The 1,025,676-nt window shown below is 55.2% G+C and overlaps 14 protein-coding genes, 3 long non-coding RNA genes and 1 other non-coding gene across 93 annotated transcripts; 11 read left to right on the forward strand and 7 right to left on the reverse strand.

Moving 5' to 3' along the window:
- Positions 1-10,585: 10,585 nt before the first annotated feature.
- Positions 10,586-431,312, reverse strand: MAD1L1 (mitotic arrest deficient 1 like 1). 18 transcript variants are annotated; one of them, XM_070231368.1, is made up of 19 exons: positions 430,991-431,244; positions 429,000-429,161; positions 425,081-425,221; positions 422,328-422,507; positions 419,608-419,732; positions 418,528-418,609; positions 417,065-417,195; positions 416,795-416,909; positions 414,637-414,698; positions 353,300-353,386; positions 268,658-268,802; positions 242,557-242,667; positions 210,270-210,410; positions 188,521-188,577; positions 159,925-160,013; positions 143,049-143,139; positions 106,664-106,871; positions 67,523-67,713; positions 10,586-11,274 (listed from the first exon to the last, which is right to left on the reverse strand). In XM_070231368.1, the coding sequence occupies exons 2-19, from the start codon at positions 429,147-429,149 to the stop codon at positions 11,116-11,118; spliced, it is 2,265 nt and encodes a 754-aa protein (XP_070087469.1). In that variant the 5' UTR covers positions 429,150-429,161; positions 430,991-431,244; the 3' UTR covers positions 10,586-11,115. The 18 variants fall into 18 exon arrangements, 17 of the variants coding, with proteins under 17 accessions (XP_070087469.1, XP_001490532.1, XP_070087470.1 ...); XM_001490482.5 differs by lacking the exon at positions 242,557-242,667 and having other exon boundaries at positions 430,991-431,312; XM_070231369.1 differs by lacking the exon at positions 353,300-353,386.
- LOC111767651 (U6 spliceosomal RNA) lies at positions 261,673-261,777 on the forward strand. The gene has a single exon (XR_002799463.2). It is a non-coding gene; the product is annotated as a U6 spliceosomal RNA (small nuclear RNA).
- Positions 431,313-432,014: 702 nt separating the features above from the next.
- Positions 432,015-437,310, reverse strand: MRM2 (mitochondrial rRNA methyltransferase 2). Of its 2 annotated transcripts, none has more exons than XM_023655146.2 (3): positions 437,252-437,310; positions 435,371-435,660; positions 432,015-433,111 (listed from the first exon to the last, which is right to left on the reverse strand). In XM_023655146.2, exons 1-3 carry the CDS (start codon positions 437,257-437,259, stop codon positions 432,669-432,671), a joined length of 741 nt encoding a protein of 246 aa, XP_023510914.1. In that variant the 5' UTR covers positions 437,260-437,310; the 3' UTR covers positions 432,015-432,668. The 2 variants fall into 2 exon arrangements, with proteins under 2 accessions (XP_023510914.1, XP_005598606.1); XM_005598549.4 differs by having other exon boundaries at positions 436,369-437,270.
- NUDT1 (nudix hydrolase 1) lies at positions 437,181-450,783 on the forward strand. 2 transcript variants are annotated; one of them, XM_023655148.2, is made up of 4 exons: positions 437,181-437,378; positions 438,908-439,073; positions 449,609-449,754; positions 450,037-450,783. In XM_023655148.2, the coding sequence occupies exons 2-4, from the start codon at positions 438,922-438,924 to the stop codon at positions 450,207-450,209; spliced, it is 471 nt and encodes a 156-aa protein (XP_023510916.1). In that variant the 5' UTR covers positions 437,181-437,378; positions 438,908-438,921; the 3' UTR covers positions 450,210-450,783. The 2 variants fall into 2 exon arrangements, with proteins under 2 accessions (XP_023510916.1, XP_001915134.1); XM_001915099.5 differs by having other exon boundaries at positions 437,365-437,414.
- SNX8 (sorting nexin 8) lies at positions 450,760-517,263 on the reverse strand. Of its 9 annotated transcripts, none has more exons than XM_070231384.1 (12): positions 516,946-517,263; positions 514,702-514,952; positions 469,982-470,172; positions 467,397-467,514; positions 465,594-465,715; positions 463,676-463,756; positions 462,181-462,341; positions 461,405-461,537; positions 457,615-457,683; positions 456,450-456,599; positions 455,902-456,051; positions 450,760-453,582 (listed from the first exon to the last, which is right to left on the reverse strand). In XM_070231384.1, exons 3-12 carry the CDS (start codon positions 470,120-470,122, stop codon positions 453,472-453,474), a joined length of 1,236 nt encoding a protein of 411 aa, XP_070087485.1. In that variant the 5' UTR covers positions 470,123-470,172; positions 514,702-514,952; positions 516,946-517,263; the 3' UTR covers positions 450,760-453,471. The 9 variants fall into 9 exon arrangements, with proteins under 9 accessions (XP_070087485.1, XP_070087484.1, XP_023510912.1 ...); XM_070231383.1 differs by having other exon boundaries at positions 514,702-514,956; positions 516,946-517,259; XM_023655144.2 differs by lacking the exon at positions 514,702-514,952 and having other exon boundaries at positions 516,946-517,252.
- Positions 501,576-507,062, forward strand: LOC138917049 (uncharacterized). The gene is made up of 3 exons (XR_011424444.1): positions 501,576-503,612; positions 505,688-506,413; positions 506,597-507,062. It is a non-coding gene; the product is annotated as an uncharacterized lncRNA (long non-coding RNA).
- Positions 517,264-517,874: 611 nt separating the features above from the next.
- EIF3B (eukaryotic translation initiation factor 3 subunit B) lies at positions 517,875-547,428 on the forward strand. 7 transcript variants are annotated; one of them, XM_070230658.1, is made up of 20 exons: positions 517,875-518,199; positions 518,423-518,555; positions 522,822-523,014; positions 525,063-525,182; positions 525,487-525,544; positions 525,736-525,864; positions 526,131-526,288; positions 533,880-534,011; positions 534,097-534,163; positions 534,828-534,874; positions 535,809-536,019; positions 537,331-537,403; positions 538,312-538,434; positions 540,128-540,206; positions 540,883-541,021; positions 543,099-543,224; positions 543,737-543,814; positions 544,168-544,276; positions 544,574-544,690; positions 545,879-547,428. In XM_070230658.1, the coding sequence occupies exons 5-19, from the start codon at positions 525,491-525,493 to the stop codon at positions 544,675-544,677; spliced, it is 1,629 nt and encodes a 542-aa protein (XP_070086759.1). In that variant the 5' UTR covers positions 517,875-518,199; positions 518,423-518,555; positions 522,822-523,014; positions 525,063-525,182; positions 525,487-525,490; the 3' UTR covers positions 544,678-544,690; positions 545,879-547,428. The 7 variants fall into 7 exon arrangements, 6 of the variants coding, with proteins under 6 accessions (XP_070086759.1, XP_070086757.1, XP_005615263.2 ...); XM_070230656.1 differs by having other exon boundaries at positions 518,023-518,106; XR_011424235.1 differs by adding an exon at positions 545,503-545,548 and having other exon boundaries at positions 518,049-518,555; positions 545,808-545,881.
- A 1,394-nt stretch (positions 547,429-548,822) lies between these two features.
- LOC100059729 (kinesin-like protein KIF19) lies at positions 548,823-599,955 on the forward strand. The gene is made up of 20 exons (XM_070232569.1): positions 548,823-548,909; positions 549,952-550,032; positions 554,665-554,775; positions 557,414-557,501; positions 558,414-558,550; positions 558,733-558,858; positions 560,005-560,199; positions 562,224-562,376; positions 562,851-562,973; positions 565,210-565,396; positions 574,633-574,810; positions 576,385-576,568; positions 579,488-579,758; positions 582,913-583,034; positions 584,775-584,893; positions 588,290-588,398; positions 590,081-590,428; positions 591,625-591,778; positions 596,825-596,932; positions 597,437-599,955. Exons 1-20 carry the CDS (start codon positions 548,823-548,825, stop codon positions 597,535-597,537), a joined length of 2,982 nt encoding a protein of 993 aa, XP_070088670.1. The 3' UTR covers positions 597,538-599,955.
- An 11,716-nt stretch (positions 599,956-611,671) lies between these two features.
- Positions 611,672-632,654, forward strand: CHST12 (carbohydrate sulfotransferase 12). 4 transcript variants are annotated; one of them, XM_023655155.2, is made up of 3 exons: positions 611,672-611,775; positions 627,871-627,975; positions 630,919-632,654. In XM_023655155.2, the coding sequence occupies exon 3, from the start codon at positions 631,002-631,004 to the stop codon at positions 632,259-632,261; it is 1,260 nt and encodes a 419-aa protein (XP_023510923.1). In that variant the 5' UTR covers positions 611,672-611,775; positions 627,871-627,975; positions 630,919-631,001; the 3' UTR covers positions 632,262-632,654. The 4 variants fall into 4 exon arrangements, with proteins under 4 accessions (XP_023510923.1, XP_070086762.1, XP_023510924.1 ...); XM_023655156.2 differs by having other exon boundaries at positions 611,703-611,782; XM_070230660.1 differs by lacking the exon at positions 611,672-611,775 and adding an exon at positions 612,610-612,784.
- Positions 632,655-666,173: 33,519 nt separating this feature from the next.
- Positions 666,174-685,033, reverse strand: GRIFIN (galectin-related inter-fiber protein). Of its 2 annotated transcripts, XM_070230662.1 has the most exons (6): positions 684,851-685,033; positions 674,202-674,459; positions 667,500-667,579; positions 667,237-667,396; positions 666,563-666,729; positions 666,181-666,337 (listed from the first exon to the last, which is right to left on the reverse strand). In XM_070230662.1, exons 4-6 carry the CDS (start codon positions 667,321-667,323, stop codon positions 666,322-666,324), a joined length of 270 nt encoding a protein of 89 aa, XP_070086763.1. In that variant the 5' UTR covers positions 667,324-667,396; positions 667,500-667,579; positions 674,202-674,459; positions 684,851-685,033; the 3' UTR covers positions 666,181-666,321. The 2 variants fall into 2 exon arrangements, with proteins under 2 accessions (XP_070086764.1, XP_070086763.1); XM_070230663.1 differs by lacking the exons at positions 674,202-674,459; positions 684,851-685,033 and adding an exon at positions 670,585-670,901 and having other exon boundaries at positions 666,174-666,337.
- A 17,445-nt stretch (positions 685,034-702,478) lies between these two features.
- LFNG (LFNG O-fucosylpeptide 3-beta-N-acetylglucosaminyltransferase) lies at positions 702,479-728,840 on the forward strand. Of its 3 annotated transcripts, none has more exons than XM_070230664.1 (8): positions 702,479-702,986; positions 707,531-707,579; positions 708,113-708,212; positions 708,323-708,476; positions 708,583-708,668; positions 709,139-709,304; positions 709,863-709,948; positions 728,560-728,840. In XM_070230664.1, the coding sequence occupies exons 1-8, from the start codon at positions 702,558-702,560 to the stop codon at positions 728,570-728,572; spliced, it is 1,083 nt and encodes a 360-aa protein (XP_070086765.1). In that variant the 5' UTR covers positions 702,479-702,557; the 3' UTR covers positions 728,573-728,840. The 3 variants fall into 3 exon arrangements, with proteins under 3 accessions (XP_070086765.1, XP_023510925.1, XP_070086766.1); XM_023655157.2 differs by lacking the exon at positions 728,560-728,840 and adding an exon at positions 710,133-711,254; XM_070230665.1 differs by lacking the exons at positions 702,479-702,986; positions 728,560-728,840 and adding exons at positions 704,554-704,650; positions 710,133-711,254.
- Positions 718,234-750,003, reverse strand: TTYH3 (tweety family member 3). Of its 2 annotated transcripts, XM_023655158.2 has the most exons (15): positions 749,741-750,003; positions 734,973-735,142; positions 734,627-734,738; positions 734,251-734,471; positions 733,854-733,949; positions 732,547-732,619; positions 732,205-732,280; positions 729,903-729,958; positions 728,999-729,091; positions 727,694-727,786; positions 727,347-727,483; positions 724,456-724,629; positions 723,842-723,917; positions 722,997-723,097; positions 718,234-721,419 (listed from the first exon to the last, which is right to left on the reverse strand). In XM_023655158.2, the coding sequence occupies exons 1-15, from the start codon at positions 749,861-749,863 to the stop codon at positions 721,404-721,406; spliced, it is 1,617 nt and encodes a 538-aa protein (XP_023510926.2). In that variant the 5' UTR covers positions 749,864-750,003; the 3' UTR covers positions 718,234-721,403. The 2 variants fall into 2 exon arrangements, with proteins under 2 accessions (XP_023510926.2, XP_023510927.2); XM_023655159.2 differs by lacking the exon at positions 722,997-723,097.
- LOC138916966 (uncharacterized) lies at positions 738,906-745,666 on the forward strand. The gene is made up of 2 exons (XR_011424237.1): positions 738,906-739,270; positions 745,384-745,666. It is a non-coding gene; the product is annotated as an uncharacterized lncRNA (long non-coding RNA).
- Positions 750,004-771,085: 21,082 nt separating the features above from the next.
- On the reverse strand, positions 771,086-816,732 carry IQCE (IQ motif containing E). 18 transcript variants are annotated; one of them, XR_011424238.1, is made up of 24 exons: positions 816,502-816,722; positions 811,672-811,719; positions 810,198-810,243; positions 807,068-807,196; positions 806,376-806,510; positions 805,423-805,493; positions 800,851-800,964; positions 800,664-800,714; positions 797,839-797,909; positions 796,658-796,730; positions 796,354-796,403; positions 794,430-794,593; positions 792,821-792,876; positions 791,241-791,440; positions 789,072-789,176; positions 787,614-787,704; positions 783,259-783,426; positions 781,073-781,277; positions 778,537-778,560; positions 776,031-776,141; positions 775,400-775,521; positions 773,995-774,098; positions 772,850-772,963; positions 771,086-771,331 (listed from the first exon to the last, which is right to left on the reverse strand). XR_011424238.1 is itself a non-coding variant. In XM_070230683.1 (24 exons), the coding sequence occupies exons 5-24, from the start codon at positions 807,129-807,131 to the stop codon at positions 771,204-771,206; spliced, it is 2,016 nt and encodes a 671-aa protein (XP_070086784.1). In that variant the 5' UTR covers positions 807,132-807,196; positions 810,198-810,243; positions 811,672-811,719; positions 815,393-815,558; positions 816,166-816,310; the 3' UTR covers positions 771,086-771,203. The 18 variants fall into 18 exon arrangements, 14 of the variants coding, with proteins under 14 accessions (XP_070086784.1, XP_023510941.2, XP_070086790.1 ...); XM_070230683.1 differs by lacking the exons at positions 781,073-781,277; positions 816,502-816,722 and adding exons at positions 815,393-815,558; positions 816,166-816,310; XR_011424239.1 differs by lacking the exon at positions 773,995-774,098.
- Positions 786,910-792,098, forward strand: LOC111776171 (uncharacterized). Its single transcript, XR_002812117.2, has 3 exons — positions 786,910-787,683; positions 789,128-790,293; positions 790,588-792,098. It is a non-coding gene; the product is annotated as an uncharacterized lncRNA (long non-coding RNA).
- A 2,267-nt stretch (positions 816,733-818,999) lies between the features above and the next one.
- BRAT1 (BRCA1 associated ATM activator 1) lies at positions 819,000-832,794 on the forward strand. Of its 15 annotated transcripts, none has more exons than XM_070230669.1 (16): positions 819,000-819,019; positions 819,648-819,877; positions 819,971-820,099; positions 820,183-820,326; positions 823,772-823,926; positions 826,449-826,596; positions 827,083-827,455; positions 827,669-827,788; positions 828,762-828,853; positions 829,611-829,729; positions 829,806-829,992; positions 830,182-830,255; positions 830,910-831,012; positions 831,151-831,249; positions 831,407-831,582; positions 831,900-832,794. In XM_070230669.1, exons 4-16 carry the CDS (start codon positions 820,200-820,202, stop codon positions 832,596-832,598), a joined length of 2,472 nt encoding a protein of 823 aa, XP_070086770.1. In that variant the 5' UTR covers positions 819,000-819,019; positions 819,648-819,877; positions 819,971-820,099; positions 820,183-820,199; the 3' UTR covers positions 832,599-832,794. The 15 variants fall into 15 exon arrangements, with proteins under 15 accessions (XP_070086770.1, XP_023510934.2, XP_070086768.1 ...); XM_070230667.1 differs by lacking the exon at positions 819,000-819,019 and adding an exon at positions 819,149-819,284; XM_070230671.1 differs by lacking the exon at positions 819,000-819,019 and adding an exon at positions 819,149-819,284 and having other exon boundaries at positions 826,452-826,596.
- A 7,607-nt stretch (positions 832,795-840,401) lies between these two features.
- AMZ1 (archaelysin family metallopeptidase 1) lies at positions 840,402-869,591 on the forward strand. 3 transcript variants are annotated; one of them, XM_070231386.1, is made up of 7 exons: positions 840,402-840,501; positions 857,463-857,989; positions 859,653-859,820; positions 864,365-864,493; positions 864,828-864,997; positions 865,566-865,742; positions 868,058-869,591. In XM_070231386.1, exons 2-7 carry the CDS (start codon positions 857,686-857,688, stop codon positions 868,616-868,618), a joined length of 1,509 nt encoding a protein of 502 aa, XP_070087487.1. In that variant the 5' UTR covers positions 840,402-840,501; positions 857,463-857,685; the 3' UTR covers positions 868,619-869,591. The 3 variants fall into 3 exon arrangements, with proteins under 3 accessions (XP_070087487.1, XP_001492430.4, XP_070087486.1); XM_001492380.7 differs by lacking the exon at positions 840,402-840,501 and adding an exon at positions 840,569-840,706; XM_070231385.1 differs by lacking the exon at positions 840,402-840,501 and adding an exon at positions 850,329-850,493.
- Positions 869,592-878,917: 9,326 nt separating this feature from the next.
- Positions 878,918-991,926, reverse strand: GNA12 (G protein subunit alpha 12). Of its 3 annotated transcripts, none has more exons than XM_023655181.2 (4): positions 991,501-991,923; positions 941,702-941,917; positions 883,559-883,609; positions 878,918-882,055 (listed from the first exon to the last, which is right to left on the reverse strand). In XM_023655181.2, the coding sequence occupies exons 1-4, from the start codon at positions 991,810-991,812 to the stop codon at positions 881,486-881,488; spliced, it is 1,149 nt and encodes a 382-aa protein (XP_023510949.1). In that variant the 5' UTR covers positions 991,813-991,923; the 3' UTR covers positions 878,918-881,485. The 3 variants fall into 3 exon arrangements, with proteins under 3 accessions (XP_023510949.1, XP_070087489.1, XP_070087488.1); XM_070231388.1 differs by lacking the exon at positions 991,501-991,923 and adding an exon at positions 944,224-944,927; XM_070231387.1 differs by lacking the exon at positions 941,702-941,917 and having other exon boundaries at positions 991,501-991,926.
- Between the last annotated feature and the right edge of the window lie 33,750 nt (positions 991,927-1,025,676).

A 1,025,676-nucleotide genomic window follows, 5' to 3' on the forward strand; every position in this document is an offset into this window, starting at 1 on the left:
GTAGATGACACAGGATAAGCTCAAAAGCAGGCCAAAGTCAAACATGGGTTGTTTAGGGTTTCATGTGTGTGTGTGACAGCTGTGAACAAAGCGAAAGGATTAACGAACCCACAACTCGGGCTGGCGGGTAGCTCTAGTGTGGACCGGGCGCAGAGGCGGAGTCAGAAAGGTGCCGGCTCAATGTAACGACGTTGGGAAGGGACGGGGTGGGTCCATGGGCTCGCTGCATCGTCGTGCCCTGGAGTGCAGGCCGATGACATATTCTCCAGCGTGTGTCACGCGCTCCGTGACCAAATTAATTAAAGCAGAGACGGACCGTTTCATAGACTCGTGCCTGATCCACACATTTTCTCTTTCGAGAGTAATGATGCACGATTTGTCCAGCTTCATAGACGGGCTCACAAAAATATTCAGACTTGCAACATGTGCTCGCCCCACCGCCCCCCGACGAGGTGTCTTGGGCAAACCCATTGTCCGCTGTGTCGTGAGATCTTTAATCTCCAAGCGGCTTGGCCGCGTGGAGAGGCACCTCGCTCCTCTTTGTGCGTCGTCTGATAGTCAGTTCTCTAATCTTATGAATCTATCAGGCATATTTCCCTAAATATTTAACACCTGCACAATTAAGGAATCCCGACTGAGAAAATTAACCAATAAAATTTCCCAGATATTTAGATATTGATTATAAACTTGAATCAAATGCTTTTAAATGTTTAATTAAAACCACAAGCTAAATATATCCGATTTGCTTAAATTGCTCCAAATGCCTTTAGAAGTGGGTAAAATCCACATCTGTTTGTACCTCCCCCAGATTCCTCTGCTGACGCCCCAACCCCCAATGTGACTGTATTTGGAGATGGAGTCTTAAGGCCTAAATGAGGTCACAAGGGTGGGACCCTGACCCAGCAGGGCTGTGGCCTCACGAGAGGAGGAGGAGTGCAGGTGCTGTCTCTCTTTGTCACTGCCGCGTGACGACTCTCGAGCCACGAAGCCCCCCCCCGAAACCAGCCCTGCCTGCACCCTGCTCTCGGCCTTCCAGCCTCCAGAACCGGGAGGCATCAATGTCTGTGGATTAAGCCGCCGGGTCTGCGGTGCTTTGTTAGAACAGCCTGAGCCAAGACACCACGTAAATTATCACCAGGGCTTAACGTTTGGGGGCCAGGGGTCGGGGAGATGGGGTGGCGGGTCCACGATCGCACGCTTTTGTCAAAATGTGCAGAATTGTGCTGAAAAGGGTGAATTGTCCCATCTATAAAGTGTAGGTCAATGAGAAAGAAAAACCGTACAGTTCGCTCACACGGAAGCCGGGGTGACAGTCTGTTGTCCTCCTGCCGTCCTGATTCCTCTCCGTGGGGGCTGCAAGAAATGGAAGAGAAAGTGTGCTCCCTCCGACCGGTCCAGGTTCCTGGCAAGCCGGGACCTCTCCATCCCGGTGGGAGCTGTGCCCTCCCCCAGAGAAGCATCGGGCGGTTGGTTCATCCACATTGCGGACCCATTGACCTACAACCAGCCAGCATGGCCTGGACAGTGAGCCCCCCGGGGTGGGTCACGGTCGCCCAGTGACCAGCGTCTCATCATTGTCAGGGTCATCGACAACCACCGTCCCCATGGGGTGAGACGGTCTGCAGGCCAGCGCCCCTCTTTGGGACCATGGCTCATCCATCCTTGGGCACAGGCGGCCATGTCTGCTCTCTCCCCTGGGTCACAGTGGGCGCAGTCCACCGCCCGCCTTTGGGCTGCCTTCCTCATTGCATCTTAGCTGTGAGCACTGTCAAGTTCAGTCCTTCTGTCCTGGCCAGTTCCTCCTTCTTTCTGGCATTGTTGGTCCCTTTGCGGTGCGCGGGGCCCCTTCTCGACTTGCACAGACAGGCAGCTCACCCCGCTACCGCGGACAGATGCAGCTACAGAGGCGCCAGGGCCCCCGCTGGGTTCGCACGTCACCGAGCCCTGGGATTAATACAGCAATAAACATTGCCCGCTCTATTCCGCCTTCTCTGCACGGCGACTGCGATTAGCTATACGTCCTGCTAACCTCTTCCTCCTCAGCATCCTTGCGGGTCTGCGGCTTTTCCCAGACTGGAGTCGTTCCAAGTCATTTGTCTGTCATCTGTGTGTGCTCGGTGCTAACGTAGTCACCGCCCGGGCCGTGAGCCCCGTGCACTTGGCCCCTCTGTCCCGTTGCCATGTCCCCAACACCCCTGCAAACGTCCCAGCCTCTGCACACGTCAGGATCTGCTTTCCCGGGACGGCAAGGAACCCAGTGTGCTGCTCAGCTCCAGCTCCGGGTGGAGACTCAGGCTGGCGGAGGTGAGAGCGCCTCGCTGCCCCTGGTCCCCTGGAGTGGCACCTGACACCCGCCCCAGCTTGATTCCCACATGGCCTATCTCCAGGCTTTGCACCAGTATGAAAACCTACAGCACCCCCACTTAACGTCTGTTCTCTAAACTGCAGATCCCGATTTCCTGCCCATAATTCCTATCCACCTCCCTGCCCGCAATCGAGAGGCCGCCATGTTGACGTCTCCGTGCCTCAATTTCTCCTCTGCAACATGGGTCGGTACCTGGGGAGTGTAAGCTGGGGAGAGGTCATTTGGCTGTGTGTGCTGGGGGCCTCAACCGTCCCTGCCCTTTGACGCGGATTCCCCAGGAGATGCACGTAAAGGATGCTCGAGGCGGCATTATGCGTGATTGCTAAAGAACCATGGGACGGAGAGGGGAAATTGATTTCCTGACACAAGGGGTCAAATAAGTGGAGCACCCCGGGGGCCCTCTGCCCCCTCTGGAGCCGCACAGCTGAAGATGTAATGACATGGAAAAGGGGCCGGATCGGGGTCTTCCGTGGAGCAGAAATGCCACAAACTGGCCCGTGCAGATGCTGGAGGAAGATACACATCAGAGAGCTGAGGGCCGGGGTAAGGGGGCCATTGCGCACACACACGCAACATACATGCATATAAGGCAATGCATACACGAGGCACACATGTGTGCACGCAGGCATACCACACACACACATACTTGCACACACGCAAACACGCACACATAGGGGAAAGTTCAGGAAGACAAGACACCGAAAGTGTACAGTGAACGTCTCTGGGTGACAGAGAAATAAGTAATTTTCATCTTCTTCTTGAGGTTTCCCTACATTTTGCAAATATTTTACGATGACCGAGTATGAGGGCTACAGGAAAAAGAAATCCCCAGATATGTTTGGGTTTTAGGTAGAAGCGACCTCCTGGCAGGGTGGCTGCAGGAGCATGAAGGCCGTGGGCCTGGGGGCCGATCCCTACGCCGGTGTCCTGCCGGGCGCCCCCTCCAGCCCCTGGGGTTCCCAGGGACGCTTGGCCCACTCTGGCTGCCAGAAAGGGGCCAGGAGCTGGGCGGCCTGGCCACCTGCCCCGGGCAGTGTTTAGCCCCACCCCGGCCCTCGGGCTGGCTCCGAAGGGGTTAAGATGTTCCACGGATGCAAATTAGATGTAATTAATCCTTTTCATCAGTTGCCAATATACCTGCTGAACCCTATTAAAAACATGAATATGCAAATGCAGACCTTTCTTAATTCTCATTTCCAAGGATGTGGTGTTGGGGTTTATGATTAGTGAATTCCGTTAACAGCCTGTAAACCTGGTGCAAAATTTAATTTCCATTTTAGGTTTAAAAAAACAGAAGGAAAAGGCACGAAGGCTGCGGGTAATTGAGCTAATTATAGTGTGATACTCAAGAGGCCACACAAGGAAGCTGGGCCAGGTGGGGGCGTGGGGACCTGGGCTGCTGGCAGTGCCTGGGGTTGGCTCACACACGCCCTCCTGGCGGGTCCTACTGTCAGCCCACTTTCCGGATGTGGAGACTGAGGCTTACGTGGCGGGGAGACTTGCCCATGAGCATCCCTCATGTGGAGGCAGAGCCAGCATTGAAGCGGCCGCCTGGCGTCCAGGCCGAGGCAGGTGGGTGCCTGGGAGGAGGGAGTGGACGACGGGCCCTGAGCACCGGGCTTGGCTCTCTGGGCCTCCGTCCATGGGGTACGTCGCCGTTAACACGCACAGTGGACTCACCAGCAAAAGCCTGAGCACCCGAGTGAGACGGGCCCCCCATGCCGGGCACCCAGGACCCGGGAGGACAGGACCTCCCTTTGTGGTGCTGATGACCTGGCGCTGGCCTGTCCCGCACAGTGGCCGCCGGCCACATGTGGTTACCGAGCCCTGGACACGTGGCTGGTCCCAACTGAGATGGGCAGTAAGTGTAAAATAAGACACTGGATTTCCAGGACCCGGGGCTGAAAATGATGGTCAAAGGAACGTCTCATTAGTGATTCACATTGATCACACGTCGAAATAAAATTTTGGATATATTGGGTTAAATAAAATATATTTATTAAAATTCTTTCACCTGTTTCTTGCTTTGTCCACGTGGCTGCTAAAAAGTTTCAAGATAACGTGTGGTTCGCACGGCATTCCTGTAGGACGGCACGGTCCACGGGCCGGAGAAGACGCGAGACTGATGAAAAAATATGCATACGACATGTGCTGTATGTAATATATGGATATTATAAATAAAATATGCATGCAGAAAATGTCAGGTGCGGAGCGCCAGAAGGGAGAATGGCGCAGCCTCAGGAGGTGGGCGCGGGACCCACGTGTGCACAGAGCCGCTGTCTCCCCAGGCGCCGGAAGCTCGGGCCACACCAGGCGGCTTGGACAGCGAGCATTTTGCTCTCTGTCCTGGAGGCTGGGGTCCAAGATCCAGGTGTCAGCAGGGCTGGCGTCTCCGGAGGCCTCTCTCCGTGGCATGTGGATGCCGTCTTCTCCCTGTGTCGTCACCTGTCTCCCCACTGTGTGTCGGGGTCCTCATCTCCTCTTCTTGTAGGACACCAGTCCTGGCGGAGCAGGGCCACCCTAGTGACCTCATTTGACCTTAGTCACCTCTCGGAAGGCCCCATCTCCAAATACGGTCAAGTGCTGAGGGTTAGGACTGTGACACATGAATCTGGGGGGGGACACGATTCAGCCGGTAAATGGAGGAGGGGACAGGCGAGATGTGGGGTAAGGACGTTCCCCCTGCAGGACGGCGAGGTGGGACGCGGCTGGCACGTTCAAGGGCGCGAGCGGGCCAGTTCTCAGAACCATTCACCGCGCAGAAAAACCCGAAAAAACCTCCCGCTCATTCTTGAAAAGGGACAGTTGGAAAACCTGGCACGTGAGTGGGATGGGGACCAGGAACCAGCAGAGAAAGGTCTATGAGCGCGACGGACTTGTTCATTTGAATGCGGAATGTGGTTTTTTTTCGTCGTTTGGGCTGGCGTTTTTTTTTTGAAGTAACGACCCAAACGGTTGGGGACCATGGAGGTCCTGGGAGACGCTGCCGATTTCCCTTTAAAATGAGGAGCCGGCGTTTCTGCGGGTTATTGTTTTCAATAAAACTTCTTGAGTGTTTTGGAAATAACAACAAAAACCCAAAGAAATACATCAGATGATGCTCTCGTGGAAAGTTTCCAAGACAATTGTGCAGCAAGAAACACAAGCTGCGGAACAAGCCACAGTTATTTTAAAAACCACACACAAACCCGGTGAAACCAGACAATGCCTGTGTGTGTGCCCGCGCGCGTGTGAGTTGTGAGAATCCACCGCAGATGGAAGAGGCTGGGATGGGGGCCAGGGGACCTTTTTCTTTCTACTCTACATTCCTATTGTTGGAGGGTTTTCTTTCCCATTGAAAACGCATTAAAACTGTGCAGTTAAAGAAAAGAATGAAAAGGAACGTGAGCCACAATGAGGCAGGCAGCGGGTCGGGACAGATGACCACTGCACGGGGACCCTGCTCCTATCTTTGGCCCTCTCGCTATGTGACTTTGGGCAAGGTTCTGCCCCTCTCTGGGCCTGAAGCAGGAATCTAAGCGGTTTGCTGAAGCCACCTGTCTCCACTGTGCATGCATGCATGTACATACACGTGACACAGGCATGCAAATACACAGCACATGTGATACATGTGCACATGTGCACACAACCATGTATGTGCCAGTGCAAATACACATGCACGCACACAGTGCATACATGCACGCCCACACCTATATGCACAGTCATACATTTACACGCCAGCAGAGTCCCCTATGCACACACGTGCACACAGGCATACGTGTACACACATGCACACAAGTCACACATGCGTACACATGCACAGCCCTCTGTGCCCACAAGTGCAGTCATGCATGCACACACGTGCACAGTCCCCCATATACACATGTGCACACAGCCATGCATGCACACACATGCACAATCCCGCATATACACAGGTGCACACTCTCCTGCTTGCACGGCCCTGGAGTCCACACCCCTGAACCCGGGTCACCCCCAAGGCAGCGCCGGGACAGAGGCCCAGCACCTCGCTCGGCTCTGGTGTGCTGGTGACCTTGAACCGTGAGGGAAGTGGGCATCGCTGCTCCAGAGCTGGGGTGGTGAGGGCCGCTGAGTCTGCTCAGGGGGCTTGGGTCCGGGCCTGTCGGACCCTCATGGGGCCTGAGCAAGGTCCCTGCCCCTCCTGGACCTTGGCCTCCGTCCCTGACAAGACCCAATGTGCAGGGTCACTACGGGCTGCAGACGAGCTCACGGGTGGAAAGGAGCTTCGTAAGCGGGGAGCTTCGATCAGGGGGGAGGTTTGCAACCTGGGACGGGCCGTGCAGACCCCTGAGGGTGCTGCAAGTGCAGGTCTGGGCTCAGTCGTTGGGGTGGGACCTGAGAAGCTGCATTCCTAACAGCCTGGGGTGAGGCAGCCACCCCAGTCTGCGGTCCCCGCGCTGAGCTGTGAGGAGCCGGGGCAAACCCATCCGGCTGTTCATTTCCAGAGCACGAGGTGGGCAGACGCAGACGGGGAAGAAACACGAGTAAACACTGCCAACGCTTGCATGGGCAGCCTGGTGCTGGCTGCAGAGGGAGGTGGGAGGGCTCCGGCGGGGGGCCCTCCTCCCCCGGCGCCTCGGGGAAGCTGCAAGGAGCCCTGTCACGCACCCGATCCTGTACATCCCGGCAATTACAGTTCATCTCAGCGGCACTAATCCCTTAAAATTAGTCATTAGCGGCTTAAGAGCCATTTAGCATCGGGGCCCACTAATGAGCTGGCAGAAGTGGGGATCTGTCAGAACCAGAACTTTCCGAGGCCCGGGCGCCGGGAGCCGGTGGGACCATGGCCCGCGAGTTCGCTCGGTCCGGGCAGGCGGCGGGAAGAGGAGCGGACGCATCCAGGATGGAATCAGCCCCGAGGACGTTCTCTGAGCCCCCGTCGCGGTCAGGCGCCTCTGTCCGGAGGGTGGGCTGGCCTCTGCCCCTGCCCGGCTCTCTTTAGGAAAGAAAATCCTGGAATTAGAGCGCAACCACTGTCAAGCTCAGGTGGACCTGTGGTCGGCGCAGGGTGGGTGGTCGGGGCCCGGGGCGGGCTTCCCAGCCAGACGGAGGACAGTGGGAAGACTGAGGCCCAGAGGAGACCCCAGGCCTGGCGTTCACGTGGGGCCCTGCTGGGGGAGGGGCTCCCATCCTCCTACAGTGGCGGGGTCGGGGCAGGGCAGGCAGGTGGCTCAGGCTCAGCCAACCCAAGACCTAGGCAGGGACTCGAACCGTTGGGAAGGTGACACAAAGGTTTGGGGACACTTTAGGAGTCATTTTGGAGGGTGGTGTTGGTGGAGTCCTACGGCCGTGGGACGCCCTGGCATGTGTCGGGGGGTGGGGTAGGTGGCTACGTGCCCACCAGTGGGAGTCAGGGTCGTGGCAGGATGGAGTGTGGCACCCCAGCTCTCTGAGCCCGATTCCCTACCCCAAACCTTCCAGAACATTCCTTCACTGCCTAGGTTGGCCAGCACTTAGTTCTGACCTTGCAACCGAGAACGTCACTTTTGGGAGCGTCCTGCCTGGTCCCTGTACCCCCTTGGAGGCCCAGCGGTGACCATTCCCTCTGCTGCCCACAGGGCAGAGGTCAAGAGCTGCCGTCCTGGCCACATTCTAGGACACCCCTGGCCTACCGGCCTGCATGGCCCTCTCCCTGCCTCTTGGGGTCCCTCTGCTGCTGAGGCCCAGCTGGACCCCACTACCTCAGCCATCTCAGTGAGGACCGGCCTGCTCCCTCTGTCCCGAGGGGTGGCTGTCCACACACGCTTGGCCCGGGAGCCGCCACCTAGTAAGCGCTACCCGCATGCATGGACGGTGCCAGTGCACACACGCAGACACACGCACACACCCACACATTCACACACGCGGGGGGCCCGGCGGTGCGTCTTCACGGGCTAATGACTCTGTGCCAAGTTCCGACCTGAGGGTTCCATTGCTGCTGGCAGCATCGGTCTCAGCCTATGTCACACACGGGAGGAAGGCCGGGCCCAGGCCTGGGGCCACAGGGCCACACCCTCACCCCACCCGGGCCTGCTGCTGGCCCGGCCTCCAAGGAGCACGGGAAGAGGGCAGAGCAGGAGAGGAAGGCCTCCCATGCTCCCGGCCCGGGGCCAGAGACCGTCGGTGGGCCTTTCCTCCCACGAAGGTGGCGGACAACTGTCGTTGCAGGTTTGGGGCTCACGAGGGGAGGGAGAGCAGGACCCGGCACAGAGACGAGGTCTACGGGCCTCAAGACCCCGAAGCCCCACCCACCCTACCGAGATGGTTGCAGATGGCACAGAATGCGGGAACGGGGACTCTGTGCGTGATGGTGGCTCAACCGCGGTCTGAACGGTGGTTGAAGGAGTGAGTCCTCTTTGACGTCTGCCTGGAATCCTCCAGCTGGCGGGTCTCTGTTGTAAATGCCGGGACCCCCGGAGGAGCTGCCCCGTGGCTCTGGCGGCCTCCGACGTGGCAGCAGACTCCCGGGAGGGGTGTTGATGTGACCCATCGGTGCCTACGCCGAGACGGGAAGCAGGGGCCGTGGCCTCGATCCTCAGCGAGTGTTGTTGGGGCCCGAGCCCGGGGCGTGAGGAGCCTGGAGCTCAGGGAGGGCTGTGGAGTGTGGAGAGACCCAGGCTGGACCAGAGCCCCAGGCTGGACTAGAGTCCCAGGCTGGACTAGAGTCCCAGGCTGAGCAGATTGTGGCGCTGGGAAGCCACTCCGTCACTCCAGCTTCAGCTTTCTCATCTGTCACGTGGGAAGGGCAAAGCCCCCCCAGGGCCGTGCTGGGGATCAAACGAGCTGGGGGCTCCGGGGTTCCGGCAGGACGGCCTTGCGGACAGTGGCTGACCTTGCTGGTGACCCCCGGGCCTGGCAGGGCTGTGTCTGTCTGAGGCATGCGTTCGTGGTCTGAGCTCCAGAGCTGAGTGGCCCTGATTGGAATGCACAGGCGAGTCTCCTCCAGCTTTGCTGGGGTGGGGGGTGGGGGCTGGGCAGTGGGGGGCACAGCCCCCGCCCCCCAGGATCAGAGCCTGGGGGTGACACATGGCACATTCTGGCCACCCTCTCCCAGGACTCTGGGCTCTTGGGAGAAGGTGGGAGGCAGGAGGACCCAGTGCTGGTACACCCCCCACCCCCACCCCCCAGCGACGGCCTCGGGACCTGCTGCACGGCCGAGCTGGCTCACTGAGGCAGGGCCCTGAGCTGGCTCCCGCCCCTCTGCTGGGCTCAGATAGCAGCTCACTGTGCACGTAGCGATCACAGCGCCTGCGGTGAGGCTGCCGGCCACGGGCCAGCGCTGGCGATGGAGGCACACGGCGCGGCTGACGTCAGGACTCATTTTCCCCATGACTGGTGACAGGCCTGGAGTGCTGAGCCGTGCATGCAAATGAGGCAACACCCCAGCCTCCATCGCCAGGCCATCCGTCTCTGTCCCCCCTGTGCAAGGGGCAGGATCACCAGCCTGGGCCCCCTTGAGTCCCTAAGCCCGTCGGCTGGTCCCTCCCTCAGGCCTGGAGCTATGAGCACAGAAGCAGAAGTCCCTCAGGGCTTGCAGGCTGCACCCTTGGTGTGGGCCCCTTCTCACGAAGGCAGCCCCCATCCCTGTGCCCCCCAAACCCTGGCCTGCAGGAACCTTGACCGGGTAGTCCAGGAGAGGGCTCTCCTGAGACGTGGCTGTCAAGCCTGGTTCAACCCTGGGCGCCTTGGTGGGAGGTGTGAGCTCCCGGGACCCCGAGGCCCAACCCTGCATCACAGTTGGGAGGTCAGTGGTCCTGAGGTCACCGAATGAAGGAGAGGATGTGACTATGGAACCAGCAGCCTCTCCTGCGGGTGCTCGGGATTTAGGGAGACCCCTCCCCACACAGGGCCCACGAGGGGCTGAAAGCCGCCTCTGAGCCAGCGCCCGAGGCCACAGAGTAGGAGGGTCAGTGGTCCATTTGGTGGGTGGGGAACCTGAGGCCGGGGCCTCGGTGCCTGTGTCCCATCTGAGAGCCAGCTGTGTGCGGGCTCTGTGTGCAGACGCCAGGGACGCCCTAACCCTCCGATGGGTGGGCTGCTCCCTTCCGCTGTCGGGGGCAGCTGCTCCTGGGCTGCCCACCTACTGTCCCCCGAGCTCTCCCGGGCTTGGACGGTATGGGGCCGCCCCCTGGTGTCCAGGGGCTGCCCTGGGGCCTGACTGAGCGTCAGCACAGGGAGCCTGTCAGCTTGGGGCTCAGACACACACACACGAGCCACACAGGGTGGCCAAGGAGGAAACTTTATTTCATAAGGTCCACTGGCCAGGCTCCGGGCACAGCCGGGTTTCAGCAGCGTGGGGGGTGGGACACCATGGGGAGGGGACAGGAAGCGGGGCCACAGAGCACTGCCCCCTAGGCCACCCCCAAAAGCAGCCTCACACCACTTTTCCAGGACGGAGGGTGGGGAGGAGGGAGGAGGGGACGATGCAGGCCCTTGACTGCAGAGTGGGCCCTGAGCTCAGGGATCCAGGGGGACGGGGTGGGGCATCCCTGAGCAGCTTAACCCCTGCTGGCCAGCGGTGTGCCCACAGGGGTCCTGCACGCGGAGTGCTGGCTGCTGAGGGGGTGACCGGGTCGGGGTTCAGGGGGCCCCATCATGTCATGACGCTGCCCTGTCTGGGCAGAGGTGGGACGTGGGCCGAGGAAGCTGGGCCGGGTGGGGGGTGGGCAGGGGTGGGATGGCACAGCTGCCTGGGTGGGGCGGGGACCTGCTGGAGGCCAAGGGCATGGCCATGGTGGGCCCGTGGCTGCAGGCTAGGCCACGGTCTGGCGGCTGAAGAGGTCGAGGGTGAGGGCGCTGAGGAAGGCCGGGATGCTGTCCTGGCGCAGCAGGTGCAGCTCGATGAGCTCCTGCACCGTGCGCGAGAACTCCGTCTCCAGCAGCTGCATCTTGGAGCCCGAGGGTCCTGTGGCCTGCAGGGTGGGCAGGAGACAGGGAGGACGCGGTTAGTGTGGTGGCGGGTCTCTGGGAGGGTCTCCACTCCCTCCCCACCCCTCGAGCAACAGGACGGGGAGAAGCCGGGAGGCCCAGGCGACCAGGAGGGCTGACTGTGGATGTTCCGGAGCAGCCCGGCTCAGGATGGGCCCTGGCGTCCCAGGCTTCCCTTAGCCTGTCAGAGCTGGGGCCAGATGGGCACGGGCCTGTCCCCGACCCCCACCCCAGAGATGTCGGCCCGTCTGCCCAAGTCCAGGCATTGCCCAGCAGGCGATGCCATCTCCGGGGCCTCCTGGGTATGGCCAGTCAGGGCCAGCAGGTGGGCGTCTCACCCACATTTCTGGAGTCCAGGAGCCAGGATGCGGGGTGTGGACTCCAGCCCCACCGCCCTCAGACCCAGCTGTCAGGAGGAAGATGGACTGAGGAAGCTTGCCCCACGCCATCCTGGGCATCACAGCACTCACACGTGCTCCCCAACAGCGCGGGGCTCCAGGGCCGCCGCCCCATCCTAGGGCAGAATGGCCCGGGGCGGTGACACGCGGCAGAGGGCTGCTCCGTGCCGGGGCCCCGCCCAGCAGCCCTCTGCACCCGCTGCCCAGTCCGTGCAGACACTGCGAGGGCAGGGCTGTCACCGGGGCGGCGCAGGGCGGTCCAGGTACAAAGCCTGTCTCTCCCCGGCCACCGGCCTCGGCACAGAATGCGGGGGCTCCCAGGCGGCGGCACTGCTGGGAAGCTAACTGCACTCGGCGGGCCTCACTGAAAACGCCCCTCTGGGCCTCAGTTTCCCCCTCTGTGCAGTGAGGGAGCTGCAGTCTGAAGCCCTGCCAGCCCGCAGGCACTGGGACCCTGTGAGGGGCCGAGGGCAGGAAGGGCAGCGGGAAGTGACTGGGCTGCCCCTGAATGGACATTTCTCCAGAGAAGATACACGAATAGCCAATAAGCACAGGAAGCGATGCTCAGCACCACGAGTCTTCAGGAAAACGCAAGTCAGACCCCCGGGAGACACAGCCTCACACCCCGAGGCCGGCCACCGTCAAGGACAGAGGAGGAGTGGGGGCGAGGGTGTGGGGACTGTGGGTGGGAGGGAAAATGGTGTAGCCACTTGGAAAACAGCCTGGCAGTCGCTCGGAAAGCCACACATGCGCCCCAGCAATTCCACCCCCAGGTGGAGGCCCTTTGTCCCCACAAAGACTTGGATGTGAACGTTCATAGCAACAGCATTCACGACAGCCAACAAGTGGGAGCAATCACCGACGGATGGATGGATAAGCAATATGCGTGCAGACACCGGTGGAATATTGCCCAGCCCTGAAAAGGAGTCAAGTTCTGCTACGTGCTACCCCATGGATGAACCTTGAAAACACGCTAAGCCAGGCACAGAAGACCACGTTTGTAGGAATCCACCTGTGTGAAGTGTCCAGACAGGCAACTCCACGGAGACAGAGAGTAGATGAGTGGCTGCCAGGCCTGGGGGCTGGTGGGGCTGAGGGAGGGAGAGAGGGGGAGTGACTGCCACGGGGTACGGGCTTTCTTTGTGGGGTGAGGGAAATGTTTAAACGTTAGACTGTGGTGATGGCTGCAGGACTCTGAATATACCAAAAGCACTGAATGGTACACGTTAATGTGTGAATCGTGCGATGTGTGGATTTCATCTCAACTGAGCTGTTTATTAAAAAAAGCTCCCTTCTGCCCCACAGCCCGATGGGTGCTCCCCCTCCCCCAGGAGCCATGAGGCTGTCCCCAGGTCTGGGTGCCGGCAGTTTGCTCTGCCGGTGTGCATGGCTCATTCTGCACCTGGGTGGGCCTCGCGCCTGGCCCTGCCTGAGGGGGAGAGGCCACACCTGCCGGAGGCATCAGCTCCACCTGACGGCCGAGGGAACGCAGAGCCCCTCGGGGTCCAGGCCGGACGTGCTCATTGGACTCCGGGGAATAAGATGGTGCATCTCAGCAGGAGCCTGTTCCAGCTTTGCATCGGCTGCCCTCTGCCCTCTGCCCTCTGCCCCACGACCCTGAGCGGCCTTCAGACTCACACCCCACGGGCTGCCGCCTGTGTCATTTGCTGCGTGTCCCTGCCTCTGCTGTCTCGCTGGCCCCAGCCCTCTGGGGGCAGCGGCCGTGTTCCCTGCCCGTTAATACACTCAGCCTTGTCATGGTTCAACACAGACCGTTGCTGAACAAAAGAAAGAGAAACCACTCTGACCTTTTACCAAGGAAATCCTTTCACTCTGCCTTCTGCTCTTGATTCGGAATTTCTTCTGCTAAATGTCAGAGGAGCTGCTTCTCCTGCAGCTGTCAGGGGAGGTGGGGACAGCGGGGCCCAGCCCAGGCTGGAGGGCTCTCCTGGCTCAGCAGGTGGGGCCTCCCCACCCTTGTCCTCCTACCTCCCAGCCCATGCCCTTCAAACTGCACTGCTCTAGCCGGGCCTCCCCGCCCCCAGAGGTGCTCGGCCGGCTCTGACTCAGGACAGCCCTTCTCAGGGTGCTCCCCGACCCGTCTTGATCCTCCTGCCCGTGAATCTGTGAATCTGTCGGCTCCACAGCCGCTGCTCTCGATGAAGAGGCACAACTAACCCACCAACACGAGCCCGGTGTGGATCCCCCTGCTCCACCCACCCAGTATTCATAAGGCGCCTACTCTGCGCCTGGCCCTGGGCAGTGGTGGCAGAATGAGGCCACAGGACGCTGCCATGCCCTCCAAGTCTGGGGGCTGGGCAGGGGCGGGACCAGAGGGGCGTGTGGGAAGGCAGCGTGACCAGTGCCACTTTCTCATCTCAACCCAAATCAAGGCGAACCCAGTGTGTGCACCCCTGCAGGCCCCAGCCCCTCCCCCGACTTGGTGCCGTGGGCCCAGGAGCCTCCTGGTGGCCGCGCTGTCCCACTCGCCTTGAAGGGGCCGTGTCCCCCTCAGACGTGGCCACAGCGGTGGGGTTACAGGACGGTGGCACTGCATGACGCCAGCTGATCGATCTCTGCCCCGCGCTCTCACGCTCAAATACCACCCAGTCCCCAGGTACCTTGTAAATCACTCTAATTGGGGGCTGTTCACTTAAAATTAGTTGCAATTTTTTAAAAAGCAAACTGCCCAGTAAGACACGTGGGCTGTGGCTAGAAATATTTATGGGCAGCTGTGCTGTCTGTCTGCTTCCTCTGCCCCCGGCGCTGGGCAGTGACAGGCAGCGGTGGGGCTGCGGACGCTGGCGGGGACGGAGATGCTCGGCCGTAATGAAGACCTCCGCTGCCTGGTGGCCGCCTGCCTGGCCTGGCCTGGCCTCGGGGCCACCTCCTCCGCCTGACAGCAGAGCCTGCCTGCCTGGAAGGCTTCCCGCCCGGAGCTAGGAGGCTGGCCCCGCTGCCACGGTGTGTGTCCGAGGATGGCAGGGGTGCCCAGGTGTTGCGGGCGGGGCAAAGCTCTGCTCTCAGGCTCAGCTGGCCATGGGTCCCTGTCCCAGCTCTGCGGCTGTGGGTCACTCCACAATGACACGCAATGGGGGACAGCCCCTCTGTGGTGCCTGCCTGCTGCCCGGCTCGACAGGGGTTTGTTCAGTGCGGTCTCGCCCGCCACCTCTCAGTGTCCCCACTGGCAGGATGGTGCCCGCAGGCGCTTGGTGATGCTCCAGAGTGAGAGCCCTGAGGAGGGAAGTGCTCGGGGCCAAGGAAGGCCGCACAGAGCGGAGACAGGCCAGTTCTCTCCCTTGGGGCTCCCCACCCCGTGTCCCCAGCTGCAGGGTGGTGAGGCTCGAGGGCAAGGGGCAGAGCGTGAGTGGACTCCTGTCCAGTCAGGAGCTCCTGTGGCTGAGGGCACTGAAGACTCCAGAAATGAGGGACACACGGAGGAAAGACCCGGAGACTAACCCACTGCGCATCACAGAGCCTGAATCCTGGTCCAAACGCGGTTCAGGGGACACACAGATCATCCCACAGTCGGGGGGGGGGGTCAGTGCTGCTCTCAGACACTGGAGCCCTGAATGCCGCTCGTCTGCGACGGGGCCTGTGGTGCGTGAATTAAATGTCCCCACTGCTCCTGAGGAAGCGGCCACGCCAGGGCTGGAGAGAGAAGACAAAGGAGAGCCTGGAGCGTCCTGGGTGCCTGGGGGGACAGAAGGTGGGCACGTCAGAAGGACACGGGAGCCAGAACTCGGTGAGAGCGACAGCCGGGAAATCGTGAAACGCGGAAATCTAACAGCACTCTTCTCAACAACCCGGGGGCCGAAGAGGACGGCCCGGAGGACGGAGAACGCACAGAGCTGGACGAGGACGGAGAACACACAGAGCTGGACGAGGACGGAGAACACACAGAGCTGGACGAGGACGGAGAACGCACAGAGCTGAATGAGGACGGAACTCGCCGGGGCGGGGGCACCGGGCAGAGCGAGAGGGACGCTGCAGGGCCGGAAGCCCATGTCAGAAGGCAGGGGAGACCCCTCCACAGCTGTGCAAGCTCCACCTCGAGAAACGAGGGAAGGAAGAGCAAACGAACGCAGAGCACGCAGAAGGAAGGAGCAACGGGAGCAGGGCAGGAGCGAACAAACCCGAACACAGGACACAGGAGGGAGTCACGGAAGACCGGCAACGGCACCGCCAACCTCTAGCAAAGCTGACAGAGGAAAGAGGAGTTACCAACATCGGAACGCACCAGAGTCTGAAGCTGTTAGAAAGGTAAGAAGAAAACACTACAGAAAACCCTGTGTGCTCATAAGCTCGACGGCTTGGGACAACTGGGCAATCCCTTGAAAAGCTTCATGCACCAAAACTTAGCCAAGACGAAACAGAAAACCTGAACAGTCCTATAGCCATAAAGACATCGAACCTGGAACGAAAAAGCTCCTCAGAGAGAAATCTTCAGTCCACGATGGTTTCGCTGGAGAATTTTACCCAACATTTAAGCAAGAATTAACACCGATTTTACACAGAAAACCAAAGAGGGAACTCTTGCAGCCCAGTATTGACCTGATTCAAAAATCAATAAAGACAGTGAACACACACACAGAGAAAAAGAAAAATCTAGACCAACACCTCTCGTGAACTTAGATGCAAAAATTCCTCAACAAATACTAACAAATGCAACATGTAAAAAAGACGATCACACTGTGACCAAGGGGAACCTGTTCTTATGTATGGCTGGTTCGATATTTGAGGACCAATCAACGTTCCCACCACATCAACAGGGTAAAGAAGGAAAGTCGCATGACCCCGTCAATTGAGAGAAAAAGCAGCAGACAAAGCCCGACATCCATTCAGGACGAGAACCCCCGGCTGACCAGGAACAGACACGCGGCCGCTGCGTCGAGACAGCGTGGTCCCAATGCTGGGGCCCGACACACGGACCAACGGCAGAACAGAGAACCTCGAGCGAGAAACACCAAAGCATGAAACCCATTCAGTGGAGGAGGGGGAGCCTCTTCCAGAGATGGCGCTGGAGCAGCTGGACGTCCCTAGTTAGAAAAAAATAATGATTTTGACTTAAACCTCACACTTTATACAACATTTAACTCAAAATGTACCATGGGCTTAAATATAAAACATCAAACTTAAAAAAAACACACGGAAGAAGCATTTCAAGATCGAGGACTAGGCAAAGAATTCTTAGACTTGACACCAAAAGCACAAGCAAAAAGTAAGATAAACGGACGCACGGGGCCTCATCATCGAAGTTAACAGCGTCTGCGCTGAGAAAGAGCCCGTGCAGCGGATGGAGGACCAGCCCCAGCCCCGAGACGCCTGCAAGTCAGTGTCTGGGAGGCTGGCCCCGCGCCTGCTCTCCCTTCCAGAACGTCGGCCCACAGGAGGCGCAGCGAGCTCTGGCCACATCGATGGCGCTGTGCGGCCACCTCCCCTCCCAGCCCTGGCCCCCGCTGCCACTTCCCATTCGCGCCTGGGCTTCAGTGACCACCATTGGGCTGCCCTGGTCTGTCTTGTCTCTGCTCCGCTCCCAGGACAGACCCGACCTGGGGACTTGGGGACGGGGAGGCTGCAGTCAGGAGGCAGCTGGTCTCCTCGCCCACGCGCCCCAGGCGCCCCGAGGCTGGCTCTCTGCTCCTGCTCGGCTGGCTTTCCTGAGGGAAGCTCACCCGCGTCCAGACGGGGAGCTGGCAGCTGCAAGGCCTGGGGTGGCAGGCTGAGTGGTGGCTGTTTTCACAGCGGCATCAAAGTGTCATGTTCAGATCTGTGGGCGACACGTACCTAATTGCACACAGCTCCCGGCGGCCCTGCTTTCCGCACAGCCAGTCACTCCTGCCTCAGCCTCTCCAAGGCCTGCTCCCCAGCCTCGGGCTGCGGCAGGAGGGGGCCTGGAGCCCTGGGGAAGGTCCTGCTGTGACCGCCTCAGGGTGGGACGGGAGACGGGGCTGGTCGAGGCACAGTCACAGCCTGCAGCTGCAACTCAGCCCGGCCTGCCCAGTCACCTGGTCCGAGACACTGGGGCTGGGGGTGGCTCTGGGGTGCGGGCTGTCACCCTGGTGAGCACGCAGAGGGCTGCTGATGTGCCAGGCCCCCAAGAGTGCTCAGTGCCCCTGCCTGCAGGGGCACCACTCAGCCTGCCACAGGCCTTTGGGGGGAAAAGTGGCCGTCTTCACACTCAAAGGCTACCTGCCTGACTGCTCTCTGACCCCTCCACCTGGGCAGCCCCAGCCCCAGTGACCAGGCCCTGAGGATGGTCAGAGCTAGCTTAGAAGCTGTGTGTTCCTGGGCACACCGACAAAACTCTCTGGTCTTGCCTGTAAACCGGCATAGCTGAGATTAATGAGGTCAGGTGCATAAAAGCACCTGGCTCGAGGGCAATGCACACAGTGGTGACCAGCCTCTGCTCAGTCTAAAGGGAACGGGGGCTGTCCCTTGGCCCCGGCCGCATCAGACAGCCTCCATTAGGAAGGGAGCAGCCCAGCCTTAGGCCCATCCCGTTGCATGGGGGATGGGTCTTCTAGCAAAGCCGGGCCCCCGCCCGGCCATGGACACGGGCCTCTCCTCCCGAGGGCAGCCCCAGGCGTGCGGTCCGGGTTGTAGGCAGACGCCTGCTCGTGGAGCCGCGTGAGGAGCTCCTGTCTCGATGAGGCCGAGAGAATCAAAGCGCTCCCATCTTCAAAGGGGAATCTGGGCTTCTCGGCCAAGAGCGCGACCCATTCCACCCGCTTCCGTGGCTCACAGGCTATCGGGGGGAGCGGCTCAGCGTCAGTCAGGACCTCGCCTTCGAGTCTGCACCGTGGACGGACACACTCACTCACACTCACGTACAACACGTCCCCGCGCACAGAGAGGAAAAAAGGCCGCTAAAAAACACATCGAAATGGTAACAGTGGTTTTCTCAGAGAGCTAAGATTAAAGAGGGTTCATTACAGTTTTCTGCATTTTTCAGAGTTTTTACTATGCTGGCACATTATATTCGCAATCAGAAAACACTCCATCTAGACTATATCTACAAGAGCTGAACAGCTCTGAGGACAGGCAGATAGCACACACCGTCCCTGCTAGACACGTGCACACGTCCGGGCCTCACCGCTGGACGGGGCCCGGGGCTGGTGCAAGGCCTGGCTGTGGTGGGGAGGTCCTGCACCTGGCACTGGCACTCATGGGACAGCCCGCCACGGCGCCCTGCTGTCACCCGTCAGCCTCCAGGGCTGGCATGAGGTCGGCCCAGCAGGGCACCTGGCTGGCTTCCTCCCTGGCCCCCAGGGGTCCTGGGCTGCACGGGACACACCCAGCATGGCAGTGGGTGGTGCCGCACACGCTGGTGTAAGTCACAGAGCTGCGTGGGCCACTGCGCTCTGCAGGGAGAGGGTGTGCAAACCGCCCGTCTGCTCGTCAAGAACGTTGGCCTGTGGGTCCTCCCTCAGGCCAGCCACTAGGATGTGCCTTCACAGCCCACACGTGCCGCATCTCTCCTCACCTCAGCTCCAGGCGCTCCTACCGCCTTGAAGACCCTGTCCCAGGCCCACGGGGCCATCCTTGCCCTTTGCTGAGCCTGCCAGATCAACCCAGCCACGTCACAGCTTGGTCTCCCTCCTTCTCCATGGGCAAACGCCGCCTCATCCTGCGAGGCCCTTCCTGACGCCACCCCCAGCTCTGATGCATGGCTCTGTCCAGGACCACTGGCATCCCTTCGGGTGAGCGGGTGACCCAGGGAAAGGCTATTCTTCTCCGGGTCCAGGGTGCTTGGCGCAGGTGGACGTGAAGGAGGCCCGGGCAGACACTGCTGTGTGAGCGAACGAGCAGAGGGACGCGGTGGCAAGTGGGTCAGGACAACTCGGACGGAATGCTGAGAGTGCTGTCCTGGCGTGAAGTTCTGAAGAACAGAAGCATGTCCAGCGTGGGGAAAATAGCTCACCCAATTATGCCCGCTCAATTGTACCGAGAAAAACGCCTAAATACTGCACGTTCTAATTATACCAGCGCGTTTGGAATTTACCGTCCCCGGCTAGGGGTGACCTTTCCAAGACTGATTTGTGGGGAGGGCAAGGCCAGGCACCCCAACAGTTGCAGCTCAATCTCAAACCCACAATTATTATTATTATTCTATTTATACAGCTCTCCATCTTTCCTACGGGTGCTCCATTTTAGATCCACACGCAGCTGTGCCCGCAGCCTCACGAGGGAGGGGGGAGGGACCACGTGGGGCGCGAGGACCCGAGCGGTCATTTCCAGCAAGCCTCGCCCATCAGGTGGACACCCTAGGCCAGCAGCTCAGGGGCACAGGCCACGCCCAGTCCACTTTCTCCATTCCTGGCCCAGGCCTCCTTCCAGGTTCCCTGCAGGCAGAGAGGGCCCGTGGGAGGGAGCACAGCCCCCCGGGAGACCCGGGGCAGAGAGAGGAGGCAGGCGGGGAGAAATGCAAGTGGGGCGGGCACCGAGAGCCGGGCTGGGGCTGCCACAGAGCAGGCCCCTCGTCCCCACTCTCTCCAAGGGGCCAAGACCCAAGAGCAAAGAGCCCCAGAAAGGGCTCTGGAGGCCCGGCCCGTCCCTCGACCTGGCACCAGTGTTCTGGGAGAGCCTGGGCCAGCCTGCCTCTCGGCCTCAGCTGTCCCACCTGCCAAATGGGTTGCAGCCCGTTTCCCCCGCAGCCCTCGAGGGCAGCAACGACGGGAGTAAGAGGAACCCTAGAGGCCTCCTCCTCATCTCCCCACCCAGGCACCTCGCACCGACTTCCAGTGGCTTTCCGAGGAGCTCACAGGGAACAGAACTGTCTGAAGAGCGATGGAGCTGGGGGAATGGCAGCAGCTGAGAGCCAGAAGTCCTGCGCTCCACCCCTGGCTGCCCTCCTATTTGCTGTGTGACCGTGGGCACATTGCTTCACCTCTCTGAGCTGGCGTTTCCTCGATGTAAATGGGACACGGTGTCTGTGCTCCCACCTCAGACAACAGACGTCGAAATGCTCGGTGGGCTTCCGGCCAAGATGGAGGAACAACCACAGCCTTACCCACCCGTCCAAAACAACCAGAAAAATGAGATGCGAAAACATGAAGCAGTGGTTTCCAGTCCCGGGACAGGAGGAGCAAAGGGCGGTGGTCCCTGAGAAATGGGAACCCAGCCCTGCGATGGCCCTGCTGCCCCCTTGAGAGACTTTCTGGGAGCAGTGAGGACAGCACACGAGTGTAAGAAACCATGTGAGACCAGGAAATGCCCGCCAGGATTAGAGCAACACCGCCAAGGGCGTGACGCCAGAGCTGGAGATGGTGCTGCCCCCAGCCGACCAGGAAACCGCCTCGTCACGGGCACGGGCACAAGGTGAGAGGGCCTCCCTCAGCAACTGCAAAACTGGCCCCTGGCTGCATGCTGCCCTTGTCCCGCTCACACGTCTTCCAGCAGACCTGAACGATCGCACTGCTCCCGAGCGATGCACGGCACCCTGAACCGGGTGAGAGAACAGGCACCTGGCCCCCAACCCGGACAAATCACGGGGTCTGGCACCCACTGAAGATGAGAGGCATGTGAAACCCAGGAACGTACGATTCACAGCAAAGACGAAACGGAGCAACCGAGACTGATGCTGAACTGACACCGACGTCAGAATCGGCAGACGCCAGGACGTCAGTTATTAGGGTTTCACTGCACATGTTCAGAGTTGGAGACATAAAGGCATAAGAGAGAGCCAACTGAACTTCTACAGACGAAAACTGCAACACGAGAAAAAAAGTGTCCTGGATGGAATTAACGGCAGATTAGACGTCATGGGAAAAACACTAGGGAACTTGAAAACACAGCAACAGAAACCATCCACAATGAAAGGGAGAAAAGAATAAAACAAGACAAGACAAGTGCTGTGGGACACTTCAAAGGACACCTCTGCGTGCCTTTGGGGCCCTGGAGGGCAGGCCCGACACGGCAAGGCAGGAGCTTCTGAAGCGGCTCCAAGGAGCCTGCACCTGCTACTCGCACTGGGTAATCCCCACAGCACGGGGCTTATTCTAAAAAAAGGCAAAAGCGATGGTGTGTCACTCCTCAGGTCACGTCACAACAGACTGACTTCCGTCCTGCTTGCTCTCTCTGGTCCCCAGAGCTCTGTCTATGTGACAAGGAAGGGGAGGTGGCCTCCGGCCAACAGCCCACGAGGCCCTGGGTGCCACCCACAACCACGCAAGTGAGTCTGGGGCCGGTCCTTCCCCAGTGCAGACCTGGGGCGACGGAGCCCAAGAGCCACTGAGAGGAGAGGACCCAGCTGAGTGCACTCAGGCTCCTGACCTTCAGAAACCGTGAGGAACCACGTTTGGGGGTGATTTGGTATTCAGTGATAGATGACAATACCGGAGGACAGGAAAAAAAGTATTTGAAAAAATAACGGCCCCAAACGTTCAAAATGGGATGAAAATGAACCCGGCAGATCCAAGAAGTTCAATGGACCCCAAACACACACACAAAATGAAAAAAAACAACACTAAGGTACGTCATAATCAAACTGCTCCAAACCAATGATAGAAAAATCTTAAAAACGGAGAAAAACAGACACACGACCACAGAGATGAGGAGGACAGCAGATTCTCACTGGAAACAATGGAAGCCAGGGGACAGTGGAACGGCATCTACAAAATACTGAAAACAACAGAAAACCAAAACCAGTCAACTGAGAATTCTATATCCAGTGAAGACATCTTCAAAAAATGAAGACTTCTTCAGACACGCAAGAGCTGAAAGAATTCATTGCCAGCTGACGGGTACTACAAGAAGAGTTGAAGGAAGCCCTTCAGACAGAAGGAAAATGAAGATGGAAACGCGAGCCTCCGCGAAAAGGATGAAGAGCTCACTCCTTCAGTGAACGAGGACGTGCTGGCTGCACCTACAGACACAGGAGAAGTTTAACTATTACTTAATGTCTTGGAAAGATAACTGAGTGAACAAAAATAACAACGCATTGTGGGGTTGGTAATATGGACACACATAAAACGTATGTGAAGCCGAGGCCTGAGGCAGGAAGGAGGGAGCTGGGAGGAGCGTAAGGGGTCTGCACAGAGCATCACGCTGTACGCGAGGTGCGTTACATTGCTGGAAGTTGACCGCGATATGATGTACACTGTGAGTCCTAAAGCAACCTGTAAAATAACAAGAAAGAGCGACAGTCAATAAGTCAAAAAAGGAGATGTATGAACCTGTACAATATGTTCAATTGACCCAAAAGACGGCAGAAAGAGGAACAAAGGACAGGACAAAGAGAAAACAAATAATGAGACGATAGGCTCAAACCTAATCACAGCAGTAATGAACCTAAATGTAAACGGTCCAAAGACCCTAAGAAAAAGGCCGAGATGGTCAGACTGGATACAAATGCGAGGCCCAATTATGTACTGCTGGTCAGAAACACGTTTAAAATCTGAAGACACAAGCAGCTTACGTCACAAGATGAAAAAGATATATCGCACTAACAGAAGCCAAAAGCTGGGGTGGCTACATCAATATCAGACGGTGTGGGCTTCAGAGCAAAGACTGTTACCAGGAATAAAGGTCATTTCAAAACGATAAAGAAATTAATTTATAAATGAAATAAAAGCCGATAGAAATGCAAGAAGGAATAGACAAATCCATAATTATAGTCAGAGATTTCAATACCCTTCTCTCTATAATTGACAGAAAAGGAAGACAGAAAATCAGCAACGATACAGAACATTTGATAATATTGTCCAAAAAACTTCACCTAATTGACATTTACGGCACACTCTAGCAGAATACACATTATTTTAAAGTACATCTACCTAGACAGACAGCGTTCAGGACCTTAAAATAAATTTAAAAGGATTCACGTCATACAAAGCATGTTCTCTGACCACAATGAAATTAACTCAGAAACTAATAACAGAAAGATATCTGGAAAACTTCAAAATATTTGGAAACCAAATAACATATTTATAAATAACAGATGGGTCAAAGAAGAAATAAAAAGGGAAATTAGTAATTTTAATTGAATAAAGATAAAAACAAAGTATCCGAATTTGTGGAATGCCACTAAAGAAGAAGTTATTGGAAAATTTTTAGCACTAAATGCCTGCGTTAGAATAAAAGAAAGGTCTCAAATCAATGATTTCAGCTTCCACCTTAAGAAACTAAAATAAAAAGGGAAAATTAGACCCAAAGCAAGCAGAAGAAAGAAAACAAAGATCAAAGCAGAAATAGGAAACAGAAAAGCAATAGGAAAAATAAATAAAGCCAAGAGCAGTTTCTTTTAGAAGATTAATAAAACTCATAAACCTCTGGCCAGACTGATCACAAATAAAAGAGAGAAGATACAAATTACTAGCATCAGGAATGAGGGAGGTAACACAGCGTTACAAATTCTACAGACGTTAAAAGAACAAGGAGGGAACATTATAAACAAATTTATGCAATAAATCTGACAACTCAGACAAAAGGGACAAATTCTTTCAAAGACACAAACTACCAAAGCTCATCACAAAAGAAAGAGAACCTGAATAGCGCTGAATCTATTAAAGAAATTGAATTTGTAGTGAAAACCTTCTCACAAGGACATCTCCAAGGCTAGAAGGCTTTCCTGGTGAATTCTATCAAACATTTCAGGAAGAAATAATATCAGCTCAAACTCTTCAAGAAAAAGGAAGAGCAGGAACACTTCCCAACTCATCCTATGAGACCAGCAATACTCTGGCACCCAAACCAAACAATAACATCACTAGGAAAAAAGTCAAAAACAAAAACTACAGACCTAAAAGCTTCAGGAACATAGAAGTAAAAATTCTAAACAAAATGGTAAGCAATGTACGTTCAATAACACATAAAAAGGCAAATACATGATGACCAAATGGGGTCTGGCCCAGGAATGCAAGGCTGGTTCAGCGCTAGGACATCAATCAAAGTAATTCAACATGTTAACCAAGAGGAGAAACCATATGATCATCTCAATAGATACAGAAAGAGCATCTGACCAAACCCAACATGCATTCCACAAAAACATCCTCAGCAAACCAGCACTGGAAGACTATTTCCTCAGCCCGATAAAGCGAATCTACAAACAGCTCACAGCTCACAACACACTCCATGGGTCAAGACTGACGCTCCCCCTCAGATCAGAAACAGGACAAGGATGTCCACTGGCACTCCTTCCAGTCAACGTCGTTCTGAGGTCCTAGCGAGGGAAATAAGGCAAGAAGAAGAAAGAAAGGCCTCCTGTTTGGATAGGTAGAAGTACGTGGTCTTTCCTCACAGACATCACTGTCCATGCAGAAAATCCAATAGGATATATTAAAGAGCGACTGGAACTAATACATGAGGTGAGCAAGACTGAACAGTAAGAGATCAACACACAAAACCAACTGTTCTTACATACTAGCAACAAAGAGAAATTAAAATAAAAAAAGTCTTTTATAATAGCATCAAAATATGAAATATGGATAAACCTGACAAAAGATGCGAGACACCTGTGCACCAGAAACGAGAAGATGCTGCCAAGAGAAATTGCTCACGGGTTGGAGGACTCAGCACTGTTAAGATGGCAATTCTCCCCTAAATGATCCATGGGTTCAATGTAATCCTGACTGATCCTAGCAGGCTTCTAACATAGAAGTCGACAAGCTGAGTCTAAAATTAATATGGAAATGCGAAGAACCCAGAATACCCACAGACAACTTCGAGGAACAGCGAAACTGGTGGCTAACGCTATCTGATCTGAGGACCGAGGTAGAGAGTGCGGTCCTGGCGTACAGATGGACCGGTCCGCCCTCCCGCCCCAGCTTCTCCGCCAGGGTCTTGCTCTCCTGGCTCGGCTGCTCACCCTCCCAGCCGGCCGGGCACACTCATGCCCTGAATGTCTGCACACAGGGTCCTGCTGCTGGAGATGCCCCCCCGCCTCCCAGCCTGAGAGACTCATGCTCGCCCTGTGAGCCCAGCCCATGCCACCTCCATGGAGCTGCCCCGCTCCTCTGCGCTCGGGTGACATGTGGGAGACGCTCCGACAGTTTCACATGGGGTTGTGCACGTGTCTGCTTCTGTCGGCAGCAGCATCGTAAATCTACGCTGCAAGAGCCGCAGCTAAGCATCTTCTTCCACCAACCGAGCAAGCTGAGCGGGAGAGGGAGCAAGTCTCTCCCTGCTTGGCCCCCAGCGCCTCCCTTGCCACTGCCACCGGAGGCCGACTCCAGGTCCTGCACCAGACCCGTGGTCCAGACGGCTGAGACCTGGGCCCTACTATAAGGGGCGGGCAGTCTGCAGGGTGTGGGGGCCAGACAGGGTGGGCTAGCGGGCCGGGCATTCCTGGCGTGTTTGCAGAATGGCCCGTACTGTCCACATTCACATCTCTGGCCTGGGCTGCAGCCTCCCCCAGCCAGTGGCCAGGCCAGGCAGCTCTGACGGGTGGGGGTGGACGCTACAGGGCCATTCCTGCAGGGGCCGCACCTCACAGGTGGCAGCCGGGATGTGACCAGTGGTCTGGGTGCCCACCTGCTGCAGAAGCTGCTGGAGTGCTGCTGCTGGCCAGGCGCATTTGCTGGCTCTGAGTTAAAAACACCCATGGGACTGACTGAGACTTCCAGAAAGTTCCAGCCCCACAGTCACTCTGCTGTGAAGAGCAGCCAGACACGCTCTGGTCTGGGCCTTGCCGCTCTCAGCTGAGTCTGCTGCTGCTTTTGACCAAGGTGGACGGGGGTGGTGGGCAGAGGACCGGCACATCCAGGAGATGCCTGCTTGTGCACGTGGTGACCGGCGCGGCCCCCACTGTCCTGGTTGGAAGACGAACGCTGTCTCCCTCTTGGGGGTGAGTCCATTCCTCTCCCAAGTTTCCAGGCCAGCGGCTCCAGCGGTGGCTTGATTCCGTCTAGTTCTCAGTCCGTCCAACAGGCCGGGGTCAAAAGACGCAAATAAGCTGGCTCAGCCTTGTGCCGGCCTCACGGCCCCCGGGCACCCGTGAGGGGCTCTTCCGAGGAGGCAGTCCAGACCAGGGAGCGTGTCAGGAGCCCAGGTTCACAGGGACTCGAGTGCCCGCTGCTGGGGTCCAGCAGTCAGTGTAGCTCAGAGGCCTCGGGCCAGGAAGAGGGAACACTGCTTCGTGCAGGGCTCCGGGGTACCACCCCCTCCTGTGGGGAGACGCCCCCTTTGTCTGGCCTGTGACAGCCCCTGTGGAGTTCACCCCACCTGACTTGGGGTTCTCCGTTCCAGCTGCGACCCACAGGTGTGCCTGGCTGAGGTCACAGGGTGCCAGGCCCGATGGCGTCCCCATGGCGCCCAGCCCTTGCGTCTCTGCCACCATCTTTGCGCCGACCACCCGACTCATCACCTTGGCGTTGGTATCATCTGCAAATTGCCTTGTTTTTCATCTTTGGCAGGGCTGAAAATCTGATCATGAAAGGGAATTTTCTTTTTTCTTTTTTAATTAGTACTTGGTAATATCACCAAGCTGTGAGTTTATGGCTTTGTAGATCTTGTGTTTTTGACACTAATTACTCACAAAGGCTTTTTAAACTGCATTCCAACTCTGCAACTGCCATGCCGGTAATTAAGCAAGAGAGGAAGCAGCAACAGGTCTCACATTCGCACACGGCCCTTCCCATCAGGGCTCCCGGTGGCCCCTCCGGAGACCCAGCCGTTCCCAGGGTTCCATCCAGCCGGGGAGGCCTGAGGTGGATTCGGGCAGGATTCCAGCCCTCGGCCATCCTGGCTCAGGGCGTGGGCTCTGCTCTCCACCCAGGAGCCAAATTGTAGGCCCCTGACGGTGGGAGAAGAACAGAACTTGGACGTTCCACCCAAGACTCCTGAGTCTCCGTGTTCGGGGGCCTGTTCCACAGCCAACCATCTCCTGGAGCCCCAGGAGGGCTGGGCCCCCGCCCGGGACACACCCGCCCCCTCTGAGGGTCTCCCTCTCCCATGGGTCCCTGAGACCAGCTGCTCATGCAGACTTTCCCTGAGCATCTCCTGCTCGCAGCTGTGAGCTCTGCTCTGTCCCTCCCCGCCCTCCTCCTCTTTCTCCCCCCACTCCCTGCAAAGAGGGGCTGGAGTCGGGCCGCTGCAGGGCCGAGCAGGGTGTCTGAATGTTGCAGGCCTGTGTACCTTCGCTCTCCCTGTGGCTGAGTGTGAAAGCCGACTCAGGGAGAACGAGTGTGGCTGAGGCCTAAGCCGGAGGCTGGGCTCCAGCACAGCTCACTGGCAGGTCTGCAAGACGACACGGTACCTGGGCTTCCCCATCACTGTGCTCCTGGAGAGAACGCAGAGGCCCCGGGGAACCTCCTAGAAGGGAGAGTGGCTGGAAGAGCAGGATCTGGTCATTTTCCACCAGCGCCGGACAGAATAACACCCTTCAGGACCCTTTGCAGCCAGCTCCCCTCTGGGCTGCTGGCTTCACTCTGAAGGCCGCAGGATGGTGCCTCATGGTCTCTTTGTCCTCCTGGTAGAATCCAGAGGCTCTTCAATGGCTGATAAACCAACCGGACAGAGTCGCACCTCCCCTCGTTTCCAGACCCAGGCCAAGCCCGCCCTGCACAGCGGGCCGAACCCGGAATGGCCTGGCCTTAAGCGTCACCCGGGGCCCTGGCTCGATGAGTGGGCGCCATCAGCCCGCCCGCCCCCGACTGTGCTGGGGCCTCCTTAAACACGACTGGTTAGGCAAGGTTTAATGCTCCTCATTGCAATTCTATTTTAAGATGCAATTACAACATCTCATTGCCAAAGTGCACGGTTCCTCCTGGGTTTTTTCCTAACACGAGGGAGTCAGAAACAAAGATGGAGGCGGGACCTGGGCTCCAGACTCGTTTCTGAAGCGGCGGGTTTTGTCAGACTGGTCTGCCGCGAGAGAAGGCCGGCGAGACCCTGTTTCAGGAAGCGCCGCCCCGCAGGGGAACCATGAGGGCTGCTGAGCCGTCTCCCACGGGGAGTAGGCCAGGCCTACGAAGCCGACTTCAGGACATGAAAACCCACTCCAGCCTCCGCGTTTCTGCCCATTTCAGGCACCCCATGCTGCTGCCACAGTGAGAAGGACACTTGGGAAGTTTGGTTTCTGCAAGGAGACCGACCACACCCACCAAAGGGAGAGAGGCGCTGGGCAGCGGCGCAGAACCTACTTCTGGAACATTCATGCAAGTGTGCGCAACCTCACTGTGATTGAAACGGCCATTAAAGACAGCCAGTGATTTCGACGCATCTTAGCCGGTGTGGCCCGGCCTCACCCACACTGGTTCCGCTCAAGTTCATGGCCTGTTGTGGAGCTGACGCAGAGCCAGCCGTCCAAGCCGTCTGAAATCCTGGGTGAAATGAGTGCACACACCTCCTCACAGGCCCTCCATGACTGCAGGCGGCCCCAGGACAGGATAGCTCAAGCCCCAGTCTGGCGCTCGGTCAGTGGTCCGGCTGGACATTGGGAGGGAGCCCAGCAGGAGACCGGGCGGGCACCCAACAGACAGACCTTGAGAAGAAAGGGTTTTCACAAGGCCCCTCGGGTGGGCAGGTGGCCCAGGGGCAGGGGAGCGGAGCCCGTGGGGATGGAGGCCGCAGGGGCGGGCAGGGAGCTGGAACTCAGGTGGGATGGGGACCTTCTCGCTACGTTGGGGGCTCTGGTCTGGCTGGGGGCCAACATCTCCCTTAACATTTACCTTCCCCTGAGGCACAAGGCGGGTCCGGGTGACACAGGAGGCCAGGGCCTCACCCCTCTTCTCCAGGGCTGCGCCCGGATACCCTGGTGCAGCTCAGCACGCGCTGGGCACTGTGCAAAGAGGGTCCACAGGTCTGGCCCATCCTCCCGTGTGGGCTTCTTGGGAGACGCGTACCTGCAGGGCAGGATGCTGGCTCTGGGCTCAGATGGAGCCTCCGCGCCCTGCAGCCCCTCCTCTGAGCAGGGGAAGACCACTGCCCCATGGGCAACTGCCGGCATGCACAGCCAGTGAGCCTGAGCAGGCAGAGAGCGATGGTCACTGTCACCTGCACCGAGCCCACGGGGCTGGACGACGGGGGAGGGGAGCGGCCGCAGTGATGCCCAGGGCTCGTCTCGCTCAGTGGGCGCAGGGCACGGGAGGGACACAGGCTGCTGCTGCTGCTAGGGCCACTGTCCAGCTGGGCCTCAGGGGGTGACCACGAGGAAAGAGCACAGCACGGGGCCCCCTCCCCAGTGACCCCTCATGGGGACCTGCTGGCCGGCTGCCACTGCCTGGGCACAGCGAGCTGGACTCAGGGTTGGGAGGCCCCTGTTTCCTCCCAGTCTGTCTGGAGCTTTTCCGACACCAAGGCCGGGACTCGTGCTCCAAAGTGCAACTGGACGCTGCACAGGCCATGCCCGGAATCCCAACGCGGGAGAGGTAGACGGCCGCGGCCCTGGCCAACGAGACGGCCCCTGCCAACTCCTCTAGCTGTCACCACGCTGTGCTGTGAAGTCAACAACCGGAACCCCGCTGAGCCTGCTTAACTCTCTGGCTCATGGCGACCAGGAGACGAGGAGCTGGGCCTGCCCTCTGCCTCTCTGTCCTCAAGCTCCCAGGGACCCCTGAGCCAGGAAATGCATGGGGGCTTTGCCAGCCTCCAGGCCCCAGGAGAGTCTTCTGCTGTCTCGGGGAGATGTGCAGAACCAGGCTGGACACCCTGCCCCGCTCTCCCCAAGGTTTGGGAGGAGCCCTCAGCCAGCACCAGGATGGGCGGCATGACCATGGAGACATGCAAACCCACTGAGCCTCCCTATAGGAGAGACAGGCAGGCAGCGCGCCTTGCACCGGGCACACTCCGGGTGCTTGTTCTAAGGCATCACTGTCCGGAACTGTCGGAGGGGCCTGCACGGTGACTGCACCATGGGAGCGTGGGCAGAGGGGAGGGGCCGTGGGAGTGGGGAAGGACGGGAGGGGACAGCAGGAGCATGGACAGACGGGAGGGGCCGTGGGAGCGGGGAAGGACGGGACGGGACAGCAGGAGCATGGACAGACGGGAGGGGCCGTGGGAGCGGGGACGGAAGGGAGGGGACAGCAGGAGCATGGACAGAGGGGAGGGGCCGTGGGAGCGGGGACAGAGGGGAGGGGACAGCAGGAGCATGGACAGAGGGGAGGGGCCGTGGGAGCGGGGACAGAGGGGAGGGGACAGCAGGAGCATGGACAGAGGGGAGGGGCCGTGGGAGCGGGGAAGGACGGGAGGGGACAGCAGGAGCATGGACAGACGGGAGGGGCCGTGGGAGCGGGGACGGAAGGGAGGGGACAGCAGGAGCATGGACAGAGGGGAGGGGCCGTGGGAGCGGGGACAGAGGGGAGGGGACAGCAGGAGCATGGACAGACGGGAGGGACCGTGGGAGTGGGGAAGGACGGGAGGGGACAGCAGGAGCGTGGACAGAAGGGAGGGGCCGTGGGAGTGGGGAAGGACGGGAGGGGACAGCAGGAGCATGGACAGAGGGGAGGGGCCGTGGGAGCGGGGAAGGACGGGAGGGGACAGCAGGAGCATGGACAGACGGGAGGGGCCGTGGGAGCGGGGACGGAAGGGAGGGGACAGCAGGAGCATGGACAGAGGGGAGGGGCCGTGGGAGCGGGGACAGAGGGGAGGGGACAGCAGGAGCATGGACAGAAGGGAGGGACCGTGGGAGTGGGGAAGGACGGGAGGGGACAGCAGGAGCGTGGACAGAAGGGAGGGGCCGTGGGAGTGGGGAAGGACGGGAGGGGACAGCAGGAGCGTGGACAGAGGGGAGGGGCCGTGGGAGTGGGGAAGGACGGGAGGGGACAGCAGGAGCGTGGACATACGGGAGGGGGTGGCAGGCTCTCTGTCCTCTGCAGACTGGAAGGCGCCACGCACTCTAGAGCCTTCCTGACGCCAGGCCTGTCCTCTGCTGCCCTTTCTCCCGGGGGCCCCTTCCCCTTGCTGGTAGTACAGCCCCCGGCCACGGCAGCCCTAGGTGTCCCTCGGTGACAGCCCTGAGCCTGTATGGCTTGCACAGCTCTGTCTCCCTGTCTCCAGCTCCGCAAAGACTGGCAACGCTGCGGGAAAGTCAAAGCACAGCCAGCGTGGGCATGCGCTTTGCCCTCACTGGATGGGGTCTCACTGCCAGGGTGGATGACACCAAAGCCACCCAAGCCCGAGGGCGCCCTTTAGACAAGTCACTCGCACCCAAGGTGGACTCGAGCAGAAGGGGCTGCTCAGAACCGAAGGGCGAACTGGAACCAACACAGTGTCCAGAGCACGAAGAGGATGCAGGGCCAGGAAGTGACCGCCGGGATCTGGGAGGTCATCTGAAGCAGGGCTCTGCCCTCGGACAAGGAACGAGCCCCCCAGCCACACCCGCGGGCCCTCAGCAAGGACGCTGTGTGCCCTGGCATCACGCAACAGACCTGAGCGAAGCGCCTCTCGCTCTGCGAGCGGGCATCGGGGTCGGCCGAGTGCCCCGGCAGGCTGCTGCTCTGCCCCCACGTCCCGCCATCAGACAATAAAGCGAAAGGAAGTGCCTCATTCTTCACAAAAAATACTCCGACTGATGCAATTTGCGTGTGCAAAATGTGTGAAGTGCATTTTCCATCTCATCAGCACCTCAACCTGAATGAGCCGCCACTTGCTTTCAGACCCGTCTCAGGCGGCCTGAATTACATCACGGGCCTTTCTTCACCTTGCAATAGGACGTTTCATGTCCTGCTGATGGCAATGCATTTTCACCGACCACATTCATTTAAAGAAGAAATTTCACAACATCTTCTGCAGCTGATTTGCTCCTGGGCCCCAAGAATGGAATACAAATCATCTCCTCACACCTGGCACGCATCTTTTGTGATTTAATTTCGGAAACGACTTTTTAAAGGACTCTACTGTCCCTCCCCGTCCTGGAAGAGGGAAATTGCTCTTCCTTCTGGGGTGTGTGAAGACCAATATCTTCCCCAACTCGCCTGTCCTTCTCCATTGAGTCAGCACCGGTTCCCTTTCAGGACACACTCTTACGGAGCAGCAAACCAGGCATCGGCTGGCAGTGCTGGCAGCGTCTGGGGTCAGGATGAGGGGCGTGCAGCGGCTCAGGACAATCCTACCGAGCTGGTAGTTCACGAAGATTCGGGAGCTGGGCACCTCCACCCACCAAGGGCAGGAGACCTTTAATTGTCATCTGTCCTGCGTGACTCCACGCGCAGAAGGGGCTGCCCTGGGCCACGCACAGCTGGAAAAGCTCCAGGGGGCTGTCAAGTGCCCCCGCCAGGGACCGCGCTCAGCTCCGCCCAGCAGCTGCCATCAACCCATCTCCCCTGAGGCACGGCCCAGCTGCAGATCTGGGAGAGTCACTGCCCTTCAGAGCCTTGGTTTCTCCCTCTGAAAAGGATGGAGGGGGCCGCATTTATCCCCTCTGTGTGCCTGCTGCCCAGGACAGGACGCGGACTCGATCAACATTCACAGGGATGAATCGGTGAGCCATTCCAGCGCCGGTGCTTGGGGGCCCAGCCGCGGCACCCCCTCCCCGCCCTGGCTCTGTCCCGTGCCAGCAGCCAGGCTCTGGGTCCGGCATGACACCTGCCAAGCGGGGGGCATCCCGGGGTCTCTGTGACCTGTGCTCTCCCTCTGCCTCAGGCAGCTGTTTGTCTCCCAACTGCCAGGGCCGATCGGCTTCACCAGACACTGACTGGCCTTTCTAAAGGCGTGAGCTCCCACAACACTGGGTTTTAGTCCCCTGTGGGGGCTCTTCTTGGAGCAGCTGCTCATTATGAGCAGGTGCGGGGACCTGGAAGATGCCGGCAGGGGTGGGATGGGCTGGAGCCAGGCTCCCGCGGGCCGGCCCTGTGCTAGATGCTCCAGGCACAGCCCGTGTCACCCTCTCGACCACGTGAGCAGATGGCACCGGCCCTCCCTTGCCATTCCTCACACCTGCAGGAGCCAAGCCAACGTCAGGCTCAGGGTACTGAACCACCAGACCTGACAAGCAGGTGGTCAGGGCCTGGCTGATCAGCCCGGGCCCGCCAGCAACAGGGTCCCACCTGACCGGGCCAGCCAAGGTGCGTGGGCTGTCTACACGCATGGCAGGTGCCAACAGCCAGCCGGGGACCTCGGACTGGGGCTTGTGGGCCAACCCTCACTTCACATGTTTTGTTTGATCCAGTGTTATTTACAGATAAGAGCCAATGTTTTAAAATCAGGAAATTTAACATGAAAACTGGGAGTTTCCAGCTACTATGAACTCCAGAAACCTGGGTCCACAGGCCCCATGGCCACGGTGCAGGCCGAGCAGGACCCTGGGCCAAGCCCCCACGTTGGCCACACACATTCCACGTGTACACACGCTCAGCCCCCACACCCCGGCTGCTCCAAGACCGAGGCTGAGACCAAGGGGCAGGGCTGGGCCTTGGCGGCAGCTTCTCTCACGGGACAGGGAGGTCGCCCTGTGCCCAGGCCCACCAGGGGCAGGAGATGAGGGGAGCACAGGCTGCACCAGGTGTCGCATGTCCTGCCGTGCTCCCGCAACAGGCTGTGCACCCCAGGAACGGGGGAGGCAGCGGATGGCCGGGTCCCGGGGAGGAGGAAGAGCTCACTTAATGCTGGGCCGAGGACAAGCCCAGGGCCTCGGCGGTAACCTTGCTGTCCACAGCACCCCGGGGATGGGTGTCCCCATGGTGGCAGCCCAGGTCACCTGCAGGACACTGGCCTAGGCCCCCGTGGGATGGCCAACTGCTCATATTTATTTTGTGATATCAAATAATACTTGCTCTTTAAGGACAATTTGTCTCTGGGAAAACACGAAGACGCAGGCAATGCTCATCCGACATCCATTGATGCGGAATCTCGGCAAGATGGCGAGGGTGGAGATGGCATTTAAAGATGACGGGCAAAGGTGATGTCATGTGTGCTTCAGTCTTCTGTCCAAAGACACCTTGGTCCTTGTCAACACCGCTCACCTGCTCTGGAACGTCTACGGACAGTGACCTTCTCTCTCCTCCCCAGGGCCGGGACAGACCCCCGGCAACTCCAGGGTGACTCCTGCCTGTGTCCCTGAGTAAGACACTCCTTGGCCAGCAGGGTCAGCAGAGGGCACAGAGGACGACCTTCTACGAGGTGCCTAACGCGCAGACGCAGGCACCCCGCGGGCCATACCCCGACCCCACCACCCGCGGGTGGGCAGAGCATGGGCTGGGACCCTGGTTTCCCAGTGCCTACCTCGTAAATGTGAGAGGCCCTAAGTGCCAGCTGCTGCCACCACTCCCTCCACAGCCAGGGAAGATGACGAGCACGGAGGGGACTATGTTCAGAGTGCTCCAGGATGAGAGAGTTAATCGGAAAACTTGGAGGAAATGGATGATTTCCTGGCAAATAACAAATCACCAACCCAACTTGACCAGCACACAGAGTAGGGGCAGGAGCCAGATAGAGATCTGTTCTGAAGAAGGCGCCAGGACGACAGCCTTCAAAGCACAGCCATGTCCAGAATCTACGTCCCAGAGAACAGAGGAAAGAAGCCGGCTGATTTTACCAAGCCCGAGTGCCCTCGGGTGGGTGATTGGGGATAGAGAGGGGAGGGAGCCACCAGATGCAGCTGCCTGGAGACGGTGCTGGGAACCGGGGGCCGGCGGGGCGGTGTCGCCCTGAAGCGCGGGGGCCTAAGGTGTTGGAGCAAAGGGCCGGTGTCACCAGCCTCGCTCTGGAAAGTCTCCCCGGCAGCCACGTGGAAGGTGACTGCACGAGCCCAGACTGCCCACTCATCCGTCTGTCCTCTCACTCACTTGTCCGACAGGCTCTCATCGTCGGGGTAGGGTGGGGAGGGGAGGGGCTAGCCCCAGCTGGGTGTTGAGAGAAGCTCGGAGACTCACGAGTGTGCAGTTCAAATGCCACCGAGGCAGGAGGAGGCCGGGCCACTGGCCTAGGGAGGGACGCCCTTCCATGGACAGCCCGAGGGCTGGACGCGCCAGGTGCTGCACGAGGCGCCCTGATGTCCACAATGACCCGGGGAGGGCGCCTGTCCAGCTGCTTTCTCAGGGATGTGACATACCCACTCTGTGGAGAAAAGGCGCCCTGGGCTGGCGCTGGGCCGCGGTGTCACCTCATCCACTGGACGGGGAGAGCCCATCCTGGGGCGACTCCGAGCACGCAGATCTCCTAAGTCCTGCGAGGTGCTGGGCAGGAGAGTCCTGGAGCCGCAGCCCCAGCTGCCCACCTACCAGGACCTCGCACGGGGGCTGAGCAGCGTCCTCGGCTCCCTGGGCAGATGCGGGGCAGCACGCAGCCCCCACCCCGGCCCCGAGAGCCGACATCTGAGAGCGGTCCGGGCGACATGATGTGATTTAAAAGTTAATTAAACCGAGTGGTATAAAGTACAGCACCCCAGGTGTTATTTCCAAAGAGCGTCTGGAAGGAAAAGGGGGAAAATCTAATAAAAAGCCTGTGAGCTGTTGCATCAGGAAGTAATCACGTCGCTAAATCATCCGTGTCTGCGGAGGCCTCCTAATGACACGGCTGCCCGGCCGGCCCCGTGGGGCTGACTCCCTTTGCAGCCAGGCCGCCCAGGCCAGGCCCCCAGGGACACGCGGAGGACGCAGCGGCCCAACGGGCCTCAGGACTGCAGGCGCCCAGCCTGCCAGGAAGCAGGGTCCACCAGAGGCAGGCAGCCCCTCACAGTGCACGCATGCACTCACTCACTCACTCCCTCATTTGTTCACTCCCTCATGCATTCATTCACTCACTCATTCGTTCACTCCCTCCCTCATTCGTTCACTCACTCATTCATTCATTCACTCCCTCACTCCCTCATTGTTCACTCACTCATGCATTCATTCACTCACTCCCTCATTCATTCATTCCCTCATTCATTCGCTCACTCCCTCATTCATTCGCTCACTCCCTCATTCCTTCACTCACTCCCTCATTGTTCACTCACTCCCTCATTCATTCACTCCCTCCCTCATGCATTCACTCACTCACTCATGCATTCATTCACTCACTCCCTCCCTCATTCGTTCACTCCCTCATTCGTTCACTCACTCACCTACTCACCCCATACACTGAGTACTAAGTACCCACCACAATGTAAGGCAAAGGAGAACCAAGCACACAGGGCAGGCCCCAGCTTGGTGGTGTGGGGCAGGATCAGTCAACAACGCACAAGGAGACCCAGCCCCTGGGAAGCAGCATTTGGGCGGAGACCGCAAGGCTGGGTAGGTCAGAAGCGTAAATGGGTGCGGGGATTCCAGGCACACGGGGGCCCCGAGGCAGAAGGGACCTGAGATGTCATTTCATCCATCCACCCTCTGCTCACGGTGGTGACCCTGCTTCCGCACTGTGCTGACGGGGGTCTCACCACCTCACAGGGCCACCTTCGTGTCAAGAAAGCTCAACAAGACATTCTCTTGCTCACTGGGCTGAAACCTGCCTCCCCGCCATGCTGTCTGCCCACAGAGGGCCCAGCAACAATGCGGAGATTGAAGCTTGGGAAGCCGGGTCTGGGGCTCAGCGTGGGTGCTCTTGGGGGTGCTGGGCAGTCGTGGGCAGCCCTGGGATTCTGGCGAAGGAAGGTGGAGACCCGGTGGCAAGATGCACCGTGGTGACTGGTATTTGCTAACGAACGTTCACTGAGGCCTCTGTCTGGGCTGGGGTGGGCGCCGGATCTGGTGGGCAGAGCCCAAAGCTCCTTCTGCACTTCTAGGTGCCCAGGCCTTCCCGGCCCACAAGGCCGCCCTCCAGCCAGCAAAGTGGGAGGCCTGTCCTCCTTCCCCAGCTGGGCACAGGCAGGGTCCCCTCCCCGCTCCGCAGTCAGTCCCTGGACGCCCCACCATGCAGGCCATGCTTGGAGGCGGCTGGGGTCCCTGTGAGGGGGGCCGAGGGACCCTGAACAGAGCGTCAGGCTGGCCTTCCTCCTAGGGTGTCTAAGCAGGAAGGGGAGCATCCAGCGCAGCCCCCAGGAAGCTCTGCCAGGAGCTGGTCCAACGTCCATGTCTCCGTGATTTATCAGGGCAATGCACACTTTCCCTCCACAGCTCTGCTCACCCTGACTCCCGTGCTGTGCCGAGGCGCCGTCCACGATTAATAGCGCTTGCTGTCAAGTGTAATTACCAGCTCCATCCCGGAGCGCCAAGCGCATTCATCCACTCCGTGCACTGGCCGGCTGGAGCCCACACCACTCACCAGCGGGCTGCCACGCAGCACCTCTGTGCTCATCCCGGCCTCCAGGTCCACCAGGCCCCGTCATCTCTGAGCTTCTCTGGAGGCTGGGCGGCGCCTACCACGGCCCCTCCATATTGGGTTCTGAACCCACTGGACCCAGAGGTGACTGCCCAGGGTGGGCCGAGGCACATGGGCCTGTACCAGGGCTGCCATGCCCTGATGCCCAGAGAAAGCCAGGGGCCTCTGTGCGTTGTGGAGGACCGTGCCTGGCCCAATGGTCTTATCTAGTTTTAGCGAGGCACAGAGACAAAAGCTGGGCCAGGCAGCTCCTGTGGCCGCCTTCAAAATGCAACTTCCAGAAGGAGAGTGGGAGGTTAGGAGGTGCAGGGTCCCTGGGAAGGTGCTGTCAGAACCGGGTGCGAAAAACAGAGGGAGAGGACACCTCAGGCCCAGGTGAGGTCATGTCTGGTCCCACTTCCTGGAACCCAGGCCGCTGAGAGAGTGAGGGCAGCTGCCCTCTGCCCTGTGATGCTCCCATGCCCCTTGAGTCTTCTGCTGGGGGCTGTGGGGGGAGAATTAGACATGACCTGATGTCCTCTTAGCACTGTGGAGGTGCGCAGCCCGCCTAACTGTGGGCGCTGTGTCCGGGTCCCCCAGAACTGCCAGTCCCCATGAGCAAAGCCTCGGTGGGGGGGGTCTCAGAACGTGCGGGGGCAGCACCTTCCTGCAGGGCCCACCCAGTACCATCCGCCAGGGCAATCTGTTAACTAGTTTGTTGCCTGCAATGCAGCAACTTTGTCATCTCACCTGCTCGGCCCGTGTGCGCCGTCCGCACCCCCGGGAACACAGTCGAGAGCCAGCAGCACGGGAGCCCAGGAAGCGGCTCTGGGTGGCTCCTGCCGAGGCCCCTGAATTCTTTTCAGTGAACAGTGAAGGGACAGAACCCCAGGCCTACGTGCTCGAGACAAGCTCTAGCCCCTCCTGATGGCATGTGGAACCGCGCCAGGGCAGACCCTGACATCCTCCAGGTCTGGGTGCACAACGTCATCCTGACACGCCCAACGCCAGGCAGTCGCTGATCACGGTGGCTGGAGGGAGCGACTCGTTAACCCCCGCAGCCTGAAGGGCTGCCCCTGCCTCTGCTCCAGCCCAGCTCCCAGGAGACGGCACCCACCAGCACGGAAACCACCAAAGGGAGCCCCCAACAAACTGTGCCAGCCCACCCGCCCTCAAGGAAGGCCCACGGCACCTGCCGTGGCCGGGCACGGAGGCAGCCAGCGGGGACGACAGGGCCAGCTGGGGAGGGGTAAGGGCAAGACCCACCCTCTTTCCAGGCCTGCAGGATGCCTGCCCAGAGGCGGCTCCTCACGGGCTCGGCTGCATGACCCGAGGGCCATGCTCTCCCACAGGCAGGAAGAGGCCGGCCGTCCCAACGTCACGCGGGCAGGCGTGTCGGCCTCACTCCCCTCCCGTCACGTCCCCGGGGCGGCAAGTGGATGGGTGAGTGTCTTCCTTCTGCCGCTCAGATGTCCTGACCTGTCTCCGGGCCTCTCCGTCACGCCCTCTGGTCACACCCCCGGCACACGTGTCTCCAGCGAGGGCTGCTGTGTGCGAGCAGGGAGCCCACCCTGTGGACGGGGTGGGGTCTGGACCGCAGAGCGCCTGGACTCCGGGCCCTCCCTTCTCCCCGACGACAGTCCCAGCAACCATGGTTTCTCCAGCAGTGGCTGTGCCAGGAACTGGGGCTGCTCCTCCCGGGTCACTTACTTGGTTGGCAACAGCTGTCTCCACTCTCGGACGAGGTCCCTGGGTGGAAAGGTCAGCTTACAAGTCACCCAGCTGAGCACTCTGGCCCCTCCTGACAACCCTCGACGGGGCAGCCCGGGACAGGTGGCCCCTGAGGGTCTTGCTGACGCCTCCAGAGGTGGCCGAGCCGCTCTTGTCCCTCACTGTCCCCTGACCAGTGGGTGCACTGTTGCCCCTGCCTCGCCGTCCCCTGACCAGCGGGCACAGCTCCATCCTGCACAAACACAGGTTTTGAGCCAGGCTCCCCGGGCGCACACGTGCGCTACTTTTCTAAAGTGGAGAGCAGGCCATGACTCTGGTGGCCACCCTGAGTCTCTGCCCCACTGTGGGCTGTGCAGGCGTGTGGCAGGGCCTGGGCCCATGGCTGGAGCTCCTGGCCCAGGACCCCACAGGGAAAGAAAGGGAAGAGGGAAGGCTGACAGCCAGGAGAAGATCGGGCAGGGAGTGCTGGAGCGAGGACGTGTTGCGAGGCTGGTGACCAGGCCGTGCTTGGATGTGCGGTCCCCGGTCACTGGAGGCCTGGTCCAGGCGGCAGCTCAGCCCAGCTCCAGGGGTCTCAGACTTCCCGCCAGCCCCGTCCCCCACCAGGCAGCGCCCGGGACCTCCGGCCTGGGGTTGGAAGAAGGCTCCGGGGCCAGCTCCGTGCCCACCTCGCAGGGGCTCCTCCTGCTAGCCTGCCTCTGCCCATGGGGCTGCCTGCCCCGGGAGCCAAGACTCCCCGCCCTGTGTACATTAATTACGGCAGAGTAAACAGCCGCGGTTTGAAAAATGCATGTTTCTATGTGATTGCTTTTTTTAATTGGTTGGTTTAACATTTGGAATTTGATTTAATTTCAGCTTGATTTTCCTCACCGCGGGGTCAGGCTGAGGGCCGGGGAAATCACCACTGGAGCGCCCATCACTAATGGCAGGGGTCCGGAGCACACGCTGGCACCCGAGCGGCACGGTGGCCTCATCTTCACGGAGCCAAATCTCTGCGCTCCAGATCCCAGGCTCGCGGGGACGGGAGGCCAGACCCACACCCCCTCCCCACAGGACCAGGACGTGGGCCTCTAGGGGACCTCGGCTCGGCCACCTGCTGGCTTCGAGCAACCCTGGGCGGCTGGGCGCTGATGTCCCATTTCCGAGGACTCTCCGAAGGCCGGGGAGGCAAGGTTCAGGGAGATGCTCTCGTGGTGGGAACAGCCCGCTGGCCCCGTGTCGCCTCTGTGAGGTGGCGTGTGACACCAGGGTGGCCGCTGGCCGTCTGGGCGGGGGGAGGGCGGGCAGTGGCACGGCCTGCCACTGAGGGTGGCACAAGCCCGGAGGCAGGCAGGCCTGGCCCCAGACCCCCCAGGGTAAGCGGCCCCTCTCTGAGCCTTGGTCACCTCAGACGCAGAACAGGGACAGTGTCCACCTCAGGGCCCGCTGGGGGGACAGAATGAGAGCGGCACCCAAAGAGCCTCGCACTCGGCCGGCCAGGCCCACGTGCTCCATGGCGGGTCCACCGCAGTGTGCCGAGGCCCTGCGCCCCCCAGGCAACAAGAAGGCCCACCCGCCTTTCCTGTAACCATCCCTGGCCCCGGACACAGGCCACAGCCAGGGCGGGCCGATGCAACGGGGAAGCGGACAGCAAGGCCGAGGAGGGTCGGCCGCGGCCCGCAGGGTCCGGGTGGGAAGGGCCAGAGGGAGGACTCAGCACCAAGTCCATTTTCGGCAGCTGTGGGCTGGGGTCCCAGCTGTGCCGCTGACCCCAAGGCTCTCCATGCCTCGCTTTCCTCCTTAAAACACGAGCAGAGGCACCACGACCTGCCAGCTAACACGAGGAGACGACAGGGCAGAAGGGGCCGCTCCTGAGTCCACACGCCTGCACGGTGCCAGGGCCGGGGGGCAGGACGAGGACACGGGTCAGTTCAGGGACGACACAGCCAGTGCTCCGGGCAGTCCTGGCTCAGGGCTGGGTCAGCAGCCTGGGGACCAGCTCAGTCCTCACCCCCACCGTGTGCGCCTCGGTCTCCTCGGTTGTAAAACAGGATGGCAGCACCGACCACGGACGCCCCAGCTCTGCTCCTGCTCGGAAAACAGTAGGCTGCGTCACGCGATGACAATGGGGGGTGTACCCCCGGGAAGGAGCCGGCGTGAATAGGGCCTTACACAGGGAGCAGAGGCCAGGTGGTGACTCTGGTACTGGGGGATTGGTCCCCAGTGCAGACCTATGTGGGAGCAGCAACCCAACCCTGACGCCATCCAGAAGCTTCTCCTCAGTGTTCCCGCCCCAGACTCCGGGTTTGAAAGATGGGACGCTCTACACAAGCTATATTAAGTGATAATCCACTTGTTCTCCCATCTTGCTAGTAACTGATTTAGTCGGTCAAGATCCTGATTTGTCTGCAATGACCAAGCAGCTCTTCCGGCTCAAAACACCGTCTTAGGCATTGCTAGCGGCAGCAGCGGCCTCGCAGATGGGGTGCAGGACTTCAGGGGGACACCTGAATCCTGAAAACGGCCTGCGGACCACAGCTGATCCCGAGCGGGACCCTGTTTGGGAGGGATCAGAAACTGACGTTAGGAAGGCGGGTCAGGACGAGGCCCTGCAGCCGCCGGCAGGGGTGTGTGCGGAGCAAGGCCGGGGAGGGCCCAGGCACCACGTCCTAAATGTGCGGCGAGCCAGGGGTGAGGCTCTGGCGACAGGGATCCCTGACCCCGCAGTAAGTCAGCAGGTGATGGCAGCGTGAGGCGAGGGCAGGTTCTGCCCCGGCCTTCGTCATGCTCAGAGCCGGCTCCTGCCCAGGACTGTTCTGGGCACCGGGGGTGGGTGCGAGCAAGGAGACTGCAGGGGTGAGTAAGGGTTCCTGCCCTGGGGGGACCTCGCCTAGACAAGCCCTCTGGGGACCGTGTCCTCGTGCTCTCTGTCGGTCTGCGCACAGGCTCAGGCCAGGAGACACACCCTGGGGAGCACCTGTTGTCTGTGCTCTGGGCATGGCCTACACCCTAGCCACACTGTTCTCTAAGTGTTCCGTACTTTCCTGTCTCGTGTGCTTGCACGTGCTAGGTCCTCTGCTTATGTGACCTGCGTCCCACCAAGATTCTTCTCATCCTCCAAGGTCCACCTTAAAATCTGCTCCTCTGTGACACCTTCCAGAACCTTCAGACAGAATTAATACTTTCCCATTCATTCTTTCATCCACCCACCTATCTATCCACCCATCCACCCACCTATCTGTTGACCTGTCCATCCGTCCATCCGTCCACCCACCCATCCATCCAACCACCCATCTATCCATCCGTCCACCCACCTGCCTATCCATCTACCCACCCACCCACCCACCTATGTATCCGTCTGTCCGTCTATCCATCCACTAACCCATGCATCCATCTAACCACCCACCTATCCCTTTATCCTTCCATCCATCCACCCACCCATCTACCCACCCACCTATCCATCTGTCCATACTCTTACCTATCTATCTACCCATCTACCTACCTATCCAGCCACCCATCCATCTGTCTGTCCATCCATCCATCCATCCACCCACCCACCCACCCACCCACCCATCCACCTATCCATCCATCCATCCCTTGTCTGTCCATCCACCCACCTACCCATCGGTCCATCTACCAGTCTGTCTGCTCACCCATCCATCCATCTGTCCACCCACCCATCCATTCATCCAACCACATACGTATCCATCCACCCACCCATCCATCTACCCTTCCACCCACCTATCTACTCATCCACCCACCTATCCATCTACCCACCTATCCATCTACCCATCCATCCAACATTTAGAGTGCCCATTATGTGTCAGGCACTGTTCTAGGTGGTAAGGATACAACTGGAAATGAATTAGACACAGTTATTGCTCTTGCAGAGTTTATGTATTCTAGTGAGATAGACAGAAAGTAAGTAAGCATGTAATACAGTGCCAAGAAAATGAAGCAGAGAAGGGCCTAGACACAGACAGTGATTGATCTTCCAGACAGGACCATATTGAAAGGCCTGTCCACAGGTGACGTTTGAGCAGAGCCCTAACTGAGGTGAGGGAATGAGCTGTGTGACTCTCAGGGGACCCCGGAAGGGGGAGAGGCAGATGCAAGGGTCCAGAGGCAGTGCATACTTGGTGAGCCCAGTGGCCAGTGTGCCTTGACTGGAGCATGAGGGGAACGTGTGGGAGGAGCTAAGGCTGGAGAGGGATGGACATACAGAGGTCCTTTCCTCACACGAGTCTGAGACACCCTGCGGGGCCCTATCCCTGAGACTGAGCACTCAGGGCAGGACCGGCCTGGATGCATTTCGGGCTCCCTGCCGAGCAGCACAATGTCCCACACGGCATGGTGGACTTCCTTGGGGAGCCCTGCCCAGAGGTGGCCATGCCCCAGGCTGGCCGGGAGGAAGGCTGACTCTGACCCAGAGGCCACGTTGGACTCTGGAGAAGCTGAACTGGGGCCTCAGGCTCCTCAGAGTGATGAGACAGAGGGTGAGGGGCTGGGGAGCAACAAATGTCACCCTGACTCCTGGGAATGGCTTCCGACGTACTTGATCATACAGGGAGGGGACGTTAGAGGGGGACACAGAACAAGCAGCCCAGGCTGCCCAACGGCCAGCAGTCACATCACACCTGTGGTCCGGGGGGCCAGAGCCCTGCGTACGTCTTAGCAAGGCTGAAGGGAGAGCGCGGGCCAGGCATGGGCTGTGGGACAGTGCCAGCCTGGGGGCAGGCCCCAGAGCCACCCTCCACCATGGCCCCACCCAGGGCCCTTGCACACATGCCTTCTGACCACAGCGCACCAGCGGGGCAGCGCACGTGACAGTAAAAATGGGACACTCTTCTTCTGCAGACCACTGGCCGGTGTCAGTCAGAGCGTGTGGCTTCCGCAGCAGGGCAGCGGGTACCCTGCCATCCCTGGGCAGCCCTCCTGGACCCCAGCTCTCCAAGGGGATCTGTAGGGGACTGACAGGGACAGATAGCAGCTCTTCCAGGGACCTGCAGGGGGTCCTGGGACACAGGGCTCTGTGCAGCCTGCTCCTGTCCCTCCTATCAGAGCTGACCTCCCAGGAGAGAGAGCAGAGCCCCGGACCACGGTGCCAGTCTCAGGACATCTCGCCCACACCACCCCCACGCTCCCTCCGGCTTCCTCGGGATAAACTGCTGTAATATTATTTACAGCAGCGGCACACGGGAGGAGGGGCGAGACAGGAAGAGGAGTCTCTTTACGACTCGGGGAGGAACTGAGAAGCTGAGCGGGATGCTCAGCGTTCACATCAGCTCCTCGGTGAGGAATCCGGTCCTCTTGGTAACCAGAGGCTGTTCACACAAGCTCCCGGAGGAATGCCTTCCACAAACTTTGATGTGAACTAATTAAGTTTGCTCAGTTAATCAGGACTGGCTGCCTCGGAGACCCAGCATCCATAGACCCGCAGACAGCCGTGTGAGACAGGAAGCAACTCGTCTCCCCTCTCCCGCCAGCCCTTCTGCCTGTGCGCCCTGCGCCCCTCCTGGGCCTGCTCATATGCAGAGGCCCAGGCCCTGGCATGAGCAGGTAACCCTGTACCCGGGGTTTTGGTGGCTCTATGAGATGGATGATGGCCCCTGGGGACCCACTAAGGCCCCAGGACCCGTGGTCCAGCCCAGCAGCATGACGGCACCATTCTAACTGGTGGTCCACACGGGGGTGCTGAGAGGGGGCCCTCTCCAGGCCCATGGCACTGAGACAGGCAGCCCTGTGATGGGGAAGGGGGGCTGTCCTGGGCCTGGGAACGAGCTGGTACAAGGGACTTCTGAGTCAAGCTCTGGGTGAGGCCAGGGAGTGCCCAGGCCAGGGAGCAGGGGTGCCCATCAGACGCGGACCCCGGCTGGGTCGGGACTAGGCACTGGGGTGTGAGTGCTGACATCCCAGCCCGGTGCAGTGGGTCCCGGGGCTCGCCTATTCAGGGGATGGCCGGCCAGAGGGCAGCTCCTGCCAGGGCCCACACTTGGAATCCGAGAGCTTTCCCAAGCACCCACTGCTGGCCGAGCCCTGGACCATGCTCTACAACGAAGGGGAAGCAGAATCAGAGATGTGAGAGCAGGCTCCACCCTCCAGAAGCTTCCATCCTGGAAGAGTGGCTAGTGCTAGATGAGCAGTGAAGCCAGAAGAGAGGGTAGCGTGCGAGGAGATCAGAGGGAGGGCTGCGTCGGGAAGGTGTGAGAAGACTCAGGTGGTCTGAGGCCACCGGCTGGCCCATCCCAGAGCAGTCCAGCTGGGCCGGAATGATGGGGGCGGGAAGGGCGAAGGGCAGTGGAAGGCAGGCTGGGAGAGCGAACGGGTCATGCTGTGGGCCCTCAAGGCACTGTGGTGAGTGGCGCCATGGCCAGGCCCAGGCGAGGAAGACAGGCGGCCAGAAGGCACTGACCCCAGGGAGACCACAGGGCTGGGGTCAGGGATCAGGTGAAAGGAAAGAGGGATCTGGCTGCGGGAGAAGGGGGCTCCAGGTGGAGCTCCCACCCATCCTGGTCAGGGCACTCAGCCTATGCCAGGAATGCCACCCAGACCTCTCAACAGCCCTCACGTAGGTGTCGCCTCCACCTGCCAGAGGGGACGAGGCTGCGAGAGGCAGGTGTGCTGGCCAGTGGCAAGCCAGGGATCACTGTAGGCCCAACGGCTTCTGTGGAAACGTGGCAGCACTTGGTGGCCCAGGGCGTGGGGGGGCACGGGTGCCGAGGTGACCACAGTGGTGGAAGCTCGAAGCCTGGGAGCCTTCGCCTAGCCACAGTGGAGGAGGAAGAGGAGGCAGGCAGAAGCCCGTGGGGTTGCCCAGTGCCCTCTGTGGCTGGTTGGCCTCGCTGGGCCACGTATGGGGCACACACACACAGCTGGTGCCCCGCGTGAGGTCCCAGAGGCCCTTGGGGACCACCGGGAGGGGTGGGCATGGAGACCTGGGTGTGTGGCCTCCACTTGGCGCCTCCTGGCACCCAGCTCACCTCCCGCAGGGGCCTGACTGCGTTTCTACCTGCTGCCCAGGGCCAGTTCTCCTTCTGAGCAGCAAGGCAGCGCATGGGGGCACTGGTGAGTGTTCCCGCCCTGGGAACAAGGCCTCTGGGGTGTCTGGGAAGGGGAAGGGAAGGTCGGCCCTGGGGGAAGGGCCCGCATCAAAGGGACGGGGTCTGAGTGTGGGGCAGCTGTCAGCTGTGGCCGGGAACCAGAGCTGAGCGAGTTCCAGTAACTGATGAAACAGATGACGATGTGCGTAAGCAGCTCTGCCCCGACCAGAGTCACATCATTACAACGTTGTCTGCTGTGTCTCCAGCTCTCGGACCGAGGAGCGACACTTGCTCTCAGGAATCCTCTGGGTCCCCACCCTTCAAGCAGCCGAGGCCTGTTCTGCCGGGCTCTGCTCTGAACCCAGTAGGAGGCAGGCTCAAGATTCTTTCCCGGTTTTGGTAAGTCAGGGTCACTGCTGTGCCCAGTGACTGGCTCTGCAGCCAAACCCAAGGCGCGTGCAGGGCCCCACGGCCACCCGAGCGGGTGGAGGGCGGCAGAACGGCGACTAAAGCCCCACCTCTTGCTGGACTGAAGTAGACAGAACCTTCCAGATCGGCGTGGAATCATCTGTCAGGTTCCCTCCCCAACTCCCTGCTACTCTGAGGGCAGCCTGGGCTCCCCTGGCCTCTGATCACATGCCAGGCCCTGCCATATCTGTCCTTCCTTCCACAGACAACACCGAAGGTGGTTCTTCAGCGAGGCCTCCCCACGCCGCCCTGCAGCCCCCATTGGCCACTTGTCCGTATGAAGTGCTCAGGACCCCCTCCAGGCTTGGCTGGGGGTTCCCTCAGGAACCCTGCGGGTCCCACTGTCAGCAAAGCCTCCTCCCCAAAGAGCTTCCCAGCACTCCTGTGCCTTCAGAAGCACCCAGCAGACGGCTGGCTGCCATGCAGCAGAGCCAAGCTCAAGAGCACTTTCTACGGGGCCTGAGTGAGGATGGAAGGGGGGCTTGTTGCACAGAGTCCTCACAACCTCGTGACATGGGGGCAGCCAGCACCCTTGACATGCCAGAACCCCTGTACACACAGACGTGGCGCTAGCGTGGTCACCTTGCTCCAGGATGTCCTGGCCCGCCCAGCAGGGACCACTGCGCCCAAGAAGCCTCGCATGGTGACCCTGCACTGCTGACACCCCCCCGGCGAGGTCAGTGCTGCTGGTCCACAGGCCACACGAGGACAGCAGGCCCTAGACGGAAAAGTCCCTAAAACGATGACGGATGCCAGCAGCACTAACAGCCGCCTCATGCAGTTGCTGTGAGGGTCTGGTGGGAAAAAGATCAAATTGGTTTGTGGGTGACTGCTACAAACTCGATGTTCGTGTGTCCCCGAAATTCACATGCCCAAGGCGACGGTGTCAGGAGGTGGCACCTCTGGGAGATGATGAGGCCATGAGGGGTCAGTGCCCTTGTACAAGGGACCCCAGGGAGCTCCCTCGCCCGTTCCACCACGTGAGGACACGTGAGCAGTCTGCGACCCGCAAGCGGGCCTCACCAGAACCCGACCATGCTGGCAGCCTGAGCTCGGGCCTCCAGCCTCCAGACTTTGAGAAATAAAGGCCGTCTAAGCTGCCCAGTCTCTGGTCTTCCATTGTCGCAGCCCAGGCTAAGACAGGGACAGATGCCCAGAGGAAACTTGAGGGCGTCCTCTGTCATCCAGTGTACTCAAGACTCTCTCTGCACACCGTGGCCGTGCCCGCCCGGCGCTGCCACAGCCCTGCACTCCTCCATCCAGCATCTGGCATGGGCTGCCCTGGAAGCCCCTCCTGGTAGTCACCTCGCTGCTCTCAGCTCTCCCTGCCAGCTCAATGCTCAGGTTCTTGAGGGCAGCAGCCGCGGCACCAGGACAGGCCCGTGATGCCCGCGAGCGGGATCCACATGCGACTGAGAGAGTGGTGTCGGCTGGCGGCCTCTCTCCTCATGGCTCTAACCTCCCTCCCTCCCTCCTCATCACAGGGACTAAACCAACCCCTGGAAACTGTGACAAGACTAAGTGTAATCACGCTCTAACCTAGGCTGTGCCATTAATCTCCCCGCCACTGAGGGGTAATTCAATTAGACAGAGTCTGTAAAGAGTTACAATCATCAATTAGCACCAGCACAGCTACGGGGGAGCCGGGGGCCAGGAACCAGCACAGCCCACGTGGCTGATCCAAGTGCCGGCTCCACAGCTCACCAGGCCCCTGCACTGGGCCTGGGCACACTGGGGCTGGCGGGGTCTGAGACCAAAGGAGCCGATGCCACCCAGGCCCAGCCGGGCTCCATCAGGTTGTCCCTGGCAGGGTGGGGAAGTTCAGGGTGAGTGGCTGACGAGGGAGCTGGAGGAGCTGGCCCAGGAATGGCCAGGTCGGCTACGCTGAGTGACCAACAGGTGGTCGGCTTGAGGGTCGGCAGCCAATAACCAAAGAGGCTGCCCCTCCCCCTGTCTCCCTCCTGAGGCCAGGACAGCCCCCATGCCACCTGGCAGTACCCAGGCACCCTTGGAGCCCACACTTGGCTGGTGAAGTGTTAGAGGCCCAGCCGCTGCCCCTGCGAACAGGCCTGACCTTCAGCTGAGAGTCAAGTGAGAGTGACTGACCACACACCACATGGTCAGCAGAGCAGAGGCGACCCTGTCACCACATGCTGGCAGGCAATTCGGCCTTGAATGTCAGACAGCAACAAGGCCTGAGCAGGCAGGGCCACGTCCACCTCACTCACAATCGTGTCACTGACACCCAGCCACACAACACTCCGTGAACTCACGCTACGGTGAACTGCACGGCACGGCCTTCCTCCGCAATCGGGACCCTGGAGCTCCGGCCGTCAGAGCCATGGCCTCACGTGGACACAAGCTCTTGGGTCCTGCCCGGGGCAGGCCAGGCAGTGCTCGGTCCCCTGGCTAAGGGTTTGGTGTGGGTGGGGGGTGGTACTTGCTGCCCTGAGTGTGCCCTCACTGAAGTCCCAGAGTTACAGGCAGCTGACCGTGGAGCGCCCAGCTGCCCAGCCACATCTCCGTGCTGTACGGTTCTGTGGCCGTCACCCCCGCTGCCGGGCTGGGCAGGCTGGTGGGAAAGGCGGCTGCTCCTGAGGCCCTGGTAGCCCCTGCTTCAGCGCAGGCCGTTCCTCTCCCTGCCAGCCTGAAAGGGACCGATCGGGTTCCACGCCTTGCCATGGGGGTCCGCCCTGGGCCTGGCCACGGGCCGGTCTGCATCCAGCCATGCACACGTGGTCCCCCGCCTTGAGGGGCTTCTGTTCCTCACGTCCTATAAGCCCAACCTCCATGTGGCCCTGCTCTCGGGGCTCCAGGGCACCTCGCGTGGGGTCATACGGAGGCTGGAATTTGGAGGAAGGCAGACGTGGACTCAGAAATAAGAGACTGATTACCTGTCCCCCTGCCCCCCCCCGCCGGACTGGCGGCTGCTGCGAGAGGTTGCATCCCGCCTGCTTCTGAATTCCTAGTGTCTGGCGTAAAGGCTGGGAGCTTGTGGACACATGGAGGCTTGCGTAGGTGCAGGAAGCATGCTGGGGAGGGAGCAGAGTGCACAGGCAACGCCCACCTGGAAGGGCTTCGGGTGCTGGAGAAGGGCGGCGAGCCAGCAGCAGACCCTGCAGAGGGAGGAGTGTCTGAAGGGCCTCGAAGGACAGGACCGGCGACAGGCATCGGAGGAGAGGGCGGGGGCTCCTCCGGAGAGCAGCCTGGCGCCGGCGCCTGATGTGCGTGTCGCTAAGGCGCCTGTGCTTCCTGGGGACCCCGCACTGCGAGCGGCTTTGAGGAGGGAGGTCTGGGAGCAGCCAGCGTGGGCGGTGTGTGGTGGCTTTGTCAGTGGGACAGAGTGACCTGGCTGGGGGACTCCCGTGGGTAGAGAGCCCCAGGCCTGGACTCATGAGGGTGTTGGGGTGACAGGAGCCCAGGAGCAGATCGGGGAGGCCAGGGAGCCGGTCTGGACCAGGCAGGCGAGGACACAGAAGCAAGCTGGGGGACGGGCTGCCAGAGCGGGAGGTTGGTGTGGAGACAGCTTGTGGGAGGAACCCCGAGGGAGGGCCGGGCAGGAGAACAGCCTGGAGGGGACACAGCCTGGTGTTCCCCACACCTGGGCCAAAGAAGACAGAGGAAAAAGAGGGGGCAGGAGCACATGCGGAGCCAGGCTGCCTGAGGAGGACCTGGGCTCCTTCTTTGCAGGGCTGGCTGGGCAAGTACAACCCGCGCAAGCTGCCCAGCATCACTGACCCAGGCCCCTGCCCGGGAAGGCCCCCCCTTCTGCCCCAGCCGGAGACGAGCGGAGCAGCTCCCCAGGGACCCAAAGCAGGGCCCCTTCTTCTGTCCTGCACTCCTGCCTGCCACCCGGCTCTGTGCCCTGCCTGCCTGCCTGTACTGGGGGCACCCACAGAGGCCAGCTGAGTGCGGAACCAGGAACTGGGCTGAAGCTGCCGGCTCACAGGAAGCAGGAGCCAAGAGACCAGGAGGAAACATCCCTCTGCCTGGATGAGAGAAGGCCTTCCTCTGGGCTGAAAATGCCCCTGAGAACAACTCAGTTTTGGGGGTGCTGCGGGCAAGTCTGAGCAAGCAGACTTCGCACATCCTCCCTGGGTGCTCACTGATCCCCTGTTCAGAAGTCTGGGGGATGAGCAGAGAGGAAAGGAACGCAGGGGTCCAGGGCTGGCGCGTCCTCAGGCGGGGAGGTGGGGAGGGAGGTGAGAGAAGTTTCACAAGGGTAAAAGAAGAGATTCTCCTAGGAAACCCCCAGCAGGTTGACGTGATCCCGTGTATGAGGAACCCCCTGTGCTCCATGTAGCACACAGTCCACACACATGCACAGACTCGTATGAACAGCTGACACGCAGTGAGTGAAACACGCGAGGCGCTGGCGTCACAGCTGTCGTGGACTGGACTGTGTTCCCCGAAATTCATATGCTGGGGCCCCCGTGCCCAACGTGACAGGTGGAGACGGGTCTCTGAGGAGGAGAGCGAGAACAATGAGGTCAGCAGGGCAGGCCTACCCCCATGGCGCCGGTGTCCTCACGAGAAGAGGAAGAGGTGCCGAGGGCTGTCCTCGCCCCCACCCCTGGCGGGGCTCCGAGAAAGGGCACGCGAGGACACAGCGGGGCGGGGGCCGGCCGCGAGCCAGGCGGAGAGGCCTCACCTGGAACCGTCCCTCACGGCACCCTGGTCTTGGACTTCCAGAACTCCAGACAGAGAGAGCACATGTCGGAGCCGTGTGGTCTGCGGTGTCCTCTACGGCAGCCCGAGCTGACCAACACAGCAGTGTGCGGAGCATGCTCTTATTTTGGTAAAAACCCACCAAGCAGCCACATGACCCCTGTAATGTACTGCACACACTTGTGCACATGTGTGCGAGGGAAGGCTGTGGGGCAGGCACAGCAGCGGGAGAGCCTGGGGCCGGGAGGCGATCGCGTGGCCCCCACGCTAACCTGGACATTCAGCTTTCCTGAGCACGGTCACTTGAACCAGCACAGCAGCTCCCTCCCCGGAGGCCTTTGAAGGGTCTGCGTTGGTCAGCTGCTGTCTAGGGCCCGAGTCCTCCAGGGGACCCTGCACTTCAGTCCAACACTTCGCACTGTGACCCTTCTCCTCTGCTTGGGTGGTCACCCACTGTACTGCCTTCCTCCCACCATCTTCACCAACCCACACCCTTCAGTCGTAAACAACCAGAAGAAGGGATAAAACATACACGGTAATGTTCCTAGACCCCGGACAAGCGCCACAGGGGTCCCTGAGAAAGGAGACAGACGAGGAGAGCCCCCGAACGCCTGTGTTCTGCCGCTGGCACTTTCCAGGCTGTGGTACAGGGAGGCACATCCCACAGGCACGGCCGTCGTGCCGAGCTGAGGAGAGAGGCTGGACTCTGAAGGGCAGAGTTCTGCAGAGGATGGAGCTACGCAGGGAAAGAGTTCCACGGTCTGGGGAAAGGTCCTGTTGGACGGCACGCTCCCTGTGCACAGCGTGCCACTCCAGGAGGCTGAACACAGACCTGGGGACCGCCAGGGAACAACCCCGGAGCTCCCACAGACCGGGCGACCCTGAGCTCTGCCAGCCAGAGAGGAGTCTTCAGTGAGCACCAGGGCATTTCCCAGGGACCCCAGCAGGGTTACGTCTTAGGAGCAGAGTTTAACTAGCCCAGAATAAAAGCAAATCTAGACAAGCCCTGACAAAGCTAAAAACACGCCTTGAAAGGACCCAGCCGGTCTGCATAACTTAACTGCCTGCCAGACAAAGGCCAACACCTTTAGAGGGAGACACTCAATGATACCACACTCACAATGTCCACCACACGGTGAAAGATTACTAAGCACGCAAAAAAGGAGAATGTGACCTGTAGCCAAGAGAAAGATCAGCCAGTAGAAAAAGGTCCAGAAATGATGGAATTAGCAGACGAGGACTTTGAAACAGCAAATATAAATATGCTCAAGGATTTGAAAGAAAACATGAACACAACGAGGGGTATGACAGCTTCCAAGACGGCCCTCAATGGTCAGGCCTCAGGTATTCACAACCTTGGGTGGCCTCTTCCCACACTGGACCAGGGTTGGTTTGTGTGACCACTAGGAGATGGCAGAAGTAATGGTGGTCACTTCCAAGATGAGGTCATAAGACACTGGAGCTCCCCGCTTGCCTGGCTCTGTCTCTGGCTCTCTCAACACTCCCTCTGGGGAAGCCAGCTGCTGTCATGAGGATGCTCAGGCAGCCCTGCAGGGAGGTCCACACGGGGAGGAAGTACAGCTTCGGCCAAGGCCACATTAGTGAGTGTAGAGCAGAGCCTGTGGACGTGATCCAGCCTTCAGAAGACTACAGCCCAGGCCAACAGCCTAACTGCAGCCTCAGGAGAGACCCTGAGCCAGGACCACCCCGACAAACTGCTCCCAGATTCCTGACTTTCAGAAACCATGTGAGGTAACAAACGTTTGTTATTTTAAGATGCTAAGTTTTGGAGTAATTTGTTACACAAAAACAGACAACTAAAATGAAGGAAAGAATTAAGATACAAAAAAAGGACCAAATGGACCTTTTAAGCATGAAAAATACAACATCTGAAATGAAAAATTCACTAGATGAGATTAATAGCAGATTAGACACTCCAGAAAAAAAGGTCAGTGAACTTAAAGAGGCAGGAACAGAAACCCTCCAAACTGAAGCACAGAGGAGATGATTCACACAAGCACACACACAGAGCATCAACGACCAACAGGGTAACAGCAGCGATCCCAAATAGGAGGAACTGGAGTCTCAGAAAATGTTAAACGAGATATAAAGACATGATAGCCCGAATTCTCCATGTTTGATTATAAACCCACAAATCCAAGAACTCGCTGAACCACAGCAGGATAAACGCAAGGAAACCTTTAGATCAGCCCAAGTCAAAGACTTTGTGTACAAGGACGAAGGTGAGGCTGCTCGCTGCGCGAACGCTGCCCACAGCCGCGGGCTGGGCTTGGGGCTGGGCGGGCGTCGGCCCATCCTTGGCCGTCACGCTCCACCCCACGAGGGCCAGGCCTCCTGCCCTGCCTCTGTCCCTGGGCCCGTTCTGTCCCCGGGCCCCTGGGCCGACACGTGCACTGGCACCTCGCTGGGCTCCCAGCTGAGGCTGTTGGGGGAAGGAGCGCGCCGGCAGTGGCAAAGGGGGAGGGCTGTGCTTCCGGGGGCTGCTGAGAGCTGAGAGTTGGTGCGGGGGGAGGGGAAGCCACGTCCACTTCCAGGCCAAGATCCCCCTCGGGATACAGACACCAGCGTTTGCTGAAGGTCTCCCACGTCCCTCAGTGTTTCCACCTGTGGGACCCCGGCCCCAGTTTGCTCATCTGTAGGATGGGGTAACAGGAACTGCCGCCCGCACGACTGTGCAGTTTGATTAGGATTATTAACCATAAAGTGGTTCGGTTCACGCCCAGCTCCCACAGGCCTAAGGCATTAGTGTTTCTACTGCACGAGCCAAGCGTTGTTCCCCGAGGTCTCACTGGTTTAACCAGAGTCAGAGAAACCCAAACCTGAGCTTGAGAATGGGCATACCTTTGAACCGATAATCTAATCGGATTAAACTGATAATCAATCTACTAGGAATTTAGTCTGAAGATATAATCAGAGACGCAGAGAAAGGTTTCTGCAAATGGATGATGATCACAATGCCGTGTTACAATAGTAAGTCAACCAATCAATAAAAACAGAGGAACAAGTTACAGGTCTGACCACAAGGACATATGTTAAATAAACGACGCACAGCCAGCAAACAGCACATTACGTGACCGTTTCACACCACGACTGTTGAGAACATTTGATTGAGTGTCAAATGCTCATGACCCAGCGTCAGATGAGGGAAGCAGGAAATGGAAGGACATGCTGTGGCCGGACATTGCCAGGGGTACACCCAGGAGCACAGAGACCCCCAGGAGAACACTGGCCGGGAAGAGCCTGGCGCCCGTGGTGCCACTGTCGTCTCTAGGTGAGGGGACGACGAGGACCTGAGTTTATTCCACGCGCTTTATTACACCTGGACAGACTTTCTGCGACGGCTTTATAATCAGGAAGCCAGAGCCAAGTGAGCCTGTGTGTGGTCCACAGTGCAGTGCTGGTGGCAGCGAGGCGGCGGGCTTGAGCCAGGCTTGCTCAGAGCCTCTGCCCGCCTGCACCTAGCGCTCGGCAGACACGCCCCACGCGCCCACGGGAAAGGCCTGGGAGGGGGCGTGAGCTGCCACCGCGGGCCGGGGCGAGGTGGTGCTCACCCTGCCGTGAGCATGGACCACATACCCACTCACCACTCCTCCTCCCCAGATGCACGTCCACCCAGCACTTCCGCCTGCCAACCTGAGCCCTCGACTGTTCCTTAAAAACTCTAATGAATGCCCACTGCTCGCAGGATAAAGAGCCAACACTCTGCCCCGGCCTTCAAGCCCTGCATGCCCCAGGCCCTGCCCCTCACCAGCATTCCCTAGACCATGCTCCTCCGCACCCCTGGGGCTCAGCCCACAGCCTTGATTCAATTCTGAGGACGCCCAGGCTTCCTTTACCACAGGGCCTTTGCACAAGCTGCTGGAATTGAAACTAGCTCCTTCAACTGCTCTGTGTGCCTCACACTGTTGGGGACCCACGTTCTTGGGAATAAGCCATCAGCGTGTCCAGCTCTGCTTTCACTCTTTGCTACGGCCAGGAAGCCCTCAGCCTCTTCTTGAACACCTCGCAGACAGCAGACGGGGAACACAGCACTTGCTGCAGGCCAGGCCAGCCAGTTCTCGTCTGCTCTTTGTGAATCTCCACCCCAAGGTCGGCAAGCCTTTCCCCGTCCCAAGCTGGGGGCTGTGTTCTGGGATCCCCACTGCTGTCCAGGTGCTCCAGGTCCCCTGAACAAGCCACCCCCCTCCGGAAGGGCCCAGCAAACCCAGGAAGCAGCAGCTCTGCCCGGGGCGCCTCTGGTCCCTCCCAGCCTTGTCCCAGGGGCAAGCGCATCTGGGCAGAGGGGGACGGGGGGCCTCAACACATTCTGTGTGGCTACTGGAACATTCTAAGTCATTCCAATTCCAGCCCCTGCTCAGCCTGGCCTCCTCAGCAAGTCAGCATGCATTCAGAGCAACTCCCTTTGAAATTCAGGGGATCCAGAAAAGGCAAATTCAAATTAGAGCGTCTATGGAGACCTCATTGTTACAGTAGGACACGGGAACGCTCCACAGTCGGCATCCGGCTTCTTCCAACAGGAGCCTGAGAACCGTCCCGTCTGCCTGTGGGGAGGAGGCCAAGGAGAAAGAGAGCAAAGAGCGAAGCGTGCCCTCTCTGGGCCTCCCAGCTGGAACGCTGTCGGCTCTCCGCTTGCACAGGCTGCCTGTGGATGCGCGGGCTCACTCGCCATCCTCCCTCAGCCAGGTCTGGGCCTGAGACCACGGAGCACGCAAGAGCGGCCAGGGAACGGGCAGAGAGGGATGAGGCGGGGCTGGGAGGGACAAGAGTTGGCACCGGCGGAGCTCAGCTGGGCTCACATGCGTGGCCCAGCACCTCTTCCCATTGCTGGGCATCCCATCCAGGCCTGTCTGAGGTGGACACGCTGTGTGCCCTCTGAGGCTCGCTGCCTGCCCTGGCAGCCTGATTCTGATCCTCAGTCAGAGCAGGCGGAAGGATGGCTGGGGGTCTCGTTCAGGTATTGGTCTCTGTGGGGAGCCTCAAGACTGTATCACAAAGGACCGTGGTTAACAGGCACTTCTTCCAGAAGGAGCAGCGTCCCTGCGCACCCAGAGATCTGAGCCTGGGGGGGCCGTCCCTATCGACAGAAGCCCCCTTTCCCGGGAACCACTCAGCTCCTCACTGGCTGGCGGCCCGGAGGCCAAACCCCTCGCTTTGTACCTCAGCACCCGGCAGGGGGACAGCGCCCGCCCCAGTCCCCCAGCTCGGCAGAGCCGTCTGGGTACAGAAGGAAAGGTCACACAGCCGGGTCGGTTTACAGATGAGGAGGCTGACAAAGTCCAGGCTCAAGCAGAAAAGTCCCAGAGCCCTTGGCCTGTGTGTTTCCTCAGCTTTAACAAGAAAAGAAGACAAAGCAAAACTCCCTCTGCTCTCTTACTCAGCTCAGAACAGATGCTCACTCCACCTCCGGGTTCCAGAACTGACTCGAAGCCTGGCCCTCCGCGTGAAGGCACTGCGCCCTTGGACCTCTGCCTCCACGTCCACAGAACGAGGGGCGAGAGCGATGAAATCTGGGCACAAGATGTCATGATAGTTCCACAAAAATCTGGACGGAACCGCGGTGGGCGGGGAGGCAGAAAGGCTTGACTGGACCCCCGGGTCCTGACATGCGGGGCTTGGGCAGGGTGCCTCCCGGACACAGGGGCTACAGGCTCCCACCCACAGGAGGGACGCCCGCCTCGACCCTGCACCGCGCCATGCCTGGTCAGCCATCGACCTGCACCCAACTGTTTGCTCCTCACAAGCCCCTCTGGGGCCCAGGCTGGCGGGGTAGGCAGCCGGGCCAGAGCCTTTGGCCAACAACAGGCAGGGCTGTGACTCAAACCCAGGGTTGGCCTGATCCCATTGGCTTGGTCTCCACCCTGGGGCAGGGCCAGTGGGCTGGAGGGGGACAGCCAAGGGACACAGCACCCCTCAGCCCCTGATCTACCTCCAGAAGGAGCGTCCACACGCCTGCCTGTCCATCTGGCAGGGAGGACCTGAGGAGCCGCCCGCTAGACTTCAGCTGCAGTGCTCTTAACCCAGACCCCCTGCCTCAGTGCCCACGAGGGGCAAGGGCAGGCCAGCAACCCAGCTGGCACCCCGGCCCACGGAGACGGAACGTCGCCCTGCTGGACGTTCCCTGGTCCTCACTTGCATCTCACCTGCCTGCTTCTCAGCCCATCACAGCAGAACTTTACTTCAATTCCAATGTCACCAGATCCAAAAGTACATCAGACAGTGGCCTGGTCCAGACCACGGAGCGCCTCTGCTGAGGCTGGTCAGCAGAAGAGGACAGAGCTATGAGCCTGCTCCAGCCTCTGCAAGGAGTGGTCCAGGCTCCAGACTGGCCCCCTCCTGACACGAAGGCCCCAGTGTGTGGATACAGCTTTCCAGAGCTTTCCAGAGCTGCCTGCCGAGGAATCGGCCCCGGGGCCACTCCCTCTGCAGAGCTCCGCAGGGGCTGCCTCCTGCCTGCCCCCTGCCCAGCCCGGCCGTCGGCCACACTTGGCCACCAAGAGGTAGGGGGAGGTCACAGCATCCCCTCTCAGGCCCGCTGCTCTCAGTTTGCCCCTAGGAGCCTCTGTCTCGACTCTCTACCGTGTGGAAAGAGGAAGAAAGCTTGACACAGGCCTTTAAGTTCAAACCCACAACCGTGAGCACTGGGTGAAGAAGGCCAGGTGCGCTCAGACACAGAAAAGCCCAGGGCACCCCAGCTGGCCACTGTCAGCGTCCCAGAGGCCTCGAGGGGCCGCAGGGGCCCGGGGGACGGGTCCTGGGTCAATATCTGACAAGTGGAAGAGCAGGGCTGTCTCAGGACACCCGCCCACGAGCAAGCAGTGAGAGGTCTCTGTGCAGGGTGGGCCTTGGCCTTCTGAGACCCTAATTCCTTGTCCTCCAGCCAGAGCTGTTGCCATGGCAACGCCAAGGCCCATCCCTGGCTCAGCGGCTCCGGCGCCAGCCTGTGACAGCGAGACGAGGCCGCCGGATGCCTGGACCGGGCCACGCAGACTCCTCTCCCACAGCTCGGCTTCTCTCCTGTCTCGGTCCTGTCCACGTCCTTCCTCGTGCTCCAGCCCATCCCTGGAGGCAGCTCTATCCAGGGCAGGAGTGGGGGGACAGAGGATGCCAGGAGTGCCCTTCCCGCCTCTGCTGCCCCACCCACAGCAACTCTTCCTCCACGAAGCCACCCCGTGGTGGGCTGCCCTTTCGGCCCTCACTCGCCCCCCGCCCAGAGGGCCGCACAAATCTGGTGTCCTGTGTCCGTCAGACAGGAGTGCCTGAGGGCAGGGGTTTATCCTGGCACCAGCCTCTGAAGGGCGACAGCAAGGGAGGATGGTGGAGCAGTGTGCTCTGTGCACGAGCGGCACCGACGAGGGGCAGGCTGATAAGTCTGCTTATTTACCAGGCTGCTTTACAGGAGAGAGTCAGGCAGCCGGCAGGTCGCGTCTACGCCCACGGGCAGCAAAGCGGAACACTTCCTCGGGGAGCAATGCATCCCGCGCAGAGCTCAGCCTGTCAACATGCCCCAGCTGGCCGCAGGGTCTGCTCGGCAAGGGCCGCGCCACGTGAGGGGAGCACGGCCGCGCGAGGCAGGGGCAGGCTCGCTAGTGCCCACAGGCCGGGTCCCCTCCAGGGCGGGCAGGTGGGCAGGGGCCACAGGCCAGCCGGGCACACAGGGGGCCTGTGCCTGAGCCTCTCCCCCGAAAAGGGGACGACTGTGGGCCGGACCCTGCTCTGCCGGAAGACAGCGGAGGGGAGGGAGCGTCAGGTCTGTGGGGCAGGGTGGGGCGGGCCGAGTGGGCCAGGTCCTGCTGGGAAAGGTCCACCTCCCACTGCTCTGCCCGGACGTCCGCCAGGGAGGGAGCTCTGGGTGGGAAAGGAGCGGGGGCTGTGGTGATGGTGGGGGCTGGGACGGCGGGGGAACCCCCAGCCCCCTTCCTAACATCTGTGCTTCGACACCGTGGGCCCTCGGCCGCGGAAACACCCACTCAGGCTGCTCTCCTTGGGGAGGGGAACCCCTCCCGGCTCCACAGCACCCCAGCCCACCAACCCTCCCTGCTCCCCCGAAGTTTGACTTCTTCTCAGGAGCAGGTGCCCCATGGGGAGGCCCTGGATATGCACGAACCAGGTATGACCACACAGACAGGTGGAGTGTGTACAAGTGTGCATGTGTGAGTGTGCATGAACATGTGTGAGTGTGGGTGTGTATGCACATGAACATGCATGAGAGTGGGCATGTGTGTGTGTCTGTGTGTAAGCATAAACCTGTGAGGGCATGTGTATGCGTGTCTGTGTGGGAGCATGAATGTGTGTGAAGATGGGTGTGTATGCGTGGGCATGTTTGTGCATAAGCGTGTGTGTGTGTGTGAGCATGAACATGTGTGTACGTGTGTGCGTATCTGCGTGGGACCATGAACGTGCGTGAGCATGGGCGTGTGTGCACGTGAGCATGGGAGTGTGTGCTCGTGAGCGTGGGCGTGTTTGAGTGTGTATGACATCTTCGCAGGGCCAGGCATCAGGTACATACCATCCACAGGGCCAGGCCCCTTTATACACACGGCCCCAGAGCCCCACCCCGACTACCTGGGAGGCCACAGCCACCCCCACGGGGCACACAGGTGGAGGTGAGGCTCGCAGGGGTGAGGCCACGTGAAGGTCCCGAGGCTGAGTGGAGGCAGGGACAGGCACACGGGGGCAGTCCTGGCCCAAGTCCAGCATCTCTCCATAGCCTGCAGGGCCGTCCTTGCACAACAGCCCGAGAGCCGTCTCCCTCTAGCAGACGCCCACACACTGCCGGCTCTGGGCGCACATCAGAGGCCGAGGGGGCCACGACGGGCTGTGGGCCGGTGCGCCCTGGAGGGGTGGGCCTGCAGGAGCAGACACGCCGCCCAGGACAGACCACAGCAAATGTGAGCTCGAGGCCTCAACGGGCGGGCTCCCTGGCCTCACGCTTGCCCTGCTGCCAGGCCTCGGTCTCCCCGCTCCTGGGACCCTCGTGAGCTGCTGCCTGCTCTGGCCAGGCCAGGCCCAAATGAGCAAGCCCCTGCCCAGGTGCTCAGTGCCTGGCCCTCAGGACGACTCCAGCCCCACAGAGACGGGGAGGCCACCTCGGAGCTGGGCTGTGAGGGTCGGCTGCTCGGGACACACGAATTGGAAGAAAGAGCACTGGGGTGAAGGAGCAGAGTGGGCCTGGGCTGCAGACTATGGCCCACGGGCCGCATCCAGCTCCCAGGCTGTATCTGCATGGCCTATGGGCTAAGAGTGACTGTACGTATTTAAACGGCTGGGAAAAGCTTTTAAAGCTATTTATGGCAACTTTATTCATAATCACTAAAACCTTGGAAGCAACCAAGACGCTCTTCGACAGGTGAGTGGATAAAGTGTGGCCTGTCCAGACAGTGGAATATGATTCAGCACTAAAGAGAAACGAGCTGCGAAGCCATGAAAAGACATGGCATAACACTAAAAGTAATCACTAAGGGAAAGAAGCCAGTCTGAAAAGGCTACACACTGTTTGATTCCAACTCTATGACCTTCCGGAAAAGGCACAGCTGTGAGACAGTGAAGGTCAGGGGGTCCAGGGTTGGGGGCAGGCGGGCTCGGGGCTGCGCGGGGAGTGTGGGATCTGCAGGCAGCGGAGCTGCGGTGCAGGATGTGACGGGATGCTCTGCCGAACCCACAGAACCACAAACGCAGAGCGAACCCCGGGCTCCAGTTAACAACAACATGAAAGTCCTGGTCCGTTACTCCCAACAAAGGCTCCACCCCCTGGCCGGCCAGGGTCCCGCTGCACTCCCCACTTCTTCCACGTGTGTGTGCACCTGCTTGTGGATCCGAGCCCGGCTGGGGACGGGGCCCCCCTCCCAACACACACAGCCCCTCCTGCTCTGCCCTGGGCCCCAGTCCCGACAGTGTCCCAAAGAGCAAGCAGCCACCTCGGCCTCTCTGGGGTTCAGGTCTGTGACACAGGGGTGACAGTGCCTGCAGGAAAGCACTTGGACATTCTGGGGGGAGCTCCCGACACGGTACCACGTCTGTGATGATTATAAGTTTGGGCCCTGGGCTGACAAAGTCCCCTCCCCGAGCACCTGAGTCAGCAGGGGGCTGGGCAGGGGCCTGAGACAAGCCTCAGGAGGCTCCCTGGGCAGCGCTCTGGAGGCGGGTCAGCACCAATGTGCCCCGACCCCAACAGCAGAGCCCTGAGGGAGGGATGCCTCCCACAAGCATTGAATCCACATGACCAATCCTGTGGGTCCAGCGTCCTGCTCCCCTCCCCAAGAAGGGACCCGAAGGCAGAGGGCAGTAGCCTGCAAGGCCCAAAGACAGCGTGCCCAGAGCCCTCACTGCAGCGAGCCCTCGCTGGGGCTCAGGTCTTGGGTTGCTGGGGAGGAGAGATCTAGAACCTTCTGAGGTCTCAGAGGAGGCAGGTGCTTGCCCGGCTCCCCTGTGTGTGTTCCTGGGTTAGATTTCCATATACACGCCCTTCCCCTCACCCACACAGCCGCCTGGAAGTGGACGTCATCACGTTCCCACTGTGCAGATCTGGAAACCCAGGCTCGACAGTTGGGACAGACAGAGTGGCCAGGCTGGACTCAAGCACTATCTGTTTGATTCTAGGACCCGTGTCCGTCACCTTGCTGGCCCCAGCCCGACCCTGCAAGACCCGTGGGTGATGCTGAGCCCTGGGAAGGCCCGGGCAGGGAGGCACCAGCAAAGCTGACTGCACCCTCCAGGCCCCATGAGTTCACACCTGTGTTCTGAGTTCCACTGCGAGGTGGCCCTGCCTCGCGATTCCATTGCCTGCTCTTAGAATCGGCTTCCTCCCCCGTGCGATAGGGGGCTTTCCATCCCTGCTCTTTAGGAGGAGGGGAGGAAAATTCCTGTGCGTTACAGCGAAACCAGGGCTGTGAACACTTCCCACCCACACGCGGAGCTTCTGGAAACTCCCGTCCACCTGCACAGCCCAGCAGGCATCCCTCACTCGAGCGCACGGCAGGGCAAACCATTCCCAAAGACCTCGGAAGGCTTCAGGCCCGTCCCTCCTCTCGGAGGAGCGGCCCCGGGAGGAGGCCAGGCCCGTGGGATAAGCCGGAGCTGAGTCCCTGCCTTTTGTGGAAGAGCGGCGGGCAGGCAGCTCTCCCACCCACGGCAGCAGGGCCGGCGGGCCGGGCGCACGTCCTCTCCGGAGCAGAGCTCGTGGGGCTGAGCCCAAACCCTCAATTACCCCAGCGCACATCTGCAGAGCCCGCTCAACTGGAACAGCGCGCAGCTATTCCCACTCCGCTTCCAGCCCCTACCTAAGACAACATCTTTGGGAAAATAGAATAAACCGCAGTGGCCAGGAGGCTCCTTGCTTGCTGAGATCCTTCCCCAGCCCGATTCAGCTGAGACCACAGGAAGCTGTGCACCAGCCCCAGGGGGCAGGGCCAGGACGCAGCGTGGCAGGCGAACGGGTCATCCCTCCTGGCCCTCTCAGGCTGGTCTCTGCTCCTGTAGCATCTCCCACTTAAGGGGAGTGCCAGCTCACTTGCAGCCCGAATGAAGGCTCGGCTCTCTGGGAAGCCCATCAGAACCCAGAAGGCGAGCGTGAGAAGGACCCCAGAGAGCATGCAGACCAAGCTCCTTGTTACGGATGGCGAAACTGAGTCCCACAGAGGGCAATGGCCTGGCCAAGGCACACGCCTGGGTCAGGAGTGGTCAGAGGGGTGCGATGACTCCAGGGCGCCTCCCTTCCCGTTGGGCCCTCTGCACAGTACTGGGGGCAGGGGCCACCTCTCCCCGGGGCCCTGGAAGGCAGTGATTCTCTGCAGGTGGAGGTGCATCTTGGGCCGTGGGCCACCTCGGTCCCTATGGTCAGTCTGCCGTCTGTCCTCTACCTTCTCTTTTGCTTTCTGCCTGTCCGTCAGTCCCACAAGTGCTCAGGGAGCACTCGGCATGTGCCTGGCCTTGAGCAGGCGGACGGGCAGCAGCAGGCTTGGTACGGTCCTCTGTCACCGAGCTCAGTGTTCTCGGGGAATCATAAGCAGGCAGCGATGACAGCAGATCTGCCAGCAGGATCAGTTCTGGTCCCCTGGTTAGAGATTTCCTGCCAGAAGCTCGACAGCTCCTAACTTGTTCTCCTGGCACCTGGTGAGAGGGAGGTTTTCCCAGGGGCCCCTCTAGGGCCCCCGAGCTCCTGACAGCACTCACTACGGAGCAGCTCAGAGGCTCACCGTTTGCTGAAGGAAGGAGGCCATGACTCAGTGGTCTCAGTTCTTCCACGTGTCCAGCAGCCACTCCAGCTGACCCACCCATGGCTGGAGCAGGTCCTGCACCAGGGGCCGCCGGGGCACCTGAGGGATTCCTGGGGAGCAGAGCGCAGGTGGGGGCACCCAGGCCTGCACATTCGGGACTGGCCCGATCCTGTGCCAGGTGCTCCCTGCTCTTGGGAGAGGCCAGAGCGCTGGGCAGGGACACAGGACTCACCTGCCCAATTACACAGACTCAGCCCCCGAGATTCCCAGGAAGAAATGGACACTAACAGCTCCGCTTCCCGGCCTCTCCCATGGCCCCGCTGCTCCCAGGGCTGCAGATGCCTCGGCTGGTGGGCAGCTGGCACTAAGCCTGGGGTGGAGGAGGAGCGGTCGGCGACCAGGAGCTGCTGGCCCCAGGAGCGGGCAGGGCACAGGAGAGGGGCAGCAGGATGCAGCGTCCGCCCGCGCCCCAGCGCCCCCACCCAGCTCCTCCCAGGACTCCGCAAAGTCTCTCCCTTAAAGGCTCCATCCGCTCAACAGACGTCAGCAAGCGCCTCGTGCGCCAAGCCCTGGCCAGGGTGCAGGGGGCCGGTCAGGTCCTGCTCCTCCACTGCCTACCGTCCACCACGGACGTCAGACCGACGAGTAGGGGCGCAGTGATAGGGCCTGCTGGAATCCGGGGCGGCGGGGTCCCAACTCGGAAGAACTCGTCATTCACACCACACAAGCATTCGAACTCCCACAGGCGAGGGCAGGCTGGGCCTCGGGGGCCCTGACACAGCTGGCTCCTGGCTTCAGGATCAATTCATCTAACAGAGCGAAAGCCACCTGCGTAAGCATCGCGCAACTGGGAAGTGACACGTATGCTGAGGGGTCCCATCCTGGGAGGACGGGAAGCCCTCCTGGAGGAGGTATCTGTGAGCAGATCCGGGCCTCGGCGCCGAGTGTGAGAAACTGACCAGGCGCACGAGCAGGAGCAGGGCCCGTGTGCGGGGTGTGCAGGGTGTGCAGGGTGATGGACCCACACTGGAGGGGCAGAGACGGGGGCCCTGGGACAAACGTGGGCACAGAGCGGTAGCTTCTGTCGGCTGAGGCATCACTTCTCAGAAATGAAACCCTGACAGACCCTGAAACGCACAGTGGGACCTCAGTGACCGCGGCTGGTGGCCGTCAGGCGCTGCGGGGTGTGCAACACGAGCTCATTTGCTCCTGACGCTGACTCACAGACGAGGAGACTGAGAGTCAGAGCAGCCCCAGCCGGGGAAGGGCAGCGCGTGGCACTGACCTCATATTCCCACTCAAAGTCCAACAGCCTTCCTTGGTGTCCTTGTGGCTCCCTGCCCTGCGACAACGGGGCACCCAGCCTGCCGACTCTGCCAGTTCCAGACAGGGGCTCCAGCGCCGCCTCTGAGCCCCATGTGCACAGTGAGCAAGGCCCTGCACTGCTTCACGGACCCTGCTGGGAGCCCCGGGAAGCCTGGGGAGCAAGAGCTCGGGGAGAGCTGGGCACCGTTCCACGTCCCACGTCCCACGTGCAGAACGCGGCGGCTACGAGTGCCCCTCATCTCCCCACCTGCACTGTGCCTCCACTTCTCCTGGCACGGAGGCCCGGCCAGCACCGGCAGGGGGCATGGTGCCTGCGGGACATCAGCAGACGGCCGAGCCACCACCCTCCTCTCTTGTCCTTCGGAGGGGCCGTCTCACACCTGCGGCTGCTCACACCCATTCCTCTCAGCCCCAGAGCCAGACCTGCAGCTGGAAGGAAGGGGGCGGCCAGGAGCCCAAGACGGGCAGTCACAGAAGCTGGGGGAGGGCTCTAAAGGTCCAACAGCAAAGGTCTGCGGAGACGCATCAGGGCGCGCTGGACCCTGCAGGGACCTCGGTTCCCGAGAGGGACTCTGGGTGGGAGAGTGTCGGTGTTACTGCGCCAACACCTGGAACCGGGCCTGGAGTGAGCGGAGGGTGCTGCTGTGCTCCCATGGCCTGCAGGGCGGGACTGAGCAGAGCCAGGCCCAGGGGTGGCGACCAGAGAGCCTGGAGGTCCGATGGTGCCTTCCGCCTGTCTCCACTCTGCAGTGGCTGTCCAGAGAGAGGGGTCAGCTCCCTCCAGCCATGTGGCTTGTGGCTTCTGCCATGCCTGCTCCCCATCTTGGGTCCCCTCCCTGCCCCCCTGGCCTCAAGAGCCTGGGCGGGGCCATAGAGGGCACAAAGGTGGAGCGGACCAGGAGCTCCTGCTGAGCCGCGGATGCTGCAGGGCCATGCAGGGACAGCCCCTCAGGAGCTGAGCGGCCCCACGTCATCTGTTCTCAAGGACGTCTTGCTCCAGCCAGACCTGAGGGCAGATGAGGGGCCAGGAGGGCACGGTGTGGTCAGGGCCGGGGAAGCGGGGGCTAAGACGCCGGGTCTTCAGGAGAGCAGCAGAGCCCAGCACTCCTGTGTGATGGGGAAGACAAGCATCCAGCTAATCTGAGGCCCTGAGGGCAGAAACGGATGTGGGCCACCTGTCCGTCCTCCTGTCTGCACATGGGGCTGGATGGACAGAGTAGACCACGGACACATGGACGGTAACAAGCTATTTATGGACAGTGTTTCTAGAATCCATGCACTAGCACTTGCAGTATAAACCCAGCATCCCGATCTAGAAATACAAACTAACAGCCTAAATTAAGTAAATATAGAAACTCAGATAGATACGCCTGTACGTACCAAACTCTGAGAAGAAACGCGTCAAGGTGGCTGTGGCTGTCTTCTGGAGGTGGCATTATAAGCAAACTCGGTTCTTCTTTTGGATTTTCAATAATCCACAAATACTAAATACTTGGGAATGTTCTCCCAAGGTCTTGTTGGAGGGACGGACCCTCTTGGCTGACACGGTAAAGCCCCAGCTCTGCTACCAGGACCCACTCACCCTCACCCCACAGGTGCTTTGTTCCCCACAACCAACCTGGCCCAGAAACCTGGAAGGCAGCCCAGCCCTCCATAAGCACGATTCCACAGGCTGAGCGCTGCCCCGATGCAGGAGGCCCTGCCCGTGGGTCCTGCCACAGCTCAGTGCTGCGCACCAGCAACATTTCCCAGAGTGAGTCGGGGCACACACGGGCCGAGGGCCCCCGCCTCCCGCCTGCCCGTGGCTCGGGCCTGGCCTTTGCACCAGGCCTAAGAAGCACGCGCTTGGCAGACCCAGAGGCTTCTCTTCTCTGGTTCTGTGCTGCACATCATTCTGACCTCTGGCCGCGGTCCAGCTGCTCGCTTCTGCAGCAGTGAAGACACCTTCCTGACCCAACACTCACCCTCACCCCTTCTGTCAGGCCCCTGTGGGTGCTGCTGATGCTGGATGCCCCCACCTCGCTGCCCCTGCTCCTCCAGGGACAGGCCGATGCAGCCACAGGTGGAGGCTGACGCGCAGAGGAGGCCGGAGTGGGGTCGAGTGGGTGGGGGGCAGCTGGCACTTCCCGCAGGAGGTCCAGGGCTGCGGGGTGAAGCTGGGGGTGGCCGAGGGATGGCAGTCTCCCCTCTGCCCCACTGACCACGCCTTCCCGAGGCCCGGCTGCTCCCGCCGACACGCGATCACCCGTCAGGGCTGACGGCCCAACTGTCCACGGCAAGGCGCGTGCGCGGGCCTACCTTGAAGACGAGGCAGTCGGCCTTGTGCTCGGCGTACAGGGAGGTCAGCCGGTACTGGCTCTCCGCGGTGACGTCTATCTGGTAGCCCGTGAGCGCGTAGCAAGCCTTCCGGAACTCCTGGATCTTGGTCTGGAAGACCTCCTTCAGCCGCTGGTTCTTCAGCTCTGCACTTTCCACCTGCTTCCTCAGCTCTGGGGGAGGAAGGGAGGGACAGGTGAGCTCACCAGCCGGCCGGACACAAGGGGCGGTGCTGGGGCCACAAACCCGGAGGAGGGGCAGGGACCCAGAGGAGCTGCAGGGTGCCAGGGGCAGAGGCCGCTGACCGAGGGACAAGGTCGAGGTGGGGCCCAAACGTGAGCTATTCCTGCCCCAGGGGACGGCTGCATGCTCCATCAGCAGGCCCGAACGCGCACGCTCAGTTACTGGACAAAACGAACAAGGGGGTCAACAGCCTGACATCCTGGTGGCAATAACGATAAGGTCTTTAAATCAAAACCAGCAGCTCTAAAGAAAACAGTGAGTGAAAACAAGCTACCTTCTGGGCTCTGAGCTCCCGACTCGACACCTGGCCCGGTTCCTTTCAAAAGGATGGCTCTCGGCCAGCACAATGGGGAACACTGAAGGCCGTCCCGAGTCAGGACACAGCGGGCTGGCCATGACAGGCCGTGTGCTTGCCCCCTCGCTGGTCAACTTCAGGCAGGAACGCTCTGGAGGAGCGGGCACTGGCCAGGAAGCCCGATCCTGGACAGAGGTCCTGGGCCTGCACGCGCCAGCCAGTGATGGGACAAACACCCAGTCTGGACAGAGGTCCTGGGCCTGCACGTGCCAGCCAGGTGATGGGACAAACACCCAGTCTGCAGGCAAGTCCCTGCCGAGGCCAGAAGACCACCGGCATGGACCACTCTGAGAAGCAGAGAGGGGACGGGGCAGCAAGAGCAGACGTCATTTGGAGACAGCCGGTGACAGTGCCCGGGGGTTCCCCCACTGGCCACTCGGAGAAGAGACCACATGTGAGGACAGGCTGCTGTGTGGGGTCCAGGCAGACCCCCTGAGCCCGCCATCCACCCCCGGCATGGCTCTAACTGGACCGTTCTGGGCAGAGGCCCCCTGGGCCCACCCGCCACTCCCGCCATGGTTTACAGCCGCATGGGGAGAAGCCAGCTGTGTGCAGACGTCAGGAGGATACACAGCAATTACCACGAATCCCTCACCCAAGGTGCCCCCCGAGTAATTACACCTCCATTATTCCCCCCATTAATTAGCGAGGCTGGCTCTACTTCAACGTGCACGTGGTTGTCGCCGAAGCCAGGCGCTTCCTGGTGGTCCTGTCTGGAGTGCGGGCGGGGAGCCCCCTCCAGGGCCTGGGGCTGCCCCGGGCGGGACAGGAGCCCAGCTGGCCGAGGGGGCTGTGGGAACCAGGCCTTGGAGGCGGTCAGCTGGTTTGAGTCCTGCCCTCCTGCAGGCTGTGAGCCCCAGGACCACGCCACTGTGACAGTGAGAACAGCCCCTCCCCTCAGGCTAAACCACAGGACCCGTGGGGTGCCCCATGCTGGCGTGGGCGCCCATGTCCAGGCCTGGTAACCACCAGCCCCCTGGTGGAGCTGAGAGTGGGCAGGGTCAAGGCAGCCCATTTAAGATGAGAGGATGCAGTCAGGGTCACTTCCTGGAGGAGGTGAGGGGGGCAGGGGACAGGGGAGCCTGCATTCCAGGGAGAGAAAGCCATTGGAAAGCCCCTACCGGGCTCTGCCCTTCCTGACCCTCGGCCTGGAGCCTGTCACCACACCATTTGGCTCCCAGAGCTCGCTGGGAGCAGAGCGTCCTCCAGAGGCCGTCGCGAGGATCCAGTTAGGTCCTTCGGGAGGCTGGCAGCTGAGCGCCGGGCAGCTTCAGGGCACAACTGTGATGGCGGGAGCTCAGCTACGCCCCAGGCACCAACACCGCTGCCCAGGCGCTGCGAGGTGGTTGTGGCTCTTCCCATTTTACAAACAGGACACGAGGCCCCGAGAGATCCACTGCTTGGCCACAGACAAAGGGCAGAAGCAGGGCCGTCCAACTCCAGGGCCAAACGCCCGACGACCTCGCCGTCTCTCACGTGTGCTAGAGCAGACCAGGGCTCTGGACACGCATCCCAGGTCTCGTCCACACCACCTGTGGCTCTGCAGGACTCAGCCCGGCCTGGCACTGGCCACGTCCTGGTTCTGACGGGGCATCCTGACACCAGGGCGCTGCTCCTTTCGGCATCTCCACGGCATGGAAGGGCCGCACTTGACACCCGTCGCCTGAACGTCCAGCCCGCTGGCTGTGCCCGCCCTCGCCTGTCCCGTCCGTCAGCGGCTCCACGGCCCTGGCACACACGGCCACTCGGAGCCGAGAGCCTCCTGCCAGGACACAGGTGGTGTCCTCGATTAATCGAGCCATCAGACCTCGAAACAAAGGGGTAAGCGACAGCTCGGACCCGAGCTCCTCCCTGTGTCCCTCACCGGCCGGCCCAGGACGGATCTGTCAGAGGGAGGAAACCTCCCCCAGAAGGAAAGCCCTGGCCAGGCTTCCTCGGGGAGGCATCACCTGTCAGAGACGCCCGGCCTTCAGCAGCACTCGGGGCCGACGGGAAGAGCTACATTTTGGTGACAATCGCAGCCTGACGTTGGAGAAGGAAGCAGCCCCTCTGCCTCAGACCTCAGAGTGCTGCTGGTTAGGAGCTCACTGGCTCCAGCAAGTGGCCGGGGCCAGAGGCGGGGCTGCCCCTCTCGGGCGTGATGTGCCAGCCCACGGGAGGGGAAGGGGGTGGTCATGCTCACTCCAGGCACCTGTGACTCTGGGCTGGGTATCAGGACCCCCAGGAAAGGCACCTCGCCACCTGCCCCAGGGTGGCCCTCACAACACCACGGGCTCCCACGGCGCCCCATGACGGGCAAGCATGTGGGGGCTGGGGGAGGGGACTTCCTCCAGGTCACACAGCCTCCGGGTGGAGAGGGGACCTGACCCCAGTCTGCCCAGTCCAGGTAGGGCAAAGCCCAAGGCTTTCAGGTAAAGCGCACCTGGACGAAGGGCAGTGGGGCAGGAACCCTGAACGAGCACTTTGACATGGGGCAGGCAGAGTCAGTGCTCTGACCTCCCCATCACGCTCGTAGTTCAATCGCTTACATAAACGTGAATGAATAATTCACAGGATGCTTTGGATTAAATAAATAAAAGATGGGCCTTCTGCTCGGAAGTGCCGCTGCTCTGACGCAGCCTCTGCCAGAGCGAGCCGAGGCTTCCCCGGCGGGGTGGAGTGGCCTGGCGAGTGGCGCTCCACAGACGCTCCTCTGGGGTCTGCGGTGACCCAGAGGCAGTCACAGCCGCCCCGTCCAGGCCCAGCGGCCACTCTCACGCCTGCCCTGCTGGTGACGACCACATCCGGGCAGGCAGAGCCCGCGGAGCAGACACGGCCCTGTTAGGTCTGCCGACAGCCCCGCAGAGCTCCTGGGCCGCCCACCTCAGGCCCACCCTGCTGTGTGCGTGTCCCAGGCCACTCGACTGTGCTGGGGGCGCGTCACCAGACACTCGGGATGAAGACCTCACACCTGCGCCCTAGTCACATCTGCTCTGGGGCGTCCAGCCAAGGGCCCCTCCAGGCCCTGCAGCCCTGGGATCAGGCCCACACTCTGAGAGGTTGCTGAGCCCTCACGCCCAGCGAGACTCAGCCTCGCCCTCCCTCACTTCTGCTGCCCTTTGACTCCTGCCCTCCAGCCTCACTGGCTGGGGGAAACTGTCCGTAAACCAACATCTATTCTCTCTGCCCAAAGCCGTCCCTCCTCACCCCTGCCGCCCTCGCCCCGCCACCTCGGGCCCCTCCTCGCTCTTCAGCGCTCTGCACAGCCTCTCGGCAAGTCCTTGGTGAGGGGTGAGGGAGGCCTGTGGACAAGCAGGCATCAGAGAAGAGAGGGACACCATCACCCAGAACCCAGGCGCAGAGGCGGGCAGAGCCCGTGCAGGCCAGGGATGGATGTGGAGGTCAAGGGGCAGCCGAGGCTGCAGCTTCTGAGCAGCGCGTGTGCCCTCTGACCAGGCGTGCAGCCGGCCCAGGCCCACTGGCTGCCTCCAGCCACGTCCATGGGAGGTCCTCTGATGGCTCTGACCTCCACCCCTCCTCCGCCATCACTCCCCAACACCTGGCTCCTCCTGGACTCTCAGAAGGCAGCTGTGAATCTCCGCGGGAAGGATGCAGAACAAAAATAAATGCCACTCTGTTATATAAAGGCCGGCAGGAGGAGAGCGGCTTCCCCTCCGAGAGCAGAGATGTCAGGATAAAGGAGCGCTCGTGGGCACACGTCTCCACGATCCCGCTCACAGCCTGAACAAATGGTTTTATTCTAGAGGGGCGGTGGGCCACGGGAGAGGCAGACGGAGGGACGGATGCAGATGTGCAGCAGTCAGGTCTCTGCCCAGCCGGGTCTCTGCAGGCTCCAGCTCGCGGCCTCCCCGGCCAGCAGAGCCCAGCTGCGCCTCATTCACTAGAGCGCACCCACACAGTGGCTCTGTCTCCCTCTCAGCGGTCTGCAGGAGCAGGGGCAGGAGCAGGGTGGCGGGGGAAGCCCTCTTCTCTGTGCTCTCAGGCTCACCCGAGGCTCCTCCCGCTCCTGCTCAGACCTGCGGGACGGCTGACCCACACTCTGGACTGGAGCCCGGGTCGAGGCCTTTCGGAGACGGAAGCAGCCAGCAGCGGCACTTTCCTCCCAAGGTCTCTCACTCCTCCAGTGTTAAGACACACGCAGACGAGACAGTAGCAGAAACACTTTCGAAGGTGCCAGCGGCTCTCAGGAGAGCGGCCCACCACGTGGACAAGGGGTCCACTTGTCCACGTCCCTCCTTTTCTCTGGGCCTGAGCTGTGCCCACCCCCAGCAGGCCAGACGGCCCTGGACCATGGCCAGCTGGCTGTGGGGGATGGGTACTGTGCCTGAGGGGGCCCGGCCCGGCCTGGCCTGGCCCTGCACCGACGCCCTGCAGAGCGCTGGCCAGCCCTGTCCCGCGGCTGCTCTCTGTGGACAGACAGGCCTCCGCAGCACCCACTCTGTCGAGTCCAGAACGATCCTGACAGTGGGGCGAGTGCCACGTGCCGCTCACTGCACCCCGGCCCCATCCGCAGGGGCTGTGGCGGCTCAGCCACCTGAGGAGAAGCTGGCAGGCGTGGGAACAGCCAAACCCGGCAGACAACAGAGCCGGGAGCAGAACATGGGGGCGCCGGACTGCAAGGCCGAGCTGCTTCTTGGCCTGAGGCCTGCCCTGTGGTCACGGGGGAGTTCTGCAGCTCGGTCCAGGCCAGCCTTGGCGGCCGGTTCAGGCCCTCTCTTCCCTGGGCTCCCACTCCTCCCTCTGCCCTTTGTTCAGCCCCAGTCCAGCAAGAGGACCCAAGTCATCTGGCCAGAATTCTAAGCTCCTAAGGGAAGATGCAGGCTGAATGAAGACTCTCTCCTGTGGCCGTCAGGCCTTTGCCGAGTGACCGGCCTGCTGCATCCAGTTCCAACTGCACTGGCTTCACTCCCCGCCGAGAAGGCATGCTTGCCTTCCTACCGCAGGGCCTTTGCACTCGCCTGGAGCAGTGTCCCCCGCCTTCTCACTAACTCTCGTATGCCCAGCTTCAAACTCCCGTCTCTGGTTATTGCTCTCAGTGTAACCATGTTCTCCTTCACAGTATCTATCACAACAGAAAGAGGCATTGTTAAATGTCTTTGCTTAATGCTCATTTCCTCCAGTGACTCTACGCTTCATGGAGGTGAGGACCAGGCCTCTGTGTCATATTGTGTCCCCAGCGCATTTCGAGGACCCGGGGTGCAGGAAGTGCTACTGCTATTTCTCCACCAACCCTAAATCGCAGCCCAGAGAAGCCTTGAAGTCAGCTTGCAGATGTGAACACACACACGGGGGCTTCCCTGGAGACACGCGAAGGGGACGGAGCCTGGACACACGTGTTCATCCTTGTTCCCTCCTGAACGACGGCAGAGGGACGAGAGGTGGCAGCGGTGGACAATGTGGGTGGACGGGATTTCGGAAGAGGAAAAGCAGATAGACGAGAAGACAGGGCCTCGGCAGACCCGGGACAGCAGGAACGGGCCACGTGGCTCAGGATCCGGGTGGAGCCAGTGGGAAGGTCACTCCCCCCAGGTGACCGTGTGGCCCCTCCTGCAGAGAAGACAAGTTTCACCTGCAGGGACACGGAGCCCGACAGGCTCGGACAGGAGCCTGAGCCGAAGGAAGGGGCGACCTGAGGACTAAGGACCGTCAAGGCCGTCCTCGCTGTCCTGTGCACCAGGCTCACGCCCACGGGGATGGGCTGAGGACTCCGGGCAGCCAGCCAGCTGCGGCACCGCCCCCATCTCAGCAGCTGGCCTCCTGAGAAACCAACCTGTGGGATGCTGACTGGGACCCACACCTGCACAGGGCAGGGGCGGGAGCAGAGGACTGCAGGAGGGAGGCAGCAGCAGCCCCAGCCCAGCTGACCCCGCAGGTCGGCGGGAGCTCCGCCGGGTGGCGCGCCCTGCACAGGCCTCCTCGGTCACCGACAGGCCGCCCCATCTGCGCCCGGGGCTGGCAGCCAAGCTCCCTGCCGACCCCACCCCTCCACCCGCAGCTGGGCGTGTCCGCATGTCCACGTTGAGCGGACCAGCCCGAGGTGGGGCGCCCCTGCCAAGCAGCCCGCCCAGAGGACAGGCAAGCAGAGGACACTGCCCGCCTCCGACCCAGAGACAGACATGAGGGGCCACCAGACCTGAGCTGGAGGAGACGGAAGCAGCAAGAGCAGCCACAGGATCACCTCTAACCCCACCAGGAAGGGGAGAAGTCTGTCCACAGCACAAAAGGACTGCTGGGAGGCACAAGCAGCACAGACACAGACACCACGCAAGGGTTAAAAGACACAGCAGAGACATTCCCAGAAAGCGCCCTTTTTAAAGAAAAAAAAAAAACGCAGAGATGGAAAATAACGAAGAAAAGATAAAACGAGAGCTCCCGGGAGCCCTGACTTCCAACCCACAGGATCCGCACAGAGAGATTACAGCCTGGGAAGGCAGAGACTATCAAGGAGACCATACGAGGAAAACATCCAGAAGCAAAAGACGTGTGTCTCCAGGCTGCACAGGCAGAACCTGCCGACGGTCAGAAGGCCGCGGAGAAAGGGAGGGCGCCGGAGACTGCAGAGAAAACCCGCAGAATGCCTCAGAACGGGCATCCCAACGGGCAGCGAGTCTCAGCACCGCCACGCGGGCCGGTGAGAGGACGGTGTGGTGGAGGGCGCCAGCTCCAAGGAAACTGAGCCCCCCAGAAGGTGAAACTCGGCCAAGTGCCAGTCAGAGCAGACAAGGGACACTTGTCCACGCTGGGTCTCAAAGATGACCCCACTGGTCCTCGGCTCTTGACGGACACGTCTTCCCAGACAGGGACGCAGCAGAGAGAGAAAGACGGGGTTCAGGGACACCCAGCAGAGGGAGACAGGAAGGTGACTGCTCTGCTCTGAGGGTGAGGGCTGGGCAGACGGCCGAGGGGCATGACGTCCCCATCAGAGCAGGGGGATGGGGGAGCTGGGGGGCAGGGGGCACAGCCAAGGAAAAGCAAGCAACCCAGAGCTGACGGGGGCCAGCTGTGTCTCAGAGTCCTGGGAAGGGTGTGACGGCTCCACCAGAGGACTCAGGAACACGGGACCCACCAAGGGAAAGCCCCGGCATGAAAGAGTGTGGTACACAGCGAGTCCAGGGCAAGAGGACAGAGGTACCCCCTGGATGGGAGACATGGCACCCCAGCTGTCAACAACGTGCACAAAGCCACAGGATGCCAAGTACCGAACACGGATCTACCCAAGCGGAGACACAGCCCTGCGGGGAGCGAGTGGGCAGGAAGACGTGTGTGTGTGTGTGCGCGTGTGCACGCTCACGGGCATAGGAAAGCTAAAGGCTCACTTCCACTAAGCACCCGAGAGTCTGTGTGAGCAGGGCCCATTCAGGAATGGAGCAGGCACAGACAGCAGGTCGGGGGGGGGGGCCTGCATTTGTCCCCAGGTCTGCAGCCACATTTGGCTTTTTGTCACATGTCAACGTGCGAGTCAAGGCCAGAACCATAACTGGGACTGCCCCACACCCCTCTGTTGGGCAGGGAGGAAAGACCCTCACAGGACAAGCTTCGTCGTGGCCCACCAAGGAAAGCCCTCTAATGGAGGCAGGGAGAGGGGCTGCTCCCTCTGCCTCCCTCCTGCCCAAGCCATTCTCACTGTGGCCGACCCGATGATGGTCACTAGGAGAGCTTGTGCTGACCGCAGAGGCTTGGGAAGGGCTTTTGTCCCTGAGGTGACGGGTGATGAGAGCCAGGACAGGTGGTAGGGCCTGCCGTCACCAGGGTGGCTGGTGCTGAGACTGGACCCCCCACCATCCTCCCTACTCCCGCCCCACGAACAGGCCCCCTGCCATCCTCCTCCCCTCAATGGTGGCAGATGCCGCAGAGAGGGAGGCAGGAAGAAGGGGTGAAGGACGCAGCCCGGGGCGGGGGCATGGAGAAGAGAAGCCCTGCGCTGGCCGTGGACCAGGCCTCCGCCCGCCGAGCTGTCAAAGGCTGGCCGCCGTGGCTCCTGCAGCCGCTCTCTCTTTAGGAACTGGAAGCAGCTTTTGAAATTTGCCTTTGGGGACTCAGGGCAGAGTCATTTTTCTTTCTGAAAAGTGAATAAAAACACTTAGCCAATGCTGAGATTTTCAGGCTCTAAAAAACACCAAAAAGGACTAATATTTCACCGCTAGAAAGAGCAGCCCTCTGAGCCCAGGCTGCAGCAGTAGCTGTTTCTAAACCTGGCACAAGTAGGGCTGCTCCAAGGACAGTGGCGTGAAGGGCAAGGAGGAGGGCCTGGAGACTGGCCGCCGGAGGGAGGCTGCAGGGGGATCTGGGCGGCCGGGGCGGGCGGTGCATTTTCCGCTTGTCCAACAGCCTGGACAACCAGCTCCCAGCTCTGCTCCGAGCCAGGCAGGCGGCGTGTGCTCTCCCTCCCTGGACCTCTGCCCTCTCGTTGCTGGGGTCCCGGGCCCCTGGGCTCACATGCACCACGCCTTTGCAGCCTGGAGGGGTCTTTGGGACAGAGACAATGGTTTGTCACCCCTCGATCCACACCACACTGCACAGCAGGAGCGAGGACCGCCCATCTCTCTGACACCCATCAGGATCATTCTCTGTGGCCTGTTTCCTCAGTACGTCTGTAAGGAGGCTGAATGAGCACCCTGGGCCCACGATGGGGACACAGAGGCTAAGAAAAGGGATGGGACCAGCTCTCCACTGACCACCGCTAGCTTATGGTTCAGACTGAGGCTTCTCTGCCTTTGGAAATAGGGCTTCCTACAGCCTCTGCCGGAGCCGAACGGTCAGGCGACATCAGCTGGATCTGGGCCCCAAGGCCAAGGCTCTTGCGGTGACAGGGGTCAGGGGAGACAGAGCACGGCTGTCCCGTGACGCGGGCAGCCCATCAACAGCGGCCTCCCGGCAGCAGGACTGAACTCTCCGAAGCTGAGCCCACTTTAACCCTGGTCCGCCCTCGGCCCACAGGTCTCGTGTCCTCCCCAGGTCCAGAAGGGCAAGGCCAGAAACAAACCTGAGACTGGACCTGGGGACGAGGGAGAAGGCAGCAAGGCGCCAGGCTCCTGGCCGAGCTCCGGAAGGACAGCAGCGTCTGCTGTGAACGGGCCTGAAGCAGCCACGGGTTGGGAGTTCAAGGTTCTGAGCTGGGTTTGGCCTCCCTGGGCTCAAGGTGCCTGTGACAGGCCTAGGGAGGTGTGTTCAGTGCCTAGAGGGTCTGGAGGAAGGACACACAGTGGGGACAGTGGTCGAGTAGGTGGGAAGTCAAGCCGTGGGACTGGATGATGAGGGCACACGGGAGCAGGTGACCAACGTGCGGCATGGGGTCTGGAGAAGGTTGTGGAGGAAGGCACGCACCCCCATCTCTGAAGGGCGCCTGGGGGCGAACGCCAACGCGCTCTGCGTGGTCCCTGCTCGAACAAAGACCAGGCGGTACCCATGTCCGCGAGGGGCATGTCTCCAGGTGGCAGAGGCCTTCCACGGGGCCCAGGTGACGGGTCACGCCTGACCTCCGACAGAAGACTCGCCCGCACGCGCACTGAGGCACGCAGCCTGCACACCCTCTTCTCCACAGACCGGGCCGGCGCCGAGTGGTGGCCTGTGTCTCCGCGGGACGCGCTCCTGGGCCCCGGGCAGGCGGCGGGGCAGTCTCTGCTCAGGCCCAAAGGCAGCCTCGCTTCCAGGGATGAATTATTCATGTCTTGTAACTTCTAAACTATTTCAGTTTTACATTTTTAAATATTTAATAATTAGGTATCAAATATTGATGCAATTTTATTAGCAACTGTGGGAGCCAGCACTGCAGGGCTGCGACTGTGGGTTTGCATCCTGGTCCTGGCTGGCCGGCGAGAGGGAGGAGGAGACGCGCCTTCTGTGGGCACTGAGCCTCTGGGACACCACGTGCAGAATGGGCCGCTGTGCCCACGCGGCACGGGTCTCCTGCTGGGCTCCCCTCGGAGGCCGCCTCCTGCCCCAAACCCAAATTCCAGGAGAGGAGCCTGGGTGCCAGCAGGTGCCGAGCTCCGAGCATGCCCGTGCCAGCCAGGCGGCGACAAGGCCCCAGCTCCCCTCCCCGCACTGTGCTCAGGCAGGGAGGCCTCTCCAAGAGAGGGTACGGCGGGGCACCACAGGCCCCAGTGCCGGCCTAAGTGATGGGCAGACGGCCCCACCATCCACCAGCCAGGGCCTCCTGCTGCCCCCCGGGGGGTGGCTCTGCCTCAACTGCCTAGAGCCAGAGGGCTCCTGGGACATGGTCTCCATTCTGAGCCATGTTTTCCCGCTGGGCCGGAAATTGCACGTTTTACACCAGAGAGGAGACACCCGCCCTGGAATTATATGCAGATGAGCAGCACGTGTGCCCACCGCCGGGCCGCTGGCAGACGCCTGCCTGGTATGCTCGGCGCCGGCTTTCAAACAGGGGCATCTCCGTGTGATTAACGGCTCACTCCAGCGAGCAGCTTGTCACCTTGCACAAAAATGATCTGAAAAGACACCAGCAATTACAGCCCACCAGATTACGGGGTGGGAGAGTCCCAGGGTGACAGGCGGGCGCTGACGTTCGATCATATTCCCGGGAAGACTCCCTCCCCCACCACTGAGAGCAGAGAGCGGGAGCAGCCCCGGAGGACACCCGCCCCTAGCCTGCTGGCTCCTTCGGGAGGATCAGCTGAGCCTCAGGGGAGGCCACAGCCCGCCCCTTGTCCGGTCCTCAGAAAGCCCTCGCACAGGAGCATGGCAGCCATCTGACAGATGTGGGGACAGGCCCCGGGAAGGCCAGTGCCCTGCTCAACAGCACCAGCCAAGGCACAGAGAAGCCGACACTCAGGCCTGGCCTTCAGGGTGGGACGGGTGCCCCAAAGGCCACCAGGCAGCACCAGCGCTGCTGTGAAGATCACCCCTGATCACTGGGTGCCACCTCGGGCTGGGAAGGCTGCCCTCAGGGGGTCGTTCAGGCCTTCTGACGACCCCACCAACAGGGGCCCCTCCGGGAAGCCCAGTAGTGTATTCATAGATCTCGCTGTCCTCTGACTTCACTTATTCATCTGTTTGGTTGTTTACCACCCATTTCTTCCAACTAAAGCCCATATCCCATGGCGGGGGGCTGGGAGGGGGGGGACCTGGGCTATGCTGCTCACGGCAGGTGTGTGTGGGGCGGGGGGCTGAGTGCTCGTTCAGTGAATGCTCACTCACTCCACGTGCACGCACTCAATCGTCGTAGCTCTGTGACCACCCTCTCAAGTGTCACTACATTCGTCTCCATTTCACGGACGGGGAAACGGAGGATCAGACAGCTGGAAGCTGCCTAAAGGATAAGCTCACACAAACCTGCGTGTGCTCACACATGCACACACTCACATACACCACCAGGCCAGACACGGTCCTGCACAGAGAACACAGAGCAGCTACATCGCATTATAAAACCCCGAGACGTGGACAGGAGGGTATCCAGCTTCATGCAAGATTCCAGCAGTTTCTTCCACACGGGCCCCAGTAGGCGCCTGTCACGGCTGACTGGGCAGCCACGGGGCAGGACGGAGGCTTCTGGGGAGCAGAAGAGTGCCGCGGGCCCCGGCTCACCAGCCGGGGAGGGGTTGGCCCTGCGGGTCCGCACGCCTGTCTGCGGAGGGCTGGGGCGCTCTCGAGCCACTCTGTGTGTGTCCCATTAACTTCCCACAGCGGCCCCGGAAGGCGAGCTCCCTTTTAGAAGAGGGAAGCCGGCTCAGAGCTCATCTTTTATTGACTGAGTCATTTTTGAGTCAATCTCTCTGCTTTCGGCCAGACAAGAGTTTTGAACCCTCGCTTCCCTGTCCCTCCTTTTGAGATGCGGCAGTCTGTTAAACCTGCTCATGCACGCGGCAGGGCCTCAGGTCTGAGCTGTAATGACTTCTTCAGAGAGCAGTGCGTGAAGGAGGAGGACCGCGGATTGGTTCGGCAGCTGGAGCAGCCAGAGAGAAGGCTCTGGAAGGAGGGAGGGCCAAGGGATGACAGAGGGGCGTGGTGGGCAGCAAGGCAGTCCTGACGGCTCAGGGGGTAGGGACGCAGGCTCCCCGCAGAGCTGGGCCTCGGCCTCCCTGGAAGATGGGTCTGGGCTGAGGAGTGAATACACGAAAAGCGGCTTGGCTCTGCTGTAAGATGGAACATGCCGGAAGCATGTGCGCCCAGCTTGGAGGGTGGGCAAGAGCGCTGCCCACAGAGGCTCTCCCGGGTGGTGAGCACTTCGCTGTCAAGGACAAAGAGCAGTGAGGCCCTCCGGGCCGCTCTCTGGCCTGGACAGCGGCAACGGTGTCCCAGGAGTCTGCTTGGGGTCAGCATCCTGGGGGCTCCGTTCCAGAACCACACTGCCGGCTACAGCACACACAACACTGTTTCCTAATTCACAACTGCCCAGCACGGCAGGCGGTGTGGGCTCTGCGACAGCCTCTGCCCCAGGATGACGCTGAGGCTCAGGTGAAGCGGCTTGTCTGAGAATGCCCAGCTGGCGCTCACGCAGCCAGGGCCAGCATCTAGGTCGCCTGAACTCTGCTACTCGGAGCAGGCAGGGGGGCTTTCCCAGACAACCAATGACGTGCACAGCCGGTGCCCCCACCCTCGGAATTCCGGGGAAAATGCCACTGACACAGCCGTGCCCCTGCCACCCCACCCCGAGTTCGGTCACGGGAGACTTTCTTCCTTGCAGTCTCCGCTCAGCTCCCCCTTCTTCAACGAGGCCACACTGACCGCGCTAGAACGACATGTGCAGGGCGGAGCGAAGGAGGGAGGAGAGAACGCTGTGGGGGTGTCCCTCCTGAGGCTGGCACGGCTTTCAGAGTCCCCTCAGGGCTCCCCCTGGCACCCCCCAACAGCAGGCCCACCAGGTCGCCTGCCCAGGGCCCGCGGCCTTTCTCCCAGGATGGGGCACCCGGCTCTCGTGCTTCTGCGACCGTGGGCTTTGCCTGGAGCGGCAGGACTGCGCTGCTGCTCCTCCCCGAGTCTTAACGACCCTGTGAAAGTCAGAGGAGGAAATCCTTATTCCAGTCGAGGGATGATCGAGACGCAGACCAGGGAGGTGGTGTCACCTCCTGAGGCCCAGAAACTGAGACTGTTTCCTCACCCAGCAAAAGGGCCTCGCAGATGCAAGCGAACTAAGGAGGCTGAGATTTTGCAGGTGGCCCAGTGTCACCGTGAGGGTCCTCGCGAGGGGGAGGCAGGAGGTGCTGCAGGTGCCAACTGCTGGCTGAGAGGACAGAGGACGGGCCATGAGGCAAGGACTGCGGCCGCTTCCAGAAGCGGGGACGGCTGAAGCGCTCCTGCCCAGGGCCTCCAGGACGAAGGCAGCCCAGCTGACTCAGGAGCCCAGGGAGACTCCTGGCCCCCAGAAGCGGGGACGGCTGAAGCGCCTCTGCCCAGGGCCTCCAGGACGAAGGCAGCCCAGCCGACTCAGGAGCCCAGGGAGACTCCTGGCCCCCAGAAGCGGGGATGGCTGAAGCGCTCCTGCCCAGGGCCTCCAGGACGAAGGCAGCCCAGCCGACTCAGGAGCCCAGGGAGACTCCTGGCCCCAGAGCTGTCAGATAATACACCTGTGCCGCTTCACGCCCTGGAGCTTGTGGTGGCTTGTCACAGCAGCCGCAGGGGCTCACGTGGTAGCTGTCTAAGGATACAGAGACCTCCGGATTCCAGGAGCTGAGCCCGGCTGCCAGTTAGCAACAGCAGCCTGACTGGCCCTCACCGTGAGCAGGCCCCGTGTCAGGCACTTGAGAAACACCGGTCGGCTATCTGAGAGTGTGCTGTGTGCTGGGATCATTCTAGGCTCAGAGGACACAGTGTGGACAAAGGGGTAAAACCCCAGCCTAACGGAAGTCCCATTCCGACGAGGGGACAGAGATGACGAACACCACAAGTAAGACAGGTGGTATTCCAGACGGCGGTGAGAAAGCAGGGGAGGGAGGAGACAGTGGTCCGGGTGGACGGCAAGTGGTGAGCGCTACGGAGAAGGAGGAGGCAGGGACGGGATGGCAGTCGGGAGCATCTTGCTGAGAAGGTGAGGCCTTAGCAGACCTCTGGGAGGCCAGGGGAGAGCTGGGCGGCTACCTAGGGAGAGCACGTCACAGGCAGAGCAAACAGTGGGTGCAAAGGTCCTGAGGTGGAGAGAGCTTGGACTGTTCAAGAGAAGCCCGGAGGCTGGAAGCTGATTTGGAAATCAAACAAGCTTTAAAAAGAACGACAAGGTTGGAGGACTCACGTTGTCAAGACTGTAAGGTATAGTGCCCGCGCCGGCAAACAGGTCAAAGGAACAGACCAGAGACTCTAGACCGGAACGCGCGCCAGCAGTAGATTCCCAAAGCAGCAGTTACAGCAGTTCCACGGGGGGAGGCTTCCAGCAAACCTGGGCCTGGAACAACTGGGTCTCTAAGAGGAAACAAACGACCTCGACTCCTTCACACCACACACAAAACGGACTTGACGTGGGCCGTGGGTCTACAAGCAAAAGCTTCCAGAAGACGACACAGGAGACTGCAACTTGGGGCTGAGCAAAGGTTTCTTAGGACAAATGAAGCACCAGGCATAGAAGAAACAGTGGATAAACTAAACATCAAAATTAAAAACTTTCGCTTATCAAATGACAGCATTAAGAAAATGATCGGAAGAGAACAATCCAATTAAAAATGGGCCAGAGATTCACTGAGGAAGATGGAGGAATGGCTAAGGAGCAGGTGGAAAGTGACGTCCTCAGGGAAACGCGGCCGCGGCGAGCCGCCCCTTCGCACCGTCGGAAAGCTGTCAGGAGTGACGGGGCCACCAGGAACCCTCCCACGGGGAACACGAGGCTACAGCCACTTTGGACAACGATTTGGCAGCTTCTTAAAAACTCAAACACAAATTCACTACACCACCCAGCACCTCTATGCCTGCCCGAGAGAAACGCAAACGTGTGTCCACAGAGACCTGTATTCAAGTGTTCCCGGCAGCGTGTTCATAACAGCCGGAAAGTGGAAACAACCCAAGTGTCCACCGACTGACGAAGGGACATGCAGAACACGGCGCATCCTGTTATCAAGGGAACGCCATCCCGTCCACAAAGACACCAAGTCCTGACACGCCACAGCACGGGGACCTCGAAACACTACGCTGAGTGGCAGACGCCAGACACAAAGGCCCACAGACCATCTGATCCAGTAGATGAGACGTCCAGAAGACACGGATCAAGAGGGACAGAGCGCAGACTAGCGGCTGCTGGGGCTGTGAGTGGGGCGCTGACTGAAGACGGGCCGGAGGGTCCTTCTCGGGTGACGGAGATGTTCTAAGGTCAGACTGCAGTGACGGCTGCACGATACTGCACACTTGCTAAAAGCCACTGCACACCCGCAACAGGTGAAGGCCAGGAGCCAACCTCGCCACCAGATGGTCCATTTGTCACCAGTGATGACCTATGCTGACATGTCATCATCACGCCAAGTCCAGTTTACATTAGGGCTCCCTCGGTGTTGTACAGTCTCTGGGTTTGGACAAATGTACAGTGACACGTGTCCAGCATTATGGTCTCACACAGAGCAGTTTCACCGCCCTAAAGATCCCCTGTGCTCCATCTGTTCATCTCTGCTTCCCCCAACCCCTGGCAACCGCCCATCTCTTACTGTCACAGCTGTGCCTTTTCCAGAATGTCACAGAGTTGGAATCAGACAGTGTGTAGCCTTTTCAGACTGGCTTCCTTCCCTTAGTGACATGCCTTTAAGGTCCCTCCATGTCTCTTCATGGCTTGGCAGCTCGTTTCTGTTTAGTGCTGAATCGCACTCCACTGTCTGGATGGACCAGTTCACTTGTCCTCTCACCCACTGAGGGCATCTCAGTTGCTTCCAAGTTTGGCGATGACGAACGAAGCTGGATAAACACCCGTGTGCAGGTTTTGTGGGGATGTGTTTTCAGCTCCTCTGGGTAAATAGCAAGGAGCGTGACGGCTGGGTCGTGTGGTAAGAGTGTGTTTAGTTTTGTGAGAAACCCCCAAACTGTCTTCCAAGGTGGCTGCTCTGTTCTGCGCTTCCCCAGCGATGATGAGAGGGCCTGGTGCCTCCAGCCTCGCAGTGCCTGGTGTTGTCTGGGTGCTGGGTTTTGGCCATTCCAAGAGGGGCGCAGTGGCATCTCGTCGTTGTGTGGGAATTCAGTTTTGAACATGCTGGCTCTGCAGTGCCTGAGAGACCCCCACGGGGACACGGGGAAGTGTCAAGTGGAGAGTTGGGAGCTGAGGGAAGGAAGCACAGAGACCACAGACCCTGCAGACCAGCTCTTCCTTGGACGCAGGCCAGCCGGGGCTCCTCTGGCCGCCTGATTTCCCCAAGAACGCTGCCCCCCACTGCTGGTTCCCGAGCAACAGCCTTGCCCAGGTGGGCGGGCTCTCCACTGCACGGCACGGAGCTCTCCCCCAAGCAGCGGAGAAGACGGTTGCGGAGGGGAATGAGGGTGTGCTGGCGACCACCCATGGACCACATCGGGCCCCACCCCACAGACACGGCCAAGGCCCAGGTGGGCCCAGGCCACCGTGCTGAGTCACAGTGGCAGGGCCAGCTGGGGGCACTTGTTTCCAGGGAGAGGGTGAGGCAGGGCTGGGTCTGCGGCAGCCAAGGCTGACGGGCAGGTACGCCCCTTCCTCTGCCCTGTCTGCCTGCAAACCCACTGATTAAATTACACGACTTCTTTACAACTCCAATTAAACACCCAATTGATGGTGTTGCCCTTTATTACCTGACACTGAGAATAAACAAACAGTGAGGACGGGAACAGCCTGGGACACGCAGTAATTAACGTGCCAGCCAGTTTCCAACACAGCCCAGTGTCTGGAAGCGGGAAGGAGGGTGGGCTGGGGCCTCGGGCTGTTCTCCCACCTGGACGGCACCTGGGCCTGCCTGAGACCTGTCAGGGGAGACGTGCCTGGTGTCTCGGTCCAGGGCTGACCCTGAGGCCGCCCTCCCTGTCCATGTCTTGTTCTCTCTCCCGCACCACAGGGACTCTGCCGACCTCAGGGCGCTGCAAGGCCTGGAGCAGCTGAGAACACGGGGCCACACGGCTCCTGCCCTGGGCTGTTGTGGGCTCTGCAGAAGCCGCAGCCAGTGACGGGGACGTCCATTTCAGGAGCTCTGGGTGGCAGCACTCCCTCCCTGCCAGCAACGGCAGTGACTTCCCACCGTCTTCAGGGCTGTGTGCAGACACCACGTGCCACCACCACCTTGCCTGGGGCCTCCCTGGGCCTCACGACCGCCCTGTGCACCTGGAATGACGTCCCACTTCACGGATGGCGAAGCTGAGGTCCAGAGAAGAGATGAGCCCTGCCCAGGCCACCCAGCTGTCAGGTGGCCAAGCAGGACCTGTACCCAAGTTCTAACCCTCAGGCCACCAGGCAACTTCCATCGAAGGCAAAAGTGCCCTCAGCTTCCAGGTCCCCTCTGCCTCTTGCCTTTCCTAGGGCCTGGGGCTCCTCCCATGAAGGAGGATACTCGATCCAAGCCGGCAGAACTGAGCGGGCTGGAGCTGCCAGGCAATAGGATTCGTGGGGCCACTTCGGTTTCCCCACAGATAGGCTCCTGGTGGTCCAGGCCAATGGGGCTGGTGAGAACGGCGTCATCATGGCCGGCACACCGAGCCCACGTCACACCCCGGCAGGCACTGTGCCAGAGCTCAAGAGGCAGCCGTCACAATGGTCCTGGGGCAGGGAGACTGACCTCATCTCAGAGCTGAGGGGACTGAGGCCGGGAGGGTGCAGACACTGGCCTGAGGTCACATGGCTGGGCCGTGGGCAGGGATTCCCAGAGCGAGCTCTGCCTGATCCCAAAACTCACAAAGTCACAGGCTCTCAGGGTTTCTGAAGCCAGGGCTGCGGCGAGAAAGTACCACAGCTCTCCATCCACAGCTCAAAGGCCCTTCCCTCAGGGACCCAAAGTTCACTTGACCCGGACCCCAGCCCAGCAGCAGACGCAGTCAGGGGGGCCCGTGCCTCCCAGGACCAAGCGCCTGCAGGGGTCTCCACGTGTCCAGGGGACTGCCCCCTCCCTGCGGCTGAGAAGGGGGTCCTGCCACATGGGTCTGCGCCTGGGACCCCTCTTTGTCCTGCGGGCCCGGCCTCACCCCCGTCCCAGAGACACTGATGCAGTGAAGCTGAAAATTCGCCTACCAAAGAAATTTATATCTTTAATGCAATTTCAGTAAAAAACAAAACCTCAATGGCTTTTTCTTGAACTTGACATAGTAATTCTAAAATTCATTTAGAATAATAAACAGGTAAGAAAATCTTTAAGTGAAAAAAAAAAAAGAGTAATGGCTGGCTCCACACCAAATATTGAAATGTATTTTAAAGTTATAATTACTAAAAACATGGTAGAGATAAATGAAATAAAAAACCAGGAAACATGAATACAGATCCTATTAAGTGTAAGAATTCAATAAAGATATGGACGCGTGATAAATCTACGGGGCGAGGAGGGGTATCTGATCAGTGGCCCAGGGCAGCTGTTCAGAGATCTGGGAGAAGGTCAGCTTAGATCTTGACCCCAGACCACACGCTAAAATAAGTTCCAAGTAGATTAAATCTTTAAATATGAAAAATAAGCCAAAAGATCCCAGAAGAAAATAGCATTATTTGTCAAATCACTAAAGAACTTCCTAAGCTTAAAAGTAGTGGAATTAATAGGTGAGACTCCAAAAGAAGTTGAAATTTTCCATATGAAATAATCATAAAGAAAAATTAAAAGTTAAGTTTCTACAGAAACAATGAAAAAAGAGATAAAGGAGGATGGGTGATGATGAGACCATTCTGGAGAGGAGAAATAAAATATTCTCCCTTATTAGCAGTTAAAGTGAGCTGCCATTTTTATTTAAAGTTTTAGAGAATCATGCAGTAACCTGGCACTTGGCGTGCGGTTCTGTAAGGGTTAGCACGGCACAGACTTGTGTGACGCCGCCGCCAAGATGCAGCGCGGCTCTGTGGCCTGACAGTTCTCTCGGCACGCCTGGCGGCACCCCGGGCCCAACACCTGCAGGCACTGGTCTGCTCTCCGACCTGCACCTCTGCCCTTCCAGAACGGCCTCGCAACGGGCCCCGAGGCCTGGCTCCCTTCCCGCACAGAGCCTCCGAGAGCCCTCCGCGCGTTGAGCACGTCGGCGGTGGCTATTTGCACGCTGAGTACCATCCCACTGGCCGATGGACCAGGGTGTTTATCCACTCATCCATTAAAGGACATTTGGGCTGTTAACAGTTTTTGTGACTATGAGTAACGCTGCTATAAAAATTCATGAGTTCCGGTTCTGGGAAAGATGAAGAAAGTAAATTCAACCTTGTCTCTCACTGAAGGCGTCGATTAATACTGGAGAGAATGCACAGAACAGCTGACTGAAGACCCAGAAAAGTAAAAGGCTACGGGCAGACTGAGGAAGGACCCAGAATTCTAAATATCCCCAAGCCCTTCCGGTTTTAACTCAGTAAGTGTACGGATCAACTTGGGCAGACCAGACACCCGCATGATCACGCATCTTCTCATCCACGAACTCCGTATGTCTCTTGGTTTATTTCAATCTCCTTTGGCTTCTTGCTTCAATGCTTTGCAGTTTTCACCATACAGGTCTTTTACCTGTTTTGTTACACTTATTTTGTTAACTCTACGAATTTCATTTTGGGGAGAGGGAATAGAAATGGTTTTATGTCTTTAATTTCAGCTTCCTCATGTTCTTTGCTAGTATATAATATATAACATACGTACATATTATACACACGCGCACACACACACTCACATCTCATATCAAGTGAGTTCAGCAAGGTTGCAGAATACAGGATCACTACCCAAAATCAGCTGAACTCACTTTGTTGGTTTTTTAACTTCTTGTGATTTTCTACATAGACAATCACGTCATCTGCAAGGAGGAAAGTCTGTCCCTTCCTTTCCAGTCTGGTGCGTTTTCTCTCCTTAATCAGGGTGGCGAGAGTCAACATCTTCGCCACATTTCTGACTTGAGGGGAAGCACTGAACCATCCACCACTAGGTACAGTGTCAGATGGAGGGTTTTTGTAGATGCTCTTTATTGAGCTGAGGATGTTCTCCTCTCTTCCTAGTTTGCTGAGAGGTTTTGTGGGTGTCGAATTTTGTCAAATGCTTTTTCTTCATCAACTGATTTGATCGTGTTGATATCTGAATGCTGAACCAGACTTGCATTCCTGGAATAAACTAAAAAATGAATTCCTGTAGGTTTCGGTTTTGAAATTAGGATAATATTTGCTTCATAAAATGAGTTGAAAAGTACTCTGCCTTCAATTCTCTTGAAGAGAATGTAGAGAATTGGCGTTAATTTTTCTTTAAATATTTGGCAGAATTCACCAGTGAAACCATCTGGGCCTGGAGATTTCTTTTCCGGAAGGTTTTTGATTATGGATTCGGTTTATTTAACAGCATAGGACTCTTCAGATTATCGACTTCACACGGGTGAGTTTTACATTTGGAGTTTCCTGAGTTTGCTGCTGCCGTTTGTCTGGAGCCCCGTAGCGCCCAGCTTGGGAGCAGGCAGAGAGAGTGTCGAGAGAAGCCCTCGCTTTCTGGCCCAGGAAGGAAGGAGGGGAAGTGCCTCCATTGTTCTTTCTCCACCCTCCCCCATCCCGGCCCCGGGGAATCCTGCGGAGGTGCAGCAGACGCCTGAACCTGAACAGCGAGCCTTCTCTCCAACCCGCAGCGCTGAGACCCCGAGAGGGCGGGGTGACTCCGCTGCCTCCCTCTCCACACCCCCGCTGGTGCTGGCTCCAGCGCCGACGACGCACGTGCGGGAATGCGGGAAGGGCACCGCACGGCAGAGCCGGAAGCACAGCCCTGACTTCTGGCCAGAGCCTGGAAGGGAGCCCTCAGGGAAGCGGAGAACGAGGAGAGATCGGGACAGGCATTCCAGAGGACGTGCCCACACAGAGAGGGACGGACCCCTAAACGTCCCTCTGAGCTGGGCGTGTGGGGAGCCAGCCCTAACACCACAGCAAGGGCTCTGAGAACTGGACTGCGGGCCGGACCACTGCCCAGGACCCAAACAGGCCGACAGAGCACCGTGAAGGCTCTGGAACCGAGCTGACGGCAGAGGCACAGCTCTCGGAGGGTGCTGGGCACTGCGGCTGAACCCGCCCAGGCCGACGGGCTGCTGAGACCCACCAGCCAACAGAGATTATTAACCTTCTCCGCAGAATTTCACAAAGACCTAGAATCTCATGACATGATCTTCAAAATGTGCAGAACACAATCCAAAACCAAGCAGCATACGAAGAACCAAGAAAATATAAACTTGCTAGGAAAAACACAGCCAAGAGGCACCAAGCCCAAGACGACGGAGATGTGAGAACAGTCAGACGCCCCAAGAAGTGAGTGATTACAAAACATGTCCTTAGCTTGTCACAGTCGCCTTAGAAACAAGGCTTTACCACTGAAACTGGACACGGAAATCACATCAGCATACAGGCCCACCCCTTTACGCTACCGCTGTCATCGCGGCGACGGACACCGAAACCCACTGGACACCATCCTTGTCTGGTGCATCTTTCCGGTCCCTTCAGTTCTAACTTACAGATATCCTTACACTTGCTGTAGGTTTCTCACAGTCTCTGCTTTTAACCCAGGGGGGAAATCACCTGAATGCCTGCAGATGACTCATCAGAAACGTGGAGGCCAGAAAGTAGGGAAACAATGTCCGTTGCTGAAGTGTTAAAGGAAGAGAAGTGCTGGCCCAGAATTCCACATGCAGCAAAGACACCCGTCAGGAACGAGGGAGAATAAAGACACTGTCGACCAAAGGGGACCTCGAGGAGGAGCCATCACCAGCCGTCACTAACAGACATGCTGAAGGAAGTTCTTCCGGCAAAAGGAAACGACACAGAGGGAGACTTGGAATTTCAGCAATGAAGGAAGAGCCACAGGGATTTTAAAGTCTAGGTAAAAATCATGAACCAATTTTCTCCTCTTATGCTCTTTAAAATATGTGCGACAGTTAAAAGCAATAATTATAACATCTTATGGTGGGATTTTCAGTGTAAACAGAGTAAGGACAAACAATGACGACGACACGGGGGCTGTGGAAGCTGACATTCCAAGATCTGATCATCCTCAAGCGGTAAGAGATTAAGTCCAAGAGCACTGTGAAAAGTTAAGCATGCATATTGTAACCCCTGAAAGTCACTTCAAAAAGTATCCACAGACATATAACTTAAAAAACTAAGATAAATCAAATAGAATACTAAAAAATGTTCAAAGAATCTGAAAATAGGCAGAAAAGGGGAAATAGGAATAAAATACAGAGGGCAAACAAAATGACTCCTAAAATGGTAGGCCTAAAACCAAATGCATTTAAAAAATTACATGAAATATAAACGGTCTAAATACACCTATTAAGGGACAGAACATGTTTTTATCAGGTGCACATGGAACATTTAGGAAGACAGCTCATAGTCTCAGCCATCAAACAAATCTTAAATTTAAAAAAGTTGAAATTATAGAAAGTATATTCCCTGATTATAACAAAATTAAACAAGAAATGAGTAACAGAAAGATACCTGGAAGGTCTTCAGACACTGTGAAATTAAAAAACACACTTCTAAATAATCTATGAATCACAGAGGACATCTTAAAGGAAATTTGAAAATTTTTTGAACTGAAAAAGAAATTACAGCATACTAAAATTTGTGTGATACAGCTAAAGTAGTGCTTCGATGGAAATTTACAGCACCAAATGCTTATATTAGAAAACAAAAAAGATCTCAAATCCGCAATCTAGCCTTCCACCTTAAACTAGACAGGGGGCAAGCCCCATGGTTGAGTGGTTAAAGTTCTGCGCACTCCCCGGCCTGGGGTTCACGGGTTTGGATCCCGGGTGCAGACCTACTCCACTCATCAGCCGTGCTGTGGAGGCGTCCCACATACAAAGTAGAGGAAGACCGGCACAGATGTTAGCTCAGGGCTAATCTTTCTTAAGCAGAAAAGAGGAGGATTGGCAACAGATCTTCGCTCAGGACAAATCTTCCTCACCAAAAGAAAAAAAAAAAAAGAAAGAAGAAAGGAACTAGACAAAGAAGAGCAAGATGAAGCCAGAGCAAGTAGACGGTAGGAAAAATAAGGAAAAGGGCAAAAATCAGAAAAATTGAAAATAGAATAACAATCCTGAAAACTCAATGAAACCAAAAGCTAGGTCTTTGGAAAGATTGACAAAATGGATACATATCCAGCAAAGATGACAAAGAGAAAAAGAGCAAAGACATAAATTGCCAAAATCAGGAAGGAAAGAGGGGGTTATCGTTGCATACTCAGTGGAGATTATAAAATTAATAAGAGAACAGTACAAATAATTCCATGCCATAAATTTGATAACTTAGACAATAAAGGACCAATTCCTCAAAAAACCCCTCAAACTACCAAAATTCACCCAAGATAAAACAGATCCTCTGATATTCCCATTGTCTTAATCTGTTTGGGCTGCCACAACAGAACACCGTAGACCAGGGGGCTTATGAACAAGAGACATTGGTGTCCCACAGTTCTGGAAGGTGGAAGGCCAAGGCCAGGGTGCAGGCAGATTCTGTGTCTGGTGAGGGCACTTTACTGGTTCCACAGACAGCTGTCTTCTCCCTGTGTCCTCACATGGCAGGAGAGGCGAGAGAACTCTCTGTAGTCTCTCTTACAAGGGCAGCAATTCCATCCTGAGGGCACCACCCTCACGACCTAGTTGCCTCCCAGAGGCACCACCTCCAACACCATCACATTGGGGGTTAAGCTTCAAGATAGAGGTCTTGGGGGTGGGTATGGACACAAATATTCAGTCTGTTGCCCCTCTAACTATTAAGAACCCCCGACAACCAAAATACACAAGCCCAGACGGTTTCACCAGGGAATCTTACAAAACATTTTAAGAAGAAATAACACTAATCCTACATGATCTCCTCTAGAAAACAGAAGAGGAACACATTCTAACTCATTTCTTTCATGACGCTGATACCTAAACCAGACAAGGACAAAAGAAGAAAACTATAGACCAATATGGACAACGACACAAAAATTATTGACAAAATATTAGCAAGCAGAATCCAGCAACATATAAAAAGAAGAATATACCACAACGAAAGGGAATTTATCCCAGGAATGCAAGGCTGGTTCAATATTGAAACATTCCACAAATAATCCACCACATTGACAATCTAAGGAAGAAAAAACACATGATCATATCAACTGATGCAGAGAAAGCATGTGACAAAATTCAACATCCGACATGATAAACACTGTCAGCAATCTAAGAACAGAAGGGAACTTCCTCAACTTGATAAAGAGGATCGACAAATAATCTACAGCTAACATCACACTTAACTGTGAAAGGCTGAGTGCTGTCCCCTAAGATCAGGGACAGGAATGTGGCCAGGATGCCTACTTTCACCACTCCTATTCAACACCGTACTGAAGTGCTAGCCAGGGAATAAGGCAAGAACATGAAATACAATGCATCCACGTTTTAAAGGAATAAACAAAACACTCCCTATTCACAGATGACATGATTGCAGACAATAAACTGCAACAATGAACCTCTCCCAGAACTAACAGGTGATTCAGTGAGGTCCCAGGATACAAGACCAACACAAAAACCACTCATATTTCTACACACAAGCAAAGAACAAATGGAAACAGTAAAAACAAACAAAAAATACTTAAATAACTCCAAAAAAAAAATGAAACACTTAGGTGTATTTTTACGTAGTGGGTACGTGTGCCGAAATCCACAAAACGCTGGTGAAAGAAATCAAGGAAAATGCAAATCAGTGGAGAGACACCTGTGTTCTGGATTGGAAACACTCATCACAGAAACACACGGATTCTCCCCAAACTCCTCTACAGATTTAATGGAATTCCCACCAAAACCTTGGCAGGAATTTTGTAGATATAGACAAGCTGAATCTAAAATTTATATGGAAAGGCAATACAACTAGAATTGCCAAAATGATTTTGAAAAAGAAGCATAAAGTTGGAGGAATCATGCTATCGATTTTAAGACCTGCTATCAAGCTACAGCATCCAGACAGTGTGATGTTAGCAAAGCAGACACGCTCAGATCAACGTAACGGGAGAGAGGGGGGCAGAAATGGACCCAAACAAACCAGTCACTTGATTTGACAAAGGTGCCAAGGAAATTCAACAGAGACATGACATTCAACAAATGATGTTGGAACTAGACATTCATACGAAAAACCCCAAATCCAAGAAAGTACCTCGATCTAAATCTCACATCGTATGCAAAAATGAACTCAAAATGGATCACAGATCTAAATGTAAACTAAAAATCTTTCAGTAGAAAACGTAAGAAAAAACATGTCTTAACTTTGGGGCAGGCAGAGTTCTTAGATCTGACTCCTACAAGAGAAAACCGCTCATCAGCGTGCATCCAGATTAAAAAGGTTTGCTCTGAGAAAGACACTGTTAGAAAAGGAAACTGCCCAGACTCAATACTAAAGTAAGAATCCAGTCAAAGAACGGGCAAAAACTTGCAGAGATTCCACCCAAGGGGATCCAGGGATGGCTGATATGGGACAAAAGATGCTCAGCGTCCTTAGACAGCAGGGAAATGCAAACGGAAATGTGCTGAGAGTCCACCACACACACGTTAGAAAGACTGAAATACAAACCGTGACACCAGGTGCCGGTGAGGACGCGGACCACGGGACTCACACGTGGCTGCTGGGCACGCAGCCGTGCAGCCACTCGACAACAGCGTGGCAGCTCCTCACAAAGAGAACGGCCCACTTCCACAGGACCCACCAACCCCACTCCTAAGAAAAGCACTGACGTCCACGCAGGAACCTGCACGGTCACTTCTTGCCTTCAGTGCTCCGCAGTTTGACTCTGGCCTCCCTGGCTGTGTCTGACCCACCGCCGTGGGCTGGGGTTCCACTGTCAGCTCGGTCTCCGAGCCTCTGCAGGGCTTCTCAGATGAGCCCATGGGCATGCATCTGGTGCCCCGGTCCCTGCCTGGGAGAGGCTGCTCGCCTGGGCTGTGGGCCTCCTCTGGCTGCTGCCATCTTGGAGCTTCCCGTGTCTCTCGGGGAAGACACTGGTGCCCAGGCCACCTCAGCTAGGGGTCCAGAAACCTCTCGCTCCCCTTCAAGGTCCCTCGGCTGCTCAGCCCCCGAGGGACAGGAACATCAGGTGGAGTGTGAGGGCTCTGGGGCAGCTGAGGAGCTCCCACTGCCCCATCTGGGGGCATCTGCAGAGCTCTGGGAGCCAAGCCGGCCGGCCGCACAAGCAAACCAGCAGCCGCTTCAGACGCAAGCGGCCCCTCCCTCCCCACGTGCTGCCAGGCCTGGGCAGGTGGGCAAGGAAGGCCTCAGACAGAGACATGGGCCCTCCTGCTGCACCCGGTGCCAGTGGGCAAGCGGGGAGCGCTCTGCGGAGGCCCAGAGGGGTGGCTGGGGGAGGCCAAGGGAGTCCGAATCCTGCCTCTCCCTCTGCTCTTCCCTGCAGTCTGCGTGCCTGTTCGGAGGTAGCCCCTCCAGCTGAGAGGAACGAGCTGAGCCGGGGAAAGAGCAGGGCAGGACGCTTCCTACGCGGGCCATGGAGAATGATGGGGTGGGGGCTCGTACCTGCTCCCCGAGGCTCTAAGTTGTCAGAGGCAGCTCCTGAGTCAAGCATGGCCTCCTGATCTCAGGGCTACAGCCATCTCTAGACCTCGGGCAGCCAGACCATTGGCCACAGCAAACACTAGCTCTGTCACCTTGTGCCAGGTGCCAAGCCACGTGGAGCCTCACGTGGGACCCATGGCTGGGCCAGGCCTCCCTGCTCACTGTAAGGTCTTCCCGAGGGAGTGACTGCTCTAGGGCAGCCGCTGGGACCTGCTCCAGCAAGGTGCTCCCAGCCTTCTGGCCCCTGCCCTCCCAGGTCCCTCACAGCTCTGCCATCCCGGAGCCTGTGCGGGGCCCTGACTTCCCACAGAGGAAAGCAGCTGGCTGCTCGCTGTGGCTCCTCCAGGCTGCCCTTCCGCTCTGTCTGCCTCACTCTGATGCCATGAGGAACCCCCAGCCCTGCCCTGCGAAGCTCCCAGGGCTGGTCTGGGCATGCTGGTTTTCCTTCCCCATCGGGATCGTGTTCCTTGCTGGCCGGACCCAAGGGCAGCACCGCGGCCTGGCTCAGGGCTGGGCACACGGCGGGGTAGGGGTGTGTGCGACCTCGCGTGATCCCTCCCTGGAACACCAGCCCCTCTCCTCGGCTCCACGTGGCCTGCAAAGCTCGGCTGAAGCCCCTGCCCTGGCCCAAGGAAGCTGCCCGGCCTCCTCCCCCACAGCCCCCTCCCTGTGCCCCTCTGCACACGCAGCCCTGCCCGCAGGGGCTGCTCTGAGGCCACCGATTCCTGTGGCTCCTCCCTCACTGACATCCTGAGGGCAGGGAGCAGGTCCTGAGGACACCCGTGAGTCCAGCACACAGCAGGTGTTCAGTGGTTGCTGACCAATAAAGTACGTGTCGCAGCTTTGGGAGCCATAGCGAGCCCACTTGATTTCTTCAACTGCCACCACTGCACCCTAAGTCACATATGAGGAGACAGAAGCCTGGGGCTGGCTCCCCTGCCCAGGGCCCAGGGGACAGCAGGGACTCAGACAGGCCTGTGCCAAGTTGGAGGCCGTGCATGGATTTCCGCCACCCACTGCACGCTGCACCCAGGTGGCTAGATGCTGTCAGGCACCTCTCTGGCCCACGACGTGGCCCTTCCCTCCTGCCCTGGCTGAACAGGAAGGAGGGCGAGTCACAAGTGTGGAGAGAAAAGCAGGAACAGAGAGGAAAAGCAGCAGAGCTGCTCCCGGCCCAGGCGGCATAAGCACCAAGCCTGCCCCAGCCAGGCCCTCCCAGGGTGTCCGCCTCCACGGGCAGAGCGGGTGGGCCCCCACCCTCCCCTCCTCCAGAGACGCCTCAGGATCAGCTGCACCCACACAGTCAGGCAGTGACAAATCTGATCACCTTCAACGTGTTGCTCTGACAAGATTAGGTTATTTTAATATTAATGCATTACCTAATTAAATTGCAATTAATAATCTCTCTGGCCCAGCCTTGATAAGGTAGGGGGGCCACGCACAGAGCCGAGAGTCAGCTGGGGCGGCGGATGTTCAGGCTCCTGCCACCCAGGGGGCTGTACCCTCGGTGCGGCTGTTGAGCAATTCCTTTGTCAGGATCCAGAAGAGCCTCCCGACAAGGTTTTCCTGCCTCACTGTCAGTCAGAGCGGAGCTACCAGAGGGTGGGTGGCGCCCCTCATCCCTCTGACCCCAGAGCAGCTCCCAGCGTGTCCACACAGAGCCTGGACGTGTCCTTCTCCTCTTTAGCAAAGCTGCTTTCCTCAGGAGCCGGGGCCCCTCTACCACTGGCCTAGCCTCCATCTCTGCCCACCTCACCCCTGGCTCCTGCTCCCATGATCGTGCTGGTCGCAGCTCAAGCCACTGGTGTACCTGCTCCATCTGATGGCCCCGCTCACTCACAACGACCTCCTGGGTCACTGCAAGGCCAGAACAAAGGCCACATCCTGTGCACAGCTGACAGGAAACCCTATGACTACTCTGTCAGGGAACCGGCCACATTTTATATGGTCTGCCCATATTAATTCCAGGATGCCCGAGGGCAGGGGCCGCTGCACCTGTTTCTGCATCGCCTCTGCCCCCTTACCCGGGTCCCAGACCAGAGGAAGCCTGGCTGCTGCCAGCAACACCTGTCCTCACAGCCATGGGCCCAGGTGGAGGAGAGCTGCCCACTCAGAGGTGATGTGGCAGACGGGCCTGAGGGGTCTGGGGTGGAGGGTAGACAGTCCCAGAATGGAAGGTGGACAGTGTCTGGGGGGTGGGGGCATTTGCTGATGGCTAGACAGCCCCTGGAGCCCTATTCTCCAGGACATGTCTCTGGGGTACCCAGAGAATCTGCTCAGAGGCCTGTAAGTGCTGAGGCTTCTCCAACTGGGGGAAGGTCACAGGTCACAGCCCGCGAGCCTGGGCCCCGAGCTCCTGGGGCCCTGTGCACAGAAGATGCATGCAGGAGGCCCAGGGGAGGGAGAGTCTGCTGAGTCATGACTGCTGACAACTCTGGGCCTCGCAGAAGTAAACAAACTCGGCCTCCGCAGAGGCAGGCGTCTCACCACCGCGCTCCGTCTGCAAGCCAGAGATCCCCTCGGCAATGGCAGTGCCACTGCCATCTGTCTACCCGGGTGCTTACGGCCACCAACAGGCACCTGGCTGTTCTAACACGCTCCCTCTGGGGATGGGGCTGCTGCCCGGCCAGGGGACCATGCTTCAGTGCCAGTGGGCAGCAGACCTGCCTGGCCTGGGGGCGGACACCTGGCTCAGCCATGGGGCTTCATCTCTCTGAGCCCCAGCTGCTTCACTTGCCAGGGAAAGTAGCATGTAGTGGTCCTGAGAGCACGGAGGGCTACAGGATTTCCGTGAAGAGTTGGACAAACACTGCAATGAGGCTACGGGTGACCACGGGGCGCAAACCAGGGCAGTTCTCAGAGCTCCCTTGCCCACCTGGGAGCACGTCCTCACCAATCCAAGAGCACATGCTCGCTCACACAGGAGCACATCCTCGCCCTCATGGGAACATGTCCTCGCCCACACGGGAGCACACAGTGGCCCACTCAGGAGCACGTCCTAGCCCTCATGGGAGCATGTCCTCGCCCACACGGGAGCACATGCTCGCCCACCTGGGAGCACGTCCTAGCCCTCATGGGAACATGTCCTCGCCCACACGGGAGCACATGCTCGCCCACCTGGGAGCACGTCCTCGCCCTCATGGGAACATGTCCTCGCCCACACGGGAGCACATGCTCGCCCACTCAGGAGCACGTCCTAGCCCTCATGGGAACATGTCCTCGCCCACACGGGAGCACATGGTGGCCCACTCAGGAGCACGTCCTAGCCCTCATGGGAACATGTCCTCGCCCACACGGGAGCACATGGTGGCCCACTCAGGAGCACATCCTCGCCCTCATGGGAACATGTCCTCGCCCACACGGGAGCACATGGTGGCTCACACAGGAGCACATCCTCGCCCTCATGGGAACATGTCCTCGCCCACACGGGAGCACATGGTCGCCCACCTGGGAGCACGTCCTAGCCCTCATGGGAACATGTCCTCGCCCACACGGGAGCACATGGTCGCCCACACAGGAGCACGTCCTAGCCCTCATGGGAACATGTCCTCGCCCACACGGGAGCACATGGTCGCCCACCTGGGAGCACGTCCTCGCCCTCATGGGAACATGTCCTCGCCCACACGGGAGCACATGGTGGCCCACTCAGGAGCACATCCTCGCCCTCATGGGAACATGTCCTCGCCCACACGGGAGCACATGGTGGCCCACCTGGGAGCACGTCCTCGCCCTCATGGGAACATGTCCTCGCCCACACGGGAGCACATGGTGGCCCACCTGGGAGCACGTCCTCGCCCTCATGGGAACATGTCCTCGCCCACACGGGAGCACATGCTCGCCCACACAGGAGCACATCCTCGCCCTCATGGGAACATGTCCTCGCCCACACGGGAGCACATGGTGGCCCACCTGGGAGCACGTCCTCGCCCTCATGGGAACATGTCCTCGCCCACACGGGAGCACATGGTGGCCCACCTGGGAGCACGTCCTCGCCCTCATGGGAACATGTCCTCGCCCACACGGGAGCACATGCTCGCCCACACAGGAGCACATCCTCGCCCTCATGGGAACATGTCCTCGCCCACACGGGAGCACATGCTCGCCCACACAGGAGCACGTCCTAGCCCTCATGGGAACATGTCCTCGCCCACACGGGAGCACATGCTCGCCCACACAGGAGCACGTCCTAGCCCTCATGGGAACATGTCCTCGCCCACACGGGAGCACATGCTCGCCCACACAGGAGCACATCCTCGCCCTCATGGGAACATGTCCTCGCCCACACGGGAGCACATGCTCGCCCACACAGGAGCACGTCCTAGCCCTCATGGGAACATGTCCTCGCCCACACGGGAGCACATGCTCGCCCACTCAGGAGCACGTCCTAGCCCTCATGGGAACATGTCCTCGCCCACACGGGAGCACATGCTCGCCCACTCAGGAGCACATCCTCGCCCTCATGGGAACATGTCCTCGCCCACACGGGAGCACATGGTGGCCCACCTGGGAGCACGTCCTCGCCCTCATGGGAACATGTCCTCGCCCACACGGGAGCACATGCTCGCCCACACAGGAGCACGTCCTCGCCCTCATGGGAACATGTCCTCGCCCACACGGGAGCACATGCTCGCCCACACAGGAGCACGTCCTAGCCCTCATGGGAACATGTCCTCGCCCACACGGGAGCACATGCTCGCCCACACAGGAGCACGTCCTAGCCCTCATGGGAACATGTCCTCGCCCACACGGGAGCACATGCTCGCCCACACAGGAGCACATCCTCGCCCTCATGGGAACATGTCCTCGCCCACACGGGAGCACATGCTCGCCCACACAGGAGCACGTCCTAGCCCTCATGGGAACATGTCCTCGCCCACACGGGAGCACATGCTCGCCCACTCAGGAGCACGTCCTAGCCCTCATGGGAACATGTCCTCGCCCACACGGGAGCACATGCTCGCCCACTCAGGAGCACATCCTCGCCCTCATGGGAACATGTCCTCGCCCACACGGGAGCACATGGTGGCCCACCTGGGAGCACGTCCTCGCCCTCATGGGAACATGTCCTCGCCCACACGGGAGCACATGCTCGCCCACACAGGAGCACGTCCTCGCCCTCATGGGAACATGTCCTCGCCCACACGGGAGCACATGCTCGCCCACACAGGAGCACGTCCTAGCCCTCATGGGAACATGTCCTCGCCCACACGGGAGCACATGCTCGCCCACACAGGAGCACGTCCTAGCCCTCATGGGAACATGTCCTCGCCCACACGGGAGCACATGCTCGCCCACTCAGGAGCACGTCCTAGCCCTCATGGGAACATGTCCTCGCCCACACGGGAGCACATGGTGGCCCACTCAGGAGCACGTCCTAGCCCTCATGGGAACATGTCCTCGCCCACACGGGAGCACACGGTGGCCCACTCAGGAGCACGTCCTAGCCCTCATGGGAACATGTCCTCGCCCACACGGGAGCACATGCTCACCCACTCAGGAGCACATCCTCGCCCTCATGGGAACATGTCCTCGCCCACACGGGAGCACATGCTCGCCCACACAGGAGCACATCCTCGCCCTCATGGGAGCATGTCCTCGCCCACACGGGAGCACATGGTTGCCCACCTGGGAGCACGTCCTAGCCCTCATGGGAACATGTCCTCGCCCACACGGGAGCACACGGTTGCCCACCTGGGAGCACGTCCTAGCCCTCATGGGAACATGTCCTCGCCCACACGGGAGCACACGGTGGCCCACTCAGGAGCACATCCTCGCCCTCATGGGAACATGTCCTCGCCCACACGGGAGCACATGCTCGCCCACTCAGGAGCACGTCCTAGCCCTCATGGGAACATGTCCTCGCCCACACGGGAGCACATGCTCGCCCACTCAGGAGCACATCCTCGCCCTCATGGGAACATGTCCTCGCCCACACGGGAGCACATGGTGGCCCACCTGGGAGCACGTCCTCGCCCTCATGGGAACATGTCCTCGCCCACACGGGAGCACACGCTCGCCCACCTGGGAGCACGTCCTAGCCCTCATGGGAACATGTCCTCGCCCACACGGGAGCACATGCTCGCCCACTCAGGAGCACATCCTCGCCCTCATGGGAACATGTCCTCGCCCACACGGGAGCACATGGTGGCCCACTCAGGAGCACGTCCTAGCCCTCATGGGAACATGTCCTCGCCCACACGGGAGCACACGGTTGCCCACCTGGGAGCACGTCCTAGCCCTCATGGGAACATGTCCTCGCCCACACGGGAGCACATGCTCGCCCACTCAGGAGCACATCCTCGCCCTCATGGGAGCATGTCCTCGCCCACACGGGAGCACATGGTGGCCCACCTGGGAGCACATCCTAGCCCTCATGGGAACATGTCCTCGCCCACACGGGAGCACATGGTGGCCCACCTGGGAGCACGTCCTCGCCCTCATGGGAACATGTCCTCGCCCACACGGGAGCACACGGTTGCCCACCTGGGAGCACGTCCTAGCCCTCATGGGAACATGTCCTCGCCCACACGGGAGCACACGGTTGCCCACCTGGGAGCACGTCCTAGCCCTCATGGGAACATGTCCTCGCCCACACGGGAGCACATGGTCGCCCACTCAGGAGCACGTCCTCGCCCTCATGGGAACATGTCCTCGCCCACACGGGAGCACATGGTGGCCCACCTGGGAGCACGTCCTAGCCCTCATGGGAACATGTCCTCGCCCACACGGGAGCACATGGTGGCCCACTCAGGAGCACATCCTCGCCCTCATGGGAACATGTCCTCGCCCACACGGGAGCACATGGTCGCCCACTCAGGAGCACGTCCTCGCCCTCATGGGAACATGTCCTCGCCCACACGGGAGCACATGGTGGCCCACTCAGGAGCACATCCTCGCCCTCATGGGAGCATGTCCTTGATTTCAGCGGGGACGCTCCCCTCGAGTATCCCTGAGCACTGACCCGGACCAAGCAACTCCTCACGTGCCCTGGACCTCCTCCTCTCTGCGCCCCCACCATGGCAACTGCTTGGTCACCCCGTGCCCCAGAGCAAACCGGGGTGACCCGACTCCTCCCTTCCCACCCACACTTCCTGGTGGCTACAGCCCACTGGTCCAGCCGTGGACGTCTCAGCATCGGGCTCCTGACACGCCTCTGCCCCGGCCCCACTCGCACCACGCGCCTCCTAATCAAGGCTCTGCCTCCCTTCTCAGCCTCTGCAGTCCCTCCTCACAGGGCCTGCACTGGCCGTGTCCCAGGGCAGCCCGAGCGCCTCCAGGGGCTGTCCCTAGCCTGACTTGGCTTCTCGTTTTAACCCTTAGGCTTTATTTTTATGCAAAACTTACGGACACTGTTTCCGAGAGCCCAGTCTGGGACAAAAGCACCTCCCACACTCCTCTGAGCCTTTCCTTCTCCCGGGGGGGCTGTGACTCCACCTCTGCTGGCCCATGTCTCCATTGTGACTTTCACCTCTTACCGACCGACTCCGCCCTCAGCACACGGATCTCCTCTCCAGCGCCCTCCTCCCAGGGCAGCATGCAGAACCCTGCTCCCACCAGGATCCAGTACTGGGCCTTGGTGTGGGAGCACTTTCATCCTGGGGCAGGCCCTCCTGAGGGCACCCAGCACGGGGCAGTCACCTCCTCTCTCTCTGGGAAACGTCCTCAAGCCGTGTGTTCCGAGCGAGACCCCCTCCTTCTCGTCCTCTGCTGCCGCGCTCCCGCTCCTCGGATCCTGGACTTCACGCGCTGTTCCTCTCATTCTCTTACCTTTTCTCCCCGCTTCCCATCTCATTGTCTTTTTGCTCTACTTTTCAGATAAACTTGCTCAATTTTATCTTAGAAATCTTCTCTTTGGATTTTCATTTAACTCTTGATATTTTTAACTTTCAAAAGTGTATTTTTTTCTCTGAAAAAAATTTTAAAGCATCTTGCGCTCATTTCGCTGTTGAAACATTCTTCCTCTTCTCTCTGAGGACACCCGGGTACCATTTTCTGGAGGTCTCCCCACTCTGAGGGTCTGCTCCCTCCAAGCTGCACTCTCTCTCCTGTCTGCCCGCTCCATCTCTGAGACCTCCGGGAATCACGGCACGCTATGGGTAACCAGGAGTGGCTTCCACAGGCACAGGGGCCTCTGAGCAGGAGAGCAGACCGTCATCTAAAGGTCACCATAGAGTGGTCTAACCGAGCCCTCCAGTGGGGCCTCCACTGTCAGTGCCTTTAGGTCTTCTCAGCTGGTCAGATCCCCCCAAGAAAAGCCTGCCCTGGAGGTCACAGCTGGCGGCGGGTGTGCCCGAGGGCAATGTCGAGAGAGGGCGCGGGGTGTGCTGGGTGCCTTGGGTCCATCTGCACTGGCCACTTCATCCTGCGTCCAGGTCAGTTCTTGTCCTGAACGGTGCCCTGTCCAGGGGTCCTCTCCATCCCTCTCCAGAGGAGTGTTCACAAATGTGAGGGAGCATCTGGATGGCCACAGATTGCTGCCCCCGCCCCAGGACTTCTGACCCGGCAGGTCTGAGATGGAGTCCAAGAACCTGCACTTCTAACAAGTTCTCAGGGAGGCTGCTGCCAGCCTGGGGCTACCCTTTGGGCATCACTGCTCCAAGAAAATAAACCTGTTTTTTGTCTTCCGTTTTTCGTTTTTGCTGGAGAGGAGAGGCAAGTGCCCACTGAGTGGAGTTGGGTGCGAGTCCCGGGGGTCTGGCTGCCTCTTCACACGCTCCCCAGCAGCCTCCTCAATCCTCCTTATCTCAGCCAGGCACTGCCCCTCCCCCGTGCGCCTTGCTGCCAATTCTGGGCCTTTGGGGAGTTGGGGGCAGAGCTGGCTGGTTCCTGGCTCTACTGTTGCCAGCTTAGACTTCCGGTTTCCTGAGTCTGCTTATCATCTTACCACCCACCCACCGACTTTCCAGGTTCCAAAGGTTTGCTGCTGAATTCTCTCTTTGTGGGTTTAAGCCTCAAGAAAAACAGAAAAAAAAAAACCCAAACTACCCTTCCTATGATTTATGGAGCCTCAGGGGGAGCAGAGCAGAGGCACACGTTCAGCCGGCGTCTCTGCTGGACCCGCGGCCCCAAGTCTGCCCCACCATCCTCACTCCTTCCAAGTCGGCTAGGCAACAGCATTGCCCCTGCTGGCCGGGGCCCTTGTCCTCCAGGCAGCCTGGGCCTCACTTATATGCTCCAAGGTCCCTTAGGGAAGCCGATTGATGCCCCATCCTGCAGTGTGACGCAGAAGCAACTTCTAACCCCCGTCCACTGAGGCCTTGGGCACCCGTCACAGTGCCCTGGTCAGACTCCGAGCAACTCTGTCACCACGACCGAGCACAGAGCCCGCTCGATGGGAGAAGCATGACAAACCTCACTGGATAAAGGACCTATCCTGTCAGACGACGGTCAGGAGCCCTTCTAGGAGTCCTCTCCCAAAGTGAGGAGCCACCTGAACATGCTCTCAGTTTACATTTTCAGCTCTTGAATTTGTCAAGAACACACAGCTAGCTCAAGGCAGGAGAGGAGCTGCGGCTGGAAAAACACCCGGAAGAAAGGAGAATTCGGACCTTGAAAACCACAGCATGGCCACCCGCTTGCCAAGTAATCTTGCAAGAGTGCGTCCCCTCTCCCAGCTCTCACAGGGGAGGACAGGACTGCTGGCGAGCTGGTCACGAAGCCCACTCCCAGCTGCAGAAGCCCTGAGTCGGCACTCGGGAGCGAACCCGGTCAGGCTGCCTGGCACAGGGGCTCCGTCTGCTGCCCCAGGACAGAGGCTCTGGGAAGGCCCGTCTCTGCGTGCCCAGATGCCAGGATCCTCTCTCTAACCTGGCTGCTGCCCAGTGGCCTCAAGCAGCAGCTGCTGTTCAGGACCATAAAGGGAGAGGTGGGGAAAATGTGGACGTCCAGGGAGTGGCTGAATGGTCAGGAGAGCAGAGCGGCAGCCCAGAGGGTGGCACGCCGGGTTCTGAGCTCCAGAGGGGCCTCGTGCAGCCTTAATGACAATCTCTGTCCCACCCAGGAGAGAGGGAATTGTCTAGGAATTCAGGCATGCTTCTGTCACACTTCTGTGTCCTGATGCTCCAATTCACAGAAAAAACGGATGGAAACCACTAAGGGTCCCTGTGGTCCTGCACAGAGATTAGAGTTCCAGACTACCTCAGAAAAATAAGACGGGAGAGGCTGTGCATGAGGTGTGAAAGGAGATGTGTGTGCATAGGTGTGAATGGGGGTGGGTGTGCATGCGTACACAAGAGGGTGTGCAGTTCACGCACACATGGCCTGTGCTCATTCTTCACGAGCCCGATACAAGATCGCGGGAAAGCCACCGCAGAGCAAACATGATCTCATGAAACGCCCAGAGGCCCGAGTTCAGGTGAGGCTGGCAAATTCCCACTCAACCCCGTCCTGCCAGGGTCATAGCTGAACCCCACGATGGTGCGGGAACCCGTCTCCCAGAGGACACTGGCCGACAGTCCTGGGAACTGGGACAAGACTAAGAACCACAGGCCTCCTGACGAGGAGCAGTTATGAGCTCACGACGCACCAGGCTCTGCGTTAGGGCCTCTGAGCCTCTCTGCTGCGGGACTGTCAGCCTCTGTTGTACAGCAAGACCCTGCAGTTTCAAGAGGGTGACAACGTGAGGCACGCACAGCTGGGAACCTGCCCAGGGCTGGCTGACCCCGGAGCGCTCGACCTCAAGATCAGGTCAGCCCCAGCCCACTGTGTGCCAGGCACTGTGCCAAGGGTCGTCCACCCCCAGGAGCTCACAGGGCCGTGCCTGCTGGCCCCAGGTGCTTTGAGAAAGGCTCCTTCCACGTCAGGTTGACAGTGAAACAGACGGAGGGAGAATGGACTGCATCTGAGACCCCCAACCAAGGAGCACGTTTCAGCTAGGCTCGTCCCAGCTGAGGGAGGAAGATGAGCTGATGGCTGCACACCCTTCCTGCCTCTGCCTGATGGGTGACTGCTCGGCCACCTTCACAGGGACAAGATGACAAATGCACAACCAGGAAACACGGAGGGCTTCAAGGAGGAAGAAGAACTCAGAAACCAAGAGGCAGATGGCAGGAAAACAGCAGCCTGACTCCCCAACACGACATCCCTGCAAATATCACCAGGCTGGGGCGAGAAGAGCCAGCAGCAGACACGAGAGTCGAAGGGCATCAGTGCTGTTCCGCCCAAGCTGGGGAGCCCTCGTCCCAGGCCAGCCGAGGCTGACTGGGCAGCAGCGCCAGGCACCCTTCAACAGCAGAGTGAGTCTCCGGGTGCCCCTCTGGACCCCCAGCCTGCCCCGTGGGCTGCACTGTGCATGGTGACCCTGGGAAAACTGGGCCCCAAAGAGTCCCCCCTTTGTGCTGATGGACCCACTTTTCTCTGCCCTTGCAGGGTGGACGTTCCTGGGGCGGGGCTCGACGACTATAAGAGTCCCCAAGGCATGGACTGCAGACTCCAGCGGTCACTTTCCTACACTGCAGGTGGTGAGCCGTGCGTTCAGAGGCGGTCACCCTGACTGGCAGAGCTGCAGAGGCGAGGGAGACGCGCGCCTTGGGAAAGGCATGCTCCGCACGGCACAGGCCTCTGCCGAGAGGGCTCTCCGGGCACCGCGAGAGGCACTCTGAGCAGTGAAGGACAGGCCCCACCTCCACAGAGCCCTGGACTCACCCATGACTGACCGGGCTCATGTAAGCTGACAAGCGACGTTAATCTGTTTCAGGGGCCTGAAAGGTTTCAGCCACTGTGTCCACTGCTCCCTGAGACAGTTCCTGCCGTGACCCGCAGCCCCAGGCGACTAAACCTCTGCCCGGCCCTGGGCTCTCCGTCCAGGCACCCCCTGGCCTGGCTGCCGGCACAGGACAGATGGACAGATGGACGGACGCCTGAGGCCCCCAGCAGACCGTCTGGGTCAGCCTGCCCAGGGCCGTCAAAGACAGGGGAGGGGGCCTACCTGTCACCTCCTTGGACGAGGGCAGAGCCGCGGTGGCTTCCAGGCCGGCAGGTACAGGGCCACCCCTCTCCAGGGCACGCACCAGCTCGCGCAGCCGCTCGCACTCCTCCTGCAGCTGGGCGTGCTCCTCGTGCTGGTGCTGCCGCGCCGCACTGGCCGGGTTCATGCGCAGGTGCAGCACCTTGGTCCGGCTCGGGTCATAGTCGCCCTGTGGGACCAACGGCAGGAGGTCAGCTTGGCCGGCACCGGAGCCGAGGTTCCCAGGAGGGAGACAGAGGAGATGAGGCGTGCACAGGGCAGGGGCGCCGCCTGTACCCTGACGCTGAGCGCGAAACCAGGCATCTCGTAGCAGACATGGTGCCGGGGGTCTGCCGCCCAGTGTGACCCAGCCCTCCCACCGGGGCCACTCCACCAGAGCTCCCTGGGCTCCTGCACCCTTGGCAGGAAGGTGACAGGCCAGTACTCACCTCCAGGAGTCGTAAGGAAGGAAGCGGGAGAAACAAGAAAAGCCCACCCGACACCCGGCTGGACACTGGAGGCCCTGCACACCCGTCATGTCCCTCGGCCGTCTCAGATGCCACATGAGACAACTCTGACAGGTGGCCCTGTCATGGCACCACCCTGCTGCGCGCTCAAGGGGCAGACTCCAGTGGCTGGGGCTCTGCTGCCGGTAATGTCACCCCGGGCAGCACCTCCTGTCCAGGGGGCTTTACGAGTGCGGCCCGTAGGTTAAAAAACAAACTTAGAGAAAACAGTGAAGACAGGTCAGAGGGCCCCTCCACCCACACCCGGCGGCCCCATGCCCACACTTCAGGTCACGTGGCATGTTTGTCACCATCTTGAACTGACACTGACACGTTCTCATGAACTGAGGTCCCCGCTTTCTTCATGCTCCTTGAGTTTCCCTAATGCCCCCCTCTTTTCCAGGACCCCGTGCGGGGTCCCAGAAGACTTCCAGTCCTTGGGTTCCTTCGGCCCCGGGGCTGTGACAGTCTCTCAGGCCTGCCTCGTGTCTGAGGCCCTGCAGTGTCGGGAGGGCTGCTCAGGGGTCTGTGGAAGGCCCCCTGCTGGATCTGACGCCCCTCTCGGGATTACTGGGTTCTGGGCTGGGGAGGAGAACCCCAGAGGTCCGGTGTCCTTCGCATCACGTCGTATCAAGGCCACACCCTGTCGAGGTGACTCGATCGCCTGGCTGAGGAGCGCGCCGGGTCTCCCCCGTCGGCTCCCATCTGCCCCGTCCGACTGTGCCCTCTGGAAGGAGGTCACCCTGCACGTCCCCCCACTCTGGCTGGGGGCTGCTCCCCTCCTGGAGGGCGGAGTGGCTGCCGTCTGGAACTCTCTGTACAGGAGACTCATCTCTCCCGCCCATTTATTTATTTAGCCACTTAGTGATGTTAGGATGGACTCGTGGATGCTTCTGTTGTGCTCTGGCTCGTAATCCAGTTCGACGTCATCTTGTGGCTTTGGCCTCTGGGAGCTCTTTCAGTTGGCTCTTGTGTCCCTCTGATGCATCCCATCAGTGCCTTCTGTTTTCTGAGCACTTGCTTCCTCTCTGGCGCTAGAAGGTGGTCCAGGCTCACCCTGTGTCCTCCTGCCCAGTCCTAGAGCCAGCCCTCGCCCCAGGGTCCCGGCTTCCTCTCACTGGAGGTGGTGTTAGAATCCACGACCCCTGGGCCCTGGGTGTGCTTGTTGCTACCGGGATGGTATCGCCTTTGGGCTCCCGCAGCCGACAGAGCCCAGAAACCTGTGTGTGTGTGTGTGCGTACTAACTCGTGTGTATGCTAACTCGTGTGTATATACTTAATCTATAAACATTTCTACACCTAGCCCCCTGGCTCTCTAGTGACTGAACACACGTCCACACTGACATCTCCACCTCTGATCTGCCACCATGTGATCGTCCAGCCCCCTCCCCTTGCTGACCCGACCTCCCGCCCCACAGTGAGGGCCTGGCTCCCGCTGTCCACCATCCACCTTCCTTGCCGTTCCGCCCAGCGCACCGTGCGACAGTAGAGAAATGGTAACCGCCTCTTCGCGGAAACGCTTCATCAGCTGGAGCTCAGTGCTCCACGCACTTCCTTCTGCCTTTAGTTTAAAACTCACGCACTTCCAGAGTCCTGAGGCCAGCACCCTTCCCGCCACCCCCTTCAGTGAGACTGTCTCACTTAACCTACGTTGGGTTGTTTTGTCACCTTCTAGATTCCATCCCAGGAATCCCTCATCCTCCTGAACATTTTTTTTGTTTATTTTAAGAATGCTGTTTTCTGATCCTAAGCTTTTTCTCAAAAGTGCATACATCTTTTTTTTTTTTTTGCTGGGAAAGATTTGCCTTGAGCTAACATCCATTGCCAATCTTGCTCTTTTTTTTTCCTCCTCAAAGCCCCAGTACATAGTTGTATATTCTAATTGTAGATCCTTCTAGTTATCTGAGAGCCACCACCACAGCATGGCTACTGACAGATGAGTGGTGTGGTTCCGCGACCAGGAACCGAATCCAGGCTACCAAAACAGTGAGAGTGTTGAACTTTAACCACTGGGCCACAGGGCTGGCTCCTCCTGAACAATTTCTAAAGTTTTGCATACATGAAGGTTCACTCTTTGTGCCGTCTCATTCAATGGCTTTGACCAATGTCTAGGGTCACATGTGCCCCACACAGTGTCACACCAGGCAGCCTCATCCACTCACACTGACCCCACCCCGACCCCAGGAAACCACTTGTCTTTCCACTGCCTCCACAGCTGTGCCTTCTCCAGAGGGCACTCGGTGAGCCTCTTCAGACTGGCCTCTCTCACTGAGCTCTATGCACTTAAGGTTCCTCTGTGTCTTTGGTGGCCTGCTGGCTCATTTCTTGTCATTGCTGGATAGTATTCCATCGTCTGGAGGGACCACAGCTTGCTGACCCACCCACCATGGCAGGACACCGTGGTTGCTTCTAGTTGGGGAGATCATGAATAAAGTGGCCACAAAGAGCCACACGCAGGCTTTGTGTGGACCTGGGTTTTCAAGGCGTCATGTTTAACAGCTTCTCTCTGCCCACAACACACACCTGGGCCTAGTGCACGCAGCCTGTGCGTCTCTGCCTGGGTCCTCTGTCCCCGGGACGTCTCCTGGGAAACTCCTGCTCAGCCGTCAGAGCCGATTCCAACACCCTCTCCGCTAACTGTGCTGTTAGTTTCCAGTTGGGCTGGCAGCCTGCCCACCGTGAAGGAGCGACTCCCTCCCCTCCACGGGAGGGGCCCTCGCCAGAGCCCAGTCAACTGCTGAACCCCCTTCCTCCTCACCCTGGAAATCAGCATAACAGGTGGATGTGTGACCTGGGCTGGGCAATCACAGTCTTTTCCTCAAATTTTAAATTTGAGGGAGAGAAGTTTTCTTTCCTTGGAGGTTGTTAGCTAGGATGATGAAACCCTGAACCATAGGTGACATGGTCCCTTCTCTTCCCCTCCTGCCACAGGGGAAAGCAAGGTCAACCACACAGAGATTGAGAGTGAAAAAGCGTGGGTTTTAATAAGCACCTGCTGAGTGACCCAAAGTTCACGTACAAGCCCAGGCGCGGACTGGCCATGGCGACCTTGCGGGGGAGGAAGAAGGCTGGAGGACCCACCCTGGCAGACGTCACGGCACGCTGTAGATCTACAGTAACGGACACGGTGTGCTCACAGCGCAAGGACAGGCGCACGGACCAGTGGGCGAAGGATGGTTTCCCCAGCACATGGCGCACGGTCACCTGGATGCCCAAATGACCTTGACCTCACAGCACACGCGAACGTCAATTCCTGAGGGATGGCAAATCTACACATAGAAGGTAAACAATAAAGACAGAAGAGACCATCTTTATGACCTTGGAGTAGACAAAGATTTCTTAAGTAATGTTCAAAAAGTGCTAGCCACACATTTGAAAAAGCAATAAATAGGACTTACAAAATGAAGAACTTCTATTCATCAAAAGGGTAAGAAAGCAACAGCAGAGTGGGAGATCCATGAGACACATGAATCCAACGGGCCTCACACTCAGAACACAGAGGACTCACACACATCGGCCAGAAAAAGCTACACGGTTCAACTACTAACATGGGCAAAAAATGTGAACAGACACTTCACAAAGAAGATATCCGAGGAGCTCAAATCAGTCATCAGAGAAACGCAAACTGAACCCACAGGGAGGTCCCCCGCATTCCTCCCAGAACGCCCAGGGGGCAGTGAGCGGATTCAAGCATTAGGTTCAGAGCCACCAGACCTGAGTGGTGACAACGCAGGCTGGGACGACCACTGGGCAGCATCGACCAGAGGCGAACATGCGCACATCCCACGACCAGCAGCTCAAACTGCATACAAGCGTTCCTGAGAGCCAGGCACCAAAGGCCACTGTCCCTCTCTCCTAACAGCCCAGTCAGGAGACAGTGCGCGTGCCTGTCACAGAGCCTGCGGATTCAACAATGGCAGACGCACGTCAGCACGAAGACCTAGGAGCACAGACAACAATGTGGACAAACATCATAAACAACGTCCAAGGAGACGAGTCACACGGAGAAGCGCGCACCGTGTAGTTCCACTGATACACCCTGCAAAACAGGCAAACGGCTCCATGCTGCTGGGGCCAGGGAAGGGGCTGCCCGAGGGTGGCGTCTGGGAGCAGCGTGAGGCCCGCGATGCCTGTCTTGTTCCCTTTTGTGGTCTGGATGCTGGTTCCCAGTGTAGTCAGTTAGTGAAAATTCACTCCTGCTCTGCACTTTCTGTATGTATATTATTATTCAATAAAAAAGTTTTTAAAAAATGTATACTGAATGAGTCCTTGGGTCCTTTTGTGCCCAGACCAGTTCTGCCCCAACTTCCCATTATGTGAATCAATTAACCCGCCTCTGTTTGTAAAGCTCACTTGCACGGGGTTTTGCCACCAAGAGTCACGCCAACAGATGAAGGACAGGTACGTACTACGTGCCCACTAAGCAGATGCTCAATGAATAAGCTGAGAAGGGAGCACACCTGGTTCTCTACCCTCAGGACAGGGATGCCCACAGGTGGGTACTCAGCTGCCTCTGAACAACGGAAGCCCACCCCTCCACCACTGTCTGGCTGCCCAGCGGACGGCACTTCAGAGGCCACGCCACACAAGGGGCATCTGCCACGCCTGCAGTCCTCACGCCCCTTAATGGTATCCGACGGTCACTGGCCTCTTACGACTGCTCCCGATGCCAGCTCACCCACTTTTAACCTGTTGTCTCTAATCCACCTCCCCTCTGAGACACGACGATGACAAAATCCTAAATCAAGAAACTACCTACACGTAATTTCTAAGTAGGAAAGATCCCAGTCACTCTTTGAGTTGGCACTGAAATGCGTGGTCTTTATGACGCTGTTCCCTCGGGTCTAAGTCCCTCCCATCTGTCACGGGTCAGTGCAGATTCCGTGACAACACTGGCAGCCTTCCCACGATGCTGCCTTCCCTTTGGGGGACGTGACAGGGGCGATGATACCTCCTGAGGGTCTAAGGCCCCAGGACCTGTGAGGACAGACGCTGTCGGCGCAGAGAGCAGAGCACCCTGCGTGCACTCACTGCAGAGCGCCATCGTCTGCAGGCTCACTGGTCGGGAACGACCTCCTGTCCCCATCCTTCCACTGGCTGACTGTCTCCACTTCCAGGGCCCAGGGGCGGCTCTGGCACGCAGGAGGAGCTCAAATAGCCACTGAATTGAGCAGAGGTCTCTGACTCACACCAACCTGCTAAGGAGGCTGGAGGGGCCCTGGTCATCAGGCGGTCACATCAGATGCCACCTGCGGGGTCCCAGGCTCCTGCGGGCATAAGTGGACACACGGCTGCTCCCACACACTGCGAGGCAGAGCTGGTCACTCCTACAGGCCAACAAGACTCCTGGAGCCAGGACGTGCAGTCGCCGGAAAGCCAGCCAGGCCCTTCCCCATGGAAAGCAGCTTCTACACAGATCTCCTCACAAAAAGTCCAATTCCAACCAGTCAGTGTAGACACTCTCTAATAAACATTAAAAAGAACACATCGGCTTCTAAGAACAACCCAGTGCCTTCCACACTACGAAGCATGTTCACACCAGCTACTCCCTGTGGTCCCCACAGGGCCCAGCAAGGGGGGAGGACAGGCGTCATCGCACCTCTCAGGATGAAGACCCCCATGCGCCTAAGGCAGGCAGCTGGCCTCCTCTTCCACCCGTGAGGTCTAGCTCTGAGGCCCTGATGACTCCCTGCCAGCCTGGGGGTCTCACTTCTTCCCCTGAGTCCTCCCAGATCCGAGGAGAGCAGCCCACTTGACCGACTGGCACGGAGGCCGTGTGGAAATGACCCGACCTGTGTCTCTGTGAGTGGAGGCAGAGCGTGACCCGGGTCAGAGGCCCTCCCTTGGGATCTCCTCACAGTCACACCCCCTTCCCTTCTGTCTGCAAGCCCCCCTGGGAAGGATGGGGAGGCTGCCACCTCCTCACACTCTGAGCCCTGGTCCTCAGCCAGGAGTGACATTTGTGGGGTCTGAGGCCCTCAAGAAGTCACAGTAAGAGCCATGCCCCTCTGGCCATCAGCTCCCTGGGCCTCCCTGACAAGGACGGCCACTGCAGGGCACGGGAGGGAGAAGGCCAGTGTCAAAGGCCTCACAGTCTCCCAGTGCAGGGAGCCCACCTCAGAGACCTGCCGCCTGCGCTGAGGAAGGCGCGATACCCGTTCCAGCGCAAGGCCAGGCCGGACACAAGACTGGCGGTGCATACGCGTGCGGCCTCGGCTCTCCCTGCCACCAGGCACAATAAGATCCTGGCATCCTCTGAGATGACGGGCAGTGTGCCGCTGGCCCAGGGACCCCGCCCGCCTCTGTAAACGAGGGACTCTGTGCCCGCCCAACAGTCGCCTGCCTGCCTCCCAGCTCCGACAGGCACACACTCCCCTCCTCCTCCGACAACCCAGCCTCTCCTCGCCGCTGTGACTTCTGCCCACGCACGTCTCCTCTCTTCCAGGGAGAACCGGGGAAACGGCGTCCTTTATTCAGATCGTCAAGTTCTCCGGGGAAAGAGGCTCGGTGTGGACACGCTGATTAAGTGAAGCAGTCTCAGCACAGGGGCACAAGCTGCCGTGGGCACTGTCCCTCCAAGTCACTGAAGGACAACGCGGCCACTGCGGGGCACCTCATGCGGGGCCAGCACCTGCCAGCCTTCAGCCAGCCACCAGCCAAGACCCCCAGAATGTGCCTCAAAAAGGGAGGAGGGAGGGGCGGGGGAAGGAGCAGCAAGATCCTGCCTCTCTTACATGCCACCCCTTGGGAAGTGAGACACCTTCCTGACACCACTCTGCACAGGCAACATGGGGGCCCTGAAACCCCCTTGAGGGAGGGGAGCGGGAGACGCTGACTTTGGCCAGAAACCCAGGGGCAACGCGTGTAAGGCCCCCAAGCTGCCAGCAGAGAGAGCAGGGTCTGCACACGTCACCCCCTCAGCCTTTTTCCTTCTGTGTATCACCTCAGAGAGGGCGGGACAGTCCACCCACCAGGCCCAGTGGAAGACTGGAGGCCTGGGGCCCGGCTGCCTCGTGGAAGCCTGCTGGGGAGAGAAGGCACTGCACGGGGAGGATGCACGGGGAGGACGTGCAAGGCTCTTCATGGATGTCTGAGAGCCTTGTAAGAACCTCCCAGGATAAAGACATCCTGTAAGTCGGGCTGAACCACAGGCTCTCCGGGTGGAAAGGGATCACTGCTTCATCCAATTTAACCGTCTGGGGAAGGGAAGCCAGAGTGGGAAATCCATCACCCGTGCACTCTGGCACAGCCTCCCACGGTGGACGGGCCTGCAGGGTGTTCTCTGGGGCCTCTGTGAGCTGGAGGGGGACTGAGCGTCCCTGTGGGACTCGTGTCCCTCTTCCAGTCTGTGGGGCCAGGACGGATGCAGGGAGAGCATGAGGACAAACATTGCCTGCAAAGGGCCAGGGAGCACATGTCAGGCTCCGCCGGCCGCGCCCTCTCCCCACGGGTCAGCTCCGCATCTGGTGAGAAAGCAGCCTCAGCAGAACGAGCAAGCGCCGTGTTCCACATAAACACAGATCTGAATTTCTTATTGTTTTTGTGTATCCCTAGATACTGTTCTTCTTCAACCCTTTAAGAACTTGAAAGCAAAAGCAGGTTGCAGGCTGGCACGGCCTGTGTCCACCCCTCCTCCCTAAGCCAGAGAGTCTAGGGTCCTCCTTTCCCTTGGGCCATGAAGGAAACGCTGTCCAGGGTCCAAGGGTGCAGACACTGGTCATCTGGCCATAGGCTTCATGCCCCGCCCCATAGGAGGGGCCTGTGCGGGGAGGTGGGCGTGGTGCCTGACGCAGAGCTTACCGGGCACGCCCAGGCCAATGGGCTGGACCCTGCCGGGCCTCGTCCTCCCAGTAAGCAGCTGTGGGAGGACCAGGTGAGATGGCACCTGGACCTCAAGGTCTGGGGGCAGGATGTTGTCACGGAAATGCCAAACACCTCGTGGGCAGGAAGGAGAGAGACCATGCCTTCTGACGAGTGGCCTGAGGTTCTGGGGTGAGGTCTTCCTCCCGATGGGGAACTGAAGGCACAGGAAACACTTCCGTTGTTAGGGGATTTAAGGACCCAACTGAGAACCAGTAGGCTAACCAAACCAAACCAACCAGAGGGAGGAGTCAAAACAAATTCTTACAGATCTGATGAACTGGGAGCAATGACAAATCTAGGATGTCAAAATGAGGGCCGGGCACCAAGGGCCTTGCCCGTGGACATCTGTAAGGATGTCTCCGTGGGGTTGGTGGGGAACGTCGATTCGGTTACAGAGAGCAAGCTGCTTCCCCAGTTTGGGATGAAGCTGCAAAAGCTTGCACTCCCCATGGCTGTGGCTCTGGCCACAGGGGAGCTGGGTCACCACCCCACCCCAATCGGTGCAGCCAGAGACAGAGGTTTGGTCAGTGCACAGCCCTGCGTCCGAGCTGGGATGACCTCTGACCTGGTCCTCATTAGCACCAAGCACGAGGCGGAACTCGGCCCTCCCTGGGGAGGCCCGACAGGCTGACTAAGGAGTTCAGAGAGCAAGGCCAACACTGGGTCAGAACCCGGATTCCCTGCAGCCGGGCCTCCACTGGAGTGGGGGGCATGCCGGGTCAGAGACAGCAGCAGTTGGGGGCCTGCAGCCAGGGCCAGAGTTCTGCTGCGGACCACACGGCACCGCTGACCCTGGGCGACGGGGGTGAGCCTCCTCTCGGGACACTGTGGACGAGGGGACGGGTCTACTGAAGCACTTTGTCAACTGTGAGGCTCTGCCCCGATGTTACCCATTCTGTCTCTGAAGTGCACTTCTTGCCTGATGCCCCGAGAAGGCAGAGCCCTTGAGATGACCTGGGGAGGGCTGTCTCTACCCCAACGTGCTCACTCGCACTCTCACTCACAGACCCACCCGCCTCACCCTCCATCTCTCACTCGCCCACCTACTCACCTCCCTCCCTACTCTCGGTCATTTTGAGCGAGTTCTTGACCTCCTTGGGTTCCTTCCACCCTTCCTTTCTTCCACTTGTCCACCTACCTGACCATCCGTCTGTCCACATATCCACCCTTCTGACCATCCACCCATCCATCCGCCCACTCGTCTAACTTTCTTTCCTTCCTTCCTCCATCCCTTCCTTCCACTCACCCACCCACCTACCCTTCTGACCATCCATCCATGCATCCATCCATCCATCCTTTTATCCATCTATCCATCCATGCATCCAACGGGTAGATCACTAGGCCCTGGGCTGCCCTCCAGAAGCACAGGTGTGTACAGGGCAGTGGAGCCCACCGTTCATGAGGAGCAGACCTGACAGGCAGGTCAGGGGCAGCCCAACACCTCCTGCTGGACAGGACTGCCTGGGACAGAGCTCAGGGAGTCACTGCTGGCCCTTCCAGGAGGAGGGCCATGCCTGTGTCTCCAGGCCATACCAGTCCTTTGCTCCAGATAGAACTGTCCCTAAGGTGGAGGGCTGGTCCATGCCTGGTGGCAATGGCTCAACTTCAGGCCTACTGCTGTGACCCAAAGCCAGGGGGCCGTGCGGGTAAGTGAGCCACACCGGTTCCACCCATCAGCAGCCCGCGTGCCGGGCACTCTGCTGAGCACCACAAATACAGTGGTTAATGGGACTGGCTCAGTCTCTAACGCGCGGGGCTTACACTCCAGGGAGACATCTGTGTGCCTCACTCCTCGGATTCACACGCTTGTAGCAGTCCATAACTCTCAGGATAAGCTTCAAATGCTCTCGCTCAGCCCCCTAGGCCCGGGCCTCCCAGTGATCTGGTCCTGCCTCTGTGCCATCTCTGTGGCCCACCAGCCCCCATGGACCAGCAGGCGCACCACATACCACCACCCAGCTTGCTGCCCTCGCGGGTCCTGTTCACACTGTCTGCCAGCTTCTGCGCCTCACCCGGCTGACGGCCACTGCCCTCCAAAGCCCCCTCAGCTGCCCTCTCTCCAGGTGCCCACCACAACCACCCTCTGAGCTGCTGGCCCCCGTGCTGCCCTCCTGGAGCACTCACTATGAGACACTGGTATTACCGGCGTGGACGGCCATCTCCCCACAAGGCAGTGAGCTCCTTAGGTTCGAGACAGTCCTGCTCCCTGGGGACAGGGACAATGTTGTCCTGGTCCCTCCTTTAGCACCTGAGCCATGCCTGAGACATGCAGGCACTCGGTAAAGGAGAAAGGGATGGAGGGAGAAGGTCTCTAAAGCTTCTCAGGGGAGAGACGTCCCGTCCAGGGACTCGGGAGCCACAGCTGGATTCCTCGGACACAGAACAAGCCTCTGTTCACTCTCTGTCCTGCGAGACGCCGTGAGGACCCAGGGGAGTAGGCAGGGGCTAGAATCCTGTCACCGCTGCAGACAGGAAGAAACGAAGGCCCAGGGGGCTAGGAAGCCTTGTTGAGATGGGGGCGGGAGTGCTTGGCGGGGCTGGGGTCCACCCAGGCTTGCTCTCCTGAACTATACGAGGGGCCTGCAGGTCGGGGTTCGGGACGGCCGAGCAGCCATCAGCTGAGTCTCCAGGCCGCTCTGAACGCTCCTCAGCCTGGCGGGAACGAGTGCGCCAAGTCTGCCAGCTCCACGCCGCGGGCAGGAACTTCCCAACTAGGCCAGTCCTGCAGAATCAGGCCGCACGGATGTCACATGCCCTGCAAGCACAGCCTGTGGCAAATCGATTCTGGGAGCCCACCTTGCTTTCTTCTGCTTTACATTCAAAATGAAGAGTGCGCCTAAGGCGGAACCTGCCGGTGGCTCTCTCCGACTGCTCTGCTTCCACCTGAGGACTAGCATCCACTGTCGTGCTGGCTTCCAGGACCAACCCAAGGCCACGACAAGATGCTCCCACGGTGAAACCTGCCCCCTCCCCCTGCACTTGGCGCAGGGCTGCTGGAGGGAGATGTTCCTGAGCGTGGGGGCTGAGGGCAGAGGTCGCCCTGCCGCCAGCGAGGCTGGCTGAGGCTGAGTCCCTCCAGGCGAGCAGCCGCGGGGAGGTTCCTGGTCACATCTCCATGCCCAGATGCCACCGAGAAGTCGGGGAGAGGGCTACACGGTGACCACCGCCCCAGATCCTCCCCATCAAGCGCCCGCTCTGCCTGTTGGCATGTACGCGGGAGGCAGGGATGCTGTGCCTCCGGCTTGCCGCCTGCGCCTCACCTGAGCCTGCACCAGGCATGCGGACGGAGCCTCCCTGGGGTGGAAGGCCCCGCGGAGAGAGGCCTGGCTCTTCCGGCCGTCCCGGCGAGACCCGCCTGGCAGAGAAGCCCCGGACACAGTGAGACACAGACGGCTGCTGTTTTAGGCTACTAAGTTTTGGGGTATTTGTAACAAAGCCACAGGTAACTGACTCAGTCCCTAGAGGGGGTCACAAAAGAAACAAGATGGAGCAGCAAACCCGAGGCCATCAAGGCATCCAGAGCCCAACCAAGCGGGTGGTGGGCTCCTCGGGAGATCCCCGGGCCAGTGCCTGCAGGTGAGAACAGGGCAGAGGGTTCACACTGCGACCTGGGTCCTGATGACAGGACACGTGGGCCGCTGTCCTGTTTATAGCAGTTCTTTACAGGGCCTGACAGTATTCACACGGCCCCAGCGGGTAAAGGGGGGCGCCATCCCCAGGCCCCAGCCACTGCTGCAGGGGCTGAGGGGTCACCTCTCAGCACATGGGGAACCAGGCACCCCACCCCGGGAGCTCTAGCTTACGGCCATGCCCCGTCCTGCCACCACTGGCCTCTCGCCCACGACCCCACTCGACAGCTCACAGAAACCTTACTTTAGAGGAAGCGAGCGAAGAGCGGGTTGGGGCCGGTGGCCGGCTCAGCCTCTCTGCCTCCAGCCTGCCCTCGGGCTCTGTTTTCTGGAGAGGGCTGAGCGCAGGCCCTCAGTCCTTCCGGTGAGTGGGCAGAGAGGACGTGTTCAGGTTGTGCAGGCCACACAGCCTCTGGTGCGCCAGCCCCCTCCGCCACGGCAGCGTGGGGGCAGCCGCAGACACACACAAGGAAGGGTGCTGCTGTGCTCCAACAAAACTCTCTTTCCCAGAACAAGCCGCAGGCCGCCTCCAGCCCGTGGCCTCTCGTCTGCTGACCTCCAATGAAAATCATCAGGGGAAGAAGCTTGGGGAACAAAGGTCTTCTCGGCAGGGTGTGCTTGGGCGTCCATAGCAGAGCACACACCCAAGTGGGCATTTCCAGGGATCCCGAGTGCCAGGGACACAGGAGAAACGGCCTGCGTCATACAACCCCGGCACCCACTCCTGCTCCCAGCCCTGCCAAGCAAGCCAGAGCACACTTCAAAACAGACGCAACGAAACATCGCTCGGGACTCAGGCAGATCTAAGCAAATGGAGAACGGCCCCTGGCCACGGACTGGAAGACAACACTGGAAAGACAACAAGACTCCCTAGCTGAGCGACACACACGACTCAATCCCCGTCAGAATCCCGGCAACGCCCATGCGGAAACTGACGAGCTGGTTCTAAATTCACGCAGCATTGCAAGGGCTCAGAATATCCAGGATGATCTTGAAAAGGGAGAACCAAGGAGGACTCACAGTGCTCGATTTTTTTTTTTTACTTTTTATTAAGATTATGATAGTTTACAACCTTGTGAAATTTCAGTTGTACATTACTGTCAGTCGTGTTGTAGGTGCACCACTTCACCCTTTGCGCCCTCCCCCCACCCCCGCTTTCCCCTGGTAACCACCAATCAGTTCTCTTTGTCGACATGTTTAACTCCCACCTATGAGGGGAGTCATACAGAGTTCGTCTTTCTCTATCTGACTTATTTCACTTATAACACCCTCAAGGTCCATCCACGTTGTTGTGAATGGGACGATTTTATCCTTTTTTATGGCTGAGTAGTATTCCATTGTATATAGATACCATATCTTCGTTATCCAATCATCACAGCCCTCGATTTTAAAGCTTACTACAGGTGACAGTGACCAAGACAGAGTGGGACTGGCCTAACAAGAGTCACAGAGCTCACTGGAATAGAACCGAGAGTCCAGGAAGACCATGCAGCTGTGGTCAACTGATCTCTGACAGGGAGGCTAAGACCAGTCACTAGGGGAAAAGAGTCCTTCCAACAAGTGGCGATGGGACGGCTGGAGGCCCACACGCAAAAGCCAGAAGCGGGAGCCTCACCTCACAGCATGTACAAACATTAACTCAAAAGAGATCAAAGACCTATATGTAAGAGCCGAACCTATAAAACTCTTAGAAGAAAAAGACGTAAGTGAGAGCCTTCATGACACTGGATCCAGCCATGGGTTCTCAGATATGACACCAAAACCACGGAATAAAAGGGAAAGTAGACAAATCAGACTTCATCAAAATGAAAACATTTTGTGCTTCAAAGGTCACCATCAGGAGAGTGAAAAGACAACCTACAGAACGGGAGGAAATATTTGCAAATCACGTAGCTAGTAAGAGACTCATATCCAAAACAGATGAAGAACTCTTATAACTCAGTAAGAAAAAAACCAAATAACTTAATTTAAAAATGGCCCAAGATCTGAACAAATATTTCTCCCAGGAAGATACACAAATGACTAATAAGCACGTGAGAAGACGCTCAATGTCACCGTCACGAGCGATCAGGGAAAAGGAAATCAGAGCCAGTCAGCTGTCGCCTCACACCCAGTGGGGTGCCCCCATGGAAAGGCAGACACCCACAGGTGCTGCTAAGGATGGGGAAAGACGGAACCCTCCCCCACTGCTGGAAGGATGTAAGATGGTGCAGCCACTGTGGGAAATGGTCTGGAGGTCCCTCAAACGGTTCACCCCAGAGTTACCATGTGACTGAGCAATTCTACACACAGATATCTACCCAAGAGAAACGGAAACACGGCCACATAGAAACCCTGACAGGAACAGCAGCACCATCCATCTAGACAAAGACGAAAACAACCCAAATGTCCATCAATAGATAAACACAGTGCGGGGTGTCTCTGCAATGAAATACTATCCAGCCATAAGAAAGAACGACCCACTGACACACGGTACAGTGTGGATGACTCCTGAACACAGGATGCTCAGTGAAAGAAGCCAGACACAAAAGACCACACACTGCAGGACCCCACCCATAGGACACGTCCAGAACAAAGAACTCCAGAGAGACAGAGAGTAGGTTAGTGGTTGCTTAAGGCTGAGTGGGGGTGGGAGACAGCAAGGAGGTAGCTAAAGGGTATGGGGTTCCTTTTTGAGGTCATAAAAATATTCTAAAATTGAATGTGGTAATGGTTATGGATTATGTGTGAATAGACTAAAAACCACTGAATTCTACACTTCAAATGGGTGCGTTACATGGCATGTCAATCATAGTCAATAAAGCTGTTTTTAAAAAAGGGAGGGCCAGTCCCACAGCCCAGTGGTTAAGTTTGGTGCGCTCTGCTGCAGCAGCCCAGGTTCAGTTCTCGGGCACGGACCTACACCACTTGTCAGTCAGTGGCCATGCTGTGGCAGTGGCTCACATAAGAATACAGGAAGACTGGCAACCGATGTGAGCTCAGGAGAGTGTGCAACTACAGCCACTGGAACAGCCCTCTCCCTTTGAGCACCCACAACCTCAACGCTGAGAGCGCGACTTGGCAAGAAAGAGAACGAGGCAGGAGGGGGGACTGGGAGGAGCCCTGGAGGAAGGTGCAGCACTGGGGCTCAGGAGAAGCATGTGCTCGGTGGACACTGCCTGGACGCTGGATGCAGCCCTGGGGCATGCCAGCTCCCACCGGAGCCCTGGGATGCTCCCTGACGGCTGCACGGCGGGGACCACGCCACCCTGGGGCCAGCCGAGAGCTGGGAGTGCACGCCTGTCTTGGGGGTCATCCCTCAGCTGTCCTATCCAGGACCCAAGGGCTGGGCCAGACCCTGACAGCAGCACTCACAAGGCTGCCCACCCCACTGGCAGGGCTGGCACAGCCTCAAGGACCCCAGGAGACTACCGCTGGCCCTGCCAGGTTGCGGCTACTTCTCTGAGCCTACAGGTTGCCTTCACACCTCCACCCCCATGGCTGAGGCAGCACAAAAGGATGTCTTGTCAGAATTCACTGCCACTGTCCACCTCACGCACCACTCAGTGACCTGACCAACCCGAGCCTCCTGGCTTCATGCTCTCCAACTGTCTTTCTGCCCTTGGGGCTCCGTGTAGCCACGGTTCTCACACACTCCAGGCCCCGCTGCTGCCTGGACCTGCCGCCCCAAGACCCAAGGTGCAGCCAGCCCCATCCTGGAGGGCAGAGCTCAGTTCTCTGGTTCCGCCTGGCCAGCCTACCCTGCTCAGGCCATTTCACCCAGCCTTTGACACTCAGTGCCTCAGGGGCCTCACATTGAGACCAGACCTCAGACTGGAAGGTGGAGGCTCGGTCTAGCCTGGGTCCCAGCACATCTCTAGGAGGTGCCTCTCGGCTGTGCTCCCTGCTGCCCACCTGGGCAGACACAACAGCAGTCAGAGCGAGGCCTCCACTGCAGGAGGATGCTGCACTGGGGGCAGGCCCAGGGCCCAGGTTTGCCAGAGGGGCGTGCCATCTGGAACCTTCTGCACTGTGACCAGAAGCCCAGGGCTGAAGTCATTTTGGTCAGACGAGGACTCCCAACAGGTGGAAGTGGGGGGAGTGAAGCCAGCTGCTGCAGCGGGGTTCCAGGGGTTCCCCCAGGAGTCTCACCCACCCTGGAATCAAGTGAGTACAGACCACATGGCCAGATGCTGTGTTCCCAGGTGCCGGAGGGGACCGACCCAACGGGCAGCCCCCGACGGGCCCAGCTGGACAGACGTGGGCACTGAGTGCATCGAGGGATGTTACCCAGACCCTGTCCTTCCCCCTCACACACGCCAGATCAAGGTGTCACTGCGCAGACGGCTGACAGGCAGGGGCTGACCCGCATGTCAGGATCGCATGGCCGGGCAGCGTGTCCATCAGGGGTCTGCTCACTACCTTGCCCCCTCCCCGGAGCAATGAGGCCTGTCCTGCTCTGTGTGGGTGCACAGCACAGTGACCACCACAGCGGGCCCTGAAGGGGGGGACACAGGCGTCCACAACCAGCTCGCCTAGGGACGCAGGGCCACCCAGGGTGGGCGTTCCACAGACACTCCCCGCAGGTGAGAGGTCTGTGAGGACAGGGTGTTGCCCCATCCCCCCAGACTCGGGGAGGGAACCCAGTACCTCGGAGCCTCAGCCAAAACAAGCGCCTGGGAGGCCCACTGAGGAACCAGCACCCACGGAGCCCCCTGGAGCCCCTCCTCCGGCTCCGTTTCTATCTGTAGCACCGATCACCCTGTGACACGTCGTGTCATCTTTAAATTGTGCTTCATCACCGGCCTCCCCTGACGGCAGGGAAGGGCGGGCGCGTGCGTCAAATAAATGTCTGTCGAATGAAGGGACAACCAGCATGCACGTTTACTAGGCCAGGATTTGTTCCCTGGGGCTTGGACATGAAACAACACGAGAAGGAGAGGCCTGGCCGGCTGCCCGGCGGCTCCTGTGCACCTGGGCTCCAGGCCCTGCCCGCCCCTGCCTGCGGGGCGCAGGGTGGTGCTCAGGCCCCGTGAGGGGGTGCCGGCCGGGGCTGGCACCGGTAAAGCCGAGCAGATGGAGGGATGGAAGAGCCTTGCTGAAATCTGCTGCTCGATGACAGCTCTGAGGAAGAAAGGGAAAAATGGCTATAATCTTCTGCTAAAAATTTGTTGCCTTGTTTGATTCGCAGCTGAGGAAACTGTTGAGACACTGACAAGAGTCTCGAAAGGAGAAGTTCTGAACCTTCCTTTGATGTGCCGGTGCAATTATTGACTAAACAGAAATATTTCACTCACTGGGGAAGCGGGAGAGCTGATGCTTCTGCTAATGACCGCCGCTAACGGAGACAACCACAGTCAGGTGCCTGGGGGCGGGCTGCGGAGAAACCCTGGGTGGATGGGGAAGTGTCCGCCTGTCTGTCCCGCTTCCTCTGCACCTGCTCTGAGCGGGCTGGGGTCTTGCGGGGGCAGGTGCAGAGCATGAGCAGTCACAAAGGGGTCGGCACAGAGTGTAAGGGGGGTCGGGGCTCAGGGAGCATCAACCATGAGTTTCTGAGGAGACAAGGGGGAATCTGAGGTCCAGAGAGGGCAAGGGGCTCGCCTGAAACTACCAGCAAACCCGGGGCAGGGCTGGGACCCGGGAGGCTCCTCTGTGGGCCTGAGCACATACTTGCTTCCAGATGCCCGAGCGGCCTGCCTGCCCCCTCTTCATGGCGTGGCTTTCTTTCTTTTGTTCAGATTCTGTGCAAGCTCAGATGGGTGGCCATTTCCCTCTGCATCCAGGACCACTGTGCTAGCTAGCATCTGAGTCACACGGGGATGTGGGTGGGGTGAATCTGCTTCATTCTTGTTTGTGTTCAAGCTCTGCCCCTAATTGGCTGGTGGTCCTGAGCCTCCTGTCCTCACTGGGCCTCAGTTTCCCATCTGTGGAAGAGTGAGGGTAATGAACTCGATCTTAAAGGACCTTCTGGGCCTAATGCTCATAAGACCTGGACAGAGGACAAACCCCCCAGAGCCCCTTGTCCAGCCTGTGGATGGACCTGCTGCCAAGAGTAGGACCGTGGCTGCCCCCAGGCAAAGGAAACCGCTGCCCCAGGCCCGCGGCCCCAGGGAGGGAGGGTGCCTGCCACCCTGGGCCTGCTGTGCATACTAAGAGACCCTGCTGGAAAGAGGCAGAAACGCGAGGAGAATTAAAAAGCACAGTTAAATAACCACTGATGCTCATGCATATTTATAAACCACCCGGCCTCAAAACTCAATCGATCTCTCTCCCGGCTGAAGGAAGCACAGCTCAGGGAGGACAGCGAGGAGCTCTGGGGGTGCCCGCTGGGTCTGAGGGCAGGGCCGGGGCGGACCTACTGGATGAGGGGAGTGCAGCCCTCCCCAGGCCCTGCCGGGGTGACCTCGACCCCGCCAGGCTGGCCGCCCTCTGCTGCCCGCCACACCTCCAGCCTGCAGACCCGCCTCCGCCAGGCCCAGGGCTGTGCCCCTGTTGCTCAGGGGCTACGTGACCTTGGGCAGCTCCCTCAGGCATGGGCCTCATGTCCTACACGCCTCATGGCTGCGGAGAGCGTGCCTGGTTCTCGCCTGCTGTTTTGTGGGTTCCCAGGGACACTCCTTGGCCCTGAACCCGCGGGCACACGGCATGCCCAACCCCCAGGGCAGGACCCCCAAGGGATGGTGTGCTCATGGAGGAAAGCAGGGGGATTGGTGGGGGTCACAGAGCAGCACAGGCCGGATCCCCCCAGGTCTCCAGCACCATGAGCGCTGGCCCTCCTCCTCGCTCAGAGACCAAGAAACTGAGGCCCAGAGAGGACAGGAGACCCACACAGCTGCCCAGGACTGGTCACCGCCAGGGGAAGAGGGGAGCGGCCCAAGGTTGGAGGCAGAGGGCCGGACAGGGAGGAGGACGGTGGCTCATGCAACCCAGCTGCAGGCCCCTAGGGACGTGTCTCTCACCACAGACGCTCCACTGAGGGTTAAGGGGGCTCTACAAGCCTGGCTGCCCCTGGGCCCCACAGCTGCGGGCAGGAGAGGCCCCTATTGCCCCCACCCCCTCTGTGTCCACTCGTCCCCCAGACAGAGGCTTCATGGAAGCTGGGCACTGGGCATTCCGTGGCCAAGGCACCCTCCTGAAACACCGGTGTGGGGGGCCTGCCACCTTGCTGTGGGCTGTCAGGGCCAAGAAATGACTTATGATGGCCCCTTTGTGTGTCCAGAGCCCTGTGGCCGACCCCAAGGAACCAGCCCACTGCAGTGGCGAACTGGCTGGGCCTGGGGGAGGGGCCACCCCCACGTCTTGGCCAGTCACCAAACCAGCAGCGGGACCTAGGGGCTGAGCGGCTCCTGCAGGGCCTGGGTCTCCTGGTCAAAGACCCTTCCGGCAGCTGCGGGAGTGTGGCAGAGGGAGGATGGAGCTGGGGAGCAGGTGGCCCAGGCCAGCTCACAGGGGAGGGCCCCCCTCATGCCGCCCTCCGGACAACCGTCTCCGCCGACTGGTGCCAGAGGACGCGGCGGGCATGTCTATCCACCACTGGCCCTGGGCACAGTGCTGGCCCCGGGCACAGTGTTGGTCCTGGGCACAGTGTTGGCCCCAGGCACAGAGGGAAGCACAGCAGAGTGTGCCCTGTGGCTGGCACCAGCCATTCCAGAGGAAGGCCACCAGGGCCAGTGGGGCGCAAAGGGGCCCTCCCCTGGCCAGGCCTTCTGCTGGCCCGCCTGCTGCCACAGCCTCCTCAGGTGGAACACTCGGAATCTTGGGGCCTGTCCTGGGCTCCTAGGCCATTCCGGGGTCCTGGGCTGAGAGCTCTGGCAGCAAGGCGTGACATTTCCAAAGATGGAGGGCAGGGACAGGCAAGGAAAGTGGAGCAGGCTCCCATGTGACGCTCCTAGTCACGGGAGGGACAGCGCAGGTGCAGCGGGGCTGAGGCTGGGGGCTGCTCTGGGGCTAACCCTCAGAGTGCCCGGCTTATTCCAGAGGGGCACTGCCAACACGACCATCACCAGCGAACACCTCCCTCCACGGCTAAGAGGAGAGACAAGCCCCCTGGGCCTCAGCGCCAAGCGGGAGTGGACGTCCCTCCTCTGCTCCCACACAACCCGGGGGGCTGAGCCAGACCCGCCCACAGGCCAGAGGAAGGAAAGACGCTGCCATCCCAGGAGGTCAGGGAGGGCCACGGAAGGCCAGCACAGAGCTTCCTGGGCCCCGACAGCAGAGGCCTGACCTGGCTCCCCCTGGGTCTCCGCTCGAGGTTCCAGGAACAGGCTCCTGGGAGGTGGCCCAGTGTGTGGTCCTTGGGGCTGGCATTCTGTTGCCCCAAACATGACTCTCCCGCACGAGTTCTGAGACTGGACCACACTCTCTCTGGGCCTCAATTTGCTCACCTATAAAATGGGATACCCCTGTTGACCTTCCCAAGTCCCAGGAAGACCAAACAGCCGATGGATGTGAAAGCAGTCTGCAGCCACAAGCAGCTTTGCTTTGCTGGGTACGCGAGGACTGCGGGTGAGGACACCCAGAGTAAAAGCCAGACTTACTCCTGACAGCTGCCTCTCACATCTGCCAGACACACCCCAGATTGTCGCATCTCCACAAAGGTCCTGGGGCCACTGGAATGCCACGTGTCCGAGGATCCAAGCCTTTCCGGAGACATGGGCACTTGGAGCCGCAGGAAAGCACAGTGCAAACCTGATCCCTCTGAGGAGGGAGGCGGCAGTGGTGACAGGACAGTGCCTCCAGGACCATGGCTCGCACAGGGGTCCCCGCCCGCCCCCAAGAGCACAGCAGCCGGAGCCCGTCCAGGCAGGGCGCTCACCCACCGGCGGCCCTCCAGCGCCCTGCGCGTCTCAAGGAGCCCTCTCGTTGGCCTTGCCCCTAGTCTCAAACCCCACGAGTACCTCCAGGGCCATTCCCCTCCTCCCTCACTGAGCAAAAGGCTGGGTCTCGTCCCTCTTCCCTCCAAACAGGCTCAGAAGCCACAAGAATGTCAGAGCTGGAGGACGCTTGCACTGCGCTACACGTGGGCCAGGAGCTGCCGGGACGGTCACTGTGGTGCACTGTGGGGCAGGCGCTGCCCTGTCCTTACTTTCCAGGGCACCTGGGCCTCTAGGGGCTGCTGACCAGCTCAGGGCCGGCCAGCTAGGGCAGAAACAGGGGACAGCCAGGCCCGCCTTCATCCCTGCTCCGGCACCCCCTCTTCTCTGCCACCACTGCTCGCGGGGAAGTGAATGCTGAGAAAACTAAAGAGGCTTCCTTCGCCTCTGAATTCCCATCTCCACGCAAGCACAGGCCACAGCCTCAGCCACCCCAACAGAGATGGAGAGGCCCAGCGCTGGCTGTTGGGTGCGTCTCTACCTCAGGAGGGGATGGCAGAGACCGCTGGGTGATTCCTGTACCAACACGTCCTGCCAGCCTCACCCGGGCCCCAGCCCCGCCAGCTACAAGCCACACGACCAGGCAATGGTCACCTGACCTCTGACCCCAGGCTGTGCTCCAGAGACGAGGACTACTACCATCTCACTGGACAGAGCCCATCACACGGTCCGCTCACCCTCTGTCTGCTGTCCTCTCCCATGCCAGGCGAGGCCTGGGCTGCCCTGCCACACACGTCTCCTACCCCTGCGCCACCTGGCCAGCCCGCACACTCTCACTCAAGCTCCCTGACCTCTAATCAGCAGACAGGATGGTTTGCACGGCCAATTAGAGGACACGGTCGTCACCCGCGGACTTCCGCCCAGAGTCCTTCAGAAGGTGATCTGCTGTGAGAGGCTTGTAAACAGGCTGCAGGGGAGGGATGGAAGCCAACTCGAATTGTTAGGAGGGTGGATGGTGACTGTTCAGGCTGAGGACTGGCTTTAATGGCCCTGGCCCTGGTCCCTGCCATCGCCTTCCCCGAGGCCCTGGACCTATGCAGCCCACCTGCTGCCACCATGGGGCTGCCCTACAGGCCACACAAGGTGGGGCTGCTCCAGTGGCTCCTTGACAAAACTGTGGGTGGCGGGCGGACAGTAGACATGGGTAAGTGGGGAGGAGTAGCCACTGACAACTATGATGGACCACGGGTCAGCTACCCAAGCTTCTCGCCCAGCTAGCAAGCCCACCTACTGCTCCTGTCCGCAGGCCGGGCCTCTCCCTAAGCTTCCATCACATCAGAGCAGCTGCACACTTGCACGCCCAGGGCCCTGGTACATGAGGTGCCCACCTGCCCGCCTGCACACCAGAGCCCCGGATGCCAGACGCCCGCCTGCGCGCCCAGGGCCGTGTTTCTTGGGACGAGGAGGAAGAGGACGGACAGGCCTTCGTCCGCGTGTGCTCACCCTGCTGCAGTCGAGCGGCTGCTGCTCCTGGCATCCCCCTCCTGCCATTTCACAACAGTGAACACTGGGCCTGCCAGCCGACGGAGCCATGGCCCTGCTTGTCTGGGTGGATGAGCAGAAGCTCTTGAAGCCGGGCGGCCTCGGCTGCCATGATGTCCCCGCTACAGAGGGCGAACAACAGTCAGCCCCCAAAACCCACCCTGCCTAAGCCAGGAAGAGCTGGCGGGAGGCCTCGGTGGTTCCAGCTGGCAGTAGGATCAGCCGGCAGAGGAGAAGCGCTGGGCCAGCCACAGCAGCAAGAGGGCTGAGCAGGAGAGCAGAGCAGCCCCCGGCGCCCCGCTGCCCCACGCTCACCATGGACACCAGGTGCTTTGCTCTCCGAGTCGTACCAGAGGGTATTAAACAAAGTTCCTTTAACCAAGTTTTTTGAATTGTGGTGAAACTCACATAAAATAAAATTTACCATCTTAACCATTTTAAAGGGCCCAGTTCTATGGCGTGGAGCACATTCACATTGTTGTACAACCATCCCCACCACCCATCTCCAGGACTTTCCATCTTCCCAAACTGCAACTCTGTCCCCATGAAACACTAATTCCCACCCCCCTTCCCCAGCCCCTGGTGCCCACCATCTACATTCTGTTGGATGAATTTGATGACTCCAGGGCCCTCACACAAGCAGGATGGTACAGTATTTGTCCTTTTGTGACTGGCTTCTTTGCTCAGTGTAACGTCCTCAAGGTCTATCCATGTTGCAGCAGGTGTCAGAATTTCCTTCCTTTTTAAGGCTGAATACTATCCCATTCTATGGATAGACCACATTTTATTTATCCATTCATCCACTGATGGACACTGGGGTTACTTCCACCTCTTGGCTGTTGTGGATAGTGCTGCTGTGAACATGGGTGTGCAAACATCTGTTTGAGACCTGCTTTCAGTTCCTCTGGGTGTAGACCAAGAGTGGAATTACTGCATCATGTGGTTAACACAAAGCAGTTTTTTACACTCAGTGACAGCATCTGTGGTGGGGTATCGTCTAGTCCCCACATAAGAGAGTTCTTTCAGAATTCAGTGTTTTGTCCACAAACCCACTCCACAAAACATCCTTTCTACAACAGGAATTACGTAATAGGTCAGAATTTCCCTTCTTGTTGGCTGCCAGGAAGCTCCACCTCAGCAACAGTATCAGCCCCGACAGTCAGAACATTTGTGATCACCCTACAGGTGTCACGGAATCAGCGGCTGGGATTTGGTGTGGAACAGCAGGATCTTACCCACACGAAATAGATGTGATCACAGAAGACAGTCAGACCACACTCACAGACTGATGGAACCCAAGTTCCCTGGGCAACCTTGACTATTCTAGAGCCTGCGGGGGAGGGCCCCGAGCACTGGGGGGCTGACCCCACCTTGACTATTCTAGAGCCTGCGGTGGAGGGCCCCAAGCACTCAGGGACTGACTCCACCTTGACTATTCTAGAGCCTGCGGGGGAGGGCCCCGAGCACTGGGGGACCGACCCCACCTTGACTATTCTAGAGCCTGCGGTGGAGGGCCCCGAGCACTGGGGGGCTGACCGCACCTTGACTATTCTAGAGCCTGCGGTGGAGGGCCCCGAGCACTCAGGGACTGACTCCACCTTGACTATTCTAGAGCCTGCGGTGGAGGGCCCCGAGCACTGGGGGACTGACCCCACCTTGACTCTTCTAGAGCCTGCGGTGGAGGGCCCGAGCACTGGGGGACCGACCCCACCTTGACTATTCTAGAGCCTGCGGTGGAGGGCCCGAGCACTGGGGGACCGACCCCACCTTGACTATTCTAGAGCCTGCGGTGGAGGGCCCGAGCACTGGGGGACTGGCCCCACCTTGACTATTGTAGAGCCTGCGGTGGAGGGCCCCGAGCACTGGGGGACTGACCCCACCTTGACTATTGTAGAGCCTGCGGTGGAGGGCCCCGAGCACTGGGGGGCTGACCCCACCTTGACTATTCTAGAGCCTGCGGTGGAGAGCCCTGAGCGCTCTGGGAGGCCAACTCCTCCTGTCCTTCTCTGAGCCACAGAAGGAGATCAGGAGCACGTGGTCCTGCCAGGTCCTCACGTTGCTGCTCCTGGAGTCCATTCCAAGGGCCTGCTTCCTTTTCTTCGCATCACCGCCTCATTGATTTCCTTGTCTATATAATCAGCCCATTGTTTGTCTCTCCCCACAGGACACGAGCTCATGAAAGTCGGGGCCCTGCTTGCCCCTCCCTCCACCGTACCCCAAGTTGGAGCAGTGCCCACAAAGGAGCCCAGTAATGGTGGGCTGGCTCACAGGAGGGGTAGGGATGGTCAGCACAGAGCCCCAGGCGCCCCTGCAGGGCCGGAAATTGCTGTGCTCCCAGGACCCTGCCTCCCGAGAAAGGCGCCTGGTGAGGAACAGAGGTCCACCCCCTCGCTTCACAAGTGAGGCCAGTGGGGCCCCGAGAGCACCACTCTCCCAAGGCCATCTGGTAACTTAGGACAAGTGTGCCCGTCTCAAGGCTCTGGGGCCATCTGTTTAACAGGGCAGAACACTCAAAGAAAGCACCAAACTCGGAAAGGGAACATCCCGCCAGGAAGCTGCCCAATTTGTAGTGGGGCTTCTAGAGGAAACGAGTGAGGCGCAACCCACCAAGCCCTCCGCCGGCGTGGGCTCCGAGGTCGGCACCAAGTCACCGCAGGCGTCCCCGGCCCCACCACAGCAGGCGCAGACACCAGCACAAAGCAGAAGCTGCAGGAAGAACTGGAGATTTCAAAATGCCCTTGGACACACTTTCACTGAGCTCCCACGACACCATTTCCTCCCGGATCTTACAATCGACCTCATTGAGGGAAGGCCGACCACACTGTTGCCTTGCCAGCACCCAGGCCGGCCCCTCCCAGCACCCTAATTCTGGTGGGGGCCCTTCTAGTTCTGCAGCACTGGGGTGGTGAAACAATCTCGGCTCAGCCTCAGATCCTCCTTCCTTCTGGCCAAGGCAGCTGGTGCAGGGAGGGCATGGGGACCAGTGACATGTTCAGAACGAGTCCGGGGCCTTGAGCCCTGGATCACTGGACCAGAGAGGCTCTTCCCCACTCTCAGGGGAACAGATAAAATCATCCGTGGAGCAAAGCCTCCCGATTCTGAGGGAGGCCAGCCTAGGGATGGGCCTGACAAGGTGAAAGGCAGAGACAGAGCAGGAAACCAGCACTCAGGCCTGGATCAAGCCTTGCCTGAAGCTTTCTTATTTAAGCCACTTAGCATTGGGCTTTCTGATAACTGCAACCCAAAGCACCCTGCCTTGTAAAACGGTCGACTCTTTTTAAGCATAACCCACTGGAGTCTGCCATGTTCTTGCAGAGCAGCCAAGCCCTCTGTCCCCACAATCATTCCCAAGGGAAGCTGGCGGGGCCAGACACCATCCTTGACACAGAGCAAGGGACTCGGAGGAGCCAGCAGCCTGCACCACATGAGAGAAGCCTCTGCCCTCCGACCAGCCTCCTTCCCAAGCGCCAGTGCAAGCTGCCCAGCTCATGGAGAAGGCTGCGCAGGCACAGGCGAGGCCTGGAGCTGCCGAGGGAGGGCCTCTGCCACCACGCGGCACCAGACAGTGCGACATGTCAGCTCCTCCCCCACCCCAGGCCCTCTCTGCAGCACCCCTTCTCTCCCTGCACGGGCAGGCAGGGCAGGGGAGACGGACACGCACACGAAAAGCTCCTCTGCCACCCTGCCCCTCTGTCCCTGGAACACCTGATTTCTGCCGCGGAGGGCGAGCAGTCTGGCCCCAGTGTGGGCAGCACCCCTGTGGTGCACGTCCCAGGCTCGACTGCCGCCCCCAGTGCCCTGGGGACCTCGAGGGGGCTTCCTGGAGGCGCAGGTCCAGTCACTGTGGGTGTGGGTGGGAGCCTGGCTGCGGGAGACGGTGCCGCAGGTAGGTGAGCAGAGAGTCGGCAGGCTGGGAGCATGGCTGTTGGGACGAGACGCAGACTCCACAGCAGGGCAGAGGCACTGCGGGTCCTCCACCCAGCTGGGTCTGTGCCACGTGGTCTGGCCCCACCCGGCACAGGGAGGGGCAGATGAACCCCAGGAGAAGGGGCCGGGCGATGGTCCACCACGCAGGCTGACACCCAGCATGCCTACACAAAGGACCGGTACACAGCCCCTTGGAGGGGCTGGGGCACAGCCGGCAGCAACAGGAGAGCAGGCTCCCCCACAGCAGCAGGACGTGGCCGGAGGGAGCCATGCCAGACTTCAGATCCCCCATCCGGTGCGTGAGGGTGAGACCCTGGCCAGTGTTGAGGGAAGAGGAGCGCACTGGGACACAAAGCCAGGATGCTGGCGGGGTCGTCCCAGGTGCTGGCCGTACAGGGAGAGAGGTGACAGGCAGTTAAAGGGGTGTATGCAGGCCACCCACCAGGGGCTGAAACCTGAGTGCGCAGGGCGGGCCAAGGTGTCTTGCAAGCCTTAAGACGATCACAAAGACTAAAGGCAGGGCCCCCTGAGCCAGTTTCCTCGTGCCCATCTTGAATCCCCTGGTCATGGAAACTGTGATTGGAATGGAAGCTGTGAGGATGGCAGGGTGCAGGAGAAGGAGCCCGGGACCCCGAGTCTGCTCCTGGCTCTGCCCCGAGAGGCTCTGGGCCTCTGTTCCCGGCACGGACACGGGGGTGGCTGGCCAGAGCTGCCCTGACGCCAGGGATGCCCCACCGCCCCGCCTGACCACCCTGGTGGACACCTGAGGGTGCCGCGCTGTCCTCCGCAGAAATCAGCCCCGTGCGGACCGCCCTCCCACCTGCAGCCCATCAGTGTCCTGTGACAGCCCACCCGAGCGAGGGCGCAGCCTCCCTCCCCCATGCTTCACGCTGGGCCCACGGCACACATTAGCGAGGGGGCTCAGAGGAACCAGGTGTGCCCTGCCCGCCCCCCCCCCCACCCCCGCCACCACACACGTGGCTGAAACACTCTGTGACCCACGGTCAGCAAAATGCCACCTGCCTGAACACGACGGTTACGTATTATTTCTTATCATGCCTAACTTTCAGGTTCGTAAAGTGTTGGGTCCCTAACTTTTATGTCTAAAAGCTTCGCAAGGACCATATGCGGATAAAGAGAGGTGTCAGAACCGCGGTCTGAGAACGCCCAGGCTGCAGCGCCCTCAGACGGCACTGAGTACTGGCAGATGTCAAGGCCGGCCATGGCGCCGCTCACGGTACTTTGTGCTTTTTGGGTCTTGAGTAGGCCAGTGGCAGAGCAGGGCTGGACTAGCCCCCTGAGGGTCACAAGGTAAAAAGACCCCACGGCAGCTGGTTGATGGGACCCTCGGGGACACCGAGTGGCCTCGCCTGCAAACAGTGGCTGGCCAGCACTCCGGGGATCTGAGGTCCCAGGATGCCCGCTGGCCCCGGCTCTGGGTCCCAGGGCCCATAGGGCAAGAAGGGGCTTAACATTCAAGATGAGTCATTCTTCTCATAAAAAAATCAAGAGAAATCAGTGCCTGTGGAAATTTCTCCACACAAATGCACATCAGCCAGCTGGCTTTTTTTAGTCCTCAGTGTTAATAAACATGAGCAGCCTGGTGCCACCTCGGTGGGAGTTGAGGCTGTTTCCTCATTAAGTGTCTTGTTTACACAGAATATTCAGGAAGGCAGGCCGGGGCAGCAAGGCCCTGGACTAGACGCTGAGCCCCTGCTCTGCCCGCAGCCACAGGGGTGTGGATGCCCAGCTCTGAGACCCAGTCGCAGTGCAGCGGGGACACAGGCCATCCAAGGGGGGCACACGCCTGCTCACTCACGCCCCGCCACCTCAGGGCAGTGACAGACCTCATAGACAGAAGCCAGGGTCTGCGTGGGTAGACAGCACCAGGTAAGGGGGTGAAACCGAAGAGAACATCCACTGATGATAAAAACAGTAACGAGAAGTAAATTCAACAAGAAACGAGCAAGATAAATATATAGCTATAAAATGTCCCAACAGGATACAAAAGTGGGCCCAACAGATGGAAAGACAGCCACGTTCTTGCGTAAGAGGAGTAACACTCTGAAGACGTGCCATCTCCAGAAGTTCGCGTTTCACAAAATCTAGCAAAATTCTAGATTGACCAAGGGAGAGGGGAGCTAGACAGGTTGACTCTAAAGTTCATAAAAAAATAGACAAAGGTGGCTCGGAAAATTCTGGTAGAGAAGAGCCATGGGGGCAGGCAGGACAAGACGCATCAGATGCTGAAACAGTAACGCTCCATAACTAGAACAATCCAGAACTCGCCCTTGATCTGACCCATGAACTAACGGGGGGCAAGACAAAGAGCAAAAACAGACCACAGACACGCAAGAGTCCAGGACACAAGGAAGGAAGCACCTTGGACCGGCGAGGAAAAGACGAGCTTTTCACCCAGCGGCGCGCGGGCTCCTGGGAAGGGCCTCTTTCAAATAACAGGTTGACGTCACGCTTTACACCATATGAAAAACCAAAACCAAAACCAAAGTCCAAATCAATCACAGATTTAAATGTAAAAAATGAAACCACCAAAATCCAGAAGAAACCATGGAGAGTTCTTTCATAACCTTGACGTGAGAAAGGTAAAAACATGACCCTAAACCCAGAGCCACAAAAGAAAAAAATGGTGGGTAAATGCATCTATGTAAAAATTTAAAAGTCAAAAACTTCTGCTTGGTAGAAAACACCTCAAGCAAAGAGAAATGGTAAATTCAGAAAATCCATTCGCAAGTTAAAACAAAAAGGGCTCGGTTCCTAAATATGCAAAGAGCTCTGAGGAATCAACAAGGACCAATGACCCACATGGAAAATGGATCAAAGACAATTAACAGTTACAAACACACTAAAACCCCTCACTCACATGTAACAAAGGACTGAGGTGAGAACTACATGGAGCTTCCCCCTCACCTCCTGGACCAGAAGGGCGGGAGCCTGGGGTGTGCTCTGCTGGCGAGGCTGCTGGGCCACCGTCCTGCTCTGTAAGTGGGCACACTGATGCGCCCGCCGTGAAGAGCCGCTCAGCTGGACCTGTCGAGACGCACGCAGGCAGCTCTGATCCCCTTCTCTCTCACCTGGAAGTTCACCCACACAGTCGTGCACACACAGGAAATGCCATATATAGAAGGACACTTGCCACAGCCCTGATTAGGATCACAGGAAGGGAAGACTACCCACATATCCGTTAACAGGCAACTGGGTAAATAAATCACGACACATCCTCCAGTGAGGCTCCACGCAGCTGGGTAAAAATAACCAGGGCACCACGTACTGAGAGGAGAGAGCTCCCGAAGGCAACAGGCAACAGGCTACCTTGTGAGCTAAAGGGGGGCGGCAGGAAGAACACATATTAGGTATAAAAATAAGCCCAGTTCGAAGAAGTTACTATGTGAGAGGAACTACACAAATGCCTCATGTGCATGACTCACTGAATCTGCGCCACCACCCTGGGAATGGGTCATTTCATCCTCATTTTCCAAACGCAGGAGCTGGGACTCGGGAAGTGACAGCGCTCGCCCAGGGTCTAGGGTCTGGCGTCTGAGAAGCGACAGGTGGGAGTTCTCACCTAGACGCGCTCCCTCCAGAGCCACCTCTTGGGTACTCTGCTGCTGTCCATGCCCGCCCACGTGCGCCCACTCCACTTACGCCCCAGGAACACTGGCTGGGGGCCAGGCCTGAGGCTGGTGCTATCTGGGTGATCCAGGCAAGGTCACTGCCCTCAGAGGACCACACTGCCCCCCATACAGGTCCTGGGACGTGGGTGCAAAGCCTCAGAGGAGGGGTGACGCGTGAGCTGCGCCTGATGGACGGGCAGGCTGACTGGCAGACGGGGAGGGCGCTCCACACAGAGCAGGTCGCGGGAGTCTGACAGTGCTGGCCACACCACGGCAAGGTGGGAGACGGGAGGGCACCGAGTGGAAGCCAGCGGGAGGGGAGCAGGGCCAGCTCGTGGTCTGGATCCCTAGAGCTCTGGCTCCACCATGATGGGTGGGGAGGCGGGGAGCAGCTGGCCCTGCGGTCCTCACAGACACCCCAGGCTTTCAGGGCAGAAGTGGCAGCCGAGGGGGAAGGGAGGGCCTGGACTCCACTGGGCGAGGTGGAGCACAGCTCATGGCAGTGGGGGCTCTTTGGAGTGTGAGGACGCGACTGTGTCACCTGTGGCAGATCACCGGCTTCTGTGACCCTGGGCTTCTTCATTTGCACGGTGGGAATCACGATACCCCTTCCTCAGTGCCCGTGAGTGTTATGTGAAAGCACCCACAGGGCCATGCCCGGTGTCACCGCAAGGGGGTGAGTGCAGCGCAGACCCATGCTGTGGCCATCGCCACGTCAGTCCAGCACACCTGCGCTCCAGTTGCTAGGTCCACATGGAGGAAGTAGACCGTCAGAGCGACATCCCTGAGCACAAACCTTCCTCACTCCAGGGATCACCGTCTCTGGGGCTCACCGCACGGCAGGCCCAGAGCCCTGGCTGCACTGTTCTCATGCACAGCTGTGCGGTTCTACCCCTCCGGGGAGCCACCCTCAGAGAACATTCCAGAAGTGTGGGCATCAAAAAACCACCTGTCCAGTGTGGGGAGGATGTGCCCAGGGGCCTGGCAAGCAGCCAGAGGACCCCCAGGAGGCAATCAGAGGCAAGATGGGTCTGAGAGGCAGAGGCTGGGCCTCCTTTGGGCTCAGGGTTCCCTGGCAGGTGGGAACAGGTCAGGCAGGTGAGGGCACTGCGGTCAAGGACTGACAAGTGTGCCGCCAGGAGGGCAGGCTGGGCGGGAGCCTGCAGGTGAGAGGGAACCAGCGGGGCTCCGGGGGCTTCTGCTGTGTGGAAAGCGGCCAGGGGCTGCCCCAGCGTCGACAGGGAAGGGCAGAGGGCTGTGAGGAGCGGTGGACGCCCCGCCCCGATGGGGACGGGAAGGCGGCGGGGGCCGAGGAGGCTGGAGGACAGCGCTGCCCGCCTGCTGGTGCAGGGACCGCAGTGGGGACGGTCTCCACGGCACCATGAGCTTTCCGCTCACGGGGAACCTAGCAATTTTCTACCCACTCCATTTCCAAAAAAGATACTTATTTTAAATGTCATGGGCTACAGGCTGGCGGTGGGGCAGCCCCATTCAGCCAGGGAGGGGAAGCAGGCAGGGCTCTGGGGCACAGCGAGGGTGAGCGGGGCCTCTGGGGAGACGGCTGCCATGCAGGGGGCTCCATCCGCCCCAACCATCAATCTGTGGGAACCTGCAACACTGAGGGGCGGTGGATGCCGGCTCAAACCCCAAAGGTGACTTCCGCTTAATGACGTGCGAGCTGGAGCACTGAGAGGGCGGGACAGATGTCTGCAATTTGCTTCAAAAAATCAAAAAAATAAACAGGACTGGTGGACGGAAGAGGGGTGGGTGGGCACGTCATAAAGCCACCACAGAAAACACGCCTGGCGGGATCCGGGTGGTGGATATGGGTGTTCACTGTAACATCCTGCCAAGGTTGCTGTATGTTGTGGAATGTTCCTAAAACGAGGAACGCCCAGCAGGGCTGGGTCTGCAGGCTGGCCCCCCATCACCACCCAGACTCGGGGTGAGCCAGGGCGGCGGCAACGGAGCGTGAGTGTGCGGCCGGGCCGTGCTCTCCACACGCAAAGCTGCTCCTCTCAGCGGGGTGACTGCGCGGGGATGGCGTCCAGCCTGAGGTGGGGCTCCTGACGGACACGCTGCCTCCGGCCCAAGCTGCCCCGCCGTGGGCTGGCCCCAGACAGCGGCCTCGGGAGACAGTCCCTGAGCTGGGCCCATCACACAGACGCAGAAGACCCCGTGTGTCAGGGTCAGGGTGGCTGAGGACGGTGGTGTCCACAGTGCTAACAGCAGCAGCAGAGGCGCCTGCCTAGGCACCGGCCTGTCCTCCAAGGACAGCCGCAGGGAATGGTGTCAGCTCTGCAGGCAGGGCCACAGTCGGTGAGGAACAGTGCCACCACCCATGCCCAGGGCCCGCTGCTAAGAGGGGGTCACGGGAGGTCTGTCAGGACAAACGACGCGTGCGCCCCTGCTGCGTTCCTCAGCCACCTTCCTGGTTCTGGGAACCCTAGGCCCGTGGAGAAGTGCGCGGGGCAGGGGTGGGGGCGGGAGGCTGGAAAGGACCCAGGGCAGGAGGGAGGCGGGGCCGCCCAGAGACGCCGGGCGGGGAGAGCCAGGACCGCTGGGAAAGGCGGGGTGGGGACCAGGGCACCTCGGGTGCATTTCCCGCTCTGTCTCCACTCGCTGACCCCCAGAGCCCCGACTCCTGCAGCTACTCGGAGAACCACAGAACTCCCCTGCTTCCGGAGCCAGAGTTTCAGGAGCTTTGCTCAATTTCCGCCTTTATCTGCGCAAACTGTGACACGTTCAACCCGTTGGGCCTCTAAGGTAAGGTGTGTCTGAGCTGGTCATCCAGGTGCTGGCTGACTGTGGGCCTCAGTTTCCCCATCTCTGAATGGGGCCTTGCATGAGCAAGCAGTAGTTGTGGGCCCCCAAGCTACCCGTGTCCCTGGTGGCTGGCGGGAGGTGCCACCTTCTTGAGCTACGTTAGCAACGCACACAGTCACCCCAGGCAAGTGCGGGCAGTGCCAAGGAGCCCAGACAGGCTGAGCGTCCAGGCGGCGCGTGGGCACGGCCCAACAGGCAGGCGCACCCAGCCCCGAGCGGCGACTGCAGCTCTGTCGCCTGGCCAACCAGCTGTGAAGGCATTACGAAAAGTTCTAACTAGTCGCGCGCCCTCTCCGAGCATATGTTCCCAATTAAGCCAAACTGCAGCTGATTTTAATCAATCTTCCTTGAAGCGGCTCGACTTGAAGATGCTCCTCCAGAGAGAGAGGAGAGGCGAGGAGAGGGTATTTGCATAAGGAACACTCGGATCAGCATGCGGCGGGCGGGCGACGGCTCAGCCCTCTTCAGGCTGCCCCCTCCTGCGGCCCGGCCCAGAGCTGCGTGCCGGCCCCGGAGGCGCAGAGAAGCGTGGGGCTCCGGCAGGAAGGAGCAGTGAGCGGCACACTGCAGCCAGGCCTCCTGGAGGGGCGTCGCGCGCTCTCCTTCTGCTTCCAAGACCCAGGGACAGAGGTGCAGGGGTGCGGTCTGCGCCCTCGTGATGGAGAAGGCAGGGAGGGGCCATAGGTGGATGTGAGCATCTCCTGAGCACCTCCTGTGGACCAGGTGTGGCAGTCAGACGTGGCATTTGATCTCCCCGGTAGCGCCCCCTGTGGGCATCATTTCCAGTTTTACAGAGAACACATTGGGGGCTTGGATGGCAAAGCCTAGCATGCCTAAGACCACCCAGCCAAGGGACAGGACAGGATTCCAGCCGAGATCGGCGGGCTTGGAGGCGGGTGCCCCCATGGCACCCTCCAGGGCTCCCCCTGTGTTTCCACGGGTTCAAGTCACCTTCAGACCCATTTTGACGCCACCTGGACCAGCTCCCTGGATCAGACACAAGTAGAACTTGTGACCGTGACCAGAATGACCGGTCATCTCGCTCTGAGTTGTGGCCTTTGCTCCTGTCTGCCCTGCAGGGTCCAGGGCAGAGCCTGCCCCATTTCCTGCATCCTCAGCAGGCCTGTGCAGACAGGTGCTCCTCTCGTGCTGGATGAGTAGACGGTGGCGGGACAAACTCTCTGCCTCCCCGGCGTCTGGGTCAGATAGGAGCTGTCGCTATCACGTGGGAGTGACCAACACAGCTGCAGTGATCAGCTCAGCCTCTGGAGCGCAAACCTCTTCTGGCCCCAGAGCATCATACAACAGACCAAGGTCAGGGTAGCCGGCATAGGCAGTGGGGGCGGTGCTGGGGGTGGGGGAGCAGACCAGTGGTCCCTGAGCTGAGGCTGGGGACCTGGGAGTGCAGTCAGGCCATCAGGGACACAGCCCTGAGGCCGTAGGGAAGCGGGCATGGGCAGGGCAGGGCACAGTGGGGTGGGTGGGTGACGAGTACAGAGAGGGAGCCCAGACTCAGGGGGCGACGGGCCCGGGTTCAAAGCCCAGCTCTTCATCTTCTGGCTGGGTGCCCACGACCACATGCGGAAGCTCTCGAGGGGAGGTTCCTCATCAGCGAAACGGGGGTTGCGTGCCCTCTCTCTGAGGACTGCAGACTCAGACACAGGAGGCTTTATGAGAACCTGGGGCCACGGGCCTGGTGACAGCACACAGCGGAGGCTCGAGGCAGCTGTGACTACCGAGACGACGGGTGAGGAAATGGGGATCCAGGCCGCCCCACCATCATGCTGACCCTTCTGAAACGAGCCCATTTGAGGTGCAGGGATGGTCCTCAGTCCCTTCCTGGTCTCAAACTGAAACCCGAAACATGGAGCAAGGGGCTGTAACACGGGATAGAGGTGGGCAGGAACCTCTTTTTGCTGTTGTCTCAGGACCTGGGCAAACTGTAGAGCTGCAAAGGTCAGCAAACAGTCCCAGGCTCGAAGCCGGTGGGAGCGAATGAGTGCAGCCATGGGTGAGAGGCAAGTGTTAGGGCCCCCAAGCACCCACAGGGAGGGACGTGCAGCCTCGCCTCCCAGGCTCAGCTCTGGATATTTATCCACTTCTGGGAGCAGAGGAGAGGTGGTTGCATGGCTATCTAGAAGCCTCCGCCCCATGCTGCCCAAGGGCCATGGCGGAGGCTCAGGGAATGCCTGTGCTCCAGTCATCACATCATCGCAGGAACCTCTACTCCCCAAGGATGACAGCAACCAGGCCCCACATGCCACGCCCTCTAGGCCACACTGTGGGCACTGCTCAGACACGCTCGGCTGCCCGTGAACTGGGCACTCCACGCAGCTGCCGCCAGCCGGTTCCCCTCTCCACACCCACAACCGCAGATGAGAAACCTGGGCACTGAGAGCCAGGTCACACCAACACCAGGGTGCGGACACTCACCTGTGCCCTCCCCATGCCAACACGGACGCCGTCTGCCTCCTCAGCCATGAGTGGCTCCAGGAGGCACAGCAAGGCCCCCACCCGACTCGAGCGCCCATGCGGAGCTCAGGAGGACGTGTACGGTCGACATGGCTAATCCCACTTGTGGAGACAGGACCAGGCCCTGCCCACCCTTGTCTCCAACACAGGAACGCTTGAGATGGGCCAAACGTCCCATCTTCCCAGGATCTGGTGGCAAACGTCCATCGGGCACAGAGCTCACCTGCACCTCTCACCTCATGTGACCCTCAACAACCTCGCCAAGAGCCACTGCAGGCTCCTTGTGAAGGGCCTGGCAGCCCAGAAGCAGGAAGAAAAGGAAATGAACGCTTTTGGCAGGACTCACTGAACCCCAGTCACCAAGGCGGGCTAGAAGCCATCAGCCACGATCTCAGGCTGTGCTCAACTGAACACCCAGAAAGAGATTTACGAAGCCGTCTCTGACACGGCACCGCTGACGGGCGGCCGGGGATTCACCTGCCAACAGCCCAGCTCGCCATCTGAGGACTGCAGCCCAATTAAAACGGTACGAGATGACAGGTCCTAGAGCTGAACACGGTCCAGCCGCGGCTCACGGCGCCTCGCGTTATCAAAGTTGTCACTTCTCCCATCTCCAGGAATTGGTAATAAAAAAGAGACTTGATTTGCCTCTAATAGGTGTCAAGATAAAATCAATGGCCTGTCCAAAATCTGGGTAATCACGAACCTGTGGGTTGCTTGCCATGGAACAGGATAAAAATGAAAAACAAACTGAAATAAAACCCGTGTAAACAGCGTCCAGCTTCACGGCTGCATGTGGAGGGGACAGGCTTGGGTACAAACCCAGACCCAAACACAGGAGGCGCCCCGGGCTCCTCCGCACCTAAGAGCACACCCACCGCACCTGCCCCGGCAACGTGGGCACCACATGCACTGCAGGCTTGAGGCCAGCGGCAGAGAGAAGGGGAAGAAAACAACAGACCGAGGGGACAGGAGGGCTGGGGCTGGGGACAGGCAGCCTGTGGGCAGGACACACTCTGAGCCAGCTAGAGGTGTGTGCATGGGAGGATGTCCCTGGGACGTCTGTGGGTGTGGGAACCATGGACACTCACACCCAGGAAGAAAGGAGGGCGGGGTGCGCCTGAGGGAAAAGGCAGGTTCTAGGACAGGCCTCCCCGGGGCTGCCCGCCAGCACGCACCTGCAGGGTGAGCCGCTCAAGCCGCATTTCCAGCATTTTCTTGTCTTCCTCCAGACGGCTCCGTGCCCCTTCCAGCTCCTCAACCTTCGACCTGCAAGGAGAGGGAGAGCATGACAGGACACTCACCACAGCCCATGCTGGAGAAGGCCTGCCCTCTGGGTGAAGAAAGGGGAAATCTTATGAGAGGAGGTTATGAAGCTTCGTTCCCAAATATACAGATGGGAAATATGACATGAAGTAACAGCATTAAGAAAAAAATGGTAAAAATACCCATGCTTAGGACGGGAGATTGCAACCAACAGCCTCTGTTCAGAGGGGGAGGTTCTGCATGGACCACAGGTGGACAGGAGCACGGAGGAAAACCAGCCAGAGGTGGGGTGGGTGGGGCCTACGTGTGTCCTGGGCCCACTGGTCCACTCCCAGAAGGTGTGACTGCATTTTGGAGAGGACACTGAGAACTGAGAAAACGACCTAAAGAGTCTCCAGAAATGACAGACGGAAGGATCTCCGACATGGGCTGTGGACATAGGTGATGACGGGAGGCTAGGGAGGAAAATCCAGGACGACGAGCAGAAGCAGGTGCAGAATATACAGCTATGCACTGGAGGGCTTTGGGGAGAAGAAGAAGAAGAAGAAGAAAAAAGATTGGCAAGAGATGTTAGCTCAGGTGCCAATCTTTAAAAAAAAACAACAGGGGACTGGCCCCGTGGCTGAGTGGTTGAGTTCGCGTGCTCCACTGCAGGCGGCCCAGTGTTTCGTTGGTTCGAATCCTGGGCGCGGACATGGAGGCACTGCTCATCAAGCCACGCTGAGGCAGCATCCCACATGCCACAACCAGAAGGACCCACAATGAAGAATATACAACTATGTACCGGGGGGCTTTGGGGAGAAAAAGGAAAAAAAATAAAATCTTTAAAAAAAAAAACACAACAAAACAGCTATTTAAAAAAGAAAAAGAAAAAATCTTACAAGCAGCCAGAGAAAGGAAGAGATGTTACATGCAAAGGAATAAAGTAGATTTCTCAGCAGAAATGATGCAAGACAGAGGATAAAAATCTTTAAAATACTGAGAGGAAGAAAGAATACAAACCTAGGATTCTATGCCCAGTGAAAACATCTTTCAAAAGCAAAAGCAAAATAAAGATGTTCTCGCACACAAAAACTGAAGGAATTCATCACCAGCAGATCTGCTCTCAAGAAATGTCAAGAGAAGCCCTTCAAGCAGAAGGAAGATGACACCACATGGAAACAGAGATCCATACAGAGGAGTGAGGAGCAACAGGGATCGCAACTATGTGGGAGAATATATTATTTAAGTCTTTTACAAATATTTAAATTACTACTTTTAAAAGAGATTGCTTAAACAAAACTAACAAAAATATATCGGGTGCTTAAGACCAAAGTACAAATAAAATGTATGACAACAATAGCATGAAGGCTCCAGGGGAAAAACAGACATGTGCAGTTGTAAGCTTAGATACCATATGTGAAAAGGTCTAAGATCTCTTGAAGGCAGACTGTGATAAATGGAAAATGCATACTACAAACCCTAAGGCAACCTCTAAAATAACAAAACAAAGAGTTACACCTAATAAGCCAAAAACGGAAATAATATAGAATCATAAAAAACATCCAATTAATTAGAAAGAAGCCAGAAAAAGAGGAAAAGGGGAACGAAGAAGAGATTGGACAAATAGAAAAGAAGATAGTAAGATGACAAGATCAAACCTCATCACACACACAATCACATTAAATGTAAATGGTCTAAATGCCCCAATTAAAAGGTAGAGAAACTATCAAATGGATGAAAAAGCAACACCCAATTATATGCTGCCAACACAAAAGCACTTTCAATATGAAGATGCAAACAGACAAAGCATGCTAACACCAAGAAAAGCTACAGAGAAAGTTGGAGAAGCTGCTGATATCAGAAAAAGGAAATTCCAGAGCCAAGAATAGTACCAAGAAGGTAATTTTGTCACGAGAAACAGGCCAACTGACCAAGAGAACATCATAATCGTAAACATTTCTGCACTAATACAGGAGCTTCAAATGAGATGAGGCAAAAACTGACAGAAATGCAAGAATTATAGACAAGAGCACAAGTATCACCAGAGATTTCAATATCACTCTCTCAATAACAGATAGACTAATTAGCAAAAAATCAGGCAGGATAAAGTAGATCTGAACACTATCAACCAACTTGACCTAACTGACATTTATAACACCCCAGCTACAACATCAGAATACAGAGTCTTTCCAGGTGTACACAGAATATTTACCGGGGCAGACGTAGGCAGGGCCACAGAAGGAGGCTCAGTATATTGAAAAGGATTTTAGTAATTCAAAATGTGTTCTGTGACCATAATGGAATTAAACTAGAAATCAGTAACAGATAGTGAGAAACCTCATTTACAAGGATGTTTAAATAGACGCACCCAAAACATAAACTACGCGGTTCTGGAACCAGCAGAGACAAATCTGGAAGAGTGACGAAAGGCCCCCACGCTGAGAACTACGAGGTTCTCAGTTAGGCGGAGAGAAATTAAGGACGAGCTGAACACATGGAGAGAGACGCTGTCCATGTTCATGGGTGGGAGACTCAATCTTGTGAGGATTCCACTGCCCCCCAAATTGTTACAGATCAGAGCGTCTCAATCAAAACGCCCAGTCTCTGTAGAAACTGACAAGCTGATTCTAAAGTTCACGTGGAAACGCGACAGACCCAGAATAGCCAAACAACACTGAACAAGAAGGAGCTGGAGGGGAGACAGCACCCAACTTCAAGAATCACTACAAAGCTGGAGTTATCAGAACCGCTCTGGCCCCAAGTCAGACGATCAATGAAACCGAACGGAGTACAGAAATGGATACACAGGCACACACGGACAACCGTTTTTGGCAAATATACTAAGGCATTCCAGGGTAGAAAGGATGGTCTTTTCAACAAATGGTACTGGAACAATTGGGGATTCATAGGAAAAAAAAAACCCCTAAAATCTATATTTTGTATAATATAAAAACTAACTCAAAATGAAAATAAACCTATACCTAAAATGAAAAATTATAAAATTGCTAAAAAATATGGCAGAAAATCTTTGTGAATTGGGGATACACAAAGATGTTTTAGCTATGATATCTAAATCATCATATATAAAAGAAAAAAACTGATGAAAACTTCTCCTTCAAGGATTTCATGAAGAGAATGAAAAAGCAAGACGTAGACTCGGAGGCAGCATGTGCAAACAAGCCTCTGACAAAGGACTTGTATCCAGAATATATAAAGAACTCTCTAAACTCAACAATAAGAAAACAAACAGTCAAACGAAAAACGGAAAAAAGATCTGAACAGACACTTTGCCAAAGAAGACTGACAATAAATAACAAAGAAGCACATGAAAAGGGGCTCAAAGCCACTGGTCACTGGGGACATAAAAGCTCAAACCACGAGGAGACCACTACGCACCTCTCAGCAGGATTCAAACGAAAAAGACCGGCCACGCCAAGTGCTGGTGAGGAGAGGCTGGAGCTCGCCCCCGCGGGCAGTGGGGCGTAAAACGGAACAGCCACTTGGCAGTTTCTTGGAAAGTTTTAACATACAACTACCAGCCATTCCACAGGAGAAAGCATAGTTCTACACAAGGACTTTACTCGTAATATAGAGCCACAAACTGGGGAAAACCAAGTGTCCACCAACAAGGGTGTGCGTAAACAAATTGTGGGACATCCACACACGGGACGCCCTCGGCAGTGACAAAGAACAGAGCGCTGACATGCGCACACAGCGACGCCGCACAGACGAGCCCCGAGCCGCCAGGTGGGGGAGGTCTGCTGAAGAAGCTCTGGCCCCCGGCGACGGCGGGGAGCCGAGCGGACAGCGCACACCCAGTCCAGCAGGTAAGTCCTACCGCCCCTGGTTTTTAAAGGGGAAACCAAGGCTCATGGAGGTTAAGTGACAGCTGGGAGGTGGCCCATCTGGGACAGGGACCCTGGCAGTGAGACTCCAGTGTTGATGGCCGTACTCACCAGGTGAGTGCTTCTCGGAGGTGTGCACTGACCCACTGAGTGAGGCGCCCTGGAGAGTGTGAGCTGGGGTCAATGTCCGAGGCCACCTCCAGGAAGCCACCTTCTGTGGGAAGAACCTCTGCACCTTAGGAACAGGCTGGATGAGAAGCCCTGCAAGGCCCCTTTCAAAGCAGGGTATGACGGATTCTGAAGGCTCGTGAGCAACCGTTCTCGAGGGCTAAATTCAAATAAGCATATGTGTGTAGCTGCAGACATAATCAGAAGGCTTGCTATAATCCATCCTAGCTGTCAGCGAACAACTCCCATAAATAACACTTGTTTATGCATTTTTAAATGGGGTACTTTCTTTCCTTTGTCCTCCTTTTCAAGCAAACTGTAACCTCGCTGGGAGAGAGGGAGAGAGAGAATGAAGGAATAAGTGAGTGTGTGTGTGTGTGTGTGTGTGTGTGTGTCTAGAAATCAGCTAGAAGAGGGGAGTTGTTATCTTGCCTAAAACATCTATAATGAAGATACCACATACCCTGGACAACTTTTGAAAGAAGAATGATTGGTTTTGCTGAACTGAAAGACAGGGAAATGGGCAGGGGGACACCGGAAAGGCTAGAAGGAGAAACAGACAAAGCCACAAGTACAGTTGGAGACTTTAAAACTCCTTTCTAAGTAGCAAATAGAAATTGTAGACAGAAGATTAGGAAGGACTGAACAATACCATCAACCAAATAGCTCTAATTGAAATTTATAGAACACACCACCCAATTATAACAGAATTCTTCTCAAGCACAGATAAAACATTCCCCAAGATAGAGCATATTCCTGGGGCATTGAACAAACCTTAACAAATTTTTAAAAATTGAAATTATACAAACTATGTTCACAGACCATAATGGAACTAAACCAGATAGCAATAACAGACGATAACAGGAAAATCTCCAAATACTTGAAAATGTAACAACACCCATCAAAATAACACACTGTTTAAAGAAAATGACTAATGAAATTAGAAGTATTTTTAACTGAACGAAAATGAGAATACTCTATAGCAAAATTCGTGGGATGCAGTTGAAGCAGTGCTTAGAGAAAAATTTGTAGCCTTAAAAGCTTATATTAGAAAACAAGAAAGATTTCATACCAATAATCTAAGCTTCCACCTTAAGAAACTAGAAAAAAAGGGAAAAAACAGACCCAAAGCCAGCAAAAGGAAGAATATAATAAAGAGCAGAAGTCAACGAAATTGAAAACAGAAAAAAATGAGAAAAGTGGAAGGAACTGAACACTGCTTTTTTGAAGAGACCAATTAAACTGCAAACCTCCAGCAAGAGTGGCAAAAAAAAAAAAGAAAGAAATACAAAGAAACAGTATCAGGAATGAGGTTGCCACTGCAGACCCTGCAAACAATTAAAAGGGATGGATGGCATCAACAACTCCACACACACAAACCTGACCACTTACGTGTAACGCCAACTCTAGAAAACCCACAACCCACCCAAATTCACCCAAGAAAAATACATAACCTGAATATTTCTATGACTACTAAGAAAATTACGTTGTTAATTAAAAACCTTCCACAACAGAAATACCAACGCCTAGATGATTTTACCAGGTGCAAACCTTTGAAGAAGAAATAATGCCAATTCTACACAATCAGTTTCAGAAAAAAGAAGAGAAAGGAACACTCCCCAACTCATTTTTGAGGCCAGCATTATGCTGATACAGGCAAGGAGAGTAGAATAAAAAGCACTACAGACCAATACCCCTCATGAACACGGACACAAAAATCATCAACAAACATCAGCAAGCTGAATCTAGTAATACACAAAAAGAAGAATACATTACAGCCAAGGACGGCTTATCCTGGGATGTCAGGCTGGTTCAACACCGAAAAATAAGTCAATGCAATCTACCACACAGACAGTCTAAAGAAGAAAAACCACACGACCATATCAATCGATTCAAGGAAAAAGGAAGGATCTGATAAAATTCAACACCCATTCATGATAAATCAAGAATAGAAGAGAACTTCTACATCCTAACAAAAGACCTACAAGAAACCTACAGCTAAATACCACTCTTAATGGTGAGAGCCTGAACGCTCCCCTCCAGACCAGGAGGAAAGCAAGGATGTCTACCTTCGTCCCTCCACCTCAACATCCTGAGTCTTGACCAGTGCAAAACACAAGTAAAAGAGACCAAAGCACACTGCTTGGAGGGGAAGACAGAAAACTGACCAAATTTCGATAACAGGATATTGTAAAAAATCCCAAGGAATCAACCAAAAATAAAGACCAAAAAACCCTCATAGAACTGGTAAGTAAATTTAATAAGGTTGCAGGATACAAGACGAACAACTCTAAAATCACTTATTTCTACCTAATAGGAATAATGGACAATAGTAAACCAAAATAAAACCAAATTTACAACTGATATAAAAAGACAACTTGGGTATAAATCTAATGAAACACGAAAAACCTGTATACTTAAAGCACAAAATACTGATGAGAGAAATCAAAGACCTAAATAAATAGAGACACATACCATGTTCATGGAATGGAAGCCCCAACGTGATGAGAACGTCAGTTCTTCCCGAATTGAAGCACAGGTTTAACACACACTGATCAAAATCCCAGCAGGACTTTTTTTGTAGACATAGACAAACTGATTCTAAAATTTATACGGAAAGTCAAAGGAGCCAAAACAATTTTGAAAAAGAGTGAAATTGGAGGAACCACACTACCCGGTTTTAAAACGTACCATGAGGCTACAGTAATCAAGACAGTGGCGACGGGATAAATACTCAGAACAAACGGCAAATGGAGCGTCCAGAAATAGAAACAAAGAAACATGCCCAGCTGACTTCTGACAAAGGCATAAAAGCAATTCAATGAAGGAAGGACAGCCTTTACTAGAAATGGTCCTGGAGCAGGTGAGCATCTTTAGGTTAAAAGGTAAAATAAAAATAAACCTTGGCCTAAACCTCACACTTACACAAAATTTAACTGACCATGGACCAGAGACTTAAATGTAAAATGTGAAACTGTAAAACTTTTAGAAAATACACAGGAGACAAACCTTTGACACTCAGGGTGAGGCTCGTTTTCAGACTCAACATCTAAAAGCAAGTTCCCTGAAGGGAAAAATTGATAAATAGGACTTTATCAAAATGAAAAACTTTTGTTCTAGTAAAGACATTGGTAAGAGAATGAAAAAACAAGCTGGGACTAAGAAAATATTTGCAAAGCACATATTTGACCAGTACATGTCCAAAATACAGAAAGCACTCGCAAAATTCAAAAGTAAGTTAAAAAAGAATGGGTAAAGTACCGGAACAGACACTTCACCAAGGAGGACACGCAGATGGGAACCAAGCACATGAAAAGATGCTCCACCTCAGTGAGCGCCACGAGGACACACTCACACCTCACAGGAGCACTAAGGCAGCAATCCCGACAGCACCCAGTGCTGATGAGGATGGGGAGGCGCTCAAACGCTCAGAGTTTCTGTTCTGATCTCAGTTCTCCTGTCTCTGCTGTTTTCATCCACTGGTTCTTCCAGCCGCATCAAGTCCTGACTCTACGTGGACTGGTCTACTTCTGCTCTCAGTTCTACTGTTTTGGACTTCAAGTGTTCTGAAGTTCTGTTGTTTGGTGCAGATCCATTTAGGATCAGAGGTCTTCCTCGTAGATTGATCCTCATGTAATGTCCCTTTTAGTCCACAGTAGTTTTCTTTGTCCTGAAGTGTATTTTATCTAATATTAATTGATTAACACAGCCATACCTACTTCTGAAAAAAGTTAATGTTTGAATGCCATATCATTTTTCATCCTTGTACTTTCAACCGACCTACGGTTGAAGTGAGCTCTTGTAGATAAAATATAATTGGGTCACGCGTTTTCACCCACTCTGCCGATCTCTGTCTTGTAATCAGTGCATTTAGATCACTTACATTAAAAGTAATCATTGATTTCCTGTGCTTAAATCTGCCCTGTTATTATTTGTTCTGTTTGTTCCCTCTGCTTCTAACTCCTCTTTCTCTCTCCTCTTGCCTTCCAATGGGTCATGTGGCCCTTTTTAGAACTCCACTTTAATTCATTTATAGTGGTTTTACATATAATGTGCTGTATAGCTTTCGTGGTGGTTGCTCCAGGTACTAAAACATGCATTTGCAGCTCAGCCTCACGGTACTGACACTTCACCACCTCGAGTGAGGAGTGGATACGTCACCTCCACGCAGGTCCACTTGCCCTCCCCACTGTAAGACGGGAACTGGCGCACGCGAGCACCGCCAGCACATGATGTCACGGGTCTTCAACCATCGAGCGTCATTTAAAAGAAGTGCAAGGAGGACAGGCTGTTACACTTATCCCTATTTTTATCCATTCCACTGATGTTTCCTTTTGGAAATTCCAAGCTTTCCTGTTACCTTGTCCCCTCTGGTTGGAAAGCTCCCTCGGCCGTTCATTAAGAGCAAGTCTTTTAGTGACAAATTCTCTTAGTTTGACTTTATCTGAGAGCGTCTTGATTTTCCTTTCATCCCTGAAGGGTATTTTCACTGGTTGGCAGTTCCTTTCCCTCAGCACTTGAAAAATGTCGTGCACTTCATTCTGGCTTCTGCGGTTTCAGATGGGAAATTCACTGTCACTCAAATTGGTGCTGCCTGTAGATAATACAGTGTTTCTCTCTAGCTTCTTTCAAGACTTTTTCTTTGTGTTTAATTTTCAGAAGAGTAATTAGCACATGTCAAGGTGTGGATTGCTGTGGTTTTATACTGCGTGGGGTTCACTCAGCTTCTTACATCTGTAGGTTTATGCCCTTCACCAAATTCGGGGAATTCTCAGTCATTGTTTCTTCAGATATTTTTCCAGCCCCGATCTTTCTCTCCCCTTCTGGGACTGCACTTTGATGAACACTGTATCTTCTGTCCCCATCCCGCTGAGCCTGAGGCCCTGTCCTCCTGCGTTTGTTTTCCCGATGAGGTGATTTCTATTGATCTGTCTTTGGCTTCATGGTATTTTCCTCTCCAATGGACTGTTGTGTTCTGTCCAGCAAGTTCTTTATTTTAGGTATTGTGTTTCCCAGGTTTTTCATTTCTGTTTGGTGTTTTTTTGCTGTTTGTTTAATAATTTCTATTTCTTTGCTGAGGTTTCCTACTTTTTCACTTGTTTAGAGAGAACTCCTAACTGTCTGCTGAAGCATTTTTATGATAGCTGCTTTGAAATCCTCGTCAGGCAACTCCACCATCTGAGTCCCGGCGGTGCTGCATCTCTTGATTGTCTTTCTCGCTCAAATTACGACTGGCCCAGTTCTGGCTATGATAGGAGGTTTCCTCATTGTATCCTGGACACGCTGAGCACTACACTGTGAGATCTGCATCCTAGTCAATGTTCTCCTGGCAGGCAGCCACCCTGTCTGGGTGCCAGGTCCAGGGCACAGGTGGAAGTCCCGCTCCCCTTGGGCTCTGTTGACAGGCTGCTGCCAAAGTGGATCCTGCAGACAGTGAGGGTGTAAGCTGGACCCCTGACTAGTCCCACCAACACCAGGGTTGGGGAACAAGGGCCACCTCACTACTGGGGGCTAAGCAGGAGCCTTCTGGCCCTGGCTCAGTGGGAGGAGGAAGTGACCAGAAGCCACCATCTTGCTCTGGCTCTTTGATGTCACCGAGTGAGGGTGCAGCTCAGTACCCCACTCATCCACTGATCCCTCTGTGGCAGAGAAACCTGAGTGGTGCCTGCTCCCATTGCCTGGAGCATGAAGGCTGGCTCCCGGCCAGCCCTGCTGACACCCCCCGGGCACTGCCTGCACTGAGGGCTGCGGGTGGACAGTGAGCCCCTGCTGGCACAGCTGGCACTGCCGGGCAGGGACTGAATGCCGCTGCTTGCTGCCATGGAGGGAGTGGGGTGGGGAGGTGGGAAGGAGACAGGTTTTCCTTGAGTATTTGGCTGAAGCGGGGCTGGTGTTGTCAGAAAGGGTTCCTCTCTAGCCTGGGAGACAGTCCTTTCTTGGAGTGTGTGTGCGTGTGTGTCTGTGTGTGCGTGTATGTCTGTGTGTGTCTGTCTGTGTGTGCGTGTGTGTGTCTGTCTGTGTGTGCATGTGTCTGTGTGTGTGCATGCGTGCGTGTGTCTGTGTGTGTGCGTGTGTGTCTGTGCATGTGTGTCTGTGTCTGCGTGTGTGCGCGCGTGTGTGTCTGTGTGTGTGTGCGCGCGTGTGTGTGTCTGTGTGTGCGTGTGTCTGTGTGTGTGTGCGCGTGTCTGTGCGTGTGTGTCTGTGTCTGTGTGTGTGCGTGCGTGTGTGTCTGTGTGTGTGTGTGCGTGTCTGTGTGTGTGCGTCTGTGGCTGGTCCAGATCAGAGTCTCTGCGGCTCCCTGTCCAGGTACGTGGGCGGCAGTAAGGAAACCTGGAACTCACCTCCACACGGTTCCTCAAGTCCCGGGTCCCCATGCAGGTGACCCTCTCTGCACCTGCAGGGTCCTCCTCGCCTGTCGTGTCGGCTCGGGGTTTTGAGGAGTAAGGAGGACGACTGGGAGGAACGGGGCTACTCAGCTTGACCAGAAGCAGAAGTTGAAGATCTTTTTAAAAGCAGCATCTCCACATCCTTTTCTGCGGTTTATTTTATGCTGTCTCTCCCGGCCTTTGGAGGATACACCTGAGGTTTCTTTTTTCGAGAGAGAAAACAGTAGGTCTCCGGGCTGAGGAATACGGGATAAATGGCAGCGACCCCATGAAATGGGGTCAGGAAATGTTCCCAGTGATGCTGAGCCGCCTACACCCTCCACACAGGAGTGTCCCAAAGACAAGGCCCGGCCGAGAGGAGAGACCAAAGACGGCAGTGCTGAGGGCTCCCCAGGAACACGGCCCAGCCACGTGCCACCATTGTGAAGCCACAGGAGCCAAGTCCAGCCAGGCACACGGCATTTCCATGGGGCTGCTTGGGTCCCTGCTCCTGACACGAGCAGACTGCCAGGACCACCAGACACTTGGCGAGGGCCAGGTCCAAACCACCAACTGACAAAAAACAGTAGCTCCGAGGAAACAGACTATTCAGAGGGAAGAAACTTCAGAAAGTCCCATTATGAGCATCAAAGAGGCAGTGGACAAACTGTACTCGTTAACGTCACGAAAATGTTTTATATATAAAAGAGTATACAAAGAACAATAAGAAAACAAAAGAGTCTCAGGAAACTCAAAGTATGGTAGGAAAAATAAAGGACAGGTTGATAACTTCGAGAAAACTTAACAGAAAGTAGAACAAAAAGATGGAAAATAGGATCAAAAATGTTTTTTAAAACAGAACTAATTCAGCAAGTTCAACATCCAAATAATTGTAGTCTCAGAAAGAAGAACTAGAGAAAATTGAAGAGAAGTAATCTGTAAGTAATTCAAGAGAATTCCCAAGAACCGAAGGACACAAGAGACCAGACTGAAAAGCCACCGACGGCCCAGCACAACATGTAAAAACAAACGACGCCAAAGTGTCTTCGTGACACCTCAGAACCGGGGCAGGAAGATTCTTCCGGTTTTCGGAGAGAGGAGACACAGCACGTGCAAAGGAGCCAGATCTGCAGGCTCTGCCCTAGGCCATGACCACCTGTTCCGCCCGCTGCAGAGTCCACGCAAGGAGTAGAGACGTGATAATCCAGCTGTGGGCACCAGGCCCTGTGACGTGGTCACCCGCCCCACGCTACAGAGCCCAGGCGTGGACGCCCATCGTTACTGGCCGCCGGGCAGTGGGCTGGCAGAGGGGACCCAGCTTTGCTGGTCAGGGGACTGCTCACAGCAGGGCCTGCAGCCCCATGGAGGAGTCTCCCTGACCATGGGCTTCCCCAACTCCAGCCTCCAGATGGAGCTGCGGGGGTGGGGCTGGGGGTGGGGGTGGGTGAGGCCACAAAGGTTTGCCCTGCCCGCCCTGAGCAAGCCTGAGACCCCCAGTGCTGGCCGGAAAGCTCATGACCAGCTCCCCCTGGAGAAGCCCTCAACCTGGAAGGCCCAGGGTCTGAGGGCTGCCTCATCCTGGCTGCAGCCTCCTTTCAGAGGGCATCACTCCCTGAGGCCACCGACCCGGGCCCAAGGCAGCAGCAGGTCTGAAATGCACGGAGGGGGTTCTGATTTCCAGGCCCGGGCTGCGGGTGGTGAGTGTGCAGCCACGCCCCTCTGCAGCTGTAAGCGCACCTCAGCTCGGCCAGCTGCCCTGCAAGCTCAGAGGCAGTGGCCGTGTTTCCTGATCACAGGCTCAAGGACGGCCAGAAGAAGGCAGGGGCGTTCAACAAGGATGTGTTCACGAGACGTATTTTTAAAAATGCATAATAAGAGCCCAGCACCTCGCAGTCTGGAAACGGTATGGGTGGGACCACAGGGCACCGTGCCATCCTCTGAGGGCCCCCAACACCAAGGACCCCTCAGCCCCCCGAACCAGGGGTCTCTGTGTGGCTGGAAAAAGGCCTGGGGCCGGGCAGGTCCCTCAGAAGGACGGCAGTGAGGGAGCAGGGACTAAATCCACAGCCCACACTCAGGATTCGCCGGAGCTGCTCTCTGGCAGCGGAAAAGAAAGAGCCCACATTTGTTCCAGTTGAAAGGGCCCTGCGACTGTTGCCACTTAAGTTTTACACGCCCACATTTAATCTATCAGACGGACTTAACATATTGCATATGTTGAACACACACACAATTCATGCATAACAAATCTGCGTGTGTGCGAACGACTGAGGCAGCCTGTGCTGTCTCCGTCCTCTGGGAAGAAGGGGCCCCCAGGTCCCCACGTGGGCGAGGCCAGCCCCGGCCCAGGCCCCCCCGGCGGGCCATGCGCGTGCTGCAGGGCGCTAGCCGTGTGAGGCCGTGGGGCAGGGCGACAGACGGCAGCCGTCAGCGGTCCACTTGGTCTTCCTCTGAGCGAGCACTTCGGTCAGCGCTGCTGGGTGAGTTCCAGAGAAGACGTGCAGCAAAAGCACTTCACGCTCCGGAGGACGAGAGACTGAGGCAGCTCGGTTTTCATTCAGAAGGAAGCCTTCCTGAAGCCTCTCACCCTGGAGGACGGCGGCTGCAGGCAGGGGTGACAGTGAAGCCTGCATGCGTGCCCCCCGCCCCAAGCCCCTCACTTGCCCACAGAGAAGCTGGGGGGGCAGCACGGGCCCAGCAAGCCTTGCTTTCCGGCCGCTGGGCTGGGTTCCAGGCTCCCCACTGCGTCTGCTTGGAGGCCTCTCCCCAAGCCTGCGCACAGGCACATCGCGCCAGCATCCTGGCCCTGTCTGCTGCCAGGGCTGAGGGGGACCCCAAATGGGGCCCCGAGGCCCGGTGGGGCTGGCGAGGCTGCACGGTGCCCAGAGCAGCATCCTGGAGGTCCGTGTGCCATGGGAGCCCCAGGTCAGCCCCGTGCGCGGCGGGACACGCGGAGGGTGAGGTGCAGAGCCCGCTGTCAAAGCGTGGTACACAAGCGCCAGCCTGATTCCTAGTCATCAACCACAGAGGCCTTTTTCTCCACAGCTGCAGTCTCCAACGAGTCGGGGAGAACGAGAAGCTTTCATCTTGAGGTAGAAGACATCACTGATAAAGCCTTTTAATTAGATTTTAGGAAATAAATAAAGAGGCCGGCCCGGTGGCATAGTGGTTAAGTTTGCTGGCTCTGCTTGGGTGGCCCAGGGTTCAAAGGTTTGAATCCTGGGCACAGACCTAGCACTGGTCATCAAGCCATGCTTTGGCAGCGTCCCACATAAAATAGAGAAAGACTGGCATAGATGTTAGCTCAGGGCCAGTTTTCCTCACCAAAAGTAAATAAATAAATAAAAATGAGTGAATCCAAAGTGTGCTAGCCCACACAAATCTGATACACGCCTGGCCACGCTCACGTCAATGGCAGATGAGAGATGGTCTGAGAGAAGAGAGAGCTGTGGAGTGGTGGGACAGCCTGCCTGGCGGCTCAAGGACTGCAGGATCCCCAGTTGGGGGCAGGCTGCTCCTACTCTCCAGCCACAGAGGAAGGATGCCAACTATACCTGCCAGGCAGGGGTGATGGGAATTAGGGCAAACACCCTGAATCTCATCACCCTCCTCCATCCACCACTCAAGAGCCAGCCATGGCTCCCAAGGACAGAGGGACAAGGGCTCCAACTGCCTCATGGGGCGTTCGAGGCCCTTTAGGATTTGGTACCAGTCACGCCAGCCCTGTCCCCCAGGACAGCTCAGCGCCCCATGAAGGTGTCCCTGTGGCCACCCTCCAAGCCCCCCTGCCTCTCCTCCTTGTCTGTTTATTATCAAGACCAGCCCCACTGCTGCCAGCTCTCTGGCCCTCCAGCCCCACCTCCGATCGCAGGAACTGCCTCCTCAGTAGACTGGGGCTGCTCCCCGAAGTCAGGGTGCTGGAGGGGGACGGCCAGCTGCAGCTGGAAAGGGGTGTTCCCGCAGCAGAAGCTCAGCCGGTGGTGGCCGGGGAGGCAGCTGCTCCATCCTTGCCAAGTGCCCCTTCCATCTTGCGCCCCGGCAGCCAAGGATGCTTTCCAGCTAAAAATGTGGTCGTGTCACTCATGTGCTGTGAAACCTTTGATGGCTCCCCTCTGCTCTTGGGAACAAGGCCACAAACCATACAGGGCCTGCTCGTTAGGGCGGACCCACAGTCACCTCCTCACGAGGCACCTCTGCTGAGCTGCCCACCACCTGTCGCTACACGGGCATGACTGCATGTGACTGACACCCCCAGGCCCCCGTGCACTGTGAAGTTGCGGAGGACAGAGATGTGTCCTTCTCCCCCGCATTCATCCTCAGGCGCAGCCCTGAGCACGTGCCTGGCACACACCGACTCTGAACAAGTGAATGACTGAACGAATGAAGAGCAAGTGAGCCACGTCAGGACCTGGCGCGTCCCTAGAGACAGCGCTTCATGAGGCCAGGTCCACGTGGGAGAACGGCTTTGGAAATCCTGGAGAAAACCCTGAATCCAGGAGAGGCAATGACGGTCACTTACTGGGCCCTCACTGTGGGCCAGGACAGACGACCTGCACAGCAGGGCCATCCCGGCATCCCGACGGGGCCATCCCAGCATCCCGACGGGGCCATCCCGGCACCCCGACGGGGCCATCCCGGCATCCCGACGGGGCCATCCCAGCGCTCCCGACGGGGCCATCCCGGCATCCGGACGGGGCCATCCCGGCATCCCGACGGGGCCATCCCAGCATCCCAATGGGACCATCCCAGCGCTCCCGACAGGGCCACCCCAGCATCCCAACGGGACCATCCCAGCACCCCCGACGGGGCCATCCTAGCATCCGGACGGGGCCATCCCAGCATCCCGATGGGACCATCCCAGCGCCCCCGACGGAGCCATCCCAGCATCCCGACGAGACCATCCCAGCACTCCCGACAGGGCCATCCCAGCATCCCGACGGGGACGATCCCAGCGCTCCCGACAGGGCCATCCCAGCATCCTGACGAGACCATCCCAGCGCTCCCGACAGGGCCATCCCAGCATCCCAACGGGACCATCCCAGCGCTCCCGACGGGGCCATCCCAGCATCCCAACGGGGCCATCCCAGCATCCCGACGGGGCCATCCTAGCATCCGGACGGGGCCATCCCAGCATCCCGACGAGCCCATCCCAGCATCCCGACGGGGACGATCCCAGCGCTCCCGACGGGGCCATCCCAGCATCCCGACGAGACCATCCCAGCGCTCCCGACAGGGCCATCCCAGCATCCCGACGGGGCCATCCCAGCATCCCGACGGGACCATCCCAGCATCCCGATGGGGCCATCCCAGCATCTGGACAGGGCCATCCCAGCATCTGGAAGGGGCCATCCCAGCACTCCCAACAGGGCTATCCCAGCATCCCGATGGGGCTATCCCAGTGCTCCCAACAGAGACAGAGCCTCGGGAACAGGGTGTGCCACTGTCACAGCCTTAGCCACAGGGGAACCGACCCCCCAGGTGGGCTGGGCCAGGGTGTAGCTCTCCCCGGTCCATGCCATCACTGACGGACCAGGGTCTCACACACATGGTGGGCCCTGGAGCTGTCTGGGTCACAGCTCAGTCTTCTGTGACCGACAGGAGCAGCTTGCAGGAGAGGAACCAGACACCCCAGGCCTGGTATGTGGCAGGCGTTCGGAGCAGAGGAGCTGGCTGAAGGCACTGAGCACCCCAGAGCCAGGGGCCCCTCGGACGGTGCTTGCTCTGCACCCAGAGCAGATGGGGAGACACCATCAACTTGTCCATCAGCCAGTTCTCCAGAAAGAGCAGGGCCAACACAGGGACCCAAGGAGAGCCGGAGCAGGCTTCTCAGAGCTCTGCCTGCGTCTCCCTGGAAACTTCCTACTTCGGGACCCCGCTCCGTGCACAGCACAAGTGGAAGGGAGCGCTGGAAAGTCCCCCAGCCGCACCTCTCCTCCTTGGAAGCAAGCTATGCCGGGACACGGGAGGTCAGGAGAGACAGCAAGTGCTCACAGGGAGCACGCCTGCAACGGGGCCTGAAGGTGGCCTGTAACACACTGTAGCACGGCCGGCCTGGCTGCTCTTTGCGATTGATTCTCTTCACACGGCTGGCTCTGCATGGGCTCTGAACCAGCAGGCCCCCAGGTCCCCGCTGCCCCCTGAAGCAGCGTGGAAAGCAGAGAGGCTGCTCCCAACTGCTTCTGTTTTGCTGGCAACAAAGACAGGCCCCCCCAGACAGAACTGTGACTCGAGTCTATTCCGCTCTCTCCCGAGCACTGGGGGCAGCCTGGGCTAGGCCGTGAAGAAGCCCAAGCCAGCAGAGACGAGTCCTCTGCAGAGACGACACTAAGTGGATGGAACACGAGTTAAGAAGTAGTCATCCTCCAGGAAGGCGACAGAGGAAAGAGGCGCAAACAGACCCCAGGTGGGGCCGGGCGTGAGGAACGTACCTGAGTGAGTTCACCTCCTCCCTGGAGAACAGGAAGCTCTGGTCGGCAGGGCCCGACTGAGACTTCAGCATCTTCAGCTCCATCTCCAGCTGCGAGAAAACACAGGATGGAGGGTCAGCCGGGACGGGCACTGCTGGAGCCCCTTCACTGGGGCTTCCAAGGACCCTCGGCCAGGCCCCTGAAATCCAGAAGGCAGCATCCAATTTCCCTGGGCGGGGGGCAGGATGCCCACCTCGTGCGGGGAAGCCGGTGGGAGAGACCACGCTGGCTCCTGGAAACCCAGAGGCCGGAGGCTGCCAGACCTTAAAGTATTCCAGCTCGTGGAAACACAACTTCCTTCTCCTTTTTAGCACTTGTCTCCGGAACAGCAACAGAGACACACAGCCACTGTGGAGTAGGTTGAGGGGAAATAGGAAAATCTGAGGAAAAGGGGACAGCAGTTGGAAAGAACACATTCTAGGTTTACCAACGCTTCTATCTGTTTTAATAGTCATGGGATTTTATTTATTTGCCACTTCAAACTCCTCCATAGGATGACAGGTGATGCAGACTGCGTGGAAGGGAATGTGAATTTTAACCTGCTCTCACACACCTGGGGGAACAGGGGTGCAGCGGGGGAGCCAGACGCCCTGAGGCTCCAGGAAGAGCAGGAAATAGACTCCAGCGCAGAGGTCCAGGCACAGGAACAGGAAGGGGCCGGGCAGGCGGGCACCAAGCAGGCAGGCTCCGGGCCGGGACCGTCCCACGAGCGAGCCCCACGCTCCAGTGGGGCTGGGACATGCTCATCCAAAGCCATGCCCCGCTGCCCCGGGAGTCAAAGGCCCCGCTGACCAGACAGGTTCTCTAAGGGACTCAGGGCCCCAGTGGCCTTGAACACTGCCAGCAGCCGGGAAGGCCCCACGCAAGCCTTGCTGGTTGGCTGCAGGCTCAGTGTCGCGATCCTCGGACTGGGCTCTGGCCATTCCTTACGCCTGCTCCCCACAAAAGCAGCTTAGTCCTCAGGGCCTGTGAATCGTAAGAGAGGAGGGCCAAGCGCAGGGGCTAGAGGCGGGGGTGGGGGGAAGCCCTGGTGTCATTCCAGCTCTGCCACTACTGGCTCTGCACCCTGGCCACCTGGCCGCCTTCACTGCCAGCGCCAGGTAGCTCCTGCTCTTCCCGTTGGTCCCACAAAACGCCACTTCCTTCCCTGATCCCAGCTCCTGCTGAGAGCACTCCTGGACCCAGTGCTGTAGGTCAGGGCACTGCCCAGCTCACCCTTCTGGGCTGGTATTGTGCGTGTCGATCTGATCACAGTCTGTGTGTCTGGCTGATGTGTGCCCAGTTCCTAGACCAGAACGGCTCAGAGACTACTGGTGGAAGGAGAGTCTCCAGTGAGAGGGAGGCAGCCACCGCACTGGGCTGGAGGTGCAGGAACAGGCCCAGACCACTAGCCTGTGCTTGGGCCCCTCGACGCGCCCAGGTTGGTCTCCGTGCTCTGGCACAGACGAGGTTCGGAGGCTCCCTCATTCGGATCTCATGCTCTGGTGGTTGTCTGGCTCTCTCAGACTGTGTGCTGAGTGCTCCCCAATGGCCCACATGGAAATGGGGGAGTGCGGAGAGGTGGCGGGGGGCCCTCATCTTTTACAGGGCTTTCCAGGGAGGCACAGCCCATGCGGCAGGCACAGCCCCACGAACTGGGGGCAGCCAAGAGCTCCCAGCTCCTGCCCCAGCATGTGAACGGCACTGGGTCCTAGGCTGAGATGGACAGGACAGGGTCAGCAGGAAAGGTGCCGTGACAGATCAGCAAGGCCCAGGCTGCAGGGGGGAGGAGGGCGGGCCCACTTCCACGTATGTGCCTTCCAGGCCTAAATGAACAGCCCTAGACCTTTCTTCTCGAAAACAGTCTCTCCAGGCCATTCCTGGAAAGGCCCTCCTTGGGCAGCCTGACTTAGGAATTCCTGGGCGAGGCATCCAGTCTACGAAGCCCCAGTATTAACCGTCAAGGTCCCTGAAGGAAACCTGGCCCCTCAATGGGACCAACACACAACCAAGTGACCCCAATCCTGCCCCCAAACAGGACCACTCCACAGCTAGGCGACCCCAATCCTGCCCCGAAATAGGACCACTGCACAACCAGGTGACCCCATCCTGCTGGTCATGGAGGGTGAACAGGCATGAGCATCACTATGTTTCCAGAACAGCCTCGGCAAAGTCCTCAGAGGCCCAGGAGAAGGGTCAGAACCCAGGGACACGTGGCCACTCCACGCCTGTCCTCCCTGAGCTCCAGCGCCACCAGTACCCACTGAGCCAGCTGCCTGCGCTGACAGATGACAGGCGCCTCTTGTGGCACGTCTTGTCATTGGGGTGATGCCCCACTTTACAGAGCAAGCACTAAGTGACCACTTAGTGGCGTCAAAAGATGGTGTCGAAACGTGAAATAAAACCTGATCATATTCAGGGGGAAGCAACGCTCACCACGTCCTGTGGCCCTCCCCCATCATAACCACCTCCCCCAGGAAGCTGGAGCTCAGATGACGTTTCCTCCCAGGAACCGGGCTATCTCAATGCACGAACACTCCCTGACACTCGCCTCTGAACTATCAGGGTGCGTCACTCCTTTCCAATGTCACCCAGACTGACCTAGAAGCTGGCGGCACCTTCCTTTTCTGGTGACGTTCAGCTCACAATGGTCTTTGCTGGGTGGGCTCCCAGAAAGTCCTTGTCCTAACTGTGCCCGTCCTCGAGGCCACAGCTGAACAGACCAGTAGATACACTGGACCAAGAGGATTCTCTCCAGGAGGGACACAGGACAGGCCCAAGAGTCCAGTCTGGGCTGCCCCGTGTCTCTCTCTGTTTTCTGGGCGGTGGGGCTGATCTCCTGAGCAGAAGGGATGCACACCTTAAGCACGGACAGGCTGATACCTCTCAGCTACCAAGCACCCACGCCGCGGAGGAAGACGGTCTGCAGAGACGAGCAGAGTGCAGGACAGGACGCCTCCTGGAGCCCTCACAGCCCTGGTCCCAGGCCCTGCCCAAGGTCCTGCTGGACCTTGTCCTGGATTCTCAGAACGCTTCAAGGCCTCGAGACCCAAGGTCCAGATGTCCAGTACAAAGGGGCGCACACGGACAAGTCTCTCCCCAACGTCACCCCAGCCCCCAGTCCCTGACCCACAGCCAACAGTCGTCAAGCTGCGTGTGTCTTTCAGAAACAGTTCACACGTTCACCAGCAAACACGTCTCCGTTATTCCCCTTCTTGTTACAAAAATGGGAAGATAGCCTGCACGGTGTTTCAAGCCTTGCTTTTTTCACTTAATATACTGGGGAGACGTTTGCAAACCAGCGCAGAGAGAGCTTCCTGGTTCATTTCCATGACATCCCAGAACTCCACCATGTGGACACCACCTCTTATTTAACGAGCTCCCACCGGCGAACATTTAAGCCGCTTCCCACACGACACTGCTACAGTCGACGTGGAGGCGCACCAGCTCTTAGACACTCTGCTTCCCACGTGTGCAAGTTCACCGCAGGATGACCTCTCAGAAGCACACTGCAGGGTCAAAGGGCATGTCCATTTGTAGTTTCGTCAGGCACTGGCTGGCAGGCTGCCCTTAGGATGACAGCCCAGATGTCCCAATACCACCTATCAAAAGGCTCGACGGCTTCCTGTGGTTTAATACTCCACGTTCTCACTCACTGAAGTCCTCTGTGTAACTGAGTCTGCTTCTGACTTCCTATTCTCTTCCACTGTTCTGTCCACAAGAATCTTAGAAGCCTTTTTCTCCCCATGCCATCCCACCCCTCTACCATCAAAAAAAAAAAAGCACCAACCAAAAATGTTTCTTAAGGGCTGGCCTAGCGGTTAAGTCCAGTGCGCTCCACTTTGGCAGCCTGGGTTCAGTTCCTGGGCGCAGACCAATAGCACTTGTCAGCAGCCATGCTGTGGCAGCGACCCACATACAAAATAGAGGAAGATTGGCAAAGATGTTAGCTCAGGGCAAATCTTCCTCAGCAAAACCAAAACAAAACACAAAAAAACACACCAAAACACATTTTTTTTAAGAAAGTCGGGACTATTTTAAATGGACAAGGTAACTCAGGAGAACTCCTGCTCAAGCACACGGCCGGCCTCCTCACGGGCTTGGAAGAGCCTGTGGAAGGTCCCCCATTCAGATCCTACACGTTATAGGCCCTTGCTCTTGGACATTTCATCTTTTCGCCTTTTTCTGCTGTTGCTGTTGTAAATGGGAGCACTTCTTCTGCTGTCTCTGTAACTTGTTGTTTCTGTATATACATGACTTTAAATTTCTGCATGTGGTCTCACTTCCTTTACTACATTCTCTGGTTACAGTCGATTTCGCTGACTGTCTCTGCACACAATCACGTCAGCTGCCAAGTGAGCACGTCCCTCCTCCGTCTCAATACTTAGACCTTCGATTCTTCCTCTTGTCTGCTTTTGACGACCAGTAACCCCAGAATAATATTAAATTACAGCTGTAATACTGGACATCCTTAACCTGTTTGTGGCTTCACCGGAACTGCAACTAGTATCTTCTTATTTATAGCATGTCAGTTTTTGGCCGAAATAGATATATTTTATCATGTAGAGAAATTACCCACATATTCATACTTTATTAAGTTTTTAATCAAGACTGAATGTTGGATTTTGTCAAATGCCGTTTCAGCAAACATGGAGAAGATATCCTAAAACCAAACCAGCAGCCCAGCCCTGCAGAAACCCACCTGACACGGTGGGTTCTAGTGCACTGACTTCACTTCCGGACACGGTAACACGTGTGACTGGTCTACAGTCTGTGCCCGCGTGTGTACGCGCACACGCACACTGCACAGGTGGGGATCTTCACAGGTGCTGGTGTCAACAGCGTGCTCACTTCAGGAAGCTTGGCTCCTCTCCCCTGCCCTGGGACAGTCTGCACAGTACGGACGTGCTGGTATTTTGAAGACCTCGTAGGATTTCCCCGTGAAACTGACTCAACCTGATGCGTTTTCTGTTCCTTTTCGCTGGGGAGGGCTGGGCTGGCTTTTTTGTGACAGCTTTATAAATTGGTCTGTTTAGAATTGCTCTCTCTTCTGGAGTCAGTATTGATAGGTTATATTTTCCTACAAAATTATTCATTTCGTTCAGATTTTTATTTAAATAGAGTTGTGATATAATTCATAGTTCTTCTTATAGAATTCATGTAGAACTCCTGATTCCTTATAGGTTTATTTTCATTTTTGTTTTTATTTATTTTCTTTACTGTTGAGGTAGAGCTCACACACAGTAAGGTGTATAAATCTTGTGTGTACGGCTCACTGACTGTACACATGTCCACACCCACGGCACCACCATCCAGATCAAGACCCCGCATTCTCAGCACCCGGGACGCCCTTCCAGGCCCCTTTCAGTCAGGAACTCCAAAGTCATTACTCTTATTCCTTATTTTGGTGGTGGTGATGGTGATGCTTTCTATTAATTTTTTACTAGGACTGTGAATAATTTATATGTTTTCTGGTGTTATTTCAAAGCACAGGCATTTGGGTTTATTTATTATTTCTACCATTTTTCACTTTCTTATTAACTCCTGCTTTGATCTTTATAAATTCCTACCTTTTGCTTTACTGGGCTTACTTTGTTTTCCTCTGTGAGTTCTTGAGCTGGGTGTTTAATCCACGCATATTCCCTCTTTCTTGCCCAATAATACAGCACTTATGCCCATGATTTCTCTGCTGAGCACACTCCAGTGTTTTCCACAGGCTCAGAGGAGCAGGATTTCCATTAGGATTATTTTCTAGATTTTATGCACTTTTGAACTGCATTTCTTCTTTGACCCAAGAATTAAGACACAGGCTTTTGTTCCCTTTTTTTTTTTTCAAATTTCCAAGTGTTAGGAGGTTTTTCTTTTTCTGGTTTTGTTCTTGATTTCAAATTCATCACTGTGACCAGAGAAAGCTGTCTGAATCAGCTCTACCTATTTGAATTTGTAAAGGTTTTTTTATTATGTGATATACGGGTAGTTTGGGTGAACGTTTTCTCTGAGCACTTTTTAAAAAGAGCGTTCTTTGGTTTCGGGGTTAAGGACACAACACATATTCTCTTTTCTGTTGCTCAGTCTTGCCCACTTGGTATAATGGGGATTAGGAAGTACAGTAAATTCTCCTACCACGGCTATCCCTCATTATTCCCCTCAAACTGCCCCTCGTCTCGGCTTTTCTGGACCAGCAATCCTGCTGGTTGTGGGCTTGTTGTCTGGTTTGCTTTTTTCTGTGAAATTCTCTCGATACTCAGACAGGTTTGTGTTTTGGCTCTAGTGGCTGCTTTCCTAACTCGTAACCATACACAATGCCTGTACTTTTCTGCTTCCCACGGTTCCTATCAGTTTCCTATGCTGAGCGTCTGATTACCAAACGCATCATCCTTATTGTTCACCTTTCTCGGTTAAATATGCTTTTACTGCGCGATGCTCTCGTTAAATGGTATGTTTTAACCTTCAGCTACTAATGATGGGGAAACCAGCATTCTTTTCTCCCATCTTCTCCCTTTTTGAGAGTTTTTACTAAATCCATAAATTCTACATTGTCAGACACGTAGCATTTGCATCCGGCTGCTGGTCCTCCCCATCACCTCACCCTCCTGTATCCCGATCGACCTTCTGCTCTGACTCCTGTCCTGAGCTCAGCTGGCGCCTGGCTCACCTGCTACCCTGGCCTCCCACCTCTGCTCTGGACGCTTGCATTTTGTTCCAGCTTCATGGATTCTACTGGATTGCTAGGGTCTATTTCTTGGCAAAATGTTCAGATATAATTTTCATCTGCTCAATGCCAATTTTTTTCCTGGGAAACTCTTTTCTGTTATTTACTTTTCTACAAAATTTTTTGATTTCACAAAACTGTGCGATGTTGCCTTTATTAGCCATCACTGAAAATGAGTTTTATTTATCTGGCTTTGTGCAAAAGGCTGATACTGTGCAAAGGACAGGGTGCTCTCTTCTCTTTACCTCTGATCGGATGGCTCTGTGAGACTTCCACCCGCCTGCGCTCCTGCCCTCTGGTAAGAGAGGGCGCTGTGAGCTTTCCCGCAGGAGGAAACGCCTCCTCCCTTTCCGTCAAGGAGACATTGGCACTTGTGTGTCCGAGTTCTCACTCACCTCCACGTCTCCTGCTCCTGTGAACAGAAACGGGGCCAGGAAGCTCCTGCTCCCGCGGCTGACCCCGTCCATGCTGCTGCCAACAGGGGCCCCCGCTAGCGCGAGGTGTTTCATTAGCAGCCTCCCGCCCGCCGGGGTGCCAAGCCCCCTCCCTGCTGCAGTGGCCCGGCTCCTTCCGCACAGCCTCTCCTAGGTCACGCTGAGGGCCTCTTCCTCCCATTCAGGGGCTTGGGTTTTAGCTGTATTTCTGTTTTGCCCAAATTTAAGTTCATCTTTTTGGTTTTCATTCTTCTTGGTACTTTTGGATGATTTCCAGGTCTTAAAAAGGGAGAAATGCTGACTGACACCACAGTGCTCAAAGCAAAAATCAGGCCCTTCATTTTAACTTGTCACCTTGGACTCACAACCAGCGGACTTTCAACTTTGCTCCCCCTTTGGTCTTCCACCCAGGCTGTGCCGAGCCGCCAGCCTCCGCCAGGCTGCGGCCCACACACACTGACCTGACGGGGCCACAAGGACCGCTGGGCCTGCCCCCATCCTGCTCTGCAGACACCCGAGCCCCCCTGAGCGCCCTGCACCCCTCAGTCCACAGCCCAGGAGGGCGGATGGCAAACAGGACACACGACACTTGTCCACAGTTCAGTTTCCGTCTGTACCCCGACTCCCGTCCACTTTCACCCCACCTCAGACGCTACCTTCTCCACCAATCCCCCCAAGCTGGGCGTGTCAGCTCCATGTGCCGTATTTGACCACGTAATCCGACGACTTCGGTACGTGCCTCTTCTTCCCCACTGGCCTGGGTCCTGGAGGCTGACGTGCCACCGCTCAACCCGTAACCCCTATTCCTGGCTCAGAACTTGGCTCCCAGGAGGTGCTGCATGCACGCAGGCAGGGGACCAGAGCGTGGGCGTGACACGCATGCCACCAAATGCCCGGTGCCTCCCGGAGGGTGCAGCCAACTGAGGCACAGCCTGGGGACAGTGAGCAGGCCAGGCCTCACAAGGACTGCAGCACGGGGCCTGGAGTGGAGCCGAGCAGGGCAGTTTCTAAACGGTTCTAAAGGTTTCTAAAGTAAAGACACCGAGAATTAAGTCAATCCAGAAAGCAAGAAAACCTGGAGTCTGTTTACCTACGAGTCACCCAATTTAAGAAACTATTTAAACATGTCACTATTCCAAAGGAGGAAAACCCAGTCAGGCTTAGAAAGAGGCTAGTGGGAGATGAGAATGAGTCAGGTTCCCATGGGTGGCCTTGGTGACAGCTGGGAACACCACCATGCCTGCCGGGCCGGGACTGCCACAGCCATTCCAAGGAAGCCTCTGCACGGCCACGGCCCTTCCATGGCTCCTCCCACAGGAGCAGGCTGGGGAACGCAGGGTCCAAAGCGGAGGACTAGCGAGAAGGTGCTGTTCCCATGCATGTCCCCAGGACCAGGGACGAGGGACGGGGGCAAAAACACAGTCTCTGTGACCATTCGCACTCAGGCTGGACCTCAAATCCCTCCTCTGGAAAGTGGGATGACACCTCCGATCCTGGAGGTGTGAGCATTGAGCCCTGAATTAAAGTGCCGGCTAGGACCTGGCGCAGAGCGGGGCTCAGTACATGCCGGATCCCTGCCCCTCACGTGGCACCCCAGGGCCCCGGAGCCCCTGCCCCCACCCCACGCTCCCCACTCCAACACACACTCCCATGCACACTCCCCCACACCCAGACTCACACTAACCACACACCCCCACGCACCCTTGCACTCACTCTCGCACACACACTCGCCTGCTGAGTGTGACTAAGTCCCTTTCTCTCGCTCTCCTGCGGCCCCCAGGCCTCGTGGGGGAGCTGGACGGGGCCCCAGGGGACCTCCCTTCTCCACCCCCGCCCCCCGAGGCCAGCCCTGGCTGGGAGCCAGAAGGCACAAGTGTCTGTTCCCGGCTCCTTTCAGCCCACGTAAGCTAATCCGAGTTGCTCCTAGCTGGCACAGGAAGAAGTGAGAAAAAAGTGGAAAGGCGTTAATATTGCAGTCTGCAACTACCCATTTCATACTTCACTGAGAAAAACCTGTATTGAGAGTTGGTTTACAAAGAACACAAGGACTAATTGGATGCACCTTCTGAGACCCTGCCAAATGGCTCAAAGCCACGAAGACCCGTCCCACGACCCGTTCTGAAGCAAACTGCCCCCCGCAGAAAGGACTCGGAAGAACAGTGGTCTCTGAGGGGCTGCCTGCAGCTGTGGCAGGCGGGGTGAGGCCCACGCCTGCGACGTGAGCACGCATGGGTCACCGGGCCCCCAACCCCCGTGCCAGATGAGCCCTCTGCCTGCTGCTGCTACAGAGAGCTGTTTCTCAAAGTCAGCCCGAATGTCTCCCTGCTCATTTCCAATTCAGCCTCCAGGAGAGAGGGCTCGCTCTGCCCCTTCCCAGCCTCTGAGGTTAACATCCAAATTCAAATTACTTTCTCGGGCTCGCTCTCCTAAATTAAGAGGCATAATTACCAGCAGCGCCTGCTCCCAACGAAGCAGGCACCCAGGGAGATGGGCTGGCAGCTCTGGAGCCGCCGCTGCTGCCCTGGGGAGGCCACTGGCAGGCTGTGCTCACACACCAGACAGAGGTGGGGTGCCCCACAGGCCCCCTGGGGAACCCCAACAAGTAAACCCGCAGCTACTGCAGGCCCTGGGGCAGGCGGCTCGTCCTCATGGCCCCTTCTGAGGCCTCTGCTTCTCGTTCTGCAGGTGAGGACGGGACGTGAAACATTCTTCCAGAGCCACGTGCTGGCCCCAGACGCCCCACCTCCGAGGGGTCCCCACTCACTGCCACTTCCATGCCATCTCCCAGAGCCAAACAAGATGTGGGATCAGGGCGCCGGTCATCTCAGACACAGCCAAAGGTCCTGCCCACCCAGCTGTGTGGGAGGAGGGTGTGGGAAGGAACAGACCCCATCGCAGGGGCCTGGCCAGCCTGGCCCACCTCGCTCTGCGGGCCACAGAAAGAGTGCGAGGTGCTCAGGCTGCAAAGTCACGGATTGAGAGGGAGACCCAGCCCCACTACGGACCCTGACACACTGAGATGCAACTCTGCGAGCCTGTTTCCTCTACTTGGAAACGGGGTTAGTGATAGCGGTGTCACAAGGTCGAGTTGGGGAGAAGTCAGAGGGCGCACTCAAGAAACCACAACAGATCCTACGTGCCCCCTACGAACAATGGGGGTACCGCTGCCTCCAGGGTTGAAAGAGCGGTCACGGCAGGGAGGCGGCTTATTCGTACCATTCTGCCTCTTTTTTTAGTTTTTTCACTTGGCTCCATGTATGTGGGTTGCTTACTCAAACAGTAAGAAAACTCTAAAAATATCCACTTATTGGCCCAGAGCCCAGGCCAGTATCCACCAAATGGCAGGCCACCCAGCGGAGCCTTCGCTTTCAATGGCAAACCATGGCTCAAGGCACACGGGCAGGGCCTTGCACGGGCTGGCCGCACATCCTGAGCCCTCCTCTGCAGCCTGAACACCCCCTGGACAGCCCTCTCTGTCTGCCCAGCGACGGTGAGCTCCAGAGGGGCCGCACCGCCAGGCCCACCCTCCAGCTCCAGGCTGCAGCTGGCGCTGACAGAGCTGAATCAGCACTGGCGGAGCTGCTGAATGAACTTGGGTGTCCCGTGGTTCTGCTCCAGGACCCTGATGATGTTCCCTGGTGCGACGGGGCTCATGGCCTCCTCACCAGACTGCGCAGAGGCTGCCTGTGCAAGGGGCCGCCAGCAGGGTCCCGTTCGCCTGGGCATCTGCTCCAACAACTGGGATGAAGCCAAGGTGTCAGAGTCTCTGCTTGGACACAGGCTGGACTGGCTTTGGCAGACGCTTGGGGACAGCAGAAAGCAGCAGGGAACGCTGTCCTTGGGGTCTGTCGGTCCACCCAGAGCCAGGGTTCTGGGGCCCAGCCCGTGGTAGCTCCTCAGGGCCTTCGCCCACCAAGGAGCCTTTGCCAGGGCAGCAGAGCTCCGGGGCTAGTGACGGACGCTGGAAGCCCAGGAACTGAGAGGTGATGCTGCCTTCAAGTCTCTCCTACACCAGGGCTCAGAAACTTCCAGTGTGAAGGGCCGGGCAGGAAACGTCCCATTCTGCAGGCCCCATGGCCCCCGCTGCTGTCACACACAAGTGGCCGCAGGAAACCTGCGGTGGAACGGCACAGCAGCTTTGTTGTAAGAACACGACTTACTCACAGACCCTGTAGTGGGCTGGGTGGGCCTGTGGGCTGGTCTGCTCACCCCAACTGGGACCAACCTTAGCCTGCTGGCGAGGAAATGCATCAGCCGGCACCAAGGTCGGAAAGCTGAAGAGGGTGCTGTTTACGGAAACACCTGCCTACCAGCACCTCAGTGCTTGCAGGCCGGCTCTCTGTCACGGCGGCCTTCCCCGCCCACTTCTCTCTATGCCCACCACAGGGACCACATGGGACCATCGGGACGGGGAGCCACCCAGGAGCTGAGCTGTCAAGAGGACCGGGCTGTTCCCCACCCCGACGGCACAGGGGGTGCAGAACTTACAAGACCAGTAGCCAGCTTCCTCCTGCTGGGGAGACGGGGCTCTCCTGGGTGCCTCCAGCAGCCTAGGAGGGTGTGGGGAAGGAAGCCAGAGGGCCTGGGGGTGGGGGGCTCCTGGAGGGCCCCATGCTGCTCGCCGGCCCCTGGTGGAGGCCGCCCAGCCAGTACGTGGTGCTCAGAGTGCTGCTGACTCCCTGGTCTACTATCACAGGCACTCTTCCCCGGGGGGACCGAGCTCAGCTCAACCCCGCTCCCAGCCCAGCCCAGTGCACCCTGCCACCCGAGCCGGCCGGGGCATTCACACGAGCTTCTCAAGGAAGCATGGCACTAACACACAGTTGGCACTGGTTCCCAGGGCGTGGCAGCCCCATGCTCGGGCACTTCTTTTGTCCACAGCAAGGGGGATCTATGGCCCTGCGTGAGTGGGGTGTGACATCCTGCAATGTGCCGGACACGCCTACAGATGGAAGAGCCATCATGCATCTGCACAACGTTCAAATGTCCTGCCAGCATCTGCACGGGTGCAAAGGCTGCTTGCCATCATCTGAGCTGGCCCAGCACCTCACTCCTCTGACGAAGGAGCACAGAATGCTTGTGCACACTCAGCATCAGTGAACTCTTCTGGTAGCCAGCTACAGTTTTAGAGAGAGGGTTATACTTTCTTTTGCTTAAAACTCAAAACTCACTCATCCCTAAGAAGCCTGCACTGTTGCAGCACGCTCGAGGCCTCGGAACTGAGCGCGGCCCCACAGCCAAGCTCAAAGCGCGGCCATGGTCACCACGCGGCCCCAGCGCCAGCCAGACATGCAGCCACATTCAGAGTGCAGCCACGCTCACAGCGTGGCCCCCACATCTGTCAGGACACGCGGCCACACTCACAGCGCGGCCGGGAGATGCAGCCTTTCTTCTCCAGCACGTCCAGGGTCATCACGCCCACAGACTGATGTACCCAGATGCATGTATTAGAACTTACTCTCCTCCTGTGTGCCCTTTACCTCACACTCAAGACACTGCTGAATATGACGCTGTGGGCGGCCGGGTGAGGAGGGGACTTCCCAAATCACTTGCTGCCAAGGGGGCTGGGTCTGATAGGCTAAATCACCCTGGAGCCAGGTCAGGAGCACGGGGCAGAGTCGTCAAGAAGGCCCACGAACCGACCACGTGCCAGAATTTCCCCTCCATCTTGACTCCACTCCCCTGGCAGGAGCTCAGGGACAACACCTGCAGACGGCCCACAGGCTGGGGTCAAGGCTGTCAACATCCTGCTATTCGGGACACTTGCCCACAGCACCCCCAGAGAGCCACTCCAAGTCTCCATGGCTACTGAGAACTGAAGGATCCTGAGGGAAGGCTCTCATCAGGGGGTCGCCCTAACCCTCCAGCGCTGGCAGGGCCAGGTCGCAGGGCAGTATCTGAGACTAGAAATCAACCAAGTCTTCTGGGTGGCCCATCAGGGAGGCTGGCCCGCTGAGAAAGCACACTACCACCTTGGACACCTCCAGGTGCAGACACGCGCTGAAGGTCTACCTGGAGTGCAGACGGGCACCAGGAGAGGTGAGGAGCGGGCACGGAGTGAGGGAGTGAGGAGGGAGTTTTCCAGATGGAAAGGAGGATCGTGCAGCGGGAACAGCACAGGTAAAGGCATGGAGGTACAAAAACCATGGAAATGGAGGATATTTGCGAATCCCAGGAGGAGAGCATCAGGAGATGAGGGGAGAGAGAGCCAGCGGCCAGTCACAAAGATCCTCATCTCAGGGGCTCCACACAGCTGAAAGCCACGAGGCAAGAGCTCAGGAGGGCTGCAGCCGTCCAGGCGTCTGCTCGGACCCTCCGCCGTCAGACCTGCTGACCCCATGAGAATCAGGTGTGGGAAGAGGGGGAGAAGCAGGGTGGGTGGTTTGCAGAGGAGCTGGGGGAGGAGAGGACACGACAAGGGTCTTGGGAGCTGGTCACAGCCCAGGAGGCAACACTGCTTCTAAAAGCTACAGTTCTTAGAACCAGCAAGCAGTCTGCAGAGGTCAGTGGAATACTTAGAGAAAACTCCCTCAATGACCAGAGGCTAATACAATATGGGTTGGCCAGCCTCCCAAAAGGGACCAAAAACCTACTGATTACTTACCCAAAGGCCCAGCACCAACCCTGCCTCTGGAAGACCACTGTCCCTGCCCGAGCCCCGTGCCCCACAGCAGGCACAGGGAGAGGGGGCCATCGTGTGTGCAGACCACAGGCGTGTCTGGGCCCTCTGTGGCACAGCATGGCCCTGTGAGGCCCAGAGCCACAGCCGCGTCCTCCACGTGACTGAGCTGCCCAGGGCCCAGCGCCCCCTTGCACACCAGAGCCAGGCCGTGGTGCCTGTGGCTGAGACGGAGGGACAGGGATGGGGCCAAGTCTCCTGCCTGGGACAGAAGGCGTAAGACGACGCTTCCCAAGACGCTGCACAGCGGGCAGCACAGCACAGCATCCCAGAAGACGGGGGCCACAGGCGAGCCCCACGACCTCCCAGCTCGCCGTCCTGAGCGGGTCCGGGACACAGCACAGCCCGGGCTGAAAAGGCAGATCCAAGAGAGCAGGGAGACCCAGGCAGTGAGTCCACAGTACAGGTGCGTGCGGGTGGTCCCCTGGAGTGCGCACAGAACTCCGAATGGCACATGCGGGAGAGGAAAGACCCCAGGCCGAGGACTGAGCCCTGAGGAAGGACGAGAGGGAACAGTGCCTGCCCCCTCCTAAGACTGGAAAACCACCCAACTCACAGGGCAGGACACTCAGGAGGCCAGGGCCCAGAGGTGGGCAGGAGTCAGCCCTTACGCTCTGCTCCGGGCAGCCCAGCACATCATAAAAACGCCACCCGAAAGGTCAACCGTTTCCAAGTAGCCTCACTGTGTCCCTGAAGGGAGGCCAAGACCCCTCACAGAAGAGCTCCCGGGAGCCAAGCAACACAGGTGTCAGAATCAGCAGAGAATGACGGAGACAGTTAATATACCTGAATTCCGTATTTCAAAATGTTAAGCACAGACATGGAAGGAAATAAAGACCAAAGTAAAACATACAGGGGAAAACTACAATGCCTAAAATAAAAAATACATGGATCATCTTAATGGAAGACTAGATATTAACCAAAGAAAAATGAGAAAACTTAAGACACAGCAATAAAAATGACTCAAAATAAAAAAGAGAGAAGAAGAATTTGAAAAAATGAAAAGAGCCCGAGAGAGCCATGGGACAAGCATCCTTGAAGGAGGCCTTTCCAAAAGGATGACCAGAGAGAGGCCAGAGCCAAGAAACACAAAAGCCCGGGTGCAAGAAACACGAAGAAAACACAACGAGGCACATCACCATCAAAGTGCTCAAAACAGCAGCAGAGCCCACCTCAAAGGCCATCGGAGAACACAGACACGTCACCCGGAGGGACGACGACGCGAGTGGGCGTCAGCGGAACAGCATCTTTAAAGTCCTGAAAGGAACAAAGCCGCCAGCTAAGAAGATGAACAAAACGGACAAGCTTCAGCTAGACCGACTAAGGAAATCAGAAGAACTAACGCGCAAGTCAGCAGTGAGAGAGGGAGCGCCACCGACCTCAGAGAAGGGAGGAGGGTCACAGGAGGATGCCGCCAACAAACCAGACAACCCAGGTGAAACGGACAAACTCCTGGAAACACGCAAACTACCAAACGGACTCAAGAAGAAACACAAGATCTCAACAGCCCGGTAACAGGGAAGGAGACTCAGTCAGTAACTGAACCGTCCCAACACAGCACTGTTCCCTGGGGAACGGCACCAAACACACACAGGAGAATTAACACCAGTCCTTCCCAAATTCTCCCAGAAAGCTGATACCAAAGCCACACAAAGACGCTACAAAAAACCAAAACTAAGACCAATAACTCCTGGAACACAGGTGTAAAAATCCTCAGTAAGACAGCAGCAAGCTGCACCCAGCGGCAGAGTAAAAGGATTACACACCACGTGGGATTTATACCAGGTACGCAACATACAAAATCAATTAGTGTAACACCACATTAACGGAGCGAAGGAAAAAAGCCACATGACCATCCCAATTGAGGCAGAAAAAGCATTTGGCAAAAATCCAACACGCCTTGATGATGAAAACACTCGGTAAACTAGGAACCCTCAATGATGAGAGACTGGAAGGTTTCCTCTAAGATCAGGAACAAGACAAGCAGACCCACCCTCCCCACAGCTACTCAAGGCTGTATGGAATCCTGGCCATGGCAGCCGGGCAAGAACAAGAAATAAAAGGCATCCACGCTGGAAAGGAAGCAGTAAAGAGACCTCGATTCACCAATGACACCATCTCACATAAAGGAAATCCTGAAGAATAAAGAAACCTCTTAGAGTTAAGTGAATTCAGCCAAGTTGCAGGAGAATAAAACACGGCTAAGTTTAACCAAGGAGACGAAAGGCGTATACACGGAAAACCACAAAACGTTGCTAAAAGAAATTAAAGAAAACCTAAATAAACGGAAAGACATTCTGTGTTCACGGGTTGAAAGACTTCCTATTGTTAAGACGGCAACACCCTTCAAAGGGATCTACAGATTCAACGAGTCCCTGTGAAAAGCTAAGAGACTTTTTGCAGAAATGGAAAAGCTGCTCCAAAATTCATATGGAAGAGCAAAAGACCCCGAACAGCCAAGATCATCTTTTTGAGAGAAAGTTGGAGGGTTCACACTTACCAATTTCAAACCTTACTACAAAGCGACAGCAATCAGAACAGTGTGGTAGCGACGTAAGGACAGATATAGATCGACGGGACAGAACGGGAGTCCTGAATTGTACCCACACGTATTCGGTCAACTGGTTATCAACAAGGGAGCCAGGACTTTCGATGGAGAAAGCACAGTCTTTCCCACCACTGGTGCTGAGTCAACTGCACAGCCACATGTAAAAGAACGAAGGCAGACCCTGACCTCAGACCATCTTCAAAAATTAACTCAAACGGATCAAAACCTAAATGTAAGAGCTAAAGCTATGAAACTCCTAGAAGGAAACGTAGGAGCAAATCTTCCTGACCTTGGATTTGGCAGCAGTTTCTTACATACGACACCAAAAGCATAAATGACAAAAAAAAAGATCAAACGGACTTCGTCAGAGCTAAGAACTTTCGTGCACCAAAGGACATCATCCGGCAAGTGAAAAGACAACCCACAGAACGGGAGGAAATATTTGCAAATCATACAGCTGATAAGGATCTAGTAACCAGAATATATAAGAACTCTTACAACTCAACAACAAAAAGACAGTCGACCCAATTTAAAAACGGGTAAAGGAACTTAACGTTATTCCGAAGGAGACGTGCGAATGGCCAACAAGCACGTGAAGAGAAGCCCAGCTCACTACCACCAGCATGAAGCAAACCCAGACCACAACGAGACTCCGCTCCACTCACGCCCACCAGGAAGCCCTGCTTAAAGAAAACAAGACAGAAAGCGTTACTGTCACCTCCCTCATCCCCGATACTGGTAATCTGTGCCTCCTCTGCTTTTGTTCTGATTAGTCTGGCTGGAGGTTCATCAATTGTGTTGATCTCACAAAATCAGAGTTTGGCCTTATCTACAGAACTCCGTCCTCAGTGTGACAGAGATGAAAACAACTTCTTCATTTCAAGGGCGACAGGCATTTTCCTGAGAGGGCAGCAAGAAGCAGAGTGCAAGTGAGAGGCCACAATGGTCCAGAGACCCCGCGGGGTGGGGAACCCCACACGGAAAGACGGAGCTCTCAGGGGCTCGAGGACCGAGCGGGAGCCCAGCCTGGGCAGGACTTGGCAGATGTGGCTCCACAGAAAGCTGCCCCAGAGCACCGGGCACGGACCTCCCACCTCCCAGCCGGCAGCACCAGGTTCAGCGTGACCAGCCTTCTGAACTGCCCTGTGTCCCTCTGGTGACGAGGTCCCTCCCTCTTGGCCTGGCCTGCCAGCCTCCCTCACAGCTCCAAAGCGTCATGAAACTTTCATGCTAATGGTATTCGAGGACAGCTCGCCGTAGAGCATGAGCTCTAAATAGAGACTGTGTATTTGAGTGCAGCATGAGAGCAGCCAGGGCTCGATCCCAGGGGTCTGACCCAGCTCCACAAAGCAGTGACAAGCAGGAGCGGGAGCAGGCAACGTGCTCTCCCCTTGCCCACGGCAATTCCAGTTCACGTGCCCACTGCTGAGTGCCAGAGGGAGGGTGCTCACACCCCCAAGCTGTTCCACCACACATTCACTCAACATCACCCCCCACTCAGCACACGAGGCCAGCCTGTGCGAGGTACAACGGTGGTCACGAGGGAGCTGCGGCTGGGCCTGTGAGCTCTCAGCTCAAGGGCCCACGTCACTACCTTCTCCCCAGAGCCCCACCTGGACAGGTGTTTCAGGCTCCCAGAAGAGAGATGACACTGAGATCAGCAGTGGGAATCCTGGTCAAAGGCCACCCTTCTGCTCAGCTGTGGACCCGTCAAGTACCTGGGATGGTCTTGAGTGGCTGTTGCTTCCTGGTGAGGGGTGGCAGGTATGTGAAACTGACTCCCCTCCCCCGTCCAGTCCAGCCTGGAAGGGCACACCAGAAGCGAGAGGCCACGGGCAGCTACTGATGGCTCACCAGGTATTCCTACTGAGCACAGCTGGTCACCTGAGCTGGGACAAACCTTCACCTCAGAAGAAGGAAGCCCGGCTGGAGAGCAGGCCCAAGCTGAAAATTCATCCCAGAAGGGCAGCTTTTCATTCAAGTTGGCACATTCACCAAGAAAGAGAACTCCAATGAAATCCCCAGCTTTCCTCCCCCAGGGAACGGCAGCTGGCGAGCTCGGGGAGCTGTTCTCGTTAGAGCTGGAGAGGCCATCCAGGGCTGCCCAAGGCAGGTGACAGGTAAACTGCAAGCCAGCCGTGCCTCAGCTCTAAGGCAGCACAGGGCAGGACGGCCCTAAGAGACAGACTTGCAGAAAGCCAGCGTTTCAGCTGAAAAACAGAAACAAAGCTGCGAGTTGTCCACACTGGAGGCAGGCTAGGCAACTCACCCCCACCTGTGTGCCTGGAGGGGCGCCAACCGACCCAATCACGGCTTCTGCCGCCCCAGACCCAGCTCTGCAGCTGGGAAGCTGTCCCCATTTACACGTGAGAGGAGCCGTGTCTGGGCCCTGCTGGGGGGTGTCTGGGTACCCCACGCTATCAACAGGGTGTGAGGGCTAACTCAATCAGTGAGGCTGCCTCCTCTACAAGCGCAGCTGTTAACACTGGGGGTGGGGGGCATGAATTCTATGAAAATCCAATAAAAGTGGAAAACTCCCTTCTAGAAAGTGAATGCACCCAACAGAAACTTTTCTACAACTCCAAGGGTTTTCTGGATCCCTGATGTCTCCACGGATGCTGACGCTGGATGAAGACATGTGCTGAGAAGTGACTGAATTTGAAAGGTCTGGCTATGGAACCAGCCCAGCTCTGAGGTTAACTCTGCCGGCTGGGGCTCTTCACTGGTCACGACGAACACAAGCTTCCATGTTTCCCAGTGACGGAAGGCACAGGAAAGGCCATCTCCAGACGAGTGGGGCAGACACGGTGACCACGAGAGCTTTCGCCACAGGGCGGCAGGGCGCTGCCCGCACATGGCCTGGCCCACAGGAGCGGAAGTGGCAGAGCGGCCCCTGGCTGTGAGAGAAGCGAGGATGCTCCGAGCCCTGCAGTGGACCGTGGGCGCCGATGCAGGACCGTGGGACCCAGCTCCACCTGAACACACCTGCAAGGCAAACGCACGGGAGAGGAACACTCTCGGGGTTGGTGAAGATGCTGAGAACCTGATGATACGGTAAAGGGCAAAACCACTGAGCGCGCACGCAGTAAGACTGGCAGCTGGGAAAGCTGAGCCAGAGGGGCTCCCTGGAGAAACACGAGCAGTGTAATGATGTAAAGGCAGGCTGCCCTCGGCACCGGGAAGAGGGAGCAGGCTGCTGTACCGGACACGGCCCTGTCTGGACTTGTGCCCGTCACTTGTAAAGACAGATTAACCGGCCCCTGTTTTGCGGCTGTCACTCTCCCTCTCCCTCCGTGCTGTGGGGTGGGACCCCCTGTTGCTTTCACCTTCCAAGTCAGAAGTGCCCACCTTCTCCTCATCGCCCTCCTCTGACCCCCGGAAGGGGCCGCAGGACACACATGGTGCAGGTATAGCTAGCAGCTGGATAAAAAAGCCACATGCAAGTAACAGAGAGAACGGAACACTGGGAACAAACCTAATGAGACGCCAAGACTTACTAGAAGAAAACGACCCAACTGAGGTGACGGACGCGAGTGAGGACCTGAACGTGGAGAGACCCATGACGCCCCGAATGACGGCATGAGCACTGCGGGGCCCACGCTTCCAGGTTCATCTATAACGACAGCGACTCCAACAGGACTTCCACACGAACCCTGACTCCCCACCGTTCCTGGGGGGAGAAAACACGAGAATACCTGAGAAAACGCGGAAGAGGAAGCAACAGGAAGGCCGTGCCCGATCAGGTATCGAACACTCTCTCAGGTTCTGGCGACAAACAGCATGTCACCGAGTCCAGACAATGACAGACGTCGGTGTCCCCCTGCATCGGAGCCGCCTTCTCCTTTTTGGAAGGGGACCTAAGCATCTTCTGCAGTCAACGGCCAGAAATCACACCATTAAACACTTATTTTCTAGGCTAAGAAACCATCTTCTCAGGCTACTGTCTCCAGAATGCAAACGGATCCTCGCCAAGTAACAAACTAAATCTCCGGTCTCTTTTCACTGGGTCTTTGCAAACGGGGCGAAACCAAAATGACTGGCGCCCAGACTGGGGAAGGGGCCGAGGGAGGATGGACTGCTTCCTCCTGGGTCCACATCCACCCTCCACCATGGGGCCCGCAGGCCTGTCCCAGGGTCCAGGGCAAGGCGGCCATTTGAACCCCGCCCACCGTCTGCCCACTTGCCTGCGTAACTGTGCGGACCGCCTCAAGGGTGTGCTGTGAGGACTGACGTGAGACCCTCACAGCTGCGCCTGTGCCGAGGGCTGTGGCGATGGGTGTGTGACACGAACGTGTGTGCTAGTTAGACGGCACATTCAGTTCGATGCTGAGGGAGAAGTGGGCTCTGCGAGACTGAACTTTCCAGGAGGCGGGAATGCATGAGGAACAACATGGAAGGTGAAGACAACGACGTGCTTAGGACCAGCAAGGCACCGGACGTGCCAGCTGGTGGGGCCGCAGAGAGGACATGCGGACGTGTGGACAGGGAGTGAGGGAGGACGTCCAAGGGGGATGCGGCCACCACACAGCAGGAGGAGGACAGACACACCCAGAGCGTCTGGGCCCCTCAGGTCAGCCACCCAGTCCAGTGTGGGTGAGCCCTTCCCTCCCAGGGAGAAGCCTTATCCTGAGACCCGGGGACCTGGGGGGCGAGGACAGAGAGCCGAGCCAGCCTCCGCTGGGCTGGAGGGAAGAGGGCCCAGGGCGGAGAAGCGGCAATGGTTCCATCAACACGTACCTGAAGAGCGTGGATTTGCTCAAACACATGCACGCATCTCTCCCCGCAAGGCCTCTTGAGACGCGGCATTTGAGGAGTCTGGGTGAGGGGACGCAAGCCTGTCTGCGATACAGAGCAGGCCGGAAGCTCCGAGGCAGGGGGCCCAGGGCTGGGGCAGCCACGTCTCAGACCCCGGACACGTGTTCATTCAGGACACTCTCACCAGGCTCAGGGGACAGGCACGTGACGCGGTGAGGGCAGCAAGCACCACGGTCACAGGAGCCCGGCCTCAGGGCAGCCCTCGAGCGGCAGCGGCCAGAAACCAGCTCAGCGTCCCTCGGTCGCCCTCCGCCCTCCACCCTGAAGCACTTGCTCTGTGAGGCGGCCAGTTGCCAACCCAGCCCTGAACATCCCGGGTCGACTCGATGCTGACTTCTAAACATGCCTCACCGAGCCTGCCTCCCTGCCTCCCTGCAACGGCCTCCCTGCAGCCCCCAGTGGCCCTGGCACTCGCCCCCGGGGAGCCAGCACTCAGCAGTGGATCTGGGCAGCTGGGAACAGCGGAGGGCACCAGGAGGTCGGGAGGTGAGCTGGCTGCGGAGTCCTGGGTCCGAGTCCTGCCAGTGTCCTTTCCCGGGAACACGTACAACTCTGGACATGTGACACCCCTTCAGTCTGGTGTCATCTGTAAGGTGGGGACAGTGGTAACGCTGCCTGTGTCAACTGAGAGTCAGCGTGGTAACAAACGTGAGGGAAATTTTCACACGCTCAGGAGTGCTGAAGCCCAGGCAGACTCACGTGGTGTCAACGGCAAGGCCGCTGGGACTGCAGCCGCTGTTGGGCTGGACACGACTGGAGGGACCTGCCAGCTCCTGACACGTCTGTTGGGAGGAGGGCAGAAGCACCTCGCAGGGTTGCAGCAGTTACGTCTGAAGCTCTCACAACAGCGCCTGGCTCGCGTCAGGGCTGGGTAAACGGGTGCTAATAACTTGGAATCGTCACCATCAGCTAGGGGCTCCCAAACTAACCCAAGCTGCAGAAGCCTGCCCGAAATCGACCTCACTGTTCACCGGCTCATTTCATTCCAGGGCCGGGCACTGGACACCTGGAGGACGACGACACCGTTTTGACCTGGAGGAGCCAGCACTGCCACTCAGCACCGCCAGTGACCACTGGACTTGCTCTCCCGCAGCAAAGGCCGCCTCCTTCGCTGGCTGCCCCTGAGGACACAGGACAGCCAGAGTCACGGCCGGCAGCCGGCACAAAGGAGCAGAAGCAGCAGGCGAGGGAGAGCACTGGGAGCGAGTGGACGCGGCAGCGAGGCCAGGCCAGGGAGGCGGGCAGGGCCAGGTCCTGGCCACACAGAGGGTGGTCCACACCAACCAGGTCGGCCTCAGAGTGGACGGCTAGGCACGTGCTGGAGGGAGAGGCAGGCTAGCCGGGGTCACTGCCGCCTCTGACGCAGAAACACCCAGACTCTGACTCGGAAAGTGCCACTTGAGGAGGAGAGCACCACCGCAGCCCGCAGGGCCACGTCTGCCCCCTGACCTCCCACTGCCCTTCAGCGGCAGTCACTGGGGCCCGGCCGCTCTGCCAGCTCTGGCATCAGGGCCGGGGGATGTGGCACTCCATCCCCTGCCCAGCACCCGGGGCCCCGATGGCCCTGCTCCTCATGCTGGGCTCCTGCGATGGGGAACAGAGTCAGGCACCAGACTGTGGGGTGCAGAAGCCCGCCTGTAGCCCTAGCAGTCACCTCCTCCCATGAGCCACTAAGGACAAAGTTCTCCTGCTGTGTCGGGGGGTCTTCCAGCCTGGCACTTGGTCCCGTGGCAGGACAGATCCAGGATGTGAAATGAGTCACTATCAGTCACAGAACCAGGAGGTTCTTTTAATAATTTACCGGAAGGCAGCTGGCCACGCTGGCTGACTGTGATAAGGCCAGATTAGCAGGCAGAAGGCACATACAGATGATGACTGCCAGCAGTGAACAATGGAGGCTCACACAGCTCCCTCCCGATGATTTACCGGCCCTGGACGCCGGCGTTAACAAGGGAGCATCAGCAGGCCCACTTCAGTTTGACGGCCCCTCGTAGAGTTCCCAAACGACTCTCGCTGGCATCCGTGATCCACGCACGGGCCCATCAGAGCCAAAGCGAGCGCTGCTGCTGCCTTCTGACGAAACCCGAGGCTGGGAGAGGACGAGCGGAAGACCAGGAGGGCTGCCTGCTCTGGGGTGAGACGGGTCAGGAGAGAACCTGGCTCCTCCTGCACTGGGACGATGGGACCTGCCATGCTGGACCGCTGCATGGTTGCAGAGTTCCTCTGTACAGCGCTTGTCATTGGGCCGGCACAGAGTAGGCTCAACACGTGTAACTGCTGTCATGCTGCCAGCTGAGAGCTGGAACACAGACAGAAGAGCCCAGGACGCGGCTGCCAGGCCCTGCCTTTCCACGCGCCCCTGGTCTGGCCGTGGCCTTTCCAGGCAGACCCTCTGCGGGGCACCCCGACAGGGAGGCACGGAGCAGAAGCTAGCAGGCACCGTTAGGGAACATGGGACACAGGGAAGGCGAGCGTGTAACTACATGGGCTCGTGAGGGCTGGGACTCCTCTCTTCTCTGTTGTTGGCATCTGAGCTAACATCTGTTGCCAATCTTCTTTTTTGTCGTCGTCTTCTTCTCCCCAAAGCCCCACACAACATAGCTGCATATTCTAGTCGTGGGTCCTCTGGTTGTGGCATGTGGGACGCCACCTCAGCATGGCCTGATGAGCGGTGCCACGTCCGCGCCCAGGATCCGAACCAGAGAAACCCTGGGCCGCCGAAGCAGAGTGCACAAACCCAAGCACTCGGCCACGGGGCCGTCCCCTGTAACTCCTCTTAAACCAGGAAGAAAATCTTCAATTCTCACTCCCTGGAGCAGATAAAATATTAGAGGAATTTTTATAGTCATAATCAAAATACTCATTTCTCCAGCCACCGCTGGCCACATCTAATTAGCATGAGGTATGTTAATGATACAACCATGGCCCAGGACATCTTTCTTTGTGATATTAATTGCATTTAAAGAAAAAAGCATGAATTGCGCTCATGGTTACTAATTAGCATGGGTTTGCTAATTAACAAAAGAAAGTCAAACTGTCTTTGTCCCGTCATCTGCAACTACCTAAAGATGTTTAAATTATTCTTTTTTCCTCTCTCTCTCCTTTCCTAAATAGAGAACTGACTTTGGGCCAGAAAACAGGAGGTGAGGGAGCTGTAGGCTGGGAGAGATGGGCCAGTGACCAGGCCCCATCCCCAACCTTCTTGGACAGAGGGGTGGAAACAGTCAGTGGCCCCTTAGATGCAGACTTCTTACAATCCAGGCCCAGAGGAAAAGGCCACCCAGAGCCCCTGCTTTCCTAGGACCAGAGACCCCCCGGCAGCACTGGTCACCAAGGCACCAGGGCTGACCCCGGCCCCAGCCTCACTGTCTCCTTCTTCAGTCTCTTACTCCCCAACCCAGCGGTTCACAGCAGGGCAGGAACCTCCTCCCAACCAGACTGTACGCATTTCAGGGTTAATCCCACGCCCTAAGGATTTGAACACACATCTGGACGCCCACCCCTTGCACTGCCCCACCTGGACTTTACCTCCTTGGGGCCGCAGAAGACACCCCCGGACCCAGGGAAGATTTGGAGGGAGAACAGAGGCTCACAGGCTCCCCGAGTAAGCACAGCCTGCCTGCATTCCTGGCCCCCAGGCATTGCCATTTCTCATTTTCCCTTTAAGTGGGAAGGAGAAGAGAGAAGTGAAATAAACAACGTGAAATAAGCTCAAGATTAGACAATCAAAAGCAGAGATTAAAGACCTGACTGAGGAGACAGCTGCAGCCCAGATCCAAAAACAAGCTTGAAGGAAGCATCACAAGCAGCCCCTGGTGTCCCCGGGCGCGGGCGGCCCATCCACGTGCACCAGAGCCCCCGGTGACTTGGGGCGCGGGCAGGAATCAACTCAGGGAATAGCCAGGCCCCTGCACTGCTGGCCCTCTCCACAGGGCCAGGGCCACAGGACAAGGCAATTTCACCCAAAGCTCCCCGGGAAGCCACGTCCCAGACTCCCCAGCGGCCAAAGGAGGGGCTCCTGCGCCTGGGCTAGGGTGCCAGGTCTCCAGGCAGCTCCCTGCTGGCTGACATCAGAATCTCTCGGGCGGGGGGTGGGCAGTAAACTAACACCCCTACCCGGCCGGCCCTCCACAAATCCTAATCTAATTGGTCTAGAGGGGGGACCAGGCGTCAGTATCCTAACAGACGCCTGGAAGCTTTATACAGGGAATGAAAACCATATGGGCCAAAAATAAGAAAAAACACAGACCAGAGAGCAGACCCCCCTCAGGCCCCATGCCCCTCTGGCACCCTGTGAGGAAATGCAGGGGAAGGGCTGGGGTTGGCAGAGGCGTCCTCCTTTCTGGGAAAGTAGACGCTGGGGGCGATGAGCTCGCTTGGCCTCGCTGCTGCGGGCTTGGCACGTGCTCGGCACGGCTTCCTCTGACTGCTCCTGCCTGTGTGCAGCAGGAACAGAGCCCTCGGGCACGCTGTGATTCAGGTCACACCGAGGAGGCGATGCACGTTGACACAGAACACGGGGGTCTCCCCAGGGCTCCTTCACATGGATGCATCCGCCTTCAAAGAACCCTGCCCACTGCGGGCTTCCCCCCAGTCAGCAAGGAACAGGCCCCCTGTTGGAAGGGCCTGGACACACCAGTGGCTGAGGAGGAAGCCCTGACCCCTGTGGTCTGGACCCAGGCAGGCGGAGCTGTCCTACTTGGGCCTGTGCCCTGCCTGCCAAGGCTGCTGCCACTGCAAACAGCCAGGGTGCTCATGCTGAGTCCCTGCACACTCCGCACGGATGTCCCGGTCAGAGCTCCTCCCTACCCCAGGCCCGAAGGAGCAGGCACGCCTGTCAGGCCCACTCCTCTCCCCCATGTGGGGCTGACCCCCAGCCGGCATTCGGACCCCACCCGGTGAGGGCAGAGGGCATTGAGGGAGCCCTGGGCCTCCTGGTGAGCAGCAGGTCTGAGGTGCCCCCAGACCAGTGGCAGTGGAGCTCACTGCGGAGAACTCAGACAACCCACAGGCCTCCTACAGCCTACAGAGCAGCAAGCTGACGCCCAAGTCTGAAAACACGCACGGAAACAGGGTCATGCCTCACCCCACTTAGAGCAAAGCATCGCGGCCTCACCGCCCGCCCTCCCTCATCCTCACCTGGCAAGCCCCGGCCCTGGGAAGGCCCAGTCAACTGCTGTCCGGCCACTGGGAGCATCTGAGTGCTGGAGACAAAACCTACCCACCAGCCTTGCCTGAGACTCCCAGCCAGAAACCTCAAAGGGCCCACTAACCACGCCAGGTACGTGCACCTCCTCTGCTCACAGGTCTCCCCCACTCCCCAGGATGAGAGGCACGCCCTCCCCTCTCAGCACCCAGCCCGCCTGCCTCCTCGGCCTGGAGCCCCTCCATCCTGCTCCCCCCAGCACCATCACTCTGCCTGCTCGGCTGGACTGTGGCCCAGTGAAGGCCCACCCTTACCCACACCACTGGGCAGCTGCAGGCCACTCTCTGGGCCCTTCAGAGCACACACCTCAGTGCATCCGAGTGCACGTGCTAAGGACGGCTGTGGGTCCAGTCACGCTTTCCCTGCCCCCCAGGAAGCAGCTCTCATTAGCAGCATAGATGAGATCCTGTCACCAGGCACACGGGCCACTCTGCTCCTCTCACAGCTCTGTTACGGCACGTGACCCAGCCGGTCCCTCACTGGACACTTCCTTCTCCGGCTCTGTGGGTGCAGCTGTCCTCCCCAGGTCCCTGACTCCTGGCTGCCCCTCTCAGGCCAGCTGTCCAGATGCTGGAGCAGCCTGACAGGGCTCCGACCTCAGGCTCTACCTTCTGCTACCTGCGCTCCCTCCAAGGACACGAGGACACCCAGATGCTTCACTGGCCTTGACTCAGGGCTCCAGATCCTAGACCCAGGCACCCAATGTCCAACAGCGTCTCAGACCTCCATGTCTCCCTTCAAACCTGCGCCCCCCAATCTTCCCATCCCACCCATGAACCCCCCACCCTCCCACTACCCAGGCCAGAAGCCCAGCCATGCCTGAACCCCGCCCTCGCGCTCTACCTAATCTTTGTCTCCCATCAGCACGGCTGAGTCTGACCCTCCTCACCAGGGCACCCTGCCACCCTAGCTCATCTCCCATCCAACAGGGGCTCTGAGCACAGCCAACCCTGGGCCCCCAGGTGCTGGTGACTGGGCCTTGTCCCTGGTTCCGTTCCTCATCCCCATCCCCCTTTGTCCCCTGCCTTATGAGTGGGCCAATTTCAGATCCATCCAGTCCCTCCCTACAGTAAGGACCAACAGTGGTGACAGCAAGGACCACAACCATGATGACCACCTTGGGCTGTGGGGACAGCTGCACAAAGGAAAAACAAATTCAAGGACATGTCCTTTCACCTTGGAGGTCATTCCTGTTTTGCAGGCGAAGGCCGGATGACCTGCTCAAGGTCAGAGGGCTGACAAGCGATGACACCAAAATAGGAACTCCGATCCTGGATGCAAGTCCTAGAGCTGTCCCAACACTGACAGCAGCCTCGCCTGTATCCCCAAACCAGCTGGCACATGGCCTGGAGCAGAGCAACCCCAAGACATGCAGACATTCCCTGTGGCCTTCCTGTGTCCCTGGGGGCTTCGTCCTCACAGAGACCAGACCAAGGGCCAGAGAAGGGTGGCGGGGTGCACAGCTTACACAGAACAAAGAGGCTGCAAAAGCAAAGCCTGTTTGTCCCCCAGAAAGGTGGTGAGGGAGCCTCTTACTACTGGAGCCCCCGGGCCAGGCCCTGGGGCCTCACCTGCACACGCCCACGCCAAGGCTCTGCAGGCAGCAGCGGGGGAGGGCAGGGCTGCTGTGGCGTGAGCAGAAAGCACGTCAAAAGTCAACCCACACAAACAACAGAGAAATAAACCTGTTGAGCAGCGATCAACACTGCAGGCTGGAGAATCCTGCAACTCAGGCTGGACACACTGTGAGGCGGAGCCCCAGCTGAGGGTGGGTGACAATCTAATAACACCACAGGGACCATGGGGCAAGACAGGGATCCGCGTGCCATGTGGCTCTCCGTTGCTCATGTGGGTTTCACATCTGCTTTATCATCAGATAGGTCATGACCTTGGGCAGTAAGCCATCACCGTCCCCACCTTATGGCTTGGCAGCAGCAGCCCTGCTCAGTCTGTCGCCGGGGAGCCAGCATGCAGCTTCCAAACCCCACGTCCTCTCCATTCCCAGCTGCGTTTCTGATGCCCAGAGGATCACAGCTATCAGGAACCCACACGCTTGCACCTGCAGGATCAGCCCCAATGGGGACAGGAACTTCTGCCTGGGGCCCAGGATCTAAGCCACCCCAAACTCCAGGCTTCCCTTTGGCCACAAAGGCCCCCAACAAGGCACATGGCTCAGGGACTTACCATGTCTGCTCTTTGTTTCTGGCCTCCCAGCTCCTCCAGTGCCTGTGACAGCTGAGCCTTCAAAACAAGACAGAAAGTGGGGTCAGTGGGCCTTCTCCTCCCAGGCAAAGGGACCACACCTCCCCCACGGGGTCTGCTGCCCCCACGGTCTGCTGGGCAGGGGGACCCTGGGAGCTGGAGAGCAGGAGCTGGCACGGTCAGGGCCCAGTTGACTGCCACCTGGGGAGGGCCCCGTGTTCCCATTGTGGAGAGGGGAACTGAGGGGCAGCTGGAAAACATAAGAGGATGCCAAGTCCACCTTGAAACCTGCTGCATGAAAGCGACACGGAGTTATGGGCAGGCAGAGAGATACGGGCAGGAAAACAATTCGCCTCTGCTTGGCAGGCTCACATCTGGAAGAAGGAATTAAGGTGACTTTCCTGACGGGGTCAACATCCAGGAAAACCCCAGAAGCCCCTCAAACACGGCCCACCCAACAGGACTCTGGAATCCAGGCAGAGCAGTCCCCACACCAGGGTGCCGGGCCCAATCAGGCCGACGATGGTGCCAGCCTGGTCACAGCTGTGGCCAGAGTCATCAAGCTCAGCTCCAGCCCATCACAGGGTGCTCACTCTCCCACAGGGACCGGGGAGAGCCCAGGGGCTGCCGCACTATGGCTTGGGCAAGTCCGGCTGGCATCTTCTATCTCTACAGAAGCCACCCTGGAAGAGGCAGCAGACCAACTCCAGAGCAGGAACACCAGGACCTAAAGCTCAGGGTCAACTGGGCCAAGGCCTCGGTCACTCACATGTGCCCCTGCCCCCAGCCTCGAGGCCCACAAGGGGGGCTTGTGTGGCTTGCTTCAGGTCGACAATTTATCCTTGTGGGTCCTCAGCATCATTAGGCAAAGACATGCTCACAAAATGAGAAAACTGGTCACCCATTTTTTTCCAGAAGACAGTGAAAATGAATGTATCAAGTGAGTTTCAGGGACACTATTTTCAACACTGCTTGGCGAGGGCCTCCAGCAACCTCTGTGCAGAAGCACTGTGCACTCAGTACCCAGGCAGCGATCCACGGGGTCTGTGCGCCACCACAAGGAAAGGACCGACTCTGAGAGGGACTGCTCTTGCACAGAGAAGGAGAGCTGGGACCAACCCAGCAGGTCAGACTGGAAACCCTGTCCGTTCCCTGGAGCGGCAGGATGGCAGACAAGCAGACATTACACTGAAGGCCGCTTCTCTCAGGGCCCCGCTGTAAGGTCTCGAGCACCCAGCCCTGAACGCACAGAGGAAGGGAGACTTGCACACGCTGCCGAGTAAAGCCAGCATGCTACCCGAGGGCAGGGGCGCTCCGTGGTCCTGTCCATCTACAGTCTGGCTTCACCCCAAACAGCCAGGGGTGTGTGCTTCCTCCATGCAAACATTTTCTATGAGGCCAGGATGCTCTTTGCAAGCTCATCGTGACTCTGCAAGCCGCCTGAGCCCATTCCCAGGGAAGCCACGCCAAGCCAGGGAGAGGAGGATTGTCATTGCAATGGCTGAGACTTCTGAGGAAAATCTCCAAGACCAGCCAAGCTCCAACTGCCCCGAGGACCGAGTGCTGAGCCTGACGCCCGGGCCTGTGCGCCAGCGAGCCTCATTCTCTGTCCATCTGCCTTGGCCTCCCCTCAGGCCGAGTACCGAGGAACAAGCACAGAGATCGGGGGCAGGTGGGGGCAGGCGGGCAGGGCGGCCTCCCAGGCACTGTGGAGGCCACCCTTTGTGGGCAGGAACTGGCCTGTGGGTGTTCATGGCCACCGAGAGCGGATGGTGTATAAACATTTGCACAGAAAGGGCGAGATCGGCTCTCCAGAGCAGGGAGCAACCACGCCTGGGAGCGGGGCGGTGTGCGCCTTCCGGCTGACAGGTCTACAAAAGGCTGCTCGGAAGAGACGGGGCAGCCACTGTGAGTGAGAGGGCGAGGACACACCCCTCTGTTGTCCCCACGCTGGAGCAGACCTTCCGGAGCCTGGTCCCATGGACTCATCCTGGCATCGCAGGCCAGACCCCAAGGGGAGAACCCTGGGCGGCACCACCCCTTGCTGCCACAGCTCGGCCTCCACCCGCACACCCACTCCCGGGAGGTGACATTCTCACTGGCCCTAGTTCAGGAAGGAAGAAACTGAGGCCCAGAAGCTAAGCCGTACCCGACACCCACACAGCCACCCCGGGTGGGTGAAGGGGCAGGAGATGACCCAGGGCTCATGCTCCCCTGCCCACACCCCAGGCAGCACGGAGCCCCAGGGCCCCACAACTGCCGCCGCCCCCCTCGGGAGACACCCTCTCCCTGTGCCCACGGAGCACGTGCCTCCCCTCCCCACCCCGTCTCACGCCAAGGCGGTACGGGGCAGGAAGCCCAGACTTGCTCCACTGGACAGTGCCGGGGGACACAAAGAACACCCACAAAGCAGTAAGGAAAACAAACGATGTGAAGAAAAATGGACCAGAGATTGAGACAGACATCTCCCAGTGGAGGAAACACGTGTGGACAGTGACCGCATGACAAGGGAAGCAGCGTCACTGATCAGGAAAACGCACATGGAGATCCACCAGCAAACACCGCTTTGCACCCATGCAGCGGGCAGCAATGCAGGAGTCTGGCGATCAGAGCACGGGGGATCATCCACACTGGCGGTAAAGCATGCTGGGAATACTGCGGTGCCTCCCCAAGCCCCACACTCGCAGCTCCTCCGACTCTGCGATCCCACTCAGCTGCGCATTCAAAGAAACTGCAAGACACGTGCATAGCCACCCCAGACAAACCGGTCCTCGAGCACTGCAACAGGGAAATCAGAGCCACCGAGACGCCCGTCAGCAGGGCAGGAAGCAACACGCTGCGGTAGATTTATGTGGACACGGGGGTTGGCAGGGAAAGGTAGTCCATGGTAGGACTGGATCTGCCTGTGGCCGCGCCCAGGACAGCTCCATGCTCACGCACCTCCGCACTCAGACCCTGTGAATGAGTGAGGAAGTGATGTCGCAGACATCCAGCAGGGACCCCTGGGAGCCAGTCCAGGCCCGCAGGGAGAGTAGGCGAGGCCCCAGAGGGCTCAGTGTTAGGCTGGGCTCCGGGCGGTTAGGCCAGGACGCCGCCGCCAACATCTGCAGGACACTTCATCTCGGCTTCTGTGAAGACATGACTGAACGCTGGGCTGCAGAGACGGTGGATTGGCCACCGGCCGGGAAACTTAAAGCAGAGACTGATTACCAGCAGATGCTGATTCCATAAGCTCGTCCCTGTGCCTCACCCACTCCGTCCAACATTCCCAGCAATGACTTGAAAGAAATGCAGAAAGTGTGCTTCTCAAATCCTCGCACGACGGGGCTTGCAAATATTGCAAATACAATGAGATCAGTAAGATTTAGAGAGATCCCAAGAAGCCAGAATAATTGGCAGAAACCTGACTCGGAGAAAAGTCAACACTGCAATTGGAATCGAGCCTTTGCCCGCATTTGCCCAGGGGACACCTGCCCTGGAGCAGCCCTTAGAAAAACGCAACCCGAGGAATGGGGCCCGCAAGGGTCTGCCACCACAGCCAGGGCATCAGGGGGCTCAGCTCACTCCCGCCAGTCAGCTGAAGCTGTGTAAGATTCTAGTCTCCTGGGGGACAGGCCATGTTCATCGAGGCAGACACTGACCAACTAAAGTACTTCCAAAGAGGTGACTGGGACAGCAGAGGGCATCACGCTGAGCCGTTTAGCCGTGAAGGAAGAGAACTTCCAGAGACGCAGGAGCTACCTTTAACCAAGGACAGAAGTCATGACCACAAGGTAACGAGTGACCGCTGGGGCTGACGATGCTCTGTCTCCATCTGGGCAGTGGCTGCAGAGCCGTGTTCCCTGGGTGAGAACTCCTCAAGCTTGCACACTTAGGAGGTGTGCTTGTGTGTGTGTGTGTACGTTACACTTCCAAGAAAAGGCAGACCTCACATACACTCCAGCACCCTGGAGGACCAACCAGGGAGAAAGAGAGGGACAGCTCTGCTACACAAAAGGAAGAAGTTTCTAAGAGCAGGAAGCTCCCCATCAACGAAAATGATGACATGACCTGTCGCATCGTCTCCATCAGAGGGTTGAATGGGCTTCCAATGGGCTTCCGTCCCCCAGTGGGCTTCCGTGTCTAAGACCCTGCGAGTGCAGAAGGCTCCAGGCTGGGGACGCATCAAGAGGCCCCTGACAAGCCCAGCAGGCAGAGAGGTTGGGATTCCAGGCGAGGGGGACACATGACCAGGGGATGAGGTGAGACAGGGCAGGCAGCGGCAGAGAGCCTCTGGGCTGGGTTTGCAGATGTTCCTAAGGGCAAATGCATGGGCGTGGGAGGAGCGGCTGGGAAGGACGGGAAGCAGGAGCTCCTGAGAACAGGAGGACGCTGGGCTCCACGTGAGAGGTGCGGCCGCTGGTGCATTGACCGCCCCGAGGGGCTGTGCAGGAAGTCTCCCAAGAGCAGAAAGCCTGCCTTTAAACCGTGGGGGGAGTGGACAGAGCGGGCCACGGCAGGGTCGGGGCACGCCCTGTGGATGGGGGTACTGACCGCCTGGCCTGACCTCCCGCCTGCGAGGCAAATCCACAGATCGAGAGCCTAGAAGCTTCCAGCAGAAGGCCTGCACAGAGCAGACATCCTGAAAATCCCTCCCTCGCCTCTGTCATTCACTGAAAATGTCCTGGGGATAGAAAGACAAAGGGCACAGCAACACATGCACAGCCTACAGCCAGGAGAGGCGAGCCAGCGCAGGAGCAGGGGCCACAAGGGTCCAGGGAGAGCTCCCGCGGCTTCCAGGGGCAGCGTGGCTCCCAGAGGGGGCGTGGAGAGGCCTCTCGAGGGGATGAATTCTGCTTCTGGACAAGATGGAGCAGTGGGCACCAGATTCACCCTCCTGCCTCAGTCAACCAGCAAACCAGACACAACGCACGAGACGATGGTTTTCTGGCATCAGAGAACAGCACAGCACTCTGGCCCTGGGAGGAGGAGACACGCAGGCCACCACCGACCAGCTCACTGCCCACCACGCAGCGCCTCGGGACACAGGCAGGGAGGGGCCAGGCAGAAGTCCCCGGATGCTGCAGGCAGACTTCCCAGAAGGAGGATGAGGGGCAGGCCCGGACAGACGCCTCACCAGGGAAGGCGCGCAGACGGCCAGACAGCACAGGAGAAGCTCCAGCAGTTCTCGGTCGTCGGGGAGATCAGACCGACGGCGCCCAGAGTGGGAAGGACGCGGGCGCTGGAGCCCTGGCACGTGCCGCAGGGAGACTTCTCGACGGTGGGACACCAGACAGCGCAGCCGCTTGGGCAGGCAGGTTGGCAGTTTCTGGTAAGAGTTAAGCGCACGTTTTCCCCAGGACCCAACAAGCCCTCTCCTGGTACACACCCCAGAGACACACAAACGTGTCTGCACGAGGACTTGTGCTGGGAGATGCGCTGCAGCTTTATCCACACCGGGCAGGAACCGAAAAGACCCTGACGCCCACCACTTGATGGACGGAGACCCAAATTTGAATACAGCCGTACAAAATGCAATCCTACTTAGCAATAAAAAGAAATGAACTGTTGATGCAACAAGTGGGTGAATCTCAAAAGCCCTGGGCACAGCAAAGCGGCAGACACACGGCCGTAGGACGCCATCGACACGAGGCCTGGAAAGGCTACGCTGTGGCGGCAGGAAACAGACAGGGTCCTCGGGGCCTGGCAGGGGGGCTGCTGCAAGGGGTGCAGAGCAGCTCCGGGGCTGAAACTGCTCCATACCAGGGCTTGGCGGCGGTTACACAACTACACACGTTTGTCAAAATCCATCAAACTGTACTGAATTTTACTGCATATAAACTATATTTCAACAAAGTTGACTGTAAAAACTTAAAATTCCCAAAATAAGAAAGAATAATGTACTGAGGATTGATTCTACTCCCTTTCCTGTGCTCCTGAGTTAGTTAACCTGCCACCGGGAACAGTGGGGAGGCTTCTAGAAGGTGGGAACATGAGGGCTGACCCCAGCAGGTGCTCAAGGCCCTTCTCCCACAGAGTACCACCCTCAGTCAGTGCAGCCCACCCCTCACAAAGAGGGATCACACGGCCGGGGGCTCTGCCGCCCACCCCCCTGAGGAGAGGGATCACACGGCCGGGGGCTCTGCCGCCCACCCCTCAGGAGAGGGATCACACGGCCGGGGGCTCTGCCGCCCACCCCCCTCAGGAGAAGGATCACACGGCCGGGGGCTCTGCCACCCACCCCCCTGAGGAGAGGGGGCACACGGCCGGGGGCTCTGCTGCCCACCCCTCAGGAGAGGGATCACACGGCCGGGGGCTCTGCCGCCCACCCCCCTCAGGAGAAGGATCACACGGCCGGGGGCTCTGCCACCCACCCCCCTGAGGAGAGGGGGCACACGGCCGGGGGCTCTGCCATACAGTCACACTTGGCCGACAACGACTGCTGTCAGCTCTGAATTGGTTTCTTTAAAAATTTTATTTTGAAGTCACTTTGAAGTTTCAGATGTAGTGAAAGCGGCCGGCAGGTCGAGGCAGAACGGGCAGGGAGGGGTCAGGTTATCACCGGGTCTCGGGCCCACAGGGCTCCTGGCAAGTCTGCGCCAGTACAAGGAAGCTCAGTGGGCTTCTGACTCGGAAGCTGACCCCGACCCAGACCCCCCTGGGAACCAGAAGTCGGACACGTGGACGGCTGCAGTGGACAGGGAAAATGCAAAGCACAGCCCTGAGCAAGGTGGGAGGACATGAGGACCCTGCGGCAGGCGGAGAGGCCAGAGGGCCCTGGGACCCAGACCCCAAGCAGAGAAAGAGCCGGCCCCGCCTCTGCCAGTGAGGACCAGAGGCTGCACGTTGGCCCTGGGGCTCTGTCCTCCACAGGTCTGCGTCCCGCCCCACATCCTACCAGCAGCACAGCCCCAACCCATCACTCTCGGCACTGGACACTCAGTGGCCCCACAGACCCTCCTCCAGACCCCAGCACCCCTCCAAATTGCCACAGTGCCTGGTTGAGACCACTGACAAGTCTCTGGGCTCCATCCCCTCTGCACCTGCCCCCGGGCCTGGGCTCACACAGGATGCTGGGACAGTCCCAGCCCCAGGAGGCCAGGCCCCCCACACAGCACAGTGTGGACGCTGCCTGGAGAGCCCCAGACCCCACTGGAAGCCCTTCCCGGTGCTGCATCAGCCCCAGGCACCCTGCTCCCTGCCACACACCGCTCAGTGGGGTCGGCCCGTCCCGGTCCTCTGCCTCTACAACTGTGACTGCATGCAGTCGGGGTCCCTCCTCCGGCATGAGGTCCATGCCCTCGATCTCTGCTCCTGGGGTACCTGTACTCTGGCTGGGGGGCACGGCGGGCTCACATCCAACGCAGGGCAAAACGAGACCACACACGTGCTCACACACACATACACATGCTCCCAGAGCACACACTCCACACACACACAGAGTATTATTAAGTTGGGAAAATGACATCAATGCCTCAAATGCTCTGGAACACCCTCACATAACCAGGCTGACCTCCCAGATGGAAGGCCTCACAACTTCAGTTTCTTCAAATACAAAATCAAGGAGTCCTCACTTTTCCGAGTTAGACATTCCCCTTGAGAATTTATGAAAGTTATATAATCTCTACCCAGAAAAACACCCATACTAGCAAAACCTGGCATTCAGGGCAAGGCAGAGGGTCGCCCGGGGTTTGCCGATCAACAACGGCCGATACGCGATGAAGCTTCCACGTGACTGATTCATCTGACCCTCGGCACCTCTCTCCACAGGGGAGGCGCTGTCACTGGCGCCCCTGACACGTGAGCAGAGCACCTCAGCCTGGGCTTCTGCTGGCAGAGCCAGGAGGACACCAGGCGGTCTGGCCTGGGGAAGCACCAGCACTCGGTTTTGAAGGAAATCCTATCAAGGGATGAGAGGTGTACCCAGCCCCAGAGGTGCAGAGGCAGCCGAGAGGACCCCAGGAGGGTCCCAGGCGGCTCCCGGGTGGGCTCTGCCGCAGGCTCAGCCTGGCAGTAATTTCATCAAAGGCCCCAGGGCCCCAGCAACTCCCCAACAGACTCAGATTTCCCGGGTTCCGCGGTGCCCACGGTACTTGTGGGGAAGAGAAGCAGAGATCAGTGGAGGGCCCAACCCGGATGCTGGGTGAGGAGGGGCCAGGCGGAGGCCAAGGCAGGCACAGCACCAGACAATCGCCCCGCTCCAGAACTGTGACCCGTGACTTCGTTCTTCGCACGTGAACCTTGCTGGAAGGCAAGACTCCTGCTCTGAGGACATTTCTAAACCCCGTCAGGCTGGAAGGTCACGGGCAGGGCCCCTGGTCCCCTACAGAGCGCTGGCTTCTCCCAGCTGCAGTGGCTGGGCTGGAGGGTCAGCGTGCCGACGCCCCCTTGGACGTGGGGCTGTCACAACACTGACAGGGAACCACACCTTCCTCCCTGGAGTGGCTGAATCTTGTCCCCAAAAGACAGGTCAAGTCCTAACGCCAGGACCTGCGAAGGGACCTTTCTTGGAAATGGGGTCCTTACAGATGAAAGGACCTTTCATCTTCATTTGATGAAGGATCTCGAAAGAGATCATCCCGGCTTTAGGGCGGGCCCAAATCCAACGGCAGCTGTCCTTGTAAGAGAAAGGAGAGGGATGCAAGACTCACAGACACAGGGAGAAGGCCGAGCGACAACAAAAGCAGAGATGAAAGTGATGCAGCCACAAGCCCAGGAATGCCCAGGACTGCTGGAGCCCCCTGAAGCTGCGAGAGAGGCCTGGAACAGACTCTCCCTCGGAGACTCAGAAGGAATCAGCCCTGCTGACACCCTGACCTCGACTTCTGGCCTCCAGGACAGCAAAAGAGTAAATTTCTGTTGTCCTAAGCCACGTGGTTTGTGGTCACGTCTCACGGCAGCCCCAGGAGGCTAACAGCCTCCACTCCTGGCCTCACAGCATCAACAGGTATGCGGGCCACATAAGGAGGGTCCAGGGTCCAGTGTCTGTGGGCGAGAAGGCACCCAGATCTGCTGGGGGAGGGAAGGCCCTCGAGGCTCCCACAGCAGCACCTGAATTATGCATCTTCCCCGTCCACTGCTGTCACGAGACTGAGGGGCAGGGCAGCAGATGCCTCCCCAAGGGCCAGTCTGAAGTCTTGTCACCATCACCCAGAGTCACTCAGACCTGACTGGCCACGTCCACGCCCAGTACGAGACATGGAGGCCCAAGGAAATCAGGGAGAGGAGAGACCAGCATTGGGCAGGGACTGTGGCCCCACGTGGGCCCTGGAATCAGCATCCTCAGCTGACGAGTGAAGGGAGATGTCCGTGCGGAAGAGCATCCTTGAGTATGTCACAGAGAAAGAAGCTCAATTGGTGACCAGGACTGAGCCGAGGCAGTTGAGCGAAACAAACTGACCTGAACCGAGTGTTGGGCATGTCTGCCCACCCCAGCCGGCGGCCCAGCCCGATGACGACGTCTCCCTGGATCTTCCAGTCCACACCTGGAGAGTGGACACTGAAGGACCCACCAGTTCTAGCACGCCAGGCTTTCTCACAGAGGACGGAGACGGGCACCACGTGCACCTCACCCGATGAAGGTGCAGAGTCTGCCGGCAGCACCGGGCAAGAGGGATTCCGAAGACCAGACCATGCCAGAGGGACAGACCCCTGCTGTGGCCAGTCACCTGCCACTCTCCAAGAGGCTGCAGCCAGGCCCTAGATCAGGGCCCCACATCTGGATCGAGCTCATGGACACCTTCCTGCTGTGCCTACAAGCGTCACTCCACCCCATGGACGCCCCCGGGCAGCTGGGGCTGGGCACCCCGGGAACCCACCCCCAGGGCCCAGCCAGGACATTGGCAGGCATCGCCTCTAGCAGAAAGCGGCTGTTCTTTAAGAGCAGCCCCTCAACGGGCTGGCGTCTGTTCCCACTCTGTCCTGCTCGGCCCCACAGAGATTCAGGAAAAGCAGCTGACGGTGCAGCTGATTTATTCCTGCTTTCTCCTTGAGGTTTTCTGCTAGAGCCAGGCTGCTGCCTAAGCAGAGAGGAGCCTCGGGCCACGTCAGCCCCACCACTGTGCCTCCTCAGCCACAGGGGGCCTCGCGCGGGGTTACGGTGTCCATGGCACTCATTCCACTGACAACGTGCAGGCTCCTGGCTCTGCCCAGGACACCGAGGCCTCGTGCAAAGCAAGACAAGGACCTGACCTCGGGTTCATGCCTCAGGAGGGAGGAGGACAGTGCGCTGGCACCCTCAGACACAGTGCACAGGGCCGGGAGCCGGGGTGCAGTGGTCACTGCTCACCTTCTGGAGGGAGATCCAGCGGGGCGCACAGACTCCGCAGTTTGGGCCTCAGGTATGGCGGTTCTCTCCAGGAAGCCGCGTTCTGCGACAGGGCAGTGGGGCTCGGTAGAGCCACCCCGGCAGGAGCACACACGTGCCCCTTTCACTCGGCCTGACCGCTGCCAGCACCGGGAGGACTCGGACGTCACATCCTCCTGGTGACCTGCTCAGCCCTCTCCAGTCTCCTCAGCTGGGAAAGGAGAGCAAGCAGGTAGGTGCTCGCCGAGCTGGCGCTCGCTCTGCACGTCAGGAGGGACCCAAGATGGTGACAGGGGTCCTGTGGAGGCTAGCCTTCCGGGGGTCTCTGGCTGACAGCGGGAGGCCAGGGAGCAGTCAGCTGGCGGGGGCCGTGGGGTGTGCCCGAGGCTCCCCTCAGCCTCTCCGCACAGCTGCTTACAGGTAGCAAGGCCTAGGGCACCTCCTGAAGGGAATGGACACTTGGAACAGCCTCAGGCTGGCACAGACCCTCCCGGTTACTGCCCATCCCCAGCGGCCAGCCAGAAGTCTGGAAGCAGGTAGAGTGTGGGGGGTGCACGTGGGGGGGACACAGGAAGAAGGGAACAGCCTGTCCCAGAGGAGGCAGCACACCCGGGAGCACATGTGAGGTGGACGAGGTATGGGGAGAGGACGCCCTGACACAGCCCGGGGTCCCCGGCCACAGTGAGTGACCTCAGAGCCACATCAGGCCTGGAGTGGTGCCCAGAAGCCCACACAGCTCCTCCTGGTGGGGGCACTGGTGCTCCAGCTGGGCCTCCAGGTAGCCGCATGCACTCAGACATGAGCCCCAGGCCACGTACCACTTGTGACAGGGAGAGGCTGCTTGAGACCTCGGTGGCTATTTTCGTCTCAAAGTGAGAACTGCTGCAGCCGGCCCAGCACCCCGCCACCAGAGGACCCCAGGCACAGCGGAGAAGCAGGCCCTGCAGGTAGGGCACAGGCTGGGGACAGGCTGGGCAAAACTCCTCAATGGCCGGGCTGGGGAGGACCCGAGAGCATGGAGCACGGTTCCCACACGCCTTACGGGGGGGAGGCTGGAGACCAGGGAAGTCTGGGGGCCCCAAGATCACAGGTCACCCCGAGGGAATGAGATGGGAGCCCCAGGCCTCCTGCCTTTCTGCTGCACTTCACACATGGGTTAGTGACAACGTGTAAGGAAAAAGGAGGAGACGATGCCGGTCATCGGGGGCCCTTCAGGCGAGAGCATCCAGACCCACTCATGGCTTCTATCCGGCAGCAGCCCCCAAGGGGCAGAGAGGAGCCCTCCCGAAGTGCATGGCAGCCCAAAGACAGGTGTGAGCTATGCTTCTCATGGCTGCAGAGCACGGTGACACGCAAGCAGGGAGACAGCTCATGTGGCCAGGTGCTCGGCCCAGAGCCTGGGGCTCTGATGGGTGGCCCTGGCCCCAGGGCACCCTCCAGGACCCGCTGTCGCAGTCTGAGAAGCCGATACCTCTCTCAGACCTGGAGCATGGCGGCCCGTAAAGCGCTCAGAGGGCCACAGGGGTCACTCCCGCAGCGGACACCTGGACCCGGTCCTGGGCTCAGCCCAGCCCCTTGAACAGCCCAGGTGGTTCCCTGCAGGCAGGGTTCTCACAGAGCGGGCCTGGACCACGGAAGTGCAGCCCCACCCCCACAAGCTCCCCTACAGAGCTGGGGGAGGCCCCAGCAGACAGTATTCACAAGCCATTCAGACCATCACCAGACAAAGCAGGCCAATCCCAAAGTCTCCTCATCCCAGCGGTGGACCTGAAACAAGGGACGGATCCGAGGGTCAGCTCGGGGTGGAGCAGGAGCCTCCCACTATCCTCCCCACACACACTGACTCAGACAGCCACCCCGCCGAGAAGGAGGAGATCAGCAGAACTAAGAGCTGGTTTCTGTACAAGATAAACAAAATTGACAAACCTTCAGCTAGACTAAGAAAGAACGGGATAAGACTCAAGTAAATAAAATCAGAAACAAAAGAGGAGACATTACAACTGATACCACAGAAATACAAAAGATCATAAAAGACCACCATGAACAATTACATACCAACAAACTGGACAACTAGAAGAAATGAGTAAAGTCCTAGAACATACAACTGATCCAGAATGAATCACAAAGAAATAGACCATCTGAAGACTCATAACGAGTAAGGAGATTGAATCAGTAATAAAAAAACCTCCCAACAAAGAAAAGCCCTGGACCTCGCAGCTTGCCTGGCAAATTCTACCAGCTAAAGAACTAAAGCCAAATCCTTCCCAAACGCCTCCAAACACCAAAGGCGGGAGGACATCCTCACTCATTTTATAAGGCCAGCATAACCCTGCCACCAAAGCCAGACAAAGATACCACAAGAAAGGAAACCACAGGCCCACATCCTGATGAACATAGATGTAAAAATCCTCAACAAAACGTGATACACCCTACTGACAGAATGAAGGATAAAAATCACATGATCATCTCAATAGATGAGGAAAAAGCATTTGACAAAATTCAACATCCCTTCTTGATAAAAATTAATTAGGTCCCAAAAGAATGTCCTTCAACATAATAAAGGCCATATAGGACAAGCCCACAGGTAACATCATACTCAACGGTGAGAGGTCGAAAGCTCAGGAACAAGACAAGGGTGCCCACTCTCACCACTCTTATTCAACATGGTACTGGAAATTCGAGCCAGAGCAATCAGGCAAGAAAAAGAAATAAAAGGCATCCTAATCGGAAAAGAAGTAAAAATCTGTTTGCAGATGACGTCATCTTATATATAGAAAATCCTAAAGATCCCACCAAAACTGTCAGAATAAGTGAATTCAGTAAAGTTACAGGATATAAAATCAACACACAAAAATAAGTTGCATTTCTATACACTAACAATGAACTATCTGAAAAAGAAATAAAACAATCCCGCTTATGATAGCATCAAAAAACAATAAAAATACTTAGGAATAAATTTAACCAAGGAGGTAAGAGATCTATATACTCAAAATTATAAGATATTGATGACAGAAAACTAAAGACACAAATAAATGGAAAGATATTCTGTGCTCATGGGCTGGAAGCAGTAATACTGTTAACACGTCCATACTACCCAGAGCAATCTACAGATTCAACGCAATCCCTATCAAAATTCCAATGACATTTTTGAAAAATAGAAAAAAATCCTACAATTTGTATGGAAGCACAAAATATCTCTAATAGCTAAAGGGATCTTGAGCAAGAAGAACAAAGCTGGAGGCATCACACTTCCTGCTTTCAAATTATATTATAAACTGCAGTAATCGAAACTGTATGGTATTGGCATAAAAACAGACACATAGATCAACAGAACAGAATAGGGAGCCCAGAAATAAATCTACACACATACAGCCAACTAATCTTTGACAAGGGTGCCAAGGATACACGAGCGTGGGAAATAGAGTCTCTTCAAAAAATGGCGCTGGGAAAACTGGATAACCACATGCAAAAGACTGAAATTGGACCCTTATCTTACACCATACACAAAAATCAACTCAAAAGAGATTAAAGACCTAAAACCATAAAACTCGTAGGAAAAAAAACAGGGAAAAAGCTTCTTGACATTGGTCTTGGCGATGGTTTTTTAGATACGACACCAAAAGCACAGGCAACAAAAGCAAAAAATAAACTAAAAGCCTTCTGCACAGCAAAGAAAACCATGAAAAAAAGGAAAGGCAACCTACCGAATGGGAGAAAATATTTGCAAACCATGCATCTGACGAGGGGCTAACAGCCAATATATACAAGGAATTCATAAAACTCAATAGCAGAAATAGAAATACCTAATTAAAAAATGGGCAAAGGACCTGAACAGAAATTTTTCCAAAGAATACTACGAATGGCTGACAGGTCCATGAAAAGGTGCTCAGCATCACTAAGTATCGGGAAAATGCAATCAGAGCCACAAGGAGACAATCACCTCACCCTGTCAGGATGGGCATCGTCAAACAGGCCTCAGAGAGCAAGTGTTGGCGAGGACGTGCTGTGCACTGCTGGTGGGTCTGTAAACCGGCCCAGCCACTATGGGAAGCGGGATGGAGGTTTTCTCAAACAATTAAAAATAGAACTGATTCATATGACCCAGCAACTCCACTTCTGGGAATATAGCCAAAGGAAATAAAATCACTATCTCGAAGAGCTATCTGCACTCCCATGTCCCCTGCAGCATCATTCACAAGGGCCAAGACATGGAAACAAACAAAGTGTCTGTCCAAGGATGAATGGATAAAGATGATGTGGTATATACATATAACGGAATACTATTCAACCTTAAAAAAGAAGTAGATCCCGTAATTTATGACAACATGGATAAAACCGGAGGACATCATGCTAAGTGAAATAAGCCAGACGCAGAAGGATAAATACTGCATGACGTCACGTATGTGTGGAATCTAAAAGAGTCAAACTCATAGAAACAGAGAGTAGAATGGTGGCTGCCAGGAGCCGGGCGGACGGGGAGGACTGGGGGCTGCTGGTCAAGGGGACAAACTTGTTATAAGGTGACTAAGACCTGGAGACCTAACGCACAGCACGCTGTACACGGTACAGACTCCAGTTAACAATAACATTATATACTAGAAACACGCTAAGAAAGCAGGTCTTAAGTGCTCTCACACGCAAAAAGAACGATGTGAGCTGAGGGGTATGCTGATTCGCTGACTGCCATCAGGATTGACTGTGTAGACAAGCGTCAAATCATCCTATCGCACAGCTTAAGCACATACAGCTTGATCTGTCAATCACATCTCCGTAAAGCTGGGGCAGCGACTGGACCTCTACAAGCTTTAATCTCCTCAGCTCACAGAGCATCATCTACCCCATCTATAAAATGGGTATTAACTCCCACCTCCCGGAGCTGTTGTGGGAATTGAACCAAAAAAGGTATGTAAAGAATTTGGCACACGCAACAGCCCCGTAAACAGAAGCTGCTTGTTCCCGGCTCTGACCTGCACAGACACCCCTGTCCTGACTCTAGGAGCCGGTGCTGAGAGCGGCAACCTGTCCTGTGTCCCCCTCGGTCTCTGCACGTTGAGACACCGGGTCCATCGCAGCGGACTCCCACACCTGGGTTTCCGGAGCTGCTTTCTTCATGTTAACTCCCTTCCTGTTTCCACTTCTCTTTAACATACTGCTTATCTTGTAACTCTGCCTCAAGATGCTTCGCTGGGTTTTACCTGTGCTTCATTCGAGGAGAGTCAGCTCAAGTTCACTATATGCGGGGAGCCGTAAATGCACACATTCCTAAGAAAGGGACTGGACCTGGTGAACGACCTACGGTTCAAAAGCTGACGTTCCTCCTGAAGCTAGCCACCCATGCAAGGAGGTGAGGACAGAAACTGTCTCATCTGCGCCCTCACAGCGGTGACGGGGGGGAGGGAGATGGACGCACGGTGACGCTCATCCTCCCGAGCTGGAAGTCGGAAATTATTTCAGATCCACTGTAACCCCAAACTGGGACTTTCCACATCCCTCCATGCAGCCAGCAGCACCATAATCTGTTTTAATTAAATAAATTGGAAAAACAAATCAGGCTGATATGTTGAATCAAGGCAGCATGCACTGCATATTTATAGCTCCGTCGACAGAGGAGGATTCGTGACATATGCTACCAACATCCGCAGCCGCTTTATTAAACGGAATAAATAAAATCCGTGCAAAACGGCACAAACTTCACCAGAGTCAGGCTACTGGGATTCTCCCAGTCTCAACACTTCCCGTTTGTTTTACTGAAATGTTTTTGCCAGGATCAAAACATGTTCCCCATTAGAACTGACTGATTAAGCTAAACGGGTGAAATGCAATGACTGGAAGAAGCTGATGAGCTCTCCAAATCCCCGTGCCCCCGTGCTCCCCGCTCCCCGCCAGTGAAGACGAGGTCCGGATCCGGCTCTCCCTGCACCCAGGGGGCGGGGACACCCCGGCTGTGGGTTCCCGGCGCAGAGGCCGAGCGACGTCCTGTGGGGTCACGCAGCTCTCTCCTCGGGCAGAAGAGACAGGCTAGAACAGGGGTCCAACACCTACAGTCTGCACCCAAATCCAGCCCCCCTGCTTTGTCAATAAAGCTTTATTGGCACACAGCACGCCCACCATTTACAGATGGCCCCACGGCCACTCTCCAGCTACAACTCCAGAGCCGAGGGGCTGGGACCGAGACCATGTGGCCGCACAGCCCGCAGAATCGACTGGCCTTTTACAGACGAAGCCTGCTGACCCCTGAGTGAGAAGAAACAGGAGCTTGGGGTGAGGGCTGGGGTGGAGAGGGAAGCCAAAGAGGAGAGAGAAGGGACACCATAGAAACAGACATGAAGAGAGAACAGAAGGAAAATAAGGGAGACAAGGGACAGAGACTGGAAACGAAGGAAAAGAGAAATCGGTGGAGGTGGGGAGAAGCAGAAAGAAGTTCCCCATGGGCACGTGAGGCACACCCTGAACCCCAAAACGGCTCACGACATTCTCCCTCTCAACGGTCCCCTGGACCCTGCCTTCTGGACCAGCGATGAGACATCAGGTGGGCGGGGGAGGCAACGTCCTCGTTACTTGAGTTAATCCATCTCCGTAATCAGGCCCGGGGGGCCGTGGGGGCGTTTTCCCAGCATGCACCACACTGTCCCTGTGGCTCTTTAGGACAGCTGAACAAAACGGGTGGCCCTGGGGCACAACTGGTCCTCCCCTGCTCCTCCTGAGCCAGCCTGCGCCCCCCAAATGGTGCTTGCCTCCCGGCAGAACAATGGATGGGCTGTCTGGGAGACATGAAGGGACCCTCAGCCAATGGGTCCTGTGAAGTTACGTAGCTCTTCACCGTGTGTCAGTACGTGACACTCAGCAAATAAACTTTCGACAGGCAGCGTGCAGCTGCTTTCAAAGCTCTCCAAGTGTGCTGGCTCTCCGATTCCTGACATGTAAGACGCTAATGAAACAAGACTAGGGAAACCCACCCCCCAAAAGCCCAGGAGGCACCAGCCCGCAGCCTACTGGGTCGGGGATCCAGGGTCCGGTGTGAGGGCGCCATGACCTAGAGGGCGGGGTCAAAGCCTGGGGCATCTCAGAGCTGGTTCCCGTCCTTGGGGCCTGAGAACTGCAACAGCAAGAGAGGGCCTCCCTGCCTGTTAGGGCTCGGCCTGGAGCAGGAGCGCAGGTCTGGGGCCACGCAGCAGCTGAGGGGCTGGGCCTGCTGAGAGGCGGGAGCGGGCCTGGGCAGGGGGGCTGGCTCCTGGCTGGACGGCGCCGAAGGACGGCCTGGCGAGGGCGCCTGAGCAGCGGCCGTGCTGCAGTGAAGGCAGAGAGACCAGTCCCGGCTCGGCCCTCCTCCACCAGGGACTCAGTTTCCTCCACTGCAAAGTGGAGATGACAAGCCCTGCCCTGGAGCGCTGGCACGGCGAGGCGAGGTGAGGAGAGGAGAGGCGAGGCGAGAAGAGGCAAGCCAAGGAGAGGCAAGGCGTGCAGCACCAGATGAATGGCAATGTCTCCCCGTTACCGCATCAGAGGAACCACACTGAGGCACCAACCTCAGAGGGCCTGGAAGCCGCTCAGGGCCTCAGAGGGCGACACGGGGTTCAGAGCCCGGGTGCCCAGTGTCTGAGCTGCCTCACAGCGGACAGCCTTGACCCAGAGGCCTATCTCCACAAAAGGTCAGGCTGGAGACGGGAAGGGCATCTGGGCTGGGGGTCCCAGGACTGCCACAGAGTAGCGCTCAGTCAACATGAATAGAGAGAATGGATCCCCCGCTCCCGTACTCACCACCTACCCACCCCTGATCCATCGACCGTCTACTCCATCCATTCAGATGTGCACAGCAACTCTCAGCTCTAACGGGAAATGGCAGGGACTAAAGCTGAGTCAGGCCAGCAGTCCAGTTTTGGTGTTTTGCCTTCAAGTGAGGCTCTGCCACCCCCTCCTGGAATCTCCATGAGGCTCCAGAACCTGGGAGAAGGGTCAGCAAACTGCAAACAGAGCAGAGCCAGGCCCCAGCCCCAGCTGCTACCTGGGCCCAGCAGAGGGGCACTCCACCCTTTTCTCTCGATATCCTGCTTCCCAAGGAACCGCCACATCAAATGACCTGTGTGCCACCTTGCCGGGGGTTCCTCTCTATAGTCCTTCACCCTGCTGGAACCAAGCACCTCGAAATGCCTCCAGGTGCTCTCCCCATCCTGGTCTACAGATAGAATGACAGTTACTGCAATGGCCCGACCTCTGCCCACCCACCCTCACCTGGGGGGCCCAGGATACCCAGGAACCCTGTTAGAGTGAGAGGTCAGTCACAGAAGGTGACAGCAGAAGAGGCGGGACTTGCCCGGGGTCCTCTGACCAGCTCCGTGCTCCTTCCACATGCAGCCACCGGCTCTCACAGCGGGCGGGACTGGCCGGGCTGCTCTCGGTGCTGCAGCTCTGGGCATGGTGGGCACCGTCACTTCAAATCCACTTCACCTGGGAGCTCGTCCCACCTCTTTCCTGACTCCAAGACATCCCCTCCCCCTCTCCAAATCCTTTTCTTTTCTTTGCTAAAGGGTTTAGTTTCTGAAGTTGGGGCCGCGTTCTCCCTAACTCAGACTTTCTCCAGGGATGACAAGCATCCACACTGTGGAGAACGGGGTGGCCCCAGGGCCACAGGAGAGCAAGGACACACTCCTGGTGCTTGCTTTGTGTCTGTGTGATGCTGGCCAAGAGAAACGGTCCTGATCGAATGTGGGCTCTTCCCTTTCAGGGTTGCACACTTTCCAAGATGCTCACGGAGCCACCCCAGAGCCCAAGAAAGAACGGCTATGACGCTTAACCTCGCTGGGCGCATCCAGGGAGTTCGGTTGGCCGGTGACGGGGTGCTGGGGTGGCTGGCTGTAATGCACAGGGACAAGGTGAGGTCCTCACACCTGTTCTTGATTTAAAAAGGTGTCACCCTCCACAGACGGCAGAGAAGAGCCTTCTGCTCCCCATGGGCTTCCCCGTGCAGGTCACTTCTGTCATGTTCCTCATATCTGGGAGAAACCCCTTCGGTCCCGGCCAGCAATGGTGGTTGCCCGCACTTGGGCTGCCAGAGACCTGGTCCCACCCCTCACTCCATGGCTACACGGCGTGTGGCAACGTGAGCGACCTGACTGCTCTGTGAGGAAAATGTACATCACTGAAAGGGGGATGAGAGCACAGCTCTTGGAAAAGCTAAAAGCCTCCACGTGGGCCCTCAAACTCCACACCCCGTCCTCACCCCACAACCAACCCTGAGAGCAGAGGCCCACTCTCTCCAGCGCGGCCAGCACGTAACTGACTCGTCGGGTCCTCCTTGTGAAAGGACCACTGCAGATCCCGTACAGGGCAGGCATCCACACCCGGCCCACCCAGGACCCTTGGTCCTCAGCCGTACCACCCGGCACCGCCCCCTCCAGGGGGTGCTCCCCGACCTCCTGTGGAGGCAGCCTCGCCCTAGCCAAGCTCCTTCGCTAGCTCTGGGCAAACTGCACGCACAGCCCCTGCATGTGCCCGTCCAGTCCCACTGACCCCTCACTGTGCGGGGGGCTCCCAGGGCCTTGTGAGCAGAGAGCCTATGCACAGTGGTGCCACGTACAGACCAGGTCAGAGGATGCCTAGGGCAGGGGGGTGGGGGTGAGGGAAGGAAGGAGGACCAGGCCAGACTGGAGGGGTGGAAGAGGGGAGGGGAACAGGAGGAAGAGGGGGACAGAGGAGACAGGGGATGACCCCCTTCTCCAGCACGGGTTCCAAGAGAGGGCTGGGAAGGGGACAAGAAGGGATCTTGGGTCTTGGCCGTGAGCACAGCCCCCACCCCACCCGGACTGGACTTACAGAAGGATGGGCTGGCTTTGTCTGCTGCCACCTGGTGGAGGCCGAGAGGTGTGCCGTTCTCAACACCAAGTGGACCCGGGCCTCTGGGCAGAACTGGCACACTGAATCCAACCACTGCCTCCACTTTCCAGAGTAAGGGGCTGCCGACTCCCAACACCCAAAGGCGGTCAGCCTCTCCTCACCTGCCTGGTGATGCTCCAAAAAGGCGAGGGAACAGTGCCCAGCTGGCCTGGCCCAGGAAGGCCTGGCTGCTGCCTCTCTGAACTTTGGTCCTCCCCCCAGAAGCAGCTCAGGCCCGGGTGGGGCCCTTGCGGGAGTTAAAAGGGGCCTGTTGTGCAGGACAGGTACAGAGGGCATGTGGGAAATGACCAGATGGCCAGAAATACATGGCCCCGGCCCCCCAGACCCCAGAAAGCAAGAGCCACAGCCCTCCAGCCCCTGGGCAGTGGAATGGCTTTGCTGGGAGGGCGGGGCCTCCGCTCCAGCAGCCAGGAAGGTGAGCAAAGCCAGCGTCCAGAGCACTGCCACTGGGCCCCAGGGTAACCCCAGCCTCAGAGAGACGACTTGAGGGAGCAGGAGCTATGCGCAGGGGTCTCTATCCCACTGAAGATCTGGGGTCACTGTGGCCTAGGTGGAGGGCAGGAAGCTGGCAAAGAGCTGGCCTGCTTCCAGAGCGCCCATCAGGGCCCGTGTCCAGGAGGAAACAGGGCCAAGACAGGAGCCCCAACATCGACAGGGTGAAGGTGGCTGCCACGGCTGGAGAGCAGCTGCTCGCCGCTCCTCTGCCCAGGCCTGCCACCCTGTGCCGAGAATGGCCACGTGAACTTCCACGGCAACGACCACGACAGAGGAGCAGTGGACGTGGTGGGGAAGCCAGCTGAGCCTGTGGCCTCTCCAGCTCCTGAACTCTGCCCCCGCTCCAGGTGCACAGGGAGGCTGGCTGACCACTCTGCTGCACTGCCGACCATGGAAACAGGGCAAAGTCAGGGACTTTCTCTGCTGAAACTGGGACAGTCCTGCGCAAGCCGGACGAGTATGCCCCCTGCGGGCAGGACTCAAGAAGGGAAGACAGGGAGGAGAGAGGAAGCCTCCGCCTTTGCGTGGTGCATCAGACCCATCCTGAGGGACGGCTGGGCCCATGCTGCGAGCCTCAGGGCTGTGGGCTAGACTTGCAGGCCCCGCACAGCAAGGCAGGGCAACCGCACGAGTGAATCATTTCTGAGGTCACCGACAGCCCCTCATCACCCGACACACCAGAAATCCAAACATATGGCACTGGAGGTGCCATGCTGTCTGCCTCGTAATGAACTGATTAGTGTGCATATGGCGGGAAGACAGGAAGAATCTCTCAACTGAAAGATGCAGGGGCGGCTGGAGGTGTCAGAGAGGCTGCCCTGCACATCTCTCTTCATCAACGCTTCACACGGAGCCAGAGCGTTGTAACAAAATGGCTATTAGTGCACCCATATTTATGATGGCTCAGTGGAGCTGCAGTCGACCTCAAATCAGGACTGAAGGTCTGCGCGTGGCAGGACCCACCGCAGCCCCTGCGTGGGCCTCCTCTCCTGGCCGCAGGACCGTGGCCCGAAGCCTCATGGTGGAGTGGGCGGGAAGGCAGACAGCCGGCTGCACTCACCTCCATCTCCGAGCTGTGGGCGTGCACCTTCTGCACCATGTCCTCTGCTTCACGCATGCGCCGGGTCAGCTGGGGCGAGTACTCTGCGGGGGTCAGCTCACTGTCGTAGGACCCCAGGATGGCACGCATGCCGTCCCGCTCCTGTGGACACAGAGGGCAGGTGGTCAGGCCCGGGGTGGTGACGTGATGCTGGAGAAACACCTGTGACACCACATGGAGACAGAAGCAGGAGTGTGGGCTTGGGATCAAGTTCAGGGGGCATGCCATGAGGTGGGGAGCCCCTCATACAGCTCCTCAAAGAGCTCAGGCCAAACGCTTAGCAGCATCTGATGCACGACGTCAACAGAGCCCACCGAGGCCAAGACAGAGACTCAGCTCCTCTTGAGGTGCAGCCTGAGCACGACCAGTGCCCAGTGAGCCTGTGGCCCCACCTTTGGTCTGGGCACTCTCTCTGACCACTGGTCTCGAGCTACAGAAGTCATGGAGACCTGCAGTGGGCACAGGCCCCACACAGCAGGGGTGTGGGCACCCCTCCCTGAGTCTGCTGTGTCCCCTGTGGCCTGGGTCAGTGTCACTTCCTGAGTCTCATCAACAGCCCAGGAAAACATGAGGGGGACGAGGCCAGGAAGTGGGTTTGAGGAGAGATCCATCTAAGCTCCCTGAAAGGTCCCGGGGTCCCCACTGAAACGGCGCTGGCCTCAGGGAGCACCTCATCTTCCCATGGAGCTCACGGGACCCTCAGCCACGATCCTAGGCTGCAGCGCATCACCCAGCACCAGCCACACTGGCACCCTTCCTCCATATTTTGGGAAGAAGCTGGCGCCAGGTAACAGTGCAGCTCAGGTCTCATGGGATGACACACTGCCCACACAGTGTCAGGACCCGTCTTAGAGCCACACAGAATCACGCTCGGGGTGCCCTGCTAGAAGGGATTATTAAGGCTGGCAGCGTGAGCCCAGAAGTCAGGGCCCTGGGAGAGATGGGCAGCCCTCCTGAGCCAGGACTGGAAGATCCCTTCCTAAGATGCTCACCAAGGGAGAAAACCTCGAGGCCAGCAGGGGAAGGCCTGTGGAGACCAAGGGTGTCCCCGGGTCCAGGAACTGAGCTGCTCTGACCGACCTGCGTAAAAGGTGTCCGGCACCAGGAAAGGAGCCCCAGACTCCCCTGAGGGCTGCCCACATGTCTCCCTTCTGCACCGTGGGCCTGAAGCCACAGGACTGGATTCTTCCAGCCCCAGACCCCGAGTGTGGACGGAGGAGACCTGGTCTCTGACAGATTCCAGGCGTGAGCTGGGGGCCAGCGCGTGCCCTCTCCTGGCCCACGCTTCTCCAACCTGCTGTCATGGACAGACGCCCACTATGAGCTCACGATAGAGAAGATCAGCCCCCAAAGAAAGCCCAGGATTCCTGGAGCCCCACTTCTCACCCCCAGTGCACAGGAACATCCGGGGCTCTTGTGACCTGTCGATGCGGATTCAGCAGGTCTGCGGGGCCTGAGAGCCTGCACTCCCAACAGGCGCCCAGAGGTGTCAAGGCTTCCGGTGTGTGGGCCACAGCGGGGAGCGAGATGCAGGGCTCAGCGGCCTCTGCCCGGGGACAGCACGGCCCAGGAAGAGGGGGGTTTCTACAAGATCTGCAGGGCAACTGAGGCCAGTGCTCTCGTCCCCGGAGCCTCCATGCCCTGGTGAAGGAGGTGGGTACTGAGCCGATCTCAAAGGACGGCAGTGAAGGGCAGTAGCACCTGGATGGAGTGTCCGATGCACTGGCCTATAAACAAGCCCCCACAGTGACAGGACGACAGCAGACGATCTTATCCACACGGCACTCATGCACCTCCAGGACTCCTGGCACAGCGCATCCCTCTCCAGCACACGTGTTCTGGGGCAGCTGCTGGAGAAAGGTCGTCCGGCCAGGTGCCCTTCCCAGCCCCCAGCCCCACAGGGCAGGGCGTCCAGGCAAGCTGCAGGGTCAGCCCATACCAGCACTGGCTCAAAGGCAGATTCATGGAGCTGAAACGGACGTGGGGAGCGAGACCTCGGGAGCCGCCCTCCAGGTGTGGGGGCCAAGGTCCCCATCCACGTGGCGTTCTCTCTGTTGGTGCTTCCACGAGCTGAGGCCCAACTGTGTCCCGAGGAGAGACCGTGCCAACTGCTCCACTACCCGAGCATCGGTGCCGTCCACCACCCCTGCCTAGGCCCTTCCTTCTCAGGTGAGTCTGGAGGAAGACCGGGGTGGGTGGTTGAGAGCAGACCGGCCCTCGGCTGCTGTGCCCGGTGCTTCCTGAGCCCACGAGCCTGACTCGCCCATCACCCCAGCATGGACTTCACAATTAGCTGATGACAAAAAATTCAATAAGTAACAAATTAAAGTTACAAATCCAACTGGAACTGGTCACATAACCGTGGAAAATTTGTTTCCACAGGAAGGTTTATCGAGTGTCATAATTTTATTGAAATCCTCTATCTTCCCCTGGACTTTTATGGTTCTGAGCTGGATACAGAGTTATCATCACCGGAGCGCCGATGCCATGCAAGGGCCGGGGAGGGGGTTTTCCTTCATAAACAAGCTGTAATTGTCTCTTTTATTGACCAATAAATCTCCAAAATGCTGCCTTTCACCACGGTTCTCTTCCATCAGACCTCCAGGCCAGCGACGCCAGCAAAGAGGAAAACGCAAAATTGAAAGTTTGTTGTTTGTACCTTTTAAAGAAATTGTTTTGTCATTAGTAGTAAACAAGCGGGGACCGTGCTAATTTGACTTGATAACGACTTTTTAATGACTGATTCCACTCGCGGAAAGGTTCGCTCCGTTTCCACTCGAGCAAACACCAGCGATGAATAGGCGCGCAGCCTGAGCACACACGCCCCGCGGGCTCGCCCAGGAAGCACCACCAAGGCGAGGTGCCACTGAGCACCTCTCCTTGGTACAGAACAGTCCTGCGTGCAAGCCACCACATTTGCTTGTCACGGAATTAACGGCAACCGCAAGAGCGTGGAAACAGCATCACAAATGAAGAAACGAACGAAGGACTTGGGGGGGTGGATAGCGATGGAGGGGGCCCCGACCACAGGCCTGGGCACGCAGGGCTGCTCACCCAGAGGAAAGCAGAAGAGCTGAGGGCCAGGCTCAGACCCTGCTCCGCCCTCGCCAGCCCCAGACTCAGTCTGCCAGTGAGAGGGTTGGCCCCGATAGCTCCACGCTCCCCAAGCTGAAGCATCTGGGGTAGCATTTATCAACTCTGGCACACAGGCCTCAAGGAGACGGACCAGATGGAGAAAGTTTCCCCTGCCCTGCAGACGGAGCCTCCTGGCCAGGGCTGGTCAGAAGTGCAGGCTCTGGGGCCCACCCAGGCCTGCAGCTCCCATGGTGACCGACTCGGGAAGCCCAGTCGTCGCAACAGCAAAGGCCCACCTGCCTCCCGTCTGTCCCTCAAAGATGCTGAGCCCACCCTGGCCTGAGAGCCTCAGCCTGACAGACCCCTCGGTCTGCAAACTTCCTCCCTGGAACACGTCTGGTTCTCGTCCTTCAGGTCCAGCCCCACCAGCCACACAGCCAGCACACCCCACTGCACACACCTCTGCTGGTCCACATCGCCCTCTTCCTGCTGCAGCTCCAGCCCCGGGGGAGGAACCTGGACCGTCCCACTCATGACTCGTCCCCCAGGCCTGGCACCGCTCTGAAGATGGGGGATTCAGAGATGAGGGGGCTTCTCCTGTATCAGGTTATAAGCTCTTGAAAGGCTGTGACTTACTAGCAGGGAGGGAAGAACTTCCTTCACATGTGTTTGATGTCAGCCCTTTCTGCAGCCGTCAGAAAAGGCTTGTGTAACTCCAGAATCCAATGGCTCTCGGTGAACAGGCGAAGCTGTAGACAGGGAGAACGTTCTGGAACTACAAGGGGGATGAGAAAAGCCATATGGGCAACAGAATGGGTTGAAGAGGCAAGAACACAGAAAGGTGAGGATTCTAGCTAAGAGCATGTATGTGGTGTGTCTGTGTGTGTGTGTGCGTGCGCACGCATGCACAAGTACATGCATGCGTGCACGTGTGTGTCATAACCCTTCACCGGCCAAGTCCCTGGGATCCCCGCTCACTACAAGGTGGCAGGCAGAGAGCAGGGCACTTCTGATGCTTCTGGCCCTAACAGGCCGGGTCCTACTGCCACCGCAGAAGAGCCCCTCTGGGGAGCCCGTGCTGGTGTGAGGGGTCCCCCAGGAGAGCTCAGGGCATCCGCACGGGCTGCCAGAAGCTCCAGCTCCCTGGCCCCTGCTTCATCCATTCGTCTGTTCTCCTCGCTAACCCTAAGTCTCTTCGCAGAGCCAGGTCCGAGCAGTGCCGGGCTGGGGACGGGGGCAGGAAAGGGGGCAGGGGCGAAACACAGGCCTCAGGCGGGGGCCCGGGGACCAGGCCTGCGGCCTCCTGAGCTCTGGGGAAGCGTGCAGACATCAGGATCCCCGAGGGAAGGCAGTGGGCACTGCAATTCCAGAGGCTGTAGGAAGGCCTGGCTTCCCGGCTGGGTGCAGTGCGTCCCTGGGCACCTCAGTCAGAGGGTGCAGTGGGAGCGAGCCCCCAGAGAACCCTTACAGGAGGGCGAGACGGTGAGCATCTTCACCATCAGCGGGTCCTCCAAGGGCACAGAATTAACCCTGAGCTTCGAAGTGCAGCCCAAGACGCCAATGAATCCCAGGGGACAGACACACGCACCCATGCAGAGGCTGAAGGCACACACGGGGGATGGAGAAACACAACGAGGGAGGAGAGCTGGCCCTGCAGCCTCTCGCCCTACCTAGCCCAAATCCTGGCTTCATACTGACTAGCTGTGTGACCTTGGGAAAAGTAAGTGGCCTCTCTGAGCCTCAGGATGCTCAACTGTGAAATGGAGAGCACGCGGGAACCCTCGGGTCACTGTGAAGTTCAAACACAGCTGTGCACATAAAACATTCTGCATCCCCACTTCAGAAGCCCCCACCCCAGTGACACAGGTGGGCACACAGGGATCTACAAGCCCACTCGTGGGGGAAGAAGCACATGGGAGAGACGGAGGGCGTGCCTGAGATCCCAGAGCCTGGCGGGGGCCCCAGGAGGTGGGCAGCACAGCAGTGCGAGGGCCTCCTGACAGACGCTCTGCCTGCCTAGACTGTGAGCCCAGCTCCTGGCACCCTCTGCTCCTCCTGACAGACGCCCTGCCCGCCTAGACTGTGAGCCCAGCTCCTGGCACCCTCTGCTCCTCCTGACAGACGCCCTGCCCGCCTAGACTGTGAGCCCAGCTCCTGGCACCCTCTGCTCCTCCTGACAGACGCCCTGCCCGCCTAGACTGTGAGCCCAGCTCCTGGCACCCTCTGCTCCTCCCAGCCAGCAGTGGCCCTCACGCACCTTCACTTCCACGATGCTCACCTCCCGCCTCCACGCCAGAGCTGCCAGCCTGACTCCCTCCCCTGGCCGCCCTCTTGAACCCGGTGCCCTGTTCCAGAAGGATGCCCTCCACAGGGCCGCCCAGCACAAGGAGGCCACTATCCGTGGGCACCTCTCCCCACTCGTCCACCCCGCCAGCCTGCTCAACAAGTCTGGGACTCGACTCGGGCACTCCACGACTTTTTTTTCTAAGAAAATGAAATGATGATCCTAAATAGCTACGAAGCCCTGCTCCAGTGACCTCTCCCATCACACCGAGTCACCCAAAGAGACGGAGAGGGAGTTAAGCAGAAACAGGAGACCACACAGCCTGCTCCCCTCTCTGGTCACGGCACCGCTGCCCCCCTCGGCCAACCTTCCCCAGAGCCCTGCTCCCATCCTTTCTCAGAGCGCCCACTCTGAGCCCAGGGGCGGGCTGCAGGGGTGCCCTGCTCCAGAAGGAAGGAGCTCCACGAGGCAGGAGGCCAGCTGAGGACGTGAGAGTGAAAGCCGGCCTCTGCCTGAGCCGGCCAGGGACTCGAGCGTGCTTCCAGGCCCGACTCGTGGCCAGTCACTTCCCAAATGCGTGGGGACAGTGCAGAGATGTGCTGTGACTCCAGCCTCCTTGGGCTCCACTGAGAATGAAGAATGAAAACGAAACAGCAATGATGAGCACTGAGGAGGTCTGGCTCTAAAGTCGGACAAACTGGGCTCAAATCCTGACTCTGCCACGAACCAGCTGTGCAACCCTGGGCAAGTGACTTAACCTCACTGAACTCAGCCCTCTCATGCAAGATGGGGGCACGACCACTCCAAACGCGAGCTGAAAGATGAAGAAAGATTACTTTATAAATATGAGACAGCACCTGCAGACAGAAAGCTGGGAGAATGGTCATTTATGGTCACAAGGGACACAAAGGCACAGGGAGGACAGGGCCCAGCCCATGAGCATGAGCTCCGATTGTGCCTCCTCTCACAGGAGCACCTCGACCCCCCACACGCTTGCTTTTGTCCTCATCTATGCCTCTCTCCTCCTGCCCCAGCTCACTGGCCCTGAACACAGTAGTTACTTCCTCTCTGTCGCTGTCTCCACGAAGTCTCACCATGGTAAATCTGACCCGGTCGCTCCCACAGCACGCCATCTACACATCACGGCCCACCCCGTGTCGTCTCATCTGCTCCTCAGGACTCTGTCAGGCAGTACAGAGCTGAGGAACGTGCCTCACAGTGGCAGGACACGGGGCACGGGACAGGGCGGGGCTCCTTGCCAGCAGTCAGCAGTCCTGTTGTCTCCACAACGAGCCCAGGGGCCGGGCACGGCTCCCACCACCAGCTCTTCCCACACCAGCTCTGGGACGACATGGCCAGGGTGGCCACCGCCTCCTCATTCCTCCTCACCAGGAGACACTGACACCCACCTCTCCGAGCGGCCTGAAGACGACACCATGAGAGCACTGAGCCGACAGGCTAACGGTCCCTGGTCCAAGGCCCAACATGACCTGTGTGCCTGCCACACAGCAAACCCCCCGCCCTGTTGACACACTTGGAGGCTTCCGCAGCCCCGCACGTGGTTGGCACAGAGGCACGAGGGCGACCCACTGAGCTGACTGCCAAAGCCGCCCCGGGATCAAGGGAGCCAGCAGGACGGCACGGGGAGCAGCGGGAGCAGCGCTGAGCTCACAAGCAGGCACAGCTGGCTCTCAGCATCCTCCGCCCACCCTCGGCTGCCCGGGCCCCCCGTGGGAAGGAGGCCGACCCCAGGGGCCAGCCGCGAGTGCAGAGACAAAGGAAGGAGGCAAGGCGACTTCAAGCCCCTTTACAACAACGAGCAGGAGAAACGGTCGCCCCTGAGGTACAGAGACCAAGTGAAAAAGTGGTCTCATCACCTGGCACGCTCTGGAAAGCCGACAGCATCTTGGAAGATAACATTTACTTTCCTGCACTGTATTTACTGATGCAGAAGCAACTCCAGGAGGAAAGACGACAGTGACGAGAAGCGGCGGATGCAGAAGTACAGTGACTACGAGGGCAGCTCAGAGCAGCCAAACCAACGCTGGGCAGGCTCCTGAGGGCAGCTTTTCCAGGGGGACCCTGGTGGTCTGCAACTCGGCCGTGTCCCCTCACCGCCCCCTCCACCAGGAGTCCTGATTCCATCTCCCCAGGGCTGGGCTGACAAGCCGGGCTGGGAAGATGGGGTCCACGCTCCTCCCTGCTGTCCAGGCCCATGATGGCCTGCCAGTGCCCAGGCTCACAGCATCCTCAGCCGCCCTCGCCACCTCTGGTCACGGCCTCCAATCCTGCCAGCCTCTCAAGAACAGCTCTGCTCACAGGACAGCCCTGTAGGGAGACGTGCAAAGGCTCCCTGGCCGCCTTAGCCCGTCTGGTGCTGGGGACCCACGCCCACCTCCACATCCCACAGGTCGAGGACAAGGACGAGACACTCAGGGACACAAGTGCCTCTGCCTCCAACACTGGACCAGGAGGTGGCCTTTGCAGTTTCCCTGGCAGGTGTGCTGAACGTCGGCTATCAGGAAAGAAGAGGACACAGAAAGGAGGAAGGACATGGGAAAAGACGCAGTCTGAAAAACTGTGAGCTGCACACAGCCCGTGCAGCTGGCAGGGCCGGGGGCCAGCATTCCAGATGCTTCTCTTCTACCTGACTCTGGCCGCCCCCTCCGCCTCCAGCCTGCAGCCTGCAGCCTTTCTACTCCAACGCCAGGGAGATGCGCTTGACCCAAAGCCTCTGCATCACAGGATCACAGACAAAAGACGCAACATGAGACCCTCAATGGGGCGGAGCCCAGGCCGCCAGGACTTCCAGGGCCGCCCCCACCCAGGCCTTCTCCTTCGGCGCGCACTGGAGAGGTAAGCAGACTGCCGACAACTGCAGGCATGAGGAGTCTGGCGCATGGGCTCAGCGGCTCTGCCTCCTCGGGTACTGCCAAACCCCGACAGGGCATGGAGGTCAAAGGTGCTGTGCCGCACCTGGCGACATCACCCTGACTCGAGCGCCAAGACCCCAGCCCTGGGTGCTCTTGAGTTCCCAAAGAACAGGCCTGCCCTACTCCAGGGGCCCCACCACACAAGGACCCCGCAGACCCTGTCCCAGTGACGGCTGCCCCTCACAAGTGCCCCCCTTCACGATAACCAACCCACAACCTCCCGGGCTCCCGAGTTCAGGAGAGGCCAGCCCTGAAGCCCAGAGCAGGAGCTTCCCGGTGGACTAGAACCTGGCTTCCGACGGGCCCCTCACACAAGGAGGAGCCAACGAAACCCTGATCTTTGCTGGAAAAGTAGAACTTCAATGCAGGCATGAAATAAATTCCGAAGATAAAACTCTAAGGACCTTAAGTTCATAGTAAAAAACCACAAAATACAAATGAAAATAGACCAGCAAACACAAGAATTAGGAGAATTAAACCCACGGTATTCAGGTAAAGGAATAACCAGAAGCAGAACAGAAAATAAGTATGTGTGACATGTTGTAGAACAATAAAGATCCGGATTTGTTAGTAATTTAATACGTACCAAAGAAACAACATGTAAACTAAAAACAAAAACAAAACAAGACACAAACTAAATAAAGTTAAACAAGGTAAAAATAGAATAATTTAAAAATTAAATATAATAAATAAAACAACAATTTAGGTGTGGCTAACGAGAGATTTAGTAAACTGAAAGATAAACGTAAAGAATAAACCAGGAAGAACAAAAGACAGAGAAAATGCGAATAAGAGGCTGAGAGACACACAGGGCAGGATGGGTTTCTATCAAAATTACAGAAAAAGAGTAGAAAGGACAGGCAGGGCAACGCTCAAGAAGACAATGGCTGAGAAACTTCCAGAACTGATAACACCCACTCTCCAAATCAGAAATCACCACACGTTCCAGAGCCTGTGCATGTGGGGCACGGGGTGTGAGATGTAGGGCGTGGGGCATAGCCTGGGGCACAAGGCGTGGGGCACGAGGCGTGGGGCATGGGTGTGAGGCATGGGGCGTGGGGCATGGGGCATGGGTGTGGGGCACAGGGCGTGGGGCACGGGGCATGGGGCACGCCTGGACAGTCCCAGTGAAAGTGTAGAACACCTGAGCACACGGTGGGTCCGGTCAACCAGCAGACCCCACAGGAAGGACAATCAGAAGGAGAGCTGACGTGCCCATGGACAACAAGTCGGGGACAGTGGAATTACATCTTCAAGGAGCTAAGAGGAAATAAAACTCAACTGTTTACCAGCAACACACCTTCACTAGATAGATGAACACAGGACGCATCTCAGGAAGAAGGGAAACGATCAGGGAGGGAAGGTCTGAGAAACAAGACAGAAAATGAGGAAAGCCACCGACACACGCACTCCGCTGCCAGCCATGACGTCTGAGGAGGGCAACATGCCTAGTCACGGGTTTTGAGACAAGACGGAACTAACGCAGCTCCTCGCGGGCCGATGAGGAACGGGCTGCGAGAAACAGTGAAATATTTAAACACCTACAAGACACAAATAAGAAAGTTACAGAGAACAATAGCTTATTTTAAAGATGTGCACACCTGCGTGCACACAGTCTCTGGAAGTGCAAACAAGCAAGCTGGCGGCCTCCTGGCAGGTGCACAGGGCAGGCGGGCAGGCAGGGAGCAGTCCTGCTCACCCGGTGCCCTTTCATAGCTTTCTGTTGGGTAATATACATTACACTATCCACTGACTATATCATCTACTGAAAAATACACATTGAAAACAGAAATTCAGAGGCAAAAGATATAATTAAAATATAATAAAAGCCATTCTGAAGAGCCTGGAGCCTGAAATTGTTCCAGAGGGGAGCGAAGACATCCTCAGCTTCCACTATATTAGATATACAAGGAACGACTAAAAGAAGACAAACAAGTAGAGAGAAACGAGAGAGAAAGAAACAACGTGAGAGAAAGCTCTAATAAATTCAAAAGAAGGCACTAAAAGTAACAAAAAAAAAAGACTGAAAAAGTATTAAATAAGCTGAAAGAAATTAAATGAAATAAATCAGAAGAATAAACAATATAAACAGACTAAACTTTCCAATTACGAAACAAAGTCGATCACACTGTGTAAAAAACACAAGTGCCAGCTGCAGACTCTTTACAGGACACTTAACCACAGAGAGATGAGATGTAACAAACGGAAAACATTAACCAAAGCAAGCCGTGGCTGCGTCCGCAGCAGGGCACGCAGGGCGCCAGGCCTCACCCGGGTGGAGGCCCAGCACAGAACCACAAAGGCTCAGTCAGCGCCTCAGGACCCCGCGTGAGGCTACACTTGTGAGGATACAAGACAGACACAGCACACGCTGCCTCCCTGGGGAGCTCTTAATGCATCTCTAACGGTAACTGACACACTGAGCAGATAGGTAAGAAATAAAAATTCTCAAGAGTACGTTAAAATTTTTGATCTAAAAGATATTTACAAAATGCTGTCCCAAATTACTTGGGGTGACACACTGTTTTAGGCACATAAAGAACATTCATAAAAATTTAGCAAAGTCTGTACCATAAAACACGTCTTGACAAATTTCAAATGCTATATCATCCACAAGTAATTCTTAACTGAAAAGTGATTAGGTCAGAAATCAATTCTAAAAAGATCACCAGGGCCGGCCGGGTGGTGCAGCGGTTAAGTTTGCACGTTCCGCTTTGGCAGCCTGGGGTTTGCCGGTGTGGATCCCGTGTGTGGACATGGCACCGCTCAGAAGGCTATGCTCTAGTAGGCATCCCACATATAAAATAGAGGAAGATGGGCACGGATGTTAGCTCAGGGCCAGTCTTCCTCAGCAAAAAAAGGACGCTTGGCAGCAGATGTTAGCTCAGGGCTAATCTTCCTCAAAAAATTTAAAAATAAAATAAAAAATGAAAAAAATAAGATCACTAAGAAAACCCACCACATTGCTGAATTTAAAAACATACTTCGGTTAACAAGAGGTCAAATAAACACCACAAAGGAAATGTGATAACATAGAGAGCTGCACAATGACAGATGTGAGAGCTAGTCCAATCCTTGCTGAAAATTCCCTGACCTTTCCGGCCTTTCAGACCTCAACAGAAAGGTTTTTATAAGCAACGGCCACGCTACACTCCCCTGCAGTATCTGAATGCCACACCCACACCCTACACATGTGCACCAGGACACAGTGCAGACACGTGCCCGACAGACACACACTCCCTTGCACACACAAACCAACAGCTACACAACTACTGGGACACAAGGAAAAATAACTTAGGAAATTTATAAATTTAGTGCTTATATTAGAAAACCTAAAGGCTGAAAATGAGCTAACAAACCAACTTAAAAATAACAAAAGGAATAAAACAACACATGCGAAGAGCATAAGAACGAAAATAATAAAGAGCATAAATGTATAAAAGAGAAAACAAGGATATGTCAATAGAAACTTCCAAACTGAAATGTGTGGACCCAGAACGACAACACGGATCCTCTAAGGCTAAGGCCAGATTACATGACGGAGTCAGGCAGCCACGACAGGAACGAGGCTATCACGTGCTCTGCTGACAGACTGGGGGCTCTCCAGGGCACCAGGCGTCCTGGGACACCCCAAGATCAGGCGCCCCCTGCGCCTCAGTCAGCAGGTGGCCGTGGAGAACTCTGCGGCCTTGCCACACAGGCTTCTCTGCTCCAACTCAGCCCCTCCCCTCCTCCCTCCCAGTTCTCAAGGTTAAAAGCCTGCCTTTCCCCCCCACTTTGGGGGTGCATTTTCGGTTCTGCCTGAGGCTAACTGTTCTAGTAATAAAGCCTGCCTTTGTTTATTCCAGGTGAGTCCTGTTTCCAGTAATTTTGGTCAACAAATATAAAGAAAAAAGTGGGAAAAAAATAGAATATCTAAGAACAGTGGGACAATTACAAAATATGTGAGACACGCTTAGTGAGAAGACCAGAAGGAGGGCCAGTCTGGTGGCATAGTGGTTAAGTTTGTGTGCTCTGCTTCAGCAACCTGGGGTTCGTGGGTTCAGATCCCGGGTGCAGACCCACACGCTGTTTGTCAAGCCATGCTGTGGCGGCGTCCCATACACAAAATTAGAGGGAGACTGGCACAGATGTTAGCTCAGGGTTAATCTTCCTCAAGCAAAAAGAGGAAGATTGGCAATGGATATTAGCTCAGGGACAATCTTCCTCACCAAAAAAAATTAAAACGAATACCAGAAAGAGAAGAAAGTGAGAAAGGAGCAAAAGAATTATTTGATATAACAATGGCTACTTTTCAAAATTAATGACAGTCACCCAACTACAGATCCAGGAAGCTCAGAGAATATCAAGCAAAATAAATACTAAAAAATCTAAACCTAGGCTTATCATATTCAACCTTCAGAAAGGCAAAGACAGAGAAATTCCAAAAGAAGCCTGAAGGGGAAAACACCTTACTTATCAGGAATAAGACTAAGAAATACACCTAACGCATCGTCAGACCCATACAAGTGAGACGAGAACGAAGAGAAATATTTAACCGTTGAAAGAAAACACTCACCAACCTAGAATTCCTTATCCAGTGAAATTACCTCTCAAAGGGAAAGGAGGAATAAAGACTTTCTCAGACAACAAACACTGAGGGCATCTGTTATCAGTACACCCGCCCTACAAGAAATATTAAAAATGCTCCCCAGAGAGAAGCAAAATGATGTAGGTGAGAAAGTCAGATCTCCTTAAAGAAAGCAAGAGCTTCAGAGAGGGAATCAGCGAAGGCAAAATAAAACCTTTTACTCCTCCCAGTCTTAACCGATGTAACAGCCAACTGCTCGAAGCAGCGACAGCAGCGATGCAGTGGGCGCTCACAGCACGGGGGCAGGGGCAACAACGACAGCAGTGTGAGGGGCGGGGCGGGGGGGGGGGCACCCTGCTGTAAGGTGCTACGTGAAAGTGGACTCAGATTACTTTCAAATGTATATTGCAAACTCTAGGGTGACGGTTGAAAAAAAATTTTAAGAAGTCTACATCACGAGCTATAGTGGAGAAGACATGAAATAAAACACTCAATTAAAACTAAACAAGGCAGGGGCTGGCCCCATGGCCGAGTGGTTAAGTTCACACACTCTGCTTTGGCGGCCCAGGGTCGCGCAGGTTTGGATCCTGGGCGCGGACATGGCATCATTCATCCAGCCATGTTCAGGTGGCATCCCACATGCCACAACCAGAAGGACCCACAACTAAAAAAAATATACAGCTATGTACTGGAGGGATTTGGGGAGAAAGAGCAAAAAAAAAAAAAAATTGGCAACAGTTGCCAGGTCAGGTGCCAATCTTGAAAAAGGAAAAAACCAAAAACTAAACAAGGCAGATCAGAAGAGGAAGATAAAAAAGGAACAAAGAACAAGAGCTCAAACAGAAAATAATCATAAACATCACAGATTCTACACAAACTATATCAATGATCATTTTAAATGGGAATCGTCTAAACATGACAATTACAGGAGACTGCTAAAGTGGATAAAAAAAAGATCCAACTGTATGTAGTCTATAAGAAACCCACTTTAAATATAAAAACAGTGAGACAAACGTTAAGGGGCGGGGAAAGATATGCCATGCTTAACCTCTGTCAGAAGAAAGCTGGGGTAGCTTTATTAATTTCAGGCAAAACTTCAGGACAAAGAAAGCTACGAGGGATAAAGGGGGACATTACATACGATACAGGGGTCAATACTCCCAAGAAGATATAATCCTTAACACGCATGCAGCTAACATGCAACAGAGGATCAAATGCGTGAGGCACAACTGACAGAACTGCAAGGAGACAGACGTGTTCCCGAGCTCGGTCGAGACTTCCACACCCCTCTATGAGTAACGGACAGATCGGCAGGCCGAAAAGCAGTAAGGATATACTTGAACCAAATAGCACCATCCATCAACTATATCTAATTGACACTGATAAAATACTTCATCCAACAACAGCAGGACACACCTTCTTCTCAGGCTTGCATGCAACATTCACCAAGACAGACCACATTCTGGGCCATAAAACACACCCGAACACATTTAAAAGAGCAGAAATCGTATAAAGTAAGCTCTAAGAGCACAGTGGAATTCAACTGGGAATCAGTAACAGAAAGAGGGCTGGAAAACCCCAAAATATTTGGAGATTAAACAGCACTTCTAAATAAGACAGAAAAAGTCTTAAGACAAATTTAACAATATTTTTAACAAAATGAAAATACAACATCAAAACTTGTGAGATACAGCAAAAGCAGAGCTTAGAGGGAAATTTATAGCTTTTTTTGAATTCATATTTTAGGAAAGAAGAATTATTTGAAATCAAACAGCAAAGCTTCCACCTCAGGAAACTAAAGAAAGAGCAATGTAAATCTAAAGCAAGCAGAAGAAAAGTAATAATAAAAATTAGGGCAGAAATCAATGAAACTGAAAACAGGAAATCAGCTGAGAAAACCAACAAAACTAAAAACCAAAATCTGGTTCTTTGAAAAGATCGACAAAACTGATAAACCTCCAGCAGGCTAACCAAGCCAAAAAGAGAGACAAGACACAGATTACTCGCATCAGAAGTGGGAGAGGGTTACCACAACTATCCCCATGGACAGAAGAAAGAACGAGGGAGGATCATGAAAACTCTGTGCCCAGAAACTTGATAATTTAAATGAAGTGAACCAAGTCTTAGAAAGACACAAGCTATCAAAATTTGCAAGAGGAGAAATACAAAATCTGAGTAGGCCTCTATCTCACAAAGAAATTGAGTAATTAATAACCTTCCTAAAATGAAAGCACCAGACTCAGAGAGTTCCACTGGTGAATTTCACCAAAAGTTGAAGTAAGAAAAGATACCACTTCTCTAAAATCTCTTCCAGAAAATAGAAGCCGTCATGCATACGCTTTAGCATATGATACTGTAATGGTAAATTCCTAACATTACATGTTTGTCAAACCCACAGAACTGTACAAGAGTAAACCTTAGTGTAAGCGATGGGTTCTAGTTAATGATAACGCATCAATACCGGTTCATTAACTGCGATGTGTGTAGTACAATAACGCAGGATGTTAGCGTTAGGCAAGACTGGGTGGGAGGGTCATACAGGAGCTCTACACCATCTTCTCAATTTTTCTGTAACTGTAAAGCTGCTCCAAAAGCAAAGTTTACTAATTAAAAAAGTAATCTAGATATAAAAGCACATTCATATAACCCTCCTCAAAAAACAAAAAACAATAAAAAGTGCTGGCGGAGAGGGAAGGCGAGGGAGCTCCAAGGAGCCACAGCGAGACTGAGCTCATCTGAACAGAATCAGCGGGAGTCACAAGACAGCAGAAGAACCACTTCACAGAGCACACACGGTGGGAGGCTGCCAACCCAGAATTTTATACTCAGCGAAAATACTCCTCAAAAGTAAGAGTTTAGAGTCAGCCCTGCTAGCCTGGCAGTTAAAGCTGTGCACACTCCACCTTGGCAGCCTGGGTTCGGTTCCTGGGGCAGAACCACACCACCCGTCTGTCAGGAGCCGTGCTCTGGCGGCAGCTCACACAGAAGAACCAGGACCTACAACTTGAATACACAGCTATGTACTGGGGCGTTGGGGAGGGAAAAACAGAGAGAGGAAGATTGGCAACAGAAGTTAGGGCGAATCTTTCCCTGAAGATAAATAAATAAACAAATTGATGGAAATAAAAAAGAGTTTGATAAATACATTTTCACACCAAGAAGAACGAAGATGATTCCTCAGCATCAGACCTACACCCAAGGAAACACTGACGGGGACCCCACAGGGAGAAGAAAAATGGCCCCAGACGGCCACTTGGGAGGCAGGTGGTAAGAAGAGAAGAAAAAGGTGAACAAATATGTATGAATATAAAGGAACTTATAAAAACAAGAGTGACGAGAATAACAGCTCTTCAAATACATAAATGTGTGTGTAAAGAACTTAACAATTGTTGCCTATAAATTGAGTGATAGGTTAGTAGATGCAAGGTGTTCGAAGGCTCTTGCATTGTCTGGAAGAGAAGGGAGTATTAACTTTTATTAGAATTTGATAAAGAGTCTACGTTATAATCACCAAAATAGCTGCTAAAAAATTCCATAAAAGCATATGTAATGAGAAGATAATAAGGAGGCAGGAAATGGTTTATTCTACAGCAAAGTATAAAAAGAAAGAAAAAAGAACAGAAGCAGAAGGCAAACAGTAAGATGGTTCCTCTAAATGGAAATTTACCACTAAATGCAACTAAATAAAATTTTTCAACTAAAAAACCAAAGATTTTCAGACTGAATAAAAATACAAACTGTCTCTAACCTGAACGCAGGAGACACACCTATAATAAAATAATAAAAGGTTCAAAATGAAATGCAAAAAAAGGACAAAGTATAAATGCCTTAAAAAAGGAAGCTGACATATCTATATTGACATCACACAAAGTAGAGTTAAAGATGAAAAGAATTCAAAGAGATAAAGGACATTCATAATAATAAAAGGCTGTATTGACCAGGAAGATAGTAATTCACAATTTATATGGGCCTAATAAAATAGCATCCAAAGATATACTGCAATAATTGACAAAATTAAAAGGAGAACAGACAAACCCACAAGCAATCTGGGAAATTTCAATACAACTCCCTCAGGATCTGAGAGAAAAAGAGATAAACATCACCAAGGATATAGAAAATGTCAACAGAATGATGGACCACTGACAGGCATTCAGACAACACTGCCTCTGACACCGGAGAGTACACATTGAAGTGTGCAGGGACCAGGGACAAAAACTTCTGTGGGGTCAGAAAGCGAGTCTCTAAACATCAAAGGACTGCTATCATTCAGAAGATCTCTGAACACAACAAAATTAAGCTGGAAGTCAGCAACTGGAAAAATCACAAAATGCGTGAAAATTAAGAAACTTATTTCTGAATAACCTATTGGTCAAAATAAAAATCACAATGGAAACCGATAAATGTTTTGAACTGAATGATAAGAAAAACACAATATATCAAAACCACAGTATACATCTAAATTTACAGCCTTAACTGCCTACATTAAAGGAAAGGAAAAAAACTAATCACCTGTGTATACAACTCAAAAAGTCAGGACAAGAACAAGAAAATAAACCCAAAGAAGGAAATAATAAATAGAAAAATAAATATTCATAAAACAGAATACATATGAATCAATATATTGATGAGACAGATCAAGAGAGAGAGTAAATAACCAAATAACAATATTGAAAAAGAAGACATAACTACAGACCATAAAAATATTTAAAAAATAACAGGATATAATGAACAGCTTTACACAAATTTCAAAGTTTAGATAAAATGGACAATCTTTAAAAAATAAAGTTTACCATAAATGAAACAAGAAGAAAAAGAAAATCTGAATAGTTTCAAAGCTATTAAAAGAAATCAAAGACCCAATTTAAAATTGTTCACAACAGAAAACCCCAGGCCCAAATGCCTTCGTTGGCAAATTCTAGCAAACCTTTAAGGAAGAAATACCACCAATCTTATGCAAACTGTTACAGAGAAGAGAAGGAGTACTTCCTAACTCATTTTATAAAGTCAGAAAAACCATGACATCAAAACCTGATAAGGACATTATAAGAAATCAAAATTAATTGTCAAAATCTCTTACAAACACAGATGCAAAATCCATAAACTACTTATTAGCAACCCAAACAAAGCATTACTTACAAAGGATAATCCATAGACAAGTTCGTTTATTCCTGAAATGCAAGTTTGGTTTAACATTTGAAAAATAATAAATGTAATTCTCCACATTAACAAAATAGAGAAGAAAAAAATCACATGATCATCTCAATATACGCAGAAAAAGCATTTGATTAAAATTCAACATCTATTCATGATTAAAACAATAAAACAAAACAAAACAAAAAAACCCTCTTAGTAAATGTGAAATAGAAGGGAACTTTAATCTGATTAAGATTCCCTTAGTACAGTCAACTTTATCTTTCACAGTGAAATGTTGAAAGCTTTCCTTCTGAGATGAGAAGTTAACAAAAAGCCCAGCTATTAACACTTGTGTTCAAAGCAGTACTGGAGATCCTAAGCATGAGCAAGGCGGCAAAGGGCAGAAAGGGATAAAGACCAGAAAGAAATTAAAAACTAGGATTAGTAGGTGACACAATTGTGAACACAGAAAATCCAACAGAATCCACAAATAAATTATTAAAATAAGTTCAGTAATGTTGATGGATCAAAGTCAATAATCAAAGTTATCAAATTATATTCCCACATGCCAGCAAAAACAGAAAAAATTTTTGGAAAAGATGTCATTTATAACACCATAAAAATAAAAAACCGTATGTCTTTATAAAGAAAACTTTATGAAACATTATTGAAAGAAAATAAAGATGACCTAAAAACATGCAATCCTGTAACATGTTCATGGATTAGAAATGTAATATTACAAAGATGTTATTCAACCAGTGCATTCCCAATGAAAATCTCAGCAGGTTTGCTGGTGGACGCTGACAGGCTGAGCTCTGAACTGGACGTGAACATGCAAAGGGTCGTGATCAGCCACGGCGATCAGGAAGGCCACGAGGAGGGCGGCTCCTCCACCAGGTAACCAGACTTAGGAAAGTCTCAGTCACTGAGGCAGGGTGGCTTCAGCAAACAGAGAGCGAAACAGACCAAGGAAACAACACCGAGTCCAGAAACGGACCAATACGTATAGAGACGATTAGTTTGGTGATGTAAGCTGCCCTGCAGAGCAGTGGGAAGGGACAATCTCTTCAATAAGTGGTGTCAAGTCAACTGGAGATCCACATGGGGGAAAAACGGAGCTTGCCACGATACGATAAAGCTTCACATTGAGAGGTTAAGTGTGAAAAAGCAAAACAATAAAGAAGATGATATTGAAACATACATCAATGACCTTGGGTAGGCAAACGGTTCTTATACAGGACATAGAAAATAACAACCATAAACAAATTTTAAAATGGGCAAATTAGATCTCATTAAAATTAAGAGCTTCTATTAAACAGAGTGAAAAACTGCTACATACTGGGAGAAGATATTTGCAATATAAACACACAACACAAGACTAGTATCCAGAACATATAAAGAATCTTTACAGATCAGAAAGAAAAATGGGCAACGGGTTTGAAAGGAGTTTCACCAAAGTGGTCTCCAAATGGCCAATAAACATATGAAGAAGTGTTCAACCTCATTAATACTCTGGAAAGTGCAAACTGAGAACACACTGAGATCCACCACCCACCATGGAATAGCACGAATTTAAAAATGACAGGATGAGGTGTGAACAAGGCTCACTCCTTCAGTGCCAGCGGGCGTGTGACATCATGAGCACCGTGATAAACGGACACCTACTATACGGTGAACACGTTATACACCCGACGACCGAGCAGTTACACGCCTGGGTATGCGCAGACAGAAATTCACATACGTGTGCGCCAAGACGAGTCAAAGAACGTCATAGCAGCATCATTCACAACTGCCAAGAAATGAAGAAACTCAAATGCCCATCAGCAGAAGAATGAAAAAAATGTGTTGTGGTATCCTCATAAAATAGAAATGAATGAACCGCACACACCAACGTGAGGTTGAGCAAAAGAGACCAAACACAAAACACTACACACTGGACTGTGGAAAGTACATTTATATGAAGTCCTAAAGCAGGTAAAACTAGCACGTGATTTAGAAGGGCGCCCACTGTGTGGGAGCGGGGCACCCCTGAGGGAGGGGTGTGGGGGGCACCCGAGGGAGAGGGTACCTGTGATGGTCCAGCCCCAAACTTATAGGCAATCACGCAAATGGCTGACTTTATTATAACTCACTGAGTTGTACTTTTAGGACAGAGTACTTTCTGTATGTATGTCAGACTCCAATAAAAAGCTGGAAAAAGTATTCTTAAAAAAGATATTCTGCAGTTCCAGAAGCACAGTTTTGGCTGTATAGTCACATTACAACAGCTTATCAGAAAAAATATTCAAACGAAGACCAACTTGGTATTCCAGCAGACGGACTCAAATGAGGGAGGCCGGAGCGCGGGGCATCCCAGGTAGGCGGCACCGGGGCTGGAGGGTGGACCGCACAGGGTGCTGACTTTTAGCACACACATTCGACAGTCAGAGCATCTAGTGAAAGAGGGACAGGTGCTGCAAGGGTGGGGGGCAGGGGGGCTGGTTCAGGAGGCTCTGAATGTCACATTACATGGTCTGGAAACTGGGGAGCCCCAGGAGTTTCTGAGCAAGGAGTGACAGGCATGGAGATGTGAGAAGATTAATCTGGGAGTCGTAATGACAACGAAATGAGAGAGAGGAAAGAGGAGAGAGGGAGCAGCAGAGAATAAAAACACCCATGGAACAGCAACCAGGTCACAGACCAGGCGTGAGTGCCGGGAAGGGCTGTGACTTCTTGCCAAAGTCCCCAGTCCTTCCCCCTGAGACAATTCAGCTCTGTAGGCCTGAGGTCTTCCACACCACTGGCCCAGGAATTCTCCTAGGGACACGCTGGGAACAAACGGAACAAATGGCTCAGTGGCGGTGTCACTGTATGATCTCAATCTTGATCTTCCAGGCCACCTGGCCAGGAGGGAGGGATCCGGAAAGTGACTGCAGCAGACAGCGCAGCTCGTCAGCACGTCCCCACCCCGCCCTCCACCGGAGCAAAAGTTACACATCCAGGGAGACAGGAAGAGGCTCCCAACAGAGCTGTTCAAATCCAAGTTTAAGAAAAGAAGGCTCTGGGGACAAAAGTTTTCAGGGTAGTCAAAACTCATTAACTCCAGTTAATTGGGTAAAAAGGCCAGTTCAATTGATGATGAGTGAATTAGAGGGTAATTTTCACACAAAGCAATTCTATTAACTTGCGTATAGTAATCTGAAGAAGCGTTAACAGTGCTACCAAATGCACTTCTCACTTGGCTTCTCTCCTAAGTAGATAAGGCTAATTTAGAACGCACACACCACTTGCTACGACAATTAGAAACTGCTGGACACCCTTCTCCGGTAGCCTTTCGCAGCTCTGGAGGGGCCGAAGCTTCAAGGCAAGACAATGTAACCCTTTTAAAAGTGGTGGAAACTATCAATCCGTGCTTGATGAAAATGCTTCCAAACTAATCAGACATGGCCCTGGTCAGAGCAAACGGAGGACAGTGGGAAACTGCCAACCCTCCCCAGTGAGCCGCTCACTGTCTGCCCGCGGTGCTGTGTCGAAGGCGGCCAGCCTCACAGGTGAGTGCGCAATGAGGCCCCGGCCCGGGGAAACGCCCACAACAGCACTGCTCCGGTGCCCTCGGGCCTCCGGTCCTCTGCCATCCACAGCCACCACATCGTGTCTGCCATCCGGGCCGACCTGTTCAGCACCGCTTCCTCCTCGTTTTCAAAGATCGCTTCTTCTCTGCTTGTCTTCATCTTTCACTCCCTTCTTTTCCTTCAGCCTCATTACCAGATAATCCTACCTGACCAATGTTTCCTGAGCTCTGCTTCTGCAGGTTACCGGGTTCAGAGCAGCCCCATAAGAGGACAGGGCTGCCAGACCTGACAGGAATCTCCTGTCCCCGATTCGTCCCCTCTAAGGACCTCCCCAGCGCTCCCCTGCAGGCAGCAGGAGGCGGAAGGCGAGCCCCTGGCGGGGAAGGGCCGTGGTCCCTGTTTCATTCGTTCCCCTGCTCTCAACCCCCTCCCCAACCAGCCCAGCCGTCTGAGTCAGTGAGGGGCCCAGCCTCTGCCTCCGGCCGCCCTGCCCTTCCACCATGACACACGACACTGAGCCAGAGGGGCGGAGGGACGCGCTGCTGCTCTGCCTCTCACCAGCAAGCCATGTTCTTGCAGTTTCAACCTCCTGATAAAAAGCTCTACAACACCTATTGTAGCAAGGAGTGGGAATCAATTGAGACTTCCCCAAGCAATTTGACTTGGATTTCACACCGCTCTATTACAAATTCCATTTCATTTATGTTTGCTGTATAATGCATCCCAGCATCCACCCTGAACCAGCAGCGTGCTTCCTAACAGCAGGTCCTACACGCGCGCTGACAGCGTGGCTGCCGCCTCAGAAAGCCAGGGTTCCAGGGGCGATGCGCGAGCACGGTGCCAGGGCTTCCTGCACTGTCCCCTGTGTCAGGGTCTTCACCAGGGAGGGGGAGGTGAGCCCCCCCAAGGAGTCTGTACCACACAAATGTGGTGGAGCCACAGACTGAGGGAGCGACCGCCGGTGTGGCCTGCTCTGTGTTAAGCAGGACTTCTCGGCCGGGACGGAGGGGAAGAAGAGTGAGTAACACAGGGACAGACGGTGAACGGGCCCCAAGCCAGCTCCAGCAGTCAGAGAAGCCCCTTCCGCTCTCTGAGCCTCAGTTCCCCCAACTGCAAAACAGCAGTTAAGTCGATGGACCTGCATCCTGCAGTTCAAAAGCTGTAATGTTGCAGAAACTAAGCGGCTTTCTTCACGAGAAGGTAAGGACACCAACAGGTGATGCCCGTGCCCACTCACCACGTGCAAGGCATTGTACCAGGAAACTTCCACGCATCGGCTTGCCAGAGTTTCCTTCACTACTACAGGCGCAACCCCTAGCATGGAGCCTGGAACCTAACAGGCTTCAGGATATGCCTTAATTGAAAGATGAATGAATGAAACCATCAACCTTCAGAACAACCCCATGAGGCGGGCGCTGGCACACAGTCTCTTTCAGAGGAGGAAATAGGCCTCCTGAGTTCAATGACTTGCCCAAGGTCCTCAGATCCTACTGACAGAGCCCAGATCTGAAGCCAGCTCTGCAGGAAGTGAGAGCCTGAGCTCTCGGTCATCACACAAAACGGTGGGATCGACAGTCAGACGCGAACAAGCTTTATAAATCAAAGCCCCAGTGCAGCTCTGAGCTCAAGTACCCACTGATCGCAAACCGCAAAAAGATTATGAGACAACAGAGATCCAGTGATCCCAAAATCTTCAACATTCACCCCGACTCTGAGTCCCAGTGGGCACATGACACGACCCAAGTGGCTCGCACTGATTTCAAAGGTCCCTCCTCAACTGAGAAGGCCCAGCCCCAGACGGGGTTTTGTGTCACACAGACACACACCCACCCGCCCAGGGAGCTGACCACAGAGCTCAGGGACAGGGCTCCCCTTGCCAGACCCTCCTGCAGATCACTGCTCTGCCGCCCAGGGCCAGCGACCCAGACAAGAAGCAGCCAAAGCACAACCACCCACCAGCTGCGGAGCACCCCCGACGAGGCCAAAGGAGAGCTGCGCGCTGCTCCCCGTCCCAGACTGAGAGTCAAGTGCAAAGAGAAAGTCGCTTTCAGTTCACGCCCAGTGTCGTGGGCGCCACCCAGGGTCAGGCCGGTTCTGCAGGGAGTAAGGGAGGGGACGCCCTGCTCTCCAGGAACCCAGCCTGGGAGGGAGTCAGATGGGAACATCAAAAAAGAAGAAAGGGACCAAAGGAGAGACATGGTGGGGCGTGTGCCCCACCGCACACCAGGAGGGGACTGCTCCAGCAGCGGGGACAGCCTGGATGGGTGGGGTGCAAAGGCACCTCTCCAGAAGGACATGGAATGGGCAGCCGGCTCAGAGGACTTTCCAAGCCCCACGTTCCACCTGCTAATACCATTTATGTACAAGTGTGCACACGGATCCTACGCCCCTCCACACCCAGGCTCCCGGGCAAGACCACTATCACCTGGCTGTGCCTTCTCCGCACTCAGCCAAGTGGTCTCACACATCAGGGTCCTAGGACCCACTTGCTGATGCCACCACAAGATCCGCAAGAAGCAGAACACCAAACAGCCCACACCCCCAAGCTCAACCAAGATCCCTGATTCAACAAACATCATCAGCTACCGATCGTGCGCCAGGCCCTGTGCGGGGCCCGGGATCGAGAGCAACAGGCAAAACACAACTCTCCACGCATGCCATGTCACGAGGCTGGAGGCTCCCGTCAACGCCAGACCCCCCAGAGCCCAGACCCCACTCTGGCATCGGCGTGGGCGGCAGCCTCTCTAAGCCTCAGTCTTCTCAACCATAAATGAGGAGAAATCTCATATCACAGCGTGATTTTTAGGACCAAATAAGATCATTAGGTGAAAGCTCACAATACCTATTTTTAAATTTGTTAATGTTAATTATTATTATTAGTCCTACCTTCTTGGAAAGTCCTCCCTCTATTAAAAAAGAAAACAAACACCTGGCTATTTGGCCTTACCCGCCCATCACAGATAAGCTACAGCTTTCCCAAGCTGCCGCTTGGATGAGCGCCCACTCAGGGGGCGTCCCAGGGAAGGGGCCCACTCCAGAGGGTCTCTCAACACCCTCTGTGCCCTGCTCTCTGGCCATTATCACTGCTTCACATTTCACAATTCTGTCTGCCTCCGCAACCAAATGGCAAGCTCCCGCAGGGCAGATGAGGCTGCCTTTCTCTTTCACAGCCATATTCTCAACACCCAGGACAAAGACGCTAAAAACGTACTTGCTAAACGCATCACAGCACTTGGTAGGAGGGTTCTATCCAGGCCTCGTTGCCCAGCTCATGACCCTAGGGGTCAAGAGACCGCGGGCTGGCTGCTCTGGCTGGGCCGCCTGCCCCGGCACCGACAGCTCCAGTGTGGCCGGCAGCATGCAGGGCTCTGAGAAGCCAGGCCTGCCCCAGCTACTCCAGGGCCCCCAGCCCCAGAGGGAAGGAGGGCAGTGCGGCGGCGGCCGTCTGCCGGGCCAGGCCCTCTGCTGCAGCAACAGGCTCTCTGCCAGAGCCCCTCACATGCTGGCCCCACTACCACTCAGGATGGGGGGTGGTTAGACCCTGCAGGTGCCCTGACTGTAAATCACACGCGGTTGCTTCTGGACGGCAGCCTCATGCAGGACTGAGTGAGGCGCCATCTCCGCCCACCATACCCCCTACACCAAGGGCTCCCGGTCGTTCTCAGGGAGACGCTGCACGTGTCGACGGTCAAGAGCAGGAAGAGGAGCCCACGGCACCAAGAAGATGAAAGCTCACAAACCCGACGCCCACTCTTGGCTTCAGCCCTGTCCTCAGAGCTGGGCTCCCACAGCCAGTGCCAGCCACACTTACGGGACATTCCTCCCCCAGCAAAGCAGCTCCCATCCTGAGGCGATGGCTGGTGCTGAGGCCTCTGTGTGAGACTGCCCGGGGGACAGGGACCCCAGGTGCCATCTCTCACCCTCCAGGCCCTAACTCGGCTGAGGCTTGATGTGAAGAACAATCTATCACAGACAGAGAGGCCCTGGGAGGAGAGAGAACACTGACTCCTGAGGGCCTCAAGGAGAAGAGTGGTCGGTTCTGCAGGCCGCAGCCGATGGCCAGTCAATGACCAGGGAAGAGGATGGAGAGGCCACCCGCCTCCCACGCAGGACGGAGCCACTGCTCGGCCAGTCCCGTCTCCTAGGTTGCAACCAAGGGTGGGGGCAGTACCTGGTCACCCGCCTCTGCAGAGCAGGCCGGGAACACCCCAGAGCAGGCTGCCCGAGAGCTCAGGGTGCCTCCCCAATCCTCCCCTCGCTGGGACAGGTGTGAGGCAGCCTCCCGAGTCCCCGCCCACCGTGCGGAGGAGGCTCGCGCTCCAGGACCTGAGGGATCTAACAACACTCCTCATGACCCCGTTTCCTCCAGGAGGTGAGAAAGCAAAGCGGCATCACAACCTCCAGCACGGGGCTCCCCAGGGGCGATGGCCAAGCAGGGGTGCACACACAGAGCCGCCACGACTTCAGACTGTGACAGTGCAGGATGCGCAGCTGCTGTTTGCAGCGACGGAGCGAGCCTTGGTGGCGTGAGGAGCAGCCCCAAGGTAACGGCCGTGGGACCCTGACTGTAGACACAGCTGCTGCGCTTACCCCGCCCTGCTTCCCGCCGTCCTCCTTCCACAGAGGGCACTGGACTTGAGCCGGACTCCGGCTCCCCCACTTCCCGGCCACGCTTCCTGGGCACGGCGCTGACTCCCGGAAACGCTCGCTTCCTTCTCCGTGGAACACGCCGTGTGAGAGGAGAGGGAGTGAACACCGAGACCTCCGGCTCAGACCAAGTGCGTGTGGTGTTAGCGTGGTGACCAGCGTCGTGATGTACAGCTGCAGTGTTCACAGAGGGGACAGGGCTCTTCCATGGACCACCTGGCGAGTCACAGCGCAAGGAAGCAGCCAGGGCCACACTCGCTATCAAGAAGCCTCCGCTCCCCTCAATGCGGACGTGGCACTGAACCGCTGTCCCGGACGGAAGTTTGTCACGCACACCAGGTATCAGAGGACAGTGAGCTGCTGTAGGAGCAGGAGACTGGTCACGGTAACAGAGCAGCCACTCGGGAACAGCGGGGGCAGGAAAGAGCGTCCATCTCGGATCAGCAGGGGAAGGACAGAGGGCAGGGAGGAAGAGATGGCAGGGAGGGAGGGGGCAGGAAGCCCCACAGGGCCGGGGGGACCGCTGGCTAACTCCCAGGAAGGTTCTGTCTTTCTATACACCTTCTCTGCGAAGAGACGCAGGTGATCGGGAAGGACTCAACGTGCAGACCACAGCCTGAGAGGCCCCAGCTCTGGAAGAGCCCTCTGGGCCAGCACTCATGGGCTCCTTGCATCCACCCAGAGGGAGGTGCCGTTATCATCTCGCTTCGCAGAGATGACAACTGAGACACGGTGGTGAAATCGCAGCAGCCAGGAGAGCAGGCCACAAACCCAGGCCCCACGGCTCCCCAGCCCTGGCCCCTGCTCCTGCAGAACCAAAGATGACAAGAGGTCAATTCAGTGGGTCTCAAGGCCAAGAAAGACCTCACCCATAAAGCAGTGGGAGGAATAAGAAAGGGGAAGACTGCACACTTTCCGACGTAAAACACCTCTGTGTGTCCTGAAACACTGTTAAAAAAACAAAAGGTAAAAGACGCACTGGGGAAAACCTACTGTGTACAAGCCAGTGAGAAGGCCCCCCAGACCTAACAGAAAGCTGAGCAGAGCAAGCAGATGGTCAACGGAGAAATGTAACTGCCAATCAACACAGGGAAAAATCCAGAAAGAGCCATTTCTCACCCAAAGTGGCAAGAAATAAAATGCTGCTACTCTGTGAGTGGGGCTGCAAGGGGCGCACCCCATACCTGCTGAAGGGGACAGCGCTGGGTCAGCCACACTGACTAACTGTCCAAAAAGTGTTCTTGCCCTTTAACCAGGAATCCAGGTCCAGACAGACATCCTAAGAAATGAGTTAGAGATACAGTCCAAGAGCTGCATCCAAGGATGCTGGTCACATTAGCAAAAATAACGAAAAATTAGAAACAATCTAAACTTCCAATAAAGAAAAGAGTTTAATTTTGGCACATCTGTACAAAAGAACATTATATAGCCACCGAGGGTTTTATTTTCACAGACTGTAACGACACAGGCATTTGTCACAGTAAATGTTAAGTGACAAACAGGTCTTGTCTGTTGTTCTAATACCTAGAACAGCTATGGGAACACCCACAGCACCTGGCACATGTGGATATCAGCCAATAAGTGTTCAATAAACGGACGGATGGATGGATGGGGGGAAGGAGGGAGAAATGAAGGAAATACACACACGATTTTAGTGCTCTCTGTCGGTGGAGGGATCAAGGTCTTCGCAAATGTCTTCTTTATATTTCCCGGCAGTTTCCAAACTCTCACCATGTATAGGATTATAATAAAGGAAAGAAAGAGGCGCTGTACGTTTTAAAGGAGTCAAGGCTTACACCTAAGGCATATTGACACATCAGCCAACCCGCCCATCCCTTTGCAGACACCAAACCCGAGGCCCAGCGAGGTGAGGGGCCTTCCCTGACTCACCTGCGACACGGCGGCCGCTCCCCCAGGGCCCAGGGCTCACCGAGGGTAAGCCCACAACCCGCACCAGCATCCTGAGGGCAGTGAGGCCCGGGCACAGCGTGCGAGAGAAGGAGACACAGCGGCTCAAGGAGCTGGTCGGGGAAGGGCCGTGGGTCCCGCAGTTCCGGCCCAGCGCGACCACCGAGTGTACCACCCGCCACTGGAGGGTTGCAGTTCTCTGGTTTCGGCTGTGGCACACCAGGCTGCCAGGAACAGTCTCGTACAGGTTTTGCTGTGGACACGAATTTTATTTCTTTGGGATAAATGCCCAGAGCGCAACTGCTGGGTCGTACGGTCACCGCAGTTTAGCTTGTGAACAAACTGTCAAGCTGTTTTCTAGTGGACGCGCAGGAGTGACAGATGAGAGACGCCGTCCCACTGCGTCCTCGCCAGCACCGGGAGTCACCGCTGTTTATCCCGGCATGCTGACGGGCATGCGGGGACCCTCACGGCGGTTTTACAGCCCTTCCCACTGCCCGGTGACGCTGAACCGTCCACCCACTCGTCCGCCGCCTCGCGTGCCCTCTGTACGTGTCTCTGTCCATTTTCTCATCACACTGTTTTTACTACTGAGTGCTGAGGGTTCTTTCTCTCTTCCAGGGCATGGCCTCTTGTCCGATGTGTGGTTTGTAGATAGCTCCTCTCTCGGTCTGAACCTTGTCTTTTCATCTCTTAACAGGCTCTTTCACAGAGCAAAAGCATCTAGTTTCTATAAAGTCCAATTTATTAATTTGTCCTTTTACAGAGAGAATCATATCCTTGGTGTCAAGTCTAAGAACTCTTTGCCTAGATCCTGAAGACTTCCCTCTTATTTTTGAATACAAGTTTTATGCTTTTATGTTCGACATTAAAGTTCACGATTAATTTAAGTTAATTTTTGCGTAAAGCGTGAGGTTTAGATGCAGGTTCACTTTTTGCCTATGGATGTCCAGCTGCTCCAGCACAATTTATTGAAAAAGTTATCTTTCTTCCATTGAATTGCTTTTGCATCTTTCTCATCAGTTGACCCAGAGCAAGCAGAAGGAAGGAAATAAAGATTAGAGCCGAAATAAATAGAGAATATAAAACAATAGAGAAAACCAGCTGAGGCAAAAGTGGGTTCTTTGAAAAGATCAATAAAATTGATAAACCTTCAGGTAGACTGACCCAGAAAAAAAGAGACTCAGATCACTAAGACCAGGAATCAAACAGGAGCAATGTCACTGACCTCACAGAAATGAAAAGGTTATAAAGGAATACTACTAACAATCGTACGTCAAAATTAAACCATCCAGGTGAAATGAACAAATCCCTAGAAAGACAGAGACTACTCAAATCTGATGCAGGAGGAAACAGGAAACCCGCACAGACCTGTCATTGCAAGTAGAGATGAGCCAGCCCCCACCTGCTCCCGCTGTCTCTGGGTGCTCCTGGGACCAGGCCGCCCTGCTGTCCTGGGACTACACAGAGGGCACTGTTAGCTCTTTGGTTAGGGCCCCGGGTCCCCGAGGCTCTGTCGTTCTCTCTGTCCTCGGATTGAGTCACTTCCACTCACTGATTCTTTCCTCTGTCCCCTCCATTCCCCTGCTGAGCTCATCCAGTACACGTTTATTCCGTTTCTGTACTCCCAGTTATTGTCTAAAACGTCCTGTCTCCCTAGGACACCACCTTCCCAGCCCTGTGGCACTCCTGGGCTGCCATCCTCTTTAGCTCCAAGTACAGGATACAAAGACAACCACAAAACCCAGGGAGCCACCACATGCTGCTCCTTGGGTCCAGAGGTCGCCAGCCTCCAGCCTCCTGAGTCTTTTAATGTTTGTGTTACATATAACGTCCAGGGTTTTTACTTGTACCCAGCCAAAGGAAAGGGAAAAACACGTCTACTCCATCTTCTTGGAAACAGAAGTCTTAGTTGTTCTTTAAAATTGTTCATTAAGCAAATAATTAGCACCGCCTAGGTGCTGGGCGCTATAGTAGATGCTACCCTAAGCAGCTTGGTGGATGAGAGTGTCTGGCACTGCTCCTGGCTCACAGGTGACACATGAAGTGAGTGACTACACCAGATGCGGAAGGGCTTTGAAATCATCTAACCAAGTGGCAGGTCACTAAACCTCTCTATCTGAGGAAGGGAGGACTCCATCGAAATAGAGATGCTTCCAAGTTGCAAATGTGCCGCTATCACCAAGGTGGCCCGCGGGGAGAAGAAGCCCCTGGAAAAGTTGCTGGGGCTCGTCTCCATCATCGAGAAAGAGAGAGAGACACACACACCCTCTAACACCCACCACTGCAAAACCACGGCTTCTGGCCCACTGCAGCTAAAGTGCATGCCACGCTGGCGCCAGCAGTCCCACATTTATCCAGGGAACACTACCAGTCCCACTGTGTGAACTGTGCCCCTCCTCCCTCCACAGAGTGGTACTCAGAGCCACCAGCTGACCCTCTGAAGCTGAAAGCTACCTTCACGGAGGAAGACAGGCCGGCACTTAAAAAGTTTTGTCCCTACTTTCTGCATTCTCTTCATTTACAATATTGCTTATGCAAAGATATTACCATACATAATGCATTCAATTATGCAGTGTAAGATGCAGCCTTAATGGAGAAAATTCAAGTCAGCCACATAGACACTTCAGAAAATATTAAAAAAAAAAAGACGACCCTGCCACTAACTTTCAAATGTGTTTGAATTCGCACACCTCTCACTACCATAGGGACGCAATATAAATATATAAACTAGTGCTCATCTCATTTTCCCACTGTTTTCTTGCATGATAATACGCCTGGAGCCGACACCTCTCTCCTTCTCAGTGCCGGGCCTGCATTAGCATGTAAATAGCTCGCAGATACAAGGACACGGAAGCAAGCCAGAGCTCCTTAATTAACTTCAATCCCCAGCAAACCCGGCAGCAGTCCGCTCTGACAGTTCCCCCAGGTCCTCCTCAGGAGGCCCTCGCCGGCCTGGGGAGTCCTGCCAGGCCAGCACTGAGAGGGCGGCTGGAAAGGGCCGGCCGGGGAAAGCGACATTTGGGTACTGGGCCCACAAGAAGCTGTGCCATGACTGTCATCTGGAACTTTGGGATGCTTTGCTGAGCCAAGCCTGGGTGGACGCACTGGGGGACTGCCAACCGGGGGGCGGGGGTGCTGGCTGGGTTCACGCTTACTGAGCACAATTCCTAGTCTCAGCTGATCCTCACAAACAGTCCTACACGTAGGTCCGGCCTCTCTCTCCAAGGTGAAGGGCCAGCACTGCCCAGGCCTCTTGCCAGGCCCCAGGGAGCTCTACGGTCAGGGGTATCTGACTTGTTTCCTACTCTCCCACACCCGCCCCACCCATCCAGAAACAGTGCCGAGTCCACGGTTGTCCAACCACTGAGTGAACGACACCAAGGAAGAGTTGGTCACTAGAAGATGCCACACGTCTTATTCTGCAGGCAACAGGGAGCAGGGGTGGTTTGGGGGCTGAGAAGTGACCTGGGTAGAGCCAGGCTTCCAGCACGTCACTCTGAGAAGCCATGGGACCCACGGGGAAATCCTGGCCACAGTCAGGCAGCGAGTGGCAGAGGAGGAAGGACATGTGCGAGAGCAGTGCTGGAGGAGATGTCAAAGCTCCAGAGGCGAGGGGCCGAGCAGGAAGGGCAAGTGGGAACAGGCCAGAAATAACACACGTCGTAGCAATGCTCACACAGCAAGGACCGCAGCTGCGCTCTCGAAGGCAGTGCTTCTGCAAGCCCGTAACTCAGGTCACCTGCCAACAACCTGACGAGGAAGCACCAGGCCAATGGCCACCTTCCCCGATGATGAGAGCGAGCCGTAGACTGACTAAGCTGGCCAGGCTGCCCACAGCAACACCTGGTGCAAGGAGATTATAAGGCACGTGCACTGGCTCTGAGGAGTTATCGCTCAGAGCACTGTGGGATCTCATGGGGGCTGAGATGCCAAAGGGAAGCCATCTGGGCACACGCCAGAAGGAGGGGAAAGTGCCCGTAAACACACTGGAAAGTGTACTTTGGAAACACAAGCACTAGCTCCCAGAAGACACTGGCATGCAGACTGGATCATAACCCACAAAGATTCACAAATAGGATTCAGCAGTGAAGACAGCCTGGGTGAGGAGCCTGGAGGTTGGGGCAGAGGCACAGCACCAGCTCACCCGGCATCGTGGGCCCGCTGCTCCCTCTGCTCCAGCTGGTGCCTCTCCTTCCTGTGCTCCCCGCCGGCGGTGTAAGTGGCACCTACTTCTTCTGCTCGACCGCACTGGCTTCTGTCAGGATGAGGGGAGGTGATGTGGGAAAGGAAGTCGTGTGCTGCAGTGAAATGGGGCACACCAGGAAAGGGGCCTGCAGACATTTCTCTCCTGTGTGAAGGGCTCATACATTATTTCTGCAGCCCCGTACGGGATCCCGATGAAGACAGGCAGGGGGAAGGCGGGTGTGGGCATGAACGTGACAGGCAGGCGCCACGCTGGGCCTATTCCCGGTTCTCCCCGGATCTCACGGAGGAAGCAGAAGCTCTGAGTGGGGATGTCATGTGCCCCAAGCCGCACGGCTGGTAGTCAGAACTTGAACCCAGGCCGCCCTGACTGCACCTTGCTGCACCAACGTCTCCCAGGGCGGGGTGATCAGGAGCCAGGGATCTCCGGAAGGTCGCCAACCCCCTAGCCCTTGCAGTCTGCACTGCTCGCCAGCATGGAGCTCAGCCCCATCGAGCAGATGTGGCTTCTGTGAAGGCCAGGCCTGTCCAGGGCACCACTGTTTGCTCCTCGGCAGGCCAACAAGCCACGGCTGCAGGCAGCCTTAGCAGAGCTCCGAGCTCCCGACGCACGATGCGGACAGACTGCTCTCCAGCCACTGTGGCTTCACACAAGAGGGAAAGCCCAGAGAAGACAGATGCACAGCCCCTGCCACGGCATCCTCCCGCTACATGCTTCTCATTATCTGCCCAGGGCTTTGCGTTTACACAGCACCATTCCTCTCGGGGCTACAGGTGGTAAACGAGGCTGGCTTAGACAGGAATAAATCATGCTTCTGTAACTAGCAATATTTCTTAACCGGAGGTTAAGAAAAAATCACGAGCGCAGGCTAACCAGTGGGTCTAATTTATTTAGAGCCATTCATAAAGCTGTGGATAAAGCCTTTATAAAAGCTTATTAGAGAGCCCCAAGGAAGCCCCAGAAAAACAGACCGCCGCTTAGCGGGAGTTGCAGGCCCCAGAGCAAGTGAAGAGTCTAACAGAATCTTTCAAAGGAAGGAGAGGCGAGAGCAAAGTGGGAGCCACTTCGTCACCTAGAGGGCTCTTTCCTTAGGCAGACGCCACTTCGAGGCTGGTTCCAGGGAGACATCCAGACGGCCCCAGGAGCTCCTCAGGCGAGGGCCTGTCCCAGGGCCCCATGCCCTCAGCTCTGGGGAGCACGAGGGACACAAGAGCCGTTGAGCGCACACCATTCTCCCAAGGGTCCCAAAAGCAGGCCAAACCCCTACCCCTAGAAGAGGGTGCAGAGCTGATGTCCCCTTATGGGACAGTTGGCACAGCACAAACGACACCAAACCCCTGCTTTACGCCCTGCCTCACACTAAACTCTGACTTCATAAAAAGGAAGGTCATAACGCCTTGGGTAGACAAGGGGCAGGCACCGCTGAGCACCCAAAAGCCCACATTCAATCCTGGGCCAAAGAAGACAGGGGCCCCTGGGGAAGCCACTGTCACTCCCTCACAAACCCCACAAGCACAGAGACGACAGGGCGGTACTGGCCCAGTGCCACCTGAATCACCTGGGAAGCCAGGCACATGCTGGGAGTGACACGTGGCCACAGGAGCTACCTGACACGACCCTCATGCATCCATTTTACAGATGGAGAAGATGAGACTCGGAGACTCAGGAAAGGAGTGGGCTGTCAGCGAGAGGGTCTGCCTTCCACCGCAGACCCCCAGGGTACCTGCCACGCTTTTTTTTTACTGCGCCCTGCCCTCCTGGGCAGACAGCCTGCACTCACCTGCTTTCTTCCCAGGCCCCCAGGTTCTGCAGGCAAACGCTATTTCTACGTTGTCCCCCATTCTGCAGACACAGTGCAAAGCCAGAGACGAACTATGGCAAAAACAGGTACCCAGAATTCTGGAAAGGGGCCCACGGCCACAGCATACAGTGAGCACGGACAGCGTCACCTTGAACGATGCTGCAAACCCACAGGGAAGCGGAGCACCGCCGCCCGACCCCGAGACGGCGCTGGGGGCTGCTCTGGCCTGCAGGAACTTCCTGCCCTCCTCCCTGGCATTTTACTGGGGCAGTCTGGATCTTTATGGGTGAAGTTAACCAAGAAAATATGACTCCAAAGCGCACTCCCTGCACTTGACTGTCTTCCCCCGGATGAGGGACGTTATTTAATCCCCTTCAGCCTGAGCACACTCCGAGTCTGTGAACACACATCCCAGTTTATTGCTGTTTCGTAACTACTACAGTGGCGGGGCCAGGCCTGTCTACTGGGCCTAATGTCCCCTGAGGGTCTCAGGGGGAAGCAGTCACACTCTATACCTGGGGTTCCAGATTGGAAACACACTCTCACACACACACTCATACAAGCACACATGCACACGCATACGTGCACACACACACAACTCACATATACACATGCATGCACACATACACATGCACGCTAACATGTACACTCGTGTGTGCAAACACGCATGCACACACACACGCCCTCACACGCGCACGCACTCTCAGATGCCCCTCTCCCTGACACGGGGGGCAGTGACCGGGATGGACGGGAGAGGAGCTCAGGTCGGAGTCGGAGAGGCCCAGCCGGACACGGGCAGTGGTTCCACCTGTCCTCCTGGGCGCAGCTACAGACTCTGCCTCCCTGCCCATTGTCAAAATGGCTGTTAAATGGATTAAAACATGCTAATGAAAACAAGGTAATTTGATGGATGTCAGCAGTCACTACTATCCACTGAAGGCCTCCTGGCTTCAGGCCCTACTCCAGGTATTTGACACGCATTTACCAGAAAATAAATTTCATTAACAATAAACATCAAGCACGCCGCATAAGACCCAGCACAGACTAAGTGCTGAGTCGCTGGCCAGCCAGCTCTGCTGCAGCTCTCCTTTTGGAAGAGCGGACTTGCTCTGACACTGTTCATAAATGGTGAGGGGCTGGCCCGGGGGATGCTCAGTGACCACAGAATCGCCCCCAGTCAGCTGGTGACCGCACTCAGCACGGAAAGCTGCGCTCAGCTGAACGGGCCGTGCAGGAACGCACAGGACATGCACATCTCCAACACCCACCACGTCCGCGGGTGCAGTGCGCGGTGGGGGCGGCGGCCAGGCACACCCACTGTCACCCCTTCCCTCAGGCAGCCCTCCTTCCTCTCCCCCAGGACCTGCAAGCTGCGACCCTCCCCACAGCCCTCCCCACGTCCACACGCAACTCCAGTCTTCCCGCAGGAGAGCGCCGGATCCATTGCAGTATTTGTACGTTTCTTAACCAGTGAACACGAGTAAAATGTGCTCCCGTTTTTATTAGGTTCCTATCTTATTTTTTATGTGTCATTGATGAAGTTTCTGAGTGTGCATAGCAGCATAATTTTTAGGAACACACATGTCACATTATAGCAGAAGTGACGGTAAACGTTTGTTAAACTACCACATTTGTGTGAATGTTAGTTTACAATTAAGACTTCCAAACTACTTGCTCCTCTAACGAGTCTCTGGGTCAGCTCTGCCAGGTGGATGGCGTGGGGCACGCTCACTTCCCTGTCCAGGAGAGGGGGCGCAGGTCGAGGGGGCAGGAGTCACGACAGCAGAGGCACAGGAACTGGCCCAGGACGGGTGTGCGGAGCCTCAGGCCAGGCTCTTCCTCCCCAGGACAGAGACACGGGAAGGGCCGGCCCCAAGCAGGCCACCTCCCTGCCACTCCCAGCCAGGCGCTGACTCCCCTCCCGCACAGGGAGGCCCACGCCAACCTTGGGGTGCCAGCCCACCCAGGGCAGCAGAAGGCCCAGAGGTGCTCGCAGGTCCAGAAAGCCTCTACGTCCCTTGGGAAATGAAACGGAAAAACAAGTTTCCAGAGAGGAAGAGGAGAGAAGATGGCCTCGTCGGCCACATGCCGCCTGTGGAAGGAGAACGGCGGCTCCACACTCCTGGCCAGACAGGGGGCGCGGGCTCTCCCCAGCATGGGTGGTTGGGGACATCGCCACCCCTTGGAGGACACGTCAGCCCCTGCAGGTTACATGGGGCCTCAGGGAGCCCCCAGCATGCAAATGCCGCCTTGGGCCTTGCTGCTCTCGGGGAGCTGGGGGAGCAGGAACCAGCCCCACGTTGGAAGTGAACCCAGGGAAGCTGAGAGGCCGCCTTCGGGCCCTGGAGGCAGGGAGTTCCCACACCAGGAGAAGAAAAGGAGCAGCAGGGCTGAGGGTGGTCTGAGGAGAAGGCCCACGGGGGCCCTGTTGTCTTGGCTTTGGTTGGGGTCCCAGTGAGTGGCTTGACCTCGCAGGCATGAGCCTCCTCACTGGAAACAAGTGGCCACTCCAACAGGGCCGCAAAGACCGAAGGCTGCCATACCTGCTGGTGTCCTGGAACAGCACTCCAAGCTCCCTGCTCCCCAGCGGAACACCTGGAGGCACCCCAGGGCACTTCCATGGCTTCCCGCCCTGGGGCCAGCCCCCATACGGAAGATACGGGGGTCTTCCCACAGATCATCAGCACAGGGACCCTCCCCCAGATGGAGGACATGGGGGACCCTGCCCCAGACCAAGGACACGGGGACCCTCCCCCAGACCAAGGACACAGGGACCCTCCCCCAGACGGAGGACATGGGGGACCCTGCCCCAGACCAAGGACACGGGGACCCTCCCCCAGACGGAGAACATGGGGGACCCTCCCCGAGACCGAGGAGAGAGGGACCCTCCCCCAGACAGAGGACACAGGGACCCTCCCCCAGACGGAGGACACGGGGGACCCTCCCCCAGACCAAGGACACAGGGACCCTCCCCCAGACCAAGGACACAGGGACCCTCCCCCAGACCGAGGACATGGGGGACCCTCCCCAAGACGGAGGACACAGGGACCCTCCCCCAGACCAAGGACACAGGGACCCTCACCCAGACCAAGGACACAGGGACCCTCCCCCAGACCGAGGACACAGGGACCCTCCCCCAGACCGAGGACACAGGGACCCTCCCCCAGACGGAGGACATGGGGGACCCTCCCCCAGACGGACGACATGGGGGACCCTCCCCCAGACCGAGGACACGGGGGACCCTCCCCCAGACCGAGGACAGAGGGACCCTCCCCCAGACCGAGGACAGAGGGACCCTCCCCCAGACGGACGACATGGGGGACCCTGCCCCAGACCGAGGACAGAGGGACCCTCCCCCAGACCGAGGACAGAGGGACCCTCCCCCAGACCGAGGACAGAGGGACCCTCGCCCAGACGGACGACACGGGGGACCCTCCCCCAGACCGAGGACACGGGGGACCCTCCCCCAGACAGAGGACACGGGGGACCCTCCCCCAGACCGAGGACATGGGGGACCCTCCCCCAGACGGAGGACATGGGGGACCCTGCCCCAGACCGAGGACACAGGGACCCTCCCCCAGACCGAGGACACGGGGGACCCTCCCCCAGACGGAGGACACGGGGGACCCTGCCCCAGACCGAGGACACGGGGGACCCTCCCCCAGACCGAGGACAGAGGGACCCTCCCCCAGACCGAGGACACGGGGACCCTCCCCCAGACGGACACGGGGACCCTCCCCCAGACCGAGGACATGGGGACCCTCCCCCAGACGGAGGACACGGGGGACCCTCCCCCAGACCGAGGACACGGGGGACCCTCCCCCAGACCGAGGACACGGGGGACCCTCGCCCAGACGGAGGACACGGGGGACCCTCCCCCAGACGGAGGACACGGGGGACCCTCCCCCAGACCGAGGACACGGGGGACCCTCCCCCAGACCGAGGACACGGGGGACCCTCCCCCAGACCGAGGACAGAGGGACCCTCCCCCAGACCGAGGACAGAGGGACCCTCCCCCAGACCGAGGACACGGGGACCCTCCCCCAGACCGAGGACATGGGGGACCCTCCCCCAGACGGAGGACACGGGGACCCTCCCCCAGACCGAGGACACGGGGGACCCTCCCCCAGACCGAGGACACGGGGGACCCTCCCCCAGACGGACGACACGGGGGACCCTCCCCCAGACCGAGGACACAGGGGACCCTCCCCCAGACCGAGGACAGAGGGACCCTCCCCTAGACGGAGGACACGGGGACCCTCCCCCAGACCGAGGACACGGGGACCCTCCCCCAGACCGAGGACAGAGGGACCCTCCCCCAGACCGAGGACACGGGGACCCTCCCCCAGACGGAGGACACAGGGACCCTCCCCCAGACGGAGGACACGGGGGACCCTCCCCCAGACCGAGGACAGAGGGACCCTCCCCCAGACCGAGGACACGGGGACCCTCCCCCAGACGGAGGACATGGGGGGCCCTCCCCCAGACCGAGGACACGGGGACCCTCCCCCAGCCAGAGGACACGGGGGGCCCTCCCCCAGACGGAGGACATGGGGGACCCTCCCCCAGACCGAGGACACGGGGGGCCCTCCCCCTGACGGAGGACATGGGGGGCCCTCCCCTAGACAGAGGACAGAGGGACCCTCCCCTAGACCGAGGACACGGGGACCCTCCCCCAGACGGAGGACATGGGGGGCCCTCCCCCAGATGGAGGACATGGGGGGCCCTCCCCCAGCCAGAGGACACGGGGGGCCCTCCCCCAGACCGAGGACACGGGGGCCCTCCCCCAGACCGAGGACACAGGACTCCTTCCCTCCAGGGCTCCTCCTTTGGGCAGGGAAACCGAGGATGACTCAGTGTGGGCAGAGGCCACTGAAAGCAGAGCTGCCCAATGATTCCAAAATGCTGATGCAGCCCTCAGCAGGCGTCCCGGCCAGGCCACCGCGGGCCACGGGCAGACATGCCTGAGCCAGGGATGGCCAGAGGAGCCCAGCAGCCTCTCGAAAATCTCTGAAATAATCCCCAGGAGTGGCCTGGAGACGATCCAAACCACAGCAGCAAGATGCTGAGGCTATTTTTAGCAGTAGCACTCCAGAGGGTGCCTGGCAGGGAACCATGTCTTTCAGCCTGACCATCAATTTGCACCTGCAGCCAACTTCCTTTGCTTTCAGGATGAAGGTTATTCAAAGATGTGGATTTCTTCGAAATTGAGTTAAAAAGAGAACAGGTCTCTACAAAGAAGAGAGGGGGTTTTACAGAGTAAACAAGGACACTCCCGGCTAACAGAGCCCGGGCCTCCCAGGCTGCCAGACGCCCTCCACACTCAGGGCCACTCGAGGGCCCTCGCGTCCACCTGCAGGCGGCGAAGGCCACCTGGGCCCCGCACTGGAGGCCCCTCCCATGCGCCCCACCAGGTCTGCCCCTCCCGGGCCTCCGTCTCTCCTGAGTGAAGTCCGAGCCCTGGGTTGGGAGCCTGCAGCCCCTTCTCGAGCGAGACATTCAGGCTTCCCCACCGCAAAGCAGACCTCGGGGGCCTGGGGCTGCGGGCCTGGAGCGACAGGCCTCAGGTGGATGCGGGTGGGGAGACGGAGGCATTCACCTCGGGATAAATTTAAGGAAGCACCAAACATGTCAGCAAACGAGACAGACAGACGATACTTTAATGCAGTGTTTTAGAAACTCAAAATTACTGCAAAAAAGCCCATAAACAAAATACCGAAAGTATAAATGAAGACAGGATGCACCCAGGATCTGCACACTCCCCTCACCGGTGCCCCGGCCCTGTCCCACAGGATCCCCCATCCCATAGGAGTTCTCAGAGCTAGGAGCAAGCTGACTGGTGTGACAACGCGGCAAGCGACACTACACAGGGCTCACAGAAAAATTCCACTACCGAGACCCTCGCTTAGGAGGCTCTCGAGGACCAGCACCCCATGGAACCCAAGTTTAACATGCTGGCGTAGAGACACTAAGGAGCGAAGCCAAGGGCAAGAGCACACCAAGTGGCACCAAGCCTCCGTGTGCCACATGTGAACCAGGGCTGTGACCACGCTGCCCCAGGGCCAACCCCAGAGAAGGAAGAGCCACAGCAAGATGAACAGGGACAGGACAGACACCAGGGGACGTCAAGAGTACGCCCTGGGGCTCAGCTGTCAGCTTCCCCTCCCGTGAGCAGTGCAGACGGGTGGCCACTGGCCTGTGTGACAGCTGAGGCCCAGCCCCTCCACCCAGTCTGTCGGGAGCACCCCCAGGCGTGACCCACGGGTGTGCAGAATAATTCAGGGGGGCACAGGAAACAGTGGAAATCACACTTGTACTCATTTTTAGAAATAATTTTCTCTTTTAGAAAAATTTTTTAAAAATGTACTCAACATTTAATTATTTGATATTCATCACTGACCATGGGTCACATATGTGCTTTTAAAATGGATGTGCACATATTGGCGAGGACAAGGCAAACCGGGTACAAAGGGCACGCAACCAGGCCAGGCTGGAGGAAACACGGGGGAGAGCCAAGGTGGCCAAGGGCCATGCACCTAGGGTTCATCCGGCGGGGACAAGGTGATGGTGCCTGAGTTTATACTGTGGGGGAGGTGACAGCACCCCAGTCTAACCTGTGAGGGAGGTGACAGCACCCAGGCCTATCCTGTGTAGGGAGGTGACAGCACCCGGGCCTATCCTGCGTGGGGAGGTGACAGCACCTGGGCCTATCCTGTGTGGGGAGGTGACAGCACCCCGGTCTATCCTGCGTGGGGAGGTGACAGCACCCGGGCCTATCCTGCGTGGGGAGGTGACAGCACCCGGGCCTATCCTGCGTGGGGAGGTGACAGCACCCCGGTCTATCCTGCGTGGGGCGGTGACAGCACCCGGGCCTATCCTGCGTGGGGAGGTGACAGCACCCCGGTCTATCCTGCGTGGGGCGGTGACAGCACCCGGGCCTATCCTGTGTAGGGAGGTGACAGGACGGGAGGGAGGCACGGCCCGCATGCTGGTCCCCAGAGGATGAGGTGTGGGCCTTCTGGAAACAAGCTCAGCGGGCATCTGAGGGGCAAAGAAAATCAGGATCTGCTCGAGGCACCGAGAGCCCCACAGCGAGCACCCCCAGCTCTGAAGACCTGAAGGAGGAAGAGGGGGCGTCTCCAACCCCTCCCACCCCAGGGCAGAGCCCAGCCCCACCCGAGCACCTGCTCCCACCACCACACCTTCCCGCCAGCCTCTGCCGCTGAGAGCTGCAATTTTTTTCACTTTCATTGTTGGGGGAAAAGGCAATTAACACTATTTTCCAAGTTGCTAATTTTAAGTCACGGCATCAAAAATAGACACATCTGTATCAGCTTTCTTGCCGCAAGCACTTCTGATGTCCCCACCCACCCACTCAATGGCAGGCAGCCCACGGGGGGAGCCGGGAGAGAGGGAGGGAGGAAGGGAGGGAGGCAGCCCAGGGTCAGGGTAGAACAGAGCGGCAGCAATGCGGCTCCTCACCCACTGAGCTACCCTCTGTGGGCCTCGTTTCCTCAGGTGAAATGAACATCAACAGACATCTCCCAAGCACCTACTACTCACCAAGTGCCTACTATGTGCTAAGTGCCCATCAGGAGAGATGAGAAAACATGACAAGTGCACCAGAAGGAACCAGGACAGCAGACAGGCATATGCAAAGGCCGGGGGCATGGAGGCCCTTCCCTGTGCCCCCACCCCTACCAAGCACAGCACTTTCCAGTCGGGCAGGAGGAGCAGATTCTAGTGCTGTGCCAGGAAGGCAGGGAGCAGGCCCAGGGGACTCTAGAGGGCTGAGGGAATGTTTTCTAGCCCCAATAGCACAAATAAGCCAGGGGCCGGTGTCTTGTGCAACGGGCCTAAGTTAGTCAGCTCCTGTGACCGAAGCTAGGCATTACCAGCGACGTGCTTTTTAAGCTCTCAGGTTTCATTTGCTATTATGGAGTGGGGACACGGGTCACCTCTCCTAACAAAGAAAAACAGGTCCAGTTCAAACAGCACCTCAGAGGGCCCTTCACTGGAGCTGCCGTCTCTAACTCAAGACCTAGAGGGGACACGATCTCAGCGATGTCATCTAGGAAGCGTTTATGGGGTGGCCGGCACCGGGTTTCCGATCACACACACACCACTAGGACCACCGCGGAGCAGCCACACGTGCCCACCGGCCAGGGCGCCCTGCAACTGCGGGCGCCTCCCGCCCCTGCCTCCCCCAAACTCCGTCCTCTGTGAGGGCACCGCCAGGTCCACACAACACCCCCTACCCCCAGCACATCCATGAGGCTTCTGGAGCCCAGAAAGCCCTGGCACGGACAGGGTGGGTGCCAGGGGCTGCAGTCTCTTCCAAGAGTGTAAAACGTCCACAAGAATAAAGACAGATTACCTGAACCCAGGAGAAGGCAAACCAAGGGCCAGAGCAGCAGGAGCCCAGAGAGCGGCCAGAGACCGGAGGGCCTGGCGGCTCTGCTCCTGGAGGGACAACAAGGAGGCAGGCCGCCCTCACCTCCTGCCCCTCCCGACCCGTGCATCCCGTCCTGGCTCAGCTGGCGGTGGCCCGAGCACCTCTCTCCATGCCCCACACACCCTATCTTAATAAACATCTCAAACTGGAGAGGGATAAAAGGCATTTTTGTTTTGATTTCATTATATTTCCTAAAATTGCTTTTCTCTCTGGAATTTTTTTCTGCCACAACTCAGTTCCAGCTGCACCCGCGGTGGGATAATGCAATAATACTGGTGACAAGATTGGCTTTCTAATAACTTTGCAAATGGCATTTTCCCATAACAAAACAAGTGAGATTTTTACTTAAGTGGATATAATAGAAAGGTCAGCCTAGAAAGGTAACCTGAAAGGACAATATATCAACATCTGAAAAGTGCACTTTAAAGCCGAGAGGATGCTGCTGCTCTGCAGGGGGAGGAGGGCCGGTCAGAAAGCACGGGCTGGCGTCTCGCTGCCCCTCCTCTAGGCTTCTCTCAAGCATCAGGCAGAAGTGGAGGGAGGCACTTAAGAACAAGCAGGCTCTGACTCTGAACTCAAGTTCCAAGAACACGAACGCCATCGCCCTGGTGCCCCCCGTGGCGGGAGAGTGTGGATCCTGCATGGCCAGGACAGGGGGGCACAGAGGGCCAGGCTCCAAGATCCCAACGCCAGGTCCACTGCACAGATGCTGTCAAGTAGCAGAGTCGCATTCAAAACCCAGGGAGGAGGGCAGAAGCCAGCTCCTGCCATACCCGTTACCTGGGCGTGGCGGTCAGTCACAGAGGTGGAACAAGGATGGCGAAGGGACCCGGCCCTTGAGGAGACACTGACTGATAGGACAGCAGGCAGAGGCACAGGAACGGCAGGCCTGCACCACGGGAGCTCTCGACGAGTATCTACAGACACGAGTGAAGCCCCAGAATGCGTGATCCTCTGGGGGTGGAGGGGAGCTGAGCCATCCCAGGAAGGCAGGGGTTGAGCAGGGACCAGGGCTGGACGTGGACAAGCAGGAAGGCCCAGGCCTGCAGATCGCCTCACAGACTTAAGCAACAACACGCGGACCAGCCGTCTGGACCAGGCACCACGAGCATAAGAACACACTTCCAGTGTCCTGTGTCTCAGCTATGGCATAACCATGTGACTGGTCAATCACAGGTCCCTGCTCCCGTCTCTGAAATGGACTGGACTCTGCCACTCGACACTGTCAAAGATGGGTAGCAAGGACAGCACCCGGGAACTGGTCAGACAGGCAGGAGGTCATCCATGCCGGGAACCACGGACCCAAACTCTGCATCTTCATGGGATCCCGTGTGCTTCGTCCGCACTTTATGACCCATGGAATTCCACGTGCTTCGTTCACGCTTTATGACCCATGCCCTGAAGAGCTGCTCCGGCCCCTCTGGAGGGGAAGTGTCGAGTCAGGCCAGGATCGGAGGCCTGGATCCAGCCCTTCTGAACGTTACGTAGCCTCTCGGGCTGCAGTGTTCCCGTGTCTAACATGCAGAAGGTAAAGATGACGACGTGCACACTGAGCACACTGCCTGCCCACGTCGTGTGTCTCAACCATCAGCTCCCATCTTATTACACGCGTCTTGGCTTACGAAGAAATCACCATGGCCCTTCGCGCAGCCTCAGCCCAGGCTGCAGAAGCCACTTCCCTCAAACACCCATGGCTCCTCAGCCCATCTCATGTTGGAGGGACGGACGGCTTTGGTCAAATTCAGCTCCACACACCTTGGCAAGGCCCTTCAAGACCAGGCGCCACGTCACTGGGCCCAGGACATCACAAAGGGCATTTGTCTGCACGACAAACCCTGACAATGAGGGTCCCAGACAGAGCATAACGCTGACAGCGCTGCGGCTTAGTAACCCCCCTTCTCAGAAACGGGGCTGCGACTTCAGCAGCTGCTTCAGTCCAACAAGGACAACTGGGACTCCCATGGACAGGTAGACTGACCTGCACTGAAAGGTACCAAGTCCCTGCACGGACCAGGTGCACCCTGCCCACCTCCAAGGACCCAAAACAGGACGGCTTCCAACTGAAGCGTCCTCTCACTGTCTACACACGGAGCAAGCAGCAAAGCGCAGAATAAACCACGCGCGGGGGCTGGGGCCCAGCATGATAAGCAATCAAAGACAGCAATCCAGCATCTGCCCCCGCGCCCCCCGATGCTACAGCTGTGTGGCCTGGGCCAGTCTCCAGGCTGCCCTCTGGCCTCAGTGTGCTGAGCTGGAGCTGGGGCCATGGGGCCATCCTCCACGCCTCGGTGCTGGCAGAGGGAGGGTGCGTGAGAAAGGGCTCTGGAGGGAGCACAAGTCAGACACCCTCAAAGGACTGCCGTTCTTCAGAAGGCAGACTACGTACTGAGTATGTCAAGTATTTCCTTCTGTGCCACCTAAGACCAAGAAGTGTCAGCATTAAAAAAGAAGGCGTACAAGAGAAATCCTTTTAATAAGATTAGGAAACTCACAGAGTCTAAAGAAGGATGTGGAAAGAGGATGAAGATGGGTGCTCAAAAGCAGCTAGGGGCGTTTATGCTCTCTTGCAAGAGAAAAGGACATAATCTGCTTTTCTCTAAGGTGAGAGGCCTCGATGTTGGAGCTGTCAGCAACATGCCTGTGCTCAGGCCCCAGGAGGGAGGAGCATGCTGCCAGGTGCAGGTTTACACCCGGGTGGGCACAGGGGCAACACAACAGCTGCTACCAAGAGGAATTGATCACACTGCAGGCCGACCCCAGGCAATACCTAGCGAGCAGGGGTGATGCTTATGCAGAATCTACTCACAGCACAGAGAAGCTCCTCGCACGGGGCTTCTCCTCCACAGAACTGCTCCCTGCAAGGGGCTCCTCCTCCGAGTGGAGCTGCTCCCTGCACAGGGCTCCTCCTCCACAGAGCTGCTCCCCGCAGGGGGCTCCTCCTCCACATAACTGCTCCCTGCACGGGGCTCCTCTGCTGCATGGCCCTAGTCCCTGCAGTGGGTGCCACCTCACTTAACACTCCTGTCACCCAGGAAAAGCAGACAGCTCCCTTGGAACACGACATCCAGGCTCCCAGATGTTCCATAAGTCACCCAATTATGCTCAGAGGTATAATGAAAACAAAAAGCAGAGACATTTAAGATGCTGGCAGCTGGAGATGAGATGTTGCTATGAGGGAGGCCTGATGGGGGGCGGGGGGGGGGGGAACTAGCAGGAGGCCAGAGTGGAAACTAGAACCCCCGTTATCTCGGTTCCAACTTCCACATCACTTCTCCCCTGCTCTGTGTCTCTGCGTCTCATGGGGAAAACAGAAATACCCCCATCTCAAAGAGCTTCTATGGGAAGGAAAGGAAACACGGTGTGCGAAGAGCTTCACGAGCAGAGGGCACAGATTACCACAGGCTGTGCTGGCGTCGGGAGAGTTCGAAGGTAAACATACTCTTCCTGTGCGACTTAGACATTCAGGTGAAAACACACCTCCACAGAACAACCTGCACAATGACGTGTACGGCAGCTTTGTTCAAAACTGCCAGGACTGGAAGCAAGCAAGATGTCCTTCAGCAGGAGAACGGACAAACTGTGGTCCATCCAGACAACGCAACATGACGCAGCGCTCAACACGGATGAGCGATCAAGCCGTGAAAAGACCCGGAGGGACCTTCAAGACACACTGCTAAGTGGAAGAAGCCAGTCTGAAAAGGCTGCTGCTGCACGACCCTAACCACACGGCACTCTGGACAAGGCGTGACCATGGAGACAGCCAGAGGCCAGCGGTCGTCAGGCCTGGGGCGGGAAGGACGGAGGGATGCGTGGGCACACAACATCACGCATTACAGCCAACACCTACAGAATGTACCACACACAGAGTGAGGCCTGATGTGAACGATGGACTTTAATAATACCGTTGCATTAATGATTCATCAATTGTAACAAACGTACCACACTAACGCGAGATGGTAACAAGAGGGGAGCTGCGGGTTGGGGAAGGAGGTGTGTGGGAACTCTGTGCTTTCTGCTCAATCTTTCGTAACCTAAAACTGCTCTAAAAGGGATAAAGTAAAAAAAACATTCTTTCAAAGGTCACATACTATGTGACTGCATTTACATAATATTCTTGAACTGCCAAAATTATCAGGGATGGAAAACAGATTAGGGGACAAGGAGGCCAGTGTGGCTTCAGGGGGCGCCCGCAGGAAGTCTCCAGTGTGGTGGAGCAGCTCTGTGTCTTGACTGAGTGATGCTTCCACGAATCTACGCACAGGATAATGTGACACAAAAGCACACGCACACTGTCCCAACGTCAAAGGCCTGGTTTTGATACTGCACTATGATTTCCCAGGATGTTACCACAGTGGAAGCTGGGTGAAAGGTACATGGGACCTCTCTACCATCTTCACAACTTCCTGTGGATCTGCAGGTATTTTTCAAAAACCAGAAAACAAACCCCACCCACAGGCCCCAGCGTGAGAGATCTACGTGTGTCCTTCCCTTCCTGAGTGCTGGTCCCCTCCTTCTCCCGGGCTCTGCCAAGACACCCGCTGAAGGCCTAACGTCCCCTCCCCCAACACGCTCCCCTGTGACTTTCCTTCACAGCACGAACGCCTCACGGCCCTCCACATTCATTTGTTCATCCTCTCCCACCTAGCAGGAGACCCCTACTTCAGAGGCTGCCTGTTCGGCTTCCTGTTCTTTCAACCCAGCCCAGAACAGTGCTTGGCTCCCAGGATACGTTCTGTAAGAATCAGTGGGACAAAAAAATAAAGGAGCAAGTGGACGAGTAAGTTTGGGTTCTTTCTTTCGATTCCTTTTCAGCATTCCCATCCGCCTACATTATGTGCTTTGAACATGTAAACCTTGCTTGAAGGTCAGCCTTTACAAATCCAGACAGAATATGAGAAAATATTTTGACGGCAATAATAAAAATAACCCACATCAAAATGTATGGGGTAGGCATTTATGATAAAACCTCTTAGAAAACAACAAATAGAAGGGGATTCCATTAATCCAATAAAGAGTATCTACAGAAAACAAACAGCTCACATCAGACCTCGCAGTCGATCACTGAAGCTTCCCAAAAATCTGACCAGACAAGGACGCCCACTGGCATCCCCTCTCCCACCGTCCAGCAGGGCTCCCACAAGACGACGGGGAGGACGAGCGGCAAGGCCCAAGGGCTGGCAGAGAAGCAGGACCGGGCGGGACGCGCAGCTCCAGGCGGGTCTGTGTCGAAGCCACCATGACAGTAAGTGAATTCAGCCAGGCTCCTGGGTCCAGAGTCAGCAGACAAAACTGAACTAGCTCCATATTCCAGTAACAAGCACACAGAAGACAGAAACCTAAAAAGATACTATTAAACTGCATCAAAAACAGAAAACACTTAGAAAATAAGATGCAAGACTTCTACCCTAAAAACTACAAAATATTACTCAGAGAAATTAAACAGGATCTAAACAAATGGAAGAAGTGATGTAACATTCTGGTTTAGAAGATAAAACAACGTTATAATGTCCTTTCTCCCCAAATTGATTTATAAATTCACCGCAATCTTAATACTATTCCAGCAGTTTTTTGTGTATGTTGACAAACCGATTTCAAAATGTATAAGGACATGCAAAGAACCAAAATTAGCCAAAGAATCTTAAAGAATAATAACAAATTTGGAGGATTTCACTACCAGATATCAAAACGCTATGCAGACACAGCAGCAAGTACCTCACTAAGCAGCAAATGCTCCCAGCCAGAGCCACAAGTCCAGTGCAAAGCCAGGGGCAAGAACTCACACACCCGCCAGGGATGCAAACTGGGCAGTCACCGGAAAACACTGCACAGGCCCCCCTGAAACTCAACGTGAACATGCTCTGTGAGCCAGCACTCCAAACACCAATGTGACCGAAGAAAGGAGGTCACCACCCACTCTGCCCCCTGCCATGAGGACCACCACCCACCTGCCCCCTCCCACAAGGACCACCACCCCACCTCTCCCACACCCACAGTGGACCACCCATCCCCCACAACTGGCCTCTGCCCTCACCAGGGACACAAAGCCATTAGGACGCAGCACCTATTACCTGCCTACATTCCTTCCAGAAGCCCATCACCCCGTCCAGGACAGCACTCAAGGACGGGGGGGGCCACTTTAGCCCAGAGTAACCTGAGGTCTCCCTACTCCTTCTGCCCTCTCCACATCACCATCCCTGCAGGGTTGAGTTACCTGAAATCAGGAAGGAGTGGAGGCATCTCAGAGCTAACAGTCTATCCTCGTATCATGGGTGAAAAATGGGGTCCAGAACACCTCCCACATGCTGGCAGCTTCCAGAAGGTGCTGGGGTTCACAGAGAACCACAGGGACGTGCCTTGCTGGTGCGAGGCTGGACCTCCCTGCTGCTGAGATGCTGACCCCAGAGACGCTGGGCAAGCAGCTGGACGAGTGAGCACCGAAGAACAACATGGAGTGCCCCACCCTTACAGTTCCCACGTAATTAGGTGATTTTTTAAAGCTGCCAAGTAAATACGAGGAATATAAAGACCTACATTTAACTCAAAATAAATCATATGAATACCAATACCCAACCCAAGCCCCTCCATCAGAAAAGGACCGGGAGCCTTCAGTGGAGCGTCGCGGGCACAAGGCCAACGCCAGGTGGGAGGAGGTCCCGGCAGAGTGGAGGGAGGAGGAAGTCCCAGCGGAGTGGAGCGAGAAGACACTCCGGGACCCCTGAGCCAACACCTGCTCCGCTGGCCCAGGGAGGGCTCCCAGGCTTGGCTCACGAGGTGCCTATGGATCGTGAGCAGACCAGGTGGGGAACAGCCTTCTTCTGGGACCACCTCTTCTGGACACGAGGCAGGAGGAGCTCTGAACTCCTCTGAGAGACCCCCTGTACTTCCGCCTCCATTTCCCAAAAGCTCGCCTCGTGCCAAGGATCTGATTGCTCCTTAAGTAGCAGCAGCCATCTCCGCTGACAGGTCTCTATCTGCTCTCCAGCTCTCCTCTGAGATCTGAATTCATCTCAACTGTGTGTTGCAGATGAAGTCGCCAGTCTTCCCATGTCCCTGCATCGTCTCCAAGAGTGGAAGCAACGTCGGAATCCCAGCCATCTTGTCCTTTCCCAGCTCACCTGGGAATGAGGCGAAAAGCCAGCAGGGCTTGCCGCCCGTGAACATCCCACAGCAGAGGTCTTCAAACTGGAGGACAACCACTTGTGTTGGTGAAGGGCTTTCTGATCTACAAGGATACCTCAGGGGTATGAGGACATCTGATCCTCCTAGCAAGCCACAAAGCCAGGGGGACGGGAATGACAACTGGGACTCCCCCACTCTCCAGAGAAGGGGCCTTGGGTTAATCGGCTCCTGGCAACAGAGGTGCCAGTGCAGATCCGGCATGTTCCCAGAATTCAGAATCCAGATCTTCTTCTGACACTCCGGCGCGTGCCATCTCTCACCTCCCCACTCAGGGACCCATCAAGGGGGGCCGTCATCACCACAAAAACATCCGCTCTGACCTCGGGGTAGATAGGATACCAATAACCTGTGTCCTTCTCCAAAGATGGCTCCACTCTGGAATTTCAGGGGAGGGAGGGTGCAGAAAAGAGGGGAGGGGAAGCTTTTACTTATATTTTAAAAACTTTCTTCGTGTTAAAAGTTAGCTTTCACTGCTTAGGTTCTATAAATAAGACTCTGTAAGCATATTGTGGAATATTAGGGGCACACTGGAAATAGCTCATTTCAAATAGGAAAATGGTTTGTGTTCACCCAGTTCTGGAAGCCAATTTTCAATTGCTTAAAATAGTCATGGTATTTTACCAAGGTAATTATGCTCTTAGCTATCAGTAACAATTAAACCCTTAGACTGGAGCCGCTTAATAAGGTCTCAAAATGAACTCACACATTCCAAGCACTGTACACTGAAATGTCAAGCACACCACAGGATCCTGACGGGATACAGGCACCAGAGCCCCATCAGCGGGGCTGCCGCGGGCCTGGCCCAGGCTGCAGCAGAGGGCAGCGGCAGTGCACTGGCCACACTCTGCCACAGAGAGACAGGCTGGGGTCTCTGCCCAGCACGACAGACCAGAAAGCAGAACATCCTCGAGGCCTGACAGATGCCACCCTGGAGGCGCCTGAGGAGGAAGCACCCTTCAACCACGAGCAAGCGGCGTGGCCGAGCTCACAGGGTTCCTGAGAGGGTGGGCGGCAGCGGTGGATGTGCACCGGGCGCTACCCACCCCGAAATTCACCGCGCCCCTCCACAGGCCGCCTGGTGAACAGCTTCACCACGCCACTGGCCAGATGCATCCCCGTGTGCCAGACCCGGGCGCTGCACAGGCGGCTGGTATCGACCCACACAGGGCTGCGAACGATGGTCAGGATAAATAACCAGTAGTGCCGGGCAATCAATCCCTACGTTCTCCCTCCCTCAACACGGCGGCCGCGAGCACCGTGGTCAGGGTGAGGACTGAATTAGGCCAGAAAGCGCCATCCGCTTCCAACCTGCTGAGCCGGGGGAGCGAAGAGTGGAAATTTCCTGCCTCGGGAGCCCCGGGCAGTGGACTTCAAGGACAGAAAATCCCCAAGAATGAAGCCAAGTAAAACGTTCACAAACGCCAAGAGACACAGTCTGGGCAACGAGGCGCAGACTCCACAGGTGGAAGCCACACCACCAGCCCCCCGTGGGAGGCTTCCCCGATGTGACAGGGGCTCCGACGGGGAACATCCGCAGCACCCCATCATCTCAGGAGAACAGAGCAGGGGGCACGGCCCACGGGCTGCAGGCCCACTCCAGCCCCCAACGACACTAGGTCTGGTGCTTGTGCGGTAGCACATACACTCAAACCGGAACGACACAGAGAAGATGAGCACAGCCCTGCATGAGGATGACACGCAAACTCCTGACGTGCTCCACATTTTTTGTTACCTGTTGATAGTCAAGGGCCAAATCTTCTGAAAGGCGCTTACTCATTGTAAATAGAAGGACGACCTTGAACTCTGTAGACTAATTGTTTTTCTGAGCACTACACTTAAGTAAAACTAAACTACTGCCACCTCCAAAACAAAAAAGAACACTGTTTGACCCACAAGACGATTTGTAAATGGAAACACTTCATTTAAATATCCAAACTGCCGACTTCTCTCAAACTCAGAAGATTCCTCTGGGACCACAGTGGCCGAGCCCGAGATGGGCAGCCTGATTCGGACGGCGCACGCCCAGCCCTGCAGCGGGCGGGCCCATCCCACATATGTGCAGTCTGCCTGGCTCTTGCAGGCATCGAGTTTTCAGATCTTGACATCTACACCATTGCCCATCCTCGACCACACATATGGTGGGCCAGTAACCTGATCAGGTTACCTGACAAGACAAAGGGGATTTTTGCAGATGAAATTAAGCTTATGCACCTTAAAATAAGGTTATCCGGGACTGTCTGGGTAGGCCAATCGAATTATATGAGCCTTTAAAAGCAGAGAACTTTCTCCATCGCAGCCAGAGAGATGGAGCACAGAGAAGGTGGAGAGCTTTGAAGCGTGAGAGGGTTCTGCACCCAGCACTGCTGGAGGGGCCACACAGAAAGCATGAGAAAGAACACGGGCAGATTCCAGGAGCAAGGACAGCCAGCAAGAACAGGGCCCTCGGTCCCACAACAACAGGAACCGAATTCCACAACGACACAAACGAGCTTGGAGGCAAACTTTCCCAGGGAGCCTCGGGACCGGCGCCCGGCAGGGGCTGAGCTGCCGACGGGGTCCTGTGGGAGCTGGTGCCCAGGGGGCAGGCGGCCTAGCCCAGGACCCCAACCTGCAGAACCAGGAGTTAGCGCGCTCGTGCTGCTCCCAGCTGCCACGGCGTGGGGCCACCACAGCAGCACAGTACACGGTCCACGTGAGGCCTAAGGAAGAACCGTCCACCACAGCATCTCAACCCTGCGCGCCCCAGCGAACTGGAGCCTCAGGCCCCGCCGCTCCATCCGACCACCACACCTCTGCCCAACGAGGAGGAGCTTGTCTCCAGGCAGAGTCGAACGGGGCAAGCAAAACAGTCCCCCAGACTTCCTGGGATCTTCTCCCCAACAATCAAGGGGCCCCCGCTGATGCAGGACTCCAGCAATCCAGCTCCAAAAGCCATTGCCTGAGAGCCAGCAACTGCACTCTTGGGCATTTATCCCAGAGAAATAAAAACCCATGACCACACAAAACCCGTGCACCACTCTAGGAGCAGCTTTATTTGCAATAGCAAACGCTGGAAACAGGGAAAATGTCCTCCAGTTGGTGCACGATTAGCCCAACTGTGGCACAGCCACGCCATGGGATACTGCTCGCAATAAAGAGGGACGAGAGCTGGCACACGCAATGATCTGGGGCACTGGGGCATTCAGCGGAGTGGAGAAGCCAGTCCCAAAAAGCCACAGACGGTCTGCTTCCGTTTATATAACACCTGGAAACAATAGGATTTTAGGCAGGAAAGCAGATTACGGTTCCCCTCATCGGGCCGATGAAGGAAAGGGGTGGTGTGACTGAGGGGGACACAGGAGATCATCCTCAGCTTGACTGCAGCAGCGGTCACAAGAATCTACTCAAGGGATAACGTGACACAGACCCACACACACATTGTGCCAACACCAGGTTACCATGCCATAATTATGTAAAATGGAACCACTGGGGACACTGCGGGAAACAGGAGAACCCTCTGCCCTGTCTCTGCAACTTCCTTTGATCTATAATTATTTCAAAACAAAAAGTTATCATCTGGTGTTAACACTCCTCACACTGCCGCACGGTGAGCTGGGCGGAACAGCAAGGAAGGTGGATGGTGGACAGCGGGAGCCAGGCCTTCACCATGGGGCGGGAGGTCGGGTCAGCAAGGGGAGGGGGCTGGACGATCACATGGTGGGGATCAGAGGTGGAGATGTCAGTGTGGACGTGTGTTCAGTCACTAGAGAGCCAGGGGGCTAGGTGTAGAAATGTTTATAGATTAAGTATATACACACGAGTTAGCATACACACGAGTTAGTACGCACACACACACACACAGGTTTCTGGGCTCTGTCGGCTGCGGGAGCCCAAAGGCGATACCACCCCGGTAGCAACAAGCACACCCAGGGCCCAGGGGTCGTGGATTCTAACACCACCTCCAGTGAGAGGAAGCTGGGACCCTGGGGCGAGGGCTGGCTCTAGGACTGGGCAGGAGGACACAGGGTGAGCCTGGACCACCTTCTAGCGCCAGAGAGGAAGCAAGTGCTCAGAAAACAGAAGGCACTGATGGGATGCATCAGAGGGACACAAGAGCCAACTGAAAGAGCTCCCAGAGGCCAAAGCTACAAGATGACGTCGAACTGGATTACGAGCCAGAGCACAACAGAAGCATCCACGAGTCCATCCTAACATCACTAAGTGGCTAAATAAATAAATGGGCGGGAGAGATGAGTCTCCTGTACAGAGAGTTCCAGATGGCAGCCACTCCGCCCTCCAGGAGGGGAGCAGCCCCCAGCCAGAGTGGGGGGACGTGCAGGGTGACCTCCTTCCAGAGGGCACAGTGCGGACGGGGCAGATGGGAGCCGACGGGGGAGACCCGGCACACTCCTCAGCCAGGCAATCGAGTCACCTCGACGGTGTGGCCTTGATACGACGTGATGCCAAGGACACCGGACCTCTGGGGTTCTCCTCCCCAGCCCAGAACCCGGTAATCCCGAGAGGGGCGTCAGATCCAGCAGGGGGCCTTCCATAGACCCCTGAGCAGCCCTCCCGACACTGCAGGGCCTCAGACACAAGGCAGGCCTGAGAGACTGTCACAGCCCCGGGGCCGAAGGAACCCAAGGACTGGAAGTCTTCTGGGACCCCGCACGGGGTCCTGGAAAAGAGGGGGGCATTAGGGAAACTCAAGGAGCATGAAGAAAGCGGGGACCTCAGTTCATGAGAACGTGTCAGTGTTGGTTCAAGATGGTGACAAATGTGCCACGTGACGTGAAGCATGGGGATGGGGCTGCCGGGTGCAGGGGCCCTCTGAACTGTCTTCACAGTTTTTAGGTAAATCTAAAAGTGATCTAAAAAATAAAGTTTACTAAAAAAGAAGAATCGTTTGAAACCAAACGAGGCCCCACTGCCACCCCCACAGAGCAGATGGGGTGCCATCCCCAACTGGACGTTAACCAGGACAAACCTCGCACGGGACATAGGCCCCAAAAGCCCAGGCTCTCCTCCGAATGCAGCCGGGAGAGCTCCCTGAGTGGCCAAGAGGCTGGACAAGCAGTCCCGGAGCCTGCCTGTGAGCCTGCTCCAACAGCAGCGATGACAGCTCCTACACTCGGCCCCAGGCCACAACACCCGCCAGGCTCGCTCAGCCCAGGCTCCCGGTCTGTCACAGCACCCCACAGCCAAGGTGCCAGAGGAGCCTGGAGAAAGAAGGGGCTGCTTCACCTGGGGCCCGAGGAGACGTCAGGAACAAGGGGCGCCTTCCAGACAGACAGGGAGTGGACTTGAGCGGAGATGAGGCCCCTGTACGTGTGCACGTCCACATGGGACACGCAGAGCACTGTGTCCCAGGTGCCGTTCTAAGCAACACACATACACACACACACACACACACACACACACACGACTGAGGCAGGCAGCAGATGAGGCTGCCCGCTGCTCACACAAGAGCTCCAAGGGCCACCATTCTGTCCCACGGCTCAGGCCACGGGGGGCCCATCATCTACTACTAAGACCTAGAAGAGGACAAAATCAGATCCCATCAGTCCACACAGCCTCTCCCAGTGTGGCTTTCAACCTGCTGAACCAGCCGAATCCTGGACTCACTCAACAAACCTTCCCGAAGCCTCCTTTCCTCCTAAGGGGGCACCGTGTAAACAGCCCATGAGGTCATCAGCCTCCCTCTCAGGGTGACTCCTACAGCCTGCACAACTTCCTCACGGGCTGGGGACACGACTGGTCCGGGACAGGGGAGCTGCGGCCCCGTGGCACAGGGCGACCCAGAGCCTCTCAGGAGGAGGGGTCGGACCAAGCCTTGTGTGGTTTGTACTTTTCCTTGTTTCTTCAATTTATCTTACAAACCGGAAGTTCATGCCTTTTGACTGCCCTCCCCCATTTCCTCCAGCCCTCAGCCCCAGCTCTGGCAACCACCAGCCCGCTCTGTTCCTAGGTCAGGTTTTTAGACTCCACATCTAAGTGAGGTCGTGCAGTATCTGTCTTTCTGTCTCATCTCACTTAGCATAATGCCCCCAAGGTCCATCCACGTCATCACAAAGGGCAGGATTTCCTTTTCTGTGGCTGAGTAACATTCCATCGTGTGTATGAACTACGTCTCCTGTGTCCATCGCCCGTCGCTGGACACAGGTCACTGCCACGTCTTGGCCACTGTGAATGGCACTGCAGTGAGGGTGGGGTGCAGACAGCTCTTCAACACAGTGGCCCCGTGTCCTTCAGACGAACACCCAGAACTGGGGCTGCTGGAGTGCACAACAGCTCAACCTTCCCTTCCTGGAAGAGCCTCTGCCCTGTCCTCCCCTTCATTGGCTGTCGCAGGACCTCGTGGGACTGTCTGCACGAGACCCCACCAGGATGAGGCACTAAGCCACTTCAGCGTCAGACACGGCCGGCACGCTCACAAGACACCCCGTGGTCATCTAGCCTGAGCTGTTTGCTCTGCAAACGGGAAAATGGAGACCCAGAAAAACTGAGCGACTTTCCTGAGGTCACAGAGAAAAGCCCTCCCACTGGTCACCCCAGGAAAGCTCGGTGCTCCCCCCTCAGAGACCCCTGCCCACCCTGTGTCTCTCACTCACAGGATGGCACGTCCAGACGCCCCACTGCCCCAGCCGCACACAGCCTCGCCCCGGCTCACCCCTTCCCTGAGCTCCTCTGTTGTTCAGCCATCCTTGCGCCCACCTGTGACCCGGGGTGGGCACACCTGCGGTTCTTGAACCACCTGCAAGCCGGGCCCCCAAAACTGAAGTCATCGTGTTCCTTCCAGCTCCCACATATCCGGCATGACCTGGCGGCACTGCTAGCCGTGGCACTCTACCACAAGGACAGGTTTTCCACGCGCCCCTTCACAACAGTGAACCCACAGGTCTCAGCTGAGCCACCAGCAACTCCAGAAACTGCCGTGTGACGAGCTCCATGTGCTTCCTTCACGACTGGCCAGTGTGTGCGCTTGCCACTCTCGTCCCCTTAGACTGTAAGCTCCCTGGGGGCTGTGACCACACACCTGCATCCTGGCCCCTCGTGCAGAGCCGACACCGGCAGACACACAGTACATTCGAGAAAGAAGGGAAGGAGGAGTGAGGCCGTAACAGGCTGGCTCCATGTAGCTGGCCACAGCCAACTAGGCACCTGGACGGCACCCTCTGCTTTGGGGAAAGGCAGCTGACAGCTCCGGGTGGCAGCGTGTGAGGACGTTTTGGGGATGCCTCCCCTGCAGGACACCAGCAAAGCCAGGGCTTCAGAGGCAGCACCTGGGGCCTGTGAGGACAGCTGGGCCAAGCCTGACCTGGGAAGCCTCTGGACCCAGGGCCCTGAGTGACACGGCAGGGTTTTAGTAACTGAAATATGACTTGTTTTTTAAAAGTTTCATAGGGGCTGGCCTGGTGGTGCAGTGGTTAAGTTCACATGCTCTGCTTCAGCGGCCCAGGGTTCACGGGTTCGGATCCTGGGTGCAGACCTACACACCGCTCATCAAGCCATGCTGCAGCGGCGGCCCACACACAAAAGAGAGGAAGATGGGCACAGATGCTAGCTCAGGGCCCATCTTCCTCACAAAAAACGAATAAACAAAGAATAAAAGCTTCACAGCCAGGAGGTCCCAGCAGCTAAGAGCCTAGATTTTCATCACAAATGGTCAAGAACAGGTGAGCGTTCGTCAGACACCACGCCTGATACTCCCAGGTGGGCCATCTTCCCGAGGCTGGGGGCGGCCCCCGCAACACGGGCTTGAGGACAGACGGAGGAGTCTCTGCCAGCAAGCCAGACACCCTCGCCCCCACCTAGAGAGCATCTGGGGACAATGTTGGTCCTTTCCTTCCACATCGGAAATCTCAGCCTCCAAAGCAACATTTTAAAGAACGCTCTCTCACACAAAACCCTTAACTCACGCTCCAGTGAACTCTGCTTATCGAGCCAGACATCAGGCACAGAACAATTAGAGGGAATCAGGCCCCCACAGAAGAGGCCAGGAACGAGAGCACATGCCACCCAGTGCATTTGCGGGTTTTCATCACAAACCCTGGGCCACAGACCCACTGCGCTTTACCCTGTGCTCATGGGCATCAGAGGAGGAAAGGCTGCCCCCGTCCCCCGGGCCTAAGGGAGGGCTGACCCCACTGGGGGAGACACAGGGGCTCAGGGCCAACACCAATAGCCCAGGTCACCGGGGAAGGCCAGCAGGCTCTGCCCCCCAACCAGGAGGGGACAGTGAAGTGCTGGAGAGATGTCTGGAAAGGCCCCATGGTCCCAACAGGAAACAGCTGGGTTGGGGGAACTCGCTCTTGCATTTGAGAACCCTCCCGGTGATCCAGGATAAACACGCAACTGACTAAACTGCCAGGATGCTCCTCCTGGGGAGGGCGCGCTCCACTGAACTGACATGACTCACAGGCGGCCCACAAGCCAGCTGACCCAGAAGTGGGGCGTGAGTCACGGGGGCCAAGAAGCAAACTGAGTTTGGCAGGGATCTTGACAAACGTGGGGCCTGGAGAGAAAAGACTAAGAATGGACATGGGGGCTGCACTGGGAGCCGCTGACCCGGAAGGTAAGCCCTCTGCGAGCAGGACCGGCCTGGCCACCCCCGCCACGCTCCGTACCTTGGTCAGCAGCAGGACCCGCTTCTGAAGTCTCCGGGCCAGAGCCTCATGCGTCTCCCGCCTCTTCCTCTCCTCCAGCAGCTGACTGCTGACCTGGCGCACCTCCTCCTGGAGCTGCTGCCTGACCTTCTCCAGCCCCCGGGCACTGCAAGAAAAAGCGAAAGGCAGAGCAATGAGGCCTGGCCACAGGACAGCACCCCAGCGACGGGCCCCCAGGGCCAGGACGACACTCTGACTCAGGTCCCAAAATAGAGCCGCACGTGCAGCCAGCTCACTGTCATTTCCTCACTTCTGAATAGCTACTTAAAGCCTTTCAGGAGTTTCTGGATTTCAAATAGACACCAGGGTGATCCCAGAACACGGCAGGCAGCGGGGGAGGGGATGCTCACTCCACACACAATGGGAAAAATTGTCGGCGGTGGGGCGCTTCGGGAGACAGCACTTCTGAATGAGCGCAATCACCAGCGCCAGCACTTCCCTCCGAATCGCAGCGCCGCAGATGTGCAGCGTGGTGCGGGGGCCACTCCAGAATCACTGTGCAAAGGCGAACACTGGCAAGACCTCCAACACGGGGCCCAGACGCCTCCTGCGGGGCTCCTCCCAAGGGGCCAGGCTGGGACAGGCCTGCTCCCGCGGACCCTCGGCGGGCTGACGCTTCCTCTCCATTCCACTTTACGCACCTCCTGCCCCTCCACGCTCCCAGCGCCTCCACCTCAGTTCACACACTCGTCCTTTCCCACCTGCATTACTGCTGTTGCAGTAACTGGCCCCTGGCCATGCTTTCAGACCCCAGATAAGGACGGGACCCTGATGCAGAGGCCTCTCCCACTCCCAACCACCCACACGCTGACATCCCCACTTCTTGGCACAGCAGCCAAGTGCCTTCAGAGTTCGGTCTTCGCCTCGCTTTCTCTCACTAAGCCATCAGTCCTTCATGGTCCCGCCCCAGGGCTATCCTCTGCACCTGGCTTGACCCTACACATTCCTTGGAAGCCAGCCCAAGAACCACAGCAAATGGCAGCCAGGGCCCAAAACTAGCGGGAAGACCCCATGACTCCCATGACTCTGCACCCCCAATGTTGCCTCCCCCCAGGCCCACAGGTAGACTCCCCCGTGTGCGTGCATGAGGGGACGATGACCAGGATGACTCCCAGGAAGGGATCTCTGTAGAGGGACCAAAGGGGAAGCCATCCTGGGAAAGCAGCCGAGCCTGCAGGTGGGTGTGGGGCCGGGCACATAATCAATTGTGGGTGGGGAACTAGGTGTTCATGCTATTGCTTTAAGTAGAGGAAACCTCTGCCAAAAGGAAAGTCTTAAAATCTCAAAAGAAAAAAACAGAAACAGGACATTACTAGGATTATGTTACAAGGTGACAACTGTAAAGTTTACCTGAGTTGACAATCAGTGAGAACAATGACACTGCTTTGAAAATGTCCAACTTCAGATGAGTGGCTATGGATGACACCTGCAGTCTGGTAGCCTTCTTGCCATCCAATTATTTCCTTTTTGCTTTAATTACACGATTCCAAGGAAACTTTAATTCACAGGGATGGCAGAGCACACTTTCTCTCAAGTGGCCTGCAACATGCTCATTTGTTCTGTCTCACGTCTGAGTGAGTACTAGGTTTTTCATTACAATTTAGTCTAATTCTTTAAGCAGGTAAGCATAGTTTGAAAACAGATCCTTACAAGAGACTCGGCAGAGAGCCCCTCTCTGGGCCACCCGAGACGGCCCACAGCAAGGCCTCAGACCCCCCAGAGCTAGGCCAACGCTCTCATTTCACGGGCCTCACATTTTGTCTTGATGGAGCCGTGGCAGTCTTACACTAATACTTAACCCAACCGCACAGCTGGCCACCTGCACCTGCCACCTCTAGGTGCTTCATAACCAAAAGCATAAAATAAAAAACAAGTACAAATACTCATTTGAAACAGACATATTAAGAGGTTATTTTCAGTTCTAGTTCAATTCGGAACTCTTTATAGGCCAATAATCAAGGGCTGTGAAATGGACCCCAGAATCCTCGAGTTCAGGTGGGGAAATGTGCGAGGGCTTCAAATCACCGTTCCACCACCGTGGCTTAATCAGAGGCTGGCCCTCCTACCCGGCTCAGGCACGCAAAGGCGAGAATGTGGCCAACGCCATCTTTCAGGTGACTAGGCTCAGGGGGAGGGGCTGCTCTGAGAAGCTGTTCTGAGCACACACTTGTTGGGGACAGCCTTGGGGGTGGCTGATAAAGCCCAAGCCCCACAGTTTCAGGAGCATGATGCACTCATATTGTGTGGGGTCAAACTGCAGGCCTCCCCACCACAAGCAGGTCAAGTATACCACAGAAGGGGCGACTGCCGCCCGCCGGTGCAGAGCTCCGAGTACCCTCTGGCGCCAGGGACCTGGGCCCAGGGCAGCAGAGCTGGGGCAGGCCTACACAGGACACCTGCATCTGAGTCTGCTGGCTGTCAGCTCCCTGTGCAGGTCCCTGAAACGCTGGGGGGCCTCAGCCCCTTGGGAGGAGGTGACAGGGAGTGCCCAGCCCAGTCCTAAGATGTCATAAAAACCAATGCGTCACCTGCAGGATGCAGCGCCAGTCGTGTCTGGCAGCGCCCCAGGAAGATGACAGAGCCCCTCAGGGCTTTGGGGTTGAGCCCAGGTTGGCAAAGCTCTGATGCCCGGCTAGAAAGAAAACCTGTCTCTCCTGATGACAAAATGCTTCGCATGCAATCAGGACGGGAAGGAATGAAGCCGGAGGGTACTCGACCCTGAAGGATGCCGCACACCAGCAGGGTCAGCACCGGGAGGGCAGCCCCACTGCAGACCCGGCCTGAGCGCCTCCCGGCCGGCCCGGGCCCACACGACGAGCCCTCTCCTCAGGCCTGTTAGCCCTGCATTACCCCACGTCCCCATGGCCTGGCATGAGGCCTGACAGTTCTCACGTACTCAATTTTTTAACAGACAGAGCTAGACCTAAAAGTCCGACTTCAGCATATTCCAGGAGACGGTGCTGCTGAAGACTCTGCAGAGCCTCGCTCAGGACCATCAGCGCTCAGATCTACTCATTCATTCACTCGGCGTCCACGGAGTCGCAGCGACAAGCTTCCCCGGGCCCTGGAGAAATAGCAGGGATCCACCACCAGCACACGCCCAACCACACGGCTCTCGTCCCAGGGTGTGCATCTCAGGCACAGACACCTGCACATGACAGAAGGCAGGTGACACCAAGTGCCGCTAACCCGGAAAAAGCTGTAGCAGGGAACTGGAAGGGAAGGAAAGAGACCCCTATGGTATGAAGGAGGCAGCAACTTCAGGAAGGAGCCTCCACTCCTTGGGCTGTGAGAACCAAGGGAAGAGGGTGCAACCATTAAATCTAGACACTTAGAGAACGGGAACTTGGACCTTTGGGGAGGCACCGCCGGGGTCAGACCCAGGCTTCGGAAGAGCACCAGCCTGCTGAGCTGGGGCCCTGAGCGCCAGGAAAACTGCGAACGGGCATCAGCTGCTGCTGGGAGTGACGGCTACTAGTCAGGGAAGCGAAAGGACGCCAGCGGGCCCATTCCAGGAAAGGGAAGGAACACGCCCCTTCCTCCTGCCAGCCCTGCCACATCTCCCCTGCATCCCCACTGGACAGGACACAGGACACCAGCAGGAAAGCCGAGCATGGGAAAGGGAGGCTGCTGTCCACAGAAATAGCAGGAACTACAGTGGGCAGAGGAGGGACGGGAGGCAAATCGAGGTCCACTGGATTGCCTGGAGAGAGGACGTGCAGGGGAAGAGGCGGGAAGGACCCAGAGGCAAGGACACGCCGGGTCGTCAAGGAGGGGCCTCTGACTCGGGGACCCTCAGAAACCACAGGGAGAAGAGCGGCCCTCCAGAGGCGACAGCAGGCGACAGGGTAGAAGCTCTCCGAGGGCCCAGAGCCACCTGGGAGGGGCATGGAGGGGTCAGAACAGGTGCAGAAGGGAAGCGCATGAGGAGCAGACTGGGAAGGGCGCAAGATAAAGTGAGGAGAACTAAGGCAGCACCGGCCACCTTCTCAGGACGTCCGTTCAATACCAAGGAAAGCAGCAGCGGGCTGGCAGATGGGGGTCAGCAGCCAGGAGGGGTTCACGTTTCATACATAATCCCATGGGAAGCAGAGCAACAGCACGCGGCACGCTCAGGGAAGGGGGCCGGAGCGCCGCAGGACAGAGGGAGGACAGAGAGCGAGGCCCTTGGGCAATGAGAGTCACTGGACCGTCCGGCACAGGCAGGGGCTGGCCTTCCACACGGAATCCAGTCAAACTGCCCCAAATGAGATTTTCAAACCACCTGCCAACAGGTGGCCTCCCTGATCCTCGATCCTCGCACGCCACTGGGGGAGGAAGCACTGATGTGGGGCCAGAAAGGGACGTCTGCAGCTCTGCCCACACCCGGGAGGGACCTCCCTGCAGCGCGGAAGCGTCTGGCCTGCCAAACCCCAGAGCCCTGATCCCCAACACCAGCACCCCTCTGCCAGGGACGTTCTCTCCGTTCAAACTCAGCCTTTCTTGTGAAGTGAAGAAGAGAAAACTCATAAAAAATTAAACCTCGAGTTCCATGCTTAAGTTGAACTCTGAGGTCACTGGCATTTCCGAGAACCTTTGGGACTTCAAAATGAAGTTCTCAGTTTTTAAAGGAGAAGTCGGGCGTGTTTATCGATCAATGCCTTTTCGAGCTGGCATCTGCTGACGGAAACAAGGGCTGAGCCTTTGAGAACCCATCTTTGTACTCCGATGGGCCACTGCAGTCCCCTTAATGGAATCTTCATCAGAAAGCTCCCGGCCCAAGAATAGCGGCCTCCAAGCAACAATGAAAGGACACAGCACACTCTGAAGCGGCGGGAGACGTTTTAATGACCTTCTTCGAGACAGCGCTGATTCCGGCTCTGGCCCCGCAAGACCCGGCCAGTCCCACGGTCTCTTTGTCTACCTTCTCCCAACTCCAGCCTGCCACCCCAAGCTGTCCTCGATGCCCAGGAAAGAGCATCGGTACCAACAGCTGTCACAGACGTTCCCTGTGACAGAAGGCCCGAAGGCCTGGCCATCGCCTCTGTGGAGCAGACAAGGGTGGTGCTGTCCGTCCCAGGAAGGACAGTCACCCCTGTCGAGCCCTGGCTCGAGGCTTGGTGTGGGGCGAGGACTTCATGCTAACTCTTGCCTGGCACGTCAACACAGAGGGTGTAAACACGCCAACGGCCACAGCCAGACCCAAATTCAGAATAAGAACTCTACAGCGGGTCAACCTTCGAATCCATAACACTTGGAAGAGACGTTCACATGTAAGCACGGACCACACTGAGAGCTGTTTCTGACAAGTGCCCAGGGGCACTGCCCGGACTGCACACGTGAGCCCGCTGGAGGTCTCCAACAGGTAAGCTCTAAATACGATGGCACTTGCACATGGATTCCGAGTAATCACACTCTTGAAGGAAGCTACGAAACATTAAGAAAATTTTACTCACACTTCTGCAAAACCCCTAATGCACCTGACTCTTAGGGCTAGAGGAACACACGCAATCTTTAAGCTCTCCATTTTACCAACAAGCAAATCCACTTGAGGCCGCTCTGCCCCAACCAGGACATGGGAATGCCCGCCTCCAGTTTCTCCAGCACTATGCCCCGGGCACCCCATGGGGCCACCAGTCAGGCCAAGACAAGCCACCATCAAACAGGTGACTCATCTCTCTGTCTGGGGCATAAACGGCCAGCTGTGCTATGTCAGGAAGGAAAGGACACACCCAGGCCTGGACTCAGCCCCGAGGACCTGCTCTGCACCCATCTGGTGCTCAGACATCATCTCCTCAGCCCTCCCCAAGACTGTACGGGGCGGGGGGAGGAAGGGAAGTCTTGGCTCCATCGCAGCTCATCAGCGAATCTTCAGAAGCTGAAAATTCTAGAAGTCTGCTTGTTGAGCGAATGGCAGGGAAGGGCTGTGAAAAGGACAGGGCAGAGCTAAGGTCCCAGGAGGGGACAGTGGGTAAGAGCTGGCTGGTCCGACACGGTGAGTATGATTGGCACGTAGGTCAGGTGCTGCTCCCAGGCCCAGGACCCCCGCCCTGCGTGCCATCAGGACTCAGGGACACGACTGAGCTGCAGCACGTACCAAAAGGATGTCAGAGTTTCTGCTGACAGCAAGGTCACCACCAGCCCGACAGGAAAGGGCAGCCAAGATGCCCCGGGGCAGCAGGTGAGGTGGGGAGAAGCAGCAGGAGATGAGACCCAGCCAGAGGGAGCCTCTGAGGCACAGGGCACCGTGTGTGCAGAGCCGTGAAAGGGACAACCTGGAGGGGCCCAAGAGCAGAGCGAGGGGCAAGCAAAGAGTGCTGGAGGCCTCCCCGTCTGAGGAGAGCCTGGGCGGGCCCAGGGGAGGGCACGGCAGCTGGCTCCCACCCTGCCTTCAGGTGGTCTGAGAGTGACAGGGAGAGGGCCGTTAGACTCTAGTGATGAGAAATCTCTCGCAGAGCCACCCAGGGGTGGACAGGGCTGCTTGGTGAGTGGTCGGCTTCCACCCAGAGGGGCTTCAGTGACAGGTGACCTACTATTCAGGAGGCAGCCTGCAGAGCGGCTGCGGCACTGAGGCCGGCTCCTGTGCCACAGCGATTTCCTCGCGGTCTTAGGGTTATCCTGGAAGCTGCGGCCTGGAGTGTGAACAGCAGATGAACAGCACGACTCCAAGTGCAACAAAACACCACGCAGCAGCGGACAGCGTGCTAACCGGGAGAGCACTCGCCCACACCGGGCAGCAGCGGACAGCGTGCTAACCGGGAGAGCACTCGCCCACACCGGGCAGCAGCGGACAGCGTGCTAACCGGGAGAGCACTCGCCCACACCGGGCAGCAGCGGACAGCGTGCTAACCGGGAGAGCACTCGCCCACACCGGGCAGCAGCGGACAGCGTGCTAACCGGGAGAGCACTCGCCCACACCGGGCCGGCAGGGAGCAGCCGTGCCACGCGGCCTCCTCGCACCCATCCTGTGGGACTCACCCACAGGCGCACTCCCGGTCCTCCACCAGGGTGTCCGTTTCCAAATATGCTTAAGCAGCACCCGGAGTGAGGAGGACTCTCCAAGAAAGGCCCCGCCGGGCGGGAGGAGCGTGCTACCAGCTGCAGGAGCAGAGGCCCCACGCCCGCCCTCCAGGAGGGGCCAGGGCAGCCACAAGATGCTGCCCCAAGGCCCTCACTGCACAGGGCCACAGGCCCAGGTGGGTCTGCCTCGTCCCGTCCTAAAGGCCACCGCAGGAAGCTGTGCTGCACAACAGCAAGGAGAGCTCACAGCAAGATCCTCACACCCTCAGCTGTGTCCTCAGCCTGGGCGGTCTGCAAGAGCATCTCTGCAGGAAAGACGAGAGAAGCCCTGGGGGCGTGGGCCACAGGCCAAGGAAGGACAGGGCCACGGTTCACACAAGAGCCTTTCTGGAGGGAAGACCTTCTGAGGGAGGCGCTGCAGAGGCAGATGAGGAGGGACCAACACCTGAAGGGGGATCTTGAGACAACGAAAACCAGCCGAGGTCAGCGCACAGAACAGGCGGAGAGGCAAGGGAAGGAGCCGGGCCCGGGCCGCAAGGCTCCCAGGCAGGCTGCCGCCCCGTGAGGGAAGGCCGGACTCTGCCTCGACCCCGAGGGTCTGCTCTTGCTCGAATCTTCCTACCCTTGCGAAGGGTGTCACCACTTACCAGCTGCACAGGCTGGAACCCTGGTGCCACCTTCCAGCCCCCCTGCCCCTCTCCACCTTGCCAGGTCTCAGCAGACCTGACAACTCCCCCTCCACAGGTCCTGAGCCCAGCTGCTCATGCGTACCGCCAGGCTGGTCCCAGCTGCCCCTCCCCACTGGCCCCCACTGCAGTCTGCCCATCCCATACCCCCCTGACCAAACATGCAAACCCACCTTAAAAGGCAGCCCCAACATGCCACGGCTCCTTTTCCACCAGCCGCCGCCGACAGTCACACGCAAACAGCCACGTGCAGGCCAGACCCAGCTGAACTCGTCTTCACCCCACTCCCCACCTCCGCCACTTCCACCTCCGGCAGGGATGTCTTCCAGCCAGTCATGCCACCTCTGCAGGGCCCAGCTCTGCCCCCAGGTCATCACTCGTGCTGTGCACACAGCCTGGAAAGCCCTGCCATCCGTCTACTCACGAGCATGCTGGAGCCTCAGGTGACGCCCACCTCAGGCCACCTTCCCTCCTGCCACCGTGCTCCAGACCCTCCCAATCTCGCGCGGGGCCCGGTCTTGTCCTTCACATCACCGTCTGCCTCACTGACGAGCGTTTAGCTGTCAGCGCCTCTCTCCCCTCCGTGTCCACCAGGGCAGAGACGGTGTGTGTACTCACCACTGCACACCCGCAGTTCACAGTAAGTCTGAGTCCGAAGTCCAAGTCCACGGAAAGCCGGGGCTCCTGGACTCATCAAAGAAGAGAGGAGAGGGGCCAAGAGAGGAATGACAGCAGGGCCAACCAGGTGATGCGGAATTCACGATCCCACAGGGAGGGGACAGGCACGTGGCAGGGAGGTTCCTGGGAGTGGAAAGCAAGGGACACAGACGGGGTTCAGACTGTCTGAGGGGGCAGGCAAGGGCAGCAAGCTGCGCAGAGATGCCCTGGAGGCCAGGCTGAGGGGGGGTCTGGCCTGCCCCGCTCTGAAGCATCTGCCGATGAAGAGCGCTACGCGAATTCTGAAAGAGAACGACTTCTGAGCACCCCCCGCAGAGCTGTGTGCCAGGACGGCGTCCCAAGCCCTGCGTACACATGCTGCAGCCACAGGGAACATGGGCCCGGCCACATGGACAGGGCACCCGGCCGGGAGTCACACAGCAGCTCCACAAGCACTGGTTTCAGAAATGCTCCCCCAGAACGCAAGGGTCCCAGAGGAGGGGCCACACCCAGGCTCCTATTGCCATGTCCCTACCAAGCCAGTGAGCGGTGCGGCCTGGAGGCCAGTACCGCCAGGACGCAGTCCACTGCAATCCCGGGGCGCTCATGACAGGGGAACTAACAGCGACTTACAAGAGGAGGGAAGCAAGGAAACGCAGCCGCATCTGACTGCCAACTCCTCGTTGATGAGGGAGCCACTGATCTCTGCCTGCCCAACAAGACACGTGCACGTGCAAAGCCGGGAGCTGGCAGCAGGAATTCAAAGTGTGAACTCCCCTCCCCTGCCCCTGTGCACGGGGGCGGGGGGGGGGGGGCCCGGGCGGGAACCCACCCTCCGTACTCAAATGGGCTGGAGAAGCGAGGCTGGGCTTTCCTGAGTGCCTGAGGAGGCGGCCTTGAGAAAGAGTTGGTGGGGACTGACATCTCGATTTACCTCTCTGAAACTTCCCGTGGGACTAAAGAAACAAGCAGAAGAGGTCAGGAGCCAGGAGCGCCGTAAGTCTCAGAACTCAAAGGACGCTCTTACAACCGGATCTTGCTGAATGCCCACAAGAATCTGAGAGGAGTGGGTATTGCTACCGTCATGTCCCTATTTCCCCAATGAGGGAACGAGCCTTGTTGGAGTCACAGAGCTGGGAGGTGGCAAGCCAGGCTCCTATGCAGACCCAGAGCCCCGTCTACACATGGGGGTGCCCTCTCACCGCGTGGCCAGCCTCAACCAACACCACTGAGATCAGGTCTCGGGTACAGTAAGGGGACCACAGGCTCCATTGGTCTTGCCAAGTGGTAGGTTTGGCATGTGGGGGGATGGCAGGGGACCAGAGACAGGAGGGCAGGCTGTGGGCAGTCTGCCTCTCCGGGTCCCGCTCCTTGGAGAGGGAGCAGTGGGCCTTGCCCCACACCGCCTGGGCCCAGTATGGCACGCAGCTGTCTTTATTTACACCATCTAATTCCAATCTTAAATGCCTCCAAGCGTCACTGCACATTTCTCTGAGAAAAAAAAATCCAAACAGCGGAAACAAAACCAGAGAATAAGAAACACAAAGGCTGAAATAATTACCAATCAAAGGAACGGCCAAGGGAGCAGGCCACAAAGCTGCAGTCTGGCCTCCCAGTCATTTCTGCTGAGCCACCTCTGATGCGCTCTCCATTCCTAACATCTCATCAATTCGAATCACCAAATTCAATTTGCATTCCCAAATAAACAGAGGCCACACAGTAAATACTCTCATCTGACCTTGAAATGTGAGAAGGAAAATTACCCTTTGCAATTTCAATTCAATCCCAACCGTAATGAATAATCCAATTTAGCTGATCAGTTACCAACCTGTAATCGCATGGGTGGAGCTGCCTCCAAATCACAGGGGTGGAGAGCCCACACAGGCAAGCCCGGAGCACCCCAGTGCCGGGGCCAGGCACACAGCAGAGTAAGCTCCCCGGCCCCAGGCCACTGAAACCCAGAAAATGAGGACACAGCAAAGGTCAGAGGGCAAGTCAGCCCCTCAAGTCCTACTGAGCAACTGCCCATACGCTAGAGCTCCAGCCTCCAAGAGCCAGCAGTCTCACGGGAAAGTGATGGTAGACAGATAATTAAGGCCACCACTACACCCAGGGTGATACAGAGATGCAAAAAATAAACAAGCTTCAAACACTCAAACCAGCCCCAGACAGTGACCTGAGTAAACACATGCTTAAAACAGCTCTGCAAAGACGTCCAATGTCCTTGTCCAAGGAGCATCACTGAGTACTGAGCCTCAGGTAATAAACACTGAGCTTCAGGTACTAAGCATTGAGCCTCAGGTACTAAGCACTTAGTCTCACGTTTCAAGCACTGAGCCTCAAGTACTAAGCACTGAAACTTGGTCACTAAGCACTGAGCCTTCAGTACTAAGCACCACATCATAGGTACTAAGTACCAAGCCTCAAGTACTAAGCACTAAGCTTCAGGTACCAAGCATCCAACCTCAGGTACTAGGCACTAAACCAAATGTGGTCTCCGCTCTAAGGCAGGGAGGGTAAAAAGATAAGAGCATAGGGAGTTTGGGGCCTAGAGAAGCATCTGCCTTCACACACACCTGGACAATCTTGGTCTTGATAAGAAACATTCATGAAAAAGAGGCAGAGCACACAGTGAGGAAATGTCAGCCTCAGGCCCAGTTCTCACAGCTCTGTCCCTCTAGAAACCTTGACACATCTATGAAGCGTGGACAGTCCACATGAGAGACATGCAAGAGGACACTGTGGTGCAAGCATGGACATTTGAGTCTGGCACATCTGGACACGATGCTGGCCCTGCCATGACATGCTCTGTGGCCTGGCGCACACGCCTGTCTGAGCTCCAGCTGCAGAAACATAACTCAGAACAACAGCACCTTCCCTGGGGGTATGGCTGCAGGTGTAAAGGGCCTTGATCCACAGCTCTCAGCGGCAACAAGATGCACCCTGAGTGTGGAGGGGAGGAAGGGAGGCAGGCAGGGTACACACAGAAGGGCCCCCAGTGGCCAACATTCACACTCACCCACCTCAGGGCACATCTGTGACTTCTGCTGGGCCCGGCTCCAGGTGGGAGCCCAAGAAGAGACCCCAGGTCAGGACCTTCCATCGTTCCATCTCCCCAAGAGACCAGAGAAGGCCATGCTGCTGGGACACATGGTGGAGCAGCCCTTATAATGTAACTCCTGGAGGTGAGTCTCCCCACGCCAAGGCGGTGTGAGGCTGATGCACACGTGCTCCGTGGAGGGTGCCTGGTAACTGCTGATATGTCACCACTTGCTTGCTAGAACATTATGGTCCACCTCCTCCTAGTGGCACAAAACCAAACCTCAAATTCAAACAAGGCCATTTAAAGAGGTATGGAATGACCACCAAAAATTGGATGCTCTGGGATGAGAAAAATAAATTACCCCAAATTATCCCTGCGTCTCCCCCATCCACCTGGAGTGGAGAGACTGTGCACGCCCAAGAGCTGAGCGAGGAGGCTGAGGGACGCACTATTCCTGCATCCAACATAGGGAGCACGCCTGCGTGTCCAGCCTTGGGCTTTGCTTCAGAAATAGACACAAATAAGACAATACAAAAATTTTTTTAATATCACAGCTCCTGCCCTCAAGGAGTTCACCATCTAGTGCAGGAGACAGACAAAAAACAGAGGTACAGACAATCAGGGATGTGGCAGATGCAAGACGCTGGGAGGGAAAAGAGAATTAGGCCCAGGAGGAGGATCAGGCCCCACGCGCAGGGAGCTGGGCTCTGGCCCGACGTCTCCGAAGCCGTCCAAGCCAGGGCAGGAGGCCAACAGAAGGACCCGGCCAAGGAGGGGGGAGCCCCAGCGGACGTGTGGGAAGTGGGGGCTGTGAGAGTGGGACAGCTGAGCGGGTAAAAGAGGAGATGGCATGATCTCCCTGCATCTCCCTGCGGAGGCGTCCAATAGCCCAATTAGTGACTCTGATGCTGAGGTTCCCAACACGCCCGCGATCGATCGCAGCGCATCGGCAAGCAGAGGCGGCCTGCCTGCACTCGATCGACACCGCGCCGCATTACAGTCCCGCCAGCTGCCTTGGCGGTACCTGATTAATACAGCCCATTCTGCCTGTTTATTTTCCCATCGATTTTGCTGTCCTCGACCCAAAGCACAAGAACTCAATAGTCAGTTAGGTGTGGCACCTTCATGGGCATGCTGACATCCACTGTTTCCTGGACTACTGCTGTCTCCCCACTGGAGAGGAGCCCCCACCAAGCATGCAGATCATGGGCGCTACACGGGGGCTCCCCTGCGGGAGGAGCAATGCCTCTCTGCATGTGACACCCAGGGAACCATGGCTGACAAGCCCCCTAAATGCTGTCACTCCTCTAATAAACATCTCTAAAGCATTTCCCATGCTCAAATAAATGAAAGGAGAAAATGAGATTTTAAAAATTACTAGTTTCTCTTTTATCCTTTTCACTCAGAGGTGAGAGTAAGGGGAGCATCTGCTCACCCATCACTATGTCAACACAGTAACTCACTTATTAATCTCACTTCCTCCTCACCCCAGGCTCGGGGGCTTGGAGAGTTGACACTTGACTTGAGAAATGCCAGCTCTAAGTAGTTTATTTCCTCTTGAACTTTAAGAACTGACTGAGACAGAAATGACCTTTAAAAGGCAGGGTTAGTGCTCGTCGGGACTGCTGGAGGGCTGCTCTGCTTACACTTCGGGAGGGGGTGCTGGGTAAACGCCCCCACGCTCGGAGGGCCGGCTGGTGCTCACGGGGGGAAGCCGCCGCGCCGCCCACCGCACCTCTGCAGTTCCAAGGCGGGTGTGGGTGGAGGAGGCCGCGCGGGGGCAGCGTCAGGGGACTCCAAGTATAACAAGACGACCACCTGGACGGAGCTCCCTGGGGCTGGGGTTGAGGAGGCAGGAGCAGTGCAGGTGGCAGGATCTGGGTCAGATGTGGGTTCCAATCTGGTCTCCCCCGCTCACCAGCGCAGGACGGTGAACCGAGGAGACCAACAGAGGTGTCTCCAGACTCTTCAGATCGGGAACAGCTTTTTGTAAAGAAACTAAGGGATTCCCTGATGCATTGCAGGCACTCCTTTCCAATCTTCCAAGTAATTTCTGCTGATCAGCTTTCAAGTGTCTATGGGGTACCTTCTTATGGACTGGCTGCCGAGTGTCCTAGGTGACAATAAAGTGAAAACAGGAGGTCTCTGCCCGAGGAGCTCTGCTGTTTGTTTAGTGAGAAGGCAAGGCTGCGGCCCAGGAGCCAACAAAGGAGCTCAGACAGGAAAGGCAGTGAGTCTCTGGAAGGGCACATAAGCTCGGACACGGTGGGGAAGGCTCCCTGGAAGAGGTGTCACTCAGAGGCCCTAGTCACATGCCAAGAGTGAGTATCAGTCTGAAAGGAGGACAGCACAAATGAGGCAGCAATGCTGGGCAGAGCCCACCTCGCGCCTGAGATGCAACTTCATGGCACAGAGCAAGCACCACACGGGGTTCCAGAAAAGGCAGTAAAAAGACACCAGAGACTCCCGTCTGGGGTGAAACCTAACCACAACAACATGCACCGAGACCAAGGGGCCTGGAAAGACGAGCCCACCCACACCCACCCGCGAGTCAGGCCAGCCAGGCAAGAACCGCACAGGGACCGCCAGGGGTGCAAGGGGCAAGGGTCAAGAACCGGAGTTCATCTTGGGGGACAGGGAGGAGTCACCTCATCACCAGCGTAGTGACTCCACAGGGACTGCCCTCCGGGTGAGGCCTGGGCTTCAGCACAGCCCCCACTCTGGGGAAAGAACCCTGCAGGACACCGACACCCAGGCAGATTCCATTTCTCGTTGGAAGTTAACAGAAGGCCATCTCATCTGTCCGCCCCATGGGTGCTCTGAGGCCCAGAGCCGGGCAGGGGCCAGAGGGGCACAATGGAGCGGCTGTGGACATTCAACTATGTTCAGTAGACTCTGGTCAATGCAATTCAGCGGCAAAGTTTACAAGCGTCTGAATAGAGAGGGTAGAAAAATAAAGGTCTGGTGTAATAATGAATACTTACCTAATTTTCTGAAATTCTGGGAGGAGAGGAGCCTGACCAACCGTGGGGACAACCACATCAGTACCAGGAGCGTCACATGGCCCCACCACCAGGCGTGGAGGGGTCGGTGACCATCAGGTCCTGGGAGCGGCCTCGGGTCCCCATGCAAGCCGGACATGAGGGGGACCCCGGCAGGAAGCGGGAGACATTTCCAAGGAGGCATGGGCAGTGAGATCTTCGCGCCCCATATCTTTGCCCAGCACCACAGTCTCCCACAGGCCGGGCGAGAGGGCACGCTCGGCGGCTGCGGCACTCACGCCAAGCTGGCCCATCGGCTGCAGCAGACTCGAGATGAGCCGGGCGCCGACAGCAGACCTCCGCCACTCACCCGTGCCACTCGGGGGAAACTCACCCCCAGGGCAATCCCCTTCTGAGAAACAGACACTGGAGTTTACCTCACACCCCCCGCAGCTGCACCTCGGCTTCCCGCCACCAGGCTGCAGGCAGCACTGGAAGTGCGGGAGCCATCGTGGGACTCGGAGCAGAAAGAGGAAGGAGCTGGAACAAACAGCAGGGCTAGGTGAGGGCGTGACTGTCACGGAGGGGACCTGCACCCTGGGACCCTCGGGAGCCGTGTGCCATGTCGGACACAAGAGCGCTTCAACAGCGCCACCACCTCCTGAGCAACAGCACCCAGCAAGCGCCATGAGCGTCACCTGGTAGCATGTACGGTCTATTTAATGTCACCCACCTGGCCAAGCCAAGTCTCCTCATCAGCCCCGGTAGAGACGGGGACGCCCGGGTTCTGGAGAGGAAGTCAGTGACGCAGCGAGAGTGCCAGCTCAGTCTATCTCAGTCCTGACCCTACACCAGTCGTCACTAGCTCACACAGGGAGCCACGGACTCACTGTTTACTGGCCAATAAATTGATGCAAACTGAGCACCTACTGTGTGTCAGCCACCAAGCCAGGCACAGGAGATACAACGATGAATGCCCCAAGGAGCTCACAGCAGAAAAGACACACGTCCTGGAACACAGAAGCAGTGCAAGCGCCACAGGGCCTTGTTCTTGCCTCTCACGGCTGTCCCCAACCTCGCTCCCCAGCCACACAGCCAGCCCTGCACCAGGGCCCACACGGGCAGGTGTGCAGCCCACCCTTCCCAGCATTCCTCGAGGCCTTCTAACCCCCCTGGTTCCTCCCCAGGCAATGTCCACCCTGGACGTTCTCCCCCACAGGGCTCAGCACAGGCCACAGTGAGTCTCGGGCATTCTCTGCCCAGCTGTTACAGAGCCGCTGGATGAAAAACATTGACCCGTATCCACAGGCCGGTGTTGGGGCTGAAGAAAGTGTCTTACCAGCAGAGGCCAAGAGGACGGGCAAAAGGATTTAAATTCCATAAAGTGCTCAAAGGTCCAGCCTTGCTTTGCCCACAGACACAAGACTCCAGCAACCAGAGAAATACAGAGACCTGCTACCAAAGCAGAGACACGGACAACCAGCCGGGAGAAGGCCCATGTCTGTCTCCCGTGTGGCTCTGAGCTCATCCTGAACATGACCCCACACGTCAGAGACTAAGCGCTTGTGACTGAAAGACTGTCTTCTGTGAAATGACCCCTTTACAGCAAATTACACAACTGGGCATTTCAAGGGAGAAACAGCAAATCGAGAGTACCCGCTGCAAGGCCCCTGTTTACACATGAGGGACCGAGCTCCCAGGAGCCTGAGCGGATGGCGTGTCCCCTCCCCGAGGAGCTCCCAGCACTGAGCTCAGACTCTGTTCGTCTTCATTCCACTCCAGCACGGACCTCGCGCCAGGAGCACCCTCCGCTCAGCTTCATCTCGCCCCAAACGGCCAGGGGCCAGAAGACCTGCCACACGCCGAGGCCTCCCCACCCACCCGACTTACACACAGGGACACGAGCTTACTTCAGGGGGCATCTCCACGAGCCTCATTTGCTTCTCAGGCATCAACTAACATTACAAAATCATCTTTTGAATAACTGACTCTGTTTTCACTGAGATAAAATTTACACAGCATCCACTATTTTAACCATTTTAAAGTAAACAACTGAGTGGTTTTCAGTCAAGTCACAACGCTGTCCGAAGATGGACACTAATTTAAGAAGATCTTCACCACCCCAAAAAGAAACCCCGCACCCAGGAGCAGTCCCTGCCCACTGTGCCCCGCCCCCGGCCCCTGGTGACCACTCATCTACTTCCGGGTTCTACTGCTTCGCCTGCTGGGCCATGTCGTGTTACAGGAAGCACACACACTGGCGTCCTCCACGAGGTTCACCCTTACTGCCCCCGCATCAGCGCCGCAGTGCCTTTACGGGTGAGCAACAGCCCACCGGATGGATGGCCCACAACCCATCTGTCTATCCATCCGCTGATGCACGTCTGAGTCCTTTCCGCCTTTACCTGTTGTGACGACACTGCTATGAACACTCAAATGCAGAGTTCTGTGTGAACGTGTTTTCAGTTCTCTTGGATATATGCCTAGGCGTGGAACTGCTGGGTCACATGGTCACTCCACGTTTAACGCTTTGAGGAGCTGCCAGAATACGTCCCACAGTGGCTGCACCAGTTTACGTCCCCACCAGCAACCTATGAGGGTTCCCACTCCTCCACATCCTCAGCAATGCTCATTATTTTCTGCTTTTTAAATTACTATAAAAAGTATTCTGTAATAACATATAATTATCTATGTAACTTTACTGTTACATATGACATATAATCATCACCACCCTAGCGGGGGTGAAGGGCTATCCCACCGTAGCTTTAATGCTTTTTGTTTGCTTGCTGGCCATTTGTAGAAATGTCTACTTAAGTCCTTTGTTCCTTGCTTTTGTGGTAAGATATACATAACATAAAATTTTAAGCATTTCTAGGGGTACAATTCAGGGGCATTGGTACATTCACACTTTTGTGTAACCATCCCCACCGTCCATCTCCAGAACTTTCCATCTTCCCAAACTGAAACTCGGTCCCTATTAGCTCCAACTCCCATCCCCCTCCCCCAGCCCCTGGCGCCCACCATTCTACTTTCTGTCTCTGAATTTGATGACTCTAGGGACCTCACATAATATTTGTCCACTTGTGACTAGCTTATTTCACTTAGCATGATACACTCAAGGTTCATCTATGATGTAGCATGAGTCAGAATGCTATTCCTTTGCAAGGATGAACAATATCCCATTGTATGGATAAATCACATTTTATTTATCCATCCATCCACCAACGGACACTTGGGCTGCTTCCAGCTTTTGACTATTGTGAATAATGCTGCTGTTTCTGAAGACGGGTGTACAAGTGTCTGTTCAAGTCATACTGTCTTCCACAGCACCTGCACCATGTTACATCCTGCCAGCAAAGCACAAGGGCAGAATTTCTCTGCATCCTCACCTACACTCGTTTCCCATTGTTTTGATAGCAGGCGTCCTAGTGGGTGGAAACTGGTGTCTCACTGTGATTTTGATCCCCGTCTCTCTACTGATTAGTGATGCTGAGCATCTTCTCATGTCCTTGTTCGTCATTTCTATGTCTTCTTTAGAGAAATGTCTATTCAAGTCCTTTGTCCATTTTTAAATTTTGTTTGTCTTTTTGATGTAGAGTTGCAAGAATTCTTTATATATTCTGGATACCAAATCCTTATCAGATACATGCTTTGCAAATATTTTCTCCCATTCTATGGATTGACTTTTTACTTTCTTGATAAATGTCCTTTGATACACTTAAGTTTTTAACTTTGATGAAACCCACTTTATTTATCTTTTCTTTTGTTGCTTATGCTTTTGGCATCGTATTTAAGAAACCATTACCCAAAACAAGTTCACAAAGATATATAACACCAACATTTCTTCTAAGAGTTTTATCGTTTTGGTTCTTGCATTTAGGCCTTCAATCCATTTGAGTCACTTTTTGCACATGGTTTAAGACAGGGATCCAAATTTATTCTTTTGAAGTTGTCTTAGCACCCTAAAATGAGGTGGGTGTTAATTCCTAATTAGTTGGTGTTAATTCCTTCTTTAGACCTAAGGTAGAATTCACCAGTGAAGCCATCTAGTCCTGGGCTTTTCTTCATTAGAAATACTTTGGTTGTTGATTTATTATTATAGGTCTATTCAGATTTTCCATTTCTTTTGAGTCAGTTTTGGTAATTTGTGTATTTCTAGGAATTTGTCCATTTCATGTAGATTATCTCATTTGTTGGTATACAATAGTTCATAGTATTCTCTTATAATCCTTTATATTTCCGTAAGGTCAATAATAATGTCCTACTTTCATTCCTGTTTTATTGATATGAGACTTCTCTCATGTTGGCTCAGTCAGTCTAGCTAAAAGTTTGTCAACTGTATACATCCTTTCAAAAAACTAGCTTTTTGTTTGTTGTTTTTCTCTATCATTTCTCTAGTCTCTATTTTGTTCATCTGTAATCTTCAGTATGTCCTTCCTTCTGCAGCTTTTCCTAGCTTGTTACGAGATGGAAAGTTAAGTTTTGATTTGAGATCTTTCTTCTTTTTCAATGTAGGTATGTACAGCTATCAACTTACCTCTGAGCACCGCTTTGGCCGTATCCCATAAGCCTTACGTGTTATGTTTCCATTCTCGTTCACCACAAAGTATTTTCTAATTTCCTCTGTGATTTCTTCTTTGAGTCACTTGTTATTAAGGAGTACGTTAATATCTACCTATTCGTGAATTTCCAAATTTCCTTTTGATTGAGTTCCTGAACACTGTTCCACATGCACTGGAGAAGAAGGTGTATTCTGCTGTGGAGTAGATGCCTCCGTGTAAATCTCCTCGTCTACAGATGGGGCTCAACGTCCCTACCCCATGAGCTTCTTACACAAATTCAAGGAGAGGAGGTGCACCGTGTCACCATAGCCCCACGTGCACAGTCAGTGAATCAGAGTCCACATCTGTGGGCGTGGCAGAAGGCAACACTCGAGACAAACTCAACAGGCACCGGTGCTCAGCCCTTGCTGATCCACGTGCTGGCTCATCAGTGAAAAATACTCACCACGCTGACACCAAGGTTACTCTGATTTACCAGAAAAGTCTGACGCAGAAAGGGGATCCAACTTCTTGGCAGGCAGGAAGCAGAAGTTCCAGAAACACAGACAGGAGCAGGAGTTTATGTGCACGTGCCCTCAGGGACGCAGCCCACAGGAGCAGAGGTGAGGCCCCAAAGACACAACGAAGGGCAGGCTTCCGATGCTTCTGGGAAGACACTGCTGGGCACCTTCCGCAGTACCCTGTGGGCGTCCCACAGACACTGAAGAAGAGTCACCATGTTGAAAGCTGTGGGCTTGTCTCGGTGAGTCACTCTCCTCCCCCCTCCTGTGCACACATCACCACTGCCTTTCAGGAGAAGCCGTCCCGCTCAGCAATCCCAAAGGCATACAGCACCAAGCAATAGGAGAAAACAGGCTGGTGACAAAGAAAAGTGCTTCTCTTTACACAAATTCTTCATAGGAAATGGATTTCAAAGTGGCCATCTGTCGATGAGATTAGCATCCCAAAGCTACACAAGCAAGGAGCTGAGCCCAAACTTCATCACAGTGTAGAAAAGGCCCCATTTAAATGATAATCATGTGAAGTGCTTAGGAGGCATCTTAGAGAAGATCCCCACGGCACTCGGGCTTCCAGGCAGGGCAGTGACTCCGGGCCGGGCCAAGGAGAGCTGGACCACACTGCTCCTCTCTCTGCAGGCCTCCTCTGGCCCACAGTGAGGCACAGTGAGCGGGAAGCCCAGACCTCTAAGCTGAGTCACTGAGGAGAAGAGGAAAGTAAGCTGGGGGCAGTCACCAAGTGACCACTCCCTAAGAGGGAGCCAAGGTTCCGCTTGGGGCACACCTCCCTCAGAAGGGCACTGACCGCCTGCAGCCCCTCGTCCAGGGTCTCTCCTTTCCCCCAGCCTCCACTCAAGTCATCTGCTTGTCTAGATGCCCTTTCTCTTCCCTACTGGTCTCTTCCACTGTCCCTTCAGGTTTCCTCTTCGAGATGCCTCTGGAGAATGACTCTGCCAACTGCCCAGCCCCTCCCCAGCCCAGATGTTTCCACAGCACCTCAGCTTCCTTCCATCACAGCATGCCCTATAACATGCCACTCACTCCCTGTCCCCTCAGGTGGTGTGCTGCAGGAGGGCAATGGCCACACAAAGTCCCAGCAGAGTATCTAATTCCCAGGAGGGGTCAGCAAAAAAGTTTTAAATGAACAAACAAATGAAACGAATGGCAGACGAAGAGGCCAGAGCACCTGAGGGCTGGGAGATGCACAGGATGCAGCTTGCTGCAGCAAGAGAGCATGATGTGCCTGCCATGCCCCTGCCAGCCTGGGCCGAGGAAGAGGCTGAGGCCAAGACAGCTGCAGAGGAACCCCCGGGCCCAGAACATTCAGGTCTGCTGACAAGTGAGTGAGGGGGGACCTCAGCCCTGGAAAGACAGAGGAGTTTGGAAAGGAGGGACCACACTTAAAAGATACACTGGAAGCAATGGCCATCATCAGACCTCCCAGGGTATGGGTGAGTGCTCCTGGGAGGGCGCCGAGAAGCCAGGATGACGTACTCCTTATCCAGCACGCTTACGAAGCACTGCTGAGCTTGGCCCAGCACCTCTGTCACAGCCAGTAAAGGAAAGGAGGCTTAGAAAGGCTAAGAAAGTGGGCTCCGTAAAATCAGAACCAAGATTAGAAACCACATCTGCCTGATTCAGAGCCCATGCTCTCAACTGTGATTTTGAACAAGGACTTATTCCTCTGTTTCATAGATTAGATGTGACTATTATTGTGGTGCACCAAATGAAATGTTAGCAGATATAGTGGAAGAAAAGATCCCAACAAAAACAACAAAAAAAGATAAAAATGAGTAAAAAGAATGGTGTAAAATCTATATGAAGATTATTTTAAATACTAAGGATTACAAAAGAAAAACCAACAAACAGGCACATTCCGGGAGAGCATCTGGGAATCAGCGTCATAAAGACGCCAACGCTCCCCTGAACAAGCCCATGTGGTTAAGGTGCTGCCAACTAAAACCCCAGTTCTGTGGAAGTAGAGAAACTGAACTTGAAGTTCACATGGAAAAATAAACAAACAAGATGTCAGGAAATACGTTAAAAATGTAATGAGAAAGTTGCTGGCTGGGTATTTAAACCACAGCACACAGCTCCAACAACTAAAGCAAGGTGGTGTTATTACTGTCAAAACAATGACATGGAATCTGACACTCCTAATGGAGACTCAAATTCATATAGGAAATTGGCTTAGAGAAAAGACTGGTTATTCACAAAACCACGTTAGGACAACCAGGAAGCTCTCTGGCAAAAACATGAAACGAAACCTAATTCATAGCTCCTATCAAAAGACAGTCTCAGTGGGGCAAAGGTGTTAGACAGAAAACATAAAATCAAGACAGAGGAAAACACGGGAGAACATTTTAGTGACTCAGGAAAGAGAAAGTCCTTTCCACACTCACACAAAAACAAACCACACAGAAGCACTAAAAGAAAAGGCTGACGTATTCAACTAGATAAAAATTAGAAATTAATGTGTGGCAGAAAACTTTATAACCAAATAGAGGAAAAATGTCAAACTGGGAAACCACGTTTTCAGACAAAGGGCCCATTTCCTTAAGCTATTAAAAGCTCCTCTAAAAATTATTTTTTAAAAAGAAAGAAAAAGGTATAAAGATTATGAACAAATAGACAGAAAACTGTAACTAACAGCTATCCTGAGAGCCTTTCACAAGAGCCTGAGCAGCCCAGAGCACACGAGGAGGCGCTCGACGCACTCAGTTACGGGCAGCCCATGGGAAGCGGGAGCAGGGCCTGGCCCCCACCAGGGACGAAGGGCCGACAACAGCAGCGCCGGGGGCAGACGAGCGCGGGCCTCGGGGCAGACGAGCGCGGGCCTCGTCACTCGGGGCTGGCAGCAGGGCAACCGGCGGCTTCCCAGCAAGCTCACGGCACAGCCACTCCGCTCCCAGGATGAGCACAAGGACGCAAATGCACGTGTCCTCCAACGGACTTGTACAGGAGCCCTCTACCAGCCGTACTTGTGAGGCCAAGAACCGGACCAGACCCGCACTGTGGCCGGACCAGGAGACGGCACTCGACAACAGCAGAGGAGAGTAGAGGCCGCGGCACCGCCGGAGTCTCTTCTTTCTGGCACACTTGGTTTGACACGTTTAAGGTTCACCTACGTCGCTGTGGGATCAGTGGTCTGTTCTCTTTCTTATGAGATGATTAAGTTCCAGAATCGGCAAGACTTATCTACGGTAAAAGAGGTCTGAACAGTGGCTGCCTCCGGTGGGGTGGGGACTGACGGGGAGGCACACAGGGGAACTTCACTTCTGGCAACACGGATAGTACTTAGGTGAAGTGTCCACGAGCTGTACATCAAGGTTTTGCATTTTACTATTAGTAAATGACACCTCAATAAGATTCTAGTTTAAAAAAATACTGTCATACCATTCTCACCTAACAGGTTCTCACCTGAGAAAATCAGAACGTCCAACTGCTCTGCCCAAGCCTGGCCGTGGGCACCTCCTGCCACGGGGACCGGCTCCCCCTCCGAGCTCCGCTAAGACGTCTGCAGGAGGACCCGGCACGACCCAGGAGCACAGCAACGCCCACTGCCTGCTTCCTTCAGATCCTATTGCCAAGAGTTTGGCAAATGAACCCACAAAGATCAGCCCAGCCCCACAGGCCGTGTCAGGCCAGGATATCTAAGAGGGAGGGGGTCAGGCCCCACAATGCATCAAACCCAAAGGCAAGACGACAGAGAAGACTCAGCTGCGGCAAAGGGTCAAAGGCATTACTGACATCGCCTCACTCGGGCCTCAGCCACAGAACTAACAAGGTCCCAATAACATGGTAATTAAAGACGAAAGCTGCCAGCGTCCCTCTAATTAGAGACTCCAGACAAATGGCTCAGTCAGTGACAAGGAGCAGGACAAAGACAGAGAGGGGGACAGCCAGAGAGGAATCTACACAGCTGCTGGCACTGCCTACACCTCCTCTGTGGGGCCCGGGAAATGCTGCAAACGGGGGATGGACTGGACTCCCCTTAGAGAGCTCTGCTCTTCTCAGACTCAAAGTGAAGGTGGCAGAGGAACAGGGTACCCAAAAGAGAGGGGAGGGTGCAGCTGGGAATCCAGAGGGTCACAGGCCGAGCTAAAGGACGCAGCTTTAAACACAACAAGGTGGCTCTGAGTTTGAGAAGAGCAGGGAAGAGACGGGGGCCACCCGTTTGGAAACCTGACTTCAGAGCCCACTGAAGTTCTTCCCTTTAAAAACCCCAGGGGCGGGTGAGGACGGGGTGGGGGCTGCCCGCAGAGGGTGGCGCAGGGCATCTGTAGGTGACAGAACTGTTCCGTATCAGGCTGCGGTGGTGGACGCACCACGATCGGTCGAAACCCAGAGCACTGTCCACAAGAGAAGAGTTACTGTCAGCATACTGAACCTGACCTGGATGTGGGGGCCCAAACAGAACACCAACTGTTAAAAACCCAGCCACACACAGCACCCTGCAAGGCTCTGTTGACAGTGAGGTCCAGCAGAGCCCACATCTCCGGCATGCACCCCTCAAACAGACGGGCTGGGGCAGTGAGGATGACAGGGCCTCTTGGCTGAGAGAGGAACACCGTCCCCTCAGGCCCAGGCAGGGGGCTGAAATGAAGTCAGGACTAAGCATACATTTCAGAGAGCGTGCCTGTTAGAGAACGGTTTGATCAGAAAGGTTGAAGCACCCCTTGGTATCCAAAACAGCATGGGACAAACGAGCTGATCTTCAGTCCGAACCTGGCTCCCACTAGCAGCTGTGGGCTGTGCCATAACGGCTAACGAGGAGCAGGCTGCAGCGGGTAGGCGTGGCCCCATGGAACACGATCGTGGCAACTCACTTCTACCTCCCGTTCCCCTTCGTAGGGAGGCCCTGCTGACTCCCATCGAGGCACCCAAAGTGCACAGATGACAGCGAGCTCCTCCGCCCAGAATCACACAGTGAGTGCAGGGGCAGCGGGGCAGCTCCCGGCGTCTGGCCCCACACCTGTCCCGGGAAGCCTGTCTCACTGACCCTAACACACAAATCCCCTCACCTCTTTAAGCCTTAGACTGACTGATTAGTTCTTGTCACTCCACATCCTCGCCAGCATTTGGTGTTGTGAGTTGTTTTCCACTTCTGCCCTCCTAATAGGTGTGGTATCTCGTTGTTGTCTTAATCTGCATTTCCCTGACGACAAACGATGTGCAGCATCCTTTCTTATGCTCATTTGCCCTCTGTACATCTTCTTTAGTGCCATGTCTGTTCAGACCTTTCACTCATTTCAAAATCAGGTCGTTTCTTACTGTTGAGTTTTAATAGTTCTTCACACATTCTGGATACAAGCTCTTTATCAAATACGTGATTTGCAAACATTTTCTCCCTCTCAGTGTCCTGTCTTTTCATTCTCTTAATAGGAACTTTCACAGAGCAAAGTGTTCTATTTTAATGATGGCAAATTTATCAATTCTTTTTTTTTATGGATTGTGCTTTTGGTGTTCTCTCTAAAAACTTAGGGTCAAACCCAAGATCATGCAGATTCTCTCCTGCCTTTTCTTCTAGAAGATCTGAGGGTCTTTTTAAGCAGTAAACAAGACAATGTGCATAGAAACGCACTTGGCCCAAGGCAAACATTCAAAACTGGTTGGCTTCTTTAAAAACATGCATACTTTTTGAACAGCAATTCCACTTCCAAGAATTTCTCCTAAGGGAATAATCTTGTGACGCAAACAGATCTGGGGACACAGGTATTAACTGGAGTATTATTTAGACTAATGAAAGAAAACAAAACAATTAAATATCTAACAATAAGAGTTTGGCTAAATGAAGTATTCATAAAGTAAGTAGTTTTACAGCCAAAAAGTCATGTTTTAAAAGGATATTTAATATGGAAAACGTTCACCAAAGATGAAACAAATAAGAAGACCCAAACCAAACAGTGTACTAGTATTCCATTTTCCTAAAATCTGCATCAGGAAAACACATATTTTATATAACACATAAATATCAGGAAGAAGCTAAGCCAGCACATTTATAGTGCCTTTCACTGGGCAAAAGGATTACGGGAAACCTTTGTTCTCGTCTGTTCTGTTTCTTTTCTCCTACATTGTCAAATGTTCTAAATGAAAATGTATTCCTTTTGTAATCAGAATTTTAAAAAAGTTATTCAAATAAAATGCTCACATCCCTCTTGCGTCCTTCCTCCTTCCTTCCAGGTGTGGAAACAAAACTTCCCGCACACGGAGAAGGCAGACACTGCAAACCCGGAGGAAGAAAACCACCCCCGAGTCAGCTCCTCTGCCTGCTCCCACCTTGTGACCACTGGCGCTCGCCCCGCAACGCACAGGACGGTAAGGAAATGCTCCTTCCTGACAAATCAAAGGGAAACAGAGTGAGGCTGCCAAGAGAAACTCAAGAATGCTGACCACGGCACAGGGGGGCTGGGGGCGGGGGGGACACTCAGTCAGCCAGAAGGCACAGGACGAAAATGAAAAACGTCAGGTCGCCAGCCGGAATATCCAGAAACTGCTCCTGAAGACACGAAAACAACTTGGAGAGACAAACAGTACAGATGGAACCACAGGAACCACCACAAATGGGAAGCGCCACCTTGGAAAAGATGATCCCTAACTGTGCGGGACTCAAAGAAAGTCTGGAACCAGTCAGGCAGCACTGGGCACGGCCCAGCTGCCAGGAGGCTGCAGATACGCCGATGCAGGAACAAATTCACGGTCACTCACTGGTCACTGTTCTGAGGTGTGTGAGCGCAGCACCAGAAACGATGGGCAGCCACCACAGGGGACCCAGGAGGGCACGGCCCATGGTCAGCGAGGGTGGCCATCTTCAGGGCCCCAGGACCCCATCCCAACACTGAATCAGCAGCCCTCACCGTGCAACTGGACCCTGCCCTCAACAGATGATGGCCGACCACACAGACGACATGCGTAGCAGCGCGTGAGGCACTGCTCATAGCACTTCTGCTGTGCCCCTTGCACTCAGGCGAGAGGGGAGACAAGAAACAAGACACACAAGCAGCACCTTTGAGAACCAACAAGATTCGGCCTACTTCCCTACAATTTTAGCTTGTGGTTCATTGCCAATCCCCAAAGCAAACCTGCCTCATAATCTTGCTGACCTCAAGGTCATGAAGATGACCCCTAATATCTGCCTTCTCAGCTCCTGCCCTGCTCCCCGTGGGGCACCCGACCCCTCTGACTTCAGCGCTCCCACCCGGTGGGGTCCTTCCAGCAACCATAACTATGCTTTGATCCCACCTAGTGACCATCCCTTCCCACCCCTGAGGCCCACTTCAGTCCTGCAACCACAGACCGCTGACTCCACTTTCTCCTCGCCGTCTCTCACCTCCATCCTCGCTTCCCTCCTTATCCAGTGGAAAATTCCAGTATCGATCACAGTAACTACTCCTTTGCACACATCCTCACTCCTGCTGCCACTCTCGACGTCACTGTAGCCAGCTGACAAAGCCCAAGGCTGGCCAAGTCCAGCCCCGCTCCAGCAGCCCCGCTCCAGCACAGCTGAGTGCCACTGAGGACGAGCACACCCCCCACTGGCTGGGCCCATTGGAGAGTCAGGACGGCCATCCTCTAGGGGCAATCGCACTACACTCCCTGGTCCTCCCACCTGGGACAACTATTTCATGTCATTCTGCCTTCACCAATCTCAGGCTTAGCTGGTAAGCCTCGCTTTGTACTTCCTTGAGAAAACAGAAACAAACGAGATGTTCCATAAGTGCCAACCAAGCCACCTGCCCGACTACTTTCCTCTGTGCATCCCTTCCTGCTGCCATGGCTGACTGTCCACATTCCAGGCTCAGGCAGACCCCACCTCCAACTCCTCTCGTCAGTGATGCACATCCCCCCAGCTCCTCTCCCCTCTGCTGGCCCCTTCCCACCAACATGCAAACACACCAGAGCGTCTCCCGTCCACAAACAAAACCCGTCCTGTCTGCACACCTCCCCTCCAGATGCCAGCCCGTCTCCCATTCCTTTACAGAAACAAACCAACCCACCCACCTCACTATCCCTTCATTCGTCCTCTCTCAAACCCATTCCAATCAGGTTTCCCCTACGCCACCCCACAGAACCCACTATGGTCAAGGCCACCACAAACTCCACGCAGCGAAACTCGAAAGCCTCCTCTGACCGGGTCAAGCCGCAGCTTTGCACAGTTGGTCACTCCCTGCTCCGTGAAACACCCTCAGCACACGGCTCCAGAACGCCCGCGATGCTGGCTTCTTTCCCCGGCAAACACTCCCTCCCAGCCTCTTTGGCGTGTCCCTCCTCCTTTCCCAGCCTCGGAAAGGTGCACTCCTCCAGGGCTCAGTGTTCTGGCCTCTTTTCTTCTCTGTCTGCACTCATCAGAAGGAAATGGGGGCGGAAGGATTGACTAATAAACTCAGGAAGCAGAGAAGAGGTACAGACTACACGTGTATAGCTGATTGGTTTCAACAGTCCAAGAGGGAAAAGCGGTCTTTTCAAAAAATGGCCAGGTCATCCGGTCATCCATCTGGAAAAGCATCATTCTTAAACCCTGCATTTCACACCATTCCACAAATTTCAGATGGATGGTGGATACAAACGTGAAAGGCAAGACAATAAAGTTTTTGAGAAAAAACCTTAGAGAACATTTTTCTGATCTAAGTAACAAAAATTTAAAGAGGACAGAAAAAGAAGTAATCACGTAGGAAAAAACTGGTAAATTGGACTCAAAATTAAGATCTTCTATTCACCAGAAGACACCAATGGAAGCATTAAAAATTAAGCCACACAGTGAGAGAAGATATGTGCCATATAGACACAGGCAGATTATGTAAAGAACGCCTACAGATCAGTAAGCACAAACCAAACCACTCAACAGAAACACGGGCAGAAGCTCTGACCACGACCATCACACAACAAGACGTCCAAAGGGCAGTAACAGAGGAAAGGGGCTCGCCTGCCTGTCATCAGACGACTGCAACCGAAACCCAACGAGACACTGTTGCCTGCCCACCAGAGCGGATGGGACAGTGATGGGGCGAGACTGAGAGCACGTGCTGAGGGCCCTGGGGGCCTGCAAAGGAGCGGGGCTTCAGCTCTCAGGCCCTAGGGAGCCGTCACGTTCCTACGTACGGCTGTCGCATGCCCACCTGGGCACTCCACTGAGCACAGGCCACGGCACTATTGAAACAGGAGACGTGGAATTCAGCAAGTTCAAGGACAGCAGCCGCGGTCACTTTCTCACTAGGCTGAGACGCCCGCCCTCCACACTTCATGCCACAGCACCTGACCCCTGAGCCGGCCAAGGTCTCACTCAGCTCCTGAACACAGGCAACTTCCCACGGCAGTTCACGCGTCCTCTGTTGTCAGCATTTGCCAGCAACTTATTCTTCTCCTTTGCCTTCTTTTGTGCTACAGAGATAAGTAACACTTCTAATCTCTGCTATCTTCCAGCTGCAAATGTTCAAGCATTTTTTTCTTTTTATTTAAAAAATAAAATCTCATTTTAGATTTGCAAAAGAGACAGCCACCCATCTTTACTGTACTAACAGTCCGCCACCCGGAGGCCAGGCAGGCACCACAGACAGAAGAGCACATGTCAGGAAGGGAGACATCAGAGCCCCAGAAACCTGGACCAGAAGACCCACGTCTCTTCAAACATCCGCTAGATACAGTTTAGAGGCCTCATACCCGCAGTATGGAAACCTGCCCAACCATCGCTTCCTGAATCCCCCCACTGGGCCACCCCTGGCCGTGGGAACCAAGGGCACCGATGCTCCTCGTGTCACGTGGAGTAAACGAGGACTGAACCCTCATACCAGCTGGAGCTGGTGGCAGGCTCCCTGCAGGGTGGAGTTAATTCACACTTCACTTCCAGCCACACACCGCCTAGGGCAGCTCGGGGACAGAGGTGGTCAATATTACTCGCTGACAGACTGGGGTGAGGAGTCAAGGTCTTAGAGACGGATGCATGCTGCTGCCCCAGGCCAGAGCAGGGAACCCAGGGGACTGCCGATCAAGGCTGCGGGGGGACAAGGGCAGAGCTGACAAAGCCCACCTGACTGATGTCTGAGTTCCGGTTTACTCCCGAAACCCCAGGAGACAAAGAAGCAGCTTTTTGGATTCCAGCTTTTTGGCAGGAATAAGAGATTCGAAAGAATGTCACAGCTAGGCACTTATGAGAATGAAAAACCTGTTTCCTGGAGGGTGGTGATAAATGTCACCTGGCCTTTACAATGCAACGGGGGTCTTGCTCTGACCTACTGAGCAGAGAGCATGGCTTGGCTGCTCCCACTCGCCCTCCCCGCCCACATCTGACATGCTCAAACCTCCCCCTCCACGCTCAGAGCCCCAATGGGTCCCCCCCCACCCCGACCAATGCACAGGGAGCTGTCCTCGGTCCTGGACTCTGGCTGCGCACCAGGCAGTCCTCAGACGGGTCCTGACCAGCACCCAGGAAGCAGGCTGAGAAACAGAGGGAAGTGTGCCCAAGCCTCCAGCCCTGCCTGGATAGCTTAACTTCATCTTGGCAACTCATTCTGTTTTTCTTATCATCTTAAATAATAATTCTGGTCCTGGAGGGGTTTGGAGGGTGGAAATGAATGGCCCCGCCCACAGCAAAGCCCCAGGGATCTGAGGAGGGCCCGCCCCTGGCTGGGCTGAGGTGCAGGAGCCCCAGCGTCTCTCCCTCAGGCTCACCTCTTTCTCCAGACCCGCCTGACAAGTTGACATTGGTGTTAAAATTTTATCATTTATGTAACAGCTCAGTTATTAACGGAGTCTCATTTGCACGTGTCAGAGGAAGAGAAAAATCACCTAATTAACCACTTTCCCCATCAGCAAAAGGAAGGGGGGTTGTGCTGCCAATTTGTTTTCAAGTCCTTTCTTCCTACCCTCTGAATTCACTCCTCTTTAATCGGAAAAGATTTATAATCCTTTGTCATTAGGGACTAGAAATATTCTCCTTCCAATTATGGGAATTTTAAATAGACCAACTTGAATACTGTCCTTCTCACTGTGGAAGCCTGCCACCAAGGGGAGATCCCACACCCCCTGTGTCCAGGCACAGGGCAGACACTCTGCTCCTGAAGCGTCTCCATCCTGGAGGCTGTTCAGACACCAAGGAACACCCAGGCCAGTCACTGAAGGCCTGGAAGGAACAAACACGCTGCTTCCCATCGCCTCACCAAAGGGAACGGCTGCTCCCGCGCCTGCCAGCTAGGTGATCCGCTCTGTGCCTGCCGAGCAGGCCCATCGCACCCCCCAGCCAGCACAGGGCCAACACATGCTCGATGCATATTCATCAGACGGAAGAGGCAGCAGGAGCAGGCTGCGCTGTGCAGAGCTCAGAGGCCTGGGAGCCAGCAAGGCCTCGCTCGCCCGGAGCCTGAACCTGCGGGTGCAGGAGGGTGAGTCATGCCGCCTCTCTGAGTCTCCGACCCCTCTTCTTCTGTAACGTGAGAATAAGAGTCTACCTGCCAGAGAAGGCCACGATGAGGGCGCGTGAGAGGACCCCAGGTCCTGGCATGGGTGAGCACACGGCAGGTTCCCCACAGACACCAAGCCTGTTGCTGCACCCACCACCAGCACCAAACACGTCCAACCCAGACACAACCCCCAGGTCTGCCACTCAAAGACAGCCTTCTCCTCTGCTCCCAGGGCGCGTCAGGTCAACACCTGGAATAGGCTCTGCGGATGGGGCACTGCCCCCTCTCGGGCCACCAGCGCCACAACTAAAAGGAGACAGACCGCTTCCTTTAAGGCGCCAGCACCCTGGACTCAGGCTCCAGGCCCCGGCCACACAGGCCTGCCCCTTGGCTGTGCCACCGTCTCTCCGGCCATCTGCTCCCCCTGCCTGGAGACCCCCGCAAACGGACAACTCCTACTTGTGCTTCAGGTCTCAAATTCAACGTCCCCCACTTCTTCAGGGGCCATCCCTCAAGTCAGCCTGCATCACATTCTGGGCTAGTCCCCCCCAGCCATGCAGTCCTTGCCCACGCTGGCTAGATGACAAACTCAGTGAGGACACGGGCCACGTCGACTCTGTCACCTGGGTAGAGGCATATGGCATGCAGTAATGCTCGATGAACACAGTCCTGTTTGAAAGAATAAGCGTATGAGGAAGCGCGAGGAGGGAGGGCAAGAAGAAATGAGGCTGTACCGAAAGACTGCCCTCCCCGGCCCCTCCACAGAGCAGGGCTCCCAGCAGACAGGCAACAGAGGCTGGGAGGCACCAGGCACCGCCCAGCACCCGGAGCGTCTGAGGTCAGTGGCTCCAGGACCTCAGCAGCAGTGAACCACAGGCAGCAGAAAACTAGACTAGGTCCCAAAGGGGACAACTTGGGGGGAGGGGGTGACAGTAGGAGCAGGGGAGGAGCATACTCCCCACCCAGGCACCCCGCAGTGTGGCATGTGGCACGGCAGACAGAACCACGGATGAGGAGGCCCTCAGTGGCCCCAGGCAGACTGACAGTCACGGATGGCACCCTGGACTCTGGGAATACGGTGGGGAGTGTGGGATTGGGGGGACCACCCACAAGTCTGAGTCCTGATCACAAGCTGTGAAACGCCCCCCCCAGGAGTGGGAGAAAGGGACCCCCCCAAAGAACCGAGCAGGGAATTAAATATGCAGCCAGCGTCTGAAAACCACCGATGGAAATAACAAGTGTGCTCTTCAGCTGCCTTGAGCAAAAGCGTCTCCAGATAAGTAATGACCGCAGCTCTCCAGCCAACTGCTCAACAGGCAGATCTGTTATTCCGGTCGCTGTGGTTTGATTACTGACACCCTGCAGGAAGCCATGGCCGGCCAGGAAAGGCAGAGGGGGACAGAAGGCTCCCCGGGGCACATAGGGCGGCCTGCCTGGGCCTCTAGAAGACAGAGCCCATCACGACAACTGAGGACAGACCAGGGCTGCGCTGCGGCCCACAGAGGCTTTCGATTCTGGATCCACACGTCAAACACAGCACCGGCGACGGCAGCAGCTAGAGCTGGCCCTGCAGATACCACTCTCCTGGGAGCTCACGTGGGAAAGGATGAAATGTCAGCAGCAAGAAGTTCCCCTTAAGCCAGCTTTTGGTTTAAATGAATTTAGTCCTCGTTCAATTCGTAACCTGCAAACATAACTGTTTTGTACTTACATGCCTCATTCTGACATCCCAAATGCCTTTTCTGCAGAAGACGGTGCTACCAAATCCCACTTTAATTATGCCAGCACAGGTGAGCCCAATTTGTGCCAGGCACATAAATCAGCCCGGCCCCCACTCTGGGGCCTGTGTAGCTGGGCAGGTGGGTCTGGCCTGCCGTTGCCCCTTCCCACACGAGAAGCAAACAGCAAGAGCCTATGCCCCCACGCCCTGGTGGCTGTATGGTGGTCACATCCCAATCCGGGGACTCTTCTTGGGGCACAGAGAGAGGAGCCAGGCCCCTCCCAAATACTGAAACAATGCTGAGAATGACACGCAGTCGATTCTGAGCCCAAGCTGGGGACCCTGCCCGGCCACCCAAAGACAGAATCCTGCCTCTCTGCACACTCGGGATGCCGGGGCCAGGCAGGGACTCCGCCCTCGGTTTCCCGAAAGCCGTCTGGTGGTGAGGAACACGCTCGGCTCCCGCCACCTGGGACAGCCTCCCGTCTCTCTGAGACCACGACACCGGCATGGCGCCCATGGGGGCATGTCATGAACGATGAGGGAGGGAAGGCCCTGCTGCCAGGTGCTCACCTTCCAGGGAGGACGCTAGTGACGAGCAGGTGAACAGACAGATGAGGCCGTTCCAGGCGGTGCACGCCGTAAGGAGGGTGAGGTGCCGAGGGCCGACCTGACAGTGTGTTTACAGGAGGCCTCCCCCGACCCAGCAGCGGCGAGGGGCGAGGGACGAGGGACGAGGCACGGGAGGGTGCACGCCGCCTCGTGGAGGGCAGGGGGTCGTAGCGAGCTCCGGGAGTGGCCTGAGAGGGCGGCGCAGACTCAGAGTGACGGGCCAGCGACAAATCAAACGCACGCTTTGTGGAGAAGGGATGAGGGGACAAGAGAAGCAGCAGGGCCAGTCCAGGCACAAGAGGACGGAGGTTCAGGCCAAGCTGGCGAGGGCAGGGGCGGGAAGCCTGCACCGCCGAGGCCAGGAAGTCCCAGAGCAGGAGGCCTTTGTCAAGGAACAGTCCAGGCAACCCCGAGACTGCACAGGCCAGGCTCCCGGCCGCACGCTGGGAAGGCCATCCTGGAGAGGGCGAGACGGGCTCCTGCAGGTGTGACTGCCTCTGACCAGGAGGACTGGGGACAAGCCAAGACCCCTTCTCCTCCCTCCTCAGCCCCCGCTCACCCTGCGGGCATCGGCGTGGCCCTCTCACGAAGTCGTGGCAGGTTCTGCACCTCCCAGCCCTGCTCCCATAACAAACCGTCCTCCAGACACCGTCTCGAGAACAGTCTCCAGCTGGCACTGTGATACACACCAACACTCCTGCGCCTGGACTCCCAGCCCCCAGCTCGGGTCGGCCTCGGGGACAGAGGCCTGCAGTGCAGCAGGCTGTGGCCGGCCCGCGCCTTCCTCACCTCACCCGTGCCTTCTCCCTGCCCTGCACCCCTTCTCCAGGCTCCTCCGAACCCTCGGAGCAGAAGAGGAGGGGAGGAGAGCCGCACAGGGAAGGCCTCCCCGATCACCACGGGTGTGTCCAGCTGGTGCAGGCCCCTGGGTGGCAGATTCCAGGGCTGTCCCTGGCCTCTCAGTGGGGCTCCCACGGGCTCCTAGGGAAGCTGCACCAGGCCACCACTCACAGCTCTGCCAACACAGTGCCACTTCCCCTCTGCCCAGCGTTGGGGATCCACCCTGGACTCCGAACGCCCAGCCGTTCACTTCTCTGCGGGATCAGTACCCCCAAGTGGAATACAAGACAACCCCAGGCCTCTCCCTCTACGGGGTCTACAATTGGTTCCAGAAAAGACATGTCAGTGTGCCCCCATCTGCCAACCATCTGTCCGTCCCTTTACCCCTGCACTCCTGGCGGGACTGGCTGCCTCAGCGGCTCCCAACGTGGCAGCACTCACGCTCGCTCGCTCTCAGGCTGGTGCACTCACGGCTCGCACCCGGACTCTAACCCTTGCTGGGAGCCGTGGCTACATCATTTGATCGGCTGTTTGACAGGGTCCAGCCGATTAACGCCGAGGGGTGCAGGGCCGCCCCTTGGTGAAGAATAACCGGCCAGCCCCTCACACAGTTCTGAAACCTGTGCTGCTTCTAATTGCCCTTCATTCCTTTTCCTTTCTTAACCTCCAGTTTTCACTCCTTTGGGTGGCTGCTTGGGAGGCACTACCTCCCGGGAAAATTAGATATAGTAAGAGAATGTGACCACCTGCAGGTAACTTTCAAGATATTTTTCAGTTAATTAATGGAGGAGCACACAGTCCCATTTGAGACAATCAGAAAGGAATCCTGCCCAGATAAGATGTCGAATTAGGTTTATGGCCTCCATCTGGTTAATGTTTCCTTCTCCCTCCAGTTCTTTGTCTAAATATACATATGCATCGTCCTTCTAAGTTTGCTGGTTAATTGGATGATCAAGAAGTATCTATATATTATTCTTGACCTTCTGCTTTCTGTTAAAATGTTATAGAGGTTTTCTCCTAAAAGCAATAAATAATAAATAATTGGTGAGTAGAAGGGCCGAGGGGTGCAAGAATGCCCCTCGGTGAAGGATGGCCGGCCAACACCCCCGATATTTTCTGAATTATATGCATGCTTTCTATCAAGGTTATGTGTATACTTATTTCTCTTTTTTATTCTTGAAGATATATAGTTTAGTTTAGCTTTTCAGCCCTTTACTTTACTAACAATATGATACTTTCTCCGGCAGTGTACTTAAGGGACCGTTAGCTCTACAATCTAAAAGACAAAGGAATGCTTTCACCCCCTAAAGGGCGCGAAAAAGTAAAGATGTTTAACTGCCCGCTGAGAATGCAGATAGCCCTGGGGATAAACACCCTGGAGTCGCCTTTTGTCCCCATTAACCATCTACACTAATGGCGTAAATGATTGAGGGAGGCAGGGATGGCTCCACCAGGATGTAACCAGACGGGCTGCTGTCCTGTCCGGAGGCCTGGACCTTCTCTCTTTGATTTAACTTTACCGTGAATTACAACAGACGCCTAGGTACCTATCTCCTTTAGCTTAGAGACAACAAACACTAGTTAATTGCAGAGAAGACGATCATTAACCTTATGCTCTATAGAATGGAATGCTAATAAATATTCTTGTGCTCGTTTCTTACTTCCTTATCTCTCTGAGAATATTTGTAAAACTATTTCTGTACTAATCCTGAAAAATATATAAACGACACTTGTGCACAGTAAAGTCGGACTTGCTAACACCAACCCAAGTCTCACGTCCCCTTTATTTTCCCCCTCCCTCATCGCGCCGACGCCGTCCATCCCTCAGGAACCTGGACTCCGCCGGGGCGGGACCCCGGCAAACCCTGTTCTGCATGCTCCTGGGAACACGTGCCAAGCTTCACGTGGTTCTCTGGAGGCCCCCACTCCGACCTAGTATGAGTACTGAGGACGAAACACTCAGTTCCTCTCTGTCGGGGAGGAGGGGGGAGACGCACAGCACATGACTCTCTCTCCCAAGAAACCCCTCCCTCCTCCTCCTCGGCCGCAGCCCTCTCACAGCCTCCGACGGCTGACGCTAAGGACGCCGGCTGGTGTTCAGGCTCCCCCTCGGGAAGACACGCACAGGAGGTCTGCTCCCTTGCCTGGAATGTGGAGGCACTTGGTCCAGCCTGTAGGCCTCAGCCAAAACACCAGAAAGAGCCTCACTTTAACCTCCTTCTGCAGTTGGTGCTGTGAGTGACCTTCCCACGCTGTCAGAACGTCCTTGGACCATGAGTCCTCCAGGCCAGGGCATGGCTCTGATTCAGCTGGGGAGGGAGCTCTCCCCACAGCCCAGGATGGGGTCCCGCTGTGGCTCTAGCTCATCACCAACAGACCAAGGAGGTTCTCGATGGAGACCCTCTCAGGCCTGACCCAGCACCAGCTGTGTATCAGACCCTGGGGACACCAGGACGCACCTGCCCCATCTCCCCTTGAGGAGTGTTGTGGAGGGAAGAACACCAGCCGGGAACCGCAGGAGTGCTCACTGGGGTCTGCACAGCTGCACTGTGGAGAGGGGCACTGCCCGGCTCTGGGAAGGTGGGCATGGCCACTCCAGGCGTAGACCATCAATGCCCAGTGTCTGGCAGCCAGGAAGAAGGTACGAGAAAGCAGGGCACCAGGAACCTGGTCCTGCAACAAAGCCACACGTTCATCCCCCACAGGTGACTCCGATGGGGACGGGACCCCCCGAGTTCATGAGATCTCACTGCGTGGTGAGCGGAGGCCAGAAGGCCAGATGAGAGGCAACCAGGAGTCCAGGAGGGACAGGAGGCCTGGGCGGCAGCAGCAAAGAAGAGAACAAACCAGAGAGGTCGCGGGGCAGAGAGGGCACCCAAGGGGTGCTGGTCACTGCAGGGGGTCCTTGCGACCCCAACAGCCCCTCACCTCTAACTGTGCACACTCCTGCCAACAAGTGATCTGCTCCCCATGCCCAGAAACTGTGTCTGCATCCAGGTTGATCCAAATACCGCCCGTGGCGCCTGGCACTTCTAATCTTTAAATGGCCGACAGCTGCCACTGACAATCCCAACCCCTCACTCAGGCCAACCACGTGCCGCCAGGCCCTGGCGACCTCCCTGGCACTGGGACAATGCCCCTCCCCTCCTCGACTTGGGTCCTGGCGCTGGCTGTCCCCTCCTCCTGATGGGCCCAGCCCGCTCGGCGCTCCTTCCCCCGTTCAGGCCTCTCTCCAACCTCCGTGCAGAGAGGCACTTCTCTGGCCACTGCCGAGGGAGGGGGGAGGGGGGGTGCCCCCGCCCCAACCCCACCATGCTCCCGACTACGCCCTCGTCCTTCCTGCAGTTGAAATGCCGCTCGCTCAAGGCTGGGTTCTCTCTCTTAGAAGGTCAGTTCTGACGGAAGGTGCCAGGCCGACTGCTCGCTGACACGTCCACAGCACATGCAGGAGGCCCTGCCTCTGGATGAACATGTTCAAGACGACTGAAAAACCAACCACCTCTTCCTCAGTGTGAAGTAATTAATTAATTAATTTTTATTTACTTATTCATTTATTTATTTATTTATAGATAGACAGACAGGCACCTGAGCGAACAACTGTTGCCAATCTTTTTTTTTTATTCTCCCCAAACCCACCCCCGTACATAGTTGTATATTCCAGTTGTGAGTGCCTCTAGTTGTGCTGTGTGGGACGCCGCCTCAGCATGGCCTGATGAGCGGTGCCACGTCCGCGCTGAGGATCCCAACCGGCAAAACCCTGGGCCGCCGAAGAGGAGAGCACGACCTTAACCACTTGGCCATGGGGCCAGCCTCTCGCTGTGAATTTAAACAGAGTTTATTTGGGATCTGACTCAGGAAAAAAAAAATACTTCACAAGGCCCAGATTTCAATATTAGAAAGTGCATCAACATCTGGGTCTCATTTTACTCCCACTTAAAACCACCGGAGAAGGTACCGTCATCCATGCTTGACAGAGGAGGAAACTGAGACGCAGAGCTGCCAAGTGGCTTGTCCAAGGAACTGAGAGTCTGCCAGAACCACCCCAGGGTCCTGCCCTTCCCAGGTTCTCAACCCTGGACATGCATCAGAGCTGCCTGCTGGGATAGGGGTGACAAATGGACAGAAGTGGGGCTGGTTAGGAACGCTGACTTCTCAGCTGCTGCCCCAACCTGGAGCCAGCGGCCCGGGGACGGTGCCTGGGCGCCCGCTGCTGCTAACTGCTGTCTTTGGGCTGCATCCACCTGGCAACACCTGAGCCCTGCGCCACAGAGCACCCAGGCAAGCAGGGGGCACCAGCGACCTCCAACATGCCCTGACTCACCTGTGCTGAGGGGACAAGGCACCCATCCAGGTGCTCAGAAATACCTATTTTAAAACTTGCTGACCAAAACACTCCTAAATGGATCGTTTCAAAATAAAAGCGAATGCTGGAGGTGTTCCTGATGTAGGATAACATTTCTATTAAGACAGAACAAACTCGGGGGTTCTGTCACACCAGTTCCGGTAGGATTGGTGTCCGCTGCATCCACTATTCAGGCTCCATCTTATTAACATAGCAGGCTTAATTGGCATTTCATGCCTGCATTGTGTCGCAGAAATGAGCAAGGTGTAATTATGGTAAAAAGAGCACTCCGACAGTTCAGTTTAATTCATGTCATTCATCGCGTCAGAATAAGCACAGATGTTCCATTGGAGGACAGAGAGGAAGATGAGCGGCTTTCAAATGACACTTTTTTAGTTCAAAACTTTATTTAAAATAAAAAGTTATTTAAGTGAAATTTACAACACAGTGTTTTCTCCCTTTGTTTTACTTGCTATAGGGCATTAACTTTCAAAGGCTGGTTCCGTGTAATCTGATTTTTCATTTTCAAATGAACATCTGTGTTTAGGTCTAAAAAGCTCTTTGTTTGAACATACAGAGCCCAGAAAGGGTCTGAACAAAGCCTGCCTCTGTAAACACTTGATTACCAGGAAGGCCTGCTTTTCAGACGATCCAGGGGTTGGCAGGTCGGAGGAGGTTTGCTCCGGCTCTCTTTTGAGTTGGTGAGAAACTTCCCTCTTTTCAGAGTGCAAACAACAAAGGTGCCCCACTGGGTAACTGCTGAGGCTCAGTGCTTCCTCCCGGGGTGGGGACACGGGCAGGAGTGGCTGCCAGAAGTGGATCCACGTGGTCTCCAGGAAGGCAGCCCAATCAAACTCTACTCCTCCTTCAATGGCTTGTGTCCATGCAAGCCGCTGGGGAGATGCAGGGCCCCCAGGGCCAGCGAGGCATGCGCCCTTGGGTGGGGGCTTCAGCCCTGGACCCGCCGCCCTTCCCTATGCCTGCCCCTTGGCTCAGAGGCCCCATGCACAGTTGTACCACTCTGAGTCCCACGGAGGACAGGTCTGCCCCTGGGGTCCCCATCAGCTCACATGCCACCTTGACGAAACGCTTGAAGGTGACACCCCAGCTCTGTTCCTGATTGGAGCAGGCCCCCAGATGTCCAAGAATTGGGCAACTTTCCCACGCCTCAGTCTTCCTTCTCTGCCAACGAGGATTAACATCTGAGCTAAGCTGCCCATAAGGCCACTGGAGGCACACCCAGAATCAGGTGCAGACAAGTGATTTTATGAGCCCACAACATGAACAAAACGTGAATTTAGCCCACATTAGTCAACCCCAGCAAGGACACTCAGGAAAGGGGGGGTCCCAGGGGCTGCAGGTGTCAGAATTCATGAACCTGGGAGGCATGGGGGCCAAGGACCCCAGGGATAGCCCGACAGCCTCAAGTGTGATTTTCCTTGTTGTCAGCGTACAGGAGTAAACCTAGTCTTCTCTACGATCATCCTCCCGGTTAACACGGGAAGTTCAGCCCAGAGCTCGCTGCAGCAGTGTGGGCCTAAATAGTTTCAAACACTTCTATGTTTTTATAGCACTATATTTAGAAAACTCTAAATAAAACCCATGGAGAGTGTTGCAATAATATACATTTTTTAAACTCACTAATTGAATGTTGCCATTACAAGTGCTATTTTGGACCATCTGCTAAATACGTAATTTAGGAATTAAGATTCCTATCTTACAGGATACGCTAATTATTCCTTTGAATCCATTTGGGTACTTTCTGAACACGCACAAGTCCTGCAGTTAGCAACAATCGCCCTTCGGTTCCACGGCAGGGTCAGGGCCACGACAAAGGGCCTGGTCAGGGGCTCGGCACGGCCACAAAGCCATCGAAGCCCAGGGATGGAAGGACAGTAGGGTCACCAGGCCACACCTCCCCAGTGCAAGAAGCAGTCTGCTCCTGCAACAGGAACTCTGCAGGCCAAAGCAAAGCCTTTCTTCTAAGGCTTCCACTCGCTGATGCTGCACAATTGGTCCAAGCCTAACGCCCACCCCATCCACAGACAACAGCGCCTCAAATAGTCTTAAAACCTCCTTCAGCCACCAGACTGCGAGTGGGTGACCATGCTGCACCCCTGCCCCGGCACACAGAGGGGACGCCTCTGATGAACAACTGAGGCTGTCCCCATCCCGTGGTCCAGGGTCCTGATGTCCCTCTCAGGAGCCAGGCCCCAAACATCAGAAAGACCCCACGGGGCTCTGTGAGGCAGAGACAGCAGTCCTATCACCTCCTTTCGTGGGACACTCTACTTCTATTAATGCAGTCCAAGAAAGAGCTCACTTGAGGCATCACGACGCAGCGCTGATCCACCTGAATCAGCCTGACTGGTGCAAAGCCCGGAGCCATGAGGCCGTGCAGCGTCTCCTGCAGCCTCAGTGGGAGCCGCGCGGCCGTGCAGCCTCTCCTCCAGCTTCAGCAGGGGGCCACGCGGCCGTGCAGCCTCTCCTGCAGCCTCAGTGGGGGCCGTGGGTTTTGGTCTCACATGTCCCTCTTCTGTCCCAAATAAAATTCACCTTGCTGAAGGATTCATTGTCTCAGACTATTAAGATGCTTCAGGGTTCCTCCATGGGTTTCACCAATCAATAAATACTCTTTCTGTATCAAGACTCACCAGCTGCCACGAGCCAGCCGGGCAGAGTCCAGGATACACGCCCACAAGAAAAATGCCTCATGCATTTCACAACAGCTCCCCGGAAGAACAAGTAGACACTTTTTATCCAAACAAAGCTCATTAAGTCCTTGAGTTCCTTTTCTTTCTCCCCATCCCCTTGGGTCCTATATACAACTGAAGGGAAAGAAGTCTGATCAGGAAACAGTAAAATGTAAAAAGCAGAGAAGAATTTCAATATGAAGTCCCCAGGGCACACTGAGGCTAAGTCCTTGGAAGAAGCCTAAACTGAAATCAGGAGCACAGAAGGAACAGGAACAGGCAGGACCTCACCCCAGGTGTCCATGGAGAAGGGGGTGCCGTCGTCCTAAAGATGATGAGGGGCTTGGCCAGACCCCGTCACTCGCCCACGGTCAAGACAGCCATGAGAGGTAGAGCTGAGTCAACACGGCGATGCCAGCTCTGCCCGCCGCCCACCCCTCCGCACACTGGCCCGCTCCGTCTCAGCTGCCAACCAAACTGAACGACAAGGAACTTCCAAGACCATGACGCTTAGTGGTCGGTGCCACTCTAGGCAAGGAAGAACACCCCAGATGGATGGGGTACAGCATCTCCCTCCAGTCATAAAAGAACCAAAATCAGTGAAAAAGCAGGCTGAGGGAGGGAAGAAAGATAAATGACCTTGAGACTTCCTAAGGGTATTAAAAGACAGGAAACAGAACCAAAGGCACTGAAACGTGATCCTGATGCAGAAGTCAGGGAGGACACAGACCCTACCTAATGGGGTCAGGAAGGCTCAACTGCACCACTGTCAGAGAAAGAGAGGCATCTGGATGGGAAGCGTGTGCCATGCGCCAGCAGGGCAGGGAGGGGAGGTGCCGGGCCCACAGGAGCAAGGGTCTGAGCCAGGTGGGCTTGGAGGTCGCACACTCCCAAACCCCACATGCACCACCCACACCCCTATGACAGTGGCTCAGATGAACAGCCTTGCTGAGCCCAAGTGCAGGCAGGATGTGGGTGACTGGAGCACCCGCTCGAGGCCTGGCCCGCATGCAAGGGCGCGTCCACTCTGGAGAACAGATGGGCCATTTCTCATGGTTAAACAGTTATGACCCAGCCACCCCACCCCGAGGTATCCAGTCAAGAAAAATGGAAACTATTGTTCACACAAAGCCAATGTTTACAGTAGCTTTATCCAATTTCACCAAAAACCAAACGACTCAGATGTCCCTTAACAGCCATGCGATGGAACACTACTCAACTACACAGAGGAACAAGCTGTGGTTGCAGGAAAAGGACATCAGCAGGAAAACTGGCAAAATCTGAGCAAAGTCTGTAGTGACTGTGCTGTGCCAATGTTTAATTGTTCGGTTTTTGATAACTGTGCTATGGTTACGCAGGATGTGGAATTAGGGGAAGCTGAAGGGTATAGTGGAACTCTCTGCACTATTATTGCAACTTTTCTGTCAGTCTGACATTATTTCAAAAGAAAAAGTTTTAAAAGAACATGCAAAAGACATGCAAAAAGACAAAAGGGCACATGGCCCAACCACACAGCCATCCCAAACGCCAGGCCCAGAGACCCTCCGCCCGGCCAGTGTGCAGTGTGGGCAGAGAGAGCCTGGGACCTTCCCCAACTGGGCACAGCTCCCGCCCCTCAGCACGGCCCAGGCCTACATCAGGGCACACTGTTCCCACCAGGAGCACAGCATGTGCACACACAGGCGTCTCTCTGGGAAGAGCCTGAAAGCACATCTTAGCATTCACCATCTTACAAGGCCGCCTCCCACGCAGTTGGGTCTAAACTGACATCACTTGATGGACAGACACGTCACAAAGACAGGCGCTTCTATGATGTGGACGGTGGCTTTTAACAGGGACCAGCAAACTACAGTCTGCAGGACAAATCCGGTCTGAAGCCTGATTTTGTAAATAGTTTCATGGAAGCCCAGTCAGGCACGTTTGAACACATACGTTTCTGTCTGCTTCCGCGCCCCAATGGCAGAGCTGAGAATGGGCAACAGAAACCATCTGCCCTACAAAATCCACAAGCTTTCACTCTGGCCCTTGGCAAAGAAGGTCAGCCAACCTGTCTTATGAGGCCAACAGGTGGCACTGAGCTTCCAATCCCAAGGGGGCCAACGATAGGCTTCGGGGGGAGCACTACTGCACTATCAGGGGGCCTTTCCAGAACCACTGGTCCCAGGACAGGAGTGGCAAGGATTCTGGAGCTGCCTGTAATAAGAGCTCAGAACCACGGCAGCAGCGGCAAACAGCAGAGCCCGAGAGAAAACTTGGATTAGAATCCAGAAACCGCAGGCAGCACTCGGCCTCGCTCCTGAGCACCCAGTCCCTCATCCCTCGTCTGCCACCCGTCACTACTCCTCCTCCCAGCCCTGCCAACCCCAGAGCGCTCCAGGGTCACACACAGAAACCTCAGATGGCGCTCACAGAGCATGACTGGCTTGGGACCCTTCTCAACGATCCGGGGACAGGCTCCATCGTCCACAGAGTCGGAGCGGGCAATCTCCATCAGGCCACACACTGGGGCCACGATCCTACAACCGTGTGCCCAGCCTCATCTGGGAGGAGCCAGGACCACACCTCTGAGGACAGGAGAGAAACACTGGCCAGTCAGGGGACACATGAGACGAGAAAAGGGAACGCAGGGGCCCAGACGAGGAAAAGCGCCTTCAGGGGTGGGGCGTGCACCAGGCCTGGGAGGAGGAGCCTCTAGGGAAGGACATGCTCCCCCTCCAAGCACGTGCCTTTCAGCCACACCACCACCCGAAGGCAGAGGGCAGGCCGCCACAGAGGAGGCAGACGGCTTTGGCCTGCCCCCACCCCCTCCCCACCGCTCTTAACCCAGTGTTCGTTTCCCCACGTGTGGATCACAAGTGCGGAACCACGGGAATAGCTCGGCAGGATCCTAACAGAGCACAGTTAGCACTCAGAGGTCAGCTGCTGCCGCTGACATGCTCGCCCCAGCCGGCCATGACCTCTGGACAAACGCGCCTCTTGCGCCTATCTCCTTCCTGCCGCCGCAACCTCAAGAGCCAGTGAGGAGAAGCCGAGTGTGTGGACAAAACAAGCGAGGAGGCGACTCCATTTGAATGGAAGCTGAAGGGCAAATACAACTCACCTTGATTTATCATCATATTTCCCGAAGCACCTAAAACACACGCACAGAGCACGTGTTTAACAAATGTGTCCTAAATGAGGTGCCTCTGTCCCCAAGAGGGGAGAATCTAGCCAAGAGGATGACGGACCACAGCAGGGGGGGCCAGCTCCTGGGGGACAAGGGGCAAGGGAACCCCAGACAAGACACCAAGAGGGCCGCAGAGGAGAAGGATCAGGGACAGGCAGGGCATGGTGCACTGGGGAGGGGCGGGCGGGGGGAGGCAGCGCTCAGCAAAGAGCAGGGCAGGCCCCATGTCACACTCGCGCAGGGTGACTGGTGCAGGGGTGTGGCAGAGAAGGCAGGACAGGCCAGCGGATTCCCCCGGAGGAAGACGTCCCAGAATCAGTCAGAGGGCCTTATATAGGAGGCTGTATCACCATCGTGCACAGAACTGTCCTGCGAGGGCCCCACCTGGACTTTAGGATCCTGACTCCGGTCTGCATGGGGCCCCAGGCAACAGTATTTCCACAAAGCTGGCCTCTGGTAGAGAGGACTGCTGTCGGCAACAAAGCAGTATTTGTAGTGACAGGTTCCTGCCAGAAAGCACACAGGCAGGAACGGCACCCGCACTGCCCGAAGAGGAGGCCTGACCGTTGTGGGGCTCGGACCAGCGGGACACGGGCATTGGGGCTCTGCTTCCGGCACTGCAGCCTCTGCTGGAGATCGGTCTGCAGCAGCATGAGCAGAGGCTTCCCCCATCAGCCCCATCAGCCCCTGGAGCTGGGCTTCTCCTTCCTGATAAGCCAGACTCGTCCTGGAGGAGCCAAGGGTCTGAGGGAAACTGCTGCTGCCTCCACAGAGCTCCCTGGGGGGTCCCCACAATACCCCTACCCCCGGGTGCCTCCCCAATCCAGGCGAACCCTTGCCCAAACTCACACACAGGTGCGACTCTGCCCTCCAGGAGTCACGACCGTAGCAGGCGGGCAGCTGCCACGTCAGGTGATGGGGAGGCGAGGGGAGAACCCTGGCCGAGAGGAGAAGCACACGCAGAGGCCCCAAGCATGTCATGCCTGCCATCAACAGGGTGCAGTGATTCCTTTAGATGCACGGTGTCCCAGGAGCCGCAGGACATTCAGGCCCATGGAAAGCAACAGCCCCTCAAGTCCCCCAAACACCTCCCAGTGCCCTTGGGAGGCAGCTCCAAGGAGCCAGGAGGAGACCACACTACCTGACTCCAGGGCACTGAGTGGCCCTCAGACCCCCGTCCTGCCTGGGTTCCCAGCACACCCCTAGACCAGAGAGCCTGCCACTCCTGCACACCCACCTCAGCCTGCCCGCCCCTGCCTGGAATGAGCTGGACTGTGTCCAGAGGACAGAGCCAGCCTCGACTCTTTGGAGCCCCTTCCCGGAACTTGGCCTGCACCCAACACACAGGGGCAAGTCACGGCCCCTGGTCTGACCTGCACGCAGCAGAGGCCATCCCCCTCCCGACAAGCCTCGCTTCTCTCTGTACACAAGTAACTTCAGCCCCAAGAGACACGTGTGGATAGTCACAGGGGCCGAGTGTTGATCTTCAAAGTCTAGGCTTCCTGGAACAAGTGACACAGAGCAAAGACACAGAAGCTTCCCTCTCAGCCTCACTCAGACTTTCCCTTCCCCAACAGGTTTCTGCTTCTGGAAGGAGCATCCAGTCACTCCTGCTGCTCCCTGGCCTCTACCTTTTATGTCCCCAGTGGACCTCTGGGAGCAGGCTGCGCCCAGACCTTCCTCCTGGAGCAGTGCTCTCATGGGCTGAGCACTTCCTTTGCAAAATCAGTGTCGGACCTACGGGTTAAACGAAGCCCCACAGATGCGGCATCTGGAGTTCTGCTGCTGCATGGATTGGGTCTTATTTTTAGAAGAGACAGTTTCCCTTTCATGCATGTGCCATCTCTTTGTAGACTGGGGCTGAAAAGTCCTTGTTCAAGACCCCAGACCCCAGGGCGCTCACCTGAGCAACCAGCCACCCAGAAACATTGTCAGCATAAAGGGCTGCTTTACAAACTCCTGCACTGACAACTAAGAGGCTGGCAAGGAAAGCCACACGTCTGCGGGGCTGCGAGGGGAGGCTTCCCGTGGCTCTTGGCAGGCAGTGCTCCTACAACGGAAGGGAGTTCACACCAGGTGTCCAAGGTCCACTTCTGTCGCGTTGAATCTACTCTGACATTTCTCCTGTCCAAACCTCCCTCCTTCCCCTCCCCATTCTCCCCGTTTGAAAAATCAAAACAAGGGACCCCAACAAGTGCTCTCTGTCCCTGGTTCTTTGACGGGAGAAGCTCCTGGGCAGAGACTGTGTGCCCTTGGACCGCCGGGGTCCATCTCCCATCCTCCCTGACCACAATCCACGTGGCGCTGGGCATGAGGCGAGAGCTCTCCTCCTCCCGCCTGGACGCTGCAGGCAGGGTGTTACAGAGCACACACATTTAATTGGGACAAAGTGCGAAGATGCCCCTCCAAGCGGCCCTTTGATTCACGACCCTGGGCCCTGTCATGGGTGGCCCCAGTCTACAGCTCCCTCAGACCTCTGAGCTTGTGGGAAGGACACATACCCAAGCTTGGGCCTGTACACAGCAGTCAGTTGTGGGGGTCAATGCAAGGACAAGGGGTGGAGATTCGCAAGGTGGTCTGGGCTGAGTAACAGTGTACCCCGAAATCCAGGATACTGCATGGGGAAGAGAGGCCCACGCCGGCAGGCCCAACCACAACATCTGTGCTCCAGCCCACTCTCCTCAGCGGCATCCACACCTCGGTGCTCTCCTCGTCCTCCTTCTGAGCACCCTGACCAAGGGGCCTCGTCCCCCTGTAAAGAAGCGTGCTCCCCGAGTGCTGTGCTCAGCACCCCCTCCTCACCCCACCTCCTCTTGTACCGTTCCGAGGGGGCACCATCAACGCCCTGGGCAGAGGAGCCCCAAACTGTTCTCCAGCCCCAGGTCTGATGCCGCCTGAGTGTTCTCATTTCCGCTGGCCTCTTTCCTGGAAGGCCACAGAGGCATCTGAGTCTCCACACCCCAAATGCAGCCCTAGGCCTTTGGCAAGCCTGCCCCTCCTCCCGAGGTCTTTGGATTAAAGGCACCTCCAACCATACGGGTTCGACAGGCATCCCGATGCCCCAGAGCCCCCTGTTCCCAGCCCTCTCCCGCGGTAGCTGCCACGGCCTGCCCAGCCCGAGCGCCGTGCTCCCGGCCCCACCCCATCACTGGACCACCAGGACTGTTTCCTTAGGTCCGTCTGGTCCCCACCCAGCACCTCTCTCACACTGATTTCCCACTGGCTAACTCTCACCCTAAAAACTCACCCTGTATGTTATAGCAAACAACACCTAGGAATAACGAAGAGTTCTGATCACGTCACCCCTCCTCTGGAAACTCCTCCATAACTTCCTCCCAGGCTGAAAATCAAGTCAGAGCTCCCAGGGGGCAGCCCTCTCCATTCTAGCCACAATGTCCTCTGAAGTACAACAAGTCCGTGGTCCACCAGTGTTGCGCATTGATGCAAGTCGACAAAGCGCCAGGAGGGCTCGGAATCAGCACCGCTAGGTGTCTAAGTCTTCACTGAGACACGGACAGGCCATGCGCGGGGGTCCTCCTGCCTCTCAGACTGGGAGGAGGTGCCTGCAGTGTGGGCGGGGCTTCCAGATGCCTAGGCAAAACCCCCAGTGCAGGAGGGCCTGCCCCTCCCCCACCTCAGCCTGGCTTTCTGCGCCGTTTATGAGAATGGTGTTCAGAAGCCCACTCAACGCCAGGAGCTGTGTCTTCCATAACTTTGTTTCCCCAACAACACAAAGCCAAGGCTTTTCTAAAACACAAAACATTACAATTACCTTGGCGCGTCATCCCAAGAGAGACTTGTGAACAGGAGCACATACCAGGAAAGGCAAGGATGAAGGAGGGACAAAGGTGAAGAACACAGCCTCACCACCACCCTGCATGGACGCGCCAGGGCCTGGAACCCGAAGAGAACAGTAGTGGGTCTCAGAGATGCTGCCTTCCGGCTTCTCCAGGGCTAGAGTTGGACAAGGGTCAACCTGGTTTGTGCGGCCTCTGGGGACAGAGAAGGAAGGGGTCTTCCTTCGTTCACCCAATGCTGCAGCGCACGGACCACGCGCCCGACACAGAGACCAGTGATGGGGGCTCAGCACAGAGCACAACGGCCTCTGGCGTGGAGCACACGGTCTAGCAGCGGGATGGGCATGAAGCAGAGCCCCTCGTCGGGACACGTTTACAGAAACATGCAGCTACATGACATGGTATTGAGATGGGCACAAACATTCCCTGTCTGGGGGGCTTCAAAGCGAGACTAGACAAGAGGTGATCACAAGGCTCCTGCAAGAAGCATCTGCACCGGCCAAACGGGACACTCCAGACTGCAGGCTCCCTGAGGGCAGGGACCACATCATGGCGTGTCCGGGACCAACTGGACCAGACAGCTCTGAAGGTCCTTCCAGCTTGGAGATCTCACGGTGAGTTTGTCCACAATGGATCAGCAATCTCTGTTTTCACATTAAGTGCGGGCGCTGGGAGCAGCTACGAGGACGAGGCCCCGCGGAGTGAAAGAGCCACGGTGCACAGTGAGCCACATCAGCTCCTCCACTGAGGTGCGCGGCCTTGCATCCCCACATCCCACGCTCTCCAGCCCCACTGGCGGCTCTGAGGGATAGTGGAGATGAGAGGAGGCTGTGAACAACCCACACACATTTAGTCCACAGAGCCAGGGAGCACGCGCCCTCCTGCCTGGCGCGCCCGACGTGGGGCTGGCAGTTTCACAGCACCACGCGGGAAGCTCACGAGCAGATTCATTTATCTTCTGGCTTTCAGGGTAAGCATCTCTGAGCACGACATGCAGGGACCAGGCAAAGGATCATGCTGTGGAACAGAGCAGTCCAAGAACCATGGCCCATGGGAGGTGCCAGAGCCACGTGGGCCCAACACCACGGGCCACGGGCCCCAGAGCCTGCCCGAGAGCCTGCATGAGACACCTGTGGGGGAGAAGCACCTTCCTGAAGCCTGACCAAGGTCTCCGTCCTGCTTCCCTTGCCAGCCTGGGAGCTCCACGAAGGCAGGGACCCTCCTGCTCTCTCCTGAGCACTGTGCCAACTGCCTGCCACAGGCCAGTGCCACAGGGACAAACAGATCTGTGCAGACAGACAGACAGAAGTAGATGGGGCAGAGACAGGCAGGGAGAGTCACGGGTATACATATAGATAAAAACTGAGGGAAAAGTCTGGGAAAAAATCCTGAGTTGTTAAAAGAGATGGCCCTAGTGGGTGACACTAGAAGGACAGAACTGCCACCAACTTACATTATGCATCAACTAAAATGGTGGAATAAGGAGTAATTTCAACTGGGTTTTTTTTTTTTCTTTTTTGTGAGGAAGATTGGCCCTGAACTAACATCTGTGCCAGTCTTCCTCTATCTTATATGTGGGATGCCGCCACAGCATGGCCTGATAAGCAGCACATAGATCTGCACCCGGGATCTGAACCCGTGGACCCCAGGCCTCCAAAGTGAAGTGTACAAACAGAACCACTACACCACCACGCCTGCCCCTCTACTGTTTAATTTTTAATTAAATAATCAAATGAGAAATAGAAAATATACAAATATATCATTGCAGCTGCACAGCCTTGGTTCGGACGGAAGGGAAGTTGAGGAATCTCAAAGGGACGGGTCCCTTGGGACTACAAGAAGACTCTCGCCTACTGGGCCTCAGGACACTTCACATCTCATCCCGCTCCGAGCCATCAGGATGAGGTCAAAGTCCCAGCCCAAACACGCGATTTCCTCAGTGTGCCTCATCCAGGAGCAGGCAGAGCAGTGGTTCCCTCCACACATGCCAGAACAAGGGACACGAGGGGCTCCAGGGCTGGGAGGCAGAGCAGTGGCTCTCTCCGCACATGCCAGAGCACCGGGCATGAGGGGCTCCAGGGCTGGGAGGCAGAGCAGTGCTTCCCTCCACATGTGCAAGAGCAAGGGGCACGAGGGGTTCCAGGGCCGGGAGGCAGAGCAGTGGTTCCTTCCACACGTGCCAGAGCAAGCGGCACGAGGGACACTCCAGGACTGGGAGTGTTCTAAAGCTCAAAGGGAGCGCAGGCTACACAGGCGGTAAAAGTTCAGAGCTGCCCAGGAACCCTGTCCACTTTACACACCTCCCTGTATCTTATACGCTAAAATAAGTAATATTTCCCAGCTATTTGATAATTGTCACTTAAAATCTAATCACCGAGTCCTGGCACCACACACCCGGGCACTGCCCCAGTCAGCTGAGAGCCAGCAGTGATGTGCCCGGGCACAGGGGGCTGGGCCCCACAGGAAGCGCACCCCCAGGAAACCAAGCAGCCCCGTCCATGAGCCTCCAGGGAGGCCTGGCCGGTCAGGGCAGGCACGTGAGCCCCACTTGCACAGATGAAGAAAGTAAAAGTCACTAAAAGACAGCAGTCACAGCTGGCACAGGCTGAGATAGAACTCACATTCGGACATGCAGAATCCGGAGCCTCGCATCCATCAAGCACAGGCTGGTGTGGCAACAGTCCCTTTTGTCTCCAGCACTCCTGTCTGATGGGGAACTGGCCATCCACTGTTCTCTCCAGTTCCCATGGGACTGTCTGCCCATCACGCCCTGACCACAGGGGCAAGCACGTAAAACCAGATGGACAGTCTGGATGCCCCATCCCTGTCTGCTGAAACGGGCTCCAGGGGCAGCACGAGACAGCACCAGCTCAGGGACTGGAATGAAATTCAGTAACCAACCCCAGAACAGATGCTCCGGGCCACCAGAGCCAACTGGTCAGCACAGGAAAAGCCTGACGGCAAGTGAGCCCGAGCAGGGGCAGAGTGGAGAGGCAGGGGCACGGTTTTGCCCTGGGTCTGTGACTGCAGCCGACACCCATTTTCCCAGCCACTGGCAGAGGTGACGTATTCTGCATTTGCCTATGTTGGTTACAGTTGGGCTTCCTTCTCTTAAAACCAGGAGACACTACCTAACCCGCCGGGTGTTCCTGGCAGTTTACTGGGCCAGAGATGAAGCTGTGGCCAGCAGGAGCCTGGCTCCTTCAAGGACACACACTGGGGAGAGACTTCATTCCCAGGGGAGGCAGCAGCCTGAGCTGAGCGACAACTGCAAGCAAAGATTTATGGGGACACTTGGTGCTAGGAAGCTGGTCTTGAGGCAATTAAGCCTATTTCAGAGTGTGTCTTGCAGGAGGTGCCAAATCGATCGACTCCATCCAGCCGTCGCCCCTGCAGGTAAGGAATCAATCAGGCAAGCGCTCTCATTCTGTTCCTGCTGAGCCGAGAAGCAAAGATGTTTGCCATCCAGCCCAGAAATGAATAAATAAAGCCACCAATTAGTCAGCACCCTTTGTTTCTCTGGCAAAAGCTTTTTAGCTACTTCAAGAAAGCCCGTGCCCTGCATGGCCCTCCATTAAGGCACAAACGGATGCAGACAGCCGGAAGGTCACACCTGTGGCTCTGCGAGGGGGCAGCCCGGCCCAGCCTGGAAAACTCACCAGCCTTGAGAGCCAGGAAGCAACCTGCGGCCAGGCCCAGCGGCCTGCTCTGAGAGGGGACACAGGCGCTCACTGCCGGGAGCCCAAGCCAAGGCCCCGCTGCCGGGCCCCGGCTCTCCACAGGCCACACAGAGCTGGGTGGATCGCTACCAGCTGCGCTGGCTCTGGACCAGGCTCCTGGCCTCTAGGTGCTGAGTGTCCACCTGACTCATTGCCAGTCCCTAAGGCTGCCAGCTGGACTGACCTGAATGCAGGCTCAGCTGTCTTCTCCTGCTGCCGACTCCACCATCCCCTGTCAAAGTGGGGAGCCAGCTCTCAGGCAAAAAGGCATGATGTGGCTACCAGCCACTCACTCACCTGTGCCCACCAGGGCAGTCACTCAGAGGGGGCCCTGGGCCAGCTCACCTCACCCAAAAAGGCATCACAAAACAGAAAAAAACTGCCCAATTGGAGCCAATGAGGATTTGACAGGGCAGCAGGTGGATGACCCAGCGCTAGGCTAGATGACCCTGGGCCAGTCCCACACAGGCTCATGGTAACGATGCCCTATGACGTCCTGCTATACAGCTACCACAAAGGCCCGGCTGTGGCCCCTGCTCACACGCCCCACCGAGCAGCAATGCAGTGGAGGGCAGACTGGGGCCTCGGGACCCAGGGACAGCGCACGCCAGGCAGGCCATCAGGGCAACAGTGCCAGGACCTCCTGGAAGCAGAACCACAGGCATGACACGGGAGGAAGAAGGCCCGACCAGACAGGCCTGCCTACTCTCCCAAAACTCCATGGGGACAAGGGCTCTAAAGACCCTCTTTCTTACACAAAATGTACATGGAGGACTGAGAAGAGAGAGCTGCGCTGTGGCACAGTGCCTCAACTCCATGAGGCCACAGCTGCCACGTCAGGAGGCCCCCCACTGCTGACAGCTCCGAGGCCGAGGAAGCCAACAGGGCACGAGGGGCCTGCAGAAGGGCTGGTGGGAAGGTCTGTCTGCCCTGAGACGCGGACAGGCAGGAGCGCCCAAGGGCCTGCGGAGGCCAAGCACAAGCAGACCAAGCAGAGCAGACTGCCAGGGGGTAGGGCGGAACCAAGGAGCCCTGGCAGAGATGAGCTTGCGAAAATCCCCAGCTCGGCTGGGTCTAGATGGGTCTAGGACCTCCAGACTTCCCGAGAGCTGCAGAACTGGGGGTCCCCTCCCTGGTGCAGACACGCCAGGTCCTCACACACCACACTGCCTGACAGCACCCAGAAGGCTGCAGGTTATCCAGACCCTCACCTAGGAAGAGGGAAGAAAATCACTGAGCAGCAGCATCACTCACACCAGGCCCTGCCCTGACCCTCCACTCACTCACAAATCACTTCTTCACTCTGAATGCTGGATGCTATGCTGGGTACTGTGCAGGGTGCTGGGTGCCGTGCTAGATGTGGTGCAGGGTTCTGTGTTGTGTGCTGTGCAGGGTGCTGGGTGCTGGGCTGGGTACTATGCAGGGTGCTGGGTGCTGCGCAGGGGGCCATGGCATACACACAAGAACAGGGGGCAGTGTCTCTGAATCCAGCAACCGCAGTCCAGAGGGAAGGCAGCCTTCTTTTGTTCAATATAGTAACACTGCATGACAGAGGCACCTCCCCTCGAGATGTGTCACCAGGACTCTGCCTGGTGGAGGCAGGGACCTCCTCTGCAGGGACGTTTCAGGGTGACTTGAGGACGGAGGACGGGCTGAAGTTTGCCCAGGAGAGAAGAGAAGCAGAGGGAGGAGCAGGCAGCACTGAGGGGGAACAAAGAGCACCGCCCGCCCCAGCCATGAGCTGGACACGCGCGGCAAGGCTGGCGACGAAGCGACCGCCGCTGTGGAGGCCCTGAGCAGAGACCCGTGACGGTGACCACGAGGACGAAGCAAGCAGGCGCCCTGCTGAGTGCTTCACATGAACTGACACGCGAACCCTCCGACAAGCCTAAGAGCTGCTAGGAGTGTCCACCTCTCACAGGTGAGCGGCCTGTCACAGAACGGTCAAGTCCAACCCTGAGGGCTTGCAGGCAAAGGACAGTAAAGTCAGCTACAGACCCAGGTCTCAGACCCCAGAGGTCCTGAGGTAGAGCAAATCTACCCTCAGAAATCCCCCCAGTGGCTGGATGCAGAGCCGAGGGGGACAGGGCCCCAGGGCAGAAATGCCGAGGCCGGAACACAGGCAAGGGCGGGATGGGAGGCGAGGGGGAGGGGCAAGGCCGAGAGGACGGCAGTCACACCCCGGAAAAGACCAGAGGCCGTGTCCCAGGTAATGAGGCAGCAAGGTCACCTGCACAGATGTCTTGGTGACCCTCAGTGCTTGCATGAGCCCCTGGACACGCAGGGCTTGTGGGAGGCCAGGAGAGCCAGTGACAGGCAGATGTCAACACGGACCCAACACGGCGGAAATGGGCTCAGTGCTCCTTACAATTACTCCCAGATAACGGGGCAGACCTGGGTGGGCAGACCCCATTAGCATGAGCCACACCCAGCCCAGCTTGTAAGAGGCCTTCACTCTGACCACTGGCACCAGGTATTCACCCGATGACATTTCAGAAAACCAGGAGATGATGCCTCCTCCAAATCACTTAAGTGAGAGCCCCTGTATGTTCAGGACAAGACTTCTGACACGAAGTTCAAAACACCATCCGCATACTTATATAAGTTCTCATCCGTCCAGGCAAGCCAAGGAACCGCTCTGGCTAACAACCCAGCGACAACCCCACCAAGGTGAGCAGCTCCTAATTGGCGAGGAGATGGTTTGAGGTTTCTGAAAGTCTCTGTGCAGGAGATGATGATGCCGCTAATCCCCACCCAGATGGAGAGAAAGCATGTTCAGAAGCCCCGAGGCCGAGCGAGGCAAGTCCTCCAGACACTGCTTTAAGACCGGGTTGGTTCCCATCCAATGGTTGCCTGGGGTCTTTCACTGGCAGCTCTTAAAATAAACTAAGGAGATAATATCAAGAAAGAGTCTTGACATTTGTCCAGCCTTAAAATCTCAGGAAAACAGACTGCCTGAAAAGTCAGCTCAAAGCATCTATTTAAAAGTGAGCCAGCACTCAGCTTCTAAGAAGCAGCCAATTAGCACCCAGCCCGCTGTCCCTCTGCCTGCTGACATTTGTGGTGCTGTGGATGAGAAAAGCCAGTGGCGGCAAGCCAGTCCCTTGGAGAAGAAACGACGTCCCTGTGCTGCTTCCCAGGAAACGGAGCTCCGGCCGGGGCAGGCGGTGCCGTGCCAGGACAGAAGTCCAGGTGCACTGTGGGAAGTCACCGCGCTCGGGTTCCTCTTCGGTGAGGTGGGGGGACAGCACCCTCTCTGCCAGGGCCCAGGGTAACTGCAAAGACTTGGTGGCGTAATTAAAGTAAGGGCTTACAGGGCGGTCCACTGGCCAACTCCTACAAAAAGCAACTCTCAGGCGCTCCCAGTTCACTGATGCAAAAATTAATGAGACTGGACCTAAAAGAGGACAGAAAATGGACAGCTTCAAGTGCATTTTCCAATAAAGGCAGAGCCAGGCCCCACAGACACACACACAGTGGGGAGCAGAGACACAGGATGGGGCAGGAACCCCACGCCGTAGAGCACACACACCGGGACGCTGCAGGGCCCTGGACAGTAGGAGCGCCCGCCCCTCACGAGCTGGGCGAGTGGGTGAGGAACGGAGCGAGGGGCAGCCCCGACCCGACAGGGGGTCACACTAAGCGTGCCCTCAAGAGTCACTCGAAACAAAGATGGAAAGCCGTCCCGGCCACCTCCCATGCGTGTGGACCCTTCAGGGCTCTGCCGTGCGAGCACACACCAGGCACAGCTCTCCTCTGGAGCCCAGCGTGAGAAGACCCAAGGCCGACTCCAAGGACTGCCTGCTACTGCCACTCAGTCTTCAAACACACAGGCTGAGGAGCTCCTGCACGGCAGCTGTGAAATCAACGCTCGGCGCGGTGTTCACCCATCGTCAGCCCCACGCGGAACAAGTCGCCTTGGCAACTGCACTGTCCGCCTCTGGTTCGAGCTTCATTAGAAACCACAGACCTCAGAATAAACAACCCAGCTTCCCAATGCCAGGAGAACCAGCTGATAAATTGTGTTGCTGTACATCTAATAGGGCATTGCAGACAAATGGTGAATTAAAACTGAGGACCTGTAATAAAGCCGTCGATCTGAGTAACGACGCACGCACTGCAAAGGCATGCCCGAGCGCCCATCTCCAGGGAACAGGAAAAACAACTGGGAACGGGACATCTGAATCCCTGCTCCAGGTGTCTCTCATGGACCCTGCCTTGGGGACAAGCGTCACCTGTGCTGCCACTAAACATCTGGCAGAGCACAGGCCACAGGGTGGTTCCGTTGTTCCAGCAGATGTGCACTCAGTGCCAACGTGAGTGGGCTCCTTGGCTCCCCCAACCTCGGCCATCGTGGGAAGACTACAGAGAGGACAGTCCCACTCCCTCCATGCTGACAGTGTAGTGGGAGACAGATACAGGCAAGAGATGGTTTCTGAAGGTGTCACAGGACACGCGGAGGGAGCTCTGGGAGCATGGAGAGTAGGAGCTAGGACAAGGCCAAGGGGCAGGAAGGGAGAGCCCAGCAGGAGGCAGGCCTGGGCTCTATCCCAAAGCGAGGCAGAGACAACAGCGACGTCCAGCGCCTTTCAGACAGATCCCTCTGACTACGATGTGGAGGCAAGGAGCTCCAGGAAAGAGAGAAGGGCGGCCGGGCCGGGGTGGTGCGCAGACCGGGAAGGCGGCCGAGGAGAGAAGTGCTCAGGAACCAGCACCACAGGAGGAAGAGGGCCAGGGGGGACAGGAAAAGCCCTTAGTGGTCTAGCTGAGGCAGGGAGTGGCAGCAGCACTGCCTGCCCGAGAGGAGCTTGGGAAGAGAACAGGGTTCGGTTTGGGAGGGGAGCTCTGGAGCCCTCAATTACAAGGGGCCTGAGGCCACAAGGGACACCACTGTGTCTGCAACAGCACAGCCACCAAGCCCGCTCCACTCTGGAGAGAAGTGGGACAAGAGGCTGGTCACTGTGGATCTCAGTGCCACATTCCCATGGAGCTGGGCCAAGAAAAAAGCCCATCGGGGACAGTGAAGTCTGGAGGGTGCTGGTCCCCACAAAACCACCACCCTCGAGGACACCACCAGCACTGGGAGTGGCGGTCAAGAGCTCAGGACAGAGGGAGAGTGGACAGCCTTGGACCCGGCCTGGCGGGGTTGAAGCACGGGGTACCTGACCGTGAGGCGGAGCCCTCTGCTCTCTGGCCCGCGCCTGAAGCGGAGGCAGGTAGGCACTCCACTCCCGGCACCGCGAGGATCACCACAACCAACGCCCATCCATTCCTGACACACGATGGGCACTGCACACACAAGTGCACCCTTCATCATATTCACCAGCACAAGAAGGGACCAAGGCCGCCGCAATTCACAGTCAATTCAATATCCGGTCTGGTCCAAAGAGCCGGCCTGGCTTATCCGCCAGCAGTGCTCTGAAAGCTGCTGGAATGCTCCCCGAGTCTCCTAAATCAATTTGGTTTTCATGAAGCCAGATGATTATTCCACTCTGCATATATTCTTTATAGTTCTCTGGTCCCAGACTAATTATTCAACATTTCTGTAACTGAACTGCATTTGTCATCAGCTAGCTCAGCCACCCCCTGGAGCCATAAGCCCTGCTCATCTCACCAAACGGCTCTGCTTAAAAACTGGCAGAGACGTCAGCCGAGTCCCAGGGGCCAGGCTGCTGTCTGGAATGCAACAGTGGTCACTCTCGGGACTGGTGGCTGGATGTGGGGGAGGCCACGTCAGCATCCAGACCAAGGTGTTCAACTCTCATAAACAATCCACTCATCAGGAGAGGGGGCACAAAAAGAAAAGCTATGAAGGCTGTTTGGAGAAAACGATGGTTCAGCACAGCTCTGGGTGACCCGTCGATGTCACAGAAACCTCTCTGACAGCAGCCACTTAATCAGAGTCCTTAACAGAGAGCACTGTGTGGACGCTGCTCAGGTCGGGCCTGACATGCAGACCAGCTAGAAACAATAAAACACAATTAACCTCTGTCAGAGAGAAAGCCGAGGGTTTAGCCTGGAGCCTTGGCCATCATGGGGTCTTGGCCAACAGGAGCCCCAGCACGGTCACTCCGAACAACTCCCTGTGCCACCAGCGGGATTGACTGCCCAGCACTAAAGCCCCTCTGTCCCCAGAATGCCGGGAGCAGCACAGGCAGCTGCTGGGAAGGCCTCCAGCCAGCTCCACCTGGACCTGCCTGCACCCTCAAGTGCGTCTGGCCACTTGACTCTCCTGGCCATAGCAGGACCCCTGTCCACTGTGGCCCCAGAAGGAGCCGACCATTCTACCCTCAAGTGCACTGAAACCCATTCTTCCTTCCCCAGCTGGACTCCGTCCACGGGCCGGTCACGGGTGAACTTATTGTGGGAAGCGAGGAGGGAAACCAGCAGATGCCAGCGGGAGAGTGGCCTCACCTCCCAGGCCATGCTGATCAGGTGTCCAGGACCACAGGAGAGGGAAGAGCGCTGCCTGGCACTGACCGATGGGCCAGAGCAGGGCGTCGTATTGACCCCACACCTGCCAGCTTTCAGAAGAGGCTCTCGGTGGAGACGGGGAGAGGCCCCTGCAGAGGGCGAAACTGGATTCCGGGCAGGCAGCATTCTGATCTTCCTTCTGGGCCCAGGGCCGGGGGAACTCGGCTGGACAGCTGAGGACAGCAGGGACTCAGGGGCACTGTGTCTGTGACAGGCCAGCAGGACCCCCTGCAGAAGCAGCGAGCTGGCAGAGACCCACTGCACCTCCAAGGCAGGGCTGGGACGGACATGCGGGGTGGGGCAGGCGGAAGGGGCGGCAAACAAACAAAAGGACCAAAGGCAGAGGCCACCCGCCACCGGGGAAGCCTGACTGAAAACTGAGGGTCTGAACAGGTGTGCAAACAAACGGCTTCTCTCTGCAGGACACTGTGCGTTCTCTTCCAAGGGCTCCAAGGGGCTCCCATCGGCACCCACTCCTGCCTGCAACAGCCCTTCCATGGCCATTGGACTCACTACCTGCCAATGACCAGGATGCTGAGGAAACTTGTTTCTCCAGGTCAAGTCATAAAGAACCTCCAGAACATGAAGCCCTAGGTGCTTCCTCTCACATGGGTGGAAAACACACGGGTGGTAATCCCGTGTGCTCAGAGGTCAGGGTCTGATGGGGCAGACACACTTGTCTCCCCACAGGGGGAAGATGAACAAAGCGCACACACGGCGGGACCCGCTGCTTGCTCTGCCCGCGGCGGGGAACAGCCGTAGTTAGTTCTGCATGCATGGACAAGGGGGCCACAGAAGGCTGCAGGGCGACAAGGAAGCTCACGCCACGGCCCCCAGCCCAGGCTGACAGCCTCCGCCAGGTCCCATCACAGGGCAGCAGGGTCGGCAGGCACAGGGGCTCAGAGAACGGCCGCATCTCTGACCTGTCCTCTCAGAGAATCAGGGCCCAGCAGGGGAATGAAGAAAACTCTTCACCTCAGGAGGGTGAGCCCAGGGCCAAGAGAGAGCAGGTGCCACGAGGCAAAGGACACTGCTGCCTCTTAACGACCCTCCACACCAACGCAGTGTCCCATGTCAGTGCACAGGCCTCCACGGGCAAGACAGGCTCTGCGTCCAGGGCCCAGAGACAGCAGGTCAGTCCTGCTGACGCTCTCCCCCAACACTGCTCAGCCTCCAAGGTGCAGCTGCAGCCCCAGTCCCCTCAGTGAGACCCCAGCAGCGTGCCCCCTGCCCTCCGCTGACTCTTGTTGCTACTGGGGGCTCTGGCCCTCTCCCCACAGTAGGCACCTGGGGACATCAGACTGGACCACAAGCTCCACAGTGCTGACCATGTCAACAGCCTGCTGGTGTTCACACAGCCAGCAGAGGCCAGCACGAGGCAGGCCACGGGGGCACCAACGTGCTCGCTAAGCATCAGGCTGGCTGCTTTCTGCTCCTCCTCTGGGTCCTGGAAGCCCCAGACCCCCAACTCGGTCTGCAAAGCCCAAGACCTCGATGGAGCCGGCATGGACACAGCAAGCAGAGCTGAGCTGTCAGGACATGGAGAAAACGAAAAACCCCCGCAAGATTGCCCATCCTGTGGCCTGGCTGGCGGGGCTTCAGGGCGCCGTGAGGTGCACTTGTGTATTGAATGCAGCACCATCCTGGACGGCCACAGTTACTCACTGGAAACTAATTTTTGAAGGTATTTTATAATTAACACTAAGATATATTATGGAGTAAATTACACAAAAGTCATGGGTATTTAAATAGATCATGAAACTGACACAAAACATCCTCTTGGGACAACTCTCCTGGATGATGTGGCCCGGCCACCAGAGCTCACCTGAGGAGAAGCTCCAAAGCCCCGACCTGTGCCGTGTAGGCGGCATCCAGGTGCTTCCCACACTGCAGCCACCGTGCTCTGGGGCCAGGAGCGTGTGGGACTTGCCGAGATCCACCCAGGGGATAAGGCTGTCTCCCAGCCAGAGCCCTCTCCTCTCCCGTGCAGCCCCACGCAGGAGGAGCCTCCTCCAAGACAGAGTCCAGCAAGGGGTGCGTGCGCGAACAGAGCTGAGGACCACTCGCATCTCACCCAGGGGCATCGGAACTAAGACGCGATTCTCTGTACACGAACCAGACATCTGAGAAAGGAGCCTGGGAGCCCCACAACCTCGGGCCCTAACAGGTCAGCGGGGCGAGCCAGCCCTCCCTGGAACTCCCGTCTCTGCAAACGTGAGCTTGCACCGGTGCGTCTGGTCTATGCTGCTGCCCTGTGAGCTTCTGAAGTGGAAAACAGCTTATGGGCTTCTGCCGGGTCCCCACAGTTGGCCAACTGCACACAGCAGACACCCGTGTGGGGGCCAGGGTGCGAGGGGCACCTCAGGAAGGCTCCAGCGCGGTCCTGGCCCAAATGCTTAAAATGGAAGAGACAAGTGTTCTGAGGGCTGGAAAGGCATAATGCCCCTCGTTTCCCTGGCTTTTTATGAGAGGCTATATTAAAAATGGTTTAAACATAATAAAATCTGTTACATTTATGGCAAGAAAATATGGAAAGACAATAAAATTAGCAGAGCATAGAAATGAGAGAATACTGAACATCCTTGGCTCTCCAACAGAAACAGACAAGGAACAGTCGAGATTGTTAAATTGAAAGGAATTTAAACCAATTTGAAATTCAAAGTTCCATTTCTCCTTCCCTGCTGAGCTCTGTCCCCGGGGACACTGTGCACAGAGATGAGGGCAGCACTGCTGGAGGCTCCGAGCTCATCTCACAAATGTGCTCACATACGTGGCCTGGAAGAGTCATGATTGCTCCGGCTGGGACCCCAGCTTCTGATCTGCGGTGACTGCAGAGCAGCCCAGGCACGTCCCTTCCCACATACCTCACTCCTCTGGGGGCTTCCTTTACTGGACGATGCCAGTGCTCCCACCCCGGCTCCAGGAGCTGACGTCACACCGGGGCTGGGAAGCTCACCAAGACACGACAGGGGTTCCCACCTTAGGTCTCCCTGGTCAAGGAATGGCTCTGCTTCCGCCAAAATGGAAATCAGCAGGCACATAAGTCCTATGATCTCCAGGCTCAGGCCTGAGGGCCGGGCCACGCCCACCAGGAACCCCACCTGCAGGAGGCGCCTGACGCCAGGACAAGCCAGCCTTTCAACAGAGGCTGGTGAAGGGACGGGCCTATACGACAGCCGCTGGACTCAGCACACCCCTCTTCTCCCGTCTCTGTGCTGCCAGGAAAATCAGACTCGGCAGAAAGGACAAATCCGTTTGCCTCTATCTCAAGATTATGACCGACGGCACAGCTCTTTCCCTAGGCCCACCTTACTTGGTTTCTGTTTGTTGTAAATTAGTAGACATTACTTTTTAGAGCAGGTTTAGGTTTATAGAAAACTGAGCTGAAATTACAGTTTCCGTGCACCTCCCACCCAGTTTCCCGCTGTTAGCACCTTGCATCAACGTGGCATGTTTGTTACGACTGACGAACCAATACTGACACGTTATTATTAACGAAGTCCATAGCTTCCATTAGGTTTACTCTTTGTGTTGTGCATTCTATGGATTTCGAGAAATGTCCAATGTTACGTAGCCACCATCACTGTGCCATACAGCATAGTTTCACTGCCCGAAAAATCCTCCATGCCATCTGTTCATCCCTCCCTCTTCCCTGACCCCTGGGAACCACCTCTCTTTCTATTGTTGCCATAATTTTGCCTTTTCCCGAATGTCATATAGTTGGGATGATACAGTGCGTAGCCTTTCAGATTGGCTTCTGCTCCTTAGCGATATGCGTTTAGGGCTCCTCCGTGTCTCTTCACGGCTTGACAGCGCATTCCTTTCAAGGACAGAACAACATTCCATTGTGCAGATGGGCCACAGTTAATTCATTCACCTACTGACGGACATCTTGGTTGTTTCCAAGTTTTGGCAGTCATGAGCAACACTGATAGAAACATCCAGGTACAGGTTCTTGTGTGGATGTAAGCTTTCACATCTTTTGGGTAAATACCAAGGAATGTGATTACTGGATAGCATGGTAAGAGTACGCTTAGTTTCATCAGAAATCGCCAAACTGCCTTCCGAAGTGGCTGCACTATTTTGCATCCCCACCAGCAGTGACTGAGAGTGGCTGCTGCCTACATCCTCATCAGCATTTGGTGGTGACGGTGTTCTGGATTTTGGCCATTCTCACAGCTGTGTGGTGGTATCTCATTGTTATTTTAACTTGCATTTTTCCAGGTGACATACGATGTGGAGCATCTTCTCATATGCTTACTTGCCACCTGTATATCTTCTCTGGTGAGCTGTCTGTTCAGATCTTTGCCCATCTTTTTAACTGGGTTGCTTTCCTACTAAAGAGTTTTAAGAGTTCTTCGTATATTTTGGATACCAGTCATTTATCAGATATACGTTTTGCAAATATCTTGTGCCACTCCACGGTTTGTCTTTTCATTCTCTTAACAGTATCTTCCACAAAGCCAAAGTTTATAATTTTAATAAAGTCCAGCTCATCCACTTTTTCTTTCATAGATCATGCTTTTGATGTTATATCTAAAAAGTCACTGCCAAACCAAAGGTCAGCTAGATTTGCTCCTGTTACGTCCTAGGACTTTCATAGCTTTGCATTTTAAATTTAGGTCTATGATGCATTTTGAATGAATTTTTGTGAAAAGTGTAAGATCTGTATCTAGAGTCATTTTTTTTAGTTCAGCCTGTGGATGTCCAGTTGTTCCAGCAGCACCTGTTGAAAAGACTATCACTGCTCCATTGTCTCGCCTTTGATCTTTCGTCAAAGAGCAGCTGACTACACTCACTGGGTCTGTTTCTGGGCTCTCTGTTCTGTTCCCCTGACCTCTGTCTCCTCTTTCACCAGCACTGCGGCGTCTTGATCACTGTAGCTTTACTGGTAAGTCTGGAAGTCGGGAGTGTCAGTCCTCCAACTTTGTTCTCCTTCAATACCGTGTTGGCTCTTCTGGGTCTCTGGCCTCCACATATAAACTTTAGAATCGCTCTGTCAATATCCACAAAATAATATGCTGGGATTTTGATGGGGATTCCACTGAATCAATAAGCTAAGTTAAGAACTGACATGCTGACAATACTGAGTCTTCCCGTCCATGAACATGGGATGTCTCCACAGTTATTTAGATCTTCTTTGATTTCTTTCATAAGAGTTTTATAATTTTCCTCATATAGATCTTGTATATATTTTGTTAGCTTTATATTTAAGTATTTCTTTTTGTTTTGTTTGTTTTTTGGTGCTAATATAAATGGTATTAGGTTTTTAATTTCAAATTCTAATTATTCAATCCTGGTACATAGGAAAGTAACTGGCTCATATATATAAACTTTGTATCCTACAATCTTGCTATAATCACTTATTAGTTCTAAGAGTTTTTTGGTTGATTCTCTAGGATTTTTCAACACAGATAATCATGTCATCTGCATAGAAAGACAGTTTTATTTCTTCCTGGCCACTGTACATGTTTTATTTCATTGTCTTGTCTGACGGCTTTGACTTCCTCAACTTGTCCCTGATCTTGGCAGGAAAGCATCCTGTTTCTCACTTGGATGAAAGATGGAAATATGTGACAAGAAATCAGCTTTTCTACCCAATAAAAAGAAAAATCCACCTCTTACCCAGCACCTCACCACAGAGCCCAGCAGCTCAGTGAGCTCAGCAGCTGTCAGTGTCCCCGGGAGACCCCGTCTAATCACTAAGGACTGTTCTGGGACCTCGGAGGCCTTATCCTCTCAGGGCACATGGTGGCCCCACTGCACCCTAGAGAGCACTGTAAGGCCGCCCAAGTTCTTAACATTAGCAGAAACCAGGCGGGAAGCAGTCTCGAGCCAGTGGGCCTCCCACACTGGGCATGGAGAAGAAGAACACCTCGAAGGAAACCAGCTCTGCTGCTGAAAATCGGAGACTTCGTCCTTCAACCACCCCCAGTGTGTGGCAAAATGGCCTCTTCTCTGAGACACAAATAACCTTCCCCAGAAAAACCAAAATGGGGCAATCTTCCCAGATGTGTGATGAAATGGAGGAACAGCACTCAAATCAGGATCTCAGAGAGACACCACACCGGAAGGCGGGAGCAGCAACAGCTGTCCTTAAAGGAGAGCCAGCACCGGTTCCTCCACCCCTCCACCCCCACGAGGAGTGCTGGGCACCCGCTGTGTCGGGAGGAGCTACGTCAAGGAGATCTCTGGGGATCTGCTAGGCACCCCCGTTCCAACTGCAGATCTGGGTGAGGCCAGATCTCCTTCACGTACCTCCACCAAAGTACGCATCCCAACAGACTGAGCACAGGGGCAGATACGAGACTCCAACCACCTTCTACTTAGATGTTAAGGAGATCTGCAAAGCGTAAACAATGTCACTCTCCTCACTAAATTTTGTTGTTTTAGGAAATATATTTTTCACAAATGTATTTTATGTTAAGAGATAATTAAGTTGGTTTTAATGAAACTATAATACAAATATAATTGTAAATAATTTTTAAAATTTGTTTTCATTTCCAAGAATGGTGAATATTGACAGATATGACCCCTACAAACAAAAGCTCTTTCTTTTCAGGGCTGGCCTGGTGGCATAGTGGTTAAAGTTCACAGGCTTCGGCAGCCCGGAGTTCGCAGGTTTGGATCCTGGGTGCGGGCCTACACACCACTCATCAGGCCACGCTGTGGCAGGTGTCCCACACACAAAATAGAGGAAGACTGGCACAGATGTTAGCTCAGCAACAATCTTCCTCAAGCAGAGAGAGGAAGATTGGCAACAGACGTTAGCTCAGAGCCAATCTTCCTCACCAAAAGAATTAATACTAAAAAAAATTTTTAAAAGCTCTTTGTTTTCAATAACTTTTTAGAGCAAAGGGTCCTGAGACTAAAAAATCAGAGCCATGCTGGGGTAGGAACCAGAGTGTTCAGCATGTTCAGGTGGCAAGGAGTCCAGTCTCTGAGAGACAATGTGCTGAATTCTCATCCATCAGCTCATAACAACGTGTGTGTGCTTATTATGAACACGAGTGTGAATCGTGCTAATAAAAAGGCAACATGCATTTAGCAGAGTCCTGAGTCCCAAGAATCTGCATTTTCAGGACATCTCCTTGCACATTATTCTGAAGCAGCTGGCTGGGAACCTGTGAAATTCTGGCATCTGGGAAGTGCGGCCAAGCGTGTCCCTCACGAGCCAACCCTTCCAGGCCCGGGCAGAGGAAGCTCCTCGGGCAGGGCTTGCCCTCCTGATTCCACCCGGAGGGTCTGTGCACCAGGCACAGGGAGGTCTAGGAGGTGCTTGGTGCTGGCCGCAGACTGACCAACACTGCCCGCTCGTGGCTAAAGCCATGCTGCGCTTCCCACCGAGTCCGTTCCACGCTGCGCTCCGCCTCCAAATCGGGAGAGGATCAGGACAAGGGGCCTCGAGACCCTAAGGAGTAAGTGAGTGAAGCAAGCCTGAGAAGGCACCGCCCGAGGAAAGCACTGCCAGGAGAGTGGGCACGGGTTCCGGACACAGACATGCCGAGTCCACACCCAGACTCCACACCCGGTACGCACGTGACCTTGGGAAACTGGGTAGGGGGAGGAGCACAGTACCTAGCGGGCAGGGCGAGGTGAGGATCGAGGAGAAGGATGTACGGAAAGTTACTGGCACCCACAGGTGCCTAATAAACGCACGTTTCTCTGTTCCTGCTCTGTCTTATCCAGTTTTTAACAGGATCGAGAGATCTCTCAGAGGCACAGCAAACCTGCAGGCCGAACGAGCCCTCGGAGGCCTCTGTCCCCAAACAAGCCGACCTGAGCCAGGTGTGCTCAACAGCCACTCACGCCTCCAGCCACGTCCTCGGGGACAAGAGGCTCATCCCCACTCTGCCTTCTCACCTCCATCCCGTCTCCCTACATCTCCTCTACAGGAGGTTATCAGAGCAAGGCCACCGAGGGAGGGAGGCGCAGACTGCTTTAACGCTCTGCCAAACAAGGCAGGAAAGCGCACCGAGGTTGCCTTACGGCATTAGAGAGCCGCTTTCCTACACATGTACGCGGAGAATCAATATGTGTGTTTTCCTGGGCTTGTTCTCTAAAATGAGCCAGCGGCAGCTGGGCTTCACGGCTGAGTGGGAACTTCTTTGGCGCAGAGCTTATAAGGGTCACGTGAGTTACCAGGGAACTTGAGAGAAGTGTCAATAAGAAGCCTTGACTCTTCCCAGATGGGAGCCCTGTGCATTAGCACGAGGCCTCCAGAAACTTGGCCCTTATGTACCTGGGATCCCCTTCAGTCTCACCAGACGGCGGATTAAGGAGCCCTGGCCATCCACTCTGGCTCTTGCTGCAAGGGGGGGGCTGCTTTCTCTGGGCTGGGCCTCCGTGAATTGCTTCCAAACAGACAAGGAAGCAGAAGTTTCAAGGCACCAAGAGATTCCGAGACCTACCAAAAGATTCTTTCACTATTTCTTTCATTCAACAATTAACAACATTCAGGTATTATTCACTTCCAGTTTTGTACACATGTTTGAGGAAATCTAGATTCTACCACCACCTCTGGGCAGGGGCAGGCAATAAAGATGTTGTCTGCTTCCAAAGGATGGAGCTGACTCAGGCACCTTCTTCAACCTAAATGGCTCTCGAGATGGTGTTTCCCACTCGGGGCGCTGAGACGGGGCGCTCTCTGCTCTCTAACGGACACATCAGCAGGTAGGTTAAGGATCTGACGTAACTCTACACACTTCCTTCTCCTTCCCTTTCTGCCACTTGGACACATCACCTCTTGCCCTACCCAGCTCCAGAGACCACAGTGACAGCTCATCAATACCACCTCTTCCCCTGCTGGAGGGAGATCTGTGATGCAGTAATGTCCAAAAACGTCAGGCAGGGAAGACAAGCTTTTCCAGCAGTCTCTGGGTCACCTGTGACGTGCCATCACAGCTCTAACACACAAGGCTGACCCCTGACCCCTGCAATCTGAAACAGGAACTTCCTCTGGCCCCCGGAGGTTCCCCAGAGGGAAAGGCAGGCGGGCACCACGCTGGGGCAGTGTGTGGTTTCCGGCAGTAACGTCGCGACAGCAGCCACTGGCTTGCTACGATAAACTCAAGTTCGAGGCGAGGAAGACAGTGAGGACTAGCACCCGGGGCCCTTCCACGATACCACAATGTCACCTCGTCCTGGCTCCATCACTGAAATTGCCTGAGCCCCCAGGGGCTGAGTTGGCTGAAATGACAGCAAATACAACACACCGCTACTTATTTATCACCTACTACATACGAGGCCGCACCAGACCTTTCAAGACACCCTAGCAAAGCTGGAATTAAACCTTTGCTGTGGATGAGAAAACTGGGCTGAGCGACAAGTGACCAGCACAGCCCACATGGGGTCCCAGAGACCACAAACTCCGCTCCTGGGACAGCAAAGGCTGCCGCTCACTGAGCACCCTCTTGGGGTCAGAACTTCCACCATCTTCGATTCTCCAATAACCTTGCAAAGCCGGTGCATGACCCTGACTTTTTAGATGGAAAAGCAGCAGAGGTTCCGAGAACCTGAGGAAATGGAGGTGCCTATAAGCTTGAGTTCGATGTTCAATCAGAGGCCCCAGAGCCCGGCCCTGGACGAGACAGACAGGCTCCCCTCTCACCAAGCTGCCATTCCAGCACGGAGGGGGATGGTGAGCGAGCACATGGGAGATCCCGCCTCAGCCCCACCCCCCACGTGCGTGGTCTGACCTCTGTAGGCAGGGAGAGGACTGTGGGTGAGGGTCGAGCATGAACTGAGGCAGCGTGTTCCTCGATGCCTCAACAGCAGCCCACTTGGTGGCCATTAGCCTGAGCTCTGGCGCAGACAGTAACGCACTCCACAGGCTGCTGTTCCCACCTGCTGAGCTGTGTGATTTGAAAGGACTCCCTGGTCTGAGCCGAGGGCTAACATCTCACTCCACTGCAGTCACAGCTCTCAACTCCCTTAGCCAGAATATGCACTCCTAACCCACAGGACGGCCCTTCCTCCTCCAAGTTCACAGGTCTGCAGTCCAAGGCTTGCCAAGGAAGGTGTGCCCAGGTGTCCTGTCTGCTCTCAGCCAATGTAGCCGATGCCCCTTGGCCTTGGCCTACAGGATATATGGCCTTGAGAGCCCAACCTGGCCCCCAGTCTCTGAGCCTGCCTCTGGTCTCTGGAGGAACCAGCTGCTAGACCAGAGCCCCTAGTGTGTGGGAAAAACAACAAAAGTGATGGCAGAAGCTGTCATTCAAACAGCGCCAGAGGCTGGGCTGGGGCAAAGGACACGTCCTGAGAATCCCCACTAGCCACAAGAAGAAAGCGGACGAGGTCTTCAAGGCCACAATGGAAGAGGCTTCAAGAGCCCCAACCCAGGGTGTTCCAGTATGGGCCAGGGCGAGGGGCTCTGTGTGGAGACAGCAACACACCCTCACACTGTGTCAGTGACACGGTGGTACCTGCAGAAGGCACACCCTCACACTGTGTCAGTGACACGGTGGTACCTGGAGAAGGCACACCCTCACACTGTGTCAGTGACACGGTGGTACCTGGAGAAGGCACACCCTCCATCTGGCCACTCCAACAATAGCTGATGGTCCCCATCGCCTTCTAATGACAACAAGAAAAGCACTCGCTCTGGGGGCTGCTGGCAGAGTCCTCATCACGGCACCCTTCCGTCTCCAAGAAAGCAAAGCCGTGCGGGTGAGGCCCAGGAGCTCGTGACAATGGAAGGTGGCTTCGTGTGCTTAGATGTCATGTCACAAGCTCATAGTCAGAAATATTTAAAAGTATTTTAAAACTAAACAGATTATATCATTTGATTTTTGCCTCTGTTCTTAAAGTGTTTTCTGCCATGTAAGCTTCCAAAATTTTTATGGGGTCAAATTTAGCATTTTGTCTTCTATGGTTTCTAAGTTCTTGTGTGCTACTTAGACAGGCCTCTCTGAGATGATAAAAAGTTTCACATGAAAAAAATAAACAGCCTAGAGACCAGGAAGCCCTGTGTCCTAGGTCTGACTCCATCTGCGCCCCAGGGTGGAGTCAGAACAAAGCCCCTTCCCTCCAGGCCTCAGCCTTCCGGGGTTCTCCAAGGACCCTCCAGTTTGGGGTTCTGGGACGTGGATGCCGAAGAGCCCTGGACCTGCTGCTCTGCAACACACCAAACTACATGGCAGGCCCACACAGCTACGCTCCTGTGGGTTCAGCCCTCAACTGCCCTGAAGCACCTGCGCACCGCCACGAGCTACGCTTGGCTTAAGACCAGACCCACGTAAGAAACCAAAGCTTGTGGGCAACTTCCAGATGCTCATGCCAGAACCTCCCACTCTTTGTCAGTCCTCAATGTCTCTGCTCAGCTCCCCGTCACCCAAACATCCCAGAGGCAAGGGCTTAGCCAAACTCACTGGTACCCACACATAAAAACTAAGAACACTGGTAGCTCTCTGACCAGCCCCAGGCCAGCGCCGCACACATCCTTAAAGTGAGCCTGACAATAACCCTCAAGGAGAAGAGTGCAGGTGCCTCTCCCTCCCCACAGCCAGGACCACGGCATGGAGAGGCTGACCAGCTCTGTCCAGGTCCTACACTGGCAGCAGCAGAGCCAGGAGCACGGCAGCGTCTCACTGGAGCTGGGCGCCTTTCCTGTACCATGCCACCTCGAACGCAGAGCCACAGCTGGTGCAGGACTCCGGCAACAGAGGCACTTCTGATGCTAGCAGATGAGGAGGGGGAGGGAGTCCCATGCGCTCTTGGATCTGGCCTGGACTCGCCCCACAGAAGGCAACAGGCAGAAGGCAGGGAAAGGCTTGGCCACACCGCAGACCGAGCACTCTGCCCCCCGAAAAGGACAGGGGTGACATAGGCCCTGTGTTCCCCAGATAGAAGGCAAGGCCCCAGCCAGGAGAAATCCAGAACAGAGACAAGGCCTCAGGGCCTGGTTGCAGATGGGGAAACAAGGCCACAGGCCACTCAGCCTGGTCTTCCCACACCAAGGGGACAGCTAGATGAACTCTGCCACGCGGCTTCCAGAGTAATTTTCCTACAGCAACTGCTACAGAACTAACCGCTCAGAAATTGATCCCATTTGGGGTAAGAAAATTTTTTCCAGTGCTTGAATAAAAGGGGGAGTTTCGCATTTTATCCACTTCCACATCCCGTAACAATAAAACTTATTTAAGAGGTCTATGAATATGTAAATGCTATTTTAAATATGGAAATACAAAACACGCAAGAAAACAGTCTGGGTGTGAAATATTAATGGCATCTCATCCTGCTGAAAAAAGACAACAGAAGCTGGCTGAAGTGGCAGGTTGAGGAACGCTGGCCGGCAGTGGCAGGTCAGCTGGACCCAGGCCCTGCTCAGTCAAGAGGACCAGCACCCGCGCCGAGAGCTCTCCCTGGAGAGGGAGTGCTGTCAGTCCCGCAGTGGGCACACAGCGCCTGGCCTCAGCCCACACAGCTGCCTCTGCCCTCTGCAGGCCCGCCCAGGCTGGCCTCTGCTACCAGATGCCCCCATTCCTGACCTGCTGCCGGCTAACACACTGCCTGCCACCGCCTCTCGGCCACCTCGACCCCATCACACTCCCCTCCAGAGCCACAGAGACCTAATCTAGAGTCCTTGCCAGCACAACCTCAGGCTGCACAAGCTCCCCCAGCACGCGTCTGCCACTTGCCCACCCCTGGGCAGAGCGCGGCACAGGAGCGCTAGAGGAAGAGCTGAGTCCTTCCACCCAAGCCAGGGCCAGAAGGGCCCGGGGCAGGATCCTCTCCCCAAGCGACGGAGCAGGTGGACCTCCAAGACTCCGGGAACTGGAGCACAGGGTGCCCTGCTGGGTCAGAGGCAGGGGGACTAGAGTGCAGCAAAGCTGGGCGAGAACTCACCCCGCACAGTCCCCTCCGAGGCTCGGAACCTTCAGGTCTGTGTGTGGAGCAAAGGGCCCAGAGGTCACGCAAGACCTCGGCTGGCAGGGCCTGTGGTGGGCCACACACACGCCTCCTCCAGGTAGCAGCACACCTGGTGCATCTGCCGAAAGCGAAGGCCCCACAAGCATGAGGCTAATGACCCCCAACACAACAAAGCCAGTCTTCTTACAGAAATTCTGCCACCCTCGTGCCAGGGAGCTCACAAGACCGGAGGGACCTTCTTGCAAGGTACTAACAGGAAAAGGAGTGACCAGGCCTTTCTCCACTTGACAGATCAAGAAACCAGGTCATGTAGAGTGATTAAGTTCTTGGTACTCAAACTGTGGTCATCGGACCAGCGACATCACCATCACTGGGAGGGTACAGGATATACAGACCCTTGGTCCCCATTCCAGACCTGCTGAACCAGAACCCACACTTAAAGACCAACAGGTGATTCTTTACGCTTACTGAGCCAGAGAAGTGCTGGGCTAAGGGACTGTTCCGAGATCATCCCATAGAAACCACACAGTAACGAGGAGCCAACAGACTCCCCACTCCACAATGGCAGCCGAGCTCAAGCATTACCTTTGGGAAATTAAAACAGCCAAGCACCAACTGCACGATGGACTCCCTCATCCATCTCCCAATTTATCCTCAACGCAAGCCTGTGAGAAGGGACCGTTCTCCTATGGTGAAGTGCAAGCCGACTGTCCAGCTTGTCTGAAGCCTTGTCTCTAAACAGGACAGCCCCAGACCCAGGTCCCAGGCTCTGCCCCCGCCAGAACTGCTCATCCAAGCCACTGCTTTTCCAGCAGCCACCCTGGGCAGTGCCAGGTGACAATCGCACAGCCAGGAAACCCCGCAATGCCTGCCAGTGAGCCCAGACATCCCTCTGGACCCAAGGACAGACTGGATTCTCTCTTAGGGATGAGGGGGGCTTGGTCTCAGGGACAGAGCCACATGGTTACAGTCTGGAAAATAAGAGCGACTCAGACAGGTCCCAGGGCCAAGCTGGAGGGGCCGTCAGTGCTGAAGGTCTGTACCCACCATAAGAGGTGTGAAGACGGCTCCCGCCTCGATGTGCCCACCCTGTGGGTCTCACCCACTGATCAGGAAATGACTGGAGGACCCAGAAAGTGCTGCTTAAGGGGAGGAACAGAGAGCCCAGTTCCCAGGGAAGCACCTGTGAAATGCACCCTTGCACCTCCAGCTCCTCCAGTTTGCGCCCTTGCGATGGCCGCCCCACCCCGCCCCCTCCCCAACTCTAACTGGCCACAGAATTTATAGGCTTGGTGACAGCACTCCCACTGGGGAGGCCATGGAGGAGGTTGTGAGGATGGGCCGGAGGAAGTGGCTTCAAGTGCTGCCGGCACCACCTCACGTCCAAACGCGGGCACTGCAGGCAGGTGCCAGCACCCATCACGCCCGATGTCCAAGAGGGTCCAGGGTCCCTCCATTCAGCCACACTGTCACAGGCGTGGCTAGGTTCCCTTTTTCCCGCCAAGTCTCAAGCAAGAAGGGAGGAGGTCTGAGAACCAAAGCGACAGGCAGACCTGAGCAGATGGGGTCACCACCTATGCTATTTTCTGGGTTTGTTTTTACTGTTTTGCACAATTCTGGCCAGATCTAATTCAAAAGCTACTTCCTCCAAGAAATGTTCCCTGATCTACTTTGTAACCAGAAAATAAATATATGTCTCCTCTAAACAAACACCCGAGCCTTCTCCGTGCTCCATGTTAGTGTGTATGAGCACACGCGTGCATGTACTCACACGTGCACACCTGTGTCCTCTGCACAGGTCATCATCCGCATCTATGCTCCCACAGGGCCCGCCCCGCCCCGCACACGGCATGCATTCCACCCACATGCGCATCACACTCGGGAAAGCAGTGGCCAAGCGCTCATCAGAGCCGTGGTCTCGATGATACCACTCGCCTGCTCAGAGGGACACTGGGCCCAGCCACACTGAGGAGAACACGGGCGGTTCCACCGGGCTGCAGGCACAAGCCTGGGGCAAGACCCACCTGCCCAGGGGCCATCCAAGGACAGTCAGGTCACTCATCACTGAGGTATGAAGCTGGACAGCAAAGTCTGCTGACTAGTAGGACTGTGCAAACAGTTTGCAGCCACGCATCTGCCACAGTGGGAGGCCGACCAGACACAGGTGAGAGCCACCAGGACGGGGGAGTCGGGAGCCACAGGGACCAGTGTCAGGCCAGCCAGCCGGGAAGCCACCAGAGGTGCCAATTCAGCCACTTCAACTGCTGCCACACCTGGTCAAACAGGAGACCAAATTCCGAGAGGAGCAGCCATGATGAACCAAAGGAGAAGACGTGGACACGCCAGTCCATCCTCCAAAGGCACTCCAGAACGACGCCCCATCCGCCTGTCCCCAATCCTGGCTGGGCTAGGGTGAGGACACAAGAGCTCCAGAACGACACCCCATCCGCCTGTCCCCAATCCTGGCTGGGCTGGGTGAGGACACAGGCGCTCCGGAACGACGCCCCATCCGCCTGTCCCCAATCCTGTCCAGGCTGGGGTGAGGACACAGGCACTCCAGAACGATGCCCTGTCCACCTGTGCCCAGTCTTGTCCAGGCTGGGTGAGGACACAGGTGCTCCAGAACAACACCCCATCCACCTGTCCCCAGTCCTGGCTGGGCTGGGTGAGGGAACAGGCACCCACAGAGCCATCACGCTGCCTTCCCCTCCCCCGAGCTCAGGGAGTTAACAGTACACCTTGGGGTAGAGAGAAGACGTTTACTATTCACTCAACAAATACTACTGGGCATCGATTTTGTACCAAGCACACAATGCCCAAAGCCCCTGCACTCTTACGGAGTTTACATTCTAATAGGGAGAAATACACAGTAAACATATCAATCAACCAATCAATAAACAAATGTGTCAGATTAGTGCTATGAAGAGCACGGAAGCAAAATCAGGAGGAAAAGGAGCAGTTGACAGCGTGGGGAAAGCCAGCCTCTCCTGCAAGGTGCCACCTGGACAGAGACAAGGTAAGAAAAGGATGCACACCAGTGTCTCGACAGGACCAAGAGCAGAAGCCCTATGTCAGGCAGCATAGTTGGAATGTTCCAGAACCGAAAAGAGCCATGCAACCTCCTAGCAGATGAGGTGAGCAGAACACTGAGGGAGGTGAGGCCCCAGTCATAGGGTGGGGTGACACGGGGGGTGAGAGCAGCTGGACCCCAGGACATCAACAGACCATGGCTTTCCTTGCGAGTGAAATGGAAGGCCCCCAGAAGGTTCTGTGCACCCAAGTGACATGACCTGACAAAAGGGCCCTCCTGCCACTGTAGGCCCTGGCGCAGAGATAATGCTGAGAAGAGGGCCGACTGGAGGGACAAACTGGAGGAAGAGCGGCCAGGGGCTAGCCTCGTCATCAGGCAGACGACGCTGGCTAGCGATGGGGCGGGAACAGTGCTTGGACTCTGGGCGCACTTGGCAGGCACAGGCAAAATAACCTCCTTGTGGTTTACATGGGAGGTGAGGAAGACGAGAGAATGAGAAGGGCCAAAGCCGAAGGCCCGTGCCCGGAGCACAGTGGCACCTTTCACTTCCAGCACCTTCCTCCCATGTGCACCCACTCACTGTGTACCAAGTGTCTGCTCTGTGCCATGAACTGTGCTCTGGCCAGAATCACAGTGGGGAACACAGCAACCCAGATACAGTCTCCCCTCTGATGTAGACAAGTTTAGCAAGCGTATGATGAAGACAAACTTAATTACATAATACATAATCCAGAGGAAAGCCTAATTTAGGTGGGAGTCAGCAAAGGCCACCTGAGAAATTAAAATTCAGGCAAGAACTGAACTCAATGCCACTGCTAGCGGGGAGACAGGTGAGGAGCGCGCGTGCCAAGTCAGGATGGGCACGGGGTTCGGAAGCTGAAGGAGGGCCGATGTGGCAGAGGCACCGAAACAGGAGATGGTGAAATGAGATGAGGCTGGAGAAGTCAGGGGGCCGGGACCCCAGGAAGGAGTCAGCATTTACTCCACGGGGAGCGGGGGGTCACGAAAGGACCTGGGGTGGGGAGCTGTACCATCTGATTTCCATTTTAAAGAGATTCCCACAGACGGCTTTGTGGAAGCCGATGGCAGAGCACACAAGAGTGAAAAACAGTGACATGAATTCTCGTCATCTGAAGGAAAAAGTGGTGATGGAAAGAGGTACAGATTCATGAACACACACACAGCAAAGAGCCACACCGCGTCGAGAAGAAAGAGCACCTGCTTCCTGGCAAGGCCTACACCTGAAGGATGCGCGCAGGGACCCTGGGCACACGCACAGCTCTGCAGCAGAGAAGCAGAGGATGGTGATGGTGTGCGTCCGGAGCGGGGGGCCTAGTCTGACTCTTCATTCATTAAACACTCACTGAGCAGGGCCAAGCCTGCGCTGGAATCGGAAGTGCAATCATGAATGTACAGAGCCCAGGTCTCAAGCGGCTCTGGTCCAGCTGAGGAGAGGGACAAGGGCGGAGAGGGACAAAGGTGTGAGTGCTAGAGCAGAAGAGAAGCCCAAGTCGGAGGAGACTGCTCCCACCCACATTCAGGGCAGCTGGGGGGCTTCACAGCAAAGGGCTTCCTTCTGGCTCCAGCCAGGGCTGCCCAAAAGTGTCACCTTCCCCTCCAGAGGAGGCAACAGGAGCAGAAGCAGCCCCCGAAACAGCCCTGGCGGCCCGCTCAGCAGAAGACAGGACCCCCAGGCGTGGGAGGCTGTGGGGCTCTCCCTCCGGGGGGCCCTCGCACACACAGGCACGGGCACAAGCCTTGTAAGGCCTTCAGCAGGCACCAGGCTGAAATGCCAGCACGGGGTGGAGGGCAGGGTCGCAGACTGCCCAGAGTCCAGCCAGGAAATGGCCAGCCCCAGGGCTGCCATCCACTGTGCTGACCAGACTGAACAGGTGACCGAGTGGAACAAGAGGAGGCGTATGGAGGAACCGGAGCAGGATTAGCACCGAGAAGGCGGTGAGTCCCGATGTTCCGAGACCTTCATTGTCACAACAGGAAGACGAGGTTGCCGATGATGATGCTGACAAACAGCAGCAGCAGCTCCCGCGTACTGAGAGCCCCTACTCGTCAGGCACCGAGACATGCGACTTACACGCGCACCTCGGTTAACTCTCACGTTCCCGGCGAGTGGGGTCAACATCTACTACAATCTCCATTTAACAGACAGAGAGAGACGAGGAGAGAGACAGAGAGACGAAGAGTGGAGAGACGCTCAAGAACTGTTCGCCATGGTACACGGCAGGGCTGAACTCTGACTCTGCTCTAAGGCCACACTGCCCAACACGGAAGCCACTAACCACAGGCGACTATTTAAACTTAAATTACAGACACAGTTCTTCACTCACGCTGGCCACAATTCAAGTACTCAGTAGCTACACATGGCCAGCGGCTACTGCACTGAACAGCAGAGACACAGAACACTGCCAACATCACAGGAAGTCCCGCCAGATGGTGCAGTCTATGCCAGACAGACAGCATAGTCTACACGGGACAGACGGCCAGTCTACCCCAGCCAGACCACGGGGTCTAAAGCAGAAGCCTGGGCTCTGACCTCTGCCCTGCAGCAATCAGCCGAGATAGGCGGCCACAAGTGCTAACTCCCAGAGAGACTCACAGGGCCCCGGAGACAGTCAGGGTGTGAACAAAACTGAGGCTCCAGAAACGCTGGGGCTTCCTCAGAATCTCACAGCCACAAACAGAGGGAAGACGCAGGGATGCAGCTACAAATCTGAGCCCCTGGCACCACAGGTATGCGTCTGCTGGCAGTCCCTTCATCCCCTGTCTGGAGAGAGACGTACATACATCTCGGTGTGCCTCCCGCGGCCAGGACAGGGCGCTCAAACCAGGACTCCAGAGCCACACGCCATGTGAGCGGTGTGACTGCCACCAGCTGGGGGAGCTCAGCCTGGCCTGAGGAAGAGGCTTCCTGGAGTAGACCCACCAAGCTCACTGCCATGTCCTTGGAACTTACACGCTGCAGTGGGCTGCCACCAAGGAATGCACGGAGACAACCCATTGGACACAGGCTGGTTCGACACCTGCCAAAGCTCATTTCCATCGAGCGGCACCAAGAGCCGAACGGACAGGCAAGGCCTCAGCCCTCACCACTGAAAAGCCCCGGGCCGCTCCTGCAGAGACAGTAACTGGCTAAGACGAGCATGAGGCCTGGCAGGGGGATGGCCCAGCTCAGAAGCAGGGCAAGCTGTGGTCACTGCCCACTCACAGGCCACTCTTCCCCAGGACAGGAGCAGGCAACTCTCCAGCACGGATTCTCTGCAAGAGGCAACCACAAACCACAGCCTCCATGCTCTCCCTGCAAAACACAAGCTTCTTCCAGGGAAGATAAGGGGACAGGTGGACGTGGCAGAGTGCCCCCAGGACGCACCTGAGTCATCGCAAGGGAACCTGAGGCAGAACTCGGCTATGGCCCAAGGTCAACACCGCAGTGCAGACTCCCCTGGGGTCTCCGGCTCTGAATCAAGACCACTCAGGTGATCACTGGGCCCCTGGGAGCCCACAGAAGTGGAACGCCACCCACAGCGGACGCAGCACAGAGGGACAAGCTCTAGCCAGCCCAGTGGACAGTCAGGGCCAGCGAGGCACCACCCCTGCCCTTTGGCAAATTCGTCCAGAGCCTCGACCTGGGCTTCTGTCAAACCTGACTTTCACTGTTGCTCTGGCACTTCCAAGCTGGTGGCCCTGTGACCAGCACAGCACAGGCAGCCCCCAACAGGCCTCGATTCACCCACCTATCACAGTCACTGTGCATACGTATTCAGCCTCTGTTGGTTCCTTCCTTCATTCCACAAACACTCCCTGAGCAGCACACTGGACCAGCCTTCTTCTCGTCGCAGGGAGAGAGAGAGCACAGAAGGAGCTCGGCGACAGCAGGAGTGCGCAGACCCACTGTAGACAGGGCAGTCCAGGCAGGCCTCAATGACCCAGAAACGTCTGAGCACAAACCTCAAGGGGCGAGAGGCCAGGCCGCACAGGTACGCCTGAGAGAGGGGCACACCGGGCAACGAGAAGAGAGGCCCAAGGTCTCAGGGCAGGACGCCAGTGGGACTAGAGCCGGCTCTCACCCACCACCCCAGAATCACCCGTGTCATGGTCATGGACGACTTCCATCCTGCCCTAGCATCCCCGCCCGCCTTGTCAGCCGTGGGCCGTGGGCAGAGTCCGCAGACTCCCGCTGCAGCTGCACCCTGCCCGTCTCGAAGGAGACGTCTTCCACACACTCTCCAGTCCAGATCTCTGACCCGACTGCAGACTCGATGGCAACGACCAGCTTCACCCGGTTGCCTGACAGGCTTCGTAACATCATCTCGTGCAAAACTGAATTCCAGGTCTCTGTCTTCACCTGCTCATCTGCTGTGTTCTCTCCACGTAAGAGGCAAACCCATCATTCCATATGCTCTCCCCAAAACTACACCCACGTCTTTCTCTCTTACCGGCCGTATCTGATCCAGAGCAAACTCTGCCACGTCTGCCTTTCACGCGCACCTGCAGCTTCAACCCCTGCTGGTCTTCTCTGGCCACACACAGACACACTTTCTCGCCCCTAATGAGCCCACTGGGAAACTCACCACTGCTGTGCCCTGAAGTGGCCCAGAACTTCCGGGTACCTCGGAAATGACGATAATGACAACAAAGACGACGACTGTAATAACTAGGTAACGATGTGCTTGCCGTCCCGGGCACCAGTCTGAACGCCTCACACAGCTTATTCAACTTACCCTTCAGAGCACTCTTACAAAGCTATCATCATCATCATCGTCTTGACAGGCGAGGCAGAGGACAGCTGATTAAACTGTCCAGGGAGACACTGAGCTCCTTGGCGGTGAGACCGAGATCCCAACACAGGCAGCCTGTGCTCAGACCAGTGAGAGCCTCGAAACCCTCAGCACAGGTCAGGCACGGCATGACATCCACTGGATGCAGAGAACAGGCCTCTGGTCCTTATGAATCTCCTGCACCCGCTGCTGGCCTTGCTGGCCTCTGGACAGCTTGCAAGCACTGTAACTCACACCGACACAGGGTGACAAAGGTGACGAGGCCCACTCATATTCCAAGATGGTGTGAGAGGATAGCCTAAATGCTTTGGACAAACAGCGGGAAAGGAGCCACATTAAGAATTATGACTGTCACGCTGACCTTAACTCACCCTCGGGAGGCGACAGAGAAACCCATCAACCTGGTAGATGCCAGGAAAACCCACCAGCACCGCCTTCTCTGAGATGGACGGTGAGGGAGAAGACCGCTCACTCCACCCATTTATCCTTGAGCCCCCTTCACTACACAGCTCTCTCTTTGCAGCATCGCCCAGAGCCCCAGGCCCCTGAGGAGGGCAGCAGCGGCCCAGGCTGAGGCAGCAGGAAGCTGGCAGGGGCGTCCGGAAAGGCCCACCAGCCTTCTACAGCAAGACCATGACTCCAGGGCCTTCAGGGCTTGTCAACCTCTGATGACTTGAGGCCAAGGGCTCTTCCGAGACATCAACCGCCAGAGGAGACAAAACGTGATCTTTAAAACAAACTGCAGTGATCAGAGCAGCCCAGAGCTAGACTGTGCTTCTGGGTGTGAAGAGGTGGTGCTTGAAGGCTGACTGCACACAGGGAATGGTCAGCCCACGAGAACCGGCCCAGCAGGCGGGAGCGCACGCGCACAGCAGCCCCAGGCTGATTCTGGTAGCAGCTACAGCAGACACTCAACAAGCTCCACCACACCCACGTCAGTCAGTGGCTTCTCCTCACTCACTTCTACGGGGGTTCTGCCTTCACTCTGCATCCAGGAAGGGGACCCGAGGCGTCACACAGGCGGGCTGGCCCCAAGCCATGCAGTGGGCCCCCGACCCAGGTCTCCACTGCAGCAGAGAGACAGTGAAAAGGGAGCCTCTCCACCCCATGTCAAGTGCTTCTCAGGGACGTGGGCGCCATCTCAAGTAAACCGTGTGCAGCACTGAAGACGACAGAGTGGGATTCAAATCCTGTTTCTCCAGCTTCCTGGCTAACCTGGGCTCAGGCTTCTCACTACACAACAGAGAAGAACAGCAGCACCCAGCTCGGAGCTCTCAGGGGAGACCCTACATGAAGCACTCAGCACCGAGCCTGGTGCAGGCAAGCGCTCGGTAAACACCCATTGCCCCCACCGCCACTGCCGTCGCCATCAGCACCACCACCATCGCCACGCCTACTGGGGAGAAACCTGCGTCCTAGAAGCCGGCAGTCCTGAGAAGCCCCCGCCCACTCTGGCCCCTACTCTCCAAAGTAAGCCCTTTATTTCCAGCAAAGCAGAGAACCCGGATGTCACAGGTCCCCGCACAAGGTTCCCAGTCCTTGTGCCTCAACACTCCTCAGAGCACATCAGCCCATTACCCGTCAGAGTTCGGAAGACGACGGTGTGGCCGTGGTCTGAGCCATGAGAGAATGCAGCCTCCCCTGTGGCCTGGCCCTCAGAGTCCCCTGGCTCTACCAACAGCGGACTGGGAGCAGTGCATGGGGCGTGAGCGGGGTGTGGGGTCCCGGAGACCCCAGGATGCTCATGAGGGCCCAGCGAGGGCAGAGGTGGCTGCACAGCAGCATCACGTAAGCGCTATGTGGAGAACAGGACACACCCAGATCTGCCCCCAAATCCTGAGCACTCACATGTCCTCAGCACGCATCCATGACAAAGCGTGAGCCTCGAGGACCCGAAACTGAAGCAGGGCAGCAAGAAGGGAAGAGGGCTCCCCGCGCTGTAACTGGGCTCCTGCCCAGAGGTCCTGACAGACCCACTCACACCAGTGACGACAGGGCCCCTGAGCAACCCGAGGACGGCCACCAAAAGGAAACACACAGAGAACCTGGCCCGACGGCTCACAACACCCTCTACCGGACTCGCACGCTGACACTCAGGCCCCCAAAGACGCCCTACAAGCTGCCAACCAGAACTCTGCCCAAGCCCTGGTTCCACGAGGGCAGAGGACTCGCCATACACACCTGACATCACCCGGCGCTTCCTGGGCGCCAGGCGTATTATCACCACCTCGCTTCATCCGCAAACACCCTACAAGACACTAGCCCCATTCTGACAGAGGAAAACGTAAAGTAAAGGTTCTTAAAGCAACCAGGTCCATCCCCGCCTGCTGGAAGGAGAAGACACCCCTCTCTCCTGCAACTTGGAGGGCTAAGGAAAGGTCGCGCCTCTGAAACCCCCAGCCTGAGCACCAGGAGGAGGCCAGGCCCCCCGCCAGGAAGGCAGAGTCAAACTCATGGCAGAGCGCAGAAGCAGGATCCCAGTAACAAAGCAGGAACACTCTCCTGGTGCCAGGCTGGCGGCGGCCTGGCACACGGCTCGGAGCTGTGTCATCTTATCTCCCAGTGAGGCAGGTGACGGCTTGTCCTCTCAGCTTCCACACATGCAGGACACTTTCCTTCACCTCATTTCGCACGAAGTTTGTACCAGACCCTCCCTGGGCTGCTATCCCTCATTCGGTACTGGGCAGAGAAGAGGGTGAGGTTCTGCCCTGAGATGAGCTGGAACGCACCAGCCGTAATGACAGAGAGAGGCGATGCAAACCTGAGTAAGGCAGCAATGGTGAGATTTCCGTGGGGGAGACAGACGCCGACAAGACGGGCTTGGGAAGACCAAAGCCACAGGACCTGCTCTCGGCATGGGCTGCATGGCGGCTGAGACAGGAAGGCCCTGTGAGCTGCAGGCCCCATGCCCCGCCTGCCCAGGCACCGGCTGCACCCCTCATTCTCACCTCTTGCCAAGGTGCCCCTTTCCATCGAACCTGACTTTCTGCTTAACTGCCTTAAAGATGTGCAGAAATGGAATCAGTCGTTCCAGCCTTACAAGGCCTCCTGGCCCTCCACACACAACATCATGATTGAAGCAATGGCATTGTGCTGCCTGTGACAATGGCAGCTGCCCACAGGATCCAGCTCCCCGCCACCTCCCCACGGGAGCTTGCACATAAATCTATTATAAATGAAGGAGGCAGGAAGTGCCCAACAGCTCCTTATTGTCTGACGCCTTAAGAACATTCCTGGACTGCTCTGAGCCCATTCTCTCATCCGGAAGAGGGAGACCACAGTAGCGGTGTCCTCCTGTGGTGCCCTGTGAGATGAACTGAGCTCTGAGCTCGACGCCTGCAGGGACCATCCTGCAGGAGAGGTGAAGCACAGAGCTCTTTCGTGGGGTGCTCAAGACTCACCATTGCTCCTGGGAAGGCTGCATCAGCTCTCAGAAGAAACCCCAGAGTCCTGAGAGGTGGACAAGTTGCCAGGAGTCTCGCAGACCGCCTGCCCACCATGGAGGACTGCTCCCTGAGGCAGAGTCCACTCCTAAGCTGATCCCCAGAGACAGGAGATGGCTGAATCCACACTTACGACCACAAGCACAGCTGCCGTCCGGGGACCGGCAGATGGGAGTTATTTCTTCCCCACGGTTCTCCAGACATGGAGGCTGCTCTTCCTGCTGCTGGTCAAAGCAGGTAATTTTAGAAAGAACCCCACAGTTTGGCAGGAGAAAAATGCAGACAAGTTCCCTTTCCCCTAATAGTTCATTCTGTTTCAAATTCAAAGTAAAATGAAGAGGATTGCCTGGAAAAACATTAAAGCTTTAATTCCAAATCACTTTTAATGCCCGTTTCATCTGACAGTAGCTTTGAAAGCAAAAAGCAATCTTTATCATCTGAGGTTTTTAAACTAAATTGATGTGATTATGTCCAACATTACCAGATGCTTCTAAAAGCCAATTTTCAAGTGACACAAGCCCCCAAAATAAGAAAATCTTCCTGTAGCTACTAATAAATTATTAAAACACTATCTCCACTGCAGATGAGGCTGTGCTGGATAATCAATGGCCAACAGGCTGGCTCCTCACAGACTGGCCCAAACCACCAGTCAGGTCTTGCGGGGCACCCGAGGGCTCCCACTGTGGTCGCCTGCCTCTCAGCCTGTCCCTAAGCCCCTTGCTCCCTGGAGGAGCCCGAGCTCCCTCAGCGTCCAGCCTCCTCAAGTGGTTCAAGTGGGAATAGGACCAGCTGAAGCTCAGCATGGAATCCCATCCTCTGCTGGTAACTCGTCTAGGGGGTCCCAGGAAAGGTTTCCTTATTCCAAAAAGGAGACCCAAAAGAAAGAGGCCCCTCCTTTCTGCCTGTGGATGTGACACCCAGAACCTGGGCAGCCACCCTGCCTGGGCACCAGAGAACAGCGATGACAGCACTCCTGGAAGAGCCCAGGTGTGGTTTCATAAAAAATAAGTACTAGGTCTGGGTTCCCATTCCTGGCACAAAGCTCCTTGAAAACCCTTGGGATTTCTGAAGTGACAGGAGCATCTTTCATTATTTATAACATGCCCCTTTCAACCATAACCGAGTTTATGTGAATGAGGTGACTCCTGGGGCTCCCCAGACAGCTCCAGATGGGGGCTGGATGCCAGAGGGACCAACCATGTCAGGAGAGGGCTGCAACTTACAGCTCCACCCCCATCTCTAGGGAGGGGAGGGGCTAGGGATTGAGTTATTCACCAACAGCCAATGATTTACTCAGGCATGGAAACTCCAGAAGATTCCCTAAACCACCTGGCTCAGAGAGCTTCCCAGTGGGTAGGGTATCCGGGGAGGGCATGGAAACTCTGCGCCACCCCATCCCTCACCCCACGCATCTTTCCCATCGGGCTGTTCTGATGCACCCTTCGTAACAAACCAGTGATGGTAAGTAGACCGCTTTCCTGAATCCTGTGCATCGTTCTAGCAAATTATCAAATCTGGTGGGGCTGGTATGGAGGAACCCCTTAATCTGCAGCCAGACAGAAGTTGGTGGCCAGCCTTGTGGGACTGAGCCTTCACCTGTGGGGTCTGCGCCAACTCCAGGACTTGATGTCAGAACTGAACTGAACTGAACTGCTGGACAGCCAGCAGGCGTCAGAGAGCTGGAGAAGCGGAGCTGGGAAACGCACCGCGCACTTGGTGTTGGGAGGCAAACCTCACACCAGGCCCTGGAAGAAGTCACGCAGCTGCCTGCCCCGGGACTTCCTGCCGGGAAGGACGCACACTTCCTCCCTGCTAAACCGGGGGTAAGGGTTTTCTGTTGTTTGCAGCGAAGGCATCCTGGCTGCTCTGTTACTCTCTGTGGGCCTTCCCTGAGTGCAGGAGTCTACACACGCAAACATGCAGACACTTGAACCCAGGGTCCAGGTTTCCAAACCATCAAGGGTTCACTCAGAGCCCACGCCTCTGCAAAGACGAAAAATCCTTTCTCACAGACCCACATGCCAGAAAGCTAGCCGACGGGGATCCAGTGGCGATGTGGCAGGCCCTTGGCATGACAGCATCACGTCGCCTCAGCTGAGTCTCACCACCACGCGGCAGGAACGTGGGGCACCTTGCACCCTGCAGCCCCAGCTCCCGCCCACTCAAGCTGAGGCCAACAGAACAGCGATGTGCAGCTGTTCCCGAGCTGGGGCACACACATGCCGGCCCCGAGCGTTCCGAAGCAGACCTGTCCCTGCCCTGATCACGCGGGCCGCCAGGCCTACCTGCAGGTGATGGAGCTGTTCCTGTCCTTCAGGGCAAGCTCTCGCTGCTGCAGCTCAACAATGAATCTGGAAAGGTCTTCGGGGGTCCTGTGGGATCAAGAACACACACTCAGCACCAGCTGTTTCCTGGAGGGGGACCTGGTTCTGCACACTAGATGGCTGCCAAAAGCCACGCCAGCAGCTGCTGCTTCAGAGACCCAGGACAAGTCAAGTCCTGTGCCCTGTTCCCAGGGCAGTGTCTGCAGCACTGCTCACCACCTCCTGGGTTCCACCCTCGGCCCCCCCACAGCTGCAGCACATCGGGTCAGTTATTATTACGAGCCTTGATTTTATTTCATCTGGGGAAACAGGGTCAACGCATAACAGCGTCACTCTGCTGTGAGGACAAGGAGCGTGTGAGAAGCACCTTCCAAGTCCTGGCTCAGAGGAGGCACTCCGTGCACTTCAGTCTCCTTTCCCCCCTTTCCCTTGCAAACCCACACATAAAGCAGCAGCAATAATAAAAGTGAGAACAACAGAGGCCCACAGGTACAATGATGCTTTACAATTTTCAAAACTATTCCAGATTAATTATCTCAGTGAGTGCTCAGAGCAACCCTGTGGTTTATCGTTTCCATTTTACAAATGAGAAAACTGAGACTCAAATGGCTGGTTCTAGTCTGCTCCACCCTGAGCAACCTGAGCCTCCATCTGAACCCCATGCTCTAACTTGCACCAGAGCTCAGGAGAACACGCACCAAGAACGGCTCTGAGAGGCTGAAAGGAATACACAGTGGGGGGTGAACACTCTCTGACACACACATGGGCACACACACAGGGGGCTCCCTGGCATGGAGTGGCCAAGAGGTGGGTGAGCTCAAGGCCTGAGGACCAAGCACAGAGCCACGCACGGCAACACTGTGTGAGGCGCTGGGGCCTTACCCACTCCCGTTTAGGCAACGGCCACTCCATCACAGTGGTCAGAGGTCCACCTTCCCTCCACTGTACCAGGGCGCCACGACCCAAGCTACACCAAGCAGATGCGCCCTCCGTGGGAAGTCTACACAAAGCTACAAAGACATGGATCCTGGTCACTGTCGTCCTTGAAGGCTCTCTTCCTGGCCTCCAAAGCCACCACAGAGCCCAGCTCTGGGCTGCTCTTGGGCCTCAGGGGCACCCAGGGAGCACCTCCACATGCCTAGCAGCGAACCTCTCCTGCTGACATCAGCAGAAGGCACCCACAGTCATGTCGTAACCAAGGACGCTGCACAGAAATCTGCTTAAAACCCAACCTCAAGCCCACGTTCCACAAGCGCTGCAGGAGCCAGCCCCTGGGGCCCCTCTGCCTACTGCTGGCCTTGCCTCCACCACTTGAACGTGTCAACTCGTTTTGCTCCCCCAAAACTCTGCATCAGTTAACCCTGCGCTTGCAAAGCTCCTCCCTCGGTCTTCCCAGGGCTAGCTCTTTCTCAAAAGAGAGGTCTCAGGAAAATGTCCCTGCCTCGAAGAGGATTTCTCCATCAAGTCCCCAAGCTGCTCCCCACCCTATCACAGCACTGCCAAGCCCCACTTCACTGGTGATCAGTGTGGGGGTCTTGGCATCCGCCATCACCAGAAGGTGAGCTCCCACGACCTCCGGTTGGTCGGCAGCACGTCCTGAAAGCCCAGTGCAGCCCCGACACAGAGCGGGGCCCCCGCCTGAGTCCTCACGCCTGGGCCTCCGCAGGCACGCTCTTCCCGCGGTAACCGCAGACCTTCTGCCTTTCAGCCCGCCTTACCCCACCACCGAGGAAAGCCCCCTTCAGGGGATGTTTGTGAGGACATGGCCTCCGAGTGGAAGGAGCCAGGAGGCACAGTGCAGAGATTGCTACCGGCACTGCTCCCTAAATACGAGCTGGCTCTGCGGATGAGAAAATGGTTCCGTTGAAAAGATGCTCCTTAGTAAAAGGCCTTCTGAGAAGCCGACTTCTGGGAGGGGGCGAGCCGGCCTTCAATGCCACTTCCCATTCTTCCCAGAGTTTTCCGAGGTTTTCCAACCTCAGGGAGTTAAAAACACTAGCAGGAAAAGAAATAAGCAAAATAAGTAAGTCCTTTCAAGCCAAGAGACATTGTTTTCTGAAACGTTTTAAAGAGATACTTAACTTGTTTTATATTTTTCTGTCACCCAGGCAAAGGGGTATGCAAACTGTTACTAATCAATGGGAAGATTTATTGAAAACAAATAAACAAAACATCTCGCATGGCCACATCTTCAAGCCCCCAGCCCCGGTGGGCCGGCACCAGCCAACACCGTGCGGGAGAAGCAGACAGATGCTGCAGAGGGTGACGGGAAGCGAGCCCCTGCCTGCCCTCTTCCTCACGCCACTGCCTGGCTGGGCCGTCTGCTCAGCCCTGAAACAGCGGGAAGGAGCCATGGAGAGGCAGCTGCCAGAGAGACAGCCACCAAGTCTTGGGGGGTTCTCACCAACTGAGATGAGGCCTCCTCTCACGGAGGGCAAGCTGCCCACAACATGCTCCAGTAGAAGCCTCGTTGGAATCTGGAGAGCGATCGGCACATGACAGCTTTAGAAACAAGATTCTCACCCGGAGGTACAAACCAGCCCCGAAAAGCCAGGAGCTAGAGCAACACAGCAGAGCCAGACTCACTGCGAGCCAAGGCTCTCCAACCTCCTTTGAAGTAAAGATAATCTGAAATGCAACAATTTGACAATGAGGAGAAAATTGGGAGTGGTTCAAAAGAAAAGTGAACTTAATATGGTATCTTTCTGAAATGCTCTACTCCCACTGATGGCTCGGGGCATCTGCATCTTCTTGTGACAGCTGCCCAGGCCGATGCACACATGAGGGGCCACACGGGCCACACCCAGGACAGCCTGAGTCTCACACACCCTTCCATTCAACACTTCACAGAGGCCATCAGACACCGGAACGCTCTGGAAGTTTTGAGCAGCCATTTCAACTCAGCATCCAGGGCCGGGCTCCAGGTTCACATAAACCAAGAAGGAACTGGCTTTCCTAGACTCTCCTGTCCTCTCCTCCCCGCAGACAGGAGGCCAGCCATGCCGACACGTGTCCACATGCCTGAGGAGCGGGACCTCAAGGCATGTGCTGAGTCCGTGGCGCCCCTTCCGGAGAGGGTGGAGAGAGCTGCTTTCCCCGAGACAAAAGAGGGTGGGACAGGGGGGTGGCTTGCCCCACACAACCACGGAGCACAGTCCACACGCCTTTGCACGGCCACAGTGGGCTTTCCAGCCAGCTGGTTCTTGGCCACACTCCGGCTCCAAACCCGATATGTCATCACTCAGATGTGCCACCCCCGCTCTGGCAGAGGGAGGCCTTGAAGCTGCACAGCCTGCCCTTCCTGTGGGCCCAGTTCCAGAAGGCTAACCTGCTCAGGCCAGGATGCCCACTCCCGTTCCCACTTCAGTCCTGCCCCAGCAGCTGCTGGAGGGCACATAGCAACTGGACCGCCTTTCCCTTCGTGGCCTCTCGAGCTGAAAAACCCGCAGCAACTGCTTTGGCTAAATCGAGCCTCAGCAGTCCAGTCATGCTTGCTAGCCACGAGGTTCCCACCTCTCCTAAAAAACACAAAGCCCAGTAAGCTAGATGACAACATTCAAGAATTTCACTTCCAACCAGTTTATTCCACCCAGAGACTGAGAAAGGGCAGGAAATGTTCAAAGGAAACAGAGACGGACCAACCACAGAAGAGCAGACTCAGTCACGGCCCAGACCACTCCAGGCTGACCTGCCAGCTCGATGGGCTTCCTCAGGCTCATTTCCACAACCCACGACCCAGGCACAGCACGGCACTACCATCTGACAACCCTCACATACCCATTCATTTCACGGGAGCAGAAAAAGACAGCTATCCAAGTACACCATTCAATCCCGTTTTCACAATGCGATTGGGAAGCAAGGACAAAACACAGGTGACAATGAAAGTGACATACAGTATCTCATTATGTAACTGAGGAACACAAGTTTTGATGAGAAATAATCACCAATCAATACTCCGCACGGCGTGGAACTCTGTTCACCCTCAGTGCCGTGGTGTCAATTGGAAAGGAAACGCTCTGTTGGAGGAGAGGAGCGCACGAGCTTTAGTTAGAATGGTTTCGGCACGTTCCAGTGCGTGGTTTTGCCAAGTGTGGACACGCCTGAGGCCACAACAAGGGGTGAGGCGAGGGCACGTGGAGCTTGCTCGGGCAGAGCAGGGCCCAGCTCCCCATGACCTCTCCAGGAAGCAGTCCCACCCTACTTGGACATTCACAGCATGACCATGAGAAAACATCCTGAGCAGAGGATGCGGGTGAGTACTGGGGACCACAGGACTCACACGGTAACCTGGTCCCCCCAGGGCCGGATAAGGAGGGATTCAGGAGGCTTCTGGGCCAACAGCGGACTCTACCATGGGTGGACTCGTGTACCCCGGAGGTCCTCGCCAGCCAGCTGCTCCGGGCCTCCACACCAGGGGGAAGCCCAGGTGCTGGGAGACGGGAGAGCTTACTCCTCCAGTGTGGTGGCTCCTGTGACCAGGCAAGACAAGTCGCTGCCGAGGCTGCTGCCCTGCCCCCACTGCCCACGGAGGGCCAGGCTGCCCAGGAAGACAAGGTAAGAAAAGTGACCAAAGCGGGAAGGCACACCCGTCGACCAGCAACTGCAGGTCCAGGAGCGCACCTCAAGAAAGCGACCATGGATGTGAGCCACGGACGGCTAAGGAGGCCTCATCACACCATTTGCTTTTAATGGTGGTAAAATACGTGTAACATAAAACTGGCCATCTTAACCATTTTTAAGTGTCCAGTTCAGGGGCATTGAGCACATTCACGTTGTTGTGCAGCCATCACACCATCCATCTCCAGAACTTCATCTTCCCAAACTGAAACCTGGTCCCCATTAAACATGAACTCCCCATACCCTTCCCCCAGCCCCTGGCGCCGGCCATCTACTTTCTGAATTTGACAACTCTAGGGACCTCATTTACGTAGAATCATAGAGTATTTGTCTTTTTGTGACTGGCTTACTTCACTCAGATAATGTCCTCAAGGATCATCCACATTGTAGCATGCGTCAGAATCTCCTTCCTTTTCATGGCTCAAGAATAACCCATTGCACGGATGGGCCACACTCTCTTTATCCACTCATGCATCAGTGGACACCTGGGCTGCTTCCGCCTTTTGGCCATGTGAATAACGCTGCTGTGAGCCCTGGTTTACAAATACGGGTTCAAATCTCTGCTTTCAACTCTTTTGGATACACAGCCAGAAGTGGAATTGCTGGATCATTCCATTTTCATTTTTTGTGTGTGAGGAAGCTTGGCCCTGAGCTAATGTCTGTTGCCAATCTTCCTCTTTTAGCATGAGGAAGACTGGCCCTGAGCTAACATCTGTGCCCATTTTTCTCTATTGTATGTGGGATCCCACCACAGCATGGCTTGACGAGCAGTGCTAGGTCCACATCCAGGACCCGAACTGATGAACCCAAGCAGCCAAAGCAGAGAGCACATGAACTTAACCACTGTACCACCAGGCCAGCCCCTCATTTTCAGGTTTTTTGAGGAACTGCCATACTGTTTTCCATAGCAGCTGCACCAGCTTACATTCCTCATGTCACTGTTTTTAACATTTACAAAAAAAGCCCAACACCAGAAAATCAGTAAGTTCTCACAGTCATAACACAGGAGACTATACACCCATTAAATATGATCCTATGCCATGTGATCCATGGCCACGTGGTTGCTACAAACAGCCAAAAACACAGGAGAACATGGGAGGGGACACTCATTTCTGCTCAAGGTAGTGGGATACACGTGGTTTTGCGGGGTGTGGCATCATAAGGGGATGGAGGGCGTCTAGAATAGTACGAGTGGTCACAGACCATGTGCATCAGAATCATCTGGAATAACGTGAGCCCACCCACCTCCACCTCTTGATCCACTGAACCAAAACCCCTGCAGGTGGGGGCTCAGGATGTGCCAGCAAGCTCCCTGGTGGTTCTCAACGCATAACTTCGAACCACCGACAATCTGCAGAAAAAGAGGAGGAATCCAGGGGCCAGCCCCACGGCACAGGACTTAAGCTCGGCATGCTCTGTTTTGGCGGCCTGGGTTCATGGCTTCGGATCCCAGAGGTGGACCCACACCACTCTTTGGCAGCCAGGTTGTGGCAGCAACCCACATATTAAAAAAAAAAGTGGAGGAAGACTGGCACAGATGTTAGCTCAGGGCTAACCTTCCTCAAGCCAAAAAAAATGGAGGAATCCAAGTGGTAAAATAACTATGACACCACAGGGCCAGTTCCAAAAAATCCCTACACCATCAAGGAAACCACCAACTGGACATCTGACAAACGTTCTCTCATGTTCTCTGTCAACCAGATGGGCAAATACCAGGCTCCAGAATCTGGCCTAAATCTAAAAGAAAAATCCCAGAAGACAAGGCAGAGTCCTTTAACTACAAATGTCATCACCAGAATCCTGGAAACTAACACCTGAAATCGAGTGACTGCTTTGGCTACTATGTAAGAAAAGGCTACCAGACTTTTTGCCTGCTTGATACATAATCAACCACCGCCTTCAAAACAACAAAAGGCTGCTGTAAACAGGGAAGCCCCCCTGCGCAGCTCCAGGGGAGCCACCTCCAGAGTTCATGGAAGTACATTTCTGAGACGGCAAAGTCGCTGCACACTCCCAGACAGGCCCCACTGCGAGCGCTTGACACGTCAGGCCATTTAATCCTTTCAGCCGCCTTACGAGGCAGTACTATACTATCACTATGCACATTTCATAGATGGGGAAGCTGAGGCACAGAAGAGCCAGGCAGCCAGGCTCCGGGGCAGCGCTACAGTGTCCAACAACCTCAGACTAGTTCTATAAAATACACCATACCCACAACGCCATTGAAACAGTCAGTATAAGTGACATGAGAAAGTATTTTAAAATGCTAACATATTTGTCCCTTTTCAACTGTAAACATATATACATTGAAAAAAGCAAAACCAGAAAATAAGGTTAAGTGCCATTCAATTAAGAATATGTATTGTGTGGAGATGAGAACTGGAAGAAAATGTTTAAGAACAAGCAAGAGTTACATCATAGTTGCAGGATTCCTAATGTTTTTTCATTTTTCAAAAAGTTTCTATAATTTTGTTGTGAGAACTTCGTTCAACAACACTTAACTGTAACTTCCAGCTTTGGAAACCGGGGGCCACAGGAACCAGTTCCGACAAGGTGAGATGGTCTGTCTTCCTCTGTGACTCACAAAGTGGCTTCGTGACTGTTCCAAAGAGGAGCCCCCAACCGTCGTAGTCCAGCAACCACAGGGAGACCACCGTGAGAACACCCTGGACCGATGCATGTCCTCTGGCCTCGTACTGCCTTACAGGCCAACGGCAGGAAGCTACGCACAGCCTCCCTGGATTGATAACCTCAGAAGGTCAGTCAGCACCCCCAGGGTCGGCTCCGCACAGTGCGTGGGGACCTGAGAGACCGCCCGCGCCATTCTAGAGCCCCAGGCCTCTTTCTCTTGTGCGCTGACCTATGGCAGAGAACAAGAGGCAGACACTGGCACACGTGTGTACAGTATGTCATACATCACATGTGTACGTGCGTTTTTCCACCCCCGCGCTCCAGGCTATGCAGGGCTGAGGGCTGAGCACACAGCGGGAGACGCAAGGACATCCTCAGAAAGGTGCAGCCAGACGCTCAGTGCACTTTCACATGGTCACCCCTCGGGGAAATGGCCGGCACAGGAGGTGCCAAGGAGGGTACAGACGGCCACGTGCCGGGCAGGAAGAGGCACGCAGGGGCAGGGACACTGATTTCTGGGCCCCAAGGAAGGAGTTCATTTATTCAGACTTTAGGGACCACCCGGCCTTAGGGCACAGGCTCAGCCAGCACTGCCAAGCAATGAGCACCCAAATCGCACCCTCCAGCAGAGCCGGGTGGGCCAGCACCACACAGTGGTCCATACCGTGTCTGCCTCCGTTTACACACCCAATGCTGCACCGACAACGTATTTCTAGACACAAAGAGAGAAAGTCAAAGATATGTAGGCATATTTATAGAACATAATCTAGAAAGGTTCACCCCAAATTGATACTGATGGGCACCTCCAGGTCAGGGCTGAGACTGGTAGTGGAATCAAAGGGATCTTTAACTTCTTGTGCATTATTTGAATTTCTTATGATGGGAATTCATATATTACATGCATAAGTACAAGCGAAAACTAAGAAAACCCCACACATACAGCATGCTAACTAGGAAAATGCCACTGGGAAACTTCCAGCTGGAGAAGCCAGGGAACTGACAGAAGATGGGGTTCCTCTAGTGTGTGCCAGCAGGGGCCCAGGGCGCTGGGGACCCAGGGAGAAGGACATGTGGAAAAGGAGGAGGGGACACACCAGGAGAAGCCTGGGGTTCGGGCACCGGGACCGCACCCTGCAGGAAGGGAGAGCCGCAGCCACGCAGCACCCACCTACCCAGAGCTCCGGGGGCGGGTGGAAGAGCCTTCCCGAAGAGCTGTTGAATTGTGCAGGATTAGTAAACAGCTGCAGCCCTCACCACATCGCATCAAGGACCTGAGGCCAAAGTGCCTCCAAATGGCAGGAAGAGTGTTTATTTTCCAGAAACCTCCTGACCTGCTGTGCGGCTGGAGCTACTCAGAGATGTTTACCAAGGGCGCTCTGAGGATTAGCTCAACGCCCGGAACTCGCAGGAGCCGGGCCAAGCATCATCAGAGCCCAAAAGCAGCCCCGGCACACGCCGACAGGAGATCAGTCCGCCCTCAAACTTCGCCCCACACACTGCAAAGGGGGGGCCTTCAGAGGGCCTCAGGGTCCTCCAACTGGAGATGACAGGGGAGTGACAGTTCCAACTGCAGCCCAAGCTGTGACAGCTGCTGTTTAAAACTCTGGCTTCGGCTGTGAAGCCTTTTAACTCTAACTGGTGGGTTTTAAAGGGGAAAAAAGTCTTTTTGTTAGATCTGCAGCTGAATTTTGACTCAAACTCAGCTGCGAGCAGAACAGCACGGCCTGGGGAGGCAAGCCCCGTGGTTTCTTTGCAAGGTGAAGGCACCCCCGCCTGGCAGCAGCTATTCTGAGGCCCTGACAGCAGATGCCAGGACTCTTGGAGCCCAAAGTGCCGGTTTCAGAGGCTTTGAAAGACAAGAGGTCCAGAGGATGCCAATTCCTAAAGTGAATGGCACAGCAACAACCACAAACTAACTAACAAACGGGGAACCTCCAGCGCTCCTTCAAGGAGCTACTGTCCTGAGAACAGAAGCCCACGGGGCGCGGGCCACAGTCCAGAGGGTGGCTCCAGCCGGAAAGCCCTACAGGAGGGTGACGAAAGCCAAGTGGGGTGGGCTCCCTCCCAGGGTTCATTTCTGCCGGAAGCATGCAGAACCAGGAAAGGAAAGCATGAGAAGCAAAACTTAGTGCTAAAACCTGAAAGGAGGACAGGCATTCATGGCTGTGAAGTCACGGGGCGGTAGGATGTCCTATAAAGCCAGGTTCTTCTTGAAAACATGACACAGCTGCGTGGGGAGGTGCAGCTGGGGTCAGGAGGGACTCCTGTCACCAAGGTGAGTTAAGACAAAACCTGGTATGCATCCCAGGACGGCGATAAGGAAGCAGCTACTGTTCTCTTAAAGAAGGAGGACAAGTTTCCGTGTGGCCCAGATCAGGGCCAGGTTCTGAAGGGCCACCTTCCGGTTGCTGTTCCCACTGTGCAAAGCCCTAGGGCCACTGAGCTGGAGGTCAGATGGTCCAGAAAAAGGAAGGCTGTGACGACTGGTGCTGAGACCATAGGCACCCAAGCTTCAGAGGACTGTGAAGGTCATCAGTCCCTCTAGCCACTTGGTCTGGGGCCATTCCATGACATCTTGGCCATACAGTAGACAATGGCCGTTTGTACGTCTTGTAAAGCTGCCCATTTCCCAGATAAACAGAGAACAAGTCACTCTTTCCCCATGGAGAGGTGGCCAGTAACGGATGAGGTCTCAGGCTCCAGCGGCCCCCACGCCTCTCTCCGGCCCCGGGCACGCATCCAAAGGCCCCAAGCAGCGCCACGCAGCAGGCCCTCACCACGTGGCAACTCTCCCGTGTGATCAGCAATGGTTTCCACATGGAGCAAAGGGCTATCTCCCACCAGTCACACGTACTACCTGCCGAGAAGAGAGGCACCCAAAGGCACATGCTTCTCCAATTCGCTGCCACAGAGAAACAAATTAGCGCACATCAACGGACCCTCACCTTACTCTGAGACACATCCTGGCGCTCCCTACTTCCCCACTGTCCGCAGGTGAGCCACACGGGTGTCCACCCCCGAGAGGTCTGCTGGCAGCGCCACTGCAGAGGCTCATCCCGTTCTCTCCAGCGCTCTGGACCCCACACCCCGGCGCCACTGCCTCTTCCTCAGGTCTCCTCTACCGAAAGCACACGCTGAAAATGCCGTCTGCGCCCACTGCCTCTGCTCCAGCCCTCCTGACAGGACTCGCTCCGATCCTCCCCCCCGAGACCACTCGGGAAGGTGGGCTCTCGCACCCAACCTCAGCCCTCAGCTTACCAGCCTCTTTGTAGCATCTGACAGAGTGATGGCTCCCTCCTCCCTCACACGCTTTCCTGTTCTCTCCCAGGACACCACCCTGTCCCTGTCTTCCTCCCACCTCGCTGCCGCTCCTTCTCAGTCTCCTTCACTGGTCCCTTAATACTGGAAGGCCTCCTGTCCCAGTACTTAATCGACCTGTTCTCCTCCCTACCCACCTCCTCCCCCAGGGCTGTGCTCCCAACCATGACATTCCACAGCTTTAAATACAAGCTAAATGCACTCACAACTCCAGATTCTGAATTCCACAGTCATCCATTCGCCTGCTCAACATCTCCTCTCGTGTAAGAAGTACGTTGAACTTCGCATGCCCAGAAGCATATTCCTGACCTGCCTCCTGTTCCTCCCACATCTTCTCCATCTCAGGAAATGGAACCTGTCCTGACAGCTTCCCAGGCCAAAAATTGTAATCCGCAGAGCTTTCCCACACCCCACTTCCAATCCGCCAGCAAATCCCGTCACATCTATCTTCAAAACAGACGCCAATTCAACTACTTTGCACCAGCTCTACCACAACTGCCATGATCCAGGCCACCATCTTTCCCCAGACCATCACGATACCTCGGAATTGGTCCCCTTGATTTCGTACTTGCCCTTCAAGCATCCATCTGTAACACAGCAACCACGGTGATTACTTTACAACGTGAGTCAGAGAATGTGCCTCTTTTGTCAAAACTCTCCAGTGTATTCCCACCACAATGCCAAGTAAAAGCCAAGTCACCACCAGAGCCTGTGAGGCCCAACACGGCCCAACACAGCTGCCTCTCTGACTCCCATCACTGGACTCAAGCCATACTCCCACCTCAGGGCTGGCACCTCCCTCTTCTAGAAGACTCTTCCCCTAGGTATCTCCAGTCTGCTCCCTCATCAACTCTTTCAGGCCTCTGCTCAAGCATCATTGAGTTCTCATTTGGGCCTGCCCCAGCCATCCTGTTTAAAACTGTAAGACCCCCCTCCCTCCCCAAACCCTCTGCCACTCTTCCCTACACCACTGTGCTTCAGAGACTTACAGGCCATAGATTTCACCTATTTATTTATTTGCTGTCTTTCTGCTTCAACAGGAATGGAAGCTCCAAAAATCAAGGAACTGTTTTTATTTTGTTGTTTTTCACCAGCCGTGAATGGAGAACAATGCCCAGTACGACAACAGGCTTTCAAGAAATATTAGCTGAATGAACCAAAAATCAGGATACCCTTCCAGAACAATAACTACGCAACTATATTCTCCCAAAGTTTGAACTCAGACCACCGGATTAGAAGGTTAGTTATTACTGGCTAAATAAATTACAGCCCATCCATATAATGGAATCTGTTCAAAATAAAAAGAATAGGCCAGGCCGGTGGCCTAGTGGTTAAGTTTGCACACTCTGCTTTGGTGGCCCAGGGTTCACGGGTTCAGATTCCAGGCACCGACCTATACACCGCTCATCAAGCCACACTATGGCAGCGTCCTACATACAAAATAGAGGAAGACTGGCACGGATATTAGCTCAAGCCAATCTTCCTCAAGCAAAAAGAGGAAGACTGGCAACAGATGTTAGCTCAGGGTCAGTCTTCCTCACCAAATAAACAAATAAATAAGTAAAAATGAAAAGAATGAAGAATCTTTTCATATGTCAATATGGGAAAGTCTCCAAAATGCATTGCTAAATAAAAATACGAGAAGCAGAACATGAGTATATTATGCCACCATTTGTACGAAAGAAATAGAAAATAAGCATGGCTATATTGGTTTGTACATACATAAGAGGTTTCAAAGCATAAGCAACAGAAAAACAGCAGCTTCCTCACAGAAAAGATGAAAACTGGGCAGCAGATTTATCACTATATACCTTTTTTTTAAAGTTTTAATATTTGTACCAAAGAAATATAACACCTACTCAGAAAACAATTTTTTAAAGCTTAGTGTTATAAACTTACATTGCACAATCAGGTATCATGCAAAAATTTTCTAAAAAGGAAACAATTATTCCATGATGAACTAATGCATAAAAATCTAACCATAACCATTTGTAATAAAACAATCCTATGTCATTCCTCAATGATGTTTGGCTATATGTAACAATAATTCGCATTGTAAGTGAGGCAAAAATATATTAGTAAAAAGCTTCTATCTAAAAATAATCAAGCCTGGTAATTGATCCTAAAAGTTGCCTAACGTGGGGAATTGAATGTTTTATATATATATCTCAAATATTTTAACTTAAAATATTACAGATACACAATCCTTCCCCAAGCTGCAAACTTTTTCTTCAAATATGGGCCCACTAACCTTACCTTCATCTTATATTTTTCACATGAACCACAGAACAGAATCCATGATTTCAGCTTTGCTTCTCTAAAAGGGACACCAGCAACCTTCCTAAAGTTTACAACTTTTCCTCTTAATCTTTTACAGTCAATTCACTTTATTCATGAGGAACGTTTTAGTAATTTTCCTTCGAGATTTTCCAAAGCATTTGACTTCGTTGTCACAGAAACACTGCTTTCTTCACACATTTCTTTTTCATCGGCCTCTATAATATTTAATTAAATTATGTAATTACAACAACACGTGCAAATGGCAGTGTTGGTCTCGGATGGACCAACACTGCCTCCTGGGAGCGGGACTGAGTGAGCAAGTGCTCACAACCTTCAGCAAATTCTGGAATGATCCAAACAAAATGCCACCAGGTGCTCTGCTGGGCAGTGGGCCTTGCCCCTGAGGAGGGAGGTGACAGGCGATGGGAGGCTGCCGGAGGCCCTCTGCGGGCAGGCGAGGACCGGCAGGAACCGGGCCATGGCTCGCTGGCCAGCACGCGTGCCCACAGGTGCGCTGAGAAAGACGAGCCTGTGGCCAGAATTCCAGGTGAGGCTCAGGCTCCGGTCAGTGAGGGCTGTGGTTGGGGAACGCCATGCTTCTCGGTGGAAGGGGAAGCCCTGGAGTCACACCCTGACCACCTCAGGCAGGACCGTTGGGGTCACAAGCTCCCTCTCACGTGGAGTCTCCACACGGACGGCCACACCAGCAGCGCCGGCCACCCGCCTGCCCGTCCAGACACCCCGAGTGCTGCCGCAGCCCTCACTCGGCCACAGCGTGCGGCTCCTCTTCCAGGGACTGGCCTCCCACTCCAGCCTAACGCAGCCCAGGCCACACCCGGCTGCCCACCAGCCAGCACTCGGCTTAACTGCTCCAGGAAACGGACTACGTGGGTCCCCAGACACATGTAAATAAAATGAAGAAATTTCAGATTTCCAGTTGCTGCCTTCAAATTCTTTCTCCCAGCTCAGGAAGGATTAAAAGGACTTCAAAGCAGCCTGGGTCCCAATTAAGCCAGTGTGACCACCCCAGGGATGCTAGAATATTCCTCTGATTAACAAGAGGCGCTCTTTGAACCGCTCGAGCTAAAAAAAGCTCTCAAAACCTTTCAGACAAATGCCGTACTTCCCTCTCCCTGCTCCCTCACTCTTTGGAGAAGTTGATCTTTTGAACGCTGGAAACATTCAAAAAGGCAGCTGGCTAACGGCCCCAAACTCAACTTCAGCAAGGAGCTCGGAGCAGGAGCACTGAGTGGAGGGCTGGGGCCACAGCGGGACACAAGCGAGCCGGCCTCCAGGAGCGGAGGGGCCCGTCCACAGCACGACTGAGACCAAGGCAGCTGAGCGTGGACAGGGTCTGAGCAGAACCACGCCTGCCAGGGGCTGAGGGGCCTCGTGCCAGACTCCAGGAACACCATGAAGCCCCAGGGGTCCAGGTGATGAGGACCTCCAATAGAAAGAGGCCCCCAGGCAGAGCACCCACGGGCAGACTTGCTGGTCCACAAGAACAGCCATCACCTTGACACCTGAACAGTGCACTTCACAGAGCACGCTTCCAGAAACGGGTCCACAGTGTGGGAGGCTGAGCTGGAATCGGTGGAAGAGGCAGTACCCTCATTCTACAGAGGAGCAACTGCAGCTCTCGCGGCCCAGGTGCCTCAAGAAAGACCCAGGCGAACTCAGAACGTGAAATGACCCCACAGCGACAGATGGTGCCCCAGTACACAAGGTGGCAGGTAAGCAAGGAGGCGAAGGCAGGGTGCCCCAGTCGGGGCAACAGATGTGTTGGAAGGGGGCATGTGACCTATGGGGAAATCAAGCCTTGTTTCCCGTGTGTGACTACACTGTGACTTCAGAGATGCCAGGTCGCCACCTCTGACTGATCTGCTCTTGGTCATGACTCAATGTCCAAGAGCTAGACAAACCTCCCCTCTCCCCGACACACCCAGCCTACCGACAGAGATTTCTTCCAGCAGAGGCAGGAGACTGCAGAGCAGGGAACAGTGACTTACACATCAAGCGAGCTGGCTTCCAGGGGGACAATCAAAGGCGGCGTGGGAACAAAGGACTGCTCGGATACAGACCCTCGGAGAAGGGGCCCTGACTAGTGAGACGCTCTCCAAACGTGCTGAGCAATACAGGGCAGAAAGTCTCAGAACCCTGGGAAAGCAACAGGCATGTTGGAGATCTGGGCTGTGGTCCCAGGAGGGACCCTGCTGCTGTGTGGCCCTGGGCAGGTTATCGCACCTTTCTGAACTTTGGTTTACCCATCCTGAAGTGAGAGGAAGGGACGAGGGGAAGAGGAGCTCTCATCCTGATCTGGGATTCTGTTTCCAAAAGCAAAAGTCTCTTAAGGACCTGCTCCCTGATGACGTGAACGACGGGGAGAACAAGCCGAGCAAGGGAAACTTCCAGGCCTCAGAGGGTGCAGCGAGGGCTGGGTCCCCGAGGCACAAATGCACGACAGGCTCTGGGATGTCGGCACAGACCGCAGGGCCAGAGTGGAGAGGCCAGAGGGCAGCGGCCAGGGTGAAGCCTTTGGGTCTTATTCTTTTTTTTTTTAAATATCTGGTCATTATTTCTTTTTTTTTTTTTTAAAGATTTTATTTTTTTCCTTTTTCTCCCCAAAACCCCCAGGTACATAGATGCGTATTCTTAGTTGTGAGTCCTTCTAGTTGTGGTATGTGGGATGCTGCCTCAGCGTGGCTCGATGAGCAGTGCCATGTCCGCGCCCAGGATTCGAACCGACGAAACACTGGGCCGCCTGCAGTGGAGTGCACGAACTTAACCACTAAGCCACGGGGCCGGCCCAGGTCTTATTCTAAGGAGGACAACAAGCCACTTAAGGAGGAGAAAGACCTGGTCACATTTGGTGATTTGTTTTAAAAATGTGCTTTCAAAAGAGATGCGTAGCAACATTAATCCTCGTGGTGTTTATAGCAGGAAGAACAGGAAACCACCTCAGTATCCCCTTAGAGGGGCAACGGCAGGACCCCAGAGGACAGCCTGCCGGGTGGCCACTACAAAGGACGCCGTGCAAGTGTTTTCAGGCAAGTATGAAGGTTTAGGACACAGGGGTCTCGAGACGCTCGCGGCGTTCTGCAGCCCCTGTGAGGACCTGCACCTGGAGAGACCCACAGGGGCCTCTGCGAGCGGCCTCCCCTCAGCGCCGGCCCTCCTCTCGCTCATCTGCCTCTTACTGCCTCGCGGAGAACAGGACTTGTGAGACAAAATTAACAACCAAGCTCCACAGCCACCTTGCTCCACTGTGTTCCAGGAAAAACGAATACTTAGGAAGATAAATTATTATTTACATGGAAAAAATCTCTGCTCCCACCCCCAGAGGCCAACAGCAAAGCCTCTCACAGCAGGCCCTGCACGGCTGGGCACCGTGACCCCCCCAGACAGGTGGCACGTCCCCACCGCATTGAGTTACAGGGACACAGAACAACCAGCAGTTGGTGCCAGTGCCATAATGGGGCATTGACAGTGACTCAGGCAACACAGTGCGGGGTGAGGAGGGGCCCACGGAAGGCTTCGTGAGAGAAGACACCTAAACAAAGAACGAGGGTCCTCGAAGAGAAGAAGGGGGGCTCCAGTATCCAGGCGCGCTGAGCCCGGGCCTAGGCTGAGCGTGGCCACGGCTCCTGCAACCTGACAAGCACTGCCCTGGGGTCTGTCCTCACGGATCCAGCCACCACGTGAAGCAGCTCATTCAGGCCACAAAGAAAGGCCACAGGGAAGAGAGTGGCACAGCCTCCCGGGCATCCCTGAGGGCGGCACATGGTGAACAGAGCCAGCCCAGATGTCCCATCCCCAAACAGCACCTGGCTGCAGCCGCCAGAGTAGTCCCAGGCCACCTAAGAACTGCGCAAAGTTATCCAGCAGTGTCCGAGGCCACGAAGCGCTGGCCTGGCTTGAGTGCAGAACTACACCACCGATGGCGAAATCCACAGAGGGAGAGAAAGCGCAGGAGCAACGCTGGGTGCAGCTAGGCGCAGAGGGCCAGGCAGGCGACGCAACAGGAGGCTGGGAGAGGGCCCAGGGCCAGGCCAAGGGGTGTGCTGTCAGCCACACTACCAAGTGAAATGAGGACTTCATCACGAAAGGCATAGGCAGAGCGAGGTGCTCAGAGCTCCGTCTCAGAGGGCCCTCCATGCTGGAGTGAGGGGCTCGTCAGAGGCAAAGTGGAGACAAGAGCAGTGAGGCAGCCGCTGACAAGCAGGTTTTAACACAGGGTGAGAGCAGGGAGGACAGGCAGAGCTTGAGGAAAGCCCCCAGAGACGGAGCCAGGAGGCAGACAGACACTGGCTGATGAGGGAGGGGAGCGGACATGAGACCCAGCTGTGGGTACAGGGGCAGAGGAGACGGGGAGCCGTGCCCAGTGACGGGGAACAGAGGGGCAAGCTGCTCACAGCTGGGACAGGCAGAAACACAGGAGGCGGGCTGGCTGTTACAGGGATCGAGAGCAGAACAGCTCCTGCTCTCGACAATTCAAAGGTCTCAGCTGGAATACAGACAAGCTGCCAACACAGGCAGGACTTCACACTGCCTCAAAAGGGCCCAGTTTTCCCTCCTGCTACACTTTGGGTGGCTCCAGTCAAAGAACGAGCAGAAACGAAAAAGGGGAGAAAATCCTGACAACCCAACAGCCAGCGAGAAGCACAGAGTGGCAGCTGGGAGCAGTACTGAGCACCGTGCCAACCGTGCCCATCACTGCCCCACTGTCCAGGTCTCACCACAACTGAGAGGCCTAACCCACTTGCCTACAGTCACCTGGCTCCAAGAGGCAGCACCAGCACTCAAGCCAGCTTCGTGATCAAAAAGCTGGAAAGACTCTGCATTCTGTGGGGTCGGAACCCTGCAAAAACACTAACTTCATGCCTGAAAGAAGCTGGTGACTTGCATCAGCCCACCCTTTGCTGTACAGACAATCCCAGAGAGCACTGCAGACAGAGCGAGCTGCAGGATTCGCTCATGACCACGCCCAGCTGCCAGGTCCCTTGGCTCAGCCTCTACTGGGACAGTCCCACCTACCCTGTCAGGCTCTGGATGGTAAGCGGGACCACCTCGCCCAAGAGCAGGCCCAGAACAAACGAGCTAAACCTCAACAAGACTCCGCTGGGATGCCGCCCAAAGCTCCCACTATCTGGGGAGCAAGTCCGTCACAAACGGCGTCCGGAACGGTGACCCTAGGGAGGCAGATTCCTACTGCAGCACCCTGCGACCAAACCAGTCTCTTTCAAAACAAAAACACAATGCTTTCTCCAGGAGCCTCTTCCTTTAAATGCAAGTGGGCCTCCAATACAAAAGGAGAGAATGCAAAAGAGAGTTTTTCAAGAGGACATGAACAGCCCGCTCCCCCTCGGCCACCGCCCCACCGCAGACACCTGCAAGTGCAGGATCCCAGGAACCACGAGGCCGGAAGCGGACCAGCACCTCCGATGTAGAGCATGAGCGCTCGCCCCACACAGCAGAGCGCCAGGCACTCGGCGCCTCACAACCCGCGCAGGCAGGAGGGGGGACTGCACAGCCGCTACAGACGAGAAAACGCAGTCTCTGGGCGGCCTGTAACCAGGAGCTTCTGGGCAGGGTCCTACTTACTAGGTGTGAAGGCTTCTCTCACCACACCCTCCTCAGCCCAGCTGCCCCCAATGCAGGGACAGACACGAGGTGCCACCTCCTACCAACTTCTTCCAAGACAGCCCCACACCACCGGTCAGCCCTGCCAGCTCCATGGGATGACGAGGGATGGGTGAAGAGACGGCAGGAAGATGCATCCCGGACCCTCGTCTCCTTCTCTCCAGGTGCCCAGAGGCCCCAGTGGGTGACATCGTTCTCTGTTCCTTGTGAGGTGGAAGTCACACAGCACACAGCTCAGGGTTGGAAGCAGGGCTGGCGCAGAAAGGATGTGCTGCTCAATTTGCCTGGAGTGAACCAGGAAGTGAGGACATGGCTACGTCCCCAGACCCTGAACCCAAGGACACCCATGAGGGCCCAGCAATCCCAGCCAGCTGACCCTGGGGGTGCAACCATGCTGTTCCGACGCCCCGTCCCGGGCCCAGCTTCGTGCTCTCATCTCCCACATACCCGACCACCTGCAAATAAACAAGTCAGGCGGCCAGAAGGCTCCACATAGGAGATCTTGATGACTTTCCCAGGCCACTGAATCAGTATTGTCTTCTCTCTGCACTACGCAGCTTGGCAAATCAGGGGCCACACATTCTACAGGATTCTCTTTTGTCTCCCCAAGACACAGAAGTAACAACAGGCTACACATAGTGTTTTTATAACTCTATTTGTGAAGCAGCCACACAGTGCCAGGCACCTTGTAAGCATTATCTTCTTTAGTTCACGCCACCTGCAATGGGCATGGAAGTTATCAAGAATGTGGCAAAAGCCCCATGAGAATGAACACCCGCGACTACAAATCCCAGCTAACCGTGACCCTGGACGGGGCAGGCACAGCCGAGCAGCCCCGGAGGGAGTCCTGCCGCAGCCACTGGCCGGGGCCCCACATGGCTGGGAGCCTCCCCGCCTCCCTCCTCGTTCACAACATGGGTGAGACAACAGTACCCGCCATCTCGAAGGCTGTAGGGTCCAATGAGTGAATGCACGGGAGGTGCTTACAACGGCGACTAGCACGCATAGTGAGCGTTCGCCACTGGCCTTACTTCCAAGCGGCCCTCAATCCCAACAACCCTATCAGCAAATGGAAGCTCGGGGAGTGCCCCGACTGGTGCAAGGTCATACCGCTAGGAAGCTGCAGAATCACAGCTGAACTCCAGACACGGGCTCTCAGGCTAATTCCCACCCCTGCACGACCCTCTGACTCTGCAAAGGGCCCCACGGCTCTTGGCGGGAAGTTCCTGTCTCCCGAGAACACTCAAGCCTCCTAGGGGAAAAAGATTTCTCTGGGAAAAGCCACAAACACTGCGTGAGTCACGTGCTTCCCAGAATAGAAGATGAGAGGACACAGTCGCCCCGGCGGGCAGGGCAACTGCGGCTGCAGGCACCAGCGCGGGCAGCTGCTCCCCACCTGGCTGGGCTCTGCCTCCCAGCAACATCCTGCAGCGCGATGAGCAGCCTTCCTCCTGCCCTCGACCAGGGCCTCGTGGGAGGGACCTAGGGAACGAAGGACTGAGAGCCTGAGGAGCTGAGACCCACTTGGCTGGTCACACTCCCGTCTCAGCCCCGCCCACTGCGCGGACAAGTCCGGAGTTCCGGAAGCGCTTTGTGGGCCCGGCTGTGGACACGGGGGAGGGCTGAAGTCAGCCGCGCACAAGGCCACCCCATGAGACACTGTGCTCTGCGTGTGCGGAACACTTCCAGGAGCGGGACTGGCACATACACCTCCGGCTGAAGCCACAGCACGTGCCGGCAGGCCGTGACATTCTCAGGAAAATCTCCTTTTCTCCCATTTATAAAGGACTTCTATCAAAGTTATACAAACAAAGTGTAAACAGTCAAACCACAAGGTTTGCTACGGAAAGCGACAGCGCTCTGCCCTCAGCTCTGTCTCCTGCACCGCTTCCCTCAGCCCAGAAGCAACTGCTCTAAGTTAGTGGCGCCAATTGTTTTGAAATTTACCTCCATTTCTCTAGATAACCTGCTTGTACCACCACCCTTCCTGACTTCTTCCTTTGGGGCATCATCGATGACTTCCCACGACTGACGATGAGGATTCAGGCCTTTCCTCTCACCCCCTCCAGCCTCGGGCATATACTCCAACCGCCAATACAGCTGAGTCCTAAGTCTGGCTGGCTGAAGTCAGCAGTCCCATTCACGTGACAGGTAAACACCACCCACAGCGAGGCCGAAGGAGACCACCTATCTCCATTTCCTGCACTACTCGTGTTTTCCCAGAGGCTAATGATAGGACCGTTCTTTCGTTTGCTTAGTTCTCAATGTACTTACCACTAGTTGCACCCTGAGCTCTTTAAACCACCCAAACCTCAAGGCATCCAGACGGATGAGGCGGCCCATCAATTCCTCTTCAGGAAGAACTCCTTCCTAGAGCCTTCCTTCTTGCTCCAGAAGGTCTGAAGACTCTCCTCTCTAGTGCACAACTGTCACCAGGCTCTCAGTCCCTCCTGTTACCAATATTCCTGTCCCCTGTAACCAAATTCTTCCTCTTTCATTGGTTACTTTCTTTTTTTAACAGAAGGCATCCTCCAGTAGCTTTCTGGAAAAGGAGAGGAAGGAGACACATGTTTTGAGACTTTGCAAGTCGCAAAATACCTTTAGTCTGCCCTCCCACTGGACTGGCAGTTTGACTGGGTATAGAATTCTAGGTTGAAAACGATTTTCCTGCAAACTCTGGAATGCTCTGCTCTCTGCTAGATTGCCATGCTGCTGTTAAGAGGTCCAAAGCCACTCCGATTCTCGATTTGTATGTAATCTGTGTCCATCTTTCTGGAACCTTACCAGATCATGTCTTTGCCCTAACATTCCAAAACTTCACAGAAGCTGCCTTAGTGAGCACACTGTCATCCATTGGACTAGGTACTTTCAGTCTAGAATATCTTCAGTTCTAGGAAAAAATTTTTTTTTAAGATTTTATTTTTCCTTCTTCTCTCCAAAGCCCCCAGGTACACTGTTGTATATTTTTAGTTGTAGGTCCTTCTAATTGTGGCATGTGGGATGCTACCTCAGCATGGCTGACAATCAGTGCCTGGTCCATGCCAGGATCCGAACCCACAAAACTCTGGGCCACCAACAGAGCACGTGAACTCAACCACTCGGCCACCCCAAAAAGTTTTTGGAATTATTTCATTTTATAGTCGTCCTTTGGTATCCACAGAGGATTGGTTCCAGGACCCCCACGGATACCAAACTCCACAGATGCTCAAAACCCTTATATAAAATGGCCTAGTTCTTGCAAATAACCTATGCACATCCTCTCGTATACTTAAATCATCTCTAGATTACCTGTAATGACTAATACCATGCAAATGCCATGCAAATAGTTGTTATCCTGTATTGTTTAGGGTATAATGACAAGAAAAGTCCCCATGCGCAGTGCAGACGCAACCATCGGAGGCCTTTTGATTGCAGGGGCAGAACCCGTGGGCGGGGGGCCAACTGTAACCTCCTCCCCTCCATTTTTTGCTGGTTTTTTGACAACTCTTTTTATCAAACATGGTCCACATGGACGGATCCTCCAGTTTTGTTTTTCTTGTTTGTTCTTTTTGTCTCTGTGTTCTTCTTTCTGGGAGGTTTCCTCCACCTTTCCAAACCTTACACTGACGTTTTTCCATACGCACTCACATAGCTTTACTTTTCCAGAGCTCTTCCTGTTCACTGCACGTTCTTCTGACAGAATCCTTTTCTTGTTCCAGGTTAAAAATACCTACTCTCAGCTGAGGATGTTTATGAGAGGTTTTCTCCTGGAAGTTTTGACCCTGCATAAGTCATGTGCCGCATCACGACGTTTCGGCTGATGACGGATCATAGAGACAACAGTGGTCCCATAAGATGAGCACCATGTAGCCTAGGTGTGTAGTGGGCTGCACCATCTGGGTTTGTGAAGTGCACTGTATGATGCTCACACAACGACAGTTCTCAGAACATGTCCCTGTCATGACTGTAATCTGCATTTCCTCTAAGTTGCTTTTATCCATTTGTTAGCTTTGGTCTTTTCTGTCTTTTCTGTTAGTGACTTTCCTCAGCTATCTGGTGTGCTCTAAAGAAACGACCGGGGCTTGTCCACCACAAGCTTCCCATAGGAGGAGCCAGGAGGCACAGATCTTAGTGCCTCTGGTCTCTTCCTGATCTGGTCAGGGCCCCAGGGGAGGTGTTCTAACCCTTGCTTAGTGGACAAAGGCTGGATGCCAGGACTCGGACAGCCAGTGGAGAACACAGGCCAGGAATCTCAGCGGTGGCCATGCGTAAGTTCATTAATCACTAGGATTTTCTGTAAGGTGCCCCACCCTCAAAAGTGGGCCAATGGCTTTACCCTCTGTTGAGGGAATGTCAATCTTCTGCTGTGCGGAGGACAGGGCAGCCGCCCAGCCACCCTGAGTGAGGAAGGACCTGGGCTCTGCCTGCCTTGAAAGCTGACTTCCAACCGATTCTTCTCTGCCCCGCTGGCTGCCACTCTGGGGGGGATGGCGCTGCAGAGCCTGCGCTTTCTGAAAACTCCGTGGCACAAACCGAGCTGGCCCTCGGCTTTCACGTCTCCTCAGTCAGCACTTGGCGCTCTCAGGTCAGGAACTCCATCAGCAACTCTGCAAGCCACACCCAGCTTCCAAATGTGATGCTGGTGCTTCCTCTCACGTCCCTCCTATTCACAGGGGCTCTCACCTTTCAAACAGCCCTCGTCACCGTGGGTGTGTTAGGTCTCAGGAAGACACAGAGCAGACATAGGGACTCAATCCACCTTCTTTACCTGGTAAGCTTTACTTCACCTTTACTGTTCTCCACACACTCAAACTGGTCCTGGAAAAAAATCTGGCAAACAATGTCCCATTTTACCAGTGAGCCACATGCCTTAGGCTTGTTCACTAACAGCCCAAGGGAGGGCCCACACTGACCTGCACACGGCTCAGGATGCCCACCAACAAGGACCACCTTCAGTCCCGCCCGTGCCCCACAACCACTGAGAGGGCTGGCTAAGCACACAAAGCACACCCAAAGAAAGGAAAATACAGGAAATAAAGAGAAAGAGAAAAATAGATGCGACAGAAAAACACACAATAGAATCAACCAACTCAAAAATCAGTTATTTGAAAAGTCTAATAAAGATGACAGTCATCTGGAGATGCTGATTAAGAGAAATGAGAGAAGGCGTAAGTCACCAAGACCAAGAAGGAACCAAGAGTGATGAGCACAGGTCCTGCACACAGTGTAAACCTTCTGGAAACCAACTGAGCACGTCTGAGGATGTAAGAGATGCTGCTAAGACTGGTTACTTCTGCCTAGAAGGCCTGGAAGTTGGGTTAAGAAAAGAAATTTTACTGTGCATGTTATGCCTTCCTGTAATGTTGGAGAAAAACGTTAACCATCTGCAGTATTATGTTTTAGCCGTGTAGGAAGACTCCTTGCAAAGTGGAATTACAGGCCATCTTTATTTTCTTCTTTATCCTAAGAAATCTATTATCTTCTGAGACATTCTACACCTAAAAAATTAGCATCTCTAAAAAACCTACAACTAAAATTACACTTAGCAGTGAAATACTGACTGTTCTCCCCTCAGGTCATGAACAAAAACGAGCTGTCTGTCATCACCACTGCTATTCAACATTGTGCTGGAGGTCCTCACCAGTTAATGACGCAAGAGAAGACAGAAAACGCCTTAAGACTAAAAGGAAGACGTAAAACTGTCTTTATTTGCAAACAGCACTATTATTTACATAGAACAATCCTAAAAAAATCTAAAAAAAGTTCACTGGCACTAAAAGTAAATCTAGCAGAGTGCAAGATACAAAGTCAATATATTAAAAAAAATATTACTTTTCTTATACACTGATTAGCAGCAAATACTGGAAAGTGAAATTTTTTAAACTTCTATTCAAAATAGCATCAAAAATATAATATTTAGGATTAAATTTATCAAAAGGTATGCAAGATCTCATTACAAAAAGATACGCTAGAAATAACTGTCTGGTGAGCTGCGTGGCAAGAGTCGTGAAGCCCAGGGGCTGCCCAGAGTCCTCCGGGACGAACGTGTGTGAGTAAAATGCTGTCAGTACCCCGGAAACCGTCCGCTCCAGTGGAAGTCCCTGGAGATCTGTCAGTGCCTCTGCACTCCACAACAGGTTTCTAACTCGGGAGAAACACGGATGAAAACTCTTACGTCAAGGTTCCGTCGAGGTTCCCACATCAGAGTCCTCAGGGCCCCTGCCTGGTGGCGTCAGGCAGCAAGCGCACAGTGTCATGGTCACGAGTGCAGCTGTCATTTAAGATGCTGATGAGCCACAACATGCTTCTTTAACTGGCATCCAGCATCTTCCAGGACAGCAGCTCTCAGCTGGGGATGCGTTCAGACTCACCCATGGAATTTTATAAAAATAACAATGGTTAGGCTCTATTCCCGTCTTACTGAATCTCATCATTTGATATTCTTTGGTACATTCCTAGGATATTTTGTCTTGGGATTATTATCCATTATATCTCAAGATTGATTTCTCTATAAAAATTACGTTCAGGGGCCGGCCCCGTGGCTGAGCGGTTGTTCACATGCTCCGCTGCGGTGGCCCAGGGTTTCGTCAGTTCAGATCCTGGGCGCAGACACGGCACCACTCATCAAGCCACGCTGAGGTGGCGCCCCACATGCCACAAAACTAGAAGGACACACAACTAAGAATATACAATTACGTACTGGGAGGCTTTGGGGAGAAAAAGGAAATAAAATCTTCAAAAAAAAATTTATGTTCATCCATTTTGATAAATCAGATGTTAACATCTACTGACTTCTTTGAAAATAAGCTTAATCATTATCCTTACAGATATTCTGCCTAATTTTCTAATTACCTTCATATCTTTGTTTTGGATGCCACAGAAACAACGCAATTTCCTTGTCAGCTGCATTACTCTTATTTATAACCTCATCAGACATTTCACATTTGAAATTTATCAGTATTAATTAACCAAAGCCATTAAAGGTCTGTCGTCTGTGGGTAGTTTTTACTCAGATGCCTGCCTGGAAGCTGTGTACAAACTACGGGCGAGCGGCTGCATCTTTGTCAGAGACGGAGTCTCAGAGGCTCGTGGTGAGGAACCGGACCAGGCGTCCCAAACCACCAGCCCCTCAGGGTGCAGGCTCGGGGCACAGGCCTCTGAGGTGACAGCATCCAGACGACGTTCGGACACACCAGCAGACTCAGTGAGGACTTCCTCCTCCTTTTCAGTCAGGAAGCAGATGGTCTCAGGCCTCTGCTAACCCCAGATCCCACAGGGTAAGAATTACACAGAACTAATTTTATCAAAGTTATGTGTGGATGTTGGTTCTAATTTCTCTTTTCTGGATACTTAAGAAAGTTATTACTCTTTCTTCATAAGCTATCTAACCTGCAAGTTGATGAAAACGAAACATTTTCAAATACGTGGCCCTCACTGACAGCCAAGAATTCAGAAACTCTTACTGAGTCTCCTTACTTTTCACGGCAATGTGCTCATTTGCATAGGTTCCACAAGAATCTCTCCGCCTTTTTAAGGGGACAGAATGAGACAAATTGTACAATCAATGTCTTAACCAGGCATGTCATATTTGAGAACAACGCTCAGTCAATAAAACAAGGCAAACCACTTGTAAGGGTCAAAAGATGCAGGCAATGCCGACAAACCCCTAGGAAAGCAGCCTGGCACCTGGCTTATGGGGCCCCAGCCTCATGGGCCGTAAAGGCCAGGAATCTTAGGATATTTGGGGGAACCTCAAGAAGAGAGGAATTCACCCAAATATATAGCTATGGCACAGGAAACCAGTAGAGAGAATTTACTGGGCTTGGTTTCCTAGCCTTGAGATTGCAAATGATGGAAGTTTAGAAATCCAATCTGAGATCCCTTACGCAAATTTCCAGAGAGAAGTGAATCTTGTAAGTGACCACAACAGCGTGGTTCTAGGATTTTGCAAAGACAAGGAGAAGGCCTGTGTGGTACCCCAACGCCCGTAGCCCAACTACATGAATAATCAGGTCAAGCCTGTTGAGGCCGGCCTTATTCTGTGATCAAGAATAATCCTTCTTTGAGACTGTTATCATCACAAGGAGGGAGGCAACATGAAAAACTTAAGTGGGAAAAAAAAGATGATCTGTGACCTGTCTAGCTTACCCATTAAGGTTATTTCTAACTTTCATCATCTTTAAGCTAGTTTACAAGTCGGCAAGCAGAAGAAAACTGATAGGAACGCAAGTGATTCGTGTCACAGAAACATCAACTCCATCCTGGGGCACGCAGCTGCTTCCCGCCCTCTGGATACTGACAGTGTCCCCAGTTTGGCATCTCTCTGTACACTAACCCCAGGAGTCCCTCTCTGATACTAACCACACAGTGCTTTGAATGGTACTTCGGACCATTGTAAGACCCCAGTTCCTTCATTAATTAGTGAGTTAAATAAAATACTTGACATCTCCAGGTGAACAGACAAATACAACATATAAGACCACTATACTTAAAATTATAAAACATTACTGTAAAAAACGAAACAGAGAGCTATACCATGATTGGAAGGGTCGAAATTGCTAAGATGTCACTTTGCTCCAAATTGATCTATAAATTTAATGCAAAATCAAAAAAACATAACAGCGTCTTTTGTAGATACTGACAATCTTTTTGTTTTTTTGAGGAAGATTAGCCCTGAGCTAACATCGGCTGCCAATCCTCCTCTTTTTGCTAAGGAAGATTGGCCCTGAGCTAACATCCGTGCTCATCTTCCTCTACCTTATATGTGGGACGCCTGCCACAGCATGGCTTGATAAGCGGTGCGTAGCTCCATGCCCGAGATCTGAACCAGCGGATCCAGGGCTGCCGAAGCAGAGTGCACGAACTCAATCACTACACCACCAGGTGAGCCCTGATGAGCTATTTCTAAAATGCATCTATAGAAAAGCAAGATAATCTTCAACAGCTAAACAATCTTAAGAAAGGAAAATAAATTTAGAAGACTTGCAATACCAGATTTCGGGACTTACTATGAAGCTATAGCACTCAAGAAAGTAACAGTATTGGCCTACGGATGGATATGTACCAGTGGAATTAAACAGAGTCCAGAAATGGACCACCACATTTACAGTAGGCTGATTGGACAATAGTGACAGAGCTCCTCAAAGGGAAAGGTGTAACTTTTCCAAAAATGCACGGAAACTTGACAATAGGGGTAAAAAAGTGAACCGTCATTGACTCCAGCCTCAGATCAAACATGAGATGGGTCATAAACCTGTACAAAAAACATTAAAACAGAAAGCTTCTAGAAGAAAACAGGAAAATTAATTTGCAGCCATGAAATGGGAGAAGATTCTTTAAAGCACAAAAGCCACTAACAGCAGAAGAAAAAATTGATAAATTGGATTTCATCAAAATCAAGAAACACTATTAAGACATCAGAGACTGAATGGCTAAGGTTAACTTTATTACTGATAATCTTCAAATGTGAAATGTCTGGTGAGGTTTTATAATAAGAATAACACAACTGACGAGGAAATTGGGTTGTTTCTGTGGCATCCAAAGCAAAGATATAAAGGCAATTAAAAAACCAGACAAAGCATCTCTAAGGATAATCGTTTCCATTAGACTGTTCACAGCCAGTGTGAAGAAACACAACCGATCTTGTAAACACTCATCTTGTATCCTGCAACTGTGCTGATCTCGGTTATGAGCTCTAAGAAGCGTGTGCGTGCGTCCATTGGGTTTTTCTACATACAAAATCACGTTGTCTGTAGACAGTTTTCGTCTTCTGCTCCAGGCTGGATGTCTCCTAGTTCCTCTGCTGCATGACTGCCCTGGTAGGACGTCCGGGACGATGCTGCAGAGAAGCGGCCAAGGCACCACCCTCTCTTCACCTGTCCTCCTCTTCCCCATCCCGGTCACCTCCACCCACAGCCTCACGTCGCTGGGCCTTCCCTTTGACTTCTCAGGGCTGCTGCTGAGCTCGCCCGCGCCTTTGCATCTCAGTTCCTGTGCTGGTCAACTGTGCAATTTCTGTTGGGTTCTTTTTTATAATTTCTTTTTATTGATAGTCTCTATATCTATTGATTGCTTTTTTCCCTGCATATGAGTTATACTTTGTCTTTTTGCCTGTCTCATAAGTTGTTGAAAGATGGAAGTTTCAAAGACTATCATGTGGCCAACTCTGGAAACCCGAATCTCTACCCTCCCCAGGGCTTGTTGCTATTGCTGCTAGTTGTGTTGTTTACCTGTTTAGTGATATTTCTGAACTAATTCGGTCACGTCTGTATGTTGTGTGTGGCCGCTGAAGTCTACTCAGCTAGTCAAGCCAAAGCAAATACAAGTTCAGCCACAGCGAGACACCACTTCACATTCACTAAGATGGCTATAATAAAAAGGGCGCCAATAACAAGCGTTGGTGAGGACGTGAAGAAATTGGAACCCTCATACACTGCTCATGGACATGTAAAATAGTGCAGCCACTATGGAAAACAGTTTGGCAATTCCTCAAAAAGTTAAATAAAGAGTTACCATGTGACCCAGCAATCTGCCCTAGATATTTTACCCAAGAGAATCAGAAACATACGTCCACACAAAAACCTGTACACAAATGCTCACGGCAGCACTCGGTGTAACGGCCAAAACTGGAAACAACCCAACCGTCTATCAAGTGATGAATGGATACACAAACGTAGCATATCCACCCAAGGGAACATTATTCACTCATAAAAAGCATAAAGTACAGAGACATGCTGCAACGTGGACCAACCTTGAAAAGATGATGCTAAGTGAGAAGGCCAGACACAAAGGCCACATGTGATATGACTCCGTGTATAGGAAATACCCAGAGCAGGCAACACGCACAGAGAGAAAGCAGATGAGTGGCTGCAGAGATGGGGGAAAGGAGAGAGGGGAGTGTCTGCCAAAAGGTACAGGGTTTCTTCTGGGGGTCACGAAAATGTGCTGGAATCAGAGAATGGCAACAGTTGCACAAGCCTGGGAATACACTAAGAAGCAGTGAATTATACATTTTAAAAGTCAATTTTATGGGATGTGAATCAAATCTCAACAATTAAAAAACATTAAGAAAATGAAAAGCCAAGCCACAGACTAAATGAAAATATTGGCAAGACACATACTTGATAAAGGACACATATACAGAATATATCAAGAACTCATAAAAATCAATAAAAAGAAAGCAACCCAATAAAACTCTGCAAAAAACTTAGAACAGACACTTGCCAAATAACATATACAAAGCCAGTAAGCACACGAAAAGGAGTGCGACACAGTCACTAGAGAATTAGTCAGTAGGGAAATGTGCATTAAAACCAAAAACAGATACTATTTCACACCACTGGAATAATGAGACACTTTTTTAAAGCAGTACGTCCAATAGTGGTGAAGGTATGGTGCAAGAGGAACTCTCACACACTGCAGGTAGGAGTGTAAAATGGTACAACCATGCTGGAAAACAGTTTGCACACTAAATGGACCAGCAACAGTACCTGGTACTAATGCAAGAGAAATCAAAACACAGGTCGACACCAGATTTAAACATGAATGTTCATGGCAGCAGTATTCACAGGAGCCAGCAACCAGAAACAACCCAAACGTCCACAACAGGAGAATGGACAAACAAACAGGGATATTCGTAGAGTGGACTGCTCTCAACGATAAAAAAGAATAAACTACTGATAAACCCAAAAACGTGGCTTAATCTCAAAACAAGATGCTGGGCACAGGCAGGGCTGGGCACGGGGCGAAGCAAGAGAGCTGCTGGGGCACCAACTTCAAGGTGTCACTCTGAGACCCCACTCTCAAGGTGTACAGTCATGTAGCACATAACGACGTGTCAGTCAACTACGGACCGCATGGACCACCGTGGTCCCGTAAGATCAGGGGGACAGAGCCGAGGCGTGCAGTGGGCCGTATCACCGAGTTTGGTAAGTACACACGATGACGTTCACACAATGACAAAATCACCTAATGACGCGCATTTCTCAGACCATGTCCCGTCATTAGGTGACGCACGACTGTACAAGGCAGGTCCCAGCCTCTCTCGCCTCGTCCTAATGTCAGCCCTGGGCAAAAGAAGACAGCAATTAAAGAGCAAACGCAGTACAATTCCATTTCTTTACAGCCAAAGAACAGACAAAACCAATCTGCGGTAATAGAAAGCAGAACGGGGGTTGTCTCCCGGGGAGAGGAATTGATTGAAAGAGAAAGGGCCTGCTGAGGTCACGGAAACTTTCTACAGCTTGACTGAGGCGCTAACAGGTGGCACATTTTCAAAACTTCAGGTCTGTCCATTTCACTGTACATACAGCGTACACAGTTACTACCTCAATGAAAAATTTTAAAAGGAATTGAAAACTTCCCCTTTTTTAAAGACCAGGCTGAATGCCATTGTTCAAGCAAGTGAACTAGATCTGGCAACATGAAGGTCTCCTTTGAAGTCATCTGGCATGCTTCCGGATCTCTGAAACGGGTTTCTTCAAAGCAGAAACAACCTTTAGAGTTCCAGGAAGCTAGTGGGACTGGGGATTCATGCCCTAAAGGTGACAAAGGCAAGAAGGTTCCTCAGCCTTCACTTGCAGGGGACCTCCACTATCGTCTCTGCCACCACCACCCCGCCCCAGCCCCCCTGCTGCATAGCTCAGTGGGCCCTGGGGCAGGCGGGCAGCACCTCTGGAGCCCAGATGCCTATTGGGAAAGATGGCTGAGAGCCTGAATGAAAGCTCCCGGGGCAGCAAGAAGATTGGAGGACAGGAAGCACCGTCCCCTAAAACAGTCTGTCCTGAAAAGCACCATGATTTAAGAATACAGTCACTTACTTTTTTAAGAACACAGGGCAAAATTTAAAAACAGTGGTAACAGCAATAGAGCTGGAAACAACTGAAGTGTATGCTAACAGGAAAGCAACTAAATCCATTCCACGTGACGGAATACCAGAGAACTACTAAGAAGTAAACACCAGAAATTCCACGCAGGTCAATCTCAGGGAAAATCAATCATCTACTAAGATCATTTGTTACGCATGTGAACACACACCAGAATTATCCAAGAGGACTTACACCAGAGTGTGAATATTAACTCATTCTGAGAGTGAGTGGAATTTGAAACAGCAGAGAGATATGAAGAACTTTCACTTCAATTTCCTACTGTCTTTTTTTTTTTTTTTACAGGGAGCACGTTTTCACATGACACTTGTACAGTATTCTGAGAAGCCTGCCACAGAACCACACGTGAGATCACGTCCGAGCTTAAGTCCCAGTCGTGAGCCGTCCCTCTGGCCTCGCAGGACTACCCGTGGGGAGCGCAGCTCTCCGGGCGGCCTGCAGGGCCCCTCCCAGGCGGCTATCGGATCAAAGCTGGTTCACAATACTACGCCGGTCTTCGCCTTCTGTCGTTTTTCTGTTTTCCTTCACGGTGCTGACACTCGCACTGAAGACACAAAGCAGCGACGGGTAGGACGCGTTCGTGAACCAAGGCAGCGGCACCAACTTTACCAGCGGTCTTCCTCTTCCTCTCGGTCGCACACACAAAACTCAAAAACAAGGACGACTTCGGTTAAGAATGTCCCTCACGAAGCAGTAAAAACATTAACTTTATCAAATCGTGACCCCTCGCAACGTAACCTCAACACACTGTGTGAAGAAACAGGGAGCAAACGTAAAACATCTCTGCTGCAGGCCAACGTGCGACGCTGTCTTAAAGAAAAGCACTTGTGTGTTTGAGCTGCAAGCCGAACTAGCCACTTTTTACAAAACCATTTTACTTGAAGAAATGACTGATAAATGATAGTTACTCAAACTTGGGTGTTGGCAGACACTTTCTCAAAAACAAGTTAAATAAGCTTCTCACGTCGAAGAAAACAACCAAGGGTGCTTACGTCGAAGAAAACAACCAAGAGTGCTTGTTGCCAATACGAATCTCAAGCTTCTGAAACGAGTCAGAATTTTTTTTAACTTGTATCAGCCACCATAAGCTTAACAGACCCCTAATATTTAAAGACTTTTCAATAACTGGTGGCAATGTTGGCTCATGTGATTTTTTTACGATGCATAATAAAGTATGACAACATTTAGAAGACCTACATAACTCAGTGAACCAGTATTTTTGAAATGACCAGTGTACAATGTTACATAATCATACTCGATAAAATGCCCCTCAGAGGACAAGATACAGCGATGAATGCGAATGCAACAGTTGGAAGGCTCATTGGGTCTTTCAGACTCCACACTACTACTAACCTTTAAGGAACTCTCGCTTGTAGAAGACAAGATTATTAAGATATGAATACTAACCAAAATAATCTACAGAGTCAACGCAATCCCTATCAAAATCCCAATGACGTTTTTTGCAGAAATAGAAAAACCCAGCCTAAAACTCATGCGAAATCTCAAGGGACCCAGAATAGCCAAAACAATCTTGGAAAAAACGATCAAAGTTGGAGGGCTCATACTTTCCGATTTCAAAACTTACTGTAAAGCCACAGTAATCAAAACAAAGTGGTCCCGGCATAGAGACAGACAGACAGGGGAAGGCAGCCGAGAGCCCAGAAATAACCCTCGCACACACAGTCAAGTGACTTTCGACAAGAGTGCCGAGACAATTCAATGGGGACAGCACAGTCTTTTCAACGAATGGTGCCGGGAAAACCGGACAAGAAAAGAAGGAATTTGGACCCTTACCTAAGACCATATACACAAATAAACTCAAAATGGATCAAAGAGCTAAACATGAGAGTCAAAACCATAAAACTCTTAGGTAAACATGAGGGGAAAGCCACAGCTGCAGCCCTTCCAGGCCTTTCCAAATCAAGGCGGCCAGCACCTGAACACCGCGCTGAGGCAGCATTTACCCGTGAGGCCGAGGCCACCGCTCATTTTTAACATCAAGGAACAAGGGCGGTCCTTCGTGTTGTCATTTCTAACCTCAAACAAGCCGCATAAACAGCAGTTGTGGGAACGGGCCGGGCTGAGCACATTAGATGGCCTGTGGGGGCAGTCCCATGCAGGAAAGGGCCGTGGCTACTTAAAAACACGCACGGACCGTCAGTTCAGTTTCTTAGAACTGCAAAAAGAAAGAGAAAAAGGCTACCAGATAGCATTGCCAACAGCGAGTTTTTCTTTTTAAAAGAGAGTGGGACATTTGGAATTTCTGGCCCAGGGACCTCGGCAGCTCAAGCCAGATGCTCTGTGTACCACTTCACTGCGTCTGGGAGGAGAGAGAAGCAGGGTGGGGAAAGCCAGGCAAGAACAGCCAGGCTGAGAACCGAGGGTGTGGAAGACTCCAGAGCGAGACAAGTAAAAAGCAACTGAGAAAGTAACCCTACTTGTTACTTCAAATGAGGATCATAACCACTCAAGAGTAAAGAGGAAAAGAGGGAAGAGAGAGAAGGCGGGGGGCGGGGGGGAGAGGCTCACTCAAGAAGAAACAGACACCAGGAGAGCCCTCTCTCTATTAAAGCGACTGCATTTGTGGGAAAAACCTTCCTACAAAGAAAACTACAGGCCCAGATGGCTTCACTGGTGAATTCCACCAAACATTTAAGGACAAAATAATGCCTATTCTATACAAACTCTTCCAAGAAAACAGAAGTAGAGGAAGTACTTGCCAACTCATTTCATGAGGCCTAAGTTACCCTGACACCAAAACCAGACAAAGATATCACAAGAAAAGAAAACCACAAAACAATATTCCTCATGAACACAGAAACAAAAACTTAAAATATTAGCAAATCAAATCTACTGTATATTAAAAGGATAAGGTATCACGATCAAGTGGAGTTTATCCCAGGAATGCAAGGCTGGTTTAGCACTGGGAAAAAAATCAATTAACATACTAACTATATTAACAGAATATTGAGTAAAAACCTTATCATTATCCCAAAAGATGTAGAAAAAGCATCTGGTAATATTCCAAACTCATTCATGGTTTCAAAAAAAAAAAACAAAATAACTCTCAGTAAACAGGGAACAGTGGAAACATCCTCAACCTGAGCAACAGCATCTCCCAAGAATCGAAAGCCAACACCACACCTGATGAAAACGTGAAGACTCGAACAAGCCAAGGATGGATTCTCACCACTTCTACTCAAAACTGTACTGGAGGTCTCAGGGAGTGCAATAAGACAAGCAAAAAGAAACGGACGAATGAGTGAGTGAATGAAATAGAAAGCACATGAAAAGAAAAGAAACTGAAAGATGTCAAAATTTATGAAAATGTGAAGTAACTAGAAGAGCTAAAAGAATTTTTAAAAAGAAAAAAGTTGGAGAGCTTCCTAATGTAAGTGAGCATAAGTGAGGCCATCTTGTTACGCCAAACGGCCCCAGCCCCTCCTCTGTGTGACTACTTGCTGCTCTGCACGTACTCCAAAAAAATCACATGCTGTCCTGATTTATGGCCTCTGCTTACGTATGTGCTCCCCAATAGCCTGATAAATTAAAACTTTGTTCTATGAGTTCCTCTCCAGGAACAGGCTGACCATAGGCGGGAAACACACCTACAAGGTATTCTGTCAACATCACAGTTGACAGAAGAATGGAACAATATGATGCCTGGAGCCCGTCCTGCCTGGAGACCAACATCCCTGGACCCCTCCTCACTCCCCATTTTCCCTACATAACTGCCTCAAGATTCTGTAGTCCTTGAAGATGGTTCTTTTGGAGACACCAGTCTGCCATCTTCCCCACCATGCCAGCTAATGGAACTTCCTTCCTCCCTAACTCGTGATCAATTGGCTCAGATCGCAGGGAGCAGAGTGAGCTCACTGCTTGGCATCACTAATTTATTTTAAAGTTATTATAAAGTTAGAGTAATAATGACACTATTGTACTAGCCAAAGGATAGACATATGGATCAAGGGAAAAGAATAGTCTAGAAACAGACCCAGGCATATAACGTCAACTGATTTTTGTCAAAAGTGGTAAGGTAATTCAAAGGAGAAAAGATGGTATTGAAAAAAAAAGTGACTCTCAACTATTACTACACCACACTCAATATTAACTCAAAATTAACATAAAGGCTAAACCTAGAAAGCTTCTAGAAGCTTCAGCTAGGCAGACACAAAAAGGACAAACCATTAGAGAAAAGAACTAACAAATCAGACTTAAAATTAAAACCTTTTCCTTTTCAAAAGACATTGCTAAGAAAATGAGAAGGCAAGCCACATCCTGAGAGAACATATTCACCAAACATCTGACAAATTCCATCAAGAATATAAACAGCACTCTTGAAACCCAATAATAAGATGACAAACAATACATTAAAAAGTGTGCAAGAGCCTTTGAAAAGACACTTCACAAAAGAAGATACGTGGATATCAAATAAGTACGCACATGAGAAGACGTTCGACATCATTAGTCACCAGGGAAACAGGAATAAGGCCGGTGAAATACCACTATACGCCCCCTAGCACGGCTAAGATTAGACTGACAGAGTGCTGCCCAGGACGAGGAAGAACCAGAAGCCTCAGACTTGGTGGTGGGAGGGGCAAAACAGTGCAGCCACTTTGGAAAAGAGTGAGACAGCTTCTCACAAAGTCAAAATATACTTCCATATGACCCAGAAACCCCTCTCTTAGGTATTTACCCAAGAGACCTGAAAACTCGTACAAAGACCTGTACACAAGAGTTCACAGAAGCTCTCCTTGCAAGAGCCAGATAGTGGATACAAATTACGGTATATCCATTCGACGTAAAAAGGAACGAACTGCTGCTGCAGACACCCACAGGGATGAAGGTTTTTGAGAAGACACTTGCTAAGTGAAAGCAGCCAGACACAGAGACCACACACCGCGTGGTTGTGTCTGCACGTCACTCTAGACGAGGCAAAGCCACAGTGGCGGGAAGCAGAGCAGCTGTGGCCAGGGGCCAGAGCAGACCCAGGGAACCGCCTGCAAAGCGTCTGGGGACTTGAGCGCCTGTGGAAACGTTCCGCACTTTGACTTTGGCGGTGGTTACATGTCTGTTCTACACCTGTCTAATTGAATAGAATCGTACACACCTTAAAGGCTAGCTTTATTATATATAAATCATACCTCAGTAAACCTGCTTTTTAAAAAATAACAGCTGTAAAAATGTCTGTACAGGCACACCCGGAGGCCTCGTGTCCCGCCGTCAGCGCTGATCGTCTCGGGAGGGAAGGGGGCGCGGCAGGGGGCAGGCGGGAGAGGGTCTGCTGTCTCAAGGTCCTCTCCATCGGGCTCTTCGCACACAGGACTGGAGTCAGAGAACCCTCCCAGGAGAACCCGCACAAAACTCACTCACGAGCCACAATAAGGTCATTCCCCAAACTTCAGAGTTAATTAAACACTGTAAATCAGAATTTTAGGTTAAAATACTCGTAATATTTAGTTTCTTTAAACATGTCAATTTTTCTGTGCTATCATAACTAAAATTGTTCTTTTTTAACCATTAGAATAACTCCTTTTTGTTTCTAATTTTGTCCGTCAAATAAACACAGTGTGGCAGGCAGCTCCTGACAGGCTCCCAGCGGCCCCGCCTCCTGGAATTCACCCTCTGCCGTCCTGGCTCCTCCCCACACACTGCCTCACTCTCCAGGACGGCCTGAAGTGGCTCCCAAGAGGTCGAGTTAGAAAGAACCAGCAAACGGTGGCTTATCAGCCTCCACTGCAGCCCCATATCAAACCCTCAACTCCTAACCCGTCACCAAGACTGAACACAAAGCCCCAGGCCTCTGCTCCTGATGCATCCATTCATAAAACGCACATAAGACAAGTTTTCCCACTAGCAGCTAAAGCAAAAACAAAACAAAAAAGAAAAGAGCTTGGACCTCACCAGTTAGGTGCGCTTGAGCCTCTTTCTCAACCCTGAAAGAGTGAGAGAAGTGTCACCTATGCCCCGTGCCTCCTGTAATTCCACACGCGGAGAAACCGAAGGGCGTCCCCAAGAGGAAGCAGCATGGCCAACAGTCTGGGGCAGAGAGCTTAGGACGCTCACAAGGTTCAGAGAGGTGAGTGTGGCTACAACGCAGGCCTGTGGGAGGGTGGCAGATGACGTGGTTGAAACGTAGGCTGCACCCCTGCAGCTCACCAAGCCGCAAACTGGTGATCTTCAAAATATGGCTTACTGGGCGCAGGCAGTGTTTTTAAAATCAGAAAATTTCATATAAAAATCCAGACTCTTAGAATTATGTTAAGTGAAATAAGCCAGCACGAGAAAGATCATCTGTGTATGACTCCACTCATATGAGGAATCTAAAACTATGGACCAAGAACAGTTTAGTGGATACCAGGGGAAAGGTGGGGTTGGGGGTGGGCACAAAGGGTGAAGTGGTGCACCTACAACATGACTGACAAACATTAATGTACAAATGAAATTTCACAAGATTGTAACCTATCAATAACTCAATAAAAAAAAAAAAAATCCAGACTCTTAAATCCTTGCAGAGCAATTGTCTGCTGGGGCTCAGTTGGACCAACCCTGTTAGACCGCATGGGTGCCCTGGCTCGCCTCCTCCGTCCCGTCACCAGGACCTCCGGCAGACGGCATCTGCTTGGCGAGGTATCCACTGTGCAAGAGGACGCAGGAAGCACTGACTGTTCACGTGAATGGATCGCAGAGAGAAGGTCGAGACTGTGGAGAGGCATCAACGACGACCTACCCTACAGAGGGACCGCCTGAAGATGAGGCAGGCCGGGGATCTGTGACCTCCACTACCGTTAGGAAGTCGGCGCCGGCAGCGTGAGTTGAGATACTACACAGGGAACAATCCTTTCTCGAACAGTGGCGTTTCTCAAAGAAAAAGGAGGTGGCGCAATGAAAACCCCTTGTTCATTTCCAAGTGGTTATAAAGAGGGAATTTGTTTTTACCTTATTTTTAATAACACTAATGTAATTCAGAATTAGGATGGAGGTATCTTACGAATTAGAAAGGTAAAAAGGGAGGCCCCCAGAGGCTGCAATCATTATCCCCTCCCCCTCAACGATAAAGATCTTCGAGTTTAGGGAGACAGACAGGACTTCGTGTGCACCCTCAGAAAGGCCGTCAGCCACTAAACCGGGAGAGCAGCACTGCACAGAGGGGAAGGAGACTGAGTTCCGAGTCCCTGGGGATCAACTCTCCAAGGGGTAAAGCTTGAAACAAACTCCTTCTGAGGCAGGAGGGGGAGAAGGGTAACTTTTGTCCCCCACCTGCCTCTGCTCCAGGCTAACGTCATGCCCCAAGGAAATGACAGAAAAGGATGTCATTAATAAATTTATTTCAACTTTCTTTTCAATGGTGCTGAAAAGTACATGCAAATCCATCCATAATTAGGTTTAAAAATTCCATTTCATGGGATAATCAGACTTCAAAAAACTCAATTTTAGTTTTAATCAGATTTTAACAAGGATATTAAGTCCATTTCGTTTAGAAAAGGGAAAAACTGTGAATTTAACACAAAATGTATTCAAGCTTAGCCCTGGGAGATAATTAAATAAAATTAATTTGGCAAGGGCTGTCAGTAAATGGAAGTGCTCCAAACCATGGTTGTTTCTGATGGAAACAAAAGCAACTCCTTACTGTACAAACAGACACAAGGCTCGCCACCCACCGAGGGAGCGGTAGCCGGCTCACGCAGCAGGAAGACAGGAACCCCTAAGCAACCCGCAGAGGCAGAGAGCCCTGGGCAGCCTGGAGAGGAGGCGCCGAGAAGAGATAAGGCTCACACCCTCCCCAGGAGGGGCCTGGAGACTCCAGGGAACGGGGGGCGCAGGGAGGAGAGCATGAGGTCTGTGTCCGAGCTCTCCCACCCCAGCTCCCTCACCCGTCCAGCCCGGCTCTGGCAGTCCGCCACCTCTCGGAGAGCCCGTCTTCCCTCCCAGAGGGCCTCCCCAGCCCTGGAACAGGCGAGGCCCTCTGCTCTGGTCCCCTAGCCCTAGCCCCAGCCCCCTGGGCGCCGTGCGACATCACAGTGCTGGGTCAGCGTCGGCACAGGGACCATGCGTATCCTGTTCTCTATGGCATCTCCAACTCAGCATCTGCCACGCAGTAATCGCTCAACAAACAGCTGTTGACTGAACAGATACGATCACAAGCCCCACTCCTGGGAACTCCCAGTGCAAGAAGGTTAGACAGAGACACACATTTCTCAGCCCCAAGAGCTGATGTATCAGGCCTTCCCCTTCAGAATTCTTAACCAAAGCATAATACATCCCTGAGATAACCCCAGGCCTGCCTCATCTTCAGGCGGTCCCTGTGTAGGGTAGGTCATCGTTGATGCCTCTCCACAGTCCAGACCTTCCCTCTGCAATCCGTTTACGTGAACGGTCAGTGCCTCCCGGGTCCTCTTGCACAGTGGATACCGCGCCAAGCAGATGACGTCTGCCAGAGGCCCTCAACAAGACCTGGCTGTGCAAGGTGAGACCAGCGGGGCAGGCAGTGAACCCGTGACCGAGGGGCCCCAATCCCACACTAGGTGCACTTCCAGTAACAAGCCTCAAACAGGGTCACATCCCGCGACCAGATTCTCCCAAACCAGAGAAGAGGAAAGAAAGCAATCACCACGATCCTGTGTGCGCAGAAGCTGTAGGGAAAGGAGACAGCAGGGCTCTGAGCTGGGTGGCCAGCCCTGTACCCTAAAGTGGGGTCAGCACACGATGGCCTTCAGGCCCACTCAGCCCACCACCTGTTTTCAGGAAGTCAAGCCTTACTGGAACACAGCCACATTCATTCCTTTACAGACTGTTTGCGGCAGCTTTCCCACAGGATGACCAATGGTCCTGCTGTGTCCTGGATCATCCCAGTTTTAGCATGAAAAGCCCCATGTCCCAGGCGAAAAGGGAGAGCTCGTAGCCCTATTCTGTGTTACCAGAGCAGAGCTGAGTACTTGCCACACAGACCTCAGGGGCCACCGAGAGCCAAATACTTACTACCTGGCCCTTGACAGACAAAACTTGCCAGGCTCTGCCCTAAATCCATCCCGTCATAGGTCCTAATTATTTAGTTATGAAAACTTGAAAAGAAAATCCAGCCTACTGAATAGATGGAAGGAGAGAAAGGACGTTTCTGTTACTGAAATTCTCTGTTCAAAGATTCCAGTTCCACTAGCCTGGTGGCGACCCCTACTGGGATGTCTGCGACACTGCAGCTAAGCTCTAATAAACAATCAAAATGCCCAAACCAAAAGAAATACCAATAACAGTTGCCTGTGACTCTTCTCAACTCACTCTAGCAAAAACCAAACCTAACTTCCCCAAAAGAGCCATAAAAAATGAGCTTTGACTCAGAAGAGCCTCCTCTAAAAGCAGCGAGCCGCCGCTTACCCCTCCTAAGAGAGAGAGGGGCCTGCGTTTCATCAGTCCTACCAAACGGAAGGCAAAGCACTCCCGCGACCCAAGTGCAGTCGACGCTGGCACGGCAGAGCAGGCAGGAGCCAGGAGGAGCAGATGGGAACCAGAGCACTGGTGTGTGCACATCCTCCCCACGGGCTCAGAGGCAACCCCATCGGCTCCAAAGCAGACAGACAGCGCTCTGAGAGATTAAACGAGGCAGAAGCCTGCCCCCCTCGCTGTGGGAGGACTGTTTGCTTCCACGGAACTGAAGAGTAGTTTGCACGTAATAAAAAATTAATTGCTGATCTTCTAAGTCAGCCGCCTCCGCGAACAAGATAGTATTGTGTTGCCGCCTCAGAAGCTAAATCTTCCTGTCTCCCAAGTAATTACCGTCTGACTCTGCCTCACAGAGCCTCCCCCAGCCAAGAGCACACCCCAGAGCCTGCCAGAAGGCGCTCAGCCCCGAGCAAAGGCAGGGAGGTCAGCCCTCCGGCAGGCTGGCAGGCCGTCCTTGCCAAGCTGGGCTGGGAGCCATCGGGTGTAAAAGAGTGCTATCAGCTGATGGGCTCCGTGCCCACGTACGTGCTGAGTGCTGCTCAGGCTAAACGGACGGGCAGCCGACCAACAGGAGCCTGTAAGTGCCAGCAGCAGGCTGATCGGCTCACAAAGACGCGGGATCCAGCTGCATGGCACCAATGTGGCCAGCCAGATGGATGCAGGTTACAGAGGGCCGAGCCCCCCACGCGCCAGGACCAGCCAAGCAGTCCACCAAGGGCACCACAAACCCCCAGAATGACCTTGGCCAGTGAGTGCCTCTTGGAACCTCCAGACCCTCCTCTGCTAAGTGGAGGTAAAGCCCTGCCTCATCCACAGAGTTGGGAAGAATGACAACTGAGACACCAAGCCGAATGGGCTTTGCGAGCCCTGAGCAACTCTCCAGGGTGACCCCAGCATCAAACGGAGCCATCCTGTGGGCAAGGTGAAGCCCCTCTGCAGAGCAGGGACTGCCTGTAAACAAACCGCCTCTGGAGGCTCTTATCGGTCACCGACTTCCAGGCCACAGGAACATCTGGCCTTCCGCCCACCAACATTATTCAGATGCAGCAAAGACATAACCAAGGCTTGTCTCCAACTAAATCAGACACTCCTGCAAAATGCTGCAGCAGCATCTTCAACAAACTGAGCTACGAGGCGCCCCCTTCATTCTCATTGTTTAAAACTGTCTGCGTCCTATGGGGGCAGAAGCTGTGATTTATAACTCTCTACCCCAGAGCCAGCCCGATGTCTGGCAAACGGCAGTTCCTGAAATAAATGTGCAAAGAATGAATACATGAATGAGTTTCCTGAAATCACAGTTCCATCAACAGATGATGGGGTCAGGAAAAAACAGGCCTCTACCTGAAGAGGACACAGAGGACAGACTGGAAAGAGCCTGGCCTTGAAGGCAAGACCCTTCCAAAGACTTCCAGGCAGGGAGGGCCACCACCTCAACTCTCACTGTCCCCACATCTCGACTACGCTTTGCTTGTGGGCAGACTGTCCCGCCAAACCTGACGGGGCGCCATCCCCTGTGCTGCAGGACTGGGAAACCTGCACAGACTCAGAGTGCCACGCACATCCACGGGCAGGGCCAAGCCAGGACCAAAGCCCCGGTTCAGCGGCCTCAGGGAGGAAGGCGCCCACGGAGAGGACGTGCTTGAAACCACAGTGGCCACTCCCCACCTGCCCTGCAGGTTAAGTCCAAACTCCTCAGCACAACCCAAAACACCTGCGGGATCTGACCCCTGCCACTCCTCCAGCGTCTGCCACCACCACCCTCCTCCGTGCGCTCTGGCTAGAACCGTTTGGAGGTAACGTGACACCTAAGCACACCCAGTCCCTCTGGCTTGTGTGCATTTGCACGAGTCGCCCCCTGCCTGGAACACGCTCCCAGCCTCTCAGCCTAAGGTCAAGCTCCCCCTCTTCCAGAAGCCTTGCCTGATGCGCTGCGTACTGACCTCAGATCTACTCGAGCTGAGAGTTCTACTGGAAAACAGCCCTCCCCACGTGGAGCCGCCTCCCAGCACCGGCGCAGGGCCTGCCTGACACAATCTAAGCGCTCAGGAAACGTCCACAGGTAAACACAGGAGGAAAGGCACGTCAGTAGAAGCCACAGGAGGCATCGGGAAGAAGACAGGCCAACCGCCAGACCTGACTGCAAACTTCACGCCACCCTCAAGGTGCAGCCTCCACCTTCCACTCCTCTCATCGCTTCCTAGCAGGAAGGGTCAGGCCTCAATTCAATAAATCGAGTCAAGACCTGTCTTGCCAGCTGCCACGTGAGGAAGCAAACGGTTAGGACGTGCTCGCTCCCTGACCCTTTTGGAGACTAGCAGCCCATATTCATCTCCACCACCAGCCACTTCAGGAAGTCCTTCCTGATGAACCAACTGCCCAGCCACTCGGACCCAGACCATCGGGGACAAAGCCCGCTGAGCGGTGACTCTGCCTTCAGCATTTCGTTCAGCTGGGCTGAGCGCCCAGAGCCTCGCAGAAGGCAACTCTTCGGTCCCACTCGCTCCAGCGGGCTATTGGCTCCCAGCACCGCTCCCCTAGGCCCGGCCCGCAGCCCAGTCCCAAAGGCTTCCGCCGGAACTTCTGGGGCGCGGAGGCCCTCAGGTGTGGGGAGGGGCTCCACTGGCTCACGGGGAAGAGAGAGGATCCGTGCCCAGCAATTCTGCACGTCCCTGGGGGATGCCACCTGTCCTGGGAAGTCCCGCCTCCCCTCTCGGGTGGCCATGTTGGCCGCCTCCCCTGGCGAAGGTGGCCAGGCTGTCCCCCAGGCCTCGCAGACACGTGTACAAATACGCACACGCCAGTCCCTCGGAAAGCCTTCTCATTTGAAAAAGAGCCCCGAGAGCTGCGTGCTAAGAGCTGAGGTCAGCGCTTTCAAAACTGCTGTAGGAAACAACTGATTCCAGGTTTTTCCTAAAAACACAGAATCCATTAGGGTCTCGTCACCTTCTCTCTCAAGTTTCAAAGCCTAAGTCTTCAGGAGTGTCGCGGCCACAGCCCAGACACCCATGCGTGGGCTCGGCACCCTCCTCCTGGGGCAGGCTTGCTGGCTCTGTGTGGCCCACCCCAAGCCCTCTGGCACCTCTAACCTTCGAGGATACAGGTAAGCAGAAGGTCAGGGGCAGAACAGGCAGGAAGCTTTCTACCCAGACTGAACACAGGAGACCCAAAGAAAGGCCATGTCCCACCTCCCAGGAGGTGCGGGCCCCAGGTGTGTCCCAAGGCCTCCTTGCTCCAAGGCATCGTCCTCCCCACCAGGGGACAGAGACTGACAACCAATGCTGATCACCACAGGCCAACTGGTCCGCCTATGCGTGGAGCACAGATGGGTGGAGGGTGCCATTCTCTTTCTGGAGATGAGGAAGCCAAAGCCCCCACAGGGGCAAGCCTCCTCCTCCACGGAACCCCCTCCTCCGCAGCCCCCTCCACAGAGCCCCCTCCTCCGCAGAGCCCCCTCCTCCACGGAACCCCCTCCTCCGCAGAGGCCCCTCCTCCACGGAACCCCCTCCTCCACGGAACCCCCTCCTCCGCAGAGCCCCCTCCTCCACGGAACCCCCTCCTCCACAGAGCCCCCTCCTCCACGGAACCCCCTCCTCCGCAGAGCCCCCTCCTCCACGGAACCCCCTCCTCCGCAGCCCCCTCCACAGAGCCCCCTCCTGCGCAGAGCCCCCTCCTCCACGGAACCCCCTCCTCCACGGAACCCCCTCCTCCGCAGAGCCCCCTCCTCCACAGAGCCCCCTCCTCCACGGAACCCCCTCCTCCACGGAACCCCCTCCTCCGCAGCCCCCTCCACAGAGCCCCCTCCTCCACGGAGCCCCCTCCTCCACGGAACCCCCTCCTCCGCAGAGCCCCCTCCTCCGCAGAGCCCCCTCCTCCACGGAACCCCCTCCTCCACGGAACCCCCTCCTCCACGGAACCCCCTCCTCCGCAGAGCCCCCTCCTCCACGGAACCCCCTCCTCCACGGAACCCCCTCCTCCGCAGCCCCCTCCTCCACGGAACCCCCTCCTCCACGGAACCCCCTCCTCCGCAGAGCCCCCTCCTCCACAGAACCCCCTCCTCCACGGAACCCCCTCCTCCGCAGCCCCCTCCTCAGAGCCCCCTCCTCCGCAGAGCCCCCTCCTCCACGGAACCCCCTCCTCCGCAGAGGCCCCTCCTCCGCAGAGCCTCAGCGGGGGGAGGCCCTGGTCCCCAGGCCCCGAGGCCGAGTCCCCCACTGTCTGCTCCTCAGGCCAGCTCGGCCACGCCCATCAGTGACCATACATAAGTGACTCCCATTTAAACCTCACCGTCAGACCTCACCGTCACACTGTACACATCTGACAACGCCTTCTGACTGTTTCAATGACGCTTCAAATGCAAGTGTCCCAAACAGAGGCCACAAGCTGTCCCTTCCTAAGAACCACCCTGTCCCTGCTGCAGTCCCATCTACCTGCACCCTCCCAAAGCCCCCACCCTCCCCAGCTCCCCTCTCTCACCTCCCAGCAACTCTGTCCCTGTGCCACTCCTGCTCCAAACTGGAGCCAAGTGGTCATCTCAAAGCTGGCCATGTCACAGCTGGTGAACGGATTCAACAGTCATCAACGAAGACAAACCTCTCAGTGTGGCCCCCGGGGCCACTCGGGTTGATGGAACACAACTGTCTGCCATCTCTCGGCCCGTGTCTCAGCCTGCCCAGGCCACCTCTGCCCTGTCCTCTGTACTCATCCTTCTTTCTCGCCCATGAGCCTTCGGCAGAAGCCCTCCCCTCTCCACCAATTAACGCAACCCTTCAGATTTACCCCAGCCACATGCCACAGAAGCCCCTCCCCTAGGTCAAGGCCCCCTGAAAGCTCCCAGAGCACAAGACGCCACTCTCCTGGCCCCGGCCACTCCTTCATACTGTCTGTGTGGTGCTTTCAAGAGTGTGTAGCTCCCAAAAGGGCCAGGACCACATGCCAGGCTGGCTGAGTCCTACGCACGACCACTGCCCTGTGAGGCCCAGGCTCAGCCAGGCCACCCCAGGGCCACTGCACATTCTGCCCACAGCCTCCCCAACACGAGTGTGATGGGACCGACACCAAGGACCGTCGCCAGGGACAGCCTGTGACCTAGAAGTCCCACCACCAATTAACAAAGGCTGACATGACACACAAGTACGGCTTCCAGCAAAGGGTTCTAGGGCCCTTCCTCAGGCAAGAAAAACACTGCCAATAAAGCAGATGGAATTATTGATCAACAAAAAACAGGCCTCTTGAGAAAAGGCCTCATTCTATTGGTGCTAATGAACAAGCCATTAAAGCGAGCTGGCTGGAACAAGGTTTATCTCCTCAGAAGTGAGGCTGATTGTACTAAATTAAGGATGGGGAACAAGACAATTTATCCAATCCCCCCACCTGAGCTTGCTCTGTTCAAAGCTCAACAGGATTATTTCCTTCCCTGTAATAAACCATAACTGTGAGTGCAAAGCTTTCAGGGAACTCTGTGAGCCCTTCCAGCGAATCACTGACCCTAAGGGTGGCCCTGGGGACCCCCCAACCTCAGAAGTGAGGGAAGTCTCCTGCACTGGCCCCTAACTGCATGATATTGATACAATAAAATATGAAAGACCTTTAAGAAAGTGATCTCTGTGTGCCATGGAAAGAGTGTGAGGGTGTGTTAAGCATGAAGAGCAAGCTGCGGGACAGGGCATGTAATACCCTACAACGGGAGTGAAAGGGGAAATGCACTGGCACATGCATCAGCTTACACACGCATAAAGTATTGTGGAAAAATGCACCAAAAATTAGTAATGCTATTGTCTACAGGGAGATTGCTGGCTGGAGGGGCAAGAGAAGACCTCGTCCCTGTTGATCTGTCGTGTCATTTGAATGCCAAGCCACGTGAATGCATCACCTGTTCAAACCAGTTTCTCCAGCACCTTATGGATCTGCAATGACAGGAGTCTCTCCATGACTGTTTCCCACAGGTCAGACAAAACACCCAATCAACTTCCCTATCGCCTGAGGCATCAGCATTTGTGCCCAAAGATGCCTGGCACCCCGACCACGTTAGTGCCCGTCACTGTGAGCAGACATGCCCTCAAATAAAGACCCCAATCACGGCAAGAGGGGAAGCTCAAGACACAACCATTAGAAATAAAATGAAAATGCAGTATGCAAGGCCATGTGAAAAATTAATAGTCTCAAGGTATTACTCTGATACCACCTCCCCAGCAAGTACGACACCTGTCACACAAACCAGACTGGAGAGCTCGGGAGAAAAGCCTAATTCCCCTGCCCCAAAATTAGGCTCCTCACTGCCTGCTCAGCAAAACCCATGCCAGGCCCTGCCCTCCCAGAACTGCTCACACAAAGGGCCCGGCCACACGGGACCACCCCGTCCTCCGGAGAGACTGTGCACCTGCCCCTCGTGGAGCCCTGCTCTCCTGGCTTTCCAGCACACTCTCCCCTCTACCCTTCACCTCTGCACTTGTCAACAACCCACCCATCCTTCAACACCTCCACACCTCTTCTGGAGTCCTCTTACATACCACCTCCCTGCCTGCCACCCGGCTCGAGCCTCCCTGCCCATCTCCCCCAGTGGGGGGCCACCCTGCCCCACCCCTCAGTGCTGGGTTTCCTCTCCTTACTAGACCGCAGGTCGGAGGGCACAGGGATGACCCGCTCAGATGTGTCACCCACCAGCTCCACTCAGCCTCGCCCAGAACCTCGCCCAGAGCAGGGGCTCGTCCAAGTCTGCTTTGGAACTACCAGTGAACTCTCTTCATGCAAAGTGTCAGGAACTCGCATGTACAGACAAGTGGTAGCATCCAAACTGATATATCAGGATGACCCACTCATACCATCTCTGGTCCAGCTGCTTCAGTGCTGGGAATATATAAGACTTCTCTGTTTAAAAAAAAAAAGAAACTACTCAGCTATTTCTGAAAGCTATCGTTTAACTTATTGTTATAAAAGCTCTTGAATTAATAAGAGGTAGTTTTAATAACTCTAATCTGTAGCCCCTATTGATCATCTTTTTAAAATATCTGTTTAACTGAAAAAGCTTCCCCAACTCTCCCACGTGAGTTTAAAACTCTCCAAAGCCAAACAGTTGGGGATGTCAGAATATACACCAAATTCTTGGGAGTTCACGAAATTTAGACCGTACACTGCACTGCTTTCCTTGGACAGCGGAATATCCTTATCTTTCCTGAGAGCCAGAAGGCAACCTGTGCCTCAGTGAACTGGCCACCACGACTGGGGTGAAGGTGGTCCCACGCCTTGGGCAACAGCCCAGGGAACGGCTGGAGCTGGAAGGGGAGCATTCTGCCCAGTTAGTTCTGAAAATTCTCACAAACGTCTGAAACATCAACATGTTACTAAAGTCCTTCCCACAGGCACTCTATCTGAAACTTGGCAACCCAGGGAGGGAGCCCAGTGCGGTCCTCAGAGGTCATCTGGCTCAAACACCAGGCTCCTGAGAAGGGTACAAGCTGCCCAAATGTACAGAGGCCAGAAAGAGCACGGACGGGACCCAAAGCCAAGGTGTGGTTCCCACCACGAGCCCCCAAGATCTGGGAGCCTCAGAAGCAGCAGCAGTCCCTGAACGGGCTACAGACAGAGATGCCCTCTCCTGCTCCAGCTACTGGTGGGTTCCGGGAGCTTATGTTCCTCTGAACTCTCCCCAGGGAAATCCAAACAGTTCATTTTCCACCCAAAGGAGCACAAATAGCAGCCTGAAAGAGCATCTGCGGTGAGAGGCAGCAGCTCCTCTGGCATCACCTCTGCCCTTCACCTTGAGGCTCTCAAGCACTGGCCTTGAGAAGGGGTGGCCAAGTCAAACAGCAGCTTTTAATGTGTCCACCTCCTGAAAGGGCAGCTGGCTGCTTCCAGGACAAAGGCCGGTCCTTTGTTCCACTCGATATGCTGCACCCTCTTCAGGTGGGCCCAGAGACACGAGGATGAATCAGACTGGCCCGAGAGCTCACGGGCGAGGGGATGACGAACGGTGGAGCCTGGATCCCCAGCACCTTCAGAGGCTGAGCAGTAACAGGAGGGTGAAAGGAAGAAGCCTATTAGAGAAACTCCAAGCACACACAGAGTGAACATCACAGTACGATCAACTTCCTGCACGACACAGGTTCAAAATGATCAAGATTCTGCCATTCTTGTTTCATCTAATTCCTCCCACTCTCCACCCCCACTGTTTTTCTCTTTTTTACCTATTTTGTAACATAAATTTTATCTCAAAGAAACTTTACCTGAGATCCTCCTCCCAGGACACTGACGAGGGGATACGTACGCAACCCAGGTCCCCTCAGGACATAGCAGAGTTCCGCCTCCATGGAGAGCGCAGCCAGTCCCCCCACCAACCCTCCATGCGGACGTTAGGCGTCACCACGCTGCTGGGCTGCTGGGGCTTTTTGGCCTTAGGTTAGTTTCTAAAACGATTTTTTTAAATTTCAACAGCTTGCTTTCTTCTACTCTTCCTGGATTTGTCCACATCTCAAATGAAATACTATTTATGGAAGGTTGTCTGAAAGCCAACCTTGCCATTTACTTAAGCGGGACCATCATCCTGGACCCTGAACTCACTCTTGCAGAGGGTTCTTCCACGCGGTGCCCCAGCCTGCACTGCAGCCTGGACGAGCAGGGGCCCGGGAGACACAAGGCGTTGTCACAGCTGTCACAAAGCCAGGAGTCACCAGACACCCAGGCCCTGAGAGGGACCTGCTACAGACAGGAGAATGGACATTCTGCACAGGAAACGTCCAGGCCGTAAGTGGAACCTGATGCAGGACGTGCTTGACATGCTCAGGAATGCAAAGAACTTTAAAACAGAGTTCCTCGTCCTCCAGCTTTAGGGCACACAGTGCCCAAAATGAAGGGGACAGAGAGCTCTCTTGGGCCACTGGCAACAAATCCTCCATGAAACCAAACCCTCACAAAGACGTAAGGGCAAGAGGAGCCACTGACCAGAGCCCTGCACAAGGCCAAGGGTCTGTGTGAGAACGATCCCACTCATGCCTCCCGCCACCCACCCTCCCAGGGTGCACCCCAGACAGGCCGAGGGGAGGAGGAACTACAGCTCCAGAGCGACGCCTCCCGGGCCCGCCTCTGCCACAGCAGCGCCAAACCCCAAGGGGCCGCCGTCGCCTATCTCTACCCTCATCGCCTCCCCAGGACCCAGCCACGCTGGTTCTCCCCTCCCCGTGACCTGGGACATTTTCTTCTCATCCTTAGGACTCCCGCCTGCCAAGGGCCGGTTCCTGTTAGATGAGAGCCCATCGTGGCGACAGCCAGAGCCTGTGCGTTGCTGGGGCCACACGCAGTAGTCTGAGGAGGTGTTTGCCAGACGGGCCCAGACACCATGCCCATAACCATCGGGGCCTGAAACAAGCCTGCGCAGTGTCAGAGCTGCAGTGGGTGTGGCGCAGAGGCATCGATGGCTGTCTCAGTACCCCGATCCCGAGATGCCCAAATGCAAACACTCGGTTACAGGGAGGCCAGGCCTCTGCACCGCGGTGACACGGGAACGCTACAGAGGAAAAACAGGAGTGAATCAGATCTCCAAATCCATCGGCAGCCCCGAAACAGCCCTGAGCTGTGGTCCTCTGTTACTTAAATGATCATGCTCTTCTCCTCCACTAACAAGAACCTGTTCTCCCTGACGTGGCTCAGGCACGCAAGCTCCCCAATTTCAGTCACTTAATGCTAATGAAGGCCAGCCCACCCTTCAGGCCCCCACCCCTGGCCCCCCACTGGTCTCAGCAGAATCAGAGCCCATGTTCCCAGGCGGCCAGTTCACCAAGGAGAAGAGGGCGCCGGAGCCTTGGGAGGAGTTGGCTATGGGCCTGACCGACCCTAGACTCTGGGATGCTCAAAACTGAGGGGACATCTGCTCTGCCCTCGAGAGAACTGAAGCCAAGCTGGGCAGAAGGAAGAGGACTTTCAGCTTCTGACACAAATGACACTGGCCATGAGAAAGGACACCAGTGATCGGGTTGCATGCAGTTAACCCCTGGATGACCCTGGGTAATGCAGTACAGGCCACTCCTCCAGGCCTCAAAGGTAACACTCAGGCTGTCAGGCGGGGAAGCCCAGGCCAAATGCGACTGCCATACCTCCCAACTGTTCCCTGCAGCCTGCCCGAGACTGGCTCTCCAAAGGCCATGGTGGCTGCTGGGAAAATCTCCCAGGCAGGACAGGCCCTGGGGGGCTGCTCAGAGGAGGCCTCAGCTCTCCTGCTCACCTGCGCTCAGCCCCGGCCAAGTCCTCCTCACACGTCCCTTTGCCAGCAGCCACCCCAGCAGCCTCCTCCCTTTTGGTCCTCTCTCAAGACACGCCCGATGCTGCCTGGGGACTGGGGGACCTGGGCACCAACAAGGGCGAAGCCTGGATCTTCCCACATCCCCAGGAGGTCTGGGGCCAAACAGGACTTAAGGAAGCACTTGCCAAGTGTGACTCAGTCAGGACACCAGAGATGCCGCCTCCTGCTCTAAAACAATCCCCTGGGAATCCAGCATTGCCTAATTTGTCTAAGTCCTTTTACTATCTGGCTTTAGATCCTAATCAATTTAAAAGGAGGTACAGAAGTAGAAGTGCCATATCTACAAAGCTGGGAGAAAAGCCCCCGAAAGTGCTTCGAGAGCAAGATGAGAGGCACAGAACTACAGACACACTGCCACCCGGGACCTGCTTCACTGAGTGCCTGCTGTCTCCAGGGCCCAGGGCGAGCACATGCGGGGGCACGGCCCCAAAGAGTCCGGAGAGTTTCTGCTGGAGAACATTTCTCTTATCTTCCCCACAGTGCTATAAGGCCCACGGCCACATGGCCTGCCCTGAGCATGCGAGTCCGAGGGGACAGCACTGGGCCCAGACTGGGGTCTCTGTCAGAGCTACTGGCCAAGCAGCAACTTCCCCTCCGGCTCGCTCAGGCAGCCACAGCTGGGCCCGCTGCGGGAGAGCGAGCCCGTCATGCTCCCTCCACACCTGGCTGCACATGTCCACTGGTGCGAGCAGGCAGAGGCCAGCGAACACTGCTGCAAACTCACATCGGAAACCCCAGCAGCGAGCGGGAGAAGGGCAGGGGCTGCTCCCGGAGCCCTGGGTGAGGCTGCAGCTAAAAGAACGACAGTTGTCAGGGAGCTCTCTCTACACTTGTTTTCTGATCCCCACTGGGACACAACAGCGTGAATAACACAAGGGCCTTGTCACAGCAGCCAAGCAAGACAAAAGAGGCCCCACCCTAAGTCACCACTAACCACAGACGCAAATGCACAAAAACAAAGCAGCTACAACACCCTCACTCACCCGTGCACTGATTATTAAATGCCCCCTGGATGCCAGGCACAGAGGCTCCGAACACAAGCCCCTGCTCTGAAGTCACAAGTCTTAAGACTGAGGATAACCGGTAAAGACACAGACAGCTTCCAAGGCAGAGAGAAGCCGGGACTCAGCCGCCAGGACAATGACCCGCTATTTAACGGCCAAGAGTCAATGCAGGGAAACAACTGCTTTCATCGTTGGCCTCCACGAGGATGCGAAGAGAAGTCTCCGGCCTCTGCCCGCACACCTCTGTGGGAAGGACACACGTTCCGGGAGCCAACGCATCACAGATGCACAGGCCCGAGGGAGGCGCCAGATGTGGTTGAAGGCCCCTCTCCAGACCCCAGGCTCCATGAGATGAGCTCGTGGTGAACACATGAGTGAAGGAATGAACAATAAGAATGAACATGGCCAAGCCCGCCGAGGCACGAGCATGCAAGACAGAAGAAAGGGCCTGCTCACAAGTATACAGAAGGTAAACCATTCTTCCTTCCTCCTCCTTTCGCACCTTCAAAGAAAACCAAACCAAGCCCAGTTAAGACGGACCCAGATGCTTGACAGCTCGCCACCTTCCCCAGCACCAACAGCGCTCCTGGTACCGACCAACCCGATACCTAGGTAATCAGAAATCGCGAACACAGTAACTAGGGTAATAAAGAAGTCTAGTTTGGTCAGTAAGACCCCTTCTTGGAAGAAAACTACACCCTGCCCATCACTGTCCTCCTAATCGGCCTCGCACGTCAAGGGAAACTAGTCCCCAAGAACTGATATCTGGCCAGCCTACAAACGTTTTGGGGAAGTGTCCAGGTCAGCACTTGTCGGTTCCCAACTTTCACTCCAGGTGACGGGTCAGCAGTTTCAGGGGTGCAGCTGCAGGCTTCAGAGCCAGCACACCTGCCTGCCCTTCCGTCTCCCCGGCACCAGCATCCTCCACACCCCCTCAATCCCCTCCAACCTGCAGGCTGACTGACAGGTATCACGCCCACCCTTGCCTGACTGAAACAGGCCAGGATCAGGCCCAAAGGGACAGGGGAGGAGCCAAACCACAGAGGCGCATCCCTGCCACGAGCCAACTATCTCCTCTACAAAATGGGAGGCTGACCCATCGGGCTCAACATGCCTCCCATGCCTGTTTACTAAGGTCCCCAGTATGAACTGCTGAGTAAACTTGTGAAAAGCCAAACCACTGGACAGCCCTGCCCTCCTCACGTGCCTTGAAATCTCTGCTCCCACGTAAGTGAAGTGCACATATACTACGATGCAAATGTAAAGAAGGACAACATTTTTGGGACGCAACGTAGCAGTATCTATCAATTCCAAAGGTATTTATCTTTCGAGGTGAAAATTTGACTTCTAAGAATTTATCCAACCAATACGGCACTGCTTATCGGGAAAAAAAGGAAAGCTGCACTCCACTGGAAACAACCTCAACGTCCGTTGAGAGGGGGCTAAAGTAGCCCCGAGTCCGTCCACACTGCAGAACGCTGGGACGCTGTAAAGTAACTCGGTAGAGCTGTCTGTGCCGGGCAGAACTGCTGCTGGACTCGCTGTGAAAACAGAAGGCTGAGGGTGGAGCTGCAGAAGGAGCCCCAGTCAGAGAGCCTGCGTGTTCACACACAGCTCCAGGAAGACACGGGCCCTCAGCAGGCACCGCCCGCCCAGACTGCCTGGGGGCGGGAGCAGCATCCCCCAGCTGCCCGCCAGGCAGCCGTGGCCCAGGGAAGCCTGGGGAGGACCCCACAGATGGGGAGGGATGAAGCCCGCTTCCGCTTTCCGGCTCCTCCCCGCCCTTGTTCTGCTCCAATCAACCATCTGAAATTAGCGCATCTTCTACAGCCCACAGCTGGTCTCACGCAGAGCCATCCCCACGGCTCTTGTCCGAAGTCCCCAAGACACAGGCAAACTGGCAGACAGAGCCTGGGCTCGTCCCGCTGCCCACAGGCCTTCGACAAGCTCAGGGGACGGGTTCCTTCTCAAAATGAAGGCTTTAAAAAGCACAAGCCCACCCACACCCGACTTCAGTCCACGCCACCCCCGAGGCTTCCCGCCCCTCACAGCTGATCACGGCAGCTCACTCCTCAGGGCTCACGGACCAGCCTGACCGAGGTGTGGCTTACACACAAGGGCACACACACCCATGCAGCTGCCACCATGACCGAGTCACAGGCCATCTCCAGCACCCCATGAGGGCCCACAGGCCCCCAAGCATACCCCAACCAGAGACTTAAGGAGCCCCTCATCTGCTTTCTGTCATTACAGGTCAGTTGTGCCTTTCTTAAAATTCCAAATAAATGGCATCATATGGTGTGAACTCAGCAAGTCTGGCTTCTCGCGCTCAGTGAGAGAGATCTGTGTTTCCTACAGAGCAGCTGTCCGTTCCTTCTTACTGCTCGGTAGTATGCCATTGTCGGGGCCCACCAGAGCCACTCACCCATCCACCGACCGAGGGACATTTCCACTATTTCCACCTGCTATTATGAGTAAAGCTGCCATGAACCTTCAAGGACATGTCTTTGGAAGGTCACATTTTCATTTCTCTTGGGTAAATATCTAGGAAAGGAACTGCTGGGTCCTAATGTACAGAAAGTTGCCAAACTATCTCCAAAGTGGCTTTGCCATTTTCCACTCATACCAGCCATGGAGGAGAGTTCCAGTTGCTCCACATTTTCACCAACAGTTGGGATGATCAGGTTTTTTTCTTTTTTCTCTTTTTTTTTCCTTTGTGAGGAAGATTGGCCCTGAGCTAACATCTGTTGCCAATCTTCCTCTTTTTGCTTAAGGAAGAGTGTCACTGAGCTAACATCTATGCCCATCTTCCTCTATTTTATGTGGGATGCCACCACAGTGTGGCTTGACAAGCGGTGCTAGGTCTGCACCTAGGATCTGAACCCACGAACCCCAGGCCACTGAAGCAGAGAGCATGAACTTAACCACTACGCCACCAGGGCAGCCCTGGGATGGCCAATCTTTTTAATTTTAACCATTCCATTGGATCTGTAATAATATTTCACTGTCACCTTAATTTGTATTCCACTCATGATGTCAATGATCTTTCATGTCCTTATGTACCATTTGTATATTTTCTTTTCTAAAGTTATCTGTTCAAAGTCTTTTGCCTATTTTTTTAATCAGGTCATCTTATTGATTTGGAAAAATTCTTTTTTTTTTTGTTTTTTGCTGAGGAAGATTTGCTCTGAGCTAACATCTGTTGCCAATCTTCCTCAGCAAAAAGAGGAGCTAACATCTGTGACAATCTTATTCTATTTTGTATGTGAGTCACCAGCATAACATGGCCACCGCCAAGTAGTGCAGGTCCGCACCTGGGAACCAAACCCGGCCTGCCAAAGCAGAGCGCACCAAACTCAACCATCAGGCCCTGAGGCCAGCTTCCAGAAGAACTCTTTATATATTCCGGATACAAGTCCTCAGTCAGGCATATGCAGTGTATGTATTTCCTCCTTGTCCATGACTTGCCTCTTCTGTTTCTTGTGTCTTTTGAGAGCAAAAGTTTTTCATTTTGGTGAAGTCCAACATCAGTTTTCTTCATTTACGGTTCATACTTTTTGTGTCCTAAGAACTCTTTGCCAAATCCAAGCTTCCAGAAGTTTCAGCTTTTACATTCAGGTCTACGCCCCAGTGAGTAAAATTTTGCGTCCAGTATGAGGTATCGGTATTTGTCCGTGTGGATGTCTCGTTGTTTCAGCACCATCTGTTGAAAAGACATCTCTCCCCACTGAATTATCTTGTCAGCTTTGACGAAAATCAGTTGACTCTACAGTCTCGGGTTATTCCTGAACTTTCTATCCTGCCCCATTGATTTCTATGTCTGTCCTCACACTGCCACTGTCTCGATTAATGCGGTTTATAGTGTGTCCTGAAGTCAGCCATCGTAAGGCCTCTAACTTGTTCTTCAAAACCGTTACAACTATTCTAGGTCGTGTCCATTTCTACAGAAATCTCAGAATCCGCTTGTCGACTTCTACAAAAAGCCTGCTGGGGCTCTGACGGGGCCTGCACTGAACGTACGGATCAGTTTCAGCAAACTGACATCTTCACAATATTGAGCCTTCCGATCCACGAACACGGTTTATTTATATTATTATTTTGTCGTTGGTGTGGTCGAGTTGATTTCCGACTCCCAACAGAGCGGAACCCTGCCCGGTCTTTTGGCGCCATCCTCTCATCTTCCGGCGCTGTGTCAGACGATGCTCCACGGCTATTCACAGGGTTTTCATGGCCAATTTTTCAGAAGTGGGTGGCCAGGTCCTTCTTCTAGTCTGTCTGAGTCTGGAAGCTCCAGTGAAACCCGTCCACCACGGGTGACCCTGCTGGTATTTGAAATAACGGTGGCAGAGCTTTCAGCTTCAGAGCAACACACAGCCGCCACAGTCTGACAACCGACAGGTGGGTAGCGTGGTTCCCTGACAGGGACACGAACCCAGGCTGGGGGGGTAAGAACACCGGATCTTAACCACTAGACCACCAATATCGTCATTAGGTTTTCTTTAATTTCTCTCAGCAACATCTTGTAGGTTCCAGTGTACAGATCTTACACATATTTTGTTACATTTATCCCCAAGTATTTCATCTTTTTTGATGCTACTGTAATTGGCATGTACTTCCAATTGTTTGTTGTTAGGATACAGAAACTCAATCTACTTTTGTGTATTTTCCTTGTATTCTGTGAACCTGTTAAACTCTCTTGTTAGTTCTAGTGGTTTTTTCTGATTCCCTGGGATTTTCTACATAATTACACCATCTCCAGATAGAGCGTCTCTGTTCTTCCTCTCCGTCTGCGCATCTTTTCTCTCCCCCGCTGCAGCGGGTAGGACCTCCCACACTGTGAGCCGGGAGGGGTGAGTGCAGACGCCCCGCCTCGCCCCAGTGCTGGGAGCCTTCGTCCACCAGAGCACCTCTAGCAGTAGGGTTTGCAGATGACAGTCATGTGGCAGAGGAAGTTCCCTTCTTTGCCTAGTTTGCGGGCTTTTCAGCGGAATGGGTGCTGGATTTTTACAAATGCTTCTCCTGTATCTATTGAGATGATCACACGTTTCTCCCCTGTATTCTACTGAAATAGTAAGTTACATTAGTTAATTTTCTGAAGATAATTTTTCCATCCGGCCTCCCTCAGTTCTTCCTTCTTCTCCAGTGCCCCACGCAGTCCTGCCTAGGTGACAGAGACCTCAAAGGACGTCTCCTGGGGTCCACCTTCAGTACCTCATGCCATTCCCCAGAGAGGCCTCAAAGGACGTCTCCTGGGGTCCACCTTCAGTACCTCATGCCATTCCCCAGAGAGGCCTCAAAGGACGTCTCCTGGGGTCCACCTTCAGTACCTCATGCCATTCCCCAGAGAGGCCACACTTCTGAGGGACGAAGTTCAGCACGTCGCAGTCTCCACACACCACGGTCCCTCTGTGCGGCTGCTGAATCCCTCAGCCCGACTCTCAAAGCCCTGGGACAAGCATGGCCCACCACCAAGCTCGCCCACCCTGCTGCCCACACCAGCGTCCACCACGAGCACACAGGCCCCCCTCCTCCGCCAGCACCATGACTCCCAAAGTCGTGAGGCCCAGACTGCCTCCAACCCACATGACCCATGCGCTGGAGACGAGGAGTCAGGCAACACCAAGGGCGGAGAAGGAACTCAGCCCGGGGGCTTCCCTGGAGGTTCTCACTGGTTGATCCACCTCTCCTAGCATCTCTGGCTCCTCAGGATGTAAGAAATGCCAAACTACGAAGAGGGTGACCAGTGTCACGCCATGTAGACTGTTCAGGGGTTCGGTCTCTCCATGGGTTAGAACTGATCCCTGTTCCTAACCTTCCCGAGGCCACAGAGCCCTCTGAGAAGCGGAGCGCAGCCACAGGCCCTGTCCGGAGAGGAGAGCCCACACAGGGAATACTTGGTTTAAAGCACCAGAAGCTCACAGACCCCAGGGCTGTGAGGATCTTAAGGAGCCTGGTCAAGCACAGAGTAGGTGTGGGACAGTCAACAGAGGCCGCTGGCTGCCCAGAGGCAGGCAGGAACTGTAGGACCACAGGCTCCACACACCCCTGCTCACCAAAGCCCGGTTTGGCAAGGAAGTCCCATGGTGGAAGGGCAGAGGGCCTAAAACCTGGAGTCCAAACGGACCGGTGCCACTCCGTGGAACCCAGCAGCTCCCTGGGCCGCGAGGAACCAGGATCACCAAGGGGGGTATGCCACCTAGTGGTGGCAGCTCTCAGAAACCCACGGAGACACTGGACACAGGCAGGAGGCTGGGGTCACGACATGCCCCAAATGTGCAGCCTCAGTCCCAAAATTATGGCAGCCTGGGCCTAAGGGCCCAATAGACTCAAGCCCACCAGGCCAGGTGCAAATGCCCTCCAGCCCCTCGAGCTCCTGCTGCCCTGCGCCCGCTGGACTACAACTCACTGCCGCCAGCTGGGGCTGGCTGACCACATTCGGGAGTGGGACCCGAACTACACGCAACACGGCGTCTACGCGCACCCACACAGATGTGCCTGTGCATGAGGAGAAAGTCGGCGACTGTCATCAGATTCTCAGACGGATCACGAACTCATGGTGAGAAATCAACGTTCTAGAAAAGCCCTTCCATTTACAGATGTGGAAACTGAGGCGTAAAAGAGACCCCACAACAAACAGGGGCCAAGCTGGGGCCAGACAGATGTCCAGCCGCAGTTTAACAGGGTCTGAGACGGCCCATGCCCGCCCGCTGCGCTGACTCCACGAGGGGTGGAGGGCGCCCACCCTGGAGCCGCTCCTGGCAGATCCCACCTCTGGCCACCAGACAGAGGCCCCCAGACAGCAGCTCCCTCCTTGTCCACCCGCCTCCCGAAACAGTGCCCCTCTCCTGCTCACGCCCCCCTGCAGGGACCCCAGGTGCAGCATGGAGCCCCAACATTTCCCTGCGTCCTCAGTCTCCCCGGCCGCTTCCCACCCCCATATTCAACTTATTAACTGGGAGCTCCGCCAAGTCACCCCCTGCTCGGAAATCTCGAATAACTGCCCAAAACCCAGCAAAAAGACATAGCCAAACTCCTCAAAGTATTCAAGGCCATCCCGAGACTCAAGTGCAGCGCCTGGAGGGGCTGACCCACGGGGCCTGGCTCCAGCCCAGGCGTCCACGTTTGTACCAAGCTCTCCAGGTGATTCCAAGAACAGGTCACACTCACACCCCACACCACAGGTCTGCGACCCACGCCTCTTATCCGACACACATACCCACTTAAGCAGAGCACAAGTCGCTGGAGGTGACGGGTGCCCCAAATGCCTAGCGGGGCCAGGAAAGGTGAGGAGCAGGAGCTGAGGTTTCCAAGGTGGCCCCGGAAGCGGCCCAGGCACAACCGGCCACAAAGCCCGTGAAGGAAAATCCCCACCAAGGGGCCGCAGGAGACGGGGCACCAAGGCCGCTCCACGTGCCTCTCTCGAAGGCAGCGCTGGCCCTCAGAAGGGACACAGCAGGCCCCTCTGCAGTCTGTAAGGCACTTGTGAAGCGCACGGGGGTGTTAATCTCCACGAGCAGAGTGAGGAAGGCAGTGCACTTCCTCTCCAGTGACCAGAGAGCTGGCCCAGAGCCGGGCAGAGACTGGAAGAGGGCACGCCGGCAGTGGGAGAGCAGGGCGAGATCCCAGCCTCTGCTACGCCATCTGTTTTCCCACCATGGAGGCAGGCCCCTCCTCTCCTGCCCAACCCCAAGCTGACCATGGGCACAGGCTGCCCCTGCCTCTGCCAGCCTGCAGGACCACCCCCCACCAAGGGCCTGGCCACGAAGGGCAGGCTGAGTGAGCACCCCAGAACTCTGCCTGAGCAGACGCCCGCCCCAGCTGGCAGTCAGCCTGCAAAAGTCCGCCCGCCTGCGTGCCGGCCACACTCAGGGGCGGGGCCTCAGGGGTGGATGTGGGACCAAAGGGCTTGAGGAGCAGCTGCCCTTTCCATCCTGGCCAGACGGAGCTGGCTGTGCACCAGCCCTGCTGGCCTGACAGATGCCGGGTGCTCTGTGCACACGCTGGGTGCTCCAACAGTCCAGCAGCCAGACTGACCAGGCACGCGTGGGTCCCTGACCTCGCACAAGAAGGAAGTCCCGGAGGTTCCTCCTCTGACGGGAATCTCCCGGGAGCAGGAGGGAAGCTCTCCCGCGAGTTCCCAAGCCCAGAGAACAGGAGGAAACACAAACGTTCAGGTCCCCCTGGAGCCAGCACTACGGGAGTCTGGGCTCTGCAGCCGGAGTTCAAGGGGAAACAGCAGCCTCATCTGTCCTCTGCGACTCAGCGAGGCAAAAGGAAAACGAAGACAGACAACTGGAGTCAATAACGCCCACGGAGCAGTCGCTGGTTCCAGAACCAGCAGTCGACAGGGTAATTACAGGACAGCTCTTTAAAGAAGCTTCTCAGTCTTGGCCCAGTTTTCCAGAGCAGCAGGAAGGACACCAAGAAGCTACAGTTACAATCACAGGCGCAGATAAAACAAAAGGCTCTTTAAACACCGCAGGCCCCGTGCCCCAGGCTCCAAGGACTAATCCAGAATGAGCAGTCTTCCACCGCCCCCCAGGCTGCAGCAAACAGGCATCACCACAGCTGCTGGGGCAGGCCGGTCTGTAGGGCGTCCCCAGGTCCCGGGGCCTGAGGGACAGGCAGCAGCAGAGCAATGCCGAGAAAGAGGGGCAGCGGCACCCCAGCAGGACGGTGGCAGAACAGACGAGATGGGCAGCAGGGAGCAGAGGCAAGGACCACCCCGCCCTGGCCCTCCCACTCAGCATCCTGCCACTCGCCCGCGGCAGCAGCTCCAAGACAAGCTGAGGAGGCTGCTGCAGGCCCGACTGGGGCAACAATCCTCTGTTGTGGCGTTTTCCGTTTTTACCCTAAAACCTCAGGTCATCCCCCACCTTACAATCACCTCATAAGGAATGACTTCCCCCAGAAGAGAGCATTTCCTCAGCATATACGAAAAAGAGACCCTTAACGAACCCCACAGCACAGGGCCATCAAATGCCCAGCACCACCTGGCTGCGAACGCCCCGACCTCAGAAGGAGAGGTCACTGTGGCTCCAGCGGGGAGAGCCCCTGAGCTCCGCTCCCTCCCGCTGCGAGAGACCTTGGTCACAGCGGCCACACGCGGCAGAAGCTCCCCAGCAGCCCTGACAGGGCCTCTGCTGGCGGGAACTGGGGGCAGGCCCACCCTGCGCAGGGGAAGGCGAGGACTCGAGAGGCACCAGCGCCGCCGCCTACCTGATGCTCAGGCCCGTGGTCTGGTCCAGTCTCTCCCAGCTCTGCAGCTTCGCCAGCAGCCTCTGAAAAGACACGGAGGAGGAGACTTAGAGCTCTGCCCCCCGCCGCCTCCTGTCTGAGGACCCCACGACCTTCCGGCTGTCCTTCACACCAGATCCCCACCGACCGTCCTCATCCACCACATGCACATCGATGCCCAGACCCAGCATCATCACGAGAAACTGACGGTGATGAGGACGACAGGAAGGCTCCCTGGTCCTCTGGAGGGCCTGCACTCAGCTCTGACTGAAATGCACAAAAGCTCCACGTCTGCTCCTGGTCCCAGAAATCCTGTGAGACCCAGCCGGCTGAAAGGAATGCAGGTGGGGAGCGAACAGCCTCAGGGACGCTCCTGTAGGAGTCTGTGCCCAGGGAGTAGACGCTGGGCCCTGACCACGAGGACCTGCCACCTCCCCATCTTCCAGGTGCTCCTGAGGACACCAAGACCCAGGGCAGGCGGACTCAGCAGCCCTACAGCCAAATTCCCCCACCCAACACTGCCGACTGGGACCCATGGCCCCTGCGGGAGGCAGCCAGCCCCGAAGAACAGGAGGAGGTGGGCACACCCTGCCCGGGACTGCCCGCAGGCTGGCCCTTGCATCTCACAGCTGCTCCACACTGACCCACATCCCCCAGAGCCCCGTGAGTCTCGTCACCTTCCAGAATGTGAGCAATGTGAGGGCAGGAACCACCTGCCTTTGGCCTCCTGTTGCCTCTGCCCGGAGCCGAGTGCAGTGCTATGAATGCATTCATTCAGTCACTCAAATATCTCCTGAGCCCGTTATGCGCCGGACACGTGCCTGGTTAACAATTTCATCACTACAGCCAATGCTGTTATTTCTCTCATTGTACACACAGAGAAGTGAACACACAGAGAAGTTAAGTAACTCACCCAGAGTCACACAGCCAGCAAGCATCCACAGCAGGATTTAAAACTAGGCAGTGTGAGTCCAGAGCCAAAATCTTAACCAGTTTCAAAATAAACTATATCCACAGAAAAAAACTGTTCAGCTCCAGAGTTGTCTTTCCAGGCTAAGTTCCTACAGAAGCCAGGAACTGAGCGGAACTCTGCTCTTGCCCTCTGACGCCCTCGGCTGGCAGTGAACCCAACGGGTGGAGCAGCTGACAGCACTGAAGACAGTAGAGTAACTTCTACTCTCCCACTGGACTGTGCGAACGATCAGGAAGTGGTGACATGGTTTAAGCCAGGCAAACCAGAGAGGCGAGGTGAAGCAGTGCGGAAGGACAGAAAGACCCTGGGCCAGGAGCCAAGAGGCCAAAGTTCTGGTCCAAACTCCTATGTACTGGGCAAGACAGAGAGCTTCTCTGAACCTGTCTCCTCATCTGCCCAGAAGACTGCGGGACGCTTTCAGCACTGACGTCCCATGACCACCTCTACAACATCATCCCACGAAAGGCCCCCTCGAGTCCCAACAGCAGACACAGGGAGAAGAAACTTAGCACAGGTGTCCCTTTACGTCTCTGGGCGGGCACAGCGTTTGTTCAGGTCCCACACACCATGTCCTCTCTCTGACACCCCATCTGTTTCAGTTTTCCTATTGCTACTGAGTGACCCAGAACCACAAATCCACTATCTTACAGCAGTGTGGGTCAGAAGTCCGACCACCCGGGTCTCGCTGGTCTAAGATCAAGGTGGCGGCAGGGCTGCGCTCCTGCTGGAGCTCTCAGGGGAGAATCGTTCCCTTTCCAGCCTCCAGAGGTGCCCACGCTCCCCGGCTCACAGCCCCTTCCTCCATCTTCAACGCCACCAGCAGCAGCGGGCCGAGTCCTCCTCACACGATGCAGCTCTGACCTCCTCCACCCGCCCTTGCTCCTGTGGGGACCTGTGCTCACAATGGCCAACCCGGACAACACAGGGGCGCCTCCCTACCACTGGCCAGCTGACCGGCACAGCTCAGTCCCCCTCTGCCACGTAAAACAACAGATTCACAATTCTGGGGATCAGGACGTGGCCATCTCAGGAGGCCACTACTCTGCCCACCACACCAGCACAGCAGCTTCGGTATTTCAGGTGACGGCTGGAACGTCGGACTGAAACGTCCAGGGTCTAGACACAGAGGACACCCCGCAGAGAAGAGCCCACCGGCTTGGTCCTCACCTCCTTCTCCAGCTCCAGGTCAACCAGGTTTTCCTGCATCTTCTCCTGACGCCCCAGCTTCCGCCGCAGCCCCTCCAGTTCCTCCCTGAGCAGCCCGTTGGTCTCTCGCATCTCCCTGGCAGGGCCAGAAACAGTCACTCAAACAGCCGCACATCCCAGGACGAGTCCAGGAGCCCTAGGAGCACAGACACCGCCCCCAGGGGGCTGCAGGCCCACGCTCCTGAGCTCTAAGCCAGGAAGGCTCCAGCCCACGGCCCAGGCGCGCCTCACCGCAGGTGGACGTTCTCCTCCCGCAGCTGCTTCAGCTCCCTCTCCATCTTCGGCAGCCGCACCAGCTCAGACTTCATGTTCTTCACAATCACAGCATCCTGCTCCTGCAGGGACAGCTTCTGCTCCAAATCCTGACGGAGGCCAGGGACAGAGAGGAGAAAGTCACGGATACCACAAAGTTCTCTGACACAAGCCAAACTGACCCAGGTCCTCAGCGGCCTCCATGGGAGCCAGCCCCCTCCCCTGGGAAGCCTGCCCGGGCTGCACCAGGTGTGCCCCTCTGTGCTGCGAACTCAGTGTACACTTCTAGGGTAGCCCCCACAGTGCACCACAGGCTGGCGTCATGCCGCTGCACTGTGCTGTCCTTGGAGGCAGGACCCTAGCGGACATCTGGCACAAGGACAGTCAGCAGAGGTTCCCTGAACAGACAGATCAGTAAACATCCCACTCCTCACGCAAGATCTGCTTCTGTCCCTCTAGCAGCACACATGTAATGACTGAGTCTTTTCCACAGTGAGGACAGCCTTTTCCTTACAGTCTCTAGTCCCCTTAGGACACAATGGAGATAGGTGGCATCCGTTAGTGACAAGTCAAAGAAAGGCTCAGAGTATGAGACTAGGATCAAATCAGTCAGTCATTCGACAAACACTAATGGGGCCCATCGCTGTCCAGGTACTGCAACAAGCAGCAGGAACAGGGTGATGGAGAAGACAGATGAGGTCTCTGCAGGGAAGAGCCTAGAGTCTGGTGGGAAAAACAGACATCAGGCCACGCAGCAAATACTGAGAAGCGGGCCGAGGGCTGCAGACGAGGGGCAGGGAAGACACGCTGAGGGTGTGTGAAGTGGTGAGGGCTGGGAAGGGGGGATAGGGAATCACCGAAGCCACAGAGAGCAGCAGTGGAAGACCGGAGCAGGGAGCAGGGAGTCTGAGACCTGACAAGGCGAGCACAGCTGGAGAGGGATGCAGATGAGACAGAGCCAGGACGGCAGGAAGGAGCCCCCAGTCATACGGCAGGGCCCGGAGCTTGGCCGTCACTCTACAGGCAGTGCGTCTCCATAGCAGCATCCTCCCGCAGCAAAGTCAGGCCAACCTGCTCTGAGAGCTGGCCTCGTCCATGCCAGCCGTCTGACGCCAGCAGGTGTTCCGCCCTCCCTGAGCTAGCATACCCGCTTCACGGCACTCCTCAGGGCCTGAAGCCATCATATGTTGACTTTTCCTTTGTGTGTTTGCTGCCGTCTTCATACACTCCCTGGGAGCAGGAACTGTCTCTGATTCACAGCGCCATCCCAGCCCCCAACAATCAAGCAGTGCAAATGGCTACAGCGGGCAGAGGCAGCTGACTGTCCCCAGATGCCTCTGAGCACGCCCCCAGCTCAGAAACACCTCGGCGGGCAGGACGGCTGGGCCCACCACTGGGACGTCTCCCAGACTCAGGCCGGGCCCTGCCCCGGAGCAGCTCACCTTAATCCTCTGCTCCTGGTCTGCCCTCACCTCCTGGCTGGCCTGGAGTTCCTGAATCTTCTGATTCGCTTCCTGCCATTTTCTATGAAGAGAAAAGCGCATCATGTGCAGAAACAGGTATGTGGTGAGGCCAACGATTCCCTCATCCTAGAAGCTCTCCAGCGTTGGCACACACGCACACACACGCACACATGCATGCACACACACACTCCGTGCAGGGACACCCCAGGATCCCAGACGCCGGTCCCTGTCAGTGGCTCTGTGGCCTCAGTCTGCTCATGGGGACAGGGCAGGTAAGTCCAGAACACCTGCAGGGTCCTCTCCAGCCCTGGTGCTGCACAGCTCTCCTCCCACCTACAGCTGCTCACGACTGCAGCTTCCGCTGGCCCTGGGACAGCCACAGCCAAGGACGCACTCACAACTGACCCCTGACTCCACTGAGCAGCCAGGACGCTCCTAAGACAACAGCTGCTGAAGTCAAGGCCAAATTCCCGGGGAGAGTATCCAGCCTTCTGCCCTCACCTCCAGGCAAGCTCTTTCACACCTCGGTGCCTTTGCTCACAATGCTCCCTCTGCCTGAAATGTCCTTTCCTAACCACATCCCGCCTGCCCCAGGGGACGTCCCACAAGCCTTTAAAATCCAGCTCAAACACAATTCTCTTCCCCAGGAGCTCTCTCCGAGCAGGCACCCCACTCTCCGGGGAGAGAAGAAATGACTGCTCCCTCCTCTTGTGCTTGGGACATTTCAATCACTGCTCTGTCCTGGCACTTATCGTCCTGGCACTTATTGTTCTGGCTTCAGAGACCCCAGTGTCTGTCCCCGACAGCCTGTGGACGAGGAGGATAGCATCTGAAGGGCATGTGTAGATCCTCGGAGCTTTAGCACACATGATGTTCATGGACACTGGGTGCCCAGACCAGAGGGCACGCGACAACAAGCGTGGGTCCTCCTGTCTGTGGCCTTCTGCACCATTAACAACTTGACGTCCAGCTCAGGACACACCCCTTCAGGCTGACTCAGTCCAGGGTGGTGGGCAGGCTCGCCTGGCAAGGGGCCCCGCCCACTGCCCACGCACTCACTTGTGCTGCAAGTCCAGCTGCTCCTTCAGCTCCTGCTTCTCCGACTCCAGGCTCCTCACCTGCATCTCCTGGTTCATCACACTCCACTGCAATTCGGAGACCCTCCCCTTGAGTGCGCTGATGGTCTGAAAGCAGAGCGGGACAGACAGAGCCGCTCTCTGAGGCTCCTGGCGCACGATGGAGGTGGGCCTCTCACACAGAAACGGATGGGACAAATGCCCTCACAAGAGCCTGTCCCCTCCAGAGGACAGAGACAGAGCCATCGTCCCCCGCAGAACACACGACCGGGGCAGACCAGACACCACCCCTCAACCCAACCCCAGAGCGCGCCAGCCCGAGCCCTGCCTCACATTTCCCACAGGCCAACAGAAAGAGACTGGGTCACAGTGACAGGTGGCCTCAGGAGCAAGACCAGCTGCTGGTCAAGAAAGGCCTGGCCTTGCACCTGGGCCTCCACACCTGTGCCCCAACAACATCCCTTCCCACAAAGTGTCTACGGTGTCCCACGTCCCGTCACCTCAGACGCTCGCCAGTCCCGGCACGCTCTGCACAGTTCTCCCTCCACACCCTGCCCTCGTCTCTTGGCCTGGAATTCCTTCCCTAACCCCCACACCATGCACCACTCCAGCAACTGACCGAAGATGCTACCTGTGGACCACAGCCAAGTACCCGCCAAGAAGTAGGACATGGGGGGTTGAGGCTGTCCTCAGAACAACGCTACAAGAGCCACACAGAATGGAGGGGAGCTGCAAGAATGCCGTGGAGACTGAGTGGCTCCCAGGCCACAAGTGGTCAGAGAGGGAAGCAGAGGCCTGGGGAGGCCGTCCCTGAGCAGAGGCCCCAGGACAGCAAGCCCAGTGGACATTCAGGCGCGGAACCGCCACCCTTAGCTGGGACCGCACCCTCACCAGCCAACCTTCTGGTGACTGCACTCCCCTGTGGCCTCCCCAGGGGACAACAGCAGGACGGTCAAGCCAACAGGAAAATCCAGACCACTGAGAAGCATCACTGTAAGTCAACAAGAGGAAACACGGCCACACAGGCTCTGCGAGCAGAGGAGAACTGAGGGCAAGAATAAGGACCAGCAGACTCGGCACAGAGCACAACACTTGGCGGTGCCCAAGGGGCTCCCTCTGCAAACGAGCCACAGCCCACGAGAACCTGCGCCAACTCAGGACCCACGTAAGCACACCAGCACTGTCTGCCCACGTGCCCCCGGGAAGGCTGACACACTGTCGATCAACACAGTTTGCTTTATTAAAACAGTGAGTAACAGTGTAGGAATCAAAAAAGAACAAAGGTACCAAAAATATATTTAACAATGAACATCTCCTTCGAGAAGTCTTCCTGAATTCAATAAACACACACTGGGCACCGGGCACACACTGGGCACAGGGTCAGACAGCCCCCCGATGGAGGACAAAACCATGGGGAAGCCAGGTCATCAATAAGATGACTTCAGAGTGACGAGCGTACGAACCAGGGCACCGCGTTAAGAGAACGCAGTTGCGCAGGGGCTGTTATGACCTTAGACCAAGTGCCCATTCAGGGTCCTCTGCCCAACCGGCACGACCTTTCCCAGGCTACCCCATTTGGCATCCAGCTGCGACTTCTGTGGAAGGGGCTCCCCTCCTGCTCCCCAGTGGACAGTGTGCAGGACTCGCCCTCGCCCATGGGCCCCACACCCTCCCAGAGCACAGCACAGGAAGCAAGCGCACCAAGGACGAGCGGGGACTTGTCTTGAGGCTGATCACAGCTCCTCTCCTGCCAACATCCACATCAGAAGACAGATGCGGGGACAACCTTAACATGCTCTCCAGCGTTGCCAAGGCAAAAATAACCTGGAGCCTGCTTCCGAAGATCCATCAAGTAGAGAAAACCAGGCAGAGACAGAATACCAATGATCCCACGCCCCCAGCCCCTCCCCCGGCGGTGTCTCATCTTTTTCCTCGCGGCTCCTGTGATCTTGAGCAGCACAGCAAAGGGACAGGAAAGGTCAGAAAAGTCGAATTTCCAGCAGCATCACGTTTGGGCTCTGTTTCTAAAACGTACACAACCTTCAATTGGTAGAAACAGTAAGGACTATAGACCGTATATGCTCTAGCTTTAAAGATATTCTCAGATGCTCATAGACCTTACTAACAACCAAAGAAATGCAAATCCAAAGGCACCCACTTACATCTTCTGAAGAAAAAAACCACAAGAATTTCCAAAACACATCCCCATCCACGACAGGTAAGGCTCCAGGGAAACTCGAATGCTCAACAATGCTGTTAGTACAACACGCCAGCTGGCAGCAAAAGCCACAGAGAGCTACCACTGCTCACCTCAGGACCCACTCCTAGGGACTTGTCCCAATGAAATAACTCAACAGAAGCAAAGAGGCTACGTGCGGGAAGCTAGCTGCCACCCGCACACATACGTACATCAGCATGTGTGTAGAAAAAACCAAAACATTTAGAGATGACAAAACATGGGTTAGTCAACCATTAAAAATCATAATTACAAAGACTTAAAAAGTGCTCAACTTATTAACTGAAAACCATAGAATGGAAAATTAATATTTTTACTATGACTACAAATATGCAAAAAATGTTGGCGCCTGTGTGGGAAGGAGATGAAGAAACGAAAGCATCAGGGAGCCACAGTGGAGTCGAGCGCACGCACCCGTCCCCCTGGAAAAGCGGCCGCAGGAGCGCGCCGCCCTGCAGGGCCCTCACCTCGCCGGCTTCCGCCAGGCCGTCCTCCTTCTCCCGCAGCTTCTTGCTGGCCACGTCCAGGCTCTGCTTACACAGCCTGCTGCGCTCCTGCTGCTCCTTCATCTTCTCCTCCACCTCAGCCTCCCGCTCCTGGAGCTGCCGAATGCGGGTCAGGAGCTCCTGGTTGCGATCCACCTCACGCTGCCATGAGGGGAGAATGTGGTGAGAGTGGGTCAGAGCAGGGAGACCCCACCCCACCGCTCCCTTGAGACAGGACCGAGACCTAGAGGAGCCAGGGCAAGAGCCAGGACTGCCTCCAACACAAGTGCTGCGGCCATGGCAGCAGACACGTAAGAGGCCGGGCCCCTCCGGGAGGGCACGCCACATGCATCACCCCATCCTGTCATTAACCGGCTGCTCACAGTGACCGTCTGCAGGGAGGAGACGGAACATGGAAACCTCACGCTCAGACGGCCTTGGGACGCAGCCCGTGAGCTTGGCAGCACCGGCAGCTTCATCTAACTGCACTCAGGCCTCCGTTACAACGAGCCGGCACTCCCTCAATGAGCGGACAACCAGGCAGGGAGAGGTGACGTGCACGTGAGCCTGCAGACGGGAACAGCTGACACTGGGCCCCAATCTGCCATGAGGGCACATTATCTCCCACAAACCTTCAGAGCCACCCTACACTCATACCCTCAGGAGGCTGTGTGGCTTGTGCTGGTAAGGAAGGAACAGAACTAAGACTCCTCTATCTGATGACCTCTGGGGGTCTTAAGGGTCAACTGTCAGCCACTGAGGAGGCTACCCTCAGTCAGAGAGCAAAGAGACCACAAAGTGGGAGCCAGAGTCCCAGGGGCAAAGGTAGTGAGTCCTGGTTACGTGCAGCCTGACCCTGCTGACCTCTGACCCCTCATCAGGAAGCAGAGCACAGAGGCTCCCTCCAAGGACCTCCAGGTACTCCCAAGGCCCACGTTACCCAGAGTAAGTGCTTACACCATGGCCCTGCAGCCAGCGTGAAGCAGGAGCTTAATAAAAGCACGCATGGTTCTTGACCTCCTCAAGAAGCTGATCCAAGACTCAGCAGGACTCACGGGCATGACGAGCTGCAAGTGCAGCCTCTAAACAGCCAGGGGACCCTTCCTCGAGGCAGGAGCAAGGCTGCTTTGGCTGTGCAGGGACCTGGTAGCACAGCCCAGGGCAGGACGTGGCACCTCTACTTGGCCTGCCAGTCCCAAGCACACATGGGGCTGTCGAGGCAGGTCCCCAGACCTCAGACACCAAAGTCTCACCTTCTAATAGATATTTCCAGGTGGGAGGGCTGAGGTCCCCACACACCCATCCTCCCCACCCACTGCCAAACCGGCAAGCCCTGAAAAACCACTGCAGACGCCCAAGACTCAGAGGAACAATTTAAAACCCACTGGCTCCGATGGTTCCGGGGTCACCTGCAGCTGTGCCTGGGAGGCCCCAGTTCAGCGAGGGCCCCAAGATTAAGCTCAGTCAGCCCTGCACCCTTGCATTTCCCTAAGAAAGACTCTCAGGAACCCTGCAACAATCCCTCCCTCATTCAAACGTTTGCTGAGCACCTGCAAGGTGCCCGGGCCTCTGCTGGACGCTGGAGATCCACGGCAGTCAAGACAGGCCCCGTCCTCAAGGGACTCATGACCCAGAAAGACTCCAATAGCCCACATCCCATGCCTCCTGCCTGAGAGTGAAGGCAGCGCACCAACACCACACTCCTACAGTCTGACGGCCCTGGTGCCACCCGCCAGGCACTTCAATACGTGCAGGATTCCCACGGCCTCTCCCTCACCCTTCCCTCCGGTTCCTCCATCCCTCCTCCTGGGATGACCCAGAACATTAGGGAAAGCCCCGCCTCACAGAGAAACACCACTCGGAACAGCACCAGGGCCAATGCCGAACCAGCGGTACCCCACCCACAGACCGTGTCTCTGGGCTACTGAGTCCACACTACACACCACAGCATACTGCATACTGGGCTCGAATACATCCTATTAGCATCACACCCCGGGAGACATCAGCTATTCTTACAGGGACTAGGACAGCGTGCAAATATGCCACGTAAGGCAAGAAGGAGGCCAGATATCAATCCTTGGGGAAAGCATAGAGGCCAGAGACTTTCTGGTCCAACGTTCTGCCTGAATCTTGGCAGCAATTCCACAACTCATCAGTACTTATTGAAAAACCCTGGCAAAGTGCTATTACTCAAAGCAAAGGGCCTGAGGGATTTATGCACCAAGTAACCAACCTAGCACCTTCTCTGGGTGACACGGGGGTGGACTTTCCCAGCCTGCCCTGGGGAAGCCAGAGGCAGCAAGCAGCAGCTCTCAAAACTGAGGCTCTCTGCTCTGAGGCCCGATATCAGTAAGACCCAGCCTGGACCCGGGACCCTCACGCAACCCAGTGAGTTTCTAAGCCTGTCACCCTCATGCCACCTGGTATTTCTGAAAGATCTGCATCCCAATTCTTCCAGAGGGTGGGGGAAACCAGGAGGCCCAGCAGAGAGGAACGCCTGCGAGCACCAAACTGAGTAGACATGGCAGGGCAGCCATCCCTTCACAGCTGTCCCCCATACGGCACCCTCCTCGAGGACGTCGAGCACAGCGGATGTCTGTGACCCAATAAGGAAGGCCTTGGCAAACCAGAGGTGGAGCGCCTGGGCTCCCAGCCAGCAGGGCGCTTATTCCTTATGGTCTAGCTGGTATCATGCATGACCCCCTTGCTCCAGGGGTTGGCAGACCTGAACCCACCTCATAGCTCCTGGCACTGGTGCTGGCTGCTCGCTCCAGCTCCACTCGAGCCCTCTTGTGACTCAGCTCCATCTGCATCTTCTCCCGCTCCATCTGGATGAGGTGAGACTTCGAGCGGATCTGCTCTGCCCGTTCCTCCAACTGACCAGGTCGCACCCAAAGGAAAGACAAAATCCTTAGTAGCTGCATCAAACAGGTGAGTGGCTCATTCATCACTCCCTCACCGAGCTCCCAATAAGGCCCTGCGCTCAGCCTTGGGGAACAAGGAAGAAAACTGGGTCCCTAATTGGGAAATGGGTGCGGGGAGGCAGCAAAGAGAAGATGATAAAGAACGAGAAGAGGAAGGCGTGCTTTAAGATGACAGTGTGTAGGCTTCTTTTAGAGAAGAGGGTATGTTAATTTCCTACTGCTGTAAAACAAATTACCACGAACTTAGCAGCGCAGAATCCCTGTATATCAGCAGTCAGTTCTGCGGCTGAGAAAGCCAGGCACACACGGCCGGGTCCTCTGATCAGGGTCTCACAGGCTAAAATCAACAGTCGGTCAGGCTGTGTTCTCACCTGGAGCTCAGGATCCTCGTCCACGTGCACATGCCTCTAGGACTGAGGTCCCATTTCCCTGCTGCCTGTTAGCCCTAGGCTGCTGTCAGCTCCTAGACGCCACCCATGTTCCTCTCCCCCTCCAAAGCCAACAGGGAGAATCTCCACGTGGAAGCCCTCTCCTGCTCTGCGTCTGACTTCTATCTGCTCTCTCCACCCAGAAGGAAAAGGCTCACCGGGTTAGGTCGGCTCACCAGGTGCTCTCCCTAGCTTAAGGTCGACTGGTTTGAGATCTTAATTATATCTGCAAAACCCCATTGCCATAACACCTAGTACTTACTAGGTGTTTGATTAAGTGGGAGAAAGTGTGGTCCACCAGGGGCGGGGAATTTGGGGGTCATCTTAGAAGCCAGCCTCTCACAGAGGGTAGGTAAATAAAGGTGAGTTCAAGCCTTGAAGGGCCTCAGAAGACCCGGCAAACCACTTCCCAGAATCACTGACTGTAAGGGCCTCTTCTCCACGTGGCTAGAGCCTGGCCACTCCAAGAATGGCCTGCAGTCCAGCAGCACAGCATCCCCCAGGGACTCCACAGAAATGCAGACTCTTAGGCTGTATCTCAGAGATACCAAATCAGAATCTTCCTGTTAAACATATTCTCAGAGGACTCACATGCACATTAAAGTTCGGGGAGCAGGGCGAGAGCACGTGGCTCTCAACTCAATTGAGGACACTCGTCACTGTCTGGAGACATTGGTGACCGTCCCAAGAGGGGGTGGTAGTATGCATTTGCTACTGGCATCTAGTGGGTGGAGGCCAGGGATGCTGCTACACATCCTACAAGGCACAGCAAAGTCCTGCAAAACAAAGACTTACCCAGCCCAAAAAGTCAACAGTCCCAAGGGGGAGCAATCCCGGGCCAGAGAAAAGGCCTCCTCTCCACCTCCCCTGACTCTTGGGGGGCCCAAGTTCACCTTTCTTGACCCCTCTGATATTTTCTCACTTCAATTCCCACCTCTCGACATTTGGGGGTTGCTAACTCTACCGTGCATCACACTCACTGGCCTTCCAAGTCTCACTGTGGCTGCAGCTAGGGCCCAGCTTCCGCAAAGGACAGGAGGACCCCAGCTCCAGGGGCACCACGACACAGAGACCAGGAGTGCCAGAGACACGGGTCCATGGGCCACATCTTCCTGGAGCACTGACCGTATCTGAAGGAAAACAACTGAAACACTATTTTTATACTTAAGCCAACACTGACGTGTACCAGAGCAGACTCTAAACACTTTCAACGAGAAACAGGAACGTAAAAGAAATGAGGTGGAGGGCACTGGCAGGTGAGACATACTGATCTCTCTGCCAGGCTCCCCAGACCTGCAGGTTCTCAGTTCCCTCCGCTGTCATTTGGGGGAGGCATGGCAGGAGAGAGCGAGCCCCTGGCTGAAGTCACGCCAAGGACAGGGCCAAGGTCAGGGCCCCGAGGCAGGTCTTGCAGCCACATGACTCTAACCAGTTCACTCTGGCCACACCATTCATTTACTGATCCCCTAACCGGGGAAGCCCTTAGCAGCACTGAGTGAGAACTGGGGACCTCTGAAATCCTAGATTCTATAGTTCTGACAGGCCACGAGTCCCCCAGACATTTGCATCAATAAAATTATAACACTTTTTTAGACCCAAGTTGCCACCTTCTTATTTTGCCAGTGAGTAACCATCAAAAAAAACTACAACCTATTACCACCTTTACTTCAAAAAAAGTGTTTTAACACCAAAAACAAATATAAAAGACCTAATTTCAGAGCAAAGAACAATCCATGCCGGAAAAGGGCAGTGAGCAAGTCAGCCCCCAACAAACATAAGTAAATCAACCAATCAGCAAATGGAGGCACACACACTCCAGCGTGTTCTCCCAAACGCCGCAAGGGCCTCCTCAGGGCTCCCGGAGTGACAGGAAGCCCCTGGTTCCTCCGGGCCAGGATGTCACCGCAAAACAGCTCCAGGAACACAGGCAGGGTCGACGGCAAGGAGGAAAGCAAGCAGAGAAGTCAGAGACTTTCTGACGCAGCTGTCCATGCAGAGAGGCAGGGGCCCGGGCAAGGCTGCAGACACCACACCCCCTCCCCCTGTGGACCCAGTGATCCCTGCCCCACTGGCACGGACCCAACAACTCTCTGGAACCTGAAGTCCTTCAGGAGACCCGACCCCTTTACAATGTGTCTGCAGTGGGCATTGCCAAGAACTTGGAATAAAGTGAAATAAGACTATAATCAGAATAAAACTGTAAAAGTCACCCCATGGTAGACTGAAACCAATATCTGCAAATGCCCCCCGTAGTCTGAGACCACCACACACCCGATCCTTCACCACTGCCTGACTTTCCCGCGAGGCTGACCACGAACCTGGGTTTACCTCGCAGCCTTCCCAGGCGCTACACTTCCAGGACACCAGCAGTTTTCTGGACGATTCTGGTGGTCACGGTCCCAGACACTCTGGGCTTTCACCTCGATGAAATGAATAAACTGGCTCCCCAGCCTATCATCAGTGTCTGAGAGCTCACTGGTGTGAGCACTGCTGAGCACCAGACCCACGCTCGGGGTGCTGCTCAATCAGGCGGGAGGCCAGGACAGCGCAGGGCCGGACCAGGGCCTCCAGCTATCGTCCCTAAACTGTGAATGCTCACGCCAGAGATTTGGGAGACAGCCAGCTGGCCTCCAGACTGCGGAAACACTGACCTGCCTCAACTCTACAGAACCTGAACAGGCCTCACCCAAGGGCGGGCGTCCTGACCTAGAGACCCCATCCCGACACTCGGCACCCCCTGAACCCTGTGGAGCTGGAACAGGCCCACCTGAGGGCGGGCATCCTCACCTAGAGACCCCATCCCGACACTCGGCACCCCCTGAACCCTGCGGAGCTGGAACAGGCCCACCTGAGGGCGGGCTTCTGACCTAGAGACCCCATCCCGACACTCGGCACCCCCTGAACCCTGCAGAGCTGGAACAGGCCCACCTGAGGGCGGGCGTCCTCACCTAGAGACCCCATCCCGACACTCGGCACCCCCTGAACCCTGTGGAGCTGGAACAGGCCCACCTGAGGGCGGGCGTCCTCACCTAGAGACCCCATCCTGACACTCGGCACCCCCTGAACCCTGCGGAGCTGGAACAGGCCCACCTGAGGGCGGGCTTCTGACCTAGAGACCCCATCCCGACACTCGGCACCCCCTGAACCCTGCGGAGCTGGAACAGGCCCACCTGAGGGCGGGCGTCCTCACCTAGAGACCCCATCCCGACACTCGGCACCCCCTGAACCCTGCGGAGCTGTAACAGGCCCACCTGAGGGCGGGCGTCCTCACCTAGAGACCCCATCCCGACACTGGCGCTCACCTGCATGCTCTGCTGGTACTGCATCTGCAGAGAACCTTGGGCAGAGGTGGAAACATCCAGTCCGGATCCTCCCTCCACACGTTGAGAAATGAAGTTGTTCAGAGACCTCAGGGTGGACAGGACGGTGGTGTTTTCCCCCAGGTCCTCCATGGCCACTTCCTTCTGGAGGAAGACAAACGGGGGTGACAGTGAACCCTTCTGTGACCATCAGCCCCAACAGCCGCCCGGTCAGGGGGAGCCTTTGGGCAGCCCCACTGCCCTACCGCTCTCTCAGAGACTTTAAAATATTCCAGTGCCCGCAACCACATTCTTTGGGGTTAACTGGGGTCACACACTGCCAGTTTATCAGGGAAGAAATGGAGGCATAAAAAGACAACACGCCACCAAGTCGCTGAGGGTCAGAGGGCTGCCCTCACCCCAGCTCCGGGAGGAGCTGTTCAGCAGTCAGGAGGCACGCCTCCCACATCAGCACTCAGAAAAAGCCTGGCCTCCGGGGACCAGAAACAGAGCACACAACAGTGGCAATAATGATGATGACCACAGCAAAGCTAATTACAATATATGTTAACGACGACACTGACGAGGCTGCTACCATTTCCAACCAGGTACCAAACAGAAAGGCATCTGACTTCTACCTGCCGGAAGGTGTGGAGCGTCCCGTCCTGGGCACAGCCAGCAGCCAGGAGGTGTGAATTCCTACAAGGGCACTGTTCTTCTCCTTAGGAAAATGGGCAGCTCTCACTGATTCCCCCTACATATCAGACCAAAAACAGCCCTCCTCACCCCCGAAAAAAAGTGAGGAATCTTAGTTTGATTCTGAATTTCCCATTTAACAAGAACCCTGGCCTTGTGCATGCAGAGCCCTTGTCTTTTGCAGCCCCTCGTTCCCATCCCTGTACACCGGAGCCTTTCTCCCCCACCTTCATCTGTACTACAGATGGAAATGGACCGGAAGAGAACAGAAGCACCCACATTGCGCCCGGCCTCCCACTATAGGCCTGGGTGGCCGGAGACGGCAGCGCCCTGCTCTGGAAGGCAAATCCTTCCACCTGCCGAAATTTGACCAGGGCCACACTTTTCCAGGCCATGACGGGAACTTTAGCCAACATATCCTCTCCTTGAGATGCATCCCCTGTAAGAACTGATGCACGTAAAACATTAGGATGCAAAGAACACCTACATTTTCCACTGCCTGGAACTAGGCCGCTGAAGAATGCAGGCGAGGAGGGGGCAGCTCAAACGTCACCTTCTTTCTCCAAGAAGACTCAAACCTTCCAGCAACCTAACCACTGAACCCTAGCGGCTCTCAGCAGAAGCCCTGAGCTGGGAGTGCAGTGCTCGCTGCCTCCCACCTGCCCTTCCCGCCCATGGCGAAAGGCAGGCTGCGGAATCCTAAAGAAACGGCGAGGATGCTCCCCATCCCGTCCCACCACTGCACGCCGCCAAGAGCACCATCGCGGGGGCCGGACAGCTAGCCCCCCGCTTCTCCCGCTTTCGATGAAGAGCCAAGTCCCCATTCGACCAGCGTGACTCTGGGCAAGTCGCCGCCCATCTGCCCGTCGGGCTCCTTAGCGGTCGGACCAAGTAGCGGCGCGACCACGGAACAGGTGCCGCGACGGTGCGGGTCAGCGCTAAGGGGCGGTACCCGAGGGAAGAGCATCCCTCCCCTCCGGACAGTCTCGGGGGACGCCTGCTCCCGAGGGCCAGCGGGGGAGCGGGCAGCGACGAGCCCCTCCTCCGTGCGCGCCCCGGCCCTCGCGGCCCCTGGCCGGGCCCCGTGCCCCCTCGGAGGGGAGGTCTGGGCCCCCGGGAGAAGCCGGGGCTCGGAGCCCGGCCCAGGCTCAGGGGGACGGAGCCGGGAGCGGAGGGGGCGCCGGTCGGGGCCCCGGGGGCGGGCGGAGCGGGCCCCGACCCGGGTGAGCCACCCCTCCCAGCCTCCCATCCCCATGCCCACCCCGGACCCCGGCCGCCGCGCCCACCCGGCCGCTCACCTCTCCTCACCGCCGCAGCCGCCGCTCAGATCTCCCTCCTCTCCGCCCGCGTATCGCGAGACGTGTGGCCGCGCTCTCGCGAGACCTGGGCGGGGCCGGCAGTGGAGCTCCGGGTGGGCGCGCTGGCGGGTCGTGGGGGTCCACTTCGGCCCCCGGAGCGCCCACGCCGGAGCCCCCTGCTCAGGACCGAAGGCTAGCCCGCGGACTGTCCCGGTGCCCCGTCCCCTGCGGGACGGGCTTCCACTGAGGCAATTGCCTCGGCCGGTATTGTGTGGAAGAGCATCGGCCGACGGTGGCCTCGGAGGGCCAAACTTCCCTGCACTCGCGACTGGTCCCCAGTTTGCCACTGTAGTGTTGGCCTCGATTAGTGCGTTCTTCTTTCTCTGGGCCCACTGGGAACAGCACAGTACCGTGCTACTACGCCATCCTCCCCGTGCCCTGCGAGCCGCCGCCCCCCCCCCCCCCCCCCCCGCCCCGTTCTCAGGGCGCAGGAGCCAACAGGACCCCTTGAACTACAGCAACTTGTCCAGTAACTTGTGTATCACTGTTTCTGGGTTCTCCTCCCTCCTCCTCCCCGCACCCCAGTCCCGAGGGTCTGCGCTGAATTCCCCTCTTCCAGACACAACACAGGTTTGTGCGCCGGGGAACTCAGTGTGATGGGGACGGGGGAGAACGTGGAGGGGCTGGGACAGAGCCTTCTCTGGACTCAACTGACTACAGCCAAAAAGAACATGAACAACTTTGAAATCAGGGAGCTGGACCAAGCCCCCGGACTCATGGAGACTCCTGGGCATCTAGCATTCCTTCCCCCGCTGGTCCTTGGGGTTTAATCATCCTCTCACAGTCAAACTGCTCGAGGGATGAGCACACCTCCAGGAAATGGCTTTGAAGAAACCAGCAGATTAAAAAAAAAAAAAAAAGCATGGAAGTTTCTCAAGATAATACAATCTTTATGGTTTCACAAAGCTGCATCGAGTTCCTGGAAGAGAATAAAAGGAAATAAATGAACACACCACATCGCAGCTTGCTTTGGCAATTACCTTTATGGTCTCGGGAGCTTGGGGCATTACAGCAAGCAACGCATATTCGCGGCAAAAACCAAAGCACACCACCCCATGCATAATTCATACCAAATGTCTTCCTTAATTGCTCTGGGAACTCTGCGCTGCTTGAAGAATGGATGTGTTTCTAGATCATTCACCAGAGAGATGGAAATTAATCCCCAGGCTGAAATTTCACTTTTCTACATTGCACTGGAAAGCCAAAATAACAACTGGAAACCTGTGTGCTGTGTTCTAGGAGCCGCAGTGGAAGCCGTTTCTCTGTAACGTGCTGACAGTCTGCAAGACGAGCACTGACATACAAGTGTGTGTGCGTGCATCTCTGCCTCAGCGTGTTCGTGTCTATCTTCCTCAGTCTATCTTCTCTTCCTGTTACCTCTGCCTGTCTCTTCCTCATAACTTCCTCCTCACAAATCATGTTAGAGAGACTGTTATCATATATCATGGACACTGAATATACTTTGTCCTATCTTTTTGATTTTACAAAAACGGTCCCCACTTGTCCTGCCTGCTGCGTGGCCGGGATCAGATCCAGCTCTGTCTCCCCAGCTGCACTTCAGGAAAGAGCTCAGGCTACGTCTGCAGTCAAAAGGGACCAGAAGAGGCGGAAGAAACCCTCAGGCCTTCACAGACCCCTTCCCTCTTCGGTACTGTGTGGCCAAGAAGTACACCTCTGAAGACTCTTTCCTGCTGGCTTCAGGTTTCACAGTCTTCGTGTTCTGGAATTCCTCTGTCAGTCTCTTCTGTAACCGATGGCTTTGACTTCCAGCCCAGGTTTTACAAAGGAATGTTCCCCCAGGGCACAGGGTGTCTGGAGCCAAGTCCAGAAGGGACAAGCACAGGCTAATGAGCCTGTCGTGATCGAGGCCCCGGATCCCTGTGGCGTTGGGTGCCATGTCGCTGAGAATTACATCTGCTCTCCCTCCAGGAAGCAGTTCTCGGATTCTCTGGAAGGTTCTTGGGTCAGTCACATCAGCAGGGCACAGAAAAGTCGCTCCTTCCAGGGGGAAGATGTGAAGAAGATCTACCCCAAGCACAAAGCCAACAGGAGCGCCAGGATCTGAGGAAGAAACAGTGAATGCATTATTTATTTACACCCTGAATCTCCCCACAGAAATACACGCACAAAATAATAGAATAGAAATTAAAAGTCAGGACCAAGGAAAAGAGCTCCTGTGAAAATACGTAGACACAGGCCTTTTCCCACTTTCTATGCATTCTATAAAAACACATGGTGGGGAGTGGTGGTCCTTCACTCTGCATCTGAGGAAACTGAGGCCCAAAGAGAAAAGTGACTGTCCCAGAGTCACACGGAGCCATAGGGAGACCTGGGGCCACGCCCTGGGACGTGACTCCACGTCTGATTTCATTTCACTCCCTGAGGCTGGCTCTCCATGAAACGCTTCTTATCTGAGTGGCCTTTGTGATAAACTAAAACAGAAAATGACACAGTAGTAGATAAAGTGCCTCTGGATTAAATCAACAAGTCCGTTCTGCAACTTAATCCAATTTCTCTCAATGTAGAAACTATCAGAAACAAACCCAGAGAAGGGGAAGATGGAGAGATGACAAATAAGGTACAAAAAGTGAAGCCCTGCCCAGATTTGAGTGATACCCATTGTGACATAAAAGATGTCATTTTTTCACCTTACCTAAAACAACACATGTGCCTGCATGACTGTGGTCCCCAGCGTCCCCCTCGCCATCCTCTCATGCTGCACCCACAAAGCACCCCTCACAAGCCCTGGCGTCCCCTCTGTGTCGCTGCCCTACGCCAAGGAGGGCCTTTGCTCTGCTGACACCCACCAGGGTGGGTAAGTCCAGGGTAACGTCCCAGATTTGCTAGCTCATCTGCTTAATAAAAAGGCCGTTGCAAGGCAGGGGGAATGTGTGTTTTCTTTCTCTCTAAAGCTTGGGAGTCCAGATATTTTGCAGCAGACCCCGTTTTTCAAAGGTGAAAACCCTCAATTCTCAGCCCTGAAAAGCGGGACATCTCGCATCTCATGTCACGCACTTGACTCCCTTTAACACCCACGTACCCCCACCTCAGGAATGTCCACTCAAGGCAAATGGCTTTGGTTGCATTTTTGCCACTTCTGGGAGGAAAAGAAACCACATCATGTCACCTGCGCCCTCCTCGCTTCTGCCACTTGTTCCTAGCAGTTCAGCTTGGCCGTCTCTCCGCTTCTCTAGAAGAGCTACTGGGGAGGAGGAGCCACTGAACCAGCTGTTAGCAAGTCTGTGGAGGGGTCCAGCGGTGGGGGAGGAGCTAAAGTTTGTGACACTTCATTCACTTGGTCGATCAACATTTAATGAGCTGGAAAATAATTTCGCCTGCTCGAGAGTCCCATGAGGCATCCCACCCAGAGTAATGCGGCTGACGAATGAACCTGGGGAGCAGCATCCCCAGGGCTGTCCTTTCAGCAGCTCATTCAACGCCTCAGAACCTCAATTTTCTCATTAGGAAAATGGGCCCAAACGTCCCCACTGGAAGGTGTTTGGGGGAGATCTTTGTGAACTGTCACATGTCACAAAGCCAGTGCATTCAGTACCCTCGGCAGGAAATATCAGTGCTAAGGATATTCACCACAGCGTCCTGCATGATAGCCGAAGGCCGGAAAGCACCTTGATGCCCAGATGAGGAGCCGGCCTAACCACCAACAGGGCACCCGTTATCTGGAATATTATGCAGCCAGTTAACAGGACGACACAGTTTTCTAAATTGTGTGGGTTGGTTTATCTGTTTATTAGCCAGGGGGACTTTTTTTATATAGATGAGGCCCTCGGGTTGAGCCAGAGTGGAGAATCCAGAGCCCCCACCACGTGGGCTAAGCAGCCCCAGCAGGACCTCTGAGAAATGCAGGGCTACCAGGACCAGGACCCAGAAACCTCTGGAGCTGATTCAGCTGTACTGTCATGGAAAGTGGCAATATATAAGTAAGAGAAAAAAATAGCTCCATCAAGGCTCTAAACCAGCAACAAGAGTTTGGTATAGTATCATTTTTGAAAAACAAAGTGTATATATATATATGTAGTTATGTATGCAAAAACAAATTCTAGAAGGATGCACACTGACACATTTGCATATATTAATGTGGTGTGATTTGAGGTGATTTTAATTTTCTTTATACCTTTTTACCTTTTCATTTTGAAAATGTCAGTGTCCTATCTTTACCATTATTACTACTAAACAACCAACTCAGAAGTATGTGCCTTCACCAAGTGGCCCGGTTGCCCCGTGTCCTCGGGCAGAGGGCAGCTGCCCTGCGTCTACAGACTCCCGGTGGTCAGGGGCCCTAAGAGCAGCAGGAGGCCCCACCTGTGCCTGCGGCGTTGACCCTCTGCACAGCCACCTGGCTCCACGCGCCTGGAGCCGCCCCACAGTCTAACACCCGGAGGCCAGGCCGCAGGATCTGGTGCCTCTCGTTCACCTCCAGAAGCTTGAAGGCACTTCGACACCGGTAACTCTCCACCTTCGCAGCCTTCACAAATGGGTCCTTCAAATGCCGTGTCAGCCACAGATGCTCAGCGCCGGTGCGACCCTTGTAGTGACCCCCGGCAGTGTGGAAGCCTTGACGCTGAAGGGAAGCACACAGCAGCTTCAAGGACCTGATGACAGGAAAAGGGAGCAAGCAGGTTGGCATCATATAGACCCGCGGATCAGAGCTCGTTGGGGCCCTTGGTTCACGCTGCCCGCTTTTAGAGATGGGCACGGAGACCAGAGGCGATGTAACTTGACAAAGCCGCACAGCCAGAAAGCAGGGCTTTCTGTGGGCTGAACTGTGTCCCATCCCCCTCCCCGCAAAAGTCATATGCTGAAGTCCTAACCCCCAGTACCTCAAAATGTGACTGGTCTTTAATGAGGTAATTAAATTAAAATGAGGTCATATGGGTGGGCCCTATTCCAATAGGACTAGTATCCTTCTTAAGAGCATAGGCGGACACACAGACACAGGAAAGCCCAGCAAGAAGACGGCCATCTACAAGTCAAGGAGAGAGGCCTCAGAAGACACCAGCCCCGCTGACACCTGACTTCGGACTTCTAGCCTGCAGCACCGGGAGACGATACATTCCTGCCGGGCAAGCCGCCCGGGCTGGGGCGTCTGTTATGGTCTCTGGCGCTCTGTTAGGGCAGACCCGGCAAAGTAACACAGCTGGCATCTACCCTTCAGCAAGAAGTGTTTCTTCTGTCCTCGTGTTTTCTTCAGAAGGAAAACTCAAACATCAGGGACGGTCACCTTGTTTGTGTCAACCAGAATATTCCCGGTACTGGTTAACAGTACTGAAAAAATCGGCGAGAGTTATATTCTTCCTCACCTGCTAGGAACAATCACCGGGCTCTGAGAGGCCATGCAAACCCATGAGGCAGGTCTTACAGTGACTGTGTTCCATGACTTTAGCGGCTGGCACGGGCCCTACCTGCCACGTTTCTTACTAAAATTGAACTCAACCTGTGCGAACACTTCAAAGGCAATTTCCATTTCTCTTTGGCAAAGTTAGGTTTTGAACAGTTTATCAACTGCCGGGAGCTATCCATACCTCCCCCATTTAACTCTCAGAACAACCCTACAAAGTAAGTCCTATATGTATTTTTCTGATGAAAAAAAGGCTGTCATTATCCTCACGGCTCCAGGTCAAAGCCCCTTCAACACCAAAGCACGTGACAAGGTCTGGAGACTGACAACTCCGGAATCACTGCCTTCAAAAGACAGAAGGGGTCTGCAAGGAATAGGGCACAGGGTGGTCCTGGGCCCCAGAACTTATTCCAATGGCCCAGGACGAGTGGAGAGTGGAGGGACACACCCACCCCGGCCTGATCTGGGCAGGGCAGCCGACCTCCAGCCCCACCCCACCTCCTGGATGCAGTTTCAAGTTTCACTTCCACCTGCAGGGACCCTCTCACCTGCCCCTCCCCCTCTCCCCCCGCGGGACCCCTCCCCTGCCCTTCTCCTCCAGCCGTCTACAGCTCTCTGCCCGCCCGCCGCTCCCCGGGAGCCTTCGCCCACTGTGGCTTGGCGTTTGCAGTCCTCCTCGAGTCACCTGGCCGGGCTGACCGTGTCGGGCCGGGACGGAGGCGGGACCCGCGCCCCTGCGGACGGGGAAGAGTGGGGCGGGCCGCTGGCCACTCCCGCCTCCCGCACGCGGGCAGCAGGCGGCCCCGGAACGCCGCACGGGCGCCCCGTCCCCCGGCCCCGCTCACCCAGCCATCAGCGCCGACCTCTCCCGCCGCCGGAAGTGCCCGCCTCGCTTCCGGCCCAAGGCCACGCCCCCGGAAGCGGCGCGCCGGTTCGGACGGCGCGCGCGGAACGGAGCCGGTGGCCGGTCAGGTGAGCCCTGGAGCCGAGGAGCAGGGGGCGGGCCGGGTGAGGGGGCAGCGAGGGAGCGGGGCCAAGAGAGCGGGGGGCCGGGAAGCGGGCTGGGGCTGCGGGGCAGGTGAGCAGAGGCCGCAGGGGACGGACCAAGGACTGGGGTGGGGGCCTGGGGCGCCGGGCCCCTGGGAGGGGCGGCCAGGGAACCTGCGTTTACAAGTCTGCTTGTCAGCAGCAATATCTAAGGATATTGTCCCTTTCAACCCTGGTGACGGCCTCAGTTTACATACCACTGGACTCAGAGGCCACGTGGCTAACAAGTGGGGCTGCCCAGCCCCATTGCCAGCCTCCCAGCCCCTGACGTTAGATGGCCTCTCTGAGGACCCGTCTAACTGTAGTGCCGAGCCGTCTGCTCTGGCTGCTTGTCTTAGTCTTAAGCAAGTCTTAGTAGATAGAGTTGTTGGGTCTGTTATATGGGATAATTTTTTAGAAAGAAGTTCATGGTCAGTGCTTAGTAAGTGATAGCTGACAACCCAGGATCCATCTTCATCACCATCACCGTTGACTTAGGAAGCCAGGGCTTTGGGTGTGAGCAGGTCATCGTCAGGACAGAGTGTGCAGGCCGAAAGAAAGCCTCAGCATCAGAAACTCACTCCCCCCACCACCAGGATTCAGCTGTCGGTGCCTGTTCTCAGATACCATAGCTTCCCAGGAGGATCCTGGTCCTGAATCCTGTGTCATTCTGATGCGGTCCCCAGAGCAGGAGACTTATGTGCAGTGGGCCCCAGGCCAGGATAGGGATAGAGCCCCAGAGACCTTGGTCCTGGTTCTCCAGCAGCAACCCAGATGTCACCCTCAGGGTCTTTCTCTGGACCATGCACACCCATTCGAGCAAGAGGGGCCCTTGTGGATCCAGTGCCCTCTCTGAGTGCCAGGTCCCAGAGCAGCAATGGTTGTGAGCAGAGCATGAACTCCTGGCACAGGATGGAGGACCAGCCAGGCCTGGCTGGGTGGACTCTCCACTGTCGGGAGCATTTCTTGGGAATCTGGAGATCTCCTACTGCAGAGAGGAAGAAGCCAGATCCCAGGAGGCCAGAAGAAGGCCCCATTAACGACAAGGCCAGGCCAAAAGCCTGGCTCCACAACCGCTGGATAAACTGCATGGTTATCCTGGTGCCAGCTGGGCACAGAGGCTGGACTGCCCTCCCACTGCTGCAGAACAGCCCTGTGCCAAGGAGTGGGGAAAGGGAGCTGTGGCCGTCGCCTGACCTCCTGCATCAGCCCTGAGGACTGAAGGGCCTGGGCACTGATCCCACTGGGTTCCGAGGGCCAGGCCTCTTTTTTTACCCCAGAAGATCATTTGTTCAGTGGCAGGCTTCCACCTGCATCAGGCAAGCCACACATGGCAGAGCCGGGAAATGACCACCAAGCTTCCCCTCCCTGCCTTCCGATGCATGTTTCCACTCCCGCTGGCCCCCGGCCACGGCAGTACACATGCTGCCATCCACGCCCGTCAAGCTGACCCAGCCCTCTTGCCTTCCTCACAGAACCCAAGGGGACTATGGGTGTCTCCAGGCTCTACACCCTGGTCCTGGTGCTGGAGCCTCAGCGAGTTCTCCTGGGCATGAAGAAAAGAGGCTTCGGGGTCGGCCGGTGGAATGGCTTCGGCGGCAAAGTTCAAGAAGGAGAGACCATCGAGGACGGAGCCAAAAGGTGAGGGAGGGGTAGGCCTGACCCCAGAACCAGCTTCTGCAGGCGGTAAGGATTCCAGCCGTAGAGCCAGACTCCTGATGTCACCACTTAGAGCCATGTGACCTGAGGCATGTACTTAGCCCTTGAGCCTCAGTTTCTTCATCTGCAAAATGGGAATAATAGCAGGAGCTGCTGCTTAGGATTGTTGTGGAGATTAAATGAGAAAATGAATATAAAGGACTAGGAACAGTGCCTGGCACGTGCTAAGTGCTGAGTACACGTGAGCTGTTGCACTGCGGGGTGAGGACGGATCTGGGAGGCTGCTGTGCACGTGGCTTCCTCTTTCTAGCTCAGAGCCCGGTCGGTCACTTGGTCTCTTCGTTTGTTCAGGGGAGCTGATGGTGAGCGTTTCTATCAGAAACCTTTTGCACACACAGTCTCAGTTAATCCTCAACACAACCAGCGTCACATGGGAAGCTACCGAAACCCAGAGAGGTTGAGCAGTGTGCCCAAGATCACACAGCCCTCCAGACTTCAACCTTCTTTGCCCCTCTTCACAGGCTTGTGTGGATAAAATGAGAGTGTGTATGTAAACATCACAAAGCTACACAAACCTCAGCTCCTGTTGATCTTGTTCTTACTCTGAAAAAGGTTGGCAACCTGAAGGCCACCTTCCCCCGAGAGGGGAACAAACCCCCAAATGCCTACTACCGAGGTTTCTGGAAAGGACGGAAGCTGCCGATGCTGCAGCCCAGTGGCTTTCAACTTATGGGGTTTTTTAAATTTAAATCACAACCCACAGTAAGAAATGTTTATACTTTGATATAGCAGTGCCCTTACTACATGAAAGCATGCTCCAATGTAATTTATTTTAAAGATTGGCACCTGGGCTAACAACTGTTGCCAATCTTTTTTTTTTTTTTCTGCTTTATCTCCCGAAACGCCCCCCCCCCCCCACCCCCGGCACACGGTTGTATATCTTAGTTGCAGGTCCTTCTAGTTGTGGGATGTGGGATGCCGCTTCAACGTGGCCTGACGAGCAGTGCCATGTCTGCGCCCAGGATCCGAACCCTGGGCCGCCACAGCGGAGCCGGCCCCTACAATTTTTTTAATTGCTCATCATGGTCCACTAAGTCGACCTCAGGGTGCAAGACTGGCTTACAGCCCCCCATTTAAAAAGCCCTGCAGGTGGTATTCCTGTGTGCACCTGCCCTCCTAGGCCTGGGACCCGGGGCTGCTGCCACACGGAGGCGTCTGCTCGTTCATTTTGGCAGGTGCACTGAGAGGACACGGCTGGGCGGAGACCTAGTCTGACGAGACTCAGCGCTGGGGTGGGAGGGGTGCAGAAGAAACAGCAGGGAAAACGGACAGAAACAAGGGGGCGCCAGAGGTCTGCTCTGCCACTGTCTGAAGGTCTGTGTCCTCCCAAGACCGTTCATCCGGTCACTGATTCAGCAGCGCCCACCGCCTAAGCACTGCTCAGTGTCGGGACACAGAGACGCGAGTCCCAGCCCCCGCCGGGCCCCCATCTGCTCTGGCTGCGGGGCTTGGGGGGCTGTGTGTAGAGAGCGGGTCTAGTGGACAGCCCGTGGTCTGGGCATCAGCATAGAGACGGAGGGCAGACAACTGGGCACGAGGGAGAACTCCCGAAGGACCTGAGTTTGGTCGGAGGGCCAGGTGGAAGGTGGGATCCCGGTACTCAGAGGAGCGCAGAGGGGTGTGGTGTGGCCAGAGGGCAGCCAGGGGAGGCAGGGTGGGCTGAGGGCGAGGCACGAGGAGCCCCCAGTGGCTTCACGTCAGCTGTGCTGCTGACAAGCAGACTTGAGACCCCCGAGGCAGCCCTGATGCGTTTCCTTATGAACTGTCTCACGATATAAGGAGCTTTCCTTCCCGCCCTCTCAATATGATTCATTTCTTCAACGCGACACAGACTAAGAAACCGTGACTCCGACCCTCGGTACTGAGTAGGACAGTGGCCTTCCCTCAGACGGGGTCTGAGCTGGGGGAGGAACCTGCAGGACAGAGCAGGAGGCAGGTCATGTCTATCCCGAGGCTCCCTGCACTGCTGCGTCCAGACTACCCCTCTCACCTGCACAGGTGGGAGCGTCCTGCCTGGTCTTCTGCCCCTCCCTTCCCTCCCGGGTCCATTCTCCACCTGACCGCCTGCGGGCTGACCTTCCTGAAACCACGTCTGGGTCTCTCTGTCTCTCTCACTCTCTCACACTTTAAACCCTTTCCTAGCTCCCATCGCACTTAGTCCAATGTCCTGTGTCATCCACTGAGCCCCCCACGGTCTGGCCTCTCCCCTCCTTCCCATCCCCGCCCCTCTCCCCACACTCTTTCTGCCCCTCGGACACCCCACTTTTCCTGGCTCCTCGCCTGGCTGACCCTGTAAGAAGGTGGCCCCCACCCAGCTATTCCCGATAAATCTCATCCTGCGTTGCTGTGTATCCATTTCCTCCACAGCACTCTGACCCTTTCTAATCGTATTTAATTATTCCCTTTCCATCTGTTTTGCCCCAGAAGCGCTCTGTGAGACCGGGACTGAAGACATTTTATACGTCAAGTTGGTGTTGAAATAGCGCATGCGTATAGGAACGTGCACAAATCTTCATCAGGGAATTTTTAGGACACAGGTCCATCTGTATGACCAGCCCGTGGGTCAAGAGATGGAAATGGGGTGGGGACCTGCCCTCCAAAGGTCACCCTACACCCTGATTTCTGTCCCAGTTGATCATTTGGGCCTGTTCAAAATAGCACATAAGTGGAATCCTGTGGGATGACCCTTTGCGTCTGGCTTTTTCCCAGCATTACGCCTCCAGGAAGCAGCAGTCCATTAGTCCTCACTGCTGTCTAGTATTCCGGTTGTGAATACGCTGCAGCCTGTCCTTTCCATGGATGGCATTTGGGTCGTTTCTGGTTTGGAGCTGCGAGCGGTTCTGCTGACAGCCCTGTACGGTCTTTGGAGCCCGTGTGAACTCCTTGCTGCTGGGTATTTCCCTGGGAGGAGAATTAGAGGTGCTCGGCGTTAGTAGATGCTGCCCAACAGTTTTCCGAAGTAGCTGTGCCAAGCTGAGCTCCCACCAGAGGTGTGGGTCCTGCTTCCTCCAAATCCTCGGAAACCCTTGGTATTTTCTGCCTTTGTCATTAGCCACTCTGGTCAGTGTGATGACACCTCAGTGAGGGTTTCATCCATTCGCCCTGCTGACTGCTGAAGTTGCACACCTGCTCAGCGTCTCTGGCCACTCGGATATCCTTTTTTGTGACGTGTCTGCTCAAGTCTTTTGCACAGTTTTGTAATCCGGTTGCCTGTCTTTTTCGTATCCATTTGTAGTTCCCTGTACCTTTCACTCTGTCCTCTCTGATTTTCTGCCTGGTGCATCTGTCCAGTTCCGGGTGTCAAGGTCTCTGACAATGACAGTGGGTTCGTCTGTCTCTCCTTGCAGTTCTGGTCGTTTCTGCCTCACAGGGTTTGGTGCTCTGTTGTCAGGCACATACAGGTTAAGGATTGTTGTGTCTTCTTGGAGAACTGACCCCTTTATCATGATGTGACGCTCTCTTAATCCTTGGTAACTTTTGTTGTTTTGTAGTCACTTCTGTCTGAAATTAACATAGCTGCTCCTGCTTTCTTTTGATTAGTGTCAGCATAGTGTATCTTCCTCCATCCATTTATTATTAATCCTCAGGTGTCTATTTAAAGTGGGTTTCTTGTAGAAAACATAAAGTCGGGTCTGTTTTGTTTTATTTTTTTGCTGAAGAAGATGTGCCCTGAGCCAACATCTGCTGCCAATCTTGCTCTTTTTGTGTGTGAGCCACCACCACAGCATGGCCGCTGACAGACGAGTGGTGTAGGTCCATGCCCTGGAACCGAACCCAGACTGCCAAAGGAGAGCATGCTGAACTTCACCGCCAGACCACCAGGGCTGGCCCTGTTTTTTCATCCTCTCTGATGAGCTCTGTGTTTTAATTGGTGCATTTAGATCCTTGATGTTCAGAGGGATTAATGACATAGCTGGTTAGTATCCACCATATCCATTACTGTTTCCCATTTATTGCCCTTCTTCTGTGTTCCTATTTTTGTCTTCCACAATTTTTCTGCCTTCTATGGTTTTAATTGAGCTCTTTTTTTTTCCTCTCTTTTTTGCTGAGGAAGATTTGCCCTGAGCTAACATCCATTGCCAATCTTCCTCTTTTTGCTTGAGGAAGATTGTCCCTGAGCTAACATCTGTGCCAATCTTCCTGTATTTTGTATGTGGGATGCCACACAGAATGACCACCGACAAGTGGTATAGGTCCACACCTGGGCACTGAACCCAGGCCACCGAAGTGGAGCGGCGGAACTTAACCACTAGGCCACAGGGCCGGCCCTTTGATTGAGCATTTTATGTGATGCCATTTTCTCTCTTTCTTAACATATAAGTTTTCCTTTTTCACTTTTTTTAGTGGTTGCCCTAGAGTTTGCAATATCCATTTACAGCTGATCCAAATCCGGTTTCAAATAACACTTCACGGTAGTGTGAGTACCTCATAATAACAAAATCGTCCTGATTCTCCCTCTCGCCACTTGTGTCATTGCTGTCACTCATCTCACTTACCCTCAGTGCCCACGAGCATTTATATGTGAGGCACAGACATAAGCGCCCATAATTGAACACATCGTTGCTATGAGTATTTTGAATAAACTGTTGTCTGTTGGATCAATTAAGAATAAGAAAAAAGCTTTATGTCATCTTCACTTGTTCCATCTCGGATGCCCTTCCTTTCTTTATGCAGATCCAAGTTTCTGACCTATATGTTTTCCTTCTCTCTAAAGAATGTCTTTGAAAGTTTCTTGCAAGGCAGGTCTACTGGCAGCAAATTCCCTTGACTTCTGTTTGTCTGAGAAAGTCTTTATTTCTCCTTCCCTCTTGCAGGATAATTTCACAGCGTACAGAATTCTAGTTGGTAGTTTTTCTCTCTCGACACTTGCCATATTTCACTCTACCCTCTTCTTGCTCGCGTGGTTTCCGAGGAGAAGCTGGACACGGTGCTTTGTTCTCCTGTAGGCAACATGTTCCTTCCTCTGGCTCCTTTCTGGATTTTTTCGTTATCTTTGATTTTCCGTAGTTTGAAGATAATATGCCTAGGTGTGGGTGTTTGGGTGTTTATCCCACGTGGTGTTCTGTGAGCTTCCTGGATCTGTGGTTTGGAGTCTGACATTAATTTGGGGGAAATTCTCAGTTGTTACTAATTCTCATGTTTCTTCTGTTTCTCTCTCTTCTTCTTCTGGAATTCCCATTAAACACATGTTGTGCCTTTTGTAGTTTCCCACAGTCCTTTGCATTCTCTTCTGCGTTTTTTCGGTCTCTGTTCTCTCTGCTTTCCCGTTATCAGGCATTCTGTTGGCACGTCCTCCAGCTCAGAGACTCTTTCCTCGGCCGTGTCCAGTCTGCTCATGAGCCCGTCAAAGGCATTCTTTGTTTCTGTGACATTCTTCATCTCCTGCATTTCTTTTTGGGTCTTTCTTAGGATTCCCCTCTCCCTGCTCACACTGACCGTCTCTTCTTGCGTGCGGTCTACTTTCCCATTAGAGCCCTGAGCATATTCATCATAGTTGTTTAATTTCCCGGTCTGGTAATTCCACGTCCCTGCCATGCCGGGTGCTTGTTCTCTCTCTTCAAACAGTGTTTTTTTGCCTTTTGGTGTGCCTTGTAATTTGTTCTTCACAGCCAGACACGATGCACCGGGCACGAGGAACTGCCATCAACAGGCCTGTCGTGCTGTGGGGGCGAGTGTGGGGGAAGGAAGCGTTTATAGTCCTGTGATCCGGTCTCGGGGTTTCCGTGGCCTGTGCCTCTGGACCGTGACCTTCACAAGAGTGTCTTAGGTTCCTCCTCCCCACACGCCCCCATTAGGTGGGACAGGGTCGCTACAGCTAGCTGGACCTGGGTGTTTCCCATCTGGCAGGTCACTTAGGCTCTGGCTCACTAGTTCCCCCTGGGGCCCCTCGTGATGAACAGAGGGCTCTGGGGGATTTCTAAGTGGTTCCTTCCCCTCCCCCTGCAGGAAGCATGGGGGGATTTTTCTCCATATTTACTGTGGGAACCTGGTCGAGCTCCTGGAAATGAATCTCACGATATTGTGGCCCCCGTGCCCCCAGTGACTGAGGCCCCCTGGAGTGTGTAACTCAGACGGGGCCACGCTGAGCCTGCAGTGACTCCTCAGTTACCGTTCAGCTTTCCTGCCCGGGCAGTGGCTTCCACTCACGAGTCTGCGCCGGGCAGCCGGGACTCTGCGTGCGCCCGTCCCTCTAACTGTGGGGGCAGGGGTCTGCATCCCTCTCGTAGACCCAAGAAGAGTCCTGGATTGTTTGGTCACTTCAGCTTTTTACTTGCTGTAGGATGGAGGGGTGACTTCCAAGCTCCTTACCTGCGGAAGCAGAACCCAGAAGTCTCCTTAAACGTTTGAGACTTGAGTTGTCAAACATATGTACTGCAAATATCTTCTCTGGGGCTTGTCTTCTGACTCTTAATGATATTTCAATAAACAAAAGTTTATCATTTGATGTAATCCCACATACAACTTTTTCCTTTATGGTTACCATTTTCCACATCCTTTAAAAACTCTTTGCCTATCCCAAACTTAAGAAGATAGTCTCCTGCTTTTTTCTAAAACTTTTAGAAGTGTTAGATCTTTAATCCATCTGGCACTGAGTTTTGTGTATGATGTATGGCAGAAGGTCAAGATTCCTATTTTTCCATATAGATATGCAGCTGACACGGCATCATTTATTGGAAAGACCATGTTCCCCCACTGCACTGTAGTGTCACCACTGTCATAAACACAGGACATATGTCACGTAGAACCGTAATGTCGGTTTCGTTCTCCAGCGCCCGCACAGGGCAGGCCTGCCTTCTGTAGGCATGACGTGGCTGGATGGATACGCGGATAAATTAATCAGCTCGGCAGAACTGACTGACACTGCGCTGGCCCTGGGAGTCTGCCCTCTAGATGCCCGGTGGACAGCCAGAGGCCGGTGGAGCAGCAGCCCCGTGCCCACAACATTGTGCCTCTGTCCTGACCTCACCCAGGTCACGAAACCATCGTCAAATCGGTGACTTCCTCTCGTCGTTCAGCCTTACTCCCAGCTTTGCTATGAAGGTCTCAGTAGCCTCTTAGAGGCTCACAGTTCTTTGCGCTTCGGAGGCCTCGTCCAGCAGGCAGGGCCGTGGAGGGTGCTTCCTCCTGACCGCCGTGAGCTCCTGGGCGAGGCCGGGCGCCCACAAGGGTGTACCCTGCCCCTGCCAGCAGCACACTCCCCCTGGAGAACATCCTCCCCGTGGCCACGTGGCATAGGTTGCCATGCTCAGGAGCCAAGAGCAGAGGGCCAGCTCTGCATGAAGGCAAGGACAGGCCTTACTGGGACTGAGATGTCCAGCACCCCTGGCCATGCTGACCGCCTGATTTAGACCGGTCAGCCTCGGTGACCACGTGGCACCACGCTGCCTCCCAGGGCCTTCAGCCAGTTCCAAGGAGCTCTCTCCAGGACCCCCGTCTCCTCCTCCCAGGAGCCCAGAGTGTCAAGTGTGTAGGACGGAGCCAAGGGTCAGGACACCCTCTGACAAAGACTGTTGTGCCCCTGCCCAGGGGAGTGAGAAGGGCAGGCCCAGTGGCACATTCTGATACACGTGAGGAGCTAGCTGAGATGGGTCCCAGGACCCAGAGACTCCAGCAGCAAAAAGGGCCTCACTCGCCTTGAGGACAACTCGGCATCGGCCCCAGCTAGGGCTGCCCCGGCTTCCTCACGTGCACACACACGGAGCCGCTCCCCGGGCCCCAGGCCCTGGCTGCCCCAGCCTCTGACGTGCACGTGAGTCGCGGTGGCGCTGGGTGTGCGTCTGGTGCACACTTTATCCACTGCACTGCCCTTCTGCACATTCGGGTCCCAAAGTGGGCCCCAGATCCAGAGCCAGGATAACACACCCTCCTCGCTCACCTGCAGGTGCAGGGCAGCTGTGTGCGGGTGGGTCTCCCCTCCTCTGCCCGATGCCCCTGCGGGGGGAGCCATCTGAGCATCAAGGATGATGCATTCTTCGGGGGGGGGGGGTTCCAGGAACTTGGGGACCTCGGGTCCCTCAGAGAGTCAGGTTTGGGCTTTGGGTGTGTGGCATGTGCTCATCGTTCTGGCCAGTATCCCTGACGGTCCCCAAAGCAGTGAGGATGCAGAGCGCTGTGTTCAGAGAACCCTGGAAGGCAGTGCAGGAGAGGATAACTGAGGTGCATCCCGAGCCATGCCACAGGCCCCTCGCGCCCGCCGCCCACGCCCCCATGGCACTTGGCTGCTCGGAGTTTGTGCAACTTGTTACTCATCCCGTTCTCCATCTGCCATCTGGGAAATGAGCATCACAGAGATGCAGTCAGACACGTTAGCAAAACTGTAACAGTGTCATCTCCGCTGTCTCATTAGCCCAGCCCGTGAAATGGAGATTCAGCTCTGACACCCGGGAGATGCTGATATCTCACACGCTGCCGTGTGCTCGGGGAGAGGAACCAAAATTAGTCAGAACATTAAATCGGGAGGTGCAGTTTTTAAAATGAGACCCACCAGCCACTGCCAGAGCCCAGGTGAGGCCCCGCTAGGCTCTTCTGTTACATTTAAGTGGGGAGCCATTTGCACCCCCTGAGTGAAAACAAACATTTGTTTTCTAGGTCAAGTCTAATTTTAATTAACCATCTCAACAAGTAAATCCCAGCTTTCAAAACATCACTGGGGGGGGGCCGGCCAGTGGCACAGCAGTTAAGTGCACACGTTCCGCTTCAGTGGCCCGGGGTTCACCACTCCGGATCCCGGGTGTGGACCTACGCACCACTTGTCAAGCCATGCTGTGGCAGACATCCCACATATCAAGCAGAGGAAGATGGGCACAGAGTTAGCTCAGGGCCAGTCTTCCTCAGTAAAAAGGGAGGATTGGTGGCAGATGTTAGCTCAGGGCTAATCTTCCTCAAAAGAAAAAAACAACTCACCCGGGCCTGCATCTGAAATGGCAGCAGGTGGCCGCGGCTCCTGTCCAGGCCTCACAGGGAGCCGGTCAGCCCTAGGCTGAGGACAGCATCCGTTTAAACGTCGCCCTTCCAGCCGGGGTGTGCGTGAATGAACACGCTGGTTTCCCCAAGCCCTGGGCCCAGGCACAGGAAGTAACGATGCGCTGTGTCCTCACCTCACCTGGAAATCAAAGCTAAAAACTTTACACCTGCAACTATAAGTAGTCAGACGTAATTAGAACATTCTTGTAGACGGAGAAGTAAAGACGGGGCGGGGGGAAGTGTGAATCTCTACAGGGAGCAGCAGACTCTGAGCTTCACGGCTGCAGCAGCTCTGGGGGTCCCCAGAGTCCTGAGCACAGCACAGCTTCCAGAAAGCGTTTGCTGAGTGACTGAACAAGGGTGGAGTGAGAGCCCACGCTGAGCTGTCAGCCAGGGTGAGAAGTCAGTGGTGCGGGGCATGTACAGAGATGCTCGTCACGGGGGATCGACACGAGCACGTTGACAGTTTTTATTCTCTAATGCACGACGGTTGAGAAGCTGGTTGAATTCCTTGTGTAGGATGTTGCCCCACTGTTGCATGAAAAGTGAAGGTACAGTGTGTGATGTGCTTGCAATTTTTTTTTTTGAGGAAGATTAGCCCTGAGCTAACATCTGCCGCCAATCCTCTTCTCTTTTTTTGCTGAAGAAGACTGGCCCTGAGCTAACATCTGTGCCCATCTTCCTCTACTTTATATGTAGGACGCCTGCCACAGCATGGCTTGACAAGCGGTGCCATGTCCGCACCCAGGATCCGAACTGGCAAACCCCGGGCCGCCAAAGTAGAATGTGCGAACTTAATTGCTGTGCCACTGGGCTGGCCGCTTGCAATTTTTAAAGGGATGTACAAAGGAGAAAGAGCCAAAGGAAGAACACTGAGATGGAGACAAGGGCTCTTTCTGAGTGAGGAGTCCGTGGGCACCTCCTGGATTGTCTGCGGGAAACGTCTGTAAATAGGCGACAGCATTAGAATGTTCTGGGGGCATCGTGATTCTGCTTGTGGTGAGGAAGGACGATTCTTTGGGCAGGAAGGTTTCCGTTCAGGACCTGGGCCCTGCCGCAGACGTGCTGGGAGAGAGCAGGAGCTGAGGACGGGCTGGGGGTTCCCAGCTCCACCACCGGCCTCCCATGAGGCCCCCAAGCAGCTGAGCCGGGCCAGGCCTGGGCTGCCACGTGCTACAGAGGGCGCTGAACTAGGAAGAACCAGTGCTCGTCACAATCTTGACCCCTCCCTAGAACCTCTGAACAAAATCGGAGTGTTTACAAAGGTCCCAGGCGACTCCACAGTTCCGCCAGGCTGGGAGCTCGCCGTGCATTCCACGAGACGCTCCGGGTTTCCCGCCCGCGCATCCCACTCGCGGCTCCCTGGGCCCCTTCGGCGCACGTGCACAGATGCTCTGCTCTTCCATCCTCCCACTGCCATTCTCGGGTTCTGCGTGGACGTGGGCACCTTGCTTTAACTGCCGCTTTCTTTCCATCCGTCTCCCGGCCCGCAGGGAGCTGCAGGAGGAGAGCGGTCTGACCGTGGACGCGCTGCACAAGGTGGGCCAGATCGTGTTTGAGTTCGCGGGTGACCCTGAGCTCATGGACGTGCACATCTTCCGCACAGACAGCGTCCGGGGGACACCCGTGGAGAGTGACGGTGAGTCTCAGGGCCCGTCCCTTCACAGCAGGCGAGGGGACAGCCAGGAGAGGAGCCGGCCCCAGCAGCCTGCTCCCCGCCCTGCATTGCCGAGAGGCAGGTGCTGCAATGCACAGCACCAACGGAGCCTTCTTCCGGGCACGTAAAAGGAGAGACACGGTCGCGAGGATTAAATCCAAAGTGTGTCGAGCTCCTCACACAGCCTTGCTCAGTTCGTGCCTTGCCAGGGGTCCAGTTAAATCTGGGTTGGACGTCGGGGCCCTCCCTTCTCTCCCGCTACAGAAATGCGCCCTCAGTGGTTCCAGCTGGACCAGATTCCCTTCGAGGACATGTGGCCTGATGACAGATACTGGTTTCCCCTCTTGCTTCAGAAGAAGAAATTCCATGGGTACTTCAAGTTCCGGGGTCACACCACCATCCTGGAGCACACGCTGTGTGAGGTGGACACAGTGTAGGGGCAGAACCGCGGCTGCCCCTCCGGGCCCAGAGAACAGCTGCTCGGCAGCCGCACTGTCTGAGCCCCGGGCCCCGGCCCCGAGCCAGGGTGGAGGTATTCTATTTGGAACACGGCTGGCTGGGAAGGGAAATAAATGTCTTTTACCTTTTCAACATTCTTCACCCAGCCCCACCACAGCCGGCCCAGTCCTGGCCTCAGGAAGCCACCAGACGTGCTGGCCTGTGCCCCGCGCCACAAGACATAAATGGGAGAGGAGATAGGCCTTGGGGTGAGGGGACGGCTGGTGGGAGAGGGCGGGCAGTGATTTCCTCAGTGCCACAGGCTCCTGTTGGGACCACAGGGTGGGGCTAGGTGTGTCCTCTCTCACCACCTCCCTTAAAGGGGAAACTGAGGCACGGTCGGGGCCCAGAGCTAACACCCAGACCTAATGTGTCATAGGCTAGTCACCCTCCCTTAGCCCAAGAGCACGGGGCCCTTCTTGTCCCAATTTGTCACCACCAGGAAGGGGGAGTCACCACTCACACAGAAAACTCACGACGTCACCCAGCTCTTATAAATACGTTTAATAATAACTGTTCGTGTAAGTTTATTGATGAGAATCTCGGAATGCAGATCATTTGTAAACAACTCCAGTTTACCGGGTGTGGTAGCAGTTGACACCTGCAGCCTCGTAAAGTGCTTCATACGTACAACCGCCCCGCGCCAAGCAAAAGGCAGGCCTCGGACACAGAACCGCTCCGACCGCAGTCAGGCCAGAGGCCCCCTCGGCCCCTGACACCTCCCAGCTCACGTCTCCCCTTCCTACTCAGCGTCTGCGGCCGATGAGTAGACCGTGTCCGTAGTTAGCACCGAACAAGCGGGTCGAGCTGGAAGGACCTGATCCAGAGGCACTCTCCCAGGGGCCAAGCTGAGGCTCCAGCCTTCCATGCAGAACAGGGATTTCTCGGAACCACAGGAACGGCTCCCACGGGGATAATGTAACCAGGTGGCCTTTCGCCGGCTGTGGCGGTAGGCGGGCTCTCCCGGGCAGCAAGGACAGCTCCAGCAGCAGGAAGGGCGCAGAGGCGCAGGGACACCCTGACCTTGGTGTGGCCCCTCCTCACCCTCCCCAGGACAGAGCGGAGCACAAAGTGCTGGGCCCCCAACCAGGGAATCCACCGCAGCCCAGGCTCGGGCCGAGGGAAGCTCTGTGCAAAGGCGGCCTCTGCTGTCCCCAGCCGCTTGGCACAGGGGACTGAGCTTCCCTCCGCCGCTCCCGAGAAGCCCGCCCCAGCAAGTCTCTTCCCTCCCCTTGGCCTCGCTGCACCGCCTGGGGTGGGAGGGCGCGCCCTACAAGGCAGGCCTCCAGATGAGCCTCCCAAAAACGGGGCCAGGGCTCCAGCCGAGGACCCGCCCCCAGTCTCCACCGCAGGAGACGCTCCAGGAGCGCGGAGTCCTGAGCACAGCTCCTGTCAGAAAAGGACGTCTGAAGTCTTTGGTGCTAGAAGTCCCCCCGGTGACCCGTGCAAGGATGCCCTGTCCTGCCCTGGAGGCAGTCCCCGTGATGGCCCCCACCCCCACCATGTGCAGGGCCTGGCTGGGGTCTCTTCCCGCCTGTCCTCTGTCCTGTGGTCACTCATCCCTCACCATGCACAGACAGGCCCCAGGCAGGTGAGCAGTGGCCACCGCAGGACAAGACAGAAGAGGCCTGGTGGTCACGCTTTCCGGCTCGGTTGTACCCAGTAGCGGAGGGGAGCAGCCCCGGGGGCCAGGATCTGCTCAGCGGTTCTCTTCAGCAGAGGGAGATCAAGAAGCAAGCAGCCCGGAGGCGACAAGGGATCCAGACAGCCCAGGGTCATCAGCTCCGCGGGGACACTGCCTGCTCTTTGTGTGGCCAGGAAGGCACATGTGGGCTGCGGTGGGGCACCCCCACGGCTGCCTTGCTGGCACCAGCAGAACCCACATGCGGAGTGAGCCCAGTGTGTGGCCAGCCCTAAGGGACATTTTCCCCTGGACTGTGACAGGTGTCAGCCCCGCAGGGAAGCCCGCCTGTCTGCTGTGAACCGAGTGACCCTGGAGCCTCTGCCCCCGTTTCCAGTCCTGCAGGCTGTGTGTGGACACGGGGGCAGAAGGCTCCCACGGCAGACCCAGAGAAAACCCGCTCTAGTCAGCTCATATTCCCGGGAGGCAGGAATCTCAGAAATCCTATGGTGCCGGTTCAGCCTCCTCCAACCAGCTCCCAGCCAATGGGAGCAGTGAGCTCAGGAAAGCCCGAGGGTTCCAGACCTCAGAGGAAGGCTCCGTGCTGCATTTAAGGCATTTAAGGCCGAGGTCAGACCCTCCAGGAATGGCCGGCCCCCTCGGAGCAGGTACCAGGTCAGCACGTGTAGGGGGTAGGTTGGGCAGGAGGGTTCTAGTCGCCCCAAGAAGTGAGGTCAGTTTAAGCTGGGCTGACCACAGCAGTGCTCCTCCAGAGCCCCAGCTGGAACAACACCCCCCGCCCGCCCCTCCTCTCAACGCTCATGGTCTGCAAAAAGGGGGTGTCTGTGAGAGGAGAGAACAGAGCAGTTCCGAGCACCGGGCACACGATGGGCACAGTGTGTGCACGTGTGCAAGCATGCGGGGAGGGATGCGGGACATTCGGCCCTGGAGGCCAGGCCCAGACTGGGGCCCCAGGGCACTCGCTGGAGCAATCCCCCGGAGACAGGTCACTGCCTTCCCTCCCCATTCCCGCTGCCCGCTCCTGTGCACCCACAGCGCCCCGGGCCATCTGCTCTCTCACTGACCAGTCACCCGTCAGGTCCAACGGCGGCAGGCCGGCTGCAGGAGACTCCTGCCCTCATGGGTCTCAGCCTCCCTCCCCACTCAGGAATCCAGAGCCCTCCCGAGTGCCTGAGCACATAGGGGTCCCCTGTACACCACCTGTTGGCTGGGACCCTCCCTGCTGCACTGCCCTCTGGGCGTTGGGAGAAAACCATCCCAGGGGATCTTAATACTTCTCGGACGGGCGCAGGGGTGGGGGCAGGGAGGCGGCAGAGGGGCCGGAGCAGCTCGGCTTCCGCGGATGCTCAGAGGCTCAGGGCCTGCGCCCGGCCCTGCCCCCACGAGGGGAGGGGAGCCCGGCCCCACCCGGCCCGGACGTCAGCTCTTCTGCTACAGAGGCATCAGCGCGCCGCCGGGGCCCCGGGAGTGGGGCAGCGCCGTCTGGGGAATTAAACGGGGACACAAGTTTGGAAAGAAGTTTTAGTGAGGCGCTGGGAGCTGCGGCCCGGTCCTTGGCTCTAGTGAGGAGACACGCCGTCCTGCGGGGACCTTGGCGGCGTCAGGGTGCTGTTCGGTCCAGCGAAGAGGCAGCTCAGCTTGGGCTTCAGGTCGTTCCACACCTTGCTCATCTGCAGGAGGAGGGAGCAAGACAGGGTGAGAGGCCGGCGCCAGGCCCTCGCCCTAACGCACGCCAACGAGGGGCCTCAGGACAGCCATCCTAGGGCAGGAGGGGACAGGCCGCCACGGCCACCACCAGGCCCGTGTGTCGCAACCCCCTAAGCTGCCCTTCCCTGCATCGCGGCCCCTTCCTCCACGGACGAGGCCCAGTAAGGAGTGCTCCCCAAACCAGAGGTGACGGCCGGCCAGCCCCTCCGCCCCTGTGCTCAGCACCCAAGGGGCACTGCTCGACGCGGCATTTTAAGAAACCTTGCTGGGTCACTTCCAGCACACTCTCTAACCGCTCGACAAGGGCCGGCCTTCCGGCTCAGCAGGGCACACCCCAACACAACGGCCACCAAATAAACACAAAACAAACGGCACACGGAGGAGAGGAGTAAGACAAGCCACCGGCGCTCGCCAAGCACGCCGGGTCCGGGCTGAGGAACGGCCGCCACAGCCCGCGCAGCAGGGAAGCTGACAGTGGCTCATGTGACAGCAGGAAAGCAGGGTGTCTCCCTGGGAACGTGCAGATGAAGCGAGTACAGTCTAGGCACTGTGACACTGGGGACTAGCCGGTCAACTACAACAGAGAAAGCTAGGATCGGGGTCACAAGGCCTGACCCAGGTGGAACACAGGCTCACCCAGAGTCCCCTAGGGATCTCTCATCCAAGACTCACCCGGCGTCCCCTAGGGACCTCTCATCCCAGACTCACCCAGCGTCCCCTAGGGACCTCTCATCCCAGGCTCAACCGGTGTCCCCTAGGGACCTCTCATCCCAGGCTCACCCAGCGTCCCCTAGGGACCTCTCATCCCAGGCTCAACCGGTGTCCCCTAGGGACCTCTCATCCCAGAGTCACCCGGTGTCCCTGCTAAAAGCACAGATTCCGAGTCCTGGCCCCCAGGGATCCTGAGTTTGTGGGTCTGAGGTGGGACCTGTGTCCCATATCCACATGCTGAGCAAACACTCCAGGTGGTTCTGGCACAACTGTTTCTAGACCACGGTCTGGCCTGGCCAGTGACCTGGTCAGTCACAATGGCCCCAGACTGGACTGAGAGTCTCCAGCCTCTGTCCCATCCTCTAAGCCGCTGCCAATGTCCTCTCTGAACTATGGATCCGAGTCAATCCTACGCACTACTCACAAGAAGTCCCTCCACGCAGAACTGCCAGCACCCTGGACTGTACCCCCCACCCCTGGGCTCTGCACAGGCCTCCATCAGGGCGTGAGAAGCCCTCCCTCTGACTGGCCGACCGGCCAGGATCTGGTAGTCCCTGGTGACAGGGACGTCTGTAGTCCTGCTGTGTACCCTCACAACCACAGAGCCGGGCACGGAGCGGCTACCTGTGGTCCCTTACCCACCGATCTCCCAGGCCAGTCTTGGAAGGTGGGGAGATTGTATTTATGCCATTTTTCTGACCGGGAAACTGGGCCACAGAGGTTAAATGACCCAACCAAGGCCGGAAGAGCTCATAACAGTCACAGAGCTGGGATGGAGAAGTTCTGAGCCTGCGCCCCACTTGGTGTATCAAGGAGCTGGAGGCGGCCACCGGCAGATGCACCCCAGGGCTAACGAGGCAGCGAAAGAACCCGGGACAGACAGTATCAGAAAACGGGAGGGTGCAGGAGCGACACAGAGCCAGCAAACGCGGAACTGGACAAGGATCGCTTCTCAAGTGCTTCTTCAGCCCCTGCCAGACCCCCGGCATTCTAGGCTGTTGTGAGATGGGCACACGTGTCCCTGTTTGAGAAGGGTGAGCAAAGAGCCACACACATAAGCTGGAGTTATACGGCTCAGGCAACTCTGGCCAGGCAAGGGCTGCCGCAGCTTGCAGTCTCGGGGCAACCACAGCGTTTCTCCTCAAAGGCTCGGGAGCCACCATCTGGAGGAAGCTGACCAGGGGTTTCCAGGAAAATATCCCGTCTCCGGTACTCCCGAACTCCTCACACGGGTTCCCTGCTGTCTGCTCCACGCCTGTCAGTTCCTAGGGATCCTACGTGCTTTACCTCCGCCTTCTGCAATTCCTCCAGAAGAGGAGAAACTCTTCCTTTAGTCTCGCTCTGCTCCTCCCACCACACACAGCCCGCCCCCCCGCCAGAATCACGAGGACAACATGCGACTAGGAGATTCGGACAAGAGCAAAGTGTCAAGGTCCCGCGCTTGCCCCAACCCCACCAACTCTCCCACGCAATTCTTCAAGGTCGGCGGCAAAGGGTGCCAGATTCGCAGGAGGGGCGGCTGCAGAAAGAAAGGTGCTGGCCGAGACAGGGTCTGCGCAGGCGAGACCCACCTCCTTGTGCCCCTGGATCTGCGAGTTGACGAAGGCCCCGAGGATGTGGGAGGTGAGGGGCAGGTAGACATGGACCAGCTGCGTCTCCTGGTGCAGGCAGTACAGCGAGAAGTAGTTCCGAAGCTCCATCGTCTGAATCGCGTTCTCCTGCTGCAGAGAAAGCGCCTCCCCTCGCACCTGGCCCAGCAGACGGCGGGGCAGTGGGGGCGGGGGGGCATCCCAGCCGACACACTGCCGTCCTCCTGAGCCCAGGCCCGGAGCCCCGCCTCTGTGTAACTCCCAAGGCAAAGGCCAAGCCACACATCGCAACCGGGTCCAGAAGGTGCCGAGGGAAGAGAGAGGACCACGCATCACTCTGGGCACCTGGGGGCGGCTTCCCCACCCCTGCGACACCCCCACACGCCTGTGACACCAGCACACGGGCATCGACATCCCAGAATCTGATCAAGCCAACCAAGGACTCTCCGGAAGCACGGCTCCAGGGCCCAGCCCAGCCAGGTGTGGAAGGCTCCCCAGGAGGTCGGCCCCCGCCCGCACACCAGCACTACCTCCAGGATGCGCGACTCCAGCTGCTGCACGGACTCAGGCTCGCGGGTCTGCCCGGCGGTGCCCGACGCCGGCCTCTTCATCAGGCTGTAGGAGTGCAGGGCCCGCTGGGGCTTGTGCAGCAGGCCCTTCTCGTGCCGCGCACACAGGTCCTGGCGGGGGGAAGGCGTCAGCCAGAAGGGACCCAGAGCCCACAAGGATGCTAGAGCCCCCTCCCGCCTGGCAGGAGTAAGCACGAAAGGGGAGAGCCGGGAGGAGGCTGGGAGACAGATAGCACCGGGGCTCCCAGCACACGGCCTCAAGGCAGCACTGTCCCCGTCCGCGTCAGCAGCCTTCTCCAAGGATGGCTTTCCCCTTCAGAACTGGGTCACACGTGCCCCACGTGCCCCACGCGCCCCACGCTCAGAAAGCGTTCACGGAACAGCAGTTCAGGGGTGCCGGCCCAGGGGCAACCCAGGAGGGGGTCGCAGTGCCAATCAGCACCACAAGAAAACCCACGTCAACAGGCCCTGCTTGGAGGGAACCGTGCAGTCCGGGCGCTGGGCCAGGCCTGGACCACAGCGTCCAGACAGCCAGTGTCCCCCAGCAGCAAGAAGACCAGGCGGCCTCCAAAAGGAAGATGCACGGGCATTTCCCTGGGGCCCTAAAAGAACCCCCATCAGGAATCTAGTGGGAAATACTAGCCGCAGGACCACAGGGCTGGGACTTTCAAGGCCACTGGGCTACCATCCCACTCAACAGAGAAATCCCTTCTGGAACATTCCCCAAGTCACCAGGCCAGCTCTCTCCTTGAGCTCAGCACAAAGGATTGTCTGGTTTCACAGGCCATCCATTCGGTCACTGATACTCCAAAGAGGCCATCTCTTTCTCTGCCAGGCCAGCCCCTCACATAGTTATAGAGAGCTCACACACACACACACACACACACACCCCATTCTCAGATCGGGGGAAGCCCGAGGCCTGTCTGCACTCCTGCTGGGACCACAGCCCAGAGACTCCGCAGAGCCCATCGAGGAGAAATAACATCAGAGAGTCAGCGTAAGGCCCATCTTCCCTCTGCAACTCTGGCTTCTCCACGTTTTTTCCATCCCCCGGAATTACACCCTGAAAGATCACAGGATCCTTCTCAGAAGCTCTGTCCCCGCCCAGGGAGCAGCCCAGACTCACTTTATAGGACTGCAGCAGATCCAGGAAGAGGTTCAACTTCTCCACCACATCATTCTCTTCCTGTTTGCCCTGGAAAACGAGGGGGGTTAGCACGCCGAGCAGCACCCCGAGACCCAGCCGGGGAGCGCAGGCCCATGCACAGGCCTGGGCGGGCTCTGCCCCCGGAACCACCAGCCAGCTCCACGGAAGAGCCCCTTCCCCACGACAGCCCCCCAAACACGAGGCACAGCACCTGCACCCAGCAGCCCGACGAGGATCAGGCCTCGGGTCCCAAGGCCGCCTGCCCAGGCGTGCTCGCCGTTCAGCACCCCGTGTCCTCCTGGGGTCCCAAAGCCAACGTCCTCCCCGACATACACCGGGAGCGCCAGGGGCCTCAAACACCCTCTCCGCGGCTCCGCCAGCACCCCAGAAACCTCAAGCTTCTATTCGAAGCTGTGAGCGGTGTTGGAAAGGGGAAACAAAAAGGAGGGATGTGGCTGGGAAGGAAGGGGGAGCTTAACAAAAGAGGAAAGGAGCACAGGCGGGGAGGGGCGAGCGGACAGAGTCCGCAGCTGCAGGACCACACCTGGGAGAGCAAGGTAAGATAAGAGAACAAAGACCCCTCTGTGCCCAGGCCGATGCGGAAGAGGAGAAAGGGCACAGAGCACAGGTGCAGGGTGGGCCAGATGCACACTCTCTGCTGGATCCTGCACAGAGGTGACAATGACGGAGACAAGCCCACAGCTGCGTGGTGCCACAGCTCCTCTCCCAAACCACAGAGGCCACAGTGGCACGGAGGGCGGCCCTGTTAGCAGAATGGGGTATCCTGGTGACAACAGAGGGGGTGAAGTCACCACCGCATCCTAGGGACACAAATATGATCCAGACTGCCCCAGGCCCGCCACGTGTGCTCCCAGCAGCAGGAGCATGGGGAAGGACGCGCAGACAAGCCATCGTGCACACGGCCCGACCAGCACCGATGCTCAGAGCCACTCCCGGGCAGGAAGAGTCCGCACCGAAACCCTGGGCTCAGGGGGCCTCAGGGAGCGAGCGAGCATCCACTCAGCAGACGGCGAGTGCCCGAGGGAAGGCCACAGGAAGAAGCTGGTGGTCTCTCCACTTCCTGCTCCAGGAACCGGCAGGCACAGGCCTGCGCGGCCCCCACCCCTCCCTCAGTCACCACAGGGACACACTCAGCGCTGAGGTGGTTTCCTGGGAACATCCCTGCTAAGGCTGCGGTCACAGCTGCGGGCCCTGAAGGGCTCTGGCACAGCTCATGTCCCTCAGCCACCAACGTTCACCGAGCGCCTCTTCCAGTGTTCACCAAGCACTTCACCCAGGTGTCTGCCAGGCACCTCTCCCAAGTGTTTGCTGAGCACCTCTCCTAGGTGTTCACCAAGCACTTCACCCAGTGTTTGCTGAGCACCTCTCCTAGGCATTTGCCAAGCACCTCTCCCAAGGGTTTGCTGATCACCTCTCCAAGGTGTTTACTGAGCAACTCTCCCAGGTTCAATACCAGCTCTTTGGGCAAACCGAGCCCCTTCTATGACCTCTAGATCTCCAGCTGTGGCAGAGTGAAAAGGTCATCCCATAAACTGCACATCAGACTTGGTGCAGGAAGGGTACAGGCAGAAGCAATGAAGAGAAGGATGAGTTGGATGGGGATACAAGCATGAGGCTGGGAGCAGGGGGCTCCCACCCAGGCTCTGGCACCAGCTCGGATCAGGACCCTGGGACTCTCAGGCCCGCTGAGCTCAGAGGTTCCAGGCCACTAAATTTCACACTCGCGGCCGAGATTCTGGCCAGTAAGTTTACAGGAAAATAACAGGCATGTTGCAGGTTTTTAAAACTCAGAGAGGAAAAGGCCAAATGGCGACAGGCGCCCTGATCCCTCCTTACTAGGCAGAGGGCGTGGGAGGATGGAGGGTCCTCTTCTGGCCTAGTAGCAGGGGCGACTCAGGTCCTTCCTGCTCGTGTCGTCTGCCACCAAGTCCTGTTTCTGGTCTGATGCCACACACCGCCCTGAACCACCAACACGTGTGCCTTTACCAACGCACACATCCTGCCACCACAGCATCAATAGCCTACTTCGAGTCTCACTTGTCTTGCTGGGACAGAGTTATCTCGGTCTCCTACAGGTCTGGGGAGAATAAAACCAGGATTCATAAAAACGGCCCTCAGACGTCTTCACCTGCGCAGCGAGAGTGAAACGAACTCGCCATGCTGGACAGAAGTCCTGACAGGTCGTCTGTCTGATCCAGCTTCATGTCAAAACTGTATTAATTTCACCCCAACGTGAAAACCACTAAGGACAGTGAGGAATATTTGGGAAACAGCCCCTCTCATTAAATTTCAAAGCAGCATTCATGAGATATCAGAAGATCTCAGCGTGGGGAGGAACTTCAGCCACAAACAGACCCGTCAGCAGCCTGCCCGCTCTCCCTCTCTCTCCAAGGCGGACGCAAAGCATCCAAATCGGAATCAGAACAGACTGGGAATCTCCCGTCCTGCGCTCTGCACACCCTGGGGCTTCCTGCCCCCCCCAGGAGGCTACCTGTTGGAGAGGGGGCTCCGTGGGCCAAGGGCCAAGGTCCCCGTGACCAGAGTAGCTTCACTTTTATGTTTCACGGACTGAGCTCTGAGTAAACGTTCAGCGGGCTAAGAAGAGGTTTTGAATGATCTGCCCACCCGCCTTGTGCTTCGTCGACAGGCAAGGGGCCCAGGGACCAAAGGAGCCTGAATAAGGTCCCAGCACAGGGCCCTGGCCGAGCGCAGAGCAGGCTGCCGAGCTCGCCCCCTCTCTGTCCGGCCAAACCTCCCACGCTACGTGCTTGGTCCTCCTGCCGCGGAAACGTGGGCACCTCTCAGTCCTGGGAGGGACGGGGCCCAGCACCAGCCCGGGGACGCCCACGCCGCCCAACGCTCAGTTTCTAAAGGGAACGCAGGCCGGGACCACAGAGGAAGAAACCCCAGGACTTTCCGCAGCAGCGATGAGATCACAGGCCCTCCAGCACTGAGAGGCGTCCCGGCACCTGAGCGCCCGCCTCAAGCCTGGAACCACCCCCTCCTCACCCCGATTCGACAGTCGCAGATCCGACTTACTGCCAAGGAGCTTCAAGTCTCAGACAGGTGCAAGGCTTTCACAACTGCATCGTTTTAACTTATTTAAAACCATCCACTGGCAGCCTGAAGACCACTTCCCCAGGAACTGGGCGGCAAACCCTCGCCCTCAGAATTATGTGACAGTGTCATAGCGTGAGAGCCCCCAGTGGACGCCTCCCCCATCGGACGGGAAACACCGCATCTTCAAATCAATCCCCAACGACGAGCAGTCTGTGCGGAGCTCTAGAAAGAGCAGCTGCTCATACAGCAGAAGCACCTCCCGGGGTCAACAGGGTACCTGGTGTGACAGGAGGGGGTCTCTCGGGGTACTGGGAGCTTAGTCATTGTTCTCACGAGTTATCAAGTGGCCAAATACTGGGACAGCAAAACGGGAACTACCTGGGCCACCAGAAGTATCCTGGGAAGTCCAAGATTGCATCTTCAACGGCGGATTCTATCTTCTAATCTCAGCACAGTCAACTCTCAAGAGACCAGAACCCAATCTGCTCTTGTCATCAGCAACCCTCTTAAGAGCATGAGTGGCACACAGGGAGCCACCCGGAATGGATGGGGGCGTGGAGTTCCGACCCGAGAACAGCTATCCGCTGGCTCCAGACTCAGCACTTTGAAGTCCACCTTCCCGGGAGGGAGACGCCCCCGCGCCCAGCACGAACAGCCCTGGGGCCGGGCTCAGGGAAGGGCCACTCACCTGCTGAGCAGCCTTGTCGGCGAGCAGCGCGAATTCAACGGACAGGCCCTTCAGCGCCTGCTTGAGGAAGCTCCATGCGCTACTGTTGAGGGTGGCCCAGGAAGGCAGCGGGGTCGTGTCAGACCCTAGAGCACTGAGGGAGAAGGAGACACTCGAGGCCTCGAAGCTGCCGGGCAGTCCCGCCCAGCCCCGCCCTCTGCCTGCACGCCACGTCATCCCAGGGCCACCTGCACACGTCTCCCCAGCGAGACCCTCACCGCTCAGAGTGGTCCATGGGGAAGCTGGGAGTCTGATAGAAAGGCAGGGTCCCGGCCCCCCACCCCTCCAGACCTGCTCAACCAACTCTTCAACAAGACCCCCGGCGACATGCGTGCAGGGGCAGGTCTGGGGGGGCGGTTCCAGAGGCGGCTGAGGGGCAGAGCCCTGGCCCAAGGAAGGTCCTGCGCCCGGGCTGGAGGAGGCATCCGCAGCCCACGGCGCCCTTTACCAAGTCAGACGCACCTTCTTTAAAGTCTAATCTCAACAACGGGCAAAATATCCTGAGGAACTGGCGAGCACTCACGTGTTTGGGAATTCACATTTCTCTGCCTAAATTCTCCACCTTTTTTCTTCGAAATATGCTCTCCCACTTCCCCCACCCTCCCCTTCCCCTTTTGGAGTGAACCGGGTCGGAAGGAGGGTTATCAAGGTAAACGTACCTCCTCCTCCAAGTCCGCCACCGAAATCTACAAAACCCCCGGCACCCACCCCCGGCAGAGCCTGACAGGGTCACCTGCCTCAGCTCCTTCCCGAATATGAGCAGGTCAGCAGCGTTGTCGATGGCCCGCGACGCGATGCGCTCAGCCCGGTCGCGCAGCTTGTAAAAGCTGTTGTAGATGTTGCGGATGAGCTCCCGGCTGATGGCAAACTGCGTCTGGATGTCGGCCGGGAGGAAGTCCTGGCAGGGCGAGCAGAGAGGGGCCGTGGACTACCAGACGGGAGACGCCTTTCAGAAGGGGTGGCCGACAGGAGATGAAGCAACTCCATCCGACACAGCCGCCCAGTGAGCCCGGACTCCCAAGCCCGGGTCACGCAGAGGCCAGCTGTGGCCCACTCCTCTCCCCCAGGGCCTGCAGGGGACCGCCCTCCCCGTCCAGTCACGGTACACCACCAGCGCTAAGGCTCCCAGGAGGTTCTGTCTCTAATGTCCACTGAAATTGGATCAAACTGGAGGTCGTGTCAAGAAACACTCAAACGATAATCTTCAAGCCCAAAATGATGAATGTAAAGTGCTGACTCTCCACGTGAGGAGAAGGCCTCCCGTACTCCTTGTTCCCAAGAACAGCTTTCTATCAGCTCTAACATTAACTACCTATTAATATTAGAAAGCAGAGGGGCTGGCCCCGTGGCCGAGTGGTTAAGTTCGCGCGCTCTGCTGCAGGCGGCCCAGTGTTTCGTTGGTTCTGATCCTGGGTGCGGACATGGCACTGCTCATCAAACCACGCTGACGCAGCATCCCACATGCCACAACTAGAAGGACCCACAACGAAGAATTTACAACTATGTACCAGGGGGCTTTGGGGAGAAAAAGGAAAAAAAATTAAAAATCTTTAAAAAAAAAAATTAGAAAGCAGAAAGCTTAGGGAATAAAATGAAGCTAAAAGAGTCTGCATTTTTGTAGAGAAGCAATTAAAGAAAGAAAAAAAAAACTACAAAATAGCTACCTTCCTCTTTCTTAGAAAAAGAGCAGATTAACTAAATTCTAAAACAAACCAGTGCAGGGCCAGCCCCAGTGGCCTAGTAGTAAGTTAGGCGTGGTCTGCTTCAAGGGCCCACATACTCAAAAACAGAGGAAGAATGACACAGGTGTTAGCTCAGGGCAAATCTTCCTCAGCGGGGGAAAAAAAAAACAAACCAATGCAACAATCAATCCTGTGAAATCTGAAAAGCTGGGGACCGAGCGTATGTCCACCTGCATCGCACACACCTCGGGACACGGTGCAAGAGCCTGGCGGGCCCTGGGTCAGACAGTGCCCAGTCCATCCGGGCTCTGCTTCTTAGAAGGATGGGACCTCGGCAAACGGCAGCCTCTCCGAGCCTGTTTCCTCCCCTGTGACAAGGGTGTGACACCCACTATGTTTCAGAGTAGCTGAAGGGAGGGTTGAATGAGAAAAACAGGCCATGCATCTCAGCATGATCACTGGCACACGGTGGAGGCAAATAAGCATTAGCACTTGTTAAAACTGCCATCGCTCCGGCTCAGAGAAGTCACCACCAAAGTGAGGAAAATACCTTGGCGCGAGTAGCCAGCTTGCAATTCATGAACTCATCTCCCACCAGCTGTGCCGACTCCTTTAACTTGTTCTGCACGTCCTGCAAGAGGAAACAGACGCAAGCTCACCCTCGACGGCCGCCCAGGAGGCGGTGAGCCCAGGGAAATCGCTAAAAGGCGGTCCTTCCCCAAGAGAAACATTTGCACTGTTGCCCTTATGTAAGTATTCCCAAACCTCTTCACTGTCTCCTCTGTGGTTTTTTTTCCATCGACCTTCAACCTTAGGTGGTCCTCCAAGGACAGGGGAGCCTGACTTAGCAAGAGGACTGCAAAGCCAGCAGCTCTGGAGCAGAGGTCTCCCTCCGGAAAACACTCACTCCGCCCACAGACCAGTCACTAGATCCCCAGAGCCGGAAGCTGAGGTCTCCTCCTTCCTGTGCATCGACTCAAGGACCGGGCCTCCAGAACCCCGGGAGAGCTGACGGGCGACCGTCAGGGCCCAAGCCCTGGCACCGAAGCCTGCCTTCCAAAAGCAGGCCCCCAGCAAAGCCACGCCATACGATAAGGCGCCAAGGGGACACACGGGCAGAGATGCTCACGTGCAGCCGTGTGTGGACGGGTGGAGGAATTCTAAAATGCAGCCATGCTTTAATAATCATCTGTCCCAGTTTTCTCATTTTACCAAAAGAGAAAATGGAGTCAGGAGTTTCCGGGGACACCCCATCTGTGTAAAGGCAGAGGTCAGCGGAGCTAACACCCCCCAGAGCAGGGGCAGCGTGGGCTCTGTGCCCGACCACACCCTCCTGCCTCCCCTTGCTGTGTCCTGAGCCGCGTGCAGCTCCCTTGTCCCACCACATTCCTCTTCTGGCACTAAAGACCCCTGTTCTAAAGGAACCTGTCCACCCCGGGGGTTCAAAAGACCCCTGCTCCCAGCTCAAGGGCAGAAGGTCACAGCAAGCATTCACTGAAGTCCGGCATGGCTCTGCCACGAGGGACAGCGACAATGGGTACCCCCGGGGCATCACGGAGAGAAAACCCCCAGCCTTCCCTGGGGGTCAGAGGCCCCTTCTGCCACTAGGAAGCGAGGGGACACGGAGGCAGCTGGCACTGTCCCCGCCTTGGCTGCTCGAGTCCCGCATCTTTCCGCAGCAGCAATGAGGGCAGGAGCTCAGCCCCCCAGTCCCTGCTCAAGAAGGGCTCCCTCCAACAGCAGAGATGGGGACACACGCCCTCCACCGGCAAGCGTCCTCGTTGGAGCCCGCCCTCCCGGCCACCGTGAGAAGGCCCCTCAGGCAAACCTCTCCTCCCACGGGAAGGAAGAGCGGAGGCCCGGGCCAGGTGGCCTGCCAGGCGGTCTTCCTCCTCGGCCGGCGACAAGGGCTCTGCCTCGGCGTCCCGACCCATCGAGGCTGCGCAGCAGCAGGGCAGAGAGGAAACTGCCGCTCTGCTTTCTAACTGGGGTCGCTGGACGCGCAGAGATAACTTCCAGAACGTGGCCTCCCCTATGGGGCTGGGGCGGAGGCTCGGCTCCTCCTCTGCTCCTTAGTCCACATGGCCGTTATTTTAAGTAAACACTTATGTGCATCTGGAGTCTCCAGCACGGCCGTAAACCCTCAAACCATACAGCCTCCTGTGTACCAGCCTCAAGTCCCCCAGAGACCGCCCCGAGAGCCCAGCGCCTCCACGTGGACGCCCCGAATCCTGCAAAGTCAAAGCCAGGGACGCCTCTAAAGTCACACTCAACCCGCTAAGCGGGAAGGAAATAAATCCTGTCTACGGCAGTCAGGTGTGCAGCAGAGTCCGTCAGGGCGCCCAGTCGGGGGAAATGAGGCCAGGGGAGAGCAAGAGCACAAAAGCAACCTTAAGAATGAATCAAGAGCGCAGGAACAGCAGCACCCGCCATGCGAACCGCGTGCGCGCAGCCCCAAATGTACTCACAGGACCGCTGAAGGACAGGAACAACTTGAGGACCACGTCCTCGGAGAAGGGGGGGTGCCGGGCCACCAGGTTGATGAAGCGCTTCAGTGCCCGCCTCCGGGCCTCGATGAACTCCCTGTCAGCTGAAGACAGGACACGGCGTCACCAAGCAGGGCCCGGGCATGACCCTCTCCCGGGGTGACCGCACTCTCGGGCTCAGCTCACACCCAGGGTCGTCAGAGCGTCTCAGGAGAGGAGCCCGGAGCGTGCCACACAGCCAGCGAGGGGCCTGGACAGGGAGTCACAGAGCCCCCGCCCCCCGCCCTGCCCCCCACAAACACTCAGGCGCAGAAAACCACAGGTCCCCTTCATCGCAATCAGTGGCATCAGACCTCCCCCCTTCGATCATCTAAATTAAAGACGTCTCCTATAATCCCTTCTGGAACTTCTCTCTATGAACAAGTGGGTTTTACTACACTCGTGCATTAATTCAACCCCGTTTCCCTGTGGACATCACTTGTAACTCTGTAATGGATCCAATCATTAATTGCTTTCATTCAGGTTACACCTTTTCTCTTCAGGGGGAAAAAAAGTAAAAGTGGAAATTGATGAATTAAGGGACTTAAATCTGACCACAAATAGAAGTAGTATTTAAAATATTTTTAAGACCCTGAAAAGTACAGCAGGATGAGGTTCCCTCCCCACTCAAGGCCACAGCAACCCTTCCAGAAGGCCGCACTTTCTTTCACACCCGCTGAACCACAGCGCCATGCCTCCGCATGTGTGTTTCCAGGGCCCCGACAGTAACCGCGCTGAATGGCCTGGGAAGCGTGGTGAGCCCTCCCCTGACTCCCAACGCACTTGTGCTCTCACTCTCACCACCCTTGGCATCCTCCCCCTCCCTCCGGGGCAGAGGGACGGGGCAGGGAGGGGGGAGGAAAACGACATCATCAGATGCTGAGCTGGTCCCGGACCAGGGGGAGGCAAGAGTGCTGATGTGCAACGTTAAGAGATGTGAGAATGCTGAAAACTGGCCCACTGTATTAAACCTCAAGCTATCTCCCCATTCGAGCACAGTTACTGTAGGATCACTGGGAAAATGGCAGAAAACCAACCAGTCGGCTTTGGGCACTCGCCTTCTCATGGAGTTTTATTCAGAATTTGAGAAAAGGGCTGTGGGAGGATCGGTGAGACCCCAGAGAAGGCACCGCCATCCCCCTGCGCTCTGGAACTGGGAGACACAGGCCAGTCCAAGGGGCCTGAGCTACCTGTGACCTCTCACCTGGCCCCAGGTAACTGCAGGTGACGCAATGAAAATGAGGCAGCTGCTTCTGTGCTGTCTTTTTTTATCTCCTTTAAGATGCAGATGAGATCGCCTATCTTACATTTACTCTGCTCTCCTCCAGGGGACCAGCTAGTACTGTGGTGGGACCCGCTGCTTAGTTCGCACCACTGTGCACGAGCGGGCAAAACCCACAGCGCTCCTGGCCCCCCACCCAGGAGCCCTGGCACGTCCTGGCCACTGCCCTCTGGAAGGAGAATTGGGGTCCGCACGCTCTCCCTTGCACAGCAGGCACCTCCCTGCGTGTCAGTCACCAAGCAGAAGGCTCATGTAGGCCAAGGGTACCAGGTGACGTCCCCCTCCGCAGGCCAGACCTGGGGCCTCAGCCGCAGCAGCGACCCGAGCGTACCGAGAGGCTGGTGCTGCACTGCAGCCCTACCGCCAACCAGCCTGCGCGGCAGACGGCCCCCCCACCGGGAGCAGAGAGTGGCGTCCATCACCCAGCCAGGCCTCGGCGCCCCTCCGCCGCAAACCGGCTTTACCTCCCAGCATCCTCTTGGGCGGCAGGGCGGGCACCATGCGGTAGGGGAACTTGTGCAGCAGCATCTCGTGGAAGACGACGAAGTCGTTGTACCGTCTGTACACGGAGGACTGGAAGCGCTGCAGGGACAGGGCCGCGCTCAGATCCCACACCGGACACACGCCTCGCTGTTTCCCTTTAACTCCCTCCCCGCCACTAAACAGAGCCCACAGAGACAACGTGACTGACCTGCTCACCTCTTCTCACCAGACCTTGACCAGGAGAAATGCCGTGCTTCCTTAACATTCGGTAACACGGCCGCTAAGCGCTGCGTAGCTCTAATTTCGTTTTTAACTATTCTTCCGGATCTTCTGAAAGACCGATTTCCGCTGCTAAGCTGGGCATCCATCCCACCCTCAAAAGGTAGCACGGAAGGAGGAGGCATCCTTTACTCCATCTTAGGGGATGTCCTCCGCGTGCACCTTCCAGTAACGCCGACACGCGGCCCGCTGCCTCCTGACACAGGCCCAGCTGTCCACAAGCAGAGCGAACGCAGGAGAGGGAGACGGACACAGAGCAGACACGGGACTCAACCAGACTGCCCACCAACGCCACCCTGTACCCCACGGTGACAAACCTGCAGCCTGCACCAGGTCAGCATCCTACTCAGGAGCACCCTCACCTGGGTCCAGATGAGAGGCACAAGAAATGCGCATGGACGCTCCCCTTGAAGTTCAATGCGCTACACGGATTACTAATGAGATCGCTGAGGGGAAGAAGCCGACCTGAGACGGCTACTTATGTGTGGTTCCAACCCTACGACACCCTGGAAAAGGGACAACTATGACACCGTAAAAGATCAGGGCTTGTGGGAGGGAGGGATGAGCAGCCGACACAGGGGGTCTGTAGGGCAGTGAAACTGCTCTGTGTGAGACCATAATGGTGACACACGTCACTGTACATTTGTCCAAACCCATGGACCATGCAACACCAAGAGGGAACCCAGCGGAGACCGTGGCCTTCCAGTGATTATAATGTGTCCACATGGGCTCCTCGGTCCTGACAAATGCACCATCGGGTGCGGGGTGCTGACAGTGGGGGAGGCTGTGCCTGCGTAGGGGCAGGCAGCACGTGGGAAGCCTCAGTTCCTTTGCTCAGTGTTGCTGAGAACCTGAAACTACTCCCCAAAAAAAGTCTATATAAGAGTTAAATGCGTTATATGAAGAAAAGCTATGAAGTCAGACGTGTCCACCTCTCTTCTAGGTGACCCTACGCTTCACGCCACGTTTGTACTTCCTCCAGACTCCAGCAAGGACGGTGAGCAGGGTGCACACCCAGAGAACACCCGTGGCCCAGAAGGCTTGCCCCACTGTGCGAACCTTCACAGGCTGAACCCTTCACACACATTTCAGGAGGTAACCAGGCAAAATTACCTCCTTATAAAAACGCTCACTATGAGGCAGTCAGTTTACTTAAGAAACGAGCAGTGTAACCAGACGGAAAACAAGGCCGGCTGCTGGTGTGCTGGAAGAGCAGCTTCTCTAACGCTCGGAGCCGCCTGACTCCGGGACGAGGCCCCAGACGGCGAGGCGGTGCCTCCAGCACCGTGGCTGCTTCCCACCACCGCCGAAAGCAGCCGACAAGGCCGAGACCCACGGCGGGGACAGACAGCCATGCCGTCCTTGCAATAACCCCAGGAAGGGCCTCCTTCCCTCGCTGACCTCTGCCTTCCTCCCTTGGGAGCGGCACTGACAAGTGTCGCAGGCTTTTGTCACTGCGGCTTTAAAACACAATGAAACAACCACCCTGTGATTCCGGAGTCTCACAGGACACAGCCAACAGCCTGATGGGGGACCGCCCGTGAACTCTTTTGACCTGGGGTGACAACTAGGAGACTTTTCCAACCACAGCCCTGGCCATGAGCACGTAACCAGAGCGGCTCCCACACTGGCGGGGGCCCCCACTCCGACCTGCAGAAGCCCCCGCAAACACAGCCCAGGGATGTTCTTGGTTCATCAATTACTTAATCCCCAGGATAAAGAATAAAAACTCCCATCAAAGTTTATTCTAACTGAACCAAGATACAGAAAGATGATGGACAAAAGGACAGAAAGGTCAATGCTGCTGATGCCACAGGGCTCTACGCGGGCACGGGCCGACCCTGCACCAGGCATCTGGCATCTGATCACCTCGGGCATCAGGGTGCCCCTAACAGGGAAGAGCATTATTAAAGGGGATTCAGAGTCCATTATTCTATGGGATCCACATTCCAATCCTCGGGGATATCCCGATATTGCGAAACCACCCCTGGCTGGCCCGTCTCCGGGGTTTGCACTCTGCAGACCACCTGTGTGAGCTCCCCGGGCAGCAGCGTCCCAGAGCACAGGGCTGGAGAGGGCGGGCTGCACCAAGGGTAGGGCTGAGCAGAGCAAGACGCAGGGACGCACACACTGTGGAAAGTCTGCTGGGCAGCGTGGCTCCCCACCATCCAGTTCGGGGTCCTACCTTTGAGCCGGGCACACTGACTGTCTGTCTCCCTCCGGCCCTTCTCCCCTCATACCACTGCTGCCCCAGACCGGGCCCTCTCCCGGACAGCGCACCCAGTACCTGGCTGGAAACCTCATACTCCACGTGCTTCAGGAAAAGACCCTTCTTCTCGGGAATGAGCTCCACCTGCACGGTGTCCCTGGCCAGCAGCTCCTGCAGGGTGTGAGACAGCAGCAGCGGGTTCCCCTGAGGCATCTGCATTCGGCTGGGGTCTGGGTCCCTGCGCTCGCAGACCTGGGGCACGGGCAAGTCTGGAGGAGAGAAGGCCAACGCCCAATGAAAACGGCTGCTCCGAAAGTGCAGGCTCCCACCGGCTCTCCTCCCTCCGCTCGGTGCGGGCTCAGCACGTGGACTCCGGCCACGTCCCCAGCCAAAGCCCAGGCTCGCCAGGTCACACTTATTCATTCAGACTGCGGAGCTGATGCCCGGGGCACGTCCTGCTCACACCAATCACCACGCCAGAGGCGTCCACCTGCCTGTGAATCAGCACACCCACGTTTCTAGGACCAGTCAAATCAGCTTTCAACTTGGGGAAAGAAAGAGAAGTGAACTGTTCATAAGCTATGTGCAAAAAAGAGTCCTCCTTTTCTCTAGAGTCCAGAAAAGAGATTAAAACAAAAGAAACTGGCCATCTTATTGTGCACATGTCCTGGCGTTTCTAGAATTAACGCATATCGCTTCCACAGGCCAAAGCAATCACTCTAATTGGTAAAAAAAAAAAAAAAAACCTATGTGCTTACTTAGAGCTAGGAATCCTAACCATACAAATGAAAGAATTAAGGCCTAAAACTTCAGCTTCCTTATAGATAAGAGTCACCCACGTATCATTCACGGAGCAGCAAAGACAGAGAGATTTTAAGCCTAACAACCTGCAAACAAAGAAATCACATTAGACAGTCATTTGGTTTTGAGTACTGAGTTTTAGAACCTCAGAGAGAAAAAAGAAGTTCTTTACAGACAAAAAAAAATAATAAGGTTGGGGCCGACCCCATGACCTAGTGGTTAAGTGTAGCACGCTCTGCTTTGGCAGCCCAGGGTCGCAGGTTCCGATCCTGGGTGAGAACCTACAGCACTCGTCAGCCATGTTGTGGCAGTGACCCACACACACAGTAGAGGACGAGCGGCACGGATGTTAGCTCAGGGACAATCTTCCCCAGCAAAAAAAATAAATAAATAAAAATAAAGTTAAAGTATCCTACAGGGGAAAAAAGCTCTTCTTTCAATTAACATTGCTATAAATAAGGACAACAAACTGCACGTTTCTTTTCTCTATTTTCCAAATTTTCCACAATCTGGTTGGATCACTTTTTATGATTTATTCCTTAAAGTAATTCTTCGAGGCACGATTTTGGTCTACATTCTAAGACAAAATTAATGACTAGATTATTTTCACCTGTGAAATTACTCAGCATTTTAGGATTTAAAATGTAGCTGCCTTTAACTGACCTGAAAGCTTAAGAAAGAAAATAAACTAAAGCCTTAACGTTTATTTGGAAATCCCCAAGGACCTCATAAAAACTCCACCCAAAAACTAAGTATTATGCGCTCGAGAGCAGCGAGCTCCCAGGTAAAGGCATCGGGCCCGGGTCACACAGGTCACGGGGTGCAGGAAGGAAACACTAGCCATCCTAGTTGTATTTTCTCTCTCCGCCTTTCTACTTTATACTCTTGTGGCATTATTACAACGTACCTAATACAGTAGTAGGGCAGCACGTGTGCATGAGTGTGCATATGTGTGTACGTGTGCGTGAATGTGTGTATAGGAGTACATGTGTATATGAGGGGGTATTGTGTATAAGTGTGTGAGTGTATGAGGATATATGTTCATAAGTGTGTACATGTGTGTATGAGTATTTGTATATATGAGGGGGTGTGTGTGTAAGTGTGTATATGTGTGTATGTGTGAATCTATGTGTGTATGTGTGCACGTACATGAGTGTGTACATATGTGTATGACTGTATATGAGTGTATGTGTAAGAGGGGGTGTGTATGTGTATATGTGTGCAAGTGTGTGTGTGTGTCTTAGGAGTCCCCAATACCTTAATGGCCAAAAAGTGCATGGAGACCACAGCTCTAAAGGGTACCATTCTCCCAAGTCATCCCAAGAACCCAGCCCCTTTCCGTGTAGAAATCTTCTGATGGCCCTGAAACTGTGTTGCAATCTCCTTAGGGACCACATGTATCCTCAGTGAGCCCCGGGCGTCTCTTAAACACACTCCAGGGAATACAGTGATGAATGAGACCGAGCGCTGAGCTCGCTGATTCATCCATCCACTCCGCAAACAGCTCCTGAGCGTCCACCCCTGCCAGGCACATCCAAAAATATCCGAGCTCTGGGAGGATGGGAATCGGCCGTGATAACTTTACCGGCACCCTGGGAGCCAGAGGAGGAGGCCAGGACACAGCCCCAGCACGCTACCTCCAAGAGGGCAGGCTACCCGGCTCCACTCTCAGACGCGTGCCGGCTGCTTGGGAGCCCAGCCAAGGGAGGGGCTCAAGGAGCATTCGCTGAAGGAATGTTTACTGACACTTACTGTATTTTCAGGAGTGAAAAACAGAGCATCTCTGGGGAAAAGCAAAGTCTTATTTAACTAGACCACAGAATATGCGGAAAAACAGGAAATACTAAAGCTAAAAAGGTAACAGGGGAAGAAGACTTTTACCAGAGAAAATATTTGCAAATTGTATATATGGTAAGGGACTTGATCTGGAAAATATAAAGAACTCTTACAACTCGGTAAAAAGAGACAAACCAATTTAAAAATGGGCAAAGGATTTGCATAGACATTTTTCCAGAGACACACAAATGGCCAGTAAGCACATGACAAGATGCTCAGCATCATTACCGGTCATGGAAATGCAAATCACGGCCACAGTAAGACACTGCTCGCTATGCAGGCTCTGATTTAAAAAAGAAAAAAGAGACTCTAAGGAGCATTGGTGCGGATATGGAAAACGCTCACATATGCTGGTAGGTGTGTCAGTGGTGCAGCTGCTTTCAAAAACGATCTGGCAGTTTCTCAGAATGTTAGAAGTAGCTACTGGATGACCCAGCAATTCTACTCCTCGGTATATACGCGAGAGAAATGAAAACGCACATCCACACAAAGACCTGTACAAACGTCCACAGCAATGTTATTTATGAGCCAAAGAGCAGAAGAACCCAAATGTGCATCATCTGATGAATGGATAGATAAAGTGGTCCATCCATACAATGGAGTATTATTCGGCCATAAAAGGGAATGAGGCAGGCCGGCCCCGTGGCACAGTGGTTAAGTTTGCACATTCCACTACGGCGGCCCAGAATTTGCTAGTCAGGATCCCGGGTGCGGACCTACACACTGCTCGTCAAGCCATGTTGTGGCAGGCGTCCCACATAAAATAGAGGATGGGCACGGATATCAGCTCAGGGCCAGTCTTCCTCAGCAAAAAGAGGAGGATCGGCAGCAGATGTTAGCTCAGGGCAATCTTCCTCAACAACAACAACAAAAGGAATGAAGCACAGATTCATGCTACAACACAGATGAACCTTGAAAACATGATGCTGAGCAAAAGAGGCCAGTCATAAAAGACCAGGTGTGGGATGAGCCCATCTACATGAAACATCCAGAAGAGGCAAACTCATAGAAACAGAAAGGAGATCAGCGCTTGCCTAGGGCTGGGAGGGAATGGGGAGTGACTGCTGAAGAATAAGGGGTTTCTTTGGGAGGTGATAAAGTGCTCCAAAATTGATTATGGTGATGGCTGCACAACTCTGTAAATATACTAAAAACCATCATATTTTACATTTTAAATGAGTGACTTGTATGGTATGTAAATGATACCTTTATAAACCCTTTAAACATAAAAGGTAGGTGACATCAGTAAGAATGGCAGAGTGAGGACACCAAAAATCCTCTCCTCCACAAAACAATGACAACACTGGCAAAAGTCATCAGAATCAGCTTTTTCAGAACCTGGAAACAGACTAAAGGTTTGTGGCACCCCAGGGTACATATATTGATGTAATAATAAGTTAAAATGAGGTCATACTGGGGTAGGGCGGGCCCTTGATCCAATGTGACTGGAGTTCTTACAAGAAGAGGAGAAGACCACAGGAAGACACAGACACGCGGGGAGGCCACCCGACAGCAGAGGCAGAGACTGAAGAGCTGCAGGTGCAAACTAGATGCATGGAGGACTGCCAGCCCCTGCCAGAAGCCGGAAGAGGCAGGAGGGATCCTCCGCTGCAGGTCTCAGAGGGAGCTGCCACCTGGATTTCAGACTTCTGGCCCCAGAACCGTGAGGCAGTAAGTTTATGCTGTTTTAAGCCCTGCAATTTGTGGTTCTTTGTTACAGCAACCACAAGAAACTCATTCAAGAGACTTTACAGAATTAGTCCAGAAAAGTCATTAAACAAACAGCAAACACACAATGACAAACAGCAACAACACTCTGGTGGACTGGGGGGGGGGGGGAATCTTATTTCCAGAGTTGCCACATTATATTGTTTAAATTGTACAGTTTTCAACAAAAGTTTATAAGACATGCAAAGAAACAAGGAAGTGTAGCCAAAGACAGGAGGAGAAAACAATCAACGGAAGTGTCCTTGAGGAAGCCCAGAATTGAACTTATCAGACAAAGACCTTAAAGCAGCTATTTTCAATACGTTCAAAGAACGGAAGGGAACCATCTCTCATAGCTAAGGAAACGCATGAGGAGAATGAGGGAGTATCTCACCATCAGGGAGTGTCAATAAACAGACAGAAACTACGAAAAAGAACCAGATAAACTCTGGAGTTGAAAAGTTCAATATCTGAGATGAAAAACTCAACAGCAGATATGAGTGAGCGGGAGGGGAAATCAGCAAACTTGAAGACAGGCCAACTGAGGTTTTTCAGTCTGAGGGACAGAAAGAAAAAAAGAATGAAGAAAGACAAACAGATCCCCAGACACCTGTGGGACACCACCAAGCACAGCAACGTAATCCTAATGAGAGTCCACAAGGAGAAAGGGTTAGAAAGAATATTTGAACAAATAATGCCCAAAATTTTCCCAAATTTGATTTAAATAATCTAAGACCTCAAAAAACTCTAACGAGGATAAACTCAAAGAGATTCCCACTTAGACACCTCATAATTCAACTGTTCAAACCATACAAAGACAAAGAGAAAAATCGTGAAAGCACCAGGAGAGAAGCGACATGTGGGGTACAAAGGATCCTCCATGGGATTAACAGCTGACTTCTCATCAGAAACCAGAGAGGCCACGAGGCAGAAGGATCACATATTGAAAGTGCCAAAAGTCAAAACGGTCAATTAAGAGTTCGACATCCAGCAAAACTATCCTTCGAAAATGAAGGAGAAATTAAGACAGTCCCAGGTTCCCCAAAACTGAAAGAATTCCTTGCTAGCAGAGCTTCCCTACAAGAAATGAATCCACGTGAAGAAATAAAGAGCACCAGGAGACTACATTAGCAAATATAAAAGACAGCATAACTGTACTTTTTTTTTTTTAAGATTTTATTTTTCCCTTTTTTCTCCCCAAAGCCCCCCAGTACATAGTTGTATATTCTTCGTTGTGGGTCCTTCTAGTTGTGGCATGTGGGACATTGCCTCAGTGTGGTTTGATGAGCAGTGCCATGTCCGCGCCCAGGATTCGAACCAACGAAACACTGGGCCGCCTGCAGCGGAGTGCGCGAACTTAACTGCTCGGCCACGGGGCCAGCCCCCGCATAACTGTACTTTTTATTTTTAACTTATTTTTCTAGCTGATCTCAAAGACACCTGTGTAAAGTAATAATTATGAATCTGTTTTGATGGGCGTACAATTTATACCAACGTAATTTGTATGAGAATAGCGCAGAAGAGGGAGAAAGAATGGAGCCAGACAGGTATAGGAGCGAAGTTTCTATATACCACGGAAACTGAGCTGGTGTAAAGCCTCGCTAGACCATTAGAAATGTTCATTGTAACTCACATGGCAATCACTATGAAAATAACAAAAAAAATACAGGAATTGAAACACCAAGGGAATTTAAATGGTACACTAGAAAATACCTATTTAATGGGAAGATAGAAGAAAAATAAAAGTTCTGGGGGAAAGATCATTGGGGAGCACCACAAGGGTTCTATTAAAACTTTTAAATAAGATAAAGTTTTCTCTAGTAAGCATGTACTGATTTTTATGATTTTCCTGATGATTAAAATGACAGAATGGAAACTCAGTGATAATCACGAGAAGATCCCATGCTGCAGAAGAATTTGAACTCTGATCACTGGAGAATTTAAAAGACAGAACCCAAAAGGCACATTTTAAATCAAAGACACTATTCTCACTCTCGATCAGTCTCAACCACCTTGAGAATAACCCCCCTGGAGAAGTTTCAATCCTAAGAAAGTTACGATTCCAAAGATCCATTTACTAAACTAAGACAGCCATATTTTCAAAAGAAAAAATTTAAGAAGGAGAAAAGATCACTTAAGTTGATGGACTTGTCACGTGATGTGTCGGACCACGTGTGATGGACCACACGCTGTGGAAAGGCAGAAATGCCAGGAGGAAGATTCTGGTTTGAGAGTAAATGTCAAGTTCACTGAGAAGACTTTAACACTCTCATCAAACGGACACCCTCTTAAACCAACTGAAGTGGCCCCACGAGCTCGGTGCCTGGAAGATGCACTGCGCACTAACAGCCCCACAAAGATAAACAGATGAGACAAGAGGCCGGCCAGGCCCCGGACTGAAAAGCTGCGGACAAAGGACGGGTTTTGACCTCAGATAGCTGTGGGTTCAAATCCAGTCTCTGTCACTTTCCAGCTCTGTGGCCTGAAGAGTGACTCTGAGCTTACTGCTGATAGTCAGTAAAATGGGGTCAGGATGCCAGCCCCGGGGCCCGGCCATCACGTCTGCACCATCAAGACCGTACCTAGGCCTCTCCAACAGCCTTCTCTCCCGGCTCCAACCCTCCTGGCACAAAACTGCTCAAGTTCACCTGGAGTTGGAAGCGCTGGCCTTGAAATGCCACTCACTGTCCGTGAGACACCGGGCAAGGAAGCAGCTCTCGGAGCCGCAGGCAAGACGCCTGGGGCTAACAGCGCCTTGCCCGAACGGCCACCGTGGGAACTGGATGAGACAGCAGGGCTGAAAGTAACCAGCAACTAGAAAACATTCAGGAAATCCTCTCTCCAGCCTTCCAGATCTATTACCTTCCAATCCAAAAAGATTCTGGAAATCCACTAAGACTTAGAACATACTCCCCATGAGACTATGCGTTCGGGCCGTCTGCTGCAGGCAGCGCACAGATCAAGGGCTGACGTGCGACAGGGAACAGCCTCACGCTCTGCTCCTCTTTGGATGTCTCACTACCCTGACAGAGACGCCTCTGGCTCCCGGGCGACTGTAAGACGGGCCTGACGGGCGTCACCGAAACCAGCACACCGAGGGGAGCTGCGTCACTTCCAGGCCAGCCACCAACGCACCGTGTGACCCCAAGCAAAGGACTGCGCCTCTCTGTAGCACGCGAAGGGCGACAGCCAACGGGCAGCGTTTAGTATCTCTCCAGCTCCAAAATTCTGTGATTCCCCAAGCTGGTTATCCACAAGTCAAAAGTAATGAACGTCACCCAGCCATACGAAGGAAAGAAACTGTGACACAGGCTACCACATGGATGGATAAGTGAAGACGTGATGCTGAGCGAAATAAGCCGGACACAAAAGGACAAACCCTGTATGATTCCACTTGTATGAGGTATCTAGAACAGGCAAATTCATAGAGACAGAAGCAGAATGGTGGGGGCCAGGGGCTGGGGGAGGGAGAAGGGGCGTGAGCATTTAATGAGGAAGTTTCAGTTTAGCAAGATGAGAAAGTTCTGGAGGTGGATGGTGGTGACGGTTGCACAACAATGTGAATGTACTTACTGCTCCTGAAACGTACACCAAAAAAAAATGTTTAAAATTTTACATTATGTATATTTTACAATTTAACAAACCCACAGGGGCCAGCCCAGTGGCGTAGTGGTTAAATTCACGTGCTCCACTTCGGTGGCCCAGGGTTCAGAGGTTGGGATCTGGGTGTGTACCTACACACCGCTCATCAAGCCATGCTGTGGTGGCATCCCACACCCAAAAGAGAGGAAGATTGGCATGGATGTTAGCTCTGGGACAGTCTTCCTCAAGCCAAAAGAGGAAGGTTAGCAACAGATGTTAGCTCAGGGCCAATCTTCCTCACCGAAAAAAAGAAAGAAAATTTGTTTAAAAACCACCCACAGATTGTTGGGCCCCAACCCCAGAGTCCAGGGTGAGGCCTAAGAATCTGAATTTCTAACAAGGTGCTGCTACTGGTCCAGGGGCCACAGTCCGAGAAGGACTGTCACAGGGCAAGCAGAGGGAAGGAATTCAGCACCATGCACAGATCCTTGCCCCAAGATTTAGGAAAGAGCGGGTGTTCCGAAATGCTGCCATCTTGCTTGTATTTACTCATCAGATGGGAGAATGGACTTTTCCACCGAAATAACATGAAATGGGGTCCGCCGGTGTCCTCAATTCTCAATATGAATGTTCCTTCTCAGGCTCCTGAAACTGTTCCTCCCTTTGATTAAAAGCTTTTCTAGGCTACTCTGTTGATTCCGAAATTAACAAATTTTTCTCAGGAAATAGAAGCAGAAATTTCCTCCTCCTTATCACGGCCGTGGCCCCAGAAATAAGAATTCAGCAGCTCCGTGGCCAGGGAACGTCAGGGATCCCCCCCAAACGTCGGCAAGCAGAGCGGCCTCTATCTGCGGGGGACACTCCCTAAAAGGACTTCGTCCCCTGTCAGATCTTGCATCAGCCCTCACTCGGGAGCTCAAACAGGAATTTTTCACGGCCTCAACTTCATTAACCGTAAGGTTTATTTTTCTTTTAATAACTGGTTTTACGTAGCATGACAGTATTTTGAAATAAAGAAAATCCCTTTAACCTGGCACACTGTACACACCCATATTCAGCTGGCAGGTTACTCCCTGCTCGTATAGGGTTATCACATGACACAGAAACGATTCTTCAAATAGCAAGCCTGTTTCCATGTGTCTACATGACCACATTCCTCTTTCACATTTTCTGTAAGAGCAAAAACCTCCTAAATTCCTAGCCGCCCAAATACTCACTATGAAGGCTGTTTTTCTTCCGTTCACCCTTTCCCCTTATATGCCCTTTAAATACACTGACATCTGTTCCAGTGTGAAATATTCCAAACACACATGAAAATGCAGGAAGCATCAGCACCCACGTATCGCTGAGATGTCACTGAAGGTGACATTATGCCATATTTTTTCTGAAAAAAACTTTAATAAAATCTGACAGATGTATACCATCCTCCCCTCTTTCCTGTTCCAAAGTAGCCACTGTCCCAGAGTTGACGGCTGTCACTTCCGGGCAGGTCTTTGCACTTTTCCCAAATAAATGTCCACAAAGTATATACAAATCTTATACTGAATGATACATAATAAATGCATATAATTATTTTCTTTTCCCGTTGGCTTTTTAAACTTTTTATATTGAAACAGAACGTGTGTACAGAAAAGCACACATCTCAAAACTGAACAGGTCGGTGAATTCGCACACGAGTGTAACAACAGCCTAGAGACAGGGGGATGCGAGCTAAGGAGCTCCCCACAGCCCCCAAGTTCTCTGTCGGTCACTTCCTCCCCAAGGGAGACGGCTGCCTTCTAACACCGCAGGTTATTTTGGCCTGTTTCTAAATTATGTAAGTGGACTCAGACTGTGAGTTCCCCATGTCTGATTCCTTCCACCGAACATGATGTGCGCGATCCACCCGCGTCACTACACGAAACTGCAGACGGTCCATTTCCACCGCCCTGGGTTCCCCTGTGGATCAGGCCACATCAGGCTACCCCTTCTGTGGCTGCTGGGCGTCAGCATCGTCTCCACTGTCTTCCCGTGCTGCTACAGACACGCCAGCACAGGCCTTTTGGTGGACACATGTACGCGTTTCTGTTGGACACATTCCAGGAGTGAAATTGCTGGATCCCAGGATTTCATACATTCAGCTCAGTAAATATTTCCAGTTTTCCAAAGTGAGCAAGCCAACTTACACTCCCATCGGGAGGAGTGCCAGCTGCCTCCCACACTGGCCAGCACAGTATTTTCTGTCTTTCCCTCACCATTCTGGTGGGCCTCCGCCTCTTTAACGTAACTGCAATAAATTCACCGTTTTATATCTTGAAAGATTTTTCCTCTTACGTTATAACCACTGTTCCCTATTTCTAGGAAGTTATTCAGACTGTTACCTGTACTGATTGCACAATATCTTGGGCACGGAACTAACAACTATTTAGTCTTTCTCATGTGAACTGTCATGTGCTATTATAAACAGCATGAAGGATATCCTCATTCACAAAATATTTTGCTAAGAATTCCACAGTTTTTCCTGCTCATGGACACTTCCTTGAGCGGCTTTCATACATCCATATGGACGATAAACACCACAGCACTAACAGACACACACTGAGTCCGACCTTCTTCAGAATCCCTCCTTGGAGACTGAGCGTGGTCACCTTGGGAACCTGTGGATGTATCCTAGTGGCATTAAAAAAAGAAAACTAAAATTTCAGCTTCCTGAGGATCTGAACGGCAATTGTTTGCTAAGGAGAACAGATCTTTTTTTTTTTTATTGAGGTCATAATAGTTTATAACATTGTGTCATTTCAGTTGTACACGATTATTTGTCAGTCACCATATAAATGTGCCCTTTCACCCCTTATGCCCACCCCCCAACCCCCCTCCCCTCTGGTAACCACTAATCCGTTCTCTTTGTCCATGTGTGTGTTTATCTTCCACATGAGTGAAATCATGCGGTGTTTGTCTTTCTGTCTGGCCTATTTTGCTTAACATAATACCCTCAAGGTCCACCCATGTTGTTGTAAATGGGACGATTTTGTCTTTTTTATGGCTGAATAGTATTCCACTGTATATATACCACATCGTCTTTATCCAATCGTCAGTTGATGGGCACTTGGGTTGCTTCCACATCTTGGCTGTTGTGAATAGTGCTGCCATGAACACAGGGGTGCATGAGTTTCTTTGAATTGTCAATTTCAAGTTCTTTGGATAAATACCCAGCAGTGGGATAACTGGGTCGTATGGTATTTCTATTTTCAATTCTTTGAGAAATCTTCATACTGTTTTCCATAGTGGATTTCCCAGTTTGCATTCCCACCAGCAGTGTATGAGGGTTCCCTTTTCTCCACATCCTCTCCAACAGCTGTTATTTTTTGTCTTGGTGATTGTAGCCGTTCTAATGGGTGTGAGGTGATATCTCATTGTAGTTTTGATTTGCATTTCCCTGATGATTAGGGATGCTGAACATCTTTTCATGTGCCTCTTGGTTGTCTGTTTATCTTCTTTGGAAAAATGTCTGTTCATATCCTCTGCACATTTTTTGACCAGGTTGTCGTTGAGTTGTGTGAGTTCTTTACATATTTTGGAGATTAACCCCTTGTCAGATCTATGATTTGCAAATATTTTCTAAGGAGAACAGATCTTAAGGCAAGGTTTCCTCAAATCCACCGCTACCCCCAAAAATGTCCTTTTAGCCTTCTTCAGCCAGCAGGCACCCCTGCCTTCCTGTCCCCTTCACTCATCTCTCTTTAGCCTCACCGGCCACCTCGCTGCTCCCTGAGCACAGCACGCACCTGCTGGCCTCAGAGCCTTTGCACTCTTGTCTCTTCTGCCTGGGACGCTCCTTCCCCAGACACGCGCCAGACCAACTCCTTCCCCTCCTTCCAACCTTGGCGCAAACATCCCTCTGAATGACATTTACTCAGTGACAACTGCAACCTGCGTCCCCACCACCCACCTCCACACTCTGACGTATACCATTTACTTATTACGTCTACTGAATACGGGCCGTCTCCACTACTGGAACACGAACTCCAGGACGGCAGGCTTTCTCGTTAATTTTGTTCACAATTACTATCCCGAGGACCAGGAACAGTGCCCAGAACAAAGGAATAAACATTTGTTGACCGAACAAAAGGAATCTAATTCACACGGCCAGGAAGCCACATAAATTAATCAGCGCCTGGTCTGCTTCCAAGGTGGGTAGCAACCTCACGCCCTCCCCGCACCGACAGACCTCATTAAGATCTCGCCGGTGGCAGGAACCGTGCCTCAGTGAGCTACAGCGAGAAGCTGAAGCCGCTAACGCAGAGGACAGCTGTCAACGGATACCGCCACAGCGAGCCCTGAGCAGCGACATCCTCAGGCTGGCAGTGTGTTCCCACCTCTGCTGCGGCCTCTCTGCCAATTTTCAGCTATATCCATTTCTCCCCAAAATACATGGCAAAACGCCGATTACAGAAAGCTGTAATGCAGCATATGGATAACCAACCTACACGGCAAGAGAAGAAAGTTTTTCATCTTCCTGCCATAAAGTGATTTTACATTGAAGCAAGGTAGACATAAACAATCTCTTAGGTCCCTCCAAGCCCACAGCTACTTATTAGCTGAGAATTTCTCACCTGAATCGTCTCCAGCCTCCAGAGCTCAGTTCAAAGACCACTTCAACAGCCAACGGTTTCCTGAGCCCCAGGGAGAGTCGGCCCTCCTTCCTACTTTCATGACTGCCTGGACCTCCTCGTGCAGCTGCCCTCGGTCTGCCTCATCTGCGGTTTCTCCCACACCAGGACATACACCCCTCGGGGAGCTTCGATTTCCCGATACTGCCCAGCACAGGGGAGGCACGGAGCTCCTCGACAACTGGGGTTCCACATGCAAGAGAGTAACACTGGACCCCTTCCTCATACCATCCACAAAAACCAACTCTAAATGGATCACAGACCTAAATGTTAGAGCTAAAACCACAAAACTCAGTAGAAAATATGGAAGTAAATCTTCCTGACCTTGGGTTAGGCAAAACCTTCTTATAATGACACCAACAATTAACACAAACAAAAAAAGAACAAAATAAATCAACTGGACTTCATCAAAATTAAAACCTGTCGTGCTTCAAAAGGCACCATCAAGAAAGTGAAAAGACACAGGGCCGGGGGCTGGCCCCGTGGCCGAGTGGTTAAGTTCGTTCCCTTCGCTGCAGGCGGCCCAGTGTTTCGTTGGTTCGAATCCTGGGTGCGGACATGGCACTGCTCATCAAACCACACTGAGGCAGCGTCCCACATGCCACACCTAGAAGGACCCACAACGAAGAATATACAACTATGTATCGGGGGGCCTTTGGGGAGAAAAAAGACACAGGGCCGGCCCAGTGGCGCAGCGGTTAAGTTCGCACATTCCGCTTCTCGGCGGCCCAGGGTTTGCCGGTTCGGATCCCGGGTGTGGACCTGGCACCGCTTGGCAAAAGCCATGCTGTGGTAGGTGTCCCACGTATAAAACAGAGGAAGATGGGCATGGATGTTAGCTCAGGGCCAGTTTTCCTCAGCAAGAAGAGGAAGATGACAGTAGTTAGTTCAGGGCTAATCTTCCTCAAAAAAAAAAAAATAAAGAAAGTGAAAAGACAGCCCACAGAATGGGAGAAAATATTTGTAAATCATGTATCTGATGAGTGACTTGTGTCTAGAATATATAAAGAATTCTTAGAGCTCAAGTTTTTCTTAAAAGGACAAATTACTTAATTTTAAAGATGGGCAAAGGATTCGAATAGATATTTCTCCAAAGAAGATGTATGAAAGGCCAAGAAGCATATAAAAGGATGCCCAACCACAATGAAATGCCACTTCACACCCACTAGGATGGTTATCATCAAAAAGGCGATAACAAGGGTTGGGGAGGACGTGGAGAAACTGGAACCCTCATACTTTGCTGGAAAAAAGTCTGGCCGCTCCTCAAAAGGCTAAACATAGGTTACGACGTGACCCAACAAGTCCACTCCTAGTCATATACCCAAGAGAAGTGAAAACCTACGTCCACACAAAAACTCGTTCATTACCGTTCACAGCAGCTGGATTCCCAAGAGCCAGAGCGTGGACGCGGCCCAAGGCCCATCAGCTGATGAGCGGGTCAGTAAAACGCGCATGACCCACACAACGGGACACTATTCAGCAATAAAAAGAAATGAAGTACGGATCCACGCCACAACATGGACGAACCTTGAAAACATTATGCAAAGTGAAAGACGCCAGACACAAAAGACCACATCTAAATGGTTCTATTTATACGAAATTCTCAGATTAGGCAAATCTACAGACACAGACAGATCAGTGGTTGCCCAGGCTGGGGGAGAGGGGCATGGGGGAACGGGGAGGGACTACTCATGGGTGCAGAGGTTCTTTCAGGGGGATGAGAATGTTCTAGAATTAACTGTGGTGAAGGCTGCACAACTCCGTGAATACGCTAAAAAGCCCTGAATTGTACGCATGAAATGGGTGAAGTATACGGTATGTGAATTATATCTCAATAAAGCTGTCTTTTAAGTTTCCTGAGTTCCCTCTCTTCTCTCCTTCCTGTGAATACACACTCATCACTTTTCTAGCCGAGAGCTGCACGTGGGACGCAGACGGCTCGCCATCTTGAACGAACGCATCAACAAGGGAAGGGACCATCTACCTCTGAAGCCTCTGGTTGTTTCAGGCACAGGACGGAAAGTCTAGCTGCCACAACAACTTCGAGTGGCCGTGCTCAGGACCTAGGAGCCTCCCCGCGCTGTGCGTGTGGCTCTGAAGCTGCAAGTCAGGAGAGCTGGACGCAGCCACGAATTCTAAGGAACAAGTCAAGTTCCCCTTAATAAGGTGCTTCCCCCACCCCCGCCGTCTTACCCTTCCCACGAATTCAAAAGCAGGAATCAAGATGGTTATCTGGACAGCTGGGTGCAATACCAACCACCAGTAACGGAAGAGCCGTGACCAGTGAAACTTCTCTGGGACTGGAACCTCCCTGGAAGACCATCTCTAAGGAGGGGCTGTGATCCCATTTCACAGATGCAAAAAGGAGGCCCGGCTGGCAGTGCAGCCCGCCCGAGGTCACAGAGCTAGCAAGGTGACTTGTGGGGCCAGCACTCAAACCAGGGTACCAATGACACCAAATCCTGTGTTCCCTCGTGTGCTGACTCATGCAGCCCCACTGGACACCCAAAGCACGGGAGAGGAGCAGCGGCAGGCACACCCCAGGCCTGGGGCCGGAGGGCAGCGGCCTCAACACAAATCCCGGACCCCTCCGTGACCGTGAGTAAGCAGCTCGACCCACGGCACTCAGTCCCCCATCTCCAGGATGGGGATAACACCATCTACATAACTGTTCGGGGCAAGGATTTTTTTAATAGAAAATACATGAAAGCATCTAGCACAGCGCCCGGTGCCTGAGCCCTTCTTTTCCAGAGGACGTGGACGCCAGACACTAGATCCCCAGACCAAACCACAGACAGAATGAACTGCTGGCCAGGGGACGTCGCCGCCTCCGGCCCTGGGTTCTACGACGCAACGTGACAACGGCATCTAGCTCTCATCAAGAATCAAACAGCTCCCCAGGTTTGCCGGCAATCACAAGCAGGTCAGGATGGTCCCTGGGACATCGGGACACGTGTGAACCACACTCACTCACACACACACACACTCAGGACGTGCTCAAGCTGCGAGTGGCCATTCCTTTCCGAGGGAGGGGGAAGGGACCGGATCACAAGGGGGAAAAATAATCACTGGTTTGCTTCCTAAAGACGTCACAAAACTAGAGCCAAGGGCAGAACGGTCCCCTATCAGATGACTTCCTCTGACTCAAATCGGGGCAGGAGGAACCAGCAGAGGGGTCATCAGGCTCCGCTTCTCCGTGAATCCCACCAGACCTGCTCCTCAAGAGCCCACTGAGGCTGAGCCTATTCCTCAAGACATCTCTTGGGTCTCTCATTTCGCGACTGTTTCCATGTGGGGAGGCCCAGTGACTTTTTCCAGAGTTTATAAGGAATACTATTTTAGCAAATTTGGGGAATCTTGGAATAAGTTAACAAAGGAGGAGCTCAAAGTTCCAGAGAGAACCCTCGTCTCTCTCAGTTTAAGTTCAATCCGTTTGGGGGCTCTGTTTTTTTAAACCCTCCTCCTGGGTCTGGTTGGCTCAGGCTGAAAGTGACTCAGGTTTTCTAGGATCTCTGGACAAGAAAGTGAAAACAGTCCAAAACATCTGACAGGCCCAAGTGCGTCTCATTCCCAGGAAAGGCTAATAAAGGGAGAACCCACATTCGCAACCAAATGAGGTCTCTCTAGTGAAATTCCAAGCAGTCACCCGATATTATAAGCCAAAGAGATACAATTAAACCCATTGAAACAAACATGTATTGATCTATGGAAGGCATCTCAGGAGTAAGACAGGGTCCCTCCCTTCCAGCTGCCTGCGGGGTAGACACCCAGGAATGCAATTAATCAACCAGAAAACGTCACGCCTCGGAAACTGGCATGAGCAAATTAGGAACTGTGAAAAATGTCAGTCAGGAAAACATTTAGTCAGTTTTTCCCCCCACAACTAAACTTGCACGAAGTCTGAAGACCTCGTTCTCCATGCAAAGAAAGCTAGACTCTCACCTAGGGCCGCACACCCCAAAACTCCAAAATCGGTTACCCGGGGTAACCTACCTTCCTTAGACGAGGGGAACTCAGCCCAAGCGTCACAAAATTTGTGACGCAATTTGTTTTTTGAGTTATCACAGTCAACTCAAGGGGAAACAAACTCTGCTCCACACCCAGATGAATGAAATACTTTTGGCAGACGTGGTGCAGAGCTTAAACCCAAACTTGAACCTCGCAAGGACCGGCTCTCCTGGGAACCCACGGGGTGCAGACGCAGTCACTCTGAACCGACACGCGCTCCCATCACATCCTGCTTCATCACTCTAAAGTGCGCTCCGCTCTGAGGAGAGAACGACAACTGGGCACCACGGGCTGACGTGCTGTTTCTGAGAACAGTCTCCCTGTAAGAAGCAGCATCGAAACGGGGGGCCCCGTGTCTGGGAAGGGCTGGGTAAGCAAATCCCGATGGGAGGCTGGTTCATCAGCAGCCAGTACCCGACGCCAGCCGCGGTCGCCCACAGCAAGGACACAAGGCCTGCCACTTCCCAGCCGGAGCTGGACGCCTGGCCGCGGATCCCAGCAGCACCACTTATGAGCCATATGGTCCTGGGCAACTTACGGGACTGCTGCGTACCTCAGTTTCCCCATCTGTAAAGTACTGGTGATGAAACTTCCCAGGATGGCCGTGAGGACCACATTATCTTATACACAAGGCTCGCAGATAGTGCCTGGCACACAGCCCATGCCCTGAAGGGCCAGTCCTGGCCCCACCAGCCTACTCCTGCTCTGCAAAGAACCCCAAACAGAAATGTTTAGGGTTCTCCCACGGAAGAGGCAGAAGATGGGAAGACTCTCCACTCACGACGGTGGACACAGGCCCACTGCCACGTGACGCGGCCCAACCCCGACCTCTGCTGGAATTTCTCAGGAGCTGGGAGGGGAAATTAGGGTTCTACAGATCATTCTCTGTGCTAAGTCTCGAACGCCACCTGCCTCTCCTTCACAGCAGATGGCCTTGGCCGACGAGATACTTCCAACAGCCGAGGAGGCTCCCAGACATCGCTCCTGCCGAGACACAGATGCCAGTGGCCCCACGTCTGGGTCCTCCTTCCTGCTGGTCCCAGGGGCCACGGAAACAGCTGGACTCACCAGCGCTCTGGGCCGGTGCCAACAATACGCAGACAGCAGAAACAGCAGAAGCCGGGCGTCTCCTGCTAACTAACCACAGGATTCTCCACTAGGAGTGGATGTTGAGACAATAAAATGTATTTCACTCCAAATATGCCTCCCACTAAGAAAATCCAATGTGGACTCGAGTGGAAACTAAGGGAGTCCAAGATCCCCACAAAACTACATTAAAACAAGACCCCTTGCGTCCACCCTTACTTGCCAAACTGTGTGTTCTTGGCAAGTCCACTAATGTGCCAGGATCTCGGGTTTCCCCCCAACATCTTTGACTGTGAAATAGACAACACACCTACAGAAAGGGGTGCACAATGTCTACAGACAGCTTAACAAAATTATACACCAAACACACGTGGAACCACCATCCAGGTCAAAAATCACCAGACCGCCAGCATCTTGGAAGCCCCCCCATCCCGTATCCCCTTTCTCCTGCCAGAGGGGACCTCAGCCTAAGCGTCCTGGTATTTCCCTCGCTCGTCATTTACGGTTTGATCACCTGTGGGAGCTTCCCCACTCGACAGTCTAATTCTGCAGGTTTCTGAACTTTACAGAAACTGGAGTCCAACATCCACAATGGCGAGTGAAGGAGCTCAGTCCTCGCACTTGCTGAAGGTCACTGAACAGGACATCGCAGAGATCGCCTACGGTCATCTCCCCGGCTCTGAAAGTCTCCTAAAACTCGGAGTCAACACGCACAGCTGATAACAGCGGTCCCTCGAGGCTGGAGAACCAGTTTAGCGGGAGGGAGACTTGGTTTCCCAGGTGCAAGCATTAGGACAATTGTTAATACTGATCCCATTTAAAGCATTCTGGAAAGCATGTGACAAAGGTATGTGTCACTCACGCTTTATGACATTAGCCCTTTAGAAGCACAAACATTACATCTTTGATGCGTTATTCTGCAGACATTAAATAGAAAATTATGAAAACTGTTTTTAGCGGTGTAGAAAAATGTTAAGCCGAAAGAACAGGCTATAAAATGTATAGGCTCCATGAGGATAACTATGTAAAAAGCATATGCAGAGGACAAAGGAAACACACCCGGACCCAGCGGCTGCGTTAAGGTGCTGGAATGGTGGATGGTTTCTCTGTTTATAAAATGTGTGTCCTCATGTTACACGCATAACAACATTCTCCTCAAAGTGCCAGTTCACAGACGACGACGACATCTGACCAGTCTGATGACCACTCGTTCATCACACTTCTCGTGGACGACCTTCCCAGCACGAAGCAGGTCACGACAGATTCTTGGGAAATAATGTAAATATGCTTCTCCGAGATATTACCTAACCGCAGCTTTCTCCAGTCCCGGTCAAGCTTCCTGGAATTCATCAGACATCTTGTAATTTCACTTTACATTTGCTCAGCATACAAACTCCAGATTGTTAAGAGTGCTCAAGAGCCCCCCAAAAAACCCCCCCCCACACACAGGAGAGCCATCTGCCCTCTCGCAGCGCAGCCAACAGGACGCAGCCTCAAGTGCGGCCTCGGATTCTCCTAGCGCTCAGCCAGCAGGACACGCCTCAGGCCCTCGTGAGTCCACCGGAAGGGGTCCTACCTGACAGTGTAATACTGACATTTCCCCAAAGAACGTCTACCCCTTCAGTCTGGTGATGATTTTTTAGTGATTCTATAAGAAAAACATGCACAGGATGGACACACGGCCCCCGTTCGGAGGGTACCGTGACCAGGAGGCACGACTTCACACACCCTGGGGCGGAGGCCTCCTACCTGCACACTCCAACGCTGTGATCACTGGGCCGGCCCCTCTCAACAGACACAGCAGGTCCCAGGCTGCGCAATCAATCCTGCAGCTCCCCGCTCCAGTCTCTCCACATCCGCCCAGCAAACAAGATGGGTCAAACATCTCTTTTCACGCTACATTTTTCTTAGGAAGGAAAAAATAACACCAAAACAGAATTCCCCCACCCGGCACACATCACATTCTTGCAAACCACAAATTCTGGCAAAATCTGTCCTATATACTAGTGGTTCAGTTAGTTCCTCTTTCTTCGAATTGACACATTTTACCTTGCAAATTGTGTATGCCTGTGTGTCTGTGACAGAGAGAGGAGAGAGAAAGAGAGTTTAAAAACCAATAACTCAAATACTATAGACACAGCTACCACTGTTAATCAAATTAAAATATTCTAGATACTGGGACGCACAGAAAAATAATGGTTTCTGCCCATCAGGAGTTAACAGTGGAAATGCGTGTAACGGAGGGAGCAGCGTGCACAGGAGGGTTTTTGCCTGAATGCAAACAGTACTTTAAAGTGCAACTTTATCACAGTCAAATGCGTCCATCCTAAGTGACAGCTCAGTGAATTCGGACAAATGCGCACAAGCAGAGAAGCAGGTGGGGGCGGTGGTCGGAGCAGAGGGCATGGCAATCGCACAGGCATGCAGAAAGGGCGGGAGCCGGCTGTGGCAGAGCGGGAATGTCAAGCAGGGTTCAGACCTGACCCCACAGAAAGCCAGGAGGCATCCGGAGGCTTTGCGAAGGCAGATGGCTGGGAGCTCCCTAACCAAATGGAATGTATGGAATGCCATCAAATGAGCCACTCCAACCAGAGTGGAGCCCATGCTCCCTTGTTCTGAAGACCAAGTTAGGTCCGTAGGACTGTAGGAAGCACGGCTACGATACATAGTGGTCATCTGGATATATTTTTATCAGTGTATGAGGCAATCCCAAAAAAATCAGACCGGACAATCAAGCACACACCACACTCGTTCTTCGCCATTCTTATTCTAAGTTACAATCACTGAGCTTTATAACCTCAAAACAGGCCCCGAAATAAACTCTCATCCCGCACAGTCAGGCAACGGAATGTTCTAGTCAATCAGATATTTTGATAGTTCTAATTTTAACATAAAATCTACACAGGGTTAATGTCCAAACTGCAAAAAGTACTACAAATCAATAAGAAAAAAGACAATCTCATAAGACAATGGGCAGTCAAAAGATATGAACAGTCAGTTCAGAGAAGCCACACAGGTGAAGATTATAAAGAAACTAAACTTCACTAACAACTGAGGAAATGGGAATTAAAACAAAAATGAAACACTTTCCTAATTTTTCTAAGTCTGAAGGGAGTTTTAAGAAATGGTATTGAGTGTCGATGAGATGGGAGGGAAAGGATGCCTTAAAACATTGCTGTTACAAGTATAAATTGGGAACAGCCACCGCAGAGGATAATCTGTCAGTCCCTGTTCAGACAAAGAATGTGCAAGTCCTATGACACCCAGCAATTCTGCTCCTAGGGGATCCACGTGTGCCAGGCAGAATGATGGCCCCAAAGGTGTCCCGTCCTACCCCCTGGAGCCTGTCAGTCTGTTAAGTTACAAAGTAAGGGGAAATGAAGGCTGCAGATGAAATTCAAACTGCTAATCAACGGACCTTAAAGTAGGGTAAGGGCTGTGGATTATCCAGGGGTGCCCAATGTAACCCCAGGGGTCCTTAAAAGTGGAAGAAGTAGACGAGAGAGAGAGAACCAGAGAGATGACAGCATGAGAAACGGGTGCCCAGGGTTGCTGGAGGAAGGGGGACCATCAGCCAAGGAAGGAGGGCGGCATCTGGAAGCTGGAGAAGGCCAGGAAACGGATTCCCCCCGGGACGTCCAGAAGGCACGCAGCCCTGCCCACACCTGCCTTTCAGTCAGCGGAAACCTACTTCAGACTACTGACTCCAGAAGCGTAGATGGAGTCTGCTGTCTACTGTGAGATGATCAATTTGTGTTGTTTAAGCCCCTAAACGGTTGGCAATTTGCTCCAGCAGCCACGGGACACTAACACACGGCCCCAGGAAACACGGGCAGGTCTGCACAGGGAGGCGCCTGTTTTCTGAGTGCACACGTGTGAAATATACAACAGAACTGAGGGGATCCACCCCGAACTGGTAACAGTGGTCACCTCTGGTAAAGAGGGGGTGACTACGACTAGGGAGAGACTTTAACTTAATCTATAATGCTCCATAATTTTTTAAAGAAAATGTTTTTGTCCATGTATTGCATAACTGAAAGTTAAATTTTTAGGAAGGGAGTTACCATTCACAGCTTAAGCTTCAAAGAATAGAATACAAGACTCTTGACGCTGAAAACCACAGTGAACACAATAATTTTTTCTGACAATCCAAAGGTACTACAAAGACCCAGACCTCACGGTTTGCACAATTAACACCGACGGTGGGATCTGGCTGTGTGGACAGAACACCAGAGAAGAGGAAATTCGTCGTGTATCCATAAGCCACAACTCCCCCTCCAACAGAATCAGCCTTTGCTAAGGGGTGAGATGTACACATACCACCCTTGGAGAAAATTCACCCTTAAAGGCTTAGGTTTTCTGACTCCAGCCCACCCAACCTCGGTCCCCACCACAACACACCCCCAACACTGCCCACTTTGGGCAAGTCACTTGCCTCTGGGTTCTTGTTTTCCCATCGTAAAAAAGGTTTGCTCTACCACTGCGCCTGCCTCCAGGACGGTCGAAAGGTTTCCAACGGACCGAAATGACAGGCTCCGCCCGAACGGTTGGAGAACCCCACTTTGAAACTCACCAGGCTGCAGGAAAGCGCTCTGTAAACTGAGAAGGGCTATAAGCACGCCTCATAAAATCGCCACCACCCTAAGGCAGGCCGACTATTGTGGGAATTCCCACGAAGTCACCGGGAGGACAGCCTCGGAGAGCTCATCCCCAATGACACCATAATGGCAGCCAGGGGATGAGTCCCGTAGGAAACAGTTAGTGCAGTCTGTATGTCTGCAAAGAGCCCTGAACCACCACCACATCCAGCAACTCGGAACTGTCTTACAATCTGCAGCAAACAAGCATTCCCACCCCATCACAGCCTCCCATTTCCAAGTGCCACCCAGCCAAGAGTCCTCTCTGGGGCCCTGACACAGGTAGGGCCGACCGGCCCATGCTGGGCTCCAACGTGTGACTGCATGAACACATGTTCTAAGCAACAGCAAGAGCTATTACCTGTTTCTCCTTACACAGCTACAGGTAAGATGAAAAACAAATCAAGAACGACTGAGGGAGGGGGACTGCCATGGCCCCCCGCCACCCCCCCGTCCCCCAGCAGCTTCCTTGCCTCGCCACTTGGCTCCCCTTTCTCCCTAATGAATAAGCTTTCTAGGAGCCCTCCAGAACTCACTTTCAGCCTGGCCTCGTCAGGGACACCTTGCCAGAACCCCCCAGGCGGAGTCCCCCAACCTTGGCCCCCCCCAAAAGAAAGAGTAACTCACACCAACGTCCACCTACATCCATTCTCCAGTTAGAGGACTGGAGACAGGAGCATTTAAATAGGGGCAGCCCAGAAAAGCCAAGCCTCGCGCACGCCTTCAGCGTTTGCGCTCACCCATCAAGAAAAGCAGCGAGAGAGAAACACGTCCGGTTTCCAGATGGGAACACCCAAGTCCCGAGCGGCCAAATCGCCCGTCTGCGGCCCCGCGGTCCAGGGCTGCGCCCCACGCGGCTGGGCGGGGAGTCCCCGCAGGAAGCGCGCGGCGGGCGGGCCCCGCGGCCCCGAGGGATGGGGACAGCCCCGGGAGGCGCGGGCAGGAGCGCGGCGACGGGCCAACCTCGACAGGTGCGCGAGGTCCGGGACCCGCGGCCGCACCGCGAGCCCCCCGCGGAGCCACGCGCCCCCAGGGCGGGGGAGCGGAGAGGGGACCCGGGCGGGCGCGGGGCGCCGGGGGCAGGAAGAAAGCCGAGGCGCGCGGGCTCGGGGCCCGGGACACGCGCGCGCGGGGACAGGTGGGCGCCGCCCGCCGGCTCCACGTACCTGCCGCCGCCGGACCCGCCTCCTCCTCCGTCTCCGCCTCAGCCGCCGCCGCGGGCAGCGGGTCCATCACGCCGGCGGTCATGTGAGCGCACGCCACGTGACTTCCTCCGCGCCCGCCCGGCCCGGCCCCGCCCACCCGCGCCTCGCCCCGCCCACGCCCAGCCCCACCGTCTCCCTTGACTGGCGTGGCCACGCCCACGCGCGGACTCGCCCCGCCCACACCCGGCCTCTCCGGGCCCCTTGCCTGGCGTAGCCACGCCCACGCGCGGACTCGCCCCGCCCACACCCGGCCTCTCCGGGCCGCTCGCCTGGCGTAGCCACGCCCACGAGCGGACTCGCCCCGCCCACGCCCCGGCCCGCCACGCCCCGGCCACGTGGCCACTGGCAGGACCGGCGAGCACTCCCGCCCCGCGTCCGCCGCTCCTCCCCGCGGGCGCGATGCCATCACCGCCCTCCCCTTGTTCACTCCCACCTGCCCTCGCTCGGTCACCCGCTCAGCCACTCATTGGCTCAGCCGCTCACCCGTCCACCGCTTCCTCGTTCGTCTACACTCACGCATCCCGTCCTGCGGTCGCTCAGTGGTTCGCCCACCCACCCATCCTCCGTCTTATTCGTGCACTCACTCACTCACCCACCCACTCATTCATTCCTTCATTTACCCACCCCCGCATTCCCTCGGCCCTGCATTCCCTTATTCACCCCAGCATTCATTCATCCACCCACCCACTCATTCATTTCGCCGCCCCTTCATTCATTGACCTGCCCCGTTTATTCAACCCCCTCCCTATTCATTCACTCACTCCGTCCTGCATTAGCTTCCTCATTCACCCCTCGTTCATTCATCCACTCACCCACTCATCCATTCGTTCGTTCACTTTCTCATCCGCCCGCTCACTCCCTGGGAGTGGGTCCCAGAAGGCGCAAAGACTCTGAGACATCAAATAGCTGCAAACGCTGTGGTCTTCCTGGAGCTAAAGTGGGGATCGGGGGTGGGGAGCCCAGAAATGGCTGCAGAGGAAGCTGGAGCGATCGGCAGAGTCCATCCGGGAGAGCCTTAGTTTCCAAAGCAAGGATCTTGGGCCTCCTAATACTGATGCCTACCAATGCTCAGGGAATTGTTACAGCAGTCAAGAGCCCAGACCCCCGCCGTGAGGGTCCTAGGAAGGGTCCCCCAAGTAGTTAGTTCCCTTGTTGTAGCTGCTAGACCCTGCCTCAGTTACAGACCGCCACACTTAGGACACTCTTGTGCCCACACACCAGGACATCCATGTGAGCTGGTACAATGAACGATGCTCTCCCCCACCAAAACCTTGGAAGCCCCGTCCTCCTGCTACAGACGCCTAGAGCAGCTTCCCCGAGTCACAGTGGGACACCACAGGGCCCTGTGACACACACACCTCCCATCTGATGCTGCTTCCTTCCGCTGCCCTGGGCTTCCTTTCAGCTGCTGTGGCATCAAACGATGTGCTCAGCACTTTCCCCGACTCCACGTCTCCCCATCCCCAAACACACACACACACACACACACACACTGCTAACTTCCTGGTATTATTTGCTACATATCTCTGTCCCCCACTAGACTATAAGATCCTTACTAAATTTTTAAAAGTTCATCGCACTTCGAAAACTGTGAAGCCGTAAACAAATATAAAATTAGACATTACTCAGGAATACAGCATATTGAATTTATTATTGGACTTTTTTTTAGCACCCCTGACACGTGGTTACACGGCCTCTAGCTCAGTGGTTCTGGGTCTTGGCTGCACTTTCTAATTACCCAGGAGCCCTTTGAATGCACCCTGCCTGGAGCCCATGCCCAGAAGTTCTGATTTAATTGGTCTGGGGTGGGGCCTGGACTTGGGTTTGTTTTTTAAAAAACTCTCCAGATAGTTCCAACGTGCGGCGCAAGTCAAAGACTCCAGCTCTAACCTGAAAAGTTGGTTTGTTCCCACAAACATTTCCTGAGCGTTTACAAGGTACCGAATTGTGTGTGGCTGGCGGGAGAGGAGGGCAGGGGAGGAACACATGGAAAACCAGGTGAGGGCCCGGCCACCCAAGTTCCTGATGGCCTCGAACGGAGGAGCGGAACACAACAGGATTCCGCCACCACGAGTGAAGCGAGCGTTGGGGCTGGAAATGTGGGTGCTCTGGAAGGAAAGGTGAAGGAGCCATTGCTTCTGAGGTGAGTAGTTCTGAACGCCTCCAGAAGAGGAAATTCAGGCCTCACAAGCCGTGGGCTCCGTTGCCAGATATCTCTGACGGTTAGAAAGTTCTTGGGAAATGTGCCCTGAAACAGGTCTGCCCATAACTTCTTTAAAAGAAGTTTAATCCCTATACTTATACAGTCCTTATACTTATATAATCCTTATACTTATACAAAGAAGCCTAATCCTTATACTATTTCTGTTTCATTCAGGGGACGGTAAGTAGAAAATGGAATTTCTGATTTTTAAAACCTTTTGATTCCTGGGAAGAATCCAATTGTATTAAGACTGTTAATCTGTTTTCTGAGTCACACTCATTGCTTTCCATTTAGGAAAGTGAGAACAATACAGCCAAACCGCCAGGACTCAGAATGCAGGACATTGAAGTGGGGACTTCGGCGCACAGGTGGCCACACAGAAAGGGGCTGTTATCGGTCATCCTGCTGAAATGCAAGGGCTTCCAAGTCCTGCTAAGGACCTTTCAAAAGAGTTACTCAAATGCTTTGAGGAGTATAGCCTAGAAATATCCATGACAGTTCATGTACCAGTTGGGACAGGCTATATCGCGCTGCAGTATCAATGTCAGGTCTCAGAGCCCGAGATGACAAAGGGGGATGCTCGTCACGGTCACTCAGAGACCCAGGAGAACGGAGCAGCCGCCGGCTTGAATTTCTGCCCCCGTGACAAAAGGAAAGTGCTCTGGAGGGCCTGGCATGAGCGGTTAAATGCTCTGGCCTGAAGTGACACACAACACTTCTACTCACAACTCATTAGCCAGAACTAGCGACATGGCTCCGCCCAACCACAAGAGAACCACAAGAACGACACCACCGTGCGCCGGAAAGCCAGAAAGCCAGAGAGCCAGAAATATTTGATAAAAAGCACCAAATACTAACCACCCTAACCAAGCTAACATTTATTGAATGCCTTCTGTGTACGAGCACTCTTCTCGCTGCTTTTTATTTAGAAACTCACCTGCTCCTCGCAATAAATCTGTGAAATAGCAGTATGATTATCTCCATTTTGTAGGCAGGCAAGGCCAGAAAACTTCAACGCACGAAGATCACAGAGCTAGTCAACAGGAGAGCTGGGATCCAATCCCAAACTGCCTGGTACCAGAGACCATCCTTGCAGCCACTGTGACATTACGCCTATGCTATAAAGCTAGCAATTTCTCCCCAACACTCCTAATCAAGAAATTCTGGTCCACCCATAACCTGCTTTTCTCGGAGGCTTAGTATGGAAGCTGCCTACAGCTCTGAAAATCATATTGGGGGCAGAAGGAGGGACCCTAAAAGCAGAGAAAACCATAATAATTTCATTGATAATATTAATAGCCCCAAACATTTATTAAACACTTACTGTGTGACAGGCACTATGCCAAGCACTGAACCAGTGCCATCTCACTTAATGCTGTGAAGGTCGTGAAACCAAATCCTCCTGTGACACCGTAAGATCTCGCTCAGGCAGGGCCTCTCGAGTATCCATTCTGCAATTCCTGCCTGGAGTAAAGAGATTGGCTCACATCCTCCACCAGCCCCAGGAAAGTTTAAATATCTCAAAAATGTTGGCTCTCCTAATCAGACTTTGGACAAGCTACTGAACTGCCTTCAGGTTCAGTTTGCTCAAGTGTAAAACGGACATAGCAATATTGCTGACTCCAAAGCGTTGTTCCTCAAAGATTGAGGTTTAAATAAGAGACTTCATTTGATGGGCTGAACTGATGCACAAGTCCATTTCTCCTCCTTCCGCAAACATACAGAAATGCTAGCAAAAGTTTTACCCCCCCCCCCCGCAAAGGTTTTTAATACATTGGTGGAGTCAAAAGCAAGAAATGGTGCCAGATATAGGGAGAACTTCAAGCTACAGGGATGGACAAAAGCTGAAGCCAGACAACTCACCGAGCTTTCAGAAATAACAAAGGTCTTAGGAACCTGCATTAAGGCAATAGGAGAGGAAGGCTTAGGTCCCAGCAAGGATGGAAAATGGACCCGAACCTCCTAGATAAAAATCAGGATTAACGAAGGGACGACCCACCAGCCTTTAGAAGCAGCTTGGAAGCTGGCTGGCCACACCGGACCAAGAATGGAGAAAGAATAACCCTTGAGGCAATCCCCCTCCTACATATTTACCCAAGAGAAATAAAAGCATATGTCTACAAAAAAAAAGGCTCATTCCTAGAAGCCTTACTCAATAGCTAGAAGCTGGAAATAACCCAAATGTCTATTAACAGCAGCCTGGATGAACATATTGCTGTCGAGTCATACAATGGAATGCCACGTTGCAACGAAAAAGCGCAAAATACTGACAGCGGCACCCGGAAGTGGGGCATTTCCTATAACAAACACCTCAAGATGTGGAACTGACTTTGGAATTAAGTAAGGGGTATAGACTGGAAGGATTTTGAGAAACATTCTAGAAAAAGGCTAGATTGCCCTGAATAGGTTGTTAGTAGACATATGAATGTTAACAACTCTGCTAGTGAGAATTCAAGAAAATGAGAACTGTGGTATAGAAAACGTACATCATCTTAGACGATGATGCCTAAATTGTCTTAAACAGACCGATGGGTAGAAATATAGAAGTTAAAGGCACATCTGGTGCGGGCTCAGAAGGAAATGAAGAACCCGTTATTGGAAAATGGAGGAAAAGGCGTCCTGTTACATAATGACAGAAAGTTTAGTTGAATCGTGTCCTACGGTTATATGGAAAGAAGCCTATCCTGATTGCAAAAGACAATACAGTCAGGAGACTCATTGTCAGGAAAGAACACTGTGGAGTGAAAGCTAAAGGTGTGACTGGACTACCTTTTTCTTTCTTTTTTTTTTGAGGAAGATTAGCCCCGAGCTAACATCTGCCGCCAATCCTCCTCTTTTTGCTGAGGAAGACTGGCCCTGAGCTAACATCCATGCCCATCTTCCTCTACTTTATACATGGGATGCCTGCCACAGCATGGCTTGACAAGCAGTGCCATGTCCGCACCCGGGATCCAAACCGGTGAACCCCGGGCCGCTGAAGCGGAACCTGCGAATTTAACCGCTACGCCACCAGGCTGGCCCCAAGGACCACCTTTTTCTAGTACCCAGAAAGGAACAAAAGGTCACAGTATTCGGTCACACAGAGGGCTCTTTGAAGAGATTAGGTATGTGCCATCTTAGCAGAAGCAAAAAGTAGAGATGTTGGGGCCGGCCCTGTGGCACGGTGGTTAAGTTCCATGTTCTGCTTTGGCGGCCCGGGGTTAGCCAGTTCAGATCCTGGGTGCAGACATGGCACTGCTTAGCAAGCCATGCTGTGGTAGGCGTCCCACATGTAAAGTAGAAGAAGATGGGCACGGATGTTAGCTCAAGGCCAGTCTTCCTCAGCAAAAAGAGGAGGATTGGTAGCAGATGTTAGCTCAGGGCTAATCTTCCTTAAAAAAAAAAAAAAAAAACCACCCAAAAGAAGCAAAAGACGTGTATGGGTAATTCCCTGAAAAGGAACTCTGAGAGGCTAATAAGCATATAAAAGTATGTTCAAAGGTTCAAACGGCTGGCTCTGTGGCCTAGTGGTTAAGTTCAGCATGCTCTGCTTCAGTGGCCTGGGTTTGGTTCCAGGATGAGGACCTATACCACTCATTGGCAGCCATGCTGTGGTGGCAACCCACATGCAAAATAGAGGAAGGTGGCACAGATGTTAGCTCAGGGCGAATCTTCCTCAGCAAAAAAAAGAAAAAACAAAAAAAAACCCTTCAATTTACTATTAATTAGGTATAGTGAACATGTGTCATTATCTTTGGGCCATTCAGCATCTGAACCTTTCTTTCTGTGTTTGAGAAATTCCCCCCTTCGAGCGTCTCTTCTCACTATGGAAGGCAAAACGTCAAATACTCATTTCCCCTCTGCACCCACCCAGGCTTACATCGGAAGCTGGGGTCACGAAGCAAAGCAGCCTCCAGGACGGTGATGAGTCATGGCAGCGGCAGCGCCTGCCTGCCCCTTCTGTGGGCTTCCACCAGCACCCGGGGTCGGCTGTCAGCCGTGTCAGTGTGCGCTCTGACATCTGGGACTAGCAGCGGACCAGCCCGCTCTTGGCATGATCTGCACATTTCTGTCTGCTTAGCTTTGAGCCTGACGGCCGGCCCTCCCGGAGATTTTAGCTGCTTGTAAGAATTTCCTTTTCTGCTTAAATCAGAAATCTACTTACATCAGGGAAATGCAAATTCAAACCTCAATGAGATAGATACCCTTTCATGTCCCCGAGATGAGGAGAAACAGATATCCCTCCCCTGCTGGAGTGGGTATAAATTGGGATGGATACCTTGGAGGACAATTTGTTAATGTCTAAAAAATTGGAATGCAGGTACCTTATGACCCGGAAATTCCACTTCTAGTCCTGTTCTCTAAACCACAGCTCCCGGAGACAAATGCAAGACTCTTCCTTAGGGCACTATTTATAACACCAACCCCGCCCCCAAAAACAACCTACTTTGTGGTCAGTGTGGAATGAATAATAAATTGCAGTATATTCATACAATGTATCAGCTAGAACAGCACGTACCAAGATGGATAGATCTTGAAAGGGTCACTTTGGGTGAAAAAGGACGTTGCAGAAGGACAGGACGTTGCAGAAGGATATGCATAGTATACGACTGATGTGCATTTGAAGACATAACACGCAAACACAGAAGGGGAGGGGTAAAACGGAGACAAGGTGGTGGCCATACCCATGTTAATATCCTGGTTGTCATGTGACATTGCAGCTTTGCATCCCTAGGGGCAACTGGGCAAAGAGTATCATTTCACAGAATTGCACAATCTACAGCGAAATCAATAAAACTTCATTAAAAGATACCAAACAACGTATATATAACTTACAGACACATGGTGGCTTCTTCTGAGGGGAGGAGAGAAAACGGGATTTACGAAAGACAGAACGGAGGCTTCAAATCTTTCTTTTTTCTTAGCTCTTGAGGCAAATATGGCAAAATGTTAACACTTAAAAAATCTGGATGTAGGTGAATGAGTGTTTGTATAGTTTTCTTTGCGTTAAAAAATGGCCGAAAGGTTCAATGAGATACTGTTCATCAATTATTTAAGGCAGCGCCTGGCTCATGGCAGGTGCTCAGTGCATCTCAGAGTGCTCGATAATCCCCGATCCTATTAGAAAGGAGGGTAAGGGCTGCTGGTGTTTGGCATAGCTCCGGAGAAGTGTATTTTTCTTCAACTCATCCCCCAATTTTCCCCCTCTGCTGAGGGATATATCATCACAAACTGTACTTTCCAATTCTCATCACTCATCTTCATGAAGGACCACAGTGAAGGCATTACTCTCCAGGGCCCAACACGATGGAGCGGAGGGGAGGGGAGCACAGTCTGAGGCCAAGCTGCCGGCTGGATGGGGCTGGATGCCTCCGCCGTACACGGGGACACCAGCAGCCCCGCCTCATAGGGTCGTCCTGAGGACCAAGCAAGCTAAAATGTGTGGCGTCTCAGAACACAGCCTGACAGCGGGGGTTCTGGTTCCCGCAGGGCACAGCTGGGACCAAGGCGGAAACGCTCCCCACCCTGTGGACCCCGTGATCTTGTCTGAAAGTCAGCATTTCTGACCCACGTTACAGCTGAGGAAACAGGCTCAGAGAACTTGCCCACTTATGGCACTTGTCCCGGGGCCCAGGCAGGTGAACAAGGACTGTCAGATCCCTCCCCAGGCCCTGCGTTTGAAGAAGGTCAACATCTGAGGAGAGAGAGTCAAGCTGGCCGTTGGCTGAAGGCAGAAGGGGGGCTTGGCGGAGTGAGATGGGGGAAGTTTGGAGGATCTGGGCCACATTTGATCCTCTGGGTCCATCTTTCCCTCTTCCCTCCCCTCCCAGCTCTGCGAGCTTAGGGACAGCCCCGTTCAGATAAAACATCCTGGAGAAACGTCTAAGAAACTCATCGGAGAGAAAATTCCTTCTCAGGCTTCCCACTATGTTAGGAATTTCAGAAGGAAGATGAGTAAAAAAGCAACCCCAGTTCATTACTGAAATGGGTGGGCCGAGATCGCCATCTGCAGGCGGCAAGTTTCTTCTGCCGAGTTGAATTCTTTCCATGATCCCGAAACCCAAAGGGCACCCCCAGAAATCACCTCCTCCAGCCTCCACGCTTCACCCGAGGGAAGATCAAGTCCCCGTCAACTCAGCATCCCACTCAAGAGCACCCCGCCGGCTGGCAGGAGAATACTTCCAAAAAAGATGGCTTTCAGTAATTTTTTTTTCTTTTTAATACATTTTATCGTGGTAAAGTACACACAAGAGAAAACTTACCATCTTAACCATTTTTTTAAAGATTTTATTTTTCCTTTTTCTCTCCAAAGCCCCCCAGTACATAGTTGTGTATTTTTAGTTGTGGGTCCTTCTAGTTGTGGCATGTGGGACACCCCCTCAGCATGGCTTGAGGAGCGGTGCCACATCCACACCCAGAATTCGAACTGGCGAAATTAGAACTGGGCTTCCGAAGCAGAGTGCGCTAACTTAACCACTTGGTCACAGGCCGGCCCCTTAACCATATTCAAGTGTTCAGTTCTGCGGCATTGAGCACATTCACGTTGTTGTGCTCCCATCCCCACCGTCCATCTCCAGGACTTTTTCATCTTCCCAAACTGAAACTCGGTCCCTTTTAAATTAACTCCTCAGACCCCCATCCCCAGCCGCCGGCACCCACCCTTCTACTTTCTGTGTCTGTGAATTTGACTGCTCCAGGTCCCTCACATAGTGGAATCATATAACGTTTGTCCCTCTATGACTGGCTTATTTCACTTAGCACAGTGTCCTCAAGGTTCATGCACGCTGTAGCAGGTGTCAGAATCTCTTTCCTCTTTAAGGCTGAACCATATTCCGTGGTATGGACACACTACATTTTATTTACCCATTCGTCTGTCAACAAATACCTGGGTTACTTCCACTTTTTGGATATTGTGAATAATGCTGCTACGAACATTGGTGTGAAAATATCTAAGTCTCTATAATTTTTAATGAACTTTTTTTTTTGGAATGATTTCAGATTTACAAAAGAGTTGCAAAGATAATTCAGAGAGTTCTCGTAAACCCTAAGGTTCACATCTTACATGACCATGTCACGTTTGCCACAACCAAGAAATTAACTTTAGTACATAGTCACGAAATTCCAGACACTATTGTAATTTCACCTGCTTTTCCACTAATGTCTCATTTCTGTTCCAGGATGCAACCCAGACTGCTACATTGTACCCAGTCAATGATTTTTTTAAACTGATAATTATGAACACTACACAGCAATGTGGAAAAAGAACATTGGTGATACAGTGTTAAGCGGGGGGCGGGGGGGGGGGAAGTAAATTAGAAGATTGTATCTGTGCGAAGCCAGATATTGAATGCAAATATTGAAACTATTTGTGCAGAACGTGTCACAGTGATCTCGTGAGGCAGGCAGCACCGCTACCTGCCTTTACAGATGGAGAAGGCGAAGCTGATGTCACCCCACCCAGGCCACGGGTCCCTGGTGCCCCCCCGCTGCTGCGGCTGCTGGTGGCTCTCAGCTGCACCTTGCTCTGGCAAATTGTTCCCAGTCCACACCCTCAGCCCACAGCTGACTCGTACAGGGTACAGTCGGGTCCCTTGTCTCCAGGTTCCATGCATCCTCCAGCGCTCCGAGGACCAGGTGAGGCTAGACCTCAGCCCGACTCCTTCCCCACCCTCCTCTGCCCCCTCACTCCCTGCTCCTTCCCCCCAAGGACACTCTCAGCAAGGATCCCGGGCCCAGACTCTGCTTCTTGGCGAGTTGGCCTAAGACATTGACGGAGGTGGCGAAGCAACTGGCTCCCCGGAGGCCCAGCTGGTGGGCGGGAGCCTTGCTGTCCTCACCGTCTGACTCGAAATCTACACGCAGACGCCCTCAGTTCCTGCTTCTCATGGGCAAAACTCATTCCAAGGGTCAGGGACACGAATCCGAGAACCGACCGTACGCTGAGGCTCCCTAATGCTGTGCAATCACCCGGACGCCGCCAGCACGGCCGAACGTCATGAGAGCCTAGACTCCGAGGTAAGGCGGCCTCGGGATGCCAGGCCACACTTAGGGCAGGAACCGGAGTTTTGCCACAGATCTGCGCCTTGCAACGCAATCTTAGGAGGAAGCTTGTAAAGAAAACAGAAGCAGGAGGAGCCACTCCAGATGACAGGGGACTGGCAGCCCTGAGGGCCCATCCACTAGATTTTTCTAGAAAGTTCTGAGGCCCCATGACAGAGGTCAGAAAATGCAACAGTAGCTCGAGCACTGTAAAAAAAATAAAAAAAGCACAGCTCTTGACTTGACTATACTTATTTTCCTTTTTTTTTTTTTTTGAGGAAGATTAGCCCTGAGCTAACATCTGCCACCAATCCTCCTCTTTTTTGCTGAGGAAGACTGGCCCTGACCTAACATCCGTGCCCATCTTCCTCTACTTTATATGTGGGACGCCTGCCACAGCATGGCGTGCCAAGCGGTGCCACGTCTGCACCCGGGATGGAACTGGTGAACCCTGGGCTGCCGAAGTGGAATGTGCTCACTTAACTGCTGAGCCACTGAGCCAGCCCCTTATTTTCCATTTTTACATGTGCTTTTGCTGAGTTTGAAAGGAATCTATGCTTGGTGTAAAAAAAATTCAAACACTGCAAAAAATGTGACTCCTCCCTAATTCTTCAGTCAACAGCAAACCTTAGCACGGTTTACAAGGCCCCAAGCCTTCCAGCGCCTGCCCATCCCTGGTGTCGGTTCCTACCACTCACTGTGCTGGACAGAGAGACCTTCCATCTTCCCCACACGGCCACATTTGTCCCCCTGCTGCCTCAGGGCCTTTGCACTTCCTAGTCCTCTTCAGAAAGCCCTTCCCCTGCTGCTGTTCCATTCTCGCCACCCATCCCCACGCAGCTCCCATTTCTGGCTTCTTAGGGCTCAGCTCGTGTGTCCTCCTCAGAGAGGCCTCTCTGATCCCTGGTCTACGCTGCCTTCCACTGCCCCCCAGTTATTGTAATAATTTATCTTCACTCCACTTATCGCCATCTGAGGTTATTTCGTTTGTCTACTGTCCGTCTCTCCAGCTGGAGGGGCAGCTCTGTGAGGGCAGAGATCTTAACTCAGCAACTCAGGCAGACCAGTCTCTCAATGAGTATTTATTGAATTCATCAAATACCATTTGGTATATGCATATTTTTCCTATGCATATACTAATATTTACTTACTTAATATTTTAAGAAAGCATCATATGGCACATATAATTCTGCTATTTGTTGTTTCCTTTGACAACATGCCCTTGACTGAATCTGACACCCTTATGAGAGGGCGGTCTGTTTAACCAGCCCAGGTCCACTCATTCATTCATTCATTCATTCATTCATTCATCTGGTCCATAGCACTTCCTGAGCGTCCACCCCCGGCCCGTCCGATGCGGCAGACACCAGCCACGTGGGCCTGGGAGCCCCGCACGGGTAGCTAGTGTGACCCAGGACCTCAATTGTTCATTTTATTTCATTTTAATTAATTTACATTTTAAAAATGATACTCAATTCAGCTACCGGAAAACTTTCAAGTATGTTTGGAACAACTGAGGCATACGAACCTACTTTTTCAACCCTAAATTTTATGAACTCTAAATACAGATCAAGTATTTGTGATGAAAATTGAGCGTCTAAACCGAGATGTGCCATAAGTACGATACAAGCTGGACTGCCAGGACAGTGGACAAAAAAACGGAAGGTAAAATATCTCATTAATCATTTTAATATTAGGGCCGGCCCGGTGGCGCAGTGGTTAAGTTCACACGTTCCGATCCGGTGGCCCAGGGTTCGCCGGTTCCCATCCCAGGTGCAGACGTGACACCGCTCATCAAGCCATGCTTGTGGCAGGCGTCCCACATATAAAGTAGAGGAAGATGGGCACGGATGGTAGCTCAGGGCCAGTCTTCCTCAGCAAAAAGAGGAGGATTGGTGGCAGATGTTAGCTCAGGGCTAATCTTCCTCAAAAAAATAAAATAAAATAATTTTAATGTTAATTATATGCTAAAGTGATAATGTTCAAATATGTTGGGTTAAATGAAATATTTTATTAAAATTGATTTTACCTGTTCTTTTTACACTTTTCAGGTGGCCACCAGACGATTCTAAATTACACACGTGGCTCGCATTCTACTTTTATTGGATGGCGCTGATCTACTCTGTTCTGGGAGTGAGCTAGGCTATCACTGGAGAGCAAACTTCATAAAAAGGTCAATGTTGACACAAGGAGTTCTCAACAACCGTAGTCCAGCCAAGATAGCACATCTTTGATTTACTAACTTGTTCTTTCATTGTTTATTCAATCATTCATTCAATCAACAAACATCTCCAAACACCTGCTACCCACTGGGCACTGTGTCAAGCTCTGGAGCTCCCGGTGAAACAAATCACAGTCCTTGCTCTCAGTCTTCCCCGAGCTCAGGAGGTCCGCCCATCTCTTTTGTTCACTGGCATTAACATTTTAGCCTATATGCTTCGTCTCCTGCAATCCTTATTTATACTTCTGAGAGTAAGTTGCACGCACCATGGCCTTTTGCCCTGAAATGCTTCGGGGGGTATTTCCTTAGAACAGGGACGTTCTCTTACCTTAGTTCGGTTATTGACTTAGGTAAATTTAGCCTTGACAGTATTATTTGATCTAATCTCCGGTTCCTATTCCAATTCTGGCAGTTTCACCAATTGACTCAATAACACGCTTCAAAGCGGTTTTCCCTCCAGGACAGGATCCAGCCACGGCCAGGCGGTGGAATTATTCTCCTGTCTCCCCAAGGTCCCGAGTCCCTCTGAAGCAGAGTTGTCTCTCCCATCATACAGGTGAGCAAAGTGTGGTCCACAGAAGCACCAAGATGCACCCAAGGCCATTGGCTGGGTCAGTGGCAGAGCTGCTGTAGCTTGTCCTGGCTGGCCAGAGGCTCTAAGCTCTTATGACGCCCGGGACAGGCATTACAACACCCCTTAACGACGGTATCATTTTAAGAATTTCCCATTTATTCACAGCCACGGTGGAAGCTTTCCTTCGAGGTCTCCGCAGAGATAAGCCGACCCAGCTCCACAACCAACTTTGGAGAAAATCCGACCTCATCTTGTAAAACTGAAGATGCCCAACCCCGGAGCCATCCGTGCCAGTCGCAGGTTCACGTCCCTCAGATGCGCCCCTGCACACGCGGGACAGCGTCCCTCACGGCATTGTCTGCAATGCCCCAAACCCGAAACAACCAAATTCCCAGCAACCGGGTAACGGATGCAGAAGCTCGGCCGCAGTGCCCCGCGGAGAGCTCTTCGGCAGCGAAAGGAAGGGCTGCCACTCTGCCCGCGAAAGTGAATTAACCTCAGAAAGACAACGGAAAAAGTGCAAAGTCCAGAGTAATACAGACAAATAAGGTTCACAAACGTGCATTATGTCGTTTGGTGACATAGATGTTATTATGCATATAAAAAATATACATTAGGGGCTGGCCCCGTGGCCGAGTGGTTAAGTTCTTGTGCTCCGCTGCGGCGGCCCAGGGTTCGGATCCTGGGCGCGGACACGGCACCGCTCTCAGGCCACGTTGAGGCGGCGTCCCACATGCCACAACTAGAAGGACCCACAACTAAGATATACAACTATGTATGGGGGAGTTTGGGGAAATAAAGCAGAAAAAAATATATATATACACTTTAAATATATATTTTACGTATACTAAATATATAGAGTTTATCATGCCCTTGTTATCTTTATAGATTTATAATTTTATTATATATGTATAGTATTTTTACTGTATAGAGTATAAATATAACTTTTTCTTTTTGAGGAAGACTGGTCCTGAGCTAACATCCATGCCCATCCTCCTCTACTTTATATGTGGGACACCTACCATAGCATGGCTTGACAAGTGGTGCCAGGTCCACACCCAGGATCCGAACCGATGAACCCCAGGCCACCGAAGTGGAACGTGTGCACTGAACCGCTGCACCACCAGGCTGGCCCCTATAATTTATATTATATATAAACTTATATATTATAATATCTAAATATATGTTTACTATATATAGTATTTTATCTCTATATGTTTACTCTATATTTATCTATATATATTTATTATACATAGTATTTTATCTATACATAGTATTTCATCTCTATATATTTTATAAAAATACTTTAAATACTATAAATACTATAATATATAAAATTATTTATATAATAATTTTCGTATTTATATAATAAATACTATATAAATATAGATAAAATCCTATATGTAAAGTACTATATATATAGTAAAATTATAAATCTATAAAGAAAGATAGGAGCATGATAAACATAAAATGTATTGCCATTTCTAGACAGTTCAAAACGTTTTAAAACTCAGAGTCGCTGGTGTGTGGACCCCCAGGTGGGCGGCTGTGGAACCCCAGCACCCTGAGCACCACAGTCTGAGAACCGCCGGGCTGGCAGCCGTCTAGGTTCTGCCCACTGGGGTTCTGTTCCTTCCAACTTGATGGAAAAACCACAAAGAAAATGCAAATCTGTTCTAACAACCCAGCCTCTCTTCAAAGTGTATACACACAGCGATTCTGCAAATACAAACTTGGATGGGACCCCGCTGTTTCTCAATTCTCCCTCATACATCGCTCGTTCTGTTTTTGTTTATTTTCTTTTCCCACCATTCAGATCCCTCCTCCTCCTCCAAGTCGGTGGTGTCTGGATCTGGGTGCAGAGGGAGGATGGCGGGCCCGGGGCCTGAGGGACCTCTCGGGGGATGGAATGCTCTGAATCCTGATCAAGGCCACGGTTTCCCGGACAGACATATTTATGTGTCAAAACTCACCCGACCATTGACTCTAAAGTTAGTTTCTAAATTCGAAGGTCAGCACTGGGCACGCGTCTGTCTTGGGTCATCCAGGGTCCCCACGCCTTCCAGCTCTTCAAACGAAACAGTGGATCTGCCGTCCACAGAGCACCGACGGACAGAGAAGTGACTGCAGCCTCTCCCAGCTTGGCTCTCCTTTCTTCCCCCCGGCACAGACGTCTCCTTTCCACCTTCTATTAGAGGAATGGGGCATCGTGTCCCACATGCGCGCATTGTCTAGAATAAGCCGTGATGGATTCCATCCTGCATTTCTCTCATCTCCTGGGGTCTCTCGGGTCAGCCCTCCAGGCCATGGCCCAGAGGAGGCATGTCTCCACCCAGACCCCATGATCACACAGGTCCACGTCGGCTGGACCAGTACATCCAAAATCAGGCCACCCGAGCTGATGATGGCGCCACTGACTGAGCACGTGCCATGCGCCAGGCATTGTGTTCTAAATACGGAAGAGGGTGAATCAGATGTGCAAACGGTTCACTTCTTCATTTTTCTAAATCACAGCACATCTGATGACAAGCCTCCACTCATCTGGCTGAGATGGAATTCAACCTCACTTTCTGCTTTGTTTTAGGGGAGGGAGGACCCTCAGGCCACAGAGTTTGGGCCACGCTGCTGACAAAGCAGCCCAGGCTGGCCCGAGGCTGGGAGGTGAGGTGGGGAGTCGGGACTTCTGCTCGCACCAGCACCACTCAGCCCCCTCCAGCTCAAGGGGATTTCCCAGGCACCCACGAGCCACCCAACTGGGGACCCTGAGACCCCCAAGGGCCACCCTGGGTCTCCACCTCTCTGTCCATTGCCCCCAGGCTCAGGGACTGGGCACTTCCCAGCTTCAAGGCTCCTTCTAAAAACCAAGAGTGATCCCCACCCTCAGAACCTGGTCAGCCCTCTTGAAAATACTTCTCCTCCTTTTAAGATAAGCCTTCCAGAAAATAAAGGCACAAATTATCCACATTATCTTAGTGGAAGCTCTCCTAAGTCTATGAGGTAAGCACTATTAATATTCCCATTTTCGAGATAAAGAAACAGGTTTAGAGACGTTAAGTTGCCCAAGGTTATCTAGCGAGCAAGGGAGGCAGCTGAGACCCAGCCTGGCTCTCTCGCTCCCACCCAAGCCCCAGGCCTCCCCAAGGCGGATGCGGCAGAACATTTTTCATTTTAATAATTACAGATCCAGGTTAACGTGAATTAAAAATACAACTAGCTCATCAAACCCATGATTTCATGGGAACTCTAAATTTGGCCTCAAAATGAACTTAAGTTTAAAAATAGAGTTAGGACATGTTGAAATAAATTTCTAGGCCCAAGGTGGAGCCACTCCTGCCTGGGGTGCCACGTCTGCAAACCAAAACTTAGATCAGGGGCCGGCCCGGTGGCGCAGCGGCTGTGTGCACGTTCTGCTTCAGTGGCCCGGGGTTTGCCGGCCTGGATCCCGGGGGCGGACATGGCACCGCTTGGCAAGCCATGCTGTGGTAGCCGTCCCACACAGAAAGTAGAGGAAGATGGGCATGGAAGTTAGCTTAGGGCCAGTCTTTCTCAGCAAAAAGAGGAGGATTGGCAGCAGTTAGCTTAGGGCTAATCTTCCTCAAGGAAAAAAAAAGCCACTTAGATCAACTTTTGCATCCCTGTAAATGCTGTGCTTGACATTCAGTCTACCCCCTTGGCCAGTCCCCAAACGCCAAGTCAACTCTGGGCTCCATACTTATGTCCTTGTTCCTTTTCACCCCAAACAAGTTGACTAGGTGGCCCCAGCAGATCAGATACGCTCTATTTTTCTCTTCCTTGTTCTTTATTCTTTATCCTGTAAAAGCTCCCTGCCTTCCCTCCCATTTTACAGTTCTCCGAACGGAGACTATCCCTTCACGAAGTTTAAATAAGGTTTTTCCGTATCACCTAAATTGTCTTCTCTAATCTTTTTTTTTTTTTTTGAGGAAGATTAGCCCTGAGCTAACATCTGCTGCCAATCCTCCTCTTTTTGCTGAGGAAGACTGGTCCTGAGCTCACATCTACTTATATGTGGGACGCCTGCCACAGCATGGCATACCAAGCGGTGCCATGTCCACACACAGGATCCGAACCGGTGAACCCCGGGCCACCAAAGAGGAACGTGTGCACTTAACGGCTGCACCACCGGGCTGGCCCCTCTTTAATCATTTTTTAACAGACAGAAATGAAAATACACATCTGGAAGCACAGCAGTGGGCCATACTGCCTCTCGGTCGAGGAAGCCCAGACACCGGGCCGCGTCCCACACTCCGGCCACTGGGCAGCGATTCTGACCCCGAGGGGCTGCACAAGTGGCCGCAGCGTCTGAATTCTGGCAATGGGTCCTTTCGAGGAACCGGGCTTGATTAAAGGCCCTAGCAGCTGCTCCACCAACTCATTTTACCACAAACGTCTATCTCTGATCCTCCGCGAGGGCAGGAGGGGCCGAGGCAGGCCACCAACACAGGGGACAGCAGGCAGGCGGCTTGCTCCTCTCCCATGTGTCTCACACGGCACGTGACGCCCCCCGGGCAGACCTCCTCCCCCAGCACAGGAAACCTCTCCTGAATGTTGGTGGGGGAACCTACCCAAGAGACAGCTATGGAACGTCTGATGCAGTGGAACGAATTGGACTACGCATTGCCAACGGAGGCAAACCCCGAATAAAGTGTATTCACACTGTGTGAATGGACCTGTCTACAAGGACATTCGTTTTGGTAAAAGGCGGGCAACAATCCAAATGCCTTTCACTAGGGCTAAGCAATTGCATTGCGTCCTGAGACATTCTGACGGAGGGAAGTGGTGCACACCTGCCAAGCGAGGAGGAGATGCTGAAGGACACTGGAGACACTGCACAGAGGCGGCCTGTCACGGGCGCTGTGTGGCTATACTCCGGAGGCTCCTGGAGAATCGGCAAACAGGTGAGACTGTTTTCTCCGATGCTTCTCGTCAGTCTGCTCAAGGGCAGATGACCCAGGCCGCTAATCAGTGTATTCACAATATGTGAACCAAGATTCCCGTGCCCAGGCTGCAGTTTTTTCTCTCCCCTCTCTCAGGTAAATACTGTTTTTGCCTTGGGTTATTGATAACAGTCTACTGACTATCTTCCTCAGACGAGTACATTTAATTTGCGCGTGGATCACACCCACATGACTGAGTTATTCTTCCGGTGATCCACGCCGTGTAAAAAAGAACGAGGCGGGTCTGTATGTACCGAGGTGCAAAGATCTCATCATAAATTAGGTGCAAAAAGCAAGGTGCATTTGAGTGCACATGGCACACTGCCACTTGCAATGAGACATATCCACGCACACACATACGTGTGTGTGCACGTGTGCTTGAGTATGTATGGAAGGTCTCTGGAAGCACACACAAGAAACTAGGAACTGTGGTTGATTCCAGGATGACAAACGGGGGCTGATGCTAAGAGACAGTTTGCACTATAACCTTTTCCTTTTGAATTTTGTACCCCATGCATGTGTTACGTATTCAAAAATTTTTAATTATTATTTTTTTGAAGAAGAAGATTAGCCCTGAGCTAACTGCTGCCAATCCTCTTTTTTGCTGAGGAAGACTGGCCCTGAGCTAACATCCGTGCCCATCTTCCTCTACTTTCTATGTGGGACACCTACCACAGCATGGCATGCCAAGTGGTGCCATGTCCGCACCCGGGATTTGAACCGGCCAACCGGGGGCAGAAGCCGAACGTGTGAACTTAACTGCTGCGCCACTGGGCCAGCCCCACTCATAGCTATTTTAAATTTCTGGTCTGATAATGAAAAAACCTCTGCCATATCTGAGTCTGGTTCTTACTCTTGCTCTCTCTTCACATGGTGCTTTTCTTGCCTTTTAGCACGCCTTGCAATTTTTTGCTGAGAGCCACACACGATGTTTCAGGTAATAGAAACTGTGGTAGACCAGCCTTAGTGTAAGGTCTTCTGTTTATCTAGCTAGAAGTTAGGCTGTGTTTGCTGTGTGCAGAATGCACTACAGAAATGGTAAAGGAAACCTGTCAGGCTAAAGAGAAAAAGAAAGAGATGGAAATCTGGAAATCCACAAAGGAATGAAAGCATCCTAAGTAACAAACGTGTGGGTAAATGTAAAAGACATTTTTGTGTCATTTAATCTCTTTAAAAGAAAATTTATTGTTTAAATAAAAAACAGCAACATATTGTGAGGTTTACAACAGACAATCACAATGTAAGGCAACAAGACTATAAAGGATGGGAGGGAGCAGAAGGAAATAGGGAAAGGAGAGTAATATTATTTAAAGTGAGACTATGATAAATTGAAGATAAAATACAGTAAGTGCTACAATAATGAGTATCAAAACATAAAAGTGGTATAACTAATACGCTAATAGTTCAGATAAAAAGTAATAAAAATTGTCCGTGAATAAAAGAAAGGCCAGGAAAAGAAGAAAGAAGGAACAAAGAACAGATGGAACAAAAAGAAAACAAACAGTAAAATGGTAGATGTATTCCCAACCAGAACTATAATTACACTGAACGTAAATGATATAAACACACCCAGTAAAAGGCAGAGATTATCAGATTGTATTAAAGCAGCATGGTCCTACTATGTGCTGTCTGTGAAACCCACATTAAATATCAAGCTATTCATAGGTTAAAAATAAAAGGATAAAAAAAATTACACCATATACGTTAGTTTCCCAGGGCTGCTGTAACATCCCACAAACCAAGTGGTTTAAAATAACAGAAATTTAAGGGGCTGGGCTGGTGGTGCAGCGGTTAAGTGTGCACCTTCTGCTTTGGCGGCCCAGGGTTCACCGGTTTGGATCCTGGGTGTGGACATGGCACTACTTGGCAAAAGCCATGCTGTGGCAGGTGTCCCACGTACAAAGAAGAGGAAGATAGGCACATATGTTAGCTCAGGGCCAGTCTTCCCCAGCGAAAAGAGGAGGATTGGCAGTAGATGTTAGCTCAGGGCTAATCTTCCTCTCACACACACGCACAAAACAAAATCATAAATTTATTCTCTCAAAGTTTTGAGGCTAGACCTCTGAAATTAAGGTGTCAGCAGCTTCATTTCTTCTTGATATTCTGAGGGAGAATCCATTTCCTGCCCTGTCCTAGGTTCTGGTGGTTGCCAGCGATCCCTGACATTTCTTGGCCTGTAGACCCACACTCCCATCTCTGTCTCCACCTTCACATGGCATCCTCCTCTCTGCGTTTGTGTGTGTCCAAATTTCCCTCTTCTCGTGGGACATCAGCCACTGGATTGGGCCCACTCTAATCCAATATCATCTCATTTAAACTTGATCATGTCTGCAAAGAGCCTATTTCCAAATGAGGTCACATTCACAGGTGCCAGGGGTTGGGACAAGAACTTGTCTTTTGAGGGGACACAAATCAACCCACAACACCAGGTAAACACTCATCAAAAGAAAGCTGGAGGATAGCTGTACCAGTATCAGACAAAGCAGACTCCAGGACCTGGAGATATCACCAGGAATAAAAAGGAATATTTGAAATGCTAAGGGGCCCGGTTCACCAAAAAGACAAAGCAATCCTAAACGTGTACGCCCCTGTTACAGAACTTCAAAGCACATGAAAGAAGTGATAAAACTAAGAGACAAAGCCATCATTAGAACGGAAGATTCCAACATTGCCCTCTCAGCAACTCATAGGAGAAGCGGACAGAAAATCAGTGAGGTTTTAGAAAACGTGAACAAAACTATCACCCCACTTGACCCAACTGGCATTTATCGAATACTTCACCCAATACCAGCAGGACACTTTGCAAGTACGCGAGGAACATTCTCCAAGATGCAGCACATTCTTGGCCGTTAAAACAAATCTCAACACATTTTAAAAAGGACTGAAATCATATAAAGTATTATGTTCTCTGGCCACAACATAAATCAAACTAGAAATAATTTTGGAAGCCTATCTGGAAAATCCCCAAGCATTTGCAAATTAACATTTCTAAAGAATCCATGGGTCCGAGAAGAAATCATAAGGGAAATTAGAACATATTTGCAACAGAAAACACAATATGTTATAATTTGTATGATGTAGCCAAAGCAGTGTGTAGAGGGAAATTTATAGCCTTAAATTCAGGTGGTGTCGTCCTGCTCCCTCCATTACATGGTTCCTATCAACCTCTCACCTGGTAGTTTCAGGACCACTGCTTGGAACCTTATTTCATAAGAGTTGCAAAATGTTGCCTGTCCAACTTTATTGATCCTTCTGCATTTATTAGCCAGAATTCTTCGATAAAGAACAAAAATCCCTCATCAACTATTTGGTTACCTTGAAATATAACATCAAATAAGAAAGGCAAGGGCCGGCCCAGTGGCGCAGCAGTTAAGTTCGCACATTGCACTTCTCAGCAGCCCAGGGTTTGCCGGTTCGGATCCCGGGTGTGGACATGGCACTGCTTGTCAAGCCATGCTGTGGTAGGCGTCCCACATATGAAGTAGAGGAAGATGGGCACGGATGTTAGCTCAGGGCCAGTCTTCCTCAGCAAAAAGAGGATTGGCAGTAGTTAGCTCAGGGCTAATCTTCCTCAAAAAGAAAAAAGAAAAGAAAGGCAAGATTACTTATTTGTTGCTAGAGTCTTTTGTCTTTAGAATAATGACATAATTTCCCAGCAACAATCACCTGTGATCAACAAGGTTTCTTTTTTTAGTAGGATTATGAACAAATGGATTTAAACATACTTTATGTCAACCATATGCAGTTTTTTATTCTTTTTGAGGCTCATGGTTCCAGTGGTTGGGGGGCTCTTGAAGCTGGTTCCGGAGTCCTTTCGATCCCTCTCAATAGTTTATTACAAAAATTTTCAAACATACAGAAAAGTTGAGAGAATTTTACACTGAACAGTTACAAACCTACCACCTAGAATCTATAATTAACATTTTTCTTTGGCCAACACCATCAGTACCACTTTTTTTTTTAAAGATTTTATTTTTCCTTTTCCTCTCCAAAGCCCCCCTGGCACACAGCCGTGTACTCTCAGTTGTGGGTCCCTCCAGTTGTGGCACGCGGGACGCTGCCACAGGTGCCATGTCCACGCTCAGGATTCGACACAGAGAAACCCTGGGCTGCTGAAGCGGAGCGCGCAAACCCAACCACTTGGCCACGGGGCCAGCCCCACCATCAGTGCTACTCACCTTCACCAAACACTCTTTTCAGTTTAAAGTGTATCCTCCTAGGCCTTTTTCTATGGATTTTATCTATTTACCTATTGCATTAATCAGCTTGAGCCACCATAACAAAATACTGCAGACCGGGCAGCTTAACCAATGGAAATTTACTTCTCACAGTTCTGGAGGCTGGAAGTTTGAGATCAAGGTGTGGGCAGGTTTAGCTTCTCCTGAGGCCTCTCTCAAGACATGGGCTAAGGCTGCATCCATCTGAAGGCTTGACTGGGGCTGGAGGATCCATTTCCATTTCACATGTCCGGCAACGTGGTGCTGATGCTGACTGGGAGCTCATTTCCTCCACACGGGGGCCCCTCCATAGACAGCTTGAGTGTCCTCAGGACCTGCTGGCTAGCTTCTTTCAGAGACAGTGACCCGAGAGAGTATGAACCAGGTGGAAGCTTATCATTTCTAGGACCTAGACTTGGAAGGCACATAGCATCATTCCTGCCACATGCTATTCATGAGAAGCGAGTGACTAAGTCCACCCACACTTCAGAGGAGCAGGGTTTGGCTTCCCCCTTTGAGAGGAGGAGTGTCAAAGAATTTATGACCCCATCCAAACTCACTTTTACACTCACTTCTGTGACGCTTTGATTCCTGAATGTTGCCCCTGTTCACTGTAATTCTTAGATGGCAAGAATCTTACATTCTTTACTCACAATTGTATCCCCAACACAGAGCGCCTCCCACTTAGGCATTTACACAATTTGAGTATCAGTGGCAGCATTTCTCCAACTTGTGAGGATAATGGAATTGCCAATGTCTTGGTGCTACTACCCCTATAACGCTAGGAGATACATTTTGAAAATACACTTTTTTTTTTTGCATCATGAGCTCGTTCACAATTTTACCTGCATTAAAGGATATGACAATTTTCCCCTCACTGGGAAACAGTAATCAGTGGCTACTCTGTGCAACATATGCAGGCCACAGAAGTCTTTCCTAAGAAACATGCAGCTGCCCGAGGAAGGTCAGCTGTTTTCCAGCTTTTCTGTGAATATTTGCTTCCTGTTCATCGATTTGTCACCTTCAGCACTTTCTGGAAGAGAAGGGCTGGCAGAGCGCAATGATCTATGAACACTGCAGATGAAACTAGAAATTAGGAGGATAACTTCGACTTCTAGGAGAAATCGTTTTGTCTTGGTGAAGCCAGTCCACAGGCCACGCACATAAAACGAGTTACCCCTCATTTTACAGATGGGGAAACTGAGGCAGAGGGCTCAAGTGACCTGCCCAATGTTACAGGACTGAAAGTAATTCAAACCTAGTACTAAAGCCACCTAAGAACCTAGGGTCTTTTTCTTTCTTTCTCTCAATTGCGGTAAAATCCACACAACATTAAACTTACCAGGTTAGCCGTTTTTCAGCGTGCAGCGCAGAGGCATTAACCCGTTCACATTGTTGCGCACCGTGTCCACCATCCATCTCCAGAATTTGTTCATCTTCCCCAAAAGAAACTCTGCATCCATTCAACACTAACTCCTTATACCCCTCTCCCAGAACTACTCGGTTCTATTTTAGGATTACTAAAACATTCACAATCAACGGCTGCCCTCGAGCACCGGAATAAACCAAAATGCAAGTCAGGAACACAGAATACCCTTCCCCGGGCGGACCACGCCGCCCGCTCCAGCGCCGGCCCCGCCCCCCGCGGCAGGCCCCGCCCCCGCGGCAAGCCCCGCCCCCTACCCCACGTGACCTGCGCTCGCTCGAGCGTCCGCGCGCAGAGGCCTCCGAGGGCTGAACCACGGTGACCATCTGAATGGGGGAGGCGGAATTAGAGCCGCTGCGGTGGGCTTAGGCGTAAGCGATTAAAGCAGCTCTCCTTCGTTTTTGTATTGCGCCATGCAGTCGTCTTCCTAGTGGTGTTGTCCATCTCCGGCTCAAAGTCCGGGATTTCTTTTTATATTTTGGAATCGTCCATCCTTTTGACCAGTCAGTGGAGGAGTCTAAACACCGACACGTGAAGGGGGGACCTAGTAATGTAAGCTAAACTATTTCTCGGGTGAGAGGCTGAGATATCACAACCAAATAGTTGGTTGAACTTACAGTTCCCTCCAGTATTAATTTTTGAGTTAGATATTTTCATTCAGTCCTGTATACCAAGACGACTTCTGCTCCCTCCCTACGGCGTCACAAGTAGTTTAGTCCTTCGCCGCAGCGCCCGACGGGAGAAGGAGGGGGCCTGGCTGCCATGTTGGACGGAACCATCCGCTCCCATAAATGGGGGAGCTCGAGCTCCCCTTGAGTTTGTAGATTGACCGGAGGAGCTTTGGTGATTAGAGTTGAGCACGTGCTAGTCACAGGAGCCTTATCGCAGTCGCCGGTGGATACACTGCTGCCCTTTGGTCCCTCCGGCCTCTCTGTGAGGCGTCAGGGCGTGGGCGCCCCCCTGCTCCGAGCCTGGTGGGGCGCCCCGCGCACGCACATGGCCCGCGGTCGGCGCGCGGTGCGGCCTGGGAGAGTCGGAAGCGCGGCGCGGCGGGGCGAGGCGGTAGCAGCGGGCCATGCAGGACGCGGAGAACGTGGCGGCGCCCGAGGCGGCCGAGCAGCGGGCTGAGCCCGGGCAGCAGCAGGAGCAGCAGCCGGCCGCCGAGCCGCCGCCGGGGGAGGAGCCGCCGCGACCCGGGGGACCTGGCGCGCAGGAGGCGGCGAGCGGCGAGGACGCGGCTGCGGAGGTCGAGGCCGGGCCGGGGCCTGACGTGCCTGCCGAGCCCGCGGCCGGCCGGGAGGAAGCGGCCGGCGCCGCCCCCGGGTCGTCCCCGCCGCCGCCCGAGGAGTCCCTCGCTCCCGTCCCGGCCGCGGGCGAGGCCCTGGGGGAGCAGGCCCGGGACGCGGCGGCCGAGGCTCGGTCCGAGGGGGCGGGCGAGCAGCCCGGCGGCGCGGCGGAGGACGGCGGCGCGGACGAGCCTTCCTTCAGCGACCCCGAGGATTTCGTGGACGACGTGAGCGAGGAAGGTGAGGCGGCGGGGCTGTCTGCGCGGAGCTTCCCGAGGCCCCGAACGCGGGAGGGCTCACCGTGCGCCCTGGAAGCCGGCAGGGGGGTCCCCCTTGGAAGTCAGCAGGGAGGTCCCCATCCTGCACGTAGGGAAGGTGCCCTGTGAGAGCTTGGACCTGCTTTCCTTTCACTTGTCGCCAAAAAATAAAAAGGGTGGGCGGACGGGACAGACATGACTTGGGGAGCCAGTTATTTGCACTCCAGCCAGGAATTTGGAGGATGGCGTCGGCGTGCACGCGGGAGCTGTGGCCGTGGGGGCAGAGGTGTGGTTATTAGGGTCGAGCAAACAGGACCCTCCAGTGCTGCACGGTCTTGGGTGACAGTTTCCCTTCTGGTTGCCCCGAGTGTCCAGCCACACCTGTCAGAGGCCTGAAACTGACTCAGTACCGACTTCTTAGGGGTAGATGGGGCGCTGTCCCTCGGAACAGGTTGTGGCAGAGCTGGATCTTTTGCCCCTGACCCACAGAAGTGTCTACTTCTAGAGAATTTCTTAGTAAGATAATGCTAGGTCGACTCTGCCAGCCACCTGTTGGGTTCTCTGTTTTCCTGAGTCTGCAGGCAGACCCCCATCCATTTGCTGGCAGGTAGTTTTCTCAGGTTTTGGTGGTGTTGATTCTAGCTCGCTTTGCCTTCCTTTCTGCCTTGATTCAGTTTACAGGCTTTGTTTTTGCTTTCTGCTTGAGAAAGCCTGTCTCCTAAAGTGACTTCTAGTGACGGCTACTCTCATTTGTTTTTATTTTGTTTTTAGCTGTTCGAACTCTCCAAGCTGGGAGCACATCAGTGGATTCCTCCATGTAGTGACTATGTGATAGTAAAATGAGTAAAGTAAATGAAACATTAATGAAGTGACCAATAATACACCGAGAAAATAAGATATTATGTTAAGATGTAAAGTTTTTTTGAGATACTGTGTCCGAGCATCCTGAGGTTCAGTCAGAATCCTGAAGACTCTCAAGTAAAATGAAAAAGAAAATTTAGGGAACCAACATAGAGTTCTCAACTTTTAATTGAAACATAATTTTAAGGAGCTGCCCATTACTGTCACTATTATTGTACGTTATTTCATAAGATAAAAGACACTTTAGCATGAAAAGCAGGAAAGGCTCCACAGCTAGTGACCGCTTGAGAGCCGTGGAGTCAAAGCCCCTCGCCCGGGAGGGAGGAAATGTGTTTTTGCGGCGAGGAGGTAGGTTGCTGAGAATTTGCAGGGAGGTGGTATCGCTGGCACACCCCCGTCCCTACCCTCCTGCCCAGTCCACTGTTCTTTTTTACGGCAACAATTTTTCTTACATTTTAAAATCTAAACTTTGATTTTAAAGCCTATTTTGAGCCTTTGATTATTTACTCTGCAATCGACTTTTTTAAAGCATCATTTGAGCACACCTAATTCACACAAGATTGGTAGCACGTGAATTGTTTCCAGAATTGAAGTGTATGACAGTCAGAGGATGCCGACATGAGCGCAGGCCAGCCGGGCCAGGTGACTGCTGGAAGGGTCTTTGGGAGCCCTTGTGATCCTGATATTTTTGCCAGAATGACCTGTGAAGCTCCTGGCCCTGAGGGACTAAAACTCAGCAGGCCAGCAGTCAGTGTTCTTGAGGCCCCTTGGTTGCGGTCAGTAGCTCAAGTACAGTGTGCGTTTCATGAGAACTGCCCTGTGGGGGTCAGAGCGTCGCACAAGGTACGGCTTCTTTTGAAAATGGACTGAGTCTCGTGAAGAGCTCTCTCTGGGCGCGACATAAGCCCCACGCATCCTCTTGCCTCCTTTTTCTTTGAATCAGATCGGCACCGTCCCACAGTTGCATCTTAATTACAATCATCTTTTCAGTGTAATTCTTCAACTGCCTTTGGAGGTCGGTCAAACTGATTTATGATAAAGGTCGTGCCTCTAAATGTCTTCTCTTTGGGCTCGTTAAGTGTCATGTATCTTTATGTTTGCTATTTAGTTTTGAGAATCACTTCTTTCTGTTTCTCCTGGAGCCTGATTGGGAATCCACAAGCCAAGAGTGACCAGGTGCGAGGGCTGGTGATGATGAAGGAACTGTGTTTTTTCGTTGCGTAGTTACTACATGTACTCCCGTACTGTGAATGGGCAGATTCTTATAAACTAGACACTTTCAGGTTATGGGAAGAGTCCACAGTTTGTATAAAAGCTGAACTTTTTATTGGAAACCTTGTAAATTCAGATCAGGCTTAACAGGCCATTTAATTGTATGGTGAGTGAGCTTTAAAATAACCCAAGGATTTCACTCCAGTGTCGGTAGGGAAGATGTCTCCTGTTAGTGTGACTCTAATGTACCTCTTCGCTTCTTTTTCCCTCTTCTGGGTGTCAGTTTTAGCTTCTTTGAAATTTAAGTAGTAATTTATTTATTAAGGTAATATTTCCAATATCATTCATAAAAATGTTGAGTTTAATTAGAAATAGTTGATAACAGGGCCTGCCTCTTGAAATTAAAGGACTTTTTCTCCTTTTTGAAAGACCTTTTTAACTTTTTTTTTTTTCTTGAGGAAGATCAGCCCTGAGCTAACTTCTGCCAATCCTCCTCTTTTTGCTGAGGAAGACTGGCCCTGAGCTAACATCCATGCCCATCTTCCTCTACTTTATATGTGGGACGCCTGCCACAGCATGGCTTGGTGAGCGGTGCCATGTCCACACCCGGGATCCGAACCGGCGAACCCTGGGCCACCAAGAAGCGGAACGTGCGCACTTAACTGCTGTGCCACCGGGCTGGCCCGTTAACTTTTTTTATGGCAAATTTCAAACAAAAGTGGAGAAAATTCATGTTAACTTTTGAAAAGGAAATGCAGAGAATATTTTGTGACACGTGTCCTGTTTAGCTTGTTGAAATTCTTAAGAGCATAATACAAAAATTGGAGTGATAATTAGGTTCCAAAATTCATAGATACATGAGTAACAAGCCATTATCTTCAGCTGTTGTTTAAAAATTACCTTGTGCTTTCGTTCTGGCTGTATTTACTGGTGTCCTTTCATCAGGACTGTGCTTTGATGGCAGCTTTGAAAGGTGTCTTTCTGTTCCAGCTCCTGACCCAGTGCCTTGTAATGTTACAGCTTTCCAGACAAGCTAATTGGGTTTAGAATTCGTACAGAATTTATATTAGGGTGGTAGCATTTGCTTTGTTTCATCTGATACTCCTCTTAACCTCCAAATGTGCATCTCGAGCCAGTCAGGCGTTTCTGTTGCTGCTGGAGGGTTATGGTGCCGAGGACTCTAGGCCTGAGACAGCGCAGGTAAGATGGCAGAGGGCAGCGCCTGGGTGGCGTCGGACCGCCCGCGCAGACCAGTGGGCCTCCAGTCCGCGTCTGGGATCTGTTCGCCTTGGCTCCTCTCATGATTCTATTTGCTCGTCCTTTTTACACCTGTCTTGTCTTCTCTTTTTCTTACTGAAACTGGCCATGTTAGGGAAAGGAAGCAGTCCTAAGAAGTTTGAGTGCTTCTATGCTCTTAGATTTGGGTTCTCTGCTCTTGATTTTAAAAGCAGGTGACGTGAACATAGTCCATCTTGAGTTTTGAGTGTGGTTAGGGACAGATGAGTTAACCCGTGGCTTACTGCGTTCAAGCACTGTCCTCAGCCCTTCTGGGTGGGGTGTCTGTAGAGGGCTGGGGTCTGCAACAACCCTGGGAGGCGGTTCACGGAGTCGTGAGGCTGTGACGCGCCATCGTTGGTGTGCTCTCATGAGGTCGTGTGTTCTCTAGTCTCCTCCTTTAATGCTGGTCTCAGCCCCGTGTTGTCTTCCAACAAGGCTGTTTGACTTAAGGAATATTGGGTCCCGGGCTTTTTGTTTCGTTGTAAACTGAAGACAGTGCCTGGTTGGTGGCTTTGCGTTGGAGGGGTCAGGCTCGCCGCAGGCGTCCCCCAGCTCACCTTGGGTTTTCCTGATTCCCCGTGAAAGGCTTTCCTCTCCTTGCATGCTGCATTATTAAAGTCTTCTTAAAAGAATGCACTTAAAATCTTCCGTTATTGCTAGAAATCAGTTGACAGATCTTGACTATTAAAAGGGAGTGTGAAGAATTAAAATCTTGCTAATTCTTTCAAATTTAAATTTTAAGGCAGGCCAGGGCCATGATTTCCTTTGTTCGCAGTGAAAGCATTTAGATCAGTTATTCATTTTTTGTTTCTTGGAAATGTGTTCAGTGTCCTAAGCTAATAGATTCATCTTTTGGTTGGTCAAAAAAAGTCATTTGACAAATCTTTCACTTGTACAGAATTGCTGGGAGATATCCTCAAAGATCGGCCCCAGGAAGCAGACGGCATCGATTCGGTGATCGTGGTCGACAATGTTCCTCAGGTGGGACCTGACCGTCTGGAGAAACTCAAAAATGTCATCCATAAGATCTTTTCCAAGTTTGGGAAAATCACGAATGATTTTTATCCAGAGGAGGATGGAAAGACAAAAGGGTGAGTGGTGTCCTCTGTCACTGAAGAGTCAGTCGCCTGTGCTTTTCTAGTCTCTGACAGTCTGTCGCAGGTCACTGTGGTGCAGTGCGGGCCTCACTGGCCGTTTGCCTCGTTCATTTCTTCAGGCCAGCCTCCGCTGGCAGCTCTGCGGACAGAGCGGTGAACTGGTCCCGGGGTCATGGGTCAGGGAGAGGGAAATGAAGTGTGGTTCTGAAGTAGGGCACTCTAAGTTGGCTGCTAAATTCTTAGGAGATCAGAGCCTGACAGTTAAATCTTCTGCCATCAGAGCAGTAATTGACACAGGCACATCCTGGGTACAGGGCCCGACACGTCTGGAAGCCAGGAGAATTTCAGGAGCGTTTGACATGTGGTACTTTATTGGTTCTAAGGTAGACTTTTTTGCTCATTTCACATCTTTGAAATGGGGATCCTTCTTATAGTCTAGGTGAAAGCACTGTGTCATTGCTTAATTAGCAGCTTTTTTTCCTAGCATTACCTAAAATAGTGCATCTTTTAAAAATGGTAGCATGAGGTGTGTGTTCTGCAATTTTCTTTTTTAACTCGGTATTAGGCTTTCTGTGTTGGTGGATCTAACTCCAGTTCTCCTGTCGAATGCTGGGGTGTTCCCTGGTATCCTACGAGTCCGTGTGCTTTTCTGTCCCTCGACGTTTAGTGTTTTGCAGCGATAAAGTCTTGTGCCTGTCCCCTTTTGAACAGGTGTGAGTTTCTTTGTTACATACCTAGCAGTAGAACCACGGGGTTGTGCAAAATGGCCTTGGACAGCGTCTGGAGTGCGGCTGGGCGATGTCAGATTAGGCTGGAGTGTTTGTTAGCAGTTTCGCTCCACCAGTGGCAGCAGAAGTTCTGTGTGTGGCTGCACAAGCTTGTCAGAAGCTCTGCATTGAAATTTCACGTGAATGCCGGTCTTCGAGAGCACAGGCAAAATCGTCTTTTATAGGACAGGAGTGAGAAGATCTTAAAGTTTATTTTCTTTAATACAGATTTTGGAAACTATCTGGAACAGTTTTAGTTTCTAAAAAAATTAGCAAATACAAGTAATGCACTTGACGTATTCTGTTTGGGAATTGGGCGGAAGGATCAACTCTTTTTTTTTTTTTTTTTTTTTTTGAGGAAGGTTAGCCTTGAGCTAACATCTGCTGCCAATCCTCCTCTTTTTGCTAAGGAAGACTGGCCCTGAGCTAGCATCCGTGCCCGTCTTCCTCCACTTTATATGTGGGATGCCTACCACAGCATATCTCGACAAGCAGTGCCATGTCTGCCCCTGGGATCTGAACCATGGAACCCTGGGCCTCCGAAGCGAAACGTGCGAACTTAACCACTGTGCCACCGGGCCAGCCCCTCACCTCTTTTTTTTTTTTTTGTAAGATTTTTTACTTTTTCCTTTTTCTCCCCCAAGCCCCCGGTACATAGTTGTGTATTTTTAGCTGTGGGTCCTTCCAGCTGTGGCATGTGGGACGCAGCCTCAGCATGGCTTGATGAGCGGTGCCGTGTCCGCGGCCAGGATCTGAACCAGCAAAACCCCGGGCCGCCGAAGCGGAGCGTGCGAACTTAACCTCTCGGCCACGGGCCGGCCCCAGATACCTCTTTGTGACCAGCAGTGTGTGATACTTTTTGTCATGAGAGCCTTTTAATTTTGCCTGTAACGCACAGTATTAGACTACCCATGTTTTTCGATTTTCTAACAGCTTTATTGAAGTAACTGACGTACAGTAAACTTGCATAGTTTTGAAGTGCACAGGTACGAGTTTTGACACATGTACCTCTGTGCGACCATTACCACAGTCAGGATAATGAACGTTTTGATTAGGTAGCTTTTCTGTCACTTGTGGGAGACTTTGGATCTTCTGGTGGGATTTCATTAGTGTTTGGGGAACTCCTCTGCTGGTGATGTGCCTGCCTTGGGGGCGTGGGGTAAGACGGCCACAGACGCTTGTAGTGCTTACACTCGTGTGCAGGGGGCTGGGTGTATCGAGCGTGACCTGGTCTGAAGGTCAGCACTTGGGCGCGTCGCCCCCTTCTCCCTGCAGGTATATTTTCCTGGAGTACGCGTCCCCTGCCCACGCCGTGGATGCCGTGAAGAACGCCGACGGCTACAAGCTCGACAAGCAGCACACGTTCAGAGTCAACCTCTTCACCGACTTTGACAAGTGAGTTCTGACTCCGGCCCTCAGAGCCTAGACGGTCACATGTACGTGAAGGACTCGGCATTTCTTGGGGGGAGGAGTTGGGGTGGTAGTTCCATTCTTGGATCAGACTGCTGTAGGACCACTGCACGTGCCTGGCCCCCTCACTCCTGGCCAGCAGCCCCTCAGCTCGTGGTTCTTCCTTGTCAGCTCCCAGCTCGGGGCAGGGCGGCGTGCAGAGCGCCTGTGCTTGAGAGCCACCAGCGTCGTCCTCCCCTTGTTCTGATCGTTATTGTGTGTTACTAGGCAGTTTCTTTTTCTCTTCCAGGTACATGACAATCAGTGATGAATGGGACATTCCAGAGAAACAACCTTTCAAAGACTTGGTACGTTGTATAAATCTACAAGTAGTGGAAAGAACTGCTGGACCGCCTCTGGACTTGGGTGATGGATCCCTCAGGAGTTAAAGATGCTCACTGAATTAGTCACATCTCCAAGAGCGAGAGTTATGAGTATGTCTTCTTTGATTAAAATTAATGACGTGTGTTACATCCCTTGCCTTTGGTCCTTTTTCTAGGGGAATTTACGTTACTGGCTTGAAGAGGCAGAGTGCAGGGACCAGTATAGTGTGATTTTTGAGAGTGGAGACCGTACATCCATATTCTGGAACGACGTGAAGGATCCCGTCTCCATCGAAGAGCGGGCGGTGGGTACTTGCTGCCACGTGGAGACTCGCCTTTGTTTCCTTGACGGAGGGGAGCTTGGGTACAGAGCAGGCCAAGTGTCATGCTCTTTGAGACTCTGTCTCTGAGAGCAGTTTCTTTTCTTGTCGTGTTGAAATAAGTCGTGAGAACTGAATAGCCTTCTTGTGTTTTTTAGTTAAGAGATCGAGGAGTAAATTCATGTAAGGGGAGGGCTCTTTGCTTCTGGCTTTTGTCGTCGTGTTGATGTTGGCACTGGCTCTTCCCGCAGAGATGGACAGAGACATACGTGCGCTGGTCTCCGAAGGGCACCTACCTGGCGACCTTCCATCAGCGAGGCATTGCTCTCTGGGGGGGAGAGAAGTTCAAACAGATTCAGAGGTTCAGCCACCAGGGGGTTCAGCTGATCGATTTCTCCCCGTGTGAAAGGTAAGCTGTTAGAAAGGGCAGGCGGAGTCTATCCTTTTCCCTCATGCCACCCTTCTACAGATAAGTTTAAACCTTTTTCTTCTACAGTCATTTCAAACTTAATAGAAAAAGTGCAAGAACTGTGCAAAGAAATCCCATATGCTCTTTACCGAGATTCTCCAGTTAACAGTTTGTGGCATTTCCTTCGTCATTTTCTGTCTCCAGATACATGTGCAGTACTTTTCTTGTGAGCCATTTGGGAGTAAGTTGAAGTCTTATGTCCCTTTACCCCAAGTGTGCATTTCCTAGGAAGAGGAAGTTCTCCCGTATATCCACAGTACAGTTACTAACTTTAGGGAATTTAACATTGACTCAATACTTTTATGTAAACGCTGCCATTTTCCAGTTTTGCCACTTGATGCAATAGAGTGTGCTTTGTAAAATTCTTTTCTTCAGGATGTAGTCCAACATCGTGTATTTTGCAGATAATTTTCGTGTGAATGAATTTTTCTCGTGTATGAGATAGTCCACGTAGCAAGGCATAGCGGGAGAAGGTGAAACACCAGGAGCTTGAGGGAGCCCTGCCCGCGGCCGTGCAGCCTCGTCCTCGCTGTCTGCTCCCAGCCTCACTGCCCGGATTGCCCTCTCTCCCCTTGACTCAGCCCCCTGTGCAGGGCTTGTCTCTGAAGCCGTCCGTCCTTGGGTTGCTGGTGTGCTCACTGTCCCCTCTGTCTCTTGACGCTGTCTCTGCAGCCTTCAGCATCTTACCACGTGGTCTGAGTTCAGCTGGCACTGACGAAAGCACCTGTATCACAACATCCTGAGATGTTGTAGCATGCCTGCTTTTTTATTTTTATTTATTATTTTATTGAGGTCATATGGGTTTATAACATTGCGATTTCACGTCAGTTTCTGTATAGACCACATCTTGCTCACCACCAACACTCTAGTTTTTATCCGTCAGCCTGTGTGTGCCCCTTTATCCCTTCCACCCCCTCCCCCTCCTCTGGTAACTGCTCATCTCTTCCCTTTGTGCATGTGTTTATCTTTCACATGTGAGTGAAATCGTATGGTGTTTGTCTTTCTTCATCTGCCTTATTTTGCTTAACATAATACCCTCAAGGTTCAGCCATGTTGTTGTGAATGGGACAATTTTGTCTTTCTTTTATGGCTGAGTGGTATTCCATTGTATATATACCACATCATCTTTATCCAATCATCCGTTGAATTCATATATTCAAATAACGCATGAATAATAAAGAGGAAGGAGACCCTCTTTTCTCTTTTTTTCTTTTTTTAAGAGTGAGGGCCTTGAATCAGGCTCTTCGTTGGCACTGTCGTGTCATGAAAGATTAGCAGCTTGAGATTCAGGAGACCCAGGTTCTGGCTGAGCTCTTTTCCTGAGAGCTCCGTGTGGCGGTGGGCAGTCTCTGCCTCAGTGTCCTAAGTTGGTCCCTCTGATCCATCACACCTCTGAAATGTGCTAAGTGTACATCTTTTCATCAGTATGACTTTGTAATTTTGTGGGGTTTTTTGTTTAAGATTGGCACCTGAGCTAACATCTGTTGCCAATCTTTTTTTGTTTTCTCTCCTCCCCAAAGCCCCCAGTACCTAGTTGTATATTTTAGTTGTAAGTTCTTCTGGTTGTGCTGTGTGGGATGCTGCCTCAGCATGGCTTGATGAGCGGTGCCATGTTTGCGCCCAGGATCCAAACCAATGAAACCCTGGGCGGCCAAAGCGGAGGCACGAACTTCATCACTCGGTCACGGGGCCAGTTCCTGACTCTAATTTTGAACCATAACCGATGGTGGGGGGTGGGGCACTTGGGTTGCTTCCACGTCTTAGCTATTGTGAATAATGCTGCAGTGAAGATAGGGGTGCGTAAGTCTCTTTGTATTGTTGATTTCATGTTCTTTGGATGAATACCCAGTAGTGGGATACCTGGGTCGTGTGATATTTCTATGTTTGATTATTTGAGAAATCTCCATACTGTTTTCCATAGTGGCTGCACCAGTTTGCATTCCCACCAGCAGTGTGTGAAGGTTCCCTTCTCTCCACACCCTCTCCAACATTTGTTGTTTTTGTCTTGGTGGTTATAGCCATTCTCACAGGTGTAAGGTGATATCTCAGTGTAGTTTTGATTTGCATTTCCCTAATAACTAGTGATGACGAACATCTTTTCATGTGCCTGTTGGCCATCTGTGTATGTTCTTTGGAAAACTGCCTGTTTGTATCCTCTGCCCATTTTTTGCTCAGGTGGTTTGTCTTTTTGTTGTTGAGTTGTGTGAGTTCTTTACATATTTTGGAAATTAACTCCTTGTCGGATATATGATTTGCAGATATTTTCTCCCAGTGGTAGGTTGTTTTTTTGTTTTGTTCATGGTTTCCATTGCCTTTCAGAAGCTTTTTAGTCTGATGTCGTCTCATTTGTTTATTTTTCCTTTTGTTTCCCTTGCTTGAGTAGACGTGGTATTTGAAAAGATGTTTCTAAGGCTGATGTCAAAGAGTGTACTGCCTCTATTTTCTCCTGGGAGTTTGATGGTTTCAGGTCTTAGATTCAAGTCTTTAATCCATGTTGAGTTAATCTCTGTGTGGTGTACGACGCTGGTCTACTTTTGTTCTTTTGCACGTGGCTGTCCAGTTTTCCTAACACCATTTATTGAAGAGACTTTTGTTTCTCCATTGTGTGTTCTTGGCTCCTGTGTCAAAGATTAGCTGTCTGTAAATGTGTGGTTTTATTTCAAAACCGTACCGTGCTGTTTTGATTATTAGAAGTTTGTGGTATATTTTGAAGTCAGGGAGTGTGATAGCTCCAGCTTTGTTCTGTTCTCTCAGGATTGCTTTGGCTATTTGGGATCTTTTGTTGTTCCATGTGAATTTTAGGATTCTTTGTTCTTTTTCCTTGAAGAATGTCATTTGGATTGATTGGGTTTGCGTTGAATCTGTAGATTGCTTTAGGTGATAGGGACATTTTATGTTTCTTCTTCCAGTCCACGAGCGTGGAATATCTTTGCGTCTCTTTATACCTTCTTCCATTTCTTTCAGTAACGTCTTATAGTTTTCACTGTATAGGTCTTTCACCTCCTTTTAAGTTTATTCCTAGACATTTTATTCTTTTTGTTGTGATTGTAAATGGGATTGTATTCTTGACTTCTCTTTCTGCTAATTCATTGTTAGAATATACAAATGCGACTGACTTTTGTAAGTTGATTTTGTACCCTGCAACTTTGCTGTAGTTGTTGATTATGCCTAATAGCGTTCTGGTGGATTCTTTAGAGTTTTGTATATATAGAATCGACTGCAAACAGCGAGTTTCACTTCTTCCTTTCTAATTCGGATATCTTTTATTTCTTTTTCTTGTCTAATTGCTCTGGCCGAAACTTCCAGCCCTATGTTGAATAGGAGAGGTGAGAGTGGACACCCTTGTCTTGTTCCTGTTCTCAGAGGGATGGCTTTCAGTTTTCCACTGTTAAATTTGATATTGGCTGTGGTTTTGTCACATATGGTCTTTACTATGTTGAAGTATGTTTCTTCTATACCCATTTTATTGAGAGTTTTTTATCATAAATGGATGCTGTATCTTGTCAAATGCTTTCTCTGCATCTATTGAGATGATCATGTGATCTTTATTCCTCATATTGTTAACGTGGTGTATCCCATTGATTGCTTTGTGGGTGTTGAACCATCTGTGTCCCTGGTATAAATCCCACTTGATCATGGTATATGACCCTTTTGATGTATTGCTTTACTCAATTTGCCAATATTCTTTCTGTCTTTTGGTTTGTGGTGAGGAAATTTGGCCCTGAGCTACTATCTGTTGCCAATCCTCTTCTTTTTGCTTAAAGAAGATTGTTGCTCAGCTAACTTTGTTGTTGAGTTAACCTCTGTGCCAGTCTTCCTCTTTTTGCTTGAGGAAGATTAGCCCTGAGCTAACACCTGTGCCAGTCTTCCTCTGTTTTGTATGTGGGATGCCTCCACAGCACGGCTTGATGAGCGGTGTGTAGGTCTGTGCCCAGGATCTAAACCCACGAACCCCAGGCCGCCAAAGCAGAGCGCATGAGGTTAACCAGAAGCCAGTCCCTAGAACTGCAGTCTTCTGGTTCTGCCTGTGTCTCCTTGCTCAAGGTTTGAAGACCTTTGCTTTGTGTTCCAGGCAGGAGGGCTTCCTTCATCATTTCTCGTGAGGCAGGTCTAGCGGCGATGGACTCCCTCAGCTTCTGTCTCCCTGGGAAAGCTTTGATTTCTCCATCATACTTGAAGGGTGGTTTTGCTGGATAGAGTATTCTTGGCTGAAAGGTTTCGTTTTTCAGTATTTTGAATATATCATTCTCTCCTGGCCTGTAAGGTTTTTGCTGAGAAATCTGCTGAAAGCCTGATAGGGGTTCCTCTGTAGGTTACTTTCTTCTGCCCTGCTGCCCTGAGTATTTTTTCCTTGTCTTTGACTTGGGCCAGTTTTAATAGTGTGTCCCCTGAAGGAGGTCCTCTTACATTGATGTCGTTAGGACGTCTGTTGTTTTCGTGTTCTTGTAACTCCAGTTCCTTCCCCAAGTTTGGGAAGTTCTCAGCTATTATTTCTTTGAACAAGCCCTCTGCTCCTTTCTCCCTTGCTTCTCGCTCTGGAATGCCTATAATCCTTACGTTACTTTTCCTAATGGAGTTGGATATTTCTGGAAGAATGTCTTCATTTTTAAAAAATCTTAGTTCTCTCTCCTCTTCCACCTGAACCGTTTCTCTGTTTCTATCGTCTAAATCACTAGTTGTGTCCTCCGTAATGTCAGCCCTATTTTTTATGGATTCCAGATGATTTTGTGTCTCGCTAATTGTGTTATTTTTATCCAGAATTTGTTTTTGTTTAAGAGTTTCAATCTCTGGTGAAGTATTGCTTCTGCTCATTAATTTTATTCCTGAGCTCATTGAACTGTCTTTCTGAGTTTTCTTGTAAGTCCTTGAGTTCCTTTATGATAACTGTTCTGTCATTTAGGTTGTAAATGCCTGTGACCTCAGCTTTAGTTTCTGACTTGTCATTTTCCCTTTGATCTGGAGTGTTAATGCCGTTCTTCATGGTGTTTGATTAAGTGACCCTTTGCTGGCACATTTGTGGTAATATCAGGTCATGGATTCCACCTGCCACCATGGGGGGAGCGGGAGCTGTGTTTTCTGATGCCGCCCCTTCTGCTTTAAGTTGTGCCAGTAGGGCTGCTCTGCATTTGCGCACGGGCCGCGCCCATCTGGCAGATCACGTACGCGTAGGTGGGGCCTCTGTGCTTTGCTAGCGGTTCACTCTCTTGAGGGACCTCTGCACTTGGCAGGGGACCAGCCCAACTGCTGCGCTAGGGGGTATGGGAGAGGCGTTTTCTTTTGCGTGTGCTCTGGCTCTGCACTCACAGGCAGCTCGGCTGAGCTGCTGTGCTTGGTGGGAGATGCTTCACAGGGGCACAGTGTCACTGCATGGTGGGCCCTTCTGTGGGCTGGGCTACAACTCAACCTTTTGTGTGGGCTGGGCTGCCCCCGCCCCCTCTTACAGTTGCACCAGCTGCTGTGTGAGGACCCGCAGCCTAGATCACTGCTGCTGGGGGTTTAGGGGAGGTGTTCTGCTCACCTAGTTCCACTGCCTCCCCGGGATCCAGTCCATCCGCCTGCAGATGCACAGCTGTGTGGATCTCTCAGGCATCTTATGTGCTGTGCAGGGAGTCCTCTGCTGGTTAATTAATGTCCACTTAGTTGTAACTTGGAGGGACAAAGGGAACGACTCACTCTGCCATGATGCCCATGTCACTGCTGCCTTTTTTTTTTTTAATTTTTTTTTGAGTTCTTTAGCATATAATTGTTCTAAAACAGAAAACTAGGAAGGTACTTAGGGTAACATCCATATACTAATTACCTAGATTTAATGATTTCTTACTTGCTTCAAAACATTTTTTGAGTATTTTGAAGTGGTAGACGTGTCTACAAAAGTATGCGTTGTTCCAGAATAAAGATGTCCTACGTAGTCACAGTTCTGTTACCACACCTATAATTCATTAATATCATCTCATACCAATACATGTTCAAGTTCCCCGTTTGTCCCCAAATAGCTTTTATTTACAGCAAGTCTGTTCAAGGCTGGATGCGGTCTGGTGCCCACACTGCTTAGTCCTTGTCTCTGAAGCCTCATGCATCTGGAGCAGCGCGTCCTTCCCTCCCTGTTTTGATACTGGTCACGACAGGACCAGATGGCCTGAAGACTCACCTTGGGATCAGTCTGTTCCTTCCTTGAGGTGGCATTTAGCTTGTCCTTGTAATCCTTTTGTTTTCTGTAAACCCTAAGTTCTGTCTGATGGATGTTTGTTAGTTTTGATAAAATAGTTTGTATGTAGTGTCTTCTTGTGTGCATTGGCACCCACTTTGTGTGTGCTCAGTACAGAATAAGTGGTACTTCTCATTCCAGCAGCAGTATGTGAAAGTCAGGCCCGCCCCTGGGCTCTATGCTGAGACGGCCTGCTGGTTTAGGAGCCTCCCCCCCCCCTCCCCCCCCCCCCCCGTCTCCTGTGCACCTGCCGCCATCCTTGGGCAGTTATTGCACCTGTGTGCTCATCAACATTGTGTGTGTTGCTACGCTTACCACACTGGGTTGTGATTTACCTGTTTAACATCTCTGTGTCACTCGGGTAGAGAATGGCCCTCTCTTACTCACTGTGTCTTGGGTGCTCTGTGCAGTCCCCAGTCGTGGCAAGCACGGCTGAGTGAGGGAGTGCTTGGCTTGGTCATACAGCTGACGATGTCAGCAGTCTCTTTCAGTTAAGCGCTTAATCAGACGGTTTCTGTAACTCAAGGGTGGTCTTGTCGTGTGTCTCTTCCAGGTGTGTAGAATAGGGAGTTTAATAAATTGTGGGGAGAGGTGACTCAAGCCAGTGTTACTGCTCTAGTGCATCGGGGGCACAGAGCCTCACGAGGAGAAGTGCATTTGTTGGCTGCACTGCCCAGAAACCTGCTGGGGCTGGCTCTGCCTCCCCTGCCTCCCGCTGTTCTGAGAGTGGTGTGGTTTAGGCAGTCACATGCTGTGTAAGCAGCCTGCACGGGTGCGACGGGTGTCGACAAACCAGTGGTCGGGAGAGGCCCCAGGCATGGAAGCCCCATCAGACGTGGACTTGCTTTTGAACCACATGTGACCGGCTCTTCTGTTTACCTTGTTGTCCTCGTTAAACGTCTGTGGAGATAAAGTCTCAGGGTTCCACACTGCTCCTCTCGCCAGGGCACGTGAGCAGACTTGTTTGATCTGTTCGCTCTCTCCTTGCCTGACTTTAGTGGGAAACAATCTGAGGTGACCCTTGGAGTGCCCTGGTGTCAGTGATAGTGTGCCCGTGAGCTAGTGACGTGGAGGTGGTTCCTCGTATCTCCTGTGGGTCTCCTGATGGGAGAGCATTGTCAGGGGAGCCTGGGGTTTTGGAGAAAGTGTCTGAGCCTTGACTGCTTGTTCTGGCAGCCTCTCCCATGCCTGGAGTGACCTTCTGGAGTGGGAGCTCGCCCCTCCCCCACAGCGGGGGTGGAGGTCCTTGCTGCGTTGTGCACACGTGTGACTCCGGTGAGCAGGGGGAGGAGTGCGCGAGATGGTGAAGCATCTCCTCTGTTGCAGGTACCTGGTGACCTTCAGCCCCCTGATGGACACTCAGGACGACCCTCAGGCCATCATCATCTGGGACATCCTAACTGGCCAGAAGAAGAGAGGCTTTCACTGTGAAAGCTCAGCCCACTGGCCCATTTTTAAGTGAGTAGACCGGTGGAAGGCAGCGATGACCTCTCTGTAGCCATTTCTTCTCACTGACACAGCCTCGCACTTGTCTTCTTCTTAGGTGGAGTCATGACGGTAAATTCTTTGCCAGAATGACGCTCGACACTCTCAGCATCTATGAAACCCCTGTAAGTGAGTTGGTTATCTGAGAGAACAAGCTCCCTGTCCCGCTGCTTGTCGGCTTCGCTGGTGCTCACAGACCAGTGCCTTCCTTAGCCTGTGGAGGAGGTGGTGTGCGCATGCAGAGTGAGGCAGGGTCCCCGTGCCTCACCACCGTCTCCTCCTCTGGCTTCTCGTCTTTTTTTTTTTTTGAGGAAGATTAGCCCTGAACTAACATCTGCTGCCAATCCTCCTCTTTTTGCTGAGGAAGACTGGCCCTGAGCTAACCTCCGTGCCCATCTTCCTCTACTTTACATGTAGGACACCTGCCACAGCGTGGCTTGCCAAGCGGTGCCATGTCCGCCCCCCCCCCCCCCGCCATCCAAACCAGTGAACCCTGGGTCGCCGAAACAGAATGTGCGCACTTAACCGCTGTGCCACTGGGCCGGCCCTGTGGGTTCTGGTCTTTAATCTACCAGCCCCTGCTTCTGCTGCTGCAGGGAATTAAGGATGGGAGTTAATGACGTGGCTGGGAATGGGAATTGTCTTGTTCATCTGTCACCCTGTGTGCTGACACTGCTCTCTCGGCAAGCTCACAGCAGAACCTCTTGTGGCCTTTTTGTAAAAAATTGTGTGTGTTCTTGAGACACGGGCATGACTTGACTGAATCGTAACGCTTGTTTTCTCCGGCAGTCCATGGGTCTCTTGGACAAGAAGAGCCTGAAGATCTCCGGCATCAAGTAAGTGGATGCCATGCCCGGGTGGGTTGGGGTGCTGGCTCTCCTCTGGCCCTGGGCTCCCACGCAACTGAGAAGACAGTGTCCTTGTTCTGGACACAGGACGGCACAGCAGGCTCGAGGCGGCTGCCACCTGGGCTGCTTGTTCCTGGGCCCCGCTCAGGCCTGCTGTCGGCCTCCCCCATTCCACAGGCAGATGCACCTTGAGGGCCACAGTCTGGGTCTGCTTCGTTCCCTGGCTCTGGGATCCATGCAGATGGGGTTTGGTGGCCTTCCGTGGACTGCAGCTCTTGTTCCTTTTATTTTTACGTTCTTGGGCAAAATTATGGCTTATAATTAAAAATAAAACTAGGAGTTGCTCCTCAGTAAGTGCAGAAGTAAAGGTGTCCTCCACAGGGAGGACCGTGTGAATTGTTCCTCACAGCCGGCTCCTCCAGGGCAGGCCCACAGGGCGGAGAACGCCCTCATCCTTCTTGGTCCTAATTTACATTTTCAATTTGGGTTTTTCCCCTCTAGCATCTTAAGGGATCTTCAGAAGTCATACAGCAGGGCCCGTCGGCCTGGAACTAACTTACTTGCCCTGTAGCAGCGGGCTCTGTGGTGGTGGAGAGTGAGGGTTTGGGGAGCCTGGGTCTCAGTGCTTACTCATCCACTGTGACAGTGGGTAGCATTGTTAGCGTCTTTCTCTTTCCTCGCTGGCAAAGTCAGCATCCTAATGGCCCAGAGTGGGTAGGAGGCCGGAGTGAGCTGCACAGAGCCCGTGGAGCGGTGCTCACGGTGGGCAGCTCCCAGGTGCGTTTGAGCCGCAGCTCTGGCGGTGGGTGTACCGGTGCCGAGCTTTGATACGGCAGGTGTGCTCTGTTGTTCTCTGCCGCTTTTCATTTTTACCGGCTCTCAGCCGGGCCTTGTGTAACGTTTCATTTTCTGTGTTCTGCAGAGACTTCTCTTGGTCTCCCGGTGGTAACATAATCGCCTTCTGGGTGCCTGAAGACAAAGACATCCCCGCCAGGGTAACCCTGATGCAGCTTCCTACCAGGCAGGAGATCAGAGTTAGGAATCTGTTCAATGTCGTGGATTGCAAGCTACACTGGCAGAAGAACGGGGATTACCTGTGTGTTAAAGTCGATAGGACTCCCAAAGGCACGCAGGTGAGTGGGGGCCGGTGGGTGGGGTCGCTCCCTCCTTGCGCAGCTCTGAACCAGCCTGTTCTGTTTGCAGGATGTTAATGGGCTTTGGGGGTCAAATTGTGGGTTCTTCTCAGACCCTCCTGACAGCCAAAGCAGTTAGCTGGCGCGTCATGGCTACAGCTCCTGCCACGTTCCAGTGAGGAGTGTCGTTTTTTTCTGTGAAACTGAGTAGGTGATCCGTTCACGTAGGTTCGAGTTCATAAGGGGGTTTGGTGACTTCTCCTCCAGGAGGCTGTCCTCCTTCTCTGGGGGAGCTAACATCAGTGTGTGACACAGTTCTGCACATAGGTTGTTTTGTTTGCATTATTTAATATTTAATTTATCAAAAAATTGCCTGATTTTCCTTGAAATGGAAGTATTCCTCCTCTTTTTACAAAAAAAAATTTTTATCAGGATGTAATTCACATACCATAAAACTCACCCTTTCAAAGTGTACAGTTCACAGCTTTCAGTACATTCACAAAGTCGTGCAACCATCACTACTATCTTAATTCCATAATACTGTCATCACCCCAGAAAGAAATTCCGTGGCCCTCAGTCACCCCGTTCCCACACTCCCACCCCTGCCTCCTGACATCACACATCTGCTTTCTGTCTATGGATGTCTCTATTCTAGATGTTTCCTATGAATGGCATCATACAACACGTGGCCTTCTGTATCTGGCTTCCTTCACTGAGCACGTGTTCAAGGCTTGTCCGGGTTATGGCCTGTGTCAGCTCCTCATTCCTTTTGGTGGCTCGTTTTCCACGTGTGGATGTGCTACGCCCTGTTTGTCCATTCATCCGTCTCGGGCAATTGGGTGGTTTCCGCCTTTGGGCTGTTGCACATGACGCAGCACCCTGCCTTACTCAGGTGGTCCTTGGAGGTCATGCCGCAGGGTACGCCACTGTTTTGAAGTAGCTTAATCGGCCCGTGGGTGGTTCTTCAGGGCACTTCACAGGTTCTGCAGACCAGCTACAGTGAGCATCCTTGAACCTGTCGGTGTGTGAGGATGACGTTGAGGGCGGTTCTCGGGAGTGGAGTCTGGGCCGGAGAGGGAGAAAGTGCATCCGGGTGTTCTCCACGAGCCCCCGAGCTTGGGCCGCCCTCCCCCAGCATGTGGGGTTCTGCTTTCATCAAGACGGGTGTAATTTTGATCACTTCAGATACGCATGTCTCACCAGGAGTATAAATTCGGCCTTTCATTAAATTCTCAAGTTGTCCTTTGATTTAAATCGTATGCTTTCAGTTTCCAGAATGTCACCCCTTCTTTCTTTTTTTTTTAAAAACAGGGTGTTGTCACAAATTTCGAAATTTTCCGAATGAGGGAAAAACAGGTACCTGTTGATGTGGTCGAAATGAAAGGCAAGTTCCCCTGTGGTCATTTGTGGTTGGATGCTCCGTACGTGCCCTCTTATACTGGGCCTTTAAAGCTTCAGTGTGAGCCCGCCGCCGAAGCAGCAACAGTCTCGACTCCGAATGCTAACTCGCGGTGAACAGCCTGTCTCCTTACAGAGCCCACGCTCGCAAGTTTAGGTTTTCTTTTGTTCTTTCCCACTTCAGTCTCTTAACTTTTCCAGCTGCCAGGCAGAGGTGCCCTTCGCGGCACTGTGACAGGTTACTTGGCAGAAGGGCGGGGGTTCTAGCCACTTGTCAGGACGAGGAAGTGTGAGGAGCGGGTTTTCATCACAGTCAGTGACGGCAGAAGCGCTTTCTTTCTAACATACGAATGTTCTCGGTTCTGTGGAGCTTTGCTTTGGACTCGTGAAAACTGTTCAAATGCTGTGTTTCTGCCTTCAGGTGGAAAATTGAGCTGTGTCTTGTGTTTGGTTGGATGTTTGTTGTAGTTTTGTTTTCTAGTTTGCTCCTGAGAGGAGGAGGGAGGGGAGAGGAAAGTATGGAGGTGGGGAGGTGTGTAAAACCTGGCCACCTGGCCTGGGTGGAAAGACACCGTCACCCTCGTGAGGCCGTGGAATGCTGCCACGCGTTCAGCGGCAACGGTGAGGGAGGTGACGCCCACGGCCAACCTGCCCATGGGCTTGTCACGGCCCCACTGTGGTCGGGACTCTTGGGAAAGGGGGGTTTCACAGAGGTCACCTTGCAGGGCTGAAATGCACTGTTCTTGAAACTGTAGGAGGGAGTGCCTCTGTTCCTGTGCCTGCTCAGTGGTCCTTTTAAGGAATTTAATAAGAGTTTGGGGTGTTGCTCTGATTGAATAGTGCAAACTTTAACTGCTCAGGACCGGAGCAGCTCACGCTGTTGCTTGATTGTAGAAACCATCATCGCCTTTGCCTGGGAGCCCAACGGGAGTAAGTTTGCTGTGCTGCACGGGGAGGCTCCTCGAATATCGGTTTCCTTCTACCACGTGAAGAGCAACGGGAAGATCGAGCTCATCAGTGAGTACTCCCGCCCTGTGCAGAGTGGGTGGCAGGTCGGCACATACGGGGTGGAACCTCGTCATCGCCCCACGGAGCATGTGCAGGTGGCCCGGCAGCAGCTGCTTGGGCCGGAGCCCTCAGCTGGACGAATCCCCTGCGGGTTCGGGTGAGGATGGGGTGGTGACTCACGTGGGGCGCTTTACATCCATGACGAATAGGCCTGCCGCGAGCTCCTGTGGGGCCCTCGCACGTTAGTGTTTTAGACTTCACCTCTCGCCCTTGTTCTGAGTGGATGAAGTCTCGTTTTTTCCTCTTGTGGCCGCAGCTGCCATCTCTGGGCTTCGGGGTCACATCCCCCCCACCCCCCTTCAGCCTGGATGTCCTGGTTCCACTGTCGCTCAGCTCTGCCTGGAAGGGGCCTCGTTCGTCCCCCGGTCCTACTGTAGAGGCGAGGCAGGCCCTGTCTTTCCTCAGCAGTGTCAGTACCGTCAGGCGGGGACTCTGACAGCTGGCTTGCTCTCTGCCCAAACCGGGCTCCTCCAGGGCGTCCTGTTCCCCCCTCCCATCCTGTGTCCTCAGTGCTCAGCACGGAGCTCAGTGCGTGGCAGGGCCTCGCTCACTCCTGTGCGGTTGAGCTCATGGCGGTTGTTTCTTCGTAGCCCTTCTTTCATGTGGTGGCTGAGGAACAGAGACCTCCCGGTCCCCCTTCAGAGACAGGGCTCCCGGTGCTTCCCACAGGACTTCCTGACCTGAGGACGGTGGGCTTATCCCAGCACCTGGGGGGACTCGTGTGCCCCAGGATTGGCTTTTCCCAAGAGCATTGTGTGGAGAATCCAGTTTTCGTTTGCTCAAGCTTCGCAGCGTTTGTGATGGAATCATCTTATGGTGGAATCAGTGGGCTGTCCGTCCTGGAGTGATTGTGTTGTTAATCCCCTCCATGCAGAAGGAAACGGGGACAGTCCCAGACAGCAGAAGAGTCCACTCATCTTGTTATGAGGCAGACTCAAGTGTAAAAGGCCTCCTGCCTCCTGAGTGTTGCGCCCCGCTCCCTTCCTGGAAGGCGCAGCCTCAGTGTGGGCCTTCTCCCCTCTCCCTCTGCCCGTGCTTCCGGGCCCTGCTGCAGGCTGAGATAGACAGCCCAGACGTCAGCTTGGTGCCCACTCTGAGTGGGGAGACCCCCAGGCACAGACGGAGCGACCTGCAGCGGCTCTGCCTGGGTCGTGCAGGGGGCGAGCGGGTTAGAGCAGTAGGGTGTTTGGAGAGGACGGGCTGTGAAAGTCTTTATAAGCGTGCAACTTAGAAAGATGTTTGAGTCACAAGAAGCATGGATTTTAGGCTCTTTTGGGTCACATAGCTCTGAGCATCTGCTGGAAATTGGGTTCTCGCCCTGGTGCAGAGTCCTTGTGGTATTGAGTATCTCTGTCCTATTGCCTGTGAAGTGGATTGTTTTGAACATAAAATGTTATTGAAAGTAGTATTGCAGCTCCAGAATACCCCAGAATACATCACTCGAGGTGTGCTCAAATGACGGATTTGCTGGAATTCTTTTCACAGGCATCAGGTAGGCGTGGTTCATCTAGAGAGTTCTGGCTAACAGTCTTTTTACCAGGCATCCCTGTAGGGGCAGCGTGGACCTCTTGCCGTCCCTCACTCTTGGCTGGATGCTGTCTAGAACCTTTGCACAGACTTTTCCTACTTTCTTTCCTTGCAGAAATGTTTGATAAACAGCAGGCGAATACCATCTTTTGGAGTCCCCAAGGACAGTTTGTGGTGCTGGCAGGTCTGAGGAGGTGGGTTCTGCGGGCTGCTGTGGAGGCCTGGCCCTGGGCCCCTGTCTCGTGCTCTCACTCCTGGAGAACTTGGCAGAGAGAGTATTCTTGCGGAAGGGTCCTCCCCGTGTCAGTCCACGTGTCATGTCTCCGTTGTGCTCCCCAAACGGGGGCCGAGACGGGCAGCTGGACAGTCACGGGCTCAGGCTTTCGTTGCGGGCCCTGGAAGGCGTGTCTGTGTTGTCGTTCTTCGTGGTGGAACGAGAACCCTTCCTGGCAGTCCGCTTAGCTAATGTAAAGTCCACGTCTCCTCCTCAGCACGGGGACACGTCCCCTCCCTCGTTCCCTGCTGGTCACTGTTCGCACACTGCCCTCCATAGGCTGTTTCCCTGCTTCATCGCAGACGCTTCCTGTTGTGCTGTGGAGGCTTGGCCTTGGGTGACCTTTTCTCTAAAAACGCTAGATGCCACACACAGTGCATGTCACTTGCACTTTACGTGTCTTCGTTCTCAGCGTCCTCAGGGTGCCGTTGCTGTTGTTTCCACGTTAACAGTGAGGCAGTGGTTGGGAATGCCCGAGGTCCCGAGTCCCTGCCCTGTGCCCTCCCCACAGAGCCTCTCCGGCAGCGGGCACGCGAGAGTAGGGCGTGCATAAGCCCGCTCTACGTGAAGCCTGACCGTGCTGTCTGTCTCCCCAGTATGAATGGTGCCTTGGCATTTGTTGACACTTCCGACTGCACGGTCATGAACATTGCAGAACACTACATGGCCTCCGACGTGGAGTGGGATCCTACTGGGCGTTACGTCGTCACCTCCGTGTCCTGGTGGAGCCATAAGGTATGGGGACCTGCGTAGCCTTGATACAGTATGAAGCAGGCGGTGCCGGGCTTGCGGCTGACTCTCCTCACCTCGGGAAGGGTACCGTGCGTGGCCTCACCTCTCCCGTCCCGTCTCCGCGGGAGGGCCTTGCTGTGGTCGTCATTAATCGATCTTTCACGCCCGGCCCAGGCTGCCTCAGAGTACCCTGAGCAGAGCGCCTGGGGCAGCCAGCCTTTCCCGTGAACAGGTTGGCGTTCCTCGGTGTCTCTCTTTCCTGGGTCAGATCATGTCTTGGGCCTGCTGCAGCCGAGTCCAGGCTGTCGTCCTCTGCAGTAGCCGGAGAGCCTTCCAGTGGGAATCAGATTGTACAGTTTCCCGCTTCCTAGGTGTGGAATTAGACCACTGAAGTTTAGTTAAGCAAGGCTGCTTACCGTGGCTCGTGAGTGCAGGGAGAATTATTTCCCTCCAGTAACTTCCCTCTGAGAGGTTCCTGGTTTGGACCATCGTTGTCTGGTCACCCAGCCTGTTAGGTCCTCCGTTCTACGGCCTGTGCTGGCCTCTGACCTCTGCCCCGAGACTGCCTGCTCCCCACGTGGAGGCCGCGCTGCCCTCGAGCACCCAGGCTGCTTCTGCCTCCTGGCCTCTGCAGCCTCCCCCCAGGGCTGCAGTTCCTGTGGGTTTGGTGCTTCCTGCCGTTCAGGTGTCTGCGGAGTTGCCTCCCCCGCCTCGTCACCTCGTCCTCTCACCCTGCCCTGTGGTTTCCTAGCGCTCACACGGCATGGATTCATCCTCAGTGATTGTTGAGAGTTCGTCATTTCCTTTTCCCGCTAGAGTGGAACATCGTGAGGGCAAGGGCCTTTTCTCTCCTGTTCTCCGCCGGGTCCCAGCGTCTGACACTGCCCAGCACGTAGTCAGCATTGTCAGGGTTTGCTGACTGAATGAATTGGCATGCAAGAAAACCGTTAACATTCCTGTTTTTAACTTCTTGAAAAGATCATCATCTCTGTCCGTACAAAAGGCTTGAGGGTACATCAGTGATTGCAGAAGGTTGAGTCGTGGCGGGAGCAGGGGTGCGTCCACTGCTGAGAGGGCTGCTTCTCCTGGGCTCTGGGAACTCCCGGGAGGGCATGAAAAGGTGTGCGCACAAGCGGCTTTCCGGAGAGAGGCTCCGTTTCCTTGAGAGGCTCCAAAAAGGCCGTAACCTGAAGAATTGAAGGAAGTCTGTGCTCCGTAGGGGTCAGAGTTCGTGTCTGTGGAGTCTCTGTGTGTCGTGTCCGGATGCTGGTGTCTTTTCGGCACAGTCCCCAGCTCGTTCCTCCCTGGCTGGTAGTGCAGTTGGCCGAGGGTCTCTGCGTGTCGGATTGCTCTTTGGCTGATTGAGTGTTGACAGTTGCCCTGGCTCAGGTGCGTCCGGAGCCCGTGAGATCGGGTACGGCTCCTGCTGTTGGATTGCGTGATGTGCTTTTAGGAACATGGACTTAGTGAGCATTTTCCCACTCAGGTCAGGGTATGTTGACCGTACCTGTGTCTTAACTTGTTCAAGTGTCACCTCCGTGAGGCTTCCTTGACACTTCGTAAAGTCCTTTTAGATTGACGGCCGCTCCGTTAAATTTCCATATGCTCCCAGAATGCTGGTCTGCAACAGCGTTACGCCAGGGTGTAAATGAAGGCACTGGTTTCTTCAAGAAACTCTTGTTGTGAACAAAATAGCAGCTGCACTAAACAGTGTGTTTGGTGTGTAGTTAACTTAGTTTCTGGCACAGGTCGCTCGTCCCAGACCCGTAAAAGGCCTGCGCTTCACTGGCATTGCTCCAGCTGCCTGTATACCGTGCTCCGTAATTCAGAACGGAAGCTTTTGCGTCTCTTGCTTCTCGACTGTGTTGCCCCTGCTGGATGTCATCCCAGCGGAGGCAGAGATCTTTGTTTTGTTCACCAGTGTCTCTCAAATACCAAAACGTTTGACAGGTTATTGGCTCTGAAACATCTGTTGAGTGAAACGGTTAATTTTGTTGTCCTGTTGACAGAGATCCCCAGACCTCTAGGTGTCGGTGGAACTCGGGGAGTGGGCAGCTCTTCGGCCTCTGTTCTCTCGTAGGTGGACAATGCTTACTGGCTGTGGACCTTCCAAGGCCGCCTTTTGCAGAAGAACAACAAGGATCGCTTCTGCCAGCTGCTGTGGAGACCCCGGCCCCCAACACTGCTGAGCCAGGAGCAGATAAAGGTCTGGGGTCCCTGCCAGGTTGAGGGGATGTGGACGTGATCGTGAAGGAAAACAGTGGTTCTTTTTTCCTGTTACTGTGAGGGTGGTGAGTGAGCATAGAAGCGTGACACTTACGGGGCTCTTTGAAGAGACACACAAACGGTAGGAACCAGACGGAGCAGGACAGGAAACTCAGGTTTTCAGGTTAAGGACACGTCAGTACCATGCTTGGAATGCGTGAAGTAGAGGGGCGATGGAAGGTGCCGGGCTGTGGGAGCGTCCTGGTGGGGTTAGGAGGCACACAACTGTGGGACTTACGTGATTGTGCTGAGAGGCTAAGAGGAGAGTGCAGCTCCAGGAAAGGAAGCAGCCTCGAGGACGGCTACCCCAGAGGGCAGACGCCGCGCCGAGTGCTCCCAGGAGCCCATGTTCTGTTCATTGGGAGGGGTCATGTCGTGTTGGCATCTTTGAGGATTGGCTTTGTGGTTCTTGTTTTGAATGTTTAAATCCTGAGTGACTTGTCTTTGTTTCAGCAAATTAAAAAGGATCTGAAGAAATACTCCAAGATCTTTGAACAGAAGGATCGTCTGAGTCAGTCCAAAGCCTCCAAGGTTAGCCTGGTTCCTAGGACTGAGGGAGATGAGGAGAGAGCCCCCGGCCCTCCTGGTGGAGCTGGGCCAGGAGAGGGGCCAGCGCCAGGCCTGGGGGGGATAGGAGGTGTCTGCTCAGGGAGACTCAGCGGGGGCAGCTGTGGGCCTCGGGGCCTGACCAACCCTCCTGGTGGCTGGCTTCTCAGTATGTATGGGGCGGGGGCAGTGTTAGAGGGAGAAGATGAGCCCAAAGACACCCTGTCTCGAGAATCTCTAAATTGGGTAGTCCTCACATCCTCTGACTGGGGGTCCCTGCCGATCGTGTCTTTTCATTTCCGTTTGTCCTGTAACTTCCCCCCCAACTCCATGTGTAGGAATTAGTAGAGAGAAGACGAACCATGATGGAGGATTTCCGGAAATACCGGAAAATGGCCCAAGAGCTCTATATGGAGCAGAAAAACGAACGTCTCGAATTGCGAGGAGGTAACTTTAGTAGCCGAAGATGACGTTTTTAAAGGGTCTATTTGTAAAATATTTTTTCCTTTCGCATCTGGGTTAATTCTCCAAGTTTCTCAGTAAACTTCAAGTCTTGTCTAAAGATTCTCAAATTGTCAGAGGAGCTGGAGCTTCCACTGCACACAGGTCCGGGCCCCAGCTTTGCAGAGGGCCTTGGTGTGCATGCGCGTGTGCGTGAGGTCCAGGAGGGGTCCCCGGCAGTCCTGGGGGGGCTCCCGCACGTCTGCGCGCCAGTGCAGCCCCTCCTCCCCCTGCTCCTCTTAGGCGTGGACACTGATGAGCTGGACAGCAACGTGGATGACTGGGAGGAGGAGACCATCGAGTTCTTTGTCACAGAAGAAATCATTCCTCTTGGAAATCAGGAGTGAGCCGAGAGCACTGGTAAGACTTCTTCAGACAGGAACACTCAGATGCTGCTGGTGGTTTTTTCTTTCCTTTCTGTCACTGCACCAGTTACACAATACTCGTTCAAGGCTGCGAGTGGACCTCCAGCTCACGTGGTCAGGATTGGGAAGATCTTGGCATGAGCTGTCGAGAGTAACGTGCAGACCCTGGGTGTCAGAGCTAGGGCTTCTCTGGAAGCTCCAGGCCTCCAGCTCCAGGTTTTGAGGATGGTGCCTTTGGAGCAGGGTTTGGTCGTGGATGAGAGGAGGGCCAGGGCGGGCACTGGGCGGGTGGTGTGACGTGCCCGGGGAAGGGGAGGACCATCCCCAGGAGCCTTTGCTCGGAGAAGGCCTCGTGTCCAGCAGAGAGCAAAGACGGGCATTGCCGGCCGTGGTGCTGGGTCTGGTCAGTCCCGGTCGTGCTGAGCCGAGCGCCCTCACCATCCGCTCAGTCCCGGTCATGCTGGGCCAAGCGCCCTCACCATCCGCTCAGTCCCGGTCGTGCTGGGCCGGGCGCCCTCACCATCCGGTCATGGGTGGCAGGGCATGAGGGCCTTTGCAGTGAGGGAGGAAGAGTCCAGCGGTTCTGCATCTCGAGCTGACGTGAACGGGGGGCTGGGGGCAGTCTGAGGCTTTTGTGTGCGGTGGGCTGTCCACGCAGTGCTGTCCCCATGCCAGGGAGAGGCCCGTGGCCGACCGGAGTGAATGTGGTGGTTCCTTGGGAACCACGTCGAGGCTGCTCCCGGAGACAGCTGCCTCTCTCACAGCCATGAGACTAACGCGGGTCTTCGGGGTCCCTTCCGCCTTAAGGTTGTGTGCTGTCTGCCATACCTGCTCGTCGGGGATGACGTCAGTGGTGACTGTTCCTCTTTTTTTTTTTTTTTTTTTTTTTTTTTTAAAGATTTTATTTTTTTTCCTTTTTCTCCCCAAAGCCCCCAGGTACATAGTTGCATATTCTTAGTTGTGGGTCCCTCCAGTTGTGGCATGTGGGACGCTGCCTCAGCGTGGTTTGATGAGCAGCGCCATGTCCGCGCCCAGGACTCGAACCGACGAAACACTGGGCCGCCTGCAGCGGAGCGCGCGAACTTAACCACTCGGCCACGGGGCCAGCCCCCGTGACTGTTCCTCTTATCGTCACTTGTCAGGAAGGTGGGGACAGAGAGTAACAGCTGTTCCCTTGTTGCAGTGTCACGTGTCCCGTGCTGGACCCAGGCTCATCCTCTTGTGGAACCTGCACAACCCCTGGGACCCCCCGTGCTTTCTCCTGCTCTGGCTGTGCCCACACCTGGGTTCTTCCATCCACACATTGTTGTGCCTTGTAACCCCCGGGAGCCACGCTGGGGGCGTTGGAAGGCGCTGCTTCACGTTTTCTTGTTTGGGTTTTTTAAAGTCACACCACCAGTGTCTGCTCTTGGACTCGGGCACGTGCTCCGGCAGGCGCTCTCCTCCGGCCGTGGTGGTGCTTCCGAGGTGCAGCGTCCACAGCTGACCAGTCCTCTCGAGGTCCCTTCCTGTCCCATGCGCGTGGGCCAGTGTTGGTGTCCTGGCCGCCAGCGGGGGAGCAGTGCGGCGCTGTGCCTGGTGTGCTCGGAGGGCAGTGCAGCGCGGACTCCCCGCCGCCCGGGGTGTGGCAGGTTCTCTCACCAGGCTGAACGTGGAAATAAAAGCAAACCTGTGTGAAAAAGCTGTCTTTCTCCTCTTTGAACGTAGCTAGCGGCCTTGAATGTGGCGCTTCTCTCCCCTCCCTCCCCGCCAGCGGTGGTGGCCGCTGCTGGGCTCCTTGCATCCGTCTGCCACGCGCCACGCGGTGAGGAGGGCGACCACCCTCATGATCTCGTCTGCGCGTCCGCTGAGCCCTGCACAGTACGCGGCAGTCCGGGAGATGTCGTTTTCTTGTCTGTGCTCGCCGTGTCACCTGATGAGGAGCCCTGTAGACTTTGCCTTGGAGTTCTACAAGCTTGCAGACTTGGTTGAGAGCTGTCGTTTTAGCCACTATTACGTGGCTTTGAATATTTAGCTTTTTTGCCCCTCTAGAAAGGGAGTGAACGAATCATGTAATCTCAGCCCATTTTTATTTGCAGTGTCTTGCTACCCATCGGTGCCTTGTGAAATTGCGGTTTCTTCCACCTCTTTCTTTTTGTCCCCTTGGAAGCTGAAGTGTAGTTTGAAAAGCAGCGAAGCCTGCAGCAGGCGCACTTGGAATTCACGGCAGTGACATGTGCAAACCTCAGCGTTTGGGATTGGAGCAGGAGCTGTCACCTGTGGGCAGAAGACAGGCGGATGCCGCCCCTGCGGCCCAGTCAGCTGGTGCCCAGGCGGTCCTTGTCCTGCGGGGTTCCAGGGACAGTGGCGGTGGCGGGCTGCCCACTGCAGGCTCATCCTCACGAAGGCCCCGGCGGCTCAGGGTCCCCCGGGTGAGGCGGGCATTCCGCGCTGCCCCTTTCTCGTGAGCCTTAAATCCCCCCATCCGCTTTCTCCACAGTCCTTCTGGTTGCGGGCCTGCCGTTAGCGCGTCCCCGTGAGTGCCCGTTTTACGGTGCTTCTCGTTGCTCTCCTCTTTTCTCAGCTTGAGTGTGCCAAGACCTAGTTTTTCTAATTTCATGGCAGTAAGAAGAAGAGGCACACGGTTCTATCATATTCACAGGTTTTTAACAGAGCTTTCAAAAACTTTTCCCTGTTTGAAACTTGCTAGTTGTAATTGTTTTATCTGATTTGTAAATAAAAGGATTTCTGAAACACTGCCTGCTTCGACTCTCCTTGCTGCAGCGGAGCCTTCCAGGACCGCCCTGGCGACGATTCCTGACCCAGCCTGGGGTGGGAAAGGGCAGAGCGTCCCCCCAGCACTCTGGCCCGGGGCGTCCAGGTGGGCACTGGTCTGCTCTTGGCCGTGTCTGCAGGAGACCGGAAGCGGTCAAGGCGGGAGGGTATTTGCCTTCGCCTTGGAACCTGGCTTTTCCAGCAAGTTCTGGGAGGGGTCGAGGCTGGAGCCTTCGTGAAAGGGGGACATGGATTTCGAGGGGTGCCGCTCCCTCTCCTTGCCTCGTTCACGTGTCACGCGGTCCTGGAGCTCAGCACTGACCTGGACGCCATGGACTGTGGCCACATGCACACTCGTCCTGAGCACGCTACCGTACGCTGGTCGGTCAGTGCTGCTGGGCCGGCCAACCTGAGAGCCATGGTGACCTGAAGCGAGCCATTCACCCTCAGGCCCACCCCGCTGCTGCCGCTGGGCCCCTGCACGTCTTTCTACTCTAGTTCCAGTCACTCGGTGGGATTTCTCAGTTTCACTTCATGGATGCTATCTCTGATTGTACGAAACACAGGACCAATGGGCTGTGTTGGCACTGACCCCAGCTCTCGGTAGGGGCGGTGCTGTCTGGCACTTGTTGGCTGCACCGCCGGGCAGCTGCAGCCTGTGATGGTTGGTTCTCGGTGCAGTGACTTCCCTGGGGCCCGCAGTGGAAAAGCTGAGCGCAGTGTTTAAGCAGCAGATACGCCGGTGGTTAACTCGAGTCAGGCCCTGGGTGCAGTGCAGACAGCTTGGGAGAGGCCAAACCCTTTAAGGATGCATCTTTGGGAAGAGGCATTCACAGCTGAGGTGATTCCAGGAGATGTTAGCTACTTCAGTGGGAAAGCTCCAAGGCCAACCCTGGCGTGCTTTGGGAGGGGGCGGGGGGCAGCACTGCTCAGGCCTTTCCTCTGGCTGCCCCCTCTCCTGGCACCCCACCCTGCGAAAATAGATGCAGTCCCTCCGTCTCCTCCGGGTGTAGATCTCAGGCAGGCTCACCTGTAGATTGGGTGAGGCAGTGGAGGAACCCTGGGTTGCCATGGTGTTGGATGAGCACATACACATGAAGGCTGGACAGGTGTCTGGCACCCGTCCCTGTGTCTGTGTCTGTGTGCCCAGCATGCAGCCAGCCTGTGCCCCGTGGGGCCTGGGCCACTCAGCTGCTCAGGGCCCATCTGAGCCACGTGGGCAATCCCAGCATCACTGAGACAGTTAAGGACCAGCTGGGCTCCCAGGGGCCCTGCTGATGTCACTCGGGCGGGGTGGGGCGGGGCTGACTCGGGGACAGGTCTCCTCATCTCAGCCAGGAGAGCAGGGAGTGCGTGCATCCCTGGCCTGCCACATGCCCTCCTGCCCTGCCGCTGGCCCCTCCCCGGCTGGGGGCAGCCCGGCCCTGAGGGAGATGGAGCCCAAGGACCAGCAGCTCCTGGTGAGTGCCCTCCTCGCCTCCCCTGACAGCCGCAGGGTTGTGCATCTGCATCCCCAGCCCCGAGGCTGCCTCTGCCCTGCTCCCGACCCGCTGCCCCCAGCACAGCTTGGCACAGCTGAGGTCTCTGTCATCAGCCCCCCGAACCCAGCAGTCCTCAGCCTTCCCTCACTGGGACCTCACAACTCCCTGCTCCCCAACCTCCTCACCCCAAGTCCAGAGGCACCCCCCTTCACCCCTTGCCCTCTGAATCTCATTCCCTGGGGAGCTCGACCTGCACCAGGACCCCCAGAAGCGGGGGGTGGGCACCCTCTACCCTGGCCCAATCCAGGCCTGACCAGACCCTCTGCTGGCTCACGTGGAACCTCAGCCCGTTTGACAGTTGGGTGAGCTGAGGCTGAGGACTCGCCCCAGAGACCTGAGTCCTGCCTGCCCCTCGGGGAGAAGCAGAGCTACGGCTTCTGCCGGAAGGAACTTTCCCGTCCTACAGATGACAGAGCGGGGGCCCAAAGGCTTGCGCTGGCTTGCCGGGGCCCATAGCTCCTGGGGGGTCGAGGATTCGAGGCCTGGGGTCAGTGTGATCCAAGAGGGCCTCCTGTGGGACTCCCTGAGGATGGGGGTGGTGGAGCAGGGCAGAGAATGATGGACAGCGGAGCCCGGGGGCTTCCTACTTGAGAATAGCCTTCCCTCTGAACACACTCATGGCCTGCATGGAGCTTTGGGTCCCTTCTGGTGGTGGGTGAAGCAGAAGTAACCGGGTGAGGGGGTGAGACCCCCTTAGCTGTGTGGCCTTGGGCAAGTTACTTCACCTCTCTGTGCCTCAGTCTCCCCACCTGAGATTAGTGAGGGTAACTATGCACAGTGCTCCCCTCCAGCATTACGTGAGGCGGGAACAAGTTCACGCTATGGGTTGGAAGGTTAGCACTTGGGGCTCAGTGGCCTTGATGCCTCACTGAGAGCGTGGAGCTCATGAGGTGGGGATGGGGAGGAGTGGGGAGAGTTTGGGCTGGGCGTCTCCGGTGTCCTGGAAGAATCCTGCCCACAGGTAGCGCTGCGGATCCGCCCGCTCAATGACACAGAACTGGAGGAAGGAGCCACCGCCATCGCCCACAAAGTCGGGGACCAGGTGAGGCTGTAGGGGCACAGAGGGTGCGTCCACCGGGTCGCAAAGCTCACCCTCCCAGTGCACACTTCACCTGCTTCGATCCCTCGCTCGCCCACTTGCTCATTCTCTCATTCATGCCTTCAGCAAATGTTCAGATCCAGTGCTCCCCGCGGCCAGATGCTGTTCCAGACGCTGTTCCAGACGCGGGTAGGGCCGTGAGGCAGACAAGGGCCCACCCAACCCAGCTCACTTTCTAGTGGGGGTGGGGGGCAGCCGGACATCTCGGGGGGGTGCAGTGCCTCAGAGAGGAGGAAGCAGAGCACAGGTGGGCCCGAAGGCCTCTCTGATAGGACGCCCGGGCAGCACCCAGAGGAGGGGGCCCAGTGGTCTCCGGGAGGGAGTGATGCTCCAGGTCCCGACGCAGGAGCGGCTGGGCTCAAGGGCCTGGAGCCGTGGGAGCGGGAGACGGCGGGGCCCAGCGCGAATTTAGCAGGTCCAGGTCCAGGGCTGCAGTTTGGGGAAGGGGCCCAGGTGACTGCGGGCAGCAGGATGCTGCCTCGCCGAGGATTCCTGCTCCTCGGTTTGGACACGTTGGTGCCCGTCGTAGTCACTTGCTGGAATAAATGCCAAATTTGGGGGAAAACAAGATTTTGTCAAGAGAATTGGGTTTTCCCATTTGTCGTCAGAAAGGCAGCTTTAGCGAGGAATTGAATGTGGTTCCTGGGAGCGTGTTTGCCCATCCAAGGCAGAGGGCCAGGATGTTGGGGAGCCCTGGCTGCCGGCTGCCCACCAGGGTTGGGGCGCCCAGTGCCGACCCAGCCGGAGGGAGAGAAGCTGGAGGGGCGATGCTGCGGGAAGATGAAATGGACGGAATGACTGGGGGGCAGGAGGGGCAGGGAGGCCAGGGGAACTGGTGCTGAGTTCCTAGATAACTCAGCAGTAAAACAGGACGGGGCCCTTGTTAAATCGGGGGGAAGAAGAGAGGACCCTTTAAATAACTTTTAAGACAAATAATTTGCTGGAATCTATAGTGGCTCTTAAAGTAATGTCACTAGTCCTCAGACCTCGGGGCTTTGCCCATCATGGGGGCTTGCCAGGGTCCAGCCCCAGCATGAACAGGGTCTCCTGAGGGATGGACGGCGTCCGCGAGGGAGGAGGCGGTGAGACAAGGAGTTTTGTGTCCAAGTCTAACTTTATTTTGTGTATGTATGATTTATATAGGGCTCAGGGTATGCAAGGATGATTTCATGAAACAGTCCCAGTACATGTTTTTGGCTCACGTAAGCTGGTTTTTGCAAGGTAGACAATAGTCCTAAGAGTAATTGATTATAAGATAGACAGTAGTCCTAAGAGCAATTGATTGTGTGTAGGCCCTGGGGGAGTCAAGCTTCTGTAATTCTTTCCTTCAAGGAGGCTACCCCCAGCGGCCTCCTGACTCAATGGGCTGTGGCAACCACGGTCCTCCCAGAGAGATCTGTGGGGGCTACAGATTTCTTTGTTCCCTCTCCACTCCCATCGCTTCACCCGACCAAAGGACGGGTCAGAATGTTCTTTCCCTAGAAGATGTTTTTCCCCAGAACTTTCCCTAGAATATTGCATTGTATCATTCTCATTCCCAGGGCCGGGCTGACTTCCCCTGAAATAACCCCAGGTGTAGAGCAGAGTGAGCAAAAGCAGAAAAGTCAGAAGTACCGGGGAGACTCGTTGCAGGGGCACCCTGGTAGAATCCCTTGAGGGTCACCGTGCGTCCCCTCATCTCTCTCCCGGACCGTGTCACAAGGCAGAGGCTTAACTTGTAGGCTGACGGCTCCCGGCAGGGGCTGACCGACCTCCTCCCAGGAGGCTCCCCAGCTGTCCCTGGGTGACTTCTGGTCCCATCTGGTAACGGGAGCCTCAGCAGCACCCCTGTGTGGGTTGGAACACCCCCCTTTCATCTTTCTCCTGCTGTTTGCCGGCCGCACCCCTGGGAGGCCACCGGCCACACCTGAAGATAGTGTCGCCTGCTGGCCCCGGCCCTGGCAGCTCCGTGGGCATCCGGGGCTGCCCATGGTTCCTCGAGGTGAGGATGCCTCTCTCCTTAGAGGGAGAACTTCTCCCCAGCGCCCTGGTTTTGGGGCTCCTGTGAATCTAAGGAAACAGGACACCTCCGGATTCCACGGGGTGGGGGGCGGGGCTCGGGCTGAGGGGTTTGAAATGAAACAAGCGCATCATGAGAATGGAAAATCGTTTCAGCAAGTCGGAACCTCAGGTTTTCCGGCACTGCCGCCCCTCTGAAGTCTCGGGAACGCTGGCACTTGGTCAGTAGGCTCCGCAGAGGAGCGTTTCAGAACGATGTGGGTGACGGTGTGCGGTCACAGGTCCCCCTGGACCCTCTCCACCTGCATCCCCACCACCCCCTGCATCGTCTGGTCTCCCCTCTGGGCGTCTGGACAGGAATGTCTCGGAGTTATTCCAGAGCCCACCCCGGGCCTGGCTCCCAAAGGCTGCCTTGCCGTGCACTATACAAAAGCCCACTTTTTAAAAATTGAGGTGAAATTCACATGACACAAAACTCAACCATTTTACAGTGAAGAATTCAGTGGCATTCAGCACATTCACAGTGTCGTGCGACCTCTATCTAGTTCCAAAACATTTCCATCACCCCAGAAGGAGAGGCCACACCTGGGGAGCCGTCGCTCGCCAACCGCCTCCCACCGCCCGCCAGCCCCTGCCACCCCCACCTGCTTCCCGTCTCTGTGGGTTCGCCCGTTCTGGATGTTTCCTGTGAACGGGGTCCTACGATACTCGGCTTTCGCCCCTGGCTTCTTTACCTAGCACGGTGTCTCCAAGGTTCGTCCCTGCTGTGTGTCGTCGCATTTGCTTTCAACTTTTGATTTTGAAGTCACTGTGGACTGATCAAAATGCTGCCAGAACCCCGCAAGGAGCTCCCCTCTTCCCTGCGCGGTTCCCCAGATGTTAACGTTGCACCAGTTAGCTTCATCCTCCCGCCCTGTGCCCACACGCTCCTTTCCCAGGACCGTTTCAGAGTAAGGTGTGGGCATCGTGCTCCTCCACCCCCGCATGTCTCAGTGCGCATTTCTTAAAAACAGGAACGTTCTGTGACCCCAGGACAGCGAGCAAAATCAGAAATGAACACTGACATGATGTCACCAGGTCTACACCTGTGTGCACATTTAGCTGATTTCTCTCAATAATGTTATTTTCAGCAAAAGAAAACAAACATTTTTTTCCGGTCCCAGACTCAGTGCAGCTGGTAGGTTTTGAACCCGCCGGGCTCGGCGCTGTGCACGCGGTCTCGTTACCGCTCACAGCCGTGGGTTCGAGTAGTGTGTCCATCTTGTGGCCCAAGGAGGTGAGGGAACGTGCCCGCGCCTCCCAGCTGGTGTGGGTAGAAGCAGGATTGGAAACTGGGCTGCGGGCTTCCCCCCACCCCTCCTCCCCCCAGCAGGGACTTTTTGACTGCCCTTCCAATGCAGGCCAGGCCCATGTGCACACGCACCAGGAACTGCCCTGCAGGGGCTGCCCCCACGCCCTACTTTCTTGGATCCTCTCCGTCACTGGAAGGAGAAGAAAAGCATCAAGGAAAAGCGAGCGAGCTTATGTCATGGAGCAGGTCCTGGCCAGAAGCCCGGCCGGGCCCCGGGGGCTGCTCCCAGCCCTGCCTGACTCCCCAGGAACCCGGGCAGCCCTCGCCTCCCGGGACCTCAGTTTCCAGAGCTGTGGACCCACGCAGGGGTCAGGCGGGTGGCCAGGTTGGGGGGCTCTTGGTCAGCTCCACTGTGCCCCCTACAACTCCGTGCTTCCTCCCCAGTGTCCGGCCCTGCAGGCCTGGACAGGCAGCTGAGCCCCCCCCAGACCTCCACCAGCCAGGAGCTCCTCGAAGAGTAAACAGAGCTGATTGGTGTCTAACTGCCTGCCCCCCTGTCCCCTGGGAAAGGCTCCTTTGAACCTGCCGTCCTGGAGGCCCTAATGCACGGTGGCTCATCATCACATATTTATGCGAGACGGAGGCCCCGGGAGGGCCACCCGGCGGTCGGAGAGGCGAAGGCGGGCTGGAGAGCCCAGGTGGTCCTTTCCTTCTCCAGGTGCCTGTGGACCCCCCACTCTTCCGTTCTCTTTCCTTCGTGTGGCTCAGCCCCCTGAGTGGGAGGTAAAGAGGTCGGGGGTGGACATACTTGGGGCCGCGTGGCAAGAGCGCAGCAGTGAGGCTGCGGCTCAGCACTTTACAGTTTACAGAGCCCCTTCCTGTCTCTCCGTCCATTAGTTCTTCAAAGGCCCGTCCCTGTGGAGCGCTGCCTGAGGGGTCGTGGCGGGAGGGCTGTTTACAGGGACCCCAGCCCCCAGGGCCCGCCTGCTGGCAGGAGTGCAGGTGTCTGTCCCAGGGGTGGCTGTGGATTCAACATTGCCCAGTTGCTGGTGCGTGAGTGCCGGGAGCCTGGGGGGCTGATCGTCGTGGCTGTGGGGGCCGTAGCCAAGAGACGCTGCCCCCTCGGATGGAAAGCAGAGAGGGTGCTGGGCGGGAGCCCCCCAGCTCCTTTCCTGGCTGAGCACAGAGGCCTACGCCCTCCTCGGACCCAGGCCAGGCCCCCGGAGGTCGTCGAGGCTGCTTCCACGAGCAGCCCTTCCCGACCCCTCCCTTCTCCCTGCTCCTAGATGGCAGTGCTCATGGACCCCGGGGAGGACCCTGAGGACACGCTGCGTGCACACCGTTCCCGGGAGAAGGCCTTCATCTTCGACACGGTTTTCGACCAACACGCGTCGCAGGTGCCCGCCCCTCCGCCCCCTTCATCCCGTGGGCTGCGCCAGCCGTGGGTGTCTCACCAAACCCGGAGCCCCCCCGAGGGGCACTTGGTGGCCAGGTGGTCTTGTCTGTGACTTCTCACGGGGCTGTCCCTGATGAGCAAGGGCGTTGGCGCTTCGGGTCATCCCAAGGGCAAGGAGCAGGAGGCCCCTTCCAGGGGTGTGGGGGTGCCGCTAGGTCCCTGGGCCTGACACATGTTCTCACTCATCCCTCCGTCTGTCCACCCATTCATTCAGCAAAATGATGTCCTGTCCACCCTGTGGCTGGACACACTCCCTGCCCACGGGCTCCCTCCCCAGCGAGGGAGACAGACAGCCAACACGGAGAAAGGATCGCTACTAAGTGCTGTCGCAGGACCAGCGGGGCGTGCGGTGGTGGGGGGCCCTCCCTGAGGGGGTGTCTCAGCTGAGACCTTGAGCACGGAGCTGCAGACAACAGAGCGACAGAGCGGGGAGGGGTCCAGGCGGGCCCCTTAGCACACCCGTTCCCCAGATGAAGAGCCCGAGGCTCCGCGGGGTCACACAGAGGCCTGATCTTCCTCCTCCTCACCCCCTCTGCTGAGGACAGAAGGCTGCCCAGCATGTCACCTGACCCTGGCCCGGGAGCTGGGCCTTGTCACCCCACGTGGCAGAGGGCAGCCCGGGGCTCAGGGCGGACTGACACCGAGTGAGGGACACCCACTCCTGAGCCCAGCGGAGCCAGATTGGAACCCAGGCCTCCTGCAGTGGGAGCGTCACATCCCCAGGGTGATGAAGGCTGGGGGACTTGTGGCCCAGGACAAAGCCAGGGAGGGACGCAGGGCTTGTGCTGCTCAGCCCCATGCCCAGGTGACCTTCCCTTCCCAGGGGGAGCGGAGCCGAGGGAGGCCCCGTGCTCTCCGCACCACACCTCCGCTGCCACCAAGCCCCCCACTTCTCGCTCGCAGGCCAGCCGGCCCCCCCACAGCTGGGTGCCTGAGACCAGTTGCTCACGGCGTCCCTCATGGTTCTGTGGGCCCAGGAGGACCTGCTGGGCAGACCCTCGGGCTTTTAGTCATATATGGGGGGCGGCAGTCATCCGAAGGCCCCACTGGGCCCACGTCCAAGTGGCCCGCCCCCTCAGCTCCCAGAGGACTCACCGTCAGCATGGCGTTGGCTGGGGCTGTCCCCTGGAGCCCCCATGTGTGGCTTCTCTGTGTGGCTTGGCCTTCCTCGCGGCATGGTGGCCTCGAAGCTCCAAGAGGGCAGGGGGAGGCTGCTGACCTCTCTGAGGCTCGGCCCCCAGCTGGCACGTCACCACGTCTGTCGTGCTTTCCTGGCCACGCAGGTCACCGAGGCTGGCCCAGACTCGAGGAAGGCTCAGCCTCTCAGTGGGGCGGTGGTGGGAATTTGCAGCCTCTTTAAGCTACTGTACCTCTTTTCTGTTGCTGTCCAGCCTGGCAGCCGAGTTACAATGGAGAGCATCTCAGGGGGGTCCTGCTCAGAACTCGCGGGCCACCCTTTGTCACTGGGGACGTCGCCCTCCATTCAGGACTGGGCCGTAATGACGAGGCAGGACGGACTGGCTCAGCACGGGCAGGCCCAGCTGCTGTCTGAGCTGACAGGCTTTTACTCCCGAGATCTTAATGGCGTCGGGGGTAGAAGGGACCTGGTCATTAACTCATATCGAGCAGCTGCTGCTTGTCACAGGCTGAGCTTGAGTGTTTGATGTGCGCGGTCTTACAAGCCTCACAGCAACCCTATAAAGTAGATGGTAATATTGTCCCCATTTTGCAGACGGGGAAACTGAGGCTTCAGGAGGTCAGCAACTTGCCTGAGGTCACACAGCTGGAGAGTTGCAGAATCAGGACTCAGGCCCAGACTGCGTGAGTCCAAAGCTGCGGGAAAGCAGTACCAGCTTTGGAGTCTGTCCAGCCTGGGCTCAGAGGCTGCCTCTCCCTCCTGTGAGCTGCGTAACCAGCCAGGGCTGTTGGGACAGTGAAACGAAATGAGGAGCAGGGCCCAGAGTGGGCGCCCAGGAAGGGCAGAGGACATGGGGACTGCCCTTTCTATGCAGTCCAGCCAAACCTACACACCCTCAGACACCAGCTCTGGAGGGGTCCTTTCTTGAATACCGTTGTGGACGGGGAGCTCCCTACCCACACACTCCTCTTGCTGCACGCTGCTGCCTTAAATGAAATCGTGCCGGCCCGAGACGTCACTCCCTGGTCCTAGTTTTGTCCCGTACGGGGAGCCGTAATGCCCTTCGCAGATTTCCAAACCCTGCTGCAGCCTCACAGCCCTTCGCATCCTTTCTGATCTCTCCCAATTCCTGAAACAGCCCTGGAAATGACTCACAAGCGTTTAGTACCAGACGTGTGTGAGGCCTGTGGCGGAAGCTGTCACACACCTTCTCGCACCTGGGCTTGCGCGGTTGGCCTCGTCTCCCCCGGCGAGGCGGCTACGGGACCGGGATGGGAGCCCACACGCTGTCGACACCGCCCTCCCCGATGTAGCTCCCTGTGCATGTCCAGAGGCAACAGGACGTCTGCAGGCGCCACACAGCGCTCCTCTCCAAGCAGCGGGGGGCCCCGACTCCGGCCGGGCCGTCCGTTTCACCGTCTGTCCTTCTGTCTGTCCGCAGGAAGATGTGTACCGTGCCACCACCCAGCAGTTAGTGGAAGGCGTCATTTCTGGATACAACGCGACGGTGTTTGCCTACGGCCCCTCAGGTACCGCCAGGGGCAGGGTCCCAAGGAGGGAATGGGGCACCTGCCATGCACCGGGCTGCTCTGGTCTCTCCGCATCCCCGGCTCCTTTCATCCTTGCAGCCGCTCTGAAAGGCAGCTGGAATGATCTCCTCTTTACAGCTGAGAAAGCTGAGCCTCAGAGAGGTAGAGTGACTTCCCCAGGGCCACACAGCTGGTAGGAGTGAGCCTGGACTTCTGTCCACGCCTACACTGCTGCCCATGAGAGCCCACAGGTTTCTTCTCTGGAATGACTAGCTGGACTCATCCAACACTCGCAAAGCTAGGCTCCCTCTCGCCCCGAAAACTAGAACCACAGAGGGTCAGAGCTGGACGGGCGCCACCCCCTCACTGTGCAGATGGGGAAACTGAGGCCCTGAAAGCACCTAGACCAAAGTTGTAGCTCGTTTATTGCTTGCTTTCTTTCATTCATTCATTCAACAAACATTAGCGAGTACCCGTATGTGCCGGGCTCTAGGGAAGAGAGAGCAGGCCGGTCCTTGCTGGGAGGGTGGACAGATGAGGGGAAGGCGAGGCCTCCCTGTGAGGAGGCAGGCCTTAAAGGTGTGAGACAGCAGCCGTCTTCTTAGAAGAGCCGCACGGACGTCTGAAAGAGAGTCTGGGGAGAAGAGCAGCCGTGTCTCGTGTCCCCGTCCTCTGACACCGTCTGAGTCTTTGCCTCGGATCCTCCCCCACCCCGTGCCCCACTTTTCTCCCCCAGACCATTCAGACAGTTTCTTTTCCTTGTTTCCAAAATGGAAAACGTGCCTGTCAGCGGCCAGGACCGTTTGCATGGCAGAGGCGGCTGGCATGGACAGCCTCTTGGTAGCACAGCGTCCACGTAGGGTCGAGCCCCCCCTCAGGAGCCCTGCCTTGGGGGTCTCGCTCCTCCCGCAGGTGCAGGGAAGACCCACACCATGCTGGGCACGGACACGGAGCCCGGCATCTACCTGCGGACCCTTGCCGACCTCTTCCAGGCCATCGAGGAGAGCCGGGACGGCGCGGACTGCCGCGTGTCCATGTCCTACCTCGAGGTGAGCCTGCGCCCGCCCCGCAGCCCGGTCTGCAGAGCGGGCGTGTTCGTGTGTGTAACGCCTGCTGCGTGTTACCCCCAGGGGCCCACTGGCCTGGGGACGCCGAGCCCCAGGATATGCAAGTCCCTGCACTTGTTTTGCACCAAAGCTGCTTCCTTTGCGGCTCTTCTGTCTCCTCCCAGATTTATAACGAAGTGATCCGGGATCTCCTGAACCCGGCCTCGGGGTTTCTGGAGCTGAGGGAAGACTCCAGGGGCAGCATCCAGATCGCAGGCATCACAGAGGTCTCCACCTCCCACGCCCAGGAGGTGAGGGTCGCGGGGCCCACGGAGGGAGAGGGGCGCAGCCGCGGCGGCCACGCACCCCAGACCTAGCTCACAAGGTCCTTCTGGTTCCAGCTCAGAGCAGGGCCACACACACGGCCCCAAAGCTGAGGCCAAGCTGAGGGCATGGCGGATGTTTATGTCCATACCCCTGCTGTCCTAGCCTGAGCGCAGGGCGGACGTCGCTAGCGGATGGCGCACTCTCCCTCTGCATCCAGAGGCAGCTCAGCGTCCCTTCCTGCACGACCAGAGTCGGCCTCGAGCCTGAGAGCCACTTGCCGTCCCCGATCCTAAGTTTGCTGCCGGAAGGAGGGCCACTGGACGCTCCCCACAGCCCTCCCGTCCCTCTGCACCAGCCACACTCAGCTCCGCCCTCGGCCGGGCTCCGGGCGGGCTCGGGGAGCCTTCTTGCCTGTGCTCTCACAGCGGCTCTGTCGGTCTCCTCCACACGTGCTCTGTGGTCCCAGCAGGGCCCGGCGCACAGTGGGTGCTCAGCGGAGGCTTGTTAGCCTGGTTTCCACAGCGGCTCGCGTGACAGCTGCGTTTCAGCCCGCTCGCCAGCTCCATTGAGTCCATGCGACCGCCAGGACTTGTGTATTGACAAGGGTTCCAGGGGCCGGCCCGGTGGCGTAGTTGCTAAGTTCACACTCTCCACTTTGGCGGCCTGGGGGTTGCAGGTTTGGATCCCGGGTGTGGACCTAGCACCATGCATCAAGCCACGCTGTGGCAGCATCTCACATACAAAATAGAGAAAGATTGGCACAGACGTTAGCTCAGGGCCAATCTTCCTCACCAAAAGGAAAAAAATATAAGGGTTCTGGGGCTGCACCTGGCTCTGTGGGAGGAGATGGGTGATCCACTGGTGATGTCTGCTGTGGGTGGAGGAAGGGGCAGGGGTGGTACGAGTGTCAGCGGTCTGCCATCCCTGCTGGATTAGTTGACTCGGTTAATTAATCACTGATGCTGCAAACCTGAAATTGCTTCCCCTGGACGAGGTTCTGCCATCAGCGTCCCGGCCATGGGGGCTGGTGAAGAGTTGCCCAGAGGAGCTCAGGGGCCACACCTCCTTCTCTTGCCCGGGTGGGTCTGGAGGGGGCGCGTGGCCACCCCCGCCTCTGCCTCTGTCTTCAGATCATGCAGCTCCTCACCAAAGGCACCCGGCAGCGCACCCAGGAGCCCACGGCCACCCACCCGACGTCGTCGCGCTCCCACGCCGTGCTGCAGGTCACCGTGCGCCAGCGGCGCCGCGGCACAGACCTGGCGGAGGAAGTGCACGTGGGGAGGCTCTTCCTGGTGGACCTGGCGGGCTCAGAGCGGGCGTCCCAGGTACCCACCCTCTGACAGGCCCCCTGCCCCCTCCACCCTCATCACAGCCACTCGCCTGTGTCCGCCGGCCCGTCAGTCTTGAGCAGGACCCTGGCCGTCCTCGTCCAGTAGCGCCTCCGGCCCCTGGAATGGCGCCTGGCCCCTGAACGTTTGTTGAATGAATAATTCTCAACAAGTACTGAGTGGCCAAGCCTGCTGAGCCAGTATTTACAGGGGGCGTCCTGCATGCAGCGCTCTCCTGGGCACCAGAGACAGAAGATGAACAGCACCCAGGCCCGCCCCAGGGAGCTCAGAGCCTCGGGGGACGGGGGCAGACAGATGTGTGAGCGGATGATCACCGCACAGGAAGGCCTATGCTTGGCGATTCAGGGTCTGCACAGAGGCTGTGGGAGCCTAGAGGAGGGGGCCTCAGGGCTGAGCCTGCAGGAGTTTGACGGGGTGCAAGGAAGGGTGTGTCAGGTGGAGGGAACAGTGCATGCAAAGTGTGGCTGCTGGGGGCAGAGTGCACAGTTTACTATAGCCCGCCTGCCCCCAGCCCTGGCCCACCGTCCTTTGTGCACCTGTCGCCAGGAGTGAGGGCTGTGTTCTCTTGCTGCAGCGGCCTGAGCGTCCGTTGAGGGCCGGGACGGAGGGGTGCGGCAACTCCCGGAACGGGAGGCGCTGTCAGACAACACTGATATGATCAACGAGCGACATTTTTCACATCCCCTTGTGCCCCAGGCATTTAGCATTCATGACCCCATGGATCCCCCCGACGCAGTGTCAGGTGGGCAGCGGCGTGCGGGTGTCGCGAGCGCAGAGCTGAGCCCGGGCAGCCGTGTGACTTGGCCGTGCGCAGGTGTACTGGGTGGAGGGTCTGGCCTTTGATCATTGAGTCGCTTCTGTCATTCATTCATTCACCCGCCCCGCACCTGGCCCTGCCCTCGGGGCACGGGCTGCTGGAACAAGCAGGGCCTGGCTGGCAGGTCCGGAGTCGGGCTGGCTTAAAATGCAGTGTTTTAATAGAAAATTGGAGGTGCGGTGAGGCCAGCAGATCAGGAGACGGCTGCGGCTGAAAGGATAGTTTCTTTGTCACAGGTCCCAGGAGGAGGGCGCGCGATGCCGCCAGGGCCGTGTGGGGAGCCCCAGGGTCTGTCGGGAGGCAGGAGGCGGGGGAGCTGTGGGCAGCAGCCTTTATTGTGGTTTCGTGGGAAGGCGGGCTCAGCATTGTCTAGTTTGGATCATTCCAGTGGGCTCTGGGGCATGGACGCTGTCCCCGGTTATCTGGTACCCGGCCTGAGCGTGAGGACCCCGTGGAGGAGGGCAGGGCGTGGGCTCTGGTTGGCTGGTTTGCACATGAAAGGCGAGTGGCACTGCTCATCAAGCCATGCTGTGGCAGGCGTCCCACGTATAAAGTAGAGGAAGATGGGCACGGATGTGAGCTCAGGGCCAGTCTTCCTCAGCAAAAAGAGGAGGATTATCAGATGTTAGCTCAGGGCTAATCTTCCTCAAGAGAAAAAAAAAAAGAGCAAGATAATTGTCAGGAGTGTTAAGTGATTTGAAGGAAATATACAGGGTGACATGGCGAAAGGTCACAGGTGGGCTGCTGTGCTGCCCGGGAGAGCAGGGTCGGGGTGCTCCCACAGGAGGCATGCTGAGCTGGGACTGGCAGGAGGAGAGAGTCTCAGTGTGGGGGTCTCCCTGGGTAACACACGCATTCATATTTTTATTATAAAAGTGGGATTGTTCTGAAGACATCCCTCTGACCCGTTTTTTGTCTCATTTAATGGCATCTTTTCAACATCAGCAGATAGTGCTACACCGTCCCTTTTCATGGCTGCGTCGTACTCCCCCACAGAATCCTGTGTCACTGCTCCCAGGGTCTCAGGAGTATACTCGGTCAGGCAGAGCCTGAGCATCCCCCGGGGGGGGGCTGGGCTTCCTGCACCCCCGGGACCTCAGTCCCCGCCCCTGGGAACCAGGATGGGGGAGGTCGGGGGTCGAGAAAGACTGTCCTCCCAGCAGCCTGGCCTCTCCCTGCTCAGACCCAGAACCAAGGCAAAAGGATGAAGGAGGGCGCGCACATCAACCGCTCCCTGCTCGCGCTGGGCAACTGCATCAACGCGCTCAGCGAGAAGGGCAGCAGCCGCACGCAGTACGTGAACTTCCGGGACAGCAAACTCACGCGCCTGCTGAAGGTACGGCCCGCAGGCTGCCACACCTGACGGCGTCCCCCAGGACCTGCCTGTGGGGGGAGGCTCACACCTGGGTCTGAGGGCCCTTCCAGGGACCCCCGAAGGCAGGAAAACCCCGTAGAAACCATCCTCGTGACTGCCCAACTCTCCCGCCATCCAGCCCATGCTTGCATGCTCCCAGGGACAGGGAGCTCACTACCTTTCCCAGGCTGCCTGTCCCGTTATGGACCGTCTGACCGTGAGAAAATTCCTCTTTCTGCTGAGCTGAATGCTGTCACCTCTAGTCTACGGCAAGACAGGGTGTAAATAAACAAACGGGCAAAGCAATAAATGAACGTCCCCGTAGATTCGGCCTCTTGGTCTACTCTGCTCGCCTCAGAGCAGAAGGCAGTTGGGATGCGTGAGGGAGGGGCCATGCCACTGGGCAGGTGGGGGTCCCGGTTCCCGTCACCCCCAGCTGTGCCTGCCTCCGAGCAGGATGCCCTGGGAGGGAACAGCCGGACAGTGATGATCGCCCACATCAGCCCAGCCAGCACGTCCTTCGAGGAGTCTCGGACCACGCTGCTGTACGCCTACAGAGCCAAGAACATCAAGACAAGGGTGAGCCGCCCGCTCCCGCCCTCCCTCTCTCCCTCCTTTGTTCACTCGCTCCCCGCCACCCTCCCCGAGGGGAGGGCCCTTCCTTGTCCCTTCCAGCGTCTGGTGGCTCCTGGCCCTCCTTGGCTTCATCCCTCTGCCTCTCCCACTATTCCCGCAGGGCCTTCTCCTCTTCCCCTGCTTTCTCCTCTTTTCTCTTCCGAGGACACACAGCTGCCACTGGATTTAGGGCCTCCCTAACCCAGGACGATCTCGTCTTGAGATCCTTCATTACATCTGCAAAGACCCTTTTCCAAAGCAGGCCACATTCACAGGTTGAGGGGTTTGGGGCGTGGACTCATCTCGGTGCCTGGCTGCGCCGTGAGCTCTCCGTGTGGTTTGATTTATTTCATTCTCTACAGCCCTCTCCCTAGGAGGGAGGTCCTACGACCGCCCCACTTTACACACTGGACAGCTGCAGCACAGAGAGGTCAAGCAACTTCTCTAAGCTGCCACAGCTAGCGCAGAGCTGGCACCAGAGTCCCTGCCTTAAACCGCTGTGCTGGTCTGTCTACACTGCTGCACGCAGTGTGGAGGATTCCTCTCTTCAGGCTGTATGGGAATTCATTGCGATGATGCCCTGAGTGACTAGAGGTGAACACAAGAGGTGTTATTTTATTACATCGCTATTGTCACCACAAACATGTGATGAACCCTCCCCCACCGCCCAGCTCGGAGCTGGGCGCCATGACAGAAAAACCACAGCATGGGGCTTCTGCTCTCCCCCGAACCCTGAGCTCAGCTGGGCGGGGAGGGGGCTATTAAACCTGAATTCACCCAGATCGACACATAATTTCCAACTGCGGCACGTGCTCTAAATGAGAGCCACATGTGCTACCGGAGGGACTAACCGAGAAGACCCAGGTTAGAGGGGCCTCCGCTGAGGGGGCGTGGGGCAGGCAGGGCCCTCCCGAGAAGGTGACATTGGTGCTGAGCCCTGCTTGACCGAGCGTGTGTGACGTGCAGGGTTAGAGCCACAGAGCGCCTGTGCCCCTCGACCAGGAATGTCACCCTCCACAGCCACCAAAGAGAAGTGCAGACCCACGTGCTCCAGGAGGCCGCCTCACTGGAAAGCCCCAAAGTTCCCATCGAAGGGGGTGGGACTAGCAAGCTGGTGCATCCCTCGTACGGGCCGCTTGCTCTGCAGCTGTTGGAGAGGACGGGATGACCCCTCTGTGCAGATGGACGGCCTCAGACGCACGGCTGGATGAGAAAAGCGAATTAAGGAATAACAGCCGTAGTCTCGCGTGATTTACATAAAAACCCGGAGCCTAACCTCGACCCAAAGAACCCCCATATCTATCTCTGTAGATACACTCCCACACGCGGAACCGCGCAGAGAAGGATCTGGGAGGGCACACGTCAGAACGATAGTAGTGGTGACACGTGGTAGGATTTTTTAAAAAAAACTCTTGATGAGTGGTTAGAATTTTTTTGTTTTTTTGGTGAGGAGACTGGCCCTGAGCTAACATCTGTTGCCGATCTTCCCCCTCCGTTTTTTTTCCTCCCCAAAACCACAGTGCAGAGTTGTGTATCTTAGTTGTAAGTCATTCTGTGTCCTCTCCGTGGGACGCCGCCCCAGCACGGCTTGATGAGCGGTGCGTAGGTCCACGCCCAGGATCCAAACTGGGGAACCCCAGCCGCCATGCAGAGCGTGTGAACTTAACCACCGGCTCACCGGCCAGCCCCTGAAGTGTTTTTATTGTGGCAAAATATACGTAACATAAAATTGAGCGTTTTAACCATTTTTAAGCGTCCAGTTCACGGGCGTTGAGCACATTCACATTGTTGTGCAGCCGTCACACCGTCCGTCTCCAGAACTTCATCTTCCCAGACGGAAACTCAGTCCCTGTTAGACCCTGACTCCCGGCCCCTCCCCAGCCCCTGGCGCCCGCCGTCTGCTCCCTGCCTCTGTGGCCCTGACTCCTCCGGGTCCCTCTTAGAAGTGGAATCACACGGGGTTTGTCCTTTCTGTGACCGGCTTATTTCACTGAGCATCACATCCTCACAGGTCACCCAGGTTGGAGCAGGTGTCAGAGTTTCTTTCCTTTTTAGGGCTGAATAGCATGGATTGGAATTTTCATGACAAAAAATGTGTTTGCACATTTCTGGTGGAAATGCATCGCTGTTAAAACGTTTCCTTCATGGGGGTTCGGGGGGTCAGCCTGCCCTGACCGTGGCCTTGCCCCCTGCCCCCCAGGTCAAGCGCAACCTGCTGAACGTGTCCCTCCGCATCGCGCAGTACACGGACGTCATCTCCGACCTGCGCCGGGAGATCGAGCGCCTCAAGTCCAAGCTGGAGACGCGGGAGACGGACAAGAGAAGCGACCCCGGCGGCCGGGATGCGCAAGGTAGAGCCGAGCATGGACCCGCAGCCTCAGTCGGCTGTGCTACCCGCTCCCCGGCGCTGTGTGGTCGCATCCCTGCCCCGTGGGCCATGGGGTCTGCCCGTCCCAGTGCTCGGTGCTGGGTCCACTCTGAACATCGGCATCCGGGGAGCTGGTTACCTGCCCGGGGGCTTCTGTCTCGCCACCACCTTACTGTGTGACCCTGGGCCAGCGCCTGGCTCCGGCTTGAATTTCCTACCTGTAGAACGTGGGGAGTGGGCTATTTTCTCTGCTTTCTTCTCATTTCTTCCCTTTGTACCTTTCCTCTCCTTTTCTTCTCCCTTTCCTACTTTTTTGTTTTTTCTTCCCCGGTATTTTTTTTTTTTTAATAGCCTTTTTATTTTGGAACAATCTTAGATTGACAAAAATAGTTGCAAAGATAGGACAGAGAGATGCCAGCTTCCCCTGATGTTAGCGTCCGGTGCCTTTAAAAAAAAAACTGCTGAAGGGGAGCTCACGGAACATAACGTTCGTCGTTTTGAAGTGAGCACTTCATCCAGTGGCACCTGGTCCCTTTGGTGCATCCACCCCGTGCAGCCACCGCCTCTGTCTGGTTCCCAGACATTTCACCATTCCAGAGCGAAACCCCACACCCACCGGGCCGTTTCTCTCCGTTCCTCCCTTCTCCCCAAGTCGGTTTTATTTAGGCTTCCTTTTGGGGTCAGAGCGCACCAGAATTTTCCCGTAAAACTAATCAGTAAGTCAGGAGGGTATCCTTAAAAATACCTGTAACCAAGACAAGTTCGGTAGACATGAGTCGGGCACACACCCATACGTGTTCTTTTGGTTTATTAAGATAAGTTTTACCATAGTTTATAAGGGACTTTTAGAACTCAATCAGAAAGAGCAAACAGGCCAGTTGAAACCAACGGGTGGAGAAACGAACAGGCAGTTCGCAGAATTATTCCCAGTGGCCGATAAATGCGTGAAAAGTGCTCAGCGTGAAAAGTGCTCAGCCGCGGGAGGAAATGGAGACACAAATTGAAACAATTTTCACTTCTTGGACTGGCTACAATTAAAATGTCAGGTGCTGTTAAGTGAATACCATAAAGTAATATAAAGCTAAGTGTGGAAAGGGCAGCCTGAAACGCTAATATTGGGAGTGTAAATTAACGATCTCTCTGGAGGCTGATTTAGCAGAATCTGTTAAAACTTGAAGCATATGTGTTCTGGGCCCCAGCAGTTTCTCTCCTGCAAATCTATGATGAGGTGCACGAGCCATGTGACCACAAGGTGCCCGTCGAAGGGGACGGGACAAGCAACCTGGTGCGTCCCTCCTGGGGGCCGCTCGCTCTGCAAGCTTTAGAGAGAATGGGGAGGACCCATCTGTGCAGATGGATGGCCTCCCCGCGCACGGCTGGATGAGAAAAGCGAATTAAAGAATAACAACCATAGTCGGGTAGAATTTACCCGAATTTACCCACCCCAAACCCCGTATAGCAGAAAAAGACCCAGAAGGGTGCACATCCTCGTGCCAGTGGCTCCCTCCGGGGCAGGGAGAACAGGATCATCAGACGATCAGACGATGGTGAAGAAGTCTTCACGTCTTAACGTCGTATTTGAATTTCTGTAAGAAAAATGTGTTCCCGTATCAGTTGTGTAAATACCGCCTCTTTATTGTAATCGCAGGATGTGTTTATCTTTCAAAACTTGCAGAATCCTGCAAAGGATAAGAAGAAAGCAGAACTCACTGTAGCTATTTCACAGACTTCTCAAGAGCCTACTGTGTAACGGGCGCAGTTCTCAGTGGGGGAGATGCAGGGGCAGGGAGGTCCAATGGCCCTGCCCTCAGGAAGCGTGCATTCTCATGCAAGAGAGACACCTAATGAGGAAGGATGAGATCTGAGGAAAATAAAGCCAGGCGGGGACAGAGATGCAGGAGGAGGGGAAGGGGTGCTATACAAGCTGAGTGATGTGGAAGGTCCTCTTAATTCCTGCCCTCAGCATGCGCAGGAACGAGCCACACAAAGATCCAGGTTCAGAGTCTTCTGGCAGAGGGAAATGCATGTGCAAAGGCCCTGGGGTGAGAACGGGTTTGGTGAGTTCAAGCATCAAAAAGAGGCCCCTGTGGCCGGCATGTGAGGAGAGGGGGTGTGCTGGGAGATGAGAGTCCCACCACAGGCAGGGCTGGAGGGTGCACAGGGGCCTGGGTTTCTCCCGAGCATAGTGGGCGGCCAAGGAGGGTCCGAGCAGGAGGCCGACGTGCTGAGAGCCACCTTGAGACTGTAGTCATGCGTGGAAGACAGGCCGCTCAACAGGGCTGTGCTTTCCCTTGGCCTGTTGTTGGGGCAGGGGCAGGCGGGGGATTCTGCGTGGTTGGGGCCTTGCCTGGCAAGCGTGATGGGAGTGGAGGACGGGGGAGGTGGCTGGGGTGACTCCAGGGTCACCTGTGATCGCCAAGTAGAGGAGGGAATTAGAAAATGCGGACAACTTTGCATTTGGGGGAATTTCCAGTACTGCGGAAGGAGAAAAGAGTAGAGCGAGGCTTCCCGGAGACCCGCCACTGGGTTTTGCTGCCTCTGTCGTCCCGCACTCTTCCCACGCCGTGTTATCTAGACGCAAGTTCCAGACATCATTTCATTTTATTCCTAGATGTGAGGATAATCCCTGAAAAGTAGGGACCCTTTACAAAGACATGACCGCAGTCTCATGTCCACGCCTGGAAAAAATAGGAACCATAATTCGTTCCCATCATCAGATAGCCAGCTGGCGTTCATGTTTCCAGCAATCTCACCCACGTCATCAGTCTCTTCTGTTTTTGAAGGAGGATGCCAACAAGGTCCACACGTTGAACCGGGTCGATAAGTCTTTCAAGTTGCTTTCACTCCCTGGCTTCCCGTCCCTCTTTTTCTGGTTTTCCTTTCAGTTCTTGGTGGAGACACTGGCTCACTCGTCCCGCGGCGTCTCTGACCGTCTGATTTCACCGACTGCACCTGCCTCTGCCCTCTCTGTTCCGATCAATTGGTAGTTGTGTCTAAAGGCTTGAAGGGAGCGGGGGTTTAAAAACTTTTTTGAAAAACAAAGTTAAGAGCATGTTGCATTTAGGGGGTGATAGCTCAAACGCAGTGGGCAGGATCCAGGGACTGGAGCGTCCCTGGGCCAGGGCAGTGGAGAGCCCGGAGGGCTGCAGCTGGACCAGTGACCTCCTCGGGGGCCCGTGGAGTGGGAGGCACGGGTCCATGGAGGCTGGGATCTTCGGGGTGCAGAAAGGAAGGTCCTTGGTGGTGGCTGGACTGTCTGAGGATTTTGGAGTCACCGAGAACGATGACGAGAGCAGCAGTGAGGAGAAACTCGGAGAGCCGGGTGTCAAAGTCGCCCGTGGGTGAGAGAGAGTGGCCACTGCTCTGAGGAGGGGCTGGTGAGAGGGTCCATAACTGGCTCCTCAGAGGAGTTGGGAGAAGAGCATTGAGAGAGAACGTGTGTCTGAAGGAGCCTCGAGCAGCCGGGAGGACGGTCACCCCAACTCAGGCCCGTGACCGGGGGATGGAGAGAAAACAGCCACCTGGGCAGACCACGGCCATCATTTTCCTCCAGCTTCATTGAGGTAGAATTGACGTGTAAGGCTGTGTGAGTTTAATTAAAATGATGATTTGACACACAGATGTATTCGAAATGATTACCACATGAGCTTAGCTGGCACCTCCTTCTCCTCATGTAAGGACCATTTTGCTTTTGTTTTTGGGGGTGAAAACATTGAAGATTTATTCTCTTAGCACCTTTCAAGTATACGATGTGGTATTGTTAACTGTAGTCGCCGTGCTGTGCTTAGATTCCCAGAACCTTCTCACCTTGTAGCTGAAATTTGTCCCCTTTGATCAACGTCTCCCCATTTCCCCTCCCCCGCAGCCCCTGGCAACCACTATCCACTCTCTGTTTCTATGAGTTCAAATTTTTGCTTCCTCGTATATGTGATACCACGCAGTGTTTGTCTTTCGCTCTCTGGCTTTTTTCACTCAGCAGAATGCCCTTCAGGTCCGTCCATGTTGCCGCATGTGGCAGGATTTCCTTCTTTTTTATGGCTGAATAGTGTTCCATTGTACGTATACACCTCTTCCTTTGTATCCGGTCGTCCATCGATGGACTCTTAGGATGTTTCCATGTCTTGGTTTTGGGAATAATGCGGCAGTAGACATGGGAGTGCAGATACCGCTTCAAGACAGTGGTTTCGTTTCCTTTGGAGACATACGCAGAAGTGGGACAGCCCCGTCACATGGCAGTTCTATTTTCAATTTTTTGAGGCACCTCCATACTGTTTTCCACAGTGTCTGAACCAGTTTACATTCCCACCAACAGTGCACAAGGGTTCCCTTTCCTCCACGTCCTCGCCAGCATTTGTTATCTCTTGTCCTTTCCATGAAAGCCACTCTAACAGGTGTGAGGTGACATCTCATGCTGGTTTCGATTTGCGTTTCCCTGATGATGAGTGAGGCTGAGCACCTTCTCATGCACTCGATGGCCAATTTGTCTGCCTTCTTTGGGAAGACGTCTAATCAGGTCCTTGGCCCATTTTTTAAATTGGATTATTTGCGTTTTGCTATTAAGTTGTATTCGTTCCTTTGGATATTAAGCCCTTGGCAGATACATGGTTTACAAATATTTTCTCCCATTCCATAGGTTGCCTTTTCATTTTGTTGATGGTTTCCTTTGCTGTGCAAAAGGCTTTTAGTTTGCTAAAGTCCCACTTGTGGATTTTCGCTGTTATTGCTTGTGCTTTTGGTGTCAAATCCCAAAAGCCATCACCAACGCCAATGTCAAGGAGCTTTTTTCTTATATTTTCTTCTAGGAGTTTTATAGTTTCAGGTCTCACATTTAAGTCTTTAATCCATTTCGAGTTAATTTTTAGAGATGACATAAGATAGGGGTCAAATTTCATTCTTTTGCATTTGAATATCCAGTTTTCCCAGCACCATTTATTGAAGAGACGATTCTCTCCCCACTGAGTATCCTGGGCACCTTTGTCGAATGTTAATTGACCGTATATGCACGGGTTTATTTCTGGGCTCTTGACTCTGTTCCATTGGTGTTTGTGTCTGTTTTTCTGCCAGTGCCATGCTGTTCTGATTGCTGTAGCTTCGTAGTATAGCTTGAAATCAGAAGGTTGATGCTTGAGCTTTGTTCTTCTTTCTCGGGATTCCTTGGGCTACCTGGGGTCTTTTGTAGTTCCACATGAATTTTAGGATTATTTTTCTATTTCTGTGAAGAATGCCATTGGAATTTTGATAGACAGTACATCAAATCTATAGATGGCTTTGAGTAGTATGGACATTTTAACTCTTCCAATTCATGAATATGAGACATCTTTCCATTTTTTGGTGTCTTCTTTAATTTCTCTCATCAGTGTCGTATAGTTTTCAGTGTATAGATCTTTCACCTCGGTTAAATTTGTCCTAGGTGTTTTATTGATTTTGATGCTTTTGTAAAGGGGATTGTTTTCTTTATTTCTTTTTCAGATAGTTCATTCTTGGTGTATAGAAACACAGCTTATTTTTGTATGTTGATTTTATATCCTGCCACTTTACTAAATTGTTGATTCGTTCTAACAGTGTTTTGGTGGAGTCTTCAGGATTTTCTGTATATAACATCATGTCCTCTGCAAACAGAGACAGTTTTATTTCTTCCTTTCCAGTTCTGATGCCTTTTATTTCCTTTTCTTGCCTGACTGCTCTGGCTACGACTTCCAGTATCATGTTGAATACGACTGGTGAGAGTGGGCACCATTGTCTTGTTCCTGATCTTAGAGGAAAAGATTTCAATCTCTCACCATTGAGTGTGATGTTAGCTGTGGGCTTGTCATAGATGGGCTTTATTATGTTGAGGTACTTTCCTTCTAGCCCCATTTGGTTGACAGTATTTTATTGTGAAAGGATGTTGAATTTTGTCAAATGCATTTTCTGTATCTGTTGAGATGATCGTATGTTTTTTATCTTTCCTTCTAAGTGTGGCATATCACCTTTACTTGATTTGCGTATGTTGAACCATCCTTGCATCCCAGAGGTAAATCCCGGTTGATTATGGTGTATGATCCTGTAACGCATTGTTGAATTCAGGTTGCTGGTATTTTATTGAGGATTTTTGCATCTGTATTCATCAGGGAAATTGGCCTGTAGTTTTCTTTTCTTGTGGTGTCTTTATCTGGCTTTGGTATCAGGGTGACACTGGCCTTGTAAAATGAATTTGGGAATGTTCCCACCTCTTCAGTTTTTTGGAAAGATTGGCGTTAAATCTTCTTTGAATGTTTGGTGGAATTCAGCCATGAAACCATCTGGTCCTGGGCTCTTCTTCCTGGGGAGGTTTTTGATTACTGATTTAATTGCTTTACTCGTTATTGATCTCTTCAGATTTTCTATTCATGATTCAGACTTCGTAGGTTGTATGTTTTTAGGAATTTATGCATTTCTTCTAGATTACCCAATTTGTTGGCATGAAATCGATCACAGCAGTCTCTTCTCACCCTTCGTATTTCTGTGGTATCAGTTGCATGTCTCCTCTTTCATTTACAGTTTCATTTATTTGAGTCCTCTCGCTTTTTTTCTTGGTAAGTCTAGCTAAAGATTTTTAAATTTTGTGTATCTTTTCAAAAAAATCAACTCTTAGTTTTGTTGATCTTTTCTATTGTTTTCCTAGCCTCTGTTTCATTTATTTCTCCTCTGATCTTTGTTGTCTGCTTCCTTCTGTTAACTTTGGGTTTCATTTTTTTCCTCTTTTTCTGGTTCCTTGAGGTCACTGCTATCATTTTGGTGTGTACCTTTCTGGATCTTTTTCTGTGCATGTAATTTTGTACACACAAATGTATCTAGAGAGGTACATGGTTTGTGTGTCTGTTTATAGGGAGGGGTTTGGCTTTGGGTTTTTATATAAATGATATCAGACGATAGCTATTATTCTTTAACTTGCTTTTCTTATCCAACGATGTGTCTTGGAGGCCATCCGTCTGCACAAACGGGTCACCCTCATGCTCCGTGACGGCCGCAGAGGGCTCCATAGGGTGGACACGCTGAGTCTGCCTATCCCGTCCCCTTTGATGGGCACTTGGGCTTTCCAGTCACACAGGCCCCTTGAGCACGTGGGTGCCTGTTTCTCTTTCTTAGATTTGGGGGGGCTCAGGATTCTGTTGGAGCAAGAGCATGAAGGAAGCTTTCAAAGAGAAGGGCTGTGGGTGACGACAGGCTGAGTCTCATGGGGCCAGCAGGGGGCTTGGGGGGCGGGTAGGGGGTGGAAGATGGGATTCTTGTAGAGAATTTACAAAGCTAGGTGATGACAGGGAAGTTGGGACCTCTTTGGGGTCAGGGGTCAACAGGGCTGCATGCCACAGTGGCTTTCACCCTCCTGGCCTCTTGGTTATTGGGACCGGTCTTAGGTGGTCCGTAGTGAGGAAGCAGACAGTGTCATGGAGGGGATGGTGGTCTCTTGGTGAGCCCTGAGGGGACGGTGGGCTTCCCTGGGGTCCTGCTGTGGCATGCCCGGGGTGGTGGTGGGATGCTGGGTGCATGGCTCTGTCAGGAATGTTACTGCATGAGCGTTTCCCAGGATGTGAAGTGCTCCCAGAAAGCCTTGTTTTAATGACCGCAATGCTTCGGTCATCTGGATGCACCATAATCCAATCCCGGATTGCTTGACATTTAGGGAAAAGGCACGCCTTGACCACTCAGGGAGCAGACTATGGACAGACTGCATATGCAGCTATCTGTTGGGTCAGGCAGGGGAAACCATCGATTAATCACAGGGCAACCATTACGTCGGGACTCACCGTGGGAGAGAAAAAGACAAAAGCAGTTGTTTTCTGTGCAACTTACATTCTAGCAGGAATGGCGGATGTTAAACATTTATCACAAAATGTTACATAATACTGATATGCAGGGGACTGTGAAGAAGGCAGGATGTTATCAGAGCAGGTGGCAGTTGGACCCAGATTGAGGGTCTAGGAGTGTTTCCCTGAGGAAGTGAGGTCTGAGCTGAGATGGCCTAGCCCAACCCCACCCCTCCTTGGATTTCTGAGACCCAAAACCAGGTAACCTGGCCCCAAACCAGCCAAAGAGAGGATCTAAATCCCTCTAAATTATCTATCCATTTATCCACCCATTCTAACATCCATCCATCCACCCACCCATCCACCCATCCACCCATCCATCATCCATCCATCCATCCATCCACCCACCCATCCATCCATCCACCCATCCATCATCCACCCATCCATCCATCCATCCATAACCATCATCCATCCATCCATCATCCATCATCCGTCCATCCATCCATCCATCCATCCATCCATCCATAACCATCATCCATCCATCCATCCATCCATCATCCATCATCCGTCCATCCATCCATCCATCCATAACCATCATCCATCCATCCATCCATCCATCATCCATCATCCGTCCATCCATCCATCCATCCATCCATCATCCGTCCATCCGTCCATCCATCCGTCCATCCATAACCATCATCCATCCATCCACCATCCATCATCCATCATCCATCCATCCATCCATCCATCCATAACCATCATCCATCCATCCATCCATCCATCATCCATCATCCATCCATCCATCCATCCATCCATCATCCATCCATTCATCCATCCATCCACCCATCCACCCATCCACCCATCCACCATCCATCCATCCATCCATCCACCCACCCACCCACCCACCCATCCATCCACCCATCCATCATCCATCCATCCATCATCCATCATCCGTCCATCCATCCATCCATCCATCATCCATCCATCCACCTATCCATCCATCCATCCATCCATCCATCATCCATCATCCGTCCATCCATCTACCCATCCATCCATCCATCATCCATCCATCCATCCATCCATCCATCATCTATCCATCATCCATCCATCCACTCACCCATTCTAACATCCATCCATCCATCCACCCATCCACCCACCCATCATTCATCCTTCATCCATCCACTCATCCTTCATCCATCCATCCATTATCCACCCACCCAGCCATCCATCTACTCACCCATCTCCCGTCCATCTATCCATCCACCCATCCATGCTTCACCCATCCACTCCTCCATCATCCATCCAACCAGCCATCCACCAGCTATCCATCTATACGTCCCTCTGTCCATCCATCCATCCGTCCACCCACCCACGCATACATATAGAGCATCTCCTTGGGCCAGATGCTATTTTGGTGGGCGAGCATGGAGTTCAACCCTGGCTTAGATGGCACTGCTCCTGGTACAGCCAGCTCTCTTCCTGCCTCCAGTCACGATCCCCTGCCACGACACAGAGGAGGACGGCCGCGTGCAGATGAACAAGATCCGGGCACAGCTCATCGGCGCCTTCAAGGAGCAGTTGGAGATGCGGCGCAGCCTGGTGGAGCTGGAGAATACCCACATGGAGCTGCACATCGACGTGTCCCGCCACCTGCTGACCATTGCCGAGTGAGCGCGCCCGCCCGTGGCCACCACCCAGGGCCCCCGCGCCGTCCCTCCCAATGGGGCAGGGAGACCAGCAAGGACCAGTGGGGGCCACTGGTGGGAACTCCTGCTTTGCTTGCTGTCCAGCCTCCCTCTCCTGCCTGCAGGTCCCCAAGGGAGACTCTAGCCAGGGGCACCCTCTCTTCCAGGCAGGACCTGGTCCGTCCCTCTCCGGCTCTCCTGTACCTGTAGTTAGGCTGGACCAGGTGGGAGGAGGCGTCCGGGTCCTTTTGCTCTCTCTCTCACAGGCTAGAGCTCAGAGCCAGCCCTGCAGGTCAGCTAGGATCAAGCCCAATTCACAGAGGACACTGTGGGGGCTCCAAGGGGACGTGGGTGTGCCCCGAGTTACACATCCATTGGCCAGGGCTCTTTCAACCATTCCACACCTCCTCCTTGTTCACTCCTACGGGGAGTGGACTGACCATGTGTAGAGGGACTGACCAGGCAGCGTGTCATCCAGGCAGGGGCACACGTGAGGGCAAGAGGTGTAGCTATTAACAATGTCACGGGGCGGGGAGGTGGGCCCAGTGGTGCAGCAGTTAAGTGTGCACGTTCCGCTTTGGCGGTCCACGGTTCGCCGGTTCAGATCCTGGGTGTGGACATGGCACTGCTTGGCAAGCCACGCTGTGGTAGGTGTCCCACATATAAAGTAGAGGAAGATGGGCACGGATGTTAGCTCAGGGCCAGTCTTCCTCAGCAAAAAGAAGAGGATTGGCAGCAGATGTTAGCTCAGGGCTAATCTTCCTCAAAAAAAAAAAAAAAAAAAACTATAACAATTACACGAGGACAGCGGGTGTCACCCGGGACTACCCTGGACAAACTAGGACACAGAGCTACTCCCTACGGGTACCTTATACAGGGCTGTGATTTAAGTCCATTTCTTCTCTAATCCTTCCCACATTTCTCCTCCTCCGCCTCCTCCTTCCGTTCTGTTTATTTTCTTAATTGCACAAACGGCATGGTCCCTGCACTTGAGGAATTCTAAATAAGAGGAAGTGGTCTCTCCATCCTATCCTCTGCTCCCCTTCCTGGCTCCCTCTGGGCCGCCTCTCTCGCAGTTTCCCTGTGATCCTCATGGCGTAGATTCCGTCTGGCACCCTCATGCGAACCCTGAGCTGGGGTCATCGTGGTTGATCCTCACAGAGCCCCACGGTGTCCTCTGTCATCCAAGTTTTACAGCCCAGGGGATGAGGCTCAGAGAGGGCGCATTTACAACGCAGGTGGCCCAGGGTCACCGGCCGGCCTGAGCAGATCTGGGGGTGGCGGCCGGGTGGGTGGCTGCAGAGCCCGGCCCTTCGTCATTGGCTGATCCTGCTGCAAACATTTAGGCTTCTCTATTTCCTCCCAGTTTTTGTTCAGACCTTTATGCTTTTACAAATATAGAGGAGATCGTATAGCAGGCCCAATTCTGCCCCATTTTCATGCCTGTGCCTGCGAGTAGACCAGCCGGGGCCGATAGGGCCTGGGGGACAGGAGGTGCCAGCCTCCCAGCCCAGTGTGGCTCGCACTCTCACCCCAACCTCTCTGTCTGGCTGCAGCTGGGAGCGGGTGAAGACCCAGCAGCACGCGCACGGGGACAGGACGCCCGCCAGGGACGAGGAGCCGGCAGAGGCCAACGCAGACACTGGCGAGGGCGAGTCCATGGACCCTCATGAGGTGGCTCTGGCCAGGGAGGAGGTCAACATGCTTCTGGCTGAGCAGCGGAAAACCGCGGCCCTCAAGGTGGGGGAGAGGGCCCGGGCGCGTCCACATCCCAGCAATGGTGATGAGAGTTGCTAACACTTACTGATCACTGCCAGTGCGCCAACCCTCTCACAGCAGTCCCATGGAGCAGGGCCAATCATGACCGTTCTATAGATGGGCAAACCACGGCTCGGAGAGATGAGATAAATTGTCCCAAATCCCCAGAGAGCAGGAGGAGTACAGCTGGGACCTGACCAGGTCTGACTTCAGGGTCTGTGTCCCTTGATGTTAGAGTTATACTTGGGGGCTGCAGGGGCCAGTGCGCAGGGCAGGAGGCCCCTGGGGGAACAGGGGAGCCAGTGGCCATGGCAGTAGAGCATGAGTGGGGTCCACTGAGACCCCCCACTCGCCTGGGATAGCCAGCTCCTCTGCCTGGACCGGCAGGGCCTCCAGCTCCCAGAGGTCCGGGCAGTTGCCGCCTTGCAGGTGAGCTGGCTCCTCTCGGCAGGGTGCCTCCCATTGGCATCTCGCTCGCTCTCCCTGAGCCTGGTCTCAGGCACGTGACACGAGGACAGGGACCCGGCCGGCTGGAGGACTCCCAGACTCCGGGTTCCTCTGAGGAGAAAGGAGTCTTCTCACATTCGTGTTTTCCAAGACGAGCCAGCTATTTATCTGAGCTATTTATGGAACAGCTAATTGTCTCACACTCACACTTCGGAGAAGTGACAGGACTGACGGAGAGCTGGCTGCCCTTCCGCCCGTCAGTTAACTGTTTGCAGGCGGATTTTCAGGCAAGTGGAGAAAGCGCCTGACTACGCCACGTTGCTAAAAGCAGGTGGCGTTTATTTCACTTAAAAGCTACGTAGGCACCCGAGGCCGTCTTACCATTACTGCCTCTGCCCAGGGCAATCCGGAGATTCCCCAATCTCGCTTCGCAAGCCCTCCAGCATTTAAAAGTGAGAAAAATGCCTTTTGCTCAGACCAATAATGTGCATCGGCAGAGAGCATGCGTGACCTTCCAGAGCCCAGCGTAGACACTGAGACGCAGTGTAGCATGTGAACGTGACTCAGTCAGTCAATCAGTCGATCAATTAATCAGTCCCAAACAAATCAGTGTTCTAGATATCCAGCCCAGTGCCGGGCCCCGGAGACATAAAGATGAACGAGATACTCTCTGTGACTTAGGCTCACGGGCTACTGGGAAGAGACACCAACACAACTGTGCACGAGTCAGTGTGGTAGCACGATGACAGATGTACGGACAGGATGCTGGGAGCTGGCCCAGGGGGCTGTCGATTCAGCTAGGGGGCCGGGAGGACGGGAGGATGGTGCTGGGGGAGCTGAGTCGACTCCTCCCACGTGGTCCCCTCTCAGTCCCAGAGGATGGGGAAGCAAGAGGCTGGAGCACGTCCTCCTCGGCTGCCCCGGGAGTTTGCGTCCGACCGGATCCTGGGACATGACTCTGGCAGTGACCTGCACTGCATCTCAGTTACTTCGTTAGCACAGTGTTACTGTCTGGGGCCTAGACGGAGTGACGTGGTGCGGTGGGAAGATTGGGTGTCGGCTTAGCCAGGCCGTGCTACCCTGTGATTCAGTCAAACACAGATCCGGGTGCTGCTGTGAAGGGGTCGGTAGACGTGGCTAATGTCTATGACCGGTTGACTGTGAGTAAAGGTTATCCTGGATAATGTGGGTGGGCCTTGTCCAATCAGTTGAAAGGCCTTAGCAGCAGAAGTGGGTTTCTCAGAGAAGAGAAGATTCTGCATCTGGACTGCAGCACCGGCTCCTGCCTGAGTTTCCAGCCTGCCGGCCTGCCCTACAGATCATGATTGTGCCAGCCCACAATCACACGAGCCAGTTCTTTAACACAAATCTCTTTACACACACACAGACATATAGCTATGTATATGTGTGTTACCCTCTCCAGTTGGTTCTGTTTCTCTAGAGCCCTGACTGGCCTATTGGCCCGTAGAGGAAGGTTACAGGTCCCAGGCAGATCTCCTGGGGCTCCGGCTGGGTTTCTGGGGGCGGGAGCAGTTCCCAGTGGCTGTCGTGGGCCACCTGGGCCTCTCGTCTCCCTGCTCCCGCTCAGGCCCTGCTTTGGTTGGAGCGAGGCAGGCCCTCGGTTGTAGACGAGATGTCTGTAACGTGGTGGACGTAGGAGGTGCCCTCAGAGAAGCTCCAGGAGCACCAGAGACTGCTTCTGAAGGCTGCATAGTGTGAAAGCAGGTGGCACGGGTTTCCTGTAGCCGGCACAGCGGGCAGGGGAGACACACCCTGGGGTGTGTGCTAAAATATAGCATATTCATAGAAAATTCGAGGGACAGTAAGGCCTGCAGATCAGGAGATGACTCATGGAAAAGATAGTTTCTTTGTCACAGGTCCCAAGAGGATGGGGCGCGTGATGCTGTGCAGGGCCACGTGGGGAGCACCAGGGCCAGTCAAGAGGCAGAGGGAGGGGGGAGCTGCGGGCAGGAGCCTTTATTGTGGTTTCCCTGGGAGGAAGTGTGTGGGGCAGGGTGGGCAGGCTTAGGACTGGCTGGTCTGGATAATTCCAGTGGGCTCTGGGGCGTGGAGGCTGTCCCCAGTTGTCTGGTACCCGGCCTGGGTGATGAGGGCCTGAGTGTGGGGGCCCCGTGGAGGAGGGTGGGGCGTGGGCTCTGGTTGGCTGGTTTGCACATGGAAGGTGCACTCGTAGGCGAGTGGTTTGCCTCTTTTAGGACTCGGCTGACCCTGGGAGGGGCAGTCCCTGCAGGCTGAGCAGGGCCCCACAGGTCAGGGCATCAGATACAGACAATAAAGGACGCAGTTAACGTGGGTGACAGCCACACGTCCTCAGAGCCAGTCCCCACCGTGTTTGCGTGAGTGCGACTTGCAAACCCAAGCATGTGAGGACGAGCAGACCTGGGAGCAGAGGGCCCCCGGGCGTCCGCCCTGAACCCCTGGTCTCTCCGCCAGGCCGGGCTGGAGCAGCGGCTGGCCGACGCCAAGAAGAAGGCCTCGCAGATGGAGAAGCTGCTGCCCCAGCAGGTGGTCAGCGAGGACCAGAGGGAGGTGCTGCGGCTTCTGTGCAGGGCGCACGAGCTGGAGGTGGAGAACACAGAGCTGCAGGCCCGTGGCCTGCGCAGCAAGAACCTGCTGTGCCAGAAGGACCTTGTGATCCGACGCTACCAGCAGCACCGGCTGCTCTGCGAGCACATCATCCGGGACCAACGGCAGCTGCTTCAGGGTGAGCCCGCCCCGCCCGCCCCGCCCGGCACCGCTGGCTTTCAACATTGCTGTTTCTGGAGAGAGTAGGCGGAGTACTTGATCAAAAAAAAAACTCAGTCCCAAATGGCAGGCCAGCAGACGCCTGTCTCCCTGCGGTCCCACCCCTGCCCGGCCCACTGCTCCCAGCCGTCTGCACGTCCCCTGTAGATGGTCTGTGCAATGCGTGCGCACATAAACGGAGTTTTTACACTAACAGGAGCGCGCCGTGCACACTGTCCAGTGCTCCCCTTCTCTCGCTTACCTGGATGTCCTGGAAACTGCTTTATAAGAGCACGGCGACCTGCCTCGTCTGCGGAAATGCACTGGGTTTTTTTAACCATCTCTGCAGGGGATGCTTGGGGTGTCTGTTACTACACCCCCTCTTTCCCTCCTGTGCTCTCCGTGGGCGGCGGCTCGGAGGCTGCCTCTCCTTCCTGTCGTCCCTTAGCTCCTGCCTCCGACTTTCTCTTCTTTCTTGACTTCCTATTTTGATAGAATTTGAGATTTAGAGAGAAATTGCAATACTACAGAGAATTCCTCCAGATTCTAAGGATTAACGTTTTTCACTTTTTTTTTTTTTTTTTTTTGAGGAAGATTAGCCCTGAGCTAACATCTGCCGCCAATCCTCCTCTTTTTGCTGAGGAAGACGGGTCCTGAGCTAACATCCGTGCCCATCTTCCTCTACTTTGTATGTGGGACGCCTACCACAGCATGGCCTGCCACGCGGTGCCGTGTCTGCACCCAGGATCCAAACCGGCGAACCCCAGGCCACTGAAGTGGAACGTGCGTGCTTAACTGCTGCCCCACCGGGCTGGCCCCTGTTTTTCACTTTTATTTCACATTTTCTCTCTCTTTCTGTGTTTCTTCCTCCTAAGCCATTTTGGGATGCCCTTAAATACTGTAGGGTATCTTTTCTAAGACAAGGACAGTCTTTTCTATCATCCGGGATATTGACAGGGATGTGGTGTTAATTGACAGGCCTCCTTTGAATCGTGCCTGGTGCCCCCGCAATGTCCCCTGGATGGCCATTGCATTCAGTTGTCACCTCTTGCTTTTTCTGAATTCACTGGTGACCCAAGCAGCTCACTGGGACAACAGGATGGCTGCGTCAAACTGAGATTACCAACGTCATCAGAGGACGTGGAAACTTCCAGAAACCAAGTGCTCTCTTGGGCTTCGTTTAGGATTGGTTGCGGGGTGGGGGAACCCCACACGGTTCCTCTCCCTCCCACCCCGTGGAGTTGCCACAGGGCGTGGAGCAGTTACACAGGCCTCCCCTCGATTTCTTTGTGCGTCTGTAGCAGGTGGTGAGTTCGAGGAGCACACGGTGGGGGACAGGAAAGGAGCTGAGGCTCGTCGTCTGTGCCCGGCTCCTGTTCCCTCCTCCATAATGTGTTCCCTCTGAGCTCATGCCGGGCTCTCTCTTTGTCACCAGATGCGGGGGGAAGAGGAAAGGAATTAACACCTGTTCTTTTACCGTTTCGTTCACTCGCTCAGTCATTTGACAAACCTTTTTGGAACGCAGGTGTTGAGCAATAGGCAGGACCTGTCCTCATGGAGCCACTGGTCTCCTTTGGGGTGGCAGACACAGATAGCTAATCGCAGAATTACGTAATTTCAAACCGGGACGAAAGCCATAAAGGAGACACGCAGAGAGCCCTGGGAACAGAGGATGGGCGCTGGCCCGACCTCGTCCGAGGGGTGGTGATCAGAGAAGGTTCTGGGAAGAGATGACACTCGAGCTGTGACCTGAAGGACGAGGAGGCCTCAACTAGGGAGAGCGGAGCACAGCTGAGGCCTCAGTGCACATGTGTGCGTGTACGTATGCACGCACGAGTGTGCACGTGTCTGTGCGTGTGTCACGTTTGGGGCTGGGAGGAGCTTGGTGTGTTCACACGTCGTCATCATCATCATCATCATTGTATTTTTACGGTGAACACTTATTTAGGCTGAGGAATGAGTTCTCCTTTGGGGAGGCATCTCTCGGGTCCTTTTATAATGGGAACAAGGCACTTTATTTTAAAAAAACTATAGGGCCGGCCCAGTGGCACAGCAGTTAAGTGCGCACGTTCCATTCTGGCAGCCCGGGGTTCGCCAGTTCGGATCCCGGATGCAGACATGGCACCGCTTGGTAAGCCATGCTGTGGCAGGCATCCCACATATAAAGTAGAGGAAGATGGGCACGGATGTGAGCTCAGGGCCAGTCTTCCTCAGCAAAAAGAGGAGGACTGGCAGCAGATGTTAGCTCAGTGCTAATCTTCCTCAAAAAAAAACAAAAACAAAAAACTGTAACTGCATTAAAGAATGTTTTGGAACAGAAAACAGGTAACCTATAACCTACCCCCTTTCTCGTCCCTGCCTGTAAGCGGTGGAATTTTGTCAGAGCTGTAATTATGCCGTCTTTTAACTTCTGACTTCAACTTTGCCGAGGTAAAGTTTACAAGACGTAAAACTCACCGTTTTAACCATTTTAAAGTATAGAACTCAGGGGCATTTAGCTCGCCCGCGGTGCTGTGCAACCGTCACCTCTATCCAGTTCCAAAACATTCCCTCTAGTCGCTAAGAAACCGCGTAGCCGTGAAGCCCTCACTCCCCACCCCTCCCCCGGCCCCTTGGCATCCGCGAATCTGCTTTCTTCTCGGCAGATTTGCCCGTTCCGGACATTTCTTGTAAATGGGATCACTCACTGTGTGGTCTTTTGTGTCTGGCTTCCTCCGCCGTGTTGTAATGTGCGCCAGAACCCCACTCCTTTTCATGGCTGAGTAATATTCCATCGACAGATCGCATTTTGTTTCCCTTTCTCCAGTTGGTGGACACTGGGTTGTTTCCACCCTCTGGCTGCTGTGAACATGGGTGTGCGAGATTTGTTTGAACACCTGTTTTCAATTCTAGGAGTGGTTCTTTACCTTTTAAATTAAATGTTATTTATACTTTCGAATTGTTGATAATATTATTCTACTATTAAAGGCCATATGTGAACATCATAGAAAACTTTTACAATAGGGAGACTTATAAGACAGAAACCTCGCTCTCCAGGAAAAACCTCTTTTATAATTTCAAACTTCCAAGCCAGGATGCTGTCTTTCTAACGAGCGACGGTGCTCCCGCTGACCTCTGCCCCCTGGCCCCCGCAGACGGCGGCATCCCGGAGCCGGAACCACTGGCCCAGCGCTACCGCCTGTACTCCCGCGAGCTGGGCGAGGGCGCGCTGCCCCGCCTGCTGCTGCTGCACTCCGTGCTGGCCAGCTCCCTGCGGGTGAGTCCGACCCGCCACCCGGGCCTGAGCCCCGCCTGTGCGCCAGGCCCCATGGGGGGACCTGCCCCTGAAACGGACGGGGGAGACGGGAACCCCATGAACCAGGCTGCCCAGAGCCGGAAGCCCCCCCAGTGCTGGCCGGGCCGGGGCTCAAGGAGGGCCCTGAAGCCCCGCTGGGTGGCGTCCCTGGGGCGGGTCTGTGTGCGGGTCCCCCGCGTCTGTGACCCTTGGCTGTTGCTGACGATTCCACGTGGGAGACCAGAGGCCGATGGGGAGGAAGCCTGGGCGTGGGGTGCACCTTGTTAACTCGGTGACCCCAGAGAGGCTCCTCTGGGAACCTCAGCACAAGTCTCCCAGCTTTAGTTCTTTCTTCTTGGGCTGTCACTTCTCTGGGGGGCGGGGGACCCTCCAGGCTCCCGCATGAGGACGGCGTCTGGTGCCGCCCTGGAGGAGCAGGCCCGGGGAGGGCTCTGCGTTCATTATTTAGACCAAAGCTGGTGTCACAGCTCCACCTGGGCCCTGGACGAGGCCTGGTGTCTCCCAGCCACAGACCCTCTGCTTTGCCATCTCGGGAGAAGAAAGGAGACACTTCCAGGCTTCGACCAGCATGGCGGGGGGGGCAGGTGCCCAGAGTGTGGCGTGAGGGCGGGGGTCCAGGGATCCGTCTGTGTCTAAACCCACTTCCCCATCCCCAGTAACAGAGGGACCAGGCACCGACACTGTAGCTTTGGAGGTCGTACCATGTGGCTCTGGATTGTTCTCAGCTTCCGCTGCTGCCAGCCGGGACTGGCTCTCCTGGGTCCGCGGGTTCAGCCCCGACTTGGATATCTGGCTTCCCGCTTACAGAATGTCATTGCCACGTGCCCCGCTCTCCCACTCTGCCCGTACACGTGCCTCAGAACAATCCCTTTCCTATAGTCTGTGTCGGGTCCCCAAGACCACGCGCAGGGTTGGTCCGTGAGAAGGACTCACAGAACTCAGAAAAGCTATTGCTCCAAACGGAAACTCTGTCCCCATTAAACACTGACCACTCCTCCCCCTCCTCCTCCCCTGGCGCCCCGCATCCTACCTTCCGTCTCTAAGAATGTGACTCCTCCAGGTCCTCACGTAAGTGGGATCCTACGGGACTTGTCCTTTTGTGACTGGCTTGTTTCCTTCGGCGTGATGTCCTCAAACTTCGTCCGTGTTGTAGCAGGTGTCACAACCTCCTTCCTTTCAAGGCTGGATAACATGGCCTCGTGTGCATGGACCACACTGTGTTGATCCGTTCATCCCTCGGTGGGCACTGGGGTTGCTTCCAGCTCTTGGCGATTGTGATCATGCTGCTGTGAACACGGGTGTGCAAGGATCTGTCTGAGTGGCTGCTTTCGCTTCTTTGGGTACAGACTGAGGAGTGGCATTGCTGGGTCCCCCCCGGGGGGGTCTATGTTTGACGTTTCGAGGACCTGCGGACTTTTGAGGGTGCTCTGACAACAGCGTCTCCTTTGTGCCCTGTTTGTGCCCGAGGGTCCAGGCCGCAGCCTGGCGCTCATCCCTCCACGGGGCCTCCTTTCTGTCTGGGGTGGATGTGCAACGGGAAATGAGCACATGGGCTGGCTCGCCAGCCTCCCTGCTGGGTGGTTTCCCCCGTGTGGTGGCCAGGAGGAAAGGGGACCCTCAGGGACCTCCACTCGACAGTGACACTGCTTGCCTGCGTCCACGGGCCGTGCCGCCTCCCGCAGCTCCTCTCTTTCGTCCCAGGATGGCTCCGTCCTGAGCCTGTCTCCCCCGCCAGAGGAGTCCAGCCGAGAGCAGCCGGACGACAGGAAGGACCTCCCGTGGGGGGCCCAGTTTGAGCCGATGCTGCTGGAGACGGACAGGTAACGCTTCCCCGGGTGCGTACAGAGCCCCCCCCCTTTCCTCCTGTGACGTGCGGCTAACGTCCCCTTCCTCCGGCCTGTTTTAAGAAGGATGAGGATGTCCTAGGAGGTGCCTGCTGCCCGGAGCCATTCTGAGGTTGGGAGTTTGATGCTAAAAGACCCTTTTCACTTTCTCTATATTTTTGTTCCCTGTCAGCCACTTCCTCCCACCCTCGGTGCTTTTTTCCCTTTTTCTCTTCTTTTTACTTTTTGTTTTGCTATTTCCCGTCACCCCAAAACTTAGACCGGTAAGTTGAAAACCCATCAGCTGGTCACCTAGTTTGAATAGTTAACGTTTGGCCAGTTTTTGTCGTCGTCAGCTCGGGCTGCTGTGACAAAACATGCAGGCGGGGCGGCTCCAACACGGCCGTGTATTCTCTCACATTTTAAAGTAAAACAAAGCCTCGTGACCTTTCGCCCTCAGCAAGTTAGAGGGCGCTTCTAAAAATGGGGCGTTTCCCTCCACAACCACAGGCAGCCGTCAGCCCTGACAAAATTAGTGACACCTCCTGAACGTCACCCATCCCTGCCCTTGGTCGGATGCCCCCAGTTCTGCCCCAAATGCCTTTGCAGCTGGTTTGCTCAAACCAGAATGCCGGGAAGGCCCAGACCGTGCGTTTGGCTGTAATGCCCACGTCTAAGCCACGTCCTTCGGGGTAAGGAAGACCCCAGGGCTCCGGCAGAGGAGGGGCGATTCCCCTATTGCGTTCATGCGTGTGTGTGTGCCTGTGCACACGTGCATTTGTGTGCACACGTGTGTTTGCGCGTGTCCGCACACTGTATGTGTTTTGCATGAGTGCGTGTGTGCTTTTGTTTGTGTGTTTTACATGGGTGAGTGTGCGTGTTTGTGTATGTGTGTGCGTGTGTGTGCATAAAAATAAAGTGCCCGCGTGCCCCCTACATCGAGACCAGATGCCCGTCCACGGGCTTCTGGTCGACACCCGTGTGAACCTGGGGCTCGACCCACTGACTGGAGAAGCCAGGCTTCCAGCCCTCCGCCTGGGGCGGCTCGTGGGCAGGCTGTGAGCCAGCCTGGGGCCCTCCACCTTGATCCTCAGGCTGGAGAGGAGGCGGGCTCGGCCTCGCCTCTTCCAGACCCGTACCTGCGGCAGCAGCTCAGGCCGGGGCCAGACCGCAGGCTGAGCCGCCTCGAGCCACGAGCTAGGACGATGCTCCCTGTTCAAGACGGCAGGAGAGGAGCTGAGACCCCCCGGCCGACGGGTTAGGCTGGCGCCACCCACGGCCCAACCTGAGGGGCCCACGCCAGGTTCCCATGGCAACGACAGAGGCCCGCCACAGGCGCCTCAGCAGGCTTGAGTCCCTGGGACCCTGTCCGTGGACGGTTGGCAGGCAGCCTGTAAGCCGGGCCAACCAGGGCCGGAGTCCTGGGTGTGCCAGCCCCCCACCCCTGACCTTGGTCCAGAGAGTGTCTTCTCTGAGCCTCAGGTGCCTCATCTCCAGGTGGGTCAACAGTACCTCCCCCGAGGGCCTGTAAGTGCCTGATGTGCACACAGTAACTAGAGCTGCGGTTATGGTGACAATGCAAATGCAAGGGGCGGAGGAGGGGAGCTGACCCGTCTGCCTCGCTCAAGCAGGACTCTGGTACAGGAGTTGTGCTTCTTTCCCAATTTCTCTCCTAACTTTCCAGTTGCTGTTGGTTCTGAGTCAGTCAGAATGCTTTTGGCTGCAGGTAACAGAATTCCTAAGGAGAGTGATCTAATCGAAACAGATGTGTATTGCCTGATGAGAATTTGGGAGGTGGGTGGACCTGGGGTGTTTAATTCAGTGACTCGGTGATGCCCAGGAGGCCCTAGGCGTTCCCCATCTCTCTGTTCTGCTGGCCCTGGCATGTAAATAATGTCTCCTCTTCTGGTCAAAAAGGCTGCCACAGCTCCGTAGATCACACCTTCATATAACCACATCTAAAAGAGGAAGGGAGAGGCTGGAGTTTCTTTCTCATCTGGGAGAAAAATCCTTTCCAGAAGCTCCCCGAGTAGATGTGTCCTGACAACTCATTGGATGAAACTCGATCACGTGCTCACTCCTGGGCCGGTTCCCTAGGAAGAAGGGCAAAGAGGACCATGACAGGCTTGGGCCCACTGTGACCCATTTCCCGGGGCCAGACACACTGTCACACCAGACATCACTGGGGCTTGTTATCGAGGGAGACGGGCACTGGCTGCTGGGTGGGCAAACACCAGTGTCTGCCAGACCTCACGACCTACTCACTAAGCACCTACTGTGTGCCAGGCACTGAAACGTGAGCAAGATGGACACCGTCCCCGTCCTCAAAGGGCCATCCCTGTGGGTGCGAGGGGCAGGTGAGGCGAGGGTGAAGATTGCTCCCTGACCCCCAGGGAGGTTCTCCTGTCGCAGCCACCTCTCCTCCCTCCACGTGGGCTGGCTGGGGCCTTCCACCTGCTGTGGCGCATTTGCGGAGGGCCGCGCTCTGGGCGCGTGCACGATCTCATTGCACACGTGCACACAGGCTCGGAGTGGCCCGGGGTTCACCGAGAGGCTCGCCGTGAGCACGTGTCTCCAGTCCCTGCTCCTGGCCGCGGTGTTGCGCTGCCCTGTGCTCACCGGTGGTGCCCAGGGGCCTTGCCAGCCCATGCGGCCTCAACGCGCCACCATCAGCAAGCTCCTAACAGCCTTCGCTGTCAGAAGTCCCTTCCCCATCCAACGGCCAAAGTCGTCCACACATGGTCCTGTTCAAACTCATGTGGCTCTGCCCTGTCCTCCTCTCCTTGCTGTGCCTTGAATGCCCCAAGCTGGTCCCTGCCCCAGGGCCTTTGCCCGTGCTGTGCCCCCTGTCTGGAATATTCTCCCTGCAGCACTTGGCATGGCTCTCATTCTCGTTGTCTGGGTCTCGGCTTACGTGTTCCCTCCTGTTCTGTTTCCACCCCTGCTGACTGGGGGTACTGCCGTCCAGTTCTCGCACTGACCACCCAGCGTTGACATTAGGTCTCACCCGTTCCGGGCTCCCTTCTCCACAGGACCGTCCCCACAGCAGATGCCGCCTGCCGGTGGAGTCCCCAGGCCACCTGCACGTCTGTCTGTCTGGGTTCCCACAACCCCCTCGGGTTTGGTAATTCCCTAGAATGACCCATAGAACTGCGAACCACGCACGCCCGGCTCCGGGTGCGTCCCGCCTGGGCAGGTGACCGCGTGAGGACCAGGGTGGGTCAGGTGCAGGAGGTGGTGGTGAATGAGCCTCGCGTGGCCCCAAACCACTCGCCCGGACCCCGTGTGTAGCCGCAGGGACCGGGGGCTCCGGCTCTGGTTCGCTCCGGCCTGCAACGAAGGGCTGTGGGCCTGGCGGCCGACTCTGCTCACGCCTCTGTGTTTCATCCGCAGCGACGGGTCCAAGTCATCGAAAGCCACGCCGTCGAAAAAGCCGGGAAAGCAAGACTCCCTTCTCCCTCCGTCTTCTCTCCGCGTCCTGCTAACGCCTCCAGTCCACGAGGTCGGTGTGCACGGCGTTAACCAGGGCCCTGGGGAGGCCACCCTTCCCCAGCAGGGTCACTGGGGCCCCGTCAGAGCTGCGCCAGGCCAGGGTCGAGTCAGGGAGAAGCTTCTGGAAGGAGGACTCTCCTTAGGCAGCCATCACAAGGGTAGTGACCACCCCCTGAGCCTGGCGCTGACCGATGTGTTTCAGTTGCCGAGTCAATGTCCTGGGGCTGCCGCCCAAAGCACACAGACGTTTGTCCCCTCCCAGCTCTGGAGGCCAGCAGCGTGGGATCCAGGGGTCGCAGGGCCCGCTCCCCTAAAAGGCTCCAGGGGAGGCTCGGTCCTGCCTCTTCCAGCACCTGGCATTCCTTGGCTGGTGGCTGCGTCCTCAATCTCTGCCTCTGTCTTCTCACGGCCTCCTCGTCTCTGCATCTCTCTGTTCTCTTCGTGTAAGGACACTAGTCCTGGGGTTTAGGGCCACCCTCAGCCCAGGATGCTCTCGTCTCGAGATCCGTAACTCAGTCACATCTGCAAAGACCCTCTTTCCAAGGAAGTTCCCGCTCTGAGGTCCTGGGTGGACGTGGCTTGGAGGGCGCCGTCCCCCTAGAGACACTCGCCAGCCACGTGAGGCCGGGGTGCTATGCCCTTGGGTCACAGACAAGGAGACTTAGAGAGGCCAGCGGCCGCTCTGTGAGCACTGGCTCCTCGTGGCTCAGCTGTGGGTGGGGGTGACCATGTCCCCCTGTGGGCTTAAATGAGTGAAGGACTTAGAAAGCGCTGTGCGGGCTCCTGTGACCTCCCAGGGTCCCCTCCTCCAGGGTGTGGGTGTTTTCCAGGCTCAGTTTCATCTAACGGCTGACAGCTTGGGCTCAGGAATCAGCCAGGCCTGGGTTCAGATCCCCGCTCTGCCCTTCGCTAGCTGTGTAACCTTGGGAAAGTTGCTTCACGTCTCTGAGCCTCTGTTTCTCCACTTGTAAAATGGTGGATCCAGGAACCTCAGGGCTGTGCGAGATTCAAGGAAACAAGGTCCAAAGGAGGAGGCCAGTCCTTCCTCTGGAGGAACCTCAGAGGGGCCCTTTCTCCTCCCCCTGAGATACTCCACGGCATCCTCTTCTCATTCCCGGACTTACTCAGTCTCCAACCTGAACTCCCGTGTCCCCTCCACTTCCTTCTATCCCTCTGTGGCGCCATCACAGTCTCTCTCCTGGCCGGGTGGCGGGAAACCCAATGGCAGATGTCAGAATCTCTGGCAGACAGGTGGGCTCGGGGAAGGAGGCAGCTGGGAGCCCGCACAGCTGGTAGTTTTGGTCCTTTCTCGTGAACCGTTATTCAGAGGCTGTTAGTACTCAGTACTACTCGTAACGGTAGAAGGAGTGGTTTCTGGATGCTTCTGGCCGCCTGCGTCGGGTCTCTGTGCCCCCTGCCCTTGCCGAGTGCTGGCGAGTTAGGGTCCTGCAGGAGAAGCCCCCGTCAGCAACGCTGGGAGCAGCCCTTGGGCGGGGCGACCTGAGGTCTGAGGGCGTCCAGGCCGGCCGGACTCCATCACACACCCTCCTTGGCCCTTGTTCCACCCCAAACGGTCTTCCCCTAAATCGACTACTTGCCTGGAGTCGCTGTCTCCGAGTCTGCTCCTGGGGGCCCAGCCGGGGGGCCGTGGGGACAGCCGGTGACGCCCGGCCGCCCTGCTGTCTCCTGCAGAAGCCAGGCTCCCTGCGCGCGGAGAGGGTGGCGCCCAGCCTGCGCTCCCCGGGAGGCCCGGAGCCGGGATCCCCACGGACAGCGGAGGCCCCGCTCAGCGCTCGGGCACTCAAGGAGATGGCCGCCAGCACCAAGAGCATCGCCCGCATCGCGGCCACCCGGCGCTCCCGGGCGCAGGACCGCGAGGCCGGCAGTGGCCGCTCCTCCCGCCACCTTCCGGAGGAGGTGGCCCGGGGCCCCAGCCCGGCGGACAGGAGGTGGCCTCACGCCAGCCTGTGCAGGGACCACTCCGGGGAGAGGAAGGCCAGGAGCCAGCGGTCGCCCTCTGTCACGTGGAGCGTGCAGCCGGTGGGTGGACACTGCCCGGCGCTCGGGTCCCAGGGGTCAGGGATGGACCTCTCAGAGTCACGGGGGGCGCAGGGGCCCTGACGCCTGGGGGATGGAAGCAGAAACCGGAGCCCCCACATCCCTGTTTCCATCTCCCCCTCCTTCAGATCCGAAGCCACATGTGCACGTGTTTTACGCAGCTAGAATCCCCTGGAAATCTAGCTTTGTGCCCTGGATTTTTTCTTTAACATTATTCCATAAATTTTCATGCATCTACATAGCATTTGTATTTTAACCTAAAAAAAGGACCTGCCTCGGTTCTGAAACACAGCGCAGGCGAGCTGCGAAGCGTGAACCACTGGGAGACGGTCCTTGGCCGCGGTGTCCACACAGGCCGGCCGCGGGCCCTCCGACGACACCCGCCACACGCCATCCCGTTCCGTGGCCGCTCTGTGGTTTTCGGTTCCCCTTTAAACGGCCACTCGGCCTGTCTTTCATTTTAGCCTGTTACGCAGAATGCTTCAGGGTTCCCCTGTGAAGGGTATTTTTCATTTCTAATTCCTTTCTTGGGATGTCGGACAATGAAAAGTGGGAGAGTCCCAGCGAAGTAGGATTAGGCAAAAATGAGAGCGTCTTCACAGCGTCAGAGGGAGAGGTTCATTGTAAGGAACTGGCCCGTGCAATCATGGAGGCCGACAAATCCCAGATCAGCAGTCGGACAGCTGGAGTCCCAGGAGAGCCGATGTTTCGGTTCAAGTCCAAATGCAGGAAAACGCCAACGTCCCGGCTCAAGGCAGTCAGGCAGGAGGAGTCTCTGTTACTCCCAGGAGTCTTTTGTGCTCTTCAGGCCTTCAACTGATTGGGTGAGGCCCACCCCGATAGGGAGGGCCATCTGCTTTGCTCAGGCAAACGTTAACCATCACAGGGGGTTTAGATGAGAACCCCCTCCATGGGGGTGGGGGAGTTGAGCAGGGAAAATGGGAGGGACAAACAGCCAGGAGAGCATCGTTCCCGCATTCATTCATTCTTCCCTGGGGGTTGAAGGAGAATGTGAGTAGTGATTCTGTCCTTTGAGTTCACTGAGGCACCCCGCGTGTGTAGAGCAGTCTGGCACACAGTAGGCGCTTAATCAGTGCATGGCTTCAGCTCAGAATGACCTTGACGCTTCATTCCTCCCCACCTGCTCCCCTCTCCTGCTGTGTGATTTCTCCCTGCAGGCGATGGAGAAGCTTCAGCCCCCATCCATGGACCATTCGGCTGAGAGCCGGCCGCCCCCTGTGCTCCCTCAGCTGTCCAAGTCATCGGGAAAGAGCTTTTTCCCTGCTGTCCCAGCGGCCTCCAAGATAAAGCCCAGCCTCAGTTTCCATGCAGGTACAGGATCAAAAAAAAGAAAACAGTGTGTCAGGGTTTTTTCTGTATCTTGAGACTCTTCCCCTCCTCTCAAATGTAAATCTTTGGAAAGTGTGGCCCTTTGGGCTGTTATCAGTTGTCTGCTCCTTGGTGTGAATGAGTTTCAGGCGTTAGGGGCAGTGAGTGGGCGAAGGCCTCCAGCTTCATCAAAAGAAATATTTACAGAGGCATCAATTTTGTTTCTGGCCCGCCTGACACCCTAGTAGAGTTTAAAATAATGATTAAAATTGTGCATGTATGACGGGCTGCCGTTATTCAGTCTGTACCCTTGACCCCTACGGCTTCTTTCAGGATACGGTTTGAATCCTGGCTCCTGTGCTGGCTGTCGTTACAAAAATAGTATATGCTCATTGTGCAAACTTGGGAATATCGAGAAAATTATAAATCAGAAAAAAACCACTTGTACACCCCACCACCCAGACACGATAAGACGACTTCCTCACCGTGGGTGGACAGTGACGGGAGCGTCTCTCCCGTATTCTAGGATATTGGGGTTGTTTCCGGTTTGTCACAAGAGCAGACGGGTGGACGTCAGTGTTTAGAAAGGCGCGTGGCAGTCTGACGGCCCCGCAGCTTGTGACCCGTGGCCTGCATTCCGTCTTTCTCACAATGTGCATTTAGCCCTTCCAGTGGCTCACTGTCGTTATATTTACAAAAGCAGCCGTCCAGCAGAGCGCGGTGAAGACAGACCGGCACAGACCGGCGAGCCCGACCTCTCCAGGGGTGGTCAAGACGGCCTGTGTCGCTGTTTCCGCCACAGCAGCTCACGTTTATTTAGCACTTACTCTGTGCTGGCGCCTCCCGGTGTCAGGCCGTTTGTCCTCATGCTCATGCTGGGAGGGGAGGAACGACTGTTATCCCCACGGTACAGAGGAGTAAATGGAGGCACAGAGACCTTAAGGGACTTGCCCAAGGTGGCACATCTGGGAGGGGCAGAGCCGGGATTCAAAGCCAGGTAGGCTGGCTCTGACCCCCACCTCCAGACGTCCTTTCGTGTCCTGTTTGATTAGAGTTGCGTCTTCAGGGTCATCTTTAGGGCTCTCGGCATACGCTTCAACGATGGTGGAAGCAGCGGACACTCCCACGCTCTGTCTTGCTGGTGGGCGTGCACCTTCGCACAACCGGACTCACATGCACGCTTTCAAAGGCTTTTCGGGAACCTTTGATCTTGAGGACAAAGTTGAGATCTATCTGTGACTCCTCAGTTGGGCCACTGTCCTTGCTGGGAACGACACAGGCCTCCAGGAACGCTCAAGAAACTCAAAGCGCTTAAAAAAAAAAAACCACTGAAAGTGTCCTGCATCCTTATGGGATTTGCAGCCTTCCAAAAATTTTCTTTATTTTTTTTTTTCTGTTTGCATGTTCATAAAACAATAAAAAATCACAGCGAACGCAGAGCAGGTAGGAGTGGGGACTTCAAGAGCCAGGGGCCGGGGTGGCTGTCAGCCGCTCTCCTCCAGCCAGCCTCACGTCCTGCACTTGGAGGAGGGACCGTAGATAACAGGCATGGTGGCCACAGCAAGGCTCCACCGGAAGGTTCCAGCCTCCTCCGATACCCCCAGGCCAACCCCAGCTGCCGAGGCTGCTGTCTGCGCCGTCTACAGACGCGCCCCTTGGAACGTGTTTGTGTAGACGGTTGAAGGAGCAGAGCGAGCAGCAGTGGCCTCCTGCGGAGCGGTCCCCCGGCTCCAACAGCCATCGACGCTCTGCCGATTTTGTTTCTGCGCATTTCCTCTGTTTGTTTGTTATTTTCTTTCCCGGAGGCATTTCAAGAAATTCCCAGGTTGTGTCATTTCGCCCGTAAATATTTCAAGAGTGCTCTCGAACCGATGACAGAGTCTTACAGGTCGTAGTTAGAAGAATTAGGAGCAACTCCCTGAGATCATCTAATGCCCAGTCTGTGAACATAAGAAATCAGCCTTTTTCAGATAAAATGAGAGGACGGTAACTGGCGCTCTCGCTTGGCAAGAAAGAGGCACAGTGGAGCCGGGCTGAGCCCCCTTCGTGGACTCTGAGAAAAGGCTGGACCCTCTCTCCCAGCTGTGTCCACAGAGAGTCCCCGTGGGGGCAGAGGTTCTCTCCCCCACAACTGTGTGTTCCTGTGGCGGAAAAGTCAGAGCGATTAGAGTCGACGGTCCTTCAGGATCTGTAGCCCAGCTGGTTCAGATGGGGAAACTGAGGCCCGGAGAATGGAGGCGACGTCTCCAGGATCACATTGCACATTGATGGCACAGCCGGGACGGGCGCCCCCCGGTCCCTCCCACTGTGCCTGGCTGCCTCGTCTTGGAGCAAGAACATTTGTCCTGGGCAGGTGTCCACTGAGGCCTCCAGGTACCCCATTCTCCAGCCGCGGCCCTGCAGGTCTGAGCTGCAAACCGACCTGCCCAGGGAGCCCGGGGGTCACGCCCTCACGATGCTGGCTGAGGCCCCGGCTCCCCGGGGGAGGCTCCCTGGGCCGAGAGCCCCCGGGAGTTGCAATGAGATTGCTTGTTTGCGGTTTAGGGCAGCGGTGTTGCCGGTCCCGCATCCGTGTCCTGATGTGTATCGCCTCCGAGTGCGCGGTTCTGAGCCGCGGCCCTGGGTGCATCTGGGGGGGCGCAGAGCAGCATCACTTACGAGGCCAGTGGGTGCCAGGAAGGAGCAGAGTCGTTTATCATCCATCGCAACCCTATCCAATGGGTGCCCGGTTCGCAGAATGATAAACAGGGAGCAGAGAGGCGGAAGGAGCTCGCTGGGGCCACACGCAAACCTCCTGGGTCTCCGCAGGTGTTCCCGTCGTGGGGCCAGGCTTGAGACAGGCCTCCCTCACGCTGTCCTACCTCATGTCAGGAGAGCGCAACCCGTTCCGAAACCCTCCTCAAAAGTGATCGAATTCCCCTAAACGGGGAGCTCTTCCCCCGCTTCGTTAACACCCGGAGCCGCGTACAATGTTCCTGCCGAGAGCAGAGGTGGCAAACTGGCCGTTCGCACGCCAAACCCAGCCCCGAGCTTGGACGAGTCCGGTTGATCAGCACCACGTTTCAAAGCAGCGCGCGAAGTCAGATCGCACATAGGACACGAAAGTCCAGCTTCTCGTACAGGAGGAGGGTCTGGAGACGGGGCTCCCTCCCTCCCCGCCCGCAGAGCCTGGCTGGGCTGTCAGCTTTGCTCGGTGAGGTCTCCCTGCAACCCTAGCAGGTGGCCTGGCCGGAGGGACCGCACGTTGGACTTATGTCCTTGTGCATCGTCTTCCGTCCCTGCCGGTCTGTGGGCTCCGTGAGCTCAGGGATGTCAGTCTTCTTCGCTGCTGTGCGCCCAGGGCTCCCAGTGGTGCCTGCATGGGGTGGATGCTCCAGAAGTGACATCGAATGGACGGATGGACAAGTGCATGAATGGCCTCCCTGTCGCTGAGCCAAGGGTTCTGATGCTGTGAGCGTCGGGCGTGCTGTGTCTCCAGGCCTCCTTCCCTCAGCTGAGTTTCCTGCCTGGACCTTGTGTGCGTCTGCCTTTGCTGGCCCTGGAGTCCTTCAATTCCAACCCTCACCTTCGTTTAAAATTGAAGTAAAATTCACGTAACCACACTCACCTCTTAAGCGTGCAACACGTGGCATTTAATACATTTACCCTCTTGTGTACCCGCCACTGCTATCTAGTTCCAGAACGTTGCGTCGACCCAAAAGGAAACCCTGAACCCGTTAAGCAATACTCCATCACCTCTCCCCCGGCCCCTGGCAGTCGCGAATCGACGTCTGGTGTCTCTGGGTTCCCCGCTGCCGGCCATTTCCCGTGAATGGACTTGTACGACATGTGGCTTTGGGGTGTGGCTCTTTGAGGCAGCATCACGTTTCCAGGGTTCATTGAGGCTGGAGCAGGTGTTGGCGCTTCCTTCCCTTTGGTGGCTGAACAACACCCCATCGCATGGCCGCCCCGTGTTCGGTGTGTCCCTGCATCTGTCGGTGGACGTCTCGGTTGTGTCCACTCTCGGCTGCTGTGAATGTCTGCAGACAGGTTTCTGTTTAACTAGCTGTCTCCTTCTTTGCGATGTATACCCAAGAGGGGGATGGCTGCATCACGAAGTGGCTCTTGTCTACCCTTTCGGAAAACTGCCAAACTCTCTCCCGCGGTGGCCGCACCAGTTCCCCGTCCCGCCAGTGCTGTGCGAGGCTCCTGTCCTCGCTGACGCTTGCTGGTCTCTGCAACCCTCTCATTTGAAAGACAAGGAAACTGAGGCTCCGGGAGGGGGAGGGCCCTGCCGGGGGCCAGGTGAGGAGTTGGCTGCAGACGTGGCACCGAAGCCCGGGCCTCACCTCTGCGTCCGGCCACTGATTCATGAGACTTTATGGAGCCCCTGGGAAGGTCGAGCTCTCGGCCAGGCCCTTGGGAGATGGCGGGACACGAAATGGGGCCCTTCCCCTTGGGGAGCAGACGTTGAATTCGGGGAGCCGGATGGATCCGCATGAGACGTGTCGGGCAGTGACAGGTGTTGGGAAGAGAACAAAGCAGGCGAAGAGGACAGAGTGTAGGAGGTGTCTGAGGACAGCGGGTCTGAAGCCTAGGCGGTCAGGGGCCTCCCTGTGGGTGACCTGAGGAGGTGGGACCCCAACCCGTCTCTAGGGGAGAACCCACTTCTCTCCCCTCCCCCTGCGTCCTTTTCCGTTGGATGATGTTTCTGATTAAACTCTGTTCAATAAACCCAGAAAGGCCTCTTCATTGCCAGGTAACGGCCAGCTAAGGGCGCTGAGGGAACAGCACAGAGAAGGAGAGGAAGAGCACGGTCGCAGGGGGAGGGAAAAGGGACTAAAGCCAGAGGAGAGAGAAAGTTCCGGAAAGGACAGAGAGCAGGAATTCGCGTAAAAATAATCCTCTGACACGGCTGTGGGGAGGACACAGGAGGCAACCTCAGTGAAGGGCCAGCACGGAGTGGGCACTCAGAGCATCACGGCTGTTACTCATTATTTCGTTTTATTCCCAGGACTCTCTGGCTGGTCCCTGAAAGTAATATTCTCTTCTCTGCGGTTCACGGTTTAGATGACAACACGCTCCACGTGCCGGAGGTCAACTTCACCTTCCCCAGCGCCGTGTGGCAGAGCAGCAGCAGCCCCAGCAGGGTGCCCCTCCTGCCGCGGGACATCCGAGGTCAGTGCCGGCCTGTGCCCTCCGGGTGCCATCGCGTAGCTCCGCTCCAGGGGCGTCCAGGATTCTCATGCTCCGTGGGGAGAAGTCAGGGAGTGACAGGAGGACACGAACCTCAGACGTGACCCCTCACCAAGCACCCTCATCTGTCAGGAGTGGCAGCAGGACACGCACGGCCTGTTTCGACAGCATGTGTCTGAATGTGGGGCATGGGAGATGGCGTGCAGGGATCCCCGGTCCTCACTGCGTGCGTCCTCCACAGTGGAGAAAGTGGCTGAGGGAGTCCCGCGGGCAGGCCTGGTGTTGCTACAGGAGCAGAGGCCGAGATGCACTCGGAAGTGAGGGCCCCAGTTTGGTGGCAAAGTCCCACGGGGCCCAGAAGGTGGCCCGGGGCCCAGGCAGGGCTGGGGCATCCGCACTGGGCAGGACCTCACCGTGACCCCTGCTGGGACTCCGGCTTCCCTGGGGTGGCCTTGAGCACCGACTGAAGCGTCCCCACCCCTCCAGGGTCTACAGACAGCGGAGGCCACCACCACAGCCCGCAGTCCCCCAGCAACGTCCGCAGGCACCGCAGCGGCAGCGCCAAGAGGTCAAGAAGACCCAAGTGACGATGGCGGCGGGCAGAGCGGGAGGCGGCAGGGGACCCGCGCACGGGCTCTCTGCCCCGGAGCTGGAGTGGACAGATGCCGGCCCTGGCAGGGCCCCTCTGGGGGCGGCCCGCCCCAGCCTCCCACAGCCCTTTGTCCCGGTGGCACCTCCCCCCCACCTTCAGAGGCAGGCTGTCCGTGAAGTGACACAGCCTTCCCAGGACCCCTCCCTGGGTGCCAGGGCCTTTTCCGGGGCCTTCCCGCCCAGGACCACTGCACACGGCGTGTTCTGCTCCGGGAGAGTGCGCTCTGTGTGTTAGGACGCCAGGCCATCCCCCTCCAGGTCAGGCTCAGGCTGCAAACCACAGGGGACACCCGAGTGGCCACCAGCATCGTGTATTAGCCGGGATTCTCCAGAGAAACAGAACCAATGGGGGTGTGTGCGTGTGTGTGTGTGCACGTGCGTGTACACAAAAGAGAGAGAGGTCAAGGCTTCCTTTAAGGAGTGGCTCATGTGACTGCAGGGCTGGCCCGTCTGAAGCCCGCAGGGCGGCCTGGAGACCCGAGGAAGAGCTGCGGCCACAGCCTCGAGTCTGGGGGAAGACTTCCCTCTTCCTCGGGGGTCTCAGTCTTTTTTTCTTCAACTTGATGCAGGCTCGGTGAGCCGAGGAGTTGAAGGAAAGATTTCTTGGACTCTCAAGGTCTGGCAGTAGTGCTGTTTTATTTAGAGAATAGTGTGGAATAGCATGGGGACAGGACCCACGGGCAGTCAGGCTGCTGCATGGGGACAGGACCCACGGGCAGTCAGAGCTGCTGCTGCCGCTTCTGCTGCCAACATGGGTGGAAAGTAAGGCTAAATTGAAGGCATAGGTATGTGAGCCATCTCTTTACAAGACAAAGGAAAGAACACGTAAAAAAGTTAAAATGGTATCAGTGCAGGTGCGGTCCGGCCATTGGGTGGTCCCACAACTTTTAGATGAGAATCAAATCGGATTAAGTAAAGGCCAGAAGCCACCACCCTAAATCAGTTACATGAGGTTGCCAGACAGTAACCAACTTAAGTTCTTGCCTTTGGCATTGACTAAGAGCTTCCAGAGACAAGGTCTTCTCCCTTCTTCCTGGCACAGAGAGGGAGGCAGCCCCACAGACGGAGGTTTCCCCTACAAATGTAAATGCCTCCCAACAAAGGGCGAGCAAACTCAGCTCCTCGGAGCCTGCTTCTCATCTGCAGTTTTAAAATTAACCAGCCTAAAATCCTCATCAAACTGATAGGGTGAGGCCCACCCACATTCTGGAGAGTGGTCTGCTTGAGTCAGCCTACCTCCCGATTTCCATGTTAATCTCATCTGAAACATACCTTCACAGCAGCGTCCAGACCGGTGTCTGACCACACCTCTGGGTACCGTGGCCTGGCCAAGCTGATGCATAAAATTAACCCCCACGCTCCCCAGGCCTTGGCCAGCCTGCAGAGTGGCGCTGGTCACCTCCCCACGTGCACACAGGCTCCCGGACAAGCCGGGTGTCGGGGAAAGACAAGAACAGTCTCCCATTCCTATGCGGGAACCTCCCCACCCCCCACTGCGTCCTGACCTCCCTCTCAGCACCCTGAGGGCACGGAGAGGGGAAGCTGCCAACTGTCGGGAATGAGACGGAAACGTGAGGGGACGTGCGTCCAGCCCCAGAAACCCAAAACCCAAAGTCAGGGTTCCGATTGCCTTAGGATCGCACAGCTTCACTCAGTTTCCCTCAAGAGAGGAAAACGAGAACATCCCCGGGCACCGGCCCCTGGGAGCTGGGGCGTCAGCTCGCCTGGCTGTGCCTTCGGCCCTCGCCGTGGGGACCGGAGCCCCCTCCCTCGTGGCGGGCCCAGGGCGGGAACAGACGAGCTCTGTGGACTTGGGGGTTGGGCTGTGGCACGTCGGGGCCGGAGGTGGCGGGGGTGTCGTGGTCTTGCCCGTGGGTGGGAGGCGGTCGTCCTGGAACGTGCATGTCTGGCACGTGGCCGGCTGCCCGTAAGTGCCGTGCAAACTGTCCAGACAGATGAGGTGGCCCGACCTCCCATCGCTGGAACACCTGCCATAGAGGAAGCAGTGCTGAGCTGCGTCGAAACCGGGTTGTCCCTTCTGGGGCTTCTTGAGGAGGGTGAGGAGGTGGGGAGGTGGGTCCCACGGATCTCGGGGAGTCTGCTGCCAGCTGTGCTGCAGACCTGCCGTGGGCACAGACCGACACCCATTTCCCTCGCCTGGAGGGAAGTGCCGAGCCAGGGTGGAGTGGGTGGAGTGGGAGGACTTCTGCTTTCCGGCCCCGGCCCCAGATCCCGGGTGGGGCAGAAATGGCTGGTTGCCCCCAATATCTGCTCTCTCTCTTCCATGAGAATAGAACCTCCCATTTTTAGCTGGCCACATGGCTCCCCAAATAAAGACTGTATTTCCCAGCCTCCTTTGCAGCTGCGTATGGCCGTGTTGCAAAGTTCCGACCAATGGGATATAAGCCAGAAGCAGCCGCTTCCAGGAATCTTTATCGTACAGGACCATCAGCATGTTCCTCGTGCCTCTTTTCTTCTCCACTTCCTCAGTCCTGCTGCCTGGAGTTTGAATGTGATGGCTGGAACTCTAGCTGCCATCTTGGGGCCATGAGGGCAAAGGCCATGCTTTAGGGAGGAAGGAGGGGGGAGCCGGAAGGAGCTTGGGTCTGCAAGGAGCAGAGATGCCTCAGCACTGTTAGCTCCCACCTCCGGACTTCAATGTGAAAGAGAAAGAAATGTCTCCCCGAAGACACTGTGGTTTGGTGAACCTCATCCTGGCTGATACACCAGGGGGACCCAGGCAGTCGGCAAGTCATGGCTGGAGAAGTCTCTGGTACATTTGTGGAGTGACAGCAGGGGAGTAGAAATGGCAGCATGGGGGGACAAGGCACGGGGGTCAGGTATGGTCCCTGAGTTGTTCCTGGGGTGGTGTGAAAGTACAGCAGAAACTTCTGGTCTTCCTACACCCCGTCTTGAGTCAGGTCCAAAAGTTGGCCAAGAAAGAGCTGGTGGATCTCAGGGGTGGGGGGGCTCCACCGTGAGGCTGTGGAGTGGCCCATGTGTCGGAAAATAAGCTAAGGAGGCACTTACCTCCTAAGGGGTCCCAGCCTCATTGGGGGGTGTATTGGTCTGAGTTCCCACAAAACAGAACCAACAGGATGTATATATATGGAAAAGGATTCATTTTAAGGAATTGGCTCATGTGATTATGGAGGCCGGCAAGTCCCAAATCTGCAGGGCGGGCTGGTGGGCTGGAGCCCAAGGGCAGGGCTGGCGCTGCAGTTCAAGTCTGAGCCTGAAGGGGGAGGTCAACCTTTTGTTCTATTCAGGCCTTCAACTGATTGGACGAGGCCCACCTACATTATGGAGGACAAGTCGCTTCACCTGAAGTCCACTCATTTAAAAGTTAATCTCATCCAAAAACATCCTCATGGAATCATCCATATCCGGGCACTGTGGCCCAGCCACGTGGACATGTAAGATTAGCCATCCCAGAGGGGCCACGCCCAAGGGCCAGACGGGAGGCCAGCACGGGACCAGGAAGAGCCAGGATGGAGGAACACACACCCCCTCTGCACCAGCCACGGTGACAGCTGGGGAAGCCCCTGGGCTCAGGGTCAACTGGGTGAGGGCCGCTGAGGGAGGATCTCGAATTTGGCCCTGTTTGACCCCAAGATGATGGAGGAGAGTGACACAAGCATCCGCGTGCACCCAGGGCTTCCGTGTGAGTTCTGCCCGCGTCCGTGTGACATACAGACCATCCTGTGATCCCACCACGTTCAGAAAGACAGGAAATTACATAAAGCGAGAAATGAAAACGCCCTGCCCCGTCTCACGCCGGCTGAGAGGTGACTTCTCCTGAATGGTCGGGTGCGTGTTCTTCCCAGGGTCCCCTCCAAATGCCCCGAGGTGGAAGTGTGTCAGCTCAGGTCCCCAGGGATGTGGAGACTGTGACAAGACCATGGTGCCGGTGGCTCACTCGGGAGATGATGCCAGGAGGCGCGGGAGCAGGAAGAGACAGAGGCGCGGTGGGTCCCTGGGGCTGCAGCCAGGACCCCACGGGGCTCAGAGGCCAGCCTCTGGGGTTGACCCCGAGGGCCAGGAGGCACTGACCCTGCAGGGTGGGCTGTGTTTGCTGGGGCCGAGTCCCTGGCCGTGGAGGAGCCCTGGGGCAGAGAGCAAAAAGTCAGGAGTGAAACTCAGAGCCAGGGGCACGGCAGCCGGATCAGAGCTGTCCCCCGGCTGTGACACGGACTGGAGGCATCGGGGACGAGAAAGTCCTGTACACGCTCACACTCTCACACTCACACCCACGCGCCCGTCTCTGGCCTCCCTGCTGCTGCTCCCGCTGCCCCCTCTGCTCAGAACGCCCGGCCCCACCGTCTCCTGCAGCTCCTGGACCCTCCACAAGCCTCAGGGGCCCCCTCAGCCACTGGCTCGGTTACTTGGCCAGCAGGGGGCTGAGCCGGGATTCGAACCGAGCTCTGTGGCCTTTTCCCATGTCACCTCCAGAAGCCGGGTGGGATGCGCTGGGCAATACGGAGTCACAGCGTGTTCCTGAGCAGGGGAGAAACCTGAGCCTGCGTCGTCATTACCTGGCGCCTCGTAGCTGCTCAGCAAACTGAGGGCCGAGAGCTGGTGGATAAGGAAGGAGGATGTTAGAGAAACAGGGTCCTTAAGTGTGTGTGTGGGGGGGGGGGGGGGGCGGGTGGTGAAACCTGGTGCGAATTTGTGTTATGGATATGTACGTGTATGCATGCGTTTGTGTATGTGGAGGTGCTGGTGTGTGTGTGTCTACACCGACCCGTGTGTCTTGCATGGAACAGCTTTGGCAGGAAATCCCGCAGTGAGGGATGTGGTGGGCGGGAGACTCCCTTCTCATCGCACACGGTTTTGAACTATTTGGATTTTTACCGTGTTCCCGTGTGACCTAGTGAGAAAAAACTAATTATTTTTAAAACAGCCATAGCTCTATTAAATGTGGTGTGGGCAGCTCTCTGAGATTCGGCAACTGAAAAAAATAAAGGGTTCGGAAAAGTAGGTATGACACGATTTTACATCTGTATGACAACGAGTATATACACGTATACAAATGTGGTAGACACAGAGATTTCTGGAAGAATTCCCAGGAAGCAAAGACGAACTCCAGTGCCATGTGTGCAAAACCAAAGCGGCTGATTAGCGATGGGCTGGGGCCGTGGGGAGGGCAGCAAAGTCCCCTTCGAAAGGGCTCTTCCTTCTGCAGACAGATTCTCCCCAAGTTTCTGGAGCTGGCGGGGTCCCAGGTAAGCCCATGGGGTTTCAGGGCCCGTGTCAGGGCTGCGTGTGTGTGTATGTGTGTGTGCATCTGTCTGTGCCTGTGTGTGTGTGTGTGCCTATGTGTGTGTGTATGGATGTGTGCCTGTGTGTGTGTGCATCTGTGTGTGTATGGATGTGTGCCTATGTGTGTGTGTGCATCTGTGTGTGCCTGTGTGTGTGTGTGTGTGTATGTGTGCCTGTGCTGGGTGAGAACCATCCCACAGGGGCCCCTCCCAGGAGAGAGCGTTGCTCTGCCCTTGACGTTAGCAGGGCCGCCCTCCTGCAAGGTCGGCTCTGGGGCCCAGGGGTCAGCGTCCGCATCCTCTGCCAGATTCATGTCCACTGGGACCTCAGGACGGGACTTGGTTTCGAAATAGGGTCTTTGCAGATGTAATTAGTGAAGGATCTCGAGATCATCCTGGATTCAGGATGGGCCCCAAATCCAATGACAAGTGTCCTCGTAAGAAGGGGAGAAGACACGGAGACACAGAGGGAAGACAGCCACGGGAAGCTGGAGGCAAGGACTGGAGGGACATGACCACAGCCGAGGGGCACCAGGAAGCCCCAGAAGCCGGAGGAGGCAGGAAGGGTCCTCCCCTGGGGCTTTAGGAGGGAACGTGGCCCTGAGACACCTTGATTCCAGACTCCCGTCCTCCGGAGCTGTGAGGGGACAAATGTCTGTGTCTTGGTCATTTGTTAGAGCCGCAGTAGAAATCGGACAGTCTGGACGAGGCACCTGCATCCTGGACAAAGGGGACAGGAATGGGGAAGGGCAGGCCCTCTCAGCAGGGGTGCTGGGAGGCCAGGCCAGGTGCGTGGGGTCCCCGCCCGCCCACCTCAGCCCCTCCCCGTGCGCACCTGCAGTCCAGGGGCAGCCCCCGTACAAGGGGGCAGCCCTCACCCCGAGGGGGAGTCCCAGCCTCTCAGAGGGTCCCACAGGCCTGAGGCCCAGCTGTCCCCAAGAGCCACTGCTGGTTAACTGCACCGCTCCGGCTTTTCTCACTCCCCGCTCACTGTGCTTCCCAAATAAACCTCCTGTGTCCCCATCTCAGCTTTTGGGGGCCCAAGCTGAGGCCGGACACCTCCGCATAGGACCCCGCTGGGCCTGGACCACCTGCTCTGGGGGAGGCGGCTGGTGCTTCCTGGAGATGCTGGGTCCAGGGGGCCTTTGCGCTAAGAGCTCCACATGCATTCCGAGACGTCGAGCTGTTCATGCGAGAACTTGACACTTCGGGCAGAAATATAACTTGTGACTTTCTTTCCGCGAGTTTAGAATTGGCTCCGGTACCACTCCGCACGATCCGTGCGGCCAGGAAGCGTCAGGTCGGATGTCCGTGTATTTCCCAGGTAGAAAAGGAAGGTGAGCCCGTGGCACGATATGTGGGTCCCATAAAGGTTCAGCGATCATTTCTTAGATTATTTCAACTACGTGGTCGCTTCTCTCAGCTCAGTGCATTCTCGGCCTTCGACCAACTGAAGCTCCCGCAAAGGCAGCTGGGGGTCTTGTATCAGGCGGGGGGGCCACGCCGGAGAGAGGGTCCCAGCATCCGCCTGCAGAGAATGGCCCGGGGGCGGCCTGTGGCGACGTCCCGCGGTGGGGTGGGTTTCCCCGCATGTGAGATGCCTCACCGACACGGCTGTAAATTATCGAGAACCCAGATCCTCATGCAACCAGGAACAGAACCTGCAGGAATGGACCTGGAACAGACAGGGGTGCCCCGCCTCTCCCCGTAATGTTCTTCTGACACAGGCATCGGAGCAGGAAGAGATGCAGATGCCCTCCGTGTGCCGGCTCAGGTCCTGCGGCTGCTCCGACAAAGCTCCACGAGCCGAGCGCCTTAGCGCAGCAGACGGTCATTGTCTCGCGGTTCTGGAGGCCAGGAGGCCCAAATGGAGGTGTCGGCAGAGTCGTGGTCCCTCTGAAGGTGCCAGGCAAGGATCTGTCTCAGCTGCTGCTGGCTCCCTGTCTCGGGGCAGCGTCACTCCAACTTCCCACGGCTTCTCTGTGTGCGCCTGTGTCTCTTTTCATAAGGTCACCAGTCTTACTGCATTAGGGGCCCGCCCTGCTCCCGTCTGACCTCATCTTAACTGATTACAGCGGCCACACCAAGAAGGTCGCATCCTGAGCTGCTGGGGGCTAGGACCTCAATAGACGAACCGGAGGGACGGGGGCGCTAGCATCCAACACATAACAAATGGAGAGAAAAGAAGTAGAAAAAAGGTGACTGGCGGGCCGCAGTTGTGTAAGAACTCACACTGCTGTTGTGGGTGCCAAGGGCAGTCAGCTGGGCACAGGGCTGATATGTCGTGAGTTGCGTGAAATGTGTTACTCGCTTTTCATTTTTCTGTTTGTAGAATGACATTTGCTATGTTTAAATTCTCATTAAAATGTCTAATGCAGTTTTTTCCACTATCCCTTTCATCGCGCTTCTGTAAACTATTTGTAAAACGACTTCAAATATGTTTTTTTAAATGGGTCCACTGGACCCAGGTCGTAAAAGGCGACTGCCGATTTTTCCCGGCGTACGAGGGTTGAGGCCGAATGAAAAGCTACAGACTCGTCTTTCTCACACCCAAATCACCAACACATGCAAGAGCCGGGCTGACCAAACGTGTGTCATCAAATTGCTTTTAATGGCCCCACCCGGAGCCTCCTCTGCCCTTGGCCAGCGCAGGACGGGTTCCAGGAGGGGCCGTGCCCTGGGCCTGGCTGCCTTGTCCTGCTCTGGGCTGGGGGCGCCATGGCTGCAGCCCCAGAGCCCCGCTGGTCTTCCCTTGCGTTTCTCTCCCAGTTTCTCTTTTCCCACCTGCAGATGGGGACAGCGGCACCCCCCGAGTCCCACAGAGGGCTAGGCTGGAGGTGCATACGATGGAGACTGTGGCAGAACCGCCTTCCTGGCGGGCCTTACATGTGGGGCACAATCAGATAAGCTCACCAGCACCCTTCAAAATCTCTGACATGACCCACATGGAGCAGCATCCGTCTGGTTTAAGGCCAGCCCTTTAAGGTAACGCATGCAGTCAAAGTGAGAAGCCCGAGCTAGACTCAGGAAGGAGGAGCGCAGGCAGGCTCCCGGCAGAGATGAAGCTATGCCAGCAACTTTAAGAGAACCAGCAGGTGTCACGGGGCCTGGCACTTTGACGAAGGACTTGTGATGACTTCCACCCGCCTGCAGCGTGGACCCTGTCCTGTGACCCCACCCGGGGTCCTGGCATCTTGTCCAGGACAGAGGCCGCATGTGCAAAGGAGGTGACCCCGCTGGGAACGTCCTGGGTTTATTACTGTGGTTTTGGCTGTTGCGAGGCTTCCTTGCAAGAGGAGAGCGACGTGCAGGAGCCCATTCAACAGTCCCGCCGGGAGAGAGATGGGCAAAGAGGAAAAGACCTTTGGAAGACATTGCAGAGAATTAGTGGGGTTTCCCCGGGGAGAAGAGGCATAAAGCTGGGTGACCCAATGGTAGGGAGTGAGCTCCCCAACCTGGAGGTGTGCAAGCAGGGGTGAGCCCTCTTGTTAAGAGCGTCATGTTGGTGACATAAGCCATCAGGTGAGAGGGGGTTTGACCATCTCAGGCTCCTTCCTGACAACGGGGCATCCTAAATCCGAGGAGGCTGGAGACGCGTCCCCACACTGGCCTGTCCTTTCTGATTTTGCATGGATTCACCTGTGTGTGGATCACCTTAGCCAGGGTGTCCTCCCCAGGGGTCCCCAGGCTCCTGTCCAGACCCCAGGGTAGCCCTTAGCACAAGGAGTTGGGAGGCTGGGTTTCACACTTCCAGGCTCTTGGTGCTCCTCAAGCCAGGCCCAGGCGCCCCTGACCTTGGCCCCTCCAGGGTGCCCCCATTCCCTCCCTTTGGGGACTCCCACTGCCTCCAGGATGAAATGCAGCCTCTGTGGCATGTGGCCCCTGGCGGCCATCCCAGCCACCAGGAGGGTGGAGCAGAGGTGGTGGGGAGGGCTGGCCAGGACTGGGGTGTGCAGTGAGGTACAAGGACTTGGCTTGGGGACCCCTGGGTGACGGCACCCACTGACATCGCTTCCAATGCACCCCTTCCCCTGAGTCCAAGACGCAAACATCCGATCGTGTCCCCAACAGCTGTGACATCCGGGGGACATCTCCCTGTCTGCACCCACAACGCCAGGTTCACACGGTTTGCTCCCCGACCCTGCTCTCATCCGGGCACTCCTCTCACCCACGGAGGCTCCACCATCCTCCCAACAGCCCATCCCCAGAGCCGGGCACCGCCCTTGACTCCTCTCTCCCCCTCCCCCCATCCCTAAGCCTTCCTGTCCACTCCATCCACCTGTCCCCAAATCTCTCTCCATCGTCCTCTTCCCCCATCTCCTCTCCTGCCCCCACCCCAGCCGAAGACACCATCCTCCCCATCAGGACTGCCGGGTGCCTACCAGCCGGTCTCCCCCAGAAATGCTGTTAGGGGCCAGCACTTGGCACCGTGGGAGGGAGGGGGGAGGGGCTGTACTTTCAAGCATGAAACAGATACGGCGCTGAAGCTGGTCACACAGGTGCCGGGGCTGGGCCCCTTCTGCTCCCGCATTCCCCCACAGCACCCCGAGGAGGTCTGAAACAGAAACTCAGCAGCGGGCCTGGGGCGGGGCTGAGGGTGCCGGAGCTCAGATTTCATCAGGAGTCTTCATCGTCCGTCCTCTGTTCGTTGGCTCTCTCGGATTTTCACATGGCCTGCAAAGGAGAGCAGAACTCGCCCTTCTCATGCCTCCCCTCCGGGTTTTTCCTTATCCTGTTGGTGCTCTCGCCCATCCCTCGCCCAGAAGCGCTCAGAGGCTGCCTCTATCAGGCGGGGCTGACATTTCCTGGGCCAAGCCACAGTTACTTCTTTTTCCTGTTGCGACGCTGGCTATGAAACCAGAAATAGTTGTAGCCCGCGGGGGACATCTCTACAACTTGCACTAAAACACGGAGCCTGTGGTCAGCCCCTGGGAGGCCGCAGCCCTTGCACAGAGGCCCAGGGTCCCGAAGGTGGGTGGCAGCCAGCAAAGCTGCTGGAGGGAAAGACAGCCCGCGGGGTCCCAGCCTGAAGGAGCTCGGGGAATGGAAGAGGGGGAGATGAAGGTTACAGTGTGGGGCGTCTCCAGGTCACAGGTCCCCCACGGCAGGTGCCCTCCTGGTTAAGGAGGTCGCTAGGGTGCAAGGGAGCTCTTCTGGCTCTGGAGCCCCAAATTTGGCTTCGGGTCCCCACTCATCACTTACACAGCTGTGCATCTTTGGTTATAATTGGTTGACTTCTCTGAGCCTCTGCTACCTTGTCTGCAAATGAGGAGATAATATGTAGCTATTTCAGAGAGGGTAAGTACAAATGTAGCTGTGTTGCTAATGTAAGAACTGAGTTGTTTCTTGTCAATGGAAGTGAAACTGACATGAGAAAATCAACCATTTGAAGCGAACAATTCTGTGACATTCAGCACATTCACAGTGCTGTGCAACCACCATCTTTATCTAGTTCCAAATCACTTCATCACCCCGAGGGGGGACCGGGCCCCATCATGCAGCTCCCCTCCCCTCCTCTCAGGGAAGCATGGTCTTTATCTCAGCCCCAGGTGCGTCCGCCGAGCCCCTCGCCCTGCGTCTGAGCCTGAGTCCCCGCCTTGGAGCTCTGTTCGAATCCCCAGAAGGCCTTTGCAGCATGCAAGTCAGGCTCCTGCGCGCCTGAATCTCTATTTAATTCAAACCAACCTTTACCAACCCTCCCAGGGGCTGGGGATCTCATGGGAAACGCTTTCAAACCCACAACGCGCTTTATCCCGGCAACGGGTCTCAGGTCTGGCTGGAACTAAACATTAGACTTTTATTTCCTGTGTCCCACTCTCATTTGACCAGGGAACCCTTTTATCTCATCAAGGGGGCACCCATAACCAGGTCCTCTGGGCAATGATTTCATTTCATCTTCGTTTTGCAACCACTTCTTCATAATTAGCAAAATCTCGGCTGGGGGACGTTTTTAAATGGAGGTATAATTTATATAAGACAAAATTTATCCTTTTGCATGTACCATTTTAGGAGTTTTGACAAATGCCTATAGTCATGGAACCCGCACCCCTGCTCCAATCAAGACACAGAACAGTTCCATCCCCCCTAAATTTCCTCCTGCCCCTTCGGAGTCCACCCCTCCCCCAACCCCAACCCCTGGACCCTACCCTTTTGCCTTTTCCAGGAAGTCACCTAAACGCAATCATACAGGATGTAGTATTTTGCCATCAGCTTCCTTACTCAGCAGAATGCATCTGAGACTCGTCTGGGTTGTGGCGTGGACCGACAGTTTGTGCTTCTTCACCGTGGAGATGTATTCCAATGCACGGATGTGCCGCCATTTGTCTACCCATCTCCCAGTTGAAGGATTTGGGGGTTGTTCCCAGTTTTTGGCACTTATGAATAAAGCCACTAAAAACATTCACACACCGTTTTTGTGCCAATATGAGCCTTCGTTTCTCTTAGGTTAGTACCTACGAGTGGGTTGGCTGGGCTGTGTGATGGATTTATATTTAACTTTTTTCTTTTTTTTTTTTTAAAAGATTTTTATTTTTGCTTTATCTCCCCAAAGCCCCCTGGTACATAGTTGTATATTTTTTTAGTTATGGGTCCTTCTAGTTGTGGCATGTGGGACGCTGCCTCAGCGTGGCTTGACGAGCGGTGCCATGTCCATACCCAGGATCCGAACTGGCGAAACCCTGGGCCGCCGCAGCACAGCGCGCAAACCTAACCACTCTGCCACAGGGCCAGCCCCTATGTTTAACTTTTTAAGAAACTGCCAACCAGTTCTTCAGAGGACTGTGCCATGCTGCATTCCTGCCAGCAGTGGGGGAGAGAATAGGAAATAACCTTTTAAAATGACTTATTATGTAATTTTTGATAAATACTGTTATGGGCTAATTGTGTCCCCTTTCCAAAAAAAAGGTATGTTGGAGTCCTAAACCCCAGGACCTCAGAACGTGACCTTATTTGGAGAGAGGATCTTTACAGAGGAAATCAAGTTAAAATGAGGTCATTAGGGTGGGCCCTAATCCCGTATGACTTGGTGTCCTCATAAAAAGAGGACATTTGGACGCACAGACAGACGGGCACAGAGGGAAGTTCACGTGAAGACACACAGAGAAGACAGCCGTTAAGAAGCCAAGGAGAGAGGCCTGGACCACACCGTCCCTCACACCCTCAGAAGGAACGGGCCCTGCCAACACCTTGATCGCGGACTTCCCACCTCCAGACCCAGGAGAACAAATAAATGTCTGGTGTTTAAGCCGCCACGGCTGTTAGAGCAAAGGAACACACACATAAGACAACGGAGGCGATCCACCTCTAAGTTTTGAGTCCTGCTGATAAAACGACATAGCTGCCACCTACCACCCGACTGAAGAACCAGAACGTGACCCAGAGCCTTGCATCTCCCACAAAGTGCTCTCGCTCCGGACTCTGACCTCCCGGTGCCTGCCTGCTGGAGGAGGCCTCTTTCCAGGGAGCAGACTGAGTGGGCTGGGGGAAAGCGAGGTCGCGGACAGAGACCACCGCTTTGAGAGGTGAGCTGAGAAGGTGACGGCTGGAGAGGGTAAAGGGCATCCGTTTGGGTTTTGTTTTCAAAACGGGAGAGGCTTGGTGGTGTTTAATGCTGAAGGAAGAATCCAGCGGAAAGGAGAGGCTGTCATCCCGTTGGTGGTTTCCCCCGGCTAGGACAGAAGCTCTGGGAGGGCAGGGCCCTCCTTCTCCTGCGTCACTCCACGTCTCCAGGGCCAGCTGGCGGGGACTCCTGGGTGACAACTGCCGGGGCAGGAGGGACTGAAGACGTGGCCTTCCATCCGAGGGCAGCCCGCTGTCCACGGGAGGAACCAGTAAGACGTCACCGATGGAAAAGCTCTGTGGATGCACGACAACGTGAATGCATGTAATGCTGAACTCTACGCTTAAAACGGTTAGGACGGGGGGCCAGCCCGGTGGCGCAGCGGTTAAATTTGCACCTTCCGCTTCGGCGGCCCGGGGTTTGCTGGTTCGGATCCCGGGTATGGACATGGCACCGCTTGGCAAGCCATGCTGTGGCAGGCGTCCCACATATAAAGTAGAGGAAGATGGGCACGGATGTTAGCTCAGGACCAGTCTTCCTCAGCAAAAAGAGGAGGATTGGCAGCAGATGTTAGCTCAGGGATAATAGTCCTCAAAAAAAAACCAAAAAACGGTTAGGATGGCAAATTTTCTGTTTTGTGCATTTTACTGCAATTTTAAAAAGTCCTTGCTCCTAAGAACAAGGATTAGACTGCTCACTGTGCCTTAGGCATCCTGCTAAGGGCTTTCCCGCATCATCTCCTTTGGGTCTCCCCAGCTCCCTGCAGGGTGGCGTCCCTGCCCCATTGGACAGACGGACTGGGAGACGACCTCAGAGAGGTTCCGTCCCTCGCCCAAGGACACACAGCGACTCCAAGACCCCGGCGGGGGAGCATCACGATCCTCTGCAACCAGTCGGCGCCCGCGAGCCGGTCTGGTAGACAGCGGGCGCCGCATAAGCGTTCGCGGGGTCTGCACCAGCTGCAGCCCCGCGCAGCCCTCGCCGGGTCCCCGCGGCTCCCCGCGCCCCGCCCGCTGGAGGCGGGGCCAACGCCGCGGCCCGCGGGACGCGATTGGCTGCTGCGGGAGGGGGCGGGGCTCCCGGCGCCGGGGGCGGGGCCGATCTCGGGTCGTAAATACGGCGCCACATGGCACTGGCTGGGGGGCGCGGGGGCGGGGAGCGGAGGGCGCAGGCGCGTGGAGGGCGGGCGCCCCTCGGCCTCCGTGGCCCCTCTGGCGGCCGCGACTTCTCGCGAGAAGAGGAGCGGGAGGCGGGGCTCCGGCGCCGGGGGCGGGGCCGGCGGAGGGGCGGCCTCGGGAGGGTGCGCGGGTCGCGAGGCGGCGGCGGCGGCGGCAGCGGTGGCGGCGGGAGGAGAGGTGAGAGGTGAGGGGCGCGGGGCCGGGCGGGTCGAGGGGCGCGCGGGGAAGTGAGGGGCGCGGGCCGGGCGGTGCCTGCGCCCCCAGCAGCCCGGGCCGGTCCGGTGCGGCCCCTGCAGAGCCCCGGGGCTGCCGCTGTGTGACCTTGGCCCGGCTCGCACCCTCTCTGAGCCCGGTCCTCGCGGGGAGGTGGAGACCGGGAACGGGGCGCGGGGAGGCTCTGCGCCCGGTCAGCTCCCGCCGTGGGCCGGTCCCCGCCCGAATGCTGTCGCCTTGCTGGGGGACAGGCGCTCCGGCCCTGCTGGGGGGCTGCGGCGACGGGGGTGTGGGGGGGGCGTCCTCCTCCACGCTCCTCGGGCTCCTCGGGCGTCTGCACGGAAAATCGATAACTGTTGGGAGCCGGCGGAGATGCCGCAGTGTCCCAGAAGCCCTTCGCCGGAGTGTCCCCGTGTGGGGGGACCCGCGGGGTGGCCGAGGTCCCGGGCTGACCCCTCCACGGTCCCCGCAGGCTGTGCGCATTTTTCCCCGGCCCGCTGACCACTGCCCACTGCCCGGCGGTGCAGACCCCTGCGGATCCGGTGGATCCGGGCAGACTGGCGCTCACATGAGCCTTTGCTCCATCCAGTTCTGCCTGGTCGGGGAGAGGAAGCCATGTATTAGTGGCCAACAGTAGGACTTATATGCTCTCTTTGGGCTCCTGGCCACCAAGTCCTGGCTGACAAACCACTGGCCCGAGCTGAGGTTCCCTCTGGCGCCGAGCACAAGAAGCCGTAGTGTTCCCGTGATCACTCAATTATTTATTTTCCAAATCGATGCCCCAGAGGCTCCGGGGACCGGAGGAAGGGGAACAGGAATTGCGGGCCGAGCGGATGCAGGCGCCTCCTCCAGGGTGGTGTCACCCCCCGGAGCGTGCGTGGGTCCAGGCCGGGGGCTGGCTCACCTGGTCCTCACCTGCCCCCAAAGCAGGACACAGGGTGGCCCCTTCTCCGGAGCCTCTGGAGTGGGCCGTGTGAGTCAGAGAGGACGCCGGGATGTTGGGTGATGCTTGGTTGTGTCAAGCTGGCACTGCCGCGAGCGTGGAGCGTGCCTGCGTGGAACTGCCCGGGGTCGTTCCTTTCCTTGCAGATTAGCCGATGGGACTTTGGGCCGGTGTGTTCAGGCCGGCGGTGCTGGTCACTGGTACTCAGCGTTTGCCTGTTTCATGCATTCAGCAAACGTGGGGCATCTGGTCATTTGCAGGATGCCGGGTGGGGCTGACTGCTCATGGTGTGGTTAGCCTGACCCTAACACGGTGTCACTGGTGCTGTCACCCAGGCCTCTTACAGAGCGGGAGGAAGGAGGGAGCCGCCGAGCTTGTTTCTGGGTGTTGGAGAAGTTTTCTACGGCGGAGACCACATAGGAATCGGGCCTTGAAGGCCGAGTGCGGGTTGGGGAGAACATTCCGGAAGGAGGCAGCAAGCAGGGCGTGCAGAGACGTGGAAGTGCATGGACGCCTGGGGGCAGAGAGACCCTGCGTTCATTGTGGGGGGGGCGGTTTGAGGACTGGGGTGGAAGCTGAGACCTGAAAGAGGTTTGTGACTTGGCTTGGAAGGGGCAGAGGGCGGGAGAGAAGCCTGCTGGGTGGCTGACTTTGGACGTGTGGTTTATTGTCATCACTGCACACTCAGCAAGGCTGGAGGTGATACTCTTCCAGAAAGGTCTCGAGGCTGAGGTGCTGTTGGTGGGGAAGAGACTGGTTCTCGATCCTGTTGGAAGAAATGCAGCTGGTCTCTCATTTTTGAGAAAACTTGTGTCTTATTTTCGATTTTTTAAATCGCTTCTTTCTCTTTGTCTTTGGAGAGTCGCGTCGGTTTCACACCTGCCGAGTGTGTCTGTGGCTGCGCCCGGGCGGGGGTTCCCCGGTCCCTTTGCCGGCAGACGTGCCTGGTGATAACGGACTTCGGTAACTCGGTACTTCCTGCAGTTAGCCAGGGTGGCGGTTCCTGCAGCTGCCGAGAGAGCTTGAAAAACGTTTCAGGGAGGAATGGGGAACACCAGGGGGGAGGAGGGCGCTGCCGGCCGCAGCTCGAGAGGGTGAAGCGAACGCAGCCTCTCTGGCTCCCAGATCACAGCCAGCTGGCTCTTCCCCGGCAGGCGGGACGGTGGAGGAGGCTTTGGGGAGTGTGAGCTGCCCGGGAGAAAGGACCCAAAAATGGTGACACCAGGGGTCCCCAGGAAGGAGACCCAGCTGGCTCACTCGCTGAGGAAACTCGTAATTAGTGACCCCTCCCAGGTTCAAAGCTTCCAGTTTTTTTTGACTCCCCCACCCCTTAATTAGGGAAGGATAGCCAAAGTCACATGAGGAGCCCTCTGATTCAGACAAAATTAAGTTGGAGGCAGCGGAGAGTGCGCAAAAAGAAGACCTGGAGACAGACTCTCCCTGAGACGCACGCACCAGGAGATAAGAGGAAATATGGCACGAACAAGACAAGAATAGGGAGCTCTAAAAAAAAAAAGGAGCGTTCAGCGAACTGAAAAGAGGACCCTGGGCTGTAAAAAACACAACAGCGGGAATAAAAAATTCAGTTGGTGGATGAAATGTAAAGTGGAGCCGCTTAGAAAGATGAATGGGAAAGCGAAGAGGTGGAAAATGAGAGAAAAAAAGGAAAGGAGCAGATCAGGAGGCCCACGGCTGAATGCTAAGAGTTTCAGTGAGAAGGAAAATGGGAAGAGACCGTCTGCAGAGTGGTACATGGTGACTTCCTAGAAAGTCCTGGAGCTGTCTGCTTTGAAGGGTGCCCGGGTGACTAGCACCACAGATGAAGGTGCAGGCAGGGGCTGGCCCGGTGGTGCAGTGGTTAAGTGTGCACGTTCCGCATTGGTGGCCTGGGGTTCACCAGTTCGGATCCCGGGTGCGGACATGGCACCGCTTGGCATGCCATGCTGTGGTAGGCATCCCACATATGAAGTAGAGGAAGATGGGCACAGATGTTAGCTCAGGGCCAGTCTTCCTCAGGAAAAAAAAAAAAAAAAAAAGAGGATTGGCAGCAGTTAGCTCAAGGCTAATCGTCCTCAAAAAAAAAAAAAAAGATGCAGGCAGCCTTCTGTCTCCCAGGTGGTCGTTGCCTGATTTGGGTGTTCAGAGTATGGGGAACCCGTGTTGATAGTGAGGGGTACCCCGTTTCCCACAGCGACTAGTGAGGGTTTGGGAAGCAAGGGATTTATTTGGAAGTGCGTCTGAGCTGTTGGTTCCGGAATTCCAGTAATGAGAGTTCAGATGGAGAGAGAACGGAGGTGCGCTGTTGTGAAATTTCAGAACTCTGGGACGGAGAAGATTCTGCTGACTTCTAGAGAAACTAGAAAAACAGGCCACCAACAGGTCATCGTGGAACGAAGCAGAATGGCTTGGGGACCCCTCCACAGCAACCTCGGAGGCCGGAGGACGAGAGAGCCTGGCTGTCAGAATTCTGAAGGAGAATATTTTCCACCTTGAAAATAGGGAGGAGGCAACAGGAGGGTGGAATAAAGATACTTTCAGACGTGCTCCGAGAGTTTGCCTCTCCTGGGCTTTAAGGAAGACACTGGCAGGCGTGCTCTCCCCAGATGAGGTGGTGAATCTGGAAAGGCAGGGCCAGAGGAGACAGGATTTTCCTCAGAAGAGGTGAAAAGAATCCGCTGGATGAGCTGGAGAGGCGAGGATGCCAGCCGGGCCTGGAGCCTGGAGAGCCGGCACCCCGCACCCCAGGCCACCCAGAGGCTCCTCGGAGAGAGGACGTCTGCGGGCAGATGACATCCACCCGATGCCCGAACATCTGGAGAGGAGATTTAGACAGTTGGCGGAGTTGGGACTGGATTAGCGCTAAGTACGTAGCAAACAAAGCAAATGAGAGCACAAGACTGTTATTAGTTGCAGGGAAAATAAACCGTTGTGCGGGAAAAGAAAAATAATGATGGTGCGCTCAAGGCTAGGCTGTGAGTAGCCTTTGCAGAATGCTAATAATTGATGGAAACATCGAATATTGCTCTAATTGCAATGATGCCAGGCCTGTCTGGGGGAGGCGAGGGGATGGGCAGGGCGTGGCGCTGGAACAGGTCGAGGGGACGGAGGGGCGGCTCCGTCTCCACCTGCCGGCGTGGGAGGTGGGCAGACGATGCCCACAGAGGTGGATGCTTAGAGGAAAGAAGTCAACGCCGCGGGACTCAGCCAAAAGAATGCAGGAGAGGGGTGGAGGTGGGCAATGGGAGGGGGCCGGCTGCTGTGTTCTGTAGCAACTCCTGAGAGCGGTTTAATCTTCGACGTGTGCCCGTCACGTCGCTCAAGATGAAGGCGAAGCCGCAGGACGCGTCCGACTCTGGAAGAGAGCCCGAGCTCGCCTGTCTTGTGCCGGGCCATGGCTTGCCGGGCCCTTTTCTGGGCGGGGCGAGTTTCCCTGTTGTTTCCTCTCTTTATTGTCCTTGTTCTCTGTATCCTGTCTCCGGGCTGTGGCCACACCGTGGTCAGAGATCTGGCGCTTTGTTTAGCTTCCTTTTTTTTTTTTGCTTTTAGCTTGTTCAAAAAGGGTTTTGAAACGTGTCTAAAAGTAGAGAGAAGACTATTGGGAACTTCCTCACCTGGCCCCTGGTTTCAGAGATTATGAAATCGGGGTCTCTCCTGTTTATCTGGGTTTGGTTAGCATAAGGACTCTGTGTTGAGGTCCTACTGTGTGCCGGGCACTGGTCTGAGCCCTGAGGCTGTAGCTGTGACCAACGGGCCGGGACCGCCCTCTAAAGTGTGTATTCTGTGCCGAGAGACAGTGAGCAGATAGCCAGTGACTGGTGGTTTTGGGGGTGGTGACAAATGCCCTGGGAGAGAGCAGGCCTGGGGGGTGGGGAGTGCAGTGGTCAGGGACGCCCTCCCTGGTGAGCTCTGAGGACAGAAAAGGGGGAAGGGCGGGGTGGAGCCTCGGGATGCCCGCGTAGGCCCGTGAAGGCAGGCCAGCCTGGGAGCCTGGTCAGTGTGGCCGATGAGCAGCACGGAGGCCGTTGTGGGGCCGTGGGGCCAGCGAGGGGGCAGCGGGAGAGACGAGAGCGTGGGGTCCCGGTCATATAGGGCTTGTCCCCGGCCCTTGTAAGGACTGGAAGTGGGAAGCCATTGAGCCCGATGATTGGAGGGTGTTGAGCAGACACCGGACATGATGTGACTTTTAACAGAATATCCGTGATGGCTGAGTTGAAAATGGGTTGTCTGGGCTCCAGAGCAGGAGCTGGGAGGCTGGGTCTGCGGCCATGGCCGTGATGCAGGTGCGAGCTGCTGGTGGCCAGGACCAGGGCGGGCGTGGTGGGGGCGGGGGGTGGGGCGGTGGAGGGGCTGTGAGGGTTCGTCTGCCTCTATGTGGAAGGTGACGCCCCAGGCAGGTTCGTGAACTGATCCTGGTAAAATCTGTCATCGTGATTTCCCCTTGAAATGTTTTCTTTGACTTAACTCTGAGAACTGAGTTGTCATTTGGATTCCAGAGTCAAACAGCGTGCTGCAAGAATCCGGGCCTTGTGCGGGATACAGGAGAGGTCGTGGACGTGACCCCTGTCCTCTGAGAACCTGACCTCTAGTTTGGAGTATGGGACTGGTCCGTGGGCACTGACGTCCCGTCTGCTTGTGAGATCCCGGTGGGGCGTGCAGACCAGGGGTGGAGGGAGCGCTGTGAGCAGAGAGCCGTCTGGGCTGGGCCCGGCTCGGTGGGGACGTTGCTTCCCTCCCAAGGCCAGCTGGCGCTCCGTGTTCCTTCAGGTCTTCTGGGATGTGCATCCGCCTTCCTTTCCCGTCAGCGTGACCATCTATGACTTGTTTTTATTTGGGCGGACGGTCAGATTTAGTTCACAGGGTTGACTGAAGACAAACGAAGTGATTTTATAAGCAAACAAACCCTGGAGCTGGTGGTACCTGGGGACGTCCTGTCCCACAGTGGGGCTTTCAGTCCCGCACCTGGGCGTCGGTTGCAGGGCTGGCGGGCGCAGGGCAGACGCAGAGTGCAAATGTTGACACCGCTAACAGAAACAGTCCGGATTTCTGCTGACGATGGTGGTGGGAACCGCAGTGAATTATTTGCCTTATATAGTGTTTGCAAAGCTGGAAAAGAAGTAGGTAGTTTCTGGTCGTTTTGCCGGTAGCGTAAATAAATAAAACTTGAAAGATTCTTGGACTTCTTAACGAAGGTCGTGTCAGTGGATTTAATGCTCAGAAGTTGGTTATTTGGACAAGTAGAAGCAAATTCTTGCAGAAATAAAGGTAACAAAAATCTGAGTGTCTGGTAAAAACCAACCAATCCTGCTTTTAATGTATCCTGTAGAGAGGCCTGGTGGAGAGGGGGTGGGTGGGAAGGTAGGCTGTCAGATAAATTGCCGGGGTTCAAATGCCGGCTCTGGACAGTTGCTAGCTGTGTAGACTGGGCAAGTCGCCTGACTGTTTTGCCCCAGTTTTATCACAGTTAGTGCAAGGATTAAATAAACATACGCAAAGCCTTACAACGACAGTTTTGAAAACATATCAGCTATTGTTATTCTTATAAAATCAGTTGAAAACATATCATCATTTTTGACTGCTGATAACTAGCTATTGGTAGAAAGCATGAGTCATAATAAAAATAACGTGTTATGTTTATATAATACAAATATTTGAGGGCCGATGAAGATGGAGAGATAAATCAGGCTAGCGGGATCGTCTCAAGAAGGGGCGATAGCATTTAGAACGCTCAGGTGATGGTTTCTCGTTTTCATACTCTCCGGGGCTCAGGTTAGCAGAAAGGCCTCAGGTGTTCATTTATAAAATGAAGGATTGACCCTCAGGCTTAGAGCGGTGTCCCAGGCCACCCTGGAAGGCTGGACTTCCTCAGAATTCCTCCCCATCTCTGAATGTCCCTGTAGGATTTTGGTGCTTTTTTTTTTTTTTTACTTGAGGAAGATTAGCCCTGAGCTAACATCTGCCACCAATCCTCCTCTTTTTGCTGAGGAAGACTGGCCCTGGGCTAACATCCGTGCCCATCTTCCTCTATCTTATATGTGGGACGCCTACCACAGCATGGTGTGCCAAGCGGTGCCATGTCTGCACCCAGGATGCGAACTGACAAACCCCAGGCCACCAAAGTGGAATGTGCGCACCCAACCGCTGAGCCACCGGGCCAGCCCTTGGCGCTGCTGTTTTTGTCCTGTTTGTGGAAATTGGTGAGAGCTAGTTCATGGCATTCATGTCGAAGAGACAAGTTTTCACTTCGGAGACTGACTTAGTAAAGACCCCCAACATTCCTTTCCCTTGAAATCCAATGTATTGGGGTGGAATTTACACGGAGTAAGACACACGCGTTTTAAGTGTGCAGTTCAGTGAATGTGGACGCGTGTATCCGCCTGCGTAAGGACCACCAAAATCACGCACATTTCCGTCACCCACAGCTTCCTCCTGTCCCTCTGCAGTCTGTGATTTCTGTCCCTGTTTTGCCTTTGTCAAGCTCCCTATAGTTGGAATCCTGTGGTGTGTACCCCCTTTGCTGTCTGGTTCTTTGGTTCAGTGTCGTGTGTGTAGATCGATCCCTGGTGTTTGATGAGTGACTAAATGGTTCGTGCTTTTTTTAATCGCCGAGTAGTTTTCCACTGAATGAGTACCCCGCGGTTTGTTTGTTCCATCTTGGTGATGGACCGCCGGCTGTTTGCAGTTTGTGGCTATTTTGAATAAAGCTGCAGTGAGCGTCCCTGTGCAGGTCCTTGTGTGGACAGTTATTTCATTCAGCAGTGGCGTCTTTGGTGTTGTAACTAACGGCATCGCCGTACCCAAGATCATCTAGGTTTTCTCCTCTGTTACCTTCTGGGAGTTTTATAGTTTCCCATTTTACCTTTACGTCTGTGATCCGTTTCGAGTTAATTTTTGGGAAGGGAGTAAGGTCTGTGTCTCGATTCTTTTTTATTTTTTTTTCCCGCCTGTGGAGGTCCGGTTGTTCCAGCACCATTGGTTGGAGAGACACATCTTTGCATCATGATGGTGCCTCTGCTGGTCTGTTAAAGATCGGGGGACTGTATTTATGGGGTCTGTTTCTGGGTTGCCTGTTCTGTTGCGTTGATCTCTTCGTCTGTCCTTTTGCCAATACCACGCTGTATGGATTACTGTAGCTTTACGGTAGGTCTAGAAGTCGGGCAACGTCAGTCCTCAGCTTTGTTCCTCTCCTTCAGTATCATGTTGGCTGTGGGGTCTTCTGCCCCTCCGTAGAAACTTTACCATCATTCTGTCGGTATCCATGAAATAACTTGCTGGCATTTGATGGAGCTTTCACTGAATCTGCAGATTAAGTTGGGGAGAATCGACATCTTGACAATATTGAGTCTTCTGGTCCTTTGGTACTTTGAACGTGGGACATCTGTCCATTCATTTAGTTCTTCTTTGGTTTCATTCATCAGAATTTTGTAATTTTCCTCATATAGATCTTGTACGTATTTTGTTAGATTTATACCTAAGCATTGCATTTTGGGGGGTGCTAATGTAAATGGGATTGTGTTTTTAATTTCAAATTTCACTTGATCACTGCTAATATATAGGAAAGCAGCTGGCTTTTACATGTTAACCTTATATCTTGCACCCTTGCTATAATCGCTCGAGCCCTTAAAACTGTGTAATTGAAAAATCATTGGTAATCTGGGATTTGTATGTCATATTTTGATGGTCAGTTTGATTGCTCTTTAAATAGAATCCCTAAGCATTATTATAGAATAGCTACTTTTATGGATCTTATAGAACCTTCCAGGAGCTGAAAAATCTGTGTTTTTTTTTTTCGCTGAGGAAGATTTGCTCTGAGCTCACATCTGTGCCAGTCTCCCTCTATTTTTTTAGTACGTGGGCCGCCAGCACAGTGTGGCTGATAATAGAACGGTACAGGTCCACACCTGGGAACTGAACCCAGGCCACCAAAGTGGAGCACCCTGAACTTAACCACGAGGCCACTGGGGCTGGTCCTGGTTGGTATTTTTTAATACCATCTTTTCTGACTTTATGAAAGTCTCAGGATAAAAAAAAAAAAATCTGGTCTTTATGCAAAAAAGGTTGATATCAACTTTATTCATATTAGCCAAAAAAGGGAACTAAGCCAAAAGTCTGTCCGTTTGTAAATGGATAAGCAAGCAGTGGTATACCCATACAGTGGAATACTACTCAGCAATGAAAAAGGAACTTACCTCTGACACAAGCAACGACCTGGAAGAATCTCAAACACATCGTGCTGAGTGAAGGAAGCCATACAAGACCTTACATCCTATATAATTCCGTTTATGTGACATTCTAGAAAAGGCAACAGTAGGACAGAAAACAGGTTGGTGGCTGCCTGGAGCTGGGTGCTGGGGGACGACGAGGGAACTTTCGGGGCTGGTGGAAATGTTCCGTATTTTAATTGTGGTGCATCTTAATTGTAGTGTACATTTGCCCAAACTCGTCAAACTGTACATTTAAAAAGACTGAGTGTTATTGTGTGTAAATCAGACCTCAATAAACCTGATTAAAATACAGAAAGAAAAGGCAGAGGTGCCACAGTGATTTAATCAGGAAAGGATGGGGTTTTTTTCAACGAATGGTACTGGAACAACGGGGTGTCTGCATGGGAAAAAACAAACCTCAGCCCCTCCGACTGGAACCCCTGTCTTGGATGGAGGCTGAAGTTCTCTGCGTCTGACCTTCCTTCCCACGGTGGCAATACGTCAGCTTCCATTTCTTAACACTTACGGTCAGTTCTCACTGGCTTGATCACTTCTGTCTATAATATGTAGTAAACACACACACCCCCCAAACCCCAGTCCAAGTGAGAAAGCAGATGTCCATATTAGTCAGGGTTCCTGGAGAAACAGGACCAATGGGCTCTGTGCATGTGTGTGCATCTAAAGAGATTTCTTGTAAGGAAGATTCTGGAGGCTGAGAAGTTCAGACCCAGGAGAGGAAGATGGATGTTCCAGTCCGAGGCCGAAGGGCTGAGCACTGGGGGAACTGATGCTGTAAGTTCCAGGTCAGGTCCGAGTCTGGAGGCAGGAGACGATGTCCCAGCTGCAAGACAGTCAGGCGGAGTGAGGGCCTTCTCTCTTCCTCCTCCTTTTTGTTGTGTTCAGGCCTCCAGCAGACGGGATGAGGCCCACCCACGCTGGGGAGGGCCATCTGCTTTACTCAGTCTGCTGATGAAATGTTAATTTCATCATCCAGAAACAGGCTCACAGACATGCCTAGAATATGTGTCACCAGCTATCTGGAAAGCCCTCAGCTCAGTCAAGTTGACGCATAAAATTAACCAGCACAACGCAAAGAACATGAAAACACGAATGTGTAAAGATACGTGCACCCCTGTGTTCACTGCGGCGTTATTCACAATAGCCGAGACTTGCAAACAACCTGAGTGTCATCAAGGGACGAGTGGATACAGAAGATGTGGTGTCTATACACGACGGAATACTACTCAGCCACAAAAAAGGTGAAATCCGGCCATTTCTGACAGCATGGATGGACCTTGAGGGTATATGCTAAGCAAAATAAGCCAGAGGGAGAAAGTCAGATACCATATGATCTCACTCACAAATAGAAGATAAAACCAAGAACAACAGTAAACAGACACGTAGAGACAGATAAGATTGGTGGTTTCCAGAGGAGGAGGGAGGGAGCGAAAGGAGTGGCAGGGCACATGTGTGTGGTGATGGATGGTCGTTAGCCTTTGGGTGGTGACCATGAGATGGTCTACACAGAAGTCGAAATACAATGACGTACGCCTGAAACTTATATAGTGTTATAAACCACTGTCACCACAATAAAAAATAATAATAACCAGCAAATGCCACTTGACCTTTTGGACTAGTTCTGCCATAAAAGCGGAAAGTGCCCTTCTGCAGATCTTGGTGTGTGTCTGCCCGTGTGGCCGGCCCTCTTGCAGGTGGAGATGACGGGCGGACACGCACATGAGGTGAGGGTGCTCAGCCCCAGCTGTCTGCCACAGCCGCCCCTTGCTTTCCCCTCCTGTTTCCTGCTCCTGGGGTGAAGGCTGCTTCACCAGTGGCCGGACGTGGGCAGCCAGCGTGGGCTGCTTGCTTCCTGGGACCGAGTGTGCCGCTGGCATCAGACCTGCCGTGCTGGGTGCGTGAAAAGAAATGTGTGACCACCTGCCCCGAGTAGGACACAGCTCTGTCTGCCCGGCCACCGTGCTTGGGTTTGCTGTCAGCTGATTCTTTCTCCGTCGCGTTGAGGGTGCATTTGACAAAGCCCTGGTGGAAAACCAGCCCCTGCAGCCGAGACCCTGCCATCAGGGCCCTTGCTGGAGGCAGAAGCCGGGGAGGGACAGCAGCAGACCGAGTCATCACGTCCTCTCTGTGGCCTCTTCTTGCTCTGCGTTTCCAAAACTCGTGGGGCGTTTCATGCCCACTCCTTGAAATAGTGGGCGATCTGCCTTTGGAAATACTGCCCTTTTCTTGTGAATGACGAATTACTTTATGGGGTCGGCGTTGCTCCCTGACGTGCTTGTGAAGCGGTCAGGCCCACACCCTCGGTTCTCAGCCTGGCTGTTCCCGCCTGGCTTTCCCCGCCCTGCTTCTCCCCCCACAGAAGGCACTGCAGTGGCACCCAGAGCGTCCGGCTCCAGCTGCCCAGCTCCCTGGACCAGAAGTTCCTAGATGTCCCACTCTTTTTTAAAAAGTCAAACTCCTTTAGCCTTTTTCTCTTTCTCTTTGCAGTTCTAAGAAACTGAACTGATGGTCCATGCGTGTTTTTAAGTAGCCACGGCCCTTTCCTGCATGGGACTGCCCCCACAGGCCATCGGATGCGCTCAGCCCGGCCTGTTCCCACAACTGCTGTTTATGCGGCTTGCTTGAGGTTAGAAATGACAACACGAAGGACCGCCCTTGTTCCTTGATGTTAAAAATGAGCAGTGGCCTCGGCCTCAGCGCGGTGTTCAGGTGCTGGCCGCCTTGATTTGGAAAGGCCTGGAAGGGGCTGCAGCCAGGGCGAATCTGGTCCCGTGGAGGCTCCAGGGCGAGACAAGGCTCCCGGGCCCAGCCTCACCGTGGACTAATTAGACCCGCGGGGTTTGCGCCGCCCCAGAGGCAAGGCCCACCTTGTTTTCATGCACCCACCTCCCCGTTATAAATTTCTGAAACTTTGACGTTTGTTTCCTAAACGCATTGCAGGTGCGGCCGCCTGGCGAGCTTTGGTGCCGGGCTGTGAGGGTGAGTTCGGGCCTCAGCGGCGGGCCCTGCGTTCAGCCTCTCTTACGATCCTCTGCCATATTTAAGGCCCTCTTTTTTTTTTTTTTTTTTAATTTACATCCTGTGTCCTGCATTTTGCTTTATTCGTTCAGCAGTACCTCCTGGAAATTCCTCCGAGCCCACTGTTATAGCTCCGATTCATGCATTTTTTTTTCCCGATTTTTTTACTGTGGTAACATACGCATCACATAAAATTTATCATCTTAACCACTTTTAAGTGTTCGGTGGCATTGAGCACATTCACACTGTTGTGCAGACATCACCACCATCCGTCTCCAGAACTTGTTCATCTTCCCAAACTGGAACGCGGTCCCCATTAAACGCTGACTCCCCCTGCTCCTCCCCCAGCCCCTGGCGCCCACCCTTCTGCTTTCTGTCTCTGAATTTGATGACTCTGGGGACCCCACAGAAGTGGAATCGTGCAGTATGTGTCCTTTTGTGACTGGCTTATTTCACTTAGGATAATGTCCTCAAGGTGCATCCATGTGGTAGCAGGTGTCAGAATCTCCTTCCTTTTCATGGCTGAATAATATTCCATCATGTGGCTGGACCACATTTTGTTTATCTATTTATTCTTCAGTGGGAGCTTGGGTGCGTCCATCTTTCAGCCGTTGTGAATAATGCTGCTGTGAACATGGGTGTGCAAATACCCTTGTGAGACCCTGCTTTCAGTTCTTTTGAGTACAGCCGTGGAAATGGAATTGCTAGATTAAATTAGATCATAATTTTCTATGGTAATTCTATTTGTAATTTTTTGAGGAACTTCTCTACTGTTTTCCACAGTGGCTGCATCATTTTACACTCCCACCAGCAGTGCGCCAGGGTTCAAATTTCTCTACATCCTTGCCTATACTTGCTGTTTTGTGTGTTTTCTGTAGCCATCCTGATAGGCGGGAGGTGGTATCTCACTTGCATTTCCCTGATGGTTAGTGATGTGGAGCGTCTTTTCATGTGCTTATTGCCCATTTGTGTGTCTTCTTTGGAGAAATGTCTATTCAAATCCTTCGCCCATTCCTGAATCAGGTTTGATTTTTTTTCTTGTCGAGTTTTATGACTTCTCTATATATTCTGGTATGAATCCCTTATTAGACATAGGATTTGCAAGCATTTTCTCCTATTCTGTGGGAGCCTTTTTACCCTGTGGATAGTGTCTTTTGAGGCACAGAAATTTTTAATTTGCACGAAGTCCAATTCGTCCATTTTTCTTGCTAATACTTTAACTTCTTGTTTATCTTTTTAAAAAGGAAAATTTTTTTTTCTGATAGTAAAAAACTATAAATGCTCAATATAAACAGAAGCAGATTTAAGTACAGAAAACCATGAAGAAGTAAGTCAGAATCACCCAAGCGCCTGCTCTCCAGGGGTGTTCCCCGACGCTGTGTAGGAGCTGGTGGTGGTCATGGTGCTCTCTTCCCGCATGTGGAGGCCGTGCTCACCCAACGACCAGAGCATCGCCGGGTCATTCTCCCTGTGACCGCCCTCAGGGGGAGGCTGCCCTGTCCACACTGAGTGCTCCAGTCTGCTGGGTGTAAGTTATCAGTCTGATTAGAAATCAGTTAATTGACCAGCTATTTAAAAAGCAGCTGCAGGGGCCAGCCTGGTGGCGCAGCGGTTAAGTGTGCACGTTCCGCTTCGGCGGCCCCGGGTTCGCCGGTTGGGATCCCAGGTGCAGACATGGCACCACTTGGTGAGCCATGCTGTGGTGGGCGTCCCACATATAACGTAGAGGAAGATGGGCATGGATGTGAGCTCAGGGCCAGTCTTCCTCAGCAAAAAGAGGAGGATTGGCAGTAGTTAGCTCAGGGCTAATCTTCCTCAAGCAAAAAAAAAAAAACAGCTGCAGATCTAGCTGCTGATGAGGAGAGGATCCTGGGAGGACACTCATGACCTGCTGTGGCCCGGGGCAAGGTAGTGATGCATTTGGGACCCGGACGTGGGCTCCTGGTCCCTCCTCTGGAGTACTTGGCAGTGCCCAGTCATATTTAAGTAGCTTATTGATTGACAAAGAACAAAACTTGAGACAGTAAACATATTAAAGACTAAAAGATTGTGACGTTCCGTGCTGACACACCAAATGAGGAAAAATGAGAGCGACTTTAATTAAACATCTTCTTGTTAAAAGAAGACACACTTTCTTTGAACTTGGGGGCCACACTTGGGACAGGTCACCAAGAAACGTCCAGTGAGTCCATCCCGCCTCTGCTGGGTACAGACCAGGTGAGCGGGAGCAGGTAGGGCTGGTTCCAGGCTGACTTCCCTGCTGAGCAGGGATGCCATCCTGCTGGGACCATGACTCCATGAGGTGCTCTTTGCCTCAAGGACCAGTGCCTGGGTGTCTGTGGGGTCAGAAAAGCCAGGACACCCCTGCCCGTTCCCAACAGAGACACAGAAGGCAGCCTCTGAACTCCTAAAGATGCTTCCAGGAGCCTTCCAGGCCCCCTCTGTTGACCAGATCGAGGATTCTAGAAAATGATTGACAGTGACAGAAAACAGTTAGCAGTTGTGGATGGGGTAGGAATACGAGGGGCGTGAGTAAGCTTTTGGGGTGATGGAGCTCTCCACTGTCTGCTGCCCTTGCTGAGATTGCGTGTGGTGGACGTGACATGATGTCTGACATACGGTTCTCTTCTTAGTGCCTGGCACACAGGAGGAGCTCATTAGACGGCAGCTGCTGTTCCAACAATATTGTGAATATATGTATTGTTATTATCCTAAAAATGTTTTGGCCATGTCCTGCAATTCAACTGAAACCTTATTAAATTATCAGTAAAGAGAGAGTTTTTATGAAAGATGGTAGGCACTGGCATTGGTTAACATGCAGGTGCTACTTCTCAGCTGAAAAATAAGCCACAGTGTTCAGGCGTCAGGCCCGGTCCTCACTTGTCTGCTTCTTGGCCTTCTGTGTACGTCGAGGACGGCACTGTCCTTGGTGTGTGGCTCACGCCGGTGTCCACAGCCGTGACCCTGACTACTCCGTCTTCACCCTGCTCGTTGGTCTTGATCTTAAAATTGGCAACTGGTCTCTCAAGTCATTTGACATTTTAAGCCACTTTTTCCGCTTGCTGCTTTCTCAGCCTTTGGTAAACCTTTTTTTTTTTTTTTGATGTGGTTTCACCTTTATCTCTAGAAACTGGTCACCGTTTTACATCCTTGATGACACTGGGTTCTGAGGATCTAACTTTAAAAAGAGGATGCAAATGTGTGTGGTTCCAGCCGTCAAAAGGGTCTCGGAGGCTGGTGCAGTGCTGCCGGTCTTATTCGTATTGTGACCCCCACGACGTGCTCCGAGGGCACCAGCCAAACGGCCCGCGGCGGTTGTGTAAGAGGCCGGCAGGATGTTTTACCTCTAACCCCGGTAGTTTCCACGAGCTTGGAGCAGTTATTGCCCTTACGGTGTGTCTAATTACATAGTAAATATGTGATATATCACACATGCGAAGCTGTGTCACCCGGGCACGCGGACAAGCCGGGATGGGACCGCCACCCCCAGGGTGGGGCTCAGCCAGGTTTCTCTGTGCTCTCTGCTGGGTTCTTTTTCTGGGGTGGGGGGGTGTGGAGAGCACACGAGGACCATTGGCTCCGAGGAGCGTACGCTGGGGGAGGAGGTGGGATGCGGGACCGTCCCCTGGAACACCCCCAGGGCGGGCTCCGTCTGCGCTCCGGCGGCACAGCCTCTGAGCTCCCAGTGTGTCTTCCCAGTGGCCCGTTCTGCCTTTGGGCCACTCGTAGCCGTGGTGTCTTCCTTCTTTTGTTGGGCGAGTTCGGTTTCCTGGTTCCGTCTTCTGAAGCCACACGGGAGAAGCCGCCCCCTCTCCCTGTGGGTGCTGAGGCCCCAACACACACGTGTCCTCCCCCTCACAGGCCCCGCTCCTTCCGCAGGTGCCACGGGGAAGAGACTCCGAGAGCTGCCAGCGGCCTGCTGTGACCGAGCTGCTGCCCCAGCATCACCCGAGATCTTCACGTCCGCCCGGGGTACCAAGAGGGGTGAGTGCCGGAGGACAGAGCCGTAGATTTTCAGGGCCCGCTCACTGAGCCCGGGTACCATCATTTGTCTTTCCCTCCTCTCCTGAAGGCGGCCATGAGGTGGGCCGGGTCACAGATACGGGGAAGAGAGAGGAGTCTGAGCATGGGGACAGATTAGCGCCTTCTGGGGACCCGTGAGCGGGGTCAGCCTTGTTTCCTAGGGCGTGGCTGATGTCACGGGACTGCTGTGAGCACAGGTGGCCAGTGTGCTAAGAGGGCCACCCCGAGGCCAGGCGCGGTGGGTCTGCACCTGCAGGTTTGTGCGCGTGGTGCAGAATAGCGCTGAATTCCCTGTTTTCGTCCACCTCATCCCATTTTGTCTTTATCCAGCTCACGTGTGTCTCTCTCCCGTGCTGTGTGGTTGTTTCTTTTTGACCTACGTGGATGGCTTGACATTTATCCCAGTTTTAGTGTCCGTCTCTGTGTTTTCAACCCATCTTTCCAGGCTGTCTGTTCATCTTGCTGAATCCAGATTCTGGGAGAACGTGGACTCTGTTGGGGGCAGGGTGGGCCAGATATGATCCCAGTGGCTTGGGGGATTGGACCGTATGGGGGACGGGGTCTAGCAGGAGGTGGGAAGTCAGCTCCCCGCTCAGCCCCCCAGCCGGCGCCCTTTGGGGTGGAGCACCACCTGCGTCTGCCAGGGAGGAGCGAAAGATGAGCTCCCGCTTGGCCCTGCCAGCAGCACGGGGTGCGTGGAGAGGGGACAGGGGTGTGCTGCCGGCCTTTGTGGGGCGGGGGTGAGGATGGAGGGTCAGCCCTCTGCTTGGCCCTGCTGAGGCTGTGGGGGTGGGGGTGGGGTCTCCCCTGGTGTTTGCCTTAAGAGGCGTGGGTATCGCCACAAAGATTTTTCTGCTCTTAGGTTACTGCAAAGTTAGGAACAGTTTCCAAGACACCTGTCGCTGCTGACACCAATAGAAAGCGTAGGAGAGGTCCCCAAGACCACCCTCAGGTCGGATAATTCTCCAGAAGGACTCCCAGAGCCACTGAAAGATGTTGAACTCGCAGTTATGGTTTATTACAGCCCAGGATTCAGATTAAAGTCAGCCCAGGGGAGAGATGCAGTGGGCAGAATCGAGGAGGGTCCCACACACGGGGCTTCCAGTTGTCCCCTCCCTTCAGACAGCACTGACTCCTCCTGGCATGGATGGGTCACCGCACGCACAGAGCATTGCCTACTGGGGAAGCCCCGAGGCTTGGCGTCCAGTCTTTACTGGGGCTCCATCACATAGATGTGTTGACTCCCCACATGGCTGACGTCAGTCTCCAGCCCTTCCGGAGGTCGAGCTGATACCCCGGGGCCCACAGCCCTCACCCTAAATCCCATTCTTAGATCGATCTAGCATGGTCCATGTCCCCAAGTAAACAAAGATGCTACTATCAGGCAGGACCTTCCAGGGGCCCAGAGATGCCCTCGCAGGAGCCGAGGGCCGGGCCCACCTCTCTGGGCAAGGTCGAATCCTTTAGACACAGCCACCCTTGCCCATGCTTGGGCTTCTTGGGAGCAGGCTCCTCTCGGAGCTTTTTTTCCTGTGCCTGTTGGCTGTTCAGGGTTGGAGGCTTCTGCAGCGGCCCGTGTGGGGCGTACGGGGGACGGTCAGGAACCCAGCGCACTCACCCCCTTGTCGCTCCTCGAGTCCCCAGGTCCGTAGGCTGTCTGCCTCTTCTTCCGTCCTGTCAGCGTCTTCCTGTGCCTGCTGGTTGTGTGACGTCCGTAGTTTTTAGTTATAAGAGGGCGGGTCTGGGAGGGACGGGGCTGCCCCATCTGCGTGGAGGCACAAGTGTCACCAGGTAAGGCGTTATAGATGTCGAATGTCGTCTCATCCCGGGGCTGGGGTTCCCAGCCTGGGTCATCTACAACTTGATTGGCGCTCTCTCTCTAAGCAACTGATCAAACAGCGTCTCGTCTTTCCTGTGTGTCCCCAGCACTTTGCAAAGCACCCAGGGCAGAACAGCGTTGCACACGGCCGGACTGAGTATGGGGGCCTCTGGCATGTTTGTGTTGACGTGGACTGGCGGTCAGCGGTTCTCACTGGGAGCTGTGGACCAGCTACAAGTCCCTTGTCATCTGGCCTGCCTTTCTCCATGCACAGGGGTCACCCACCCCGGCCCGTGAGCTGGCCGGGCCTCTCGTGGACCCTGCCCTTCGAGTGAGCGTCCACAGCTGTCCTCGGAACCTCCCCTCCCTTGGTTCTGCACCTCCCTTTTGTCTTTTCCCCTCTTCGGTCGTGGGCTGCTACCTGGACCCTCTTTGAAGGCGCTCACCTGGCCCTCTCGGCAGCCCGGTGGACATCTGCCTCCTCCCCACTGACCTCAGGCTCCGGGCCTCTGCCGCCCTTTCCGCGGAGGGGCAGAGACCGTGCCCGCGTGGCGGCCGCGGATGCAGGGGCCGCGCTCTTACCTGGTCACCTGGGTTAAGTGTATACAGCAAAAGGGTTTTTTCAGGCGGGGAGGGGGTGTCTTTAGCACTTTTATAAACCGTTGCTTGTGCTGCACTTTACCTTCTTGGTGCCGTCTGTCGCGCCGTCTGCCCCTCCTCTCGCCCTCAGCCCCTCCCCCTTGCCAGGGCCTGTATTCTGCAGCGTGACTGTCCCGTTAGCCCTCCCGCTTTTTGTTGCAGGGGTACAGCATCTCCAGTCTCCCCGTCAGTCACACTCGTCTGTTGGGCCCTTGTAAGCGGCATTAGTCACGTTACACGGAGCAGTTGAAGCTCCTGATCAGGCAGCATAACCGCGTCCGACTCTCGGAGGAGGGGGTGGGACGGGGCAAAGCCAGGAGGATGACGGTGGAGGAGAAAGAGGATCTGAGATGCCAGCCAGCCCCCGGCCCCTCGGGACCTCAAACGGCGGCAGAGAGCCGCAGCCACACGGTCATCCTTAACATGGCTTTTCCTTGCCTTCCCAGGTCCCCCAGAGCACAGCGCCCGGTCTCTACATGAAGCTGAAGTGAGAGGAGCCAGCTGCCGGGGCCCCACGTCCACGGCCAGGATGGCCAAGGCCCGGCTCTTCCGCCTGTGGCTGGTCCTGGGCTCTGTGTTCATGATCCTCCTGATCATCGTGTACTGGGACAACGTGGGCACGGCCCACTTCTACCTGCACACTTCCTTCTCCAGGCCGCACCCCCTGGAGGGCCTGCCCACCGCCGGGCAGCGGGAAGAGAAGGAGCTCCCGGCCGACGTGGACGAGTTTTTGGAGAAGCTGCTCAGTGGTGGCGCGAAGCAGAACGTCGTTTCCGGGAAAAAGCTGGAGCAGCCCTCCCTGCTGGCCTCCGGCAGGCCTGTGCTGAGCAACGTGGAGGAGAGGATAAGGGGCTACGACTGGTCCACGCACGGCGCGCAGCAGAGCCCAGACCTGGACCGCCGGCAGGCCGAGAGGAGGAGCGTGCTGCGGGAGCTCTGTGCCAACGCGAGCTTCGTGTTCCCCACCAAGGAGCGCTCCTTCGACGACATCCCCAACTACGAGCTGAACCACCTCATCGTGGACGACCGCCACGGCGTCATCTACTGCTACGTGCCCAAGGTGGCCTGCACCAACTGGAAGCGTGTGATGATCGTGCTGAGTGAGAGCCTCTTGGACCAGGGCGCGCCCTACCGCGACCCCCTGGACATCCCCCGGGAGTACGTCCACAACTCCAGCACCCACCTCACCTTCAACAAATTCTGGCGTCGCTACGGGCGGTTCTCGCGCCACCTGATGAAGATCAAGCTGAAGAAGTACACCAAGTTCCTGTTCGTGCGGGACCCCTTCGTCCGCCTCATCTCCGCCTTCCGCAGCAAGTTCGAGCTGGAGAACGAGGAGTTCTACCGCAAGTTTGCCGTCCCCATGCTCAAGATGTACTCCAACCACACCAGCCTGCCCGCGTCGGTCAGCGAGGCCTTCAGCGCAGGCCTCAAGGTGTCCTTCGCCAACTTCATCCAGTACCTTCTGGACCCGCACACCGAGAAGCTGGCGCCCTTCAACGAGCACTGGCGGCAGGTGCACCGGCTCTGCCACCCCTGCCAGATAGACTACGACTTTGTGGGCAAGCTGGAGACGCTGGACCAGGACGCGGCCCAGCTCCTCCGGCTCCTCAAGGTGGACAAGCTTCTCCACTTCCCGCCCAGTTACCGCAACAGGACTGCCAGCAGCTGGGAGGACGACTGGTTCGCCAAGATCCCCCTGGCCTGGAGGCAGCAGCTTTACAAACTCTATGAAGCCGATTTTGTTCTCTTTGGCTACCCCAAGCCCGAAAACCTGCTTCGAGACTGAGGGAGTTAGGGGGAAATCCCCAACACCCAAAACAACCCTGCTGGTGGTGTTCCTTTAAACCCGAATGAGCGGCGTGCTGTACCACGGCCATCTTTTGAGGAGGGAGCGACGGGTGCCACGTGTATTTTTTTATGGCTTCGTTTCCCTCCCCCTTGGACACATTGCAGAATTCCACGACACTCCTGTCGACGAGGCAGCTGGAAGGTCCCCGTGGCCGCCCCCCCGCAATCCAGTTTTTAAAATAACCGACCGTTTTGCAATCTAGACTGTTTACCACGCTGCCTATATCCATTGAGGACTGTGTTAATATTGTTTTTTTAAGATTAATATATTTCAGATATTTAATATGAAAAGTGGGGAAGGAGTTGATGGAGTAAAATGTTACATCTGCTCCTTCTGCCTGCCCTCGTGGTTATTGGGGTGGCGTGACAGACGCAGAGTAAGGGGCCCCGAGCAACTTGACGCTGATTTTTAGATCTCAGAAACTCGGTTAAAGGAAGGGACGTTTTGTGGTCGTCTTCAGCAAAAAAGGAGGAATGTAAATTTGAAATCAGGCCTTATCTGTATTTGTACCGGCGTAGCAGACAAATCCTTCGAAAGTGAAAGCTCTTAGTAGGTGATATCTCAGCAAAGGGAAATGGTTATATATGGTTTGTATCTGAGCTCATGTCAGAGGCACCCCACTTCCAGGGCACAGGTACAGAGCTGGGAGTCTGAGCCCAGCCGCTCCCTTCCTTTAATGCAGAGCCCGTGGACGTGAGGATTTGCAGGAACAGGGACCGTGTGGGTAGGAGTTGGTCCCTAGGATGCTTTTCCTCCGTCAGCAAGCTGAGGCTTAGCTGTGGTTTTCGTCACGCACCTGGCTGGTTGGGTTCAGCTCCAGTGACGTCCACCCTGGGGAATGTGACAGACACCGGGATCGTCACGCTTGACGGCCCCGACTTGGTCAAGGTGTCTGTGCAAGTCCAGGATGGCTCTTTCGAAACATCCGGTTCAAGTTCCTTCACAGTTTGTGCTGTGAGCCTGTAAGTGGGGAGAAGTCGGCGTCAGGTCGCGTGGTTGGGCATCACGCTTGACCTCTTCTTCTCCATCCCGAGCGCCTGGTCCTCGACGCCCAGTTCTGGGAGAGCTGGCAGCGCATTGAGGAGGGTTCCCCTTGGGTCTCCTTGCTTTTTCTGGCTTCTAGATGCCACTGAGGCTTGTTTGAGCCGGTGGCCCGTGAGTGCTCACCTTACACACTTGGGGCTCCACCGTGCTGGAAACCATCACTCTCCTTTTTGAAGCTTCTCTTCTTTTTATAAAACAGTCGGCAGCAAAGATACTCAAGCTTGGGTCAGCCCTGATGGCCTGGTGACTAAGTTTGTGGCACTCCACTTTGGCGGCGCTGGTTCAGTTCCCAAGCACGGACCTACACCACTCATCAGCGGCCATGCTGTGGCAGCAGCTCACGTACAAAAAGAGGAAGATTGGCAGCAGATGTTAGCTCAGGGCGAATCTTCCTCAGCAAAAAAAAAAAAAAAAAAAAAGCTCAAGCTTGAGGAGTCCAGCTTTAGGATAATGGTCTGCAGAGCCCTTGTCACTTGGGGTGTCTGTCAGGACCCTGTTCATTCATCAGTTGTCTGTCATACCTCGTGCCTTGGGGCTTCAGGTCACCAAGCAGGCATGCTGGCTCTGTCTCCAGAGGACAAGGTGGTCCTATGGTGTGGGACGAGAGCAGGGACCCCCGACCCCAGCCAGGGGACTGAGTGCCTTCAAGGACAAAGCGTCAGAGGAGTGAAGGAGAGAAGGGCTTCCTGAGCAAGGTGGTGTTTGAACTCAGCCTCAGGGTGGGGAAAGGTAGAATGTGTGACATCGGCAAAGGCGCAGGGCGTGTGTGCAGATGGTAGATGCCAACCCAGTGCGTCCCGTGTGTCACTTCACTCCGCTCTGAAGCTGATGTGTCATTAGTGTCAATATTCTTCTTTTTTTTTTCCTCTCCCCAAAGGCCCAGCACATCGTTGTATATTCTAGTTTTAGGTCCTTCTAGTTCTTCTCTGTGAGCCACCACCACAGCGTGGCTACTGACAGATGAGTGGTGTGGTTTTGCGACCAGGAACCGAACCCAGGCCGCCAAAGTGGAGCGCGCAGAACTTTGACCACTAGGCCATCAGGGCTGGCTCCTCTTGGGTGTTTTTTTGGTGTGAGGAAAAGGACTGGAGATGTGGGGAGAGAGCCCCTTCGTCCCGCTCCATTTTCCTGGGCGCAGAGGCAGCTAAGGGCTTACGCTGGAGGTTTCTTCAGATGCTTGCAGGCAGGACCCCACCTGAGCACACCGCTGTCGCTGTCAGACGTGAGGAAGAGGAAGCAGGGGGAAGTCAGGGGAGTGTGACAGAGACCCTCCTGCTGACGTGGTGACTCCCCCCACCTTTTTTTTTATAGTGATCAAATACACACAATATAGAATTTATCATCTCGGCCGTTTTTGAGTGTACATTTCAGGGGCATTAAGTACATTCATATTCTTGTGCAACCATCACCACCATCGTCTCTAAAACGTTCTCATTTTCCCAAACTGAAGCTCTGTCCCCATTAAACACTAACCGCCCAGCCCTGACACCTGCCCTTCTACTTTCTGTCTCTATGAATTTTACTGTTCCAGAGACCTCATCGAAGTGGGATCATATAGTATTTGTCCTTTTGAGCTTGGCTTCTTTCACCGAGCGTAATGTCCTCGAGGTTTATCCATGTTGTAGCATGTGACAAGATTTCCTTCCTTTTTAAGGCTGAATAATATTCCACTGTGTGGAGGGACCACATTTTCTGTCTCCATTCGTGCATTGATGGACGCTTGGGTTGCTTCCACCTTGTGGCTATTGTGAGTCACGCTCTGTGTTAGAGACGAGTTGAGGGACTGTCCTGGGAAAACAAGATCATATTGGGGATGGTTTCAAATCTCCTTTCCTGTATTAAATACATCGTGAGTTTCAATCATTCGTCAAAACTCCTTAGGCGGTGGGCTGCTTAAGGGCACGACGCACGTCGCCCCATTTCTCTGTTCCCGGTTCTTCGCATAGTCACACTGCAGGTCGGTTTCTCTGAGCATCGGAGCATGTTTGCAGGGATGTCGAGGCTTGGGGGCTGTTGGAGAGAATGCCAGCCGTGTCCACACAGCCACCCGAGTCCCCGTGCCGGCGTCCCGGCCGCCACCTGCTCCCAAGAGATGACTCAGGAAGTGATGGCAGAGAAAGTCCTCCTGGGCCGAGGGGACAGGCTCCGAGGAAAGAGGGGAACCCCCGCCTCGGCCTCTTTCTGCGGCCTGTGCCTGGAACTCATTTTCTCTTATTCTTTGCATTTCCCTGACCACAGAGTGATATCTTACAGAGGAATTTGGCTTCATGTTTTTTCCTGCTAAGATTCCGTAAAATTTTTAAAATTGATTTGGTACAATTAGATTAGCCAAACAATTCCATAGGCTTAAAATTCTCTGTTTGCCTCTGTCCTCCAGCCGTCATCAACACATTGACCCACAATCCTAATAACACTCGTGGTTTGTGGTACAAAATCCTCCCTCACGTGTCATCACTGAGACCCCAGCCCGGCCACCCGGGCACTGGACCCGTTGACAGTGGGGGGAGGATGCGGGAAAGACTCGCTCAACACGCGAGACTGCGTGGGCTGAGCCTGCCCTGGACCACGGCCTCCGGACCACGGGGCTGTGCATTTTCCATGCCCCCCAGGTATTTAGCACCATGTGGGCTGTGCGTGTGTGTGTGTGACACAGTCAGTCGTCTTTCCTCTTGAAATGTCCGATACGCTTCTTCATGCGTCCATACGGTGTATCCACTTACGACTTCTGATGCGTATCTCGGTGGCGTGCTGCTGTGTTGTTTTCACCGTCCACTTTGAAGGAATTTCCACGACTTGGAGACTTTCGGGTTTGTTTTTCCGCCGAGGCTGGGATCCTGTTTTCTCTCCCCGGTGCCCTTCGTGTGCCTCCCTTGTTTGACTGAAGAGGGGGCTTTAACCCGGCTCTGCCACTCGCGGGGCAGTCAGAGGGGCCTCCTCTGCACGGGGGCCGGCCCACCCTGCGCGGCCTCTGCTCCCCCTGGGGCTGGTCGGCAGGGAGCACGTGGCTGGGAGGGCAGGGGAGGCATTCTGTCCCTTGAGATGTGACAGGAGCTGGAGAGGGGTGTGCCCCTGCATTTCATCAGAGCCGAATCTCCACCCTCAGATGTGGGCAGCGACAACCCCTCTTGCAGCATGCGTCTCCTTCACAACCATCACACCTACAGTGAGGCCTGGCGTGTGGGCCGTGGGCGCAGGTGACCATTCACTGAGTGAGCAAACGCGTGGATGAGAGAAGGAGGCTGGACTTCCGCCCATGAGCCCAGAGGGCGGTCATCTGTTTAATAAGGTGACCGTGGGCCAGCCCGTGGAGCTCACTCCCTCTGGCTTCTGGCAGTTTCTGAGCCCCGTGTCGTCTGTGGGGCTCATGAGGGCAACTTGCACGGTTCCTGGGGAAGTGAACTGTTGCCTCTGTTTCAGAGAATCCTAACGTGCCTTTTTATTCCCTTCCTTTTGAAAGATGCTGGCACTCCCCATCCCTCCTCCCAGAGGGAGTCAGGATTGCTTTCTTCCACACTTGTCTCCCGCAGCCGCAGCCCCCTGCTGGTGGAAGCCACGGCCATCGGGAGCTGGCCAGGCCGCCCTCTCACTCCCCTGCCCTGTGTCCCGTGCCCCTTGTCAGGAAAGGCCTCGAGGGTTGGAGATGGGAGTGGATTGGAGACGCAGCAGGCTGGTCTGGCCCCGGCGGATGGCTCGGAGCTCGTGGACTCCCCTCTTCTGTGGGTCCAAGCCCCACGGGTGAGGTGTACGTTGTGTGGTTGCTGGTCCCCGTCCCCAAAGGGCCTTTGAGCTGCCCACACACATGTCCCTGGATGTCAGCTGCCTCGGCTGCACCTTTGTGGGGGGACCAAGCTCTGGACCAGCTGTGCTGGCTGTTTGTTAAACGTGGCATCAAATGGGTTCTCGGTGGCAGGACCTTGGGGGCCTCACTGATGTCCCCAGAGCCTTCTCTAAAGTTTCTGTGGAAGGGAGCTCCGTTTCTGGTGGGATTTTCTCCCCAGCGTGTGCTCTCCCCCTCGGATGGGGGAGCCGCTCAGAGGGGCGGTGGGATGCTCTTAGCAGTGGGCGAGGGCGTGGGAAAGTCTGTTCTCCTCGGCGGCACCCCCTGCAGAGTAACAGGCTCCAGATAGCACGCAGACCCGAGGGGGTCCGCTCACCCCAGCAAATTATCCAGGAGTCATTTTGCTCATTTATTTATGAACTGCACGTCGTTTTCTGCTCACCCCACACTCTATAACCTAAAAAGGTAAAACTTGGATAGTGTAAACGTAATTAATCTAAAAATGTTTCTCCCAAAAGGGAAATTGGGAATGAATGCTTACGGTAGACGTCTGCTGTTTTTTTCTCTCTCTCCCTCACTCTCAGGCCGGGAGAGTTGAGAAGGAATGTCCCCCACCTGACACCTGAGTTCTAGCTAGGGAGTCGCCTGCTTGCTGTATACGGGCTGGGCTCACAATCCAGTCTGGACCCACCAGACCCAGAGCCATCAGCTGCACATCTTTGGGAAGGAGCTTTGAGCCAGCTCTGCCACTCCCAGAAGAGCCACACTGAGACTAAGACCACACAGCAAGGGCACAGGGCTGGGGGATGGAGCACGGGGCCGCCCAGAGCATGTGCACACCTGGGGCTGGTCCAGCTGCAACCTTGGGTGTGGGGCCAACGCGTTTCCACGCACTGAGCTCGTTGGAGCTGGATTTCTGGCGTTTATCGTACAGGATCCTGACCCATGTACAGTTTAATCGCTACCCTGGCATCTGATAAACGAGGGTTAAAGATGTTCCATTAATGAAGAAAAACCACATGGCCTGAGCGTATTAGTGTATAGCTTATTGTTCATGTCGGTATAAACAATGTATCAGCGTTATGAAACTTTATAAATACTTTCTTACCCTGCCAAGACCCACTGACAGGGGCAAAGGTCCCCTGTGGGGACACCTGCTGGTTTGGGCCACTCAAACCAGCAGAGAGGGGCTGGCCTGGTGGCGCAGCAGTTAAGTGTGCACGTTCCGCTTCTCAGTGGCCTGGGGTTCGCTGGTTCAGATCCCGGGTGTGGACATGGCACCGCTTGGCAAAAGCCATGCTGTGGCAGGCGTCCCACATATAAAGTAGAGGAAGATGGGCACGGATGTTAGCTCAGGGCCAGTCTTCCTCAGCAAAAAGAGGAGGATTGGCAGTAGTTAGCTCAGGGCTAATCTTCCTCAAAAAAAGAAAAAAGAAAAAACCAGCACAGATTAATGAGGGACTGTGGGATCCTTCTCCCGGTGGGAATTGTTTCTTTGTGCGTCGTCCGGAGGCAAGCTGGTGAGGACTGACACCTGGTTCGCTCGCGTCTCTGCCCTTGCCCTTGGGCGCTCCTGATGCCTGTCGAGTGTTGTTCCTCAGGTCTGCCTGGAATGATTCATCTTGGCTGTCCGGGTCGCCATCTGGAGGGCACTGGCTCAGGGTGATGGCCCCGTCACGCATGTGTGGCGAGGATGTGTGCAGTGACTCTCGGTGATGAATGAACACAGCCCGTCTCCTGCCTTCTGCTCTTTACGGATTTTCATGGTTCGAGCTGGGAGCCCTGGCGGGAGGCGGGCGGGCTGGCGGGCCCGTGAGCGGGTGTGCGGCGTGTCTGGAGAGGTGGGGCCTGAGAAGTGCGGCTGAGGTCTTCGCGGGAGCGTTGGACCTGAACTCGGAGTTACAGCCTGGCCCTCCAAAGCTTCCCTGGCACCTTGGGGACGCGGCACGCTTGCGCTGGGTGCAGATCTGGGTGGGAGGGCGCTGAACTTGGAAGAGAAGAAAGCTTGCTTGGCGGGGCGAGGAGAGGGTCCCAGCCCCGTAGTTGGCAGAGGTGCCCAGAGCGGTGGGATCTGCAGGCTGGTCTGTGAGTTGACCTTCTCTTCTGTATGGTGCATTGTCCCACGAATGGGAAGGTTTCTGCATACTCGGAACTCCACCGCTCCGGTGGATCTGACAGAAGGAGCCGTTCCCTGGAGGCCCGGAAGCTGTGCTCTGGTTCTGCGTCTCTGGCTTTGTCCTGGGCTGGGGTAGCTAGCAAACTTCTTGTGCTTTTGTTTCTGCAGACATGTGGCACTGCCACCTCGGGGGCGGTCCTCAGTCAGCAGGCCCAAATGCTTTAATTCCTTCCATGAACACAGGTCAGGTGCCGTCTCTTCTCCCTCTCGAAGCACCATCCAAAACGTGGGGTTGGTCAGCACGGACCCGGCTGCCCTCTCCGGTTTCTGGGGCAATGTTCTGCTTCTAACGTTTCCAGAGCTTCAAAGCCTGAGGGCCTGTGCTCAGTGAGGCCCCGGCCAGGGTCAGCAGAGGCCACGTGCTCATCTCAGGAATCCAGCAGACCCGGAGGGGAGACCAGAACGAGGGGACGAGCGCGGAGCCTAATTTAGCGCATGACGCCTGGGCCGGCATCCAGCCTTCCAGACGGAGCGCAGGGCACCAGCCTCGGCCAGCACACTGGCCCTTGCGGACCGAGCTCGATTCTCGCCTCTGCAGGACCCAGTGAGCGGGCGGGGGGCCGGGCGGTGACCTCAGCCTCAGGGCTTCTGCCTTAGAGTTCACTTTTAAGCAAATTTGGGTAGGAACCTTTAAAATGCTTTTTTTTCACCCAGTAAAATAATAATGATAATGATAAAGCTATTTATTTTATCAGGCTGACCATCCTGTTTAAGAGAATGGGTTTCTCATGAGAAAAAAAAAAAATTGGTCTTGTGAATATATTTTCCTGGATGCGTCGGGCATGGTGGTGATGGTTTCAATTGGTGTTAATTTTGATTCTCTTTAAAATCATGGTAAAATAGACATAACATAAAATTCACCATCTTAACCATTTTGGGATAGACAGTTCAGCGGCATTAAGCACAGTCACGTTGCGCAACCATCCCCACCGTCCATCTCCAGAACTCGTCCATCTTCCCAAACTGAAACTCGGTCCCCATTAGACGCTAACTCCCATCCCCCTCCCCCAGCCCCTGGCGCCCACCATCTGCTTTCTGTCTCTATGAATTTGACGACTCCAGGGACCTCACAGGGAATCACGCAGGATTTGTCCTTCTGTGACCGGCTTATTTCACTTATCATGATGTCTTCAAGGTCCGTCCGTGGTGGTAGCAGGTGTCAGAATTTCCTTCCTTTTTAAGGCTGAATAATATTCCGTTGTATGGATGGACCACATTTTCTTTTCCGTTCATCCATCGATGGCCACTTGGGCTGCCTCTACCTTTTGGCTGTTGTGACTAATGCTCTATGAACGTGAGCCTACAAATACCTGTTTGAGTCCTGCTTTCAATTCTTTTGCGTATACCCAGGAGTAGAATTGCTGGATCATATGGTAATTCTATACTTAATTGTTTGCAGAAGAGAATTTCAATTCTTGTTGTTGCCGAAAGTGCTCACAGAGGACATGAGAAAGTAGCACAGAGCAGGTACTCTGCTTCCTTAAATGAACGTGCAATTATACTAATTGAGACAGAGCTGCTGCAAATGTCCTTACATTAGCTGTGACAGGTGGCGCAGCTGTGAACGTGGCCCCCTACGTTCTGAAGGCGAGGGCATGTTTGCTCCCTCACTGGGGAGAAGCCACTCCTGACTCTCGCACAGCTTGGGACACCCGTGCTGGGTGAGGCCACCACCAGGCTGGGAGTGCCCGGCACCTTGGCGGTCCCATGGCAAAATGAACCCTGGGTAAAAACTGAGTGTGAGCTCCACGAAGGTGAGAAACGGCCAGAAAAGCAGTGTAATTCCAAACCCAGTACGGCGACGACCCTTGAGCCACACACGCCTGTCCCTGCCAGCCCAGGGCTTCCATGTGGCCCCCGCGCATCTCTTCACGGCTCCTCGCTCTCCATCTGCCTCTGCACCAGGAGCTGGGGTGGTGGCAGCAGAGAAGGGATGACCTGGTCCCCCCAGACTGGGCCCTTGGTCATGCTTCCTGTGGCTCGTCGGAGGAATGAAAACGGGAAAGATGAGCAATCAGAAGAGGACCGCTCCGAGTGTCACAGTTCTCGTGTCTGTGGTCCCCGCCTTGCCCACTGCATCTCAGGGTCCCCGAGTTCTGTCACTTCATGCCTGTATCCAGCACCGAGGCTGGAACAGCCTGCTCAGACAGCAGAGGGGAATCACGAGGCTCATGGAGACAGAGTCTGACGTGTGGTTCTGGGATGGGTTTTTCCGCCCCAGTGGCTGGAGGACCGCAGAATCGGGCAGAAGCATCGGGAGAGGTTTCCGGGCAGAGTGTGAGAGCGAAGTGTGTGGAGCAGAAGATCCAGGACTCCTCCGAGATCCGGGCGCAGCTCCTCTTTACAGCTTGAGATGTGTCCTTATGAGCAAGCAAGCACTTCCGAGGGCCCGGTTCAGGCCTCCCAGCTTCTTCCCGAGGAAATTCTGGCCTTGACGGAACTGCTTTTAGTTCAAGGCAATTTGCAAAAATCGGGGGCTTGAAAACAATCCAGATGAAACCGTTTAGCCATTTCCAGTTGGTTTTCTTCCGGAGTGTCTTGCTTCCAGGAGGTTTCCAGAATATTTTGGTTTCAACACTCTGGGGCACGGATTGGCAAAGCGAGTTTTAAAGGGTCGCGTTTCAAAGGGGGTCGCCTTTGAAAGCGGTCTGGGTTTCTAAAAGGTTGGGTTGAAAAAGCTTTGGCTTCTAAAATGTTGGCTGGAGCACAGAGCCCCCGCGGCGCTGTGGGAAGGAGGCCCGGGCAGGAGCGTGGACGGAGGGTCTGCGGCGGGCGGCCCAGGGCCAGCAGGCCATCCCCGCCTCGGGGGCTGGGAGGCGCTGGGCTCGCCCGTCTCCTGTCTGGCTCGGGCGAATGTGTTTGTGTCTTCAGAAATCCATTCCTGTGTGTCATCTCCCCTCCAGCCGCCCCCCCGTGGGGCGTTCTACCCATGGGTCCTGGCCTCTGGGAGGGTGCCTCCTTCATCCTGACCTCAGCCTGCGTGTCTGGTTCCCGGATCCCTCTCCGCGGGCGTCCTATGCCAAGGAGAAAGCTGGCTTGAGGCTGGACTTTTCAGGGAAGGAGGACTCCTTTGGGAAAAGGCGTATTGAGGGAAACTCCGGGCTTCGTGGAACATTCTTATAAAGTCCCAGGCCGAGCCAGACGCCATAATCATATGGATTATTGGTCCCGTTTTCCAGATGGGGAAATTGAGACCCAGAGAGGCTGTGATGACCTGCTGTGGTCCCCCCACCACTCAGAATCCAGGGGTTCTGCCCTGAAGCCCTGCATCCCACGCCTTTATGCACTGCCCCGGAGCACTGAGCCCTGCCTGCCATCAAGGCGGTCCACCCAGGCCCTCTGCCACCGTCCGTGTCTGCACAGGCCATGTGTCCTCTGAGCAGGCCCCAGGGCCTTTAGCAGAGCCAACCTGGGGCTAGAAGATGGCAGGAAGGGAGACAACAGGCCTGGCCTCGGGACACCTTAGCCTCAGGCTGATGATGATGGAAAAGCTGGGATTTGGCAGAAAGGGCACATAGCTGGGAGCCAGCTGCCTGTCCTGGGGGCGGAGTGATGTGGGCCACTCCGGGTGTTGGCAGAGAGGCCCAGAGCAGAGGGGAGGAGAGAGGAAAAATCCAGCGCTTAGGAAAAACATCGCCAGCCGAGGGAGTGGCCGGAGCATTAACCCCATCCCCCTGGGGGGAGGGGCCCCACCCTGGGCAGCCACGAAAGTCTGGCCTGAAATGTGTCAATTAATTTCGGGGCCCCTTCCCGTGCAATGGGGCTCACGCCACTTGGGCAGCGGCCAGGGAAGGCTGGGCGCTCCTGTGCTCAGGGTAGCCGGTTCCTTATCTGCCAAGAGGACGAGGATGTCCGAGGCCTCCTGCTCTAACCGTGGCCGTGAGCTCCTTGCAGAAGCCAGTTTTGATGTCTCTCGAGGAACAGATCTCAGGGGCATAATCCAAAGGAAACCGTCCTGGGAAAAGATACTTGGGCAGCATCAACACGGTGGGCTGATGCGTGCCCAGCAGGGTCCCCACCTCCTTCTGGGAAGAGGAAACTCTGTGCCCACAGCTGATGGGAAACCAGGCAGCTCTGGCCCCCAGCCCCCCCACCCCTGAGAGCTGGAACTGCTTCCTGCCCAGCTGATGGGCCCACGCGGCGTGGCAGTTACCTGGCCAGGAGGTGAGCGCAGGTGAGAGGAGAGGTGGGCAGGAAACCTTGAGTCATTCTGCTGAGAAGGCCCCGAAACACGGACTTTCTGAGTCCCTCAAGGCTCCCGTCATGGGAGTCTAGGCTGAGAGCAGGTCAAGATGGTCCTGCGGAGGCTCCCAGCCCTGGCCCCCCACACCGTGGGGTTCGGGGCTCAGCTCCCCGTCCCACCCCACACGGGCCAGCGGGTGCCTCTCTCCCTTTCCTCTCTCCGGCTTCCCGGGCACGCTGTCTGGAGGAGCTGGAAGGACCTGTGGTCATCAGGGTCACAGCTGGGTGGCAAGGAGGCCGGCAGACGTCGAGCTGGCGCCCAGCCTTCCTGGGGAATCGGATGTGGGTGCCTGTGGGCAGGGCTGCCGCTGCAGCTCCCTTCCTTCCTGCTGGTGCTGGACCCACCTGGCCGGCTCCACGCCTCTCTGTTGCCGGCCCGGCCCCTGACGGCATTAGGTTGGCCGCCTCGGCAGCCCAGGACCTCCGTCTCGGGGGCACAGAACTTGCTGGGGACACACAGGGAGGGCTGGTGGGGAGCCCTCGCGCTGACCGCCCACCCAGGCTCTTTCTGCCTGCTCTTCCTGTCGAGGCACAGAGACCACACACCCCTTTGGTGACCGCTGTGGCCCTTCTGAGCATGGGGTGCCCACAGGGTGAGAGCACATGAGGGTCCCAGAGGGCCAGAGGCAGAGGAAGGAGAAGGCAGACACCCCGCCCCCCCATGCCCACTGCCCCACCCTGCCAATCCAGGCCCTCGTGAATCTGCCCCTCCCTCCGTCCAGGCCACCCACGGCCTGCCATCCTGGCTGGCGGAGGCCAGGCCCCGGCAGCACAGCCTCCACTGGGCAAGGATTGCGGCCTCCTCACGGCCTCCCCTTGGTGACTTCTAACCCACCCTTCCCCTGGGACGACTCCTATGGGCCATAAAGGCCTGCAAGTCCTGACCACGGGCTTTCTCCAAAGTCCCTCCCTCTTGCATCTCCCCACCCACACTCCGTGCTCCCCCCTGGACCCTCTGTGCTTCCATGTGGAACCATCTGGGGAGCACAGAGCCCCATGTGGGGAGCACCGAGGGTCCACGTGGGGAGCACACAGGGCCCATGTGGGGAGCACGGAGGGTCCTTTGCAGGACCCTTCAGAGGTTGTTCCTTGGTGTACCCCCTCCCCCATGAAGTCATCTTGCTGAGTGAATGAACACTTTTAAAATCTGTACAAGTGAAGGAGTTGGGACCAGAAAATTCTTGAGTGGGAGGAGCTCTTGGTGTCACTCTGGAGCCCAAGGGCAGCCTCCCTGGCAGGCTGGGTCAGCCTCACCTTGCATACCTGCCATGGCGGGGGGCTCACTACCTCACTGCCCGGAGGGTGCTGGATAACTCTGGTGTTTACAGTCTCTTCCTAATATCCAGCTGACTCTGCCCACCTTGAACTCGGGAGCTGTGCAAACCCGCGGCCTCCTCCACGTTAGATGCGTTTAGATCTCAGAACACAGCTGCTATATCTTGTCTCCTCTGGGTTAAAGAAAAACTCATTTGAAAGCTGGCAGGAGCGGAGGGCAGAGCCTGGCTTTCTGCCCCAGCCCGGCCGCCATCCCGTCACTGCTTCTGGGGGATCAGCGACCCTACCCCTCAGCTTCTGCCTCCGCTTCCCGAAGAAGCTTTGAGCTGGGTGAACAAAGCTGCTGTAGCTTTGTGTAGGGTTTGGGGCTCTTCCGAATCGCTCAGCTGGTGAAGACGCCGAGATCTGCTCTGCTCGGCAGACGGCCGTGCCGTCAACGGAAACGCGTTCTGTCCTGTCCACACACCTCGCGTGTTATGTAAGAATTGGCCGCCAGCAGCATCCACTTTTCCCAGCCTTTCTCTGAGCCCTGTGCACTAGGAGGCTGTGAAGACAGCAGCTGGGCGTGCAGCCTGGCCCCGAAACTCGGTGGGGCGGGGTGCCTGTGCGTATGTGTTTGCATGTGCGTGTGCGTGTGCCTGTGTACGTGTGTGTGCGTGCACGTGTGGGCTCCAGGCAGAGGGAGGGAGGGGCGGTCAAGTGCAGGAAGACGCAGCCCCGCTAGCTGTGGTCATTGAAGCAAGGAGCGAGCAGGTCCTTTCCTCGGGTGCACGGACGGAGGCTGCGGGCAGTCCACGTGCAAAGAAGGGTGTGTGACATCAGCAGACACTATCAACAGGGAGTGAAAAGCCTCCCACAGGAGGGGAGAAAATATTTGCAAATCATATACCTGATAGGGGTTAGTACAGGGGATATATACAGAACTGGAATTCAAGACGCAAACTCCGTCAACCCCATTCGGAAACGGGCAGAGGCCTTGAATGGATAGTTCTCCGGAGAAGATCGAGGAACGGCCCCTCGACATCGCTGAGCATCAGGGAAACGCAAGTCAGGACCACGGGGAGCTGCCATCTTGCACCCCCAGGATGGCTGTCATCAAAGCCACAGCGCTGGTGGGATGCAGACAAGTCGGACCCCGGTGCAAGCTGGTGGGACCGCCAGATGGGCCCAGCGGGTCCATGGGTGCTGGTGCCCAGGACTCAGGGGAGGTGGGTGTCCTCCCACAGCTCAGCCCCCAGTGGTCCAGGGAGGAGCTTCATCTCGGCTTCCTCTGTGCTAAGCTTCCCTCCGAGGTGTCTGGGGGGCTGGGCTGGCAGGAACGGGGCAGGGGACCCCCAGGAGGGCTCATCCCGCTGGCCTGTCTCCTGGGGGTGCCCGATGCTGCCCGCATCCTCCAGCATATTCCACCAGGCTGGCTGTGCTTGCCCTGCTGTGTGTGATGAGGCCACGCATGTGCCCAGCAGATTGGGGTGAGCGCTGCCCAGAACCTAGGCTTCTTCTCTGGTGGCCCCGTGGCCTCTGCGAGGAGCCCAGCTTCTCCACCCGAGAGCTGGCAATGACAGCGCCACCCAGTACCTATTGGGATGCCGGCGGAGAGGGGCTCTGTCTGGGAGGAGGGACCGTGGCTTGAGCATCTCCTGGGAGCGGACACACCTCGAGTGCTCTGTTCCCCGATGCAGCCAAACTCTCCCCCAACTGGTGTTGGCTCTGGAGAGTTTGAGTGACAGAGCTGGGAGGCTGGAGGCCACACTGAAATGTGCTGCAGGGAAGGGGTCCGGGGCTGCCCTGGCCTTCACAGTGGCACCACCTCCTCCAAGAAGCCTCTCCTGATTTCTCTCCCCATTCTCCTAACAGCGGGGACTCTGTCCGCCTCTCCCTGAATCTCGCTGCACTTGACCTCTGCCCCTCTTCTGACCTGGGCCTCCACTTGCGGCTTTGGCTGTTCTCTGGTGGACGGTTCTGGAACTCACCCAGGCCGGAGTTCACAGGAGGCCCCATCACTTCCTCGCTGTCTCTGAGGAAGGTCACCCCCTGCTCTGGGCCCCCTAGGGGTTTCCAGGAGATGTGTGATGAGGCCTCTCCAGCCCCCCCGAGGGATGAGAGCACACAGCCTGTTCCTCCTCTTGTTGCTCAGAGTGCGGCGCCTGTGGGACGGGGCTGGACATGTGGGCTGTGAAGGGGCCAGACTGGGCCCCCGGCTCATGGAGCAGAGTGGCCGTGCTGGGTGCCCAGCCCTGCCCACTTCCCCGGGAAGACCCTGCCGCTGGGCCTGGTGTGGGTCAGAGGGCACTGGCCTACAGGTTCGAAGGATGCTTGTCTCCCTCAAGTGGGGACTTTGATCCAAGTTTTGTTAAAAAAAATGTTTTTTCATGAAAAGAAGCACATATAGATTATGAAATGGAATGCAAAAATTAATGTGAGTTTTTCAGCTAAAATGCAAAATTTTGGAGAAATTCCTCCTTTTCGCGGCTGCACTGTTCTAGTAACACCAGGATTGCCACCATTTATCGAGGTTTGCCCATCGCCGGGTAGTGTCCCACTGAATCTCCCCAACGACCCTTTGAGCCACGTGTTAATTTTAAATTTTCTGGTGACCACCTTAAAAAAGTAAAAAGCGAGAGACGAAATGAATTTTAATAATATATTTGACCCAATATATCCAAAATATTGTTATTTCAACTTGTAAAAAATATAAAATTATTTGTAAGACATGTTCCATTCTGGGTTTGGGGGGGGCGTTTATTTGCTAGCTGAGTCTTCGAATCCAGTGTGCGTTTCATGCTTACGGCGCATTCTAATACAGACTAGTCACGTTTCGAATGCTCAGAGAGCCACGTGTGGCCAGTGGCCACCACATGGACAGTGTAACTTTGCAGAGTGGAAATTACTGTGGAAATTTCAGTTTCACAAATGAGGAAACTGAGGCTCAGAGAGGCTGTGGCTTGCCCAGGGTCACCATCCCTCGAGGGCCTGCTCCAAGGTCTTGGCTCTGTCCCAGCCAGGCGCTTCCCGGGAGCATCGTCCTGGGCCCTTGGATTCCTGCTGGATGCTGAGGCTACCCTGGCCCCCAGCGCTTCCAGTGGTGGGACACGGCTGATGTCCTTCTCCCACTGACCCTGGGGATACTGTGGCCCCCGGTGCTGCATGCACAAGGGGTCGTGAAGAACAGGTCCCTTAGAGATGCTCCCTCTGGGAGGGGACCAGCTCTGAATCTGGCCAGCAGCCCAGGTGGTCCACACAGCGGGAGGGGTTGTACAGGGCTGGGCTCACTGGTCCCCCGCCTCCACCAGGGGGCAGCCTCTGCTCGGGCTCGGGCCTGCAGGGGCTCTGCTGGGATCTCCGTGAGCGGGCGTGCGTCCCCAAGGGCGTCTGTGCCTGGGGCTTGCAGATCAGAGGGCGCGGGCAGTCCCACGGCCTGGAGAATCTTTCTGGAGAGGTGGGCCCAGGACCTTCACATCCGCACCTGGGATGGTCTCGAAGCCGTCCCAGTGTCAGAGTCTCTGTTGGGGGTGGGTGGGACGTGCCCAGCACAGAAGTCAGGGTCTGAACAGGCCACTGGTGGGCACAGGAAGCTCAGAGCCCTGGACAGCCAAGCCGGGATGGCCCACGGGGGTCCGGCGGCCCCATGGAGGGCAGGGGGCTGGTGACCCAGGCCTCCGATGTCCCCACATCCCCATTTTCTCCGTGAATGTCCCTGGGCCCGCCACACCCACAGCACGAAGTTGGCAGGAGCTGGCCTCCCCCAGGCCAACCCCATCGATGAGGGGGTCTCTCCTCAGCCTGGCGGGGCCGGCCCCCCCGCCTCCAGGCCCCAGTTCACATTCAGCTCCATCACTCACTTGCCTTCTCTGAGAAGGGTCACCCCCCACCCTGGCCCCCTCTTGGGGGATTCAGGACATGTGTGGCTTGGCCTCCCCAGGCCCTGAAGCCCCACGGTGTGTCCCCAAGACCACTGGGCCCAAACCTCTCCTTGGGCCTCCTCTGTTCTGGGGGTGGCCATAGGCTGTCCTGGGGGCACGTGGATACTGACGTGTGCACACGCATGTGTGATCCTGCCGGGTGTGGCTACCGACATGTGCACATGTGCATGATGCTGCCGAGTGTGGCCTGACCCAGCCCTCAGCCCACCTGGGTAGAGGGGCTCGTGTCCCCCTTCCAGCACACACTTGTCCACTTGTGGTGGCCTCAAGGGGAGGGATACTGGTGTCTCTTCCATGAGTTGACACCTCTGCCCGGTCCTCTGACCCCCAAACCCCATTTTCGTGCCCCGCAGAGGCGACTGCTAGAAGCCCCTTTTAGGGGTGCCCTTTGGTAAAGTGAAGAGTCCTTATGTCAGGGACAAAGGCCTGTCCCAGCTTCCTGGGTAGCAGTCCCGCTGTTTTTCAGAAGTGCGGTCCTGGTATGGATGCATCGGTTCCACTCGAGAAATGTCCTTCTTTCTGAAATGTTCTGTCCTTCTCTTTCCTGAGGCTTCAGGAAAGAGCTCCCAGCCTGCAGACGTGGCCCTCTCCCAGCCACAACTCCCCTCCAGGCCCCAAATCCTTCATCGCCTTAGACCTCCTCCTCCAGGCAGCCTTCCCTAACTACCTCCCCGGCTTTCTCGAAACGTCTGCTACATTTGACTTGGAACGGTGGCTCTCCGCACCCCACTGGAGTTTACATTCTATTCACCTCTTACCTGGGCCACTTACAATATTATTATCACTGTTTACCGTCTTGGAAGAACGGATGTGGGGACTTTGCCTGGCTCAGTCCAGGTTACAAACAACCAAAAGTGACTTTAACAAAATTAAATTAAAAAAAAAAAAAAGAAAAGAGACAAGTTTGACGTCTGGCGTCAAGACGGTGGGTGGAACCCACAGACAATGGCTTCCTCCCCGCTGTCTTCCTCAAGGGTTTCACCGGTCGAAGAACTGAGACTCCCACCAACAGCCAGCACCCACTCGCCAGCCGCGTGAGGGAGCCGCCCTGGAAGGGGATGCACCCACCCCACTCGGGCCTTCCGATGATGGCAGCCCCAACCAGCATTTTGCGGGCAATCTCGTGGGCAACCCCGAGTCAGGACTACCCAAGACAGAGCTGCTCCTGCACCACAGAGGGCTCCCTGTCTGCCCCCTTACTGTCACACCCGTCCCTCAGCCCCACTGCCCCTCACCCCTGCATTAATCTGTTCTCCATCTCTATAATTGTGTCATTTCAAGAAGGTTCTATAAATGGCCTCATACAGTATGTGGCCTTTTGAGACTGGCTTTTCTCACTCGGCGTAATGACCCAAGACCCATCAAATCATCACGTGTGTCAATAGTTGCCCGTATTTGTTGCTGAGCCGTCGTCCATGGTGGGGCCTAACCGTGATGGCCCAGAGCCTCTCACGGTTTTTATTTCAGCTCTTCTGATGGGTGTGTGGTAGTGTGTCACAGCATAAACGCTCTTCATTTGCATTTCTCTACCGGCTAGTGACGTCGAACCCCTTTTCCTGTGCTTATTTGCCGTCCGTTTATCGTCTTCAGTGACGTGTCGTTTACCCACTTTCTAACCGGATTTTTTTTAGCGTTGGGTTTTTGAGAGTTCTCTGCATATTCTAAATAGGAGTCCACTGTCAGACGTGTGGTTTGCAAGAATTTGCCCCGCTCTGCAGCTCGCGTTTGCATCCTTGCAGAGGGGCTTTGCGGAGCACTACTGTTAGATTTCGATGAGGTTCGATTTACTGATTTTTTCCATCTAAAAATCGTGACTTGGGTGTCAGTTCTAAGAACTCTCCACCAAGCCCCAGGTCCCGAAGGTTTTTTCCGATGTGATCTTCTAAAGGTTTTATGTCCACATTTAAACCCACGATCCACTTTGAGCTGCCTTTTTAATAGATGGGATGTTGAGACGGATGTTGACCGTTCCGCCTGTGTATACGCTCTTGCTGCTGCACCGTTTGTTGAAAATGCTGTCTTTTCCTCCGCTGAACGGCTTTGGCCCTTGTATCTGAAGTCAGTTGGCTGTGCTTGCGCAAGGCTTCTTCTGGGTCCTCTATTCTGTTCCATCGATCTATGTGTCCGCCCTTCTGCGGGTGCCACACGGTGTTGATCACCGTCACCACCTAAGAGGGTTTGGCATTGCGTCGAGTAATTCCCCTCGCTTTATTCTTTCTCAAAATTGTTTCAACTATTCGAGTACCTTCATCTTTACACGTAAATTTTAGCATAATCTTTATATCTACCAAAATTTGCTGGGATTTTCATGGGAAGTGCATTGAATCTGTGTACCAGTTTGGGGAGAATTGACATCCTCACCACCTTGAGCATGCTCATCCGCCGACACAGCATGACTCTCCACTGAGTCAGAGCTTCTGTGATTTCCTTCTTCAGCATTTTATAGTTTTCAGCATTAAAGCCATGTACGTATTTTGCCAGATTTACACCTATTGTTTTGGAGTGATTATAAATGATATTGTACTTTTAACGCAATAAAAGGCAACAAGCACAGATACAATACCTGATACCACAAAAGTAATCAATGTTTGTTTCTTTAAAAATGACTTTGTTGAGGAAACGTTGACATAGAATTTACCCATTGTGAGTGATTTCTAGTAAATTTACAGGGTCGTGCAACCATCACCACGATCCAGTTTTAGGACATTTCCATCATGCCAGAAGTTTCTTCAAGCCCATTTACGGCCAATCCTTGCCTCCTCCAGAGCCCCAGGCGACCCCTGGCTTGCCTTCTGTCTCTGTGACCTGCCTTTTCTGAACGTTCCCGTAGATGGAATCACGAAACGTGTAGCCCTTTGTGTCCAGCTGCACTTTGCATCGTGTTGTTAAGCTGCATCCATGTCGCAGGTGTCAGTGCTTCATCCCTTTTATTGCTGGATACTTGTCCGTCACGTGGATGGACTGCGTCTCATTTGTCCCACTCCCCAGTGGGTGGACACTTAGGTTGCTTCCAGTTTGGGGCTTATGATGGAGACACGGCTACGAACATTCACCCACATCTGTGTGTGGACACAAGTTTCCATTTCTCTGGGCTGGATCCCTGAGAGTGGAATTGCTGGATCATACGGTACGTTTATGTTTAACCTTTTAAAGAAACTTCCAGATTGTTTTACGAAGTGACTGTATCATTTTATCTTCTCGTCAGCAATGCACGAGGGTTCCAATTTCCCCCACATCCTCACCTACACTTCTCATCTTTGAGATGATAGCCATCCTAGTAGGCGTGTGGTGGTGTCTCACTGTGGCTTTAATTTGCATTTCCCTGATGACTAATGATGTTGAGCATCTTTTTATGTGCTTATTATCAATTCACAGATCTTCTTCAATGAACTGTCTATCCAAGTCTTTTGCCCATTTTTAGATTAGCTTGTCTTCTTATTGAATTGTGGTTGTTGCATATCCTGGATACGAGTCCTTTATCAGATATGTGCTCTGCAAATATTTTTTCCCCAGTCTATGACTTGTCTTTTCATTTTCTTAATGGTGTCTTTTGAAGAGAAGTTTTTATTTATGATGAAATCCAAATTATTAGTTTTTCTTTTATAGATTTTCTTTTTGGTGTCATGTCCTACCCCAAATCACAGAGATTTTCTCCTTTTTCTTTTCTTTTTTTTTTCCTCTTTTTTTTGCTGAGGAAGATTTGCCCTGAGCTAACATCTGTTGCCAATCTTCCTCTATTTTGTGTGTGGGTCACCACCACAGCATGGCCACCAACAAGTGGTGTAGGTCCGTGCCTGGGAACTGAACCTGGACAGCCAAAGCAGAGAACCACTAAGCCATGGGGCTGGCCCTCTCTCCTATGTTTTCTTATAGAAGTTTCATAGCTTTAGCTCTTCCCTGGGGTTCTCTCAAGCATTTTGACTTAATTTTTATGTATTATGTGAGGTTTTACTGTTTGTTTGTTTTTGCAATACCCAGTTGTCCCAGCACCATTTGCTGAAAAGCGGTCCTTTCTCCATTGAATTGTCTTTGTACTTTCACTGAAAATCAATAAATACGAGGCTAATTTCTGGATTCTCGGGTCTATTCCATCGATCTGTGGGCCTGTCCTGGTACCGGCACGACACTCTCTTGGTCACCGTGGCTTTCTAGTAGGTTTTGAAATCGGGTAGTGAGCGCAAGTCCCTCCACTTTATTCTTCTCTTTCAAAACTGTTGTGGCTGTTTTAGGTCCTTCTCATTTCCATATAAATTCGGGGACCAGCTTGTCAATTCCCACCCGAAAAGGCCGACTGGCATTTTGATAGGTGGTCTGTTGAACACAGTTGGCCCTGCATCCGCGGATTCAACCAGCTGCGGATTCAACCCACCGCCGATCAAAAGGCCTATGACGGTTGCATCTGTACTGAGTGTGTAGACTTTTCTTGTCGTTATTCTCTAAACTATACAGTATAACAAGTATTCACACTGTATTTACATTGTATCAGGTGTTAGAAGTAATCTAGAGATGATTGAAAGTCTACGAGAGGATGTGTGTAGGTTACGTCAAATACTACACTGTTTTACATAAGGGACTGGAGCATTTACACATTCGGGGCTCCTCAGGGGTCCTGGAACCAGTCCCCACCCCAAATACCAAGGGACAACTCTATGTAGATCAATGTGGGGAGAACTCCCCACGCAATGTCTCTCCATTTACTCAAGTCTTTAGTTTGTCTCGACAATGTCTTGTCCTTTCCAGTAGACAAGGCTTGCGCTTCTTTGGTTGCATTTATTCTTAAGCATTCTGTTATTCTTTCTACTATTGTGAATGGAACTGTTTTCTTAATTCCATTTTCAGGATGTCCGTGGCTAGGACATAGAAACACGGTCGATTTCTGGATATCGATCTTCCAGCCTGCCACCGCGCTGGAGTCGTTCATTAGTTCTAGGAGCTTTTGGGGGCGTTCCTCAGGATTTTCTGCGTACAGGACTTTGTCGTCTGTGAATAACGATAGTTTGACTTCTTTCTTTGCAGTCGGGATGCCTTTCATTTCTTTCTTTGTTTTTATTTCAGTTTATTTTTGCCTTATTCCGCCGGCTGGAGCCTTCAGTGTGATGTGGAATAACGGTGGCAAGAGCAGGTAGCCTGGTTTTGTTCTCGATGTTAGAAGGGAGAAATTCAGTCTTTGGTCTTTAAGGATGACATTAGCGGTGGCTTTTCATAGATGCCTTTATCAGTTTGAGGCAACTCCCTCCTATTTCTCGTCTGTTGTGAGTTTTTGTCAGGAATGGGTGTCAGACTTTGTCAGATGCTTTTCCCACGTCTTTGAGACGATCGTGTGGATTTTGTCTTTTATTCTGTTCATGTGGTCTACCACATTCATTGATTGGTCAGTCTTAAACCAGCTTTGCATCCCTGGGATAAATCCCCCTTGGTCGTGGTGTGTGATCCTTTTTACACGGCACTGTATTCGGTTTGTAATATTTTGTCAAGGATTTTTGCTTCTGCGTTCATGAGAACGTTCGTCTGTAGTTTTCTTGCGCTGTCTTTGTCTGGCTTCGGTATTGGGGTAATGCCATCCTCACGGAATGAGGTGGAAAATGTTCCCTCCTCCTTTATTTTGGGGAAGATTTGATGTTACTTCTTATTTAAGTATTTGGTAGATAGAATTCCCCAGTAAGACCATCTGAGCTGAACCTTTATTTGTGGAAAGATTCTACATTACTAAGTCAATTTCTTTGCTTGCTACAAGTCTTTCGAATTTTCAATTTCTTCTCGTCAGTTTCTAAAATTTGTGTCTTTACGTGAATTTGTCCATTTCATCTCAGTTGTTTAGTTTGTTGGCATAAAGTTGTTCATAATCTTCTCTTATAAGCCTGTATTTCTATAGGGTCAATGATGTCCCCTCTTTCCTGAATTTAAGAATTTCTAACTTCTCTCTTTTTTTCTTCATCGGTCTAGCTAAAGGTTTATAATTTCTGTTGATGTTTTCAAAGAACCAATTTTTGATTCATTGATTTTCTGTTTTCTATCATTGGATTCTGCTACTGGAGAAGAACTTTATTATTTCCTTTCTTATGCTTGCTTTGCGTTTACTTTACTTTTCTTTTCTTTTTCTAGTTTTTAAGGTGGAAACTTACATTATCACTCTCAGACTTTTCCCTTCTGACACAGGTGTTCAAAGCTATAATTTCCCTGTCAGCACTCCTCTACTGCAATGCTTGATAGGTTGTGTTTTCGTTTTCATTTGGCTCAAAATAGCCTCCGTTTTCTCTTGTGATTTCTTCTTTAACTTGTGTTTTTTTGAAATGTGTTGTTTACTTTCCAAATATTTGAGGATTTTCAGATTATTTGCTGTCGGGGTTTTCTCATTCAACTCCACTGTGGTCGGGGGACATACTCTGTATGATTTTAGTCCTCTTAAGTATATTGGGACTGGACTTGTGATCTGGCACGTGGTCTATCCTGAGAAAGTTCCAGGTGCCCTTGAGAAGAAGGTGTCTTCTGCCGCTGTTGGTGGAGCGTCTACAAGGGCAGGTCTAGCTGGTTGACGGTGTTGTTCGAGTCTTCTCTACCCTTGCTGAGTTTCTGAGAGTTGTTCTGTCGGTTCATTAGCGTGAGGGATTGGAATCTCCAACCGAGATGGTTTGATTTTTTTCCTTTCGATTCTGTCAGCTTTCACGTCGTGTGTCCTGGGACTGTGATGTCGGAGGTGTGTGCATGTACAGCTGGTGTATTTGTGTGACACCTGTCTGTCTCCAGCAGTATTTCTCGTCTTAAAGTCTGTTTTGTCCGATGTTGGTGGAGCCACCCCAGCTCCCTTCCGGCTCCTGTTTGCGTGGGTGTCTTTCTCCGTCCGTTTACTTTCATCTATTTGGGTCTTTGAATCTGAGGCTGAGATGGCATAGAGTTGGATCTTGAGTTTTAAAATTTTTCAAAATACAGTCGGAAAATCTCTGCCTTTTGATTGGGATGCTTAGACCCCAATTCACATTTAATGTAATTATTGACGTAAAATTAGTATGTGCCAACCCAATTCTCCGATTCTCTGACACCCACAGGGGGTCCCACAAGTCGATTCCATTCCAACACTAACGCCCGGCGTCCACACAGACCCCACGGGGGAAGGGCTGTGTCCCCCAAGACTGACCCCGCTTCAGACCCCAGTTGCAAGTCCCGGGTCCCCAGGTCACCCGCACTTCTGTCTGACTCGGCCACACATTCAGAGGGTCCCACGACCTCCCTCTCTGGTTCATTCCAGTCCACTGGAATGACCCACGGAACTCAGGAAAGCTCTGTACTTAGGATTATGGTCATATCACAAAGGACACAACTCAGAAACAGCCAGATGGAGGAGACGCCCGGGGCGAAACACAGAGAGTGGGGGGCACAGAGCTTCCGTGCGCTCCCCCGGGGCACCAGCCTCCCCGCACATCAGTGTGTTCACCAACCTAGAGGCTCCCCAGCCCTGATGTTTAGGGTTTTATGTGGGGTTTCATTACACACACGTGACCGATTGACTCATTGGCCATCAGTGACGACTCAGTCTGCGGCCCTTTTCCCTCCCCGGAGGTTGGAGGGAGGGGCTGGAAGTGCCAGCCCTCGAATCACGTGCTTGTTCCCCTGGCAGCCAGCCCCCATCCCGGAGCCGTCTAGGGCCCCCCCCATCAAGTCGCCTTGTTACATGAACTCAGGTGTGGCCCAAAGGGGCTTATTATGAGTAAGGAAAGCCACTCCTCTCACTCGCGAAATTTCAAGGGTTTTAGGAGCTCTGCGCCAGGAGCCTGGGAAGAAGCAAAGACCAAGGACATATACGTTTTATTATTCCACAGATTTACAGTTTTAAATTTTGCTATTGATTTCCTATATGTCTCCTGCCTTTTTATTCCTCAGTTCCTCCTTTACTGACTGATTTGATGTTAAATAAATATTTTCGTAGTGCACCGCTCAAATTTCTCTGTTGATTTGTTTACACTATATTTTTTGGTTATTTTCTTAGTGGTCGCTCTGGGGCCTTCATATGCATCTGATCAGTCTCCTTCTGATTAATCCTGCCTTAAGGCCAGTAAAACATAGCAACTTTGCTCCTTGTAACTCCATCTCTCCCCACGCTTCTGTGCTGTCATAGTCATATATGTTGTATCTATGTGTGTTATAAATACAGTGGTAAAATTATTTATTATATACGTAAATATATATAGTGTTATTTGTTTATACAATTTTATGTCTTTTAGAGAAGTTAGGAAATCGTCAAAATAGGCTTCTGTGATCTTTCACACTAACGCACACATTTACCCTTCCCGGCATTTTTTGTTTATTTCTGTGGATTTGTGTCACCATCTGTGTCATTTCTTTTCCGCCCGAAGGACTTCTTTTAGAATTTGTTTTAAGACAGGTCTGCTAGCAACAAATTCCCTTAGATGTTTTTAAACCTGGAAATGTTTTCATTTCGTCTTCATTTTGAGTCATAGTTCGGCTGGATGTGGGATTCTGGACCGACTTTCTTTTAAAGCGCTTGGAACCCGTCCTTCCGCTGGCCTCTGCTGGCTGCCCTCGTGTCTGATAAGAAGGGACCACTGACCCTATTGCTGTTCCTGTAGGTGTGAGAGTTGTCTTTCTCCTGCTGTTGGCTGCTTTTCTCTGTGTTTGATTGTAACCTGGGGCAGCCACGGGCCAGCAGTGCGAGCCACAGACTTGTCCTTGCGTCCGTCCTTCGTTCAAGACTCGAGTCTCAGCAGACAGCACCGAATGGCCTGGCCCTGGCGGATCCGGGCAGTGAGAAGGGGGTCCAGCCAGAGGAGCTGGGAGGTCCCTTTGGCCTCCGAGATGGGAGGGCAGACCCCAGGATGGCCTGCACCCCAAGACGATGCTGTGCAGGGGGCGGGTGAGTCACCAGAGAGAGGCTGGCGAGTGTCTGGAAACAGACAAGAGAAACAGTGTCCCTTCCCGCTGGATGGGGAGCAGGTAAGGAAGGTGACGGTTTATAGGGCAGATTCGTGCCCCGAGAGAGAAAGAAGAGGAGAGCGTTTGCGCAGAGAGGCTGGTGGGGGCAAAGGTCAGGAGCTCGAGGGTGTCTGAGTAACTCGAGCTGCTGTCGGCCTGGGAACGGAGCGCCTGGGCGGGAAGGGACTGGTGAGGCGCCATGTTGGTTAGACGTGTCACAGATGAGATCCAGTCACAGTGAAACCATCGTGTTGGCTTGGATGGGTCCACCTTGAATCACAGTGACACCGTCATGTCGGCGTGGATGTGTCCACCATCACTCACAGTGACACTGTCATGTTATCTTGGTTGGGCTCAGCGTCCCCTCACAGTGATGCTGACGTCCTGCCGGTGCTCCCTTGCAGATGCTGGGCGTCCCACCCAGGGTCTGACTCCTCTGAGCCTTGTCCCAAGGCTGGCCCTGACTCCCTGATGCGCTTCTTCTCTGGGCCTCAGTTTCCCCATCTATCACGCCGCGGCCCGCTCATCTCGGGGCTGCTGAGCGCCTAGAGCGTGGGAAAGCGCTCACTCCATGTCCTCGCCAAAGGCGCACCAAGGCCGTGTGCCAGCCCTGGCTCCGGGGCGCGCCACGCTCCGGCCCCCAACAATGGGCGCCTCTGAGCAGAGCCGTGGGTGGGCCGTCGCCCTGGCGAGGGGCCCGCGAGGCAGCAGAGCCAACCGGCCGGCCAGGGTCAGCCCGGCCTGCGGCCCTGGTTACGGCTTTGTCCGAGGGCTGGAACTGGTCCCGTGTGCGGCTCGGGCTCTGAATGGCTGGCCGTCAGGGCGCAGCGCTTCCCGCGAAGGATGGGGCTCTTGGCTGGGGGTTGAGGGGCGGGTGAGGGTGAGAGAGCTCTTTCCAGGGTCCCGAAACTACGGCCATTTTGGGTCGGAGTGTGGCTGGGTCACCGTGCTGGCAGTGCCCTCCCCACAGGCCACCCAGGGCACGGGGCACCCCTGCCCCACCCCCTCCATCTGTGCCGCCGCCCCACAAGACACAGGCCTGGTGCCCCGGGAGCAGGCCGCCCCCTTTTCCCAGTTCCGGGATGTTCCAGGCAGCCGGCCAGAGCACGCGGGGTCCCTGCAGGCTTCCCCCGGCTCCCTCACAGCCCACTTTCCACTCCCTGCCTGTCCCAGTGGGCCCCCTCAAACGGACATGGACTGGGCATGAGCGAGGGGCCTCTGCCAGGGCCAGAGTCACCAGCCCCTCTCCAGCATGGGTGTCAGAGTCCCCCCAAAATTATGTTTAGAAAACCCATATTTTAAGACCTCATTTAAAAAAAAGTAAGGAAAAAAGCAATAAAAATGGCACTGATTATATATATATATTTCCAACTACAGCCATTCAACTATCTAGAAGACTCAGGAATCCGATTGCCTGGGTTCAAATCCCAGCTCTGCCAAGGACGTGCTGTGTGACCTCGGGCAGATATCTTCCTGTCTCTGTGTCTGAGATCCCTCGTCCACAAAAGTCAGCAATAAGACCAGCCCCCCGGGGCCGTTGTGAGGATGAGTGTGGTCATCTCTAAGTGTTCCCCGAAGGGCATCTGCCCCGTGGAGCCCCCGAGGGCCTGGCCGTCACCGTTCTCAGTTGTCACGAGCTGCCCTGACTCACCTCCTCTGTGCCCCGGGAGCTGGCCTTCCTTTGGTCCCTGAAATTCTCATTAAGACCCCAAGTGGGGGTGGAGAGTGAGCAGAGAGGGAAGGGAGCGGGGCCCAACTCTGGAGGAGGGAACAGAAGCAACCGTCAGAGGTTCCAGCACCGCTCCCCCTAGCTGGGAGTGCGATCTGCCCCACCGCAGGGGCCTCCGGAGGAGGTGAGGGGGTGCTCTCTGCCCTGTCCCAGTTTATGGCCCCCCAGCCATCCTCTCCCCTACTCAGAGCCTACTCAGCGCCCCCCAGGGGTCCTGGGCTGCTCCACCCCTCCTGGGGGTGGGGGGCTGGGAGCCAGGCCCTGCTGGGGGTCCAGGGCAGTCTAGAGAGGGCGCTTTCCTCATATTTGCTGTCCCCACCCATGGGGACCTATTGGGGGGCTACAGCACAGTGGGTCCAGCCAGACCCCCTTCCACCCCTTCTGCAAGCAGCCTCACCGCCTCCTAATAAAAACCAAGACCCCAACCCAGACAGGAGGCTGACCTGACCTCTCCGTAGAACCCGCCCCCGTGGGTCTCCCCAGCTTGGACAAGCTGGGCCCCCAGGACGTGCCAGGGCACTGCCGGTGTGGACGGCCCCAGGCCAGGCCGCCACACCAGCACCACCTTGACCTCCCAGAAGAGAACCAGAGGGCCGGGCAGACCCGGGGTTGGGCTTCATGCCAACTTGAGGAGCCACCCCCAGCCCTACCCAGTGTGCTGGGGGCCAGTGTGCTGGGTTCCCACGGGCGACGTCCATGGTGCACCGAGGCTGCCCAGGGGGGGCTGGGGCGCCCTGCGGGGAAGAGGTGCAAGCAGGGGCCGCCAAGCTTCCCTTTTTGCCCCCCACCCCTGCTTGGCGATCCTGGGACTGAGGAGGGGCAGAGAGGGGAAAGCTTCAGGTCTCAGGGAGGAGGCGTGCTCCCAAGGGAAAAGGACCCCCACTTCCCAGCCTGCAGAGAGGACACGGCCTCTGGCAAGTACCCTAAGAGGAGAACGACCCTCCCAGGCACCCTCTCCCCTCCCGGCTGTCCTGCGCTGCCCTCTTTGACCCCCCCCCTCAGGCCCTTCCTGCCCAGGCGCTGGGTGGAGGCCGCCCCCCCACCCCCAAACTCCCCATTCCAGGGGATCCCTCCTCGGGGTTCCTCCCCAGCCCTGCCCCACAGCTGCCCACGGACCCCCAGTGTCCTGTCCTCCATCCGCTGGGGCTGCTTATCTCCTCGTGCCCCAGGGGCTCTCCACAGCCACCACTGATGGGGCTCCCATGCTTGGGGCCCTCACCCACTAGCTGGAGCAAAGGGCCGCTGGGTGCTGAAAAGACAGCTCCGGCCCGTGGCGTTGAGAGGGAGGAACCATGGGTGGGACACGCACCAGCTGCCAGCGATGCCGGGTGAGCAGCAGAAGGACCGAGGGGGTGAGGGGTGGGAACGGGGAGCCAGAACAAGGGTCCGACTGCTGACCGCCCCTCGCTGTTAACACTTTGCCCCACTGCCCCGCTCCATGTGCCAAACCACCCACAGCCCCCACACTTATGGAGACGGTTGCTACCCCATTTTGCAGAAGAGGAAACTGAGGCTTCCAAAAAGAAGAACGTGGGCCGGCCCGGTGGCGCAGCAGTTAAGTTCACATATTCTGCTTCTCGGCAGCCTGTGATTCACTGGTTCGGATCCCGGGTGCGGACATGGCACCACTTGGCACGCCATGCTGTGGTAGGCGTCCCACATATAAAGTAGAGGAAGATGGGCACGGATGTGAGCTCAGGGCCAGTCTTCCTCAGCAAAAAGAGGAAGATTGGCAGCAGATGTTAGCTCAGGGCTAATCTTCCTAAAAAAAAAGAACCGTAAACAAGTATTGATCTTTAGTTAAGGCTGTGCCTGCCAAGCATCCAGGGTAAAATGTCCCAGGATCCACCACTTCCTCTGAAACACATCACAACCCGGGATGGACGGCTCCGTGACAGCGGAGAAAAAGGTTAATAATTGTTGGATCCAGCAGTGGGGATACGGGTGTTCCCTGAAAATTGGTTCAACTTTTCCGTGTGTTTGACATTTTTCGTAATAAAATGTTGGGGAAAGGATTAAAAATGCAAATTTGAGAAGGACGCTCCTGGGTCCCGGCCGCCTGCTTGGAGGCAGCCCCTGTACCAGGTTTTCTGACTCCCTCCAGGGGTGGTCGGTGGAGAGTCAAGTGTCTGTGCATCTATCTTTGCTCCGCCGTGCATGGGGCCTTGCCAGCCTGCTGTGGCAGCCAGCGTCCCTGTGGGACCCCCACGCTGGAGGTGGTTCTCTCTGCGAGGGACTCCGGCCACGGACACCTGCAGGGCCCCAGGACAGGCGGCACCCACACTACTGGGACCCAGGAGTCACTTCCTTCCTTGTGGGAGCTGCCTGGGGGTCCAAGGCGGCTATGGGTTTGCCACTCGGGCCTGCCTTCTGTCCTAAGCAGAGAGGACCCTCATTGAGGGGTGTCACGGAAGCCCCCTGACCATATTGCCCTGGTGGCCCTGGGCCTCCTGGGTCACTCTGAGACCTGGTCGGAGCTCAGACGAGGCCGCCCTCGGCAGCCCCTGCGCTCACGGCGGCCGTCGAGGAACCGTGGCAGATGTCACTCAACCTGAAGCTGGAAGCCATGAGCCGGGGCTCAGGAAGCCCAGCCGGGATGTGGTGTGCGGACCTCAGCTGTGCCAGGCCATGCTGGGGCATCCCCGGGGCCTTGCAGGGAGCAGCAAGGGTGCTGCCTCGGTGGACCACATCCTACTGCACTCGTGGGGCGCGATCCACCCCTCGCAGCCACCCCATTTTACAGAATTGGAAACTGAGGCTCAGAGAAGTTGTGATTTGCCCAAGTCCACGTGGCGTTTATTCATTCCGTCCTTCGGCCCAGTGCCAGGCCCTGGGTTCTGCAGTAAATGAGAATAGTCGGGCCCAGCCGTGCTGGATCCTCCCGTCTCCCTGTCTCCTCGGGCCCAGGCTGTCATTCTGCAGGAACAGAGACCTGGGGCCCAGGAATGCAGACCCCACCCTGTCCGGGTGCTGGAAGCAACCTGACCTGGGGCTGCAGAAAAACCCGTGTCTGGAGTGCCCTCTGCTGGTCGGTCTGTTCCTCGCAGCCCAAGAGGCTTTAGGAAGGGGCTGGAACATGGTGGGCAGCAAGGGAGCCCCCCACCCTGGGATGACCCATAACCTCTGTCCTGGTGGGGAGGAGTGGACAGAGAAGAGGCAAAAACAGGGAGAAAGTTAGTTTTAGAGCAAAAGTCTTGAACGAGTTGCCCCTGGGGCAGCTCCCTTAGAGATTGAGACCATGTTGAGGTCTTATCGGAGCAGCCAGTATCTAAAAACAGACATATTGGACAACAATTTAATTTCAGATTTTTTAAAATCAGAAGATCTGCCCACTTTGGATCCACATTTCCCTGTGCATGGTTGGAGGGACCTGAGCATGATGGGGTATGTGCTGTCCTGTTAGCCACAGACCCCGCCCGTCCCTATTGCATGCACGGCCTGCCTCATTTAGTCACGTGGCCCTGTGGGCATGTGAACTCTCTCCTCCGCCATCCAGAGGGCCTGGCGCCTTTGGCCGGCCAGTGGTATTGGAAGCCTGTAGGCCTGACCCTCCATGGGCCACATCCTCTTCACCAAGGCAGCTCTGTGTCCCCAGATGGACCCAGCCCACTGGTTCTGCCCTCCCCCCAACACCAGACAGAAAACTGAGGGGACCACAAGCCCGCTGAGAAATTTGGCTCAGCTCGCCAGGAGCAGGCGGCTGCCCCGGGCGCCTCTGACAGCTCCTTCAGCTGGAGCCCAGCTCCCTGCTCGTGCTTCTGAAGGAACGTGTGGGCTCTTTCCTCCGTGTGGCCCAGGGGAGGGTGGGAAAGCATGGGGGGAGGAGCAGGTTTAAGTCGACTCCGGCATTTGCTTCCAGTGAGCAGGGAAATGGGCTACGGGAGGTAGTGAGCTGCCTGTCCCTAGGAGAATCCAAGTGGAGTCTGGTTCCATTTATTCATTAATTTAACAGATATTGGTGCCTATGCTATGCCAGGCCCTGTCCCAAGGGTGGGGATCCTGTGGTGAGCACACAGGCCGGCGGGCTGTGTCCGGGAGCTGACTCCATGGGGGAGAGAGAGCCGGCGAGCCTGTACGCAGGAACGTCCCTGAACCATGGCTTGCTACTTGGGACCAAGGGACGAATGCAATGGTGATGGAGGCTGCACCACGGCCGGGGAGGCAGGAGGTCTCTGAGGAGGCAGCTGCTAGGAGAAAGGCCTGGTTGATGAGGAGAGCCGGCCGGGCTGAGTGCTGGTGAAGAGTGTGCAGGGAGGTGCAGGTGCCAAGGCCCTGAGGCAGGGCTGGTCTGTGAGCTCCAGGACCGGAAAGGAGGTGGATGAGCGAGGGGAGAGAGGAAGCTGAGATGCAGGGCCTTTGGGCTGAGGTGGGACGGGGGGTCCGTTCTCATCTCAAGGGCGGGGACCAGCTTGTCCCGGGAGCGGGAGGTTACAGCCGATGCCTCGATGGCTCCACAGCCTCTGTTGGGAGGGGGCGTCTCTAGCTAGTTCAAGGCTCTAAGTGATTTTCCCCAAGTCAGTCATTCGTTTATCCACTCACTCATTCATCCAGCAAACATTTGCAGAGCTGGACATGCTCTGGGGCGGCGGGCGCTGGGGGCTGGGGTGAGACTGGGTCCCAACCTCCAGAAGAGGCAGTGAGTGTGGTGGGTGGGGGTGGATGAAAGCAGAGGGCATGAGAGCCCAGCCGGAGGTCCTGGGGGGCTTCCCAGAGGAGGTGTCCTCTGAGCCGAGGGGCTAGCCAGCAGTTCTGGCCCAGGGGCTGTGGCGCTGAGCTGGGGCGCAGTGGCGGACAGGCCCAACGGCACCCACAGGGTGATGGGCGTCCCCAGAGGGGCCACAACACGGCCTGAGACACTCACAGCGGGACACTCTGAGATTGCAGCCCCCCACACCCCAATTCATAAATGGAGAAACCAAGGCCCAAGGATGCAGTGGGTGCGGGGCCCCTGCGGTCCGATTTGCCCTGCGGCAGCTTATAACCTGGAGTGGACAGAAGGGCTGATTCGGAGCTGCCTCAGCTCAGGGCCAATGGTTGAGGGATGGGGGGTGTGTGTGTGTGTATGTGTGTGTGTGTTGCACACACGTGTGAAATCTATCCAACCTGGAATTTTTGGCTCCATCCTTCATTTGCTGAGCAACCCTAGGCAAGTCACTTAACCTCTCTGAGCCCATTTCATATTGTAAAATGGGTGTCGCCCTCTATACTTTGCCCTTGGGTAGAGCCCAGCCACCCCACCCACAAGAAGAGAGAGCCTGATGTCTTCTCGTACATCTCCGCCTCCCGCCTTGCATTGCACGCCTGTTGGGGAGGCAGCCTATCACCACGAGGGGAGCCTTTGTTTACAGGGAAACTGAGGCCTAGAGCGAGTGAGCAGCCAGCTCAAGTCACAAAGCAGGGGCCTGGAGCCAGGAGCGGGGACGCCCCCATGGTGGAGCTCAGAGCCCCGAGGAGGAGGAGTAGCCTGGCTGGATCGCAGACCCAGGCTGGGGTCCCCCGCCGCCCCAGCGCCTCTGGGCCCCTCTGGTGGACACAAAGGCCAGGCTCCCGAGGGAGGGGCGGGAGGGGGCTCCTGGGCCAGCGCCGGCCACGGCGGGGAAGTGAGTGGAGACAGGAAGGAAGCCGCGCGGTTGGAGGCCGGGTCGCATTGTCTCACCTGGGGCGAGGGCCGGCGTCTCCCCTCTGTCCTGCTCGGCCTAGGATGGCTCCTCAGCTCTGGGGGCAGCGGGGACACTGGGCCCTCCCCTCTCCTCTCCGGGCCCCACCCTGCTGCTGACTCCCTCCCCCACCCCAGCCTCAGTTTCCCCATCTGTAAAACCTCAGAGGGCAAGACGTCTGGTCCAGACCCGTGTACTGCTTGGAATTCCACGGCAGGTGACACTGTGACAAGTGCCAGCTGTCGCTCTAGGCTTCACCTGAGTTGGCTCGTTTGGGCTTCCCGATTCCCTGTGAGGCCCCGGGCGTCCCCAAGAGTGCAGGAACGTGCCCAAGGTCGCACAGAGGGCAGCCGGCTCCAGGGTCCAGGGCCTTGACCGCCGTGGCCTCCTGTCTGCACTGTCCCTGACCTGCCACTTGTCTATACATCACTCACGTGCAAGGGTCACACTCTCGTGCAGCCTCATCCTGAGCCACCACATTGCCAGCTTAATTAAGACAGGTGGATGGATAGATAGATGATACACAGACGATACATTGATACATGATAGACTGATAAATGATAGACGATCGATCCTGATGGGTAGATAGATGATAGAGAGGCAGATAGATAGATGACTGATAGATAAAAATAGATTGATAGATATGACAGATAGGTAGGTATATGACAGACAGAGAGAGATGAGAGATGATAGATGGGGAGTGAGGTGATGGATGAGTTGGGGTCTAAAACCAGGGCTGGGCGGACCCCCAGCTGTGCTCCCTCCCCCCACGTGGCCCCCAGGCCTTCCTCCCTTCCTCCCCCGCCCCCAGGAGGGGACCAGGACAGCAGCAGTCCCACTCCCAGGTGGGATGAGGAGCAACAGGAAAGACCTCTTCCCTCCCCCGGCCTGGCAGGAAGCAGGGCGAGGAGGGGGCTGCAGGACCTCCCAGCCGACCATCTTGGACTGGGCGAGATGCACTCCCGAGGGCCGAGCTGGAGGGGTGGGAGCCCTGTGGTCCCGGGTGAGGACCGGCTGGGGCCCTCTGGCCCAGGGAGGGGGGCTCCCCACAATCCTGTGTCCACCCCCGACCCCGCCTCATGGCCTCTCACAGCAGCCAAGCTCCTGCAGCCTGCTCAGACTTTATTGAAGCTGGAGCTGGAGTGGGAGGCCCAGAACCACAGACCCCTCCCCACAACTTCCCCAGGGTGGGCTCCACTGGACGTGGGGTGGCCAATGGCCGAGGCTCGCTCCTGGGATTTCGGACACAGCTCAGTAGCTCCCATCCCTGCAAGCATCGAGACGCCCGCCTCAGCACCAGCCCCACCCTGGGCACACACTGGGGTCAGGCGTGGACAGGGAACACTGCTCCCACTGGCTGGCGGAGGAGCCGGGCGGGAGGACCAAGCCAACAGCACCCCTCCCGGCCGATGGGGTCCCAGGGACAAGGATGCACAGTAAAGTCCTCGCTTTGGTGGGGGGCAGGGCCGGGCGGCACGGGCAGGGACATTACCCCCAGCTCAGGCTTCTCCTGGCCAGCTCCACCTGGGCCAGGCGGTGGTCACTCAGCACCTGCACCCGGGTGATGGCCGCCAGCGGCCTGTGGCGGTGCGCAAACTGCAGCACTTTGTGCTCCTGGGCGTGGACGTGGAAGTGCTCCGCGTCTGAGCTGACCTCCATCTGGGGACAGAGGCCAGTGATCCGCGGCCCTGCCGTGGAGCCGCAGCCTGGTCCTGCGTCGAGCCCCGGCCTGCTCTCTGAGGCCCAGAAGCACAGCTGGGGGCCCGAGGGTCCCCCCACCACGTGGACCACCCCCCACCATGCAGGCCCGCTGCAGACGGGAGCACCGAGCTCCCCTCTCCTAGGAGGCAGCCCAGGGTGGTGGGCATCCCGTCGCACCCACCCAGACCCATCAGGGAGACTTCTGCGCTGGCCCGGTGACCTGGACATCCAGCAAGCCCCTCCCTGATGGGTCCCAGGCAGGGACAGCAGTGCTGCTGGAAGCTGGAGACACAGGAGCCCAGCTACTACAGTATCCTTCCCACACAGCAGTGGGGCACCCCGATGCTTCCACAGGCACCCCAAGCCTGGCCTCCCTGCTGATGGGCCACACCCACCCCACCCCCACAGACCTCCCCGCTCCCCACAGGCATCCCCCCTCCATGGGCCTCCCCCTGCTCCCATCACCTCAAAGGGCTCCCCTAGCACCAGCGGGAAGACGCTGGACACCTCCTCGGGGCCCCAGCGGCCGCCCTGGAAGGCATTGCCCACCATGGTGGCGCTGGAGAACCGGGGTTTGATGTGGAAGACGATGTCCCCCTTCTCGGACAAGAAGTTGATCTCGAACCTGGGGAGGGGGCATCATGGGGGTCATGAGAGCTGCAGCCGGGGGTCATCACCCCCTGCCCCAGGCCAAGGAGCGGCCCCCTGGGGAGGGCGGGGTCCCTTACTTGTCCTCTCCGGAGTCCGAGTGTCCCTGGACCAGCAGGTTCCAGCCCGGGACCAGGCCCGCAGCACAGAAGGCTTCAAACTGCAGGCGAAAGAGGGGGACAGAAGCCACTGAGTCACGGCCTCCTACCCGTGTGGACCCCGCTTGTCCTGAGGCCCCACCAGCCTGCGGCCCCCGCCCCCCGTGTCTGCCCTTCGCCAGGTCCCCTCCCCACATGGCGGGACAGGGTGGCCGCTGCTGGCCCCGAGCCCTTGCCCGGGCGTGGGGAGGGGACAGCCCGGTGGGGACGGGCCCAGGCCGCACCCACCTGCAGCGCCATCCCGCCAGCTTCTGCTGCAGCTGAGCGGCCGAGCCGGGATATAGGCGGGCGTGCGGGGCGGTGGGGGGGGCCACCCTGGGATGGCATGACGATCCCTGTGCCCTCCCCACCCCGCCTCCTCCCTCCACCCTCAGCCCCCCTGCAGGTCCTCCATTCGAGCATCAGGAATGGGTGCCCCCGGCCAGCAGTCCCTGAGGGGTGGGTCTGGCTCTCCCACTTTGCCGCGCCCGCGGGACCCTCAGACCCCGGGAGCAGCTTGGCCCCGTTCTGGCAGGAGGGGCGCAGCCCTCGGCCCCATTTTGTCCTCCAGGGCCAGGGACCAGCCCTACCGTCTGGTCAGGCAAGCCGGGGGCGCGGAGGCAGCCCACCCACCTGCCCTGGCCTTCGGGGGTCCCGTCTGCCCCCCTGGGGCCTCTAGCCTGTGTCCCCAGCCCCACCCGGCCTCCCCTCACCACCGCGCTCCGGCCGCTGTGCAGGGATTAGGGGGCGCTGCGGTCAGCGCATTCCAGGGCTCAGGGCGGCCCGGGGGCCCTTCCCACCCCCAATGTCCCCACCCGAGCTGGTACCTCACCCCAGAGCGGGCCGGGCGGGGCCAGCGGGGGCGGGGGCTGGGGGGGCAGGTGGGGCGCACAGGTCTCCTGACTGGATGGTGAGGCGGCCCAGAGCAGGCAGGCCAGGCAGAGCGCCACGGCCGCCCTGCGCGGGGAGCGCGCCATGAGTGTGCTGTGAGCGTGAGGTGAGTGTGCACGTAAGAGTGCGGTGAGTGTGCAGTGAGCATGCATGTGAGCATTCAGTGGGCGTGGGTGAGCGTGCGTGTGTGAGTGTGCGAGTGAGCGCACCATGAGTGTGCCGTGATCGTGAGGTGAGTGTGCACATGAGAGTGCGGTGAGTGTGCAGTGAGCGTTCAGTGGGCGTGGGTGAGGATGCATGAGTGCATTGTGAGTGTGCAAGTGAGTGTGCAGTGAGCATGCCGTGAGTGTGTGAGTGAGCGTGCCATGAGTGTGCAATGAGCATGCTGTGAGTATGCACTGAGTGTGCATGTGAGTGTGAGTGAGCGTGCTGTGAGTGTGCAATGAGCATGCTGTATGCACTGAGTGTGCATGTGAGTGTGCTGTGAGAGTGTAGTGAGCGTGGGACCTTGTGGCTGTGTAAAGGCGAGCAAGTGTGTGTGGATACGTGTGTCTGTGCATGTGAGAGGTGTGTGTGAGTGCCAGTGTGTGTGGCCCCCGGGTGCCCCGTGCTGTTTCCCTGCCAGTGTGTCTCCATGATGGCGACTTCTCTGGCCCCCAGGCCCCTAGACGCCCCCCAGGCCCCGGGGGTGATGGGCCAGGACTGCCAGCCTCACGCCACCCCGTTGCTCCCTAGGGCCCCATTCCTCCCTCTGAGCCCCTGGTGGGTGCCCGCTGGCCTCTCCCTGTGTGCTGGTGACCAGTGTTGCCTGATCAGTTTGTGGGGGGGATGCCAAGGCCGAGAGGGGACGTGGAGATGGCCCTGACTGCCCACTGGTGGGCAGGGCAATGCAGAGGCTGGGCCCCTGGGTGCTGTCCTCCCCTGCTGGCTCGGGGCAGGGCTGACGGGGCCTGCAGGGGGCAGTCCTGGGCAGTGGAGTTGCCGCACGACAAGCCTGTGCTGTCCCGGCTCAGACACCAGCCTGCCCTGCACATCCACGTTGCAACCCAGCCAGGCCGTCCGGGGGCCCGCAGGCTGCAGCCGCCTGGCACCTCCCTCCCCGAGAGAGGCAGAGAGGGGAGCCCCGCCGCCGTGGCCCAGCAGGAGGGTGAAGCCCAGTCCGGCCTCCCGCCTCCCTGTCCTGCCCCCTGTCCAGTGGGTGCCGGTGCTGGGCAGCCCTAGCGTCAGCTTCTGGGTGGGGACACGGAGCCTGGCCTCTGGCCAGTGCCCAGGGCCCAGTGCCGGGCAGAGCACGCAGTCAGGCGTCAGAGCACGCTTCCCACTGACTGGGCGACCTCAAGCTGGTGACCCCTGGGCCTCCATTCTCCCAGCTGCACGCTGGACTCAGCAGCCCTGCTCTACTCTGTGACCTCTGCCCCTGGTGCCCGTCCCTGGGGGGTGAGGGGAGGACGGCCCAGGCGGCCGCAGCCCTGGCTGGACACAGGAACCTGGGCTGTTGTTTCCTCACTGTGGGGTCTGCAGGAGTCACTGGGAGGGGCCGCCAGATTCGGCTGCCTAGAGCCCCTGCTGGGCGTCGGGGGCCAGTGGGTGGGCTGAGCCCCACACTCGCTGGACGGGCGCCCCATCTGCTGCCTAGGGCGAGGAGGCCGGAGGGACCCCGAGTCGGGCAGCGGGACCTTGCCGAGCCTCAGCCTCCCGTCTGGGCAGTGGGGTGGTTGCAGAGAGCTGGGAGGCCTTGTGGGGCAGGGAGGGGCGTGAGCCTGGCCCATCCATGGCGGCCTGGGGGTCTTAGGAGGCCCAGCCAGGACAGAGCGGACTCTGGGCCTCTGCCTACAAGGTGACACTTGTCGCTGGCAGCAATGCACGCCCGACAGGGCCTGCGGCTTTGGAAACTCACCCATGAGGGCGGGAGCCTGGAGCCGCCAAAGCGCTCAGCCACTAGGGCGGCCAAGGAGGCCAATCCGGGCTAGGGGATGGAGGGGGACACGGGGCCCCATGTGGCCGGCCAGCCAGCCCCGCGGGCCCACCCAACGTCATGGAGGCCAGGTGGGACCCCAGCCGAGCCTCAGGGGCGGGTGGCGCCGTGGGCAGTGCCCCACCCTGCATTGCCGGCCAGCCAGGCGGGGAGTGCACAGACCTGCCGCCGGCCCGCCCTTGTCCCTCCCGGATGTGCGGGTTCGCCCCCGGCTGTTGACTCTCTCGGCTCCCAGAGAGGCGGTGGGTCTCCACCCAGCTCGGCCCGAGGAGCTGCAGCAGGAGGGCCGCCTGGCTCCAAGGCCCAGCCTCAGCCCCGGGGGCCTCCGTCACCAGGCGGTGCCCAGCCTGGGGCTGGCGCTCAGAGATGCCCGGGAGGTAAATCCCGCCTCGTGGCACAGGACTAACCCTGTCCCCCAAGTGCTCCCTCTGTGCCGGGTGCTCAGCTGAGCTCTCCTCGTGCGTCATCACACGTACTGCGCCCGACAACACCGGGAGGGCGGAACTGTGATCACTGGTTAACAGAGAAGAATGGAAGGGCACAGAGAAGTCAAGTGACTTGCCCAAAGTCACACAGCTGTGGAGTAACAAAGCCAAGATTTAAACCCAGCAGTCTGTCCCCAGACATGGAGCCCCTCACCAGGCCCAGGAGAAGGGGTTATCACAGTTGGCTTCCTAGAGGAGGAGGCACCTAAAGCAGGTCTAGAAGAATGAGTAGGAGTTTGAAGGTGGCAGGGAAGGGTGCCTTCAGGTCGCTGGAAGAGCAAGAACAAGGTGGCTGAGCTCAGCACCAGGAGGCAGGACCGTGCTGGAGGCAGGGCCCGGCCGCCGGGGCGTCCACGTCAGGCAGGCTCTGACGCACCTTGGTGGCTCCAGGGGCATTGGGCATAAGTCCCCTGGGACAATTTGACGAGGGTTGCCCCATCTTTTTGGGAGGCCAGCCCAGCTTTCATGGGCTTCCTGGAGCCAGGTGTCATTGCACCCACTTGAGTGATGAGGAAACTGAGGCTCAGACGGAAGAAATCTTCCCCAGAGCCCATGATGAGGGGCAGCCGTATCAGGATGGGAGCACAGCCTCTGGACTCCCAGTTCAGTGCTCTTTCCAGCCCCCGACCCCAGCGCGAGCACCCAGCCTGGCCCACCAGTGGGCAATTCCGGGTGCCGGGCCCTGGCTGTCAGGGGTCTTAGGCTGGGCCAGGCAGCCCTCAGAGACCCCCCCACCCCAGCATCCCAAACCCTCCTGGGACCCCCCCCACCCTGCTCCCCACCCACATCTGGAACCGCCTGCTGAGGGTGAGGTCAGCTCGGAAATTCTCAGCCCCCACTCGGCAAGAAGGACGCACGGCCTCGGGCCAGCTCTCCCCCGCCGGGGCGCTTGGTGGCCTTGGCACACAGCCGCTCGCTCCTCTCCCCGCCGCTGGGGCCGTGGCTGGGCGTGCCGCTGGGTCAGCAGGCAGAGAGAGGGCGGTTTGAAAGCACCATGCCACCATCGCATAGGTGGGGAACCTGAGGCCCAGGAGGCAAGGGGCTTGCTGGGGACCAGCACGGGCAGAGCAGGGGGCGCGGAGCTCCGAGGAGAGGATGCAGTGTCCCCCACGCCCTCACGCTTCCCTCCCCTGTCCCCTCCACGGCCTCTAACAGCTGCCCCGGTCACCACCCGCCCATTAGAGCCCCACGCTCTCAGAGCTCACTTCAGTCTCCCCTAACGCCTCAGTGGGTCCCTCCCTCTGGACCGAGGTCATGTTCAATCCGAGCCATTCACTGAGGCCCTACTGCGTGCCAGGAGCTGCTGCCTTGGACCCTCAGGGCCCCCACCCGCACAGCTCCTGGCACACAGTAGGTACTCAAGAAAATGCAATGACCCTGCCACTTGGGGCAGACGGAGGCCCCAGGCTCGGGGAAGGGAGATGTGGAGCGAGCCAGGGAGCGTCCCTTGGCCGTAACCGCTGTCGCTGACCGGCTGAGCCCCGACTGCCCACTCAGTGCTGTGCAGGGGCCCTGTCGCTCCCTCCTGGGCCAGGCCAGGTACCATCCCCACGGCGCCCATGGCGGAAGGCAACCGGCTCCCACGCACTCACTCAGCAAATATCCTGCCTACTATGTGGCAGGCCCTGAGCTGTGGTTCACAAGACAGACGGACAGACAGACAGACACAGTCCCAGCCCTCACGGAGCTCCCGGTGTCTGGAGGGGATGGGGGCAGACATTAAATGACAAATTCAGCATCACATCACTGAATTATCAATGCGATAAAAGCTCTGAAGAGAAGATGTGGGGCGTGACAATCGTGGACAGGAGGCACTGGCCTGATACTTCCTGGAGGAGGTGACATTTGAGCCGAGCCCAGAAGAGGAGGGGCTAACCAGAAGAAGGGGTAGGGGAGGAGTGTTGACAGCAACTGGAACAGCATGTGCAAAGGCCCTGGGGAGGGAAGAGCTGTGGATGTGCAAAGGGCCGGGATGGGGATGGAAGACATCTCTCCCCCTACCTCTGCTGCCTGCCTGGGCCCAGCCCTGCCGGGCCTCCCCTGCCAGGCACCCCTCCCCTCCCTAACTGGGCCTGGCATTGTTCCTGGCCCAGCCGCCCACTCCATGCCCGGCCATTGTCTGGGTCTCATGCTTCCCGCCCTGGAGTCTCTTATCGCCCAGAGAATCTGCTCACTTGGGGGCATTTGGGGGCCGATAAGCTTTTACTGGAGTCGTTGCCACACAGCAGCTGCCAGTTCTGATGCCGCCCCTCTCGCTGGCACGGGCCGAAGGACACTGACGTCGGCCCGGCCCGCCTCCTGCGGGGACCCCGCCGGTTCGCCTCCTGGGGCTGCCCTCCTGCCCCACGCCTTTCCCTCCGGGCCCCGCAAACCACAGCAGCCCCACCTGCCTCGGACGGGCCGAGAGCCCTGCCCCTCTCTGGGCCTCAGTTTCTCCCTCTGAGGTTGCCAAGTGGGACAGTGTGCAGCGCCCCTGTGCTCAGCCGGGGACGGAAGCAAGGCTGGCCTTGGCCCAAAGGAGGGACGCGAAGGTGGGGCCGCGGGCGGTCCAGGCCGCTGAGACGCCACGCCAGGCGGCTGAGGCCGGTGCTTCTCCGTCCCCCGGCCTGGAGCCTGGGGCAGCCGATGGAGCCCGGCCCAGACAGGGGCTCCCCCGGAGGGAGGGCAGGGCCCACGTCAGGCCAGGCCTCAGCCCCCAGTTCTCACGACCCTGCCGGGCTGGGGGGGGCACTATCACCCCGGTGGACTTCACCTCCCATTTTACAGACGCGGCAACTGAGGCTCAAAGGGGAGATGCAGCTGGCCCAGGTTCACGGGGCCACTGGCCGGCGGGGCTGGCAGCCCTCTCCGCTCCCCTGTAGAGGTGGGCCCGGGATTTGGGGACAGGACAGAACCTCCCCCAGATCCCCCCCAGCTCCGTTCTCCCAGCTGCCACAGCTGCGCTCCCCGGCTCAGCGCTGTTAACAAGGGCCCCTCTCTTTGCAGTCGTCACGGAGCATTCACGTCTGTCCCCGGCCCTGCCCGGCGAGGGCTTCTGTTCCCACCTTACTGATGGAGACACTGAGGCCGCCGTGGGCAGGGCCCATGTTTCCCCCGTGAGTCGCTGCTGCGGGAGCCGGGTTCAAAGGATGTGCCCAAGAGACTCCAAACGCCCTTGGTGGTGCCACTTTGGGGGGCCCAGGCTGAGGGAGAGGGCTCCCTGGGCAGGGCGGGCTGGGACCTGGCAGAGGCTGACCCCAAACCAGCAGCGACTAAACCCGTGATGGCAGCCATCTTTGAGGAAGCACAACTCACCTGGACAGGCCGACCAGAAAGGCCGTGTCAGGGCCCTGGGGCCACCGGCCAGGCGCAGGAGCCGGCGGGAGGCCTGTGTGGCGGGGTGGGGGCTGGGGGCCAGCTGGGCTGAGCAGCGCGGGGCAGGACGGAGCGGCCGGCTGACATCTGGCCTGGAGAGGGGACCGTGATGATTTCTCCAGACGGGCACGGGGCTCCAGCCGCCTCCAGGGACGCGGGCTGTGCAGGTTCACAAACAGTCTCAGCGGCGGCCTGGAGCTGAGGAAGGAAGAGCCGGGAATCCAATTAGACGAGAAAGTGGCTGGGGGATCCCGGAGCCGCCCTGAAGCTGGCCTGAGATGCTGGAGCCCAAGGACCCCGGGAGCCCCCGCCCCCAGCGCCCGGCCAGAGTCAGGGACGGCCAGAGGGGACGCAGGACACCAGCCGTGGGTTGAGTGGACCTCTGCGCGCTGCTCTGTGACCTGGGGCCGTGACCCCCGCCCCCAGATGGATGTGAGGCAGGGGAGGGGGAGAAAGACCCCCGCAGCCTTCCGTTCCTCGTTCCCAAACGTGGACAGAGCTCGTGGCGTCGCGAGGAGCAGGACCGAGCACGGGCTGAAGTGCGAGATGAGCGATAGCCCGAGAAACACCTGGAGGGTTCCAGATGGCGGCTCGTGCCAGGAAAAAGTCAAAGCACAGTAGCATAGAGCTGCGCAGTCCCGGTCAGTGGCCACTGACCGCGCACGTGACACGGACCACCTGCAATGTCCGAATCGAGACGGGAGTATAAAAAAAGCACCAGATTTAGAAGGCTTACTGCGAAAAAAAAATAATAATAACCCATTCATAGTTTTTATCTTGATTACATGTTAAAATGATAATCTTTTGGATATATTGGGTTAAATAAAATGTTATTAAAATTAATTCCACCTGTTTGAAACATCTTTTTTTAACGTGGCCACCAGGAACATTACCATTGCCTCTGCGCTGTGTTCTATCTCTGCGGGCCAGCGCGGGCGGGAAGGGACGGGGCGGTATTTCATCAGGAACAGGGATGGGGGCCCTCAGGGACGTGACTGCTGCCATGAGATCTCAGGTGGAGAAAGACCTGGCCCAGGAGACCCGAGAAGAACGACTGAGGCAGAGGGCACTGTACGTGCAAAGGTCCTGAGGTAGGAGCAGCAAGGGAGCTGGGTGGCTGGAGGGTGGGAGTGGAGGGGGGTGGTGTGATGTGAGGTCGTGGAGGTGAGCTGAGGCCACACCCATGAGTGGCACGGGCTGGCACTGGGCCACGTGAGGAGGCTCCAGGTCCCCCTAAGGGCTGGGGACATTAGTGTGGGGAACAAGCTGGTCTCGGGCGCCTCTGGCCCAGCATGGCCATGGATCCCCCAGCCCTTCCCCCACCTCGGACTCGGGCGGTCATCACTTTGTGCCGTGTCCCCACACCACGCTCCCCGCGGCCCCGTGGGGCCAGCCGCCGCATGTCCCCGCCCGCCGGAGCTGATCCCCCGCTGGCTTCGACCACTCCGCCAAGACCTTCGGGAAAGGCTCAGGGGAGCCGCCAGCTCCCAAAATAACCTCGCACAGTTCCAGGACATCTGCGAAGGGGCGGGCGCCAGAACCCGGAGCTGTGAGCGCACTGGGCCCCGCAGGGGGGCTGGGAACGGGACGCGGGGGGACACAGGGAGCCGGGAGGGGCACGGGAAGGAGACGGCCTGGAAAGACCAGGAGGTGGACAGAGACCCTAGAGGCCACAGAGAAACAGAGTCAGGGAAAGGGGCAGAGAGAGAGGGTCAGGCGAATGCCCTCCCCAGACTGGGGGTCCCCGGCCCCTTTGGAAGGGACCCTCTTCTCCAGACACCCCCGGCCAGGTGGGCCTCCAGAGTAGGGAGGGGCCTGCACCCCTGAGTTGGGGTCTGACCGGTGGCCGGATGAACGGAAGTCTTGGTTGGATGGACGGCCAGCGCCAGGGCTGCGGCCCCCACGGCACCAGGGGCCCCGTCTGACCAGGCCGGGCCCCACAGGGCCTCAGAGGGTCCGAAGGACTTGTCTCCTAGCCTCCCTGTTTTTCCAGAGGGGAAAGTGAGGCTCAGAGAGGCCAAGTGACTTGTCTGAGGACCACAGCACAAGAGTGGCAAGTGAGGACATGGCTGGCCGGGCACGTTTCCCTCTGCGTCCTTCACACACTTGGTCACCACTCCCTCCCCGCCGGCCAGCAGGCTCTGACACAACGTTCCTCCCCCTGCCCTGGGGACCCAGGGCGTTGGGAACTGTCCTCTGAGCTGCGTGGCCAGCACTGGCCGAGCCTGTGGAATTTCCCCAGCCTGAGGAGCAGCAGGGCAGGGGAGAGCCACGGTGGGCTGGCACCTAAAGGGCCGGGGTGAGGAAACTGAGGCAGAGAGGGGCTGCCTGGGGGACCTGGCCCTCCCCGCCCCAGGGCCCAGCCTGGGATTCTGGGAGGTGGGGACTGAAGGGTGGTCTTTGAGATTAAAGTGTCTTTAATGCAAGATCCTCATCTGGTCCACATGATCCATCCATTCATCCATCATTCATTCATTCAACAAACACTACCTGCTCACTATGTGCTGGGAGGCCACAATGGACGAGGTGAATGATGCGGGGAGCAGAGGCCGTGGGGAGGCGGGCAGCCATGTGCAGGGTCAGGGTCAGGCCTGGCTCTGCGGGGTCTGGGTGTCCCCAGCCCACGTCTCACAGTGAGGGGGAGAGGCGTTTCCCTCTGAAAACATCCGGCTGTGAAACGACCCCTGGCCGTGGCCCCACCCCCGCCACGCCGCCTTCCAGGCTCTGATTCGTGACGTGGGAATTTTGCAACGTGGAAAGAAAATAAAAGTGGAGAAAAAACACTTTTGCGTCTAACTCCGGTGGTGACCAGGGTCTTGTGTGGGCCGGGGAGGCGGGAGTGAGGGCCAAGTTCCAGGAGGGGTGAGCACCCACGAGGTGGCCAGGGAGCAGCGGAACATGGGAGGGGCTGGTGGACCGAGGTGGGCGCCCACCTGACTGGAGGGTGCCTGGCCCTCGGGCCACAGCGAGGTGTCCTGCAGGAGGGCACCTTCGGAGGACCAGAGAGGGCCGGGTTGAGAGGCGAGGCTGGGAGTGCCTGGCCGTGAGACAGCCAGGCCGAGGGTTTCCAGGGGCAGCCGATCGCCCCGGTGAAAGGGTGCAACAGGTCCCAGAGACAGCCGGGGGCCCGGGGGAGGCGGAGGGAAAGCCTGAGTGGGCGAGGAGGAAGTGAAGACCATCTCCCCGCCTAGCGCCCCCATCCCCGCTCCAGACGGGGGCTCAGGGCCCAGGGCCGGCCGGCTCACCCCGGCCAGCAGGGTCACCAGGCCCCGCCCGCCCCGCCCCTACTCTGACTGCAGCTCCCACTTCCCCAGGCTGGGACGGGACACGAGATGCTTTCAAAAACATTTCCTTTGCAAAATAATCCTTCGAAATGTGTTTTTGGAAATGGACTCCTGATCTGAACAGGAAGAAGTTAATTACGGTCCCTCCCCAGAGGGGCGCGGGGGAGGAAGCCTGGTGGTCAGAAACATGAGCGAGGGCCAGGACGGCCAGCTCGGACACCCCACCCACGCCCGGCCTCAGCCTCCCTCGGCATGACACCCCCCCAGGCCCTCCCATCCCCCCACACTCCCCCCCACCTCATTCCCTGTCGTTGGCCCCCAAAGCAGAGCCCAAGGCCCCTCAGTCCATAGATGGGGCGACTGAGACCCAGGGAAGACCAGGGACCTGGCCAAGGTCACAGTTCGGGGCAGATCACCCCCTCTGCCTGCTGCCATGTGTTGTCCACGTGAGAGTATGTGCATGTCTGTGTGCATGCATGTGCATGCAGGTGCCACATGGGGGTGGGCCGAGGAAGGCACGTGGGGTCTGCAGTGTCAGCTCAGCTGGAGGTGGGCCTCTGCCTCACCCCACCAGGCCACCCTTGCCGGGGGGCAGAGGTGCTGGCCACCAGGACCACAGGAGGAAGGGGATGGGGCCCCCCTCTGTGCTTCTGCCCTTAAACCCCAACCACCCTCCAAACAAGGGCCATCTGGGTTCCACGTGGACCTGGACCAGGGCCCGTGATAGACTGTCTTCTGGGTGTTTCTATGTCCATCTTAGTAAGCTCTGATGTTCATGTCCTAGGTCCTATCTTACAGGTGCTGGGGCTTGTGGTTATATTGGAGGTTGGGGGCATCTAGACTCTGACCTTTGCTTAGCCATTCAGCCAGGGGTCTTCCACTCAGCCTGCGGAACCAGGGTTCATCTAAGTGCAAATCTAAGGAATAAGCCCAATGAGCCATCCTTCCATCCTTTTGACCATCCACCCACCCACCCACCCTCCAATTTATCCATCTACACATTCATTCATCTACACATCTATCCTTCTGGCCATCCACCCACCTATCTACCCACCCGTCCACCCATCCACCCATCCATCCATATTTCTATCCTTATGACCATCCGTCCACCCACCAACCCAATGTCCTTCTGTCCATCTGTATTAGTTTCCTACTGCTCTTGTAATAAATTACTACAAGCTTAGTGGCTTAGAACAACACAAATTTGTCATCTTACAGTTCTGGGATCAGAGATGGGTCTTACGGGCTAAAATCAAGGTGAGCAGGGCTGCACTGCTTCTGGGGTTTCTAGGGGAGAACGTGTTTCCTTGCCCTTTCCAGCTTCTAGAAGCCGCCTGCCTTCCTTGGCTGGTGGCCCCAGACTCCATCTTCAGAGCCAGAAATGATCTCACTCCTCCTCTGCTTCGGTCATCACATCTCCTTCTTTGCTTACAAGGACCCGGTGATGGTGCTGGGCCCACCCAGATGACCCAGGATAATGTCTCCATCTCAAGATTCTTCGCTTAATCCCATCTTCCAAGTCCCTTTTGCCACATACGGTAGCATGTTCTCAGGTTCCAGGATTTAGAACGTGGACACATGAGGGTACTATTCTGCCTGCCGTACCATCCTTCTGCAATCTGTCCATCTGCTCGTTCATCCTTTCATTTCTCCGACCATCTATCCACCTACGCGTTTTCTGTCCATCTGTCCAGTCAGCCAGGCAGGCATTTATCCATCTGTCTTTCCATCTTCCTATCTTTCCTTTTGTCTATCCACCCACCCACTCATCCATTTATCTGATCACTCATCCGCCATCCATCTCTCCATCCATCAGTCCCAACTTCCATCTTTCCTTTCCATCACCCATCCATCCGTCCACTCAGATGCCCTTCTGTCCATCTGTCTGTCCACGTGGGACAGCCTGCTAAGGAGGGGGTGGATCAGAGAGCCACAGAGGATGTGGTGGGGGCACAGGGTGGAGGCCCAACCCCTCCCAGACCCTGCCTGGCTCACTTTTCCTCTTCCTCCCAGCTCCTTCCTGGAACCATCAGTTGTCAGCACACCTCCCCATAGACAGATGGCTTCCTGTCTCACACCCACCTGCCCAGACAGGGGATCTCCAAGGACAGAGGCCATAGCTGCCCCTCCCCGCCTCTGGCCCAGGCCCCCCCTCCTTCAGGCAGAGCCCCGGCGGCCGCAGAGCGGACCCGCTGCCCGAATGGACGCACAGAGGCAGGACTGAGCAAGCTCTCCCGGGCCCCACGGCTCCCTGTCACCCCTCCTAGCTTAGCGCAGGGCCGAGCCCCCAGCTCCGGGAGAGGCTGTGGGAAAGGCCCCTTGCAGCCCGTTTGCTGGCTTCGGGGCGTCTCGAGGGGGAGTGTCGGTCACCCCAGGGCTCGAGGAGAGGACCCTGGACCAAGCCCAGGATGATTCGATGGGGAAAAAATGCCCCCATGAGGAGTACTGCGTCTCGACTGCCAAGACGGCCTGCTTATCATGGTCTCATCCTCCTTATCTCCCCGCCAGCCGGGCCAGGGGGGTCTTGACTCTCTGCCCCCTCGGCAGGGCCCCAACCACACGGGGGACCCTGTTCACGCCCACTCCCCTTCCGCTGAATCTCACTATCTCTGTCTCTCACTGTCTCTGTCTCTTCATCTCTCACTCCCTCCCTCTCCAACCACATTCTCCCTCCCAGGGCCTCACTCTGCCACGGAGCCCCTGCCCTGTGATCCAAAAGCCCAGGCCTCTGCCCTCGTGCCCACCCCCAAAACACACCCCCGCCTGAGGGACCTCCTACCCGGGAAGGCCTCATGGTGGCCATCGGGAGTGACCTCGGCCCAGGCAGCCACTCCCACGCGTGCCCCCCAGGACCTGCGTTCGCCCGTCTGCCTGCCTGAGTGCTCAGGTGTGGCCAGTCTGGGGTCCAGGACCAGGACACTGTGTGGTCAGGGCCTGGGACCCCCATTGCCTGGGGTCTGTAGCTGGCCTCAGGAAGGAGTGCTGAGTGACAGGTGGGCAGGCGGGTGGATGGGTCACTGGCTGCGTGAGTAGTGGGCTGGGTTGAGACAAAACGGATGCTGGCAGACATCTCATGCTCCTTGGTCCCAGCAGGGCAGTGATGTCATCTGTGCCCAAAGCCCACCCCACATCCCCCGGCCAGCTCCGTGCCCCCACAAGCTCCCACTTGATCCCTACCCCGCGCGTGGCCTGAGAGGCTGCTGCAGGGCCCTGGCACGTGCCATGGGAGAGGCCGGAATGGGTGTGTCTGCCTCATGGGCTGGGGCCCCTGATGGGGGCAGGAAGGGAGGCGGCGTGCCGGCGGGCATCCCAGAGGTCAGCGGGAGGCAGGCTGGGCTGGGCCGACAACAGCTCGAGACTCTGGGTCCCCCCCTGCCTGCAGGGGCGTCTCTTGGGGGCCAGGACACCCTCCACCCCATGTCTGGGACTCAGCTAGGTGTGTGCCGGTCACCTCCCCAGGGAGTCCTGCTGCAGGGGAACCCCGCAAGTTACAGACCCGGGGGAGGAGTCGGGCTGTGGGAAATACCCCCAGTGCAGGATCTGAACCCCAACTCTGGGTCCCCGTCTGTGTGACCCTGGGCCACACAGGGAAAGTCCAGGGCCTCGGCATCTGAATCTGTAGCTTGGGCCCAGCGGCCGCTCTCCCCTCAAGACAGCCCGGTCTTTCATTCCCGTCCCCACGCACAGGCGCCCGGACAGCACTGGGCCCCGACAGAAGGGCCCCCTGCACACGCTGATGAAGCGAGAGAGCTCCAGCCCCTGGATGGCGCCGGGCCTGAAGTCCCTCATTGCCATCTCTGCTCCCCCATGGCGGGCACTGGCTCCTGAGAACCCTCAACAGGGGCCCCAAGCCCAGAACCCCGAGGAGGGCTGGGGGCAGGTGTCTAATGGGGAAGGGGAGTGCAGGGCTGTCCTGTGTCCCAGGGGAGCAGGAGGCCCCCTCATCTTACACCCCACTGCACCTGGGAGGCTGATGGGGCTCCGGGGCCAGCGCATAGAAGGGCGGGGTTGCTCTCCTCTGCGTCCACCTCTGGGACTTTCTCGAGGGGGGTGCCGTGGACGGGGCTGGGGTCCAGAAAAAGAGAAAGGCTGGTGGGCGAGGATGGGCGTCTGGCAGGGGGGGGTCACAGGCCCCCTCCTCTCTCCCGAGGCTGCTCCCTCTCAGCCCCCTGCCCGTCATGCACGCACATGCCCGGGAAACACTTGTGCGTGTCCCCGGCTGCAGAGCTTGCACTCTAAGTACGGGTGCTGCGCTGGGAGGGGCACACTGGGGGTAAACTCTGGGGCAGTGGGCCCCCCACCCACTCCTTTCTCCACCGAGCACCAGCCCCCCGCTGCCCCACTGGTGCCCAGTGATGTGCGTGGGGCTGCCTGAGCCTCAGCCTTTGCATCTGGGCAGTGGGTACCATCCTTAATCCCCAAGGGCGCCCCCACATCAGCTGTCAGGGAGTCTGGTGTATGCGCGGATGCCCCCCACCCCAATCCCAGTTCTCTTCGTGGCAGGGGGCAAAATGGAGCCCAGAGGGCCACGCCAGCCACCCTGGGGGCTCAAGGTAGGCAAGCAGGACCGGAGCACAGGGCAGGCCCCCCCCTCATCCACTCAGGCTCTGCCCAGGGTGGGGGCTGCGTCCTGTCTGTCGGTCCATTGTTCCCAAGCCACCAGGGCCGGACCGCTCCGCCCCACTGCAGAGAGGAGGAGCTGGGGGGAGGGAGACATGGGAGCAGGGGTGGGGAGGGGAGGGCCCGACCTGTTAACAAGCTTCTTCCCAGCCCCCACCCGCCGTTACTCCCCAGGCCCTTCCCAGGCGGAAAATTCAATTAGTTTCGAGCAACTGCTTTGCTGAAGAGCCAGAGAGAGGGGCCGGGGAGAAAGGGGACCCGCCCTGCTGGCCGCGGCTGCTGTGCGCTGGGGGCTGGGGGCTGGGGCAGGGCGGACGCCTGCTCACGGCTGCGTTTCTGCTCAGCCCGGCCCTGTGTGCTCTAAACGTGCATCTTTGCGTGTGACTGTGTTCCTGGGTCCCGTGTGCCCACGTGTGTTCCCTGCACAAACATGGCCCTCACAGCCCTCAGCATCCCCCGTGTGCACCCCCACCTCAGCCGTAACTGTAAGCCCCCACCCTGAGTCGCTCCAGGCTCTGGTTCTCGTGGATGGGTGCCAGGTTGTTGGGTGGTGAACACAGAACGGTAAGACTCCCCCCTGCCAACAGCATCATGCCACCTCCCTCTCACAGAGTAGGGTGTGGTCCCTCAGCTCCCAGACTAGCTGCTCCCCTGCCCTGGTTCCCCACTGGCCTCTTGTCCAATCCTCAAACACTCCAGCCTTCTGGCCACAGGACCTTTGCACACACCGTCCCCCCATGCCTGGCAAGCTTCCCCTTTGAGAACATTGTCCCAGGGTGGATCAGTCCTTCCTTTCCCTCTCCCCTTATCCCTGGGCATCACAGTAAGCAGCCAAAAATCTCTCTCTGCGAGGGAGTCGGGGCAGTGCTCTCTGGATCACTGTCTGTCCCCGTGCCCAGCATGGGGCCTAGCACACGGCAGATGCTCAGTAAATGTTGGTTGAGTGAATGAAGTGCCAGGCCCACAGAGAAGTTTAGAAAACAAGAACGAGTCTTGCAGCCGACACACCCTTCTCTGCCTGGTAAACTCCTATGCACTCTGCAGTGGCCTGGCTTCCAGGACCCCCTCCTCCAGGATGTCCAGACTGCTCTGAGGACCAACAAGAAGGAGCCTTGCAATGTGGACCTCAGCCCGGGGCATCTGCACTTTCCTCTGGGACCCACTCTCCCAAGTCTCTGGCCCACAGTCTCTGTTGCCCAACTCCCTCCTTCCCGCTGTGGTCACACCCAGGGCCCGTGGGAGAGGGTCCGATCCGTCTGCCTCCTCACAGAAGGGCTCCATGCCACCTGGTGAGCAGGAAGGGGGCGGGGGCGCCCATCTGACGCAGCCCCTCGTCCTGTTCCCCCCCGTGGCTCTCCCCCACCCCTCCCAGTGCCTGGGCCTCCCTGAGCCCCGTGTGGGGAGTGCAGGGTGCCCCCTGAGGCAGGGCACAGTGGGTGTTAGGACACAGAGCTGCAGGGGGACAAGGGCAGACGAGCTCACAGACCCACAGGGAGACCAGGTGAGGGCAGTGTGGGCTGCCTCTCTGAGCGCTTCTTTATTGGGGTCCCCAGACACGGCCAGGGAGGGGCGCTGCCTTCCGGGCCCCTGTGGGAAGGTACGGGGTACAGAGGAGTTCCCAGACCCTGCTAGGAGGGAAAGGGGTTTGGGAAGCCCAGATGTGGGGAGGGGCCGCGGGCAGAGGAATGTGGGTGGCCCCTCCTCTCTCCCCCTAAGGAAGGACAGAAGCAGATGGCAGCTGGGGGGTTGGGGACAAGGGGGAGGCCCAGCCAGCCCGCCCCGAGGCTCCGATGGGCGCCTATGGTCCCGCCCCGGGAGCTGTGGGGGACACGGCCTTCTCAAGTTCCCGGCCCCTCACCCTCTGCCAGCTGTGTGCAGCTGGGGCCTCGCCCTGAGGAAACCCAACACCGGTGGCAAGGGGACCGAGCGGCACCAGCCGGTGTCCTGACCAGGGCTGGGGCCCTTTGTGTCCGGGGGTACCACTCTTTGGTAAAAAGATACCATGTGTGATGGCCGAGCCCGGGGGCTGGTGGGTGACATCCTCCGGCAGAAGGTTGGTGGGCAGTGTTGAGGCTTGGGGTCCCTGTGCCCGGCAGGAACAAGGAGTCACCCAGGCCCCACCGCCACCCTGAGCCTCAGTTTCCCCGAGGAGCACCTTCCTCTGCCCAAGCTCTGGCAGCTCCTTTCTCCCACAGGAGACTCGCCACCTCCCAAAGGGGACAGGGCTGAGCCCACAACTCTGCTCCCTTTTAGGATGAGGCATGAGGCTCGGAGGCCTGGGCCACCTGCCTGTCGGGCCTCAGTGTCCTCCCACCCCCTCCCCGGGGCTCTCCGTGGCTTCCAGCGCCCAGCCCACCACCGGGCCCTCTGCAGATGGGGAGACTGAGGCCCAGCCTAGGGTGCCAGCCCCCCTGAACCGCCCCTGCCCTGGGAGGAGGCCAGGTGGGGAGGGGCCACCAGCTGGCTGTCAGCCCATGTCAACAGGGGCTCACACACCTGCCCGCCTCCCCCCGCTCCCTGGGCCTGCCCCGGCATTTCTGCACCTCTGGGCTGGCGAGGGGCTTTCCCACTCCTCCAGAGTCCCGGTCCCCACCCTACCGGGACGACGTGGCCTCCAGCCACGGCGCGCACCTGCCGGTCTCCCCAGACCCCCAGTGGGTGCCTGGCCGGTGACTCTCAACCCACCTCCGCCCAGCGGGCCCCTCTCGGGCTGCCTCTGTGAGGGTCCCACAGGCTCTCTGGGCTGCCGCTGGCCCGGCTGGATTTCCATGTCAATGGGTCGGGCCGCACCCGCCCGGGAAGCTGGTTAACAAGCCCGGCCCGGGGAGGCCGCCCCGCCGCGGTGTTAACACAGCGCCATTCTCCACTGCTGCGTGGCCCTGCGGTTGCCATGGCGCCCTGCGTGGCCTTCGGGGCCACGGCTAATCCTTTCTCCCGGCCTTTCATCCCGGCCGTCCCACCCCCCGGCTGGCTGGTCGCCGGGGTCTCGGCCATGCCCAACAAGGCTGGTTTCTCTACTGGGGTCAGAGGAGGCCGTCAATCCAGCCCCGGGGCCCCCAGCCCCTTGGCCCCGGCCCTTTGTCCCTGGCATTGGCCCCACCTTCCTCTTCTGGGAACACCGGTGGCGGGAAGGGAGCCTTTGCCAAGTGGTGAGCTCCTGTCCTTGGAGTGGAGGGTCCCCGGGCCCATCCTCAGTCCTGTCCTCTGCTCGTCTGTCCACCCTCTCGCCTGTGTCGTCTCTCCATTCATTTCCTGCGCACCCTCAACTTCAGCCGGCCTCCGTGCTGTTCCTGGAGCGGGCAGGCCTGCTCCTGCCTCAGGGCCTTTGCTCGAGCTATTTGTTCTCTTGTCTGGAATGTTCTTCCCCGATGCTCATCAGAATGTCACCTTCTCCATGAAGCCACCGGCCCTGCCCGTCCCAACTCCCTGCGCCCGGCTCCATTTTTCGCGTAGCTTTGTCGCTCCCGACAGGCCGTGAGGAGCATTGTGTGCTGTCCTCCTCCCCAGAACACCAGCTCCACGGGGTGGGGACCCAGCAGCAAGGAGGTGACCAGCCCCTGGCGGGCGGTGGGTGTTCTGCATGAGAGAATGGAAAATTCAGCTCAGAGGAGGGAGCCTGAGCTCCAAGGACACACAGCAATGGAGAGGAGGATGAGGTCCCAAGTCTGGGCTGGTCTGACTCCCCACTAGAGGCCTTCACTGTCCCATAGGCCTCCTGGGTCCAGAATCTCACCACAGGGACCTCCTCTCCCCGCTCCAGCATCGTCTGTCCCCAGAAGACAGAATCCTGGAATCCTCAATTCCTGGATTCAATTAGCCTGGCCTCCTGTCCCAGGCTCGGCTGCCCACTGCTCCTCCCCTGCCTAGCTTCTGCTTGCATGCCTCCGGTGATGGGAAGCTCACCACCTGGGTGGTGCAGATGGGGAGAAAGTTCCTCCTTGCAGGGGCACGCTCCCGGCCCTGGGCTCCAGCCCACACGGCAGGGAAGCTCAGCTCGAGTGTACCTTGCCGGGGCCTCCTGGTCCCGTGGCGCGTGGGCGATTGCTCCCTGGCTGGGCCCCAGGTAAGCGGCTGTCACTGAGGATCCAGGCCTGAGGTGCCAGGGTGTCTCCTGCAGTCAGCACGTGGGGAGGCCTGGCCCGTCTCTCCACCCGCCCTTCCTCCCCAGCCAAGCCCCGCTGACTCTCACCTGCTCGTGGAGTCTCACGGCAAATGCCAGGGGCAGGAGGACAGGAAACGGCTCCACTTCACAGCTGGGAAAACTGAGTCTTGGGAAGAAAGGCCAGAGGCTCCTGGGGCAAGGCAGAGCCTGACTTCTGACCCCGAGGCCTCCCCCAGGCCATCTGGCAAGGGGGCAAGAGCCCAGGGTCACTGCCTTTAGCTAAGGGACCTCACACCACCACCACGGCAGCTTCCTGAGCCTCAGTGACCCAGGGAAAGGGACACGGCAGGCGCCCACGTGGCCCCGCGGCCCAGGCCCTCCTCCCACCCCCAGCCCCGGACTCTCGGCTCCCGGGGGCCAATGGGGGGCTGGCTGCCCAGATCCCTGACTTGCAGCAGCCTGGCCGAGGGCAGCCCGGGGGTGGGAGCCCTCCAACAGGCCTGAGCCATGCTGGGGGGCGGGGGGTAGCAGAGCAAAGATGGGGTGAGGGTGCCGGCTGGGCAGGGCCCCGAGCAGGTGGCACCAGAGGGAGGCCAAAGTGAGAGGGCGTGGAGGTTGCTGGGGATGCGGTGAGAGGTCAGCGGGGGGCAGGCAGTGGAGGCCATGGAAGCCTCCAGGTAGGGGGACAGAAGCCCGGCCTGCCTCGGTTTCCTCATCTGTCACAAGAAATGAGGAGGGGAGCCCCCGCCTCCCGGGGCAGCACGGACCCCCATGCCCCAGAGTGGAAGGGATGTCCCGGGCGCTGAGAGGTGGAAGGGAAGCGGAGGGGGAGGCTGGCCAGGGGGGCCTCTCTCTGCAGCGCGTGGGCGAGGGCAAGATTCCGGAACTCCCCGGGGAGACTAAGGAAGATCCAGCCTTGCAGCTGCCATTGGCTGCGCCGTCGGGCCTGTGGCCATCCCCACCCTGTACTTCCTGCCTTCCCACTCCTCCCAGAGGCCCTTGGCTGACGAGTTGTGAGGGTCAGCACCTCTCCCTGTCTGGGAGATATCACAGCCCAGAGAGGACAAGACACTTGCCCAAGGCCACACAGCGGGAGCCTCGACTGTGTGTAGAATGAATGAATGAGTGGATGAGTGAATGCAGGTCCCCGCGCCGGAGGCTGCATCCTCCGAGCAGGAGAGCCTCGCAGAAGGGCAGGGCACGGCGTGGGCACCCTGGCAGCTGCACTCAGGGGCAAACACTGGCCTCTGCGGCGCCCCCTCCCCAAGGCCAGTCTCGAGTGGAGGCGCGGAGACAGCGGCCCAGGCCTGCGGCCGCCCAAGAGGCTGGCCCGGCCGCGGGCGGATCTGCCACTGCGTGGGCGCCTCAGCCTGGAGGCCTGCCGGGTGGCAAGTCAGAGCAGGCCGGCCCACCCACCCACCGGCCTGGCCTCCTTACCCCATCCCAGGCCCCCCGGCCAGCCAGCCCACACTACGGCCACTTGGCCCCAACGCAAGGCGGCGAGAAGCCCCTCGTGGAAAGCAGGATTGGCTGCGGGAGGCCGGGTCTCTGGAGGGAGGGCACTCGGGCTGAGCCCTGGCTTGTGCGTTAGCAACGTTCCCCGAGCGTGGACTCAGCACCCGGCCGGCGATCACAGTGACCGAGACCAGACTGGGGCTTGGAAGTTCACTGGCGACAGCGGGCAGGCCAGACAACAACAGCGAGGACAATGGCAGTAATAATAACGACCATCACGGCCTCTTGGCGCTCTCTCGTGGGTGCCAGGCCTGGGGGCATTCGCTCCCAAGATCCTCATTACTCCCATTGTGCAGTTGAAGAAATTGAGGCCCAGAGAGGTCGTGTGACAACCCTGAGGTCACCCAGCTACTAATTAGCAGAGCCAAGATTTACGCCTCGGGAGTGTGGCTCCAGGAGGCAGATAAAACATGCCTAGTGACCCTGAGCCAAGCGTCTGGCCGCTCTCAGCCCGACTTCCCCCGAACTCGCTGGCCTGAGGTGAGGTCCGACCAGCCAGGCCAGGGCAGGCTGGCGCGATCAGAAGGGGACGGGGCAGGTAGGGGACCTCGATGCAGGCTCAAAGTCTTGCACCCTACTGCTCTTGACCCCTTTCGAGTATCTGTAAAACGGGGTCATGATCCTGACACCCAAGAAGGACAGGCCAAGGAGGGCAGCGCTCGCTCGGCCAGCTGCAGGAGGGAACCTACCGCTCGCCTGAGCCGGCGGACCCCACGTGGGCCCCGCGCCCCCAACTAGGGTGGGGGCTGCTGCAGAGACAGCTGCAGGCAGACTGCCCCCCGGGGTGGGCACAGGGGTCGTGGGAAGGGGCCGTGGGGGCGGTCCCGGTGGACACACCTGGGAGGCCCAGCATCCCTGGGGACACGGGTGATGGCATCAGAGCTGGCCCGGCCCGCCTGCAGCCAGACGGCCACCCCGCTCGCCCACCGTCCTCATCGGCGGCCCCTGGGGAGTGACCCTCCCTCCGGCTGCACAGAGGCGAGGCCGGGAAGAGGCAGAGGAACCGGCTGTGCGGGACACCTGAGCCCGCTGACCAGGCCTCCCAGGGGGCGGCCGCCGGAGGCTGGGAGGCACAGACGGGGCCCGTTCCCACCGTCTGCCCCCAGAGGGCCGGGAGGAAGCGGGTCAGCAGGTGGCGGGCCAGCTGGACCTGGGCTTGCCCTGACCTGCGTCTGCCGGGCAGGGGGGACTGGGCCTCAGTTTCTGTATCTGTGATCAGGGACACTGTGCCTCCCCTCCCCAGGCTCCTGGGAGCAAGGCAGGCTGGCAGGGCCGTCACCTTGAGTCACATGGGGGCTGAGACCCCCGGGCAGGGCTCCCAGGAGACACAGTGGAGCTCCGGGCTCCGCTGCCTTGGGGTCTGTGCTCAGGGCCAAGGATGCCGCCCTTGGGGTGGGGTTCACAGCCTGGCTTCAGTCCGGGCTCCACCCCCCTAGGCTGGGCGAGCTCAGAGCCAGGCCTCCCCATGCTGTAAAAGGGGCCTGAGTCTTGGCATGGGGGATTTCGAGGCGGAAGGTGCCTTCCGGCCAGCGGAGCAATCACAGGGGGCCAGCACAGGGCCCCGCTGGCCCACGGCCTGGTGGCCACTCGCCCGGCACTCATGCCCAGACCTGAGGGTTGAGAGAGCAATGTCCCACTGGTGAGAGGGTGCAGCAGAGCGCTGAGCATTACGGGGTTGTTGGCCCATCTGCACCGGCCGCTCCATCCTAGGGCTGGGCAGGTGCCCAGGGCGCCCAGACCCAGCCGGGGGCACAGGGGCAGGGCGCCTGTCTGTCCATCCATCCCGTGCGGAGGTGGGGACCGCAGGCCGCATTCCTGGTGGGCAGGCCTGGCGCTGCCCGCTCTCCAAGCCACCACCCCCACCTCCACCATCGGCTGGGCTCTCTGCCCCTCCTGACTCACACACATCAGGGGGTGCCCCCCCACGGCCCCGAGGCTGCCGTGATTGAGGGCAGGGGTGCTGGCGGGGCAGCGAGGGAAGATGTGGCCCCCCAGATCCCTGGCGTGTAGGGGTGTACTGGGTTGAATGGTGGTCCCCTAAAACAATAGGTCTAAGTCCTAACCCCAGCTCTAGGCAGCTCTAGGACAGGAATATCAGGAAAGAGCATCGAGAAAGGATCATTTCCCAGGACCTGGCTGCTGGGGGAGGGGCCGCTCCACAGACCCCTGACCCTGACCCGGGGCCTTCAGCTCGTTGGTCCAGGTGAGTGTGGGGTGGCTCTCAGGAGACCAGGCCTCCTGGGCCCAAGGCAGGAGCAGAACAGACTCAGGTCTGGATGGGGGTTCCTCCTGCATCCCAGCCATGGGATCCCTCCCAAAAGCCACGTTCCCGTAGGCTGGGGCCCCTGCCAGGGGGCCTTCTTCTCTCTCCTGTCTCCTTCAGTTCCAACTCCTTGAAGAAGGACATCCCCCCACGGCCTGGGCCGAGGCTTCACCACCTCTGCCCCAGACAGGCCCTACCTAAGTTGAATTGCCTCTGTGGTCTCGTTCATCGGCCGACACAGCTCTAGCTCACAGGAGGTGCTGCAAAAATGCTCCAAGAGGAGGTTTCAGTGGGCAAGGAGCCTCAGTCAACCCCAGTGCCTTTGCACTTGCTGTCTTCTATTCTGGGATGATGTCCCATGCGCCTTGTGACACCCTCCAGGTCTCAGCCCACATGTCACCTCGTCCATTCCCTCCCTGACCATCCAGCCAAAGCATATTCCTCTGTCAGCTCCATCTCCATCCCCTTCTTTTTTTGGATCATGGTGACCCCGATGTGAGCTGTGTCTGTTTGCTCACACACTCTCGGCTTGCCCCCAGGATACTGGGAGCTCCAGATGGCAGGGCTGGGTCTGTCTTGCTCACGTTCTACCTCCAGGGTCCAGCGCTGGGCCTGGCAATCTCAACCATGTTTCCAGCTCCATGAAGGGGAGGGCTTGGTGCCTGCTCAGGACTGTCCAGAGGGACCCCGAGACTCCCAGCGTGACCCCCCTGAGCAGTCTGCCCAATCCTCACTTATCAAAGGCCCCAGTGTGAGCTGCCACCGGCCCCTAATCTCTCCCGTGTCTGGAGGAGCCACCAGATCTGGCCTTGGGAGGACACACCTGGCCCCGAAGGCCATCTGCTCCCAAAGCCAAGCTCAGCGGGGCCCAGACTGGCCGCCCAGACAGAAGGATGTTGTGGAGTCAGCGGTCCAGGGAGGGCTTGTGGGGGCAGTCACAAGGTGCCCCAAACTGGGCAGTGGGCTCCCCGTCGTCCGGCCACGTCCTCCCAGGGCTGGCTGTGTGCCCCGAAGCACACCGTGTGCGTCTTGGGCTGGCTGCTCCTTGGGGCAGTGAGAACTCAGGGACTATGTCCAGCAGGGCCCTGGGCCCTCCAGGAAGCAGCAACCCAGCCTGGACAGGTACAGGGGACGCCAAGAGAGCCAGGCCCCCGGGCCAGATGGAAGGAGGCCCCGTGCTCAGCTCGCTCTGGGGACGGAGACCGCTGGGGCGACAGAGAGGTCAAGGGAGGCTCCTGGAGGAAGTGGTGGGAGAGGACCAGCCTCCAGAAGCCCCGCTTCTCCAGGCAGCGCCTTCCTGATGGGGGCCAACCTTCCGTCCAGAGTTGCCGCCACCCGCCGGACAGGAAGCACGTGGCGGGGCCACACCCGGGCCCTGGCCGTGGCCTCCACCCAGCACTCTGGCCCGGCCACGGCCTCCACCTTGGCCTGGCCGCCTCTCTGGGGAGCAAGGCCCAGGCCAGCCCCGTGCACCTCCCCTTCCCGTGTCTGCAGCTGTGCCGGAGGCAGGGAGCCGCCTCGGGCTGCCGGGGCCAGCTCTGGGCGTGAGCACACGTGGACACATGCGTCCTCTGCACACAGCCACACGCTCAGCAGCTCACACGTGCAGCCCCGCGGCCACCATGCCCTCACTGCCCCCAGGACACGCACGGGCTCGTCCACAGGTGTGAAGGCATGCACACATGTGCACACATGCACGGACACATGAGTGTCTGGGGCACCAAGAGGCACACAGCTGGGCCGCTCTCTGCGCAGCTGGGCACAACGGCCCCGCAAAGCAGGTCCTCAGGACTGCAGCTGAGGAGAGACAGAGAGACGCGGGGCGTGCCCGGGCCCAGCAGCCGCGGCATCTCACCCACTTTCCACCGACAGTCCTGCTCATTCCCATACTTGATTCTTCAGAAAGGAAAGGCAAGGCCTTGCCATTAGGACCTGGAATGGTCAGTGTGTCCTGCCCTGCTTCCTCATTACCACCAGTAGGGTGTGGCCTGTGGCTTTTTTCAACAGAGGATGACCCTTGCAGTCTGAGCAGGGGGCTGAGGGAGGACATTGCCGAGAGGAGCACACAAGGCTGAAGAAAGCCGGGAGAGAGGTGGGGAGGGGCTGGGGCAGTGCCAGGGCTGCTGTGTACATGGGTGCAGGTTGTGCACTGACCAAGGATAAACGCTTGAAATCTGGCCCACGCTCTGCTCACCAAGCTTCAAAGGAGGAGCGCCTTTTCCTAAGCAGTGGCCCCAGGTGGTGGGCACAGTGCCTGGCAGAGTTCTGAGGACCCAGTGTGTACATGTCCCGGTCTTTGTGGCTGGGATCCATGCTTCCACAAGACCCCGTGTTGACGTGTGGCTGCGTGTGCACGTGTCCTTGTGCCTGTGTGTGCTCCTGCCCTGGAGGACACCCATCAGCCCCCAGGCCAGGGCTCCTATGGGCAGGGAGGCACATCCCTGTCTGGCCCGGCATGCTGTGGTTCCCACGCCATCACAATGGCCACACAACAGGGGCCCCTGGGGAGGGAACCTAATCACGGGCTATTGAAGACCTGAAAGCCATGGCCCCTGCCCCGAGCCAGCAGACGGCCCCGCCCAGGACATCTGATCCCCCGCTGCCCTCGTCTCAAAGGGGGACACTGTCCCCCCGGGGGCCCCCGCCCCACCGGCAGAGACAAGGAGGGAAACTGGGTCACGAGGATAAAGTGACAGCAATGGCAGGCGGGGATGAGACAGGAGGTGAGGTGGGCAGCCACCACCAGGCGCGGCCAGCCCCTGAGGCTGCTCCAGGCCTGAAAGAGGTCCACCTCAGGGGTACCCAGCCCTGCGGGGGCAGGGGACCAGCCCTGGAGCCCCAGGAAGACCTCAAGAGCGGGGAGGCAGCTGAGATGAGAGAGAAAATGCCACATCATGTTGGGGACAGAACCAAGACTGGAGACCCTCCCTTCCCCCACCTAGAGAGGTGCCCCTGGGTCACGCTGTGGGCTGGGGCGTGGGGGAGGCCAGCCTACCTGTCCCCTGGAGCTGGCCAGCCAGCCACCCCTCCTCACCTGGTAATGTCCAGCTCCTGTGAGGTTTCCAGGCCATGGCAGAAGCACCCAGGGGCAGCCAGGGAGAGTCAGGCCTGGCCAGGAGCACCTTGTGGGAGCAGCGACCCAGCCCTTCTCTGTGTGAGGGCATTCAGCCTCACCATGGGCCCCTGCACCCAGTACCCCGGGATTCCTGGGGCTCGGGAGACAGGCAGGAGGTACGAGCCCAGCGGTGCTCGCCCTCAGGGTGGCTGGAGATGCGCGCTAATGACTGTGGACAGGGCCCTGTCCTCCCAGGCCTCGGGTCTTCCCATCTGGGAAGCAGGACTTAGCTCTTTAAGTCCCTTCTCACGCCCAGCAAACTCTTAGCTCCATCTGGGGGCCACCATTGTTGAGCACGTTCTGGGTGCTGGAATGTGTCCTGGGGGCTGGAGGGGACCCAGAGATCGACCAGAAGGGAGTGAGCCTGGAAGACTTCCTGGAGGAGGGCGCAGCTGAGCAGAAAGGCTGGGACGGAGGTGTTAAGACTTCCAGGGAGGGGTGCAGCAAACCAGAGGCGCCAGCCGTGGCGGGGGGGAGTGTGAGGAATGCCAGGTGGCTGAGCCCACTGGCTGGGTGGAGGCAGCTGGCAGAGGAAGCTGGGAAGTTGGCAGGCAGCGAACGCCAGGGGCAGGGCCAGCCCTCCCAAGTGGGTAGTGAGGAGCCAAGGAGGATGGTAGAGCAGAGCTCCACTTCTAAGATTCAGGGGTTGGCCCTTGTGTCCATCCAGGACCACACTGCCGGCTCCTCACTCCGCTCCAGCTCCGGGCAAGGGATCAGCATCTTGGGCACAGAACTGGCCTGGAGTCAAGACCCTCCGCCCACCCCCAGCAACCAGGGAAAGTGTGCATGGCTCGCCCAGAGAGGTGCATGGGCTCCCCGAGACCACTGCACCCTGGGCCCACCGAGCCAGCTGCTTCGGAGGAGAATAGGGCCCCTGGGCCCTTGCTGGGCTGACATCGCTGTCAGGCGAAGTGGCCGCCCAGAATGCCCCAGAGGTTGCCCGGGCTGTGCCCACCCTGGTTGGGGCTGCAGCCTCCTTGACAGTGAGGAGATTTATGTCCCGGGCAGCGGCCAGTCAGCAAACATCCATGGTCACTGTGGCCGTGCTGAGCCCAGAGCCGGGTCCTCCCTCCCCCGGGGGCGCCAGGGAGGGGGCGCCAGAGAGGGGGCATCCCGGGAGTCGACTTGGGCCCCCTTCTCTGCTTGTCAGACAGTGGTGGTGGACAGCACCACACCCAAGCGTGTTGTAGACCTGGGGTGGGGGCACCCGGGTCAGACCCCCGCAACTGTGTGACCCGGGCCAGTTCACTTTCCTCTCCTAGCCTCAGCTTCCTCATTTGCAAAATGAGACCGGGAGACACGCCCTGCCAAGCTTGTGACCCTGGAGCCCCCCCATCCTCCTCCACTTTCCTGCCCCCCCCCCCCGCCCTCTGGCTCCAACCCTCCCTGCAGTTGGCATGGTGGGCTGACATGCCCGCTCCCCATGGCCTGGTTGGCAGCGCCTGGCACAGCCTAGGGGCTGTGGGAGAGGGTGGGGTGGGGGCACTTGTGTCTGAGGGCAGGGTCTGTGGGGAGCCCCCCAGCTCAGAGGCAGGAGGAGGGGGGCCGGCAGCTTAACCTGGCAGAAGCATCGGCAGTTCCGTCTGCCGCTTCTGTCAATATGAGCCTTCCTGTTTTGGAGATTAAACCTCGGCTGAGCAAACAGCTTTCAAGGAGGCCCCTCCCTGCCACCTCCCCAGGTCCCCGGCCGATCCTGAGGCTGGAACCACCTGGAGGCTGTTGGGGGTGGCAGGGCGGGGGGCCCGGCTCGCCTGGCCTTGCCCTCACCAAGCCCGGGACCACAGCCCGGGCAGCCAGGCCTCTGCCCCAGCCCCCACTGGCCCCCGCCGAGGCCACCACCGGAAGCCCCCTGTGTAATCCTTCCGCTCCTGGGCGGGCACACTGTCCCAGCGCCTGTCTGCGGCATTCTCTGCCCTCACGTGACCTCCTGCTGGACGGGGAGCAAGCTGCTCCTTGGGGCCTCCCTGCCGAGTCCACGCCCACCAGGTGCGGACCCCGGGCATGGCAGGCGAGCCACCCCTGCGTGCCTCACCCCCCGGGGTCCATGCTGGGGGAGACCTGTCATCTTGCTGGTGATTTCCACCTCAGCTTCCAAACAACGCTGTGGGTTGGAAAGCTCTCTGGGGCCTGTACCTGGTCCAGGACGGTCAGCAGCATCCCTGGCTTCTACCAACTGGACACGCTGGTCCTGCCTGACCCCCAGGATTGACACCCCAAAGTTTCTCTGTTTGTTGCCAGAATCACCCCGGGGCTGAGAACCCCTGGGCTGGTTCCTGCCACCAGTGTGTGTACAAAGAGCCCAGGGCCTCAGTCCAGTTTCTGTCCCATCCTCTCTGCCTCCTCGTCCCTTCCCAGTCCCTTCCCAGCAGGGTCCACCCACCTCTGAGCGACCTGGCCCTGCCCTCCTCTGAAAATCCTCCCGGACGAAGCTTTACTGTTGGCAGAAGCTCCCAAGGAAGGGAGGAGGGCCAACAAAGGCCGAGGGGGCCCCCAGCCCCTCCCAGCTTCCTCCCTCCCTGGCCACAAGGACACGAGGCCCGGAGGGACAGACAGACAGACAGATAGGGAGGCTCAGGGTGGACTCTTGTTGTCTGAGCTGGACCTCAGAGTCACTTCTCCTCCCTGTATAATGCAACTCGAACTCAACCCCCTTGCTCACAAACCTTCTATGGCTCCCCATTGCCTCCCCGGCTGGACCCTGGGGCTCTCGCTCACCTCTCCAGCCTTGTCTCCCACCACTCCTTTGCCCACACCCCCGCCGAACCACACAACCTCTCCAGACACCCCAGGGTGGCTCCCCTCCCTGCCTGCCCTGTCTGAACCTTCGAGCTCCAGGGCCACAGTCACTGACCCTCAGCTCCAGCACACAGTGGATTTTCCCTCACCCAGGTCCCCAGTGCACTTCCAGCTCCCGCCCCCACCCTCTCACTGTTTGGGGGACATCTGGATGCCTGACAAGTCCTCCCCACAAGACTGTGAGCTCCCTGGGGCCAGGGGCTGTGTCTGAGTCACCTCCTACACGTCCCCGGAGCCAAGCAGAGCCGGCAATGGAGAAAGTGCCCAAGGATGCTGTTGGAAGGGTGGGTGAATGGACAGACGGACAGGTGGATGGATGGAGGCTTATATCTGTGTGGGCGTGACTGTCACTCCTGGGCACATAACCTCCTCCCCTCACTGCCAGGGCAGTCTGGAACATCCGTCGTTGCCATATCCATGAGTGAGGGGGAAGCTGCAACATCAGCCTGCGTGACAGAGGAGGAGCCTGAGGTCAGGGAGACACAGAGACAAGCCCAAGATCACGCAGTAAGCAGAGCGCCCCCTGAGCCAAGGGTCGGACCCTGCTGCCTCCATCTGCCCTGGAGCCCTTGATCCCACTTCTCCTGGGGGCTGGTCCCACTGACATGGGCACTGGGTCATGACCGGGGCGGGGGGTCACGCCTGGGGCCTGGCAGGCACCAGCATGGCCATGCCCCACCCCCTGCCTGCCCGTGGCCGCAGCACAAGCTAGCCATTCTTGGCAAGACAAAGGCCGGCTGGGGCAGAGCGGGTCTGGTGTCTCCCCGGTGGGTGTCTGGCCTCTGCAGGACGTCAGTAATGGGTTCTGGTGGCCAGTGCTCTGCTCCTGGGGGCTGCAAATCAGATTAGTCCAGCCCCAGTCCAGCCCTGAGCCACCAGGAAGAGACGCAGCTGCCAGGCCTGGGCCTGCCGCCCTCCGGGGGTGCACAAACCCTGGCCCCGAGAGACCCCCAACCTTGCTGTGGGGTCCAGGTCATGCCTCTTCTCCTCTCTGGACTCCCACGGCCAATCTGCAAGACCAACAGGTTGAGTGTGACCTTTTGAGGCCTTCTTGAGGTGGTGTTTGGAAATGCTGCCAGTGCAAGGCGAGTGCACAGCGTATGGTCATCGAGAACTGCCTCGGGCGTCAGCCTCTGCCACCCATCACAGCCCTGTCCTCAGGCCCAACCCCCATGCCAGCCCAGAGTTCAGTAAGCCACCCTACCGGCCCTCTTACCCCCTGAGACCTACCTTCCCCAGGGCTGGGTGCTTGGGACAGGGAGGGAGGGGAGCACTCATTCCCTTGAGCCTCACATGTCTACGTCTACCCATCCATCCACTCTATCTGTCCATCCATCCCTCCACCCACCCATCCACTCGTCCGTCCGTCCGTCCATCCATCCATCCATCCATCCATTCACCCACCCCATCTGTCCATCCATCCATCTACCCCATCCAGCCACTCATCCATTCATCTATCCATCCATTTATCCATTCATTCATCCATCCATCCCTCTATCCATCCATCCATCCATCCACCTCACCCATCCATCCATCCCTCCATCCATCCCTCCATCCATCCATCCATTCACCCACCCCATCCGTCCATCCATCCCTCCATCCATCCATCCCTCCAACCGTCTGTCCCTCCCTCCATCCATCCATCCATCCACCTCACCCATCCATCCATCCCTCCATCCATCCCTCCATCCATCCATCCATTCACCCACCCCATCCGTCCATCCATCCCTCCATCCATCCATCCCTCCAACCGTCTGTCCCTCCCTCCATCCATCCATCCCTCCATCCATCCATCCCTCCAACCGTCTGTCCCTCCCTCCATCCATCCATCCATCCCATCCATCCATTCATCTACCCCATCCATCCACCCATCCACCTTGTCCATCTGTCCATCCATCCATCTATCCATCCAATAAATATTTCTCAAGTACCTAATATATGCCAGGCACTGGGGTACAGCCGTGAACAACAGAGTGTTTCTGCTCTCATGTAACTGACACCTGACACCTTCTCACCAATCCACACGCCATCTCTCTGTTTGTCCATCCATCCATCCCTCCATCCGTCCACTCCCTTACTCATCTGTTCAACCAGTGTTAATTGAGCCCGATTTTGTGCCAGGTCCTGACGAGGAGCAAGCCGTGGCCCTGCCCTCACATTGCCCCCAGGCTAGTTGGGGAGGCAGGTAGAGAAACAGGCAGTTATCATCTCCTGTGGTCAGTACCAGGGTGGGGGTGGGTGTCGCACAGGGTGGGTGGGGACAACTTCCTAGAAGAGGTAGCACATGGCTGGCCTTGAAGGTTGTCCCCCAAAGCTTTACTCAGCCACCTAGCCCAGGTTGGCCTGACCACACTGGGCTCCAGGGTTCAGGCAAAAGAGCCAGGCCACCAGCACTCATTGGTTTCCGCCTGCAGAATACCAACCCCCAGCCAGCCCGGGGTGGGCAGGGCAGGGCAGGGCAGGCGCCAGTCATAACCCTATTATCGAGTCGAACAGAATCCTGAGACCCACAGAGAGAAGGGAACTGGCCCAAGACCACACAGAGCGCGGGCCGGGGGTGAGGGGTTCCGGGCAGAGCGGGCAGGCAGGCAGGACCGGGCTGGACCAGGGGCTCGACTCACAGCTGTAGGCTGTCTATTCTTCTCGTGGGGGCAGCGCCCACCCCAGCTGCAGTAATGGGAATCAGCTGCTGCTGCCTGCTGTGCCCTCCTCCTGCCATGGAGCCGGCTGCTCTGTGCTCCTAAGCCAACCGCTCTCCATTACCTCGCCTCCTGCCAGCAAGGACTCTTCGTCCAGAAGCTGCTGGGCTGGGGCCCTCACTGGGCCACCGTGGCCGTGTTGCTCAGTGTCCTTAGGAAGCCCGCGGGCACCCTGGCGTCTAGGAGGCCCCCACACGCCACTCCTCCTCGATGGCCTCACAGCAGCCTTGAGGCCCCCGCCCGGCTCCACCTTCCTGCCACCAGCTCGCAGTGGAGCTGGGCCCATGCCTTCCCTCTGGGTTGGAGAAGGCCTCAGATGACTTCCTGCGAGTTAATGGGTCACTCATTACGTCTCCTGGATCTTCCCAGGAAAGAGACAACCCGGGGAGGCTAACCCCAAGCCCTCCAGGAGCCCGCAGAGAAGGGGCTTCCAGAACTCTCCATCCACAGGGTGCCCCAGGCTGAGCCCTGGCAGGGAATGGGGCCTGAGCTCGGATGGGGACACAGCACTGCCTCGGAGCCTGAAGAGGAGGTGGAGTGGGGCCCCATGGGCAGCCGGCCAGCCCACCATAGGCTTCCTGGTCATAGGATTCCCTTTCCGCCACCACCTCTCCACCCAAACCCAGCGGGCTGGTCTCAAGCTGTCCAGCCAGGTGGCTGCCCAGGAGCCCCACACTGGGGCTGGCAGAGGGGCCATGCTGGGCGGAGGTCAGCTGCCCAGGAGGCCAGAGGGCCAGGCTGCCTATTTATCTGACCTGTTGCCCACGAGCACCTTATCCAATGGATGGTAATGTCATCCTCCTGTTATGGGTGGGGAAACTGAGGCTCAGAGGAGGAACGACCCAGGTCCAAAGGTCTTAAAGCTGAGACACGACCCCTCGGGAAGGCAGACCGTCTGGCTGGATAGGCTCCCAGCCTCTGGGCTATGTCCACGTGTCAGGCCCGGGGCGGGGCTCCGGGACAGCCTCCACTCCCCCAGGTCCCCTGCCCCAGAACCCCAAGGCCCCAAGGGGCTTCCTGGCAACCTGCTCAGCCCTCCCCATCCCCTCTCCAGCTCCCCATTTCCTGTCCTGGGCCCAGCACCTCCCTCCCATCCCCCATGGCTGTTTGGTCCAGTGGGTCCATGGAGGAGCCTTTGGGCCTTGGGTGAGGGCAGCAGACGGGAGCGCCTCAGGCTGGAGCTGAGCCTGGGGAAGGAGGGGGGGAGGTCGTCCACCCCTCGACAGTTTTCAGACCTCAAGGAGTCACCACGAAATTCCATTCTCCTGACAGCAAAGAAATTGAATCACTCTCGCCAAAGCCCACGGCCCCACAAGAATGCTGAAAGCTTTGTCCTGCTGTTCCCAGACCAGCAGCTGCACCCGGCGCCCCCCACTCCCACCCAGCCTGGTGCACAGGGGTGCAGGAAAGCCCCTGCCAGGCTCTATGCCACGCCTCTGCCAGGCTGGGCAGCCCACTCTGGACAGTTGCTCCACCCCTCGCTGGGTGCAATGCAACAGTCATTCCCCTCTGAGCCTCACCTTGCTTTCTGTGCAATGGGCACGTTGCTCCTGCTGTCTGGTGTATCGAAGTGTTGCATAGCCAGGGCTGTGTAGCAGGAGTCAGAGAAAGCTGGGGTGCTCTGGGGCTCGGGGCAGGGAGCCCTGCCCCTTGGGCTGGGGGCCACCAAGGGGCTGGCTCTCGGGACCTGAGCAGGTGGGGGTATAGGGTGGGATGGCTGTGCGCCGCACGCCTTCCTGCCTCTTGCAGAATGCTCGGCACCTCGTGAGGACCGCAAATGGTGGATGCCACCGACCTGCATCCCAGGCTCGGGGCACAGCTCATGCAAAGATTTGGGGGCTTAGAGGTGCTTGGGCTCTTGGGCAATGGGGAGGGGTTGCAGGGAGCGGCAGAAAGGGGCTGGGACCAAGTCACGAGGGGCGTGGACACCAAGCAGGACTTGAACTCAGCCGAGCCCTGGCAGATTCTGATCCGTGTGTGTGCTGGGGGTGTGTGAGGAGAGCTGCCTGTTGCTGAGTCGAGAATAAATAGGACAGGTAGACTGGGGACAAGCAGATCAGGGTGCAGGCTGCCCAAGAGCTCGGGGAGAGAGATGAAGGCGGTGGAGGAGGGGCACGGAAGCATCGAGATGCTTCAGACCTGAGCTGGGGCTGAGCTGGGGCTCAGCTGACTGTTTTGGGGTGACCCACCTAGCTCTCAGGTCCTTTTTTCTCCTGCCCAACCCCTCCTCTCCAGCTGCCTGGAGACTCCAAGGCTGGGCTCTGGCTGATGAGCGAGGGGTTTACGGCAGGAGGTGACACCACGGGAGACTTGTCACTTGGGCACAGCCAACACCATCTGCTCAGGCATCTGCCTGCCTGAGGTGGCGCCTGCTAATTACCTGAGGGGAGGGGACAGGAAGAGGCCTGGGAACCCCCATCCCCCACCCCACCCATCACAGAGGCGCTAGGGGTCTGGCCCCCGGGCACGAAGAAGAACAAATGGGCCAGGAGTTGGGGGGGGGGGGATCCATAAATCTTTGTAGAACACCCATCATCTTCCAAGCCCTATTCTGCAGGTGACATTCAGGTGGAGGGAGAGGGACCATGAAGGGGTGTGTGAACGGTTAAAAGCGCCATTGCAGGCAGAGTGGTAAGCGCTGTGAAGATAACTGGTCAGTGAGCAGAGTGAGCGCTAAGCGGGGCGCAGTGTAGCCGTGGTGGTCGCAGAGGGCCTCCTAGGAGGAGATGCGGGCAGAGCCCGACGGGAAGGAGGCGCAGCCAAGCGGAGAGCCGCCCCCAGCTGCGCTTCCGGAAGATGCTGCGGGCAGAGGACTCGGACCCTGAGCCCGCGCCGGGCGGGCGGGGCGGGCGGGGATTTGGCCACTTCCGGGCCCGTCGCCCCTCACCCTCAACCCGAGGTGCAGGCGCGCATTCCTGCCGTCCTAGCTCGTGCGGTGGGCCGGCCCGGCCCGTGGGAAGGGACGGGGTTGGGGGCCGCCGTGTGCCGAGGAGGCGGGGCGGGGCACAGCTGGGCCACATCTGGCCCGAGCGCAGAGGGACCAAATGGGACAGAAGGCAGCCTTTCATCCCGCGCGGGGGGGGGCGACCTCCGTTTCTTCTCGCGACGGGGAGCCTGGAGGATTTCGGGGCATCAAGCCCCCCACATTCGTCCGGGACTCGAGGAAATTAGCTTGGGGCTAGGGGAGGAGTTTGGTACAGGTGCTTTCTCGCTGGAACCTCGTGTCCCTCTCCTTGATATTAAGAACGGTTGCCCTGGACCGAGCGCTCAGGTCCACCCAGGCGCCGCCCCAACTGCTCGGCCAGCACCATCCCAAGGGGAGGAAGCCAGGCTCGAGGAGGGGAAGTGCACAGCGAGGAAGTAAGGGCGTCCCCTGCGGGACGATTGAGCCCCGAAGCCCCCGTCCCAGAATCTCGGGCACCGCCCCGAGGGCGCGCCCCTCCGCGTGCCAGACGCCGGAGCGCTGCGCCCCCGCCGGCGCTGGCCAGCCCGGGTTTCCCCTTCAGGGCCAAGGGGGCGGGCCAGGCCCAAAGCCCCACGCCCCTAGGCTGCCCGCTGGGGGCGACAGGGGCGGGGCGTGCACGTGCGCAAAGGGGGCGGGGGCCGCGGCGCCCGCGGGGCAGTTCCCAGACCCCCGCCGCGGCCCCACGTGGGCGCTGCCAGGCCTGGGGGGCGACCCGCGCAAGGCCCCGCCCCAGGGCCCGGCAGCCAGTGAGCGCGCGGTGGGGGCGGAGATTCGCGGGGGGCACGCCCACAGGGGGGCGGTGCCAGGGCGGAGAGCTTTAAGTGCTCGGGGCGCGGGCGGGGCCCAGCTGCACTCGCCGCCGGACCCGGGGTCCTCGGCGCGGGCGTGCGGGGCAGGGCGCACCGGGCAGGGCGCACCGCGCGGCCGCCACCCCACCATGCTCAAGCGCTGCGGCCGACGCCTGCTGCTGGCGCTGGCGGGCGCGCTGCTCGCCTGCCTGCTGGTGCTCACCGCCGACCCGCCGCCGCCCCCGGTGCCCGCCGAGCGCGGCCGGCGCGCGCTGCGCAGCCTGGCGGGTCCCGCGGGGGCGGCCCCGGCGCCAGGGCTGGAGGCGGCCCCGGCGCCCGGAGCGCTCTCCCGCGAGGTGCACAGTCTGTCCGAGTACTTCAGCCTGCTGACCCGCGCGCGCAGAGACGCGGGCCCACCGCCCGGGGGCGCTCCCCGCCCCGCCGACGGCCACCCGCGACCCCCAGCCGAGCCGCTGGCACCCCACGATGTCTTCATCGCGGTCAAAACCACCAAAAAGTTTCACCGCGCGCGCCTCGACCTGCTGCTGGAGACCTGGATCTCGCGCCACAAGGAGATGGTGAGGACCCGCGGCCTGGGCGGGCGGGAGGGCTGGGTAGGGGGTTGCCGTCTTGTCCAGCTGGTGGCAGTATCCGATGGGCGCCAGACTGCATCTCTGTCCAGCCACTGGGAATATCTGGGGGGCGGTGACGTCAGTCCATCGCCTCCCAGCCCAGTTTGCCTGGTGGGGCCACTCTCCCCATGCAGTTATGGAAGTGTCCAATGGGGACCCATCCCCAGCCAACTTCCAGAGCCCTGGATGGCATACGCTGACCCCACACCAGCCACCAGTGCTTGGGGTTGGTGCCTTGTGATGCTTCTTGCCCCCAGACATTGGAGCACGTTAATGGGGTGTTATTGTCTCTAACCCTCTCCAAGGCAGATTCTGCATGGGGCGTCCACCCTGGGGAGGAAGGCTCTTTTCCTTAGAGGTGGAGTGTGGGGTTAGGGTCCCTGGCTCTGGGCGTCCTCTTCCCGTCCCAGTCATTGCTGAAGATAATCTGGAGTTAGGGTGGGTGTTGGTGGGCCCTGGAGAGCACATCTCAAGAGAAACAGCACTGGGTTTCGGGGTCTCTGCGGGGGACCCTCTCCCCGAGGTGCAGGAGTCTCTGGAGCCGGGAACCTTGCGCTTAATACACCCGAGCTGCGCATCGACTTCCTACACACACATAATAAAGACACACCCCACTTTGAAAATCTCCCTCGAGGCTGCAGCAGGACGGTTGGGTTGGGGCGGGCGGGACGGACGGAGACAGAGTGTGGGCCTTGCAGAGGGAAGGGTGGCAGGGGAACATCCTGGGGCTGGGAGATTCAAGGAACTGACTGGGCATTTGGGGTGGAGTCAGGGACCCTTGACTGGGCTCGGGGGTCAGAGCAGACCCCACACCTCTTCCACCCTGTTTAAACTCTCGAGGCCTGGGGCCTTCTGGCCTGGCAGGGCCCTTTTTTGGGGCAGGGTCCTGGCAAGGTCATGATGGGGGCTAGCAGGCAGGGTCCTCTCTCGTCCCAGAGTGGGGAGGGGGCCCTGGGAACCCCCTGGCAGCCTCCTGGGAACGCAGCGTCCCTTTCCCAGGGGCTCAGTGGCGGGCGGGAGGGGTGGCGGGGGCCGTGGGTTTTGTTCGGCGCCCAGGCCGTTAGGATTCCCAGCGCCCGGCGGCTCTCACGCCGGCCGCTTGGGCAAGGTAACAAAGCCCCTTTCTCCAGCGGAGAAAGGCGTCCGGCCTCTTGTGTGCAGCTATGCGCTCCATGGGAACCACCGCTGGCGTGCTGGCCACTCAGGTTGCCTGGCGATGAGGGGGCCTACGGTCCCCCCCCCCGACACATCCCTGACTGACAGCCCTTGTGGGGCACCATCCCTGAGCCAGGCACCCCCACCCCCAGGACTCTGCCTCCCTGCTGTGTGACCTGTGGCAACATTCAGCCCTCTCTGGGCTGACACCAGCTCTGAGCACCTCTCATCTTGAACGTTGGGGGCTTTCTCTAGTAGAAGGGATGTGGTCAGGGGGTCTCAGGTATCAGTTCCAGCTGAGCTAGGTGATCTTGGGCAAGACCCAGGGCCTCTCTGACCCTCAGTCTCCTCATCTCTGAAATAGGGAAAGCACTGCCCTTCCAACAGAGTGTTGTAAAAGAAGACTGGAAAAGCTGGAGATGCAGGGCATCAGCCCAGAGGGCACTCAGAGTGAGGTGGGTGCTATCACTCGCCTGGGCCCTGAGCTCCCAGCTGAAGGGCCACTCAGGTTTCCTTCTCGCCAGCTGACCCCCCACAGAAGAGGCCAAATCTGCCTCCAGCAATTAGTTCAGGCATCACAGCAAGCAAGAGCCCCTCCGATGGGGTATTGTGGGCCAGGGGTCCTTGAAACTGTCACTGCAGAGGGTCCTTCTTTCCCAGCCCTGTGCAAGGGTGATTCAGACCCAGTCTGATGGGGGAGACTCAAGGAAGTCAGGGCTGTGGTGGGGGAAACCCAGAGAGGCTGTGTAAGCCGAGACTGGGCATCTGACCTATGGCGGGGGGGGGGGGGGCGGGGGGAGACTTCCTGGAGGAGGTGCCATTTGAGCTAGACTGAGAGTAGAAAATACCCAGAAAGGGCACTCTGGGCATCACGAACACAAGCGTGACGGATGTGTGAGAAACTTCCAGCGACTGGAGTGACCCGGGGAGGGGCAGGGGGAGGTCAGCAGGGCCACACTGTGACGGGCCTTCAAGTCCAGGATGAGGGACTGAGCCTTTGGCCCACACGTTCCTCCCCAACCCGTCTCAGGAGCGGGCCAGGCTGCAGCGGCTGCCACCGCAGCGGCCACAATTGTTGGGGGAGAGCTTGGCATCCTGTGTTTCTTTGAATCGCAGCTCCAGGAACAATGCCGCTTCCTGTGGGTGTCCCCCCGCCCGCCCCCAGCCGGCCCTGCCGCCCTGGCTGCCCTGCTCTTCCTCCTGCAGCCTACTTGTCGTCCTCGGGGAAGCGGGGAGGGGGCCCCGGGTGTGTGTGGTGGGGGGGGGTCGTCTCCGTCCCTGGAAGGCACGGCCAGGCTGGACCAGCATCACCTCTGCCCCAGGGTCTGGGCCTCAGTTTCCTCACTCGGGTAGTAACAGTGCCCACCTCACAGGGCCATTAGGGAGATGAAAGGAGAGAATCAGTCTCTTTGCTTTGCTCTGGGCATGCCCATTGTACGGAGGGGGAAACTGAGGCTCTGAGCGGTGGGCGAGGCCCGGGGCAGCCCGTCCCCTCCTCTCCCAGTTGCTCTGATGCGCGGGGGCGGCGGGAGGGTGGGGAGGCTGGGCACCCTCGCACTACCGCAGCCCCACCCTCCCCAGCACTCCCTCTGGGCGGGCGGCCTGGCTCTCCCCAGCTGAACAAAGGTGACTTTAATCTCTGTAGCCTTGGGCTGGGTTTTTAGGGCACCACCAAAGCGCGGGAGAACAGGCCTCGCTTGATCTCATTAAGAAAGCATTTTCCTTTTAATCCAGGGGCGCAGCGGCGCGTCGGCACCGGCCAGCCTCAGCCTCCCACGGCATTCCTGGGCTGCGCTGCCGGAGAGCGGGCTGGGGGCCGGGGGCGAGTCTGTGCGTGCGGGCCGCCCTGGGGTGTCTGCTGGGCTCGGGAAGGAGGGGGTGCCTATGTGGATGGGGTGTAGATGGAGCCTGCCGCCCCCTTAGCTCTAAGCCCATGACCCACAGCCTGTGGCCTCACCCGCGTGCCCAGATCTGGGGTCAGGCTGGACAAGCAGCTGGGGCCACCCAGGTGAGGGTGGGCCCCCCGCGTGGGTCCCCCAGGTCCCTGGGTGTGTACTGGGTGCCAGGCTTGCACATGCTGGATCCTCCCTCGGATCCATTCATACAGAGAAGGCAACTGAGGCCTGGCGGGCATGGAGGTGGCGGTCTCCTGCTGGCGCTCAGGCTCCCCCCCACCCCCCCCCCCCCGCCCCCATCCCGCCTCCGGGCTCCAGGCTTTGCGCTCGCCGTGCCTGGGTGCGCCCGGCGGCACGCGCTGGGCGGGCGGCAGAGGAAGGAACATTCTTCCCCGTGTGTGGACGGGCCCAGGCGGGCGCCGGCAGCTCCTGGCCCCGCCCTGCGGCCCCCCTTCCGCAGAGCGATCCTGGCACGGATGGCCCTGTACTGGAAAGGTGGAGGCTTCATGTGGCCTTGGGCAAAGCCTGTCTCTCGAGCCCAGCTTTCCTCGCCCCAGCAGCAGGAGGGGGTGCCGGGCCGTGTGGCTGCGGTGGGCACCGACCCGTGGGCTGGGCCCTCTGTGATTTCCCGCCTCCACCCTGCTGGCCGTCGGGGTCTTCACAGAACAGCCGTGCCGCCTCGGCTCAGAGAAGGTGACCTGCCCGGCTGGTCACACAGCCGAGAGACCGCAGTGCCGGGCCGCACCTCTGCCCTGCCCTGCCCGCCGGACCTCGCGCCCAGCCCGGCCCAGTTAACCAGGCCAGCTGTATGGTAATGGGCAGCGCGGCCACTCCCGCTTAACGCGGCCGAGTTAAGGCCGCCCGGCGCCCCTCGCGGCGCGCGCGGCCCGGACAAAGCTGGCGGACAATGCCTGGTGATTCATCCTCCCTCCGGGCCCTTTGTCCGCGGGGCCTTGGCAGCCGCCCAGCAGAAGCCTTTGTCCCCGACTGATTGAGACTTGGCTTCCCAGAGCCGACCTCCTCCGCTGTCCCCCCACCGCCCTCTGCCCCCTCCCGCAGCCCGGGCGGGTGCTGTGTCAATAAGGGTGTGTGCCCCGCCAGGTGCGCGGGCCGGGCGGGAGCCGGTTACCTGGCGGGTGGGCGGGGCGCCCCACCTGGCTCGTGCCGCCAGCAGCTGCCGGGCGACCTTGGGCCCAGCTGTCGACGTGGGGGGTGGGGCCTGCGTGAACCCCAGCCCTGCTTCCACTCATGTTGGCACTTGAGCCCTGCTCTGTGCACAGGGGGAAACTGAGGCCCAAAGACGGGGTGGGGTGGTGGGGGGAGTGCGCGGGATGGAGTGGTAGCTGCTGAGACCCCAGGATGCCCAGCCCTGGAAACCCGCCACGGCCCAGGGGTGGGGCGCACAGGGCTGCCTGTTCAAGGCTGTGTTTCTCCTTCCAGACATTCATTTTCACCGATGGGGAAGATGAGGTCCTGGCCAGGCGCACGGGTGAGCCCAGGGCTTGGGGAGGTTGAAGGGGCTCCACTTCCAGGAGGAAAGGCTCCCCTCCGCCCTCTCACCCCCGCCCCCTCCCCCCCCGGGAGAGGTCACAGAGGCCACGGGCTGGGGAGCGCAGTTTACTCAACGGGTTTGCTCAAGGGCCCGCCCCACCACTCGGCCCCCCCCTAATTCTCATGCAAATGAGGCCCTTTCAGCTCCCCGGGCCCTTTGAGCTGATGTGGCGGCAACAGGTGGTCGGTGCTGGGAAAAAGCCGCCTGAATGGGCTGGGGCGGGGCGGGGACGCCCCGGGAGGGGGTTGGGATGGTGGAGGGGATCGCCAGGCCTGGTGTCCTGTGCTGGGGAGGGGGCTGAGGAGGGAAGCCGCTGCAGGGCACATCTTGAACCCAAGGTGCCATGGGCCAGACAGCCACCCACTCTATCCTGCTCTGTCTCACGGGGGGCCTGCTGTGTGACCCCAGGCCAGGCTGCCCTCTCTGAGCCAGCTCGGACCCACTTAACAGCCCCTTCCCCTTGTCCACAGGCAACGTGGTCAATACTAACTGCTCGGCTGCCCACAGCCGCCAGGCCCTGTCCTGCAAGATGGCCGTGGAGTACGACCGTTTCATCGACTCGGGGAGGAAGTGAGTGTTGGCCTCTGGCCGGGGCCCAAGGAACGTCCCCCGCTCCAGGCACCTGCTCTGGCAGTACCCGCCCCTGGCACGCCCTCCTGACGGCCCTGCCTCGCCCGCAGGTGGTTCTGCCACGTGGATGACGACAACTATGTCAACGTGCGGGCCTTGCTGCGGCTGCTGGCCAGCTACCCACACACGCAGGACGTCTACATCGGCAAGCCCAGCCTGGACAGGCCCATCCAGGCCACGGAGAGGGTCAGCGAGAACAAGATGGTGAGTGCTGCACCTACATACACCTGGGCTGGGTGGGGAGGAGGCGGGAGGCGCCCTCGTGGCTTGGGGTGGGGGTGGGGTCTCAAGACGTTGCCCTCTCCCGCAGCGTCCTGTCCACTTCTGGTTTGCCACCGGTGGGGCTGGCTTCTGCATCAGCCGCGGGCTGGCCCTGAAGATGAGCCCGTGGGCCAGGTGAGTGTCCTGGGGCACAGGTGAGGGTGCCCCACCAGCCAGGTTGCCCTAGGTCCCAAGGTCCTCCCAAGTGAGGCCTGGCTGGGTTCATCCTCCCAGCAGTGGGTGTCCCCAGGCTCACGTGCCTGGATGGGTTGAGTCATGCCCTGCCACTGGCCACTTCTGCCTACCAGGCACCAGAGGCTGTTAGCACTCGGGCCCATGCACCATTGGGCAGGACCCCTTCCAGCAGCCCCCACTGGCAGAGAATCCTCAGGCTGGTACAGAGGAGGGTGCTGTGCTGGGGCTCAGGGAAGGAGGCAGCTGTGGGCAGGAGAGACTATTAGGGACACAGACATGGTCTGCACTCTGCTCCCTGGGGGCACGTCCACCTTCTCTCTGAGCCTGGCTGCTTTGCTCTGTGCTACGTGCTGCCCGGCGGGCAGCCAGCTCCCGCCTCCACTCACCCGTCCATCCCTTCCCGCCCACAGCGGGGGCCACTTCATGAGCACGGCCGAGAGGATCCGGCTGCCGGACGACTGCACCATCGGCTACATCGTGGAGGCCTTGCTGGGTGTGCCCCTCATCCGCAGCGGGCTCTTCCACTCCCACCTGGAGAACCTGCAGCAGGTGCCTGCCTCGGAGCTCCACGAGCAGGTGCGCCTCCCGCGGGGGCCCGGGAAGGGAGTGTGGACCAACGGGAGCCCAGAGGAGAGAGCCCAAAGGAGAGCCGCTGGGCCAGAAGGGGAGGGGCAGATCCGAGAGAGGAATGGAGTGGGGTGGAGGAGGAGGGTGCGGAGGGTAGGGGAGGAGGATGTGGAGGGTGGGGTCACATTTTTTAAACAGGGGGGTCAGAAAGGGCCCTGCTGTTGGCTGCCACCCAGACCCCTAATCCTCCCACCAGCGTGGACCCTGCTCAAATCCTGTTGTCCATCCTTCCCGTCTTTGTCTTCGGTGCCACACACCTACCCTGCACTTTTCGGGTCTTTTCCTGCCTCGGTGGATGTCCTCTCACCCACGGCTGGCAGCTCTCCCAGCCCAGCCGGAGCCCCCACTTTGGCCTTATTCCCGGGGTTTGCAGAGCGGGTGGGCTGCAGTGTGCCATGGCCCACAGACCTTCCTTCTTGGACCGAGGAGGGGCAGGAGGCAGGGCTGTTCCCTCGTTCAGAGCCACATGGGCGGCCCCTCCAGCATCCCTCCGCCCCCTCCACGCAGGTGACCCTGAGCTACGGCACGTTTGAAAACAAGCGGAATGCCGTCCACGTGAAGGGGCCCTTCTCGGTGGAGGCTGACCCATCCAGGTGAGGAAACTGAGGCCCAGCGTCCCCTGTGGGTCTGGTGGAGCTAGAGTTGGGAGTCGCTATAGACAGTGCCCCCAAGAGTCCTGCTCAGGGTGGCGCAGGGCCCCCCCAGTGCTGTGGGTCTGAAGATGGGCGCTCAGCACCCCCACCCCACACGGACCAGCCCCCCACTCTGTCCTCACAGGTTCCGCTCCGTCCACTGCCACTTGTACCCGGACACACCCTGGTGTCCCCGCACCGCCATCTTCTAGCAGCCACGGCTGAGACCCCGTCCCTGGGCGCCCCTGGTATCCAAAGGGCCCGGGGACCCCTGTGGTGCCGCCCTGGCCTTGGCATTCAAGGCTCCCCCAGGGCTGCACCTGCGTGCGCGCGTGTACTGTGTGCCCGACCATGTAGCAGGCTGCTGGGCAGCTCTGCTCTGCCCAGGAGTGCCCCTCGTCTGCCTTTCCAGAGCCCGTGCCCCGGCAGAATCTGTGTGTCAGAGGTCGCTCTGAGGGCAGTGTAATTATTGCTACTCTTTGCGGGTCTTGGGGCAGCGTGAGATCAGGGGCTGCTCTGCTGAGCGCAGGCCCCATGCTGGGGGCGCCTGCACCCTGGGATCCCGGCCCCAGCCTCAGAGCCCCCAGGACCCCTGCGCCATGCCCCTCCCACTGAGCTCGGCGCGGGCACTGTGGCTCAGAGTGACAGCCACCCCAAGAAGCCCCCGTGGCCGTATGGCTCCCCTCCCCGCCCTGCTGGGGGGCTCTTCAGGTGGGGGGACCTCTCCACCATCTTTCCTTTGTCTCCCTCCGTGAGGGGGAGTCAGAGCTAAGCCTTATCTCCTCTCCCCAGTGGAGAGAAAGTCGCCCATAGTGGGCGTGTCTGTACATATCGTGACAGTATTTTTTTACTGTGCCTGTTTTTCGAGAGGGGGTGGGTAAAAAGTAGGATGTTTTTGTCTTTGTGCTCGGGGGTGGGGGGGGGGGCGGGGGAGGGTGTTACTTTATCTTTTCTGTGGATCAGAAAAAGCAGAAGCCCAGCTTGGGATGATCTTCGTTGCTAAAGCTGGTGGGAAGGTCTCGCTCTGTGTATTTAAATGTGGCCGCACCCGGCAGCAGGCCCCTCGCCGCCCTCCTGCCTCGTACCTGTCTCCTGCCCGGTACCTGTCTCCTGCGTGCCTGGCCCCGGGGCTGTGTTTTGTCTTCTGTTTTTCTTTCTGCAAAGACATAGCTAGGAAAGCGAACCATAAGGGAAAAGTTCTCAGGGAATTGAAGCGTGGTTGCTATGGTGACTCCTTTGCTGTGAATAAAGGTGGTCTTTGGGGCAAGCCGGGGCTCCTGGTCTTGGCTGGAAGTGGGGGCCGAGCTGCAGGTCCGCCAGAGGTGCAGCAGGCGGTGTGAGTGGGGGGGTGCATTTGCAGTTCTGTGGGGGTCAGAGGTAAAGAACCCCCCAAGCCGACTCTCTGGGATCAAAATAGCTCCTTGCAGGTGCCTGAGAGGCGTAGCCAGCCCGGGCGCCCAAGGATGCAGTCAGGAGGGTCCCAGCTAGGGGGCAGCCCTGAGGGTCTGGAGCCCCAGCCTGTGCCAACCTGGCCCGGTGACCTCCGTACCTGGCTTCATCCCCGTCACAAGCCCACAGAGGTCATCGTCCCATTTTGCAGATGGAGAAACTGAGGCTCGGAGCAGTTACGCCAAACTCAGGCAGCTGGGCTGGTGGGGTAGTGAAGAGCTCAAACTCAGAGGTCGGGTGGGCCTCGGATCCCGGCCTCCCCTCTTTGGCGCTGCGTGCACCCCCTCCTCGTGAAAGGGCTTGGTGCCCACACCGACCTCGGGCTCGGCCCGCACTCCCACCTGAACAGGTCCCGGGAGAGCGGGGAGGAGTCACACAGCTCTTAATTTCTACGGAAAGCAGCTCCTCGGGGCCCTTTCTTCCTCACACAAGGCTTTGTGGGTGGGCCGGAGGTGGAGGGGGCTCCAGCCCAGCAGGGGAACCCCCCCACCGGCCCTGGCAGGCACGGGCAGCCCTCGCTTCCTCTTTCTCCAGCTGAGCCCTAGTGCCCTGCGGCTGGCTCTGCTGGCTCCTGCCCCCAGCTGCCCCTGCAGGTACCTGCTCTGTAGGCTTGGGCTGCAGGGTCCCTGTGACCTCCATGCCCCCCACTCTGGTCCAAGCTTAGCCTTATCGACACTCGGAAGCCAAGTCATTCGAAAGGTGCCTCCCTTCCCCACGGCTGACCTGTGGGGGCAGAATGCCAGCCTGCCCCCACCAGACATGCTCACATACTCGGCACCCCCAAACTGGTGGCCAGGGAGGGTCCCTGCCTCCCAGCCCTTCCTGGTGGCTGTCCCAGCCTGGGGGCCGACTCGCTGGGGCCTGACCCCACCTCGGCCCTGCACAGCCCTGAGTCAGCAGAAGTGGTTTCCAGAAGGCCTCGGGGCAGCTGCCCCAGGGGGTGTGGGCAGTGACTGGGACTGTGGGAGGGAAGGAGGGCCTCCTCCACCATCACCCAGCCTGACCCCTGTCTAGGGGGTGCCCCCGGACTCGGCTGCCGTCATCCCCCGGCACCCACTGTGTGCCAGGCTGGGTGGAGATGGCGACCACATCTCATCGGATGGCACAGGGCCCATCCTCCGACGAGGAAGCTGAAAATGAGCAGGAGGAGTCATAGCGGAACCACGGCCGGCCGCATGCGGGCAGAGGCCTGGGCCTCCTTCCTGCCCGGTGAGTCAGAGGGCCCGGCTGCAGACCCAGGGCCCCAGCACGCCCCGGGCAGCTGGCATCAGCCTCGGCATAGAGGTGGCGGCCACGGGGCACAGGTGTGGAGTCGCAGCAGAGTTGGGGCCATCCAACTGTCCCATTGTGGGGAGGGGGCACGGAGTGGGGACAGCAGAGCAGAGAGTCCGGGGCGGGGTGGGGAGGAGGTCTTGCAGCTCCCGCAGTCTCCACCTCCGTCTGAGAAATGGGGACAGGTGTGAGGGCAGCTGAGTCCACGTGCTCTGCGCCAGGGAGGGGTGGCGAAGGAGCAGGGGCCAGCAGCGGGGCCCTTCCCTCTTCTAGACAAGTGGCGAGGGAGGCAGGGCAGTTCTCCCTCCTTGGAAGGGGAAGTGGGTGCAGGAGGGGTCCCACGGGAACTGGGCAGCCGGTTTTTTCCATCTGCTGCCCTCGGGGTGTGAGGAAGGGGGCCTTCCCGGAAGGATGAGTCATGGAGCAGACGGGGGACCTCGCTTCTCCCCACGTACCGCCAGGGCGGCCCTGCCTCACTCTCTGGTGATGCACCGTGGGCATCTAGCCCCTCCCAGACTGCCACTCATTTGTGGGCTTCCAAAAACAAGAAGTCAAACCGTAGCCTTGGGGCTGCTGGGTGCTCCGTGAGGGTGGCAGTGCTCCCCCCAGCTCCCCGCTTCTGTGCTGCCAGGCGGGCCAGGGGGTCTGGGAAGGGCTGAGAGGGGTGCCAGGGTGCGGCCCCTCCCTGCTCAGTTGAAACACACTTCCTTTGACTGAGGCCATCCCGGCTGACTTCCTGGATGAGGCACACCCAAGCTGGAGTAGGAAGGCTTTGTAGAGATGGAGCGGGGAGAGGAGGGTGCCCTGGGTCCCAGCACAGTGGGGGCAAGGGTGCCAAGGTGCGGTCCCTCAGGGTGCCTGGAAGGCTGGAGACAGGATGGCAACGCTTTCCGTCTCCCTGGCCCTCCCCCGGCCTGGCCCACTCAGCGGCAGGCAGCCAGGGCTTTCCATGAGGAGGTGCAGGAGGCCAGATCCTGGCCATGGCTTCAGCCACTGTTGCCCTCTCTGGGCCTGGGGTCAGAGGGGAGAGGGGTGGCCAGAGCCGGCCTCTTTTTGTCCGTCAGGCCAACCAGCTGGTCCTGCTGTGACCCCCGGCGCTTGCCCACCCCAGCCTCACCAAGTGTTCTGGGAGGTGACCCCTCCCCAAGCCCTTTCTGAGCCCAGGGCTGGACCCACCAAAGGTTCCTGGTACCTCGCTAGGAGGGACCTGGGGACCTGAGGGCTCGTTGTCCCGGCCCCTGAGGGTGCCCAGATTATGTCGCCATGCTGAGTTTGGGGGCTCAGACACGCCCCTACTGCCTCCGCCCCTTTCGGGCCTCGGGACCCCCTCCGCGGACAACCTGCCACGGTCCTTGGGCGCCGGCTGGTGGCGAGAGCTGGAGGTTCCTCTTCCAGCTCGAGTCGACTTTTCCCAGGACCCCCGCCCGGATCTAGGGGTGCAGCCCTCGTGGGGCAGGAGGAGACAGACGTCTCTGCAGCCCCGAGCTTGCTCCCCAAGTTCACATCACGGATCATAACGTTAGTGCCGGTAATGGTTCATGCAACGTGTCTCCTCTCAGGAGGCGAGCTTGAGCCGACTGCTGAAGGCCACCCCAGGCCGCCCTCCTGTGCCCTGGCTCCGGGGCAGGGCTGGCCGTCCCCCACCCCGGTGGAATCTCGGATCCTCCACCCCGGCCCGATGACCGCTCGCCTCCTGCTCTACTGCGGTCACAGCTGAGCCCCAGGCCAGCAGCATGCGCTCCCTGGGAACTTGCTGGGAATGCAGATTCTCGGGCCACCCCAGCCCATCGGGAGCTCCAGGGTGGGTCCCTGCACTGTCTGTCCACCAGCCCGGCCCTGAGTCTCATCCTGACCACCCAGTGCCCCCTGCTGGGCACTGCCCTCACTCCTGGAGATGTTCCTATGGCCGCGGGGCGGGCAGACCCTTCTCTCTCCCTTCCGACCCTGTGGGAGGACCACAACATCTGCTGCCCACACCCCCACCTCCCGCCCCAGCCTTCTCCACCCCTGTCGTGGGTATCCACCGGCCCCCTCTTTCTGGGGAGATTTTGGCTTCTGGCTCTGGCCCTTCTCTCCATGCTGCTCTCGCGTCCGTTCCTGGTCACTCTGGTGTCCATTGTCCTTCCCACACCCTTGGCCTCCCCTCCCCCGACACCCTGCCTGCCTTGGTCCCCACTCCACTGTCACTCCCCAGACGTTGCAGCACCCCACTCTGCCTCCACCTCCTGTCTGCCCAGCTCCCTCCCTCCCCTGTCCTGACCCCCGCTGGACCCGGATCCCTCACCACACCCCTTGCAGGCTCATCCTTCCCTGGCCTTAATCCCAGGTCCAGTCTCGACCTTGAGCTCACTTTCACCTCCCCTGGCTCTCTCGCTTCCACACTTTGTCTCGGCCAAGCCTGCAGTCTCCGACCTGTGGCACCGAGCCCTCTGCCTCCTTGGCGCCCGCACCTGGGAGGCTGGAGGGAAATGCTCCCTGCTGGCTGGCCAGTCCCACCCTGAGTTCCAGACCAGGAGCCCCAGGGGCCCTTGCCACCGTGGCTTTCCCACGGCCCCAGGTGACAGCTCGCACCTTCTCCTCTCTCCCCACTTCCTCTTCAGCCTCCCTCTGTTTCCTGAGACCCTCTGCCACCTCCACCCCGACTCCACCCCCGACCCCCCTGCCGGCTGCCCAAATGCTCTAACCACTGGGCCAGGAGGAGGGGGCGCGCACCTGTCTATGGCCAGCCCCTCACTGTGACCTAGGTCGCAGCCCCTCTTGGCAACTCAGGAACATCACCCCGCCATTGATCCTCCCCTCTTGCCTCCTGCATCCATTCCATGCCTAGGGGATCGTTCCCATCAGCCTACCCGACATGCTGCTAGTTCCCGTCTTAGTGCGCACGCACACACCCACACATGCACGTGCGTGCACGCATGCACACACACACACACACACTTCTCCAGGCCTGCCCCTCCAGCTATCGCTCTGTTTTTCTGCTTTGCAGCTAAATTCCCCCAAAGGGGAGTCGCTTCTTGCTGTCCCCAGGTCTTTCCCTCCAGCCCCGTCCCTGCTCTCCTGAGCCAGCTGTCCGGCTTCATCAGACCTGTTCTTGTCCAAGACGCCAATGGCGTCCATCCAGGTCACTGAATCTGCCGGTCACTTCCCAGTCCTCGCAGAATCTGGCCTTCAGCAGCATGTGATGTGGTCCCTCATGCCTCCTTGACCCTGTCTTCATGTGGCTCCCAGGACACCCACTGTCCCGGGCTTCCTCCCACCTCACTGGTCACTCCCTCGCCCTCCCAGACCTGGTCCTTGGTCCTGCTCTCTCCTCTTCAGCACCCAGTCCTTGGGGGATGTCACCCTGCCTCGTGGGTGACATTACAGTACCTATGCCAAAGACTCCGGCCGACCAGCACCACCCCGAGCTCTCTCCCGAGTCCCAGGCTCGTCCATTCTGCCACCTCTCCACACCTGCCCTGGGGTGTCCAAGGGGCCCCTTAGGCTCAGCATGTCCAAAACTGGACCTCTGACCTCCCCCGATCCCATTTCAATTTATGACAATACATGCCCCCAACAGCTCAACCCACACCCCACACCCACACACAGTCTGCTGGGAAGTGCTGTGGCATTGCTTTCCAGAACCCAAACCCTTCTCACCACTCCACAGCTGGCCAGCACCCTGGCCTGGGCCGCCCTGAGCTCTCGCCTGCATTGCTGTCTCCAGCTTCTGCCCTGGTTCCCTTCCCAACTCAGCAGCCAGGGCGATCGTGTTAAAGTGAATGTGAGGCCATGTCAGCCTGCTCAACCCCTCCATGGCTCCCACTTCTCTCAGAGGCAATGTCAAAGTCCTTACAAGGCCCACAGGCCCTCTGCCATCCCCCCACCTTAGCTGCATCTCCAGCCACTCTCCCCCTTGCTCCCTTCACTCCAGTCACCCTCGCCTCCCTGCTTGAATGCACCAGGCACGTATCTGCCTCAGGGCCTTTGCACTGACTGGCGGTTCTCGCTGCCTGGAACCCTTTCCTCAGATATTCTCGAGACTAGCTTCCCGTGGCAGGCAGAATAACCGCCCCCAAAGATGTCCATGTCATAATCTCCAGAACCTGTGACTATGTTACCTTACATGGCCAAGGGGACTTTGTAGATGTGAGTAAATTAAGGACCTTGGGATGGGGAGATGATCCTGGATTATTTGGGTGGGCCCAATGCAATCGCAAGGGTCCTTACAAGAGGGAGGCAGGAGGGTCAGGGTCAGAGCGGGAGATCTGAAGGTGCCACACGACTGGCTCTGAGGATGGAGGAAGGGGCCATGAGCCAAGCAATGTGGCAGCCTCTAGGGCCGGATGTCGTTGTACCCTCCCTGATGCATAGACAGGGAAACTGAGGTCCGAGAGGGTGGGATGTGCCCAGGGTCTTTCCCTCGTGGCCCCCGGCTCTCCCTCCAAACATGGGCTTTCTTGCCTGGGCCCAAATGTCCCCATTTACGCTCCTTACCATGTGGCGCCCAGGAGTCCCAGAGCTGCAACCGTCTCCACCGCTGGGGGCTCAGTTTCCCCCCTTCAGAGCTCATCTCTCCTGGGCCCCCTTTGGCTGGGAGCTAGTCGATGGGAGACCACCGGGCCTGCTGCTGGTGTGTGCTGGGAGGCAGGGGCTTTGCCCGGCGCCCCCTCCTGTGCCTGAGCCTGTGTGCCAGGCAGGGGACACAAACACTCTCCTGGTCCAAATGTGCCTCCGCAGATTCCAGGGGGTCATAAGGGCCTTACTGTGAAGTGGCTTGGTATCGCCCTAAGTGGGGATGGGAGCCCCCCCGCCCCCGCAGGGCTGTGTCCTGGATTATGTGGCACCTGCCAGCCCATTTCTCAGACGAGAGCAAGAAGGGCCACGCCTACCTCGGAGGGCGGGGGAGGGTTCCTGTGCAGACCCCTAGGAAGGACTCCGGGGAGGCCAGGGCTGGGGGAGTGGCCCGGAAGCACCGGGAACCCCGCCTCGGTGGGGCGTTGGGAAGGACAGGAGTTACCACAGCGGGGGCTCAGGAAGAGTTCCTCCTGGGGCCCACCATTCTCCCACCTGGCCCCCTCCAGCACCCTGCCCTGGGCCAGGCCTGTCACCTCTCCTGGTGGCGGGAGGGACCTCCGCACCCCCATTCCCGTCCCCTCAGGGCCCTCCAGTACATGTCTACATTGCAAAGAGAGGCTTTACAACGTCAACGAGACCACCGTCCCCTGCCGAGACCCTGCGAGGGCTGCTGGGCAGACCGGACGCCCCGCCCCGCCCCGCCCCGTGGGGCCACGCTCATCCTCACCCTCTCCCCGCCCACCACGCCAGGCCCCGCCCACCCTCGCCCTCTCCCCGCCCACCACGCCAGGCCCCGCCCACCCTCGCCCTCTCCCCGCCCGGCCCCACCTTGTCCCGCGAGGCCCCGCCCACCCACGGCCCTCTCGCCGCCAGGCCCCGCCCCCGCCCCCGCGTGGCTCCCGGCCCCGCACGTGGCCGCTCTGCCCACAGACTTGGGGGGGAGCCAGAACAACTCAGGAAAAGAGGCCTGTTTTTTAAAATTTGTTTATTTTAAAACATGAAACCCAAGCTGAATAGAAACCACAGAAATTACATTGACGAGATTTTTAGTATTTGCCAAGAAAAATAAAGCCCCCAAAGAAATAAAAAATCAAACCCCAAACCCAGTTTAAAAAACAAAAAAACACACAGCGACAGCACATACAGCCATGGCCCTGCGGAGGTTGGAGGAAAATGAAGAGGCTCGGGCCTCAGTCCCTGCTCAGGAGGCTAAGTGACAAGCGGGGGGGGGAGGGGGGGCCGTGGGACCGGGTGCAAGGGCCAGGAGGGAACTGGGAGGGTGGGAGTCTTAACAAAACTATACCCAGATATGTTATATGTAACAAATATAAAGTGATGCGGCACACAACCATTACGGCTCAACAAAAAAAAAACCCACAAAGGCCCTAGTCTCACCCGCCCCACCCACCCCTCCTGGGGCTGGCAGGGGTCCTGGGCAGGGAGGGGACTGGTGCTCCGTCTGCACTTGCATAGTGACATGGGGTGGCCCTGGCAGGGGAAGGGTCTGGGGCTTCCTACCAGGCCCTCCCCCTCCCCAACCCTGCCCACCAGGCCAGGGGAGAGGGAGTGGACACCTGCCCAGAGGGCCCTGCCACCTGCTGCCCAGCCCGTTGGGGGCTGGGCAGGGGCAGCCACCCTCCAGCCCCACAGCACCCCTTCCCCCACGTGGTTAAAGACCACCCCCCAAGATGCAGCAGGGCCTGAGAGGCGCAAGGCCCACTGGTGCAGGGTGGGAGTGGATATGAAGAGGTCACCGGGACGGGGGTGGTTAGGAAAGGGGCCCGAAAACCCAGAAACAGAAAACCAACGGCAGGATGCGCTCCCTCTCCACGGACTGAGGCTTGGGTTTGAACCCCTCTTGACTCTTCCCCTTTTCCTTTATCCAACCTCGGTGAGCAGAGGGAACGCAGGTGGAGTCACAGACGGGGCAGCACGCGCACACGACGCGCGGTGGACACTGAGCACAATGCCACCTCCCATGCTATGTACATTCACATCGCGGCCCCGCCCGCCGGCCGCGGCAGCCATTTGTGCTTCTGAGCGGTGGCGGGGCGCACGGCAGCACCCGGCCAGGCTGCTGACGCCCCCTCCTGACCTGGGTGGAGCCCAAAAGAAAGACTGGGCAGGCCTCCTGTGGCCTGGTAGGGGCCCAGAACAAGGGCCAGGCAGCCCCTGGAGCACAGGGCCCTGTAGTGAGGTGTGGCCATGTCCAGGGGCTCAGATTCAAGGCTCAGGGCCCCAGGCGCACCTGGGGCACCTCCATATTTGCCCACCCACTCCCCTCCCCTCCCAGGGCGGAGCAGACGTGGCCTGGCCCCCACCCTACCCACACTTTTGGTCCCAGACACCAGCACAAAGAAAGGGGGACCGCAGAGGAAGGGAAGGCAGCCTCCCTCAGGCCTGTCCAGGGAAGGGGTGCTGCCCCCTGCTCTGGGGGAAGAGACCACGTGTCTGTAAACTGCCAGGCCAGCTGCCTGTCCCCCACTGCGGGACCCCAGCCTGGGCCCTCACACGTGGCTGTGGGTGGTCCTCTGCTGCCCCTGGCCAGGCACACAGACCAGAGCCCACATCCGGCCTGTCCATGTCAGGCTGGCTGGGCCAGGGCTGGCAGGGCACTTCCTGTCCTGGTTTGGGGGCGGCCCCACCCTCCACGGCAGGAAACAGCAAACATTGTACACTAAAGCCAAAAGCACCTTAGGGAAGCCTTGCTCCCACTTCACAGGCGGGCAGACCAAGGCCGCAGGGACCTCGGTCCTACAGCCCAAGGGACATTCGTTCCTGAGGACACGGTCCTCCTGAGGCAGCACTGCCCCTGGGGAGGGGTCTCCAGGCCCTCAGGCTGCCTGTCGGTCTACACGCCCGCCCCCCAGCAGCACCCCAAGAAAAAACGGCTATTCCAGCCTGACTCCCAGCCGGCTGTCCTGGGCCTTGTCTCTGGCCTGGACTCGGGTCATGCTCGCGGCTCTGCCAGGGGCGTCCGCGGAGGCTGGGGTAAGGTTAGTGGTTAGTCCCAAGAGGGGCAGCAGGGGCCGAGGGCGCGTTCACAGCCAGCTCGGGTCCAGCCCTCGAGGCCGGGCTCCGGGGCACAGCGCCTGTCCTGGATGGAGAGGGAACCGAGAAGGCAGTGCCGCTTGGCCCGCAGCTTCCTGCCCTGGAGATGACAAATGTGGTTAGTGCAAAAAACGACCCAGACGGAGCTGCCAAGTCTCTGGGGTGGGGGAGGGGGTTTGGCACCAAGAAGACGGCCAGCAGTGAATGAGCGGCCTGGGCTCGGCGTGGCACCTGCTGTCCTCCTGCCACTGCAGAGGGCTGGGTGCCACGGGCAGGGCAGGCGCTGAGGGAGAGAGTGACAGTGGACAGGAGGCAGAGAAAGGGGGCCTCCCTGTGGAGGCTTCGGGCAGCCGTCAGGAGGGGGCCTGGGGTCAGGCGGGGAAAGAGGAGGAAGGAGCTCCAGACACTGCAGAGAGAGGCGCATGGACAAGCCGCAGGAGTCTCCACGGTGGGGAGACAGACGAGCGGGCGGGCACACCGCCGTCCCCCAGATGCCTGGCACAGACGGGGCCCTGCGCTGCCTGCAAACCAAGAAGCGAGGCCCAGAAGCATCGAGGGCACACAGGAAAAGCGTCAGAGCTGCAGGAGGGAAGGAGCGGGCTGGGGTGCGAGGCCAGGAGGCTGCAGGGTCCGGGGGTCAGCGTGCTGCAGAGGGAGCGTCAGGGACACAGCACCGTCGTGTCCGGCCCAGAGCAGGGCTCTGGGAACTCGAATCCTCAGAGGCAGAGGGGCGAGGGGGGTGGGGCCGGGAGGGCCCGGGCTTTGGTGGCAGCGCTGCCACATGTCCAGGTGTGTGACCCAAGGAGAGGATGCAGGCCCAGAGCTCTGCGTCTCCACCGGCCTGGGGCTCATGCCAGGTAACCCCACGCCCCTGCAGGAAGAGGAGGGGAGGGCAAGGGGCTGCAGAGGTGCCCACAGCGGCCTGGCGACGTGCAGAGGGTCCGGCGGGCAGCACGGATATAAGCGGCAGTGCTGGCACGGGAAGGAGAGGGCGGTTGGCACGTGGGGCGGTGGCTGGCCCGGGCGGTCTAGTGCCCGCTGCTGCTGGAGTCGGGGCGAGGCTGGCTCGTGGCGAGGTATTTGGCTCTCATGCTGGAGGTGTACTGGAGGGAGACAGGGAGGCAGGCAGTCAGCAGGGTGGTGGATGCGGCCAGGCTCAGGCCTTGGCGGGGTGAGCCAGAGGGACCCCTGGGGTAGGACAGGCGCACAGCAGACAGAGTCCTTGGGAAGGGGCTCCAGGAGGGGCCCGCTGGCCCAGAGCCTAGCCTCTGAGGCCTGGCTGGCTGCGCCAGGGAGCAGAGGGCTGACCGCCTTGGCGCAGGCGCAGGATGGGGAACGTCTCCCCTTCTGATGAGATGAGCACTCAGGCCCCTGTTGTGGGCATCTGGGCGCTAGGCCTGGCAGAGCTCTGCCCCCACCGGGAGCCGGAGCTCAGAGCCTCCCTAACTGCACTCCTCACACCCAAGCCCTGAAGGCCACACACAGGCTGCTTCCTCCCACGGCGCAACCCTGGCTGGGGGGCCAGGAGGAGGGCGTCACGCAAGGGTGCAACTAGGCTGTGTCCGAAAGTGGGTCAGATGGTCCCCGAGAGCCCAGACAGGCAGGGTCACGGGCCACAAGGATGAGGAGACCCCACGGCCACTCTGCCCTGCCAGCCCGGGAAGGAGGGCCCCAAAAGCTGCCCAGGCCCCTCAGGCTGGGTGGGAACCAAACTGTGGGCTCCTCCCGGGTCACAGAGGCAGTGACAGGGGGCGGGGGGAGGGGACGGCCGGCACATCTTGACCACCCCTCATCCAACTGGAAGCATGAGGGCCTCGCTTAGTGCACATGCGTGAGTGTGTGCTCACGAGGAACACACATGGAGGAGATGTGTGCGACAGCCAGGCAGTGTACGAAGGGCCAGACGCCCATAGGCGATGGGGACGAAGGCCAAGGCATGTGCCATGTGCCAGTGGTAGGAGCCTGGCAGGGTGACCCAACAGCCACACACTAACCCTGCTGACCCCTGGGAGCTCCAGCAGCCAGACTCCCCACACCACAGTCCCCACATCAGGAGGGACAATGTCCCCTGGGCCCCAAGAGCCCTCATAGAACTCTTGGCCCAGGAGAAGATTGTGCGTGCCCATCGGGCGGCCACGGAGGGCATGCCTAAAGGAGGAGCAGCAGGTGCCAAGAGCCATGTCATTCTGTGGACATGCGGCGGGGGCAGGGGACAGTGGGCAGCAGCCCGGACCCCAAGCAGGCATGCACGGCACCATGTGGGGATGGCTGGGAGGAGCTTGCACGCTCATCTGCACACACTCGCGTGCGCTTCCAGACACGCAGGGCGGCATGAGGGCCGGGCCTGCTGGCCGCAGCCCAGGGTGCTCACTCACCCGCACTCTGACTCCTGAGCCCAGGCACCAAGTGCAGGCATGCACGGGGGCTGGGTGACGGTCTCCTCGCTGGGAGGTGACACGAGGGGCTGGGGCCCCTGCAGCTGGGCTGGGGGTTCTCTGGAGGGGCTCACTGCCCCTGAGATAAGGACGCCAGGCCCAGGGCCAGCAGCAGAGCTGGCCCCACTAGCACTGAGCTGACAGTCCTGGGGCACGTCGGCTGGTGAGGGGTAGCAGGGAGCACAAGGCATGGAGGCACAGGTGGGTGGGCAGTGCAGGGCAGGGAACCCGGGGTGGATCAGTACCTGTCACTCTGAGGACACGGCCACCACAACGTTCGGGCACTGTCCATGGGCTTAAATTGCCAGCCTGCATGGCTGCCAGAGTCCAGGGCAGCCAGATAGCGCTAGGAGGGCCCGGGGTGGGAGGGGCGCAGGAGAGAGAGAGAGAGAGAGGGCAGCCTCAACGCCAGGCGAGGGCCCGGCCCACAGCAGGCCTCAGGGGGGCCAGAGCGGAGTGCCGATGAGGAGGGCAGCCTGAGCGTGGCAGGACGGCCTGGGAGCCCGCACAGCCCTGGTCCAGGTCCAGGGCACCCCAGGCCAGCTCTGTGCTGCACAATGGGCATTTCTGAAGACAAGCGGCCTGCAGCCTCTCTGGCCCTGTCCTTTGTAGCCCACCACCTCCAGGAAGCCCACCAGGCCTCTGCCTCTCTGCAAAATCCTTCTGTTTGGCACCAAACCACCGCGTCCCCTTTTCTGTGTCTCACCCCCAAGACCAGAGGGAACAGCAGGCCAAGCCAGAAGACCCAGGGGCCGATCCCAGGTCGAGCTCAGGAAGCCACGGACGAAAGAAGAGGAAGCAGAGCCGGGTAGGAAGAGAGAAGTCAGGCCCCCTCGGAGCTGAGCTGACCCACCAGGCAGGGGGCTCCTGGCTGCCCCCTCTGGCCCCAGGGCACCTCAAGGCCGGCTTGTGAGCCCACCCAGCCCCGTCTACTCAGCCAGACGCCCACCCGAGAGCCCTGGCTGCTGGAGCTCCCACTGCCTGCAGGGCCTGCACTGCTCGTGGGGCCAGACTAGACCACCAAGGGGGTGGGGCGGCGCCCCCACCCAGGCCTCAGGTCCCCTGCCCACCCTCCTGCCCCGAGACTTACTGAGGGCGGTGGGGACTCGCGCCCGATGAGGGGGGTGTTCTCACAGCGGGGGTTCTGGAAGTTGGCATTCTGGCTCCTGAGGCGGGAGGAGAGCGGCTGTGAGTGGCCACTGGCCTGTTCTAGAGCCAGGCAGACCTGTGCGTTCTTGTCACCACCCTGTCTGCAGCCCAGTAAGCAAGGGCCTGGGGGTCCTGTGACACCAGCACTGCAACAGGGCTCTGAGTGGACCCACGGCTGCCACCTGCCCGCCTTGGCCCAGCCAGAGACTGCCCCCACCCGGCTGCCTGCTCCCCGCGGGTTGGGCCGGGCCCCAGACACAGAGCAGTCATCTGGCCGAGTGGCCTCCCTGTGGCCTTGACCCAGGTTTGCCCGGGATCAGCAAGCATTCAATGCCAGGCTGACCCCCACAGCCTGGGCACCCCCAGGGAGGCCCGTCTGAAAGCAGCCCCGACTATGCCAAGCCCCTCTCCTTCCCGCTGGTGGCCCAGGCAGGATCCGCACCCTGTGCCCCCGTGGACATACCCGCTGGCCACACTGAGCCCCATGCAGCCTGGCCCGGAGCCTGGCTCCGCCTGTCCCCGCCCGGGCTTCCCCTTGCTCCTGGCACGACTCACATGTACTCGGTGACCGGGGCGTTGCTGACAGTGTGGGCCGCAGCCGGGATGCTGGTCTCACTGCCGTAGCTGCTGCCACAGCTGTACAGACTGGGCATGTGCACACGGTAGAGGCTGTCGTGCGCCTGCCGCGGCCCTGGGGCAGCCTCCTCCTCCCCGTCCTCGTCGGGGCCTCTGCAGGAAGGGACACCAGCACAGGCTCAGGCCCAGACACGAGGAGGCCAGCCCCAGGACCTACGGGCGTCAGCTCCGGTGCAGACGCAGCTGGTCCATCCCAGCTCGGCCACGTACAGGCTAGGGACTGTGGGCAAGTGACCCTGCTTCGTCCTCCGTAACACGGGACACCCAGGAACCTGTACCCCGGCCTGCACAGAGGGATGCTGACTGTCAGCTTACTGAAAGGAGGGGACAGGGCCCCTCCTAGGGAGACACGGAGGGCTGGGGGGGACCCTGTTTCAGCTTTCAGCTCCCGCCTGCCCCTGGGAGGCCTGAGCCCAGTCCTCCCCACGCCGCTGCCCTCTGGCTCTCCACCCTCCACTCCACCCAGGCTGCTGCGGGGCGAGGCAAGGGAGCCGCCGGCCAGGCCTCTGCTGCTCTCAAGCGCCACCATACCCTGCCTGGTCCCAGATGGGACTTAGGGCTGCACTGCCTGGTGGTGAGACACAGGTCAGCCAGGCCTGGGCTTACATCCCCCCTCACCACCAGCTGGGTCACCTCAAGCAGAGGGTCTCCTCGCTGTGTTCCTTGTGGTGAGATAAGCAGGACACTGGTAGCACTTGTCTGAGCACCGACTCCAGCCAAGCCCAAGGCTGAGCCCTCACAAGCAGTGGCCCATCTAGTGCTCCCTGACCCTGGAGGGTGGATTCTTATACCCCCACGCTACAGGGAGGGAAGTTGAGGCCCAGCGTGGTTACATGACTTGCCCACAGTCACCCAATGAGTGAGGGTAGAACCAGGATCTGAAGCCAGACCATGTGGTTCTAGGGCTGTGCTCTTAGCCACCCCCTATAGCTACCACCTTAATCACCACCAGCATCATCACTACCACCACCACCATACCCATGCCCATTACTACCATCATCTCCATCATCACCATCATACCTATGCCCATCACCACCAGCACCACCATCATATCCATGCCCATCACCAGTATCACCACCATCATCACCATCATCACCATCATCCCCGTCACCATCATCCCCACGCCCATCACCACCATCACCACCATCATCCCCGTCACCATGATCCCCACGCCCATCACCACCATCACCACCATCATCCCCGTCACCATCATCCCCATGCCCATCACCACCATCACCACCAGCATCATCACTACCACCACCACCACCATCAGCACCACCACCACCATACCCATGCCCATCACCACCATCATCTCCATCATCACCATCATACCTATGCCCATCACCACCAGCACCACCATCATATCCATGCCCATCACCAGTATCACCACCATCACCACCACCATCATCACCATCAGCACCATCACCATCATCCCCATGCCCATCACCACCATCATCACCATCACCATCATCCCCATGCCCATCACCACCATCATCACCATCACCACCATCACCACCATCATCACCATGCCCATCATCACCACGACCATCACCATCATCGTCACCATTACTATCACCATCATCATCATCACCATCATGACCATCACTGTCACCATCATCATCACCACTGCCACCACGGGCAGCACCACCATCACCATCATACCCATGCCCATCACCATCATCATCACCATTACTATCATCATCACTATCACCATCATCATCACCACCATCATGACCATCACCGTCACCATCATCATCACCACTGCCACCATGGGCAGCACCACCATCACAACAGAAAATAACAGAGTAGAAATCCAAACAAAAGAAAGGGATCTGAGCTGAGCTACTTGCCATCCAAGCTGGGCCAACAAGAAGCAGTCACAGCCCAAATGGGAGGGGAGCTAATGGGTCTGTGATATGCACTGTGGGGGCCCAAGAAGGGAAAGGGGCCTGGTACCCTCATAGAGCACTCATGCCAGTACTGACGGGGGAGACTTGAGGCAGGGGCCACCAAGACCCCTACTGCAAAGATAAAGACACAGCAGCCCCATGGGAACTAGCTGCCATCCTGGTCACCCACCTGAGTGGGCCATGGAGGCACGGCCACCAGGGTACTCCCCGCAGAAGCTCTGATTCCCCACAGGCAGCCAGTGGGTCCGCCACCCCCAGCCCTGTATACTTGCACCCAGGGGTAGGGGGACGGAGGAAACATTCTTTTTTTTTTGGAGAAAGATGAGCTCTGAGCTAAAATCTGCCTCCGATCCTCCTCTTTTTTTTCCTGAGGAAGATTAGCCCTGAGCTAATATCCATGCCCATCTTCCTCTACTGTTTTGTTTATATGTGGGATGTCTACCACAGCATGGCTTGACAAGCAGTGTGTAGGTCCGCACCCAGGATCCGAACCAGCAAACCCTGGATCACCAAAGTGGAACCTGCAAACTTAACAGCTGTGCCACCGGGATGGCCCCTGGATGAGACATTCTGAGCCCACCCAGTCAGAGGCGTGGAAGGGCATAGGGCGCAGAGCCAGCACAAGGAGGCAGGAGACCCCGGTTCTGCCTGCCTGCTCTGGTCTTGCGTGTCATGTCCCCTGGGGTGGGAGCTCCTTTAGGCTCAGTTCCCATCTGTGAAATGAGGGTGCTCATCTCGGACCCACCAGCCTCAGAGTCGCTGCAGAGGCTTGGAGAGTGTTAAGAGGTGAGGAGGCATCTGTCCCTGTCTCTGGGGACTAGAACTTGGAGGGGTCCAGAAGCACATCCTTGCATGCTGTGCAGCCTGGGGCAAGCTCCAGGACCTCTCTGAGCCCCTCACCTCTTCTGCTGCCAGGTATGAGGGACGCTGCAGACAATAGAGCTGAACATGAGGGCTGTGACGAAGGAGAAGAGGGCCAGGTAGATGAGGCCCTCGACGCCATCATAGCAGAAGCCTGTCAGGGCCTGCATGTAGTCCTGGGGCGGGGCAGGGACGGGAGAGACAGGAAAGCAGGATGAGATGGAACACGCCCACAGCCATGCCCGGCCCCAGCTCCTCCCTCCGCCCCCGGCTGCTCCTCCTGCCTCCCAACCGCCCCCCCAACCCTGCTGCTCCCCCCACCCCCGAGTTGCTCCCCATGTCCCCCACCCCCGTCGCTCCCCCCGCCCCAGGAGGCCGGTTCCCACCAGGTGCAGGCTGCGGCAGTCTACGAGGGCGGTGAGGTGCTGCAGGTTCACCTCCGTGCCGTTCAGCACCTCCTGGACTCGGAGCAGGGGGTCCTGGGGGCATGCACACGTAAGGTCAGCACTGTGCTCAGCAGGGGGACCCGAGCATCCACAGGTCTCCTGGGAGCCCCCAGTCTCCCTCCACCTCGTCCCCTGCCATGGAGACCACCCTCGACCCCGCAGTTGACCCAGACCCTGAGGACCCTGGGCTTTCAGAAACGAGGGCCCCAGAGTCGGTGCCTGGCCTCAGAGGGACTGCTGAAGACGCAAGGACAGCGAGGAGAGGGGCCCACAGACGTCTGCTTAGAGCGGACACCACTGTGCGTCCCTTTAGGACAACAGGAGGAACAGCAAACCTTCACGGGTCTCCCGACGCAGGCCTGGGTCTCTTAAAAATCATGTTTTAAGGAACAACTAAAGACGAGGGGAAATTTTCATGGTATCTTGTGACAAAACATTATCCAAAATGCTCTGTGTAGAGCCCGATCCATGTGTGTGCGCACGTCTGCCATGTGCACGTGTCTGCCGTGCGCGCATCTGCCGTGTGTGCCCATCTGCGTGTGTCAGCCGTCCCTGTGCACGCGTCTGCGTGTGCGTGTCTGCCGCTGCACTCGTCTGCCGTGTGCACATGTCTGCCGTGTGCGCGTCTGCTGTGTGCACGTCTACTGTGCGTGCGCGTAGGTCACCTCCACCTCACGGCTGACAGTGGCTCCTCCAGTCTCTGCCTCTTACCCCACGTCTCCTAAGGACCCTCTGAGATCCCAGAATGGGTTTCAGGATAATATGACCTACGGTTACTGGCTGAATCGTGTCCCCCCAATTCACAGGTTGCAGTCCTAAGCCCAGCCCCTCAGCATGGGATGGCATTTGGAGATGGCGCCTTCAAAGGAGTGACTAAGGTCAGATGAGGTCACTAGGGTGGCCCTGCTCCATCAGGACTGAAGAGGAGATGGGGACACAGACACCACAGGGAACCACCACCAGCCCCTCAAATTCCTCAGGGGGTGCCCCAGCCCTGAGAATCGAGGGGGTGGGGGGCTCTTCCTTTGCTCCTGCATCTGTTTCCGTTAAACCCATTTTTTAATACAAACAGTAGGTACGACTTTTAAAATAAAGAACAGAATGGTTTGTTAAAACCCACCGGCAACCCCAGGGAAGTGGAGGGCAGGTCCCGAGTGGGTCTGCAGCACGCCCCCCTCCCCTGGGGACAAAGCGGCCACACTGCACGGGCCCCTCGCGCCCCGCCACCTGGCCCGCGGCCCTCACCTTGGTGGCCGGGTACTCCTGCGGGACGGTCCTCAGGAGCTCGGCCACGACGTCCTGCATCTCCACCAGCGCCTTGTGGCTGCCCGACAGCTTCTGCTCCACGGAGAGGCCGGCTGAGTCCCGTGGGGCCCGGGGCAGCCCGTGTCTACCCCACGAGGCCCCTGCACGCGCGCGCACACACACACACACGGGGCAGACAAGCACTGGTGCTCCAGGCTGCTGCCAACTGAGGGGCGTCAGCCTGTGAGGCCACCGAGCTCCAAGGGCGGGTGGGCTGCACCAGGACCAGCGGGGCAGCCGGCACTGGGCTCTGTGGGCCCAGGGACCCTCCTCCTCAGCTCCCCCCATACTCAGAGGTGACACAGATCACCGTGAGGACGGTGTCTCTAAAGCAGAGACAGTCGTCAGGACTCCAGAGAGCCGTGCCATCACTGGAGTGACGGACAGTCAGCTACAGGGTCCCCTCAGATCCCACCATGACGACACCTGTCCAGCCACTCCACAGAGCGGCACAGGACCCCCCACAGGGAGGCACCCCTGGGTCCCTCCACGCCCGCTAGACAATCGGCTTTGCCCTGCATGGATGGCCGAGGGCAACTTGAGAAATGAAAGGGGTCCCGGGGACTTGGGGGGCATTACACAGGCCACCCCAAAAGGCTTGCACCAAGGGCGTCAGGCCGGCAACCCCGGGAGCAGGTAGCGACATTCACACGGTGTTTGCCCAGCTGCCTCCCAAGGGCACCCAGGGTCCCAGGGCTCTGAGAGGCACAACAGTGGGCCTGGTGGGCTGGCAGGTCTGGCTGTGGGGCCAGGGCCCACTTGGCCTCTTCACGCACACGTAAACACGGTGCTCGGACGCTGCCCCCACCCGGGCCTCGCAGGGCCGCAGAAGCCGAGCTCTCACCTGCTGGAAGGGGTTGGCCGCGTGGGGCGAGCAGGCCAGGTAATACTGCAGGATCTCTGCGGAGGGAGAGGGCAGCTGAGCGACTCGACTGCTGCCGGCTGTGGGTCCGTGTGTGTGTCCGTGTGCGCTCTCCCAGGGACACGTGGATGCACGCACACATCTGTGCATGCGTGTCTGTGTGTGTGCACATCTGTGTATGTTGTGTGATTGTGTCTGTGCGTGTGCTTGCTTGTGTATATAGTTTGTGTGCATGTACGTGTATGTGCACAAGTGTATTCACAATGTGTCTACATGTACACTTCTGCATGTGTGCACATATGTGTGTGCATGTCTTATGCATGTGTCTGTGTGCGCGCCTGTGCACATGGGGGTGTCTACACATGCATGTCTGCGTGTACATGTCATATATCTGCGTGTGTGTGCAAGCAGGAGGGGTGTGGCCTCCAGGGAGCCTAGGGCTGGGGACCCAGACCCTTCTGCTCCAAGCACTGCCCCCCCAGCGTGCACAGTCCTCTCTTTGGGGGGAGCCTCATACCACCCCTCCCTCTAGAGCAGCAGACAGGGCACTGGGGGTGGGCAGGGAGTCAGAAGACCCCAGGGAAGAGCCACTTGGGCAGAACAACAGGTCTTAGGCCAGAGAGTCCCCCCAAAGAGGAGGGGACGCAGCCCAGAGGTCGCAGCCTAGAGGGCCCAGGACGCAGATGGCCAGTCTGCCTCATACCCATTAAAACAGGTGTCAATTCAGCGTCCACTGTTGAAAGATGGGGATTCCCTTACAATTCTGGTTCTGGAAACCTGCGGAGACTCGAGCCCAGCTGGAGCCGACGGAGGACCCTTGGACCCTGACTGCCTCCCCGCCCCGTGCTCCCTTGGGGGCTCAGGGCCCTACCCGTGAACAGTAACACTGGCTTTGGAGCTCTAGGTGCCTCCCTTCTCAGGGGCCCTATGGGGCTCAGCCCAGGATGAGGGCCGGCTGCAGCCCAGGGCAGCCCCCTGTGCCACACAGCGTGCGGCCCCTCGGGTCTGGGCTCCCACGGAGCTTTAGCCACCTGTGAACGGAGCCAGCACAACGGCCTCGAGGGCAGCCTGCGCCCACAGGCAGGAGCTCGCACCATGGGAGGCTGGGGCTGCTCATGCCGGCTGAGAACCCAAGAGCCCTCGGTAGCGAGGACCTGGAGAGGCCAGGCTGATGGCACCGAGGCCAAGGACAGCTGTCACTAACCCTGCTGGCCCCCGGAGAGAGGCCCGCCCCCACCCAGGGGGCTCCTTGGGCTTCGGTGGAAACGGTTCCTTCGACTAAATAAACTAAAAGCCAGCCCACACGTTCCCAGTGGCTTTCTCGGGCAAAGGCTGGAGGACAGTCCTGTGACGGCCAGCATCTCTAGGCCACTCAGCAGCCCCGTCCCTAGGGGGGAGCCTCTCTCTCTCTCTCTCTCTCTCTCTCGGGGAGCATGCAGTACTAGCATCAGGGGAAACCACCGAGCTCAGCACCCTCCAGCTCTGACCGCATCCTGAGCCCCCGAGCCCCACACCGGCCTGCCTCCCGGATGTCCAACGTGTGCCACACCCAGCCCCAACCCCAGACCTCTCTGCCCCGACTCAGTCCATGGCCTGAGACAACAGCTGCTCAGACCAGAGACTGGCGTCCTCAATTCCTCTCTCCCCTACGCCCAGCTTCTCGGGAAGTCCCGTCAGCTCTTGCTCCAGAGCTCAAGGCTCCATCTCCTGCCTGTAGGAAGGCAGCAGGCTCCCTGCCTCCCTTTTTGACCCCCCTCATGGCTGAAGCAGCTCGAAGAATCTTTGAAAAGGAAATTCAATCACAGACCCTATCTCTCTCCTGCTTCCCACCCTCCAACAGGCCCCCCTAGAATAAAACCAAAATTCCTGACCTCAACCTGGCCCTGCTGGCCTCCTGACCCTCGCCTTTCCCAAGAGCTCTATTTTCTGCCTCACAAACATATCAAGTTCGTCTCTGCCTCAGGGCCTTTGCACAAGATGCACAGCCTTCTCTGGCTCAATTCTAATGCAACCTCTTTGGCAGGCCACCTGCTCTGATGCAGACTGTTGTCACCTGCCCCCACCCCTACGTCATCACTGGCCTCACACAGTGCCTGTCCTCATTCCCCCCACTGCCTTCCCCTGGTAGAAGGTGCTCCTGTCCACTCACTGGCTTCCTTATCTGGGTGGGTCCTGCCTCCCCCAGACCGAGGGCCCACGAGGACAGGGAAGCCTCAGCCTCACTAAGTGGGGTCTCCCCAACCCAGCCACAGGGGTACCAGCTCAGACGTGGCCGCAGACTCACCTCCACTCAGCACCGAGTGCTCCTCCACCATCCTGGTCACGTAGGTGTCAGGGTCCACACAGAAGTCGCTGGAGCCCTGGGGTGGGTGTGGGCAAGGAAAAGGGGTGACCAAGCCAGGCCCCCAACCCTCAGCTCTCAGGGTAGAGCCTGGGCTCCAGGGTCTGCTTTCAGCTCGGGAAGGTGGAGTAGGAATTTGGGGGGCACTGACTCGCTGTGTGCTCGTGGATAGGCCCCCACCCATCTCGGGACCTCGGTGTCCCAGGGGAGGGTGGGAGAGAGGAGTTGCTCCCCCGCCCCCACGCTGAGGCCCAGAGATGGGGCTCCAGTCCTTCCACCACTCACCACAGACACAGCCAGCTCCAAGCCCAGCGAGCCCCAGCTGATGGCCAGGGCCAGGACCCCCAGCAGGCAGACCCTTGGGGCAGAGAAAGCAGATCAGCAGCCCCCCAGCCAGAGGGTGGGGGCCACACCACCTGCCAGGCTGCAGGCCAGAGGACCAGGTCCCAGGGCACACCTGGGGGTCCCCCCACCCAGGGGCTACGGCTCCTCCCTGGGCTGGACTTAGCCTAAGGCCCGAGGGCCAGGCCCAGAGGAATCCCTCCGGGGCGGGCTGGGGCTCAGAGGGCTCAGAGTAGGGGCACGGAGAGTGGGTCTTGGCCTGGCCAGCCACGCGGCCTCCTAGCCCCCAACTGCGGCCCCTCTCCCCCGCGGATGCCCGGTCTCGGCTTTCAGCCTGGCCCGAGCCTGCTCTCCACAGCACGGCCGGTGGGGCCTGTCACTGGACCAGCCCAGGCCTGCCTGTGCTCAAACCCTGTAGGCAATGCCACAGACCACACCACCGGCTCCCCGGAGGCCCAACCTCCCCTCCTCCCCACAGCCTTCGGTCCAGCCACTCGGGCCTCCCGCTGCCCCTCACGCACCCACTGCAAGCCCTCGCACTGGCCATCGAGCGCCCTTCCTCACATGTCCAAGTGTCCCTGCTCCCTCGGGCCTCCCTCCAGCTCCCCTCCCCCTCAGGTGTCCTCGTGGAGCCAGCATGCTACAGACCGCCCTGCCACCTGCCCGTTCCCCCATCTGTTTCTCCTTTCTCCCCGGCGCCCTCACCTCTGATACAGGCACGCCACCCCTGTGAGCACCATGTGGGTGGGGGCCTGCGTGCTCACTGGTCTCTCCCAGCGCCTGGCCCAGGTAGGAGCCAGGACACGGCAGTTCAACTGTCCAGTGAGGATCGTGACAACACCTCAGCCACCCTACAGATGAGCGGTCACTCTGTCTCTCAGACAAGGAGACGGAGGCACCTTGAGCCACCTCCCCTCAGTGGACGGCTGAGGAAGCCGCAGAGGCAGCTTTTGAGCCCAGCCCGCCTCTGGCCAAGGACGGAGGGGACAGTGACCTGGGCAGGTCTTCAGGTCTCTGGGCTACAACGTGCAGACTCAGGGGGGAGCCCAGCAGGAACTCAGGGTGGCTGGGCAGGCATGCCCGGACACTGACCACAGCGGTGAAAGGCCAGGGTGAGGGAGCAGCATGATAGCAGGGCCTCGCCACAGGAAGCCCCACCCTTGGGCAGACCGAGGCTGGGCCCGCAGATGGGGGCGGACGAGGACAGGTGCCTCACCCCGTCCCTCAGCCCCACGGACCCACAGACTCACCCGACCAGGATGCCCTTGGAGCTGCGGATGAGGCCGACCAGCACCAGCAGGCAGATGGCGACGTCCAGCAGCAGAAGCCCCAAGTAGCCCAGCCACCTGTGGGCACACAGCAGGTGTGGGCCAGACCCAGGAGACGGGAGGGAGGGGTGCCGAGGCAGGCCAGGCATCTCCACCCTACGCTGGGCAGGGCTGGGGCAAACAGCCCGGGGCCCGCAGGGGCAGCCACCCGCATTTGTGGAATGTGGGGATTGGCGTCTGCTCTTGTAAAAGACGTCCCCATGGGGGACTCCTGCCACGGAGGCTGGGGAGGCCCGGCCCCTCCCTTCCCCCCATAAGACCGCAGGCACTGGGTGCTGGGTGAGCCTAAGCCAAGGGCAAGGGGCCGGTGGGGCCGCACCTGTACCAGTCGTAGAGGTCCACCTGCTCAGCCAGTGCCTCCAGCGACACAGCCGTGTTCCTCCAAAATGGGATGGCAGCTGTGTAGCCCAGCAGCATCTCGAGCAGACCCTGCAGCCGCTGGACCGCCCGCAGGGGCTCTGGCCGCGTGGCCAGCTGCCGCTCCAGGCTCTGCAGGCTGGGCTCTGCTGTGCGGTTCAGAGCAGCGGCCGTGTCCCACACCTGCCAGGCCAGGGGCGGCGTGAGCCGGGGCACAGACGAGCTCCCCGCACATGCCACCCCTCGATTGCCCGACCCGGGCTTCCTCACACGGTTAGGCACACACAGGGGATTTAGAAGCAGGAAGCCAGCCCCCTTCCCATCACACGGCCACTCACGCGGTCCTGGACCCCTGCCACCGTGCGGTTGGCGTGGCGGAGCGAGTAGGTGGCCCGATGGATGCCGTCACTGGTCTCCCCGTTGCCGTAGAAGCCCACGGCGATGCCAGCGCTGAGACAGGGAGACGGCATGACAGCGCAGTCCGGCCCGCCCCTTCCCGGTCCCGCCTTCCTCCTCCTCGGCCCCGCCCCTGACCCCGCCCCTCTTCGGCCCCCGCCCCCGACCCCGCCTTCCTCCTCCTCGGCCCCGCCCCGCCTTCCTCCTCCTCGGCCCCGCCTGACTCCGCCTCCTCGGCCCCGCCTTCCTCCTCCTCGGCCCCGCCCCCCGGCCCCGCCCCGCGCTCACCTGCAGACCAGCGTGGCGATGATGACGCACCAGGCGGTGCAGCAGCAGTCTGCGTCCAGGTGCTCCTCGCTCTTGCGCCGCCGGCAGCACAGCCAGAAGGAATAGAAGAGCAGGAAGAGGAGGTCCAGGGCGAGGCAGGCCAGCGCGGCGGCCCCCAGCAGCAGCAGCGCCTGCAGGGCGGTTGGGAATCGGCGCTGGAGGCGTGGAGCCCCGCCTCGGCTCTTCTCGCAACACAGTACGAGCGAATCTCACCCGCACCCCGGGCCAAGGGACCAGGCACACATTCCCACTGAACCCTCCCCCAGCCTGGGGACGGAGGCTCCCAACACCTGAGTGACACGCCTGCGGTCACCCAGACCTGAGACCCCAGACTCACGTCCTCAACCCTGCACCAGACACCAGGACTTGACCCAAGCCCCACTTGGAAAAGCCAAGGGGGCCAGGTCCCCTCTCCTAACCCCTCCCAGGCCCTGTGCCCTTCCCCATGGGAGCCTGTCACCTCCTGGGCCCCAGAGCCCAAGGCAGGATGTTTAAACAGAGGTCCACAACCAGGCCCTGTGAGGAGGTGCTGGCCAGAGAACAGACACTCAGTGGGTGAGGAGGGGCCCCTGGGCAGGGCCAGCACAGCTGCTGAATGGCCACATGACCGAGGAAGGCCCTTAGTCTCCCTGAGCCCCAATTTTCTCTTTTGTAAGAAGAGGGTGACGTGGCCTCCCCAGAAGAGGTGGGCACAGTCTCGGGAAAGACCACACACAGCAGGGCCCTCGGGAGGGGCAGTCAGCATGGCGTCCCCATCCTCTGCTCTGGATCTGGCCGCCCTAGCGAGCCCTGAGTAGCCTGAAGGGCCCAGAGCTCTCCAACCACGTCCGGGGAGGCACCAGGGGAGGAGGAAGTGCCACCCCCCCCCAGCACCCTCCTGTCACGGGGGCTGGCGTCCCCCATGGGAAGCAGCTGCCTTGATCCAGCCGTGACACCCGCTGTGGGCTCAGCCCTCTCTGGTAGGGATGGAAACAGGGACACAGCTCAGGACAGGCGCCAGCCCCACCCCCCTGGTCCAGTGCTTCACCCCATTTCACTGATCAAGAAACTGGCTGCAGAGAAGAGGAAGGACCCACGTGCCCACATCATGGCCCCTCTGGGCACCTCAGCACCCGTCCCTTGTTGGGGTGGGAGTGGAGGCTGACCCAGGCTGCAGGCTGGGCCTGACCATGTGCACCTCATGGCGCGGACAAGTAAATACTACCCAGAAGGTCTGACACTCGGAGGGGCCCACCCCAGGGGCTGTTGGAGTCATGGTGTGATGACGGGGCCCCCTCAGCTGCCCTCGGTTGCACTGCTGCAGAGCCTGGGCCTCAGGGGAACCTGGAAACACCCTCCTTCCCCACGTCCGAACACTCAGCAACGTGGCTGTCCCTGGGGCCTGAGCCTGGGGAGCCGCTGGGGGTGGAACATTCCAGGCCCACCTGCCCCCTGCGGGCCCCCTTGGGACAAGAGGCTCAGCCACAGAGGCACTGGGACCAGTGGATGGCAGCCCTGCACCCAGAGGCTGTCTCCCAGGGGATGGCACTCCCTGCCTTCCCAATAGCCAGCTGGCCCCAAAGGCCTCCTGCCCGGCCCACCATCCCTGGCTGACCCCCATCCCTGAGGTGGGGCTCTCCCACCTTCCACCTGACCAGGGAGGCACCGACCAGGGCCAGCCCTACAGCCACGGTCCAAAGCCACCCCGGGGCTGAGGTGCTGTTTGGAGACTGGGCCTCTGCCCGCTTCACGAGGCACAGGGTGGGGGCCCCCTCTTGGGGAAGGCCAGGACACCACCAAGAGGCTGGAGTCACAGGCCACAGCCCTGGCCTGGCTGGCTGCCCCGTGCTGCCCAGGAACAAGCAATCTGGGTGCAGAGGGTGTTGGGGGCCACCACCCTCCACTCCCTCCTTCAGGCTGGGTCCAGCCGCCCACCCCCTGCACTGGCAGTTGGGCCTGCTGGGCGCTGACCACCAGCTGGGGAGGGGAGGGGAGCAGGCCCAGGGGGCTGGCACCAGAGCCACCTCGTCAGCACAAGGCTCCCTCGAGGTCCCAGGGCACTCATGTCACAGAGGCGACGCCAAGGCCCAGAGGGGCCTTGCCCAAGGCACATGGGGAGATGGGAGAGGCTGCCGTGGGGGGTCTCCAGGCAGGAGTCAAAGGCCTGCCAGAAGGCCAAGGCCAGTCACGGGGGGCGCTCACCTTAAGGGGCCTGGCATCCAGCACCACGTTCTCCCCATCCCACCCGCCCTGCACCGGTGACAGTGAATATTAGGGTGCCTGGAAGAGCATGGTCTGTGTGTCCCCTAGGTGTGCCCTCACATGCACAGGCTGGACCCCGGCCAGAGATGCCACAGGCCCTGCCTTCCTCCTACGTCAGAGGCAAAGAGCAGAAGAGACCACTGCTGCCAGGGCCACGGCTCACAAGGGACATCTGTACTCCCATAACCAAGGCCACCCTCTGTCCCCAGGGCACCTTTGCCATCCTCCAGCCCCCAGTCAGTCACCAGGTCCTGTCACCCCTGCCTGCCTCTATTCTGCCCTGCCCGCAGGCTCCTTCCTGAGAGACCCTCCCAGACCCTCAATCAGACGACACCACACCCCCACCTAGACGCCTCCACCTGGAATGGGCCCCCCTCCAAACCCTGCGCGCCCTGGTTCCCACGCTTCTGCGGGCCACGTCGAGCAGCCCCATCTGCCCTGAGCTGCCAGCCCCCGCTGGAGGCTGCCCTCTGCTCTCAGAGGCCTCCAGGGGCCCTTGGCTGGAGTAGCCAGCACCCCCACACCACCCCACCCCATGCCACCTCCTGATCCCCCTCCCCGACCCCCACTCCCTGTGGGAAACAACCCCGGAGAGCAGGGCCCACCTCTTTGTCCTGTTTGGGTCCCAACCCCATGTCTAGAACACAGCTGGCTGGGTCTGATACTTAAATAAATGTATCTACACACGTCCTCTCAAGGGAATCCTTCCCGGAGTGAGGAAGCTGGAGATCACGGCACAGGACAGACGGAACCCAAAGAGGCACCCAAGCGGGGCCCCCAAAGCCCCTCTCTCCCCCCGCCCCGAGGCTGGCACAAGGCTGGAGCTCAGCCTGGTGGGGAGCGAGCCCAGCCCTCACAAGAGTCATCAAAGAGCCCGCAGGCCCACATCACCGCCTCGGTGGCGTCAGGACCACCCACTCCCATTTACCAGATGAGAAAACTGAGTCAAGATAAGCATCACTGGCCCGACGAGATCCCAGAACCTGGGGCGAAGCTCCGGGGGCGGGGGCAGGGGCCGGGCTGGGGCTAGAGGGGGCGGGGCTGGAGCCGGGGCGGGGCGGGGCGAGGTGGGGCGGCTGCACCGCGGGCCCTCCGCTCCTTTGAGAAACGCCCCTCTGGGAACCACCGCGTCAGGTGCCATTGCTCCAGGCCTTGGCATCCGAGCTGCGGGGCTGGGGGAGGGGGCAGGGGGTGCGGCCCGCTGGACGTGAGACAGGCGGTGAACAACAGAAAACGCAGAAGAGGCGGGGGCGCTGGGCGAGCCTGAGTTTGCACAGAGCCCCGGCGCCCCCTGAGCGGGCACGTCCTCGTCCAGGGGGCGGTCAGGGAAGAGGGCCCCGGGAGAGGCCGGAGGTGTTTAACCACCGGCCACAGTCAGCCCCAGGGAAGTGGGGAGGGCGGGAGGCGCACTCGGATCTTCTACAGCTTTGATTTGGTTTGGTTTGTCGTTGGGGTTTTTTTGGTTTTCTTTCTTTCTTTTTTAAACCATGAACACGTACTACCTTTATAATTAAAACACAAAACCAGAAACCTGCTAGTAGCTCCTTCTGCGGGCGTGGGAGGGCCCTGGTCCAAGCCCAGCTCAGCCACGTGGGTCTCTGTGGCTCCCGGCCAGGCCCTGCTGCTTTCTGCGCCCGAGTCCTCTCCCCAGCTGTCACACGGGAGAAGGGTCCCCGAGCCAGGAGGGCTGATTTGGGCCCCTCCCGGTTTACAGTGCTGTCGCACAGTCCCTGCTGGTGCCCCGTCCCCCAGGAGCTGAAATCAAGGGGAGGGACACCCTGGGTCTCACCACCCGAAGACGAGAACCACCTGTGCCCCCGCAGCCACCCCCAGAAACCAAAGGCCAAGGGGGCACACTGGCTTGCGGGGAACAGAGTGCCACAGTTCAAATGCTGCTGCCTGGGTCTAGAAGGGACCTTGAGACAATGACTTTAGCCTCTGTGCCTCAGGTTCCCCACGTGCACAACGGAGACAGCAACGCCTCTCTCCTAGGAGGGTCACCGTGAGGGTTAAACGAGGTAAGACGGGTAAAGGCTTAGACCAGCGCCGCCGTGGGAGCCCCCAGGGAGTCAGTGCCCTGCGGGGTGCTGCTCCCAGGGCCAGCTCTGCCTCCAGGCAGCCGGGTGGGCTGGGGACACAGAGTGGGCTCCTTGGCTGCCAGAAGGGAGGGAGCCCAGGGCGCTCACAGACAAGGTGAGTGTGTGCATGGCCACACTCACACGTGCACTTTCATGCCCACACGTGCACACACTCACTGCCACGCACGGTCAGGCCCACGCATGCACGTACGTTCATGCCCACACACACACATTCACACCCACACACACGTCCACACACGTGCACGTTCACACCCACAGAGGCATGCCCTCACGGACGTTCACAAACACATTCACACCTACACACACGTCCACACACGTGCACGTTCACACCCACAGAGGCATGCCCACACGGACGTTCACAAACACATTCATGCCTACACACGTTCACACACGCACATGAATGGCCACATATTCACACATGCACATCTACACCCATACATTCACACACGTTCACACCCATACATGCACATTCACACACACATATATCCACACCCATATGCACATTCACATGCACATGCAACCCCACACGTGCATGTATGTCCCCACACACATTCACACTCACACGCATGGGAAGGTGTTGCCCCAAGAGCCCCTCAGCTGCAGCAGCAACAGCTGCTGGTGGCTGGAAGCTCCTGGTGGCTGCCGGCAGGTTGGGGGGGGGGTCAAGCACCTGGGCACTGGCCACTTGCTGGAGGCTGGGAGGGGGCAAGGCCAGCCAGAGGCAGCCTCACACACAGACACAGCCTCCTGCCCAGGGCGAGGAGGCCACTCCCGTCCCATCCCTGCCTCACAGAGCCCAGTCAAGGGGGGGCCAAGGGTGGGACCAGTGCCCAAGGAACCCCAGGGCCAGGCCCCTAAGGGTGAGAAGTGTCCTGGAGCTCAGAGAGGGGTACCCAAGGGCGGGAGAGGTAAGTCCAGAGGCTTCCCCGGAGGCAGTGACAGGCAGAGGCCTAGGTGTCCCCGCAAGACCCCCAAAGCCCCGCACACAGAAGCCAGGCGTGCAGGCAACCGAGGTCCCGCCCCGCCCTTCCAGGACTGTCTGCCTGGCTCTTCCAGGTCTGTCTGCCCCGCTCCAGGAAGCCCTCCTGACTCTGCGCTGGGTCTGTCGCCCACACCTCCCCCAGCGGGGACTGGAAAGGCCTCCCCACGCTCAGCGATCTGCAGGGCCGGTGCCCCTCGGCTCTGAGGCCTGGTGCACCATGGGCGCTCAGGAACACGGGAGCTCCCTGCTCCCCACCAAAAGCTCCAAGCGACTGGGGCAGCCTTCCCTCTGGCAGGATGGCTTCCTCCCAGACAGGGCTGGCCTTAAACAGTGATCCCACTGGGTGGCTCCCCAGCACGGCCCCAAAAGGCAGACTGTGGGGCCGGGACAAGGAGAGCCTCGCTCGGCCCCCATGGGAAGGGGACAGGACCCTCTGGTTTACACAACAGGGCTCTGGGACTCAGGGGAGGGCGGCACCTGGAGCCCAGGGTCCCAGCCTGCCCACAAACAAGCAGGGCCTGTCCTCGGCAGGGCGCATGAGCCAGGCATCGGGGAGCCCAGCACCGGCAGCTGCTTCCTCCTACCCAGGCCCAGCATGACCTCTGCCCCGTCTCCCGAGGCCAGATTCCCAGAGAACAACCTTCTGCTGGCATTTCCCGTAGCAGCCCCGCCTCCCGTCCACAGGCTGGCGTTCCCTCTGCTTCTCCCGGGCCCATTCACAAAGAGAATGGGAAATGTCTGATCAGCATCTGGGCTCTGACCAAATGGAATTTTCCACCACTGAGGGAGGTGATGTCAGCACGCGGTCAGCGAGGCGAGACGCTCAGTCCATATCCCAACCGCCGGCCACAGTGCTGGCTGTCCGCCACCTGAAGCACCAGGACGCTGGAGGGCACAAGCAGCGAGCGCTTGTGGTGGCCGCGTGGCCCTCCTGATGGCCCCCACCTCCTGAAGGCCCCTGCAGCCCCTGCCGTTGTGTATCCACTGAGGATGCCCCGCCCTGCCCGGGGCCCACACACTCTCCCCGGAACCCTGACGCCCCCACAGCCCCCACCCACTCTGGAAACATCAGTGAGCCAGAGTTCAGGGTCTGAAGCCTCACCCTGGCCCAAGTCAGGCCCAGGCCCAGGTCTGAGGCCTGTCGGGGGACCCAACAGGAGCCTGGCCCCAGCAGGTCCTTCCTGCCCTGGTGGAGGACAGGGGGCAGGCAGGGGCCCAGGGCAGCAGCTGTCCGCCGTGTGAGCCTAGGCTGGCTCCCTGCACAGGTGGCCGGCCCTGCAGGGTAGGGGGATCCCTGGCTCAGCCCCAAGCTTGTTGGCAGTCTGGCTGCAAGGGGGCCCCAAGCCAGCCCTTGGAGGGGAGGGGCCACTGTGTGCCACCAAATCTTACTGAAGCTTTGCAGTGGGAGGCTCAGCACGTCCCACAGACGGGAGACCACAGCGTGAGAGCAGGAGGCTGCGAGCCGGTCCCTTCCATGCCCCACCGCTACCCTGCTCCTGCCGGCTCTACTCCTCCGGCCCGGCCTGGACATGGCCTGTCAGCCACAGGCACGTGCACGCCCCCGTGCAGAACACCAGGCTCGGCACCAGCACAGGCCATACCGAGAGGCCCCAGGCCACCAGGCTGGGAGGGCCACGCATGACCCAGGGCAGCACGTCCATGTGCCACCAGCTGGGTGTCCCCAAAGCCCCTGGCAGCACCTGGCATGGAAGCTGCAGGAGAGCGTGCCACACTCAGAACACACACCGGCACCACAGACGAACGGCCCGCTGAACACAACCCCCTAACCGCCTGCTGGGAGAGCAGCCTCTGCGCCCTCAGCAATGGACCCTGAGAGCTGCCCGAACACTCAGCCCTCTGCAGGCCACCACAGCCCACACCAGGCAGGGGAGCCCCTGTCCCACCAAGACCCTCACAGGGGCTCTGCTCTGATGGGAAGTGTGGGCCTACGGCTGCCCCTCGACCCAGCCCCAGAGGCCACGTCCCGGCCACAGCAGTGTGCCTCCTCAGCCAGCCCAGCTGAGGGGAGCCACGTGCCCCCGGGCGCCGGCTCTCCGTGGGCTGGGGAGACTTGGGGACCTGCCAGCCAGGGCTAACTCTGGTAGGCTCCAAGAGGTCAAGGGGGGTCCAAGAGGTCAGGGGACTTCCTCAAGGTCACACGGCTGGGGGGGTGCAGCCAGGATCCCAGCCCAGGCCAGCGTGACCACAGCCTGAGGTCCCACCACTACCGAGGCGTGAGAGGGCCCAGTGAGGCCCACGGGCCTGCACAGTGGGAGCCTCGGGGAAGCCACGGCCCCACCTCGGCTGGGCCCCGCCCCTCCCGGCCACAGCCGTCCCTGAGGGGCAGCTCAGCCAGGAGCAAAGGGTGAAGAGGCTGTGGGAGCCCGGCAGAGGACCCGGGGGTGCAGGAGCTTCAGGAGGGTCCCCTGAGCTGCCATCGCAGAGTGAGCCGGTGCCAGCAGGGCACCCTGAGAGGTGGAGCAAGGGTTCCCAGAGGGGACGGTGTGAGCACAGGCCCGGCACAAGGTCCAGGCTGCAAAGCTGCGTCCTGAGGGCCCGCTGGCAGCTGAGATTGGCGGGGCCAGGCGGGAGCCTGCAGTGCAGGCGGCAGTGAGGGCTCCAGGCAACAGGGCCAGGACAGATGGGGGCCCTCCACCACCTCCAGCGGGGGCTGCGCGGGCACAGGGCTCCCGAGGAAGCTCCGCGAGAGACCCGACCCTCCCGGGCAGGCGGAGGGCGCCGGGCTGGCTGCACGGCCGCCCCTCCTGCATGCTCCGCTGCGGCCCCCAGATGCCGGCCAGAAATTAAACACAGATTTTCCACGGAGCGGGCTTGGGTTTCGCGAATTCCATGACGGTGAGCTCGTGGTTGTGCTGGGAGAAAGCACAGCCAGCAGCCGCCGGCCGCGCTGGAGCCCAGGGGCCCCTCTCCGTCCCAGCTCCCCCCCCACGCTGAGTCCAGGCCACCGCGCGGCACAGACCAGCCCCCGTGTCCTCAGAGTGCCGCGCTGCCCTGCCCACCAGGAGTCACCGCACAGGGGCCCACGAGGCAGAGGCCCGGCCTCCCCCCAGACCCTTGGCCGACACAGGCCAACCTCAGCCAGGGGTAGTCTGGGGGCAGCAAACGGCTCGCCGGGCACACCCATCCCAGATCCCACCCGCCCCTCCTGTGGGGACCCCAGCCTCAGCCAGCCTCCTCGGGGGGCACGCCAACTGAGGGCTGAGGGTGGCCTGTGTGCATAAGCCACCTGGACTCACAGGGGCCCAGGCCTGTGCAGGGGCCATGGGAAGGGAGGCTCCCGAGGGGCCACGCAGCCCCCAGCTCTCTGCAGACGCTGCACGCCTTGTCCTGCAGCCCCCAGCTCCCTGCTGACCTCACACGCCTTGTCCTGCAGCCCCCAACCCCCTGCTGACCCTGCACGCCTCGTCCCACAGCCCCCCACAGACCCCAGCACGCCTTGGTTCCTCCTGACCTGGCCCATGAAGCTGCTCTATTCCCACCTGGCCCTGCTCCCTGAGGGCACATCCCACACCCAGGCACCTTCCCCTGGCTCTGGACAAGAACAAGAGTGGCCTCATGGCCAGCTGGCACCAAGTGCAGCCCCCTTCCTGCCCCGGGCACTGGGCTGGAGGCCTGGCCTTGACCCAGACCCACCACAGCCCTCACAGCCCCGTCCACAGTGCCAGGGCCACCCACTGCCCCAGCAGACGTGCACCGTGCCAGGAACCCCTCGGGAGACCTGCTGGGCAGGCAGCAGACCCAATCCTGGGGGCATCTGCCATCCCGCGTCTGGCAGGGGCTCAGGGCAGGCCCAGGCACTCAGGACCTTAGCTCGGGGGCGTCCTCTGGAAAGTGCCCCTGACTCTGGCAGCAAGAGTGGCGCCCTGCTCTGGGCGACACAGCGCCCAGTGTGTGCCCTCAGGGCCTGGCCACACCGAGCACCAATGGCCATCTGTGGGGCTGGGTCCTCACCCTCCCCAGGACCACAGGGAGCCCCTGAGAGCCACCTGAGGGCCACATGTGCAACCCGGCCAGGCTCCCTGCAGACCCCAGGAGGGAGGCACGGATCCTGCCACTGCCCGCCCTCTGTCACGTGCCCCCATCCTGGGGGGGCCACATGGGGCACTTCTCGTATCTGTGACCCAGCCCCTGGGCTGCAGATTCAGTTCCTTTTCTTCAGCCGAGGACCCAGCAGAGCAGCGGGGGAGCAGGGGGGTGTCCCAACACCTGCTGAGCTCCCCTGAACCAGCACCTGCTGGGGGGACCCAGGAAGCCTCTCCCCCAGACTTGGAAACTCCTGTGTCCACGGGGAGGGAGGGGGCGGGCCAGAGCAGGAGCCTGCCCACATCTTGCGGCCCACGGACAAGGACCAGCCGGTGGCTTCCGTTTCACTTCCGCAGGGGTGGTGGCATCCACCCCCCAGGCCCACTGTGCGGCTCCCCAGAAAAACGCTTACGAAACAGACCAGGAGCCCCGTCAGCAGAGCGGCCATGGCCTGGGGTCAGAGCCACAGAGCAGCCGGCCAAGAGCCTGACCAAGAGCCCCTGGCCGGGGCCCAACCAGCTGACGTCCCTTCCCCACATGGCCCTAGGCAAAGCAGTACGGTGCTGGGGAGACAGCCTGTCACTGCATCCTCAGACCCTCGAAAACCAGGTGCCCCTGAAGGCCCTCAGCAGGGCCTGGTGACACAGACTCTGCACCCAATACGGGAGGAGGACAGGTCGAGTTTGACCCCAACACCCACCCCCAGCAGGTGCAGACTTGGTGGTCAAGGCAACCAACGGCCTGGTCCTCCCCTGGCCAAAGGCAGGCCCGTGACCCTTGCGTGGCCAGTCGGAATCTCACCTGGGACTTTGACACTGGCCAAGAGGGAAGCAGCCAGGGTCAGTCAGGCCCAGCCGGGGCTCCCTGTCCGGACACCCACCGATGCCTGGGCCCTGCACCCCCAAAGTCCAGCTTGTCAGCTGCTGTCCAGGCAGAGGGGACTCTAGAAGCTTCCACCCAGCTCCCCGGGGCGCTGTCACATTCGGTATGTCTCTGTCACTTGCAGCCTCAGCATCCTGACTGGTACTGTGGGACGCTGGCAAGCATCAGGAACCAAGGACCATGGACAGGGTCCCACACACATGACGGCTACCGGCAGGTGTCAAAGAGCCCCAGGTGTGCCTCCAGCTTGACGCGATGCCCGCCCCCGACGTGTAAGGGCAGGGACAAACTCCAGCTGGAGGGACTTTTTTTTGTCTTCATGCTCCTTCCTGTTTTCTAAATGTTCCGTGAAAGTGTATTACTTTTGTAAACTAGAAGAGAGGTGATAAACGCTGTTTTTAACCAGACCAAATTTCTTTCTGGTTAGTGGGGAGGATGACAACAGGGCCAGCCCCACCCACAGGATGTGGCTGCTGTGCCACCAGCCTGCAGTCAGCACACAGTTGACCTTGATTGAGTCGCAGCATTAAACCAAGGTGCTGTGGTCTCTCCCAGGAGAACAGTGGCCCCTGACGGCCACCCGACCCAGAGTTCAAATCCCCTGAGTGGCCACCCAGTCTGGGCTGGAGCACTCACCACCTCCCGCAGCAGCACATTCAGACCAGAGGGACTCCCTTATTCCGGGCCAAGTCTCAGGCTTCTCTCTGCCTCAGGGCCTTTGCACATGCTGTTCCCACTACCTGGAACCCTCTTACCAAAGGTCTCTGCACAGCTACCTCAGTCTTATCTTTAGGATCTGGATGGAAACATCAAGCACTCAGGGCTGTAATGGGAAAGGGGCCCCAAACACTGGGCAAACCGGAGGGGAGGGCTACCATCTGACCTGGGAGGTGGGATGGTGTGCCCAGCACATGCCAGGCTCCAGGCGAGTCCCTGCCCTCCTGGCGTACATGGCCTGGATGGCAGCCCAGGTGCTACCTCCTCCAGGAAGCCTTCCCTGACCACTGGGCTCCTGCAGGTCCTGTCCCGACCCCGCCACACAGCCGTTAACTGCTCTCCACCACCAACGTGTAGCTTCTAGCCCCCTGACACTGGTGGAGACAGTGAGCAAGAATGAAAGAGACTGAGGGCACAGAGTGGGTGTGACCTCTGCCTGAGGACACCTGGGGTGTGGGGAGGCTGGGGAGGGGGAGCCGTGAAGGGCCGGCAGGCATAAATGAGGCAGCTCCCCCATATGGAGCCCAGAGGGGTGGATGGACCCACCTAAGGCCCACAGAGCTGGGGCCCAGGCCTGGCACTCCTCTCCCGGGTACCCACTCTCCAGCCCGAAGAGAAGGCTGCGGGACCTGCCTGCAGCCGGGACAGGCCCCACGTCACCACGGAACACAGACCGGCCTTAGTCACATCAGGTCCCCAGACACCGGGCCCAGCCTGCCAGCTCGGCCGTGTGACCACCAGAGCCTGCCCTCCCCTGGGCCTGCACCCCCTCCCCTCAAAACACAAGCCCCCCACTCAGCTGCGCTGTGCTCGGGGAGCCCCGCAGGACCCACAGCAGCCCCTCCCACGGTCTGTCCATTCGGCACCCGCCGTGGGCCCCCAGGAGACGCGTGTGACGGCCGGGAGCCCCTTCTCTCCAGGAGGGAGCCTGAGCCCTGAGCCCAGGAGAAATCGCGCACCTCTGGATGTCAAATAGGCCCCCTGCTCCAGTGGAGGCTCCAGGCCCCCAGCGCAGGGCCAGCCGGGGCCCTGGGAGTCATCAGACCAGCCCCCTTTGGCTCCTGACCCCTGTGCTCACAGTTCCCGCAGGGGGCCGGCCCTGCGGCGCCCAGGGCTGACTCCCCGGGCCAGGATCCGGCCCCACCACCTCCTCGCTACGTGATTCTGAGCCAGTCTCCTCTCCGAGCCTCAGTGTGCAAATCTGTGCCACGGAGACACTGTTCTCACCTCCCAGGCTCGTGTGAGAAGGGGTTAGTGACACGCAGCCCACACCACACCCCGAAACAGGGCCTGACCCACGGGGTTTTCCAGTGGGTTTCACCAGGGCTCCCAACAGTGGATGGCGAGGGCAGGAAACAGTGAAGCAGGATGAAGGCTGGTCTCCCTCTGCCACAGCACCCAGCTCCCGCCCCGGGGCCCGCCTGTCCCCTGCCCGGCCCAGAGGACAGAACATGGGGGAGGGGACTGCCAGACCCCCCCAAGCTGAGCTGGGGGCCGGATAGAGACGGGCTCCCAGGCCAAAGGGGTGCCCTGGGTCAGGAGGAGGAGGGGTCCACCACCCACGATGGGGACAGAGCAGCTGCCTCCCCACAGCTAGGAACGCTCTACCAGGGGAGGCAGAAAGGGGCCCTGGGCCACGGTTCACACTGACCCATTGCCCACTCACCCAGAAAGGGAGCTCCATGTGCTTCACGCCCAACACGGAGCAGGAGCACGGGGCCCTCGCATCCCCACCTCCACCCTGCCAAGAAGGCATGCCAGCCCAGATATCAGGATGAGGCAAGGAAGGCTCAGAGAGGTCAAGCGCTTGCCCAAAAGCACCAGCACAGAAGGGCAGAGGCAGGACGCACGCCCAGGTCTGGCTCACTCCACAGCCCCCACCCCCCACCCCCGTGCAGGAGCGGAGGCGGCGGGGGATGGAGACGGGCTGGTTTCCACACTGTGAATTATTCAGTGGCTAATTCTGCTCCTCGGAGAGGAGGCAGGAGAGAGAGTGAGTCAGAGAGCTCCCACAGCGCTCTGTTCCCACAGGGAGGGAACAGAGGCCCGGGGCAGAAACCAGGGTCCTCGCAGGGCCTAAGGGCGCCTCAGGAGGCCGGGTGAGCGGAGGGGGCCTCCACAGGCTTCAGGTATCGGCACCTCGATCACCAGCCACCACGCGTCCTGGACTCCCAGCTGAGGGTGCATGCGAGGCTGGGCGCTCCAGAGGGACGGCAGCCAGGCTGACCGTGGGTGGGCAGCATGGGCAGGTGGCAGCCACGGGTCAGCAGCAAAGCTCTGTGGGGGTCACAGACACCCCGGGGGCCCAAGGGGCTGCCCTGGAGCTTGGGAAGTGACAAGTAGCAGAGGACTTCCTAATGTACGGCACAGCCTCCTGGCCCGCCGAAGCGGAGCCCCTGGGGACAGGCAGGAGAGCCAGCACACGTGAAGTTCCTGGGGAGCACACAGAGCTGTTGCCTGCACACCGGTCAGCCCCTAGAACTGGGCTTCCAGAATGTGGGTGCTGGGTTTTATAAAAATCCTGCTGTCTCCGGGCGTGCCCGGGCCAATCCCTTGCCCCTTTTCTAACCTGCTTAGACACAGATCAGTGGGGCTGGGGAGCAGGCACCAGGTGAGCACTGAGGCCGGGAGCGGCGGGCTCCCCTGCAGAGCCAGGGCACCCACGGGGCCCTCACCCTCTGCTCACGGTTCTCCTCCTCTGGGTCAGGAAGGCCACAGAGGACAGAGTTCTGAATAGGCGAGGTGTGGCATGGGCCACAGAATACCGGATTTCCCAGGCCATCTTGACAAGCACAGCTGTTCCCACCCCACCCAGGGGCTCTGCAGGGATCAATGGAGAGAAAACCAGAGGTGTTCCGAGTGACCAAGCATGGGCTTCTGGAATCCAGATCCCCAGGCAGGAAGGAAACACCCACAGCCCAGTCCCCTGACCTGAACTTGAATGGCAGTGGCTCGGCGGCGATGGGGGTGGCACTGGGGCTCGGCATGACCCCAGCCCAGGGCTCCAGGGGGAAAGCCTGATCACTTGGGGAGAGGGCTGCAAAAGGCCCCTCCCCCCAACTCTGCCCAGGCCCAGCTCCCTTCCAGCCTTCCAGACTGAGGCCCACCTGGTGTCCCCGTGGCCAGGCCTCCCTCCCTCGGGGGCTACTGGCAGCTGGGTCTCCGGGCAGGCCAGGTGTCACCACAGTGCACACAGCACTGTGTGTACATGCCACTGCCTGGCTGCCCGGCAGGGGGTCATTACCCGCCCAGGATCTGCCTAGGCCACTTGCCCACCAAAAGCCTGGCAGTGAGTGGGATCCCCCGCTGGGGGTGAGGGGCCGGCTGCACCCTCTGCACTGTCCGGCATCAGCTTGCTCTCAGCACCCTGGGGTCCTCTGGGAGGTGGGGGGGCTCTGGCCAGGTGATGGACAGGGGCCTGGGCAGGAGTTGACAGCTGGTAGAGAGGGCTCCACGGAGGGGAAGGAGGCAGCTGCACGTACCCCCAGAAAGGAAGGCCTTACTGACACCAGACAAGAAGGCTCGAGTCTGCAGGAGGGCCGCGGACCCTCGATGGGGGATGGGGGGCTTCTGAGAGTCTCGAAGAGGAGAGACCCGCGACCCAGGAGGAGACCCTCGAGAAGAAAGGGGCCTGCGACCCACGAGGAGGGAGCCGTGACCCCCGATGGCGGATGGGGACCTTCGAGAGGAGGGGGCCGGGCCCCCCCCGGGATGGACGGGCCGTGACCCGGGGCCCTGACCCCCGAGCCGGGGGCGCGCGTCACCTGCTGGTAGTCGGTGTCCTCGGGCCGGAACTGACTGCTGGTGGTCTCCCAGTGCAGGTCGAAGTGCGGCAGCCGGTGCAGGAGGTTCACCCACCAGGGCGCCGCGTAGCTGACCCCGGCCATGGCGGGCCGGCCGCTGGGGCGCGTGGCCGCGCGGGGCTCCCTCGCTGGCCCGGGGCGCGCGGTTCAGGGGTCGGCCGACCCCGGCCTGGCCACCCGCATCGCCCGCGCGCTCCTGGGCCCGGCCCGGCCCGGCTCGGCCCGGCTCGGCGCGGCTCGACTGCGCTCGGCTCCGCTCGGCCGCCCGCGCCCGCCGCCTCTTTGTTCGCCGCCGCCGCCGCCTCCGCCGCCGCGCGCCCCCGCCCGCCGCCCCGCCCCCATGCCCCGGGCCCGCCCCCCGCCGCCATTGGCCCGCCCGCCCTCTGGCCACGCCCCTCCGTCCGCCCGTTGTCCTCAGGCCCCGCCCCCCAGCGCGCCCCGCCCCCGCGAGTCGCTCTCCCACCCCCTCCTCCGGACCGCCATTGGTCCTCCTTCCGTTGTCCCCGCCCCCTCTTCCCGCCCTTTGCCTTTGGCCCCGCCCCTCCGCGCGCTCCCGCCCGCAGGCCCCGCCCCTGCGTTTCCATTGGCTGGCTGAACGAGGCTCCGCCCACCAGGGCCCCTCCCCCCGGCCGAGGGGCGCCCGGCGGGGAAGGCCAGGAGCGCCCTCCGACCCCGGCGTCCCGGACCGGTGCCTGCGCGCGCCCGGCCGCGGTGTCTCCACCCGGGGATGGGGCTGGGCCGGAACCCGGCTGCACGTGTAGCTGCTCTTCACCGGGGCGCTCGCTTGTTGGTTCCACCGCTGCACGTCCATCAAGCCTCAGCATGGTGGGCCTGGTGGGGCTGGGCTGGCCTCCCCTGCAGGTCCCCGCGGCTCTCACGCAGCCCGAGGCTCCCAGCGAGGGAACGAGCGGCCAGTCTGTAGAATAAGGATGATCTGGATTCCTAGAACTGTGTGATCTTGGGCAAGTTACTTAACCTCTCTGTGCATCGAAGTCCTTGTCTGTATAAGGGAAGTCCGATGAGTGTAGAGTGCTCAGAACATCAAAGTGTGACCCCAGTACGAGTGTGTGAGGGGACCGGGGAGTAGATTCAGTCCCTATTTGGCCATCCCGTTGGGGAAAGTTGTGTCCTTTGTCAAGACTTAAGAGAAAGATAGTGTCCTGTCCTGGAGTCCCGGGGCCTGGAAATTCAGGCAGCTGCCAGGGCGGGCGAGCATGGAGCCACACAGCCACGCTTCCTAACGGGGCATCCGTGTGCCTTTAAAGTGGAGAAGGGAACCCCAAGAACAGAGAAGGCTGTCCACGCTGGAGGTGCTTGGCCCCGTGCACCCTGCTCTCCGTGCCCCAGGGGTGGTAGGTGCGTCCTCGTGACTCGGGCTCATCACCACCCTGGGGCGTTATTTCGGGACTTCCTCCATTCTGAGAAACAGGTTTCCACACCTGGGGCTCTGCCGCCTGCCCGCTGTGCTCCCGCTAGCTCGGCCAGCTCCACGGCTGGACCAGCTCCTCCTGGAGGGTTGGGCTGGGCTCCTGCAGGCAGGGGCAGCTCTGGGCAGTGGCTTCCCAGGAGGCCTGCAGTCTGCTTGCTTTCCTGTGATAAGGCCATGTGACCTCACTTGGCCTGCAACAAAGGCCAGCGGGCACGGGAGGAGTGGGGCAGGAGGCTCTGCAAACTGTGGTTCACCCCTAACCCGGGAGAATTTCCAGACCCCACCCCGGCTGGGGAATAACCCAGGCAGGAGGAGGAAGATCATATTCTGCCTCCCTAAAGGACACAGTTTTGGGTTCCTGTTATTAGCAGGAGATCACACAGCCACACGCCTCCTGCTTCACCCCAACTCCCACGCCCCCAGCACCAGTGTCGGGGGGGCCCTAGCTGAGCCCCATGTGGAGGCATGGTGGGGGGCCACAAGCTCCCTTCCATGTTTCCTGAAGCCTCACAAAATTGTGCACAAAATGCATACGAAATGATAGCTTGGATGTGCCGGGTTGAATCGTGTCCCCAGAAAACATATGTCCGAGTCCTGACGCCTGGTGCCTGAGACTGCGATCTTACCTGGAAATAGGGTCATTGCAGAGGTGACTGAGTTAGGAGGAGGTCATCCTGGATTATGGAGGACCCTGATCCGTTGACAGAGTCCTTATAAGAAGAGAGGAATTTGGACGCATTGATGCAGAGATCCGGGAACACAGGGAGAACGTCATATGAAGACGGAGACAGAGATCGGGGTGATGCGTCTACAAGCCAAGGAACCCCAAGGATTGCCAGAGCCCCCAGGAGCGGGGTGAGAGGCCCGGAGCAGACTCTCCGTCACAGCCTCAGAAGGAACCAGCCCTGCCGACACCTTGATCTCAGCATCCAGAACTGAGATGATGAATTCCTGCTGGTTAAGCTGCCCAGTGCGGGGGATTCTGTTACACAGACACGGAACCTCGTCCGTCACGCTGTTCAGAGCTTCTGGTGGGCAGTTCTGTGTCTCTGGTTGGTACGGAATGGCAAAGGAGCTCGTCGCCCATTAATCCCTGCCGTGCGTTTGGCTGGGGAAACCTTTCCCTAAGGGGGTCCGTGGAGAAAGACGGATAAAGGGCTCCAGGGTGGAGAAAATGAGGGACCCACAACATGCAGTTCTGGAAAAAGCTCGGCCAGAGCCTGTACTGGTGGGGCCCGAGCCCCCCAAACTGGCTTCTGCTTGAGGTCTGGGCGTTGGCAAGAAAATTCTGGGGTACTGACAGTTCCCGAGAAACCGTGCCTTCCTGGGGCAAGTGGGAGCCGGGGGCTCTGCAGCCCGACACTGGCAGCTGTGTGATCTCAGGGAAGCGTCCTGACTCCTGTGTCTGATCTGCAAAGTGGGGTTCCCACAGCCCGACCCAGCGGTCAGGAGGGCAAGGGTTAAAGGGTGCCCGGTACCGAGGGCAGGGCCAAGGCCGGCCTGCCCCCATCTGCCCTCCTATTGCCTGGCGCACTGGCTGGAGCTGTGGGGATTCTTCCTGCCCCTGGACAACTGTGGCTGGAGGCTCGACTTTAGGTCCACTCTACAGACGCAACAACCGAGGCCCGGGTCCCACTGTTGCTTGGGAGGCGCGAGAATCACCCCCCACTCAGGGAACCAGGATTCAGCCTCGTGTTGTCGGCCACAGACCAGATGACCTGAAATAGGGCACCATGGCCCCAGAAGTCAGAGAAGACTCAGTCTGCAACGCTGGCCACTGACCAGGGCGCCAAGGAACACGCCTTTTTGGGTGACTCAGCGGTGATTCAGGACAAGGCGGCCGAGGGGGAAACCGCCAGTCCTCCCCCAGCTAAGGAGCTACGGAAGCAGCCCCAGGCGGCGATAAGGAGCTGAATGATCCCCCTCCTCCTATCATAGGGACCCGGAGGGCACGGCCGGGCCGAGAGGGCAGGAAGGACAGCAACTTCAGCTGTCACCAGCCGACCGGCCTTGAGCCAGGCGCGGCCCTGAGCCAGGCGCAGCCCTGAGCATCCGAACCGCGATCTCCTCCGGCCCCCAGCAGGTTCCCACATCAGAGGGGGTTCTGGAGGTTCAGAAATGGAGACACTTGCCCCGAAGCCATGCATTCCAGTGGCAGACGATAGGCCTCGGTTTCCCTTGTTTGAAATGGGGCTAAAACTAGTGCCATCTCCTGGGGAGGCTGGGTGTTGGGGGCTGTGGGTGGAAGCCCGGGGCGCACCCTCGCCGCTCCCGGACGTGCTCTGCCCGCAGGCACCTTCTTGCTCTCACCCAGCTCTTGTCTGCTCCAGAGGCTGGATCTTTGTCCTGCTTCTCTTCTTCAGTTCACCATCCCGGATGCTCCAGGAGCCTCAGCCTTCCCACAGCTAAAATGGGTAGGGTCGTGCGTAGCCTGTGGGAATGTGAGAAGTATATGAAAGAACACGAAACGCAGGCACTCGTCATAATCGCCAACAGGCGGAAGCAACCCAAACGTCCATCAGTGGTGAAGATAAAAACACAATGTGGTACGGCCACCCCGTGGCGTGTTATGTGGCCGTAAGAAGGGAAGAAGTGCTCGTTCACGCTACAACACGGACGGGCCTCAAAAACACAATGCTGCGCGAGAGAAGCCAGACGCAGAAGGCCACGCAGTGTTTGATTCCGTATGCAAAATGTCCAGAACAGACGAATCCACGGAGACAGAAAGTGGACCAGTGGAGGCCGCGGGGCTGGGGGAGTAGGGGTGGGGAGTGACGGCTCCTGGGGACGGGGGTTCTTTTTGGGGTGATGAAAAGGTTCTGGAACCAGGTGGTGGTGATAGTGGCACGACATTGTGAACGTCCTAAAAGCCACTGGTTTTTTCACTTAAAAATGGTTAGGGGCTGGCCCGGTGGTGCAGCGGTTATGTGCGCACGTTCTGCTTTGGCCGCCCGGGGTTCACCGATTCGGATCCCGGGTGCGGACACGGCACCACTTGGCAAACCACGCTGTGGCAAGCGTCCCACATATAAAGTAGAGGAAGATGGGCATGGATATGAGCTCAGGGCCAGTCTTCCTCAGCAAAAAAAAAAAAAGATGACTGGCAGATGTTAGCTTGGGGCTAATCTTCCTCAAAAAAAAAAAAAAAAGGTTAAAATCGTGATGCATATTTTCACACACACACACAATATGGTTACATGTGAAAGTTCCCCGCTCCGCCTCCCTCTCTCCCTCCCTTCCTTTCAGTGAAGGAGAGTTGGGAGTGGAGAGCATGGATGAGAGAGTCTGCAAGGAGAGAGCACCGAGGGCTGAGCGGCTTGGAAGCATCTGGTAGGAGCATCTGGAACGGAGTGGGAGGCCAGGCCAGGAACTCCCCAGGGTCTGCCTCCAGGCCAGGAAGGTAGCTGGTTGAGGCTCCTGAATGGTTGTCCCAAGACCTGTGGGCGCCTGGAGCGGGGCCAGGCGGGGGCCGGGTCCCCAGACGCTGGGGTGGAAGCCAGAACAATGGAATCCCTTGCACTGGGGCCCTTCCAAGGAGGTTCACATTTTCCGTGGAGCTGGAGCTCACGAGAACTGGCAGGGAGAAGGGAACGCCGGCGCCTGCCGGGACGTGGCCGGGAGACACTCTAGCTGCACAGCCAGCCCAGTGCCTGGCTCGCCACAATCACCTGGCTTGTGGACCCCGGCCACAGGAAAGCCCAGGAGCGCTGCTTTCAAGCCTGTCCGTGATGGAGCTGGCTCGGTGGCTCTGGGGGCTGGGAGAGATGCAGCCAGCGTGGTCCCCGAGAGGTCCACGGAGCACGACAAACACAGACGCAGCAGGACAAGGATGTGAGCACCCCCGTCATCTGGAGTCACCTGGCAGGCAGCCTCGCCAATCCAGAGAGGCCCGGGGAACCAGGAAATCAGCAGGGATGGCCTCTGAGCATCCGAGGATGCTGTCCCCAGACAGCCCACAAGAGTGGTCCCTCTGAGTCTCTCTACTCGTACTGGACTCGCAATACTCACCAGCCTGGTCTCCGGGTCCCAAGCTCAATGCAGACCAAAAGTAACACCCCAAGGGAGGTGGCCCCAGGGCTGATATCAAAAGGAGTCACAGAGACACCCTCCCACCCCGTGTGGGGCAGTTTCCCCACGGCCCCTCACCCCTGCCCGTCTGGCAAGCCAACCTCACAGCTGGGTTTCGCTGCGATGAGCATGGTGCCGAGTCACAGGCCCTGGGGCACATCTCAGGCTCTGCCCACCAACTATGAGCCCTCTGGGGACGCATGTCACCCTCAGGGGCCTTGGTGCTCATTCAGCTCAGCTTCCCCCTTTTACAACCGCAGAAACAGGCTCCGACACAACCCTGACTCATCAGGAGAGCAGGAAGCTGCGTTCGGGAGCAACTCTTACTCAAGGACAGAGGGCGACCGTGCACGAGCATGCACGTCTGCACAGACACCCCAGACTCCAGGCCCGATGGCTGATCTTTACAGCCCGCGAGGGAGCATCACCTCCCTCATTTTACAGACGAGGAAACTAAGCAGCCCTCCCAGCGTCCCGAGCCAGGAAGCTGGAGACAGTGTCACCCTCCGGCAGGCACCACGGGCCCCTGTGCGGTGACGAACGTGGCCCAGCGCAGACTGAGGTCTGACCTTTGCCCCTACCACAAGAGGAGACCTGGGTCACATCTGATAGGCGAGTCCTTGTTGTGGGGGGGGGGCTGGCCACACCAGAGGGACTGGCCTAGTGATTGAGGATGGGGCTTTGGGTCACCAGCACCAGTTGACCCGGGAGCAATGTGGGCGATCCGTGAATCAACCCACCGTGCCTCTGTAATACAAAAGCCTGGACACTGGAGCCGGGGCGAGCGTCCCCCGTTGGCAACACTCTGGGTTTGGTCACACGTCAGTGCCGGAGGGTCACCCATCCTGACGACAACAGCAGCTTCTTGTACGGAACCCTCCCAGACTCTGTGGCCTGGAGCTGTTCGTTTGGCTGATGTTAGTCTGTATCCTGTGTCGTAATGAACCATAACTCTGACTGTGCCAGCCTTCAGTGACTTCCGCGAGTCCTTCTAGGAAATGATCGAGTCTCAGGGTGGTTTGGAGAACTCTCCAGACCTGCGATGGGTGTCAGAGGTGAGGCAGTCTTGGGGACTGGGCCCTCAGGCTTTTGGCTGAGGCTAACTCTGAGTAGCCACGGTGCCCTTGCACGGCCAGAGTCTCAATCCTCGCGCGAGACAGATGACCGCCATCCTCACTTTACGAGGAAACAAGAGCTCAGAGAATTGGGTGATGGAAACCCCTGTCTTTTTAAAATTCCTGGTCTAATTCTCTCTCCAGCACAGCCCACCGACTGATGTATTTTTTCTTTTCTTTTCTTTTCTTTTGTGTGAAGAAGATTGGCCCTGAGTTAACATCTGTTGCCAATCTTCCTCTTTTTTTTTTTTTTTTTTGAGGAAGACTAGCCCTGAGCTAACTGCTGCCAATCCTCCTCTTTTTGCTGAGGAAGACTGGCCCTGAGGTAACATCTGTGCCCATCTTCCTCCACTTTATATGTGGGACGCCTATCACAGCATGGCTTGCCAAGCGGTGCCATGTCCACACCCGGGATCTGAACCCGCAAACCCCGGGCCACTGAAGCGGAACGTGTGCACTCAACCGCTGCGCCACTGGGTCGGCCCCTGCCAATCTTCCTCTTTTTGCTTGAGGAAGATTGTCGCTGAGCTGACGTCTGTGGGCATCTTCCTCTATTTTCTGTGGGTCGCTGCTACAGCGTGGCTTGATGAAGCGTGCTAGGTCTGCACCTAGGATCCGAACCTGTGAACTCCGGGCTGCTGAAGCGGAGCGCACAAGCTTAACCACTACGGCACTGAGTGATGTATTTTTAAAAGGCTGATATATGAGTCATCTACCGGTGCATAATGAACCACCCCCCAAACTTAGTGGTTTAAAACAGCAACCACTGTATTTGACTCTGGTGCTTGGCGGCTTGGGCTCAGCTGGCGGTTTCTTTCCTGCTGTCGCCCAGAGTCACGCATGCACCTGCAGCCGCGTGGCAGCTTCGCTGGGGCCGATGGTCTCAGACGGCCCCAGCCATCTGGGTGGTGCTGACTCAGTGGGCCATGTGGCTCCAGGTGGCCACCTGGGGCTTCTTCACCCAGTGTCTCGGGGAGGCAGGCCAGCACGCCCTGAAGCCTGAGCGCTGGTCGGCTTGTGTCCCATCTAATAGGGCCCCACTGGCCAAAGCCAGTCACGGCCAAGCCCAGAGGCAACGGGCAGGACCGGACAAAGCACAGACACGGGGAGGTGTGCACACGGGGCCGCGGCTGTGGCCATTTGATTCCGTGGACTTCCAAAATGGGGAGAGATTTCTTAAAGTTCTGGAGCTCTCAGGGATGTTTTTGCTCAGCTAATAAATTCCTTCCCTCCCTGGTGGGCGCAGGGGAGGGGTCTGGATGCGGGCGGCTGGGAGAGGGGGTCGTGGAGGCTGAGGAGCACGTGGTACCCTCCTGGCAGCCTCAAGAGCCTCATGTCCATCTCCGGGAACAGCGGGAGGGTCTCCGGCCCTCTGGGGACTGGGATCCGTGTTGGTGACAAAGGGGGCCGGGCAGCTGTTCGAAGGATGGACTGCCAATGGCACTACCCCATGCTTGGGGAGAAAAGACGCCTTCTTGGGACTTTCAGAAGCAGGCCAGCAGCCCGGGCAGGCATCTCCCTCCCGCCGCCTGGGGCCGGGGGAGGGCCAGACTCTCGCTTCCCTCTCCTGAGCCCTGCCAGCTGCTCTCCGGCTTGAGCTGCCTGGTGACATTGTTCCCCTTCCAAGAGGGGAGACCCTTCCACCGGGCAGCTTTCCAGCCTCGCTCTCCCAGTCTGCCAGAGGGGGACAGTCACACTTCCCTCCCTGGGGAGTTGCCAGGATTAAGCTGGAAAGAGGATGTTTGTAGCTGTAACCCAGCCTCCTGCCTCACTGTGACCCGTCCCTCATGTGACCCGCCCAAGTCCCCTCGGGGAGGCGGGGTGGCTGTCACTCTCCCTGCAGCCACTGCGTCTCTGCCTCTCCTGGGTGGAGGCCAGCCACTGCCTCCCCACGTGGGGGTCCCCGGGTCCTCAGATTCAGAGCCGGGCTCCGACAAACCTCGTCCCCTCACCCACCGGGCCTGTTCTGCCGGTCAGGGCGGGGTCCAGGGAATCGGGGTCCGCCAGGCCTCCCTCCCTGGGTAGCCCTGGAGACCCCCTCCCCCACCGAGGGAAATGCCATCCGAGCCTGGGCTCAGAAAAGGAAGTGCCCCCTTGAGGTCACGGGTGCTGGGGGCAGCAAGACCGTGCCCTTTGCCCTGAGCTTCTTCTCCCTTCCTCTGTCTCTGGAGAGGAACCTGACTGCACCTCCCCTCCTGGCCCCTCCCTGGCTCCCAGGGCCTGAGGACTAAGTCCAAAGGCACCCATATCTGCCCCTGGCCCGCCTCCCAGGGGTACAGGGCAGGCACAGGGCAGGGCAGGAGCAAGGCCACGATGACGAGGTGACCACAGCAGGGTCCTGATGGGGGCTCCATGCATGCTTCTGGAACAGACATCACCGTGCTCTCAGAGAGCTTTCCTGGCTGGCACAGGCCCCCTCTGGCCACCGGCTCACAGCCCCCCCGAGACACACTGTCATCATTCCCTTGTTTACAGATGGGGAAACTGAGGCTCATTGCAGGCCCCCGGCCAGCATGGGCTGGCTGGGCCCCTCAGCCGGCCTGGGTCCTGCTGACTGAGGGTCCAGGGGCTCTTTCCTCCCCAGACACCCCAGCTGGCCCTGCAGCACGGGTGGGGGCATGTGGCAGGACAGGAGATCCCACCGGCTCACCCTGTGGTCTGCCCGGGACCTCAGCTGGGGCCTCAACCCTGCAGCCCCCCCAAGCCACCCCTCTCTGCTCCACAGGGCCTGGGAACACGCTCGATGGCTGCAAATGTGCTCTCCATCTAAGGCTGCTCCCCGCCTGCCAGGCCTCTTCCGCCTCTTGGCCTGGAGCCGCCTGCCCCTCTCCTGGGGGGCCCTGGGACGCCCTGAGCCGCTCCTCTCTGCAGGCGGGGGCTTCACAGGGCTCCAGTGGGCACTGGGGGGCGGGCAGCGTCCACAGGGCTGCTCACCAGCCTGCCAGCCATTGTGCCACCTCCCAGCTGCCAGCCGGGCCTTCCACCTTCTGAAATGCAAATCCCACCGTGTCATTCTCCTGCCAGCAGCCCTTCCAGGTTCCCACGGCTCCCAGGGCGAGCGAGAGACGGCCAAGCTCCCCGGCAGAACGTGCAGCCCCCCGACGAGGCCTCTGCTTCCCTCCTGAGCCCCACGGCCCCACCTGCAGCCCCAGCTGCCTCCTGCTATTTCCATGGGGGGGTGCAATGGTTCCCTTGGCAGGAAGACGCCCCTCCCCACCCGCTCAGCCCCTCGTTCCCTCTTCTAGGGGGGCGGGCAGCATGTTCCGGGTCCCCTGGCCGCTGCCCCTCCCCACTCCATGCCCCTGGACCTCCCCGCCTCTCTCCTGGGCCCCCTGGCAGGGAGCACCCAGCCACGGGCCTGCCCGCCTGGGACCCTGCGCTGGGCAGGGGGACGTTGGTGGATTGGGGGGATTTGCTCAGCCCGCACTTCGCGATTGTGCACGCGGCTCCCTCTCTGCGAGCCCGCTGCCTCGCGGACGTGCGGTAAATGTGAAAACAGACGAAGTGAGCTCGGGGTGTGAGAACACAAGGAAAGGAGAGGCTGATCCCAAAGAGCCGCTCAGCCGGGGGCCCTGTGGGCTGGCTCAGTGGAGGGACATTCCTGGCGGGGAAACAGCACGTGCAAGGGGGCCAGCGGGAGGTGGGGAACAGCCTCGTGGGCTCTGGAAAGGGCCGTGCGTGGCTGGAGGGGCGGGGAGGGGTCGGGCCCAGTGGGGGAAGGTGTGCCAAGCCGGGGCGTGGAGGGAATCCAGGGTGCCGCGTGGAAGCGAAATGAGTCTGCTGGGCAGGAGGAGGACTGTGTTTACACTGCTTCTTAACCAAGGACCACCACGGCGGTGTGGGGAGGGGGGACCAAAGGGCCGGACCCTAGAATCCGGGGGGCCGGGAGGGAGGAGAGGAAGAGGGAGGAGCGTGCTGGCCATCCCACTGGATCTTTCCTTCTCTTCTTCCCTAGTAAGAGACCCTCCCGTTTTTATTGAGTCTATGGCCACCTAGAATAAAAACAACTTTTTCCAGGCTCCCTTGCAGCTGGATGTGCAAGTGACCACGTTCTAACCGATGGGATGAGAGTGGAAGTGTCTTCAAGTGAGGGGATGCCCCCTTCTTCCTTCCTTCCTGCTGGCTGGAATGCATATGTTATGGCTGGAGTTCAAGCAGCCATTTTGGCCCATGAAGCCTTGTGCTCATGGAGTGAAGGAACGACAGAGTGTGGGTCTTTGAAGATTGTGCATCCACCATACCTTTCCCATACTGCTTCCCTTGGGATTTGGGGAACTTCTCACTTGTTTGGGTTACCGTGATTTGGGGTGTTCTCACACTCCAGCCAGACCCAAACCTAACCAATGGAAGGGCGGGGAGGAGGGCTGAGACTCTGAGGACTCCACTGAGACAGAGTGGACAGAACTTGGTTCCCAATTTGATGGGGGCCAGGGGGCTGAGAAAGGAGAGCCGAGGCTGCCTCTGAGATCCCATCTTCGGAGGCTGGTCGAATCCTTTGCTCGCTATGCGTCAAGCACTTTCTATGTGCCGAGTGTATACACACGAATCGTATGGCCACTTTCTTCAAGGGGCTCGTGGGCCAGTGGGGGATAGATGGTACAATGGAAGAGCTCTGATGGAGGGAGGTAGGCACCTCACCCTGGAGCTGCCAAGCCCTTCATGTGCTCATTCTGCAGTTATTGAGCGCCTACTGTGTACCAGGCGCTGCGGCAGATCTTGGGAACAGTAGTGAGCACCACGAACTCAGCATGGAGCTTATCTCAGGGAGTCTGAAGGGGGAGTCAGACAGCAGTCAGGTCACCACGCCGTTGACTGGCCAGGGCTACAAAGGAGACTCCCGGTGCCGTGAGCTGTCACGCCAGGGGGCACAGGAGGCCCCGAGGGGATCTGCGACACTCCAGCTGTGTCCGGTGGGCGTCTCCAGGGCCCCGGGGCTGCCGGCTCTTGTAGAGCAAGGCAACTTCCCCAGCGCACCCCTCACACGTTCCTGGCCGCCCCCGAACCTCGGCTGCAGCGGGCAGTGGACGGGGCCTGGCCAAAGCGAGTCTGGGCTGACGGGTCCAGGGGGTGTGGCCACGCAGGTGAGGCTGAGATGGCAGTTGGGCCGTCGTGGGCAGGGATGGACCTGGAGAGGAACAGACAGATGTGGGCCATATTTAGGAGGTTAAATCAATAGGACTTTTTGTTGATGGACTGGAGATGGTGAGAGAGCCACGAATGGGCCCCTCCAGGCTCTGGCCCGTGTACACGACGACGGGCAGATGAGGGGCCCTGAGGGTGCACGTGCTTGTGAGGAGAGAACTGGGACTGTCATTTAAAAATTTCTTTCATTGCAATAAAATATATATAACATAAAATTTACCATCTTAGCCATTTTAGAGGGTCCAGTCCTGTGGCATTAACCACATTCATATTTTTGTGCAACCAACACTACCACCCGTCTCCAGAACTTTCCATCTTCCCAAACTGAAACTCTGTCCCCATTAAACACTAACCCCCGTCGCACTCCTCCAGCCCCGGGCCCCACCGTCTACTTTCTGCTTCTGTGAACTTGACTACTGGGTGCTCATATGAAAGGGATCATACAGGATCTGTCCTTTTGTGACCAGCTTATTTCACTTATCATGATGTCTTCAGGGTCCATCCACGTCGTAGCAGGTGTCAGACTCTCCTTCCTCTTTAAGGCTGAACCATAGTCCACTGTGTGGATGGACCGCATTTTCTTTATCCATCCCTCCACTCATGGATGCTTGGGCTGCCTCCACATTTTGACTGTTGTGAATGGTGCTGTATGAAGGTGGGTGTCCCTGATTTGAATTCTTTGGGGTTTATGCCCAGAAGTGGAACTGCTGGACCATGTGGTCATTCTGTTTCAGTTTCTGAGCAACCGCCAGACTTTTCCACAGCAGCCGCGCCATCTTGCGCTGCCAGCAACAGTGCACGACGTTTCCAGTTTCTCCACATCCTCACCAACACCTGTGGTTTTGTTTTAATTTTCTATTTTGATAGCAGCCATCCTAATGGGTGTGAGCTTGGGGAGCATAATTTTGGACAAGTTGATGTGGATGTCTTCGAGACATCGAAAAGGAGATGATAAGGAGGCGGCTGGACAGCCAGGCCTGGAGCCCGGAAGACAGTGGGCTAAGGGGACAGATTTGCAATCACCTGCATGGCGGGAACAACCCAAGCCAGAGGTGTGCGTGAGCTTGTCTGAGCGGAGCACACGGCTTCCAGGGGGAGCTTGAAGGAATTCCAAGATGCGACGGTCAGTCGAGTAGCAGTGGCCGCAACGTAGGAGACTGAGGTTTTGTGGGAGGGGACCAGAAGCCAGACGCAGGCTGAGCAGCGAGTGGGAAGGGGGAAGAGAGAGGCTCGTAGACAAGCTTGAGACATCGGAAAGCCAAGGGCAGCGCGCGTTGGGTTTCCAACGGGAGACACCTGAGCGTGTTTAAGCCCCCGCGGGGGGTGGGGCAAAGATGGGGGGGTGGGGCAAAGATGGAGGGGTGAGCCCCGGGCAGAGAACGTCCACTCAGCACCAACAGGAGGAGGAAGGACCAGATACACGAATCAAGCTTCCACCAGCAGTAACCAAATGAGGAACGGGGTGCACTCGTAGCTCACAGACTTTGAAAAGTAGTGTGCAAGGAAAAAATTAGAAGATTCCAGAAGGACTGGGTCCCCAGTCCTCCAGAAGCAATAAGGAGGAAAGAAGAAAAGTCCACAGAGTTCTGACAGTTTTTGCCAGGACTTCTCCTGAGTTGCAAAGAACTCACTGCAGGGGTGAGTTGGTAGGCTAGAGAAATGTTCCAGAATGTTCTGGAATGTTCCTAGACCTCACAGCTGCACGATGCAGTTTTCCAAAGCTCCACAATGCCCTGTTGGGGGACAATCGGAAGCCTTCAGCGTGGTTCTGGGCAGAGAAACAGCTCAGGATGCACCCGGGAGCCCACCGAGTCCTTGTACCCCCGCCCATGCTCAGGCTACAGGACAGGTCCGAGGGGCAGCCTCTGCCCTAAATCCCAGCTCGATGGAATCCCAGCCGGGCCCAGAGAAGGTGGGGAGTAGAACTCACCCTTTATCAGAGGAAATAAGAGGGAGAGCTGCCCTCCGAGGCATAAGCAGTATGAAAACACGATACATGAGATGGAGGATATGAGACACACCGTTCACGGCAGACAGACAGACAACTCAGACTGTCAGAAGACACTACGAAGGACAGAAGAAATCTCTGTGCTGTAGGGTCTAAGAAGAGCATGAACACATAAGGCAGAGCTCGGAGACGCAAGGCCTGCGTGAGCTCAGCAGTTCAACAGCTCCTGCAGCTTCCCTTTTCTTCTGTTGAATTCAAGGAAAATGAAATGTGATATTTAAAAACCACAATAGCAGGTGTCCGTCTTTTTTCATATGATTGCAAAGTTATTTCCGTGTAGGATTTATCTACTGTCCTTCCTTCCATCCTTCTGTACATAAATGCAGAGAGAGGGGTCTGCGATGACATTTACCAGATCTCAAGACTGGTTGTTTCCAGGTAAAAGGATTGGGGACAGCGTGGGTCTGCTCTATACTTTCCTCTCTTGAAGAATGTGTTAGATGTGAAGGAAGTGGTCTGAGGCGGGAGGACCCGGGGAGATGGAAAGGGTTGGAGGGGTCGGGGTCGGCCTCAGGCAGGAGGGAGGCCGGGGCGGGGGGCAGCCAAGGTTGGCACGGGAGTGGGGGTCCAGGAGGCTGAGGTCGGGGTGTTTCGGGGATGGGAGCAGCATGGGGTGAGCAGGGCCTTTGTTTCACTCCAGGCCAGTTCAAATATAAGAGGAGGATTTTGCCCAAAAAATTATCCTTTGGAAAAGAGGATAAGCCCTTATGAAGCACTTCATGCCATGGTCTCTCAGTCACTTTACTGGGACAGCCACATACTGTTTGGGACAGCAGCCCAAGAGCCAGAAGCAACGCTCATCAAAGCCACCTGACGGAGTCAGCTAAATAACTGTAAGAAAGAAATGTAACTAGATTTAGTCATTATTCCAGGAGTAGAGCCTCGTATTTGCAAGCACTGGGTGTCAGCCTACAGAAAATCACTTTAAAAATACAGCCGGTGGTTATATTCTGGAAATACGGACAGTGGCACCCAGGGCAGAAACCACCACCACCTCGACACGTGGTCCTAAGGTCCTCGGAGGTGGGGAAGAAAATTTCCAAAGACGACACATCCTATGTGGATTGTTAATCGCCGTGTGAATCTCACACAGCTTCGACGGAAGTCAGGATGCCGTGTGTGGGAAACTGTGTTAGATGATTCAAAATGGGGCGACATAGATACCGACGTGAGTTCACAGCACCGATGAATGTCTTACTTTATGTCTGATTTTAAATACGTATGTATGACCAAATTAATGCAATTAACTAAGAAGTTGGCATCTGATAATTTCAACCACAATAAAACGTTCATATTTTCTACTTGGTCACATCTTTTCTTTTTTGTGGTCTTCTCTTTGAAAAAATGGAGGTGCCTTATATCACTCAAGATGGCCTGAGTTTAGAGTTTGCGTGTGTGTGTGTTTTTGTGTGTGTGTGCATCTATGTTGATATTGTTTGTAACTGTATATTTGTATACACGTGTTTTGTGTGTGCATTTGTGTGAGAATATGTGTGTGTGCATGCATGTGTGTGTTTGCACTGTGTTTTGTGTATGGGTTACTTTTCTGTGTGTTTGCGTGTGCATATTTGTGTTCGTGGGCTTGTTTACCTGTGTAGGTGTGTGTGCATTTGTGTTTGTGTGTATGTGTTTGTGTATGTGTGTGTCAACTTAAAAAGCAAATTTGCCTGTTATTTTATCTCAAAATGAGTTTATCAGGGAACAGACAAGATAACCACAATTTGGGATACGCATGCTATGGCAAACCATAGGCAACTCTGGAGAACAAAGCAGTGAGCTACTTTTACGGAGAAAAAACGGGGAGTAGGGAGGGGCTGTTCTAAAGGAAACTCCACTGGGGGACAGTAACAGATCAGGGCAGCAATGGCTTCTCATTGGCTGAGCTGTGGGGTTTCTCATTGGCTGAGCTGTGGGGTTTCTCATTGGCTGAGCTGTGGCGTTTCTCATTGGCTGGGCCGTTGCCAGGTGGGAGAGAAATCTCCCTTCCTAGTAAAGTAGCTGCACTTCCAGTGGAGATGCAATCCCTGTGTCTTCCTGTTTGGTGTAAGTGACCATGTGTGATGAGGGGGAGAGCTCCCCTACAGGCCTTCCCGACTCCAGTTTAGTTTTCTTTTATTAACTTCCACTTGTGTGTGTTTATGCGTGTTTGTGTGTGCACATGTGCATGTGTGTGCATGTTTGTGCATATTTGTGTGTGTGTGTGTGGGCGGCATGGCATGTTCTAGAGTCCCTGGGGGCGACTGGTTGGGTCACTTGGCCCTGCTGCAGCTATGTGAGCAGAGTTGGGGCTCTGAGTGAGGGCCCCTGGGGCCTGGTGAGTGACTGTGGGGTGCGGTGGATGGAGGGAGACAGGGATGATGGTCGGGTTTCCGGCTTGGACGACTGAGAGGCTTGTGATGTTGTTCACTGAGTCAGGACTGCTGGGCGGTGGGGGGGTGGTTAGGCCAAAGCTGAGCTGAGCTGAGCCCACTCCAGCTTGCAGCCTCTGAGACACGTGTGCGCAGACATCCATACTGACATTTAGAGTCTGGGGGACGGAGCCCACACCTAACAGACAGGCAGAGGAAGGGCTGGCACAGACTAGAGGGCAGGAGAAGAATCTGGTAAGTGGGGAGGTGAGAGATGGAGCGGAGGAAGGGGCCAGCCACCAAATGCTGCAGAGTGAGTGGTGGATTGAGGCGACGCCGAAGAAGTCATCCCTGAGCTGGCGAGGAGGCGGTCTGAGACGGGATGGCAGTGGGTGAGGCCGCCATCAGCAGGGACAGCTGCTTGGGGGCACACATGCCTTCTGTCTATGAGCGGCGCTCCCACCCACCCACCTCCGCCCTTCCTGGCTTTCCTTCCTTCAAAGCTGCCCGGGAAGGGTTGGGAGGAAGAAAGCGCCCAGACTGGGCCTCCTGAATGGCGGCCCCAGGAGCCTTGGCACACGTCGGATCCTCTCCTTTGAATCCCAGGCGGTTCTGGGACTTAATTAATGAATAGCCCAAGGGCCCCCCTCTCCCTATTCAGGAAGGACACAGCACCATGGAGACTCCCCCAGATTCCTTAGGCAGGCACAGGCTAATGGGGCTGCCCCTCTGGGCTCTAACTGGCTCCCAGGATGTTAATGGAAGGTGCTGGCCAAAGGCCATTAGCTGGTGCCCAAGCAAAGGAACTCGGCCCTGTTCCTCCTGCCCATCACGCCTATTCTGAACCCAACAGCGGTGCTAAAAGCAACCAGGAATTTGCATTTGGACTTTTTTTTTCTATATTCCTCTGTGACTTTGAGGAATCTCATATTTGAAATCATCTTGGCAAGGACCTGGGGCTAACTCTGAGTTACCAGCCTTTAAGGAGGCTCACGGCTCCTTGCTGTCTGTTGTCACCGACTCCTGAAGGCCCAACCAGCTCCTCTGCAAAGTGAACCACGTGAACCATGTGCCGAGACACACGGCGACGGGTGACGGGGTGTGAAGACGGGCTCGGGCAAATGTTGGAGCCAACCAACAAGTCACTGTGGCGGCTTCAAATTCCACCCGGGATAAGGGCCCTGGCCCGCAGCCTCATGCAAGCCAAGCCACAGATGCACCTTGTTCTGCGCAACAAAATACTGGAAAACAGTATTTTCCCAGAAATCAACTTAAAAAAAATCATTGGCATCTGTTTGATTCCTAAGTACATTAATCCTTCCCCTGCTCCTGAAACAAAAATTAGTAGACTGTGAGGAAATGCCCCCCACAGCCCACACGCACAGTTTCATTTCCTGATGCTCAAGTCCTCACTCATGAAAAGGAAAAGAAATCTGAAGAGGGACGGAGGTGTCAATGGGTGCATCGGAATTCACGTGTGGCTGTGTGGTCCCTTCCCTCCAGCTGTCTCGAAACTCCGGAGCCTGTGCTTGGACAAAGCGGAATGCCAGAAGCCCAGAACAGTGGGGTTTCTGCGGCAGAGCCACCACAGCGTTTGCGCGGCCTGAGCTGCAGCAGCTGTACCCCTGGAGGGAGTGAAAAGTGACAGGTGGACAGGGCAGTCAAGACGAATACCCTGGAAAACAGCGTTTACTTACAAAGGCCGATAGCGAGTAGCACAGAGTGACAACCTCAGCCCTCGGACACGGTTCATGGATGAATTACATGGAAGGCTGGAATAATCCTAAAGAAAAATGCCCAGGACCAGGGATCCACTCCTTCCTCTGCTGAGCCACCTGGTGGTTTCCCACTGCAACTTCCAGTCCTGACTTCTCTCCCTTTGAAGGGTGCTCACCCGGCCAGGACCAGCTGCTAACATGTCCTCGGGAACTTGGTGCGATGGAGCCTGAAGGAGCCAGCAGGACCCCGGCCCGCCTGTGTGTCAGCTCTCCACTCCTCAGAGCGTCTCTGGGCCACACGAGAGCATGGCTGCTTCCAAACAGAGGGCGCCTCTCAGTGAGCTTCGATGGTTATGCGAGAATTCACATTGCATTTGGCTCATGAAGGCCAGCGGGTTTCCTGCAGCAGGTAGTTATGACTCGGGACGAGGCAGAGCGCTCTGTGCTCATCCGGGTAGACTGAGCTCGCTTGGTCTACCTTTCCTAACGCCACTGGTCTTTTTGTCAGGCTGAGGGCTTTTGGTCTGTCTGAAGGGCCGAGAGCACGGCCCTCCCTTCCCTTGTCAGGAGACAAAAAAGACACTCATCAGACAGGAGATGGCCAGTGAGTGCCATCAGGACCACTCATTCATCTCCTTTACAGGCTCCCTCCTTAATGCACAGATGAATGAGCAAACCAGCCCCTGCTGCAGCAGGCTGCTGTGTCCGGTCAGCTGAGCACTGGTCCCAGGCACGCTGCCCATCGGGAGGCCTGGCGCACGGTGGTCTTGGCTGTCCTCCTCTCTGGGCCCTCTGCCCCTCCTCCCTGGTGGGGACGTCTCCCAGCCACGCACCTCTCTCTCCAGGATCACACTCCACACAGACACCTGCAGCAGAGGTCCCTGAAAACCACTGTCACCTGGTCTGCCCCACGCACATCCCCCTCACATCTGCCTAGGGCTTGGGCCCCAGCCTTTATGCCAGCGTCTCGGCAGCCTTCTCTCCTAGCCCCGTGGTCTCCCCGCCAGCACCTGCCCCCTCCTGCACTTCTCCGGAGCCCACGTCTGGTGTGCAGATTTGAACCAAGGGCTGCAGAGATCACCCGGAACCTTCAGAAAGGCGACAGAACAGTGTGGCCCTGCCTCCCGAGCCTGGGGTCTCTCCCCTGTGGTAGGAACAGTATCCTCTGGAGGACTGATGGCCAGACCAGGCCAGCCCCCCTCGCGTCCCTGGAGGGCCCCTGGAGCTTGCCTGATAGCACCTCCCCTGGAGGGGTCAGTGGTGGCAGCAGCCCAGACCATTCCCCTGGCCAGGAGCACCCGCAGCTCACAAGCTCTGCTTCACAGAGGCCACTCCAGTGGTGCCGGGCCACCTGGTGTGCTGCCACCCACAGCTCAGCCCAGCTGGCCCGGAGGTTTCACAGTTCTCTTGGGGCTAGTTTACGGGTATTTGGGATGGAGAAGGCATGTGCTCCATGGGAGCAAGACTACCCACAGCCTCTAAGAGCAGATGGTGCTGCTAGCGTGAAGTTTGAGGTGTGCGCAGGGGCAGCACTGAGCCCCGCACGCACTCGCCTTCCACCCAGGAGCGCATGACCTGTGCCTTTGGGGCCCTGACGCCGAGGTCGTGGCCCCTTTCTCCTGGATCACTTTTCCCTTCCCAGTCTCCCCGGGGACTTCAGTCGTGCCACCTCTTAAGGCCCCACTCACACCTGACCCCACCCATCCCTTGGCCTTACCCCGCACCCACTGGCACTGCCCCCACCCTCCACTGCCTGACCCACAGCCGAGGAGTACAGGCAGACACATGCACGTGCAACTCTCAGGGCCTCTCAGCTCCGCCGCCGGCCAGGCCCCTCCAGCTCCAGGCACACGGGCCAGGTGGGAGGCACGCAGAGCCCTCTCCAGGCGGGCAGGGCGTCCCGGCGAGGTGTGGCTGTCCCCGGCTCTGTGACCCTACGCCTCCCATGCTCCCCCTGCCCTCCAGCGCTTCCACCACCCCCACCCCGCTCCTGCCCCTCTGCTCCAGAGTAGTGCCTCCCAAGCCCTCTGGGGCCTCGTGGGTAGACGGGCTCCTGCAGACCTTTTGCTCAGAGCCCGCACCCAGGGAAGGATGGGTCTGGACGCCGCCGGGGGCAGCCCCAGCGGATGCGACAAGCAGGGGTCCACCACGGGTCAAGTTCGCAAGCAGTCCAGCAGAGAAGGAGAAAACTGACCTGGCAGCACACAGACCAAGAGGAGACCCAACCAGCCAGGCCCTGCAGACACAGAGCCCAAGTGGAGGATGGGGCGGGCTGGGGAGGCCCCTCCCACTCCCACGGTGGCACTGCAGAGCCCCTTCCTGCCATGGCCTCTCCAAGGAGGGTGGGAGTCTCTGGGAGGACATACAAGTCTGGGGGCACCTCCAGGAGGGTGAGCGTCAGCAGGGCCTGCCGCAGGGGTTTGGTGTTCTGGTGGGGACAGGTTGGGGAGTTCAGTCCCCGATCCCAGGGGCAGACTCTGTTCAGGCTGAGAAAGCGCTGCTCTCCAACAGCAGCTCTCCTGGGATGCCCGGCCTGTCTGGCCCTGGACTCCACGGGGTCTGGGTGCCCCTGAAATGCCCCAGAGCCCGAGGCTCGCTGTCGCCCCAGCGAGGGCTGGTCTCACCACAGACACACGTCCAGGGTTGAGCCACTAGAAGGAACTCCGTGCCCAACACACAGGCCGCGGGCTCTGTCGGGCCCCACCCGCACTCCGCGGAGCTGTGCCTGCAGGGGCCAGGGCTGGGGACTGCCACCCTCTCCTCCCCGGGGGTCACTAAGGCTTGGGGACAGCCTGCCCCGCTGCCGTCTTCAGAAGCAAACTTGCTGCTGCTTCTCTCATCATGTAATTTGGTATTTTTTTAATGCTTAATCTACCCAATGACAAAATTCTACCAGACGCCTTCCTGGGACTGGCAGCTCTTGGGGACAGCGCCCCGGGTGGGTAGGGAAGATGACAGAGGAAAGGCCTGTGTGGTGAGAGGCAGAGCGGGGAGCCTGGGGAACACTAACTCACTTTGGGACCCGGATGTCTTCAGCGACTCGCGAGCTTTTGCAGCGGCTGCATCCGTCCTGGGGGTGGGAGAAGCTGCCCTCCACTGCAGCCTGTCTCATCTCCCCCTCTGCAAAGGCCCGGCGCGGCATGTCTAGCCTGACCTACTGGGCTGAGATGGGAGCAAATTCTGCTTGGAGAAGCTGTGGCCAAGGACGAGGAGGGCAGTGGTGAGGTCAGCGCCAGCCCGGTACACAGCAGCTCTTCCCGGGTCAAGGCCAAAGGCAGGCCCGTAAGTTGCTATAAGAGAAGGTGTCTTTGCAGGGCTCCGGGCGACCCCCGCCCCAGTCTCTGGCAGCTGTGTCTGTCTGCACTGAGAACCCCCATGTGAACTGCAGTGGAGGGAAGGATGTGACACTGGCGCTTCCCAGAGATAAAATAAAGGCAAACGAACCAGAAGAACCAAAGAGAGAAGCTGACGAAGATGCTGTGGTGTTGAGTAGGCACTGCTCTTTTCCTAAAAGATAAATTACTTTCCATTGAGTTCGTATACCCGCTTCGCCCCAACCCCCCCACAGAGCATCACCACCAGGGCAGACCGGGGGCCTAGGGTGGCGGGGCGCTCTTCCTCGTGGGCAGAGATGGAGCCATGACAATCTCGTCCGAGTCGTCGGAGTGGACGTCATCTGGGGGTGGAGGCGCCATGGGCTGCAGCCCGGTGGGAGAGGACTCAGCTGAAAGGAACCAGAGAGGGTCGGTCACACCACTGCTCGGGGCTGGGGCCCGCCTCAGGGCGCCGGTTACGGACACCTTACACTTCACCTCTTTGCTGGCAGGTGAGCCCAAGGTCACAGTCAGAAGGAGTGAGGGACAGGACAGACCTTCAGAATCAACTTCACGCCACGCCAAAGCCACTCTCAGTATTTCCCAGGCAACCACCCCCCCAAGTCTCCCAGCTCAGCTGTGAGCAATCTGGCCATTTCCAAAAAGCATAACACCCGCAAAAGCACGGAGGAAGCTCAGGTCTGCAGCAGGAGTCCCCTGAGAGGCATCCTCGCAGCAGGTCCCGGCAGTCTGGGCCCCGGGCGAGTGTGCAGATGAGGCCGGCAGCCACCTGTGTGTGTAAGAGCCAGCTTCCTTGTGAGAACACGCCGGTGGAGGAGGCAGGGCAGTACCCAGTGACCCGCCCCCATTTACGCTCCTTTCTTCACACAAGTCTACGTTTCTCAAATCCTGTCATCTCTGCTGGGACGGGTGCCACCTACTGACCACCGACACCCTAAATGGCCACCTTGGATGGGGGCCGCGCTGTGGGGAAGGGCAGGGTCACCACCCAGCAGCCTGGCCCCCCCGGCCGCAGGAGAGGGCCTTAGTTTTATTGCTTCAAAAAGATGAAAGTAAAAGAGGAACCAGTGGCTGATTTGAGATAAAATGGGGAGGAAATTACGACTCAACCATGCTATAGAAACTGTAACTGTGTCAGCTTTTTTTCTGTAACTTCCAAGAAAACTAATATTAAAGTGGAAATGAGAAATTTTTAAAAATATCAGTTTTCCAGGTTATTTCAGTTTTCTTTTTCTTTAAAAACCCTTTCACAATCAGATCAAACAAGGGTTTGACTGACACTTTTCACCCAGACCCGTTTCCCCGGGTAAATACAGCCGAAGGCCAGCCTGCGTCCTGCGACAACCCTCCTTAGACAAGGTGATGAAGCGGCTGCTTTAAAGGCACTGACGTGACCAGAAGAGAAAGGGCAGCTCAGACAAACACGCAGCCCTGATCAAAGCGTCTGAAGGGCACCGGACACGGGCTGGGGAAGCCCGCGGGAGATGGGTCTCTGGAGAAGAGTCTGAAGCTTTTGGGGAGCCCAAAGCTTCCAGCACGGCCCCTGGATTTTCAGGTTTTGCGCATCTGCACGTATTTCCTTAAAACCCCAATGCTGCTCATCTTTGTTTGCTGAGCTTTACAGCTGGAGGTTTTGGAGAGAATATCAAAGTTCAAGGTTTGCTAGCTCTGACATGGCCAGAAAAAATGACTGAAGTGGATAGAACGCAGTTTAAATGTGGTGACTTCCAGGTGGGACGTGGTGTAAAACCCTTAGCTAGTGCAGGAGATTCTCTGAGACACAGGCCCCAGCAGGCCAGCCCCTGGACGGGCAGGGGTCTCCAGGCCCAGGGACTCAGCCTTGGGCCTGCCGTGAGCTGAGTGCTGGCTCTGCCCTGGCTGCGGCCCCGCCACGGCCTCCCACTCACCAGAGCAGGGCTGCGGGGCGGCCGGCTCCACTGGCCCCCACGGCCTCGGCGCTTCGTCCTCAGCAGCTGGTCCCTCCACGGTCTCCCCACTGCTCACTTCACTGTCTTCCTGACCTGCAATGACACGCACACTAGAAGCACTCAATCTGCAGAGGGACGGCCGCAGATACGGGCAGGGCTTGTCACGTCCGCCCTTCTTTCGACCCTAACATCTCTCGATTCAGAAAATCTGCTCCTTTTGTACTTCCTCCTTGATAGGAAGCATGTGCCCTGCGTGCGCCTGTCCCTCTCTGCTTCCATCTTCGCGACCTAAGGACTCAGCAAAGGACACGTCTTCACTGGAAACTGCCATGTGAGCTAAGTGTGGCGACAGCATTGACCCTGCGTGCCACATTCGTAAATCCGACCTCAACACTGCCCTTCTCAGGCTAACGACAGTCTCAGCCCTCCGAACACGGCCTCTCGGCTGCTCCTTGGCATTCGGTGACAGTCAAAGCAAGCGGCCGTGGACAAAGCTTCCCAATTACGGCAGAAGGGAGAGAGGATCTGAAGTACGGTCACAGAGTCATAGATTTGGGGGACTGAAAGCAACTTTCGAGTTGTCTCGCCCAATTTTCCACCTCGCACATGAGGAGGCCCAGAGAATGGCAGGGCCCTGCCCGGGGCCCCACGTCAGGAGTCCGGCAGAGTGCGGACCAGGCCTCACAACTGGGGTGTGGCTCCCCTACCAGGTCCAGGGGTTTCTCCACTGACTGCTTCTGGCCTTAATGAAGCAGAAAAGGAAATGCAAGGAAAGTTTTACTTAAAACCAAACAACAGGAGAAACACTGGCCCAAGGGAGGGAAGCCACCCAGCTCCAGTTAGAGCTGAGATTAAAAACCAAAGACACAGACGCCACGAAGCTCCCGGGTGTGGCCTGCAGGTAACGGGAGACACGCCGATGCCCACACTGGACTGTCGGGCTCCAGGGAGTCCCCTGGGGCTTGTCCAGGGCCGAGAGGAACTGTGACAGGGAGGCTTGGCCAGGCGTCTCCCTGCTGAAGGCATGACTTAGTCTGCAGGTGGCCACAGGAGGGACGAGCCCCCATTAACGCTCAGAGGGCCAGCTGCCCCTTGCATCAAAATTCAAAAGGCAGTGAAATTACCGGGAGAAGCTGCAGGGCAGGGTGGAGAGGAGGGTTCGCGGGGTGCGGCCAAGGCAGACCTCCTCCTGGGGGGAGCGGCAGTGGCAGCTCTGTGGCTGGCAGCACTGGAAGAGAGAGGGAAACCAGCTGGCTCTGACTCGACTGGGGCTGACAGCGGCTCACGCATGTGCTGGAGGCAACTCCCCGAGAGAAGCGAGCAGCAGGGCAGCCCGCACCGGCCAAGTGCAGGTCCTCATGGGCTGCAGGAGGGGGCCTCAGGCGTGGGCTGTCAGTCTCCCTGGGGCACCCGGCCTCAGACGCCCTCCTCTCCCCAGCTGTCTCTCAGGGCCCCATCCCCGGGGGATGTGGTCACCAGGCGGGCAGCTCTCCAGCTTCTGGCCAGGACTGACCACACCAGGGAGGGACCCCCGACCTATGCTGAGCCCCAGGCCCATCCCAGGTCACAGGGAATCAGGACCTGAGATTTTGACTCGGTCTGGCTCTCCTTTTGCAGGAGAAATTGCAGACTTAAAAGTGACAGTTGGCTGTGGTTTTCTGCCATGTAGACTGAGAAACAGAGAGGTCTGTGGTGAGAGAGCAGAACGAGCCTAGTGGGGAGGGAGGGGAATGCCTGGGTCTCCAAGCAGCTGGCCCCTGTGCTGGCCCACACCTGGCGGGAGCGGCCCTGCCCTGTGCCCGGAGGGGCGTTCTCTGAGTCTCACTGTAAATTCCTCTCCATCCAATGGGTTTTTGTTTTTTGGTTTTTGTGTGAGGAAGATCCTCCCTGAGCTAACATCTGTGCCAGGCTTCCTCTATTCTGTATGTGGGATCCCTCCACAGCATGGCTGATGAGTGGGGTAGGTCCACGCCCAGGATCCAGACCCGCGAACCCCGGGCCACCGAGGCAGAGCGCGGGGAATTTCAACCACTCGGCCACGGGGCCGGCCCTGGGTTCTGAGTTTTTGAAACTAGAAGAGCCCTGACCAACCCCTGGCAGATTTAGCAGGAAGGGCGCTAATTAGAACAAGTGTGTGCTGCTGTAGGAGGGCTCTGGCAATAGCCACGTCTTCCTGAACACTGGGATCGCACCACATTTTTCTGTAAAAAGGAGCAATGCATAAAGACAAGCCAGCAGCTTGTTTCCAGGACCTCGCGGAATCCAACCCTGTCTGTTTTCTCCCAGTGTGAGGAAACAGTTCCACACAGGCTGCTTCCTGCAGACAGACCTCGTGGCCCGCCCGACCTGCACGGAGCGGCAGTTTTTCACAGGTGTAACTTTTGCTCTGACAATGTGCCAAGGTCCTGGCCCCCACAGCCATCGCCTGGGCGCTACGGGCTGCGCTCTGGATGGGCAGCCTCCTGCGTGGTGTGTGTCCAGCACTGCCCTGTGACACAGGGCAGAGGTGGGCCTGCCAGTCGGACTCACCTGAGCCTAGCCTGTGCCAGGTGTGCCCGGAAAACAGACTGGATGACGGTAATGGCCTCCTCTTGCCCTGGGTCACCCTCGGCCTCGACGACGGGGCTCGCAGAGCAGGGTAAGGGAGAGTTCTGTGGTATAATGACAGCGAGGGAGAGACCTGTGAGAACCTCTGGCCCCTTCCAGGGTGTGGCAGGGGCCACGCCTGGACTTCAGAGCCGAGAACAGCATGGTTCCCTCTCAGATCACTCCTAGCTATATACTCAGCCGTTTCCTGACGGAAGGCTCTTAATCCTTAGACTCTGGACATTCTTAGGATGAACGTCTGTCATTCTCAGAGGAGGGGCTGACACAGAAAGCTCGTATCTTTCTGAGACTTTTCAGCTGACGTCCTCACTGCAAGATGGGCATGCTCCCTGATGTCCCAGCACCTCCACGCAATGTGGCCCCTGAAGCTACAGCCCCCAAAGGCTTGGCCTGAACGTGCCACGGGATGGAGAGGAAGGCACGCCCCCAGGACAAGGTGTGCACGAAGACTGAGGGAGGCCCGTGCCCGCCCCGGTTGATGAAGTGAGAGCAGAGGCGATGGGGAGGGCGCTACGGGAGCTCTGGGTCTGCGTCCGGCCCCTTTGAGGATTACCTGGCTGGGGAGGCTCGGCACGCTGGGAGATTCTGAACCACACGCTTTGCTCGACAGCAGCTTCGCCCGCGCTAGGTGTCCCCTGAAAGCCGCCTGGAGCACAGTAGCCGCCTAGCAGGGAAAGAGAGAGAAGCGAGCGTTCACTGCCTGGAGGATGGCAGGTCCAGAAGGGAGATTCCAGGGGACGAGCTCTACGAGCAGAGAAAACGACGTCCTGTGCCACCATAACCACAGAGCATCTAACAGAGCCCTCTCTCTCACCTCCTACAGCGACAGAAACCAACCCTCTTGGGGGAAAAAGGCACAGACGCTCGATCCGCAGTAAACTGAGTCTTGGAATACAAACGAATCCTCTAAGTGCTATTAAGTTTAGCTGCTAATATTAGTCCATGATTTACACAGTCGTTTGAATTAATGTTGGGAGAGTTTATTCCACTTCGTGTACTTTCCATGTACATCGTCTAAAGTCAAGCAGGGGAGCGTGATCTCAAACTGTCGCGGAGGAATTATTGATCCTGTGCCCTTAATCTTAATTGCCCTTCTTGAGAAGCGCGCGGACGCTCTGTGAGTTCTGGACTCGCGGGCGGCACTTTGCCAGGGCCCTGCCTCTGGCCCTGGTCACAGATAGCAGCTCTCTTAACGTTTGCGGAGAAGGACACGCACGCACACTGAGTCTTGATATGGGGGCATTTAGAGGTCCAGACGCATCCAGAATCACAGTCACGTCTTCGTTTTTTCTTGAAGGTGAGGTGACGGGAACATCATGAACATGGGGTTAAGAACAAGCACAGCGAAGACGCGAGAGCACCAGTTCTCGAGGGCACCTCACCCCCCAGCGCAGTGACTAGCTGCCAAGCCAGAAGGTGCACAACGCTCGCGGGACAGTAGAGCCGCTCCACCAGCTGGAGGGGGATGGCCGCTGACAGTACTCCAACCGAAGCCTGGCAGAGGGGGCAGCGTCCTTCGTGCCGCACACTGCCCACACTCACACCTGCCCCCACAGCGGCCCTGTGCAGCAAGTCCTTCACCATCGTGACTTGAGACAAGGGAGGCGAGGACTAGGGAGGGGTCTCAGGAGGGGGAAGGCAGATCATGGCTGACAGCACGTGCTGGTGGTCCATAAACACGCCGTGCAGCCCCCTGAGGAGGCCCAAGTTCGTCCATTCGCTCACTCACTAAATGTTTACTGAACACCTGCCACCCGCCAGGACATTCTAGGAACCGCGGATGGAACAGCAAAAGGACAGAGCTGGCCCCTGCCGCCAGGGACGTACGTTCTGATGGGAGAGACGAGTAATTAAAAAAATGCAAAGGAAAATATCAGGAAGAGCTAAATGCTACGAAGAAAATAAAGTGGGACATGGGCTGGGGAGTGAAGGGTGGTACGGGGCATTCAGAGAAGGAGTTTCTGAGGAGGACCCGTTCCAGCAGAGACCTGAGTACAGCAAGGGGCAGATACCAAACATCTGGAGGGAGAGAGTCTGGGCAGAGGTAGGAACAGCCCCGACGCTTCCGGGTGTGCAGAGGGGCCTCCGGACGGAGCGTGGCTGCCGCGGCTTTAGGCTTTGGGCTTTGTTCCCAGTGTGAGAGGAAGTCACCCTGGTGGCCGTGTAGGGAACAGGCCGCGGGAGGGAGGAGAAGCAAGAGGACCGGCGAGGAGGTTACTGCAGTAGTCTGGGCGGCTCCCGGCTGCACTGCTCCAAATGCCACGAGCTCTCTGCCGTTTACAACTCGTCCTGCTGTGCACTCTGACTCCACTTCCAGGCTCACTCCCACGTGCTTCCCGAGCAAGCCGTGCTCTTCTGCACGCCCAGGACTCTACTTTCTGCCGAGAGTGCCCTTTCTCTCCCTTCCCAGTCCAGTGAGTTCCTACTCATTCTCAAGGCCCAGCTCGAACATCAGCCCCTGTGGGGACTTCCTAGGCCTTCACAAGCAGAGCAGGACCAGCAGCTCCACAGTGCCAGGGACAAGGTCCAAACCACCCCTTCCACACTGAAGTGTGATTGTTTACTTTTTTTTTTTTGCTGAGGAAGATTAGCCCTAAGCTAATATCTATTGCCAATTTTCCTCCAATTTATATGTGGGTCACTGCCACAGCACAGCTGACAAGTGGTGTAGGTCCACATACAGGATCAAAACCTGCGAACCTGGGCCATTGAATCAGAGCGTGCCAAACTTAACCACTCGGCCACAGGCTGGCCCCTGTTTACTCTTTACCTTAATATCTCTCTCTGTCCGAGGGCCCACCAGGTTGCTTCACATAGAACTGATGATCAGTAAGTGTGTTGAAAGAATGAATGAATGATTGAATGAATTTTGAAAGTGTGAAATTACCCAAATATTTATTTGATGTTAATATGTCTTATGTATTTTAAAGTTAATGTTGGGGTCTGGTCTGATTTCATGAAAAGAAGTACCTCATGAAGCTTCTTGAAATATCTGCACAGTCATTTCACTCCAGAGTAAAAATACATAATTTGAAATTGGTGAAATAAACCTTGCTTACCTCATCCAGAGCAGCCTTTTTTTTCTGAAATAAAGAGATAAATTAAGAATTAACGTGAGGATGAATTTTCTGCAATACAGCAGTCATTCGTTGATCCTGCCCTGCCACAGTGAACAGGGGTGGAAAGCGGAGTTGGGGTCCCAGGACACTCCTCACCAAGAGCCCCCTCCCCACCGCCCACAGCCCAGGAGGCTCCGCGCCCCCGTCTCCTCCAGTCCTGGCTAAGCTGAGCGAGCCAGATGCATCTGCAACAGCAAGGAAGCAGGCAGCCATCACTGGATGGCAAACGTCCTCAGGGGGAAGCCCAGTTAGAGATGAGGGCGTGTCGGTGTGGTCTGCGCAGCAGAGAAGTAACTCAGGAGGACCAAGTCTGATGAGAAAGCCCCTCCTCCCACTCAGAGCTGTCCTGACACGGTGTCTCTGTGGATGAACACAGAATGGCTGGACACTGCCTGCTGGCGATGTTACAAAGGGGACCTTGCTCAGGGGTCTGGGTCACTGGCTCCCAAATCTGACCAGTCATCAGTCACCCGGGGACTTGAGTCAGCTGCACCCGAGAGATGCTGAATCAGAGTCATCGCAGATGTGCCCCAAGAATCTGTATTTTTAAAAAATCTTTTACTAACTTTACTGTCACTAACATCTGTGCCAGTCTTCCTCTACTTTGTATGTGGGATGCCACCACAGTGTGGCTTGAGCGGTGTGTAGGTCTGTGCCTGGGATCTGAACCTGCGAACTCCGGGCCACCGAAGTGGGTCATGCAAACTTGCCCACTACACCACAGGCCGGCCCCCAGAATCCGTATTTTCATAGATGTAAGCAAAGCCCAAGAATGTACATGTGCACTGAGTGGCTCACGACCACCACTAGATGGCATGCACATCAGCCAGCTGATTTTCAGAATTAACCAGAGAGCATGGCCCAAAGCTGTCGTGGGGAAAGGATCTGTCCCTTGAGGGATTAAGGAAAAAGAGAGTACAAGGACCAGCAGGGTGTAAGAAAGAAGCAAAAGAAATATAGGTTTAAGGAAAGTGGCAACGAAGATTGTGGGAAAGACAGTCTGAGACAGCCGATGGGGTGGGCTGGGGAAGGGAAAGTCCAACCGTGGAGCCTGAAGAGTAGAGAAGAGCAGTGACTCGAGAAAGATGGAGACGACGGAACGCTGTCACTCAGAGAAGCGGCTTTCTGAATCACAGCGCGCAGGGCACTCGCCCACTGAAGGGCTGCTGGCAAGGGCAGCTCGCAGCTCAGGCCCAGCTTCAGCCGTGCCGTGGAAAGACTCTAACAGCCCGAGAGCTCCCAGAGAGGTTGGTCTTCCTCCTCGTGGTTCCAGGCATCTTCCTTGACCCCGGCCATGTGGAGACCAACAAGACCCCAGACTAAAGCCCAAGGATCCTGATCTCTAATCAAGCCGCCTTTCAAACGCTTTACTCTCAGCTCTCTTACTAGACGTATGTGTATTTGACTGTTTCGAGTTCTGCAAAGGCAGAATCCTGAAATAAACTTAGAAAGGACTCAGTTCACAAGAGCCAAGGCGTCAGCTCCTGAGGGGAGAGTAGCGGAAGCCAGCGGGGGAGCCCTGATGACCCGATGGGGAGCAGCGGCCAGCGTGGGGCTCTCCCGGCACGTGCTCTATGCGTTATCTTCGTGATTAAGCAGAGGACTGATGGGAAGAGAAGGCAGAGGAGAAAGAAGGGCACAAGCAGATAAGTTGCTTCTCCAAAACCACTGCTCAGGAAGGGCGGATGCCAGCTCTGGGGTGAGGATGGCACAGGGGAGGCGACAGCTCGTGCCAGAACATGGGGGCACGCCAACCAGGAGCCAGACCCAAGGGTGGCCAAATTCGGGACCAGATGAACACGAGAAAGAATAATGATTGCACTTAACTTTAAAAGAGTGCATAGGCAACAAATGTGAAGCCCACAGTAATACTCCCACCCCTCACACAGACAGAGGGAGAAGCTCACCTGCCCCCACGGGAGTGACCGCTAGAACAGTCCTTACTCTGAAATCATGCTTCCTTGGTACTGGAAGGTAAACAACTAAGTATTTACCTGTCTCGTTAGGAGGACCTGGAGTTTATGCCCAGCTGAACAGCCGAGAAAGAAGAGTGCCAACTATTGAGTGCAGGGATGGAATTTGAACAAAGTCAACCTGCCACAATCATCTGGGATGGCCAACTGAGGAGAGATGAGTAAAGGACGCTAATGCCATTAGGTGAAAGTGGTGGGGACCATTCACAGAGGGCTGGACTCACACTCTGGAGATTACTGGTTAGTTACCGAGGGACAGTGTCTCTCTACAGTGGCCAGAGCTGGCAGCCACGACAGGAACCAGTGACCAGAACCAGAGACACAGACGCAGGACGACCTGGTCTTTCTCACGTCTTGAAGTGAGGTCACATACAGGGTGTCACCCATGAGATATTCTTGCCAAAGACGCTGAACCTGATCAGGCCTGTAGCCCTAATTGCCCCCTTACAGGAAATAAAGGGGACAGAGGAACAAGTTAAAGGACACCACGAGCAAACACTCACAGCCAGGATGCGGGACGTTCCGTAGGACGCTGGCCTGCACTCTTCAAAAGGTGTCTTTTCAAAGAAAAGACTGTGGAGGACTGAAGTAAACCACACGAAGGAGCCTTACAACCGAATACGATGCCTTGACTGGATCTGAGTCAAAATCCAACCTGGGACGGAGCCTGGCCTGACAAAGACGGCTGCAAATGGCATCTTGGGACATCTGCAGGAATTTGAAAGGGACAGTAGACGATACTATGAAGTTATTAAACTTCCTGGGTGCGATAACAGTATCGTGGTTAAGTAGGAGAACACCCTGATTCTTAGAAGACAGGCACTGAAGCTCCATAGTGTCTAAAACCCACTTTCAAGTGGTTCTGGAAAAACTGCTATGTATAGAGAAGAAATATGGCTAAATGTTAACAGTCGTTGACTCGAGGTGGTGGGCAAGAATTAGTATAGCATATTGTTGAATAGACTAGACTCTTTCAACTTTTCTCTAAGTTTTGTAAGTTTTCATAACAAAAGTTGAGAAGAAGCAACGATAAAGAAATTCCACTGGCAACCTCGGGAGCTAAGACCTTACAACACTCGGTCAGCAGAGAACAGCTTTGGCTCGTCTGTTCAGCCGGGGAAAACAGGCCTGTGCTGGGTTCCACAAAACTAGCAGCTCTTGCAGGGCACTCCGCTCCTCTGAGGAGCCCACTGTCCTTGAAGGACTGAAAGTCAGTGAGCCACCCCAGGAGCTGAGGAAAGGAACCCCAGGGGCCCGCCTGGTGACCTAGTGGCTGAGTCCCCATGCTCTGCTTCAGCAGCCTGGGCTTCACGGGTTCAGAGCCTGGGCGCCGACCTACATGCTGCTCGTCAAGCCACGCTGTGGTGGCATCCCACATAAAACAGAGGAAGACTGGCACAGACGTGAGCTCAGGGACAATCATCCTGGCCAAAAAAAGAAACGAAGAAAGAAAGGAACTCTATTCCTCCCGCCACAAGAGAACACTGGGAACATCCCCTGGGCTCCTGGCCTGTTACCTCACTTCACCTCGCCCCCCAGCTTGTTACTCCACTTCCTCCCTGGGATCCTCACCCATTACCACACTTTCCCCCAGGGTTCCTCACCAGTCACCCCACTTCCCCCGGGGCTCCTCATCTGTCACCCCACTTCATCCACCAGGCTCCTCCTCCGTTACCCCACTTCATCCCCTGGGCATCTGTCACCCACTTCCTGCCCGGGCTCCTCCTCCATCACCCCACTTCCCCCCGGGCTCCTCCTCCATCACCCCACTCCCGCCTGGGCTCCTCCTCCATCACCCCACTTCCCCCTCAGGCTCCTCCTCCATCACCCCACTTCCCCCTCAGGCTCCTCCTCCATCACCCCACTTCCCCCCCAGGCTCCTCCTCCATCACCCCACTTCCCCAGCCAGGCTCCTCCTCCATCACCCAACTTCCCCCCCAGGCTCCTCCTTCGTGACCCCACTTCCCCACTGGCTCCTCCTCCATCACCCCACTCCCCCCCGGGGCTCCTCATCCCTCACCCCACTTCCCCCAGCACAAGGAACCTGGTGCTGTCGCAGCTCCTCCGTCTCCTGGGTCTGAGACGCGCATGCCCACTTCGGTGGACAGCCTTCCTGTCCCGTGACATGCAGCTGCTGTCCTCTGAGGAGCAGCCCATCAAGGCAGGTTTTGAAATTCCTAATAACATAGACTGCACCCCGGCTGGTTGCTCCCACGGAGCCCCTGACTAGGGGCTGCTGCTGGGTGTGAATTTGCACAGAGGATTCGGCAATCAATCTGCTTATGCTTGGGGTGGGCAGGGTGTTCCCAGGGCACGGTCGGGCCACACCCTGTCACTGTACCTGGGACCCAGCGCCTGGCTGCTGTGTGACAGGTCAGTGATCTATCTAACGAAGGCTTCTGGACAACCCACTGCCTTTCTCTGTCTGCAAATGGAACAGCTCCTCCTTCAAGGACAGCTGGAAGGGGAAACTTCCTCTCCTTCCCAGTGGGACCCAGCCTCCCTCACTGCTCTGCCTCCCCTCGCCCCAGGTGACATGACTTCCACTGTGTCTACTTGGGCCTACACTTTCCCACATGTCAGCTGTGCAGCACGGAGCCCGCATGTCAAAGCGGCTCCCGCAGGTGGAGAAGGCCTCCGTGCACCCGTGCTGGTGGAGCGGGCAGCAGGCTCTGCTCAGGACCCTCACCTTGTGTCTGTACACCTTCCAGCGGGCCTGCAGGAGCCGGGCAGCGGTGTCTCTCCTCCCCTCGGAGCCAGGGGAGCGGGCCCGGGAGCCCTCCCCACTCGCCTGGGGCTCGGCGTCCTGCTGAGCGGGGCTGCTGGCTAGACGGGAAGGTTGGGGCTCTTCTTGGCTCTGCGGGAATTCGAGGCAGGAAGGAAGGCTGAGTCGGGCAGGGCAGATGGCTGTCAGGCAAGGGCAGGACACCACCGCCTGACTCGGGCTACACTTATCAGACTCGACCTCTCACTGAGGGGACAGAGTGAACCCACACGCTTCAGCACGCCACATGACAGAAACTCGAGAAGCAACACACAAGCCAGGCCACAGAGCCACACGGGGGTCTTCAGGTGCCGTCCGAGGCCATCTGGCAGCACTGTCCTGCAGGGTCGAAGAGGCAGCTCGCCCAAGGGTCTGTCGCACCCTTCCTAAGCTCAGAACCATCGGTACATTACTGCAAGAATCATCTGCCCTCTGGGGGGCCTTTTTTAGTCTAACACTGTGTCACCAAAACAGGACTTCTGAGATTAAAGGCAATAGATTTTTAACTTGGTTTTTAAGGTAGAAAGAAGCGAGAATTCCTATTGTGACCATCAAAATAACACTGATTTCTACCACGTAAGGGGCCAAATTTATTATCTACAAGGGTACCTCTCAATAAAAATCAAAATATTTGACTATTTTTCTCAGAAATTCAAGCTCGGTGGAGGCACAGGGCTGGAGAAACCCCTCACGGAGAGACAGGCATCTGATAAAAATCCTCCCCTGGTGAGCTCTATCACAGGCTATCACAGGCCCAGGACACCCAGCCTAGGTGGTCCGCCCACCGACGAGGCCATGGTGTCCCCGAGCCGGCCGTCGTCATCGCCAATCCCGTCAGGCTGCTCACAGCGCTACTTCCCACCAAGGTTCCCGTGGCTCAGCCTCGACGTCCCGGCTCTGTTAGCCTGAGGAGGGCCTGTCTCCTTCCCCAATCCTAACACATCTCCAGACCTGCCCCACTGGGGAGAGACAGTCTGTCCCCACATGCCAGTGTGAGCAAAACAGGTAAAATCAGTCTCTGAGAAGACAAAGGAACGTTTACTCCAACCGATCGAGGCACACAGCTGAAAGAACTTCACATGTTGAGATACACACGCATTCCTGGAAGCAACTGTTGAAAACGACTCAGATCACCGCACTGAAACCTACAACTAAGGGCTCACAGCCGCTTGCTGAGAGCCGCCCCCATCAGAACAGGAGTCTTCCTAATTCGTCCCTTTTTACTTTTTCTTTAAAATGGAAATGCTCTTCATGCAGCAAAAACTCAGAGCTAATAATGCTTCTTACAAAAAATTCAGACAGTACTAAGAGAAAGTAAAAAAGCACTCGTGATCCACCCCCCCACAGAAACAGCCATATTTTGGTAATCCTTCCAGACATTTTTCTACGTATGTTTCTTCCTAATAAAGGTGATTAACGCTATGAACTTCTTTGGGGCAAGAGGGATTTGTTTTGTCAAGCCATTTGTCACAGGCCTCTCTCCCAGGCAGTCAGTGGAGGTCCATTCTACCCTCTGCAGCAACTGCAGACGCTCCACAGACGAGCCGTGCCACCACGCACGCCTGGGTCTCCCCTCACGGGCCCAGTGCAGCCGTGGGCAAGGCCGCAGTGACCGCCCGCGGACTGAGAGCCTGCGCAGTCACGGCTTCCTTCCTCCGGCCCGCCCTGAATGAATGGCAGGAACCTTGGGATCCAAGATTGGTCCCTGTCATCTACTGCACACATAATCTCAAGGTTGTATAAGATGAGAAAATAAACACCTAGTGTAACTTTGACACCAAGCAAACCTCCTCGGGCTGCCCTCAGGAGGAAGGGAGGGCTGACCGAGGACGCACTTCTGGAAGAAAGGACTCCTCAGGCTCTCTCTGACACGCCTCTCTGCCTGGCACTGAGTTAGCGGAGGACCCACGTCCCAGACGCCTGAAATGAACAGAGAAAGCGGCAAACTCTGCGGGAAACGTGCTCGACGCAAGGAGGGGACCCCGCAGCATCGCACCAGGCCCTTCCAAGCGGTCAGTGAGCGTGACCGGATGGGACAGGCACCTACACCTGGGTCATTTCCTGACTCAATTTGTGCCCAGTTAGTGCAGCAGGAGGAAATCAGTGCTAAGACGACCTCTTCTGCCTCCAAATCAACATGCTGATAAGACAATGGGACACACTTGTTTTCCTTCCGTTTTGAGGGTCTGCAGAAAACCTGACAGGCCAAAAAGAGGGAGGAGTCTTCGAGAACCAGATGAATTCCATACACAAAGCCAGTATTTCCAGTCCTGTTGGATGTGCAAGATATTTTTTCTCCCTAAGGGATATAGGACTTTGAGTAGAAAGCTTTAAATATCAGCAGAAACACCTGCATGTTCTTACGTCGGGTTCCTCCCAGGGGTCGGGACAACCTGAGGTAGATGCGTCACAGCCGGTGCCCCATGAGCGCCCCACTGGGAAGGCAGACTCTGCACGCCCAAAAGGGACGTGGTGGCTAGAGAAGACACACAAGCACAGCCCTGCCACAGGACATGCCCGTGCTGTCAGCGGGGCAAGGACCATGCCCTGGCGTCGCACCCACCTGGGGCAGACCGCAGGCATTCTGGTAAGCAGGGGGGTCCTGAAAAGTGACCATCACGCAGACACTGGGACAGTGACTCTGCAGGACTCAGGACATTAACCAAAGCACTGGACAAACCGCCACGGAAATGCAGCCACACAGATGACACAAAAAGTTACTGTACTGAACAGCAAAAGCAGTCTCCGAGGGGACTGAGATGGACTCACACTGTCCAATCCTCACGCCTGGCCAGCAGGACACGCGAGATCAGGGCCACTGTACAATGCCCGGGGGCACCAGCTACCATGCACCATGAAAACCGCCTTTCTTCTGCCTACTCGGTAGTGCTGTGGTTTGTCTCAACTTGTAATTACAGATGTGCTCCTCAGCTCCTCCAAATTCCCTAACTTTTAGCTCCTCTCTTCTCCCCGCTGGTACTAGAGCTGAAGGACACGTGGTGTCACGCTAAAAGAACTGGCCTTAAAATTAAGACTCCAGCTAAACAAGCCCACCTTGGAAGAGGGAAGCCAATCCAGAGTCTAAAAACAAAACTCTTTTATTTTCGACCATCAGCAGATACCTCAGCTGTGCGGCCTGACAAGGCCCCTCCTCCTGGTCGCCAACAGCAGCCTCTTCAGGCCACTTGCTACAGTAAGACGCAGCAGAAACAGTACGTTGCTTTCTGAAGCCACACAGCTTGTTGGCTAAAACGTGTGCTGGGTAAAGACCCGCCATCCTGGTGGATTCCCCAGGTGCGACTCCAATCTTTTTCGAGCAGAAAGAGGGTCACAGAAAAGGGACCGCAGCGAGGCTGCTGCATAGACTCCCCCACCTCCAACAGGCGCTCGTTGCAGACACACCGCACACCAAGCTGGTTTTACCTATCATACATCCACGCATAGGCTCCTCGTGGAGCAAACTGCAGCCACGGGGTTTTAATACTTCTGTTACTTGTTTTTCGTGTTAGCAGATATCAGACTTTATCTGCCATCTGAAGACTCCATTAACTGGAAAAAAGGATTAGTGAGGAGGTACATTCTAGCTATCAGAATTCCAAGTGCAGGTAGCACTGGGCCAGTGGGGACCTCCAGGGAGGTGCCAGGGGAACCCCTCACGGCCACAAAGACCACCTTCATGTCCATATAAATGGAGGGAGCGAGGGGACAGGGACAGGAGCACAGTCGGCCTAGACTTGCCTCTCAGCTGCCCAAGGTCCTGCAGAGGGAAGGGGCCGTTTCATTCCACGCCGAAACCCGTGCCACGCCCAGGAAGGAGCAGAGGGCACGAGATGCGCCTGGCCACGCCAAGTACCACCCGCCAGGCCTGTGTCAGTGTCGCATTCCCCCAGCACACAGGGCGGGCACAGGAGGTCCTCACTGAGTGCTCGTGCCGTCCCTTCCCCCCAAGGCCCTCTCGAACTCCTCCTCACCTCCTAACGGACAGCCCCCGTGGGGTAAACTTTTTGTATATTTGAAGTTTTGCGAAGATCTTCACTCACCAGTTTAAATATCCAAGATGTGAATACTAGTTCCAAAAGTCAGTTAACTGACAATCGATGCGCCCAGAACTCTGGGATTCAAAACACACAATTCACAGAAACCGACTGTGATGATCAAAGGAAACCAGACCGTGAGTGCCGGGGTCTGGAAAAACCCTGGGTATGTAAACCGTCAGCGCCAGCACGGCTTGGCTGCGCAGCCACCATGCCTGAACGGGAGGCGGAAAACACCCACCATACCTCAGGAGTGACTTCCGGGACGTCGTCTTTCTCTTCTTTCTTGAGTTCTACCAGCTCTTGAAACTTCTTGGTAAGTGTCTGAATTTCCTCTCTAAAGTGGGAAGGGAAAAGATGACCCCTGACTGGTCATCACACTGTGAGACGTCCACATGCGACAGCAGGGAGGGCAGCCTGCAGAGGCGGCAGGGACACCTCGCCCAGAGCACTGTGGGGTACACCACCCACTGCACCTGGGCATGGCCCCAGGGACCCCGCTGCAGGACAGCGCTGTCTCCGCTCGCCTCGTTGGCCTGGAGCTCCCCAAGGGCAGGGACTCGGGGTTCCCAGGGCCAAGCGCCACTCCGGCCCCTGGTAAGAACCGAAAATATACTGAGTGCCTGAATGACGAGCAGTGAGGTCTCATTTGGGGTTTTCAACAAGCAATGTGAATGGAAGGAAACACAACTTATGTCCTTGCTACAGATTTTAAAGGCAAAGTAGAAAGAATTCTTCACTGTGTACCTGCCTTTCTGACTTACCTTAATTCCAGCCTTCTGACAAAACCTAGTCACACTTTTCCTGAAAATAACATTCATTTCAGTAATCTGTGTCTTACTAATTATGCTGAGTGCTAAATATTTCTGCTCAGATTTCTAATCTACTATTTTGGGCATTTTTTAAATGGAGATGAAATTCATATAACATAAAATTCACTATTCTAAAGTCAACAAGTAGTTTTTAGTATATCCACAATGTCGTGCAACCATCAATACTACCTAATTCCAGAATATTTCTATCACCCCAAAAAGAAGCCCCATACCTGTCAGTCACTCCCCATTTCCCCTCCCCTAGCCCGTGGCAGCCACTCGTCTTTCTGTCTCTATGGGTTTGTCTGCGCTGGACATTTCAGTACCACACGATAGGAGGCCTTTGCCGTTGGCTTCCTCCACTGAGCATAAGGTTTCCGAGGTCCATCTGTGTTGTAGCGTCAGACCCTCATTCCTTTGTATGGATACACTTAGCTGTTTTATCTATTCCTCAGCTGATGGACGTTTGGGTGGTTTCCACTTTTTGGCTATTGTGAAGGGATGACGTTGAGTGCGGGAGGCAACCATCCCGAGGAGGGAACTGACAGCTGGGCTGAGTCTGGAGCAGAGGTGTGGAACCAGGGTGCAGGCTGAGATCGCCCACAGTGGACACGGCTGGGGTGGAGGATGCACACGGAGGAGTTGGCCGTAACGCCAGAGAGACAAACACTGGCCTCATTATGAAGAACCTTTCCCCAGAGTTTGGATTTTGACTCAGAAGGAAACAAAAAGGCACTGAAAGATCTCAGCAAGAGGAGTGCCTTAGTCAGGCTGGAGTGCTGTAAAGACCACTCCAGAGGCTGCTGAGAACGGAGGGGAGGGTAGCAGGGGCGGCAGGAAGAGCGTGGGACTGCGCGTGTCCCCTAAACACTCTGACTCTCGGTTCACTCACCTCAAAGCCTCCTCTCTTTCTCTTCTCTCCTTCTCACCTTCCTTCATGTTTCCCAGCTCCTTCTGTAAGTCAGCCTTTGTCTGCAGCAGCTGCTTCACTTCCAACCTGAGCATACAGAACCAGAGACATTTCAAGTGCATTAAACAAAAGATCACAGTTACGCCGAGCGCCACACAGCAGGAGGAGCTTTCAGAGAAACAACGCAGTCCAACATCCTCGCTTATGACGGTGGACAGACGACAGGAGCAGAGGACAAGGAAAGGCACTTCTTGTAACTACACAGAACCAAGCACAGACCCGCGAGTCCCGACGCCCAGGCGGGCCTTCCTTCAGGTGTTTACTGAGCCCCTGCTGGGGGCCAGCGACTGTCCGGGGCCGGGAAATTGGAGGTGTGCCTGAGCTGAGGCCTGGATGGATGGCAGCGCGGGGTAGGGGTGGGGGTGACCCGGGTGACACGTGGCCAAGGACGTGGCTTTAAAACGAGACCTCTGCCTGCATCTCAGTCCCACTGCTTACTGTGTGGTGACCTAACGTTTCAAGGTCCTGTTAATCTCCATGTGAAGGAGATAAAACCCTGCGTTTAGCAGGGTCCCTGTCACCTAGTCAGGGCTCAATAAATGGAAACTATCACCATGCCATGTGATAGCTTGAGAGATAATCACAGACCTTACTTACTCTTCAAAATGACTAGCCTAATTTTTAAAATTCTTCATGAAATACTAGTTTTTACAAGAATCTACCAATTCATGTAGATGCTGTAGTAGACTTTGACTGGAGGTGAAAGAACGGTGGAGTGTGAGGGGATTTGCCTTCTGCTATAAACAGAAGGCAGCAGAACTGAGGAGGCCAGGAGTCAGCTGGTGAGGCCTTCTCAGACCCACACCACCCTGAGCTACCAGGGGGTCTCAGCTGCAGACTCAGACTCAGATCTGGGCCCGCCTGAGGCTCTGCCTCTCTAACCAGCTCCCAGGTGGGCGGGGCCTGAGGCTCTGCCTCTCTAACCAGCTCCCAGGTGGGCGGGGCCTGAGGCTCTGCCTCTCTAACCAGCTCCCAGGTGGGCGGGGCCTGAGGCTCTGCCTCTCTAACCAGCTCCCAGGTGGGCGGGGCCTGAGGCTCTGCCTCTCTAACCAGCTCCCAGGTGGGCGGGGCCTGAGGCTCTGCCTCTCTAACCAGCTCCCAGGTGGGCGGGGCCTGAGGCTCTGCCTCTCTAACCAGCTCCCAGGTGGGCGGGGCCTGAGGCTCTGCCTCTCTAACCAGCTCCCAGGTGGGCGGGGCCTGAGGCTCTGCCTCTCTAACCAGCTCCCAGGTGGGCGGGGTCTGAGGCTCTGCCTCTCTAACCAGCTCCCAGGTGGGCGGGGTCTGAGGCTCTGCCTCTCTAACCAGCTCCCAGGTGGGCGGGGCCTGAGGCTCTGCCTCTCTAACCAGCTCCCAGGTGGGCGGGGTCTGAGGCTCTGCCTCTCTAACCAGCTCCCAGGTGGGCAGGGCCTGAGGCTCTGCCTCTCTAACCAGCTCCCAGGTGATGCTGAGGCTGCTGGCTTCCCAGGCCACACTCTGAGTAGCAAGTCTGAGAGAGAAACACCACCTCAGGAATGCATGGGTTTAGCTTACTCATGACAGGACTGCGACTAGAGAAGCCACAAATAAACAGTGAGGGAAGGAGACAGGTGCATTCGAAGTGGGCTACAGATCAAGACACTGGAGAACAAACAGTGGATAAGCAAATTCTTGCGGCTTAGCTTTTCATTCTTAGAGCCACACTGAATACTTCACAGCATTTATGTCTTATTTGATATACAGATGGAACGTCATAAGCATATTACTGAATCTTTAAACCACTCTGCATAAGATCTAATTGATGGCCTATTTTACACAAATCAATGAAAGTCCATTCTTCTCTAAAAAAGAATTTGGAAATCCCTCTGGAATTCAACATAAAGAGATTTAAATGGCAGCCCCCTACACTCTTTTAATTACATAATATGGCCAATTAATGTCTCCTTTTTACCACTAAAGCTGCCTTTATTTCAGAAGCAAAATATAAGAAGTCTTAGAATCATATAAAAATACTTGCAATCACTACTCTGAGCTGAGCATCTTTCTCCAGTTCACACTAGCGACAGTACACGTCAACAGAAAGCAGCCCCTCAGGAGACGCCTCAGCCCACGTACTCTTTCTCCTGCAGCTGGCTTTGCAGGGCGTTCCGCTCGCCCTTCAGACTTTTCACGGCCCCCCGGAGACGCTCGCCCTCCTCGTGGCGGTCGGATCGCGGCTGCCTGTGCACGGTGGAGCTGGACGAAGAGTCAGCCGGGAAGCCTGCCTGGACCACTTCCGAAGCGGGAGACTTTGGGCTTTCCATCAAACTTATTTTCTGGGGGCAACATAGGCATCTGTTAGATGTTATTTCTTACTTCACCTTCTGTTTATGGAACCCAGAAAAGAGACGCTGACCAACAGGAAACTCATCTCAGGCAAGGGGATGGGAAAGGCTCTGTGTGACCTGAGAAACCTGGGGACGATTCTCCTGCCTCAGGGTTCTGCGGGCAGTGGAGGAGCGCCCTACCCAGCACACTTCTCTTGCACTTGAGCAGGAGAGCGCAGACCCCAGCTGGGGCAGGACGTGGCAGGGCCACTAACAACCCTGAGAGCAAAGGGCGTGCGGGGAGGAGACGTCATAAACTACTTTACTTCTTGCTCACGGACCCTATTATTTCCCCAGAATTTCTGGAATTTTCACCCTATGCTTTCGGTCTTATATGACAAGCCAGCTGGCTGGCTAGGAGACACCAAGCACCCTCAGATTCCCACGGGGACTGGAAAAGCACTGCCCCACAGGGCATCTGGACCACCTCTGGAGGCCTTTCTCTCCTAACGGGCTTTTTGCTTAAAATATCCACAATTTAGATAAACTTTCTGCTTTGTACCTATGTGAAATTAATTTTTAAAAAATGTCTCCACTGGTTATTTTCAATTACGCTGAATTTGTCAGACAGCGTTAATTAATAATATCCCACATTTTAAAACCTGTAGATGTTGCTCTATATTTGAGTATTTTTGGTATTAACTTTAAGATGGGCTACATGGGAATTGATGAATATGACTTAACAAGAGTTAAAAAAATTAAGAGAAATAAATAATTTGGTTTACTGGTTAAAAAAAAAAAAAAGTCCCCTCCAGGTTCACTCTGCTCAGTCGAACGACGTGACAGCCCCAACTTTTCACCATCTACTCAGCAGGAGTCGACACCTCCACCCACCTTCAGCAGAAGCAGACTGACTACCCGTTTCAAATTCACACGGGGCAGGTGAGGAAATGGGAATGCCCCAACTTTGCGGTTGGCGAAGTGTGGACAAGCAGAGTTTTGGAGAGAAGAGTCTGGTAAGTGACTGTAAACAGCCCACGGGTGTGCGTCCGGCTGGATTTCTGAAAGGCTCTATGGTCCCTCTACATTGGCATCCACCCACAGCTACACGCGGAAGTCCGACGCTGCGTCGTGCGACGGCTTTGCCGTCAGTGACACGAGGGACGGCAGGCCGTGACTCTCAGCTCGTCTGCACGGCGAGGCGCCTCCCTTGCCAGCTGTGCTGTGCACCGTCTGGCAGCCGGGCACGCTCCCACATTCAGTGCTACCTCCCTCAGTCCTACGAGCAAAGCCCCTTGTTTCTGTCCCCACTTTCTAAGTCTCCAGCTACTCCTGAAGCGTGGGCAGGTCCCGAATGAGGGAGGTGACGCTGAGAGGCGTGTGACTCACTTTTTCCAGCTCCGAGATCCGTCGAAGCAGCCGGGGCTTACTCCACTCCATGTAACCTAGTGGAAGCAACGGGATTTTAAGACACGCTGTACAACCACCTCCACAGAGCCCCCAGCCTGGACCACCAGCCTGAGAGCCTCCCCTTCGCAGGCTGGCACAGCCCATGGAGCCACAGCAAAGCCGGAAAACCACGCCTGGCAGGCTCCTGTGATCTGGGAGCCTCTCGCAGTGAAGGAGCCTCAGTTCCCTGCCTCTGCGGAGCCGTCAACACGAGTGGTCTCTGGAGGCCTCAGTGTGACATGCTGTCCAGATTCTACCCCGGGTGGGCTTGGCCCCACCAGCCCATTAAGATGGTTCTTCTCAAGGTCGCCCATGACCTCACCCTGCCGACTCTAAAGCTTACTCCGAGTCTTCATCCTCCTGAACGGCAGCACACCCGCCCTGCTCCTTCCGTCCCAAGCTCCCCTCGCCGGGCTATCAGGCCCCACGTGCCCCTGGCTGTACTGGCCGCCTCGCTGGCCACTCCTGTCACCTCCTAGCCCCTTGGTCCCCTCTTTGGCTCTTCTCTGCTCACTCCCGAGGTGATGTGAATCTCACCTGGGTCACGTGTTCACTGCTGCCCACGAGGGGCCTCTGCCCTGACTTATTGATACGTCCAGCCTCCCCCTGACATCTGTGACCCACCACAGACTTGCCCTGGCCCCTCTCCCCACACCGGTCCCTGCAGCTGCTCAGATAAAGACCTTGGAGCCTGTCTCCTCCCTTTTCTCACAGGCGACACCTGATCTCCAAGACGCACCTGGAACCTCTCACCACTGTGGGACCACTTGGTCCCGGCCACCAGCAGCTCCTCGAGGCCACCACAAAAGCTTTCGTCTTCCAGGCCCCTTTGCTACACAGTCCACTGGGCACAGAAGCAAGGTCTCCAAGAACAAGGCAGACGCTTCTCACCTTTGCTCAAACCCCTGGTTCTGGAGTGGCCTTCAAGGCCCTACACTCCATCTGGCCCACCGCTTCTCTGTCTTCATTGCTGCCACTCTCCACTGCTTCCCTACGCTGGGCACAGGGGCCACCTTGCTGGTCCTCAAACATGCCGGGCACACATGGGGCCTGGAGTGCCCTTCCCCCGGCCATCAGCACAGCTGTCCCTCAGCTCTCTCAGACTGTGCGCGGCTGTCACTGTCTCGGTGGGGCCTTCCCTGAAGACCCACTCACAGGTGCATGCCACCGCCCTGAGCTGCTGCCTCCTGCCCTCCTTTAACTGGCTCCATAGCACTCATTCCCACCTGACCCACACTGGACCCGCTGGCTTCTCCTCGCCCTCCCTGCGATGGTGTCACCTCCACGAGGGAGGCTGCACACTCTCCTCCACTGCTCTGTCTCCAGCACCCAGAGCAGAGTGGCACGCAGCAGGTGCTCACTACGCTTCCGGCAGCGTTGCCCAGCGGGCTGTACCCGCGGCTGTGGCCAACGCAACAGGGCCCTGGGGGTTGGGAGGAAGGAAGGGCCACGATCCCCCATGGCCGCTACCCCACGTCTTCCCTCCAAGAACAAGAGACGCCACCTCTCTCCTAGTGTCTCCCTCCTTGGGTGGCTCTCGGGCAGATACCCTTTGTCTTGGAGATGGTGGGGGAGCTGCTCAGCACGCGGTCCAGGTCCTCCTTCAGGCTCTGGTTCTCCTCCGTGAGCTCCTGGACGCTCCGGGACAAGCTCAGGAGGGCGCTGCTCATCTTCTTCTGCCTTTTCAGGCTGATTTTCTTCTCCACTGGAGGCCTAGGGACAACAAAACCAAGCGGCTAAGGTTTGGGGCTCTAAACTGGCTTCACAAACGTCTTCAGTGAGGAGTGGGCACATGAGGGCCTGGGGCGCCTGTCCATGGCTCAGAGTGGTTTCTGTAGGTGAATATTTGCAGTTGAATAGGGAACACGAACTTTGAACCCCAAATAAGCAAAGTGTTATCCCCCAAAACAGAACTCCATTCTTCTCGTTAGTAAACCTGCATAACAAAATATTGTATTCACTTACCAGTAATATATTTTAAATTCTATCACTAAGAAATCTAAGGAAATTTATTTTCTCTCTTGTTACATAAGTACCTATATAATAGTTTTGATTTTGTCTCTCATCCCACACAGTCTAAGATAGTTGATCCTCATTATTCACTGATTCCATATTTGCAAATTCACCTACTTGCTAAAGTGAACCTGTAACCTCCTAATCAACACGTGTGGCACTCTCCTGGTCACTCGTGAATGTGGGCAGAGTGGCAAAGAACTGGAGTCGCCTGCTGGGCACATTCCCGGCTGAGGCTGACAATGCACCGCTCCGGCTTCTAATTCCAGCTACTGCACTGTCAACAAGTGTCGTTTTCACCATCTATTTAGTGCATGCTTTTCACGTTTTTGTGATTTTGGTGATTTTGCTGTTTAAAGTGGCCCCCAAACATATGTACAGTGACAGACAAAAACTAGACTATTGGTGGTGAGCACGATGCAGTCTATATGGAAGCTGACATATGAGAATGTACACCTGAAATTATACAGGGTTATAAGCCAATATGACCTCAATAAAATAAGTAAAAAAATAAGTAAATAAAACGGCGCTCCCGCATGGTGCTGGAGCGCGGGCTGGAGCTCCTGAGTGTGAGAAGGCTGGGACGGGCCTCACGGAGAAAACACGCGTGTCAGACGAGCCTCTCTCAGGCCTGAGTCACAGCGCTGTGGGTGCGAGTCCAATGTCAATGAGTTAACAACATAAACCTCACAAGGTGTGTTTAACAGAAACACACGTACAAAGGTTATGTATTGACCGCTGACGAGAATGTGGTGGCCAGAGGCTCATGGGAACCTGACCCCGGACCCCCAGGCGCAGCGCTTCAGTATTTGCCAATTCAGGGCTCGCAGAGACTTTAAGGACACCACTGCTGCGAATAACGAGAACGGACCATAATTACTACCGGCCCTTTACAGGAAAAATTTGCCAACGCACTTGAAACTACCGAGGGAAGGGGCAAAAAGGGCAGACCAGGCCCGGCAGAGTGTAAACACTCGACAAACGTCAGGAATCTACTGCAGACCAGCTACGCGCCCAAATCCATGGAAAGGGGTCGCTCCTTCCATGGTGTGTTGAAAGCCTGAGATGGTTCAGGAAGGGGTCAGGGGAATCTACGCCATAAGGAAACCATGATGTCTCTCCTCAGAAACTGACTTGGCAGAATGAGCTTGTCCTTGGTATTAAACGTCCTCCGAGAAGGAAGACCTGCTTTGAAACCAGCGTTTTCTAACCCTAAGCTGGGGCTGTTAGGCAGTGTGAACGCTTCAAGCACAAGCACTGAGCGTGCCGGGGGCAGTCAGCACACCTGTGACACCCCAGCCAGACACGTGGCCACTCCCCCATCAAGGACACAGGCGCGGGCCGGTGCTGCTCGAGCTGAGGGCACCGGACGCGGCCTCCAGGGAGTGACTGTGCTGCCTCTAGAGCAGCTGAACACGAGGACAACCCAGGGGACAGGGCTCCCAAAGGAGAAACCGTACTTTCTTCCCGTAGGTTCAGAAGTTGCCAACAGAGTCTGGAGACGGTGAATCTGCAGGTAACAAATGGAAACGCATTAAAATACAAAGTGAGCAGGCAGACCCTCCTCTGACAAAACTGTAACCAGACTCCCGATTTCTGCCCAGTGGAGGGAAGCAAGCACTCAGTGGCTGTGATGCACGTGCAGGGGAAGACGAAACAGGAGGGCAGCGTGCCCACAGCGCAGCCGGGCCGTGGCCCAGGTCAGCAGCTGCCCCTAGCCACACCCTCCAACCCCGCGGCCCCCACTGGGCAGACAGCACACACCTCCTCGTAATACGTCTCCATGGCAATCCTCATCTCTTCCAAGTTAGTGGTCTTTATATCAGTCTGCAGTTTGCTAAAAACCCAAGTTCAGAGTTAACATGGCATGCCAGCGTTCCCGGGGGCGGAACAAGGGTAAGAGTGTTTCTAGACCATCAGAGGAAGGGCTTTGCAGGAGAACCGCGCTGGGCAGGGAAGCCTGAGTCGGCGCTCGGCTGGTTGGGGGCCTTGCACAGGACTCGTTCCGGGCCTGACAAGGGAATTCCTCACACCACAGGGCGTCCTCCATGTTGGACCAGCTACCTTCCAGGGTGAGGTGACAGGCTCCCTACAGACATGCTTTACTAAATAAGAGGCTGCCCTTAAAAAACTGGGGTAATCGTGAAGAAAGACCTCAGGGGCAGAGAGGACAGGCCATCTTCGGGGGTAGGTGAGAAGGACGGTTTTACAAAGGAAAGAGTCATTTTCTCCCCTTGTCCTGTTCTCATGGTTAACAGACTTTAGGTACACAGCTCTAGCAGAGAAATGAAAGTAAAGGACAGAGTTCGGGATTCTGAAAGAAGAAATCAGCAAATAAAAACTGTTTAAATCGACAATTTCAGCAAGAAGCAAAGGAGGGGGGCACTTTGTATAAAGAGGAGATGTGGGGCAACAGAAAGCAGAACCTCAGATTTCCTTAAACTCCATCACAGCTAGGAAAGACCCTCCCTCTGCACTAAAGCGACAGGAAAGAGATCTGTGCGGCCGCATCAAAGCCAACCCAGGAGCGCGCAGGGCGGAGAAGAGCTGGGGACAGGTCGGGGCACCCGGGCAGTATCGAGACCCACACACGTCCTACCAGAGGAAAAAGGAATCCACAGAGGACTAAGGGCAGAAAGCATTTCTTAAACGTCACCGGAACAGGAAAGGCCAAAGGAAAATTCCGTTCCTTAGTGACATCGGGAAGAGGCGGCTAATATTTACTTTCGTTTTTTTGGTAGGAAGATGAAGCTGGGACTAGGGACGTGGAACAGAGGACGGCGGTGGGAACTAACGCCGTGGTCTGAGAAAACAGAGCAGATACTGATACTGAAATCACAGGCAGGACGAGGGGCGCGCGTGTCAGCGCGGCCAACTGAGGTGGGCGAGGCCTAGGCGCCCCCTGGAGCCCACGGCCCACAGCCAGCCCCCCAACGTCTCCATACTTGATAGCATTGTCCTTCTCCTTGCACTGCTGCTCCAGCTTGAGAATCCTCTGCTTTAGCCCATTAACGACCTGCCAAGAGAACACCACCACTTCAGGTTGACCGTTTCCACGTCTGCGGCCTTCCTCGCCCTCCGGAGACTCAGACTGTCCCGTCCCCAGGCTGGGTGAGGTGCCCCCTACCAGCTGATCTGGCAGCCCCCGCATGTCATCCCATCGGAGCGCTCTTGTCCTTAACACCCCCCCCCGCCCCCCCATTTAAGGGCTGGCTTCTCTTCTAGGGCACAGGCGCAGCAAAGAGCGAGCCCACCGTCCTGCCTACTCAGCGCACAGCGCGGGGAGGGGAGCTGTGCCAGGGGGCAGCACGCAGCCACGGTCTGCATGCCCGAAAGCTGCCATCTTCCCTCCATCACTTCCATGCTCGGTAGAATGGACAAGACACTTCACCAGTTACTGTCGAGGAAGCCAGCACGGTCCCCAGATAGGAGAATCACAACCCTCACCTGGCCCACAACTCAGTCCACAGCACTCCCCTGGGAGGCAGCGCACAGCTGGACAGAGGCCTGGCGAGGTCCTGCACCTCCCTCACCCGCTCACTCCCTCATCTCTCCCTTCTCTCTGTTAGTGTATCACTGTGGGAGATAATACCCTCTGTTCCTGGAAGAACATCCCTTTCTCTCTTTTTAAATAGCCAAACTACTTTTTCATTGGGTTTTAAGGTAATTTAAAATTATATCAGTAATATACCAATATGTTTCCTGTAAAAAAAACCCTTAAAACACTATAGATGAAAGTATACTCTCTGACCTTACCCCTGTCCACTAATATTGGGGTCCACTCACTGTGCATTCTCTAGACCTTATTCTAGGCGTGCATGTGGGCACGCATGCCCCTGAAAGGGCAGCATTGTTTGCATAAATGGTACCCGACCACACATATCATTCTGCAACTTGTCTCTTCCAATCGACAAGCCGCCTCGGTGGCCACGCCTGCTAGTTCCAGTATGGCATGCCTACGCTCTTCCTCCAAAGGACGAACAGACCCGCTGCAGTGGCTCGCTCTTCCACGACAGACGTTTAAGTCGTGACCCGTCTTTGCTATCACAACCACTCCCTCATAGAAACCTCGGCCGGTCCTCCTTGTGCATGTGGCCCGATGTTTCCTGAGCACATGTGGTGACAAGCAGACATGTCCAATCCCAGGACACAGCCGCTGTGAAGGGCGGTTTGGCCATGGTATTAGAATGAAAACTGCATGTGCCCTGTCATCCGGAATTTCTACTTTCAATCAACTTTGATAAAAAAAAACACGCACAGGATCAGAACAACAAAGATACAAAGAGCCCATTATTTACAGAATTCTACCTCCTCACCCAAATTAATCATGTAGATATTTCTGAACATAGCTGTACTGTTTTACACTCTTTTTTTAAAAAGTTTTTTCTAACCATATTTGATGTAGCGGTATTCCAATTTGAATGGCTTCTCAATTCCCCCCAAATTGAGCAGCTATAAATATCCTGTGCCAGAGGCTTTTTGTCCGGGATTTTTTCCTTGAGACGTAGTCTAAAACGAGCAGTGTCAGACGAATGCTGGGCACGGTCAGAACAACTTACGAGGCAACGACTGAGTTCTGAGGATGCCGTGTTTCCTCAGCCCTGCCCATCATCGTGTGTGTCTATTTTGCACAGGAGTTCAGGATGGGGCTGTCCCTCAAGTATTCACTGCTAGAGGAACGACGGGGATGGAGACAGACACCATCCCGGCCTTCAGAGCTACCGTCATTTATACGAACCCAACCTGGGCGAACCTCTTAGCCTCAGTTTCCCGATTTTAAAAATGAGCATTGAAGTCCCTATTACGAGAAATCAAATGAGACTATGTACATGTGCAAACTTTACAACTCCACAACATTTAAGAGTTGCTATTATCTGAAAACTTTTCTTGTGGAAACACACTGGTTCCTTCTCAAGCAGTTAAGTACGCACTTTGCGCTGTCCTGAGCACAGAACCAGGCTTTGATCGTTTATTCAGAGAGAATGCTTTCTTCTTGATGGATTGGTATGGAGTCGCCATACATTCTGGAGAGAAAATCCTCTTGTATTGATCAAAACGTCCTCCGCCTCCCCACTACATGATCCGATATCCATCGCAGGCTTAGGGGATTTTATCATAAATTTTAATTTTATGCTATCAAATCCATTAATCATATCATTAATGTTATTTTATTCTTTGTGTTCAATAATCTCAAAATCGTATCCTTTCCAGTTTTCTTTCAGCATTTCATATTTTTTTAAAAAAATGTACTTCCTTGACTCATATGAGGTTTATTGTGGTACCTTTTTCTCCAACTGCTATAGTTTATTGCCACAGCATTAATCATATAATGGCTCCATTTTCCATCATTTTGTTCCATTCGATGTGTTACGAGTTATTAAATAATATAGGAGAGGTATCCGTAGGTGTTTTAAGGTCTTTATTCTGTTCCTGCTTCGTTTCTCTGTTGTACGTCAGCGCCTCTTGCTAAGGATGGTGTTTTCAGGCACGAAGGGGAAGTCCCCCAATGACTACTTTTTCTACAACGCATTTTTGCCCTTGGGGCAATCAGGGCAGGCCTGCTCAGCCTCTCCCACTCCCCTGCCAGCCCTGAGGCGTCTTCTGCAGGCCCCGCGGCTCTGTGGAGAGCGGGTGGGCAGTTTGGAGCCGTCTCCACAGCTGCTCCTCCTCTTGTAAGAGTGCGGTGGAGAAGAGGCATCTCTCCCGCGGGCTGCGTCTAAAGCCAGGTTTCAGTGGGAAGCTTGCCTGTCTCGCTGGAGATTATACTCACCCAGCCGGTATCAGGCCTTTTCTCTGCCAGAGTCCGAACAAAATCCGTGCCCTGTGGTGAGTGGATGGAGACATGAAGACAATAGGCAGTTCAGCCCCCCGCCGCCCCCGTTAGTCTGAGAAGGGGAGCCTGTGGCTCCCACGCCTCCTGCGGGGGCACCACCACCACCGCCCAGCCAGCAACTTACTCGGGACGGATCCAAAAGCTGCTCTATCTGCCGGTCCTTTCGGCTGTTCTCCTCTTCCAGGCGCCGAAGCTTCGTCCTCATCAGGTCCACGTCACTCTTCTGCATGTGTAACGACTGAAGGAAAAAAGGACCACACACACACACACCCATGCACACACAAAGTGTACACACAAACATCCAGATGAAACGGAGAAGAATTTCAAGAGCTGCCTGGTCCCCAGTCAGGACACTGCGTGTGCGGTGGGATGAGGAGGCCTGGATGTCACAGTAAGGGGCACTGAAAGGCCCTACTGGCATCTAGTGGGTGGGGATTAGGTGGGTCAATGCCCTGTTAGGTGCAGGACCATCTCACCCAACTAAGAACTCTGCCACCCAACATGCCAACGGTACCCCCAGGGAGAAACACTGCTCTACAAATCCACACCGTCAACAGCAACTCCGGAAGGTGCCAATGTCACATATTCTCCATGTCCACAGGAGAAAGCCCATTCCTGTCACACCACAGATCACTAAAACTCATCAAAGGCTAATGTCCATTTAAAATTCTTATTGTCAACTAAGGCCTAGTTGGTCAGGGCAGTGGTTCCCCAATATTCATCTGCGGACCAGTTTTTCAGCAATCTGTGGTGAATTGAGAAGAAAAAGACTATGTAGTCAGTTTTTCACAAAACTAAGTTTATTCACTTTCTACAACTATGCTGTACTTTGAAATTCTATCCTTCCTACTATTTTGGACTTATCTAGTCCTTTCATGAAACGGTGATGGTAGGGCATTTTTAATTATCGTTTGCAATGTCCTCACCTGAAAAAGCTTCTCCCCAGCCTGTGAGCCCCCCAGCCTGAAAAGCACGAGGTTAAAACAGTGCTCACAGCCCCGGCTGGGTAACGCCCACAGGGGTCTGCTGTGCCATAGCTAACTGGCTTCCAGCATCTGCCTGCATCCTAACCAGCCAGGTATCTTGGAAACATCCTTCTCCTTTCAAGGACTCATGCTCAGAAGGGAGACAGTGTCTGAGCAAAACCAGCTCCCACCACTGGAAAGACAATTCAAAGTGCGTGTCCCACCAAGGGAGGCCTGCATGTCAGCCACATATCCACACTTGGCAAGAACGCCAGCGTCCCTACTGGGCAGGAGAGATTCCTGGCACTTGATGAGCATGCAATGAATAAGTTAGTTGGTGCAGAGTCATTGGGAAAGACAAGAAGTCTAACCACGGGAATTTGCTTCGGGAAATATGGAGTACATTCACTTTTCCCTATTCACCTGCTCAGCACAGCTCAAAACCTTGGACACTGTACGTAGGACAAACATAAGAAGACTCAGAAAGGTAGAGAGAACAAGGCAGGCTAGCAAGGGACTCAGGACTCAAGGAACAATGTGCAGAGAGTTCCTCCAGGTCTCTTTCGCCTCCTATATCCTGGACTGGGTGCTGGAGAAGCCAACGGCCTGGACAAGCCAATGGGCACAGACAAGGAAAGCCTCCTCTCTCCAGCAGGAAAGGGGCAGCCTAAGAAGGTAGAAAACTTACAGACAGTAACTGCTGCATCCCAGGCAAACACCACGGAAAACACCGGGGCCCCACCCCTGCAGCAAAGGCTGAGTGGGCAGCCTGGACCTCGACCGGCCAGGCTGCAGCAGGCACTGTGCCTCCACCTCACTGAGGAGGAGGCAGGTTGTCAGAGGAGCCGACTGGAGGGCCAGGACTTTCCCTGCCTAGCGGTAATGCGGCCACACACGCACAAAATAAAATGGGAGACATAGCAAGAATTATATTAAATGTAAACGATCTAAACAAACCTGTTAGAAGACAGAGATTGGCAAAGCAGATTAAAAATCATGATCCAACCATATGCTGTCTAGAAGAGGCTTATTTTAAACATACTGAGACAGGTTAAGTCAAAAATAAAAGGAGGGAAAAAGAGATGTCATCAAAACATTAATCAAAAGAAAGCAGGAGTGGGTATAGTAATGTCAGATAAAGCAGACTTAGAGAATAGGAGATTACCAGGACAGAGAAGGACATTATATATTGACTATAAAGGTCAATCCACCAAGAAGACAGCAATCCTAAATGTGTGTTCACCAAATAACAGAGCTGTAAAATATGTGAAAATATGTGGAAAAATTGATGGAACTGAAAGGGGAAATAGAAAAATCCATTATAGTTGGAGACTTCAACATCCCTTTTCTCGATAACTGATGAAACAGCTAGACAGAAAATCAGCAAGCATACAGAAGAACTCAACACCACCATCAACCAACAGGGCCTAACTGCCATTACAGAACACGCCACCCAACAACGGAACAGCCCTTCTCTTCAAATGCCCACGGAATGCATACAAAGACGGACCACACCCAGGGCCATACAGCAGACCTCAACAGATTTAAAAGAGATGAGATTATATAGAGTGTGTTCTGTGGCCACAATGGACTCAAACTAGAAGTCAGCAACAAAAATAACCAGAAAAGTTTAAATTCTGAGACACTAAACAATACAATTCCAAATAATCATGAGTCAAAGAGTCTTAAAGTGAAGACTACATCAAAAAAAGACAACATGTCAAAATTTGTAGGACACAGCTACAGCAGTGCTGGGAAGAGAGAACTACTGAAACATGAAACAACATCGATGTGTCTTGGGGCATTCTGATGAGTGGAAAAAGCCAGCCTCAAAAGGTCACATACTGTATGATTCCATTTATATAATATTATCGAGATGCCAAAATTATAGCGATGGAGGGAACAATCAGTGGTTGCCAGGAGCTAGGGATGTTAGAGGGGAGGGAGCTGAGCTTGACCGTGAAGGAGAAGCATGAGAGAGATCTTTGTGGATGGAGCAGTTCTGTGTCTTGATAGCAGCGGTGGTCACAGGAATCTACACAGGTGGCAACATGACACAGAACTACACACGCACATTGTACCAATGTCCGTCTCCTGGTTTTGCTACTGCGCTGTAGTTATGTAAGATGCAACCATTGGGGGAGGCTGGGTGAAAAGTCCAAGGGACCTCTCTGTACTATTGTTGAAACTTCCTGGGAATCTATAATTATTTCCAAATAAGTTTTTTGCAAATGGTCTACACTCAGTGACCTTTTCCTGTACGTCAGGCACTGTACTAAAGACTTTTCGGGTTACTCTACTGAATCCCCACAGCAACCCTATGAAACCGTACTATCATCATCCCCATTCTTCAATAGGAAACTGAGGCATCGCTTTGCCATAAAAAAAACTACTCTGATGCTCAAGATCCCAGAGCCACAGAGTACTGAAAATAAATTTCTCTTCTCTCTGAATTTAGACGCCTCAGCTGATTTTATCCAGAAACCCACGATGGTAAGTTTGAATAAAGTCAATATAACTTTACCCAGAGCCTCATTTCTAGCCCCAAGAAGACTGCTTCCAAGAGTCCTTCGGCGGGGATTATTCAGTTTCAGGGACTCTCAGAGTTTATTTAGTAGTCTCTCAACCAAAATAAAAATTCTGTCTACAATATCCCGGATAGTCAACCAACATCTGTTTAAAATCTGTGGGAAAGGGCGTGTACTGACTCATCAGGCGGCACTTCACTGCTAGACAGCTCCTGTGGTGACCATTCTTTTGGTCCTACCTAAGATCTGAGCATCCTCTCTGGACCGACAGAGAAGGGCTGCGTCTTGTACCCAGGGGCCTGTACCAGCTGCCCAGTTTCTCCCTGTGATCCTCAGGTGAGACGGCTTCCGGCTCCTCGCCATGCTCTGGGCATGCTGACTGCCAATGTCCTGCTCAACCTCTGGTGCCCAGAAGGGCCACAGTCCTCCAGACGCAGCCCAGTTGGCACAGACAGCATGTCCATAAACAGACTAACATTACGGAAGGGAATGGACCCCGGTCATCTCTGCAGGGCACAAGAATATGTATGGATATTCAACACCAGTGTGCGGATAACGGTGGTGGTGGTGGAGGTGATGAGGTTGATGGTAATCTACCTCAATGCAGTCTGCACTCTAGGGAGCAGGAGACAGCAGGGGGTAGCAAAAAGAGCCTTGCCCCTGGGAGGCAGACGACCTTGATGGAAATCCTGGTCCCGCTACTGGTTAACCTTGGACAGACTACTAACCTCTCTCAGTCTTAAGATCATCACCAGATAATAGTTGAAACCTATCGCACAGAGCTCCTGTAGAGATCGACTGAGACAAGGTACGTGAAATGTCTTGTTAACACTAACAAATCACACAAAAGCAGATTATTGATAATAATGACACCAAATGGCCTTGTCATAAAGTCAAGCCTCAGGGTGCAAAGGGACTCCAAAGTTAATCCCGTCCTTCCCCAGTGTCCTCCACCATGCTGGGGAAGCAGAGCACAGATGAGTCTAAACTTCGTTGAGGCCTCTCACAAGCTGGTGCGAGGCCTCGCTTTAACCAGGGTCCCCCAGCTCCTAAGGTCTCGGCCAGTGTTTCAACTCAGGTGTCTCTTTAAAGCTCATGTTCTTTCCACACGGACACATCCCAGCAAAGATACTGCCCTTCCCACCCATTGTTGTAGAAAGCCTGCACTATTTCAGATCAGCAAAGAGCAGAGAGAAAGACTACCTTCTTCAGCTCAATGATCTCATCATACATGTCTTCCTTCTCTCGGTAGACAAGGGTCCCAGGAACGTGACCTGCAGGAAGACACACAAACCCCTTAAAAGATTATCTGAAAAGCTGAAAAAATTCTTCCCTACACCTTAACGAACACCTGGAAGTTAATAAAATTTTCCTTTTAAGAAAGAAGAGTAAAAATATTTCAACCTTTTTAGCTTGATCACAATACTTTTCCAAAAAGTAAGGAAACTAAAAATGGTAGAGATGTAGAAAGATGAAGCAAGAGAAAACTGAAAGATGTGAACACAGGGCTTCATTGCAGCAAAAGGACTGCAGAAGGGCGTCCAAAGGAGAAGCGCTATGTGCGGATCTGAACAGCAAACACAGCCAGCCAGCGCTCACAGCGGAGGACACGCCCATTCCCGGGTCCGGCAGCGCAGTGGCCTCTGGTTTCAATGGCTGCCTCACAAATTGGGACACTCAAACATTGAAGCCCCAAATAGAGCTCCTAGCCTGTGAGCACAGTAAGGTGGTCAACTCGGGGGACAGTGACAAGGTTTCCCCACGCTTCCTACAGAGGGCTGCAGGAAGAGCAGTGAAAGCATAGGGCTAAAGGCCAGAGGGGAAGACGGGAACATGAAAACAAACCCATTCTTTTTGGTGTGATTATTTGCAATTTTCATTTCATTTCTAGTATTGTTTACATGGCGAACTTAAACAAGACTCTAAGTTTAGGGAGGGAGGCACAATTGAAGCCTGGGAAGATGTCACCGTGCACGTTAGGAAAGCCACTTTCTGGGAGGGCAGAATGGACTTTCAGAGTCACTGTCCTCAGGACACTCCACGATCTCCACCGATGGAGCTAGCACAGGAAGCCTGAAGTCTCACTTTCTCAAAGGACACCCTGGAGTCCCAATGCTTTTCCTTAGCCACGGCTTTGTCACCATCAACGTGCTCACCATTGCTGGCAGAACGCCTGAGGTCTGACCTCCTCCTTCTCAAAGCTTCTGTCAGATAGTCGGGAGTGCTGCGGGGAGGGCTGGTCCATGCGTGCTCCAAGCTGAGCTCTGATTTCAGGGGTGGGGTCAGACCTCCTGGTTTGAATGTGCATGGATTTAATATGACAGGCACAAGCAAATACAACGGCAGGTTTTGTCTCTAATACCGATCTTCCGAGGTTGAAGACAGCTTCAGTCAACCAGCTGACAGTGGCCATCAGCAGGGTGCTGACAAATGTTCAACCACCGGCTCTCAGAAAGAAATAAAGCCCAGATCGACAGCATTTGCCCATTTCCATGGTATAAACAGTTCCCACGATGTCCAAGTGCAAGCTGCCAGTGTGATATCGACCAGCTCACAAAATTCCTAAAAATGTAACAAGTGGCTCTTGCAAGCCGGTAGGAGCTGCCTCCAACACACCCCTGCCAGCAGTGCTAAGACAGCAGAAGGCCCAGAGCGTAGTGTCACACACACGGACAGTCAGGAACCACACTGGCACGTTATGTAAAAGCTATGAGCTCGACGTCTTTGAGAAGATCAAAAACATTGTCATCCACACAACATCTCTTAAAAACTCTCCTTCAAACCACCACCCGCAATTTCTAAAACCCCCCTCGGGGCAGGAAAGGTTTCTGCTGGAGCAGCCACATACCTTGCTTTGAGCCTCCCAGCCACAGCGTCTGTGGGGTCAACGACATTCTGTTACCAAGAGGCATGCTCGTTGCCGTCCTCAGAGACCTCCAGGATGCCACTTTTCTCGGCTTAGAGTGATAAGGTGACTCTAAAAAGCCAATAAATGGTTTTAGAGGTGCAAAATATCAACACCCTCTCAACACATGTGCTTTGGAAAGACAAAAACAGCAAAACAAAATAGTCAGGAGAGCATCACGACTCCAGATAAAAACATTCTGACAAGAATAAAAGATACAGTTATGATATACACTATACCTATATACACTGTCATATGATATATATATACTTACACTTGTCTTTTAAGTTTTATTATAAAGAAATAACATAAAGGGAAATTTATTTAAAAACATGAATCCAAAATTCTAGCAATACTACAATATTTAATTTCCCATTCAGTTTTCAATTCCATACATATTTTTACATCGTCACGGTCATAATGAACACACAATTCTGTATCCTTTGTACTTAACGCTGTAAACATTTTTCATGTTGCTACATACGGACATAAGTAATAATATTTAGAACTTAATATGTAACCGATCTAGAATAAATGAGAAAAAAATTACACCTTTCCAGAGCACTTTTGATTTTGTCATCAAAATGAGGGAAATGTTTTAAAATCATTTTTCAATCTGGGATTTCAGCTCCTTAATTATGTAAAATGTGACAAATTTATGCGAAAACTAAGTTGTTCACAAAACATGCTTATATTTCTTAAACAGCAAAGAAATTTATATCTGTAGAAGACCCTCAAAATCTAAGTCTAATATACTTAATGTTTTTAATTTCTAAGTTTCTCCATGGCTTCAAAATGCATGGAAAATTTCCCATTATAATTTAGATGAGGGAATAAAGACACATCAGACTCTGGCGCATTTGCACCCCCCAGGACCGCAGTACCCACTCCCGGGACATTCTGGAGGCCCTGCAAATTTTAAAGATCCACGGAAGAGCTCACTTATAAAAGTAAATCCGTGATCAGAAAAAAAGACCCACAAATGATATTTCCCTCCTAAATGTATGTGATTTATCAATGAATAGTGAGAATCTTCAGGAAAACATGCATGCACGTGGATAAAAGCTGGGAAGGAAGAAGGAAGAACGAAATATACTGGTGACAGACACTGCCTTAGAAACAGGAAACCCTGAAAGAGCGGAGGCGCCACCGCCTGCCTCGTCCTCCCCAGAGCGCGGGGAGGACTAAAAATCTCAGGACACTCTGGAAACTTCAAACCCACGTGGAACTCGATTAGGCACTAAAGAAACACACTTATGAAGTGGACAGGACAGACACAGTCCCTGCTCTGGCGGCAAAGAAACCCAGAGAGAACCCCTGCTGAACAAGCCTCATGAAGGACGTGACGGGAGCAGGTGACGGGGTGCGACCCGAGGAAGTGACATCTGAGCCAGTCTGAGAGGGCTGAGCAAGCCAAATGCAAAGAGGCCCCAGGGCGCTCGCTCAGGAGGGGACGGCTGCCCAGCACGGCTGGGGGCAGAGGGCACAGCCACCAAGTCACAGCACACCTCTCAAGTTTGCAACGCTCTGGGGTTCTGGCCGCTCAAAATTACAGCAGACCCAATTCTGACATTTACAGAAATCAGGATAAAAAGAATCTGATTATTGCTCTCTTCAATACTTGAAATGCCTGACTTCCAACGAGAGCAAGATGGTCTAATATTTACCTCAGGTACTTTCTAGCCAAGAAGGACTTAAACAAAATGGTTCTAAAATGAGAAGATTTATAACACAAACACCCACACCTTTTCCTTATATCGATTCTCAATTTTCTCCCTGGAAGGAGAGCAAGGCTATCCAAAGTCCCAGTTCTAGATGATTTCTTTCTAATGTTTATATTTATTTGTAATACAAAACTCGCTTTCTTTTCTTTGCAGGAATTTATCTAATTATGCTCTTCTTGCCCTACTATGAAAGCTCATTTGTATTCTCTGAGCGTGTCATATATTCGACATAATATGTCTGAAGTATATATGTATATAAAATCACATATATGCATATATCATGACGTCAGGGAGGGCCACAGGTTTCTGGGGAGCAAAAGGAAGCCAATCTAAGATTTAAAGTTTGTCACACAGACATTCACCAGCGTGAAATTCACACATGGGTCACCGTGTACTGGAGCAATGTTAGAACAGGGGCGGCCGTCTGGACTAACCCCACCTGTTACAGACTGAATGGGTGTATCCCCCAAAGTCCGTCTGTTGAAACCTAACTCCCAATGTGACAGTATTAGAAGATGCGTCTTTCGGGGTGACTAGGCCATGGGGTGGGGACCACACAATGGGATTAGTGCCCCTTTAAAAGTGAGCCACAGAGCTGTCTCATCCCTTCCACCAGTGAGATAAACGAGGAGGTGCCTGTCTGCAACCCAAGAGGGACAACCCCAGAACCCAACAGGACTAGCACCAGGCCTCCAGAATGGTGAGAAGTAAAAGTCTGCTGTTCAGAAGCTGCCCCATCTATGTTACCACAGCCCGAACTGAGTAGACCCACTCCTGCCACGTCCTCCCTGACAGGTAGCCGCCTGCTTGACCAGGGCCACGGACGGAGCTGCCCTCCTCCTGCTGAGGGCAGGCAACTGAAGAATCCTGCCAGCAAAATAAGCCCAGGGCATCCCCAAAGGAAAAAAACCCAACTTTCCAGCTGGTCTTGGAATGTCTACACCGTCTCAGTACAGTGCCCAGAGGAGCAGCTCTGATCTCAAGGCACGAGCCTGAGCTTAACCGAAGGCCTGGCCTTGAGGAGCATCCTGAAGAGGGAAGTGATGAGACAGCGGGAGAGAGAGAACACACACTAAGGCCCAGAGGCAGTGACTGCGGGAGGCTCAGCCCACTCCTCCCACCAGGACCACTGGGACGACGGGGAAGGCGGGAACCCCAGGAGCGTGTGCTCCCGAGATCCCAACACAAATGGAGCCAACTGGCGAAGTGTCGTGTCTCAATGATCCCAAGGGCTCAAAGGAGAAAACATCCTCGGTCTTTCTGCCAGGACACCAGGGAAGGACGGTTCTAAAAACCATTTTCCAGGTTAAATGTGGGAGCTGGGGGGACGGCGGGCTGGCCATACTTACTTGGTGATGGAGGTGGAGGTTTGCGGAAACTTTTCTTTTTTGCCTTCTGAAAGAAAGAAGAAACGCTGTAACGCACGCTAAGCCTTCTCCAGCAGCCAGAATGGCCGCGCTCAAGAAGCAAGGCGTGTTCAGAGCGGGTTGGAGGGGGTGGAAAGGCAACAAGAGAGGAGATGAGCTCAGCGGAGATGCAAGCAAAGTCTGAGTGAAGGAAGGAACGCAGGGCGCGGGAGGCGCCACAGGGAATGTGGTCAGGGCTGCACTGAGGCGGCCTGGCCCCAAGCGCCTGCGTGGCTCCAGCCTAAGCACAGGAGGGAGCGCCTGCTGAGCCTGCCTGAAGAGATCGCCCAACTGTCCTCCCGCCAGCACCAGGTGCTGGGCTGTGACTGTCCCTGAGGGCGGATTCAGCAATGTGAGACCTGTGAAGAAGGCCACTGCGAACCCCACCACGGAGGGAGCGTCCAGCAGAGAAAGGACCCTGCCTGGAACACCGTCTCCCGTGACAAGCATGGTGCCAAACGCAGAGGCAGGCGCCCACCGCTTCTCCTGCTGTGGCTGCAGGCCCGGGCAATGCACAGCCCTCCCGCCCTATCTCCTCACCCGCTTCCCACGGACAGAGAGCCCCGTCCTCCCATCCGCGGAGGCTATGCACCCGCTCCGTGCAGGCTGAACCGTCCCCGGGACACTGGTCTGGACCCCTCCTCCTCCCAGGAGCATCCTGGGCCACATCCTCAGCGGTGCCGAGGGGGAATCCTTAACTCTGAGGAGGGCCCTCTCCAGACAGCGGAGTCGTGCTGCTCCCTGGGGCCACAGAGCGGAGGCGGGACGGGGATCAGCTGGGGCCCCCACAGAGCTCCGTGCTGGGGTCTGGCTACAACCCTATCTGCTGGGAGACACGCTTCCTTTGCTCTTATTTCACAAGCACATGGAGTGGCTTCATTTTCTACCCAGCCCAGCTTTGCATACAAACCCAGAGGGGCCGGGCTGGGGGCCAGTCTGCCTCTGGACCCCTGGATCTGCCCACTCCTGCTCTCCTCTCTCCCTTCAGGCCAGCTCCCAGCAGCACGGGGGCTGGGCCACCAGGCCAGGACATCATGCACCTCCAGAGCCACAGCTGCCCAAGGGTCTCCTTCCTCCCACCACAGTGGCTTCCAACTCCCTCACCCTGAGCTCTTCTCGCGCCCTGATGAATCAGGTTTGGGGGGTGGAGGGGGGAGTGTGGGCCAAAGCCAGAGGCGGGATAGGAACCTGCCGTCTGCTCAGGACTAACTCTGGATAAACATTGTAAGATTATAACCACAGCTCTGCACACCCAACTGAGGGCTTGAAACTTCCCAAACGCCGAGCAGCGTCTGGAGCTCGTCCTGCAGCTCTAAGCATGGCACGTGTGGGCAAGGACCCACTGTGCGTGTGCAGGTAGAAGTGCAGGGAACAGCACCCAGCCCCGGACTAGCCGCGGCCTCGCCGTCACACTCACCGTCTCAAAGTCAGAGTCAAAGGTAATTGCGGACAGACTGTCATCCCCCTGGAAGAAGAGACGCAAATGTTGAAACCTTTGGGCTCCTGCTTGGCTCCCAGCGGCCCTGCTTACAAAGTGAAGCCAGCTGTGCACGGCCGCCGAGGCGGAAACCCAAGACCAGCGGAGCAGACCCTGCACATGCCGCTCGGGCAGCGGCCAGCCTGTTCAGTCACTGCAGAAGGGACGGGTGGGGGACAGAACAAAAAACTCCTCCCGGTAGGACCGCTCCCGGGCTGTCAATGTAGCGACAGCATCTCCACAGAATTGCTGTGCACGCTCGATAAAGAAACAGTTCTCGATAAAAGTATTTCATTTTTCACATTGTTTAAATGTTCTCTTATTCCCCTTCGCATCAAAGCACAAGGAATCTGTGACGGTACCCTGGTAAGAACAAGTCAAAGTCATTAAAAACACACATTCATTAACACACGCATTATTTGGGCTTACAAAGTTTCCTTCCTTCCTGCTGCAGTGACGTGCCCCGGCCCAGGGAGTGAAATAAAATCCGCTCTGTCTAACAGCAGTACCAGGGTGTCAGCAAGAGGGGACTTCCCCAAGGGAAGAAGTTTTCTTTTTTTTTTCCTGAAGATTTTATTTATTTTTTATTTTTCCTTTTTCTCCCCAAAGCCCTCCAGTCCATAGCTGCATATTTTAATTGTGGGTCCTTCTAGTCATGGCCTGTGGGACGCCCCCTCTGCACGGCTCGATGAGGTGCTAGGTCCACGCCCAGGATCCGAACTGGCGAAACCCCAGGCCGCTGAAGCAGAGCGCGCAAACTTAACCACTCGGCTACGGGGCCAGCCCCTAGAAGTTCTCTGTGTTAACCCACTTATTCAAGTCTAAATCCTAAAAAAAGAGGAAGCAGAAAAACTTTTAAAATGCCTTCAAAATACTGTAGAGTCGACTTATGATGCCGATACTGGAAGTGAGGACCGAACGCCTCTATTCTGAGCCACAGCGCTCTGTCTGCGGGGGGAGGTGGCGGTGTGCCGGCGAGCTGTGTGTGGCACAGGTGAACCCACATGGCACCACGGGGGGATTTCACTGCTTCCTGAAAAGCACACACATCGTCCACAAGGTTAACCATCAGCATGTGAAGCAACGAGTCTGCGGGCAGTTTGAATTTTTACTAGAACTGTAAGGCTGCGCCACAACGTGGATGAGCTGCCACCGTGACGATCGGGCGCCCTCCACTCGCACGCCTCTTGAACACGGAGTGTCCAATTACAAGCGCGGCGTGACTTGATTTGAGGGACGAGGGGACGGTACTGCGCTCCAAATAAACAGAATCTTTAAAAACATCAGCCACTGTCCTAGATTTCTGATGTCACTAAACAGGTGACATTTTAAGGCATAAGCAAAAAGAGGAAGATTGGCAACAGATGTTGGCTCAGGGCCAATCTTTCTCACCAAAAAAAAAACACACACACACAAAAAACCCAGTGATGGTCCATTCGTTCCTCCTTCTCTAAGTACTGTTCGAGCTGCCACCTGTTTCCAGACTAGATGCACCTATTCATCGTGTGTCAGGAACAGGCAGGGCTCTGGCCGGCCGGCAGTCGCTGGGGGGAGTTCAAGTCGGCCAGGAGTGGCTCCACGCCAGCTGTGTGATGTTGGTCATGCCACTGACCCCTCTGAATCTCAGCTTCCTCATTGACAAAGGGGCACACGTTCTCCTACCAAATTTTTAAAAGCGTTAAACACATATATAAACAAACTAAAACACTGGGAAAAAAGACAGAGCCCAGAAAGAGATGCAGGGACACACGGGAATTTGGTGTGTGGAACAAGTCAGGAAGGACAGCAACGCCCCAGGAGCCTCTTCCAGAACGGTGGGCGCAGAGCTTGGAAGACTGTCTCCTCAGCAAACCACCATTTACCAGAGAAAGCTATAAAACAGTCAATCACTGGAAGTTTCTAGAAATTGAACTAAGGGCATACAGCAATGGAGAAAGACTAATTCAAGAACATCCCCTAAGCCAGGGAAGCACAGTGAGAGTCGGGGCGCCCGCCCTGCCAGCTCTGTCTGACAGACACTTCTCCAGAGAGCTCCACGCCAGGTGGGTGCACCGAGACGACAGGGGTGCTGGTGGGGTTGTGGTCCCCCAGCCAGCTCCCAGAAGCTCCCAGAGGCGGCAGGTTAAGACTCCTGGGTCCCCACGCCCCCACCCCCGCATGCTGGTAGGAGAGGTTGCACGCAGGGAGGAGCAGGCCCAGGCGGAGTGTCACTCCAGGAGAAGCGCAGCACTGTCCCTGCGCCAGTTCTTGCGTGGTGGCACAGAGGTCCTTCCCAGGGGGAGAGACAGACCAACAGCTGTGCCCCAGGGACGGACTTTATTTGCATACAGAGTGGAGAACTCCACCCCTCCCCGATTCCACCAACTAGGACAATGGTGACCTGGCGGGGAGCACCTGCAGGGCCCTCCTAGCTCCAGGATCAGGGCAGCGGAAAGTGAACCGGCAGGGCAGCCAGAAGGCCAACAGGGCCCAGAAGAGCCTTCCTGGGGTCACCGTCAACCTTGAGGGTCAGGGAGGCTGCCTGCGAGCGCTGGACTGCACCCGCTCAGGAAGGGCGTGAGTCCGAGTCCCACTGGCCCTTGGGGCCTCGGCACAACCTCTGACCAAACACTGGCTGAACAATCAACTGCTCTGACCCAAGAGCAGCTCCGAGGAAACCAGGCCTAAGGATGAAACCACACACATCCCTGGAAGCCCAGAGGACCACAGGCACGTCTGAGGGTGCCCTCTCAGGAGAGACGGCCAAGGGAAAACCCAAGTTACTAGCCCCTAGCTGCACGGTGGGCAGAACCACAAACTCCTGAACTGTGATGGTAGCCCCCGAGCCAGCCACCCACCCACCCACACACATGCGCAAACACGCACACATGCAATGGTAAAGGGTAAGTCTGACTGGCTGAGGGGCTTACACACAACTTCTGACCAACAAGTGGCCTCTGCTGACTCAGGGGTGACCGCTAGGTAGTCCGGCTAAAAGATTTAAACAGGAAAACGGCCTGGACAGTGCCTGCCCTCCAGAGGCTCCTGCCTGGTTTAGAACAGAGCCACGCTCAGCAGAGAGCAGGCCGATGGCTGAGAGGCTCCTAAACGCCCAGAGCACGGCTCCAGTTCTCCCTCGAGCCTGCAGACCCGGGCGCGGGACTAGCTTGTTTTTGCGTCCTCAGAGCCCGACATGCGGAAAGAACTTAACAAATGCTCACGTGTGAGAACATCCACAGCAGCACTGCTTCTAACAGCAGAAAAGTGAAAACAAAGGGGGTAAATGCAGGGAATGGAGAAGTGAAATAGGGGCCCCCACAGGTCAGAGTGTCCAAAATCATGCTCTAGAAAATGTGTGCATATGGGAAAACGCTAACAACAAACTAATCGGCAAAGACTACTAAACAATACAAATACGATCTCAATGTTTTAAAAAGGGTATGGAAAAAAGATGCACTGCGAAAAGACTGGAAGGAAATGTCAGACCGGTTTTCTGCAGGCAGTTAGATTACAGGTAATTAATTTTCCAAATCTTCTCTAATGGGCATGAATTGTTTTTACAGTCACAACGTGAGAGGCCACTTTGTAAAGATGAAGGAGCTGGAACTGAGGCCCGTGCAGGTGCCAGGCCTCCCAGGGGAGGCAGGACTCGGAGCCTTGAGGAACAAGGAGGAAACCTCACCTGCTCCCGCTGCCAGCAGCACTGAGTCAGTCCCTGCTCTGGGTGAACTGTGCACGCCCGGCTCAGCACTCGCGGGCTCGGGGAGAAGGAAGCAGCGTTCCCTCGGTCTGGAACCCTGCAAAGGCCTCCCGCTGTGTCCTGAATAAATTCAAACTCCTTGCATGGCCTGCAAAGATCTCCGTGGTCAGGCCCATGCCCACCTTCCACCCAGGTCCCCCTGCCCCTAACAGATCCCGGCAAGCTTTCTCTGGGGCCCTGGCACACACTGCAGTTTCTCACCTCAGGGCCTTGGCACTGGCTGGTCCCTCTGCTCTCTGACCTTTACCAGACTGCCTGCTTCTTGTCCATGAGATCAGGGCACGTGTGAGCCCCTCAGAGGGCTGTTCCGGGGCACCCCATCGAAAGCAGCCCTCCCCAACCCCCCTCCCTCACAGGGGCCTGTTTTCTTCTCCCTGCAGCACGTTCCTGACATCTTAGTGATCTGTTTATTGCCTGTCCTCTGCCCCCTACACCCTCGCTCTATGGGAATGCAAGCCTACACATCCGCATCGGTATCTCCAGCAGGAAGGCGCACCCAAAACGCTCGGCAAAGGAACGAGCTGAGAGCCGGCTCGCCCTGATCGGAGGGAGTAACCTTAGCGGGCACCTCCTCCAGGAAGCCTTCTCTGATCAGTGCCAGGCAGGGTCCTGTTCCCAGAGCCTGGGGCTTCCTCCCTCACACCCGACTCGGGGTCGTCCCGGGCCCTGGAGGCAGGGGGTGGGCGGACACTTACGCAGTGAGCTCGGTCACCGCGCGGGCCGCGGTCGCAGCCCGGCCTCTCAGGCGCCCAGGGGAGGACGCAGGGTCCGGGAGGGCTTCCCGGAAGCGGCGGCCTGCGCAAGGGGCAGGCGGGGTCTAGAGGCGGCTGGAGGCTGCACTGGGGGGCGGGGGGGGGGGGGCGGCGACGCCATGCCGGCCGCACGCTGGCGGGGGCCCGAGGTCCGCTCTTATGCGGTAACAATAATGGCAGCTGTCACCCGGCGGCCGCCGGCTCTGCGCCCCCGCCTCCGGCCCGCAGGCCCGGCCGGCCGCGGGGAACGAGGAGGCCGGCCCGCCCGCCCGCGCTTACCGTCTCCGAGGCCGACTCTCCGGGGCCCAGCGACATGGCGGCGGCGCTGGCCGGCCGCCCCCTCGGCGCTGCGGGCGCTGCTGTCGGGCTCTGGGGCTGCGCGGAGCCCCCGGCCGCCCGCTGCCTCAGGGAATGCCCGCGCGCCGGCCGCGACCCCGCTGCCATGGCAACGGCGCCGGGCCGCGGAGTCCCGGATGTGGCGGGCGCCGTCCAAGCCGGGCCGACCGTGCGCGTGCGCGGCGGTACCCGCGGGCCGACCCGCAGCGCGCCCGGAGGTGCGGGGGCGGAGAGCCGCGGAGGGGGCGGTGCTGAGCAGCTTACGGAGCCTGCGTCCAGGCTCTTCGCTCCTCCAGGCTCCGCGACGAGGCTGGGAGCTGGTCACCAGCGCAGGACGTTAACAAGTCTTTATTAGGTTGACGTTGAAAGGGACAAGGGGCTGGTGCAGTGTCGCAGGCTGCTAGTTCTGGACGCCTGGCATTCAGAAAATTACCCTCCCTGACCTCTATCCTGGGCTTTAGGGCTCTGATCTAGCCACGGGACAGCAAGACAGAAGAAAAGTTTGCATCGCACTCAATGTGTATCATGATCTCTAGGCGCCCTGGGCTCCAAAGTTCATTTAAATTATTATTAGCAAGTAGAATTTGCTCTTTCTCTTCATCCAGGTCTCCAAGGGCATCTGCTCTGTCCCCCTCACCCTGCTTATTTTTTCCAGCTAGCTGAAATTTATTATCTGCAAGAACATTCCATGGCTAGAATGTAAGCTCTCTGGGGCAGGAGCTTTGCTTTGCTCACGGCTGGATCTCCGTCCTTTGGAACAGGGTCTGGCACACCACAGGTGCTCAATCAATGGGTAGTGGCTATCCCGCGAGTCAGGTCCCTTCTCTGTACCTCTGTTTCCTCGAACATAGAGTGGAAAAAAGGGTTGTTGTGAGGATCAAATGAGTCAATATCTGTACAGTTGTCCCTTTCCAGAGTGAGTGCAATGTGACAGTGTAATTGTTACTATGTGGTGAACGAATGAACGAGTCCTCTCGTCGGTGGTGTAGCAGAAGGAACACCTGTCAGGTTATTAGTGTTCTAGTTCCACCTCCAACACCTACTGCAGGGTCCATGGCCCTCTGTTCGTCAGTTTCCTCATCGTTACAAAACGGGCTGAGCTGCCCCTGGGGGAGGTGGGGGGGGGGGGGGTTCCCCGGCTGTCTCCTCACCAGCAGGGAAAACTGAGCTGGTTAGCGTCAGGAGCCTGGGTTTTGTAGTCTCACCATCAGTCGTTTATAAAAGGCACCTCTTACCAGGCCACTCACCTGCTTACCAGCTTCAGCTTGCTTTCTGGGGGTGTTGTCCACGTGCCAGGCAAGGGCTTTCGATGCCAAAACTACCTATGTACATGTACCTCTTGCTCCTCTCCCACTTCCGGAGCTCTCCACACATCCTGTCCTTCCTGCTTCTGCTGTGTCACTGTCTTTCCTTTAACTATAGAGACAGTACATGTCCACAGCCTTTTATCTGCCGCTCTGAAAAACCTGTTCCGACCTCAACTCATTTGTCAACAAAAATCTGAGCTGAGGCTATTTATAGTGTTTATTTATTCCACTTGCAGTGTATATTTCACCGCAGAACTGTTCATGCATTTGAATGTGGCATGCTGCGTCAGCCCCTGCTGGGATTGCAATCTCATATAGAGTGTATGTGTACCAGGTAACTTTTCTAAAACCTGAACAATTCTGAATTCTGAGCCGTTTGTCCCCAAAAGTTTCAGGTAAGAAATGGTGGACCTGGATAACGTAGTATTCAACTGGGGAGCTAGAATACCTGGGCTTGGTTCCAAGCTGTGCCAGCCCACTAGCTGTGAGACCTGAGGAGGCTGCCTCTCTGTGCCTCAGTTTCCTCATCTGAAGGGGTGGTAATAGGACCCACTCTCCCAGAGTTGCTGCAGAATCACCTGAGTTAGCATAGTGCCACTGTAAGATGTTTTTTCCCCACAACTGACCAATCAGGCAAATATTAGTATACTCATTTTTACAATGAGGACTCACAAGTCCAGGAAGAGAACTGTGCAGTTCAAATCTTTTCACCCAAATAGTTCTAAGGGTGTGTGTGTGTGTGTGTGTGTGTATCAGGGAGGGTGGTTGTCCCAAGTGGTTCCCCCAACGAAGTCAATGTTCTTAAAGTTTCTTTTTGTAACACCCATAGAAATCCTGCTGTTTCCTCATATATACATGGTGTTTCCCCCAAAATCTTGCTGAAAAACTGACGCTATGGGAAGATGAGCTTTGTTTTTATCCTCTAACTTTGAGAACCTCCAGCACACAGCTGAAGGCCTCTGACGACCCAGTTTCGAGGCCAAAACACCAGAGTTTTGCTCAGTGATGAGTACGCCTGGTTGCGGCACGTGCTTCCCGCCCGCCCAAACGTATGACGCCCCCTTGGCTGGCGAGGCCACGCCCCTTCCTGGAATAGCCCCGCCCTTTCCTCCAGAAGCCCCGCCTTCCGGGCGCAATGCCCGCCGGACGCTCGGGTACGTACCACTGAGAGTCCCAGTGGGGGTGATGGGTCGGGGCGACCGATTTGTCGCTGGCCTGTCCCCAAAGCCTCTCAGCTTGAGCTCGTTTCCAAAGTCTTGGCTCTCGGGGCTCCAAGAGTGGCCATCACGGTGGGGCTTTCACGGTTCCGCACACCGGCCATCCCCGTCCTCGCCCCCCTCCAGACCCGGCAGGTGGCGCGGTCGGGGCGGGGCCTGGGCGGTGGGGGCGGGGCCTCGGCGGCGGACGGGCGCGGAGCAGGTGAGGCGCGCGCCGGAGAGGGTCTAGGTCGCGGTGGCGCGTCCCGCGGAGTCGGGGACCAGGACCCAGGGCGGGCTGGCCGGGGAGCATCCTGCGGCTGGCGCGCGCGGCCTGGGCCGGGTCCTGACGCGACTGCGGCCACCGGCCCGGGCCCTTTCTGGACCCTCCGGGCGGCCCCGACCCGCGGCGGGTTCCACGGGGAGGGCCCCTTCCGCAGGGACCTAGCCTCGCCCTGGATGGACAGACGGATGCCCCAGCCCAGGCAGACTCACTCGTGACTCCGACAGAGTCACTGGCCACCCTTCCCTCATGCGAGAGCCCTCCCTGATCACAGGACCGACGGGCTTCCCTGTCCCCTTCCAGGCTGGACACGCGGGTGCACACCTCCCGGCCCTGGAGGGACCGACAGTGGACAGAGCGCCTTCCCCTCCGCGCACACTGCTGGCTGCAGGGTTGTCAGATGCAGACGCCCTGACCCCCAGAAGGGACAGAACAGACAGACACTTCCAGCCCGGACTGAGACGCTCTTCCTCTGTCCGCGCTGGCTGGCCCCAGGACGCACACACCCCCCCGACTCTGGCCCCGCAGCCTAGGTGAGCATCCTGCTGTTCTCCTCCCGCCAGAGCCCAAGGTTGGCAGGCTTTGAGCTCCTGAGGTCTCATGGTTTACACCGGACTCCTTTCCAGCTAGGGTGGCCAGGACTCGGCCCTGCTTACTCTTGACCCCCTCCAGCCCCACCCTGGCTGAGGCTTTGCATCCATCCTGGCAGCTTGGAGCTTCTCTCCGAGAGTTGTTTTCCAGCCGCCTGGCCTGAGGTGAAAGTTCTGGGGCCTGAGCAGGCGTGGGGACTGACTGTGACTAGGGTGGGTGGGGTCTGGCCCTGACATTTCCTTTGTAGGAATCTCCAGCCTCACCATGGACCCAGAGTGCTCCCAGCTCCTCCCGGCTCTCTGTGCTGTTCTGGCAGACCCCAGGCAGCCGGTGGCAGATGACACCTGTTTGGAGAAGCTGCTGGACTGGTTTAAAACGATCACTGAAGCAGGTAAGGGTGAGGGTGCTGCTCTTGACTGTTTCCCCGGTGGCCAGAGGGTGCGCGGGGCTCCCCTGTCCTGGGGAAGGGGTGTCCACCTGGTGTCCTTTCTCCACATCCTGAAGGTTCCTCCCGCCTAATTGCATCAAGCTACAGCCTGAGGGAATGATCAAGAGAGCTTGAGGTTGAAGTTTTTAGCTGATTCCAGCCTTGATGCAGGTCTCCCGTTGTTCAGTTCGTGTTAGATGGCTGCAGAAGGCACGGACAAACTTACCTTGTTGTTCTCATTGCGTTCTTTTGTTTGTTTTAAGAAATCGGCATTCCTTTCTGATTATGAAAGTAGCGCATATTCTTTAAGTAAAATTTGAACAACACAGAGGGGTGAAGGGGAAAATTAAACCACCATTAAAGTTTTTATTTACTTCCGGCCTTTTTCCCTAACACAGCACGAAGCTGTGTTTTTCTTATGAAAATGAGATCGCAGCATAAATACAATTTGATGTCTTGCTTTTTCTCTCTTACCGTTATAGTGGGTGTTTTCCCCACAGAACACGTTGATTTTATTGACTATGTGCCACTCGCTGTATGAATGGACCGTAATTTATACAATCATTCCACTATTTTTACATACATTCCTAATGTTCCGTTGTTATAAATAATGCTGTAATGGCTTTCTTTGTGCCTACATCTTCTTGTGTAAGTGTTTGTCCTCTTGGCTGATAATTGCCTTAGGGTAGATGCCTTGTCATTAATTTCTGCTGTTTGTTACTTACTTTGGTTTACCCTGTTCTTTTACTTGCTTTTTGAGTTGAATATCTCAGTCTTTCTTGTTTCCTAAAATATGCATTGAAGGCTGCACAGTTCTCTGAAAGTGTCACTTGAGCTGCACCCTGCAAGTTTTACTATGTGGTATTTTTATTGTAACTTAGTTCCAGATATTTCATGCTTTTCGTAACGATTTTTCTTTACCCACAAATTATTTATTTATTTATTATCTTTTTTAAAAGATTCTTTCTTTTCTTTTCTTTTTTTTTTTTTGGTGAGGAAGATTAGCCCTGAGCTAACATCTGTTGCCAGCCCTCCTCTTTTTGCTTGAGGAAGATTGTCCCTGAGCTAACATTCATGCCAGTCTTCCTGTACTTTATATGTGGGTACGCTGCCACAGCGTGGCTTGCTGAGCAATGTGTCGGTCCACGCCCAGGATCCCAATCCATGAACCCTGGGCCCCCGAAGTGGAGCGTGCAAACTTAACTGCTACGTCACTGGGCTGGCCTCACCCCCACAAATTATTTAAAAGGGTATCTTTTAGACTCACAATATGGAGGTTTTTTCAGTCTTTTTATTATTGGTTTTTAATTTATTTCATTGGAATTAGAAAACATCTGTATTTTGATTCTTTTATGTCTGTTGAGGTTTTTATTGCAGCTTAGTATGCAGATAGTTTTTGCCAGTGCCCTATAGATTTCACTATCTGGTATTTTTTTTTTGGTATTTGTAAGGCTCAATTGTTGCCTAGTTTGTAGCCAAATTTTAAAAATTACTTTTAAACAGCTTTATTCTAGATATGATTTACATAGCATGGAACTGACCTACTTAAAGTGTATAATTCGATGGTTTTTAATAAATTCGCAAGGTTGTGCGACCATCGCCACAATCTAATTTTGCAGCATTTTCAGCCCTTTGAAAGAAGCCCAGTGCCCGTTAGCAGTTAATCTCTGCTCCCTCCTGCCCCAGCGTGTACTCAGTTTTCCTTCAAGTTCTACCTGATGGAGGAACGTGGTCTCCACACAAGTTCCTTCGTTCAAGTTTGTGTTCAAGCCTGCTCTGTTCTTGCTCACTTATTTACTTAATTGTTCTTGAGAGATGTGTAAAAATCTTACACTAAGATTGCAGAGTCAGCAGTTTTTCTTTGAAATTCTGTCTTGTTTTTCTTTGTATACTTTGAGGTTGGGTTAGGTCCGTGCAGGCTCGGACTCCTGTCTTCTGAGATTTATCTCTGAGCAGTGACTTTCTCTCTAAAGCACTGGTAACACTCTTTGCTTTGAAGTCAGTTCTATCTGATATTACTCTTGCTGCTGCAGCTTTTCCAAAATTAGGATTTGCCTACGTATCTTTTTACTCTCGGCTTCTCTGCCTTGTCAAGCTTCATCGCTTCTTAGAAACAGACTGTTGCTGGCCTTTGGTTCTTAATTTAATCTGAGCGGCTCTTTCTTTTAACAGACAGGTTAATCTGTTTCATTTGGGAGCTGTTATGTCTGAACCTGTTTTCACCACTTTCTTTTGTGTTTTTTTAATTTCCCATGCCTTGTCTTTGCTCCCTTTTCCTCCTTATCTGCCCTCTTTGGATTGATAAAGCTTTTGTTTTTCTAATCTTTCTTCTGGCTTTGAAGTTATGCATCTCACTTATGTCCTTTAGGGTACCCTTACAAGCAAACTGGATAAAAACAGTGGGAAGTGCGTTAGCATCTCCATCCTCTGGTCCGAGTGTCTTCAATGTGAGGATCTTGGAGCATTCCAAGCCCAGCACAATGTTCCAGGTTTTTGTGTCTGGTATCTTGATTCTATCTTCTTTTTTTTTTTTTTTTTTTGAGGAAGATTAGCCCTGAGCTAACTGCTGCCAATCCTCCTCTTTTTGCTGAGGAAGACTGGCCCTGAGCTCACATCCATGCCCATCTTCCTCCACTTTATATGTGGGACGCCTACCACAGCATTGCTTTGCCAAGCGGTGCCATGTCCACACCCGGGATCTGAACAGGCAAACCCCAGGCCGCCGAAGCGGAACGTGCGAACTTAACCACTGTGCCACCGGGCCGGCCCCTCTATCTTGTTTTAAAACCCTTCAAAAGTTATTTATTGTTAGTTTTCGAAGTCAGTGCCTATCTGGGTTTTCCCACGTGTTTATTGGTCTCTGCCTCTTGCTTCTCTCTTCTTCACGCTGTCCTTTTTCCTTCTGACTGAGCCGTATTCTTTGGTAGTTCTTTGAGCACCAGCCTCTCCGTGGAAGCTCTCCCCGCCTTTCCCCCCATCGGTGCTTTTGAACGACAGCGTGGGTGAGTGTAGAAATGTTAGATGCCAGGTCTAGAAGGGAGGTACTCTCGCGTCAAGTACTCTCGGTTTAAGAAAAAAGTATGCACTGGAGAGGTGAAAATGGTCTCCTGCTTTAATCTGTGTTCCTTTTTTCTAATGGGTGAGACAGAGCATCTTTTCAGGTTTGTCGGCCGTTTATATTTCCTGTCCCCATCCTTTCCCTGTTGTGGAAGTGTTGGCTTTCTGGCGTGTCCCCCGTCGTGGAGTGACAGTTAGGAATCCTTCGCTGCAAGCGTTTTCTCCCAGTTAGACGGGAAATCTCACAGCTGGAGAGAGAAGGGGCCTGGGAGTCATTAGAAGAGCAGTCGTTCGGGCAGACGGGCAGCGGTGCGCCCCCGGTGACACGCCCCCCGGCTGGGCCTGTCTCCAGGGTCCAGCCTGCAGTTGCTGCAGGAGAATCCCTGCCTGGTGGAGTTGCTGTGCCACGTGCTGAAGCCCCAGGGCCTGAGCGCCAGAGTCCTCTCCTTCTCCCTCCGCCTCGCAGGGGTGTTTGCGGCCCAGGAGAGCTGCTTCCAGTATCTTCAGGTGAGCCTGGGCCTCCCACCTCGTGACCCGCCAAGGGGCGCACGGCTCTTCCCCTGCAGGCCCGTAAAGCAGGGGTGGCTGTCACGGTCCCTCCGTCTCTGAGACGCGCCTTGCCCCTGCGTCTGAGTGTGCCGCAAGGTTTTGCTCCCGAGAGGGAGCCCCTTTGAAAGCCCACTGGGAGTGACGTTGGGTGGAGGGGTGAACTTTTTGGAATGAGACGGAACTGGGGTGCGTTCGGCTCTGACGCTTAACCCGCTGGAGGGCCTCGCCCGCCTCCCTGAGTCCCCTGACCTCGGTTTCTCCCTGTGACGGAGAGGAGATCGTGCGTGTCCCATGGGTGTTGTGAGGATTAACCAGGTGCCCAGTCTGGCACATAGCCTGTTGGGTGAGTGAATGACTCCTGAGAATTTCTACATAGCCCCAAGGCATGGGAGCGTGGAGCCCCCCAAGCTGTGTGTCGTGCAGCTTCCCACACCCCTGCGTGGGCCCAGCTGGGCTCACGAGGTGACGCCTGATGCCGGCCTCTCTGGCCCTACCAGTCACAGCGATGGCGTCTCTGGGCACCTCACAGCCCTGCCAGGTTGCGTGGAGGCACGCCTGCCTTCTCTGACCCCCTGTGCCAAGAGCCCCGGGGAGGCCGTGCTGTGACGGAGCCTCTGGGAGAGAGGACAGCAGGAGGGAGGGATGTGTCCTCCCAGTGCCATTGGGATGCCATCACGGGTGCTCCTCAGTTCAGCCGTGCAGGCTCTGGGGACGCAGCCCAGCGCCAGCCCACTGTGGGACAGCCTTTCTGGGATCCTGTCTGTCGCCTCGCTACACTGAAGTGTGTTTTAGGGCGTAACTTTGTGCTTGCTGTCCTCCCGTGCGGTGATCCCGCCTGGCCTGTGGTGTTTTGCAGTTTATAAAGCACTTCAGAGTTTGCAAGATGGCTTTCGTGTTATCCTGGAAGCTGCGGCCAGTAAGCAGACCAGGAGTCTGTGTCCCCGGTTCCTGGATAAGGGAACGGAGGGCTCAGCGTGAGGGCCCCGCAGATCTGGCGGAGCCCACTCTGAACGCTGGAAGTCTGGCCGTTTGCGGGACTTGTCCACTGCCTGCTTCTCTGAGAGCGAATTCTTGGTCCCCAGCACGTGGCTCCTCCAGCTGTGTTGGCTTCCTGGGGACTTTGTTGTCCCATCCCTGCTTCTCCATCTCCTCCTTCTCCGTCTCTGGGGCCGCCGGGCCTTGGGGGCTGGAAAGGCTGCTGGCTGCCCCCCCGTCTGGTGGTCCGTCCCCGTGTGCCGGGACGAGGGCTCCAGGCTCGGAGTCGTGGGGAAAGCTTGCTCTCCTCTCTCCGGGGCCCACAGCACGGGGTCAGCCTCCCGTCCCCTTTTCACCCGCTTCTTCACAGGCTCCCAGGTGGTCTCGCAGCCCCTCGTCAGCCAGCTGCCCAGCACTGGCCCTGTCTGCAGTGCACAGTGTCTGGGCAGGGGACGTGCCCGCAGTCTACTTGAGGGCTCCCATTGGCTGTGAGCTACCCCAGGGAGGGGCTGTCACTTTGAGAGGGTCCTTAGGTGACAGCAGATCCCGCAGAGGGCTCCCCGGGGAGCCGCCAGCAGCAGCACCCCCGGGGCTCACGGCCATTGTAGAGTAGACGTCTAGCCTGGAGCGATTGTAAGCGTGTCTCCAAGGCCCTATGTCCTGTAGCCTGGAGTCTGAGATGGTTGGAGCGTTCCTGTCCCTTGAGAGTGAGACGAAGCTGAACAGGATGTCCCAAGGCCTGGCCTGCCCTGGGCACGGGCCCTGCCCAACATTTCCACCGTGGAGACGGGCAAGGCTCAGAGCAAACAACCACACCAGTGAGGGCTCCGTTAGTAAGAGGTGGCACCGGGGTTTCCTGCTCATGGCGGGAAACGTAGGACAGCGTGCATGTGTGACCATGGACGTCCATAACCCTGTGGGGACTGAGTGGGGGGTTAGCCGCTGCCAGCCAGTGGGTAGGCTTCACGGGGGCATTGAACTCCCAGCTGGGTTGTAAAGGGTTTGAACGTGGGCGGGGGCAGGGCAGGCCTGGCACACCAGGCCCGCTGGGGCATCGGGGGTAGGGGGGCGCCTGGAGGAGGTGGGTGCTGACAGGCCCATGTGCCAGGCTCAGGAGTCCAGTAGGCCCTGGAGGACCACTGGGGTCCTCGAGTTCAGAATCTCACGGTCAGAGGTGGGCCGTTGGCAGGGAAGCTGGTGGTACTGTTGTGGGGGGATGATTTCTGAATAAGCGGTAACAGGATAGATGGGCCTTTACTTAAAACCCTGTCCTTCTCCCAAAGCTCTGTCCCCTTGAAGGCAGACTTGACGGTGCTGTGGCCACCCTTGGCTGGCGCTGGTGGCCACCCACCACCTCCCCAAAGCACAGCTGCCGCGGGTGTGGGGGCTCTTTGTATCAGCAGCGCATGAGAAAGTTCCCCAAGTGCCTCAACAGGACGGCCGTCCCCGATCTGCCTGTCCCCTGCAAACAGGCCCGCGTCACCGCTTCCTTCTCTGCTTCCCAGCAGGCAGAGTTGCTGCCCGGGCTCTTTGGGGAGGCCGGACCCCTCGGCCAGGCAGCCTGGAGCGCCCCCACCGTGCGCAGCGGCTGGATCCAGGGCCTGCGCTCACTGGCACAGCACCCCAGCGCCCTGCCCTTCCTGGCCGACTGCGGTGAGTGCCCTGCCCGCCCTGCCCGCCATCTGTGGCCCCCTGTGGCTGATGCTGTGTGCCCCAGGGAAAGCACTGGACCTTGCTGGGCCTCGTGCTCTCATCTGTAGAACTGTCTATGATCTCACAGGGCTGTTGTGAGGAGCTCACGGGGTGATGGGGGTTAGAGGCCCCTCGAGGGTGTTACAGTGGCCTTTGGCTCATAGGTCAGACCCAGCAGCTAGGGTGGCCGTGAAACTAATTGGAAGGAATCAGAAGCTTCCAAGGGTCTAAGCTGCTCACCCCGTGAAACTCCGGTGTGGTTCCCTTGCCTCTGCTCAGAGGGGAGGCTGGGGCCTCTGAGGGTGCCTCCTGCAATCGGCCTTCCCCTGCGGTTCTGAAGTCCCAGCTTAAAGCCACTCAGTGGTCTTAGCATCTCTGCTGTCTGCCTCCGATGCCGTTCCAGCTGATCCCTGTGTTCTTCTCTCCTCACCCCTTGTCCACCCCCAGGTACCCTTGACACCATCTTCTCCCTGCAGGGAGATTCCAGCCTGTTTGTGGCCTCGGCCGCCGGGCAGCTCCTGGTGCACATCCTGGGCCTGTCCCTGCAACGCCCAGCTGAGGGACCCCCCAGCCCGCAGGCTTGTGACTGGCCAGTGTGTGCCCAGAAGATCGTGGGTCACATTGAAGGATCACTGCGCTCTATGGCCACCCCGCAGGTCACGCAGGCCCTCAACGTCCTGACCACCACCTTCGGGCACTGCCACGGCCCTTGGATGCAGGTCCTTTGGGAGCGGCTGAGTCCCCTCGTGGCCTGTCTGCTTCAGGAAGACCCCCTCCCAGCCGCACACTCGCTCGTGGACCTCCTCCTCAGCGTGGCCCGGTCAGCTCCCCGGGGCGCAGCTGGGGGCGGGTGGAGGGGGCGCGGCTGCTGCACCTGGGGCCCGTCCCCTTGGCTCCCGAGAGTGCCACCTCATCGAGGGGCCCTGGAGGGCATCTGAAGGCCCGCACACCTAGGCGGGGCCTTCCATCCGAGCTGGGCCTTGGTGCCCGGGACAGAGTTGTGATTTTCTCTCTCCCGGGTCCTTCTCTGCAGCTCTCCCGTGTTGAGCTCCTCTGACTGTGGCCTGTGGGAGACGTTGGCACAGACCCTGCGCCGTCTGAGTCCCGCACAAGCAGGGCCTCTGGCTTTGGGGATCCTGAAGCTGCAGGACTGGTGAGGATTGGGGCTCATTGTGTGCAGGCAGGCAGAGAGGTCTCGAGTGTCCTCAGGGAGCTCCTGGAGCTGGAGAACAGTCAGAGCCATGTCCAGTGTGGCCGTGTTGGGGTGCGGCCTCTGCACTCTCCTTGGTGACAGGAGGACTTTTTCCGACAAGAGCTTTATAGGCTCCGTGGAGATAACAGTCAGAGTCACTCTGCCCGGAGCTGGGCCTGCTCACTCAGCTGCCCTCTGTCCCCGTCCCTAGCGGCCTTAGCTTGCAGATCCTGCATAGGCACTGTGTGCACACCACTGGGCTGGGTACTAGGGGCTGTGGGACAGTAGAGAGAGACACCTGTAGGTGGGAGCAGCTGGACAGCTCCCTGGAGCTGAAGGGATGCGCCCTGCCTGGAAGGATGGGTGGGGTCTGGAGAGGTGTGGAGGATCAGGAAGTCATCCCAGGGTTCCGGGTTGGCCTGGGCCAGGTGAAAGTGGCCTTAGGACCCACCCCCCAGAGGGGCTGGAGGTCCTGTGTGAGCCCAGCTCTGGGCTCCAGGGTGTCTGGATGCTCTGAGAGAGGGAGTGGTCTGAGGGTGGAGGGAAGGATCGGGCAGCCAGCCTGGAAGGCGAGCTCTGGGCCAGCTTAGCCTCCCAGCCCAGCCTGGGCCCAGGTGTGCGGCAGGACCATCTTCCAAGATGTGGGAAGGGACGTCTCCCTGCCCCATGGCTCCGAGCGGGCACCGCCCATCGGGCAGGTCTGGTCAGACCTGGGGGCTGCTCCTGGGGCCCAGGGAGGCGCTGTCTAGCAGCTGCCATGGAGTTGCATGCCAGCGGCCTGCAGTGCCGGCCCCGGTGCCTGCAGGGAAGCTGTTTCTCAAGGGGCATCTGGATCCCAACACCGCCCCTTTGCCCAGACTTGCTGGGGATGTTAGGTGGGCAGACAGCCCACCTGGGGGTTGGGGAGCCCGCTCACCATGTCCTCTGTCCTCAGTCCACAGGCACTGAGGGCCCAGGCCTTTGGTGTCCTTCTCCAGCCCCTGGCCTGTGTCCTGACAGCTGCCGATCAGGCCCCCGGACCCCCAGGTACGCTGCCTGGGAAGGGTGGGCAGACCAGGAGAGCAGGATTCTGGGGTCCTGATTGTGTCCTTGCGGTCGGCGCAGGCTGATGGGCCGCAGGGCGCCCGGCTCGCCACCCCCAACTAAGAGTGAAGGTGGCGGGGTGTAGGCCGTCGTCCCAGGTGTGGCTTTGCCACTCACGTCTTCATGTCCCCACCCCGGAGTCAGTGGGCAGCATCGTCGCCCCCGTTGGGCATGATGGTGGCCCTGGAGTGGCTGGCTTCGTCCCCACCCCAGGCCTTGGTGGTCAGTGGTCACTGTGGGCTCGAGCCACATGGTTGTTCCTGACCCAGAATGGTCACGTGGGCCTGGCACTCATCCTCCCAGAGCTGTCTGGATTCTGGGACGGGCGAGTGGGTTTCCTCCTCTGACTCGTCTTGCTTCAGCTGCACGATGTGTGGAGGATTAGAGATGGGACCCAGGCACGCCATATGGCTGGCGGACGCCCGTGTCAAGCGGAGGGCTGACCTCCTGGCTAGTGGGACCCGGCCAGGAACAGGCTGCAGCGAGAGCTGGGAGTCAGTTTCTCGAAAGCCCTACGCACAGGCTCAGACCCAGCTCCGGCTGTCCAGACATCCCCCTGGACCAGCCACCTGCTTGGAACCGTTGGTCCTCGTCTCTAACATGGAGCAGTGGCCTCGGGGTTGGTGACCGGTGGCAGGGCCTATGCTGGTCACGCAGGAGGTGCCCGTTAACCTGGTACTGTTTCTGGTTTGGCCACCAGGCTTGCCGGAGGGGACCACGGGTGACTCGGTGACAGTGGACACACTCCTCTCCTCCAAGTCAGCCTGTGCCGGTCTCCTGTGCCAGACCCTGGCCCACCTTGAGTTGCTGCAGCCGCTGGTAGGTGTGGCCCTGGCCCGCGTCCACACCGGCAGTGGCGCTCGAGGCCTGCACTGACCCTCCCTTCTCCCCCCAGCCCCAGCGTCCCTCGCCCTGGCCCCAGGCGCCACTGCTGGGGGCTGCGGTGACAATTCTGCGCTTCTGCAATGGCTCGGCAGCCCCTGCCTCTGACGTGGGGGGCCGCCTCTGTGCGATCCTGGCGGGCTGTGTCCGGGTCCAGCGAGCAGCCCTCGATTTCCTGGGGGCACTGGCTCAGGAGACAGGTGAGTAGGGGTGCGTTCTCGTGCAGCCCGGCGTCAGGCAAGACCCCGCCACGCTTTCCTGGCTGCCGGCCTCTGGTGTCTTCTCGGGGGATTCGGCTGACCTGGGGGTTCTGTCCCCTGACTCCCTCCTGTGCTGGGGAGGCCCCGGGGTGGAGGTGGGGGTGCTTCACCCGTCCGCGTCTGCCTCAGGCCCCCAGGAGTTGGTGACGCAGGTGTCTGCTGTCCTCCTGGAATACCTCAGGAGCCCCGACTCCAGCCCCACGGTACGGGCACGGGGGCCGGGGGACAGGAGGGAGGTGGGCAGAGGGACCCCCGTGGGCCTCTTGGAGGGGGGCTTTCCCTGGGGCTGGAGTCGCTTCGTGACGCGAATTTTGAGGGGCAGGCGCACGGGGTGAGGCCTGGGTGCGGGGGCTGCGCTGTGGAAGCAGGGAGGGGGTCCCGTCTTCTCCTGGGAATTCTCGAGGAGACAGTGAGCCGGAGCCATGGGGGCCCTGCACTTGGGGTCCAGACTCACTGACATCTCCTGCAGACGTGCTCATTCTCCCACCCACGGCTGAGCCAGGTGTGGCGGGCGCAGTGTCAAGGCCGCTGGGCGGGCCGCAGGGGGACTCAGGCGAAAGGCCTGGCAGGCTCCTGGGCCTGGTGGAGGAGCTGCCCTGGCGTGCCCCGTGTCTTGGTGCAGACATCCCGTTCCCCAGTGGTGGGGGTCCCGGCGAGAGCTGCCTTCTCCTCCCTCATGTCTGGGATGCCAGTTCTGCTGCTTCCAGATGCTTCCGCCTCATAAAAATGAAGCCCAGCATTCCCTTCTCCCTGCACCTGTCCCCATCTCGCACCCTGGGGCGGGGGCAGGAGAACAAGAGGCTGATGGGGGGCAGCTCACCCGTCGTGGCCCCACAGCCTTGTCCTGCCCACTGCAGGTCCTGAAGAAAGCCTTCCAGGCCACGCTCAGATGGCTCCTGAGCTCCCCCAGGGCCCCCGGCTGCTGCGATCTGGACCCCGACACCCAGCTGTTCCTCAGAGGTAATCCTGGCCCCTGCCAGCAGTAAACTAAGGGGGCCGTCGGGGAGGAGGCAGCTGGGTGCTGGGTGGGAAGGCCCAGGTGGCCCTGAGGGGTGGGGACGCAACCCTGGCCCCTCTGAGCCGCTCCTCCTGCTCCAGAGCTGCTCCCTGTGCTGCGGAAGCGTCTGTGCAGCCCCTGCTGGGAGGTGAGGGACTCGGGCCTGGAGTTCCTGACTCAGGTGACCAGACACTGGGGAGGTGAGTGTGGGGCAGTGGGGCTGACCTGGCCTTGACGTGCCAGTCGCCTCTTGTTGGCTTTGGGAACCCGGGCCCCCTTGGCTGACCTCAGGGGAGCAAGGGGAGGCTGCGGGCTCAGCCCTTGGTCACAGCTGGTGGTGGCCCCTTGGACCCCCAGGACAGGCCGGCTTCAGACACGCGCTCCTCGCGTCAGAGGTGCCCGAGCTCGCCGAGCAGCTCCTGCGAGACCCTGAGAGTTACGTCCGTGCAAGCGCGGTGACCGCTGTGGGCCAGCTGTCCAGCCAGGGCCTGCACGCCACCGCCGCCAGCCCAGAACAGCTGGGGGGCCAGAAGGTAGGAGGCGGCAGGGCCCATGCCAGGCAGCCCCCACCACAGCCGTCCGTGTGTGTATCTGTCTGGTGCCCACAGCATAGCAAGTCAGCCACCTGGGCGTGGGTGGGGACCAGGGTGCTGTCGGGATGTCCCCTGGGTCTGTGGCCCAGCCCCCAGGCACCCCTGTCACTTGGACATGGTCACCCCATCTGACCGAAGAGAGGAGAGGGCCGAGGGGCTGTGGCCTGAAGGAGGCAGAGCAGACTGAGCCCAGCCCTCCACGCCCCTGCCCATCAGGAGCCCCGGCCCCACCGACCCTCCTCCGCTCTGTCCTGCAGGAGAGCCTGCTCGCGGAGCTGCTGCACGTCCTCTCCACGGACTCGGAGGGCTTCCCCCGGAGGGCCGCCATGCAGGTCTTCACCGAGTGGCTGAGGGACCGCCATGCCGACGTGGCCGAGGACACGGAGCGGTTTGTGGCCAGGGTGCTCCAGGCGGCGAGCCGGGACCTGGACTGGGAGGTCCGGGCGCAGGGCCTCGAGCTGGCGCTGGTGTTCCTGGCACAGACGCTGGGCCAGCCCAGTGCCCGCTGCCCCTACGCTGTGGCCGCGCCCCAGGCGACCCCGCCCGGCCCCCTGGCCCAGGCGCTGCGGGCGCTCAGCCGAGTGCGGCTCTTTGAGTTCGCCTTCCGTGCCTTATTTGACTGTGACCGGCCCGTGGCCCAGAAGTCCTGTGACCTCCTCCTCTTCCTGAGGGCCCAGGCCACTCCCTCCGGCGGCCTTCAGGAGGCCGAGGGCAGCCCCGACGTGGTCCCTGTGGAGGCCGCCCTGCAGAGGTGGCGGGCGGGTGAGCAGGGCGAGCCTCTGGGGGACCTGGAGCCTGAGGCTGTGCTGGCCGTGCTGAGGTCCTTGGACCTAGAGGGCCTGCGGGGTGCGCTGGCCGAGAGCAGCGACCACGTGGAAAAGAGCCCTCAGTCACTCCTGCAGGACATGCTGGCCACCGTGGGCGTCCGGGGGGAGAACCAGGCCGACTGCTACTGAGACAGCCCAGCGGAGGCTGCCCAGCCCCTGCTGCTGCCCTGCGTCCCTTCCTCGGGCCCCCGCCATCCCAAGGGCTCCAGCCTGGCCTGGCTGCACAGGGGACCCTCAGGGAAGCCAGGACCTCGCGAGACCAGCGAGGTCAGGGAGCCCGCATTTCGATGTATTATTAAAGAAGTGGCTTATTTTCTACTCAAAATCTGTGGCGTTTGACAGTGCCTCTTTTGAGTCAGGCTGTGTTCTAACACTGTCCAGGGGGAGGCCTCGGCCTTGTGGGGTTTGGAAGAACGTCAGGAGGGACCCCTCCGCAGGACAGCCACGTGCTTCGTGGGTGTGTGTTGGCGGAACGGGTCTCCACCTGGACCCTGCTGTGCCCGGTGAGGCCCGATGGTCAGAGAGAAAACACTTGAGGCTGGAGAGTGTCTGGCCTTGGACCCTGCCCCTAAGATAGTGACCCCGAGTCCGACCAAGGCCAGGTTTCCCGCCCTGAACCCCCAGGATCACCCTGAGCTTGTAGCAATTCAAAGCCCGCTGTCTTGACTGAGCAGGTGGAGCTGCTGGTGGTAATGATGGGGAGTTGAGAGCCAGGCTGGTCCCCAGGGGACCAGACAGCTACACCAGGCCCAGCTCCGCGTTTCCTGGCCCTGGGGCCCTGGGCGAGGCACTTCTCTCAGAACCTGTTTCCCCGTCTGTGAAGTGGGGATTTCACCATTTGCCTCCCACAGATAAGTGCCGTAATGTTCTGAAGCACCCGTGTGGTCAAAGGAGAAATCTCAAGAGAAGTTAAAAAATGTTTGAACTAAAGATGAAAATGCAGCTTATCAAAATTTGTGCCATGCAGGAGAAGCAGGACCTAGAGGGAAACTGACAGCATAGAATGCACATATGAGAAAAGAAGATGCCTCTAAAATCAGTCATCTAAGCTTCGACTTTAGGAAACTAGAAAAGGAAGAGCAAAAATAAGTCCAAAGTAGAAGAAAAGATATAATCAAAGAGCAGAAATCAATGGCATTGAAAACAGAAAATCAATAGAGAAAGTCATCTAAACCAAGAGCTGGTTCTCGGAAGAGATCACTAAAATCAATAAGCCTGTAGTCGGGCCAAGAATAAAAGAGAAAGGACGCAAATTACTAATACCAGAAATGAAAGAGGGGACATCACTGCAGATCCCAGGGAAATTGAGAGGATAATGGAATCCTAGGAATAAGTGAGCTTCCACAAATTTGATAACCTGGATGATGTGGACCAAGCCCTTGAAAGACAATTCGGCCAGAACTCACACAAGAAGAATCAAGACGAGTGAATAAGGCTGTTTCTATTAAAGAAGTTGTATCAATAATAAATAACCTTCCAAAATGGCACCAGGCCCAGATGGGTTCACTAGTGAATTCTACCAGACCTTTAAGGAAGAAATAACAGCAGTTCTCTACATTCTCTTCCCGAAGACAGAAGCAGAGGGAACACTTCCTAACTCATTTTATGAGGCCAGCATTCCCCTAATGCCAAAACCAGACAAGGACATTGCAAGGAAAGAAAACTATGGACCAATATCTCTCACGAACCTAGATGCAAAAATCCTCAACAAAATATCAGCGCATTGAATCCCACGATGTATTAAAAAAAACTATACACCAAGATCGAGTGGGGTTTATCTCCAGTATACAAGGCTGGTTCAATCTTTGTACATTTTGGTTCAATCAACTAATGTCATCCATCACATCAACAGGCTAATGGAGGAAAATAGCATGATCGTAGCAATAGATGCAGAAAAGCCTTTTGACAGAAGCTGTTGTTATCCTCAGTTTTCAGATCAGGCTGAGAGGTGAAGGCCCCACAGCCTCTGGAAAGCCCGTGTCCTTTCCTACATCAGAGAGACTTCCTGGAGGGAGAGGCAGAAATGTGTGTGGACGGCAGGATGACCGGTTCCTGGAAATTCTGTGCTCTTGCAAAGGAGCTGGTGTTGTTTTGGGCGGAATTTGCATTCATGGTACAGGCCCAATGCGCTCCATCTTCCTGCTCCTTCACTAAGGGAAGGGGCCCATCAGATGGACCCGGGTCAAGCCCTCGCCCCACCACTTCCAGGCTGCTGTGTCCTTGGGCAGGTCATTTAACCTGCAGAGCCCGGTGTCCTTGTGTGTGAGATGGGGCGGGAGCTCACCACGCTGTCACCAAGCTGACGGAGACGTGGTGTGTGAAATGCCGGGCATTGCATCATCCACAAGGAAGGCCATCGGCACGTGCTGGCATCTTGGTTACTCCGTCCCCTTCCTCACCTGCTGTGTTCCCAGGGCGCTGTGGGCCAGCCTGTTCTCTTCCTCCCCTGCCCGCCTCCTCGGAGTACTGTAATCCAGTCCCCTGGCTTCACGCAGCACGCTCACACTGAGCCTTCAGGACACCCAGGACACCTGCCCAGACTTCCTTCAGCCCTGGACCTGTGCGACCACTGCCACCTGGTCAGCTGCGCTGGGATGGGACCAGGACACTGACGTGTGAGATCATAACCCTCAGCTGAATCCACTGCCTCTCTCCCATGGATTCGTGCAACCACTTTAAAAAAAATTTTATCGAGGTCATAATAGTTTATTACATTGTGCAATTTCAGTTGTATATCATTATTTGTCAGTCATCATATAAATGGGCCCTTTTACCCCTTTCACCCACCCCCAGCCCCCTTCCCCTCTGGTAACCACTGATCCGTTCTCTTTGTCCATGTGTGTTTATCTTCCACGTGTGAGTGAAGTCATACGGTGTTTGTCTTTCTCTTTGTGGCTTATTTTGCTTAACGTCATACCCTCAGAGTCCATCGATGTGGTTGCAGATGGGACAACTTTGTCTTTTTTATGGCTAAGTAGTATTCCAATGTATGTATATATTCCACACCTTCTTTATCCAATCATCAGTCGATGGGCACTTGGGTTGCTTCCATATCTTGGCTATTGTGAATAATGCTACAATGAGCACAGGGGTGCATAAGTCTCCTTGAATTGTTGATTTCAAGTTCTTTGGATAAATACCCAGTAGTGGGATAGCTGGGTCATATGATATTTCTGTGTTTAATTATTTGAGGAATCTCCATCCTGTTTTCCATAGTGGCTGCACCAGTGTGCATTCCCACCAGCAGTGGATGAGGGTTCCCTTTTCTCCACACCCTCTCCAACAGTTGTTTTTTGTCTTCGTGATTTTAGCCATCCTAACACATATAAGGTGATATCTCATTGTAGTTTTGATTTGCATTTCCCTGATTATTAGTGATGTTGAGCATCTTTTCATGTGCCTGTTGGCCGTCAGTATATCTTCTTTGGAAAAATACCTGTTCATATCCTCTGCCCATTTTTTGATGGAGTTATCTGTTTTGTTGTTGCTGTTGAGTTGTATGGGTTCTTTATATATTTTGGAGATTAACCCCTTGTCGGGTGTATGATTTGCAAATATTTTCTCCCACTTGGTGGGTTGTCTTTTCTTCGTTCCTGGCTTCCTTTGCCTTGCAGGAGCTCTTTAGTCTGCTGTAGTCCCATTTGTTTATTTTTTCTTTTGTTCCCCTTGCCTGAGTAGACATGGTATTCCAAAAGATGCTGCTGAGACCGATGTCAAAGAACATAACGCCTGTATTTTCTTCTAGGAGTTTTATGGCTGAAACCACTTTTTTTTTTTTTTAAAGATTGGCACCTGAGCTAAGTTCTGTTGCCAATCTTTTTTTCTTCTTCTTCTCCCCAAAGCGCCCCTCTCCGCTCCCCCCCCCCCCCCCCCCCCCCGCAGCTAGTACATAGTTGTATATTCTAGTTGTGAATGCCTCTGGTTGTGCTGTGTGGGATGCTGCCTCAGCGTGACCTGATGAGTGGTGGCATGTGCACACCCAGGATCTGAACTGGTGAAACCCTGGGTCGCCAAAGCAGAGTGGGCAAACTTAACCACTCGGCCACCGGGCTGGCCCGTGCGACCACTTCTTAATGGATCTCCTTCCACCAGCCTTCCCTCCTTCAAATCTCTTCCCCTCTCTGGCTGCCAAAGTCATCTGTCTAAATTTGGTCATTGTCACTTCCCTGCCTAGAACCTGCCATGGCTCCCCATTGCCTGCAGGCTGGCGCAAAAGACCCTTTAGGCCAGGTGCCTGTCAGCCTCTTCAGCATGGTCTCTTGCAAAGCCCTACCTTATTCCACACCGTGGGAAATCACCAGCATTGGGACTGTCAGAGTCACTTGGCCACAGACAGATTTCTGGGCCCTATGTCAGAGTTTCTGAAGCAGGAGGTCTGCAATGGGGCCAATGAACCTGCATTTTTAACAAGCACCCCAGGAGAGCCTGGTGGTATAAATATCTATTTTGGGGGCTGGCCCGGTGGCGTAGCAGTTAAGTTCTTGCGCTCTGCTTCGGTAGCCCAGGGTTCACCAGTTCAGATCCCGGGTGTGGACATGGCACTGCTTATCAAGCCATGCTGTGGCAGGCGTCCCACATATAAAGTAGAGGAAGATGGGCATGGATGTGAGCTCAGGGCCAGTCTTCCTCAGCAAAAAGAGGAGGATCGGCAGCAGATGTTAGCTCAGGGCCAAGCTTCCTCAAAAAGAAATCTATTTTGGTTTGTTTTAGAATGTGCTCACTTTCATTCTTGGAATATATTTACATGGAGTATCAATCCTGGGTTGGCAGGTCCTTTCTTCCGTGCTCTGGGCCACATCAAGCACATTCCATGGTCCGCTGACTTCCGTCATTGTGGCCAAGAGGTTGCCGTCAGTCTAACTGCTTCTTGAAGGTCACCTGTCTTTTTCCTCTGCTGCTTTTAAGACTTTTCTCATTGTCTTTGGTTTTCTGGATTCTACTGTCATGTGCAGATGAGAATTTCCTTTCGTTTATTCTTCTTGGGATTCACTGGGGTTCTTGAATCTGTGCATTGGTGTTTTCCCTCAGTTCTGGCAAATTCTCAGCCACTCTCCCTTCAAATATTGTCTCTGATGCACATTCTCTTTCTCTCCTTCTAGAACTCCAGAAACATCTGAGATCTCACTTCTTCCTCCACACCTTTAGCCTCTCCTCAGTATTTTCCATCTTTTGAGTTCCCTATGTTACGTTTTATTTGTGCTTCTTATAAATTTGTTGTCACTGTATATGGCTTCCTGTTCTGTGCTGACATTTTCAAGCTTGTGTTTGACTTCTTAAAACATAATAAGCTCATTTGTCTCACAGTCTGGATCTATATTAGTTACGATAACACGTCACGGCTCAAACGGACACGACTTCACTTATTGCCCACAGAGTAGTGCCCTGCAGTTCTTGCCGTTGGGCGGCTTCCCTCCGGGTGGTGAAAGGAGGACCAGGCCCCTTCGTTCTGGCACCTTCTCATCATCAGCCGTGGTTCCTAAGGCTGCTAGGGTTTGGGTCCCTGCCAGCGTGCAGAAACGAGAGAGGAGCACGCAGGATCAGATAGAGGTTTCTATGGGCGAGGTGCAGAAGTTGCACCTGTTCCTATTATCCGCATCTCACAGCCCAGACTTCAGTCATGTGGCCATGCCTAACCACGAAGGATTCTGGGCACATAGTAAGGCCGAGTGCACGGGACAGAGTGAGTGGGACCCGCCAGCCAGTGTCTGCCACAACGCGTAACAACTCCAGGACCTGCAGCCCAGGTGAGCCCTCTCACGGCGCGTTGTTCCCACATGTTCTTGGCCATCTCTAACTGCGTGCCGACCACTGGCTTTAAAAAGCTTCTCCGTGGGGATGCTTGGAGGCCTAGGTGGAAGGGCACCCTTGTGGGGAGGAGTACGGTGGGGACCCCTCAATCCAAGGTCGCTGCTTGGAGTCCTTGCGCCACCCAGTCTCACGTCAGCGCATGGCAGGTCTGGAGCGCTGGCTTCTCAGGGACTTCTTCCTTCCCGCGGCTCCCGGGGGTCTGGAGCAGGTTGGAGGGGCAGGGTTACTTCTGATCCGTTCCTACTCTACGAGCACAGCCCCGCAGGTTTCCAGTTTCAGGTGGGGTGGGTCTTCCATATACTCCACACTCTGGGCAGGACGGGCCCCGACTTCTGTCCCCTTGCCCCACGAGGCCGCCGAACAGGTGTTGGCAGGTATCGGCAAATGCTCTCTGAACGGGGGCACCGATCAGAGTGGACTTTGGCTGGGACGCCCCATCACGGCACGGCAGCCCAAGCCGAACGCGGTCACTGTTCCTGTGCAGGTTTCCCTTCCCAGGGAAAGTGGGCTGGGCCGTCTACACCAACCCTCTCACCACAGGCCCCGAGAAGGCTGGGTGAGACGTTGTAAGCTGTCAGCTGAAGAGCTCTGAACGGCTGACATGCTAGTGGGGAGAACTGGATCACCCGGGCACAAGCGCCACCCGGCCCGGCTCTCAGCTCAGGGATGGGGCAGGGGGCCGCCCACCAGAAGCCGCGCCAGCATAGCCCTGAGCCACAGTCCTCAGTGAACAGGGACTGAAAAATCGCACCTGTGATGTCCCAGTCCTTGCCGTCACACAGGAAGTGAAATGCTTCTGAACAGGTGCCCCTGGGGGGAGAGAGGAAGAGCTCTGCTCCAGCCGGGTACTGCGGCCACACCTGCCTGCTCCTGAGTGACCCGGGCCTTGAGCAGGTCACCCACCTGCTGCTACCTGTCAGCCGGGACTGGTGGCCCCCCCTCAGTGCTATGGTCTCCTAGACGGCAGAGATGAGCCTTACACACGCAGCTCTGTCTCTTGGTTTCAGCACAGGGCTGGCACATAGTAGGTCTGTGTAAAGCCCTCACACTCTGGGCAGGTCCTCAGCGTCCTGGGGGAGCTTTTAGGGCATTCAGTGAGGTTGGTGGCTGCTGGCCAGCGCCCTTGAAAGAGGGTGTATCGGTTAGCCACTGCTGGGTAACAAATAACCTCAAGTGACTGAAGACCACAACGCTTCACTATTTGTAAAGGGCCTGGGGCCACCTGGGCGGTCCTCCTGCTCTGGGCTGGCTCTTGTGTGCTGTGGGCAGCTGGTGGGTTGGCTAGGGGCTAGGCCATCTCGGGTGGCCTCAGCCGGGAGCCTGGGGCTCCCTGTGTTCTCTCGCCTCCCAGCAGACCAGCCCCAGCTTGCTCTCACGCTATCTCAGGGGTCCAAGAGAGCAGCAGAAGCAGGCACGGCATGAGGCCTAAGCTCAGGGCTGGTGCAGCATCACTTCTGTCCCCCTTTTTGGCCGAAGCAAGTCACAAGACAGGCTGGATTCAAGAGCGGGGTTACAGGCTCCACCTCCTGACTGGAGGGCCCAGATGGTTCGGGGCGGGGCAGAGAATGGGGTTGGTTTTGCAGTTGATCTTCCACAGAGGGGAGCCTGGCATCCTTGCCCTGTGGAGCCAACCCCTGAGAAGGTGGGCAGCTGAGCTGTGGTGCTCAAGGAGTCACTGACCTGCCCAGGATGGGCCTTCAGTGGGGCAGTGGGGACAATAGGACACGACCATGAGCCCTTTGTGAGCTGAGCCCATCCCTCAGGCAGCTTTGCAACCAGCTCGCGTTTGTTGAATGACCGAATGACCTAAGGCAGCTCCTGTAGCATGTAGCCCAGAGGGAGTCCGGGAGCCTCCTTGGCAGGGTGCAAGGCTAGTTCAGGGCAGGGGGGCGTCTCCCCTCGTGGGAGCATCCCCTCTCCCGAGCCTGAGGACACATAGACCTCGAGTCTGTCCCCTCCTGGAGACGTCTTCCCTGCACTCATCTGGGCCTGTCAGAGCCAAGACGTGTCGCCATGGAAACCGCTTGGCAAACACCCGCGGGCAGAGGCGGCCGCAGCAGCTCCTCGGCGTGAGGGTGGCGGGCGGCGCGAGCGAGGAGGTGGCCGGGCCGCGGGGAGGGAGGGCTCGGGGCAGCGCGTGCGGCGGGCACGTGGGCGCCGGGGTGCGGTGCGTTCGGAGCGGGTCGCCGCGTGCGCGCGTGTGCCTGTGTGTGCACGGCGGCAGGTGCGTCCGTGTGGGTGCGCCGAGTGCCGGGCGCGGGCAGGGACGCGGGCGTGTGCGGGGACGGGGGCTCCCGCGCAGCGCGGTGAGGCGGGGTGGCCCGGCCACCGAGGCTGAGCGCCCGCACGGGGCCGGGCGCCCGCGGGGACGAGCAGACGGCCGCTGCCCCCGCCCCGGCTGCGGTTCCGCCGAGGACAGCCCCGACCAGGTACCTGCAGTGCCGAGGGGAGCGCGCGACGGGAGGGCTGCCGGGAGGAAGCGGCGGGGCCGAGAGTCTCGGCGCGGGTGGGAGGTGGCCGGGGAGGGCGGGGCTCCAGGGGAGGGGCGCGGAGCGAGGCCGAGGAACGAGAGGCTGGCGGGGCTCGGGGCCTCATCCTAATCTGGGGGACCCAGCCGGGGTTGCGGGCGCCGGGATAGAAGGGGCGCCCTCTGGGCAGGGGGACCCCAGAGGTGGAAAGACGGTGCGCGTCTGGGACGGACAACCAAGGGGCGCTGCCAGCTGGCGGGGTGGGATGTGGTGGGCGAGGGCGTCGGGGCGTCAAGGCCCCAGTAGGAGGATGGTGCGTTATCCTAAGAGCAAAGGGAGATTTTGAAAGGCTTCTGCGGGGTGTGTGGCTTCATCTGGTGGCGGGTGTGTCGCTTGGAAGGGGCCAGGGGGAGGGTGGAGGGGGCTGGCCTGGGGCTGGGGGCAGTGGGAGGTTGACCAGCTGCTCCCTGGGGGCGGTGGGGGATGAGAAAGAGGGGAGGGGCAGGGACGGTGCATTCCTGGGATGGGAAGCGCTGAGGGCAGAGCAGTCTGGGGGAAGGTTTGGGTTCCCTGAAGGTGAGGTGCTCGAGCCCCCCAGGGCTGCCCCACCGGGAAGCCCCATTACCCACACCCTGCTCTCTGACGTCTCCGACAGGCCGGACACCACAGCGGCCTGAATCACCAGCCCCTGCAGGCTTCTTGTTCCAGGCTGGGTGGGGTGTGTGGCCCACCCAGCATGCCCTTCCAGAAGACCCCAGCGCCCCTGGGGACTTCCCTGGGCTCCTCCAGAGCCGACTCTTGGACAGGCATTAAGCTCCGGCCACAGAGCCTCAGGAGCAGGCCGGTGTCCGTGGCCCCGGGCGGGTTCTTAGCCGTCTGCGGGCTCCAAGGCTGGGGTGCAGGCGCGTGGACACGGCAGGAGCTCACACCTCCCCCAGGAGGGTGACGGGGGCGGGGGCCTGCCTGTTTGCACAGCCCTCCCAGCTCTGTGGGGGTGAGGGCAGAGTCAATGCCTCCCGCGGTGGCCCCTGACACCGGCCCACTGCTTCCCCCGGGGGGCCACTTCAGGCTGACTGTGGCTCCACCAGGGACCCTCCCCCAGCACCTTCCCTGACCAGCCCCTCCCTCGTGTGCCTGCTTGCAGAAGCTTCTGGACCATGGGTTCTGAGGACTCAAACTGGCCACAAAGCTGGGACCCCTCAGGCAGGGCTCGGCATAGCCAGGGGCCCCGTCTTCTCACAGGGCTGCCCGGGGCCTGGGGATCTCCTCCTACTGGGCTCCGGGCCTCCCCAGGTCTCACTAGGGGGCCAAGCCTGGGGCCAGGCGTGCCTGACAACAGGGTGGAGGAGGGGCCTGCTGGGTTCTCTCTGGGGGTAAGGACATCCCAAATCCCAGGGTGGGCCCCCGGCCAAATCACCAAACCCGAGCCTTTGAGACCCCGGTGTCCACTGAAGACGAGCTGAGCGACACGTGCGGGGCAGGCCGCCCCGGGGTCAGAGACCTTCCAGAGTGCCGACATTGACTGTGTTCCTACCTCAGTCTGGAGGACCGCCCGAGCTGGGCGTGGCTGGAGGAGAGACTGAGCAGGATGGGGGCTCCGTCCCGAATCCCCCCATTGGCCCTGCTCTGGGCCCCGATGATGGAGATATTATTATTGTTGTTGTTGGGGACCAAATGCAAGAGCTGTGGAACCCAAATGGGCAACGTCCAGGTCTGACGGGAAAGTCTTCAGGTGGTCCAGGTGCGGACTGACCCTGATGGGGACAGATGTGGCCAGGAGCAGGGCCGCGCCCGAGGGGGGCGTGGGTGCTCCAGCAGATGTCTCCCGCATGCCCCACCGGCCCTGTCTTTCTGCTTCTGTTTGAGAAGCAACATGTGGGGTTTCTCTCCCGTCCCCTTACCACACAAACCACGAGAGGCGAAGAGAATGAGATGGAAGGAGGTACACGGTGACAGAGACAGGGAGCAAGATGCCCCAGGAGAGACACACAGGCAGACACAGAGAGAGGCAGAGGGAAGGGGGCGCTGGCCAGAGAACCCCTCTCAGGCGTCTACCCCGCCCCCACCCCAGCCTTGGCTGAGCCCATGAGGGTTCTGGGTGGTCCGGGAGGGACCCCGTGCTGCCACCAGGAGGGGCAGGGCCCTGGGTGTGTGTATGTTGCGGGTAACTGAGCTGAGCCCACCCCCCAGCCCACCCCCCCAGCTCCCTGGAGGGAACAAGGGCTTTCAGAGCCGGACGCCCAGAGTGGACACTGATCCAGAGCTCAGAGGGGCCTCACGGGCAGGCAGGCAGCCCCAGCCCCTCTCTGCCCCCCACCCCTGCAGAGGGCGCTCCGTCTGCCCTGGCCCTAAGCCCCCTGTCTTGCCTCGAACACCAGGGGCTTCTGTTCCCCCAGGCCTGAGAGGGCCCCCTGCCAGCCCAGGTCAGTGGGAGAGGGCTGGAGGTCCCGGGGAGTGGGGTCCCCGGGCACCCAGGGTGGGCACTCCCTAAACGGTCATTTTAAACTGGCTGCCGGGCAGCTCCCGGCGGGCAGGAGGGTCCTTGGCTTCCTCGAATTCCTACAGTGAAACATGGCTCAACGCTGGGAGCACTGGTGGGACAGGAGGCCTGGGGAAACTGAGGCACGGCCGGGAGCCCCTGGCCTGGAGGAGGCCTTGACTCCACGTCACTGCCCACTCGAGTGGACCCCAGGTCCCGCAGGCCAGCACTGAGGGCCTCCTCCCCCGTCCCCTGCCTGGGCCCCGGCTCGGCCCCCCTCGCCTGCCACCTGAACGTCGCCTGCCCCCCACCGCACACCGCCCACTGCTCCTTGTCTTGCACCCTTCACTCCAGACCCATCCAGTGACTTCATGTCCCCAAAGGCCCTGCCCGCTCTGCCTTTGGGTCTTTGCTCACGCCGTCCCCTCCGCCTGTCAGGCCCCGTCTTGGCCCGAGAGCCCGGCTCATCCTGTCTGGCCTGTCTCCTGTGGCCCGAGCTCCGAGAAGCCGTCCTCGGCCCCTCCGTCCTTCTCTGGCCCTGCCCTCACCCTGCCTGGGGCCAGTGGACAGAGGAAGCCCCCGTCCCCCAGCCCAGCGCCTGGCACACAGCAGGTGTCCGAGTGCTTGCTGACTGAACGGCTACCTCTTCTAAGGACCTACTATGTGCTGAGAACACTCTGTGCATTTTTCTAATCCCAACAACAGCCACAGGGAGCATTTTCTTGTTTTTCCACTTGTGTTGCTTTCCTGGGCCGCCGGAACAAATTGTCACAAGCTCAGGAGCTTAAAACAACAGAAATTGATTCTCCCAGTTCTGGAGGCCGGGATCCAGGTGTCCCGGGGCCGCCTCCCTGCAGGGGCTCCGGGGGAGGCTCCCTCCTGCCTCTTCCAGCTTCAGGGGGCTCCCGGCATCCCTTGGCTTGTGGCCGTGTCCTCCATCTCTGCCTCCGGTGTCATCCGGCCTTCTTCTCTCTGTGTCTCTGTGTCTTCTCCTCTCCTGCCTCTTATAAGGACACCCGCCATTGGATTTAGGGCCCGTCTTAATCCAGGATGACTCATCTTGAGATCTTACCTCACTGACATCTGCGAAGACCCTTATTCCAAATAAGATCCCGTTCTGAGGGTCCGCTGGGCACATCCTTTGGGGACCTCTATTCAATCCCCTGGGAAACGGGGGCACAGTGAGGTGAGGCAGCTTCCTGGGGCCACACGGCCCTCTGGTACCCCAGATCTGCCCGGGGCGGAGGATGGCAGTGAGCATGAAGGTTGGGGCGGCACCCTTTGTCCGCCTGGCTGGAAGGACAGGGAACCCCATATCACGGCCCGTTTCTAGAATTGGCTCTAACGAGGTGGCTTCACAAGAGAGGTCTGGGGTCTGGGACGAATGTGTCCTGTGTGCAGGGGGTGTGGTGGGCTGACCATGCATTGGCTCCCTCAAGCCTCAGCTGACCCTGGGCTGGGAGTCAGTGGGCTGCCTCTGTGTTCTGGGGGACCTGGCACCAGGCACCCCCCCACCTTAGGGCAAGGACCCTTCTGGATGAACGGGGGCTCATCTGGATTTCCAATTTCACCTGCTAACCAGGAGGTGAAAGGAGGAGACTTGACAGGTAGTAACTATTCCAGCTGCTCCTGTCCCTTTGCAGCCACAGCAGGGCTAGACGAGTGGGAGGTGGCGTCCCACACCTTCTGTGGAATAACCAGTCTCAGGAGAGGACGTGAGCATTTCTCAGGTTCCGAGTTCTCTGCGCCCCACAGCAATAAATCGGAAAATCCTCGCAGCCCCATGCGTCAAAAGTGTAGCGTTGGCAGCCAGAATCCATTTGTAGGGATTTATCCCATGGGGGAGCAATTGGATACCTGTACAACGAAGATTTACGGAAACCAGATTATCACAGTGCCGTCTAGGTATACACGTAAGAGAGCGAGAAACCGGGAAAAACCGCCCTGTCCCGAACTAGGCGATTCCTCCGGGAAGCAAAACGCAGCGCAGTAGAGTGAGGACACCGATTTCTGGCTGTGGACAGGGCAGGGTGTTACATGAGGAAGCGGCTGGCAGAACAGAATAAGTAGTGCGAACCCCTTAAAAATATATTTAAGTGTCGTTAGGTTTACTGGTGCCGTGAGTCGATTCTGACCCCCAGTGCCCCTGTGCACAGCAGAGCGGAACCCTGCCCGGTCTTTTTGTGCCATCCTCTCCCCTTCCAGTGCATGAAAACAGAGTTTTCATGGCCAATCTTTTCGGAAGTGGGTGACCAGGTCCTTCTTCCTAGTCTGTCTGAGTCTGGAAGCTCCACTGAAACCTGTCCACCACGGGTGACCCTGCTGGTGTTAGGAATCCCAGTGGCAGAGCTTTCAGCATCACAGCCACACGCAGCCGCCACAGCATGACAACTGACAGATGAGAGTGTGGTTCCCTGACCGGGACACAAACCCGGGCTGTGGTGGTGAGAGTGCCGGATCTTAACCACCAGACCACCAGGGCTGGCTGTGTTACATATATAGTTAAATGTGGAGGAAAAAACAATTATCTGAGGGACATCTGACAAAAAGTTAAGAGAGGTCACCTCTTGGTGGCTGGATTCTGGAGTCTTGAGTTCTGTTTTTATTTTTCAGAATTTTCCAATTCTCCTACAATGGATGTCTGTTGTCGGAGCATTTCTCAAGGCTCAAACAAAATTCTCTTGCAGTGTTGGGGATGACGGTGACCAATCCCTCAGCCATCCGTGGGGGCGTTTCTGCAGAATGAGGCGGGGCGGGCCTGGCGGCCTTCGGCTCCAAGGAAGCCCTTACCGTGGAGGTTTCCAGAGGGAAAGCGCGGCTTGGGGGAAAGTCTCTGCGTTCGAGCTGGAGCGATGAGGCCGCCTCCACGGCGGACCCCCTGCACTGGGGGGTCCTCTCTGCTCGCTCGGAGGCAGTGGCACGGGGCCCGGGCCACACTCGCAGCTGGTCCTGGGCTGAGCGGGGGTGCTGGCCTCATGGCCGCAGGGTGTGGGGACTGGGAGAAAAGGTGGCCCTCACTCAAGGTGTGTGTCTTGAGAACTTAGACTCCCTTTGCTCCACTCCCCCAGCCCACTGGCCCTCGACAGGACCCCAGGGAAGGGACAGACAGACCCCAGGGAAGCTGGCAGCGGCCAGCCGGATGGTCCACCAGAGAGGAGCTCCTGACCCCAGTAGCACACTGGGGAGGCTTCCCGTGGGAGGCGGACCCTGACCCAACCAGAGGGGCCCGGAGGCGGGAGATTCCTCCTGACCACCCAGGTGGCCTTGGGGACGGTGTGGGGTGTCCATCCCCCCACCTCACGCGCTCACTGTGCCTCCTGAGTCGGGACTCAGAGTAGAAGCTGCTTGAATTAACATGGTCTGTCTTGGCCCCCAGATGGGAGGACACCTTGGGGGTCATATGATGGGCAAGGAGACAGGCACACGACCAGACTCGGTGTGGACACAGGGTCTTAAGACATCAGTGTGCTGGGGGTGGGGGTCCCCAGGAGAACCCCGGCGGGGAGCACCGCTTCCCAGGCTGTCTGCGTGAGGGCAGCTTGAGTGCACCACGACGCTCGCAGCCCAAAGGAGAGCAGGTCCCGGCACTGGGCCTGGATCCCCAACCTGAAGGGAGCCCCTGGGGGGCCTCTCGCCTCACCCTGCCGACATGTTGTACCAGGGCTGTCCCTCGGGGTCCCTCTCCAGCTGTGCAGAGACAGGGTGGCAGGGAGACCCTTCCAGGACTTCCATCCACCGCCAGCCCCACCTTCACCATCCGGGCTGGGAGGGGTGCAGGCCCTGCCCAAAAACGGATGCTCGCTCCCCATGGGGGCAGCACCTGGTGTGTGGGTTGAATGAGGCCACCTCCGGCCCCCACAGCCCAGACCCCAGCCCTGCCCCCCGCATTCTGCCACCCCCGTCCTAGAACATCTTCCTCTGTGCTCCTGAGCGGCTGCTGTCACCCGTTCCTCCCGTCACCCCGAAAGAACAGTCGGCCTCCATTTTCCCACCAGCCTGCACCCCTCCATCCTGCCATGTGACTTTGACCTCTGCTCCATGGGATGGCTTCATCTAAGGAAGACCCCGGAGGCCCTGAGGCCTCTTCCCGTCCTGCCCCTCCGGGAGCCCCTCCTCTCTGGGCTGCCAGGCGGCCTGGCCCCTGCACAGTGCTTGTCCCTGGTCCTTCCTGGACACAGGGCTGAGTAGACAAAGGCTTTAAGGGGCGCACAGGGCCTGCCTAGTGGGCTGTCGGGAGATGTGCGTGCCCACACCCGCCTCCCCTCGCTGTGACGGTCTCAGACTGCGTGTCTCCGGCCTCTGAGGTATGCCCTCCTTTCGGCAGCTCTGCTCTGGGATCCAGCACCTTGGCTGAGGGATAACGACCCTGTTTACTAGTCTGAGCATGGAGCTCAGCCCCTAAAGGACCTCCTGGGCGCCAGCCCCAGGGGGGAGCTGAGGATCCGGGTGGTGGCAGCCCAGGCCCTCCCCACTGGGGGCTAGCCCAGAGTTCCAGGAGGAGACGGGGTGACCTGTCCCTTTGGGTGGGCAGCTCGGAGGCCTGGGGCTCACGCCCAGCCGCTCTGGGGTCCCCCCGGGGCTCCCGGACCAAGGCCTCCAGGACGGCAGCAGAAGAGAAGCTGAGACCTGGCCAGATGGGGACCAACGTGGCCCTCAAACCCGGGCTGCAGCCACTGCGCACCCTACCCCAGGGGCAGGGCTCAGAGGTCCCTGTGGCCCCCGGAGGCCTGCACGGAGGCTTCCCCATCCCCCTCCCATCCTGGCCCCAAGCTGGCGTCGGCAGAGGTTTGTTAAGGGAATGAATGACCCTGACTGGACATAAAGACAGGCTGGAGCAGTTTCCATTTATGTGACAGTGTCTCTCTCCACTCAGCAAACATCTATGGGACACCTACTGTTTTCCAGGCTCTGTTTTGGGGGCTGATCAAGTCCTAGCAGGAGGGATGGGTGGGGGACAGGGCAGTGAATGTGGCCTCGGGTCGCCGTCCGAGCTGCAGAACTGAAGCCGGGTGAGGAGAGGGTGCGTGGGGGTCCTCAGGTGGGCCGTCCAGGGGAGGCCTCTCTGGGCTGGATAGAGCGATGGGCGGTGCCAGGGTGTATGTTGGGGAAGAATGTTCCAGAAGAAAAGATGGAGGCCTAGAGGAAGAAAGACCACAGAACAGCGCCGGCGAGGTCTGTTGCTGGGTGAAGTCAGGACAAGCACTAGGGTTTGGGACGAGATGAGGTCATGAAGTGTCTTTGGAGCTGCACAGACCTTGGTTTTTATCTAGGTGACAGCTTACGGGCTGTGTGACCCATAAAATGGGGTGACAGTGCTTCCTTCCCCACTGGGTCAGCTAAGCGTTACGTGAGGTGACCGTGTAAGCTGGCCCCCGTCCGGTGGCAGGAGGACCATCCCCGTGAGCGACATTGAGCGTGTCTCGTGCTGCTGCAGGGGTGCACGGGGGTTTCAAATGGCCATCTCAGCATCCCCGTGACACTCGCCCTCAGCAGGTGACATTACCTAGAACAGCCCGCATCCCTGCTCTGAGGAGACCACAGGGGTCATTGGCGTCGCCGTGGGGCGGGTGAGGAAACAACTCAAAGACGGGATACGACCTTTCTTGGTCTGGCAGTTCCAGCAGTGGGTCCGGAATCCAGATGCGTGACCGCTGGCTCTGTGCTCGGATGGTCACTGGCCCCGGGGCCCAGCAGTCTTCTTCCGCCTCCCTGGGCTTGCTGGGGAGTCCTTGCGAAATCCTCCCGGCCGGGACCCGTCCTCAGTCAAGGCTCTTTGAGGGGGTGGGTATTGGGAACGCCCCTAAACTGCGCTCAGGGCCACAGCGACTCAGGCGGGCCACTCTCAGGGCTGGCCCCTCTGCGTGCGTGTCCCCCTGCCCACCCTCCAGACCTCGCCTTCTAGACTGTTCCACCTTCTTCAGCACCAGGGGCCTGGGGTCTGGGCCCATGAAAGGGGAGCAGTGTAGGGTGCAGGAAAGGCTGTGGGGCCTGTGGCCTGAGCCGCATTCGCTATCAGGACAGGGCCCTGTGCCATCACGCTGAGCCGCGGAAGAGAAGGAAGACGGAGCTGTTAGGGGCCGCCACTGCCCTCGCTCAGCGGCCTGAGAAGACGGTAGGAAGTACAGAGGCCACCGAGACCCCTGGGGCCCTGGCGCCGTCCCCGCTGTATCCCATAGAGGATCCTCGGCAGTCTGGGGAGGGCGAGACTGTCGCACACCGAGGCTCAGAGAGGGCAAGCCACAGTTCAGCAACAGGCAAAAGGATCTCCCGTCTGCCACCCGAGGATGTCCCCTTGGCCGTGCTGGCCTCCCGGGGCTAACAGCTCCGGCACTGTGGTGGCGGGATGTGGCCTCGGCTGCCCTTCTCCTGGGGACACGCAGGGCCCAGAGGCGGCGTGTTGTAGGGACCCTGTGGACAGGGGCCGCCCCTCCTTTGATGTCCCGGGATAAAGACCACCTGGACTGAAGGCAGCAGGACCATCTCTGAGGAAGGACCGCGTCTACATGGCAGCATTCCTGAGCACGTAGCACCTGTTATTCTTGCCCAGGCGCTGGGTGCCCCCATCACTGCGCTCAGGGGGTGATTAGCCCCTGCTCTGCCCTCTGGGGCTGTCACTTTCCCTGGCCAGTCCTCAGTTTCTCATCCGTAAAATGGGGACAGAAAGGACGGTCATCTCGCAGGCTTGTGAGAGGCTGTCATGAGGTAATGCATTTAGCGTATTGTGCCGGGCACATAGAGTTCTAAAATAATCCTTATTCCATCCTCATGGGGGGCCGGCAGGGGATGGGTGACAGGGCTGGGCTGCGTGTCATATGCTGGAGTTGAACCCCCAGGTTGCTGGGGTATCCCTGGTGCCAGGGCCTTCCCTGGGCAGCGCTGGCTCACCTCTCTCCCCTGGGGGCTTTGAGACCTCAGGCCCCATCCCCGTCTCCCCAGGGATTTCTGGGAGTGTCAGGGGTGTCCCAGGCATGCTCTGCAAGAAGTCAGCAGAGATCGATGTCTGTAAGCCATGTCTGGGGTCCAGGGGCTCCGGCCAGTGGGCTGCCCATTGGTGACCTGCGCGGTGGGCGAGAGGCGGTGGGGGAGGGTGTGGCCCTCCTCTCCAGCCAGGAGGCCCCATCGCACTTTCTACCCGGTCCCGCCTCGGTCCCTGCCCCTCTGTGCTGACGTCACGCCAGGACCTCCTCGATTTTCGTGGCCCTCGCCAAGTGCCCATGCTGCCTGCGCCGCCTCTGCCGGCTCCTGAGGGTGAAGGCGCGGGGCTGCGAGGTAGGGGCGCACTGGGGAGGCGGGGGGCGCGGGGCCCGCGGGGACACGAAGGGCTCGCGGGGCCAGGAGGTGGGGGACCTCGGGGTCTGGCGCGCGGAGGGTTTGGCACAGCGCCTGGGTCCTGGCTCTGCTCTGGGCGCCTGAGTCGGGGCTGCCTGGCTGGCCTGGCTGGGGAGCCTGGGGGAGGAAAGGGGCTCGGCGACCCCTCCCCACCATCTGCTCCCCAGGGGATGGCAGCAAACAGGCAGTGGCAGAGCCCGGCGGAAAGCAGGCGTTTCCTGGGTGGCCGGGTGGGCGTGGACGTCCCCTGAGCCGAGGCTTGCAGAGAATCTCCCCTCTGCCCCAGGCTCCTTGGCCTGCGTGCGGGAGGGGCCTCTCGGCGCTTAGGTGTCTATGGAGGAGGCAGCTCCTTGGCTGGTACACACCCAGACCGGGAAAGCAGGGATGGGGTGACAAGGAGATGACAAACTTAAAAAGGCTACAGGGTCAGCAGCGGGAGGCAGGTGCATCCTTCCCGGCCTCTGTCACAGGGAAGGAAACAGCGTCCAGAGTGGAATTTGGGGCTCACAGGTGGGGGCAGCTGCAACAGGAAGCCGGGGTCTGACACCCCTGTGGTCTGAGCCGTCTGCTCCCCTCCTAGCAAGTGGAAAGCTTCTGAGAAGCATAAAACCCCAAACCCCATCTCTCCCTTCCTGCGGGGGCTGCTGAATTGCCCTGAAGGTTCCAGCTGACGGCTAATGAATAGCTCGCTGCAGCTGCTGGATGCTTTGCAAAGCGTCTTCAGAATTACAAGAACCGGAGCGTGCTTTCTTCCCCGGAGGCTGGGGCATCTGTCCAGTTGGACGGGAGAACGAGTTGCCAGGGCCGCCTGGTTCGGGGCAGCCTGCCCTTGATCACCTGGCTGGTCAGCCTGCCCTTCCTGCTGGCAGACCCCCCGCCCCGGGGCAGGAGGAAGTGGCCTGTACCAGGATGTGCCCTTTCCCAGCCTCTGGACAAAACAGAGGCTGGAAGAGGAGGGCACGGTGCCCCAGAGGAAGGGGAAGCAGCTGAGAAGTTTGGCTGGGGCCCCAGGAGTAATAGTGGCAGGGCAGAGACATCAGTGCTTTCGGGAGGGGGACGTCCCACCCTGTGTTGATGGTTAGGCCTTCTCTGCTTCTGGAACCCCACCAGAACATTAGGAGCTGGGGTTCCAGTGTGAGGCATGGCCTGGAAACGGGGCCCAGCTACCGCCCAGCTGTGAGACCATGGCCAAGTCCCTTAACGTCGTGAGCCTCGGTCTCCCCCTTGGAGACATGGGGACCTCATAGCGCCTGCAGCATCACAGGGTCGTGAGGTGGAGGCGATGGTGCGGGCAGAGCTCAGGTGCAGGGCAGGCGCTCCTCCGAGCACAGTAGGGCTGTCCTGACAATGATGAGGGGAGCGCGACGGATTGTGGCAGAGCCTGAACGACAGCCGAGAGCCTCAGTCTTGGAGGTTCCGTTCAGGGGCATTCACCATTGCCCAGGTTAACAGGGAGGCAAGTAGTGGGGAGGGCTGGGAAGCGCCCTGCTCTGAGCGCGGCTCCCTCCCGGGGCACTGCGGCTTCCGCGTGGGGAGTGGTCTTGGGCAGAAATGACCTGGCAGGAGAGAAGGGTCAGGCGGGGTTTCCCTTAGTGACTTAGGAAGATGAACGTGGCCACATGGGCAGTCGGGGCCGACATGTCTGTATCCTGGACCCCAGAGAGAGCAGGACCTGCTTAGAAGGACAGAGAGACTCAAACACCCTCAAGCCCAGCCTGGAGCCTCGCGTCCTGTGGACCCGCCAGCCTGTGCCCGTCCGAGTTAATGTGGCCACTTGCTCCCAGCTCTGGGCTTCTCAGGTGGCTGGCGGCCCGAGGCTCTGTGCCAGGGCAGGGTGTTGTGGGTTCCCACGAGGATGCTCCGAGCACCTGTGTGCCCCTGGGTGTGCAAATAGGTGTCCCAAGGAGGAGGATTCTGAGAGGAAACAGCAGTTCTCAAAGTTTGTTCGGAGGACCCTGCAGGGGACCCGTGAGGTCAGACCGTTTTCGCAACAATCCCCTTCCTCTTGCCTTGTCTCACGGGCGGGCAGTGGACTTTTCCAGAGGCCACGTGATGCCACGCACGTGTGTGATGCTAAAGGAGGCAGGGTTTTGTGTCCTTGTTTCGCTCATTTCTTGGTTTTAAGTTCAGACGCGGTAAACACTGATGGATATAACCCAGCTAAACAGAAGCTCTTGGGAGCTCAGTGGTTTGTGAGACGGAAACACAGGACCGTGGCCCCAGCCCGGCCACCCCCTTGGGAAACGCCAAGCATGTCTCGGCTCCTTCCGGCTCGCAGAGTCTGTCCTCTCTGGTCCCCCCAAGAACTTGCCGCTATGGCCCTTCCTGATGCCACATGACGTGGTCTTCTCTGAAACAGCCCCGAGGTTTAGTTTGGGTCCAAGTCGCACCTGGGATGGACATGGCAGGGCCCTTGAACTTTTGGGAAATAAAAGGGCCGTTTTCATTTCCCGAGGCTTTGCCTGGGTCAGGGCGTCTGTGGGCAGGGACACTGCCCCTCTCTGAGCTTCAGTCTCCTCGGCCCTAAAGTGGGTGAATCCTGGGAGCTACGTTACAGCGGCTGAGGGTTCAGACGAGGTGTTAGGTCAAGAAGTGAGCTTGGAGTTTACGGGATGCTGCCCTGTGGGGAGGGATGGGGGTCCCGTGGAGAGGGATGGAGGCCCCATGGGGAAGGATGGAGGCCCCATGGGGAGGGATGAAGGCCCGTGGGGAGGGATGGAGGCCCCGTGGGGAGGGATGGAGGCCCCATGGGGAGGGATGAAGGCCCGTGGGGAGGGATGGAGGCCCTGTGGGGAAGGATGGAGGCCCCATGGGGAGGGATGAAGGCCCGTGGGGAGGGATGGAGGCCCCGTGGGGAAGGATGGAGGCCCCGTGGGGAAGGATGGAGGCCTGTGGGGAGGGATGGAGGCCCTGTGGGGAGGGATGGAGGCCCCGTGGGGAGGGATGGAGGCCCCGTGGGGAAGGATGGAGGCCTGTGGGGAGGGATGGAGGCCCCGTGGGGAGGGATGGAGGCCTGTGGGGAGGGATGGAGGCCCCGTGGGGAGGGATGGAGGCCCCGTGGGGAAGGATGGAGGCCTGTGGGGAGGGATGGAGGCCCCGTGGGGAAGGATGGAGGCCCCATGGGGAGGGATGGAGGCCCCGTGGGGAGGGATGGAGGCCCTGTGGGGAGGCATGGGGGTCCCGTGGGGAGGGATGAGGGCCCTGTGGGCAGGGATGGGGTCCCGTGGGGTGTGATGGTGCCCGTGGGCAGAGATGGGGCCCCCTGGGCAGGGATGAGGCCCGTGGTGAGGGATGGTGACTGGGGTTGGTTCAGGCAGCCCTCGGATATTGGTGTCTGTTCTGTCTTCACCTCCTTTGGAAAGCTTCGATACAGACTCTCCTGGGGATCCCAAAGGCCCCTGGGCTGCCCCAGAGAACAAATTTATAGGCTCCTCTCAATGACAGAAAGAGTTCCGCGGCGGCTGTGATGCCAAGGGAGTAATTTAGAGCTAGCCATCGGCGGTGAAGCCTGGCCCCAGCTCCGTGCGGAGAGGGTATCTGAGCGGAAGGGCTGGGGAGCGCCCAGGGTGCACAAGTGGGGCCGGTGACCCGGGCTCAGGACCAAACCCAGGTGGGCGAGAGGCACTGGTGTCGGGTCCAGGCAGCTCGCGGGCACAGGGCTGAAGTCAGCAGGAGCTGGGCACCTCCTCCTTTTCTTGTGGTCCCACCACGCTCTGGACAAGGAAGGCAGGTTGTACCGAGCCCACTGTGCCTGGGAGGAAACTGAGGAACAGCAAGGTTAGAAGTCAGAGGGCCAAGTTCATGGCAGGCCCCTGCGGTCCTGGACTGCCAGGAGCCCACAGCCCACAACCACTCCTGGAGCTTCCTGGGGGGGGTCTGTGTCCGCATCCCATGACACCCGGCCTCCCAGGGAGGGGCAGGCTTCCTAGAGCCCTGCCTGAGACGTGGCACCCAGCTCCCGTCACCCCTCTCCACCTCTCCCGCAGGAAAGGCGTGAGCTCTAAGAATGAACAGCCTTCTGAGGGCTGCACGACGTGGCCATCTCCCCTCTCCCTCCTGCACTCCCGACATACTGGCCTCCCACTGCTCTGAGCCCACCGAGGTGTGCATGTGCATGCGCCTGCATGTGTTTGCAGCAGGGCCTTTGCACATGCTCCTTCACTTGGGACACTAGGCCCAGATGCCCCCCGCTCACCCCCAACCACCTCCTTCCAGTCTCGGCCAGATTGCACCTCTCAAGGAGGCTTCTCTGGTCACCCTGGAAAAAGGCAGTGCGGCCGGGGCCATCCTCCCTCTGCATCTTCTCGTTCACTGTGGCATTTGTCACCTTCCCACACAGTGTGGATGGTATTTACTTTTATTGCCTGTTACTGTCTGCCTCCCGTCTCTAGAATTTAAGCTCCATGAGGCCGGGCCCCCTGTCTGTTTTGCCCGAGGGTGTTGGCCGCGCCCCACAGACGGGCAGGCCCTTAGTGACTCCCGGTGGAAGGAAGGAAGCAGCCCACCCATGCTCTGTGCTGCGAGCTGGGAGCCCTCTTGGCTCCTTCTGGCTCACCTTCTGTCCTCGCTGCTTCCTCCTTGCACTTTTCTGGCCCCTGGAGAGCTTGCCTCCTGTGGCCCTTCCTGATGCCATGTGATTTGGCCCTCAAGGGTCTGTGCATCTGGTGTTTCCTCCTACAGTCCAGCAGTGGATTTTTCACTGCATTGCAAACCGCCAGCGTTGCCTGGAGTCTGGCGGTGGAGACGGGGGTCTGGACGGGGCTCCTGGGAAGGTGGGGGCCCCGCTGCTCCGGTGACGGGCAGCTGGTGCTTGAAAATCAGTGCGTTCCAATCTCGCCTCCCATCCCTACGAGCTGTGTGGCTTTGCCTACTTTCAACCTCACTCTGCCTCAGTTTCACCCTCTTAAAAATGGGGACAGTAACTGTACCCACTTCCTGGGGTGTTGAAGCCAGGGAGCCCCGCCTGGAACATGGCGGGGTGGGCGGACTCAGTGCTTCCGGCGATGATTTTTATTTGCTGCTGGCTACTTAGAAATTTGGGGGCCGATGGGGCTGTAAATTGGCATGACCTTTCTGGAAAGCAGTGGCAATACAGATCAAGATTCCTTCAACATCTGCACCCAGTATCTTCTCTTCCGGGAACCCCACACCTACGTACAAAGACGTTCATCATGGTGTTTTTGACCAGCCCTCAAAAATGGCGTTTTTTTTAATAGGATGTTTAAGGATTTTGGAAAATGCTTAAGATATGCTGTGTCAAATGGATGTAAGATTGCATGTGCAACTGGATCTTCGATTTGTGAAATATAGATGCGGAAAGAAATTCACGAAGCTCTCCGTTGGCAGGAGTCTCAGCACACATTCAGCCCCGGTCCTCCCCTCTTCAAAGCCAGAACTCAACTCTGAAAAAAATTTATCTATGGGTAGATGGCTATGTATGTGCATCTATGAATATAGCAGCCTCTGGAAAAGATTATATGTATATGATTTTACAGAGGAAAACATAAATTATATATACGCCAAATATTCCTGTATATATGTATGCATGTGTGTGTATTTACCTGTATGTATATGCACAATACACACATATGTATAGGAGTACGTATATATAAATGTATTTTCCAGACGGTTTTAACCGCGGTTAGCCGAAGGGAGGACGGGCTCGTTTCTTCCTTCTTCCCAGCAAACAAGGCCCATCCGGGTTTCCAGCAGGGCTGGGGCCCCGCCCTGTGCCCTGCAGAGCCGGGTTTGTGCCTCTGGCCTGACTTCCTGAGTTAAGAGTCCACCGAGGGCTCCTGTCCCCATGCTCTGTCTCCCTTGCTCTCCACCCTGTTCTTTGTGCCTCTTCCTTTTTCTGGCTCTGGTTGGTTTCCTCGTTACCTCCTCCTCCTCTTCTCTGTTCTGTGCGGCTTCCCCCATTTCCCGCCCCGTCGATCGTGTGTCCTCGGACGGAGACATGACGTGAAGGCCCAGCCAGCCTGGTGACCAGGGCCCAGCCTTTCCCGGCAGATTTTGGGGAAGGGGTGGTGGTGGAGGGGGTGTCGTTTCTGACTGACAGATGGATGCGCCAGTCCTCGCTCCCGATTCGGAAGGAAAACTCCAGTTTGTAGAGTGACTTTGTCACGGTTCTGCGAGCCCGCCTGTGCCTCCCGGCGTCCGCTCCCCGCCTGGCCTGTCCCAGCAGTTAAAGGCCTCTCTGTTGCTTCCCCACATCTCCCTCTTTGTAGATTTCGGCACGTGTGCCTGTCCCTCCCCCCCGGAAACTTCTGGGTCAGCCGCTGTGGGGGCTCCCCTCCTCCCCGACATCTGCTTGCCTGGCCCTGGCTGGCCTGGCCACGTGGACACCGGGATCACGGCCCCCTTCCCCGGGCATGCGGGGCCCCTGCCGGGAGAGCTTGTATTGGACAAGGGGGCGCTGGGGGACCCCAGGTGACGGTGGCCCCAGGCAATGGGGCACTTGGTGATCACAAAGGGGTCAGGAGCCGCTAGTTTCCCACCCCGGGGGCCCTTCCGCCTGTGCAGGGGCTCAGCATAAAGGTGGGTGGTCTCCCTTCGAGCGTCCCCTCTTCGAGGGCTCGGGGAGAGTGGGGGTGTGAGTGGATGTCGGGGCTGCTGTCCTCACGGGTCTGTGTGCCCCTCTGCGTGGTTCCAGGGGTCTTGTGGCCTTCGGGGTCCCCCGGAAACACGTGTCCTTGCTGCAAGGAGGGCCCTTGTGCATACTCTGGGCTGGTGGAAGGACCAGCCTGCTGGAGGAGAAAATAGGGTCCTCCTGTCCCCGGCCGGGGGGGAGTGCAGTGTCCTGGGGGGACCAGGCCCCTCTGACAGCTTTCATCCCCTGCCTGAGAGAACAGGCCCGTGTCCATGTCCTGTGCTGAGGGTGTCCACTCAGCAGTGTGTGTCCCCCCACAGGGTGCCGACAGCCGGAGGTGTCCGTGCCACCCCTTGCTGTGGCTGAGCAGGCCTGACGCTGGGCAGGGCCAGGCCTCACGGTCCCTTGGCCCAGCGTCCGTCGGCGGGGAGCCCTCAGCAGCCGCTACCATCAGCCTGCAGGAAAGTTCTGGAAGAGGTGGTGGCCGTCCCCCGGGTGGTTCATGGGCAGCGGCAGGGGCTCCCCGCAGTGGCCGGGCCCGCCATGCTGCAGTGCAGGCCGGCCCAGGAGTTCAGCTTCGGCCCCCGGGCCCTGAAGGATGCCCTGGTGTCCACCGACCCGGCCCTGCAGCGGCTCTACGCGTCCGCATTCTCCCCGGCCGAGAGGCTCTTCCTGGCCGAGGCCTACAACCCGCAGAGGACGCTCTTCCGCACGCTGCGCATCCGCACGGCCTTTGACTGGCTGCTCAGCCGCCCCGAGGCCCCGGAGGACTTCCAGACCTTCCACGGCTCCCTGCCGCCCAGGAAGCAGAGCCCGGCTCGCAAACACATCTACCTGCAGCCCATAGGTACCAGGGGATGGTGGGGGGAGGGGGTTGTGGCCCCGTGGGGCCGGCAAGTGGGTCATGAGCTGCATGGGGGGCATCCTGGAGCCATCAGGACCCCACAGAGGGATGAGGACCTAAACTCAGCACAAGGTGGGGTGTCTGTGCCCGCGCCCCAGGCACGACCTGAGATGAGGGGGACAGCACTGGCAGGTTTGGGATTGGGGGGGACAGGGAGACCCCGGCTGGGCTCAGGCTGTCCGCCCAGCCTGAGACACTGTTCAAAAAGCCCAGGGCTGGGAGCCTTCACAGCAGTGTCACCACCCTGGTCCCCCCCCGCCAAGGGGCTGCCCCATCCAGACGTGCTGTCCTGGCCCCATCTGTGGATGTGGCATTGTCCCAGGCACTGTGCTGGCTGCTTTACCAGGACCCCTTCCTCAGCGGGGCGGGGTGGTGTGCTGAGATTAGGATCAGCCCGCTTCACTGGAGGGGAAACTGAGGCTGCCAGAGGTGTCCTGACCTGCCCGAGTGGCAGAGCTGGCGAATGGTGGGGGCAGGATTCAAGTGCAGGCCTGTTTGACCCCAAGGCCTTGGCTCTTAACCCCAAGGCTGTCTTGGGAGATGCCAGCTGGGCACGGGGTGGGCGGGGAGGCCTCGGGGGTCCCGTGCAGTCACTGTCCTCCAGAGCTCATCGTCTGGCACAGGCTGGGGACATGGGTCCCAGGGGCTCCGAGTGGACCGAGGGCTGAGACAGCTCTGCCCAGTCCTCTGCAAGGTCTGCTGGCAGGGTGCTGGGCCTCCGCAGGCCGAGGGCAGGTGGCTGCAGACGGGCAGGGAGGGCAGTGGGCCCGAGGAGGCACTGGCCAGCACTGAGCTGAGAGTCCCAGTGTGTCACACGGCTCCCCTCGGGGCAGCCTCTCCACAGCCAGCCGGGGAAGGCTAGGTCTCGGCAGGCCGTGCCCCACACGGCTCATCACCGGCCCACCTGCCCCCTCCTGCGCGTGGGGACCGGGGGCCTGAGGCATCCCCCGTTCTCCATCCCCCCACGGCCCACCTGCCATCCCTGCCCGTGGCCTCGGCCTCCAGACGGCTCCCACAGCGGCCGCGTCGCTCCACATCCCGCTCCAGCTCGGAGCAGCGCTTCTCCTCTTCCAGCGGGCGACACGGGGCATCTTGTTAACATGCAGGCTCCGGTTCAGGAGGGCCCTGGTGGCCTGGAACCTGCATTTCTAACCAGGCCTGGGCGAGGCCAACGCTGCTGGCCCAGGGACGCTGCAGCCACCTCACAGGTCTCCTGCCTTGCACCCTTGATCCGTGTCCCTCTGTCCTCCTACAGTGCTCCCTCCATGACGCCTTGCCTGCCTGCATGGCCTTGTTCTGCACCCACCGTGTCCCACTCCCTGCCCTGGCCAGGCGGGGTGTTGGCAGGATTGAACCCCGCAGGCTGTCTCTAAGCTGCCCTCACTGCCCTCGCCTGGGCAGCCTCAGGGATGCTGGGGCCAGGGAGGCCCTCCCGTCCCCATTTTCTTCCGTTTTTCTCCTTCTTTTGCCCTTTTTTAGAAAACACGGGCTTAACGTCTCTTTTCTGTACCTGACTCTGCTCTGGGAGGGCAGGGCGTTCTGGGGGCTGGCACGGGCTGGTGGCTCCAAGGTTGGGTGCAGGCTGACGGCGCCGCTCTGCCCCCAGATCTGAGCGAGGGCCCGGCGGGCGGCGTGCTGCTGGATCACCTGCGCAGCTGCACGGAGGCCTTCTTCCCGTGCCTGCAGGTCCGGTGCCTGCCCGCGGTGGCGGCCGCGTCCATCCGCTGCTCCTCGCGCCCCAGTCAGGACTCGGAGAGGCTGCAGCTCCACACAGGTGGGTGAGCGCGGCGGGCACAGCATAGGCCACGCGGGCGCAGCCCTCTCCACTTAGCCAGAGGCCCTTCCAGAAGGTAAAGGGTGGGAGGAAGGAGCCCAGGAGAAGGAAGAAATCCCCCCACTTTTTTTGCGGGGGGACATCTATTTCCCAGACTTTTGACAAGCAGGACTAAGACAGATGTTCCTTTCCCATCCAGAAGAGGGTCTGGAGACCTGACCATACAGGCCAGTGTCCACTGGAAAACTCCGGGCATGTGGAGCAGGTGAAGCAGTCCCTTTCCGGGCCGTCTAAGTCATCCCCCCAGCCTTTTGTCTTTATAAAGCACTTTATAAGCGTCTAGAAGACCCCCAACCCCACCAATGCCTGGGGGTCACTGGCAGCTGCAGAGAGTGAGGCTGGGGTGAGAGGCACAGATGAACCGTGGGCTCCCAGGGGTACACGAGACCCAGCCTGAAGTTTTGGGAGGTCCCCAGAAGGGGCTGGGCTCTCTCTCTGGCCAATGCTGGGTCGAGCGGGAGTGGACTGATGCGTTTGATCAGTTGTGGGGAATTCTCAGCCACTGTGTCTTCAGACACTGCCTCTGCCCCGCGCTCTCTCCATCCGGGACTCCAGCTGGATGTGGGTCAATCTTCTCTCGCCCCCGTGTCTTCCTTCCTTCCTTGTATTTCACCCGAGCCTTGTTCTCATCTTCCCATTTACTAATTCTCTCTTTAGCTGCACCTGATATGCTCTGACAGCCCTATATTGAGTTTCTAGTTTCAGTTATCAGATTTTTCAGTTCTGTAGTTTCTGGTGGATTCTTTTTCCAAGGAGCAGTGCCACTTCTTTCCAGTTTCAAGTTTCCTGCTAAAATCTTTGAGTCCAGGGACACGGTTGCTTTATGGCCTGTGTAGGATGACCCCACTACCTGGAGCGCCCACGTGGCTCTCTGTGTAGTTTCTGCTCATTCTATCCTGGTTTCCTGGCCTCGTCATGTGTCTGCTTTTTGACTGTTAGCTGGACAGCTTATATGAAAAATTAGCTGAACTTTTAGGAGAAGGTGTGGCCTGGGATGATGTCATTTTTATCCAGAGACGATTTTATTTTTCCTCTGCCAGGCACCTAAGGGTGCTGACTGTCTGGGGCAAAGTCACGAAGCTTTTCTGGGCCACCTGATGACCCCCGGAGCACAGTCTGCGTCCCCTTTCCCCCGACCCCGTGCAGCTCTTTGGGGCAACAGCCAGGGGAGGGGTGTGTCATCAGGGCCACTCTCCTCCCCGATCTCAGAAAGCTCAGCTTCATCTCTTTGAGCGCTAATCCCCTCCCTCTTTGTTTTATTAGGTCTCTGATATCTTTTGAAGTTGTGTTTACTGAGCCGTAATTGACACAGAGAAATTCTTCCTTTTGAGTTGGAGCAGTTCTGAGTCTTGACGAGCACACGTGTCACCCAGCCATCACCACAATCGTGTGTGAAACATCTCGCCTCGCCCCCGAGTCTTCCTGGGTGCCCCCTGTAACTGCGCCTCCCCCACCTTAGGCGTTTTAAGAAGCTGTTTATTTCCCTCGGTTTGTCTGGTTATCTTACAGCGGGAGGGCTAGTCTAATGTCCCTAGGTACCATGACCGGCAGCAGCTGGCGTTGAGTTTGCAGGGTTGACGGGACCTCCTGGCTGGGGTGGGTGCCATCCCGATGGTGGCTTGTTCTTTCTATGTGTCCGGCTTCAGGTCTGGTCACTCCAAGACCCATCCTGCTCAGTGGGCACAGGTGTCTGGAGTGGGGCCCAGGGAGCAGTGGCCTACCTTGGATCTGGCCCAAACACGGGGCCTGGGACCCCCTGCCTCTCGGAGGGCTCAGCCCCCAGCCTCCCACCCTCCCTCAGCTCCTGCGTGCCACTCACGGTGCCGTCACACCTGCTATGGCTTCCGCCTGACTCGTGTCTCTGAGAGACTGGGGTGAAGCCCCAGCTGCCCCGGGGTCTCTGGTGGGCCTCAGCGCCCCCAGTGCTGAGGGGCGTAAGGTCAGGTGTCACTCCTGCGCTTCTCCTCCCCGCTGCTTCGTGGATGGACTGCTGTCCCGGCCCCACGCCTGGAGGCTACATGGAGTTCTGGGGAAGGAGTGGGCCCAGGAAGGCACGGCCAGCAGGCAGAGCGTGGAGGTCACGCTGGGTGCATCTTGTGGCCACATTTGCCTGGTTTAGATCACTGCATGAGCTTCCTGTGGCTGCCGGGATGAAGTCCCACAGACTGGTGGCTTTTAACACCGGAAACGTATCGTCTCGCACGCAGTTCTGGAGGCCAGAGTAGGGGACCAAGGTGTCAGCAGGGCCGAGCTCCCTCTGAAGGCTCCGGGCAGGGTGCTTCCTGCCTCTTCCAGCTTCTGGGGGCTGCTGGCGTCCTGGGTGTGCCCTGACTGGGGGCTGCGTCACTCCAACCTTGTCTCCATCCTCACACCGTTTCTTCCCTGTGTGTCTCTTTGTGTCTCTTCTCCTCTTAGAAGGACATCAGTCATTTTGGGTCAGGTCCCCCTAGTGACCTCATCTTAACTTGATTACATCTGCAAAGACCCTATTTCCGAATAAGGTTACATATTTCAGGCACCCGGGGTGAGGACCTCAGCGTCTATTTTGGGGGACTCAATTCAATCTACAATCGTCATCATCATCATCGTTTAAGAGCGAAAAATCCTTGGTCCCTCCTCCAAGATCTGAGCCCCGCGTTCCCGAGGTCACGGCCTAGGCCTGTGCTGACCCGGACAGCGGCCACTAAACTCGTAAACGTGGCTGGTCTGAAACCGGATGGGCCATAAGTGCAAATCGCACGTCGGAATTGGAGGCCCGGTATGAGAAACACTATTAACCATCTTATTAACTTTTTCATATTTGACTACGTGTTAAAAAGATATTGGTAAATTAGGTTAAATGAAGTATATTATTAAAATCAATTTGATCTGTTTATTTTACTTTAGAACTAGTCAGCCTCTCTCTGAACCGCTCCTCCCGGATTTCCCGCTCGGCCTCTCTAATGCCCCCAACTAACGGTTCTTTGACCCCCAGGCGCAACGCGCTCTCCTCCCACCCTCTCCCGCCCCAATCCACCTCCTGCCCTCCCCTCCCGCCTTCCCAGGCTCTGGTTTCATGCTTCATCGCTGTTCCTCCTCGCCCTCCTCCCTTCCCGTCCAAACCTGAACGAGACTGGAGGAGAACGCGCTGCCCGAGCCGTCTCTCCTCTCAAAGGCGCGACCGTGAGCCCCGGGGGTCCTCGATGGTGCCCCTCACACCTTCTCCTCCCGCTTCTTTCATATGCTGACCCTGCTGCCTTTTCTTGCCGGGGAAACACAGACCATCAGAGGGGAACTTCCGCTCCTCCCTCCGGCCTCGGCTCCCCACCGGGCCGCCTCCTCGCTCCCCATCCTGCGGACGGCCCAGCTCCCCCGGAGACCCCCACCCTGCCTGCTCCCAAACCCCACTCCAGCAGTTCCTGCCGCTCTCCCGCCTCACACAAGCTGCTGTCACTCCCCCATCTTAAAACCTCTGCCCAGGCGCCTCCAGCGGCCGCCCGTGTCTCTGTTCCTTTTATAAACCCCTTGGAGAGTGTCTCCCTCCTGGCCCTGCCTCCTGCCTCCCCTCCCCTCCCACTCCAGTCACTCAGAGCCTGTCCGGCTGCCCGGGCTCCTCCCCAGTCCCACCTGCACACTGTCCTCCTGCTCCAGGCTCATGGACCCCTGCTGGTCTCTGTGTGCATCGCTCCTGGGAGCTGTGTCCGTCCCCCTTGCTGCCGTAATGTTACTGCAAACTTAGCGGCTTCAACGCCGTTCGTTCTCACACTTCTGTGGGTCGGGATTCTCCCTGGACTTCGGTCAAGCAGTGGGCAGGGCTGGCTCCTTCTGGACGCTCCAGGACAGAATCTGCCTCCTGGCCTTTTCCGGCTTTAGCGGCCGCCTGCCTGCCTCGGCTCGCGGCCCGGGCCTCTGTCTTCAGAGTCGGCGCTGCAGCATCTTCAGAGCTCTCTGACCCTCGTGCCTCCTCTTATGAGGACCCGAGTGATTACACGGGGTCCAGCTGGGGGATCCAGAGTAAGCTCCCCATTTAAGGCCTGTAATCACATCGGCAAAGGCCCTTCTGCCACGTGAGGGACCACATTCCCAGGTCCCAGGGACTAGGGTGTGGCCCTCTTCGGGGCATCCATCAGCCACTGCGGCAGCTCACCCCGCCCCTGGCTGCAATGTCGCTTTCCCCGGAACACTGGTCTCCTTGGTCCAGCAGCCTTTTTGGCGTCCCCGCTTGGATGTCGCTGGGCTCCTTGGACAACCACGTCCGAACTGGCTCTCCTGACAGTTTGGGAGACCGAGACCCTGAGATCTTACCTGCCCGCCTGAGCCTGAGGCCTGGGGCGTGGCTTCGCTGCTGTGAGTTTTTGGCCTCAGACTGATGGTTTCTTGCAGAATGTCACTAGGTCGCGTCTGACTTTGAGGAGGGCTGATCGGAGGCAGAGGAAGAGGACAGGACCGGGCTCAGCCTGCCCGGGGTCCCCAGCCTCCTCCTCACTGTGCCCTCTGGCCCTCAGACGGCATCCTGTCCTTCCTGAAGAACAGCAAGCCGGGAGACGCGCTGTGCGTGCTGGGCCTCACGCTGTCCGACCTGTACCCCTGCGAGGCCTGGAGCTTCACCTTCGGCAAGTTCCTTCCAGGGCACGGTGAGCGGGGGCCCTGGCAGCCTCTTGCCTCAGCCCGGGCTTGCGGGGGCCCCAGGGGCAGGGCAGCGTGCACGGCACACCCCGACCCCTCCTCCTTCTCACTCCGATGGAAGATGCTGCATGAATATGGGATGGGCGGCTCTTGAACTTGCAGTCCTGCATTCTAGCTCCTTCTGGGCAGGGAGCCGTTACTCAGACTTGGGCTTCTGCCCCAGGGCCACCTTCACGTGGATGTGCTGGCGGGGCAGGGCCTCTGGGACCCATGCGTCCTGAGGACGGGGTGGCTTTGCCTGTGGGCTGCCCCTGGAGCCCCCGTCTCTCTGCTTCTCCCCAGAAGTGGGCGTCTGCAGCTTCGCCCGGTTCTCGGGGGAATTCCTGCAGGTGGGGCCCAGCGCCCCTGATCCGGCCCCGGCAGAGGTGGCAGCAGAGGGCCCCGAGACGCCCCTGCAGGACAGAGGCCAGACCCTGTGCTTCAGCGCCCTGGGGATGGTCCAGTGTTGCAAGGTGGGCGTGGAGGCCAGGGCGCTGGGGGCGCTGCACAGGTTGGGGGAGAAGATGGGCGGACAGGAAGAGGAAGGAAGGGCTGGGGGTCCTGGCAAGCTCTGGGAAGATGCTAAGGATGTGGAATCAGACAGAAGGACATGAACAGACACCAGTTGAGCCCTCTCTGTGTCAAGCCAGTTACACGACCCAGTCCTCACCATGAGGAGGATGACCCTTCACTTTAGAGTATGGAAACCAAGGCTCAGAGACGCCAAGTCCTTTGCCCAAGGTCACACAGCTGTGAAGTGGCAGGGTTGGGATTTGAACCTGTGTCTGTCTGAAGCCTCAGCCCCCACGCCGGGTGCTCCCAGAGCTGACCACACCAGCTCGCCTTTCTCCCTGTGGCCAAGTGGGCCCCTGGCGCCCCATGCAGTCAGGGGTGGAGGCCAGAGGGGGGCCTGGACCACTTCCTGGCCATCTGTGCTCACCCGGGGCTGCATCAGGCTCCTGGCGGGGCTGCAGGTGTCCCGGGAGTCGGCCGGGGCGTCTGCATCAAGGCTGCAAGCGCGGTGTGGGCCTTCTCCCTCAGGTCGCGTGCCACGAGCTCTGCCGCCTTCTGGGCCTGGGGCACTGCCGCTGGCTGCGCTGCCTCATGCAGGGGGTGCTCAGCCTGGACGAGGCGCTGCGGCGGCCCCTGGACCTCTGCCCCATCTGCCTGCGGAAGCTGCAGCACGTCCTGGGCTTCAAGCTCGTGGAGAGGTACAAGGTGAGTGTGCTCCTGGGGTGGAGGAGGGCCAAGGGGCAGATGGCTCCTGTTTCTCAGGCGACAACAATAAGAGTCAGTATTTACTGAGCACTGATCCGGGGCTGGACCTGTCCCAGCGCTGCCCGCACCTGCTCCCGCGGGTTCTTGCATCTGGAAGGGGCCTTCCCGGCCGCCACCGCAGCACTGCTTCTCCTCGTGGCTCCAGCCGCCGGAGGAGGCAGAACCAGACTAGACAGGACTCATTAGAAGGGCGGGGCTCCGAGTCCAGCCCTGCGTCGGGGCTGAGCCCGTGGGGAGAAGCCGCCCTCTGCTGTCGGCCAGGAGCGTGGGCCCCAGGCGGCCGAGGAGCCCCGCCAACCGGTTCAGCTGTCCTGGGGAGACTCGCTCGCAGACTCAGTATTACTCTGAGTTCAGAATTCAAAGGCAGGTGGTGTTTATTTTTTCTTTAAAGCTACCTTTGGCGAAAATGCTGAGTTAAAAAAGGTTTCATTTGAATAAAGGCACAAGGCCTGTCAAGCTTTGGCTTGATTTTAAAATCAAAAATTTTTTTTTTAAAGATTGGCCCTGACCTAACATCTGTTGCCAATCTCTTTTTTTTTTCTTCTTCTCCCCAAATCCCCCTGGTACATAGCTGTATATTCTAGCTGTAGGTCCTTCTAGTTGTGGCATGTGGGATGCCCCCTCAGCATGGCTTGAGGAGTGGTGCCATGTTGGTGCCCAGGATCGGAACCGGCGAAACCCTGGGCCGCCAAAGCAGAGCACGTGAACTTAACCACTCGGCCACGGGGCTGGCCCCTAAAATCAAGTTTTAAGCCACAAGCTTTAAGTGACTGTCATTGTGTTCGAGGCTCAGCTTGTGCTGTTCTGGGAAACCCTCCTGGAGGGTTTCTGACCCCGCACCTGCAGGGTGGGTCAGGATTGGCATTTCTAACAGGATCCCCCGTGATGCTGCAGGTCGGGACCCCACGTTGAGGACCCCTGAACCAGAGGGTGGGCATTTCCGAGTCTCAGAGCTGTCTCTCTACGTGGCTCTTTCTGGAACAGACAACTCCATGGTAAACGGAGTATCAAGGAGGAGCCCGGAGACGGTGGGCCCAGCTGGCAAGGGGACCAGGTGCCGCCCCGCTGGGGTGGGCTGCCACATCTGCAGAGCAGCGAACAGCAGTCCTCACGTGGGTGTGATTGACATGGTCACCCGTGCCTCGTCGAGGCTGGCTGCCGTGAGGCCCAGGGCAGGGTCAATGGACTTGGCAGCAACCAACTTACGATCCTCACGGTGTGTGAGGGGAAGCGAGGCCAGCTCCCGTCTGTGAAATGGGCCGGGCTCCTCCTTTATGTCCTTCCTTAGGCTCCCGTGCACCTGCCACCACCTCGTGCACCTTTCATCTCCCACCCATACACACGGTCCTCCCGGCCAGGAAGCGTGCCTGTCCCTGTCCCCTAATCTTGTGAGGTGCTTGGTCTGCTCCGGATCTGAGTTGGAGGAGCAGTCCCTCTTTTCCGCCCAGAGCGCCCCTGAAATGTCGGCCCGCTCCCTTTGTCTCCAGGGAGCATCACTCAGTGACCAGAGGGGCTCTGGGGAGGGGGGGTGGGCTCCAGCCCGAGGGAGGGAGGAGCTGTGGCTGCCACAGCCGTGCTCCTCTGAAGAGGGGGCTCGGGGAGACCCCACAGGGCCCTGGCCTTCCAGGCTGCTGTAGGAGGGGAACTGCCCCTAGAGATCCCTGGAGTCCTGGTCGGTCCCCGACCAGAAAAGGTCTCTGCTGTCTGTGTATGCTAGTCAGCCGTGAGCTGCAAAACGCCCTCTAGGGAAAAAGCCTTGATCTGTGGCGTCTGCCAGTTTGCATGGTGTCCATGCTATGACCAGGGCCAATTTCAAGCCGCCACTGGCCGCAGAGCTGGGAGGGCCCCTGCTGTCACACCCCATCACACAGGGTGTCCACATACAGATACGAGAGACGTGAATAACCTGGAGGCAGGTCACGGCAAAATGCAGCAAAAACATGTAGGAAGTGATGAGTTTTGACTACTCCCTTTGCTTTTAAGATAATTGCGAAGTGTAGCTGTAAGCTCTATATAATTTAACTGTGACTAATGGTCGGGTTGAACAGCTGGCTTGGAAAGCTCCTGGAAGTTCACCGGCGGGCTCTTGCGAGCTGGTCTGTCTGGCTCGTCTTCAGAAGGTGCCAGTCGGAAGCGACCTGTGTCTGAGTGCTGACACTCGCCCCTGGGTAGCTGGGAATGGCGAGGCCCCCTTAGGTAAGGGGCTGGGCAAGTGGCCCTACAGAGCGAACTCAGCGTGTGTTTCTCCCTCTCAGAGGCTCTACTCCTGGACTCAGGCGGTGGTGGGGACGCCGCCCGGCCCGGAGGCGGGGGAGCCGTCGCTGTCGGAGGACACCCTGCCCGGCAGCGCTGACTCGGGCCTGTGCTGCGAGAGCGACTCGGAGCCTGGCACCAGCCTGTCGGAGCCCCTGAGCCCCGACACCTGGAGCCGCGCCTTCTCCGCAGGGCCCGAGCTGGAGCCTGAGGACGGCCTGAGCTCCCTGGCCGCCTCGGAGGGTCTGCCGCAGCTCGGAATGCCGGCGGAGGCCATCAGGGAGCACGGACGGTGGCTGGCGACGTGCATCCAGGCCCTGGAGAGGGAAGTGACTGAGGAGGAGCTGGCGCGGGTGGACGGAGCCGTGGACGCCCTTGCCCGGTGGGAGATGTTCACGGGGCGGCTCCCGGCCACCAGGCAGGACCTGCCCTGCGGCGGAGACGGCCCGGGGCTGCGCAAGGTCTTGGGGGACAAGTTCTCCTCCCTCAGGAGGAAGCTGAGTGCGCGCAAACCGTCCAAGGCGGACGCCTCGCCCTGTCGCTGGAAGGCTGAGGAGCATTAGCACAGCCAGCGCGTCCTGCCCAGGGCCTGTCTTTCCTTGGGACAGCACCTGCCCGGCCCTGCCCAGCGACCAAGGGTGCTGCGGGCCCACCGGGGGTCCGAAGGAGAGGGCCCCAGGGAAGCCGACGAGGATGTGTGGTCAGGTGGCTCTCTCAGTCCCTGTGTCCCACCACTTGCCCTGTCCTGACCCCAGCCTCCCACTGTGGCCAGTGGCCCCTGGGTCCCACAGAGGGTTCACAGGCACCCAGAGGGGCTGTCCACAGGCTCAGCCTGGACGTCACCATGGGTGGCGGGAGGCAGGGGGCTGTCCCCTGTAGACTGGGGCCTGCAAGTCCCTCTGGGGATTTATAGCTGGGGCTCAGAGGCCACCTCTGGCAGAGTGACAGGGTGGGGGGCCCGGGGGCCCTGCTGCCGCAAACTCGGGCTCCAAGGCCCAGAGCCGAGGTCTCCACTCAGAGGGGACGTGAGGGGGTCTGTCTCTATCCACCATGTCCCCCCTGTACACACACAGAAAGGGTCGCTTTCTGCGGCCCCAATGGCACTCTGATCTGCAGGGCCTTCGGGAGGGCGTCCCTGTGACAGTTCCGGATGAACACCACCCACCGCAGGACGTGCCCACTGAGGGCTGCTGTTTCTTGACAAATGCTGAGAAAGGAGACTGTCTGCTCTGCAGATTTGAGGGGCTGTGAGGCCCTCTGACGCCCCGAGACGGCTGCCTGCTGTAGCCTGCAGGTCCGTCCCTGGTCCCGTTTCCTGACAGAGGTGGCCTGCGATGTCGGCCTCAGGTCAATGTGGTTCTCGTGGTGTTGGCAACATCATGTCTCTACGGATCTTTTTTGTCTGGTTCTTTCAGTTGCTGAGAGAACAGCTGATGCAGATGTGAAAACATCGGCCACATCTGTGCAAGTGTCTGTGCTTCCCTTTAACTTTGTCAGCCTTGTTCTCGTTATCGGAAGCTCCTTTGTGTGCATACACATCTGATTGCTGTGTTTTCCTATGAATTGGCCCCGTTTTCATTATCAAATGCCCCAGTCTGCCTGCGGCGTACGAGTGACAGCAGAATTGAGTGGTGAGCGGGATCACACCATTTCTCTGGTCTGGAAAGAGGCAGGAACACGGGCAGCTCATGTATCTTGTGGGGAGCTTATACAGTTTTGGGGGCGCTCTAAGAAAAACAGTATATGATACAAATGGAGAATTAGGAGGGTCCCACCCAAGCACGGAAGCCTGGAGCTTCCTTGTCATCTGATTCCGGGCAAGAGCCAGATCCTGGTCCCAGAGACGAGCACAGGGAGCAGCATGTATGGGAGTCAAAGAGCAAAGATGCGGCTCTTGGGTCTCCTCTTCTCTTTTGTGAGGCTGGAAAGAGGCAGCACGAGGATACAGAGGTGACTGTGACGGAAAGGGGTAAGACGAAGGGCTGGGCTCTGCAGAAAGTGAGCCAGGGTGGACCCCACAGAAAGCATGACCTGGGAACGGGAGGCAGCCAGAGCCTGGGCATCTGTCACAGTGACAAACCACCCAGACCTTGGTGGCTCAGACTCCAACACTCTGTCTAGCTCGGGAATCTGCACTGTGGGCAGAGTCTGGAGGGGAAGGTTTGCCCCTGCCGCTTGGCCGGAGGGTCGACCTCGAGGATGCTTTGGTCACGTGGCCGCCAGCTGGCAGGGGCCTGGGCGCTGTCTTTGTGGCCTGGGCTTCCTTGCAGTATGGCGGCTGGCTTCCCAAAGTGGGATTTCCGAAAGAGTAAGACAGAAGCAGTGTAGCCTTTTATGACTCAGCTTCAAAGTCCTGGGACATCACTTCCACCATCCTCTATTAAGGCTGTCACAAAGGCCGCCCAGGTTCACAGGAGGGGACCCAGATTCCCCCTCTTAACGGGGTGTGCAAAGGTTCTGGAAGAGCAGGTGGGATGGGAAAACATTTACAAAAACCCTGCCCCAGCAGCCTTCACTGCCGGGCCTGGCCATCACGTGGCTACATAATCCTTCCTGTTTTCCAATTCCTTCTGTCTTCTGCAAGCGGTCAGTCACTGGAATGATGCGAGATCAAACAGAGGCGAGGCACACGCAGCAGCCTGGCTCAGACTGAAGGGGGGGCTCCTGGGGTTATTACCAGCTTCTCAGCACTGTCTCTCTCTGCCCGTGACCTTTGGCTCTCAACTGTGACAAACGTCCCAAAAAAGCCATTCTGAAGTGGGAAGGGACAGACCCTCCACGGCTTCCCCAGTCGCAGATGGAGGGTAATTTTTTAAAGTAGCTGCTGGGAGGAACATTTTGAAAATAAAACTTTTAGGAACAGAGATCAAAGATTCCTTCCTCTGCTCAAACATGAGCCCCAGGTTCTGTCCCTGACGGCTGGGACAGTCCCCAGGGGGACACGGCTCCGGCAGAGGAGGAGGAGCTTATGAATGCCGTCCTCTCCAGCAAAGTCGCTGTGCACAAATCTCTCTCAATTCTTCAAGCTGGAGGCAGGACACAGCTGAGCGCCTTAACCGAGCTGGACCGGCTGCAGATAGTGGTTTCCGAGAAGCACGGGCCCTGGACTTTATTTCTGTAAAGGTACAAAGTCGACTGCAATGCTTTCCCATGTCCTTATCTGTCTAAAGTCTCTGAGAGTCGGCAGGACAGGTCTCCGAGCTTGCAGGAGAGACTCAGACATCTCGGTGGGCCCAGGCGGAGGGCCCTGCATGGAGCTAAAAATACTCTGGGGTCGTGACATTATCCATATTGCTGTTTGTGTGTGATGGGGCCAGGAAATCCGCACGGGCCTTCTAAAGTAGCTTGAACACACACGGCAAAACTACAGTTTGAGGGCGATGAGCAGCGACACCCCACTCTGAGCGGTGCCAGATCCTCTCCGGCAGCCCCGCTTCCCTCTTCCTCCCCGAAGCCCCTCGCCGGGCCGTTTCCAGAGCATGGGTCAGCGGGGAGGGCTGCGGTCCCGTTAATACTGCCCCACGGGACATCTGATTCAGACCTTTCTGGGAGGAAAGAAATCTCCAAAGGGGCTTAAAGAAAAAACAAACACTCGGTGGCTTAGCCCAGCAGCGAGTGTTAAAGCTGAGCCCAAACTCAGATCCCACCAAGTTCAAAGGAGAGGCTGGAGCATTCCAGGGACGCACACGCAGAGCGGGGCCACGCGGAGCCGTCCCCACAGCCGACAGGCGGGGCGGATGCTGGACCAGACCCGCCCAGGACGGGGGGCCGTCTTCCCTGCAGATAAACGCCCGCTTGAACAGGTCCCGCCAAGGGCCAGGGACATTCTCCCATCCCCCTCTTCCTCCCAACCCTGCAAGGCCGAGGCCCTCACCCCTCGGGGTGGATGAAGCCCAGATTACAGGCTGTCATCTGCCCAGGCTGCAAACAGTGGGGATGACATTCAGAACTTCACCCTCTCTTCTAGATCTTTCTCAGGGGAGCATGCTGGGTCAGCCTGAGCGGGAAGGAGGGGCAGAGGCACGGGAGGGCAACCTGCTCCCCGACTCCGGAGCGGTGCCCTTGGCCCGCCTCTGCCCTGGCTTTCTCAGACGACCAGCACCTTCGGGCTCCGGCCTCTGGAGTCTGAGCAAGGCCTGGGTGGGTGGCCAGCACTCGTGGGCGAGGATGCCAACGTCAACAAAGCCGGGGCTGCTGGGGCTTCACGGATGTGTTTGTATAACGAGGGCGAGTCCCCAGCAGGAGTATTTTTATCCTCGTGAAGACCGGGAGGATCAGGCGGCTCACAGACCGGAGCGGGAGCCCATGAGCCCGGGGGCCCAGAAAGGCCGGCTTTGGGGCCCGCCCTGCGCCGTGCGGCCAGGCCGCGGAGCCCAGGGGAGGCCGTGAGGGCAGCTCCGCGCCCCCAGCCTGCTCCGGGGCGGGAGCGGGAGCCTCATGTGAGCCAGGTTAGTCCTGATGGCTGCAGGGGATGGCAGAGGAACCCGGTCTCAAGGAAATAGCACCTTGATGGCTGGGAAAGTGACACATGACAGAACAATCTTGGAGTGCCCGCTGCCCGGCTGCAGAGAGCCGCAGAAACCAGTAAATAACTGCAGGAGCAGCTCCCGGGGCCTCTCCGTTCCCAGCACCTCGGAGCGGCACCTTGATGAATGGGGAGCCAGAACAGCCAGCGTTTATTTCTGAACTCGGCTTCCTGGGCAAAGAGACAAATGAAAACAAGCTTATGTCAGGGGGGTATTTTAAAAAGCAATTTCCAAGAAATGTCCTGGGGCCACTACGCGTCCAGTCCACTCCCCGCGCCTCGGTGCCGACCAGGGGCGGCCGGAGGACTCGCTGCTCAAAGAGGTGGCTGAAGGCAACGGCCCTCGCTCCTGGGCTGCCAGAGGCCTCGCCCCAGGGAGGACCTACAACGAGGGGGTCGGGTCGAGGATGCCTCTGAAAGGACTCCAGGCTTGTAATAAATTGACCAGATACGCCATCCACCAGGTTCCATGAGAGGCCACCCCAAGGGGCCGTTACCCACGCATCCTCATGAGCACACTTTCGTGCACTGAAACTGGGCCAGGCCTCCCGTCACCGGGGCTCTCGACCCCTCTGTCTTCATTGGACTCCGCTCGCTCACAGGTCCTGCCCCCCTGGCATCTCAACTCCCGAGGACCCCAGCCCCTGCACCTGGGAGTGTCACACATGCTTCTCCCCACTTGTCCCTCCACTCTGTGACAGCGTTCTGCTAGGGTGCGGCTTAAATGTCACTTCTCAGCCGAGGCCAACACAGCTTCCTTCTGGGTTTCACCGACAGCCTGAGCGGCGCGCTCGCCACGGGCCATTCTGCTCTTCTCAGAGGGGCTCCTCTCGGAGACTGACCGTGCGGCTGTGTCGGGTTGGGGGTCTTCACTTCACTTCTCCACGCACACATCCATCCAACACACACCTCTAGGCACCTCCTGTGTTCAGGTCACTCTGCTGAGGTTTTAAAAAACCTATTTATCAAACTGGGTCACTCCATAAATGCTCATTCCCTGTTTCCGCGTTTTCTAAGGTCCAGGTTAGTGCTTCCAATGTGACACAACAAAAAGGAAAGGCCAGTTTTTCTGGGGAGGGGGGAGTGCTGTTATTCCTATTTATACTGGGATTACCCACAGCGCTTTTTCTCCCGCGACGCTGCAGGCCGGGCGCTGTCACTCAGCGGCGCGCACCCTCATCCACATTACAGGTCTGCACTGTGACGGCCACGGAGTTGAAAAACGAGACTACTGTTGAATAAACTCAGGCTAGGCCTTGAGATTCCTGCCAAGGGAACCAGCCCCCCAAGAGGATGCAGGGCGAGGATGTAAGAGAGAGCGGAAGGCCCAGATCTGGGACTGTCATAACCCAGCCACCTCACTTTGCTGCTCCGCGACCTCGGCCCATGACGCGTGCCACAGACGCAGTGACGACCACGAGGAGACCTCTGCTTCTGGAGAGGTGGCTCTCCGAAAGGCAGAGTTTTACCCCGGAAGCCTACAGACACCACACTAACCATGCCTTCACGGGTCCACGGTCACATGTGCCCTTCCGTTCACAGGAGCGTCACTGTACAGATGTGGAGGGCGTGGGAGCTGGCGTTTCATGCAACACACCAGGGAAACAGACGTAATTTAAGGCAAATTTTAATAGATTTATAAAAATCATATATACAAAACATGTTAAACTAACCACCGTAGCTATAAAATACACTTTTTACACTTCATATTCTATTTTAACCTGGCACACATTATCCAAGAATTGAGGCCTGACACACAGCTGGTGCCCATTGTGGGTGGGTTTGGTGGCGCAGCAACACTGGTGGGGGAGGTGCCCAAGAGGAAGCACTCCGCGGGTATTCCTGGCATTTCCTTTCGGTGTGTAAAGACCCTCGGGAGGTTCAAAGTGCGTTCCTGTAGTGAATGCTGAAGCTGAAGGCTGCCGCGGCCCTGTCCCCCAGCAGGGTCCCTTGTGCCACTGCAGCAGCCGCTCGGCCACACTACAGGAGCCATGCCCCAGACACCGTAAGGTGAACTGAGGACACGTGCGAGTGGAGGGGGCTGAGAATACAACACTGAACTTCCCGGCTGCCCTTGTGCCAACGGAGAATGACATGCCGGTCAGCTTTGGTTGGTTTGAATGGAGTTAAGAAAAAGGACATTTGGAATGTTTTAAATCAATTAGCATAATAGGTCAAAAGGTCATTCTTCAAGATTCTAGAGATGGATAGACTCCGAAGAGATCCACGTTAAATTCCTCCATCAACAGACTTGTTAAAGAACGTGGAGGTGAACTCCTAACAGGAAAGACGGTGGAGGACATGGCCCGAGTTTCTACGGGCTGCACGTGGGTCCTGCAAACCACCCACCCACCCGCCTGCCACAGAGCCCGTCCACCTGTCTGCAGGGGTCCGGCCCGTCCGGGCAGCTCGGGCGAGGAGGGCCACAGAGAACCAGCTCAGGTCGAGTCTGGTGCGACGTTTACAACCTGAGTCCCAGAGTCTCTGAGACGACAGAGTGCTCTCTGCCTATGGTTGGTACTGACCTTTTCTGAGGAGGGCAACGGGGCAGGCGGTGGGGGAGACCTCCGGGGTCACCCCGGGCTGCGGGAGACTGCCCAGGGAGCCGGCTGTGGAAGGGAGTGGGGGCTGCGGCGCACAGGGACGTCGGCACTGCGCTCCCACCCGCCGGCCGTGTACGGACCAGCCTCCGACCTCTTCTTCAGGGACAGACTGCAGATCACAGACGGGCCCCCAGCAGCGCCATCCTCAATCTCCCTTTCGACGGGAGTCGCTCTGAAGTCAGCTGGGAGCAGGAACCCTGAACCAGCCCCAGAAAGCACCAGACCCGGGACGGGAGGGCTTGCTCCGAGCTGCCCCTCGCTCTGACCTCCCTCGTCTGGAGCCGCGCCGGCCTTACAGACGAGATGCGACGTCTGTCCACGGGCCCAGGCCCGCAGAGGCCGGCAACCCCCAGCACGCCCGGCTCGGCGACCTGTCAGGAGCTGAGGCGCCACGGGAACGCCCACCTCGACTGTGAATAGCTGGGATTATGTCCATTTGGGTGAAATACATCAGCTTTAAAGATACAAAATCAAGTGAATTCAGTGTTAATAAAAAGGCGCCAAAGGGACAGCCTGGAACAATAGCCCTTTCTTCTCACAGACCAGGCCGGGCTGGACAAGGGAGGCCTCTCTCGGCCGCCGGCAGCTCGGGCCGACCCTCCGCATCAGCGCCCGGGCCTGCTGCTGCCCCATAGGAAGTTCAGGCGAATTCGGGAACCCCAAAGTGGCTGCTCTAGCGTTTCACTTTGGTTCACGTTAAACACATGTGAAAAAGAAAACCATCTGATGAAAGAAATGACCTTTCACATTTTTGATGACCTTCACCTGACAGTGGAGAACCTAATTCTCAGGCTGAGCCAGGTCCGCAGTGGGACTGTGAACGAGCCGCAGGGCCACGCCGATCGTCACCCAGATCTAAGGTCTTCGGGCCCCTTAGGATAAGACTCTACAATGACAGCTGAAGATGTTCTGCTGGGTGCCGACACAGGACCGGAGGAGGAATGAGGTGCCACAGGTCAGGGTCAGACAGAGCAATTCTCGCCTGTTCTCAGCTGTCCGGTGCCCCGACCAGCCAGGGGAGCGGGCATCCCATGGTCTATTTCTCAGTTCCACCCACTTCCCTACCCCTCGCTACACACGGACACCAACACCTCGGAATATCTATCCTGCCAGGACATTTGAGATCTCACTCACTTGTTTCTGGTGACATCCTGCTCCTTCTGTTGTGATCTGGGATTGTAGCCTTTCAACAGGAAATTCAAACGTTGAGCAGAGCTCAGCCCTCCTGGGGACCAGTTCGGCAAGACAGGTGCCAAGAAGAGCCCAATGCTTGCAAAGCACAGCTCTTGGAGCCCCGGGGTTTCCAGGCTCACGGCTCTGTGGCATGGTCACCACTGTCAGGGTCAGCAGGACCTCCACAGGCACGCGGTCTGCTCCTCGGAGCCGCGCTGGGTGTGGAAGGCCAGACGTAACCTGGGTGAGAGAAGGGGCCCCGGGGCTGCTGCAGGTAACGGGCAGCCTCTCTGTGGTTTGAAGTCATTTTCCCCTGAAGACACACCGACAGCCACGTGGGAATCCAATCCACCTATTGTAATACACCATCCTGAACGCTAAAGATAACCAGCCTCCAAGATCTAGAGAGTTCCGAAAGGAGAGACGTGGCAGTAAAAGAGAGCACGCCTCCCGTGACCTCAGCAGAAGGAAGGAGACAGACAGACAGAGGGACTGCGGAGGCAGGAGTGGCCAAAGTTTCCACAGGCTCCCTCCCCCTGCGGTCACGGCCCAAGCTTCAGCCCTCGCCCTTCCCTGAACACAAGTGCAAGCTAGCGTGTCATCTGCCATCAAGGGCCATTAACACAGCCAAGTGTCAGCTTCGGAACCGCCTTAACCGAATCAAGTGAGCTCCTGTGTTCTGGGGCGCCCTTCCTACAGGGCCGCACAGTGGCTCCCAGTGCAGCCAGAGAGGAGGACACAGAGGCAGTGAGACCAGCCCCGGTCCAGGGCGCAGAGTTCCCAGCCCTCCAGACTGCGGCCCACTGCCAGCCTCCAGGCCAGGCGAGCGCCCCAAACGCGAAGCCAGGGAGACATGGGAATCACATCCGTGAGGATCCTCTCTCCCCAGGGCTGACGTGAAGATTACGTAAGCCTCAAGAGTCGTCCTTTTCTTCAAATAAGGCTTCCTACATTTTCAGGGATCAGTGCAGAATGAGGCTGCTAAGCGCCTCTGGCGTACCTTACGGAGAAAATGGCACCAGCTGACTTGGAAGGACTGCCTGACACACTGTGAGAGGCCTATTAGCAAGAGCTTCCTGTCGCCACTTACTTAATCGCAACAGAAAACCTACTGTCGCTGCTGCTTCTCGAGGCAGGGTGCTAGTCACGGCGAGGGAGCATTTGGTGGCTGTTACAAATCTAATTCTCACCGTGCTAAACGCAGAATGCCACCAGCCTGGAAGGAACCCGCCAAGATTAGCTACTTGAGTGGCCCTCCACACTGGCTGCACAGTAAAACCACCGGGCCATCAGGAATCTGCACACACGAGGTCTGTCCTGGACAGGCCCTGGGTGGCTCAGCCCGGGGCCTCTGCAAAGCTCCTCAGGTGATCTGACCTGTGGCACCGGAGCCAGAATCACCATTTTGTCCAACTTAGAAACGGAGAAATTGGGACCCGACGAGCGTGGCCACAGCCACAGGGACAATGAAGAGCGCACGGCGTGCTCATCACTGGCATTTTTCTGGAGGGGTTTTGCCTCTCCCACTTGTGGTCAGTTTAAGCCTCACATACAAAGGTACCCCACAGGGTCCCACCCAGGCCAGGGCCACTGGACAACACATACATTTCTCTTTCTAGAAAAGAGTCCTGAGCGTGACAAGCCGTGCCGACGACTAGGAGTCGTCCACGCTTCGTGTCAACGTGTCTTCACTCTGTGGCCGGGACGATGACCCCAGGGGGCTGCAACAGCAGAATGCCCACCCACCCTTGCCTTTCCTTCCTCTGGGCTCCGGTCACGTCAAACGTCTGTCACCAGGGCCTCCTCCTTGGGCTCTCCACGTCTCAGAGCAGCAGCACCCCTCCCTCGCACACGTGCGCGCGTCTCTAGGTGTGTATGCCGTGACAGCCTGTTCTGAAGTCGTGTCCCGGGGGCTTTTGTTCAGGACATTTTTGGTGGCAGTTCTCCTGTGTGTCAGGCTTTGTTTTCCATGTGGAAACACAAACTGTGATTAACAAACAATGAACCTTTAAGTAAAATTAGGATTAGAGTTATCTGCTCGCATTTTTGGGACTGAAAAATTAAGTTAATGCCGGTTTTGAAGGCTGAGTGATATTTCTATTAAGCAAAGAAAAACGAAGGATTCATTTTACTAAACATCCAGAGACTGAAGGTGGTCAAACCGTCCGAGCAGACCCTCCTAGCAAACAACCCCGCTGTGTGCAAAGTGTAGGCCCTGAGCAACCCACCAGGACCCCTCCATTCGATGGGGCCTCCATCTTCCAATGCCAAGGTAGTGATGTCTGCTCCCGGGACCCCCAGGTCAGTCTGTCGTAACTAATGATCCTGTTTCAAGATTATTTTCTGGTCTTGGAGTTAAAATAACCTGACTCATTTTTCTTTCATCCAAGAAGTAAAAACATTACAAAAGTAAGAATTCTAGAGATCTCTATAAATTACAAAGCTATAATGCAAAATCTTTGCAACAATTTCTCTACCAATAGAAGAGTTAAGAAAATATTTCAGTAAAAAACCTACACGTGTCCTTAGGTGTAAACAGTGTTAAGTATGAGGAGAATATCTTATTTTGAGGAAGTTTATTGTTATATTTTTGCAATAATAGATGAGGCACACCTATCTCCTGCTTCTCCAACATCTCCATAAAAAAGACAATAATCAAGGATAACAGTGAAATTAAAATAAAAAAATACAAAAGCCTAAGGTTTTGGAGACAAAAATGGCTACAATCTATGTGTAGAAAAGGTGTAACTGGTTTTATTTAGCCTGGCAGACAGTGATCTTCTCCGAGGCCGACGAGTCACGGGGTCACAGCCGGGCGCCTGTACAGACTCTCCTTTGCCCGCTCATCAAAAGAGGAGGCAGCCTAGTCCCAGCCGAGCTAAGTGGGGTCAGGGGCTGAGCTGGCCAAGGACCCGGGCCTTCCGGCCACCCCACCCTGCCTTGCAGTCAGTTCAACACAGTCACAAGCTCTCTTGATTACATGCTTCCGGTTCTGCAAGCGAACCAGCAAATTATCCGAGTGTTTAAAGGAAAGAGCACTCATGGACAGGGCTGACCTCAACTCATCAGGAAGGCAGTTCAAACACCTCCAGTCGGGACGGCAGCGGCCGCCACCCGAAGCAGAAGGATACTTCCAAGCTGGTGAGGAAGAGCTCTGCATCCCTAACGGACCTGTAAGACCCAGAACACTGAGTGGGCGAGGAGCACCCGCCCCCGAGGCATGGGCTGCACCTCACTGCCACAAAATGCAAACGCGATCTTCCACGGCCCTGACGGAGCCTTCAAGAGGGCTCTCCTTCCTTTAAGCCCTGGTCATCGGCACTGATCCTGGGTCACGTCCTTTCAGTTTACGGAGAGCCACAGGAAGCAGCACGCAAACAGCAAAACTTTTTTTCCAGCCAAAAAAAAGAGCCAAAACCCCAGCAAATGTCGACACCGAGCCTTGAGCACCAAAACGGAAAGAGAGTTTCATGTCTCCTCAATAAAAACACAGTGATAACGGGGATGACTCAGGAGCAGGTTTTTCCCTCCCTTTTCTTCTGGGTCAGCATCTGCCACAAGTGTAATGTTTATCTGGCTTGCTGGAAATGAGCCAAGAGTGAGATGCCAAAGGGACACAAGGATTGGGAACAGTGTGGCCTCAGGACAAGGGCCCTGGGATGTGTTTTTAAACGCAGTGACATTGTGGTGCCAGTTACAGAGGAAGATTTTTTTTTTTCTTTTAAATGCTAGGAAAAGTCCTAAACACAATAGACAGACTTTTTTAGTAGAGTAATACACAGAGGGGACCAGGCTGGAATGCAGTGTATTTTTAAACACAGTGAAAGACCCTGGACAAAGGTAACTGAACAAGGTAACCGAGTGTCAGGTTTACCAGCTCGTGTCAATGTCGCAGCCTTCTGCAGCTTCCCCTGATGAGAGCTCTGTCTGGTAGTGTTTACTTGTTATGCGTGTGTACACGAACAGAAGCAGGAGACCTTGATAAGGATCAAGGTTTAGAGGGGAGCTGAGAACGGGGACCGGCTGTCCAAAGGCAGTCTGGACAAACTCAGATTTCTCTGGAGCCTGTGGGCTTCCTGAAAGGTCAGGTGTTAGGAGCTCGCCAAGCAGCTGTGGCATTAACAAAGGCTTTGCTAGTAACTTGCCAGCTTCCAAGCCCCTGTGAGGAAGAGGAAGCTCTCGACTGATTCCAAAAGAAGGAAACGTGAAATGCAGGCACGTGCAAGTATCAGAAGATGACTGGGAAGATGGAGCGGTCATCGGCAAGGCCACTTGGTTTCTACGTCTTTGCCAGTGGGTGGGCACGGAGCAATAAGCACCTCTGTGTGCAGGGGCAGACGTTCACTGTCAGCACGCTGCCTCTGCGCAGCTCCACCCCGTGCTGTGTTGCTGGGCAATCTGACAAGGCAGGAAGAACCACGCATGTGGTGGGGCATTAAGGCAAGTCCATACCTGCGGAGCTCTTGCTCCCAGCCTCTAAAGCTGGGGCCCCTCGGCTTAACCTAATATGCCTGGACCGGGTCTCAGGAAATTGGCACGAGAGTTTTAAAAGGCAACTCGCTTTGGGAGGTGGCACTGAGACCCCACAGCTGGGGGCTAGGGGGCCCGATGTGGGGACTCTGAGTTTAGCAGCATCAGCACGCATCTGATCTCCTAAAAACTACTGTTAGGCAAAAGCTTTCGGGTTAGTTCATCTCGCCGCAGACTTGCAAGTTAGAGAGAAAAGCCATCTGCAAGGCAGCTGGTTTGTGTGTTTCTGTCATTAACGATAGAGCGTGTGCGTGCACACACACACAGGATGCTCGATTAAACTGTGTCAGAAAAGAAAGAAAATTTCTGTAAAAAGAAAGAAAGCTGTGTCATTAGGTATCACAAATTCATACCAAAGTGATCACTTGGCTTCTCAGTAGTTTCGCTAGTCCCCAGGATTCAGTAGCTAACATCGTTTCCACGGCCTCCGGGCCAGAGCACGTCGGCGTGGCTGGCTTTACAGCATTCCTGAGCCAGGTGTTGGATGGCGAGGATCCGAGAAACCCACTCCAAGACCAGATGGATGATACACGCCAGAGGGATCCGACCAGTGGCTACGGAGGCTGTTTAAGGACGACGGCAGTGAGGGGCTTCCTCTTTCACTGCAACATGATATCTTTCAGATTCTCCTGCAGGATGGTGTCCTTCACAGCGTGAAACACGAAGCGGATGTTCTCAGTGTCTATGGCGGTGGTGAAGTGGTGGAAGAGCGGCTTACTGCGGTTCCGCCTCTTCCGGTCGAAGCACTGGACCAGGTAGCGCTGAACGTCCTCCAGCCTGTGGGGGTCGCCCTTGAAATCCGGGAAGTGCTTCTTGATGCTGACGGTCTTCACCTTCTCCACCAGGAGGTCCATCTTGTTGAGGAACAGGATTATGGAGACGTTGAAGAAGAGCTTGTTGTTGACTATCGTCTCAAAGATGTTCATCGACTCCACCAGCCGGTTGGTGCGCCTGTCCTCCATGAGGACCTGGTCGTACTCACTGGAAGACACCATGAACAGGATCGACGTGATCCCGTCAAAGCACTGGAACCACTTCTGGCGCTGGGACCGCTGGCCTCCCACATCCACCATTTTAAAAGGGATTTTTTTAATAACGAAGTCATGTTCCACAATGCCCTTGGTGGCTTTCCTCGCCAGTAGGATGTCTTGCTTACTGGGAAAGTAATTCTGCAAAATATGGGATAAGGGAGAAATTTAGGAGAGGAAGAACACGAGAAAATAAGAACACAAGACGGGATGGAAGGAAGGAGAGCCAGCCTGAATTTTGCAAGAAGTTGAACCAAATACCAAAAGCAACTTTCATTTATAAAATTATAAATTTGCCATGAAACAGAAAGCGAAGGAATTAAACAGCTCATTTCAAAACGAGCGAAGGCACAGGAGTCCGAGGAGGCGTTCCCAGAATCCTCACTGTTCGGCCCCATGTGAAACCTCGTCCATTCTCTTTTCCACAGGAAAGCGACCCTCTTCGTTTCCGCACCATAGCTACCTTTTAATTTTTCTAACGTCCAGAGCATGCGCATTCCAAAACCTTACTAGGAACTAATTTAATTTAGGTTTTGCAATGCTATTTAAAGTTAGTCTGCAGTATATTTAATATGTTATTCTTGGGGAACTCAAAGTCTTTAGCAACACAGGCAACTGCAGGGGCTCTCGAACACTCTACACTATTAGAAAAAAGCCTGGGCAAGGATTGCACGCGGGCACTCAGGCAGCAGTCCTGCCAGAAACCAAACAGGGATGACGAAGCCTCTAGACCCAACTACCAATTCACAGGGGACCCAGGGGACAGAGGAACCTGTTCAGTGACACTGACGGATGGAATAGCAAAATCCTGATATGAAAACCCTAGAGGAGAAATAATCCAGTTACTTCAACAAATAAAAGAAAAAGAAAGCTGGAGGGAGAAACGTACAGATTAAAAGAAATCTAAGCGACATGGACCAACTGCGATAGATAGACATTCCTAGGATGTTGATTCAAAGTGCTGGCGTAAAGCAGCATTCACAAGAAAACATTAACAAGACAAGTGGGAAAATCTCAAAATTGACTGGATATTGGTTGCTACTAAGGAATTATTGCTAAGTTTTTAGGAGCAATAGTGGTATTATGGTTACGACTTTGAGAGTCTTAGCTTTCAGAATCACTGTAAAATATTATTGATGAAATGATACGATGGTGGACTTGTTCCCGGGGGGTGGGGTGGGGGCTGATGAAACAAGATTGGTCATGAGCGATAATCACTGAACCTGGGGTTTCACTGTACTATTTATTTCTGTATGTGTTTGAATTTTCCATAATAAAAAGTTAAAGGAAATAATTTCTTCCATTTACTAAAGAACTGTCTCCTTTACAGTGATCTGGGCAGACGAAATCTTCCAGAAACGCCACCTTACATTTGAATTTAGCAGTGATTATAGGTTTGTGAGTAAGAGTGAGAATTTCCTCCACTTGAATGAGGAAGTCCTCACCACTGAGCACTTACTCCCCCCCGCCCCCCGAGACAACACAGATCTAAGCGGGGCAGGACTTGGTGACACCATTCACGGTCTCTGATACAACAAACACAGCTCAGGGGTGAGGCGAGCCCTCAGGACTTGGGGTGCTCTGCTCTCCACACAGGGGTTTCTAATCCCAATCACAGATTCTTGGGGAGGGGTCTCCACTCACCAGCTGGCCGATCCGGTCCAGGTTATCCAGGAAGTACTTCACCGATTCACCCTGTCAGGGAGGAAAAATATTCACGGCTCAGTCGTCATTGAGGAACCCCGATTTGGTGAATGGAGGGACTTAAAAGAGTAACATGAGTGTTATTTTGCCTTGTGTAAACAGGAAGGCAAAAGAGAAAGATTAATAGTCTACATGTATTTTTTAAAATTAAAAACAATTTTTAAAGAAAATTTAAAAATGCAGTTTCCTCTAGCTCCAACCCCAACGTTCAAATTCAGACTGTGTTTGTCAAAGGGCCCCTGACTCATCCTGGGGGTGGGCTGGGTGCTGGCCTCTGACCAGCCTAATCCCTTCCTTCCCAGATGTGGAGACTGGCCTGCTCCAGGCCACGCCACCACAGAGGGATGGGGCTAGAGCCGGAATTTTAGACGAAGTTCCTGTTTTGCTCCTGACAGAGATGGCCCGATGCACTCGAGACTCTGTCTCTAAAGTCAGTAAATGTTTAAGAGCAGGCACATAGGACAAAACACGTTCCAGTTTTGGAAACAGGCCTAATATTCCATTATCACCCACACATCTGTACGATCTGATTCACAGCCTGCAGCGAGGGGCTCTTTAGTTTGGACGGCTGTGCTGGAATCACCAGTCTTCCCTCGCCCTCCCGACATTCTCCGGCCTGAACGTGGATGTGAACCGAGCCGGCTCCAGAGTGGAGGCGCCCTCTGAGGGTCATCCGCGGTCCTGTTTGAGGAGGGGTTCAACCGCCAGATGCAATGGCCCTCAGAGCAGAACAAGTGTTCAGGGGCGTGCAGTGTTGACTTGCAAGGAGCTAAACAGAGGAAGTGGTCAGCATTTCCCTGGAAGCTGCAAAGCTTTCCCTTAAGAAACAGAAGGCTGAAAATTCGTTCTCCCACATTCGCACAAGGCCGCGCTTTCTCAGATTTCTCCCTGGACCGTCCTCGGAGGGATGCAGAGCAGCGAGGATGCCCGGTGCATGGACTCCCTGACGCCAGGCTCTGTGGGGAGAGCCCAGGAAGGGCCACGGCAGGTCTCCATTCTTAGGCAATCGGCAAGGCCACACACGGCAGGGGCCACTCCAGACTTTGTTAAAGAACGACAGGCGCACCCAGCTCCTGACTGATCTGCCCCCGCTGTCTCAGACAGGCCCACAGGAGAAAGGGAGGGGCAAGTTCCCTTCCGTGAAGAATCCACCCAGACGCCAAAACGCAGGCCGCCCGGCTGAGTCGAAGAGCGCGCTCGGGTTAAGGGGACAGAACCCCCTTCCCTGCAGGGCACCGGCCGCGCGCGGATCCACCGTCCTCTTCTCAGGGGGTGCTGCCTGCTTCAGAGAGGCCCCCACCTGCTGGAGCGGCCCCCTGCCCGCCTCCTCCCAGGAGGACAGGAAACAGCTGGGGAGCGAGAGAGCCGGTGAGCTGCCCGATTTATGACCCCTCCTCCCCCAGCTCCGTCCCTCTTCCCGCCTACTGCTCCCGTCTGGGCCTGGGGAGGCGCGAGGGGCCCCACGAAGAATAGGGCACTGTCCTCGCCCTGTCTGCCCTGTCCTTGCCCGGCCTGCTGCAGAAGGCCCTGTGCTGTTCAGGGAGCCGGTGGCTGGGGGCAGCTCGGGCGGGGGCGCCAGGCGAGAAGAAAGCGGAGTAAGTCCTGCCCGGGGGCCTGGGCTGGGGTGGGCACAGCAAGTCAGGGCGACGCAGGCGCCCTGGCCCACGCTCTGTCGCCACAGCACATGGATTCTCCCTGGGAGACACTGCGACGCGGGCCAAGGGCCTACCCCACAGCACCAAAGAGATGGGAAACGGCCCGGGGGACACAACGAAGGATAGGCTGAATGCATAGTATTAAAAAGAAATTATTTTCCTCTGGTTTGAATTTAATTATCCCTATGAGTTTGTGAAATCAGGGTCACCCACCCGTACTTTAAAACACACCAGTTGCTAATAGAAACAGAACTTCATTGTTTCTTCCTCCACCAGAATGGTTCGCTTAAATCATCTCAGCAGCTTGTTTCACTCCTTCGAAGGGACAGGATCTGTTTGTGACTCTTTGCCATTTTGCATGGTCATCAGCTTCCACTCCTTCTAGGAAGGACCAGTAGGAGGAGAGGGGCGAAGTCCAGGCTCATGCCAGACCTGCTTCTTCTCACCAGTGACCGCGCAGGTCCACGGGGGAGCTGCTCGTGAACCGTAAGGCAGAGAGATCTGCGCCACAAAGCTCTGTCTCACGGGGCCAGCAGGAAGGAGGGAGGACAGCAAGTCACCTTGTACCCAGAAATCAGTGGCTGAACTCCACACTCTGCCATCCTACCGGGCCGAGCTGGAACCACGGTTTAGCTCACGGGGGTTCATTACCAGAGACTGGAGAGAGGGCATCCTTCGACTGGACATGTAGCCCACAGAACGTCATATGCACCAGGCTTCACAATTCCCACAGCGTCAGCTCATTAGAAGGTCCAGGCTTAAATTCTGATATATATTCAACACTGGGAGAACGCAGCCATTTCTTCAGAGAAATAGCATGTGGCAGAAGCTGAGATGCCAAGGTGAAATTGACCACTCAGCACCAGCTGTACCCTGAAGGTTTGTGTCCCCCCCAAATTCATATACTGAGACCTACTCCCCAGTGTGACGGCATTAGGAGGCAGGGCTGCTGGGAGGCGATCAGGTCAGGACAGCGGGGCCTTCATGAACGGGATTAATGTCGTTATAAAAGAGCCCACAGAGATCTCCTTCTGCCTTCTGTCAGTGAGGACACAGCGAGAAGACGGCCATCTATGAGCCGGGAAGTGAGCAGGTGCCAGACATGCATCTGCGGTTCTCGTCTTGGACTTCCCAGCCTCCACAAGTGTGAGAAATGCATGTTGTTTAACCCACCTAGCTCATGACATGGACCAAGACAATGCCTTTAGAAAAAGAGAGCATCGTGCACTGCAAAACGATCCCAGAGTCCTCGCTTGAGAGCTCCTGAAGTAACGTGGTCTTGTTAACAAAAAAGAGCAAATGAAAAATGGGCTTTTTATAACCCTCCTTGGTTTCAAAATCTAAATCACTTAAGATTAGTAAGAACACAGATTCATGGATTAGACAAAACCAATTCATTAGGGTCCCGGGTCACCCAGCACATACTTGACATTGGGCCTGCCTTCCTGATTCAACCAAGCAAAGGACTTATTCTCATCAGCACCGGATGGATGAGTCCGGGGTGAGGGTGCTGGCGGGTGGAGAAGGGAGAGGTACCTCTGCCAGGAAGAGGCAGGTTTCTCTTGGGACTCTGGCTATTGTGCTAGGCAGACAGGCGAATGCGACCTGAGGATAGCAGGCAGGGCCCAGTAAGAAGCAGTAAAAAGAATCATCTTTCTGGCAAATGGACTCATCCTCCCTGACATCTTCACTAGAGGCACCTATCACCCACACCTCTGGCGGATGAATTACACATCCTGGGCTTGCGGCTGCTTCAAAGCTTCTGTCAGGCATCTCTGACATACCTTCCTGTGCCCCCGTCTGTCCAACACCTGAGGGTCCACGCTGAAGTCGCCACTTCAGCGGACATGGGCCAGCCTCACGCGCCTCCCTAAGCTAACTTAACGACGGCGAGAACAGAGCCTCCACTCTCCGACCTGCACGCGCCCAGGCGGTCAGGGTCAGGAACCAGGGCTGGACTCTGGGCACACCTTCTTCTCTGCCCGGATCCGGAGCCCCTTGGTTGAGTCCCTGGTACTTTCCGTCAGTGTCACAGGCCAACACGTTTGTGCAATGGAGACACAGGCATGAAACAGAGCCCGTCTGGGACAACAGTCACTGGCAGAATCCCCACTGGGGAGTCAGAAAGGACAAAGGTAGGTGTGAATTAGTCCAAGCTGCAAAGGCAGGGCCTGCGAGCGGGTACAGAGAACACCACCCCCGTGGGGCAGGCGGCGCTCTGCACACCGGGCTGTGTTGACAGCTCCCGCACTTAGTGAGGTTAACTCCAGCATTCTCAGATGGGGTCGGGCATGCGGCTACAAAGATGCAGGGCTCCTCAACGCTGAGTCAGAGGATCCGAAAACTCAGTTCACTTGTTTCAACACATTACAAAGATACATTTTGAAACTGCTGTATATTAAAAATAACAACAGACTATTCCCAAGGTCAGATTTTCATTTCCACCACTTAATAAACATCAAACTTAAGACTTAGTTTCCCATTAACATAGATGCTAACCAAACAACAACATGTTTGAATAGAGAACTTTAAAAAGAGATATATAATTCCCAAAAAGAAACCCTCATCTTGATTTCTGGCTTTGCTATGTTAATATCTGCGACATCTCACTGGGATGAGATGGGGTGAGATCAAACGATTAAATGACATCATAGCTGTGAAAGTATTCTGGAAAAAGAGCATCATATTAACATACATTATAAAAATAAAGATTCTCAAGTTTTAATTTGGGTGCCTGTAGACTGTTGCTGATTTATAATCCTAACATATTAGGAACAAGACTCGCTGGCGCAAGGCTGTCGGCTGCGGCCTGCTGTAATATCAAAGACTGGCAAGAAGCCACGCGTGCCCCATCGGACTCCGGTGGAACAAACCACCTTCTCGCCATGCAGTTGCAGAAAGACGAGGAAGATCTCTAGGTACGGCCGTAAAGCGGCTTATATACTGTTAAATGAAAAAACCAGGGTACACAATAGAATGTCCAGTGTGCTTCCTTTTGTACAAGAAATGGTGAGGAAATGGGAACATATATACCATTTGCTTATATTTCAAAAAGGAAACACGAAAGGATAAACCAGCAACAAACAAAGACGATGACATCAAGACGGGAGAAGACGGGAGGTGGACAGGGTAGAAGCTGGACCTCTCAGAATGTGTTTTGATTTTGGAACCATGCAAATCTCTTACATAATTAAAAACAAAATTAAATTTAAAAAATGAACCCCTCAAAAGCGAAACCGAACAGAAACCAATGCACCTAATGGTGTATCGCGTCAGAGGCACAGCCCAGGGCTCCAGGAGCCACTCGCGCAGGGCCCCCATCTCGCCTGGCTACAGGGGCTGTGCCTGCGCAGTCCCCGCCTCCAAGCTCTAACCCGGCCCGCGCCCCCCCAGATCCCAACAACAGCGCCCCTTGGCAACCGTGGTGAGACCCCAGGAAGCGGCCCGCACAGGGGCTACAGCCACAGGTGGCCGGAGTGCGTGCTCTACAGGGCCAGGCCCCTCCTGTCCGGGATTTTTCTATTTCTTAAACTGAGGTAAAGTTCACATAACGTAAAATTAACCATTTTAAAGTGTGCAGCACGGTGGTAATTAGCACATTCACAATGTTGTATAACCAGCACCTCTCTCTGGTTCCAAAACATTTTCATCACCCCCGAAGGAGACCGCAGCCCATGAACAGTTACCCCCCTCCCCACTCCCTGACAACTGCATGGTTCCAAAATCAAAACACATTCTGAGAGGTCCAGCTTCTACCCTGTCCACCTCCCGTCTTCTCCCGTCTTGATGTCATCGTCTTCGTTTGTTGCTGGTTTATCCTTTCGTGTTTCCTTTTTGAAATATAAGCAAATGGTATATATGTTCCCATTTCCTCACCATTTCTTGTACAAAAGGAAGCACACTGGACATTCTATTGTGTACCCTGGTTTTTTCATTTAACAGTATATAAGCCGCACCTAGAGATCTTCCTCGTCTTTCTGCAACTGCATGGCGAGAAGGTGGTTTGTTCCACCGGAGTCAGCTGTCTGTGTCTATGGATTTGTGCATTTTGGACATTTCGATCAAATGGAATCATACAACACGTGGCCTTTGGTGTCCGGCTCACTTCCCTTGCGCGGTGTTCCCAGGGCCCGTCTGGGCCACAGTGCTCTCGGGACCCCGTTCCTGTTCACAGCTGAGCAGTACTCCACTGTGGGGATGTTCTGTCAGCTGATGGACACTGGGACTGCTTGCAGCTTTTGGCTGTTGTGAACAGTGCTATGAATAGTCATGTAAAAGCTTTTGTTCAAATACCTGTTTTCAGTTCTTTGGGGTACATATTCTACCTAGGAGTGGAATTCCTGGGTCATGTGGTAATTCTACGTTTAATTTTTTGAGGAACTACCAAACTGTTTTCCACAGTGGCTGCACCATCTTACATTCACCTCAGCAATGTACGAAGGCGGGTGCAGTCCTTGCAGGCACTTGCATTTTCTGATTTGTAGATTATAGCCATGGGTAGGGTGTGAAGCAGCATCTCATGGTGCTCTTGTCCAGGTTTTAAGGTGGCTCTGTCTGTAGCATTACGAACTTGTGGATTTTACAGAGTAGAGGCGAAAATGGCAAAATGCAAACACGTTACTTTGGGGACTGGGTATATGAATATCTGTTAGGCTCCTTTCTTAAACGGTTTCCTAAGAGGCTGAAGAGTACAAATTACAGATCCAGCCTTTAAAACTAGAGATTCAGATTCTTCATTTGTATCACAAGGGCTAGGGAAGAAATTCCAGAGATGGTCTTTCCCTCCGAATAAGAAAGCACCAAAATCACGGGTGTGGTTGTGGTGGGGGCGCTTAGCCAACTCGTAAAAGCTCCCAGCACAGATCCCCCAGACGCTGATGCAGGGGCATGCCATAATCACGGCTGCCTGTCAGCTTTCTGTGTTCTGGGGAATTCACATCAGGATTCCAGCCTCTCCAAATAGCAGCTGGAACCCAAATTCCAAGTCCGGCTGGGGCTGGGGCAGAGGCACATGTGGAAAGCTGCGAGAATGGGACAAAGAACGCTCACACCCCTTTACATGCATTCACTCATTGGGAACATTCTCCCTCACGTGCTTCTCCTTGGTTCTCTCCCTTTCAATACAAATATTTTTTAGGGAAACATTTGAGAGGAAGTTGTCTGTTTACCTCTAAAAACTTCAGTGGATGGGTCCTAAGAATAATGACATGTGCTTCTACGACCACGGTAACTTCGGGAAATTTTCCTTCCGTTGCCGAAAATGTAGCATTTTCCTCCTCCAGCACGGAATTCGGTCTAGGATCAAGTCTTGCATTTACCTGTCACGTCTCTTTAGTCGCCTTTAATCTGAAACACCGACATTTTTAAAGAACACAGCCGTCCCCTGGGCGGGGGGAGTGACCTTCCTAATCCTGACACCACGAGAGCTGCAAAAGGATTTTCCAGGTAGCACTACTCCTCACCTACCAGTTTCTGGCCGCCATTCTACTGTGAACAAGAGTGCTCCCTTCTCCTGGGTTATCTCTTTATTACCTACATGGACTCAGAGATGGCTGTGTTCTCCTTGGTTTGCAGTTCATTACTGTCCTTAATTATTTTGGTGCTGAGATTGAAGAACACGTTGGCTCTTTTTGGCCCTTTGCATTTCCGTATCAGTTCTAAAATCAGCTGTCAATTTCTACCCTCTCTCTTCCACAAAAACACCTGCAGGGTTTTGAACAAGGCCTTTAATCTCTCTTGGTAATGCTTTGTAAGTTTTTCTGCACAGAGGTTTTGCACATCTTTTCTTATTCTTTTTTTTTTTTGAGGAAGATTAGCCCTGAGCTAACATCTGCTGCCAATCCTCCTCTTTTTGCTGAGGAAGACTGGCCCTGAGCTAACATCCGTGCCCATCTTCCTCTGCTTTATATGTGGGACGCCTGCCACAGCATGGCTTGCCAAGTGGTGCTGTGTCTGCACCAGGGATCCGAATCAGCAAACCCCGGGCCGCCGAAGCGGAACTTGTGAACTTAACCACTGAGCCACTGGACGGACCAGCCCCTCTTAGATTTATTCTAAAGTATTTAATCTTTTATGGTGTTTCTTCAATGGGATCTTTAAACATTTTTCACTTTCTAATTCTCTGCTGCTGGTGTACAGAAACAGAATTGATTTCTGTACATTGACTTGTGTCTGGTGACTCAGCTAAGCTCCACGTTCATTCTAACAGTGCACCTGTGGATTCTCGTGGATGCTGCAGGCGCACCATCTCATCTGTGAGCGAGGGCGGCCTGGCCTCTTCCTCTTTCCTTCTCGCCTCACAGGACTGGTAGGGGAGCTAAGACAACACTGAGTGGAACAGGTTAACAGCAGCTTGCCTGTCTCTACCTCAAAGGGGGAACTTTCACTGCTTAATTATTAAAAGTGATTCCTGTGGCTCCACTTCCAATACGAAGGATTAAACTCCTACCAAAGAGAGCCTCCTGCAGATAAAACCATAAACTCTGGACAAAATACAAAAAGCAAATATCTGAGGGTTCTGGAGAGTGAATAAAAGCGGGCACATTTTGGAGGGGAGTTGAGACGTGCTGGAAGCAAATGGCGCAGGGTGAGTTCTCCGTTCCGTGGCTTTGCCCCAAGGTCAGCCCCAGTCGAGGTGGCACGTGGCAACAACTAACATTCTAACGGAAAGCCCACCATCTTCTTGGCTGGAGGAAGCAGGGGAAGGAGCAGGGGCAGCCAGGACTGGCAGGGGGGAGGAGGGAACCCCCGAAAGCAGAGAGCCAGAGACAGAGAACCCCAAATTCTGTGTACACATGCTGCCCAAGGCTCTGGCTGCCTCCTCAACCACACACGTGTGGGGCAAACTGGACGCAGTCTGAACTGAGATCTGAGCCACCAGCAATGCAGGCGTGACCATGCTGGCAGTTCTGGTCTCATGAAGTCTAAAGCAGAAACATCAGCATCAGTTGGTGAATATAACAGGATCTAGCGTCCCTAAAATGACATTCATAATGCACAGGATACAACCCAAAATTACTCAATATATTGAGAGCCAGGAAAATGGCACTCATCCTCACGGGAAAAAAAAATCAACAGATACCAACTCAAATAACCCAGATATTGGAATTATTAGACATAGACTTTAAAGCAGTTATTATAATCATGCTCAATTAGGTGAAGAAATGCTTATAATGGATAAAGACATAAGAAAATCTTAGCAGATAAACAGCAAGTATAAAGAGAGCCAAATAGAAATTTTAGAACTAAAACATACAATACCTAAAATAAAATATTTAATGGATGTTCTTAATAACAGACTGGAGATGGCACCAGAAAGAATCAGTGAATTTTGGAATTATATTAATAGAAATTATCCAATCCCCAGAAGAGGAAAAAAACCTGACAACAACTCTGGCATCTGTGAGGGCACTTTCAAAAGGTCTAACATAACTTAATTGGAATCCAACAAGAGAGAACAGGGAGAATCAGGCAGAAAAGTATTTTTTTTAAAAGCAGAAAACTTTCCAAATTTGGTGAAAAACAAGAATTTACAGATTTTGACAAGTTCCACCAATTCCAAACACAACAAACATGAAGACAATCACACCAAGGATATTAGACAACACGCTTCTAAATAATCCAGAGGTCAAAGAAGAAATCACACTTTCTCTGGTTTGACATGTAAAGAACTTGGAAGTTGTCACTCCAATCCTCACAACAAGGAAAAAGCTGAACAAACTGAAAATCAACAGCTCTTCTTAGATCCTTCAGAAAACTGTTACAGGGCAAACTGTTGCCCCTGAAACTGGAGAGACAGGAGAATACAGAGAATTACAACTTACCAGGAACAGAAGATGTGGCTGGAGCCAGCAAACAATACATTATGTCTGGCTTTCAAAAGAAAATGTCAAGGCACCCGGCTTTCAACAGAAAATGGCAGGGCACGCTAAAAGGCAAAAATCACAGACTGAAGAGACAGAGGAAGCATCAGAACCACACTCAGATATGGCAGAGGTTTTGGAATGAACAGATCGGGAATTTAAAATAATTATGATTAATATGCTAAGGGCTCTAAAGAAAAAAGTGGACAACGTGCAAGAACAGATGGGTACTGTAAGCAGAGAGATGGCAACTCCAAGAGTCAGATGGCAATGCTAGAAATCAAGACGAAATCACAAAGTAAATTAGAAAATGTTCTGAACTGCGAGATAATGAAAATAAAAATCCCCAAATGAGTGGGATGCAGTACTAATTAATGTAGGAGTCAGGGGAGAAATCTGTAGTTGTAAATGCTTAAAGCAGAAAAGAAAAATGATTCGGAATCACTGACCAAAGTTTCCACCTCAAGGAGCTGAAAAAAGAAGAGCAGGTGAGCCCCAGGTAAGCAGAGGGAAGGAGATAATAAAGGTTAGACCACACATCACTGAAACAGAAATGAACAAACAATGGAAAAAACGAACAGGGCAAAAGTTGGTTCTTCAAAGAAGTCAACAAAATTGATAACCTCCTAGCCAGAGTAATCAAGTAAGAAAAAGAGAAAAACCACTAGTGTCAGGAATGAAAGAGGAGTGACACCATCAATCCTGCAGACGTTAAAAAGATATTAAGAGGATATTACAAACAACTTTATGCTAACAAATTGGATATCTTAGATGAAATGGCCAAAATGCTTTAAAAAATTCGATTTATTAAAGTGACACAGTAGGAAACAAAATCTGAATAGACCTATATTTATTTTAAAACACTGAATTCGTTATAAAAAAATGTTCCCTCAGAGAAAACTTGAGGCCCAAATGGTTTCATTGGTGAATTCTGTCAAACACTCAAAGAAGAAATAACACTAATCTTAAGCAAACTTCTCAGAAAACCAAAGAGGAAGGAATACTTCCCAACTCTTTATGAGGCCAGCATAACACCAAAACTGACAAGGACATTTCCCCAAAGAAAAATTACAGACCAGTATTCTCTTGAACAAAGACATTATATCCTTAACAAAACCTTAGCAAGTTGTGATATTGTGATTTATGATCAGATGTATTTGGTCTTCATCCCCTTAAGGCACAGAGCTCCTTAAAACCCTTGGACTTTCTTACGTGCTAAGAGAAAGAAAGGTGTCTTTTGTAATTCATAACAAGACCCTTTCAATCACATCTCAGTTTATGTTAATGAGGTGACTTTTGGAAAGCCCTGAAACCAACCATGATTAGAGTTGGAACTTTCAGTCCCATCCCTGACCTCTGGGCTGGAAGTTGAGCCAATACCAATGACTAACGATTTAGTCAATCGTGCCTATACGAGGAAGCCTCCACAAAAATCTCTCAACTAGAGTTTGGAGAGCTTCTGGGTTGCTGAACTAAAATGCATCCAAGTGTTGGGAGGATGGCGCACCCCAAACTCTAGGGGAGTTCCTGTGCTGGGACCCTTCTGGACCTCGCCCTATGTGTCTCTTCATCTGGCTGATCATCTGCATCCTTCAATATACTTTGTAATAAACCAGTAATCTAGCAAGGAAACTGATTCCTGAGTTCTGTGAGCCACTCTAGCAAATTAATAGGACCCGAGGAGGGGTCATGGGAACCTCTGATCTACGGCCAGTTGCTCAGAAGCACGGGTAACAACCCGGACTTGTGATTGGCAACTGAAGTGTGCATGTTGGGAAGGCAGTCTTGTGGGACTGAGCCCTTAACCTGTGGGATCTGATGCTATCTCCAGGTAAATTGTGTTAAATTGTAGGACACCCAGCTGGCATCTGGAGAATCTGAGAACTGCTGGGTGTGGGAAAATCCCCACACATCTGGTCACAGTAATGCTCTGTGTGAATAGTAAAGGAGACAAAAAGGAGTGTGTTTTTCCATACAGATCAAACCCAACAATACCTAAAAAGGACAACACATCAATAAAACAGAAAATGAGAACCATTTTAACAAAATAGGGAGGAAAAAACATATGAACATTTCAATAGGTGCAGAAAAAGCATCTGATAAAATTCAATATCCATTCATGGTTGGAAACTCTCATCAAACTACACACAGAAAGGAACTTCCTCAATCTGATAAAGGGAGTCTATGAAAAACCTCCAGCTAACATCATAATTCATCATCAAATATTGAATAAGTTCACCCTCACACTGGGTACCAGGCAAGGATGCCCACTTTTACCACTTCTAGTCAACACTATGTTGGGGGGCTAGTCAACCCAAAACATCAAAAACCAAGCAAGCACGCATAAAAAGCATTAAGGATTGGGGGCTGGCCCCGTGGCCGAGTGGTTAAGTTCACGCGCTCCGCTGCAGGCGGCCCAGTGTTTCGTTGGTTCGAATCCTGGGCGCGGACATGGCACTGCTCATCAAACCACGCTGAGGCAGCGTCCCACATGCTATAACTAGAAGGACCCACAACAAAGAATATACAACTATGTACTGGGGGGCTTTGGGGAGAGAAATGAAAAAAATAAAATAAAAAAGCATTAAGGATTGGAAAGTAAGAAATAAAACTAAATTTGCAGATCACATAACTGGTTGCATACAAAATCATAAGGAATCTACAAAAAAGCTAACAATAGACCCAAGAAGTGAGTTTAGCAAAATCACAAGATACCGGGTCAGTATACAAAAATCAAGTATATTTTTATATACTAGCAGTAAACAACTGGAATATTTAGGAATAAATGTTTTTTATTTTGCTATAGATTTTGTATTTTGAAAAAATTATAGATGCACAGGAAATCGCAAAGATAGTCCAGAGAGGTCTAGGGTATCTGTCACCCCATTTCTGTCAATGGTTACATCTTATGTAATTATTGTGCAATATCAGAACCAGGGAACCGACATTGTACCATGTACGTGTGCAGCTGGATGCACTGTATCACATTTATTGATTCGTGTAGCCAACCCCCGCCCCCCACACTGGAGACAGAGAAGAGCGCACCAGTGCGAAGATCTCCCTCCAGCTGCCCCTTTCCGGTCACACCACTCGCCTTCCTCTACTGTCCCCGATCCCTAGCAGCCACTAAGCGGACTGCCATCTCTACAGTCTATAGTCATCGATCTCTTTTCTGTCTGCATAGTGTTGCCTTTTCTAAAATGTCCTTAAAATGGAATCATACAGCAAGTGACCTTTTGAAATTGGCTTTTTTCACTCAGCAGAATGCCTTGAGAGCCCACCAGTTGTGTGTATCAACAGTTTGTTCCTTGTGATTGCTGAGTAGCATCCTATGGGATGGACGTACCACAGTTTATCTGGCTGTTCACTAATCTAGAGACATTTTGGTTGTTTCCATATTTTGGCTATTACAGGTAAAACTTGATGTGCAGGTTTTGTGTGGACGTAGTTTTCACTTCTCCGGGACAAATGCCCAGGAGTGTGACTGCAGGGTCGTATGGTAAGTATATGTTTAGTTTTTAAAAGATTTCCCAACCATTTTCCAGGATGGCTGAACCGTTCCGTTCCCACCAGCGATGCGTGAGAGATTTCTCCGCACACTCAGCCGCCTTTGGTACTGTCGCTACTTTTCATTTGATCCGTCCTAATAAGTAACTCAGCACGGTTTTAATTTGCATTTCCCTTAAGCTGCAATGACCCACTGGCTTGTGATGCTGCATATCTTTTCACGAGCTTATCTGCCACCTGGACATCCTCCTAGGTGAAATCTCTCATATCGTTTGCCCATTTTCTACTTGGATTGTTTCATTATGGTTGAGTTTCAAGAGATCTTTATATATTCCAGATATGAGTCCTTCGTGAGATATGTGGCTCGCAAATACTTTCAGTCTGTAGCATCATCCTCTGAAGAGGGTTTTTTGCAGAGCAAAAGTTTTGAATTTTAATGCAACCAAAATGGACTCTTACTCAAAAGTGCTTTTTTTCTTTAGTGGATCAGGCTTTTGGTGTCATATCTAAGCACTCCTCAGCCAGCTGTAGGTCCCAAAGAGTTTCTACTACGCTATCTTCCCAGTTTTACATTTAAATCTACGGTCCAGTTTGAGTTAATTTTTGTAGGAAGTGTGAGATTGAGGTCAAGGTTCTTTTTTGTTTTTCTTTTGCCTACGGATGTCCAGCTGCCCCAGTGCCGTCTGTTGAAAGGCTATCCTTCTTTCACTGGACTGCTCTTGCACCTCTGTCAAAATACAGCTGGACGTAGTCATGTGGAGCCACCCCGGGTCCGTTCCACTGATCTGTGTGTCTGTCTCTGCCAGCACCACACGGTCCTGAGTACTGGTGCTATATGAACCGTCTCGAAGTGAGGGAGAGTGACTCCTCCCACTTCACTCTTCATTTTCAAAATCATTTTGGCTATTTTAGGGCCTCTCCATATAAATTTTAGAATAATCACTTATATTTACAAAAGATCTTGCTGGGATGTGCGTAGGAATTACTTTATATCTGTATATAACTTTGGGGAGAACTGACTTCTATCTTCTCCAATTTCTTTAATGAGTGTTTTGTAGTTTTTATTCTACAAGTCCTATATATGTTTTGCTAAATTTACACCAAAGTATTTTCCCCTTTTTGGAAGTAATTTGAATGGTATTGCATTTTTTTTTTTTTTGAGGAAGATTAGCCCTGAGCTAACTACTGCCAATCCTCCCCTTTCTGCTGAGGAAGACTGGCCCTGAGCTAACATCCGTGCCCATCTTCCTCTACTTTATACGTGGGAGGCCTGCCACAGCATGGCTTTTGCCAAGCACTGCCATGTCTGCACCCGAGATCTGAACCGGCGAACCCTGGCCGCTGAGAAGCGGAACGTGCGCACTTAGCCGCTGCGCCACAGGACCAGGCCCTGGTATTGCATTTTTAATTTGCATTTCCATATGTTCACGGCTAGTATATGGAAAAAAAATTGATTTTTTAAAAAATTATTTATTTATTTTCTTTTTTTTTTTTAAAGATTTTATTTTTTTCCTTTTTCTCCCCAAAGCCCCCCGGTACATAGTTGTATATTCTTCATTGTGGGTCCTTCTAGTTGTGGCATGTGGGACACTGCCTCAGCGTGGTTTGATGAGCAGTGCCATGTCCGTGCCCAGGATTCGAACCAACGAAACACTGGGCCGCCTGCAGCGGAGCGCGCGAACTTAACCACTCAGGCACAGGGCCAGCCCCCAAAATTGATTTTTTATGTTGATCTGGTATCCCGTAACCCTGCTGAACTGAGTTACTAGTTGTGACTTTTTCGGTGGATTCTTTGGGATTTTTTTATGTCATCTGCCAATAGGAACTGTTTTTTCTTTTTAAGATTTTATTTTTTCTCTTTTCTCCCCAAAACCCCCTCATACGCAGTTGTATATTTTTAGTTGTGGGTCCCACCAGTTGTGGCATGTGGGATGCCATCTCAGCATGGCTTGACAAGTGGTGCCATGTCTGCACCCAGGATCCAAACCGGTAAAACCCCAGGCTGCTGGAAGTGGAGTGCATGAACTTAACCACTGGGCCACAGGGCTGGCCCCTAATGGGAACTTTTCTGATCTGTATGCCTTATGTTTCCTTTCTTATATTTCTTGCCTTATTGCACTAGCTAAAACAGAAAAAATTTTTCTTAAGTGAAAATCCTCTTTAATGGAAACTGTACAACACTGGTACAAAAAACTTAAAGACCTAGATAATTGGAAAGATATTCCACGTTAATGAATTCTGAAAGACTCAATATTGTCAAGACGTCAATTTTCCCAAACTGACCTATAGATTCAATACAATCCCACTCAAACTCCCAGCCAGGGGGCTGGCCCCGTGGCAGAGTGGTTAAGTTCGTGCGTTCAGCTTCGTGGCCCAGCGTTTGCCATTTGGGATCCTGGGTGCAGACCTAAGCACCGCTGCTCATCAAGCCACGCTGAGGCAGCATCCCACAGAGAACTAGAATGACCTACAACTAGGATATGCAACTATCTACTGGGGCTTTGGGGAGTAAAAAAAAAAAAAAAACAAAGAGGAAGATTGGCAACAAATGTTAGTTCAGGATCAATCTACCAAAAGAAAAAAAAAAGAAAAATCCTGGCAGGCATTTTTTTTGTACAAATGGACAAGCTCATTTAAAAAATATATATGTATTTTTTAAAAAAGACGTAGAATACTTAATTTTATAAAAGAAAAATGTTTTTTACAATGCCCGATTTTAAGACTTACTATAAAATGAGAGTAAAATAGAATTTGGTGTTGGTACAAGAAAAAGGCATATAAATAGCTGAACAGAAATGAGAGTCTAGAAATAGATTCACACGTAGATGGCCACTGGATTTTTGGAAAAGTTGTCAAGGCAACTCAGTGGGGAAAGGAAAGTCTTTTCAACAAATGGTGCTGGAAAAACTGGTGATGTGTATGGAGGAAAAAAGGGAACATAGACCCTATTTATATCCTATACAAAAATTAACTCAAAATGGATCACAGACCTAAATGTAAAAACTAAAACTATAGACCTGAAAAAAAACATAGGCGAAAATCTTTGTGATCTTGGGTTAAGACAAGATTTCTGCACTGGCAGCATTTTAAGAGGATGCTCCAGGACAAGCGCCGGGAACGTCCCCCTCCCCTGGAGCTACAGGAGCCTGTGGACAGGATGGGACAGCACTCCTGGGGTTAGGCGATTTTAGTCTTGATTTTAGACAATCAAAGGAAGATGGTCCTAGGTGGGCCTGATCCAATCAGGCGTCTTTTCAAAGGGGCTCTCCTGCCGGCCTGGGAGAAAGCACGAAGCCACGTTGTGTGGCCAGGGTCACGCAGCAGGGAACTGCGGGCGGCCCCTGGGAGCTGAGAGTGGTCCCCGGCCGGCGGAAAGCTAGCAAAACCCCCAACGATCTCAACGAACAACTGTAAGGAAATGAACTGTCAACGACAGGTGAGCTGGAAAGGGGCCCCAAGCCTTAGAATTGCAGTCCCACTGACTGCTTGATCTCAGCCTGTGAGACCCCGAGAGAGGAGCCGGTGGACTCCGGGCACCAGGACTCCTGACCTCACACTGAGACGGACACTCGTGTGGGGGTTTTAAGTTGCTGCACTGTAATCATACGCTACCCAGCAACTGAACTAACAGATTTCTTAGGGCAAAACCCATGAACCATAAAAGACAATGCCGCCTTCACTGTGCATCCGCAGCCCCAACAGAGTCTTGCACTTACCAGGTGCTGAACGCTTGCTGGTGAACGAAGGCGCCTTCTTTTCAAAGCTGCCTGTTTCAGTGCTGCCTAAACATGATTTCCTTAGTGAGCTCCTGACCTGGTTTGCTGTCTAGGACCTATCTAGAAAAGCCTTCTCCCACATCAGAAGGGCAATGACAAGGAAAGAGTCCTCCTCCTCATGGAGCTGCCCGATTAACATGAAATAGAAGCACTGAAAACCTAATAAATGTCTGAAAAATGTCTTGCTTAGGCATTAGTCATTAGTTAACTCAAAACAAATGGGATGAGTCAGAATCTGGTTTCTTCAGGCTGTGTATGGAAAGCCCCTGGTTTTTTTTTTCTTTTACTAACTTATTAAAATAAAAGAAACAAAGAAAAAACCCCTCAAAACCCAACATCTCCCAAACTCTCAATATTTACCGTATTCGAAATGAAAACTGAGAGAATTTAAAACTACAGGAATACACGAGCATCTATCTAGTTAGTCATCAGTGATGACATCGCCACATCTCATGTGGCCTCTGGAAAACTCCACTGCACTTTCTTGAGAGGATGAGAGTGAAAAAGGCAAATATCGTCTTGGCATCATTAGGAAAATAGTTTTGAACTTGTGGAGCCCTTACAAGGGTCTCAGGGACCCCCAGACCACACTTTGAGAACTATTGCCCTGTAGGACTCTGGCGCACATGTGCCAGAATGTTCCGAGCGGCAGGACCATCAAAGCCAAAGCTGGAAACAACTCAAGGTCCACATCCAGTTCCGTGGATAAAGCCACGGCAGCACGCTCACGCACAGAGCATCACGGGAGAGTGCACACGGGACAGCTGTCACCACGTGCACCAACACGATCACGCTCAACACACGATGGTGAACTAAAGACACAAGGCATAGTGAGATACTTACACTACTATCACATGACGTTTAAAAACAGGCAAAACTACACAGCACACAGAGTTACAGGAGCCAATACATGACAGTGCCGACCAGGCTGAGTACTGTTTAGGGTCCCTTGGGTGGTGAAAACACAAGCAGAAGGAAGGAAGAGTCAGCCTGCATCAGAGTGGCGGCTATGGTGGGGCACACGACAACAGGAGGGTGCGTGGGCTTACGAATCACCATCAACGTTCTTATGTTGAGTGGAAGGACAGATGTGTTGGGCTTGTTATTTTTTAAACTGTGAATATATGTTTTCAGACTCTCTTCTGTAGCCAGACGGGAGGTGAGAAATATGTATATATTTTAGAATTTTAACAAAGAGCAAGAGAGAGAAAGAAACACAGGGAAGGGCATTAAGAAACAACCCCAGAGGCCAGGCCACTCCCTCCAAGTGGCTTCTCAGGAGATGTGGAGATTTCATCAAATTGGATCTTTCCACCACTTTTCTCAAAGGCCCATGATTGGGGCTTCTTTCTCTCTGCCACCCCCTCCTGCCACCAGACTGCTTGGCCTGGGAGCAACCAGTGGCTTTGTCATACGACTACAAACACATAAAAATGACACAAATACTCACTTTGAAAAGTATTAACAAAATAGAAAAATACCTGATACTTCAAGGTTGAGGCACTGAAAGTCAAAAAGAAAGGGGCCAGCCCGGGGGCATAGCGGTTAAGTTTGTGCGCTCTGCTTTGGCAGCCCAGCGTTTGCAAGTTTGGATGCTGGGTGCAGACCTACACACAGCTCATCAAGCCATGCTGTGGTGGCATCTCACATACAAAACAATACAGGAAGATTGGGATAGATATTAGCTCAGGGCCACTCTTCCTCATGGGGAAAAAAAAAGTGAAAAAGAAAGACCTCTGTTAGCAATATGTAAATTGGGTATATGAGCAAAAAAAGAAAGAAGCACTGTGTGATTAGGTACATGTGCTTAATGACAGTTGGTCTGCACTGTTCTTCCCTATTATCCCTGCCTTTGCTTTGGGGAAGAAGTAGAACATGTTGAGAGATGACTGAAAAGAGTAAATTATGAATTATTCAGAATTTCCACGTAGGAGAGAAATCACTGTTACCCAAACCACTTATCCAGGCTTGCTTCTAAGCACCAGTGCCTTCTGCGAAGTCCAGAGGGCTCGTCTTCCACACCCCGAGTCAATCCGAATGTTGTGTGAGCACACCAGAGGATCACCAAGTCAGCGAGTGCAGGGAGCGCTGAGCACTGAGCAGATCTAAGAGACATCCTGTTGGTCTTTCCCAGACACAGCGGGAAGGAAGCACTCCAGAGCTGAAAAGGCCGTTCCACCCACCAGTTAACACTGTGCCTTTCCTGCCCTCTGGGCGCAGTTCAGTCTCTATTCCAAAGACCACCTATGACATGATGGCAAGCGGTGAGCTCTCACGAGCCACATCAGAGCCTGTGCGGGCCCACGCAGGCACACACACGCCACGCGTCCCGAGAGCGCCACCAGAACAATCTTCCCAAACCTGCCGCCGGCCCTTTAAGTCTTCCCAACCCCCTCCCTCCGGATCCAATCCGTCTTCACTTCCTTCCACAGGCCGCTTATCCAGGGAGCTAAGTTTAGCTACCGCCAAGGCTAATCTTTCCTCCGGGGACATCCGCGAGGTCCCCGCTGTGGGCCGCCGCTGCCGGCATGATGAGGCACCAGACACTTGCTTTGCTGGAAGGACCAAGGCCCTGGATGAGCACCGCTGTCAAGCCCCTGGCAGGACGGGGTCCCTCCTCACAAGTGTTTTTGGGGGTCTGGGGGACACTCTTCTGAAGGAAATCTCCCTCACTCCAGCTCCTTCCATCCTTCCACTGTCCTCACCATCCATGACTCATCTGGGCACAGTCTGTTGTTTTGAACCCAAAACAATAAAATTGAAACGAGTTCCCACAGAACGCAGTCACCCGCCTCCAGCGCCCGGGTCCCCACCGCGGGAATCCTCTCTGAGTCACACCCACGGGAGAACCAAGCGGCCTGCATCCGAGGCCATGGCAGGCCCAGGCCCCGGCTCTGCTGCTCACGGTGGGGACGGCAGAGCTGCGCTCTGTGCCTCGGCTCCTCTGCTCTGAAACCAGAACGCGACCCCGACTCACAGGATGTCTTCAGGCTGAGACACGGAGGGACACAGACGGGCTCTCAAACGGGAGCGGTTATTTTACTCAAACCAGACATCCTGCCACATCTGCTTCTAAGGAGGGATGACATGATGACAGAATTTGAGACATTACAGAAGGAAAGTAAAAGTAAGGAAGAAAACCTGGTAAACTTTTTTTAACCTGATGTTGTTCAGGCTACATGGAAAGAGCGTTTAAGAGCCACACCATCCTCTGTAGCTACTGGAATGGACCACATTACCCTCCAGAATCACTACCAGCTAATCTGTTTAATTTCTTCTTCTTCTTTTTTTTTTGGTGAGGAAGATTGGCCCTGAGCTAACATCTGTTGCCAATCTTTCTCTTTTTGCTGAAGAAGATTGTTGCTGAGTTAACGTCTCTGCCAACTGTCTTCTATTTTGTATGTGGGACGCCACAACAGCATGGCTTGACGAGTGGTGTGTAGGTCCGCACCTGGGATCTGAACCCGGACCGCTGAAGCAGAGTGTGCGAATTTAACCACTACACCACCAGGCCAGCCCCTAATCTGTTTAAATTTCTAAGGATTGGAACAATTCCCACTTTCCAGTCTACATGCTTCCAAAGCCAGCCTCTCAGCCCTAAACTCAAATAAAATTTCACTTGATTTACCATTTGGCAACTATTGGCTCTTCTTCCACATATACTTGAATTTGCTTAAAAAACACAGGTTCATGAATAGCTGCCAGAGCAGGCCACTGGGAAACAAAAAGGTCATCAGCAACATTGTAATACAAATGTGGACAGACAGCAACTAAAAATACCGCCTTCCTACTTGAGGTCTGGTTGGTGCCAACCAGCTCTTTAGACGACTACTTAAAATTCCACTCCCGACCAGTCCACGATGTCCCGTCTGTCACACCAGCAAAACGCCAGGCTTAGGAGCACAACGCCACACGGTCCTTAGCAGAGCCAGACCACGACTCCCCACCTCGCAAATGTCGAGACTGTCATCAACGCCGCGGCTCTCTCCTCACTCCCACGGCCATCCTGACTCCAGCCCCCGAGCACACCGAGAGCAGCGGAGAAATCTGTGCAGTCAAGACACGCCAAAAATGTTGACTCAAAACACCAAAAAGCGCCGACTCTGAGGTTGAGCAGGTGAACACAGGCTTCATTTCTGGGAGGGTCCTACGGGTCTAGCATAGAGGCCGGCTAACAAACCCTCCATGGACATTTATTCGTTAAAGCTCACAGATGGGGAATGCGGCTGGATCAGCACAAACGCTCACTCAGCTGGACAGCAACGCCAACAAGAGCTTCTCAGCGCCAGGCACTGTGCTCTGCGCTTGACAGATATTATCTCATTTAATCCAAATACAGTATAATTATGCCCATTTTTCTAGTTGAAGAAGCCAGAGCTTAGAAGTTAACTAGCTCAAGGTCAAAAAAGCTGCTCAACTCCAAAGGCCAAGCTCTTAAGCACGCCAAGGGCAGGGCTGCAAGACGGTAGCTAACTGACCACCAGACCACGGGCCAAGCTTTAAAGTGAGGAGTTAAGTCTGACTGCACTTGCTAAAAATTACACTATAAAACTGGAACAAGGACAGTCATCCCATTCCTGATCCAACTGACTGGCAAGGAGAGGATAAATGGGCTGACCTGGGCAGAGCTCTGAAGCCAGCTGCCGCCCCCTGACAGTAGGGGGGAGCCAGGGAAAGGGCCGGCGCTCTTTGGCGGGATGTTTACCGGGCCTCATCCTCCCCCACGTCGGGCTGAACAAAAGGGAAAGAAGTGCTCAAAGCAGCCTTGGCCTGCCAAAGACTGAGTCATCTGGGCTGCTGGGCAGCTGGGCTCTCGGAGGCAAGAAAAGGCAAGCTCTGCTCAGGGAACCAAGGAGGGCTGCGGCCAGCCGGGAGGAGGGCGAAGCCCACGACAGGAGGCCAAAGGCAGGGCCGTCCCAGACACTGCTGTCTGGAGAGCGGGGCTGCAGCTCCTCATAAAGAACCCTTGTGCCGTGTGCCCTCGCCAACGGGACTGCACGCGGAGGGGCTGGCGCGGCTGGCCGGGACCATGGACTCAGGAGCTGCCCCCACCCCAAGGACTCTGAACTTGCACTTCGAGAGGCCGGAGGCCAGCAAACTGCCTCAGAACTCTCCTGCCCTTCTCCTTCCATAACCATTTCTTAAATTTCCTGCTGACAAGAAGTTAGCAGGATTTCATAAGAGACACCCACCACCACCAAAAACCCAACAAAACACAGAGTGGCATAAATGCCAAAGGTGATGTGCAGAAGAAACTTATGTCCCCACAACACGTGAGAGGAGCTGAGGAGACTGAGACACAATGACCTTCTTGCGGCACGAATGCCAGCATGCTCTCAGCCCGGTTTATTTGCTTCCTCTGGCAGGGAAAACCCGGCGTTCCAGCACAGGTAGCCTGCAAAGGATTTCTTCCTTTGGCCTTGCCAACCGTCTGAGTAAATGCCCCGTCTTAAAAAGCTCCCAGAACTCTCTGACCCCAGCACCAGGGCAGCTCTGTTGAGTGGGATGAGCTGGGACACACGTGTCCTAACTCGCTTTTCACCTCTAAATGGCCCTATGATCTAAAGCTAGCTCAAAAGAGAAGAGAGTCATTCCATCGTCTAAAATACCTGGAGAGAGCTGCCATGAAAACATTCACATTTCCCAATAAGCACCAAAAAGAAGACTGTGGATGTGGGCGCCTACTGGCACCCGCGTTGTTGTATTTATTCTTGGATTGTGCCATGGTACTTCAAAATTTGGCACTTTCACTAACTGCTCTTAATTAACCTAAAAAAAGAGTCATTGCATTAGGTAACCTCCACCTTAGAAAAAATTACCTTAAAAAACAAATCAGGCTGAACAAAATGATCTTTATTTAGGTTTGTTACCAATGGGGACAACTTCAGTGCAAGATCAGCCTATCGATATCATCTCGAAAAGAAATGTGCGGTTCCAGGCAGAGGATGAAAGTCTTAGGAAACGACTTTTCTGAAAGTGACTTGCCAAGTAATTTAGAGATCAAACCTCAGTCAGTAACTAAGCTTCCTGATCAATGCCCTGTCTTTTTTCTCTGCAGTGGAAAATGGGGGCCAGCCAGAGAGAACTTCGAACTTGGGCCTTCTGAGCAAAGTGCCGCCTATCGGAGTGTGCTCTTTATGGAATGACCCATGAATGTGCATACACCCAAACCCGGGCTACTTTTGGGGTGCCTCCTTAGGACAACATTCGGATTTGTTCAGGAACCGAGCCAGAGGAAACGTAAGCCACCCACAGCCTGAGCGGCAGGAACATCCTGGACAAAGGGGACATTTGAAAGGCATCAATAAATTGCTCTTCAAAGCAACATGTTTTCCACCTTCTCGAACGGAGAATTTTGCTTGATATTTCCGAAATTTTTTTTAGGCTCGGTAAATAAAAGAGTGAACTGTAGGGTTATTTCACAAAATCTTGCTTCTTAAAGCTCAGGGAGGACACAATATTTTATCACGTTCTGCACTAAACTTAGCAGATGAAAATTCCTTTTTAAAAGAGAATATTCACTAAGAAGCCAAAGTACAGAGTTATATACCCTCTCTCCCCCAAAACCTAAAAAAAGCAGTTCGTTCCTGGTGATCAGCCTCGGCCAGAGATGAAATCAGCGATAATGAGAGAAAGAGGAACCTAACAGCTACGTCATCAGGAAATTTTGCTCCCGGGTTCCCTAGTGCTGACTTCATGTGCTCCGCTGAGTTCACCTGGAAAGACAAGCTCACTCCTTTCTTTCACTAAGTGATCATCGAACTCACCATCTGGAGAGCCTGATTCTCGTATAAAGCTGGATAAGAATAAAACCTGGGGAGAAGATTACTTATTGTAAAAATCACCCCCAAAGAGCCAAACTTCAGCTCTCTTATAAGCACCATTAATGTATTTCTATGTCCTTTAAAAAAGTTGCGTAAGAATGTTCATAGCAGCATTATTCTTAAGCCAAAGAATGCAAATAACCCAAATGTCCATCACACGACTGACGAACAGATGAAGGAAAACGTGGTTTATCTATGAATGGAGTACTATTCTGTCACGAAAATGAACGAAATACTGGTCCACGAATGGAGCTCAAACACATTACACTAGTGAAAGAAGCCAGACACAGATGGCCATATATTGTATATTCCATTTACATGAAATTTCAGAAGTTCTACAGAGACAGCCAGTGGATGAGGGGCCGCCTGGGGTAAGCGGAAATGGGCACGAGGGGCCTTCCTGGGACGATGGGGATATTCTAAAACTGCCCTATGGTGATGGCCCCACGACTTGGTGAATTTACTAAAAGCTATTGAACAGTACACGTTAAAAGAAAAAAGTTCCCATAAAACCAAGTTATTTACTCAAGAGTGCTCTTGTTTTGCTCACACTGAGAATTAATCATCTCCATTTAATAACTCCTAAATAGCTCAACACTGGTTCAAGTCTAAGACTATTTCAGAGGCTCAGAATTTTGAGGGCACGTAAAGCTCCGATTATACAGTCTGTGACAGGGCTGTTTTCATCTTTATTAAACCACAGTTATTTAACAAAATAGCAGCAGGAAGTCAAACAGAGCCTGGACGTCAGTTAAAAGGAGATGGAGCTAATACCCCTGAGCGGACCTGCAGGCCTCTGCACGTGTCCACACGGCCCGCCTGCGCTGGGGGAGCGCACGGGAGAGAAGGGCGGAGGGGCCTGGCGCGCCCCGAGAGCTGGAGGCCCCCTCGTCCCCTCCAGACACGGTCTTGCCTCTTACAACCCCTAGAAGAGAAAGGCAGAAGCAGATTCTGGCCTGGTACGGCCTCTCGCCCGGGGACTCCCGAGGTGCATCTCCTCCGATGAGGGGTCTGGCGCCCACCGCCGGCCTCCCGGGGCGCGGCCAGGCCTCACTCTGCCCAGAGCCGCCCAGGGCTGGGCTTCACCCGCTCCTCTCACATGTACTGTCAAAATCCTTGTCACACAAGACTAAAGTCTACCCTCTCTTAAAAATTAGGAAAAAAGTCCACTCTACAATGTGCCCTTCTGAAAAATGGGGAAAAAACCATTATCTTTGTAATTTGTTAAAACACGCTGGCACCTGTTTGGTGCCTTACAACTCTGCAGTGGAGAGACGGCTCGGATTGAACAAAAGCCTTCAGAGAGAGAATTCTATGGGAGACGGCGAGAGGAAGCGATGGAGGGGGCAGTGATAAAGGACTTGTGCCTGGCCGAGGGGAGGACGGGAGTCATCGGAACTCCTCCTGCAACGCTTCTAGAAGTTTGAAATGATCTCAAAACAAAGTCCGAAAAACAAAACTATTATGGCAGCTACTCTGGGCTTGTGAACAGGAGCACAAATGCTACCTGAGGAAGGTGGCTGACATTTCAAGAAGTCAGCCAATTTAAGGCCCCCCCGGCTCTGGTTCAGGAAGTTCTCCCACAGACAGGAACGGTCGGCTGGGGTCCTCTCTGCAGAAGGGCTGCCTCAGGGACCCAGAGATACAAGTCGTGTCTGCGGTCCATGCAGGGACGGTCCCACAGAGACGCTACAGGAGAATGAGGTCAGAGCTCTCCCCTGGAAGGGCGACTTGCGTGCTTTTTCTAGAAGTCTCCCTAAGGCTGCCGCACTGCTATCCTCGCTGGTTTATTATGCCCTGAGAAGTGCTTCTGATCGTCCTGGGAATTCGCTGACCAGATTACTGTTGAAATCCTGTAAGAAGTTAATTTGTTCAATGATCCGAATCCTCCAAGCCATTCCAATAACAAACAGCTTATTTATTTTTATCACGGTGGAGCTCAGCTTTTATTTCACAATCCAGACTTTTCTCTCTGTTGGCATCTGGACAGCAGGTTTTACTTTCTTCCTAACACGTAAATGAATTATTTTCTCTTCTACAGTTTAGGGATCCACATTCATACTTTTTTTTGACTTAAAGCTAAAGAATTTCCTCTCAAATATTTTGCTAAAATCATAACTTTAAAAAAATTCAAAAAAAATTTACGGTTTCGATTTTAATACTCTTATTTGAAGGAAAGAAACCAAAAAGCTTTCTAATGCAGCGCCTGTCAACTGGTTTAAGCAGAGCCCAGGGCTGTCCTCCAAGCTGGGGCTGCATCTGAGTGCGCTGGAGTTCTCTTTGTTTCTCTGCAAAGCGGAGGGAAGCGGAGGGAAGCTGACAACCGGCCCCAGTAGTTTCAGCCACAGCTGGGCACCAGAGCAGCATCTGAAGCTGCCGCGCCCATTTCTCACAGCGTGTGCCAACGAATCCTGAAGGGAATGCAGAGATTAATTCCCACTGGACTCGCTTTGGCCCAATCCTCTTAAGTGAACGAAACCCTCGGAGACTTAAGGAAGCATTAATTATTTAAGATGCTTCTGTTCAGGCTGAATGCACAGTGTGGCGGTAGGTCTGCTGCATTCCGTACGGTGAAAAAGTAATAATCTGTATCATGAAGAAAGTGAAAACCTTTCCTTAAAGGGAAGGGATGCATAATCCCAGGACTTGGATCCCAGGAACCCCAACTAACTTTCCAAAATTTTAACCCCTGACATCTATAACCACTTTCGTTAAAATTTAAGGGAAATGTAACACCAATTTTGCCAGGCTGATGGCAAAGTCCAACACAAGAAGATCTTGTTAAATGAATGAATGGGCAGGGAACAGTGGGTAGTCTCTAACTTCAGAACTCACTTCTCAATTTTGTGACTCAAATATTCAATTGAAGGTGAAGAAAATCTGCAGTAACAAGTAAGGAGTTCTGTATCCTGTTTTTAATCACAAAAACATATCTTGTATATTCTGTTCCATATTACCACATACATCTACTTTTCTTAGAATCATGGTAAAAAATACATAACATAGGGGCCGGTCCCATGGCTGAGTGGTTGAGTTTGCATGCTCCACTTTGGGGGCCCAGGGTTTCCCAGTTTGGATTCTGGGCGGGGACCTAGCATGTCTCATCAAGCCATGCTGAGGCGGCATCCCACATAGCACAACCAGAAGGACCTATAACTATGTACTGGGGGGGTCTGTGGGGAGAAGAAGAAGAAAAATACACATAACATAAAATTTACCATCTTAACCTTTTTGGGTGTGTGAAGAAGATTGGCCCTGAGCTAACATCTGTGCCAATCTTCCTCTATTTTATGTGGGATGCCACAACAGCATGGCTCGACAAGTGGTACTAGGTCCACACCTGGGATCCAAACCTGTGACCCTTGGGCCGCTGAAGCAGAGCACACAAACTTATGCACTAGGCCACCGGGCTGGCTCCCCTCTTAACTGTTTTTAAGTGTACAGCTCAGCAGTGTTAAGTATATTCACATTATTGTGAAACGGATCTCTAGAATTTTTTCATCTTGAAAATCTAAAACTCTACACTAGTAAACAATAACTCCCCAATCCCCCTCCCACAAGCCCCCAGTAACCACCATTCTACTTTCTGTCTCTATGGTTTTGACGACTCTGGGGACCTCACATAGGTGGAGTCACACAGTATTTGCCTTTCTGTGACCAGCTTATTTCACCGAGCATAACGTCCTCAAGGTTCACCCATGTTGCAGCATGTGACAAGATCTCCTTCCTTTTTAAGGCTGAATAATACCCCGTTGTGCAGATGGAGCACATTTTGTTTATCCATTCACCTGTCCATAGACGCTTGGGCTGCTTCCACCTCTTGTTTATTGTGAATAGTGCTATGAACTTGGGTGTACAAATATCTCTTGGGGACCCTGCTTTCAATTCTTTTGTATGTATGTGCAGAAGTCGGACTGTTGGATCATATGGTGGTTCTGTTGTTGATATTCTGAGGAGCCTCCATACTATTTTCCATGGCAGTCGCAGCATTTTAGAATCCCACCAACAGTGCACAAGGGTTCCAATTTCTCCACATCCTCACCAACACTCTGTGTTTCTTGATTGTAGCCACCCTAATGGGTGAGAGAGGTGCTACCTCATTGTGGTTTTGACTTACATTTCTCTGATGGTCACTGATGTTGAGCATCTTTTCATATGTTGTTGACCATTTTTGTGTATCATCTTTGGAGAAATGTCTATTCAAATCCTTTGTTCACTCTTTAATGGGGTTATTTGATTTTGTTGTTGAGTTGTAGGAGTTTTAAAGAAATATATTCGAGACATTAACTCCTTATCGGATATATGATTTGCAAATATCTTTTCCCTGTGTGCCAGCCCCGTGGCCGAGTGGTTAAGTTCGTGCGCTCCACTTTGGTAGCCCAGGGTTTCACCGGTTTGGCTCTTGGGCGTGGACCCAGCACCGCTCATCAGGCCACGCTGAGGCAGTGTCCCACATAGCAGAGCTAGAAGGACCCACAACTAGAAGATACAACTATGTACTGGGGGCGCTTTGGGGAGAAGAAGAAAGAAAAAGATTGGCAACAGATGTTAGCTCAGGGCCAATCTTAAAAAAAAAAAAAGAAGTAAGTACCCAAACATTTCCTCCCATTCTGTAGGTTGCCTTTTCTGCTAACTGTGTCCTTTGATACACAAAAGTTTTTAAAGTTTGACGTAGTTTTATTTGCCTGTTTTTACTTTTGTTGCCTGCGCTTTTGGGGTCATATTCAAAGAGTCATTGCCAAGTTCAATGTCATGAAGATTTCCCTCCTAATTTTCTTCTAAGAGGTTTATAGTTCTCGGTCTTAGGTTTAGGTCTTTGATCCATTTTTAGTCGATTTTTGTATGTGGTATAAGATAAGGGTTCATATTTTTAAAAAACAGCTATACAGCATTCCAATGAATAAATGCACAAAAATTTATTTGACCCTGTCAAAAGCCATCTGGGCTATTTCCAGTGTTTTGCTTTCATGAACGATGATGACATGAGTACTCTCTGTGTAAGCCTCTTCACACACAAGAGCAAACCTCTGCCAGTCTTTCAGGAGCTCACATCAACTCTTGGCTGGCCTGCTTCTCGTTTATTTTCCACTTCTTCACTTCTCCACGTGTGCTACAGTCCATTGCCTTGAAACCCTGACGACCAGACAGATGTGCTTTGGAATTGAGAAACTGTCAGATTTTGGAAGGTAATATGGTACGTATGCTATCTATTATGAAATGTCACCAGCTGGATGCTAGGGGAATGTCTCATCTCCAAACACGCTAATATGTCTGCAGTAACATACATATAACACACGTGTAACATATAACATACAACATACATGTAACACGCACACTTAAACCAATGGGGGAAGGGAGACCAGAAATGCCCAAAGGTGACTGAGGTCAGGCTTTGCCACCAGACAAATCGAGGTTGAGTCAGATCAGGCAGGTTTTGTTGCCAAATAGGTCATCAGAAAAGTCTCCATTTTCAAAGTTTATATTCAGTAAATTTAGTGGCTAACGAATTACTAACTCAAACCTGTATTTTTCAGTTTCACAGTCATTCTGCTTAACACAATGACGGGGAGTAACCTTCCTTTGAGGTCCTCCCTCAGCAGGCCAAGGTCTTCCCAGCACTTCTCTGGTTCAGGGAACTCAGGGGAACACTAACTATGTTGGAGGACTGCTCAAAATGAAAATACCCTAGGGGCCGGCCCCGTGGCCGAAGTGGTTAAGTTCGCGTGCTCTGCAGCAGGCGGCCCAGTGTTTCGTTGGTTCGAATCCTGGGCGCGGACATGGCACCGCTCGTCAGGCCACGCTGAGGAGGCGTCCCACATGCTACAACTAGAAGGACCCACAACCAAAATATACAACTATGTACCAGGGGGCTTTGGGGAGAAAAAGGAAAAAAAAATAAAAATCTTAAAAAAAAAAAAAAAAGAAAGAAAATACCCTAGATCCCCTGAGATTTGCCCTTAAAAATCTGGATAGAAGATAGAGGAAAAATAAGATGAGAATAAAACCCAATGCTAATAGTGATTATTTCTTTTCTCTTCCAAAATTGTTACTATACAATTATGTACATTTTTTTAAATTAATTAATTTATAAAGCTGGGAACAGAGGAATGCATCCTCAAGGTTAAAACACAGATAAAGGAGAGTTTGTGCTCATCCCCACATCCCTTCACCACTGTTATCAATTTGGTGTATATTTGTCCAGATCTTTGTCTCTGTATTTATTATGCATATATGCACATGTAGAAATTTATAGTTTTAAGATGTGTTTGGTTTTACACAAAGAGGATCAAATGCTACATACTGTTTTGCATTTTGGCTTTCACACTTCCCATGGCTTACAGACAGGAGAACCTCCATCCCTTCTATCAACCAGCCGAGACTCCAAAGCAGTGTGGACACACATGATTTACCTAACGAGGACCACCGGTGGACACTGAACTGGTTTAATTTCTGCTACTGCCATCAGTGCCGCTAAGCATCCTCGTGCACATCACTCCTGGGACACGTCTGACTATGTTGGTAAGCTACATTGCTGTAAAGAGAACTGCTGGGTCAAAGGGTAAGCACATTTAAGTTTTTAATAGTTCTGGCAAAAGGTGGGACCAATTTATATCCCACAAACAAAGGTTTAAGATTTCTATTGCCCCATGCTCTCACCACAGTGGATATTTAACAATCTCCCCCCCCCCCCCCACCCAATTTGATGGGTGAAAAGTGGTATTTCATTACTTTTTCAGCCTGGATTTTTTTCTGATCACCGGGTGTTGGGGAGCTTAAGCACTTTCCCATATTTATTTCACTTTTGTAAAGTAAAAAGTTTCTAACAAAAAGTCACGATAAAAACAATCATGGTGACATAAGATTCAATTCAAGCTACAGATTGGCTTAGTATTGTGAGGAAGACGAAATGCATTTCCGACATCATTAAATTGCACAGATAGCCACAAAATGAACCCAAAATGCATGACTCTACTCAAGTTTGTTGCCATGCTGCAATTAGGACAACCATACATCCCAGTTTGCCCTGGAGAATCCCAGTTTGAGCCTATCGTTCTGGCAAAATTATTAGTAAGGTTCCTTTTCACTCGCAAAATGCCCTGATCTGTATATTAAATGATATGGTGACCCAAATTTCACGTTTAGATCTGCTGAGGCTCAACAGCCCCTAGAACCACACCAAGTGCCAACAGTTCAAGTCTGCCGGCGTTCAGCTAGGCTCGCACAGGTCAAGGCTGGTCCGCTGGAGCTGGCATGAAACACCAGTCTGAGACTTCACCGAACACTTGAGAGCCAATGAGATCGTGTGCTTGCAACTCTGTTTCTGCAGGCAGGGTCATTACAGATCAGGATTACGGCAGCCACTTGTTCCTCTGCTGTTGCCTGCTTAAATGCCAAGCTATTATGTAGCATTTTGGCAATGCTTTAAGATTGTGTGAGCATGGACCTGGTAAGCATCAAGCTTGGGTGATTTCCTGCCAGAGCAAATTGCATAAGGGATAAAATTAGGGAACCAAATTGTTAAAATCTAAGAAAAGAATCTGAAGTGCAGAGCTCAGGAACCTTCGATATGCAAAGTGCATCTCATTCAGCTTTCCAGACAAACATAAAATAACATCCCATGTGCCTAAAGTTGCAAAACTACAACGAAGCCTACTGTTTAGTGTGGTTACACTAAACTGCACCAAGACGGGGATACTGTTTCATAATCCATTGTTTCTCTCTCCTTCCCTTCCCTCCAATCTCTCCTAATAAAATATCAAAACAAAACACGGTTTGTCCTTCTTTTCTGTAAAAGGCAACAACAAAGGTCCAGATTACTAAATTTTTCTAATGGGTGCCAAAAGTTTCAACTTCTGCACCGCTCTTTCCATTGAAGGACACCAGTTCTGTGGCAGCTGTCATGACGGCTTTGGTCCGGGAGAAATTGAAAGCAGCTTGCTTGGTAAACACATCTGGCAGACTAATTCACTGGTGTGTTTTACACAACAGACCTAACGTTGGAAAGTACTAAATAAATCAGTCTTCAAACAATTACACTTAAAGCTTCTACTTAAATGCAGGAGTACAGCGCAGTTGTCTTCAGCGACAGGCCAGTTATCAGGACCAATCCGGCCTACGGAGCAGAGGATGGTGGAGGGGGCAGGTAGGGTCCTCAGATGGCCCTGACCCTCGGGTGAAGGGAAGAAACCTCTAGAATGACAGCTGTGAACTAGGAAGATTACTTTGCTCTTTAAGAAAGGCAGTCTTTTCCTCGCCCTCCCCAATCATCAAGTCATAAGTAAAAAGAGACAGTGACATTCAAAGAAGACTCCTTTCAATGAGTTACTTTCATAGGGCACCAGGAAAAGAATCCACTGAAAACCTGACCCAGTGAATTCAAGAGCATTATCTTTTTTAAAAAGAGCTTTATTGAGGAATAATCGATATACAAGAAACCGCACACATTCAGAATGTACAATCTGATAACCTCTGACGTACGCACACACGTGGGGGCTGTCACTACAGTCGAAGAAATGAACACGCATCCATCACCCGGAATGGGTTCCACCATCCCTTCTCCTCTCCTGCCCTCCCTTCCTAACCCCAGGCAACTGCTAATCTGCTTCTGTCAGTATATGCTAGTCTTCATTTTCTAGAATGTTACATAAATAAAATCATACAGTATGTACCATTCTTTGGTTTGGCTTCTTTCACTCAGCCTAATACTCTGAGATTCACCCGCACTGTTGGTCGTTTCAATAGTCTATTCCTTTGACTGCTGCGTAGTATTCCAGGGTACGGACACGCCTTCATTTGTTTACCGTTCACCTGTTACTCAGCTGTTAGAAACAAAGCTGCTAGGAACACCTGGGCGCGAGTCTTTTGGGGACACGTTTTCAGCTCTCTTCAGTAAACGCCTAGAAGCAGCACAGATAGCTCTTATGACCAGTGTCTGCTTAACTTTTAGGAAAGTACCATACACTTTTCCGAGGCAGCGGTTCCATTTTACACTCCTAGCGGGAGCCCAGGAGAGTTCCAGTTCTTCCACATTCCCACTGTACTCTGTATGGTCAGCTCTTTAAATTTCAGCCATTCTGAGAGGGTGGTGGTACCTCGCCGTGGTTTTAATTTCCGTTTATGTCGAGACTAAGGATCTGACTGAGCATCTTTTCAAGCGTTTATCTGCCATCTGAATGTCTTTGTTCAAATCCTACATCCACTAAAAAAATTTGGGTTGCTTGTTTTCTTATTACTGAGTTTTGAGAGTTCTTTATATATTCTGGATACAAATCCTTTATCAGACATGTAACTGCAAACATTTAATTTTCATTCTCTTAACAGTCTCTTTCAAATGCAGAAGATTTTAATTTCTGGACTCTAAATTTTATTTATTTTTGTTAAATAAGTTAAAGTAAAAAATTAATTAAACACAATTCAGATTCTGGATCCTCCATCTCATCCCACAGACTCATTTGTCTATTGGTGGCCATACCACACTGATTTCTGCAGCTTTATGCTGTCTTGGAATCAGGTAGTGTTCACATTCCAACTTCGTTATTCTTTTTCAAAGTTGTTGTGGCTACTTGTAGGTTCTTTGCATTTCCATATACATTTTAGAATCAAATTGCCAATTTCTACAAAAAAGCCTGCCGGGATTTTGATAGTGACCGTACAGAAGCTGTGGATCAATTAGGGAAGAAGAGACATATTGACGACATCTATCTTGCAACCCATGTACACGGTACAGTCATGTATTTATTTTGATGGTCCTTAGTTTCTCTCAGCTATGTTTTTGTACTTTTTCAGTAAGTTTCAAGAGTTTGCACATCTTTTGTCAAATTTAACCAAGTATTTCATGCTTTTTGGTGCTATTGTAAATGCCATCTTTTATTTCAATTTTTGATTACTCATTGCTAACATACAAAAACACAACTGCTTTTCTGAAAGACTTAACTAACTGAGAAGATACAGAGGTTTCCCATACACCCCCTGCCCCCACACATGCCTAACTTCCCCCGATCAACATCGCCCAGCAGAATGGGACATTTTTTCCTACCAAAGATGAACCTACACTGACCATCACATCACCCAATGTCCACAGTTTACTTTCGGGTTCACTCTCAGTGGGGTACATTCTAGGAGTGTGCACAAAAGCATAATGATATATTTCTATAATTATAATATTACACGGAGTATTTTCACTGTTCCAAAAATCCTCTGTGCCCAGCCTATTTGCTCCCCCCTTTTTACTGTCTCCATAGTTTTGCTTTTTCCAGAATGTTATTTGGTTGGAATCATACAGTATGCAGCCTTTTCAGATTTCTCTCAAAAACATGCATTTAAATTTCCTCCATGTCTTTACATGGCCTGATGGCTCATTTCTTTTTAGCACTGAATGATATTCCACTGGCTGGATAAACCAGTTTATTTCTCCACTCACCTACTGCATGACATCTCGGTTGCTTCCAAGTTTTGGCAATTATGAATAAAGCTGCTAGAAACATCCGTGTGCAGGTTTTTGTGGGGACATAAGTTGTCAACTCCTTTGGGTAAATACCAAGGAGAGCGACAGCTGGATCCTATGTTAAGACTATGTTTAGCGTTATCAGAAACTGCCAAACTGTCTCCCAGAGCTGTGGTGCCATTCTGCATTCCCGCCAGCCACGTACGAGAGTCTCCACTGCTCTGTATCCTTGACGGAATCTGGTGTTGTCGGTGTTCTGGATTTTGGCCATTCTCATAGGTGTATCTCATTGTTGTTTTAACTTGATTTCCTTGATGACAAATGACTGGAACATCTTTTCACATGCTTATTTGCCATCTGTCTATCTTGTTTGGTGAGCTCTCTGTTAAGGTCTTTGGCCCAGTTTTTAATCAGGTTGTTTGTTTTCTTATTGTTGAGTTAAAAGAGTTCTTTGTATATTTTGGATAACAATCTTTTATCAGATGTGCTTTTTGCAAATGTTTTCTAACAGTCTGTGGCTTGCCTTCTAACTTGCTTGACATCATCTTTAGGAAAGCGGAAGTTTTTAATTTTAATGAAGTCCAGCTTATCCATTATTTCTTTGATGGACTGTGTCTTTGGTATATCTGTAAGGCCTCGCCACACCCAAGGCATAGTTAGTGTATTTACTTCCTATATAAAGTATCGTCAGAAAGCCTGTCTGCCTGGAGCAGAACGAACGAGAGAAGGAGCAGGAGGAGAAGGGGTTGTAGGACATGGGAGTCGGGATCCTTAATTCACTGAATGCTTTTATTACATAAGGTTCCGGTAAAGCACACGGTTTAAGAAGCTAAAGTCAACACTGACCACGGAATATTCTTTTCAGACTTAGAGATTTGTCTGTCTTTTTACACAAACCACTTTCAGAGATGAATAAAAATCAAACCACTATAAGAACAAAAATAAGGATAAAGCCTAGGCTATTAGTCGTTTTGTTGTTAAAAACAAAGACAATGTCCTACATATTTATGAAGCCAAATCTGTGTTAAAGAGCCGACTTCTCACTTGGGGTTCGGTGTCTGGTTCATGCATAGCGGCTGGCGCAGTAACCACTCCATACATGGGAATTACTATTCATATTACTGTCATCGCTAATATTCTAAACACAGCGCCAACTGCCCAACTCAACTTACTGACATCCTTTTCAAGTTTGGTGGGAACATATTTGTCTTACATAATTTGGACTTTTCACTATGTTAGAATTACTTCTCTATTATGAATTATTGACATTTTTAAAGTTTTTGAATAGATAATACATGCACATAGTACAAAATTCAAGAAGCTGAAAAGGGGTGGAGGAGAGGAGCAGTAAGTCTGTCTCCAGCTACCCAGTTCCCTCTCCAGAGGCAACTACTGTAATTAGTTTCTTGGATTTTTAGGTTTTATTTTAATAGGCTTATGTTATCACTCTTCTGGAGTTAGTACACTGCTTTTTCTTTATTTTACCACCTAGTTTGGGGTTAAATATCACCATGCAAGTTGACTAGGAAAAGAGAGAGCCAGTCTGAACTGTCTCAGGAGACGAGGATTTAAGTAAGAAGTTCTGGAAGATAAAGAGCGGGAAAAAATAACAGAGAGGAAGAAAAATAATCTCAAAATAGAGCCTGTTCCCGATCGTCTTAGTCACAGGCTCAGCAGACCACTGCACCCAGCGTCTCAGCAAGAGCGGCAGCCGGAGCTCTCTGCCAGCTCCATCTGAAATGCAGCAGAAACTCCCGAGATACTGAACGCCTTGTGTCAGAACCACACAGCCTGTTCTAAGGTGGGAGGGCTTCTCGGAAAAGGACATTGACCGTTAAACCTGCCAGGGAATCCAAGAGAGAGGAGCCCAGCTTTCAGATCACATGAGGAGAGGAGGGCAGGGACTCAGAGGTCCGTCGAGGGTTCCCAGCACGGGTGGGGCACCAGAAATACCTTGGGAGCAACCCCCACAGAGATGGCTGGGCCCCCAGCCTAGACTGCTGAACCCATTATGCAGGGGTAGAGGGCCCAGAGGGTGCTGGAAAAAAGGTTTGCACAGCTGAGCTTGACGGCTACTGGGTTTCTAGCACAAGAGCACATTTATAAGTGTGGTAACCAGGGTTTCCATGTGACTGACTTATACACATTCACTGGGATTCCTATTAGTGATGGCTCTTTTTTTTTTTTTTTTTTTTTTGCTGAGGAAGACTTGCCTTCAGCTAACATCTGTGCCGAGCTTCCTCTGTTTCGTACATGGGTCGCTGCCACAGCATGGCTGATGAGTGATGTAGGTCCACGCTTGGGATCTGAACCCACAAACCTGGGCTGCTGAAGCACAGTACACTGAACCCAACCACTATACCACAGGGCCAGCCCCAGTGATGGCTGTTTTAAAGAAACAGGGTGATACTACTGTGACTTACTGCCAAATCACTTATGAGGCACCTTCAAGAATCCATAACACAGCAGAGAATACACACACATACACACACACACACACATTTATAGCCAAAAGAGATGATAAAACACACACATTACTATTCCATCTTGATTGTGGTAAGGGTCTCGTGGTATATACAGATGTCCACTCTTACCAAATCATACACTTTACATATGTGTAGTTTACTGTGTCAATTATGCCTCAACAAAGCTGTTAAAATTGTTTTGTAAAATAAAAAGTAGTCTACATTTAAAGGATAGGGAAGTATATGATATATTTTGAAAAAAAGTTCCAGCAAAGAGATGTGAATAAAAATTCTGGTGCTAAAATGTAGAAAATTCACCTAATATGAATCATGCCAGTTGCCGGTGGTGCTGGTTAAATATGGTGTCATCCTGGTGACAGCTCTGCACCTTTCCTTTCCCTGGTGCCTGTGCTTTCTGAGCGCGCTCACAGACACTGTCTCGGTGGACAGCACACCGGTGAGACAGGCAGGATGAGCTTCCCTGTACTGACGAGGACACAAGGCGTGCACAGGGGCTGAAGTCAGCGGCAGAGGAGGACAAAGCAGGACTCCTGGCCTCCACTTTGCTGCTCCCGCCTGACCGTCCACCATGACCCTTCCCCCCCCCCACCAGCCCTACCGCAAGCCGACACCTGGGCCAGTGCTAGCCAGCCGCCGGTCTGTTTCTGGCCAGAGCGAACTTCTACAATTCTAGTTGCCGTGACAGCAGCAACGGGAAGGCAGGCACATCCGTGGACTAAAGCTGGGTGGAGAATATCTGAAATGTGAGAAGGATGAAAGAGAGAACAAAAAGGAGAGAGATGAAAGAAAAGGTGGCTGACGATCAGCAAGTTGACAACAGTCTGGATTAGACACCAATCCCCGACACTTGAGTCGGAAGCAGTCCGAGCAGCAGGCAGGGGCTGGGCGCTACCCGCACCGCAGGAACCCCGGGGACCGCAGGAGTCTCCAACTTCCTTGGCTGAAGCAAAGCAAGGAGAGCAGCCAGAACTCCAGGGACAGTCACAGTTGGCTTGAAACATGAACTGCATCTGTGAGACATCCAGGCTTGTCCCATCATACTTCTTGGGAAATACAAACTCAGAAACCCGCTGTGGAGAATTTGCTGAAATGCCCCAGAATGATGCAAAGTACACAGTGCAACAGCCCACAGCCAAACTGAGCTCCTTTCATATCAAACACTGCCTAGGGGATGAGATCAAAGCCTCATTAAAACAAGTTCCAACCAGAACCGCTTATTCCAATGCAATGTGCCCGCAACACGAAGGTCACTCCTTCCTACCGTCAGTTTGGTCCCCAGGAACTTCACAATTAAACTGGGTCGTGGGAAGAGCATATGCCAAATTGTGAATAAAAATTAACTGTGTTTCAAGGAATAAAACCCATTAACCGACTAGTGGTTTCCATACGAGTTTTGTTAACATTACCACCAGGCTTTAAATGGCAGAGGAAGGAGCCAAAAGGCAGAGATGGTGGTCCTGTGGCTCATCAGGGCTGAGTGCACACGGAGCCACCTTCCCGTCTCTATGTGAGCATTCACGGCTTCCCGCGGGGGGGGGATTCCCTGGGCAAACGCAAGCCTTGGTCTCTACCTTTCTCTCCCTGAATTCTGCTTTTCACAAAATTCAGGGGGTTGGGATCTCTCTTCAAATAAAAGTTTCAGTGCAACCTAATACTCTGGATTCAAAACTCTTGGAAGGGGAGAAGGAGGGAAATCTCATTGTAATGACAAAGGCTTTCTTATTCCAAGACATGAGAATAACAAGACAGATCCGGCAATGGAGCCAAACACATAAAACTTGAAACGCAAGGACTGGACGGAGCCGAGGTAAAAAGAGGTGGGTTAACTGTCTTTGGGAAAGGTAGTGGGGACAAGGGGACAAGGGAAGGGACTCTGCTATGGCCTGAATGTCTGCCCCCCCCCAGATTCTGATGCTGAGGCCCTAACCCCCATGTGATGGAATTAGGAGGCGGGCCCTGGCAGGTGTCCGGGTTTGGATGAGGTCATGAAGATAGAGCCCCCATGATGGGATCAGTGTCCCTGTAAAAAGAAGAAGAGAGACGAGAGTGCTCTGTCCCAGTGCACAAAGAAGAGGCCATGTGAGCACACAGAGAGAAGGTGGCCATCTGCGAGCCAGGAAGAGGGCCCTCACCAAGAGCCGACTCTACCGGCACCCTGATCCTGAGCTTCTCAGGCTCCAGAGCCGTGAGGAAGAGTGCCTGTCGTCCAAGCCACGCAGCCTGTGGTCCCTGTTACAGCAGCCCGAGCTGACTGAGACACCGAGGGGCAAACACTCCAGCTGCGGAAGCTGCCCACTGAGATCTGAAAGGCTCACAAACAACAACACGGATTTATTCCTAAACCTTAAACTCACAGGCAGAAAATGTTGATAAAGACTTTCGAGGCGTCCCTGGTGATCCTAGCAGAGATGTTTTCCAATTTCAGAAGATGGGCCCTTCCAATCTCTTGGCCTATTTATTAAAGGGTAAGCCATAACCCATCCACATTCACACAGACTGAGTTGGGGAACCCTAACCTGGGATCCGCTTGCTCAACTGTTAACACTGGTCGGCTAAAGAGGTTAAAGAAAGTGGCATATTTTGCCACAATTTTAAAAAACAGGAAGAAAGAAAAAACGCGTAAGTTAATAAATCAACCATTTTGTTTGGCTTAAATGCAAAATTCTCAGAAAAGCTTTGCTAAGGAAGCCAGAATAAGGCAGTCTTGCTTTCTCTAGATGCCTCTTTCACTACAGTCACCTGAGTGTTTCAGAGTCTGATGGCTACTTACGGATTTTATCAACTCGTCAGTGCCCCCGCCCCTCCCATTTCCTTTGAATTCCATCTTTCATCAGAAACCCAGCCATGTTAAAGCCTAATTTCGTCATGACACTCTGACCAGCAATTCCCGCTCACACAGATTCCTCCACACGCTGGATGATGCAGGTGCCTCCTTCGGGCATCTGAGCCCTGGCTCTCGGGGAGATGGAGAAGAGACACGCTCCTTTGTATACATACCCTTTTCCTTCTTTCTAAACAGAAACAGGACTCTCCTATGTATATGCTGCTTCTTAATCTGCTTTTCTCACTTGATGTATCAGGGACTTCTTTCCGTGTCAACATGCACGTTCTCTTCCAGCTTTTCTAAAGCTGGCTAGCACCCTGTCACATGATCAGTATTCTAATTTAGTCAACCAACCCCTATTGGAGAGTATTTAGGTTATTTCCTCTTTGTTTTTGCTTTTATAAGCAATACAATCAACATTATTTACAAATAACCTTTGCATATTCATCTAATTATATTTTCCCTTTCAAATTCTTCTCACTATTATGATAATTTATAGCAGAATATAAGAAAAGCGTGTAAAAGATACAGGTACAAATGAACTGATAAAACAGCAACCACCGAGGTCAAGCACCACGACCAGCACCCCGGACGCGCCCTCTTAAAACGCTCACTCTGCTTCTAGAAGTAACCACCATTCTGACCCTGGTGAGATTACTTAACTTTTCCCTGCAGTTTGATCACACACGCACGTCGTCCTCAGCAACACGGCTGAACTTCTAATGGAATCACACTGGCGCAGGCTCTCGTGAGAGCGAAAGGCGCTGTGCATGATCTTTTGTGTCTGTCTTTCTTTGGTTCAACATCACAATATATGTGCTCTTTGCTCATTTTCACTGCAGTGCAGAGGACCAAAAAACGATTTGCTTACCCATTTTACTGTTGAGGGACATTTGGATTGTTTCCCACGATGAATGCAGCTGCTATGAACATTTACTTATATGCCCTTTATACATCCAGGAGTAAGACTACTGAGCCACAGAGAATACACACCTTCAACTTTAGTAAATACAGACGGCGTCCGACTTAGGCAGTTCAACTTGAGATTTTTCAGCTTTACGATGGAGCGAAACTGACACACATTCACTAGAAACTGTACTTCAAATTCTGAATTTTGACCTTTTCCTGGGCTATGGGGTACGGTACTTCCTCATGATGCTGGGCAGCAGCAGCCACACGATCAACAGGGTAAACAACCCTCTGTATCAAGACAACCATTCTGGTTTTCACTTTCAGTACAGTACTCAATAAAGTACACGAGATATGCAACACCTGACTAGGAAATAGGCTTCGTGTTAGATGATTTTGTCCAACTGTTGGCTAATGTCAGTGTTCTGAGCACATTTAAGGTAGGTGAGACTAAGCTAGGATGTTAGATAGGTTTGCTATATTAAATGCATTTTCAACTTACGGTATTTTCAACTTATGATGGGTTTATCAGGATGTAACCCCATTGTAAACTGAAGACAATCTGTAATACTAATCTGTTTTCTAAACTGGGTATAACAATTTATACACCTACCAGCACCAGGGTGTATTACTCCACACCCTTGCCAATTCTGGTCAAATGTTTTAATTTTTGCAAATCTGCTGAGCCCATATTAATTTCCTCCTCTCAGAAATGTCTTCAAACCTTCAATCCATTTTTCTATTGAATTGCCTCTTTCAGGCAGATTTGCAGAAGTTCTTTAAACATCCTGGACACTTTTTCTTTCTAGGTTATAGACGGATAACATGCTCTCCAATCCCACAGCTGGTGGTGTCTTTGCATGAGCAGAAATTCTTAATTTGATGGTAGTCAAATTATTCATCTTTTCCTCTTGCATTTGCACCTATAATGCTTTAAGAAATTCTTCCCTACACCAAGATCATGAAGATTCTTCTATGTTACCTCCTAAAAGGTAATGCTTTTCATATTTAGGTCTCTCTCTTTTTTTTTTATTGAGTTAATGATAGGTTACAATCTTGTGAAATTTCAGTTGTACATTAACATTTGTCATTTGTGTTGTAGGTGCACCACTTCACCCGTTGTGCCCATCCCTCACCCCACCTTTCCCCTGGTATCCACTAAACTGTTCTCTTAGTCCACAATTTTAAATTCCTCATATGAGTGGAGTCATACACAGATTATCCTTCTCTAGCTGGCTTATTTCACTTAACATAATTCCCTCAAGGTCCATCCATGTTATTGCAAATGGAATGATTTTGTTCTGTGTTGCAGCTGAGTAGTATTCCATTGTATGTATGTACCACATCTTCTTTATCCGTTCGTCTGTTGATGGGCACTTAGGTTGCTTCCATGTCTTGGCTATTGTAAATAATGCTTCAATGAGCATTGGGGTGCATAGGACTTTTGGGATTGCTGACTTCAAGCTCTTTGGATAAATACCCAGTAGTGGGATGGCTGGATCGTATGGTAGTTCTATTTTTAATGTTTTGAGGAATCTCCATACTGTTTTCCGTAGTGGCTGCACCAGTTTGCATTCCCACCAGCAGTGTATGAGAGTTCCTTTTTCTCCACAACCTCTCCAACATTTGTTACTATTAGTTTTAGATATTTTTGTCATTCTAATGGGTGTAAGGTGATATCTTAGTGTAGTTTTGATTTGCATTTCCCTGATGACCAGCGATGATGAGCATCTTTTCATGTGCCTATTGGCCATCCGTATATCTTCTTTGGAGAAATGTCTGTTCATGTCTCCAGCCCATTTTTTGATTGGGTTGTTTGATTTTTTGTTGTTGAGTTGTGAGTGTTCTTTATATATTATGGATATTAAGCCTATGTCAGATATATGACTTGCAAATATTTTTTCCCAGTTAGTGGGTTGTTTTTTTGTTTCAATCCTGTTTTCATTTGCCTTGAAGAAGCTCTTTAGTCTGATGAAGTCCCATTTGTTTATTCTTTCTATTGTTTCCCTTCTCTGAGAAGGCATGGTGTCCAAAAAGATCCTTTTATCATATTTAGGTCTCTAATCCACTTGAAATTGGGTGAGTGTGTACAGGAGTCCAATTTCATAGTTCTCTGTGTGGTTCCACCAACTTACTTACCTAATTCCGTACCAATACCCCCACTGTATTGGTTATTAAAGCTTTTTTCCTTAAAAAATAAATCTTAATATCTGATAGAGAAGGAGTTAGCAAACTGTAAAGGTCCAGATGGTAAATATTTTCGGCTTTGTGAACCACATACAGTTATCTTTATTGAATATTCTTCTTCTTTTTTTTCCAAGTCTTTAAAAATGTAAAAAACATTCTTACTTAAGGGTCCAAACAAAAATACGCCCCATGCAAGTCAGCCTGTGGGCCTTAGTTTGCCAACCTCTGTGAAGAGCAAGTACTTCCCACTTTATTTTTCTTCAAAAGTAGCTTGACATCATTGGTCCTCAGGGGAATGCAATTCAAAACCATAATGAGAAAAATAAAACAAAGCTGGAAGACCCACATTTCCAAAATTTTAAAACTTACTACAAAGCTACAGTAATCAAAATAGTGTGTTACTGGCATAAGGACAGACATATAGAGCAATGGAATAGAACTGAGAATCCAGAAATAAACCCAAACGTGTACGCCAGTGGATTTTTGTCAAAGATGCCAAGACCACTCGATGGGGAAAGAACAGATGTTCGACAAATTGTGCTGGAACAATTGAACGTTCACATGCAGGAGAATGAAGTTGGACCCCTACCTCACTCCATATACAAAAATTAACTCAAAATGGATCAACGACCTAAATATAAGAGAACAACTGAAAACGTAAGAAGAAACCAAAGAGGTAAATCTTCCTGGCCTTAGATTTGGCAATGAATTCTTAGATTCGACACCAAAAGCAGGACCAACAAAAGAAAAAAATAGCTAAATTAGTCTTGATTTTTTCTTATGTTCCAAATCCTCCACCTGGAGTCACCTTCCTCTTGCGTGAATTGTGGTCCTTATGATTTCTTCAGTGAGGATCTGTTCATGATCAATTCTCTTTCCACCTGAAACTGTCTCTATTCTGCCCTCAATTTCACAGAATTCTAGATTAGTAGTTAGTTATACTCTCTCTTAGACACCACCTCAAAGTAGCATCCACTCTTTCTAGCTTCTGTTGCAGCTTTCGGGAAGAAAGCTGTCAAGCTGTCACTCTCTGAAAGTTCATCTCTACTTTTTTCTACAGCTGCTTTTAAGATTTTTCTCTCTGTCTTTGGTTTTCTGCAGTTTTGTTACGATAAGTCTAGTATATAGGTTTTTTTAAATTAATTTTGCTTGGGATTCACGGCGATTCTTGACTCTGTGATTTGACATTTTTATGAGTCATTATCTCTTCAAATATTGCCTCTGCCCCAGTCTTCTATCTTTCCCTAACTCTTGCTTAAATGTTCATTAGACATTTTCACTCCATCCTCCATAACTGTCAACCTTTCCTAATTTCCCTATTTTTGCCTCCCTGCTCTACATTCTTGCTACTTTCATTCAATAACTCTTCTAGTTTACTTTTTTTGGGTTCAAACTACTGTCTAATGTATCATTGAGTTTTTAATTTTGTTTTTTTATTTTTCAATTCTAGAAGTTCTAGTTTGTTCTTTTAAAATGTCACTTTTAATGGTTTCTAGTTTGTCCTGAAGACATTTTCTAACTTTTATTTCTTTAAGCATATTAAGTATAGCTGTTTTAAAATCGGTGTCTGATCAGTCCAATATCTGAAGTCCGTGGACCTGTTTCCGCTGTCTGTCGGTTCCTCTGATTACAGGCTCTGTGCCTTGTTTCCTTGTGACTCTGGCTATCTCTGTGATGCCCCTCCCCCCCTTTAAAAACATCATTTGTGGGGAATCTCCCAGGTTTAGGATGACAATGTCTTTTCCAGAGAGGCCTTTCGTTTGCTGCTACCAGGCACTAAGGCACATGACCTGTTTGGCGTCACCTGAAACCTCATCCCAGCATGGGGGGCTCTCGGGCTGCTCCTGTGAACCTGGGGTGAGTCCCCAGGGCAGCCAGCCCCCCGGTAGGTTTCTTCTGCCTCCTCTCCCTTCCCTGCCCTGGCTCAGCGCCAGGCACGGCTCTCTACGCTCCCTGGTTCGTGGTTCACTTTCGGTTCCTCCTCACCCTCTGACGTCCCGGCTCCTCAAACCAGTCCTCCGTTATCTGCGATTTCACTCCCACAGTTTCATTACCTGGGGTCAACTGTGGTCTGAAAATATTAAATGGGAAATCGCTGAAACCATTCACAAATTCCGTACCGTCCTGGGTAGCGTGATGACACCTCCCACCTTCCCTGGAAGTCCTGCCCGGAACGTGGATCACCCCTTGTCCAGGGTATCCACGCTGTAGACGCCATCTGCCCATTTAGCCCATTAGGGAAAAACGTAGTAAGCACAGGGTTCAGTACTATGGGCGGCTTCAGGCATCCACGGTGGGTATTAGAATGTATCCCCTGTGGATAAGGGGGGACACTGTGCAGAGGGGTCTCCTACCAGATTCCTCAACTTTGGCAATCTTAAATTTCCACCTCCCTTCTCAGGGAAAGCAGCTGCTAAGGGTCTGCTTATCTCTTAAGGTTTTTTCTCTCTCTCTGTTGGGGTTTGGCCTGGGGCTTCTTTATAAGCTTGTGAGCACTTAGATGCTTTCGCACATAAAGTTATTTCTGACACTTCATCTAGCCTTCTAAATCATTCTCAGCAGCAGTCTCTAGGAACTAGTCCATGGGAATCTGGGAATCTGACACTTACCGCTGGAGGATAAATTCCTCGGAAGATGAACCACTGCCGGAGGCTAGGACGCTTCATGTTCTGACACAAACGGAGAGGCTGAGTCACCGAGCTCCTGGCACCTGTGTGACAGCAGTCACTTCCCCTGACCCCGCCAGCCCGGGTGTGGCTCTTCAGGATCACCACCCTCTACCTGACGCAGGTGACCTCGTCCTTCCTGTCATTTGCATTTCCCTGACCAGCTGCCAGTTTGCTGATCTCATTTCTTCTTTCATTCAGGTTCCTAGTGGGGATAGGTTCTTCATTTATCGACTCCTAAGAGCTCCCGTGGGCTGCTGCCGTTGGTTTACACTCTCTCTCAACACGTAAAAACACCTTTGTCATACGTTGCAATTGTTTTCCTAACTTGTCATTTGCCTTTTAACCTTCTTTATGCTGACTTTTGCCATACAAAAGTTAAAAATGTTTACTCAAATCCATTATTCCTTTCCTTCACGGTTTCTGGCCTTCTTACGATGCAAAATACGCCATTATTAATTCTACTACACAATGGATCACATTTCCACCCTGGGCCACTGTGTTACCAGCTTACAAGCTTTACAGCAACATTTTCCACAAGGATCTATGCTAAAATGCACAACACTTCATTTTCCTTTTCTCAGGGCGTAGACTTCTAGAGCTCTGTAAGTATATAATACTATTCGTGATTAATGAAATGAAGGGAAAAAGCCAAGATCATAAGCAGGAACACACACAAGTTTCTCACCAGTAAAGGATCCAAGAATAGCAAATACCTCAGCTTCCTGCTTCTGTGTCCTCGGGCAAGAGTCTCCCCAGAGGAAACTAAGTGTGCCCCCTCCCCTTCCAGAGCCGGGTGTGAGTGCGCGCATGCAGACCCAGACAAGCCATCACCACAGGCCTACTCTGAGTTCTTTGCATTCTAATCTTGGCCAGGCCATTCATTAGCTTTGACACTTTGGACAAAATTCTTTGACTCCCAGGCCTCAAACTGTCTCAATATCAAATAGGAAGATTTGGCTAGAGGGTTTCTCAAGCCCCTCTGACTGTAACAGTGAGCTTTAAGAAGGCTGAGATTTCCCCTGTGAATCGTACTAGGAAAGTTAATTTAGTTTGAAAGGTTACAAACTCACACACGCATACATAGCACCAAACTTACCAAGAGAGAAACTCTGATCTTCTAGTGTCTGAACTATAATTCCATTTTCTCTAGAAATTAGTCACTCATTTCTGACCTACAAGATAAAAAACCATGCATCCTTCATATATGTCTACGTTTATCTAACTCCCTGCACGTGGAGGAACTGTGCTACCTCCACACCATGGAATACTTTGTCAGTGCCCTGAGTCGATCTGACCCCCAGCGCCCCTGTGCACAGCAGAGCAGAACCCTGCCTGGGCTTTTTGCACCATCCTCTCATCTTCCGGTGCTGTGTCAGACGATGCTCTGATGCCATTCACAAGGTTTTCAGGGCCAATTTTTTCAGAAGTGGGTGGCCAGGTCCTTCTTCCTAGTCTGTCTAGTCTGGAAGCTCTGCTGAAACCTGTCCACCACGGGTGACCCTGCTGGTATTTGAAAGCCTGGTGGCATAGCTTTCAGCATCACAGCCACACGCAGCTGCCACAGCATGACAAGTGACAGACGGGGGTGTGGTTCCCTGACCAGGAAATGAACCCGGGCCGCAGGGGTGAGAGCACCAAATCTTAACCACTAGATCACCAGGGCTGGGTCCACGCGATACTACTCGGAAGTAAAAAGATATACCATTGATTCTTGCAACAACTTGGATGCAGCTCAAGGGCATTACAATCAGTGACAAATGTCAACCTCGAAAGGTCACATACTTTGGATTCCATTTATACAATATTCCCCAAATGATAAAATTTTAGAGACGGAGAACAAATTAGTGGCTGCCAGGCGCGAGGGATGGTGGAGGAAGGAGGGTGGCGTGGCTGTGAAGGAGAAGCATGAGGAAGTCTTCGTGGACGGAATAGCAGTTCTGTGTCTGGACTGTGGTGATGGTTACACGAATCCACACATGTGATCACACGACACAGAACCACACACACGCTGTACCAATGTCAGCTTCGTGATTCTCATATTATATTGTAGCCACGTAAGATGCAACTGTTGGGGGAACTGGGCGAAGGATACAAGAGGCCTCTCTCTACTATCTTTGCAACTTCCTGTCAATCTATAATTATTTCAAGATAAAGAGTTTCAAAAAAAGGTGCTAGAAAAATATGAGTGCCTGGTGACAGACTAGTACAAACCAAGAGAAACTTGTTCCCATGGCTGGCCCCACAGCCTAGTGGTTAAGTTTGGCGGGCTCCGCTTCGGCAGCACGTGTTCTCGGGTTCAGACCCCATCTGCAGATTCACACCACGTCAGCCACGCTGTGGCAGCGACCCACATATAAGGTGGAGGAAGACTGGCATGGATGTTAGCTCAGGGCTAATCTTCCTCCAGCAAAGAAAAAGAGGAAGATTGGCAACAGATCTTAGCCCAGAGTAAATCTGCCTCAGCAAAATAATAATAACAATAATAAAATAAAAATTAAAAAAATTCAGGTGAGAAAACACTGCTCCTTTCTTTTTTTTTTTTTTTTAAAAAAAGAGAAACTTGGGGCTGGCCCCGTGGCCGAGTGGTTAAGTTCGAGCGCTCCACTGCAGGCGGCCCAGTGTTTCGTTGGTTCGAATCCTGGGCGCGGACATGGCACCGCTCGTCAAACCACGCTGAGGCAGCATCCCACATGCCACAACTAGAAGGACCCACAATGAAGAATATACAACTATGTACCGGGGGGCTTTGGGGAGAAAAAGGAAAAAAATAAAATCTTTAAAAAAAAAAAAAAAGAGAAACTTGCTCCCAACATAAAAAAAGCAAAGGATGTCACAGCCAACTCACAAAAGAATAAATACAAATGGCAAATAGACATACGAAAAGAAGGAATAATCATGGAAATTTTCACTTATCAGGCTGGCAAAAATTTAAGAAGAATCAAACGAGGATGGCCAAGGGTGTGGGGGAAAATGCTCTCACGCACTCTATGAGAAGGCAGACCTGCTAAGAGCATAAATTGGCACTATTCGCTGACTTCAGTTTTTACTACTTAAACCCTAATTAAATACTAGTTGAGACTTTGAACTCAACAGTCCCGACCAGCACAGAATGGGACTGAGGCTTTGCCCGGGGTGGGTTCTCTAAGCTGCTATGACCTTGCCCCCCAACCCCCGCTCAAAGCCTTCACTCTCAGCATTCCAAGGGTAAGGCGTGAAGGAAACGAAGGGCAACCGCCCTGCACAGCAGGCCTGGGGCCGACGGCCTGAAACGGGTCTCCCGGCAGAGAGCGCGGACCTCGAGAAGGACGACACCAGTCGCATTCAGACGGCTGACGCCGTGAGCAGAGCTCAGCTCCGCATGCCCCACGCTCCAGGGCTGGTTCCACACACACAGGCAGCTGGGGAGCCACTCAGAGAAGAAACGGGCTCTCCATCAGTGTCCGACACTGGAAACGTACACTGACTGAGCCCCACAGCAAGCGCCAGGGCTGACCGGGGGGGCTCTTTCAGCGGGACGGGCTGTTGGATGAGGTGGCCTCCGAGCTCCTCTCTAATTCTAACCTGACCGCTTCTCCTCGCCTCCAGCTCAATCGCACTGATCTGAGCCGCCATCACCTGTCACCTAGATCACTGCAGAAGCCTCCCTGCTGCTATTATGATACAGCGGCCTAAGCGATCCTATTAAAATGTAAACCAAACCCAGTCACGCCTCTGCCCAAAGGGCAAGTCCTTCCGAGGGCCCCTCACAGGGCCCCTCCCAAGGCCCCCCCAAACCCCGGGCTCTGGGCACCTGGCCTGCCCACACCCCTGCTCACTCGGCTCCATCTCACACGGGCCTCCTCGCTGCACTCTGGACACCAGGCGCGCACCCACCCCAGGGCCTTTCTGCTGTTCCCCTCCTGGCTAGAACACACTTCCGTCTTCTCCAGACACCTCCAGGCCTGCTCTCCCACCTCAGGAACTTTCTCAGATGCCACCCAGGGAAGCCACATCAGCTCGGGCTACAAGCCGAAAGACAGAGGCTTAAACAATAGGGGCTGGGGCCTCTGCCACGCTCCGTGCGTGGCTTTCACTTGTGGGTTCGCGCAGACCCCCAGGTCCTCAACACCAGGCAGCCCGCGGGAAGGAGGAGGGGGGCTGGGGAGGACGCGTCCAGTCATTTTAACAGCGAGACTCAGGACTTAGTTCCGTAGAGAGAGCAGAAAACATGGCCCGGCCCTGTGGCCATTCTCAACTCGATTCTGCAGGAGAAAGGAAAACAAGCGTGGGGGAACCAAGAATCTGCTACAGAAACTTCCGGGACCACGCTATGGATCCACCTAGGCCCCCTCCACATTCTCGATCCCAGTTCCCTCCTACTCTCCTCTAGAGCACAGGCTCGTGCATGCATGCACGCCCACGCACGCACGCACACACCCTGATTAATTTATTTACTGTCTGCTCCGTACAGGCAGGGATCTTTTTGTTTGTTTGCTGGCCGCTATTTCCCCGGGACTTGTCAGAGTGCCTGACACATGGTGGCTGCTCCACAAATATTTGCTGAATGAATGAATTCCATAAAATTAAAGCAGACGCACAAGACTGAAAGCACAGTTGCGAGGCCTCCCCACCAGCCCAGACAGAACACTATAATATCAGAGACTACGATCCTGTGTGCTATATTATTGTCCCCTCACTCAATAAAGGAGAGTTCGAATAACTTACAAACCCAACTTCGCCCCCCTTGGGCTCCAGACCAAGCACCATCTTGAAGGCAGAAAGGTCCCAGAGGGACTCTGGCAGGGGCTGCTGGCTGCCTGCTCCCATCCGTCTGCCCCTCCTCCTCAGTAACAACCCGCCAGCTGAGAACCACATTAGCAGCCTCCCCTCGAGGTGTGGCCATGTGACCACGTTCCAGTCGATGAAATTTACGAGGCAGTGTTGGATGGGACTTGCAGGAAGTCGCCCTAAAAGGAAGACGTGGACTCTTCTGCACCCTCCTCCCGTCTGGCTGGGACAAAGTCTGACGGCCAAGCCCGAGGAATGGAGCCAGGCAAGAGGAGCCTGGGAAGGGTCTGGAGGGAGACTCACCCTATCATCCCTGGCCTGGCTATCTCTGAACTTCCTTCACGTGGGAGGGAAAAAAACTGTCACTGCTGTTTTGGGTTTTCCATCACATGCAACCAAACTTCACAGTAATAGTACAGACACCCAGGAACACGCACCATCTGCCACACACAGCAGAAAACCACCATCATTTCAATGTAGAAAGATTCTCTGAAATGCTCCAAACTGTACTGCAAGAAAACCAGAGGCTAAAGGCACTGTCCTCATCACACCTTCTGGGTTTTTTCTTTCTTCCTCTAGCCTAAAACCTTAGATTGCAGTATTTAGGAAATCAAGTCTCTAGGATATCGTAATAGCAGAGAAAAGAGGAGAAGGCAAAGAATTACACCTGCAAAAGGATTACAACTAACATTAGGTGGCCTGTGTGAAACTCAGACGGCGAAGAGACGACACTGGTGACAGAGCCTTCAGAGGCCGTGGAGAGCACCATGTTATCCCCAGACAGCCGGGGACATGGCCTGTCACTTGCCAGGCAGGCTGCTACTTCAGGTCTTACTCCTAATCAGTCAGCTGCCATGGAACTGCTCACGAGGGACTGAAAGCGACCGCCAACCCACCATGGAGTAGACTGCTCTCCTGGAAGGAAGCAGTACCGGGCACAGAAAATGCACAAAACTGCACAGTTCAGTATGTCACTGTTTCATGTGGCCTCAAAGAAAATTACAAAAAGTTGCTGTAGCTACAAATCCCCTTGTCTTCCCTTTAGCCCAGGCCTCCAGTGTCTCTAAGAACTGACTACGAAAGTTCGGGGAGAGTGTTCTGAAACTCAGTGAAAGTAACACCAGCAAAAGCACAGGCAGTTCCCAGGGGCGGGCGCTGACCTGCGGCGTCGAGCCCTGGAGAAGGGGCGGTCCTTCCTAAGAGGACGTGACTGCCACACGGCACACGCTGGGGTTTGTTTCAGGAAGGCAGAGGAGAACCTCGGGACTGCTTTACCCCAGGGAAGCACTCGGAGCCTGAGAACTTGTAAGCCACGTGTGTGCAGCCCTTACGAAGCAACACACAGGGGCGGGATGGGGGAGACGCGCCGAGGCAGCCCAGGGCGTGCCTATGCAGCCAGTGCAGCTAAGCCGGGGTCATGCTGAAGCACAGACATCACAAAAATGGAGCACAAGACATGTGGATCTGATGTCAGGAACGAGGCTGGCAATGCGAGTGATTCTTTTTATAGTTAGCGTGTTACTCACTAAGCCGCAGGGTAATTTTCCTCTCAAAGCTTCACACAAACTGGGTTCTAAGGCGGCAGCATCCACAAACAACCAGGATGGATGACTCCTCTACATCTAAAATCCAGCCCGCACATCCAGCCTTTTCTAGGAACCTCTGCTAATGTTACAAAGGCTTAATAATTCCTTTAAACAGGACAGGAAAAAAAAAACCTGTGTAATAAGCAAAATCATTAGATTTCCAGAAATCAAGAAACACTGTGCTATCCAAATAAACTTACTCCTCCGAACTGAGCATGCAGCCCCCTCTTCCAATGAAGACATTTTTGAGCAGGCACAGGGCCCTGCCACTCTGAAGTAAGAAGTGGAAGGATATAAAAAGCGATTCTCAATACAGTGAAATTTTTTTTTGGTTAACAGCCAAGAAATGTGAGGCAAAAAAATATGAGGAGAGGAAAAGAAGAGCTCACACTGTGTGTGTGCAGCACATCCACCTGCACAGCCTCCCCATCTGCACTAGCAAATGGTCGGCTCAGGATCGGACCACAGGAAGTCAGGTGAGGACCTAACAGAGGGACCCAACTCCCAGGATGACCGTCCAGTGGGCTGAGCAAGAGGAGACACACCTAACTTCCAGTAACAGCAAGTCCTGAAAGGTGGCTGTGGCCACAATCTCAAGAGCACATCATGAAAAGCAAAAATCGGCTCCATCTATCCAGGCAATTCTGTACCTAGTGTTTTCCCAGCCGGCGCATGCGGCACGGTTCAGGGAAGTATGACGATGCAGATGGCCAAGAATGAGATGGCCAGCAAAGACCTGTGCGGAAAACCAGTAGCGGTAAAGCACGAGAGGAGGCCAAGTGTCAAAAGCCCTTCGGCCCTGGTTCAAGTTCTTACTCTCTTAACTGGACCTCTAGAAGAGCCCGCCAAGCAGCCTTCGCCTCTAGCCCAACTGGCACACGATGGACGGTGCTTTCTGGAAAAACCGCAGGGATTTCACGTTCTGCTTTTGAACACCTCAACGGCTCCTCTGCTTGCAGGCAATTCCAAGCTGCTTGGCGTGGCCACGTGGCCAGTGGTACTGTCGTTACCTGTTCTCCCCTCCCCGCCCTGGGCAGGCTGCACCCCCACTCCAGGGGCAGGCCACCCCCTTCCCACAGAGGTGAGAGCACAGAGGGAGAGTTCCCCCAGGCCTGACCAGCCCTGCACTGTATTTCCCCGGCCGTGGCAGCTGGCCCCTCCTCGCTCCTGTCGGTGTGCGCCACTGAGGCCTTACTCTGCTGCCACCATTTCACAACCACAGGGAAGGCAGACCAAAAATGAAGGGGCACAGAGAGGCGGGCAGAGCCAAGAAAAGTGCAGAGAAGCAGTTCAAACCGCACAGACGGTTCTGGCCTCAGCCTCCATCCCCGGAAGTTGGTCAGTGCCCAGCTCACAAGGCCCAAGTCCCTTGATCGTTTAAGCCAGTGTGAATGGGGACTTCTGTTACCTGCATACAAAGCATGCTCACCGGTGCATGGCCTCTCCCCAGGGGCAGGCCCCACTGCCCCGGCCCCGTCATGTCCACAGCCTGCCTGACTCTCCAGGGGCGGCCCCCACTGCTCTCTGGCCATGTCCACAGCCTGCCTGACTCCCCAGGGGCGGCACCCACTGCTCTCTGGCCATGTCCACAGCCTGCCTGACTCCCCAGGGGCGGCACCCACTGCTCTCTGGCCATGTCCACAGCCTGCCTGACTCCCCAGGGGCGGCACCCACTGCTCTCTGGCCATGTCCACAGCCTGCCTGACTCCCCAGGGGCGGCCCCCACTGCTCTCTGGCCATGTCCACAGCCTGCCTGACTCCCCAGGGGCGGCCCCCACTGCTCTCTGGCCATGTCCACAGCCTGCCTGACTCTCCAGGGGCAGCCCCCACTGCTCTCTGGCCATGTCCACAGCCTGCCTGACTCCCCAGGGGCGGCACCCACTGCTCTCCAGCCACACTGAGTTTCTACAGCTCCCTGGTGCCTTCCCGGTCCCGTAACTTTTTTTTTTTAAGATTTTACTTTTCCTTCTTCTCCCCAAAGCCCCCGGTACATAGCTGTGTATTTTTAGCTCTGGGTCCTTCTAGTTGAGGCATGTGGGATGCTGCCCCAACATGGCCTGACGAGCCATGCCAGGTCTGTGCCCAGGTTCTGAACCAGTGAAACCCCGAGCCGCCGAAGCAGAATACGCAAACTTAACCACTCGGCCACGGGGCCGGCCCCCCATATCTCTTTTTCTCTTTTACAATGATTCTTGTGTCATCTCACTCCCAGCTGTCTCCGCGGTTCATTCCTACCCAATTGTTAGAAAATCTTCTCTAAAGGCACCTCCTCGACCCCTTCCTGCCACACAGAATCGTCTACTTTTCTCCCTTTATGCCTAACGTACCCTGTATGTTCCTCAATTATACTTCTTATCACATTCTATTGCATTTATTTGCTTGTCTGTCTGTCTGTCTGTCTAACCAGGTTCTTGAGGAAATGGGACTTGACCCGAGCACAGTGCCTGGCACACAGGAAGGGCTCCGTGAAAGATCACCCACCACGCTGCCCGGCAAGGAGGACCACGACATACGTATTCACGGTCACCACCAGTGCAGGCGTACGTAAAAGACAACCAATGTGCCTATGCTGCACCATCCTAACGAACTAGACCCCAAATTAAAAGGCGTAACAGAAGTAGATAAACCATGGAAATATTATCCATATGCTGTATTATAAGCACATTAATGGTAATTTGCAAGATGTACTTAAAAAATTCAAAATTCTCTTTTATTAAAAAAACGGCTTATGAGTAGACCATTTATATTATACTTATGACAACAATCTCTCTGTGTAGAGTCTTGCTGTGTCTCACTTAAAGGTGTTTTAAAAGATAAGGTCTAACATGGAAGCTATCTTCCTTCCTTTTTGATTAAGCCACAGAGGTTCTACCAAATCCTGTGTGCAAATGGCAGCTGACATCAGTGACTATGTGGGAACAGGGATGGGTGAGGAGAAGGGCAAGGCTTTCTCCTCTTGGGAGCGGGAAGGGGCACTCCCACGGCATGCCCACCCTCCTCCCCGTGAGGAGAGAGGGTCCCTGACGCAGTCACCAGACACAGCCTTTCTTCTTGCTCTTCCTGTTTCTGCCTCTGCCTGGAAGAGCAAGAAAAACTAAGAGGTCAGAGGGAACAGGAAAAATCTAACACCTGGCTGACAGCAGCTCTCAAAGCAGCTGGGTCTCTCCCTGAGACACCGCCAAAGGCTGAGAGTTCTGTCGCCCCGGGAGGAAAAAAACACAAAAAACAAGTTGCTGAAACATTGCCCTGGAGAGGCTTTTAACCCTGAGAGAAAGATCCTCTGGGAAGAGAAAGCCCGGGCCTGCTGAAGATGGGGAGGAGGGGAGCGCTGACCTCACTGCATTCAGAGGCTTCTGCTCTTCACACTTTGCGGCAACTGGATATCTTAACAATGACTACGAAGGGCCTATTACCCAGATATTTGTTTTTAATTTTTTTTTTCCTTTTTCCCCCCAAAGTCCCCCGGGACATAGTTGTATATTCTTCATTGTGAGTCCTTCTAGTTGTGGCATGTGGGACGCCGCCTCAGCGTGGTCTGATGAGCAGTGCCATGTCCGCGCCCAGGATTCGAACCAACGAAACACTGGGCCGCCTGCAGCGGAGCGTGCGAACTTAACCACTTGGCCACAGGGCCAGCCCCTCACACAATGTTTTAAATAAAAAGGAAAATATGGAAAAGTACAAAGTGTAGGAATAACACACACTCATGTATCTACCACCCAACAAACAAAACTAACAGTGTCACATTTGCCTTTGGATGTTAAGGTCTTTAAAAATACACACTAGACTTGAAGAGAACACTTTTCAGCAGCCGTACCTTCAGAACGTCGGATCAAAACACCGGGCCGACCCCTGACGCACCTCGTGGCGCCCTAACCACACGCCAGGCGGAGGTCGACATTAAAGGCTCTCTGGCGACAGGCTCAGTTTCGGTCTTAGACTGCGGCATGCCCAGCACACAGTAAGTGCTCCGGAAACGTTCGGGAATAGAGGAATGGGGGGAGAGAAGCAGTCGGCACTTCAGGCCCATCCTCCGCATGGTGATTTCGAGGAAGAGACGGCCTGGGGCAAGCCACAGCTCTCTGGGCCTCTTCCCACTTCTAACAAGACCAGGCTCACTCAGCCAGGAGATCCCGCCCAGCTCCAGAGCCCTGTATCCCAGAGAAGGAGGCAAACGACAAGTCTGACAAAACCACCCCGTAACACCGATATCCCTGACGGAACACTTACTGACACCAGTCATCAAGAATCAGCTCTGGATGTTTCTATTTGCGTCTTTGGTAAATTCTCAACTGATAATAGCAACCTCCATCTGCGTTCTGAATGGACCAGAGTCTGCTTCCCCAGACCATGGGAGTTTATGGGGGAAAAAGACGTAAACCCCCGGTTCACACTGGGACATTGCCTTGCATCCCGAGCTGTTTCTGATATCCCTGCCCTTCAGAAGACCAACATTTCCTTTCTATGGCAGCCACGTCTTCCACTTCTTTGACTCTTGCACCTTAATTTCTAAACTTAACTTGAGCAAGAATGTGAAAGTGAAAAAGGGTTATGAAAATGTCATCCTTCGGATCCACCGCTGGGCATTAAAGTTAGTGGGCAAAAGCACGAGGAGAAACAGGCCATCTGCACTGCCTCAGAGTATCTGCCCAAGAGTTTATCAATAACGCAGAGAACGACAGCTGCTGTGTGGGGGAGAGACCTGGCGAAGGCCGCCCTGGCCGAGGGTCAAGGCTCAGTCACCGGAACTGAAGGTATCCACGGCACAGACCCCCGATATGATGCCCCAAGTGGACACAGCATCACTTCTGTGGTTTTCTTGCCAAAAAACACATCTCGTTCTAACGACGAGAAAACTCCAGACAAACCCAATAGGGATGTACTACAAAATAACTGATCGGTGCTCTTTCAAAGTGTCAAGGTCATGGAAATCAAGGACAGGCTGAGGGACTGTCACAGACCAGAGACTAAGGAGAGCGGACGACTAATGGCAGGGGGGGCCCGGAGCTGGACCCCGGCACCTAAGAAGGGCACGAGAGGGACAGCGGGTAAATCCGAGGAAGGTGTGCGGGTTAGATGGCAGCACTGCACCGATCTCAATCTGCTGGTTTTGATGACTGCACTTGGTCGTGTAAGACGGCAGCATCAGGGGACCCGGCGAAGAGTGTGTGGAAACTGAACTGAAAGGATTACTAGGCAGACCACATGCAGAACCTCTCAAATAAATGAAAAGAATACAAATAGCTCATCAGGAAAAATTGGCGAAAGACACGAACAGGCGTTTCCCCGAAGAGAAAACATATATAGCCAATAAATCAGGGAGATTCCAATTAAACCATAAGGAGATATAACTAAAAAATGTAAAGTCTGGTAACACTAAATATTGGCAAGGATGAAAGCAACAGGAACTCTTCTGCTGGTAGAGGCAAAGCGGTACAAGCACTGTGGAAAATAATTTGATTATGTTGTCCATTTAGAGGTAAATATGCCCTACAACCAGGCAATCCTACTCCACGATATGCATCCTAGAGAAACCCTTCAACACGCGCACCTGGGGGCACATGAGAACGATCACAGCTGTTCTGCTTGTAATAACCAAACATGGAACACAATCCCAAAGTGCACCTATGAGAGAATGATGAGTCCTAAGATATTCACACCATGCAACAGGACACAGCAGCAAAAACAAAGGGCCACAGTCACACACATTACGTGGATAAATCTCAAAATGTTGAGTGAAAAGTGCAAGTCACAGAAGAATACACACAGAATGAAAGCATTTATGTGAAGTCTGAAAATAGGGAAAACTCAAGACTCTGCTATTTAAAAATAAATTCATACTGTGGCAACACTATAAAGAAAGGCAAGGACCAATGCCCTCAAGCTTGGGCCCTGGATCTCAGGGGGCACAGCGTGTGAAAGTCGGGGTGTTTCTGGGTACCCTGGGGACGCACTGACATCAGCTGGGCACATCTATTCTAGCCAGAGGAGAAGTCTGATGCTTTTCTTCATATACTGTTAATGTTGAAGGATAGTTAGAAAAAAACAAGACACAAACAGGCTGAAGACGCAAATTTTCCATTTACAGCCTCGTATCCTAAATGATCTAAACAACGAAGACAACTGGGCTTTCTGAAACTTTCAGACCTTAAAATGAAAGGAAGGAATCGCAGGGCACAACCTGGAGGGGAGCTCCCAGGCACTGATCTGGAGCGTCCGGGACTCGCCAGCAGGATGCAGACAGTACAAGCTGGAAAGCTGTTATACGGAGGCGTTCATTTCCCACTGTGAGTGAGATCTAAAAGACGTGAGCTCCTTGAGTTAAGGCCGATCTTCACTACTTTAAAAATTCTTCATGTTCCTTGAACAAGAACATTTACTTAGCCTGAAGGAAGTAATTTTGCTCCCTCTTGAACCACTGAGATAGCCTAGTGTGCCTGCATTGTGTGTTTTTGTTGCTGGATATTAGGATTTACAGCAATTTACAGCTCGCCTGTCCTTTAGCAGAGTTTTTAAGGCAACGCTACTAACGGTCAAAATGAGGCGGGTAAAGCAGAGGCGCGAGGCCCAGCGAGCGGCTCACTCACCAGCTGGAACTCGCTCCTCCGGCTGAAGGCCTCCCTGATGCCAGAGTCCCTCCAGAGCGCGCTCAGAGCGGGCACGTACAGCTGGAAGGTGGCGGGCTCCACGGGCAGCCCCGCTCGGTTCTCGAAGGCCATGAGGAACATCCCATGCTTTTCGTTTTCCGAGTGCTGCCAAGGAATGCCAAGCTTGTCTCGCGCATCCACAAGAACTCTTGAACCCTGGGAAACAAAAGACACAAAAAGGATTTAATTGTGGGCCCAAGACTAACTGAGGGCAGAGAACCTCGACGTGGGCACAACTGCCATAAAGCAAGAACCTCACAAGCTATCACACTCGCAACCAGAACTCGTCTCTTGGTTTGTTTTGTCACGGTGCAAACGGCTTAACTCCCAGGAACGTGACTGTGCCAGACAGACGTGGACACACACCACACAACAGGTCTGCCTTGGCTGTCACTCGGTTGGAGAGGTCCTGGCAGGAAGACAACTGGTGGGGAAAAAAGTGGCCACAAACTCAACAAAACAAACACTAGGAAGGAGCCCCGTCAGTAAAGGCGGCAGTGTTCTGAAACAACGACGACCATCAGAGCTGCCACCACCATGATCCCTGAAATCCAGTGGCTCCTCAGCACCAGAAGGATCCAAGTGCTTGGTCCAGCTCAGAACGAGCGGGAGAACAGCCACACACAGGCAGCCAGCGGTCCTGAGACAGGAAAAGACTAAAGCAGACACAAGTCGGCCCGCCCCCTGCAAAAGGAGCCGGGGGTCACGTTCCAGATTTAATGCTCCCATTGTTCATGGGGATGAGAAACTAGTTTTCATTCTTTTGCTTATTTCCTCACTGTTAAAAATAAAGTTAGTATTTTCTGCCCTTTTCTTACCTCACTGACAGAGTCAAGGGGATGGAGAAACAGCCTAAGCTAAAACAGCCTGAGGGAAAGCACCCGGACTGTGGACAATACCGTCCTGGTGACAATGGCTCACTGGGCAGTGAGGAGTCTATTCCATCATGCTTAGGTTAGTGCTCCAAAGTCAGCAACACAGTATCTAAGGGCGTTTCTGAGTTCTTCTGAGGTGACCCAGTGAATGTTCTGGCACCATCGATCCTGGAGTGAGTAAAAAGCAGGGAGGGGTGCCCCCTTCTCCGGAGAAGCCTTCACTGGCTCAAAGAGGTCTGGCGGGACGAGGAACAACAGACAGCAGTCCCCTGCCGCCCAGCACAGAGACCACCAGGACATCACTGCCCACTTGGGACTTACTTTTCTAAAAAAATAACAGCTGTATTCAACTGTAAGTCACATAACACACAATTCTCCATTTACAGCGTACAACTCAATGGTTTTTAGTTGGCAGTTATCCTAAAGGTTTGACTTCCAACACCTGGGGCAGAGGGGAGGAACCAGTTCTGCCTTCTTCACACCCCTGGAGCATCAGTGTGGTGCCCATGACTTCCCTTTCCGCCGTGAACCGCTGAATCGAACGGTAACGGTGAGTGAAAAGAATACCGCAGCCTCTCGTCCGGACCCCGCGGGCCAGGCCTGTCTGGCTGGAGATGTTCACTGATTCCCTCCCAGGGTGCGCCGTCGGGGACCATGCCCCGTCCTAGTGACCCACAAACATGTGTTCGGTGCTTCCTCAGGGCAAAGCACCGAGCTCGGTGCTGTGGGAAACAAAACATTTATGAAGCAGTGTCCGACCTCCAGAAACTCAGAATCTGGCTAAAGGGACAGACACAGGAATTAAAAAAATTAACACCCATTTATGATGAAAACTCTCAGAAAACTAGGAATAGAGAGAGGAGAACTCCCTTAAGCTGATAAAGAACACTGAGTAAAAAGCTCCAGCTGACATCACCATGAATGGAAAAAAGACTGAAAGCTTTCACTCTGTGGCCGGGAACCAGGCAGGGCTGCCCACGTTCATCACGGCTGTTCAACATGGCACTGCAAGCTCCAGCCGGTGTGGCCAGGGGAAGACAAGACATATAAGAGGTACGGATCAGAGAGGAAAAAACAAAACTAAGCCTATTTGCAGATGAAATGATGATCTACGTAGAAAACCCCAACGAATCTACCAAAAACCCTCCTGGAATTCAAGCAAACTCAGCAAGGTCAGCAGATATAAAATCAACCCACAACACTCAACCGTCTTTCCACATACTAATAATGAGCATGTGGAAATAAAAGTTTAAAATCACTAAAGAAAAAAAACACTTAGGTATAAATCTAACAAAACATGTGCAGGACTTGTATGCTGACAACTACAAAACACAGATGAAAGAAATCCAAGAAGATCTAATAAATGGAGGGACATATGTGCACGAACTGGAGGCTCCACAGTGACGTCAGTTCTCTCCAGATTAATATACAGGCCTCACATAATTTCTATAAAACCCCAGTAGAACCTTTTATGGATATAGATATGATTATTCTAAAATGTACATGGAAAGCACTAGATTAGCTAAAACAATCTTTAAAAAGAAAAATTAAGTGGGAGGAATCGCTCTACCCAATTTCAAGACTTACTTTACAAGCTGCAGTCATCAAGACTGTGTGGCACTGGTGAAGGAACAGACACGCAGATCAACAGGACACGACAGAGAACCCAGAGATGGCCCCACACGAGTACGGCCAATTGGTTTTTGTAAAGATCCAAAAGCAATTAAATGGAGGAAGAACGGCCTTTTCAACAAATGACGTCAGAGCAACTGGACATCCACAGGCAAAGAAAAAAAAGAACCTTGACCTAAACTTCACATCTCAGACAAAAGGAACTCCAAGCATAAAACCACAGCATAGGAGAAAATCTTCACGACTACAGCTTGGTACACAGTTCTTAGACATGACACGAAATACATGATTCATAGAAGAAAACTATCAATAAATTGGACTTCATCAAAATTAAAACTTTTGCTTTGCAAAAGACTCTCTTAAGAGGCTGAAAAGACAAGCTATGGACTGGGAGAAAACATCTGCCAATCACATAGTTTTCCAGTGTCTTCAAAAATTAAACATATACTTATCATACAACCCAGCAATCTCACTGCTGGGCATTTATCCCAGAGAAATGACAAGTTCTGTCCACATAAAAACCTGTGCAGGCATGTTCACAGCAGCTTTATCCATGATAGCCAAAAACTGGAAACAACCCAGATGTCCTTCAAGAGATAAATGGTTAAACTGTGGCACCCTCTGTACCATGGAAACGACTCGGCAATAAAAAAGAATGCACTACTGATATCCTCAAGAACTTAGATGGGTGTCAAGGGAACTACGCTGAGTGAAAAAAAAAAAACCAATCTCAAAAGGTCACATACTATGTGATTCTGTTTATATAACATTCTTGAGATGACAAAATTATAGAGATGGAGAACAGATTTAGTGGGATTAGGGATGGTAGAGGAAGGTGGGTGGGTGTGACCATAAAGGGGTGGCTGGAGGGAGATCTCTGTGGATGGAGCAGTTGCGAGTCTTGAGAGAAGTGTTGGTTACACAAATCTGCACATGAGATAACAGGTCAGAATTACACACATGCATTGTATATTGTACATGTCAATTTCCTGGCTTTGATCTTGTACTATAGTGATATAAAATGTAACCACTGGGGAAAACTGGATGATACCTTTCTGTGCTATCTTTGCAATTTCCTGTGAACCTATAATTATTTCAAAACAAAAAGTTAAAAAAAAAAGTTAACCAGCAATCATGGCAATATATGCTCCAATTACATGGTGTGGAAAGGGAAGGTTACTAGAGGCCAAGGGAAGAGAGATCAGGAAGATGAGGCTCGGAAATTCCTAACCCGAGACGGGTCTCAAACGCAGCTTTTGAAGCACCCGTTAATTTCAACAAGTGGCAACAGCGGATTAGAATCTAACCAGAGGGGAAATATGATTTAAATACATTCTCAGCTCTCCTTCCTCTCTGTCTGCACCCCCCACCAACACATTCCTGCTTCTGGGTCATTCCCATCCCCCACTTTCTCTGATGGCACCACACCAAACTCCACCTGCCCAAAAGGACAATGCTGAAAAGGTTCCAGAACCCAAGAAAACAAAGATGTTTCATATTCTCCACACGATGCACAATAAAAAGCATGGAGAAGGTAGAAGAGATTTCTCTGGCGAGATTCTTGGCAAAGGGTCACAGATCTTTGTGCAAATCAGAGGGAGGGTCCCCGCCATCCGGGCAGATGGGGCCCCACGCCTGGCCAAGGAGCTGGGTCAGGATCTCAGCCTCCACCTGCGCCCCAGGCAGGCAGCCACCCCACCGACCATTCGTCACGGCCCTGCTCACACACTCAAACACAGCGAATCTGGTCACACACACAGATCTCTTTTCAGTGCTCTTTAGCACATGAAAAAGTTTAGCTTCACAAGGAGCACCACCTCACTCCAGAGTTAAATTGAGCCTCCGCTCCCCGGGGAGTTTTCGTTTAGACCAAGGCAGGGAACCAAAGTGGACTGAGAAGGCTGGGCAATCGTTACCAAGACTGCTTTCACCACTGCACAAACCAGGCCTTCCCTAATTATTGGGGCGAACGTCGGTTTGGCTTAAAAAAAATCGGTCCATCCCAAAGCAGCCTGTGTTCCCACTGCACACTGCCACCCAGGCAAGCTGGAGCCGGTCCAAATTAACTTCACCCAAACCCGAAGAAAAAGCTCCTTATTTCTCTTCTTAAAAACCCAGGGAAATTGGCGAAACTGCTAACGAACTTTGAATTATACCAGTTAGCTACAGGCCATTTTCTGCATCTTATTCACTTCGCTTGGAGAAAAACGGCATCAAGAAAAAAGAGATGTCTTTTGCCCTTGTAAATTGTTCTAGTCAAAAGCTACTCTCTGCCAACTTTGTTCCAAATATACGAAACTGAGGCCTTAGGGGAGTTTTCCACTTTGGGACATCTGCTTAAAATCTGAGTCTGCTTCTTCCTTTTCGGAGAGCGCCTAAGGTCTCTGCAAATGTTCCGTTTCCTGCACTTCTGCACAACTGAGAGGTACACGTGTCACCCTCATTATACAGAGTTGCTAATGTCTTCAAAGTAAGCTACTAACATAGCAGGCATACTAAAATAATAAAACGTCGTGCTGTTATCCTTTTCCAATAGAAGTCCAGTTTCCTAAAACACAAAAGCCAAGAAAATCCTAAAATCTATATACACTCATAAGAAAAAGAAAAAAAATTAAGGCAGAAGAGAAGTTACTTAAGTCTCATTCACGGCTATAGGGCAGGCCCTTCTTTCGGTAAAAGTGTTACTGAAGTATTAATTTTCTCGATAACCATGCATTTTATCCAGCCACGCAAATATAAACAGTTAAAGTCTTAGCAGTTTGATGACTTCATCTCAACACTATGTAGCACTTCAAACTGTTCAGAGAGCACATTTTTAAGACAACTTACAAATACAGCAATTTAAACTTCTGGTCGGAGACGAGATCCCCCGTGCGCTGGGGGTGTAGATTGGGGGTTTTCGGTTTTAATGCATGAAGAACAAAAACTGCAAATCCCCTCATCTCATTTCGAAATAGATTTTGTTAGTTTAGCCCCTAACCAACCCGAAGCTCTTCAGATTAGCCATTCCTTACTAAAATCTTCCCGCAATAAACACTAAAGCTAAGATAGACAGAAAATGCTAGTAGATCGAAATAGCTTTTTCTATAGAATGAAACAGTTACACTAAGAAAATATTACGGTTTTCAATGATCGCCCAATTAGACAGCAGCATGCGTACTTGGAAAGCTCTGTTTTTTTCAGAAACCCACGAGGCCGGGTTGTTTGCCTTTGGCCACCATCCAAATAAAAGAAATGTAAACAGGATACATTTCTTTAAGTTAATGAGCCCAGCAAGCAAAGGCGGATGTCTCCTCTTGGTTTCTCTCTAAAACTGAAGTGGAGGCTATCTCCTAATTTAGAGGTCGGAGAAAAAGTGAGAAAGGCAGCCGCAAGCAGCCGGACCGGTCATCAGAGCGCCACTGTATTTACGACAGAAAACTGGAGGGCCTCCTGGTCCAGACTGCGGCTGACCATACCTCCTCATGTGGGCTTTTTGGGAACAAAGGAATTGTTCTAATACAACAGACAACAGGCTATTCCTCTCCATGTCGCTTCACTAGGAAAGCCACCTAGGGCTCTACCTGCAATTATACTGAGGGTTTGCCTCGCGCAAAGAAGTGCCAGGTGACGGTGAAAAACCAGAAGGGTGGTAAATGTGGCGCCCGCTCGGAGAGCTTTCAGTACAATCACAGAAGCAGAGCAGAGCATCCGATGCGTAGGCCGGAGAAAAACATCACAAACAGAAGGAGGAGAAATGTCACAGGACAGTCGGAAATGTCACCATCGGTGAAAGGGGCAGGTTAGAGGCAGACTGCAGTGAGCTAAGCAGTCTAGAATTCATTCTGTAAGAAACAGGGAACAATCAAAGGATCTGGAAAGGAGCCTGACCAGGCGGGGTGCGAGGGGTGGCTGTGGGGAGGAAGCGAGTACAGGTGGGGAGGGCCATCAGAAGGTGATGCCGAGGCCCCCACATGAGGGGATGACACAAAAGGAAGATGAGCTATAAAGCAAGAGAACAGAATTCACCAAACATGGAGAGCAGGGCGAAGCTGAGAGTGTTTGCACGACCAGAAGACGGCTAACCGGTTCTCCCAAGTTGAGTCCAGAGGTGGAGATGGCTGGGGGCGACTGAGATTTAGGTAAGTTTAGGACAAATTCAATGTAATGGGACAATGGGAAATCCAAGGTAAAATTTTCAGGAAACAGACGGAACTGGAGGAAAAATTCTAGGCTTAGGGAGTGCGTGGGAGAAGCAAATTATCATCATTACTTTTTTTCCAGTTGCCTAGAAAAGGTTAGTTCTCCTAAAAGTAAAGGAAAAAAAAAAAGGAATTCAGCATCAGGGCAGATGTCTTCAGATCTCTTAACCAGAACGTGAAAAGTCATGCTGGATTGCAGAACCAAAAGCCAGCAGGCTGGAGATTGTGAAATCGTCTCCTGGAGCCACGTATGGACCAAGCGTTCTCTCTTCTACTCTCCAGGTGTCAGGTGATAAGCCCTGGAATCTACTTTGACTAAACATTTCAACTAAATGGTATGAGGGGAGATGAAGCCTTCCTGTTGAGCACAGAGAATATTAAAGAAATCTGTGAATAAATAAATACTAAATATCATTCCAAAGGGAAAAAATTCTGTAAACACTACAAACAGGTAACATAGCTTACTGTGCTAATTCAGTGTGTTCCAAATTCAGGAGCCACGTTGTGAAATAACTGTGAGCATGCAGAAAATGAAGCAGAAAATGACGGTAAGTACCTGAATGAACTGTAAATAGTAAAGGCAAGAAAGTGTTTCATAGAATTTTAGTTATAATAGATACCAGAATACACAGAGATGTCTATATGGATGGACACGTATACGTGAGTGTGTGTGTACACACGTGAACACACACAAAGTTCCAACGGTAAATATATTTTTTACTGTGGATCGTGGTCTGAGAGCCACCGGGCCAGACCCCTGTAGCTGAGCCTGCCATGAAGGTGGCCCTTTCTTGTGCCTCCACCACCATCAAATCTAAGGGAACTGGGCTGCGTGTCGGAAGTCCAAATAGTAATGAGTTGGGTTTGGGGAAGAAGTGCTAACAAAGTGGAAAGACGCTTCGTGAGGAGGTGCGAGAAAACTGTGAAATCTTTGTCTGTTCGGGATAGTGTCACTAGATTTGTTTTGATGAAACACAATTCTGGCCAGTTTGTCAGGGTCATCTCGGCCTGTAAGGTGAGGTCTGGGAACCAGAGAGCTCTCACACAGCATTTCCTACCACTAAAGACCCCGGCACGGATAAGCGGTTAACGTTCACTTTAGAAAGACCGCTTTTCACTTGTCCAAAGATCAGATGAGTTTGTGGTGGTGGCTGTACCCCCATGAAATGCACATAGAACCCTATTCCTGAATAAGTGCCACAGCTTCCAACGTGATGAGGCTTGAGGCCTTGGCACACTGTGGTAAATGAAGGCTCAGAGGTCACAAAAATGCTCTTTCCGCAAAGCGCAAATTCTGACCAAGGTGTCAGATGAGCAGATGCAAACATATATGAAATGCATGCTCTTCCAACAATCAAAAGACAGTTTCAGAGATGCTACAATAACATGTTATCATCTACCACACTGAGCGCGTGTCAGGTGAACACACTGTATCAAGTGCTTGACGCTCATTAGCTCATTTCGTCTTTAAAACACCGTGAGGAACAGTATCATGCCCATTTCACAGACGAGGAAACTGAAGCTCAAAGTCACGCAGCCATTAAGTGGGACTGAGTGGTTCAAACATGAGTGTTGTTTACCTACACTCTATACCTCCCTGGGTATATCTGGGGAGATACGGGAGCAAAGAAAGGATGGAGGTGGAGGTTGTCCTGTCTGCTGCCAGTTTTTCATAGAGCTGACAGCCGGCACTGAGACTAGAATGAGACTGGACTCCACCTTCGAGGACTCAACATTTCTGGTATTCTGTAGAATGTTCTTAAAAAACAGTAATTAAATCTAGAAGTATAGGATATGCTGTACACCTGCCTAAATTAGAGGGAATTTAGCAAGTTCAGATCCTCCCTTAATCTCCAAACAGTAAAAAAGCTTCACTCATGTCTTAGCACGGAATTAGGACATCCTATGGCTGCTCTGTCCAGCAGGGTAGCCCCTAGCCACCCGTGACTACAGAGCAGTGGAAAGGTGGCCAGTCTGAATTGAGATGTGCTATAAATACATACTGGATTACAAAGACTTGGTATGAAAAGTAAATGTAAATATCTTTCTTTTAATATTGATTACATGTTGAGATGACAGCATTATGGGTTATTAAAATATATTATTAAAATTAATTTTATTTATTTTCACCTTTCCTAAGGTGGCTAATTTAATGTACATAATGGCTTGCATTTGTGGCTCACATTACATTTCTGTTGGACAGCACTGTTGTATGGGAACATATCTTAAAATAGAATTTGTTTCTTTCTGATAACAAAGATATTTTTAGAGGAGAAAAATAGAGGAAACATAGAAATGCATGAAGAAGAAAATTAATCCTCAAAAAAAAATCACTACCTAGAAATAACTTTTGTTAACATCTTAGAATGTTATCTCATTCTTTATAAAAATTCTGTGTGCATATATAAAAATTTCACAAATCTTTAAAAACACTTCTAGCAATATGTCAATCTAGCATATACCATGTCATTAAATATTTCAAAATTTCAAGATCTGTAATCACTGCACAGTAATCCAACACATGAGACATGCTATAATTAAGCTGATGCCCTGTTGCTGAACATCTAAATTGTTTCCAAAGCATGGGAAGTATGAACAGTGATGCAAGGAAACCCCTGATACACATCTGACTATCCTCTAGTGATGAGTTCCTACAAGATGAATCATGGAATTGCTAGGTCAAAAAGCATACACACATTTTTGAGGCTTTTGATAAGTATTACTCAACTGTTCTCCAGAAAGGCTATACCAATTGGCCATTTGTATTAGGTAACTTTTCATTTTCCTTTAATTTTCCAAAAATTGTTTTTTTTTAATTGGTCTGTTTGCTTTGCTAAAACTGTCCTCCAATAATATCTAACCAGTCACATCTTCAAACTGTAGCTCCAAGAGAAATCACAAGAAGCAGCAACTGAGATTGAAGCAAATATATATATACGCACACACACATATTGACAACCGAAAGTCAGGAAAAAAACAGAAAATTAATAGACATTTGTCTTCTATACTTCAAATAAGCTTTTATATAAGCATTCATTTTTTTCCTCTAGGTCCTATTAATAATAAAATAAACATTAATAAATGATAAGCTAAATAAATGAATAAATAATTAAATAGATAAAATAACAATAAAGTAACCACTAATAATAAAAACGCTTGAATTTCCCAAGCACGTTTGAATTTATAAAGTTCCTTGCTTCAATCAGAGGACGAGGATCAGTCAACACTTCCAAGAAAACACTTCATATCAAGGCATAAAGGAGAATTTAAAATATTTAGTCTGAGTTCTTAGAAGAAGTTTCCAAATCAGGAGAGCCCTGAATGTGATGGAGGAGTTATCATCAATTCCTGTCCATATAAACAGAAATCTCTTGGAAGATGTCAGCATCACGGTGGAGTGAGTTGTCCCCTTTGCCTCTCCCCTCTAAGGTACAACTAAACGGACATTCATTAACCAAGAGGATTCCCTACACAGCACAACAGGATGTCTGAGAGATCCATGCAGCCATACATCCGAGGGTGGGGGGACTGGACCCCGGGAAGCAGTGGAACTAGGAAAGTGGATCCCTCCATCTCCCTGGCAGCAATGATCTAGGTCATGGGTCCTCACACAGTGGCCAGTGAAACTGTAAGAGGAGGCAGGGGCAGCCTGGCCTGCATGCAAACACTTTCAGAGTGGTAACCCAACCTGTGGGAGTGCCCACCATGCCGCGGCAGCCTCACCCATAGGAATTCTCCCCACCAAGTGGAGCGGCTCAGCCCTCGCAAAGGAGCCCCCACTAGGCTCAGCAGCTCAGCTAAACCCATGAGTGCAGAGCCAGCCTGTGTGCGAAAGAAAGCGCCCCTCTCCTCCCACCTAGTGCAGCGGTGCCACATGAGAGCAATCCCCCGGCAGAGCAGAGAGGCCCCACCTGCATGTGCATGCACCATCTGCCGAGTGGTTTCAGCCAGGGCGCAAATACAGAGCAGCCCTACCAGCACAAATTTCAGCAGACAGGGCAGGATCAGAAAACACAGCTCCTGCCCATCCTCCAACAGTGGCAGGTGGAATCTGAGACCTGATACTACCACAAATGCACTAGCAAAGGATCAATTCAAGAAACACCATAAGGAAAATAACATAAGGAAAATGACAAGTCTTCGGAAACCAATCCTGAAGTCACAGAAATTTATAACCTAAATGACAGAGAATTTGAAACTGTTGTCATAAAGAAACTCAAGGAGAGCCAGCCCTCATGGCCTAAAGGTTAAAGTTCAGCACTCACTGCTTTGGCAGCTGGGGTTCATTTCCCAATCGCAGAACCATACTGCCTATCTGTCAGCTGCCATGCTGTGGTGGCGGCTCACACAGAAGAACTAGAATGACTTACAACTAGGATATGCGACCATGTATTGGGGCTCTAGGTAGGGAAAAAGAAAAAAGAAACTCAATGAGTTACAAAAAAACTCAGAAAGACAGTTCAATGAGCTCAGGAATAAAATTAATGAGTAGAGGGACTATTTCACCAAAGAGATTGAAACTCTAAAAAGAAAAACCAAACAGAAATTCTGGATATGAAGAACACAGTTAATGAGACAAAAAATAATCTAGAATCCATAAAAAATAGAGCTGACATTATGGAGGACAAAATTAGTGATTTAGAGGATAGAAACACAGAAATGCTTCAGCTAGAGGAGGAAAGAGAACTAAGATTTTTTAAAAATGAAGAAATTCTTCAAGAAATACCTCCTCAATTAAGAAAAGCAACATAAGGATTATCGGTATTCCAGAGGGAGAGTGAGGGAGAAAGGAATAGAGAGCTTGCTCAAAGAAATAATAGCGGAAAACTTTCCAAACCTGAGGAAGAAACTGGACTTACAAGTAATTGAAGCCAATAGAACTCATAATTACATCAATGCAAAAAGACCTTCTTTAAGGCAAATAGTAAAACTGGCAAAAGTCAATGACAAAGGAAAAATATTAAGGGCAGCAAGGCAGAAGAAAGTAACCTACAAAGGAACCCCCATCAGGCTTTCAGGGGATTTCTCAGCAGAACCCTTACAAGCTAGGAAAGAATGGAATGATACATTCAAAATACTGAAAGACAAAAACGTTCAGCCAAGAATACTCTATCCAGTGAAACCATCCTTCAGATACGATGGAGAAATAAAAGCTTTCCCAGAAAAACAAAAGCTGAGGGAGTTCATCACCACTAGGCCTGCCTTACAAGAAACATTGACAGGAGCCCTCTCATCTGGAACTAAAAAGCAGAGATTTACAAAACCTTAAGCAAGGAGATAAATAGAGTCAGAAAATTGCAACTCTCTATCAGAATAGGCTAGTAAACCATTATAGCATAAAAGATAAAGGGAAGGAAAGCATCAAAAATCACTATAAACACTTCCATTTACTCACAAACTCACAACCCATAAAAGAATAATTTGTGACAACAATAACTCAGAAGGGGAAGAGGTTAGGGATGGCACCTGCTTGGGCTAATGGAGATAAGAGGGTATCAGAAAATGGACTATCTCACCTATGAGATCTTTTAGACAAATCTTATGGTAACCACCAAAAAAAAAAAAAAAATCAAAACAGAGCCACAAATCATAAATAAAGAAAAAACTGAGAAAATCATCACAGAAAAATGCCAAACTGAAATGGCAGTCAGAAATATAAAGGAAAAGAAACAGTGGAAATATAGAACAACTGCAAAACAAGAGATAAAATGGCAGTATTAAGCCCTCATATATCAATAATCACTCTAAATGTAAATAGATTGAATTCTCCAATCAAAAGACACAGAGGGGCTGAATGGATTAAAAAACAAGACCAAAAAATATGCTGCCTCCAGGAAACACATCTCAGCTCCAAAGACAAACACAGGCTCAGAGTGAAGGGATGGAAGGAATATCATCTTTAAGTAGATGAATTGCAAGCAAAAGAAAGCAGGTGTTGCCATATTTATATCAGACAAAGTATACTTCAAGACAAAAAAGACAATGAGAGATAAAGAGAGGCAGTATATAATGATAAAAGGGACATGCCAACAAGAGGACAAAAACTTAAGAATATATATGCACCTAAAACAGGAGCGCTAAAGTATATAAAACAACTATTAACAGACCTAAAGGAAGAAACTGACAGCAACACAATAATAATAGGGGACCTCAACACCCCACTCATATCAACGGATAGATCATCCAGCCAAAAAGCTGACAAGGAAACAGTGGCCTTAAATGAAATACCAGACCAGATGGACTTAAGATATATAGAACATTCCATCCCAAAACAGCAGAATACACATTCTTCTCAAGTACACATGGAACATTCTCAAAGATAGACTATATGTTGGGAAACAAGGCAAGCATCAATAAATTTAAGAAAACTGAAATCATATCAAGCATCTTTTCCAACCACAAAGTGATGAAACTAGAAATCAACTACAAGAAAAACACTGGGAAGGCCACAAATACGTGGAAACTAAACAACATGCTACTGAACAACCATTGGATCAATGAAGAAATCAAAGGAGGAATAAAAAAATACCTAGAGACAAATTAAAATGAAAACACAACATACCAACTCTTATGGGATGCAGCAAAAGTGATGCTAAGAAGGAAATTTATAGCAATATAGGCCTACCTCAACAAAGAAAAAAATCTCAAATAAGCCATCTCAAACTACACCTAAAAGAACTAGAAAAAGGACAAATAAAGCCCAAAGTTAGCAGAAGGAGGAAAATAATAAAAATTAGAGCAGAAATAAATGAAATAGACTAAAAAAATAGAAAGGATCAATGAAACTAAGAGCTGGTTCTTTGAGAAGATAAACAAAATTGACAAATCTTTAGCCAGACTCACCGAGAAAAAAAGAGAGAAGGCTCAAATAAATAAAATTAAAAATTAAAAAGGAGAAATTACAATGGATACCACAGAAATACAAAGGATTTTAAGAGAATACTATGAGTAACTATATGCCAACAAATTGGAAAACCTAGAAGAAATGGATAAATTCTTAGACCCATACAATCTCCTAAAACTGAATCAAGAAGAAATAGAGAACCTGAATAGACCAATCACAAGTAAAGAGACTGAAACAGTAATCAAAAAACTCCAAAAAAACAAAAGTCCAGGACCAGATGGCTTCTCTGGAGAATGCTACTAAACATTCAAAGAAGATTTAATTCCTATTCTTTTCAAACTATTCCAAAAAACTGAAGAAGACATAACACTTCCTAACTTACTCTATGAGGCCGACATTACCCTGATACCAAAACCAGACAAGGACAACACAAAGAAGGAAAATTACAGGCCAATATTGCTGATGAACATAGATGGAAAAATCCTCAGCAAAATATTGGCAAATCGAAGACAGCAATACATAAAAAGGATCAAACATCGTGATCAAGTGGGATTTATACTAGGGACCCAGGGATGGTTCAACATCCATAAATCAATCAATGTGATAAACCACATTAACAAAATGAGAAATAAAAATCACATGATCATCTCAATAGATGCAGAGAAAGCATTTGAGAAGATCAAACATCCATTTATGATAAAAACTTTCAGTACAATGGGTACAGAAGGGAAGTACCTCAACAAAGGAAAAGCCATATATAGCAAAACCACAGCCAACATCATACTCAATGGTGAAGAACTGAAAGCCATCCCTCTGAGAACAAGAAAAAGACAAGGGTGTTCACTCTTGCCACTCCTATTCAACATAATACTGGAGGTTCTGGCCAGAGCAATAAGGCAAGAAAAAGAAATAAAAGGAATCCAAATTGGAAAGGAAGAAGTAAAACTCTGTTTGTGGATGACATGTTTCTATATATAGAAAACCCTAAAGAGCCCACCAGAAAACTATTAGAAATAATCAAAAACTACAGCAAAGTTGCAGGGTGCAAAATCAACTTAGAAAAATCAGTTGCATTTCTATACTCTAATAATGAAGCAGCAGAAAGTCAAGAATACAATCTCATTTATAACTGCAACAAAAAGAACAAAATATCTAGGAATAAACTTAACCAAGGAGGTGAAAGACCTATACACTGAGAACTATAAGACATTATTGAAAGAAATCAAAGAAGATATAAAGAAATAGAAGTTATTCCATGCTCACGGATTGGAAGAATAAATATAATTAAAATGTCCATATTATCTAAAGCAATCTATAAATTCAAAGTAATCCCAATCAGAGTCCCAATGACATTCTTCACAGAAATAGAACAAAGAACCCTAAAATTTATATGGAACAACAAAAGACCCTGAATAGCTAAAGCAATCCTGAGAAAAAAGGACAAAGCTCGAGGCATCACGATTCCTGACTTCAAAATATACTACAAAGCTATAGTAATCAAAATAGCATGGCACTGGCGCAAAAAGAGACACAGAGATCAATGCAACAGAATCGAAAGCCCAGAAATAAAATCACACATCTATAGACAGCTAGTCTTCAACAAAGGACTCAAGAACATCCAATGGAGAAAGGAAAGTCTCTTCAATAAATGGTGTTGGGAAAACTGGACAGCCACAGACAAAAGAAAGAAAGTAGACCATTATCTTACACCATATACAAAAATTCAGAATGGATTAAAGACTCGAATGTAAGACTTGAAACCATAAAACTCCTCAAAGAAAATATAGGCAGTACACTCTTTGACATCAGTCTAAGCAGTAACTTTTTGAATGTCATGTCTACTCAGGCAAGAGCAATAAAAGAAAACACAGACAAATGAGACTACGTCAGACTAACAAGCTTTTGCAAGGCAAAGGAAACCATGAACAAAACAAAAAAACAACCCACCAACTGGGAGAAAATATTTGCAAATCATATATCCGACAAGGGGTTAATCTCTAAAACATATAAAGAACATATACAATTTAGCAACAAAAAAACAAACAACTCGATCAAAAAATGGGCAGAGGTATGAAGAGACATTTTCCCAAAGAAGATACACAAGTGGCCAATAGGCACATGAAAAGATTTTCAATATCACTAATTACTAGGGAAATGCAAATCAAAATTACAATGAGATATTGCCTCACACTAGTCAGAATGGCTATAATTAACAAGATGAGAAATAATAAGTGTTGGAGAGGATGTGGAGAAAAAAGGAACCCTCATACATTGCTGGTGGGAATGCAAACTGGTGCAGCCACTACGGAAAACAGTATGCAGATTTCTCAGAAAATTAAAAATAGAAATACCCTACAATCCAGCTATCCCACTACTGGATATTTATCCAAAGAACACAAAATCAACAATACAAAGATCTATGCACCCCTATGCTCATTACAGCATTATTTACAGTAGCCTGGATGTGGAAGCAACCCAAGTGCCCATCAACGGATGAACGGATAAGGAAGATGTGGTCTATATATACAATGGAATACTACTTAGCCACAAAAAAGACAAAATCGCCCCATCTGCAACAACAAGGATGGACTTGAGGGTATGATGTTAAGTGAAATAAGACAGACAGAGAAAGACAAACACCATATGATTTCACTGACATGTGGAAGATAAACAAACACATGGATTAAGAGAACAGATCAGTGGTTACTAGAGGGGAAGGGGGGAGGGGTGGGCGAAACGGGTAAAGGACACATATGTTTGGTAATGAACAAAAACGAGACTATTTGCAGTGAGCACAATACAGTTTATATAGAAACTGTATATAATAATGTACAGCTGAAATGGCACAATGTTATAACCAATATGACCGCAATAAAATAATTTTTAAAAACCCCAAAACAGAAATCTCTTGAAATAGTGAGGCATAAAGATAAGGTGTAAGAGGGGAAAAAAATAGCCTGGAAAACACACCAGCTCGCTCACTGTTCTCATTCCTCCTCTCTGAAACTGTCTGATGGAAAGTTCAAAACTGGCTATAGGACTGACTGAAGAAAAGTTAAAAAAAAGGTAAAATTACTGTTGCAGAACTCAATTGCTGTGCCACTCAGTAAAGTCAACAGTAACATATTCAGCCCCGAAAATGCACTTGGACAGGTCACTAAGTTAGACACCAGCATTAGGAGACTCACGCTAAACTGTGAAGACAGGCAGCCTTTCAGATCTCAGGCACAGCAGGCAGGAGAGAGCAGCTCCTCGGCTCACTAAACAGCTCTCAGAGCCTCACACACTCGGCTTCCTTGCCCCACGGAGGAGCTATGGTAAAACCAGGGAAAGGCACCTCAAATCCCTACTATTATTCAGGCTGTTTCCTTCCTTTTAGGACTCGGGCTACTGCTTAGTGAGATCCTGCTCCTCAGGCATCTGTCTCTACCGACTGGGCGAGTAACAGTTTAGGCAGCTGAAAACGAAAATCTGAACTTATGCTTAGTGAGTGCTTATAAAAGAGCAAAGAGTTGGTCTCTACAGTTTTCAGTATTTATTTCATGAATCTGCAGCTACACTTCCTTCTCGCTCACACCCACTTCTCTCTTTAAATACAGAGAGAGCGCATGCAGTGATTTCTAACTCTCCACGGAGCGCAGCACATGGTCCATCACGGCTTTGGAAAAGTTACTTCAGGACCCTCTGCAGGTCACCAAAGCAGGGCCGAGAGACCCACCTGCCCTTGGAGCCTGCGCCTCCCCCTGCAGGCCAGCACTGGCAGCAGCCACCCCTGCAGGCCAATCTTCAGAAGGGTCCAGAGGGCCTGTGCGGGACAGCTGGGCCACACTCCCCACAGGCGTGCAGCAGCGAGGAGTAAGAAAGATCACCCCTGCCCATCACCCGGCTGTCAGCAGATGCCACCTTCAAAATGCTTCCAGAACGTGACTGCTTCCTGCCACTCCACGGCGATCGCTGTGGTCCAGCCACCACCGTCTCTCACCTGGACTACTGCAAATCTTCCTACTGGTCCCCTCATGTCTACACTTGCCCCTTCAGTCTATTCTCCAAATAAGTCAGTTCATAGCGCTCCTTTGCGCAAACCCTACCAGGGTCTCCATCTCATCAGTCCTTACAAAGGCCGAGCAGGCCCGAGCCCTGTTGCTTCTCGGCCCTCACTCCCTCCTCATCTCCCCTGCCTGCTCCACGCCAGTCACGTGGCCTCCCTGCTTCTGCCTCAGGGCCTTTGCACTTCTGGTTCCTGATGCCTGAAACTTTTTGCCCTAGATGTCCACATGACTCACCCCTCACCTCCTTTGAGCCTTTACTCCAACATCAGCGTCTTAGCGTAGCCCTTGGCCTTCTTATCCAAACTCTCGACCTTCTCCGGCCCCACGCCTCCCCTTCCATCCGTCCCTGCTCTCTTTCTGTCTAGCACTTCCTGCTCGCTGACGGACCCTGCAGTTTCCTCGTTTATCCTGTTTACTCTTTCTGCCGCACTGGAATGTCAGGCCACGAGGGCAGGCTCCTTGGCTGTCTTGTTCACTCCCATATCCTGGGCGGCACACAGCAGACGATCTGCTCATTGAGAGGCTGGGTGCCTGGATCTCAGGTTCCTCCTCTGCCAACCCAGGGCAGTGACCCCTCCGCCTCTCAGGCGGCACAGAGGAAGACCTGAAGGAACAGACGTGCACCCAGTGTCAACACTCCGATTCCCCTTGTACCAACACCGACCGAACAGCACACAGACCGAACATTAGCCGTTTCAGCTTACTTCTCACTGGAAATTTCACCAGATGAGGAATCATTATTGAGGTTGAGAAATTAATACTGGCCCATACTTTATTTGAAAGCAATTCAGTTGTATAACGGGCCTGGAAATTCCTTTTAAAACTATCTCCTTTTTGCATGTCAAAGATAAAAGAAAAGTCTGTTAGCAGGAAAAGTTCAACCCAAGAGACTGCTTAATTTACTGCAGCAAGTAAATCAAAACGGCACAGCGACCGACAGTTTAAACAGAAGGAACTTTCTCACACACACGTGTGTTACTGCTTTTCAGTTATACAGATGCTTTCATGATTAGTAAGCTACAAACACTTCTTTACAAGCCGACTGAGCTGGAGCAGGCTTCCAGTGTTACACCTTCTCCCAATCAACACACGCTTAAGGACAATCACTTTCTTGTAGGGAGAAGTTTTGACGTGAGAAAGGGATCAACCCCAGAAGGGCTGGGGCTCTCTTATGAAATAGCTACTTTAATTTTTCGGGATTCACTGCAATAGGTAAAATAATAATAAAAGTAACATTAGTAATAATGATAGTGATAACCATGTCATTTCCGTTAGGAGGAACTTAGCTCAGCATCCCATCAATAATAACAACAGAAAGAAGCTGGATCCCAAACGACAGATCCCAGTAATTGCCGGCAAGATAATAGGAAAAACGAGGAAGTAGTGCCCCAAGGAAGATCTAATTCAACAGGGGACACCGAGGCCCGCGGCTCAGCCTTTATAGACAGCAGGTGCAGAGAATCAGGAGCGAGAGAGACTTCTTGCATAGTCGAGGATGGGACTTCATCTTCCAACAGCCAAAGGAGATAAGAATTTGAAGAGAACACAGACTTACAGGAAGCCCCAGCCCAAAGTCCCTGGGCTGGGCGGCAACTTCAGGCCCAGAAAGGCATGCTCAGCTCTGACCTGACTTCTCCTTAGCTCGGCTGTGGACACCTGGCTCTGCGAGGAGCACTGCTTTCCCTCACACCGGCCCCAAGGCACCAAGAATGCGTGTTCAGCTAGTGTCACACCAACTCACGTGGAAGACAGAGCACAACAAAGCCGGCAGAACTCCAGTTTCTCCTGAGCAGCAGAGAGCCCCAGCACAGCCAGAGTGTTAACAGGTTTAAAAGGGGTAGGAGAATACACTTGCTTCTCCTTAGTATGCAGATAAATTTTATATAATGGCCATTAAAGTCACTTTTACCAAATTTTTGTTTACTATATAGACTTACAAAATCACTTTGAGAAGAGACGTCAAAGCGAAGTTAACGTACCTGAGAGCACACTGCCCACACTTACCAGGCTGTGAAGTGGTAAAGGAGGGAAGAGTGTAACCTGAGAACCATTTCCATGATAGGCTCCCCATGCGCAACACTGAACCAAACTCTACTGAGCCAGCCCCACTCTGCCAGCTCGACCAGGAGCTATGCGGCCTGCAACAGGCAGCCAGCGGCACACACATCAAAACCTGCTGCGACGCGGCGGCAGTGGCTACTTCGCATACTGGTCTCCACTCCCCGCACGCCTCCTCCCCAACCATGTCTGACAGACCCGAGACGGCTGAGATGGAGAAAGTCGATAAGTCGAATTCGCTAAGTCGAAATTGAAGACGACAGAAAAGAGAAAAATCTACTCCCTTCGAAAGAAATGACTCACCAGAGGAAACAAGCAGGGGAATGGAAAGGAGGCAGACGCCGCCAATATGCACAGTACATTCCACAAGCACTGCCTTCTTATTTTACTTATTTTAGCTGTTTAACTTTCTAAGACGCAAAAGTTGGATCCAGTTTAAATGACTGTGCTGCCGCTTTTCACACCAAAGAATTGAGAACTGCTGACAAGGAAGGGTGCACCTGCCTCTCCCCTCTGCCTCCGCCTGGCTGGCTGACAGGGAAGGGAAAGAACTGGTATGTTGGTGGAGAAAGCAGCTGGGTGGGACGACCGTGAAATCCAGAGTAAAAACCAAGCTGGTCCCAGCTGTCTTGCAGGCTGTAAAATGCAGTTTCATCAGAGTGCCGTTTTCTTTTTGTTCAAATGATTTCAATTATTGGAATGCACAAATTTTTAATATGCAAATAAAAACTGTTAAAACTCCAAGAGTCCCCAAAAACCTGTGGAAACAGGCGATTGCTTCAAACGGAGTCTGGACTATGTAAAACCCAGTCCACAGGCCACACCAACCAGCAGTGTCCGGTTCCTCAAAGCACCTTCCATCAAGAAGCAGGTGAAGAGTCACATTTTGTTTCCACATAAACCGAAGGAACTCCGATATTTAACACACACGCACTAGTTATTCCAAGCACACAGGGACCCCCCCCAGAAAGTCTCCCTGGTCACTCGATGCGACAGCGTCTTCAGAGATGGAAAGGCTTCCCGGTGCTCACCAGAACCGGCACCTCAGACTATTCCTCACTAGAAACCTGCAAACCGAGTTAATCCCTTTGTTACTAATTCTATGAAAAAGCCATTTTCAGTTTTCAAGGGAGAATACCTCTTTAAGGATCCACATCTGCTTTTCCTCAAAATTATGATAAATCCTTCAGACAGTGTTTTTCTTAGCTTATTTTCTTTTTCTTTTAAAGCTGTTGAGACACTAACGTTGAGTCTTCAGACCTGGGTAATTTGCTAAAACCAGTGACTGCGCGCTCCTGTCCAGTCCCACTCGATTCTACGACGGCACTCTACCGAGGCCACATGAACGCACAGCACTGACCATCACCTTCAAAGGCCAGCCAGACAACGTGCGGGTGCGGGAGGAGAGAAAAAGACAAACTAAAATCTGCCTGAAAAACCCACAAAACCTCTACCTTTACCTAATGGTAAAGCAGGTAAACAAAGTAGTTATTCAATGTTTTTAGAGGAGTTCAAGGATAAGAACATATTACAAAATCAAAAGAACTTGGCGATCTTTACAATGTAATTGCTTCGTCCCCAATAACAAGAGGTTACAGTTTACGTTTTATATTTTCTAGCTCTACGATGAAACAAAGTTTTAAAATTATATTTATCGGCTTTGATGAAACGGAATGCTCTTTCTCAGGAGGATGGCGTTTTGAATTTTTTTAATTATTTAAAATGTAGATGATGACACGCCCCAGTACAAATGTCATTAGGTATAAAAGGGCATCTGGTGACAGTCTCCCCCAGCAGTCCCCAGGCAGTGAAGCTTCTGGGAGGGTTACAGACGAGGGGACTGACTGTCCCACGAGAGTGAAGCACACCTGGACCAAGACACCCACCGTATCTGCTGCACCCCAAGGGACGGGGCTGGAGACGAGGTGACAGTCATTCAAGCAGCGAGCTAAGATGGGAAAAACTGAACATGCCTGAAAGGTGGGGCAGACCAATGTGTGAAGGGAACACGAGATGGAAACGGGGCAGCTGACCAGACCAGAACTGGAAAATTTGCAGACCCTGGGATTAGCGAGAAGAGCTCGAGACTGGAGGCCGTGGCTGGGTCTGCCCGTCGGCAAAGACTCCTCATCTACGAGAGGGGAGCAGAGATCAGGAAGCTGCCTTGCTCCGGGTGCGCTGCGGCTGGAGCTGAACCCAGTAAGACCCAGCCCGGGAGCCGCAGTGTGCAATTAGTGTGTGCTCAAAACAGCAACAGACTTTCAGTTTCCATCTGGTACCCTGATTCACGCAAGCCAACGTTAGTCTTTAAGAATCCCAATAACCCGAACTAAAGACGATTAAAGACACCAGAATAAAGGCCCCTCTCAACCTGGTCCAAGCTCACAAATAAAGTCAGAGTCACAAACCAAGACTCTTAGCGGACTTCTTTCACGAACATAAAGTCTTTATTCAAGAGTCATCTTCTCAGGGGGGCCTTACTGGACCATCCGGCTTAAAACCACAACCCCCACTACAAAACTTATTTCCCTTTCCTGCTTTCTTCACAGCTCAGAATTTCAGAGTTGGAAGCAACTCGAAAAGGTGCTTTGTCAAATCACCCTCCAGATGTGAATTTCTTATTAAAAAACAGCCTTCTATCCATAAATGGTTACCAGCCTATGTTTGACACACTTGCAGGAAAAGAGACCCTGACTTACCCCACAAACCTGATCAGCAACCTCCCTGTGCTCTCCCCAGGGCCCCGGGCTCACCCTCACCTCCCCACAGGGCCCCGGGCTCACCTCCACCTCCCCACAGGGCCCCGGCTCACCTCCACCTCCCCAGAGAGCCTCAGGCTCACCCTCACCTCCCCACAGGGCCCCAGGCTCACCCTCACCTCCCTATGGAGCTGAGCTTTGGAAAGCAGCCTATAGATCAGCCTGAATCTGAGCGGAAACATCAAAACCTCCGAGCATTATGAATGGACCCAATATCCAACATCGCAATATCAAAGAACAAAATGAAAGTTTCTTCCTCCTGAGTCCACGCGCCCCGATGCGAGAGCCCCGCGGAGCTGGAGAGAACGCGGCTCGGCCTGCAGCGTCCAGACCAGAGCGAGAGGCAGGGACTGCGACCCTGGTTCAGAAGTCGGCAGACACCCTGCCTGCTCCCGTCCAGTGGGGCAGGCCGGCCAGCTAAGGCCCGCAGGCCACATGTGTGCTGCCTCCTGACTTTCCCTGCCCTGTGAGCTCAGAATGGCCCTTAGTGAGGAGCATCTGTGTCTGAGTCAACGGTAAGAACACTGACTGTGAACTCCAGTTAAGAGAAATGTTATTCCCCAAAAAGAATTTCATTGTCCTCAATAGTCTACTTGCATTACAAAAAATTGTACTCAATTGTCGGTTTATATTTTGAATTTTATTAATTAAAAATTTGTGAAAATTTGTTTTCTCTCTTGTCACGTGGATACACGCACAACATCCCTGACATGGACTCCTGGCCCCGAAGCCTAAAATCTCGACTCGGGCCACCCAGGGCTTCGGCTTCTTCCCTCGGGGCAAGCTGAACCGACACTAACAATCCTCAGAGCGGGTTATCGGAGGCCGCTCTCCCCGCGTCAGTGCTCCTCAGCCGGGGCTGCCGCGCGAATCACCCAGGGTGTTTTAAACATCCTGCCCAGGCTGCACCCCAGACCAATGAAGTCAGGGCCCCTCGGGTGGGGCCACAAGCTCCTCCAGTGACTCCACCACCCCGACCCCTGCCGACCTGCACCAGGAGGGATAACAGGCTCGCAGGGAAAAACTGAGCAATTTCATGTTTCTCAGCATTTCAAATCTATGGCTTAATTTTCTTTGGGTTATTGCTTCTGGCATTAATCACGTTTTCTATTTTCTGTATTTATGATGCTCTGACATCTTAGGGGCCTTGTTAATCCTGGAGAGACTGCCCCTCGTGGTGCTAGCTAATTCCCTGTCACAGGGAAACCAACCCATCCAGAGCCCACACTCAGAACCACCTCCTCTCTCTGGCTTTTACGCTCCAGGAGGCACTGGTCCTCTGCCCTAATCACCCAGGGCCAGGTCCTGGACACTAGGGACCATCCCTAGAGCCAGGAGACCACACTACCCCCTCTAATCTGTTCACCCTGCCTTGCCCGTTCCTTCCCACAAAACACCATAGAGGCTCCTGCCCACGCCTTTCCTTCGCTCCCACTGCCTCCTGACGGACCCCAGTGCTTCCCTGAGTGGCCCTACTTGGTGTGAGTGCTCCTGTTTCCAGGGGTCAGTCGGTACAAACTCCTTCCTTCATGATGTCATTTCCGTGTCTGCGCGTCTCACCACGCACCTGATTAAAACAAAGCCCAGGTATATTTTCTATCGCCCACCCACCCCTTTTCAGAGCACATGTGCTCAACAAGTCCCAATCATCTGTCTACTCAAACACATACAGGGGGAATTCTTCCTTTATCTGAAATAAGGAATTATAGTTTTCCAGTTCATTTAACAGCTCTGTTCGCTAAGATGTCCCATGAGAAGCAACATCTGACGACACCCAGTAAAGCTGGAACTGCAGATAACTGACCCAGCAAGTCCACGTCTAAGTACATTCTCCAGAGGGAGTGGCCACAGTGCGCCACAGATGTGCACAAGGACACACAGAGCAGCACCGCCGGTCGTAGAGAAAATGGAAAACCACCCAGCTGAGCATTAGGAGAGAAGGGATGACACATCATGGTAATTAATGTGCTGGTTAGAATGAACAGACTGGATCTATATGCACCAATGTGGACAGAAAGCAAACACACTGCTGAGCAAACCAATTTTTTAAATGACTATTCAAAGCGATACCATTTATATGAATTCTTAGAAACACAGGAAACACATACATTGATACAGATATACAGACATGTGGTAAAGGTATAAAAAGGCAGAGTGAACACAGATCAAAGTCATGACAGTGGCGGCCTCTGAGCAGAGAGGGCAGCAGCAGCAGTAACTATAAACATGAAGTTGACGGTGACTGACCCCCAGGACGTCCAGGCACAAGTCCGGCAACCGTGAGAGAGCTACAGTCACTATCCTCACTTCAGAGATGAAAACCCGAGGCTAGGGAGACGACCAACGACCCCGTGCACTGCTCCCACCTAAGGGAACAACCCACGAAACCTGTCTGGCCCACGGCAGTCCCCCAAGTGACTCCCTGCTTTCACTCGGGCCCACACTGCCCCCTCCCCAGCCCCTTCTACATTCCCCACTGAGTAGACAGGGGGATCCTTTTAAAAACACACGTCAGGTCATTTCACTTCTCTGCTGAAGACTCTCCAGCGGCTTCCCTTGCACTCAGTTTTAGTGCGAAATCCTGGGCATGGCCAGCGAGACTGAACACTCTGCCCCATCCCTGCCACCCCAGCTCCAAATACTCACTTCCTCTCCCCTGCAAACTCCACTCTCCCCACACTGGCCTTTCCACTGCCTCTCTGACCCCCTGGACACACCCCAGCTTCTGGGCGTCTGCAAATCTCAGCATGGTTTGCCTCCTCCGCGAGTCCTGCCAGCTGGTTGATTTCCAGACCTAAGTCAGTTATGATCTCCTGGTTAACCGCCCACCATGGCCTCCTCCTTATAACCTTATAGAGGTGAAACTGCAGCCACGTCTTAGTCAACACAGACAAAACTCCATGGGAGTCACTCACACGCTACAGAAATGGGACCGAAGTGAAAGACGCCAATCAACGATTTTCTGATTAACGTTCTGCTTAGTACAGGTTTAAGAACTTGTGTGAAGATTCTTAGATTAGAGATGTTCTTCAAAGACAGGCTGAGAAAGAAAATGACTCCGATCACGGGCTTTGTTTCAGAGAAGAGACTCCCCCTTTCAACAGCGGGAAGCCCCCACTTCCTGTGGGCAGGTGCCCAAGGCTCAGTGTGCCCCCTGCGGAAAGAGCATGTGAATGAAGTGACCAATCAGCGCTCCTTGCAGCAGCAAAGAGACAGTGTGAGAAAGCGGATGTTGGTCTTCGGCTGACGGCAGAGAGGAATTAGACCCACGTGTTTTCGATTACATAGAAGAATAGAGAATTGCTTTTACTGGCTACTCATGAAACTCCCAAATTGTATGAATGACTCTATATAAGGACACCAGGGCTGCAACTCCTGACTCACTCACTGGGTGGCCCACGCAACAGGATTCACCCCTGAACAATTTCGCCTGGGGACAGTGGCGGGTCCTCCACTCATCCTGTTTTCAGAGCCCTCTGCTCCACTTCCCCTCCACCTCAGCAAGACGGCTACACACGGTACCAGGTGAGCTATTTCTCTTCCTCCGGCGAGTCTACCAGGACAGGGCTGGTTGCCGGGAAACACCAGGGAAGACGACCTTCCTGCTCAGTAGAATCCTGAGCTTCGTGTTCTTAAAACATGAAAAACATTTTTTTTTTACAGGATCATCAACATTAAAATTTGGTTTTCAAGATCTTTCAGACTTTTTTCTTCTAAAAATATTTATTCATACATCCAACAAATAGTTGAATGCCTACTATGTGCTGGTGCTGTGCCAGGCCTTAGGGATGCAAGGTGCACGAGACCAGGGCCCCGCACGCCCACCCAGGACTGACATTCCAGGATGCGCCTCCTAGAACTGTGTAAAAACGTCCTACGCACACAAAGAGGATTCAGACTAATACCAAAATTTCCTACTAAACCTGGCTTAAAAATGCTAGACTGTATTTACTCAGCTTTCCTATTCTCTGTTTTTATAACTTTTTACCTAACTCTGCAGATGTGAAGCTCCTTCTGGACGCTACTCTTCCTCTGAGATGAGCTCCTGTGTAGGCTGTCTCACCTCCCAGATTTCACTGGGACGACACTCAGAATCTGCCTGCCTGAACCAGCATCTGTGGAGTGTCCAGTAACCAAGAGTGGGAATTCTGAACTACGGGGGCCTCTGGCACACTCTCAGCTCCCAAATCTAAGATCTATCTTAGGGAACCCCTTTTTCCAGCCCTAGTAAACATCAGAGGCAGTGACTTGCAAAGAAGGGGAACAAAATCAACACTCCCAACCCCCCGAGCCCCCAGACGGTCTGCTAAAACCACCCCTAAAAGCACTAACTCAACAGATGCTACATGAAGTTATCACCCCTTGGCCTCGCATTTACTGGAGTTCAATATGGTTTAAGAGATTAGAAACAGTACGTCCTTCAGGAACTACTATGGCCTTGAAAAAAGTAATTTTAATTCTTAGTGACTATTCATACATTACTTGTAAGCAAAAAGTCGGCTGTGAGGCACCCATGGCAGGCTTTGCTGGAGGGGCCTTTCCACACTTTCTGGTCCAGACACGCCAGAGCCAGCGCCCCGCACTGATGGGTCCTCCTGCCTCCTACGGACAATGCACAATTAAACCCAAGGGACCCGTTTTTCAATAACTACAGAGGCAAGAGGGAAAGATTTACATAGAAAGGCTGCCTATCCAACAGAGGCACTGACAGCAGTGAGGGCAGAGCGTGTCCCCAGATGACAAGCTCTCTGAGGTCTAAGGAAGAACTTCCTGGTGGCATAAGGAGGACAACGTGGGGAAGGTAACAGGAGCAGAGACCAGGACGAAAAGAAATGAGAAGCTTAGAGAACATGACAACCATTCTTTGGCCTTTCTAATCATGCCAATAATAAACCTCTGCAGATTCAGAAAAACAAAACTGTTTTGGAAGAGGCCCAATCACCACTCAAAAGAATTAGAACAATTCATTCAATAAGCACCTCAGAACCACCTGCTACAAGGAGACTACGAAAAACCAAGACGAAATCCTCAGCTTCAAAGGCTCTTGCATTCTAGTTGGCTAGACACAAAAAATTAACTAAGAAGATAAAAAATTTTAAAAGCATGCTGTAGACACAATAAGGTAGAAACTGTTATTATCTATAACATGCGATGCAAATGGCTGATCTCGATGGAATAAAGGACATGTAGTAAAACTATGTGGAGAAAGAAAAAAGTTGTTTCATTTTCTATAAAATATAGGTGCATTCTAGAAAATAGAAGAAAAAACAAAATAAATCCCTTTAATTAGAGATAAATATTCACCATATTTTGGTGAAAGTCATTATTGTGCCCCCCCCGACTTTTATTGTTTTACTCAAAATTTGGGCTTTGAAAAACAGTTCACTCATTTTTCAGTTAAACCCATCGCCATATCTTCCATGTCTCAAAACCGTATTTTCAACATCAGTACCTTCCAAACATTTCCAGAACCTGAGCATTTCTCACGTCTCTCCTCCTAACGCCCTGGGCCCCCTGGAGCGGCGGCTGCCAGCAGCCCTTGAACGTCTAAGGCCGATGGTGTCGCTCCTCTGCCGAAAGCCCTCAAATGGAGCCCGTGTCACTCAGTTAACGGCTGAGTCCCTCCGATGGCCGCCCGGCCCCAGAGGATCTGCACACCCCTTCTCGGGCCCCTTTCCAGGCGTCTCCTCCCCCATCCCGTGGCGCCACACTGGTTTCTAATGTCCAGCCTAACCTGGCCTAGCGCCTCCACACAGGAAACCCCCATCCCAGCATCTGCCTGGGAACTCCTGCCTCCGCCCTTCCGCTCAGGTGTCGCCTCTGACCGCGCGCTCTCCACGGCTCGCCTCCACCTCCCTCCCCCTGCTCTCCTTCTTCCCACAGCCCTTCTCACCTTCTAGCCGTTTGGAGAAGTTACCCACCGACTATGTCGCCATCTGTTAGGATGTAAGCTCTGGGAGGACAGGGGTTTGTTCTGTTTTGTTTTCACTGATGCATCCTAAGCACCTAACACACGGGAGGTGCTCAATAAAATGCAGTTGATTTAATGACTTGTCAACGGCTGTGTGGTGCCCATTACACACTGCACTGTAACCAAGTATCCCCCACTGCTGGCAGCTGGATGCCTCCAGATTATTAATATCACGAATTAAACTGCAGTGCAAATCCTCGCTATTCCAAGGGGGGGCTGAGGACCAGCAGCCCCACAAACCTCCCCCGGGAGCTCATCAGAAGTGCAGTGTCCCAGGCCCTCTTTCAGGCCACTGAATTCGAATCTGCATTCTCTCAAGATTGCCAGGTGGCTCCACGCACACGGAAGGGCCTGGACCAGGGCGAGGTGAGGACACATCCCAGGAGCACACCTCAGGGGGGCTCTCTCTCAGCCATGAGAAGCAATGCCTGCATCTGAGAGCGGCACCCCACTTGCCCCTCACCCATCCTGGCCCTGGGGACACGAGCCCTCGGGACCGTCTTCAGTCACCAAATTGCCCTCATGAGAGCTTACACCAATTTATTTATTTATTTTTAGGAAGACTAGCCCTGAGCTAACATCTACTGCCAATCCTCCTCTTTTTGCTGAGGAAGACTGGCCCTGAGCTAACATCCGTGCCCACCTTCCTCTACTTTATATGTGGGACGCGTGCCACAGCATGGCTTGATGAGCAGTGCATAGGTCCATACCCGGGAGCAGAACCGAACCCTGGGCCACGAAAGCCGAGCGTGAGAACTTAACCTCTGGGCCACTGGGCAGGCCCTAAGTCACTTCGGGTTCCCAGGAGGAAAGATAAATACGGTACACTCAAATTCGGGACTAAATACAAAGGTGTAGGGGCACAGAAGGAAACTCGGGGGGATAAGTATCCTGATTTCATGCTCTCCCCTCCCTCCCTCCCTCTCGTCTCTGGCCAGGACTCTGCAGGGGCCAAAAAAAGGCCGAAAAGCACAAAACTGCCACAGATCAGCCCACAGGACAGAGAGCAAAGTGGAAAGGGCGGAGAGAAGACCTGGAGGGCCAACGTCACCTGGCACGTGCCCCCATCCTCAATGCGAATAAGGCGGCACTTGCTACCTGAGCAAGGAGGTGGGGGCTTTCGTGCCAACATACAGCTACTGTGATCATTTCTGGCTCAGAAATTATTTGATCTGAAGGGAGACTAAGGGTCATGTACTGGGCAAGGAAGGAAGGACAGAAAAGCAGATAAGCCAGCAGGCTGGCTGCTGTGGAAACACAGGCGTAAAGCAACTCAGACCGCTGAAGACGACAAGTCTTTGAAGAACTTGTTTTCCGATTCCACACTCCCAACAGTCTCTAAAAATAATAAAACTCTAAAAATCACTGGCTATTTCCAATTCTTCCTCTGAGTGGTAAAAATTGTCATTAGCTCCTGAATATATACAGATACGGTGATCATTATAAAAGTATGATGAACTAGAATGACCTACAACTAGGATATACCAATATGTATGGGGGCTTTGGGGAGAAAAGAAAAGGAAGATTGCCAACAAATGTTAGCTCAAGGCCAATCTTCCTCACCAAAAAAAAAAAGCATAAAAGTATGATGAATCCTCACATAGGTTTCATTAAATAGGAAGAAGTGAAAGTCAACAAGTCAAAAAGAAGAGTCTTACTCAAAAGCAGACAAAACACATAAGCATGTGAAAAGATCCTCAATGCGATCAGGAAATGCAAATCAAAACCACAACAGCTAGACAAAAGAGACAACAGCGAGTGCTGATGAGGATCTGGAGAAACTGGAACCCTCACACACTGCTGGTGAGAACGTAACAAGGTGCAGCCACTTTGGAAAACTGTCTGGCAGCTCCTCAAAACGTTCAACACAGAGTAACCATGCACTCCAGTGATTACGCTCCTACGTATACACCCAAGAGAAGGGAAAACAGACGCCCACACATAAATGTTGACAGCAGCATTATTTATAAGAGCCAAAAGGTGGAAATGACCCAATGTCCATCAACTGATAAACGGATAAGCAGAATGTGGCACACCCATGCAATGGAATATTATGCAGACGAAAAAGGGAACGAAGCACTGATACACGCTACAACGGAGAAGAACCAGTAAACATCACGCTTCAGAGAATGAAAGGACAGCCAGAGACTGGGAGAGAAGAACTGAAAAAACACACATATGTTATAAAGGACTTGTATCCAAAATATACAAAGAATTCTTAAAATTTAACAATAAAAACCCTGGAAAACCCAAATAAATAATAGGCAAAAGACCTGAACCTCACCAAAGATAAACAGATGGCAAATAAACAAATGAAAAATGCTCATCATAAGTGATCAGGGAAATTCAAATTAAAACAATGAGATACCATACACACCTAACAAAATGGCTAAGATCCAGAACACTGACAACACCAAATGCTGACAGGGATGTGCAGCAACAGACTCATTCACTGCTGGTGGGAGCACAAAGCTGTGCGGCCACCTTGGAAGGCAGTTCGGCGGTTTCTTACAAAACTAAACATACTCTTACCATGTGACCCCGCCATCGCGCTCCTTGGTACTTACCCAAATGACTTGCAAACTTAGTTCTACACAAAGCCCTGCACAGTGTTCATAACGGCTTTATTCATATTTGCCAAACTTGGAAGCAACCAACATGCCCTTCAGTAAACACATAAAAAAACCACGGCACATCCAGACAAAGGTATATGATTCAGCAATAAAAAGAAGTGAGCTATCAATTCATGAAAGACACAGAGGAATCTTAAATGCATACTGCTAATGACAGACGTCAACCTGAAAAGGCTACATACTGTGTGATTCCAACTCTGTGACATTCTGGAAAAGGCAAAAGTACGGAGACAGTAAAAGATCAGTGGTTGCCGGGGGTGGGGAGGAAGAAAGGAGGGAGGGACAAATAGGTGGAGAATGCGATTTTTCGGGTAGTGAACTATTCTGTCTGATACTGTAGTGGTGGAAATGTTTGTCAAAACCCAAAGAAATGTGTAACACGAACAGCGAACCCAAAGATAAACTATGGACTTCAGTTAATAACAATGTCTCAACTAGAGAATTAGAGAAAAATACAGAGAGCATACTAAAGCAACTTTAGCTGCTTAGGTGAAGTTTTTGATGTCCCAGAGAAATTCAGCCACTGTCGTCCTGAGTTAAAGCACCTCCACTGACCCCACCAAGGGCCATTCGGGGGGCCACTGCACAACCAGGCAGATGATGGGGACTGCAGCTAAGCTGCCAGCAGCGCAGAGGAGAGGGCTCAGTCAACAGGACTCACCCATCGACGGGAGGCGGGAAAGAGAGGTTTCAAAGACGATTAGGTTCTCAGACTGAACAACGAGGCAGACGCTGGGGTCACTTACTGAAACGGCAGAGCGAAGCAGGACAAGGGGGTCAGGAGTTTGGTTTTACACGTCAAGTTCAAGATGCCCATCGGACAGAGGGGGAGATGTCAGGGAGGCAGTGACACACGAGAGCCGGAGATGAAAGGGCAGAGTCAGGGCTATCTATGTAAATCTGGAAGTTACTGGTAGACGGATGAATCTTAGAGGACTAAGGACATCAGCTCTTTATCTTATGTTGTAAATACTGTTTCCCACATCACGTGCACGCTCTTTGTCGCCAAGCAGAGTTTTAGACGTTGTTATGGAGTCAAAAAGGTCCACCCCCACGCGCTTATCATTTCTATCTTCGGTGTCATAATTTGAAAGGCCTTCCATATCCTGAGATGATAAAAGGACTCATCTACATTCTGTCCTAGCCTTTTCACAATCCATTTTTTAATATTTTTATCTTTAATCATATGGACTTTATTAATGTCTTAGAAGGGGACCTAACTCTCTTTTTTCCTAAGTGACTAGCCATTTTCCCAGCACCATGTACTCAATCATCCGTCTTTTCCCACTGTTCTGAAAGGCCCCCTTCATGATATTCTGAAGGCCCAGGTACTTGGGTCCGTTTGAGACACTGTTCTATTTCACTGATCCACTGTCTGTTCCCAAGCCAGGCCTTAGTTACAGTAGCTTCGTAATACTTTAATATCTCTCACGGTAACTGCCCCAAACATGAGGCATTTTTTCTGGAATTTTGCTAATTATTATCACATATTTATTTATCACGCAACCCTTAGAATCATTCTGTCAGGTTCCAAGGAAAATAAATTGGGATTTGACTGGCGTTGTGTTCAATTCATAAACTGGCATTTTTTACAATATCAAGAATTCCCACTCACAAAAAATAACCCAATTTTGCCCATCTTTTTTATGCTCTTCCGGAAAGTTTTCTGGCTTTCATCATGCCGGGTTTACTCACTTCTTGCTTATTCCAAGATATTTTATCCCTCCTGTTGATGTTATATTTTTCTGTGACAGGAAAGCACATAGACACACACGTTCATACATAAACATTTATTTTGTATTCAGCCACGCCTGGAACTGTTTTTAATTCCAATAACTTTTTGGATGATATTTTGGATTTACTATTAATGTTAATTTTGTCTTTTCTTTTCTAGAGATACAACTAATTTCTTTTTTCTTTTATTTAACTGACTAGAATCTCGAGAACCTCACTGAATTAGGAGATTATTAGATTGGCATCCTTGACTTGTTCCAGTCTGAAAGAAGGATGTCTCTGAGATGCGGGATAATCTTTCCTCAAGTCAACACACCTACAGACACCTTGATTGCTAGGTACTTGTGACTGTATCTATTATTGAGCACTAAATGATTTCCTCCTGGGTCACGTCGTTTATATAAAATAGATTGGGAGACAGGATCAATGTTAAAACTATTTGGGGAAAAAAGACATAATCAAGGAAACAATCACTAGAGTATTAATTAGAAAAAGAAAATAACCATTCATGCACATTTATTATAATATATTGCTAATTAACTATGAAAACATTGGACAAAGTTTTTTTAGAAGGCTCAATTCAAGATTTAAGTCTTTTAATCTACTTCAAAAACACATTTAAAACATTCTCCTTATCTCCAATTCTTTATTTTTAAGAATGTTGGGTTTTTTTAAATAATGGAAGAATAGAAAAGGGCATGTTACTTTGTCAGAAGTTTTAATCTGTTCCAGATACTACAGGAAAGAGAGCTCAGGAGACTTGTGGCTCTTTTCCTGAAGTTACCGAGAATTAAGAAACAAGACAAGTTTCCAATTTAAAAAAATGCCGAAGATGCTGTGGTCTCCTCAGCAAATATTTACACATTCTGCAAATATTCAAGATTGCAAAAATTCTGAAGCAAGATTTAAACCACAAATTAAGTTAAAACACCTACAATTCAAAATGAAAACATCCTGCTAACTGTAGAGCAGTTAACGTAGAGGAAAAGGCTTTAAATAACCCTGACTGGATCATTAAATCATATTCCTAAGGACTCATACTATCAAAGTACCATTACCAGGGCAGTCTCCAGAATAACGTTTACTGTAGAAAATGTACTTTAAAAACAACACATTCATAATTGTTTCGTAGACACTTGGTATTTTGTTACTCTTTGGATCCTTTTTTCTGGGTGTCGCTACACGTTTTTACAACAGGATCACAGTACACGAACCATTTGGTACTGAGCGTGGCAGCCTGAGTGTCCCGCTGAGTCCTGCACCGTATCGGACGCGAGATTCCGCTGTGGTTACGGTCACCTGTAACAATCATTGCACCGTGCTGGTTCCCAATCCACTACTGATACCACAGCACAGGAAAAACTACAAACGACGGCTGGAAACGTTATCGCCGCTGAAGCCGTACTCCCACTTTTTAAAAAGATGGGCCTCAGTAAATTAACACAGTCCACTGCCACCAACTTGTTAGGCTAAGTCACGTGTTTTTCTCATCTGAAATGCAGCCCCTTGCCTGGCCTTTCTCTTTTCTGTGAAGCTGCCACAGTTCACAAACAAGGTAACTGTGAAAGGGGCATTGAAAACTGTGAAGTCACACATGCAAAAGCAGTCCTCATTGTTACACGGCAGCAAGGGCAGGTGGGAGAAAGGCCAGCGTTCCTAAGGAACTTGGTAGGCGCCTGCCCGCAAGCCCTCTCCTGCTTGCACGTGTGCAGGCACCAGGAAGGAAACCAGCGCAACTGTGTGTGCTCTGGAGGAGCGCGGCTCAGCAGGTGGGAAGCAAATAAACCTCCCTCTCCCCAACCAGCTCCTCCTCTAGGAACAGACCCACACCTCACTGGCCCGTTCACCGAGGTGGAGTACAAAGGGCTCACGGGGGCGACACAGATGGACCCCAGTGCAGAGGTCCACTGCAGTCCCTGCCTGCACAGATTATAAGCCGGGAGGCGAGACAAGAACACAGCGAGCTGATCACCGGCAGACACCTTGACGTCCCTCTGTAACTTCTCTGGACGTGGAAGTCTAGGCACAGTTTACACACAAACGCCTGAAGCAGTCCAGTGGTCTCTCCCTCTCCTAACTCGACAACGACGGGGAGCAACGGAGGGTGGGGTGGGACACGTCCCCATACGTCATGGTTAACTTTCCACTCCATTCCCTCCTATTTCTGACTTCTTAATGGCATCTATAACGGTGTTGTCTGAGTTTTCAGTTTCTCTCATTAACTCTGCAATTTCCCTTTTCACCTCATTTTATTGCTTTATCATCCTTGAGCTCTTGTTCTCATCATCTACACGCTTGCATTCTTACACAACATAAAGCACTCTCGGGCACCTGGCTTCCGTTTCAGGGGTCACCATCTTCTCCAGACTCAGCGTGCACTTGTCTTCTGCAGGCTGTGCCCCACCTGCTTTGTGGACACAGCACTGCCATGCCGTCCTTCCCACTTTCTCATGTTTAACTCCTCTTCTCAGAAGGGCTCGACGTTGACTCTTCCTGATGGCACTCTACCTTACCTGTATTCCCAGACCAGAGCTGGTTTGACAGAGGGTTCTTATTTCACTCGCTGTCTCAGGGAGCGGAGGGGAAGAAAGGCAAAGGCTTGTCTGGGGCGAGTGGGTCTTCTTCTGCAGTCCTAGGAAACGTCCTCACCCCACGCCCACTCCCCTGGCTCCGTGGCTTTGGCTCAGCTCACGTTCCATCCCTGCCAAGGTCCTCTGCTTTTGAGCGCCTTCCCCCATTTTCCCAGGGCTTTTATTCCACACCCCGGGCCTGCTCCTCTCCAGACTGAAGGGGATCGGTGAGCATGTTCAGTGCCATGCTGACTCACCTTCTTCCCTCAGTGTTAGTTTTGGGGGGTGGGGTTGAGGTCAAGAGATGCTCTACACGGCCCTAGCATCTTCTTTTCGCCCTTGGCTGCAGTGTTTTTGAAATAATACATTGGACCATTATGAAACTGCTATTTTGTAGGTCGAGATGAATAAAATATCAGAATTTCATATGGTTCAATCTACATGCGTAATAACGTTTCTTCTCCTTCCTTGATTATTTCTGGTGAATTTTTTATATTCACATGTTAAGATTATTGTTTAAAGATATGCACACAAATATATACACACACCTGCTTTCCACTGCAGCCAGAACTGGCTTGGCCAATAAGGCCCTGCCAGGTCTGCTCCCGGTTCTCTCTCCCCCACCTCCCCATCCAGCATTTCCACAGAGCTTTCTTTCATTCCTTACTAGCCAGCCTCTTTCTTGCCTTACTGCCTCAGGGCATTTGCTCGTGCCGCTCTGCTTTCGTCTGCCTGAATTCTTTTCTTCCAGCTCCCCACAGAGCTGGTGCCTTCTCCTCCTGTAGGATTCTGAACGTTTTCAGCCGCGAGTCACAGATACCCACTAAAACCAGCACGGAGCAGAAGGACACGGTCCGCAGCTAAGGGCAGCGCTACCCACAGGGATAAGGAATCTCTGTCCCGTTCTTTGCTATAGCATAGCACCTGGGAAAGCTGTTGAATAAACAGAAGAACTCGAAAAGCTTTCACATCAAAGGAGGGTTTGTATTTTGTGCTGCTCCACAGAGCACTAGGTCAAACGGGTCCAAGTGTTTCAGAGTCACCTATAACAACCCAATGGCAAGGAAGCATCTTCAGTGAGGTGCGGTGAGCGCCCGACCCAAGAGCTGCCTGAGCGAAGGCTGAAGCAGCACTTGTGGGAGACGTGTGGGAGGTGAGAAACTCCGCAACTCCAGGGTCCTGTCAAACCCGCAGAGCTCAGGCAAACCGGCAAGCACAGTCAGCATTCTTGATCGGTTCTGTTCTGCATCGGAAAACAGCAGGTGATGGCTCCCTTCAGGGACAACTACATTTATGCCTAAAATAATAATTAGCTTGCTATTTCCACTCATCCCTGAAAAAGACCTGAACGGATTTTAGATGTCGACAAGGGATTTCCAGCCTAGAAGGTGACCCCAGGCAAATTCATACTCAGTGAGTCTTAATTTTTCCTTCTGCTCCCAAGGCTAGAATCAATTTGGAAATCAAAACAGGAGTCAGAGAGATGGAGATCAAAATACTGGCTTTCTTACTAATAAAAGCCAGATGGGAGAGCTTGGTTTTAGATTTGCAGCCAAGTAGGTGTGCTCACGGGCACAGCTGGACAAACACAGGGGGCCACCTCTATGGCTGATGGCACTAAGAAACAAGAAGGCACACTCCTTGTGGGCAGGATGGCTCCAGAGGAGAGAACCCAGAGGGAGCTGAGCTGGCCTGCTCACTTCCTTCTCCAAAACTCACCAGTCAAGCAAGCTCACTCCTCTTCCCCTGAGCAAAGAGGGTGAGGAGAGGAAAATTACTGTGGCTGCCAGTCAAATAAAAATCCCTCCCCCCCAGAGTAAGCCCCTGCCCCACCCTACAGGGCTACTGAGAGGATCAAACAAGATAACAGCTAAGGTGCTTTAAACGCAAACAGGAAAACAACAGCTCCCAATACAAAGCAAAGGCATCCTTCCTTCCAGGCAGACGGGCAGCTTCGGCAGCATCTAGCACGCGCGCGCGCGCACACACACACACACACACACACACACACACACACCAAGCACTGTTGACTGGGCTTCCTAAATCGATGACTTTTAACGAGACATCTGCTTTAACCAGCATGTTCTGTAGTCCCGGCATGTTTGTTTAAAACGCCATCTCATTGCTCTACAGTCATTTCAAATGTGTTCCGATAAGAAGGTAAATGACCAGTTTGCTATTTCTCAATTCTGACCAGCTCATCTCTCAGGCAGTTTCTCCTCCTTTTCCACATCACTCCACACTTCTAACAGAGTTTTCAGCCTCTATCTATCTAACCAAGTCATCAGAAGCCTGAGGAAAAAATGTTTCCTTTCACCCATCCTAAAACTAAAATTATGGAACTTTGCTTAAAAAAACACGTAAGTGGCCACAAAAATAGAAATAGTTTTTGGTCGTCTCCTGTGTGCCAACAATTGTGCATATATAGAACTGAATATCAGTGGAAAACACAGATTAAAAATCCTGCTAACGATGGGGCCGGCCCCGTGGCCGAGTGGTTAAGCTCGTGCGCTCCGCTGCAGGCGGCCCAGTGTTTCGTCGGTTGGAATCCTGGGTGCGGACCTGGCACTGCTCATCCAGCCATGCTGAGGCGGCATCCCACATGTCACAACTAGAAGGACCCACAACTAAGAATATACAACTATGTACTGGGGGACATTGGGGAGAAAAAGGAAAAAACATAAAATCTTTAAAAAAAAAAAAGTTAAAAAAAAAAAAAAATCCTGCTAACGAGTGTTATAAAAATGCCAGAACAAACCTGTGAAGCAGCTCTTCCTTTACCTGCGAGGGAAACGAGCAGAAGGCCAGACCTGAAGACACGGCCCCTCTCCTTCCTTGGTAAATGTCGAGCCTTTCGCTGGGAACACTGTGCATCTTGTCTACAAAGATGTTCACCTTTGACTTTACCTTGAAAATGAATGCAAAATGCAACACCCAGCGTTCGGTCGGTGACTGTGGGGCATGCTCACCCTGACGCTCGCCGAGCATTGGAAAGTTCTGTTACAAGGTTCTCAGAGCCCGAATCACCGATCTGGCCCTGTGACAGTCACTGCTAGACTAGTCCAGATGGATCTCACGCACCCTGTGGACGGTCTCGATGGCCTCCTTCAGCTAGGGTAGGGCTCCCTCTCCTTCCAGTGACTTAACCAGGGATGTCTCCTCTCCTGGGATCCTGCTCTCCCCTGTGCTTCCTGGCCCCGCAGAAGCCAACCTGGCAGATAAGCACCATAACAAGGACTCCCCACTGTGCACTCTTCCACTCACACCGTGCACACAGCACAGCGCAAACGGCCTGGCTTTGAACGACAGGCGCAGGGCTTCCTGTGGCCCCAACGTCTGGCCTGCCTTCCCCGGGCACAGCAGGGAGCCTCCCCCGGACTGCCCCAGACAGGCGCTCGCTCTCGGTGGAAGCCACACCACGCACGATCAGCGGAACACTCCACCCAGGGAACGGCAATACTACCACGGCACAGGACACAAATTCTGAGTCTGAGTGCTCGCCTGGCTTAGAGTCTCTGCTCAATCAGTCTAAGCAGTTGTTCGACTACCCGAGGCCTGGCTGCACTGGCTAACACCATGACCGTTCATTCAGGCCAGTCTTCGCTGCTGAGCCTGACGTCCCAGGGCCAGCTGACAAAGCTGGTGCCAGGCTTTTAGGCTAGACAGAAAAACAGATGACCAAGTTCAGAGAGGTGCCGCCTCCTTGGCTTCTGCCTCCTTAAGAAAGCAGGTCTGGGGACATCCAGAACAACTGCCGTGCTGCTCTCCAGTACTTTCTATGCACTTGCAAAAACTCCCTCTCCATCCTATGGATGCTGCACTTCCAAAGCACAAGTTCCAAACAGATTCGGTCCACCAACCAACGCAGAGCGTGGGCTCTCTACCCGATGCTCCCGCGCAGAACGCAAGTCATGTTTTCCATTCCAGACGCCAACGCACCCGGACCTACCTGAACACTCAGCCTGACGTGAGACAAAGATCTTACCGCACAAAAGAATCATTCGGAAAGAGGAACCTATCACGTGGTCAGCAACTCGTCTTCATACTTCGCTTACTCTAAAAGGGTAATCAGTTGAAACTAAGCAGCTGCTTTGTCCAGCCCGCCTGACAGAAGATGCGACGAGGACTCCCCTGCTTTTGTTTCGATACAAACCGTAATGGCTGTAACATGAAACGGACCAGCCTGTCTTTCAGGAACGGCACTGCCCTTCAGGTAACGCAAGTCCGCACCAGGTCCGTCACACAACAGCAGCTTCCTCGGTTGAACATCACCCTATAATTCCATCTCCAGATAAGCCTTAAGTTTAAATCTTCAGTTCCATTTAAAAGCGATAAGATCCACGTCCCCATTCTCGATTATGTAATAACAGAAAATAATTACGAGCTGTCGACACAACACTACCTACCATCAAGCACAGCTCTACTTCCAATCTCACCTGACAAATGACTGAAGGTCAAACACTGGTCCCCTGAGATAGATTTGGTCAAAATAATCAAGACACCAACCTGAAAACTGGAGGGGAAGACCAATCGCCCTGTGCTCGGACACCCCAACAATGGCAGGGGCATCTCTCTGATTGAAAAAGATGTCTCCTGTTTTCCTGGCATCACCAAAGGACCAACCATGTGTGTCCACGTGTTCAAGTAACCTGCTCACTTAAATGCAACCTGCTCACAAGGTGATAAAAACCCACTGTTCTCTCAGACCCAGAAGCACAGTTACGCTCCCGCTCTCACGCACACCCACTGGAGGGTTAAGCCCAAAAAGTGATTCTTCTGAACCCAAGAAACAGACTCTGCAGGCCAGGAGTCCCAAAGCGCTTAAAACAACACAACACAGTGCAGGCTTCTTCGGAGTCCTGTGCGCCGTAGCAAAAAGTAAATGTGACCTAGCAAACAAGTCTTAAAAAAACAAAAGAAGAAAGGTTTTAATAATCTCTATATTCCACAACAAACGTTCTTAAACTGAAGTCCACAGAGCACATGTAGGCCCACGTTGGGATTTACAACGTCCAGGGAAGTCCCTGAAACTATATGCATTTATATGAATTTAGGGAGAAGGTCGACAGCTTTCAGCTAAAGTGTATTGTGACCACAGGTCTCTGGCACCCACCACATTATGACGACTCCTTTGTACTAGAAAGTTCCATGTGGTTCCTACACTCACCCTTCTTTGATACCTCTACCTATGAGCATTCCGTCTTAAGTGACAGAGAAACATACAGCATCGAGAGGGTCCCACTTGTGTGCTCCTCTCCACCTGCTGAAACCCTATAGCGCCTTCAAAGCCCAGCTCGAACCACACTTCCCTGACAGGCTTTTCCAGATCCCGCAGCCAGAGTTCGTCATCCCCATCCTTGGGTAACCCGCCTCTCCACCTCTCAACGGTGTCTAACCTGGTATACACTCAGACTCTACCTTAAGGCTACTAGTGTAAGCGTCTCCCCGGCCAGCCAGAGTGCCTGAGGGTAGGGACGGGGCAGCAGTCATCTTTACATGTGCCTTCCCCGGCCAGCACCCAGCACACCACCTTGGGTATACAGCCAAAAACCGTTTGCTGAATCGAATTCTTTTGTTTCAGTGTCAACAAGAGACCACTAATTCTAACAATCTAATTCTTCACAAGGTTTCTAAATTATCAGTACAAATATACATGAGGAAGGCCCACCTCTGAGTGGCTAAACGATACACCCATGCAATTATGTGTACGGCGCTACGACTTCCAGCCCATGTAACAAAGGACCTTCAAACAGAGAACATTTTATTCATTTCTAACTAGATGCGAAATGCAGTAATTAAAAATGGCTCTTAAATTACAGGTGAGGGCGTGGAACCTCCGTGAGGTAAAGCCAAGCTGGCTGGAAGCCTTCCACACAAACACGAAGGCACGCGCTATCACCAGAGGCGTCAGCACACAACTCCTGAAACACCAAATACGCGAACTGTAAAGACAGCCCATTTAGGAAGTGAGAGAATGTCATCTTTACGTTATAAAAATAAAAAGAGGGGCCGGCCCAGTGGCACCGCAGTTAAGTTCGCACGTTCGGCTTTGGTGGCCCGGGGTTCATGGGTTCGGATCCCGGGTGCGGATATGGCACCGCTTGGCAAGCCATGCTGTGGCAGGCGTCCCACATATAAAGTAGAGGAAGATGGGCACGGATGTCAGCTCAGGGCCAGCCTTCCTCAGCACAAAGAGGAGGATTGGCAGCAGACGTTAGCTCAGGGCTAATCTTCCTCAAAAATAAATAAATAAATAATGAATATAAATAAAAAGAATGAATAGGAAGACTTACTGGGAATATTTACAGGAAGTCAAAGCAACCTGTGGATTCAAATAATCCACTGCAGAGGGTGGTGTGAGGGGATGAAGTCAAAGAAATGACGTGTTCAAATTCAGGCACAGCTGTAATCACGGAGGAAGAGCCCCGAACCTGGAATCAATCGGAAGACCAGGATGACAGGACTCCGGGTTCCCAAGAGGGAGCAGCTCCATTCCTTGCAGGTCCTCCCCTTATGACTAAAACGCTCTGGACACGGCACAGCAACAAGCACAGAGAAGAAGGAAGAAAGAAGAGGGCAGGTGCCTGGGACCTTGGGACCTGTGGAAGGACCTGGCCACGAGCGCCCCAGGGCCCTCACTGCCTCCCACCTGTCCAGGACGAGGCGGACAGAGCTCCAGGAAGAGCTGTTGCCCTAGGCAAAGGATCAGGAAAAGGGGAGTCTTACAACAGAAATTCTGGTAACATCCACCCTGCTTCAGCCAAATACCAACAGAAAACCGGCAGACGGGGCTCTCTGAGGTCTCAGCGGGGCTGAAAGGGAGGTTGATCTCCCCGGCTTCCTGCCCCACAGAACCAGCGGGCATGTCCAAGTGGCCCGCCAGGTAGTGTTGGTAGGGCCAAGCAGGGATCTCATCTCCCACCCCCCCTGCCTAGAAACACAGGAGGTGACACAGGAGTGCCAATGGGGCGCCGAGCCTCCACCCCGACCCAGGCCCAGCTGTAGCAGGAGGAGCCTGTCGCTCTGCTGCCCCTCCCCTCCCTGGTGTCAGCTGGGAGCGGGGCGGGTACCAAGGCTACAACCCCACTCAACAAGGCAACAGAGTCTCAGGGACCTGGAGGTCAGTGACAAGAGCTAACACCCCCATCACCAGAGTCTCAGAAGGAGGGGAGACAGAAAGTGGGACTGAAAAAGTCTTTGAAGAAATAGCAGCTGGAAACTTCCCAATTTTGGCAAACGACGTAAATGTACAGATTCAAGAAGCTGAGCAAACCCCAAATGCATTAAACTGAAAGAAACCTACGGCGACACAAATCATAATGAAACTCTGGAAACTGAAGACAAAGGCAAAGTCTTACAAGCAGCCAGAGAGACACAACACACTGACATAGGAACAGCAATTCAAATGACAGTAGATTTCTCATCTGAAACCAGGGAGGCCAGAGAAACGGGGCACAGTTTTCAAGCACTGAGAGAAAAGAAGTGTCAGCTGTGACTTCTATAGCAGGCAAAGACATCCTTCAAGGATAAAGGGGAAATAAAGGCATTTTTGGATGAAGGAAAGCTGAGAGAATTTGTCCTAAGCAAACCCACTTATAAAAAATGGCTAAAGGAAGTTCTTCAAACAGAAAGGCGGGGGTAAGGGGAGAAGACTTACAACTTCAGGGAGGAAAGAACACCTTCGGAACCGGCACAGATAGGGGTAAATAAAACTATCTACTTCTCATGAGTTTCTTAAATCGCATCTGATGATTGACATAAAGCCATCTGATCTGGTACTCAATAAGAAATACGACATTGACATTTAAACAGTCGGGAAGGTAAAGGGATCCAAAGAGAAGTACCATTTCCACACTTCACTTAGGCTGTAAAACACTGATGCCGGCAGACTCGGGGGAGTGAAGAATGTACAGTGTAACCTCAGGCAACCACCAAGAAAACTACACAAAGCTTTGATCGACAAACTCAAAGATTAATCACCAATCAATCAATCAAGATGGAATCCTACAATATGTTTAAACAACCCACAGGAAGGTAAAAAAACAGAAGAAATAAACAGAAAGTAAAAAAATAAAATGGGAGACTTACGCCCCAAGATATTAACTACCTTACCTTAAGCGTAAACGGTCTAAGCACACAAATGAATTAACAGAGATGGCCAGAGGAGGGAAAGAAAATATGACATAACGGTATGCTGTCTATAAGAAATTCACTTCAAGACAACCATGCGGGTAGGTTAAAAGGATGGAAAACATATCATGAAACTATTCATCAAAAAAACAAAAAGGAGTGGCTATATTATAGTATCTGATAAGACTTCAGAGCCAAGAAAATTACTAGAAACAAAGAAGGTCTACATTATAATGATAAAAGGACCAATCCACCAGGAAGACATAAGAATCCTAAGTGTTTACAAACCACACAACACAGTCAAAACACGCAGAGCAAAACGTGACAGAACTGAAGCAGGAACAGACAAATCCGCCATTACAGCTGGACGCTTCAACACCTCGCTCTCAGCGACTGACAGAACCGCTAAACAGACAGTCCGCAAGGACACGGAACTCAACACCACGATCAACCAACAGGACCCAAACAACATATGGTAGAAAACTCCAAACAGAACACACATTTTTCTCAAGTACCCGTGGAATGTTCACCAACATAGGCCCACAGAACATATACCAAGATAGACCATGTTCTGGGCCATAAAACAAACCTCAACAAATTGAAAAGAACTGAAATCAGACAAAGTATGTTCTTTCACCATAATGGAGTCACAGAAATCAATAACAGATAAACAGAAATCAATAACAGATAAAAGGCAAATCTCTAAACTCTCAGAAATTACAACACACTTCTAAATAATCCGTAGGTCAAAGAAGATATCTCACAAGAAATCAAAATATCAAAATATGTGGACACAGCTAAAGCTGTGCTGAGGGGGATACTTAACAGCACTTAAAACGCTTACATTAGAAAGAGGACAGGGGGACTGGCCCACTGGTGCAGCGGTTAAGTTCACACATTCAACTTCGGCGGCCTGGGGTTTGCCGATTCAGATTCCAGGTGTAGACATGGCACTGCTTCGCACGCCATGCTTTGGCAGGCGTCTCACATATAAAGTAGAGGAAGATGGGCACGGATTTTAGCCCAGGGCCAGTCTCCCTCAGCAAAAAAAAAAAAAAAAAAAGGAAAGGTCTTGAATAAATAATCTAAGTCTCTAACTCAAGAAACTATGGAAAAAAGAGTAAAATAACCCAAAGCAAGTAGAAGAAAGGAAATAAGAGAGCAGAAATACAAGAAATAAAAAACAGGAAAACTATAAAGAAAAATCAACAAAGTAAAAAACTGGTTCTTCAGGGAAAAAAAAAAAAATCAATGAAAGTGATAAACCTCCACGAAGACTAACAAAAATAAAAAGACACAAATCACCAATATCAGGAAAGAAACAGAAGACAGGACTACTCTCACCACTCTCACTCAGCATAATACTGGAGGTGCTAGCCACTGCAATGAGGCAGGAAAAAGAAAGAAAAGGCAGACCTATTTGTGAAAGAAGAAATAAAACTGCCCCTGCTTGCAGATAACATGACGATCTATGTAGAAAATCCCAAGGAATCGATAGGAAAGCTCTTAGAACCATGTATTCAGTTATGACACAGGATCAAGACACAAAACTCACTCACTTTGCTGTATACGAACAATGAGCATGTGCAAAATGAAAATAAAAGCACAAAATCATTTACGATTGCTCTAAAGAAAACAAGATGCTTAAGCACAGACCTAACAAAACATGTACAGGATCCGTATGCTGATAACCGCAAAACGCTGATGAAAGAAATCAAAGATGACGTAAATAAACAAGGCCATGTCACGGTCGTGGATTGGAACACTCAACCAAGTAGAGACGTCAATTCTCCCCAGACTGACCTGTAGGTTGAACGCAATTGCTATCAAAATCCCAGCAAGGTTTTTTATAGACATAGACAAGCTTATTCTAAAATTTATATGGAAAAGCAAAGGCCCTAGAATAGCGAAAACAATCTTGAAAAAGAAAAATGAAGCGGGAGAAATCACTCTGATATTAAGGCCTACTACATAGCTACAGCAATGAACACAGTGTGATACCAGCAGGAGAGACATACAGATCAGTGAAACAGAATAGAAATCTGAGAAACAGACGCCCCCCCGCCCCGCAATTTGATTTTTGACAAAGGTGCAAAAGCAAGTCCATGGGAGAAGGACAAGCTTTTCAACAGAGAGTCCTGGAAAAACTGTACATAGGAAAAAAAAGAAAAGAAACTCAACTTAAACCTCATACCTTACACAAAAATTAACTCAAAATGGATTATGGTCTTAAATGTAAAATATACAACTGTAAAACCTTGAGGAAAAAAAATAAGAGAAAACCTTTGAGGTCTAGGGTTAGGTAAAGAGTTCTTAGACTTGACACCAACACATGATCCATAAAGCAAAAAAGCGATCAACTAGACCTCATCAAAATTAAAAACTATCGTTTTGTGAAAGACCTTGCTTAAAGGATGAAAAGTCAAGCTACAGACTGGGAGAAAATATTTGCAAACCACATATTTGGCAAAGGACTAGTATCTAGAACATACCAAGAACCCTCAAAGCTCAACAATAAAGAAACAAGCAACCTAATTAGAAAGAGACATTTCACCGAAGAGGACGTACAGACGGCGCGCAGGCACACGAAAAGACGTTCAACATCATTAGCTACTAGGGAAATGCAAATTAAATGGCAATGAGATAGCACTTACACACCTCTCGGAACGGCTGAAAGAAAAAGTGACAACGCCAAATGCTGGTGCGGACACAGAGAAACTGGATCACTCGCACACTGCTAGGGGGAATGTACAATGGTACAACCACTTTGGAAACAGTGTGGAGTTTCTCATAAAACTAAACACGCAACTATCACACAACTGAGCAACTGTACTCTTGGGCATTTATCCCACATGTATACATGAACATGTACGTGTATACAAAACATGTACGTGAATGTTCACAGAAGATTTAATTCATATGAGGCAGAAACTGGAAACAATCCAGACATCCTTCAATAGGTGAACGGGTAAATGTTGCACTGGGGGAAATCCATACCATGGGTACTACTCAGCAACCAAAAGGCATGAGCTATCGATCACCGATATACGCAACAATCTGGGTGAATCTCCAGGGAATTAGGCTGAGTGATAAAAGTTGATTCCAACAGGTCACATTTTGCATAATCCCGTTTATAAAATATTCCTGAAATGACAAAATTATAGAAGTGGAGAATAGATCAGTCACTGCCAGGTCAGGGGCGGGCAGAAGGGAGGAAGTGCCTATAAAAGGCAATGTGAGGGATCCTTGGACACGGGGATGTTCCGTATCTTGACTTTCTCAATGTCACTATCTTGGTTGTGATACGGCCTTGCAAGATCTTACTACGGAGGAAAACTGGGGAGAGGGGACATGAGATCTCCGTATAATTTCTTACAACTGCCTGGGACTCTAAAACTATCTCAAAGTTAAGAAAAACAAAAAGACCAGGTTTGGTTCCCAGCTCTGTCACCTGCTAACTAGGCAACTGACCTTGCGCAGATTTTAAATTCTCTATCTTCAATTTCCTCATTGGCTAAATGGGCTAATACCATCCAAAGTCTCATGAAAATTAAATGCCATACAGGAAAGAGCCTGGCAACGTGCATATTTAAAAACAGCCTAGGGGCCAGCTCAGTGGCACAGCGGTTAAGTTCACACGGTCCGCTTTGGCGGCCCGGGGTTTGCCGGTTCAGATCCTGGGTGTGGACATGGCACCGCTTGGCAAGCCATGCTGTGTCAGGCGTCCCACATATAAAGTGGAGGAAGATGGGCACGGATGTTAGCTCAGGGCCAGTCTTCCTCAGCAAAAAGAGGAGGATTGGCAGCAGATGTTAGCTCAGGGCTAATCTTGTCAAAAAAAAAAAAAAGAAAAAGAAAGAAAAGCCTGTTAACACTAAATCTTTTTGTAGATGCACATATTATTCTGAATGGTATCATTCAAAGCCACTAAAGCCACTACAAAGCACTTTATTTAAAAAGCTTCTTCCCGGGGACTGGCCTTGTGGTACAGCGGTTAAGTTTGGCACACTCTGCTTCCGTGGCGGGGGTTCACGGGCTCGGATCCCAGGCACAGACCTACACCACTCGTCAGCCATGCTGTGGTGGCAACCCACATATAAAGTGGAAGAAAACTGGTACAGATATTAGCTTAGGGCTAATCTTCCTCGAGCAAAAAATAAAAAGTTTCTTTGCAAAGTGATCTGTCCAAATAAAAATGGGGGGGAGGGTAATTTTTGTGTTTAAACTGAAAGCTGAATTTCTAACTAGTTATTGAAAGAGTCACAACAGATAAAGTGAGTTTAATATGGAACCACAATTAGTAAAAAAAGTTGGGAAGGAAAGTAGGATAGCGGTTAACAAATCCTGCTTCTGTTGATAAGGAAGTCAGTAAAAGTTAATGTTAAGGTTAAGACTGAGTTTTCCAAAACACACTTAATACACTGATTTAGATTTAAGATTCTACGTTTCTAAACATTTTCTCCACCTCCCGAGTTGAAAGAAACAGGGAGACAGTCAGCCAAATCTTTATACTCTTACACCTGCCTGGTTCGGAAGTTCAGAAAAGCAGCCAAAAATCTGGCTCTGTGACAGAGAAAGACAATCGAATGCACTTTAGCCCAGAAGACGAGGGGAATTTTAAACACACAGCCCATCCCCAGAATCACACTGGGCACCCAGCCTTTAAAGTTTATGAAGCACTGGGCCAGAGCGCTGACTCACAGGCAGGCTTTTGAAAGAGGTGAAAAGGGGTGTTTTATCATTCAAATTATTCTCTTCCCGTCAGGATCCTAAAAGAGCTATTTCTCTTAAAATGAAGTAGGTCAATAACAAATACATAAAGTGGGGATACTGGTGCTGACGCAAGCCTGGAGGAAGGCAGGCCTGGACGTCCGGCCAGGGTTCCAGCATCCAGGCCCCAGCGAGGAGCCCGTTCATCTCCCAGGCCCGCGCTTCCCCAGGGCTGAAGGGAAAGAAATGTACCCGACGGACGGGGTTTCTACAGCCCTTTGCTAAATTTAAAGTCCTTCGGGCGCCATAAAATCTAGTCTCCAGGCAGCTTTCTGGTATGACAAGCTAGCTTCCTTCTGCCTCTGCTCGGAGACAGCTTCCCTCATACCTGTAATTTGGCTTTCCCAAAATGGGTCTGGGAAAGAGTAAGCGAGGGGACAAGAAAAGGGTAGAGGTAAAGTAAAAAAAATAAAATAAAAAAGGAGGAAAGGACCCTATCAAGGTGCAGGATAGACTCCACTCTCTCCTCCCCGTCACTTTGCTCCTGGTTTCCTTTCTTTGGGACCCTGTGTAGCACAGGTTCTCAGGACAGAGAGACGAGAACCCAGACTTTGTCCACTGTACAGTTTTTTGTTTTTGTTTTTTTTTTCACAAATAAGTTGCAAATAAGAATGGGGAGAGAGACAGGAGAACATCTTAAGGATATCTTAAGAGAGATATTAAAAATTGCAATGTAAGGATTTAATCTATATCCTGATGGAAACAAACAAAACAATTAGGCAACAAAGGAGGAAATTGGAACACTGGCAGGATATTTGAGGATATTAAGGAGTTACTGTTAACTTTTAAGGCTGGAGACTGATAAGGGTACCGCGGCTATGTTTTTTAAGCCAGGCCTTATCTTTTGGCGATATATACCAAAACATTTTCTAATAAAGTTTTACAATGTCTGGGATTGGCTTCAAAGAACACAGGCGCAGAGGATACAGGGGAAACAAGACCGGCACCGAATTGATCGTTGCTGAAGTTGGGGTGGGGGGTGGGGTGGCGTGGGTACACAGAGTTCGTTCTATTCTACTTTGCATCTTGTTTGAAAATTTCCCAATACACAGCTTAAAAGGAGAGACTTGGCGGCCGGTTTCCCCTGCAGTCCACACTGCTCTTCTGCACTTACTGGAAGGGGAGGCCCAGGATGGCTCCCCGACCCCAGGAGGCCGGCAGCAAGAAACGCGCAGGGGGGCGTCCCCGACCCGGAGTCCAGGAGGGGGGGCCCTCCCCACTACCAAGACTCCCCACCCATCCCCAGCCCCTCCAAATCCCCACAAGCTGGCCAGCTTTTCCGCCTCCACCGCCCCCAAGTCCCCGAGAAGGGCAGAGGCGAAGGCGATCAGGCCGACGGGGAGCAGGGGCGCGCATCCTTGGCCGGCCCCCCAAGACTGGGAGCATCTGGAGCTGCACCCGGGTCAGGGGGCAGATGGAGGAGGGTGGGGGCCGCGGTCCCGGCCGGGGCGCGGGGGTCCCCGGGCCGCCCCTGCGCGCACCTGGGCGCACCTGGGCGCAGGTGTGCGGGCGGGGCGGCGGGGGCGCGCGCACCTTGAGGATGTTGTCGAAGATGGTGTCGCGGAACTCGAGCAGCGCCTTCTGGTCGAACTCGCGGCCGTGGATGATGCGCATCTGCTTGAGGAAGGTGGACTTGCCGCTCTCGCCCGCGCCCAGCAGCAGGATCTTGACGAGGCGCCGCACGGCGCGCCGCTCGCGGGCCAGCCCCGCGTCGATGTCCCGGCTGCGCCGCCGCGCCTCGCGCTCCGCGTCGCGGGCCCCGCCGCCGCCCGCCCTGCGCTCGCGGGCCCCGCCGGCCTCGGCCGGCAGCAGGCAGCGGCTGAGGGTCCGCACCACGCCGGACATGGCCGCTCAGGCCATGGACCCCGCCGCGGGCGAGGCGAGCCCCGCGCGGCACCGGCCGCTCCCTCAGGCCGCGTCCGCCGCCGCCGCCGCCGCCCCGAGGCCCGCTCTCGCCAGCCGCTCGGCCCCGGCGGAGGGGCGGGGCGGCGCCACCCGAGGCCCGGCGATTGGGCCGGCTGCCGTCCATCCGGACGAACGGGCCCTCCGATTGGGCCGTGCCACGCAGAGGGGCGGGCATCCTTCCGGCCCTCGGGGCGGGGTCGGCGCCGAAAGAGGCGGGACCTTTGGGGTGGAGGCGCTTCTCATTGGACGCCCGGGCTGAGGTTCTTTCCTGCAGAATGAAAGGGAGGCGGGGTCGTCGGGGAGGCGGGGCGGCCGCCCGCCATGACCGATCTTGATTGCTCTAGGGGCACGTCAATCACGGTGAGCGGGCTTGGGATTGGGGGTTTCGAGAATCGGGGCGGGACCAGAAGTGCCAGGTGTACAGAAAGACTCGCCGTGGGCTCCCAGATTGGGTCAACCTGTGAGATCAAGGAGGTTCGCGGAGTGGACTCCACGTTCCCTGAAAGATGGGGAATGCTGACAAGAGGTCCCCCTGCGCGTCTTATGTTTAGAGAGAAAGCTGTTCCCAAACCATTTTACTTCCAGAAACGCTGGGCGCGGGGATGACACATACATTTCAAATAAATGCACCCTTTGAGAGTGTCGTGGCTCTCTCGGTAGCTTTTCTCAAAGCTTTTCTAAAATCTAAAGAGTTTAATCATCAAAATCACCAGAAACCCCTCGAAAAAGCCTTACGGAGCCCAGTGATTGAGAGCGCGGTCTGGAGTTGCTCGGTCTGAGTTGGAATCTCCACTCGACCCCTTACCAGTTGCATAAACTTTTAAGTAGCTTTTCTTTTCTTTCTTTCTTTCCCTCCTGTTTTTAGCTTCAATTTCCTCCTCTGTAAAATGGGGGCCGTAATAGCAACTACCACATAGGGTCGTGAAAATATAAACGGAGAACATGAACTTGCAAAACACTTAGCACCCGTGCCTAGGCCCCAGTAAGTTCTTGCTAAGTGTTAGGTCATCTTATCACAGCTTCTTATCTGACTCAGACGGAGTCTGAGTCAGAACCTCCTGGAAGGAGCTCAGATATCTCTTTGTCCCCAGGTGATTGGCCAGATCTGGGAACCATGGTCTGTTAAAAGATAAACTGAGGCATACTAAAAATTTTAGGAGTTTATTTGAGCAAAAAATCTATTCAAGTCTGGCAAGGACAACCTAGAAGTGGTTAGAGCGCTCTAGGGAAGGGAGCCGGAGAAAAGACTTATAAAAAGTATGGAAGCAAAGAAGGAAATCATTGATGGGCTACAGCTTAAAGGCTAGTTGGCTGTTTCTAATTGATTGTCATTAGCATTTTGATTTTGTAGCCCTGAGGCATTTACAGGATTAGATTTTGGTTTGCTTACTCAGGCCGCCAAGGCATGAGAGCCGCCTCAGTCTAATGGCCTCCTTGTTTAATTAATTAAACAGGTCTCAAAGATCGTCCTGTCCCAATTCTCCTTCACACCAGGTGGATAAAATAAAGACCAGTCTACAAACACTGACTGACCTGAGGTCCCACGCAAGAGCCGACTAGACCCCTGCTCTTTCACTGCATCCGTCTGCCTCTACAGAAGGATGTGCACAACAGAAAAAAATGATCAGTCAATGTGATGTCGCTCGGGTCTAGAGATAATTTTTGCATAATCATGAAAACGCCAAGCACTGGGGACTTCTGGAGAGGAAGCTGAAGACGGAAAAGATGCAGCCATTGTGTCAAGAAACTTACACATTAGTTAGGGAGCCAGGCCGCTCGAGTCACCAGGCAGAGAGCAGACTAAAGGAATCCATAATTTCTGCCATAGAACCGTGATACTCAAGGATTTAACTCAGAGATCTGAATTCTCAGAGGACCTTGAATGCCCGTGATCTGTGGCATTTGTCATTGATTGAGGCATGAATTTGTATCGCTTACAAGTCAACACATTATCTTGCACTTTGTAATCCTTCAAAAACGATGAAAAAGAAAGTCTTGTTTCTTTGTTTCAACACTAGTCTTATGATAGGAGTGAAGAGAAAGTAGAGAGGCTTCTCTCAGAAAGCAACGTTTCTTAGACAGAAAATAGGAACCTTTGACAAATAAAGAGGGGAATGTGGAACTCGGCAGTGGACCATGGATAGCGCCTCATTCAGTTCAAAGAAATTAAGGAAAGGTGATTCACAAAACACTTCGAGCAAATGCTCCAGACAACATTTACAAATAACTTTGTATCTTTGTAAACAGATTTATGCCTATGTTTATACAATCTTTATATGGTATCCAATTTAGGGATTTGACAAGGTCTCTAGACATAGCCTTCACATTTGTCAAAGGGCTAAGGTGCCTGAAGTAAACAAGCTTATCTGTGTACTCAGTAATAATCTCTTAATCATCCCTTACATTTGTATGGCACGTTATAGTTTTTATAGCACTTCCAAACTCATGATGTCATTTGTCCTCTTCAACCCCGCTGGGAGGGAGGCAAGGCGGAGATTATGGTAATAGAAGAATCTAGGTCCCAGGGAGCTAACGTCACTTGTCAGGGGAAGTATGGTTACTAAGTTGCAGAAGCCGGACTGGAAACCTGACCCAGTGTATCCTCCATGCGGGGTATGAGATGAGGAAAAGCAAGAGAGCGCTGGAGCTTGGCACCACCTCCTATTAGCTGTGTGACCTTAAATAAGTCACTTAACCTCTCTGAGACTTAGTTTCTTTATTTGTAAAATCAGGATAAAATAGGGCTGTGATAAGGTGTTCAGTAATACATATAAGGCCCTAGCACATAATGGTCATTCAATAATTTCTAACATTATTATTATCATCATCATGGAGCTTTGGGAATCAGGTACTGAAAATTTAGAATTTTAGAATAATAGTAATGGCATGATGATGAAGAATCTATAAGGACAATACATTATAGGATATTAAAAAAAAACGGGAAAAGGTTGGGTTAAATAAATTAAGGTACAGCCATAGAAATGCAATAACATACAGTTCCTAAAAAGAAGAAGCAAGACCAAAATTTGTAAACAGATGGCCACTGTGTGTTTAAAAATTGCTGGAGGGGTGGGGGTGGGAGAGTGGCCTGAATGCTCCTTTCAACTCCTGTTCCATTCCACCTCCTGAGCTAAGGGACAGACAGGAGGGAGGGTCCCATGGCAGGGCCTGGAATGTACATGTGCAATGGCGAGCTCTTCTGGGATCCTAGAAAAGGGGACAGTCACAGGACTCTTTCACTCTCTCACTGGGTGGGAGTGAGGGGATCAGCAGCTCAGAGGCCTGGGGTTCCCAAAAGGAATGGGGTCTGGGGCTGGCCCCGTGGCCGAGTGGTTAAGTTCGCGCACTCTGCAGCAGGCGGCCCAGTGTTTCGTTAGTTTGAATCCTGGGCGCGGACATGGCACTGCTCATCAGACCACGCTGAGGCAGCGTCCCACATGCCACAACTAGAAGAACCCACAACGAAGAATACACAGCTGTGTACCGGGGGGCTTTGGGGAGAAAAAGGAAAAAATAAAATCTTTAAAAAAAAAAAAAAAAAAAGGAATGGGGTCTGCTTGGGTCTCAAGCATGTGCTCTCCTATGAGGTCCCTGTAGGGTTTTCTGGCCTGGGGAGAGTGTGGGTGAGCTGCATGGGGCAGGGGCCTGGGAGGTCCCTGCCACCTCATCCCTGAGAATAGGAGCTTGCCAACAACTACAACTGCTGAGACCTGGTAGCTTCCTCCTGGTGTTCATCAGAGGAGCAGCATCTTGCATGTTACCTTGTGTTTTCCCACCAAAAAAGAGACCCTAAAAGCTTCCCCCGAAAGCCAAAGAGCTCTGCGTGGGAAAAAGAAAATTTAAATAGACTTAAGTGGGCCCACGTGCCACAGAGAAGAAGATAGAGCAGGACGTTTCAACTAGCGGTAAATAGATGAAAACTTTACCTCATCATCACCAGCATCACCACCATCAACCATCATCACCATCATCACCATCACCATCACCATCATCATAATCATCATCACCATCATCATCATCATCAACCATCATCACCATCATCACCATCATCATCACCGTCACCATCATCATCATAATCATCATCACCATCATCATCATCATCACCATCACCATCATCATCATCATCACCATCATCATCACCACCATCATCATCACCATCACCATCATCACCATCACCATCATCATCATCATCATCATCATCACCATCATCATCATCACCATCATCATCACCACCATCATCATCACCATCACCATCATCACCATCACCATCATCATCATCATCATCATCATCACCATCATCATCATCACCATCATCATCACCACCATCATCATCACCATCACCATCATCACCATCACCATCATCATCATCATCATCATCATCACCATCATCATCATCACCATCATCATCACCACCATCATCATCACCATCACCATCATCACCATCACCATCATCATCATCATAATCATCATCATCATCATCATCACCACATCATCATCACCATCACCATCACCATCATCATCACCATCATCACCATCATCATCACCATCATCATCATTACCATCACCACCATCATCATCACCATCACCATCACCATCATCATCATCACCATCATCATCATCATCATCATAATCATCATCATCATCACCACATCATCATCATCACCATCACCATCGTCATCACCACCACCATCATCATCATCATCACCACCACCACCATCATCACCATCACCATCACCATCATCACCATCACCATCACCATCACCACCATCATCATCACCATCATCACCGTCACCATCATCATCATCATAATCATCACCATCATCATCATCACCACGTCATCATCATCATCACCATCACCATCGTCATCACCACCACCATCATCATCATCATCACCACCATCACCATCATCACCATCACCATCACCATCATCACCATCACCACCATCATCATCACCACCATCACCGTCACCATCATCATCCCACCTTAAGAGAATAGTCATGGCCTAAAAAGACATTATACAACAACAACAACTGATGATTTTTAAAAAAATTTTAATAGAAGAGGGAGTGGTAACCATTGAGAACTGTTGAGAAAAAAAATGAGAGGACTGCAAGATAAAATGAAAGAAATATCTCAAAACCCAGAGGAAAAGTCTCAAAAGATGGAAATCATGAGAGGAAGGATAGGAGAGTTACACGTGGATGACAAAAGTTCCCGAAGGAGCTGGGAAGGAGATGGAGGAAAGGAAATATTTAAAGAAGTAATAATGAGACTTCCTTTTCTGACGGTATAGTAGATCAAATTCTCAGATTAACCCTCCTGCAGCAACAATTAAGAAAGCTGTATAAACCATTCAAAGCTTTTTTTAAAAGAGTCACTGAACTGAGGAAGGAAGGCTCAGGGGCCAAAATCACAGTGGAAGCAGAAATTTAAAGAGTGAAGCTGATCCGTGGTGAAGCCTCCAGCCTCCCTGAGGACATCTGTTGAACCCTTGTAAGCTCGACCTTCTATTTTCCTGGCCGCAGGTGAGAGACAGGAGATAACACCGAAAGATCGTCAAAGGTGGCGAGTCTGATAGGAGATAACTGCCCAAACCCAGGACCACGAAGGATTGTACCCCAGTGGAAGTGAACCAGTGAAATCAACAGTATGGATATCAATCTTTTATCAACAGATTCAGTTTCAAGGAGAGGGAGTGTACATTGAAACAAAACCACTAAACCCTCAGGAAAATAAGGCATCGTGAGTGAAAGTCAGCCCAGACTACAGACAGCAGAATCACACTCACGAGGGTTTGAGATATTGGAATTACCAAACACGGATCATAGAATAAATATATTTAATATCTCTAAAGAAATTAAAGAGGGTATTGAAAGTATAAGTAAGGAATAAGAGAACATAGAAAATGTCTGGAAAGATGTGAAAAGAGCCAAATAATACATCTAAAAGTGAAAAATATAATTGAAATGGAAACTTAATAGATATCTTAAGTTGCAGATTAAGACGCAGATGAAGAAAATAACCTGGAACGTGGATCTGAAAAAATTGCTGTGAATCCGGAAGAGACAAAGATATGGAGGGGCAGGAAAGAGAGAGGAAGGGTATCGAACATGTGTCTAACCAGAGTTCCCGAGGGGGATAGAGAGAATGAGGACGAGGCAAGGTACACCAGAGTGACATTGAAAGACGTCAAGACAAAGAGATCTTAAAAGCAGCCAGAGAGAAAATAATAAACGCCACTGTTTCTATAATAGCTGCTAGGTGCCAGGCACTATTCTAAGCACTTTGTGTGTACTAACTCATGCCTTCCTCAAAGGAACCACGCAAACTGAGAGCTGATATCTCAATGACAAAAGTGGGAGCCAGATGGGAAATACTGCCTTAAAGGCATTGAGAGAAAATAACCATTAACCTAGAATTGTAAACCCAGTAAAAGTATCTTTCGAGAAAATGAGGACATTTCAAACAAATAAAAACAGGAAATTATTTTATATTAATAATATGTGTTATGGGCTGAATGGTTTCTCCTCCCCAAATTCGTATGCTGAAGTCTTAACCCCCAGGACCTCAGAATGTGACTATGTTTGGAGACAGGGCCTTTAAAGAAGTGATTAAGTTACAAGGAGCTCATTAGGGTGGATCTTGATCCAATATGACTGGTGTCCATATAAGAAAAGGGAATTTGGACAGAGACATGTATAGAAGGTAGACATTGTGAAGACACGGGGAGAAGAAGGCCATTTACAAGCCAAGGAGAGAGAGGCCTCAGAAGGAATCAACACTGTTGACACCTTGACCTTGGATTTCCAGCCTCCAGAATTATGAGAAAACAAATTTCTGTTTTCTGAGCCCCACAGCCTGTGGTCCTTTATTATGGTGACCCTAATAATTTAATACAGTGTGCTTCAGGAAGAAGGAAGAAGAATCTTGAAAGGAAGGCCTGACATATGAAAAGGAATGGTGGACATTTTGTGAACATAGAGATGATTCGTATCATTCACTGCATTAAACAACAATAATAATTTTAATTTGTAGAGTTAAGAAAAAATAGAACTAAAACATTGGACACTAAAGGCATATATGCTGGGAGGGGGCAATCATAATTGACATGTTCTAAGATATTGGAATTGTTTGAGAGGAGAATAAATATTTTGATTAATGTTAAACTTCATCAAGTTAAATATTTATGTTAAAAATTTTTAGGGTAAACAGAAAAACAAGAGGAATAGAGTCTATAAATTCCACACTAGCAGAGAGGAAAAATGGAACGAGGAAACAAAAATCAATCTATGCAAAAGAAGGTGAGAAATGAATTAAAAAGAAACACAAGAAGAAAAACAGGACAAAGAGAGCAAAACAAGAAGCTGGAAATAAATCACACATACATGACTCCTCAAAATAAATGTAAATAAACTAAAATAGTTGAAAGACAAAGACTGTCAGACCGGATAAAACAAAAACAAGGTCCAGCTACACGTTTATAAAGAACATACCTAATGGCCCAGGAAAGATCAAGGTAAAAGGATGGAGAGAGATTGACCACCAGGCAAATACCAACCAAAAGAAGTCTGACATATTTTTATTAATAGGAGACAAAATAGATTTTAAGTCTAAAAGCATTACTAGTGATAAAGAGAGTCATTTTAGACAATAAAAATTTTAATTCACTAGTAAGATATAACACTTGTAAACCTGTATGCTGCTAATAACATAGCCTCAAATATGTAAGGCAAAAAAATTGACAAAATCTCAAGGAGAAGCTGAAAAATCCCCCATCATTGCTTCAGTGAGGGTGTGGGTTAAACATACCTCTTCTAGTAATTAATAGTTCAAGCTGTTGAAAAATACAGTTGTGGTGGTCTATTCCATTAACAGCTTCAAATGAACCACTTCTGGCATTCACGCCCTTAGGCAGCCAGCCCCTCCACTTGAACCACACAAACTGAGAGCTGATATCTCAATGACAAAAGTGGGAGCCAGATGGGAAATACTGAGGTGACCTGGGACTTGCTCTGACAAAGAGAATGTCGCAGAGGTGACATTCTGCCAGTTCCAGGGTTGAGACTTAAGAAAGCCTGACGGTTTCTATTTTTGTGCTCTTGGAGGCCCGAGCCACCATTTAAGAATCCAGCCACTCTGCTGGAGAGACCATCAGAAAAGGTAAAGACCTTGAGACTGTTTGGAAAGAGAGAGCATCCCAGGCAGGCCAGCATCCCGGCTGAGCCAAGCGCTTGGTCAATACGCAGCTGAAAACATGGGAAGGACCAGCAGAAGAATTGCCCAGCTGAGCCCAGCCCAGGTTCCAGGATCATGACCCAAAAATGTTTTAAGCTGCTTTAAGTTTTAGAGCAGCTTGTGATGTACCAGCAGGTAACTGAAGCAGCAATGAACAAGTTTGACCTAATAAATGTATGTTGAACAGAGAACTCAATAATTCGAGAATAAATATTCTGTTTAAATGCAAGGAACATTTTCCAATATTGACCCCATAGGCCATCAAGCAAGTTTGAACATGTTTTAAAGGATTGATGTCATGCAGACCACGTTCTCTGACCATGTTGCAATTAAATTTGATATCGTTGACATTGTATCTTCGGAAAACTCCAAAGTTATGGAAATTAAAAATACACCTTCTAAGTAAATTCAGTCCGGCTTGTTAAACTTACGTGTTACTGCATCAAAGTACCCTCATTACCTAATTTATCCTCACTGATCCAACTTCCATGTGACAATGTGGTCTAATAGTTAAGAGCATGGAGGGGCTGGACCCATGGCCAAGAGGTTAAATTCGCACGCTCTGCTTCAGCGGCCCAGGGTTTCGTCAGTTCAAATCCTGGGCACAGACATGGTACTGTTCATCAAGCCATGCTGAAGCAGCGTCCCACATGCCACAACTAGAAGGACCCACAACTAAAAATACACAACTATGTACCGGGGGGCTTTGGGAGAAAAAGGAAAAATAAAATCTTAAAAAAAAAAATCACAGAAAATTAACCAAAAAAAAAAAAGAAAGAAAAAGGAGCATGGGCACTGGGGCCATCTGTCTGCATTTGAATCCTGGCTCTCTCCTCTTCTCGTTGTGGGACTTTGAGCAAATTACTTCATCTCACTGCGCCTCATTTTCCCTCGTCTGTAAAGTGGGAATAATAATGGTACCACAATAGTGCAACAAGGTTGAAATCATTGACGATTAAATGAGATACATATGTAAAGTCCTAAGAATAAGGACTGGCACAAAGTCAGATCTCGATAAATGTTAATTATTGTTACTATGATTATCTTCATATCACAATATGTAAAATCTGACAATGTAAAATCTCTCACCCCAGATTACACACTGAGGAAGTGGCAGAACCAGAATTTGAATCCCAGTCTTTTGGCCTCGCTTGACACCCTAAGCTCCCTTTACAGCATCACATCCTCTCCAGTGCAGCCCCTTTGCATGACTAAGAATAGGGTCACCATTGCTTCCTCCTTCTGCCTCCACTCAAGCTCATCCACCCCGGGAGAGTTTGGCAATCCTGGCTCACATTCCGAGGAAAGATTGCTTTTGCCTCAGGGCCTCTGCTCCAGCTATTCCCTCAGCCCAGAAGACTGCTCCACGCTCAGTTACCTCCCAGATCCACCCTTTAGAGCTAAGTTCAAATGATACATTCTCAGGAAGCGTTTCCTGACCCCAAACTTCCCCATCACACCCCCAAATTAGGCCCAGTTCCTATTATCTTCTCTGCTGGTGCCCTATACTTTTCATTCCTAGCATTTATCATACTTAAAATTATTTGTGTAATTATATGTTGAATGTCTGTCTCCCAAATTAGGTCCCTAAGGCAGAGTCTGTGTCTATCTATGTAGGGCTCAAGCCCCTGTGCCTGCACATAGTAGGAACTCAATCATTGTTTGTTGGGTAGATGGGTGAAAGCAGGCAAGCAGGAAAGGAGGAAGGAAGAGAAGATGGAAGGATAGGTGGAGGGATGGATGAGTGGATGGATGGATGGATGGATGGATGAGTGGATGGATGGATGGATGGATGAGTGGATGGATGGATGGATGGATGGGTGGATGGATGGATGGATGGATGGATGAGTGGATGGATGGATGGATGGATGGGTGGATGGATGGATGGATTAATGGGTGGATGGATGGGTGGATGGATGAGTGGATAGATGGATGGATGAATGGATGGATGGATGGGTGGATGGATGCGTGGATGGATGGACTGATGGATGGATGGATGGGTGGATGAGTGGATAGATGGATGGATGGAGGATGAATGGATGGATGGATAGACTCATGGATGGCAGGCAGGTCTGGTCCCCAGGGGCCTTGAGAGATGGCAGAGGGGCCTTTCTTTAGGATGAGCTTGGTAACTTCTCTTGGAAGTGGACAAGGGGATTCTCGAGGATGCTGCCATCCAGGGTTTGTAAGAGAGAGCTAGTTGTCTTTCTGGCTGATGATCTCACCCATGGTCAGCAATTTTTAAGGAAGAGTTACTCCTGGAACCCAGACATCACATGCTAAGGCAGTTCCCTACGGGAACCTAGGTTCTACTCTCTTGTCCCTGAAGCCCCAGGAGGAAAACGTCTATGGAAACCAAGAGCCAGCAAGTTTGAGGACCAAACCAGCAGGCTGGAGAGCTGAGTGACTTTCTACCTCAGGCGCTGATCAAGGTTTGAGCATCACAGGTTTGCGCATGTGATCATTTCATCTTTGGTTGCAACACGTGGAGCCTTTCATGACGTGACCTATAAGGAGCAGGCGAGAATTTGGGGATGCCTCTGGAGGATGCTCAAGAAACAGCAAGCCAGTTCACAAGGGTTGCGCCAATGCATGGCGAGGCAGGGGGACTCCATTTCTTTAGACTTAATTTAGCTTCGCAAAATTCTCCTAAACCCAAGATTTATTTTTGGCTCCTACCCCAAGGTCCATCAAAGTTGTTTGAGAGATCTCTTTCATGTCATCTCACTCCAGGATCCAGGCTGACCCGGCAGCCACCATCGTGAATACTGCTGGTCACTGAGCAGAGGGAAAGAACGGACTCTGGAGGGAGTCACATCGATACTTAAATGTGCAACCTGGAAGTGACACGCCAGCTCTGCACACAGTGTGCTCAGAACTTGTGATGGCTAGTTTCATGTGTCAATTTGGTTGGGCTCCAGTGCCCAGTGATTTAATCAAACACTAATCTAAATGTTGCTGTGATCTGTAGGTGTTGTGTAGGTGTGGTTAACATCTACAATCAGTTGACTTTCTGTAAAGGAGAGTACCCTTGATAATGTGGGTGGGCCTCGTTTAATCAGTCGAAGGCCTTAAGACCAAAAACTGAAGTTTCCCAGAGAATAATTCTGCCTCCAGATGGCAGCATCAATGGCTACCTGAGTTTCTAGCCTGCTGGCCTGCCCTACAGACTTCAGCCTTGTCAACCTTGCACAAGCGCGTGAGCTAATTGCTTAAAATAAATGTCTTGAGGGGCTGGCCCCGTGGCCGAGTGGTTAAGTTCGCATGCTCTGCTGCGGGCGGCCCAGTGTTTCGTTGGTTCGAATCCTGGGCGCGGACATGGCACTGCTCATCAAACCACGTTGAGGCAGCGTCCCACATGCCACAACTAGAATGACCCACAATGAAGAATATACAACTATGTACCGGGGGGCTTTGGGGAGAAAAAGGAAAAAATAAAATCCTAAACAAAACAAAACAAAACAAAACAAAAAATAAATGTCTTGACATCTATAAATACAGTATAAGTCTCCTGACATATATGTAATATCTATCACATACAACATTACATATATGAATATAATCTCCTGTTGGTTCTATTTCTTTGGAGAACTCCTGGACTCATATAGAACTCGTTGTGACACCACCAATGAAGGGGCCAAAAGTACGAACCTATCATCCACCATGAAGTCATTTAGAATCTCTGGTTAGGAGAAAAACCTCCCACGGACTTGGTGCACAATTGAGAGATCATACATGGAAAACACCCAGGGTGCCAAGTATAACCTGGGTACAGCGGGGCTCTGCCACTTACTGGCTATGCCGACTCTTGGATGAGTTACTTACCTCTCTGTGCCTCAGTTTCCTATTCTGTAAACCCTCCCTGCCCTTGGCTGTCTCATCCCATTGCAGCTGTCTGGAAATTCTGCCTCGCTTCCTGCATGTTGCCGTGCCTGGAGGACGGGCAGCACTGCGTCCCCACAGCTCTCCTGGAACAGGCAAGAGCACAGGGCGGTGGTGGCCCTCTCCTGCTCGCTGGGGTCCCTCTTCTGGTGGCGTGTGCAGGCTGAGGCTCTCGGAGCCTGCGGGGCCCTCCAAGGCGGCGGGCTCAGAGCCTACCTCCTGGAGAAGGAGGAGGGTGGAGGAGCCTGCCTGGGGTCAGAGATGCCCAGGAGGTGCCGGTGGGGAGCAGCATGCAGAGAGCCCTGGAGCCCGAGGAGTGGCTTCCATTTGCTGGCTGTGACCTTGGGCAGCAGGGAGCGATCCCAGGATCGACTATATAATTTTCGGAGCCCAGTGCTAAATGCAAACGCGGGGTCCCTTGTTCAAAAGGTGTGAAGAATTTCAGGACGGTGATGCAGAGCATGAGGACCAAGCGTGGGCCTCTTCTGAGCACAGGGTCCTGAGCCTGTTGAGGGCATGGGCCCTGGGGGCCTCGGGGGCCAAGCCCCTCGTGCAGAGCACATCTGGGGCATGGAACTGGCGGGCGGAGGGCATCTCTGGTTGGTCTCCACGGCCTCGGGTGGGTTCCCAACCTGCTCCAGGCCCAGGAGACGGCGTCGCTGTTTGTGAGCGCTCGGCCTCACCCGAGATGGCTCGGTCTTTCCCACCGGTGACTCACTCCCTTAGCCCTGCTCTTTCCAGTCTCCGCTTCCTGTCCGTTCAAGGGCTGGGGCTGAGTCTGTCATTTCCTGGGCACTTTTGGGCCAGAAAAAGGCCAGTTTGGGTGAATCTAAAACTTCCAACCCAAATCCAATTTCACGCTGCTCTTGACCCCTCCTGCAGAGCAGCCAGGCTGGCTCTGACAGCCCGGATGAGCTGGGGGGTGGGGATGGGGGGGTCGGGGGTGGTTGTGATTAGAATAACCAGCCGTCTCTCCCTTCTCTTCCTCCCTCTGTGCTGGCCATGGTGGGTGGGGTGGGAGGGGAAAAAAACCAAGCGTCTCCTACTTAACTCCCCCCACCAGGTCCCCGACGCCTGATTTCTCCTCCTGTCTCCTTGTGGTCTCCTGCTTCTGTGGCCGGGGGTGGAGGGATGGGGAGAGGGTCAGGTGCCATTTTGGCCCCATCTTCAGCCCTAAGAAGACGTCTCCCCCTTTTTGCTGCTGGCTGGGGACACCTGACACTGCTCTGCCTCCAGCTGGGTGTCCAAGACCGCAGTTCTGGGGTGACAGGACAAGGGCCACTCCCTCAGGCCAGACACAGTAGGACACGCAGAGCCTCACGGGGAAGCCGGGCAACAACCAGCCGCTTGTCTGGCCTCTGGGCCCAGTGATAATATCCACGATAATCGCAGCAATATTTACTTAACGTGTTTTCTTCGTGCCAGGAGATATAGGAAGCAGTGTAGTGACATTAAATTTTCCCAAGTACAAGGCGTGTGCTATTATAAGTCCCATTTTTCACTGGCAAGGAAACTGGGCTGAGAAAGGTTAAGAACTGTGCCGGAGGCCACCGATGAGGAAGGGGCAGTGTTGCGAGGTCTTCTCAGCTCCAAGCCCAGTGCTCACACTCTCTGACCTTCTGTAAGAGTCCATACAAGGTGCACAAACAATATGTTGAGGGGGTTGAGGTGTTGATTCTGCCCTTGGAGTATCAGGGAAGCCTTCATGGAGGAGGCGACCCTCGAGTTTAGTGGTAAAGACAAGTGAGATTTGTCAGGAGGCTGAGGTGCAAAGGGCACTGCAGCTAGAGGGAGTGGCATGTGCAAAGGGCCTGAGGCCTGGACAGCAGTGCAGATGAGAACTTGTAGGTGCTCCATGAGGATGGGCCCAGGCCCGTGTCAAGGGGAGAGCTGAGAAGAGTTTCGCTGAAGGCCCTGAGAGAGATTTTGGACTCTGTTCTGGAACTTTGTGAAGCAGGCACGTGACCACTTTATTCTTCTCTGGCTCCCTAATGCCCAGTACGCAGGGGACACTCCATACATGTTTGGGGGAATGAACGAATGAATGCATGAATGCATGAATGGATGAAAGAACTCCACCCGACTGGGAGGTGTGGTCCCCGTAGCTCCACTTTGCTGCCCCGCGCGGAGTCCTCAGGCACCTGCTGAGCCGCGGCTCACCTCCCTGGGTGGTCCCGCCTTTGCCCGGAGAGGGGCGGGGTCGGGGCTGGGGGTGTCCCTGGCATCCTTGCTAGAGCGACTTGAAATTCCCACCTTCAACCACCAGGTGTCGCTCACGCCCCACAAGGAAGCCCAGCGACGGGCTCTGTGGACCGGCCAGAGCGGAGGACCTGCGACAATCTCACCTGGGAGCCACCAATGAGTTCTCCGGGTGCCTCATTATCGCCTGGATTCCCTCCTCCAGGACCAGAGAGGTGTGAGCAGCGTCGTGGGCCGAGGGCCCAGGTCCCCCTCCCCAGCTATGGGCAGCTGCGGGTGGGGAAGTAGGATGCTGCTGGGGAGGGGTCCCCGGGGCCAGGACCTTGCTTCCATTCATCCAGCAGCCTGGCCTCTGCCCACTGCTCTTGCCCACCGGCGTTGGCCTTGGTCTTGCGGGTTCAGGAAAGGCTGGTTCCGCAAGGCCGTTCATCAGCCGCCCAATGCTCCCCCTCCCAGGCTGCCCGCCCCACAACGGGTCGCTCAGCGGACCCAGAGGAGCAAGGGCAGCCTCCCAACACAGCTCCCAGGGCCTCGGCCTTGCTCCCTTTACCAGGGTCTTAGCTTGGGGTGCCTGCTTCAAGCTCCGGGGGTCTGGCCACTCCCGCCTTCAGCCACTCAACTGAGTTCTGGAAGCTTCTCAGCCTCCCTGGGAAGGATGGTCTCGTGACTCAGCCATTAGGGATGCATTTGTCACTCCACAGACTCGGGGGAAGCAAAACAGAACTGTGGGTTTCTGTAACTCGATCCAATTGCTGTTTCAAGCCTCTATGCTGAACGATGGCCCATTCTGGGTAAATGTGGTCATTTAAACTCAGACAGTTCAGAGCGGCCTTTGCCCTTTGTTCAAAGTGGAGTGGCGGTTATGTTCCAGGGGTCGATGCGGACTTATGGCACTGGGGAGGCACCTGGTCAGAGCTTGGCCCGTGGAGGGACACGGTCGTGTCTGATCCCCTGCTCTAGCCATCCCCAAGGTGCCCAGTCCCCCTGCGGAGAGGGCTCCCTCTGTGTCAGCCTACTCGCTGTCTCTCACTGACTTCTGTGCCCTCGTCCTGCCTGCCCCCAGCCACTTCCCTCTGTGTTAGCACAGTGGACCCCCTAACTTACCATTTTCCTGGGGTCCGTCTGTCCCCACATGTCCTACCCCTGGCGGCTTCTTATGCCCCTGCTGGCTGAGGGGGGCAGGCTGCAGGACCTCTGGAATCATCCAGGCCTCTGGCTTGCCCTGGGCTTCTCTTCTTCCCCCCAGCTGGAAGGAGCTCCGTCTGTTTGGTTGGGGAGGGGGAAGAGTCCAGTCTCCGGATCTTTTTTTTACCATAATGGTTAAGATTTTGCGTTCTCTTCTAAGTTCTCTGTGCTGAGGGGATGGCCGCCCACCCAACAGGGACAGTCCTGGGGTTGAAAGGAAGTGTGTGTGTGTACATGTGTGTGTGTACATATGTGTGTGTGTGTTGGTGTGGGATGAATTTTAAGGATATCTTTTATTTATCTTTTATTTAGCCCAATATGTGTAAAACATCACCACTTCAACATGTAATCGATATAAAAGTTAGGAATGACATAGCTTAAGCCGTTCCTTCTGGATTAAGCCTCAGAAATTTTGCACAGACAACACATCTCAACACGGATGCTCCATTTTCGTGGGAAATACTTGACCCATCTTTAGATTCCACAGAACCTACAGCCGGGAAAGTAGATTGGCATTCCTGAGTTGTACCAAACATAAGTTTCCCAATAATTGAGTTCAGTATTAGTTTTTAAATTAAAATGAAATAAAACAAAAAATTTCGTTCCTCAGTCTCATATCAGGTGTTCAGTAGCTGCCTGTGCCCAGTGGGGACCATATTGGACAGAAGAGGTCTAGAATGTTCTCTCCTCCTCCTGCCCAACACACTCTTTCCTCTTGCTTTACCTGGCTAACCCCTCCCACCCATCAGCTCTCACTTCTCCCAGTTTTCCAGGCTGGTTCCTCCAGATGCCCCCAGCCCCTGGCCTCAGGGTTCTGACCACACCACTGAGTGGTCACTGACACAGATTTGTTTTACAGACAAATGACAGTGACTTTGAGGTGCCCAGAGACTCACCATTGGGGTTTGGGGCTTGATCTTAAAATGAGGCTGCAGCGAAACACATATTGGGCAAAGGACTTGTATCCAGAATATATAAAGAGCTCTCAGAACTCACTAACAAGAAAACAAAACAACCTAATAAAAACACACAAAAGATTTGAATAGACACTTCACCAAAAACGGTATTTGGACGGCACCCTGGCACATGAAAAGGCATTTACCATCAGACGTTGATGCAGGTCTGAGGGCTGTGAAGGGTGGAGTAGGAGGACGGAGGGTGGGTAGGGAGAGTCCCGGATGCAGTGCAGCTCTGACAAAGCCCCAGCCAGGCCGCGGGAGCTCTAGGGAATCCTGGGCGGGAATGGTGCCACCACGCCCCAGGGCTGCCTCCCGGGCTGGGGGCTCACGGCACTCTCTCGGCAGTTGCCTCCCCAAAAGAGGGCTGGGTGGGGCACGCCCGGGGCCACCATGGTACCGCAGTGTTACTGTCACGGGGAGATGGACAGGCTGACATGTGCACCAGGGTCCTGACCAAGGGTCATGGGTCAGGGAGACTTCTCCATGGATGGCACCGACAGCCAAGATGTTAACCAGGGTAAAGGAGTGTCAGAGGGCAGGGGACCAGAACATCCCTGACGGACTGGTCTGAGGACAGCATCGTAGGAGCAAATGGACGGTGGGAATCATGGTTCGCGGTGAGGCTGTGAAGGGGCAAAGGCTGGTCTTACAGGGTCTGAGGGCCTCGTTTAGGATTTTGGTTCTGTCCACCGACTCACTTTGATTCCAATGGCCAGTCCAGCTCAGACCAAACCTCCCCCGCTGGCTTGGCCCAGGCCCTGGCCCCAGGCCCGTCAACCAGCTTGCTGCCCAAGCTCTCTCTGGCATTGCAAGCGCTCCTGACCAGTACAGCTGGCCTGATGCCCTAGGACAAGGTTTAAGAAACTTCTGTTCAGTGAGGGGTTTGGACCTTGAAGAGGAGAGCATCTTCGTTTGGCTCCCCCTAGAAGCTGATCCTGAGATAAGGCTTTGCGGACAGTAGTTTATTTTGGAGGTGACCCAGACACCCCATAAAGAGGTGAGAACTGAGACTGGGAGGGGTGGAAGGCCCATGAAGGGTGTGCTGGTGAGGGTGTATTTGTTTCCTGTCGCTGCTGTCATGAGTTACCAGGAACCAGGTGACCTAAACCAGCAGAAATGTGTTCCCTCTCACGCTGGAGGCCAGGGGTCTGACGTTAAGGTGTCAGCAGGGCGGGGCTCCCTCTGATGGCGCTGGAGGAAGGTCTCTCCTGGCCTCTTCCAGGGTCTTGGCGGCTCTGGCTATCCCTTAGCTTGTGGGCGCACCACTTCCATCTCCACCTCTGGCATCACGCGGCCTCTAACCCGTGAGGGAGGTGTCTCCACGTCTCTATGTGGCGTTCTCCTCTCCACGTGTCTGTGTCTAAGTTCCCTCTTCTTATAAGGACATCAGACATTGGGCTAGGGCCCTCCTGACTCCAATGTGACCTCGTCTTAACTAATGACATCTGCAATGACCCTATTTCCAAATGAGGTCGCCTTCACGGGTTCTGAGGGTTAGGACTTCAAGCTATCTTTTGGGGGGAAAACACTCCAACCCACAACAGAGGGGGTTCCAGCCGTGGGCAGCTGGGGCTCAGTCTTGCTGGCGACCCTCGTAGAGCCTGTGTGGAACACGCCTCAGAACCGTCTCCGGGGAGGTGAGGAGCTGGGGTAGTGAGGAATCCACTCCCTCCCACCCGGGGTGTGCAGGAGCCGTGTCAGATCGGCTACGAGATGCAGTGTGTGCGTCTCTTCCACTCTACCCACAGCACTAGCTCATTGCTGGTTTGAAATCAGCCACGGAGTGGGGGGTGTTTGCATCACAGAAATTGGCCAATGTTATCATCAGGGCTTTCTTCTTTTCCTTACAATTACCGGCTCCCCACGCTGCTCCCACCCTCCTTGGTTGAGGGTCGCTCCCGGCGTGTGGGCTCCTAGCACAGAGCTCTGCCTGGCGAGTGGGCCGGGCATGCCTCCCCGACAGAGAGGATGCCTGGGAAGGCATGTGTGCAAACTACCGACAAGTGATCTCTGGGCTTGGTGAAGCACCAAGAGTGCCAGCCACAGGGGCCAGGCGGGGAGCCAGTGTCTGGCTTGCCAGGGGATCAGCCAGTCCAGCCCTGCTGGGGTCTGGTTTGCCCGTAGGAGTGAGCGGCTGACTGTCACTCGACAGAGTCCCAGCCGTGCTGACAGGTGTGGCCAAAGGGCAGAGGGTATTATTATAAAAGAGAGATTGTGATTTACAGCAGCAGCGGCCCGGGACGGCCGGGCCTGCGGACGGCAGGAAGATGGAAGAGGTCTGGCAGGATGCTAACAGGATGAGGGATCCGCATTTCATTGAGACGGTATGCTGGAGTCCACGCCGGCTGAGATTAAATAGCCCGGCCTCTGAATGCGGAAAGGCAGAGATAAATCAGGCTTTACTGCGAGCAGGGTGGCAGGGAGTTAATTAGGAATGGGGAAAAAAATACATTTCAAATCACAAAGAAGCCGAGTGAGCGAGCAAAGAAGGTCTCGGCCCCACCAGGGGTCGTCGCTATTGGGGAGCGGCTGTGGTCCATCCCTCTCGCGAAGGACACTCAGGACCTGAGAGGATGTCACCTCGGAAGTGCCAGGGCCCAGGTGTGAGAAGGTGGACTCCTGGCTGCCCGTGTTGCTGAGCCTGCCCTGCACTGGGCTCGTCTTGGCTGGTGTCCTGCCAGCGCCGTTCTCTGGGTCCTGAGTTTCCAGGCTGAGGACCAGGTGGAGGGGCAGGTACTATGGGTCACACTCGATGGGTGCTCAGTAACGCTCATGGAGGGGAGTGTGCCCCGAATCTCCCCTGCTACCCTCGCTGCTTCCCACCAGCCAGCGGGCATCTTGCTGTCTCCCAGCAGCACCCCCCCACCACCCTGAGTTTGGGCTATTTCTGCCTCCTTGGCTTGTTCAGCTCCCCCACCTGGAGTGTCCCCCCCCTCACTTCCTTCTCCTGTCTGATGCCCATTCATCATTCAAAGCCCAGCTGATTTCCAACTCGCCATTGGGTCATCAGTCACGTACCGAGCCCCGACTCTGTGCTGGGACTCCTGCTGTAGGATCTAGAACCCAACAGCCCCAGCCCTTGATGAGCTTGCAGAGGCTGAGCAGTGAGGGGGGAGAGACACGTGACCAGGCGTGCTAATCCGGCATGCCAGGGCTGAACTGGAGTTCAGGGGCTGTGGGCACCAGCGAAAGGCCAGCTGGCCTCACTTTGTGGGGAGGAGGGCCCAGGGAGCAGAGAAATTCGGGGGCAAACCCATGGATTGACGTACCCGATAGTCAGCTCAGGCGCAGCTGTGCTGCGGTAAAAATACCCCCAAACCTCATCGCTTAGAACGACAAGGCTTCATTTCTTGGTCACACACAGTGGGCTGTGGGTCCATGTGTGTCTCAGGCAGTCGTCCTCCGGGTAGTGACCCCACAGCTTCAACGTCCAGGAAGCAGCGCAGCCCACGGGCCACACCTGGTCACGTGCATAGGTGATAAAGTTGGTGCAGGAGGTAGAACCAGACTGCAGAGCGCTGGAGACCAGACTCAAGGGCAGATTCTGTCCTGAGGGCAGTGGGAGCCCAGGAGGGCTTTGCGCTGGCCAGTGACAGGCCGCATTTGCATCTAGAAAGATCCCTCCAGCTGCAGGGAGGAGCGTAGGGTGGAGGAGGGTAGGAGGGAGCCTGAGTGGCCGGGAGGAGGCTCTCGCTGCCTCCAGTGGGAGCTGATGGTGGCCTGGACTCAGGGGGGAGGCGATGATGGAGAAAGAGGGACTGTGCATGGCACCCTGGCTCCAGTGCCCTGCCCTGAGCACCTCCTGCCCCACAGGCTCCCACGGCTGGACCGCTGCCCAGGTTGGCACGGGCTCACCCTGGTCCCTGTCTGACTCCATGCACGTTGGTCCTGCTTCTCTTCGGAGCCTGTTAGCCCCTGGAGGGCAGGGATCCTGTCTGGAAATCGTAGCCCTCAGGGATGCAAAAGAGGCTTTAAGAAATACACATTCTCAAAAAAAGAAAAATGCAAGCAGGTGGGGGAGCACCTTTTATTGACCCTGCAGTGGGGAATACTCTGCTCCATGATCCCCGTAACTCCCTTCCACGGTGGGAATTATGAGTCCATTTCATGGAGGCTGTGGGCACACGTGGAGGCCCGCCTGGGCCAGCTGGAGCAGAAATGATGACTTGGGACCCACAACAGCTCTGCAGGCCCCTCCCCCTCCCCCAAGGCCGGCCAAGGAGGTCAGGGAGCCTGGCCTGGTGTCCCAGTCTTTATGGGATGTGCCCAGGGTCCCAGCAAGGCTGGTGTGGGGGGCATGGACTGCTGAGCCATCCTCCCGTGGACTAGCGTGACCATCTGACGCCCAGATGGGGGTGTGGAAACTTCCAGGTGCAGCCAGATGCTCTGCAGGGGGAATATGGGTCTTGAGAAAAGTGTTATGGTTTTTATCATTACAGAAGTATTATGCGCTCACTGCAACACTCAGATCTCGCAGCCCAGAGGTAAGCCCTGTCAATGTGTGGCATCTGCACCCCAGGCGTCTCTGTGCACACACGAGCCTGCATATCCGTATATACGTGCTCCACATACATGGTTTTACAGATTTCTTCTCCCACGTGCGGGTACTTCTTGGACATCTTTGCACACAGAGCTGCCTCGCTCATTTTCAGGAGCCCAGAATCCCACGGGCCCCATTATTTATTTGCTCTGTGGCCCACTGAATTTGTTCTTTTGTTCTGATTTGGGGCTATTCCAAGCAACACTGCAGTGGGCGCCCACGGACACAATCGGCGTGCACTTGGGTGAGTGTGTCGATGGTGCACAGTCTTTGAGTCGGCTTGCTGAGCCGTGAGCTCTGTGGTTGGCAGGCCTGGGGTTGAGGCCTCGCTTTCCTGGGCAGGTCACTGAACCCCCCTGCGCCTCGGTTTGCTGGTCTGTGAAATGGGATTTCAGCACTTCCTCCTTTACAGTGTTAAATGGGTGAGGGTGTCAAGCTCTCCCATTGCGGGTCCCTTTCTGGGGTGGGTGGCTCCGGGCCTGGGCCCAGCCTAGCGGGCGCAGAACAATGCCCGGCTCCGGGAGAACAACAGGCCCTTCCCTAGCTGTCAGGGCGTGAGGATTAGATGCAGAATAATGCAGTCCCCGATCAAACCTGCAGCTGTAACTCAGGCCCTGGACGCTGCCAGCGCCATAAATTTGGGCGGAAAGTGCAGCTCTAGCAGTTTGCGAACAAGAGCGGGAGAGGCCGGGTGAATTACTGCCCCGGAGGAAGCGGGGGCCCCCTGCCCGGCATTGTTAGCCGGAGCACGGATTGATTGCACACTGGCTTAATGAAATTGAATTTTAATTTATATCCCGGCCCACCGTGGCGGGGGAGAGGGGAGCGGAGTGTGCCTGGCCAGGGGTGGACTCAGCCCCTGGATGGGGGCTCCTGCTGGGGGTGTGGTGGGTGCTGCAGCCAAATCCTACAGGAGGGGATGATGGGCACTCCAGGGTGGCATCTGCTCCCCAGCGTTTCAAGCTCCTGCCGGCCGTGGGGCCTTGGGCAAGTTGCATTAGCTTGCCCAGCCTGGTTCTCTCATCTGGTCACACCTGCCTGCTCAGTACAATCCTCCAGTAGGCTCAGTGGAGGGAGGGTCCCTCTCCCACCTCTTCATGGGAACTGGTAGCTCTGCCAGGTGCCAGGACCGGGTGTGGAGGAGATGACGGGGGGATGGGAGGATAAATGATTCTCGGGGCCCTTTGGGGGTCCCCAGTTCACCTCTCCCAGGTGTCCAAAAATGACACATTGGCACCTGCTGCTGCTTATTGCCACATTAGCGTCGGATTTCCGAGGCACTGCTCAGGGTGGGGCCCCCGCCCCCCTCGCCCGTGCGCGTCCACGGCGTATTCACCTCCGGCCTCGCGCACGCGTCACGCACGTGCTGTGGGGGGGCTGTCACAGAGGCGACACTTCACCGGGCCATTGGCCTGGTTCCAAGTCCCAGCCGCACGTTTCCTGGCCTTGGAAAGCCCCTTCGCTCCCTGAGTCTCGGTTTCCTCCTCCTGAGTTGGAGACGATGGAGACCCCCGCACCCTGGGCGTTTTCAGGACTCAGGAGGTCGCGTGTCTGAGCCCCCCGCCCACCGTGGAGGCCACGCCTGCAGCAGCCATGGTTCTCCGGGGAGCTGTCCCGGACGCTGCTCAGATCTCCCGGGGCAGTGTGCTGGGGGCCGGAGGGGCCGAGCGCCACCGGACCCACCCCATGGGCAAGGCAGAACGAGGGTCTCCTGGGAGCCCGGTGAGGAGGGGGCTTCACAGAGGGGTGGGGGGGTGCGGGCATCCCGGGAGCAGGGCTCCTGCTGTGAGCATTCCACCTGCATGGGGCGGGACCGAAGGGCCAGTGCCCTCCCGGAGTGGAGCGGCAGAGTGGAGTGGCAGGGGGCAGCTGGCCTGCCTGGGGGTCGGCAACAACACCGGGACTTTTCTCTGCCTCCCTAACTTTGCCGCCCCCCCGTCAGGGCACCTGGATGGTCACCTGCCAGTGGCTTCCTGTCTGACCTGGGCTGGACCCCCTATTAGTAGAGCGGGGGGGGGGGGGGAAGGGGGGGATCTGGCTACTGAGGGTCTGTGGACCACCCCTCCCTGTGTCCTTCCCATCACCCACCCAGGCACCCATGTGGCCTCTGAGCCAGCCCTGCTCTCAGCCCCGCCTGCAGACACCAGGGGCGGTGGGGCCTGGGTCAGTAATCTGGGACGGGCTGATTAGGCTGTGGCTGATGAGCGAGGCATAAATCCATCTGCTTTGGGTGGAAGCTGTTTTCTGCTGGCTGGATCTGTCTGGTAAAGCCATTGGTTTAGATGCAGGGTATGTGCATGGCAGGGGCTGGGGAGAGAACCCCAGAATGTGCTGAGGCACCTTTAGGAACCATTAGAAATCAGCTCCTACCTTTGAGTTTATAGATGGAGACACTCAGGCCCAGAGAGGGACAGATACTTGCCTGAGGTCACACAGCCAAGTGAGCAGGAGATTTGGGACCAGCCTGGGTCACTGTGGCATGGACTTGGGTGAGGTGTTGTCAGATCTGTGGGCCGCATGGAATGAGGGAGATGGAAAAGACGTGAGTTGTTCGTGTGTCATCAGATAGAAAGGAGGCCAAGAGTCCCCTATCCCTTTGTCTTCCAGACTTCAAACTCTACCCGCACAATTACTGGTGGGTGGACAGTCCCTTTGTGTATAGAAAAAGATGCCCATCCTCTGGGCGGCCACAGCATTGTGACCTGGTGAGTAGGCACAGGCGGGACTTCAGCCCCTCTCAGACCCCTGACCTGCTGCAGAAGGCCTTGATTGGGACCCATGTGCCATCCTGACGCCAGCTTCATCCTTCTTTGAGTCAAGTCACCTGCTCTTCGATCCCGATAAACTGCTTATAGAAGGAAACTTTGCATTGCCACGATTGATGGGAGAGTGGCATTGTTTGCCAAAAATGGAGAAGAACACAAAAATATGTCTCCAACACATCTTATATTCTTAGATTATAATGTATATTACATGTATAATATATGTTTAGGTGTATATGTATAATTTTTACATGTATCACATATATATCACTATATATATTATATTATTTAAAAAGCCTGCATATCCCCTAAAATCACTTGCATATTGCGTGTTGGGAAACCCTCCCTTCGTCCAGGCCCGGGCCTGAGCCTCTGGGTCAAGGTCTCGTAGGCGCAGCAGGCTGTTGCTACAATGTGCCCACCTCAAATAAAAGCAAACCCACTCCCAAGGATGAGCTGATCAGCTTGGCTCTCCCACGGCTGGGGAGGGATGGAGGACGGCTGAGTTTCAAGGGGGACAGTGTGTCCCCAGGTCAGGGTGGTGGGTGCCGGGCAGCAGGTGGTGGGGAGGGCGGGCCGGGCACCGGATGCACACCGGGCAGCTCTGCGCTAGACGCCCTGCATCCATCCTCTGGCGGCCTCCACGGGGGTTTAACACCCCCGCTCCTCTTTACTGTCTTCTTGTGAAGTCACTTGAACGTACAGAGAACTATGGAGCCAAGCAGCTCAGTTGCATTCTAGGATTCCCCACGCAGGTGCACGGATGTTCTGAAAGAAGCAGAACGTGATGGATGTTATGGAAGCCCCCCTCCCATGTGCCCTCCCCCATGCCTTCCACTCCTCTCCCTCGGGAGAAAGAGCGCATTCTCAATTGATCGCTCGTCTTTTCCATTGCACGCATTTATACCGCGAGGGGGCATGGAGGTAGCCGTAAACGGGATGTGTGGTATTGTTTCCCAGTGTCTCACAGTCCGTGCCCGTTTTACAGCCGGCAACACTGAGATGCTTGTTCAAGTTCACACCGTCGTGAGCAGCACAGCCAGGTCCACGGGGGCTGTTTCTGGGGCTCAGCAGTCACCGGGGGGCCCTGGAGAGAAGTTTGTCCTCCACACAGGCCCCCCGGGCCAGCGTCAAGAGGCTGGATTTATTGAGAGGATTTTAGGGTCCGGGCACCTCCAGGGCGGTGCCAGGCCTCAGAGGGCCCAGGTCACTTGGGGGAGGAAGAAGCCGCAAAGAGCCTGCCCTGTGGGCTCCGCGTTGCAGGAGGAAAGTCAGCGGCTCCTGCTCCTCCAGCCAGCGTGCTGTCTGCGGCCCTGGGGCTGGCGGGGGGCAGGCCACGGCTCCGCAGAGCCGGGGGGAAGCTCAGTCCTGGGAGACTTGTGTCACCAACGATTGTTGGACTCTGGGTCTGGGGAAGGGGTCCCAGGCACCGCTCCCTGTCGCTCAGATGGAAAAGCGGGTCAGTGGGCCTGAGAGAGAGGGTCTGCGGGGGGCCGGGTGTGCCAAGCTGGCAGTGGCCTGTTTGGTGGAATTTGAAGAGGGCGGGGTGCATTAGGGTGCAGATGGCACTCACAGCCTGGAGGGAACAAGGCCACCAACGGAGCCGGGGGTGATGGAGGAAAGTCAGGGGTGGGGTCTCCACGCATGTGTGTGTGCCCCGTAGCTGAGTGCCCAGCAGCCACATGTGCCCCAGTAGGGACCTGACACCCCACACTCCAGCATGAGCAGACACGTGCGTGCACACACCCGAACACAGGTGCAACCCACCCCAAACACACGTGTGTGTGTACACGAGACACATCCAAACACACTGTACACATGCACACTTCCACACGTGTGTGCGCACATGCACACAAACACGTGTACACACTCGTACACCCAAGACAAATGCGTGCACACCCAAACACACATGAGCACACACACGCACGGCAGTGTGAAGCCCTTGTCACCACTAGAGGGAACTAGAAGTCTTCTCTCACACACACACACACACACACACACACACACACACACGTGTACACGCAAAAGGAAAGACAGAAAAAGAAAAGAAAATCCTTTGAAAAATATCGCAGTTGATGGTAATTCAAGGCGTCGCGGGCCTGTAAATCCCGGAGGTGATAATGATCAAGGATGAAGGGAGTGGTGTCAGATTAACAGGCTGCTTAATGTCTTTCCTCCCACGTCGATGATAGGCTGCGCTGAGGTCTTTCCCGCCTCGCGGACCCCGCCGAGGCGGCCCCTTCTCTAGGTTTTGGGGACCAGGGTCCATCTCCTTCCCTACGCCCCCTTCTAGCTCCTCTTGGCACCACTAAAAGCTGAATGGGGGGCGGTGTGGGGTGAGAAATTGCATTTCCGATGGCAGCATCCCTGAGTCTCAGCTGGCCGTTCTGCCCTGAAATGCAGCGGGAAACGGGTCCTGCAAGTGCCGATGACCCCGCCTGCCAGGCATCGGCCTGGCGCATGCTCCCCGACCAGCCCCGGTCCCCTGCCTGGCCCCAGGAGGGGCGATGCAGCGCGGACCCCCACCCCGGTCCTTGCTCTCGCTCAGGGGGACCAGGACAGGCAGGAGCTGTACTTACTTGACTCCTGTGTGCTGCCTAACTTTCCTCGCTCTCTTCTGGCGCAAAGGGTGACTGTGAGTGTGTGAGCAGCTGTTTATTGGAAGCCGTCAAGGTCTCTAAGGACAGAGACAGATGGCCCTTCGCGAGGGGAGTGCCGGGCCAGGCCTCCTGGCTCAAGCTTCGGGGGAATGTCTGCCTTCTTTTCTGCTGAGGGGCCCTGACAGCTATGCTCAAGGTCAGCGACACCCTCAGGGCCATGTGTAAGGAGTCTGGGGGCACCCTTGGTCCTCGCCAGGCCCCTGAGCCCAGGACGTGGTTCACTCCTCAGCCCTTCCTCTCACACCAGACCTCGACTCTCTTGCCCGTCCGGTGGAGCAGGGCTGGGCTCCCTGGCCCCGGTCTTGGCAACACTTCTGGCACGTTCTGGGCTTTTCTCAGTTTGGGGACAGAGGAGGAACGTGACCCAATTTGCGTTCCGGAAAGATCCCTCGGTCAGAGGTTCTTCACTTGGGTCTGTGAACAGAATCCAAGGGGGGTCGGTGGGTTTGGACCGTAAAAATTTACATCTTCATTTTCTCTGACCCTTCATTAAAAGTTTTGTTTCCTTCCATTAGGAACAGAGGCAACGGACCCCAGGGGCATGGGCGCAGTCCCGGGACCCCTTCACCAAGAGGAACCCGGGTGTCTTCTCCCTGCGGCTGCCGCAGGTGACTCAAAACACCATTCACGCTCATCACGACTTTGAAATAATGCCAGCGGTCGGCGCCATCGCTAGATCTTGCTGTTGAATCTCGTTATTTAACGCAGTCACAAAAAGAAAGCGCATAAGGGACCAGATTACGAGTTTGCTCTTTATTTTAATGGCATTTCAACAAAGACGGTTTCCTTTGCAAGCCTGTGGGTTTTATTTTATGCATTTAAGAATGTTATTTTGAGGGGGGGGGTTGTGGTCTGAGCCTCCAGATGCCCAGGGCGTTCATGGCACAAAAGCGGGTTAGAACCGCTGCTGGCCGGTTTGACACCAGTGGGGGAGGGGCCGGCGACCAGTTGGGGGTGATCAGTCAGGTGGGCTAGACGGGTCGGGGGGCTGGAGAGAAATGGGGCATTGGAAGGGGACGTCGGGCTCAGTTGGGAATTGAGGCTGAGGGCTAGGCTCCCGGCTTGAGTGTCTGGTGGGGGTGCTGCCATGTACGAGGTGGGAGAGGAATCGGTTTGGGAGCAGGAAATGGCATGTTTGTTTGGTTTTGCACGTTTAATTTGGGCAACTCCCACTTGAGAAGTCATGGGGCCCTGGCCTCACCGGGCTGGCCGTTAACCACAGCTGAGCTGCGGATGCCCATTCGGGGGTTCCTGGTGCAAGCTCACTGGTCCTCATGGTGACCCCATGTGGCATGTCACCTGGGGTTTTTAGGCTCACTTTACAGATGACCTTCGGGTTACAGAAAGTTATCTTAGAACTCAGAAGTCCCCATTCCACCCCGGGGATCCAGCCCACAGATGCCCCAGGATCCCCTACTGCACAGCCAAGCATGGCTGAGCACAGCTGTCACCAAGATGCCTGGTGTCTGCCCCGTGCCGGGCTGGGGACCTGACGGGTAAGAGCCTGTCTTGTTCTGGAGGAGCTAGTGGTCTCGGTCTCTGTCTCTCTCTGTGTCTCTGTCTCTTTCTGTCTCTCTCCTCCTCTCTGTTCTCTCTCCCCCACCCCCTCTCTGTGTCTGTCTGTCTGTCTCTCTTCCTCCTCTCTCTCTCTTTCTCTCTCTCTCACACACACAAAGGCAAAGGCAATGTCACAGCCTCATGCCCACGTTCGCGTCCAGTCAGAGACACGAACGCTGGGGAGACACTCAGCATCGTGCAAAACAAGATCGGGGCTGAGCGCGACATGTGATAGGAAAGAAAGAAATTCCTGTATTAGAGGTTCATTTCCAGTCAGCCCGACCGGCTCGGAAACTCTCAATACAATTTTTAGACAAACACCTGGGGTTTCGAAGCAGCCTGTGCCGAGAGAAGAGTGTGAGCCCTCGGCCCCCTCAGTCATGAACGGCTAATTTTAGCATCCAAACAAACCAGAAAGGCAAAAAGCTCCCCTCCTCCTCCTCCTCGCCCCCTCCCCACCCACCCCCTTCCCTCCATGCTGTGGCTCTGCCTGAGCCCGCCCCGCCCGTGAGCCCCGGACTTCCTGCCGTGGCCCTGCCAGGAGAGCGCAAGGCCCAGGGACCCAGGGAGCCAGGCCGGGCGCTCCTGGGGGCAGAGGGCGGTTGGCACGCGGGCAGTGCAGGGAGAGGGGCGCTGGGCCAGTGGAGGAGAGGCTGGTGGAGGGGACAGGGCATCGGGGTGCCTGTGACCTCTCCCACAGGCCCCCTCAACACTGGGCCGTCCCTCTCCTTTGGCCCTTTCCCAAGGACCTGGGCGCTCCAGTCTTCCTGAATTTTGCCTGGCCTTGCCCCCCAGCCCCTGGAATGGAGCCTGCCGTGAGCTCCAGGCCAGCCTGAGCCAGGGGAGCCCCGGGCCGCTCTGAGGAGCGTCCTAAAGTCCCCCCTTCAAATCTCTGTTCTGCCCCTTCCCAGCGGCGACGCCCTTCGGAGCCTAAGTTTCCCCGTCTATTAATCAGGGGGGATGTTTGCCACTGGCACACGTCGGTGCCAGGTTTGGAAATGACATCCGTGGCACACAGTAGGCACACCTGGCACACAGTAGGCACACTTGTCCAGTGGAGAGGATGGGCGAGTTTGGAGGGTCTTTCTCAAGGTCAGAGGTCTCGGGTGACCCTGACCAGCTCACCTGAAGTGGCGCTCAGAGGCACCCCAGAGCAAATGACTGATAGGACCCGATGGAGAATCAATGTGAGGGCAGGAGGCCGGCCTCTCTGGTTGCTGCTTCCATTCATCAACAGAGATCTGATAACAAGAGGCCAACACGGTGAAGGGCGGGAGGGGAGTCTGCTAGGAAGGAGGTGGAGAAGGACTCTGACCCCTTAGATGGAGCAAAGCTGCGCCCGGCTCCCTGGAGACCCCCACGAGCCGGCCATGAATGAAAGAGACCCCTGCCTTCAGTTCGCAATTTTTTTTAAATGCATAAAAACTCTACGGAACAATTGGCTTGGGAGAAAAGTTAGGTGTGAGCTGAGAAGTCAGGAGGGAGCGAGCAGGCGAGCGGGCGTGTGCTGCCCTCTCTCTCTCAGCTTCGTGGAAATTCACCCCTCTGCTGTCTGCTTGGAGTTTTTCTTCTCCGAAGGCTGAGGCCACGAGAAGACCCGGAATCACGGAGCGGGAAGGGCCTCTGGGGCTCACAGGAGGGAGAGGACCTGGGCTGCCCCCGCCACAACCTCTTCTGTGGGGATGGCCAGTCCCCAGCCCCAGCCTGCCCGTCCGTGCCCCAGGCCCATCCAACCAGGAGCGGATGCCGGACGCAGGCTGGTCCCGACAGATCCCTCTGCAGGAATTAGGGGGGGTCGCCTGGGAGCCGGCTCCGTTGGGTCTGGGGCACTGAGCTGCATGTCGCGTGGACGCGAGGACCAAGTATAAGATGAGCAACTTGAAGAGAGAGAGAGGAATGGGTGTGTCAGAAGGTGGGGGGTGTGAGGAGTCAGGAGAGGCCGACAGGGGTGTCCAGGCAGAGAGAGCCCCGATCCGTGGCTTTTGCTGACACCCACGGTGTAAACCCTCGGAGCCCGCGGTCCTGGGGGCGGTGTCAGGGCACCGAGTAGGCAGTTGGAACTGACGTCCAGAATCGGCTCCTGCTGGCAGGGCCTGCTCGGTGCCCCCCCCCCCCCGCCCAGCGCTGCCTGGGTTTCTGGCGGTTTTCCGGTCCCCGCGGGGCTGGCCCCCTCCTGTCCCGAGAGCTGTCTGATCATGGAATTCTCAGACCCTCCGGAGACGTGACCCAAGGGCCGTCTCTCAAGTGTCCGAAGCCAAGAAACACAGCCCAGCAGCCAGAAAAGGAATCTCAAGACCGGCAACTGCACGACTCACGCCAACACTCTGAAGGATGATCTTTCCCCTCCACCGGCTTCTCACCAGAGCTGCTCCCTCCTCTCGTGGAAAACTACCCCCCCCCCCATCCCCTGCCCCAGGTCTTGCCCAAATGCCTCTCTTGCCCTCATCCTGACATCAAAGCCCCAAGCCTGGGAGTGGGGGAGCCCTCCTCAGGGGGAGAGGGAGGGAAAGAAGCTGAACGGCAGAGTCAGAACTTCAGTGGGGGAGGGAAAATTCTGTGCCATCACACAACCCCCCCATCCTTTCCACTTGGGCCTGCTTGGACAGGCTTCTGTGTCGGCCTCAGGGCCTTTGCGTTTGCTGTCCCCACTGCTTGAACGCTCTTGCCCCACATCTCTGCTGGCTTGCTGACATTCCCTTGAGGGCCCTGCTCAAATGTCCCCTCCTCCAAGCTTCCCTGTGACAAATGCTGTCGTTTGCGTCCATAAAGACCAGCTCTGTTTTGTATGTTTGAGCGACAGTGTGCATAGCCGCAGGGCAGGTATGCAACTCAGTACTGGCCAATGAAACATAAGGGAAGGACTCCTGGGGGCTGCTGGGAAAGGGGTTCCTCCCCTTGCATGACAAACGAGACACCCTCCTTCCTTCTTGCTTTGGGCACCAGCATGTGAGGATGTGATGCCAGGAGCTGTGGCAGCCATATTGTGATGATGAGGTAACCTGCCCAAAGAGGAAAGCCAACAGTTCTCTTGAGCAGTCAGATCTGGCAAGACAAGGCTTGCTTCCCACATGGCTCCAAGCAACTGGCTGAGTTCCACCTGCCCCTTTTAGATGGATTATGTGCTTGCCAGTTTGCCGTAGTCCCCTCCTGTCCCTATTGCCTTTCTCTGCCCCACTTCACTCATTTGCATCCTTTCTGGACCCTGGGCAACTCCAACAGCAAAGCCATGACTTGCTTAATTGTGTGTCCATCTCAGCAGGCAGCCAGCACCCAGGACCAGGGTCAGGGGTGAGTGAGACAGACATGCTCCCCACCCCTGTGAAGCTCACAGTAGGGAGGTAAAGACGGAGAATGAAGAGAGTCATTCCAACGTGGGCTGACAAGGGTGTGTCAGCTCAGGTCAGGGGAGAGGTGACAGTTCAGTTGACAGCTGACGGGTGAGTAGGAGTTAATGAGGCAGAGTGAAGGGAACAGCATTTCAGAGAAGAGGAATAGCCTGTGTGAAGCCCCAGAAGCCAGAGGAAAAGCCAGAGGGCTGATGTGGTTGGGTGTGGTACGTGTGGGATGGGGGGGTGTCCTAGCTGTCCAGTGAGAGAGAAAAGGTCAGCCTGGACCAGTGGGGTGGCTGTGGGACAGGGAGAGGTGAATGGATTCAGGAGGGAGCTAAGAGTTTAATCGACAGGATGAAGTGACTGAGGATGTGGGGATGTGTGTGTGTATGAGTGAGACAGAGACAGAGACGGAGAGAGATGGAGATAGAGACAGAGAGAAAGAGAGACAGAGAGAGATGGAGGGAGAGAAAGAGAGAAACAGAGATGGAGACACACACAGAGACAGAGAGAGACAGACAGACAGAAAAAGAGACAGAGACAGAGAGAGATAGAGACAAAAAGAGAGACAGAGAGAGTCAGAGAGACAGAGAATGTGGGTGTCACCCAGGATGCTGGCCGAGTGACTGAGTCAGGGATGGGTGGGAGGGCAGTTTTAGGGGGTGGGGTGAATGGCTTTAGGCCCGCGTGGACTAATGTCCCTCAGAGGATGGGAGGAGGGGCCGTCTGTGTCTCGTGGAGGGGAGTGGGGTCCCCGTGCCAGGCCCCTCACCCCTGGGAGGAACCCTGGTTCACAAACCACGCCCCCCATCTTGCCGCAAAGAGCAGCGCCAGACCTCAGGCTCTTTCTCGGGATGGTGATGTGTCAGCGAGGCCAGAGGCTCATGGCAAGTCTGCTGCTCACACATCAGCAGGCCCCACAGGCCACACAGGCAAAGACGGAAAAGTCGCAGAGCAGGGCACCAGGCCGTGTGAACGGTGCCGCCCCGATGGGGGCCATACGGGCTGTGCAACAGGTGACCCGTGCCAACCCCCCTGAGGGCCCCGCGTCCTGCCGGCTCCGGGAACAGGAGGCAGGGGCCCAGCTACTCCCCAGGATTGACCCTGCGGTGCACCCCTCGGCCCCACCGGCTGGCTGAGGACGTGGCGGGACAGCCAGACGGGAGAATGCAGGCCGCTGTACGAAGGAGCGAGAAAAGGGGCCCAAGTGACACACTCCAGGCGGAAAAATCAGTACAGAAGTGTGCGTAAGTGTTCTCTCTCGTGCAACAAAAGGGAAGGGGCGTAAACGCCTGTCTGTGCAGGAAAGCTCCGGAAGGGCACCCGGAACACTAATAAAAGCGGTTTCCTGTGCGTGCTGGGGGCCTGGGGACCGGGACAGGGCAGAGGAGAGGGTTTAAATGGATGGCCCCCTGATAAGGGGTGGCTTTCGAACTCTGGGAATGTTTTGTTACGTAAAAATGGATACGAAATTCCAGATTAAAAGCGAAGGCTCTCCCTGCTTGCCCTGAGGCGCCCAGTCTGTGCAGCTGAGAGGTGACAGGCCAGACGCCCCATGTCCTCGGGCAGCCTGGGGACAGCCCCACAGGTGCTCTGTGCTCACGGCCTTCCTCCCTCAATCCTGACAGCCCAGTGAGGTCAGGGTTGTTCCTTCTTCTTCTCCCTGGCGACCCGCAGCCCCGTGACCTCGGAGGGAGCACCTGGGACTGTGGGTGACAAGCCGGTCCGGGCGGGTGCAGGCAGGGAGCACTCCTGGTTGCCTTCAGTTTGGGTTCCCGGGGTTTGAAATGGAAACTAAAAGCCTAGGTTCGGCCTCAGCTGGAGTGGTCCCCTCCCCTTCTGGAGATTTCTCGGGCTCTGGGCATGGTGGCACAGCGCCAGGGCTCAGAGACGGTTCCCTCCTGGGTGCCACCCCCCCCCACCAGGGGCGGCCTGGTCAGGTCGACACCCAGGGCTGCTCAGGTGGCGCCGCTGGGGCGTGCGCAGGTCCGAGAGAGGAAATCCGCTCCTCTCCATCTCATCATCCTGCGACCCGGCCCCAACCAGCTACTGTCCAGGACACCAACCACTTCCTCCGTTCCTGGAAGAGCAGAGCAGAGGCATGACAGATGCCACCAGGGCCCCAAACAGCACCTCTGGGAGATCCAGCCGAGAGCCTGCAGTCAGCAAATCAGCCAGGCCTGGATGGAGTTCCAGCTTACCAGCTGTGTGACCTTGGCCAAGTTACTTAACCTCTCTGAGGCTCAATTTTCTCCCGTATAAAATGGAGAAGACTTTCGGGATCAGGAAGTAAAAGAATGTTTACAAAGTGCTTGGGACAGAGCAGCAGCTCAAAAAAAGTGAATATTCGCCAAACCCAAGAGCGGTGGCCCTTCATCTTTGGGGGATTATAGGACCCTTGGGAATCTGAAAAAGTCTGGACTTTTTTTCCGAGAAAAGTGTAGGTCTACACATGCAACACGATTTCCAGGGCTCCGAGCTGTGTGGCCGGTGTCC

This window comes from Equus caballus, chromosome 13 (assembly GCF_041296265.1).
Source record: "Equus caballus isolate H_3958 breed thoroughbred chromosome 13, TB-T2T, whole genome shotgun sequence".
NCBI lineage: Eukaryota > Metazoa > Chordata > Mammalia > Perissodactyla > Equidae > Equus > Equus caballus.

Excerpts from the sequence above, each read along its gene's own strand:
- MAD1L1 (XM_070231368.1), bottom strand. The coding sequence starts at position 429,149 with ATGGAGGACCTGGGGGAAAACACCACCGTCCTGTCCACCCTGAGGTCT. Across the intron at positions 210,411-242,556 it reads CAGCGGGCCCACGATGCCGG|GAGCGGGACGGCATGCGTGC; the intron begins GTGAGCTGGTGC and ends CTGTGTCCACAG. Across the intron at positions 160,014-188,520 it reads AGAAACAAAGAGCAGACATG|CTGGAGATGGAGCTGAAGAT; the intron begins GTAAGTCCCTGA and ends GTTTTCTCGCAG.
- MRM2 (XM_005598549.4), bottom strand. The coding sequence starts at position 436,403 with ATGGCCTCTCAGAGCCCGGTGATTGTTCCTAGCAG. Across the intron at positions 435,661-436,368 it reads CCGGTGATTGTTCCTAGCAG|GTCCTTGAAGCTGCTGTGTG; the intron begins GTGAGGAAGAAT and ends TCCTGTCATCAG. Across the intron at positions 433,112-435,370 it reads GGTCAACGCCGCAGGCACAG|ATCCTGGCGCTCCTGTTGGC; the intron begins GTGGGGCCTCCT and ends TTTCTTCCTCAG.
- NUDT1 (XM_023655148.2), top strand. The coding sequence starts at position 438,922 with ATGGGTGTCTCCAGGCTCTACACCCTGGTCCTGGTGCTGGAGCCTCAG. Across the intron at positions 439,074-449,608 it reads ATCGAGGACGGAGCCAAAAG|GGAGCTGCAGGAGGAGAGCG; the intron begins GTGAGGGAGGGG and ends CCCGGCCCGCAG. Across the intron at positions 449,755-450,036 it reads GACACCCGTGGAGAGTGACG|AAATGCGCCCTCAGTGGTTC; the intron begins GTGAGTCTCAGG and ends CTCCCGCTACAG.
- SNX8 (XM_023655140.2), bottom strand. The coding sequence starts at position 489,457 with ATGTTTGACCCATCTTGTTTGCTGGGCGGATGTGGAGAGACTGGAGCG. Across the intron at positions 470,173-489,321 it reads CACAGCGTTGGAGTGTGCAG|ACTTGCCCGTGCCCCAGGTC; the intron begins GTAGGAGGCCTC and ends TCTCTCCTCCAG. Across the intron at positions 465,716-467,396 it reads GCCCAAGAGGATGCTGGGAG|CTGACAGGGAGTTCATCGAG; the intron begins GTAAAGCCGGTT and ends TCCTGTCTTCAG.
- EIF3B (XM_005615206.4), top strand. The coding sequence starts at position 518,105 with ATGCAGGACGCGGAGAACGTGGCGGCGCCCGAGGCGGCCGAGCAGCGG. Across the intron at positions 526,289-533,879 it reads GATTTCTCCCCGTGTGAAAG|GTACCTGGTGACCTTCAGCC; the intron begins GTAAGCTGTTAG and ends CCTCTGTTGCAG. Across the intron at positions 538,435-540,127 it reads CGGGAAGATCGAGCTCATCA|AAATGTTTGATAAACAGCAG; the intron begins GTGAGTACTCCC and ends CTTTCCTTGCAG.
- LOC100059729 (XM_070232569.1), top strand. The coding sequence starts at position 548,823 with ATGCCCTCCTGCCCTGCCGCTGGCCCCTCCCCGGCTGGGGGCAGCCCG. Across the intron at positions 558,859-560,004 it reads CCACCTCCCACGCCCAGGAG|ATCATGCAGCTCCTCACCAA; the intron begins GTGAGGGTCGCG and ends CTCTGTCTTCAG. Across the intron at positions 562,377-562,850 it reads AACTCACGCGCCTGCTGAAG|GATGCCCTGGGAGGGAACAG; the intron begins GTACGGCCCGCA and ends GCCTCCGAGCAG.
- CHST12 (XM_023655155.2), top strand. The coding sequence starts at position 631,002 with ATGGCCAAGGCCCGGCTCTTCCGCCTGTGGCTGGTCCTGGGCTCTGTG.
- GRIFIN (XM_070230663.1), bottom strand. The coding sequence starts at position 667,323 with ATGGTGGGCAATGCCTTCCAGGGCGGCCGCTGGGGCCCCGAGGAGGTG. Across the intron at positions 666,730-667,236 it reads TGCTAGGGGAGCCCTTTGAG|ATGGAGGTCAGCTCAGACGC; the intron begins GTGATGGGAGCA and ends CTCTGTCCCCAG.
- LFNG (XM_023655157.2), top strand. The coding sequence starts at position 702,558 with ATGCTCAAGCGCTGCGGCCGACGCCTGCTGCTGGCGCTGGCGGGCGCG. Across the intron at positions 707,580-708,112 it reads GGTCCTGGCCAGGCGCACGG|GCAACGTGGTCAATACTAAC; the intron begins GTGAGCCCAGGG and ends CCTTGTCCACAG. Across the intron at positions 708,213-708,322 it reads TTCATCGACTCGGGGAGGAA|GTGGTTCTGCCACGTGGATG; the intron begins GTGAGTGTTGGC and ends CCTCGCCCGCAG.
- TTYH3 (XM_023655158.2), bottom strand. The coding sequence starts at position 749,863 with ATGGCCGGGGTCAGCTACGCGGCGCCCTGGTGGGTGAACCTCCTGCAC. Across the intron at positions 734,472-734,626 it reads TGGCAGGGGTCCAGGACCGC|GTGTGGGACACGGCCGCTGC; the intron begins GTGAGTGGCCGT and ends CTGGCCTGGCAG. Across the intron at positions 733,950-734,250 it reads GACCTCTACGACTGGTACAG|GTGGCTGGGCTACTTGGGGC; the intron begins GTGCGGCCCCAC and ends GTGTGCCCACAG.
- IQCE (XM_023655173.2), bottom strand. The coding sequence starts at position 816,666 with ATGGCAGCGGGGTCGCGGCCGGCGCGCGGGCATTCCCTGAGGCAGCGG. Across the intron at positions 796,404-796,657 it reads TGGAGACGTATTACGAGGAG|ATTCACCGTCTCCAGACTCT; the intron begins GTGTGTGCTGTC and ends TGTTACCTGCAG. Across the intron at positions 778,561-783,258 it reads GGAAGGTGTACAGACACAAG|AAAAAAAAGGCTGCTCTGGA; the intron begins GTGAGGGTCCTG and ends TCTTTATTTCAG.
- BRAT1 (XM_070230669.1), top strand. The coding sequence starts at position 820,200 with ATGGACCCAGAGTGCTCCCAGCTCCTCCCGGCTCTCTGTGCTGTTCTG. Across the intron at positions 827,456-827,668 it reads CTCCTCCTCAGCGTGGCCCG|CTCTCCCGTGTTGAGCTCCT; the intron begins GTCAGCTCCCCG and ends CCTTCTCTGCAG. Across the intron at positions 831,250-831,406 it reads GGTGACCAGACACTGGGGAG|GACAGGCCGGCTTCAGACAC; the intron begins GTGAGTGTGGGG and ends TTGGACCCCCAG.
- AMZ1 (XM_070231386.1), top strand. The coding sequence starts at position 857,686 with ATGCTGCAGTGCAGGCCGGCCCAGGAGTTCAGCTTCGGCCCCCGGGCC. Across the intron at positions 859,821-864,364 it reads GAGGCTGCAGCTCCACACAG|ACGGCATCCTGTCCTTCCTG; the intron begins GTGGGTGAGCGC and ends TCTGGCCCTCAG. Across the intron at positions 865,743-868,057 it reads AGCTCGTGGAGAGGTACAAG|AGGCTCTACTCCTGGACTCA; the intron begins GTGAGTGTGCTC and ends TCTCCCTCTCAG.
- GNA12 (XM_023655181.2), bottom strand. The coding sequence starts at position 991,812 with ATGTCCGGCGTGGTGCGGACCCTCAGCCGCTGCCTGCTGCCGGCCGAG. Across the intron at positions 941,918-991,500 it reads TCTTCGACAACATCCTCAAG|GGTTCAAGAGTTCTTGTGGA; the intron begins GTGCGCGCGCCC and ends TTTGTTTCCCAG. Across the intron at positions 883,610-941,701 it reads GGAGGAGCGAGTTCCAGCTG|GGTGAATCGGTGAAGTACTT; the intron begins GTGAGTGAGCCG and ends CCTCCCTGACAG.